This window comes from Giraffa tippelskirchi, chromosome 10 (genome assembly GCF_054371585.1).
Source record: "Giraffa tippelskirchi isolate mGirTip1 chromosome 10, T2T-mGirTip1v1.2.pri, whole genome shotgun sequence".
NCBI lineage: Eukaryota > Metazoa > Chordata > Mammalia > Artiodactyla > Giraffidae > Giraffa > Giraffa tippelskirchi.
The window spans coordinates 55,550,262-56,703,694 of record NC_137284.1 but is presented as its reverse complement, the minus strand read 5'-3'; the positions used below and the strand labels follow the sequence as shown (position 1 = coordinate 56,703,694).

Genomic DNA, 1,153,433 nt, shown 5'->3' with positions numbered 1-1,153,433 from the left:
ATTTTGGAGGGTCGTGTTGGCAAGTTCAGATCAGCTGAAACTATTTCTTTTAAGGCTTGGGTGTGTTTCAGAAAGGAAAATGGTTTCAGCCCAAATCCATTTGCAATACCAACCTTCCTCGTTGGGGAATTGAATGCTTAGCTAGTTTATTTTTGATGGTCAGTCTTCTGTGTGTTTTAAATGATTGCTGACTGGCCTAGAAGCCGAGTTTCTCCAGAAGGCATTTGGTGTTGTTCCATGATCTTCAAGGGAACTCTCACTTTTTGTGGAGGAGAAGAAGGAAGCTGTGGTTGGTCAAGGCTCTGCAATTTCTCTAAACTTACTCCACTGACTTTTGATGATTCTTCCCACCAACTTTAAAAAAAAAATTATTTATTTTTGGCTGTGCTGGGTCTTCGTTGCTGCCTGGGCTTGCTCTAGTTGCGGCAGGTGGGGGCTACTCTTCAGCTGCGATGTGTGGTCTTCTCACTGCAGTGGCTTCTCATGTGGCACTGCCAGGCTTTAGAGCACAGGCTCAGCAGTTGTGGTGCGCAGACTTAGTTGCTCCACAGCATGTGGGATCTTCCCAGAGCAGGGATCAAATCCATGTCTCCTGCATTGGCAAGTGGATTCTTTACCACTGAGCCACCAGGGAAGCCCCGCACCAATGCTTTCTTACTGAACATCTACTCTGTGCAAAGGACACAGCCTTTGGGATGGCAAGCAAGTCAACAGAGAGCTGAGGCATGGACTCTAAACAAGGCAGAACGTGAGGCTGGCCCTAAAAGAGACGTAAAGTGTTGTATGCATGGAGTGAAAGAGTCACTTCAGACTGGGTGGATCAGGGAGAGCTTTACAGAGAGTGTGACACTTGAGCTGGGAGTTGGAGAACAGCTTTGATTTGGCAGCTAGAGAAGGAGTCACCAAACTGAAACCTATGGGCCGAATCTGTCCTCTCCTCCTGTTTTAATAAATAAAGTTGTACTGGAACTCAGCCAGGATCATTTATTGATGTGTAATCTATGGCTGTTTTCACACAACAACAGCAGAGTTTAGTAACTGGGACAGAGACTGTATAGCTCTTAAAGCCAAAGAAAGTTGCCATCTAGCTTTTTACAGAAGCAGTACGTGACCCCTGGTTTAAAGTCAGTTGCTTGAGGGACTTGATATATGGCCTTGCTGTTTGGACTTGATGTAAGCCAAAGTATATGACTTCATTTGGCAGACATTCTGGAAACAGAATGTTTCTGAGCCTTGGGCGTATTTGGGTGTTGATGGTGGCACTGAACTTCAGGACCGAGAGTGTAGTTGATGAGCTGCAGAAGAAGGACGCTGCTGGTGGGAAAAGAAATTCAGAAGTTCATGTTGTCACCTAAGTAAAAAATAATGAATGTGGATTAGGAGGGTATCTGTGATGAAAGGGAGAGGACACACACATGAAAAAAAAAAATATTGTGAGTAAAGCTCTAGAAAGATGAACCAAAGGAAAGACAGAGTTGAGAATGACTCTCAGGTCTTGGGGGGCTTCCTTGGTGGTGCTCAGAGTAATGAACCCACCTGCCAGTGCAGGAGATATTAGAGACACAGGTTCAATCCCTGAGTCAGGGAAGATCCCCGGGAGGAGGGCATGGCAACCCATTCCAGTATTCTTGCCTGGAGAATCCCATGGACAGAGGAGCCTGGTGGGCTGCAGTCCACAGGGTTGCAAAGAGTCGGACACAACTGAAGTGACTTAGCACACACGTACTACAGTATTGAACCAGATGAGTAGGGATGTTAGTGATTCTTTCTCTGAAAATACATTCTCCTGAACAGGGCATATTTTCCTTTCTTCCACCCTACTCTGATTAGGAGGAAGGAAAAAGCTGGAGTGGCCCCATCACTCTGGGGCAGCTGGTGTTGGGAGGTGAGGTGGTCAGAAGCTATTGTTACAGAGGGAGTGAGACTCAAAGTCTCACCTGTGGAATAATATCTGTTCCCAGACAGGAAATCAACTTATGTCATCTCTGAGGGAAAAAAAACCACTCCATGAGTTGGAGGAGTGTCCTTATATTTCAGGTCATCTTACAGGACTGCCAGATAAAATATACATTGCCTGGTTAAATTTGAATTTCAGATCAACAAAGAATATTTTTTTATAAGTATCTTCCAAATATTACACAGGACCTATTTATACTAAAAATTATTTGTTCGTGATCTAAAATTCAAATTTAATTAGGTATCAGTTTCAGATCAACAATGAATAACTTTGTAATATATGTCCCAAATAGGGGATGTATTTATTAAAAAAGTATCTGCTGGTTATCTAAAATTCAAATGTCATTGACCTTTTTTCCCTCTAAATCTGACAACCCTATGTGTTTGGTAAACAGCTAAAGTTTTCACTTTGGGAGAGACTGAGCAAGAATCGGGACACCTGTATGTGGTTTTCCTCAGAGCAGTAGAGTTGACTCCTTCAGCCCTTCTGGAGCCCACGGTGGGCAGAAGAGAGCTCAGTGAATGTCAGGTCAGGTTGTGGGATGCTAATATAGAGGGCAGACAAAAGATGGGCCATGGGGTATATGTGGGGATGGGGGAGAAGTTTCCAGTGGTGGTGGATTGGGCAACCAGCTGGGGAACTTGATAAGGGAGTGTGTGGCCTATAGAGGTTTTGGATGAGAGAGAGGGAGTGAGTTCACGACAGGGACAAATTCCTTCGAGAGCCTCCTTTCAAAGACCTGATTTTGGAAGGAATTTTCTTGGAATAGTAGAAAGCAACAACTGTACTGGATAAAGGTCCCACCTTCTCATACTTGCTCCAGTGTGGAGATCTGTCTACCTCAGACCTCTGAGTCTGTGACCCACTGGCTCAGTGGCTGGAGGGCTGCATCGTCTCAGCTGTCTTGTAGAGCTGTGCGATCACTAACTTTATGTGTCAGTCTGACTAGGCTGTGGGGCCCAGTTGTTTGGTCAAGCATCAGTTCACATGTTGCTGTGGAAGGATTTTTTTAGAGGTGGTTATTGGGACGATCCCTTGGAGGAGGGAATGACAACCCACTCCAGTATTCTTGCCTGGAGAATCTCATGGACAGAGGAGCCTGGTGGGCTACAGTCCAAAAGGTCATAAAGAGTCAGATACAACTGAAGTGACTTAGCATGCAGCACACAACATTTAAGTCAGTAGACGTTGAGTAAATTAGATCACCCTCCATAATGTTGGTGAACCTCATCCAGTCAGTTGAAGGCCTTAGGATAAAAGGCTGAGGTCACCAGAAGAGGAAGCAAATCTGCCTCCTGATTGCCTTTGACGGAGGTTTGTGACATTGTGTAGGACACAGGGATCAAGACCATCCCCAAGAAAAAGAAATAGAGGAAAACAATAGAATGGGAAAAACTAGAGATCTCTTCAAGAAAATCAGAGATACCAAGGAAATATTTCATGCAAAGATGGGCTCAATAAAGGACAGAAATGGTAGGGACCTAACAGAAGCAGAAGATATTAAGAAGAGGTGGCAAGAATACACAGAAGAACTGTACAAAAAGATCTTCACAACCCAGATAATCACAATGGTGTGATCACTCACCTAGAGCCAGACATCCTGGAATGCAAAGTCAAGTGGGCCTTACGAAGCATCACTACCAGCAAAGCTAGTGGAGGTGATGGAATTCCAGTTGACCTATTTCAAATCCCGAAAGATGATGCTGTGAAAGTGCTGCACTCAATATGCCAGCAAATTTGGAAAATGCAGCAGTGGCCACAGGACTGGAAAAGGTCAGGTTTCATTCCAATCCCAAAGAAAGGCAATGCCAAAGAATGCTCAAACTACCACACAATTGCACTCATCTCACACGCTAGTAAAGTAATGCTCAAAATTCTCCAAGCCAGCCTTCAACAGTATGTGAGCCATGAACTTCCAGATGTTCAAGCTGGTTTTAGAAAAGGCAGAGGAACCAGAGATCAAATTGCCAACATCTGCTGGATCACTGAAAAAGCAAGAGAGTTCCAGAAAAACATCTATTTCTTCTTTATTGACTATGCCAAAGCCTTTGACTGTGTGGATCACAATAAACTGTGGAATATTCTGAAAGAGATGGGAATACCAGACCACCTGACCCACCTCTTGAGAAATCTGTATGCAGGTTAGGAAGCAACAGTTAGAACTGGACATGGAACAGACTGGTTCCAAATCAGGAAAAGAGTACATCAAGGCTGTATATTGTCACCCTGCTTATTTAACTTATATGCAAAGTACATCATGAGAAACACTAGGCTGGATGAAGCACCAGCTGGAATCAAGATTGCTGGGAGAAATATCAATAACCTCAGATATGCAGATGACACCATCCTTGTGGCAGGCAGAAAGTGAAGAAGAACTAAAGAGCCTCTTGATGAAAGTGAAAGAGGAGAGTGAAAAAGTTGGCTTACAGCTCAACATGCAGAAAACTAAGATCATGGCATCCGGTTCCATCACTTCATGGCAAATAGATGGGGAAACAGTGGCAGACTTTATTTTTTCGGCTCCAAAATCACTGCAGATGGTGACTGCAGCCATGAAATTAAAAGACGCTTTCTCCTTTGAAGAAGCTGTTCATTGGAAGGACTGATGTTGAAGCTGAAACTCTAATACTTTGGCCACCTGATGTGAAGAGCTGACTCATTGGAAAAGACCCTGATGCTGGGAAAGATTGAAGGCAGGAGGAGAAGGGGACGACAGAGGATGAGATGGTTGGATGGCATCACTGATTAGATGGACATGAGTTTGGGTAAACTCTGAGAGTTGTTGATGGACAGAGAGGCCTGGCGTGCTGCAGTCCTTGGGGTCACAAAGAGTCAGACACGACTGAGCAACTGAACTGAACTGAAGTGATTGCGTTTGAACTCAAGACTGTAGCATTGATCCCTGCCAGAATTTCCAGCCTGACAGCCTGCCCTGAAGACTCTGGACTTGTCAGCCCTCACAATCGCGTTATCCAATTCTTTAAAATAAAAGAAATCTCTTTCTCTATGTCTCTGTTTGTCACATATGTATACATACACACACACACCCACACACCCACTACACATACACATTCTGCTGGCTCTGTCTCTCTGGAGGGCCCTAGTATAGGCAGGCAGGCTATTCTGAGTAGCACTGACCCCCCATCGTCTTCCTCAGATTCTCACTGGGAGCTGGTTCTTGTGAGGCCACTGCTGGTTTCTCCCAGCACCAGATTCTTCTCCTTAACCCCAAGCCGGAGCAAGAGTAAAACCAGATTTCTTGCTTGCCCACACAGGCCATCAAGATACGTTCTTCAATGACAGGAAGGCAGGACCTGCTACACCTGGGTTACACATCTCAAAGCCGTCATGCCCGGGAGAAGGGTCATCCCCTGTTGTTGGATGGATGCAGCCTTTGCCTTGGAATCTGGGGAGTGAGACGTGCCCTTTGACCTCAGGCATACCTGCGACACAGAGTATGCTGTAGACTGTGCTGTTAAAATTGTGTAGGAAGACTGCTTCTCTGTATTTCTTTCCCTTCTTTATCCTGTCTCCTCACTGAAGAGAGGATGCAAACAAAGACGTGCAGGTTTATATTAAACATCTTTGGTGGATGGCGTGTCTGTCTGCTCTCCTCTCAGCTCCCTAGCAACAGCTATGTCATGCTTTTTTAAAGCTTTTCATGGAAATTCTAGCGTTTCTGGTACTCTCTCTCTCTCCAGGTTTGTTGTCTCTCAGTGTCTTTCCCTCTGCCTGTGTCTGTTTCTCCTTCTCCCCTCTCCTCCCCTACCTCTCTCTGTCTCTGTGCCTCTGCATGTTTCTTTCTCTCTGCTGTGATTTCCCACATTAGCCACTGTCCATTTCTTTGATTCCTTCTTGGCGACAAGAGTTACAGCACCATTATGCAGCAAGCAGTCCTGCTTCCCTGCTACCTTAAAATAAAAATGTTTCATGGTGACAAATGGCTATAGTTAACACTGAAGGTAAAATGCTTAGCAGGCAGGGGTGTAGCTGCGTCAGATTTCTCTGTCTGGCAAAAAACAGAATGTATCGTGAGAACCCCTAAAGAAAGATATATATATATATATATATATATATATATATATATATATATGAGGCATATATATATGTGTATATATATATATATACATATATGAGGCATATATATATATACATGTATATGAGGCATATATATATATACATATATATGAGGCATATATATATGTATATATATATATACATATATATATGGGAAAGCTGGTGATATTTATTTTTATTTTTAAACTTTTTGTATTGGGGTATAGTCGATTAACGATATTGTGATAGTTTCAGGTGATGCCACTGTTTTATTTTTAATTCAGTTTCTATAAATTGCAAAAGTAAGTTCTCAAAGGCAGAACAATAGTTATTCTTAGTTTACTAAGGTTTTGTCATAAGAAACTTAAAAAATATTAGCAGATTAAAAAATCTTGTTTTACATTTTCTGTTTTCCTTTGATTATAAAAAAATCAATGCCCAAAATAAGGTGGTCTGAATTCAGGAAGGCATATAATCTTTTTTGTACCCCAGTGGCTGAAGTTTCCACATTGTATCAGAAAAGCCCCAATTAAAGTAAAAAAAAAAAGAAAATGATTTTTTCTAGACTTCCTTTCCCTTTCTACCACTAAGAGGAGAAAAAAAATCCTAATGTCCAAGAGATCTTCCAACCTAAAGCTGTTTGCATGCACGTGTGTGTGTGTGTGTATGTGTGTTTTGCACGCTGCACGTATGTCTCCGCCTGTGCAGATGGCTACTCCACCAGCACTGCATGTGTATCTCTGAAAGTTGTCTGGGTTGTGCGCATGGAAAGAAGAAAACAAGAGAGGGAGGTGGAAAACCACACAAGCCTAAATCAAAAGCAAGCGTCATATGTGCCATGAGGAAAGCAGGCGGGCCTTGTTTCCATGCACACGCCACTGTGTCTTTGCCGCCCAGACTGATCTTTGAAATAAAATAAGGAAGCATGGCAAGCTAACTGAAACATAGGTAGAAATAATGTATTTGGGTTTCAGAAAGAAAAAAAAAAATTAACCTGGCATAGCTTGAAAGGCAACCCATTTCATAACAACACATGTGCAAAGAATTAGAATAATTGCAGTGCACACATCGGTAACAGACAGAGTGAACAATGAATATTAAAAACACATTCCTAGCACTGGCCCCATGGCTTGGCAGCAGCACGCAGCATGGAGACCTGCACGGGAGTCAGAGGAAGGCACTTGGCTTCCAGAGCTGTCAGGGCTTGGCAGGAGCCGAGGAGGAGAGAGGCGGACAGAAGGTGGCAGGGACCGTCCCCATCCCGGCGACTCCTCTCTCCCACTGACAGCGCCCTAGGGTGGCTTCAGGAGGGGAGCACAGAGGAAGTCTGCCTCCAGCCTCCTGGGGCTCTGGTTCAGAGCTGAATCCAAGCCAGGCTGAGAAGGAGGAGGGCTGAGGATAGAAAAACAAACACCAAGAACAGACAGAAGGTAACGCTGGGAACACCCAGACGGTGCCCTGGGCGGGCGTCCCAGGCCTCTCTCTCAAGGCTCGCCTCCAGCAGGATCCAGCAGGTTGGACTTCACTGCTTTGGAGACAGAAACTGGGAACACGTTTTTCTCCTGTGGACTAAATACATGGTTCTGCCTTTTTGCCTTCAGTATTTGCTACGCGGTGGCATTAAAGTCTGCAGCAGGGTGAATTCTCCTGGTGATTTGTTCTGAAGCCTTCAAAGGCACATTAACCAAACACCCAAGGTACACAAAGATCTTTTCACCGTGAATCCTTCCCATTGTCACCAAAGACAAAAGCCCTTCTCTTAAGTACAGCTTTGGTTGAGAATGTTCAGATTTTGTCTCTTGCCATTGGCAAGGAATTGACTTTTGAATCCTTGCAACTTTGGCAATGAGACAGGCCAGAGGGTGAGAATCTCTACCCAGAGAGTTTGGTTCACACACTGGGAGCTGAGACCCATGGATTCTTACCCTGTGGACCATGAACATCCAAGGAGTTGGTGAAGCAGAATTCAGGAACATCCATACATGTGGATGGGAAAAAAATAACATCTTTATTTTTGCTGATATCTGAGATTTAGCATTCCCTTACATTACAGGTATAGGAAACAAACCATTATAGTACTAGTAATACGTATGTCTTTATCACCGGTAAAACTCATGGATATTTTCATGTCATTTTGCTGTTGTTTCAGATATCTCTAATTACTATCTATGCTCATCACTACTAGGAATTTTGGTAATTATTAGACCTGCCACAAGATCTTGTTGTCTTGTGCACTAGCGAAGAAGCACATATTAAAATAATTTGTTAACTATATTCTAATATATTATTTTCCCTTGACATGTTACATACTGCATTTTATTATTTTTAAAAAGATTATTCTGAGAAGAGTACACAGGCTACTTGGCCTCACTGCAGAGGCCTCCATGGCACACGCAACATCTACCTGAAGAAGGATCTACCTGCTCCAGTCTCTAGAGCAGTCATGGGCTGGTGCTTGCCAGCGTCACAGAGAGCTTCCTCAGTGGGTCGGCCTTAGGCTTGTATCCACATAAGAGGGAGAGAAGGGGACCGCAAACATACATTTCAAGGCCCAACATTGAAGACTTAACAGAGGAGCTTCTGACTTGTCCTTTCTTAAGAGATGCTCAATAAACCTTAGCATCTTCTAGACAAAAATTTGCATTATCTCTTCAGTGATTTGTGGCACAGCTTCAAAATGGTTTCATTAAAAAGAAAATATTGGGGGAGAATGGATACATGTACATCTATGACTGAATCCCTTTGCTGTCCACCTGGAAATATCACAGCATTGTTAACTGGCTATATTCCAATATAAAATAAAAAGTTAAAAAATAAACTCCTCAAACAACTTCTCCAGTTTCTCCAGATGTTGGCCAAGAGTGTCTGCCATAAAATCACAGTTGATAGGGTAGAGAAAGGCTAATGAGGAACTAACTATATTTGCCAGTTTCCAAACTGAAGGTAGCAGGAACAGCTGGTGATAGACACAAAGTCCGATGCTGTAAAGAGCAATATTGCATAGGAACCTGGAATGTTAGGTCCATGAATCAAGGCAAACTGGAAGTGGTCAAACAGGAGATGGCAAGAGTGAACGTTGACATTCTAGGAATCAGCGAACTAAGATGGACTGGAATGGGTGAATTTAACTCAGATAACCATTATATCTACTACTGTGGGCAAGAATCCCTTAGAAGAAATGGAGTAGCCATCATGGTCAACAAAAGAGTCCGAAATGCAGTACTTGGATGCAATCTCAAAAACGACAGAATGATCTCTGTTCGCTTCCAAGGCAAACCATTCAATATCACGGTAATCCAAGTCTATGCCCCGACCAGTAATGCCCAAGAAGCTGAAGTTGAAAGATTCTATGAAGACCTACAAGACCTTCTAGAACTAACACCCAAAAAAGATGTCCTTTTCATTATAGGGGACTGGAATGCAAAAGTAGGAAGTCAAGAAACACCTGGCGTAACAGGCAGGTTTGGCCTTGGAATACAGAATGAAGCAGGACAAAGGCTAATAGAGTTTTGCCACGAGAACGCACTGGCAATAGCAAACACCCTATTCCAACAACACAAGAGAAGACTCTACACGTGGACATCACCAGATGGTCAACACCGAAATCAGATTGATTATATTCTTTGCAGCCAAAGATGGAGAAGCTCTATACAGTCAGCAAAAACAAGACCGGGAGCAGACTGTGGCTCAGATCATGAACTGCTTATTGCCAAATTCAGACTTAAATTGAAGAAAGTAGGGAAAACCACTAGACCATTCAGGTATGACCTAGATCAAATCCCGTATGAGTATACAGTGGAAGTGACAAATAGATTTAAGGGACTAGACCTGATAGACAGAATGCCTGATGAACTATGGACAGAGGTTCGTGACATTGTACAGGAGACAGGGATCAAGAAAATCCCCAGGAAAAGAAATGCAAAAAAGCAAAATGGCTGTCTGAGGAGGCCTTACAGATAGCTGGGAAGAGAAGAGAAGCGAAAAGCAAAGGAGAAAAGGAAAGATATTCTCATCTGAATGCAGAGTTCCAAAGAATAGCAAGGAGAGATAAGAAAGCCTTCCTCAGCGATCAGTGCAAACAAATAGAGGAAAACAACAGATTGGGAAAGACTAGAGACCTCTTCAAGAAAATTAGAGATACCAAGGGAACATTTCACGCAAAGATAGGCTCGATAAAGGACAGAAATGGTATGGACCTAACAGAAGCAGAAGATATTAAGAAGAGGTGGCAAGAATACACAGAAGAACTGTACAAAAAAGATCTTCACGACCCAGATAATCACGATGGTGTGATCACTCACCTAGAGCCAGACATCTTGGAATGTGAAGTCAAGTGGGCCTTAGAAAGCATCACTACGAACAAAGCTAGTGGAGGTGATGGAATTCCAGTTGAGCTATTTCAAATCCTCAAAGGTGATGCTGTGAAAGTGCTGCACTTGATATGCCAGCAAATTTGGAAAACTCAGCAGTGGCCACAGGACTGGAAAAGGTCAGTCTTCGTTCCAATCCCAAAGAAAGGCAATGCCAAAGAATGCTCAAACTACCGCACAATTGCACTCATCTCACATGCTAGTAAAGTAATGCTCAAAATTCTCCAAGCCAGGCTTCAGCAATACGTGAACCATGAACTTCCAGATGTTCAAGCTGGTTTTAGAAAAGGCAGAGGAACCAGAGATCAAATTGCCAATATCCGCTGGATCATCGAAAACGCAAGAGAGTTCCAGAAAAACATCTATTTCTGCTTTATTGACTATGCCAAAGCCTTTGACTGTGTGGATCACAATAAACTGTGGAAAATTCTGAAAGAGATGGGAATACCAGACCCTCTGACCTGTCTCTTGAGAAACCTGTGTGCAGGTCAGGAAGCAACAGTTAGAACTGGACATGGAACAACAGACTGGTTCCAAATAGGAAAAGGAGTACGTCAAGGCTGTATATTGTCACCCTGCTTATTTAACTTATATGCAGAGTACATCATGAGAAACGCTGGGCTGGAAGAAACACAAGCTGGAATCAAGATTGCCAGGAGAAATATCAATAACCTCAGATATGTGGATGACACCACCCTTATGGCAGAAAGTGAAGAAGAACTAAAGAGCCTCTTGATGAAGGTGAAGGAGGAGAGTGAAAAAGTTGGCTTAAAGCTCAACGTTCAGAAAACTAAGATCATGGCATCTGGTCCCATCACTCCATGGGAAATAGATGGGGAAACAGTGGAAACAGTGTCAGACTTTACTTTTTTGGGCTCCAGAATCACTGCTGATGGTGACTGCAGCCATGAAATTAAAAGACGCTTACTACTTGGAAGGAAGGTTATGGCCAACCTAGATAGCATGTTTAAAAGCAGAGACATTACTTTGCCAACAAAAGTCCGTCTAGTCAAGACTATGGTTTTTCCAGTGGTCATGTATGGATGTGAGAGTTGGACGGTGAAGAAAGCTGAGCGCCGCAGAATTGATGCTTTTGAACTGTGGTGTTGGAGAAGACTCTTGAGAGTTTCTTGGACTGCAAGGAGATCCAATCAATCCATTCTAAAAGAGATCAATCCTGGGTGTTCATTGGAAGGTCTGATGTTGAAGCTGAAGCTCCAATACTTTGGCCACCTCATGCGAAGTGTTGACTCATTGGAAAAGACCCTAATGCTGGGTAGGATTGGGGGCGGGAGGAGAAGGGGACGACAGAGGATGAGATGGTTGGATGGCATCACCAACTCGATGAACATGGGTTTGGGTAGACTCCGGGAGTTGTTGATGGACAGAGAGGCCTGGCGTGCTGCAATTCATGGGGTCGCAGAGAGTCGGACACAACTGAGCGACTGAACTTAAACTGAACTGAAGAGAATCAGATAAAACAAGACAACATAGTGATGACATCTTTTATATTAAGGACTCAGCTAGGGGAACTGATTAGCTTCCCTGGTGGCTCACTGGTAAAAAATCTGCCTACCAATGCAGGAGATGCAAGTTCCATCCCTGGGTCAGGAAGATCCCCTGAGAAAGGAAATGGCAACCCACTCCAATATTCTTGCCTAGAAAATCCCATGGACAGAGGAGTCTGGCGGGCTATAGTCCGTGGGGTTGCAAAGAGTCAGACATGTCTTAGGAACTAAACGACAACACAGCAACAAATCCTGCTGAACTCTTGTACCAATGCAGAATCTAGCAGTAGAAGGAGTGCTGGAACAAACAGGCCTAATCACAATCCTCAAAAATATGAAGCTCAGCATCTGACTGACAAGGGGCAAAAATACTGTCCTAAAAGAAAATATGTAGAATATTAGCAATCTTCATAGACACTATTTTTTTTAACTGGGAGAGAGATAATATTTTACTAGAGTTCTTGATACAATCATATAAGAAAGTCAGGAGATATACAGAGTAAGATATATAGATGATAGGTAGATGAGTAGATAGATGATTTGGTAAGATCAGTCCGTCTAGTCAAGGCTATGGTTTTTCCAGTGGTCATGTATGGATGTGAGAGTTGGACGGTGAAGAAAGCTGAGTGCCAAAGAATTGATGCTTTTGAACTGCGGTGTTGGAGAAGACTCTTGAGAGTCCCTTGGACTGCAAGGAGATCCAATCAATCCATCCTAAATGAGATCAATCCTGGGTGTTCATTGGAAGGTCTGATGTTGAAGCTGAAACTCCAATACTTTGGCCGCCTCATGTGAAGGGTTGACTCATTGGAAAAGACCCTAATGCTGGGTAGGATTGGGGGCGGGAGGAGAAGGGGACGACAGAGGATGAGATGGTTGGATGGCATCACCGACTCGATGGACATGGGTTTTGGTAGACTCCGGGAGTTGTTGATGGACAGAGAGGCCTGGCGTGCTGCAATTCATGGGATCACAAAGAGTCGGACACGACTGAGCGACTGAACTGAACTGAACTGAACTGAGATCTATTATGTGTCAGACACTACATTTGTTTTTAAGATATACTCATCTATCTCATTGAATCTCTCAGCATTTGCATGAGCTATTATTAGCTCAGGTTTTTCAAATGGGGGTAAGCTTAGCGAATGAAATAATTTGATTGAGGTCACAGAGCTAATCAGTGGGATTTAAACACAGGCTTGTCTGACCCCCAGAGCCACTATTCCGTTTTTTCAAGTGGCTCCAATTATTAAAAAAAAAATTACCCTGACTAAATCTTTAAAACACAACAAGTTGTTTATAGGAGTTGAAGGATCAAATTTCAAGTTGCAAACATAAATGGCAATGTGGTAACAGGTTACAAACTTATAAAAGAAACTTTATGACATCCCAGCAAAATTGTTTCTCATGTACTGAAAGTCAAATGGGCTTGTCCAACTATTTTAATCATTAATATTAATATATTAATTTAATCATTTTATATAAGTAGGTATAAAAGCAGGCACCTGGAATTTGAGGTCCTTAAATATGTAGTAGTTGCCTGTACATACCTATTTTCAGAATGTGAAATTGTCATCTCTGATTATTATAAAATTATATAAAATTTGGTGTATGAGACTAAATTTCATTATGTTCAAAGTGTGCTTTTGTGCCAATTGCCACCTCTTAACTACTGTGTCTGCAGAGTACCCAAGGTTAGAGCTGAGGTCTTGATGATAGCTATCAACAATTAGGTATAAAATAACAGTAGAAAATCTCAAGCTTATGCCAAGATATCCATCATGGAATTTCTGCTCTTCATGATCCGTGTATCTTCTCCCATTTTAAGTAAAGTCATGATGAGAGAATGAGCACATTTTGTTCTCCTTAAAATAATCTCTCTTCATCAAATCACAGCTAGGTATTGTAATCTATATGCTACAGACATTAGGTGCCACTTTGGGATGATCTCCAAGACCTTGCCCAGCCCTAACTTTCTCTGATTCCAGGAACTGAACAATTGCCAAGAAAGAAAAGCCCCCAAGGGGGTCTTCACAAGGCCTTATAGCTGTCAGAACTTAAAGGGTCCTTGACTTGAGTTCTGCTTTGGGAGACTACCCCTGAGTTCTTTTATGCTGCAGGAGTTATTCAGTCAGTATGAAAAACAGGGACAAGTTGTAGGATTTCAAAGACTAAGTAAATAACCTATGATCAGAAAATTCAATTTGTACATGAGGTGGAGAAAGACATCCTGCCATTAAGCAGTCAGATGGAAAACATGCAAACCACAGTTTGTGGAAGAGAAAAGGAGCATTAAAAACCCTTGCCCAGAAGCATAGGCAAGTGCAGGAAGCATGCTCAGCAAAGTTAATGTGTCTGTTGTAAATGTGGGAAGTGGGAGCCACAACACTGATTGCAATTCCAAACTGTGTGATAATCAGAGACAGCACTGGCGGGCTAGTCCCTCTAATGAGGAGCACTGGGGAATCTCTGAGATTTCTGGTCCAGTGATTGGCCAAGATAGCAGAAGGCACAATCTGAGAGGGTCACCTTATTCAAGAAAGATCAGAAAGATCAGATCTCCTCTGGGAATAGAAAAAAAAAAGCTCATGATAAAGCATATATTAAATATTGCTGCAGAAGATCTCAGATTTGCTGTAATGGAATGATAGCAAAAATTATACTGGCAATAAGAATCACCCGTGTATCCAAAAATGAATATTACCTAGTGCAAATACTGGCAAGTACTGCCTTATTATTCTAGCGTGCCCTCTTTTTCACATCAAGGAGACTGTGGTGCATACAATTAGACCCCATTACACCATTACTGTTTTGATATCTGTTGTAATATTGGGGTGGTGTCATCAGGGCCACTGTTAGTCCATTTGCCACCTTGGTGTAGATTTGAAAGAGAAAGTTCCTTCTTCCAGGTGGCTGCTGCTGCTGCTGCTGCTGCTAAGTCGCCTCAGTCGTGTCCGACTCTGTGCGACCCCATAGACGGTAGCCCGCCAGGCTCCGCCGTCCCTGGGATTCTCCAGGCAAGAACACTGGAGTGGGTTGCCATTGCCTTCTCCAGTGCATGAATGGGAAAAGTGAAAGTGAAGTCGCTCAGTCGTGGGTGGAGGCAGCCCCAAATGGAGCATGCAGTTTGGCAAACAGAAGGTGGCCTGGGTTTTAGTCTCTTTCTCACTCTCAGTTGGATGCCCTTCCGCAGTCCGAGGAGCAGCGTTCTTGCAGGTTTCCCAGGGTCAGCCCTGCTGGGTCTTAGGTTCCATTATACATCAGTGGGCATGGCCAATGCTGCTGGGGTCTAGCCATATCCCTTCAGCCACCTACAGCTTCAGTATTCAGCTTTGTGTGTAAACTAAGACTTCCTAACTCAGGCTCCTGATTCTGTCTGCCTGAGGGCTTTTTCTAGCTCCAGGAGCATGCTAGATGAGACAGGGATTAATGCCCAGGAACGGTCTTCAGTCACAGAGTGGTGGAATGGAGTTGGTAGGTACATTCCCTGGCCTCCTCATCCCGAGGAGGGTCAAAGTAAGGGGCATTTTCTCAGTGTCACACGGAGTCCTCAGCAGGATCAAGCCCCCAGTTGCCTAGAGTGACCATCTGCTTGTTAACACTTCCTTTGTTGACTTCCTTCCCTTCCTTGTTCCATTTCCTCACTCCCTCTCTCCATATTTCCTGGGATTACTTCTAAATCCTTGCACCCAAATCATTGTCTCTCTGAGCCTGCTTTTGGGGGAATCCATATTAAGACCCTGGACTTCCTCACTATAATTCTACCTCTTGGCTTGATGTACCTGCCAGTGTTTGCAGCTTTAAATCTAATCTGACCAACATGTTGAAATTTTTCATGAATTGAAGTATTCTTTCACAAGTCAGATGACATTAAGAAAGGAACAAACCACACCGTAAAGAAAGAAGAGGCAAAATGGTGACCTGGAGAACTCACAATGGGAAAAGAGTCCCACAACTGTCTTAAAGAAAATGTACTTACTTAAAGGAAAAGCAAACCATATGTCCTTTCAGCAGTGGGGGTTGGGAGAGGTGCTTATTAATATTTAGGCAGTTGTATTTTGGCTTTGGATTTAGTACAATGGTCCTAGTTGTGAGGCTGGGAGGACTGAGTGAAGACAGGGGCTAGAGTGCAGCAGCTTGGCAGAGACAGGCCAGGAGGTGCAGCCAATGGCTGTGGGAAAAGACACCATGTGGAGGAGGTGCTGCTTGTCCATCCATCCATCAAGTTTTGAAGTTATTGCCACGTGTAGGGACTCAACACAGGCATTATGGAGCCCTTACTATATGCACATAGGCTAAGCACAGCGTGGACACTGCTTCTTGGGGACCGAAGAAAGAACAGAATACAAACTCTACCCACAAGGAACTTGCAGACTAATTGAGGACATAGGACATGGCAAGACATCGGCAGGGGCCAACATAACTATCCACAAACAAGGCTGCCTGCTAGACTCTAAGAATCTTAAGGGCAGGACTGTATTTTTCATATCTTCATATGACCTGCAAGACAATGCCTTGGATACAGTAGGTGCTCATAGATAGGTGGTGTTTGCATCACCCAACAAAGAATCTCATTCTATCAATATAACGAAAATTTCATGAAAAGATAGAGAAGGCAGAAACACCTGTGGCTGGGGGAATACTGGAGGGCTTCATGGAAGAGGTGGCTTTGGAGCTACTTGACAGTTCCGAAGTCAAATACACCCAAGCAAAATGGCCCATTGGGTTTTCCTTTGCTTTTCAGCAGAGATCTTGACTGAAGTTTGGAGATAGGTCCTTCCTTCAGCATTTCTTGGTATCTGAAAGTGAAAGTGTTAGTTGCTCAGTCATGTCCAGCTCCTTGCAACACTATGAACTGTAGCCTGCCAGGCTCCTCTGTTCATGGAATTCTCCAGGGAAGAATACTGGAGTGGGTTGCCATTCCCTTCTCCAGGGGATCTCCCAACCCAGGGATTGAACCTAGGTCTCTTTCATTGCAGGCAGATTCTTTACCACCTGAGCCACCAGGGAAGCCCTTCTTGGTATTTAATGAATGCCTATTCAACTTGGACTTTTTAATATTTTCAAAAATGGTTTGCTATTAAAACATCCTAAGTCAGAGCCCTTTCTTCTCTTGACATCGATCGAAGGATATTATTTTACTGCTTTTCCTGCAGCTGAGGGACCATTGTTACTTTATACTTCATTGTTGTTGAGAGATGCGCTTACACACACAAGGATACATTTGAATGTGGGAAACTAAAAAGATGGGAAAACACACCCTCTTTAGGAAAGCTGAGCCTCCCAAAAAGAAAAGGAGAGGCTGCCAGGTAGATTTATGTTTTAACTTCTGATCCTTCTTGTTCCCAGCTTGTAGCCACCTAACCCCTCACACCCTGGCTCACTTTTCCTCTGCCAGGAATCACAGTAGTGCTCTCAGTCGGTTCTCCACGGATAAACAAGGGAACAGCATGGGTTTCTGTGGAAGACCTTGATTTGGGGAAACCCTCAGACAAGCAGCGGTCCCTGCTGACCCAGCAGGATTTGCACCTGCCATGTGGATAAACTACCTTTTCATGAATTGAGGAACCACACGGCATTGCCATTTCTGGGGGTCAACAATTGGCTGAACTGCAGTCATTTTACATGGCTTGAACTAACAGTTTAAAAAATAAAAAACTAATTATTTGGGTTGTGCTGGGTCTCTGTTGCTTTTCGGACCTTCCTCTAGTCGCGGCAAGCGGGGATGATCTCGAGTTGCGGTGTGTGGGCTTCTCATGGCGGTGGCTCCTCTTGTTGCTGTAGGGCGCGCAGGCTCAATAGTGCGGCACACGCACTTGGTTGCTCCGCGGCATGTGGGATCTTCCCAAACCAGGGACCAAACCCCTGCCCCCTGCACTGGCAGGTGGATTCTTTACCACTGAGCCACTAGGGCAGCCCTGAGCTAACAGTTCTGTAGAAAAACTAGCCCCTCAACTAAGAAAAGGGCTTCCCTGATAGCTCAGTTGGTAAAGAATCGCCTGCAATACAGGAGACCAGGTTCAATTCCTGGGTCGGGAAGATCCGCTGGAGAAGGGAAAGGCTACCCACTCCTGTATTCTTGGGCTTCCTTTGTGGCTCAGCTGTTAAGAATCTGCCTCCAATGAGGGAGACCTGGGTTCGATCCCTGGGTTGGGAAGATCCTTCTCTGGCTACCCACTCCAGTATTCTGGCCTGGAGAATTCCATGGTCTGTATAGTCCATGGGGTTTCTAAGAGTTTGACATGACTGAATGACTTTCAGTTTCACTTTCAACTAAGAAAATGAATAAATCAATCTTGAGGCATTTCTTCTTTCTTCTGATTTCCATTGTGGCATTGAAATCTGTCCACATAGCAGGCATGCGCTGCATGAGAACTCTTAGTGAGTCTAAGGAGGTCACCGCAGGCAGAGTAGGTTTAAGTGTCTCAGTCCATGAAGAGAGATGGGCAGGAAACATCATGCCTGTGCCGAGATCAGTTAATGGTCATGCCTCTCACAACCCCTTCCAGTGAGTTCTTCCAGAAGGCAGATCCAAACTCTTGCCACTCTGGGATCAGTCAGCTTCTCTGCATCCTTCTCTCTTACTTCTAGACCTGCAGAGACCCCTTTATTTGGATCTCTCCCCAGGCTTCTCTAGCTCTGCTTCTGTTCACAGATTCCCTTCTCTTCTCCTTACCTCTCCAGTGAGATCATGTTCTAAACATTTAGGCTTATGCTAACCATTTGGCCTTGGAGACTTTTCTGCTTACTGATTATAAATTGAACTTCCCCTGGGCAAGGTAAAGGAAAGCTACTTATATGGGCCAAGGGTAGCAGGAGGAAAAAGTGGAGAAAAAAGTAGTTAACATCACAAAATCATTAGCCACAAGGAGAATTTCTGAGAGAGGGGTCATGGTTAGAAATACATCTAGAACTTCTCCTTAATAATTTTTCCCAGGACAGAGTTTAATTCTCTTGATGCCTTAGAGTGCTTTAAGACCCGTAGAGCAAACTACTAGAATAATTTGCCTCCAGGGCCTCTTCTTCAGGAGAAGTGAATTAGTATGACCTGTACCCCACAAAAGACGCAAGACCGGTATGGGTTTGTGAGATGGATTGGGGTTGGTTCCTATCTTGTCTAAACTGGCTCATGAAAAATAATCCTAATAAAAAGGACAGGAATCTTTTCTAGACATTTAGAATCAGAGCAGGACAGTCCAAAGGACCTTCCTCTCTGAGCCCTAAGGTACTCTTTACATTCCTTTTGATTCTCAGGGCCATTCAGAATTTTTGTTTCAAGACTGCTTCAGACTCTTTTCCTCCTGTTCACATGTGGGTGGCACTGGTTTATATTTAAATTTATTTTTTGACTTAACTTTCTGTTTTCCCAGTTACCCAGGTGATTGATTCAGTTGGTTTAAAAGCCACATTCAGAAGCCTTCCCTCTTCCATGCACCACTGGCAGCCAATGTTTCTGGTCTGACTCAGAGAGCCTCCGTCTTTGTGGAGGTCGCCATGGCACGGGCCGGTCCTCACTGGCGTTCCCTCCTGCGCCAGCTCTGCCAAAGAAGCGTCTGCAGGGGTGAGTTAGAGGACATGCGAGGCGTTTAGAAGTCAGAGTTTCAGCCAGGCCTCCTGACAGTCTGTGAAACTGCCATGATTTAGAGAAGCCAGTGAGCAACAGAAATGGACAGCCCAGCTGACATACAGTGCTCCAGAGTTTTCTGTCAAACAATGTTGTTTTCTGACAACAACTTTGAGAAATAGACAGAAGGGCCACCCAAGAGGATTATGCATCCATGAGAAAAATGCTATGCCAGATAGGAAATGAGAGATAGTAAAAATGGACTAAGGTATCTTGTGGAGTCAGGAGAATAAAACATTTACGGAAAAATCTTCATTTGGAGCTGAGAGTCTGAATGCCAACAACATCAACAACATCAACAACAACAAACTTGCAGCTCACTGAGTTAGGATACGCTCCTTCCTTAGTTGCTCCGTGTGTAAGAGGAGGTGAGGAGATTCCTAGCTTGTTGTGAAGAAAAAGCTTCAGAGGGAGGGAGAGGGGGCAGGCCCAGACTTGGTGGGGCTGAGCTGTGAGCAGATGAAAAACTAAATCAACAGAAGCGGTGATGAAATGCTTCTAAATGGCCTCAGAAGGACTTGGAATGCCACTCTGTATGCACTATCTGACCATTTAATCTCTGTGTGTGAAAGAAGACTGCAACGTGGCTTTTCTTCTTCAGCTCTGTACAGGAGGCAGTAGAGGTTGAAAGATGGCAGTGAATGGCACATTCACCTCATGAGTACAGAACTGAAAGGTGTTGAAAAACAGAGGAAAATCTTTCTCTTTTTTGGCCATCTATTCAGTACCACAATTATAGTTGTCAACCTTGAGGTCATAGGTTTAGCAAGTTTTTCCACTTACAGGGAAAAAAGATGTTATTTGTGTGTGGCGGGGGGAATTTAACCTTTTCTTTTTAACCAAGAACTCTTAAGCAAATAATTTTTCATGGTCCTGGGAGTTATGGGACCAATTTCAGATCTTGAACTCACTTGCTGTCCAAAAATGGGGTGGGCATCTTTATTCTCCTTTATGGTTACCTCAGGGAGGATGTAATTCTTAGCAGTGCCTCACAGCAGAAGGGCTAGACAGCTTGTTTCTGGGTTTGAGAAGGGACCATGAGACTAGAGAGCTATAACCCAGAGCAGAACACAGGTTTCTGCGCCAGTTCTCACCACTCTCCTCTCACTATTAGAGTTTGGACAGTCTGACAGTGACTGAAATTTTCCTGGGGAAGATCAACAATCAGATATTGACAAAGCACCAAGAGAAGGAAGTTGCTTACTCTGGAAATATCAGGACAGAGGACTTCCCTGGTGGTCCAGTGGCTAAGACTCCAAGCTCCCAATGCAGGGGGTCTGGGTTCAATCCCTGGTCAGGGAACTAGATCCTACATGCTACAACTAAAGATCCTGAATGCTGCAACCAAATTAATAAATAAAGTAAATATATTTTTTAAAAGAAAGAGGATGACCCTATGAAGAATTAGGAAATGAATAACGGCCAAAGAGAGATTTTTACAAGTGATCCAAAACTATATATAGACATGGCTGGGTTGTAAGTATGTGCCTCAGAAATGGCCACTGAGGGGTCAGTCTACCCCTCCAGTTCATGGCTAGGCCCCTCCCCACACCCATGACCTCCCAGCCCTGGTACCCATGGTGACCATGTAGCCAATGAGAAGAGCCAGAATCCTGTAACCTGGGCATATAACCACAGTGCATGCTTATCACTCAGTGATTTCATTTTCTTGGACAAATTGCTTAATCTTGTCTGATCCCCAGTTATCTCCTCAGTGAAATGGGGATGCTCAAATTAAGCTATACTAAAGATTTCCTTGAGAGTCAACTACAAGAATACAAAAAAGAAGACCTAAGCCAAAGGCTACTGAAGACTTCTATATACAACTGTGAGGTCTATAAAAATCAAGATGGAAGATCAGCACTCTGTAGAACATTCCTTCACTGCATGCATTGCTGTTCAGTCGCTCAGTCACGTCTGACTCTTTGCAGCCCCATGGACTGCAGCACACCAGGCTTCCCTGTCCTTTGCCATCTCCTGGAGCTTGCTCAAACTCATGTCCATTGAATTGGTGATGCCATCTAACCATCTCATCCTCTGTTGTCCCCTTCTCCTCCTGCCTTCTATCTTTCCCAGCATCAGGGTCTTTTTTAATCAGTCATTTCTTTGCATCAGGAGCCCAAAATATTGGAGCTTCAGCTTCAGCATCAGTCCTTCCAGTGAATGTTGAGGGTTGATTTCCTTTAGGATTGACTGGGATGACCTCCTTGCAGTCCAAGGGACTCTCAAGACTCTTCTCCAACACCATAGTTCAAAAGCATCAATTCTTCAGTGCTCAGCCTTTTTTATGGTCCAACTCTTACATCCATACATGACTACTGGAAAAACCATGGCTTTAACTATATGGACCTTTGCCAGCAAAGTAATGTCTCTGCTTTTTAATACCCTAAGTTTGTCATAGCTTTTCTTCCAAGGAGCAAATGTCTTTTAATTTCATGGCTGCAGTCACCACCTGTAGTGATTTTGGAGCCCAAGAAAATAAAGTCTGTCACTGTTTCCGTTGTTTCCGCATCTATATGCCATGAAGTGATGGGACCAGATGCCATGATCTTTGTTTTCTGAATGTTGAGTTTTAAGCCAGCTTTTCACTCTCCTCTTTCACCTTCATCAAGAGGCTCTTTAGTTCCTCTTTGCTTTCCACCATAAGAGTGGTGTCATCTGCATATATGAGGTTATTGATATTTCTCCCGGCAATCTTGATTCCAGCTTGTGCTTCATCCATCCCGACATTCTGCATGATGTACTCTGCATATAAGCTAAATAAACAGAGTGCAATATGCAGCCTTGACACATTGTGTGTGTGCGTGTGTGCTTCAGTCATGTCTGACTCTTTTGTGACCCGATGAATTGTAGCCTATCAGGTTACTCTGTCCATGGAATTCTCCAGGCAAGAATACTGGAGTGGTAGCCATTCCCTTCTCCAGGAGATCTTCCTGACCCAGGGATTGAACCTAGGTCTCCTACACTGCAAGGAGATTCTTTACCATCTGAGCCACCAGGGAAACCCTCTGCATAGTATGATGCAATTAATTACAAATGTAGAGGTAACTGATGATGGTTTTAAGAGCTGCTGAAAGTATTTGTGGACTTTTACTTTTTGATAGTCCTTGTTATGAGCCTAGATACCTTTTAGTTTTCTTGAGAAGGTACCATGTTGCATAAAGCCCACCACTTTTCCTTGTAAGGGTTTCCAGACCATTTTATATGTGCTGATTTTTTAAAAATTGAGATATAATTGACATATAAGACATATAACAGTATATTAGTTTCAGGTGTACAACATAATGCTTCAATTTATGTACATGCTGCCAAATGATCACCATGAAAAGTCTAGTTAACATCCATTATCACACATAGTTACAATTTTTTTTCTTGTGATGAGAACTTTTCAAATCTACTCTCTTAGCCACTTTCAAATATACAATACAGATTACTAACTATAGGCCCTCTTCTTTATGTATCACATGGTACCCATTTCCCCTAAAGGAGAGTAACAGTTTTACTTAGCAGTTCCCCCCAGTCTTTCCAACAATTGAGATTTTAGAATTATTTTCATTAAAGGTATGTTGTTTGGACTGTGCAGGAAAAAAGTGTTTGTTCTCTATTGAGACTTGGCACATTTTCATAAATCCCAAGCCTTGTTTGAGATGTCAAAAAACCCTATTTTTCAGATCTCAGACCCTGTAGATCAATGTCATTAAAACAAAGAAGCAGAAGGAAAAACACATCACCCTGGAACCACCTTGTCTTAGGCTGAGTTATCTAAAGGCAGTGGAGCTTGTTTCTGCCTTCACCTGTGGCACCATTTCAGATTTATGTGCCTTTACCCCTGGGCCAAATTTGGGGCAGGTTTGGGACTGAGGGAGTGGATGCCAGAGGAAACATACATTTTATTTTATATTCACACAAATCTCTTCAAGTTTTATTACAGGCCTGTGAGCTCCCTAGGCAAGAGGAAATTTTGAATGAACTTAGCTTTTAGTGACCATGAGTGGAGACATAAAAAGAGCTATTCAGCCTCTCTGGTTACAGAGATAAGTACAAAGGGTAACCGGCATTAAGTCTGTAGTAATAGCTGCTCTAAGTACTGACCATGATTTGAATCTCTTGATAACTGATTCTCGGGAGGTGGGAATATTTATCAAGCCATTAGGAGAGGCTGTTTCTTGCTGATAAGATGCCTACAACTGATGAGGTCCACCTGAAGAAGCGGATGAGGCCAGGCTAGATTTATAGCCATTTGCAGCAAAAGCGAAAAACGTTCTCCTTAAAAACAGCATGAGACATTCATCAGCAAAATTATCAGTCTATCCTCTGGGGCCAGCCTATGGAATCTTCACGAAACAGAGCTGGTGAACACCCTGACATATAAGGTGATTGGATACCATGCTCAGACGGCCAGCAAGTCACAATTTCCCTGACTCAGAGACCAAGGAAGTAGTGGGGGGGGTGGGATGAACCAGACGGAAGAGCTATTTATCAGTAGATCTCATTTTTCAGAAAAATCTCATGTTCAATTATAAGGTGCCAGCTATGTGATTACCCTAGGCTTTAAAAAATGAAATCACCCACTTTATAAAACTCAGGGGCTTTATTTTGGTTTATTACTGCAGTGGAAGAAGTTGCAGTAGGGGAATATTAGAGATAAAGACAAACAAAATAATAAAACAGTCACCTGCATTTTGTTTTCCCTCTCTGTGAAGTTTTGTAGCTGTGTGTAACCTCGATGCCAGCTTTTACATTTTTTTAAAATACAAATTGACTCTTTTATACTTAAGATACAGGATTTTGGTGACTTCTGAAATTTAAATTTGTTTTTCTAGATTGATTCTATTTTGAAAAATAAAATCTAGAATGAGAGGCAGATATGCTGACCATATATATGGGGTGGTTGGGTGGCCTCTTCAGCAAACTTCTGGGCCATGTTTCTTAATGTCTTTAATGGAATGTCCTTCCTACTGTCTTGATTGATTTTTCAGAAGCACATAGATTTGCTCTAAATTAGCCAAACAAAATTTCCCCCTTTCTAGGCTCAAAATATCTGCTGCCCAACATTTGCCTAAAGCGTGTTTATGAGAATAATATTTATGGAAGATTGCCTGGAATATGTACAGTTATTTTATTTCACTTGATATCCTACATTTTTCTCTCTGGATGAAACCACTTTGATTTGCTTTGAAGAATTCTTTAACCAGTTGTTGCTTGCTTGCTCAGTCATGTCTGACTCTTTTTGACTCCATGGACTATAGCCCGCCAGGCTCCTCCGTCTGTGGAATTTTTCAGGCAAGCATACTGGAGTGGGTTGCCTTTGCCTTTTCCTACTCCAGGGGATCTTCCCAAGCCAGGAATTGAACCCGCATCTCTTGCATCTCCGCCATGGGCAGCTGGATTCTTTACCACTGTGCCACCTGGGAATAGCCCTGTGTGATTTGCTCCAGTAAGTCAGGCTGGCTGTGGTGGAAGTCGGCGATCGTCTCCCACCCCTCCCCTCAGTCCACTGGAACCTGTACTCTAGCAGAGGAAGGATTCAGTCCTCCCAGATGGCCAAAGTATGTGTGAGCTAGTGAGGTGGTGTGTGTGTGTGTGTGTGTGTGTGTGTAGGCATGTGCCTGTGTAGGTCTAAGTATATGTCCTGATGAGCTGAATGTGCTACTTCATGAGCCTATGTGACTTGCCTGGCTCCCTTTCTAGCTTTGGTCGTGAAGACTCTTAGCCATTCCTGTGGAGCACATCAGTAACTGCCTGTGACTGTCGCTGATGTTTCCTCCGTCTCGTTTCATCTTGTTTTTCATACGGGCTGTAGACGCTGGAGCCACACAGTCTGAGTTTGAATCCTGGTCCACTAGCTCTGGCTTCACTGAATATTAGAATATTAGGAATAATATTAGGAATAAGCTAGTTCTCAGTTGTCACTCCTGGAGCCCTCTGTTCTTCTTTCCCACTGTGAACCCAAAGCTTCCTGTGTCTTCAAAACGTTGGAGGGATTCATGACAAGAGTACTCCAAGTTCACAAATAGTTTCTTGCTCCTCTGCCGCCGTCCTGGCAGTGTGTGTACAAAGGGCTTCAGGACAGGATGGGGACCCGCCCCTGACAGGTTGCTGCTGGATCCACAGCCCAAACCCCCTGCTAAGAGGCCCTCCTCCCAGTCCGCTCAGGGGGGCTGTGCCTCCTGAGCACCAGCTCCAGGAGGCAGGGGCTTTGCTTCTGAAGTGGTAGAAACCAAAGAGGAAAAGGATTTTCTCCCCCAGTGTGCCTCGCTCTTGCCCAGTTCAGTGTCTTTCAGAACAGAAATATCAGACACTAGATTCTCAGTTTGGGGCTTGCGTGAGAGCCTCACCCTCCCATTGGCACTAAACAGATAAAATATTAAGCACCAGTGTGCTCCCTAAATCATTAGCAGCGAGTCCACAGGTAATGAATTCCACCCTAGGCCATTTGGGGCCTGTTGTTTTTATTTCCCACCCATAACCCACGCTTTTCAGTAATGAACTCTCCCTGCACAAGATTGAGGGATGCACACTGTGTCCTCAGAAGGCTCGGAGTGCTTCATTTCTGCTGGAAACTCTGGTCCTGGGTGCTGCAGTCCCGCTGTCAGGAGCAGAGAGGAGGAAAAGACAATCACCTGGCTGTCTAGCCTTCCCTTACTGACTGACTGGATAAGAAACCTCTATTTCTTTTTTTTTTTTTAATCTTTTTATTTTGTATTGGGGTGTAGCCGGTTAACAACGTTGTGACAGTTTCAGGTGAACAGTGAAGGGATTCAACCATACATACACATGTATACATTCTCCCCCAAACTCCCCTCCCATCCAGGCTGCCACATAACATTGAGCAGGGTTTCCTGTGCGATACAGTCAGTCCTTGTTGGTTATCCATATAAAATATAGCGGTGTGTACATGCCCATCCCAAACTCCCTAACTAACCCTTCCTCCCAGCCTCCCCCAGACCCCAAGCATAAGTTCATTCTCTGTCTGTGGAAAACTCTTGTTAAATTACTGATTTGAAACAGTTTGGAGATTTTAAAAAATCTGTAAAAATAGATCAAAAGTTACTTGTTACACCTTTTTCCCTTTCCATAATTGTTGTAAATTGTGTCATTAGTTGACCAATGCTATCTTTAGTTCTCACACTAGCCCTAGGAGGCTGGTGGCTTTGACCTCTGCCATTTCTGAGCTCCCAGTGGAGAAGCCAAGTCTCAGAAGAAATGAAGTAAGTTTCCAGAGCCCTCCTGATAATGGATTTTGTAGGTGGTCTCAGCTGCTTGTTCTGATACTGAAACTTCCAGGTTCCTGGTAGTCTCACCTTAATAGTCCCCTGAGAGAAAGATTAAGTGGGGAGTAGCAATTCACTTTACACAGGGCTACCCAAGTATTTTTAGCAAAAGGGAGAAGCACATTTCCAGTTTAGACAAGGTATCAGCTAGACGGATAAATTATGTAGCCCAAAGTATGTTTCTGAGCTGCAAGATTTTGGAATGGAGTAAAATGCCATTCATTAAACTGTCAAAGCAACTTTGTTTGATGTACTTTTCACGTGGGGGCTTATCATATCAGAATTTCGCTGATTGCCCTTTGGAATATAAATATCATACAGTTTAAATACAAGGTATTATTTGAAACTTGTTTCTCTGTTCTAGACTCAATGAAGTCAGCTACTAGTTATTTCCTGCCTGGCTGTTACAAAGGCTGTATTGGTCTTTTAGTTCAGTGAATCATAGTGAGGGATTGTAGGGACTGTGTTTAAGAAATTAGTTTCAAATATGCAAAAAAGTAAGTTAATATGGAGTGAACTTGACTGTTTGATTTTTAAATCCATAAGAATGCTGCAATAAAAAAAATGAGGGCTGAAAATGGGGAAAGAAAATAAATCTCCTCTAATGTAATATGTTGATGAATGCATCTGAGAATGGTGTTGCTGTGGTAGAGTTGCTAAGTCATGTCCAACTCTTTGCGACCCATGACTGTAGCCCGTCAGGCTCCTCTGTCCATGGGGGGATTGAACCCACATCTCCTGCACTGGAAAGCAGATTCTTTACTGCTGAGCCACTAGGTAAAGTGGATGAATTCACTTTATGAATTCATCCTTGAGGATGAATGTTATGGCTAAAGGGTATGGCAGAACCGTTTAACAAGTTTATAAATGAATTAGTCTTTAGTGTTTATCAGGTATCAGGACTATTTCTATTGTGACGTAAAAGCTAGCCCAAATTAAGTCAAGAGGGAATTTATTCACTGATGTAAAATTCACCATTCCAGGTAAATCTGGTTTCATGCAAGTCTTACTTAGCAGAGACACCAGGACACAGTCTCTCTATGTCTGCTTGGCTGTCTCTGTTGGGTGTTGGATTCATTCTTGGGCATCCTGGGGTTTCCAAGTGGTTCTAGCAGCTATTTACTCTCATTATGCTCACATTAAGGTCCGAATATTTCACTAAGAGTCTCACAGCACCTTATGTTTCTGATGCCTTTCTCTGAAGCAATCACTGTGGCCAGCGAAATCTGTGACTCTGATTGCTGGAGCCTGGGTCACATGACATCTGTGAAGTTGGGTGTGGAGTCAGTTATGCCATTACTACTGTGGACTGAGAGGAGAGGAGAGAAAATACTCAAAATGGAATGGTACACTGATAAAGGAAGGGGAACGAATGGATACTATAGGTCCAAAAGCCAGTGTCTACTGCACATAGCACAGTAATTAATTATAGTGATAAAGGAAAAAATAGATTACTACAGAACTTTAAAAATAGCATTAAAAATGGAACAGTGCCCCCAATGAATGGTTGTTAGTCTTCTGTGTTAGACACATACTTATATCTTTTCTGTATCATAGATATGCTTCAGACAAGATATATTAGCTAAAGACTATGCCATTAAATAGTGGTGGAAAATCTGAAGTGTTTCTATAAGTTTTTACCAACAGAGTGCAAAGGGTTATTCTACTGATGTAAAGAAGCAAAAGGTTATTCTACTGATGTAAAGAAGCTCTGCACTTCTTTACTCACTCTGACTTTTCCTGTCTTGAGGATTATTTGCAATGAACAAAATAACCGAACTGGATTAGGAGAGCCTTCTGGTAGAACTTAGGCTGAAAGATGATCATTCTTCCCACTTCAGCCTTTCCAGGGCATCTATGGGAGTTGCACAAGCAAGCTACAATCCCATGGCTCCTGTATTACTTGGACATGTGTGAGACCTGTGGAAGAGGGCTAAGAGAAACACGCAGTTGACATAGTCTGAACACTGAGGCAGAGTGCAGCACTCTCAAACCAAGGGAGAAACAACTTTCTGGACGTATCAGCCTTGTGACCAGAATGCATCCAGTCTGTCATGAACCAGCACAGGATGTTCACAGCCCTCGTGTGCTTTTCCTTTTGCCTTTTCTTCTGCCTGGAATATCATGACCCCACCTTTCCCCATGTTTGGTACGTGCTTATCCTTTAATCCTAAACTCTTCAGAGAGAGACTTCCAGATCCCTCACTCTACCCCATTTACTTAACATTCTGTTTATTTCCTTTACGGAGCTTTCCTCAGTTTGAAATGACCGGGTGCATTTACTTGTCTATTGCCTGTGTCTTCCCACTAGAATTATACTCCTTGAGGGCAAGTGAAAGTGAAAGTTCCTCAGTCATGTCCGCCTCTTTGCGACCCCGTGGACTATACAGTCCATGGAATTCTCCAGGCCAGAATACTGGAGTGGGTAGCCTATCCCTTCTCCAGCAGATCTTCCAGACCCAGGAATCAAACCAGGGTCTCCTGCATTGCAGGCAGATTCTTTAACAACTGAACTATTGAAAGGAAGGGCCTTGTTTATATTACCTCAAATTTCCCAGCATCTGGAGCTGTGCTGGGCACACACAGAGGATCAATAAATATTTGTTGAGTTAATGTTTGGGATACAGAATGAAAAAGTCTGTTGAAGAGGAAATAGTTCACTTTACCAAATACAGACAATAATATGAATGATCACCACTTCTGGTAGGGGTTCTGAATATTTTTTATACATGGAAACTTACTGCATTCTAGTGAAGCCTTATGGACCCCTCTAAAAATATTTTCAAATGCATCAAAAATGCATGGAGTTTTCAATTTAAATCAGTTATTTAGGAACACAGTTTCCACAATATTTAAAAAAATTTGAAATATAATATATGTGCTTCTTTTTTTAATTTATTTTTTTATTGAAGGATAATTGCTTTACAGAATTTTGTTGTTTTCTGTCAAACCTCAACATGAATCAGCCATAGGTGTATGTATATCCCCTCCCTTTTGAACCTCCCTCCCATCTTCCTCCCCATCCCATCCCTCTAGGTTGATACAGAGCCCCTGTTTCAATTTCCTGAGCCATACAACAAATTTCTGTTGGCTATCTATTTTACATATGGTAATGTAAGTTTCCATGTTAGTCTTTCCTTACATCTTACCCTCTCCTCCCCTCTCCCCATGTCCATAAGTCTGTTCTCTATGTCTCTTTCTCCATTGCTGCCCTGTAAATAAGTTCTTCAGTACCATTCTTCCAGGTTCCGTATATATGTGTTAGAATACAATATTTATCTTTCTCTTTCTGACTCACTTCACTCTGTATAATTGGTTCTAGGTTCATCCACCTCATTAGAACTGACTCAACTGTGTTCCTTATTATGGCTGAGTAATATTCCATTGTGTATGTATACCACAACTTCTGCAGACTTCCCTGGTGGCACAGTGGATAAGAATCCACCTGCCAATGCAGGAGACATGAGAGACGCAGGTTTGATCCCTGGGTCAGGAAGATCCCCTGGAGGAGGGCATGGCAACCCACTCCAGCATTCTTGCCTGGAGAATCCCGTGGACAGAGGAGCCTGGTGGGCTACAGTCCACGGGGTCACAAACAGTTGGACATGACTGAAGCGAATTAGCACACACATAGCACAGCACACCACAGCTTCTTTATCCATTCTTCTGTTGATGGACATCTAGGTTGCTTCCATGTTCTAGCTACTGTAAGTAGTGCTGCCATGAACATTGAGGTACATGTGAATTTTTCAACATTGTCTTCCTCAGGATATATGCCTAGAAATGGGATTGCTGGGTCATATGGTGGTTTTATTCCTAGTTTTTTATGGAATCTCCATACCGTCTTCCATAGTGACTCTATCAATTTACGTTCCCACCAGCAGTGCAAGAGGGTTCCCTTTTCTCCACACCTTCTCCAGCATTTATTGTTTGTAGACTTTTTGATGATACCCATTCTGACCAGTGTGAGGTGATATCTCATTGTAGTTTGGATTTGGATTTCTCTAATAATGAGTGATGTTGAGCATCTTTTCATGTATTTGTTAGCCATCTGTAGGACTGATGCTGAAGCTGAAACTCCAATACTTTGACCACCATATGCAAAGAACTGACTTATTTGAAAAGACCCTGATGCTGGGAGAGATTGAAGGCGGGAGGAGATGGGGATGACAGAAGATGAGATGGCTGGATGGCATCACTGACTCAATGGACATGAGTTTGAGTAAACTCTAGGAGCTGGTGATGGACAGGGAAGCCTGGCGTGCTAAAGTCCATGGGGTCGCAAAGAGTCAGAGAGGACTGAGCAACTGAACCTAACTGTATGTCTTCTTTGGAGAAATGTCTGTTTAGGTCTTTTCCCCACTTTTTGATTGGGTTGTTTGTTTTTCTGGCTTTGAGTTGTATGAGCTGCTTGTATATTTTGGAAATTAGTCCTTTATCAGTTGTTTAATTTGCTATCATTTTCTCCCATTCTGAGGGTTGTCTTTTCACCTTACTAATAGTTTCCTTTGCTGTACAAAAGCTTTTAAGTTTAATCAGGTCCCACTTGTTTACTTTTGTTTTTATTTCTGTTACTCTAGGAGGTGGGTCATGGAGGATCTTGCTTTGATTTATGTCATCAAGTATTTTGCCCATGTTTTCCTCTAAGAGTTTCGTAGTTTCTGGTCTTACATTTAGGTCTTTGATCCATTTTTAGTTTATCTTTGTGTATGGTGTTAGAAAATGTTCTAATTTCATTCTTTTACATGTAGCTGTCCAGTTTTCCCAGCACCACTTATTGAAGAGGCTATCTTTGCCCCATTGTATATTCTTGCCTCCTTTGTCAAAAATAAGGTACCCATAGGTGCATGGTTTATTTCTGGGCTTTCTATCTTGTCCCATTGGTCTATATTTCTGTTTTTGTTCTAGTACCATACTGTCTTGATGACTGTAGCTTTGTAGTATAATCTGAAGTCAGGAAGGTTGATTCCTCCAGCTTCAGTCTTCTTTCTCAAGACTGCTTTGGCTATTCAGGGTCTTCTGTGTTTCCATATGAATTGTGAAAATTTTTGTCCTTTTTCTGTGAAAAATGCCATTGGTAATTTGATAGGGATCACATTGAATCTGTAGATTGTGTTTGGTAGTATAGTCATTTTCACAATATTGATTCTTCCTACCCAGGAACATGGAATATCTCTCCATCTGTTTATGTCATCTTTGACTTCTTTCGTTAGTGTCTTATAATTTTCTGTGTACAGTTCTTTTGTCTCCTTAGGTAAGTTTATTCCTTGATATTTGATTCTTTTTGTTGCAATGGTGAATGGGATTGATTCTTTAATTTCTCTTTCTGATCTTTCATTGTTACTATATAGAAATGCAAGTGATTTCTGTGTATTGATTTTGTATCCTGCAACTGTGCTAAATTCACTGAGTAGCCATAGTAATTTTCTGATACTATCTTTAGGGTTTTCTATGTACAGTATCATATTATCTGCAAAAAGTAAGAGCTTTACTTTTTCATTTCTGATCTGGATTCCTTTTATTTCTTTTTCTTCTTTGATTGCTGTAGCTAGGACTTCCAAAACTATGTTGAATAACAGTGGTGAGAGTGGACACCTTTATCTTGTTCCTGATCTTAGGGGGAATGCATTCAGCTTTTCACCATTGAGAATAATGTTTTCTGTTGGCTTATCATATATGGCCTTTACCGTGTTGAGGTAGGTTCCTTCTATGCCCATTTTTTGAAGAGTTTTAATCATAAATGGGTGCTGAATTTTGTCAAAGGCTTTTTCTGCATCTATTGAGATGATCATATGGTTTTTATCTTTCAATTTGTTAATATGGTATATCACATTGATTGATTTGCATATGTTGAAGAATCCTTGCATTCCTGGAATAAACCCAACTTGATCATGGTGTATGAGCTTTTTGATGTGTTGCTGAACTCTGTTTGCTAAAATTTCGTTGAGGATTTTTGCATCTATGTTCATCAGTGGTTTGGGCATGTAGTTTTCTTTTTTTGTGTTGTCTTTGTCTGGTTTTGGTATCAGGGTGATGGTGGCCTCGTAGAATGAGTTTGAGAGTGTTCCTTCCTCTGCAATTTTTTGAAAGAATTTTAGAAGGATAGGCATTAACTCTTCTCTAAATATTTGACAGAATTCTCCTGTGAAGCCATCTGATCCTGGGCTTTTGTTTTTGGGGAGATTTTTGATCAAAGCTTCCATTTCAGTGCTTTTAATTGGGTTGTTCATAATTTCTACTTCCTGGTTCAGTCTTGGAAGATTGAACTTTTCTAAGAATATGTCCATTTCTTCCAGATTATCCATTTTCTTGCCATATAGTTGTTCATAATAGTCTCTTATAATCTTTTGTATATCTTCATTGTCTGCTGTAACTTCTTTTTCATTTCTAATTCTCTTGATTTGATTCTTCTCTCCTTTTTTCTTGATTAGTCTGGCTAAGGCTTGTCAATTTTGTTTACCTTCTTAAAGAACCAGCCTTTAGCTTTATTAATCTTTACTATTGTTCCTTTCATTTCTTTTTCATTTATTTCTGCTCAGATCTTCATGATTTTTTTCCTTCTACTAATTTTGGGGTTTTTTTTATCTTCTTCCAGTTGTTTTAGGTGTAAAGTGAGGCTATCTATTTGATGTTTTTCTTGTTTCTTGAGGTAGGATTGTATTGCTATAAACTTCCCTCTTAGGACTGCTTTTGCTGCATCCCATAGATTTTGAGTTGTCGTGTTTTCATTGTCATTTCTTTCTAGAAATTTTTTTATTTCCCTTTTGATTTCTTCAGTAATCTGTTGGTTATTTAGAAACACGTTGTTTAATCTCTATGTGTTTGTGTTTCTTACAGTTTTTTTCTTGTAATTGGTATCTAGTCTCATAGTGTTGTGGTCAGAGAAGGTGCTTAATACGATTTCAATTTTCTTAAATTTACTGAGGTTTGATTTGTGACCCAAGATATAGTCTATCCTGGAGAATGTTGCATGTGCACTTGAAAAGAAGATGTATTCTTCTGTATTTGGATGGAATGTCCTGAGGATATCAATGAGATCCATCTCATCTATCATTTAAGACTTGTGTTTCCTTATTAATTGTCTGTTTTGATGATCTGTCCATTGATGTGAGTGGGGTGTTAAAATCTCCTACTATTATTGTGTTGCTGTCAATTTCTCCTTTTATGTCTGTTAGTGTTTTTCTTATGTATTGAGGTGCTCCTATGTTGAGTGCATAGATATTCACAATTGTTATGTCTTCCTCTTGGATTGACCCCTTGATCATTATGTAGTGTCCTTCCTTATCTCTTGTAATCTTCTTTATTTTAAGGTCTATTTTGTCTAAATGAGGATTGCTACTCCAGTTTTCTTTTGCTTCCCATTTGCAGAGAATAAATATTTCCATCCTGTCACTTTCGGTCTATATGTGTCTTTAGGTCTGAAGTGGGTTTCTTGTAGACAGCATATATATGGGTCTTGCTTTTGTATCCATCCAGCCAGTCTGTGTCTTTTGGTTGGAGCACTTAATCCATTTACAGTTAAAGTAATTATTTATATATGTGTTCGTATTGCCATTTTCTTAATTGTTTGGGGTTGATTTTGTAGCTCTTTTTTCTTCTCTTGTATTTCTTGACTATGTAAGTCCCTTTAACATTTGTTGTAAAGTTGGTTTGGTGGTACTGAATTCTCTTAACTTTTGCTTATCTGACAAGTTTTTATTTCTTCGTCAATTTTGAATGAGATCTTTCCCAGGTACTGTAATCTTGGTTGTAGATTTTTCCCTTTCAATACTTTAAATATCCTGCCAGTCCCTTCTGGCCTGCAGAGTTTCTGCTGAAAGATCAGCTGTTAAGTCTATGGGGTTTCCCTTGTATGTTACTTGTTGCTGCTCCCTTGCTGCTTTTAATATTCTTTCTTTGTGTTTAGTTTTTGTTAGTTTGATTAGTATGTGTCTCGGTGTGTTTCTCCTTGGGTTTATCCTGTGTGGGACTCTTTGTGCCTCTTGGACTTGATTGACTATATCCTCTTCCATGTTGGGGAAATTTTCAACTATAATCTCTTCAAAAATTTTCTCATACCCTTTCTTTTTATCTTTTTATTCTGGGACCCTTAAAATTCGAATGTTGGTGCGTTTGATATTGTCCCAGAGGTCTCTGAGACTGTCCTCAGTTCTTTTCATTCTTTTTGCTTTAGTCTGCTCTTCAGAAGTCATTTCCACCATTTTATCTTCCACCTCACTGATTCGCTCCTCTGCTTCAGATATTCTGCTATTGATTTCTTCTAGAGTATTTTCAATTTCAGTAATTGTCTTGTTTGTCTCTGTATGTTTATTCCTTAATTCTTCTAAGTCTTTGTTAACTGAATCTTGCATTTTCTCCATTTTGTTTTCAAGGTTTTTGATCATCTTTACTATCATTATTCTGAATTCTTTTTCAGGAAGTTTGCCTGTTTCCTCTTCATTTATTTGGACTTCTGTGTTTCTACTTTGCTCCTTCATTTGTGTAGTATTTCTCTGCCTTTTCATTATTTTTTTTAAAGTTATTGTGTTTGATGTCTCCTTTTCCCAGGTCAGGGTTGAATTCTGTCTTCCTTTCGGTTTCTGCCCTCCTAAGGTTGGTCCAATGGTTTGTGTAAGCTCCGTATTGGGTGAGATTTGTCCTGAGTTTTTGTTTGTTTGTTTGTTTTTCCTCTGATGGGCAAGGCTGAGTGAGGTGGTAATCTGTCTGCTGATGATTGGGTTTGTATTTTTGTTTTGTTTGTTGTTTAGATGAGGCATCCTGCGCAGGGTGCTACTGGTGGTTGGGTGATGCTCAGTCTTGTATTCAAGTGGTTTCCTTTGTGTGAGTTCTTACTATTTGATACTCCCTAGGGTTTGGTTAGTTCTCTGGTGTTCTATGGTCTTGGAGTCAGCACTCCACTCCAAAGGCTCATGGCTTGATCTCTGCTCATGAACGAATATTCCACAAGTGGTTTGGTATGGAATTAAATGAGATTAAAGCAAATATCCAAAAATGAGAAACCAAAGATGAGCCCCAGACAAATGGCAGGTACAAAATCAGGCAACTAAGAATTAAAATATAGGAATATACACATATACATATACACCCCATGAGCAAAGTCAAAATAGTCCAAGAAAAATAAAGTACAGTAGATTGACCCAGCAAACAAAGGAAGCCAAAAATTATATCTACCAGAACAAAACTAACTAAAGCACAAACTAGAAAACAAAACTGAGGGAAGGTGCCAATTGGGGACTAAAGCAATGAAAGTAAAACTAACAAATATTTTGAGAGGAAAAGAAGGAAAGAATAGCTATGCAAAGTTAAATAGAGGTAGATGAAGAAGATTTATATATCTTAAAGATTAACTGCAAGGGGAAAAGAACAGTAGGGAAAGCAAACAAAGGAATAAATGTAGAAAAAATAATAATAGGTTTAAAAAAATTTTTTTAAAAAGAGCAAAGAAAAAAAAAAAGAAAAGAAAAACTGCAAAGAACTGCAACAGCCCAACATAGAGGCAGAGGTTTATAACAACAATAAAAAATATGACTGAGGAAAAGAAAATGGCTTAAAAGCTTAATTAGATTTCATAGTGCCAATAAGATCAACAACTACGACAGAGGGTAGAAAAAGGGAAAAAAAAAAGAAAAAATCCAAAAGAATCTATAGAATAAGTCAAAACGTAAGAATAATAAATAGTTTTCTTGAGTCACTGCTGTCAGAGTCCTTTCCCTCACTGGGAGTCACAGTCCACCTCACCTCCCTAGGATGCCCTCCAACACTATGCTGGTCTCTGGATTTGCTGTGGGGGCAGCTCAGATTCTAATCTGGTCCTACTCCTGTGTGTGCTTGCCTCCAATGTCCACAGCTATCAGAACTAGTGTGGTTTTTTTTTTTTTTTTTTGTGGGAGCTCTCAATGACCTTTCATATATTCCATAGACACAGAGTCTGCCTAGTTGATCATGTGAATTTAATCTGCAGCTTGTACAGCTGGTGGGACGGTTTTGGGTCTTATTCCTTAGCCACACTCACCCTGGGTTTCAAGTGTGGTTTTATTTCCACCTCTGCATGTGGGTCATCCACTGGGGTTTTCTGCTAAGGCTGCCCTGGAGGACTTGGGTTTGCCCCTGTGAGGGCCAGATGTGGAGGTGGTGCAGCTGCTTTGGTTGCAGGGGTTCTGCAGCAACAGGTACTCAGAGGAGTTGGTGGCTAGGGCAGCAGGAAATATAGTGTTCTAGACGGGTATGGCAACCAGTATTGGCCAATACGCTCCAGGATTCTTGCCTGGAGAACCCCCTCTCCCTGACAGAGAAGCCTGGCAGGTCACAGTCTACAGGGTCGCAAAGAGTTGGATTCTACTGAAGCAACCCTGCAGGCATAGATGCAAGACTTTTTTTGCCTGTAGCACCTCTGCTCCAGTGAAGGTGGCACAGCTGCTTGGTTTTTGGGGACCCTGGCAGCGCCAAGCGTGCAGTGACACAGACTGCCTCTGATGCAGGAGTTATGGCCCCATCAGAGTCTTTTTTGAGCCTCTTGTAGCTGGCGATCAGGAGGCCTCTTTGGCCAGTCGTCTGTAGCTCCGCCTGTTTAGGCACTTAGAGGCTCCCTTGCCTGGGGTCCTTCTCTATTGTTCAGCACATCAGGCACATAGAGAGACCTCTCTGGCTGGGGTCCTGCTCTGTAGATCCACATGTCAGGCACTTAAAGGGGCACCCTGGGTCGGGTCCTTCTCTGTAGTTCAGGGGCACATCAATCACTTAAAGGAGCATCCTGGGTGGGGTCCTACTCTGTAGTTCCACGCATCAGGCGTTTGATAGGCCAGCCTCTCTATTGTTCAGCTGCGGATGCTGGCGTGTGGGGAGAGAAAGGCTATGGTGATGGCTGCACCCCCTACACATGACTCAGCAGTATCGCCTTGCTTCCTTGGCTGCCCAGCTTTCCTCTACAGGCATTTCCCACCACAATCTCCTCTCTCATATCCCCTTGATCCATCTCTCTGCAGTCAACAGTAGCCCTCGCCCTGGGATTGCTCTACAATCCCTAAACTCCAGCTCCCAGCTGCTGTGCCTTCCAGGGTACCCGCGTCTCTGTCCAGGGTTTGTATGTCTGTGGCAAGGACTGTCTGATTCTCATTCCATTTAGGCTGCCACAGATCAGCTGTTTCACTCTTAGCCTTAAATGTTTCTCCTCAGACTCAGACAATTGCCCCGATCTGGGGTTGGACCCCTGCTTCAGTTCCCCACTGGCCAAGGGCAAGTCCGGTCCTACTAACACTCCTGTTTTTCCCCCTAGATCCTTCGCCCTACCAAATTTTGCATGGTTCTATATATTCTTTTCCACTGGTCAGGTACTCCTGTCTGTGCTCAGCTGGTGTTCTGCATATACTTCTGTGTCTGAAGGTGTATTCCTGATGTATCCATGGACAGAGATGTACTCCATGTCCACCTACTCCTCAGCCATCTTGTTCTGTCTTGTGCTTCTTTGTTAATGTAGTAAGTAACAAGATTTAGTGATGGATCTAATAACTAACATGATTTTAAATTAACGATGAGTGTAAACAACATTTCCAGATATTTGCAACAACTATAATATGATATGAAAATATGCATTATTTTTAACATGTTAGTAACAAGGCGCAGGTATGCTGATGCTATGGTAGCTTGTTGCCTACTAGCATAGTTGAAGGAAATGCTAAAACTCATTGGAGATTAATGAAAAGGAAGATGTAATTTTTTACCATCTAAATGTATGGAATCTGAACACTGAGTTCTATCTACAGACTTCTTTGGAGGACTATAAACAAAAACGTACAAACTTCCAGTTATAAAATAAATAAGTCATGAAGATATATGATTCTAATTAATATTATTATATTGAATATTTCAAAATTTCTAAGAAAGTAGATCTGGAAAGTCCATATCAAAAGAAAAAGATATAAATATGTGTGGTGATGGACAGTAATGACTTATTATAGTCATTTCATGATATATACAAATATCCTATCATTATGTTGTACATCTGAATCTAATGTAATGTTATATATAATATACTATAATACTTATATTTTATATATTATTATTGTTATATGTCAATTATATCTCAGCTTAAAGAACTGCTAGGCTAAGAATTCCAGTACTCCATAAATGGGGTGAGATTGAGATTGAGAATGAATATTAGTCAACAGCTATGCCTAAATCTTACCTAATTGTGAGAGTATTTTATGTATATATATATATATTTATATATGTATGTATATGCTATTAGAAAACTACATCTAGCTCATCAATGGTGTTTTAAGTCCTTATTTAAATAAAGTTTTCTTGCACTCATTGAGTATGAAGTTCAGGGACTCCTTAAGTACTGCTAAGGGAAAATAACTGACCAGGTGACCCCATACTGTTGTTGCTATTCTGGTTCTATGATTGGAGGAGTGAGAGAACAAAATTTATAGAACAGAAGCTCCTTCAGAGATAAACCGTTTAGCTCAGATGGGTCAAGACCCTTAATAAATGCAGGGAAGAATTTAGGACATCAGACAGTTCTATAAAATGCTCATACATCGTATCTTCCTTGTGCAGGGGAATCTGTTTATCATGAACTTTTACCTTTCCAGTAAGCAATATAGTACTTTTTATATAATAGTACATATAGTATATAAAGGGATTTTCCTGGTGGCTCAGACTGTAAAGAATCTGCCTGCAATGTAGGAGACCCGGATTCAATCCCTAGGTTGGGAAGATCTCCTGGAGAAGGGAATGGCTACCCACTCCGGTATTCTTGCCTGGAGAATATAGTATATATACTATTATATACCATTATATATAGTATAATATATAGTGTTTATGCTGCTGATGCTGCTAAATTGCTTCAGTCATGTCCGACTCTGTGCGACCCCATAGATGGAAGCCCACCAGGCTCCCCTGTCCCTGGGATTCTCCAGGCAAGAACACTGGAGTGGATTGCCATTTCCTTCTCCAGTGCACGAAAGTGAAAAGTGAAAGTGAAGTCACTCAGTCGTGTCCAACTCTTAGTGATCCCATGCACTGCAACCTACCGGGCTCCTCCGTCCATGGGATTTTCCAGGCAAGAGTACTGGAGTGGGTTGCCATTGCCTTCTCCAATAGTGTGTGTGTGTGTGTGTGTGTATGTGTGTGTATATATATATATATATATATATATATATATATACACACACAAAACCATCTGTGATGCTCCTCAAACTAGAACATGAGGGTGTATGAGTGCGTACATTCATTTCAATAAGGGTCTCAAAGTGATATTTAAGAATTTACTTTCCATTCTGACCCGAGAACAAACTGTGATCCTCACACAAAGTTTTTCTTGATTTGTTTAAGGTTTCATTAAGAATTTAGCAACATAGTTATAATTTTAAAAATTTCCAAATATGGAGAAGTCATTTTCAATGTGAGGGTCTCATTTTCAGGTATTTTCAACAATACCTATTCCAGCAAGAGCAGGATTTTCTAATTAATTTAACATGTGAATCAGTCAGTATCGATTAGATTTTGTCACAGTGACAACTCTCACATCTCTGTAGCTTAACCCAAGAAGTGTTTATTTCATACATTTTTCTTGTGGTCCAAAATAGATGCTTCTGCTCATAGGAGTCACTTGGGACCAAAGCTGACTGAGGCTCCATCTTAATAGATGCTTCCATGATTGCTGTTCTGGGAGAGAGGGGAAGGGAACACAGAAATCGCTCCCTAACTCACAGTACCATGCATCTCCTCTTTTTATATTTTATTCTCTAAACACAGTAGCATGGCCACACCAGACTTCAAAGGATAAAGCAAGGGCAGGTTTACTGTGTGTCTGGCTGGAGGAGAGCTAGAAATATCTGTGAAAGACCTTATGATGACCACGGTCCACCTTTTGGTCACCATATATTTTGCTCGCTCCCTGTGCCCAAGGCAGACAACCCCAGAGTCCTATTCATTGAGAACATCAGGTTCAGAGCTCAGGATCTCTGAGGGATATTCAAAAATACTCTGATATTCTGAATAGTATATGTATCAGGTCTGGATGTAGCTCTTCTTAAGCCAGAGCATCTGGGTTATATTTCCTCCGGGGATCCAGGGATAGGAAAAACCTCAATAAATATTAGCATTCAGTAAGGGAAGGAGGACATACACTTAGGAATTCTGAAGTTTCTCTGGGCAAAAGTGGCAGGAGCCAACTTCTCCAAGGAGTGTGGGATGTTTCTGCATAAATGTGTGCTCAGTCATGTCCAACTCTTTGTGACCCCATGCACTGTAGCCTGCCAGGCTCCTCTGTTCATGGAATTTCCCAGGCAAAAATATGGAGTGAGTTGCCATTTCTTCCTCCACGGGATCTTCCTAAGCCAGGGATTGAACCCACATCTCCTGCCTTGGCAGGCGGATTTTTTACCACTAAGCCACCTGGGAAGACCGATGTTCCTTTGTTGACCTGACTTTGCTCTTGTTCCTCCCTTTAAGATGCTCTCTCTTCCCCTTTATCTCCTTTGTGACATCTGAAGTGAGCATCAGAGACTGTGGTTTCCTTGATCTCTAGTAGCTTGCTCACCTTCTCCTTTCACTTCCCCATCTTTCTGCTCCCCCACTTCCTTCTCATCCTCCTTCAATCACTTGTTGTCTATCATTCAGTAGTTCTATCTTCCTGCACGCAAGTTCTTTTTGTTCTGATTGATCTTTCTCTTAAGAAAGTTCCTCTTTTTTATTTGTTGGTTACTTTGGACTCAGATCTAGTACCCTAAGTTCAGCAGTTCCCTAAGCAGGGAAAGGTGACACAGTTTCTACCTACTAGGTCAGTGGTGCAGAAGCAAGCAGGTTGCAAGTCCCCTAATAAGGCACCTGGAGGAAGCCTCGTGGCCCCCGGACTCCATGAATTCCTCTAGGTCAAGCTCAGGAAAGCCACAGTCTACCTGTTCAGCTCCCCTTGGGCTCTTAGAGAGAGGAAGAACCCCACACTTACAGGAGACCACACTTGATCTCCCTTCTGGGGTCCAGATGTGTTTCGGAGTCAAGCTTTTCCAGAATCCATTACTTTGTGGTAAGCGGGAGAGTGATTATCTTCAGTCATACATTCTGCCTGCAGGTGAACTCTCTCTCCACCAAAATTCGCAAGCCCAAGGCTCCCTTTCCTGTGGACTACAGCAGCCTTTTTCCCTCAAGGGAAGGATGAAGGAATGAAGTTGGGTACAGGCTTCCATCAATCCCTAAATCATCCCTATGTGTTGCTGGAAATAACCAGAGAATGCAAAATGTAATTTCTGTGATGGTTGTGTTTGTGGACCAAAAAATTGACACTGCCAGAGCAAAAATTTATGACCACCAGAGCAAGATCACATTTAAAAAATTTTATCATGAAACAGTATCTGTGTTTTGGTACTCTCTTGTCCTGAAATTTTTATACAGATGTTTTTGTCCTCTAGCATATTAAATATAAAAAGATAATTTAGCAGGTTGCTGCTGAAATACAGGAATCTTAAGTGTTACTTTAGCTATGATTGAATAATCAAGTTGAAGCTTTTATACTCACAGTATTAGAGTTTATTGAACTGCTCTCAAAGCCCCGTAATGAGTGAACTGTCTTTGAACTCAGATATCAATAAAATATTTTTCAGTTTAAAAACATGTTGAGTAGCTGGAAACTGGAGAATTTCTCAATGAGATTTAGTTTATGCTGTATGCAAGCAGAATGACAGATCTTTATATATTAACAACTTCAAAAGTTACAGTGGAAAATTAAATTGTAGCAGAAATTTGTAAATTTAGATGAGTACAGGAGGGTGTAGGGAAAGGGAAGAAGCAATTTGGATTTAGTAAATAATTTGATCTTTAAATTCTTTTGAAATAACTTTAAAGTACAGCATCTTGGCTCCTTAAAAATAATTTCTAGGTAGAAACTGTTGAGTGGAACCCTGTATCTTGTTTAAAATTTTTTTTATTAATTTTAATTTGTAAAATTAAGTTTGAGCCCGAGTTTGAGCAAACTCTGGTAGATAGTGAAGGACAGGGAAGCCTGGAGGGCTAGTCTATGGGGTCACAAAGAGTCAAACACGACTTAGCAATGGAACAACAACAATTTGTAAACAGTAGAATCTATTTCTAAAGAATTAATAGATTAAAATCCTAAGTTTTATTGACAACAGTATAACATTCTATAAAAATCTTAGTCAGTTCATAAATTCAATTTATAAACACATTTAAGCAGAATGACAGATCTTTATACACTGTATATATAAAGTACCTACAGTATGTATATACTGTCTATAAAAAATTGTAGATTGTTGCTGTTGTCAACAAGACAGTCTTTAATTGTTGCAAAACCTAATTCCATCTTATAATCACTGCAGAATCTCTCTAAAGGAACCAGAAAGAACCCAAAATAATGGGACCAAGCACAGTTTTCCAGACATCTGAAAACATGCTCAGCTGTCTACACCTTTGATTAAACTAACATTGGAATATGCAAGGGTCATCCTTTTGCAGTATTTCACTGTGAGAGATTTATGGGGACAGAGTTTAGATCACCAGGTGCTATGGCCAGAAAAAAGTACCCATTTCTTTACTTCGTGCCTCTTGTCAGTCATGAGAAATCCATAATAGAAGCACCAATACAATGCCATCTAGGTAGTTTGTTAATCAATTTGCTAACGTATGTAAATAAAGTAAAAATGTCCAGAGAGAAATTGTATCATCATATATTTCCTCATATTATAATAAAAACACAGTTTATAATAAAATACCAATACCTATATACATAATTAAGGTAGTGATACTTGGCTAGGTTTCACTAGAGGAGATGTTTCTGTGTTTTTTCACTCTCCAGTCATCTGTGATTGATTGATTAACTGATTGATCTGGCAGTACCACTCCTGATTCTCTGTGTACACTCTTAGTTTTTAGGACACAGGCCAAGTGTGCTAAATGCTGATTTGGTAGGTTCACTCTCATCTCTTCCCTCTTCCTGGTTCTAGCAAGAACAGAAAAGAATAGAGAGACTGCATTTGTATCAAGTACTCTCTGAGTACCTTTTATATGCTTCACTCCATACTTGTTACCCCTTTAGATGAGAGAAGAAGGAAGTATGGTCCATATTCTCAAGGGACTGGCAGCCTAGTGAAGGGGACTAGAAAGATAGAGCCTGGTCATCTGTACTTTTGATAAACTCCAGAGTTGAATGTGGTTCATGCCAGAACAATAATCATGACTTCAGGGTGAGTTTATAAGCCACACAAGCTTTCACCTTACCAGTAATCTCTGGTGTGGGCCACTGGTTTTGAGATAATTTATTTGGTTAGACGATCAAGAGTCCCTTCATTCCCTTCCCATAGAGCAAAAGAAACACTTTCAGCTTTAACATAGTGTGATATTGTCTGTTTGTTTTGTACATTTCTAACCTCAGTGTACATAGTGAACAATTTGAGGATTTTTACAAAGACAAGAATGCTTGAAGCACTGATTTCTATTGATTTCATTCATTTAGTTCTTAAGAGACAGAGGAGATATTGCACGAGGTTGAGTGAGAAGCTCAATCAGTAAGGAGTTTATTCTTACAACCTCATGATTATCTCCAAACCCCTAAAGTATACCATGACTTCAATAGCTTGGGCAATGTGCTCTGAGAAAAATTACTATACATTCTTCCCCTTGACTGATTATCTAAATACTGCTAAAGAATATTTTGCAAATACTACAAATCCCATTTTTTGTTCATAGCTATAGATGGGCACTATTGTAAATACTAAAGCACTATTTTACCTTAGCATGAGGGCCTGTATCAGTGGTTCTCAACTCTGGTTTCGTCCAAAATCTGGGCCCATGCCATATTTTTAAATCAGTAGCTGAGCAGGTAGAGGATCAAGACACAATTATTTGATTCTAATGTGCAGCCAGGTAGACACCAACAGCCTTAGGCCACCTGAATATAATACTATTTTGAGAGTCCCATTGACTATAATCAAAGTATAGAGTAAGGTGATGCTATAGACTTTCTTGGCCTTCTCTAGGAAAGCTTTTCAATGGCCTAGTCTCTTATAGCAGGGGCCCTCAACCTCTGGGGATCCAATGCCTTATGATCTGAAGTGGAGCTGATGTAATAATAATAGAAATGAATTGCACAGTAAATGTAATGTGCTTGAATAATCCTGAAACCATCTCCCCCTACACTTGGTTCATGGAAAAAATGTCTTCCACGAAACTGGTCCCTAGTGCCAAATAGATTGGGGCTGCTGTCTTAAACAGCATTCCTTTCTTCAGAAGATGTTGTCTTCTTGAATCTGTAGGCTGAGAAGGGTAATCCTCCATGTCCTGAGATGTGGTGAGCATATAAACTGATGTGCAGGTGCTATGAAGCAGGAACTCTCAAGCACTGATAACTAATTGGGTCAGCAGAGCCTTCTGCCTGCATTTTGTGGCTCTGGTTTTAGTGGTGAAGGAATGGCCTCTCACTCTCTAGGGCCTTTCCTTTGGTCAAAATAATGATCAAAATGGTATCATTGAGCAACTTTTATTATGGATTTAATTAATTATGTCTTGCAAAAAATATTCTGGAATCCTACTCCCAGTACCTTAGAAAGTGACCTCATTTGGAGACAAAGTCTTTAGAGAGGCAATCAAATTAAAATGAAGTTCATAGGATGGACCCTAATCCAATATAATTGGTGTCCTTATAAAAAGGAAAAAAAAAATTGGACACAGAAAGGACACTGTGTGGAGATTGGAGTTATGTAGCTACAAGTCAAGGCTCTACCAGAGCTAGAGAGTTTTGGAATAGATTCTTCCCAAACACCTTCAGAGGCAGAATGGCCCTACTGACACCTTGATCTAGGACTTCTAGCCTCCAGAACTAAAAGACTATCTGCTACTCAAGCCATGAAGTCTATGGTTCTTTGTTAAGGAAGCCCAATGGGCTTCCCAAGAGGCTCAGTAGTAAAGAATCTGCCTGCCAATGTAAGAGATGCAGGTTTGATCCCAGGGTTGGGAAGATCTCCTGGAGGAAGAAATGGCAACCCACTCCAGTTTTCTTGTCTTAAACATCCCTTGGACAGAGGAGGCTGGCAGGCTACAGTCCATGAAGTTGCAAAGAGTTGGACATGACTTAGCCACTAAACAACAACAACAGTTAACTAATCCAACTTTCCATACCAGAGAATTTATAAATAACTTTTGCCTTCTTGTATCTGTACAATGTTTAATAGTTTACAACGGGTACAACATACATTTTCCTATTATGCTTCTCAGAAAATGGCATTTGAGATTGACCTTGAAGAATGAAGGAGAGATTAATAGGCAGAGAACAGGGTGGGGATGAAGCCAAGGAAACAATAGAAACAGAGATGTGCAGGTAAATGGTATAGAATGTACCCGAGAAACAGAACAAGAAAGCCTGGGTGGGGCCTCCCTATCAGCGCAGGGGGGCCATGAGAGAAGATGCTGAAGAGTTGGGTTACTGTCACCTTGACAAGGATCTCAGACACCAGTCAGAGGGTTTGTGCACAAACTGGCACTTATCAGGCCACAGAGAGGTGTTATACATGAAAAATGTGTTTGAAGAGGTACCTCTAATAGCGTGTAATGGGGTGGGTTTGTTTGGAGAAAGACTGGAAGCAGAGATTTAGTTGAGAAGCGATAGCATTAGCCCAGGCAAGTGATAGTGGGGGGTGATGGCAGTGGGGGTGGAGAGGGTGAGGTAGATTTAAGAGGCATTGCTACAAAGGAAGAGAAATAGGCAGGGACTTCCAGCGCACGGCAGACTGATGTGGGAAAGTTTTTAGGGCTGTGGGATCTTTTTTTTTTTTTTTCTTTGCCTGTTAAATCACACTTCCATGTGCCTGGGCATAAAACTGGCCTGCAGAGGCTCTGCAGTTAGAAATACAGTCAGGATCCTGACCCAGGATCTAAGAGAGAAATCCCCAAATGGTACCTATACCTCGGAGCATTCAGGATTTGTGACAAGGAATGTGACACTGTGCAACACTAGTCAAGCAGCTGCACTTAACACATCTGTATCCCGGGGCATGTCAGCCCATGAGTAAGAACATCTAGAATCGTTCAGTTCTACTCAAAGTCTGCTACCCTGACCAAGGACAACATAATTTAGTCAGGAGTCACCTGCTATCTACCTGAAGTATAACCTAAATTATTCCTCTTCTGCACAAATAGCCATTTATTAGCTTTCACACTTCAGCCATCTTTTTACCACCTTCTCCTCCAGCCAAAATAAACCCCCAGCAAGTTAAGGCAACCCCCCCTCCTTGGAAGGACAGAAAAGTCTGAGGTCTCACAGAAGACCAGGCTTTGCCCATCCACAGTGCATGACGGCTGCCTAATCTACTTAGGTAGCTCAGCGCTCGCAGGTAGGTTGGATGTGACAGCGCCAACTGGATGGATTAGCGTGCTCAGCATCAGGTCAGTCTTCTACTTGAAATTCTTTGTGAATATGGACAAGTCTGGAGCCACAGAAGCAGTGTGATCCTCCGCCCCGGGCTCTGTGGGCTAAGCCCGCTCTGTGGCTGTCTGGCTCCCTCCTCTAGGCGTTAGACATCACTCACGAGGTTTCTTAGTCTTGTCCTGAGGACATAGTAGCTTTTTGCCTGTTGATGGGAAAGTGCAAGAGCGGAGAGACCTGAATTAGGGGATGCTGGGGGCTACAAGCTGCTGTTCTGCGTGCTTACCCTCACTGTGTGGAGGGCAGCAGCTCCCTCCAGGTACCCTGGGGGGCCATCTGGAATCCTGGTTGCTAGCAGAGCAAAATCCTGCATCTGATTAGTAACTTCCTAGCAAATGCTGTAAGAGCAGGACCTTAGCCTGTTCCCACTGCCACTTCCATAATCTAAAACATGTGTAGCTGAATCATTGTTTAATAAAGGCTCTCTACCTAAAGGATTGAGAATTTAATGATCATGAAGAAGACATCCAGCCTCTACTGTTTCTCAGGGTCCCAGTGTAAGACAGTCCATCCCAGAGTAGCATGCAGATGACTCCAAATGTGGGAGTAGTGAGCCAGGCATCTATTTCCCCTTGTAGCAAACAACAGATTCTATCCCTGATGATCTTGGGAGTTGTGAAATTCACCATACACTACTGCTTTATGGATGGAGAGGCAGAGAGAACTATTTTGAGAAGGAAGGAGAGAGAGACAGAGGAAATTAGATTTGCAGAGGAAAATAAGGGGATTCAGATAGAGAAAATTCTTTCTGGCTTTGCTGGTTTTAGTTCCAGAAATTTATGAGTCTTTATTTCATCACTGCCTGGCATTCCAAAAGATGATCTTCTATCCTTGCAGTGTATGTGCTTAGTCGCTCAATCGTGTCTGACTGTTCGTGACCCCATGAACTATATATAGCCTGCCAGGCTCCTCTGCCTAAGGGATTATCTAGGCAGGAATACTGGAGTGAGTTGTCATTTCCTTCTCCAGGGGATCTTCCCAACCCAGGGACTGAACACAGGTCTCCTGCTTTGCAGGCGGATTCTTTACCATCTGAGCCACCAGGGAAACCCCATCCTTTTGTTTCAGCTAGTTTAAGTAGGTTTCGGTTGTTAACAGTCCAAGGGTCTTAACAAGATATGGATGTTTCTTGTGATAGACCAAGCTAATTTTGACTAAAATGTAACAATCTTTTGCCAATTCTCAGAATAAATGTAAGTAAATGAATAATCTCCTTGATTTTCTCTCATAAATTATTGCTCAAGCCACTGGCACTTGTGATGTCTTGCCTGATTGTGAACACTGGCAGATCCCAAATGACATGCTAAGTGCTAATAGGAAAACAGAGAAATAGTCCCTTGTGTCTAGGACACAACTTATTTTGCTAGAGAGATGGTAGTAACCATTTTGCATTTTGTGTTTCTACAAATGTATATTTATGCTGCTGCTGCTGCTGCTAAGTGGCTTCAGTCGTGTCCGACCCTGTGCGACCCTATGGACAGCAGCCCACCAGGCTCCTCTGTCCATGGGATTCTCTAGGCAAGAATGTATATTTATATGCACATATAAAATGTATATCTATAACATAGTCTTATATTCTGCTAGTAATCCTAGTTTATATGTTAGAATCCTAGTTTACATGTTAGAATTAGAACAATAGGGGTTTGGACACCTGAACAGTGTGGGAATCACTGCCTTAGCGTAAGCGGAATCTCCCGTTTTCTTCATTCTCGCCTCTCCCGGGCGCTGTGGAGCCCCCATCTGTCTCTCCCACCACTGCTTCGTCCACTGCAGCCCAGTTCCTAAGCCTTGCACAATGACAGCATTCTCATCACCCATCCTGTCTCTTCACGTGTGCAGGGCGTCTGTTGTGTGTACAGCACGGAGGGCCAGAGCCTCCATGCGTGACTAACTGGGAGAGGCGCTGTTCCTCCCAGTGACCCTGGCGGTTGGAGGGCAGATGATGAGCACCGTAGTAGAGACTTCTTAGAAGTTTGCTCAGCTCTGGCTCAGTCCTATGGAGAACACATGCTCATTGGATGGCTTCTTTGTCTGGTTTAGAGACTATTTTTTTAAAGTTAGGCCTGTGGAGGGGAATAGGGGTGTCTTAGGAAATACAATAAAACTTTTCAAAGCAATTAAACCTAGGGCTTCTTTGTTAGATACTTTTGATAAAATGTTTATTGAACGTCCCATAAATGGTGATCTGATAATAAAAGATCATTTTTATGTTTGTGGAATTCAAGACTAAGTTGATTTTTTTCTCTTGCTATTCATATATTCTAATGAAGAGTTAAATGCTAATTATTGAATCTCCCTTTTCATGAAGATCTCTGTTACTCATGTAGATAACTGGCAAGTTCAATATTAATGAAGCTTAGTTTCCCATAGATAAGGAAATCTGGCAATTATAACTCTATTTGCTAAAATTTCAAAGGAGCCAGTTTTCCCTTGGGAAAGTCATTTATTTATTCATTCTAATTTGGCATTTAAAATGCTGTTGTTTATTGAATCTTCCTCAGAGTCCTTGTGGCTTAGAAAATCATACTGCTCCAGAAGGAGTCCTTCTCTTTTGTTTGGTATTTTTAGGTAACATCATATTTGCCTATAAAACTATTTATCTCCGCATCCCTCCCCCGCCTCAAGTCCTTCACTCCTTACTGTATTTGAGAAGTTAATCGCTTGATAGCTAGCATGTTAGACAAACATGAAACATTTTCATAATATCTTCCTACTAAATGTTAATTTCTAGCCAGAAATTTCTAGTGTGTGTTATTTTGCTTTGCAATTTTGTTGCCTCCTACCCTCTCAACTTCCTACTCTTACTTCCATTTCTTCTAGGCCTTTCTCCGGGTGAAACTATTCTCTCTAGTGGCTCCTCCATGTCTAAGAGTTCTTAGTAGTGATGGGTTATCCCTTATCCTCCCATCACTACTAAGAACTCCTCTTCTTAAATACGTACTATGTTCATATGTTCACAACACTGTCTTTCTCTTAAAGGTCTCCCTGACCCTGCCTCATTTACCTTATATTTTCTTTCAGCCTCACTTGAAGTCTTATCTCCCTATGAAGTCTTTTCTAATCACCAGAGCTCTTCATGAATATCACTTTCATGGAGCTGTATTTATTGCTGCTCTCACTCGTTTGGCATATTATAAAATATATTTTGCCAGATTATTTGAGTTTTTAAGTATCTGTCCCATTTCTCCAGTTAGATTCTAATGCTCTTGAAGGCAAGAAACATCCATATAGCTTTTTGTATCCAGCCTCAGAACATAAATAGATCAGGGCCTGTGACACAGTGGATATTCAGTATGTGTACAGAATGGTTGATGCTGCTGTTCTGACTGAAAACTGTGATCAGAAGAATTTTTGGAACAATTAGCTTTTCAAGGATATAGAAACAGTCATTATACATCCCTCATTAAGCTTTTAATACATAAATAGCCTATAATGACAAATGACAAATTTAAGTCAGTTTGGGGGGGTCATGTTAATCACATGAAATCAATCTAATTAAAACTATACTGAAAGTTGACTCTAGGAGAAATCTGAACTATTAATACTTTATTTTAGTGTACCATACAAGTATCATAAAGTGGAAAGAGAAAGGACTTTAAAACATAAATGTATTAAAGATTTTGCAAGGAATGTAGACATCAAGGATGACAGATGAAAACTATTAAAAAAAGAACCAAATGGAAATTCTTTAAGAAATTCAATATACAAAATTAAAAAAAATTGAGTATGCTAATAGAAGTTTGGGTACTGCATAACAAAGAATTTTAGACTTCAAGACAGGTCAGTAGAAATTATTCAAACTGAAATGAGAGACTAACAAGGTTTAAAAACTGAATGAATATCAGTAACCTATGAGAAAATATCAAGAGGTTTAATGTACATATATAATTGGAGTCCTGAATGATAAGGAAAATGGAACAGAAATATATTTGAATAAATACTTGCTGAAAATTTTCCAAATAACAAGATTCCACACACTGAGTGGCTTAAACCACAAAAATGTGTTCCTCATGGTTCTGACATCTGGGAAGTCCAAGATTAACGTGCCAACTAATTCAGTTTCTGATGAGAGTTTTCTTCCTGGCTTGTAGACAGCTGCCTCCTCATGGCCTTTTCTTGGTGTGTGTACTCAGAGAGTGATCTCCCTTTCTTCCTCTTCTTATAAGGACACTAATCCTATTGGATTAGAACCCTAACCTTAGGACCTTATTTATCCAGGTGGCTCAGTGGTAAACAATCCTCTTGCCAAGCAGGAGATTTGAGTTCGATCCCTCGGTTGGGAAGATCCCCTGGAGAAGAAAATGGCAACCAACTCCAGTATTCTTGCCTGCGAAATCTCATGGACAGAGGAGCCTAGGGGGCTACAGCTCATGGGGTTGCAAAGAGTCGGATATGAAGGAGCAACTAAACAATAACCACAAACTTTAATTACCTCCTAAAAGCCTCATCTCCAAATACAATCACTTTGGGTGTTAGAAATTCACCAAATGAATTTGAGGGGACACAGTTTAGTCCCTAACAGGTATGTTCATCCAATGGAATACCACTGAAAAGAAAAAAGAAAAAATTACTGACTTTCATAGACATTAGGAGTGGAAGAAGCCAGATACTAAATAGTACATACTTTTGATTCCATTTAGCTAGTGACAGAAGTCAAAGAGTGGTTGACTGTGATTGTGGAGGGTGGGAAGAACAGTTAATTGGTAAGGGGGCACTAGGGAAGCTTCTGGGGGTGATGGCACTGCTATGGCTTGATGGGGGTGACATTACATTGTGGTATATATTTGTCAAAACATTTTATACTTAAATGATCTGTGCATTTTACTGCAGGTAAGTTAGAGCTTAACAAACTAAAGGCAACTCAAACCAAACAACTTTGTTAAATTTATCTTAACAAAGAACACCAGTCTTCTCTGGTAATGTTGATGAGCTCCTAGGTGTGTGTGTGTGTGTGTGTGTGTGTATGTGTGTGTGTTAGTCATTCAGTCATGTCTGACTCTTTGCAGCCCCATGGACTGTAGCCCACCAAGCTCCTCTGTCCATAGAATTCTCCAAGCAAGAATACTGAGGTGGGTAGCCATTCTCTTCTCCAGGGGATCTTCCCGACCCAGAGATCAAACCTGGGTCTCCAGCATTGCAGGTAGATTCTATACCATCTGAGCCACTAGGGAAAGCCCACTCATAAATTAGCAAACACTCTTCTATAGAGATTTTAAAATTTTAAGCTTCCTTACAAATGATGTCAGAGTTAGGGGATGTCAGATCAGCACATATCTACTGTGTGCCTCCAGTAACAGACTCTCCCATTCACAGACCCAGATGAGAGGAAGGTCACATTACTAACCAATTAATTACGGGATGGGGGCCATATTTCTGGCTTCCAAATTCAGACTGTTTGGTTTTAAAGAAAAAAGTAGTATAGCACCACAAGTCAGTGTAAAGGGGTTCAAGTTGCTGGAGCTTGCTGTCTCCCAGAAGGTCATCCTGAACCTACATTTGAGTTGTGAGGAGCAATTAGGAACAGGCAGGTTTTCTGTGATGCTGAAAAAGACTCGCACTGACCACACAGAGGCAGGGAATTTGATCTCAGCGGGAAGAGACTCCAGTACCCCTCTCAATCCTGTAACTCTAACTGAGTATTTCTCTCGGACTTTCAAGTCTTTCCTTCCTTCCAGGGACGGGCTTTTCAAGCTTAACCTCTGAGGCACCAGGTCTACCCCTTTAGTATTTTCCTCTCTTAGGCATTTTCAATGGCTCTTTCGCTAGGCATCTTTGAATTCTCTGGGAGCAGGAAACCCCCAGCTCATATATCTAACACAATGGTGGGGGCTGAATGTTTGTGGAATCACTGTAGGTATTTAACCACAGAGAAGCAACCAGCCTCATTTCCATCAGCGACAGCTAACAGTGTTATGCAAGCACTTTGACGCAGCTTCACGAACTGCAGAATTAAATCTGCAACCACATAAGAAAGAAGCTGATTTCTCATGGCCCTTTTGTAACTTCAGAAAGGTTTTGGGAAGTCTCTAAATTGAATTTAACTGTTGAGCACAGGCTGAACTTAAAACCCTCATCTGTTTTAAGTCATGCGCTCTCCCCCATACGCTGTGCCTCATACAGGGTCTGACTCCTCAGCATTGGCTGAGGACACATGCTCTATGGGAAAGGCCAAGGAACCCAAGGGGCTGAGATTACTTTACTGCCTACATCACCACATTCCTTTTGTTCGAATTCACTCGGATGAAAACCACTGAGTGTTTGTAGAATGTCCTGTACAGAGGGAGCGGTGGGGTCCCATCAGGCCACAAAGGTGGGTGGAAAAGAGCACAGCCCCACAAGGAATATTGGTGTTAATTATTCAGGAAGAAAAACTGGCACGTAAATTATCATATGTGAAACGAATTGCCAGTCCAGGTTCGACGCATGATACAGGGTGCTAGGGGCTGGTGTACCGGGATGACCGGGAGGGATAGGATGGGGAGGGAGGTGGGAGGGGGGTTCTGGAAGGGGAAAACATGTACACCCATGGTGGATTCATGTCAATGTATGGCAAAACAAATACAATATTGTAAAGTTAAAAAATAGATAAATAAACTAATTAAAAAAAAAAGAAAAACTGGAAGTTGGGACAGGAAAGAGATATTTCTCAACAACAACAATATGCCAAAAATATCCTACTTCAAAATGAGGGTATAATTGGCATCCACCATGAAGCCAGACCCCGTGGTGAAGCAGTGAAAGTTAGTCGCTCAGTTGTGTCTGACTGTTTTTGATCTCATGGACTGACTGTAGCTCGCCAGGCTCCTCTGTCCATGGGATTTTCCATGCAAGGATACTGGACTAGGTTGCCACTTCCTTCTCCAGGGGATCTTCCTGACCCAGGGATTGAACCTGGATCTCCATTTATTATTATTTTTAAAATCTATGTCCTGGTATTCGCTGTGACAGTTATCTCACTGGTTCTCACGGAACCTTCCTGAGCACAAGGGAGTATATTTTTTCATTGGGATAACTGTTGTAACAAGCTGCAGATATTTGAGGGGGTGTATGAGATGAGGAGAGTTCATATTTCTTGCTCTTATCACAGTCCAGTGAGGGTAAGGAGGCAAAGGGGTGGGGGATACAGGAGGATTAGAGGCTGGGTCTAACAGTGCCCGATGTGGCTTCTGCCCACCTTCCATTGGCAGGAACTTAGTCACATGGCTTCAAAACTTCAGAGGAGACTGGAAACCGTGGTCTAGTTTTATCTATTATTTTAAAAATATGTTTTATTCATTCTTTCATTTGTGGCTGCCCTGGGTCCATGTTGCTGCAGTGCACGGGCTTCTGTTGCAAAGCACAGGCTCCATAGTTGTGGCGCACGGGCTTAGATGCCTCTTGGCATATGCAGTCTTCCCAGACCAGGGGTCAAACTCGCGTCCCCTGCAGGCAGGTGCAGGGTGGATTCTTAACTTCTGAACCACGAGGGAAGTCCTGAGGTCTAGTTTTATAAGTTCTAGAAGAAAACTGAAGGGGCTTTCATAAACACATAGCATTGTCTCTGTCACATTATGTAACTGTAGGTAACAATAATGTAAATTCTGTACTTACTATGGTATTTAGATATCTACTTACAAGTGAGAAAAAGAGTATATCCCAATCTAATTTTCCCAGGTGGTGTTGGTGTGGCTTCTGGGGATATTACCAACAATAAGCCTGAAAGCTCCTACTTCCAAACAAGGGTGTAATTGTCATCTACCTTGAAGCCAAAACCTGTAGTAATTTATCTTTTTTATTTGTGTCTTGGCGAGGACTGGCCCTAACTGCAGGCAGTAACCTTGTCACTCTTTACCATCTTCAGGATCGGTGCCTATTTAAAAACATTTTTTAACCTTTTTCAAAGTTTGTTTATTTATTAATTTTCGGCCGTTTGGGGTCTTTTTTTTGCTGCGCACAGGCTTTCTCTAGTTGTGGAGAGTGGGGGCTGTGTTCTAGTTGTGGTGCTTGGTCTTATTACAGCGGCTTCTCTTGTTGCAGAGCACTGGCTCCAGAGCAAGCAGGCTCAGAAGTTGTGGTGCGTGAGCTTAGTTGCTCCGTGGCATATGAGATCTTCCCAGACCAGGGGTGAAACCCATGTCCCCTCCATTGGCAGGCAGATTCTCAGCCACTGCACCACCAAGGGAAGCCCAGAGGCTCTTCTTGAAGCTACAATTTCACAATTGCCATTGATTATATCATAGTTGCACAGGACAGATTTTCACTGCAGGACTAAAATCATACATATTTTGAAGGCTATGCAAAGCCTTTAGTGGATCAGGAGACAAGAGAAAGGACTCCATGATAGAACTTCTAAAGTGTTGCTTTTTTGTTCTATTTTCTAATTACCGTTAAGCAGCACTGTTAGTCAATATACCCCATTGTGATTAAAATAGAAGATAGTATCAGTCAGGAAATAACATCTTCACATTTCTGTTTCACTAGTTAGATAGTAGCAGTTCTAAAACCAAGTCAGAAGCCCGTGTTTGGAATAAGGCCTTTAACAGGCACAGGTGTTAGGAGGCAGGGAGGAGGGTAGGTACAGATCTGGAACTTTTCACATGGAAGGAAGACATGGCCTGGAGTCCCTACCAGCCCAGGAGGAGCCTAAGGGTGCAGGTGTCCCTGGAAGAAATGGCAGTAGGGAGTAAACTCCAGAAGCAGAGTTCTTAGATGCTACAGTATTTTAGGTGTCTTGGGGCAGGTACCACAGGCATTTCCAACTGAACTGACCTCTCTTGGTTTCAATGCAATGTCTGAATTAAGGACTAGTGAATTCCTAATACCTATCCCTTAAGTGGGTTCTCATGGCTGATCAGGCATCTAAAATCTAGACACTGTTTTCAGCCAATCAAACCATCTTGAAGTTTCCTTGGAGGTTCTTTATCAAAGACCTGACATGGAGCTGGAGGATTAGAGTTGTTGCACTGGTGATAAATAGAAATCCGGGCCATCATCTCTTCCTACCAGAGCTGTCACTACCAGGAAAGCCACAAGTTCATTTCCTAATGAAATATAGCATTATGCTCCAAGAGCATTTTTAGTGCTCACTGCTCTGTATGTTCGGAGAAGGCAATGGCAACCCCCTCCCGTACTCTTGCCTGGAAAATCCCATGGACGGAGGAGCCTGGTGGGCTGCAGTCCGTGGGGTCTCTGGGAGTCGGACACGACTGAGCAACTTCACTTTCACTTTTCACTTTCATGCATTGGAGAAGGAAATGGCAACCCACTCCAGTGTTCTTGCCTGGAGAATCCCAGGGACGGGGGAGCCTGGTGGGCAGCCATCTATGGGGTTGCACAGAGTCAGACACGACTGAAGCGACTTAGCAGCAGCAGCAGCTCTGTATGTTGTACTATGGCAATGATTGAATAACTGTGAGGGGTCCTGGCCTGCACATTCCCATGTGGTTAATTGCAACAGCATGTGGTAGAAGTCCGTACTGAGCATGTAATCTGATGCCACTAACATGATGGTGTCAGGTGCATAAAATGCTCCAGGTAGTTGGATTTTTTTTTCCTACTACAGTGGGAGTTTGGAAACTTCCCCAACAGTTTTCGAGAGCAGGGGAAAATTCTCTTTCTGTGTTAAAGCCTTTCAGACTTCTTGCAAATAAAAGCTCTCTGCTATGGGCCTGTATGAGAGAGTGCTTCTTTGCACCCATGTCTTGTGCTTTGCATTTCTTTTAAGTAGGCAGGGGCGAAAGGTGGAAGGAAAGTTGCATAGAAGCCCTATACGTAGGGATGATGAGGCCAGAAGTGTGAATGAGAGAAGAGAGTAAATAGAAGAGAGGAAAAGATAGTAGATCCCAGAAGCAGAGAGGAGAGAGTAGCATAGAGAGATACTTTAAGACTAAGGGGATAAGTGTGTTTCATTCACTTGAAATAAATGCAAGAAATGTAAAAATCACCCAGCAAATATGAGGTTCCAAGTCATAAAAGTTATTCCTTATCAAATACCTTAGGTTATTTAGACAAAAAACATAGATATCATTATTACCAGTGGGCAAGTCACATAATCTCTCTTAGTCTCAGTTTCCTTGTATGCAAAACGGGGACACTAATAGTATCCACCTAATAGACTTGTGGTGAGATTGCTAGTAGACGACATGTGTAAAGCACTTAGCACAGAACCCATCATAGATAGAGAACACAGTATAGTTTAATGATAATGATGGTGATGGAAGAAAGTGAAGATGACGCCAAAAGAATCAAGCCAATGAATCTTATTCAAACCAATGTGATACATTTAAATGAGGCAAGGGTTAATCAGATTTAAAAATTACTGGGTCACTTCCAGCCCCATGGAAGAGCTATACAGTAGCTACAATTTATTGCCAGATTTTCCACCTCCCTTTCATTCCCAAACACAGGGACCGAAGAGGAAGTAAAAGCTAGAGAAATGTTAATATATGTTATTATGTGTTAATGTTAAATGTTAAAAATGATATGTTATTAAATGATAATAAACATTTAATATATGTTATTAAATGGTAATAAGTGTTAATATATTTGGGATATATGGTTACAGCGTTGAAATATGAAAAAATCATCTTCTATATAGAAGTATATTTAAACATCCAAGACAGGTGAATGTCCAGCCTATTCCTAAGGATGTCTAAAGGTGTGACTTTTCTTAATAGTTGGGCTTATGGTCTGATTATCTAGATATTTGATTTAAACAGTATTTCAATCTGGTTGTGATCTCCCTGTACAATAGCTGGAGTTCTATAAAATAACCTGTGACCCATAGAGTTGGAAGATAGGAATAACAGCTACACTATAACCTAGTTGTGCTTAACCAGACTTAGCACAGATTCCTATAGGTGAGCTGGAGGTCAGGTGTCATCTGCCTTCAATCAGGGATGTTTGTGGAGAAAATGAGAAGTGTGGCGTGCCACAATGTGGTCCAGATGGCTGAAGAATCTCCAGGGAAGAGAAATAGGAGGCAATAATGCAAAGCAGGTGTAGTTCGAGGTGACTTATTGGGCAACTCTGGATTGGCCCATTTTGGCAGCAAAAGAGCCAGAAAAGAGTGGAAGTTTCATAGTGGAAGTTCAATCTGGACAGTCCCTTTGTGACTTCCTTGGGGGAACATGCTGTGAATCATGGTAGAGCTGAATGTGACACCAGCTAGGATGGAGCCTACTATTGCTTCCATCAGCATCTCCAGCGCCTTCTTTTGCAGGCCTTCCTCTCCTCCGTGCATCTCCACTGGATTCTCCCTAGGGTCCATATCCATCTCTTGAGTGGAGGAGAACAAATCTGAACTCCAGGCTCTAGTTAGGAGTCTGACTCATGATGTTTGCAGATGAAAGATGTCTCTTCAGGTGTTATATGTCACCTGTCATCTAACATGTGATTCCTGATAATCCATTCTAGGACAGTCCCCCTGCAAACAAACAATCAAACAAATAAAACAAGAGCACTTTTCCTGACTTATATGTGTGATGCATTTCAACGTGTGGATCTTTTCTGTTTAGCTAGTTGAATCTCTCATTCTTTATGTTTTAGTTGTATAGTTTGTTTTGGATTCTTAAACTTATAACATGTACCTGGCTAAGGAAACAGATACCACATCTTTTATTTTTATTTCTCCATTGCCTTAAACAGTACTAACACCATAGATGAATGGTAAATTCTTATTGTGCACATAAATGAATAAGGCAAGGGAAAAAATCATCCATCTTTTTGCTCACAATGATTTTTATTTCAGATCCAGACCTGGAATTTTAATTCACCAATATGCTTACACACAGCTGCATGCAATACCCTTGGTTTTCCTGGTACCATCTGCTGGCTAAGCTGTCCCTTGAAGGCCAAAAGACACAGAACAAAAGGAGCGCTGGGAAAAGGGGGAAGGAGGTGTGGAAAGTGGACAGGAAGAGGTGTTTAAGGGAAATGGTGTACATTAGCGCGTGTCACAGAGATTTATTTCTTTTTCTATGGGGATTTACTCCAGTGACCAAACTCTGCTTTCAGAAATTTTTTTCTCAAAAAGCGCTTGAGGTATTTATCATTTGCTATAGGGACTGCTTTGTTGGCAAAACTTTCCTTTTTTTTCAGATTTTTGATTCAGGTTTTGGACTTGACGTGTTGAGAGGAGCAATACTTTGACGTGGTGGGGAGAGAGAAAGCTGAAAGCTTCGAGTGAAGGAGGGAGTTGTCAAAATAATTTTTTGAGGTACCTTTTTCAAAACCATCATTTCTCCCACTCCTTACTCCTGGAGCAACCACATCAAGAGGATGAAAAGAGTGAAGGCCTCAGACCCTCTGTGTGGTGGGGAAATGTGGGCGATGTGAGGTCGTGGCATAAATCTTAGGCCACATTTTGGAACCAGTGCCCAGACAACAGGCCCTGTGTGTTGCTGAGGGAGCATCCGCAGTGGTAAGGCTCAGGGTTGTCAACCAGCAGGGAAGCCCTTGTGTGAACTATATTCCTAGGAAACAATAAATCCTTGCTGATTCATTCCAGACCACCACTCCTTGCCCAGTCAGAGATGTAAATTTTCCTCAAAAATGTTTTTGAAGATGGGGAGTGCTTGAAAGGGTTTAAAAGAAGGGAGGCTTTAAGGAAAATTTTTGTCAGGTATCTTTTTATTTTACAAATAGCTATGCTATAAATGTGCTTTTATGGCACTTGTGTTGGAGCACTCAGTTGCTTCAGTCTGAGTTTGACTATCATACATACTTCGAGTACCATACATAGAAATATAGGACAGTGATTATCACTGTGTGCCCAGTCATGTCTGAGTCTTTGCAGCTCCATGGACTGTAGCCCGCCAGGCTCCTCTTTTCATGGGATTTAACAGACAAGAATACTGGAGTTGTTGCCATTCCCTCCTCCAGGGGGTCTTCCCGACCCAGGGACTAAACCCACATCTCTTGCGTCTCCTACATTAACAGACAGATTCTTTACCACTAGTGCCACCCGCGAAGCCCAGGAATCATCCTTAAGCTTTAACTAAGAGAAAATCAAGGGACAGAAAGGCAGTCATTGGGAAATGACTTGGGAGAGTCATTTCCATTTTGTAAAATTAAAGTCAGCGAATTTAGCAAACAAGTATTTATAGTGATAAGAAGTAACAGAAATCTTAATCCTCTTCTCCAATAAAAAGTATATTCATTTTGCTAGGGTACTGCTAGCTAGGTTTGCAGACAAACCCTGCAATGTCATTGGTTTTCCCAAGAAACATTTTTTTTTTCTTTTTTTTGCTCACAGAGTAAGGCACAGTTGTTTCACTGTTACTCAGGGGCCCCGGGTCAGCAGCTCTGCCATCTTCAGCACGTGCCTTCCAAGGATATCTCAGATAGCAACACACGCCAGAGGATGCGAAAGGAGAAGTGTGTAAAGGCACATCTGCTTCTGACACGGAACGCTTCTGCTCACGTTCCACTGATGAACATGGCCACACCCAAAATGGTGCAGGGCTGAGAGCATAGTCCCTGGCCTGGCCCGCAGTCTTGGCCAAAACTCTCTACCCTGTGAAGGGAAGCTTGAACTCACTGGGAGACAGTTAGACAACTTTTCCATGAGAAGAATCAGAAATTGTGTTGAAAGGGAGGCATCGATGAAGTCAAACTTATGAAGCCATTTTAGAGTCTGGCTCTGCCACCACCAGCTGAATGATTTAATCTCTTTTGACCAACAGCAGCAGCAGCAGACCAACAGTTTCCTCATCCTCAAAATCAAGATCATAATAACAGCTAACAGGGTTTCAGTGAGAACGAAATGCAACACTAAATGTGAAGGTTTTTGTAAATAAGGAAAGGTTCCCTGTGCTCCTGCAGCTGGGGCTGAGCAGAGTTGATCTTTTAAAATCAGATTTACTATATGTTTTTGAAGGCTTACTATTCAAGTCACTGGCTAATTCAAGACTGAAGAAAACTAGGTGTTTCTTAAGCTTATATTTCTTAATCATTACACGAGGAATGGATAGTGTATTTTTAAAAGTGTAATTTGGAAATTTGGGGTTGGGGGAATGGGAAGAAAGCCTGGATTCTAATTGTAACTCAGACCCAGGCCAACTGACTGACCGCAATCTGGTCACTTCATCTGTCTAGGCTCTCATTGCCTCAGAGGCAAAAAGAGAGCGGTTAGCTAAGTGGTCCTTTCCTGATCGTGAAAGAGATACTATGAGGATGAGACTCATCTAAATGACTCATCCACATTATTGGATTACGATCATGTGGAGGTCACCGGAGAACTAACACCCAACTTTTACAAATTCTCTCTCTTGTCTTGCTTTTACAGTTTTCTTCTTGAGCATATAATATAGGGGAAATAGTGTATAAAATATAGATATGACTGGGTATATGTGTTTTCAAGGACAAGTGAACATGAAATTTTGACAAACAAATATCACTTCATTAAGTTAGATATAATCATTTGGAAAGAAAGACATCTTAAACCAGACATCTTAGGCAACTGAACTTATTTCTCTGTTAAGAAATAAGCATTTGCACAGTTTACTTTCTTCTCTAGATACTGATATAAAGCTTTGGTTTCAGAGGTTAAGTAACACTGATGACAGTTCTCTGATCCTAGCAAACACTGAATAGTTGATAAGAATAGTGAACTAGGTCAGCAATTACTAGTAATACTTTATTTTAGTTTCTGCTTTTCTACACAATTAACTATGACCATCTAATTACTTAAAATGTTTTATTCATTACATGCAGAGTCATTCTTAATTAAACTAGCAGTATACCTTGACTTAGTCTCATAGTCTCTCTGACCCTCAGTTTCTTGAACTGTAAGATGGGGATAATTTTTTCCTTTGGAGTTATCGTACAATTGTATGAATCAGAGACAGTGTATGTTAAATGCCTAGTGCAGGGTCTGGCACATGGAAGAGAATCAATAAATGGCAACTCTTAACTACCTTTATTATACAATCAGGGCTTCCCTGGTGGCTCAGTCAGTAAAGAGTCTGCCTGCAATGCAGGAGACTCAGGTTTCATCCTGGAGTCGGGAAGATCCCTGGAGAAGGGAATGGCAACCCACTCCAGTATTCTTGCCTGGAGAATTCCAAGGACAGAGGATCTTGGTGGGCTACAGACCATGGGATCACAAAGAGTCAGACACGACTTAATGACTAACACTTCATTCTACAATCAATGATGACCTACCTTGTGCTTTCCATACTGTACTAAGTTATGAATATTAAAAGAGAGTTGAGAAATAGTCCTTATTTGTAAGGATATACAGACCAGTTGGAGAGACAAGCATACTAATAAAAATATAAGGTGTCATTTGCCAAGTGCCAAATCAGTATCAGTGATGATGTCCTTATTGTAGAGACAGCCAGTGTGATTGTCAGATGTTTCATAATGTACGCATCATGTTTAAATACAACCATTAGCCAAATTTGTATTTCTGGATAGCCTTGTATTTGCAAAACTTTTGTTGCTGCTTTGTACATACTGTGGTGACAATGGGGGAATCAGTCCATTTTCTCCCACTTTACAGAGTGAGAATTGAGGTGAAAAAAAGCCCAAAGTTTTTGTAAGGTTGTGCATGAGGGGCTTTACAGAGGGAGGATCACAAATCAGATGTGTTGATACCTGTACTTGTGTTCATCTCTCTATGTCCCATTGGAGTTCAGAGGAAGGAATAAGATTCACTTAAGAACCGAGTCTCATTTTCCCATCTCTTAAAATTCATTACATTTATTCAAAAAAGATTGATGGCTCAAATGAATACTGGAAACTGCCTCCACCTTTCATCTCCTTGAAATCATGCCAGAAAAAGCCTCCAGCATGCTCATCTCTAGTTTACCTTTTCTAAAGTTTCCTGCTCCCTGGATGAGGGTAGTAAGAATCATCACTAGTTAAAACACAGATGACTCCAAAAATGTCTGCACTTCAAAGTGAATCCTTTATTCACCTGAGTGTTTAACTGTGTCAATGTGCCCTCATTATCAGATTTAGTTGAATAATTCAACAAGGAAATGTGCCCAGTGCACACATTATACAGATGTGTTTGCCAAAGCTATCTTGGCTTATGGGACAGAGCAACCCTCTGATGCCCTGAGTTATTCAAAAAGGCCATCACAGATGTCAACTTAAGGTGGGAGAGATAGATACCCACGGTAATATGTGAATATTGAAATTCATCCCTATTTCAGCCCATCATCACATTGATAGGATGTCACCCTTGTGCTGGAGTTATGCAAATGAACAGCTGGTCATGAGGAAGTTGTTATACTTATCCTCCGACTGGCTGGGGTGTTATTCTGTGCCAATATAAAGCCTGTAAGAGTGGCTGTACTCTAAGATGCATGGTAGGAGGCCTTGCATATGTGAAGACCTTGCTAGTTTCCTGACCTACTAGTAGAAACCAACTGAAATATTTCTAACCTAATGGGAAGATGCAGGTATATATCCATTGCATCCACCCAAGTGTGGCTACAAAACTACGTGGTACAGACTTTTTCTTTTTTGCTTGTTCATATGGAGACTTGATTAAATTGGAGAATCAGATATATAATTTGAATCATCTACTATGATTTATATAAAATATAGAGCATGCAAGAATAATTTACTACAAGATTACTGAATTAGTCAGCTTTATACTGAAATAATGCTATAGAACAAACAACTCCCCAAATCTCCGTTGACTTCTAACAACAAATATTGGTTTCTTGCTCATCGGTCTGTGGATTGGGTTATGACTCAGCTGGGTTTGGCTGGGCTTGGCAGCAGGATATGGGTTACATTCGGGTCTGTTCCATATGTCTCCTTATTCTGGGATTCAGAATGAAGAAAAACTGGTGTCCTGGGACAGTCCCTTCACAGAGGATTGCAAGAATGTGAGAGGGCAAACCAAGCCTCACATATACATTTAAAGTCTGGCTCAGAGTAGACACAGAAGTCCTCTCATGTTTCATTGGTCAAAGCAAATCACCCGGCCAAACTCCAAGCTAGGGACACTGGGAAGTTTCTCTGCTAAAAATGCATCTCAGCTGAGGGGAGTGGGGTGGAAGAATGGTGAAGAAATAATTTACCACAGCTAGTTACTGTAAGCTGCTAAATGAAATTCAGGCCAATTGGACCACACAAAAAAACAAATCAATCAGAGTCAGTTGAGTATTTTTTAAAATGTTAAGTCGGGGTATTTTTAATTCCCTTCAAATCATTATGCCATGTGATTTCTGTTCCATTGAATCAATGTGTTTCAGTGCTTTAGGGCCTAAATATATGTCTTCTAGGGCAATAAAGTCATTTGTTGGTGTTCAGTTGCTCAGCCATGTCCAACTCTTTGTGATCCCATGGACTGCAGCATTCCAGGCTTCCCTGTCCATCATCAACTCCTGGAGCTTGCTCAAACTTATGCCTATTGTGTCGGTGATGCCATCCAACCATCTCTTCCTCTGTCACCCCTTTCTCCTCCTGGCATCAGTCTTTCTCAGCATCCGGGGCTTTTCTAATGAGTTGGCTCGTCTCATCAGGAGGCGAAAGTATTGGAGTTTCAGCTTCAGCATCAGTCCTTCCAGTGAATATTCAGGACTGATTTCCTTTAAGATTGACTGGTTTGATCTTACAGTCGTCCAAGGGACTCTCAAGAGTCTTCTCCAACACCACAGTTCAAAAGCATCAATTCTTCAGCACTCAGCTTTCTTTATGGTCCAATTCTCACATCCATACATGACTACTGGGAAAACCATAGCTTTGACCATACACTAAAAACCTTTGTCAGCAAAGTACTGTCTCTGCTTTTTAATATGCTGTCTAGGTTGGTCATAGCTTTTCTTCCAAACAGCAAGTGTCTTTTAATTTCATGGCTGCAGTCACCATCTGCAATGATTTTAGAGCCCAAGAAAATAAAGTCTGACACTGTTTCCATTGCTTTCCCATCTATTTGCCATGCAGTGATGGGACCAGATGCCATGATCTTCGTTTTCTGAATGTTGAGTTTTAAGCCAGTTTTTCACTCTCCTCTTTCACCTTCATCAAGAAGCTCTTTAGTTCCTCTTCACTTTCTGCCATCAGGGTGGTGTCATCTGCATATCTGAGGATACTGATATTTCTCCTGGCAATCTTCATTCTAGCTTGTGATTCATCCAGCCTGGGATTTCTCTGTACTCTGCATATAAGTTAAATAGGCAGGGTGACAATATATAGCCTTGACATACTCCTTTTCCAATTTGGAACCAGTCCATTGTTCTATGTCCAGTTCTAACACTGTTCAGCCTCAAATTAGGTTTTTTGAGTCTGTAGTAAGACAATAGTTTTAAAGGTCAGGGTTTTGTGGGAGAGAAAACAGATTTCAAATTCCAAAATTCCCTTTTATGTATAAAAATAGAGTTTAGGAATGAATGTCAATTTTTATTATAAGATACAGGTAGAAAGAGCTTATAAGATAAAAAGTAAGTTCCTAACTGTATTGGAGGAAGGGACCACTCTAGGTCTTAGAGGTGGGAGGAGATCAAAGAAGAAGGGCAAGCTATCATACAGGTGGGGCCTGGCAACCCCTCCCAGGAGGAGAGGAAGAATTAGCATTTGCAGGTAGCTTGGGAAATTTTGAAAACAATGAAAGCTGTTTCCTGATGCCCTGATGCACAGCAATATTATTTCAAGACCTTTTTGAGAAGCTTCGTGTTGAGCCTAGTACCAGAGCAAGAAATACAAGTTCTAGTAGTTAACCCCATATAGCCACATTTGCTGATGGCAGTGCAGTAAAATTAGAAATTAATTAATTAACTGGTATGTAAAATAATTAGTACTCTGGAAAAACACTTCTAGTAACTCTTGGTTTCAAGGAAATAAAAATTAAGCTACAAAATATAACTACATAAAGCAAGAAATTTTATATAAAATCTTATGGGACGAGAGAGTCAAAGAGAAAGTCGAGGGAAAATTTAAAGTATTATATAAGATTTTATTTTAGAATATAAGAAATAATTAAGACAAATGGACTAAGTTTTAAACTTCAAAAAGAGGGAAGGAGTTAATAAAGATATGAGAAAATGTTAAGGAAAATAAATGACAAAGTAATCACAAAATAGGACTTCATTATTTGAAAATACTCACAGGCAAACACCAAAGTTAGACGTTGACAGGTATCAGAGAAAAAGAGAAACCCCCAAATAATAAGATCAGTAACAAAAATGGAACATACACAGGAGAATAAAATATTATAAAAAGGAACACCAGTAAATGTGAATGTCAGATGAAGCAGACACTTTTTAAAGAAGGGTAAATTACTAAAATTGGCCCAGTGGGATGCTTAGATAGACCAAGTCCAGAAAAGAAAGCAAAATGGTAATTACTGATCTGTGTCTACAAAAGGCAATAAATTCACTGCTGTCAACTCTGCAAACAATAGGTATAGTCAATTCTCATTATTGGTGGCAATTATGCTCTAAAAAGTCACTGTTAACACTGAATTAGTGAACACTGAATTATTGCTGTTAGGGGAAATGTAGAGTTAGTCCTGTGAGCCTCTGGCCACATTTTTACCCACTGATCAATACATAACTTTGTTTTATGTATGTTTCTGTTTAAAAACATTTTACTTAATAGATATTGTTGATTCATTAACATTAGACTCATGGCCAACAGCACAATAAGTTATGCCTCAACAAGACTTATTTCAAATACAAATTTTCTTCATAAGGCACATCATAGCCTTCTTGTGCTTAGGAACTTAGACAACAGGCCAGCACTATGCTTGGAGACCATTTTGAACTGCAGAATCACCAACAAAAACATAAAAACGCAAAAGACATGGCACTAAGTAGGTCATGAAAAGGATACTTGATTATAGTAGGAGAGCTGAGTCAAGAAGGCAGAGCATCACCTTGTTTGACTCCCACTAAGAATGTGCCTGTAGGATGATTCAAATATTTCACCTCTCTGCATTTGTCTACAAATGACCACAAAAGTGCTGCAAGTATTGTTTTGGAGTTATAAATCAATTTTAACTGGTAGGCAAATTCACAGATACAGAATTCACAAATAATAAGGAACAACTGTAATTTCTAATGTATCAAATTGCTCTAAGACATAGAAAATTAGGAGGAATTAAGCCACTCGGCTTAACCCTGATATCAAATTAAGCTGGAGATCACACAAGAAAATAAAATTATAGGCCTATTTTGTTATAAACAAAGAATCCAAGATATTATATAAAATATTAGCAAATTGAATCCACCAGGAGATTGAAAGAAGATATTTAAGAATATAATTACCTGAGAAATTCAAGGATGGTTCAAAACTAGAAAATAGATTTGGTATATTAGTCAACACGTTAAAGGAATAAAACAATATTAACTCAGTCACTGCAATAAAAGCATCTGATAATAATTAACATTCAGTCATGATGAAATATTTCCTATGTGTGTGTTAAGTGTCTGACTCTTTGTGACCCCATGGAGGGCGACATGCCAGGCTTCCCTCTATGTGCGCGCTCAGTCACTTCAGTCATGTCTGACTCTTTGCAACCCTGTGGACTGTAGCCCACAAGGTTCCTCTGTCCTTGGCAAGAATACAGGAGTGGGTTGCCTTGCCCTCCTCCAGGAGATCTTCCCCAGCCAGGGATCAAACCGGGTCTCCTGTGGCTCCTGCATTACAGGCATATTCTTTTCCTCGGAGCTGCCGGGGAAGCCCAGCTTCCCTGTATATTTCTTAGCAAACTAGGGCTCAGTGCAGCATTTGGCTAGCAACATGAGGATGAAGTCAACATAGGAGGATAACAAAGCAGAGAAGTCTTTCATTGAAGCAGAACTGGAACTTGACATGCTGTACATGTTGCCGCCCTATCTTGGAATTTCTTGGTAGGTAAAGCAGTCAGTCTTATATTGTTTATGTTCACTTAATCATATGTTTTGGTTACTTCTTGACTTATATGAAAAGCAAGACCTGAAACAGCCAATTACTTCAAATGATTACCTATCTAAAAAGAAAAAAATGAATCTCACATCATAATTATTGGAACCCATAAGAAGGTTAAATGAAGTGGCCAGAGAGAGGAATGGCATCTAGTAATTAATAGCTTGAGAATCATCATAAACTTGGAGTAGACAAAAAATTTTAAACTCATTACAAAAAGCAATAACCATAAAGAAAAATGATAAATTACACTACAAGACACCATTAAAGAATCCTCAGTAGGAGAAACTTTTAACAATACATAAATCTGACAAAGAACTCATATCCAGGATTTTTTTTTTTTTAATAAATTTATTTATTTTAGTTGGGGGCTAATTACTTTACAATATTGTAGTAGTTTTTGCCATACATTGACATGAATCAGCCATGGGTTTACATGTGTTCCCCTTCCTGGACCCCCCTCCCACCTCCCTCCCATCCCATCCCTCTGGGTCATCCCATTGCCCCAGCCCTGAGCATTTGTCTCATGCATCGAACATGGAATGGTGTTCTGTTTCACATATGATAATATACATGTTTCAATGCTATTCTCCCAGAATATCCCATCCTCACTTTCTCCCTCAGAGTCCATAAGACTGTTCTATGCATCTGTGTCTCTTATTCTGTCTCACATATAGGGTCACCAATACAGGATGTATTTTTAAAAAACTCCTATAAAGCAATAAGAAAAATGTTGTTTTTATTCAGTTGCTAAGTTGTGTCCGACTCTGCGACCCCATGGACTGTAGCATGCTAGGCCTCCTTGTCCATCACCAACTCCCGGAGTTTACTCAAACTCATATCCATTGTGTCGGTGATACCATCCAACCATCTCACCCTCTGTCATCCCATTCTCCTCCCGCCTTTGATCTTTCCTAGCATCAGGGTCTTTTCTAATGAGTCAGTTCTTCATATAAGCTGGCCAAAGTATTGAAGTTTCAGCTTCAACATCAGTCCTTCCAATGAATATTCAGGACTGATCTCCTTTAGGATGAACTGGTTGGATCTCCTTGCTGCCCAAGGTACTCTCAAGAGTCTTCTCCAACACCACAGTTCAAAAGCATCAATTCTTCGGCACTCAGCTTTCTTTATAGTCCAACTCTCACATCCGTACATGAATACTGGAAAAACCATAGCCTTGACTAGAGAGACCTTTGTTGGCAAACTAACGTCTCTGCTTTTTAATATGCTATCTAGGTTGGTCATAACTTTCCTTCCAAGGAGTAAGCGTCTTTTAATTTCGTGGCTGCAGTCACCATCTGCAGTGATTTTGGAGCCCCCAAAAATAAAGTCTGCCACTGTTTCCACTGTTTTCCCATCTATTTGCCATGAAGTGATGGGACTGGATGCCATAATCTTAGTTTTCTGAATGTTGAGCTTTAAGCCAACTTTTTCACTCTCCTCTTTCACTTTCATCAAGAGGCTCTTTAGTTCTTCTTCACTTTCTGCCATAAGGGTGGTGTCATCTGCATATCTGAGGTTATTGATATTTCTCCCAGCAATCTTGATTCCAGCTTGTGCTTCCTCCAGCCCAGCATTTCACATGATGTACTCTTCATACAAGTTAAATAAGCAGGGTGATGATATACAGCCTTGACGTACTCCTTTTCCTATTTGGAACCAGTCTGTTGTTCCATGTCCAGTTCTAACTGTTGCTTCCTGACCTGCATACAGATTTCTCAAGAGGTAGGTCAGGTGGTCTGGTATTCCCATCTCTTTCAGAATTTTCCACAGTTTGTAGTGATCCGCACAGTCAAAGGCTTTGGCATAGTCAATAAAGCAGAAATAGATGTTTTTCTGGAACTCTCTTGCTTTTTTGATGATCCAGTGGATGTTGGCAATTTGATCTCTGGTTCCTCTGCCTTTTCTAAAACCAGCTTGAACATTTGGAAGTTCACGGTTCATGTATCGCTGAAGCCTGGCTTGGAGAATTTTGAGCATTACTTTACTAGCGTATGAGATGAGTGCAATTGTGTGGTAGTGTGAGCATTCTTTGGCATTGCCTTTCTTTGGGATTGGAATGAAACCTGACCTTTTCCAGTCCTGTGGCCACTGCTGAGTTTTCCAAATTTGCTGGCATATTGAGTACAGCACTTTCCCAGCATCATCTTTTAAGATTTGAAATAGCTCAACTGGAATTCCATCACCTCCACTAACTTTGAACATGATGCTTCCTAAGGCCCACTTGACTTCACATTCCAGGATGTCTGGCTCTAGGTGAGTGATCACACCATCGTGATTATCTGGGTTGTAAAGATCTTTTTTGTATAATTCTTCTGTGTATTCTTGCCACTTCTTCTTAATATCTTCTGCTTCTGTTAGGTCCATACCATTTCTGTCCTTTACTGAGCCCATCTTTTCATGAAATGTTCCCTTAGTATCTCTGATTTTCTTGAAGAGATCTCTAGTCTTTCCCATTCTATTGTTTTCCTCTATTTCTTTGCACTGATCACTGAGGAAGGCTTTCTTATCTCTCCTTGCTATTCTTTGGAACTCTGCCTTCAAATGGGAATATCTTTCCTTTTCTCCTTTGCTTTGCACTTTTCTTCTTTTCACAGCTATTTGTAAGGCCTCCTCAGACAGCCATTTTGTTTTTTTGCATTTCTTTTTCTTGGGGATGATCTTGATCCCTGTCTCTTGTACAATGTCATCAGAGAAGATAAAAATTGAAGCCACAGTGTGATATTACTACACACACAACTACAATAAATGACTAGAAAAGGGTGCAGAATACCAAGTGTCAGCTGGGTGCAGAACAACTGATGGGTTTCGTACTAAATTAAACTGGAACTCTCATACACTGCTGATGGAACTATAAATTGGTTCAACTACTGTAGACATCTGTTTGGCAGTACCTTTTAAATCTGTGAGTAACCTATTCCATTCCTAGGTGTGAAACCAACAAAAAATGCATAAATAAGCTCAAAAGACATGTTGAAGAATGTTCATAGAAGTACTATTTGTAATAGCCTCAAATTACCCAATGCCCATAAAATAGGGTGGACAACCAAATTGTGGTATATTAGTAAAAAAAATTCTATTCTGCAATAAGAATGTACAAATGTCAATTATACAGGATAAGAATGAATTTGCAAACATAACATGGGATAAAAGAAGCCAGACACGAAAGAGTTCATAATGTATGATTCTATTTATATGAATTCAAAAACAGGGAAAGTTGTTCTATGGTTTTATTGTTGGGATAGCAGTTATTCGGGTGGAGGCAGTGGTGGGAAAGGAGAACAGAAGAAGCATCTTTTCTCGCTCTTGGTGCTGTTTGTGAAACTGTATTGAGCCATATGTTTTTCTGCAAATAAAATGTTCTTCAATAAAATTATTCTCCAAAAGACTACTGCCAAAAAAAAAACCCCAAACAGAACAAAAATAACATTTTCTCATGCATAATTAACAGCCAGTCAGTAAATGTGTTAGAAGAAAATATCCCATTCAAAACAAGCATAAATAGAACAATGCACCTAGTACAAGCTTACAAAAAATTTTATAGACAAGTTTGGAAAAATTAAGAATTTTTTAGTAAATAAAGATATATACTATGTTCATAGATTAGAAAACTCCCTGTAATGCAGTCGCTCAGCCATGTCTGCAGAAACTTAGTTGCAGGGTGAAAACTTTGTCTGTTGTTTCTGGTGTCCTCCTCAACGTGGATACTTTTGAGATCAATAAGAGATTAGTACTAGCTCTGAGACTCAGAGCAGTTCAGATTGTTGAGGGATCTCACGTTCAGTGGAAAGCTGGAAGAAGAGAAAGATATATATCGATATTATCTGGCATTCTACTTGATAAAAAATAAAGGGATATTAAAACTCTGACTAGTGTCTGTGTTCTGGGATTGTGCAATTTCCATCTTATTACATCTATAAAAAGGAATCAGTGTGTGCAGTCCAGAAAGGAGAAGTAATAGCTCTAATTCTGGCATCTGCCAAAAATAATACAAGGTCCATACTCCGCTCTGTATCAAGGCTCACTGTGAAACAGTATGGAATAGACAAACCTGCCACTGGGATAAAATAGAGAGTTAAGAAGCAGATTCACTTAATGGCACCCAAACCTATGCTAGAAGATCTGTTTACTTATTAATTTATAATTAACACTCATGACCAAGGTACATTATTATGTCATGCACACTGTTTCTATACTCACTGAATGAGTGACTATGTATCTCTGAATGCTAGGTTGAGAACAACAGATGGGAAAATACACCCAATACTACACTCTATCATACTGGAGAAGGCAATGGCAACCCACTCCAGTACTCTTGCCTGGAGAATCCCATGGACGGAGGAGCCTGGTAGGCTGCAGTCCATGGGGTCGCGAAGAGTCGGACACGACTGAGCGACTTCACTTTCACTTTTCCCTTTCATGCATTGGAGAAGGAAATGGCAACCCACTCCAGTGTTCTTGCCTGGAGAATCCCAGGGACAGCGGAGCCTGGTGGGCTGCTGTCTATGGGGTCTCACAGAGTCGGACACGACTGAAGCGACTTAGCAGCAGCACACTCTATCATATGCGCTCAGTTGATATTAACTAAAATGTTTATTCTTGTCCTCAACACGATTTTTCTGTATTCCAATTTTTTATTGGATTATGTTACTTAAAAATGGGGAACACCCAGCACAGCTGAAAGAAGAACAAATAACCCTGTGACAAAGAGTGCAGGCAGTGAGATGAAACAAGTGCACATAAACCCTGTGATGCAGAGGGTGTGCCTGCGGAGCCAAAACAAGTGCACACAAACCCGCGACACAGAGGGTGGACCTCGGGAACTGAGTCAAGTGCACATAGCCCTGCAACACAGAGGGTGAGCTTAGAGGGCTGAGGGAAGCCCATACAAGTCGCCATGATGCAGAAGGGTCTACACAAGCACCTACCTAGCAAGTTTCGGCCAGCAGCGTAGGGCGGGAGAGGGGAACAGAAGCACCAGCAATGATCCCAGGGACAAGTAGGGGACTGGCCGCACTGCGGTTATGCTGAGAGAGCCACTTTGAAGCAGCTGCGGAAATAAATGCGCCTACTGCGAAAGCTGGAACCACTGCCCAAAGTCATGCTGAACCCATAAACACTCCAAAACCTACTACTGGACACTGCACTGCCTTTCAGAGAGACGAGATCCAGTTCCATCAACCAGAACACAGGCACAAGCTCTTCCAACCAGGAAAACATCACAGGACACTAACCCAACCCCTCTTCCACCGGGTCAGACTCCACAACCAAGAACTACGACTTTGAAAACCCTTAAAAATTTTTTCTCCATTTGCATTTTTTCTTTTTTTTTCTCTTATAAATCACACAGTTTATTCCCCCCAACATATCTCCACCTTCACACTAGCATTTAGGAGTGCTGTGGAGTTCTCCTCTTTGTTTTCCATATTATATATATTTATAAAAGAAAGGTCATTTTAAGATTCTTTCTTCTTATAAATCACACTGCTTATTCCCCAACATATTTCCACCATCACATTAGCTTTTTCCAGTGCTGTGGAGTTTTCCTTGTTAAAAAAAATTCATTTTAAGATTTTTTGTCTAAGTCACACAGTTTATTCTCCCTACATATTTCTACTTCCATATTAGCCTTTTGTGCTGCTGTGGAGTTTTCCTCTGTGTTTCTTGTCAAAAAAAAAAAAAAAATTCATTTTAGGTTTTTTACTCTTTCTCACTTTTTTTTTCTTTTTTCTTGAAGAGTTTTTTGGGTTTTGTTTTGGATATATTCAGCTGCTTTTCCTACTGTTCTTTACCAGCTGTAGCTATTCCTGAATATATATAAATCTTTCCCACACACGTCTATTCATCTTTGCTTTTCTATTTTTTCTTTTCTCTCTCTTTATTTTTTTAATCTTCTCCTTTTCTCTTTTTCCTCCCTTCTCCTCTTTCTTTTCTCTCTCTTTTTTTATTCTCCCTTTTTTCCTTCACTCTTTCTGCTTTCACCAAGTAAGTTAAATTGCTGAGCACTCTATGCTATATTCCCCAGTTGGCCTTCTGCTCATGCTCAGATTTCCAGATTGAGCATTAGGTAACTCTGCTTTCAATTGGTTGATATCACCTCTGGTTTCCTTTGCTCACAAAGTCAATCTCCTGTACTCTTTCCTTTAGAACACTTTGGTTATAACTGTATGTGTAGAAGTGTGTGTGTATATGTCCCAGTATTTCTGTAATTATCTACTTGATCTCCTCCCAGTGGAACACAGGCACAAGTCACCCCCAACAAGAAATCAGCACAAACCATCCAACCAACATTTCCCTTCAAGGGCAAAAATAAAAGGAAGAAGCAATACAACCTTAAAGCCTGGGAAAAGGAGACCTCAAGTGGAGCAGGTTAAAAAAAAAAAAAGATGATGAAAAGACAGAAATACAACACAAATGAAAGACAAGGTAGAAACTCACAAGACCAAATAAATGAAGAGGAAATACGTAATCTCCCTGAAAGAGAATTCAGAATAATGATAGTAAAGATGCTCTGAAGACTTGAAAATAGAATGGAGAAAATGCAAGAAGCATTTAACAGTTAATACGAAAATCACCAAGAAAAATAAAGAAATACAATCACATAGAAGGAATAAAGAATAAGCAAACAGAGATGAGTAACACAATTACTGAAATTAAAAACACACTAGGAGGAACCAATAGCAGAATAACTGAGGTAGAGGAATGGATAAGTGAGCTGGAAGATAGAATGGTGGAAATAACTGTCGAAGAGCACAATAAAGGGAAAGGAATGAAAAGAATTGAGGAAAGCCTCTGAGACCTTTGTTCAGCCAATTCAGTTCAGTTGCTCAGTTGTGTCCGACTCTTTTCAACCCCATGAATCGCAGCCCACCAGACCTCCCTGTCCATCACCAGCTTCCAGAGTTTACCCAAACCCATGTCCATCGAGTTGGTGATGCCATCCAGCCATCTCATCCTCTGTCGCCTTCTCCTCCTGCCCCCAATCCTTCCCAGCATCAGGGTTTTTTTTCCAGTGATTCAACTCTTCGCGTGAGGTGGCCAAAGTATTGGAGTTTCAGTTTCAACATCAGTCCTTCCAATGAATACCCAGGACTGATCTCCTTTAGGATGGACTGGTTGGATCTCCTTGCAGTCCAAGGAACTCTCAAGAGTCTTCTCCAACACCACAGTTCAAAAGCATCAATTTTTCAGTGCTCAGCTTTCTTTATAGTCCAACTCTCACATCCATACACGACTACTGGAAAAACCATAGGCTTGACTAGACGGACGTTTGTTGACAAAGTAATGTCTCTGCTTTTTAGTATGCTGTCTAGGTTGGTCATAACTTTCCTTCCAAGAAGTAAGTATCTTCTAATTTCATGGCTGCAATCACCATCTGCAGTGATTCTGGAGCCCCCCAAAATAAAGTCTGACACTGTTTCCAGTGTTTCCCCATCTATTTGCCATGAAGTGAAGGGACCGTGTGCCATGATCTTAGTTTTCTGAATGTTGAGCTTTAAGCCAACCTTTTCACTCTCCTCTTTCACTTTGAGACCTTTGGGACAATATTAAATGCACCAATATTAGAGTTATAGGGGTCCCAAAAGAAGAAGAAAAAAAGAAAGGCATTGAGAAAATTTTTGAAGAAATTATAGTTGAAAACTTGCCCAACACGGAAAAAGAAACAGTCAATCAAGTCCAAGAAGAGCAGAGAGTCCCCTACAGGTTAAACCCAAGGAGAAACACATCGAGACACATATTAATCAAGCTAATAGAGACTAAGCACAAAGAAAGAATATTAAAACCAGCAAGGGAAAAGCAACAAGTAACGTACAAGGGAAAACCCATATGATCAACAGCGGATCTTTCAGCAGAAACTCTACAGAACAGAAGGGAATGGCAGGATATGTTTAAAGTACTGAAACAAAAAAACATACAACCACAATTACTATACCTGGCAAAGATCTCATTCAAAATTAATGGAGAAATCAAAAACTTTATGGACAAGAAGAAATTAAAGAGAATTCAGCACCACCAAACCAGCCTTGCAACAAATACTAAAAGGACTTACATAGCCAGTAAACACAAGAGAAAGGAAAGACCTACAAAAACAAACCCAAAACAATCAAGAAAATGCCAAGAGGAACATACGTATCAATAATTACCTTAAATGTAAATGTATTAAATGCACCAACCAAAAGATACAGACTGACTGAATGGATACAAAAACAAGACCCATATATATGCTGCCTACAGAAGGCCCACTTCAGACCTAGAGACACACACAGACTGAAAGTAAAAGGATGGAAAAAGATATTCCATGCAAATGAAAACCAAAAGAAAGCTGGAGTGCGATCCTTATTTCAGACAAAATAGACTTTAAAATAAAGAATATCATAAGAGACGAAGAAGGAAACTACATAATGATCAACGGATCAATCCAAGAAGAAGACATAACAATTGTAAGTGTCTATGCACACAACATAGGAGCACCTCAATACATAAGGCAAACACTAACAGGCATAAGAGGAGAAATCAACAGCAACACAATAATAGTAGGGGACTTTAACACCCCACTGTCATCAATGGACAGATCATCAAAACAGAGACTCAATAAGGAAATACAAACCTTAAATGAAGCATTAGACCAAATGGACCTAATTGATATCTTCAGGACCTTCCATCCAAATGCAGAAGAATACACTTTCTTCTCAAGTGCACGTGGAACATTCTCCAGGATAGACCACATCTTGGGTCACAAATCACGCCTCAGTAAATATTAAAAAATTGAAATTGTATCAAGTATCTTCTCTGACTACAATGCTATGAGACTTGATATCAACTACAGGGAAAAAACAGCAAAAAACACAAACTCATGGAGATTAAGCAATACATTACTAAATAACAAAGAGGTTACTGAAGAAAAAGAAAAAAAAAGATTCCTAGAAGCAAATGACAATAAAAACACGACGACCCAAAACCTATGGGACTCGGCAAAAGCTGTTCTAAGAGGCAGGTTTATAGCCATACAATCATAGCTCAAGAAGCAAGAAAAGCATTGAATAGACAGCCTAACTCTACACCTAAAGCAGCTGGAAAAAGAAGAACAAAAAACCCCAAAGTCAGCAGAAGGAAGGAGATCATAAAAATCAGAGCAGAAATAAATGAAAAAAACAATAGCAAAGATTAATAAAACTAAAAGCTGGTTCGTTGAGAAGATTAACAAAATTGACAAACGACTAGTCAGACTCATCAAGAAAAAAGGGGAGAAAAGTCAAATCAATAAAATTAGACATGAAAAAGGAGAGGTTACAACAGACAACACAGAAATACAAAGGATCATAAGATGATATTATGAGCAACTATATGCTAATAAAATGGACAACCCTAGAGGAAATGGACAGATACTTAGAAAATATCAGCCTCCCAAACTTAACCAGGAAGGAATAGGGATCATGAGCAGCCCAATTACAAACACTGAAATTGAAACAGTGATCAAAAATCTCCCCAAAACAAAATCCCAGGGCCAGATGGCTTCGCAGAGGAATTGTATCAAGCATTCAGAGAAGAGCTAATGTCTATTTTTTCTGAAACTCTTCCAGAAAATCGCAGAGGAAGGAAAACTTCCAAACTCATTCTATGAGGCCACAATCACCCTGATACCAAAACCAGGAAAAGACAACATGAAAAAAGAAAATTACAGGCCAATATCATTGATGACGGAGAAGGCAATGGCACCCCACTCCAGTACTCTTGCCTGGAAACTCCCATGGACGGAGGAGCCTGGTAGGCTGCAGTCCATGGGGTCGCGAAGAGTCGGACACGACTGAGCAACTTCACTTTCACTTTTCACTCTCATGCATTGGAGCAGGAAATGGCAACCCACTCCAGTCTTGCCTGGAGAATCCCAGAGACAGAAGAGCCTGGTAGGCTGCCATCTATGGGATCGCACAGAGTCAGACATGACTGAAGCAACTTAGCAGCAGCAACAGCATCATTGATGAACATAGATGCAAAAGTCCTCAACAAAATTCTAGCCAACAGAAGCCAACAACACATTAAGAAGCTCATACACCATGACCAAGTTGGGTTTATTCCAGGGATGCAAGGATTCTTCAATATATGCAAATTAATCAATGTGATACACCATATCAACAAACTGAAAGATAAAAACCATATGATCATCTCAATAGATGCAGAAAAAGCCTTTGACAAAATCCAACATCCATTTATGATGAAAAGTCTTTAAGAAATGAGCATAGAAGGAATCTACCTCAACATAGTAAAGGCCATATATGAAAAGCCCACAGCAAACATTATTCTCAATGGTGAAAAACTAAAAGCTTTCCCTCTAAGATCAGGAACAAGACAAGGGTGACCACTGTCACTATTATTCAACATAGTTTTGGAAGTCCTAGCTACAGCAATTAGAGAAGAAAAAGAAATAAAAGGAATCCAGATTTTAAAAGAAGTAAAGATCTCACTGTTTGCAGATGACATGATACTGTGCATAGAAAACCCTAAAGATAGTATCAGAAAATTACTAGAGCCAATCAGCAAATTCAGCAAAATCATGGGATACAAGGTCAATACAGAAGTCACTTGCACTCTTATATATTAACAATGAAAAATCAGAAAGAGAAATTAAGGAATCAATCCTATTTACCATTGAAACAAAAAGAATAAAATATCTAGGTATAAACCTACCTAAGGAAACAAAAGACCTGTATACAGAAAACTATAAGACACTGATGAAAGAAATCAAAGACAACATAAACAGATGGAGAGATATTCCATGTTCCTGGGTGGGAAGAGTCAATATTGTGAAAATGACTATACTACCAAATGCAATCTACAGATTTAATGTAATACCTATCAAATACCAATGGCTTTTTTCACAGAACTAGAACAAAAAAATTCACAATTCATGTGGAAACACAAAAGACCACAAATATCCAAAGCAGTCTTGAGAAAGACGATACTACAAAGCTACAGTCATCAAGACAGTATGGCACTGGCACAAAAACAGAAATATAGACCAATAGAACAAGATAGAGAACCCAGAGAATCCAGAGAGAAACCCACCCACCTACGGGTAATGTATTTTTGACAAAGGAGGCAAGAATATACAATGGGGCAAAGACAGCCTCTTCAATAAGTGGTTCTGGGAAAACTGGACAGCTACATGCAAAAGAATGTAATTAGATCACTACCTAATGCCATACACAAAGATAAACTCAAAATGGATTAAAGGCCTAAATGTAAGACCATTAATGTAAATGTAAAACTATTAAACTCTTAGAGGAGAACATGGGCAGAACACTCGATGACATAAATCTAAGCAAGATATTCTATGACCCATCTCCTAGAGTAATGGAAATAAAAACAAAATAAACAAGTGGGACCTAATTAAACTTAAAAGCTTTTGCACAGCAAGGGAAACTACCAACAAGATGAAAAGACAACCCTCAGAATGGGAGAAAATAATAGCAAGGGAAACAATTGATAAAGAATTAATTTTTAAAATATACAAGGAGCTTATACAACTCAATATTGAAAAAGCAAACAACCCAATCAAAAAGTGGGAAAGGGACCTGAAGAGACATTTCTCCAAAGAAGACATACAGAAGGCTAACAAGTACATGAAAAGATGCTCAACATCGTTCATTATTAGAGAAATGCAAATCAAAACTACAATGAGATACCACCTCACACCAGTCAGAATGGCCATCATCAAAAAGTCTACAAACAATAAATGCTGGAGAGGGTGTGGAGAACAGGGAACACTCTTGCATTGCTGGTGGGAATGTAAACTGATACATCCACCATGGAAGGTGGTATGGAGACTCCTTAAAAAGCTAGGAATAAAACCACCATATGGCCCAGCAATCCCACTTCTAGGCATATACACTGAGGAAATCAAAACTGAAAAAGACATATGTACCCCAATGTTCACTGCAGCACTATTAACAATAGCTAGAACATGGAAGCAATCTAGATATCCATCAACAGATGAATGGATAAAGAAGCTGTGGTATATACATACGATGGATTACTACTCAGCCATAAAAAGGAATGCATTTGAATCTGTTCTAATGAGGTGGATGAAACTAGAGTCCATTATACAGAGTTAAGTAAGTCAGAAAGAGAAATATAAATATCATATACTGGCACATATTTATGGAATCTGCAGAGATGGCACTGATGAATTTATTTTTAGGGTGGCAATGGAGAAACAGACCTAGAGAACAGACCTATGGACAAGGTGGGAAGAGAGGAGGGAGAAGGGGAGATGTATGGAGAGAGAAACATAGAAATTTACAATACTATGTGTAAAACAGATAGCCAATGGGAATTTGCTATATGACTCAGGGAACTCAAACGGGGGCTCTCCGACAGGGTGATGGGTGGGGGGTGGGGAGGGAGATGGGAGGGAGGCCTGGGAGGAAGGAGACATGGGTATACCTATGGCTGATTCTTGGTGATGTATGACAGAAAACCACAAAATTCTGTAAAGCAATTATCCTTCAATTAAAAAATTTGTTAAAACGAAGAACAAAAAATAAATTAATATGACTTATGATTTCTAAGAAAGATAATAGAAATCAATCAAAACTGTCTTGTTTTGATAGTGGTAGAAACTGAAATAAGCAAACGCTAATGGATTGAGTATTAAAGAGCTGTGGGTCTGTTGGGGGATAAAATGCCAGCATCAGCCGATGGAGCCGGCTCTCTGATTTTGCTACTGACCTCTTCAGTTGGCATTACACTGGAAATTAGAGAGGAGCCTGTGCTGGTCTCATGGCTGGATCTTCCTCCCAGGGCCCATCTGGATTCCAAACTCTGCAAGAAATCATTAGAAACATGAATTCACAAAATTCATTGAGTCTAATACACATAGGGCACTGGAATATGTTTGAGGAAAGGTTTCTGCCTGTGAAAGTATATATAATCTAATGACAGTGGCAAAAAACAAGCAAAAAATTTCAGTTGGGAAGCTCCTTTTCCATCAGTTTAAATCATAGATATCCTCTGGACAGAGAAAGCCAGATCATTTTGGTCTTGATTTTCAGGGACCCATATCTAGGAGATTTGTAATTTCTCTCTAAAGTAGCTCTGAGACATTATAAATTGTCATTTTTCCCTTCCTTCATTTATGCAATTTCATTTTACTGTTGGTCTTAAAATAAATATAAAATACAGTTAACACGCATTAAGAAGTTCCTGCTTGTGGCCAGAGAGGACTGCATACTTCACATACAATAATGGGGAAGGTCCATCACTTAGCTAAAACTAGAAAAGGTAGCATCGTGGGTAAGGGAAAAAGACGAGGTCCTTTTCTCTGAGAACAAAGCTAGTGAGAAACAGGATGCAAGGCTAAGTCATGTCAGGGGTCATGTGGAACTGGATTTCTTTTGAGAAATTTTGAATGTTTTGCAAACATAAATTAATCTTTATTTATCCATGTGCCTTTTAAAATTTGGAATCTTAACAAATTTTCCCACTGAATAACATTTAATATTACAGAAAAATAGTAGGAAAAAGCACTGTCAGTTTCCCTGTTTCTTCTGTGATGGGGCAGAGTAGTTCTCAAGCTTAATTCTTTCATAAAGACAATCTGTATTTGTCAGAAACAGAGACAAAAGGAGCCTCTTCTTGCTTTTCCGTTGCCAGTTGAGTCCATATTTTATGATTTGATTTACATTTTATGACTTGAGTTTTTCCTTAACAAATTTACACATGACTTGGAGATGATAAAAGTTTTCTCATATTAGAATAAAGATAAGGCTCCAGAGAAAGAAAAGGTATTTGAATGTTTTATTCCCATAACATTTTTATCTTTGAATCTAATCTAATGCCAAGTGGGATTTCCAACAATGTGAAACAAGGAAAGCACTGCTGAGAGTCCTAAAGAGCCCCAGATTGTCAAAAAGGGGAAATTCCTTTCTTTCCCCCAGAGGATCAATCATCTTGAAATGCCTGCTTCAAATACTGGTAGCTGTGAAATAATGATTCACCTGAAATAGTGCTTCTTAATGTGAGGGTATGTTTACTTTCTCCCTGAAGCCAGAGTTACCCAACTGTAAATCATATCAAAGAGAGATCACGGCAGTAGCTAAATATTCGGATTATAAAATTCTTCAAAAGTCTGCATCATATAATAATTTTATGCCTGTGAATATTTTGCTGGTTTTAAATCATCTCTATTTCCTTTTCTTCATTTGCTTGTTTCAGTGAATTTATGTTTAAAAGGATAGTAACTAAAGAAATAATTCTGTCCAAAAACCACATGTGCAATTATTCCCTCATATTAGCATTTATTTTTCATTTAATTTTACTTTTCGTTAAATTTTAATTAAAATTCACTCAATACATATTCATTAGGGAAAATTAGAAAATACAGATAAACAGAAAGATAAACGTAATATCAAAAGTGATCAACTAAAGATCATCATAGTGGACATTTTCCCTGATCTGTTCAGATACCTTTCTGCTGTGTGAGTATGTGTGTATGAGGTATTTTAATGGGATCCTTCTATACCAGTCTACATTTTTTCAGCTGACCTTTTTCTTTTTTAAAATTGCTGTAATATGATCATCTTCTCATGTTAATATGTATATTTTTACTTTAGTTTTAGTGATTCCATTTCATCCTTCAGAGTCCTTGGATGCATTTTCATTCAAGTAGTATTTTATTTCTCATATAATTTCTTCTTTGTCCCATTGGTTATTCAAGAATGTATTGTTTAATTTCCACATATTTGTGAGTTACGGTTTTTCTTCTGTTATTGATTTGTAGTTTCATTCCATGTGGTCTGAAGAAGATACTTTGTATAATTTCAATCATTTAAAATTTGCTGAGACCCATTTTGTGGCCTAATATATGGTCTACCCTGGAAAATGTTTCAAGTGCATTTGACAATAGTACATGCTCTATTGTTGTTGGGTGGAATGTTCTGTGTATGTGTCTCAGGTCTAGTTAGTTTGCAGTATCACTCTAGTCCTCTATCTTCTTATTGATCTTCTGTCTAGTAGTTTCATCCATTACTCAAAGTAGGGTATAATGGTCTCCAACTATTTATGGAACTTCTTATTTCTCCCTTCAAGTCTGTCAAGTTTTGCTTCATCTTGGGGCTCTGTTTTTAGGTGTGCACATGTTTATAATTTTTATATCTTCTTGATGCATTGACCCTTTGCCAATATACAACGTCCTTCTTTGTTTCTTATAATAATTTTGACCTAAAATCTATTTTATCCAATACTTATATTGCAACTCCAGCTCTCATTTGGTTACTATTTGCGTGGAATATATTTTTTCCATCCTTTTACTTTCAACCTGTTTGTGCCTTTGAATCTGAATTGAGTGAGTCCCTTATAGACACTATAGTATAGTTGTATAGTTGAATCATTTTTAAAAAAATTCTTTCTGCCAATGTCTTTTAATTGGAGAACTGAATCTTTTTGCATAAAAAGGAATAGATTCTTTGGGAATAAAGTCCTCTCTGTTTTCACCAGCACCAGGAATCCATACCAGAGATGTAGGCTGTCGCCCTTAAGACTGTCATTATACTAGAGGGAGTTGGGTGGGATGACAGTAAGTTAAAACACCACAAAGGTCTCCTATTGGGTTTCAGAGAGTTTCTTGATTAAGCATTTATCTGACTGCTGTAAATCTTTGATTATCTTCCATATCACATTTGTGGATATCTATTATGCCTTAAATTTGGGGCTATTATAAATAACACTATTATAGCCAGAATTTATAGACATTATTTCCTCAGGATAATTCCTATAGAAGGAATGATACATGTTAGGAATAAAAGGTTATGGATTTAGAATTTTACTAGGTAGATAACAATTAACATTAATAGAGAGGAAAAAAATCCCAGATCCCTCATACTAGTATGGTGGTGGTGGTTTAGTTGCTAAGTTGTGTCAGACTCTTGCAACCCCATGGACAGTAGATTCTCTGTCCATGGATTCTCCAGGCAAGGATACTGGAGTGGGTTGCCATTTCCTTCTCCAGGGAATCTTCCCCCGACCCCTCCACAGGGACTGAACCCCTGTCTCCTGCATTGGCAGGCAGATTCTTCACTGCTGAGCCACCAGGGAAGACTAGAATGCAGTGTAATACTGCTTTAAATCCAAAATGCTGGGGACAAAGGTATTTCAAGACTGATTTTTAAATTCCAGAGAGGAGTTAAGAGTCTAGGTTTTTTTAAAAATGGGGTTAAAGAAGTAATCTTTTCCATTAATTTCTATTTTTCTTTCTGAGCACTCTGTATGAAAATGAACGTTATGTCTTCCAAGAGAAGAAAGACTTCATTTACCAAAAGTCAACACAATTTATTCCTTTTTTATTCCCCTATTTATTATCTGTGAATTGCCCTATATACATCAGGTGCTGGGCTGCAAGGTGATGGAAAAAGTGTGTGCTATTTTCAAAGAATGAATGTCATATCAGAATTTTAGGGACAGTATGCTGTTTCTGTCAGCGTCCATGGAAATATCCAGAGCTAAGTCTAACCTCATAAACCGTTACCCACCAATTCAATAAAAATAAACACACACAAATCTTGAATTCATTCAGATTGTGCCCTGCATAACCATTATAACTTGCTTTAATTTTTGCATTTTTATCCAGTTACTTGCAAAAAGTTTTACTTCAGCTTCAGTCTGAACTGTGGAAGTAGACTGGCTTAGGTGTGCTGATTGAGAGTGAAATCATCTTATGTGTAAAAATGTCTCTTCTATTGGATCAGGTGTTCCAGCAAATAATTACTCAATGAAATATGTACTTATGAAAATTTTTATGGATAACAATTAAGAAGGGTTTACCGTGTCTTCCTTTTATTCTCCAATTTCTGGCAGGGGTACCAAGATTTTCAAGGAGGGTTTGTAGAATAACAACTCAATCAGAAAAAGGAAGTACTTCAAGTCCTCCTGGGAAAGGGTATTCTTTCGGATCCAGGAAATTTCAAACTTTGGCTCTTTGCATTTTTACCAAAACATTACAGAGATTTTTGGAATCAAGTTGCTAAAACCTTGGGTGGTTCATTCATCTTCAATGGTAACATTAAGATGTACTGACTGGACTAGCCAGAAGCAGTGGAAAGAAGTTGCCCACATTCTGTTCAGCATTTTTGCAATGAACAAAATGTCAAGTTAGAAAAATTGTTGGTTATGAAGTTGCAGCATGCTTTTCCTCCACAAATAAAGCCCAGTGTGACATTTTACACAAGTTGCATTTCAAAAATAAGGAAATGGCATCTTTTATCTGTAACTAGGTTCTGGAATTAATTTGCTTTTTATTTTTACTTGCATCAATATATTCGTCCTCTAATGGCATATGTTGCATCCCATATGGAAAGCTCATGCACAAAGAAGTGTTTGTTTCTTGTAAGAGCAGTGTGAACAGAGTATTAATAAAATTTTGATGCCAGATAAAGTACTTTGTTGTAGTAGAAAGCATAATAATGAAGAGACTTATAGAGAACCTGGTTTGTTGGTGTTTGGATTTCTTGCATGGGACAGTAGTAAAGTTAGCTCAACCATTTCAAACAGCTGAGTAGAATGTGAATATTTCTTATTATCCACAACCCCCCTTGAATGGGATGGCTTATAGGAATTTCAGAAAATTTTTATAATTTTATCATGTAGACTTGGTCCAATAGGCATGCAGTTGTTTATATCTTGATTTGTTTACATTTTAAAAATAATTTGTTTACTATAAATATAATTTAATAAAGGACAACTAGTTTCTTACGTATGCTCTTCCATTCTATCTGTTACAGTGTGTCATTTAATTTATTACATATGAATGAAATCTAGCCTTATGCATATATGAAAAATAAAAAGAGTAGTATTTTCATATTTCTCTCAGGTAGTGGTATATATTCATTTTTGATCCTACATTAAAGTTTGGTAAGTATTAGTACCTTAAAGATTAGTTGTAGTTAATAATAGATGGATATTTAGAGAGTTCTTGATGGCCCACCTGTACCACAGTTTGATAACCAATAAGCTACACAAGAACACAACAAATATGTAGATTGATTGACACTATCAACCACCATTTTGTAATTAAAAATTTTGGAATACCATATTGAAAAACTGTATAATTCAAAATCTTTTCAAAGGAGCATGATATATTTACGATGGCATCACCAACTCGATGGACATGGGTTTGGGTGGACTCCGGGAGTTGGTGTTGGACACGTAGGCCTGGCATGCTGCACTTCATGGGGTCACAAAGAGTAGGACACGGCTGAGCGACTGAACTGAACTGAACTGAACCATATTCTGGGCCAAAAAGTAATAAAATAAAATATTAAGTGTGGGGAAGATACACTCCACAATGAAGTTGGGATACAGGATAAATCTACTGAATAATTTATAGCAATACTAAAGAGAAGTTATACTCAGAAATGGGGATTCAGCTTATGATTCAGTTCTTATTGAGGCAGTACGGGAAAATAAATATGAAGATAGTAACAATATTTTAATAGAAATGAGTTGGGTTAGAAAGGCTAATCCACACATATTTTAGGAATAAGAAAGAAAACAGCTTTGTAAGAAAAGAATATGTAAGAAAACAGCTCTGGTGCAGAGGGAGGATTGGTGGATGAAAAACCAGGGATAGATTCTAATTATAGATTCTAATACCAATTCAGTTTAGTGACTTAGAGAAATTGACAATGGTGAGGATAATAATGCTTAACCAAATTATCTCATATGGCAGTTGTGAGATGAGTCATTAGTGTACTAAGTAATAATAAAGTTCTTTGAAAATTAGAAATTACCAGTTTTTTGAGGAACCTCCACACTGTTCTCCATAGTGGCTGTACTAGTTTGCATTCCCACCAACAGTGTAAGAGTGTCCCCTTTTCTCCACACCCTCTCCAGCATTTATTGCTTGTAGACTTTTGGATAGCAGCCATTCTGACTGGTGTGAGATGGTACCTCATTGTGGTTTTGATTTGCATTTCTCTGATAATGAGTGATGTTGAGCATCTTTTCATGTGTTTGTTAGCCTGTATGTCCTCTTTGGAGAAATGTCTGTTTAGTTCTTTGGCCCACTTTTTGATTGGGTCGTTTATTTTTCTGGAATTGAGCTACAGGAGTTGCTCGTATATTTTTGAGATTAATTCTTTGTCCTTTGCTTCGTTTGCTATTATTTTCTCCCATTTTGAAGGCTATCTTTTCACCTTGCTTATAGTTTCCTTTGTTGTGCAGAAGCTTTTAATTTTAATTAGGTCCTATGTGTTTATTTTTGCTTTTATTTCCAATATTCTGGGAGGTGGGTCATAGAGGATCCTGCTGTGGTATATGTCGGGGAGTGTTGACCCAGCAATCCACTGCTGGGCATACACAACGAGGAAACCAGAATTGAAAGAGACACGTGTACCACAATGTTCATCGTAGCACTGTTTACAATAGCCAGGACATGGAAGCAACCTAGATGTCCATCAGCAGACGAATGGATAAGGAAGCTGTCATACATATACACAATGGAATATCACTCAGCCATTAAAAAGAATACATTTGAATCAGTTCTAATGAGGTGGATGAAACTGGAGCCTATTATACAGAGTGAAGTAAGCCAGAAAGAAAAACACTAATACAGTATACTAATGCATATATATGGAATTTAGTAAATCGGTAAAGATAACCCTGTATGCAAGATAGCAAAAGAGACACAGATGTATAGAACAGTCTTTTGGACTCTATGGGAGAGGGCAAGGGCAGGATGATATGGGAGAATGGCATTGAAGCATGTAAATTATCATATGTGAAACGAATCGCCAGTCCAGGTTCAATGCATGATGCAGGGTGCTCGGGGCTGGTGCACTGGGGTGACCCAGAGGGATGATGGGAGGGGGATTCTGGAAGGGAAACACATGTACACCGATGGCGGATTCATGTCAATGTATGGCAAAACCAATACAATATTGTAAAGTAAAAAAAAAAAGAAAGAAATTACCCATCAGTTGTTATTTCAGAGCAAGTTTAAAGGTAAGAGATGGACAGATGGACAGATCTTGCCTAATCTTAAAAAAAAAAAAAAAAGGACTAACGCATACACCCAATAATACACACAATTTGGCATTCCACTGAAATGTAAGTGGTAACATATATTAAATCTAGATCTGTTTCCTGTGGCACTTGGGTTTCCATGTTAAGCTTCAGCTTTAATGTATCTATTTATGCAGCTTATGACATCACAGCTTCAGTGTAGGTCCCTGGCAAGGATGACTGAGAATAAAATTTGATGGAAGTCATAAAATATAAACTAAAGGAAAATCTGCATGTTTTCCTCCCCCTGTAAACTCAGCTTCAGGGACATGTGGGAATATCTTAGTAGGGTCTTCACTGTCAAGCTGCTTTCTGAGAATTGACTAGTTGTGTGCTGGACAGAATCAGTCCCCTGGCCAACATAGACCTAAATGGAAGGATACACAAACAGAATGAGTTAAATAAAATTGCTTTTTTAATGTAATACTATTACTTTCTAAGAAGGTACTTCAGTTCAAACCCTTTGTGGATCAAAATAGAATAATCATCAGTCAACCAACAATGAATTAATCAAAACATTGTCATTTTGAGACCCTGGTGGGTCTACTTTTATTTGGAAATGATTAATTTATGATCAGACTATTTATGTTTGTGTAATATAAAGTCATGAAATCTTAGTTTCACTATAAATTTTCTTAAACTCCTACTTACCTTCTGCTGACTTATCCTAAATCCCAAATAGTGGAATTCAAAGCTCTCTTCATAATCTGCTGAACCTCAGAATATTGGAAACTTAATGCGTCATCATGTTTAGTCCTCCAAAATTTGATTCCATGACTTTCTTCCCGCTTTCAATTTAGACAGAGATTTATTTGAGAACCAAGAGAAAGGTTGTTTTGATAGTACTTTAGTCCAACAAGAGGCTCTGTAAATATCCAAAGAAACATTATTCCTCAAATATTGCCAATTTTTTTTTTGTAGATCCAAGATATTGTGATAGTCATAATCAGCTCAATTTCCCCATGCTTTGGCATTCAGAGCTCCCACTGTCTCAAATAAAATATAATAAAAATGAAAAAATTAAATATAATCTTAAAAGGCAAGAGAAATAATGAATCATCAGTTGGGGTTGGAAAAGCTTAGTTGTTTATCCTGCTGAAACTTCTGTAATTTTTTTATTTTTTCTGAATGGTTAGGTGGGAACAATAGTATTCAAAGACCATTATGAGTCAAGATTCTGGGTTCTATTTTTATTTCCATATTCTTCAATCTAGTTGAATTTCTATAACAACCAAATACTGAGATTCTGAGTACATTGTTGAACAAATGTTTATATAGGCTCAGGATTCTTGGATTAAAGGTTCTATAAAGGAAAAGAATATTATTGCTGTTACTCATGAGAAATAGTTTTAGTGCTGATTTTGGCATTGTCTGGCTGCCTTCATGTTGGCTAGCAAAGAAAAGTCAACAAAAATTCATCAAGCACATTCTCTGCACTAAGTATTAACAGTAAGAGTTATTAAGTAAGAGTTATCAGGCTGGGAATTAAAAATACTTCCTTTAGAAATAGACAATTGAGTACAAACAGTCTTCCTCATGAAAATAATACAAATAATTTACCTACCTAAATTCCTGGTAGGGGGCTGGGCATTCAGTAGACTTGATTGATTTCCCTCCACTTTCATCTGGTTAATTTTATCCTTTAACCAACCCACCTGAAGCAAGCAGAGTAGATTCTTCAAGAAGAACCTTTATAAAAATTATTATTTCTTTGCCCTGAGGTCCATATTTCCTTCCAGGCAAATTTATTGGGACTGGCCGTGTATTAACAAACTACATGTTTTGAAATGGTTTCAGAGAGATGAGCATGTAAGCATGGATTATCAATGATAAAGTTAGGGTTTCTGTCACCAGGGACTTCCCTGGTGGCTCAGACGGTAAGGCGTCTGCCTACAATGCGGGAGACCTGGGTTCAATCTCTAGATCGGGAAGATCTCCTGGAGAAGGAAATGGCAACCCACTCCAGTACTCTTGCCTGAAAAATCCCATGGATGGAGGAGGCTGGAAGGCTACAGTCCATGGGGTCATGAAGAGTCGAACACGACTGAGCGACTTCACTTTCTGTCACCCAAATTTTCAGTTAAGGCAATTTCCACTACAGCTTCATAGGAAAACCCTATTGAAGGTGGTTTAAATAACTTATTATTTCCCAGGAACACAGTTTCTCAGAGCTTTTTCTCCACTCTGATCTCTCCCCTAGCTCTACAGTGCTTCCAGGTTGTGTTCATTCCCAGGGTGAATATCAAGATGATTGCAGCAGCTCTGAGCGTGACATCTGGACATAACCCAGTCCACAGGACATAAAGGGTGCACATCTTCCTCATGACTTTCTTAGGAGCAAAGAAGTCTTTCCTGGAAACCCTTGCTCCTCTTAGCAGACCTTTCCACATAGATCATCGGTTGAGATTAAGTCATATTCCTTTTCTAAACCACACACTGGCAAGGTGAATGGAATTATCGTGACTGGGAATTTAATTGAATAGGGAATTTATACTGAGACTGCCACCATGAATTCTTTATCTGAGGAATATTAAGTTCAAATTCCTATGACAGAAATTCCCTTAAGTATTCCATAATTTATCAATCCAGAATATACTCTAATTTGAGTTTATTAAAATTGTGAAGTTTTTAAATAATCAAGATATTAAAAGCATCTAATACAAGAGTTTTCCTTCATAAAAATCTGTCTTTTATGGATTCTAAAAAAATGAATCTGAAGGACTGAACCAAGAATTTGCAAGGAGTCCGTAGCACTAAATGTTTTTTCACTGTAGGCTCTGGAAATTCTCAGCTAACCCTGCTTCTCAAGGGCTTCCCAGGTGGTGCTAGTGAAAAGAACCCAGCTGCCAAAGCAGGAGACAAAGAGACACTGGCTTGATCCCTGGGTCAGGAAGATCCCCTGAAGGAGGGCATGGCAACCCACTCCAGTATTCTTGCCTGGAGAATTCCATGAGCCTGGCGGGCTATAGTACATGGGGTCGCAAAGAGTTTGATATGATTGAAGTGACTGAGCACGCACATATGCATGCTGCTTGTCAAATGCCAAGGCATAAAAGAAGATAGGAAGGGTGGGGAAATTGATCATCCCCATTTTAACTAAGGCCTTTAACACTTCTAAGTTCAAGACATTTTTATTAGTCAAATTAATTACACTAGAATAATGAAAAGCATTGGACAGGGACCCAAGGATTGCTCAGTTTTGCTCTTTGCAGTTGTAGTCTCTCATAACCACTAAACTTTTCTTTGTTTGCTTAGATAACAGCAGGGTCCAGGCTGAAGTCTCTCATGTCCCTAATTCTAAGGAAATATAATGTTGATGTCCTTTAGTTTGTGCTCTCTCCCCTTGCAAATAAAAAGAGAAATTGCTTCAAAGCGTTAACCCAAGAGAGAACAAATCCAGCTGAACAGGACTGGCCCTACTCATTCCTGGAATAATCAAGTACAGACTTCCTAAACGATCCCATGACTGAAAGCACTGTCACTTGTAAAGTCCAGAAGAAATGCAATGCGTGGATCTCAAGTACCTTTGTCAGTAGGTATGTGGGAGGGGAGCAGAGACAAAGGGAGCAACTTTTATGATAAGTGAAAGTGAAAGTTAGTTGCTCAGTCATATCTGACTCTTTGCAACCCCATAGCCGGTAGCCCCCAGGCTTCTCTCTCCATGGAATTCTCCAGGCAAGAATACTGGAGTGGGTTGCCATTTCCTTTTCCAGGGTATCTTCCTGACCCAGGGATCAAAACCGTGTTTCCTGCATAGCAGGCGAGTTCTTTACCATCTGAGCCACCAGGGATTCCCTGGCAGCTCAACTGGTAAAGAATCTTTTATGGGAAAGCAGAAATAGAATAATAGAGAAAACACTGCATTTTCCAACATCCTTCAGTTTATGAAGCATTGCTATTTGATCCTTTGGTCTTTACCACAATCTGGGGATGCAGAAAGAAACTATGTTATGGTCTCCATTCTACAGATAAAAAATATGAGACTCAGAGCCCACAGGTATGATACTGGCAGAACCAGTAACAGAGTTGGGTCTTTTCAGTAGAGAAGTGTCTTTGGGGGACTCGACCTATTTTTTTAAACCATTGACTTGCTCATATTTGTAAGATAGGTTTAAATGCTAGAATTGTTAGACAAACAGTTTCTAAGAAAGTTTTGATGGGTTGGGATTCTGATGTTATCCACTTGATAAATACTTACTGAGTATCTATCACATGCCATGCATGCTTAATTATGTCTCCATATTGAAGTATGTGTATTCATACCTCCTAGATCTTCCCTCTAGTTTGGAAAACCTCTGGTCGGCTGAGATATTTTGACCCTGAGTTAAAATCTCTTCTTTGGATTTAGAGTTAAATGATTATTCTAGCCTTTCTATTTTATGCCTTTAAAACAGAAAATAGGTTGACTGAAGAGCTGAGAGCAAGGCATTTGCCCCATTCCACACTTAAGGCCTTCTTGGCAGGATCCCTAGTGGGGCTTTTCACAAAACTACTGGCAGAGTCAGAAACAGAAACAGTTTGTTACCCCAAGATCTTTCAAGTTGCTGCATCTATTTAGCCAGAAACTTGCTAAGTCAGATGAACACTGCTTTTTAAAGTTCCCTTAAATACCACTACTCTTAATCTTTTAACGTGTTATCAGTATGGCTAAACAGGATTCACAAATTTGTTCCATTGTTACGAATCCATGCTCATGCAAGGCACTTAAATAGCAAAGAAACTTTCAGAAGGGTGATTTAACCCCACTTAGTCCAAGAAAAAAAGATACTCCAGGTAGAAGCTGGAAACAAGTCCTGGCAACTAACAGCAAAATCAATGTTTTTTCCATAGACCATGATGATACTTGTAATTACTGTCACCTAAATCAAAATGATTAAAGTAAAATCATGTCCTTCCAGATGCTCAGCGTACACTTCCTCACAGTAAAGTAAAGTCACCATCAAGCATCTGAAATGCCTATAATTTGAACCACAGCTGCAAGAAAAGTCACTCAATTGTGAATTTGTTAGGCCATATGTTATTGTACAAGTGTGGGTTTTCTTTCCTAAGGCCCCTATTGCCCCCACTGGGATAATTTTTAAAAGAATGACATTGACTTGTGCTCATAGCTACTCCATGACTAACAGGTAGCAGGTTAAATAATAATAATAAAAACTACTTCAGCAAACACCAGCTTTTAAAAATAGAATTAGTCTTATGTTTCAGGTTTGAACTGTTAAACCTGTTTATTATAACCATCTCTCTCCCCACCCCCACCTCAACCACACACACACACACCACACACATCACTCATGTCAAAAGTGTCAAGATGTGGAGAGCTTGTCATCAATGATTTTAGAATAATTCCAAACCCACTGTTTAAGAAACAGTTTTTACTTCTTCCCACAAATAACAGATATGTTTAACTATGACCTGGTATCCCTCAAGTATCCAAGCCTCTCTTCCAATGGAGAAGGAGACAAATGGTGATCAAAGAACCAACGAAAGAAAGGAGATGGCATCTGGATAATCCACAAAGAAAAATAATATTTTAAATTACCAACTTGGATTGAATTGTTGACTAGTTTCAAAACATTAAACTCATGAGTCTTCCTGGTGATTCACTGAGAACTGGCAGAGAAGGTTCTTCTGTAGATGCTTCAATCATTTTAAGAGTCTAAAAGCTGAAGTAAATTGCCTCTTGCCTCTTGGAGAGGCCATTAAGAAAGAAATAGCCAGCTTTTTAGCCAGTTAGGTCTGTTACATAAAAAGGTAAATTTGAACTAGTACAAACTCAAAATGAATCCAAAATTTTAAAATATTCAAGTATATTATGATTATTTTTTCCCAGAAGGTGGTTTTTATAAGTCAGACAATATATCTTTTACATCTATTTGCATGCATGCTCAGTCACTTCAGTCCTGTCTGACTCTTTGTGACCCTATGGACTGTAGCCCACCAGGCTTCTCTGTCCATGCGATTCTCCAGGCAAGAATACTGGAGTGGGTTGCCAGCCCTCCTCCAGGGTATCTTCTTAACACAGGGATCAAACCCACGTCTCCTGTGTCTCCTGCCTTGCAGGCAGATTCTTTACCCACTGAGCCACCTGGGAAGCCCTCAAAGGGAACATTACTGCATTTGGGATAATGGTGAAGAAAACTGAGACTGGCTATTGAATATTTATTCTTCATAGAAAAAGAATTCCATCTAATATTATGGCAAACTCTGTATCACCTATTTTATCTTTCTAGGTAACTCTTCCAACGTTTTCAAAATTTCCAAGCCATAGTCCGATTAACAATGATGTTATTTCTAGAGACCAGAGGCCAATTTCCATGGAGACAAAACTGCAGACTTTTCCCTCAATACCTTTATTAAAGCTCTGATTATCACAGTGAATATTAGAAATAGTTTAAAAGTTTCTGAAGAAAATGACAGTGCTCAAACCCCAAACCAAGGACGATTAAAATGACAATCTTTGGGCATGTAAACTGATTATTAGTACTTTTTTCTGAATATCAGTGCTTTTTAAAAGCTTCCCAGGTGATTCTGCTGTGCAGCCAGGAACCTCTGACTTGGTTTACACTATTACTTCAGAGAAATGAATATGGGAGTTCAGAAATATAATTTACATACAGTAAATAATAAAATTTTATCACTACAGTTTAGTTTTGCTTATTCTATAGCTTCGTATAAATGGGGGAAAAATCAAACCCAGTGTGTACTCTTGTCTGTCTTCTTTTGCTCAGATAAACATTTTTGAGATTCATCCATGTTTTTTTGTGTGTCAATAGTTCTTCCTTTTTATTGTTTAATAATATTCTATTGCATGAGTATACCACAATGTATAAATTCATCCACTCATCTGTTGATAGATATTTAAGTTGTGTTCAATTTGGGGTTATTATGAATAAAACTGTGAACATTCATGTAAAGATCTTTCTGTAGACATATAGTTTTTTTATCTGGGGAAATGCCTAAGGGTAGCTTTGTTGAGTTACATGGTAAGTTTATATTTAACTGTATAAGAAATTGTCACACTGTTTTCTAAAGTGGTTGTACCATTTTACACTCCCACCGGAATTTCTGAGACTTCCGGTTGCTGCATCTTCTCATCAACACTTGATATGAGTTTTCTATTGCTGCCTTAAAAAATCACCATATATTTAGAGGCTACCACATTGCGAATGTGTTATCTTCTAGTTCTGTAAGCCACAATGCTGACATGGACCTCACTGAATGAAAACCAGAGCATTGGCAGGCCTCAGTTCTTCTCTGAAGGATCCGTTTCCCGTTCATTCACGTTGTTGGCACATTCAGCTTCTTGAGGTTGTAGGATCAAGATTCTCATTTCTTACTGGCTGTAAACTGAGGACTGCTCTGTTTCCGGAGGCTATGACTTTCTCTGGCTTGTAACCATCTTCCTCTATCTTCAAAGCCAGAAACCAGTGGTGAGTAGCATCTTTTTCCCTTCACATCTCTCTGACCCACCCTTCTGCTCCACTCTTCCTGTTTCAAGAGTTTATATGATTAGACTGAGTCCATTCAAATAACCCAAGATAATCTTCCTGTTTCAATTATCAACCTTGATTCAGCTTCCCGTGTAATGTAACATATTCCCAGGTCTCAGAGATTATGGGGCTGCATTCTGCCTGCCCCACCCCCTACCCTAGATCTTTATGCTATTATTGTCATTCCTTTTATTTCTGTATCTGTTATAAACTCTACTTGACAATGTTACTAATTTTTCTTTAAAATCAGTTGTCTTTCACAAAAGGCCACAAATTGTATGATTTCATTTATTTGAGATGTTTAGAATAGGTAAATTCATAGATACAGAAATAGTTCAGTGCTTTCCAGGGGCTGGATGGGTGAGCGGAGGACGAGGTGTCTGCCAATGGTGCTTCTTTTTGAGGTGATGAAATGTTCTGGGATGAGATAGTGATGTTGGTTTCACAACCTTGTGAATGTTATTTAAATCAATTGTACTGTACACTTTAAAGGGTGAGCTTTACGGTGTGTACATTGTATCTCAATTGAAAAAATGGAAAAATTCACTTGTCTTTGAAAGAAATTACATGAAGGAAAAAAAGCAGATTTTTTTTACTAGTCACAGGTTGATTAAGCTTTTTCCATCAGGATTCAACCCAGCTGTGCTGTCTGGCATTCTACCATATTCTATACTGGAGGCTATGATAAGCAGTCTTGAATAAAGAGAGTAAAGTGCCTGGCTGGACCTTAAACTATAGGTGCAAGCCCAGTTCAAAGGAATAATGAAGTTAATATGTGAAGATAGCTTCATTGTACGTATATATATATAATATATATATTATATATATATATTTATGTATTTGTCTGTAAAGGATACTAACCTCTAACATACATATTAATATATTTTATGTATAATATTATTTCTTTTTCTTTCCCTATTCCCCTGACCAATCCTCCACTAAAATGTTTAAGAGAAATGGTGATAGTGTACATCCTTGTCTTATGCTTGACCTCAGAGGGAAGCATCCAGTATTTCGCCATTAAGTACAATGTATGCTTTTTGTTTTTAGTCAGAATAAGAAACCATCTTTCTATTCCTAGCTCTTTGTTTAGTTTTTAAGTATGTTAATAACTTACTGGTTAGCGTGTAGAAACAAGTTCATGGTATCTCACATACAGCATCAGATCGAATCACTCAGTGAATGGTGACAAACTTCTATGTGGTTAGTACCATTTAGGTACTAGGACACTGTGAAAAATATGACACAGACCTCACAGTCAAGATACTGTGGGATTATGAAGAAAGAAAATGACTTTAGAAGTCATTAGAGAAGAATCAAGGAAGGATTCAGAGAAACTAACATATGAGCCAAATTTTGCAGGCAGACAAGGTGAACACAGGATATTCTGGGTAAAAGTCATAGCTTGGAGATGTGAAAAAAACATGGAGTATAGGGTCACACATGAGGCCAGAGGGGGATGGTCTGTGTACATCATCAATAAAGGCAGTTATGAAGCTTGCTGACAGGTTTATATGGTATCCTGTGGACAAACAGGGGCCATGAGATTGTTTTAGAAAGATCATTCTGCTGACAGTATAGATGATAAAATGAAGATGAAGGAGGTTAAAGCTGAGAAATTGGGTGGGAAGCTAGTAATGGGAATCTGAAACAGAGGAGATAACACTCAAGAGGAAGAAACAAAATAGAGTGAGATTTAGGAAGTAGAAACAACTGAAAGCGTTGTCCAACTGGTTGTAGAAAGTGAGGGAGAGGAAGAATCCCTGTTGCTTTCCTGGTTGCCTGGGTAACTACAAGGGATTTGGGAAGGGTGAAGATACTGGGTTCAGTTCTGCATTTGCTGAGTCTGAGAAAGGCCACCAAGTAGGATGTTTGATAAAAAGCTGAAAATTTTGGCTTCACACTCCTGATTGTGATTTAGGATCAGTCCTGGTAAAGCTCTGATCCAGACGATGGATTATTAAAATGAATCTAGGATTGGTGCTAGCACTTTGAGGGATTTATAGCAAGCTGTAGCTCCAGAACCCCCATTCAGTAGTCAGCATCTTTAACCTGCGTATGGCATGGCCATCTGATGGTTCCAAGCCTCTTTAACCATTCTTTTCCAGGCTTTTGCTCTGAATTATTTTGACCTCTGACCCAGCTATCCTGGCTTATATCTAATTTTAACCCAAATATGGAAGAATCCCTTTGAGGTCTGATTCTGCTCTCTATACGACTGAATAAATACCCAAAGACAATTCTAGGAGACCTAGAAAAGTTATGTGGATGGTTTCTGAAGGCACTCTTGAAGGAATGGCATGGGGTTTAAAGAGTATATCACATAGCAAAATGACGTAAAACTTCTCTCTACCCATCCATTACTTCAAAGCCTCTACATCAACTTATTAGCTGTCTAAAAATCTCTTTTCTCTCCACCCATCTTCACTTTCTCAATACTCACTGCTGTAGTTTAGTTCTTGCTACTCTGGTCTCTATTTCTATAAGGATAATATATATTTAACAATATATAGATACATAGACACATACATACCATAAATCATTACTGACCTCAAAATTTCTTCCCAATGGAAGGATAAGAGGAAATACATATGCATTAGGCATGTGTGTGTTTAGTTGAAATGTAATTAAATGCAGATTGGATACCAGGTTAATGATAGCTGGAGAAAGTAGGAATCATGCAGGAGAATGAGAAGACTTTGCAAGGTTTGGGATTAAAGGAGAAGGAATATTCCTGGGAGTTGGCAGAAGAAGGTCATGTCAAACAGCACAGCTGTGATGTTGGACAGGAACGTTCACTAAGCACATCAAAGAAGAACTCTATATATAACCCTGGTCTGATAGACCCCTGTCTCCTTCTCTCTCACAGTGGTTGGGGGAGGAAATTCCTCTTACTTGATGAGTAGTCTCAGCCACAGCTGGCTCAGGGTCCCTCTCTGGTGATCAATGGTATGTGGGAATGGTGGTGATCAGTGGGTGTTGGGTAGGGTGGCCAGAAAAGGCCTTACAAGGTGGTTGGGAAAGCATGACCCTTTCTGTCCCATGCACTCCTCACCTGGCAACTCTTCCCCAGACCAAACTCAAAGGCCAGAATTCAAAGGAATTATACACAGTCCCTTTAGAAAATGTCAGGAAGGTCTCCCTGAGAAGTATCACCTGAAAACACCAGATTTTCTGTTTTCCCTCCTAGCACAGAAGGTGGTGCAGGGTGCTTACAGACTCAGACATTCAGACTGAAGGTGTGCTCCACGTGGATTATGCTTCTTCTCCAACTCTCTTTCACTCTCCCCCATCTCTTCTTATGTCGTCATATAGCTCATTCTTCCAGACCTCCAGTTCATTGTCCACACCCACTCTTCAGGAATCTTTATTGCTCCTCACTGGAGTTTCCTCCCTTCTGTTCTTTCCAATGTACTGACTCAAGCTTCTCAGGCTTTGCAGATTCCACAGGGGAAGTAATGTGCTCTGGATTTATGTGTGGAAGAGAGACAGTACCTTGATTCAATTTCCCTACCAGCAAGAATTGTGGCTGATTTCCTCTGGTCCTAAGAAGCAAGCTTATTCATCAAAGCGAGCATTCATTTTCACTCACCATACGCCTCCAGCCCACCCCACTCCACCAAAGACCTCACAGTCTAGTCTCACATGAAGAAAGCGTACTTCATGGGCAACTGTAACACTGACGTCATCAAACCAAGGGGCATTGGACCCCTCCTTGATGAGAGTCACAACTTGAGTGTGAATGACTTCACTGATTGTGAATGAAGCCATCTGCAACAGGTGGCTCTTACTCCAGTTAGATCCTTCACTCATGAAAGACATAGACCAGCATGCATGTGTTAGGTCTCAGTCCATTGTGCAATAATGGCTGCCACTTTTTGATATGTAATTTATTTGCACACTTAATCTTTTATAATCCTCACAGTGACCCAGCAAGTTTCATATTATGAAACATTTCTTGGGCTCAAAGAATTAGAAAATTTCCCAAGATCTCATAGATGATCAATAGTGGAGCTGGTATTTGAGCCAAAATTTATCTATCTTCCCATGATCTTATTACTGTGTTACACTACCTCTTAGCATGAGATGAACAGAGAAGAAATCAAAAGAAATATCACAGGATTCTGGACTTTTAAACCAGATGCCTGTGTGCTTACTAATTGGTTATGGAGAAAAATAAAACATAATTCTTCATTCATTCTCTCTCCCTCCCTTCTTTCCCACCATCCTTCCTTCCTCCCCTCTTCCTTCTCTTCATTGTGAAACCCCAATAGTAATCATAGAAAAATCAGAAATAATAGAGTGTAAAACTGCCTTAAACCAATGTCTGGATAAAAAGCTATGAAAATATTCCATTGTTTTATGATCCTATTTAGAATGAACATTATATTTATGACTTTTTCCCTGAATACACATTAAGGTAATATTGAACTTTTGGTAAAAGTTATGCCATACATCTGTGCTGACAGCTTGTTTCCTGAGCACAAATCTATATCTACTACTTTCAGCTTTCAATATTTTCTCTAAAGAAGTAAGTTAGGACATTGAAATGTCCAGAAAGAAACATAAAACAGATGGGACTAGATTTGTGTAGGGAGTGACAGCCATACTGAACTTAATGGAAGCCTAGCTAGAGGGAGGCCTGAGAGGAAAACCCATGAAGTGCATGTAGGGAGGATTGGGATGGAATCTCAAGAGTGTATGCAATTGGCTTACAACTGTAGGTTGTCCTTGAAGCTGAGTGTTCTTCACTTGAAGATGAAGTATCAATAGTGGTCCCCAACCTTTTTGGCACCAGGGACTCGTTTTGTGCAAGAAAATTTTTCCACAGGTGGACAGGGGGATGGTTTCAGAATGATTCAAGTGCATCACATTTATTATGCACTTTATCTCTATTATTAGTACATCAGCTCCACCTCAGATCATCAGATCTAAGAGGTTGGGGACCCCTTAGTCTGAGATTGGTCACAGGCCCTTTCTATAATATACAGCAAATATTTTCAGCCATTGGACAGTGCTGATATTTTGTGAGCTTAGTGTTTATTCCTTTCACTTCTCATCCTGGGCAAGTGAAGAGTCTGGAGCTCTGACCTAGGACTGTGTCCTAAAATCAATGGCTTAGGCATTGGAGGGACTCTTTTTCTGTAGGATCTGCTGAGAACCAAGAAGAAAGATGCAAGGGGAGTCCAAGTTAACACAGGACGATACCAGCAGCAGCATGCATCCTTAGACATATAACCCATGAATCCCTTTTTGTTTCTGTTTATTCAACCACTCCCTGTCAACTGGACTATTCTCATCAATATTTAAATGTTAAATACCTGCTGGCCCCTCCTAATCAATAATAAGAAAATAAGCCTCATTTAAGGTTGCTTTCCCTTTCATCTGCCAACCCTCCCTTTTCTCTTCAAACAAAATTCATCAAAACTCTATACCCATTCTCTCCATTTCCTCACATTCCACTAACTCCTCTAAAGACGCATTTCATTTTGGCCTTTTGTTCCATCAATCTTAACAAAGAGCCTTCTAACAAATGACTCTCTGTAGACTTATGTGTGACCATCATGTTGCTAAATCCATCTGTTGATTTCCAGTTCTCCTCTTGTTTGATACTCAGAAGTGTTAACTCCCACCCTTCCACCACTGGTCGCTCCTCCATCTTGAAACCTCCTCTTCCCTTTCCACCAGCCCCCACCATATTTCATGTTTTCCTAATGAAATACCTCTCTGGCTGCTCTTGTTCAGCTTCTGTGCCAGTTCTCCTCCAACCACTAAATGTTGGAACTTGTTAGAGCTCAGTTTCAGGCCCTCTTTTTTTTTACTGCATGTTCTCTTGCCAGTCTGGCTCATTCATTCCCAAGATCTGAGTTACCTTCCTACCATCAAGTGTGTTGAACCCACTCCAGTACTCTTGCCTGGAAAATCCCATGAACAGAGGGGCCTGGTAGGCTACAGTCCATGGGGTCGCGAAGAGTCAGACATGACTGAGTGACTTCACTTTCACTTTTCACTTTCACGCATTGGAGCAGGAAATGGCAACCCACTCCAGTGTTCTTGCCTGGAGAATCCCAGGGACAGAGGAGCCTGGTGGGCTGCCGTCTATGGGGTCGCACAGAGTCGGACACGACTGAAGTGACTTAGCAGCAGCAGCAGCAAGTGTGTTGAAAGCCATTCAAAGTTCCTTCCTTCACGTTGGAGTAAAGATCAACGTCCTTAATACAATCTATAAAGCCACCTGTACTCTGGCCTCTGCCTGCCTTGCTCCTCTTCTGCCTCCACTTCTCTCTCTGTATTTTATCCTTCAGCACATGGCATCTTTTTATTTCTCAATCCCTCCATATTCTGTCTTCCTCAAGGCTTTGACACACATTTTCCCCTTCTCTAATCATCCTGACTTGTCCACAGCTGATGCTTGCAGAAGACCGGTGTGTTCTTGAGGTTCATACTTGGAAGAACTAAAATGCTGGCCCACTCTCTGAGCTAACTAAGTCTATTGTGTGGAATGAACCCCAAGTAAACACACATGCCTTGAATAATGCTCATACCATTTTCATTCCTCAGATAAGTTACCAAACGAAACTTAAAAAAAAAATTAAAGCAACATAGAATAGTAAAACTTCCTTGTGTGTGTGCTCAGTCACTTCAGTCACATTCGACTATTTGAGACCCTGTGGACTATAGCCCACCAGGCACTTCTGTCCAAGGGATTCTCCAGGCAATAATACTGGAGTGGGTTGCATGTCCTCTTCCAGGGGATCTTCCCAACCCAGGGATCGAACCCTCATCTCCTGTGTCTCCTGCATTGCAGGAAGATTCTTTACTGCTGAGCCACTGGGAAAGCTTAGGAGTTTATTAATTTCTCCATACTTGGACTGCAAGGAGATCCAACCAGTCCATCCTAAAGCAGATCAGTCCTGGGTATTCACTGGAGGGACTGATGTTGAAGCTGAAACTCCAATACTTTGGCCACTTAATGTGAAGAGCTGACTCATTGAAAAAGACCCTGATGCTGGGAAAGATTGAGTGCAGGAGGAGAAGGGGACGACAGAGGATGAGATGGTTGGATGGCATCATCGACTCAATGGATGTGGTTTTGGGTGGACTCAGGGAGTTGGTGATGGACAGGGAGGCCTGGCGTGCTCCAGTTCATGGGGTCACAGAGTCAGATATGACTGAGCAACTGAACTGAACTTAACAGATTATTGCAAAATTAACTAAGATTTAAACTGTGTCATTTTAAACTAGGTAACTAGGAAGTTTCAAACAAGAAATAGTTGCATGGAGATATATGAAACGATTCTATATTTTATAGCAACATTTGCAATGAACATGATTGTTAATTGCTTTTCCTTAGGGTACACTTTAATAGGATACGGACCAGAAGTAGGGCAACAAAACTCGCAGCCTCTGGCTCTCTTAATACCAGGCAGGTTGAAATTATAGGTCTCGGTCCTAACAAAATGTTTGAAGCAGGCAAGGAGATCGAGTTAATGAGATCCTCTAATCTGATCTCCAGTAGTCTGGAGCAGTTATTCTCAGAGCCCTAATGAACCCTACCCCTTTAAGATCATGGGAGAATCTGACCCTGGTGGGTACAGGCAAGTCCTGACACCGGGTAAATGGCTTTGCTGGTGTAAATAACAGGGATCTGTTATCATGAGATTACCTGTCTGTAAAATGCCTATTTATCTTCATTATGTTGCCTCTGTGGGGAGGAAGGAGGTGGTGAGTTGAGTGTTAGTGTGTAAGAGGATGGAGCTAGGAGAGGAGAAAGGATCTCTGACCTAAGGTGAAACCTGCTTTAGCACAGTGGGTTTGTACGACAGCCAGATGAAGTCCATGATGTTGATTTCCAGTGTTGAGCTCCCTTTAGTACTATAAGCCAGTGTCTAGCAAAATAATGCAAGAATGAATTCATGCCTGGAATTCCAACTTCATAGTATGTGCAAGAGAACAAGATAGTAGTTTTTTTCTAGTAGTTTCAATCTGATTATTTTTTCACTCATTCATTCATCCATTCACCAAATAGTTGAGTGACTACAGGACTGGCAATGTGCTCAGCACAGGCTATTGTAAGATGAATAAAATAAGCACTGTGGTACCCTGTTGGACAGTTGAGTCCATGGGACACAGAGACGACAATATAAACAATCAAATAAACATGTGGTGATAAATGCTACAAAGTAGAAAAGGGTACCATGCAGGAGAAAAATAGGAAGAACCTACTTCAGAGAGAGAAAGGGAGATGGCTTTTAAAATGATAAATGAAAAATAAAATGGAGCCAGCCATGCAAAGGAGATGCAGTGGGGATAGCTGATCAATTTCCTTTATCTTGATTTTAATATGAAATTTAAATATTAATTTAATTAAGTGCAATTATGAAATATTCTTTTAATCAAAATCAAAACAATTCCAAAAGAAAGAAGTAACTTCTTTTTACCTATGTCCCTACAAAAATTCCATTTTTGGTAGGAAGTATGATTAACAGTTTTGGTATATTTTATTCTTACCCAATCATTTCCCATCTATGAAAGAATACAAACAGTAAGGCTTTTCCTTTGGAAAGAAAAAGCAGACTGACCAAAGTAACAAAGGCAGCATATTGCTAACCAGAACATCTTTCCAATATCTTAGTATGCTTCCAATAGCATGGTAATTTGCACCTGTGAATAATCAGGGAATATAAAGTTCTGTACAACCTGCATTCCAATAATCACATTTCCAGATCTTTCAGAAATTTACTTGAAATAAAGTTTATAACTGTTATCTTTCTGACAATCACTTGAACTAGTAAAAACTGTTTTACTGCTTGTTTTGGCAGCTCAAATCTCAATTTTTGAGTCATTCAAGTTGCCTTTGCTTTTGTTCACATTTGATTGATTTTGCAATAGTGGTGAATACAGGAATTAAAAAAAATCCCCAAAGTGGACATACAAGGCATATCACATTACTAAATGAAAGCAAACAGATGACGTTCAGAATAGCTAATAGATAGCATTCAGTATTTCACTAGATCAAAAATATACTTTAAAACAGTCTGAATTAATTTTAAAAGTATAGTTTTTAAAAAAGTCAGTTACAGATTCATGATATATCCCATGAGGAGAAATAAATTCAAAATAGAGACTGCTGAGCTAGCTCGGCTTCATGTGAAATTCAGAGCATCTCTGGACCACGAGTTATTTATTTCCCAACACTGTATGCTTCATGCAGTGAATTGAATCAGGAGGCGTTCTGGGCCTCAGGAAAGCCAAACCACAGGGTGAGGAAAGTCATGGTCCAGAGGCAGATGTCCTTGGCCCCACAAGAAAAAGTACCCAAAATGTCGGACTTATTTTTTAACCATGTAAAGAACAGTGAAACAGAACACATCTGCAGAAAAGTGCTAACGTCCAAAGATGTGTTTAATACGTGTCACCTGTCTTTACCGTGAACCAGGTCAGGGGACCAACGATTGCCAGAACCCCCAAAGCTCCCATGTGCTCTTCCCCAGTCCCAATCCCCTTCCTTCCTTCAAAAGTTAGCACTTTCTTGACTTTTCTAGTCATCACACCTTCGCTTTCTTAATACTTTTGCCTTCTGATTATGTGGCTTCCCAGATGGTCCTAGTGGTAAACAACCCACGTGCCAATGCACGAAACATAAGAGACATGGATTCGATCCCTGGGTCAGGAAGATCCCCTGGAGGAGGGCACGGCAACCCACTCCAAGATTCTTGTCTGGAGAATCCCATGGGCAGAGAAGCCTGCCGGGCTACAGTCCACAGGGTCACAAAGAGTCGGAAACAACTGAAGTGACTTTGCATGCATGCACACTCATCGGATTCTGTACCTCTAAACACTGGAGAGTAATAATGCCTGTTTTTGAATCTTACACAGATGGATTCATAGTGTATGCATTCTTTTGTGTCTGGCTTCTATCACTTGATATAATATAGCTGTGTGTGGCTGAGATTCATTTACTTTCATTGCTGCATGATTTTCCATTATATGCTATACTCCAGTTCATTTCTCTCTCTGCTGTTGACAGGAATGTATGTAGTTCTACCTACATTCTATTTGGAAATAACGTTGTGATGGACATTCTTGTATATATTTCCTGGCGTACTTGTACAAAATAGTATATACTTAGGAATGGAATTGTTGGGTCACAGGATATGCATATTTTTAATGTAACTAGATAATTTCAAAGTAATTGTATCAATTTACACTCCCATAGGGAGTGTGTGAGGGTTGTTATTGCCTCATATCATCACCTATATTTACTATTGTCAGACTTTCAATTTTTGTGAATTTGGTGAGAATAAAGTGTCACAAGATTAACTTCTGTTATCTTTCTTAGGAATCATATACAATATTAGCTAAGTCTAATTTTTATAAATAGAACAAATAAACAGAAAAATTAGAATACAGAGAACAAAAATGTAAGTTTTTTATTGATGCCAGCATAAACATTAGATTAAATCAGGCAATGTGGCAATTAGCGTATTTCTCTTATAACTGAATCCATGATTCCAACCATATAATTTGGGAACAAAGCAATAATAGAATTAGTATGGTTGACACCTTATAATTTGTGCCTATTTTATTAAATATAGTTAAATTGATGACAAAATAAATAAATGAATGGCCCACTAAGATGTGTTAAATGCAATCTCTAATTTACGTGGATTTGTTTCTTAACCCTTTGTTGTTGCCATTGATCTGTTTATTCCTGTGATGTTGCCACACTGTTTTAACCACTAGTTTCATTACTGTCTCACTATCATGACATTTGTCTTAGTTTCTGCTAAAATTAGAGCCATTTTCCCTTTCTAGACAATATCATATTTTGATTCTTTTTAAAAAAGCATAATGAGGTAAAAACGATACACATTAAGACACAGATAAAGATCAGAGAATTTCACTTTCTTTTTCTGTCTTATAGAGTAGAATGTTGGGTAATGCTAATATTTTACCAGTTCTGCCTCCAACTCTCTGCTGAATGTGAGATTCTTCTGCAGTTTGAATCTGATCTCCTCTCATTGCCAGAGCTGGTGTTGCTCTTCCATGTGAAGAGGTCCAAGGAGGGTGGTTCACACGTGCAGTCAAGTTTCTGCAGGCACGACTGAGCTATTGACCTGCAGTTTTCCTACTTATGAACATTATATATATGTTTGTTTATTTACTCAAACATGCTTGTTTCCAGATATGTCCTGAAAATCTCTTATAGGTGTGTTCTTAAGTGTTTTGTACTTTTTTTGGTATTACAGGTGAGATATTTTCTTCTATTTTTGTTGTTCAATCGCTAAGTCATATCCAGTTCTTTCTGACGCCATGGACTATAGCCTGCCAGGCTCCTCTGCCCATGGGACTTTCCAGGCAAGAATTCTGGAGTGGATTGCCATTTTCCTCCTCCAGGAAATCTTCCCAGACCAGGGACTGAACCATCATCTCTTGTGTCTCCTACCTTGGCAGGTAGATTCTTTACCACTGGCGCCACCTAACAGATACTGCCAAACAGATTTCCAGAGTGAATGAGCTAATTTACATTCCCACCAGCCGTGCATGTATTCCTCTTAAGTCAAATGATAAACGTGGCCCACATTACAAACAGCTGCTTCAGTTGGCCTAGATTGGGAGCATTGATGAGGCCACTAGTGGAGCACTTGGGTTTCAGTGGTATTTCTCTCATCTCATATTCCAGGAAGTTGGGCAGCTATCCGTTCACTACCAAGAAGCCAGCATTTTCCCTGGTGACATATGTGAGGGAAAATGTAGTCAGTGATTCTCTTCTCTCAAGTTAAAAAACTACTGTCCTAATTATGTCCTTGTACTGCATACCCGCTTTATGCTGTTTCAATGCTTTGAGCAAAAGCTGGTTTGAATCCAAAAACTATTATGGAAATCTTTACAAATTTAGTACAATTTAGGGAGAAATTCTTCCAAATCTTTAGCAATCACAGGAAGGCAACATACCCATGGCTCTTCAATTGATTTTCAATAGCTTCTCTTTATCTTTCAGGCTAGTATTAAAATGTCTTTTTAAAGTAACCATATCTCTGTTAAGGAAAGCTTTTTGTTAAAAATACCACAGAGTTATTAAAGACCTCTGAGGGAATAATGGCTGATTGAGTGAAGCTACCCATTAAAAACCCTATAAATTTTTTTTATATAAAGGATTTCTCTCTTCACTTGCCAAACTATGCAGTCTACATTGCTTTTATGAACAAGTGCCATTAAGTTGGTCTCTACCTGCAGTACCATTGAAAATAAACCATTGTAACGTTTCCACGGTGAAATCATTAGAATTCTATTCATTTCGATGCCTTACACTATTTGTCACCTTTCCAAGCTACCAGGCAGACATACTCAAAACCCATTTTTATGTGAGCACACTCTATTACACTCCTCTTGTCATGGATTTTTATTTCTTCCTGTGATGCCTCTGTTTCTTCTTAGGAGTCTCAGTGCAAGGATCCCAACATGTGGGTCCTATTATAGACTAACTACCCAGTTGCCGCTATGTCTTGCTTTCCTTTTTTTTATAAAACAAAGGAAAACAAAGCCAGCCACTTGTACTAAGAGATTTGAATATCTGTTCCACCACCTTGTGATCTTGGATTTCCTCTCAACTAAGTTTCCAGGCAAGAGGCAGATAAGCCAATCAAACACAAAGTGAATATAAGAATCCACAAGCTGAATGATGATAAAGGCACACATCAGTCCTGTTGGGCTCTTCCAGTGCTGTCTCATGAAGCAGGCACATCCTTGAATAATCGTTAGAAGTAACCGCAAGGAGAGGTAGTAGAATTGGACATTGTCCTGACACCACACATACTGACCAGCATTTACACGTAACATTGTTTATAAGCAGCCTGTCATTGTGAAATTTTGAGCACTATATTGCTGGCATCTTGGTCATGGCAACAGTTATACACTTAGATTGTTGGTCAGCCAAATAAAATTGCAACACTATGCAGTGATTTTATTCCAAGCCTGTTTATATGGGATAGGTGTTAGCCACATCCTCTTGAGCAACACAAACATGGGGGACATAACAGCATCTTAGCAAGTCTAGCACAATGCTTAACACATAGTGGAAACTTAACGAATGTTTATTGAAGATTTGACTGAGTAAATGAACGAAATAGTGAGCTTAGTTCTCCCCCTAATGATCTTCTAGGCCTCTTATCATTCTTCAGGACCAACCTCTTGTGTGAGGAAGGGAAGCTAAACTCAGAATTCTCTGGGAGGTTTCCATTTGATTCCCCTAACTGTTCAGTGTGGAAAACCCCAACTCGTTTTCTGACCAAATGGGATTGGAACCAATGGGATCCCACAGGGCTGATCTAGTGGAGAGAGCTCTCTGGGAACTGTGGCATTCCAAAGTCAGGCAAGTGGGTCAGGCTCAATCCCCTTGGAGGTGGGGTAGGAGAACCTCTGGATTACCTCCTAGTAATCTGGAAAGAGGAGTGAGGATAGATGCCCCCAAACTCAGTATCAGGAAAGATGCGGGAAAGCAGGGAAAAGATTAACAAGACAGGGATCAGGAAAGCAAAGAGTCAAGAAAGAGGCAGGACCTGATAAGGAAATGGCAATTATGTACAATTGCCTGGGCTCTCTGCGTGCAGTGTGATGCCTGGGCCTGCTGGGCTACGGACAGGGCTAAGGGTGGCATGTCCGGGGACCCTGTATACTCAGCACCTGGAGTTTAGTCACTTGAACAGTCACCCCGGGCACTGTCTACAGCTCAGTGGATATGGATTTGGAGTTCTCCCAGGTCCAATACCAAAATATGCAAAACAGCCCGCCCCTAATTTCTTCATGGAGGCTGAGGGCAAAGGACATGGGGTGGGTGTGAGTAGAGAGAGGGATGGAGTGAATTATTAGTGCCTAAGATGACTCAGTAATATCAAAGCATAGGCTTACAGTTTCAGGACCTTTTTCAGCAAGCTTCAAAAATCAACAATTAAAAAGAAAAAAATTTCAAGAGGAAATAAGACAATGAAAATGAACTTTCCATTGGTTTTCCTAACGTAATTTTTCTTGGAAACTAATAACCGTCTCTGATTCATTCTTCTGACTCACTCACTGTGGTTCAGTTTCTTCCATGCAGATCAGCTCATCAAGCTACTGGGAAGCCCAAGAAGAATATAATACATAATACAGAATCGGAGGGAGGGGGGAATCCCAATTACTGTTTAGCAGAAGTGCTAATTACTCAGAAAATACTCATGACACTCAGAAGGAATCATCTTGTGGCAAAAGAAAACTCCCTCAAGAATTAGCTAGAAATATGCTGTCCTTTCACTTATTTGTGGAGGAAAATCTGGGTTCAAATATTTAAGAACTCAAGTGAAGGTATCCTTTCCTTTTGTGTGCTCCAGGGCCTCTCCCTTCAATCACTGGGGATGGCATACCCACCACTGACAGTATCTCTGTCACCTCCAGGTGGCACCTTCCTCTGGGACCCTGGGATTTTGTGAGCCAGCTGGTTGGGACTAACTCAGCATCTGTTTACCAGATCTCTCAAGGGGAAAAATAGCTTCCAATTTCCATCATCTTCTGCCTTGCTCCTCATGGCACTGGAGCCCAGTAAGAAAAGGCGACTGTCTAACCATGTTTGAAATTCTCTAGATTTCTTCAAACGTGTGAACGGAATGAGCAGCTCCATTTGTGTAATTAACATCCCCAACTGCATCATGCCTTTTTCATTTCCCCATTGATAATACTACCTTGGCAGACATACCTTAGGTTATTGTTGGTTTTTCCTTTCCCAGACCTATTCTTTTTCTGCTTTTCTTTGTGTAAAGGGTATGTACTCGCTTTGTGAAATCCCTGTAGCAAGTGGTGAATGATATATGAAGTGAAAAGCCTTTTTTTTTACGCAGGGCACAGTGGGAATACAGAAAGTGCTGTGCCTTCACTGCTGGGCCGAGTATTTGACTGTGTACTGGAGTTGTAGATAGCCTGCATTCATCCTGCACTACCTCAAAATCCCTGAAGCTCTCACCTGGTGGCAAGGGGCACCATCCCGCAGAAAGGCAGAGAGTTGAATTTATTGACCTCCAAAAGTCCTTTCTGGCACCGTGATTCTGCTTTCGCTACAGGTAGGGCTTTTTCCCTGTAATTTTAGCAAAGAAAGAAGAATAGGAATCCGCAGTCTGAATCCAGAGTGTAGAAAATTAACCTGTTCCCGAGCCTGTGATACAGAGCGGTTGGGGAAGGAGGTTGGCAGTTGTCAATACTCTGCAGGCTAACATCGCTTGGAGAGGGTATGTCTCTTCACCCCAGCTTGAGAGAGAATTTGTTATTCCGAGAAGCCAGGGACAGAGCTAGCCTTTTGATTTATGCAGTCTTTTCCTTTCAAGGAATCCAAACTCTCTTAGAATGATCACAGTTTCTCTATGAACCAAGTGTCACATTGATTCATGACCTAAAATTCTACCATGTTTCAAAACTAGATGGCTGATCATACAGCAAATGCTTATATAAACAATTAGACATTTTGCAGTGTCTGTTTATGGACTCATGGGTTAACTGATCCAGGTACAGCAAGAATGTGGGACATTTAGCCACGGGAGGAGGGAGCTGAATAATTATGTGCTGGCTTGTATGTGTGCTCAGTCGCCCAGCTGTGTCTGACTTTTTGCAACCCCGTGGACTGTAGCCCACCAAGCTCTTCTCTCCATGGGATTTTCCAGGCAAGAATACTGGAGTGGGTTGCCATTTCCTCCTTCAGGGGATCTTCCCACCCCAGGGATCAAACCCGGGTCTCCTGCATTGAAGGTGAAGTCTTGACTGCTGAGCCACCTGGCACTGACTGCTTCCTGCTAATCGCTGACTTCCTGAAGATAGATACAGGGGTTAACAGAGCGGCTCTGGCTGCGAGGAATGGAAGCAGAAGGGACAGAGTCCTCTCATTCATCCTCTGACTCATTTCTTTCTTCCAACAGGAAGCCCTGGAACATTAAGCCTTAAATACTCTCTTCTGGGGGGACGAGAGGAACTAAGCAACTCTTTGTTTAAGCAGTACTCGGGGTTGAGCATGTTGTGGATCACGCTGCTCCTTAATGACACTTAGGACAATGCTGAATAATTGAATCATAATCCTAGTTTCATTTCTGTGCTTGAATTTCCTGTTACCCATCCTCTCCTACCCCAATCTCACTGACCCAGTTCAAAGAGAGTCGCCTCTTTACCTCTCTTGTCTCAGAAGATGGGAAATTATTATCCAAGCTGATAGACCAACATTCAAACAGAAACCCTGAGTTCCCAAATTGCATCTCTTTCCAGAATCCTCCAGCATTCATGATCGGGATTGAGGCATTTCATTCAAAGTCAGGTTGTCTTTATTACATGACTGAAGAAAGAACAAACCCATGGCCTCCCAGTCTCAGCCTACTAACTGAATTACCACATCCTGTTCCCTCCTTCACAATGCGGAGGGTAGCAAACCTAGAGGAGATCCATGAGGGAGCAAGAGGCCTCACAGAAACCTAGGTTAAAGAAACCATGGGTCCTTTCACCCTGAAGGGAAGAAACCAGAGACATAACAATGGTTTTTCAAGGATAAGAAAAGAGATTCCAGGGAGAATGGGGAACAGTTGTGTTGAAATCAGTTTGGAAAGATGGAATAAACTCAATGCACAACCAGAAAGATTTGAGTGAGAATCATTATAAATCATTCACCGAGATCTACCAGCTCTTGCCTTTGATATGGGGAGGTTTCATTTCATTCTTTGCATCAGTTATAACAAGCTACTTAAAGTAACATGGAAAATAAAATCGAAGCAGTGACAAACTTTATTTTCTTGGGCTCCAAAATCACTGCAGATGGTGACTGCAGCCATGAAATTAAAAGACACTTGCTCCTTGGAAGAAAAGCTATGACGAACCTAGACAACATATAAAAAGTAGTGACATCACTTTACTGACTTAATTCCATATAGTCAAAGCTATAGTTTTTCCAGTAGTCATGTATGGATGTTGAGAGTTGGACTATAAAGAAGGCTGAACATCAGAGAATTGATGCTTTCAAAGTATGGTGTTGGAGAAGACTCTTGAGAGTCCCTTGGATAGCAAGATCAAACCAGTTAATCGTGAAGGAAATCAACCCTCATTATTCATTGGAAGGACTGATGCTGAAATTGAAGCTCCAATACTTTGGCCACCTGATGCGAAGAGCCAACACATTGGAAAAGACCTTGATGCTGAGAAAGATTGAGGGAAAGGAGAAGGGGACGACAGAGGCTGAGATGCTTGGATGGTATCATCAACTCAGGGTACATGCTGCTGCTGCTGCTTAGTTGCTCAGTTGTGTCCGATTCTTTGCGACCCCATGGACTGTAGCCCCCAGGCTCCTCTGTCCATGGGAATTCTCCAGGCAAGAATACTGGAGTGGGTTGCCATGCCCTCCTCCAGGGGATCTTCCCAACCCAGGTATTGAACCCAGGTCTCCCACATTGCAGGCAGATTCTTTATCATCTGAGCCACCAGGGACATGAGTTTGACCAAACTCCAGGAGATAGTGAAGAACAGAGAAGACTGTCCACGGGGTTGCGAAGAGTCAAAATGACTGAATGACTGAACAAAAACAACAAAATTAACAGAAAAATCTGTAAAGGAAAGTACCTTGTAGAAAAGTTGGGATAGACTCTTTTGAGGACTTTGCTCATTGTTCAGTTCAGTTCAGTCGCTCAGTCGTATCCAACTCTTTGCGACCCCATGAATTGCAGCACGCCAGGCCTCTCTGTCCATCACCAACTCCCGGAGTCTACCCAAACCCATGTCCTTTGAGTCAGCGATGCCATCCAACCATCTCATCCTCTGTTGTCCCCTTCTCCTCTTGCCCCCAATCCTACCCAGCATTAGGGTCTTTTCCAATGAGTCAACACTTCACATGAGGTGGCCAAAGTATTGGCGTTTCAGCTTCAACATCAGTCCTTCCAATGAACACCCAGGATTGATCTCCTTTAGGATGGATTGATTGGATCTCTTTGCTGTCCAAGGGACTCTCAAGAGTCTTCTCCAGCACCACAGTTCAAAAGCATCAATTCTGTGGCGCTCAGCTTTCTTCACCGTCCAACTCTCACATCCATACATGACCACTGGAAAAACCATAACCTTAACTAGATGGACTTTTGTTGGCAAAGTAATGTCTCTGCTTTTCAATATGCTATCTAGGTTGGCCATAACCCTCCTTCCAAGGAGTAAGCATCTTTTAATTTCATGGCTGCAGTCACCATCAGCAGTGATTTTGGAGCCCAAAAAAGGAAAGTCTGACACTGTTTCCACTGTTTCCCCATCTATTTCCCATGAAGTGTTGGGACCAGATGCCATGATCTTAGTTTTCTGAATGTTGAGCTTTAAGGCAACTTTTTCACTCTCCTCTTTCACTTTCATCAAGAGGTTCTTTAATTCTTCTTCACTTTCTGCCGTAAGGGTGGTGTCATCTGGATATCTGAGGTTATTGATATTTCTCCCGGCAATCTTGATTCCAGCTTGTGTTTCTTCCAGCCCAGCGTTTCTCATGATGTACTCTGCATATAAGTTGAATAAGCAGGGTGACAATATACAGCCTTGACGTACTCCTTTTCCTATTGGTAAAAAAAGAGAGCAGGTATTACGTCAAGCTCCAAACAGTTTGGTGAATCTGTTGTGGGAAAATTGGTATTCTATTCATGCATGATTTTCTGTATTAGGGTAGTATGTTATTATAATATTTCAAGTTCTCATCTCATAATTTTTCTTGTCCCAGGCCATTTGCCTATACTTCCCTTCCAAATGAAAATTGCTGCCTGCATTTCTTGCATTTGCCTCTGTTGTCCTATTTCCTATTTTCTCCTTCTATTTCTCTTGATGACTATTAGGTGCTCAATTATCCATCCATTGCCTGCTAACATTCTAGGCATCAAATGCAAGTGCCAAAACAGTGAAAATATGGGGGTGATAGTAGAGGTGCCTGCTATTTATGTTGGAACAATTTGTTTTAACTCCAAGGGCCAGAGTGAACCTTGGTCTCTTGTAGACCTAGGAATATATTTTGCTACTGAGACCCTTCCCTTATTTTAAGTAGCTTGAAAATAACTGGTCCAAGGAATAAAATGAAACCTCTCTTCTTCAACAGCAAGAGCATTAAGCAAAGGTGGTATCAAACCTTGAGACACTAAGGTTTGTCTGAATTCAGAATTCAGCAGGGTTCTATCACTCAGGAGATCAAACAATCTGAATTGTATCTTACAAAGAGTGACTGTAGGTTCTGGGTCCATTCAGTTCAGTTCAGTTCAGTTCAGTCGCTCAGTCGTGTCCGACTCTTTGCAACCCCATGAATCGCAGCACGCCAGGCCTCCCTGACCATCACCAACTCCCAGAGTCTACCCTAACCCGTGTCCATCGAGTCGGGGATGCCATCCAGCCATCTCATCCTCTGTTGTCCCCTTCTCCTCCTGCCCCCAATCCTTCCCAGCATCAGGGTCTTTTCCAATGAGTCAACTCTTCGCATGAGGTGGCCAAAGTATTGGAGTTTCAGCTTCAACATCATTAGGAGCGTATTAAACCATTAATATATCAAACATTTTTTCTCTCTAGTAGTAAAGATCAAACAGAATCCTAAATGCAAATATACTCCATCATCTCACCAATAGGTAGTTTTCAACAACTTAGACCATGCGTGAGGAAGCGCCCTCTCCTTAGGAAGAGTTCTATCTTGACAGTAGCGATGGGCTTGTCATGATGCTACTGCTTGGGCAGTGGCATAGCGACAGCACAGACAACGCACTTCATGTTTATTCCTAGCATCATTGTCAAAACATTCAACACAGGAACTGCACACTCCAAAGAGCGCTACCTGATGGAGGCACAACCTATTCACAGCCTCAGCGGCAAGAGATCCCGCCAGTCCATGACATGGGAGGTTGCTGAGCGCTCCTCCAAGCTCTGCACCAGCCCTCCGTGATTTCTTACAGATATTTACTTTCTCACATGGCATATAGAACATTAAAAGGGTTTTGAAAAATCCCTCAGTTTTTTGACTTCTGAAGGATTATTAACTTCAAAGTCTGAAGAAATGTCGCCTTTCTATCTTTGGAAATGCCAGAAGCCTTTGCATATCCCTACCACAGGACCCAGCAACCCCCAGCAGAGAAGAACGATTACTGCCTCGGTGGCGAGAGGCTGGCTTTTGATCTCTTAACATATTGGAAATTACTTAAAGGTAAGCCATCTGCTAGCTGAGGAACAAAAACAGATTACATCACACCCTGCTAGAAAGATTGTGTTAAATCCTGTATATCAAGGCTTTTAATAATTCTATATTAAGTCAGCTAATAGGATTAGGTACACATCTTCTTTAGGCTTATTTCCTCAACTATTAAAAAAAAAAACTTTTTGTGTGTGTTTGACGATCTGCAAAATTCAAGAGTATTCCACTGTGAATAAAAAGGGTTCTTTCAAGAGGAGGAAGCATTTCTTCAGATCACCACTGCTCTCCAGAGAGACGTATAGCACAAGTGCCTTTCCAGAGCCGTTCGTAGTGGGGGGAGGGAAAGCAGTGCACTTCCCTTGTTGCTCATGTGCTTTACTGCCTGTGCATTACAAACCTGCCTGCAGGAACCTCATACCTGCACTGTTATCCTTTGACGAGTCACAGGTGGGATGTGGGCAGGTGGGGAAGGTGAAGATGCCTGGTTCCCTCAATAATACTAGTTAATGGTGACCTCGGTTGACAGTTTACCATGAGGTAGTGCTGTCACTTCAATTGTGTCTGACTCTGCAACCCCATGGACTGTAGCCTACCAGACTCCTCTGTCCATGGAATTTCCCAGGCAAGAATACTGGAGTGGGTTGCCATGTCCTTCTCTAGGGGACCTTCCCAACCCAGGGATCGAACCAGGAATTGAACCTGTGTCTCTTCTGTCTCTTGCACTGGCAGGCATGTTCTTTACCACTAGTGCCACTTGGCAAGCCCAACTCTGAGGTTGGTGTGGCACAAATATTGGGGGTGAAAAAAGAATGAGCCTGGATTAATAAGAGCTTTGAGCGCCTGCAATACTGGGCAGTCCCAGCCTTGAAAACACTCCTGGTAAAATTATATCATACCCATGTCATAACACTGTCCTCCCCAATCAAGGCAAGTTCTAGGTCATGGGAATATTACAATATATTCACTTGATTGCATGTGGGGAATAAAAAGAAAGGGTCTTCTTTCTTCTCTGCCCCCTCTTTCACTAATTTGTTTAGTGTTCTTCCACAATCCCAGAGCATTAAATATGCACATGATATAAATTAACCTCCACTGCCGTCTATGGGGTCACACAGAGTTGGACATGACTGAAGCGACTTAGCAGCATTACTTCTAAATCTTTAATAAGAAGTTCATTTACACACTCTGGGATACTAAATGTTGAATAGAGTTCTAGTAATAGTAACAACAAACACTTTCTCAGTGGTCCTTGAAGTAGTACCTGAAAACACACCTAAAAATTCTCAGGTCTTCTGAGATAAGGGAATTCTTATCTTGGTGACCACAGAGAGTTACAATCAATGAGAGCAAATAAAATACAAGATTAAGTTTAGAAACCATTATGTGTTGCATATTGAAAGTGCTTAAGTGTTTATTTAAAGTATAGATTTAAAATGTTGTGTTAGTTTCCAGTGTATGTGAAGAAATTCAGTTATCAGAACTTTTTCCGTTATAGGTTATTACAAGGTATTGAATATAGTTCTCTGTGCTACACAGTAGGACCTTGTTGTTTATCTATTTTATACAAAGTAATATGTATCTATTAATCTCAAACTCCTAATTTATCCTTCCCCCCACCTTCTCCCCTTTGATAACCATAGATTTGTTTTCTATGTCTATGAGTCTTTTTCTGTTTTGTAAATAAGTTAATTCGTATCATAGTTTTCAGATTTCACATAAAAGTGATATATGACATTTGTCTTTCTCTGTCTGATTTATTTCCCTTAGTATGATAATCTCGACTTGCATCCATGTTGCTTCAAATGGCATTATTTTTAATGTCTGAGTAATATTACATTGCATTTATAGATATACACACGACAACTTCTTTATCCACTCATCTGTTGATGGACATTTTGGTTGCTTCAGTGTCTTGGCCATTATGAATCATGCTGCTATGAACATTGGGGTGTATGTATCTTTTTGAATTAGGCTTTTCATCTTTTCTGAATATATACGCATGAGTGGGATTACTGGATCATATGGTAACGTTTTAATTTAAGCTTTTACAGGAACCTCCACACTGCACCAATTTACATTCCCACCAATAATGTAGGAAGGAAGGTTCCCTTTTTTTCACACCCTTTCCAACATTGTTATTTGCAGACTTTTTTATTGTGGCCATCTTGACTGGGCCATTCTGACTGGTGTGAGGCGGTACCTTATTGTAGTTTTGATCTGCGTTTTTCTAATAATTAACAATGTGGAACATCTTTTCATGTGCCTATTGGCCATCTGTATGTCTTCTTTGGAGAAGTGTCTATTTAGGTCTTCTGCTTATTTTTTGACTGGGGTGTTTATTTTTATGATATTGAGCTGTACGAGTTGTTTGTGTATTTTGGAAATTACACCCTTGTTGCTTGCATCATTTGCAAATATTTTTGCTCATTTGGTAGGTTGTTTTTTCATTTTATTTATGGTTTCCTTTGCAAAAGCTTGTAAGTTTGATTAGGTTCCATTTGTTTATTTTTGCTTTTATTTCTTTTGTCTTGGGAAATTGACCCAAGAAAATATGGGTACAATTTATGTCAGAGAATGTTTTGCCTATGTTCTTTTCTGTGAGAACATATGTTTTGCCTATGTTCTCTAGTTTTATGGTGTCATGTCTTATATTTAAGTCTTTAAGCCATTTTGAGTTTATTTTTGTGTATGGTATGAGGGAATGTTCTAACTTCATTGTTTTACGTGTGGGTATCCAGCTTTCCCAGCACTATTTGCTAAAGAGACTGTCTTTTACATAACTTGACAGAGAATATGACCCAAATATGATGGTGAATCAATTTCTATTTGTTGTTGTTATTGTTTCAACCATGCTGTATGGCAGCGGCCTTAATCATATTTACTTACCACTCTAAAAATGTGCATTAATTCTACTCTATAACACATCTTCTGGGTGATATGAAGGATTTTATTAAAGTCTGCCCTTTCTAATCTGGATTCCTGGGAGTGAATCAGCAGCCATGTTGTAAAATGTAAGAAGTAGAGAGGAGCCTACACTGATTTACTATCTCAGCCTTCGTTTTCAGAAAGTCACTTATTCCCTCTGAGCTTCAGTTTCCTCACGTAGAAAGTGGTAATAGTAATACCTACCTTCCAGAGTTCTAGGGACAGCAATATCTACATAAAAGAACCAGGACAGAGTAGACTATAGAACATAGAAGGCACTGAATAAATGGTAGTCATCATCATTAATAATAATGATTAATCATTTGTAATGTTAGCATTCATAATAAGGCTTCCCTGGTAGCTCAGATGGTAAAGAATCTGCCTGCAGTATGGGAGATCCCTGGGTTGGGAAAATGCCCTGGAGGAGGGCATGGCAACCCATTCCAGTATTCTTGCTTGGAAAGTCACATGGACAGAGGAACCTGGTGGACTACAATTCATGGGGTTGTAAAGAGTTGAACACAACTGAGCAACTAACACACACGTTCATATTAAAAATGAAAAGCATCATGCAGTTTTGTCTGCTATTAGATATGTTACATAAGAAAGTTTAATATCCAGAGGCAACACCATAACAGAATGTGAGGTGGAGGGCAAGTTTTTCCAGCCTCCTACTGTCATCTGACTGATTCCCTGTTGAGCAAATATAACCCTGGAGACAGAGGACATCAGATGCCATGTCAGCTAAAAACTTGAGCTGCCACTGTCACCTCTATTTGCATTGGACTGAGTCATATGCCTTTAGCTTCCACAAGGGTAAACAGCCAGCAAACCAATGAAGCTCTTATAAGTCAGTCCCACACAGCCTTATTAAAGGATCTCACCTATTTCAGTACCTGCCAGCTGGTGTGGAATATTAGAATGTTTACTCAAAATCTACTGCTGTCTTGATTTAGTGACCTTGGCTCAGAACTGACATATTTCTATATCAAAATAGCAGAAGCCTTCCTTTTTTCTCTTTCCTGATGCATAACATTCTAAAAGACAGGAATGGCCTTCAGCTAATACAGATCAACTTCCACTCAGCTTTTGGTCATTTAATTACTGTTGACTGCTTTAACCTTTGTCACTTCCTTTATGGATTATGTTTCTTTCTCCTCTACTGCCATTTAATTTATTCGCTGACATAATCAAACTTAAAATTATGTGATAGGGTTTGACATGTTTCTTATTCTCTAATATTTTTATTGTGCTGAATTTATTTAGAAGCAAATTATTTCCTGAAGGAGAAAACGTTTTAATGAGCTAACTTTTTACTTAATCTGTGTCTTCACTTCTTAGATCTTGATTCAATAAAAGAGAATACTCTGATTTCCTCCATCACTTGTTTCAAAGTGATGAACCCCTCATTCCCTTTAACATTCCTACAATATTTACCTGTGTAGAAGTGCACTGTGTACTAATTTATATACTAAAAAGAAAAACTAAATCTTAAAGTGAAAACCAACCACTAATAGTGCAAAGGGAGTTATCAGAATGATACAGGCATGGGAATTACCTTTTTTCTGAGAACTCATTTGTCATCACTGATCTAGGCATAAAGGTGGACAGGAAGGACTTTGAATTTGAGAGTTATATACCTAATGGGTCAAAATCTGACTCTTCACCTCATAAGCTGTGTGTCCTTTAGCAAAATCCTTGACTTATCTGAAACTGTCCCTGGAAAATAGAAATAACTGTTCCACCTTTCAAGATCATTGTGATGATTGATAAAATAAAATAAAATAGGGCTTTCTTGGTGGTTCACTTGTAAAGAATCTGCCTGCCAATGCAGGAGACACAAGTTTGATCCCTGATCCAGGAACTGATCCAGTTGTCAAATGAGTAGAGTCACCTCATACATTCGGAAGGCAATTAGAGAGGACTCTGTACAAGATGATTATTGTAAAATCCTCTTGTGGATTTCATGACATCTAAAGACTCTTCTAAGAATATGGAATACACATATGATAGTACTAGGCAGCCAAGAAAATTCAAAGATTCACCTGTTTTTTCCTAACAACCCTAATAGTTTTGTGGCAGCACTAAAAGCGTCCTCTGAGGGGAATACGTAATTTACCTTTCAGTTTGGGAATGTGAGACTAGTGTCATTAGCCCGTTCTCCCCTGGATGACTTAACCATTTCTTTGACATCATCCATCTCCTCTGTGATTAGTGAACCCCAGCAGTGGGAGCTGCTAAACACAGTTATCCCACAGTTAACTTGCACTAAACCTCCCACTTCTGCTACAGTAGTTAGAGCCAAGCAGGTGAATATAGGAGTTTTGACTTGTTCCTAAGGATTGAGTCACAATGAGACACTGGTTCACCAGAACTTCTGCTGCTGTTGTTTCCATTTTTCTTGGTAAATATTTTCCAAGACTTCCCATTGGCAAAGGAGGACATTCAAAATTGGTGAGAACCAATCCAGTTTTTCTAATTATGAGTTTTTGAAAACTTCAGCATCAGCCCCAAACCAGTAAAAGATGTACTAGTATATAAGTGGTTGGTTAAAGTGATGGGATCTGGGGCCTGACTGCCTGGGTTCAGGGTCTGCTTCTGCCACTTGCTGGTTGTGTGGTGATGGGCTCATTACTTACCCTCTCCAAGTCTTAATTTCCTCATCTATAAAATGCAGACAGAAGTAGGATACACCCAGTAGGATCATTGTAAGAAATAAATACAAAGATGAACACAGGTAAAACACTTAGCTTAGCATCTGGCACATAGTAAGTGCTCAATTAACAGGAGCTATTACTCTTACTATTAGGTGCTATAAGCTGAAAATAACTTCGCAATGACCTCAGTGAATGTGTTTGAGAAATGATTGACAAGGAACAGCTTCTCTGAAAAAATTTGGTTGTGAGAAGAGCACAACCTAGAATTGCTTTGAATTTCTCAAATCTCATTATCTTTTCCTCATGTGAAAGAAAGAGGTCAACATTCTTTAAGACTTGTAGGTACTGCTCAGCACAAGTCACAGAGAATTTTTAAGTTAATATTCCTTCTTCTGGGTAAGACTCCAGCTAAGAGACCATATTCAGTTGGCCCACCTTCTCTTTCTCTTGAATTGGTGCCATGTTTCCCTGGTGGCTCAGTGGTAAAATATCTGCCTACAATGCAGGAGTCACAGGAGATGTGGGTTCAGTCCCTGGGATGGGAAGATTCCCCTGTAGGATGGTGTGGCAGTCTGCACCAGTATTCTTACTGGGAAAACCCCATGGACAGAGGAGCCTGACAGGCTACAGTCCATAGGGTCACAAAGAGTCAGACATGCCTGAAGCAACTGAGAATACACGCATGCAATCTAATCACTATAGGCTTTCACTGCAGTGTGAATTATTTTCTCAAAGAGGAGAGCAACAAGAGGACAGAATCAGCCCTTCTCTGTAGTGTCTACAGTAATAGTCCTCACCAACACTGTTACTTAAGCAAACTGTGGACAGAGAATTCACCCCTTGGCCCAACTGAACCATTTCTTCCTCAATGCTGCATCTCTCCTGTGGTCTACATGTATGACGATCGGACTCGTGACCACTGGATATGTCTAAAGCCTCTGCAAGTATAGATTTACACATAAATGCTCATATAAAATACTTCTAGGCATGGATAAACATGCACAGTACATATGCATGTACAATGCATATGCCTTTCTACAGAGAGAGAAACTTGGGTCTTATATTTTGCTTGCAACAAGTCTTTATCTATCCTTTGGTCTAGTAATTAAACAATTAAATGTAATTTATGATAATTACACATTACAACAAAGTAGTAAGTGAGCATTAACTCACTTGAGAAATATGTTCTGTTTTAGAGCCAGCACAACGTGATAGCTGAAGTCAAGAAGGCATTAGTGCTGGACACATGGCTCACTGCTAGCATCCTTACAGACAGACTAAGGTCACCAGAGATAGGAAAGGCCCACCATCCATCGAACCAGCAGGACTCCATGGCCCGCTCTGGAATGTTATCACCACTCCATAAGTCTCACTTACAAGTGGTTCAGGAGATGCCAATTCCTGTGCCTCTTTCGAGGATTAAGTGAAGAGTGTGAATTTGCTTATTTCTTCCACACACATTACAAAGGATTCTTCATTTGTCCTAAACTCTGTCATGGGAAATATTAAGACTGCTGGGCTTAAATTAGAGGAAGGAATATCCTTGTCTTCTTATCTGTTCATCCTACACTGAGCTTAAAGATACTTCATGAACCTCAGCTTTGGAACCTGAGGACTTCAGGGCTGCACTGGCCATGCGGCTCCTGAGAGGAGAGGAAGTGAGGGGACCTGGAGTGGCTACATTTGAGCCCACTCTCCCTGGCCATTTCTTTCTCTGCTGTGTGCTGTCCGAGCCCTGCCACTAATCAGGGCTGGATGCCGTCAGTGCAGAACAGAAGAAGAATTAGGTTAGAAAACATCTCAGCAAGACCATGCCCCAGTTGGCCAGCTAGTAGGCAGAAACTTTCACATTTGTTACTTTAATGGATGGGGCTGCCCAGGTAGCACTCATGGTAAAGAACCCACATGCCAATGCAGGAGATGTAAGAGATGCGGATTCAATCTTTGGGTCAGGAAAATCCCAGGAGGAGGGTGTGGCAACCCACTCCAGTATTCTTACATGGAGAATCTCATGAACAGAGGAGCCTGGTGGGCTACAGTCCATGGAGTTGCAAAGAGTTGGACACTTCTGAATCTACTTAGCACACATGTACTTTAATGGATAAAATCACTGAAAGTCTGAAGAAAAATTATAATACTAGGGAAGGTGATCATCATATCATTAATAGTTGCTGCTGCTGCTGTTGATGAATAACAGTACATAATAGTAGCTTTTCTTTGGGCCATTCATATTTACAATGCAGTGTTTTAAATATCATGGTTTGACTCTAAAGCAACTACTCTTAAGGGCTTACAATGTTGCCCATGTAACCTTATTATGTGCTGGTATTTTAGAGCTCTTACTGGTTTTCCACAAGATCTTGAAGAAAAGGAACACAGCATGCTAAAGTTTTGTTGAGATAGATGATCTGGGAAGATAATAGTGTTTTAGCAAAGGAGGTGTGTTGACGTGTATGAGAAGAAGTGTTTAAAGAGGTCAGACACTGATCAGATGCTACAGTGAGGTTGCCACTGGCCATTCAGGAATGAAAAATGCTAAGGGGTTACTAGAGAAATAAGATATAAAGATGAAAATTCTCCCTAGACAGAAATCACCTGGATTGCAGCTCTGCCTTTAACAAGTATTGAGGTTCATTCTGAAGCCCTAACCCAAGCCTGGCGGGGAAGAACAGCACTGGGATGATAACTGTCTTTCTAGTAATTCTAGCAGTGTTAATCATAGTAGATAGAATTGTTTTAAAAAAACAATTTAATAAATAAGTCAGGGCAAATATTTTAAGGGCACAAAGTCTCCCTTAAGGACATCCGCCAGGTCACAGACAGCCACAGATACTGGGCACCTTGCATTACATCTCTTTGTTGTAGTTAGGGTCCAGAAAGAGCTTGAGGAAAATGTCTTGAAAATGCAGAATTCTAACATATGGGTTTTAGTCTCTAAAAACGATTGTGTTTTCTATGCCATTGTTTCTACTGCAAACCAGAAGTGTGGGTGCTGAGCTCCCATAATACTGTGACTTCGTCGATGACCAACTTTCTGTCATGAGCTGACAGAAATTGCTGAGGAGTCAAATATGGTGGGCCGTGGACAGCTTGCTTGTTAAATGCTACCATACTCGCAGTTTCTGCACTTTCCCTGTTGACAATAATAATAATAACAGCAGGAAGATATCTGTCTTTCTCTGGTGTGAAACTGAACTCCAGAGGAAGGATCTCACTTATCTTCCCCCTCTAGAAAGATTTCAGAAATAGGGCTGTGGTGGAAATGTGTAGGAAATAAAGCAGTGGTGTTAGGGTCTTCAGGGGACATGGAAATTCCTAACTGACCTACTGCAGACTGAGGCAATTTTGTCTGAGATAACCAGGATTTTTAAAATGCCTTTCTGGAGGCAAAATATACCACACACCAAATATGATTGGAATAGACTCTCTCTTTCCTTAAAGCTTGTATTATATACATGGATATAGCTGGACCTTTCATTCTTCAACAAACAATTCCCATCAACATTCAGAAAGAATTTAAAGCTGACCAGTTGGACAAGGGAACTGGAGAGGGGAAACTGATGGTGGAGGAGAAAAATGTGAAGGAGACAAGCCCTGCTGTAAGTTCCCAGTCTAGTTGTTGTTGCTGTTTAGTGGCTTCAATCATGTCTGACTCTTTGTGACCCTCATGGACTGTAGCCCGCCAGGCTCCTCTGTCCATGGAGTTTTCCAGACAAGAATACTGGAGTGGGTTTCCATTTCCTTCTGCAGGGGATCTACCTGGATCGAAGACTGAAGTCATGTCTCCTGCATTGGTAGGAGGATTCTTTACTACTGAGCAGCCTGGGAAGCCCTCCCAGTCTCTACCAAAGGTTAATAGACTCATTAATGCTAAAAGAAGGTCCCGCTTCTTTTGAATCAAGTCACGTGAAGAGACTACTCAGTTGCTCGCCTCTCAGTTTAAATCCAAAGCAATCAAGCCAGGTATTCGAAAATACTTTTTTTCCAAAGCACTTATTTTTAATGTCCAACTGACATTTTTATTATGATATAATAGTCCATACTTCAAAATGACTTTGAGAAGTTAATCTTTGGCCTGCTTGGTAGATTGCCACTTTGGGGCAGAGTTGAAAGGGTGGTGGCACTGTGCTTTGTTTCAACTCTATTCAATATCAAAGACATCACGTGGAGACAGTTATTTAATATGATTCTAATGCCTAGCATGGTGCAAGATTTCCCTCAGCAGAATCAAGAGGGAAGGCAATGGGGTAGTTCTCCAGGAGCCTTGGGCTCATAGCTGTTTCCAGATGGGCCTCAGTTTCTTCGTTTGCAAAATGAGACAAGAATAGCTTCCCTGAGGTCCTTTCCCAACTCTGCTTTTCATCCCAGTTAACATTTTTAAAAGCATGAAATGTCTAAAAATGATCGTAGTATCCCCTGATTCTCTATGGCATCAGTTTCTGAGACACTCAAAACAGAGTTTTTCTCATTCATTTTCTGCCAGGTAAAAAGACAGATAAGTCTAACTACATAAACCCAGTTCAAAGAGGGAAGGTGAGAGCCAGAAAAATTTTCCATGTAACAGAGAAATAAGAAAAAGGGGCAAGCTATGTCAGACCTGCATTTCCAGGCATCAGCTTCCTCTACCTATACTCAGAGAAAAAGTTAACAGCCCAGGACTAATTCCAGTTCTGTCAGTAACCCTTAGCTTTGACATTCTAGGGCTATAAAAACACAAGGAAGAGAAAACAAGATGGCGGAGGTGTAGGTGGACATGGAGTACATCTCTCTCCATGGATACATCAGGGATACACCTTCAGACACAGAAGTGCATGCAGAACACCAGCTGAGAGCAGACAGGAGTACCTGACCAGCAGAAAAGAACATATAGAACCATGCAAAACTTGGCAGAATGAAGGAACTAGGGGAAAAAACAGGAGTGTTAGTAGGACTGGACATGCCCTTGGTGGGTGAGGAACTAAAGCAGGGGTCCGATCCCCACATTGGGGCAATTGTCTGAGTCAGAGGAGAAACATTTAAGGCTGAGAGTTAAACAGCTGATCTGTGGCAGCCTAAATGGAATGAGAAACAGACAGTCCTTGCCATAGCCATACATACCCTGGATAGGGACACAGGCTCCCTGGAAGGCACAGTGGCTGGGAGCTGTAGTTTAGGGATTGTGAAGAAATCCCAAGGCAAGGACTGCTGCTGACTGCGTAAAGACAGATTGAGGGGATGTAAGGGAGGAGATCGTGGTGGGAAATGCCTGTGGAGGAAAGCCTGGCAGCCACAAAAGCAAGGCGATACTGCTGAGTCATGCGTAGGGGGTGGAGCCATCACCATAGCCTCTCTCTCCCCTCACACCAGCATCAGTAGCTGAATAATAGAGAGGCCGGCCCATCAAACGCCTGACACATTGAACTACAGAGTAGGACCCCACCCAGGGTGCCCCTTTAAGTGCCTGACACGCCGATCTACAGAGAAGGACCCCAGCCAGGGGGGCCCCTTTATGTGCCTGATGTCCTGAACAATAGAGAAGGACCCCAGGCAAGGGAGCCCTCTAAGTGCCTGAATGGGCAGAGCTATGGAGAAAGACTGGCCAAAGAGACCTTCTGATTGCCAGCTACAAGAGGCTCAAAAAAGACTCTGATAGGGTCATGACTCTGTGGCGGAGGCAGTCCATGTCCCTGCACACTTGGTGCCACCAGGGTCCCCGCAAGCCAAGCAGCTGTGCCACCTTCGTGCTCAACTCTCACTGGGGCAGAGCTGCCACAGGCAAAAAAAGTCTTGCGTCTATGCACGCAGGGTCGCATCAGTAGTGTCCAATGCTTTGCAACCCTGTAGACTGTTTCTGTCCAGGAGGCTTCTCTGTCAGGGAGGAGGGGTTCTCTAAACAAGAATATTGGAGCGTATTGGCCAATACTGGTTGCCATACCCTTCTACAGCACTATATTTCCTGCTGCCCTAGCCGCCAACTCCCCTGAGTACCTGGTGCTGCCAGAACCCCTATGACTCAAGCAGCTGCACGACCTCCACACCTGGCCCTCACAGGGGCAAACCCAGGTCCTCCAGGGCAGCCTCAGGAACAAATCCCAGTGGATGGCCCACATGCAGACGTGGAAATAAAACCACAATTGAAACCCAGGGGAAGTGTAGCTAAGGAAGAAGACCCCAAACCTTCCCACCAGCTGTACAAGCTGCAGATTAAATCCACACAATCAGCTAGTCAGACTCTGTGTCTATGGAATATATAAAAGGTCACTGAGAGCTCCCACAAAAGAAAACACACTAGCTCTGATAGCTGTGAACATTGGAGACAAGAACACACAGGAGTCGGACCAGATTAGAATCTGAGCTGCCCCCACAGCAGGCAAGATATCAGCACAGTGTTGGGCATCCTAGGGAGGTGAGGTGGACTGTGACTCCCAGCAAGGGAAAGGACTCTAACAGCAGTGACTCAAGAAAAACATTTATTATTATGATGTTTTGACTTGTTCTGTAGATACTTTTGGATTTTTTTCCTTTCCCCCCCCTTCCCCCCCTCTGTTATAATTGTCAATTTTATTGGCACTATGAAATCTAATTAAGTTTTGATCTTCTGTTTTTTCTTTCTTTTCTCAGTCACATTTTTTATTGTTGTTATAAACCTCTGCCTCTATGTTGGGCTTTTGCAGTTCTGTGGAATTTTCCTTTTTTTTTTTCTTCTTTTCTTTTAATTTTAATTTTTTAAACCTATTATTATTATTTCTATATTTATTCCTTTGTTTGCTTTTCCTACTGTTTCTTTCCTCTTGCAGTTAATCTTTAATGTATATGAATCTTCTTCATCTACTTCTATCTAACTTTGCGTATCTATTCTTTCTTTTCTTTCTTTCCTTTCCTCTCAAAATATTTGTTAGTTTTATATTCATTGCTTTATTCCCCAGTTGGCACCTAGCTTCAGTTTTGTTTTCCTGCTTGTGTTTTAGTTAGTTTTGTTCTGGTAGATATAATTTATAGTTTGCTTTGTTTGCCAGGTCAATCTATTGTGCTCTATTTTTGTTGGACTGTTTTGATTTTGCTTATGGGTGTATATGTATATGTGTGTATTCAGTCACACTTTTTATTGTTGTTGTAAACCACTGACTCTACATTGGGCTTTGCAGTTCTGTGGAGTTTTCTTTTCTTTTTTTTCCTTTTTTTTTTCCTTTTTTTTCTTTTCTCTTTTTTATAATTTTAATTTTTTAAAGCCTATTCTTTTCTTTTTTACTTTTTTCTTTCTTTTTCCTTTTTTTCTTTTCTCTTTTTTATAATTTTAATTTGTTAAAGCCTATTATATTTTTTCTACATTAATTCCTTTGTTTTCCTTTCCTACTGTTCTTTTACCCTTACAGTTAATATTTAATGTATATAAAGCTTCTTCATCTACCTCTATTTAACTTTGCATATCTAGTCTTTCTTTCCTTTCCTCTCAACATATTTGTTAGTTTTGTTTTCATTGCTTTATTCCCCATTTGGCACCTTGCTTTACTGTGTTTTCTAGTTTGTGCTTTAGTCAGTCTTGTTCTTAACTGGTAAATATAATTTTTGATTTCCTTTGTCCACCAGGTCAATCTACTGTACTTTATTTTTGTTGGACCATTTTGACTTTGCTCATGGGTGTATATGTATATGTGCATATTCCATTATTTTAATTATTATTTGCCTGATTTTATAACTGCCATTTGTCTGGGGTTCTTCCTTGGCTTCTCGTTTTTGGATATTTGTTTTAGTATCACTTAATGCCATAAAATGCAGAAGGAAATTGCAACCCACTTCAGTATTCTTACCTAGAGAATCTTGTGGATGGAGGAGCCTGGTGGGCTGCTGTCCATAGGGTCGCACAGAGTCGCACACGACTGAAGTGACTTAGCATGCATGGATGCATTGGAGAAGGAAATGGCAGCACACTCCAGTATTCTTGCCTGGAGAATCCCAGGGACAGAGGAGCCTGGTGGGCTGCCGTCTATGGGGTCGCACAGAGTGGGACATGACTGAAGTGACGTAGCAGCAGCAGCAGCAATGCCATAAAAAACACTTGTGGAATCTTCGTTCCTGACCAAAGATCAAGCTCTGAGCCTTTAGAATGGGAGCACTGACTCCAAGACCCTAGACTACCAGAGAATTAACTCTAGGGATTATCAAATAGTGAGAACTCACACAGAGGAAATCACTTAAACACAAGACCCAGCACCACCCAGCCACCAGTAGAACCCTGTGCAGGATGCCTCATCTAAACAACAAACAAAACAAAAATGCAAACCAAATCATCAGTAGACAGGATTACCACCTCACTCAGCCTTGTCCATCAGAGGGAAAATAAACAAACAAATAAAAACTCAGGACAGATCTCACCCTTTATGAAGCTTATACAAACCACTGGACCAACCTTAGGAGGGCAGAAACCAAAAGGAAGACAGAATTCAACCTTGAAGCCTGGAAAACGAGACCTCAAACACAATAACTTAAAAAAAAATAATGAAAAGGCAGAGAAATACTACACAAATGAAGGAGCAAAGTAGAAACACAGAAGTCCAAATAAATGAAGAGGAAATAGGCAAACTACCTGAAGAAGAATTCAGAATAATGATAGTAAAGATGATCAAAAACCTTGAAAACAAAATGGAGAAAATCCAAGATTCAATTAACAAAGACCTAGAAGACTTAAAGAATAAACATACAGAGACAAACAACACAATTACTGAAATTGAAAATACTCTAGAAGAAATCAATAGCAGAATATCTGAAGCAGAAGAACAAATCAGTGAGCTGGAATATAAAATGGTGGAAATAACTTCCGAAGAGCAGAATAAAGTAAAAAGAATGGAAAGAATGAAATAAGAGGATATAAAGAATGAAATAACTGAGGAGAGTCTCAGAGACCTCTGGGACAATATCAAATGACCAACATTCGAATTATAGGGGTCCCAGAAGAGGAAGAGAAAAAGAAAGTGTATGAGAAAATTTTTGAAGAGATTATAGTTGAAAATTTCCCCAACATGGAAAAGGAAATAGTCAATCAAGTCCAAGAAGCACAAAGTTTCCCATACAGTATAAACCCAAGGAGAAACACGCCAAGACACATACTTATCAAACTAACAAAGACTAAACACAAAGAAAGAATATTAAAAGAGGCAAGGGAGAAGCAACAAGTAACATACAACGGAAACCGCATACGCTTAATGCTGATCTTTCAGCAGAAACTCTGAAAGCCAGTAGGGAATGACCGGATATATTAAAAGTACTGAAAAGGAGAAATCTAAAACCAAGATTACTGTACCTGGCAAGGATCTCATTCAAAATTGATGGAGGAAAAAAAACTTTTCAGACAAGCAAAAGTTAAGAGAATTCAGTACCACAACCATTTGTTTAATAAGACAAACGTTAAAGGGAATTATATAGTCAAGAAATACAAGAGAAGAAAAAAGAGCTACAAAATCAACCCCAAACAATTAACAAAATGGCAATACAAACATATATATCAATAATTACTTTACATGTAAACAGATTAAATGCTCCAAGCAAAAGACACAGACTGGCTGAATAGATAGAAAAACAAGACCCATATATATGCTGTCTACAAGAAACCCACTTCAGACCTAAAGACACATATAGACCGAAAGTGAGAGGATGGAAAAATATATTCCATGCAAATGGGAAGCAAAAGAAAGCTGGAGTAGCAATCCTCATATCAGACAAAATAGACCTTAAAATAAAGAAGATTACAAGAGATAAGGAAGGACACTACATAATGATCAAGGGGTCAATCCAAGAGGAAGACATAACGATTGTGATTATCTATGCACCCAACATAGGAGCACCTCAATACATAAGAAAAACACTAACAGACATAAAAGGAGAAATTGACAGCAACATAATAATAGCAGGAGATTTTAACACTCCACTCACACCAATGGACAGATCATCAAAACAGACAATTAGTAAGGAAACACAAGTCTTAAATGATACATTAGATGAGATGGATCTCATTGATATCTTCAGGACATTCCATCCAAATACAGAAGAATACACCTTCTTTTCAAATGCACATGGAATATTCTCCAGGATAGACCACATCTTAGGTCACAAATCAAACCTCAGTAAATTTAAGAAAATTGAAATTGAATCAAGCATCTTCTCCGGCCACGACGCTATGAGACTAGATACCAATTACAAGAAAAAAACTATAAGAAACACAAACACATGGAGATTAACGTGTTTCTAAATAACCAACAGATTACTGAAGAAATCAAAAGGGATATCAAAAAATTTCTAGAAACAAATGACAATGAAAACACGACAACTCAAAACCTATGGGATTCAGCAAAAGCAATCCTAAGAGGGAAGTTTATAGCAATACAATCCTACCTCAAGAAACAAGAAAAACATCGAATAGACAGCCTAACTTTACACCTAAAACAACTGGAAAAAGAAGATTAAAAAAAACCCAAAATAAGTAGAAGGAAAGAAATCATAAAGATCTGAGCAGAAATAAATGAAAGAAACAATAGTAAAGATTAATAAAGCTAAAAGCTGGTTCTTTGGGAAGACAAAAAAAAATTGTAAAGCCTTTAACCAGACTCATCAAGAAAAAAAGAAAATAATCAAATCAACAAAATTAGAAATGAAAAATGAGAAGTTAAACTGACAATGCAGAAATACAAAGGATTATAACAGACTATTATGAACAACTATATGGCAATAAAATGGATAATCTGGAAGAAATGGACAGTCTTAGAAAAGTTCAATCTTCCAAGACTGAACCAGGAAGAAGTAGAAATTATTATCAACCCAATCAAAAGCACTGAAATAGAAGCTGTGATCAAAAATCTCCCAAAAAACAAAAGCCCAGGATCAGATGGCTTCACAGAAGAATTCTGTCAAATATTTAGAGAAGAGCTCATGGCTATCCTTCTAAAACTCTTTCAAAAAATTGCAGAGGAACACTTCTAAACTCATTCTACAAGGCCACCATCATCACCTTGATACCCAAAGCAAACAAAGGCAACACAATAAAAGAAAACTGAACACCCAAATCACTGATGAACATAGATGCAAAAATCCTCAACAAAATTTTAGCAAACAGAATTCAGCAACACATTAAAAAGCTCATACACCATGATCAAGTTGGGTTTATTTCAGGAATGCAAGGATTCTTCAACATATGCAAATCAACCAATCAATGTGATATACCATATTAACAAATTGAAAGATAAAAACCATATGATCATCTCAATAGATGCAGAAAAAGCCTTTGACAAAATTCAGCACCCATTTATGATTAAAACTCTTCAAAAAATGGGCATAGAACAAACCTATTTCAATATGGTAAAGGCCATATGTGGCAAGTCTACAGCAAACATTATTCTCAATGGTGAAAAGCTGAATGCATTCCCCCTAAGATCAGGAACAAGACAAGGGTGTCCGCTCTCACCACGATTATTCAAATCAGTTTTGGAAGTCCTGGCTACAGCAATCAGAGAAGAAAAAGAAATAAAAGGAATCCAGATCAGAAAAGAAGAAGTAAAACTCTCACTGTTTGCAGATGACATGACACTGTACCTAGAAAACCCTAAAGATAGTATCAGAAAATTACTAGAGCTACTCAGTGAATTTAACAAAGTTGCAGGATACAAAATCAATACACAGAAATCACTTGCATTTCTACATAGTAACAGCGAAAGATCAAAAAGAGAAATTAAGGAATCAATCCCATTCACCATTGCAACAAAAAGAATTAAATCTCTAGAAATAAACTTACCTAAGGAGACTAAAGAACTGTACACAGAAAATTATAAGACACTAATGAAAGAAATCCAGTGAAGGCAATGGCACCCCACTCCAGTACTCTTGCCTGGAAAATCCCATAGACAGAGGAGCCTGGTAGGCTGCAGTCCATGGGGTCACGAAGAGTCAGACACGACTGAGCGACTTCACTTTCACTTTTCACTTTCATGCATTGGAGAAGGAAATGGCAACCCACTCCAGTATTCTTGCCTGGAGAATCCCAGGGACGGGGGAGCCTGGTGGGCTGCCATCTATGGGGTCGCACAGAGTCGGACACGACTGAAGCGACTTAGCAGCAGCAGCAGCAGCAATGAAAGAAGTCAAAGGCAACATAAACAGATGGAGAAATATTCCATGTTCCTGAGTAGGAAGAATCCATACTGTGAAAATGACTGTACTACCAAATGCAATCTACAGATTCAATGTGATCCCTATCAAATTACCAATGACATTTTTCACAGAACTAGAACAAAAAAAATTCACAATTCTTATGGAAACACAAAAGACCCCAAATAGCCAAAACAGTCTTGAGAAAGAAGACTGGAGTCAGAGGAATCAACCTTCCTGACTTCAGATTATACTAAAAAGCTACAGTTATCAAGACAGTATGATACTGGCACAAAAACAGAAATATAGACCAATGGAACAAGACAGAAAGCCCAGAAATAAAGCCATGCACCTATGGGTACCTTATTTTTGACAAAGGAGGCAAGAATGTACAATGGGGCAAGGACAGCATCTTCAATAATTGGTACTGGTAAAACTGGACAGCTACATGTAAAAGAATGAAATTAGAACACTTCCTAACACCGTACACAAAGATAAACTCAAAATGGATCAAAGACCTAAATGTAAGACCAGAAACTATAAAACTTTTAGAGGAAAACATAGGCAGAATACTCAATGACATAAATCAAAACAAGATCCTCTATGATCCACCTCCTAGAGTAATGGAAATAAAGACAAAAGCAAACAAGTGGGACCTGATTAAACTTAAAAGCTTTTGCACAGCAAAGGAAACTATAAACAAGGTGAAAAGACAACACTCAGAACGGGAGAAAATAATAGCAAATGAAACAACTGATAAAGGATTAGTTTCCAAAATATACAAGCAGCTCATACAACTCAATACCAGAAAAACAAACAACCCAATCAAAAAGTGGGAAAAGGACCTAAACAGACATTTCTCCAACAAAAACTTACAGATGGCTAACAAACACATGAAAAGATGCTCAACATCGCTCATTATTAGAGAAATGCAAATCCAAACTACAATGAGATATCACCTCACACCAGTCAGAATGGCCATCATCAAAAAGTCTACAAACAATAAATGCTGGAGAGGGTGTGGAGAAAAAGGAATGCTCTTGCACTGCTGGTTGGAATGTAAATTGATACGCCACTATGGAAGATGGTATGGTGATTCCTTAAAAAACCAGGAATAAAACCACCATGTGACCCAGCAATCCCACTCCTAGGCATATACACTGAGGAAACCAAAATTGAAAAAGACACATGAATTCCATTGTTCATGGCAGCACTATTTACAATAGCTAGAACATGGAAGCAACCTAGATGTCCATCGACAGATGAATGAATGAAGTAGTAGTGGTACATATACACAATGGAATATTACTCAGCCATAAAAAGGAACACATTTGAATCAGTTCTAATGAGGTGAATGAACCTAGAACCTATTATACAGAGTGAAGTAAGTCAGAAAGAGAAAGATAAATATTGTGTTCTAACACATATGTAAGGACTCTAGGAAAATGGTACTGAAGAATTTATTTACAGGACAGCAATGGAGAAACAGACATAGAGAATAGACATGGACATGGGGAGAGAGGAGTAGAGGGTCGATGTATGGAAAGAGTAACATGGAAACTTACATTACCATATGTAAAATAGCCAATGGGAATTTGCTCTGTGGCTCAGGAAACTCAAACAGGGGCTCTGTATCAACCTAAAGGGGTGGGATGGGGAGGGAGATGGGAGGGAATTTCAAAAGGGAGGGGATATATGTATACCTATGGCTGATTCATGTTGAGGTTTGACAGAAAAGAACAAAATTCTGTAAAGCAATTATTCTTTAATTAAAAAAAAAAAAAAAGAGGCAAGACCAAAATGCTAAGCAACTCAGTGTTAGTCCTGAGCAAAACTGAATTTGGGAAAATCCATCTTTGGCCTTTATCCAAATCCCACTTCCTGCTTGTTCTTTGCTCTCTACAGAAAGGTTATTGTTCTCGGTTATGGTCAAAATTAAAAAAAATAAGAAGTCCTCCCAGGAACGTTGTATTTGAGTAGAGTCTAGAAAGTGAAAAAAACCTTCCTGCTCCTAAGATGGAACCTGAGGGAAGAAAGTACATTGAACAGAGTCTGGTTTACTGACAACTACCATACTCTACTTTCATGTTTCCATTTTTCTGCATGAATAACATTTAAAGGTAGTGATCAGCGAAAGTGAAAGTATTAGTCACTCAGTGGTGTCCAATTCTTTGCAATCCCATGCATTATAACCCACCAGGCTCCTCTGTGCGTGGGATTCTCCAGACAAGAATACTGGAGTGGATTGCCATTTCCTCTTCCAGGGGATCTTCCTGATGCAGGGATTGAACTGTGGTTTCCTGCATTGTAGGCAGATTCTTTACAGTCTGAGCCACCAGGGAAGCCCCCAAAATAGTAATTGGAAATATACAATATGTGAAACTCTTCCCTTCCCTCCTTTGAAAAACCTCCCAGTTGCCAACTCCCTTTTTCATGGAAACCATCATGATAAAGAATGGGTCCCATCTCCAGGCCTTTCCAGCTCCTCCTAGGCCTTCATGCCTCATCCCCCCTCACAAAGTCTTCTGATTCTCTTTAACTTGCTGCTTCTCCAAGAAGAAGCTCTGCCCAGTGGTAACTTAAGATATATCTGACCAGTATAAATGTTATTAACTTCATTAATCGACTTCTAACTGCCTTTTCTTTTTATGAAGGAAGGATCAAAGCTCTGAGAAACAAACTACAAATAGCCCCACAATAGTAGCAGGATGGTATTTCAAAAGGAGGCATGAAAGGAAGCTCACCAACAGTGATACTTTTTCCTAATGGTTCTAAGAGGATAATTAAGTTGTTTATCACCTTTGATGCTTATAACCCTAACACAGGTGTTTCCTGGAAACCAATTAAAAATACTTACAGCTGATAAAGAGTGTCTCTCAGCTCAACAGATTTACTAATAATTTCAATCCCGTTTAGAAAAGAATCTTGTCAGGTCTTTGGACACCAAAAGGCAACATTCACACTCATTTACACTTCAGTGCCTGTGATGATAAGCACACACAGGGTATTTACTCAGCCTCTCTTGATCTCAGTAGCAGTGTCCTCCAGAAAGCTTCCTTGACCATTGAATGGTAAGTTTAATTTGCGAGTATGAATTGTGCTCAGTAGTTTGGGATTTCCTTTGAAAGGCAATGGACCAGGATCTTTCTGACTATAGCTTTACCTAACTGTCAGGAAACAGTGGTGCCTCGAATCTGTGGCCCTAACTTTGTAACTTTCAGTGGACATCAAGTTGAAAATTTTCTATTTCCTCAGGGGCTCATAGAAGCCGGAAAGGATTCTTTGTGGAAATCTCAGGTGGTAACAGTTGTCTTGGGCTTCCCCGGTGGCTCAGATGGTAAAGAATCCACCTGCAATTCAGGAGACCCAGGTTCGATCCCTGGGTTGGGAAGATCCCCTGGAGGAGGGCATGGCAATCCACTCCAGTATTGTTGCCTGGAGAATCCCCATGGACAGACGAGCCTGATGGGCTACAGTCCTTGTGGTCACAAAGAGTCAGACACGACTGAGCAACTTACCCACGTACAACAGTTGGCTTATATGGCTGACTCAATAGAAGGTGGGCTTCCACTTGGTAAGTTTGGTCAGGACCCGCTTGTTTCCTTAGATTCTGAGCAGTTGGTTCACCATCCCCCACCCTGGTCCAATTCACATGCACTGACTATTTTTCCAGAAGTTATTTCAATCTAGTTGAAAAGCTCATTGACAAAGTTCCTGCTTCTAGTGTCCGAAGGCTTACTAGTTCTCTTGTGGGAATGTTTGCTGGTTGATTGGTGGGTTGGTTCAACTCCTTTCATCTGACTCAGCCTCATTCTGATCCCTCCTCCATGTCTTGGAGGTATGGTAATTCTATGGTAATTCTCAAGTCACTTTATTTCTCATCAGTTATTCACTCTTCAGTTGGATCAAGAGGTATGACTTTAGATTCAGGCATTTATCTTCTAGCCCTGCTGTTAAAGAGCTGTGTGGCTCTAATCATTCCATGCTCCTCTATGGCACTTTATTTCCTGCCCTTATCTGGAAGGAAAGGATTAGACCAAATGTGTGTGAAGGACCTTTCAGCCCTAAATTTAATGCCACCTGGGAAGCCCTAGGTAAACAGAAGATACTTTAAATTAGTCTTAAATAATTGAGCCTGAGGTAACTGAGACATTCAGTGGACATACCAAATAGGGTTATAGGTCTGGACCTAAGAGGGCAGCTTCAGGCTGGATGTACAGATTTTAGTCATATCCAGCTCTTTGCGACCCCATGGACTATACAGTCCGTGGAATTCTCCTGGCCAGAATACTGGAGTGGGTAGCTTTTCCCTTCTATAAGGGATCTTCCCAACACAGGGATCGAACCCAGGTCTCCCACATTGCAGGCAGATTTTTCACCAGCTGAGCCACAAGGGAAGGCCAAGAATACTGAAGTGGGTAGCCTATCCCTTCTCCAGGGGATCTTCCCAACTCAGGGATCAAACCTGGGTCTTCTGCATTGCAGATGGATTCTTTACCAGCCGAGCTACCAGGGAAGCCCAGATTTGAGAGTCATCAGCAGATAAATGGTGGTTAGAGACACAGAGAGTTTCCCTGGAGGAGAGAATGTAAACCGGAAAGAGAGGAGGGCCAGGACTAAAGTCAAACCTTAATAGCCAGGTTGAGAAGGAAAACCTGACAATGGACGTGTGATTATGGAAGTGGAAGGAAAACCCAGAGGATGCAGTGCCAGTGAAATAAGGGGCTTATTTCATGAAGCAGGGAGTGGTCAACAGCATCAACTTTTGCTCTGAGATTAGCTGGAGGTAAAAAATATCCATGTGATTTAACAATGTGAAATTAACCCATGACCTTCAAGCTTCTTTGATGGAATAGTAAGAGTGGAACCAGGCTGGAGTGGGAAGAAGTGGAACTAGGATGAACTCACAGGGACAATGAGTGTTAAGATCTGTTACAAAATCGGTTTCTGAAGTGGATGGGGGAGATGAAGGAGTAGATCTAGGAGGACTATGGGGTTGTGGGACATTGTTTTAAAAAGAGAGAGACTCAAGCATATATTTGTTCAACACAGATCTATCAGACAATCACCTTGTACTCAGCCCTATTTAGGCAACAGGGACGTAGCAAAGACTTAAGAAACCTTGTTCCAGCGGAATCCACATTCTAGTGAGAAGGGACAGAGACAATCACTAAACATATAAATGCATAACATGCCCAGTAATGATAGTGTATGAAGACCAAAAAAGTGAAGGAAGATGATAGAAACTATCCATAGGGGGAATATTATTTTACACAATGAATGGTCAAGAAAGGCCTCTCTGCTGTATGGCTGCTAGATATCACACACACTCACACACACACACATACACACACACATACACGAAGATGAAGGATGCCCAGTCAAATTTGAACTGCAGATTAGCAATAAATACTTTTCAGTACAAGTATATCCAGTGCAATATTGGGGACATACTTATACTGAAACATTATTTGTTGTTCATGCTAGGTTGCTTCAGTCGTGTCTGACTCTTAGCAACCCCATGGACTGTAGCCTGCCAGGCTCCTCTGTCCATGGGATTCTCCAGGCAAGAATACTGGAGTGGGTTGCCATTTCCTTCTCCAGAGGATCTTCCTGACCCAGAGATTGAACCCACATCTCTTATGTCTCCTGCATTGCCAGGCAGGTTCTTTACCACTAGCGCCACCTGGGAGGCCCATTTGTTCACCCTGTATTTAATCTAGCAAGCCCACTCTGGTCAGATGACATTTTCAATGTTTAATGTCAGTGGAATATCTCTGGTTAAAAGAGGCCAGTTGAATATAAAGGAGAGAAAAGAAGTTGTACTAGAGAGTGGTCTGAAGTCCCTGAGGATCATGAAGGGATGGGATCCGAAGGCCAGGAATAGGGGTGGACCCTAGACAGTGGAAGGAAGAGAGAATGTGTGTGGATGTGCAGTGGTATGTAAGCATGGAGGGAGAAGAGGAAGGCTTCCTGGGTGACTCCCTTGATGTTTCTCCAGGAGTGGGATGGAAAGACAGGGGCTGAAAGGGGGAGGTATGTGGCAGGGAGACGGGTTGGAGATTGACTAGAATGAAGATATGAGAAGAGGAAGATCTTGAGTTGGCCTGCCAGGTTGAGAGCTCTTTATGACTGAGGCTGATTATTCATGGTCTCCATTACTCTTCCAGAGCACCCTGAAGGTGGGAGCAGAGAAGCTCAATCTACTTGCTGACCCCCTGCTCTACCCCACCCCAGATTCCTGTAGGGACTACTTGCTAAATACTCACACCCAGCATCCTCGTCCTGGGACTTCTCCAGAGAACTAGACCCATTAAGCATTTAAGCTATTTTCCTTTAGTTGGAAAGATTGCTGTCCCTGTAGAAGCTACTTTAATAACTCTACTTAAAAAAGGAGATGAAGTTGAAGATACTATCAAAAGAGCCATTTATGGAGCATCTAATTTTGACACACAAACTCCATCTTCACAGCCTGAAGTAAACTGGAGATTTGGCAATTAACCTGCCAATTTGAACAGTATTGACAGTCAGTCAGCATAGATAACACAGTAAACTTGACTTTTGGGGTTTTTGGCTTTTGTCTCAATCGTGTTTCACTTTCTTCCTCTTATATGCTCTTTCAACGTGGCATCTTTCCTTCTTTTAGTTGCACACAGCGCATTTAAGAAAGAGGCAAGTCATTTTGAACAAGTCAAAACATATTTTATTCACTTAACACTTTTCATGTCATAATCATATTGTTGCTTTCTTAACAAGCATAATAATTGCTTTGCATTATTTCATTTATATACAGAACATTTTTACAGCATGTACTTTCATGTTTCACAAACACAAGGCTGACTAGAGAGTGCCTTCCAGAATGAGAGTAACTAAGGTGAAGGTAACTTTCTCTGCTTTCTCTGCTGTGGAGATTAGCTCAGCAGGCCATTGCGCTGGGCTCCTATCCGAGCAAATCAAGAGCTCAGCTGGCAGCAGCATTTAGTGACATGTCCCTTCCGCCTATGAACACTTGAGTGCATGTGAGATCAGCATCCAGCAGGAGACATGGAAACGTTCACCAATCCTGAAAAGACAGATTTGAGGTTGGGTGATGGGAGCTTGGGGCTTCCTCTGTGGCTCAGCGGTCAAGAATCTGTTTGCAATGCAGGAGACATGGGTTTGATCCCTGGGTCAGAAAAATCCCCTGAAGGAAGAGGACATGGCAACCCACTTCCAGTATTCTTGCCTGGAGAATCCCATGGACAGAGGAACCTGGTAGGCTACGGTCCATGGGGTCACAAAGAGTCAGACATGACTGAAGTGACTGAACATGCATGCCCACAGGCAAGGGGGGAGTTCTGTCAAAGATGCCCCCTCTTCCCTTCCCCCAGGGTGAGAGCAGCCTGAGAACCTTCAGAGACACAATTCAGAAGCACTTTTTTTTTTACATATATATACATATATATATATTTTAACTTTTTATTTTGTATTGGGGCAAAATAAAGTGAGGTGTTAGTCACTTCAGTCGTGTCCGACTCCTTGCGACCCCATGGACTGTAGCCCACCAGGCTCCTCTGTCCATGGAATTTTCCAAGCATTAATACTGGAGGGGGTTGCCATTTTCTCCATCAGGGGATCTTCCCAATCCAGGGATTGAACCTGTGTCTTCTGTATTGCAGGCAGATTCTTCACTATGTGAGCCACCAGGAAGGCCCCTGTATTAGAGTATAGCAGATACACAAACCATGTGTTGATAGTTCACAGTGAAGCAGAAGGGACTCAGCCATAGATATACATCATATGCATATACCCATTCTTCCCCAAACCCCCCTCCCATCCAGGCTGCCTCATAACATTGAGCAGAGTTCCATGTGCCATACCACCTTCTCTGGATGAATTTAAATGGAAGAGGCAATCTATAAACAACCTTTAATCAGTGACTTAGAACTAAAAAAAGAGATGGGGTGGGGGTAGATATCAGGAAATATCAGAGATATCAGGAGATATCAGATATTTAACTAACATTTGATAGTTAAATATGTGATATTTGGCCTTCTTGGCTTCCTTGAGTCTCATCCTCTGTGGACCTTTCCTCAGATGCATTTTTACATGATGTGGAAGTGGGTTTCCACCTATTATCTGTAACCACCTCATTCACATGCAGCTTGAGGCAGAAGTCTTTCAGCGTTTGTGAAGTGGGTGAAGAAACAGGAAAATTCTCTCCAGGCCACATGTTAGGAAATGTCTCTTACATGTGAGAAAGACCAATCTCCTGCCAGCTTTCTGGGTGTTTCTGTACAAAATCACTCTGACCGATCAAAAGCCTATGAGGAATTGCTGCCCAATTGTGACTGGGATCTTTGTTTCTTTCACAGAGTCAGGGAATTCAGATGTGAAAGAGACCTGTGTATGTTGACCTTGTCCAATGGTCCTGAGATGTCCCACTGGCCTATACTGCTGCTGCTGCTGCTGCTAAGTCTCTTCAGTCATGTCCGACTCTGTGCAACCCCATAGACGGCAGCCCACCAGCCTCCTCTGTCCCTGGGATTCTCCAGGCAAGAACACTGGAGTGGGTTGCCATTTCCTTCTCCAATGCATGAAAGTGAAAAGTGAAAGTGAAGTCGCTCAGCCGTGTCTGACTCTTCGCGACCCCATGGACTGCAGCCTACCAGGCTCCTCTGTCCATGGAATTTTCCAGGCAAGAGTACTGGAGTGGGGTGCCATTGCCTTCTCCACTAGCCTACACTGGTGGGTCACAATCACTTGTGAACAGAGTGTCAGAGTTTTGCATCAGAAGGATTAGGGATTACTTCCAGGTTAATGTCACGTCCCCTCAATTGCATTCTGATGTGTTTTCTTGCCTGGGTGACAAAGCAAAGGTGCCATTTCCCGTAGTCTGTGTGTCTCTGTGACTGTGGGCTGTGCTTGTGAACAGTATCTCCCATGAAGACGTGAAGAAATAAAGGTTGAGAAGTTAGTCACCCTGTGCTGATGGCTGTCTCACACTCACTGGCCGGCTGGTCAGGGTCAAGGCTCAGCTGCAGTATTAGCAACACCCCTTCCAAGTACTTGGGGGCGTGGCCTCAGAGATCTAAGGGGCAGCCTGTGGTTTTGCACTTTTACTGGAGTGGCAAGTAGCAAAGTCTACTTGCCCTTGAGCCTCTGTGTTTCAGCTTTTGGACAAGAAAAATGACTGCATTGGTTTTGAGAGGGATTACAAACCATATATCCCAACTCTGTCTTTTGGAGATGGTCCCATTAAATGCCACTGCTTACCCTCAGACATGAAAGTGTGTTAGTCTATCAGTCATATCTGGTTCTTTGCAATCCCATGGACTGTAGCCCACCAAGCTCCTCTTTCCATGGGGATTCTCCAGGCAAGAATTCTGGAGTGGAGTGCCACTCCCTTCTCCAGGGGATCCTCCCGACCCAGGAATCAAACCCGGGTCTCCCACATTGCAGGCAGGTTTCTTTACTGTCTGAGCCACCAGGGGAGTGCCTAAGACATGGAAGTAAGGCAAATTCTGTTTTGTACCATCTCCTGTGTTGCACAGACAAAATGAAGTGGAGAATGGTCCAGTTAGTCAACATTAATTAACGCATATAAGGAACTTGGAAAATTAAAGCCAAGACTCACATATTCCTCTTAAAAGCAGGCTTGCTTTTAAGAATATTACTGCTCCATTGTATTTTCAATTTGTGGATAGCATATCAGAGATAGAATATTCAGCTTCTGCTTTCTTAGTAACAATTCCAATTTTGTTCTTTGACAAAAAAGACCTGCTATTACTCCACTGCTAGTTCAGGGACAATTTAAGACAAACATACAGACACACATACAAAACAAAGAAACAAAAGCTCATCTTTATTCTGTGTATCAGAGCACATCAATACACCTTTTTTTTCACACACTTGACTTTATAGTTTTTAACCTTCAATGCTGATTTACTTATAAGAATAAGGTATGAGATTTAAAATAATCCACTTTAGAATATAAATTATCAGCTGAATAAGTAGAGGTTCCTCATTGGATAAAAATGAATTTTCCCCTTTGAGAGAACCCATTATATGTTGCCTTGTACATTCAGCTATCAACAGTTCCTTCTAAATCCATGCAATAAATCAGTTTTCAAATGATGATGGTGACTGCCTTGCAGGAGGCATAATATTTCTTTCTCTGTGTATCTACTGAGTGTTAAATACATTGAGAGCTTAGAAGTTAAAACCAATATAGTTAGGTCATTTATATTTGGTCAATAATGAAGAGAATCCACTGTATTTAAACCAAACCTTACAAAGCACTTCTCATGTATTATTTCCCTTGGATTTTACAAAAGACTATAGAAAAAGGAATCGCTAAACAAATTATGTAACATCCAGGCAATGGAGCATTTTGCAACCATAAAAACAGGATCAGTATGAAGTGGGATGATGCCACACTATTGAGTAAAGGAATAAATTACAGAACATGTACAGCATGATTCCGTTTTCATTAAAAATTGTAATGTGTGACTTTTACATACATTTATGTAAATATATATTATGTCTTGGTATGGGCCTAGAAACTATGCTTCAAGCTCTGGGATGATATTGAAGGGGAGGAGAAGGAAACACTACCACTCCCTCTTCAGAAAGCACAGGGCTTCCTTCGTGGCTCAGATAGTCAGTAATCCATCTGCCAGTGAAGAAGACTGGGTTTGATTCCTGGGTCAAGAAGATCCCCTGGAGAAGGGCATGCAACCCACTCCAGTATTCTTGCCTGGAGAATTCCGTGGACAGAGAGACCTGGCAGGCTACAGTCCATGGGGTCCCAAAGAGTTGGATACGGCTGAGCGACTAACATTTTCACTTTCAGAAAGCCAAAGTATGAGTGATTTAACTATTTTCTGTCTTTCTGCATTTTCACATGCAAGACTTTCCAAAAATATTGTCTTCATTTTGAGGATGAAAAAGCAAGGCTCAGATTTTAAATGATTCTTGCAAAGTCAGGCCACTCACTCTTCGAACCCAGGCCTCCCAATTTGATTCTGCAGCAGTGGCTCTGGCTACCATATGCCCCGAACAGAGCATCTGAGCTGTTGACAAGGGTGGGAAAGACCTGCAAGCTTCCAGCTCTATGATTTGGTGTTCCTTCGTAAGACTTCTTGGTCTCCAGCAACCAAGTGTTAGCCTAGTTAGCATATAAAAATATAAAATAGAAGCTGCTAACTGCCTGTATTTTCTTTCTGGGAAGAAGGCAGCCTACTTGAGTATGTCCGGATGGAAATCCGGAAATTTGTGTTCCTACCCGAGTCCTACGTGTGGGGTGAACCCCCGAACACTGTATCTCAGTTTCCTCACCTGTGAAAATATTGTGCTGACCTACTTTCCCGGGATCACTGGGTGGGCCACTTCGTGATTTAAAACTGCTTTGAAAATACAAAGCTCCATTGAAATTGTTTGTCAAGGGTTCCTCCTGGCTTACACCTTCCTTCCTTCTCATGCCCTTCTCTGGCATCTAAGCCCTCTAGACTTGGTGTTTTTCTAATCAAAAAGCCTACAGAATTAAGCAGTAATTTTCAAGTCAGAAATTTGTCCTCCAGTATTTGGTTCAAATGAGAATGGAGTCATTCTTTCTCTTAAGCCTGAATAAAAAGTGTATGTGTGTGTGTGTGTGTGTGTGTGTGTGTGTGTGTGTACATGTTTAACACAATCAAGCAGAAGCTCACTGGGTCTGGAGGCAGCTGGCAATGCTCGCACCATGAGGGCACGTCTCTGGCATCAAGTGGCATTGTGAGGCTTAACATCACCTGGACAGTAGGATTTAGTGGTACAGACTGAAGAGGGAAGGCAGAAACTGTTTTTACTTCTTCTCTCTCCCCTCACTCACTTTAAAAAAATTTATTTATTTTTAACTGGAGGATAATTGCTTTACAGTATTGTGTTAGCTTCCACCATATAGCAACGCGAATCAGCCATAGGTATACATATGTCCCCTCCCTCTTGAACCTCCCTCCCATCTCCTAGCCCATCCCACCCCTCTAGGTTGTCACAGAGCACCAGGTTTGAGCTCCCTACATCATACAGCAAATTCCCACTGGGTATCTATTTTACACATGGTAATTTATTTTAATAAATTTATTTATTTTAGTTAGGGGCTAATTACTTTACAATATTGTAGTAGTTTTTGCCATACATTGACATGAATCAGCCATGGGTTTACATGTGTTCCCCATCCTGAACCCCCCTCCCACCTCCCTCTCCATCCCATCCCTCTGGGTCATCCCATTGCCCCAGCCCTGAGCATTTGTCCCATGCATCGAACCTGGAATGGTGTTCTGTTTCACACATGATAATATACATGTTTCAATGCTATTGTCCCAGAACGTCCCACCCTCACCTTCTCCCTCAGAGTCCATAAGACTGTTCTATGTATCTGTGTCTCTTATTCTGTCTCGCATATAGGGTTATTGTTACCATCTTTCAAATTCCATATATATGCATTAGTATACTGTATTGGTGTTTTTCTTTCTGGCTTACTTCACTCTGTATAATGGGCTCCAGTTTCATCCATCTCAATAGAACCGATTCAAATATATATTTTTTAATGGCTGAGTAATATTCCATTGTGTATATGTACCACAGCTGCCTTATCCGTTCGTCTGCTGATGGACATCTAGGTTGCTTCCATGTCCTGGCTATTGTAAAAAGTGCTGCGATGAACATTGGGGTACACGCGTCTCTTTCAATTCTGGTTTCCTCGGTGTGTATGCCCAGCAGTGGGATTGCTGGGTCATATGGCAGTTCTATTCCCAGTTTTTTAAGGAATCTCCACACTGTTCTCCATAGTGGCTGTACTAGTTTGCATTCCTACCAACAGTGTAAGAGGATTCCCTTTTCTCCACACCCTCTCCAGCATTTATTGCTTGTAGACTTTTGGATAGCAGCCATTCTGACTGGTGTGAAATGATACCTCATTGTGGTTTTGATTTGCATTTCTCTAATAATGAGTGATGTTGAGCATCTTTTCATGTATTTGTTAGCCATCTGTATGTCTTCTTTGGAGAAATGTCTGTTTTTGGCCCACTTTTTGATTGGGTCGTTTATTTTTCTGGAATTCAGTTGCAGGAGTTGCTTGTATATTTTTGAGATTAATTGTTTGTCTGTTGCTTTGTTTGCTATTATTTTCTCCCATTCTGAAGGCTGTCTTTTCACCTTGCTTATAGTTTCCTTTGTTGTGTAAAAGCTTTTAATTTTAATTAGGTCCCATTTGTTTATTTTTGCTTTTATTTCCAATATTCTGGGAGGTGGGTCATGGAGGATCCTGCTGTGATTTATGTCGGAGAGTGTTTTGCCTATGTTTTCCTCTAGGAGTTTTATTGTTTCTGGTCTTACGTTTAGATCTTTAATCCATTTTGAGTTTATTTTTGTATTTTACACGTGGTAGTTTATATGTTTCCATGCTACTTTCTTAATTCCTCCCACCCTCTCCTTCCCCCACTGTGTCCACAAGTCCATTCTCTAGGTCTGTGTCTCCATTGACAGATGAATGGATAAAGAAGTTGTGGTACATATACAATGAAATATTACTCATTCAGTTTTGCTACCTGTCCCATGACTGCCCTCACCGCAGTCTATGGGGAAGTGGTGACAAAGGATCAATAAAGCACCATGGAAATAAAAAGAAGAAAAAGAGAGCAGGGAAGGGAAACCAAGAGTTTACAGGAGCTGCTTCCAACAACTCAAATATTGTTGAGTGAAAGTTAAAGTCTCCACCAAGAGCAGAGTGCCTCCTCCTCCCACCCCACCTCCCACCCTGACGGGGCCGCGGGACAACGAGCAGGAGATGTGGGTGGTCACAGTATAGGTCTGCCCCATGGAACACTTACCCCTGAGTGCGACACAGACCTGGGGAGTGCCAGCCCTCTAAGTTACAGCTGGAATCCCTTCAATCACTCTCTCTTCTTTTATATTTGAATATTTCTGAAATTTTCTCAGTGTTAATCCTGAGTTTGGGGTTGCTAAAAATGCCCTTCTCCAAATACATCATTCTTTCCTTGGGCCATAAACATCCTGTCACTGTCCCAAGACCTACACCTGTGTACAGCGGGCAACTCAGAATGGTGAATGAACGTACTTCTCCATGTTCTGTGTTGGCTGTTCTGTGATTCTGGGAGTCTGTCTCCAGACTCCTGCCAGTTGACTCTGGCAATGGGCATGCTTTTGGTTTAGAGGGGTTTCTTTGGTTCATGATCATCCCTAATAGATTCATGAAAACCCCACAAAACCCATTTTAAGAAAAAGAGAACTGATTCTTTTTCCTCTCCAACATGCTCTCAGATTCAGGTTGTGTTTTCTTAGATTCTTGAGAGAGAAAGGAATCTCTTGCCCAGTCACCCAATGGGTTTCCAAAATGCCTCCCCAACTTCTCCACAAGGTGGGCTCCCAGTCTCCAGTTGATGCCTTCTGGGGACTGGCAGCTCTTTCCTTCTTGGAACAGCTCTGTCTGATGGAGTGGAGGCCACGGTGGAGTGGACACAGGTCCACCCTGGAGTTCTGCTCCTGGGACCATGGAGAATAAGCCTAGTCTCTCTTGGAGATGACTCTCACATGCCTCCTCCATCTCATAAGCTGTCCTCAAGTCTTTTCTCCTCCTTCCAATAAACAGCCTGGCTGCTGCAGGTGTCACGGCCTGTGGGACAGAGATGAAGCCCTCTGAGTCCTAGAAGCCAATCAGGCCTGTGGATGGAAGAAATGTGAGCATCCACACCTTCTCTCCTTTGCACCCGAGGAGCCCACACCCAATTCTTCTGCTGAGGGCAGGCACTCAGGGCGTGTGCCCACCTTCCTTCCCTCCATCCAAATATGCCCTGAGGGGCAGGGTGTCTGCTTCACACCTGCTCCCTCTCTGTGGCCTGAGCAAGGGTGAGGCTGGGCATCAGGAACTGATGGACACAGTCCCCTCATGATGTCATCCTCAAAAGGAATCAACTCAATCTTTGGGTCACCCCACTCAGGTTTAAAATTCCAAGGAGGCAAAGTTTGTTTGTCCAGCAGTAGGCAGGCCACCTTGGTTGACACAAGGACCCTGCTGGACTTGGGGGATGTCATGCTGTTTTTCCTAGAGCAGGGAGAGTGAATTCCCAGTGGACCTAACAGCTGTCTATTAGCACAGGTGACATCATTCCTGTTTTATTTTTTCCAGCTTCAAGTGCACTTTATTTCACATTGAATAAAATACAAAATAATGTACCTCAAGCAATCATTTTGCTGGTTAAATAGTCAACTTACACAATTAAATGGACTGAAGTTATGACTAATTATAAGCATAATGATGAGAACACAGATTCAGGAAGCCCAGACTAACGTGGCATAATGTCTGTTTTGCAGATTAGGAAACTGCAACTCAGAGAAGCCGTGCGGATCTCCCCAGGTTACACAGAAAATAAGTGGCAGGGCCAGGGTTTCAACCTAGACCCTTCGGACTCTATAAAGTCCTGGTGCCTCCCATTCCTCCTTGCTGTCTGTTTGCCTGAGCTACGTATGGATATTGATATTTGGAGTCGAGCTATGCCTGGTAGGAGAAGAAGTGGGTGACAGAGGATGAAGTGGTTGGATGACATCACCAACTCAATGGACGTGAGTTGGAGCAAACTCCAGGAGAGAGTGGAGGACAGGGAAGCCTGGTGTGCTGCAGTCCATGGGTCGCAAAGAGTCAGACACAACTTAGCAACTGAACAGCAAATGCCTGGTAGGCAGGAACTCTGCTGTCAGTCCTATATCTGGGTCATCCTCCTTGGTCTCCACCCCAGCTGCCCAGGACAGCTCCGGAAACATCTTTCTGTCCCTTAGCAGGAGCCTGTTTTGCTGTGAGGAAGTAGCCACGTTCTGCTTGCCCCAATAGGACATAAGAGAAGAGCCAACCACAGCACTTCCCTGCAGTTTCTCCCGTGTTTGCCCTTAGGACCAACATACAATGCTCCTTTCTCTACATGCTGACCTTCTAAATATTTGAAAAGAGCTATCTGTCCCACCCAGATCTTCTTTTCACAAAGCTAAATATTCCCATTCCTTAAATGATTCCTCATACTGCCATCCCATATGACCACATGGGGATAATTTCCATATGTCGGCTAATTCTCCAGAACTTGCATCAGATGAGAATCTGGCTCTGTATGAAAAGAAACTATTTCCTCTTGCTTTCTCTTTCTGATTCATTAGATTTCACATAAACCTTTCTGATGACTACCTGCTGTTTTCCAATTCAGCTGCAACCCAGTATGACTCACTAGGCAAAATTCTTATTCTTCGGTCTTCGTTTATCATTCCCACCAACCCAGAGCCCGGAAAATCACCCTTCAGGAGCGCTAGCCCATGGGCAATATATGTCCACTAAAAATGCTGGGTTTTGATTCGGTGCTGTGTTTCAGTTTATACATAGTCATATGACTTTTTAAAATCAAGGTTTTTGTTCAATGTAAATAATTTTAAGTTTGAACAGCTGTAATCACATCCTCCAAAGAAAATACCCTGGAAGTTGGCTGAGGGTGTTGCATGCCAGATTCTCCCCCTCAAATCTCTTTAATTGTTCTTTCCATTTTTCAAAAAAGAAACTAGAGATTTGAAAATTGTTTGAGGTTTTGAGCATTTACAGGGCATTTCCTCACAAAGACATTAGTTGTACTGTTTCTGAAACAAAGTGTCTGATTATATAAATAGTCATGGGACCTCCAAGTTTGAGCTGGAAGAAAGGGAAAGAAGGAGACTTGCAAATGGAGGGAAAGAAGCTTTGGATTTTTCTGGTCTCAATCTTATAGCTAGGCAGCTTGGAAGACTGGCGCTGGCATGTTGTAGAATTAAATAAATACATGAAGAGTTGGACTGAATGACTCCATATACTAGGCTCAGCCTGTGATCAGCCCAATCAAATATTCCCATTCTCTTACTCTTTAAACCATGATTCAAAATTCACCACTTCCAATCTACATGTCATAGAAAATGAACTGAACGCAAACAGCAGCACTTATTGTCAGTTCTGCAATCAACAAACTATGTATCTTTTTTTTTTAAAGTATCTTTTAAAAAAATTATTTATTTATTTGGCTGTGTGAGGTCTTAGTTGCAACATGCAAGATCTGCATTCTTCACACAAACTTAGTTGTGGCATGTGGGATCTAGTTCCCTGAGCAGGGATTGAACTGGAGCAGAGTCTTAGCCACTAGGCCACCAGGGAGGTCCCTGAACTATGTATCCTGAGCAAATTACTACATAATTTTGAAGACCTTTTCCATAGAACCGTTGGTCAGTAACCATCTCTCTGGAGAGATGATATTTAAAGATGAGTCTGTGGTAAGTGGAAGGAGCAATTTCTATTGCTCTGTGGCGTTATTTCACCTGGAACAAAGAGAGTGAGTTTCTGTGCTTCATTGGCCTTAGTATATGCAGGCTGCAGAATGAATTGCTAAACCAAGCTGGTAGCTTCTGTGGTCGCTGGTCATCAGGTTTACGGAATGTAGAACCTCAGAACTAGAAGACTCATTAAGAATCATCTAGTGCAAACCTTTGCCTGTTGCAGAAATTGCCTCCACAACAGCTCTGAGCAGTGGCATTTAAGGTGGTGGCTACTTCAGTACACAAGGGTAGGGTGCCTGCTGCCTTCCAATGCAGATCGTTCTATCCTGAGATGATTCTAAAGATTATATCCTTTCTGTATTGAACTGAAACCCACCACCTCCTGCTGAGGCTTATGCCCTCTAGAGCCACAGAGAATAATACCTTCACTGTCCCTGAACTTTCCAATTTCTTTCAAACGTTCTTTATGTTACTTAATTCCCAGATCCCTGATTTCCTTGATCACCTTTTCAGTGTGCATAATTTGAATCACGATGGTGTGACCACTCACCTAGAGCCAGACATCCTGGAATGTGAAGTCAAGTGGGCCTTAGAAAGCATCATTACGAACAAAGCTAGTGGAGGTGATGCAATTCCAGTTGAGCTATTTGAAATCCTGAAAGATGTTGCTGTGAAAGTGCTGCACTCGATATGCAAGCAAATCTGGAGAACTCAGCAGTGGCCACAGGACTGGAAGAGGTCAGTCTTCATTCCAATCCCAAAGAAAGGCAATGCCAAAGAATGCTCAAACTACCGCACAATTGAACTCATCTCACATGCTAGTAAAGTAATGCTCAAAATTCTCCAAGCCAGGCTTCAGCAATACGTGAACCGTGAACTTCCAGATGTTCAAGCTGGTTTTAGAAAAGGCAGAGGAACCAGAGATCAAATTGCTGATATCTGCTAGATCATTGAAAAAGCAAGAGAGTTCCAGAAAAACGTCTATTTCTGCTTTATTGACTATGCCAAAGCCTTTGACTGTGTGGATCACAATAAACTGTGGAAAATTCTTCAAGAGATGGGAATACCAGACCATCTGACCTGTCTCTTGAGAAACCTGTATGCAGGTCAGGAAGCAACAGTTAGAACCGGACATGGAACAACAGACTGGTTCCAAATAGGAAAAGGAGTATGTCAAGGCTGTATATTGTCACCCTGATTATTTAACTTATATGCAGAGTACATCACGAGAAACGCTGGGCTGGAAGAAACACAAGCTGGGATCAAGATTGCCGGGAGAAATATCAATAACCTCAGATATGCAAATGACACCACCCTTATGGCAGAAAGTGAAGAAGAACTAAAGAGCCTCTTGATGAAAGTGAAAGAGGAGAGTGAAAAAGTTGCCTTAAAGCTCAGCGTTCAGAAAACTAAGATCATGGCATCTGGTCCCATCACTTCATGGGAAATAGATGGGGAAACAGTGGAAACAGTGTCAGACTTTCTTTTTTGGGGCTCCAAAATCACTGCTGATGGTGATTGCAGCCATGAAATTAAAAGACGCTTATTCCTTGGAAGGAAGGTTATGGCCAATCTAGATAGCATATTGAAAAGCGGAGACATTACTTTGGCAACAAAAGTCCGTCTAGTCAAGGCTATGGTTTTTCCAGTGGTCATGTATGGATGTGAGAGTTGGACGGTGAAGAAAGCTGAGCGCCGAAGAATTGATGCTTTTGAACTGTGGTGTTGGAGAAGACTCTTGAGAGTCCCTTGGACTGCAAGGAGATCCAATCAATCCATCCTAAAGGAGATCAATCCTGGGTGTTCATTGGAAGGACTGATGTTGAAGCTGAAACTCCAATACTTTCGCCACCTCATGTGAAGAGTTGACTCATTGGAAAAGACCCTAACGCTGGGAAGGATTGGGGGCAGGAGGAGAAGGGGATGACAGAGGATGAGATGGTTGGATGGAATCACTGACTCGATGGACATGGGTTTGGGTAGACTCCGGGAGTTGGTGATGGACAGAGAGGCCTGGCATGCTGCAATTCATGTGATCGCAAAGAGTCGGACACGACTGAGTGACTGAACTGAACTGAATTTGAATCTGGTCCTCCTGCTGTGTGAGCATTCCAGATATGTAGAAGTCTAGAGTAGAAGCTCTCTGAGGGCCAGGGCTGTGTTTTTTTTTTTTTCTCTAGCATCTAGTAATGCCTGAAATGTTGTCAGTACTCAAAGAATATTTTCTGAATGAATGACTCCGACCCTTTCTTTAGTTGCCTTGTATAGAACTCCGAAGAATGTTGCAAGTCCACTCTCCTCCTAAAAGGGTGGGAAATGATACCCTTTGTGTTTAATTTGAATAAAGAGACCATCTCTTTCTCACAGGCAGAACCAGGTTAGACTTCCTGAAAGGCTGATAACATATGCTTTAAAATGTTAAACTATGTAGAAACATTATTACTAGAGAATAACTTAGACATTGGCAACTTTGGCTTAACATGTGTTGTACTGATGTTTTTCAATACATTTCTGATTCATAGTTTTCTAGGCTCTTTTCATTAACAAGAGGAAAACTTATAAATCAACAAGAAGAGGAACTGTGGAGTTTTGCCTTACTCAGACTAAGTAGTCACCTAAACTCTGCAGAAGGTCACCCCCAGCACTTGGCTACACAGCGGAACAGATAGTTCACTACTTACTTTGTTGTGCACCCCTCGAAGTGATTTCGGGGATGAGTGGGTGTTTGAGGGACTCAAGTGGAGTAAAACACAGCTGTCGAATTCACTAATGTTCACTTGAAAAGCAAAGAACACAAAAGTCCTGTGATTTCCTCTCAACATTTCCAGCCCCCACGGACAGACTCTGGCTCGTCCTTGACCAGCAGAAGACCCAGGTCTTCTCTCCACCATGCCCAAAGGCGGTCTATGGCTTCCCTCTCTGGGAAGTGCTGTGATCAGCAGGCATCTCCATCTGAGGAAGAGAAAACAGTCTACTAATGGGACTTCTTATCCTTCCATAAAACCACTTCCAGTTTCAGCGAAATTGAGTTAATGTGAACGTATTTTGCTGTGTTACTGTCTCTCAGAGAGCTTCTGTGTGTGTGTGTGTGTGTGTGTGTGTGTTTCTGTATAGACATGTGTACTTTGTTTCGTTTTAATACTCTCACAAACAGCCAGGAGACGGCAGAGGGCATGGCCAATCAGTCCTCTAGTTCCTGGCAAGGAATCACAAACTGCTGGAAATCAGCTTTAAAAGCTTTTTTGGCCCCTCACATTATTATTAAGCTAAACCTAACAAGGATCTGAGTGGGGGAAAGGAGGCAGTATGCTTTCCAAGGAAACTAGCCTGAAAATATGTAGAGACATGGTATCTACAAATTCCGGAAAAAGAAAGAAAAAGAGAGTTCTCAATATCTTCTTCTCTTTCTAAAGTTTGAAACAACGCTTAAAGCCAATATAATTACAGCATTTATTTCTAATCAGCATCTTTTTTGTCAGCCCTCTCTCACCTCGACCTCATATATCCTCTGCCACTAAAAACCACCTCGTTTAAACTAAAAAAAATAAAAGGTGTTTCCGTAGTGGTTCATTGGTAAATAATGCAGATGACACGGGTTCGATCCCTGGTCCAGGAAGATTCCACATTCCATGGAGAGACTAAGGGTGTGTGCAAAAAAAAAAAAAAAAAAAGACTCATGATCATATATGATTCTATTTTTTAGCAAAGACCTACAGTTTATTATAGAAAAAAATAAACGACTAACAACAAAATCTGTTCTTTACTTGGTGATCCTGGATTGACTTTTTCTCAGATGACTTCTGCTTGTTTGTTTTCACCGGGAAGCAATACCTACTGAGGAACAGGATTCTGTCTGAAAAGAAATGATAACAAGTCACAGAAAAGATTAAATGTCCACCAACAAGGTTTTCATTTTTCCCAAACTTCCTAGACCAAAACCTCTCTAGACTCTGTGTCTGTAACTCCCACAGAAAGACTTCACTAAGGGCTCTCCTTGGCTATCTTCCTTCGAGTTTCTGCTTTTCCTAAGGCTCTTGGTTGGAATTGTCCCCTGCTAAGTTGCAGCCGTCTGACTCACCCTAGGGACTGGAGTGGAAAGGCCTTCCACACTGTGAAGTTCAAGGCTTCTATAAAAAAAGGTCAGACAGCATAACCGCAACCCGGGTTAAATAAAGGCCCAGGGGAAAAGGCAAAATAATTCTGGGGCCAACTCCCAGGTTTTACTGAAGACTTGTTGATTTTAGTTTTCTTTTCTGCTTTTATTCAGATAAAAGGTTCAGTGTAAGGTGTTTATATGTGACTTCTTGACCTCCCAAGTGATTACTGAAAAGTATGCAGTGGGAAGACTTTAATCCCAAGCTATCTCTCTAGCATCACATCTTACAATTTTTTGGTGCAGAGAGCTGAAGATGCCATTGTAATGTTATTTACTTGTTTATGGTTCTGTCTCTCCTGCTCAGCTGGAAACTTTATCAAAGGCAAGTACTCTGTCCTTTGTGTCTTTTTGTTATCCCCAAAGCCTTGTTTAATGCCTGGTACATAGCCAATAAGTATTTGCTGAATTAATCCATGAAGGTAAATTGAAAGGATGCCATCGACTTTAATTGTTATTACTGGCAAGACCTTCTGTGGGCAAATAAATGCCTCCACTATGGCTCTGGTAACCACTGTGTCTTTTGAGGCCCAGTGTTAAGCCCTTTTTTCATTTTTCCTCCCAAGCATGGAGCCTGAGAAGGCTCAGCTTGATTTCCATGGTTGGATCACGCTGAGTGCAGACCCCAGTTCCATAATCCATTTCTTTCTGAGGCTGTTGGCATCTTTAGAGTCAGGAAGTAACATCTGCTTCAGTGAGCTGATTACCAATGAGGAAAAAAAAGAGGTAAAGGCCAGCGTTAGGTGGGGTCTGGCTTTGCTTCAAAGCCGGCATATGGCTTGTATCTTAATGGGAGAGTTTACATATTCAGGAAAGATACATCTGAAGGGCAAATTAACTGGTTCAAGACCAATGAAATGTTGTTGATGAGATTGCTCTAAGTCAGTGGCACACTGTCTAGGAAAAGCTGCCCTCTCAGTTCTCACTGTTTCACTCTAGCCGGGGCCCTGTTTGCCTCAAGCCAGGATAATGACAATGGTTCCTCATGTGATCCACCCTTGCTGGGGGTCTCCGCACCAAATCCTATTCCATAAACTAGAATGTTAATATCCTTAAAACACCATCTTCATTTGCTTAAAAACTTGTTTTCTGGCATTCAAGTATATCCATGAAGCTCTGGTCTTAATCCATATTTTCACTCTACCTCCGGACAGACTTCCCAACCAACGCTCCATCCCAGCAGCCTGGTCCACTCACTTACGCACGGTCTCCTGATTCTTTTCTGCCCTGCTTGTTGGTCCTGTTAGTCTACAAGTCCTGTTTCCATTGCTTCATGTCTCCAAGTTCTGCCCACCTGTCCAGGTCCTCTTTAAGCTTCATCTATTCCACAAAGCCTTCTGTCATCATTCAAGTCCTCAGCAACACGTCCTCTGAACACTTATGGAACTATTGGATACTGGGAAGGGACTAATGTGTATTGTATTTTTTTTAATTATTTATTTATTTTTGGTTTCCCTAGGTCTTTGTTGCTCCATGAGGGCTTTCTCTAGTTGTGGTGAGTGGTGGCTACTCTTTGTTGCAGTGCACAGGCTTCTCATTGTAGTCGCTTCTCTTGTTGCGGAGTGTGGGCTCTAAGGTGCATGAGCTCAGTAGTTGAGGTATGCAGCTCTAGGGTACGTGGGCTTCAGTAGTTACAGCACACAGGCTCAGTAGTTGCAGCTTGTGGGCCCTAGAGTGTATGGGCTTCAGTAGTTGTAGCACACAGGCTCAGTAGTTGCAGCTTGCAGGTCCTAGAGCATGTGAGCCTCAGTAGTTATGGTACATGGGCTTAGTTGCTTCATGGTATGTGGAATCTTCCCAGACCAGGGATTGAACCCATGTCCCCTGCATTGGCAGGTGGATCCTTATCCACTGTGCCACCAGGGAAGTCCTAATGTGTACTATATTTTAAGTATCTTTGGATTCAAATGTATTCAGTGGGATAGAGCATAGTTTCCTTAGTCTAGATTGGTCATAACTTTCCTTCCAGGGAGTAAGCGACTTTTAATTTCATGGCTGCAGTCACCATCTGCAGTGATTTTGGAGCCCCCATAAATAAAGTCTGCCATTGTTTCCACTGTTTTCCCATCTATCTGCCATGAAGTGATGGGACTGGATGCCATGATCTTAGTTTTCTGAATGTTGAGCTTTAAGACAAATTTTTCACTCTCCTCTTTCACTTTCATCAAGAGGCTCTTTAGTTCTTCACTTTCTGCCATAAGGGTGGTGTCATCTGCATATCTGAGGTTATTGATATTTCTTCTGGCAATCCTGATTCCAGCTTGTGCTTCCTCCAGCCCAGCATTTTGCATGATGTTCTCTGCATACAAGTTAAATAAGCAGGGTGACAATATACAGCCTTGACATACTCCTTTTCCTATTTGGAACCAGTCTGTTGTTCCATGTCCACTTCTAACTGTTGCTTCCTGACCTGCATACAGATTTCTCAAGAGGCAGGTCAGGTGGTGTGGTATTCCCATCTCATTCAGAATTTTCCACAGTTTATTGTGATCCACACAGTCAAAGGCTTTGGCATGGTCAACAAAGCAGAAATAGATGTTTTTCTGGAACTCTCTTGCTTTTTCGATGATCCATCGGATGTTGACAATTTGATCTCTGGTTCCTCTGCCTTTTCTAAAACCAGCTTGAACATCTGGAAGTTCACGGTTCACGTATTGCTGAAGCCTGGCTTGGAGAATTGTAAGCATTACTTTACTAGCGTGTGAGATGAGTGCAATTGTGCGGTAGTTTGAGCATTCTTTGGCATTGCCTTTCTTTGGGATTGGAATGAAAACTGACCTTTTCCAGCCCTGTTTTCATTATAGGGGACTGGAATGCAAAAGTAATAAGTTAAGAAACACCTGGAATAACAGGCAAATTTGGCCTTGGAGTACAGAATGAAGCAGGGCAAAGGCTAATAGAGGTTTGCCAAGAGAACACACTGGTCATAGCAAACACCCTCTTCCAACAATACAGAGAAGACTCTACACATGGACATCACCAGATGGTTGACACCGAAATCAGATTGATTATATTCTTTGCAGCCAAAGATGGAGAAGCTCTATATAGTCAGCAAAAACAAGACTGGGAGCTGACTGTGGCTCAGATCATGAACTCCTTATTGCCAAATTCAGACTGAAATTAAAGAAAGTAGGGAAAACCACTAGACCATTCAGGTATGACCTAAATTAAATCCCTAATGACTATACAGTAGAAGTGAGAAATAGATTTAAAGGACTAGGTCTGATAGACAGAATACCTGATGAACTATGGACGGAGGTTTGTGACATTGTACATGAGACAGGAATCAAAACCATCCCCAAGAAAAAGAAATGCAAGCAAGCAAAATAGCTGTCTGAGGAGGCTGTACAAATAGCTGTGAAAAGATGGGAAGAGAAAAGCAAAGGAGAAAAGGAAAGATATACCAATTTGAATGCAGAGTTCCAAAGAATAGCAAGGAGAGATAAGAAAGCCTTCCTCAGTGATCAATGCAAAGAAATAGAGGAAAACAATAGAGTGGGAAAGACTAGAGATCTCTTCAAGAAAATTAGAGATACCAAGGGAACATTTCATGCAAAGATGGGCTCAATAAAGGACAGATATGGTAGGGACCTAACAGAAGCAGAAGATATTAAGAAGAGGTGGCAAGAATACACAGAAGAATTGTACAAAAAAGTTCTTCACGACCCAGACAAAATGTGATCACTCACCTAGAGCCAGACATCCTGGAACATGAAGTCAAGTGGGCCTTAGGAAGCATCACTACGAACAAAGCTAGCGGAGGTGATGGAGTTCCAGTTGAGCTATTTCAAATCCTAAAAGATGACGCTGTGAAAGTGCTGCACTCAATATGCCAGCAAATAGTATAATTAATGTCATTTAAATTGTGTAGCAATTTTATGAGCTAGTTTCCCCCACTTTGGATGAACAAACTGGGATTAGAAGTTTCCCCCACTTTGGATGAACAAACTGGAACCCCATGGGATTAGAAGATTTGATCAGGGACTCAGAGCTAGGATGTTCCAGGGCCAGGATTTGAACCCCTGCCTAGATGATTCTGAAGCCTACCTTCTTCTCATGTATTCAGAATAGGTCAGACATGTAAGTCAGGCTTTGGGGCCTTGGTGGAATAAACAGCGATGTGGGTACAAGTGTAAGCTCTCCCAAAACTCTCCTTGTAGCCTGGGCTTATTGGTCAACCCTTCTGAGTCTCAGCTTTTCCATTTATAAAATTGAGGATCGTGCCCTCCTCACAATAGCAACACTGTGAAGATTAAATGAGATGATTTATATGAACTGTAAACTGTGGTTAATTTTATAAATAGGAGATGTGATTTGGTGCCTTGGTTTTCTCTAAGGGATGATGGTAAATGTGACAACTTTTATAAATCACCTGGCATCCTGCCTGAAAAAAATGATGAATTTCAATACATTTTCTCTCCTTATCTTCTTCTTTAAGGTATCTTTGACAAATCTACTCTGAAATAGCCCAATAAAACTATACAAATAAATACTAGGCTGGCAAGATTGAAGACAAACATGCCAAGGGTCCTAGCAAGAAGGCAGGGACCAGAGCTTGAGAGCCCAAACTTACAAGATACATGCTCACTGACAGCTTCTCCTTTGGAGTCCTGTCTACAGATGACATGAGTGTCATCCAGTTAGTGAAGGTTTAAACCCAGGTTGCCAAGCAGCAGTTTCAGAAAAATAAAAAATTGCTTTTGGAAAATAGAAAACTGGCTCAAGCAGCATGTCCATCTCTGTCTGTGTTGGATAACTCCCACGGTGTGTGTTAGCTTGGATGGGAAAGATCAAGGGAATAGGAGATAGTTTTGTTTTTATTCAGTTAAGGGTCATTAATGTTATTTAACTGCTTTCCAGAATCAATAGGTGTGATCCAATGGTCTCCCAGTTCTCTACGTGTCTCAACGCTCCCTCTCTACACTACAGGGTATTGCAGATTCCACAGTCAGACTCTCTAGGTTTTCTGAAGTTCAGAGGACCAAGGAATAAAGATCTGCTCTTCCAAAATCCTCTTTCTTCTGCATTTCTGCCATAGCTGCTGAATTTCGAAGCTTCCTTTTTCCTATCTCTTCCTCTCAAGTTCATTTTATAGACGTCTTCCTCTATGTATGCGTTTTGTCCCCTAGCTCAGAAGGAAGCTCTGCTTGAGAGGGTTTCTGAAGAGAATTCCTAGCCCTAGCTCACAGAAAACAGAATAGAAGGAATTTTGCTCAAGTCACTGCCAAGGGCCAATTTCAAGATGAAGTACAGAGAACATTTTTCCGGTGTCAAAGGACTCAGACACTCTGCCACTGAGGAGATCATGGACAAGGCTAAGAAGACCTGAATATATCTCTCAGGGCTATGAGAATCGAGTGAAGTAAACATGCTACTAGAAGTAAACATGCCTTGTCATATATAAAACATTTTACAAATGCAAGAGTGTTTTTGTGTCAGAGGCTAGAGAGTCCAAGACTCACCCCTCCCCTTTTCTATGTTCAGACTGATGGGGAACACGAGTAATGATAACAAACTAAAAAGAATAGTATAGACTGAGGATAGACTTTGCAACTGACAGAGAAAACACCCAACATTTCTCAAAATGCAGGTGCTGAGAACACAGAGATCAGAGAACACAGTGTGAACCTGAGGCCAACGTGGAATCATTCTAATACTCTCCTGAATCCAGACAATAGGATTTACTTGACTGCTTGACTCCTACTGTGGAGTGGCCTCCAAATCTCCTTACCCAGTCAGCTGTGGACCTGGGAGCAGAAAGGGGTTGTGAGCTACAGTGTTGAGAGATTCTGTCCAATCTATGATAACAGTTCTGATCAAGTCAGCTCACTCTTCCTCTTATGGGGTGAGGGAAGGCCCCCAACAATCCCCAAGGGAAGAGAGAGGGCAGAATACCAGTGGAAATATAGGAATTGAGGTGGGGAATAAAAAAAATGTTAGTTTCTCAGTCCTGTCTGACTCTTTGTGACCCCTTGGACTGCAGCCCACCAGGCTCATCTGTCCATGGAATTCTCCAGGTAAGAATACTGGAATGGGTCACCATTCCCTTCTACAAGGGCTCTTCCAACCCAGTGATTGAACCCAGGTCTCCTGCACTGCAGGCAGATTCTTTACCGTCTGAGCCACCAGGGAAGCCAAAATTCCCCCTTTTTCAACATATCCTACAGGGTCCAATGGGATCATAATTTTCCATGAGTGACTGAGTGAAGTCGCTCAGTCGTGTCTGACTCTTTGCGACCCCATGGACAGTAGCCTACCAGGCTTCTTCAGGAAACTGACTTCCTTGTTTCATTCAGTGGACAGCAGAGTCCGGAATCCCTTGGCTGGCATGAAGAGTTCTCTGTGTGGCTTCTACTGAGCTTTCTGTTTCTCATGTGATCTGCTGAGCCCCACAGTCTGGTCAACAGGAACTACTTTGTCTCTCTGTTCTCGTCTTTCAATTACCCTCCCTAGATTTGGTTCACTGTGATTAGCTGGGAAGTGTTTTGTAAACAAAAGCACAAGTTCAGTATCAAGAGACTCGTAATGGGCAGATTAAAGGGCAGTGAAGAAGCATTTAGGTTGTTTTGATGAGTTATATTTACCCAATATATTATATCTACTTGCAGTAGCAAAATATACTTAGAGATATTAAAAAGCCTTATTATTGAAATTCACATAAGAAAAACAATTTGTTGTGACCTTAAATTTATTAGCCATAACCTCCTTTTGAGCTTCCCAGGTGGCTCAGTGGTTAAAGAATTCGCCTGCAATGCAGGAGATGCAGGTTCAATCCCTGGGTCAGGAAGATCCCCTAGAGGAGGGCATGGCAACCCACTCCAGTACTCTTGCCTGGAGACTCCCATGGACAGAGGAGCCTGGCAGGCTACAGTCCAGAGGATCCAAAGAATCAGACACGACTCAGTGACTGAGCACACACACATCATACGACCCCCTTTTCCTATTGACACTATTGTTTTCATAACATAGGTTTTCTCAGTGAGATAATAATCATATTATAGAAGACAGACCATATTTTGTTCATCAGATATCTGCTATGTATCTGGCATGTGTTAGAGCCCATGAGGAATTTAGAATTAAACAAGACAGGGTTCATGCTCCAGATAGCCAATAGGAAGACAATGGGAAAACTAATCATAAAATAACGGGAGCTAAATGTATAGAGCTTATAACTCAAATTGGAATAAAGTAGGTGCTCAGAGTGGGGTCCATACATATATTAAGTAATAGGGTAATTCCTGGGCTTTCCTTGTGGCACAGCTGGTAAAGAATCTGCTTGCTAATGCAGGAGATGAGGGTTCAATTCCTGGGTCAGGAAGATCCCCTGGAGAAGGAAATGGCAACCCACTCCAGTATTCTTACCTGGAAAACTGCATGGACAGAGGAGGCTGGCAGGTTACAGTCCATGGGGTTGAAAAGAGTTGAACATGACTGAGTGCACACACACGGGGTGATTACTAGTCTGGGGAGCAGAGACAGGAGGGACTTTGGGAAGGACGAAGAAACTCAGGAAGGACTTCAGAGAGGAGGCAGCGTTTGAGATGTCTTTAGAAGGTAGGTATTATCTAGATGTATAAAGAGGATGGGTAAGACATGATAGGCAAAGAGAGCGATGAGAGAAGGCGCTTGTGTGTGTGCTCAGTCGCGTCTGACTCTCTGCAACTCTGTGGACTGTAGCCGACCAGGCTCCTCTGTCCATAGGATTCTCCAGGCCAGAATACTGGAGTGGGGTGCCATTTCCTTCACCAGGGGATCTTCCCAACCCAAGGACTGAACTCGAGTCCCCTGGTCTCCTGCATTGGCAGGCAGATTCTTCACCACTTGGTGGTGTGCCAGTTAGAATATAGGAGAGTAGTTCCTGTTGACCGGGTGGGGGGCTCACCAAGAAGCACATGAGAAGCTGAAAGCTCAGTAGAGGCCACACAGGGAACTCTTCCTGCCAGCCAAGGGATTCTGGACTCTGCTCTCCATTGGTAGTAGGGTTTGTACCAAAGCCAGGAGCAAATTGCAGGATCTCTTGCATGTTTGGCATGTGTAAACCTTGGCTTTCCCCTCAAAGGTTTGGAGGTGGAGGGAAGCCCTTTGGGAGGCTGTCATCATTATCCAGGCAGGAGTTATGTTTTCTTGAGCTGGGATGGTGGCTGCGAGAACTGCAAGAAGAGAGTGAATGGTAAATGTATTGCTCAGAAAGAACTGATGGAATTTGATTCCTTGATGTCAACCAAATGAATGCCATGACCCATTAACTTTAACAGAGATGCCCCTCAGCAATGTAACTTATAAATCATTTTTATCAAGAATAAATACAAGTATTATTTAAATGAGTACACAGTGGCTTCAACTCATTAATTTTCCAGCACTGCTTATCGTGTTGCTCCATTTTCTGAGTTAAGCAACACTATATAGAGCAGCTTGCCCAGGTGTTTGAAACCTGTCGCTCCAACTCCCAACCTGTCCCCCCCTTTTTTGTTGTTTAATTTCCTCCATATATAGGTTTCCTGTACCATTTCCTTTGTCCAAAGTGCTCCATAGCTATAAAACAATTTGGAAATCAATAACTAATCCAAGGGCTTCCTAGGTAGCGCTAGTGGTAAAGAGCCTGCTTGCCAATGCAAAAGATGTAGGAGATGCAGATTCACTCCCTAGGTCGGGAAGATCCCCTGGAGAAGGAAACAGCAACCCACTCCAGTACTCTTGCCTGAGAAATCCCATGGACAGAGGAGCCTGGCGGGCTACAGTCCATAGGGTTGCAGAGTCGAACACAACTGAAGTGACTTAGCACATAAGCAACTAATCCAAACTTCATAGATGAAAGAATGAACTGGAAAGACATCATGATTTCTGGACTCCAGGTCAGATCACAAAGAAACAGATAATAAATCCCCTTTCTATATGGTGAATTCTCAATTTCTCTTTCAGTGTTGTAACCCCTGCTGTGTTATTATTATTCTGTTTTTCATCTTGGCACAATATTAACATCAGAGGTGGTTATAGATTTATCAGTATTCAGATGTGGGAAAATCAATCATTTACAAAGAGAATGCTAACATCTAGATGGAGAGCTGCAGAACCACTGCTGTGGAAAAGAAATAGAAAGTCTCGCCTGAGTGTTCTTTGTCTTTTTTAATTATTTGTGTGCAGTACCTTTTTACTCAAATGGCCAATTTTCCATTAACAACTCACGTTATAGAGTCAGATAATTACGAATTTCTGTTTCTGGCTGGAAAATTTGTTTTTTTAAACAAAATAATTACAACTCACTAATCCTCAGGGAAGGTTGTAGACATAATCAAAAGATAATTTAGAAATCCATAAATGGTCTGAAGGGTCAAAGAGAAAAGTAAAATGTAGTATCCTTTTAGGATTTCCTAGGTGGCATTGGTGGTAAAGAACCTGCCTGCCAGTGCAGGAGACATAGAGACACAGGTTTGATCCCTGGGTTGGAAGATCCTCTGGAGGAGAGTATGGCAACCCACTCCAGTATTCTTGCCTGGAGAATCTCATGGACAGAGGAGCCTGGCGGGCTACAGTTCATGAGGTCGCAAAGAATCGGATGCAAGTTAGCATGCATAAACGCACATTATCCTTTTAATAAACTCATACTCCTCGAAGAAATTTGAAAAAATGCTAATAATATTACACAAATTAGTGAATTTCTAAAGAGGATAATGTAAACCCATGGCTGATTCATGTCAATGTATGGCAAAAACTATTACAATATTGTAAAGTAATTAGCCCCCAAGTAAAATAAATAAATTTATAAAAAAAAAAAAAATAAATAAAATAAAATAAAGAGGATAATGGAGTACAGCTTTGGAAAAATTGAGCTGCGTTCTTTTGGTATACCTTACATTTGTGATGACTCTATTGGGCACTTTTCCCCTTCTCCTGCATTAGGATTTCTCAAACTCTAAAGCACACACAGACCCAGCTGAGTATCTTGTCAAAATGCAGATTCTGACTCAGTGGGTCTAGGTAGGTGATGCTGTTGATTCAGATGATGTTTTTGATTCAAGTGATGCTGCTGGTCCTAGGGCTGTACTTTGAGTAATAAGGCTATAAATATCTTCTTTAAATAATTTATTTCTATTTATTTATTTGGCTGTGCTGCTTTTAGTTGCAGCATTCTGGATCTTTAATCTTTAGTTGTGGTCTGTGGGATCTAGTTTCCTGACCAGGGATGGAACCCAGATCCCCTGCATTGGGAGTGCAGAGTCTTAGCCACTGGACCACTGCAGAAGTCCCAAGGTTGTAAATACTTCTCTGCTCTGGCTCTATGCAGTCTGGTTACCTTCACAGGATCTCCTACATCCATGCTGCAAACAGGTTTTTCTCAAACTGTGCTTCCTGAAATCCTACGGCCTACTGGATATTGCTGAGGGGATAAGGGCAGGGTCCAGAAATAGATTCAACAAATATGGCTCAGACACTATTCCACTCTGCTACAGAAGTTTCATTTTTATGGGCTGGACATGTAGGCTATTGTTTGAAGGAGAAACTCCAATGCTTAGAAAGGAAAAAGGTATCTGGAAATGATGGTTCTAGACTTTTGCATCTTCTCTTCTCTTCAAGGAAAGCTAACAGTTACTGAGAACTTAGTATGTCAGGCCCATACAGATGAACTGCCCAAGGTCACACACTTGAGAAGCAGTGGAGGAGGGAGATGGGATCCCAAAGCGGTCTCATTTTACCTAAGCCTGGGCTATTTCACATGCACCATGCTGCTCTCCTGTCCTGCTTTTATGCTATGTCATAGCCTCAAGGGGTCTAGTGCTCTGTTTTCTCTGGTGAGAGCTAATATTATGAAATATTCAGTATTTGTACATAGAGAAACAAGTCTCTGGTGTAAAATGCAATAGAGAAAATAGAGGAGTCCAAAAGATCTCAGAAGACCTTAACTTTCTTTAGATGAGTGGTATAACTCAGATCTACAAATATAAAAAGGCTGGAAGAGTTGAGTCAATTACTGACTGGCCCATCTGGACCAACAGAGAACAAAGTGTATTACTCTAATAACTAAAAGTTTTGTAGATGAGCAAAAGATGAAGGCATTTTGATTTTCAGTTACTTATAGTATTCATATCTTTTCTCATTAGTCTTCTCTCTATATACTATAAAGTCAATATAGGCAAATAATGATTACTATCTCTTCCTGGGAATGCTTTAGGGAAAAGTAGTACATTTAAAGGCTAAAATTAAGCTGTCAATTCATTCCATTTTTCTGGTACCCCAAAACTGGAAATGTGGCTTAGCAATTTGATACTACTGCCTCCTGGTGTGAGTTGTGAGAATTGCAGGCATAACAAACTGTTAGGTCAGGGATCAGCAAACTACAGTCTATGGCCCACAAGCTAAGCATATGCTTCATATGTTTAAAGGGTTGTACAACAAAATCAAAGAATGTGTGATAGAGACAATATATGTTCTATAAAACCTAAGATATTTGTCTGTTTATAGAAAAGAGGATGCTGGGTCTGTTTCATTCCTGATTTGAAACAAAACCCCACAAATTTCAGCAAGTAGAATTAGATGGGAGCTTCCTCAACTTTATATGCTGTATCTACAAAAAACCTACAACTAACATCATACCTACTGGTGAAAATATGGATGTTTACTCTACTCTCTAATATCAGAAAAAGGACATGAACATCCACTCTCCCCACTATTCTTTATCATTGTGTCAGAAGTTCCTGTCAGTTAAATAATAAGAAAACATATTTTCCCAATTTGGAAAAGAAGAAGTAAAACTGTCTTTATTCATAGATGACATTATAATCTAAATAGAAAATCCTATGAACTCTACCAAAAAGCTACTGCAAGTGAGTTTAGCACATTTACAATATATATATAAAAGTTCATTGTATGTCAATATATTAGCAACAAGTAGAAACTTAATTTGAACATTTTAAATAACATCAAAATGTAAAATACATAGGCATCTACTTCAAAAAATATAAAACATCTCAGAAGGAAGTTCAAAAAGACCTAAATAAATTGTGTTCATAAATCACAGGAATTAAAATTGTTAAAATGTCAGTTTTACCAAAATTGATGTGTAGGTTCAGTGGAATCCAAACAAATTCCAACAGGCTCTTTTGGACAACTTGAGAAGCTGATTGTGGATTTATATGGAAATGCAAAGGGCCTAGAAGAGCCAAAACATTGTTTTAAAAGGACAAAGTTGGATAAATCACACAACCTGTTAGAGATTCTTAAAAAGAAGCAAATCCCTGAAGGCAAACCAATGACAGTAATGACCCTCACTGAACTTTATTGTTGTGAGGATAAATTGAAATATGTTTATCAGGTCTGACAGTGCATTTTAAGACACACACTATAACCATAAAGGTGGGTGATATGTCTAGCTATAATACCAGTTTTAGAAACTATTGAAGTAACAAGTAATATTTAACCTGGAAAAGAAAAGGATTTATTAAGGAAACCCAATAGCTATATTAAAAATATAGGGTCTTCCCTGATGGCCTAGTGGTTGGGACTCTGAGCTTCCAATGCAGGGAGCATGGGTTCAATCCCTGGGTGAGGAACTAGGAACTAACATGCCCTAAGCATGGCCAAAAAATGAAACAAAAATAACAGTAAGAATAATAAAATAAAAAAATATATAAAGGGTCATCATAATAGGAGAGACATTTGACTTTTCTGTGTAGCTTCAGAGGAAAGAACCGGACAATAAAGGAGGCAGAGATTGACTTGGGTTGAGAACAAGGGAGAACTTGCTAAAATGAAATGGGGCTGCTTTGTGGGCTGGTGAGCTCACCATGGCTGGGGGTTCAAGCCAATGCTGGAAACTTCTTGTCACGTCTGATCTGTTGAAACTATATCAGTGTTTCTCAAAGTGTGGTCTGAGGTTTACTTGCACAGAGAAGTTGTTAAACATTTAGATTCTTAGGTCCCATCCCAGACCACAAATCTGAGTTTCTAGAGATGGGATCTGGGAATCTGCACTTTCACAGCCTCTGCAGGTAATTTTTAATGTTCATTAAATTTTATAACTGCTGGTTGAGATGACTGACAGGGATCCTTTGAATTCAATGAATCTCTGATTCTCTCTTTCCTAAAGTTCTCTTTTTGTTCATTTTGGTGGGTCAGTTTGAGAGTCTTCCTATGACTTGCAATTATTTCTGCATCCCAAAAAACTTAACGGCCAACCAAACTTTGGGAGATGTTGAATTGTGGGATGACTCAATGTGTTGTCATGCATGTGATTATTATGGTAGAGCAACATGACTGCATGCTGATTGCTATCTCCACTTTAATGCCAGGACTTCAGCAACCTATGGGACCAACTGTAGCCTAAAACGGAGAAAGAACACCAAAGGGATGGCCTCACCACAGGAGACGTTATGGCCATGACATAGGCTACCATGGGCTGTTGACTCAGTTTATTTTCAAAGTCACAGCTCCTGGCTACAGAAGTGTGCAAAGGAGATCCCTAAATATACTCCATGAACTTGGGGTTATATCCACAAAAATGGTAACATTTTTTATTTTCAAGTTAAAAAAGAAAGAAACAATTGCCACCTGAAATCCAAATGTAGTTTCAAGGCAGGAAGAAGCATACCATTTACCTATATTACACATGCAATCACTTACACCTACACATACAATTACATTTCCATACAATTACACTATTTAAACTATCTCACATCATTCCTGGGTATGCAACAGCCACAGAAGGGATAGGAGCTCTCTCACAAAAATGAGGGGCAACTTTGCCACTCAGCTCTGTTTTATATGCAGTCTAGTAGATGTATCCACATTTACCATTATTGCATCTATGGATGAATTGGTTCTTTTTGTCATTATGATACATCATTTTTATCTCTGATAATATTCTGCCTTGAAGTCAACTTTGTCTGATATTAACATGGCTTACACTTATTCTTCACATGGTGTATCTTTTTTCATCCTTTAACTTTTTTAAAAAAGATTTTTTGATGTAGACCATTTTTAAAAAGTCTTTATTGAATTTGTTACAATATTGCTCAAGGCATGTGGTATCTTGGCTCCGCAGCCAGGGATCAAACCCACATCTCCTGCATTAGAAGACCAAGTCTTGATCACTGGATTGCCAGGGAAATCACTCATTCTTTAACTTTCAGTGTATGTCTTTATATTTTAAAATACCTCTTATATAAACAGGATATAGTTGGGGTCTTATTTGTTGTTGTTTTCCCCAGTCTGATCATCTCTCCTTTTTAATTGGAGTGTTTAATCCATTCACATTTTATCTAATTGTTGATATATTTGGGTTTAAGTCTCTTATCTTTCTGTTTATTTTTATTTGCCTACTCTATTCTTTTGTTTCCTTTTTTCCTGTGTTATTTTTTGTGATAATGAATTTTTAGTATTTTATTTCATCTTATCCTCTGTTGGCTCTTTTCCTACACTTTGTATCTTTTCCTGGGAATTACAATATATGTGCTTAACTTAGCACAGTCTGTGTTGAATTAATACTGTATTGCTTGCAACAGTACAATTCCTTTTATACCCTGACCCTTCTTTGTGCTACTGTTGTCAAATATTTTACTGCTACATCTGTTATAATGCTCCACATAAATTGTTTATCAACTGACTTATAAAGACTTTTTTAAGAGGGGAAAATAGTATTTTATAATTACCTACATCTTTACCATTACTAGTACTCACCCTATCTTCCTGTAGATCTGAATTTCCAACTTATATCATTTCCCTTTTGATTAATTTTTAGCATTTTATATTTACATTTTTTTAAAAATTTAGACATTTAGAATCTTTAGTACTCTTTTGTAGTCAGTTCAGCTGGTGCAAATGTTCTCAGCTTTTATCTGTCTAAAAATGTCTTTATTTCACTTTAATTTTTAAAGATATTTCAGTAGATATAAAATTCTAGATGATGAGTTTTAAAAGGTGTCATTCTATCATTGTCTGGCTTAAACTGCTTCTGAAGTCAGCAGTTACTGTAATCATTGTCCCCTATATTAAACATGTCTTTTTCTGTGATTGTGCTAAGAATTTTCCTTTATCACTGGTTTTCAGCAGTTTGTCTATGATGTTCCTATAAGTGGTTAATCTTAGTGTTTATCGTGGCAGGGTTCTTAATATTTATCCACTGGGGTCATTCAGCATCTTTGATACATGAGATGCTGAGTTTATTTTTTAATCAAATTTTAAAATATGTAAATATTAAAAGAATATTTAAACATTATTTTTGAATTTTTTTTTTCTCTCTCTATTATTTCTCTCTTCTCCTTCTGGAAATCAATTTACACTTCTATGAAGTCACATGATACAGACTCACATGTTCATTCTCTTCCCAATCTTTTTTCTCTCTGCATTTTGCGTTGGAAAATTTCTATTCATCTGCCTTACAGGTTCCTGATTTTTAAAAGATGATTTTTCTACAAGATGTTAATTTCCATTTAGTGATTTTTTTTTTAAACGTCAGATAACATATTTTTCAGTTTTTGGATTTCCGTCTGGTTCCTTTTTAGTCTTTCACTCTCTCGCCAGTCTGATTTTTCTCTTGGTTGCTGATCACAATATTAATTACATTGTTGAGAGTCGGTATCCTGTGATCTTATCCTGAAGAGTGTTTAACTTTGTTCCAGCAAGCAGTCAGATTACCAACTGATCACCATAAACTTTTGTAGACTTGGTTTTATGCTTTACTGGATGTATTTTCGTTTGTCCTTAGTTTCAGAGTGAACCCATTAATCTTGTTACATGGTCTTTACTCTTAAGGTCTCTCTGGTGTTTCAATGGCAAATCCAAGGTGTTTACCGAGCTCTTCTAACTTGTCATAACCCAAACTGCAAATGGTTTCCCCTGTGGTTCCAGCAGGAGCAATTTTTCTCAACTCTCTCAGCCTCCTAGATGTCATTTTCTCCTTAGGCTATTTGGAATCCTACTCGTGCCTGTACTACTCAGAAGTCAATGATGGTCGTTTTTAAATTAAATTAAATTTATTTATTTTGAGCTGTGTTGAGTCCGCATTGCTGTGTGAGCTTTTCTCTAGTTGCAGCAAGCAGGGCTACTACTCTTTGCTTGTGACACTAGGGCTTCTCACTGCAGTGGCTTCTCTTGTGGAGCACAGGCTCTAGGGGGTGTGGGCTTTGGTAGTTGCAGCACGGGGGCTCAGGACTTGCTGTTCCCCAGCTCTAGAGCACAGGCTCAACAGTTGTGGCTCATGGGCTTATTTGCTCAGTGGCATGTGGGATCTTCCCGGACCAGGCATCGAACCTCTGTCTCTTGCCTTGGCAGGCGGATTTTTTACCACTGAGCCACCAGGGAGGCCTCAATTATGGTTTTGAAAGGAGTTTATATGCAGAATTTAGCCCACTCCTTCACCATGGCTTCCTCGGTTCTGGGATCCACACCTTCCATTTCCATCCATTCTACTTATCTCTTCAGGCAGAAATGATTGTAGGTTTTTTTGCTTCAGTTCTAGCACCCTGTGTAGCGTGCAGCCTGGGAATCTCCTCAGAGGACAAAATCCCTTCTTTCAAGGGCCAAGTGCTTCCCTGTTTCTGCCTACTTCTGCTCACTGCTCAGTGCTTTCAGACAGCTCTTTATCATCCAGTATCTGCAGACGGGCTACCCAGGGGGCGCTAGTGGTAAAGAACCTGCCTGCCAATGCAGGAGACTCAAAAGACGTGGGTTCAATCTCTGGTCCGGAAGATCCCCTGGAGGAGGGAGTGGCCGCCCACTTGAGTATTCTCGCCTGGGAAACCCCATGGACAGAGGAGGCTGGTGGGCTATAGTCCGTGGGGCCACAAAGAGTCAGACATGATACATAGTGTCTTCAGAAGCATTAACCCAATAAAAGCTATTCTGTCCACACAGGAATTGGAACCCCAATATGTAGTTTTGATGTCAATTATCTTAATTCCTTCACAGGATCTTTTTCTAGGGACCATTTCCTACTGCTGGTTCAGGGATTACCACCTAATGGTTTAGGAAACATTTCCAAACTCCTTGTAACATTCAAACCAATTATTTTGTGCTACGAAGAGCCAATCCAATTATAGGTTTATTTCTTTAAGAATTTTGTTTTAACTTTAAAGGAATTTTTTATATAAGAAAACTCATAGGATATGTCTAAAACAAAGTTCCAACAAACCCAGTGTAACTATCTTTAGGCACAATAGCTCCTTCTTAGTATAATTTACCACTGATATTTTTTCAAGAATATTCTCCTTCACGTTCCTCCTCTACCTCTTCTTCTTCTCTATCTTTTAATTCTTAGATCAGACATTCCTCCTTTAAAAACTTCCCCGATCTTCTCTTCCTCCAAAATAGCCTTGCCTAGCTTTTATCATTGCAGTTTCCACATTATTTCAGTAATTGTAAATTTAAGGTCAGGCTGGGATCCCACAAATTTTTTTAGGTGATAATTTGTGGTCATTCAGTTCTCAATATTTCATAAGTTCCATTACTATTTCTTCTCTGATTCATAAATATTTATAAGGTTATTTTCATTTCCAAATATATTGATTTTTTGGCTCTTTTTTGTTGTTGATGTCTGATATAATTGCATTATAGAAAGAGAATGTGGTCAGTGTTATCAATTCTTTGGTATTTCTTAGGACTTCTTTTGTAAGTCAGTGTTTTCAATGTGTACTTGATAAGAATGTGAATTCTCTGTGTGAGGAATACAGGCTTCTTCTATACAAGTCTCCTTTACAGCTGTCCTGTTACTTGTATTGCTCAAAAATGTCTATATCTTTACCAACTTTTACTGCTTGATCAGTTTATGAAATAGGCATACAAAAATATTTCTCATTAAGAGAAATTTGTCAAATTTATTTTGTAAGCTAGGAGCCTGTTTTGTTCAAAATATACAGATTCAACACTGCATAATACTTTTGCAATCCTTAAATCATGACTTTATTCCAGATGACACTTTTTTGCCTTAATATTGCTTTTCCAGCAGTATTATTCTTTACTTGTTGTATCTTTCTCTATCGTTTTCAATCTTTTAGCATCACCATGTTTTACGTACAACTCTTGTAAACAACACATAATGGATTCTATTTCTTAAAAATGATCTTATCTCTGCCTTTGAACAAATCAGTTTAATCTACCTACGTCTACTGAGATTACTAATATATCTAGACTTTGTTTTTTCTTAGCTTTTACATATATTTGTCCTCTGTTTCTTATTAGATCATTCTAGAATTCTTTAACGCTTTCTTTTGCATGTACTTGTTTTTGAAATTACACATTTTTTTCCTATTATTTAGGCGTTACTCTTAAATTTTAAAAGGCATACCTGCTTAAAGTGTAGGTTAAGCCTATCTCCATCTTCCTCCATACAGAACTTGTAATTTATAATTTCAGCCTCTCCCAACTCCTTTTGTCCATGTTATTGTCATTCAGCATTTTAGTTTCTTGTTGTTTGTGCTGCTGCTGCTGCTAAGTCGCTTCAGTCGTGTCCAACTCTGTGCGACCCCATAGACGGCAGCCCACCAGGCTCCGCCGTCCCTGGGATTCTCCAGGCAAGAATACTGGAGTGGGTTGCCATTTCCGTCTCCAGTGCATGAAAGGGTAAAGTGAAAGTGAAGTCGCTCAGCCGTGTCCGACTCTTAGCGACCCCATGGACTGTAGCCTACTAGGCTCCTCTGTCCATGGGATTTTCCAGGTAAGAGTACTGGAGTGGGCTGCCATTGCCTTCTCCGCTTGTTGTTTGTACAACTTCCTAATTGATTTTTTTCAAACAGTGCTTCTTTAGATTTACAACCATTTACAACTTTTTCTGCTCATCATTCCCTCTTGCATTTTTACTTTAGGTTTAAAAATCCCTGTTTCTTGAATGATATCTATGAATAGTTACTTTGACAAAGGTCGAGAGTTGGTAAACTCTCAATCTTTATTTTTCTGAAAATTCTTGAATAATAATCAAGCTTGGTGTATTATTCTGAGTTAATTTCTATTTTTCCTCAGTATTTTAAAGATACTATTCTATTATGTAGCGTCTATTATTGCTAATGGGGAGTCTGTTGTCAACTTAATTTGCAGTTCTTATAGAAATAACTGCATTATTTTATATGGAGTTCATATACCTTTACTTGATACATCCCTAAAATGGTGTTTCTTAACTTTAGCTTGAAGAAGGGGCTGGTTTTACAGAGTTCTATGAGACTCTGATGACCGAAGTCATCCCCACATTCCCCTCCAAACATGATCAATAGGTTCAGGGACCACCTGAAGTTCATCTTTGAATACTATTGCGAATCTCTGTGTAGAATGATACTGAAACAAAAGAGTACTCAATAAAAACCTATTTGTTAAAAGAATTAATTAATGGGTACAAGTCTGATAGAGCTCTGGATGACTGAGCCCAGTGAATTCCGAGTAATCCTGGGTAAATGCCACTATTTCAGACATTTCTATCTGTTACTCTTTTTAATATTACTGAGAAGGATTGTGTCTTAGTCTGTTAATGCAAATGTTATAATTTGAACAGAAAAATGGAGTTTGATGCCAATTCTTGGAGATACAGTCCTATTCAACATGACAATTTGGTTATTAATAATAATACCTGCTTAAAAATTAGCCAATGTTTGCTTGTTAGAGTTTCCAAAACATTCCCACATATATTCTTTTAATTCATTTGATAATCAAATAAAACCAGTGAATTAAGAATTGTTGCCTTCAATTTATTGTAGCTTAAGAAACCAAAGCCATGAGAAGATTTGAGTGATTTGCTTAAAGTTGCAAAACCAGATAACTGGACTCCACTCAGATTTTCATTCTGTTCTCTCTGATTTCTCATTGCCTGCTGTTCATTTCTCATCCTTCATCCCCCTAGCCTCAGAGGGGCCAGACGTCTGTGTTCAGTATATATATACCACAGCAAGGGCAGCCGTGTGGGAGGAAGGGCACGCCCAAGTCTCCAGAGTGGACTTCATACCTGAGCAGCCCTTGAGGACAAGCCACATGGACTAAAGAGAAAAAGAAGAGAGGGGTTATTTTCTAGGACCATGTCACATGCTACAGAAAAAGGCAGAGTGGGTGATAAAGATCCATAGTCTTCTCCTACCTCCCAAATGACCTCAAACATGACTGCTTCCTTCACCAGGCTTCTTTCTTCAGTCCTATCCTTCCCTCACAAGGTCATGAGGAACCCTTTCCGTTTCTAGAACCCTTTCCGTTAGATCTGCTGTTCACTCTTCTTCCTTACTCTGTACCATCCTGTGAAATTTAGCAAGCATTGGTTAGAATTCTTCACATCATTCATCCCAACTTCTTCTAGTGCTGGTAGGAGTGCAGAGGGGTACAACTGTTTGGGGAAACTGGCAGCGTCTACTAAAGCAGAAGATGCATACACCACACAGCCCAGCAATTCTGCTCCCAGGTGCAGACCCAAGTGCATGGATATGTTTACCAAGCAATATGTTCAACACTTATAGCAGCTTTATTCATAATATCCCCAAACCAGAAACTATCCAAAGACCTGTTAACAGTAGAGTGGATAAACTGTAGTAGTCACACAATGGGGTAGTACATAGCAATGAGAATTGAACAAATTGCAACAACATAGATAAATTCTACAGACATGGTAGAAACAGCTAGGCACAAAGGGCATAAGTTGTATGGTTTCATTTAAATTTGGTGCAAAACATGTACAATTAATCTCTCTTGATAGGAGTGAGGATAGTGGCTACCCTGGGAAGGAGTAGAGATTGGGAGGAGGGCAAAGGAGGTGTCTGGGGTCTTGGTGATACTCTGGGGGTTGGTTATATGAGAGTGCTCATTTGTAAACTGGGCAGTTACGATATGTGTGCTTTTCTATATGTATATTTTATACCCAGTAAGTTAGAATATTTATATTTTTCCACATTGGACACTTAAATACACATGTCCAAGACTTAGATATACCACATAAATGTGCATACTAGTTATGTGCTTGACCATTGTGGATGGATTTGAGGCCCTAATACATTCATTTTAAAAAAATATCAAAAAGAGTCACTAACTGGACCAGAGCTTGGAATTTTAACTTGCTCATTTCATGAGATATTATGTTAGTGGCCTCCCACCAAACCACACTGAGATCAGTAAAGGAATCGTGTATATACAATAGCTAGACCTGATGAGACAGCAATTATATATCTTAGCAGCTGTGTGCTTCTGTTCATGTTAGATAATTAGCCAGAAAATTGTTTGTGTAATTATTTTATGGAGCATTTGGTGATTTAACCGTTTAACTCCAAAGGCTTATCCAAAAGTCATTAAACCGTTTAAAGAGGTAGAGATCACAGTTGGTGCTGTTTCAGCAAACATAACAAAACCCAAATGGCTTCAGAATTCCATGGATCTCTTCTGTGTAACCAGTCATGGCAGCTGGCAGGTCTGAGCTGGCTTTTGCTTTTTAAATTTTATTATTTTCTCTCTACTCTAAAGGACATGTGTGTCAACTCTTTTAAAATGATATACAACCAAATGAGTTCTTGGACCTTCCACTGTTCTTTCTGATTAAATGAAAGTCTACATGAATCACTGCCCCAGTTATTAAATCCATGTGGCTCATTCCTTGTTTGTGGATAGGAAACATGGAGAAAGAGAAATCAAGAGAAGTTACAAACCGAGGCAAAAACAGGAAGGAAAAACTGACCTTGGAAATCGGTTTGAAAAATGCTTCTGGCCCACTGAAAGTAGGGCCAATCTTATAATGTCACAATAACAACATTGTAGCTCAAAAACAAGCCTCAACCAGGAATGTTTTCTATTTCTTTTTGTTTGTTTGTTTGGCTTAGCTGAAGGACTTGATTCTGTGTACCTGGCAAGATGCTGAACTAACTCATTGGTTAGTTGGCATGATGGCGGAGGCATGTTGCCTCATTATAGCATTAGGCTTGGGGTCCAAATATATGTATTCAGGTCCCAACTAGTTCTTCGCATAATGTATAACCTCTCAAAGCCTCAGTCCTTGCTTCCCAAATGGGAACACTAAAGGCAATTAAGGTGGTATGTAGAGTTCAGATTGGAATCAAACTGCACATGCTCACATCTCAACTCTGCCCTTACCAGCTCTACAATCTTGGGCTTGTCATCATTTAACCTCTCTGCATTTCTGGCTAATTTTACCAGAGCCCTGTCTCATCTGGTGCTTGAGGACTAGATGAGTTAATGCATGTATGGGAAGCACTTAGAGTTGCCAAGCATAGAATAAGCACTTATTAAGTGAAGTCTACTGTTATTTTTACTTCTGACTATTGTTTGGGAGGGAAAAAGTAACACTGTGTATATGAAAGTGATACTAAAACTGTAAATCCTAGAAAAGATGATTCCTATAATCCTGTCATTTCCAACGATAACCCATTTGTGATTCTCCAGAGAACAAGTCAGAAGAAATTCTAAATTGAAAAGCCAAGTTTAGGTTAGTGCTCCTTGGGGAAGGAAACCCAACTGCATAGATGCCATCAGAGAATGCACTGCAGACATAGCTCTTCTGGAAGACAGTGCCTGAACAGTTAAGTCCAGAAAAAGAACAAAAGGTAAGCAAATATTGCTCCAGAAACAGTGTCAATCACTTTTTAAACTGCCCCTTGGGAGTCACTGCTATTAGGTATTGAGTTTCTTTTTCTTTTCTAAATTTGATTGTGGTGATGGTTGCCCAACTCTGTGAATACACTAATACTTTCAAATGGTACACTTTAAGTGGGCAAACAGTATGGTATGCGAACTATGTCTTGATTTTAAAAACTACCTATTATACTTCAATTCATATCATGGATTTTTATAAAAGCAAGGGGGAGAGGAGTAAGAAAGTGACAGAGAAAGAAAGAGAAGAAGGAAGGAGGATGGAAGGAAGCAGGCATGTGGCTTTTTCCGAAGTGGGCCGTGGCTGTGGGCGCCAACGCTGGGCTCGGCAGTTCCAGCATTTGCCGTCCAAGTGAGCTTGGCAGGTAGTTAGTGCAGGCTGCAGCCACTTAAAATTCTCATGGGACCCTAGGAAGATAGAGAAGAATGTGATTGTCTCTCTTGTTAATTTTTTCTTCATTTGTTTCAAAGCACGAAAGCAGTATCTGAAAGGAAAAGGCCCACCGCAAGGGTGTGTCCAGTGTGAGAACAGGAGGCGAAGGACAGGGTGAGCATATGGGGGACCGTGGTGGGAAGACCCACAGATGGGGCCCCTGGGACTCCTGCCATGCTTATGGTGCCGCTGCTCTCAAGCTGCTTGCATTTGCTCAGGGTCTTCGAGAGAATAAACCCTGAGTTCTCAGGTGGTGGTGGGGCTTCTCCTTGCCCTTCTGATAGCCTCCCAACTGGTGATCACTCTAGTCTCCCAGTTCAGACATGGGGCTCAGAGCTTAGAGGCGAAAGCTAACCATTTCCAATGTAAACAAGTAGAAGCCGTTGTAAGGAGACCCACAGATCCGAAAAGACAAAAGCTCTGCAAAAAGTCCCCCAAACAAGCCACAGACTGCAGTCTCAGGGACGGGAGTAGACAGGCATGAGAGATTCTCTGGAGGCTGGCAGGGGGCCAGTTTGTCCCAACGCCAGCTTGGAGGACTGTTTGAAAGAGCTCTCTCCCGGGGGAGCAGAAGGAATTGTTAGAAGACGCAGGGGCCTGAGAGACAAGAGAGAACACAAGCCTGATCCCTGGGCATCTGGGCTCTGTCACGGGATGGCCTCGTGCACCTCAAAGCACGTCCTGCTTCTCCATGCCTTTCTGGGGAGAGGAACTTTCATTAATAGTACCGCTTTGTTATTTTTAGCCAAAAAGGGGAAAGTTTGAGGAGAAAGACAATGTTTAAACAGTTTCCAAGTATTTCCCTACAAGGTTTTTATTAATTACAAAGAGAACAATCTCACAGTTAGGATGGTAAAATAGGACAAATTGACATCAGGTGCTTCCCGGAATGATCCATTGAGAAACAGCCAAAACATCTCCTAGGATATTCCCGCCAAATGTGCATAGGCTGAAAATAGTTACGAGGAAACATCAGACAAATCCAAACTGAGGGGCATTCCCCAAAATGAATGGCCTGTAGTCTACAAAATTGTCAAGGTCCTAAAAGACAAAGACGGAAGAAGAGTTCAAGATTAAAGGAGACTGAAGAGATGAAAGGCAATGTCTAATTCTAGACTGGAAACTTTTGTCATCAAGTCTATCATTGTGACAAGAGTGAAATTTGAAAAAGGGCCAAGGATTAGGTAACAGTGTTATAGCACTACTAATTTCTTGACGATGATAATTGTACTGTGTTTATGTGGGAACGTGCCCTTATTTTTAGGAAATACACTGATTATTTAGGGGTAAAAAGGCTTCATATCTGCAAATGGTTCTCAAAGGATTTTAGAAAATAATAGTGATAATAATTATATATAATTAGATTATAATTAAAACAACTGCGCTAAATGTTAGCATTTGAGGAATTTGTGTGAAGGGCATATGAGAGCCTTTGGATTTTTATTGCAAGTCCTTGGGAAGTTTGAAATATTTCAAATAAATTGTTCTCATATATCATTATATTTCCCAGGAGGAAAAAAAAAAAGAAAGAAAGAAATCCTACATGGCCCACTAAACTGAGTTTTGTTTTGTCTGTAAACCCTAAAAGGAGGATGCAGGTTTGGATAAAATGCTTCTCCACGTGCCGTGCTGTGTTATGTTGTGTTGGAGCTTTGGAATCCCAGAGAAGTCTCTTCCAGGAGGCTGCTCGGTGGTGCTAAACTCGTCCCGTCCCCAAGGGGAGCCAGACTGTTTAATGGTTAGGAGAATGTGAAACATTCCTGTGACATTCAACATTTGGAAATAATATCTAATGTGATAGAGGCTGGGGACCCTGTCCAAGGCAATCATTTCGCTTCCTCCTGTGTGAGCCAGTGAAGGGCTGTTGTTTTGGATTATTAAGATAATAAGATGCAGATGAGGACTTACATTATAATGCTATAGAATCCTGACATGTTTTCTTACTGTATCTCAGGCTACCGCCTCCTCCTTCTTGTCCAATTTCCTTTTTATCTGTTTTATGTTTATGAGTTCATTAGCTGCCATCCCCAAGACACTGTAGGAAGAACCTTAGGACTTTGTAATTCATCATTTGCCAAACACTTTTAGGAACTTTAATCTAACAGTCCCCTGCCCCACCCCCACTCCCAGCTGCCCTCACCCGCTGAAAGTTGTATTTTTAACCGGTGAAAAGAATAAAGGGGAAAAGGAGGAAAGAGATCTAACAAGGGAGTTACACCAATATCTCATTAAGTTTTCACACAGTCTTGGAAGGTAGGTAGAAACACATTGGCAGATGGAGACCAAGGCTCAGAGAGGTGAAAAAAGAGGCTGCTGCTGCTGCTGCTGCTAAGTCGCTTCAGTCGTGTCCGACTCTGTGCGACCCCATAGACGGCAGCCCACCAGGCTGTCCCTGGGATTCTCCAGGCAAGAATACTGGAGTGGGCTGTCATTTCCTTCTCCACACAAATTATAAAAGCAGAACAGGGATTCAGTAGCCAGGTTTGTTGAACTCTGAGGCCTACGCTGTTTCCACCTCACCATGTAATACTAATGAAATCTGATGTGTTTGTTTCTCTTTAAAAATAGCAGTTTTTCTAACTGTGGGAGTGATTTTATATATTAAAATGTGATTTTATATATATATATAAGCATAGAAAACTGAGAACACAGAAAAGCACAGTATGAAATCCCTTATTCCTATACCCACAGTTAACCTGCACAGTTTGGAAGTCAAGACTAATTAAACATAGCACCACATTTATCAGTATTAACAAACCCAATCTGATATTCAGTATCTCGGCTCTTTTAAGTAAATCAAATTTCAGAAAAAAGTACATTTTAGATAATCCAGTATGGAACTCTCCTTTTTAGGTATGAGGTCTCCTCCATCTGGCAGGGCTATGAAAACATCAACTTTCTAAACTAAAAAACAAATTGGACTACATGATCTGAAATGTTCCTCTTAAATCAAAGGTTTAACGATTCCAGGACCTGTGTTTCTGTATATTTGTTTCTCCTGTGCTACTAACCACTAACGTGCATTTCTAAACTGAACAGTCAGTTCTTCTGTATCCAAGAAGGCAGTGATAGAAACTTGTATGCAGTGATGAAAGGAAATTTTAAATATGACACCAACCCATCACTCCTTTCCAGATCTCTTGTCTAAACAGCATACATGCGTGCTTAGTCCCTTCAGTCGTGTCTGACTCTTTGTGACCCCATGGACTGTAGCCCTGCAGGCTTCTCTCTCCATGGGGATTCTCCAGGCAAGAATACTGGAGTGGGTTGCCATGCCCTCCTCCAAAACAGCATACATAGTCCTTAAGAAAATGAGCTTCAGAGTCAGATACTCCTGGGATCCAGTTTGAGTTCTGCTACTTTCTAGCTTTGGCACGTTATTTCAACTTCCTAGGCTTCCTTCCCTCTTCCATAAAATGGAAGCAATTATAAAGAATACTCAAGGTAACTCAAGGAGACAATATATGTATAGGGCTTTGAATAGTTTCTGATGGGGCTTCCCATGTGTCACTAGTGGTAAAGAACCCACCTGCCAATGCAGGAGACATAAGAGATGGGGCTCGATCCCTGGGTTGGGTAGATCCCCTGGAGGAGGGCATGGCAACCCACTCCAGTATTCTTGCCTGGAGAATCCCATGGACAGAGGAGCCTGGTAGGCTACAGTCCATAGAATCACAGAGTCAGACACGACTGAAGTGACTTAGCACACATTATTTCTGATATACAGGAAAATGCCTAATTTTCCTATTATCAATAAATGCTGGGATTAATTAGATAGCATCCCATAGAGAAGTAAGTGTGGGTTCTGGAATAAAAACAGAAACAGGTCACATCTGGCATGGTTTTTCTAATTACAAGCTATGTGATCTCGGTCAAGTAACAAATTCTACATGCTTCAGTTTCCTAAATTTATAACATGATAATAGTGATTCTGATCCCAGTCTGACTCACAAGCTTATGCGCTCAACTACTATACTGCAGTGATAAGAAAAATACCTGCAGTGTTGATATCCGTGTAGCACTCTAGCGAAAATGGCACCTAGATGAATTCAATATCAACAAACACAGTAGTCATAGCAGAAGGAGTAGTTTTTATTGCTTCAGCCATGCTCTGATTCACCATCATCACCATTCATTGATCCAGGATGGTATTGAAAGGTGGAACTAGGCCCGTGTGAGGTGACTGAGGTTGAACAAACTGGTAGAGGCATAGCAATAACATGGCCCTGGTAGCTGAGTATGACTGGCCAGGTCACAACCACTCCTGCTCAAATTCTCCATCCATTTAATGGAGATGCGATGGGGAAGAGCTGTATCATGGCTTGGTTTCCATGTCTTCTCCCCAGGAGGAGAAATGACTGTGAAAACCGTAAAGGTCTCTTGTAGCCTTCAAATTCTCAAGCTGAATAACTAGTGAAGTTATTAGAAATTAGGTTCTGATTTTTTAAAAACTTTTTATTTTGTATTGGAGTGTAGCCAGTTAACAATGTTGTGATAGTTTCAGGTGAACAGCAAAGGGATTCAGTCATACATATACATGTATCCCTTCTCCCCCAAACTCCCCTCCCATCCAGGCTGACACATAACATTGAGCAGAGTTCCCTGTGCTATACAATAGGTCCTTGTTCATTATCCATTTTAAATATAGCAGCGTATACATGTCCATCTCAAACTCCCTAACTATCCTTTCCCCCCTTCCTTCCCCCTTGGCAAGGAAACTAGGTTCTGATTTTAGGAGACCCTGGTTCTGAGCCACTCAACCTCTCCTACTGTTTTTTGTCATCTGCCAAGTGGTGATAATACAACCTACATCCTCAACTCCCGGCAGGGACCACTTACTCCCCTGTATCCTGAACGCCTAGGACAGTCCCTGACCCTAGGATGAGGATGGAGGTCTGAGTCTGTTGACTCCTGAAGAAATGGAGAGGGAGAGGTGCCTGCCAGTGCATTTACCCTCTTACTATTAATCAAAAACACCGACCAGAGGGCACTCACCAGCTCTGTTCCTGCAGCTCCTCACAGAGGAAGGCTCTTTGAGAGTGGAGAATGCCAAAGGTGTCCCCAGGCTCTCAGATACAGAGGAAACCGGCCTGCAAAGTTTAAAAATGATGTAAAATCCCAGCTCCTCTCAACTGCCCATGAGAGAGCCAGTTTAGACTCCCTCCAGGGCTCACCAGACTGGAATGTGATACCCAGGAGTGGGGTGGGGTGCAGCTTGACAGGGTCGGCAAAGCCCAGCCCCCTTAAGTGTTTCTCCATGCTGCCCACCAGCCACCCACTGGGGATATTTTTTAGCAGCAGTGAAACTGTAGCCTCTGTTTTGTGCTTCCATATCACATTCTCCCTTCCTCCCCAGTCCCAATCATCATCACCATCATTCATTGCCTTTATTAAGGGCCCACCAATGGGCGTTTGACTGTCTGTGTACAACAGTGGATCAGCTCCACTTCCTGTTTAATATGTGAGTGCTCTCCAAGCGTCCCCATCCCCAAACGTCTTCACCACTCTTTATCCCTATTTACACACACACACACACACACACACACACACACACACCTTACTATTTTCAGCCAAGAGGTAGAGGGCTAATTAATAAGTAAATGTCCCTAGATATTTGGAGCACATTAAAGCCATTTCAGTCCAGATCCTCTGGGATTGGGGGATTCAGAAGCAGGTACCTGGAGTATGTTTATGCCTGGGCATGGGTTTGGCAGGGAGAAGCCTGAAGATCTGGAACAAGGAAGGGGCATAGAATACACCACTGTGGAGGGGAGCATCTTCAAAGTCATGTTTCTTCCACCCAGCCCCAGCCCTCCAGATATTTGCAACAGGATCTTGACAGTCATCCCTCAAATTGGGCTCAAATAGAAAAAACACTGAAAATAAAGTCAATGTGAGTGATAGCATTTTCTTGAGGCACAGTCTCCCATACCAGAAGGGAGAATGTGTGTCCTCGTTAGCTGACGCCAAACAGTCCTCAGCGCTGCATGGAGTCCAGGCTTGGGTGCTGCGGAGGAAGGACAGTTCTCAAGGTCTGAGCCCACCAGTTAGCCCGCAATTCCCACCCAGGGCGTGACCCGGAGACAGCCCGGAATCAGGCACAGCCCAACAGATCGCCCTCTGCTGGCAGGACCTCACACTCCCAATACCATGCAGTAACGTCAGGGCTTCTTCAGTGGCTCAGACAGTAAAGAATCCGCCTGCAACATAGGGGACCCAGGTTCGATCCTTGCGTCAGGAAGATGCCCTGGAGAAGGGAATGACTACCCACTCCAGCATTCTTGCCTTGACAAGAATTCTATGGACAGAGAAGCCTCGTGGGGCACAGTCCATGGGGTCGCAAAGAGTCGAACACGACTGGGTGACTAAGCACACACAAGGAGCAGCATCAGGACTGGAAGGGCAGGGAAAAGCAAAACTGATGAGGAGAAAATAGCTTTCTCCCTTTAAGACTTTCTGTGGAACTGCTCTCAGGCTAGCCACACTCTCGTTATCGATTTCCTTGTGGCAAATCCTTGGGTCATAATGCTTTCATTTCTAATGCAGCCTCCCAGTCCTCTCAGACCAACTTCACCTGGTGGATGGCAGTGCCCATCTTAACCCTGAATTCCCACTGGCATACTTCCTGTTCCTGCTCTTGTGTGAAACCACAGTCTTCTTTTGGGCTGGGTTTCAAAGGAGCCGGAAATGCTGCTGTCTGACTTCTTGAACTAACGAGTTCACTGTTGGGACAGCACAAATAAAGACGGGTGCTTGGGACATCTTGGCTCACTTTTGAAGGGCGGTGTTTATGAGAGAGCCTTAAACGGTGATCAGAGGAAGAGAGAAGAGTTATAAAAAGAACTCTGTGTAGTCATCGGGGGTGGAGAGATGGGAAAAGCTTAACTAATCTGACGGAGGGGGTCCTTAAACAACATCACTAAGCTTCAGATGCACAAAGACACTTAAATAAATTGATGTTTTAAAGTCAAAGGAAAACCAAACAGAAACTAATCCGGGAAAGTGTTTGAGTGAGGAGGTGCTGTACCTGACTCGAAGAAATGACTTTCAAAATCCCAAAGATGGGGAGAATGGGAATTGCTCTTTTCAAGACTTTAGAAATTTTTATCTTGCTGTTCTTGTAAAGGGAAAACAAGTCTGTCCTTGGGAGAAGTTGTAAGACAGGCTTCTCTTTTAAAAAATGCTCTGAAAACAGTTAAGTGCCACAAAACTTTGAAAGAACTAAGATCAACTTGGTGTTTGACAAAGCTAATGTAAGAATGGTAATCAATCCCTTGGCAATGGAAATTTTAAATTTAAAATAAGCTTCAACAAAGCCTTTGAACCTTCAAACACTTTATCCTTAAGAAATTAATGGGTCCCTGAAGAAGCCACATTTCCTTTTCTGTTTCTGTAATATATACTTCAATTACATTAATCAACAATGCAGCAAAATAACTGACATCCACCAACTTCCAAGTCACATTTCCAAATGCTCTTTTTCTTCAGCAGAGACTTTGCATTTGAAGATAGCTAATTGAGGTTTATATAAGCATGAATAAATATTTGGTGTAGCTGGATTTTCCCATCCTGTTGTCACCCTTTGCTCACCCTAGAATGGTTTCCCATCCTTTTTTTTATTTCCTTCTGTCATTTCTGTTGAGTATGATAAACTAGCTTGCTGAAGGAGATATTATGTTAAAACCTTCCTTCTGCACTGTGAAGATGCTGAAGCACCCCTCAAACACATCTCCTTCTAAAGCAAACTGGAATCTGTGAGCCATTTTGTTTTTCCCCAATGAAAAGTGAGCTGAGGTTTCTCCAGTTCTCTGTGTCTTCCTCTGTTCTGAATGAAAAGCAACAGCAACAATAAAAACAAGTTTCATGGCATTCATCTTTGTTAGATGTGATCTCCCTTGAAAATTGGGTTTTGCTTTTATTGTATTTACCCTCAAATCTATCACTAGTAGAGTTTTTGTCTCACTTAACTTGGTTCAGAGAAAGTGACTCCAAGGACCCTGTTTTTTCCATTTTTGCTCACTCACTCTTTCAGCCTCAGAAATGACAACCTTAACAATAAAAGTCTCCAAATACTTATTTTACTAGTGTAGTATGTACACTAGTGTGTACATACATACAAAAACACCTTCATTTTCCATTTGAGTATTCATTTGTCTATTTGGAAGTGACCAATAACTCAATGGTAAAAAAACTAAGATCATGGCATCCGGTCCTATCTCTTCATGGCAAATAGAAGGCAAAAAAGTGGAAGCAGTGACAGATTTTATTATCTTGGGCTCCAAAATCACTGCAGATGGTGACTGAAGCCATGAAATTAAAAGAAGTTTCCTCCTTGGAAGAAAAGCTATGACAAACCTAGATAGCATATTAAAAAGCACAGACATCACTTTGCCAACAAAGGTCCATGTAGGTCAAAACTATTGTTTTTGCAGTAGTCATATATGGATGTGAGAGTTGGACAATAAAGAAGGTTGAGTGCTGAAGAATTGATGCTTTCGAAATGTGGTGTTGGAGAAGACTCTTGAGAGTCCGTTGGACTGCAAGGAGATCCACCCAGTCTATCCTAAAGGAAATCAAGCCTGAATATTCATTGGGAGGACTGATGCTGAAGCTCCAATACTTTGGCCACCTGATGTGTGTGAAGAGCCGACTCATTGAAAAAGACACTGATGCTGGGAAAGACTGAAGTCAAAAGGAGAAGAAGGCAGCAGAGGATGAGATGGTTAAATAGCATCACTGACTCAATGGACATGAGTCTGAGACAGCTCCGGGAGATAGTGAAGGACAGGGAAGCTGCAGTCCACAGGGTCACAGAGTCATACACAACTTAGCGACTAAACAACAACAGCAACGATAACTGTCCAGTGGGAGGTCACATCTCCTTTTTGCTAATGGCCTTTAAGAGAACTGATCCTGACACTGCACATTGCAAAGATGGTCAGTCTTGCTTTGGAGCTCTTTCAGCCCCTGTTGGACATTTCTGCATTTATCATCTCCTGTCTGCAAGGCATAGATAGTGTGTCTGTTTCACTAAGACTCTTGCCTTAACCATTATGTTAGATTTCCCCTCCCAAGGTGAACCAAGGACTTTGGATTTTAATGGGGGAACTCCTGAGAAAAAACCAAATCTGTTTCTAAGGTCAAAATACCTACACACAGCAGTGTAAGAGATTTTTTTAACAGGTCATGTAATAGGGTAGACCTTTGAGTCTTATCAACACAGAAGCTTAAACGCATACACTCACAAGGCTCATCCTTTGTAAAAAATAATTATGGGTTATCACCTACTGCAAAAGTCCTATTATTTGGAGTTCAGTATTCTGCAAGAAAATTTCATATAGTGAGAGATCCCATAGTTGATCCTTCAGTGGTTACTTTGTTTTCAAATCCTCTAGTCACTGCAGGGGAAATCAGGACATTTGGGACCACATAAAACAAATCATCTGTACAAGTGGTTGGGTTTTTCACTTTCCACATGGATGTCTTAGTCCAACAGCTAGAGACAGGGAAATTCAGGACTTAGCTGTCAAGGCAGACCTCTCCACAGTCTTGTCTTGCTTCTCTCTGCTTTGCTGGTATCAAGAGACTTGAATCTCTTCCCTCCAGTTCCTGGGGAGTGGAGAAAGGCTTTTTACGTGCCCTTTTCTTGATGCCTTGAATATCACTTTTGTGGTTCATATGTGTGTATGTTAGTTACTTTCTTCTATTTAATAAGATTGGCAATATACTGTAAACAGATAAGGTGGATGAGACCCTCCGCCCACATACCATTACACACAGAGACAGTCCAGGTCACCACTGGAACTAGGAACTGGAATTCATTTATCCTAAACAACATCCTATGGAGGGAGGTTCAGGTGATCCACAGCGCTTGCCTATCAGGGGCGGAAAGTCCACACACCTGTCCTCAGCTACAAGCAAAGCTCAACATTTCCACAGTCTCTGGGAAAATGAGATGTTACATGTTCTCAGCAGGAGCTGACAATTAGGCCAAGTGAACAGTCCTGCGAGGCGGGGGAGTGAAGTTCACGCTGCTTTAGCCACAGGCCTCAGGTGCTGGGGCGAGTGGGAGGCCAGGGCCAAACACTTTCAACCACCCAAGAAGCCGGGGACCCTCAAATCTACAACCCTATGGTTTGTTATTCTGTTTATTATCCTGGAGACAGCACCCTTCTTTCCAACTATTTCCTCTGGCACGATAAGGATTTTGTGAGGTGTCAGGGGAGCCATAATTTATCAGAATCAAGTAATGATTTGTAATATTTAAACTATTCCATTAAACCAGGAAGCAGGTCAGAAACTAACCTTTAAATACAGCCAAGGGAGAAAGTCAGCCCAGCAGCTTAAAATATATATCTTTTGCAGGAAGCATGGAGTGTGTAATTAGCAGTAATTTCTGCAACTGTAGTCAGGAAGCTTTATTTTTTGGCCGATAGGCAGTGTTATCTTCTGATGGCCTGGGAAACCAGATTGTGGGGTTACAGTCTGGGCTCCCACATGGACCCTCATGGGTGGCTTTTGGGGAAAAACTTGGCAAGGGAGCAGAGGAAAAGGATGGGCAGGGTGGCATCAGGAACTGGAGAAGTTACAGAGAAGGATCTGGGTGAGGGCTTCTTCGATTCTTCTGGAAGGAGACTCTGAATTTTGTGAATTATGTTGAAACATATTCAGATTTCCAGTGTGATCATTTCCCCAGGACACTATTAAGGCTTAACATACTGGGCCAAAGCTATCTGCCTTGGCTCCTGCTGGTAGTCATGGAGGAAGTTAAATATGCTACTGTTAGAAGATCACTTTTATTTTTGACTGTTTCAACAAGCATGGATTTTTTTTTTCCAGTGGGCAAGTCTCAGTCTGGTGCTATGCTATGCTAAGTCGCTTCAGTCGTGTCCGACTCTGTGCGACCCCATAGACGGCAGCCCACCAGGCTCCACCGTCCCTGGGATTCTCCAGGCAAGAATACTGGAGTGGGTTGCCATTTCCTTCTCCAGTGCATGAAAGGGAAAAGTGAAAGTGAAGTCGCTCAGTCGTGTCTGACTCTTAGCGACCCCATGGACTGCAGCCTACCAGGCTCCTCCATCCATGGGATTTTCTAGGCAAGAGTACTGGAGTGGGGTGCCATTGCCTTCTCTGCTCAGTCTGGTAGAGGCATTAAAAATTAGTGAAGGTGGAAATGCTTTGAAACATTTGATCTCTTCTCTAGGAAGCTGAGCAGAGAGGGTGGGGAGTCCCCCAGGAAGGCTTGCTGGGTGGAAGCACACACAGCAACAATGAGATCTCTTTAGTACCTCCTATGGCCTTGACTTCTCCCTCTAGCCAAGCACCAAAGGAGAAAAATATCCAGCTCTCCTCTCTGACATTTGATCTAAATCTCCTGAAGTCTCAGGGGAGGCCATGGAGGCTCAGATAGAGGGCAGTGCAGCCAAAACAGCAACATGCGTGTGTGCATGCTCAGTCGCTTCAGTCGTGTCCGACTCTTTGCGATCCCATGGACTGTAGCCTGTCAGGCTCCTCTGTCCATGGAGTGGGTTGCCATGCCCTCCTCCAGGGGGACCTTCCCAGGGATCGAACCCGCATCTTTTGTGGCTCCTATGTTGTGGGCAGATTCTTTACTTCTGAGCCACTGGGAAAGCCCAAATAGCAACAATAGAAAATAAATCTGATTTTTGCCCATTCCAGCTAAGGCTGATTTGGTTTGGTGGAAAATGAGTGCTCTTTCTTTTGTTTTCTTGGAGATTGTCAAATCCTACCTCACCTTGCCCTCTGAACCACAATGACCATCTGATCATCTAGTCAACCACGGAGCTAACAGAAATCCATCCTGTTCTTAACAAGTGGTGGTAATTGGCATTAAAAAAAAAAATTCTCTCTCCCAGTTATTTATCAGCATCCCACAGTAGATTAAACCACTTTCTTAATTATTTATTTAAAAAAAAATTCTACAGTCCATTTGGCAAGGAAGAGATCCGATTTTAAAGGATTTAACCTTTAAAAATCGTGTGTGCTTAGACTGGCACCAAAAAAGCCCAAATACCATTTCTCTCTTCTGCTTCCTAGGATGAGGCCCCTTTGATGGCGATCGCGTTCAGATGTGTGTTCTACTGATATTCCCCAAATAACACATCTTGAATTACAAACTCAGGCATCTTCCAGGCACCGAGGAGGAGGAGCGACTAAAGCAAGAAGGTGAACAAACGCTCATTAGAAGAGAAATGGAAAAGCGAGGGGTGGGGGCATCTTCCCAGGGACCTCTGTCACCAGCATTTATCCCACAACAGCCACAGTATACAAGTAATTGCCTCCAAGCCCCGACTTGGCCAGAGAAACCTGCTTTCCGCCTTGCGGAAACAGCCCGGGACCAGTCCTCAGAGCCTCACCTCTCTTCCCTGGCAGCTGCTCTTCTGTAATGCAACAGTTCCGTGCTGTTCCCCAGAGTAGAGCGCCATTGTCCCAGCTATGAATAAATCATTAACCCTATTTTATTAATAAGGCGAAGCTAACAATACTCCCCACCTCGCCCTGCTCTTCCTCTCCAGCAGTGCCTCAGAAGCAAGAGCCAGCCCCTCTTCCTGTGAGGGGAAAGGCTGGAAGCCCCAAGGATGCAGCCTGAAGATCTGGGCTGTGAAGTGCCAGCCAGCTGTGGGCAGATGAGCCCTGACTCTGCAGCCTCAGAGGTCTGCATCTGATGAGAGAACCGGCTTTGCCAAGAGGCGGTTACCCAGGGACGCTGGCTGCTTCCCTGAGCTGTGGGAGTGATGCAGTGTCAGGGAGAGAGTCCAGGTGAGGAAGCAAGCAGAAGAACAACTTACCTTGGGCTCGTTGTTTTAAAAAGAAATAACTGAGTTTTAAAAGAATTTTGCTTAAGAAATATTAGTACTATTTTAATGTCATGCCTCTGTGTGTGTGTATTGTGTGTGTGTGTTAGTCACTTCAGTCGTGTCCAATCCTTTGTGACCCCATGGACTGTAGCCCACCAGGCTCCTCTGTTCATGGGATTCTCCAGGCAAGAAACTGGAGTGGGTAGCCATCCAGGGGATCTTCCCAACCCAGGGATCGAACCTGGTTCTCCCACATTGCAGACAGATTCTTTACCATCTGAGCCAGAAGGGAAGTCCCTAACCTTTGTCTAAGCCACCAACATCTCCTCTCATGGACCAGTGAGTAAGTCACAGGGGAATGACTTGTCTCCTTACGGATACTCTTCCTCCCCTAAAGTCCCTTTTTCATGCTTAGCTATAGTAATCATTTTCAAATGATCATAAGTAGTACTGTATCCCTATCTGCTTAAAATCTTGTCTATTTTCTCACTGTTCTGAAGGCTAGAATTCTGGATTCACAGTGTTGACAAGGGTTGGTTCCTTCTAGAACCTCTAAAAGGAGAATTTCTCCATACCTCTCTTCTAGCTCCTTGAGGATGCCAGCTATCCTTGGTGTTCCTTGGCTTGTAGCTGCATCACTTTAATATCTGCCTCCATGGACTTCTTCCTATGTGTTTCCTATGTCCATATCTCCCTCCTGTTATAAGGATACCAGTCATTGGATTGGGTCCACTCTAAGCTGGTATGATCTCATCTTAACTTGATTATGTCTGCAATGACCCTATTTCCAAATAAAGTCACATTCACGAGTACCAGGGGTTAAGTCTTGACTGTATCTTTGGGGAAGACACATTTCAGCTCAGTATAGTATACCCTCTGGTGTCTCCAAAACTCACATCTGTTCCTGGGCAAAACACATTCACCTCCTCTCAGATCCTTAAGAGTCTCAACCTATTGCAGCATCAATTCTAAGCCTAAAATCTCATCTAAATATAACTGACTCCCCAGATCCCAAATCTCATCTCCTAAATCATCTTAAATCAAGTATGGGTGAGACTCAGCACAGTCCTTCCTCGAGCAAAATTTCCCTCCATCTCTGGACCTGTGAAACCTAGAAAGCAAGTTATCTGCTTCCAAAATACAACAATGGGACCCACATACAACAAGCATTTCTGTGCCAAAAGGTAGAAACAGGGAGAGGAAAAAAGGGTGACAGGTTCCAGACATGCCTGAAACCCAGCAGGGCCAATTCTGTTAGGTTTTGGGGGTCAAAATCCTCTGTGGCTGAATGTTCTGTCTGCTGGGCCAGCTGGCTTTGGGGACGTGAGCTCTCAGGGAGTTGTAGGAGGGCCTGGCGCCCTTGGAGATGAGGCTGAAGGGAGGGTGGCATGAACTGAAAGGAGAAAATGGGAAACACTGGAAAACAAACTACTTGTTTTACATGTTGCTGAGGATGAGATCTGAAGAGGGTCCTTGGGATGGGCTTTGACCACATCTGTAGCTACAAACACTCTGGCAGCCCCAGAGCTTCCCTGAAAGCCAGGAGAAGGGAAGGGAGGAGAAAGTCCTGCAGCCTCAGGTTGTTTACATTTGAGATGAAGGGAGAAGCAGGGGTGAGTTCGCGGGCATGCAACCTGTACAGCTGCACAGGGCCCCGCACTTTGAAGGATCCACAATTGATTTAATGGTTCTCTGTCAACATCTCCAAATTCTTAATATTAGAACCAGGAGACCTATATTTTAATTTTACACTGTGTGCATGCTAAGTCACTTCAGGCATGTCCAACTCTTTGCAACACTATGGGCTATAGCCCGTCAGGCTCCTCTGTCCATAGGATTCTCCAGGCAAGAATACTGGAATGGGTTGCCATGCCCTCCTTCAGGGGATCTTCCCAGCCCAGGGATCGAACCCTTGTCTCTTATGTCTCCATTGGCAGGTGAGTTCTTTATCACTAGTGCCATCTGGGAAGCCAAATTTTACACTGGGCCCCCCAAATAGTGTAGCTAGTTCTGAATATGATCACAGCCTACCACTTGCTTAAGACAACTGTGTATACATGTAAGACAAAAGCTGCAGGCAGTGTCAAATTATTGACAGTTATCTCTGGGGAAAAAGGTGATTTTCAGTTTTCTTTTCTTTTGCTCACTTTGTTGTTGTTCAGTCACTAAGTCGTATCATCTGACTCTTTGTGACCCCACAGACTCATGTGATCCCAGCATGCCAGGCTTCCCTGCCCTTCAGCATCTCCAGCTGTTTGCTCAAACTCATGTCCATTGAATCGGTGATGCCATCCAGCCATCTCATCCTCTGTTGCCCCCTTCTTCTCCTGCCCTCAATCTTCCCCAGCATCAGGGTCTTTTCCAGTGAGTCAGCTCTTTGCATCAGGTGGCCAAAGTATTGCAGCTTCAGCTTCAGCATTGGTCCTTCCAATGACTATTCAGAGTTGATTTCCTTTAGGATTGATAGGTTTGATCTTCTTGCTGTCCAAGAGACTCTCAAGAGTCGTTCATCATTTTCTATAATGAATATGTATTACTTACATAAATTAGTTTTTAAACTTTATAAATTACTGATATGGAAAAACTGCAGAAATAAATAAATTATGAAGTATCCTTTCCATCTTGAACTCAAGTAGAATGAGTCCTAGAGGCTGTATCTTGTGTGTAGAGTTTATTTTGAAGGGGAGGAAGCTGTACCAGGCAAGAATCCTCCTCGTGGAAGTAGCAGAGGGATGGAAGGTGAAAAGAGGATGCCAAAAAAAAAAAAAAGATGATGCTTACAAGATCCTCAATCTGTCTCCCTACAGTCTTCCCCAAAGAAAGTAACAGAAACATACCTCTGACACTCACAATCTGTTCTTTCATGAAGACCTAGCTACCGATTTCTGCTTCTGTCCCCTGTTTCAAATGTGCTACAGAAGGAAACCATACAGTTCTGCTAATGGGCCACGCGACACGGTTATGGGTCAACATCAGTTGGGCTCAGGGCTTCTCAGCATACCACGTCCTTCATTTGGAACCATTTCCCATTTTCCACAGCATATGCCAAACTTAACTGCTCTTCTCAACCCTGAGTAAACACTCACTTTCCTAACTACCCCAGGAAAACAAAGGGCATTCAGTACGAATTCCACAGTCTCAGCCTTCAAGATTTTCTCTACATTAAAGTGTCGCTCTCTCCTCTGACTTCTACCTCTTCCAAATGAATAAGGTCCTCCTTCTCTTCTGGTATAACATAATTAGAAACCCAAGATCACTCTCATACATCTCTTTGTCATGCAGTATATCTTTCAGGATTTAAAAAGATCCCTATTCAAGCATGAGTATAACTTTCTATGCTTTGGGGGTAACTGATGCTTGCGTGCATGCTCAGTCGTGTCTGACTCTTTGCGACCCCATGGACTGTAGCCCACCAGGCTCCCCTGTCCATGGGATTCTCCAGACAAGACTACTGGAGTGGGTTGCCATGCCCTCCTCCAGGGGATCTTCCCAACCCAGGGATCAAACTTGCATCTCTTGCATTGCAGGCAGATTCTTTACATTATTAATAGTCAGTATGCTTTAATCTATCTATGAATGAACTCTTTTCCTCTGCCTTAGCTCAGAGCTCACTTTCCCTATCTTTTGTCTCTGATGTTATTACCTTGGCTATTTATGGTAGGCAGGCTCCAGAGACAGCCCCCAATGAGCCACGAATCCCAGAAATCACAACTTTGTATAGCCCCTGACTTTTGAATCTGACTGACCCTGTGATCCACTTCAACCAATAGAACAAGACATCATTGACACTGTGCTAGTCTGGGTCTAAGCCTTTGGAACACCTGGCTACTTTTTCTTTTCCACTCTTGAGATTTAGATTTAAGAGGTCTATTTAAAGAAGCCAAAGTTAGCCCCAAAGTGAGACATATTAAGATAGAAAGACATCTCAGCCTTCCAGGCAAACCTGCCAACGCTTGAGATGAGTAGAGTCATCTCAAATGATTCAGCTTGTGCCACCTTCTCTACCACATGAAAAACTCTGAGAGAAGAAACCGGTCAACTCACTGGGGCCATTGTAAGAGGTAATAGAATTACTGTTGTAAGCTCCCAAGTTTGAGATGGTTTGTTAAGTATTAATAGATAACTAGGACACTAACTGTCTTCACCAATCCGCTCCTGGTAGATTCACAATACCCCCTTACCTCCATTGCCTGATTTCTGCCAGGCAACCATGGGCAGTCAACATAATGAATAAATGAATTCCAAGCAGATGGAATTCCAAAATATATCTTTGCTTCACAATTTGGATTTCTTTGGGGAAGTACCCTCCTGTCTTTTTAAAATCCGACCTTGGGCTGCCATTCAAACATTTACCAATTACCTTGTAATTTGGGCAGTTATATTTTGCCTGACATTTCTGTGGACCTCCATTGTATTAAAACTATTTCAACATGGATTTAGTAGGTAATATATATATACACACATAAGTATGTGTGTGTGTCTAATATAGACAGTGGTCTAAAACACAGAACATTGTTTAAAATTAGTGTGTTTTGATTGCTGTTAATGCTTTGTCTAATACTGAGGTAATTCATAAATGACATCTTGGAAGCATTCATCCAGGGCTTCAGGCGGTTCCATAAGTATATTACTTCTAGCAATGTGTTGCAGACTTGTGAAAGTAATAGTCTAGAATGCATGCCACAGGCAAATGCCAATTTGAAGGATTTAAAGAAAAGTATAACAAACTATCATATTTGTTAGCATTTTGAGGTAACAAAATATTTGGGAAATTTCCAAGAACATCCATTTCCTCAGGCCTATATACACCAATGCGGTCACATTATAAATCAGAACTCACAGGCTCTTGCCTGCAGAAGTATTTCCTAGAAATGTCTAGTGATTTTGAGTGAGGATATCTTGTCTACCCCAATGGACCCTCCCACTTCTCTGCCATTTTTCCTCCTACATCGGATGGTTCTGCCATAACTCCCAGAACAGATGTTTTCCCCTCAGCGCACACACCAGAAACCTCGACTTGCCAAACCACTTAGTGTTTTGTTCTCTTTCATATTCCGTAAGGTAGACACACAGCTGTACTCCTTGGGTGCAAAGTTTTGCAAAATTTTCCTGAAACAAATCTTCCAAATCTACTCCCTGCTCACCACGTAACTCACACATAAACTCCTTGGGCTCAGAGAGGACTCGTCTTCATGAACTAGGTGACCGACACCATTCCGTTCTCAGGACTACGCCCCACCTTCCCTAGAACCCTGAAATTTCAGCACTGGGTCACACTTTTCAAGCTTCCTGTTCCCTCCAGAAGAAGCTTTCCCTCTTCCTGTAGAATCTTTTAGCAGGCCTGCTCCACCAACTCACAGATGCCTAGCCAGTTTGAGCTGTAATCTTGTCCCAATTTATATTCAAATTATATCTTCCACTACACACACAAAAAGTTAATAATTTCATGAGACCCTGAAGACCTGAAATGTAGGCATCGTTTACTGACACTCCCATAGTGAGAAAACATGGAAACGGGAGGCCAGAGGCTATATGTATTCCTCACTTACTCACTAGTTGGATAATTCAGGTAAGACAGCGAACCTCTCTCAAACTCAGTGCTTGGATAATTCCAGCAAGATTATCCTATCCTGGAGGGGTTGTTGACTCTTCCACATCCCTCTTAGTGAGGCTCCCTTCTCACTAAGTGTAGCACATGGCCTGAGAATGCAGGGGGAGCAAGGGACACAAGCTAAGTCATAGGCGTGGAGCCAGCAAAGCAACAAAATGCAAGTGCAAGAGAGAGAACCTTGGCTTTCTTTTTGTAAAAACAAGAGGTGGGGGGAAAAGATGAGAGAGAGCTATCTCACTGAAACAAATCAAAGATCATTTTTCCTGCACTTTCTAATAGGCTAAGATAGGACATTGTTTTTAGGATTAAGGTGAAGAAAAGCCATTCCCTTGGATGGCATGAACTGAAGGTGTTCTTTCAAGACAAAGAGAAACCCAATTTGTCTTCCTAAGGCCAGAAAGGCTCTAAATAATAAAAATAGGAGCTATCCCAGGGAGCCTTTACTTCATGCCAGATACTGAGCTAAGCACTTTACATGTATTAGTACATCTCATCATAACATCAGCACCATGACTTAATACTACTATGTGCGTGCTAAGTCGCTTCAGTCATGTCCGACTCTTTGCGACCCCATGGACTGTAGCCCGCCTCTGTCCGTGGGATTCTCCAGGCAAGAATACTGGAGTGGGTTGCCACGCCCTAGTCATTTCTATTGTGAAGCTGGGAAAACTGAGGCAATAAAATTTAGGCAACTGCCCAACACCCACAGTAGTAAGTTATAGAAGCAGAATAGGCATTTAGGCAATCTGGATAAGAGCGTTTAAATAATGTGGCACCAGGGTTTTTCAGCATCTGCATTAGCAACACTTCGAGCTGTATATCTCTTTGTTGCCGGTTGTTGGGGAGGGGAGGGGGGAGGGCGGCCTGTGCATTGTAGGATGTTTAGCAGTATCCCTGGTCTCTACCTGGTACTTCCTAAGTGGTGCTACTGGTATAGAATCTGCCTGCAATGCAGGAGACCCAAGAGGCGCTGGTTTGATCTTTGGGTCAGGAAGATCCCCTGGAGGAGGAAATGGCAACATTTCCAGTATTCTTGCCTGGAGAATCCCATGGACACAGGGACCTCGTGGGCTACAGTCCATGTGACCACAAAGAGTCACACACAACTGAGTGACTGAACACACGCACACACACTTGCACTGGTCTCTACCCATTGGATGCTTGTACCACCTCCCTGTTGAGACAGTCAAAAATGTTTCCAGATATTGTCAAACTCTCCCTATGTTGAGAACCATTGTTTGATACTAAAAGTCCTTACCATCTGACAGTGAACCCTATCTCAGCTCTGACAAGCAGTTTTCTGTTCCCAGATTCCTTGAGATTATAAAGTAGATTGTACATAAGCATTAGGTGAGTTAATATTGGTATGGTGCTTAGGAAAGCGCCCTGCATATAGGAAACTCTAATGTAAGTATTAGCTATAGTTATTGCCATTTTTGTTATTGTCATCATGACAGGGAAGGCAGCAGAACAGGGTAGAAGGGAGGCTGTAGTGGACACTGGAGATATAGGGGTTAATCGTCCCCACTCTTGGATAATCAAATCCAGGACTGCAGTGTGGAAGGTCCAGCCATCAGTGACTAACTCCATCAGTCAGGGCAGCAGTAGGAGCTTTGTAAACACAGTCAAAATAGGAGTCTCGTCCAGGCAGAAAATAAAATCATCAGGAAAAAAATGAATTGTTTTCAGTGAGTCTTTAATAAAAAAGACTTTTTTAATGAGTTTTTAATAAAAAAGTCATTCCCAGAATATGATCACTTTCTCATTCTTGCAATTAATCCTTTTCACTGGCATCTTGGGTATCTCCCACTTTGATGCAATCAAGCCACTGGACTTACTGAAGAACTTGTCTCATGTCCAATAGGCCATGGCTTGAGGGAGAGAAAGGGTAGGTCTGCACAGAGTAAGAAGAAACCAGGTTGATGTTGAAAGGGCAAAACAGTAAAGAGAATCATTCTGTCTTCTTGCTCAGTTGCTCATAATGAGCATAATGGCTGCCTCAACAAGTAGGCAGCCATTTTTAACTGGCAACAGTGAAAAGGAAATGGCAAATCAGGGAGGCTGGATTGCTGACACACCTGGGTGAAGTCAGCACTGGGACTCCTTCCAGACGCAACCACAGAGGGATTTCAAGAGACGCGGAGATACTAAGGCACCCCGAGGCAGCTTGTGAAATGCTAGCTAAAAACCCACCCTAAGTCCTAACCACCAAAATCAAGACTGACAGGCAGGGTTCGATGGCATCAGCTGTTTGAAAGTGAGAAACGTTTAAAATTCAGAGGACATGAGAACACAGGGCCTGAAAAAAGATTTTACCATTGTCATTAAATGTCAGGTTGGTAATGCTCACAGACTTAGGAAAGCCATGTTGGGTTTCATGGTCAGGGTTGGGAAGAAACCTAACCACCTTTCTATATGTCCACTCAGCTTCTCTGTGGCTCAGTTTCTTTATCTGAAAGAGTAGCTGTTTTCACGTGATTTTATGTTTTTCACATAGAAAATTTATTCTCATAACACTTCGAGAGGTAGGTGTTAGTGTCCTTAATTAATGGATAAAATTGAGGTTCTGAGAGTTTGTCAGTTACTTCTTTAAAGTCACATAAACTGTCCTAAGTCCACCAGGCTCTCTATTTCTCTTTCTAGAATCCTGCTGAAAACCAGAGGTCAGCTCCCTGAGGTCTCTTTCTGCTCCCCATGATTTTATGGGTTCTGTGTCTTGAAAGCATATCTGGTCCTTAATATTTTCCTCCCTTTATCCTGAAGGGATTTAAATCACTGGAGGCAGATGACCCCCCACGGGGGCCAGTTTTTCCCCTTCCCTCCCACCTCTTATCTCTTTCTGCTCCAACCAGTTTAGAAGACTTACAGATGGTCCCACATGTCTGTTCCATTTAAATGTTTAGATTGAGACTCTTACCTCAGAAAAGAACCACAGAGGATAAGTTAGGATAATCCAGACAGATGCTACCAAAAGCCAGGCCTAACTAGGGACAGGCTAGACCTTGTGGCCTTTTCTGATTGACTGAGGAACAGAGCAGTCTGAATTTGTGAGTTCAATGATACTCTTTTACACCTGGCAAGAAGCCACCTCAATATCTCTAACCTGCAGCGAATCCTTCACACGGAAAACAAGTGAGCTCTGGAAAAAACAAACCATGTTGCTTCTTGACTGAAACATCTTCATGGGGTTTCAGCAAATTTTAGGAATATCTAGAATCCCAAGGACAGCCTCCCAACTGCTTCAGTCAATGTATTCTTGTCTGAGTATATTACTTGACAACTGGGAATATTCATTGGAAGGACTGATGCTGAAGCTGAAGCTCCAATACTTTGGCCACCGGACTCGAAGAGCTGACTCATTGGAAAAGACCCTGAGACTGGGAAAGATTGAAGGCAGGAGGAGAAATGGACAACAGAAGATGAGATTGTTGGATGGCATCACCAACTTGATGGACCTGAGTTTGAGCAAGCTCCAGGAGCTGGTGATGGACAGGGAAGCCTGGCATGCTGCAGTCCATGAGGTCGCAAAGAGTCAGACATGACTGAGCGACTGAATTGACCTGTATCTTACTTGAGGCACTTTTTTTTTTTTTTTTGCAAGCATTTAGAATCTTTTACTTTGACTTTAAAAGCCAAGACTAAACTGTTTTCAGAGTACAGCACTGGCTCCCTAAGTCATGGAGGGGTCTATGCTTAGTCTATGGCTCCATAAATATTAATGAAGGGTCTAGATACCGATGCTGATGGCAGCAGTGCTGAACAAGTTCTCAGCCTCTGCTTGTACCCGGAGGGGTTGGCTATGACTTCATGTTTAAAGAACTGAGCTTCATGATACAATATATCAGATGGTGTGATATATGCCTTCCTGCTCCTGAACAATGAACTCTATGCAAGTTCACAGCCGTACACACACACATATATTTAAATCCATGAAAACCAAACTCATTAAATTGATACAACTGTTTGTTTTGCTCCTGAGTTTTAGTTTTGCCACTGAGACTATATTTCTTCAACTTTAATTTGATTATTTTGCTAATGTCTAAAAAGCCTAGATATGATGGCTTTTTCTGGGAAAAGCAGTACTTTCCCTAATTTTCCCCACGTTTTCCCAAGGTTTCTCATACCTTTCAGTCACAATAATTCCTTCTCTACCCCTCCTCCCATTCACACATGACACTCTCAGTTCACCTGTCTTCTATTTCTTCATCCAACTGTGGACATGTTTCTTTAGCAATGATCTAAGAACTTTGTATCTCCTTGTGTCTTCCTAGCACACATCGTCACACACACAGGCCTGAATAGATACACTGCTGGCTGCTGGTCAAGGGGTTGGGTACCACTTTCACACCAAATGGGGATGAACTGTCCTGTGCATTCATACTGCATTCACAATACACTGGCCATAGGCATCATTTAGCTGTTTAGTAAGTTAAACTCCAAAACCACATATGCCTGCCTACACGCTACCCCAGAGTCACCATGCCCACACAACATCATTAGCATGAAACCATGAAATTATAACTGAAAATCACATAGGAACTTAAAGAAATAACTATTCATGATTTTACTTCTTAGCAGCAAATAATAACTAAAACCCAGAAACTATCAGAGGAAAATTGACTTGGCAAAATAATCATCTGACTATAACCTGACTTTTCCTTCTGAAAGAGTCTTACATTGTCATTAGATATTTTTTCTATATCATGAAAAGGCAGGAAATAAATATATAAACATCCTTTAAAAAATCCATATAAGTAGATTCATCCATGGTACTTATCACTAATATGACTTTATAAGGTGATACAGAACATACCTAAATTTCAAATGTTTTTAATCTTCAAATCAGCAGTTCTAGAGATTTATCCTAAAGATGTTATAAAAGTATCCAAAGATATATCCACGAGTACTTTATAATAACGAAAAAAGAAACTGTATGATTAATACTCCTGGGTTCAATCCCTGGGTTGCGAAGATCCCCTGGAGGAGGAAATGGCAACCCACTCCAGTATTCTTGCCTGGAGAATTCCATGGACAGAGGAGCCTGGCGGGCTACAGTCCATGGGGTCCCAAAGAGTTGGATATGACTGAGCGACTAAGCATAGCACAGCATATGATTAATACTAAGAAACCAGGGACTTCCCTCATGGTCCAGTGGTTAAAACTCTGTTTCCACTGCAGGGGACATAAGTTCGATTCCTGGTCAGGGAACTAAGATCCTACATGCCATGAGGCAAGGCTGAAAATAGAAAAAAAAATTTTTTGAGAGAATGCTCTAGAATGTAGTTATGGGCATGCGAATTTGAAAGTGTATGTTTCTAAATTAAAAAAGGAAGTTTTTGAAACAATCTATGTATGTTTGTGCTTATATGTGTTTGTGTGTATATATGCACAGAAAAAATATGTAGAAAAATATTAAAGGTGTTATTACTGATAGTAAGTGTAACAGTTAATTTTCCTTACTTCTTTATACCTCTTTGCATTGTATGACCTGCTTTGCATGAGGATGAAAGTGAAGCCCTTTAGATTGGGGGAGGGGAGAGGAAACACATGACAATGGGGGACATACAAATATTAATGCCAAACTGAAACACGTTAACAGCCACCATCAAAATCGACACCACAGAATCTCAAGGGCCAAGTCCAGTTACTGCAAATTCCCTCTGTGCACACAAACTCAGTGATGTGGTGAAATCAGGGGAAACTACGACTGTGGAAACGACCTGGCGCTTTCCCAGTGGTGTCATTCCACACACAGCCTTGTCTTGTTAGTGATTTAATATTTGCCACCTCCCCCCACCTTCCTCAACATTCATGGTCAGCCTGCTGGTGATTGGTGGTCTCGCTATTGCCAGAAAAATGAGCTGAGCTGTCAGGGGAGTGTAGACGACAGTGAAGAGAGGCGTGTTCTGCAAGGCGGATGACATCCAGGAAAGCATGCCCACGTATGACATGCCTATCGGATCCAGGAGTACACTTGCTCGTTAGGACACAACCAGGTGAAACGTGCAACACAGGTTATTTAGCATCCTTAGTAAAAAATGAAACAGCTGCAGAAACAAAATCCAGCCTTTATTTTTTTCCTTTCTTCTCTTTCTCTCCCTCCCCTTGCTTTCTCTCTCCTCTCCTTCCTTTCCACCCTCCCCTTCCCTCTCTCCCAGCATCTCTCTCAAATTTCAAACCTGTCATATGGGCCAAGCCATCCCTGGAGAGAGATGTTAAACAATTCTGAGTGGCAAGCTCTCATATTGAAATTTAAAGGTTACAAGATAAATAAATACAGGTAAGTAAATAATGTACAATATTAAAAGAATAATTAACACTGCCATGTGTTACATATGATAGTTGTTAAGAAAGTTAATCCTGAGTTCTCACCACAAGGAAAAATACTTTTTTTCAATTTCTTTAATTTTATATCTATATGGGATGATAGATGTTCACTAAACTTATTGTGATGAGTTTCCCAGGTGGCACTAGTGGTAAAGAACCTGCCTTCCAACGCAGGAGACATAGGAGACACAGGTTTGATCTCTGGGTCAGAAAGATCCCTTGGAGGAGGGCATGGAAGCCCACTCTAGTATTCTTTCCTGGAGAATTGCATGGACAGAGGAACCCAGTGGGCTATGGTCCACGGGGTCACAGGGAGTCGGACACAACTGAAGTGACTCAGTACGCACACACACAAACTTATTGTGATAAATATTTCATGATGTATGTAGGTCAAATTATTATGTTGTACATGTTAAACTTATACAGTGTTGTCTGTCAGTTGCATCTCAATAAAACTGGAAGATAGACAGATAGATGTGAAAACAAAAAGCAAATGTTCCCTTTTCCCCTCACACACCCTGGTGCTAGAGCTGGAGTAAGTCCATTTGGTATACTCTCTACCATGGGCATGACCAGCATCGAGTTTGTTCTTCCCACCCCTTCTGCAAGGACTTCTCTGGTGGCTCAGATGATAAAGAAGCTTCTTGCAATGCAATAGACTTGGGTTTGATCCCTGGGTTGGGAAGATCCCCTGGAGAAGGGAATGGCAACCCATTCCAGTATTCTTGTATGGAGAATTCCATGGACCAAGGAGCTTGGCAGGCTATAATCCATGGCGTTGCAAAGAGTCAGATGTGACTGAGTGACTAACACTTTCACTTTCAACCCTTCTGCAAGCATCTCTAGTCTGTTGTGCTGTCTTATTTCCAATCTGCCTTGGGCTCAGACACTCCACCAGGCATAAGATAGGCCAGTTAAAGCTACACACTAGGCAGAGACAGAGCATATAGATTTTATGTAAAAGAACACGTGGCCATCCATTCAAGAGGAAGTGCTACCATCCTGGTCAGGCCTAGATCCAATTTGTGTTGGAGAACATGAGAGGAGCCCTGACTAAACAGCACAGCATCATGCTAATGCATCCTAGTCAGGTTCACAACTATTTCTTGCCATTTCCTTTTTCTCCTATGAAGATTGCCATCATTTCACACACATGATAAAGGTAGTTCCATTACTCTCTGTCTGGTAGGGATCGGAGTGTGTATGTGCTCAGTCATGTCTGACTCTTTGCAACCCCATGGACTGTAACCCATCAGGCTCCTCTGTCCATGGGATTTCCCAGGCAAGAATACTTGAGTGGGTTGCCACTTCCTTCTCCAGGGGATCTTCCCCACCCAGGGATTGAAACTGAGTCTCCAGCATTGGCAGGCGGATGCAGGAGCAAACATTTCATATCTGGGTTTTGACAGTTTTGACTATACTTCCTCAGCTCTCTCTTCACCCTAAGTCTATTCTCTTTATATGACTTTTTGTCTTTAAATATAAATATGATGCCCTTCTCTGTGAAACATAGATGCACAAGGTCTGGACAAATAGCCAGGGGATTAGGGACTCTGCTATCCCACCTCCAGTTGAATATTTAAAATGGAATTAGGAAACTCAAACCACGATTCTCTCAAAGCAATTTGGAGGTGAGCCATCCCCAGACTGATGGGATGTAGATGCAGCAACAACTTACTCTAAACATCAGAAACCAGAAGTCGGGGAGAGACCTTGCAGTCCTAAGTCTCTGGAATTTCTACCACTCACTGATCCTGAGAAGTCCACACCACTCAGCTTCAGACCTGGAACAAGTGTAAGGACCAGTGCAAGGAGAGACCAAGACTTGTAGTGCCTTTAAGTTCACTGTGGCTGCAGTTCATGTGTATAAACAGTGTAGCTCCTGGTGAGGTCATTTAGTGAAATGTTCATCTCCCTCTATGTTATTGCCATGACACTCAGCAGTGAAAGGGAATCAATCAAGTATCCAGTAACTAAATACTCTCTTGGATGTTACAACTTTCTCTTCTCCTTTCAGAAGGCATGTTCTATGACTTTCACCTCTCAGGTATGTTACATGTAGGAGAAAGAAAAAGGGGGGAAGAACAAACAGCATTTACTACCTGCCAGTCGAATGATAGTAATTGGCAACATCATTCCGAGATATTCACCTGCAGTGCTGAGCCCTACAGAAATGGGTGAGATCAGTTCCATTTCAGTTATAGAACAACAGGAACCAGGCCCATGTGTTTGTATCTTAGTGGAGGAAGGTGACAGACCACAAAGAAAGTCTAAATTCAAGGATCCTACAGGAATAAAGCCCTCCTCCCTAAAATCAAAATGAGATAATTGCCAGTGGCAGCTAGCCTTGGGTTCTGAGAGATAGGCAGCAAATATTTTTGCAAAAAGAACCATAGGGAAGCAAAACAAAAATAAATCGCTCCAGTCCCAGGCATTCTTTGACTTTTTTGGGCACTGGCTGTTTTTTTACACCATCCTCAGAAGAATGAATGGTTCAGAAACAAAATAAAACAAAATAGAACATGTAAGGGACTCTATCTGCATGACCCTGAGTGAAAAAAATTCGGGCTTCCTAAATTTGTGTCTATAGTGTAATAAAGGTTTTAAAATCTACCTTGCTTTTTATTTCTAGTTCTTTTTCTCTACCATTGGGCCAAGACACAAAGAAGACAAGTTTTAATAGAACTTTCTAAATACTACACTGGAAAATAGAAATCAATATTGAGAACTTAAAAAAAAAAAGAATGTCTATTTCACTTTCTTATTAGTTTCAGGTCTGCTTTTTTTTTTTTTTAATTTTTAATTGGAAGATAGTTGCTTTACAATGTTGTGCTGGTTTCTGGTATACAACAGTGTGAATCAGCCATAAGTATACATATATCCCCTCCATCTTGATCCTCCCTCCCACAATCATCCCACCCCTCTAGGTCATCACAGATCACTAAGTTGAGCTCCCTGTGCTATACAGCAGCTCCCCACTAACTATTTTGCACATGGCCGTGTATATATGGGCTTCCCTGGTGGCTCAGATGGTAAAGAATCTGCCTACAATGCAGGAGACCCAGGTTCAATCCCTGGGTCAGAAAGATCCCCTGGAGAAGTGTATATATGTCAGTGCTACTCTTTCAATTCGTCTCACCCTCTCCTTCCCCTGATGAGTCCAAAGCCCAGTCTCCACATCTGCATCTCTATTGTGTGCCTGCTAAGTCGCTCCAGTCATGTCTGACTCTGTGCGATCCTGTGGACTGCAGCCTGTAGGACTCCTCTGTCCATAGAATTCTCCAAGCAAGAACACTGGAGTGGGTAGCCATTCCCTTCTCCAGGGGATCTTCCCAACCCAGGGATCCAACTTGGGTCTCACTCATTGCAGGCAGATTTTTTTACCATCTGAGCCACCAGGGATATATGTGTAAATATACAATATTTGTTTTCCTTTTACTTCACTCTGTAGGACAGGCTGTGGGTTCATCCCTATTTAGCTTTTATGGCACCCTGAAAACAAGCAACCCTGAGAGGTCTGTTGATTTGGATCTGATCCAAGATTTTGAAATCTACTTTTCCTTACTTCTGCCAAGTGAGTCCCACCCCTGTCTTCCATTCCCACTGCTGAGCCCTTCATGATTTCCTCTCTCCCTTACATCCAAATGCAGAACCGAAGTGTGAAAAGCTGTTTAAGTAGTCTTAACTTACAGAGCAAGGAGACTAGCCCCCCATTTTTTATATTCCATGATATTAAAAGAATTCATCTGAGTTTGCACTAATGACAGTAAATCGCTGGTGCTGACAAGCTGCGGTCAATTATCCTTTCTACAGCCTTTTAAAGTCGAAGTACTAGGAAATGCGTCAGTGTTGGAAACGTGTGGCATGTTAATTCAAATGAAGCAGCCAGCCAGCCTGAGCAGCCCTCCCAGTGCTGCTCCGCCAGGCCCGCGCTCCCAAACCGCCCTCCTAGGCCCTGCAAGTGTCGGGGCACTTCCGCCGGAATTTATATGAACGGAGGAAACGGTTTAAATAAAGTGGCATGTTATTTATCCCTATAATGACTAGTTTAACAGCCACAATTAGGAAGGAAATTCTACAAGCCTGAACTCCAGTTACTTATTACTGCCACCGAAAGTCAATTAAAGTATCTAAGTAATTACAGGGATTGGCATCATCTGTCATCTGGCGAATCCTATTAGAGGGAAGAGGTTCTTGGTTTGTTTTGAGAGTGTGTAACTACTCTCCATCATGTAGGTTGATTTTTGGACAAGGGAGCTTGGGAGGGGCCAGTCTGGGGACCTGCTCACCTGGAGAGCAGCAGACATGATCCCTGAATTTCCATCAAGCTCAGCAGCCAAGCAAAGGAGCAAGAGTCATCCTGGAGTGGGTGGGAGGTACCCACTCTGCCAGACAAGTCACCCGGGACGTTGCTCTTCCACTCAAGAGCCTCCAGTGGTGCCTTGTTCCTTCTTGAGCTTCTACTACACCAAGTACTTGCTTCTTTGCTCGCTTCAAGGCCCACAGCTCCCCAATGACCTCCCAGCACCTCCTTCAGTCATCTGGGTCAGCTCGCTGTCTCATAAACATTATCATCATGATTCTAAGACTTCAGTGCTCTTGCTAAGCCTGTTACTTAATATGCTTTCTTCCCCTCTCTTCTGTCTATCCAAACCTCTTCTCTCTTCAAGACTCAGTCAGAGTCCTAACCCCTCCCCAATGCACATCCAGTATCAGACCTCTCCTTGCACCAGCTGCCTGTGGAATTCTGAATTTATCGCTCTGTGGGTCTCAGGTTGTGAACACCTAGAAGGAGCTACAACATCTTAAGTTTCCACTGCTAGCCCAGCATCTGGGATACATTTACACCCCCAATATGGTAACCCCCTGATCCTTGATTTCTGTGGTTGCTGTAATTTAGTCTCATGTGTCATGAAGTCTTTCTTCCTATTATTTTATTTATTCATTTTTGGCTGTGCTGGGTCTTTGTTGCTGTTTGGGTTTTTTCCCTAGTTGCAGTGAGCAGGGGCTACTCTCTAGTTGTGGCGCACGGGCTTCTCATTGCAGTGGCTTCTCTTGTTGCAGAGCACAAGCTCTTGGTCGCTTGGGCTCAGTAGTTGCGGCTCCCAGGCTCTAACACGCAGGCTCAGTAGTTGTGGCGCACGGGTTTAGTTGCTCTGCAGCATGTGGGATCTTCCCGGATTGGGGACTGAACCCCTGTCTCCTGCACTGGCAGGCAGATTCTGTACCAATGAGCCAAAGAACCCAGGTGAAATGTCTTAATCAGACCTACCTGCTTTCCTTCATTTGTTCACTCCCTCCTTCCTTTAGCAGCATGTATCGAATGGCTGGCTTAGAGCAGGACACCAGACCTATGGTTTCTCAGTTTGAATCTAGCGCTTCTCCAACCATAATGCCTTGATGGGAAACTGTGTTTGCTCACACCACCCTGCACAAATCAAGGAATCTCTCAATGCTCATCATTCATTTGCCGGCCAATACTTGCAAGGAAATCACCAAAAAAGCACATATAAATATAGAAAGAAAGCACTCTCTCTCCCCTGTGATTCCACAGGGCTCTCCTCAGAGCATTCTCAGTCTGAGCCAGGAGACCAAGATAGGAAAATATTTTCAAATGATCTTCCAAATGACTTCGGTGCTTACATTGGGTTCAAGTTTGGTTCAAGGGATGGGCAAAACTCAGGTCAGCCAGCTATGTTAGGGTTAGCCAGACACTGGGGTTGATGGGTCATTTGGGGTTGAATTGAGAACTTTCTGCTGTTCTTCACATCCCAAGACAGATATTGGAATTTTAACTTTTCTTTTTGCAATCTCCTTATGTTTTGAAAATTCTTTTCATTTTCCCAGAAGATCTCTTTTCTCATTCTCCCCTTTCATGGCGTGTCCTTTGGTAGCTCCTGTTCTACCCCTGTGGTATTCAGACTTCATATTTCCACTAGCAATCACCCCCAACATGCTTCTCACTATTTTCTGCAGGAAATATTGCCCATAACAAAGCATTGAAAATAGAAAATAGAATGTTCTCAGCCATTAATCATTAAGGCAAGACTGACAAGTTAAAGGACATCAGACCATATCAAAAGACGCTGAAAACACTTCAGTGGCTTGAGCTCTCTGATAGTAGCCAGTATATTACAGTGAAACTGTTGTGCCTGCATCTAACACCTACCCCACCAATAGCCAGAGCCCAAGTTCAGTATGGGCCAGGATTTGCCGTGTGTGTCTTCCTGGTGGCTAGCAAGGTGCTTGGCACCCAGAGTGCTCTCAGTAAATATTTATACAGTGAGCATTTGGTTACTGTTTTGTTATATAAATACCATGTGCTAGGTGTGGAGGTCTTTTAAAATACTACGATACACAATCCTCATCTTTAAGTAGTTCAAACCCAAGCCTGAGTAAGCATCAGAATTGCTCAGGAACCTCTAAAAGTACTTATTTCCAGGCCTTCCAGAGATTCTAATTTGGTAGGTCTGAGTTGGCCCCAGAATTCCACGCTTTTTTGGTCATTTTCCAGATGTCTTTATTAATTAAAAATGTTTTAAATTTTATATTGGGATATAGCCAATTTAACAATGTTGTGATAGTTTTAGGTGTGGTACAGCAAAGGGACTCAGCCAAACATACACATGTATCCCTTCTACCCCAAACTCCCCTCCCATCCAGGCTGCTGCATAACATTGAGCAGAGTTCCCTGGGCTATACAGTCCATACTTTTAAAATAAGCTTCGAGACCCTTCTGATGATCAGACTGGGACCCTTGGACTAGTGGGCAGTAATAAAAGCCTTATGTTTTTACATCTCTTTTTCCACATATGAAGTGTTTTCATATCCCTCATCTCACTTGATTCTTACTTTCTCAGAATCTCAAGATTCTAAGAATCTTTGCAGTTTATGAACGAGGACACAAAGCCCAGAAAGTTCACATGGTTGGTGAAGTCAGAGTCTGGGTCTGAAGCCAGGATTCCCATCTACAAGCTCAGCATGGTTTCCTTCTCACTCACTGCTTCTTGTGAGTGATGACCCAGGCTTGCTCTACTGGGTAAAGAGCAACAAACTATATTGTTGTTCAGTTGCTAATCCGACTCTTTGCGACCCCATGGACTATAGCCCACTAGTCTCCTCGGTCTATGGGATTTCCCAGGCAAGAACATTGGAGTGGGTTGCCATTTCCTTCTCTAGGGAATCTTCCTGACCCAGGGAGCTGCATTGGCAGGCAGGTTCTTTACCACTGAGCCACCAGGGAAGCCCAACAAACCATATAGGTCATCATTAAATGAACAGTGAGTAGGGTTCAGGCCTCCTAGGTTCTTTGGGGGAGACAAAGTGAGAGGAAAATATTGCCTTCTTCACCCCACTCCAGCCCTCCACCCTTCACCCTGGAGAATCACATTGGGAAAAAGAACCAGTTATGGAGACAGGCTCTCTCAGTGGTAGCAAGTAATGAAGGTTATTTCCTTATAGATAGATGTGTTTTACCTGGAAAATAAAGAAACCAACTGAGAAAGTCAGTCCTACTGGGTGGAATAAACTTGGCTCACACTCCACAAGGCCCCTGGAGAGGGACCACGTGGTGAGCCAGGCAGCAAACCAAATGCCATCCTTTACCCGAACATGGCTCAGGGAGCAGTCCTCTTGCTTCCCTCTGGCTTGTTACCTAGCCCGCTCTGCTTCACTCTTCCACCTGTGGTGTGGGTGAGATAAGTTGTTATAGGATTTATCTCACTATTATCACCTAATCCAATATGACATTAACAGTGCCTTCAACAGCAGATGGATGAAGATTCTGGATTAGGAGCACAGCAAGTTTCATTTTGCAATGACAGGCTGTGAGAGAGCACAGTCAGCAAAAGGTCCCCCCATTTCCCACAGAGGTACATGGCCTGCAGCTTTCGCCTGCCACATCCCTGACAAGAAAAGGCCAGGGGCTCAGTCCTGTGAGCGCTGAGCTCTCCCACCATTCAGGAATGCGGGCCCTTCAGGCTGTCTGAGAGTGAAGTGAGGCTCTGTGAAGCATACAGAGCGCTTGTGCTGACCACGGGGAAAAGGGGGTGGGGGTGGGGAGACCAGCCACTAGAAAAATAAGCAGAAACAAACGATCTTTAAATTCTGCTTGCAAGCGTTTCTGGGTGGAGGAGCTTCTCAGGAAGGTTTTTTGGTTTTCCTCTCAGAGGCAACTTTCTTTCATGGGCTGGCATCAAGTATGAACTGAGGAAGTTAAGAAAAGGAGATGGAAAGGCTGACACTTCGCCTAGCCATTTTTTGGAGCATAGATACTCAAGCAAAATCACCACTGGCCCTTATTTCCTGATACTTAGAATTGGAAATGAACAATTCTGAAAGGGGAGTTGTGAAGAAGGAGGCTTTCTGTGATGATTTTTCCTTTAGCATCTCCTGGGTTGGGATTTTCTGACCAGTTTACAAAAATCTGATCTCACTCTTTGAGTTATACACACAAATATACAAATTCAAAGGGCTTCCCAGGTGGCTCAGTGATAAACAATCCACCTGCCAATGCAGGAAATCTGGGTTAGATTTGGGTTAGGAAAATCCCTTGGGGAAGGAATTGTCAACCCACTCCAATATTCTTGCATGGAAAATCCCATGGACAGAGGACCCTGATGGGCTATAGTCTGTGGGGTCACAAAAGAGTTAGACACGACTGAGCAACTAAGCACACACACATGCACACATACAAATTCAGATCACCTTTTAAGAAATCAGTTTGAGATGCCACATGCTTGATGGGAACCCTTCTCTTTTTAAATTGAGCTTTACAGTCAATGGTATGTTCCTTTTAACCATAAGATATGTGTCTACTAACTCTGTGATTACACAGCTCAGAAACAGGTGCCACCAGGGTACGATCTCATCCTAGCAGTGGCAGCAAAGTTGGCTGGGGATCCTCCTGGAGACGTACAACTGGTCACTTCTTGATGAAGAGGAGACCAGCTGTATCCATGGCTGTGCCCACTTCCCACTGGACATAGATGAAGTCAGAGAGGAGGAGAGGGCTGGGAGTGAAGGTGCTGTGTAGACTGTGAGCCTATATGGTGATGTGAAAGTCTGAGATTTGAAGGCTGAATCATACTTGCTCCAGTGCCAACAGTGCCTCTTCTGTGCTCGATGTGATTGGTAGGAGCTTCTTCAGGAGCAGAGGTTACATCCAAAAGCCTGGGTTATATGAGTTTTATGTGTTAGTCTGGGATGGCCTATGAGCTCCAGTATTTTTATTGGGACAAGCTGCATTTCGAAATAAAACCAGCAAAAACAAGGTCTCCTGCAACTTACCAGAATAGGATCTGTGAGAGCAGGTCAAAGTGGTCATGCAAATCTTAAAGAATGGGTTGTGGTGGCTGGACCACTCTCCACGGGAGCTGGCGAGATGGTCAAGTTCACAGCTTAGGCATTTGGATCAGTCCCCAAGGGCCTCCATTAGGATGTCTCAGCGTCCTTGTTAAGATCTCCAATTACAGTCATTTGTGTTCCAGAAGAAGAGAATGTAGAGACCTTAAATGTCTTGCTAGCGAGGTGATCCACATTTTGTGGGTTTTGCAATGCTTGTGGTCACTGCAGTCTTGTTAATCTTTGTTAGGAACTCGCCACAAAAACAAACATTCTAATCATTCCGTGAGCAGAGCGCTTTTAGTTAGCTATGTTAAAGGGTTGGGCATCGCGTTAAAGAGCTTTCTGCTGAAAAGACTCAGCTGAGACATCCCTTGGCCTGGATTCTGCTTCTAAGCCTCACAGTCTGTGTAAGCACACAGATTAGTTATCTAAACAGGGCCCTGGGCATATTGAACCCCTCTACAGCAATGCCAATGAACTACACATTCTTTGTAGCTTCAGTTTTAACTTGCTCATTTCTTCTTTTAAAGGAGAGGCAAGATATGCCTGTTGGTGACACCACTGGTACTTTGAGTAGCTTCCTTGAAATTGTTGTGGGGATGCCTGCATGCCTTTAAAGATACTCGTTTCATCCAGCAAGACAGCCTGTGTTTTCTGGTAAGATGAAAAGCAAGAAATGTAATCTCTTTAATATTCTTAATATCTCTAATAGTCTTAACAGTAATGAATAAAGCTCAACCTGGGAAACTGGGCAGCTAACTGGTCAAAGTGTCTCCCAAAGAAGTGGATATCTGACAGGTTTTTGAGAAACAAATTTAATTAAAATCTTATTCTGTAATTCTACTGCTAAATGAGTTAGAATTTCAGAATGTGTCTGAAAATGACATTGTCCTCTTACATGATATTCTCTGGAGACAATCTTTTTTTAAGATTTCACTAATTTGGATCAAGAAAAACTCATTTTCTAATATTTAAATTATAACAGTTAACTAAAAGGATCTTAGTATAGGTAGTTTCTATTTTTATTAACATTGTAATATTGTATATGTATTTTACGTCTTGGTTCCTCCATGAAGAACTAAGGTATTAATGACAATTTTAAATGTAAAAGATGAAATGCCTTGTTTCTTTGTTGTTGAAAATGCAAAGACATGCCCTTGTATGAGGATATTGGTCAAACAACCTACTAGTCTAGTCTAGTAAGAGTAGAATTTTTTCAAAATATTACTGCAAATTTTTGTTTGGGGATTTAATTCGGGGGGATTTTTGAAAATAGTCTAAAGTGATGTGGAACCAGCCCTGGTAGATTGAGTAGGTTAAAAAACTTTGCAATAATATTTTGAACAATTTTTAACTATAATAAAAAGACTAATTTTCATTTTGGCTCAAAGACTACTCTACCAAAAAAAAGTTTTGAAAATGTTTGGAGAAAGGGCAGTACCGGCAGAAGAAACAACACGTGTGTTCTCATGCATGGCTGCCTTGAAGGGGCTTTAATTTGAACTTAATGATTATGAGGTATTTGCTTACAAATCAATTGAACAACAGAATGGGAGAGATTATGTTCAAAAAAATCTGTTTATGTTTAAAAAATCTGATTATCATAGGTAAGAAGTTTCATTTCTTAAGAAAATAAAAACACATCGGTTTTGCAAATAATACCAGAGTGAAATTATTCTAAGGTCACCTCTTAGGCAAAGAATCTTAAGCACTTTTTATTTTCCAGATGGAAAAAAAGTGCCGATACACCCAACATTCTTCTCTATGCCTAAGAGATTAATTTATCACCACTCCGGGTAATATCAGTGAAAGTCATTCTGAGGTTAATCAAAAATTTTAATGCAAGGAATATATGGCATGGGAATACTGGTATATACAGGCAATGATTAACTAAAAAGTTTTCTTTATACATAAGGTAACTAAACTGTCCATTAAAAACTTGTTTAAAAAAAGCTGAAAACTTGGCAAATTCTTTTATTTAAATGAAGTTGATGTTAGTTGTCTTCAGTACTAATACATTTATCTATTATACTGCATCAAAGAAATTCTCTCTGAATATATTCATTTTTACAAGTTTAAAGTGGAAAAATAGACCTTAAAAAGCTGCATATGCTTAAGTGTACAGTTTAATGTTTTGTCGGATGTAAACATCCATGAAACCATCACCATAATCAGTACTGTGAACCCGTCTGTCACCCACCAGAGTTTCTTCTTGCCCCTTTATGAGTCCTCCATCCACAGACAGCTACTAATTCACTTTCTGTCACTATAGATTCTGTTATAAGATTTTATGTAAATGGAGTAATCCAATATCTATTCTATTTTTTCTGACTTCTTTCACTCAGCATAATTATTTTGAGATTCATCTATGTTTTTGTGTGTATCAGTATTTTATTCTCTTCTATTATTATTTATTCCTTTAACTTATTCTTACTTACTCCAGATATTCCTATTTATTTATTTAATTTCATTGTTTGGATATACCAGAGTTTGTTTACCCATTTACCTGCTGATGCTTGTTTAAGATGTTTCCAGTTTTTAATTTTTATTCATAAAGCTGCTGTGAACATTACGTACAAATCTTTGTATAAACATATGATTTCTTTTCTCTTGAGTCATAGTTAAGCATATGTTTAAATTTTTAAGAAACCGCCAGTTTTCCAAAGCAGCTGTCCTCTTTCACATCGCCACCAGCAGTGTATGAGATTTCTGGCTCCTACCTACCCTCTCAATGCTTGGTCCAGTCAACTCTTTTCAGTTTTAGCCATTCTGATGTGTGTGAAGTGATATCTCATTGTGGTTTTGATGTGCATTCCCCTTGTGGATAGCAATGTTGTACTTCTTTTCATGTTTTTATTTGGCAACCATATTTCTTCTTTTTTTTTTTAATAAATTTATTTATTTTAGTTGGGGGCTAGTTACTTTACAATATTGTAGTAGTTTTTGCTATACATTGACATGAATCAGCCATGGGTTTACATGTGTTCCCCATATATTTCTTCTTTAGTGAAGTGTCTATTCAAATTTTATTGGTTTCCATTGGATTGTTTCTCTCGTTAATTAGTCATGAGTTCTTCATATAGCTTAGACACAATTCCTTTGCTAGATATATATCTTGCAAATATTTTTGCCTAGGCTGTGGCTTGACTTACTGTTTTTGTAACTGTGTTGTTTGAAGAGCAAAACTTTAAAATTTTGATATAGTGTCATTTACTGATTTTTCCTTTTGGGTTTTGCACTTTCAGTGTTGTGTTTTAAACTCTGCCAAGTTCAAAGTCACCAAGATTTTCTCCTATGTTTTCTTCTAGAAGTTTTATAGCTTTAGCTCTGACATTTAGGATAGTGAGCCATACTGTGTTAAATTTTATACATATCGGTTAAGGGTCAAAGTGAATTTTATTTCATTTATTTCATAAGTCCACCATTTGTTCCATCACAACCTCAGTGGACTATAGTTTCCTCATTTATAAAATGGACTTACATTTTCCATCTCAAAGTTTGTTGTGTACACTAAATAAGACAATATATGTACAGTGACTAGAACCTGATAGGCACTTAATAAACATAATTTCCTTCCTCTAACCACCCCCCAAAAAAAGAACCTTAAAAAAAACTGTGGAATACTACTTACTGTGTATTAGAAAATGACTTATCACTTAGTACAGTATTTAAATAAATAAAAATATGAGCAAAGAATTCATAGACGCTTGAAAGTTTGGTGCTAGAAAGATTTTTCTTTTATTTTTTTTCAGTTAGTGGAAGGTGAAATCAAAACCTTTTTTTTTTTAATTAGTTTATTTATCTATTTTTTAACTTTACAATATTGTATTGGTTTTGCCATACACTGACATGAATCCACCATGGGTGTACATGTGTTCCCCATCCTGAACCCCCCTTCCACCTCCCTCTCCATCCCATCCCTCCAGCTCATCCCAGTGCACCAGCCCCTAGCACCCTGTATCATGCATTGAAACTGGACTGGCGATTCATTTCACATATGATAATTTACATGCTTCAGTGCCATTCTTCCATATCATTCCACCCTCACCCTCTCCCATAGAGTCCATAATACTGTTCTATTTATCTGTGTCTCTTTTGATGTCTTGCATACAGGGTTATCTTTACTGATTAACTAAATACCACATATATGAGTTAGTATAGATGCCCATCAGCAGATGAATGGATAAGGAAGCTGTGGTACATATACACAATGGAATATTATGCAGCCATTAAAAAGAATACATAGGAATCAGTTCTAATGAGGTGGATGAAACTGGAGTCTATTATACAGAGTGAAGTAAGCCAGATAGAAAGATTTTTCAAAGATTATTTCATTCAACCCTCTCCTTTCAGATGAAGGACATGAAACCTGAGGGCTGACATGACTCACACAAGGTCATTGGCCAAGATGGTCAGAGATGGGCTAGAACCCAGTCTCTTAGCCTCATCTCAACACTCACTCATCTCACTCATCATTACTTAATTGAAGGGTGGGCTGTGAACAAATTTTTCAGAGGGAAAAATCACCACATACATTGAATTAGAATAGTTTTAAAAGAGACACATAGTAATTTCCTCACAAAATTATTACTAATTACATCTAGTAGTCTGAAAGCGCTAACACATAATCTTCTATCCAACAAAACTGAATTCTTTATAGGTTGTTATTAAAAGATTTTGGAATAAGTGTTAGGAGTAAATTCATAACATTATTGAGGGCTTTTTAAATGAGTGATAAAAGCAAAGTATTTATATATTTGGCTATGTGAAAATTAAATTTTCTGCCTAGCAGAAGACTTCATAAATTAGAATTTTAAAAACTGAGATGACTCAGAAAAGAGTGGTAAGCTATATTAACAGGCAGTGAATTGATATACTTGATACATGATGAGCTGTCACAAATCAGCAGGGAGAACATGAATTCCCCAGCAGAAAATAGGCAAGTGTGTCTCAGACAAGCACACATGACCATTAAGCAGAAGGAAGGAGTCTCAACCCACTAACATTTAAAGATCACATCTGAAAACAATGAGATACATATTTACCTTAGAGACTGCAAAGGATTAAAAAGAGTAACAACACCCTACACCTTGGTGAGGATGTGGAAAAAAGGGCCCCTTTCATATATGCTGTTGCTATGAGCCTAGTATTGACACAACTTTCCTGGAGGGCAATTTGGTCATTTCTATGAAGAACTCCATAAAATGATTAACCCAGAAATGCCATTGCCATGAATTTATCTTATATGCCTACCTAAGTGCCCATTTTTATTAAGAAGTACATTATAGACTGCAATATCAAAAACAGAAACCATCAAAATGTCCACTCATCAATGAACAGTGTAAAAATAATAGAGAGAATGATGTGTTCATATGGAATGCTCTGTTTTTCTCAAAAGAATAAGCTTGCTTTAAATGTACCACCTCAAAAAGTGCCAATGACATGTTAAGTGAAAAGACAAATTGTTAAGTAAGGTGTACAGAATGATCCTACTTTGTTAATTCAGGAAAGGGGGAAATAGGTGTTTGAATATGCATGGAAAGAAGCTTTACTAGGACTCTTTAGAGAAAAGTTTCGGAAAAAGGAGAGTGTAACCTAAGCCAGAAGGAATGGTTTGGCTCCCATCACTGGGAACACACAGATGGAGCAGGCCCAAGGGGTAGCTGAAGTTGGGGGCTCAGGTAATGTCCTCATCGTCTCCCCCAACTGATTCCACCTCCCTCCTTGTTTTATCATCACTCTTTTTTATCCCAGCTGCCTCCCTCATGGAGCTCAAAAATACGGCCGCTGGCTAACTTTGGGCATCCCTGGTGGCTCAGTGGTGAAAGAATCCACCTGCAAATTCAGGAGACCTGAGTTCAATCCCTGGGTCAGGAAGATCCCCTGGAGAAGGAAATGACAACCCACTCCAGTGTTCCTGCCTGGGAAATCCCAGGACAGAGGAGCTTGGTGAGCTACAGTCCATGGGGTCGCAAAGAGTGAGACAGGACTGAGCAACTAAACAATAACAACCAGCCAACTTCAGATCTTCCCGATAGATTGGCCTGAAAGAATAAGAGAGTTTCCTGCTAGCTCTCAAAGGAATCCCAGCTAAGACTCTGACATTTACATCCCATTTCTGCTAAGCATCAAGCCCTTTCCTGAAGCAATGACTTGGGTCTGCGGCCAGTGTTCATTCTCATGGCAGCTGAAGCTCCTGATGCCATCTCTGGGAGCAGTGGGAGCACAAGAGTGGGGGCACACACCGCAGGCCAGTGATTCCCCATAGCAAGGAATCCTACTGAGCAGCCAGTGTCTACTACATGCTGGACACCTTTCATAACAACAACGTCAGGAAGCGGGTTACTCTCGTAACTGAAACATGCAGAGATTGGGACTACAGGAAATGGTATAAAAAATAAGCAGCAAACCAGGAGTCCCACATCATCCCTTATCAGATTCCCTTTTCAAGATTTAAAAGAACAAAGAGACACATACACACTTGCATATTTTTCCATTATTTTGTCAAAATGTGGCATAGGTCTTTCTTGGCAGCAAAGTAGTTAATTTCTTCTGGAAAGATGCTGGGGAATGAATTTTTATTGAAGAGGCTGATTCAACCTTTTCCCAGAGCAGAGACTCAGACTTTGTGAGATGGGGGAGGGGGTGCTCAGGCCCGGCTGAGTGCTGAGCCGGCTCTGTGTGAGCTTGTCCTGGAGGCCCCTCGGGGCAGGAAGACTAGAGGGCAAGGCCAGCCCCAGGCTTTCTGACAGCTTCTGAGCAGGCTGTAAATGTCCCCGGAATCGATTTTTCTCTCCAGAAAGCAGTCAGTGCCCTCTGTCACACTTGCTGCTGACTGTCTTCTCCCTGCCACGCCTCCCTCCCCCTAACAGCTATGTCGAAGAGAAACCAGAAATGCAAAGCCTCTCAGTTGAAGTTGTTAGTTTGGATTCCACAAATCCTGCATTTGAAAGAAATCACATAGGAGCTCTAGTGAAGTTTCTGTATTTATTACCTCTGAATAAATGGTTTATTTTGCAAATTACAGGGTAAATAAGATTGTAGGAGAGTGGGGAAGCTACTTCACTTCAAGCACCCTTCACTATTTCAGAAACATCCATCAATCGGTAATCAACTGATAAACCTGTGACTAATTATAAATCACTGCTGTCTAATTTTTTTTTAAAAATTCTCTTCTACTGGAAACTATAGCCTGATTCCTCATTTCTGTGAATATCCTCAAAAGTAATTAAACAAAGTGAAGTTCAGAATGTTTTACTAATTCAGATTACAGGAGAGATTTTTATTGTATTATAGTTAAGACCCTGATGTGAGATGTCTGATATCAGATGTGCTATCTGGCATAGTTACAGTGGTTAAGACTCCTTTTTGAAAGGTTTACCAACTTTCATGTATATATAGATATAAACACACACATATATACATAATTTTATTTATTTATTTTTTAGCTGTGCTCGGTCTTCATTGCTGCATAGGCTTTTCTCTGGGGAAGTGGGGGCTACTCTCTCGTTGCGATTCGAGGGCTTCTCACTGCAGTGGCTTCTCTTGTTTAAGAGCACGGTCTCTAGGGCGAGTGGGCTTCAGAAGTTGCAGCATGTGGGCTCTGTAGTTGCAATTCCCGGACCCTTGAGCACAGGCTCAACAGTTGTGGGACACCGGCTCAGTTGCTCTGCAGCATGTGGGATCCTCCAGGACCAGGGATTGAACCTGTGTCTCCTGCACTGGCAGGCGGATTCTTTACCACTGAGCCATCAGTGAAGCCCTAATTAAGACTTTTGAGTCAGGGCTGATTCAAGTTCAGGTTCTATCATTTAATGCCATCTTGGGCAAGTTGCTTGCTTCTTTGAGCCTCCGCTTTCTCATCTGTATAATTGGATAACCATACCGGCCTTATGGAATTACTGTGAGAATTCAGTGGGAAGCTTGGGACATAGTAATCCATCAATAAATACAGTAAGTCCCCTACATACGAATGAGTTCCATTCCAAGAGGGTATTTTAAGCCCAATTTGTTCACAGCAACAAAGTCAGCCTAGGCACCCAATAATTGGCTATATAGTGCTGTACTGTAATACTGTATAAGAACAAGCGATGTCTACCATCTTTTCACCTCATCCAACTCAATTATTTCACTGTTGTTTCCATTATTGTCACTTGGCACTTCTTAGCAGTAGCAGCTACATCATCTCTACTTTTACACTTGCTTCCAGATATCTTGGGCTGAAATAAAGATACTGAAATACTGCGCTCTATATAGTACTTTATCCAGTAGTCATGTATGGATGTGAGAGCTGAACCATAAAGAAGACTGAGTGCAGAAGAATTGATGCTTTTGAACTGTGGTGCTGGAGAAGACCCTTAAGGGTCCATTGGGCAGCAAGGAGATCAAACCAGTCAATCCTAAAGGAAATCAACACTGAATATTCATTGGAAGGACTGATGCTGAAGCTGATGCTCCAATACTTTGGCCATGTGATGCAAAGAACCGACTCATTGGAAAAGACCCTGATGCTGGGAAAGATTGAAGGTGGGAGGAGAAGGGGACGACAGAGGATGAGATGGTTGGATGGCATCATCGACTCAGTGAGTTTGAGCAAACTCCGGGAGATAGTGAAGGACAGGAAAGCGTGGCATGCTGCAGTCCATGGGGTCACAAACAGTTGGACACAACTGAGCAGCTGAACAATACAGTACTGTACAGTAAGCATACATGTGACAACGTCTGCCAGGCAGGCGAACTAACTTACGTGAATGAATATGCAAATGCATGTTCACATCTTTGAAAGTTTGCAACTTGAAGGCTCGTATATAGGGGACTTTCTGTATTAACTTGAGTTTTTAATCTTTTTAGTCATATGTTGTGTTTTAAATGTAACTGACTCCCCTAGGTTCCCAGGACATTTCCTTTTCAAAGTTTTGGTTTAGTGAGAACAGAATAGGGCTGGCCCTAAGCACATGTTGGCCAAGTGGTTCAACTGTTCAGTACAACAGGTCATGTAGTATCTGAGGGGAGGAAGTCTGTCATCTGAATCATTATGTCAACTGTTCAGTTCATTGATTTTGTAGGATTTGTGGATTCTTTCCTCAAGAGAACAACCTTCCCTGCTATGTTTTACCTTTCCACTAGCAAACAAAGGAACAAATAAACAAATAAACAGGCAATCAAAATTCTTCTCCTCCATAGAGTTAGGCAGTATTTTGATCTATTCAGCCTTGGAGAAGTTCACCAGCATAGATGGTTTCCATTTTGACAACATCCTAGTGTATAGCACATGCAAGCAGTGTTTACCCACAGACCCAATTTCCCAGCTGAGTGGTGAGATGGGAAATTGTGAGGCAGGTCAAGCAACTGTAATTTTGAAGTACAGAGATTGGCTCTTCAAATGAAACATTCCACTAAAAGTTTACAGAAAGCTCACTAATACTCTTTGCATTTGAAAAATCATCTCTTTTCTTCTTTTTCCTTCTGTTTGTTTTGGGTTTACTCTTCCATTTCTAGTTTCCTAAGGTGGAAGGTTAGTTATTGATTTGAGGTCTTTCTTTTTAAATATAGGTCTTTAGAGCTATAAAATCTTCTTCTAAGCACTGACTTAGCTGTCTCTCATAGTTTTCAACATGATGTATACTTTTTCAAAACAGTTTCTACTTTCCCTTGACCCCACTGGCTTTTTGGGAAAATGTGTTTTAAAATTTTCCATCTAGTTGTGAATTTTCCAAATCTTCTCCTAATATTTTTTCTGCTTTAATTACACTGCAGTCAGAGAATATGCTGTGTATGACTTCAGTCCTCTCTAAAGTATTGAGACTTGTTTATGGCTAACATATGGTCTATCCTGGAGACTGTTCCATGTGACTTTGAGAAGAATGTGCATTTTGTTGCTATTGATTGGAATGTTCTATAGATGTCTGGTAGGTCTAGTTAGTTAGTTTATAGTGTTGGTCAAGTCTTCCATTTTGGTATTGACCTTCTGCCTATTCTCTCCTTTATTGGAAGTGGAATGTTGAGGCCTCCCCAGCTATGATTATTGAATTTTCTATTTCACCCTTCAGTTCTGTCTGTATTTGCTTATGTGCTTTGGTGTTCTACTGTCAGATGCATTTATGTTTATAATTGTTATATCTTCCTGACAGATTGACCATAGATTAAAACTTTTATACTATTTTTTATCCCTGTTAACAGTCTTTGTCTTAAAGTCTATTTTTTCTGATATTAATATAGCTACTTCAGCTCTGCATTTGTTATTGCTTGCATGGTATATTTTTTCCATCTTTTTTGCCTTCAGTCTGTTTGTATTCTTGAATATAAAGTATGTTTTTTGTAGGCACAAGTAGTTGGATATTTTTTTAAACCCATTCTACCAATCTCTAGCTTTTAAGTGTTTAATCTATTTACATTTAACATAATTACTGACAAATTAAGATTTACAGTTGCCACTTTTTATTTTTTTTCTATGTCTGATCTTATATATTCCTTGCTCAATCTATCACTGCCTTCTTTTGTATTAAATAGATGTTTTTAGTGTGCCATTGTTGTTTATTTTACTATATTTTGGGAGTTAGTTTCTTAGTGGTTGTCCTGAGGATTACAATAAACATCTTAACTTAAAATAGTCTAGTTTAGGTTAATACCAGCCTAATTTTAACAGCATAAAACTTTGCTCCAATACAGCTCCATTTCAACTCTCAACCCTTCCTGGGTCAGAACAGCTTTTGGAGGGATACTCATTGTCTCCTTTCTGCTGTTTACCATTGGTTATGTCTCACTTTAACTAATGGGTATGTCTTAAAGAATTCCTAATTTGTAGTTAGGGGTTAAATGAAGGGATAAAGTAACCACGTTGCTAGTTAAGCAGGGAACATGACACCTCCATTTCACACAGGAGGTTTTGAAGGAGGCATCCGCATTCACTGGGCATTCTCAGTTTTCATTTGGCAGCTCACAAAATGATTTTATGTGCAACTGTAAAACTGTTTCCCACAGTGCTTTAAACAAACTATAATGCATTTTCAAATACAAAGGGCTATAGGGAGATTTCCTGACAGGCTTGAATAAAGGTGGGAATTTCCATTTTTTATGAGATTTTTAAGCACTGAGTCTAAGGCAGCAGCAGCTCACTCTTGCTAGCTATGAGTGCACTGTGTAATTCCCAAGCTGAGGAGGGCAAATGAGCATTGTAGAGAATGCAAATTGAAAAAAAGAAATACATTTACAATTCATGTGTCACAGAAACAATTGTTCAAGTTTTATCATCAGGAGATGAGAAAGGCAAATCAACATATATATATGTTTATAGCCATACATTTATATAATGTATAGCACATTTCTTTGTATTTCAATGATATTTGGCCATGGGCTGTAATAGAAAGTGTGGCTGGTATATAGTAGTTTCTATATGGTCTTTCAAATCATGTGTATCAGTACAATTCAAAATAGCTTGCTTATTTGCTTGATTGGTGCTGATGTTAGGTGGATCTGAACTTGAGTCATGGTGTTGCCACTTACTCCTGTGTGACTTGGTACTTCATCTCTCAATCATTTAATCTCTTTATGCCTCAATTTCTTCAACTAAAACAAAAGACTTAAGTTTGGTACCCACCTCATGGGGCTATTGAGAGGATAAATCAATGGGATTAGTTACTGCTAATAATATGTGCTAATTAAAAATAATAATAGAAACGATTTTGAGCACCTGCTACGTGCAAACTAATGTAAATGGTTTGATAAGTGGTAGATGGAATATACTGAATCCATGTGATTCAAATATGCTTCAAGGTAAGTCTGAGAAACAAGAAGTAATGACATAAAGAATGCTGACATAGAGCAAATCTCAGTGGAATTTCTAGGGGAATTGGGAGCAATAGGATTAAAGTAGAAATTGCATTGGCATTGTAATGTATCTACTTACCATTTCAACATAGCTATTTTTGGGGGGCAATTTTTCACTACACTTGTACTTTCTTCAATACCCTAAGAAGTTCTATTAATATCGATCGGTCTTTGAGTTCAATAATAAATTATCTTCATTTTGACAATTAAAGGTATTTTTAAATTATATATATAAATCATATAATGTAAAATAATATAAAGTAATTAATATAAAATAGATATGAGTAAAGTAAATTATGTTTTAAATGGTTCTGAATGAACTTTACACTTTCTAGTCATCACATTTCATTCATTTCACTTCTTACTTAAACAATATTTCTGTCTATTATCTGTCAACTCAGATCCTATCCTGTCTTTTAGAATCATCACCAATACCACTTCTTCTCTGACACTTTTTGACAAATCTGGCTTTTCAGCTGGAACTTAGAGCTCAGCAAGGTTTATACTTTTTTTTTCAGAGATGGAAAAGTGGCCATTTAGAAGTAGTTTTTGGTTTGTCTCTACAGTAAGAGGAAAAATTCACCTTTATAGGAAGAGTTTTTACTTGGAGAAAGCACTCTAACATGCTTTTTGGTGATGCAGAAGTAAAGCCAAAATGCTACTCTGGAATGGGGACACTAGGGGCCATAAGTAGCCAAACTACCTTGCACAAAGATGTCAATATTTACTTTACCATGGAAAGAGTTACATCTCCAATAAATTAGCTTTTGCCACAATAATGGTGCACAACAAAAACCCTCAAAATGCAGTGACTGAAACAGAAGTTGTTTTGTTTTTTTTTTTCCACAGATCTGAGTCAGCTGGGTTGGATTTGCTTCACACTGCAGATCTGCCACTCTGGGTCTTTCCCTTGTGTCTTTCATCTTCTCTAGTCCCATTGGGCTCGTCTGGATACATTCTTATGGTGATGGCAAAGGCACATCAAGCGGCAAGCCCAACCATATGAACACTTTCCAAGCTGATTTTTGCATTGCAGCTGCTAACATCCTTCAACTCCAAACAAAACACATGGAGGACCCCAAGTCAAGAGGCAGGGACTTTAATAAGAGGGAATGCAAAGCTATAAGGCAGAGGGTATGGATAAAGGAAGAGGCGAAGAACTGGGTCCAATAACTCAATCTATCAGACACTGCCATGAAGAAAGACATCAGTTGAAATTGAGGGAAGGGTTTGGGATTTGGAATTCCACTTGCTGGACCAGGGAAAGGAAAACAGAAGGCGAACAATCTTCACAGTGTAGGAACAGGCAGTAATTGATGAGAGAGTTGGCTGTGGCCATTTTGTGATACTCAAGTTGCTTGGTAGGGTTCCTTAAGTGTTACTGCATGATAGTAGCTGAGTTGGGAAAGTTGAGACAGGCCCATGAACAAAGCAAAGTCAGGAACATTGAACTGGCAATCCAGTTTTGGAATGATTGTAGAATCCGTCTACAATACGATGCATGGCCATGAAGGCAAGCAACAATGAGAGGGAATTGTGGGAAATACGAGTTTTCCTCCAGGGTTTTTAGAAATAGTCTTTGTGGGCAGCCCTGGAGAACAGTGAACTTTCTGCTAATATTGGCACGTAGAGTCTGCTCTTTGAGATATCACAGTTGTGTAATAACTGTGAAGCAAGATATAATTAAGTCTGCCTGATTCAAGCAGGTTTACCAGTGATATTATTAATTATAACTTGTCTGTTTTAGATTAGACTAGGTTTTGGTTCACTTCCTGGACCTCTTAGCCCAAACTCGTTTATTTAGATACAAAAGTTACATTTTCCTGTAGGCTTAAGTCATACATCTCATGATCACTTATATCTCTGGTCATTTACTCAGCCCATACTTAGGAAACCTAAGCTATATACAAGATAAACAGCTGTGTAAAACAAAGTTTCTAATTTTAAATTATCACTGCAAATAAAGTGATAACACGATAAGACAGATGATACAAAGTCTATAAATATTTTGAAGAGAGAGGCACTATTCAGTGAAAATCTTGACCTATAAAAGTCTAAAACAAACCTGATCACGGTAACAAATCTCTTAATGTTTTTAAATGGACTGTGACAACCAGTAAGTAGCTGGCTCAGCATTCAGAATGTTAAGTACGTAAGCTAAACATATATCATCTAAATGTTAGAATCCATCATGGGACTCCCAATGAATAATATACCACAGAAACTCAAAGCAATTAAATATGCCCATTCGCTTATGTGTGCGAATGGAATGGTTTCTTCAGTCTTGCCGTCTTCCCAACTCAGGGATCAAACCTGCATCTCTTACATCTCCAGCATTGGCAGACAGGTTCTTTACCACTAGGGCCATCTGGGAAGCCCCCATTCACTTATATATTTGTTCAGAAAGTAATCACAGAGCTCTTATTATGTGCCAGACACTCACCAAGGAAATAGCAATGAGCAAAGCAGACCGGAGTTCTGTCTTCCTTCCAGTTGGCTGAGAGAGGAGAGACAAAAATCAGCCAACAAACAAATAAAATGAACAAATCCATCCTAGAAAAAACAAATCCTTTATTCTGATCAAGACATGTCCCAGCATCTCTACCCATCCTCAAGTCAATGAACTTACTACTTGGACTGTGGCTGGATGCTCCCTCTTTGCGTTCCTCGCTCACAGATACAGCTCATCTTCAACCTTGCCCAGACACGCCTGCAGCTTGTTTCCTTTTGTGTTTCCTGAACTGTATTTCCTCTGCTCTTGCCAAATAAACTCAATTTCTGGTTATTTCAAGCTTGTCTCAGTTTACCTCTTTATTTAGGTTGCCTCTGGATAAATGAGGCTTCCCTGATGGCTGCCTGCTAATGCAGGAGACCCAGGTTTGATCCCTGGGTTGGGAGGATCCCCCGGATAAATGATTTTAAACTTTTCGTAGTGCCTTGAACAAAGTGGGCATTCTACAAATAGTCGTTAAAGGAATGAATGAATGATTGATTACATAATTCCATAGCTCAGTGAAGAAATGCTCAAATAAAACATAGGACAGTAATAAATAACTCCAAATGTTATCAATTGTTCAAGATTTATTTTTGCAACCTAAGGGTATGGTCATACTAGTTTCTGTCTTATACCAGATTCCCTGGCTTCATCCCACTATTTAGGGCCAACTCCATTAAGCTGAAACAGGAGGTTTAAACTAAAACATGTTAAATGAAAATCCATAGCACTTTAAGGGGGTTCCCTAGTGGCTCAGATGGTAAAGAATCTGCTTGCAATGCAGGAGACCTGAGTTCGATCCCTGGATCGGGAAGATTCCCTGGAGAAGGGAATGGCAACTCACTCCAGTATTCTTGCCTGGACAATTCCATGGACAGAGGAGCCTGGCAAGCTACAGTCCATGGGGTCGAAAAGAGTTGGACATGAGTGAGAGACTAATGCATAGCACTTTAAAGAAAAGTCCTTTCTCTGGCAGGCAAACAATTTAAGAGTGTTAATTGGAACAAATTTTATATTGCAATCTTTTGTCACATTATAAAATAATCCCTAACCAACTGCAGGGATTCTGTCACCGAGAAGTCATTGCTGTTGGCAAAATTTTGGTGAAAAGAGAACACTAGTTGTGTTCTATTGTTTAAGGGAATTGAATTGAGTCTCGCATGTGTGTAAAAAGATGACAGATTCTAAAAAAATGTATGTACAGTTTAAAACTCAGTTATTCCCAACTGAAGTTGGCAAAATGGTAGCCTAAGGGATTAGTCAATTTGTAATCTACCATTCACAGATGCATTAACTGTATAAAGAAAAGGCATAATCTTAACGTGTAGGACTTCCCTGGTGACTCAGACGGTACAGCGTCTGCCTACAATGTGGGAGACCCGGGTTCAATTCCTGGGTTGGGAAGATCTCCTGGAGAAGGAAATGGCAACCCACTCCAGTACTCTTGCCTGAAAAACCCCATGGACAGAGGAGCCTGGTTGGCTACAGTCCATGGGGTTGCAAAGAGTCAGACACGACTGAACGACTTCACTTTCGCTTTCTCTTAATGTGTTAGATCCCAATAAGTTTTGAATATTGATTTAATACCAGATCCTCTGATTGCAATTCAACCAAGTTAGAATTCTATACCAGTGTCCTCCTGCTCTCAAGAGCCAATTGTTCAATTTTCAGGAATTTTGTGAACCAGTTGTGAAAACACCTATTATTATTAACAAGATTATAAAAACTTACAGATAAACATAAAGGAAATAAGTATTCAAAACTCATCATCATTTCCTAGTAATTTGATTGTATTTTACTGTTATTTATGCTCTTGAGGTTATTTATGTCTATTGTATCTGGAAGAAATATATATATCTATGTACACACACAGGCTTTCCTGATAGCTCAGTTGATAAAGAATCTGCCTGCAATGCAGGAGACCCCAGTTGGATTCCTGGGTCGGAAATATGGGTAGATCCCCTGGAGAAGGGATAGGCTACCCACTCCAGTATTCTTGGGCTTCCCTTGTGGCTCAGCTGGTAAAGAATTCGCCTGCAATGCAGGAGACCTGGGTTTGATCCCCGGGTTGGAAGATCCCCTGGAGAAGGGAAAGACTACCCACTCAAGTATTCTGGCCTGGAGAAACCCATGGACTGTATAGTCTATGGGGTCGCAAAGAGTTGGACACGACTGAGCGACTTTCACACTATTCATTATGTGTGTATACATACTTGTGTGTGTGTGTGTGTGTGTGTGTGTGTGTGTGTGTGTGTGTGTAATGGGATGTTAATGAACAGCTTTTTAAATTCCATGTTCAGTGATGTCACCCTGACAGTGGCCATGGTGGGAGGATTTATCCCATGGAAATTAGACAACACTATAAGTCAGGGCTTAATTTATTATTGTTTTCTTGATTGTCCAGACAGAGAAAGTGATGGAGAAGTAATGACATACAATAAACTTAAAAGTGTGTCCAAGAAGTGTATTGGAGAGCCAGTTGGTAGACCCTTACCAGTACTCTCTGAAGCTGAAGCTAGGGATTCGGATTTTGGGTGCATTAACCTAGAAGTCCTATGCCCTGTGTCAGGGTCCATTCTGTAACAGTGAAGGTCCTGACCTTGGGATAGAAGACCACGCTTGGTTGGGAGTTAGTATTCATCAGAGCTCATCTTCTCTTATAATTAAATGTTAAGCCTGTTCCTCAGCTTTTTATATCTTTCCACTGCAGGAAATGGGAGATTCTTCGTATGCTACCAGGAAGACTCCCTTTGGCTTTCAAACTTGACTTTTAATTGCTGAGTAATTGCTGTTAGCATGTTTTAAAAAATCTTTTCCCAGAGTGTTAACTGATCTTAGCAATAAATCACCACTCAATTCCAAAGTCCTTATAGATATGATTTCTCCCATACTTCTCAAATGCCTCTACAATGTACCAACTAATGCCTTTTTTTTTACTAGCATACAATCCTGATTTACCACCAATAAATTGCTACCTAGTGTGAGGGACATGCCACATACCATCCATGTTGGAGTCCTCATTGCCTATCGGTTGGCAGGTGGTTCACCTCCAACATCCCATTTAAGCATCTGTTTTCTCAGTGCCACTCCTGAGTCATCTCAGGTTGGGTCTCCCTGGAAGCAGACTATGAGACAGAGCTTAGCAGTGTGTGTGTGTGCTCAGTCACTTCAGTCTGACTCTGTGTGACCCTCTGGACCGTAACCCACCAGGCTCCTCTCTGTCCATGGGATTCTCCAGGCAAGAATGCTGGAGTGGGTTGCCATGCCCTCCTCTGGGAGATATTCCTGACCCAGAGATTGAACCCAGGTCTCCTGTATCTCCTGCGTTGCAGGCTGATTCTTTACCCACTGAGCCAACTGGGAAGCCCCAGGTTTAGCAGCATGTGTCGCTCAGTCATGTTTGACTCTTTGTGATCCCATGGACTGTAGCTCACCAGACAGCATGTCAAATAGGAAATGTTCCTGAAATACACACCTGTGGAAAGGAGAGGAAGGAAGCAGAACTGGGCAAAAGGAAAACCTGAACACTGATGTAGTCTTAAGGAAGGCTTCAGCCAACCACATGGAGAGGTCTGGAACTTGGGTGGTCCTTCACAGTAGTCCCAAAGTGGGCACGGCATACAGGCCTTTCTCCCCTGCACTGATCAGTCTTACCAGATGGGAAGAAGAAGTGACCCCATGCAATTGTCTAAGCTGTAGGCAATCTCCCATGAGGTCTCTCCATTGCAGGACTTCCAGTAGTCTTCATCCCCGAAGCATGCGCCTACTACAGTGCCCACTATGTGCCACCATGTACACTGTTCTAGATCTGGGGGTATGAGCAATAAAGGAATCAACAGGAAAACCTGTGGCATGTCAAGTGGTGATGAATGTTATAGGGAGAAATAAAGCAGTGTCACTCAGCTCCAGTCACACTACATCCGTGATGTTCTTCAAGCCCACACTGTGCTTCCATTCTGAAATCTTTGCTGTTTCCTCCACTTGGAATGTTCTTCCTTCTTGCAACTTAAGACCTCTCTCCCTTTAGGTAGTGGCTCAAATGTCATCTTATCAGCAAATCACTGTCTGACCATTCTATTGAAAATTGCAGTATTCCCCCAACATACATGCATCCTAGCATTCTCTAAATGCCTTTCCTTACCTATCAGTTTTCTCTGTTTTCCTGAAAAAAAAAAAAGAAAAAACTTTACTCAGCTACCCTGGGCTTCTTGGGTGGGTCGGTGGTAAAGAACTCGCCTGCCAATGCAGGAGACATGCGTTCGATTCCTGGGTCGGGAAGATCCCCTGGAGTAGGAAATGGCAACCCACTCCAGTATTCTTGCCTGAGAAATCCCATGGACAGAGGGGCCTTGTGGGCTACAGTCCATAGGGTGGCAAAGAGTCGGACACGACTGAGCAACCAAACAACAGCGACCCTGGCTGCCTATCGCCCCTGTGAAGCCTCAGAAGCCTTACTGAGACCTTAGTAAAATAATTCTTTTCTTTTCCTTTATTTTTCCCAAACAAGTAACACAGCACTGTTCAGGAGGGAGAGTGGCTACTCTGCTGGGTACCCCCATCCCTGACTTCTGCCCCTTTCCTCCCCCACCCTCTCTGCATAATTTTTCTCAACTAGGAGAAAAGAAACTAATAGGAAACTGATTAAAACAGATCAGGAGGAAATGATTTTAAATGGCTACAGAGTGGGGTGCACACACATGACTGGTTCCCTGTGAGCAATTTTACTTTCCTCTTTGGTGGAAATCAGCTTTTTCCTTTGCAAAATCCTCCTAGGTGGGTTGAGCGCTGTTTCTGAGTGCCTCTTGATGAATGCACGTGTTTGCTTAGTGGTTGCCCCTCCTGTCCCCTTGGCTGGATTTGAATGCCTTCATACTTGAAAAGGATCCCTTTTCAATTTGTTCCCCCAGCAGATTTGTAGCAGCATGTGCTCAGGCTCTGAACCGTGGGGTGGGAGAGAAATTTAAGCATACTTTGTACAGTTCGATTTTCCGTGTAAGTTCAAAGCCAACACAATAATTAAGATCTGAGCAAAAGAGAATGGCCAGCCTTTCTATGCTGTGCAGTAATGCATATCACTGTCTTGTCGGTCAGAAAAGACAGGCATTGCCAGCATACAACTACAGGCATGGTCACTGACAAGGGTTGAGTACTTGATGCTTTCTCCAATGCATCATTTTCCTTCCATTTTACTTGCCACTTCCTTTTCACGGCCAACCGTCCATCGTGCCCATTCCAACTCACCACCCTCCATGCCCCAGTTCACAAATTAAAGTGTTTCTGCTGGGAGTTATATATTCTGCTAGATGACAGCGGTTCCCTGCTGGAGTCCATGTAGCTGAAATATCCAGATGGCTGTCATAATTTTTCACTTGACTTTTCAGTGTGTCTGGCTATTCTTTCTCATTTCATCCATCATCAAAACATTTCTGAAAGTCATTTCCTCCAAAGAATGGTAAGGTGAAGCTTCAAGTAAGGGGTTCTACACCAAAGTTAGAAATTATACTTGAACTCAGAGAGCAAGTTTTTCAAAACGAATGTTGACTGAAGTGAGAAGATTAACATACCTTTAAAATGTTTGCATTTTCTCTGTTTATTAAAGTTTCTGAACAAATATTTATCGAACACTTATGATGTGCTGGATATTTTTCTCAGTGCTCAGCATATCACAGTGAAGAAAATGAAGCCTCTAAAACTGTGAGAGCTTACATTTCAGATAGGAATGCTGAGAATAAACACAAATGCAACAAATAAATAAATTACACAGGTTGCTAAGAAACTTCCACTGGACTGGCAGTCCAGTGGTTAAGATTCTACACTTCCACGTTTCAGTCCCTGGTCAGGGAACCAAGATCCCACATGCCCCGTGGTGTGGCCAGAAAAAATAAAATAAAAACTACTGGTTCTCAAACATAAAAAAAGAGTGTGTATTGAATTTTTTAAAAAATGAGAAAACATGATAAGGAGGATCAGGAGAACAGGAGGTGTTGAGGGTGCAATATAAAATAAGGTGCTGGGGCAGGTTTTATTGATGAGGTGACATCCGTATAAAGAGTATTTGCTTTTTCAGGCAAAAGTGACAGCCACCAAAAAGGCCCCGAAGTGGGAATTTGCCAGGCATGTTTGAGGAACAACAAGGAGACTGGTGTGGCTGAAGGGAAGTGAATTTAGGGGAGAGAAGGAGGAAAAAAAAAAAGGCTCAGCTAGGGAACTGGGGTCAGAACACATAGGGCCCCAAAGACCACTGTAAGGATTCTGGCTTTAATCCGGTTGAACTGGGAAGCCCTTAGGAGATTCTGAGCAGAGATGTAATCTGATCAGAATCAGATATAAGAGGGTTACTTGGCTGTTGTGCTGAGAATAGATGTTGGAAGGGATAAGGCTGGAAACCAGGGAAAAGGTTAGGAAGCTGGTCATAGTGATGCGGACCAAGATGGTAGCACAAGTGGTGCTGAGAAATGGTCAAGTTCGGGATGTATGACAAAAGCAGAGGAAGAAATTTTCTGATGAATTGGGTATGCATGCGTGCTAAGTCACTTCAGTCATGTCCAACCCTTTGACACACTATGGACTGTAGCCCACCAACTCTGTCCATGGGATTCTCCAGGCAAGAATACTGGAGGGGGTTGCCATGTCTTCCTCCAGGGGATCTTCCCTACCCAGGGATGGAACCTATGTCTCTTACGTCTCCTGCACTGGCAGGTGGGTTATTTACCAGTACCGCCACCTCGGAAGCCCGAATTAGGTATAGGGCATGAGAAAAATAAAAGTCAAGGATGCTGCCAAAGTTGTGTCTGAGCCCCAGGAAGATTGCGTTGCCATTTAAGTGAGATGGAAACAGCTGTTGGGAATGTAAGTGTGGGTGTCAGGAGCTCAGTTTGGGGCATGTTCACTTTGAGACAACAAGATGACAATGTGGTTGGTAACTATACATGAGCTTGGAGATCAGGGAAGAGGTCTAAGGTGAAGAGATGAGTTTAGGAGTCCTAGGCATTTAAGTGTGGTCCTCCAATGGTTAACACTTCACCTTACAATGCAGAGATTGTGGGTTCGATACCTGGTCAGGGAGCTAAGTCCCACATGCCTCATGGTCAAAAAAGAAAAGAAAAAAAAAGAACATAAAAACTATATTGTAACAAATTCAATAAAGACTTTTAAATGGTCCACCTAAAAAGAATTTTTTAAAAAGTGGTATTTAAAGTCACGACCAAGAAAGTAAGTGTCGATGGAGAAGAAAAGAGGACCACGAACTGAGACATCACGGATCTCAATATAAAGAGATCAGGGAGGAAAAGAAAACCTGTAAGTAAGACTGAGAAGAAGCATCTAGTAAGGCAGAAAGAAATTCAGTGAGGGTGGTGTCCCAGAAGTCAAATGAAGAAAGGTGGAAACAAGTGAGAATCGAGAACTGACCATTGGATTTCACAACAGGGAGATCATTCATGATCTTGATTAGAGCAACTTCAGTGAAATAGTGGAAGGAGGTACACATCTAGTTGGAGAGGGCTCTGGAGAGGAAGGAAGGGCAAGAATCAGAAACGGCAAGTCGAGACATCCCCTTCAACACATGTTGCCAGAAGTACCCAAAGAAATGACGTGACAGCTCATAAAGGAAAGATGGAAGAAGAGCAGCATGTTGGTATGCTACTGGAAATGGTCCAGCGCAGAACTCACATCTTGATAATACAGGCGTCGTTGTTGTTGTGTTGCTAAGTCGTGTCTGGCTCTTTGTAACCCCATGGTCTGCAGCATGCCAGGCTTCCCTGTCCTTCACTGTCTCCCAGATAATATAGGAGAGAGAGAACAATTGCTAAAGCAAGTAGGTGAAAAAGGATGGGAACCAGTGTCCGTGTAGTCAGGAGTCTGGATAGCTCATCTCTGATAGCAAATGGGACAACAGTGTATGAGGGGACAGATGGGAGGGTGGAGCTGTGATTGTGGAAGGTGGAGGGTGGAGATGTGATTAGAGTCAGTGAAAGTTCTCTTCTAATATCTTCAGTTTCTCAGTAAACTAGGATATAATATCCTCAGCTGAGATGATAAAGATGGGGGAAAGATCTTGGAGGTTTGAGGACAGAGAAGATGTCAAATAGGTGGTGAGTAGGTGAGGAAAGGGACTAGAGGGTATAGAAAAGGTACAGTGAGTACTAAGGGTTCACCGCGTGTGTGCTTCTGAATTTAAAGTGAGATCAATCAGCACATTCGTGTTCTTCTCCAGCCATGACAAGTTACCCTCCAGCATAGACAAAGAGCTGTATTTAGGCAACATTACGGCTTAAAACAAACATGACAGAACAACAGAGGGGCAAGGAACCCGAAGGTATGCAGTGACAGTGATTGTTGTGGATGGAATTCAGTTGGGCAAAGAGGAGTCTGGACATGAAGGAGTAAGAGACAGTGAAAAGGTGTTAGAATTGCAGGCCCCAGTGGGGTCAAAGAATTATAGTCAGAATACTAAAGGATAGAGGAGTGTGATGGGGTGGGAAGTGGGAGGGAGGTTCAAGAGGGAAGGTGTGTATATGTGCCGATGGCTGATTCATGTTGATGTATGGCAGAATCCAATACAGTATTGTAAGGCAGCTATCCTCCAATTAAAAAAAAAAAAAAAGAATACTAAAGGGAGTGATCCAGAAAGTCAGAAGATGTTGGTCAGAGCGGGATACATGACACCGGGGGAGTGGGAATGGCATGGCCCGGTAGGGTCTGCCCATGGGAGTGGGCGACTGAAGCAGGGAAAAAGTGTCAGGGATCTGAGTACCCAAGACCCTGGAAAGACCATCCACTGCAGTACTGAAATCACCAAGAAGGTAAAATCTCAAATGGCAAATTAAGGTAAACAAAGTTATGGTAAAACTGTGCGATGAAATATTATGCAATTGTTAAAAACAGAATTGGGGGAAAATATTTAAAGATATGAGGAAATGAAAGAATGCCAAAGGGGAAAAATCTAGGATATATAATTTTGTATGCAGTACATAATTACCTTAAATTATATCTTTACAGATAGAGAAAAGACTAGAAGGAGATAAAATGTCAAGGAGGTTTATCTTGATGTGAAATTTATTTTTTTCTTTGTATCATTTGTGATTTTTCTAAATTTCCTACCCTCTCCCCAAAAAACAAAACAAGAAAAAAGTATGTTAAAAAGATAATACACAAGATAGTAACATTAAATTATAATTCCAGTGCGTTAAGCTTCCTCAGTATTTTTTAAAAAAATTAGTCACAACTCTCAGGTTTCTCACTGTCTCCTAGATGATAGCTTACATAGGTTATGTGAAATATGTCACACTTCTGTGGTTAAAGTTTACATTTTCTTTTATCTTCAGAGAATTTTTTTCATACAATAGTTTGTTTGTTTTTTCTGTTAACTGGGACTCTAGGAATTTGTCCCAATTGGGACAAATTGGGACTCTAGAAATTTCTTCTGAGAGTTCTGTAAATGGCTGTTCACATTTGAAATTATCTTTCCTTCTAGATAGGATAATTATCTTTTACAGAGGATATGGGAGCACATAGTTCTAGTTCTAAAGTTTCAAGCATCTAGATCTGGTGTGGAGTGCCAGAATAGCTATAACTTAGGTCACTTCTGTAGAGCTTCTGTTGTTGAAGGCTAAGTTGGTCTAGGCGTCCAGCAACAGATGAATGGATAAAGACATTGTGGTACATATATACAATGGAACATTACTCAGTCATAAAAAGGAATGAATTTGAATCAGTTGTGTGTGAAGTGGATGAACCTAAGGCTTGTTATACAGAGTAAAGTAAGTCAGAAAGAGAAAAACAAATATCTATTCATGCATATATATGGAATTTAGAGAAACTACAGATGAACCTATTTGCAGAGAAGGAACTGAGATGCAGAGAGACAGAACAGATTTGTGGACACAGCAGGGGAAGGAGAGGGTAGGACAAACTGAGAGAGTAGTGTTGACATATATACACTACCGTGTGTTAAATAGATGGCTAGTAGGAAGCTGCTGGGCTTCCTTGGTGGCTCAGCTGGTAAAGAATCCGCCTGCAACATGGGAGACCTGGGTTTGATCCCTGGGTTGGGAAGATCCCTTGGAGAAGAAAATGGCAACCCACTCCAGTATCCTGGCCTGGAGAATTCCATGAACTGTACGGTCCATGGGGTGGCAAAGAGTTGGACATGACTGAGAGACTTTCACTTGATTGCTTGGGAAGCTGCTATATAACACAGGGAGTCCAGCCTGGTGCTCTGTGACCACCCAGAGGGGTGGGATGGGAGGAGGAGGGAGGCTCAAGAGGGAGGGGACACATATATAATTATTCATTTTTTTTAAGGCAGAAACCAACAGCATTGTAAAGCAGTTATCCTCCAATTACACCTTGTATATATCCTCCATGTACACCCACGGCTGATTCATGCAAATGTATGGCAAAACCACCACAATATTGTAAAGTAATTAGCCTCCGATTAAAATTTTAAAAATGCCATAAAAAAAATTAAAGAGGATAAGTTGGGAGAACAAGGCTTCTATTGGGGAGGGGGCGGTGTCTTTGTTCCTGTAGCTGGGCATTTTTAAAGAGAATGCAGTTCATTTATTAATAAAAATTATAATTAAGTAATTAGCACAAACATACTTATCCCCTACCAGGGACAAGTAAACTTCATGTTTGTGAACTAACTGGTTGTCTTATGTTGTTTCACCTTTACTTCCAGCTTTCCCAGATCATTTCTTTCCTGACCTATTAAGGGTAACTACAGGGGAAAAGAAAAAGACCTGCTTTTGACTCTCAGTAGAATAGATTTCTACCAGCCCTTAGCTTGAACACCCTCTGTAGTCTCATGTTGACAACAGAGGAATAGGTTAGGCAAGATATTCTAAGAAAAGACTTAAGGTCGAACCATATGACATTTTGGAACACATTAATCTCACACCGAAGCAACCTGAGAAACAAATCCCATTTACCATCATAAAGATTTATCTTATTTTTAACATGAAAGGTTAAAGAGGAAAACTGATTTTTACTTTAAAGCAACTTACAATACAACTGAAAGGAGAAAACTAAAAAGAAAATATGACTGAACTTTAACCATCAAAAGTTTGTGTGTCTAATCGTCTCTGCAGAAAAGTCTCTGGGGGTGATTTCGAGAGGAAAAACAAACAAACAAACAAACATTTTCTGAGAGCTGAAAGATACTAGTTTTAAACATGAAGTTTCGTAAGTCATGAGGGCCTAGAGTCACATGGCTATTGCCCTGGCTACTGCACCTTTTAAATCTTTGGCCTGCACGCATGCTCAGTCACTCGGTCATGTCTGACTCTGTGATCCTATGGACTGTGGCCCACCAGGCTCCTCTGTCCATGGAATTCTACAGGCAAGAATATGGAGTGGGTTACCACTCCTTTCTTCAGGGGATCTTCCCGACCCAGGGATCGAACCCGGGTCTCCTGCATTGGCAGGCAGATTCTTTACCACTGAGCCACCAGGGAAGCCCAAGAATAATGGAGTGGGTTGCTATTTCCTACTCCAGGCAATCTTCCCAACCCAGGGATAGAACCCACGTCTCCTTCCTCTCCTGCATTGGCATGCAGATTTTTTTTTAATCACTGCGCCACCTGGGATGCCCCAAATCTTTGGTATCCTCGTTCAAAAACTTAGTGCCTACAGCCTGGGGAGGGAGGAAGATGGAGTGGCTCCCCCTGTAAAATATTACCTGTATCCTGTTTTGTCTTTGTCTCTACCCCTAACCACAAGGTCAAAGCAAATGAAAAGGAAGACTCCTATTTCTACATCAAGTTTATGTAAGACTTTCCATTCAAAAATATGTTTGAGGTGTCTAGGCGACTTATAGCCCTTTTTATAATAATTCCAATTTTTAAAATTCCACTTTTATGGTAGTATGTGTGCTGAGTCACTCAGTCATGTCCAACTCTTTGTGAACCCATGGACTGTATCCCACCAGGATCCTCTGTCCATGGGATTCACCAGGCAAGAATACTGGAGTGGGTTGCCATTTCCAACTCCATAGGATCTTCCTGACCCAGGGTTCAAACCCACATCTCTTATGCCTCCTGCTTTGGAAGGCATGTTCTTTACCAATGTACTGCCTGAGAAGCCCGTTTATGATAGTATAAACAGCCTGAAAGGAGAAAAGACTTGAGGGGTAATAGAGAGCCCAATCTTACAGACTAGGAAAGTACATGATTTTCCTAGTCTGTAAGTACAAGTTCATGAGGCTGAATGAAGACGTCAAAATTAGATTCTCTTGTGTGTGTGTATCTACAGTATAGATTCTCTACACACACACGCACACACACACACACCCCTTCAAAGTCTTGAGATAGCTCTACATTAAGGACTGAAAGAAGTAAAAACTAAAAATTTAGTTATAGTTTCTGGTTAAAACATCTACCCACTATAAACTGTAATTCTTTCTTATTTAAATGGAACATTTCAATTGCATTAGTTCAGACATTTTGTATTCTGAACAATCATAAATGTACAAATATTTCAAAATTATAGACATCCAAAAACTGTTTTTAATATATTAACATTGAATTTTTCTACTTCTTACCATGCCAATTTATGAAATTTCTGTTGATTCTAAAGTAAGAACTTGGCTTCATAGTCCAAAAGTACCAAGAAACTCTGGCCTGCATGATCTAAGATAAGTGGAAGTTTATGCAACTAACATGATTTTGGTAAAAATATACCTTTCTTATTAAAACAGCCCTATAGCTGTATAAAGAAGCTGTATGTTAAAGCTAAAATCAACAACAATAATAGCAAATATTTACTGCATGCCAGAAGCTGTGCCTAATATTTTACCTACATTCTCATTATTTCCAAAAAACCCATGGAGAGAGCTACTGTTCTTATGCTCATTTTTTAAAAAATTTATTTCATTGAAGTATAGTTGGTTTACAATGTTGTGTTAATTTCTGCTGTATAGCAAAATGACCTAGCTATACATATATATGCATTTTTTCACATTCTTTTCTATTATATTTTATCACAGGATATCGACTATAGTTCCCTATGCAATACAGTAGGATCTTTCTGTTTATCCATTCTATATATAATAGTTTGTACCTGCTAGTATTATGTTCATTTTATAGATGGGGGAACTACAAAAATTACAGAATTTGCCAAGATAACAAGCTAGTGAGTAGCAGAATTTGAGATTGGAACCAGGCAGTCTTAACCACTCCTTCAACCAGAGAGCGTAGAACAATTATTGGAAAACTGGAAAAGTATGCTTTTGTGTGGATTGTGTAGAAAGTATTGTGTATTTGATGGCTGATAGCATAATTAGCACCATATATGCTTTGGAAATGTTGCTTGTCAAGCATGGAAAAGTAAAACATTTCTGCATGCTCTCCTGTTCCCAAGACAAATTCTATTAATTTCCACTAACATGTTGATAGTAATAATGAAAAAAGGAAAGATAAACTGTTAGGTTAACAGTCTACACAGGCATGACCCACCAATTTTCCAAAATGATAGTAGAAATGAATGGGTGGATGGACTTTAACCATTGCATGAAAACAACCCAACATGGCTTGTAAATCATTATTGAACTCATTACTCATTGCAGATTATACTTCTCATTATCATGCCACATGTAAAATCTTGGCAAGATTTGCCTGACATCCAAACCAACTCTTTTAACTGTAGCATGCTTCTCCTGTGTCAGCCCGCTGCAGGTATTTCTCTATCACAATGAATAATTACATCAAACAAAGACAAGAAATATTCTAAAGCTGACAAAACCACACATCTGAAATCTGTATTTTCTACCTCTTGGGAAATTAAAATCTACAAGTGCAGGGGCTTCAGTGCCCATGTCTTGGGGCCATTCCAGGTTTATTAAGAAAGATCTTTTCTTTGCAAGCCCACGGATTGCAATAATACAGGAAATTAAACTATATTTATCGACTGGACATCAGCATGCCAGCATGCTTTCTTAACTCTCTGAATCTCCCAACAAAAACAAAAACACTAGCAATCAAAAGGGTGAGCAAGAAATGACAAGTGTTTTGACAGCTCTAGAATACTTTGAGGTATTTTTAGCATATTTCTGAGTCGTATTAGCTTAACCTGTAATAGAATATAAATGAGCCCATATGGCACAGATGTAATTATGTTCCATGCGAGAAATCCCTGTGGTAGGTTGGGGAGGGGGGCCGGGGGAGAATACACCAGCCCCCCCTCCCTCCCCACCCTCTCCCTCTCACCACATGTGCCTTCTGGAGGGCATGATTTACACATCATTTGCATTGAGAAGAAAATGAAGAAACACAATGCTAACAACACGGGACTGAAAAGGGTAAGCAAAAGATTGGGGATCCCTAGGGGTGCTGCTCTCTGTGACTGACATCCAGCTAGGAGTGGAGGCAGCGTCCCCTCGGATCACATTTGATGAAGCGATCTTTTATTATGTGGGCACAGCAATCATAAGGCGTAATTATTATTACTGCAAGAGAATGGGCGACACATCTCTGGGGAAAGCTTCTGTCACAGACACTTTGCTGGCACACGCTGGAAGCAAATGTTCTCCCAAGGATCATTTTCATTCCAACCTGATATTTAGCTGAAGCTTCTTTGACTACCAGTCATGAAACATTAAATATAGATTAGAGCCAGAGAGACGTTGAAAGTTGAAATTCACCGGAGGTGCACGCCTGTGTCCTTGAGAAGCAACGCGAATGCCGTCCAGATGTTGAGCAGTAAGTCAGAAAGGTCCCAAGCTGCACGGAGGCCACAACAGAGGGGAGCGGGGATGTTTAGCATTCCACCAGCCTTCCGTTCCGTTTATTTGTCCGACATCCATTTAGCAGAGAATCCTAACAGACTGTTAGTTGGTAGATGTTGCAAAATGTTCACTGTCCGGAAAGAATGAAGGGACGCTTTGGTGCCAGGGCAGGGAGTAATTGAAAGCACGTAATCGATTTTCCACAGTTTCAAACTGTGATAAGACTAAGGCCGAACAACAGAAACATGTGTTAGCAGTTTTGTCTGTGTTTCTCAATGAATCCACTTAAAAAAAAGAGGAACCCTTGTAACTCGTAGATGGTTAACTGGCTTTGAATATCTCACTCGATATTAACCAAAACTCGCAGTGGAATTTGGAATAAACTGGCCCACTTTGGAACAGTCTGCAGAAGGGCAGCTGTGCTGGGCGAAGCAAAAATCTATCCCCCAGGTGTGCAATGGGGACACCTCTTCCGTTTCCGCCAGGAATCGCGAGAGCCGTGTTTACACTTGAGGCTTTCCACGCGGGTGCCCTCCTCCAGCCCCGACCTCACCCACTTTTGAGAACACGAATCAGAGAGAGGCTCTGATACAAGTTCAAAACGTGTAACTGGCGTGTTCTGGAGCACTCTTGCTTCCTGGCAGTCCCTGGAACCTGGAGCTAGGAAGCCAGTCACCCTAGAGGCAGGAAATGGAGTTAGAGGAGACAAGGAGATGTGTGGTGGGCACGGACAGGAAGTGCGACCCAGAAGCTCCTTGTCATTGAGGGCTGACAGGTGCTGGCTGCAATAAACAAAGGGTTTTTCATTCCCACAGACCTTTAAAAACCGGAAGTACTGGTTAGTTCCTCGGGTCTTTCTGGAAGCAAAGAACTGCATTATATGTTATGATGACCGCCCCGCCCTTTTCCAGCTCTAAGATTTTACCCTTTTATGAAACTACCTCACAGGATTTCTGAGTCTCTCTTCCATCAACAAAAAAAGGCGGGGGGACGGGCAACCAAAAGCTTTGTCTGAAGTTGCACCAGTCACTGGGGGGTCTCTCATCCTTGTGCTTCAGGGCCTAAGGTGGTCATTAACAGTCAGCAAGGCAAGTGCCCTGAGGCACGAGCAAGCGGGAGGGGCAGAGCGCACTCTTACCCTTCAAGCCTCCCTCCCCAGCTCACGATCCAGGCCCCTTCTGCAGTGCCGATCCCCGCGTTTATACTGATGGTGGGGATAGGTTTGTATCGAGTAACCTTGAAGTCACATTTAAACAAATACGATTCACCAAAAAGAGGGGAAACGCCAGTCCCTACCGATCTCTGTTCCATTTCCATTAGAACTCTGGCAAACTGGGCACGAAAAGAATCTCAGGGAATATTGCCAGACTCGATCCAATGGACAGCCCTTCCTATAATAATTGTAGGGTGGGGGGCAAAGGGTGGAATGGGAAATGTTTCACCAGAGAGCAACCCCTTGAGCTGGATCTTAAACATAAACAGGAGTTTCCTAGGGGAATGGGGCGGGAGGTGTGAGGTGCTGAGGAGGACATTCTTGTGGTTGGAAGGGCACAAGTAGAAACATGGAGATTTAGAATCATACCTGGCAGGGAACTGCAAATAGTCTGGTCTGGCTAGCAGGTAGTGGTAAGATAGAGGTGAAAGTGAGAAACTGGACAAATACATAGATGGTGGCCACCCTGAGGTGTCTGCTGCCACTGAAGTGTTCTGAGTGGGGGCAGAGAAAGGACTTCACAGTAGTTGTAAGATCACTTAGATGGGATTACAGCAGCCCAGATGAGAGAGAGGATGAGTTCCTGAACTAGAGCAATAATGGTGTGGATGAAAAATAAAGTGGGTAGGAGAGAAGGTAGGCTGGTTAAACCTACCGGACTCAGTGGCTTTAGAGTGTGAGAGATCAGGGAAAGGAGGCATCTAGGATGACTTGCAAGATGAACAAATAATCCCCAAAGCATTTAAATTTCGTTTCCAAGTTCATTACAGTGGCTCGGATAGTAAAGAATCCACCTGCTGCTGCAGGAGCCTCAGTTTTGATCCCTGGATTGGGAGGATCCCCTGGAGGAGGGCATGGCAACCCACTCCAGTATTCTTGCCTGGAGAATCCCATGGACAGAGGAGTCTGGTGGGCTACAGTCCATGGGGTTGCAAAGAGTCGGACACGACCGAAGCGACTTAGCACGTGGGCACACTCACTAGAAGAGGGTTAAGTTTTTGTCTTGGGGCTTCCTAGGGCTACATTCAGTCCATGGGGTTGCAAAGAGTTGGACACGACTGAGGGACTAATACTATAATAATTACTGGTAGCAGTTTTTGGTTCTTGTGTTTTGCTCTTATTTGGTTTGGGGAGGGGGCTTGATTTGGTACTCCCTGGGGATCTCCTCCACGGGTGGCCAAAGGGAGGCACACAGAGGAAGGGCTGGGATAAGAGGACGTCTGTGACAGAAACCTTGGGCTAACAGAGGAGGAAGGGTGCTTATAGTCACCGATAGACCCTTTGGGGAAAGTCATGTAATAAAACATATTAAAAGTCTTTAAAAGTTTTACATCTTTTGACCCAACAAATTACACTTGAAGGAATCTATCCTAAGGAAATGACCCCTACTACTCGAACTCTGTTGTGAATATTCACCACAACATTATTATAATGGGAAAAATTCTAAGTGGTCACTAATTGAGCTTTAGGTATGTAATTGCTTTAAAGGTACTTGTTGATACAGTTACACAAGAGAACAAAATACGAAGCCTAAAAATTGGAAAAGAGGAGGCAAAATAGTCATTATTCACAAATGAGATGGACATCTGTGTAGAAAACCCCAAGAGAATCAACTAAAATCTGCTATTACATATATAAAGCAAGAAAATTCAGTAAAATGACAGATTATAAGATTTGTAAAAATGTTCACAGCTTTCTTACATACAATGTGCAATCCAATAGAAAATTGAATTTAAGAAGCCAATCTGTCAAGGGGCCATAAAATGACCAAATAAAAGAAAAGCTATATCTTAACTGAAATGAATTTAAGTAGCCTAATATTTAGGGGGAAAAATGATTCAACAGCGTAAGTCAGTTCTCCCTACACCAATTTCTACATTTCACAAGCTTCTCAATAAAGATGAGGTTGTTGGTGGTGTTGGTGTTTTGGAGTGTTTTGCTTTGTTTTGCTTTTGAATAAGAAAAGTGATTCTAAAGTTCATGGTGGGAGTAAGTCATTCAATAATAGCCTGGACATTTTTAAAATTAAGAAATAACACAGGAGGACTAGTCTTATCTGCCATATTACAGTAAATAAAACCCTTGTGCACTGGTAATTAAATACATGGCCAGATCAGTGGAAGAGAACTGAGAGTCTATTAATAGAAATAGAACCAAATATACACTGGAATTTAGCATCTGATAATAGTTCAGCATTGGCCTGGTCTTAAATTCCAAGGAGATGATGGTCCCTTCAGAAGCAGACAAAGTATTTCAAAATTCACCAGATTCTGAGTAATTACTTGCCTGTTGGGGAATAATGTAATTTGGTTCTATTTTTACAGCAGGCAAGATGGAGCATATATTTATTTCAATACAGTTGTTTTTACCAATTGATGTATATAATTAAATGTCTACACATATTCCTCACATTTGTATATAACCAGATATCCAGTGAGCAGTATATGTGTGACATTTTTGCTTAATGCAGACATTTTTGGGTACCCAGAGAAACAAATCCCTTACATTATCATCTTTAGTAAAAGGTTTGATAGGTGAGGCATGTAAAACTTCTGGCTAAAATAAGGTTTGGGGATTATTAACGGATTTAATTTCTGCAAGCCAGGCCCATGACACATTACCATGGCTAACTAAGCTTTAACTGGATTTCCCATATTGTTGGGCTCAACCTAAACTTGTCAACTTGGGCAAATCCCTTAACCCCCGTAAGCCTCAGTTTCTTCCTCTGTCAAATGAAAGAGTTAGGAGAAGTGATCCCTCCAAGCCTTTCTCACTCAAAGCTTCTGTTATTCTGGTTACAGCAGCCACTGCCATGTGCTGTTGCAGGAAGCATTCGGTAAAACAAAAGGAGGAATGTGTTTAGCTAAAAATGGTGCAGACATTTTAGTGAAAGTTGTTACCAGTTAGGAAGAATTATTTCCATGTGCTTTTGAGCCTGTAATTCTGTTGCTTTTTTTTTAAAGAATTTGTCTCAATATTTATAAATATACTTACTTATAAATTATACACATTTATTGCCATATATATACATATATGTATGTGTTTATTTATGTGTATATGTGTTAAGGTATACTGCAGTGATATATTATGCTCATTCCAAGACATCCAAAAATATAAAGGTAAGAATCCTAATGTTTTCTTTCTGGTATGTATTCTCCAGAACGTCTGGTTTAGAGAATAAAACTACTTTACTCTTCCATTAGTATATTTAATGGACAACAAGCTGGTAGGACCCAGAAGGTTTTTCTATTTAATGACAAAAGAAAAAAAAATACTCAAAACGATTTTGTTTTTCAACTTGCCAGATGCTACCAATTAATTTGTGGTTGAGAATCAGCCAAGTATTGTTTAAACAATATCCTTGAATCTGAAGTCAGAAAACCATGGTTTGAATCCCCATCTCTGGGGGCTTCTACCACTATTGTTACATCTTAATTTTTTGTGCCTTAGTTTCATTGTGTACCAAATAGAGTTACTATTACATGCCCTATGTACCTCACAGAGTTATTGAGACCAAACAGATTATATACATAATATATGAAAAGTGAAACTGTTAGTCACTCAGTTGTGTCCAACTCTTTGCAACAACCCCATGGACTGTAGCCTGCCAGGCTCCTCTGGTCCGTGGGACTCTCCAGACAAGAATACTGGAGTGGGTTGCCATTTCCTTCTCCAGGGGAACTTCCCAACCCAGGGACTGAACCTGGGTCTCCTGCATTGCAGGCAGATTCCTTACCATCTGAGTCACCAGGAAAGCCCCACATAATATATATATACTTTGTATTGTACATATGTAAAGTATAAGAATTATTATTACCAAATGTACAAATATTAATAGTACAAATTCTAAGCCAACTTAAGCTTCTACAGCTGACCCAAGTCTTACAGACATGGAACCTAACCAAAGAGGACTCGAACCGTGTCCCAAGTTGAAAACCTTCTGGGAATAATGCTGACCTTCTCATCTTTGTAACATGATTTGTTCCCGGGTAGACAATAGATATTTTGGTAGTAGGGGCCCCCTGCTGTTCTGCTCACATCCTGCTCCCCCAACCCCTCAACCTCAGTCTACTTACAGTGAGCCCCCTAGCAGGATGGGGCTGCCCCTTCCTGGGCCCTGTCCTGTGCTCTGATGTGCTTTGTGCCCCATTATCAAACTTACCCACCCTATGGCTCCTTCTCTCAGAACTTTGCCATTTCTTCACAGAGAAAGCATCCCGGGGCAGATGATATCAATCCTGATCACTGATGAAAGGTTAACGCATCAGACTCAGAGTCAATGGGGGGCGCTTCCCAGGTGGCTCAGTGGTAAAGAATCTGCCTGCCAATGCAGGCAGGAGACCTGGGTTTGATCCCTGGGTGGAGGAGATCCTCTGGAGGAGGAAATGGCAACCCACTCCAGTATTCCTGCCTGGAGAACCCCATGGACAGAGGAGCCCGGCGGGCTACAGTCCAGGGGGTCACAGAGTCGACTGAGCGACCAAGCACTCACAGTCAGTGGACTGGCAGCCCAGAGGCTCTCATATAGGGCACCGATTCCAGCTTTATTCAAACCTCTGAGAGCAGTGGGGAGCTCAGTCACCACATCTCATCTCCCTCATAAAGGCAGTTGTTCAAGGAAGTGGGCTGTGACAACTGCAGGAGACTGCACACTCCTCTTGGTACCAGTCCTATGGACAGAGGAAGAGTTCAATATACGATGGCGAAACTTTTCAAAAGTCACTTGAAAGAGCTTAAAACCAAACAAGTACACTTTGCAATGGAAACTTCTAGCTATATGTTAAAATTCACTAAAGATAAAACCTCAAGCTAGTTTAAAAAAAAGAAGAAGAAAAAGAAGTCAACTTTGTGAATTAGGAACAAAGTAAATTAGATCCTGGTCTCATGGGTACTCTAAAGAGATTTTCTACCATTAGTGTCTTGACAGGACTGATGTGGCCAGCTGTGATGAGAAGTGACGTGTTTCTAAACTGGACTGCCAGGCTTTTAACATAAAAACATCCTTTTGGACCTTGAAAGGCTACTATCCCAGAGAGAAAACAAAGCAGAGAGTACAATCAAATAGCTAAAGTGGGGTATACCATGACTACTGGGACAGCCTGACCATTCCATGCAAGGTAGGCCACTTTGGGGTTGCCAGTGGGTAAAGAATAATTGACAGACCGTGAGTTTACAGACATAGCTTTCTAGACTATAATATGGCATCAGGAAGTGGGGTACTATGGTCAAAATAACAATGTGACTGTTGGAACAATGCGTCTATCTTTGCCCTGTCCCTCTTGTGAGACCTCATTCCTCTTGCTCCATTTAGATGTGTGCGTGTGTGCTCAGTCACTCAGTCGTGCCTGACTCTCTGTGACCCTATGCACTGTAGCCTGCCAGACTCCTCTGTCTGTGGGATTCTTCAGGCAAGAGTACTGGAGTGGGTTGCCATGCCCTCCTTGAGGGCATTTTCCCGACCCAGGGATCAATCCAGCAACTCTTGCATTGGCAGATGGATTCTTTACCACTGAGCCATCTGGGAAACCCAAATTACTTGTTACTCTATTCATAATGACACTCTAGACTTATGTATGTTAACTCTTTCAGTCCATTTTCAAAATTCGCTCACCTATGAATTTCAATGGCTCTGAAAGCCATCTCACATGTACTCAAGACCATGGCCCTCACCACTCCTGTATGATTTGCACCATCTTCCTCTTCCCTAAATGTGCTTCTGAATTGGCAGCACCCACAGAAGTGCTATGAAGGCTTTCCTGCAACCCCTCGGCTGCCCCATTGGAACTGGGCCACTTCTGTTCCATGTCAAAACTAGTTACAGCACTGATGATGCTGTGACATGATAGCTCTGTGCTTGGTCACTCGGTCATGTCCGACTCTGCAACCCCATGGACAGTAGCCCACCAGACTCCTCTGTCCATGGGATTCTCCAGGCAAGAATACTGGAGTGGCAAAGCTGGTACTCTGGGACAATCCAGAGATGGTATGGGGAGGGAGATGGGAGGGGGGTTCAGGATGGAGGGACACATGTGCACCCATGGCTGATTCATGTCAATGTATGGAAAAAACCATCACAATATTACAAATTAATTATACTTCAATTAAAATAAATAAAGTAAAAAAAAAGAATACTGGAGTGGGTTGCCATGCCCTCCTCCAGGGGGTCTTCCCAACCCAGGGATCAAACCCAGGTCTCTCACATTCCTGGCATGATAGCTCTAAGTAAACCAAATGTAACCAAATTGCCTAGCATGTAAAGATCCAATGCTTTCAGCAATCCAAAGTCGAGATGAACTCTCAAGTGACCAGGGGCACCCCCTTCATGGTAACGCTTTGTCAGTGAAGTGGGAAAATGAGCTGCTAGTATCTTCCACAGCTTTTAAATGAAAACAGTACTGTTCATGTTCATTCTCAGGCTTCCCTTTTGGTAGGCTTTCGGGAAGGTTCCATCAGGATCCATCCAAAGGCAATACGCTCGTACATCCCACTCCAAAAATTCTGGCACTAATTTTCCATCGAGCTGGGGCATGTGACTCTCAGCCTAAGGTGAGCTGTTTCCCAGGGGGTGCCTTTGTCCTCATTAAAACACAATCCCCATGGTGCCCTCACCATGCAGGCATGTTAAATCATGGCCTGATCTTATTTACCACATGCAGGAATTTCTTAATCTATTTATACTCGTGATCCCCTTTCTCTTTACCTTTTGCCTCCCTGTCCCACCTTCCATTCAAGCTTCCCAAGCCCTGTGGGTTTTTTTATTACTGTAACATTTGTTCACTTCCCTGGTGTCAGTGGTAAAGAATCCCCCTGCAGCAGATACAGGAGATGGAAGTTTCATCCCTGGGTCAGGAAGATCGCCTGGAGGAGGGCATGGCAACCGTATCTTGCCTGGAGAATCTCATGGACAGAGGAGCCTGGTGGGCCGCGGTTCATAGAGTTGCAAAAGAGTCGGACATGACTTAGCAACTAAAAACCGTTTGTTCATTTTGTTAATTCTCAGACTTCTTATAATTTTTTTCATGGTAGTAGAAGAAAATATGAGGAAATATCTTTCATGTAAAAAATCTTTCAACTGTTAAGTTCTAGAGAACAAGACCATGTCATAACACAGACTCAGAGCCACACACATGTGAGTCCTTAATAATTGAAGTTCTGGTTCAGAAAACATAACTCAAGATTTATGATAAATTCTTCATATTAAGATTGCTGGGAGAAATATCAATAACCTCAGATATGCAGATGACACCACCCTTATGGCAGAAAGTGAAGAACTAAAGAGCCTTTTGATGAAAGTGAAAGAGGAGAGTGAAAAGTTGGCTTAAAGCCCAATGTTCAGAAAACTAAGATCATGGCATCTGGTCCCATCACTTCATGGGAAATAGATGGGGAAACAGTGGAAACAGTGTCAGACTTAATTTTTTTGGGCTCCAAAATCACTGCTGATGGTGATTGCAGCCATGAAATTAAAAGACGCTTACTCCTTGGAAGGAAAGTTATGACCAACCTAGGCAGCGTATTAAAAAACAGAGACATTACGTTGCCAACAAAGGTCCATCTAGTCAAGACTATGGTTTTTCCAGTGGTCATGTATGGATATGAGAGTTGGACTATAAAGAAAGCTGAGCACCAAATAATTGATGCTTTTGAACTGTGGTGTTGAAGAAGACTCTTGAGAGTCCCTTGGACTGCAAGGAGATCCAACTATCCTAAAGGAGATCAGTCCTGGGTGTTCACTGGAAGGACTGATGTTGAAGCTGAAGCTCCAATACTTTGGAGAATTTGAAGAGCTGACTCATTTGAAAAGACCCTGATGCTGGGAAAGATTGAAGGCAGGAGGAGAAGGGGACGACAGAGGATGAGATGGTTGGATGGCATCACCAACTCAATGGACATGGGTTTGGGTAGACTGCGGCAGTTGGTGATGGGTAGGGAGGCCTGGCATACTGCAGTTCATGGGGTCGCAAAGAGTCAGACACGACTGAGCAACTGAATTGAACTGAACTTCATATTATTGCTTCCCAGGTGGCGCTAGTGGTAAAGAACCTGCCTGCCAATGCAGGAGACATAAGAGAAACAGGTTTGATCCCTGGGTCAGAAAGATCCCCTGGAGAAGGGCATGGCAAACTACTCCGGGGTATTCTTGCCCAGGAAATCCCATGGACAGAGGAGGCTGGCGGACTACAGTCCTTGGGGTCACAAAGAGTTGAACAAGACTGAAGCGACTTGGCGTGCATTTCATATTATTAACTTTTTGACAGAATATAAATATAGATGTCAAGATATTAACATTGGGTGGGTTTGGGAAATAGAGATGTATTTTCTTTTTCATGGCATCCAACAGCTGACCAAAGGGAAAGAGAACAAATAAGAACAGTATTTTTATCTCTTCAGGATCTGCTCATGGAAAGCCTACTTTTCATTAGGGCTGCTTTATGTTAAGAAGCAAACCATATATGAAAAGCTCCAGTTTGGGTGGTTTTCTACTTCTCACATTTTTCTGCCTTGGTGTTCCAAAAGTTTCTCTTGTCAGTTAGCCAGTAGCTGGCTGTTGCATCCTGATGATATATTCGAATATAAGAATTCAGGGTAAGGTCAACAAAAAGACGCTCTCAGATCTGGACAGAGCTCGAACAGCCAGCTCACATTCCTGCACGCTGCGGCTCTGGGCTTCTTAAGACCTTGGCTTAGTCTGCCAAATGGGACAAGCTAAGCAGCCTTAAGTCACATTGCAGTGTTTTGTACGAAGGAACTGAAATTCTGTGCTAATTAGGAATATTTATATCATGGAGATGTCTAGCAGAGTAGAGTTTTTAAAAACCAAATTTACACTGAGTTTTCACCAGAACGCTCCTTTAGACTTCCCACCGTGGGAACTCCTTTGGAGGGGGTGAGTGGCTTCTAATAACATCTTTTTAAATGCTTCGGGAATGTGAGGAGAAAGTATTAGTCTCTCAGTCGTGCCTATCTCTTTGCAACTCCCTGGTCTGTTCATGGAATTCTCCAGGCAAGAATACTGGAGTGGGTTGCCATTCCCTTCTCCAGGGGATCTTCCTGCTCCAGGAATAAAACCCCTTGAATAGTGCCTCAGATGCCCCAACTTTGAAACTCAGCGCTGCAGCCTAGAGTTATGGAGACATTTCAGGGCAACAAATACCAGTTGAAATGTGTCCATTCCAAATTGACAGTCTGTTTACTGATAAATTATGTTCTGCATTTTAGGAGGTTTACAATTTTGCTGAATGTAAGTCATCATTTGGTTAGCTTATGGGAACCTGAAATGCTGCTATTAGAGAAATAATGTGATCTGCTGACTGCCTTTCTTTCCCTGAAATAATGTCACTTGTTACTTTGAGATAACAAACCCCATCTTTTTAGTGACTGATCCAGTCAGTGGTGGAACCACACAAAAGAATATAGTGTTTATACATATTATCTAATTGATCTAAAGTAGATTTGACTCAAACAAAATTTTCGCCAGGCAATGTGCTAAGCGAGTGAGATGTTGAGTAAAATCTAGATATTGAGACTGTAGACAGGTAAGGGATAGGGACAATGATACAAACTATGACGTGAGATGTGGCAAGCTCTCTGATGGTGAATTACAAGATGCTGTTGGAGTGCACAGTTGGGACACATGAGACTTGTGGATCCAGGGCAGGAAGGAGAGGTTGGGATGAATTGAGAGAGTAGCATTGAAGCATTTACACTACCATGTATAAAATAGATAGGTAGTGGGAATCTGCTCATAGCACAGGGAGCTCAGCTCAGTGCTCTGTAATGACCTAGAGGGGTGGGATGTGGGGGAGTGGGAGGGAAGTTCAAGAGGGAGGGGACATATACGTATACTTATGGCTGATTCATGTTATTGTACAGCAGAAACCAACACAACGTTGTGAAGCAATTATCCTCCAATTAAAAATAAATTAAAAAAAATTACCACCAAAAAAAAAAAAAAGAGTGTCTGTAAGGGTCAGGGAGTCATCAGGCAGAGAACATGCATTTTAAATGATGATGTAGTTTTCCAAATCTATCTGAAGTTTTGATGAGGGGTGGAGGGAGAGAGGAATGCAGTTTTTTTTTTTAGAATCTTGAACTAGAAGAACAATAAAAAAATTTCCCAACAAAAGATAAGACTGACTGGATATTTTTTCTTTTGCCACTAAGTCCACAATTAAATTAAAAAGGCAAATGCATATATTTCACGTTACCCTCCCACACACAATGACATCAAACTAGTTGACAGAGCGAGTGTGACACATGACAGAATTAACACTGAGATTTTTCAATTTGGTCTGGCAAGATGAAGTTGTCTGTTCCCGCAGGGAACAAGATGACATTTATCAGGGATACAAATAAAGGCTCACATTTAGATTAGAAAGTGAAAGCTGAGGAAAACCTGGCTTCCAGAGCAGATGGGCGCTCGGCACCCTGATGGGCTAAAATCTGGAAAACGTTTTTTTCACTCTGGGGATCGCTTCTAAAGATGGACAGTGACAAACTGAGGTGCGTCTATGGGAGGGTGAGAAGTCAGGACTGATTGACAAAATCAGGCTGGCACAGTGCCCTTTGCTGAAGATCTACTCTGTGACAGTCACTGAAGATAGGAAAATGAAGACAACTTCTCACCTGTGAAACCCATCACTGTCCCTCAGGGAAGACTGACACCTAAGCAAATAACACCTAGAAAGTCTATATAGTGGCTGCTTAAAAAGTGCTGCAAGAGCACAGAGAAAGGAAAATTAATTCTGTCTGGGGGGTGTGAAGGATCTACCAAGAAAAAACAATCACATATGAGTTTGGCCTTGAAGACCTGTGTTTGGATTTCCTCAGTGGAAAAGGTGGGCAGGACAAAGAGGGAGTGTAGGTGACTTGCTGGGCAAAAGGACTTCAGAGGCTGGTGTTCGGTCTTCTACCATCTGGAAGAGTCAGCAGTGGGAGGAACTGCATCAGGATGTAGCATCTCCTTGACACTGGAAGGCTTGTGCTGAAAATAATGGTGCTACGGTGGCATTAATGGAGTCTATCTTGTTTTTAATTTTATGAACGTTACAAATTTTATAGTTCATCACTTTACTCTGGCTCCTAGGAAGCTCAAAGACAAAAACTTAATCCTCCTCTAGTGAGTGTGCCCACGTGCTAAGTCGCTTCGGTCGTGTCCGACTCTTTGCAACCCCATGGACTGTAGCCCACCAGACTCCTCTGTCCATGGGATTCTCCAGGCAAGAATACTGGAGTGGGTTGCCATGCCCTCCTCCAGGGGATCTTCCCAACCCAGGGATGGAACCGGAGTTTCTTATGTCTCCTTCATTGGCAGGTGGGTTCTTTACCACTAACGCCACCTGGGAACAAAACCTTATAATACACCCATTGCATGTTTTAAGTTTCTATTTACCCAACACAGTAAGTTCTATTACTTGTAGCAATGTTTTATATTTTCTTATGTTTATGTTATACATTTTGATAAGCTATAGGCATCCTTTTATTAATAGAATTATATATAAAGAAATAGATAAACTATGAACCAATTCTAGAATCTAATCCTAGAATTTCCTTTTTCAGTTTATGTGGAGGTATGAAAACTATCATGAGTTTCCTTCCTTTTTTACCATTGAATCAATTTCAAAACATCGAAAGAGGCAAAATTGAAATGCACATCAAAACCACAGTGAGATACCATTTCATACTCATTAAAATGGCTATAACAAAAAAAGACAATAACAAGTCTCAGCAAGGATGTGGAGAAATTGAAACCCTCATCCATTGTTGGCAGGGATATAAAATGGTAATGCCACTTTGGAAACCAGTTTAGTAGCTCCTCAAAACATAGTTACTATGAGCCAGCACCACTCTTAAAAGTATACACAAGAGAATTGAAAACATATGCCCACACAAAAACTTGTACACAAATATTCATAGCAGCATTATTCTAATATACCAAAGTGGAAACAGCCCAAGTATCTATGGACTGATGAATTAATAAGCAAAATATGTTATATTCATACAGTGGAATATTGTTCAGTCATAAGAAGCAGTGAAGTACTGATACATGCTAAAACACACATGAAGCTAGAAATCATTATGCTAGGTAAAAGACGCCAGACACAAAAGCCACATGGATGGTTCCGTTCATATGAAATATCCAGAATAAGCAAATACATATTGACAGAAAGTAGATTAGTAGCTGACAGTGGAGTTGGGGCAGGAAGGAATGAGGAGGACCTGCTAAAGGGTCAGGATTTCTTTTTGGTGTGATAAAATATCCTGCAATTAGGTAGTTGTGAGGTTGTATAACTTTGTGAAATAGCAAAAGCCACTGAACTTCACACTTTTTAAAAGGATAAATTTTATGGTATGTGAATTACATCTCAATAGAAAAAGACTGAAAGAATTAGTTGGGGCAAGTGGAATGTGTGGGAGAGAGGTCAATTTTATTTTCCTGTAAAAGGCTTTAACTGATTATCACTTCAACCATCTCTATTTACTTCAGGGACTTTCTATTGTAACTTTCTTTAAAACTCATCACAAAATTTGTTTTCTGTAGCCATGAAATGTGTACAGTTTGTTAACTGGAGGGGATGATTGTTTAATGACATTTTTTCCTTCTTAGTCATGAGCTGTCCCTTGAATTAAGTATTAATTAAGAATATGTACAAGTAATAAATTAGTGACTAAACAACAACAGCATAGGTAATTAGTTAAATCTAATATTTATTTTTCAAATTTAATATACATCTTTACTTAGACCACAAAAACACTTTAATAATAAAAATGTTGATCAAAAATTGTTTTCCATATTCCCATGTGTTGTTGTTTTGTCGCTCAGTCGTGTCCCACTCTTTTGCGACCCCACAGACTGTAACATGCCAGGCTCCTCTGTCCATGAAATTTCCCAGGCAAGAATACTGGAGTGGGTTGCCATTTCCTCCTCCAGGGGATCTTCCCGACCCAGGGATCGAACCGAGTCTCCTGCATTGGCAAATGGATTCTTTACCACTGTGCCACCAGGGAAGCCTGCACACTCCTTTGCTGGATGCTAACATGGCGTTCACTCTTCCGAGAGGAGGTGTTACTTTCTGGTATATTCCCAGCACAAAGGAAGAAGCCACTTGGAACTTTCCAAACTCCAGTAAGTTGTATGGAATAAAATTACTTCATTCTAAAAAGATGTGACCGTCCTCTCCTCTGTAACTCTGATTATTCTTCCCTATGAAGCAAGTTCTTAACATGCTCAAGACAACACGACTTTGGATATCTTAGATTAGATGGGGTTTTTTTAATCTTGTAACATCAGTTGGGATATATTTTATTCCTGTGTTACTCATATTTCCCAGTTACCTGGCTTAATTGATGTGAACAACAACAATGGTGCTTTGAAGTACTCAGGTACAACAGTGGAAATGATCACATTTCTTAGTTAATGAATGAATTGCTCTTTCATAAGGCTTTGTTTATGGAAATAAATAGAGTATCACCTTGATTAGTGAATTCCCTGGGAAGAAAGGGCCTTCTAAGAAGTCAGCTGTATGAAAAACCTAAACAAACAAAATCAGAATGGATGGGAAGCTGAGTTGCCTAAGAGGCCTCCATGCTCAGCTTCTGCCAATGGTTGCCACACTGAAAATGAAGGACCCAGGCTGAGGGGAAACAGGAGCCTTTTGAAATCCCTACTCTGCCTGCCCATCAACCCTCCACCTGTTGCTCCATCTCCCTCTCCGTGTCGCTGTCAGATGCTGTATGTAAGTGAGAGAAGGAGACCCTTCTCCTTCCCTACCTCATGATCAGTGAGCTGACTGGACTCTGAAAGTCTTCTAACTGTTAATAAAGGAATCACTCTAAGTTAACCTCTGGCTCAGAGGTAAAGAATCTGCCTGCAATTCAGGAGGCCTGGGTTCAATCCCTGGGTCAGGAAGATCCCCTGGAGAAGGGAATGGCTACCTACTCCAGTATCCTTGCCTGGAGAATTCCACGGACAGAGGAGCCTGGCAGGCTACAGTTCATGGGGTTGCAGAGTCAGACACGACTGAGTGACTTTCATTTCACTACGGAATTAAAGCCCTATCCTTTAAAAAAAACAAACTTATAAGAGTTTTAGACCTGGCCTTGGAGAGGGGCCTGTTGGGCACACCAGACTGGCACCTGGCTGTTTCTAATTTCGATCTTTAGGGACAAAGGCAAGCAGGATGAGTCACTTCCCTACTGAGAGTTCTAAAAAGCTAGTTCTTATAGTTATCAGGCTCTGAGTCCAGTGAAGTTTCTACACTGTCTTTATAAAAGGAGGTTTGTAGACAGGAGAAAGGGCTGGGGACTTGTCTTGAGGTTGTGTTTGTTAAACCCTTCACACAAGCTTGAGAAACCTCAGCTGTCCCCATCAAACTCTGAGGGAAAGGCTGGTAGGGCAGAGGGTCCTGCTGGCACTGCCACTTCTGTGGAGGCAGTCACCAGTTCCAGCCAAGGTCCTACCACCCTGACTTGGTCTGCTAGGGCATTCCTTCTCCAAGCTCTCTCTCTTCCTGGACTGAGCACTATTGGTCTTTTATTAATACTCACTTCCTTAACTTTGCCTAATCCAAATGTTTCAATAAAAACACCTCAAGGGACTTCCCTGGTGGTTCAGTGGCTAAGACTCTGCACTCTCAATGCAGGAAGCCTGGGTTCAATCCCTGGTCAGGGAACTAGATCCTCAGTGCCAGAACTAAGACCCAATGCAGCCAAATATATATACTCAAGAACCACCTGTGTCAGAATCACTAGAATGGAGCTTTGGGAACCCCCTCCCCTGGCCAACAAAATCAGAGTCTCTTAAAATGATGCCCCAAATCCTCATATTTATTAAGCTCCTTGAGTGGTTCTACTGCACACTCAATTTTAAGAATTTCTAATAATCCATTACCATCTTTGATAAATATTGCATGTTTTGAGGATCATATAGTTTTATTTCAGTTAGCACTGAATGAGTTTTCATCATAACTTGCCTTATCTGAGATCTGCAAACACACCCTATACCTCCTATATTAATTCAACTTGACTCTAATGAAGCTGTATATTATTAAAAGCATCTTTATAGAACAATTGCTGCATTCAAATGAACTTTCATCAAATTATCTCTACTTGGGAAAAAAATATAGAGAGGATGAATGGTGTAAATTTTAAAAGAGATAAATGATAGATGTATTTGATCATAATTTTGTACATGCTAGGTCATTATTGATTTTGAGAAATTCTCTATATCCCTATATTATCCCTGAAAATTAGGATGCTTGCAAATAATGCATATTTGGCAATAAAGATGAACATTTGAAGTCCTTCTTCTTAAATAAGTTGCTGAAAAAGGCATATTTTTTCAGACATATTTATATGCATATAGGAGGAAAATATGTACTTTCAGTCACAACAGTCTAGATAGAAAAAAATAAAACCCTGTAGTTTGTTTCTAGTGTAGGTTAAAAATCATATTTTAGAGAACATTTTTAAGGAGGCATTTGTAATGCTAGAAAAATTTCTCCTCCAAAAATGTCAACATAACATTTTAAACTAGGGCAGGCATGCTCATTACCTGAATTTGTCTAAAAATGCAACCCAGGCAATTGAAATTTTTCTTTTTCAACAAAATGTTTAAATTTAAAGATGAGAAAAAATTTTCTCTATGAACATGGTGGTAATTTCATAAAGAATTAAAATCTTTAGTCACAGCTAGAAATACAGATCAAATTAATCTGAAATGGGGTGAATTAGGTAAACCATTTCTCACATCCAGCTCTTCACTAAAGGGCAAAACTACAATCATTTTGACAGGTGTATTTCTGATGAAAACCACAGAGTTTTATCACGTGCAATTAAAAAATAGTGGGATTATATTATTGTTCACTTGGAAGAAGATGTTTGACATTAGTCAATCATTGTCTCTTTCTGACCTGTTTCTGGGACAGACATAAAACGTGAATCTAGAGGGAAATGTATTGAAAAGACATATAGGGTAACAAAAAAGGTAGCAAACGAGAGGATATGTAGCAAGAAACATGAAGAAAGATGACATCTGGAATATAAAGAAACCTGGTAGAATCAGAGGATGAGAACTGATGTGCAGCCTACTTAACAGCAACTGGGGTGTAGGGCAATCAATGAGGAATTGACCACTGACAGAAACATACTTTGAGAGAACAAAATGGAGAACAGAAGGAATTTAGGAAGCCAGTTTCTAAAAATTGGAATTGTAAAGGATGAGAATGTGATGGGAATACTTCTTTAAAAAAAAAAATCCTCTAGCTATTTCCAGCAGCTAAACATAGATGTGGCAGGTGGAATTCAAACACTCTAATTCTTAGAGCCTTGCCCTGCATTGATCTAGTCATATGTGTCCTTGAAATCAGGGGACCAGTCCCAGCTGGTGAGGATCAGACAGTGAGAGGAAAGACTTGATCCGGTATTGCTGGTTTGAGGGTGGGAGGAGTGAGTCAAGAGTCATGGGAGCAGCCTCTAGAAGTTGGAAAAGGCAAGAAAATTGATGTTCCTCTAGAGCCTACTGAAAGAAACACAGCCATGAAAACCTCGATATTCATAGCCCAATGAATGTCACACTCTGACCAATGGAATTGTAAGACAGTAAATTTGTATTTTTCAAGTGTATGGTAATTTGTTACAGCAGCAACAAGAAAGCGATACACTAGACCCTGGGCGGTCACCAAGGCACTAGAATGTCCAGCTGCCCTTTCTATATAAAAAAATAATGAGATAACGAAATGACCAACTGCACCCATATAAGCCCTCAACCCTGCTACACTTCAGGCATTAAAATATATTCAGTATGTTCCAGTAATATTAAGGGAACATTTTCACAACCACTATCGAACAAGCTCCCTTTGGCAATGTAGTCAACAGGGACAAAGGACTCCTGCGATTCAGTTAGTTAGCAGTCTGATAGAGGAGCTTATTTCTAAAAGGAAGATATGATTCTCTTCCCGGTAGTGATTTAGAGTAGCCCTGAAGAACTGCTGCCATGTCACCCAAGTGTACAACCTACCAATTAGGTCAGAATTGTTAGCCTCCGCAAAGAAACTGAATTTGAAACGATGAATCCCACAGTGGGGATGGAATGCAGAAAAATGCACTTATGCTATAAGAGCAACATCACTAGCTGCTTAATATACAGAACTTTATTTGTGTCATTTAACCTTAAGGTTGCCCATTAACTTAATCTTTATCTGAATAAGTCTTGTCAAACGCGCTTAGCCTGAAAAGAGGATGCAGGAACAATATGTTAGTTTGCATTATGCATTTTCAATTTCCATCAGCGATAAATATAACTTACAGAAGGAAGAAGGGAAGGGGAGGGAATTATGGGAGAGCAGTGTGAGGAGGGGAAGTGGGTAGGGGAGAATAATGGGTAGAAGTGTGTATTTGCTAAGTCGCTTTAGTTGTATCCTACTCTTTGCAAACCCTATGGACTGTAGCCCACTAGGCTCCTCTGTCCATGGGATTCTCCAGGCAAGAATAAAGAAAAAGAGAGAAAAGAAATATACAGTGAGGAGGTGAAGGCTAACATCCGTAGATCTAGTGCTTAAGTGAAAGTGAAGTCACTTAGTCGTGTCCAACTCTTTGTGACCCCATGGGTTGTAGCCCATGGAATTTTCCAGGCAAGAGTACTGGAATGGGTTACCATTTCCTTCTCCAGGGGATCTGCCTGTCAGGGATCAAACTCAGGTCTCCCTCATTGCAGGCAGAGGCTTTACCTCTGAGCCACCTGCTTATGATGCCATTATACACTTTATTTCTTTAATCCTCCCAACAATCATATGAATTAGTAAAAAGTTGTTATTACTACCATTTTAGATAAATGGATCTGAGGCTAAGAGCTAGTTGAGATTCCAACCACGTCTTGCAAATCCAAAATTCTTTCCAAGATGACATTCAACTTCTTTGTGTCCATGAGTCTATTATCTTGAAATTGATTTTTTTTTTGAAAAATAGGAAGATGAAAGGTCATATTTCCAACTCAGGATTACGGCCTTATTCACCAGATGTGCCCACTCAGCTACCGCTCCATCTACCCCCATGAGACTCAGTTCTGAGAAAGATTGGTTGGCTTTGGTTTGCATTATATCCCTTTCTTTTTCACTGCTTCCAGGGCCAAATGACCCCAACCTGTCTGTCTTGAGGACATGAAGCAGACTATCTCAAACTGCTTCTCACATCTACCCCAGCTTCATTAATGAAGGAATTGACAGTTCCTGAGGCGCCTGTGTTGCTCTGTGAGGGCTCCAATCCAGAGTGTCTGCCTGTGAATTTGTCACTTTGGGGCCTGGAACATATTGTTAACTCTTCTACGGTTCTGACCTTCAAACACTCCTGTAGCCTAATTCTTGCCCCACACCAGCCCTTCTTTCTCCTCATGAGGACTCAACCCCATTCAGTGCGGTAGGCACTGCAGATCAGTTTATCCTAAATTGAACCACAGTCTCATAAAAACTGGGGAAAATCCTGCGCATGTCCCGGAGAACCCAAGTGTAGTGGTCAAGTCAGAGGACTGTGACCAAGAAAACTGCAGAAAGACCCCCAAGCTCCTTGAGTCCCTTCAGTGACTGGAACGTCCTTTTACAAAAGTAGGGGAAGGGAGTAGTCAAAGCTAAGAGTCTTCAAGATGTTTCAATCTCCTCCTTAATTAGCTCAGTGTGAGAGAGAGTGGAAACCCCTAGCATTTGTACAGAGCTTCATTGTTTATATGGAGAAGGGAATAGCAACCCACTCCAGTATTCTTGCCTGGAGAATCCCATGTACAGAGGAACCTGGTGGGCTACAGTCCATGGGGTCACAAAGAGTTGGACAGGACTGAGCGACTTTCACACTTCACTCACTGTTTACAAAAGGGTTTGCAGTCTATCATTTCATTAGTGTCTCCATTTGACTCATGAAATCCTGTGTGTCAGACTCACTCAAGGAACTCCAGTGTGCTTAGCCCAGTCCAGACTGGACTCAGGTGTTCTGCCTCCCAGGCCAAAGTTCTTCTCTGTAGAAGAACCTTCAGTGATGCAGGGACCTGCGTAAAGAAACTGGAAATGTGAAATGTGAATACTAATAGCATAATACTAACACTTTAAAGAGATTTTCCAATAAACTAATTTACAGATTTTTTCCCACTAAAATTATGATACTCTGTGTCCTGTCTAGATTGAAGTAATAGAAGCAGCATTTATTTTATTGACTGTTGTGAGCTGAATGTTTGCTTCCCCCCAAAATTCATATGTTGAAATCCTAATCCCCAACGTGTAGGTACCTATTTGGAGGGAGGGTTCCATACTTAAGGAGATTTGTCTCTGGCATCTTGATCTTGGACTTCCCAGACCTCAGAACTATGTATGAGAAATAGCTGCCTGTTGTTTAAGCCACCCAGTCCATAGTATTTTGTTACAGCAGCCTAAGCAGATGAAGACATTGACTATGACTGTGATGCAACGTCATCAGGCTATTCATCAGTGTTTAGAATGTTTGCAAGTCAAAAGTAAAGCCCATGCCGTAGGCACAAGTAAATCCATATTTTTCTCAGTCCTATTTCATAACTGTAATATTTAATTATTTAAAAATATGTATTCACAATTTTAAGTATTCCTCTAAAGCAGCGTTTCTCAACTTTGGCACTTGGAATCAGATCGTTGTTGGTTGTTAGGGGCTATTGTGTGCATTGTGAAATGTTGGGTATCCTGCATGGCCTCTACTCACCAGATGCCCATAGTAACTCTACCCCCTAGTTATGACAGTTGAAAAGGAGTCCAGATATTGCCAAGTATCTCCTGGGGCCAAAATTGCTCCCTATTGAGAACTTTGGCTTTAGAATCAAATGTGTAGGTACCTCCTGAAATAATTACATTATCTGCACATCTTTTTATTTCTTTACATCGAGTTTAATTCAAAAATAGCACAGATAGTGTTTTGGTTCAGCAACAAAGGCAGTGAAAATTTACGTGTATTTACAAGAAGATTGATAGGAATGGATGAATCAGAAGGATGACAAGAAGGATGAAGTCAATATAAAAAGGTGTAGACCAATTTGAAGAGTTTCATGCAAATAGAAATGTGAATGCCATAGATTGCCCAGTCCACACTCTACTTCTTCCAACTCCCAATAATCACCATAGAATTTTAAATTTATTTACTTCTTTTTCATTTCTGTAGATACAACTTTTCATTTTGGGGGAAAACATGGGTTCTAAACCTACTTACCTTGGAGAAGAAGTATGATAATTAAGTGTTGATGTATGGCCATGGGGGTGAACCCTGCTTGAGTTTGTAATCTCATTACAGTGGACTGTCCTGACAGAAAAATAAAAGAAATAAAACCATATGCAAAAGTCTAATAGTTCCTTACAATCTGATAAACTCTAACATGATTCAGAAAAAAAACATTGTATTCCAAAGAAATACTTTTGAAAGTCTTTTATAAAAATAGCTACTTGACCTGATTTCATAAGCAGCAAGAACAGGGCTCTAAGTGGCCACTTAAGTTTGTGTCTCTATGCCCCATTTCTTCAGGAGGCAGAAGACAAAATGGCCAAGATATCAGTGTGGTTTGTTCCAATATACCTTCATGTTCCACTTAGCCTCTGATGATTGGTACTCACTGTCAAGATCAGTTACAAAGGGCTGTATTCACTGGCTTTTCATCTAGTAATGAATGAGGCTAAAACTATACTAGAATAGTTTTAATGCTGGACTGGTAACTGCCAAAGCTTTTACTCTATCTTGGAAGCACAATCTGATCCATCATCCCAGTTTGCCCAGGACTTTCCTGGTTTTACCACTGAATATCCCACATCCTGAGAAATTCCTCAGTCCTGGACAAACCCAAACAGTGGTACCCAGTCTGACTTATGAGTTTTTGACAGAATATTTGTTGAAGCCAACTTTTACAAAGTATTTTCCAAGAGCTGGAAAGATAAGGTCAAGAACAGTATCTAAATCCGCCTTTAAAGTAAAAAAACTCTGTTTTAAAACAATCAAGTAGCACTTGGCATTTGGAATATACATTTAACTAGCCTGTATGACTTCTAGGTATTTGCTGCTGCGTTTGTGAAGATGAGCATTTCCAAGGGCAAGAGAACAGTCTGTCTCTGAGTGCTTCATTTAAGCAAGGACACGCTGCCAACTTGAAAAGAAATAAAGGCCATACTTTGTCTATGGGGGGATCCTGCAGTTATTCCCCTGCAAATTTAATTCAAACAGGTATAGGGATCTGAAACATGGAGATATCCACAAATTAGAGGATACTTGGATTTTAAAAAGGAAAGGAGAGGAAAGAAATCCAGGCCACTAAGAACTATTTCGAAACAGCAATAGTGTTTCCTTTCCATGGTAATCACTCGAGTCCTGTGAACATGATTTGAAAGTCTATATTGTGAATGAAATTTCTTGAGATCATCTTTATATGAAATATGCATATTACCAATTTTAAAAGCTAAAAATTATCTTCAAGGAAATTGATTTAAAAAGTAGCATGAGTGTATAAGATGTGCAAATCAATGCTATTCTAGTACTTTGCTTTTAGGATTATTAATTATATGACATTCAACTAGTGTATTAATGATTCCTTTAGAAAATTCAGTGTTATTTTATTTTTATCACTCAAAATTATACCTTTTTAGAATATCACTATCTTAAAAGGATTTATTTAGAGAAACTCCTTTTTGGAAAATGTTATATTATCTTTTCAAACAATTTTAAGAATCAGCTTGACTTATAAAACTGATGATAACCTTCAGAATATTTATTATATGTTCATTGTAAGATATAGATTATACTTGATCCTATCCATTACATGAGAAAGTTTTCTCTGATAAATTCTTTTACTTGATCCATTATTAGGCTCCCAAACCAACTTATAAACAAAAGTCTCCAATGGAAGTGTTATTAAATAGGAACTTGATTCTGTAATGGAGTAGAGACACTTGTCACCACAGATCATGATAAAACTTAAGAAAATTAGTCTGGAGTCTCTCTTTTTATCATCAGGTTACCAATAATTGGTTTTGTCACTATAGTTATGGTTTTATCCATCCATTGTCAAAGTTATGACCAAACTGAATAGAAATATTTAAGCCCCAGAAGTTTTACAGAATTCTGAGCCATGAAGCTCAAAAACTGTTTCTCAAATTCTAAAGGTATCTGCCAACAGTTCAAAATATAGATACAAATCCTAGTAGTCACCAGAATTAACTTTATCACGTTTGGCACTTCCCTTGTAAGACCCCATTTCAAATGTAAGGGTCTTAAAATAAGTGTTGAATTTAAGGTTGTATTGCAATTCCCTTTTAGTAATATAACTGGGGAACTCTTATATGTAGCCCACATCTTATTTTGATTTCTACAGCTTAATCCTGCAAGACTTTTGTTTGTATTATTATATGCCATGAAGTATTTATTGACAATATTACTAGTGTCCACCTCAAGATATATGTAATGATCACATTTTGATTATCTCTTAGGCCCCAGTTACACAGAACATTATAATCAGAAATGTATCAGGAGCTATCCAGTGCCATAACACTGGTTTCAATTAATTGCATGTACATTACATAAAATCTGGCTTATAGCCAACAGATGGATTAGAAAGCAATAAAAGCAAGAGCAGCTGAAGATGAACACAAATACACACTGAAAATATGACATCCTTTAAAAAAATAAATATGTACCAGGATCGAAACATGGTATCATGGAAAGTGATCTGAAGTCACTCAAGTCCTGAAATGGTTTGTGGTTTAGGCATTGTTTTTTTTTAATTGGCCACCAACTCTTCACTGTGGTCTCCTTTTCTAGTTCACTGCTAGACTTTGAGAATGATGCAACTACAGCGGAAGGCTTCAGGGCTCTGAGGAGACAAAAGAACCAAGACCAACTCAGGCTAACCAGTGACCGCCTCAGACAAACTGAAAACTCCAGTCCAGCTGTTTTGCATATGTTTGACACCGACTGGCTTTGAGATTAAAAATATGACTTTCTGCCCCCCACAAAATGTAAGTAAAAACTGGCTTTTTTTTTTTTTTTAAACAGAGCATTAGAAAGCTTTCATACTATGCATAGATTTACTACAAAAGCTGAACGAAGCACACACACCATAAGGGGGAAAATTGACTCCAATTGATAGCTGGCTTAAAAAAATAAAATAGGCAAACCAAATAATCTGAAAATAGGGTTTGTCATGGAAACAGCATATTAATGGGACCATATTCCCAGTAGCTTTATGGTTTTTCAGGCAAATCTTATTTTGCCATCATTGTTATAAGGAACAAAAGAATACACTGGCTTTTTTATATGCTACACAATTTAAAAGTTGTTTTCTAAAAACAAAGCCTGGCGGTGACTTTAAAATGTCTTTTAAAATTGCTTAAAGCTAGCATTATAAAACCTGTCTCCATTAAATTTATAGTTACATCATTTTAAGGACACCCATAATAAGTATGCTTTATATTTATTATTTGGATAGAGACTAATAATCTTAAATGTTTCTCCAGAAATTATCTGTTGAATTATCTAGTGAGAAGATATTTTTAATTTAGCCTAAGCATTGTTATTTTTTGTGTGCCTATACAATAAAACCTTCTTCAATATTGTCTAATACTAGATTAATGTAAAAAAGAAAAAGAAACATAAAATTGCACCTTGGTAATTAAAATTGAATGCTCTTATTTTCAGTTAGATTTAATATTTTCATCTGCCTTAAAATGATGATGATGACTTATGTGACAACTGCCTTACAACCATGAAACTAACTCTATTGTATTAAAGGTCTTCATTTCAGCCCCTTGTCATTTTATCTATCACAAAATGCTTTCATGGGAAAATTTAATGTAGGTATTTTTAGTGTATAAAGGGATAAGAGACTTATTTTCCAAAGGTATTTGAGGTTTTCCATCTGGCATTCTCCTTTTCTCATAACCTTATTTCCATATTGTAAAATATATAAGTAAACTTTGTATCTTTAATTTATAAAAATTAGTGTGTATATGTGTATATTTTATACATAGACATAGATATATACTTATATATACTCTACATATTATACATTTATATAAATTCTAAGAGTAGACCAACCAGATAATTCCTCTAGGGCAAGTTCTTTGAACAATATAAAAATGGGTTTTCAGAAACAACAAAACAGCCTTATCCACCTAACTGCTGCTTAAAATGCTTATAAACACACAGTCAGTTAGCCATTTATTGAATGACTGTTTATGGTTTTGGAATATCCAAATATAAGATAATACCTCATAAAAATTGTGACAAAGATGATGGCTGACGATTTAAAAATCAACCTCCATATTATAGAAAGTTATGTAAATTTATTCTTTACAGAAAAAAGCTATAATAAAATTAGAATTTTCTTTTTAATAATCTTCTCTAGTTAAAGAAATAATTTGCAAACTTCTATTATATTGTTACTGTCATGCAAACAGATCTTTTCTACGGACTTCACATCATCAATCACTACAATAGAAGTCAGTTAATTTTTTGGAAGGACTGGTCTGAAGGTTTAAAGATAGACTTTTTCATTGAATTCCTGAATTTATATACTGTGGGTGTGGCTACAGACACTATAAAATGTAAAGACAGCTAGTACATAGTGCAGACAGTTCCAGCTCTATTATTTTCAGGCGCAAAAACCATAGAATTTTGTACAAAACTTTGATTTTTTTTATTTGTGAAATTAAAAATATGGTATTTTATATATATATATATATAAACTTCTATTCCTCTATAAATATAGATGATTTTGTGATAGTGAACAGAATAAATGCATACCAAATTCAACGAGCATTGTCATTTTAGGGTATGACAGACATAGATAGGTTTTGTCCTAAGTACGGGCATTTTGATAAAACTTTTAAAAGTTTAAAACAATACAATCAGGAAGATTGCTTTTCTCCTCTTTTTCACAGAGAACTAAAGTGAATATTTTTCAATGGCTTTGAAAGATTACATTGGGCACATTTCTGTAAATCCAAAAAGGAACACACAGGATTTAGTGCAGTAGACCTGCAGCACACATCCTCCCTTTAGCATGCATGCCCATATTTTGTTTATTTCGGTGGCTAATCCCATCAATTATTCCACCTCCTTTACCTCCTGGAATCTTACCAGGTTATTATCAGTGATGTGGATTGTTCCTCCCTCAGAATGTGTTGTTGAATAATGATCATAATAATATGTTACAATGTACAAGTGTACAATGTACATTTTAAAATTTCTGATATATGTCTAATTATTATTTGATTGAAAATAAGAAAGTAGCACTTCATTTTGAGGACATCCATTACACTGAAATCTCCTTCAAGTTTTCATATTCAGTTTCCCATCTTGTTCTCCTGTTAAGGAAAGCAAAGATCATCAGCTCCTTAACAAAGCTTTCCATTTTTCAGAAAGGTAAATCTAAACACGGGTGCTCTCAATCTTTAGAGGCAGTTTGCCAGGCATCCGTATGCAATTAGAGTTAGTGTTTTATAACCCTATCTTCAGTCTCTCCCAACCCACACAAAGCTTCATGCCTCTTCCCCAAATCTCAGTAACCACATCTTTCCATGACGCTGGCCAAACCCATACCAGGTTTTAGACGCTAGAGAATGAAATGAGCTCATCCACCAAAAATGAGACTTAAAAAAAGTTTGGCATTGGTTACCCCACTCACCCTCTAACCAACTTAGTTGGAAGGAGGGAGTGTCTGGGCGTTGGAGGCCTGAGCCAAGGAGCCCGGGGCTGCCCCTGCCCACATCCGTGGGCCTCCTAGAAGCCGGGGGAAGGTTCTGGACAGTGAAAATTTTAGCTTCGGATGGTCTAAGGGCCAGTCTTGGCAATCTGGCCCCGGACAAGGGCAGATCGGCCTTGGGATCGGCCGGGGCCCACCCTCCGAGGTGGACGCTTTGTGGATTTCTGTACCTGAAAGAGTCCCGACCCCAGCAAGGAAGGGGAGGGAGGGAGCAGAAAGAGGAGCGGGGAAGTGACCCAGGCGGCGCGGCCCAGGCGCTCCACCCGCTGCAGGCAGGGGTGCGCCAGCACTCGCAGAAGCTCCGAGCGGTGCGCTGTGGTTTTCTCTCTGTGCTGCTCTGAAAAGGGCTAGAAGGAAAAATGGTCAAACCGCCCGAAATAATTAAAATTAAACAAACAAACAAGGAGAGTAAAAGAAAAACGCGTGAACGGTCATTTAAATACAAATATACTTACAAAAATCTTACACAGGCTATTTACAAGTCATAAAAGCATACAGTCCTGGTACCAGAGAAAGGTCTGTCCATCCCCCCCGCCTCTGGCAGTTGGGCCCTCGGGTCCCTGTGCCCCCGGGGACAGAAGCTTTTGCAGGAGCCTTGTTAAAAGCAGTGAATGGCTAGGGAGAGTAGCCAGACTTGGCCAGGAATCCATAGGGCCAGGGTGGGGGCTGGGACCAGGCCAAGGGCTGGAGACGGGCAGAGTCCCGGGTCTCAGACGGTGGTCTCCCCCTGTTTGCTGTTGGTAAGCCTAGTGTAGAACTTCCTCCAGGAGTTGAGGGTCTTGCCGGACCAGATCCAGAAGCCTGACGTGATGCCCACGATGAGGGTCATAAGGTACTTGATCATGAAGACTGTGAAGTCGGGGCTCATGGGCGGGTGCGGCGGGGCGCCGCCCGCCTGGAGGTGGGGGCAGGGGATGGCATAGCTCTTGCAGCTCTGGGCCACCCAGCTGCGCTCCCACTGGTCCCGGAAGGCCTGCTCGTAGAAGTAGCAGGCGATGACGATGGTGGCCGGCACGGTGTAGAGCACGCTGAAGACGCCGATGCGCACCATGAGCTTCTCCAGCTTCTCGGTCTTGGTGCCGTCGTGCTTCATGATGGTGCGAATGCGGAAGAGGGACACAAAGCCGGCCAGGAGGAACGACGTGCCAATGAACAGGTACACGAAGAGGGGCGCCAGCACGAAGCCGCGCAGAGCGTCCACGTTGTTGAGCCCCACGAAGCACACCCCGCTTAGCACATCGCCGTCCACCTGGCCCAGGGCCAGGATGGTGATAGTCTTGATGGCCGGCACGGCCCAGGCGGCCAGGTGAAAATACTGCGAGTTCGCCTCGATAGCTTCGTGGCCCCACTTCATGCCGGCCGCCAGGAACCAGGTGAGCGACAGGATCACCCACCAGATGGAGCTGGCCATGCTGAAGAAGTAGAGCATCATGAAGAGGATGGTGCAGCCCTCCTTCTTGGTGCCCTGCGCCACGGTGCGCGCCCCGTCCTCCGCGAACTTGTCGTTACACACCACCCGGTCCTCCAGCAGGAAGCCGGCGATGTAGGCCACGGCCACCGCCGTGTAGCAGCCCGACAGGAAGATGATGGGCCGCTCAGGGTAGCTGAAGCGCCGCATGTCCACCAGGTACGTGAGCACGGTGAAGAGCGTGGAGGCGCAGCACAGCACGGACCAGATGCCGATCCAGGTGCGTGAGAAGCGCAGCTCCTCGGGCCCGAAGTACATGAGCCCGTACACCTTGGTCGGCTCGCAGGGGGCACCGCAGTCCTTCTCCCCCAGGAAGTGGTAGTTGAGGTAGGAGGGCACCTTGAGGGCGCGCGGGCACGAGAACTTGCCTCGCTCCGAAGCGCCGGCGCCCCCCGCGAAGCCGCCGCCCCGGTGCCCTCCGCCGCCGTGCTGGGGGTTGCTAGTCCAGAACTCGGGCAGCAGCGAGGGCGTCGGGGTGCCCTTGTCCGACGTGTTCTGGCCCACGCACAGCTCGCCGGCGCCATGCACCGGGAACTTCTCGCACTTGAGCGTGTCGGGCCACTGGAAACCGAACTTGTTCATGAGCGCCTCGCAGCCCTGGCGCGCGCGCTCGCACAGCGAGCGGCAGGGCGGCAGAGCCTGCTCCAGCACAGTGCACACGGGCGCGTACATGGAGCACAGGAAAAACTTGAGCTCGGCGGAGCACTGCACCTTCACCAGCGGGTAGAACTGATGCACCTCGAGGCCCGCGTCCTCCTGGTTCGTGTGGCCCAGCAGGTTGGGCATGATGGTCTGATTGTACGCGATGTCGGTGCACAGCGGGATGGAAATGGGCTGGCAGTAACCGTGGTCCGGGATAGAGATGCCCCGCTCGCCGTTGTACTGCTGCCCGCTCTGCTGTTGCTGAGGCGGCGGGGGCTGCTGCCCCGGCCCGGGCCCCTGGCCGGCCGCCTGCGCCCGGACCCCCAGCAGCAGCGGAGCCTCCAGCAGCCAAAGCAGTAGTAGGAGCCGGCGCGCCAAGCGCCGGGAGTCAGCCGGGGGGCGGCGGCGGCTGCCCGCGTCCCCGCTCCCCTCCGCCGCCGGTACAGTGCGGAGCGCCCCGGCACAAAGTTCCCAGCCCGCGCCGCCGCCGCCGCCTCCGGCGGCTCGGGACTTCTTAGGCGCCTCCTCCTCAGCCATACTTTCTCGGCTCCTTTCTTGGCGCCGCTCGGCGGAGGCTGGCTGTGGCGCGGCTGGTGGCTGCTCCCCCTGCGGCCGGGGCGATCTCCTCCGCGCCGGTGCCCTCCGTCGAGCCCGAGCCGTGCTCGGCCCGCTCCCTCGGCTCCCGCTCCGCGTCCCGCAGCCGCCGCCGCCGCGGAAACTTGCGATTCATGAAGCGCGGGCTGCGGGGAGAGCCCGGGTGGCTCGGGCGCGCCGAGGGTCGCGTCCCGCCTTCCTGGCCCTCGGCTAGCCGGCTCCTGGCAAGCGGCGCCGCGCTAGTGGCGGCGGCCGGGTAGAGCGCGCAACTCTCGGCAACCCAGCAGCCTCGGCTGCCCCCTGAGCCTCCGCCTCCTCCTCCGCCGCCGCCGCCTGACCATTTGTGTCAATCCCTCAACTCGCTCGCTTTCCTCTCCCTCGCGCGCCCTCCGACCGGTTTCCAGGCGCCCCGCAGTCTGTCTTTCACCAGGAGGGAGGAGCCTTGAAACCGACGCGGAACTGGAGGCTCAGGGACCGTCGCCCAATCGCTGCACTGGCTTCCCGGCGCAAAGGGCGCCCGCCGCCTGCTTCCCAGAGCGAAAGTCGGCGGCGGGCGGGAGAAGGAGGAGGCGGGAGGGGGAGCGGTGGCCGAAGCACCGCTCCGGCACAAAGAGTGGGTTTGCTATGAAGCGGGACAGGCTTGGTTGCTTTTGCTTTTGCGGAAGAAAGGGCGAGGACAAGTAGGAGAATGGTCCCATATGCTGCTGGAGATAATGAATAGGAGTCGGCAGACCGCGCGATTTAGCTTTTCTTTTCTTTTATCCATTTTCGTGTTTAAAAATCCTGCTCTGAACGCTGGTTACAAACAGCAGACCGAGCGCTTCGATCAGAACAGATTCCTTTAACTTAAGGAACGCACGGCTTCCTTCGAGTTTGTATCTGTCGAGGTTTTATTTAAAATATTACTCTCAAATCCTAGAGCTCTCAGGCTGGGCTTGGCGGGCTTCGGGCGCGCCATTTCCCGCAAGTTCTCCAGATCGCGAACCACCACAACCAAAGATGAAGAAAAACCACCACAACCAAACACAAACTTCGATAGCATTTAAAAAGTAAAGCCAGATCTACAGTCCGCTGTTACTATCTTTTCTGTAGTCAAACTCCTTTTTTCTCCTCTTTATCAATCCAGAAACAGAAGCAAGGGGAAACTACCCATTAAATATTTCGAGAGAAAAACTTGAGAGCCCGACCAGTCTCTGAGGGAGGAGACAGTCCTGGATGTCTGAGACTCCAGAAGGGGTTCAGGGCAGAGCTGGGCTTGGGGGCAGCCTGGACCCTGGGGAGCTTCAGGGAGGCTTCCAAAGGCCGGGTACGCCCACGGCTCTGAGGGAAATGTGCAAGGGTCAGACCTGGGCCAGTTGGGTTGGGGCTGCAGAGTGGTCTTCCACTCAGATGCAAAACAGCGGGATGCCAGTTCAACAAAACAAAACAATTCAGCCCACTGACATCCTTGTTGTTGTTTTCCTGTAAGATATTTTCAAGTAATGGTCTAACCAGTGACCCAGTTTTATCAATAAAATGCCACCGTATTATTAATTCTACCTAGGATTTGTGGGCCTATGATTAGACTGTCTCTTGGGATCCTTTTCTACAGTTATTGTCTGTCTTTTGTTTATCCATTCATTTGTTTAATAAATACTTACCAAGCTCCTATTGTCCTAGAGGCACTGTTAAGTAGTAGAATACACAGATAGGCAAGACCTGGCCTAGCCTTACAGGCAGCAGAGTGCAGCAGGGCACAGAGATGAAGATCAATTCTCTTAATGCACATCCCTAAGCTGAAGGAGGGGCTTTCCTGGTGATTCAGATGGTAAAGAATCTGCCTGCAATGCAGGAGACCTGGGTTCCATCCCTGGGTGGGGAAGATCCCCTGGAGGAGGGCATGGCAACCACTCCAATATTCTTGCCTGGAGAATTCCATGAACAGAGGGGCCTGGTTGGTGGGGGGGGGGGTGGCTACAGTCCATAAGATTGCAAAGAGTCAGACAAGACTGAGCAACTAAACACACACCAGCTCAAGGAACACAGGAGAGCAGCCAGCCAGTGGAAAAGGTGGGGAGGGATCTGATGGTGAGGGGGATGGAGGATGCAAAAGACAGGAACTCCAAAGTGCTTAAATTGCCAAAGGGGCAGATGGAGTGGGTGTAGCTGAGATATTATGGCAGGAGAAAATTTTAGCCCATACTCTAGTCAAAGTTATGGTTTTTCCAGTAGTCATGTATGGGTGTGAGAGTTGGACTATTAAAAAAGCTGAGCACCAAAGAATTGATGCTTTTGAACTGTGGTGTTGGAGAAGACTCTTGAGAGTCCCTTGGACAGCAAGGGGATCTAACAAGTCCATCCTAAAGGAAATCAGTCCTGAATATTCATTGGACTGATGCTGAGGCTGAAACTCCAATGCTTTGGTCACCTGATGTGAAGAACTGACTCATTTGAAAAGACCCTGATGCTGGGAAAGATTGAAGGTGGGAGGAGAAGAGGGTGACAGGATGAGATGGTTGGATGGCATCACCGACTCAATGGACATGAGTTTGAGTAAACTCCGGGAGTTGGTGATGGACAGGGAGGCCTGGTGTGCTGCAGTCCATGGGGTCACAAAGAGTCAGACACAACTGAGCGGCTGAACCTGAACTGAACTGAAAACATTTGGGCTAAATTATACAAACAGTAGGGAGCTGTGGAGGGTGACTTTTCCCCACACGAGCAGGGAGTGGCTTCAGGGGTGGCTGAACAATACTGTTATAATTCATATCTGTTTGATACATTAGATTCAACTAAAATATACCTTTTTCTTTTCTTTTTTAAACAGCAGTGCTCCTCAAAGTGTGATCTCTGAACTAGCAGCAGCCCTTGGGGACTTGTTAAAAATTCAGATTCTCTTGCCCCACCCAGGCCTTCCTGAGTCTTACATCCAGGTGAGTCTGATGCACTCAGAGTTCAAGGACCATTGCTAGAGAATAACTGTTGTGTCCTTTTCTACACTGAACACTTTATTAAACATTTGATGTCAACTCCATTTTAAAATTGTCATAGTAGTTGATACAAAATGGTAATTTATATTTGGCCTGATCATTTGCTGTCTAATCAATTTGGTCACCAGATCTACACAATTGAATTGATCATCTAATTCCTGAGAATGGATCAGACCACCAACCTGCCAAGAGTCAAGATGACTGAACATAAAGCCCTCGTTCACAAATCATTTGTTAATAAATCATGAAGCAGGAAACTCAACTGGAAGTAAAATTCTTCATTCTCATAGAATGCATAGGATGGATCTTAAAAGATAATTCCATCTGGATAACGTTCCCACTGAAAAAAAGTTCAATTCATCAATATTCACAAATACTTTTAAGAGCCCCAGGGTTTTTCAGAAGTTTGCAGTGATTCAACCGGTGGCTTCAGGATGACCGGGGAAGAGGGGACCTGGGACACAATGTCATTGGGAAGCTTAAACATTAGTCTAGACAGTACTTCCCTGGTCGTCCAGTGGTAAAGAATCTGCCTTGCAACTCTGGTTTGATCCCTGGTCGGGGATTAGATCCCACATGAGGCAGAGCAGCTAAGCCCCCTTGCCATAACTCAAGTCCATTCGCCTCACAGGAAGATCCTGCATAATGCAACTAAGATCCGACATAGCCAGATAATAAATAAATAAATGAATATTTAAAGAAACAAAAAACCTTTACTCTAGATGTAAAGGGTGGCTCGGTGGCAAAGAACCAGCCTGCCAATGCAGGAGACACAAGAGACGTGGGTTCAATCCCTGGGTCGGGAAGATCCCATGGAGTAAGAAATGGCAACTCACTCCAGTATTCTTGCCTGGGAAATCCCATGGACAGAGCAGGGAGGCTACAATCCATGGGGTCACAAAGAGTCAGACATGACTTAGCAACTAAACAATGAAAGGACACTACTTAAGGTGAGTGTCATTTGTACTGCATACTGACAGGGCGCTGTGGATTTCATCATCACGTATGTTGGTGTCTCTAAAGATTGTGCTGTTGTATCTTTGCCTGTTAAAACAAAATGACGTGTATTTGTCTCAGAGACATATGTTATTATTTTTCAAATATTCATGGATATAGTAAATTCTTAAAGTTCATATTTGCCTTAAACCATTTCTGGATTTCTAGTATTTTTAAAAGAAAATGCAACAGGTATCATAATGTGCTGTACAACAGGTATCATGTGTGAATGAGAGTGTGTGTGTCTGTGTATGTGTTGGCAATAATTCATGAAAAATGATATTAACAGGAGGTTGGGAAGCACAGGTGCTCTCTGAGGCCCTTTGAGCACTCACAGTTGAATGGATAAGCCATTCATCTTATCCCCCAGCATCCCGTACCACAAGTCTCCCAGGGACCCTTTTTCTCTAGCTTTCCGCCCTGATGCTCTTTATTCTGCTGATAGCATCCCATGCTTAGAAACTTTATCAGGCCGTATTTCTTCTGCCACTCCTCTCATGTGAAGATGTCTCTGTCTTATGTTCTGTTCTCTCAAGATCATTCTTGGTGACCGGGCTCGTGAAAATGTTATTCTACTGTATTACTTACCAAGAAGCATCACGTGCATTAAACATCCACCATCACTCCAAGAGCTTCCTCTTCTCCCCAAGGAGGTGGGGCCCAGGGAGTTTGGCAGAATTCAGTTCTGTTCCCCAGAGTAGGCCACACTGCACTGCTTCAAAAGTTGTTCTGTTGACATTCTTTTACTTTTTTTTTTAATTGGAGGAAAATTGCTTTACGATGTTGTGTTGGTTTCTGCCGTACAGCAGTGTGAATCATCTGTAAGTATACATATATCCCCTCTCTCTCGAGTCTCCCTCCTCTCCGCCCATCCTGTCCCTCTAGGTCATCACAGAGTGCTAGACTGGGCTCCATGTGCTATACAGCAACTTCTCACCAGTTATCTATTTTACACGTGGTAGTGTACATATGTTGATGCTACTTTCTCCATTCGTCCTTGCCTCTCCTTTTGAAATTCTTGAGCTTGTTTTTATCTTCCACTGGACAGAGAAGTTTACTGGAGAGGAGGCTCAGAAGAGTAGTAAGAGTTAAAAAGAAAAAAAGTCATTTTTTCCAGATCATGGAACTGGAAGGAACCAAAAATATTGTCTAGGAACTAGTTAATTTTCTCTAGTTTATAGTTGAGAATACCAGAAATGTTAAAGGAAGAGCTACAGGGTAAATGGCCTTGTTTGGCTTAAATTTCATTAGATACTTATTTTAACACTTTCTATGTTCTTTTAGAGCTTTCCAGGTGGCACTAGTGGTAAAGAACCTGCCTGCCACTGCAGGAGACAGAAGAGACTTGGGCTTGATCCCTGGATATGGAAGATCCCCTGGAGGAGGGCATGGCAACACACTCCAGTATTCTTGCCTGGAGAATCCCATGGACAGAGGAGCCTGGCGGGCTACAGTCCATGGGGTCACAAAGAGTAGACACAACTGAGCAACTTAGCATGTCTGTTCTTTCGAGTAGCTATCATTCTTTGTATTTTTTATTAAAAATTTTTATTGGCATACTTTACAGTGTTGTGTTAGCTTCTGCTGTACAAAGAAGTGATTCAATTATATGTATACATAGATCCCCTCCCTCTTGGTCTCCCTGCCCCAACCATCCCACCCCTCTAGGTTGTCACAGAGTGAGGAACTGAACTCCTTGTGCTATACAGCTGCTTCCCATTAGCTATTTTGCGCATGGTACTAGCATGTATGTCAGAGCTGCTCTTTCAATTTGCCCCACCCTCCCCTTCTCCTCACTGTGTCCACAAGTCTGTTCTCAACATCTGCATCTGTAGAAGTTCTCTCTCAATGGCTTGTCTAAAAAAGAAATCATTTCCCAAGAGTTATCTTCCAAAGTTTTTTTTTTTTAAACCTAGATTGTCTATTTATTTTTATACCAATATGTTGTTTCATTTATCAAACCTACATGATACAGAGGAAGCCCTTAAAAGCAAACAATTCAGGGTTGTAACCAGAATGGTTAGTGTTACGGAAGGTCTTTTGGGGAGGTGAAGGCAGTGGGTAATAAAATGTTAGAGGGAAAATATGAGCAGCATATCTTGACTCTAAAATATATTATTTTCTCATATATAGTGGAAGGGTTTGAGATCCAAATAAAAATTACCAAGTATGAACTACTATGAACTTGATAATAAAAATATTTCAATCAGGTATAAACTATAAACAGAACCCAATTGCTCCTTGATACTGATTCTTCAAGCATCAGATTCAGTCAAATTTTCTTTTTTTTAAAACAAATCCTTGTGTTCAGGGCTGATTTTTCAGGACATTGCAGCAAGGGAGCTGCTGTGCTCTGCAGGAAACCTCAACCCAGAAGCAGGTCATCTAGGAATGGTTTAGTGCCAGGTTCCCCACGAACATGTAGTGTGTGATGGGCGAGGGGGCAGCTGCCTTTGAGGTGACTCCCAGGGTCCCAGGACAAAGGGCTTTCTGAACCACCAAGGTCCTTAACGCTTGTCAGGAAAACGTGCAGAACCAGTCAAGTTTTCTTATATCAAAGATCTTGTTTTATCAGCCCTTTCCCAAATCTTCAGAAGTTTCTCCAGACTGCTTACATCAGGTTGAATATGGATAGTTAACAGTTCCAATTACAGTCGAGTGCACACGGACACACCAGTTGCTCCAAGTGCAATCAGGCAGACCTTGAGCTTTTAGGTGAGTTACTTGTTGCTGGCTTTTGGGTGGCAGGATTGTGTTGTCTTAGTTGAATACTGGAGATTATAACACAGGTTAAGCTCTTATTTTTGAGCTCCTACCATATGTATTTGGCATTGTTTTTCTTAATATACACTATGTACACTTAAACTAAGATCATGGCATCTGGTCTCATCACTTCACGGCAAATAGAAGGGGGAAAAGTGGAAATGGTGACAGATTTTATTTTCTTGCCCCCAAAATAAATACGGACAATGACTGCAGCCATGAAATTAAAAGATATTTGCTCCTTGAAAGGAAAGCTATGACAGACCTAGACAGCATATTAAAAAGTAGAGAGATCATTTTACCAACAAAGGTCCATATAGTCAAAGCTATGTTTTTTCCAGTAGGCATGTATGGATGTGAGAGTTGGACTATAAAGAAGGCTGAGTGCTGAAGAATTGTTGCTTTTAAACTGTGGCGCTGGAGGAGCCTTGAGAGTCCCCTGGACAGCAAGGAGATCAAACCAGTCAGTTCTAAAGGAAGTCAACCCTGAGTACTCATTGGAAAGACTGATGCTGAAGCTGAAGCTCCAATACTTTGGCCACCTGATCTGAAGAGCCAGTTCCTTGGAGAAGACCCTGATGCTGGGAAAGATTGAGGGCAGGAGGAGAAGGGGGTGACAGAGGGTGAGATGGCTGGATGGCATCATGGACTCAATGGACATGAGTTTGAGCAAACTCCTCTGGGAGACAGTGGAGGACAGAGGAGCCTGGTAGCCCATGGGATGGCAAAGAGTCAGACATGACTTAGCGGCTGAACAACAAAATAACAACACTTAAACTTTACTACTTTCTGAAGTATGTAGTAATTATTGTCTTCTTTTAATAGATGAAGAATCTAAGGCTCAAAGCAGTTAAGGAACTTGTTCAAGGTCCCATAGCCAAGAAGTGCCAGAGTAGGCCTTGTGTGTAACCAAAGTGCATGAATTTTCATTGGTAACATTATGTGAACATGTCCTCTTCTAAAAATTATAGAAGAAAATGTGGTTTCTGTGTGCAGATCATGGTGATTCCTCAATACTCAACATAGTCTTTTATACCAGAATCTGGATGCATTAACGTTGGGACTCACTGAAGAGTTGTATCAGCATTTCCTAATTTTTTTCTGTGAAATACAACATCCTCCCCCAAAGATGTTCTGTGGAAAAAAAAAAAAAATGTCCAACTAAGTTTGGGAAAAGGCCACACTCTATGTCCTTACTGGAGATCCATGTTAGCCTAATGAAATCTTTGAGAAGTTCTGAGGTCAAGGACCCTTTTAAAACTTTGTCTTACCTAGTATTTCCCACTTTGGGGGTTACACACACACACACACACACACACACACACACACACACACACACACACACACACACACAAACACACACACACACACACATGACAGCTTGACATCATGCTCCAAATAATACAGGATGAGAAATCTTGGATTAGATCTAAGGTATTTTAAAACTAAACTTGGTAAGGTTGGACTGGTACCTCTGTGTCACTTTTGTACGTTAGGAGTATAAAGTGATAACTTGGCTTACTATGCTTTGAGTTCCTGAACCTTATCTTTGAATTCCTAGTGAAGGGAAATTGATTGGTTCAGGAGCTGGTAGTAAGTAAGAAAGCTGGGGAAAAAAAAGAAAGCCTGGACTATGCTATTCCTGCCTTACTCTGAGACATTACCTAAGAATCTATTATATTGTCTTTATAAAAATAATTTTATTTATGTGTTCATTTTTGGTGTCTGGGTCTTCGTTGCTGTGTGGGCGTTACTCTCTCAGAGTAGTTGCAGCAAGCAGGGACTAGCGTCTAGTGTCTTTGCAGAGATCTCCGTAAACTTGCAGCACAGATTTCTACCTCTCTCTTCTTGAATTTCCAACCCAGGAATTATGACATAAACTAATTCTTAACTGCCAAAACATCTAAAAAATCTTGCAAGAATTCTAAAACTAAATGTCTTTTCTTTATTATTTTTTCTCCGTCATTCTTATTCAGATCTGTCCTTGACACTGGTGAGATGGTTCTTGGATTCTTTATACACAGAACCTCAATTTATAGATGCTCTTTGAAAAGTCTGTCTTTTAAAAACATATATTGCTTTCCCTAAGGCAACTTATTGAAGGAGACAGTCTGTTTCACTATGTTGACTTTTATTTTATAGGGCACTTATAGCCAGTTTGTATTAAGATCCTAAACTAACTTGTTTTTTCTGAGTCAGCCAAAATTTGTTAGAATTTACATTTTAAGCATTGTTAAGACTCAAAGATTTAATATAAATGGATATATTCACTAGGTCTAGGTATGAATCATGGATTCCGTAGACACAAATCTCACAAAACACATTTAAAAAAAATAAAAGTATGGAAGGAAAATAAAATCACCATCACTGAATCATCATCAACAAGATCAGGTATTTGTTACCCCAAATTTTCTTATAATTCAAAGATTAAACTATAAAAGAGGGTTTTACTAAATATATTATTTAAATCTCACTTTACAAGCAGTAAATGTCTACAAGCAATAAATGTTGGAGAGGGTGTGGAGAAAAGGGAACCCTCTTACACTGTTGGTGGGAATGCAAACTAGTACAGCCACTATGGAGAACAGTGTGGAGATTCCTTAAAAAACTGGGAATAGAACTGCCATATGACCCAGCAATCCCACTGCTGGGCATACACACCGAGGAAACCAGAATTGAAAGAGACGCATGTACCCCAATGTTCATCGCAGCACTGTTTACAATAGCCAGGACATGGAAGCAACCTAGATGTCCATCAGCAGACGAATGGATAAGGAAGCTGTGGTACATATACACAATGGAATATTACTCAGCCATTAAAAAAATACATTTGAATCAGTTCTATTGAGATGGATGAAACTGGAGCCCATTATACAGAGTGAAGTAAGCCAGAAAGAAAAACACCAATACAGTATACTAATGCATATATATGGAATTTGAAAGATGGTAACGATAACCCTATATGCGAGACAGAATAAGAGACACAGATGCATAGAACAGTCTTATGGACTCTGAGGGAGAAGGTGAGGGTGGGACGTTCTGGGAGAATAGCATTGAAACATGTATATTATCATATGTGAAACAGAACACCATTCCAGGTTCGATGCATGAGACAAATGCTCAGGGCTGGGGCGATGGGATGACCAGAGGGATGGGATGGGGAGGGAGGTGGGAGGGGGGTTCAGGATGGGGAACACATGTAAACCCATGGCTGATTCATGTCAATGTATGGCAAAAAACCACTGCAATATTGTAAAGTAATTAGCCCCCAACTAAAATAAATAAATTTATTAAAAAAAGAAATCGCACTTTAAAATACAAAGTGCAATCTCATGATTGTGCTTTAATGAGTTCTGTTTTCATTATGTCATTGGAGATGGTGTACACTATCTGGGAAAACTTCTATAAAACATATAGGCATTTGTATTGGTTATAGAATGTAGTCCTTCTGTGCAGCCCTGGGAAAGAAATACAGATGATCCCTTGTAAATTAAAACCTTATGTTTCTTTAAAGAGGCCTCTCTGATTTGCTAAGATGTGGAGAGCTGAGTTTGGAATCATTTTGGTGCAGAAAGAAATTTTTAAGAGAACGAGTATAACTTGTACTTCTGTAAGCAAGCATGTCTGCTTCCCCTTCTGGAGGACTTGACATTTTTTGTCACGGGAGGGATTGGGAATAATATTATACATATTTTAAAACCATAGGCTTATCAAATTAGGTTTTTTGTTTGTTTGTTTGTTTACCTGCTTCTTGCTTTAACCTGAAATCCTCTGGCTGAAGATAACATGTAAATTAATCCATGGTGTCTAAAGTATTAGTAAAATTTCTTCTTAAATTAACGTCTTTGGAATTATGATTAAGAACAAATGGAACAAGCAACCAGGCATTTTCATTTAGATCCAACATTTCTTTGGACAGACTAAAGCAAAGCACTGGGTTATTCGTACTTTATTAGACATCTAAAGTGAAAGAAATCCTAATACATGAAAAGAAGTGAAAAAAAAACCCATTATTTTCTCACGAAAGTTGTCATGTCTTAGTACTTGACTTAATTTTACAACAGCACTGATGAAGGTAGCAAGATGATGACTCTAGATTCAGATGCAGAAATGGAGGTTTTAGACGTTGACTTGCTCACCTAGCCTGTCATCATGGGAACCAAAATTCAAATGCAGCTACTATATGCATTACCATAGCACCACACCCAGGGAAACAAGATTCCACATCTTCTGTGACCTAATTAAATAAAGTTCATTAGAAAGAGACTCACAGGTTTAGAGAATGAACTCATGGTTGTCAGGGGTGGTGGGAAGGGGGAGGGATAGTTAGGGAGTTTGGGATGGACACACATGCTGCTACATATTTAAAATGCATAACCGACAAGGACCGACTGTACAGCCCAGGGAACTCTGCTCAATGTTATGCGGCAGCCTGGATGGGAGGGGAGCCTGGGGGAGAATGGATACATGTGTATGTATGGCTGAGTCCCTTCTACTGTTCTCCTGAAACTATCACAGCATTGTTAATTGGCTATATCTAAATACAAAATTAAAAGTTCAAAAAATAAATAAAGCTCGTTAGAAAATCCAAAATTCTGCCTAGAATCTAGCCCTCAGATAGTTATTTGGATGTTTTAGTACAAAGGACATCAAACACTTCAGGTGACTGTCATGTGGCCACTTCTTGTACCCACCCATGATAAAACCCAAGAAATAATGGTGCATTTTAGATGAGGGAAGGCATTCCATAAGGAATCGGAAAAATAGATTCAAAATGCAGCTTTCCTATGATCTGATCTGATCCATGCGTAGACCTTTAGGGGATATACACCACCATCCTTACATTTATTTTGCATCAGAAGAAAAGCTTGGACACTGGGGTATTCTTTGTGCTCAACAAAAGGCCCCTGCATTTCTTTTATCCTGGTGAGTTTTCCTGCTTTCCCAAGCCTCAGTTCTCTCATTTATAAAATTAGGATGATAATCTAATGAATACCCATTAGATTACATAGCTTGCTGGCTTTTGCATGCTGTAATTTGGATAACAACAAAGAAGTATGCACATTTATATTTAAAAGTCAGGATATTAATCAATACGAGGCAACTGCATTTGGTAAAATGCCTCAGCACATTGATTTTGGGAATCTCTGCATTATTGATCTGATAAGTTGAAATGCAATCGGGGTCCATTTAAACCAGGGGCTTTTCTTTTCAGCTTTCAGGCCTTCTCAGTTCTCTCAAGAACAGAAGTAAGAGAAGTCCCTGTCTACACGGGCTCGTGAGCTTCCCCTTGGGGCCCTGCAGTGTGTGAAGTTCGTATGGCATTCTGTTTCCTGCAGGCTCTTCAGAGGAACACAGACTTTTTGCTTAGAAAGAAGAAATTAAATTTTGCCATCAGTAAAATCTGATAGAGGGATTTCCCTGACAGTCCAATGGTTAAGGCTTCACCTTCCAAGGCAGTGGGTGTGGGTTTGATCCCTGGTCAGGGAGTTAAGATCCCACATGCCTCATGGCCCAAAAACCAAAACATAAAATAGAAACAATGTTGTAACAAATTCAATAAAGACTTTAAAAGTGGTCCACTAAAAAAACCTGATAGTTGAAAATTATGCCCACAGATCAAGGTTGGATCTGATGATTTTTAAAAATTTATTTATTTTTAATTGGAGGATAATTGCTTTACAATATTGTGTTGGTTTCTGCCATACATCAGCATGAATCAGCCATAGTATACATATGTTCCCTCCCTCTTGAAATTCCCTCCTACCTGCCTCCCTATCCCACCCCTCTAGGCTGTCACAGAGCCCTGATTTGAGTTCCCTGAGTCATACAGAAAATTCCCACTGACTGTCTATTTTACATATGGTAGTGTATATGTTTCCATGCTACTCTCTCCATTTGTCCCAACCTCTCCTTCTCCTGTCCCATGTCCATAAGTCTGTTCTCCCCGTCTGCGTCTCCATTGCTGCCATGCAAACAGGTTCATTAGTACCATCTTTCTAGATTCCATATATATGCATTAATATATGATATTTGTTTTTCTCTTTCTGATTTACTTAACTCCATAATAGGCTTTTGGTTTATCCACCTCTTTAGCATTAACTCAAATGTGTTCCTTTTTATGGCTGAGTAATATTCCATTGTGTATATGTACCACAGCTTCTTTATCTACTCATCTGTTGACGGACATCCAGGATCTGATGATTTTGATATGGTTAATTTGCTTTTTTGCCCCATTGTTTCCCTTCAAATCTATTATTTTCTGAATGTTCCATATACCTATTGCTGTATAGCAAACCACCCCAAATTTAGTGGCATGAAATAATAGCCATTTTATTATGTTTATGATTTGTAGAGTCAGAAATTTAGACAAGGACAGATAGAATGACTTTTCTGTATGTCTTTGAGGTCTGGGAACTCAGCTGGGAGGACTCTAGCAGCTGGAGGGGACTCAGGCAGTTGAAGGCTGGAACAGTTGGAGCTGAAGGATCCACTTTCGGAATGTTTGGCTCCTGGGCAGGGATGTTGGATCTGATGGGACTGTCAGTCAGAGTGCTGGCCTGTGGCCTCTCCGGCATCATGGAAGCCTTGGGGTCATCAGACTGCATGGGGCAGCTCAGGGGCCCAGCCAGCCAGGCAGAAGCTGCATGTTCTTTCATGACCAAGCTTTGGAAGCCACATAGGGTTACTGCCAATGTATTCTAGAGTCAAAGCAGTCACAAGCCTGGTCAGATTCAAGGGGAAGAGACCTAGATTCCACTTCTGTGGGAGAAGTGTCAAAGGATTTATAATCATTTTTAAAAACTGCCATGCTAAGAAATCTGAATTTATAAAATAATTTTATCTTATATCACATGGCTAACGATAGATCTTTTCATACAGTCCTTCATTGGAAGGACTGCTGCTGAAGCTCCAATACTTTGGCCACCAGATGTAAGAGCCAACTTGTTGGGAAAGACTCTGATACTGGGAAAGATCGAGGGCAGGAAGAGAAGGGGGTGACAGAAGATGAGATGGTTATATAGCATCACTGACTCAATGGACATGAATCTGAGAAAACTCTGGAAGATAGCAGAGGACAAGGAGCCTGGCATGCTGCAATCCATGGGGTCACAAAGAGTCAGTCACGACTTACTGCTGCTGCTGCTGCTGCTAAGTCACTTCACTCGTGTCCGACTCTGTGCGACCCCATAGATGGCAGCCCACCAGGCTCCTCCGTCCCTAGGATTCTCCAGGCAAGAATACTGGAGTGGGTTGCCATTTCCTTCTCCAGTGCATGAAAGGGAAAAGTGAAAGTGAAGTCGTTCAGTCATGTCCGACTGTTAGCGACCCCATGGACTGTAGCCTACCAGGCTCCTCTGTCCACGGGATTTTCCAGGCAAGGGTACTGGAGTGGGGTGCCATTGCCTTCTCCCATCACGACTTAGCGACTGAACAAAGACAACAAAGATAGCTATAGTAATAACATTTGCTGAGTGCCTACTATGTGCAAGTTAATTCTCACATTCATTCTTTGAGGGATGTCCTCTTGTTATCTCCCTTTCACAGAGGAGAAAATGAGGCTTAGGGAGGGTAAGAAACTGGCCACACCCCACTGAATAGGAGAATGAAGGTTGAACCAAGGTTATCTGGCTATAGACTGGAGGAGCTTCATCACTGGGCTCTATCATTCCTCCTTAGCGCCTTAGAGCAAAGTTTTTCAGTTCAGTGCAGTTCAGTTCAGTTCAGTCGCTCAGTCGTGTCCGACTCTCTGCGACCCCATGAATTGCAGCACGCCAGGCCTCCCTGTCCATCACCAACTCCCGGAGTCTACCCAAACCCATGTTCATCGAGTCGGTGATACCATCCAACCATCTCATCCTCTGTCGTCCCCTTCTCCTCCCGCCCCCAATCCTACCCAGCATTAGGGTCTTTTCCAATGAGTCAACCCTTCGCATGAGGTGCCCAAAGTATTGGAGCTTCAGCTTCAACATCAGACCTTCCAATGAACACCCAGGATTGATCTCTTTTAGGATGGATTGATTGGATCTCCTTGCAGTCCAAGGGACTCTCAAGAGTCTTCTCCAACACCATAGTTCAAAAGCATCAATTCTGCGGCGTTCAGCTTTCTTCACCGTCCAACTCTCACATCCATACATGACCACTGGAAAAACCATAGCCTTGACTAGACGGACTTTTGTTGGCAAAGTAATGTCTCTGCTTTTAAACATGCTATCTAGGTTGGCCATAACCTTCCTTCCAAGGAGTAAGCGTCTTTTAATTTCATGGCTGCAGTCACCATCAGCAGTGATTCTGGAGCCCAAAAAAGTAAAGTCTGACACTGTTTCCACTGTTTCCCCATCTATTTCCCATGGAGTGATGGGACCAGATGCCATGATCTTAGTTTTCTGAACGTTGAGCTTTAAGCCAACTTTTTCACTCTCCCCTTTCACCTTCATCAAGAGGCTCTTTAGTTCTTCTTCACTTTCTGCCATAAGGGTGGTGTCATCCGCATATCTGAGGTTATTGATATTTCTCCTGGCAATCTTGATTCCAGCTTGTGTTTCTTCCAGCCCAGCGTTTCTCATGATGTACTCTGCATATAAGTTAAATAAGCAGGGTGACAATATACAGCCTTGACGGACTCCTTTTCCTATTTGGAACCAGTCTGTTGTTCCATGTCCAGTTCTAACTGTTGCTTCCTGACCTGCATACAGGTTTCTCAAGAGACAGGTCAGATGGTCTGGTATTCCCATCTCTTTCAGAATTTTCCACAGTTTATTGTGATCCACACAGTCAAAGGCTTTGGCATAGTCAATAAAGCAGAAATAGATGTTTTTCTGGAACTCTCTTGCTTTTCCGATGATCCAGCGGATATTGGCAATTTGATGTCTGGTTCCTCTGCCTTTTCTAAAACCAGCTTGAACATCTGGAAGTTCATGGTTCACGTATTGCTGAAGCCTGGCTTGGAAAATTTTGAGCATTACTTTACTAGCATGTGAGATGAGTGCAATTGTGCGGTAGTTTGAGCATTCTTTGGCATTGCCTTTCTTTGGGATTGGAACGAAAACTGACCTTTTCCAGTCCTGTGGCCACTGCTGAGTTTTCCGAATTTGCTGGCATATGTTTTTCAAGAACTGTTAAACAAAAAAATTAAAGTTATGGACCCTGCCAACTGAAAAAGTTTGCACAGCATGAGAGTTGAAAATGTTAAGTTTTATTGGGGGCAAAATGTGGACTGCAAGCCTGGGAGACAGCACCTCAGATAGCTCTGAGAAATTGTTTCAAAGAGCCAACCGGGAAAGGTCAGTAGAAATGTGATTTTGGTGAAGAGGGAATACATGCAATCAAGCACATATTTTCCCAGAAGGTTTCATGAAACTTTGCTAGTCACAAGGAACAGTCATCACCATGAAGGATTTTAGTGCTTTTCTTGATAAGGGGAGATACACTAATTGGGCTCATAAAATTGGCTCCTGAAGATATCTGAAGACCCGTACTGCCAGTTTTTCCCCCAGCACCAGCTCATTTCTGCTCTCCACCTTCAACTCCTTTCAGGGGGTATTAAGGTTCAGTAGCTGCAGGAGCACATGATTTAATTCTTGTAGAGCTAGATGGCAAGTGCCAATTTGTAGTTGACAGCCCTCAACAAATATTAAGAAGCATTTTGCATGCAACTGTTACTAAGACAGATGTGGTGAACTTAGACCCATCACAACTGAACAAAATATCTCAGCTCTCCAAAGACACCTGTACACTGGCAGAGTATTTTCTTGGCAGGATTGGACACGTTTAACTGGTAGAGCTGGAACCTACCCCAAGAAGAATGAGATGACTCACAGGGCTTGGAGGGCCCTGGATCGTGACTGCTGGGAAATCAAATTTTCCTCTTGGACTCTTCATCGGATATCATTCCAAAATTCAGAGATAGTTTTGCATTCAGAATTTGGCTGCTATCAAGACATATGCTGACATAGAGTTGTTTCATCTTTCAGGGCAGTTAGAAAGTAGGTAGCCACAGCACAGAGATACAAAGCTCCCATTTTTTGAACTCAATATCCGCACATCAGACAAGTGAGCCAGCAGGTTCATGTCCTCCAAAAAAATGTAAAATTGTGTAGGCACACCTCTGTGATGAATTAAACCTTGCTTACTAGAATCTTTCAGCATGCAACCTTAGATAGAGTAGCCCTGTGTATGCATGCTCAGTTGTGCCTGACTCATTGCAACCCCAAGGACTGTAGCCTGCCAGGCCCCTCTATCCATGACACTGGCCTGGAAATACAAAGGTGTAGTGAGCGACCCCAGAGTTCTGTGGCTTTAGAGCCAATATGGATACTGAAATGTCCACCCTCCCTGCGCTGTTTTCAGGGAACTACAGAAGACAGGAAATGGGATCTCCTCTAGCCTTTCACTTCCATCCACTCCCACTCACTCTCGCTGCAAATGGCTGTCATGGCTGCTCTGTCCTCACCCTGACCACCGGAGGCTCTTGATGTTATTCCTGCTGCAGGGCTGCCCTCTTGCCCATCAGTCTGTGAGGGATCATGCAACTCTGCAGGGTCCATTGCTTCACAGAGCTACGCTCCTTCTCTCCTGCACTACCCAAGTTACAGAAATTTTCTTTTTGACTATAGTTCTTTCAGCTTCAGCCTCAGCTCTCTTGCCTGGGAAATCCCATGGACGGATGAGCCTGGTAGGCTACAGTCCATAGGGTCGCAAAGAGTCGGATATGAGTGAGTGACTTCACTCTCTCTCCTTCAGCTAGTCTTGGCATCTGAGGGTAAACAGGGTCTTTGTACTTGACTCTTTCTGTCATCAGATAATACAGGATATTTTTCCAAACCTGAGCAATTCGACCAAGAGTCTCCATTCAAAACATTTCTCGCCAACATGGAATCCAAACCCACAATGGTCCCTTAGTCCTCCCACCTAGCCGTAGTGAAGGCTCATTCTCTCCCAGGCACTTCCTGAAGAGCTGCATTAGTCTTATGTCCTTACTTATTATTTTTGGCTGCCCTGGGTCTTCATTGCGGTGCCCAGGGCTTCTCATTGCGCTGCTTCTCTTGTTGCAGAGCACAGGCTCTAGAGTGCGGGCTCAGTCGTTGTGACGTGCAGACTTAATTGCCCCATGGCATGTGGGATCTTCCCAGACCAGGGATCAAACCTGTGTCCCCTCCATTGACAGATGGATTCTTAACCCCAGGCAAGTCCTGCATCAGTCTTATGCTTCTACTTATTAATTCAATAAATATTTATGGGCCACTTATCATGTGTCAACCACTTCACTTGGTGTTCAAGATACAGCGCCAAGCAAGGCAGGCATCTTCTTGTGTTCACAGAACCATCATTCCAGCACTGAAAAGGACACAGAACAAATACACTAGTCATTATACATACATAAGTGAGTTCATTCCAGTTAGTATAAATTGTTTTAAGTCTTTGAGCTGTAGAAAATTCTGGAGAGTTTCAAGAAAGAACAGAATCCTTGAGAAAGTCATACAGGTGTCTAACAGAATACGTGGAGGAGATATATAAGCACAAGAGGCAAATTAGCTCTCCCTCTTTGGCACAAATTTATGTATCTTCCTTCTGATATGCTTCACTAATGTAACTAGTGATCAAAACTCCACATCTTTCAGTTCAGAAGGAAATGTCTTTGGTCCATCTTAAGGTTAGTGTCTGACTCTGGGCTCATGGGTCAGAACCACAGCACAGGGAAGCTGGTCTTACTGTATACACACTGTTGGGGGCCACCCTGAATAATGGGTTAAGACCCCAGAGAAGGGGTAAGGCAGCCTCAGCAAAATTATTTATATAACAGGAGTAGTATTGGTCCTAATTGGCATCTGACCTAATTTTGGGAACTGGGTGGGCTCAAAGAAGATTTCACTGTGGATGAGAGATATAATCCCATCACCTAGAAGCGGTCTACAACCGTTTTGGCACCAGGAACCAGTTTTGTGGAAGGTAGTTTTTCCACGGACCAGGAGGGAGGTGTGGTTTCGGGATGATTCAACACTTAGCATTGATTGTACATTTTATTTCTAATCTAATGCCACCCATGTCTCTTTTGTCTCCTGGATTGGCAGGTAGGTTCTATACCACTAGCAGCATCTGGAAAGCCCAATTATAGCAATAGCATTTCTTGACTAATGGACTGGTGGTCTTATCTCCATCCTCATATCCCTTCCATCAGCAACCCCCGCCCCCACCCCTCTAGGAAACCAATGGGACACCTAGTGGCCAGTAAGGACACTGCTGAATTCCTGGGAAGGGCGCCTACAGCTACAGTAAGCTCTTCCCTACTGTTCAGTAATAGAGCTAGTTGACAACTCTGATTTATGGCTGTTCTTGTCTTTCAGAAATATTCACCTTCTTTACAGAAATATATTGGCTTTTCTTTTTGGAAAAAAAAGGTTGATTAAAATCCACTTTACCTACTTTCCCTAGATTTTATACATATGCTACCTGACCTTTGTATCTATGGAACAGACCTATATAAATTCTAGCTGAATTTTAAATAGTTCTTCAAGCAGGTCTTGAATTTTAAGATTCTATAAAAATTGCTTTCCTATTAACCTAAGTCCAGAAATTGAGCTATTTGGTTCTTTTGGAGAAGCAGTAATACTATGAGTTACATAAGATGATCTAACTAAGATTTATTAAAACTTCAGGGAACAATACCAAACAGCTATTGTGATTACTGAGGTGATTTGAGCTGATCAAACATGGACATCTATGCTGGATTCAAGCTGACCCCAGATTGCTTGCCCTTCCCCTCATTGAGCGATGGAATCTATTTCCCCTCTCCTTGAACCTGGGTTGACCGTGAGACTTGCTTTGATCAGCAGTGCTATGAAGAGGAAGCAATACTATGCTAATTGCTGGTTTAAACCTTCAGAAGGCAGGCACTTCCTGTTTTGTGCTCTTGGAAGCCAGCTGCTATGCTGTCAAGGAGTCCAGGACTAGAGGGTGGTGAGAGGGAGCAGACAGGTCCCAGAGGTTGAGATTCCAGCACCAGCCATGCTCCTAACTAAGTGAAGCTCCTAATTGATCTTGGTTATACCCCTGTGAACCAAAGAACTGCCTAGCTGAGCTCCGTCAATCCACAGATGTAAGACATCATAAATTGTTGTGTTTTAAGCCATTCAGCTTTGGGATAGTTTGTTACATAGCAATACCACTGAAGAGGTTCCATGTGGATTTCTTTTCCATTTCTTTGGGAGGCACTGAATTTTTTCCTATGACTTATAATGTCATAGAAGCCAGCAAAGAGAGAGTGCCATTGAAAAGACTTAAATTTCTTGGTGGATAAAGGGAAGTATTCCAGGTAAGAGAGAAAGGCTGAGGCATGCCGTGGGATGGGAGTGAAGAGAGAGACATTTGTAACTGATTGAGAGAAATTCTCAAAGAGGTGGTGCTGCTGCTGCTAAGTCACTTCAGTCATGTCTGACTCTGTGCAACCCCATGGACTGCCAGGCTCCTCTGTCCATGGGATTCTCCAGACAAGAATACTGGAGTGGGTTGCCATTTCCTCCTCCAGGGGATCTTCCTGACCCAGGGATCAAACCCAGGTCTCCTGCATTGCAGGCAGATTCTTCACCTCTGAGCCACCAGGGAGGCCCTCAAAGAGGTGGTGAGAGGGAGGGGGTTCTAGCAGAAGAAGGGGTTGATTTAGCTTTGGAAGGGAGGAGGCCACTTCTTCCCATGAAAGTGGGACTGACTACGGGAGAAAATCCAGGAAATCCCGAGACAGGGAGAAAAGCTGAAGAAGCTTATGTCATCAGTGGGATCCCACTCAATTGGCAGTAAGATCATATGCAGAGGAGGAGGGCAGCCAGTGGTTTCAATAATAGCCTATTTGGAAGATCAATAATAAGTAAATAATAATAAGCAGGCAGACTCAGTATAAAAAATCTTAAATCACAAGTGATGATTCACAGCAATTGTTCTAGCAGTTGAAAAAGAAAAGTCAGTATCGGATAGAGAAAGTAAAAGTTGGCAGATTGGGCCTCCACGGCCCAACGCCTTGCATGTATATAACTCATACTTAACTCATTGAATGAACTGCCTTTTCCTTCCTTATTTTGTGGAGCTAATTCTCAGCACACAGCGTCCACAAGCAGGGGAGGAGGGACATGTTCCTGAAACAAGGGAGATGGCTCTTCGGGAGACCTAGGGATTCCTTTCATTCAGGCAGTGGGCAGCATCTGAACGAGTCAGCAGTTATGAGTACCACATTTGGTGGAAGTGGCCACATGGCCACTTTTAAAATTTTTATTGGAGTATAGTTGCTTTACAATGCTGTGTTAGTTTCTGCTGTACAGCAAAGTGAGTCAGCTGTATATATACGTATATCCCCTCTTTTTTAGATTTCCTTCCCATTTAGGTCACCACAGAGCACTGAGTAGAGTTCCCTGTGCTTTACCGTAGGTTCTCATCAGTTCTCTATTTTCTGCATAATATTGATGTATATATTTGTCAATCCCAATCTCCAAATTCATCCCATCTCTCTCTCCCCACTTGGTATCCATAAGTTTGTTCTTTATTTCTGTGTCTTTATTTCTGCTTTGCAAATAAGTTCATCTCTACAGTTTTTCTAGATTCTACATATGAATGATAATACACAATACTTGTTTTTCTCTTTCTGACTTACTTCAGTCGGGTGGAGAAGGAAATGGCAACCCACTCCAGTACTCTCGCCTGGAAAATTCCATGGACGGAGGAGCCTGGTAGCCTACAGTCCATGGGATCGCAAAGAGTCTGAGCGACTTCACTTTCGCTTTTCAGTCTGTGTGACAGTCTTTAGGTCCATCCACATTGCTGCAAATGGCACAGTTTGTTCCTTTATGTGACTGAGTAATATTCCATTGTATATATGTACCACTTCTTTATCTAGTTGATGGACATTTAGACTGCTTCCACATCCTAGCTATTGGAAATAGCGCTGCAATAAACATTGGGATGCATATATCTTTTTTAATGGACAATATTAGGGCTTTTTAAAATGTTATTTATTTATTTTTGGATGTACAGGGTCTTTGCAAGCATGGGCTTTCTCTGGTTGTGGGGAGCAGGGGCTACTCTCTAGTTGCAGTGGGTGGGCTTCTCATTGTGGTGGCTCCTCTTGTTGTAGAGCACAGGCTCTAGACTTGGGGGGCTTCAGTAATTCCGGCACATGGGCTCAACAATTTCAGCTTATGGTCTCTAGAACATGGGCTCAGTAGTCATGCTGCACAGGCTTACTTGCCCGGAGGCATGTGGAATTTTCCTGGACCAGGGATTGAACCTGAATTCTTACCCATTGGACCACGAAGGAAGTCCCCATGTATATTTCTGAATTACGGTTTTTTTCTGGATATATGCCCAGGAGTGGGATTGCTGGGCCATGTGGTGAAGCTCTTCTCCTTTTAATGACCCTGGAAAGTCTGTTTCACGTTCTCTCAAAAAGGAGAAGGAAGCTGAACCTAGAAATCATTAGGTATTCTCGAGTGTCCTGTCTGCACCCTTGAGGAGGAATCACTCTGAATTTTATTTAAGTGTCTGATCTTAGAAGTGATATCACCAGAAGCTATTAAGCTTAATATGAGATGAGGTAATTTATAGGCTTTATTAACACATGACACTGGATGTATTCTGCTCCGGTGGCTCATTAACTGAGTGACTTTGGACAAGTTTATTTAACGACGTTGAGCCTCAGTTTTCTCATCTGTAAAATGGTGGTTATGAAAATAGCTTCCCCCATTATCTCACTGGCTGTTGTATAAGGATCAAATGAGCTCATGAATACATAGAACACTTTGAAAGCACTCTCCAAGCACAATGTATATTGCATAAGTCACTTGTGAAAAATATCTCTGCTTACTGTTAAAACTCATCCCAGTCCTGGGACAGAACTAGTAGGATAATTTTACTCTTCCTTCCCCAAAGCACAAATGAAGAAAGGAATTTTTAGTATTTGGGGGGGCAATGCCTTGTTGGACTCTGTATGGAATGGATTGTGACTTGCTGAGCTTTGGACACCCTGTTTTCTAGGCTCTTGGCTGGTGTACCAGCAAGTTATACACCTGGAGTTCAAGCACAGTGAGAATGGGGGCAGGATGACTTGCTACATAGGGAGATTCTGTCTGGAATAGGCTGGAGTGGATAACCAGTGACATAGCCAGGGGAAAATAAAAACCTTTGACTGGAATGAGAAAGAGAGAAACAGTATGTTTTCAAATAACTATTACAAGCTTGATAGTTACAGAATGTTCTGGTTTAAAGATGGGAACTCAGGGACCAAACTGTGTCTATTTAAAAAAAAAATTACTTTGTACTGGGGTATAGCTGATTAACAATGATGTGATAGTTTCAGGTGAACAGCTGAAGGGACTCAACCATATATATACATGTATCCATTCTCCCCCAAACTCCCCTCCCATCCAGGCTGCCACTAATATTGAGCAGAGTTCCCTGCGCTCTACAGTAGGTCCTTATTGGTTATCCATTTTAAATACAGCAGTGTGTCTCTCAGCTCTGTCACTTACCAGCTCTGGGACCTTAGATAAGTTGTCTAACTTTCTGATTTTCTTCCCTGTTCAATGAAGAACATGCTGGCATCTCCTTCATGGGGTCATTGAGAGGAATCAAGGAGTTAATATTTATAATACACTTGAAACAGTATCAGGCACATGCAAGTGCTACATATGATTTATTAAATAAGTTATCTGGCAAGATAGTATTAAGTATATTGAACTCCACTTAGACTCCTCTGTTTGTTTGCTAATTCGATACACTGAATACAGAGTTTAAAGGGCCTATGCCTTTACAGACCTAAATGTAAATATTTTCAGAGACATCCCCTGCATTTAGTGTGAAACTCTTACATGAACACAATTACAGAGACTTTCTCAAGACAACAGCAAACCAAGTTTGAGAACTGTGATTGCACATGGGCTCTCAGATTGGGGAATGTGTTTCACCTCTTCGCGCCTCAGCTGCTCTCTTTAGTCATGCTATAAAAAAGGCTTGCTTCACAAGGGTGTCATGAAGATGAAAATGAGATAATGTTTGTAAAACTCTTAGTGCTTGCCTGGAGAGGCGCCACCTAAATGCAGATTGTAATTATTAACATCATCTGGTATCCTAATGGTGACTGGTTTGAATGCCATTATCTTATTAAATGACTAAAGCCAATCGTAGAAATTACAGTGTTGGGTGGTTGGAGGGTTAGGAACATGGCACCAGACAGCTTCCTGTGTGAAAGCTGTTCAGAAGGCACCATGGCTTTGCTGTGTTCAAACTCACTAGCTGTGCTCCCAGGATTCCCCTGGGGCAGAGGCTTAACCATTTTCTCTCTCTCTCTCTCTCTTTCTCGCAGGGTTAGCCTCTGTGATCCCTGAGCGCTCCCAAGTCCACAGGAATCTGGAATGGGAAGATTTGGGTTGTGAATTTTCCTACCAACATTCATTAGCCACATGGGCTCACAGAGTTTTTAGAGCCGTTTAAAATTTTGTGAAACCAGCGATGTTCATCTTCTCCTGCCTGTTCCAGGTTTACGTAGGATAGACAACAGGTGACAAATGCCCAATGAGTAAGTTGATGAACTGGTAGAGACAAAAAATTTTTCTGTAAAATATTACTATCCCTGGAGGGATAGAGTATTCCAAAATGGGAGACATGTAGTTGGTAATAAGCAAGATGATAAACACCTTTCAGATAATATACAGATGAATGTTGTTTAGTCACTAAGTTGTGTCCGACTCTTGCGACCCTCATGGACTGTAGCCTGCCAGGTTTCTCTGTCCATGGGATTTCCCAAATGAGAATACTGGAGTGGGTTGCCATTTCCTTCTCCAGGGGATCTTCCCAACCCAGGGATCCAACCCGCATCTCCTGCATTGGCAGGTGGATTCTTTACTACTGATCTGCCAGGGAAGCCCATATGTATGTATGGCAGACACATATAGAAGTGTATATAGACACGTACATATACACTTATATGTGTGTGTGTAAAAAAATTAAATATTAGGACATAAAACCTGTGCATTCATGGATATTGTTGCTTAGGCAAAAATAAACTTGGTAATTGAAGAAGATAGTTGGTAGTGAGTAAAAAAAATATATTGGATTTAAAGGAAAAGATTAGGTAATTAATAGTAGTAGAAAATAATAATGTAGTTTTTATAGCAAAAATCATGACCGAAGGAAACATCACCTCGGAAGAAAGATAAGAGAGAGCCTCTGTTTGTTTCAGATTTCTGAGTGTGGATTTAGATGCCAGGGCAGAATCTAGGGAACAGTGATTTTTTACAGCTGGATTGATCACCACTGTCTGCAAAGTCCTTTTACATGCCTTTTGCTTATTTTCAGAACAGGCATAATTATTTCTGTTTCATAGACAAGGAAACAGACTAATTGTCCTTGAAAAGTTGTGCAAGAGCATGCTGGCAAGTGAATAAAAATCTGCACATGTTGTAATACTGTTTAGGGAAAAGAATCATATGCTAAGTGGTTTTTACAAAGTAGAAAACTATTCACTAAAACTAGCGGTCATTCTTTTAACTCCTTGGAAGCCAGCACTGCTAATGGTGATCCTGTGCATCCAAGATCGTTCATGGATCAGGTGCTGGGTGCTGAGCTGGAGCCGAGTCCTCACCGGGCATCATCTGCTCTGTTACACAGCTAACACACTACTGGCCCAGTTGGGCCTCCAGGTATGTTCTGCTTGAACAGTAGAGTGTTAAAGTTTTTTCCCAGGTGGCACAGTGGTAAGGAATCCGCCTACCAATGCAGGAGACCCAGGAGACTCGGGTTCGATCCCTGGATCGGGAAGATCTTATGGAGAAGATCTTCTCCATAACGGCAACCCAGTCCTAGGACATCCCATGGGCAGAGGAGCCTGGTGGGCTACAGTCCATGGGGTCGCAAAGAGTTGGACATGAGTGTGCAACCGAGTGTATACACAAAAAATTTTTTTAAATGTGTGACTAGTATTTAAGAAGCTGGAGATTTTAGATATAAATCAGGTGTCTGGCTTTGCTTGTGTGCTAAGTTGCTTCAGTAGTGTGACCCCGTGGACTGTAGCCTGCCAGGCTCTTCTGTCCACGGGATTCTGCAGGCAAGAATACCAGAGTGGGTGGCCAGTGCCTTCTCCAGGGGATTTGCCCAACGTAGGACTCGAACTCACACCTCTTGCATCTCATGTATTTGCAGGCAGGCTCTTTAGGGTTCCTGCTTAGTTGGCCTTTGGCAGGGACTGTGTGCTCTCTGGTCAACACAGCCACTTGCTGGATTCCTGTCTCTCCCTCCCCTGCCTTAGCAAGCCCAGGTGCAGAGAGCAGTGCACACCAATCAGCGGCTCTTAACACATCCGCCCTCAGCAGGGTGTGGTAAAGCCAGAGCAGTGGACATCAGCCTAAAGTGTAAAAAAAACCCAAGTTGGGAGAAATCAACCTTACTTTCATTAAACCCAAAGTTAAATATATATGTTTTTAATGTGGACCACCTTTTTAAAGTCTTGACTGAATTACTTACAATACTGCTTCTGTTTTATGCAAAGTAGAAAACTTTTTTTGGCCACGAGGCAAGTGGGATGTGAGCTCCCTGATCCGGGATCAAACCCATACCCCCTGCCTTGGAAAGTGGAGTCTCAACCGCTGGACCACCAGGGAAGTCTCACTGAAGGTTCAACATTTAAACAAATAATACATCGTGCTGCCTGCAAAATATTTTTACTGCTTTGGCTGTTGACAAAATTTTCCCACACAACTTGCCATTTGCACCCCAACTTTGAGAGATAGACAAAGCAGGGGTTATTATCCACATTTTATTGACCAGGAAATTGAATGTGTAAAATCGAAAGAAATTTTCCAGACACAGAGCCTAAGATAGGGACTTGGGCGCCGTGACCTTGAGCAAGCGCCCTTCAGAGAAACACGGTGAAGGAAGGGGTGAAGCAGGAGAGGCAGGGAGGGGGTGTGGTGTCAGAAAAAGTCCACCGGGATCTGCAGCCTGGGGGGTTGGGGAGGGCTGTGGACCTTTAATCACCCACAGAACGGTTCCCTCCTGGGGCCACCGCCTAGGTGAACCTTGCGTAAGGCTTCTCAACCGGTCATTGGTTGCGGCCTCCCCCCACCAACTTCCTGAGTGAGGTGGCTCCTCTTTTAGCCCAGGACAACTTTCCCTGTGAGCCTTCAGCAGCCAAAACGCAGAGCAACTGGGGGAACTGAGGCAGGAGGCAGATGCCCTCCTGCCCACCCCCGACTCCCCCAGGGTAAAGCAACTGAAGATTCATTCTCTATTGACAAAAACTCCAAGACAAGAATAGTAGGGCAATTAGGGAGGAGGCTAGGCCCTGCCAGAACCACATATTTCTTATTCCTGAAGTCAGGAGATTTCTGTTAACCACACATGTGCAGAAAAGGCTTCTTAGAGGCCAGAGGAAAGCTATGTTAAGGGATGCTTAACCCAGCTGCCTTTTCGGTAAAGTCTGTCTTGGCTAAGAGATCCGTGTGCACACATGGGAGGATCCTGAGATATTTACCAACTATGGAGTGTAAGCCAGGCAAATCGAAAGGATTGGCCAAAGCAAACCTGGAAGAAATACCCCATAAGAGTAAGTCAAACTGCCACAAGGTCACAACTTAGGGAGTCTCCCTCTGATTCCACCCATGTGCCTTTCTACACATACTGTACTCTTTTCCTCTTAATATGTACTTTGTTTCACTACTTTCCATCTTTGTGGGAATTCTCTTCTGTAAGCCCAAGGGCCAGGGCCCTTGTCACTGATCATTAGTCTAGTGGGTAGGATCTGGTGCTCTCACCACCACAATCGAGCCCAATCTCCAGCTGGGAACCCAAGCCCTGCTCGAAGCTGTTGCAGGCTGAGGCCACCCAAGATCAGAGCTTGGGGATGACAGTAAATAGACAGGGTCTGGGAGGAACCAGCACAAAGCATCTTTGAAAATACTGAGCACATGGGATCACAGTGAGTTCAACCAACAGCACTATCTCCTCACACACACACACACACATACACACTACACAGTGTGTTTCAGGAGATAGGAATTTCAGACAGTACACTCATTCCTTCCAAAACCAGAAAGTTGGTCTACATTTTGAGACATTGAGGGGAAACAGTCCCACTGTTTAAAAATCCAATTGCCCAGCTAATTCTGTGCAAACTATGGAAATAACTGAAAAATAAAAGCCTTAGATTTTATAAATCAATAGATTAAATATACATATAGAAATACATATGCAGAATATATGCATATGGATATGTAGTGTATGTGTGGATATAAATATAGCTATAAGATGCAGTGGTTAATGTTTGTCTGGGAAAAATATCTTGCCACAGAAAATGGAAAAGCTCTGTGTTCAAAGGGTTTAGAAAATAAATTCTCCTTTGACAGAGCCTAGGCCCTTGGGATTTGTCATAAGGAGGAAGAAAGAGTTTCCAAGAAATATCAGATGGTCCTCCTGGCACATTCCTACTTTGTTCTGAAACAATTTGAGTCAGAAGCACATTTCATCAAGTATAGAAGTTATAGGTTTTGCTAAGTGTGAACAGAAGAGAAAAAATGAGAGGCAGGGTGACATTTTCAACCTCTAAAATGTTTAGATGAAGATTTAATAAAATTCTCCATTAAAGGATGCTAATTTTGTGTCCATCCTACATAACTGACGGGATGCTGTCAATATTCACTACTGTGGCAAAAAATAAATAGGTGAAAGCCCAAAGTAAAATACAGTTTATTTCATTTCTCTCCTGATTTTTTTCCATAACACCTTCAAGATGCCATCCCAAAGCTATTATCATAACTGAATATTTTGCATAATGAAAAGTGCAGGCACCTCAGATCTCCTTTTGCATGACAAATGCTTAATTAGAAAAATAATAGGATGGAAATGAAATTGGTATTTACTATGACTGGAACGGAGAATTGTCCTAGAGAAGAAAATTCAGTTTTAATTTACCAAAGGCAAAAAAGAAAAAAGATTTTAAAAAAGCAAGCAAGAAAGAAAAGAATCTTATATGGTGGAAAAAATCAGAGACTAAAGGGTATAGCTTGTGCCTATAACTGGGTTGGAATTCCTCTCTCTTTTTCTCTCTCTCTTATCCACCACATGTGCGTGCGCACACACACACACATCATAAAGTGCAACACAATTTTTAAAAATGTGATATTAAAGTTAAGCTGAAGAAGTCCTTTTTAATTGCTTCTGAAAAAAAGTCAAGCCCTCTAAATGTTACATTTCCATCAGATTAGATAAAGGGTATACCAAATCAGTGTATCGTCCAATTTTGTGTGGCATTAGCAACCTAATTATAACTGTGAAATAATTCTGTGTAGAAACTTATGCTAAAATATGGTAATTGCTATTTTATGGTATTTTGAAGAACTGGTTGTATTTTCCTGTGTCTCTTTGAGTTGTTGTTGCTAATTCGTTGCTTTTTGCTAGTGAGTCAGAGGCCACAAGGCTCTTCCTACTGTGGAAAAGAATTACATTAATTCCCCCCTTTGCATTTATCTGCAGGTTTTCATTTTTTTTTTTTAAACAGGAATACATCTTGTCATACAAAAGAGGATAGGGTCCCACACAAGTTGGGTTCCTGAATCCTTTGTCCATCTCAGGTCTGTTCTTATGAAGCTATCTAAAAACGTGCATGGGACATATATGTGTGTGCGCTAAGTCACTTCAGGCATGTCTGGCTCTTTGCGACCCCATGGACTGTAGCCCACCAAGCTCCTCTGTCCGTGGGATTCTCCAGGCATGCATGCTGGAGTGAGTTACCATGCTCTCCTCCAGGGGATCTACCTGACGCAGGGATCGGACCTGCATCTCCGGTGTCTCCTACATTGGCAGGTGGATTCTTTACCACTGTGCTGCCTAGGAAGCCCATTATGCCCTTTAAGCCAATTTAACTCTTTTCTTGAAAAAAACAAAACAGAAAGATTGGAGCCCCTGATGTTTATCTGAACCAACATCATTCACCGGTTGGTACAATTTTTAAAATTCATGCAGTTAATTAATTAATTAACTTATTTTGATTTCACTGGGTCTTTGCTGCTTTTGCTCAGACTTCCTCTAGTTGTAGTGAGCAGGGGCTACTCTTTGTTGCAGCGCTAGGGCTTCTCATTTCACTGGCTTCTCTTACTGTGGAGCACAGGCTCCAGACTCAACACAGGCTTCAATAGTTGCCACGTCTGGGCTCAGTATTTGTGGCACTGGGGCTTAGCTGCTCCTGTTCTCCTGGCTTCTCTTACCCTACTGCTCTCCACTTGGGTGCCCTTTCCCAATAAAATCTCTTGCTTTGTCAGCACATGTGTCTCCTCAGACAATTCATTTCTGAGTGTTAGACAAGAGCCCAGTTTCGGGCCCTGGAAGGGGTCCCCCTTCCTGCAACACCACTAGGTAAGTCCTTGTACATTTTTAAATAAGGATGAAGCTACATCAATACATCACAATCACCCAAGTCCACAGTTTACATTACATTTCACTCTATGGGTTAGACAAAAGTTTAATGATGTATGGGCTTTCCAGGTGGCACCAGTGGTAAAGAACCTGCCTGCCAATTCAGGAGACATAAAAGACGTGAGTTCCATCCCTGGGTCGGGAAGATCCCCTGGAAGAGGGCTTGGAAACCCACTCCAGTATTCTTGCCTGGAGAAACCCATGGACAGAGAAGCCTGGCAGGCTATAATCCATGAGGTCGCAAACAGTTGGACACGACTGAAGTGACTTAGCACGCACACACATAATGACTTATATGCACCAGGATAATACCATTCAAAATAGTTTTACTGCCCTAAAAACCTGGCATTCTGCCTCTTCATGCCCGCCCCACGGTCTCCATAGTTTGGGCTTTTCCAGAGTGTTACATAGTTGAAATCATACAGTAATTATCCTTTCTAAATTAGCTTCTTTTACTTAGTAATATGCATTAAAGTTTCCTCTATATCTTTTTATGCCTAGATAACTCCTTTCTTTTTAACACTAAATAATATTCCATTCTCTAGAAGTACTACAGTTTATTTATCCAATTCACCTACTGAAGGGCATATTCGTTGCTTCCAAGTTTTGACAACTATGAATTAAGTTGCTATAAACATTCGTGTGCAGGTTGTACTTCCTTTTAAATTTTTTTACTCCTTCAAGACAAATTAAGATTACCAGATGGGAGAAGCTATTCAAATTATTAGCTGTGAATTATGTTACCTTCAAAATGCTACACAATAGGTCCTCAACTCATTAGAATGTTTCAGCCATCTGTGTGTGTTTGTGTGTGTGTGTGTGTGTGTGTGTGTGCATGCGTGTTTTTGTGTGTGTTTGCCCAGTTCAACTTGTCACCAATCCACCAGACTTTGGCTCAATTTTTAATTGGGAAAAATGTGAACAGAGAGTTCATCACTGCCTCTATATCTAAGTAAGTAGGAAATTGCACAGAGTTCCGCTTCTTTCTTTTCCAGATGTTTGACATTTGTCTCTTTGAGTCAAATTCAAGGCAGAGGAAATTATACTATTAATACATATTTATTTGTTGTTGCTGTTCAATTGCTAAGTCATGTCTGACTCTTTGTAACCAATGGGCTGCAGCACACTGGGCTCCCCCTGTCCTTCACTATCTCCCAGGGTTTGTTCAAACTCATGTCCATTGAGTTGGGGATGCCATCCAATCATCTCATTCTCTGTCACCCCCTTCTCTTCCTGTCCTCAATCTTTCCCGGTATTAGGGTCTTTTCCAATGAGTCAGCTCTTTGCATCAGGTGGCCACAATATTGGAGCTTCAGCTTCAGCACCAGTCCTTCTAATGACTATTCGGGATTGATTTCCTTTACGATGGACTGGTTGGATCAGTTGAAGATACCAGGTCACAAGCAGGCCTGGAGCCTGAGCTGCAGGTGTGCGGATGCAGACGTCCAGCAAATGGAGCTTTGTGGGAAGAGCTTCTCTATTGTCACCATCCACTTCAGGCCAACATCAAGTCTTACCAGGACAGGTGACTGTGAGGGGCTCCTAAGTGTTCTCTCTGCCACCAGTTTTAGCTCCTCAAATCTACCCTCCTCACCACTGCCAGAATTGTCTTCCCCAGATGCAAACATTACTTACAACCCTTCAACATCTGGCCCTCACCTTGAAGACCAAGGCCAAGTTCGTCGGCAAGCTCGCCAAGGTTCACCCCACACTCACGTTCTGGCAAAGCAACCGCTTGTGGGCCTGTCACTGCAGAGCAGTCAGGATCCCCTCCTTTCACTCAGCTGGTGCTTAAGATGCTGGATTTACCATCACACCTCTGGGTTTGACGGTGGGCTCATCTAATTCCTAGCTCTATGTTCTGTGAGTTCTGTCCTGTGAGCCCCAATTTGTAAAGTGGGGGTGATATCAGAACCTGCTTCACAGGGCACTGCTGTGGGAACTCAATTAAATAGCGAATGCATCACACAAGTCAAGATCCTAGTCCAAATACGTGTTCAGCATATTTTACCTTATTCTTACTATCTTTTCTCTTATATCCATAGGTCATTGTTATTCTTTTTATTTTTAATCTTTGGCCACAAGGTATGAGGGATCTTAGTTCCCCAACCCGTAGGGGAAGATCAGAGCCATAATCACTGGATCACTAGGGAATCCCCCTTTTTAAAAAAAAATTTAAGACAGCTTAGGCTTAACTTTCTCCAGGAATGTTTCCCTGTTCTGCCTTCAGTTTCACAGGCTGCATTAGATACTCCTCTCATGGGGTCCTCATCACCCCGAGCGTAGCTCCTATTGCAGTGTACTCTAATTATTGTCCTGCATCCAGGTTATTGCTTCAAACGGTGAAGCTCATGAGGGCAGGGACTGTGTGTTCACATTCCCAGACCTGCGGTGTCTGGCATCCTGTCTAGGGCCAAGTGTTGCTCAGTTGGTCTCTGCACATCAAGTGGATCCAGCTCTAGGAAGATGACTGAGGCAAGAAGGAGCAAGTGTGTGCTTTGCCAGGTGGGCTGATGCCTCTGTGGGCACAGCTGGGAATCCAGGCCAGGAGATGGGATCACAAAGGGTCAGGCACCCGGCGTGTTCCCAGGAGGTGAGGTGGCAGAATCCATCAGAAGCATCTGGACAACAGGCTCAGCACTCAGGCACAGGATGGGACCCTGAAGCTTCCTAAGGCACATCCCCTTCGGCTCCCTCGCAGGGTAGCTGCTGGGGTTCATTCTGACTAGAGCTGGGACAAGGGCAGGAAACAGGGCGATTTCTCACAACAAACAGACAGGGGAGAAAAAAAAAAGATATCCTGGATAATCAACAAAGTTTCTCTACTTGATGCCCATTTTCTTGTTACAATTAGCAATACTGTGGAGAGAAAGAAGGTGTTCTTTTGGGGTAAGTTCCATGTTGGTTTCCCACAGAGAAAGAGTCATTTTGGTGATGTGGCTTGCATGCTGGTTTTCTGGTTCCAGGTTTTGACTCAAAAGAAAAAGTTCTGAGGTAGTCATGGACTTGCAGGTGCTCTGAGTTAGTCCCAACTGCACAGAAGAGGGCAACGGGTTGAGAAAAGGAATGTGATTTCAGTGGAAGCAAGCCTCCCTTCCACTTGGTGGTGGAGGTTTAGTCACTCAATCGTGTTCGACTCTTACAACCCCATGAACTGTAGCTGCCAGGCTCCTTTATCCATGGGCTTCTCCAGGAGAGAATACTGGAGTGGGTTGCCATTTCCCCCTCCAGGGGATCTTCCCAACCCAGGGATGGAACCCACGGGCCCGTATCTCCTGCATTGCCAGCAGACTCTTTACTGCTGAACCACCAGGTCAGCCCCCTCTTCTGCTTAGGGGTCATATTTATGTGCCTCTTTTCTGGGCAATGGCAACCCACTCCAGTACTCTTGCCTGGAAAATCCCATGGACGGCGGAGCCTGGTAGGCTTCTGTCCATGGGGTCGCAAAGAGTTGGATACAACTGAGCGACTTCACTTCACTTTCTTTTCTGGGCATGCTTGGTTTGGGCATCTTTTTCCATGTGACCAACAGAAAACAGTCAGACAGACAGAAAGGCAGGAAGTCCTGAGAGCTGCTTCATGGTTATTGTTACTAAGGAAACCAATTCTTTAGTATTCATGTGTTCAGCAGACAGTTGCTCTGAATCTCTGAGGTTGAGGCCATATTGCAGAATAGCACAAGGGAGAAGAAGGGATGAAAACAGCAAACAGATAAATATGGAAGCTGTTTAAGACTATGTTAGTGATTTAGCCACCATTCGTGATTACTAATGGTTTTAAAAATGAGATCACTGCCAGCATCAGATGATTTATAGAGTGATCAGGAGTACATCCTCCCGCTGCATTTCTGTAATCACACTCACATACTCGCCACACACTGGGAAGAAAAGCCTCACTGGAGGGGACAAAGATCCTTGAACCCCGGTTCCATTGTGAGAAAATCATCATTGTGTGAAAAGGGCCCCTGAAACCTGTCTCCATCTCTTGTCCCTATTCCAAAATGCCTTTCCCTTAGTATCTGAAGATGGAGGTGGCAAGTGTACCATTAATGAGCACCAAGGCAGCGTTTCTCTAGCAGAGGATGAGAGCATTTGCCACAGCCAAGCATCAGTCTCTAAATCTAAGAGCTGTCAGTTCCACAGAAGTCCCAGTCCCAGAGGGACACTTGTAATCCCAAAGATGGGCTTGTGGGCAGCAAAGGCCTTCAGAATGCGACAGAGTCAAGTCAGGGATATGAAACCCCACACAGATGATCAGATGGAGTGAAAGAGACGAACTAGAAGAACTAGGGAGAGAAAATTCATTTTCCACCCTGGCGTGGCATGGCACGCTCAGTCGTGTTCAACTCTTTGTGACCTCATGGACTGTAGCCCACCAGGCTCCTCTGTCCATGGAATTTTCCAAACAAGAATACTAGAGTGGGTTGCAATTTCCTACTCCAAGGGATCTTCCCGACACTGTCTCTTGCATCTCCTGCATTGCATGTGGGTTCTTTGCCACAGAGTCACCCGAGAATCTCCATTTCCACCTCTACTTTCCACCCCTGCTGGCCTCCAGTCATCAGAATGATGATCAGTGATTTTTGCAGTTGAGATTGTGACCAGCTAGCAATTTTCCTAATGCATATCCAAGCAAGGGGATTGATAAGAACTCTTTCCCTTACAGAGAAATAGTATAAACTGAATCATTGAAGTTCAAAACAGAGATTCATGGCCCTTCCTATTCACCTGCACAGCCTGGGGGAAAACCCTGGGGATTCTAGGGGTGTCTTTTGGTTTAGGGATACAAGAATCCACTGAGCAAGATTACTGTTAACCTTCCAGTGCAAGGTCACATCACTGCCTCGTTTCTACATGTTCAATCAGCATTAATGGAGCGCCAAATTATTGCATCCAAAGCACTCTGCTGGATGTGGTACGAGATGTAAAAAGGAGTATGACACAGCCTCATAACATAAAGAACCCACAATCTAGTTGATGGTGAACAGTGTGAGAAATGTAAATCTAAGCGGATCACAACCCTTTTTAACATTCTTAAAATTTTGTTATTTGATGTGAGTTTCCCTGGCCCTGTCCAGCTCCCCACTTCATCTCCATGGGCCGCTCACCCCCTGCACTCCCACACCATTTTCCTCAGTTCTAGCTCCTGTTTCCTCCTCTCAACATTCAGAGCTTTGATTCCCTGGGTCAGGCCCCCTGCCGTATTTTCCCATTGCACTCTCTTTTTTTTCTTTGCTGCAGTAATTGCAGTTTGATTATATATTTATGCAACTGTTTGATACTGTCTGCCCGCCCCTGTGTTAGACTCCAAGTTTAAGGGAAGAAGAGGCTGGGGGAGCGCTGACTTATCACAGAGTCCTCAGGGCCCGGTATAGAGCTGCTTCCTCAAATAAATGGATGGATGTACACAATGAAATAAGCTCAGAGAGAAGAGAAACAAGATCCTGGGGCAGAGGGTCACTAAGTGACCCTAAGTGACACTAAGCTAGGGGCTGCTTGTTCCTCCCTACTTTGTACATTTGCTATGTGCACATAGAATGCTCACAGAATGCTCAGGGGATGGATAGATTGCATGAATGAATGAATCAATTGTGAGCTGAAAAAAGTCATCTCTCATTTTCTCTTCTTTGTTTGTTTATATGATTAGACTTTACATAAATAGTGATCTTCAAAACCCATTTTTGTGTGTGTGCCACAAAAAAGTTAAAAAATAGTAACCCAGGATCTGGATGAGTGACCCTTTTTGCCATTCTGGTAGTAAAACAGAATTTTATGAGCTTGAGTCTATTTTTGATAGAAATGGCAAAAAAGAAAAAAAGAAAAAAAAAAGGAGGGGTCACTTAGCCTGATTGTGAGTTATGAACAACTTCAATGTTCTAAGGAAGAAATCCCGGCTGTTTTGGCTGTGAATGCCGACTTGAGAGACTTCTGTTTCTTATGTGCTTAGACCTGGAGCAACAGCTCATTGATTCATTTTTTAGTTGACTCCTTCATTGATTCACTCAATGCACATTTATTGAGTATCCACTATATACTAGTTACTGAACCATAGTATCCCCCATATACCAGGGGGAAAGATAGTTAAAACCTCTCATGGTTTACTTGGGTAACCAGAGCTGTGTCAAGATGATTCCATGCTAGCTCATTATTGACAGGGGGATTTTTGCAGAACTAATGTCTGTGGCTGACAATTTTTATTTTGGCTGGCTAAAAATTTATTCTGTTATTTCACTAACACTTTGCAGGTTATTACATTCAATAGCTACACCTGACATACTTGTAAAGTCTTCTAATTTTCATGAAATGTTGTCTTCAGTCCACTCTTCTGTAGAAGCAAAGGTGCATTTTCCAGCACCATGAGTTTCATTTTCACTTTCTGTATCAGAACGAATCACTAAGTCTTTTTTGTTGGTCTGTTATTCATATTGTTGAAATCGGAACTATATTCTGAAGAATTATCGTCTTCTGAGATGATAGTATATATGTCATTTGGACAATCAGAGAAAATATCTGCATAAAATTCCCAGAAAAATTATTCAAAATTTCTCAACACATCATTTTTGAAAATTTAACATCTCTTTTATGCAAGGTTGGAACAAAAATGATCAAAATGTGAATGATATCAACAATCGTAAGTGGTAGAACAAGCCCTTGATCAATTTTAAGCTCTGACAACTTTGCACGGGGATGTTACTTGCATCACTCTAAAAACGTATTGCTACAAATCAGGTCAAAAATATTTGGGTAACAAAAGTGAAAGTTGCACAGTCATGTCTGACTGTTTGCAACCCCGAGGACTGTATAGTCCATGGTATTCTCCAGGCCAGAATGCTAGAGTGGGTCGCCTTTCCCTTCTCCAGGGGATCTTCCCAAGCTAGGGATTGATCCCAGGTCTCCTGCATTGCAGGCAGATTCTTTACCAGCTGAGCCACAAGGGAAGCCCAAGAATACTGGAGTGGGTGGCCTATCCTTTCTCCAGAGGATCTTCCCGACCCAGGAATTGAACTGGGGTCTCCTTCCTGCATCCCAGGTGGATTCTTTACCAGCTGAGCTACCAGAAAGTCCATTGGGTAGCAAAGGATGTATTGATACATCTCTGGCCATTGATGGGCTAGCATGAAAGTTAAGAAAGAGGCACCTGTAGCATTCAGTTCTTCCTCATCTGTAGCATAGATCAGACTTGTTACTGCACTTTTAGTGGCTATGAGCACCACAAAGGCAAATCTGCTTTTATCTTATCTTTCATACCTCCTCAAATGTTACTATCCCTAGCACATAGTAAACCTCAGGAATTAGTTGTCTATTGACTAAGAGTAGCTAATGTTTATCAGAGGAGCCAAGCCCTAGGGTCTGCATGTTAGCATGAAGCGCCTCATTTAATCCTCATGACACAATTAAGATATAGTTGTTATTGTTATTTCCATTTTACACATCAGAAAACTAAGACATGGAGAAGCTGAGGATCTTGACTAGGACACAAGGCAAGTGAAGCAACAGTGCCAACCTTCAACCTAGGTCTGTCTATATCTACCCACCATGGGTTCTTGCTTTTCTATTGATTGAACCGTATGAAATTGCTGATGGTTGGTTCTTTTAACCTACAGAAATAGCAAATGTATAAGTAGGTACGTGACATAAGTATTTGTAATCTAAGTAGATGAAATAAAATAGAGGAAAAGTTATATAGGGGCTACTGGGGAAGTAAGGCAGGGGCAGGGGTCCAGAGTGGCTTCCTGGGGCAGCTCTGCAGGATGGCTGAGGATAAAGTGGTATTTTAGGTGGCAGGAGGGGCACAGTGTGGGCACCACCCACCCCCTCACTGAGTCCATCTTTGTTAAGAGCTCACAATGTTCCATCCCCAGGGCTCAGTCAGAGAGCACAAAGTTGTGCAGGGAGGACTCTTACAATAAAATGGGTTATATAAAAACAGTTATTATGTTCTGGTAACCTGCCCCAAGGATACACAGCAAAGACCCAGATGTGAGGACAGCGGTTGAGATTGGCAAAGGATCAGGCTGGGGAGTAAGGCAAGGGGAAGTGGGTGCCATTAGCAAGACTCTAATGCCTGGCATGAACTGGATGCAGAAGACAGGAGAAACCAGTGGAGGCGTGCAGCAGAAGGGGGTTCCGAAAGATTCCGTTGGCCACATCACGGGGGAGGATTTGAAGGGCAGTGAGTGGGAGGCAGGAAGAGCACTTGAAACTGGTTGGTTGGGAATACTGAGAACCTAAGGCTCACGGAGGCAGTGGACATACTGATGGTCAAGTCCAGTGAAGCTCAGAGCTGAGGAAACCCTGAGAATGAGCATTTCCTCTAGGTATTCTGTGAGACCCAGGTGTTCTGGTTTAATTGGTTTCAATCTCTAGAAAGGCTCCACTATCTTTCTACATAAAGGATTCTGCTGCCAGATGGCTTTTTGTGCTAGGCTCTGTCCTGAAAATCCCTCCCTGGATATGTTTGAATTCAGATGGCATTCTCGGCTGGTAGAAGTTGCTTGTTTTAACGTTTATGTTTATGATGGAAGAGGTTTTAATCCAAGATGATGGAGCATCATCTCTTCTGAATCCAGAGCTGTTTCTCACTCCACACGCCTCCTTGAATAGTGTCAGGAATCTCTATTCTGCATCTTAATGTTTGCAGTAGGATTTTTGAATTGACTGCCTCATGTTTCCTCTGTTCTGCTAAGGCAGACATGAGCCACTTTTGCTCCTCTTTTGGCACTCAAAACAGATGTCAACATGCCAATCACCAGAAAACATTATGATGCCCATTCAGAGTAATGGCATAACTCTGTACCCCTTCCTGACATGTCAAATGTAGTGAAAGCTGTTAATAATTATAGAAGATATGCAGATTTGGATTTTTAAAATCAACCACAAGAAGTGTTTTAAATAGAACATAGTAAATCCTAGCTCTCAGTCGTGTCTGACTCTTTGCGACCCCACGGACTGTAGCCCGCCAGGCTCCTCTGTCCAGGTAATTCTCCAGGCAAGAATACTGGAGTGGGTTGCTATTCCCTTCTCCTGGGGCTCTTCCCAACTCAGGGACTGAACCAGGTCTCCTGCATAGCAGACAATTCTTTACCTTCTGAGCCACAAGGGAAGCCCCAATCCTAGCTCTAGCTAAAAAAGTGTTAATGTTACCATGTGTTAAGTGAAGCTTAATCAACCAAAGGTTGTCACAGAACACAAAAATGGGACTTTTAAAAATTAAGACAATTCAGCAAAAGGCCATAGTCTGGTGAAGTGCAGGATCATAAATTCAAATTTAATTTTTGAGATTCTCGGATCAAAACCAGAACTAGACTATCAGGCTTTCCCTGTTATAATTAACGCTATTAGCCTGGCCACTCTGTATGGTCACTAACAAACCTTTTGGATAAAGGTGGCCAGATGTTACAACCACATCTGTTGTCCTGGTGCTGAGCAGAAAGGAAGTGGTAGAGCTGCTAATTGGTAAATTTCATTCCAGCACTGGCGCTCTATTGCTGTTGTAATACCCACAATCGCAGCCAAAAAAATTCCCCCTAAAACAATGAAGCATCTTTACTTCCTGAAGGTAAATCTAAAAAGAGCCCTTGTGGGAAAAAGTCACCTCTAATGTCCCATTTACCGAAGAGAGAAACAGCACTGGGACTCCTCTAAGGGAGCAACAGTGGAGATTTATGTTGCCATCTGTCTCTGGTAGATTTAAATGGTTATGTCTCCCATAGCTGTAGGGTTTTGGCAGCAATATAGTTGATAGCCAAGAAGAAAAGATGTGATTAAAATTGAGACTAAGAGCAGGATGCAATCTGATTCAATAAGATACTCTATCATCATAACTTACTGCTTCTCTTTCTCACTTATTCTGTTCCCCTGCTGACACTTTTTTTCCCTCTCATTCATCTGGAAAAAAAATCAATGATCTCTGAGATTTACCTTAGCTGTGTGTGTGTGCGTGCTAAGTCGCTTCAGTTGGGTCTGACTCTTTGCAACCCCATGGACTGTAGCCCACCAACCCTGTCCATGGGATTCTCTAGGCAAGAATACTGGAGTGGGTTGCCATGCCCTCCTCCAGGGGATCTTCCTGACCCAGGGATCGAACCTGCGTCTCACACATCTCCTGAATTGGCAGGTGGCTTCTTTACCGCTAGCGCCACCTGGGAAGCCCTTACCTTAGCTGAGTCTCTATCAAAACTTCCTAGAGTCCAAACATTTGTTAACCGTGGGAAAGAGAAAGTGAGCAAGGTGGCGTGGAAGGTGTCTCCTGGAACAATAGAACCTGAGTTTTCAAAACAACAGTGAAGACATCGTTGGAAAACTTTGAAAGAAAACTTCCCTGCTCTGCTCCCTCTAAAGCTTTGTGGATTTCAGTCATTTCCCTTCTGATCCCAATATGGTAATCTTTGGATTACGCAAAGATTTTAACATTTTCTGTACCATTTATTTTAATGTAAATTATTCACTCAATAAGACATGTATATGAAAGCTCTCCTTTTTTCCCTCTGGAGTAACTCACTCTCCCTAAGGATGTGAACAATAGGATTTGTGTTTGAGTAAGTTGTTAAAAACAAGTCTTAAGCTTTAGGAAGGAATCACTTGTAACTCAGTTATTTCTAAAAATAAATAAATAAACCCAGGGGAGTGTAGAGGGCAGAGAGAGAATGACGTAGAGGAAAAAGAACAAGCAATTCATTTTCATGAAATGCAAGATACAGTCTAAATATAGAAACAGAGAGTCCAGTTCTCTGAGGGCTGAGCATCACTCCCTGACAACACCCTCAGACATCGAAATACACCCTTTCATTTGTCAGCCTGCAGAGAAAAATCTCTGCACCCTGAGAATTTCTCTACACTTGGAAAACTTTGGCACACAATCATAGAGCTATGGCCACAGAATCAAAACCTGATAGAAGAGAGATTTTGTTCCTTGAGCGAGGTGGAGTTAAAAACTAGATTGTCCTGGAAGATGTTATTTTTATTGTTGTTGTTTAGTTGCTAAGTCATTTCCAACTCTTCTGGGCTGTAGCCTGTCAGACTCCTCTGTCCCTGGGATTTCCCAGGCAAAAATACTGGAGTGGGTTGCCATTTCCTCCTCAGGGGAACTTCCAAGCCAGGGATTGAACCTGTGTCTCTTGCAATGACAGGTAGATTCTTTACCACTGAGCCACCAGGGAAGCCTTGGATGAGGTGGAGTTGAAAACGAGATTGTCCTTGAAGATGTTATTTTAGTCCCCTGCAAAGCATTTAAAGTTAGACACGTGCTTATTTAATTCTTTGGCACAGCAGGGTTTTTTAAAAAAATTAGTATTAAAAAGGTACTTACTCAGGCTAAGTCAAATCCATGCATTAGCAAGTCTTAGAGACTAGAGATGGAGGGAGCACTGATTGTTGGCTACTTGAGGAGGGTTCTTTATCCTTTGGGATAGTGGCTGCCTGGCTTAGGGATGCAGGAAATTAATGAGGAACAGAGAACAAAACCCCTCTGTATAACACGTGGTTTCCTGTGAGGAAAGTGGGACTCCAGGCAGTTATCACCTCCAGATTCAAAAGCAAAGGTTTCCCAAGTGCTTATGGGGGATAACATGCAGTTGCAAATAATTTTTAAAGCAGGCCTAGCTCCCAGAGCTCCAAGAAGATCCCAGTCTTGGATTTTCTCCCATTCTACCAAACTCCAGAGCAGTAAGCAAACACTTACTAGGACAGTACCTGTAAGAGGTGCGGCAGTTTTAACACAAGTCTGCATATGATTTGAAACAACTCCTACCAAGAGGTCTAATTCCCTTCCCTTTAAATACTGGGCTGGTCTTAGTGACTTGCTTCTAATTAAGCATTGTGGTGTGTGCTCAGTCATGTCTGACTCTTTGCGACCCTATGGAATGTAGCCCGCCAGGCTCCTCTGTCCATGGGATTCTCCAGGCAAGAATACTGAAGTGGGTTGCCATTTCCTCCTCCAGGGATCTTCCTGACCCAGGGATTGAACCCACCTCTCTTGTGTCTCCTGCATTGGCAGGCGGATTCTTTACTGCTGAGTCACCTGGGAAGCCCTAACTAAGAGTAGGTAGGAGAAATAAGTCTGTGTGGCTTTAGAGGCTATTTCATCAGGTGATAGGCCTTCTATTTGGTTCTCTCTCTCTGGAAGCATATTCTCTGGCATGGAAACCATCATGCCAGAGAAACCGCAGAGAGAGAGCATGTAGAGACAAACAGAAGATGCCTTTGGAGACCCAGCAGTTCAGGTCTTCCCAGCTCATGAGCCAGATGTGTGACTGCAGAAGCACTTGAGTTGGCTCCAGCCCCAGCAACCTCCAAGTTCTTGAGCCAGAACCACCCAAACAAGCTGATCCAGAATGTTGGATCCAAAGAAACCATGAAAGAAAACACAGCTGAATGCTGCTTTTAGGCTACCAATTTGGGGGTGACTTGTCTCAAAACAACAGACAAATGGAAACAGTTTCGTATCTAGAAGTGAGTCGTTGCCACGACAAACCTTAAAAACATGTAGTCGTGGTTGGGGGCCTGGAGAGAGGGTGGAGATGGGAAGAGCTTTGAAGAGGTTGTTGGAGAAGGATTAAAGGGAAGTGAGGAAGGTGTGGTGGAAGCTGGAGGAAAGGATTCCTTGCTTATGAAATAGTGGAAAATCTAGGAGTACTTTCACCAATAGTAACATGAAAAATGGGACTATGCTGGTGGTTCATATAGTAAAGACTCTGCCAGCAGTGCGGGAGACCTGGGTTCCATCCCTGGGTCGAGAAGATCCCTGGAGAAAGAAATGGAAACCCACTCCAGTATTCTTGCCTGGAGAATTCCATGGACAGGGGAGCCTGGCAGGCTACAGTCCATGGGGTTGCAAAAGAGTCTGAGCAACTGACACACAACATGAGAAACAGAAAATGTATCTAAGAAACTCATGATCTAGTAAGATTTCCAGGCAGAGTGTTCAAGACACACTTGATTCTTCCAGCTGCCCGTGGGAAATACAAGAGGAGAAAGATGAACTAAATAAAGAACTGATAACTATAAAAGAGCCAAGACTTGGGGGTTCAAAAAATAAAGCTATTCCTCAGTTTAATCTTCTCTGGATGGCTAACGAGGCTAAAATTAAAATATGTCATTTATATCTAAAGATGAAGGCAATGGTGAAGAACCCTATGTTAAGATTTCAACCAGATTTGAGGTTGTGCCATATGGATTCTTTCAAACCATCAAAGGTCCCTCGAAAGATATGAAAGGCATGCCTTTTAGATGTTTGCATTAAACAAAAATACTTTTAAAAATCTTAAGGGCACAGTCCTGCAGTAGCCATGGAGGGAAAGCAGTTGTAAAGACTCCACTGGCCAGTGCAGGAGATGCAAGAGATGTGGATTCAATCCCTGGGTAGGGAAGATCCCCTGGAGAAGGGAATGGCAATCTGTGCCAGTATTCTTGCCAGGAAAATTCCATGGACAGAGGAGCCTGACAGGCTACAGGCCATGGGGTTGCAAAGAGTCAGACAGGACTGAGTGATTGAGCACACATACACACCGCCCACAGACAAAGGAGAGAAAAGCTTGTGTGAGATTTGTGATTGTGGTGTTTGTTTCATGGAGTGAATCCTAACAAGACTGATGAGAAACAAAATATGAAGGAGACTTGTACTAACGAGAACATTGCCAACTCAGTCTAAAAGGAACAGAGCTGGTATAAAATGAAAAGAGGCTTTCGGACTCCCAGAGTGCTATGGGAAAGAAGCAGGCTGAGATAACTACACAGCTATAAAAATTTTGTAGAACAGGAGGGATAATTCAGAGGGAGGCCACAAGAGCTCGAAGAATGAAGTCAAGAGCCAAGGAAAATCATTCCTTGGGAACCATGTGTGTTAGTCTCTCAGTAATGTCCAACTCCTTTGCGATTCCGTGGACTGTAGCCCTCCAAGCTCCTCTGTCCATGGGAATCTCCAGGCAAGAATACTGGAGTGGGTTGCCACGCCCTCTTCCAGGGGATCTTCCTGACCCAAAGATCTAACCCGCATCTCCTGCATTGCAGGCAGATTTTTTACTGTCTAAGCCACCAGGGAAGCCCTTAGGGAACCATTCTGAGCTCTAATCAAGGAACTGGTGGGGACTTCCCTGGTGGTCCAGTGGTTAAGAATCTACTTTTCAATGCAAGAGACATGGGTTTGATCCCTGATCAGGGAATTAAGATCCCACACTTCTTGGGGCAACTAAACCAAAGAGTGGCAACTAAGACCCAATGCAACCAAAAGTGAAAGTGAAAGTTTGTTGCACACTTGTGTCTGACTCTTTGCAATTCCACTAGGCTCCTCTGTCCATAGAATTCTCCAGGCAAGAGTACTGGAGTGTGTTGCCATTTCCTTCTCCAGGGGATCTTCCTGACCCAGGGATTGAACCTGGGTCTCCTGCATTGCAAGCAGATTCTTTACCAACTGTGCCACTAGGGAAGCCCAATAAACACATAAATAAATAAAGTTGAAAAAAAAATAAAAGGAACTGGCAACATGTGCCTAGTTTGATTTTAGAATGCTACAGACTGATTACCTGATTGCTAGAGACTCAGAAATGTCTGTAGTGGCTCTCTTATGCCTATCCCACCAAATAGCTATATACCTATCCAAAGTACGTTGGCTATAGGGAGCAAATAACTTGTCACTTTAGTTCACAGATCTTCAGCTCAAGAACTGGATTCAGGAAGCTGTCACTGAGAATATGCACTTACAGAGCCTCATCTGCAGTACCTGAACTTGATTTGGACGATGGAACACTGGACCTTGTGTGAATGGATGCCATCCAGAAGAGATATGTGGGAAGGGGTGAGTATGTTTTGCTTCCTAAGTGACACTAGTGGTAAAAGAACCTACTTGCCAATGCAGGAGATGTAAGAGATGCTGGTTCAATCCTTTGGTTGGGAAAATGCCCTGGAGGAGGGTGTGGCAACCCACTCCAGTTTCTTGCCTGGAGAACTCCAGGGACAGAGGAGCCTGGTGGGCTACAGTCCATAGGGTCACAAAGAGTTGGACACAACTGAAGAGACTTAGCATGCATTCATGAGTATATTTTGCATGTGGGATCAATATATATAACTGTGGTCAGAGGGCAGGCTGTTGTGGTATTACAACATACCCACAATTTTTTCACATTCTTTTCACCAAACGATGGAGTCTAATTCTCCTTCCTTTAAATATAGGCTGGACTTTGTGACTCACTTCTAACAGATGCAATGCTAGGTCATAAAAAGCAATACACCTTCTTCCTGGTTCTCTTCTTCTCTTGGTGCATGTATTGGGAACCCTGAGCCACTGTATGAACTTGAGCCATCATGCTGAAGAGACCTTGTGGAGGAATCACATTCAGTTAGAGGTGCTCTGCCCTAGTTGTTTCAGCTCCCAGCTCTTTGAGACTTCCCAACGCTGGCACCAGATATGTGAGTTGTTGTTCATTCACTCAGTCGTGTCCAGTTCTTTTTGGCCTGCAGCACACCAGGCTTCCCTGTCTTTCACCATCTCCTGGAGCTTGCTCAAACTCATGTACATTGAGTTGGTGATGCCATCCAACTATCTCATCCTCTGTTGCCCCCTTCTCCTCCTGCCCTTAGTCTTTCCCAGTTGCAGGGTCTTTTCCAACCAGGTGGCTCTTTGCATTAGGTGGCCAAAGGAATGGAGCTTTAGCTTCAGCATTAGTCCTTCCAATGAATATTCAGGGTTGATTTCCTGTAGATATGTGAGAGATGAGCCTTAAACATGACCCTGGCTAAGCCACCATCTCACTGCAGTCTTACGAGAAATCTCAAGCCAGAACAACCCAACTGAACTGTTCCTGATCTCCTGACCCACAGAATTATGAGAGATATTAATAATAAATAACTTGTTTTGGGGTGATTTGTTAAGCAACAATAGATAATCAGAACCTGGGGTACCAGTCACATTTTATTCTGCGTAAGTGGGAATCTCTGGGGTTCTTCAGCAAGATGGTAACCCAGGGGCGTGTGCAAAGCCAGTTGTCAGTGTGGGTTGACATGAGGATGTGCTTAGTCGCTCATTCATGTCTGACTCTTTGTGACCTCATGGACTGTAGCCCGCCAGGCTCCTCTGTCCATGGGATTTTCCAGGCAAGAATACTGGAATGGGTTGCCATTCCCTTCTCCAGGGGATCTTTCCAATTTAGGGATTGGACCCAGGTTTCCTGCATTGCAGGTGGATGTTTTACTGTCTGAGTTACCATAGAATTTTCCCCCGAAACATCCTGCCAAAGCATATACAGCTGATGCCCAGGGGCTGGCCTAGGAGGGGCTGTTTGCCAAGGATATGGGCAGGCTATGGATGTGGGGGACTGGGATGTTCACACGCATGCATGCTACATGCCGCTATGTTTTGGTAAACTTAGAGGAGTCGAAGAATTCTAAGTGCAAACCTGGCTTTCTAGGTCATTATGAAGATGTGTTTATCAAGGTAAGAGAATAGGATTTATTTAACATTTTGTCAGTTGCATTTAGAGTTTGAAATATTTAGTTATATGGTAAGTGGGCTTCCATTTTGACTCTGCTCTGAGTCCTGCAAGTGTCAGGGTTGGTCCTGGCCTACCTCCTCACCAGGGCCGGTTTTAAACCAAGGAAAGCAAACCACAGCCCCCGGGACAAATCCCTGCCCACTGCATGTTTTTATACAGGCTGTGAGCTACCAATGGGCTTTACTTTTAAAATAGCTTTTAAAAATCAAAAGCAAAATATTTCATGACATATATATATATATGAAAATTACATGAAATTCAAACTTCAGTGCCCCATGAATTGTTTTATGGGAACACAGCCATGCTCATTCATTTATGTATCAGGCATGGCTGCTTTCACACTCTAACAGAATAGTGAGTCAACAGTATAGTGAGTTGACAGAGACTGTATAGCTCAGAAAGTGGAATGTATTTACTGTCTGGCTCTTAGAGAAAGTTTCTGCTCGCTTTCTAGAGGAGCAGACAGACAGGAGGAAGGGAAGAGTCTTGCAGTTCTCACGTGGGATGCATGATAGAAACACTTGTTGAGCATCCAAACAGCCCAGTGCCAGGGACCCACCCTCCATATTTCTAGAATGAATTGGTCTGGGGTATGGGTGCTTTCCAAACCTTCCCACGATTCTAATGAGAGCCAGAGCTGTGAGCCACTGGGCTAAGAGGATTGAATACCTGAGGGTCTGAATTTCCCAAATGTTCAGCAGAATAACTTGTTCTTGCTTGCCCCAAGGATCTGCAAGCTACCCAGTTACTCCATTTGGCCAAAGATGGAGGGAGAGAAGAGTCGTTTCACGGTGTAGTGGGACGTATAAGCTAAGCTGTGTGTGAGCAAGCTAAGTGGCTTCACTTGTGTCTGACTCCTTGCAACCCTATGGATGGTAGCCTGCCAGGCTCCATTGTCAGTTCTCCAGGCAAGAATACTGGAACGGGTTGTCAGATCCTCCTCCAGGGGATCTTACCCACCCAGGGATGGAACTTATGTTTCTTATATCTCTTGCATTGGCAGGCGGGTTCTTTGCCACTAGTGCCACCTGGGAAGCCCTCAAACTAAGCTGCATTTAAACCTAAATCCTTGAACCGCTGCTTCAAACATATGTCTCCGGATGTCCCCAGCATTGTCCGCATCACTCGGGCAGGCATACCTTGACCTGCTACAGTAGGTACCTCCGCCGGGTCCCTTCTCAGGATTCACTCCAACAGGGAATCCTTACCCCATCTTTGCCGCGTGCCCTCTGTAATTATTGGTGGTCTCGCAGGGAAGGAGAAAAGAGACAACTCTATCAGAATCCCATTCTCCCGCGGCACATTCAGCACCGTCAGCGGAGGCTGGCTCGGGGGGGGCTGCAGGCCTGCTCTGCGCTATTGTGCCTGGCTTCGGCTCAGCATGACTCAACGCAGACAATATAGCACAGCGAGAGCGCCGGGGATGAACAGTAAATACGAAGCCTGGGATTTTTTTTTTTTTTAATCTTGTCAGTTTTCTCCTGATTTGTGTCCTTTATCCCAGCCCCCTCTGCTGTATAAGCTCCTCAAAGCTAATGCCCATAACGCCACCACCCACTGGTAGCAGCAGGCTACTGGACCACGACGGGGCCTCGTGGCAGAGCTTTCACAATGCCCGCCATTCTTCAGCGACCGGGACGTGTTAACCTAAGTGGCACCGGGTTGCTCCAACACCTTCCCCTCTGGTTTCTCTTTCCTCTGGGGACCAACAGCAAGTGGAGGAGCGCCGCCCCCTGACTCGCACCGCTTGCCTCAAGGAGCCTACATCACATGCTCCCACCTGGCCGAGCTGGAACCGCCCCTCTCCCCTCCGCACCTGCTGAAAAAGCACAGGCAGACACTGGGCAATTATGGAGCTGAAAGGTGATCGTCGTCTCTACTGCTCCATTTTAAAAGTTAGAACTATTTCTCACAGCCATTTCTTTGGCCTCCTGTAGATCCCAGCTCTCCACCTGCTCGTGGGATTACATCACCCCAGGTACGCAGCGGAGCCCCGCCCCGCTCCCAGGCACTGGGAATGACGTCAGCAATGGGCATCTATCTGCTCTCCTGTCAGTCACCAACGTGGGATGATGGCGTACGTTTTGCTCCCTTGAAACAGCCGCAAGGAACATGTTATTGTTCCGACCCTTGTACAGCTCTCATCAGTTTCCAAGGTCACTCGTGGCTCCCATTTAACTAAGGAATGTGCCTATTATCTCAACCATGGCTAGCATGAAGTCTGCCTCTACGCCAGGGATCCCCAACCCTCCCCCCAAGCAAGCCCGTGACCTGTTAGGAACCCCACCACAGCAGGTGAGTGGTGGGTGAGCTGATCAAAGCTTCATCTGCGCCTCTCCATCGCTCCCCATCACTGGCATTACCACCTGAACCATCTTGTTTCCCGCCCACCCCCCGCCCCAATCCCACCGCCCCCATTCATGGAAAAAAATTGTCTTCCATGAGACCGGTCCCTGGTGCCAAAAAGGCTGGGGACTGCAGCTCTACACCCTCCCCGTCTCAGAACCCACTGCGGAGGCCGGAACTGTGTGGCCGTGCCTTTGACATAGATGACTTGCTGCTTCAGGGAAACAGCAGGGGTAGTTGAGGGCTGGAGATGCAGTGCTCTCATGCTCTTGAGGCATGCAATTCACATCAGCTGAGAATACTCAGGTTTGGGTCTGTGACAGTGTCAGCTTGTGGGGGCTTATAAACTGTAACATCACAGGAGTTATCGGAAAGGAGCAAGGGAAGGGATGCCTGAAGTACCTGCTGCTGGTGGGCGAGAGTCTGCTCAGGGGGAGAAAGCCAGGGGTCCAGCTCCTCTTAACATGAGATAGGAATTTTGATATTTTCTCTTCAAGGAGAAACATTTAAAAATCGCCCAACTGCATATCTAGAAGTTGATGACTCTATCTGGTATGAACTTTATTATCAATTCATGGGGATTTGTTTGGGGTTATGAAGATCCAACAAGAAAGAAGAGGTGGTGATAGAGATGAGACTGGCCTCCCCAGGTGGCACTGTCCATCCCAGTGCAGCGCCCAGCAGTGCTGGGTCAGGTGCGGGCGCCCGCTCTGCAGGGTTCAGAGAAGTGTGCTCAGTTCCAAAAACAGTAATGCCTCTGACAGAATGTCAGCACGTTCAGGCTTTGATTTGTATTCAATGGAGGGTAACCTATTCACCTTTCTCCTTTGCCTTTGTCATTCCTAAAGGAAATCAACCCTGAATATTCATTGGAAGGACTGATGCTAAAGCTGAAGCCCCAGTACTTTGGCCACCTGATGCGAACAGCCAACTTGTTGGAAAAGACCTTGATGCTGGGAAAGACCGAGGGCAGGAGGAGAAGGAATCAACCAAGGGTGAGATGGCATCACCAATTCAATGGACATGAGTTTGAGCAAACCAAGCAAAGGCAGAGTTTAACAGGTACCTGGAACATCCCAGCTAACTCACTCCTTTGCACATCCAAAAGCATTGTGTACTTGGTCTCTTATTTGCACTATTTTTTTTTCTTCTTTTTCCCCCTCTTTTTTTTTTGGCCACACTGTGGCTTGTGGGATCTTAGTTCACCAGTCAGGGATTGAACCTGGGCCCTCTGAATTGGAAGCTGGGAGCCTTAACCACTGACTGCCAGGGATGTCCCTATACTCTTTAAGCATGGTTGTGTCTAAGAGTTTTTAAGATGTTTCTCTGATGGAATATAAGGTGTTATTTGATACTCATCTAGAAGATGTACCAAGAAAATGTACAGAGATTCTGCTATACTTTATTCCATATCATGTTACAGAGAACAACAGTGACAGCTGACAAACCATTACGTCTTTCATAATACAGACAAATTACAATTGGTAACAAATATGCAACATGTGTTATTCCATTCTTCTTTACTATGTGTCATTTTGAAGGATGATCATTTTCTGAATGATGCTAGCTCATTCCTTAGGTACCAACCGCCTTTTAGAAAGTACACGTTTCAGTGTATCATATAAAAAAAAAAAAGATAAAAGAAAAATTTAAAAAATCCACTCCCAACTAGAGAATTTAGATTTCATATGTACCTCTAAAATATGCTGCTATAGGAGGAGATTGCTTATTTTGATTTGATTTTGTTTGGTTTGGTTTTTGGTGTCTGAGAAAATTGCAAGGCAGTAGCATATATGGTTTCCTCTGCCTACAAGCTGGTAAGGGAGATGGAAGTTCTATGCAATTATGCAGCATATTCCTATGTATAAGGGGCAGGCAATAATCTACCCCAGTATGTACAGCCTAAACATCCTCTTATATAACAAAGATTACAAAACCAGTAATATTCACAAATGATTATCTTGTGTAGACTCATTAACTAAGGTATTGATTACACTGGCTATCATGTACACACTGAGGAAAGGATACCAAGAGACCGTGGTTTCTCTGCAAGCTTGGAGGCTCCTCAGGGAACTCTTCTTGTCACTCTTGGGAGGTAGAAATAGCTTCTCGTCCTTGTGTCACTGGATGGAGAGCCATTCCCACCTTATACCTCTGTTTTTTTTTTTCTGAGTACTGCAAGCATTTTTTTTTCCATGTCCTGTGTATCTCGTATTTTTAAGTCACCCAAACTCTTCCTTCAAGACAATGGAAACGAAGTCCCAGGTTTCCTTTCAGAGCACTGTGTGTGCAGGCATGTCATGGATATAGCTACCATGCTAACATGTTCTAACTATTCCAGCTGTTTGAACTGAAGCTACTCCTTCATATAAAAATATCTCACAAAACATTCCAGTGCTTTCTCAACAGAATAATAAATCTGCTCATGAACACAGTCTGGAGTGATTTTCATGGCTGTCCTCAATGAGAGGAGGGGGAAAAAAAAGGAAAAGGTAGTTGCAAGTGGGAGAGGAAAGAGAAGGAAACTTTGGATGTCTTGAACCAATGGCAAGCAAGGGGAACCAGAAATCTCCTAAATGAGACCCTTCTGAAACACATGTCACTGTAATAAAACATATTCCTTCTACTGAGAAGTATTACATTTCATTTTGCAAGAGAAACTGCCAGTGATAGGGTCATAGATCTGTGAATAACAACATTTCCAACTGAAGTCTTTAAACATTAAATATTTTCAAATTAGAAAGCTCATTATTAGCAAGACTTCATCATCAGTTGCCCTTGGTTTAAACGTCATTAAGTACAAAAGCTGTGCCTCTCCCCACAAATGAATAATTCAAACGAATCACAGGAAAGACTGTTTTCTGATTGCAGGTAAAGTTTTCTTTCCATGTTTACTTTAAGAAATCCTAATGTAAATACATCAAAATACCTCTGCAGACTTCCAAAGAGTTGGAATGTGTGAAAGAAGAATGGGAAGGAGTTCTAGGTGGTATACAGTAAACATTCTGACCTTGGATAACTTTTCTTCTCTTTAAAATCAACCAGTAAATGGCTTAGCACTTAGAAGCTTACAATGAATTCTACTTTGGGGGCAAGATGATTGTGACCTTAACATCTATACTCACATCCCATTCCAGGGAAAGTACCGTTTTAATGTCAAGAAATTCTGGGTCCGATTTCCGAAGTGTACTGGGTTTGACCACAGAAAAGCTTTTCCTTCACCTGACACTCAGGGAAAAGTCTTTGTCAAGCTGGCTGGTAATTCCTATTCTTGATTCTAGAAAGTGCGACTCTCCTCTCTTAACAGGAAATGTAAAACAAGGAACACGCCGGGATTTCCATACGAACTGGTGTCCTGAGGAGCTAGGTTTCATGCTCTAGATGAAACTTCCTAACTTCCCATTAGCCTCGGTGTTATTTGGCATCTGCAGCGAGGGCTGCCCCACCGGGAACAGACCTGTGCCCGGCAGCGCTCCCTGGATCAAAGTCCGCATGCGCAGTCCACATTTCTCGCCATGGCATATATTCGCCTTCTTCCTCCAAGGTCTCTCAACTTTTTAAACAAGGGAAGCCGGGCCTTTCTTTTTTCCCCCTTTTCCATCTTTAAAGCAAGACTCCTGCCTTGTTTCTAACACGTGCATCCATACAGTTATTCCTGGAGACCGTTTACGGTTAGGGTACCCAATGATGCCTTCCAATCAGCTTGGAATGTTTAAAAAAAAAATGTGGTTCAAAGGTGCTTTGGTGTAAATGAGCAAATTTCACACTCTGGACAACTTGTTAATCTGCTTTTTCAATGTTGACTAGTAAAGACGGTATTCGGGGCTCATCCAGAAGATATAATTCTTTTGCACTCACGATTTAAACGTTCTGTTCCTCACTTTTCACCATTTAGAAAATACAAAGCATAACAAAGTGGATGGAAAAAATAAGATGTTGACAAGACCCAGAAAACATGTAAAAAGTTACCTCAGTTTCCAGAGGTTCAAAGGGAAGCGATTTATCCCTGTCTTTGTTCTTAATGTTTCATATTTGTTTCTTCACTTCCAGCCTGCTCAGAGAACAGTCATGCTATGTGGCTTGAAAATGCTAAGCAGATTCTGATATCCCGAACCCGGGTCTCCCACATAGGAAGTCAGATGCTTTAACCTCTGAGCCACCAGGGAAGCCAATATATAAATGTGCAGTTCTTTCCGAGAAAAAAAAAAAAAAGCACATTTGCAAACGTTCTCAAAAAGGAAGAGACAAGTGGTGCTCCACCGCCAGAGACCAAGTTGTCAAGTCAGTCAGAGAACATGGGTTTGCTTCAGCTACAATTTTCCTTCCTGGTGGCTGCAAAATGTGCACTGCTCTCAGAGAAAAGACACATTGTTTTATGCCACTATGTGGCTTTCAAGTACAGACATTACTGAAGAAGTGTGAACACCGAGTGTGTTGCCTTAATGTATTTAAGACATGGCTGGTGAAAGCATAAAAACCTTTACAGAGACGCCGCGGTGCAGAGGAAAATCAAACAAAATCAAACACAAAAGACTGAAAAGAATACATGCCATGTATCAGTAAGCAAAACTTAATCTTCACATAGTTCTTGGAAATCACAAGGTATCCAAATGCGTGCAAGGTTTTAAATAAATTGTGGAGAAAACAGGGTCTTGCCAGCTTCAATTTTCTTCTAAGTGAAATCCACCCCAGGGGGTGAAAGGAAACTGATCCATGATTCCCTTTGTATTATTGGCCACTTCATTAATTTTTTTTTTCTCCTCAGAATGATGACAACTTAATCCTGGAAGGAGGAAAAGAGAAAAACTGTTATATGTTAAAAAACAAAACAAACAAATCTTACATCATTCTTTTTGCAAAATTACACAAGACATCGAAAGTGGTCAGGCCAAAGCAAGCCTGTCCATTTTTTTTTTTCCCATGGCTACCTTGAGCATTCTCTTTAGCCAAGACAGTTCTTATAATACGATAAACAAATGTTTTGACTGCATTTTCTTCCATTAAAATAATTCAACTCCATGAATTTAAATGGTCTAACCTCCTCTTGGAGTATTTAGAGAAAAAGAAATTCAGCAAATCTCCTTCCCCAAGTCATTAGCACTAACACTGGTCTTAATTAAGTGCCCGTGGCATCATACAGATCATTAAAAGGGCAGATCATATTCATTTTTTGGACATGAAATAGAAAAACGGATCACATTCTTTTTTTTTTTTTTAAATCCAGTTGCATATAATTCTCCGGTGCTGACTATCAGACCTAGTTTCAGCAGAATGAAAATTGGCCAGCATGACCTGAATTGCCAGGCTCTTCCCACCATCCTGCATACAACTGTGGGTTTCCAGTGATGCCTGCTTAAATTCGGTAACTACTTCTGAACGGAATGTGAACCATTCCAGAAGAAAGGAGGAATGTTCACTCTGCTTCTCTCTCTGTTTCTTTTTGGCCCTTCAGCATTTTCACTGAGTTTCTAGGGTAGGAAAAGAATGTCTTGCTAGGAAGGGTGAAAAGAAATGCTGCCAAGGTCAAGGTACACAGCCGAGAGATCCGATCCATCAGCTCCATGGAAGCCCAGGACCAACTCATTATCTCAGTATAGAAGCTGGAGGTCACCGAGGCCTGGTCAGGCCTGCTCGTCCCCTTCCACAGTACCACACAGTCATCTTCCTGGGTAGATGGGACCCCATGGCCCCTGTTGAGACCTCACAGCACAGTTGCCCTACAGCTGCCCTTGGAGGCTGTGCTGCCAAGCATGTCATCCTGAATGGCATGGGCTTGACCAAGGAAGCAGAAAGCTCCCATCTGACAGTGAAGGACCATTAAAATAGTATCCTTTCCACCCTCTACTCATCCCCCTCCCCCCACCTACTATGAGGATTTTTAAAAGGTTAACTTTCCACCTTGTTGTAAAAATTGACATGAAATTCCATATAACACAAAATTAACCATCTTAAAAGTATACAATCCCTGAGTTGGGAAGATCCCGTGGAGAAGGATATGGCAACTCATTCCAGTATTCTTGCCTGGAAAATCCCATGGACAGAGGAGCCTGGTAGGCTACAGTCCATGAGGCTGCAAAGAGTTGGACACAACGGAGCGACTGAGCGCGCAGGCAAAGCATGTAAATAACTGCCACTTAGTGCATTCGCAACGTTGTATGACCATCACCTCTATTTAATTCCAAAACATTTCTGTCACCCCCAAAGGATATCTTATATTCTTTACTTATATTTCTTGTATCCTTTACTCCCATTCTTCCCTTGCCCCAGCCTCTGGCAGCAACGAATCTACTTTCTGTCTCTACATATTTACCTATTCTGGAAATTCATGTAAATAGAATCATACAATATGCGGTGTCTGGTTTCTTTCACGTAACATAATGTTTCTAAAGTTCACCCATGTTGTAGCTTGTGCCAGTATCTCATTCTTTTTTGTGGCTGAATAATATTCCATTATATGAATATAAGACATTATGTTTATCGATTCATGAATTGATGTATATTTGGGTTACTTTCACCTTTTGGCTATTGTGAATAGTGCTGCTATGAACATGCATGTACAAATATTTGTTTGACTACCTGTTTTCAATTCTTTTGGGTAATAATTAGAAGTGGAATTGCTGGGCCATACAGTAATTCTGTTTAGCTCTTTGAGGAACTGGCAAATCATTTTCCACAGTGGCTGTAACATTTTATAATCCCACCATAAATATACAAAGGTTCTAATTTCTCCACACCCTTGCTAACATTTGGTACTTTCTGTTTTTTTGTGTTTGCTTTTTCTTAATTATAGAAAAACTAGTGGATGTGAACTGGTATCTCATTGTGATTTTGATTTGCATTCCCCTTATGATTGGTAGTGTTTAACACCTTTTCATGTACTTGTTCGGAGAAGGCAGTGGCACCCCACTCCAGTACTCTTGCCTGGAAAATCCAATGGACGGAGGAGCCTGGTAGGCTACAGTCCATGGGGTCGCTAAGAGTCAGACACGACTGAGCAACTTGACTTTCACTTTTCCCTTTCATGCACTGGAGAAGGAAATGGCAACCCACTCCAGTATTCTTGCCTGGATAATCCCAAGGACGGGGGAGCCTGGTGGGCTGCTGTCTATGGGGTCGCACAGAGTCAGACACGACTGGAGAGACTTAGCAGCAGCAGCAGCAGCAGCAGCATGTACTTGTTGACCATCTGTATATTTCATTTGAAGAAATATCTATTCAAGTCCTTCACCCATTTTTAAATTGGGTTGTTTGTTGTTGAGTTATAGGAGTTTTTTTTTTTGTTAATATATTTTGGATAGTAATCTCTTGATTTGCAAATGTATACTCCCATTCTGTGGGCTGCCTTTTCATTGTATTGATAGTGTCCTTTGATGTACAAACATTTTAATTTTGATAACGTCCACCTTATCCATTTTTTTTTCTTTGTTGCTTGTGGTTTTGTAGTGTGTAAGGAAAGTTATGCCCAACCTAGACAGTATATTGAAAAGCAGAGACATGACTTTGTCAGCAAAGGTCTGTCTAGTCAAGGCTATGGTTTTTCCAGTCGTCATGTATGGATGTGAGAGTTGGACTATAAAGAAAGCTGAGCGCAGAAGAATTGATGCTTTGAACTGTGGTGTTGGAGAAGAATCTTGAGAGTCCCTTGGATTTCAAGGAGATCCAGCCAGTCCATCCTAAAGGAAATCAGTCCTGAATATTCATTGGAAGGACTGATACTGAAGCTGAAACTTCAGTACTTTGGCCACCTGATGCAAAGAGCTGACTTGTTTGAAAAGACCCTGATGCTGGGAAAGATTGAGGGCAGGAGGAGAAGGGGACGACAGAGGATGAGATGGTTGGATGGTATCACTGACTCAATGGACGTGGGTTTGGGTGGACTCCGGGAGTTGGTGATGGACAGGGAGGCCTGGCGTGCTGCAGTCCAAGGGGTCACAAAGAGTCGGACACGACTGAACTGAATTGAACTGAGTGACTCAGTTGTGTCAAACTCTTTGTGACTGCATGGAATGTAGCCTGCCAGGCTCTTCTATTCATGGAATTCTCCAGGCAAGAATAATAGACTGAGTTGCCATTCCCTTCTCCAGGGGATCTTCCTGACCCAGGGATTGAACCCAGGTCTCCTGCACTGCAGGCAGATTCTTTACCATCTGAGCCACCTGAGAAGTCCATGTCATACCTAAAAATCCATTGTCAAATCTAAGGTCATGAAGATTCACCCCTATTGTTTTCTTCTAAGAGATGCCAGTTCTTCCAGGAGGCCTGCCCACCCTGGCCAAACAGGAGTTGGGCTTTGTCCTGACATCTGCTTGCCAAGACAGAGTTCCAACAGCCACACCCAGGTGAAGTAGTCATTACCTGGCTCTCCTCCACTCCACCACTTTTATTGGCAGAATGCAGACCTGGCTCCAACCTGACCTTCTGAACTAGAGAGTTCATGCAGTGCTCCTGAGATGTGGGGGCATTTACTGTGGGGGAGCGCCTAGGGTAGCAGGTGGCTTCACTGTGTTTCTGATTAGGCTTGGTTTTGTTGGCCATCATGTCCCTAGAGCATAGCCCAGATCCAGCTCAGGCCCTCAGTGAACAGCTGTGGTTTGAACAGGAAGGAGAAAGGTAGAATTGGAGAACCTGGGAGTAGAATACGTTCTCAGATGTTAAAACTCCCCCTGGCTTGGTGATGGAGGGCAAATGCCGTGCCTGTGCTGTTGCTGAAAGATCTAAGGGCTGAGAACAGAGCAGGCCATTTCCAGATACAGTGCCAGCTGAGAAGCGTGGGTCCAATGAACACCTGCCTATAGGCTGAACTTTTTTTTTTTTTTAACTCCACGACATTCTATTTGAAAGAAAGAAATGATTTGATTTTCAGTATATTTGACTTTGGGCTTCCCAGGTGGCTGGAGTGCTAAAGAACCCACCTGCCAATGCAGGAGATGTAAGAGATGCGAGTTCGATCCCCGGGTCAGGAAAATCTCCTGGAGGAGGGCATGGTAACCCACTCTAGTATTCTTGCCTGGGAAATCCCATAGACAGAGAAGCCTGGCGGACTACAACCCATGGGGTTTCTAAAGAGTCAGATATGACTGAAGTGACTTAGTATGCACACATATTTGATTTCAGGTAACCACAAATTGTCACCATTGTCCATAGCATGTAACTATCCTATTGGACTGATTTAAGACACACATTGATTGTGTGTGTCCTTGCCTTTGCCCTGATTCTTTGGCCGTAACCTCTAGGAGAATCCTGTGGACCTAACCCAGAGCATAAGCAGAGTTGGGGAATAAAGGATAAACATAATTGTAATTGGATAGTAGGTGGTGAAAACAGTGATCGTGAAAAGTCTAATACTTAGGTTGAGGCTCAGACATTCAATGGAAGGAGCCAATAATATGAAAAGAAGGGAGGGGCCCGTGAGAGCTAGACTCTTTCCCATCTCTGTAAGAAGTTGAGCCCAAATTGTGCCTGCTTCGCTGCCTGATACTGTTCACCAGCAGCGAGATGTCCATTCTTTATCCTTGGGCAGCATCAGCATCCATTTCAGTTTTCAAGGACTGCATATAAGGTAGAAAAATTCCTTAAAGTCTAAATGTAATCATGCATTTGACAGGTGGGGATAGAGACGAAGGAGAGATGGCACACCACATTCACAGGGAAGCAAGGTATAATAGCAAAATCCTGCCCTTACATTTACTCAGGAGATTATTAAAATGCACTGCACACACAATAAAAATGAAACTGAATATCAATTATAGGCTCAACTATATGCACATCAACTCCGAGGTCTAGAAACCACAGGATTAACAGATGCCATTGGTATCCTGCTTTCTGTTTTCACAATGTTCTTTCTCTAGAAACGAATGTTTTAAAGTGGAAATTGAATTTTATTGATAAAATCCTTATTCAGAAATATCTACATAGAACTTCTTGGCTATAAATATTAATTAATTGGATCCCTGGTACCCATAATGCAACTTCGCTCTGACCCATGTGCCCTATGAACTAGATATTTTTTGGATTCAATTTTCTTAAAACCAACTGTCAGCGTCATGTGATGGAAGAGATGAAAAATGAAAATGAGCAGCCCCGCTGTGCAGGTGGGTGACCTGTGGGAGAGAGTCTGCCTGGTAGGGTTTTTACACGAACCATCAGACACAGACCAATTGATTAGATCATCTCATACCCGCCACCAACTAGGCTCAAGAGACTAATTAGAGAGAGTACTGCCTGCGCAGGCACCCCATTGACACCTAATTTGCTCAGCCAAAGCCTTTGGGGAAAATGTATTATCTCTGCAGCCGCACTTCATGCATTTCTGATTTGAGGCATAAGCAAGGAGCGCTTCATCACTCTTTTGAGCAAACTGAATGTAGAAGCCCTTAAGTGTTCAATGCAAGCAAACAGACCCAAATTAAAAACGGGCCAGGCTCTTTCTAATTCCCTCTGTGCTCCCTGTTAAATCTCTGTGTGTACACACACACACACACGCACGCACGCACGCACGCAGTTTACATGCTGGCGGGGCAACACAGCCCAAGGAGCCCAGCTCAGGGTGCTTGCATCAGATGGTCTTTCACTGGCCTCTTTACCTACTCGAAGGTTCTGTGTTTGTTTTATTTTTTTTTAACCCTGCTGCACTGCCCTTCCACAAAGTATTCCTTTTTTCTACAGGAAGGCTCTGGCCCCTTTCCCTCCCCACAGCTCTCTCTCTCTAAGCCTCACTGGAGAGAAGTGAGTATTTTTCCTCCAAATTAAAACAACTGTAGGTTTTCCTTTCATCCCCTAAATTGTGAAGGGGATATTCACCAGGATGTATGTGAAGCTGCAGGGTAATCCACTCATTTCTATCTGAGGGAATTCTTTGTAAAGATGCCTAACAGAAAGGGAAGAAATGTGATAGGAAACTACCTTGTGGTAGCAAAGATAGTACAGAATTATAAAATAGTTAACCTCCCTTCAAGAAAACCAGTGTATACTATTTGACCACCTTTATCTTTTATCTATTTCTAATCTAGAATAAAACTAATTGCATCATTTCCTTCACTTCAAACGTAGAACCCAAAAGAGCAGCATATAAGGAGGAATTTAAAGATAGGTATATAGTTAATCACATGCTTATAAAAAGGAAATAAAAATGAAAAGTTCAGGCAATATGGGAAATATAGAGTATCTTTGTCCCAAATCTAGTGGCCAGAGGGAATGAATTTCCATAACGCTGGAATAAAAGAAAAAAAAAAAAAAGAAACAGAACCTGCTATGGTGTGTTCTAGAGTGGACTTAAAGATTTTATGCCTTTCCACTCACATACTGGATGAATTATTTTACCCATGTGTTCTGGTAAATTACAATTCTGTTTTGTGCAAAGTCACTTCAGTAGTATCCAACTCTTTGTGACCCCATGGACTGTAGCCCACCAGGCTCCTCTGTCCATGGGATTCTCCAGGCAAGAATACTAGAGTGGGTTGCCATTGCCTCCTCCAGGGGATCTTCCCGACCCAGGGATCGAACCCATGTCTCCTGTGTCTCCTGCCCTGCAGGTGAATTCTTTACCTGCTGAGCCACCAGGGAAGCCCCCTTGTAATTTTCACATTTATCTTATTCTTAAGAATTTGATGAACATTTGGGGGGATCAGGTTAGCTGTCTACTTTTGAAACCAGCATTCACAGTTGGCCTAAACTGGGCCTTCCAGTAGTCAGAGGACTCCAGAGGTCACTGGAGTGATTCTTTTTGAAGGCATATGGAGAGTGGTTGTAGGGGAGATGTTTGAAAATAGCTAAAAAATCAGTGCCTCAACAAACACACACAACCACCTACAGAATTTATTCTGACTTAGTAAAAAAAAAAAAAAAAAAAAAAAAAAAGGACCAGAAAGCTTTTCTTCCCCAAGTGCCATATTAATAAGATTCACATGAAAAATACCCAGGGGAAAAAAGAAAAACAAACCAAAAACCCACCAGGCTGTGCCATTTTGAATTTGATTTTGCTTAAAATACTAAACTGAAATAATCAAATTAATCTTTTGTACCTAATTAATCTTCCAGCAGAGTTTGCTACTGTAGAAAATTAAGTCCACAAATAAGGTTGCTAAACCCCAAGCACTGAGGCAACTATGAACCTCTCTGAAGTAAAAATATCATGTATATATACAAATATACACATATGTGACACATGAACTCAGTTGTATTTATAAAACATATACACTCAAATTTTACCCTGTAGATTTTATAGGAATGTTGGACTCAAAATGATATGTTTTAAACTTGACACAGATTTCCAAAAATCTAGGGACAGCTTAATTTGTTCTTTTTTTTTTTTTTTGGTGAGTTTAATTATGCTGTGACTTGGCTAGAAATATAGGGTGTTTTTGAGAACATCTGAAATCAGTGATTTCCAGTGACTCTGACATTGCACTGAAGCTGCTTGGGGGGTGGGGTGGTGGGGAGAAATGGTATGAAACAGAAGGAAGAAGAAAATTAGTCAAACCCACTTCTGTAACTTATTTCTGATTTGTGATAATCCCCGCAATACTCCTCAGAAAAGAACGCATCTTTGAGACTAACAAAAGAATATTAATTAAAATGAATGTAGAGATAGCTGGGCTTTGTTTTAAGCTTAACAGAAGGTCCATCACTCAAAATAGCCTAAATCCTTTAAGTTGAAAGCTGTTTGGTAACATCCATATGGATGCACAATGCACTAATTGCAGCGACTTTGCACATTTTAAGCTTCTTGCCAAAGTGGTGATTTTAATTAAAAATTTTTAGGCAAAGCTTTAAGTCTAACATTTCAAAACAAAGCATTTCTTGTATAGGGAGACTGACTTAACATATCATTTTAATAATCATCATTATCAACAAACATTTATTGAAATCCTCATTAAAGACCAGGCATTATATGATATGTAATTAGCCGAGATTGAAAAGAATCTCTAGTTTAATGGTGTGACTGCTTATTAAATCAGATTTATGTAAATGTGAAACACTAGTCGTATTTTTGACACATGTGGATTAAAGGACAGCAATCCTGGGAGTACGTCCTATCTCAGTAAAGGCAAAAAGTGTGCAGGAGAAGTGCTGAGGTCTTCGAGAGTCACCAAGGCATATTTTAATCTTTAAAAAATTCATATATATATTCAATCATACATAATCGTAAATACATAAAAATCATATATATAATCATATACACATATGCCATAGGTTGGAAATAGCTCATAGAAATACTTTTAATGACAAAGTTAAGAGTAAGAAAGTCTTCACCAAAGTGGCTTATTCATTTTTTTAAGATGTTTTTGGTGTGAATGATTTTTTTAAAAAGTCTTTAATTCTGCTTAGAATATTGCAATTTGTTTAATTTAATTTTGTTACAATATTAATTTTATAATGACTCACTACAAATATTTTAATTATAAAATTTAACTTTGTTACAATATTGCTTCTGTCTTATGTTTTGTTTTTTTGGACACAAGGCATGTAGGATATTAGTTCCCTGACCAGGGATCGAACCTGCACCCCCTGCATTGGAGGGGAAGTCTCACACCCTGGACCACCAGACAAGTCTCACTGGGGCTTATTCTTTTCAAGGATTTCATTTGTGAAGCTTTATTTGCTCAGCATACCTTTATAATTGACTGGTTCCAAGTGGGTGTAAGTTAATTAAACAGAATTCTGACCCCTTCACCTTCCTTATACATTACAGTCCTACTAAACTATATTTAAATAAACCGAAGTCATGTAACCCAGCAGTGTGTGCATTTTTTACAACTTAAAACACACACACAAATCTCATAAAACCACTTCTAAGTATTTAGCAGTCAGAGGAACACGAGGGTTCATGTCTGACTTTAATTAAAAGATCTGAAAGGAGATGTGACTTCATTTTGGGTGGATTTTTTTTTCTTTCAAATCAAAAGCTGTCTAGTTATTACTGTCCAAAGTGTTGAAGCACAAGAAAATTTCATGCTAAAGGTTTTTTTTGAATTCAATATATATGATCACCTACAATTTGAATCTGTCTCATGAATCATCTTTCAGCAGAAATCTGCAAAGCTAAAATGTATTTATAGATCACACTTGGTTGGTAAATAGAGAACAATGTCAGCATAAACCAGAAGTCGTGTTGGTTCATGCGAGCGAGTTCCTGCCAGTCTTACAGTTTTGAGCTACTAAAGTCACAGCAGCCATTGTGCAAGAGAAATAAACAGAGTTGCGTGCAAGCTCAAGGGGTCTACAGTACTATACATGCTGTCCATTTTCATCCTGGCTTGCTTTGGCCGCACTTGGTATTGTTTATTGTACAGTTCTCTTGGGTCTCTGCACATTTTGCCCTTTCAATCCAAATTTGGCAGCCTCAATCCTTCTACCAAACTTCTTTCACCTGTAAACTATGCTAGCATTTTGAGTAGTTTTTTTTATGGCTCTTGTGAGTGCTATGTGCTATAGACTGAATGTCTGTATCCCCCCTCAAATTCATAGGTTGAAACCTAAGCTCCAGTGTGATGGTATTTCACATGGAGTCCATGTGAATGGGATTAGTGCCCTTATATAGAGATTCCGGGCTTCCCTGGTGGCTCAGAGGTAAAGAATTTGCCTGCCAAAGCAGGAGATGCAAGAGATGTGGGTTTGATACCTGGCTCAGAAGATCCTCTGGAGGAGGAAATGGCAACCTCCTCTAGGAAATACTATGGGCTATGGGCCACAGTCCATGGGGTTGCAAAGAGTTGTACACTACTTAGCAACTCAACAGCGTAAGAGATCCCAGAGAGCTCTCTTGTCACTTCTGTCAAGCTGAGGACCCAGCAAGGAGGAGGAGGAGGGTCCTCACTAGACACCAGATCTGCTGGTGCCTAGACTTTGGACATCCAAGCCTCAAAAACTGTGAGAAAGAAATTTCTGTTGTTTAGAAATCACCGTGTCTATGGCATTCTGTTATAGCAGTTCAAACATACTAAAACACTATGTTGAATACTTTCTGAGTGTTTTGCACCTTACTCTCTTTCTCCCCATAAACTGCACAATTTTTACTGTGGCAGTTTGCTAAACACAGGTAGGAACACATATGTCCTATTATAAGAAAAACGTCTATTCTTGAGGGGCACAATCTGATACTGTCACAAAGTAGACATGACCACAACACATCATTTCCACCAGGAAATGTCTGCTGACAGCGAGGACAGTCCAACATGGTCACATGAGGGATTCAGACGCTGGACACCCAGCTGAGCTCCCCACCAACTCTTTCCCGTGTTCACCATATGAACGGTGCTACTGAACAACACCCCACTGAGGGCTGATTGATGAAAGTTCAGAATCTATCCACATGCAAAGCCATCTGATAAGTGTGTGTGTCTGCCCACTCAGTTGTGTCCAACTCTTTGTGACTCCATGGATTATAGCCCACCAGGCTCCTCTGTCCACGGGATTTTCCAAGCGAGAATACTAGAGTGGGTTGCTATTTCCTTCTCCAGGGAATCTTCCCAACCCAGGGATCAATCCCATATCTCCTGTGTCTCCTGCATTGGCAGGTGAATTCTTTACCACTGAGCCACCTGGGAAGCCTCATCTGATATGTATGTCCCTCAAAATCATAATATGCTATTTTAAAGGATTTTGAGACTCATTATCCCATCATAGCAAGCTGCTGTATTTCTCTCCTACCGAAGATGAGTTCTGAGAATATGCAATAGATTTGGGACACGTATGTCATTATGAGAAATAAATAGCAACTTTTTGTGCACATGTAGCATTTCTGTGTATCTTCTCACTTAAAGAATGTGCCTGAAAAATAGTACCATAACCCTAAGAGGAGAACAGATTTTATAAACTGGGCTTTCAAAAAATTTCTGATCCTTTTAGTCACTGGTTTAGTGTCTCCTGACATACCAGCCACAGGAGGTATATTCCTAGTCTATGGACCCAGAGCATTCACTATAGGAACCACAGCCTTTACAGGAACTGGGATGGCCAATGTCCCACTCTGTCAGGACTGAGGGAGTTTCCAGGATTCGGGACTTCCAATTTTAAATCTGGGGTAAACCAGAGGGAGTTAGTCACCCTGAGAGGAACAACAGGATTGATATGTTGTTATTTCCAAGTTGATTATAAAAACAGAGCCAGCCAGCTTTGCACTTTATTGCATGAACTAAAATATGCTGATGTTCCAATCCCAAATTGTGAGTCACAAAAGTAAGACAAAGGCTCCATGTCAAGAATGGCAAAGGATCTGTTGAAAAGATGGTGGGAATTGAACCTACAGCCTTCTCTCCTCTCAACCCCTCAAAGGATTTGTCATTTATCTCTCTGAATCTGCATTTCAGGCTTTCCTCTGTGTTTTATTGACGCCACAGCAGATCACATTGTCTTCTAATGAGGTTGCTGAATTCAAGACCATTAACGTGCTCCTCACTGCAGTTCTCAGCTGCACTTCCAATAAATCCGTCTGTTTAAATTCACATATGCCTGTGTGGTGTTGCATGGAGGAGACGGCTAAGGCCACCACTCTCAAGTGACAAGAAGTGCAAACATCTTCTGAATCTTTGTGGCAAATGACACCACATTCACTGACCAGTGGCTGAGCCAAACCATCAGTTGGCCTGCCTACTTCAATTCAGGAGACACTTACTGAGCATCTATTTTTAAGGCAGTCCAGTGTTTAGCGGGGGAAGAGACTGTGACAAAGACTATTAAAGTGAGGTCCCAGGGCTGTTCTGAGGCTGGCATGAACTGGTTTGTGAGAGCCTGATGTTAACATTTTCAGGAATTGTGCAAGCTGTTATTAAACACAGTCACCCTTGAAATTGGCAATGGAAGGAGGTGTATTTACACCATGGGATACGGACAACTGACCAATCAGGGCTTTTCTACTCTTTCTGGGGAGAGGGCTGTTAAACATTACCAGCACCTCACTGCTGCCCTAGACCATTGCCAGGACAACAACAACCTCTCAGTCAGTGGAAAGTGAAAGTGTTATCCTAGAGGGACCAAGGCAGTGAGGAAGAAGTGGGCTTTGAAAGATGAATAAAAGTTTAGGTCTTCCCTGGTGGCTCAGTGGCAAAGAATCCGCCTGCCAATGCAGGAGATAGGGGTTTGATCCCTGATCCAGAGAGATTTCATGTGCCACAACACAACTAAGCCCATGCACCACAGCCACTGAGCTGGCTCTAGAGCCCGGGGAACTGTGGCCACTGAAGACCACATGCCCTAGAGCCAGTGGTCTTCAACAAGAGAATCTAGAAATATGGTGCTGATGAGCCCCGAAGAAGGCAATGGCACCCCACACCAGTACTCTTGCCTGGGAAACCCCATGGACGGAGGAGCCTGGTAGGCTGCAGCCCCTGGGGTCGCGAAGAGTCAGACAGGACTGAGCAACTTTACTTTCACTTTTCACTTTCATGCACTGGAGAAGGAAATGGCAACCCACTCCAATATTCTTGCCTGGAGAATCCCAGGGATGAAGGAGCCTGGTGGGCTGCCGTCTATGGGGTCGCACAGAGTCGGACATGACTGAAGTGACTTAGCAGCAGCAGAGGAAGGTATGGTGGAAGCTGGAGGAAAGGATTCCTTGCTTATGAAATAGTGGAAAATCTAGGAGTACTTTCACCAATAGTAACATGAAAAATGGGACTATGCTGGTGGTTCATATAGTAAAGACTCTGCCAGCAATGCAGGAGACCTGGGTTCCATCCCTGGGTCGAGAAGATCCCTGGAGAAAGAAATGGCAACCCACTCCAGTATTCTTGCGGAGGACAAGGAACCTGGCGTGCTGCAATCCATGGGGTCACAAAGAGTCAGTCACGACTTACTGCTGCTGCTGCAAGGCTATCATACTGTTATAAAGTAATTATCCTCCAATTAGAATAAATCAATATATAAAGGAGAGTAGCCCCTGCTTACCACAACTAAAGAAAAGCCCGCACAGCAATGAAGATCCAGCACAGCCAAAAATAAATACATAAAATTAGTTTTTAAAAATTGCAAAAAAGTTTAACATGTAGAAAGGGGGAAGGAAGGCAGTCTTGAATAGCCTAGCACGCTTTGGGATGCAATGAGTGGCCGGTGGGGCAGGCATGTATTTGGATGTCAGGAAATAGATGTGGGGAAGTGGGCAGGGCAAGTAAGGGTGGAATGGAGGGTCTTACATGTCCTGCTGAGGACTAGGGCTTTATTCTGTATGTAGGGAGGAGGTCTTGGAGGCTTTCTAGCAGGGGGGTCGCCACGCCTGTCCCCAACCCAAGGGCAGCTGTGTGCTACCCACAGGTGAGGTCTCAGCCGCCTCTGTGAGACTTAAGGGCAAACAGTTGTCTTTTTCAGGATGACATTGAATCAGATGATGCAGTAGGCTCACAAAGCGCTAGTATTTGTAGTACTTGATGTGGAAAGGTCTTATTCTCCCATGAGAAACATCCAGAGAGGCCCGGACTCTGGGTGATACAGAAACGAAGTTTCTTCGCAAGAACTGCATTTTTGAAATGTAGCCCATGGGGATAATCTGGACATTTTCAGGTACCAGAAAGATGCCTTAGGTCCTTGATAAATTGTCTATTCACTTGAGTGTCTGTATTTGTCTATATGTTCAAAAAGCAGAGGGGGAAATATGCACTAACTCTTAGTTTTACTACTATGCTGTCCTTTATAAGTCAAACATGATTTACTGTTTTTGATTAGCACACAACCTCAGACAGACTTCCAAACTGTGGTGTTTAGAATTCTGAAACACTGTCAAATCTTTTAAAGAGCAACTGCAATAAATTAGAAAACGTCATCACAGCACGCTTGTCTCGATTCACTGCGGTTACATGTCGTGGACTTGGGAGTTTCAGCTCATTGAAAATGTGAAGCCTGTAATGTCTGATGAATAAGACATTCACATCCACACAATTGGCTTCCTCCTGGTATAAAACAATTAAAGTGCCAACAGCTCAGTGGTTTGGTGGCAGGCCTGGGGTCAATCTCTCACTTCCATTGGCAACAGAGTTGGAGAATACAGTGACAAGAGCCAGCGCATACCAGGCTCATGGGATTAAGGGACGCTTCATGCCTTTTTAATGTCCACTTGTGGCTGACTGAAACAAAACACCCACGAAGTTAGGTGAACTGAGCTCTTATTGTGAGAGACAATGCAGTAGCCGGTTGCCTTGTCCCCCAAACCAGAATCCCACCCACAATGCGGTGAGTCAGGAACTGACATCTTCTCTTCCCCACCTGTGAGCGGGGGCACAACCTAGAAAGATCTGATTTCCTTTTCATGCAGATGCTAAAGAACAAAGTCATCCCTTGTCTGCGTTAGGCTGTTTGTTTTCCAGTCTGTTGGCATTAAAATTGCACTCCAAGCACCTATCACGTCTCACGATGCTCTAAGTCCTTTCCAAAAGATCTGACTTTGAACACTGGGGTCATTTGAAACAAAAAGAAAAAAAAAAACCAAAACAGATCTAGTGACTTAGTTGCTCATTGTCATGGGGGAAGAAATCACCACAGTTTTATCTGAAACATAATAATTAACTGTTGGGCTTCCCAGGTGGCTCAGTGGTAAAGAATCTGACCGTCAATGCAGGAGATGCAGGTTCGATCCTTGGATATGGAAGATCCCCTGGAGGAGGGCATCGCTACCCACTCCAGTATTCTTGCCTGGAGAATCCCATGGACCCAGAGGAGCCTGGCGGGCTATAGTTCATGGCGTCGCAAGAGTCGGACATGACTTAGCGACTAAGCAACAATGAAAACAACAATTACCTATAATGAATATTGCATGAAGCATACAAATGTAAAAACAAAGCAGCCTCGTCTGTTCCAATAAGCTCTTCTGGTTTTGTCCCATTTGTTTCATTTGCTCTCGATGCAGTGGCTTGGAGTGAGGGGTCACCCACAGTGAGCCACGGCCTGCTATGCTAAAATGGAAAAACTCTTGTATTTTAATTAGTAACTTCCCAAGTTTTAGTGCTAGAGTTTCTATGGTTCTCATGATCAATTATTAAGCATGTTGGTCCAAGCAAGATAATAAAACTACTCATGCCTGGATTAACATGGTAAAATTAAATCTCATCTTGTTTAGTACTCTCTTATTAGGAAAAAATTCTAACAGGTTGATTTTTAGAGACTGACGTATTCCTTGTAAAATGTAAAGAAGAACACGGAAAGTCTTTCATTCACTGAGGTGTAGTGTGTGAAAACTGTCAACATACTAGAGATGGGTGATTAAGATAAGATGTATCTGAAGTAGGTAGGTAGAAGGAAATTACTAAGATTAATGGTGTGAAATCAAGCAAAGAAATATTTAGAAAGACTAGAAAATAATTAATGGCAAGAGGAGCTTTGTGTTAGAACAAGCTCCAAAATAAAATTATGAAAAGATCTTACCAAATCTGGGGAAAAATAGGCAATAATGGTCACTGTTTGGAGAGCTGTCTTGCTAATACACACACAGATACATCATGGTAATTCCTCTTGACCAGGAATTCTTTGCACTTGAAATCTGAACATTTGTAGGTTTAATTCTATGTATTAAACAATTACCTCAAAACTGAACCAATCAATATCAAAGTTATAAAATCAATTTCCAGTCTCTCTTTCAACTCTTATTCTGTCTTATGTGTCATATAGAGAGTTGTATGTACTCTAAATATTATGATCATGTCTTTTCCCAACATTTTATTAAACTTTTCAAGAAAAACAAAATAATTATACAGTGAACATCTATATACCGACTACAAAGATTCTACAATTAATATTTTGATGCATTTGCTTTGTAACACATCTGTTCTTCTGTCTATGCTTTTATCCATCACTTCAGTTCAGTTCAGTCGCTCAGTCGTGTCCAACTCTTTGCGACCCCATGAATTGCAGTACGCCAGGCCTCTCTGTCCATCACCAACTCCCGGAGTCTACCCAAACCCATCTCCATCGAGTCGGTGATGCCATCCAACCATCTCATCCTCTGTCGTCCCCTTCTCCTCCCGCCCCCAATCCTACCCAGCATTAGGGTCTTTTCCAATGAGTCAACCCTTCGCATGAGGTGCCCAAAGTATTGGAGTTTCAGCTTCAACATCAGACCTTCCAATGAACACCCAGGATTAATCTCTTTTAGGATGGATTGATGGGATCTCCTTGCAGTCCAAGGGACTCTCAAGAGTCTTCTCCAACACCACAGTTCAAAAGCATCAATTCTTCGGTGCTCAGCTTTCTTCACCGTCCAACTCTCACATCCATACATGACCACTGGAAAAACCATAGCCTTGACTAGATGGACTTTTGTTGGCAAAGTAATGTCTCTGCTTTTAAATATGCTATCTAGGTTGGCCATAACCTTCCTTCCAAGGAGTAAGCGTCTTTTAATTTCATGGCTGCAATCACCATCAGCAGTGATTCTGGAGCCCAAAAAAATAAAGTCTGACACTGTTTCCACTGTTTCCCCATCTATTTCCCATGAAGTGATGGGACCAGATGCCATGATCTTAGTTTTCTGAACGTTGAGCTTTAAGCCAACTTTTTCACTCTCCGCTTTCACCTTCATCAAGAGGCTCTTTAGTTCTTCTTCACTTTCTGCCATAAGGGTGGTGTCATCTGCATATCTGAGGTTACTGATACTTCTCCCGGCAATCTTGATTCCAGCTTGTGTTTCTTCCAGCCCAGCGTTTCTCATGATGTACTCTGCATAGAAGTTAAATAAGCAGGGTGACAATATACAGCCTTGACGTACTCCTTTTCCTATTTGGAACCAGTCTGTTGTTCCATATCCAGTTCTAACTGTGGCTTCCTGACCTGCATACAGGTTTCTCAAGAGACAGGTCAGATGGTCTGGTATTCCCATCTCTTTCAGAATTTTCCACAGTTTATTGTGATCCACACAGTCAAAGGCTTTGGCATAGTCAATAAAGCAGAAATAGATGTTTTTCTGGAACTCTCTTGCTTTTTCGATGATCCAGTGGATATTGGCAATTTGATGTCTGGTTCCTCTGCCTTTTCTAAAACCAGCTTGAACATCTGGAAGTTCACGGTTCACGTATTGCTGAAGCTTGGCTTGGAGAATTTTGAACATTACTTTACTAGCATGTGAGATGAGTGCAATTGTGCGGTAGTCTGAGCATTCTTTGGCATTGCCTTTCTTTGGGATTGGAACGAAGACTGACCTCTTCCAGTCCTGTGGCCACTGCTGAGTTCTCCAGATTTGCTGGCATATCGAGTGCAGCACTTTCACAGCATCACCTTTGAGGATTTGAAATAGCTCAACTGGAATTCCATCACCTCCACTAGCTTTGTTCGTAGTGATGCTTTCTAAGGCCCACTTGACTTCACATTCCAGGATGTCTGGCTCTAGGTGAGTGATCACACCATCGTGATTATCTGGGTCGTGAAGATCTTTTTTGTACAGTTCTTCTGTGTATTCTTGCCACCTCTTCCTGATATCTTCTGCTTCTGTTAGGTCCATACCATTTCTGTCCTTTATTGACCCCATCTTTGCATGAAATGTTCCCTTGGTATCTCTAATTTTCTTGAAGAGATCTCTAGTCTTTCCCAATCTGTTGTTTTCCTCTATTTCTTTGCACTGATCGCTGAGGAAGGCTTTCTTATCTCTCCTTGCTATTCTTTGGAACTCTGCATTCAGATGGGAATATCTTTCCTTTTCTCCTTTGTTTTTTGCTTCTCTTCTCTTCCCAGCTATCTGTAAGGCCTCCTCAGACAGCCATTTTGCTTTTTTGCATTTCTTTTCCATGGGGATTTTCTTGATCCCTGTCTCCTGTACAATGTCACGAACCTCTGTCCATAGTTCATCAGGCACTCTGTCTATCAGGTCTAGACCCTTAAATCTATTTGTCACTTCCACTGTATACTCATAAGGGATTTGATCTAGGTCATACCTGAATGGTCTAGTGGTTTTCCCTACTTTCTTCAATTTAAGTCTGAATTTGGCAATAAGCAGTTCATGATCTGAGCCAGTCTGCTCCTGGTCTTGTTTTTGCTGACTGTATAGAGCTTCTCCATCTTTGGCTGCAAAGAATATAATCAACCTGATTTCGGTGTTGACCATCTGGTGATGTCCACGTGTAGAGTCTTCTCTTGTGTTGTTGGAATAGGGTGTTTGCTATGACCAGTGAGTTCTCGTGGCAAAACTCTATTAGCCCTTGTCCTGCTTCATTCTGTACTCCAAGGCCAAACTTGCCTGTTACGCCAGGTGTTTCTTGACTTCCTACTTTTGCATTCCAGTCCCCTATAATGAAAAGGACATCTTTTTTGGGTGTTAGTTCTAAAAGGTCTTGTAGGTCTTCATAGAATCGTTCAACTTCAGATTCTTCGGCATTACTCGTTGGGGCATAGACTTGGATTACCGTGATATTGAATGGTTTGCCTTGGAAACGAACGGAGATCATTCTGTCGTTTTTGAGATTGCATCCAAGTACTGCATTTCGGACTCTTTTGTTGACCATGATGGCTACTCCATTTCTTCTAAGGGATTCTTGCCCACGGTAGTAGATATAATGGTCATCTGAGTTAAATTCACCCATTCCAGTCCATCTTAGTTCGCTGATTCCTAGAATGTCGACGTTCAGTCTTGCCATCTCCTGTTTGACCACTTCCAATTTGCCTTGATTCATGGACCTAACCTTCCAGGTTCCTATGCAATATTGCTCTAGGCCGGGCCGGGGGCCGGGGGCGGCGGCCGACAGGGGCTAGGCCGGGCCGGGGGCCGGGGGCGGTGGCCGACAGGGCCTAGGCCGGGCCGGGGGCCGGGGGCGGTGGCCGACAGGGGCTAGGCTAGGCCGGGGGGCTGGGGGTGGCGGCCGGGGGCCGGGGGCTGCAGCCGACAGGGGCTAGGCCGGGACCCGGGGGCCGGGGGCGGCAGCCGACAGGGCCTAGGCCGGGCCGGGGCCGGGGGCCGGGGGCGGCGGCCGAGAGGGGCTAGACCGGGCCGGGGGGCCGGGGGCGGCGGCCGACAGAGGCTAGGCCGGGCCAGGGGGCCGGGGGCGGCGGCCGACAGGGGCTAGGGCGGGCCGGGGGGCCGGGGGCGGCGGCTGACAGGGGCTAGGCCGGGCCAGGGGCCGGGGGCGGCGGCCGACAGGGGCTAGGGCGGGCCGGGAGCCGGGGGCGGCGGCCGACAGGGTCTAGGCCGGACCGGGGGCCGAGGGTGGTGGCCTACAGGGCCTAGGCCGGGCCGGGGCGCGGGGGCCGGGAGCAGCGGCCGACAGGGGCTAGGACGGGCTGGGGGCCGGGGGCGGCGACCAGCAGAGCCTAGGCCGGGCCGGGGGCCGGGGGCGGCGGCCGACAGGGGCTAGGCAGGGCCGGGGGCCAGGGGCCGGGGGCCGGGGGTGGCGGCCGACAGGGAAAACTAGCTAATCGGATCACACGGACCACAGCCTTGTCTATCTCAGTGAAACTAAGCCATGCCGTGTGGGGCCACCCAAGACGGATGGGTCATGGTGGAGCTGTCTGACAGATTGTGGTCCACTGGAGAAGGGCATGGCAAACCACTTCAGTATTCTTGCCTTGAGAACCCCATGAACAGTATGAAAAGGCAAAAATATAGGACACTGAAAGATGAACTCCCCATGTCAGTAGGTGCCCAATATACTAATGGAGATCAGTGGAGAAATAACTCCAGAAAGAATGATGGGATGGAGCCAAAGGAAAAACGATCCATCACTTAACCTATCTTATTATTTTGATCCATTTCAAAGTTAAGTTGCCAGTATCAGTACCTTCACCCCTAATTATGCACAACATTAATTAGAGCCCATTATATACTTATGGTTTTAGGTAAATTTTGCCTATAGTGAAGAAGAAGAAGAAGTGAAGTCACTTAGTCGTGTCTGACTCTTTGCGACTCCATGGACTGTAGCTTGCCAGGCTCCTCAATCCATGAGATTTTCCAGACAAGAATACTGGAGTGGGTTGCTATTTCCTTCTCCAGGGGATCTTCCCGACCCAGGGATAGAACCCGGGTCTCCCACATTGCAGGCAGACTCTTTACTGTCTGAGCCACCAGGGACCGTTTTTTAACCTATAATAAAATGCACAAAGTTTGAGTACATTATTTGTTGAAGTTTTAGTGGTATTACACAGGAACTGCCACAGTGCTAGGTAATAGAGAAATCAGTTTCAATTTGGAATCTGAGAATATGGTTTTTCTTACTAAAAAAATTTATTTAATTGCATCCCTCTTTTTCTACTCTTACGAGCTCCTCAGTGGGCAAAACATATAAATACAACTACCAACAACAGAATAGGCACAGAACACTTAGACTGTGATATTTTTAAACTTTCTGAGTCACTGCCAACCCCGAGAAGCTCCAGAAAACTCCATCTACGTATATAACCATATGCAGGTTTTTTTCATACAATTTAAGTTGCCTGACAGACTGTCTGAATTCCATTCATAGACCCACGTGCTGCAGGTCAAGAACTTCAGGACTGGAAAGTCCAAATGTGGAGCATAAAATAGCAAGTCCACCACTGAGCTACAATTCTAGAGCGTATGCAGAAGGAATAAGTTTCCCTGAAAGTTAAGTACTTGAAGGTATAATTCATTCTGAAAAAGAGGCACAGACTATGGACACTCCTGTTTAGAGTGGGTAGAGGCTTACATGGGCTTCACAGGTGGCACGAATGGTAAAGAATCCACCTGCCAATGAAGGAGACTCAAGAGACGGGGGTTTGATCCCTGGGTTGGGAAGATCCCTTGGAGGAGTGAATGGCGAACCACTCCAGTATTCTTGTCTGAAGAATCCCATGGACAAAGGAGCCTGGCAGGCTACAGTCCGTGGGATCACAGAGTCAGACATGACTGAGCAACTGAGTGCGCATGTGCACACACACACACACACACACACACACACACACACACAGGCTTATGTAATTTCCTACACCCTCCCTAGATGATAAAAATAAAATCAACCAAACAAAAGCAAAATAAAAATCTCACCTAATCCACGCATCATGTTTCAAGAGGGGTGGACCCTGGTCCAGGTTATTTGATGAAGACAACTGCCAACAGGAGAAGCACAAATGGGTGTTGTGGACCCCTAAGTAGGCATCTAAGGAGGCGATCCTCAGAGGACGAGGGCTTTTCACAGCTTTACCGATGATGCTAACCTCTATCATCCCGATTAAGGTAAACACACTATCAGCCGAGATTTTGCAATTGTTCTCAATATGGCCACCCATGCTTTCCCCCTCTGAAAGGGTCACAGACAGCTCATCTGAGCTGCTGAGGAGGATATACTGGGTCTCTAGTCCCCGTGACAACCTTCAAGGCAGGCATTTTTATTTTATCTTTCAGATAAGAAAGCTGAAGCTCAGAAATACATGCTGGAAAAGTGCCTCCCACTCCTACTCTCTGGACAAATCTTTGTCTCTCATATCAACACCAGAGTTTCTTCTTAACATCAGAAAAGGAACTCATGGTCTTTTATACCTGCACTTCACAGACTCATTGGCTTCTCTGGCCTTACTTTGGTTCTGTCATTTCAGAACCGGGGCATTCCAGGACTTGGCCTGGAAGCGTGGCATTCTGACGATTCTTGCTCGCTTTCGTCTCCCTGATTAAACCTTATCTACACCTGTTCCCTGTTTATCAAGGCACAGGAAGAACCTGTGCCTTCCTTGCTAGGGGACAGCTACCTCAGGCTATATGTTGTCTCTCTGTGACCTGGTTTGATAGCACCCGGACCCCAAAGACTGCAAATCCTTAAGAGCCAGTTAAGAAGAGGGTAAAGGAAAATGCAGAGCCAGGGATGAATCAAGATTCCTCAGTCTTATTCCAATCCGCACACGGTTGCCATGGCAACCGCATCTAACTGTCCCTCCACCTCACTCCTCCCACTGATCTGCTCGCCGCTTCAGGTGATCAAGGGGATCCGCACAGAAATGCTTCAGTTCTCTCATCTGCATAATTTTACTTTTATACAACTGAATTTTACACCTTTTTGTCCCTTGACCATAAAATAGAGATGGAAAATTTCTAAAACAAAACACAGATAGTTTTTTTGACCACGGTTTTCCACTGATCAAATGCAATGAGAACATTCCCTGTTTTCTCTTCTTGAAGCTTTACATTTCCTCTTCCCTATGGGCTCTGCCCTCAGCCCACTCACGCACGCAAATACACATCCACACCATTCCAGTGCCCGTTGGTGAAATTTTTGAAGAAATATTCTGATCAGAGAAATTCTAAACTTATAGAAATGGGATCCTAAGCATCTTGGAGATTAGTAACTCTTCTACAATTAAGCCAAAGTGGAGGAAACATGATGAGACTCGGGTTCAATCCCTGGGTCGGGAAGATCCCCTGGAGGAGGGCATGACAACCCACTCCAGTATTCTGCCTGGAGAATCCCATGGACAGAGGAGCCTGGCGGGTTGCAGTCCATAGGGTTGCAAAGAGTCGGTCATGACTGAAGCAGCTTAGCAGGCACACACAGAGGAATCTTAGGCAAAACGAGTGGAATAAAGCAATCTAAACTTTCTCCATTGCAACTGACATGCCTTCCTTTTAAATAATAAGAGAGGCTAACTTTCTTGATTTTCAAGCATCAGAGAAAAATAGGATGCTGTTTAGAGAATCTGAGGGGACAGGAAGAAAACCCTGCTGTCACTGTGTTAGTGGTTTCTGAAGCCTGGTGGCCATGGCACTGCCAACATGGATTGGGTAGTGATCCGCCATGACAAAGAGCCCTAGGAACCGTCAGTGGGAGGGAGACCACCTGAAGCAGCGAGCAGCTCAGTGGGAGGAGCAGGAACTGAGCAAGATCGTAATGCCAGAGAGCAGGGGCAACAGGTGGAGTGAAGTGGCTCTGTGTGAGTCTTCTGTGTGAGGCAGGCATCCTACATCTGAGGATGTGTGTGTTAGTCACTCAGTCATGTCCAACTCTTTGTGACCCCATGGACTGTAGCCTGCTCGGTTCCTCTGTCCATGGGATTCTTCAGGCAAGAATACTGGAGTAGGTTGCCATTTCCTCCCAGGTTCTTGTATTGCAGGCAGATTCTTTACCAGCTATAGGGAAGTCCCCCACATCTGATGATCCATGAAGGGGACTGAGGAAGGGTTCACCTAGGCTGCACTTTGCAACCCTCTTCAGACCTAGAAACCTGTGGCTTAATCTCTAGTCACATATAAACCTAGCTTGTTTCACTTTTATCTCGTCCCTTCTCTCACTTTCTTTTCTTTCTTTTTTTTAGGTCACATCTCGTAGCATGTGGGATCTTAGTTTTCCGACCAGGAATAGAATCTGTGCCCTCTGCACTCCCTTCTCCAGTGGACCACATTTTGTCCATGAACAGTACGAAAAGGCAAAAAGATAGGACACTGAAAGATGAACTCCCCAGGTCGGTAGGTGCCCAATACGCTACTAGAGATCAGTGGAGAAATAACTCCAGAAAGAAGGAACAGATGGAGTCAAAGCAAGAACAACACCCAGCTGTGGATGTGACTGGTGATAGAAGCAAGGTCCGATGCTGTAAAGAGCAATATTGCATAGGAACCTGGAAGGTTAGGTCCATGAATCAAGGCAAACTGGAAGTGGTCAAACAGGAGATGGTAAGAGTGAACGTCGACATTTTAGGAATCAGCAAACTAAAATGGACTGGAATGGGTGAATTTAACTCAGATGACCATTATATCTACTACTGTGGGCAGGAATCCCTTAGAAGAAACGGAGTAGCCATTATAGTCAACAAAAGAGTCCAAAATGCAGTACTTGGATGCAATCTCAAAAACAACAGAGTGATCTCTGTTCGTTTCCAAGGCAAACCACTCAATATCACGGTAATCCAAGTCTATGCACCGACTAGTAATGCTGAAGAAGCTGAAGTTAAACGGTACTATGAAGACCTACAAGACCTTTTAGAACTAACACCCCAAAAAGATGCCCTTTTCATTATAGGGGGCTAGAATGCAAAAGTAGGAAGTCAAGGAACACCTGGAGTAACAGGCAAATTTGGCCTTGGAGTACAGAATGAAGCAGGGCAAAGGCTAATAGAGTTTTGCCAAGAGAACACACTGGTCATAGCAAACACCCTCTCGCAACAACACAAGAGAAGACTCTACACATGGACATCACCAGATGGTCAACACTGAAATCAGACTGATTATATTCTTTGCAGCCAAAGATGGAGAAGCTCTATACAGTCAGCAAAAACAAGACCGGGAGCTGACTGTGGCTCAGATCATGAACTCCTTATTGACAAATTCAGACTGAAATTGAAGAAAGTAGAGAAAACCACTAGACCATCCAGGTATGATCTAAATCAAATCCCTTATGACTATACAGTGGAAGTGAGAAATAGATTTAAGGGACTGGATCTGATAGACTGTGTGTGATGAACTATGGACGGAGGTTTGTGACATTGTACAGAAGACAGGGATCAAGACCATCTCCAAGAAAAAGAAATGCAAAAAGGCAAAATGGCTCTCTGAAGAGGCCTTACAAATAGCTGTGAAAAGAAGAGAATCGAAAGCAAAGGAGAAAAGGAGATATTCCCATTTGAATGCAGAGTTCCAAAGAATAGCAAGGAGAGATAAGAAAGTCTTCCTCAGCGATCAGTGCAAGAAATAGAGGAAAACAATTGAATGGGAAAGACTAAAGATCTCTTCAAGAAAATCAGAGATACCAAGGGAACATTTCATGCAAAGATGGGCTCAATGTACACCCATGGTGGATTCATGTCAATGTATGGCAAAACAAATACAATATTGTAAAGTTAAAAAATAGAAAATAAACTAATAAAAAAAAAAGATGGGCTCAATAAAGGACAGAAATTGTATGGACCTAACAGAAGCAGAAGATATAAAGAAGAGGTTGCAAGAATACACAGAAGAACTGTACAAAAAAGATCTTATGACTCAGATAATCACGATGGTGTGATCACTCACCTAGAGCCAGACATCCTGGAATGCAAAGTCAAGTGGGCCTTAAGAAGCCTCACTATGAACAAAACTAGTGGGGGTGATGGAATTCCAGTTGAGTTATTTCAAATCCTAAAAGATGATGCTGGGAAAGTGCTGCACTCAATATGCCAACAAATTTGGAAAACTCAGCAGTGGCCACAGGACTGGAAAAGGTCAGGTTTCATTCCAATCCCAAAGAAAGGCAATGCCAAAGAATGCTCAAACTACTGCACAGTTGCACTCTTCTCACACGCTGGTAAAGTAGTGCTCAAAATTCTCCAAGCCAGGCTTCAGCAATACGTGAGCTATGAACTTCCACATGTTCAAGCTGGTTTTAGAAAAGGCAGAGGAGCCAGAGATAAAATTGCCAACATCTGGTGGATCATCGAAGAACCAAGAGAGTTCCAGAAAAACATCTATTTCTGCTTTATTGACTATGCCAAAGCCTTTGACTGTGTGGATCACAGCAAACTATGGAAAATTCTGAAAGAGATGAGAATACCAGACCACCTGACCTGCCTCTTGAGAAATCTGTATGCAGGTCAGGAGGCAACAGTTAGAACTGGACATGGAACAACAGACTGGTTCCAAATAGGAAAAGGAGTACGTCAAGGCTGTATATTGTCACCCTGCTTATTTAACTTATATGCAGAGTACATCATGAGAAACGCTGGGCTGGAGGAAGCACAAGCTGGAATCAAGATTGCCAGGAGAAATATCAATAACCTCAGATATGCAGATGACACCACACTTATGGCAGAAAGTGAAGAAGAACTAAAGAGCCTCTTGATGAAGGTGAAAGAGGAGAGTGAAAAAGTTGGCTTAAAACTCAACATTCAGAAAACTAAGATCATGGCACCCGGTTCCATCACTTGATGGCAAATAGATGGGGAAACAGTGGAAACAGTGGCTGACTTTATTTTGGGGGGCTCCAAAATCACTGCAGATGGTGACTGCAGCTATAAAATTAAAAGACGCTTACTCCTTGGAAGGAACGTTATGACCAACTTAGACAGCATATTAAAAAGCAGAGACATTACTTTGCCAACAAAGGTCCATCTAGTCAAAGCTACGGTTTTTCCAATAGTCATGTATGGATGTGAGACTTGGACTATAAAGAAAGCTGAGTGCCGAAGAATGGATGCTTTTGAACTGTGGTGTTGGAGAAGACTCTTGAGAGTCCCTTGGACTGCAAGGAGATCCAACCAGTCCATCCTAAGGAGATAAGTCCTGACTATTCATTGGAAGGACTGATTTGAAGCTGAAACTCCAATACTTTGGTCACCTGATGCAAAGAGCTGACTCATTTGAAAAGACCCTGATGCTGGGAAAGATTGAAGGCAGGAGGAGAAGGGGACGACAGAGGATGAGATGGCTGGATGGCATCACCGACTCGATGGACATGAGTTTGGGTCAACTCCGGGAGTTGGTGATGGACAGGGAGGCCTGGTGTGCTTTGGTCCATGGGGTGGCAAAAGTCAGACATGACTGAGCGACTGAACTGAACTGACTCCGTGCATTGGGAGCTCTGCGTCGTAATCACTGGACCACCAGGGAAGTTTCTCAGTTTTTCTTACTGAATTCCTCACCCTGTGTTCCCTTCCACCAGGCCTGACACCCATACAAGTTTCCCATCTTTGTCCCCAGACTCCCTTGGAAATCCTTCTTGAACATCTTTGGACTCTAAGAAAATAACAAAGAACGACTTTTCACCCCTCCCCCAAACACTTTCTATTCTCGCTAATGTTTGCAAACATTTTTGTGCTGTTCATCCGTGCTTTTCACTAATTTCCAGCTCCCTGTCTCCTGGACCCTGGGTGGAATGCCTTTTTCATCACCCGTGGAAGTTCGACATGACCATTCAAACTGCTCTGACCAAAGAAATGTACCCGTCCATGCAGCTGCCTTTAAAGCCGATATTCTTCTTGCCATGTCTCTTTCCCCTGCCAAGCTGGCTGAAGAAGCCTGTATGGAGATGCACCCTTGGTTATCCTACATCCCTGAGCAGAGCCCCTTGAGAGTCATATGGCCACACCGTCAACCAGAAATAAAGGTTTGTTAGATTAAAGCCACAGAAAAACGGGGTCTATCCTGAATGCCACAATGCCTATTATGTCTAGTTTGGATCACAAGTCCTTGGGCAAGAACTGCAACTTATCTACCCTTCAAAACAATCCTTGTGAGGCAGTGATTTTTTTTTTTTTTTTTTGGCCATTCCTTATTCCAATGGGGAAAATGAGGGGTGGAGAACACACATAATTTACTTAAGGACTCACAGCTAGTAAGTGGCCAAGTCGGAACTTGTACCCAGATTTTGTTACTTCAAATCCCACACTTTTTCTACTGTATTGTGATAGTGAAAAGTGAAGTGAAAGTGTTAGTCACTCAGTCGTGTCTGAATCTTTGCAACCCCATAGACTACAGCCCGTTAGGCTTCTCTGTCCATGGGGATTCTCCAGACAAGAATACTGGAGTGGGTAGCCAGTCCCTTCTCTAAGAGATCTTCCCCCCCCAGGGATTGAACCCAGGTCTCCTGCATTGCAGGCAGATTCTTTACCATCTGAGCCACCAGGGATTGTGATAGTAGTAACTCTTAAATGATGTGGGCAGAAGAGAGGACTCAATTCTGAAGAGCAATAGAACAGAATCTGATAAGGCAAAAAGAAAAATACCATAAGCCATAGAAGAAAATGCATGCTTTTGTAGTAAAAAATGAATAGCAACACTGGGTACATCTGTCAAGCATTACAGTATTTTATTTTTGCTTTTTATTTCTTCATTTTAGCAATAGGAAACTTTCTAAATATCTGGTGCAAAAATTGGAATTCTCATATGAATATCACTCTCAGGTTGGGTAATTTGAATTTTATATAATTTGAATCTGAGTAAAAATTTAAGGAATAGTATCTTTTGAAATTATAAGCATGAGATGTCATGTATATCAAAAAGAATCTGGAAACATACATGCCAGCTATTAATAGTGGCTACCCCTGGAAAGGGATTCAGATTTTCTTCAGGTTGGGAATTTTAAAGTTTTACTACATGTTTCTATGAGTTATTTGAATACTTTCCAATAAGAAAATTCCATTACTGAAATTTAATGACTGGAATAAATAACTATTAATTATTATTTTTAATAAAGTGTTTTTAAAAGTCTTTATTGAATTTGTTACAGGATTGCTTCTGTTTTATGTTTTGGTTCTCTGGCCTCGAGGCATGTGGGATCTTTATCCCCAACCAGGGATTGAACCTGCATTCCCTGCACTGGAAGGTGAGGTCTTAACCACTGGACCACCAGGGAAGTACCAGCTCTTAATTATTTGTATAATTAATACACACACGATGTGATGAATAGCTGCTGATTTGGTGAGATGGCTAATATTTGGCAATTGCAATGAAAGACTAAACCTGTTCAGCACTGTTTAAAGCCTTGTGAAATATCCTTATGTTAATGAGAGAATTGTTCAGAAAAGGCAGGAAGAAGTGAAATAGGTTTCATCCTTCACATTGTATAGAGAAATTGAATTATTTTGTGATTTTTTGGGGTAATGACATCTTTTCAATGTGTTAGAAATGAAATGATAAAGAGGGAAAAAAAGAGCTATGATGTCTAAACAGAAAATAATCATGAATGTCAAATGTTGCTCAAAACTGTAACTAAAAACACTTAAGACACATGTACAAAGAAAGAAAATCAAATAAGTACACCTTTCAGGCACTAAGATTTGGTGAATACAGAATTAATCCTTCAAATTCAAGATGTTTTTATTTTACTCTCTTATTTACAGAGAGGAAACAAGGTTTGAATCTCTTATTTCTAAGCTGATTAACAATCATACAACATACTGATAAATTGTTGTTTCAGAGTCGTACTTGATTTTAAGGTATGATGTGTCATTGACAATAAGGCAATGGAATTACCTTTTTCATCCAATGACTAGTTTTTTATAGTCACATTCCATACTGAGCACCGAGACAAAAGATCTGGACTCTGTAATTTTTATCTAAAACTTAAACTACAGATTTTGGAAATCTTACTCTAAATAGAACAGCAGCAGCATCTATTTGTCTTAAATATATTTAAGCCACCTCTGTATCTGCACACATACTGTACCTTGGTCCTGAGTGTCTAGCTCTTAGCTGGTGAGCTCAGAATTGAAGGGAAGAAACTGACAACCTATTACATCGCTGGGGAATTCCACTACCAGCGAGGGTTCTGTTTTGTCTGGACAGTGGTTCCACCTGCTTAGGTGGGAGGGGATCCACACTAGATTCTCTCTACGACTTCTTTCCTCTCAATAACATCAGAGTTGATCAGTTCGGTTCAGTCGCTTAGTCGTGTCTGACTCTTTGCGATCCCATGGACTGCAGCATGCCAGGCTTCCCTGTCCATCACCAACTCGTGGTGATCAGGGTTGATCAACACTTGCATTTTCTCATACTGTTTGTTCATCAGTAATAAAGGGTGTGAGTTAAAATACATGAGGAATGATTAAGTAATATTCCTCAAAATATTTATGTAACTATTGGAAATCAAATTTCTTTTTTAAAAAAATGACTATGAATCACAAAATAAGTCTCAGCGCTCTGGGATTATTCAGTGTGGTTCCTTCATTCTTCCTGATCTGAAAATGACCACTATCCTCAACAAATGAAAGTAATACTTCATAATAAGAAGGGAGGAAATTACCAGATTAGTGGTGAAAAGAACATTATTACTGTGTTCAGAAATATGTTTGGAAGAAGTTACTGACCATCTGTCTTAAGAGATTTCTACATACTCCTTGTGATACTTGCCCTTGATAAAGTGTGGATGTAAACCTAATGCTGAGATAACTGTTTACTGATTCTCATGGATTTTGACTGCAATATGAAAAAGAGAGAGATGTCTTAACTATGATAAAGAGCTCACCAGAGTGCTTGAGTACCTATCTATATATTTGTGTGTGTGTGTATGTCTGCAAATCGTATTGCATGATTTTTTTAAAATTAATTTTTATTGGAGTATAGTGGTTTTACAAGGTTGTGTTAGTTTCTACTGTACAGAAAAAGGAATCAGCCATACATATACATATATCCCCCACCCTCACCTTTTGGACTTCGTTCCTGTTCAGGTTACCTCAGGGCATTAAGTAGAGTTCCCTGTGCTATACAGTATGTTCTCATTAGTTATTTATGGATTAACTATATGTTTTTGGTGGCTCAGCTGGTAAAGAATCTGCCTGCAATATGGGAGACCTGGGTTTGATCCCTGAGTTGGGAAGATCCCCTGGAGGAGGGCATGGCAACCCACTCCAGTATTCTTGCCTGGAGAATCTGCACGGACAGGGTAGCCTGGCAGGCTACAGTCCATGGGGTCACAAAGAGTCGGACACAACTGAATGACTAGTCACACATATGTTTTTAAACAAAATAGAATATATTATTACAAGGGCAAAGAGTAATTATCATATTTAAATGAACTGTGTGCTGCATGCTTAGTTGCTCATTCGTATCTGATTCTTTGTGACCCATAGACTGTAGCCCCCAGGCTCCTCTGTCCATGGGATTATCTAGGCAAGAAAACTGGGAGTAGCCATTCCCTTCTCCAGGGGATCTTCCCGACCTAGGTATCTAACCCTGGTCTCCTGCACTGCAGGTGGATTCTTTACCACCTGAGCCACCAGGGAATCCCTTAAATGAGTTATAATTTACTAAATTTAAATTTAAAGAGATGCAATGATATAGATATAATTATTTACCATTTTAAATAATTTAACTGTTCTCTATGACTGCTTTATTTAATTCTCATCTTATTCTCATGCTTTATTGAACTAATCTTTTACTTTTAACCTGTTTTTGGAGGTTCTTTTCTCCTACAGATTTATTGTAGCTCTGTTATTTTCAGGATTGTAACCAAGTATAAAATCTCATGTGCATATTTTTCCCTTAAAGGGTATAACTAACCAACTCTCAGAGAATGTTTTAATTATCACAGTGTCTGTGGGGTCAACAAGAGTCCAGACCTCTTGGTATCTAAATTCACGATCTTTCCCTGTCTCGGAATTTAAAGGAAAAAAACCCTAACCACCTTTTGGATTCACGTGGTTGCTGAAAGACTATAATCAAATGTAACTCTTCGGTGAAGAACATTAACCCAAATACATATCCTGCTCCCCCAAAAGAAGGATTCATTCAAAAGTACTTTTTCAGACTTTATCACAAACTTGGAAGACAAAGTTTTTGTAATCTGTACACATAAAATGAATGGAAGATTAGCAGCCATTCAGCTTCAAACCTTTTTATTCCAGAGTAGGGGCATCTCCTTTCAAAGAAATCCTATGAGAACATGGGGACATTGGAATCCTCATCCACTGCTGGTGGGGATGTAAAAGTGATGCAGTCACCTTAATATTTATAACAGCATTATTCATAATAGACCAGAAATGGAAACAACCCAAATGTCTGTCAACTGAAGAATAGATAAATTAAAATGTGCTGTATCCACAGAATGGATATGACTTTGAAAAGAGAAAAAGAATATAATACTGATGCACGCTGCAACATGAAAACATTATGCTAAGTGAAAGAGCCGATCAGAAGAGGCCACATACTGTATGATTCCATTTATACGAAATGTCCAGAATTTCTAATCCACAGAGACAGAGAGGAGATTAGTGGTCGTCTGGGGCTGTGAGGATGTAGGGAAATGGGAATAGGGAATGACTGTTAATAGGTATGTGGTTTCTTTTCAGGATGATGAAATGTTCTGGAATTAGATTGTGGTGATAATTTGCACAACTCTGTGAATACACTAAAAACTACAGAATTGCTCATTTTAAATGGGTGAATTAATGGGTGAATTTTATGGGGTGTGAAATATATCTCAATAAAGTTGTAAAAATATAAGAATTCCATGTTCTCTCTAGGTTGCTGTTGTTCAGTCACTAAGTCATGTATGGTTCTTGGTGACCCCATGGTCTATAGCACCCCAGGTTCCTCTGTTTCCCGGAGTTTGCTCAATTTCATGTCCATTGAGTCAGGGATACTGTCTAACCATCTCATACTCTGACACTTCCTTTTCCTCTTGCCTCCAATCTTGCCCAGCATCACGGTCTTTTCCAACGAGTCAACTCTTCTCATCAGGTGGCCAAAGTATTGGAGTTTCAGCTTAGCACAGTTTATAATAATGAAGATGATGATGACAATAATACATTGGTGGTTGCATAGAAGTAAAATATTAGAGGAACTTCCCTAGTGGCTCAGATGGTAAAGTATCTGCCTGTAATGCAGGAGACCTGGGTTCAATACCTGAATTGGGAAGATCCCCTGGAGGAGGGAATGGCAACCCACTCCAATATATGTGCCTGGAGAACCCCCTTGGACAAAGGAGCCTGGTTGGCTATAGTCCATAGGGGTTGCAAAGAGTCGGACACAACTGAGCGACTAAACACACACACAAAATATCAGAGGAATATGTACTAATGCAAAGTGGTTCTTTTTAGTGAGTGTATGTTCTCTTTATATTAGCTACTTACATTGTTTTGAATTTGTATACTGAATATGTTATTTCTGTAATCAGAAAAAAGTTAAGTATCAGAGTTTTTAAAGAAGTTTTTACAGTATGAGTTCTGGAGGAGATAAATAAGGACTATCACTGGGGAAGGTAGTTGGAATAGAGCTGGGCTTTAAAATTGGATAGAGAAAGGTCAAGAGGAGGGCAACAGCCTTTTAAAGAGTTCTTTTATTTCTAGAATCACTGTCTACTTTCTCTGGGCTCTGAGGGTAGAGACAGATCTGTCTTATTTACCATTGAGTCCCCAGGGTCTAGAATGATGTCTGAACCATAGGGCGTGCTCAAGAAACATTAATTGAATCCATGAACAAACATGTATTACTGGAACCCTTTTCCCAATGTGTGTCTTTATGTAAATTAAAAAAGGGGTCCCCTTCTCCTAGGCTGATGCAGCTCCTCTCTAGGACTTGTATTTGGGAGAGTTAATCATGAGTTCATCTGTGAGCTGCCCCAATTCTGCTGCCTGGCCAACCTCCCTTGTGATGGTCCCACCTCAACTGCAAACAGGATAAAGTCCATGCATCGGGGGCTGGCCATTAAAGCCCTTCTCAATGTGACCCCAATATTTCTGTCCCATCATAAACATTTCCAAACTTATTCTGTGCTCAGACCATAGTAATCCTATTCTTCCATGTGTTGGCTCCTAATACTGCCACTCCTTTTTCTTGCCACAGAGAAGATTTTTCTTAATCGCCTAATCATCCCACCAACACCTACCATTGAAAATAGATGAGCCTTCCATGTTCTAACACTGTTCTCATTGACTGTCCAGGACACAACCTCTCGTCCTCATATGCTCCCATTCTGACTTCCCTTCCATCTGATTCTTGACTTCTTCCTCCTTTGAAGTTTTATTTTTATTCATGAGATTTAGATCTGGATTTTAGTATGAAGTAGGCACACCAGCTTTTGACACTCAGCTTTTCCTTCCTTTGGTCTTGACCTGGCTTCCTTGGACCATTTCCCTGGCCCCTCTAGACACAATCATCGGTCTGCCTTCTCAGGTGGAATCAGCACTTTTTCCTCTTTGAACCTATGCAGCACATTATACAAACCCTTATGAAACCTTGATCATATCATATTATGTTTTCCCTTACATAGTTCCACCTTTGGACTTTTGGAGCTTCTAATGGAAGGAACCATATCATATTCTTTGGCACCTAGCACCATGCCTGGATAGCAAGTATACAACACAATATACAACACAACATATTCTTAGGCACCTAGCACCATGCTTGGCATATGTGTGTGTGTGTATGTGTGTGTGTGTGTATAGCAGGTATACAACATATGGAGAAAATGAATAAATGAATCATGGAGACAGAATCTGATCTCAGTAGAGAAAGTGGGATTTTGGGTGGTAAAGAATCCATCTGCAATGCGGGAGACCTGGGTTTGATCCCTGGGTTGGGAAGATCCCCTGGAGAAGGGAATGGCTACCCACTCCAGTATTCTGGCCTGGAGAATTTCATGGACAGAGGAGTCTGGTAGGCTATAGTCCATGGGGTTGCAAAGAGTCGGATACGACTGAGCGACTTTCACTTTCTATTAGGGTGGACTCAGATTGTGAAAAGTCTTGAAATCTAAACAGAAGAGGCTAGCCTTGTGGTGGAAAGAAAGATAGTCCCTTCAGATCTCTGAGGAAGGAAAGGAAGCGATGAAAACAGCATTTAGGATGACCTGTTATATGTCACCATTCTGGGTGGCGAGGAACAAGGAGGAGCTTCTAGACGCAGCAAGACCTCAATAAATGTTTGCTGTGTGACTGGTGGAGCCCAGAGAATCTCTTACAGAAACACAGGTGTGAGGTGAGAGAATGGAGAAAAGTACAGACATTAAGAGACCGTTCCAGGCAACGATGGGCAGGCCCTGGAGGCCAGCAGGAGGTGCAGATGAAAGGAGAGAGGAGCCACAGCGAGCAGAGGGGGACCAAGGATGAGAAGACAGCTGGGAGGGGGAGCCGTCTTATCTTGGGAGAAGAGCCCATCTTCGAATGCGCTGAGTTGCAGGGGCTGGCATGTGCACTCACGTGTGCTTAAGCCACTGTGTAATAAGGCACGTCTGTGACACAGTCCTTGTGTTTGTTCCAATAAGTCTTCCCTCCCGCTGGGCACTGCCCCTGCCCTGGGTTTAACTTTCTGCCAAGAAAAACAAAATTACTCATAAAATGAATGGAAACAATCTGCTTCTGCCTTTTTCTTGCCACAGAGATTTTTCTTAATCACTTTATTTTTTGTCCTTTGAATCATATATCCTGTTGCTTGATTAAATCCCTTAGAAGTCTAAGCATTAGAGGTTTGCAGCATGAATCTCCGAGCTGATGTTTGCTTGTCTCATGGAAACGGACCTGTATTGGAAACTGGAACTTCAGCTAAGGTAATGAGTGTGTGCTTTCCCTCTCTGGTACAAAATTTATTCCTCAACATTTTCAAGGAAATAAGACTTGGTTAAAATATCAATAAGAACTGAGTCTCTGGATAATCACTCAATGTAAAGTGAACTTTTCCAATATGAATCTCTTGTGTTTGAATAGGTCTTTTTCTGTTTTTTTAAAAAAGTGCTTTCTTCTTGTTCTCTCAAATTTTCATTTAAAGAGGCATGGCAGGTGGTACAGTCCCCATTTGAAAGGTATTTCCTGATATAAACTGAGACATGAAGGAACTTTCCAGATGATCTAGCGAGCGTGTAAGGGCTTGAGCCAGGCCTCTACAGCAATACAAAGTTCTCTCTACAAGCTCCCTTTCCTTCAATCCCTAAGGGAAAATGTCAAAATACTTTTCAGTAACTGGCAAAGCTGAGAGAAGTATGGGAAAGAGGCTGCAGAAAACGAGGCCCTAGGACCATGTATGTTGACCCTGACTCGCCCTCCTTCAGCCACTTACTCCTGGAGGCGACAGGGGGCAGAGGCCTAAGTGTGTATCGCATAAGGGCTTCATGAGATGGTTCACTTCTGTCTCCAGTCCTTCGTGGCTTCCCAACAAAGATGGACAGGTCACCAGAGAACATGGACCAGAAGCGGGGCTGATGATAGTGAGCAGATGGGTGCCTGGCCCTCTCTACAGGTAGTATTAAAGGGTTTTTGGAGGATTTGGGCTCCAAAGATGATCTTAAGGGATGTTTATCTTTTATTTTATTTTATTTTTACCTTATTTATTTGGCTGTGCCAGGTCTTAGCTGTGGCACACTGGCTCTTTAGTTGCAGCACGTGGGATCTAGTTCTCTGACCAGGGATCAAACCTGGGCCCCCTACGTTGGGAACGTGGAGTCTCAGCCACTGGACAACCAGGGAAGTCTGGGATGTTTGTCTTAAGAGTCTGTTCCCCTGTTCACAGCCCATAAAGTGAAGTGAAAGTCACTCAGTCGTGTCTGATTCTTTGCGAACCCATGGACCATATGGTCCATGGAATTCTCCAGGCCAGAATACTGGAGTGGGTAAGGGTAAGATTCCTTTCTCCAGGGGATCTTCCCAACCCAGCGATTGAACCCAGCAGGCGGATTCTTTACCAGCTGAGCCACAAGGGAAGCCCTCACAGCCCACAGCCTCGTACCTAAAATGTAGAGTCACCCCAGGCCCAACAACAATGGCTTTATTATCGAAGGGATCTTCTCCTTGGAAAAGTTATCAATGTGAAAAGGCAATTAAACTCCCACATAGCTGTACTTGATCAAGAAAGACTGTTAACATTTTGCCTACAATTTTCCATCCTCTTTTTCAAGCATATCTGAATCTACTTCTGTTACTGAAATGGAGTTGTACTATACAGAGCTGTTTTACATCCTGCCGTTTTCAATCAGTGATGGGCACAGAGAATATTTCAGTATGTCATGAATTATTACTTTAATGACTATTTAATAGCCTTGGCATGAACTGCATTATTATTTAAACTTCTCACCAAAACTAGAAAGTAAACTCCTTGAAGGCAGGAATGATGTGAATTCATAATGCATTTTGCATCCCAAGCATCTAGCAAAGATTTTTTCATGATAGATGCTGATGTCTCCTTCGGGGGGAATATCTGTTTGAGTTAGTCAGGTGGTTGTGCTTTGGTATCTCAGCTGACAGGGGAAATCTGAAAACTGTGGATCCATGAAAAATGATCCTGAATGCATGTGTGCTAAGACACTTCAGCTGTGTTTGACTCTGTGCCACCCTATGGACCATAGCCTGCCAGGTTCCTCCGTCCATGGGATTCTCCAGACACTCTCTTTCTACTGGTGGAAAAATGATCCTATTACACTTTTAACCGAACCCAATGTCCTGGGTATGAGCTCTTGGTACTTGAGTGTAATAAAAAAATTAAAAAATTCAAGGCTAGAAAGTTGTATGTTTAATGACAATGTTGGATGTCATTAATTTCTCAACTATATAATTCTAAATCCAAATAAGAAGACTGAACTCTTGCCCCAGCTTCTTTCATGCTAGATAAGCAGCAAGGACAGGATTAATAAAGTTGGGAAGAGTAGTCATGTGCTTACATAAGAAATCCAGTAAGTTTTGTACCCACTGGAGATTAGTGAGGCCCTTTGGAGCAGGCCCAGCTACAGAGATTTGCAGAAGCCTTGTGTCCTTGGTGGCTACTGATTAGCCTTTGGATAATACTGTTCAGCATAATTGGGAGGAAAGTGAGCTGCCTACTTGTCTGTTAATAACACTAAAATAAAGTAATGGTGAAAAAAACAACCCCTTTAAAGGTGTAAGGAATAAACATTCCATATATTTGCTCAGCATTTCTAGGACTGGAATCTGATTATTCCAATTTAGTATGCTTCAGTCTTTTTTGCATGACTACTCCATAAATGTTTTTGTTAAACCAAGTACTCTTCTTGCATATTTCAAAGCTGAAATAGGATATCTTTATCATTAATTTAATAGTAGCAAAAGATGTAATGTCTGGCTTATTGAAAATATTGACATTTTCAAATAAAGATGTTATATGATTCTTTAAACTTGGCCCACTGTAATGTTAGTATATTTAATCTATCACCTTCCACTTTCAAAAGCACGTGATTAAGTTATTCTTTACCAGTTGGAAATTTTACATCATACTTTTTTTCTCCTTTAGTATTCCAATCCCACTTCCATAAACAGAGTTTTATCTCAATATAATACATTCTCATCATGGAATTTATTTATCGTTCTATAATACTTAATAGCCTAAATATATACAGGAATTAAATTTAATTGAAAAATTTTCCTATGACAAATTGATCAAAGGGTCAAAATACTACAAAACAGAAAATAAGTATTGAACATTAAACTTTTACTGAAAATGTATCTCTTAATGAAGTAGATGATGGTGGCCTCCCTTCTCTCCAAGTTAGCTGATGCATCCCTAGAAACAGAGCACTTACTATTCAAATGAGTCTGGGTGCTTTAATTAGAGGAGGCTTTCTGGGCCTCTAAAGTGAGTCTAAAGGGCTTCCCAGGTGGTACTAGTGGTAAAGAACCCACCTGACAATGTAGGAGACGTGGGTTCAATCTCTGGGTCAGGAAGATCCCCTGGAGGAGGGCATGGCAACCCACTCCAGTATTCTTGCCTGGAGAATTCTATGGACAGAGGAGCCTGGTGGGGTTCAGTCCATGGGTTTGCAAAGAGTCGGACACAACTGAGTGACTGAGCATAAGGTGGGTCTATCGCTTTGTTACCTGGATATCTGCACAGCTCATGACAATTCAACACGATAAGGTTGGGATGGATGAGAAGATGCTTCCTTTGGTAACATGGAAGAGAGGCTATTGGGAAAGGAGAATCAGCAGGTATTCTCAAGAAGATAAATTTTAGAACAGAAGAGGAAATTAGGGAAGAGTTTGGGTATAAAGGCGTACAATGATCGTAGTTGGAAAACTACAGAAATAAGATGACATCCATGCTTTACAGAAACTCATAATTTGATAGGGGAGACATATAATAATATGTTAAATAATAAAATTGTATTTATATATTATTATGTATAAATTAAATTATATACAAATTACATTTTATATAAATTATATTATATAATTACATTATTAATTTTAATTTTATTATTTAACAAAAATAAAATTTAATGTGAGTGCAGTAGTAAGGTACAAGGTCAAAGAGGAAGAACAATGGGGAAGTAAAAAAAGGCTTCTTAGAGGAATAAGTCTGAGAGAATAAGGAAGGCGGCATCTCCACGCCACCTTCATGGAAACAGGTCTCGGGACTTGGTGGGGTGAGGTGTGTTTATCAGCATCACCCCAGGCATCCCCTGACTGAAGCACTGAATGGGTTTGGAAGAGCAGATGGAAAGGTCAGTCATGGTCAGGCTGTGAGGGTTCTGTACTTTGCACTTCACTCTCGAGCCAATAGGACCCACTAGCTCAGCGATCCCCAAGCTTTTTGGCATCAGGGACTGGTTTCATGGAAGACAATTTCCCCCATGGACTAGGGCTGGGGAGTGGTTTCAGGATGATTCAAGCACATTACATTTATTGTGTACTTTATTTCTATTGTTATTACATCAGCTCCACCTCAGATTTTCAGGCATTAGTGCCTAGAGGTTGGGATCCCTGCTTTAGAACATTTCTAAGCAGGGAGTGACTGATCAGATTGATGTTTTGGAAAGAATGCTCTCTTGGAAATAAGGCAGGTGGAGGGTGGTGAGGGACAGGAGGGGGAGTAACTAGATGCAGAGAAACAACTTAGGAAGCAAATGGGGGATAAACAGGGCCTCAGTTAAGATCACAAAACAGTGTGGAGTATAGAAGAGTTAAGATATTATTCTGAAGAGACTGAAGGTCTTGGTGGTTCACTCAATGTCTGGTTAAGAAGCATGGCCCATCAGCAGGATGCTGAACTCTCTAGGTTGGGCAGTTGTGCTGCTGATGGTATAATTACAGATAGCAAAGGGAATACAAAAGCTTCCTTTGAAGACAAGTCTCACATTTTCCTCACCTTTATTTCTACACCACCTAACAATTATTAGTGAATACATAAATCAACTATGAGCACATTTGATGTCACTAATTCCAAGTTCCCCAAGACTGCACATCTAGGTAGGTTTTAAATTTTGTTTGATGATAAAATTTGGGGACAGCTTATAACTGACTCTTAATAATAAAACAATAATCTAAAAACTGACCCTTAATAATAAAACAGTAACCTAAAATCTAGTCCAGTTGTTGAAAGTAATAGTACATATTAAAAAAAACTAAACATAAGCATATTTTTAGAAGACTGCACAATTCAATTGGAAATGCAGCCATCAAATATTGAAATTAAGCACTGGCCTAAAATTACAGTGTCAAAAGAGCAAAAGAGTATTTACAGAGAGAGTAATTACAGTAAAAGAGACTAAATAGTTCAAAGTGGCATGGTATTTATTTATTTTTTTCTAGATTATTTATTTATTTATTTATTTATGGCTGTATTGGGTCTTTGTGGCTGTGTAGGCTCTGCTCTAGTTTTGCCGTGGGCTTCTTGTTGCAGAGGCTTTTCTTGTGGAGTATGGGCTCTAGGGAGCACTGGCTTCAGCAGTAACTGCAGGGGGTCAGCAGTTGGGGTACCCAGGCTCTACAGCTCAGGCTCAATAGTTGTGATGCACAGGCTTAGTTGCCCCACCACATGTGGAATCTTCCTGGACCAGGGATCGAACCCATGCCTCCTGGATTGGCAGGTGGATTCTTTACCACTGAGCCACCTGGGAAGCCCTAAAGTAGCATTAAAAAAAAAGATGTTATTTAAAAATGTGTCCTACTTACTCATAAAAGTATCTTGTAGCTCATATGACAGCATGGTAAATAGAGAGGTAAGGCCTGCTTCAATTAGAAAACCAGGGACTTTAGGACTTCCCTGCTGGCGCAATGGATAGGAATCTGCTAGCCAATGCAGGGGACACAGGTTTGAGCCCTGCTTCAGAAAGATTCCACATGTTGGGGGGCATCTAAGCCTGTGCCCCACAACCACTGAGCCCACGCGCTCTAGAGCGCTCACTCTATAACAAGAGAAGCCACTGCAGTGTGGAGCTGAGCTCTGCAACTAGAGAGCAGACCCCACTTGCGGCAACTACAGAAAGCCCCTGTGCAGCAAGGAAGACCCAGCACAGGCATAAATAAATAAATGAATAACAGTCATAAATAAATACATGAGTAACAGTCATAAATAAATAAATGAATATTTTTTTAAGAAAACCACTTTAAAAAACAAAAAAACTTCTGGAGATATATTTGCTACCACTGAAGTGAAGTGTTAATGGCTCAATCATGTCTGCCTCTTCGAGATCCCATGGACTAAATAGCCCGCCAGGCTTCTCTGTCCATGGGATTCTCCAGGCAAGAATACTGGAGTGGGTTGCCATTCCCTTCTCCAGGGGATCTTCCCGACTCAAGAATCAAACTCAGGTCTCCTGCACTGCAGATTCTTTACCTTCTGAGCCACCAAATGGTTAACAAGGTACATTTTGTTACTTTTACCACAATAAAAATTTTTTTAAAAAAATTGAATCAAAAACAAGCTTCTTACAAAAGCCATAATGGGTTATAACAAAATCTCTTAAAATTATTTTTCCTTTTATTTTGCATACTCTTCATTAGAAAAATGAAATAAAAGCAAAATTTGGGGGGGCTTCCCTGGTGGCTTAGTGGTAAAGAATCCACCTGCCAATGCAGGAGATGTGGGTTCGATCCCTGGGTGGGGAAGATACCTTGCAGTAGGAAATGGCAACCCACTCCAGTATTCTTGCCTGGGAAAGCCCATGGATAGAGGAGCCTGGCAGGTTACAGTCCATGGGGTCACAAAGGGTCAGACACGACTTTTTGACTAAACAACAACATACAGAATTCTTTCTAGTTCACAAATCAATTATAACTAAAGTGAAAAGACAATTATATCTCCTCACTTATAAACTGTCTTCCTATTTGGATGGTAAAAGGTGTCTAATATTGTAGTCTTCAAAATACTCTTAAAATATTATTTTAAGATTAGCAAACCTGCAAATTTACCATGTATTTTATCTATTCTGCATACACACACACACACAGACATACACACAATTCATTTCTGCCATCATCAGAACTAAAGGGTCAATTCTGACACAGTAGAATCACTTATGATACTCAAACAACAAAATACTTAAAAGCAAAAATTTTCTCTCTATATATACATAAAAAAATTAAAGCACAAGTATATATTTTTTAAAGAGTCCTAAGTCCTCCAGTACTTTGGCGAGAAATATGCCGAAATGGGCATTTATCATTATTTTTAGACCAACGATGGAATTTAGACTCTCATTCTTTCTGAATCTGTGAACTCAAAGGGAACAACTTATCATAGCATCACTATTTGACCTTGAAGGAACAGCTCATGTCATCACAGAGCAAAAGTGCTGGCGAACATTTATCTAGATGAAAGACCTCAAGCAGTTAACCTGCTCAGCAGAGGCAATGCAACCAGGCAACAGGATAATGACCTCTATCCAAATGTGGAAGGTACATCAATTTAATACCCTGACAGCTTGACAAAAGATGATGGCAGCGCAGCAGGAAAACATTAGCCATGATAACGCAGGGTACTGTATGTGAAAAGAATGAATTATAAAGCACCATGCTATTTGGGCCGAGTAGGGATTTTTTTTTTTAAACCAACTTTATATTTAGGACGGTAGTCGTGCCTAAAAGCTCCTTCCATTCTTTTCTACCTGAAGGACATCCCGCTAAAAGTAAAAAGGCAGTGTGGATTAAATTGATAGCTTCAACACAAATCAAGTTTCCCAACCGACCCAAGAAATGCTGCCCATCATTTCTGGCAGGGCTGTTACTGTCTCAGAGTAGAAAAATCTGGGCATTGATGAACTGGCTTAACGCATCTGAAAAAGACAGGTAACTCAAGCACATGTGTGTTATTTTGTTTTCTTTTTTAAAAGGAGCAGGTACTTGGTACACTCTAGGGTGCTTTGGGTCTTCAGCTGTAAAATTTTCCCACTGCAAATTCAGTTTGTTTTTTTTTTTTTAAAGCAATTTAATTTTAGACTAGTAGCATGATCATGCTTGTATGTTTGTTCAAGGACCTTTACTCTGCGACAGGGTTTCAGCCTGTGCGGTTTTTCTCTACACATGGCAGGCAGCTGTCAGAAGCAGTGTGAGGGGTGAAAGGGCAGCTCTGCTGCTCTGTTAAATCACGGGGTTCCATCAACATCTCAGAATTCCTGCCGAGTGGGAGCTGGGAGACCACAGATTAGAGTACACCGGAGTGTGTATATTAGGTCACTCAGTGTCTATCAAAGCGATATCACGCCGGTGAGCCGTACAATAGATTTTACTGTGCTCCGTTCAAAGAAAATGGAAGGAAAGTGGACATGTGTGTAGCAGATCACAGCTGAACACTGAATTCTTCTTGTCTTTAAATGGATGGATTTACTATCCACAAGATGAATGAAGAATAGGTGTGCAATCAATAGCTTTGGAAATCATGCAAAGCTGGTGGTTTTATTCAGTTCTTGGTAAAGATCGTTCGGCAGACGCAAAATGAGGCAGACAGAGCCCCCAGCCCAGCACAGCCAACAGCTGTAATCAAGGCCCCACAGGACCTGGAGCTGGGTTACAGCTATGGCCCTGGACCAGGAACTCACTTTATGATCTTGGATGGTCCCCTCGTTTACACAAAAGTCAATGTCTTCTTTTGTAAATTTAAAATAATAAGACTTGTCTACCTCCCCAAATGGGTAAACAAACTAAGAAACAAGCAAAGAAGAATTCCTAACTGAGAAAGGACTTTTAAAAAGTCAAAAGGAATACAGCATGATGGTATAATGTGTGGTAATTAAGAAATATTTAAGAAATGAAATTTAACTTGTATTAATGGATATTTGGTCTATATATAAAATACATACTCCTTCAAAGCTCATTGTTTAATTTTTTCTTTTTAAATATATATAATTTAATTTTCTTTTTAACAGAGTAAAATATGTATTCCCCAAGGAATCTTGTAGTCTTTAATAAGACAGTGAATATAATATGATTAACACCATGCTTGACAAGTGAATTTTAAAAAGCTCAAAAATTTTGCTTAATATTTTATTTCTCAATTATGACTTCTGCAAGGGACTCCTTGACTGTGATTAGCATACCCCTGACTTTACACTAATAATGAGAGCTAACACTAACAAAATACTTATTAATGCCAGGCACTGTTCTAACCACTTTACAAAAATTAATTTATTTAATTCACATGACCATATATAGATTGGCCCCAGTGATCAGTTTTTAGGCTCAGCTGCCTTCTTACAAAAAATATCAGGCTCTGTGTTATGATTTCCTTTTGGGTTAAATACATTTTCTAACCTTGTAAAATGTGAACAAGCCAACTATCTTTTGCAAAACAACTTCATCTCATACCCTATGATATAGATACCACTCTTTTCACATTTTTCTAAAGATGAGAATACTATGCCTCAGGAAGTTAAGCGATTTCCAAAGTGGCCAAGTGTCGGCCCCAGGATTCACACTCAAGTAGCCTGGCTATACCACTGGCTCAGTGTAAAGAATCTGCCTGCCCATGCAAGAGACACCACTTCAACCCCTGAGTCAGGAAGATCCCCTGGAGAAGGAAATGGCAACCCAATCCCATTTTCTTGCCTGGGAAATCCCACGGACAGAGGGAGCCTGGAGGGCTACAGTTCATGGAATTGCAGAGTCAGACATGACTGAGTGACTAAAGAACAACAAAAGCCTGGCTCTTACCATGCTTTCCTGTCTCTTCGCATCAGAGGGGCCCAAAGATCCTGTTACCTGGGGGCAACATCATGAAGCCCACTTAGCTAATTTGGAATCCAAAACTGAGACACACTGTTGAGACCTAACTAGTCCCTCAGAAAACAGCTCAAAATGTATCACTGCATTGAGAATGGGTTCACACTATAATGTAAGCACAGCCCTGCTTACATCATAGCAGTCTTTTTAGCTCAAATGCAGCAATGGCCGCCATGTCAAAAATGCACTTCCTTGGCAAGGGAGCTGAAGAGATACCTAATGACCTTCTGTCCACATTCACCCAGGTGAACTTTGAACATCTGCCACTCTGAAGGCAGAAAAGACACCATGTAACAGGGCAAATGTGGGGGGCTTTGTTTTTTTCTTTTTTTAAGTTAGAACTATTTTCCCTCATTGTTTGGAAATAAGTCCTTGAAGTAAATCTTTAGAAGAGGGTAAAGAAATTCTCAGGTTGAATTCCATTTGGTCTGTTACTAGTTGACAAAAGAGAGTGTGAAATACAAATAGGCATATACAGAGCTGCATATAACGGCTTTGGAGCTTTCCTTTCAATAAATTCAGAGACTGTCTTTGTATCCACTGACCTTTCAGGAGAAATTTAAAATAAAAAAAAAGACACAGTACAGTTTGTCTCTACCAACGACCCAATTATAATAATTCTCAGCTTCATCTTGTATGGTTACTTCTTAAAATTCAGCTTAGGTGGCAAGAAGTGAAAAATATTCCTCTTTTCTGAATAATATCCTCAAGGGAAGTGAGATCTTGGTGCCTCCTTTCCAGCCTCCATGATGGGTGCCTTCTTTTCAGTTGATTCTTTCATGGGCTTCACTGGCGGGTCCGGGAGAACAGCGGCTGCTCACCTCTCTAAATTTTAATCAGTGAGCATCTCGGATGCAGACGGAGCTGTATTGCTAGGAGGTTAGAGAAACCAGAGAGTGTACTCTACGAGCAACAAAAACTGAAATTGAGAGGCTCTTTTTTTTAAAAAAAAAATAATTTATTATAATTGGAGGCTAAGTACTTTATAATATTGTGGGTTTTGCCATACATTGACATGAATCAGCCACAAGTGCACAGGTGTCCCCCCGTGCTGAACCCACTCCCTCCTCCCTCCCCATCCCTCTGGGTTGTCCCAGTGCACTGGCTTTGAGTACCCTGTCTCAGGCATTGAACTTGGACTGGTGATCTATTTCACATATGCTAATATACATGTTTCAATGCTATTCTCTCAAATCATCCCACCCTCACCTTCTCCCACAGAGTCCAAAAGTCTGTTCTTTATATCTGTGTCTCTTTTCTGTCTCGCATACAGGGTTGTCATTACCATCTTTCTAAATTCCATATATATGCGTTAATATACTGTATTGGTGTTTTTCTTTCTGACTTACTTCACTCTGTATAATAGGCTCCAGTTTCATCCACCTCATTAGAACTGACTTAAAAACACATTCACACCTACTCAGAGACCTAACAGATTGAGAGGGAAAGTGTCAAATTACTTGAGTGGTAAAACCAGCCCAAACCCTGACCTTCTAGGCTTGATTAGCACCTTACCAAAAATATAAGGCTCTGTATTATGATCCTATTATGGGTTCAATTCATTTTCTAACCTTGCAAAGTATGAACAATTTGATTGCCTCCTACCAAACAATTTCATTTCACAGACTCTGTTACCAGCAGGGCAGCTAAAGCCTAGTGCCCTGCCTTATGAAAATTAATTATGAGGCACTTCAAGTTTAGCCTCTTTGCAAGGCCATCCTATTTATTTATAAATTTTATTAATTCTGAAGCCAGTCACTCCTCAATGGTGTATTTATGTTCAACTAAGTCAGGTCCACTGGGATGATATTTGGTCTTTCGGAGCAGACACACAGACCCTGTCCAGGCAGCAGGCACGAGCTACCAAACACACTTGTGTCCCTAAGATTTGAGTACAGGAATTCGTTAGACTTTTGTGGGGAAAAAAATCAATCTAGAAAACCAGTTATGCATTTATGAGTCTTTCTGCATGAGACGTTCTACACAGAAGGCTGTCATTAATACATGGCTTCCTGACCAGGGAAACAGGTATTTGGCAAACAGTCCATGTGGAATGACTTGTGGGACTTGGTATAGTTACCAGTGAAGGGCACCCACAAATACAAGAAGTAGGAAACATGGAAAACTATTCTTTTCACATTATATGTTAGTTTGCTCAAAAAGTATGCACTTGCTGACCAAACCAACAAATCACACATTTTCAAGCATGTTGTAATAGAATAAAATTTAGTATAGGAGAGACTTAGGTGATATTAAAAAAAAAATCATGTTTATCTTTCCCAATAATGCTGTGATTGACTAACTTTGAGAATGATGATTCCGTAGAGAGAACTTAAAAAACAATGTGAGGGGGTGGGGTGGGAGGGAGGCTCAAGAGGGAGGAGATATATGTACACTTACGGCTGATTTGTGCTGATGCATGGCAGAAAACAACACAACATGGTAAAACAATTGTCTTCTCATTAAAAATAAATTTGAAGACATTTTAAAAAAGCAATGCAGAGGCATTTGACATTATAATGCTTAAATGTACGTTAACATTCCCATGTCTCCTTTTAGAAAAGGGGATGCATGACTTACTTGGAGAACTACCTGAGCCACTGCCAGCTGATGGGTGAAGATTACAAGCCTCTAAGATGTCCACTTTCTTGGTCTTTCTGCTCTCTGATTTTACTTAGTGGAATGTGATGAATGAACACCATTTTCATTTGAAACTGTTATTAGCTGGAACTCAGTGATGCCTTAGCACAGACCATTAGAGGCTTCTGGGGGACCCAAATTCTATCCTTATTTTATAGAAAGGGAGTCCAAGGCCTTGTAGAGATGAAGGGACATGCTCAAGGTCACAGCTAGTCAGTGACAAAGTTACACGTAGCTCCAAACCCATGTCTCTGGACTCCTAATACGGTGCTCATTCAGCCTATCACCCTAACTGTGATGAAAGACAGATAAATGCACCGATGCCTTACAGTTTCTGTGTCAGCACGTGATTAGGGGATGTATGCTGTCAACTCTGAATTTTCTGAGGTTAGAAGAAATGTGCAGCCATCTAAATGTCACAGGCCTGGAAGTAATCAAAAGGAAGCCGAATGTTAGTTACTACTGTGCATAATGCCAGCAACATATCTGTGGTTGGTGGCGATGTATTATTAGAGCTCATGTTCTTGTTGTGACTGTATGAACCAAGCCGCCCAGGGAACGCTGAAAAGTGATCACAAAAATACCTTTCTTTCCCTACTGTCCCTCAAGCAGCAGGGATCAAATAACTGTTTCTCAGCTGTCTGTCTTTTAAACAAAAATACCTCCTTCGCTCTACATGTATTTGTGGCAAGTTGGTGTTTTCTTCCTTGTCTCTGTTCTGTTCTAGTTTTTAGACTCCAACCTTGGATCACCAGGGGATATTGGGACTAAAAAGGGCCTGACATGATGTCTTACAAATTTATCTTGGATTCCTTCAGTACATCACAGTTTGTGTTCAATAAAGAAAGGCAGGCAGCATAGAACAGGCAGGCAAAAAAAATGCTCTGCAATTGGATATTAAGTTTACGGAATCATCAGCCACCAACCTTGATACATGAAGGGCTTTCCACGCAGAGTATGTGGCGGTTTCCATCTGTATTTTGGGTGGGCTGCTAGGCTCCTATGCCAGCACTGCTATAGTGGTGTGTTTCATTCATCTGCAACACAACCACGTCTTTCTACATTTATCGAGGAAATCTTAGTTAGGTGACACCTGGCAGAGCCATCTTTTGTCCATTCTGCTTCCTAACCACACACACATTCCCCAATTCCTTTATACTAATTCTGGCCTGGCCACCTACTGGCCAGATATGTTTTTTTTTTTAAATAAAAAAAAACACAAACTTTTATTTTTGGCTGCGCTGGGTCTTTATTGCTGCACGCAGGGCTTTCTCTAGTTGCGGCGAGCAGGGACTGCTCTCTAGTTGCGGCGTGCAGGCTTCTCACTGTGGTGGTTTCTGTTGTTGAGCACAGGGTCTAGGTGCGCAGGCTCAGTAGTTGTGGTGAGTGGGCTTAGTTGCCCAGTGGCATGTGCGATCTTCCCAGACAAGGGATTGAACCAGTGTCCTCTGCTTTGCAAGGCAGATTCTTTACCACTGGACCACAAGGGAAGCCTCCGATAGATTTTTAAATATTACTTTGCCCCAGTAGCCTCATGTGCAAAATGAGTTTATATAATAATAGTAGCTCTTTCTTAGGGTTGTTCTGAGGATTTAATGAGTAGTTACAAATGCAAGACTTACATAGGATCTGGCATATGACCACCATATAAATATTAATGATTATAATTATTATTTCCCCTCTACCAAGTTAAGACTTCCTCATCATTTTGGATCTCAGCTGGCTGCAATTACTTTTACATCAGTGAAAGAATGGCTTGTTACTCTAATGAACATCATATGGCTGTGTAATAATTGGCTCAACCATTCACCTATTATTCAACATTGAGTTTCCAACATCCTGGCTATGCAGATAAAGCTGTATGTCACCTGCCACTTCTAGAAATCTGTCCTTACAGCTTCCCTATGAGGTGGATGCTTTTAATATTGCCATTTCCCAAATGGAGAAACAAAGACTTAGACAATATAAATATGATATGCTCACACAACTAGTTCAGTGTTACATGTAAGCCCAAGACTCAAACATCAAAGTGGCTACAATAACAGCAAACTTATGCATGAAAAGCTGCAAACTCCATTTATCTAAAATTTTTCTTACAGTGTGTGTGTGTATGTGTGTGTGTTAAGCTGCTTCAGTTGTGTCTGACTCTGTGACCCTATAGACTATAGCCCACTAGGCTCCTCTGTCCACAGGGATTCTCCAGGCAAGAATACTGGAGTGGGTTGCCATGCCCTCCTTCAGAGGATCTTCCCGACCCAGGGACCAAACCCACATCTCTTAAGTCTTCTACAGGTTCTTCACCACTAGCGCCACTTAAGTGCAGATCATCTAATTCTCCAATAATTCAGAATAACTGCAGTGTTATTTTCCCCTTGGGCCCAAAGCCCTCTATTTAAAACACTTAACCTACTATTGGAAACGTTTACACTGCAAACCTCCCAGCAGCTGCTGCACTGGCTTATATATGACTTGGACAGGTCCTCGCACCAGTTCAGTCCAGACTACTGGGCCAGCAGGACACAGAATGGACATGAAGAGCAATGTCAGGGGCCCGAGGAGGCAACATAATTACCTTTCAGCAATAAGATCTTCTTTGCTGCTTTCACCCGCTACAGGCTTGGAGGACACAGTTCCTGAAATGTGACTGAATACTTTGTTGGTCTGGGGTGAGCGTCCTGTCCTCACTCCCGGGGGCGGTGGGGATGGAGCGCACAGGTGTCACCTTTAGGAGGTCCGCATCCTTGGTCTTCCTGCCCTCTGAGTTTACTCAGTATAGTGTGATGAATGAACACCATTCCCACTTGAAACTGTTATTAGCTACAACTCAGTAATGCCTTAGCACAGAATATTAGAGTTGAAAGGGCTTCTGGAAGTCCCAAAGGCTATCCTTATTTTACAGAAAAGGAGTCAGAGACCTTGTAGAGACGAAGGGACATGCTTGAGGTCACAGCTAGTCAGTGACAAGGTTAGATGTAGTCCCAAACCCATGTCTTTGGACTCCTAACATGGTGCTCATTCACCCTATCACCCTAAATGTGATGAAAGACAGATAAATGACACCGATTCCTTACAGTTTCTATGTCAGAACATGATTATACGATGTATGCTGTAGACTCTGTATTTGTTCATACAGATAAACTTGTTTTTTTGAAGACAGAGATAACTGAGGAGCAATGATGAAGGTATACAAAATGCACACCTTGTATGCACGTCTCCCAGGAAAGGGGTCTGGAATGGCTTTGAAAACATCACCATCCTAGGTCAGGCTGACCTCTCTGAGTGCATGGCCTTCCCTAAGGGGACCTCTAACCATAATAACAGCTGAAATTTACCCATCGCTTACTACATGTCTGACACTATCCTAAGAACTTTATATATATATTAAATCCATTTAACCCTCCCAACAAGCCTATGAGGTAGATACAATTATTATTATTACTACCATTATCTTCTCTCTTTTAATAAATGAGGAAGCAGAGGTGTGGGCTTCCCTGGTGGCTCAGTGGTAAAGAATCCACCTCCAAAGCAGGAGACGCAGATTAAATCCCTGGGTTGGGAAGATCCCCTGGAGGAGGGCATAGCAACCCACTCCAGTATTCTTGCCTGGAGAATCCCATGAACAGAGGAGCCTAGAGGGCTACAGTCCACTGGGTCGCAAAAGAGTCGGACATGACTTAACAACTAAAAAACAACAACAAAGCAGAAGTGTAGAGAGGTAAGCAAGTTGTCCAGGTCATAGAGTCAGTAAGTGGTAAGGCTGGGATCTGAACTCTGATCCTGGGGCCTTTGGTGTTCATCACTGTCCCATGTCTATAGGTGCCTTCGGTCCTTGGCTCCCTTGCCCTTTGCCCAGCCCAATTCACAGCAATCCATTTCTCCCATTTGCTCCCTAGTGGGAGCCTGCACAGGGCCACTCTTGAGATTGGGCTCCCCAGTCTCCTGCCTCCTGCCTCCCCTGATCCAGGGATCCAACCCAAGTCTCCTGAACTGCAGGCAGATTCTTCACCTACTGAGCCATCAGAGAAGCCCCACTACATCCCCCATCCCTTTCCAAAAGTCTTCCTACCTGCCTTCCTCATGAATGAATGCAAAGGTATCACTGAAGCACACACGAAAAAATCACTTCCCTTCCATATGAAGCTTAAATAATTACTAGGAATACACAGAGAAGAAATAGTTAATATAAAAAAAATGAAAAAGTACTCACTAATACAAATACATATTTTTAGAGAAATCAGTGCTTAAGGAAACCATTGCACCCAGTACGATTTCTTATACATGCAGACAGATTCTTTACCGTCAGTGCCACCAGGGATGTACATACAAGAGGCAATAAACAAATACGTATTCAGTGACTGAATGAATGAAGTCAACTTGGGACTGTGGAATTTTAACAGAGGTTTTTGAAAACTGACACTTGGATGTTTTTGTTGGATGACTTTAAGAAGATGCTCTTCTGAAAGAAAGACCATTTTGTCAGAATGTGTATAATCTAATGTTTCCACGTGTTATAAAGTCCTCCATTGAGGGTTTTCTAACAAGTCTGTTCATGCCAGCAGCCTGCCAAAGAAGGCAGTGAGTGTTCTCTTTTATGTGCTTCTTTCATGAGTTTTTAAAAAATAACAAACATCTGCGACACCAAGAGAAAAGTTAATCTTTCTTAAACATCAAGGTAGGAGAAGGGAGAATAGCTAATTTGCTTGCTCAACTTCCATGGAGATTTTATTACTTCAGCGTTCTATAAGAAATGTACTTACATTTCATGTTGATGTGCCATTTTATGAACTGTTAATAGAAATTATTGACTCACAAATTGAGGGAAAAACTAAGACTAATATTTTATTTATTATGTTCTGGCCAAGTGCTGAACAGCAAGAAGACTTTAACGGTATCTACACATTTTGTTGTTTTAATATTTGGTTTAACTATTTATTCTGTAATCATATCTTAGATTTAAAAAGCCATTTTTGGCTCATTTGGTTTTTTATTTATTAAATAGTTGTGTTGTTCAAACTGTTTGGAAACAGTAAAGTTTATTGAAGTTCATTAACAAGAGTATAATTAAAATGATGAAGAGGTTGACTGACTCCATTGTAAAAGCAGGATTTGGGTACCTTCACTCCATAGCTGTTTAAGGATTAGCCTATCACAGAAATAGCTTGTGCTGTTACCTTGAATCAAAATATAAACTTATTCCTTACTCAGCTCTGGTATTAAAGAAAAATGCACTGTTTTGAGCAATAAACCCTGCAATTCAGGAGTCTCACCAGTCAGGTTTTTCTCAGGAAACACTGGAACTTATACAGTGAATTTCTTGATTTCTAAAATAAGTGAATTCAGTTTTTCAGTTTTACTTTCCACTCTTTCTAAGAAGCCCGCCCTCTGGCCGCTGCCCTGTGCTGCCCTGAGAGGACGCCCTGGTGGTCCCACCACAGATCCAGTGCTCCCTGCGCCTGGCTGAGTCCTTACTGTCCACCCACCCACTTCTAACCCTCAATATCCACACTCCTGCTGACTTGTCCAGATCCAGGTCAAATGCCACCTCTACCAGGAGTCTTCCAAGTCAGAAGCAATGTTTCTCTCTTCAGAATATTGACACTGATTGTCCATATGTCTTTCTAAAAAATGATTTTTTAAATTGGAGGATAATTGCTTTACAATGTTTTGGTGGTCTCTGGCATACAACAATGCGAGTCACTCATAATCATATATATACCCCCTCCCTTCCCCCTCCCATTCCACCCATCTAGGTCATCACAGAGGGCCAGGCTGGGCTCCCTGTGTTATACAGCAGTTTCCTACTAGTTACCTATTTTACACATGATAGTGTATACATGTCAATGCTACTTTCTTAATTTATCCTACCCTTTCCTCCTCTGCTGTGTCCACCAGTCCATTCTCTATATCTGTGTCTCTATTTCTTCTCTGGAAATAGGTTCATAAGTACTATTTTTCTAGATTCCATATATATGCATTAATATACTGTATTTGTTTTCCTGACTTACTTCACTGTATATAACGGGCTCTAAGTACATCCACCTCACTACAAACTGGGAATAAAACTACCATATGACCCAGCAATTCCACTCCTGGGCATATACCCTAAGAACATCATAATTCAATAAGACACATGTACACCAATATTCATTGTAGTACTATTTACAACAGCCAGGACATGGAAGCAACCTAGGTATCCATTGATAGATGAATGGATAAGAAGACGTGAAACATATATATATATGATGGAATATTACTCAGCCATAAAAAGGAATGAATTTGAGTCAGTGGTAATGATGTATGTCTTCATGTTACTTCTTTAAGACTTGTCTTTCCATGGTTTATTTGGGTCTCCATATACCTGTCCCCAGCTAGACTGCTAACTCCTGGAGACTGGGGACTCTAGATAGTCAACTGATTTTATCTTTCATATTATATTCATATCTGGGACTTGCCCTTAGTCACATGATGAACCATGACCTAAGTATATATGCTTATGATAGGATTATGAAATAAAGAAATGTGTATATGTTATGTATGGCCTATAAAAGCAACCTTCTATTATTGTGAAGCACAAAATTGAAATAGTAAGGTTTTTTGTTTTTTTTCTATCAGTAGTATATCATATTTGTTGGGTATTATGGAAAGTGTTCACAGATATTAAGTGTTTCTCCTCCTTGGGAAAGTGAAAGTGAAAGTCGCTTAGTCGTGTCTGACTCTTTGTGACCCCATGGACTGTACAGTCCATGGAATTCTCCAGGCCAGAATACTGGAGTGGGTAGCCTTTCCCTTCTTCAGTGGATCTTCCTAGCCCAGGGATCAAACCCAGGTCTCCGGCATTGCAGGCGGATTTTTTTTACCAGCTGAGCCACAAGGGAAGCCCAAGAATACGGGGTGAGTAGCCTATCCCTTCTCCAGCGGATCTTCCCAACCCAGGAATCAAACCAGGGTCTCCTGCATTGCAGGCGGATTCTTTACTAACTGAGCTATGAGGGAAGCCACATTATTGAAAATGCAACATAATTTCCCTTCTCTCCTGGGGCCCTGAAGTTCAGAGCAATTTTTCTAAGTTACTTCAAGATAGCCAGGCCATCGAAAGCTCCCCACTGCCCATGACCTGACTATATCAGAGCTGGAGAAAGCTGTCAACCCTTTGGCCACCAGTTCTTCACCTGCGTCAGGTTGGAAAGATCCCTCACGCATATGTCTGCCTTGGAATGGCTTCTCACAGTCCTCCTTTTCCAGAGCTATGCTTAATATAATGGAACTTATGGTGGTGAGGACACATGACTTTGCAGGCAAAACTACTCAGAATACTCTCAAATTTCATGAATATGTACATTGTGACCAATTCCACATCTCCAATGTAACAAGCCTGGAAGTGCCATAGCCTAACGGGATGTCAAAAACTTCTGAGTCGGGCAAATGGTTACGGGAGAGAAAAAAAAAAAAAAGTTTCCTGGGGGCTGTAGAGTTCATCCTGGCTTTGGAGAAGGATCATGACAGAGATTAAGTGCCGAACCAGATGCTTCTGTGGCCATAACGAACTCTACAATGAAGAGCCGGGTGTGTCTCATCAAGGGTGGTCCTGGCAAGGTGGGACTCCACGTTGGATTACTTTACATGACAGGGGCAGCAATTTCCACCTATTGTTCCTTCATGATGTGCCAAGAATCACAGGTGTAAGTAAACACCCATCTGCCTGACCATTCTGTGAGGTCAGCACATGAGAGTAGTGAGCACTTCCAAATACTGGGCAAGTACTGCTCTAAGTCCCGTACATGGTTCACCTCTCTGTCACTTCTCATCACAGCTCTAGGAGATGTGAATGTGATTACCAGGCTATATTTCCAAGGTCGTGAAGTTAAGTGTCAGAAGTTGGGACAGCTGGGGACTTCCCCAGTGATCCAGTGGCTAAGACTCTGCACTCCCAACTCAGGGGGGCCAGATTCGATCCTTGGTCAGGGAATAATATCCTGCTTTCCACAACTAAAAGATCCCACATGCTGCAACTAACACTTGGAACAGCCAAATAAATAAATTAAAAAAATAAAAATAAAAGGACTTGGACAGTTGACTGTGAAACCAGAATTTTGAATGGCCATGCCACACTGCCTCAATGCCTTTCACGTAACGCGAGGCACTGCTCTCTCAAAAAATTCTCCAACAGTGCTGCAGGATCAGTACTATTATGCATCCCTGGAAATGAAGAAAACGAGCCTCTGAGAGACTGAGGGACTTGCTCATGTACACAAAGCAAGAAATGACGTTACTGGGATTTGACCTTGGGTCTGTGTGAATCTGAAGTACAACCAGACTCACTATGTGACTTCTGACAGCGAGGCTCTTGTTTGTCATGAATAAAAGCTGACTGTGGCCAGAATTTAGGTGCTCCTATAGGCAAATCCCACAGGACACGAGATTACTTTAGTTAGGCATCACCTTTCACACTTAATTTTTCTTCTTTTTTTTCTTCTGTTTGTGTGTGCGTGCTGGCTGTTTTTGATAATTTCTGTGTTTATAATTTAATTAATTTGGGGCTGTACTGGGTCTTTGTTGCTATGTGGGCTTTTCCCTAGTTGGGGCGATAGTTGAGGTGCACAGGCCTCTCATCGTGGTGGCTCCTCTTGCTGTGAAGCACAGGCTCCAGCACTTGTAGGCTTTGGTAGTTACAGCTCCTAGGCTCAAGAATACAGGCTCGACAGTTGTGGCTCATGGGCTTAGTTGCTCTGTGGCATGTTGGTTCTTCCTGGACCAGGGATCGAACCTGTGTCTCCTGCACTGGCGGAAAGATTCTTTACCACTGAGCCACTGGGAAAGCCCCACATCTTTTCTGCTTACAGAGTGAACATGAAACATGTGATTCAGCAAATTCTGTGACAACCCTTATGCTCCACCCTAATCTGGACTCAAATTCAAAACTCTCTTTCCACATGTTTCCCCTGCTTGAAATGCTTCTGAGCCCTGACAGTCCGTAAGTCACGAGGGTAGATATTTATCATGGGAGACATGTAATGCACAAAATATGGAGATAATCACTGCTTAAAATAAAATATAGGTTGTCTCATCCAAACGAAGGCTGATCCAAAAATGGCAAGTCAAACCACTAACATTTCCTCAAATGCTATTTGCATGTCCTCTCATTCTGTCTACAGCCCTTTCATGTGTCTGCTCATGCTCCAGGAGCAGGTCGTGCCAAGAGGCTCAGCATAAATGGTTTCAAATGCACAGAATGTGATGGGAATCTCATTTGGAACCATATGGTCTTTCCCAAATGCTCCGAATGGCCACGACTCAAAGATACAAGATTTAAAAAAATAATCCTGCCACCATTAAAAATATATGAATAAATAAACGACAGCAATGACTTCCTTTTCCCTACTGGATTCGTGGACGAGTTGCTTCTGCTCTGTGGCTTATTTGCAGTTCAGATAACTCATCTTTATTCATTTCCTTTCAGTTATGATGAGCCATATTGAGAGCAGCTGTAGGCAGGAGAAAAAAAAAAAAAGAAAGAATCTCCTCACTCCCTCCTTCAAATCGTCAAACAGCCATTATAAAGAATCCATCTGGGCTCGGTAGTATGTGGAGCACCCATGAAATAATAGAAAACAGGAGGGGAAAAAAAAAATCAGTTTAAGCTGAATCTAACAAAGAGATTTAAAAATTACCCAAACACGTGTTTTGAGGCAAAAATCAAACTCAGAAATGATTTAATGCAAATTCAGGTAGACCAGGACTTGAGAAAAATTATATTTTCAAATTAAATTCAAACCCCAAACAAAACAAAGTGTCCTTTAATGCTTGATGGAAAACACCAATCAGATGTCTTGTTACTAGGCAGGTGACTAGTAATGAGAGGTCTGGGGGCCAGTTCTAGTAAGAGAGACATACAAAGTGAGAAGGGGGTGAGTGAGCGCCAATGAGCGAAGCTGTAACATATAATAAGAGGGGAATGATCATGGGAAACAGCTTGCACAGAGTGGAAAGAAACAAAAGAAATGAGAAAGGATTTACATTCATGATGGAGTTGTATATCTGCAAGTCCTTCCAGGTTCACAAAGCAAATGAACTGAGAATCAAAACGCAGTTATATTTCATTTTTTAAAATTCTGGATGAACGATGAATATTTTTTGGATCAAGCTTGGTCTGAATTAGGAAGTAAATGCTTTTAACATTTTACTTAAAATGATTTCATCTGTTTTAATATATAAACGCAACAGAAATCTTGTTTATAGATCATTCTACTATATTTCAGTGACACAAAAATGGCTTCGGTTTCAAAGGGGAAACTTGGCAAGTGATTACTGTATAAAATCTGCAGTCCTGTTTATTTTACAGCATTTTTGTTCCTGCGTTTTTAATGGTTACATGAACCAAATGCTTAGGCAACTGTGCCGAAGATGATTATGATTGAGAAACAAAGATATCTTAGGAGGCAAGTTGGAAAAGTAACTGCTTTGCAAGTTTTCCGAAAATGTAATTTACAGGGTAAAAAAGAATTCTAAGTAGTGCTTGTAAATGACCCAAAACACATAGTAACTAAAATTGACAAAGTTTTAAGATATTGGAAGAAAAACGAATGAAAAGACCATCATCACAGAACACACCAGGAAAACTCAAACTTCTTTACCTTCAATTTACTAACTAGAATTAGTAAAATTTTTATTTCCTGTCAATCTCTGAAAGTGAAAATTTTAATTGCTCAGTCGTGTCTGACTCTCTTTCGACCCCATGGACTGTAGTCCGCCAGGCTCCTCTGACCATGGAATCCTCCAGGCAAGGATACTGGAGTGGGTAGGCATCCCTTCTCCAGGGGATCTTCCCTACACAGGGATGGAACCTGGGTCTCCTGCAATGCAGGTGAATTCTTTACCACTGAGCCACCAGGGCTTCTGAATCTCTGAACTCTCTGCCATTTTGGCACTGATGAGTACCCACGCCTTGATGACATTTATCCTTCTCTGGTGCCCCAAATCTGATTCTCTGTCCACTTCTGCAGGGGCATCCTTTTAGTCTCTTTGGCTGGTCTGGTCTGTCTGCCTTCTTGACCCTCCCTCTCTCTTCCTACCTCCAGTGGTCCAAACTTTGCTCTCTCCTGGGAGTTCATTCACTTATGTTGACAGGTCACTTCTGATCATTCCCACACCAACGTGTCCTTCCTCAGTCTTTATCCTGTCCCTCTCCCACTGTGTCACCTTCCGTGTGGCCAAAGGCACCTCAACTCTGAGAGACTCACTCCTCCAGGCTTAAAAACTTTGACTCTTGTTTTAAAAAACCTTTTCTCTCCTTTGGCTGATACAGCCATCAGTCATGGAGTCCTACTGATTTGTCTCTCTCTGTAGTTTTCCTTTCAATTCAATCTAGACTCTTAGCAGTTCAAACCTAAATGATTGCCATAATAATACTAAATAACTCAACAATGCCAGCTGTTATGTGGCCAGCATTGCTTTAACTGCTTCACATGAATTAGAACTCTTTACATAGAAAGAAATCAAGGCACAGAGATGAATTTCTCTGACTAAGGTCACACAGCAAGCAGAACTGGGATAGGAATCAAAGCTGTCTGAGCACCAGATTAAATTGCTTCTCACAGAATCTCTCGTCCAAGCCATGCTGCACACTACAGCCACTTTATATTTTCCTAAAATAGTGTTTTATATGTGGCAGTATGCCCTAGCAACCTCCATGACCCATATCTGTCGGCTGAAGATTTGAATAAAAATTTCTGGAAATTTATCCTAGGGAAATAATTAGCAATGTATGAAAAAATTTATTTATAGGGATCTTCAATACAAAATGACTTATAATAGTTCAAAACTGGAACAGAATTGTGGCACATTCATATGAGGAACTATACACCATTAAGAGGTCTTCCCAGAGCCTGTCCTTCACAAGAGAAGCCACCACAATGAGAAGCCCACATACCACAACTCAAGAGTAGCCCCTACTTGCTGCAATTAGAGAAAAGCCTGCATAGCAACAAAGACCCAATGCAGCCCAAAATAAGTGAGTGAAGTCGCTCAGTTGTGTCCTACTCTTTGTGACCCCATGGACTGTAGCCTACCAGGCTCCTCCGTCCATGGGATTTTCCAGGCAAGAATACTGGAGTGGGTTGCCATTTCCTTCTCCAAGAGATCTTCCCAACCCAGGGATTGACCTGGGTCTCCTGCATTGCAGGCAGACGCTTTACCGTCTGAGCCACCAGGGAAGCCCCAGCCCAAAATAATAAGTAGATAAATAAAATCACACACACACACAAAAGAATGACATTGCAGAAGAGTATTTGATGACATGGGAAAATTTTCAAGACTTACCAAGCATTGGGTGGGATCAGATTATAAATTATATAGAGCTATATGGAACATGAATTCAATTTTGTTAAAAAAAGGAAAAGACCCCCAAACTCCAAACCAAAATAAGACCTAAAATATTCTAAAATGTTAACCAAAATTGTTTCTAAGGTATTGGGACGATAAAGGATTTATTTTCATGCTTTCCCCCAAATTTTTAATGAATATATGATACTTCATTATCAGAGCCCCCTCTTGTGATAAATGTTATTTAAAAAATAATATTCAAATCCCACTATTTCTGTAGTATCATTTCCCAGGTCAAGATAATACTTATTGACTGTTAAGCTTAGATTGAAAGTTTCTCTACCTACAATTAAAGCCCCTTGGTCTAGGCTTCTTGTTGATTCTTTAGTCCCAACCTCTGCGTCTTTCCAGAAAACCTCAGCCAAATTGATCTCTTCGGTATGCTGTCTTACCATCACCTACCAGCTCCATGGTGGGTCATGGTCCAGCCAGAGCCCTGCTCCATCACTCACACCTCGCTGATACATATGCATCAATTCCTCCATTGGATTCTTACAGTATAAGTTGGATTTATCCAGAAACATTTGGTACTTCTTTGTAGTTTTACCATGCGTGGAAAATGACCCTCAACCCATGGGCCATACAGTTATCATAAAAAGTCATCATTAGCATATACAAGCCAGGCCAGTGCCATTAATAACGTCTCCCAAATTTATGTGCTGAAGCTTTATTATTTACATGTTGGTCTTAATTGCTATTTTCTGTCTCCTCCATCACTTTATTCACACTTGAGTGACAGCACTTCCCATCTCAGTTAATCTGATATAATTACATGTAGGCTTCTTCTGCTCATTGGCAGTTCCTTGAGTTCATTAATAATATCTACTTAAGCTTTATAGCTGTGCCACACAGCTACTATGTGCTGTGTACTATGTGTGGCTCATAGTAGTTACTCAACTAATACTGATTGAATAAATTACAGATTAGAGGAAATGGGTGAATTTGTATTTAAAGTTAAGTTGCTTGAGGAAAATCCTGGAAGCAACTTTCACATGACTGATGACCAGAATACAACACCAAACACCAAATACTGGAAATGTTGAAAATCTCTGCACGTGATACTGTTGAAGCTAAAAATATGACCTATGCCCACTTAGCTTTGCCAGATAGTAAGAGATGCATAAAAGCTAACTGGAACATGTAAGTCTTTTTTGTTAAATTTATTTATTTTTAATTGAAGGATAATTACAATATGTTGTTGGTTTCCACCATACATCAACATGGATCAGCCATAAGTAGTGGAACATGTAAGTCTTACCCATCATATTAATTTCTTACATGAGAAGATGGTTCCTACCTAGAGATTTAGTGATAAAATGGATCAGGGGAGAAGGAAGAGGAAAAAAGAACTTTTACCAGTTGTGAAAATTCCCAAATGGGTAACTCTACTTGTTACTTCCCCCTGACTATATCCTAAATTACTCTTAAGTTGCTGTGTATCTATGGAAACCAAAAGATCATACCACGATTCACAAGACAGAATGCTGTGTGAATAAGAGGTCTAGATGGGGAGCTATAATTTTCCTGTGGGGCTTTGTAACCACACGAGGAAAGTCTGACTGGTGAATATAGCCAATCAAGCCACTGGTTGCATTTAAGAATATTGTAATCCTAAATACACAGGCTTGGTTTTATATAATGCATGGGTATAACTCCAACTGAGTCTGCATACTGCAAGGATTTTTCCACCTCATGTTGGCCCTAATTTCCATTTCTTTAGACTACTTCATTTCTCTCTTTGAGCTCTATGGGTCCTAACATTACATCATAAGTGGGCAAAATTAGTCTCTGCTTTCCATCTTAGCTATGACCATGACACCATGAAATGTAGATACTTAGCTACCAGTGGATTCCATTATCCAGCTAGGCATGAACCTGGATCAGAGGGATAATACACAGATAAAGAGAAGGAAAGCATTCTTCCTCTTCATCTATAGAATAAGGAACAAATGTACCCTTTTGGAACCAAATTAGGAACTCCAAGAGAGAAGTCATTCCAAACCAGTTTTTATTTAGACTGTGGCAAAAGTATGGCAAACATGATTTAAAATAGAACTCCTAAGAGTTCAACCAGAAAAATAAAAATGGCATAGTTTAAAATGAACCCCCATCAGCAACTTCCCTGGTGGTCCAGTGCTTAAGAGTATGTGCTTCCAATGCAGGGGTTTAATGGGTTCAATCCCTGGTGGGGGAATTAAAATCCCACATGCCTCTAGCCATGGCCAAAATATTTAAAAAGTAAAGAAAAGATGAACCCATCATAACTCTAGAAGGAAGCTCAGGTCCAATCCCCCACTTTACAGGCAAATCACATTCCCTCAGGCTTTTCTCAGGTGAAGTTATGTTTTGCACAAAAGAGGGCATGATGAGATCCAGAGTTATCTGGATCTGAGTAACACTGGGCCACTATGAGTAGGGCCATTCTGTATTGAGGACATGATATGTGCCGAATGGACCCTGGGATGAGGATGCTCCTCCTGGACCTGTAACTATGGTAACAAGAGACTCACTTTGGAACTGGGAATTTGAGTTCTGCCCCAAATTATGAGACAGCCTGAAGATCAGGGTGTGAGCAAGATGGGACTGAGAATAATGACGGAACAGAAGAGCAGAAGAAATGGAGCAGTCTCCACAAGGGAACTCCAGTCTTCAGAACAAGCTATTTTTCTTGGGATATACGATCCTTGGGACATGGCAGGCATTAAATAAGGAATATTAATAATGGTATCTGAGGACAGTGATTGCAGCCATGAAATTAAAAGATGCTTGCTCCTTGAAAAGAATGCTATGACAAACTTAGACAGCATATTAAAAAGTAGAGATATCACTTAGCCAACAAAGGTCCATTTAGTCAAAGCTATGGTTTTTCCAGCAGTCATGTACAGATGTGAGTTGGACCATAGAGAAGGCTGAGCATCAAAGAATTGATGCTTTTGAACTGTGGTGTTGGAGAAGACTCTTGAGAGTCACCTGGACAGCAAGGAGATCAAACCAGTCAGTCTTAAAGGAAATCAACCCTGAATATTCATTGGAAGGACTGATGCTGAAGCTGAAGCTCCAATATCTTGGCTACCTGATGTGAAGAACCAACTCATTAGAAAAGACCCTGATGCTGGGAAAGACTGAAGGCAGGAGAAGGGGATGACAGAGGATGAGAAGGTTGGATGGCATCACTGACTCAATGGACATGAGTTTGAGCAAACTCTGAGAAGTGGTGAAGGACAGGGAAGCCTGGTGTGCTGCAGTCCATAGGGTCGCAAAGAGTTGGTCATGACTTAGCAACTGACCAACAAAAATAATGATATCAGTGTCCTTTCTCCATATCAACAAAATTAAAAAATACTTTAATCATTAATAAGGCAAAAAAAATCAAGAAATAAGAATCTTATATTTATAATAGTAAAACCTAATTTGGATCAATGGCCGGAAAGACACGTCTGAATCAAAATCCAAGGTCTAACACTCTTTAAAGAGATGCAATCATATTATCTCTAAGGATGCACAAAAACTAGAGGAGGGCTAAATCTACCAAGTAGAGGTCCTTCCTGAGCTCACCTGGAATTAGCACATTAACAGTAACTTCAATGCGCTTGAAAATAGTTTTCTTAATAGGGTAAACAGTGTCCTTTGCATTCTCTTCAGAAACTTTATTGTCTTTGCAAACTAGTTTTCATAGACACTGCCTTACCAAAAATTATTATGTACTATGAAAAAATGAAAGTGCAAGTGTTGGTCGCTCAGTCGTGTCCGACTCTTTGCGACTCCTCTTGGAGTGTAGCCCACCAGGCTTCTCTTCTCTGTCCATGGAATTTTCCAGGCAAGAATACTAGAGTGGGTTGCCATTCCCTTCTCCAGGGGATTTTCCCAACCCAGGGATCAAATCTGGGTCTCCTGAATTGCAGGCAGATTCTGTACCATCTGAGCCACCAGCGAAACCCATTATATATTATACCAAAGTTTAAATGTTTAAACAGTTGTATAAATTTAGGAGTCCCATACATGTATGTGCAGTGTATGTACACACACACACACAACCAAGACAGTAGGTCTTTCTAGTTATTTTAGACCAATGTGTAAAAAAACCCCCACCAATTGTCTGAAAAATAATATATTACACTATTTTTCCACAGAGCAGTAAAAGTAAATTGGATGGACTGACAAGATTTCACTTAACTGCTACTGCTGCTAAGTCGCTTCAGTCGTGTCCGACTCTGTGTGACCCCATAGATGGCAGCCCAACAGGCTCCTCTGTCCCTGGGATTCTCCAGGCAAGAATACTGGAATGGGTTGCCATTCCCTTCTCCAGTTTCACTTAAAGAGATAATTAATTAGTTGACTTAATATATTTTCATCTAAAAGGAGACTGGAAAAGGGAAATGAAGTTATAAAAATGCTTTAAACACAAACTGTCCCCTTGTAAACAATCAGCAATCAGGAGGCCTTACTTCCCTGGCATTAGAAGGGTTAAGCACTCTACTACGTGCCTCTCCCACTTCCTCCCAACCAGAGGATGCTGTAATTTTTAGGATTTATGAATTTGCCAGGCCAGTCAGCATCTTGAACACGACAGACTCTGTCTAGATCTATCTCTTACCTGCTGGGAAGAGACAATTCCCCTCACACTTGGAACCCTGAAGCCCTTTAGGCTGCCTGCTCTGTAACCATGGCAGGTCGGCCCTACACAATTCTTCATCTCCTACCACTGTGGCCTCACTAAATCAAGACCATGGTGCCATGTTAGCCAACAGCTGAGCATGAAATCACTACATTCCAATTCCCTACTCCCTGAGTCAATCAATCTTTTTTTTTTTTTTTTGACATTATAGATTTGGATGCATTGGGTCAATAAAGAGAGGCAGAAAATGGAGATGAATAAAGTTAATGTTTCAGGGCAACTGGAACACACCCAAACGACATATTTAATTTCATATAGTGAAACTATTGTGTTCATATAAGACAGTTTAGAGCTAACAAAATCAAAGCACATGCTATTTAAAGTCATCATTGTGCTCAGAACTTGTACGGGATACATAATGGAAAAAAGTGTAGAGACAGATATGCAGTCAAGAATAAGCTTTTTGTCAGGTCTAAAATTGTTAATGGATTAGAGTGTGCTAGACAAGACACTGAGGCTGTAACATATGTTCTTTTTAAGGGGTATTAACATTTTATGCATTCAGTTCAGTTCAGTTGCTCAGTCGTGTCCGACTCTTTGCAACCCCATGAATCGCAGCATGCCAGGCCTCCCTGTCCATCACCAAATCCTGGAGCCTACCCAAACTCATGTCCATTGAGTTCGTGATGCCATCCAACCATCTCATCCTCTGTCGTCCCCTTCTCCTTCTGCCTTCAATCTTTCCCAGCATCAGGGTCTTTTCAAATGAGTCAGCTCTTCGCATCAGGTTGCCAAAGTATTGGAGTTTCAGCTTCAACATCAGTCCTTCCAATGAACACCTAGGACTGATCTCCTTTAGGATGGACTGGTTGGATCCCCTTGCAGTCCAAGGGACTCTCAAGAGTCTTCTCCAACACTACAGTTCAAAAGCATCATTTCTTCTGCACTCAGCTTTCTTTATAGTCCAACTCTCACATCCATACATGACTACTGGAAAAACCATAGCCTTGACTAGACAGACCTTTGTCGGCATTAGCTACATGCTAACCGAGAGGGAGCAAGGAGAGCCTGAACCACTAACTATGAGAACATGACCACTAAGAACTATGAGAACATTCCATGCAGCAATCAGCAGGCCTTCTCCTCACTTGGAATCCTGTGTGGGCAGTTGCGCAGGATGGGGGATGCAGGGAAGCTTGGCACAAGGGGAGGATAGTAAAAAAGGGAAGAACACGAAGAAATAGGCTGTAGCGTGTGTTGAACATGGTGCTTTTTTCTTGAAGAAGCTCCCAATGCAAAGGGCATGTGCAGAAAAGGCCTTCATAACAGGGAAGGAATGTTTTGGAATAAACCTTTCATCCCACTTAAATAATATCTCATAACTTATGTACTACTTCTCTATTAGCAGGGCTATTTATACTCAGTATCCTCTAATAGTCCTTTCACTTGTATTCACATCATGATTCTTTTTCAAGACTGCAAAATTGGGACTTCCCTGTGGTCTAGTGGATAAGACTCTGCCTGCCAGTGAAGGGGACATGGGTTCAATCCCTGGTCCAGGAAGCTTCACATGCCTCGGGGTAACTAAGCCCGTGCCCCACAACTACTGAGCCCGCGCTCCCTAACAAGAGAGGCTGCTGCAACGAGAAGCCCTCGGACTGCGACGAGAGAGCAGCCCCTGTTCACCGCCACTGCAGAAAGCCTGCATGCAGCAGTAAGGACCCAGCGCAGCCAAAACCAGGAGAAAAACAAATAAAATTTTAAAACAGTGCAAAATTGCTGTATGGTAAAAGTCTGAGCATTGAAAAAATATTACTACTAAAAATGAGCTGGGACTATTGGGTCCATCCAGAGCACTTGAAAATCATTAGGCCATTAATCTAGGGCACAGTCTGCCTGACTGTGAGGGAGTTATATATATATATAGTGTTATGTCTTTATATAAAATCTCAACAACTTTGCTGTTAGTTTCCCCACTCCTTATAGACAGCAGCTATATCCTGTCTCCTGTAATGCCTGGCCAACAGCAGGAACTGAATAAGCATGTGTTGACTTGTATGTACTACTTCTAAACAGAAATGAAAAAACCCTGATGCTGGGAAAGACTGAAGGCAAGAGGAGAAGTGGGCAACAGAGGACAAGATGGTTGGATGGCATCACTGACTCAATGGACATGAGTTTGCACACACTCTGAGAGGTAGTGAAGGAGAGGGAAGCCTGGCGTGCTGCAGTCCACGGGGTCACAAAAAGTCAGACTTGACTTCGTGACTAAACGACGCCGACGCCAGAAGCCATGTTTGCACGCCCCCTCTTCAGTGCTCCTCTGGGACTCCTGGGTGTCCCTGACCACAGTCCTCATGACTCTGGGCAGACTCATGACTGCTCTGTCTTCCCACAAGACTGCAGTATCCCAAAAGATGGGCACTAAGGCTAACTTGATTTTGTAGTCTAAACATCCAGAAAAGGACTGGACTTATGGGGGCACTCCACTTTCTACCCTAAGGGACTAAAGCTAGTTATTACCTCACAAACTTCATATTTAACCAAAGATGCTGCCATCATATCTTATTAAAGGGACTGGAAATGCAGAATTCCTATATGAGTAAAATGTAACTATGTGCACATCATTATCTGATCTACAAATTCTCTTTTAAAATGAATTATTTTGTATCATTCACATGTTACTTAAAATCTGGTTATTAGTTATATATCTACATATGTATACATACATACATACATACATATATATATGTATATATATATATATATATATAGATAGATAGATAGATAGACTGATACACAAAAAGATAAAGAAACAAATTTTAACTGGTCCCTTTTTACTTCTTGACTGATTTCCTTATGATTTTACCATTAAACATGATCATTTTAAGGTTAAACATAATCAGAAGTGTAGATTAGAAGAATAAAGAGTTATATTAAGTATTATCATATCCAAAGAGAAATAATTTCAGAGTTGGTTGTTTTCCTGGATTGTTTATCCATTATCCAGATTTTTAAGGGAAAAAAAATGAGTTCAATTTGGATCCTGAAACTCAAAGCTTCACTTCATATTTGGCAAGTCAGTAACATCTATGATAAAGTATAAGATATTTATCATACGTGCAAACATAATCTGTTAGGGGAAGGCAACATGTTTTATAGAGAGAGAGGGCATGTCTTTCCAATCATTCTGAGTTATTTGAGAGGGTAAATAATTTGAGAGAGCACATAATTTATTTAAACTTTCAAAACCCTTTGACAAGGTTCCACATCAAAGACAGTTTATAAAAACGGAGTTAACATGGGATTGGGGAAAGTGTTTTCTCATGGAGAGAGGACTTGATTAAAGATGGGAAATAATGAGTAGAACCAACATTTTCCATCACAGAAGTATTAAAAGTAACTAGTAGCCAGCATCAGCTGGATTTTCTTTTTAATATTAAAAATTATGTTGGCATGAGAGAGAGAGAGAGCACACTTAAAAAAAAAAAAGCTTATCTGCAGAATCCATTTACCTCTTGCAGTTGATAAAATGCCTAAAGTCATGGAAAGATCTGTGTGCATGATAGAGACAGAGAGAGACAGAGATTTAGGTGTTGGTGGAGGTAGGGCAGTTAGGGGACCAGAAAAATGATAAGCAAATGATGCTTTTTATACCAAACTGGCTTATCTGCACTTACCCAATATGTGCGGGTTTGATTACTATGTCTTGTAAGGTACTTGATTAGGCAAGTCCAGTGAAACTGGGAAAATAAAATATCTTAGGTATTGTTTTAGAGAGTGGAAGGAAAAAAACCTCAACACGTGTGTGTGTGTGTGTGTGTGTGTGAGAGAGAGAGAGAGAGAGAGAGAGAGAGAGAGAGAGAGAGAGATCAAAGAAAAACAGAGACAGGCAAAACACAATAGGAAAATGGAGGCTATTAGTTTGTTCAGCTTAGAAAAACCAGAAGTTGAGAGAGGCAACTGGAAAAGTTTATAAAATCACACAGGACACACGTGCGGGTGTTTATTATACTCACTGTCTGAACAGTAAAGCCAGGTAAACCCCTTTGAAGTTTAAAAGGCTCTTTCAGGACAGCTGATAGGAAGGGCTTAGATTCACCCAACAGGTGGCTCTTTAAGAGGAAGCATCTAGTGAAAAACTGAAATGGGCTGAAGACGTTTGGGATATCCACGGATGCTAGATTCTTAACAGGTTAATAAAGGCAACCAGGAGCTTTCTGTTGTTCCCCTACCTTTTAAACTTCCCCTCCCCTACACCCCTCACAGACAGGGGCTGAAAAGTAGCCAGCCTGGTGAGCCATAGCTTCATTTCTTCTCTATTAATACAGAAAAGGAAGCATGAATTATGAATGCTGCAATAGTTATCACTGTTATCAACATTAGTCTCTAATGACCCAATCTGGGAGGAGGGGGAGAGGGGTAGAAGGGAGAAGGTACCAGCCAAACAACAGTACTATCTAAAGATGTAAACGATCTTTTTCGAGGTAATAATAAAAAAAATTTGGCTGACTTTAAAGACTGACTTTCTTATGTGCAGTGCAGCAAAGAACAGCTTGTAGGCTGCAGATCAATAAATTCCAGTTAACTTTCAAGTCATGTTGGCATGCAGCCCTGGCTGGTTTATTAATTTACATTTCAGCCCTCTAAAAAGGTATGTCTAAAGAAATAAGGCACTGTATGGCTTGCAGTGAGATTGCTCAGTCAGAACAGGTCTTCATATTTATTGGTTATCAACATCAATGGGAAATCTTAAAACACTAAAGAGAACAGGTCACCCCTCCTTCTGTCTCATCCAGTTAGTGTTTTTCTTAGGACCCATTCCTTTTTATTTTTAAGAGTACTTGACATCTTTAAGATTTTGATGCGAACCATTTTTAAAGTCTTCACTGAATTTGCTACAGCATTGCTTCTGTCTCTAATGGTTTAGTGTTTTTTGCCTCGAGGCATGTGGGATCTGAGCTCCCAGACCAGGGATCGAACCCATACCTCCTGCATTGGAAGGTGAAGTCTTCACCACTGACCACCAGGGAAGTTCCTGGAGTTCTTGCTATCTATCTGGGCAGCAAAAACCTATGGCTTTCCTCAGGCAAGCTTCAGCAAGTAGTTAAGGATAAAAAGAGTGTGAATGGCAAGACAGTAACACTATCTCAATGTTCAAATTTCCATGTAGGAAAGCTTGTGTGCATGGTTGCTCAGCTTGTGAAATCTTTGCTCCCAGACCAGGGATCAATCTTCGATCCCCTGCGGTGGAAGCACAGAGTCCTAACCACTGGACCACCAGGGAATTCCTTTCTCTTTTCCCTGCCCCCTAGTCCACAACACCCATCTAACTCTAAGAACATTACCCAAAAGTCTGAGAGTAGAAATGAAAAGCTAGAAATAGCTTATGTTCTTTTCTTTTGATCATCTTCCTGTTCTTTTCTCATCTTCGATCCTTCTCTTGGCTTGCTTTCAATATACGCTTTTAAAAACCCTCAAATATCTGTCAGTGGATTATCCCTTTTGTGCCCTTGCTCTAGGTATCGAGACATTCTGGAATTTCTGCTCCAAAATGGTTACCATGTTAAGAAGCAAAAACTCATTTTACTATTAGACCATGCTGAAAATTACTCTGAAAGGACAGCTGCGGTTCAAACAATGCATCCTCTAAATGACTTCTGGATTATCTGTGTCACCTCTCCCTTGTATTGACATAAATATGGGAAAGCTGCCTGAATCTATGAAAACTAGTCAGAGACGAAAGCTGCAGTTCAATTCTATGTACCTACTGCATTTTTGGACTTCCCAAGTGGCGATAGTGGTAAAGAACCTGCCTGCTAGTACAGGAGATGCGTGTTCGATCCCGGGGCAAGATCCCCTGGAGGAGGACATGGCAACCCACTCCAGTATTCTTGCCTGGAGATTCCCACAGACAGAGAAGTCTGGTGTGCTACAGTCCATCCATGGGGTTGCAAAGAGTCGGACATGGCTGAAGCAACTTAGCATGCATACACTGTGTTTTTAATTCTGAAATATTTATGAAAGAACAATACCATCTAAATGATAGCCCATAATGATAGCATCTTGTGTATATTTTTAAAAACAGGTGCTTATGTGGAAATCTCAGATATTTTCAGGCCAATTGTGTCCTCATGAAGTTTATATAGAATATTATTATTTTATTAATAACTGTGATATGTATTTAAGAGCCAGCTGAAACAATGTGAAACTTATGCCACATTTTCATGTTGAGAATTTCAGACTAAAGACAGATTCACACTATTTATTTCTGACTGCATTCAGTTTTAATCATGGTTCCTGGAGTTTCTCACTAACAGTGAAATTGTATTTAAATAGGGCCTTTAGGGTGTTCGAGTTACAGACTAATTAACTCAGTTTGGACAAGGTGCTGGGGGGCACTGCAGTTCTCCTGGCTCTAATTTTATCTCCAGAGGTAGTCAAAGTTCCTCTAGACATTAGCAACTAAATAATTACATAGGCTTGGACTGACTGTGATTGAAACATCTAAAAGAAAGCAGGCTTGTCAGAAATCAGAAGAGAATGGTGAGTGTGATGGGATGACACAGGACTCATTTACATTTCCAGCACATTGTTGCGTTGGGCTATGAATGCAGCTCCCACTCAGCTCTGGGATGCTGGATTTCAAGTTTTATTTATTTTTTATTGGAATATAATTGCTTTACAATGTTGTGTTACTTTCTGCTGTACAAAGAAGCGAATCAGCCGTATATATACATGTATCCGCTCTCTCTTGGACCTCCCTTCCACTCTCCATCCCAACCCTCTAGGTCATCACAGAGCACAGAGCTGAGCTCCCTGTGTTCTATAGAAGCTTTCCACTAGGCTTCAAGCTTTAGCCCAGATGATCTCTTCTCCATGAAGCATCCCCTGACTCAGTGAGGTCTGTCCCTCCTCTTTTGATTGCATTTTATTTAGGTCTGTATAATAGCATTCACGTTTTACCTTGAGTCAGTCATCTGTATCTCATGCCACTTACTGCACTGTAAACTGCTTGACAATAGTGAACATTGTAATGGGCGGAATGTGCCCCCCAAAATTAATGTTGAAGTCCTCATCCCCAGTGTGGGGCCTTTGGTGGATCAATTAGGTTTAGATGAATTCATGAGGGTGGGACTCCCATGATAGGATTAGTGTTTTTTTTTTAAATTTTATATACTTATTTTCTTAATTTTTGGCTCTGCTGGGTCTTTGTTGCTATGTGTGGGCTTTCTCTAGTTTTGGTGAGTGGGGGCTACTCTTGTTTTGGAGCATGGGCTCAGTAGTTGTGGGACATGGGCTCAGTTGCCTCCTGGTATCTTCTTGGACCAGGGATGGAACCCGTGTCCCCTGCATTGCAGGGCAGATTCTTAACCACGGGAAAACCAGTGAAGACCCAGGATTAGAGTTCTTTTAAGAAGAGTCAGATATCCACTCCCCACCCCCCATCATGCCATGTGACAACACAGTGAGAAGCTGGCTGTCTGTAAGCCAGAAAGAGAGCCCTCATCAGGAGTCAAGCCAGTCACTGAAACCACCCAGTCATGGTATTTTGTTATGGGAGCCCGAGCTGAGTAGTACCACCATGTCCTGGTATCTCTCCCAAAGCCATCTAAGGGATTTGTTGGCATAAATGTTTGCCAGCTCTCTTCTGGTGGTCATTCATCTGGACCCTTTACTTCCACGAATATCTTTCTTCCCTACAAACTTGCTAAACTCTTTTCATTTTGCTCCTGGTTCCTTGGAAACTATACACAAACATAAACACATATAATAGTAAACCTGATTAATTGGTAAATAGTTAGAAAAGATTCTAGGGGCCAAGAGACTAGTGAGCGAAGTGCGCTAGTTACTTATACAAAGAAGTAAGTTCTTGCCAATTCTTCTTGCAACAAAGGCTCCTTTGGGCTATTTTCACATTTGTCATTTAGGACAGAGATACAGTTACAAGAAATATTTCATTTTTCTTTTCCCTCTACTGTAAGATAAACAACAGACAAAAGGTGAACGTAGACAGCAACTGCTTTTCACCCTCCCTGGCAGGACACCTGTGAGTGCCAGGGACTGTAGCAAATTTCAGAACACAGCCTTTCCTAAAAAGGCAGCCTCTACTCAATCCTTGCCCGACACTGTGGTTAGAGAATGCCCAGAATGGCTCATTCACCCTTTTATTTATGTTTTTAGTGAGCTGTAGAAAAAGAAAGATTTTTATGTAAGGTCTCTTGTTGTTGTTCAGTTGTTAAGTCATGTCCGACTCTTTGAGACCCCATGGACTGTAGCCCGCCAGGCTCCTCTGTCCATGGAATTCTCCAGGCAAGAAAACTGGAGTGGGTTGTCATTTCCTTCGCCAGGGGATCTTCCCGACCCAGGGATGGAACCCAAGTCTCCTGTTTCTCCTGCATTGGGAAGTCCAACCACATGACTGCATTGCATCAATAATTACACATTGCAGGCAGGTTCTTTACTTGAGCCACCAGGGAAGCCCTTTTCACTTGGAATGGTTTTAACAACCCCTATTGGGGCCACAAAACAAACAAATTTTCTTCCAGACTGCCTCCACTCTACCGTGTGCCTTATGTCTTACATCCCCTGGATGTAACATGTTCAGTTCTCCTCTTGTGCTTTCTTGCTGACTTTCTAAAGAATATCTTGAATATCTCTTCTCAGTCTCCCACAATCCCTTTTCTTCATTCTCTTTAAAACTCATGCCAAACCAAGTCCCAAAATGCCCTTCCTCCACTCATGATTATGTATGATTTGTACCAAGAAATGTGATGCACTGTAAGAATTCTAGCTTTTCTTCATGTTAGGTAAAAGCTTCCCAGGTGGCTCAGTGGTATAGAATCCACCTGCCAATACAAGAAACACAGGTTCAATCCCTGGGTCAGGAAGATCCCCTGGAGAAGGAAATGGCCAACCCACTCCAGTATTATTGCTTGGAAAATCCCAAGGACAGAAGAGCCTGGATGGCCACAGTCCATGGGATTGCAAAAGAGTCTGACATGACTTAGAGACTAAACAACAACAGCAAATGGAAAGACAAATGAAAAATGATTATCATAAAAGAATTCAAGTCAATATGTGTTTTGTATCACAGACTTCATGAAATTTGGGATTCGTAACAGTTAGTGAGTGCCTGTTATGAACTAAGCAAGCCATTATGCTAAATACATTATCATCCCATTTAATTTGTACAACAAGCTGATAAGACAGACACTATTTTTGGTCCTGATTTACAGATGGAAAAACTTGGAGGCTTAACCTGGGTCACGAAACTGTAATTTCACGCCGTGTGGTACAGTGTAGTCTCAAAGCCCAGGTGGCTGACCCAAGTCAGAAACCTTCATCCCTAGCCTACACAGCTTCTGTGAGTTAAAGAGAGCTGCCTGGACCAAGTGAAGTCCACTGCTAACAGGACAGGTGTGAATGCAATGAATGACTAACCAAATGTTCACCAACATAAGGTCCCACTTTTGGGTGTGTATGCAAATAGGCAAAACAGGACCTAAAATTAAACAAAAGAGCTCAACATGAGATCAAAGCTCTTAGGACAGTCTGCCCCTCCACAATGTCAAAGGCAGAAACAAGGATTAGCTAAACCTATTGCAACTTCCTAAACGAAGTTCTATAAGATGCCCCTTTAGCTTGTTTTCTTATTTAGTCTTGTTCTCTCACTATTTCCTTTCTCTTCTTTCCCTTCTCCAGGGGATCTTCCAAACCTAGGGCTCAAACCCAGGTCTCCTGCATTGCAGGTGGATTCTTTACCAGCTGAGCCACAAGGGAAGCCCAAGAATACTGGAGTGGGTAGCCTACCCCTTCCACTCCAGTCATCTGGCCTAGAGAATTCCATGGACAGTCCATGGGGTCACAAAGACTTGACCATGACTGAGCGACTTTCACTTTCACTTTCTTACTATTTATTTGTATTAAAGAAGCTGTCTTTCCCCAGGATGCTCACTTCTCTGAGGACCACATGATGGAGCTGCAACGTCTTTCTCTCTCGTGTCACCACTGCTCCCTTCTGCCTTTCATCCCTCCCTAAAGAACTGGACAGGGGGAAGGGCAGTGAGGAGGACTCGTTTTTCCTTTTTTAAAAATCATAAGTCCATTCAAATGCTTGAATGCTTCAAGTCCATTCAAATTTAGTGTTGTCTTGGTTATATGCTAAGTCTCACAGTTTTCTATAGGATTAAGTAGGGAAACTGCATTTCAGCATTAGAAAGACAGGGGAAAAAAAAATACCTCAAGCAAATGAGGGCTGGATGGCTTCCCAAGCCATCCTTCACACTGCACATCAAAATAATTCCTGATCTGCTCCTGGTGGTTACTGTACTTAGCTCTAAAAATCCCAAAAAGGGACCTGGGAAATCACTTATGCAAACTTCTGGCCACTGCATCCTTTGTTTAAAAGATATTTTAGGTGGAAACATAAAGTACAAAGCAGATTAAAGTGGAACTACTCTGATGGGGTAAAGGAGAAGGCAATGGCACCCCACTCCAGTACTCTTGCCTGGAAAATCCCATGGACGGAGGAGCCTGGTAGGCTACAGTCCATGGGGTCGCTAAGAGTCGGACACGACTGAGCGACTTCACTTTCACTTTTCCCTTTCATGCATTGGAGAAGGAAATGGCAACCCACTCCAGTATTCTTGCCTGGAGAATCCTAGGGACGGCGGAGCCTGGTGGGCTGCCGTCTAAGGGTCGCACAGAGTCGGACACGACTGAAGCGACTTAGCAGCACTCTGATGGGGAGAGTGATGGGCTTGGACTCCTTCCCAGTGGGCGCCTCCCTCCCTTGCCTCCCAAGAAAAACCTTGAAGGGGATCTGAGGAGCAGTCACTGGCTTGCAAAGTTGTTTTGGGCACAACTCACTGTCAAAACACATTTTACTAAGTGACTCAGTATAGGAGCACTTACATACACATAAACACACATGTGTCACTAAGACAAAACTTGGATGAAATAATATTTATTCTTACTACATGTGATCATCTTTAACATTTTTCTTTATCATCTAGACTATTCCATTTAAGAAACACTATTTCCAGTCCATGAGATTGATATCATTGCCCCTGAGAGTAAGTTGAAAAACACGGCATTCAATGACTTCACCCTCAAAATAATTCTAAAGATGAAGAAACTTTAGCTCATATTTGCATGTCCTTCCTCTCCAAGAAACTGATGAAGAAAAGATGTGGCAAGTGGGCTTCCATGATGGTTCCGTAGTTAAGAATCTGCCTTGCAATGCAGGGGACTCTGGTTCAATCCCTGGTCAGGGAACTAAGATCCCACACGTGTCAGGGCAACTAAGCCCATGTGCCACAACTACTCAGCCTGTGTGCCTGCAGCCTGTGCCCCCAAACGAGAAGTCACTGTAATGAGAAGCCCTTACCCCGCAACTAGAGAAAACTCACATGCAGCAATGGAGATCCAGCACAGCCAAAAAAAATAAAAATAAATAAATAACATTTAAAAAAAGAAAAGAAGTGGTAAGAGGAGGCACTAAAATTTGGATTTCAGGCTAATTCACTTGATCTAAGAAGGCCAGATTTCCTTTGCAGGTCATTGGAATGCTGACCAAGAGAGATGTCTTTTTAACTTTTCTTATGACAAACCTTGGGACAAGTCAACTTCGTTTCCATTGCATGGCCAGAGAAGCAGGTAAAGTCAGAATCAAGACAACCAAAAGATGGAGAAGGAGAGACAGTGTGTCTGTACTTGACTCCTTTTATGGACTTGCGGTTTATGCCCAAGGCACAGTTTTCTTTTTGTCCTTGGTTCCATAAACATCCTGTATCCTTGTAATCTCCCATTCTATTAAAAAGAAGAAGAAAAGAATGGACAAGAAGAAACCTAGCACAGCCTCTTACCTTCTGAGATGGCCCACATTCTGTCTGTGGAGTATGTATCTCTCTAAAAAAAGCTACTTCTCCCATCAAACGAAAGAAGTCTAGCACAGTCATGATAGTAAGTTTGAAAATAAGTTGTCATTAGTATACATAAAATCTATTTATGCTACAAAAGTATCACCAACATAAAAACAAAAAAACTCTTTAAAAGAAGAATATAGAAAATATTTTTGTTGAATTTAAAGAAAGTTAAAGAGAATGCAAATATACGTATTTGCAGAAAGAACTCCCAATGTCAATTACTTTTCCACCCTTAGGATTGTCATTATGTCAATCTAGTGGCAGCCACAGGATTTCAAGGTTTTATTGAATTTCTTCACTAACTTAAAAGATCAGTCTCAAATACCAACTATTTAAAGATGTGTCCCTTTCTATGTTTCATTTAAACAAGAGGTTGTAAGAAATACAACTTAAAAAGAAAAATCTAGCCATGGCAAACCTATAATAAGACTTCAAACATATGTACTTCCACACCAAATCCCAAAATGGGCTTTTATAAGTTTCTTTCTACAAAAATAAATAAGAGAAAGTAATAAAAAAAAGATAAAGGCTTCATACAGAATTGCAGCAATTATATCCCCATAGCTACACTATAACCCAAAACTTTGCAAAGGCTTTGATTATTGAACCATGGCTGAAGTGAATAATTTGCTTTTCACTAAGAAAACAAGCACATTCATTCTCACCACAATGGAGAGAGGCAGTTTTAATTAAACCTTATCAAAAGATGAATAAAGAATAAACTCAATACCCATTCCACAGAACTCTATTTTCATCTGTTTAGTTTAAGCTCGCCATGTTCATACAATAATTATCCACTGTCCAAGGAATGCTGGAGTTGTGTTAATGTTGGTAAAGATTTAATTAGCTCAATTATCTGGAGAGTATTGAATTGAGGCTCAGCACAGTACAAATTTCTCCAGGCTTTATACATACCTCTGATCAAAACACATGAAACTGAAATCTCAGTGAACAAAAGACCCTTACTTCGACAATTCTACTATTGAAACAGTTCCATACTTCATAATTTTATTACTCCAATTAAAAAAAACCCCACAATATAAGTCTTTAGAAGCAGAACTCATAAGTGAAGGCTTATCTTGGTACGAGTGTGCATGTATGTGTGTGTGAGTGCCCACACAGTGCACACAGTTAACTTCCTGAATCTGTAAATATGTTCTTAGAAAGTTAATTAAATTTTCCTTTTAGATAAATATTAACACCCAAAATCCAGCCCTTAGAAAAAATTTTATCTTTTCAATGGAGCCTACATACATTACCTTTCTCTCAGAAAATGAGGCATTTAAAAAGCATTGAAAGCGTGCCGTAACACAGACAACTGTTTCAATCTGTCAGCCACCAGGGACAGGCAGTAGGGTTCATTTCAGACAGCAGATCGGCCCCCAGTGGCCTGACCTTCCTGGTGGGAAAGAGAACACAGTGCTGTGCTTGACAAGCTCAGCAACAAAGAGGTATATTCAGGTCCTCCCAATTCAGACACGCTTCTCACAGGCAAAAATGCAAAGTAGTAGACAGAAAAGCACCACTTCCAGCAAAGCAGAGTTTACTTAGATCAGAGACCAGCATCTCAATCATAACAAAAAATTAAAGTATTTAGGAAAGTGGCAAGCACCACTGTATTCACTCATTTATAATAACTTCAGAAAGCTCTTATCTGGCCATCACCAATGTCTTAGCTTCCAACCTCACCTGTGAACCATGCTCACTGTCTCTTTCACATCCATGGAAATCCCCAAATATGACCTGATACAGGTTTTCCTAATTATTCTACCAAAGAAGAAGGCAAACATTTTCTCTTAGAAGCCGGCTCATGTTCATTTCGAAGTAAGCTTTCTCATTCTTTCTACAAGTCCCAGGTTTTGCCTTTAATTTGAAACTCAGATGGACATTTCCTGGTCTTTTAGACCCTTAGTCAAGCAGATTTTTCATTACTCATTTTATTTTGAATTTGTATGGTGTCTTCTATGCAGGTCTTCAAATGAGCCAAAAATCCAGCAAAGGGATAAGCAACAACAACAACAAAAATATCCTAAAGTAATATCCTTAATTTAAAAAAAAATCTTAAGCTAAATTCATGTTATGTGTTATATATTTTTACTGTTAAAACACACATATTTTCCCCTAATCTCCAATGTCAAGTTTTATTGTATATCCTGCTTGATCAACTATAAGTAATGTTTGAAAGTGAAAATGAAAGTCACTCGGTTGTGTCTGACTCTTTGCAACCCTGTATAGTCCATGGAATTCTCCAGGCCCGAATACTGGAGCAGGTAGTTGTTCCCTTCTCCAGGGGATCTTCCCAGCCCAGGGATTGAACCCAAGTCTCCTGCACTGCAGGTGGATTCTTTACCAGCTAAGCCACCAGGGAATCCCAAGAATACTGGAGTGGGTAGCCTATCCCTTCTCCAGGGGATCTTCCCGACCCAGGAATTGAACCAGGGTCTCATGCAGCCAGATTCTTTACCAGCTGAGCTACCAGGTTTAGTTTGTATATTTTGAGTTATATATATATATAAGGCGGTAAGATAACACATTTTTTGAAGCTTTAAGCTCCATGTAGATGATCATAAATTTGAAAGGCACTCACAACTGCCCACATTATCCTTATAAACAAATAAACTGCTATTTTTTAAAACTCCTACTTTGTATTTTGAGTACATACTTTCCTGAACTATAAGGATCATGGGTGTTTATAAATACAGACCAACTAGTGAAGTTGAAATGAGTCCTGGTGTCTGATCCACAAATACTGTGATGATTTAACATGTAAGCAGGTACTACAGATACACACTCCTCAATACAGATGTGTAGACTATTAGAAAAACTTACAGTGAAGAATAGACCATTGCACACTACCTAGTTCTTCTTGGGTTAGGAAAGAAGGCATCTTTTGATAACTGGAAACAGACCATAGTCATAAGCTCATGTTGCCAGTGTTGACTTGAAAAATAACCACAACCTAAAAGCTGAGAGTTATATTTTATTTGGTGGGATTTTTCAGGACTTTAAGCCCAGGAGGCAGCATCTCAAGTGACTCTGAGAGAACTGCTCCAAGGAGGAGGTAGGGAGAGGAATCAATTTATGTAGAAGTTTTGCAACAAAGTGCAGGTAGTCTAAACATCAAAAGAATATTGTTAATTAAAGAAAACCAGATATCCTAAGTTAAGGAATTTAGGGCTTTTCTATGTATAGGAAGATGCAGGAATCTGGGCTCACTGAAATCATTTCTTTGATGTGCACCTCATCTATCTGGGACCAGTATTCTGTTATTGTTTTTATTTTTTCACATCCTGAGCTTCCGTGTAGCTCACCAGCTAACTGGCGGGAATGGCTGCAGTCTGATGGCTGCTAGAAGGCAGGTATTCTTTCCTTCCTGAGTTCCTTCAGGCTCACCAGCTTACCTTTTGTGGCATCTGCAATTGCTGATGGCTGTGACATCTTTTGTTTACTGATATGGTAGGAACTATTCCATGGCAGGAAATTCTCCGTTTCTTACCAGATAACACATAAGGTTGATCGGGTGGTGAGAAAATTTGTTCTACCTAGTTGTCTAAATAACTCGTCTTAATTTCAAATACTTGAACTTCAGAACATTTGTAAGGAAACAAGGTAAAATGATGCATGGCAATCAAAACCTGTTTTTATCTGCCATATTTTTTTTTTGAGCCATCTTTTCTGGTGATTGCATTAAAGCCTTCATTGAGTTTGCAAAAAAAAAAAGACACAAGTCTGGGTTGGTTTTACCTCCTCTGCTAGCCTGCAAACACTTTTACAGTGTGACTCACTCAGTGTGGCTCGAAAAGACATCCTCGGAACTTCAGAGTATTCTGTGCAAGAACAAAGGGTGCTTGGGTTCATTCTGCAACACGAGTCATTCTTACCACACAAATTCCCATCTTTTGTGCTGGCGAAGGGGGATACTCCGAGCCCTTTGGGTTTTGAAGATCTTTAGACATACAATAGTGTGCAAACAACCCTTGAGAACATAACTTTACTAGAACAACCTCAAGGCTGAGACCAAGCCTTTGAGAAAGGCCCCTTCAGCAGATCTCCTTCTACTCTTCACCCCGAACAAAGCCTTCCTGACAATACTGAAATCTCTTTCTTTCTTTGGATTAAACTCCCTTTGCAGGAAAAGTATGCAAATGCTAGCCGCGAGTCCCCAATCTCAGGCTACTCTCAACAGCTATCTTTTCTCTGTCTGGCTCCCCAGCTGACCATCTACTGCCTGCCATGGGAGTCCAGCCTTCCGATTCAACATCTTTCACTGCTCTGACAGTCAGTTCCCTGGGCCTGCCACAGACTCTAAAAGAGCCTCATTTAGTCGAAATTAACGATTCCTTGCATATTTCCTAAGGTATGGTAATTGTGCTAAAAGCCAACAAGTGAAGCATTCATTCTCCTTCTCTAGTAAATTCTCCTTCTCTTTTTTTCCCCCTTAGGCAGTCTTTTCTCCCTCTGTCTTCTTTTCATCTCACACCACCACAGCCTCCCAACCACATACACAACTTTCGCTTTTTCTACTGCTCGCTGGTAACATTTCAAGGAAAGAGATGGGATGAAGGTGGAAATTGGAAATTACAGGTAAACAGTTCCAAAAGCAAAACTGACTGAATGCTGAAGGAGTGCATGAGAAGTCAAAGAAACTGAAAGAGAATTAAAAACGAAAGAGATTGCTTTGCTGACACAAGTGTGTGTGTGTGTGTGTATATATATATATATATATATATATATATATGGCTTCCGAGAGCTTCCCTGGTGGCTCAGCTGGTAAAGAATCTGCCTGCAATGCGGGAGACCTGGGTTTGATCCCTGGGTTGGGAAGGTCCCCTGGAGAAGGGAAAGGCTACCTGCTCCAGTATTCTGGCCCGGAGAATTTCATGGACTCTGTAGTCTATGGGGTAGCAAAGAGTCGGAGACGACTGAGCAACTTTCACTTTCACTTCACTTTCAGGACTTCCCAGGTGGCGCCAGTGGTAAAGAACCCGTCTGCCAATGCAGGAGACATAGGAGACGTGGGTTCGACTCCTGGGTCAGGAAGATCCCCTGGAGGAGGAAACGGCAGCCTACTTCGGTATTCTTGCCTGGAGAATCCCATGGACAGAGGACCCTGGTGGGCTACAGTTTATGGGATCCCAAAGTCAGACACGACTGAAGTGCGCGCACACACACACACACATGGGGTCCTCTGTCCATGGGATTCTCCCGGTAAGAATACCGGAGTGGGCTGCCGTTTCCTCCTCTAGGGGATCTTTCGGACCCACAGATTGAAACTGCATCTCCTGCATTGACAAGTGGATTCTTTACCACTGAAATACCTGGGAAGCCCCATACACATGTATATTTGGATATTACTTATTTTAAATGACCACATAATAAACTGGTTTCAGGCTCCAAATATGTTGTGTACAGACACAATATGAAAATCCTACAAATTTATTTTTGGACACACATTTTTTTCCCCCCTCAAAATTTATCTGCACCCAGCAGTGCAAATAAAAGGTACAAATACAAGGTAATGATTTTGTCTCACCAGCCTCTCTTCTTTATCCTTAAGTTGCAGAGAAGAGCGAGAGAAGGTCAAGAATCTTAAACTCTGACCTCTTGCAAATGTTTAAAGTCTTGGCAAGTGGCATAGGCCACTGAGGATTGTATTAATATTATGTTCTTACAGGCAGACCAGTGCTACTATGATCAGGAGATGTTTTTTCTGCTACACCAGGGAAATACCAGCTTAATGTATTTCCTTTGTCACTTTCCTTAAACATAAAGTATATACATACACATAGAATTAGTCTACTTTTTCCACTTATCACATGTATTTTTCCATGTTATTTGCTCCTTTATGCCGATCATTTTTAAGACTGCATAATATTTCATCCAGTTTCGTCTACTTAATAATTCCTTTTAAAAAATATTTTAAGTGGTCTATTCCAAAAAACTTATGCTCCATCTGTTTTATTTTAGCCATCTTCGCATTTTTTCTTTGTCATCATCATCATCATTATTCAAAAAAGTTACTGAATTCCTAAATATTAGGTGGCTTTAAGAAATTTAAGACTCACTTTAAGGTCTTCGAATAATTAACACTTTATTTGGCTTTAGGCACAAATGGTCATGAAAACTACAGTTAACTCTTATAGGAGCTTTAAGTTCATAAACATCAGTATGAATTTTTCATAAAAACACATCTGCATACCTACACAGTGCTGAGCATATTACAAGCTAGACCATGAAGATACTAAATTCTGAAACATTTCTTTCAACTTCAAAAATTATCTTTAATTTTTATCCCTGGAAAATCAGTTATATCATTCTTTAGTGTTTGCATTTCCTCTAAGTGTTGTCAATGTGTCTAAATATGTGGAATTTTACATATTCACAAAAGTTAAATTAAGGGGATTATTATTCATTCTACAAAAAATATGCTAACAAAGAAGGCATACTCTTTCAACTAAAACGATGACTTCATGCATAATTTTTCAAGAAACACATTTATGTACATGTTGAAAATGTATACTAAAGGAGCCATACTCTTCCCTGGTGGCTCAATGGTGAAGAATTTGCCTGCTGATGCAGGAAATGTGGGTTTGATCCCTGGGTTGGGGGGAAGATCCCCTGGAGAAGGGAATGGTAACTCACTCTAGTATTCCTGCCTGGAGAATCCAATGGACAGAGGAGCCTGGTGGGTTACAGTCCATGGGGTCGCAAAGAGTCAGACATGACTGAGTCACTAAACAACAACAACAGAACAGCACCAAGACAATGGCTGCTCAAAAAAATACTTGTTGAAGGAACAGAAGATTATAGTATGGTGAGTCAGGTAAACACTCACTAATTCCATAATTGAATGGGCATAAATTATGACAATATAAATTATATTGTCACCTTGCTTATTTAAATTATATGCAGAGTACATCATGAGAAATGCTGGGCTGGATGAAGCACCAGCTGGAATCAAGATTGCCAGGAGAAATATCAATAACCTCAGATATGCAGATGATACCACCCTTATGGCTGAAAGCGAAGAAGAAGAACCTCTTGATGAAAGTGAAAGAGGAGAGTGAAAAAGTTGGCTTAAAACTCAACATTCAGAAAACTAAGATCATGGCATCTGGTCCCATCACGTCATGGGAAATAGGTGGGGAAACAGTGGAAACAGTGGCAGACTTTATTTTGGGGGGCTCCAAAACCACTGCAGATGGTGCTTGCAGCCATGAAATTAAAAGATGCTTACCCCTTGGAAGGAAAGTTATGACCATCCTAAATAGCATATTTAAAAGCAGAGACATGACTTTGCCAACAAAGGTCCATCTAGTCAAGGCTATGGTTTTTCCAGTAGTCATGTATGGATGTGAGAGTTGGACTGTGAGGAAAGCTGAGTGCTGAAGAATTGATGCTTTTGAACTGTGGTGTTGGAGAAGACTCTTGAGAGTCCCTTGGACTGCAAGGGGATCCAACTAGTTCATCCTAAAGGATATTAGTTGGGTGTTCATTGGAAGGACTGATGTTGAAGCTGAAACTCCAATACTTTGGCCACCTGATGTGAAGAGCTGACTCATTGGAAAAGACCCTGATGCTGGGAAAGACTGAAGGCAGGAGGAGAAGGGGACAACAGAGGATGAGATGGCCGGATGGCATCACCGACTCGATGGGCATGGGTTTGGGAGACTCCGGAAGTTGGTGATGGACAGGGAGGCCTGGTGTGCTGTGATTCATTGGGTCGCAAAGAGTCGGACACGACTAAGTGACTGAACTGAACTGAACTGAACTGGGCTTTATCCAGTTACGGTGAGTGGGGGCTATTCTCCTGTTATGGTGCATGGGCTTATCATTGCGGTGGCTTCTCTTGTTGTGGAGCCTGGGTTCTAGAGCAAGGGCTCAGTAGCTGTGGTGCAGGGGCTTAGGTGCCCCATGGCATGTGGGATCTTCCTGGATTAGGGATCAAACCCATGTCCCTTGCACTGACAGGTGGACTCTTAACCACTGGGCCACCAGGGAAGTCCAAGTTTATTAATTTTAGAAGTTAGGTGAAGGGTATAGCTCTCTGTACTGTCTTTACAGCACTTCTATAAATCTAAAAATATTTCAAAATAGAGAGTTAACAAATACAACCCTAAACTGACTGCTAGTCATACTGAGTTGTTGATTTCAATTCCAAACCCCATAATGTACTCATATTTCCATGAGCTACCTCATGGTAGTTCAAAAACTAAGATCATGGCATCCGGTTCCATCACTTCATGGCAAATAGATGGCAGAAAAAACAGAGACAGTGGCAGATTTTATTTTCTTGGGCTCCAGTATCACCATGGATGGTGACTGCAGCCATGAAATTAAAAGACGCTTGCTCCTTGGAAGAAAAGCAACAGGAAACCTAGACAGCATATTAAAAAGCAGAGACATAACTTTGCTGACAAAGGTCCATAGTCAAAGCTATGGTTTTTCCAGTAGTCATGTATGGATGTGAGAGTAGGACCATAGAGAAGGCTGAGCGCTGAAGAATTGATGCTTTTGAACTGTGGTGCTGGAGAAGACTCTTGAGAATCCCATGGACTGCAAAGAGATCCAACCAGTCCATCCTAAAGGAGATCAGTCCTGAATATTCACTGGTAGGACTGATGCTGAAGATGAAATTCCAATAGTTTGGCCACCTGATGGGAAGAGCCAACTCGTTGGAAAAGAACCTGATGCTGGGAAAGTTTGAGGACGGGAGGAGAAGAGGGCGACAGAGGATGAGATGGTTGGGTGGCATCACTGACTCGACGGATGAGTTTGAACAAACTCTGGGAGATTGTGGTGTTCCCTGGTGGCTCAGATGGTAAAGAATCTGCCTCCAGTGCGGAAGATCTGGGTTTGATCCCTGTTCGGGAAGATCCCCTAGAGAAGGGAATAGCTACCCACTCCAGTATTCTTGCCATGGAATTCTAGAAAATTCCATGGACAGAGGAGCTTGGCAGTCTACCATCCATGGGGTTACTAAGTGTCAGACATAACTGAGTGACTAACACTTTCACTTCCTTCTTTCACTTTCTGGGAGATTGTAAATGACGGGGATCCCTGGCTTGCTGCAGTCCAAGGGGTTGCGAAGAGTCGGGCTTGACTTAGTGACTAAACTAAAACAACAACAAACAGGCAGGGAGGGAAAGACAGAGTCTATTCTCCTGAAAGAAGTTGAATGTATGCTGAATCTGCTCAGGTGGCTGTGCAGAAAGTCCTCTTGAGTCGTATAAATGAGCCGTGTAAAATGGCCTGATGAGTTAATACTGAGGATCAGAGCTCCTCCATCATCTCAAGTCAAACCTAATGCATCTAAGGCAGGGGGGGAAGAGGCCGTCAGAGGATGAGATGGTTGGATGGCGTCACCGACTTGATGGACATGAGTTTGAACAAGCTCTAGGAGTTGGTGCTGGACAGGGAAGCCTGGCACGCTGCAGTCCATGGGATTGCGAAGAGCTGGACATGACTGAGTGACTGAACTGAAAATGTATCTCACAAAAGGGAACGTTACAGCCTCCCAAACTAATATACAGCAAAGGTCCTTTAAGAATTAGTCTTCTAATCATCAAGAACATAGATTTTAATGGCACTCAACTGTAATTTCCAGATGACATCTGTGTGAACACAAGAATTGGAATTTTATCCACTGTACCCAGAAAAATGGAGATAGTCAGTTAGATGGATAGAACTGGAATAACTTTATAGAGCAAAACAAAAATACTACAGTGAAGAGTAATATATTCAAGGGAGGAGAAAATGTTACTAGAATAATTAGCATGTAGGAATTAATGCATAACGCTATGGGCAGAGAGCAGCAGCTCTCATACTTTTGGGTCTTAAGGACCCTTTATACTCTTGAAAATTATAAAGGACCCCCCCCCCCCCGCACTGACCCCGCAAAGAGCATTTGTTTCAATGGCTTTGTTTACCATCTGTTGTTATTGTTCAATCACCAAGTCGTGTCCAACTCTTCTTGACCCCATGGACTGAAGCACACCAGACTTCCCTGTCTCTCCCTGGAGGACAGGGAGTTCCTGGCGTTTGCCCAAGTTCATGTCCATTGTATTGGTGATGCCATCCAAACATCTCATCCTCTGTCGCTCTCTTCTACTTCTGCCTTCAATCTGTCCCAGCATCACTGTTTTCCATATTTGATATTAAAATTGAAATTTTAAAATATTTATTAATTCTTTAAAAAGAACCTAAAAGCATGTTAACATAAAACACTATTTTAACAAAATAACCATATTTTCTGAGCAGAATTAGCAAGAGGGGTTACACTGTTTCACAATTTTGCAAAACTTTAAAAAATCTGGCTGAATAGCAGACAGCTGGGTTCTCATAACGGTTTCTGCATTCAATCTGTTCTATGATATGTTGTTACAGTTGAAGCAACTGAAGAAAATATGGCCTCTCACAGATAAGTAGATGGAAAAAACAGAAGTTATTTTAATAGCCCTTTCAGATCATTGTGGTTATATATATTTTTATAATATAACAAAACTCAACAAGTGGTAGTTTCTTAAAGATTAGCTGCACTGGGAAATCTGAAACCATATTGACAAATTCTTTATATTCTGTTACTTTAAAATTTATTGGTGTCTTTTGTACTTTCAGCAAACATTTTCTCCATGCAATGATTTTGTACAATTATGCACTGGTCATTTGGAAAGTACTGATTCAATGACTTATCTTCTGCTGCTGCTGCTGCTAAGCCACTTCAGTCGTGTCCGACTCTGTGCGACCCCATAGACGGCAGCCCACCAGGCTCTGCCGTCACTGGGATTCTCCAGGCAAGAACACTGGAGTGGGTTGCCATTTCCTTCTCCAATGCATGAAAGTGAAAAGTGAAAGTGAAGTCGCTCAGTCATGTTCGACTCTTCGCAATCCCATGGGCTGGAGCCTACCAGGCTCCTCCGTCCATGGGATTTTCCAGGCAAGAGTACTGGAGTGGGTTGCCATTGCCTTCTCCAGTGACTTATCTAGGTCTTTCAAATGTTGACACATTTCACTATACGATATCACAAAATCACATTTGCTTATTTCACCACCCATCTCACTGGAAAAATGTTTGGAAAGATCTCAAGCTCATGGTAGCAAATAAAGTTTTCTGTGATTTCCCCAAATCCTAATTTTCCATTGGAAGCATTAATTTTATCTTAGGCAGCAAATATTATTGGTTGTTTTCCTGGGGTGACAGATTCATTTTTGAGAAAATGTCTGCCAAATATTCAAATATTCTGAATAATCATACCCAGTAACCACCAGCAGTCAGTCATCCATTAAAGACCATGCTTTCAGGAAAAAAAAACAGTGAGTTTCCCTTATAACCCAAACACTTGCACCCCAGCTTTTCCTTGAGACAATCAGAGTAATTAGGTACACAGTGGAGATGGTTTATGCAAACTTCCCATTTAGACACACTGAATATTAAAAATTCCTAGAGAAGGAAATGGCAACTCTCTCCAGTATTCTCACTTGGAAAACTCCATGGACAGAGAAGCTTGGCGGGTTATACAGTCCATGGAGTTGCAAAAAGTCAGAGAGGACTGGACACACACAAAAAATATTAAAAATATATCTATTCAAAGGCAGAGTTTTAATAAAATTAATCATTTTTACTGTTTCACCAAGAACAATATAAGTGAAATTGCGCTTTAAAAACAATTACCACTGTGTGACGGTAGAGAAAACAGTGCCTAGGAAGACAGTTTGGTGCCACTGCCTTGATTCATGTTAAGAGCCAGTGGTGTTACTTCCGTTGTTTTTGCACCATTAGTGCAAATGCCAGCACAGTGTAACAGGCAAAGAGCATCTTAGTATTATCGTGAAAATAGTTTTGACCCCCAGGGCGCTTCTGGGGATCCCCAGGGTATATGGACCACAAGAGAACTGAGATAAAGAGGACAATTATAAGGATACCATTTCGTGTCTTTGGAACTAGAAAACTTATCTAAGAGGAATCCACAAATCTGATGATGAAACTTTCAACAACAAGGTCACAGTTGTGGAAAGATTCAACAAAGAAGCCGACTCATTGGAAAAGACATTGATGCTGGGAAAGAATGAGGGCAGGAAGGGAAGGGAGTGACAGGAGGTAAGATGGTTGGATGTCATCACTGACTCAATGGACAGGAGTTTGAGCAAGCTCCAGGAGACAGCGAAGGACAGGGAAGCCCAGTGTGCTGCAGACCACGGGGTCACAAAGAGTTGGACATGACTTAGTGACTGAACAACAACATGTAGGTACAAATAAAAATCTTTATATTTTGTTCAAATAAAAGATTCAACAAGGAGAATGATAAATATAACATCAGTATGTATCAGATATTATTCTAGTCGATGGAGAGGAGATTAACTGAGGAGAATGCAACAGAGTGGAGAGTCTTAAAGTCTGTGAAGGCAGAGCTGACTTTGGAAGGCCAAGGTGAGGGCAGAGCATGCAGAAAAGGGTGAGAAATGAGACCTGACATGAACAAAAGCTGCCATTCACCTCCGGCTCTTCATGGCCAGATGCCTTTGGCTGGCCTGTCTTAAGAAGTAGTAAGGGCACCTTACTTCAAGCTTCTGAAGGCTGAGATGTCCTTGGGAAGACAACTAGACCCAAACCTCCTGTTAAAAATTTTTTTTGATGATCTTTTCTCTCAGAATAATTGACTTATTCATATTTCTAATAAATCTGTCAGTCATTAACAAATTGAGTTAGTATGGAAGAATAAAAAATCTTAAGTTCAGATGAACCATTTCAAAATCTTTCTTTTTTTTAAAGGCCAGCTCCTGGACCACACAATAAAGCTCCCAAATGAGGGGATGAGTGGATTCACACTGATGTTTAAATTTTTAGATTTGACAAAAGTAATGCAGGCAATCTTGACAGCTATATTCAGTAGCTTAATGCTAAGCTTTTTATGCTGAATACAGAACAGAATGAATTTTCCACCAGTGTTTCGACTAGGAGGTTTTAGGATTCCTATTCATTTAAGACAGCAGTCTGAAGCTGCTTGATAAAACAAGTACTGGCTATTTCGTAACTGCCTCATAAAATGTCCCAATAATTAAGAGAAGAGAAAACTCAAGACAAAAACATTTTGAAAATATATGCTGTAACCAAAATCTGGAATGCTAAGTAAACATCCTTTAGTGTTCAGCCAGAAAGACTTGCAGCTGTGGCATCTGTCGCTTAAAAAAATACAGTGACATTCTCCATGTAAAAGATAAATGATACCGCAAAACTTTCTTATCAAAAGCAAATACATTTTCTGATGCAATTTATGTAGGAAAAAGCTTTACACTAAAGTCCTTTCAATACACAGTAAAAATACTGGAACCTTTAAATCTGGCATTTGGTTTGATTGCATGCTAGGCAATTTTATTTTCTGTTTTGCCACTACACTCTCTTTACAAATTGCAGATTAATTCTTCCTATAAGGATACCTGTTTGTTTTTTAACTATGGCTATTGGTAAGTTGTTGATTTGATGATAAAATATCAAATTCTAGATTAACTGACAACTAGGCAGGAATGAAACTGGAGAGCTGTTCCTTTAAAAAAAGATAAGAATTTTAACATTGGACCAAAATATGATATAGTCATATTCTAAAATATACATATATATTTTAACATGGATTAGATCTAAATCTCCCGAAGGGCAAACACACTCCTCTGTAAGTGAGATTGCATGAGAATCTGAAACCTGGTTTGATTTGTGCAGCCTAGCTAACCACTGAAGATAAACACCAAGCCTGTTACAATTCCATATGCAACCGAGCTAGTCTTCCACACCAGCAGAGGAAAAAGAAAAAAAAAAAATCCCTCTTATTTTCTAAAGTTGCCCATCTATCCATTTCTGTGGAATTGCCACAACTGCCCAGATAAAACATTTGAGAGTATGTCAGTTTTAATTAATGTAACATGACCTGATCATTTCCACAGTTAAGAATAAAGAAGTTTGCATTTTTTAAATCCAAAGCTCAACCTGGAGATTATGCTAAGTTGCTTCATTCATAGTCCACACTCCTCAGCTCATGTCAGAAGGACAGCATTTGTCCCCTCTAGTGATAAACAAATTATACATGAAATCAATTCCACTTCACAATCATTTTCCCTGTTGGGTATTATCTTTCCTTCTCTGCTCCCTCCAGTTAAGCCCGCATCCTGTAACTTGCTAATGAGCTGGGGGCTTTCTGTTCCAGGTGGCACCCCCTGCCTCGAAGTCATGACATTTCCCATTTCGAATGCTGCTGGCATTTTTCGACAGCTCCTGCTAACTAGCCTTTTTGACCTGCGCTAAGAGGAACTCATCTGATCGAATCCTCTAACCTGCCAATCATTCCAGCAAATGATCTTTACAGTCACTCCCAAGGCAGGAATGGAGGAGAAAAAAAAAAAGGAAACGTCAGTGAGAGAATGAGGGAGTAGGCGAGCGGCTGCCTCTGCAGCTACCTAATGAGAATACTTTAAGTCTCTGAGGCAGCTGAAACACTGAAAAACTGGTGGGAAAATTAGGACACAACTGAATGCCTGGCTCTGTAATTACTGATTTCTTTCCATCCTGAGATCATTTTGAGAGCAACACCTATGAGATGTGCCAATTTCTAAAGAACACAAGAACACCCTACCTTACATTGAGAAAATAGATGTATTTCTTCTGCCACTATCAATATGCAATCCTCATAATCCCATTCTGTCAGACAGCCTCCTTTGCAGAATTAATTATGTGCGATAAGCTCGTTAAATGTGTATCTGTAAACTAAGGATGATTATCATGTTGGCCACAGTGAAGAAAGGATCTCTTTTTTTTCTTCCCCAGGCATATTTTAAATGTTGCCACCATTTAGGGGAGTGTTGATTTTCACGTTTACATAAAAACAAATAGGTGTGGTGAAGGTTGGCATTGGGCTCGGGAGGATCTAAGACTGACAATGTTGGATAATCTGGACATTCTTGATTTTACGGGAGGTAAAATGGTATTTTTTCTTTCCAGATTTTTCTTCCCTGTGCATAATCAGTTTATTAAGTTGGTTCCCAATCCACAGAATAACCCAATTGCTTTGGGAAAAAAGATCCACTACGTGGATCTTTGGTAATGTATCATAATTCTAGAGATCTTGACATAAAGTAGATTTGTTGACCGAGGAATGATACGATAGTTATGTGTTATCATTACACCATTTATGTAATAATGTAAAATAAATACTGTACATGATTTAATTGCACATGATAATCAAACATCTTTCCCCATTTATAACAATTAGGCCAAAAGCCCCATTTACAGTAATTATTATATGTAATTGAGGGCATTTTACTAATTGCATTGAAAATGATAATCCAGAGCAATTAAAAATCCAAGGGCACTATACATAATGCAGACTACTTTAAAAGAATGGTGATAATTTAAAGGAAAAATATTCAGCCAAGTATGGAAGTTAACAGCACAGTATTTGACTCCATGCTTGGCATACTGGGTAATATTTATTCTGAGATAAATTTCCATCGATTTCTCAAACTTCTGCATTGTTTTTGTTCTAGAACTTGTACACTATTTTATCGGCTGGAGAAGTTATCCTTTGTTTAATCTATGATGTTATCCTAACAACTCTAGGACTGTTGACAAATTATTCCATTTGGCTGGGTGAGTGTACAGAGTGCATGTGTTATGTATGTATGTATCTATGTATGTATGTATGTGTGTGTGTGTGTGTGGTAGAGGAGACAGCTATCCTAAATTCCAAAGGAGACCAGCTATACATTCATTTGCACAACCAATTTGGTGTTCTTAAAAGCTTTATTCATTGAAGCATCTCAGAGTATTGCAAACATTTTGTTAAATATATTTGTAATAATTTAGCTAAAATGTTTAACTTTGTAAGACGTGAAATACATTCGGGTTGCGGTTTTCATCACATTGGCTATCTGTCTAGAATTTTAATGCGTCTAAGGACCGAATCCCTGGCTTTTGTCCCAGGGCCTCAATGTCTATCCCTCCTCGGTCCCACTCCCACGTCTCCCCAGACAAAGCTCGTCTGTGAGGAGTATCTCAGGAGTGGTGAGCATCTGGGGACGATAGCAATAGTTTCAAGCTTTTTTTTTTTTGCCTTCCCTTCTCGGCACTGTCATTTAGACATTGTCCTCCACGCGTTCAAATGTCATCCCAGACCATCAGCCCACTTCAACTCAAACAGCCTCCTTTTATGCTCAGACACTTCTTAGAGCATCTGCAGACCACAAAGACTGTCTAGTGGGACTCAGCTGCTATCCTGGTATTAATAATACAATATAGTGCACTTAGGGCATAGACAAGTCCCTCTGTATACCAAATTCATAAGAATCAACACTAAGTGAAGAGGAAAAATAGAGCACCTGAACTAATTAGAACTATTTGTTCTATGAGACAGTTAACTTCATAATAGTTTGGCCAAGCATTCTAATAGAGATCTTTCTAGTAGACTTATCGCATCTTGTGCCCACTATTTATAAGAAAACTTCACTCATATTATGCTGCTGGCTAAATAGTCCCTAAGAAATTAATTTAGGTTTTAAAAAGAACAGAAGATGCAAGTTGCAGTGCTATTCTCACCACCCCCCCTTTACCCATCCCCTCAATCCTCAGTTTGAAAGCTCATCTGACCTGGAAACACTGAATCACAAAAACGTAGTCAAGTTTTGAGCCTCCATGGGCTGATGAACCAATTTGTGGAGCATCAAACCAGTTTCTTCTCTTTTAGCCATTTCGCATTTAAAAACTCTCAGTCAGAGAAAGGAAAGGGAAAAGCAAAAGCAAAAAACCCTTTATTTTTAATGTAAAAAATATTAACTCTGAATTCTCTGTGTTTAAGAAAAACATTGACATGTTTAAAGGTAATGGAGGATCATGTGCAGAAAAACTGGTTTAGAAAAACAATGTGGATGTGTACACATTTGTGTATCTGTGTGAGAAAGAGAGGCGAGAGAATGAATATGATACAGCAAATGGAGTAAAATGCAAACATTTGGGGAAAGTGGGTGATGAGTATCAGGCATTCTTTGTACTACTACTGCTGCAACTTTTCTGTAAACCTGAAAACATGTCAATATAGAGAAAACTATATCCTTTAAAAAAATGCACTCTGGATGCGTGAAGCATGATACATTAAACTTTCTTTTCATTCTGCTTTGTGACAATCCCAGGACATAATTAAGCAGATTAGATAGTAAAGGACTTTGGTGAGCCCATTCACAAAGTTGATGGAGTGTCGGGTACAGGTCAGAGGTGAGCCAAAGGAAGAGGGGAATGGAGAGGCAGAGAAAGGAGAAGAAAAGAGAAGAGAACAGACAAGTATCTGCAGATACCCCTTAGCCTACTATTTTGCATCAGGGTTCAGAGGAGGTAATAGACTCTCTAGGGTAGAGGAGAAAGTAAGGAAAGAAAGGTGGAGTTGGGGTGGGGGAAAAAAACCCACATCCCAGCCTTTTCTCAATCAAGTGTTCACAAATGTAGTCTGCATCTGTGTGGTTTGAAGCACTATCAATTTCCTGAATTTCTTAATCTGCAGCAACAAGGAGGTAAAGACAAAAACCAGGGATTCTTTCAAATGAAACCTGAGAGGAACCCTCAGGCTGGTTTCCCCCTCTGCCTGTTATTTCCACAACTATTGAGACAACAGAGATAAAACTGTAGTTGTTTGACAGGAAAAAAATTTGCAGAGTCATGCAGACAAGAACAGTTCTTGCAGGAAAAAAAAAATCATAGATCTTCCTGCTACTGAAAGAAAACTAGATCCAACACTTCAATTTCTTATACTGTAAGTACTAATGGGTGTTATCTCCTTTTGTGTCTATCGTTAAGAAAACGCAACATGGCTTAATAAGACCTTTAGTCAAAAAATATCATACATGAGACTTCCCTGGTGGTCTGGTGCTTAAGAATCTGCCTTGTGATGCAGGGGACGTGGGTTTGATCCCTGGTTGGGGAACTAAGATCCCGCATATCACGGAGCAACTAAGCCTACGCACCACAACTAGAGAGTCCCTGAACCAACATTCCTGCATGCCGCAACTAAGACCCCATGCAGCCAAACCAGTCAATCAATTGATTAATAAATCACACATTGAGGACATTTTTACTCCATTAAAACTAGAGTTTCCCTCTATTTTGTTATTATTCAGTCGCTAAGTCATGTCTGACTCTTTGTGACCCCGTGGACTGCAGCATGCCAGGCTTCCCTGTCCTTCACTATCTCCTGGAGTTTGCTCAAACTTGTCTGATTTTGCCCTTGATAGAGTACAGACCAGGCCAAGCGCCTTCTGGCTATACCTTTTCTAGAAGGTTCAGAGGCTGCCAAGCCCAGAGTCCTCTTCTGAGGGGTTGTTTCAGGAACGGTTGGCCACCCTTCAGCTGACTGGACCCACTCAACAGCCATGCTCTCCCTCCATGATGATGGTGACACCAAGCAGAGCAGCTCTGGAGGAGGGTTTGAATCTGAAGGAAAGAGTTTGGCGATAGGCTATCCCAGAGACAGGGAGACAAGGAGAAGCGAGGTGTATGAAGAAGCAGATGTGTCAGCAGAAGCCATGAGGTGCAGAGAAGGTTAAAGCACTGTTAGTCAATGCAGAGACACAAGAGGTCACAGGCTGGTGGACAGCGATCGCTGTCCGCTTCTCCAGGAGCAGGTACCAGAGTTGAGACGGTGGTTGAGTTTGATGGCAGACAAACCACAGCTCCTGTCAGATCCTGACAGACATTCAGCCTCTTGTGAGGTCTGCCCGTGCAGCTTCTTAGGCTGCCCACCTGTTCTTCCTTACTTTCCCACACAATCCCAACCGAGACCACAGTCAACTGAGGAAACCTCACCACGTTTCCTTCCCTCAGAGGATCCCAACCCAGGCTTCCTCTCGGCGGCTCCTGTCCCTGGGGGGACAGACATGTTACTCGATCGTTCGTCTCTGTCCCTCTCTTTATCACCCAACTTCTTTCTCCCTTGAGTATTTCTCTTTCTCAAACATTCCGAGCTTGGCTGAAGTCATTATGCTCTAGAACTGAAATACAATTTTACTGAGTGAATTCAGTTTAATTTCCCTGATTCCTGTTCACAAAAGCAGGCAGGAGGAATGCCCTTCATCAGTGCTGTGCGGTAGAACCTTCTGTGAGGCTGAAAAGGTCCTCTCTTTGCCCTGTCCAATGTGGCGGCCACTGGTCATGGGTGGGTAATGGGCACTTGAAATGTGGTACTGCTACTGCGGGTACAGAGTTGTAATTTAGTTTAATTTTAATTAATTAAAAATAAACTTTAGATAGCTACAGGTGGCTAGTGGTTACCTTGTTGGACAGCACAACGTTTATTAATAAATATTAATAAAGCACAACTTATTAATCTCTCTTTAAAAAAAAAAAGAAGGGAAAGAAAGGGATAGGTTTTCCCATTTTGTCTTTATCCAGTCCTGACCCAAATAAGTTAATTACTTTACTTCATAAATGTATAATTCTTAAATATTTACTGAAGAGGTCATAATATGTGGTTCAAAGGCTACCTGCATCAACATTCTTTGGGGTTCCAAAATGCAGATTCACATATCCCAGGAACCTAGATTTTTAAAAACTCATTAGGGAGGACATCCCTGGTAGTACAAGCAGATAAGGATCCACCTGCTAATGCAGGGGCCACTGGTTCAATCCCTGATCTGGGAAGATTACACATGCCACGGGGCAACTAAGCCTGTGTGTTACAACTACTGAGCCAGTGGTCTAGAGCCCGCGAGCTGCTACTGTTCACCCTTAGCACGCAAAGCTTGTGTTCTGCGACAACAGAAGCCACTGCAGTGACAACCGTACCCCACAATGAAGAGAAGCCCCCAATCACCACAACTAGAGAAAGCCCACAGCAGCAGGAAGACCCAGTGCGGCCAAAAACAAACAAACAAACAAACAAATAAACTGCATGTTCAGACAGTGATGCCAAAGAGTCTTAAGTACCAATGCATTACATTTTGTCTGGAGTTTGGTTTTTTAAAAAAATCCTTGTATTATTTAATCAAAATTTTTGAGCAATTTCTGCATCCTACTGTTTACCTGGCAGCCTACTTTTAGGAAATTATCACTTGATGACTGAGTCAAACAGAAGAAGTCTACTACATTTTTTCTTCCATTTTCATATCATACTTACATAATGTTGATTAGCAAAGATACATACTAGAAGCAAGGAGAGCGTCACCAAAATATGTGTGCAGTTAATTCTTGCACCTGAACCAAATACAGCTTTTTCATGCACCAGACAGACATTTGTATATTTATTATGAATTTAACAGGGTTTGAAGACCAGTGGATTCATTGAAAAGAGATGTTCCATAATGAGCATATACTATTTCAAGAAAATTATAAAACATCTGTCTAAAAGATCAGAGACCATTCTTATCCCTTGTATTTGGCAAAAGGAGAGCAAGCAGAGTGACTGTGCACTTCCTGTCTCAATTTAGAGTGACTGGAAAATTAAGCTCAGCATGGGGTGTATTTGGTATTGCTGTGCACAAATATAAGTGATACTAATGGATGTGATATTCAATATAGTTTCTGACTTTTCCCTTGGGGAACATGTCTATGCACATTTAAGGCGCTCTCAGACTTTAAGAAAATCCTATCCTTCCATGTTGATAAAAAGATGGGGACAATCTATACAATCTGTGGTCTATTCACATCTTTAGAGGATAACAAACTGTAGGAAGCACAGGATTTTGATCATCCATTGGCTCCTATTCCATTTTTAAACTTAGGGGCATGTGGTTTTCTTTTCAATTCATTTGGTTACAAGACTCTGAAACCAAAATTGCTTTCTATTGCAAAGAAAAATACTCCTCATTAGCTTTTCCAATAAGGCCAGTTTATGCAAATCCAGAATTATTAACTAAATGACTTCAGTGACCTTAGTATGCAAGTTTAGAAATAGCTGGGCACTGTGGTATAGGAGAAAAACTAAGACTTGAAATCCTACTGTCCATCACTTCAAAATCAGAAGTGATACAACGCATTTTCCATATTTACCTCTGTCTAACTCCCCAAAGAAAGGTAGTTAAAATATTAGATTATAGTCTGAGCCTCTGTGAGCCCTCAACCTCTTCCTTCTTCCTCTTTTTCCCAATCTCTCTAAAGTTTATAAAGAATTGGGACATTTCAGGAAAATTTAAGATGCCACAGCTTGCTCTAAACAGTTAATTAATTCATCAACATTAAAATCTAGGGAAATATATATTTTCCTTACAAATACCTTTATTTATGTAGACTTTTGACTCTATAATGTCTGCAATATAGACACTGATATTCAGCTATTGATCAGAATCAGCTCCACTATGCAGGATGTCTTAGGCCAATATATAGGCTATGTTATTTAATCTCTAAGATGAACCCATTTGATTAATGTAAAACCCTACAAAGGCAAAAAAATAAAGTGATTTCTTTTTTTTTTGCTGACAGAAAACTCTTAAATTCCAACTTCTGTGCAGCTTTTCTGAGAAAAAAAAATTAGATGTTTCCTCAATATAATGTTGAATCAAACTGAGGCATTTAGATTTCAAAGAAAACAACAAAGACAATAACGATAATAATATTAAAGCTTTAAAAGTTGATGTGAAAAAGACAAAATTTCATAGAGAACATATTTGTAGTATTATTAGATAATTCTAGAAGAGGTTCTAGATATAGTTTTGAATCTAGTTTAAAAAACATACTACAAAGAAAAATCATCTTTGTAAAGGCTTTTGACTACCGATCACTAGATCTGAACAGCTCTTCAAAATTCCTTTTAGCTTAGCAATTTTTGAGACCTTATGGGCAACGCTTCTGTCCAGTGAGCCTGATTTAATTTATATGGAAAAGCTGACCCAAAGCACGTTCTAGTAGTTTTGACTGGCCAGGCTCAGCTCAGAGAGATCTCCAGAGAGCACAGAAGAAAGGACACAGCCTTGAGATGGAAATTCAAGCTTGTGTGTGTGTGTGTGTGTGTGTATGAGGCAGCAGTACCAATGAAGCTCACTTTTTGTTTTGCTCTACTGAATTGGTTAAGGGGTTTATAAAGCCAGGGGCTCTCATTATGGCAATGCAGGTTAAATACTTTAAAAAGCATCTGCTGTAACCCTCATGAATTAAAACCATTCTCAGAACCAGGGGATAACTGGTCAAAATCGCAGCCCTACACTTTGTCTGACCAATTGAAGAGAGACTGTAAATGCTGCTGGGCAAATAAAGCTATGCTTTGGTAGCTTTTTATCCAATAGAGAGAAATAACCAGAAGAAGGAAGAATCTTACACTTATGAATGAAATGGTAAGTCAATTAGTAATACTTCCTGACTGGCATTTATACACCATCTTTTATCAATCTGGGAATCTACTCTCCAATCATTCATAAATCACCACTGAATTCCTGAGAGGCCAAAACTGACCCCCACGTTGAGAGTCCTCAAAAGCTGAGTCCAGTGGCATTGTCTAATCACCCACTAGACCATGTGGACAATTAATCTTCTGACAGTTCAGCCTGTTAATATATTTCAAATTAAGAGTGAGAGGAAGAAAGAGGAACTCCTGCAATACTGTCTGTATCTTTGGATTCATTGGAACATTTAATGCCTGAACAGTGACACGAGCAAGTAACCTATGGACTAGCAAATAAAAAGCCTTCCCCACAAAAAAGCTGATTCTCTATTTGCTTCAGAGTTATGTTGCATTAAACAAAAAGGTATATATCAGCGTAAACCTCCAAATAACCCAGACATTCCCAACTGGCAATAAAGACACAGCCTTTTCAGAGGTTGCCAGCTTATGCTTGTTTCTATGTAATTCCTATGTGATAACCACTGGGACAGTCTGACATGCTTAGAGATTGTCTCGTTTAGGTTCTACTTTCCATCTGCAGAATAGCAGAGGTCAAAGAATCGGAAAGAAGGAAAAGAAAAGGTTCGCCATGATAAGGATTGTACCAGGGGCCATGGAGGAATCAGAAGGGGGTGAAGTGACCTAAATGGCCACTAAGCAAACCTAGGGAGCCCATGTCCTTTTCAAAGGATGTAGACACAGTTCAGCTATACACACAAACCTCTGGCAGGAATGTGAGTGCAATATTGCTAGAGTGTGAGTGCAATATTGCTAGAGTTGCCGATTTTTCAAGGAAACCCAGAAATCTAGACATTGTGCAAAATTACCCAATTTTAAAATGAGAGCAACCAAGGAAAAAAAAATTGCATAGGCCACCCACAGCAGGCCTGTGACTTAGATGTCCTCCAAGATCAACCATTTCTAACCTCAGTGAAGAATGTGTGAGTAGGGAAATGATTTGCTTATGACTAAAATGGTTTGCTTATACCTACATAAATAAAATACCATTTTGGTCAGAATCCAGAAGGTGTCTAAAAATATGGAAATGACTTCAACTTGTATGAAGGCCATAATGAACATAAAAGATTCACTAAATAGAAAAAAATAAATCTGAAATATTTCATTTGAAAGATCGACTCAGTGTCTTTTCACAATTATTTTCCAAGTAGAGTAGATCATCCTACCTGTGCTCTCTTGAGAACGCTGTGCCCATCAGTGCTTGCTATTTGATAGACTTTTGCCATAACTATTGTTTTTCCCAAAGGTCCTCATGCTTTCTCCAGCTTCCGGTTGCAATCTTACATTTGGGATGGTAAAAATAGAAGACACTGTGGACAGAATAAAAAGTTTTCATTTATGTATTTATAATCTTCTCTTTCAAAAAGTGAGGTTGAAATGCAATGCTGGACATCCAGTACATGAAACGGTATACACTGGTCTTTGAAACTGTTAAGTTGTCACAGCCACACACAAACACACAGATTTACACACACATATAACAGGACAGTCTGACTTCCCCTCCAAACCACAGCTCAGTTGATCTCTCATATTTCTCTGATCTAGAACAATTAGCTTGAATTTGGAATGAAATATTTTGCCCTTTCTTTGTGCCATTCTTCCATTCATTGTTTCGAGAGGTTATCTACTGAGCCCCATACGGCTTCAGGCTTTCAGAATCCTGTAGTGTATAAACCAGAAGGAAAGGAAAGGGCTCCCTAGGTTTGCTTAGTGGCCATTTAGGTCACTTCACCCCCTTCTGATTCCTCCGTGGCTCCTGGTACAATCCTTATCATGGCGAACCTTTTCTTTTCCTTCTTTCCTGGTGTTTGCAGACTTCATTTAGGGGAAACAGATATAAATGGGCCTTAGGAAGCATCACTATGAACAAAGCTAGTGGAGGTGATGGAATTCCAGTTGAGCTATTTCAAATCCTGAAGGATGATGCTGTGAAAGTGCTGCACTCAATATGCCAGCAAATTTGGAAAACTCAGCAGTAGCTACAGGACCAGAAAAGGTCAGTTTTCATTCCAATCCCAAAGAAAGGCAATGCCAAAGAATGCTCAAACTACTGCACAACTGTACTCATCTCACATGCTAGTAAAGTAATGCTCAAAATTCTCCAAGCCAGCCTTCAGCAATACGTGAACCATGAACTTCCAGATGTCCAAGTTGGATTTAGAAAAGGCAGAGGAACCAGAGATCAAATTGCTAACATCTGTTGGATCATCAAAAAAGCAAAAGAGTTCCAGAAAAATATCTACTTCTGCCTTATTGTTTATGCCAAAGGCTTTGATTGTATGGACCAACAACAAACTCTGGAAAATTCTTAAAAAGATGGGAACACCAGACCACCTGACCTGCCTCTTGAGAAATCTGTATGCAGGTCAGGAAGCAACAGTTAGAACTGGACATGGAACAACAGCCTGGTTCCAAATCGGGAAAGGAGAATGTCAAGGCGGTATATTGTCACCCTGCTTATTTAACTTATATGCATTATGAGAAATGCTGGGCTGAATGAAGCACAAGCTGGAATCAAGGTTGATTCCAGGAAGAAATATCAATAACCTCATGCAGATGACACCACCCTTATGGCAGAAAGTGAAGAAGAACTAAAGAGCCTCTTGATGAAGGTGAAAGAGGAGAGTGGAAAAAGTTGGCTTAAAACTCAACCTTCAGAAAACTAGGATCATGGCATCTGGTCCCGTCACTTTATGGCAAATAGATGGGAAAACATCTTATTTTCTTAGGCTCCAAAATCACTGCAGATGGTGACTGCAACCATGAAATTAAAAGACACTTGTTCCTGGGAAGAAAAGTTATGACCAACCTAGAGAGCATATTAAAAAGCAGAGACACTACTTTGCCAACAAAGGTCCGTCTAGTCAAAGCTATGGTTTTTCTAATAGTCATGTATGGACGTAAGAGTTGGACTATAAAGAAAGCTGAGCGCCGAAGAATTGATGCTTTTGAACTATGGTGTTGAAGAAGACTCTTGAGAGTCCCTTGGACTGCAAGGAGATCCAACCAGTCCATCCTAAAGGAAATCAGTCCTGAATATTCATTGGAAGGACTGATGTTGAAGATGAAACTGCAATACTTTGGCCACCTGATGCGAAGAACTGACTTATTTGAAAAGACCCTGCTGCTGGGAAAGACTGAAGGTGGGAGGAGAAGAGGATGACAGAGGATGAGATGGTTGGATGGCATCACCGACTCAATGGACATGAGTTTGAATAAACTCTGGGATTTGGCAATGGACAGGGAAGCCTGATGTGCTGCAATCCATGGGGGTCGCAGAGTCAGACACGACTGAGCGAATGAACTGAACTGAACTGATGATAAATACTCAGACAAATAAATCAACTAGTTCTAAGTGTTATGAAGAAAAATAAAGCAGGGACAAGAAACAGGAAGTGCTGGGGTGGAAGCAGATCAGTGAAAGCTTCCCAAGTAAGGTACCTTTGAGCAGAGACCCAAAAAAGGTGAGAGGGAAAGTCATAGAAAGATCTAGAGGAAGATCAGGGATGAACTGAAGAAACAGCAAACATCAAAACCTTTCTAAGGAGAAGCAGGCAAAACAATTAGGAGGTTACTATAAAAACGCAGGTGAAAGACGATGGTAAGTGACATGGGGTGGGTGATGTCAGGGGAGAACTTAGGATGGTCTACTGATCTACTCTGAAGGTATGCTAACAGGGTCTACAGAAGAACTGGGTTTGGGTGTAACAAAAGAAGAATCAAGGGTAACTTCCAATAACTGGAAGAATGACATTGCCATTTATGAACAAGGTAAAGGCTACAAAATGAGCAAGTCTGGGGGAAGAGATAAGGAGTTCAGTTTTGGTAATATGAAGCTGGAGATGCCTACTAGACATCCAAATGGAGATGTTAAGTAGGAGCTGGATATGCAAGTCTGGAATCAAGGAAGATGGGCCTGGAGATTGAAATTTGGAAGCTGTCAGTATACACAGATGATATCTAAATCATGAGATTAAATGAGATCATCTGGGCTCTTGGGAGTGTATGCACATAGGAAGATCTGAGGATTAAGCCCCAGGGCATTCTAAGAGAGGTCTGGCAGATGAGAAATCTGCAAAGGAGTATGAAAAGAAATGTTTAGGGGCGTGAAAGGAAAACGTCCTGTCCTGGAAATGAAGTGAAGGAAATACTACCAGGAGGAGATGGTGGTCAATTGTGAATTACACTGATGGGTCAAGATGAGGGCCGGGGCAAGATCAATGGATAAAGCCTGAAACCAACAGCTGTGAGTCTTGAGTGCAAAAGTTTGGCACAAAAGAGAAAATGGAAGTCTAGGAACTGGAGCAGTGAATATATTTGAACCGGGTGAGTTTTATTTTTAAAAAGATGGCATGGAGATCCATTCACGGCATGGTGTTGTTTTAGGATAACATATAGGACATCTGTAAGAATAAGTCAGAAACTCTACCAACAGAAGAGCTGGAAAGGTCCTCAGGGATCACTGTGTCTCTAAACGAGAAGCTGGAAACCCACAGAGACTAAGTTGTTTGTCCAAAGTCGCCTGGCTAGTTAATAGTGGAGCTGAAGCTATAAAGCTAGAATCCAGGTGGTCTGATTCCCAGTTCAGTGTGCCTCATACTGCACCAATTTGTTGGCCTTCTTTTACTGTAGATCTGAGTTTTGTGAATTAGCAAATGAATGTAATAAAATCAAGGACTCTGTGCTATGAAGTGTATTTTGTTCATTTACTTTGACAAGGGTAGTTCAGCTTCAATAATTTATGTAACTTGATAGTATACACAGGAGAATGCCCTGTGGTGTGTTTGGGAAAAGTAATGAATTTCTTCTAAATCAGCCCTCGATTTACTTCCCTGCAATTAAATCTTTGTGAAGAAGTGGGGCAAGGCTGTTGGGGTTTTAGAGGGAGAGTGACAGGGTGCCACTAGAATTAGCCAGCTTTAACCTTCAGATCCCCAGGTAACTGTACCATAATTCTTGCTTGATGAATTTATAATTCCTTCTTCAGTGGCACACTAATATATTACTTCTAAATTTTGGTATTGTGTAAACTGGTGAGGTTTTAAGGACTAGCACAATAAAGATATTATATTGTTATACGTTCTTCCAAAGCAAATAACAGTCTGGCATCAGCATATAACTTCATTTTTATAAGAATTCATGGAATGACTGCAGGGCTCTGTGTAACCAAGGTTCTAATAACATTTAATACTCATCTTGAAAGGTCTGCTATATTAAAAGTAGGCCAAGAAGGCTGGAGTCCACTTTGAACTTACTTTTGTTATAGTCTTCTTCTCTTCACCTGAGTTTTCTTTCTGCTTGCATAAGTGTTTTCTCTTTGTGGACATTCTTTTTTTTTTTTTAATGCCATGTCCTATCTTTAAGAATGTGATTGCTGTGGACTTAATTGTGTCCCTCCAAAATTCAAATCCTGGAGTCCCAATATGATAAGTTTTTAGAGACGGGGTCTTTGGGTAGAAATTAGGGTTGGATGCGGTCATGAGAGTGTGGCCCTTAGCATGAGATTAGTGGCTTTATATGAAAAGGAAGAGAGAGAGATGTCATGGTTTTTCTCTCTCTGCCATGTGATGATAAGGGAGGTGGCTGTCTCATCGGGGACCTTGATTTTGCAAACACCTTGATCTTGAACTTCTAGCCTTCAGAAATATGAGTAATAAATGTTCATTGTTTAAGCCCCAGTCTATGTTATGTTGTTATTGCAGCCTGAGCAGATTATGTATTAAAGTGAGGTTCCTAAAACTGATCAGGCTAAAGCATGACTTGGTTGCTAAGACAATCCATTTATTGGTTCTGCAACACTTCTTTTCAGACAGCCCTCTTTCCAAATCTCCTTGAAAAGGAAGCATATGAGGATACTGACATTGCTGCTACTGCTGCCATTTGCCAGGTGGTGAACTTTTACAAGACTCCACATTAACATAAAATTTAATTTTAAGAATTTCAAGAACTTCTAAATATAGTCTGCAGAATATTAACCTAGATAACAGTCACCAAAACCAGCCAGTTCACCTAAAGATAAACTAGTTCCCAAAGTCTCCAGAGCCTAGAAGTTCTTTGTTTTGTAAACATGTTTACAAGGACGACCACGTTGTTGGAAATGACTGTGGTATTTAAGACTGGGATTGTCCTTTCTTGCGACTGGATTTATGCTTCATAATGATTATCTACTAGACACAGAAATAGCATTTCTGTAACTCAAAATTGTTACCGGAGGCATTTAGCAGAATCTTGCTTGAAAAATATAATGATTTTTCATCTTTATTCTCCCCCCTTCAAAAGGTTTCACTGCCCCTGATGTTTAACGTTATGCAAAGGCGTGTTTCTGCCAATGAATATCGCCTTATGGTTATGCTTCTGCAAATAGCCTGCTGTGAGCTGATAAAGGGATTAATGCAGCCAAAATTCTTAATCTGTGAAATTACAAATTAAATTCTCATATTAAAAATACCACCCTGAGGTATTTTTTGTGGTTTTAATTCCCCTCTGGTGTTCTGCATACATTGTGCTTGTTAATGACGGGGACAAGGCTGTCTCCATTGGCAGCCTGCTGCCGAGTGATAATGTGGAGGCATTTACTTACTGATAGAAACTGGATTTAACCACTGGCTGATAAACTAAGTGGCAAGTGGGTAATAAGTCCATATTAACAAAAAAGTACTACTACAGAATTCAGAATTCATAGACCATCAAAATCCTGGCTTAAACTCAATCATCAAGTCAGATGGGATTGAGATGTCACCAAGCAGGAGTGCTATCAAGTTACAAGTTCTACTAAAGGGGAAAACAAATCATGTGTTCGAATTCAATGAGCCATAAACTAATGAGTCCATGGGCATCATTTTTTTTTCCAATATGGGAAGATGCGTCACCAACTGATTATTTTTCTACAGGGATTTCATCTTTTTTTTTTTTTTTTAATGGGGACAGCAGTAGTAATGATCAATGAGTAGACTTTTGGAAAGTAAGTAGGGAATATGGGATAATATGGACTTGGAATATATGAACTACTGAAGAAGATTTCCAGTACAGGGTAGTAGTGGGTTGATACATCTACAGCCACTTTAGAGTTAAAAAAAAAGTAATTAGAATTCAATGTGAGATATTAGAAAAGATTTAGGGTAGGAACACCCTAGAGTTGTTACTTGGGATTTAGTTGCCAAATAAAAGGTTACTGTTGTCAAGGAGATTCCAGTGCTATCATGGGGGGAAGTCTAAAGTCTAAGAGAATAAAGACGTAACTTTTATGTATGGTTCATGTGTGCGTGCTAAGTTGCTTCAGGCATGTCTGACTCTTTGTGACTCTATGGACCATAGCCCACCAGGTTCCTCTGTCCATGGGATTCTCCAGGCAAGAATACTGGAGTGGGTTGCCATGCCCTCCTCCAGGGGACCTTCCCAACCCAGGGATCATCGAACCTGCATCTCTGCTGTCTTCCGCACTGGCAGGCAGGTTCTTTACCACCAGTGCAACCTGGGAAGCCCATGTCCATGGTAAGTGATGTATATTCAAGGATTAATAATGATATTATAAATATCCATCCATATATGCAGTATATGAATTTTTAAGGCAATAAGAAAAAAGTATGAGAAGAAATATCTCTCACTGGCATTTGGAAAGAATGTATCACCACTGAGCAAAAGTGTTCTTACTGCAACAGCATTTTGCAAAATTTCACAAGAATTTTGTTTCACACTTTGGAAGAAAGATGAGATCCTCCCAGTCATAAATCCTCCCCCAAATATTTAAAATGTAATTGGAAAAGGCTGTGTAAATATGAACACTTGTAAAAACAAAACAAAAACCCACCCAGGAATGTGTTTTGTTTTAAAAGACCCAGAGAAGAACTCTGTATGAATACCGAGAGCATTTGTAGTTAAAATGAATTACACGTCTTCAGTTCTTACATGTCAATTCAGTGCATTAGCCAGTTGCCAACTCTGTTCGTCAGCTCACTACATAGCAGCCCTTTTTAAGGTTATTGTTACAACCAAGATAGTCTCTGAGAATCAAACAGAAATGAATCATTTCTACTCTGTGTTCTGCAGCCAGTTAAAAAGTACTGTACGCATAAAGTACTAAATATGTAAATCATATTTTCCTTCTCCTTTATGACTGCTCAGATCATTTTTTTGGACACACACATAATCAAATACAAAGACATGCAGCTGCTGACTGCAGAGCAGAGATAGCGAAATAAGGAATCCATTTTCTTCCTGTGTCTGGTAAGCTCACAACTGAATGGCAAGATTCTACTAAATATATATGCACACTATCTCCCTTCCCCCATTCCATCTCTCTCTCTTCGTATATATACACACATATACATGTAATGCATATATTAATATCAACACACATAATATTACAGAAGCACAAACATGTGAACCCCTCTATGTGTATGTTACACATAGATGCTAAAATCATGCCCTGGCTTCAATTAGATGTTTCAAACTTGTCATACTCACTATCAGTCAGTTCCCATAGCCGTGGGGGTAGGTCACTAAAATACTCGTGGCTCAAGGCGGCCTGAGCTGATAGTCTGTTCTTTGGGGAACACTGGAGAAACTTGGAAGCCAGATCTTCTGCATGATTCACATAGCTGAGCCTGAAAACACAAGCAAAAAAGGGAGAAATCAGAACAAATAGAAAGTCCAAGTAAGACATGCTGTTGTTTAGTTGCTAAGTCGTGTCTGACTCTTTGGACCCCGTGGACTGCAGCACACCAGGCTTCCCTGTTCTTCACTGTCACCTGCAGTTTGCTCAAACTTATGTCCATTGAGTAGGTGATGCTGTGCAACCATCTCATCCTCTGCCTCCTGCTTCTCCTCCTGCCCTCAAGCTTTCCCAGCATGACGGTCTTTTCCAGCGAGTTGATTCTTGGCATCAGGTCGCCGAAGTATTGGAGTTTCAGATTTAGCATCAGTCCTTCCAATGAATATTCAGGGTTGATTTCCTTTAGGATTGAGACATGAGGCTCACCTAATTTTTCTGGACTTATTTATTCCCGGACAAGAAAACAAGTTAAATTGGCCGTTGGAAGTAAAAAGAAGCAGACTTCACAGTAGTTCTTAAAGTATCTGTTACTCTAAACCAGGTTTTACTCTTAGTATCCTCATTGATCTAACATATTTCTACTCTGAGCCGAGGGTTGATATTTTCAAGATAAAATTAGATCCCAAGGTAGAAAATTTCAGAACATAATTTATCAAATAGTAGCCAGAATTTTTTCAGAGAATATATGTACTGTATACACATCTGGATATATTTACAAGGAAATTAATATGAAATAACCAGGAGAATTAAAATAAATCTTCTATTAAATTCTCTAGTTACTAAAGTTACTTTTCCTCGAAGAATTCACATTTTCTTACATTGAATGAAAAACTATTGGAATAAGCGCCCTTCCAAATATTAACAATCGTAATATTAATGTGTAGGTTAACAAAGGGGATGAGCTTAAACCATATGGGACTGGATCAATTCAAGATGACCTTTAAAACAACAGTAGATAGAAAATGTGTGTCTCAAGATTACCAAAAAAACAGAAGAGTAAAATCTTCCATGTGGTACAACTTTCAAATGAGTAGCAGACCACACTGTCCAGCCCAGCCTTGTTTTTCATGAAATCTCTTTTTCACTTCTCCGAGCAATCAAACCCAGAGAGTTAACCTAAAGATGGGAGTTAAACTCTTCCTTACTACCACTTACGAGTAGTTGAGCATGTGTCCAGCACTTTCTTAGGCATTTTTCACAAACTCTCATATTTACTATTTGGCAAGATAACTCTGTTTCCATCTTAATATCAGGGGGAGCTAAGTGGAAGTAAGAGAAGGTAATAAGTTGCCCAATTAGCAGGTTGAAAGGATTCGAATCCATCTAGAACTAGTTGACTCTAAAGTGGTTTGTATGTACCAAAACTCTCAGATCATTTCTAAAGGCTTTTACCCACAGATTCCGGAGTTTGTGCAGTAAGATGCAGTTAAGTACAGTGGCTCTGAGACAGCCAAAAGAATGTGAAGAAAAGCTGCATCTGCTAGTATCTTCCAAAAGCCCTGACCCTGCAAAAAATACAATTAACCAATAAACATTTTTTCTCAATGACCAAAAATTCTCTCCCTTCCCCTCCTCAAGCATCTTTTTAGGGCTGATTTAAAATTATTAATGGTGTGTGTATGTGGAGGATGGATTAGGGGTGAGAAAGAGGAAAAGAGGTCATGAGTTTGGGAAGAGGAAGAGAAAAGGAGGACAGCAAAGAAAAATGTTACAGTATCCAAAGATCCAGTCTAAGAGACCTTCTCTCTAAATCTTTGTAGGTGCAGGTCTCACTGATGGGGGTTCAGTGTTTGGCTGTTGCAAGGGATGCTTTTAAAAAACTGATCAGTGTATTGGTTTTAAATTTCTACCTGGCAAAGAGAAACCTGTCTAAAGGAAAAGCAGGCATTCTTAAAATTCTCTATGCTTTTTCTCTTTCTTTTAATAGGGTCCAGGACCATCCAAGTCATTCTTTCCTCTTACTAAGACCATTTCACTAGTAAAAAATTTTCATTAATATGTTGTTAAACACCAAATGCAAACTTTGAGATAGGTAGACTTCATGGTAAAAACTTCACTTACATTGAATGTACAGTTTATGTGTAATCACGGTGAATAACATATTGGTATCAATTTTATACAGTTTTGATAAAACACAACAGCAGAGCCAGACTGACAGTAGATACGAGTGTTAGGCCTGACTCTGTTACAAGAGAGATGAACCACATTACGTCTGCGGTCCTTCCAGCTGCAACAAGCCATGAATCATCCTTGTAGCGTGTTTCACTATTTTGAAGAATGATAAATATCTAGATTTCATGTAAATGCATAAATAATATTTATGATAAATATGATAAATTGATAATATTTATGATAAATATTTAATTTAATGTATATACACCTGAATATAGGGAATTAATCAAGAAGATATTTCCCCTTCCCCAAATAGACCAAACTTGTTAATAAAGTCAATAAAATAATAAAATGCTTATTTGTGCCATTCAGTTTATGCACAAACATTTGAATTATCGTATAGAATTTTAATTTGGAAAGTTTGCTATATTGTATTTCAGGAACCACTTTTTGGGCTTCCGTGGTGGCTCAGTGGTAAAGAATCCTCCTGCCAATGCAGGAGACGTCGGTTGGATCCCTGGTCCAGGAAGATCTCACATGCCACGGAGCAGCTAAGCCGGTGGGCCACAACTACCGAGATTGTGCTCTAGAGCCCAGAAACTGCAGCTACTGAGTCCAAGAGCCACAACTACTGAGAACCATGTGCCCTAGAGTCTGTGCTCTGCAAATCAGACGCCACCGCAATGAAAAGCCCAAGCCCTGCAACTGGAGCTGCCCCCGCTAGCTGCAACTAGAGAAAAGCCTGCACAGCAATGAAGACCCAGCACAGCCAAAAACAAACCAATGACTATTTCTATTCCAACTCTCCACATGCACTTTCCACATAACAATCTTCATCACTACCAGAACCCCTTTTTGAGTCCATTTAAATAGTCTGAGATATGATACTTCTGGGATATCTTATTTGGAAGTTTTATCCCAAGCAATAAGTTCACTTTATCAGGATGTTAGAATGACTGTGGTTGTTTTCAGTCCCCATCGTGATGGGAGCCGAAATTTTGTTTTATATATTGTAAAGTTGGCTAATTAAAAGCTTAGCTCTCTAGCACTGTTATCTCTTCCTGGTATATTCAGTTTTTAATCCTTCTATGATGACCTTCTTTATCTTTAATAAAGTTTTCTGAGCTAACATTCTTTTTTTCTTTTTGATGTAATGACCTCAGCTTTTTTGTTTGTTTAGTATTTGCCTGGTATACCTTTTGTCACCGTCTTTTATTATTTCACACCTGTAATTTTAAGGTGTCTCTCATAAACATTTCATAGCTGGGTTTATCCAATTAAATAATCCCTGTCTTCTAAGGAGAAAATTTAGTCCATTTATATGTCATGATTACTTTACTGATATATTTGGAATTACTGCTTTTAATCTTGCATCCTATTTTGTCCTGTTTTAATCTTTTCCCTCTTTCCCTACCTTCTTTGGAATGAGTTTCAAAATTCAACATTTTCCATCATCTATTTTAGAAGTTATACATTCCATTTCCATGTGTTTACTAGTTACTCTTTCCTTTACTTTTTGCATTTCAATATATTTATTTCAATGTTTAGAGTCAAGCAGTAAGTTTCATAATTTGTATTGTGACAAGTTATTTCTCCAAAGAACTATAATCATACAACCCAGAGAGTATATATATGATTGAACTAATATCCATATATAGCACCATTTTACCAATTACATAAAAAGACAAATTATCAAGTGTACAAATATTAAGTTACACACCTCAAAAGGAATATTAAATGTTAGACATCTGCTCAATTTGTCAGCAGAAACAAATTTCTCCTTTTGTAAGAAAGACAGAAAGAAGCAAAAAAATTTACAGTTTCTAACAACAATTGTAGGCAATTTCCAACAAATACTGGAAAAAAATTAAGGATTTTCAGAAATTTTGATTTTGAATTATTTTAGCTAAAACAACAGATCATGTCTACCATTAAAAAAATATTGACTAAACTCATGGGCATATTCCATATGTCCTACATGAGACAAACACAGTGTTTTGCCAAAAATACTTAATAGCTCACTCCTAGTCTTTTTTCAGGCCTTCTCTTTTAAGTTGCACCCTGAAGTGCAAACATTAAATTAATTTTAAGACATTTTTGTCTGGAGACATTAAAGATATGTACTTCTGTACAATGTGGACTTTACATGAACTTTACAACCAGAGATTTGTGATTTTCAAAATGGAGCTTTTCATAACAACATGAAATGAAATTTATAGAAAGACATTAAAACCCTGATGCTGGGAAAGATTGAAGGCAAAAGGAGAAGGGAGCAGACAGAAGATGAGATGGTTAGATAGCATTATTGACTCAAAGGACATGAATTTGAGCACACTCCTGGATTTAGTAAAGGACAGGGAAGCCTGGCAGGCTCCTGGCATGGGGTCGCTGAGTCGGACAGGACTAAGCAACTGGACAACAACAAATTAAAAAATCAACATAAAATTTGATCAAAGGCCAACAAAATCTGTGGTCACACAAATCTGATGTATACTGTTTTCAATATGGCAGACACGGACATAAAAGCAGGCAAGTAGACATACAGGCTTTCCTATCAATGTCTGAAATGACTGAAGGGATAAACCACAGAGGACAGTTCCTGGGATTTTAATTCTGCATGATATTAAAAACATACAAGTATTGTGCTGGGTATTTCAGTACCTAGTCTCTCTAAAATTCTTACGTATTGATAAGATTCTGGGATGGGAATAGATTTGAAGAAGATTTATGACCCAATACTGCATGGTTTTGGGAAAGGTCAATTGATCAAAATGATAAGCATGCTTTGAATGCTGAACAGCAAAAATTTTTTGCTTAGTTTCCAAACAAGTTGATCGTAATCCAAACACAGAGGCTGCAATTCTGCTAAGCTTGAAGCCTGATAAAAATGCTTATCAATGTTCGTATGAAAGCTTCATTAGACTTATCATTCACCAAATCTACATGTTGGCTAACACATACAATAAATTGGGTCCAGTCTAAAGTTCCAGTTCCAAGGAAATTAAGACATAGAGGAGTCCAGCCTTACTGACTACAACAGTAGGGTCTAAGATTGCTAGTATCTATGAAGTGCAGCTGGATTTTAGAGCAATACTTCCCCATATACAAAAGGTGCTTGTTTTTAAAATCTTGGTTCCACTTCTGTCTCAGAAATTTTACTGCATCTTCATATTTCGCTCTGCTTTCAATTAATGGGGCTTCTCTGGTGGCTCAGACAGTAAAGAATCTGCCTGCAATGTGGGAGAGCTGGGTTTGATGCCTGGATCGGGAAGATTCCCTGCAGGAGGGCATGGCAACCCACTCCAATATTCTTGTCTTGGAAGTCCCATGGACAGAGGACCTGGTGGGCTACAGTCCATGGGGTTGCAAAGAGTCGGACACGACTGAGCAACTAATATACTTCCAATTTATGCTAAGGCAACAAACACTAGAGCTCTGCCCAGACATGCTGATAATTCTTTAGGAAACTTCATTTTTTTGGCCACACCACACAGCGTGTTGGATCTTATTTCCCTGACCGAGGACTGAACCCTGTACCCTGCATTGGAAGCACAGAGTCTTAACCACTGGACCGCCAGGGAAGTCCCAGGAAACTTCATTTTACAAGACATAACCAGTCATCCACAGTCTAGCTAGATGGCAGTACATCACCGTTCTTCAGCCAACCAAAAACCTGATGACTTTTCTCCACAAAAGCAGTGTTGTAAGCTGCTTCACATATTCTTACAGTGTGCTAATACCACACTTTTTAAGTTACGTTGGTTAAAGTCACACTAGTTGGACTGTCCTGTGTATGACTTCACAAGAGGTGGTCACTTCATTTGAGCCACATTAATTTAGGTTAAAAAAATACTCAATAGGATTATAAGAAAATAAAAATTTTGCATGTAGAATACAGAAGTGATGCAAAGGATGATGTAAGGAAATGAACGTCTACTTCAGTATACTAAATTTGAAATTCTCAGTGTTTTGTGTATGAGGCTGGGAGTAATGGAAAGTGAAACGATCTTCCTGGCGAGCCCTAGCAAATCTGTAATCCAGTAATGAGGCAACAGAAAGGAAGTTCCCCAAGTTTAGCTCACCTAGGTCAGAGCTCTTTTTTTTTAAATTTTTAAAACAATTTATATATTTACAATTGGAGGATACTTGCTTTACAATGTTGTGTTGGTTTCTGCCTTACATTAACATGAATCAGCCATAGGTATACATATGTCTCCTCCCTCTTGAACCTCCCACCCCATCCCACCCTTCTAGGTTACCAGAGAGCACCGGGCTGAGTTCCCTGTGCTATACAGCAACTTTCCACTAGCTATATATATATGTGTGCATGCTCAGTTGCTTCAGTTGTGTCCGACTCTTCGCAACCCTATAGATGATAGCCAGCCAGGCTCCTCTATCCATGGTATTCTCCAGGCAAGAACACTGGAGTGGGTTGCCATGCCCTCCTCCAGGGGATCCTCCCGACCCAAGGATCAAACCTGGGTCTCTTATGTCTACCTGCATTGGCAGGCAGGTTCTTATTTGCAGGTCAGGAACAGAGACGCTGACAGAGAATGGACTCGTGGTCACAGCAGGGGAAGGAGAGTGTGGGATATGCTCTCTCAATTCATCCCACCCTGTCTTTCCGTCACTGTGACCACAAGTCTGTTCTCTATGTCAGTGTCTCTATTCCTGCCCTGCAAATAGATTCATCAGCACCATTTTATCTAGATTCCATATATGTGTGTTAATACACAATATTAGCTTTTCTCTTTCTTAGGTCAGAGCTCTTGTAACCTGCTCTCCTGGTTTTAACTCATTCCTCCTGAGTCCTAGTTAAGCCCTCTGATGGATCTTCTTGGTGAAATAGTAATGAATTTCTATAGTTCACTTGTCTGTTTAGAGGTCATGCTATGTTCCTAGCAAGAATCTCCACTGCACTCTAGAAAATAAATATGTGACCCAGAATATCACAGAATTGCCCAATCTACAGCTAGTGGAGTCCTCTTTAGGGTAAGCTGGCTTAGTGTTTCTAATACCATCAAGTGCATCATAAAAGCTTCCACACTATATACCTCCACCCTTAGTTTTCCAAGTGTGTGGGGCTCCTTAACTTTCTAAATATTTGAAGTTCAAAGTGACACTTTCTCTTTACCCTCCTGCCAAACAACAACCACAAAAAATAGGAACACTTGAATATTGAAAAATAGGAACACTTGCATATTGATGACACTAGTCCCATCTTTCATGTCATACTGTCGAATATTTTATTTCTACTTTCTACATAAGGACACACATTAAACACTGTTTTGGTTATTATTGTTGAAGTTTACCTGTGTTTATCATTTATTTAAACAGCTTTCCTTTCATGTTTTAGACATTCCTTTCCAGGTAACTTTTTTGTATCTGAAATGCAACTTTAGAAGTACTATAACTAAAGAGGTTGGTGGCAAATTCTGTTTTGTGTTCATACAAGATAATGGTTGCCTGGTGATATAATTCTAGGTTTAAAGCATTTTCCCTTAACTTAGAAGATATTAAACAGGCTTCTCTTGATGCCTGTTAGCTCTTCTCTTTCTGCTCAGAGTTCTGTAGTTGTGATGTATGGGGTTCTTTTGAGTTAACCTGCTTGGTATTCACAGTGTTTCCTGAATTTGAGGTTTCATGTCTTTCATCAATTCTGGAAGAAGATCTCAGTCATTACTTTTCGAATATTGCCTTAGCTCAATTCTCTCTCTTCCCTCATTTTGTATTAATAACACCAATGTAATGCCATCTTATTAAATTTTCCATGTCTTCACTTATTCTTTCATATTTTCCATCTGTTAGTCTCTCTGTTCTCCATTCTGGGTAATGACTTCAGAGCCATCTTCCAGCTCAACTAACTCTAATCAGGGGCATCTAATATGCTGTTTTCCCTAGTCGTTTTGTTCTTATAAATTCTTTTTAAATCTCTGACAAATTTGCATTTTCAACTTAAATGGTTTCCTGTTCAAGTTTTTAATGTGATCTTTTACTTTTTTTGGGCTTCCATGGTGGCTCAGATGGTAAAGAATCGCCTTCAGTGCAGGAGATCCAGGTTTAAACCCTGGATTGAGAAGATCCCCTGGAGAAGGGAATGGCAACCCACTCCAGTATTTTTGTCTGGAGAACCCCATGGACAGAGAAGCATATTTTAAATATAGTTTTGTTCTATGATAATTTCTAATATCTGAAGCTCTGGGTGAGGTGGAGGAGTCCAGTTTTGTTGCTTTTGCTACTGAGTGTCACTCACAATGACATTTTCATGTTTTATAATTCTGGATTTTGGGCTCGTGTTTGACTTTGATAATCTGTGGGACTCCTGAGGTGTCTGGGTTGAGAATATGTTTCTTTATATGGATTTTCTTACGCTTCTGCCAGGAGCCCTGGAGCTCTCTCAACATCTAGGAACTCCAAGTTCTTTCTGCTGGCTTGCTAGACCAAGTGAGTTATGTAAACTCAAACCTAAATGTGTAGAACTCTCAGGGGAGTTTTTTTCATCCCCAGTCAGAGCCAAGGCCAACACAAACAACTGTCCTTGCAGTCTCTCTTTGCTGGAAGTAGATTTTTTTTTTTTTTTTAGTGAGCCCATTACTGACTGAAGTGCTTTGAGGGCCTTGACTCTCTGTGGGGAATCTCAACTCCTACACCCTTTCAACTTTCTCAGGCCCAAAGTCTTGTTTCCTGACCCCCAGATCGCTCCATGTTCCTGTTTTAGGAACACCTCCAGGGCAGCTCCAACTGTAGCACTTACTTATCACTCTGTGTTTTCCATTCTTGGCCCCTGGAGATTTCACTTAATGTCTTCTTGGTTCAGCTATGGGTACACATTTGAATGGAAGTGCTTGTATTTTATCTTGCATTTAGGTGATTTTTAGTGGTAGTAGAACAGACTTTCCTGCTCCCCACTCATACTCTATAATCTAAGTAGCTACTATAAAATTATCTACACTTGCAATTTTTAGGCATTTCTCCTTAGAATAATCAAAAATTGGTATTGCTATCTCACCTCTTTTTTTTTTCTTAATTAATTCTTTAAGGTCACCTCTATTAAGCCTTGAAAACTAGCTTAAGTGAAGTTGTTTCAGGCTAATGTTCCTTCTACACGCAGCTTTTTTAAAAAATAATTTTTAAAATTTATTTATTGCTGTGCTGGGTCTTTGTTGCTCCACTGGCTTTTTCTCTCGTATGGCAAGCAGGGACTTCTCATTGAGGTGGCCCCTCTTATTGCCATCCATGCACAGGCTCTAGGGCTCCCAGGCTTCAGTAGCTGCGGCACATGGGGTCAGTAGTTGTGACTCTCAGGCTCTAGAGCACAGGCTTAATAGTTGTGGCACACAGTCTTAGTTGCTCTGCAGCACGTGAGATCTTCCTGGATCAGGGATCGAACCTGTGTCTCCTGCTTTGGCAGGCGATTCTTTACCACTGAGCCACTAGGGAAGCCCCACCACTCAACTTTATAGATGACTCTCAAGCACATTTTCCTAAGTGGAAGAAGCCAAAGGCTACATACAAGTGATTTTCTTTAGATGACATTCTGAAAAAGGCAAAATTATAGAAACAGAAAATTGATCAGTGATTGTCTGAAGCTGGAGGTGGGAGAGGTTAAGAAAGGGGCACTAGAGGATTTTTTTCAAATGGCTCTATCTCTTGATCAAGGGGGATGGAGATCAGGCCATCTAGAGATGTTAGAGGGTAGGGTCAGGGGAACCTGTCAAAGAAATTCAGCAAAGGAAGCAGTTTGGAGAGATGAAGTGTTGCAGGTTGTCTCAAGGAATATTTAGATATCATGGGTGGAGGCTGGCTCCGGTGAGTAACTGACATTGGGACTTCTGTGTCCAAGGGGAGCCCTGATGCCTCTAGGGATGTCCCAGCAAATGGGGAGATTCAACTGCTAATGGTGAGTCCCCCCAGCTATAGATTTCAGTGCTGGATCCCAGGTCACTGAGTGGGGGTCTGCCTTAGGCTGTCAGAACTGCGTCTGTCAGCCCACAGGGTGAGCTCAACCAGCTCCAAGTTCCTGGAGGGTCGCATAAACCAGGAAGGGTACGTGCGACAGAAACTGTCATGTTCATTCCTTATTTATTTATTGGTCACACCAGTTGGCATGTGGGATCTTAGCTCTGCAACCAGGGATCCCACCCCTGCCCCTGCAGTGGAAGTGCAGAGTCTTAACACTGGATCACCAAGGAAGTCCCATATAGTCTTTTTTTTTTTTCCCCAAGTAAAAGATGTGTTTGTTGTTTATGGAAACTCTCTGGGAAAAATCTTAAGGAATTTCAAAATTATAAATCTGTGTGGCAATGAAGAGAAACAATATCTACTGAATTCACAGGCTTTTTTTTTTTTTAGGGGGGAAGAGAATCTTACGATTAACTTTCATACAAATGCTTTTAATATAGTTGAAAATAACAGTATTCTGCTGTTCTAGTCATAACAAACTTTCATCCTTTTCCGAGTCCCTACCTATGCAACACACACACACACACACACACACACTCTCACACATTTTACCTGAGGTTAAAAAAAATGTGCAAGGATATAACATGAGTAGCCAAAAAACATGACTAGAGAGCAGGATATTTTCTCTGTCCCTCATGCAGTTTTTTCCACCTCAGAAATGAGGAAGATGGAACAGATGATCGTTAAGGGCTGCCAGGCTCTCACATCAGGTGTCCTCTGATCTCGGAAGGGCCTGAGTGTGAACTGGAGGCAGGGAGCATGAGCATAGCTGTACGGGCTGGCCACCGCGCATCCACCACAACTTTCTCCTCTGCCGTCCAGACAACGGTCCAACCAGGGCCCCTCACATCCCTTCACTCAGCCTGTCAACTAACTGCTTTACAAGTTCACCCAGGTTTCTAAGCCATCTTGAAAGTAAAGAGTAAAGCAAATCCAAAGTCTTTCATCACACTAAAGAAGATGGTCATCACTGGGTAGAGAAAACTGAAAGCACAGGATGGGGACCACCCTGGTGGTCCAGTGGTTAAGACTCCATGCTTCCACTGCAGAGGGCACGGATTCAATCCCTGGTAGGGGAACTTAACATCCCACATGCTGCTTGATGTGGTCAAAAAAAAGAAGAAAGTAGAGGATGAAAACAACGGTGCAAAAAAGAGGAAGAACTGGGTGATAGCAAGGCAAAGAGGACCACTTCTTATAATGCAGAGCTCCTGGCACAGTGTGGGGACACAGCATGTGCTGAACGACTGAGTGTTTCCTTGAGAACTGACTGTATTCATTTTTATACTTACAGAGGTTTTACCTTACCTGAGACACACACATTTAAAAAATAAACAATCATTTTGGGGCGAAAACATGTAAGGTCAGGTTCTGGTCCTTAAGGAACATCTTCAAAGTATACACGCTTCAGAAATAACTGTGTTGCAAGTGGGAAGGAAATTCATCCTTGTCTTTTTAAAATTACTTTATAAACTGGGACAGCAAGGGTTTTCATTTGTTTTTTTTTCCCACGTTGTAGTTTCAAATGACTCCCTCTAAAACTGATGATTTGCTTGTACAGCAACTAAAACAAGTTACATTTTGTTCCTAAGAGCCGACTTCTAAATATCTGTATAAAACTCTTGACTGGGATTTATTAACATTTTTAGCTCATGAAAGCGGGACATAAAGAGTCGAGGTGTAGCAAGTTCAATTTGTGTATTAAGGTGTTCAGTGGAGATACCTATTTCCATAAAACAGCTTAAAAGACAATGAAAAAAGAAGAAAAAGTTCTAGAATATTCCTCACTTGCATTCTGTGATGGAAAAGAACGATGAACACTGTGGGCTGATGTCTGAAGCATAACAGTGTGCTCTGTCTCACAGGGCTGGAGATAGAGTGACCTGGAGGGGAGGATTAGGAGGGTCTATACTCATGCTTTACTCATGGCTGCTCTTGTCACAGAGCAAAGTCAAGGGACCTGGGTCCATGTATTTGGCAGTGCACATCTTATCTCTGTGGCAACGATGCCAACATGGGCACTAGCCACTGGAACAGACCACAACTGAGCTCTTGAAAATGATTTGTGAAGAAGCCCACCCACCCACAAAGACAAGTCTGACTGTTTCCTCAGCTGTACTGACCAGAACTGTCAGAAACGGCACTTTCTCATCTATATATCAAAAGCCAAATGCTCATTTAATTACCTTCATATCAAAGTTCTGACTTAGAGGGAAGACCGTGGTCATAAAACTTTCACAAAGTGAGTTACTAAAAAGAAAAACAAACAGGTTTTATTCATTTTGCAAAGAGGGGTTAGTAACTGGTCAAGCAGAAGATGAAGGGAATCTCTGACACTGGAATAAACTCTTGGAAGAAAATAAAGACTCATATAAGGCAAGATTTAGGTCTGGGCTGTGAATCTCAAGTCCAGGTGCTGGGTTGTGAAATGAAATTAGAGAGGTAAGACTCTAATCCTGAAGACAGAGTTGTTTAACGCTGAGACTTTCTTTGTCAATGCACTGCTGGTTAAAATAATAATCATAATAACAATAATAACAATGAGTCCTCCCTTCAAAGGTAAACAGATAACATTTTTATATGAGTTTCTATGAATAGGCTGTGTTTTGTTGTGCCCAGAAAACTGTTCAATTCTCATCCATCTACTCTTGTTAAACTGTTTAATGACACAAAATCTCTGGAAGACACTCATTCCCATAAGGGTCAGCTTTCTTGACTGTTAAAATGCTGTAACGACAGTGATACTCACAGAGAGCTCTGTGGTCTATGAAGTGCTTTCACACATACGGTTTTATTTGATCCAGATCATCAAAGGCTATACTTACAAAATGGAAAGTATCAGATTTCTGACTCTTTAGTGTCCATTATATGTCATGCCAAAGATTTACTGTATATATATATGTGTGTGTATGTGTGTGTGTGTATATACACATACACATATAAATAATGTATATATACACACACATACACCAAGCTATATGTTACTCAGTTTGTAAAGGGATTATAGGATTAGACTCAGTCATGTCAGACTCTTTGCGACTCCACGGACTGTAGCCCGTCAGGCTCCTCAGAACACTAGAGTGGGTTGCCATTCCCCTCTCCAGGGGATCTTCCCAACCCAGAGTCTCCTGCATTGCAATCAGATTCTTTATCATCTGAGTCACCAGGGGAAACCCATGTTATTATATATAGTGCCAAAAATTTATTGTACATATGTATGTAAGTATATATGAGCTTCCCTGGTGGCTTAGATAGTAAAGAATCTGCCTGCAATGTGGGAGACCTGGGTTTGATCCCTGGGTCGGGAAAATCCCCTAGAGAAGGGAATGGCAACCCACTCTAGTACTCTTGCCTGGAGAATCCCATGGAGAGAGGAGCCTGGTAGGCTACAGTCCATGGGGTCGCAAAGAGTTGGACATGACTGAGCGGCTAACCTTTCATCTCATTTTTCTTCATGTGTGTATATATACACATACATATAGATTATATATATATATACATACATACATACACATACACCAAGCTACACATTACTCAGTTTGTAAAGGAATTACTGGATTACTTTAAATTTCTTAAGGACACCTTACCTGTTTCTGTATTCCTCTTCCTTTAATTCTGAACTCTATTGCTAAAGAGACTATTCTTCCTTTACTCTTGCTAACACTTCAGTGCCCTTACTAGATACTAAGACAAGAGGGAAAGTCCAGCCTTAACATGAACAAGATGAATAACCCCAAAGCCAGTCATATTAATCTGCACCGCTGGGTCTTTCTTTCAGATCTAACCCTTATTGAACATACTATTGCCCTCGCAGTAAACGCTATCTGGTGGAGAAATAAAGAAAGTGCTGTAGAGCCCTCAGCAGGGTGTGAATGAATCGCGTTTTTGAAAACGCTAGCACTGACACTCTTAAGAGTGGTCAGTTCAGTTCAGTTCAGTCGCTCAGTCGTGTCCGACTCTTTGCGACCCCATGAATTGCAGCACGCCAGGCCTCTCTGTCCATCACCAACTCCCGGAGTCTACCCAAACCCATGTCCATCCAGTCAGTGATGCCATCCAACCATCTCATCCTCTGTCGTCCCCTTCTCCTCCCGCCCTCAATCCTACCCAGCATTAGGGTCTTTTCCAATGAGTCAACCTTTTGCATGAGGTGGCCAAAGTATTGGAGTTTCAGCTTCAACATCAGACCTTCCAATGAACACCCAGGATTGATCTTTTTTAGGATGGATTGATTGGATCTCCTTGCAGTCCAAGGGACTCTCAAGAGTCTTCGCCAACACCACAGTTCAAAAGCATCAATTCTGTGGCGCTCAGCTTTCTTCACCGTCCAACTCTCACATCCATACATGACCACTGGAAAAACCATAGCCTTGACTAGACGGACTTTTGTTGGCAAAGTAATGTCTCTGCTTTTAAATATGCTATCTAGGTTGGCCATAACCTTCCTTCCAAGGAGTAAGCGTCTTTTAATTTCATGGCTGCAATCACCATCAGCAGTGATTCTGGAGCCCAAAAAATAAAGTCTGACACTGTTTCCACTGTTTCTCCATCTATTTCCCATGAAGTGATGGGACCAGATGCCATGATCTTAGTTTTCTGAACGTTGAGCTCTAAGCCAACTTTTTCACTCTCCTCTTTCACCTTCATCAAGAGGCTCTTTAGTTCTTCTTCACTTTCTGCCATAAGGGTGGTGTCATCCGCATATCTGAGGTTATTGATATTTCTCCCGGCAATCTTGATTCCAGCTTGTGTTTCTTCCACCCCAGCGTTTCTCATGATGTACTCTGCATATAAGTTAAATAAGCAGGGTGACAATATACAGCCTTGACGGACTCCTTTTCCTATTTGGAACCAGTCTGTTGTTCCATGTCCAGTTCTAACTGTGGCTTCCTGACCTGCATATAGGTTTCTCAAGAGACAGGTCAGATGGTCTGGTATTCCCATCTCTTTCAGAATTTTCCACAGTTTCTTGTGATCCACACAGTCAAAGGCTTTGGCATAGTCAATAAAGCAGAAATAGATGTTTTTCTGGAACTCTCTTGCTTTTTCGATGATCCAGTGGATATTGGCAATTTGATCTCTGGTTCCTCTGCCTTTTCTAAAACCAGCTTGAACATTTGGAAGTTCACGGTTCACGTATTGCTGAAGCCTGGCTTGGAGAATTTTGAGCATTACTTTACTAGCATGTGAGATGAGTGCAATTGTGCGGTAGTCGGAGTATTCTTTGGCATTGCCTTTCTTTGGGATTGGAACGAAGACTGACCTCTTCCAGTCCTGTGGCCACTGCTGAGTTTTCCAAATTTGCTGGCATATCGAGTGCAGCACTTTCACAGCATCACCTTTGAGGATTTGAAATAGCTCAACTGGAATTCCATCACCTCCACTAGCTTTGTTCGTAGTGATGCTTTCTAAGGCCCACTTGACTTCACATTCCAGGATGTCTGGCTCTAGGTGAGTGATCACACCATCGTGATTATCTGGGTCGTGAAGATCTTTTTTGTACAGTTCTTCTGTGTATTCTTGCCACCTCTTCTTAGTATCTTCTGCTTCTGTTAGGTCCATACCATTTCTGTCCTTTATCGACCCCATCTTTGCATGAAATGTTCCCTTGGTATCTCTAATTTTCTTGAAGAGATCTCTAGTCTTTCCCAATCTGTTGTTTTCCTCTATTTCTTTGCACTGATCGCTGAGGAAGGCTTTCTTATCTCTCCTTGCTATTCTTTGGAACTCTGCATTCAGATGGGAATATCTTTCCTTTTCTCCTTTGCTTTTCGCTTCTCTTCCCAGCTATCTGTAAGGCCTCCTCAGACAGCCATTTTGCTTTTTTGCATTTCTTTTCCATGGGGATTTTCTTGATCCCTGTCTCCTGTACAATGTCACGAACCTCTGTCCATAGTTCATCAGGCACTCTGTCTATCAGGTCTAGACCCTTAAATCTATTTGTCACTTCCACTGTATACTCATAAGGGATTTGATCTAGGTCATACCTGAATGGTCTAGTGGTTTTCCCTACTTTCTTCAATTTAAGTCTGAATTTGGCAATAAGCAGTTCATGATCCGAGCCACAGTCTGCTCCCGGTCTTGTTTTTGCTGACTGTATAGAGCTTCTCCATCTTTGGCTGCAAAGAATATAATCAATCTGATTTCGGTGTTGACCATCTGTCCATAGTTCATCAGGCACTCTGTCTATCAGGTCTAGTCCCTTAAATCTATTTGTCACTTCCACTGTATACTCATAAGGGATTTGATCTAGGTCGTACCTGAATAGACTAGTGGTTTTCCCTACTTTCTTCAATTTAAGTCTGAATTGGGCAATAAGCCAAAAAGTGAGCCAGAAAAAGGATAACGCTAAATTCTTGCTTTGGATTTTAGAGCTTAGCTATTTACCCCAAATTTCTGCTTTGATTTTATTTATTATAATTTTCTACCTTCCCCAGAAAATAAGAGATGTCACTGAATGTTTAAGTTCAGTCTGAAATCAAATAGAGAGTGGTCTGGTTTTAAAAAATTGGTTGCTAGTCGCTCAGCGGTATACGACTCTTTGGAACCCCCATGGGCTATAGACCACCGGGCTCCTCTGTCCAGTGAATTCTCTAGGCAAGAATACTGGAGTTAGCAGCCATTCCCTTCTCCAAGGGATCTTCCTGACCCAGGGATCAAACCCTGGTCTCTGGCATTGCAGGCAGATTCTTTACCATCTGAGCCACCAGGGAAGCCCCAAGAACATTGGAATGGGTAGTCGTTCCCTTCTCCAGGGGATCTTCCTGACCTAGGGTTAACTTTTGTCTGTAACTATACTAGCCTATTCTATGTACTAATACAGAGCTATAGATTTTCATAGTTACATTTCATAAATCTAAGATGCGGATATTATCATTAAATATTCATGGGGAACAGTTAAAGTGAACTTCTTGTTATATTCTTTGCAACAAAAGCCCTGTGTATTTACACTTACTTTCAGTTTACCACAAAGTTAGATCATGCTCCCATGCAACGTGCTCACAGGAAAGGAAGAGTTACCTGGTTGACCGCACTGTTTCTGCAGCGATGCCACCTTCCCAGCACCTAGTAGCAGTGACTCTTTTGAGTTGTAAAATTGTGGTTTTTAGTAGTTTATATAAAACACTATAACCCCCACGCATCTCACCTCTACTTCTACACACTACATAATTTTTTAAAATTTCTTGAAGTTTATTACCGCTTGCCAAATACTGACAATTTTCTTATATCGGAATAGCACAAAGCTGTCAGGCATTATACTTACATTTTAGAAAACATTCCTAGATTTTGCTGAATAGTGTTCATAGGATTCTATATTTTTGTTTAGTATTTTACTTTAATAATGTGGTGAACAGCAGAAGAGGCACAAAGAGTGACTTTTCAATCCTCTGATTGTAGGACATTGTAGAAAAGGAAGTATCTTCTTTCAGTAAAATAAATGAAGAAAGATATGGAAATAATAATTAATCCTTGTAATCAGAAGGTTAAAACTTTTAGAATATTAAAAAAAATTCTAAATTCACAAATAGGTGTAGAATGTCTTCAAAACCCAAAGGATGTGCATTCAACAACAGAATTCATTTCCAACCTCCCAGTTATTTTGCTTATTGTTACCACCTACCATAAACATTAACCCTTCATAACCACATGACCTTCCTCCACGTAAAATTCCATTGTTATCTGAAGGATATCAACAACTTGTAAACTTTCTGACTTCTGCATGTAGAATTAGGATAAAATTACTAGCCCTCTTCTATTCCACAAGACTGCTGTAAAGATTGATCTTTTCTTACCCAAACTTGTTGAAATCAATTAAAAGTATCATATTATTTCACCTATTTCACAAGTTTTCCAAACATTTTTAGTAAATCAAGAGTGAGGCAAAGTAAATTGTTAATGAATTTTCTACCCTTGTGATGTTTTTGATATCTATGTTATTGAGAGAATAAAGATTATCCAATTTTCCTGAATTCAAAGTGGTTGATGATAGCACTGTTTCATCCGAATAAGACAACTCTCATTTTTTTGATGATAGAAGATTGCATCAAGAGATTAAATTCAAATCTTCCTCTATCAAAAAAGAAATCAATCCACATTAAAGTTTAGCAATGGCTCATGTTTTTACATTTCAGATGGATCAGTCATAAATATTTAGTCCAATATGAAAACCATTTTCACTCTAAAATACTCTTGCAAAACAGTTTAACTTATTGGTGTATCTATATTAGGGTAAATTGAGTTAATGGAAAATGGTAACTTCACAGCCTTTCATACCTCTGAAACCCTAGAGAAGCTACAAATCTCATCATCAGAGGCTGGTATTGGAAGCTGATATTTGCTTTGCTAGAATGGAACCGTGTGTCCTTTGACTGTAAACAATGCTAAAAATAGCTCCTGAAAGGTATCATTTTGTGTGATAATATTTCACCAAAAGAGAAGAAAAAAATATTCTTTAATCCTGAACAAAACCTCTTCAAAGTTTATGTTCTCAATAAACCTTTCACTGAGAACTGAAAATATAACTTAGTAATGCAATAAATGCCCTAACAAATATATCAGATTTTTCACTTAATGCTTTTTACAGGCTTAAACCAAATGGACTAAAAGGAAATCACCTTTTACAGTCCGATTCCTACAGGAAGAATGCCTTGCTGTTATGCTTTTTAAAGAGGGCATGGTGAATTTATATCAACTTTGGCAAATCTTGGAGGCATGATAAAAGGAAGAAAAATATCAGTGCAGTTAACATTCCACAGAACTCTTTCTTCACATGTTTATTTCCTTAGAGACTGGACATGATCCAAGATAACAAGAAAAATGTAAAAAGGAAAGTTTTTTTTTAAGGCAAACATACAGTTTAGCAATCCTGTGCTGATATAGAAGAGATAATGTTTCCCTACCCCTTAAAAAAAAAAAAAGGAATTGTTGCCTTGTAGTTAAAGATATTAAATGGTTAGGATTGGAGAAAATCACCAAAACCAGTTAAATTCATGTGAAAGAATATTCAGTTAGGTCAGAGCTTATGGGTTATTAAAGTCTGGTTCCAGGCAAATGTAAAATTTTTTTTCTGGAGACTCTTGGTTTCTTTATCTTATGACATTGCATCTGGAATTTGAAAATATGATTTCATTATGATGTAAAGAAGTGGTGGCCTATGTGTTTATATCTAAAACAAGACTTGGATTAAGACTGACGAGTTGGGTGTCCTCTACGAGGGCCTGATGATCTTTAGGAAGAAAAGTCAAATAGCTTTTAATGCTTATTGCTCCTACAAGAAGCCTCCTATCTTTCCTGCAAAGAGTGTCCTGTTGCCGCACAATGAACCAGCTACCTGTTGAACTATCTAATCCATCCTTGTTTGACACAAAAGACATGGCCAGCCAGCAACTGACACTCTTGTTCTAGATACTATGGGAGGGACTTTCCTGGTGTTCCAGTGGTTAAGAATCTGCCGTGCAATGCATGGGAGGTGAGTTCGATCCCTGGTCACGGAACTAAGATCTCATATGCTGTGGAACTACTGAATCCAAGCTCTGGAACCTGGCCGAGCCTGTGGGCTCTGGAACCTCAGTGCCACAACTAGACAGTCCACATGCCAAAATGAAAGATCGCACATGATGCAACTAAGACCCAATGCAGCCAGATAAATAAATAAATGTTAAAAAAAAATACTACGGGAAGGTACACAAAGGAGACAAAGCATTTATTGAAGATTCACTATGTGCTAGAGACTTTTCATATACAATCTCCCTTATTCAGCATTCCTAGCTATGAGATGATCACTATTATCTCTTCTTATAGGTGAGGGAACTGAGGCTCAGAGGGGAGGAGCCCACAGCCAGGGTCACACAGCAAGTGGGGGTAAAACATGTTACATGCCTCGAATGCAGAAGCTCTCTTCTCTATATCACCCTTCTAGAGTCTCTATTTATATCTTTCCCCCCTCATTATAAAAGTAAGACACATCACTCTAGAGAATTTACAAAATCTTGAAACATATAAAAGAAAATAAAACATCTCATATGTCTATAAATGAGATAATGATTTTTTAAAAAATCAATTCAATGTTTACTACTGTGTGTATAGGTCTGAGCAAATACACCATTCTACTTCTTTGCAATTTTTATCACTGCATGGCCTTCCCTGGTGGCTCAGTGGTAAAGAATCTGCCTGCCAATGCAGGAGACTCAGGTTCAATCCCTAGGTTAGGGAGATCACCTGGTGAAGTACTGCTGCCAGTATTCTTGGCCTGGAAAATCCCATGGACAGAAGAGCTTGGCGGGCTAAGTCAATGGGGTAGCAAAAGAGTCAGACATGACTTAACAATTAAATGATGACAATCACAAAAAAATCCCTGCATACATTTTTTCACATAAAATTTCCTTTTAAAGTCCAAATTTAAAAAACCCTCTTTAAATTCCTGAAAGTCAAACTTAAGTCCATACTGAGGTCACGTTAGTTTCTGGGTGTCAGGCATCCAGGAAGAGCTTCACTGGGTAGTTCTGGTTCCAGGTCTCTCACAAGGTTGCAGCCAAGATGACGTTTAGGTCTACAGTCCTTGGAGGCTCTACTGGGCCTGGTAAACCCACTCCAGGTGGCTCAGGTACATGGTTGTTGGCAGGAGGCCTTAGTTCCTCACCATGTTGGCCACTCCCACATGGGAGGAATTGTTCACATGACATGGTGGCTGACTTCCCCAGAGTCGGTGAACACAGAGAGAGGGGAGCAGTCAGAGGCAAGAGGGCAGCCTCAGCCCGTCATTTCTGCCATATGCTACTGGTCACAAGACCAATCCTAGTACAGAGTGAGAGGGACCACCCAAGGGTGTGAAGACCAGAAGACAGGATCACTGGAGGGCCATCTTGGAGACTGCTACTCCATACTGATGACTACAGAAGAGATCTAGTGTCTTTTTAACTGTGGCAAAGCAAAAGCAGTGCGATTTTATTTTCTTGAGCTCCAAAATCACTGTGGATGGTGACTGCAGCTATGATATTAAAAGATGCTTGCTCCTCAGAAGGAAAGCTATGAAAACCTAGACAACATATTAAAAAGCAAAGACATCACTTTGCTGACAAAATTCATGTAGTCAAAGCTATGTTTTTTCCAGTAGTCATATACAGAGGTGAGAGTTGGACCATAAAGAAGGCTGAGCCCTGAAGAATTGATGCTTTCAAACTGTGGTGTTGGAGATGATTCTCAAGAGGCCCTTGGACTGCAAGGAGATCAAACCAGTCAATCTTAAAGGAAATCAACTCTGAATATTCACTGGAAGGACTGATGCTGAAGCTGAAGTGCCAATACTTTGGGCATCTGATGTGAAGAACCTGACTCATTGGAAAAGACCCTGATGCTGGGAAAGATTGAGGGCAAAGAGAGAAGGGGGCGGCAGAGGATGAGATGATTGGATGGCATCACCAACTCAATGGATAGGAACTTGAACAAACTCAGGGAGATAGAGAAGGACAGGAAACCCTGGTGTGCTTCAGTACATGGGGTTGCAAAGAGTCAGATATGACTTAGCGACTGACCAACAACAATGACAAAACATATGTAACCTAAAATTTGTTATTTTCAAGTGTATAATTCAGTGACATTAACTGCATTCACAATATTGTTCAACCATCACCAGTGTCTACTTCAAAACCTTTTCATCACCCCAAATAGGAAATCTATATCAACTTAGCAATACTTTTATTAAAATAATGTGACAATAATACAATGTGACAGTTTTTGAAAAGTAGAAAAACAATTACCTCAAATTCTGCTACTCTAACACAACTACTTTTATTTTGTATATTACATTTCAGTCACAGTTCACAGACATAATTTTCAAGTTAATATATTAATATATATACAACTTTTTATTCTGCTTTTTCCCAGAAAACATTTGAAGCATTCCCTATGTTTTCAAAGTTCTCATAACACCATCCTAATGTTGTTGTGTAATATTCCACTGGGTTGGGACCTCCCCAGTGGTCCGGTGGTTAAGAACCCACCCTGCAAAGCAGGGGATGTGGATTCCATCCCTGGTTGTGGAAGTAAGATCCCACATGCTGCAGAGCAACAAAGCCCACACACCACAACTACTGAGCCCTCATTCTCTGAAGCCATGTGCCACAACTAGAGAGTCCATGCACTGCAATGAAAGGTCCTACATGTCGCAACTAAGATCCAAAGCAACACCCCAAAAAAGTCTCAAAAAATATTAAAAAATATTCCATTGAGTTCATGAGTCATATATATTAAATATTTCCTCATTCCCTTAATCTTGGTTAAGTCTGTACTTTTAAAAATTTAAAAGTACAACACAGTAATGAGATTCTTTGGGCAACTAGGTTTTTACTCCATCATTTATTTTCTTGGGAGAAGCACTGAAGAGTTAGATTCAGTTCAGTTCAGTTGCTCAGTCATGTCCGACTCTTTGCGACCCCATGGACCACAGCACTCCAGGCCTCCCTGTCCATCACCAACTGCCGGAGTCTACCCAAACTCATGTGCATCGAGTCAGTGATGCCATCCAACCATCTCATCCTCTGTCGTCCCCTTCTCCTCCTGCCCTCAATCTTTCCCAGCATCAGGATCTTTTCCAATGAGTCAGCTCTTCGCATCAGGTGGCCAACGTATTAGAGTTTCAGCTTCAACATCAGTCCTTCCAATGAACACCCAGGACTGATCTCCTTTAGGATGGACTGGTTGGATCTCCTTGCAGTCCAAGGGATTCTCAAGAGCCTTCTCCAACACTACAGTTCAAAAGCATCAATTCTTCTGTGCTCAGCTTTATTTATAGTCCAACTCTCACATCCATACATGACTACTGGAAAAACCATAGCCTTGACTAGATGGACCTTTGTTGGCAAAATAATGTCTCTGCTTTTTAATATGCCGTCTAGGTTGGTCATAACTTTCCTTCCAAGGAGTATGCGTCTTTTAATTTCATGGATGCAGTCACCATCTGCAGTGATTTTGGAGTTCCCCAAACGAGTCAGATTACTAGGTCATAAACTTGATTCCCCAGGCGTCCTATTGGATGTCACATCTCAGCTGTGGAGAAGAAAATGACAACCCACTCCAGTATCTTTGCCAGGAGAATTCCATGCACAGGGGAGCCTGGCGGGCTACAGTTCCTGGGGTAGCAAAGAGTAGGACATGACTGAGTGACTAACATTCACTCACTCTCAACTGTAACCTACAAAGCCTTTCCTCACCTGGCCTCTGCCTCCAGTCTCTAATCCCATCTCCTTTCATTCTCCTTACACTTACTACACTCTTACCACCTTCATTCTTAAGCACATATTTCTTGAGTGCCCACTATGTGATGGGCTACGTCATAGGTACAAAGGATATAGAAACAAAATAGTCAAAATTTCAGCTTTCATACAGCTTACAACTGGCCAATGCTATTTCAAAAAAAAAAAAAAATCATACTGCCATGTTTAATTGTCTTCATGTACTCATCACTCTCTGAGATTACTTGGTTCACTTTATTACTTGTTTATTGTCCTATGAAAACAAGATCCTCATCTGTCCAGAAAGTTTAGATGATGCTAAGCCATATTTCTTGAATGTGCCATAAATGAATGTGTTTACAGCTTTTAACATGTTTCCATAACGTTTTCTACATTGTTTACCAGTTTCCAGTGCCATCAGCAGTAAATAAATGGGTCCATTTCTCTACACCAGCATTGGAATTTAAGAAGGGCTTCTCATTGCCGTGGCTTCTCTTGTTGCTGAGCATGGGCTCTTGGGTGCTCAGGCTTTAGTAGTTGTGGCTCATGGGCTTAGTTGCTCCTTGGTAGGTGGAATCTTCCTGGAGCAGTGATTGAACTCATGTCTCCTGCATTGGCAGGCAGACTCTTAACCACTGGACCACGAGGGAAGTCCTGTCTTAATGTCTTGATTTCCTTCTATCTACCAGGCTCTGGGCTTCCCTGGTGGCTCAGACGATAAAGAATCTGCCTGCAATGCAGAAGACTCAGGTTCAATCCCCAGGTCAGGAAGATCCCCTGGAGAAGGGAATGACAGCCCACTCCAGTATTCTTGCCTGGAGAATCCCATGGACATAGGAGCCTGGAGAGCTACAGTCCATGATGTCCCAAAGATTCGGACACCACTGAGTGACTACCACATACATACATACACCAGGACCTAGGGTGCTGACCTCAAGTTCAGATTCATCAAGACAACAAAGCAAAAGCCTTTCTTCTACTCTGCCATCCTCATCCCTCCTTTTCTCTTCCCAACCCTCCTGTTCAAATGGTCCCCAAACAGAGTGACTCACCCACATGTGAACCAGGGCCTTCAGAGCTATAGCACATCAAACTGACATGCACTGAAATGTTGAGTAACTGCTTCGCGTGTTTGGAGAGGGATTACTGTTAACTACTTACATGTCCAGGACTGATGCTGAACTTAGTCTAGAGAAAACATTTCTTGCCATGTTTGTTTTTGTTTTGTGGTTCAAGGCCTGGAAAATAATTTATCCTACTCCATGATATGATGTATGCTATAAATACAAGAACCATCAGAGGAGAGATTTTTTTAATTTTTAGAAAGATCATTTTATATATTTTCATAAAAACACAGCATTTCCCCTTACATTAGAACACACAATTTAGAGAGTGATTTTTAGCAATGAACCTGCAGGGTGCATTCCAATTGCAGAGGAGTTAAGAACTGGTCCCTTACATTCTTCTCCTAGTTCTAAGCCCTTGCCTTTGACCTTTCATTTTTGGTCTCTATACCTGTATGAATCTGCACACGATTACATCACTGTTATCAAATAGACTAAAAGAGCTTCTGGAGTTTGCAAACAGCTGTTCTCAGCACAGAAGTAGTTACTACATTAGTGAGACTTCAGTCCAATGATTTCCCTGCCGGTAACTCCCATGTCCATTAACAGGAGGTCACCCAGTCTTAAAATGGCAGGCAACAGGCTTTGTGCATGAGAGCCCAGTCTTAAAGCCCACAACTGACATAAACACACTACCATGTATAAAATAAGGACTTCCCTGTAGCTCAAATGGTAAAGAATCTGCCTGCAATGCAGGAGACCAGGGTTCGATCCCTGGGTTGGGAAAATCCTCTGGAGAAGGGAATGGCAACCCACTCCAGTATTCTTGCCTGGAGAATTCCATGGACAGAGAAGCCTGGTGAGCTACAGTTTGTGCAGTTGCAAAGAGTCAGACACGACTGAGCGACTAACACACACACACAGGTATAAAATAAATAGCTAGTGGGAAGCTGCTGTATAACACAGGGAGCTCAGCGCGGTGCCCTGTGATGACCTTGATGTGGGGGATGGGAGTAGGAGGGAGGCTCAAGAGGGAAGGGATATATGTGTACTCATAGCTGATTGGAATTGTTGTATAGCAGAAACTAACACAACATTGTAAAGCAAGTATACTCCAATTAAAAACACAAAATCCATTAGTAACAAGAAATTGACAAGAAATTCATGATCCCTTCCTATTTTGTTCCCTTGTGCCCTGTGGTGTGGAGGTGCCTAGGCTTTTCCAAGAGGCTGATCTCTTAAAGAATAATGTGGCTCTCGCCCTCTCATAGTGTGAGGACGTTGTGGATCTGGGGGCGCAAGTGCTATAAAGAGTGGGTTGATGGTGAGCACAGAATAGGCTGAGGCTGTCTTTATTGAAAGTGAGCACAGCCTTTGGGCTGCGCATTTCTTTCTTCTTGCCTTTAATGCTACACTCAACTCTTTATAGAAAATGGTTTATAATGGAAAGATGCTATTCCATACCCACTTGGGCTTAGAGATCCCCTGCAAACTGGCATAACTGCTTAGCTGTTTATTTTCTTGAGCTCTAATTCTATCTTTACAGCTGAAATAAGAGAACGATAAATGGAGAGAATTTTAAAAACTACACACTGATTATCATCGGGGTGGGGGGTGTCCAGGTACTTAGAACTGCCAGGTATATGGAGCAAAGGGTGGTTTTAGTCATGTCTCCAACATGAGGCAGAAGTCAGAGCCATGGCACAAACCATAAAAAAAAAAAAACAACTCTTCTGTGTCTTAAAATCAACAATATCAGCATATTCCAAAAAACTGAGCCATGCATTTGCAGATCATGTGTAAACATATGGAAGCATTTAAAAATAATTACTTGGGAACTTGTGAGAAAATCTTAAAAGAATATTGAGGTTACTTTAGAGTGGATGGAACAAACATAGGCTTTCTTGGTAGTCAGTGTAAATAACTGTTGCATATATATATATATATATGAAAGAAAGTGAATGTGTTAGTAGCTCAGTTGTGTCCAACTCTTTGTGACCCATGGACTGTAGCCTGCCAGGTTCCTCTGTCCATGGAATTCTCCAGGCAAGAATAATGGAGTGGGTTGTCATTCCATTTTCCAGGGGATCTTCCTGACCCAGGGATTGAACCTGTGTCTCCTGTATTGCAGGCAGATTCTTTACTGTCTGAGCCACCAGGAGAGCCCTGTATATAATGGTGGGGGGCATTCCAATTCAGGAAATATGTTAACTTGCACCAAGCTGCTATGCAGCTTGGCACATTTTAACACATTCCCAAGTTTTATTTCTACATTTAGGAAAAACCAGATCTAGAGGTGACAGAGATGAGATGGTGAAATGGCCAGTGCTCCCCAAATCAGGGCTGTCCAAATGCCATGCTTTGAAATTCCATTCTGGATACCCAGGAGAGATATGTTCAATATTCAACAAAATCGAAGAATTTGAAAACTGAAAAATTCTCAGATGTTCTCAGAGAGAGAAAATCCTGGGGCAGAGTCAGAGGATTTGGATTTAAGCCTACAGCTATATGAGAAAGAAAGAAGTGAGAGAATAAAAGCTTGGACAGCAGGTTTTCAGCAGCAAAATCTAATCCCCCTCACAATATATTCTGGTGAGATATTGATTAGAAACCGATCAAAATGTACGCTCTGTTCTGCACCATCCAATTTGGTAGCCACAAATCACAGATGACTATCAAATTAAAGTTAATTAAAATTAAATAAGATAATGATGCCTATTTAAGTTAATTAAAATGAAACAAGATCAAAATTTAGTACCTCCATTGCAATAACCACATTTTAAGTTAATGTCCCAAAATGTCCAGTAGGTACCATATAAGACAGTACAGACAGAAAACATTTCTATCAATGCATAAATACAGATCTTTCCAATATCTGCTGCAGCTTCTAGAAATTTCCAAAATAATAATTAAAAAAAGAATATGTTGTTTATACAGCAGGTGGATTTTATTCTCTAGATGAAGGTAGAGACTGGATTGAGAAAATCAGTGAATACAGATACAAAGAAGAAGGCTATGTGAGGGATTACTCCAAAGATGTGGTGGCTGGTAAGAGAAGAAGCCTAAAATCATGATGGATGGAAGATGTCCCTGTGGAAACATTTTTCACTTCCTTGGGAAGAAGAGACATCAGAATTCTTTCAGCATCACAACTTAAAAGTAAGGAATGTGAGGTAGCTGAATTCTAAGAAAGGAGAGTAAAGCCTGATTTGACCACTGGATAAAATTAGAACTGTGGGTACAATTTTAACCTTCAGTCAAGGGTGACCAGAAATGAGAGGTACATGGAAAAATCCCATTTGTCTTCATCTTTATAAAAATAATATATATTTAGTTCCATTTGGAGACAAAAGCATGGAACCTGGTCTAATTTAAGTAGCCTCCAAGGTAGCTGAGCCAATATATAAAAAATGTTGGCATCCAGGGACTTCCCTGGTGGTCTGGTGGTTAAGAATCTGCCCTGTAATGCAAGGGATGTGGGTTTGGTCCCTGATCAGGGAACTAAGATCCCACACGCCATGGGGCAACTAAGCCCGAGTGTGCCACAGCCAGAGTCCAGGCAACAAAAGACCCTGCATCATGCACGGAAGATCCTGTGTGGCCTAACTAGTGAGGTGAAGTGAAGGGAAAGTCGCTCAGTCGTGTCCAACTCTCTGTGACCCCATGGACTGTACAGTCCATGGAATCCTCCAGGCCAGAATACTGGAGTGGGTAGCCTTTCCCTTCTCCAGGGGATTTTCCCAACCCAGGGATCGAACCCAGGTCTCTCGCATTGCAGGTGGATTCTTTACCAGCTGAGCCACGAGGGAAGCCCAAGAATACTGGAGTGGGTAGCCTATGCTGTCTCCAGTGGATCCTCCCAATCCAGGAATCGAAGTGGGGTCTCCTGCACTGCAGGTGGATTCTTTACCAACTGAGCTATGAGGGAAGTTCTGTGGTCTAACTGAGATACAACCAAATAAACAAACATTAAAAAGAAAATCTTGGCCATTCAAGTAGATGCCCAAAGTGGCAGAGAGGTGCAGCCAATCAGACCATGGAGCAACACTGACATCTCTACTTGAGATATCGTACTTGTTTTGCTAAAGGTTGAAAAAAAAAATCAGTTGCTTATCTCACATATTTTACAGAGATAAGTAGCTGGCTTCTAACTTTTTTTTTTTCCTCCCAGAACATGCTGCCCCCTAGAGGCCACAAGAATATACACATATGTAAAGATAATGCACTGGCTTCCCTGGTGGCTCAGAAAGTAAAGACTCTGCCTGCAAAGCAGGTGACCCGGGTTCGATCCCTGGGTTGGGAAGATTTTCCTTGAGGAGGGCATGGCAACCCACTCCAGTATTCACGCCTGGAGAATCCCATGGACAGAGGAGCCTGGTCAGTCCATGGGGTCACAAAGAGATAGACACGACCAAACAATTAATACTTTCACTTCCAAATTTTTCAAAGATAATGCATAAATAAAGGTCAGTTCTATCCAAATTAATAGGATCAGCAGTAACATATACTGAAAAAGAAGGGAGGTGGTTGACTACATCTATTGTCCAAAAGGCTTTAGGATAAAGATGAGAAGCAACCAACATTTTTTATAAACCTCAAATAAACCTTAGAGCTTCATGCTGCAGCTCCAGTATTTTGGCCATCTGATGCGAATGGAAAACTCATTGTAAAAGCCCCTGATTCTGGGAAAGATTAAGGGCAGAAGGAAAAGAGGGCATCAGAGGATGAGATCACTGATGTAATGGACATGAGGGGGTCGCAAAGAGTTGGATACGACTGGGCAATTGAACAACAACAATAAACCTTACCTCTTCAGCTGACATAAATATGAGAAATCATAAATAGCACTGTAGTCCTATAATGGCATTTTCCTGGAGAAATTTAAAAGCATGTCAACATTCATGTTTCCTCTGTTTCAACTAGGGAGGGGAGAGTATGAAGTAAGAGGAAGAAAAATGATTGGTGTGGTATGACCATTTTAATTAACATCTCCAAAGTATATCTAGTTTTGATATGAAACTTACTATATTAAAACAAGGCCCCGAGATGGGGAATTAAAGCCAATGAATTTAAGGAGTGTACGTGATTTTATCCCTGCTAAGAGTTTAATTTTAAACCTTGGCTGCAGTAAAGTGGTCAAAATCTGGCCTAAGAAATGAGTACTCTTCCTCTTGACTTCAAATCAATTCTTCCCCAACGATCATGCCATAAACACACACACACACACACACACACACACACACACACACACACAGCTGGTATGTTTATTGGTTTATTCACTAAAGGATTTAGCTGGACAAACATCACAAAGATGATGGCTGATTTAATTGAATTTATGATCAAATGTTTTCCATTGCAGGAAGAGTGGGAAATCACTTATGGGGAGATTTGAATAATTTAAGGGAAGTTCTCTATTTGGCACTATGTTTGTATATCAAGTCTTGAGGGATTAAATTCAGCTGAGGACCAGCAGAGAATCCACATACAGATACACAAAGATATGCTGGCTAATAATGCAGTGAGGGCCAGAATATCGATCCCTTTGTGTTAATATTTCTATTCATATATATCTAATTTATAGTCAGGGTAAGTAATAACAAACACACACATACATACTCACTGAGACTTTCATTTTAAATCACCACTGGATTTTTCTGATATTCCCAAAATGTGGAAATGATCTAAAAATGCTCTTTCAGATAAGACAAAAAATAATTGACCTGCAGATTGTATATATGTGTGTTTAAGGCTTTTTTGTGTATCTTTATTGTTTTTGTGAAAGACAAAATAAAATCTGTTGTTAAAGTCACTCCCATGACGGATACAACAAATAACATGGGACTTGTGCCTTGGGGTATGGACTTGGCTCAGTGTCTGAAAGAAAAAGGCAGTTTCCTTTGGTGTCCCCTACCCATTTGATTGTCAGTGATGACAGGTGAACCAAACTAAAGCCATGCTCCCAGCCTTTATTCTTTGTGTTTCTAAACATAAGTCTTCCCCATTTAGGAGCTGCAGTCAATAAGAATAATTACTTTGAGTCTCACAAATGAAACCTTCAGGTCAAGTGGACACCCAGGTTCTATATAACTGGTTCAGGCTTACCCATCAGCTTATGTACAGAGTTCACGTACATGTACGGAAGAGGTCTAAAAGATGCTTTGAACTTGGTAACAGTGCTTGTCTATGGGGCTTCTTTCAATTTAATTAGGAACACTGTCTAATAAGATGAGTTTCAAGACTTAGGGTAAATCACAGTTTTCCATGAATTATGTACAATGCTATTTGCTAACATATCACTCTTAGGAAGGAACTGCTGGGGAAGAGGACTCTTGTTCCTACATAAGAAGTATTTTTAAAAAATTATCTGGTGTCCAAGAAATTCAGCATATAGATCTAGAAAGGCAGAGGGAATATTCCAGATATCTGAGGACCCTTTATAGCAGTGGTACTCATTTTCAAGGACAATTACTTATCTTGAAATGAATGAAACACTCGGACTGGCAGGAGAGGGCAGGCCATGCTGAAAAACAGAAGTGGGGCGGAGGTGGAATGTAATCCTGCCAAGGGTCTTAAGGACCGAAAATCTGGGGCTCAGACTGGCTGGTGAGCTTCCTGAATGCTACATGGGTCAGAAGTAGACCTAAGACTGAAACTTGGCCCCTACCATTCCAAAGCTTATGTGGCTTTCAAGTGCTTTCTGGCCATTTGCACCAATAATGAGCTTTCATGGGCATCTTTCCTCTTTTCTGTTCTTTTTTGATTTGTATCAACAATATTTATTGACTGTATTTTTACAGGATCAGTAGGACCACTGGCTGCTGAGCAGATGTCAGATGTACTTGTCAACATGAACAGTCTATTAACAGTCTCTTCACAATGAGGGGAAGTTGAGCCCCAGTTTTATAGAAGTCTCCCCAAAGGATGAGGGGGGCCCCTTGTCCTCACAAATGATTGAGTCCCTTGTCCAATTCTAATTTTCATGAAAATCAACCAAGGTCAAGTGTGAAGTGAGTGACAGTGGATACAAGAGATGACACTGTTGTTCAAATAATCTTTTCCAGTGACAACTTACACTCATATTAATTTTGAGGCTGACGATTCACTAAATTCATAAATATTTGCTTAATCAAAAGCAAAATGAAAAAATTAGTGCTGAGGAAAGGGATCTCAAAGCCAGCGATTTTTAATAAGTGAAGAGCAATAAAATTTTCTACATTTCTGTTCACGCTTAAAAATGTTGCACTTTTTTTTCTTTCAACACCAAGGTAGTTTTATTCCAAAAAGTAAAACTGATTTAACATTTTGAAAATGTATCAATGTAATTTTCCAATTTAATAGAAAAAGTTTTTTTTAGGCTTTTTAATTTATTTTTATTTTTTTATTGAAGGATAATTGCTTTACAGAATTTTGTTGTTTTCTGTCAAACCTCAACATGAATCAGCCATAGGTATACATATACCTCCTCCCTTTTGAAGCTCTCTCCCATCTGCCTCCCCATCCCACCCTTCTAGGTTGATACAGAGCCCCTGTTTGAGTTTCCTGAGCCATACAGCAAATTCCCACTGGCTGTCTATTTATGGTAATGTAAGTTTCCATGTTACTCTTTCCATACATCTCACCCTCTCCTCCCCTCTCCCCATGTCCATAAGTCTATTCCCTATGTCTGTTTCTCCATTGCTGCCCTGTAAGTAAATTCTTCAGTACCATTTTTCTGGATTCCGTATATATGCATTAGAATACTATATTTATCTGTCTCTTTCTGACTAACTTCAGATGTGGTAATTTACAATGTTCTGAAGTTAAAGAATTAACATATGTCCCCCCAGGGGCCCATGAGAGGTTTATTTAGTAGGTGGAGCTCCTCTCAATAGCATCTCATATGTCGATAAGGGGAAGTTGAGCCTTTCTGCATTTTCTGAGCAGAGTTGAGGGAGTTCAAGGAGGCCGGGAAAACAGCAAAGAGGTGAATTCTTCAGGGAGTTCAAAAAAGGGTAGAGAGCTGTGTGTCTAATCCCTAGCAGATCCCAACAGAAAAGAGCGAGAGAGAACAGGAGAAGGAAAAAGAAATGCAGACATCTGAAGTAGGCAGAGCGCTCAGGGAGGAAGAGCATGGTCCCAGAAGGAGGGGTGGCAGGTCTTCTGGGTGTTCCTGATACTTCCACCACTCCCTCTGCAGGTTTATCACACTTATTGGGTCCTCCAGAGATATTATCTTCTCAATGTTAGCCACTCAGTCATATCTGACTCTTTGTGATCCCATGGACTGTAGCCCACCAGGATCATCTGTCCACGGAGCCCTCCAGGCAAGAATACTGAAGTGGGTTGCCATTCCCTTCTCCAGGGAATCTTCCTGACCCAGGGATCGAACCTGGGTCTCCTGCATTGCAGGCAGATTCTTTACCATCTGCTCACTGGGGAGGCCCAGAGTTTTTACAAACAAAAGACAGAGGTGAGAAGCAAACACAGCAAGCAAGATCCTCAGGCACTTGAGTGTAAAATGCAAGGACTCTTGAGCAGAGAATTTCCAAGCATCAGACACCCACACTTGAATTACATTGGTGGGCACCCAAAATAAATGGATAGTTTACATGCTGGTCCACAGCTGTGTTGCCCAGTTTGGTAGCTACCAGTGCTGGCTATTTACATTTAAAGTACAGTAAGTTTCCTACATTCAAACCTTCACACTGCAAACATTCAAAGACATGAACGTGCCCTGTATGCCAGCTGCTGTACTGTACTATTGAACTTTTCAAGGTACCATATACTGTAAGATTAAAAATGCTCTCTTTATGTTTTACGTTTGTCTTTTATGTATTATTTGTGTGAAAAGTATTATAAACCAATTACAGTACAGTACTCATTGTGTTACTTGGGTACTTAGGCTGACTTTGTTGGACTTATAAACAAATAGGACTTACAAACATGCTCTCAGAATGGAACTTGTTTGTATGTAGGGGACTTACGGTAATTAAATTTAAATGAAATTTAAGATTCAGTTCCTAAGCCACATTTCAAGTACTCAGTAGCCACGGTGGGCTAATGGCTATTGTCCTGGGCAGTGCAGATTACAGATTTTCATCAATGGAGAAGGTTCTGCTGGACAGCACTGACCTAGAGGGGAAAGAAATGTCAGGCCAAATTTTTACTTTCTTAGAGATGATGAGCTTTCCTGAGAATAATCTCTTTTATTCTCTTTGCTAGGATGGAAACAGGCTTCTCTTCCTTATACATAATTTTGAGCGGAGATAACGTGAACCAGGCAATATGGAACCATCAGGGTCAGGGGCCTATGCTTGTCACCTGAGTAGCCAGAGATTGGGCAAAACAGGCAGTGTCTGACCGGATGAGGGCTGGGTTTGCCCTCTCCGTTCTGCCTCACCCCGCAACTCACCACTGAATAGGAAACCCCAGTACAACTCATGAAAAGCAGAATGGCCCCAATGATGTCCTCTCACTCATCCATCCCTGAAGCTTGTGAATGTGTTACTTTTCAAGCAAAAGGGACCCATCCTGAGGGTGCAGTTAAGGTCTTAAAATAGAAAGGTTAAGCTGGATTATACAGTTTAGAAGAAGGGACCTTTCTCTTCCTGGAGGCAGAAGAGATGGGACAGAAGGGCAAGAGAGAGAGAGATTTGAAGTGTGAGAAGACTCGTTGCACGGATGCTGGTTTAAAGAAGGAGGTGGCAGGGTGACAAGCAATATACGTGGCCTTCAGGAGCTGGGAGAGGTCCCCAACTGACAACCAGAAAGGAAATGGGACCTCAGTCCAACAACCATAAGGAACTAAATCCTGCGAACTATCTGAATAAGTCTGGAAGCAGATTCTCCCCAAGAGTCTTGAGACAGGGACCAGCTACCAATACCTTGATTTTGGCCTTGTCAGACCCAGATCAAAGAAACCAGCTGAGCCCATCCAGGCTCCTGCCCAAGAGAAGACAATACATTTGTGGTGTTTTACATCAGTAAATCTGTGGTAATTTGCTACAGCAGCCACAGAATACAAATACACCATTTTATATTGTGGAGAAGCAGAGAACCTCCTCAGTTCACACTTCAAGCATCTGCTTTGGGAACAGTTCAAGAAAATCTAATTCTATTGTCCTCCTTTCAGGGAAACGAGCAGCCCAGCTGCTCCTGGAAACTCTTTGCTGTTTCAGAAGTGTGGTTGGGTTTTATCCCTTAGTAAGCTGATGGGAGAAAGAAGGTTTTAGCTGCACCAGAAGTGCGTACTTTTGAATGAAGAGTCCAACACATAATCTGAAAGGATGAAAAACAACGGCTACTGCCAACTCCCAAGCCTGGCACGTACTGCCAATTAGTAAAAGAGAAGATGGATGGTTTCTGCCTATCAGAAGGGAAAAGAAGAACCTGTTCTGAAAGATAGCAAACAGCATGGGGCCTGCCCTCGGCCATCACCAAGGGTTGTTAATGTCAGCGAATTCTTTGCTACACAAAGAAAGACATGGATAAGAAATCTGGCAATGACACGAAATGACAGAAGATAACTTCCTGGGGCAGTGGGAGTTGTGTGGAATGGGCGACAAATCCCACCAGCAGGGTCTCAGTGGGTGGCTGGCAGGCCCTTCATCTCCAGCCCTTGGCTTGTCACCAACCCGCCTTCATGCCAATGGCACATTACCCAGCAGTCGCAGGAGACACCTTTGTTTATGGTGTGGGTGGTCAGCCTGCTGCAAACACTATTCCCTAGGAGAGAGGAAATCAGGTCTGTACTCCATCCCCGCTCTCCCACTGCTGAAAACCTTGACCTGGAATGAATGACCCCAGGCCCCAGAAGAGATCTCCTGACCCAGAGTCATAGTGAGAACAACAATCAAAAAATCAGGCAGTGATAACCCCGCTTGAATACCACGGTTTTCAAAATGACAATATTTCCTAAGATTCACTCTGGGGCATACCATCCAAGTTGTAACTCTCAATAGCATGGATCGACTGTCCTCAGCATGCTTTTTATTTCAAGCTATAAAGTGAAGATGATAATATCTGCCCTGACTACCTTCCAATATTGTTGTAAGAATATGAAGACGGGACAACATATGTGATAGCCAATTCTATATTGCAAAGGGATGTCTGACGGTTTATTACCCATCACAGTCAGGACTATGGATTAGTGAATGTATGTCAGGCTTTTTACCAGGTGTATCTCACATGTTATCAATTTATGCTGTAGCTACTATCAGTGATCAGGGCTAGGCCTTTGACAGATTTGCCAGCTTTTACTTAGACAGCCTTCTCTTCATCCCCCTGGTACCTGCCTCCAACGTGCATCTTTGGACAGACTTTTATGCTGCCTTCTTTGACTCCCACCAGACCCTGGAAGGCATCTCCTACTTGAGGACCTCCTCCTTTTCCCCCTTTAAGAATCTACTCTTTGGTTTTCTCGAAGAATTGCTCTCTGTTCGGTGGCAAGGGGGTTAATAGATCAGATAAACATCACATCTCCATAATGCTTTCAGTAACTGAACTAACGGTTCGTTCTTCTGAAAATAAATCACCCCAGAAACTGCTCTGAACTGTGATTTTTTTTGTAAGCAGGCAGGTGAGATCAGGGGCTTCCAAACAATACCATATGTGGGTGTCCAAGGTCAGGAAAAGAGACCTGCTTGGATTTGACTGTCCAAGTGTTAAAAATCACATTTTTAAGGGTGTGCTGAGGAACTACATCCCTCATAGCCTCCTATGCTGGACTCAAATCCCCAGAGCTGGGCAGCCGACAACTGCAGCTCAGCTCATCCTCTGAGTGAAGAGACAGGAATTCCAAAATGTCTGCTTTACCGTCTGCTTTAGTGCTTGTCACCCTAATGAACCTATCCCTAAAAAGGTGACGGATGATGTAAAGAACAATTTCTTTGAAAATATGGTGAGAAGAAACCTCCAGGCACTAAATATATTAAAACTGTTACTCTGAAGTAAATAGAATTATAACAAAAATGATCAACAATGAGAAAAAAAAAAAAGTGAAACTGGAGAAAGATGATTCAAAGATCTGGCTCAACTCAACTGCTCCTCCTAGTGTCAACAACTGTTCTTACCGTCCTCTAAAATTTCTAAGCAATTGTAGAGAAATTGAAAGCTTGAACTTCCTTTGCAATGCATTATTACTTTAGAAAATTTTAGGTCAACCTCGAACAATAAGACAGAGTAGAAAACAGGGCTTTTCTTTCTTGAGAAGTCACCTACTTATATCTTAATGGAATTCAATAACATATGATAGGAACTATACACTAGAGAACCACCAGTATAAATATACAGAGTGAGATTTATGTTACTCCTCTAAATATTATTTTAAATACATTGTGCTTTATGAACATGGAACACAACTTTCCAGCAAGCCATTGGCACTTTTAAAATATGTTTTGGAAGTTGATCATCAAACTAGATAAAACATTCAAGGAAGGTTTAAGAAGACCAAGCAAGAAAACACTTCTAAAGCTCCTAAATGAGGGTTTGCGACTCTTCTGGTAAATGACAATACATGCAGGTAAATGTTATCGTCTCTGTTTGTGCATTTCCGTAAGGGTATCCTCATTGTAATGTCTCTGAATTTACTGCACATCTTAAAGTGTCGTTTTTGTTTTTTTTTTTTTGAATTCTTAGGAGAAATCTAGTTGGACTTACTAACTAGCAGGCTTATAAGCAGAACTAGAGCTTGGGGGTGGAGGGGGTAGAAAAAGGCTGGCTAACACCTGCTCAATGTCTGTGGACATGCTTTGCTTTATCAGCCATGAAATTTGTTTTCCAAATCTGACTTGGTGGTTTATCCTTAGTTCTCTTTTTGCTACTTTCAAACCTCCAAAATTGTTCAGCTGCTAAAAAGTTCCAAAACAAGCAAATGCATTCCTGGAATCCTACCCTTAACTTTGCTGGATAATATATACTAAGGCTTCTTCTCCAGCCAAAATAATAAAAGATCTTTTAAGTGGGTGGAATTCTTGGTTGATTGCACATGCATGCCAGTGTCAGACAACTATAAATAGAGAGATCTGGAAGAAAAATAGGGGGAGTCTTTATAACTCCAAGGAAATAAAATGGAATGTTTTGAAGGCCATTGGAAAACAGAACATGTATTTATAAAATTGAGATTTGTCTCCCTTTAGTCCAAAATCCCCTTCAAGCAAGAGAGAACCCACATAGATCATAAAATTCCAGCAAGAAGGAATAAAAGGACCTTCTTTTCTATATTAATATGTATTTATTACTCTCGATCCTATAATTAAGACTTCTTCTTTATATTATCCTTTTCAGTCTAGATATCTGCTGAATCTTTTGATATTTTACTCCTATCACTGCATTGTTTCACCAGAATACTCAAAAAATCTTTCAAAGGATAAAACTATGCCATTGGTCACTGGTATAAATGAAATCAGCAGGGAATTGCATGGGAGTTACCTAGGGCAGACTTGATCCCAAAATAAACTGGGTCACTTGTTACAGCTGTTCAAAGAGATGTAAGGCTTCATTTCTCAAGAAATTCTTACTGTCTTAGGCAGGTTAATATATCCACTAGCTTCAACAGCTGTGTTAATACATATTCTTAAAGACATTGTTTCTTAATTTTGAACAGTGACTTACATTTGTCTATTAACCTGCCCATCTTATATTAACCTGTCTAAATTGAATTCAAAGCAGTCCTTGCAAATTAGTTCACTTTATTTTGAACCTATTACCGCTGAACAAGAGACTTTAGCAACTGCTTTGGTTTCGTAACTGTGCTGTTGACGAACAAATTAGTTAGCAGCAAGGGAGAAAGCCAGCATTTGCCTAATCGTCCTTAAACGCCATTCTTCCAAATCCAGACTCCATCCTTAAGTCAGAGATATTGAAATGTCAATGATGGTTACAAGGTCACAAGTCCACCTGGAGGAAGGATCAATAATATAATTCATATCTCTGAATTCTTACTTCTCTGTAAATCACATTGGGTTCAAATTGGTTGGAGGCTACAGTGTCACTTTAAGGGCTCAGTACACGACAGATACCAGAAAATCATATTTTTATAATATTTTTAGTGATGAATTTATTTCTTGGTGTTTTATGAAATAAACCCTTAAGGCAACAACAACAACAACAACAAAAAAAGACCTGTGGGGATTTGAAAATAGCATGGTTCTAAACATATCATGTTTATAATTTTAAAACATTACTTTCAAAGCTCAATTTTAATATTTTCCCTAAAATGCTTTTAAAGTAATCTAAAGGTGGGACTCTATTAAACGACTATGAATTAATTCTAGGTTTTTTAAAAGGCATATGTGACTGCAGAAATAAAGAATGATATTAACTGCAATCCTATCAAATGATTTAAAAGACTTTACATAAAAATATATTTTTCCTTTGTTTTTAGTAGAAAAAATAGAAATCCTATGTTCACAGAAAATGCAAATAAAAAATATTTCTAAAGTGACATCTTAAAGAGAAACGACATTCTTATTTTGTGAAAAATCATATTCTGAGGAATTCTTATTTGCTCTCAAAAGTAAAATCATATTTACTGAATCTAGCGTCTTTTAAGAAAAAATTCGAGATTGAGCACAATGTACAGTTTTCAAAATTTCTAAAGCAGCAATACCAGAGTATTATCCAGCCTAATTTTGTCAGTGAAGTTTATCACTTCTATTGTGACCTGATGCTGAAGCTGAAGCTCCAATACTTTGGCCACCTGATGCAAAGAGCTGCCTCATTGGAAGAAAATCCTTATATGGGAAAGATTGAAGGCTAAAGGAGAAGGGGGCGGCAGAGGATGAAATGATTAGATAGCATCACCGACTCAATGGACATGAGTTTGAGCAAACTCTGGGAAATAGTGAAGGACAGAGGAGCCTAGCTTGCTGTAGCTCATGGGGTTGCAAAGTCAGACACATCTTAGCGACTGGACAACAAGAACTGTGACATGAACAGTACCTCTCAGAGAAAGGAAAGCATCAGGTCTTAGGTGGTCAGAATGAAGCAAAGCAATGCAAAGCTTGAATACTACTTCCATTGTTTTTTTCTTTTTGAAAGACACGAGACAACCTAGTTTCTCCTGAGACAGAGTGATGTAAATAGACAAAAGTATCTTCTCTGAGAGGCGTTCCACTAGTCACTATGAACGGTTGAACAAAAAAAGGCCATTCATCTGGGCATACAGATGGTAGTGCTGAATACAAGTTGCAAAAATGAGAGACTGGAGTGGGTCAGGTGTAAATGCTGCTGGGGTGCCATCCACAGGAGGACAGTGGACCTAACATCACGCAGCATCATCAATTGCCCTCCCCCTCCCCTTCCCTGTCTTTTTCTTCTTTTGACATAGAAGAACTGTATTTATTTTTGAGATGAAACATGTGATAAAATAGCATGTTTATATCATCACATGTAACATATACAATTTTGGAGTCTGAATGAATATGCACTAAAATATTAAAACTGGCTTATTTAGAAGAAGAAAAGGTAATTGAGCATTAAAGAAAATTCTACCTAGATGTACTTTAGTTTACTACAGTAGACAGTATTTTCGAATCATGGTGGCAGCTATCATGGACTGCCTGTATCTAACATTCCTGTTTCTTCCCTACTAACAAAACCCTGCCTTACAGGCAACAAGATGTCAGGGCCAGGGGACAAAGTGGTCCGCCCCTCCCTTTTTACCAATGCCCAGCCAAGGGAGGGTATGCGGTCCACCCCATCAGAGAGACATAGGGGCAAATGTCTTTGGGCATCTCAAGGATATTCCTCCCTGATACGAGCAGGATGGGGAGAAAGTTCCTTTATTGCTGTCTACTTTGCTTCCTGCTTTGGTTCTGGACACTGTCATTTGAAGAAATACTGCTGAGCTGTTAGAGCCACTTTGTAACACCAAGGATGACAGAACAAATGTATCCAAGAAAATCTTGTTGTTTTCCTGCCCTGTCCTTTCTCAGCTACTCTAAGTGGATAAAAATTGCCATTTATTTTCCTGGGCAATTTGGAAGTCATTTCAGCTCTGTCCCTCTGAAGGAAGGAAATGGAGGGTTAGCTAAACTGAAGGCTGGTCTCCACAAACGCTACTCTGTATAGATTCGCCAGTTTTTCTGTTACTTCAGAGATGGAGTTAAGAGATTCAGCTGCTTTATCAAGAATTGTTTCATAAAGTGGTTACCAGGTTGGTCAAAACTTGTGAGCAATTATGAGAAATGTGTTTGATGATGTAATTAAAATGGGAACTGTACACTGAAGATAGCACCTGGCATATGAAAGCACTTAATTAAAACATTAGACCACTGATCAGTGAAGTTAGGGTGGAGGAGGTTAAAAGGGTGAGGAACACACACAGAATGTTCCCAGCCGGCTGAGGGCGTGCTTCCCAGGGGAGATTCTGTTTAGATATTAAGAACTGATCCTTCAAATGGGAAATGTGAAGCCCTGTGTTAGACAAAAACAATTGTACTGGTGTGTTCTTCTAAGTATGAATTTAATCAAAATAAACTGCCAAATCTTTCAAAGAATCCACCGAAGAATTTAATGTATTCATTCCATGAGTTCCTCATAATAAGCTGTCTGATGTTCTCTACTGACTGCATTGATTAAAGGCATTTTAATTATAAAAAGTTTCTATTTTTTCCATAATTGATGACATATAAAATTAAACATATCAAAACAGTAAAAAGGGAGACAATAACCCTAAATTCCCTGTAGATGAAATTTTCTTATGACAAATAATAGTTAACTTAATCAAAGCAGAACCAGTTACCTTTTCCCCCAACATAATGCTTGAGATGTGATGCTCACAATCAAATGGGAGTGACTCAATTACTCTCCTTCCTAACTTTCAAAGATTTATTAGCAGTCTGGCTTGCAATAAAAAAAAAAACCCTAAATCACTTGAGACACTCAGATCATCAGATGTCATCAAATTTTGAAACCAATCAATAAAACAATTTCAACAAGGTCTGATGACAGAATACAAATTAAATCAACAGTGTACATATACTCCAAGAGATACATGTACTTAGCTTCCCATTAAGGCTCAGGGGGAAAAAAATTAGGTAAATTGAAAACATTTGAAAGATCAGTTTCATCTAGCTCAAAGGTTGTCACCAACCTTAATCAGATCAGAAAGTCAGTGGATATACTGTACTTAAGAAACATTATTTTAGCATCCAAGGATGCTAAAACATTTCTTGGAATCTAGTTAGAAGAAGAGAGACCACAGTGACTTTAAGGATTAACAACTCTAAAGCAATAAATACAATCTCACTCTGGGAATCCAAGCTCAGAGAAGAGCTTGGCTCAGGTGAAACATGGGGGCTGGCAAATAGGACTAAATAACTGTCTAATGGCTAAATGAATGGATGAATAGATAACTGAGTGAACAAATGAAAGAATGTCATGAGAAACTTATCAGGAGAGTTTTAAAAATTAAGAGAGATAAAGTATAATCTGTATGAAAAACTTACTTATTCCATGCTTGTCTAAGGTTTTTAGAGCTGTACAGGGTAAAGCGTTCTGAAATAAAAAAGAAAAATGATAAACAGTCTTTATTTCAAACAGTATGTTAAAAAAAAAAACTTTAAAAAAAGTTACTGTTGGATTTAGCCATAGTTACGCTAGACAAACTAGGTCTTCACCTCAGATTAAACAGTTATAAAGAGTAAAACAAGAAGAGCTTAACACTTTGAGCAATGAAACATTGTTTCCTTTTGTCTAGAGTGATTTGTTTCATAACCTGGCTTCCTAGTAATTCTTTCTTAGAATAAGTTTTAACTGGGTTGAAAAAAGAAATCCAAATTCCAAATCTGCAAACCATAGGGAGATTTATAGAAGAATACTGCCACATCAGTCCAGTGAAACCTGCTGTTTTCTCAATGAAGACATCTCTCTTTTTTTTAACATTTTAAAATGTTCATTTTTATTTTATTTATTTATTTTTTAATTTATTTATTTATTTTATTTTACAATATTGTATTGGTTTTGCCATACATTGACATGAATCCACCATGGGTGTACGTGTGTTCCCCTTCCAGAACCCCCCTCCCACCTCCCTCCCCATCCCATCCCTCCGGGTCATCCCGGTACACCAGCCCCGAGCACCCTGTATCATGCATAGAACCTGGACTGGCGATTCGTTTCACATATGATAATTTACATGCTTCAGTGCCATTCTCCCATATCATCCCACCCTCACCCTCTGCCATAGAGTCCATAATTCTGTTCTATTTATCTGTGTCTCTTTTGATGTCTCGCATACAGGGTTATCTTTACCGATTGACTAAATTCCATATATATGTGTTAGTATACTGTATTGGTGTTTTTCTTTCTGGCTTACTTCACTCGGTATAATAGGCTCCAGTTTCATCCACCTCATTAGAACTGATTGGAATGTATTCTTTTTAATGGCTGAGTAATATTCCATTGTGTGTATGTACCACAGCTTCCTTATCCATTTGCCTGCTGATGGGCATCTAGGTTGCTTCCATGTCCTGCCTATTGTAAACAGTGCTGCGATGAACATTGGGGTACACGTGTCTCTTTCAATTCTGGTTTCCTCAGTGTGTATGCCCAGCAGTGGGATTGCTGGGTCATATGGCAGTTCTATTTCCAGTTTTTTGAGGAATCTCCACACTGTTCTCCATAGCAGCTGTACTAGTTTGCATTCCCACCAATAGTGTAAGAGGGTTCCCTTTTCTCCACACCCTCTCCAGCATTTATTACTTGTAGACTTTTGGATAGCAGCCATTCTGACTGGCGTGAAATGGTACCTCATTGTGGTTTTGATTTGCATTTCTCTGGTAATGAGTGATGTTGAGCATCTTTTCATGTGTTTGTTAGCCATCTGTATGTCTTCTTTGGAGAAATGTCTGTTTAGTTCTTTGGCCCATTTTTTGATTGGGTCGTTTATTTTTCTGGAATTCAGCTGCAGGAGTTGCTTGTACATTTTTGAGATTAATTGTTTGTCCATTGCTTCGTTTGCTATTATTTTCTCCCATTCAAATGTTTATTTTTAATTAAAAAATGTTTATATAGTTTTTAAAGGTTACTTTCCATTTGTAGTTATTACAAAAACTGGCTCTATTCCCTGTTTGCATAATACATTCTTGAGTCTATCTTATACCCAGCGGTTTGTGCCTCTAATTCCCCACCTCTATATTGCTCCTCCACCCCTACCGTACTGGTAAACACTAGTTTGTTCTATGTATCCATCTGTCTGCTTCTTTTTGGTTATATTCACTAATTTGTTGTATTTTTTAGATCCCACATATAAGTGATGCAGCATTTGTCTTTCTCTGTCTTATTTCACTTAGCATAATGCCTTCCAAGTCCATCCATGTTAGTTCATCCCTGGGTTCTTCATTCCTTCCTACGTTTCCACATTTTTGTCTGGGGTCCTTTTCTTCTACTTCAAGGACTCCCCTTATTCTTGTTGTAGTGCAGGACTTGGAATTTTTGTATATTCTCTAGAAGATGAGGTCATCTAGTCCTAGTTTTAAAAATTTATTTATTTATTTTAAATTGGAGGATAATTGCTTTACAATATTGTGTTGGTTTCCACCATATATCAACAAAATCAGCCATAGGTATATGACTGTATATCTGACCAAATACAGTAGTGCTGGATCTCTTTGCTTATACTATATAGTATTTACACATACTCAAAGCCAAACCATCAATGTCCTATAGTATATATTTACATTTACCATTGAACAATCTTTATTAAATTTTTTAAATGAAAGCATACATGTTTTACGAAGCTAAACAATAAAATGGCATACAATATATATTAATAATATTTTCTCCTGCTCCTGATTTTTTACTTTTAATGATATAGCAATGGTTAATGGCTTGCTATGTCTCTTTCCACATGTTTATGTTTATAAATAAAAATCTATCCATATATACAAATATATATACGATTTTAATATTTAAATGGATTGTACAAAATATTCTCTGAAATTTTTTAGGCATCTAATAATATATATTGAATAGGCCTTCAAATGAAAAATATATAACAACTGTTTCAAACCTATGTAATATTCTAGAGGCTAGAATTACAGAAACTATTTGACCATTCTCCTACTGATGAAAATTTAGGTAGTTTCCAGTCCCTTTTTCTCTTAAAAACAATGTTTCAATCAATAATCCTTGCACTTCTATTTCTGTATACTGGTGCTTTCTTTTTTTGTTACACAGATTCCCCAATATAGAAATGCTTGGAAAATGGTATGCATATTTCAAACTTCAGTAGATGATGACAGATTACTTTTCATTTTCCACCAGAACAAAAAAATAATGTTTCATATTATGCATCCCTGGGATGCAAGGACAGTTCAACATATGCAGATGAATAAATGTGCTACATCATATTAACAGAATGAAAGATAAAAATCACCTGATCATCTCAATAGATGCAGAAAAAGCCTAGTCTATGTATGGCAAGCCCACAGCCAGCATTCTACTCAATGGTGAAAGGTACAACTCTTAGAGAAAAAGACAAAGGACTTACTCTCACTATTCCAATACAAAACAGTATTGGAAGTCCTAGCCAGAGCAATCAAGCACGAAACTAACAACAACAACAACAAAAAAACTGAAGCCAGCCAACCACACCCCCCCCCAAAAAAACCATATCTAAATTGGAAAAGAAGAAGTAAAATTGTTGATGTTTGCAGATGGCATGGGTTTTTTCACAGTAGATCTTAAAGACTCCATCAAAAACCTGTCAGAAGTAATCAACACAATCAGGAAAGTTGCATGACACAAATTCAGTAAACAAAAATCAGTTACATTTCTATATACTAACAATGACTAATCTGAAAAAGAAACAATCTATTTACAACAGCATCAAAACCAACAAAACACCTAGGATTAAATTTAACCAAGTAGGTAAAAATCTGTACACCGAAAGCTGTAAGACATTGATGAAAGAAACTGAAGACACAAATAAGTAGAAAGACATTCCATACTCATAACTGGAAGAATTAACACATTGGTAAAATGTTCATACTACCCAAAGCCATCAATAGATTTAACATAATCCTTATCAAGATTCCAATGGCATTTTTTACAGAAATAGGGAAAAATGACAAAATTCACACAGAACCACAAAAGACCAAAGCAATATGGAGAAAGAAGAACAAAGTCGGAGTTAATATACCTCCTAATGTCAAACTATAGCACAAAGCTACAGTAATAGAAACAGCATGGTACTGGCATAAAAACAGACACATGGAACACTAAAGGAACAGAATTGAGAGCTCAGGAGTAAACTCATGCATAAACATGGTCAATGTTTGACACGGGAACCAACATACTCAGTGGAGAAAAGATAGTCTCTTTAATAAATGGTGCTGGGGAAAAAATGATACTCAAATGAAAAAGAATGAAACTGGACCTCTATTTTATATCACACAAAAAACCCGGAAAAAGCACAAAACCTGAAACCACAGAAGAACACCAGGAAAAAGCTCACTGACCTTAGTCTTCATAATGATTTTATAGTTACAATACCCAAACACAGGGAATAAAAATGAAAATAAACAAGTGGAACTACATCAACCTAAAGGGTTCTGCATGGAAAAAGAACCAATCAACAAAATGAAAGAGCAAGCTACAAGATGGGAGAAGATATTTGCAAACCACATATCTGAAAAATGGTGGTGCTGAAGCTCAGTGGCTTCTGCTGTGTCCAACTCTTTGTGATCCCCTGGACTGTAGCCTGCTAGGCTCCTCTGTCCATGGAATTTTCCAGGAAAGAAGACTGAACTGGGTTGCTGCTTCCTCCTCCAGAGATCTTCCCAACCCAGGGATTGAACTCCTGTGTCCTGTGTCTCCTGCACTGGCAGGCAGATTCTTTACCACTAAGCCACCTGGGAAGCCCATCTGAAAAATGGCTAATATATAAAATATAGAAGGGACTCATATAACTCATTAGCAAAAGAACAAATAATCCAATTAAAGAATGGGCAAAGAGCCTGAATAGACATTTTTCCAAGGAAGACATTCACATGGCCAAGTACGTGAAAAAGTACTTGACCTCACTAAACATCAGGGAGATGAAAATCAAAACCACAGTGAGATTTCACTTCACACCTGTTAGAATGTACAGATATGTAGAGAAAAGGACACACTTGGGCACTGTTGGTGGGAATTTAAATTGGTACAGCCACTATGGAAAAGAGTATAAAGGTTTTTCAAAAAAATTAAAAATAGAACCACCACATTATCCAGTCATTTCACTTCTGGGTATATATTAATATCTGAAGGAAATCAAAGAGATTTCCACACTGTTATGTTCACTGCAGCATTATCTATAACAGCCAAGATATGGAACCACCATAAATGTTCCTTGGTGGATGAATGGATAAAGAAAATGCAGCATATGTATACACCAGAATGTTGCTGTTGTTCAGTCGCTAAGTTGTGTCAGACTCTTTGTGACCCCATGGACAGCAGCACACCAGGTTTCCCTGTCCTTCCACTATCTCCCGGAGCTTGCTCAAACTCATGTCCATTGAGTTGGTGATGCTTATCTCATCCTTTGTCACCCTCTTCTTCTCCTGCCCTCAGTCTTTCCCAGCATTCTGATCTTTTTCAATGAGTCAGTTCTTTGCATCAGGTGCCCAAATTGAAGCTTCACCTTCAGCATCAATCCCTCCAATGAATGTTCAGGTTTGATTTCCTTTAGGATTGACTGGTTTGATCTCCTTGCTGTCCAAGGGACTCTCAAGAGTCTTCTTCAGCACCACAATTCGAAAGCATTAATTCTTCAGTGCTCAGCCTTCTTTATTGCCCAACTCGCACATATTCAGTCATAAAAAAGAAGGAAATGTTGCCGTGTGCAATAACATGGATCGAAATTGAGGGCAGTATGCTAAGCAAAATAAGTCAGACAAAGACAGAAACTACATGATCTGTCTTCTATGTGGAATCTAAAAAAATACTTAAACTCATGGAAGCAGAGACCAGACAACAGATGTGGTTGAGGTGTAAGGCTGGAGATGGGAAATAGATGAAAGTAGTCAAAGGGTATAAACTTCCAGTTATAAGATGAATAGGTTCTGGGGCTGTCGTGTAAAGCATGGTGACTACAGTTAACAATATTGCATTGCATATTTATTTGAAAGTTGCCAAGAGAGTAGAGTTTTAAAGTTCTCACTGTAAAATAAAAAATTGAAACTATGTGAAGTAACGGATGTGTTAACTAAACTTATGGCAGCATTTTGTAATATATACACATATAAAGTAACTGTGTTGTATATCTTAGACTTACACAGTGCTTTCTGTCACTTACAACCCAATAAAGCTGAGGGAAAAGACATTGTTCTAGGAAATAAAACATGGAGGTATGATGTAGAGTGTGAGGGACACTTTAGGTTAGGTGGAGAAGGAAAGTGAATTTCAAATAAAACAGTCAATCAACATAATAAACAAAGATCCCACTAGAAACCTAGTTAGAGTTTCATTAAAATATGTATTTATCTGAAAAAGCTGATAAATAATTTTTTAATATAACAATATGTTGCATCTTTCCATTTATTTAAAAAAATTTTTGATTATGCAGTTTTATCTATAGGAATTCACCTAAAAAGTGAATTGAACCTAAAAGTCAAGTGAACAAAAATATATGCACAAGAATATTTACAAAACTTTTCTTTATCAAAGGACAGTGATTTATAATACTATAGTATTTTTAGGTGTAAAACATAGAGATTCAATATTTTTATAGATTACACTCTAAAGTTACTACAAAATAATGGCTATATCTCTCTGTGCTGTTCAATAAGAGATTCAATATTTTTACAGATTACACTCCATTCAAAGTTATTACAAAATAATGGCTATATCTCTCTGCTGTTCAATAAATCCTTGTTACTTACTTATTTTAGTTCAGTTACTTACTTAACATATTCAGTTCAGTTCAGTCGCTCAGTCATGTACGACTCTTTGCGACACCACTGCAGCACACCAGGCCTCCCTGTCCATCACCAACTCCCAGAGTTTACCCAAACTCATGTCCATTGAGTCAGTGATGCCATCCAACCATCTCATCCTCTGTTGTCCCCTTCTCCTCCTGCCCTCAATCTTTCCCAGCATCAGGGTCTTTTCCAATGAGTCAGCTCTTCGCATCAGGTGGCCAAAGTATTGCAGTTTCAGCTTCAACATCAGTCCTTCCAATGAACACTCAGGACTGATGTCCTTTAGGATAGACTGGTTGGATCTTCTTGCAGTCCAAGGGATTCTCAAGAGTCTTCTCCAACACCACAGTTCAAAAGCATCAATTCTTCAGTGCTCAGCTTCCTTTATAGTCCAACTCTCACATCTATACATGACTACTGGAAAAATCATAGCCTTGACTAGACAGACCTTTGTTGGCAAAGTAATGTCTCTGCTTTTTAATATGTTGTCTAGGTTGGTCATAACTTTCCTTCCAAGGAGTAAGCGTCTTTTAATTTTATGGCTGCAATCACCATCTGCAGTGATTTTGGAGCCCCCCAAAATAAAGTCAGCCACTGTTTCCACTGTTTCCCCATCTATTTGCCATGAAGTGATGGGACAGGAGGCCGTGATCTTAGTTTTCTGAATGTTGAGTTTTAAGACAACTATTTCACTCTCCACTTTCACTTTCATCAAGAGGCTCTTTAGTTCTTCTTCACTTTCTGCCATAAGGGTGGTGTCATCTGCATACCTGGGGTTATTGATATTTCTCCTGGCAATCTTGATTCCAGCTTGTGCTTCATTCAGTCCAGCATTTCTCATGATGTACTCTGCATATAAGTTAAATAAGCAGGGTGACAATATACAGCCTTGACGTACTCCTTTTCCTATTTGGAATCAGTCTGTGTTCCATGTCCAGTTCTAACTGTTGCTTCCTGACCTGCATACAGGTTTCTCACGAGAGAGGTCAGGTGGTCTGGTATTCCCGTCTGTTTAAGAATTTTCCACACTTTATTGTGATCCACACAGTCAAAGGCTTTGGTGTAGTCAATAAAGCAGAAACAGATGTTTTTCTGGAACTCTCTCACTTTTTCAATGATCCAGTGGATGTTGGCAATTTGATCTCTGGTTCCTCTGCCTTTTCTAAAACTAGCTTGAACATCTGGAAGTTCACAGTTCACGTATTGCTGAAGCCTGGCTTGGAGAATTTTGAGCATTACTTTACTAGCGTGTGAAACACGCTAGTGTCTCTTAAACTTAGCTTTGAAGGACTTCCCTGGTGGCGCAGTTGGTAAAGAATCTGCCTTCAAGGCAGTAGACTTCCTGCAATGCTGGAGACCAGAGTTCAATCTCTGGGTCAGGAAGATCCACTGGAGAAGGAAATGGCAATCCACTCCAATTTCTTGCCTAGGAAATCCCATGGACAGAGGAGCCGGGAGGCTATAGTCCATGGGGTCTCAAGAGTTGATCACAACTTAGTGACTAAGCCTCCACCAAATGTGGCTTTTAATATAAAATATAGGAATAAGTGTACTTCGATAAAGGTTCAGAAAAATGTTTATTTTTTTTCATCTTTCCATCTAGAAAGGATTTGTGCATACGGTAGAATTAAGTGATTTCTTTTTCATATTGATCTCATTTCTTTTTCATAATTTAATACTTAATAGACTTAATTCTGCTTTATATTAGTTGGTACATTTTGTTGGTGTTATCTGCTTTGAATTATAAGCTTTTAAAGAAGAGAATCCAAATGATTTATATTGCTTTTGCTTTGGTATGTTTCACATGTACAATACCGTTAGATAAAAAGAACAAAAAGAAAGTTAAGAACATATTCAGCTTCCTGTCTCTAAATACAGAGTTTATTCAAAAGAAATGACTAGAAATCTGTGCAATAACTCATTCATTCAACTACTATTCATTGAGCAACTACTGTGTGCCAATATACTTCTTGGAACGGAAGATATGAGAGAGAACCAAAGAGAAGACCCTCTTGCCTGCAAGCAGCTCACATTCCAGGAGGGGATGTGAAAGTCTGAAGTGAGCCTGGAAGACAGAGTGGCTGGAGCAGACACCCCCGGAAAGACGGGTGGAAGACCGGCTCACACAGATTTCTGGCCTTTATGTCATGATTTAGAACTGTCTTTTAAAGGTTCACTATGGCCTCTGTTTGGAGAATACACTATTACTGGAGGCAAAGACGGAAGCTGGGAGATCGATAAAGGTTATCACAACAGTCGAGGAGAGACAGGACAGGACATGGGCTATGGCAACAGAGTGAATGCAGTGAGAAGGCAAGCTGCAAATATTTTCAAGGTAAGCAAGTAAGATTTGTGGATGAACTGGACACGGGGTGTGACAGAAAGATAGGAGTTGGGGTGACTCATACTTATTGCTCTCCAATTCCAGGTTTCAAAGATTTGGAATTTCATATTCAACTCAAATATTACTCTGAGAATGCATTAATACTCCCACGATGACGCAGAAATTTTGACATTTTCATGGGTTTCACTCATTTTTCAAGCAGAGGTAATTGTCAAAATCTTTAATACTCTGCAAGGCCTGGACCAATGAGTACATTAACTAGCCATTATGCCTTCAGTGGTATGCACTAGCTGAGGAATAGCCCTGATTACAAACATGCACTGTTTTAAAGCTACAGGCAAAAGCGCTCATCAACAATCACGTATTTATTTGGTTCAAAAGAATGTCTAACATCTGCATTTATTCTCTACTAGATTGCATTATATAAGACCCAACATAATTCAGTCACTTGGTGTAGAACAGAAATGTAAAGCCATATTCTAGGTTTGAGAATTAACTGACAAATAAAGGAGAAATGGTAAGAATAGTTTCTTATGGAGGTTTAGCAAAATTATTATTATGTATAACAAATATAGTCTGGTATTTTAAAAGCAAGATCTATTTTAAAAATTAATTACATCAAATGTCCTTATAATACAAATTTGATCTTCTTAACTTTGTACTCCCCACAAGCAATTTTAATAATTTGCTATGATTTCAGAAAGGAAGAATTCCATTACAGATAAAATTAATACAATCTTGAATTTACCAGTAAATTATCATTCTTAGCAATTAATGACTGCACACAAATATGAGCTCTAAGGATTGCCTCTATCTAGGGTTTGACAGGATATGCTAATAGAAAATTTTTTTTCAGAAATACAGTATGTCAGTTTTAGCTGTGCATAAAAGAGCCAAAATTGATAGTGAAACATGTCACAAGAAAGTGGAAAAAATAACAAAGGAAAAAGTCTTCCTTCATTTACTTTCCATCACTACTTACATAAACTCTTTTTTTTTTTTTAAACTTTTTATTTTGTATTGGGGTACAGTCGATTAACAATGTTGTGATAGATTAAGGTGAACAGCGAAGGGCCTCAGCCATACACATACATGTATCCATTTTCCCCCAAACTCCCCTCCCATGCAGGATGCCATGTAACATTGAGCAGAGTTCCCTGTGCTACACAGTAGGTCCTTGTTGGTTATCCATTTTAAATATAGCAGTGTATATATATCCATCTCTAACTCCCTAACTATTGCTTCCCCCCATCCCTCCCACCAGCAACTGTAAGTTCATTCTCTAAGTCTGTGAGTCTCTTTTTGTTTTGTAAGTTCATCTGTCTCATTTCTTTTTAGATTCCACATATAAGGGATGTCAAACTCTAAATTCTTCTAGAAAATGTCACCTGGCACTGACTCGTATGCCAGGCACTCCATGGACTGTGGGCACACAGAAATGAGGACATCCTGCTTATAATTTGGTGGCCGGGCAAAGTAAATACAGAATTACCAACAAAGGGTGAAAAGTGCTTCAGTGTGGATATGGACACAGTCCCCTGGGAGCCCAGAGGCAGAGCCACTAGCTGCATCTGTTTTCTTTTCCAAATGAAGACAGGATAAACTCAAATATCTGAAGCTAGTTCCAGTAACACACAAGACCTGATCTCTTGCATCCAACATCTTTCAGATCTTAACTGTCAAAGCATACATTTTCAAACAGAGCTATTTCCAACATTTTCTGCAATGAGCATGTATAATGTTTAGAATTAGATTTTTTAAATTCTATTTTGAAAACAATTGCATTATGAGTAAAAATAATGTTCCATTAGCATGAAAGCAACCTAATTCACTAGGTAAGTTTTGAAAACAAAAAGGGGCTTAAATTAGTGCCCCAAATCAGGAAGAGGTGTATTTAGTAACACAGTCAACTGCTTATTTTTCACAGATTATTCCAGTATTTGATTAGGAGTGCTTTACACTGTTCTCCTTCAGTTAGGTTTATTCTGTCACTACTTTAATGTCAGCTTTCTCTTTCCAATTATGTTTAAACTAGAAGTTTAGAATGCGGTGATTTAAAGCACTGGCTAACTCACAGTGTAACTGAGAAGTGCAATTAATTTAAACCTGCAGGCTGATTTTCACCTTCTCTTCTTACTGCAGGGACACAGCAGAGGATGGTCGCACACAGCAGGGAGCTAGGAAGGAGAGCTCAGAGAGAAGAAATCACTTGTTCTGCGACATGGTGGGGGTGGGGGACAGAAGCTGGAAAGGTTTTGCTCAAAGTGCCATGCTTATAGGCAGTGATTCGTTGCAATTTCATGGGAAAATACTGGTGAACAATGCTATACATTCTGAAGTTTTCCAGCTTAAAAGAGCTAAATCTGAGGTGCAGACATAGAGAATGGACTTGTGGACAGAGGGCAGGAAGGAGAGGGTGAGATGAATTCAGAGAGTAGCACTGACATATATACACTGCCATGTGTAAAACAGAGAGCTAGTGGGAAACTGCCGTATAGCCCAGGGAGCACAGCTCTGTGACGACCTAGAGGTGTGAAATGGGGGGTGGTGAGAAGGAGGCTCAAGAAGGAAGGTATATATGTAAACATATGGTCAATTTACGTTGTTGTACAGCAGAAACTAACACAACATTGTAAAGCAAGTATGCTCTAATTTAAAAAAATTACATTAAAAATAAAAGAGCAAAGAGCAGGGTGAAGAAAAAGACCTAAACCTGAAATGGCTTGAGGCAGTGTGAAAACAAATAAAACCTAAATTGGAATTTTCCCATTTGCTTATATGTATGTACTGTATACCCTAGGAGGGTAATTTTAATTTTTATTCTCCGTATCTCCTTCTCACCAATGTATATTATCTCATAAGACACTGCTATGTTTTTAACTTTAATAATGGGAAAACTTGTAAGTAGTCAAAAAACCAACCAATTAAAAACTCCAATAATGTTCAGGCGACTTGGAAGGCTGAACTAGGATTTTTAAGAACACTTTTCTTTCTTTATTTTTTTTTGATTTAATAGCATTGAATTTTTTAATAATATCATGGAATAACTGTAAGTCAATATAAAAATGAGTATGTCCAAAATGCCACAGGAAACGTTAGATGTACTTTATAATGAATGCCTCTAAACCATATATTCATCTATTCACAATTTCCATTCTTTAGGGTTATTTTGCATTTTAACAAATGCATTTACTCTTTCCTCCTGAGCCTGTAAGAAAGTAGTAATGATTTAAGCCAAGAGCTGTGGCAGAGCTATCATCTGGCACAGGTATTGAACCTGATGCCTGTCTCAAGATAGTTTCAGTGGAGCAAAAAGGGTCCAGTCCTCTATAACGATGAACAATAAACAAAGTCATGAATCACTCTCTGATGTTTCCAACTATCACTTTAATTGCTTATGTGGCAGACTGTAGCCATGAATCCTTTAGAAGACATGAGTAGTCCTCATTCTTTCCCTCACTCTACAAATATTTCTCATGTACATACTGTTTGCCAGGCACTGTGGAAAAGCAGTGCCCCAAACCTACAAGGTCATCCATAGCCTACAATGAATCATGGAACCCAGTATTAAGGGGCCATCAATAGAAGAAAATTGTATTTACAGGTATTCAAAAGACTTTTTATGCAAAATTGACTTTCTTATAGTTATTAGGTAAACCAAGCCAGTGGTCAAGGTTTCAGCTGATATTCTGACCAAGGTATAGAAAAGCTGGATCTATAACATCTATAGTCCTCAGACTAGAAGTAAGAATTCATACATAATAGATGAGAGTTTGGGGCTTCCCAAGTGGCTCAGTGGTAAAGAATCCGCCTACTAATACAAGAGGCTCAGGAAACCTGGGTTTGATCCCTGGGGAATATCCCCTGGAGGAGGGCTCGGCAGCCCACTCCAGTGTTCTTGCCCGGAGAATCCCATGGACAGAGGAGCCTGGCAGGCTACGGTCCACAGGGTTGCCAAGAGTCGGACACACCTGAGCAACTGAACAGGCATACACACAGGCAGATGAGAGTTTATCCCAGAGAGGGCTACACTTGTTCCAAAATACAGGGATTTTTAGATGTCTCAACTCCAAAAAAGCACAGTAATCCAAAAAGGCATTTTAGAAATAGTTTGTATGTCTGCACAACTGCAATTCACAGCTTTAAAACACTTAATATCCCCCAAATATATACTGGCTGTGAATTGACACAGCTCCAGCGTTACCAGCAAGAGGCTCTGATGTGACACGTTAACTCAGAACAGAATTGTACTGCCCTGTTGCAAAACCCAGAGGGGTTTCCTGCAAAAGCTGAGTAGCAATCTTTAGTCCTGGAAGCAGGAGACTGAAGCATCCTGCCGTGACCCGGCTGTGGCAAAGCATCCTTTCATTACCAACGGTGTGTGCTTTCAGACAGCAAACTCTGGGCTTCCCTGGTGGCTCAGTGGTCAAGAACTCACCTGCCAATGCAGGAGACAGGGGTTCGATCCCTGGTCTGGGAAGATCCCACATGCTGCAGAGCAACTAAGCCCATGTGCCACAGCAGTCGAGCCTGTGCTCTACAGCCCAGGAACCACAACTCCTGAGCTCATGCTCTGCAGCTACTAAAGCCTGCGCTCCACAACACAAGAGAAGCTTCCCCAATGAGAAAACTGCACACCCCAACTAGAGAAAACTCCGCACATAGCATGAAGACCCAGCACAGCCGAAATAAATAAATTAATTAAATTGAAAAAAAAAGAACTCATGAGTTAAAAAAAAAAAGAACAATCTCTGAGCAACTTCCAGAAACAAACATCTACTCTATTCGTTAAACATTCTTACTTCCTATGGCATTTGGTTTTTCTAACAGATAAACATACAAACATGAGTTTGTGTGTGCACATTCCCAGCTGAGGTCTTCACACCAACCACACCTTTCTCAACCTAAAAGTCAAAGGACACTTCTCTTGCCGTAAGATGCTTTTCTTTAGAGAAATAAAGTTTAATCTCTTAGGCATTTATCACAAAGTGTACTAGACCTTAATGCTGGGAAGGATTGGGGGCAGGAGGAGAAGGGGACGACAGAGGATGAGATGGTTGGATGGCATCACTGACTCGATGGACATGGGTTTGGGTAAACTCCAGGAGTTGCTGATGGACAGGGAGGCCTGGCGTGCTGCGATTCATCGGGTTGCAAAGAGTCGGACACGACTGAGCGACTGAACTGAACTGAACTGAACTGAACTAGTCACAAATGAGACGGAATCTTTACAGCTCCCAGAAAAGAAAGGAGAAGAAAGATTTTGTGTCTCAGTCTCCATGCATCTCCACCCATGCCTCCATGCAAACTCTCCACAGGGAGAAAGAGATCAGGAAGACGGCACCTTCGAGGGGAAGTGTGAGCCATCAGGTACCGCAGGTCCCCTACATCTGAACCTTCATGGTGCGAACTTTCAAGGATATGAACATGTATCTGGCTCCAGCAAGGAATGTCAGGTGTGAGTGAAACCGCAGCTTGCCCTCCGTCTCCTACTGCTGTCAATCCTTCAGCTCCACCATCCTCCCCTCCTCTCCTTCCTCCAGTAAGTCTTCTTGCCTGTTCACTCGATGCCAGCCTCTGTATGTCAGCTGTTGTATACTGCACTACTGTACATTTCAAGGTATTATAGTCTAAGATTAAAAATGTTTTCATTATTTTTTGCTTTTTATGTATTATTTATGTGAAAAGTCTTATAAACCTATAACAGTACAGTACTCTATATCCGATTGTGTTAGTTTGGTACCTAGGCTAACTTTGTTGGACTTCATGAACAAATTGGACTTAAGAACATGCTTTCAGAATAGAATGCATCCGTATGTAGGGGACATACTGTGGTCTGGTCACTTCATTCTACCAATGACTAAACTGAGGTTAGAAAGGTTGAGTTGCCTGAGGCCATGATACAGGCTAGTAGCAGAGGCTGAACCAGGATTCAGCTCCTGGTTTACCACTCGTTACCAAAGAGCTGGGTGATCCAAGGCTCCTATTTGATATTTAGCAAACATGTCCTGTGTCCTATTGGTCTGCAACTTGATTTAGTCCGCATAACAACACTGTGGGCAAGGGGATAAGATCTTCTCCATTTGACACACAGACAAACCGAGGTACTGAGACACTGAGCACCTTGTCTGTGTCACACAGCTCATAAGTGGCAGAGCTGGGATTTGAACCCAAGCAGTCTGGATGTGGAGTCAAGGCTCGTAGCCACGACACCATGACGTCTCTGTATGTCTCCACTAGAAGAGACTTGAAGTTTGACCTCAGCAATGCACAATGCTAGCAGCAGCACCAGCAGATCAAAGTTCCTTTAACTAGCAATTAAAAAACATGCACACTTCCAACTATTTTTGCCTTCTGGAAAAGGCAAAAAACTAGAGATGATAAAAAGATCATTGGTTGCCAGGGGCTGAGGGGAGGAAGGGATGAATGAGGGGAGGACAGAAGACTTTTTCAAGAGTGTGAAATTACTCTGCATGGTAAACATGTGTTCTTATACATTTTTCCAAACCCATATAGTATACAGCACCAAAAGCAAACCCTAAATTATGAACTCTGAGGTATAATGATGTAGGTTTATCAGCTGAACAAATGCACCACCCTGGTGTGGGATGTTGATAATGGGGAAGGCTGTGCATGTGGGGGACGGGAGGCACATGGAAAATTTCTATTTGCTCAGTTTTTAGGTATTATTATATAATATTATGTAATATTATATAATATGTATTATGTAAAATTTCTTCTGCTCAGTTTTGCTGTGAGCCTGAAAATGCTCTAAAAAAATAAAAGTCTACCATGCTTCCCTAGTGCTCCAGTGTTTAAGAATCCACCTGCCAATGGTGGAGACACCAGTCTGATCCCTCATCTGGGAAGATCCCACATGCAGTGGGGCAACTAAGCCCATGCACTACAAGTACTGAAGCCTGTGTGCCCCAGAGCCCAGGCTCCACCACGAGAAACCACAGTGAAGAGAAGCCCGCACACCACAGCTGGAGAGGAGCCCCCCACTGCTGCAACCAGAGAAAGCCCACACGCACAACGAAGAGCCAGCACAGCTAAATAAAGACATAAATAATGAAGCCTATTTTAAAAACCAACAGTGACACAAACAGTACTCTCCCCACCCCCGACTCCTTTTCCACATGTCGCAGTGCCTCACCCTTTCAGTTTAGAACAAATCTGTCTTGTGTTCATGGGAAATGCCAGACAAACGTCGGCCAAGTTCCAGTGATCCTGGACATATTCCTTAAAAAAAAAGAGACAAATCTCTCAGTGCCTCAGTTTCCCTCACAGATGGGAGAAATAGCAGTATTTACCTCCTAGAATTATTGTGAGTCTTCAATAAGAAAATCCCCTCAAGAGCTGGGAAGAGTGTCTAACGCGTAAGAGGCTTTCGATATCTGCTACCTATTGCTACCACTGGAAATTACTATTAATAATAAGCCTTAACAACTGATCATCTTGTACAGTTACGCTGTACATACACAAGGCAGACATATGGTATATTGAAAGCAGTATTACTCCAGGGAGGGTAAATACTTAAGCTATTCTAAATTACCCTCTGTGGCAACAGTTAAACAAATGAATAAAAATCACAGACAGGTGGATACTCTTCAAACTCCTGTGATTCTGTGATTTTAATGCGCTAATTGAGAGTCAGGATTGGCTTTCTGAGACAATATCAATTGTCCTTTTTTAGTTGAGAGACTATGAGTTGACTCTACAAAGCTGGCTCCAGAGGCAAAACCATCTGTGCACATACACATTTATGTCTTTTCTCAATAATCTCAACTTTGTTGTCGGTTTGCTCCTACAGCGCTCATCAAGGGTGGGTGTAAATGAAGGAAATTTCACCGCTATCTTAAAACTGAGCTAACTGTCAGTAGTCCATTTATTATGTGTTACTTAAATATCTGGGGGGTAAAATATTAATTAACTAAGATCTCAAATAAAAGAAACCAAGATCTCTTCCTTCCACCTCTACATTAGCAGAAGAGTTATTGTCCCATAGTCATTATCAGGGGTTTCCTAGGTGGCATTAGTGGTAAAGCGCCATTGCAGGAGACATAAGAGACTCGGGTTTGATCCCTGGGGCGGGAAGATTCCCTGGAGGAGAGCATGGCAACCCACTCCATTATTCTTGCCTGGAGAATTGCATGGACAGGGGAGCCTGGCGGCTTACAGTCCATGGAGTCAAGAAGAGTTGGACACGACTGAAATGACTGAGCACGCATGCACGCAATCATTATCAGAAGAATTTCACTACATGTAATCTCACTACATTTTCTCTGGCATTTCCTGGACACTGTTTGTCTCCCTTATTATGGATGTCCTCTAGTGAAAATAAATGGGAAATTCTTCAAGCAGATACCCAGAAAGTCAGTATAGACAGACCCTTCCTTGCACTGAAATGAATTTCTACAATTTATAAAGATATCCGCCCCCCACAGGTCTGCCTATGGGGGAAGAACTTAGTTTACATTTTCAGTAATTATCATGATTTTTGGCTATTTTAAATTTTTATTTTATAGTGTGGGCCATATGTATGACTTTTTTTTTCCGCATATCAAATCCTTGGTCAGTTATGGACCTATGGGGAAAAGCCTACAGCCCATGTCTATGGCATCACTCTTAACTGGTGTGAAAATAACTACTTCCTGAGCCTGGATTTGCTATTATGCACCCTTCTCAGCCCAGAGTCATGGGCAGAAACCATCAATCAAGAGGAGTTCACACTTGAGATGAAGCCCCTTTCCATCTCTGAAACAGGTTCGTGACTTTTTGTAGCCAGTAGGTCCTTCAGAACACACACAACATCAGTTTCCTCCTCTGCTCAAAAACCCTTCACTGATTCCTTTTGCACTTCAAGTAAAAATCCTAGCTCTTCACCTTGGCCGTCAGAAACCCACCCCAGCTGCTCTGTCCCGGGTCACTTCTCCAGCCGTGCTGACTTGTAATTTGTCTACTACCTGTCTCCCCTCTGGCACAGAAGCCCCATAAACAACGGGCTTATCTGCTTTGTTCACAACTGTGTCTTCAGCACCTCCAAGGCTGCCTGGCACCCAGAGAGCACTTGTTAAGAATCCGAGTACATGAGTGTGTGGACCATCTGGCTCTTGCTGATTGAAATGTGAGCTCTCCACTCCAGCATTTTGTCCCCTGCTCGCAGCTACCAGTGACTCATAGCACGAGGCCAGGATCAGAAAGTATGCAAGTCCAGACAGTCTACTCTTCTGGTCACGTTTAACACTGTTTAACTTCCTCTGCTCTATAAAGTTCACGTACCCCATAAAGGTACTAATTCACTGGCCTTTTCACTGTGGGACTGTAGTGGCATTTACTGGTGGGATGAGGAAGAACAGAGTTGAAAAAGGTGGTGGTTGATGGTGCAGGGAGACAGCTTTAAATGTCCCAAGCCTTAGGGCAGGCAGACCCACAAGGTTTTTGGCAATAAAATCTGAGATAGGACTTCCCTGGTGGCTCAGTGGTTAAGAATCTGGCTGCCAATGCAGGGGACACAGGTTTGATCCCAAGTCTTGGAAGATTTCACATGCCCGTGGGGCAACTAAGCCCACATGTCACAACTCGTGAACCTACAAGCCACACAAGAGAAGGTACCACAACGAGAAGACTGCCCACCACAACTACAAAGTAGCCGCTGCTCGCCACAAGCAGAGAAAGCCCAAGCGCAGGGAGCAACGAAGATCCAGCACAGCCAAAAGTGGATAATAAAAATAAACAAACTCATAAAAATCTGAGATGATGGCCACAGATTTGCAGAAGAATCTTTCAAGTCAATTTTTATAACCATCACATAGTTACACCCTTGAATATTCAGACATAACCCATGACTATTATATTCGCTATCCACCACTTAAAAAATAAAAAAGACACAAAGAGGGATTCTTGAGGAAAAGCATCAAGTGGGAAAAGAAATACTTGGTAGAAGATACAATATAAATGGTACAAAACCCTAATTTGTAGATACAGGCTCTTAACAATTTAAAAGCACTTTTACATTAGTTCAAATCTTCTTAAAAGTATGTAAAATGTGGTAAAGAGAATGTAAAAATGGATGATCTCATTTAACCTCCATAGGACTTCTGTGAGCTGGAGGGAGTGGATGGGAAGCTTCTGGAAAAGTAAGGAAGATGACCCCGCATGTCCACAGCTGTCCCCTAACAGGAGGCGTGGTCTCTGCAGGGCAACATCCTGTCAGGAGACTGCCCTCCTCTCAACCTCCCGGCATTGAACATCCCACTGAACAATTGCTACTGCTTCCAGTTTTTCCATCACCTTTTTAAAGACCAGGGGAAAGTCCCAAGTGTGAACAAAGGCTTAGGCTTCAGATCTCCTCTGGCCTGCAAATCATGAAACTGAGCAGTTCCCATAACATGTACCAAGGACTGGACATTTAAAACTAAACACCCACAGAGGGAGTTTGGAGTTGACAATTTATTGGAAGCACAAGTTTCAAAGAAGATACCCATACTTATAGAGGGTAACATTAGCAGGTAACGTGCCAGGTAGTTCAAATGGTAAAGGATTCCACCTGTCGATGCAAGAGCTGCAGGAGACTTGGTTCGATCCCTGGGTTGGGAAGATCCCCTGGAGGAGGAAATGGCAACCTACTCCAGTATTCTCGCCTGGAAAATTCCATGGATGGAGGAGCCTGGCGGGCTACAGTCCATGGGGTCACTAAGAGTAGGACACAATTGAGAGACTAAACCACCACCACCACCAAGGGTAACTTAGCAAGTAACATGATAACAACTCAGGGTTATTCTAAATTCCAAATGAGATAATATGTTGAAATGTTTTGTAAGTAGTATTGATTAAAATACAGCATAAATATAAGGTGTTATCATCATGGTATCTATTCCTGAAGTAATTTACATCTTCCCTCTGGAATTAAGAAGTCTGGATAGATTTAGTTTGGGGACTTCAGTTAGGCCTGTGAATAGGCAGGATTGACAAGTTTTTTACTTCATTACAGAACCTAAGTACAACTAAATCCAAACTTGCCTGTTGCCTTCAAGGTCAGTGTGTCTGTGGGCTTAGTTTTGGGCACAGAATGTTTAAAATATTATCATTTTGCAATTTGCTTCCAACAGCTAATTCTTTTGTTTTTATCTTACTGCATTCACTGCAAGAAATTCTTGCCGACTTTAACAAAGTTTCTTCAAACTGCTTCTTGGATTAGATAACTTTCTCTTCAGAATAATACAATCGCTTTAGAAATTCTCTGTTTCCTTGCTTGAGTCAGGAAAATAGAATTATTTCAGTCTAATTTCATTACTTTGAATTGCTTCTGGTCTAGGAACATTTTTCTCTCCCTGAATTTTATAGTGCTTTCCTTTTCTGAACTCCTGCATAGTAACTGGTTATTAAATAGTTACTGAATGCCCCCTGTGTTGGCAGCATTTAAGAGATGAATACAAGTATCATATATGGATTCTACATGTTATTTGGTGGCCAAACTATTTCATACAAAAGTGATGTTTGTGGTTTCTAAATACAGAAATCAGATCTTTTTTTTGGGGGGGGCTACTTTCTTGTTAGCTTAATTGTCAAGAAACTGTTCATTAGAAGAAAGTCAGTGAGAAATTATAATATAGATGCAGCAGCATGATCACCCATGGTTCACACTGCAAAAAAAGAGCACTGAATTGAAATCCAGGCTGAGACCTCCTAGGATCTACTCCCATCTGACACTGATTTTGGGGAAGTCCTTTAATGTCTCTGACCTTGGGCTCCTTGCCTTACGGAAGACTGAGCAGGGCGAGATGCCCCATGAAACTTCTTTCCTCTGTAATGTTGAGTTTGCTTCAATAGTTAAGGCACGACCTAAACACCACTTCCACTCCCAGCTCAAGCAGTCCTGCAGTTCTCTTTGACGGCAGGGAACTGCAAAATCTTTTCAGAATTCTCAATCCCTCACCCCGATTCTACCAGTCTGGAGAACCTCAAATGCCTATAATCTGCCTATAGAACCTATATTCTGCCCTGATCTGGGATTGCCACAATTCTCAGGCCTGTTCTCTACAGACTGGCAGGTCATGCGAGGCAAATGTGGGCTTGCCTCACACACGGCAGGACGTCCAGCATCTCAGCTTTATCTTCAGACAGGCAGTGTTCCCGCTCAGTTGAGTCCAACTCTTTGTGACACCCTGGACTATAGCCTGCCAGACTCCTCTGTCCAGGGATTTCCCAGGCAAGAATACTGGAGTAGGTTGCCATTTTCTTCTCCAGGGGATCTTCCTGACTCAGGGATCGAATCTGTGTCTCCTGTATTGCTGGTAGGTTCTTTACTACTGAGCCACCTGGGAAGCCCTACAATTCTACAAAATCCAATCAATCCCTCCAAAACATACACAAGATGTTTTTAAAAAATATTAATGCTCTATCTTATAACCCAAAATTCCAAGCATCACTTCATCAGAGGTGTATGAGCCATGTGGCCTCTGCTGATGTAAAGCAGGCAAGGCAGAGTGGTCCTGGGACCCAGACGGGGAAGACTCTTCTTGTCCCAGAAGGAAATGGAGCAGAGGGCATTACGCAAAAGCATGCTGAGAGTGAGTCACTATGAACCAAGTGAAAGGGCAAATGTCGTAATTTTGCGATGGACTCTTACTTTTGATAGACAATGAGGTTTGGCTGGTGATGAATCTCATCAAAGGTGATAGAATGACTGTAGTGCTAGGAATACCACAGTGTCACCTCTTACCTCCGAGGCTGATCCACAGCAAGCATCTTGAAGATGGTGACAGAGGAGCCACCCTGGTACGAGAGGTGGGGAGAAGGTGGAGAGGTGGGAGAGAAAGATAAAGGGGACTGAAAGGGAGAGGCAGAGAGGGAGAGACCTCTAATTTAAAAAAAAAATTTTTTTTTTTTATTATTGTGGTAAAAGTCACAAAATATAAAACATAATATTTTAACCACCTTTAACTGTACAGTTCAGTGGCACTAATGCAGCCTTCAACATCATCCAGCTCTTAAATTTTTTACCTTCCTAAACTGAAACTCTGTCCCCACCAAACACTAAGCCCCCTCCCCCTCCCTGCCCCTGGCACTACCAATGTACTTTCTGACTCTACGAATTTGATTATTCCAGGTACCTTGTATAAATGGAGGTTTCCCAGGCAGTGCAGTGGTAAAGCCGCCTGCCAAGCAAGAGAGGCAGGTTCAATCCCTGGGTCGGGAAGATCCCCTGGAGGAGGACATGGCAACCCACTCCGGTACTTTTGCCTGGTGAATCCCATGGACAGAGGAGCCTGGTGGGCTACAGTCCATGGGGTTGCAAAGAGTTGGACACGACTTAGGGACTAAACAGCAGCAGAAGCTGCTGCAGGTACTTCATATAAGTGGATTCAAACAGTATTTGTCTATACCTACTGTATACTGGAATGCATTTTTAGGGTTAACTTCATATATGGAGAGACCTCTAATTTGGAGATCATAAACCACAGAACTTGAGGGTAAGGGAAAAGAAATGAGAAGGCAATCAGGTCAAAGAAGACAGACTCACTTCCCAATTCTTTAGAGAGAAATTTAAACAGAAGTGAATGATGAAAGTCCCAAGGTTGGATTCCTTATTATATGTAATACACGCATGTGTGTGTCCACATGTGCACCTGTGTGTTACATATATTTATTTATTTTCTGCAGCTGTGGCCTGTCCCAGCTGCCTGGTTGCTATGGAGACCAGAGGTAAAGGAATTTTGTGTTAGCATAAATGTAAGTGCAGAGGAGGACACATTCATGCTAAATACTAAAGAATAAATCCCAATTGTTATCTAATTGTTCCTTTAATATCTTAACAATTGTTCTCAAAATGTTCCTTCACTTTGGCCCTACTTTCCAAGGGAAAATGTGTTCAGCTCTGAGGTAAAATGGAGCAGTTGAGAAAGTAAGACCATCTTATTCATGCACATTTCATCATCCCCCCACCCCAGACTCCATCATGGTCTCCTAACTGACCTCCCCAATTCTGCATGAGCCGCCAATCTCAGCACAAGACCCAGTGTGATATGATTTTACTATTATGTAACCCAGGTCATGCGCTATCTTGTACAAAACAGTCCAGTGTTTTCTATCTTGCTCAGAGTAAGGGGTGAAGGTCTCCTAGTAGCCCCTCAAGGTTCTCTATGACCTGTCCCAGTGCTCTTGCCTCTGACCTCATTTTAAACCTCCTCCTTCCCTCCAGGACCTTTGCACTTGCTGTTCTTTCGAGAAAGTTCTTCCTTCAAATACCTTCCTGGTTCTCTCTCTTTCTGTCCTTCAGTCAATCGTTATCTTTTCAGTGATGACTTCCTTGATTATGTTTACAATTTAAAATTGTAAATCACTCCCTTTGCTGGAACTTTCTGAACCCATTTGCTGTTCTGTTTCCCTCTGTTATACTCTCTACCACTTCATAATCTATTTTACTTATTATACACCTCTCCCACCTACCAGGGTCTTGTGTGTTTGTTCACTGCAATATTCCCACTTGCTAACCGTACAAATGGTACTCAGCACATATGGTTGCATTAATAAATAAGTTTAACTTATTCTATAGAAATGAACTATGAATAAATGAATTTTTAAAAAGACCTATTAGGAATTAAATGAGCAGATGCTACATTCAAGAGACTCAGCTTTTAAGCTTTATTCATGATTCAGAGGACAGTCATGAAATAATCCATTTGAAAATATAAATTGGTTTTTCCAATTTATGCAAAAATATGTAAAAATTTGTACATATATCTATTTATAATAGCAATTGGTCGTTTTAAAAAATATAATGACCATACTGTTCTAAGCCACACAGGTTTTTTTTTCTCTTGAGACAAAACAATTTAAACAAACCTATTAAGATATGTGAATGAGGATTATTTTAAAAATTGGTTAAAAGTTAGAAACAATCATTTAAAAAATTCCAGCGACGCAAAAGCTTTTTGTAGAAAAAGGGATACTTTCTCTAATATACAAAGAATTCCTAGAAATTAATTAAGAAAATGACAAATGACACATAACTCAACTGTAAATTGGGCAAAAGTGATTAGCTGTTCACAGAAAATGAAATACAAGAGATCCTGAAAAATATGAAAAGATGCTCAACCCATGCAAATTAAAACTATATTGAGAACTTTTTTGTCAGCTAACAGGCAAAATAGAAAAGTCTGACTATACCGTGGAGTGAAGAAGAAGTTCTCATGCATTGCTCGTAACAGCCAAATGGTACCATCCCTTTGGACAACAGTTAGAAATGGACATGGGACAACAGACTGGTTCCAAACAGGAAAAGGGGTATGTCAAGGCTGTATATTGTCACCCTGATTATTTAACTTATATGCAGAGTACATCATGAGAAACGCTGGGCTGGAAGAAGCACAAGCTAGAATCAAGATTGCTGGGAGAAATATCAATAACCTCAGATACGCAGATGACACCACCCTTATGGCAGAAAGTGAAGAGGAACTAAAAAGCCTCTTGATGAAAGTGAAAGAGGAGAATGAAAATGTTGGCTTAAAGCTCAACATTCAGAAAACTAAGATCATGGCATCTTGTCCCATCACTTCATGGCAAATAGATGGGGAAACAGTGGAAACAGTGACAGACTATTTTTTGGGGCTCCAAAATCACTGCAGATGGTGATTGCAGCCGTGAAATTAAAAAATGCTTACTCCTTGGAAGGAAAGTTATGCCCAACCTAGACAGCATATTAAAAAGCAGAGACATTAGTTTGCCAACAAAGGTCTGTCTGGTCAAGGCTATGGTTTTTCCAGTGGTCATGTATGGATGTGAGAGTTGGACTATAAAGAAAGCTGAGTGCCGAAGAATTGATGCTTTTGAACTGTGGTGTTGGAGAAGACTCTTGAGAGTCCCCTGGACTGCAAGGAGATCCAACCAGTCCATTTAAAGGAGATCAGTCCTGGATGTTCATTGGAAGGACTGATGTTGAAGCTGAAACTCCAATACTTTGGCCACCTGATGCGAAGAGCTGACTCCTTTGAAAAGACCTTGATGCTGGGAAAGATTGAGGGCAGGAGGAGAAGGGGACGACAGAGGATGAGATGGTTGGATGGCATCACTGACTCAATGGACATGAGTTTGGGTAAATTCTGAGAGTTGGTGATGGACAGGGAGGCCTGGCGTGCTGTGGTTCATGGGGCTGCAAAGAGTCGGACACGCTGAGTGATTGAACTGAACTGAACTTTGGACAACAATTTCACAGAAGCGTTCAAAATTGTAATTGTATACAGCTGACCCTTGAACAACAAAGGAGTAAGGGGCAACGACCGTCTGTGCAGTTGAAAATATGCCTACAATTTATAGGCTGCCTTTGATATCTGTGCTGTACCTCCCCAAGTCAACAAACCATAGTGCAGAGTGTATTAATGAAAGAAATGCATGCATAATGGACCCATACAGCTGAAACCCATATTCTTTAATGGTCACTGTACACTTTTTAATTCTTGCACCCTACTTCTGGTCATTTATCCTTCAGAAAAACTTGCATACATGCAGTGTGCGTATTTATGTGTATATATGTACAGAGTTGCAATAATTTACAACAGCAAAACACTGGAAACAACCCAGACATCCACAAATAGGGACAGGTTCGTGCCTGGTCAGTCGCTCAGTTGTGTCTGACTCTTTGTGACTCCATGGACTGTAGCTAGGATTCTCCAGGTAAGAATACTGGAGTGGGCTGCCATTGCCTACAACAGAGGATCTTCCTGCCCCAGGAATCGAACCCGCATTGCCTGTGGCTCCTGCAGTGGCAGGGGAATTTACCGCTGAGCCACCTGGGAAGCCTAGGGACAGGTTAAATCCACACAGTGTAAAGCTATGTGGCTGCAGGAAGAGAGGGAAGCCACACTGGCCTCCTCTATATGGTGACAGGAGAGGACCTACAGAATGCATTCATGAGAAAAGCAAGACCCCAGATTGTGTTTAGTATGGGAAATACAAAAACAGACATTCACAATTTCTTACATTTACACACATGAAAGAAATAGAAGGGGAACTAATAAAATGGGGGCTTATAGTGGGGGGCAGTGGTTCTGGGGAAGGGGGTAGGTGGCAGAAAGGGGTGGGGAGGTCTTGTCCTGTGTTCCTTTATAACACTGGTAGATATTGTGAGTTGCTTAAATTTATTATCTATTCAAAACCTGGGCAAAGGATGTCCAACCTAGTAATCACACTCCTTGGTATTTACCCAAAGGAGTTGAAAACGTATGTCTACATGAAAACCTATGCAGGTTTAGCTTCCCACATTATCAACATTTCCTACCAGAGTGGCACATCTGTTAACGACTGATTAACCTACATCGACACATCATTATCACCTAAATTATATTCAGGTTCACTCTTGATGCTATACTTTCTTTGGATTTGAAGAACATATATAAATGTGTATCCACCATTATAGTATCATACAGAGTAATTTCACTGCCCTAAAAATTCTTTAAGCTACACACACATGAGGCCAGGGAATATATGGGAAATCTCTGTCCCTTATGGCCAATTTTGCTGTGAATCTAAAACAGCTCTAAAAGATAAAGTCTTTGAAATAACTAACTAGGAATAAATAAATAACATGAACAAAAGAACTATGTCGAGGCTCAGCTAGGAGAGAGCAGGGCCATGGGAGGGGAAGGTGGACAGAGGAAGGACGAGAAGAGAACGCGTGGACATGCACACTGGAAACCGTGCACCGAGTTTGATAACAATTTCAGCCAGCCCAGTCTCTGATGTCCAAAGGGTCCATCAGTGTTTCTAGAATGATTTCATGTAGTTAGACTGAAATTGCTTTCACAGGTTAAACAGACCTATAAACATTATTTTTAATAGGGGGAAATGAACTAAAGTAATCTGGGACGTGTTTATCCTGTTATATCTTATACCTCTTGGTCCGTTACGAAACACCATAAAGACTTTCTACCAATTTAAAAATCAGTGCCATTGAGGGGTTTTTAATTTGTCCTTTTAAAAAATAAACTTGATTTATGTTAAAGAAAGAAGAAGACGAAGAAGAAAGAGAACCTGTGCAGGGATGTTTATAGCATTTCTATTCATAGGTGCCAAAACCTGGAACAATCAAGATGTCCTTCAGTAGGTAAATGACTACATAAGCAGGGGTGCATCCAGATAATGGGATATTATTCAGTACTAAAAAGAAATGAGCTGTCAAGCCAGGAAAAGATCTGGAAGGACCTTAAAGGCATATTAGTAAATGGAGGCAGCCAATCTGAAAAGGCAACATCCTGTATGATTACAATTATATGACATTCTGGAAAAGGCACCACTATGAAGATAGTAAAAAGATCAGGGGTTTCCAGGGGTGAGCGGAGAGGGAGGGGTAAGAAGCAGAACACAGAGGATTTCTTAGGGCAGTGAAGCTACTCTGTATGATCTACAGTGGTGGCCACAAGTCATTATAGGCTTCCCAGGTGACTCAGTGGTAAACAGTCTGCGTGCCAATGCAGGAGACACAGGTTCGATTGAGAAGAACCCCTGGAGGAGGAAACGGCAACCCACTCCAGTATCTTGCCTGGAAAATTCCATGGACAGAGGAGTCTAGTGGGCTATAGTCCATGAGGTTCTAAAAGAGTTGGACACAACTAAGCACATACACGCACATGGTACATAGAATGTACCACACCAAGAACACACCCTAACATAATCTATGGACACTGAGGATAGTGATGTGTCAGTGGAGGTTCATCAGACTGTAACAAATGTACCAACTGGTGGAGGACGCTGACAAATGGGGGAGGCTGCAATGTGTCAGGGTGGGGGAGGGGTATACCTGAAATCTCTGCCCCTTCTGCTCAGTTTTGCTATGAACCTAAATCTGCTCTAGAAATTAAAGTCTATTAAACAAAGGAAAACAAAGTAATGTCCTGAAGGTTCAGACTTTCTTATTGTCCCTGAGACCTACTGAGGCACTTTTTGGGGATAGAATGAGGAGGGGGAAAGTGGGGTGGGGCAGGTGGGCCCTAGCAATAGTATTTTCTCCTCTGGGAATATGTAACTTCTTCCCCAGGACTCCCCTGATGGTCTCAGAAGACTCCCTTTGCCCCAGTCTATTATTTTGTCTTTCCTTGACTCCTCCCAAGGGAACTCAGGAAGCATTTATCACATCTACTCTCACCCACAAGCCCTAAGCATTTTTATGTGGAGTGTGTTTTTTGCTTGTCAGCATCCATACCTTATGCACATCTAAACATATTATTCTTCTGGATCCCCATTACTTTTTTTCCCCTTATTTATTTATTTTTGGCTGCCCTGGGTCTTTGTTGCTGTGCCTCCAGTTGTGGAGCTCAGGCGTCTCATTGCAACGGCCTCTCTTGCTGCGGAGCGTGGGCTCTAGCGTGTGAAGGCTCAGTAGCTGTGGTGCACGGGTTTAGCTGCCTGGAGGTCTGTGGGATCCTCTGGGGCCAGGAGAATTCTCAACCACTGGACCACTGGGGAAGTCCCCCATTACATTTTATATATCTGTGGTTGCACTTATACATAAAATTAATAACTTAAACATACATATATGTGTGTTTGTGTCTATATATATACCTTAATTTATATATGTCTATCATCAGAGTCACATAAATAATGCTTATTTTAAACATTCAAAATAATTCAGGGCAACAGACATTTATTGAACCAAAATACGTACTAGCCACTGTCCTTAATCTCATGAAGTTCTCAAACTGTTAGTTCAATTTGCATTACATCATAGTACTTTCCCAGAGCACATTTAATAAATGCTTTTGTATGCTGTTGATGAAGATAAACCTATTCACACCAAAATAAACCAATTACTCATGTTTTCTAGTCCAGAAACTTGGCAGACCAAATGACTATCTTAATTGTTCCTTTCTGCATCTAACTTTATTCATTTCAACTCTTTTCATATTCTCTGTTTTATTTTCCTAGGACATAGGGTTTAGATATTAACACAAGGAAGCTAGCCTTCTTCAGGAGCCCACACTTGGAATATTTATAAAGAGCTCTGTTCGAACTTAAACTCCATAAAAACAGCTAGAGAATGCTTCTTGCTCAGTTAAAGAAAGAGAAGACAAAATCCACATTCAATTGATAACTTTCTATAGTCTTTCAGAACACAGAGATTATTTAAAATATTCAGTAAAAGTACAAAGAGTCCTTGGGGCAGCCAAAGAAGATAAAAGAATTCTCAGCACACGGTATACCTTCAGAAGAGAAATATTAAGAATAAAAATAGTTTCCCATCTCAGTCATTCTTTGGGATTGATAATTAATTCCTGATGGTCCCCCAGAAGAGAGGAAGGGGAGAAAAAGAATGTACTTGACTCCTGTAACAGTAATTATTCATAGCCCTTTTCCCTCATAAAGTAATAGACCATTAGATCTTCCATAAAATTCCTTTCAGTAATTTAATGGTAGGGCTTCCCCAGGGGCTCGGATGGTAAAGACTCTGCCTGCAACACAGGAGGTCCGAGTTTGATCCCTGGGTTGGGAAGACACCCTGCAGAAGGAAATGGTAACCCACACCAGTATTCTTGCCTGGAGAATTCCATGGACAGAGGAGTCTGGTGGGTTACAGTCCATCAAAGAATTGCAAAGAGTCGGACATGACTGAGTGACTAACAATTTTAACTTTCTGTATTTTATAATTCATGTTTTTTAACCAAGAAAAGAAAAGAAAAACAAAAGCATACTTTGCAATAATTCATCCCACTTATTTTTACGAAGTTTCCAATTCTAAAGCTTTCATTTGCGTATAAAAATTACATAGACCATTCTGAGATTCTTCTTCTAAGTGTCATTATTAAAACGAGAAGTTTCTTGACTGCCACCTACTGGCAAGAAAAAAGGGACAACATTTTAAAAGTTTCACATTTTCTCTCAGATTTTCTGGTTCAGGGGTGTAAATATTTTAACTTTTTTTTTTTAATGGAATGTTGGACATACAGAATATTCTCTATGTTTAAACTCAAATTAATTGACCATGTATTACTAGAGTTTTTAAAAATCAATCAAACATGATTTTTACTTTTTCCAATTTAATACTTTTCTAGTATTATTTACTAGAAATCACACAGATGGATTATAGCAGCTAGATTTAAAGTTTGTTTTCTATAGATGTGGAAGCTAGTCTAACTGATGATGAAAGGAGAGGTCACTTCAAGATTAGCCACTCAAATCAAACAAAAAACATATGGTGAAACACTGAGGAGGGATGTCATTCAGTCTATTTTCACCAACAAATAAACTGTGAAAACAAAACACCTCCAATAAGAGGTAGAGTACACAGTGGCAAATGTAACCAGAATTTTCCAGGTAAAATATTAGCTTCAGGCAGAGTATCCATACATTCACTGTTTGTATATCACAAGCACTTAGTTGTTTGTAATCAGTGAAACATACCTGGCTTAAAATGTGGTAAAGCGTGAACTCCGGGCCATGTGTCCTCATTTGGTGTTCCAAGAACCTAGAGGAAAGCAGGAAATTGTGGAGACAGACTTATTATTTCCAAAGCACTCAAGACTCTCCAGTGTAGAAAACAGCACACTGCATATGATGAAACTCTTCATTTCTTTTCTTTTTTTTTTTCCATTACTGTGTGCCAGGGATTTTATTTCAGTAAAAACAGCTAAACCCAAGTCGAATGTCTGTGTTTTAACAAATGTAGCTAAATGTGGTAAGGCAAGTTAAATCTGCTACGTTTTATCAACTCCAAACTTAAGTAGGCTTAGGACGCAAAGGATGAGCTGCCATCTTCACAGAACTGAATAAAGTATGTACGTGCCCCTCATGATTCTTTCAAGAGCTTTTGTCCTTCACTGCGGTATCAGACATGTCATCATTTAAGAGTTCTAAGAATTCTGTTACTTCTTCCCCCACATCCGCTCTCTGGGCAGCAGAATGTTTCAAGGAGACAGGACAGACAGCTTGGGACGCTTACATTCTCCACTGGCCATACTATCTGTTATAGTAAACAGCTTCAGTCATGTGACACAGAGTTCCTTCACCCCCAAATACTGTTGTCCCTACACTATCTTTTTCTTTCCACACTTCCAGTTTCTTTCCCCATGGTCAACTACAAATTGGCATTTGCCAAGCTTCCCTGATGGCTCAGATGGTAAAGAATCTGCCTGCAGTGCGGGAGACCAGGGTTCAACTCCTGGGTCGGGAACATCCCCTGGAGGAGGGCATGGCAACCCACTCCAGTATTCTTGCCTGGAGGATCCCATGGACAGAGGAGCCTGGAGGCCTACAGTCCATGGGGTCGCAAAGAGTCACACACCACTGAGCGACCGAGTACACAGCACGGCACAAGAGCAATGCCAGCGACGAAACAACAAGGGCATTTGCCATCTGCCTCTGAGGAGACTGACCCTGTGCTGTTGTGGCTGTTGACCTTCAACACCCCCTGAAGGAGTTCAGGGTGGAGTGAGGCAGTCTGTGCTCTAGGGAATCTGGTGGGACAGGCCTTTAGATAGTTGGATATTTTCAGGAACTGACTTCATGATTCCAATATGTGCATCTCTTCCTATCTAGGAAAGCATTAAATCCCTTCATGGTGACATCAGCTCCTGGTGACTAGCAGAAAACCTCTTGTAAAGTAAGCACTTGATTGCATTGAGCTCCCCCTTGACCAAAATCTCATATATTGACCTTCCCCCACTGCCTCTTCGGAGCAGTCTCTCAGAGCTATCAGAGGTGCTGCCTCCTGGGATGCTGTCCTCATTTTGTCCCAAATAAAACTTAACTTGCAGCTCTCAAGTTGTGCAGCCTTTTTAGTCAACCATCTACTTTTCTATCCCCACGTCTACTTAATAAATATTCACAACATGAAAGTTGAGAATTACGTTTTGTTTGGTGGAAGTTTTAGGACTTCAAACCCAGGAGACAGCATCTCAAGTGACCCTGAGAGAACTGCTCCAAGGAGACAAGGGGGCTGGGGGAAAAGTCAGCTTATGTAGAAGTTTTGCAACAGAGGTCAGGGAGTCTGAACTTCAAAAGTTTTTTTTTTTTTTTTTGCAAATTAAAGAAAACCAGATATCCCAAGTTAAGGAATTTGGTGCTTCTCTCTATATAGGAAGATACAAGAGTTTGGGCTCACTGAAATCATCCCTTTCACATGCATCTCAGCTGTCTGGGGCCAGAATCCTGTGTTTTCATATTCTGAGTTTCCTCAGGGCTCGCCCTAGGGAGTGGCTGCAGTCTGATGGATGCTAGAAGGCAGGTATTCCTTCCATCCTGAGTTCTCTCAGGGCTCACCAGCTCACCTTCCAAGGTGGCAGTAATTGCTGATGACTCTGACATCCTTGTTTACTGATACAGCAGGAAATATTCCATTTCTCACCCACAGTGTTTGATTTGGCCAAAGTCATTAAAAGGCAATTCCAGTTCACCTATAACTGGGCACGCTCTTTTTGAATGTTCAGTCCCACCATCCATAGCTATTATACTCACTGATCATGGTAGATCAATGATAGGGAGCAGCAGAGTTGAAAGGTTTCGAATCTCAGATCTTGGAGACAGAACTGACCCCTTCGATCCTCTCCTTGCTATCCATGGGACCTCACAGAGCTTCAATTTCCTTCTTTGTAAACTGGGGTGATAATGAAGGAGGAAACAGACAGAACAGGCTCCCTCTCGAAAGCAGGACTCCATCTTGGGCCGGTCTGTGGACTTTGAGCTATATGCCCAGTATCTATGCAAACGACATACCAACTGGAAAACCAGGTCTCTGGAGGGAAGAGCCCCAGGGCTCATACCTAGACTCTCCATTGCCTAAAAGAATACCCTAATTATCTGTGTAACCGAATAGAATCATACATTCTATTATGCTTACTGGGGTATGACCACAGGCCTATTGATAACTGTCCACTGTTAACTACCTAGGCTTAAGGCATATGAATCACGGGTTAACTTTGATTATATCTTTCTTTTCCCTTTGTTCAGACTAGTTTCAGGGAATCTGGGGAGGTGGGTTTGGGCACGTACACTTAGGGTATACAAGGTTTTCACAAAAACTGGTTGGGGTCCTTGGCTAAGAGGAGACTCTGCCTTGGGCCCGCCGGTGTAATAAACTGCACTCCACTATCTGCATTGTCCTGAGTGAGTTTGTCTCCCGGAATGTGTGGCTACAACAATGACAGCCACTTCATCACCTGTGGCAGAACGCTACCTGGCAGGTGGTAAGCACTACATAAGAATTAGATACTATTCAAAGCACTCACAGAAAACGGGTCAGGTCAAGGAGGCATGGGCAACGGGGGAGAAACCAGCCCAGCCACTTTTTCCATAGTGATCCCCTGATCTGGGGAGACAGTGCCAAACGTGTAACTCGAAACTATGATAGGCCAATACGGACAATCAAATGAGTCAGGAAGGGGAAGTTATAAAGGCAGAAGCTGGCAAAACTGGAGAAGTGGCAGACATCATGGGAGGAAATGATGCCTACTCACTTCATCTCTGGGGATTAGCAAGTACTACTAGGAGCTAAGGAAACACAGAGTTCTGACTCTTCATGCATTGACTTTCTAGGGGGTAAGGGCTGTGATGGGCTTCCCTGGTGGCTCAGACGGTAAAGAATTCACCTTCAATGTGGAAAAGCTGAGTTCAATGCCCGGGTCGGTGAGATCCTCTGGAGGAGGGCATGGCAATTCACTCCAGCATTCTTGCCTGGAGAATCCGATGGACAGAGGAGCCTGGAGGGCTACAGTCCATGGGGTCACAAAGAGTTAGACATGAATGAAGTGACTTGGCATGCATGCAAGCAAGGGGTGTGATGGCAAAGGGGAGCTTCACTCACTGCTTCCTGCTCTATCGAATTAGGGTTAGACACAGGTATTCCATTCCTCTTGAAACACTGGGTTCAGGGGATCAGACAATACAATTCTTGCAAGCACTAATTAACAGTAATATTCACAGGGACTAGATCTGATAGACAGAGTACCTGATGAACTATGGATGGAAGTTCGTGACATTGTACAGGAGACAGGGATCAAGACCATCCCCAAGAAAAAGAAATGCAAAAAGGCAAAATGGCTTTCTGAGGAGGCCTTACCAACAGCTGTGAAAAGAAGAGAAGTGAAAAGCAAAGGAGAAAAGGAAAGATGTAAGTATCTGAATGCAGAGTTCCAAAGAAGAGCAAGGAGAGATAAGAAAGTCTTCTTCAGCGATCAGTGCAAAGAAATAGAGGAAAAGAATAGAATAGGAAAGACTAGAGATCTCTTCAAGAAAATTAGAGATATCAAGGGAACATTTCATGCAAAGATGGGCTCAATAAAGGACAGAAATGGTATGGACCTAACAGAAGCAGAAGATATTAAGAAGAGGTGGCAAGAATACACAGAAGAACTGTACAAAAAAGATCTTCATGACACAAATAATCACAATGGTGTGATCACTCAACTAGAGCCAGATGACCTGGAATGTGAAGTCAAGCGGGCCTTAGGAAGCATCACTATGAACAAAGCTAGTGGAGGTGATGGAATTCCAGTTGAGCTATTTCAAATCCTAAAAGATGATGCTGTGAAAGTGCTGCACTCAATATGCCAGCAAATTTGGAAAACTCAGCAGTGGCCACAGGAATGGAAAAGGTCAGTTTTCACTACAATCCCAAAGAAAGGCAATGCCAAAGAATGCTCAAACTACCGCACAATTGCACTCATCTCACACACTAGTAAAGTAATGCTCAAAATTCTCCAAGCCAGGCTTCAGCAATACGTGAACCGTGAACTTCCAGATGTTCAAGCTGGTTTTAGAAAAGGCAGAGGAACCAGACATCAAATTGCCAACATCCACTAGATCATTGAAAAAGCAAGAGGGCTCTGGAAAAACATCTATTTCTGCTTTATTGACTATGCCAAAGCCTTTGACTGTGTGGATCACAATAAACTGTGGAAAATTCTGAAAGAGATAGGAATACCAGACCACCTGACCTGCCTCTTGAGAAACCTGTATGCAAGTCAGGAAGCAACAGTTAGAACTGGACATGGAACAACAGACTGGTTCCAAATAGGAAAAGGAGTACGTCAAGGCTGTATATTGTCACCCTGCTTATTTAACTTATATGCAGTACATCATGAGAAACATTGGGCTGGAAGAAGCATAAGCTGGAATCAGGATTGCCAGGAGAAATATCAGTAACCTCAGATATGCAAATGACATCACCCTTATGGCAGAAAGTGAAGAAGAACTAAAGAGCCTCTTGATGAAGATGAAAGAAGAGAGTGAAAAAGTTGGCTTAAAGCTCAACATTCCAAAAACTAAGATCATCGCATCATGAAGTCTCATCACTTCATGGCAAATAGATGGGGAAACAGTGGAAACAGTGGCTGACTTTATTTTTTGGGCTCCAAAATCACTGCAGATGGTGATTGCATCCATGAAATTAAAAGACGCTTACTCCATGGAAGGAAAGTTATGACCAACCTAGGCAGCATATTAGAAAGCAGAGACATTCCTTTGCCAACAAAGGTCCGTCTAGTCAAGGCTATGGTTTTTCCAGTGGTCATGTATGGATGTGAGAGTTGGACTATAAAGAAAGCTGAGCACTGAAGAACTGATGCTTTTGAACTGTGGTGTTGGAGAAGACTCTTGAGAGTCCCCTGGACTGCAAGGAGATCCAACTAGTCCATTCTAAAGGTGATCAGTCCTGGATGTTCATTGGAAGGACTGATGTTGAAGCTGAAACTCCAATACTCTGGCCACCTCATGCAAAGAGCTGATTCATTTGAAAAGACTCTGATGCTGGGAAAGATTGAGGGCAGGAGGAGAAGGGGACGACAGAGGATGAGATGGTTGGATGGCATCACCGACTCAATGGACATGAGTTTGGGTAGGGTGCAGCAGTTGGTGATGGACAGAGAGGCCTGGTGTGCTGCGATTCATGGGGTCGCAAAGAATCGGACACGACTGAGTGACTGAACTGAACTGAATTCGTGGGCAGATCTATATAAACAATGTCACAAGGTTGATGGGCTGGGTAGGAGAGGAAGGCAACAGGTAAGAGGAAAAGAGACAAAGACAAGTCAGACATAAACAACTGTGACAACAGAGTCTCTGCAAGAGCCATGTCCTCCTTTCTTTCCACTAACTCTGATCATTATTTCAAGAAGGCAGACAGTCAGGTATACAGGCAGCAGCCAGATCACCTGGGGGGTGCTCTGCTTTGCGTTCCCACTGACTTCTGCATTAAGGACAAAGGGATTTCAACAGTATTCAACTTTATCAACTAATGGGAGAAACTCTCAGCTCAAAACCACATCTTGATCATGGCCAATCCATCACATATGAAATAGACGGTCTATTTCAGAGGATGAAATAGTTGGATGGCATCACCGACTCAATGGACATGAGTTTGAGCAAACTCCAGAGATAGTGAAGGACAGGGAAGCCTGCAGCCCCTGGGTTCCAAAGAGTTGGACAGGACTTAGCGACTGAACAACAACAACATCAAAGTCTTATAAACAATGGATAGTACAGCCAGAATATGAAATTTGTTCTCTCACTCCTAATAAAGGTGTAATTGATATCCTGACTGTATCTGCTTCTACAATGTTTATGTTAACAAAGCTTTTTCACAGGCACTATCCTCATCCATAACCAGTGTTTGGTTTCAAAGTGATAATATCATGGTCATCTTACAAAAATCACCTGCAAAGAAAAAATACATTAGACTTTCTTTTTCAGTCATTAGAACATTGACTGGTGAGATTCCACACCACAAAAAAATATCTCCTGTCTACAACTACTAGGCCATTTGCACAGGAAACAGAAAGTGGGCAACGGAAAAGAAGAATTAGAAGTCAATGTTGCTTCTGCAGGAAATATTGCCCATGACAAAGCACTGAAAATACAATATTCTCAGGCATCAATCATAAAGGCAAGACTGACAAGTTCAAGGACATCAGACCATATATAAGGACCGCTGAAAACCCTTCAATGGTTCAAGCTCTACGACAGCAGCCAGTATATTACAGTGAAACTTGTGCCATTGCTGTTGTTGTTCAATCACTAAGTTGTGTCCAGCTGTTTGTGGACCCATGAACTACAGTAAAACAGGCTCCTCTGTCCTTCACTATCTCCTGGATAAGTGAGAATTTGCTCAGATTCATGTCCATTGAGTCAGTGATGCTATCCAACCATCTCATTCTCTGTGGCCCTCTTTTCCTTTTGCCATCAATCTTTCCCAGCATCAGGGTCTTTTCCAGTGAATCAGCTCTTTGCATCAGTTGGCCAAAGTGTTGGAGCTTCAGTATTAGTCCTTCCAACGAATATTCAGGGTTGATTTCCTCTAGGACTGACTGGTTTGTTCTCCTTGCTGTCCAGGGGACTCTTTAGAGTCTTCTCCAACACCACAGTTCAAAAGCATCAGTTCTTTGGCGCTCAGCCTTCTTTATGGCCCAACTCTCACATTTATACTGAAGAGGAAAAGTTAAAATTTTACCTCCTTCTCCTTCTGCCTCTGTAACTCAGCTTGCTTCTTGCAAAGTCTAGATGATGTAGGTCTCAAAAGTGGGGACTCAGAATACTAGGAACTGAAGCTTATCTCACCCTTGTCCTGCTCTTTGCAATCGCCCAGCCCCTGCAAACCCTCAAACCTGCTTAATCATGTCAGTCCGTGTATAAAAACCCTGTAACCCCTTTGTTTGGGGCTCAAAGCTTGAGGTGTTAACTCCTCTGGGTCCACCGGCGTAATAAACCTGAGTTCTCCAACTCTCTGAGTGTGGTGCTTGGTTTCTTGGGTACTGGCTTCTGCAACAAAACACGACTATCGGAAAAACCATAGCTTTGGCAATATGGAACTTTGTAGGCAAAGTATGTCTCTGTTTACCATGTGCCTAGTACCAAATATGCACACACTGAATGAATGAATGAATAGTGCATCTGGGTAACAGTGTGAAGTTTGGTGGGTTGTATTATTAGCAGAGTTATAAGGGGGAAACGCTAGGGTAAGATACTGAATGCATGAAGACTGCATTTTATCTCTCAAGTTTTTGAAAACTGCAGGTCACATGACCCACTGGAGGGTCATGTACATTTCATTTAGAGTGTTGATATCAGCATTTTGCAAAAGATGAAATATAAGAGAAGACGTCAGAGACTAACAGACGTGGTAAAGATGCATATTGTTCTATGAAACTTTTATTCAAGTTGTATCTGAGTAATGTACATGTGTATGTGTGCATTGTGAGTCATGATGTAAAGTGTATTGCTTACTGTTTAAGAAGCTTTCTGTAGCTGAAATCAAGAATGAAGGTTTGGGGACTGAGGGCACTGAGTTTAGTTCTGGGCCTATTAAATGTTAGAAATGCCTGTACAGCAAGGTAAAGGGCCTTTAAAGAACAGGTGAAAATACAGACATGGATAATGAGAGGGATTTAAGATCAAGAAAAACATTTAGCATATATACAGTAGCAGAAAGCAAATACCAAAAAACCAGCTATTGATACCAAATGGTCTCATTTCCCTATGTTCACACATACATAGCTCCCAGAAGGTATCTCTGTGATTTCCTGGACTTTTAAGCTTCTGTTAAGAAAAAACAAGGGACTATCTTACTCTCTCAGTAGAGGTTGACACTATTTGACCCTGAGGAACTATGATTTTTTTTTTAACCATCATTGAAAATTATATTTTCAAGTAAAATTTTCTAAATATTTTCATTGTAATTGTCAAGAGTTGATGCTTTCTTTTAAAATGCTCTGCCTAAAAAAAGGGTTGATTTAAAATTGAATTAAATTTTAACAGAATAAGAAAATATCCAATGTATCTTACAAACATGACTATTACTTCCGTTTAATACATGGCTCATAGGGGAAGGATGGACTGTGAGTTCAGGGTTAGTAGATGCAAACTATGACCGCGTAGCACAGGGAATTATATTCAGTGTCCTGGAATAAACCATAAGAGGAACTATGACTTAATGACATCAAACTTACTTATCTGGTCTCACCTACGTGTTGACGGGTACAGCATAAATCCCACCGATAAGGTTGGCCTCTCTGATGGGCAGAGGAAGATATTGAGAAAAAGTGGGCCTCTCTGCTCAAACATCTTTACCAATAACAGAAGAAAAGTGAGTTCCTAACTTTCAGAGCTCAGAATGTTCTAAGTCTGTGAGAAATACTGACTTGCCTTTCCACTAATTCTCACATTTGCTAGTTTTTGCTTTTGCACAGGCCCCAGAGCTGCTAAAACTGAGTTCCTGGACTTTCTCTGAATAATACCTGTATTTGAAATAGAACATACACGTGTGCTCAGTCATGTCTGACTCTTTGCCAACCCATAGACTGTAGCCAGCCAGGCTCCTCTGTCCATAGGATTTCCCAGGTGAGAATGCTGGAGTGGGTTGCCATGTCCTCCTCCAGGGGATCTTGATCCAGGGATCGAACCTGCAACTCCTGCATTGGCAGGTGGATTCTTTACCCCTGAGCCACCTGGGAAGCACTGAAATAGAACAAGGACTCCTAATAGCATTCCTGGATCCAGGGGTTAGGGAGATCTCTAACCGAGACTCTGCTGCTGCTGCTAAGTCGCTTCAGTCGTGTCCGACTCTGTGCGACCCCATAGACGGCAGCCCACCAGGCTCCGCCATCCCTGGGATTCTCCAGGCAAGAATACTGGAGTGGGTTGCCATTTCCTTCTCCAGTGCATGAAAGGGTAAAGTGAAAGCGAAGTCGCTCAGTCGTGTCTGACTCTTAGCGACCCCATGGACTGTAGCCTACCAGGCTCCTCCGTCCATGGGATTTTCCAGGCAAGAGTACTGGAGTGGGGTGCCATTGCCTTCTCCGACCGAGACTCTAGTGCAGAGGAATTCTAGCCTATTACATGCAGACAAACCTGGCTACATACGAGGCTGTACTAAGGAAGTGATGAGAATGGGACGTTCTGGGGTCCCAGTTGGAATGCTCTGTTTTCCAAGCTGCACCTTCTACAGTCATGTTGATGATTTCAAACTGACTTAGCAATGGGGCTAAGGAAATGGAGAACAATTGACTAAATTCCATGATTTTGAAACTGACTCTCCAAAAGTCCATGCATACAGTGTCTCCACAATCACGACTGCTTCACAGCTGTGTGCTACTTTAGGTTCTGGAAGATGTTTTTCTGGTTCCTCGGTGAGGAGTCCTCAATGCCAACTTGTGAAGAAGATTCACAGAACTGGGCTTGGATGTTACACACTCTGCTTGGAACAGATGGCATAAAGATCAAAGATGAGCCGAGGAGAAAGTGGAACTTCCTAACTCTCATCCTGTGAGTGCACTCCCTAGAAGAATAATGTATCAAGTGGGTGGACCTGGAATTTAAGATCAAGCTGGTTTGATTAGCCAATCTATGCTTTTAAGAGCTGTGCCATTGCGTGCCCCGTGGCGGGGGTGGGGGTGGGGGGTGGGAATCAGAGAATGTGGCTCAGATGGTGTTAAATCATTCACAGCCAACTAGCCAGTCTCTGGAAGGAGGTTCTGAGTATTAGGAGCAAGGCTTTTTTTTCATACTCTCTCTCTAGTCCAACACACACATACTAGGCACCATTACCAACCTCTTCAGCATTTCATCAGTGACTTTAAGGAAAACATAGAAAAATACCTTGTATTTTCAGATGACACAAAATAGAAGGGATGTGTACTATTCTTTTTTTTTTTAATGATTTATCCCTTTATTTATTCATTTTTGGTTGTGCTGGGTCTTCGCTGCTGCAGCACGCAGGCTTGCTCTTGCTGCCGGTGAGTGGGGGCTCCTCTCCGGTGGCAGGGCGCAGGCTTCTCATCGTGGTGGCTTGTTTTGTTGAGGAGTACAGGCTCTAGGCTCTCAGGCTCACTAGTTGCGGCTTGACCGCTCTAGAGCACAGGCTCAACAGTTGTGGCACACGGGCTTAGTTGCTCCACAACACCTGGAATCTTCCTAGACCAGGGATTGAACCCGTGTTCCCTGCACCAGCAGGCAGATTCTTTACCACGGAGCCACCAGGGAAGCCTGGGACGTGTCATATTCTGATGGCTGAGCCAGGGTTAAAAAAATATTTAAAGTAGGAACAAGTCAGAACAACAGGGTGAGATATGAGCCAAGGACCAAGAAGGGCATGCTGATGACCAGAGCTGTATAACATGGAAGAGACAGCTTCAGGAGGCTCCACTGGAACGCAGGCTTTGGCTGCACCACATCTGGCCTGCAGATAGAACAAGGATCAAATTCTGTCTCCACAGGCACGAGGGTTGTGCGCAGTGAACATCTGATATAATGCTACAACAGTCTGGGCCACAAGATGAGGTCACCTGTTTACATCTACCTGTGTTTGCATTTGGCCATAATGATAAACTATAGGGCAGATGGGAGAAGCGAGTTGACAGGGGAAACATATGAAAGTGGGTAGAGAAGGTATGGATGAAAGCTTTCCTTCTCTATTTTGTAACTAAAGTATATATCAAAGTCAGTTATTCTGCAAGGAACAAGTACAATGAATGGTGAATATCAGAATACCTTCTGGTATCAACATAAGCAAAATATATGTACGCATGTGGGGGGGGTGTGTGCGCTGTATCTGTGTACATACACACACAGACATACACACATATAGTTTCTTGCCTCCATCATGCCTTATGCCTTACCTATATAGTCAAAGCTATGGTTTTTCCAGTAGTTGTATATGGATGTGAGAGTTGGATCATAAAGGAAGCTGAGTGCCAAAGAATTGATGCTTTTGAACTGTGGTGTTGGAGAAGACTCTTGAGAGTCCCTTGGACTGCAAGGAGATCAAGCCAGTTAATCCTAAAGGAAATCAACCCTAGATATTCATTGGAAGGACTGATGCTGAAGCTGAAGCTCCAATACTTTGGGCACCTGATGCAGAGTCGACTCATTGGAAAAGATCCTGATTCTGGGAAAGGTTGAGGGCAGAAAGAGAAGGGGGAGACAGAGGATGAGATGGTTGGATGGCATCAAAGACTCCATGGACATGAGTTTGAGCAAGCTCCAGGAGACAGTGAAGGACAGGGAAACCTGGAATGCTGTAATCCATGGGGTTGCAAAGAGTGGATATGACTTAGCAACTGAAAAACAACAAAAGTGCCACTGGATAAGGGGTTAGTGTGTTAAGATGGTTCATTTTTGGCAGTGACCAATGAGATATAAGTTGAATGTGGGATTAGAAAAGCTGCTCTAACATGCTTTGTGATTCCAGGTTAGAGCAGCAGACTGCAGTGAGATTCTGCCGATCAGGAAGCTTTACCTAAGACTAGCCAGCAGAGGGAGCAACTGGACCGTGAAAATGAAAAGCCACTGGGGTTTCAGAAAGCTGCTTGACTATTTAATCAGGCTCAACTTAAGTTGCTGGATTGAAAAAGACCGTAGATCGTGTTTCCAAAATATCCTGTGGAGTTTTCAACACAGCAAAGTTTAGATGGGAAGGAACTGAGATATGGAAAGGACAGCTCTTAAAAGTTTTCTTTAAAATAGGTTCAATTCATGGGCTAGAACATACAGACCTGGCTTAGTGGTGCTTGGCTGCACATGGGAGTCATTCGGGAAGCATTAAAAAATACAGATTAAAAAGTAATTCTGGAACTTCCTTGGTGGTCCAGTGGTTAAGACTTCACCTTCCAATGCAGGGAGTGTGGGTTAGATCCCTGGTCAGGGAGCTAATATTGCCACATGCCTCATGGCCAAAACACCAAAACATATAAACAAAATGCAACAAATTCAATAAAGACTTCAAAAAAAAAATACAACAGACTGGGACCCACCTCAAAGAGTCTGGTTTAATTGGTCCAAGGTGCAGGCTGGGCACGTGGAATTTTCCAAACCTCCTCAGCGATTCTAGTGTTACAGCAATGGCTGGGCTCACAGACTGGCCCTCATCTAACTAGGCCATCTCTCTCAGGCCCTGTGTTCAGTCAGACAGTATATAGACTTGTTTTTAAGTCTTCAGCCTCAGTCCAGAGGGTTACAAAAGATTTTCAGTAGATGAATGAACAAAACCAGCAGTTAGCTCTTTATTAGAGAAATCAGAGGTTAACTTGCAGCTAAATTTGAAACTACTCCAGATAGTGCTTTCAGAAACTGGAAAATTCTACAGTGAAAGGAGCTCATTTACAATATGTTTTCCTCCAACGAAATTTTTATTTTTTTCTCTCTCTTTTCTCCTGCTATTCCGATTTCCTGTCGCTCTAGCCCTGGCGCCCTCATCGATTTCACTCTCATCTCAAGGCTTCTCTCTTCTTTTCACTGAGTGATGTTATTGTGACAGGGATCTGACAGGGCTTCAGAATGTCAGCCCCCTGCTGTGGGAGCCGCAGGGACATGGACAGATATGTCCCTGCACGATGCTCAAGAGCCTGAGGGTGGAGGCTGCTGAGGCTGGAGGGGGCAATGTTGCCAAGCAAATGCAGCAGAACTAGGCTGACCGCCTGAGGTGGCAGCACAAAAAAAAAAAGGAGAAAAGAAGAATCCAGAGAGAGGCACCTGGAGGCAAGAACACTAGATGCCAGAGCTAGTGGTCTTCCAGACTAGCAGCATCAGCATCACCTGCAGAAAGAAGCTCAGTCCTTGCTCCTGACCTGATGAATCAGAATCTGTAGCTCAACATGAACCCTGGGTGATTCCAAATTAAGTGTCAGCTGTGCTGCTTTTAAAGCAGTCCTTCTAACTGAATTTTTCAACCAAAAAAAGTGCAAGCATTAGGCAGGAAGTTATCACCCCAGATACACCTTCACGTCCAGTTCCTGTGGAAGATTATTAGTTCAGACAGCATTCGTAAAAAGGAGATGGGCACCTCCCATCAGGAGCTCGTGCAGATGACAAAAACTGCACGGAGCGTGGCTCAGTGTTCTGTAAGTCAGAGCTCGCCCACCAGCACTAGCTTTCCTGTCCTTACTTTAATAGTCTTATACCCTAGGTGTCTCTTACAGCAAGAGGCTTCAAATTACATCTCAAAACTGGCAGGATGTGAAGAACAATAATAATGAAAGAAATACTCCATTCATCCACTGATGTTCTTTACTTGGTCTGCAAACTTGAGGCCAATTAAAATCCGATGACAGATATATGTGTCATATATGACATAAAACACATGCCTAGATGGACTGTCATCTTCTTGCATGAAAATAGTTTTCTTATTTACTGAGCACTGATTCTGTGCAAGCAGTGTGCTGATTACTGGGAGACAGAAAAATGTGTAACTATATTTTGCTCTTGAAAATGCAGTATTTTAAATATTCATTTTTATTATGTTCATGTTAAAAAGGACAAAGCCATTGAACCGATTCATAACACTAGGAAACTTTGACATCCTTGAGAGTGTTTTAGAAAATAATATAATTTTCAAAAACATCTTAATATGAATGTATTAGTTTCCTGTGGATGCTGTAACAAATAATCATAGAGTAGGTGGCTTCAAGCAACAGACATTTAATTCTCTTGAGGTTCTGGAGTCAAAAGTCAGAATCACTGGGCTGAAATCAAGATATCAGCAGGGTTACCCTCCTTCTGGAGATTCGTGGGAAGAATTCTTCTCTTGCCTGATCCGGCTTCTGGTGGCTAAGGGAATTTTCCACTCTGATTTCTGCCTCAGTCTTCACACTGCCTTCTCTTCTGTATCAAATCTCCTTCTGGCTTTCTCTTAGAAAGACTGCTGACTGCACTGAGGGCCCTCCTGGATAATACAGGATAATCTCCCCATTTCAAGATCCTTAACTTAATCCCATCTGCAAAACTCCATTTTCTAAATAAGGTATAATTACAGGTCTGGGGATTGGGGTCTCATGTCCTTTGTTTTCGTTATGTAGCCTACCACAGAGTAGAATGACCGTTTACAAGATATTATTTCTAATGATACTCAAAGTGGATATTTCCACATACACAACATGAAGGAAACACAAAAGCTGTGGAAATATGTCTACTTGCAGCAATAAGTTCACATAAGCTGCCTGATTGTTTGCAATGTCACACCTATTATTTCGTACGTGCTGTGATCAACCCAATAAAATAGGACAATATTGGCAACTCTGCAGGTGAGAAAACTGCCAAGCAAGGCGCCTGCCTCAGTGTCCTTAAAGAGAGGAACAGAGCCAGGACACAACCTGGATTTGGGTCTGGTGACCTTCTCAGGTCACTTGGACTCCAAGGCAAGACTGTTCACAGAACTGTTAATTCCTCTCAGTTGATTCCTAAAGCTACTTACACATGCAAGACCAGCAAAGACTGAAGCCAGGCGACCTCTCTAGCTATGTGATCCCTTTCCTCACAGCAGGCGCCGTCTATGCTTCTGCTGACCTACTAGACATACTGAGACTGGTTTCAAAGTCAAGGAGTGATGCTCATATAGCTGTGCTCAGTTGCTTCCGTCCTGTCTGACTCTGCGACCCCATGGACTGTATAGCTCGCCAGGCTCCTCTGTCTGTGGGATTCTCCAGGCAAGAATACTGAACTGGGTTGCCATGTCCTCCTCCAGGGGATCTTCCTCACCCAGGGATGGAATCCGTTTCTCTTCTGTCTCCTGAACTGGCAGGCGGGTTCTTTACCACTAGCACCACCATAGCTATTTACTAAGAATACTGATTTTGTCATTTATTCTTACTCAACCCTGAGGATTGTAATGAAGTGCTTATCCCTCAAAATGAAAAGAAAAAATATATACCTGTTATTTTTTTCTTTCTTTGGACCTAATGAACAGAATGTTTATATTAATGTAATAAGCACCCATGAGTTCATCACCCCAGACAAGAGCTAGAATATTTAACAACAGCTACATCTAATCCTCAAGATTCCATGTGATCATCCAGCCTCCCCACCCCCACCAGCCATAAGCTTCATCCTGAAGCATGTTCATCATTCTGCCATTATTTGAAATGGAACTTTATTGTCCTTATAAAGATTACAAAATATTTTTAATTATTTAAAAATTTCTAAACATAATATGTGAATACATGCATGCTCAATCATGTCTAACTCTTTGCAACCCTATGGACTGTGGCCTGCCACGTGCCTCTGTCCATGGGATTTTTCAGGTAAGAATACTGGAGTGGATTACCATTTCCTTCTCTCAACCTAGGGACTGATCTGCATCTCCTACACTGCAGGCAGATTCTTTACTGCTGAGTCACCAAGGAAGCCCCATACATGATACAGAACTATAGCTAATCTTTTGAGATTTTTTTTCACTTCACATTATATTGCTAAGATTCATCCAAACCCTTGGGTGATGGATGAATCCTATCATGTGAATGGAATATTATTCATCCATGCTCTTATTGACAGGCATTCGTGTTGTTATAAGTTTCTGCGCAGAATTGGGGAAGGAAAAATCACATGATGTACAAATAGTAAGTTGAAAGCTCAGCAGAGATCTTATTATCCTTTCACTGCTGTAAAATTCCATACTACAAAAAATAAAATATTGGCAGCTAAGATGAAGTTGCATTCTAACAGTTTCAGAACTGTTAGGGATTCACAATATATTTCCCCAAAGAAACAATTCTCTCCCCTGGCTGTTGCACAAAAGCCTGCTGAATTTATAACAAACCAAAAAGTGCCATGGAGCCAAACCACTCTGTACAATAGGGCTTCTGATCAAGATGGAGCTCTGTGGAAATCACAATGGTTTCTATGGAGGTGGCCAGGGAGCAGGACAGGGCTCCTGTTCCCAAGACTCCCCATGCTGAAGTGCGGGGCAGAGAGTCCAGCCCAGAGGAGAGAGACCAAGCTGGCCCGAGGCTTCCAAGTCCACGGAGAGGCTGGGATGCAGACTGAAGCCAAGAAGAGGAAGGAGCTGTGATTTGGGAGAAATGACAAGCACTCTAGCAGAAAGGGTGAGGGGTCACCAAAAAGTGAATTATTATCTCTGTGTTGGTTGGCACTGGTTAATGGGGAGCGGTGGATCAGTGGTAAAGAATCTGCCTGCAATGCAGGAGACAGATGCAGGAGACTTAGATCTCTGGGTTGGGAAGATACTCTGGAGGGCATGGCAACCCACTGCAGTATTCTGGTCTGGAGAATCCCACAGACAGAGGAGCCTGGCAGCCTACAGTCCATGGGGTCGCAAAGAGTCAGACACGACTGAACATCCAAGCACGTGTGCACGCATAATGGGGAGAAAACAATAGCAAGGAGGGGTCGGGAGGCTGCCCTTGGAGTGTCTCCACCAGGTGACCGGCTTGGGTTTTCTTTCTCTCCTCACAGCCTTGTATGTCTTCATTCACAGAGGTACGTATTTGCACTGAGGATGGGGTTTTGGAGAGGTAGAACTGGAGGAGCTCCTGGAAGAAGGGAAAAATACGGAGAGGAGGTTCCCTCACCCCTGAGCTGTGTCTGCATTGAGGGTGGGGAGGGGCAGAGGAGGAGAAGGGAGAAGAGCATGGAATCAGCAGCTGTACAGAGAGTAAGGGCTGTGCCTGTATCCAGAGTATGTAGGTCAGGGCTGCCAGTCAAAAGGAAATCCATACATTCACCTGAGCTAGAAAAGAATGCTGTTATTTTTAGAGCTTTGAATGGGGTATGCAGGAATGTGTCAGTTACAACTAAACCTCTGGTAAGTTTACCTGCAAAAAGGCTGTTAAGAAATTGAGGTCAAGCTAGTTCTATAGCATGTGCTACATTTGCAATATTTTATTATAGTTTTGGCAACTGTGTATATACTATTCAGATATATGCGGTTACAACGTCAACATATATATGTATATTATTAAATAGTATTCATTTATTCGGGGCTTTCCTGGTGGCTCAGGGGTAAAGAATCTGCCTTCAATACTGGAGACGTGGGTTTGATCCCTGGGTCGGGAAGATTTCTTTGAGAAAGAAATGGCAACCCACTCCAGTATTCTTGCCTGGAGAATCACCAAGGACAGACGAGCCTGGTGGGCCATAGTCCATGGGGTCACAAAGAGTCAGACACAACTTAGTGACTAAATATTAATATTTATTTATTCATAAAAGGTTATTGTGAACTTGTTATTGCCAAGGACTGTGCTAGAAGCAGGGATGCAACTATGGAAAAGGTAGTCCTCGACAAAGGTGATCTTCATGATAAACTCCAGGTCCTCCAGGGACCTGCTCCTTCCTGGGCAAGAATATATTCTCAATTTCAACACAACACTCTCTTGGCAATTGACATGAAATATCACAGACTTTCCCCCTACAAATGGATTACTTATTCCTAACAGATTGAGTGGGTCAAGAACTGGCATTTAGAATACCAATGTTAAAATTTAGTTTTCATAATCTAAAACTAGTAAATTACTTAAGAGTTGAAAATGAGGTATTCTATCAGGAAGTATGGCAGCCACTGAAGTCCTGACAACTTTGGATATTTCTGACAACCAGTGGCACATCAAGAGAGTCAGAATTCTGCCATTCTCTGGACAACACTGAGCTAAAGGTTCATCAGTGTTACAATGAGTTCCTTGTAACTTTTCAGTTTGCTGTTATCCTTAATTCTAAATGCTAATCTGGTATTAATTTACCTTCATTAGTATCAGGTTGTTGTGAGCTATCTTGTTAACTCCACATTATATTTTAATGCATTTCCGCTCCAAATGCATATGTGGCCAATTTCCAATAACTAGAAATTATGACAGTTGTGCATTGTGAGTTATAAACGAATCAGCTAAGAGACTAATGCCAAAGCAGATATATACCTAATTCTTCTTTACCCCTTAATCAGTGTTTTTCATATACTCATTGCTATGGACTGAATCTTGTATCCCCCAAAACTTGGATGTTGAAACTATAACCCCTCATGTGATGGTATTTGGAGGTAGAGTCTCCGGGAGATAATTAGGACTATGTTAGGTCAAGAGGATGAGGCCTTCATGATGTGATTAAGGTCCTTATAAAAAGAGGAGACCACCCAGGATTGCTCTGTGTGCAGAGTCCAAGGAAGGCCATGTAAGACATCAACAGGGCCCTCACCAAGACCTGACCATGCTGGCCTCCGGGCTCCAGAACTGAGAAGAAAGCATTCATTATGTACGTCCACCAGTCTATGGTATTCTGAAATAGCAGTTGGTAGTGACTAAGAAACTCACACTGGACGTCCCTGGTAGTGCAGTGGATAAGAATTCGTCTGCCAAGACAGGAAACACAGGTTCGATTCCTGGTCTGGAAGATCCCACAGGCCGTGGAGCAGCTAAGCCCAAGAGGCCCAGCCACTGAGCCTGTGTGCTGCCACCACTGAAGCCCTCGTGGCCTAGAGCTCGTGCTCCGCATCAGAGGAGCCAGCACAGTGAGAAGCCTGCACACGGCAACAAAGCGCAGCCCCCGCTCGCTGCAACTAGAGAAGGCCCACTCGAAGTGAGGGAGACCCGGCACCGCCAAAAACAAATAAAGACATTAGAGGTCATTTAGGGCTTCCCTGGTGGCTCAGTTGGTAAAGAATCTGCCTGCAATGCAGGAGACCCTGGCTCAGTTCCTAGGTCAGGAAGATCCCCTAGAGAAGGGATAGGCTACCCACTCCAGTATTCATGGGCTTCCCTCGTGACTCAGATAGTCAACAATCTGCCTGCAATGCGGGATCGATCCCTGGGTTGAGAAGATCCCCTGGAGGAGGACATGGCAACCCACTCCAGTATTCTTGCCTGGAGAATCCCCATGGACAGAGGAGCCTGGCGGGCTACAGTCCAAAGGGTCACAAAGAATCGGACGTGACTGAGCGACTAAGCACAGCAGAGTTCATTTGGGTTTCCCAGGTGGCGGTAGTGGTAAAGAATCCACCTGCCAATACGGGAGACACGAGAGATGTGGGTTTGATCCCTGGGTTGGAAAGATCTCCTGGAGTAGGGAAAGACAACCCATTCCAGTCTTCATGCCTGGAGAATCCCATGGACAGAGGAGCCTGATGGGCTGCAGTTCAGGGGGTCACAAAGAGTTGGACACGAATGAGTGACTGATCAGGGTTCATTAAAAAAAAAAAAGACACAGGAACTTAGTGTTATCTCCACAGTTAGATAGAAAAGGATGGGGCTGGTAGGCCAATGAGATGTTTTGCCTGCATAAGTGTATCAAAGAAAAGAAAGTCAGCACCCATCCTAGGGGACACAAACTCTGTTTAGCTTGCATCACACCAGCCTGCACAGAGACTTTACAATGTTCGAAGGGGTTGGGGGAAGGGGGTTCAGCACCTTTGACTATGAAAAGTGACATAATGGGAAAAAATCCCTAAATGGGGATCTCTGATTTATACAAAGACATACAGATGGTGTCTGAGATAGGTCGAGTGACTTACAACCACCGCACAGCCCAGGGTGGCAGGTGTGGGGAGGGGAGAGGGGTGGTCTCCGAACTCTAGAGAACTAACGGGCTTCTTGCCATTCAATTATCCTGTAAAAATAATTTAAACACTCATGATGACCTCTGCCCACGAATTTTATCCTCATCTGAAGGATAAAAGGGGGGCTAAAGACAGATAAATGAAGCGTAGGCCAGGAATGGCATGTCTTCCTATTCCCCAGCATACTTCTCTAAGACCATCCTGTTTTGTTATTTCTTGAGAAGCTGTTTTCACCCTGGATGATCAGTACATCATAAAGTATTACTGGCATGGTTTATCATTTTCAGTAAAGGATAAAGTTTCCCCCAAGTTCGGAATCTCCGTGTTGACCTGTGTGGCCTCGTCACATGGCGGAAGCTGTCAGTAGCCACTTTATCTCCCCTTTCTCAAGAAGGCAGCTTCTAACCATTTCCTCCCTGCTGTGCCCCATGCTCCCGCTGAAGGTTACAGGGGACAAAGGACAACCTTACAAGACTGCCTGTCAACAAAAGGGGCAAAGGACCAGTCCACACAAGGCACAAAGCATCCTAATGACCACGGTCACTAAAAAGGCAGAAGACTTAGTTCTTCCAAAGAGCTCTCCTAGATTTTCTAACACTCAGTCACCTCTGTTTGTTTCTTATGACGAAAATACTCTCGCACTGCGGTTGAGGGTGGCTAGGCAATTTTATTTTTTAACTTTTGGTACTGGAGTATAACTGATTAACAATGTTGTGATAGTTTCAGGTGAACAGTGAAGGGACTCAACCACACATATACATGTATTCATTTCCCCCAAACTCCCCTCCCATCAGGCTACCACATAACACTGAGAAGAGTTCCCTGTGCTATCCAGTAGGTCATAGTTAGTTTGGATAGGCATTTTTGAAAGATAAAAAATGAGAATTTTGGCCAACAGCACTGCTGCCTAAGAGTCCAAGGGACTCATTCTTTTAGTATAAGTGAAACTGAATTAAAAACAAAAGGAAACACTCACTGCCCCTCTAACTTTCCTACGTTGCTTTAGAGACAGTGCGCATGCAGTTGGCTCAGTCTTACTTGCACAAGATTGCCCTCAGTGGATACATTTTCAGACTGCACTGTAATTTACAAAACATTGGTGCCTTTCTTTCTCCTACAAGCATTATCAAAAGGGGCAGCAGGCAGATGCTCGAGGTCATCTACAGTCCCTTAGAGCACCGGACTTGAGTCCAAGTACAATCACCATCATTTTCAGCACTTTCTCATTCCAGGGACCATGCTCACATGAGTGCAATAAAACTCACTATCCTCTACTAGCTTATTCACTGAGGAAACCTTAAACCACCTCCTACTTGAACTGAAAAGCTAGGTTTCCCCAAGATGCCTCTGAAAATCTTTTCCATCTTTAGACCATCCCCTGGAAGAAACCCATCTCTTCCTTAATTGGCTCTTCTGTCACTGATTTCAGAGTTAAAAGATCCAAATAGTGCCAAGCAATTCAGTTTTGTTATGGCATGTTCATAATATAAAACAGACTTGGATTCTCTTATTCACAGGTACTATGAAAAGTTCTATTACTGGATTAGAAACAAACACTTCAAAAATACTCAGACCCAACCAAGACCTCACTTTTTCTTGAAATTATTATGGACTTTATTATAAATGAATATATTTTACTCACAGACAGTTAAACAGGAAGGCATATGTATAAACAACAAATCACACACAAATAGCACCATTAACATTTTCTTTTGCCTTTTTACTCACACTAGCCATGTTTTATGTGACAGTATTCTTATTTAATGCTATATTATGAATATTTTCCTTGGTAGTGAATTTATTCGTCTTGAAGTAGTATGCACCAGTAGACCTGTAAGACTTAGGTCATCTCCAGAAGATGTCTATTTTTCCAGGTGCCAGCACGTGAGGGGACCTCGTTCATTGTTGGTGATGCCAGTGATGGTGCAGGAAGACAAGCAAAAGACCTCAGGACACAGAGCCCCAGTTCTTAAGTGGCTTTAAAATTACTCAATATTACTTGCATTTGAAGCCAGGCTCGACTGTTTGGAGAAGAGGGTAGGGTAGAAAACTGGTGGTTGATAACAAGGAATGCTCACAGTTGTAGATTTCAGAATGCACGATGAAAGCTTGAAGTACTCAAGGGCTGCTACTCAGGAGAGGTGTTTGGTGGGTGTCAGCTGAGAGCTGAGGGAAAGGAAGGATCAGCAGGTGCTCCCTTGGTGCAGGACATGTTGACACACTGCCTTATTTTTTAACTGGAGGATAACTGCTTCACAATGCTGTGTTAGTTTCTTCTGTACAACAATGCAGATCAGCCATAGTTATATGTTCCTTCCCTCTTGAGCCTCCCTCCCCATTCCCCCTCCCTACCCCACCCCTCTAGGTCATCATAGACCACTGAGCTGAGCTTCCTGTGTTATGTAGCAGTTTCCCACCAGCCATCTATTTTACACATGGTAGTGTATATATGGGGGCTTCCCTGGTAGCTCAGCTGGTAAAGAATCCGCTTGCAATGCAGGAGACCCTGGTACGATTCCTGGGCCGGGAAGATCCCATGGAGAAAGGTTAAGTTAGCCACTCAAGTATTAAGTCTGGTAGCTCAGAAACGGTCAAGAATCCGCCTGCAATGTGGGAGATCTGGGTTTGATCCCTGGGTTGGGAAGATCCGCTGGAGAAGGGCATGGCAACCCACTCCAGTATTCTTGCCTGGAGAATCCCCATGGACAGAGGAGTCTGACAGACTACAGTCCATGGGGCTGCAAAGAGTTGGACATGACTGAGCAACTAAGAACAGCACAGCACTGTGTATATATGTCAATGCTACTTTCTCAATTTGTCCTATTCTCTCCTGCCCTCTGCTGGGTCCACAAGCTTGTTCTCTATGTCTGTGTCTCTACTCTTGCCCTGCAAACAGGTTCATCAGTATCATTTTTCTAGATTCCATATATATGCGTTAAAATATGATATTTGTTTTTCTGTTTCTGACTTACTTCACTCTGTACAACAGGCTCTAGGTTCATCCACCTCACTATGATTGACTCAGATTTGTTCTTTTTTATGGCTGAGTAATATTCCATTGTATATATGTACCACATCTTCTTTATCCATCCATCTGCTAATGGACATCTAGGTTGCTTCCATGACCTGGCTATTGTGAACAGGGCTGACATGAACAAAGGGGTACATGTGTCTTTGGTACATCATCTATTCAATTCTTTTAACAAAGGCTCCACGCAGGTTCTATGGCTCCATACTACAGATGAGGAGACTGAGGGTTAGAGATGCTAAAAGACTTAATTAAGACCTCACCATGAAGACAGAGGATGCAAGATTTGAAAGGGGTATCTGGCTCTAAAGTCCACACTCCTTACTTAATATGATCCTGCTTCTAGGTGCTAGGCTCAGGCTGTATCCTTCCTTCTGGGATGAAACTGTCCACCCCGACTCAGTTATTTTTTCAGTTGGGAAGCTACCATCACATCCTGGAGGAGGCTGGGGAAGCTAGGGGCTGGGGGAGTGGGGCAGCTTTAATATGATTAGTGAACTCATCTCCTCCTTGTCCTTGATGGCCTCTGTGTGTTTTATGCTATTTCCCATTTAGCTCTGAAAAGAGTAAATAATCCCATTACAGTCTACCAGACAATCCAGCAGATGGAATTAGCTTAAGTAATCAGCTATATTGCTCAGTGATTAAGAGACTGTCTACCAGACCTGAGTTTTAGGTCTTAGCCTGCCGTTTGCTTACCAAACAACGGTTGTGGTCGGCACTGGAGAGGAGCATGGCCTCCAAAATCAATCTGTCTATACTCAACTCTCTACTTAAATGTTTTGAATGCTGTGATTTAACTCTTTCATTCTAGTTAGTTAACCTCCTTGTGCCCCAGTTTCCTCTTTGGTAAAATGCTGATAACAAACAGTACCTACTTCATTGGGTTCTTGGTCAGAAGATATAAGCTGATCTATGTAAAGTACTTAGAGCCCCATGGGACACACACTGGCACCCAATGAATGTTAGCTGCCAAAATATCACTATTAACACCACCATCATCATCATTTAATAGGTTTAAGACACAGTTTCCTTTCATGGTGATGGGATAATAGTAACATCTATTTCACAACATTGTGAGAGTTAGTGAGATAATGAATAAAAAATGCTTACTATGCCGTTTTGTTAGCTTTAGTGCAATAAGGGAGGCCCTGGTTTGATTCCTGGTTCAGGAAGATCGCTTGGAGAAGGGAATGACAACCCACTCCGGTATTCTTACCTGTAGAATCCCATGGACAGAGGAGCCTGGCCGGCTCCAGCCCATGGGGTCACAAAGAATCAGATGACAGATCGATTGACGCTTTCACTTTCAACAGTGGCAGTAGCAGAGGTATTAGAAATGCTTATCTATTTCCTCATTGTTGCACTTTTCTATTCAGAAATCTTGTGACTGTTTAGCGACTCCAAGAAGCCTTATTTTGACACCAAATAATATGAATATTTAACATTTTTTCCGAACTTCTTCTTGGAACCATGTGTTAATTTATAATCCCACCTAGAGTTTGAGAGTGTGTATTTCATCTTGCCAAGAACAGGAGTGATTGTTTTGAAAAATCTTCCCTGAAGGATTATATATCTGGCTGTAGCTGTGGAAGTCAGCTTATGTGGTGGTCACCATTACCATGATTGAGACCAACAAAAATCAAACTGAAATTCTGTGTTACCATAATACAGAAAATAGACACTCCAGGAGCAGGAACCACAGTGCATTTATTATGAAGGCAGTAAAGCACACATGTTGATAAATGAACAAGCCTTGATGAGAACATCATCTTCCACTATCTGAGAAGGTGGTCCTGTGACATGAAAAATACCACCTCATAAGCACATGGAGTCCTCAACAGGACAAAGAAGTCAATGAAAAGCACAGTTCACATACTCCCAATGAAAATCCATGGGTTGTTAGTACTTTGGGAAGATTCAGTTGTTTCATTAGATGAAAAGTGTCTCCTTCCAGGGCTTAAAATATTGATGCCCCCCAAGAGTTCTTCCTTACTGCCACACAGCATCAGTCTTAAAAGAGATCATGGTAAGAGGCTCCTGAAGCCACAGGAAAGTTAAAGGGATACAGTTTCTCATAGTGCAGGGAATAATTCTCCTTAAGAGGTCATGTATCAGTCCAGAAGGAGTTGACAAGCTTTTTTTTTTTTAAAAAAAAAAAGTACATTGGAAACAAACTAAAAGAGATTCTTTTGGGTCATTTTCATCTTGAACACAAATGGGAAAAAAAAGTTGCTAATAAAAATATAACACACATGCCTGTGTCTTATAAGAACTAGACACCCAACTATATTTATACAAATCTCAGCAATCTCTGGAGATCTCTTGTGACCTAAATGATGGTGACATGTTTGTCTCTGGAGTAGAAATCTGCTACAGGGGTTTTGGGGTAAGAGATATGTTTTTCACTGGTTACTATTTTGTACTATTTGAATTTTTCTAAAATTATGCACATTTTAATTATTTTTTAAAAATTCCTAACTGTGTAAAATGGAAATATATAAAAAATATACTGGGACATTGGGCAACTCTCTGTGTTCAGTCACGTCTGACTCTCTTTTTCGACCCCATGGACTGTAGCCTGCCAGGCTGCTCTGTCCACGGGATTTCCAGGGCAAGAATACTGGAGTGGGTTGCCATTTCCTCCTCCAGGGGATCTTCCAGATTCAGGGATCGAACCCGTGTCTCCTGCACTGGCAGGCAGATTCTTTACCATTGAGCCACCTGGCAAGCCTGTATTTGGCAACATCTGTAGACAGTTTTAGTTGTCACAACTGGGGGTAGGGATTTCCATGGGCCTTTAAAGACCAGAATGGAGACCAGGTCTGCTGTTAGGCACCATGTGCAGGACAGCCCACTATGACGGAGAATATCCAGTTCAAATGATCAAGAGTGCTGTGGTGAAGAAACCCTGCTGTAAATGATGGACCTTTACAAGAGAGGATAAACACACCAAGTATGAATTATACACACAACTACTGAAACTGCCCCTAGGCTCCTCACTTCTGCAGACAGAGGATCCTATCCAGAGACTGGGAATGAGGTTGATCCTACAGATGGCACACCTTCCCCACACCCACACAGCTTCCCACCTGATGAGGAGGAATAGCTTTCATCAGTGGCTCTTAGTAGGGGAAGCAGTAACAGAAAGATCCAGACCGTCCCTGTTGCCTCAAGACAACTTGGAGAGATGATCATAAGGCCCTCTCCAAATGGGCCTGCGTGGATGGGAGAGGCAGTTAGGGGGTGTCCTACTCCAATTATTCTTGTTTAAGCAAGTTTTGATAAAAGCCATTCACACTTTCACATTTCAAATACATGGACTCCAGCCAACCAGGGTCCTCTGTCCATGGGATTCTCCAGGCAAGAATAGTAGAGTGGGTTGCCACTCTCTTCTCCGGGGGATCTTTCCAACCAAGGGATCGAACCTTGATCTCCTGAATTATAGGCAGATTCTTTACTGTTTGAGTCACCAAGGAAGCCCATATCACTGGCTATGTTCAAACTGTTACATGATAATCCAATGGCATCATTCAGTAGTCTATTTGAGACTCACAGGCTTCAATTAATTTAGGGGGCAGTATGGTGACGCAAGGAGTAAAGGTTCTTACAAAGCATTCTTTGCTTAGAGGGACTCTGGTTCCCCAGAAGATCCCTTGACAAGGCAATCCACAAAACTTCAAACCAGTAATTACTTATGGAGGTTCTGCTGATAGCAAAAAAAGGAGGAATGGATGACTCCTGCCTCCTTGAAACATACAGTCTCAGTTCAGTTCAGTCGCTCAGTTGTGTCCGACTCTTTGCGACCCCATGAATTGCAGCATGCCAGGCCTCCCTGTCCATCACCAACTCTCGGAGTTTACCCAAACCCATGTCCATCGAGTCAGTGATGCCATCCAACCATCTCATCCTTCCCAGCATTAGGGTCTTTTCCAATGAGTCAACTCTTTGAATGAGGTGGCCAAAGTATTGGAGTTTCATACAGTCTATTTAGGTTAATTTCAACTTGCCCTAATATTGGACCTTCTTACTTTCTCTCTCTTTCTCTCTGACTCCTTCCCTCCCTCTCTCTCTCTCAGTAGATTTCCTAGCTTTGTTCAGTTTTACATTACATTATATTGTAACAAGGGGCTTCCCAGATGGCGCTAGTGGTAAAGAACCTGCCTGCCAATGCAGGAAACACAAGAGATCCCAGGGTTTGATCCCTGGGTCAGGAAGATCCCTTGGAGAAGGCAATGGTAACCCACTCCCTTCTCGCTTGGAGGATCCCATGAACAGAGGAGCCTGGCAGGCTACAGTCCACAGGGTTGAAAAGAGTCGGACACGAGTGAGGCAACTTAGCACACACGCATGTATATTGTAACAAAACCACAAAATGTTTGAGCTGAAATGGACCTTAAAAATCACCTAACAAAATCTTCACATTATATAAATAGTAAAAATGGTTAACATATATAGAGATTTTTCTGTATCCAGTATTCTCTCAATGATTTACCTTTATTGATTTCTTTAATCTTCAAAACCACTTGATGAGATAGATACTACTATCATCACTCCCATTTGACTGATGGAAAAATGAGACACAGAGAGGGTAAGTAACAATCACCACATGAGATTCCAAGCTCCAGAAAGGAATACAGTCTCGTCAACACCTAGACTGCACCTTTTGACAGCATGATCAGAGGATCTAACTATGCTATGTCTGGACTCTTGACTCACAAACTAGGAGGCAATAATGCATGTTGATTTCAAGTACTATTTTTGTGGGAATTTATTAGGAAGTAATGGAAAAATAACAGCCATGTCCAAGACCCCAAATAAAGCAAACAGACAAAAAAAACAAGTATAAAAAGAGCAGGGATTCAAACCCTTGTGGTCAGGCTCCACTATCTACCCCTGAACTACAAAACACCAAACTGTTATGAGTGGCCCTCTCTGGGACAGGGAGAGGTGACTTATTTTACTTACCCTAATTTTTTCTTCATTACACTTGTTACTCTCTGACCTATTACATACTCATGAACATATACACATTTATTTATTGTTTATCTCTGGCTAGAATGTGAGATCTCTGTGGGCAAGAACTTCTATTTTATTCACTGCTGTATTCATCACCCAGGACAATGCCTGGCACTAAGGAGATGGCAGAATTATGCGTTGAATCCCATGAGTGAATCAAATCATAGAGAAACAGAGGCTCCAAGACTTGCTCAAAGTCCCTCAGTGGTTAGTGGTAAAGCCAGATGTCATGGGTTGTGTTACTGATCTTGATCCTGATCCCCTCCTGTACCTGGACCCTCTGCCACGTGACTCTGAAATTCCTCCATGGTGTTTTCTAACTCATCTGGCTAATGGGATGCGACTGGAAGTGAAAGGGGCCATTACTGACTCTGGAGTTAGAACGTAGCATCTGTTTCCATTCACCCCTCTTGCCCTTCTGCCATCAGTAGAGAAAAGCACACCCTGATGAGCCCACTGGTCCAAGGAGGATGAAAAATACGTGCAGCAAACCATGACTGATGAGTTGAGCTTGGATCACCTGGCCCAACTAACTCAGGAGCATTTGAATGAGAATAATTGTTTTAAGCTGCTAAATTGTGAGGCAGCTTGTTATATAGCATTTTTATGGAACAGAAAAGAGTTCTTTTGCACTTTTAGTCTACCCAAGGTCTTATTGATGTGGAATTTCACAACACTGGCATTCTGGGGAAGAAAGATCTAGGAGTAAAGAAACATAAAATTGATGCTTTAATAGGCCTTTTTTTTGGCTACAGGATACTTTGTAACCATTATGAGAAAAGCAGATTTTAGGTTAGAACACACCAAAGATCATAATTCTGCTAAAATAACAAAACCAATGCATAAATGCACTTCTGAAATCAAGGCATTACAGAAAAAATTATTTGAGATTAAAGAAGAACGAAGGTGTGAATTGGAGCCAGGAGTTCAATAGCTAAGAAAGCCCAAGTCCATGTAGAGCTGACAATGGTTAATCATCTGGTTTCAAGATCTGAAAAGACTAAAAAGGTTTTGAATTTTTGTAGCCTGGAGTCTCTGGCTAATACTTTAAAATACAGGATTATTGTCCATAATTTAGTAAAATTGAAAATAGATCAAAGCTAGGTCTATTTGGTGTAATTTTCCCTGGGTAAGGGTGTAGAAGGAGTGTCAAAGCTGAATATTACAGACATGAAAGAAGTAGTCCCAGGGAGCTGTTAAATGGATGGAGTTGTTCTTTCACAGAGCTGAGCTAGTCCACGGGCACGGATGCAGACAATGGGAGCAGAAGCAAGCTTAGCACAGAGGCTGCTACATTTCTGCCAATAAGAAGAGCCAAGTTATTCTTACTGATTGGGACCTAACACATGCCAGGCTCTCCCTCTCCTGGAGTGTGTGTGTGTGTGTGCGCGCACGCGCGTGCGCTAAGTTGCTTCGATCATAGCCAACTCTTTGTGACCCCATGGACTGTAGCCCGCCAGGCTCCTATCCATGGGATTCTCCAGGCACGAATCCTGGAGTGGGTTGCCATGCCCTCCTCCAGCAGATCTTCCCGACCCAGGGATGAAATCTGCATCCCTTACGTCTCCTGCATTAGCAGGCAGGTTCTTTACCATTAGCACCACCTGGGAAGCCATGTGTGATTGTGTGTGTGTGTGTGTGTGTGTACACAATCATCACAATGACATCAACAAGTTAGGTACTCTTGTGTTCATGAAATAAAGACTCAAAAGTGAAGTTTAATGTAGAAGGCAAACCGGTAGTTGTAAGTGGAGGATGAGGAAAAAGAATACAGAGCTCTGACCTGAAGGCCTATATTCTTTCTGCACCATCACCTGCTCCAAATGTTTCGGAACAAAGATGGCTTCCATTCCTTTCTGATTCTTCTTGCTCCTTTTGAACTTATCTACTCATCATTAATGTCACGACTCGTATGACAATTCCCTCAGAAACCCCACTGTCCCCACGCCTCTGTGCAGGAAACAACGCCACCTTTGTCCACTGTTAGCCCTGAAATTGCATGAAGCTGGAGAGCAGCACTGTCCCTTAGTTATGGAAATAATCTGGAAGGCGGGCTAGTTTCTGCGCTCCAGTGGCCCTGTAATTCAAAATGCTCTGCTATCTCTGTGCACAGATTCACATTTTCACAGAACACAGGAATAACAGAATACACTGGTGTTGGCCCTTCCTCCCAGAGTACTTTGAATGCAGAGTCCTTCAAGAAGCGCTGACACTCATCCATCACATGGCACTGCCTGTTTGTCTCACTTATGTCACACACAAACACCCATTCAGGCAGCTAGAATCACCAATAGCAGCAGCACACACCCAAAGTCCAGCGTTTGAGGAGCATCACCAACAGTCAGTACTGCTGAGCTGAAAGTTCCTACGAATGCTGACCAGAATATGTCTTGTTTTAAAGGACCTGCCTCTCTAAAATCTTTGTTTTTAACTTTCAGCTGTAAAAAAATTTATCATGAATGATCATATGCAAATTTTGTTGTTTAGTTGCTAAGTTGTGTCTGGCTCTTTGTGATCCCATGGACTGTAGCCCGCCAAGCTCCTCTGTCCATGGACTTTTCCAGGCAAGAATACCGGAGTGGGTTGCCATTTTCCTTCTTCAGGCGATCTTCCTAACTCTGGAATCGAGCCTGCGTCTCCTGCATTGACAGGTAGATTCTTTATCACTGAGCCACCTGGGAAGCCCAGTGCATATGGAAGTAACCAAATAATCACAACTTACAGTATAGAAGCATATTTGATAAAAAGTGAGAGTGACAGCACAGGCCGGCTCCTGAGCCGGCTGGGAAAGCACCATCAGCAAATGCTCCATGCACACCTTGGACTTCATACCATGTCCTGCTTTTCAGCAGAACATTCTCTATTTCTTCCACTAATGGGCACTTAGACCTATTTTATCCTTTTTTTTCTTTTACATATCTTGAGAATCTTTCCATATTGGAGAAAACAATGGGGAATCAAGCCTTAGGTCAGTCTCTTTTGAAAATGAAATGTATCTCACTAAGAAGTATTAACTTCAGGGAAAATACACCTATCTTCTCAAACCATTTTTGCTCATTACAAATGGATTCCAAGAGAAAAAGGGAAGAAAGGAAACATCACAGGACCCAAGAACAGACAAACAAGAGTGCCCTAGGGATTTCAGCTCCGTCTTCTTCCTCAATATTTGGATTCTGCTTTTATTCCCATTTCCTCTTTTACTTAACAGGAACAACAGGCATAGTGACATTTATGGGAAGTCTTAGCAAAGATCCCTTCTAGGTCACTTTCTGCGCCTCTACAGTACTAGTGCACATGAAGTTACTCTAGACAGCGCTTTGTTTAGTTTTGTTTGAAAGTTTGACAGATGAATAAAAATTCATTCACACACATGCCCTCTACACCCCCCACTCCTCCTATAGAATACAGTTTCTAAAACATTAATACCTGCCATAAGTGATGCATATAAAAGGCATCTTATGTATAACAGCACTGGATTTATCACAGAAAAGCCTGAGGTAAAAAAAATATGTTATTTAGATTTCAAGCACAGGTTGGAATTCTGCTCTTGATCTAGACTAAAATTCTCTCAACAAGTCCTTACTGAATACAGACGACTTGAGACTGGGTTGGGTGGGCTGAGGAGGAGCAGCAAAAATGCACAATTCACACTTTAACAGAACTTGTTAGTCCAATGGAGCCACATGCATGTGTGCGTGCCTGCTAAGTCCCTTCAATTGTGTCCAGCTTTGTGCGACCCTAAGGACTGTAGCCCGCCAGGCTCCTCTGTCCATGGGATTCTCCAAGTAAGAACACTTGAGTGAGTTGCCACGCCTTCCTCCAGGGGCATCTTTCCAACACAGGGATTGAACCTATGTTTCTTATGTCCACCTGCATTGGCAAGCGGGTTCTTTATCACTAGCTCCACCTGGGAAGCCCCATGGAACCGTGTAACACACACTAAACAGAGTACAATCTACAAAGAATATAAATTAACAAGGATAAAATACCCCTCCAGTTGATTTCACCAGGTATAAAAATAGCTTGATGGATTTTCATGAATGCTTGAAGCATGTTTGGAATAGTCTTCATTAAAGTGGAGGAATATACCAAATTCAGTCCTCGAGGCCTGAAGGGCCACCAGAAATCATGGTAAAATGAGCAGCATGCATGAGGTGGCTGGTGGAAACATTCCAAGTATGTTTTTGCCAGCAGAGAAAACACGTCAGGTTTCAAATATTCTCACATCTAAATTCACATGGGTGGTTTCCCTGGTGGTCCAGTGGTTAAGAATCTGTCTGCCAATAATGCAGAGGGCATGGGTTCAGTCCCTGCTCTGGGAAGATTCCACATGCGTCAGAACAACTAAGCCATGACTACTGAGCCTGCGTGCCTGGAGCCTGTGCTCTGCCTCAAGAGAAGCCCCGCAATGAGAAGCCCGCGTACTGCAAGTAGAGAGTAGCCCCCTGCTCACGGCAACTGAGAAAGTCGGTTCAAAGACATGAACAAAGACCTAGTTCATGTGCTCCAAACATACATGAATACATTTTTAAAACAATTCATACCAGCAGAAGCTTTAATCCGCAGGCATAGTTCTGCAGGGGGAGACTGGCTGGAGGGCTGCTCTTCCCAGAGGCAGCTCTCTGTAGCTCCACAGAGCACCCTGCAGTGCTACACTTAGTAGGGCTCTGTTTATTCAGCCGTGAAAGGAAAGTGAAGTCGCTCAGTCGTGTCCGACTCTTTGTGACCCTGTGGACTGTAGCCTACCAGGTTCCTCCATCCATGGGAGTCTCCAGGCAAGAGTACTGAAGTGGGTTGCCATGCCCTCCTCCAGGGGATCTTCCCGACCCAGGGATCGAACCCTGGTCTCCCGCATTGTAGGCAGACGCTTTACCGTCTGAACCACCAGGGAAGTCCATACATTTAGTTGTGGTTAGTATAAAAATTGCTCATGTTATGTTGGTAATCCATTTCCAAAAAGCCAGAGTTCTGCATGAAAATGCTATTGAGAGCCTGAAAAGTGAAAGTGTTAGTCATTCAGTCATGTCTGACTCTTTGTAGGACCCATGGACTATAGTCCTCTAGGCTCCTCTGTCCATGGGATTTCCCAGGCAAGAATACTGGAGTGGGCTGCCATCTCGTCCAACAGGGGATTTTCCTGATCCAGGGATGGAACCCCAGGCTCCAGCATTGGAGGCAGATTCTTTAACATCTGAGCCACCAGGCCCTGTTGAGAACCTATTTTCCATAAATTTAACTGAGAGTGAGAGAACTTTTGACATGCTAACATGTCAAAACCCCAAACTCCCCAATCAACTTCCCCAAATGTAATTAAAACATTGTAGTCTAATAATATAGGTGAAAGTGAAGTCACTCAGTCGTGTTCGACTCTTTGCGATTCCATGGACTGTAGCCCACCAGGCTTCTCCATCCATGGGGTTTTCCAGGCAAGAATACTGGAGTGGGTTGCCATTTCCTTCTCCAGGGGATCTTCCCCACCTAGGTATTGAACCCAGGTCTCCCGCATTGCAGGCAGATGCTTTACCCTCTGAGCCACCAGGGAAGCCCATAACATAGGTGAGCAACCATCATTTGAGGATACTTTCTGTAAAAGCAAACAAATGTTTTACAGATGTTCATACACGTTTTTTGTATATAAACACAGAACTGAGTCATACCTATATTCCATGAAGTAGAGGTGTTCTACCGGGGAAAAACAAAACAAAATAAAAAAGCAACCCTGTTCATTGCGAAGAGAAATGCTGCTGATGTACTTGCAATTACTGTCAGCAATGCTGGCTGCAGACAGCATACAGAATAAATACAACCCATGTGTGATGTGAATTGTGAATAATGAAGAATTAGTAACCAAAGAACTTCCCAAGGCTGCAGACAGCATAGTGGCAAAGAATACACAGAACGTGGATAAGGGAATGAAGTCAGGAAGTGCCTGGAGGAAGGGGGGAAGGCTGGAGAAGAGATAAGAATGAGCTTGGCAAATAAGGAGGTTCACTAAGGAGACCAACTAGATTCGATAGGAAGGAACAATGGGCAAGTGAGCTTGAATCAGATAAAAGAGATGAAGGTGTCTGGACTTCACCTAATGCAGAAAGACAACAACCAAAAGCACAGATAGACTAAGGCAAAGTCAAAGGACACATTAACAGAATATTCTCTGTCAGATGGCAGTAACACGCTGGAAGGAAAATTACTAAGCACATTAATAAATCTCAGTGACAGTGGAAAGAACTTCTAAAAACTTAGTTTCAAGGATGTTTTAATATGAATAAGAAACTCAGACTCTGTGAACAGAAAGGGGCTTTCCCAGCTGTCCCAGTTGACAGTGATTCTGCATAAACAGTTGGTCCACACTGCTAGGCAAGTGGGCACTTGGGCAGTGGAACCTGAGCCAGGCTGTCCACTCACACATTTGGGGGTACAAACCATTGGCACTGGATACTCACATCTCACATCAAACAAGCCTCTTTAAGTAACAATAATGACAACTAATCGTTATTGGCAGCTAATCCAGTTTAACCACTGACAAGTTTGCTTAAAATGTTAGTCTGTATAGTGCTATTAATAACAAATTCCCTATGCTTGGGTAGTTTACCATCACCTCTACATGACATGTAACCTGGTGACAATATTCTAACAATGATGAGGAAAAAATCATCATCATTGTATGTGATGGCATATTTAATGCCATATAGTTGGTAACATTTTTTTTAAACCTTGGAGGGAAAAAAATGGGATGGCCCATCATTCTAAACATCAACTCATGTTTTGATTCCAAGAAAAGAAGGAAGAATTTGTGAAATAATTTCCACTTTTGTTCTGGAATGACCTTTGTGTTTCTGTTTTCTCATGTCAATAATAAAAGTCAACATTAGATTACACTAAACTGAAGATGAAGCTTGGTGATGGAACCAGCAGAATGACATGTTTAATGCAATATTTTAAAGTTCTACTATCTTGACAATTAACAAAAATGTCATCAGCTTAAACACTAGAAAAGTTTTTGTGGGATAATCTCAACATCTCTGTGACTATAAAAGAAAATAAAATAAGGTCACCTACTTTCCAATCCAACTGTCCAATGCTGAAGGGCTATTTCACTAGTCACACAGATTCGTGCAAAGCTAAAAACACTTTCCAGCATTTTCAGCTGTGCAGAGCTAACCCTCTTTAGGTTGAATCTTAATTAATGTAACCTCAAATTAATTGTGTTACATAAAGCTTGTGATTATTACAGTCAGACACAAAGATTCTCCTATCTTACAACTAACTGCCTTTCCTTACCTTAAATCAGGAAGAAGGTAAATTAGGAAGAAGCAATAAGGAAAAACACAAAGATAATGAGACTGTGGGTTCAACATCTCTCCTTAAACACATTGGTAAATTGATAGGGGAGGAACCTAGGCTTTAGTAAGACTGGAGTTATTAATGAAGAAAAGCAGCTCAAATATTCTCAATGCCAGATTTTTTTTTTTTTTTTAAGTCTCACGTGGCAAATAACCTGGTAGTTTCCTTTGACGATTTCCAGAATGTCTCCTTAAATCGTGACTCAGTTTCTGGGCTTATAAACTTTTGAAAGGCATAGGTGATAAAATAAAATATAAAGAAGCTCTAATAACTGGTAGAAGCAAGTAGGCACAAGCGAAGAACGATCCACGGCCTGAAAGCAGAATTCAGAGTAAGAGGACAATGAAAATAGATAAATTCAACAGTAGCAGATGTCTCTCACAGAACAGATCAGAAGGCCAAGAGACATCCCTGAGGGAGGTACTGGGCAGGAAGCTGGGAATAGTACAAGAAGGAACACAGAAGGTACCAGTGAATTTCAGTTTTGTTTGCTATGTAAATCTGAGCCTATGTTTGGGACTTTTCTGAGGAGACGGGTGGTGACTTGATGCCTCTCCCACTGGTTTTGATCAATCAGGTTAGGTAACAAATTAAGTAGTTACACACCCATATTACTTCTGCTGTTTGGCAGTGCTGGAAACAGGTCAAATTCAGCGGCACTGGTGCCCTGAATGACTGGCCAGGGCAAGGTGCAGTCCAGGAATACCCCAGAAAAGCCTGATCAGAAATGCTCTGGCATGTGACATTTCTTGCTCAATGTCATACCCTTTCAACAGGTTACATTTTGTTTTCTTTCACTTACACACCACCCATTTATCTGTAAGTGGTCTACATAAGTGACTACAGTCAGTCTTTGAGGACTATTTACTATGTACCTAGCAGCATGCTGAATGCTAGGAGATATTAAGAAACAGTCATAACTCTTAGCCAAGATTAAGCAATAAAGACTGAATAAAGAAAATATACAAAATAACGGCTCTCAAGTATTTAAATACCAGGCAGTGAAGGACAGTGATGCCTGAGAAACAGGAAACAAACAAGGTGAAATCTACGACTGCTCTAATTTACCATCTGGAGAAAATTTCTAGGTCACGATGTAGAGAAAGGAAAATGAGGGAGAGCTTAGGAACCTCTAACAGTTTAAAATATGCAGCTGGGAGTTCTGAAGCAAAGGCTGCTAGAACTTGCAGAACAGACTATCAGAGAGGAAATGTTTGTACTGAGAGAAAACTAAAGATCTTAACTGGTGACTCAGTAAATTAATGATCAGTGCATAAAGTTAAGGAAACTACCCAACACTAGAAAAGCAACCATTCAGATGATTCGAGGGAACAATGCCCAGAGTTCATACCAGGAGAACAGTGTACTTTGCCCAACAGTCAGAGTAAAGCCTCATAATATTTAAGGCACTGAGTTTACAGTACTAAGACTGATTGCTGATTCTCAATTAAAGTTTCAAAGGCAATTCAGGGGAGAAAGGACAAACTTTTCCACAAATTGTGCTGGAACTGGATAGCTGTATAAGGAACTGTGATCTATTCCTGGCATCGCATAAAAAATTAACTAAAAATGAATCACAGACCTACCTGAAGCTATAACTTCAGGAAAAAAAAATACAGAAAAATATTTTTGTGGCTACAGGATAGGTCAAAATTTCTTTGGACTTCATCAAAATTACACAATTCTGCTCTTCAAAAGAAACTAAGAAAGATTTGCAAATCATACATTTGATAGAGTTCATATCTAGTCTATATAAAGAATTCTCAAATCTCAACGATTGGGGGGAAAAAAGTAATCCAATAAAAGAAAAATGGGCAAAAGATTTGAAAGAACACTTTCTCAAAGAAGACATATGGATGGTATGAAAAACTGTCCAAAATAATTCAATATAATAAACTGTCCAATAATTAGAAAATGCAGATTAAAACTGCTAAGAGATATCATTACACTCCTAAAATGTCTAAAATCAAAGATGTGAAGTTAGAACTCTCATACATTGCTGATAACAATGTAAAATGATACATCAACTTTAAAAAATAAAAAGGATAAACACTCACCAACAGTATTATCCAACCTTTGTAGCCACAGGTACAAACCCAAGGGAACAGACAACCTTTCTCAACACAAAGATATATTCACAGCAGCTTAACTTGTAATAACCAGAAACAACAAAACTGGAAACAACCAAAATGTCAGCAAATAGGTAAATGGATAAATAAAATGTGGTATATTCACTCAACGGCATACCATTCCGCAATATAAAGAATGAACTACTGACACTAACCACACAGAAGAATGTAAAAATAGTTATTATGTTCACTGGAAAAAAACCAGACCCCCTCCCCAAAAAAACTAAGAGTATATACTGTATTTCCATTTATATGAAATTTAAGAACATGTAAACTAATCTACAGTAACAAAAAGCAGACCAATGGTTGCTTGGAGGACTTCCTTGGGGGCTCAGTGATAAAGAATCCACCTGCCATTGCAGGAGACAGGGGATCGAATCCTGATCGGGGAAGACCCCACATGCCATGGAGCAGCTAAACTCGTGAGCCACAATTACTGAGCCTGTGCTCTAAAGCCCGGGACCCGGAACTACTGAGCCCATGTGCCCCACTCCTGAAGACCGAGGGCCTTAGAGCCCATGCTCCACAACAAGAGGAGCCACCGAAATGAGAAGTCTGTGCAGCATAGCTAGAGAGCAGCCCCTGCTTGCCACACCCAGAGGAAAGCCTGTGCAACAATGAAGGCCCAGCGCAGCCAAAAAGAAGCAAATAAATGAAATTACTTTTTCTAAAAAAAGAACCGGCATGCTGCAACAATGATCAAAGATCTTGAGTGCTGCAACTAAGGGCAGCCAAATGGATATATAAAAATAAACAATTAAAAAAAAAAAAAACAGTTGCTTGGAGCTGGAGGAGTTAAAGAGAGAAGGGATGGAGGAATTAAAAAGAAGTACAAAGAAACTTTCAGGGATGATGGATATGTTCAGTGTCTTGATTGTGGAGATGGCTTCATGGGTGTATACAAATGGCAAAGCTTATCATACTCTATACTTTATATACAGTATGTCAATTATCCCTCAAAAGTAATGACAATTCTTTTATAAGAGACACAACCTCAAAAGGTGAAAAAAAGCATAAAATGAGACTTTGCACTTTAGTTCTAGAGCAGTGTTTCTAAGACTTTAGCTAACTCAATATCCTCTTTGAAAGACATCCTCATGCCCCCTATAAATGTTACTTAAATCTTCAGAAGTAATTAAGTATTCTAACAGGAACAAAGAATAGGTAACTAAACATGCTTCTCCAAACTGCAAATTCTTCACTCACTTTGATATGATCCAGTTCCTCTGAGATTATAATTTTTAAGTTTTTGAGAAAAGAATTACTGCCAGATAGGTATTTGGAAGGAAGGCGGCAGAGGAGAGAGACAGAAAGAGGGAGATGGAGGGAGGGAGGGAGAGAGAAAATTAACAACAAATACCAAACACGCAGGCAACGTCAAAGAATGACCTCAAGCGTAGTTTGCCGCTGTTTCAGTTTGGCCTTTGTTTGAAACTTGAATCAAAAACCGCAATGCTAGCTTAGGTAGCTGCTTGTTCCTTTTTCCTCACCTGCCTGTCCTTCCCTCACCCCTGGTTACTCTGATTATCCCTCTGGCCACACTAAATTCACAATTTCACTTGCTGGCTGGCTCCCCCTTGAGTCAGCAGGGCTTTGTGACGTGGCGTCAGACAACCTATTCCTTACCGGAATTAATCTGACCAATGCCGCCGCCAGCCCCATTTTCTGGTCTCCTCCTTCCCCTGGCTTACCTCCCCAGACCCTCCGTGAGGCTCCACTGTGCCAGGAATGAGCAATTCTAGTCCAGAAGCAAGACATCTAGAGAGGTCTACTTCTTTTCTAGGGAGGGCACCACCATCCTTACCCGAACTAATACCCAATGACCACAAACGATGCAGCTACTGGAGAATCTAACAAAATGTCAGTTTTAACGTGAAAAAAAAAAAAAATCAGAATGTAAAATTGTATATATGAAAGGATTTCAACCATGAAAAATCTTGACACATGGATAAAAGTGAGTGGGACAGGTGTAAAAATGAAAATAAGGTAGTTGTTAGGGCTTTTTTCCCCCTCTCTCTTCACTATCTTTGTTGATGTGATATTGTCTTCATAGAGGAAAAAAATGGTTTATTGACAGCTGCTGGCTTGAAGGCTTTTTTATTCTATCCAGCTGAAATGAGTCTGAGGCTTCTATTCATCTGGGGAAAAAAGGAAAAGTAACAAATTTATTTTGCTCCTGTGGTGGGTGGTTGGAGCTGTAGTAGATGTGCTTGACTGCCAATTATGGGTAACAGTTATCTGATTGTTATCTTATAAATGTGTCTGGCAGTGTTCTGTCTGGAAATGTATATGATTTAGGAAAAAAGCTATCCTAACTTTGTCTCCCATTCCTCAGGATGAAGAAAATCGACCCTGCTTTAATTTAGTGAGGCAGCAGAGACTCCACTATAAGCATCGCGTGTGTTATAACAACTCCCAGGAAGGTCTGGGCTGAATGTTGTCTCCAAGAAAGGAAGATACTGTGGCAATTATCTAAACTAGGAAATAAACTTTTGCTGGTTTTATTCTGAAGGGTTAGCAGAACACAACACTTCAAAAGACACCACTTTGGCATATTGATTATTTTTTATGCTGTAGGCTCTTGAAAAATAGCAAATGTATGAGAAGCTTTCTCTGAACTCATGGCCTAAAGACAGATCCTCCACAAGGAATTCAATTGTCCTCGATCCCCTCCATGGAAAAAGTTTCATCAGCCAGCGGCGAGTAACTCTTACAACAGGAAGGGAAATTAGAAGTGGACATTGTCAGTGGAATGTAAATTGATACAGCCGCTATAGAGAACAGTACAGAGATTCCTTAAAAAACTAGGAATAAAACTACTATATGATCCAGCAATCCTACTGCTGGGCATATACCCCAAGGAAACCATAATTGAAAGAGACACACGTACCCCAGTGTTCACTGCGGCACCATTTACAATAGTCAAGACATGGAAGTAACCTAAATGTCCATTGACAGATGAACAGATAAAGAAGATGTACATATACACAATGGAATATTACATACACAATGGAATAGCACTCAGCCATAAAAAGGAATGAACCTGAGTCAGTTCCAGTGATGTGGATGAACCTAGAGCCTGCTACACAGAGTGAAGTAAGTTAGAAGGAGAAAAACAAGTATCGTATATTAACACATATATATGGAATCTAGAAAAATGGTACTGACGAACGTATTTGAAGGGCAGGAATAGAGATGCAGACATAGAGAACAGACTTATGGAAACAGAGAGGGAAGGAGAGGGTGGGACAAATGGAGAGAGTAGCTTTGAAACATGTACATCACCACATGTAAAAGAGATGGCTAACGGTAAGCTGCTGTATGACTCAGGGAGCTCAACCCAGTGCTCTGTGATGACCTAGAGGAGTGGGATGGAATGGGAGGTGGGAGAGGGAGAGGACAGAAGTACACTTAGGGCTGATTCATGTTGTTGGACAGCTGAAACCAACAACATCTTACAGCAGTTATCCTCCAAATAAAAGTAAATTTAAAAAAAGTAAAAAGAAGTGAATGCCAAACAAATTCGGTCATGAACTATCATACCTCTCATCCGCTCTTCTCGGGCTCACTCTTCCTTTCTACAAATCATTCCCTCTCCCCTAAGAGCCTCCTCCTCTTTTCCTACTAAGAAGGTACTGAGGTCTGCATTCAAAACCACATCAGGGAGTTAGTCATTTTCCCTTGGTTACCGCCCCATATACACGAGGTAGACATGTTAACGAACTTTCATTTTTCTCTTATTCATCTTTTACTGCAGGAGTCTCAGCTAAGAACTCAGACGGGTAGAGAGAAAGATACTTTTCCTCCTCTACAATCCTATCTCAGAAAAGCAAATCGTGGGCTGAACAGTGACAATGACTCAAGTGCCTACCAGTCCCAGTGCACAGGAGGGCAGCTTCTGAGGGAGCAGGAGAAGAATCAGAAATACTGGCATTAAAAGTGGGACAGGAGAGCTCGTGCACCATTGCTGATGGAGCAAAAACTGGTTCAACATTTTCGGAGGATGGCTGGCCAAAATCTATAAAAATGTTCAAAGGACACCTAGTAGTCATCTTCTAGGAATTGTTTTTGCAGAGATAATCTATGAGTGCACAAAGTATTGGGTATAAACCAGGATGCTGCCCTCTAAGATGGTAAAAAACTAGGAATTTTCAGGACTGGTGAGATAAACGTGTATCAGCCACAGAAAGCATCATCATGCAGTGGTCAAAACAAAGTGGAGCCAGTTGAAAACAAAGTTTGTAACATGTTTTGGTGAAACCCACATCACTCAAAAATACTATTTATGTGCATGACTGCATAGGAATAGAAAAAAGAATGTACATGAAATGTTTCATAGAGCTTACCAGGGAGGGGATTACAGTGAGGCTGGAGATAATTTTTAATTTTATATGTACATAGTTTCATGATACAGTGGAATCTAGAGTGCTTCTTAATTTTTAACTAATATAATAAATAAATTAATAATTAATAATAATTATTAATAATAATCAATAAATCAAAAATAAGACAAGGTCGAATCAATCTGAAATAAATGGGACAGGAGACTGACATAGAGAGTGAATGAGAAAAGGGGGGATGGGATCAAATTATGAAAGTGAATTTGGTAATACAGATGCTGGGAGTGAGAAATTTCTATGAAAGAGAATACAGAATTTTTTTTTTCTGGAAAAAATGAGCACATGTTAAATGACTTTCTCTCTCCTCCCTAGCCATCAACCAACCAGAATGCAAGTTTCTAGATAAATGCAGCCTAATAACAGACCCGGAGAAGGCAATGGCAACTCACTCCAGTACTCCTGCCTGGAAAATCCCATGGACGGAGGAGCCTGGTAGGCTGCAGTCCATGGGGTCACTAAGAGTCGGACACGACTGAGCGACTTCACTTTCACTTTTCACTTTCATGCATTAGAGAAGGAAATGGCAACCCACTCCAGTGTTCTTGCCTGGAGAATCCCAGGAATGGCGGAGCCTGGTGGGCTGCTGTCTATGAGGTTGCACAGAGTCAGACATGACTGAAGCGACTTAGCAGCAGCAGCAATCACAGACCACGGAAAATTAAAGAACAATTAAAAGAAAGGACCTCTGGGGAAGGGGAGATTCAACACTTTTACACGTTTAAGAACTAAAGGGGCTTCCCTGGTGGTCCAGAGGTTAACAAATCGCCTTGCAATGCAGGGGACTAGGGTTTCATCCCCGATCTGGTAGCTAAGATCCCACATATCCCGGAGCAACTAAGACCACCCGCCACAACGAAAGATCCTGTATGATGCAAAGAAAATCCCGCGCACGTCACAACTAAGATCCGATGCAGCCAAATAAAAGATGTTTTGAAAAAGAAAAAAACTAAAGAGCACTATGGGGAGAAAAAAGCTCCAAGCCCTTTCCAGATTAAAATAGACACGATTATGCTGATTCTGAAGATGCCAGAAGGCTGAGTTCCCAGCTGCCCTGCAGTCTAGTTGTGGGTGCTGCCAGTCTGCAGGGTCCAGCAGGGCTGGCTTACAGGGACAGCTCACCCCACCTTGTTGCCTGGACCAGCCTGCAGCCATCACTGCCTCCAGGGCGGGACTAGGACAAGACCCAGTGTCTTGATGAACTGCCTCAGATCTTAAACCACAGCCGCCCACAGCACCATCTGCTTAGTGTCATGTGGACCCTAAAGGAAAAATCCAGTCTGGTCCTAAAAATACTATTTGCTTCACCAGGAACCATCTCCTAGGGTTCCGCCTCACGGGCTTCTGTTTTACATAACATTAACTAGAGATGCTAATTCTGTGTTGGAACAGTACAGTGGCCACACCCTGGAATGAGAAATTGTAAACTGTAAAATTCTGCCAAAATGTGTCATTTTATCCAAGTGTAGCAAACGCAGTTTTGAATTGCTTATGTCCTAAGGCTTGTTGACCATGAGTCCTAACAGGAATTGAATCATAATCTTTTTTTTCTTAGCCTCACAGTCTATAAGATGTTTTCCTCTTGTATTTAACAATATGCTCAGTCCCTCAGTCATGTCTGTCTCTTTAATGGCCCCATGGACTGTAGTCTGCCAGGCTCCTCTGTCCATGGGATTTCCTAGCTAAGAATACTGGAGTGGGTTGCTATTTCCTACTCCAGGACATGTTTCCAACCCAGGGATTGAACTCTTGTCTCTTGAGTCTCCTGCATTGTCAGGCAGATTCTTTACCAGTAGCACTACCTGGGAAGCCATTTAATTAAAAAAAAAATAGCATATGTATTTGCACGTGACTTAAAAGGAAATAAAATCCCTGAAATTGTTAATAAGGCTGCAGTACAAAGTCAGGAACTGCTTGCTGTATCAGTGTCATGCCAAGTAGCTCTGAATGCACTTTCCATTGCCCACCTGTGATACTGGAATATTTCTCCCTTGCCAGCTGGCACAATGTTAAGTTTTATCCATAGATGGCTCTGGAGGTACCCTGGAGTAGGAAGGATCTTACCTTGATTCAGTGGCAGGTGACCCTCTCTGCCACCTAGTGGTGCTCACGTTCCAGCTTTCCAGCCCTGGTGAGAAGATTCCTGCTTGCCCTGCTTGCCAGTCAGAACCCAAGAGGGATTTCTCGCACACAATGCCCCGCCCACCAGCCTAGGCTTGCTGGCAGCCCAGAGTGGGTGCTCGCAGCTAGCTAGTCTTGGCTGATGTGCATGCATGCTCAGTCCTGTCTGACTCTATGCAACCCCATGGCCTATAGCCCGCCAGGCTCCTCTGTCCATGGAATTTTCCAGGCAAGAATACTGGCGTGGATTGCCATTCCCTTCTCCAGGGGATCTTCCCAACCCAAGGACTGAACCTGGGTCTCCCACATTGCTGGCAGATTCATTGCCATCTGAGCCACCAGGGAAGCCAGTCTTGGCTGACAGTTCCATATAATCAGCTTCTGTTCTACAGCCATGAACCAATTCTGGTCTGGGGCAATCCCGTGGAATTCTCTGCCACCTCTGCTGAGTTTCAGACACACCTTTTCCAATGCGGTCTGAACCTCAAACAGGAAAGACAGCCTTTCCAACTTGGTTCCTTTCTTGAGTTCTTTCCTTCAGCCTTAGAATAGTCTATAGAATTCTCTTGTATACCCTCTTACAAGGAAATCCCTCTATATTAAATCATTCCTTTTCAAGTGACAGTGTGGTTTGTAACTCCAGACTGGATCCTAGTTGATAACCATCAACTGAAGAAGATAGCAACTTTAAACCTCCAGCTGCCTCAGTGCTGTTCCTTAATTTCCTCATTCATTTCTCACTGTTGGTATGGCGCACCACCCACCAGGTTATTTCAGACCTTAGCTTGTGTCCTTGAGATTCCAATTCATTCAGCTGACCAACAACTTACGAGCAGAAAATGACACCAAATAATACTCTTTAAGAAAAAGTGGGAGCTTCCACCAGAATCCAAATTTTTTTAATTCCTGTATTGTCCTCCTTTTGATTTTGCTCATTCTTTTCAGCTTCATAGAAAAAGCTGAAATTGATTCTTACCAATACCCATCCCTCCAACTTGATATATAACATACTTGTTTTATATTCTTGACCTTATCAGCCAGGATCTTCCTTATAGTTAACTGTCCTATGTTTTCTTTCTCTCAACAGATTAAACCTGGACATCAATTTTAGAAGACCTCACAACAACTCTGAATCTATTTGCTGATGAACATGGTGTATCCATGTATGTAAATCTGTTAAAATTTCAATCAGTAGTTCTTATAATTTGCAGAATGCAAATGTGTAACATACTTTAGTGGATATATATATATATATAAATATTTCATTATTTGGAGGCTATTATAAATGATATTTTAAATTTTCAAATTGTTGCTAGTATATAACAATACAGTTGATTTTGTATATTGGTTTTTCTAATAGCTTTTTGTAGTTTCTTTGGGATGTTCTACGTAGGTGATAATGCCTGTGAATATGGAGAGTATTACTTATTTCCAACCGTTATGGCTCATATTCCTCTCCCCTCTTCTCCTCTGCTCTCCTCCCCTCCCCTCTCCTTTCTTTTGTCTTATGGACCCTGCCTCCAGTCACATGATGAACAGGAGTGGAAGGAGGGAATTACATACTTGCTTTGTTCTGAACCTTAGAGTTAAAACATTGAGAATTTTACCATTAAGTATAATGTTGTCTGGAGATATCTATAATCAAGTTAAGGACATTTTCTTGTATTTCTAGTTTTCTTAGAGTTTTGACCATGAATGGGTATGGAATTTTGACTGATTCTTTTTCTGTATCTAGTATGATAACCTCATGGAACCACCAGCTTGTACTATACATGAACAAGAGAACCATTTATTTTTCTCTAAGACAAGCTATTTTTGCCTCTTTGGAAGTAGCCAACTAGTATGCTACATAATACACTTTCACTGCTATTTGAAAGACACAGGAGTATTGTGAAGGGTTGGGGGCAAGATGAGGCCAGATGGAGACTATTGCATTCACCAGGTGAAACATAATGGTGACTCGGACTAGCATGGTAGAGAATCATGGATCAAGTGAAAATCTATTTTAGACTAGAAATCTCTGGTGTTCCAGCGGTTAAGAATCTGCCTGCCAACGCAGGAGACAGGGGTTCTTCCAACCTCTGATCCAGGAAGATTTCACATGCTGCGGAGCAACTAAGCCCATGCGCCACAACTATGGAGCCCACACTTAAAAGTCCATGCTCTGCAACAAGAGAAGTCAGCAGAAGGAGAAGCCCACACACTGCAATGAGAGAATCACCCCTGCTCACTGCAATGAGAGAATCACCCCTGCTCGCTGCAACTAGAGAAAGTCCATGCATGGCAACAAAAAACTAGTGCAGTCAAAAATAAATAAACTAATTAAATTTAAAACAAAAGAAGACTAGCTGATAAGTCTGATGCATAGAATGAGTAAAGGATAGAAATTTAAAATGACTTCTAAATTGCTGGCTTGAATCACTGCATCAAGAACACTGACACAGGAAAAATTGTGGAGGAAAAGATTTGAATAATTTTGTTTGTGATATATCAAGAGTCATGATTTAGATGGATTACATCTGATATTCTTATTAGACATCCAAGCGCATGGATTGCTCAGGAAATTGGATACATGAAGCTGGCACTCAGCACTTCAGTTCAGGTCAGTTCATTTAAGTCGCTCAGTCATGTCCGACTTTTTGCGACCTCAAGAATCACAGCACGCCAGGCTTCCCTGTCCATCACCAACTCCCGGAGTTTACCCAAACTCATGTCCATTGAGTCGGTGATGCCATCCAGCCATCTCATCCTCTGTCGTCCCCTTCTCCTCCTGCCCCCAATCCTTCCCAGCATCAGGGTCTTTTCCAATGAGTCAGCTCTTCGCATCAGGTGGCCAAAGTATTGGAGTTTCAGCTCCAACATCAGTCCTTCCAATGAACACCCAGGACTGATCTCTTTAGGATGGACTGGTTGGATCTCCTTGCAGTCCAAGGGACTCTCAAGAGTCTTCTCCAACACCACAGTTCAAAAGCATCAATTCTTCTGCACTCAGCTTTCTTTATAGTCCAAATCTCACATCCATACATGACTACTGGAAAAATCATAGCCTTGACTAGACGGACCTTTGATGAAAAAGTAATGTTTCTGCTTTTAAAAATGCTGTCTAGGTTGGTCATAACTTTCCTTCCAAGGAGTAAACGTCTTTTAATTTCATGGCTGCAGTCACCATCTGCAGTGATTTTGGAGCCCAAAAAAATAAAGTCAGCCACTGTTTTCACTGTTCCCCCATTTGTGCCATGAAGTGATGGGATTAGATGCCATGATTTTAGTTTTCGGAATGTTGAGCTTTAAGCCAAACTTTTCACTCTCCTCTTTCACTTTTATCAAGAGGCTCTTTAGTTCTTCTTCACTTTCTGCCATAAGGGTGGTGTCATTTGCATATCTGAGGTTAATGATATTTCTCCCGGCAATCTTGATCCCAGCTTGTGCTTCATCCTGCCCAGCGTTTCTCATGATGTACTCTGCATATAAGTTAAATAAGCAGGGTGACAATATACAGCCTTGACATACTTCTTTTCCTATTTGGAACCAGTCTGCTGGTCCATGTCCAGTTCTAACTGTTGCTTCCTGACCTGTATACAGGTTTCTCAAGAGGCAGGTCAGGTGGTCTGGTATTCCTATCTCTTTCAGAATTTTCCATAGTTTATTGTGATCCACACAGTCAAAGGCTTTGGCATACTCAATAAAGCAGAAATAGATGTTTTTCTGGAACTCTCTTGCTTTTTCAATGATCCAGCGGATGTTGGCAATTTGATCTCTGGTTCCTCTGCCTTTTCTAAAACCAGCTTGAACATCTGGAAGTTCATGGTTCACGTATTGCTGAAGCCTGGCTTGGAGAATTTTGAGCATTACTTTACTAGCGTGTGAGATGAGTGCAATTGTGCGGTAGTTTGAGCATTCTATGGCATTGCCTTTCTTAGGGATTGGAATGAAAACTGACCCTTTCCAGTCCTGTGGCCACTGCTGAGTTTTCCAAATTTGCTGACATATTGAGTGCCGTACTTTCACAGCATCATCTTTTAGGATTTGAAATAGCTCAACTGCAATTCCATCACCTCCACTAGCTTTGTTCATAGTGATGCTTCCTAAGGCCTTAACGTATCATAATGATCTGCTTTTTTGCTTTTCTCCCTGGCCAGACTATGAGCTCCTCGAAGGTGGAGACAATGTCTTATTTATTTTTACATCCTCATTTCTAACACAGTATCTTTCATAAAACTGATATTCAATAAATGTTGGTGAATTAGTCCATGAATTCTTAGTTTTTGCTGTTGTTCAGTCGCTAAGTGGTGTGTGATCCTGAGTTTTAGTGAAAGGCAAGTCATACTATGAGCTATACAAAAAATTGCTATGGGATTAAAATGCTTATCTACACTTCACAGTGATCAAAATAGTTAACTGAATAACTAAAGGAAATCAGAAGACAAGGATAAATATTTTAATGAAGGCAATATATTTAAAACTATTGAGGCATAAAGGGACCCTTTATGACATTAATGTTAAAGATGTATGAGAGATACTATACAACAAAATTAAGTACAGTGGAGAAAACTCAGAATTTGTGGGGACACCATGAAGATTGTCTAGTCTTGTGGTTCTCATACTGTGTTCCTTGGAATTATACAATTTCTTGGAGGCACATCAGGACTATTGTGAGGACAAAGCGAGGAGGTCAAGAGGGTGGGACTTGGGATCTCAGGATAACAGGTGAATTGGTTGCTTAGTCGTGTCCGACTCTTTGTAACCCCATGGTTACAAAGGAGCCTGCCAGGCTCCTCTGTCCATGAAATTCTCCAGGCAAGTATATGGAGTGGGTTGCCATTTCCTCCACCAGAGCATCTTCAGGGCTCGAACCCGTGTCTCTTGCATTGCAGGCAGTTTCCTATATTGCAGGCGATTCTTTACCACTGAGCCACTAGAGAACTGATTTTACTTCAAAAAAGAAACCATTTTATTAAAAAAATTTTTTTGGCAAGTTATGGTTACTCTAGCCTATAGATGAAGAAACTGAATCCTACTTAAGCATGCCAAAATTCGAATTATGACACAGAAATTGGATATTCCAACAGCCAGTCCAGAGATTGTGAGCTTTCATTCCAGAATTCATCTAAGAATACAACTAACATACTTTTATATTTACTATCTATTGCCTGGAAGGGTCGTAAGTTTCATAAATTTGTTATTGATGGTTATATTGCTTATACTGGGCTTAAACACAGTAAAATGCAACAAGAAAGAGCTTTGAAGACAACAACTGGGTTTAAGCTCTGCTGGCTATAGTTATAGCAAAGATTTATGCATGAGTTATTTTAATGGACGCAGTACAGAGCACTCAGGTCAACCAACTCTGTTGCTCAAACTACTAGGAGGTGAATACACAAATTCCTGTAACATATCCTAGTTTCCCCCCTGAGGTTTCAGTGGAATTAATTAAATACTAATCAGAAGTAAAGGACAAAGTGATAGGATAAAACAAATTCTTTTTCTATTTACATTTGAAAAAGGTGTTGCGATTTCCAAGAAAAGAAAAAACAGAAAGCAGGGTACAACTGAAGGTACCTTCATGTTATGCTTTCATTATCGCTGTATTATTTCCTCCAGCAGGTTCTGTGGATAAAATCCCTTCCTTTGCTTTCTTCTTTCTTTTCTGACTGATTTTTTTTTTAAATCTTATCTGAAACGACAGGCTGGTATTATCAAAGCTGTGTATCCTTAGAGTGAATAGCAGGAATGCATTTCCTTTTTTCATTATTTTTGGTAGAACACACAGACCTTAGGGGTAAGCTCTCAGCGCCAATACATCTTCAAATTCTTACTAGGCTCCCTTCAGGGGAAAACAAGGTAATTAATCTGTCATCCTAGACAGTGTACTGCTCCTTCACAATATTTAAAAGCCTATTTCAATAAGGATAAAATGCTATCATAAATAGATGAATCAGAACAAAAGAAAAGGAAACATTTCTAACCAAAAGCTGCCGAAGAGTACAAAGGGAAGTACTGAATTTCTGGAAATTCGAAGATTAAAAACCAAAATGAATTGCAACAATATTTTTGCCTGCTAATTTGTACTTGCTATTTCTGCATTTAATTACACATTTCTGAAAACTAATCTGCCATAGGACTACCTTGCTGCCATAAACTTTTAGAGATGCCTTGGCACTTAAAATGCATAATCCTCTTAGTTAATATGTTGATGTCTTGGTAGGGTTTCCTGAAGCTCTGAGAAGCATCCTGAATCATACCCGTTACAAGGTACTCTTTTGAAGTTGTCACTAAATGTGCAGTTTCTCATTTGAATATCTCCTTTTTTAGGGGGTTGGGAAAAAGCCTCTTGAAAATGAGTTCTTACCTTTGTTTTGTTTTGTTTTTTCTACTTTGTAAAGCTCGTCCTAAACACTGTTGTAGGCAGGCCTGAAGCATAAAAGATTATCAAAGAGCAGGCCTGGGGTATGTTGGAGGAAAAAAGTCAGGGTACCCTTCTTTATCACTGGAGCAACATATGAATGAACTATTTACACCAGTGGGCTTCCCTGGTGCCTCAGTCAATAAAGAATCTGCCTGCAATGCAGGATATCCGGGTTTGATTCCTGGGGTGGGGAAGATCTCCTGGAGAAGTGAATGGCAACCCACTCCAGATTTCTTGCCTGGAGAATTCCATGGACAGAGGAGCCTAGAAGGCTACAGTCTATGGGTCACAGAGTCATACACAACTGAGCGACTAACATACACATAGCACAGTGGGAATCTCAGCCTCTTTTTTCTGTACCTGCAGGGGTAGCCTCATCCTTCTAAGACCTTCCTGGATCCCATGCTAGTGCTATAAACATAAGGCTTGGCTTGTCAGGCCCAGTTGACATCAGTGGAAACAATCTGGAATAAGTGTGCACATCAGCACAGCTGCTTTGGATGCAGGGGCTGAGAAAGAATAATCAAATATCGAGCAGTGAAATGGAAGGCCCCTCCAGTCAACATATCTGTAGTTCTTTTGACTCTAATATAGAGTTTTAAACACTAAATTCAAATTATTGGCTAGATTCCTGGCACTTGTCAGACTCCGCTCTCGGGCTGCAGGCCCACTAGTGGATGCTAAGTCAAAAGGCAAGAGGAAATGAGCGTTCTGTCATGGTTCATTCAGCTCCCTAACTTTCTGAGCAAAGAAATAGCAAGCAGTTGGCTTATTTAAAAACCACAGCTTGCTTCTTGAAGTCTTTTCATGAATAAAATTATCACTTTGGAAACTCAAAGACAAAGAAACTCATATATCAGTAGAGAGAATGAAGCCATTTCATCCTATGCCTGAGTCATTATTGGTTCTCAAGTTGGTGTTAAAGAAATACTAAAGTGATAGCTGAGGGAACTTCCCTGGTAGTTCAGTAACTAGAACCAAGTACCTAAGACTCCAAGCTCCCAAAGCAGGGGCCCCAGGTTTCATCCCTGATCAGGGAACTAGATCCCACATGTCACAACTAAAGATTCTGGGTGCTGCAACTAAGACTTGGTGCAACCAAATAAATAAAAATAAACAAAGTGGAGGCTGAGATAATTATTTGCTAGTAAGTAACAATTCAATATTTGTAAGTCAAGAAGGGTGGGATGGGGAGTGAGAGGGAGGCTCAAGAGGGAGGGGACATATACATACTTATGGCCGATTCATGTTGTTGTACGACAGAAACCAACACGCAATTATCCTCCAATCGAAAATTTAAAAAATTTGTAAGTCAGAAATAGTTATGTTTTAACAAATAGACCACTCTGTACCTTACAACTCAAAGGTAAAATGTTCATTAATTTCTATTAATGTCATTGCATTTTGTGTGATAGACAACATGCTGTAGAATCTCTTACCTTTTTTTTTTAGTAATGTTGACACAGGTTTGTTCAACTGAATGAATCCTTCCCTTATATCTAACTCACATCAGCTTAAACACACACAGGAAGAGGAATGATCACCAGCAATGTCCCCTAACAATCCTCCCTACCCTCAACGTACCAAGTAATGCCTCATCTTGATTTTGTTACTATCCTGCCAGCCAAACTGCTTCAGGACCTGATATTGACTTATCTTTGCATCTCCCTGTTCCACAGCTTCCATTCAACTGCCATGAAATAAATATTTTTATTGCTTAATTGTCTACTCCCTTCCACAGTGACTCTCTGGCAGGAAAAAAAAAAGGTATAATTTCTAGAATTACTACTGAATCTTAGTATTGACTCAAAAGAGGAGAACAGATTTTTGAGAATAGTATTCTGCTTTGATTCATCTACGGCATCTTTTCTTTTTTCTTTCTAATAGACTTTACTTTATAGCAGTTTCAGATTCACAGCAAAATTGAGCGGAAGGTACAAAGATTTCCATATAATAGCACCTTATGATTTGCAAAAATTGAGCTTAATATTTGGAAAGATGAAAAAAAATTGCATTACATTTGCTTAATTTTTTTTTCACCATATAAAAGGTTATAATTTCATTAAAGTTAATGCCTTGCCCGCTTTACATCCAATTTGACATCATAGTATATCAGGAAGATCACAATTATAAGAAGAGTCACTCTATATATCACTTGATTATGTCTAAAAATGACTTTACAAGAAAAAATTGATAAGGAAATAGCAATCAAATTTACTTCCCTTATGGTTTTAGCTTCCTGATTTCCTCAGTGTGGCACTCCCAGTGCAAAGCATTAAAAAGACAACTCAATGAAACTTTTGTCAAACTTCTTCAAAATAGAAATTTACTGAAGCCCACTTCTGGGTATATAACAGGGACTCACAAGTGCTGAATGAATTGAATCACATTCCAAGAGTCAATAATCAGATTGAAATGCTTATATATCACTAATCTGTGTGAGAGACAAACAATATTTCATTTTATTGGGAATAAGATGGGATCCAAAAATGAGCCTAACGTTACTCTCAGAAAAAGGTTTTATTAACACTTTTCACCTATTTACTTTTCACTTGGCAAACGTGAAACATTGTTAATACTGAATTTTACTGAGAGCAAATTGATGGTAATTTGTTCTACTGAGCTTCAATAAAATGAGCTCTGTATTTGAATGTTAAACGTTATCTGCTGTGAGTGATTTACATATTATTAGAACAAGGAACTGCAAAAGAAGAAACTAAAGGAAAATATGAACTCATATTTATTTTAAAACAAACAAACAAATGAAGGAAGGAAAATTGTCTTTAATTTTTAAAGTGGTTCTTAATGTCATCGCCACAGAGTTCCCCCAAAAGGTGCATTTTTAAAAAGAACACAGTGAAGTTTTAAAAATGCAATAATTCTCTCATCATGAGTTTATTTCCGTAGCATCAGGGAACACACTAATGCTTAATTTGCACAAGGTACTCCTTTCTTCCCCACCCCACACCCAAGTACTAAACTCTATCAGGTGAGCAAAAACAACCCCAAGACAAGGTTGACACTGAAGAGACAGCAGAGAGGTTTAGGTGAAGAAACCAAGAATTTCAAAAGAAGGAGAGATAATTTGTAATTGGGAAACCAGAGAAAAATTCATTGGGGGAAAACATTTCTAATAGTTAGAAGAATGGGTTAGATTTAGACACTGGAGACAGGAGGAATTCCTGATGGGGGTAAAGGCATAGAACTTTGAGAACATAGGATGTATTTCTACACCAGTTCTTGCCTCTTTACCAAGGACTGACCAAGATGAAAGGCAAAGGATAAGACTATCATTTGCTCTGATCATGGAGAATAATATCCTCCCAAGCAGAAACTCAAGTTCACTGACGAAAATTTTAATATGTAGAGTTATTCAAAACTAACAAAAGTCTGAGTATTGGACACAATACTGAGGAAAAAATTCACTGAATGGTACATTTAAAACAGTTCTCAAGAAAATATGGTAATATATACAATGAAATATTATTCAGTCATAAAAAAGAACGAAATCTTGTCATTTGTGACAACATGGATGAACCTTGAGGGAATTATACGAAGTTAAATAAGTCAGACAGAGAAAGACAAATAGTGTATGATTTCCGTTATATGTGAAAATCTAAAAAACAAAATAAACAACAAACCAAGCTCACAGACAGAGAACAGATTGGTGGTTATCAGAAATGTAAGGGGGGTATTTAGTCAGGGAGAGACGGATAAAATGAGTGAAGGAGGGGTCAAACTGTACAAACTTTTAGTTATACAATAAATAAACTAGGGATATAAAATAAATAAATGGATAAAAACTATGATATACACCTATCAACACTTTTCCAGTACAACTAAACTCACAGATAAAGGGATTTTAGGAAGAATTTTAAAAATGCAATCGTCTACATACTACCTGGCAAATGTATGCATGTCATTTTTAAAAGCGGTAAGTGAAAGAACAAATTCAGCTCCAAGGTCATATTTGTTAACCTGATTTAGGATAAAACTGTTCTCTAGGAGACATACTCCCATGACTTAGGTAGATTATTTTTATATGATAAATTTTAATCAAACAGCAACAGCTTTCTTTCAAGATATAAAATAATGAGGCAATTTACAATAGAATGTTTTGAGGATGCTCTTTTGCCCTGTAGGGGTAGAGCAAGAGATGATACAAGGTCAGGTTTTAAATAAACTCATGCCTCACAAAAAGATGAACAGCCTGGACAGATTTAGCCTTCTGGGTAAAGTCTTCTGAGGCCTAAGAAGAGGTAGGTTGCAAAATGAGGGAGGGAACCAAAATGTTAATCAAGTAATCAGGCCAGAGAAGAAGTTACAGCTCTGGGATATGATGATTACAGATCTCTGTTTGCTTGTGTACACAATTCTAATAACAGTTAGGTAATGTTATGAATACAAAGTCATGTGAAAGAACCCCCCAAATATACTCACTTTTAGGCATGCCCCTTGAGAAACATATCAAAAGTAAGAAACACAGGATATGGTCTGACTGATTAATGATTTCTATATTCTGGATAGGAAAGCCACACTACCTATGTTTTTAGGTTGCCACATCAGGCCAGAAAAGTTAAAACATGCATAATTTGAAAGTATGACATGCATCTTTTTAAAGTAAGAATTTCTTAATCCGGAGGACTCATCAACTAGGGTCTGCTTGTTTGTCTGAATACACAAAGTCCCATCCCCAGAAACTCTGATTCTCAAGGCCCTGTGCTACATGCTAAGTTGCTTCAGTCCTGTCCGCCTCTGTGCGACCCCATGGACTGTAGCCCACCAGGCTCCCCTGTCCATGGGATTCTCCAGGCAAGAATACTGGAGTGGATTGCCATTTCCTCCTCCAAGGGATCTTCCCAACCCAGGGATTGAACCTGCGTCTCTTATGTCTCCTGCATTGGCAGGTGGGTTCTTTACCACTAGCACCACCTGGGAAGCCCTGAGTGGGGCCTAACAAGGTATATTCAAGAAATGATTCCCAACATGGCAACTTTGCTGTGATATTATGGAGACACTAAGCCAATGCCAGCATTTGCCTACCCCAGATTACTCATGATATGAGAAAAAATAAATTTTTATATTATTTAAAAATAAATAAATAAAAGTGAAAACAGAAAAGATTCTGAAGTCAACCTCATGCACACTCCTGGTTATGAATCAGAGCAAAACAATCAAATAAAACAACTACAAGACACAAGAGTATTTTGGCAGAAGAGGATTTAGTCTCAGTTCTGGCACTCATTGAACATGTCTTCTTAGGCAGGTTCATATAATCCCTGAAGGACGTTTTCTCAGCTATAAATCAATGGTAATAGCACCTACTCTTTCTTGGTCGTGGGATCAAAAGAGATGTATTAGTTATCTACCGCTGTGGAGCAAGCTACTTCAGAACTTTGTGTCTTCAAGTAACAAACACTTATGATCTTACACTTACCGTTGGTAGGAATCCAAGTGTACTTTTGTTAGGTAGTTAGTCAGACAAGAGGAGGTCCCCACCTCTTTCTTGACAGGGTCATCTCCCCCCGCCCCCACACTGGCAATCAGAGGACACCCAGAGGTCTTCCCTTTCGGTACCAAGGACCACTAAGTTTCCAGCCTCATCAGGACCAAACAAGAGGAAAAAAAACCACAACACCAGCACAGGTTGGCACAGATACACGAAGATCTAAAAGATCTTTGGGAAACTGAGGTTCATTATGCTGTATTTGTAATAAATTAGCATTGAGGCTTTCGCCTCCCCCACCCCCACCCATCTTGCGGGCTTTGCTTGTGTGCTCGTGTGTAAGAGCCTGTGCACGAGGAGAAAAGAGACATAACCTGAAGCTGTCAATCACTCTGTCGGTCAAATGTCAGGACACAGAGAGGGGCTCGTCACCAGCCAGACCCCTATTGCAGTTCTGCTTCTGGTTGCCAGACTTCTCACTCCTCCTCTGTCTCTCTGGAGCCCACTTTTGTTTGCCTAGTGAAACTCTTGCTACTTACTATGTCTCGACTGAATTCTTTCCTTTGGGGGACAAGGATTGAGAAAACTGCCATTTTGGTGGTAATACCTTTAACTGGGTGCCTCTGGGTCTCTCAAAAGGTAGCAATTAAAGTGTTAACTGGGGCTTCTCTGGTAGTCCAGTGGCTAGCACCCCACACTCCCAATGCAGGGGGCCCAGGTTTGCTCCCTAATCAAGGAACTGGATCCCACATGCTGCAACCAAGACAGGGCAGCCAAACAAATTAATAAACATTAAAAAAAATGAAGTGTCAATTATGGCTGTGGTCTCACATATAAAGGGCTTCCCAAGTGACACAAGTGGTAAAGAATTGGCCCGCCAAGGCAGGAGATGCGAGAGACATAGGTTCGATCCCTGGGTTAGGACGATCCCCTGGAAGAAGGAAATGAGAACCCAATCCAGTATTCTTGCTTGTAAAATCCCATGGACAGAGGAGACTCATAGGTTACAGTCCATGGGGTCCCAAAGAGTCAGAGACAGCTGAGCGACTGAGTACTAGCATCACTAGCATCTCGCATATAATGAGTTCAACCAGCAGAGGATTCGCTTCCAAGCCCACTCACATTACTGTCGCCCAGCCTCAGGTCTTCACTGACTGCCAGCTGGAAACATCAGTTCCTTGACACAAGGCGCTCCCAAACTTACAACATGGCAGCTGGCTTCCCCCAGAGTGAGCCAGTGAGACGGTAAGAGAGGGTGAGCAAGAAGGAAGTAGCAGCTTTTTTAACTTAGTTGCTGAAGTAATATCCCATTCTCTTTTGTCATAGTCTATCCATTGGAAGCAAGTCTCTAGGTCCAGTCCACACTCAAGGGGAGGAGATTACATAAGAGCATAAATACGAGGAGGTGGGGATCACTGGGCACCATATTAGATGCTGCCTACCACAAGAGATGACATATGATAATCTGAGGAATGAAAGACTTATATGGAAATATGTTCCAAATGGAAAAAAAAAAATAAGGCAGAACTTGAGTTACAGAAATCTACTTTATGGATAACATTCTGAGAATTTGCTAAGAAGTGTCACCACCTTCTCACTCACCTCATATGTGTCACCCTATGGCAGTAAGTATATCATGATTTTTTTTTTTCAGGCTGACACATCTGTGAACTGGTTAGTCAAAAAGGGAAGAAAAGGAGGATGAGCAAATAAGGGACCTCATGACCCATCAAGTAACACTCCGTGACAATTCGCACTTTCATATTTATCATGAGAAGCAGTATGGTAACGGCCATAAGGAGTATGGGAAAAAATAACAACAATTTTAGAAACTTTATAAAAACTGTTTCCCATATTGATTTTTTCCTATAAAGCTGTTTTATCAGCTCAAAATGGCAATACATCCTAATGGGAATGTACATAAGCAATGCGACAGTTTTAAAACATGGCCCCAGGATTCTTGACACTCTTTTCCATCTAGAACTGGAGTCTATGTCCCTTCCCCTTGCCTCTACCATAAGATCTGTGATGGCTTTGACTGAGAGACTCACTGTAAGACTTCTGAATCTAAGAGAAACTAAAAAGTTTCTCTCTGGTCCTCTTAGGAAATCCGCTCTTGGGATGCAACCACCATCCCATGAGTCAGTGAGTGAAATCACTCAGTTGTGTCTGATTCTTTGTGACCCCATGGGCTGTAGCCACCAGGCTCCTCTGTCCATGGAATTCTCCAGGCAAAATACTGGAGTGGGCAGCCATTCCCTTCTCCAGGAGATCTTCCCAACCCAGGGATTGCACCCAGGTCCCCCACACTGCAGGCAGATTCTTTTTTTTTTTTTTTTTAATAAATTTATTTATTTTAGTTGGGGGCTAATTACTTTACAATATTGTAATAGTTTTTGCCATACAATGACATGAATCAGCCATGGGTTTACATGTGTTCCCCTTCCTGGACCCCCCACCCACCTCCCTCCCCATCCCATCCCTCTGGGTCATCCCATTGCCCCGGCCCTGAGCATTTGTCTCATGCATCGAACATGGAATGGTGTTCTGTTTCACATATGATAATATACATGTTTCAATGCTATTCTCCCAGAACGTCCCACCCTCACCTTCTCCCTCAGAGCCCATAAGACTGTTCTATGCATCTGTGTCTCTTTTTCTGTCTTGCATATAGGGTTATCGTTACCATCTTTCAAATTCCATATATATGCATTAGTATACTGTATTGGTGTTTTTCTTTCTGACTTACTTCACTCTGTATAATGGGCTCCAGTTTCATCCATCTCAATAGAACCGATTAAAATGTATTTTTTTAATGGCTGAGTAATATTCCATTGTGTATATGTACCACAGCTTCCTTATCCATTCGTCTGCTGATGGACATCTAGGTTGCTTCCATGTCCTGGCTATTGTAAACAGTGCTGCGATGAACATTGGGGTACACGCGTCTCTTTCAATTCTGGTTTCCTTGGTGTGTATGCCCAGCAGTGGGATGGCTGGGTCATATGGCAGTTCTATTCCCAGTTTTTTAAGGAATCTCCACACTGTTCTCCATAGTGGCTGTACTAGTTTGCATTCCCACCAACAGTGTAAGAGGGTTCCCTTTTCTCCACACCCTCTCCAGCATTTATTGCTTGTAGACTTTTGGATAGCAGCCATTCTGACTGGTGTGAAATGATACCTCATTGTGGTTTTGATTTGCATTTCTCCAATAATGAGTGACGTTGAGCATCTTTTCATGTGTTTGTTAGCCATCTGTATGTCTTCTTTGGAGAAATGTCTGTTTAGTTCTTTGGCCCATTTTTTGATTGGGTCGTTTATTTTTCTGGAATTCAGCTGCAGGAGTTGCTTGTATATTTTTGAGATTAATTGTTTGTCTGTTGCTTCGTTTGCTATTATTTTCTCCCATTCTGAAGGCTGTCTTTTCACCTTGCTTAGAGTTTCCTTTGTTGTGCAAAAGCTTTTAATTTTAATTAGGTCCCATTTGTTTATTTTGCTTTTATTTCCAATATTCTGGGAGGTGGGTCATGGAGGATCCTGCTGTGATTTATGTCGGAGAGTGTTTTGTGCAGGCAGATTCTTTATCATCTGAGCCATCAGGGAAGCCCAATGAGGAAGCTCAAACTAGCCCACATAGAGAAAAACCCACACAGGGTCTCAAGAACACAATGAGAGCAAGATTTGGCTAGTCCTCAACTGCTCCAGCTTCTGATTGCTTCTGCTACAGCCATCATCAGTCTACAACCATAAATAAGTCACCATATGAGAGATTCCCCTCCCAAATCCAGAACTGCCTGGCCCACCCCTTACTGAATTCTTGACCCAGAAAGGTTGACAGATAATTTTAAGATACGACTGTTGTTGATTTAGCCCAGTGTTTTGAGGTAGTTACATAACAAGAGATAATTGTAACAGCCAGTAAGTAATCCCACACTGACAATAAAGTCATGTATAAAGAAGATGGTAACATCAAAGAGGGGTATATGAGGTTAAAATATTCTCAAAACATTTAAGACTGTTAGACAACAGATGCGAACCACTACCTCCAGGAAGGTCTTTGTGAAAACTATTACAATTGGGAAACATTAACAGTGAAGATATGTCTAAAAGTAATCTTATGATAACAGGAAAGTAAGTGGTTACAAATCATAAAAATTGGAAATAGAGCATTTTTATTCCTATAATATGTCTCAGATCAACTGATTAACAAATGTGGTCAGCCATGACCTCCTTCTCTTGTCATATCACAAACCATAATACCATTTGGTGTTATACCAGCTTTGCAAATATTATCCATTTCTCTCAATATTTACCCCCCACAGATGCACATCACTAGCAGCCACATACTGTCCCTTTCATTGAGAATCATACAGATCATGTTATCTTCAGCTCCCTTTTTTCCTCCTCTACCACATTTATTTACATCTTCCTCTCCTTTCCCTTTCTTCTTTCTTATCTTCTGGAAAATCTTTGCATCCTCAGTTTGAAGACCCTGTCTTTTCCACCCATTCACTCTTGCGTACCAATACCTGATCCATCAAATATGCTTCTTTATATCTTTGGTGTCCCTTCTTGTCCTCATTATTATAAAAATCTTTATGACATATTATAAAATTTATGTCTTGATTTCAAAAACATCCTTAGGTAACCTCTAACACTCTTCACTCAGACAATTCTCCAAGAGGTTGTCTGTACTCAATGTTTCCAATATTTTTTGCTGCACATTTACTCTTTAAATCCATTGTAACCTGACTTCGAATATCCAACACTATCGGAACTATTCCTTAAAAGGTACCACCAGTGGTCTTTTCTCAGCACTGTACCCTTCTCCACTGACTTCATTGTAGTATTTGGCACAGTTGATAGAGCTTTTCTTTCTGAAATTTTTCTCCTTTTTTTTTTTTGGCTGCACCATGTGGCTTGTGGGAACTTAAGTTTCCTGAACAGGGATTGAACCTGTGCCTTCGTCAGGCAGTGAGGGCTTGGAGTCCTACCACTGGACCACCAGGGAATTCCTGAAATTCTTCTACTTTTGACTTTTTTTAAAAAAAAGCGTTCACTGGCTTTTTTTTTAATTTGTATGTATTCCTTCTCTGTTCTCTCCTCTAAATCATTATCTACTCTCCAAATATTCCAACAGAAACATTCCTCATCTTCTTCTGTTTATACCAACATTTCCGATGAACTAAATCAGGAAGCCCAAATCTCTTGCTCCACCATAATTCTGACTTGAAACAGGCACACAGGTGTACTTCAAACTCTCTTATTGATTTGCTCAATCTGATGTCTGAATATCAACCTATAGAGGAATTTAATGCATCACACAAAGCAAGGACTTCTCATATAAGAAAATGCTTTCTACATAGGAGGTCAAAGTCACAAGAATACTAGCAGTCACCTTGATCACTGGGAAGAACGATCCTTAATTCAACAAATTCAGGTTTGAGAACTCTGATTTTAAGCACTAACTTGCTATTCTCTGCACCTAAATGCTCTGATCTCTGGTACCTGCATGTCTTATGCCTTGATTAACTTCACTCAACAAGTATCACCACCCTTCTGAGAGAGATCTCTCAGGAATGCCATGTGTGAAGTGGCATCTCTCATGCAACACTCAGGAGACACATTATATATTAATCTCCTTGCTGTCTGTTTTCCCTCACAGGAGTATAGGTTTCATGACACCACACACTTTGGTGCAATGCTGTCTCCTCAGAACATGGAAGAGTATTTAGCCCATAGTAGGGGCTTCCCTGGTGGCTCAGACGGTAAAGAATCCACCTGCAATGTGGAAGATCTGGGTTTGATCCCTGGGTTGGGAAGATCCCCTGGAGGAGGGCCTACTCCAGTATTCTTGCCTGGAGTATCCCCATGGACAGAGGAGCCTGATGGGCTACAGTCCATGGGGTCGTAAAGAGTTGGACATGACTGAGCAGCTAACCCAACAACAACAAACAACATAATAAATATTTGTTGAAAAACAAATAACAACTACAAAGTGAATGATTTAATGAAAATGTTCTCATTTCCATGTATAGAAAGTTTGTAACATTATAAAGTAAATATAAGAACCCTCAAGGTAAAACAATATGTTTTTCACCACATGAACCAATTCATATGTTTGGGTAACAGCCATCTAATCAAAGTTTCTTTGCAAAAAGTAATGTGATTAGCTATTCTCCAGTAGGACATCCCACTATCTTTCTTTTTTCTCAACAGAAACGACCTTACTGAAGTTTGCTGCCAAACTTTCTATTAGCTTACTAGCACAGAACTTTCTTTCTTAGAACATCTATCTAGGGTCTCCATGTAGGAGTCACTCAATTTTTATTTCTCTAACATCCTGTTTTCTCTCCATCATTTTTCTTCCACATGGACTTTTCTTTTTCATAGAACTCTTGGCCTGAGAGGAACTTAAGATATTGTTAGCCCAAGGGTTTCTAATCTTCCTTTCAGCAGCAAGACCTATTTCACATACAAAATCTTAATGAAACAGAGTCCTAAGTGGAGGGGCTGGAACCTGCTCCCCTGCTCATCTTCACTCCAGCATCCATGAGACACTGAGGAGAATCATAAGTCTCCTGTGAAAATCATAGGTAGTGCTGTGCTGCGCTAAGTCATGTGTGACTCTTTGTGACCCTATTGACTGTAGCCCGCCAGGCTCCTCTGTCCATGGGGTTCTCCAGGCAAGAATACTGGAGTGGGTTGCCATTTCCTCCTTCAGGGGATCTTCCTGATCCAGGGATCTAACCCACATCTTCTTGCATCTCCTGCATTGGCAGGCAGATTCTCTACTACCGTGCCGGCTGGGAAGCCGTGTGGATAGTCTGCCATGCTTTCTTAATTAAACTCAGATGCATTTCCCATGTCAACTCTTCCATTTCTCTAACAGGAGATTTATCTCATCCTCTGGGTTAAAAGCATTTACTGCAAAAATACAATATGTGTGTGACATACAATACAGGCAGTGGGAGGGCCATGCTGAGGGAAAGCAGAAAGGAAGGGCGCTGGTCTCGTAATTTCTCACCCACCAGAAAAACACACCTGAGTAGATCTATAATTTCCCTCAAGGGGGCGATTTTTTTTTTTTCCTTTTTTTATCCTCACTTCCTTGCTGCCTGCCCTTACCTTGACTTTCGTGTCATTGTCCCAGGTCTCTTCTGGCTTGGTTCCCCACCCCTACTCCACCCCACAAACCATAAGCATCCCCGAGGTCTAGGCGGGCCTTTCTTCTTCTCCTCCAGCTTCTCATTATTCAAGAACTAGTATGCTTTAGGACCTAGCACTGTCTGGTTCTGGTGGATGATCCCTGGATCCTCACTTATCTCCCAAGGCCGTTCAGTAAGAGATGTGTGCTAGACGTCTCTGTCAGGGGTCACCTGCTATCATCTGAGGTATACTGTCTGGACCTCTCTTCTCCTCCCTCCGACAGCACTCCTTTTCACTGTCCCCATTATCTTCCATGACTTCATAACTCACTTAGTTCCACAAACTTGACACTCTGGAGTCATCTTTGCCTCCTTTCTCTTCCGAATCATTATGGATCACCACAGTTTAATGACAACATCCTTCTGATCTGACTTTCTAGAAGCTATTCCAAAGTAGCCCAGCTAACAGTACATTTGAGGTGAACAGAGTCCATGTCTGCTGGTTTCCCATTGCCTGTAGGCACAGCACGTGGCACAGAATAGATGCCTAACAATTCTTGTTGAAAGAATAAGTGAATGGAATAAAAATATGTGATGTTTACTATAGCATAAAAACCTCAAGTAAATTACCCAGTGATAGTGTAATGTATGGGCACATTAATAAGATATTATAGCATAATTAAAATATTTTCAAGCATATATTAATGGCATGGAAATTGCTCCCTGTTTAATGTGAAAATAAAGAGAAGCTGAACACAAAAAACATAAATTTATTATTAACCTAGTTGTGAAAATCTAGAAAAAATAAAAATATTTGCCACTGGTTATCTCTAAATGGTGGTTTTTACTTATTTTCACACTGCTTTAAAATTTTTTCTAACTGCTTTATTTTTTAAAAACTTGATGCTCTAAAGATGGAGAAGGAAATGGCACCCCACTCCAGTACTCTTGCCTGGAAAATCTCATGGACGGAGGAGCCTGGTGGCCTGCAGTCCATGGGGTCGCTAAGAGTCAGATACGACTGAGCGACTTCACTTTCACTTTTCACTTTCATGCATTGGAGAAGGAAATGGCAACCCACTCCAGTGTTCTTGCCTGGAGAATCCCAGGGATGGGGGAGCCTGGTGGGCTGCTGTCTATGGGGTGGCACAGAGTCGGACACGACTGAAGCGACTTAGCAGCAGCAGCAGCAGCAGCAGCAATGCTCTTAAGAAAATTTACCACCACGGAAATAACTATGTCTTTTGATGGAATGCTTGAAAGAAACACGCACAAATTAGAAGAGGCGTTTATTCCCGGTGGGCGGTATTATAACCCATCTTCCTGACTTGGATTTTCTAAGTGAAAGTGTGAGTCACTTAGTCGTGTCTGACTCTTTTCGACCCCATGGACTGTAGCCCTCCAGGCTCCTCATGGAATTCTCCAGGCAAGAATACTGGAGTAGGTAACCATTCCTTTCTCCGGGGATCTTCCCAACCCAGAGACCAAACCCGCATCTCCTGCATTATAAGTGGATCTTTAACCATCTGAGCCAAAAGCATTGCTTAGTATTTTCAGTATTCTTCACTCCAGGATACATTGCTTAGTTCTCTGCTTCTGTCAGCCTTTATACAGTTGAATTTATCATGATATCATATTATTTTAATTTTGCTGAAATGTCATTTTAACCTTTATTATTCTTTTGTTAAACACTGTACTGTCTCCTTATTACTTCAAAAGTAAAATAAAATTAGAAGTCCTCAATCATTCAGGGTCCAAATTGCAATGTCCAATGTTACCTTCCAGGCATATAAGACAGACACCTACTGTTCCTACTCCACTCCTGGACTCCCCATCTCCCTTACTCCACTTCAAACCTTATCCTTTCTTAAATGCTTAACGAAAATGTTCTTAGCAATTTTATCAGAACACCCACAGCCCTTATGCATAATCCTGTAATATCGTGCATTTTTAGAATTAAAAAAGGTTAGAGCAGCAAGACATTAAAATCATTTGGCTCAACTTCTACCTTTACAGATGCAGAAACTACAATCCAATTAGAAAAGATGGCTTGTTCAGGAATTCAATATTGAACTCGTAAGAGTTCAGTATTTTAACGAATACAGGACCTACTATTACTGGATCTCCCATCTGCTGAGCAATTAATTGCTCAGCAATTTTTCATGACTCCATTCCCAAGGGTATGTCTATCCTGCCTATCTTGATCGTCCTCATTTATTCCAAGGCAGATAGCATGGCAGATAGATTCCGTTCCATCTCCACTGTACCCAGTGCTGCAGAGTGAGTGCTAAAGAAATACGGCGGAAATCACCTCAAGCAACCTAGTGATGAAAGTGAAGATACAAATATGTGACAGCAATACTCCATCTTAACAATATGGCTGCTACATCCAACTGGCTGGTAATGACCATCAGAGGAAGTGGTGGAAACTTTCCTTTACATACCATATGGCTGTTCTAGCCAATCATGAAACCTCAGGATTATGGTTAACATAGCACTGACGCATATACACTGCCATGTGAAAAATAGACAGCTAGTGGGAAGCTGCTATATAACATGGGGAGCTTAGCCCGGTGCTCTGTGATGACCCATAGGGTGGGATGAGGGGTGGTGGGAGGGAGGCTCAAGAGGAAGGGGATATATGGCTGATTCACATTGTTGTACAGCAGAAACCAACACAATATTTAAAGCAATTATCCTCCAATTAAAAATAAATTAAAAAAAAAAGATCCTGGAAAGAGAGCCAGGATAAGAAAACAGAGACTGGAACTGGGTCCACAGACAACATCTCTGCAGCCAGTTCATTGCGAAACACATAAGCTCAAGGAAGGATCTGACTCAAAAGCCAGGATGAGTAGTAATTTCAAAGTTGCAAGTGGCTCTTTTCACACATAGACACATACTCTTTTAAATTCTGAATGACATATACGAGGAAGAGACACATTTAACAAGGGTACCAATCAAATAATGTACAATGTGTTAACAAATAACTGGTGGATGAAATGCCATTGCAAGCCAGAAGACCCAGGAGACAGGGAAAGGTGAACCTCTGGGGTTAATCAACATTCAAAAGCAAGGAGAACTAGGACATGCCCTCAAGACACAATCATGCCAGCCTCTTCGTCCTGGCTGCGGTACTCTGGGGTCATGAGCCACACAAACCCGGAAGCATCTGCCAGGATCTCAAACAGCTGAGCAAGCACTCTCTGCCATTTGTCCAGCTGTTGTGAAATGACAGAAGAATGTTCCCAGGGTTTCATCAAGTAGATTTCTCTTTCAATTCAGAACAATATGATTAGAATACAAAATTTCTTGTTAGTTATGATTTTGTCACTCTGAGTGTATATTTACCTGGGTGTAGACATCTACTGCTTATTTTTGCAACTAACAAAGGTAAATTGAAAACATCATGGCACATTAAAAAATGAGTAACATTGAAGAAATAAAATAAATCACTCTTTTCCTCTAATAGCAGAGTCACTGCTAGAGAAGTAGGTGCCCATTCACCTGGCGATTCATAATGTCTTGAATATAATTTATCAAAATTCCATTACTTCCCTTCCTTTCTCCTATATGAGCATCACAATTTCAAGGGAAATGATTTAATGGTGAAATCTCAGGTTGTAGAATAGCCAGCTCACCTTACATATATCAACACTGTTGTTATACGTGGAAGTGAATGCACTGGACTTGTTAGAAATGTGAACTGCTCCCTCCCATCAAAGGAAGAAAAAAGAAACACATCAGAAAAAAGAAAACCTTCAAAAGAAAAATATAAAGTGACTGATCTTGGTTGCTTTTCACATAAAGACTCAATGTGTGGGAGTTAATTATATTAGTGATGGTGGGTAACAAGCTATTAATTTTGTGCTTCAAAGTTATTAAACACCTTTCTATATACAGTTCACAGGCAAATGAATGGACTTAATCTCTGTATTAAAACGCAAAACAAACCAAACAATCCCACGTTTCATGACTTTTCAGAGTTCATTACCTCCTTGACAATGCTTTCCCAGAGGCCAGATATGCTGCTTTAGAAAAGTCTCTGGCAGTTCACATGGGAAGCCTGTGAATGTGGATTTAATCACATTTAAGTCATTCCTCTTCAGACCAGACATGAAAGGTCACCAAGGAAAAGCATTCTTTCCTAGTGATTCAACTGTACTGGTTTAGTAAAATTTCTTCTTCCAATGATCCCACAACTCCTGACAGTCTGCTAGTTTAATGTGTCACATGGCTAACATGTGCAAATTTAAACAAGTCAGTGGAGGAAATAAAATATTTAAGATGATAACATTTAGTGTCAAGAGAAGTTTGTAGATTTCTCTTTTTTTGGTCAAGTCTAATTCTTTAGGGTAGAACCTAACATTATTTAATTCTAAAGTAGCAATTTTATATAGATGAGGATCTTTATCTAATTACCAAAGGACATTTTACTTGTAAAAATCATTACACATGTAAAAAAAATTACAGTAAATGAAGGCATTATTACCATAAATCATGACACTTATCCTCATTTAAGGGTCTCTGTGCTTTAATAATAGCAAAGAATAGCTTGGTTTATCAATGTTTCCAAACAAAATTTACAATGATTAATTTGATTTATTAAAAGCCTCATCATAGCTCAAAGGTATCTGAATACCCATAAAATTAGGAAATAATTGCCATAAAATCAAGAAATAATCACAAAATCTCCATACAAGAAACAATTCAACAAGATAGTACCTATTGGAAATGTTTACATTATAAAAATAATACTGAAAATTAAAGCTCTGACTAAGCTGTATCAATAAACTACACTTTCATGAAACAGAATTTTTGGTATTACTGCTACAGTGCTAATAAGTAAGTTGCTTCAGTCGTGTCCAACTCTGTGAGACCCCATGGACTGTAACCTGTCAGGCTCCTCTGTGCACGGAATTTCCCAGGCAAGAACACTGGGGTGGGTTGCCATTTCCTTCTCCAGGGGATTTTCCCAATTCAGGGACTGAACTCACGTCACCTGGACTGGCAGGCGGATTCTTTACCACTAGCACCACCTAGTATATGATATACCTCATCTTATCCATGGGAAAAACAGGTTCAGTGAGCTAAGTTCCTTGACCAAAGTGATAAAGTAGGTGACAAACCCCGGTCATCTGGCTACAGAACACATTTTTATTTTGTGCAGACTAAAAAAAATTTAAATTTTAGAGTAGTTTTAGATTTATACAAAATTGTGGAGAGCCGCACAGAGGCTTCCTGTATAGGCCTCACCAGTTTCCCCGATTGTTGAAGCCTGACATTACGCGGAACATCTACCACATCTAAGGAGCACACCCTGCAATGCTGATACGAGCTACACTGTACACCTCATTTGCCTTGCACTCTTTTTTCCCTAATGCCCTTTTTTTCTTCCAGGATTCCATGCAGGACACCACATGACATTCTGTTCTCATGTCTCCCTGGCCCCTTTCGGCCGTGACAGTGTCTCAGACTTTCTGGTTTTCATGACCTTGACAGTTTTAAGAAGTACTAGTCAGGGGAGGGGTGTTCAGGATGGGGGGACACATGTACACCCATTGCTGATTCATGTCAATCTATGGCAAAATCCACCACCATATTGTAAAGTAATTAGCCTCCGATTAAAATTAAAAAAAAAAAAAAGAAGTGCTAGACAGGTATTTTGTAGACTGTCCCTCCATTTGGGTTTGTATGATGTCTTTTCCTGATTACAGTGGAGTTATAATTTTGGGAGGAAGACCACAGAAGCAAAGTGCCATCCTCAATATATTGATACAAAGGGTACACACTATCAGTGTGACTTCTCTTTGATGATCTTAACTTTGAAGACTAGGCTGGGGTACTAGTTGCCTGGCTTCTCCATTCTAAAGTTACCACCCTCCCTTTCTCTCTTTTCATGCTCTGCTTTTTGGAAAAAAAGTTCAGTGGGTGAGAGTGGGAGGGAGTCAAGACACACCAACAGGGTGTGAAGCAGGGGGTGTGAAGCAGGGGCTATCTAAATAAATTAGTTGGCATTTTCCTATCAGAGCCTTCATTTTTAGCCCACTCTTCTATATTGCCTCTGACATTCTATCTTTTCTTAGTGTTTTGGCATATTATTCATGTGCAATAGTTTAAACACACAATTCTTCACTAATTTCCTGCTTTTGCAGAGGTCCAAAAAAATATGTTAGAATTAAATGTGACAACCAACAAACCTGAAATTATTTTCCACTATCACTGTAGGATTTGTCACTAAGGAATGCATTCTGAACCAACATTCCTCAGAAGCATTCTGTAAAGAACTTACCAGAAATATTCGTTCAAGTTGATCCTGAATGTCTTTCATTCCTGGAAAAGCAGCAACTCCCTGGATCATCTCAACAAAGATGCAGCCAACTCCCCTAAAGAGAGAAGAAAGAACTGTTACACAAAATTCAATATATTCTGCTTAGAAAACTAAATCTGCAATTAGAACATCTACTCCTACAAAGAGAAAGAGCGAATAAATAACATTCTCCACAAGCATAAAGGGCTGTACCACCGAGGGCTGTACTTGGTTCTGGGCTGCACCGAGACCCCAGAACTTTTGTTGCCCTTCTCTGTCTACTGCCCAGAAAGGGTTCCAAATAGATACAACTATACCAGGCTCAAAGAATCTGCCTGCAATGTGGGAGACCAGCGTTCAATCCTTGGGTCGGGAAGATTCCCTGGAGAAGGGAATGGCTACTCACTCCAGTATTCTTGCCTGGAGAATCCCAAGGACAGGGAGCCTGGTGGGCTACAGTCCATGGGGTCACAAAGAGTCTGACACAACTGAATGACTAACACTTTCACTTTTCACTCTTTCATACCGGGCTCAGAAAATGGTGGAAACCAATTAAGTATAAATCTCACTGACTCACCTTCACTCAGGATACAATCAAGAAATATAGAAAGCCCCCATAGTCTGGTTCTACCATGCTTTTCCAATTTGATTTCATAAATTCATAATGTGTTGTCCTCTCCAACTTTCCAGGGCTCTCTTTGCATCAGAATCATCTGGGGAACTTTTAAAACAATGCAAATGATCTGAACACAAACTCCAGAGACCTGGTTTCAATCAGTTGGAGGTCAGGTATTTAGACGATTCAGGGCAACTACAGTGAGGATCTGTGAACTTTGAACTGTGGTGTTGGAGAAGACTCTTGAGAGTCCCTTGGATTGCAAGGAGATCAAACCAGTCAATCCTAAAGGAAATGAGTACTGAATATTCATTGGAAGGACTGATGCTGAAGCTGAAATTCCAATACTTTGGCCACCTGATGCAAAGAACTGACTCATTGGAAAAGACCCTGATGCTGGGAAAGATTGAGGGCGGGAGGAGAAGAGGACAACAGAGGATGAGATGGTTAGATGGCATCACTGACTTGATGGGCATGAGTTTGAGCAAGCTCCAGGAGTTGGTGATGGACAGGGAAGCCTGGAGTGCTGCAGTTCATGGGGTCGCAGAGTTGGACATGACTGAGCGACTGAACTGAACAAAACAGTGAGGATCTCTGAGCCAGACTGATCCGCCCACGGGCCAAGCATAAACCTACACATCTTGGCCCGAATTGCTTCACTTCCTAGAACTTCTTTTCTTTTTACCTATTTGCTCTTGACATGTAAATACAATCCAACCTATGGCTCAGTGGTAAAGAATCTGTCTGCAATGCGGTAGACGTGGGTTCAATCCCTGGGTCAAGAAGATCCTCTGGAGAAGGAAATGGCAACCCACTGCAATATTTTTGCCTGGGAAATTCCATGGACAGAGGAGCCTGGTGGGCTACAGTCCACAGGGCCACAAAGAGTTGCATACAACTTAGCGACTAAACAACAATAACAAATATGATCTCTTCTACAAAGTCTTCCATGAACATTCTGCCAGACAGGATACATCCCTTTCTGAGTTTGTTTGTTAAACTCTTATTCAATACCAAATATCTACTATGGTCAACTTCTTTGGTCATACTCACAGTTCCTATCTGGCAAGGCAGTCCAGTGTATTAGGAGACCTTGACTCCCAGACCCCAGAAGCCTGCACCTAACCCTATAGGAACACCTGACCCATAGTACAGGCAGAAAGCAAATCAGATACCTCTGCTGAAAGTCTAGAGATAAAGTCACCTGGGAACAGGATGGGAAGAAACTAGCATATGTTGATGAAATAAATCACTTTAATGGCAGAGCTGGCAAAAAATGTCCAGCTTCCTGCAGAGGAAGTTCCCTGAAATGACCTAATTCCCACCTTCTGAAGGCCTGGATTAATCCACTGTTTTTGCTAGATCTCTCTAACTTCTTACAGTTCTCTATGATTTTATTAAATGGCTCTACCTTGAAGGGGTTTATGTTTCCTGAAACGACCGTAATAAAATCATAAACATAGTAAGACACTTCTTTACTTGCGGCACTCATAATTCATTTTTTAAAAAGATTTTTTGATGTGGACCATTTTCAAAGTCTTTATTAAATTTGCTACCATATTGCTTTCTCTTTTGTTTTGGGTTTTTTGGCCACAAGGCAAGTGGGATTTTAGCTCTCTGACTATGGATCGAACTCACACCTCCTGCACTGGAAGGGGAAGTCTTAACCACTGGACCACCAGGGAAGTCCTTCATATTTAGTTTAGAGTGAGCAATCCCTTGTGTATTTATTTCAGATCCTCCAGAGGTTAAAGACAATGACTTACTTCTCTGTAGCTGCAGCAGTTGTATGTGAATGGTATCTTGAATTTAAAAAGTGATACATTAGCAGAAATCTCTTCTCTACTACACCACATAATTTTTATCCAAATTAAACACCAATAGTATATAGAGCCAAAATGAAAACAAACAAATGCTACTTTATATCATAAAAATAATTCCATTTTAGTAATAAAGAATTAATTTCAAAATCAGTGTTCTAGGTTATCACGGAGTTCCAGTTTGAGTCCCTGAGTCATACAGCAAATTTCCGTTGGCTATCTATTTACCTCTGTTAGTGTATGTTAGTTAGTTACCTATGTTAGTATATATGCTTCCATGCTACTCTCTCCATTCATCTCATCCTCTCCCTCTTCTCTCCCACCTTTGGCCATAAGTCTGTTCTCTATGTCTGTGTCTCCATTGCTCTGTGAACAGGTTCATCAGTACTATCCTTCCAGATTCTCTCTCTCTCTCTCTCTCTCTCTCTATATATATATATATATATATATATATATGCATTAATATATGATATTTGTTTTCCTTTTTCTGACTTACTTCACTCTGTATGATAGACTCTAGGTTCTGCGATAACCTAGAGGAGAGGGAATGGGTGGCAGGTGGAAGGGAGAGTCAAGAGGGAGGGGACATATGTGCACCTATGGTTGATTCATGTTGATGTATGACAGAAATCAATCCATATTGTAAAGCAATCATCAATCAACTACAAATAAATAAATATTAGAAAAAAAATCAGTGTTCTAGGCAGATAATGAAATAATGCCATTTGCAGCAACATGCATGGATCTGGTGCCATACGGAGTGAAGTCAGACAGAGAATGAGAAATATCATATGACATCCCTTATATGTGGAATCTAAAAAGAAATGATACAAATGAACTTACTTACAAAGCAGAGACTCACAGACATAGAAAATGAACTCATGGTTGCCGGGGAGAAGGAATAGTTGGGACTTTGGAAAGGTCATGTACACACTGCTATATTTAAAATGGATAACCAACAAAAACCTATTGTATACCACATGGAACTCTGCTCTAGTTATGTGCCAGGCTGGATGGGAGGGGATCTGGGGGAGAATGGATACATGTATATGTACAGCTGAGTCGCTTCAGTGTTTACCTGAAACTCTCACAACATTGTTAATCAGCTATACCCCAATACAAAATGCTTTTTGTGTTAAAAAAAAAAAAAAAAGAAAAATCCAATTCATATATATACACAAACATTTATACATGGAGCAATTCTCAGTGAAAACTAACTGAAGACTTGCAAAAAGACTTTTGTACAACCCGAAAGAACAGTCCAGATGGAACTGGGTAGGAAGAGAAGAGAAGCAATCAGGTCAAGACCTGTGCCCTTGGGAGAGGACTCAGAAGAGGGAGATCCTTCCTTCCTGGGGAGTGAGCTATTCGAGTCACACATTGAGCATCCCAATTCTGGGGTCCAAAAGTAGGAAGAAAGATGAGTCTCTTCAGCTAGTTAGAAAACCAGTGGGACTTAAAGAAGGACTGTAAAAAACCTAGACTCCACTTGTGAAGAGTACACACACACTTGCTTACTCCCAAAACAAGGTCGAGAAAGCAAATTGAAACCACACTGATCTCTGGCCAGTTTCCCACCACTGCCCTGGTGTGTACCCCAGCCTGAGCCATGAGTTCATTCTGGCCCCACTTGCTTTGCAATGCCACTCCACACTGGGTGAAAGCTGCCATGGACAAACAGAGTCCATGCTTGTGAGGAAGGGAGGCAGTGCAGAGCCAGTTAGCTCAGACTCCAAGTGGCATCTGAATGGGGTAAGGATGGCATCTGGCACCTAACCGGGCAATGCACCAGAAGCAGTCCAGCACTCTGCCACAGCCCACACCCAGATCCACACTGAGTGACTGCTCCAGCCAGCCCCTCTTGATTTAGGGGCAAGGGTATTGGTGCTGGGAGAAGGCAGAACACAGTCAGAGGGAACTGACCCAGCTCAGACCTGACCCTCAGGACTTCTGCTCAGCAACTTGGGACCTGACTTTGCCCCCAGTAGAGCTGGCCACTAAGGATAGGGGAAGCCCCGGCTCTTGCTCTAGCCACTCCATCTCAAGCCCCTCTTCCTAACAAGTGATAGCTGCCAGCACACTCTGGGGAAAGACATGACTCATGCTTACAAGGGATCCAGTTCTCCCACCAAAGCCAATGGGCACACACAGATCATATAAGGATGCTTCCACATAACTGGACAATATAGAAGAAATTAACACATTTCTAGAAACATAAAACCTTCCAAAACTGAACCAAAGAAACAGATAATCTGAACAGATCACTAGTAGTGAAAATGAATTTGCAATTAAAAAAAAAACAAACAAAAAAACCACCCAGAGCAAACAAAACAAAAACTCCCAGCAAACAAACTCCAGGACTAGACAACTTCACAAGGGAAGTCCACTGAACATATAATGAGATAATATATATTCTTCTCAAACTATTCCAAAACATTGAAGAGGAGAAAAAAGAAAAAAAGTCCCCTGATTTTGAAGTATAATGCAAAGCTACAGTAATCAAAGCAGTACAGTAATGGCACAAAAACAGATCGATAAAACAGAACACATAGCCCAGAAATAAACCCATGCACTTATGGTGGGTCCTTTTTATGGTATTCTGAATCTTTACAAATGAATGTTTAATCAGAAAAATGAAGCTTTCTTCTGAAATATATTTAAAGATATCTTTCCTGAGTAATATTAATACATCTTCACTAGAATATTTATCACAATGCTTTAATTTCAGTATTTTCAACAAAATTGACTAAAACCAAGGTTATTAAAGAACTAGAGCCTCAATCCAATCTATGACAAAGGAGGCAAGAATATACAATGAGGAACAGACATTCTCTTCACTAAGTGGAGATAGGAAAACTGAACAGCTGCATATGAAAGAATGAAATTAGAACCATATACAAAACAAAATCTCAAAATGGCTTAAAGACCTTTACACCAAACATGAAACCATGAAACTCTTAGAAGGGAACATAGGCAGAACACTCTTTAACATAAATATAGCAATTGTTTTTTTTGATCAACCTTCTCAGGGAAAGAAAACATAAGCAAAAATAAACAAATGGGACCTAACTAAAGTTAAAAGCTTTCGCACAGCAAAGGAAATGATCCAAAAAAATTAAAAAGGCAACCCATGGAATGGGAGAAAATATTTTCAAATGATATGACTGAAATGGGATTAATATCCAAAATACTAAATAGCTCATACAACTTACTATTTTAAAAAGTTTAAAAATTGGCAGAAGATATGAGTAGACATTTGTCCAAAAAAGATATACAGATGGCCAACAGGCACATGAAAAGATGTTCAACATCACTAATTATCAGAGAAACACAAACCAAAAACACAATGAGATATTACTTCACACCTGTCAGAGTGCCTACCATCCAAAAGTGTACAAATAACAAATCTGCTGAGGATGTTGAGAAGAGAGGACCTAGTGCACTATTGGTAAAAATGTAAATTGGTGCAGCCACTATGCAAAATATTACAGAGATACCTCAAACACTAAAAATAGAACTAACCTATGATCCAGCAATCTCACTCCTGGGCATATATCTGAAGAGAACAAAAACACTTTTTGGAAGAGATACATGCACCCCAATGTTTGTAGCAGGAATATTTACAATAGCCAAGACACAGAAGCAACCTTAGCTGCTTTCATCAACAGATGAAGGGATAAAAAGGATGTGAACACATACGTACACACATACATACTACGAAATATTAGCCATAAAAAGAATGAAATTCTGCCATTTGCAACAACATAGATGAATCACTAAGCATAGTGGGTATTATGCTTAGTGAAATAAGTCAGACAGAGATAAACAAATACTCTATGTTATCACCTAACATGTTAAATCTAAAAAATAAAAGAAATGCATATAACTAAACAGAGACAGACTCAGAGATACAGAGAACAAACTAGTGCTTTCCAGTGAGAAGAGGGAAGTGGAAGAGGCAAGAAAATGGTATGGGATTAACAGATACAAAATATTATGTACAAAGTAAATGAGCAACAAAGGATATATTGTATGGGACAGGGATATATATAGCCATTATTTTTTAATTACTTCAAATGGAGTAGAATATATGCAAATATTGAATCGGTATGTTGTACACCTGTAATGCAATCTTGTAAATCAAGTACACCTCAATAAAAAGTAGAAAATTAACAATGATAGTAATAATACTAATAAAAATTTTTAAAGATTAAATACCTATGTTGGTATTAAGAACTCATTTATTTGTATATTAAAATGTAATGATATTCTTATAGCTATTAGGGCTTCAAACATCCAGTTAGACCTAAAATTTCAATTTGATGGCTTTTTACATTTTTTTATACCAAGAATTCTTTTCTAAGACTACTGACCTACATTTCTATTGCCTTCTTATTATGTTACACAAGGCCTCCCAGGCGGCACAGTGGTGAAGAATCTGTCTGTTAATACAGGTGACACAAGAGACATGGGTTTGATCCCTGGGTCAGGAAGATTCCTGGAAGAAGGAAACAGCAACCCACTCCAATATTCTTGCCTGGAAAACTCCATGGGCAGAGAAGCATGGTGGGCTACAGTTATTGGGTCACAAAGAGTCGGACATGACTGAGCACACATACACAAAAATCAAACTCATAAAGAAAAATGCACAAGTATACGTCAGTTCAGTTCAGTTGCTCAGTCATGTCCGACTCTTTGCAACCCATGGACTGCAGCACGCCAGGCTTCCCTGTCCATCACCAACTCCCAAAGCTTGCTCAACTTCATGTCCATTGAGTCAGTGATGCCATCCAACCATCTCATCCTCTGTCATCCCCTTTTCCTCCTGCCTTCAATCTTTCCCAGCATCAGGGTCTCTTCCAATGAGTCAGTTATTCGCGTCAGATGGCCAAAGTATTGGAGTTTCAGCTTCAGGATCATTCCTTCCAATGAATATTCAGGACTGATTTTCTTTAGGATTGACTGGTTTGATCTCCTTGCAATCCAAGGGACTCTCAAGAGTCTTCTCCAACACCACAGTTCAAAAGCATCAATTCTTTGGTGCTCAGCTTTCTTTACAGTCCCACTCTCACATCCATGCATGACTACTGGAAAAACCATAGCTTTGCCTAGATGGACCTTTGTCAGCAAGTACACATAAATATACATACAGTATATATGTATACAAGTATACATAAAATATCTTAAATCTTTAACAGCCACCAGCACCTTCCTTTACTCTATTCTGAATATACCTTCTATTCTTCACCTATTGACCTTAGTCTTTCCCAACACAAGCTGCAACTAAGTGCAAAGACCCTCAGCAGAAGCCACAACTACCCCACTGTGAACTCTGCTAAGCTGGTTGGTGAGGTAACCTTTACGCTGTCAGAACATAATGGAAATTCTTTTACCATTGATTGCACTTGGTCCATAATATCTTCATGATATGATGCTTAGAACAATTCAAAGATAAATCTATGCTGCAATTCTCAGTTGCAATGAAATGATACAGTATTTCTATAGGCACTTATCTAGGATTTGAACTCTAATTTCTAATGGATGTTTCCCATGGTGTCGTTTTTCAAAGATGCTTGAGGATATATTAATAAAGCTGAGAGAATTATATGTAAAGGATTTACAAAAAGAGATAAAAAGCACAAAAAAATTAAAAAGTAGAAATATAAAACATATCAACATCTTAACACAGCAGAATACTTTATTACTAGAGCTTCTTTACTGCTGAACAATAAACACTTCAATTTAATATGGAGGGACTATTGCTTGCTTTCCCTTTGTTTTTCCCCCCTTTTTCCTTTGTTACCCTCCATTAGCTGTGCTATCTCTCTTGATGGATTAAGTTGACTTCCCTGAGTGGTTTACTGAGAAAGAATTCATCCACTTAAGCTCTATATTTATGATATATAATCTTATTTCAGCAAATGTCTCCTTTAATTTGCTTCTATTGGGAATTTGAATCATTGTGTAATTATCAAGCGCTTAGTTTAAATTTTTCAAGAATAAGAATTGGTTACAAAAGCTTACAATTAAAGGTGTCAGAGAATGCAGTGTGTTCAAACTCTTATTTTTGGATTAGTTACCAGGCAAGGTAATATATAAAATACCCACCCATGCTCACACATCTTTAATTCTTTTGAAATCAAAATTTCTTGATTTAATTTTATGCCTCTGCTGTGTAAATATTTTTTCATTAAAATTCAAATCAAGATTTTAAGCAGAATTGATTATTCTTTGTCATTATGAATAGAGACATAATTTTTTTAGTCTTGAAAGTCATACAGTTTGGGAGTTCTCATTATGAAAACAATACAAAATTATGAATAAATAATCGGATACAAAAGTGAATTTAGGATGAGAAAAATAATAAACAGAAATCATAAATTATATAAAGCTAACAAATAAATAAATTAGAAAAATAATATTACATATTCATGAACTATTTGACCCACCTCCCTAAAACTTTTTACAATTTTGGCTATATAATGTTTGCCTACCTCTTTTATGATACTTCTAAAATGTATTTTTTTATAAACAGACATAGAGATCATTTTATTGCTCCTCTAGGATAATGATGGCTTTTTTTCTGACAGTATGGAAAAAGTAGTCATGCACAAATGTGAGAGTTGGACCATACAGAATGTTGAGTGCCAAAGAATTGATGCTTTCGATATGTGGTGCTGAAGAAGACTCTTGAGAGTCCCTTGGATTGCAAGGAGATCAAACCAGTCAACCCTAAAGGAAATCAGTCATGAACATTCATTGGAAGGACTGATGCTGAAGCTGAAGCTCCAACATTTGGACACCTGATGTGAAAAGCTGACTCATTGGAAAAGACCCTGATGACAGGAAAAATTAAGGGCAGGAGGAGAAGGGGGTGACAGAGGATGAGGTGGTTGGATGGCATCACTGACTCAATGGACATGAGTTTGAGCAAACTCTGGGAGACAGTGGAGGACAGAGGAGCTTGGCTTGCTGCAGTCCTTGGGGTTGCAAAGTCAGACACAACTTAGCTACTGAACAACAACAAAATTGAAAAAGTGCTTTTTTTTTTTTCCAGCTTCACTTATTATTGGTACCATCATGCAAACTTTTAGGTCTATTGTCATTTGTGGGGAAATGTCTATCACATGTCTTTCAAGTATATATGCTATAAATACACGAATTCTAAAACTTTATACACAATTCCTGTGAAAATTTACCAAAGAAGTATGAAAGGACATGCTCAGCTCAGTGTGTGTGTGTGTGTTGGGGAGGGGGTGGGGGTGGTGAGAAAACATTTGCACGAGTGGAACCTGATGGATAATGCAGTGATGGAGCCAGAAGTGAGAACAGTGCATTTCAGGTGAAGAAGACAGGAGCCAGTAACTGAGGAATCTGGACAGAGCCAAGTGGTAGTGTCATGGCTCTGTATGGAAAATGGAACAAGAAGTTAAAAAAAAGAGAGCCACAGACCATATTCTGCTCTAAGAATATGTGTTTTATTCCCAGGCTAGAAGTTCTCGCTTTTTTTCTATATTCCAATACTTGTAGCAAATAAAGTTGGACATACCATGAAGAAGCCAGTTATTTCATTTTATTCATTTATTTTTGACAGTGCCAGGTCTTTATTGTTGCATGCACTTTCTCTAGTTGCTATGCGTGGGCTTCTCATTGTGGTGGCTTCTTTGCTGCAGAGCACAGGCTCTGAAACATGGGCTCAGCAGTGGTGCACATGGCCTTAGTTGCTCCGCAGCAAGTGGGATCTTCCCAGACTAGGGATTGGACTGGTGTCCACTGCATTGGCAGGCAGATTCTTATCCCCTGGACCACCAGGGAAGCCCAGAACCTGGTTATTTTAATAGCTTTGAGGACAGACGCAATTACAACCACTAGTTGTAAAGCTACCTCATTCTTTCCCACTCATGGCAGCAAAGGAATGAGACCAGCAGTATTATAAGCCCTTCCTCTACTGGGTAGGCAGTGGGGGCAACACACAGTAATGCACAGGGTTCCACAAGGCCACGTGCCAAATGCCACCAAGTGCCTGTTTTTATACAGCCTCCAAGCTAACAATGGCTTTTAAATTTTTAAATGGTCAAAAAAATCAAAAGAATATTTGGTGATATATAAATAGTATATGAAATTCAAATTTCAGTGTTCATAAGGTTTTATTGGAGCACAGATCCAGCCATTCATTTATGTGCTGTATACATGAATACTATGTTGATAAAAGGAGATAAGACAGATTTTAAAAATTATATCTTGAGCTTTGTTTCTGCCTCAAAATCAAGAATGGAGACTGGAGAGAGCGAAAACCTGACATGCTTTCCAGCTTCCACATGGTACCTCTACCCGTGACATGACTCCAGCTTCCACATACATGGCACCTCCACCCGTGACATGACTCCAGCTTCCACATACATGGTACCTCTACCCGTGACATGACTCCAGCTTCCACATGGCACCTCTACCCGTGACATGACTCTGAGACTCCAGTCAGGCTGCTCTGCCGTCTTGCTACTAAAACATGCCAAGTTCTTCCCCATTTCAATATCTTTGCATGACTTGTTCCCTCTACCCAGAACATGTTTTCCCTCCCTATTTGCATGGATAATTTCTTCTTTTTTTTTAACTTTTTACTTTATATTGGAGTATAGCCAATTAACAATGCTGTGATAGTTTCAGGTAAACAGCAAAGGAACTCAGCCATACATATACATGGATCCATTCTCCCCCAAACTCCCCTCCCATCCAGGCTGCCATATAACATGGAGCAGAGTTCCCTGTGCTCTACAACAAGACCTTGTTGGTGATCCATTTTCAATATAACAGTGTGTACATGTCCACCCCAAACTCCCTAACTATCCCTTTCCCCCACCCCATGCTTCATTAAGCATAAGTTCTTTCATATCATTTCTTTTGATAGTCCACATATAAGGGATATTACACAGTATTTCTCCTTCTCTGTCTGACTTACTTCACTCAGTATGACAGTCTCTAGGTCCATTCATGCTGCTGCAAATGGCATTATTTCATTCTTTTTAATAGCTGAGTAATATCCACTGTTAATTGTTTCTTGTTATTCAGGGGGTCAACTCAAACGGCTCCAATGAGAAATGTCTTTCCCAGCACCATATATAAGGCAGGTTCCTCCTTATTATTCAGGTCCCACGTCTCGCCCTCCTTTCCCTAGTTTGTTTCCTTCATTACACTCAAAGGATGCTCATCTGTCTTTGCTTTTGGGGGTTGTATCTCAGCCAGATAAAAGACCTCTAAGATCAGGGACAAGGTTGTGGCTATCATTTTGTCCCCAGGGCACAATAGAGTGTCAGGCATATAGTAAGGGCTCAAAGATATTTCTTGAATGAATAATCAAAAGCAGTTCTTTCCTCCTCCCTCTGCACTCCGGAAGGACAGCTGAGCTTAGTGACTTGTTTCCGAAGTGTAAAGTATGAAGGTGAGGGTGGGGGTTGGATTGTACCTTTATAATGGAGAAAACTGGAAAGCAGAACCTTAATCATGTGATTAAATTAGCATCATCAGTGATAAGGCATCTGATAGCATATAGTCTTGGCATGAGATGACAAGAATGTCACTTGGCCTCTGCAATCTTCTTTCCCAAAACATGAGACAAATCCAAATTGGGGGACATTCTACAAAATACCTCATATGCCTCAAAACTGTCAAGGTCAAGAAAAACAGGGACAGTCTGAGAAACTATCACATCCCAGAGGAGGCTAAGGAAACACAGCATGTGTATTAATACATGTAATGTGGTAACCTGAATGGGATCCTAAAACAGAAAAAGGAAATTAGGGGAAAACTAGTAAAATCAAAATAAAGTTTGGTTAATAGTAACGTACCACTGTGGGTTTCTTAGTTGTGACAAAGTTACCATAGTAATGTAAGATGCTAACAGTAGGGAAACCAGGTGAGGAATATGTAGGAAGAAGTGTTTATCATCTTTGCAAGTTTTCAATAAATATAGAACTCCTCTAAAATTAAATCTATTTTAAGAAAGGTGAAATGAAGAAGAACAGGATCTCCTTGGGACCATATATAGAATTAATCATTTTAAGTGGAAGACCCATGGTATTTTGGGTTTCCCATATGAGGAAAAAAGAACTTATATATATTTTAATAAATTTGTCTTGGAATCAACACTAGCCATCTAGAACTGTGGACTAGAAAGTGAAATGTCAGTTAAAGTTCGACCTTGAATAACTTGGGAAGCAAATCAGTTAAAGATTAATTAAACTAGATGTGAAGGTATTTGAAAACTGATGTACACACTCCATAGCAAAGGAACTCAAAATGACATTTATCTAAGCTACTAAATTCGGGGTAACAGTGCGGAGAGTGGAATGCAGAGGGGGAAAAAAAAGAATTCCCTGGGGAAGGGGCAAGAATTTCTCTCAATCAGAGTAGGAGGTACCAAGTTCAATGTCACTTCCCTGGGAAGGTTTCCTGATCAACCAGACTAGGTTAGGTCCCCTAACTCCAACACTTCTCATATGACTTCCTCCAACTGTAATTTATTTACTTGTAAAAGTAATCATCACTGTCATCTTTCTCAGAACAAGAATTTGCTCTTTCACTTTTAAGAGCTAGTTCAAATGAGTCAGAGGGGTTATCACAACATAGCAGCCCACCCAGACCTGAGTGAAACAGGATTAGGTCATCACAGTTTCCAGCTAAGATGCAATGTAATTCAACTGATTAGTATTTTTTGAATCACTGAAGTGAATTTTATTTATTTTTATAAAGCTACCATAGGTTTTTTAAAAAAATTGTATTGGAGGATAATGGCTTTACAATGTTGTGTTGATTTCTGCCATACAATAACGTGAATCAGCCGTAAGTATACATTCTCCCTTCCTCCCTCGTGAGCTTCCCTCCTACCCGCCTCCCCATCCCACCACTCTAGGTCGTCACAGAGCTCTGGGCTGAGCTTCCTGTGCTATACATCTGCTTCTTATCTAGCTATTCCTAGCTACCTCTTTTACACTGGTCATGTATATATGTCAATGTGACTTCTCTCAGTTTATCCCACTTTCTCCTCCCCTGCTATGTCCACAAGCCTACATCCGAGTGGGATGTTATGGTGCAGGATAACTACATCTTTCGACTAAAATAGGTATTAATTAGATCCATCACCTCTCATATTGAAGTAATGCCTGCATTTGACACATTTCATGTGAAGTGTACCCAATTTCCCCACAAAGACACTGTTACAAGATGTAAATAACCCAATAAGTGGTTATCCCACCTGAAGAAGCATAAAATAGAACGCAGAGGTTATTATTTATCTACTTGACATAACCTTCTTTTGGTAATCAAAAAATAAAACCTTGTTCTCCTTCTTCCCCAAGTCTCTGGGCAACAGTTTGGTTGAATCTCAATAGATAATATGGAAAGATTTTAATATTTTAAAATATGGTGCAATCAAAACAAACAAAAATCCCACCCTCCTAAATTTTAGCTTCTAATTTCCTCCGTTTATTAATAAAGGTTTGAGAATCCTTAGGACAGGGAGCTTTAGGCAAAGAGCACCACTTTCACCCCCAACTGGCAGCTTGTTTAGCCGCTGAGCCCCGAGGGATTATGGGATTATGATACAGCCCACGCCCCAGAGCAGGTGCAGAGGGGCAGCGAGCCCTGCAGCCAGCTCACGCTTTGACCAGAAGGGAGACCTGTCCCTTCTCAGACAGACGTCCCTCACTGAGAGTTATAAGGCCTCAGCTCAAGTTTGGAAAGTCATTCAGAGCCACTGAGAACCATCTGCACTGTCAAAACCTTTGGAAAGAGGGCTGTGCATAAAGCCAGCATCAGAGTGCTTCTGACAGGATGACAACAGATGAGCAGAACCATGCGCGTGCTGTGCTGTGCTCAGGTGCTTCAGTCCTGTCTGACTCTTTGCGACCCCATGGACTGTAGCCCGCCAGGTTCCTCTGCCCATGGGATTCTCCAGGCAAGAATACCGGAGTGGGTTGCCGTGCCCTCTTCCAGGGGATCTTTCCAACCCAGGGATCGAACCTGGGTCTCCTGCACTTCAGGCAGATTCTTTACCACTGAGCCACCGGGAAAGCCCCGAGCAGAACCATTACTGAGCACAAGTGAGTTCTGTTGCCTTCCTCTTTTTCAGCACTATGAGGGCACCAGAAATCTCCTCCAAGACCTCCAAGCCTATGTGTCCACTGAAAATCGCATCTGAAGCGGCGCCTCTCACCTTTCAACGGGTCCAAAAGAGGAATTTGTCAGAATGCAGATTCTGACCCCCTAGGTGTGGGTGGAGCTCTGCGATTCTGCATTTCTAATAAAGCGTCTCAGCAGGGCTAATGTTGCTGTTCGCAAGACCAGAAAGGGACGAGCAGGAATCTAAAGGAAACTAGTTCTTTTTTAATTCTAATCTAAAGGAAAGTAATTCTGTGTTGAAAGGAGTTTTATAACTAAGATTAATTCTCTAAATATGTATTCAGCATCCATCCAAGGGAACCACAAAGAAACAATAGACTAGTAAGTTAGATTAAATGCTAAACACAATCTGAATTTAACACACAAGGATGCATTACTAAGTCAGAAAGGTTTCACATTAATTAACCTAATAAGTAATTTTATTTAGCCATGGTTCACTGAAATACACCATTATGCAATTAAAGCTAGTGCAAGCTGATGCACAAGGTGGCCATTTATTTAGCTTACTTTTCTCTGTTGGAATAGGTTATATAATTGCAAAATAGAACAAAGAGGTTTCTTTCCCTACAAGTTTAGCTTCTAAAAGATGAAAGATTTTTTTGCAAAAAATGGTTTTTTGGTTAAACTTGCAAGAAAATTTATGCCACATAACAAATGTGATCTTTTCATGTTGGCATTTGCAGTATTTGAAAAGTAAAAGATTAAAAAATTACAGCCCACGTACCCTTGGTGACTATTGAAGGAACTGAATTGATTAAACTGTCACTCATCATTTACTGTGGTTAGTGCTTCATTAGGTACAGATAGGCACAATACATCTTAGTCAAATACTTCTATGGAGTACTTAGCTCTCAGGGAATGAAAACAAAAACCAATCCAAACACTAGATTGTGGATAAAAGCCCATCTCAGAGGACCTTCAGTTCAAAACAACCAACTTTTTCTATATGGGGAAACCTTAAGATTTATTTTTCAAACAAGGAAGCAAAATTCTATCTCTAAGAATGATACTTATAAAAATTAAATACAAGCAAAGAATGAAGTGTGTGAAGTAAGGTAGTTCAATGAAGCCAAGGCCCAGGGTGGCCTGCTGCTGACCAGAAAGGAGAGATCAGGCAATGGTCCACACTGAAATGGTCCACTGAAATTAGACTGATCAGAAAGATCTAGAAGCCTGGCCACCTTAAAGTACCAACTGGCAACACTGTTCATTAAGTTACAATGATGATTTTTGCTCACATATTTTAATATGCATAATTCTATGTCAATAATATTTTACTGTGTGTATTCCAGTACACATGTATGCATTTTAGTGCATGTGGATGTGTGTACATATATACTTTTTATATATTTGTGTATAAATATATGTATTAAATATAATATAGAAATGTATACTTAAAATACATATATATATACATACATATATATATTTTTAAATTGGAGTATAATCACTTTACAACGTTGTGTTGGTTTCTGATGTACAATGAAGTGAATCAGCTATAAGTATACATATAACCCTTCTCTCTTCAATCTTCCTCCCACCCCGCCACCCCAGCCCTCTAGATCATCAGAGCACTGAGCTGAGCTCCCTGTGCTATACAGCAGCCTCCTTCTAGCTTTCTATTTCACACATGGTAACGTACGTATGTCAATCCCACTGTCTCAATTCGTCTCACCTTCCCCTTCCTCGACCCATGTGTCCACCTATCCTCCTCTATGTCTGCCTCTCTGTTTCCAACCTGCAAATAGGTTTCATCTGTACCATTTTCTAAACACCATATTATGCATTAATATATGATACTTGTTTGTCTCTTTCTGACTTACTTCACTCTGTATGATGGTCTCTAGGTCCATCCACACCTCTACAATTGACCCAATTTTGTTCCTTTTTATGGCTGAGTAATCACAAAGCTGTACTTTTGCTTTCTGGTCCAGTTATCTCAAACAGAAATCCAGAAATCATCTAAAACCCTTGCCCTTCCCTCATCACTCTCATTGACTCAAGTTCTCACCTCCTAACTATTTCTAAATATTCCTTCATTCTGGTTTCCACCCACTTTCCCCCTCTCTCCATTTTTTCCTTTTTCTCTATCTGCTTCTTGAACTGTCCCTCTTCCCTATCCACAGATATCAGCTGTTTCACTTCTTGGTGGGGTATTTTTGTTCATGACCTGGCCAATGTTTCCTCAGCTCTAACTCTGTCAAGAGCTTATTACACCATTTTTCCTTCTGATCTTGAAGGCATGGAAGGATCTTTCTCATCTTTATAAGCCCCAGGACCTAACCTGGTGCCTGACACAGAATAAGTGCTCAACAAATATCTTTCAAATAAATGAATTAATGAATGAATAAAAAAACTATTCTGAGGAGTGCACAGAAGCTATTGAAATAGAGACAGGAATGTGATTTAGAACCAATATCACCACATAAAATTAAATAGGAAAAAATCAGTTCAGTTACACCAAAATATCTAAACCCAAATTTCATTTATGTCACTCCAAAGGAATTCCAACCATCTCCATGGAACCTCTGGTTCAGCAGTACAATTTATTTGATTGTTAAAATTTAGAGACGAAGGGGCTCTAGAGAATTTCCAAGACAATGCTTTGATTTTTACATGCAAATAAAGTATACTACATGTTTAAATGTCAACCCCAGAACATGAAAATGTGACTCAGAATCCTGGGTCAGTGAACATTAAGTCACACTGCCTCCCCAATTAGAACAACATGTTTTTATGCGGTCGATCTGGTCAGATTTAAAAAGAAGAAACAGAGATGGCAAATTCATTCTTGAGCCTGGTAACACAAATGTGGAGAATGATAAAGATAAAATCAAAAGAAAGCCTTCAAAATTAAGGTTTGGGCAGAAAAAAACAAGAAAACTATCCTTAAAAACTGAAGTCTATCACTGTTGATAGTGTACAGAAAATAAGATGGGGGTTCAAGGATATTTGAAAGTTGAAAACAGAAGTCCATAGACAAAGAAAACTCCAGAGATTAAGTCTTAAAATAAGAGCCACAGGTTACACAGATAAGTGGAAATATTCAGACTAGTTATATCTAGAAACCAGTAACAATCAATACAAAAATGTAAATAAGAAAGGCCCTTAATGAAGACTACAATAGGGGGAAAAAATGTAAAACTCAACATATTGCATTGTCTAGCTGAGAAATATTATTTCTTATACTATGGAACCATAAAGGAAGGGAGAGGTTCCATTTGATTAGTCATTTAAAATTCTACCACTGAGAGCATGTCTCCAAGGAATAACTGTAGACCAAGCAGGACAAGAAAAAAACAATAAGCTTCGCACATCTTTAATTTCTGTTTATATGACAGCTGAGGCAGAACACGGAAGTCATAAGATTTTCCCCTCCAAATGTATTTATCATCCTGAATAATGTGGCAAATTAGGAAAAAATTATTTGCGGGAAATTATCTTAAAGATCAAAGCAAATGACACATTCAAGCAATCTTTTTAGAGAAACTATATCTAGCAAATCACAAGGACAAATCACTGCTGAAATCATCATGTAAACTGCTCTCCTGAAAGGAGAATTCTGAACTTCAATTTACAGAGTGTTAAGCTGATATATTTAGTTCTAGTTATCAAATGGCACTGCTGGACTTGGACAGTCGATGGTTAAGAACGCTGGAGTGAGCACCACTTAGATATACAACTAGATGGATGATATTTGACAATGAAATGATTGACAACCATCCTAGATAATATATGGAAGACCCAAAGGCAAAAACCTTCCCACTATAAATCCTCACTGTCCAATTTTTGGTGAAGCCTGTGAGCTTCTTGGAATATACTCAAAGACTTGCCCTGGAACGTGGACTGTACAGATTAGACATTGCATACAATGTGAATGATGACCCCTGGAGTGATATCATGCTTAGTACTGGAGGGTACTGCTTGAGGGCAGGTACCAGGTCTTTTTCACTCTTGAACCTCTGGACATTCTGTAAGGTTTTGTTAAATGAATGAATGACTAAAGATAATCATGTTTGTAAGGGAGATCTTTATGGGAAGGGGGCTACTCTGGGATTCTAGAAGCTCTTTTTCCCTCTGTTCCACCACCAACCACCTACCATGAACAGAACAACCAAGAAACTTCAGATTTGGGAGGCAGGGGTATAAAATGGCCATAAAACTAAAATAAAATTATGAATTGATATCATAAGGTAGCTAAAATTCTGAAACAGCTTCTAAATTAAACATGTTAGGATTAAATATGATAGACAAAAATGTATATAGTTGATATAATAAAGGTTTTCAATTTGTTGAGTCTATATTAGGTTATGAATATATTCTGTCTTCAGAAGCAGACATGGTGAAAGCTAGCTATCTAGGAAGAACCACTGAATTATCAACGAGAGAACAGAAACGCTTGCCAAGCTCCGCAGACAAGGCAATTATGTGAACGTCTCATTCTTAGAATTGTACTGTCTCACATGGAATTCTCACATGGAAATACAGAGAAATATAAAATGCTGTAGCAAAAGATGAACAATCCACATGTGTATAGGAAAACAGGAAGCTACTCAGATTTGGTCCTCAGTAATTACTAAGTCCCTTAGATTGCATTTGTCCCTTAGACTATAAGTAAGACAGACTGTAATTAAGTTTTGTTTTATATTTTAATGGAATTTAAAGCAGGCTCGTTCTTGGCCACTGATAGGCTACTCTAGTTAAGTCTGACTTTATTTCTTTTTCAATTATTGTACTATTTCTTTATTTCTCCAGTGATATCTTTGATCAATAAGAATCTAAGTACATTACATTTGAAGAGCAAAACTAAAAGAGAAACACAAATATTCAAGTTTATCAATTACATAATATAGTCTAAAACTAAGAAAGCTAATTCATACAGCAGAATACCAATAAATGAAAATGTGATTTCTAATTAAAGTATATGCTAGATAAAGTAGTGTCTTGAGGAGCTAATTCACAAATGTCATAACCACATGAAGTCCCCATTTTCCTCCTTCAATGAACAGTTTTGACACCTAAATCCCTTCACCAACAATTACGTTTATGCAAGCTCCTAGCTTCTCTCCAATCACATTTCCATTCAATCATATCTTTCTTGTGCATGTAAGTTAACAGGCTACCTTTTTACCCTTATTGGATTAGAAACTTTATATCGACTGGAACACTTGTTGAGTTATACTAGTTGTTTCTGCTTGTTTTAATCGTAAGCTCATGTTGGATTCACACATGCTGTTGATCCAAAGAGCTACTTGCTGTAATCACTTCTCTCAATTCATGGAATATTTTTATCCTTTAAAAAATTATCACTGCACTTTCTATTCCTTTCCATCATTAGCTTGTCAAAAAGGACATGGCTCTCTTTTCATGTTTGTTTTCATAACAAAGCTGTCATGACTGCATTCACAGTTAAATGGCAAGGATTACAAATTTCTACCATCACACTAAGATGCTGGCAGTCAGGAGGCTCCTGCCTGCCTTGTGCTGTTTGACTGGCTCCAACTCTGAATCAACACTTGCAACTCAAATCTGTACCCAAGAAAAATCACAATTTTCTACAGGACGAGGACCTGAGCAGTCAATTGTCCATAAGTAAAGCTGTGGATATTAAGTTCACAAGAGTAGGACATTTGGTAAAATGTACACAAACCCTGCAGTCCTGCCCCCCAAAGTGAAGGAAGTGTCAGCTAAGGAATAACATTTTAAACAAGGATAAAATAGATGCAGGAGATAAGACACAGGAGACTCGGGTTCACATCTTTGGGTCAGTAAGATTCCCTGGAGGAGGGAATGCAACCCACTCCAGTATTCTTGCCTGGAGAATCCCAAGGGGAAAGGAGCCTGGCAGTTACAGTCCACGGGGTCACAGACAGTTGGACACAATGGAAGTGACTGAGCACACAAAACAGATGAGGAGACACAAGAGGATGAGAGAGAATTTTTTTCAGTTGTGAACAAAGGTGTGGCTATCTAGGCAGACCATAGGCAGTTATAACTACTCAAGTTACAGACAAAGTATTCATGTACAGCAGTTTACAAAAGGCACAGGACTTGGAGACTCAGTTCTAGAAAGTGTGATGTGAATCAACAGCTGGAAATAAGGTGGAGGACTGAAAGTGTGTACAAAGCAATTAACCCACATGCCTTCTCTGACCATTTCTCACCCAATCCACCAGCAAGACACTCGGTGTTTATCATCTGGAGAAATTAAATCCAAAAAGGCTCAAATTGAAGATAAGTGGTGAGAGCCGGATGAGGCAGAGCTGGAAAGGGAGAAATTAAGTAAAAAACATGTTTAACTGATCTCTGTATCTATTGGCACCACCAGAAAAAGACACAGTCAAAGCTCACTTTTGGAGACTTCCCTGGTGGTTAAGTAGTTAAGACTCTGTACTCCCAGTGCAGGGGGCATCGTCCTTGGTCAGGGGGCTAAGATCTCACTTGCCACACAGTGCAGCTAAAATAAATAAATAAAATAAACAGCAAAGCTCATTATCAACCAATTTCAGAATACTAGGGTTAGACAAAAGAACTTAATACTTTCCAGAGAGAAAGTATAATGAGGCACATAAATGATTGCAAATCTGAATGGAATCAGACTTTTCAATAGCAAAACTAGAAGTTCTGAAGTAATTAAATAACATATTCAAAATTCTGAGGTGGGGGAAACTTATTACGTTCTCATCCAAAGTATTATCAGTCATGTGTGGGAGCTGAATAAAGACATTCTGAGAAAACCAAGAATTTGAAAACTTGAATCTTTCATATATTCTTTCTTAGGACTAAAGGAGGAAGACAAGGAATCCAGGGAACAGAGAATCTATGATCAGTGAAGGTCAGAAGGAAAATGAATCGAACCCAGGAAAGACTCTAATGAATTTACTATTTACAGAGTTGTAAGAGGATGAAGAAGACATATTGAAACACTAAGAGGCTAGTAACAACAGGAAGTCATTACCTTCCTTATAACCAAAAGCCATTATTGACCCCAGGATCAAAAAGGTCAGGTGTCATTGAAATCTACTGCAGCTATGGGGGCTTCCCCAGTGGCTCAGCGGGTAAGAATCCACCTGCAATGCAGGAGACAGAGGAGACATGGGTTCTATTCCTCGGTTAGGAAGATCCCTTGGAGAAGGAAATGGCAACCCACTCCAGTATTCTTGCCTGGGACACACCATGGGCAGTGGAGCCTGGTGGGCTACAGTCCACGGGGTCACAAAGAGTTGGACATGACTGGGCATGAACATGATTCACAGGTAGAGCCATGAAAGAGGTACTTTCTCACAGAAATTGTAGTTAGCCATTCCCAGAAATATGGTTTAAAGCAGGGAAGAAGTAAAGATGAATATCCAACCCTCTCACATGTCCTTTGCCTGAACTCAGTTGGAAACTGAGTAGCTGAGTAGCTAAGTAGCTAAGGCAGCTTGGAGGAGGTATTCCTTAGTCATTAGCCATCCAGGACATAGGTCAGGGCAGAAGGAGGTACAGAGCAGATATGGAAGGAGGCAGAAAATAACGAACTAAGGACCTATAACAGGAGAGAGTGTAAATGGAAGTCCTAAAATGAGAGCTATTCAGCTGTACTAAGGCAAGAAATCACACAGCCAAGAGAGGAAGGTTTTAAGGAAAAGGGTGGGGAAGGGAGATGTCAAGACAATTAAATGGGACTGACAAATTTGCTGATGTTTTTGAGCATCTGGAAAATATTTTTCATGTGTAATTGACACATCTTTTATGCCTATAAATAACAGCAGGGACAAAGACAACTAAACTAAAAAAATCAGAGACAATTACAAAGTTCAAGAAGAGCAAAACATTGTACAAGAAAGGATACATAATCATGAATACTACATGACTTCATCATGGCTAATATTTACATATTAATATTTCAAAATGTGATATAAATTCTATATTGACACAATGAGATGAAAGTCGAGTGAGAGAAGGTTGATGGAAAAAAGTTAAATCTTTGTCTACTATACACCTACTTAGTAGACATGTCTAAAAGAGTAAATGAATGGATAGCAATATAATTATTTAAGACATATGGAGACAGATCCTAAAAGAGTTGAAAGTAGTAGTTGCTTCTGAGAAACAGGATTAGAGGGTGAATAGGAGTGGGGCAAGAGATTGCTTCTCATTGTTATTGTGGCAGCTATTAGCTACTGGTTATAACTGATGAATTGAGGGCAGGAGGAGAAGAAGGCGACAGAGGATGAGATGGTTGGATGGCATCATCAACTCAGTGGACATGAGTTTGAGCAAACTCTGGGAGATAGTGAAGGACAGGGAAGCCTGGCCTGCTATAGTCCATGGGGTTACAGTTGGACATGACTGAGCGACTGAACAACAACTGATATAGATTTAATTAGCAAAATGTTCTGATTTAGAAACTGAAGAGAGGGTAGTTAAGGAATTTCGTCAACTGTGTTCACACAGTTAAGGAGTGGCAGAGTCAGAACCTAATTTGGGCTTTTGATGTGTTTTCTACTATAACACGGCCTCCTTAAACAGCAAACCACTGCTAGTTACCAGGAGCAGAGAATCAACTTGTAAATGAAAAAAAAGTGCACAACTTACAAAACGTAAAGAGCACTAGTAAGCATTCAATATTTTCCACATGTTGAGCACTAACATATATTTCCAACTTAAATGCATGAGTGCACACACAGACACACACATACACACGTAAGATCAGAACATCCTGGGCCAAATTTCTCTCCAAGTCTCTAGACTCTACAGTATCTTAATCTCCCTAAAACCAAATACAGCAGATTCTAATTCTGTAATATATCCCACAGCACCTGTCCACAGCATACTTTAATAGAAATGCAAAATATTTAGCTTGGCTGATACACCACTTTCAACATTTATGGAGTCGTGTATTTCCTAAACTGCACTCATGCCCTATCCCAGGGGCCCCTGCTCCTTAGTGAGAGGAAGTGCTGGCATCTAGTCGAGGTCACATGCAGAATCTCACCCAAGGTGTTGGAAGACCAACGCGCTGTCGCCCGGAAACACTGCTCTGGCTTGCCAGCCAGCAGGGCTTCCCTGGACCCACGCGAGCAGTGAGGGAACTCCTTCCCCTCCGGCAGGGGAGCCAGGCAATGGGAGATTTGGGACATCTGGACAGCAGGGTGCAGGGTCACCTGCTCCTGTCCTACCCCCAGCATCTTGGCCAGACGAAGGTACTTACAAATCCCAGTGTTCAGCTACTTGGTCTTTTTATCATCTGCTCTGGAGAAGGAAATGGCAGCCCACTCCAGTATTCTTGCCTGGAAAATCCCATGGACAGAGGAACCTGGTAGGCTACAGTCCATGGTGTCACAAAGAGTTGGACACGACTGAGTGACTTCACTTTCTTTTTTATATTTCTTAAAGAAGTTCCCGTTTATCCATCTCTTGCTATTCTCATCAACCAGAGAGGCAGCTCAGTGTACCAAGGGCAGACTTAGTAACACAAAAGTTAGTCATGGCAATAGGCTATTTAAAAGTCATCCAATGACCATGCTAATGTATTGAGTTCTAACATAGTGAGTCCCTCTGGTGCTTCTTGAATTTTATAGGGCTGTTTGATTCTACACTCCTGCTTCCAGAGTAGTATATATTTTGGAACTTTACGTCAGATTCTCAGTTTTCCCAGTTGTTCTTTCAGTCAGCCTAGCAGTGTGCACTTCCATTCGACTCTTTCTCTTTAGGTATCTCACACATGGCCTTAACACTTAATTTACATCTGCTATACTGCTTTGTACTCAGAAATCAATAAAAATATCTGAGGTAATAAAGATAAAAGTCATCCAAACACCAGTTGTGGGTAACCAATTACTTTGCCAACTTTGATGCAAATAGGGGAATTTTTATTTGTAAAACATTTAGTAGTGAAATATACATACAATGTCTCATTTTATATGTTATGATTCAGCTAACCCATTATATAACAAGTGACCAAATATATTCACTGAAAATACACATAGATTCTCTCATACAAACACACACTGATAAACAACATGGGATGTAATAACCATAACCATGCTAAACTTTTGATAGGATAAGAGAACTGGTTCCCATCAGCATTTGAAAACCATCACTAAAGACAGCACTTTGGCAGCCACTCCACAACGTCATAACAATCTCATATGAGAGAACTGTACTTTTGGAGATAATTTGTTATAAAGCAATGGAACAGAACTTTGTAGCCAGCTTTCCTTTGGTGTGAAACAAGCAGTCAAATGCACTGTCTCTTCTGACTATTAGGATTTAGCAAATTATTGCTCCAGTGCTACGAGTAAGATGACCACAGGTCACAATTAAATCCCTGTTTTATACACACTGTCCTAGCAGAATTATTATTAACTCTGAAAGGTATCCGGGTATGGACAATATACTCTATGGTCATCCTACTTTTAAAGAATTTCAATAGTAGAAGTGGCTCAGAAACTACGGTTGCCACCAGGAGCTCAGCTTTCACCTCCCTCCCACCTCCCAACACTCTCCTGAGTACCTCTGTTCTTCTGTTTATGTGGCATTGCACTGTCCATGACAATACCAATAAGTCATTTGGATCATGTATTATTTAAGCAGCTCTCAAGAGCTCTTAAAGAGACGTTACTTTGGACAGTGACTAATTTGAATCCTTCTTGGTCTTTTGATCTGATTAATTAGAAAATGTGTAAATAATGTGGACAGTTAGATGACTTTATGTAGCCCATGAAAAATTCTCATTTTTACCAGCATTCTTTTTCAAATGGATACATTCATTTTAACAGAAGTGGTAAATGAGTATAGGTTAGGAGGTGGGAAAATACTTACCAGTATAGATATTGGTCCCACGAAAATATATTCAATTCAATGAGTCAAGTCTTAAGTTTATTTCAAAAAAGCTCCACCCTGAATAAAATTGAGAGGCAAGCCTTCCACTTGGTTTGAAACATGCAAAGGACCCAACATGACTCAGAGCACAACCTAAATTTTCAAACTGTGTTTTGGAATCATTTTACTAGTAAAATGAAAAAAACAATTACTTATAAATCATTTTAGGAGACTATGTAATATGTTTTAGGGAGAAAAGGTTTTGGAGTGGGTTAGCTCTGAGTTTGAATGCTGACTCTATTTCCTAAATATATGACCTTTATTATTCTATTTAGTCTCTCCGGGATTTGCTTTCTTCCACTTTATCATGGAACAGTAGGTAAGTAGTTAAAATGTATAAGAGGTATAGAAGATCTTATTTAGAGAGCAGAAATAGAAACACAGATAGAACAAACATAAAGATACCAATGGGGAAGAAGGGGGTGGGATGAATTGGGAGATTGGGATTGATATATATACACTATTGATACTATGTATAAAATACACAACTAATGAAACCTATGGTATAGCACAGGGAACTCCACTCAAGGCTCTGTGGTGACCTAAATGGGAAGGAAATCCCAAAAAGAGAGGATGTAGGTATACATGTAGCTGATTCACTTTGCCATACAGCAGAAACCAACACAACATTGTCAAGTAACCATACTCTAATAAATGTTTATAAAAAAAGAGTATTAGGACAAAATAAACATTGCAGATTTTTTTTAATGTATAAAGGAGCTTAGAATACAACTTGGGTCCAAGAAAAGTATCTCCTATTATTACTATTGTTAATACTAATGCTTAAGACTCAATTATTATTATTACTACTAGCCAATTACTCAAGATATTATCTCACATGGAACACATGTCTTTTCTGGGTGGGCACTACAGTAGGACTCATTTATGATTCTTTCTCTTAAAACACTGGTTAACAAACCTGAATCCTAAGGAAATTTTATTACATAAATTTCCTTTGTTCAGGAGAGACTCTTAAGGATGAGGGCAGAACTCTATATTGCCAATATGTATGGTAATTAGGCTTATTGAATAAAATGCAATGCTAAATGGCATTATAATACTCAATAAATAGGCAATTTCTTTTCTGATATATGCAAAATCAATTTTGATGCAGACATTTTTCTACATATCAAGATCCGTATGGAAATTTTTTTTCTAACCACCCAGCTGCTACAATGTTAAATAAATTGATTTTAATCCTAAATCAGAGATGTAATAGAGAAAGGGTGATTTAATATGCAATCTCATTACATTTGACAGGCTTATTTATAAACGACTCGCCCCACACTTTGACAAGCATAGTTAATATGTTAATTAGCTTTGAAAAAGATGATGAAAAGGAGAGACTGACATGCTATTGGGGAGCATGGAATCGACACAAGGTGTTACCACTATATACTGTGGCCCCTCCCAAAAGCACCAGGATCTTGATGAGACATTTATTAGCTACAGACAATTTTGTCACCCTATGTTAAAAATTAATCCCTTAAAACAATCCCAAGTGACCTATTGCTTTAGAAAACAAACGCCACTCTAAATACATTTATGAGCTTCTATAAAGCAATATAAAGCTTGTTTAGAGCAATGACCTCGACAGCTAGAACAGAACTCCTTGACAAGGGAGGAACTACACAGATAAGCTCCTTTGCACATCCGCACTTCTCTTAATGTGGCTTTCAGTACTTGGTAAGCCTTTTTGGTTTAGAAGCTTAAAGATGATTTCCTATGCCTGGACTTAAACAAAGAGTTATAAAATCCAAGAATTAAGGGAAGTTATATACCAGGCAAAGTGCGATTTGATTCCTCTGCTTAAATCCTCCTTCATGGAGGCAGTCAAGGTATCAAAAACTACCTTTCCTGATGAGTTCTCAAACTGCCCAGTATATCTATACATCACCAACATGCTGGAGGACTAGAGCAGTAAATCATAATGGGAGAGCTCTGATTTCCATCACTCACTGCCGATGTTAATGCATAAGTGTCTTCATTAATATTTTTATTGCCCGAAGCTATTTAAACAGAACACTGGAAATTGTAACACTGTGTAGGGATCGTTAGTTTTTAGTTACTACCCTGCTGCCCCAGGATGGTAAATGAACTGTAAAAACAGCCTGAAACCACTGCCACCTGCCTCCCCACTACTGTCTATGGGTTAATATTTGCACTGCTCTTCGGTGCAGCTGAGCCAAGACTCAACTAACTATAGTCCCATTTCTAGATCTTTCAATATCCAGAATCAAGGTCACCAATGATGCAAAAATCAGCGCCCTGTGAACTTTTCTCTGACTGGAAAAATACATACATTTTACCTGGAAAATAACAAAACGGCTGTTAGAAAATGGCTTGGAATGAAATCATATTCAGAGTGACAGGCATAGCATTGACATAACTCAGAAATGAACAGCCAATAAGTGTGGGAAAGTGCTGCAACATTAACACATTTATTTTTTGTTTTTGGCAGTGAATACTCTTAGCATGCAGACAAAAGGGCATTTGGAGTCTACTATTTCATATCAGTTTTCCTCCCTTCCACTTAAATTACGATCTTCTTCTTAGGCTTCATTATGTCTCTGTTTAAAGCAAACTGGCAGAAAGCAACCAAACCTTCTTCCTTAAAGGAATGGATACCAACAGGCACACACATGTGAAAGAAAGAAAGGCTGGGGCTGGGGGCAGTGGAAAGACACAGACTGGACATCAAATACTACATGTCAGAAACAGACATATTAGCAAGTCATAATCCATGTAGTTCTTTTCTCTTTACAGAGCACTTTCAAAGCTTTGGGAAAAATTAGCCACTAGCATATAAAAAAATAGCTTCTCCCCATTCTAAGGGTAGAGCTTGAAGTGCTCTGCCAAGCAACTAAGACAAGACTGGCTCCAAGTCACAAATGTTTCCAAACTATGTTCTATTAGCAGAGTCCTTAACTGACCTCACTGAAAGACAATCTAGAATTTCTATTCTCAAAAAATGGAGAAAAACTCCCTAACTCAAGAATATTAAGTAATGATTATTTGTATAGTCAAGTTGCAACTATAAAGGCAGGAAGGAGGAAGGGAATGAGACAGTAACGGATATTCAGATGCAGTCATTGACCTTTATTTCCAATCTTTTCCTCCGTTACAACTAATGACCAAAATAGCTGTTTTGTTCAAGCCCCTGCTTAGCTTTGGGGGAAAAAAAGACAAAAAAAACATCTAATTGTGTAAACAATTGTCAAAAAAAAAAAAAAAAAAAAGCCAGGAAGTTTGACGTAAAAAATGGATTAGCTTGGTTCCTTAATGATAGACGGTCATCTTTATTCTCACTGTTTTGGAGCATGCATTTACAATGGTATTACATTTATTATAAGGTGTTATAAAATCTATGGCAATAGATCTTAGGCTGTTTGATGACCCAGATTCTTTTAAAGCTCTATTGAAAGCTAGAGATCTACACCTCAAAAAAATAAATATACCCATGTGTACACAAAATGTTGCATAGATTTTCAGTGGCTTCACAGATCCCCAAATCCCATGTTTAAGGGAGTTGCTGGAATCTAAATTAAGTAAATCTATACTGTGCCTTACATCACAAGAAACTTCATTGTTTTCTCCCCATAAAGTGTTTCGATCAAAAACATCAGGGAAGACAGCCAGGACACATTACAGCCTAATTAACTAAAAGCCAAGATTACTGGGGGTAGAGCAGTGAAGTAACTACATGGCAGGAAGATAAATGGCACGTGCTGCAGCTTTACTGAGGTCATAAACATTATGTGAACATGTAGCTGAATTCTGTGTATGGGACATCATCATTCATGGAAGATGATTCCCGCTATTAAAAAACTATGTGCTATATGAACTGTTTTACTTTAAACACAACTGTGAGTCTAGAAAAGGAATTTTTCTATTAATAAATGAAATTTTTAACATTCACTATTAAGCCTTCCCTGATAGTTAAAAAGAAGATTTTTCCCTTATTTGAACTAGATCATACTAGACTGGAAACTCATTAAAGTTTATCATTAATAATAATCATACATTAAATTTCACCAGTCTTTGGGCCTCCTATAACAGATTTTTAAGTTATGCTAAACCATTGTGCAGAACTGTGACTCTACTGGAATTAAACGTATTCTGACATTTTTTTTAAAGTGATTGTTTTACTTCATCTTGAATAATTGGCACCAACAGTTTTCAGGGGTATACTGTATGAAATTTAGTACCTTACAGTTATAGTAAAATGTTCAGACCATTTATCTGAATTTTGCTGTGAATTTAAACATGCTTCTATTACTTCCAACTCATACTGCTGTTTAGAAATATATACTCCCTTGTTATAAAACAAAGCCACAAATTAAGACCGTTAGGGAGAAAATCACTGAACTGACAGCTAGAAAAATGTCTCTGCCCTTGTCCATCAAGAACCATTACCAGACACCATCTGTAAGAGAGCCCCTGATTAGGGAACATTCCCAATTATGTTTTCAAAAACTCCAGCCGTATTGCCACACACAGGCAAACACTTCAGTACCATTAATCTTCATTCAAACTGTTAGCATGTTTGTCTAGGCTTGACCCAGACCAAGCACTATGGATAAATTAGCTAGAGTAAAGCCCCATGTCTCACCACATGTCAAGGCAGGTGGAATATTCTGTCGAGCCCAAGAGGACATCTGGAGGTCTGTACCACAAGGTAACCACTTCATTGGAGTATGTGTGGCTAGGGACGGATTTTGCTCTTGCGAGACCTGTGGGTTACAGGGAACATAAAGAAGTTTAATAGACATTAATGATCAAAGTAATTTAAATTTGGATGTTCACAGTTTTAAAAGGTCAAACGTGATATTATAATACAGAATCATGAATGCAATGTCAAAGTTATGCAAAAGGTTGGGGAAAGCATATTTTGGTTTCCCTGTTTCAAATACATGCTAATAACCAATAAATCCTTTATATTTCCTAATAAAGCACTAAGAACCTAAAAAAAAAATCCCAAAAGAGTAAACAAATGATTCATAAACTATTAGATATTATACAGAAGCTTAGAAATCTCCTGGCTTTCCAAAGATTGTTTCATGGTACTTTGGTTCTGACAGTTAAAAATAAGTATGATAAGAAAAAGTTCCAAGACTGAACAACTTTGAGAAAAGATGGTTTAAAAAGTAAAACAGGTCTGTATACTGTGAGACTTCTCAGTGCCCTTAATTTTTTCTAACGTGTATTATGAATCTGAAGGAAGAGAAGATGACTCTATTCTCAAAGGCTTTTTCCAAAATTTCTTTCGGTTTCAGTGTTCTGTCAAACACTAAGAAATGCTTACTCAGGAGCGTCATTTGAAACACATGAATAAATAATTATAAAGGAATAGTTAATAAATCTGGTACATGGAGATGAGATATCATGTAATAAAATTAAACTTTTCTAAGAATGTTTAAAAATTGGGAAAGTGGTCACAATAATATATTAAGTGATAAATTATGTACAGTTTGACCTCACAATCATAAATACTTAGGCACTGGAAAAAGACTGCTGAAAAATATATTTCAATATCTTCAATGGTTAGTTCTGAATATAGAAATATTCACTTTTTCAATTTAATACATTTTCTGAATTTTTCCCAAGTTTTATACAATGAATACATCATTCCTTTAAAAATCACAAATCACAGATATTATTTTTAGAAAAAAAACTGTATGATAGTTTTCTCTCTGGGTATGTTCATTAGCGATGAGAGTAAAGTTTTATCTATCACTGTGATGCTCTAAGCAAATAAACATTTTTACAGTGAACCAACCATAATACATTCATTTTAATGTTTTGGTCATTTAAGTTTTTATGTAATACTTAAGAACATTATCTTTTTTATTAAATACTTTTTAATAAACACCTTTTAATGGCATTTCCTTTACTGTATTATATGTAAATATTACAATTAACAGAATAGCTAGTAAGATGAAGAATTTCTAATTAGTTCAATTTGGTTACAATAATTCAATTTTCCCTATCATACAGTTTTATAACAACACAATGGCATATTATAAATTGACTAGTGTTATAAGTATTCCATATTAAAGTGTACAGATTTGACACACTCAAACATACATACACATATATGGTCTCTAACTTTTCTGCACATGAATGGAATGACTATCTCTGAAAATAGATTTCCATAATAACCTCTTCTTTTTTCTGCAAGGTTTTATCCTACCTCAAAGCAGGCAAAACTGAACAACAGATAAAACAATCAGGGCGTTAAAGTGTTTCCAGAGTTTTGTACTACCATCAAAGGGTTTCCTTCCTCAAATGAGCATGTTTCTATACAGACCAAGGAACTAAGCGTATCGGTTCTGACTTGCCCCATATGCTGTTGTCAAGACAAATGGGATGCCAAAAACATTCAGGCTGGGTTTTCTTGGTTTTGCCAAGGCCCTGTTGACAGAAAGCTAGGCCAGAGGGACAGGAGCATTTAAAAATCAGAGATTTTCTTTGACAGCTCAGAAGACCACACTGGTTATAGAAAACTGTGATATTCCCAGTTTTAAAGAGAGAACCAGACCTCAAAATAACCTAGTAGTATAAATCTAAATAATGATGTATGACTCCAAGTCAATTATGCTCACTCTGAATGTAAGTCTGTAAAACTTATTAAATAGTTCTGAAAAAATAGAAACAGAAAAGTTCTTTGTCTACATTATTTTTCTCCATCTCAAGTTTAGGTCAACTGTGTGAGTGTTTAGTTGCTCAGTCGTGTCCGACTCTTTGTGACCCCATGGACTGTAGCCCGCCAGGCTCCTCTGTCCATGGGATTCTCCAGGTAAGAATACTGGAGTGAATTGCCATGCCCTCCTCCAGGGGATCTTCCCAACCCAAGGATCAAATCCATGTCTCCTACATTGGCAGGCAGATTCTTTATCTTCTGAGCCACCAGGGAAGCCCCAAGTTTAGGTCAAGGACTGCCCATACTCCATTCACACAGGTCATATAACTTCCCAAATCATCAGGGAAAGTGAGTTTTCGATATTCTAACTCTTCAATGCGTTAAGACAGTTTCTTAAAATGGTTTGCCTGTAAATGTGTTATATTGAATGATGTTATGATATTTTTAAGATACACTCTCCTGCATCACTTGAGAAAAACTCACATCTCACTATATCATAGAGTCAATTAAAACATATTCTTGGGGAAAATTGTCTTGTATATTGATAAACAAAAGTTTTTCACCCTAAAAATACTTCTGTTCAGTTAAAGAGAGAAATCACCCAACTTTTCAGAGAGGGAGCAAATTATTAAATCAATGATTCAAAAGGAAAAAAAAGCACACCTTGAAGCAGAAATACACAACTGCATTTTTAAATAAATATTTTTAGTAAAGATACTCCTATGTATTTATATAGTTCATGCATCAAAACACACTTACTCATGCAAAATTTATTAAACTGTATCCTCCAGCTGAAGGAAATCTGTAGGATAGGATTAATTAGCACAGCATGTGTGAAAGCTTTCTTTCTCTGTTCCTTGTCAGTTGCTATGGTTACCCTACAGGAAGAGAGCTACATTACCTTCTAAAAAGGATGAAGTTCAGGGGTTATTATCAAAACTTCTTATATTAATGTTTAGTCTCAATTAAAAGTCAAAAAAGCAAAGTGAAATGCTAACTAGATGAGTATAGGTTATTTATACGCTGCTGCTTTGGCTGAGCATGTGTATATGAAAGGATGCATGTTCCTTTGGGCACCTAAATTGGCTTGCATAACCATTTAAGAGTATCCAACGAAAAGATGTTACCACTTCGAACTAAGGAAAGATCCCTAAAGAGCAGAGTTAAAAATACTAATATTCAAGCCCTGTTGCCAATTATTCAAATTTGGGCAACCTTAATATGAGTTAGCACAGCAGAATCTTAGATTTCCAGAAGAGTTAAGAAGCTTTACAGGTAAGTTCTTTCCCAAGGAAAGAATTCCTCTTCATATCTCTGTAAGATGGTCTAACTTCTGCTGCCATTCTGAGTATGGTTCTACCCTCCGGCAGGGACACAAAGTAAGTCATGTGACAGTTCTTCCAACATTTGCCTTAAGTGGACGAACCCTTTGGCATCAACCAACGGAGATTCTTCAGCTGCAATGGATACAGTTGACCACTCCCATTCTTTATTTTGTTATCTCACTTATTATTATATGTAACATAAGATGAAACGTATAATAATATGCAAATACAATTATGTGATATGTAAGATAATGCAATAACAGCCCAGAAGATAGCTCAGCGGGTAGAGAATCTGCCTGCAATGCAGAAGACACAGGAGACGTGGATTTGATCCCTGGGTTGGGAAGATTCCCTGGAGGAGGAAATGGCAACCTGCTCCAGTATTCTTGCCTGGAGAATCTCATGAACAGAGGAGTCTGGTGGGCTACAGTCTATGGAGATGCAAAGAGTCAGACACGGCTAAGCAACTAAGCATGCAAGCATGCAATATAATACAATACATATCTGCCACATGGCAGGTTATTTTTTTTTTAACTTTTTATTTTGTATTGGAGTATAGCTGACTGGATTTCCCAGGTGGCATTAGCGGTAAAGAACCCACCTGCCAATGCAGCAGATGTAAGGGATGTGGGTTCAATCCTTGGGTAGGCAAGATTCCCTGGAGGAGGGCATGGCAACCCACTCCAGTTTTCTTGCCTGGAGAATCCCTTGGATGGAGGAGCCTGACAGGCTACAGTCCACAGGGTAGCAAAGAGTTGGATAGGAGTGAAGGGACTTAGCATGAACACATGCATGCACACAGCTGATTAACAATGTTGTAATAGTTTCAGGGGAACAGCAAAGGGACTCAGCCATATACATACATGTATCAATTCTCCCCCAAACTTCCCTCCTAATCTTTTAAATTTATTCCCTTGACTTCTCAGTTATGGAAGAGATAACAGGAGTGATCTGGCCGGCTTCTGGAACTCCCTCTATCTGCTCCACAACTGATGGACTTGTCTACAGCTACATATTTAAACCAATGCTTTCTAAATGCATACACTCTGTGGATAACTGCGGCTAATGCTAAGTTTTAACTGTCATCCTTAGGAGATTTCTCTTAAGATTTTATCTCCAGCTCAGACTTCTGTGTGGGCTTCAGATACGGTTTTACCCAGTTCCACACCATTATCACTCAGTCGTGTCCAACTCTTTGCAATCCCATGGACTATAGCCTGCTAGGCTCCTCTGTCCATGGAATTCTTCAGGCAAGAACACTGGAGTGGGTTGCCATTTCCTTCTCCAAGTACAGGAATGGAGAGGTACTACAGGCACTAAACTGGACACCAACCACAAGTCTCTACAGCGAACTGTATCATTAATACAGGGAATGTGCTATGAGTCCAGGGTCAAATGGCAATTTACTAGTCAACATTTTTAAGAACCCCAAACAGTAAAAGTTCTTGTATTAATAGCTGCACACTCATGTCCAATAGATTTCTATTCCATGCACATCTAATTATTCTTTCAAATCCTGATGCATCCTTTTTACAGGTGGTAACCCTGCTTGGAGACTTGAGTTCTCCCTCTGACTCCATGGAGAAAGTGGCTAAACCAAGAATTGGGGTTCAAAAATGCTCACTTCCATGTTTTTGCTTTGACTAAGGAATTGCGGAAGAACTGGCAACATTGACTTGTTTCTTTCAAACTAGGTGGAATAATGGCAAACGCTAGATGGACTTGTGAAAGCCAACTAAGATACAATATAAAGAAATATCTTTCACCACTTCAGTCTCTCCAGAGGATGCGCCACCGTTCAGTGCTTGTCAGTGGTTTTGCGTTCATATTAGATCAATTCCCACAGGCCTCTCTCACCATACCTCCTTCCCCAAACTGAATGATCAGAAAAAGAATGTTCTGCTCTTAATCACAAAGCGATATTTCTAAGAGAGGGGCTCCTTTCTTCAATACTTCATTCGAAACAGACATGACATACTTGGGTAACATTTTACCATTAGGCTGTCAGGCTGAAAAGGAAAAGACTTTCTCTATTCTGTCAGCTAATCCACAGAGTAAGGGAAGAAGAAAATTTTTATATTTCTTTCCCATTGCAAAGTCCTGGGACCTGGCCAGGAATTTTTTTCTAGTTTTTGGTTGCGCTGGGTCTTTGTTGCTGTGTGTGGACTTTCCCTAGTTGCAGTGTGCAGGCTTCTCATTGCTGTAGCTTCTCCTGTTGCAGATCAAGGACTCTAGGTGTGAGGGCTTCGGTATTGAGGTGCACGGGCTTAGTTGTTCTGCAGCATGTGGGATCTCCCCAGACCTGGGATTGAACTCATGTCCCTTGCACTGCCAGGCAGATTCTTAACCACAATGGAAGTCCAGGAATTTCTTTTTAAATAGATATTCTTAATGGCATTCTCTCCCTCTCAGAGGATTTACATTAAGTATCTGATAATGGGTTAAATTAATTTGTAAAGCTCATTACTGCCACTCTTAGAGTGTATCAATAAACAACTATCAAACAAACCAAATGAGAAAAGTAGTTTCTTCTAGGGATGTTCAGAGTTTTGGCTTTGACCTCTGGTCTCTGCACTTGATTGGTTTTCCTGGAGGATCTGGTTTACTCCCATGTGTTCAGTTACTACATACCTGCTGAAGATCCCAAATACACATCTCTACTATCAATCTTCCCCTAAAACTTAAGATTTCTATATAAAAATAACAATTTAGATCTTCCATATGTATGTTTATTTTTATTGTTCCCAATTCCCCAACCAGTACTATCACCTCCAGTGTTCTGTAACTGACCGCTAAATGTCACTATCCATCCATTCACCAAAGCCGGCAGTCTTGTTTCATGATAGGCTCCTTTCACTTACAAAATTACAAAATTCAATGGAAGCTCTCCTTTGTGGCACAGTGGATAAGGGGACACAGGTTCAATTCCTGGTCCAAGAAGATCCCACATGCCACGGAGCAATGAAGCCTGTGTGCCACAAATACTGAGCCTGCATGCTGGAGCTCCCAAGACGTAACTAGCAAGCCCACAAGCTGAAACTACTGAGTCTGTATGCCACAAGCACTGAAGCCCATGCATCCTAGAGCCTGTATTCTGCAGAGAAGCCACCACAATGAGAAGTCCGTGCACAGCAACTCCTCTTGCCAAAACTAGAGAAAACCTGTGCAAAGCAACAAAGACCCAGAGCAGTCAAAAATAAATAAATAAATAAAAACTTCTAAAAATTCAGTGGATTTTACATCATAATTTCTCTCTTTTCTTCCTTCTCCTCAGATCATCATCATCTCTTGCAGGAATGTAATAGCAGCCTCAGGTTTATGCATGGCAAACAGTTACCAATTTTGAAATATATTCTAGACAATAAATGATCTACATGCATTGAGATTAGTTTTATTGAAAATTCAAATTTACTTGGACCAATCTTCAATGTGAATAATAAAAGACTTATATGCCCAATCTCCCCTTATAAGCACCCTCCAATTCTCTAGCCTCATATTTGCCATAACAGGAGGCAGGAAATGTGAGCATTTTGGGGATAGGCTTATTTTTTAATACCTTTAATATCATATGTTGTTTCTTAAGATAGAAAAAAAAAGGTTTGAGATAACAATTATAATCTCCTTTTCTTTCCTTTAAATGAAACATCTTTGTTTTTGTTTCTGTCCGGACTTCTACTTTAACAGAAGGTACTCTTCACAGGATACCGAAATCCCTTTAAAATGTTATGACTGGCATTTGTCAGAGGCTTTTCAACTGAGTAAGAGTAATCTCTGAAAACAAACTCTAATTAAAATGAGATTAAGCCCACAAGACATTAAAACATTTTAAGGCAATATTTTATTTTGCTATTATTTAATTGCCTTTGAATTCTTTAAGTTAGTAAATTATGCCTAGCTTCTGTCTATCCACAAGGGTACATTTTTTATCTTTCATTTGAAATAACAAGAAGGATCATAATATTTTAAAAAGGACATTCTAAATAAGAAAGGAACATTTCAAATACTTAAATTTTATATATATGAAGATTTTATTTTCTATTTTGCATAGAAGATAAAAAACAATACATTCCTCTGGGAAATACTGCTTTACATGAAACTGATAGGTGTGGTGGTAAGACCAATTAGCCAGTTTTTCGGCCAACTACCATGTAGTAAACATGCTTTTGCTACCAGAGCAGTACTATGCATTTTGGAAGACTCGCACTAAGAAAAAACTAAAGGCTGGATAATGGTTCTGACACTAGCCAGCTAGTTGTGTGCCCTTAAGTCACTTAAGCTCTCTCACTTATGTGTAAAATAAAGGGGCTGAGATTAGAGTCAGCCAGCTGTAGCCTAGAAGCAGGTTACCTGTCTATGTAAATAAATTTTGCTGGAACACAATTATAGCTGTTCCTTCACATATTGTCTATGGCTTTTTTGCACTCAACAGCAAAGCTGAGTTGTATAACCTATAAGGGCTTCCCAGGTGGCACTAGCAATAAAGAATCCACCTGCAGGAGATGTAAGAGAGGTGGGTTTGATCCCTGGGTGGGGAGGATTACCTGGAGGAGGGCATGGCAACCCACTCCAGTATTCTTGCTTGGAGAATCTCATGGACAGAGGAGGCTGGTGGGCTACAGTCCATGGGGTCACAGACAGTTGGACACGACTTGATAGACTTAGCACATAGTATAACCTGTAAAGTTACAAAATTTAGTAATCTGGTCCTTTAAGAAAAAGTTTGCTGACTATGGGTCAGGCTAAGGAAAACCTTTAAAGTCCATACAGGTACTAAAACTCAGGGATTCTAAGAAAATATTACTAAGAATTTTGTTCACTAAGTGTATGAAGATCATATATGCTCAAGTTCTTAAAAAGCCCTTTTAAGTCAATAATTCCACCTCACTGATCCCACATCACATCTGCATTAGCAGAAAATGCAAAATCATTTTCAAGAGAGTATACGTGAATATATCATCATTTTCACAGTTCATTGATTTACATTTCATTTTCTAGTTTCTGCTTCTCAGTTAATGAAACTCACAGTTATTATTCCAAGGTTAGATGACAACACAATATAGAAAATGAATTTTATAACTTTGACTAAATTGGCAATTTTGATGAATTTCCATATCCATGCTGATTTGTTTCCAGTTTTTAAAAATTAAAGGCAAAACATACTAAATTTATCATAAGAATCTAAGTTTTAAATCAAGCTGTAATACTCAGAACTTTCAGACCATTTGTTTATAAATATATTTATGTAACAAAAATATTATGAGTATGCACTTAGATGTTTTAAAGAGATTATTTATTGAATAATTGTAACTATAATTAAATTTATACATAAGATTTTATTTTCTATTTTGCATAGAAGATAAAAACAATATATTCTTTTGTTGTTGGAATAATTACAGTATTATGCCAAATGCATGCTTTGTGCTTAATATGAAAGAAGCCAATGTATAAGGATGAAATTATCATATATACATAATATTCAAAATAACCTATGTTCATTAATTTTTTTTAACTTTGAAGAAAGATAATAAATGAGAGTGAGTGTTCCTTTTGGAGATTTATGCGAAAATTATTTCCATTTCCTTCCTAAACCACCTAGAATTTAGTAAAAATAGGGGAGGGACAATATTCTAGTCTTATTATAGATAATATAAAAATACGAAGATCAGTGGATATGCTAGGGCTTATAATACAGAGGCAAACCTGATGAGAAATTCTCGAGCAGTTACAATCTGCTGGGTATTCTAAGAGTTTTGAATGTGTGATATCATTTAATCATTAAAGTAACCTAGAAAGTAATATAATTGTTGTGCGCAAAGTCACTTCAGTTATGTCCGACTCTGCGACCCCACAGACTGTAGCCCGCCAGGCTCCTCTGTCCATGGGATTCTCCAGGCAAGAATACTGGAGTGGGTTGCCATTCCCTTCTCCAGGGGATCTTCCCAACACAGGGATCAAACCTGGTCTCCTGTGTCTCCTGCATTTGCAGGTGGGTTCTTTACCACTAGCACCACCTGGGAAGCCCTAATATAAGTGTTAGTATCATAGCTGAACACTAAGGAAACTAATTACCTCTGGCCATACAGTCGTAAGTGGCCGTGGTAGGATTTGAATGCAGGCAGTGTGATTGCCTCCTCAGAAAGACTGGGAATCTGGGAACTTACTTGTGCCTGAGCTCCAGATGGGCAGCAGCATAGACTGAGTGGGTTGAAAGCCCAAAACGGTGACAAGTCAGTCTTGTGACAGAGGGAGAGGGTTGGGGTGAGGACAGGGAGGCAGGGGACACTGCAAAGAGAAGCGAGGAGAAAACACAGCTAGTTCTACTGAAAGGAGGTTCCAAAAACATACGTAAACGCGAACGTTTGATAAAGAAAAATGGCTCAGGAAGTTCAAGTTAGGCTCTGGTTGCTGAAATGAGAACAATTATTATCAGCTACTTTGTTTGTCTTTTAAAATGGAAATTGGAAGGAAGCAGTAGCCCCAGAAATGGAGCAGTTAGCCAGAAGGCTGTGGTAACTTGGAGAGTAACAGCTAGAAATTCAGTTTGGGGGGGGCGGGGGCATTATTTATCTTACAGGAACCCAAGGCCCATTTTTTCCTTCAGAAACCTCAAACTTGAGTGCAGTTAAGCTAATCTGAAGAATATGTAGTAGTAACACCTAAACAAAAAGCTCTTCTGGCGTGTCCTTACTGAAGTGAATTTTTAAAATATTCCATGCGATGAAAGTAGGCCACTACACTCAAACTTGAACTAAGAGGTTTTTCTGTTTTTATAAGGGTAAATGGCCAACTAAATGAGTTCAAATTAATGAGGTAATCACCGAGCGAATGCCAAGGGGGAAGGGGAGTGGTTTGGGCTACACTAAGTCGTTATGAAACTTCTAAAATGTTATGGTTGTTGCCCGATTTTTATGAATTATTTTCTCCAATCCTTTTACTTTTTTCTTTTCTCTTTTCCTACTATTTGAACAGAGGTCAAGTTATATTTTGGGATATCAACACTGTACTACTCACTATAGGATTTCAGACATTATCATTAGAAGAAAAATGTTTATGAAAAGACATGAATATTATTTTGATGATTTTAACTTTATTTGTATGATTTCAAAACATGTTTTATGACACCCAGTGACAATCCTGGTTGTCCTGATACCAGAATTGGGCATTACTAATACAGAAATAAACTTTAAATCTCCAAAAGGAGGTAGACTGAACATTCGGGGAATATTTTAAAGATACATTAGTTGCATGAAAGACACATGTATCACAATCATTGCAGAGATGAGTCATACAGCTTTCATGCTGGAAAGAATCTAAGACAGTCTGTTCTCTACATTACTTCTTTTTTTTAAAAAAGTATTTATTTATTTGACTCCACCAGGTCTAAGCTGCAGCACACAGGATCTTCAGTTGTGGCATGTGGGATCTAGTTACTGGACGCGGGACTGAACCCAGGCCCCTTGCATTTGGGGGGTGAGGCGGAGTCTTTGCCACTGGACCACCAGGGAAGTCCCTATAATCATCATTTCTCATTGGAAGGAAGTTGAGGTCTACAGTTCTATCCAATCTGCCTCCACTGTTTCAAATCCTGCCCCCTCTTTCTGTCTTTATGGCACTAGCATTTCAGGTCCTCAAACTTACTCTTCTGGGTCTTGAATCTTGGAAAGAGCTCCTCACTGGTTTCCCAGCTGCCAGGTTGGCCCTTCCGAGTCCTTTGCCATAATCCGAGGAAGAGACAGTTCCCTGTAATGTGTGAAAGCTTCCCCTGTGAGCTCAGCTGGGACCACCATTCACAAGCTGTGTGATTTGGGGCAAGTGATTAACTGAGCTGACTTGTAGTTGCTTCACATATGAGATGCACGTGGTAACTCTGCTGGATATTCTCTGTCTGCCTCTCCTGATGCATTCTTGCCTCTTCCTCCTTTCTGTTCTCTGCTCCCCAGAGGGTGACCTTAATGGGCCTGTAATTACAGAGTCTTATGTCCCCTGGCCTCAAGCTGGGTTTGGCCAGGGAGAGGCACAGGGATCAAAAATCGCAGAGAAGGGAAAAAAGTGAGGTTGGCATATTTTGTCCCCCTTGGCTCCTTCTCAGCTGGACAGGAAATGGCCGTGGCTAAGTCCTCTCTGGCTCAGTCGGTTCTAGAATGTACTTCTCTCTTAATTCTGCAGGGCTGAGTGGTAAAGGCTGCTGGCCTAGAGAGGGCCCACCTCTTCAGCCCTGTGCACAGTTTCATAAATAGTTCTTTCATCCACCCCTCCTCAGTCACCTGTGGGAGTCACCCTTTGTTTTCTTTTAGGATCCCCAATACAATGACCACACCTGACTCATAGGGTATTTGTATGAATTAAATGAGAAATGCATGGAAAGTGATGAATAGTGTACTTGGTCTGTAATAACAAGATACATTCCTAAGTGGCACAGTGGTAAAAAATCCACCTGCCAGTGCAGGAAAAGGGGGTTGGATCCCTGGGTTGGGAAGATCCCTTGGTTCAAGAAATGGCAACCTGCTTCCAGTATTCTTGCCTGAAGAATCTCATGGACAGAGGAGCCTGGCAGGCTACAGTTTATGAGGTCGCAAAGAGTCAGACATGACTAAGCAGCTAGCACACACACAAACTCAAAATATTTATAAGATGCTTTAATTCATTTATGACGTTCACAAACATGTTAAATAAAGATGTAACAAGGGGTATCATACTCTAATGCTATTAATATTCAAGCTACTGGTTAGCAATGTAAGTGATGAACTTATTTTCCTAACAAATTCCATGATGTCTCAAACTTTAATACGATATTTAAAATTTAGATCAATGACACCTCAAGAACTAATCAATCTCTCCTCCAAATTTTTATATCATATCTCACTCTCTAGTCAACTCACTTGACAGTAAGTACATAAAACTGTTTTATTCACCTGTTTATCTATTATATATTATAAGCTCCCTACGAGCAATGTTCATTCCCTATGACTGCCCATTTCTTACTACCACTTCCCCCTTCTTCATCCCAATATAAACAGAGTCTCCTGTAAAATGTAGCACTTAGACAAGACTACCTAAAGCATATTCAAGGGCTTCCCTGGTGGTTCAGTGGCAAAGAATCTGTCTGTCAACCCAGGAGACACAGGTTTGATCCCTGGTCTGAGAAGATCCCACAATCCACGGGACAAATAAGCCTGGGAGCTGCACCTACTGAAGCCCTCACCCCCTACAGTCTGCGCTCGGCAACAAGAGAAGCCACCACAATGAGAAGCCTGCTTGCTGCAGCTCAAGAGTAGCCCCGCTTGCTGCGACTAGAGAAAGCCTGTGCATAGTAAGGAAGATCCAGCGTGGCCAAAATAAATAATAATAATAAACTAAAGCACATTCAGACAGGGGATCGATTTGCCTCTACTTACTAGAACCCTTGCCTATGAACTGCACAGCTCCTGTGTGTGAAACCAGCTTACATCCCAACTGTAACAACAGCCAGTGACTCTGATTCTGCATGGCACCTTAGCTGCCTCTCAAAAAGTTAACTTAAGCATAGAAAGAGGTATGCCCAGACCCGAGTTTTTTAAAATAAAACAAAAACCCTGATGAGCAGAAGTATAAACACTCATTTCAAAGCTTCCAGATGTTTAATTTTACTGACAGAAAGAGACCTGAATTTACTTTTGAGGCTGACTGTTCCTTTATTCTAAGAAATCCAACAATGGCAATTTCTGTTGTATGTATAAATGGCAACTTCTGTTGTATAAAAGTAAAGCAAGTCCCTACCCACTGTTCTGGGGAAGCTGTGAAATTAACCTGCATCTTGAGACTTCAAACACAAGCCATCAAGAAATCTCAGGGAAGGGCTTCCCTGGTGGTCCAGTGGTTAAGACTCCACGCTTCCACTGTAAGGGGTGTGGGTTTGATCCCTGGTCGGGGAACTAAGGTCCTACATGCTGCATGGTGCAGCCAAATAAGAAATCTCAGGGAAGTATTATTCCAGGCAGAGGGCACAGTAAGTGCCAGCGTTCTGAAGTGGGAGAGGCCTGGCACAAGGCAGGATTGGTGAGGAGGCCCCGTGTGGAGGGCCGTGCACCTAGCACGTGCTTTGGTGCACCCATGCTTCCTGGACCCTCCCCATACGCCTTCTCTGCCACTTCCCACATGGACGTCTAATTCCAGCCCACCCTCAAATTATTCCCTGATCCCCAAATCAGAAGTCATTCCTCCTGGCTGTGGATTTCCACAGTAGTCTGCTGCACCTCTCACTTGTCACTCAGCACTAGACCTCGAAGCACTGCAGTCACTGAAGAGTGATACTGTCCTGTGTAGGGCAGACACCATGTCCGATGCCTCAGAGTCCCCAGGACCAGCCTAGACAGGGCTCAGAATGAGTAATGTGTTCATAGAGTTGGCTGGTTGAACTGAACTTGGAAGTCACTGAGTGTGTTTCCGAAGTAAGTTTCAGAAAGTGATCAATGGCATCTTTCTCCTATGTTCATACACATAAAGACTTATGTGCGTGGATACCTGTTGTGATGCTGTTTATACTAAAAGACTAAAAATAACCTCAAATTCTAGGAGAAAACTAGCTAAATAAATTATAGTACAAAATGCAGCCGATGAAGCCATTAAATCTACTCGTACTAACATGGAACCAACAATGACGTACTCATAAGAGAAAAGGCAACATAAAGGACAGTGAGAAAGACAGAAAAGAATAAATATCATATGACATCCCTTACATGTGGAATCTAAAAAGAAACGATACCAATGAAGTTACAAAACAGACTCACAGACTTCTAAAAGGAGCTTACGGTTGCTGAGGGAAGGGGAGGGGGGGGAAAGGGGGGGAGGAATAGTTAGGGAGTTTGGAATAGACACGTACACACTGCTATGTTTAAAATGGATAACCAACAAGGACCTACTGTATCGCACAGGAAACCCTGTTCAATGCTTTTGGCAGCCTGGATGGGAGCAGGGCTTGGGGGAGAATGGATACATGTATATGTAAGGCTGAACCCCTCTGCCCTGGTCACCTGAAACTATTACAACATTGTTTGTTAACTGAGTATACCCCAATACAAAATAAAAAGTTTTTTAAAAAGAAGAACAGTGAGCATGATATTTACTATTTGCATAAAAAGAAAGGTGCTTATACATGCATATGATGTCTCTGAAAAGAGACATAAGAAACAGGTAAAAGCGACCTGCCTGTGCGGAAAGATGGAAACAGGAGATAGAAGGACGCAATTTTCACTAAATGCCCAGTTTTTCCTCTTGGAAGTATCTGCTACTGTTGTGCACATGTTCCTACTGAACAAAAACACTGGTTTTTAAAAGAGAAACAAAAGGGATCAAATAAGTCCTCACTCAGCCCTGTGCAGTCTTAGCACCCTCTTTTTCAACTCCACCCTAAGATTTCAGCATATTGCTTCTACTTTGTAGCGCTGGTCCTAAAATAGTCATGGGTTGTAAACGACAGGCCTTCCTCGTGCTGCAGGAAAACTGATGGCTGGTGGCAGTGAGTTAATGACTGGGTGGAACAGGCAGAAATAAACTATTATTTAGATATTCTGACCACTACAACCAAGCTGCCTTCTAAAGCTCTTGTCTGTCTGCATAATAGCCAGTTTAGCTACTAAGACCGACGATAAGCTTGCATGAGTAATGTGAATCATCAGGCAATTTTGAAGTTAAAAAAATAAAAATCTTCCTTAAAGGGAAACGTGCTTGAAAGTATAGTACTTAGAATACATTTCCCTAAGATGAAAGTGTCAAGACTGCCTGAGCAGCTGGGATTTTTAAATTTTTACAACTCATGCAATGAAGGTTTCACTTCTACATCCAATTAACCCACTCGAAGGCATGGCACTCTCCAAATAACCCAGGACTAATGGCAATAAGAGTATCAGGTAGATTTTGAAAAGTTTGAACTCAGAATCAGTAGCCCGACAATCTATTTATCCTGACTTGTCAGCACAAATCATACATGCTAAGTTTGAGAGGACCAGGAGTGTTCACAAAAGACTGCCATGGTTTGAAAAGAGCTGTCAGTAATGAAATGTAAACTCATCTTGTGCTATACTAGACAACTGTCTTATCCTTTAAGAATTAAAGACAGAAACCTACCATCTGAAGCACATGTCCTTTTTAGAATCTGTTAAATATACTTTAAATATCCCCATCTTGTCAGTCCAAATAACTTGTTCTTCAAGGGATTCATCTTCACCAGTGAAGCTTTATTTGAAAGCTTACAATGTAACTGAAGGCATTTTAAATTTAGAAACTTTCTTCCAACCAATTTGAGTTTCGGAGCCATGAAATCCTCTCGGTTTTGCTATCCACTCTCTTCTTGATCCTACTTGTTCCTTCATTAAACACTTCATTAAAGGAGCACAAAGGAGAAACAATACTTGAAATATATATCTGGAAGTCAGGTACAATATAGTATTTGTGTAGACTGATTAATCTTTGAAATCATGACTGTATATTAAAATCTAAAAGTATGAGACAGTATCTCATGGGCAGTGAATAACTCTAAAGTAATATCTGCCATTAAAGATGACACTACAGCAAATACTTTGGCCACCTGATGCAAAGGGCTGACTCAGTGTGGATGGCATCATCTACTCAATGGACATGAGTTTCAGCAAACTCCGGGAGTCAGCGAAGGACATGGTTATTTGGCATGCTGCAGTCCATGGGGTTGCAAAGAGTCGGATGTGACTGAGCAACTGAACAACAACATCAAATTTTATGAACAAATACAGTATATATTTCAAAAAATATATTTTGAGGGAATTTATCTTCAAAACAAAACAAATCATCCTTAGCTTCTTAAAAAAGATATCCTTTATACTAAATCATTTTGTATGAACTTGGTTTTTTTTTTTGGTCTTAAAAAATGGTAATTTACATATTACGTACTTTAAAGTAAAAAGGTAAGCTGTCTTATATAACATTTTTTTCCCAAAACACTTCTTCTATGTTAATGTCCAGTTTTTGAAATGTTCCTACCACGAAGTCACAAATGACTATTTCCTATTACAAATCACTGATTACCTAGCTCATAAGATGCTGCAAAAGACTCCTGACAGTCCCTTGGACTGCAAGGAGATCCAACCAGTCAATCCTAAAGGAAATCAACACTGAATATTCATTCATTGGAAGGACTGATGCCAAAGCTGAAGCTCCAACACTTTGGCCACCTAATGCGAAGAGCTGACTCATTGGAAACGACCCTGATGCTGGAAAAGACTGAAGGCATGAGGAAACGGAGGTGACAGAGGATGTGATGGTTGGATGGCATCACTGACTCAATGGATATGAACCTGAACAAATTGTAGGAGATAGTGAAGGACAGGGAAGCCTAGTGTGCTGCAGTCCATGGGGATGCAAAGACTCGGACACGACTTAGCAACTAAACAACAACAGCTCCTATGATAACCCATTCTCCCTCAATGATGTGCGAATTAGTAAATTAGGGATGATATTTTTATATATATAATATTACTAGGCTTTAACTTAAAAACTGGTTGGTGAGGACAATATAACATTATAAAGTTGGACTTTGAGCAAAGAAAAGATACTATGACAAACGTCTTACATTCAGAGGTTAAAACTCCAGCCTGTAAAAGTGTTCCATCACAGCCTAGTCTGTAAGTATGCTCAGTTATCCCAAATGGCAACATTCTTCTCCTGCATCAGGCTCTTGAACCCTGAGGACTTAGTAAGACTCTTCAAATGGTTGCAGAACACTCACAAAACAAAGGCAGATTATTCACTCAAAAACAAGTAACTATGCCATTCAGAGCAGCAATACTACAAGAAAATACAGTATAACATATGTTAAGCATTTGTAAAAATTTTGTAGGTTGGTACTATGATTTACGATGTATAATTCAGGTTTTAGATTTTGGTACTAACACTAATTTCAAACCACTCTTTTTTCATTATCTCTTTGTTACTACAAAAAATTGAATAAACTTAATTTATTCTAATTATACTTTGCGGGTTTTTGGCGTATCTCATATATTGGATATTTTCAGAAATAATAACTTCTAAAAGACAAGTATGCTAAATTAAAATGCTACAAATTATTTTATTAACTAATGTATTCCTTTGAAAAACTCACTGAACTAAATGTTCTATTACCAGCTCATTGGTTATATTAATAAGAAATACTGAGTTTCAAAGGTCTAGAGCATGGGTTGACAAATTACATTTCATGGACCAAATCCAGCCACATCCATTTGTTGAAATAGTGCCTGTAGCTGCTTTTTCACTAAAGCAATAAAAATGTATAGTTGTGATAAAGACTTCATGGCCAAAAATATTTATTATCTGTCTCTTTATAGAAAAAGTTGGCTAACCCCAGTTTAGAATTTTTCATAAGACAGGAATTTTGTTTTCCAAGTACTTTTTATTATTCAGGGTCTTTTTCAGACTGACTAAGGTCTGAAAAAAAGTTAAAAAATAATAGTAAGAAAAGCAGTATTTATTTGACTGCTATAATATTTTTTGAGGTGATGAAGGTGTTCTTATACCTGGTTATGGAGGTAGTATTATCATTATATACCTTTATCAAATTCATCAAATTGTAAGTGGTAAATTTCATTTTATGTAAAATATAATGCAACAAACAAAAACAGTAAATGATAACATTTGAAGTAAATTGACTATTACAGATGGAAAAAATTTTAAACTGAAAGTTATTACAAGATCATAATAAAGAAAATAAGCTAATAATCTGATTTTGTGATTTCTGGTAAAAATGTTTCTATAGTTTATTATATGAATTATTAAATACAAAACAATGTAGAACTATGAAAAATTATTCTTCACCATTATTTACAATGCCCTACACCTTCAATTATTAAAAACACTTTAATTTGGATGTCAGATTCAACATGATTATTCATCCATGTACCAGGAAGTAGATCAGAGAGCAGTAATTATTTTAAATGAAGACTCTTCCCTTCCTGATGGCACCCAAGCTAAAGTCTCAGAACTGAAGGATTTAAACAATTATTTAGCCTGAGATACACAAACCAGACAGCTATGATAAACCTAGACAGCATACTAAAAAAGCAGAGACGTCACTTTGCCAACATACATTCATATAGTCAAAGCTATGGTTTTTTCAGCAGCCAGTACAGATGCAAGAGCTGGACCATAAAGAAGGCTGGACACCAAAGTGGTGCTGGAGAAGACTCTGGAGAGTCCCTTGGACTGCAAGGAGATCAAACAAGTCAATCCTAAAGGAAATCATCCCAGAATATTCAACTGAAGAACTGATGCTGAAGCTGAAACTCCAATACTTTGGCCACCTGATGCAAAGAGCTGACTCACTGGTAAAGATCCTGATGCTGAGAAAGACTGAAGGCAAAAGGAGAAGGGGGTGGGAGAGGATGATATGGTTAGACAGCATGAATTTGAACAAACTCTGGGAGATGGTGGAAGAGAGAGGAGTCTGGGGTGCTACAGTCCATGGGGTCACAAAGAGTTGAACAAGATTTAGCAACTGAACAACAACAACACACATTCATTAAGTTAAAATAATGACCACTTAACAAGACTGAACACATTTACATTAAAAGAATCTTTTGCAGGTTTTTGGTTACCATGAGGTTCACATATATCATCATATATAAAGAGATCAAATCAGTCAATCCTAAAGAAAATCAACCCTGAATATTCATTGGAAAGACTGATGCTGAAGCTGAAGCTCCAATCCTCTGGCCAACTTTTGTGAAGAGACAACTCACTGGAAAAGACCCTCATGCTGGGAAAGATTGAGGGCAAGAGAAGCGGGCGATGAAGACGAGATGGCTGGATGGCATCACTGAATCAAAGGACATGAGTTTGAGCAAGCTCTAGGAGATGGTGAAGGACAAGGAAGCCTAGCGTGCTGCAGTCCATGGGGTCATAAAAAGTCAGACACGACTGAGCAACTGAAAAACAACAATATATATAAATATATGTGTGTGTGTGTGTGTGTGTATATATATATATATGTATGTATCAGTTTGTTTTAAACTGATAGTCACTTAAGTTTGAATATAGTCTAACAGCACGTTTTTACTCCCCACCTCCATGTTTTCTGTTTTTGACATATTTTACATATTTTTAAATATGGAACTACTCATTGAAACTATAGTTAATTTTACTACTTTTGTCCACCCTTCATACAAGCTTTTAAACTGGCAGATTTACTGCCTTTACTGAATATATTTGCCTTTAACAGTGAGATTTTTTTCTTTCATATATTTTCTTATTATTAGCAATGGGCTTTTCTTCGTATTTTTAATTTATCTATTTTGACTGGAGGATAATTACAATATCATGATGGTTTTTGCCACATATCAACAGGAAAGGCCACAGGTATACATGTGTCAGCCCCACATCATGAACCCCCCTCCCATCTGCCTCCCCACTCTATGCCTCTGGGTTGTCCCAAAGCACCAGCTTTGGGTGTCCTGCTTCAGGCATGGAACTTGGACTGGTCATCTATTTTACATATGGTAATGCAGAAGTTTCAATGCTATTCTCTCTAATCATCCCACCCACACCTTCTCCCAAACAAATAACTAAAAAGAAATAACAAGGGTTGACCAAGATGTGGAGAAAAAGCAACCCCTGTACACGGTGGGTAGGAATGTAAACAAGTACCTTACTATGGAAAGCAATATGGAAGGTCCTCCAAAAATTAAAAATAAAACTATCATACAGTCCAGGAATTCCACATCTAGTTATTTAGCTAAAGAAAAATCACTAATTCAAAAAGATACATGCAAACCAATATCCACTGTGGACAGGAATCCTGTAGAAGAAATGGAGTAGCCATCACAGTCAACAAAAGGGTCCGAAATGCAGTACTTGGATGTAATCTCAAAAACAACAGAATGATCTCTGTTCATTTCCAAGGCAAACCATTCAATATCACGGTAATCCAAGTCTATGCCCCGACGGTTGAACGGTTGAACGGTTCTATGAAGACCTACAAGACCTTTTATAACTAACACCCCAAAAAGATGTCCTTTTCATTATAGGGGACTGGAATGCAAAAGTAGGACATCAAGAAACACTTGGAGTAACAGGCAAATTTGGCCTTGGAGTACAGAATGAAGCACGGCAAAGGCTAATAAAGTTTTGCCAAGAGAAAGCACTGGTCATAGCAAACACCCTCTTACAACAACACAGGAGAAGACTCTGCACATGGACATCACCAGATGGCCAACACCAAAATCATATTGATTATATTCTTTGCAGCCAAAGATGGAGAAGCTATATACAGTCAGCAAAAACAAGACTGGGAGCAGACTGTGGCTCAGATCATGAACTGCTTATTGACAAATTCAGACTTAAATTGAACAAAGTGAGGAAAACCACCAGACCATTCAGGTATGACCTAAATCAGGTATGACCTTATGATTATACAGTGGAAGTGAGAAATAGATTTAATGGACTAGATCTGATAGACAGAGTGCCTGATGAATTATGGACAGAAGTTCATGACATTGGACAGGAGACAGGGATCAAGACCATCCCCAAGAAAAAGAAATGCAAAAAAGCAAAATGGCTGTATGAGGAAGCCTTATGAATAGCTATGAAAAGAAGAGAAGTGAAAAGCAAAGGAGAAAAGGAAAGATATTCCCATCTGAGTGCAGAGTTCCAAAGAATAACAAGAAGAGATAAGAAAGCCTTCCTCAGCGATCAGTGCAAAGAAATAGAGGAAAATAATAGAATGGGAAAGACTAGAGATCTCTTCAAGAAAATTAGAGATACCAAGAGAACATTTCATGCAAAGATGGGCTCAATAAAGGACAGAATGGTATAGACATAACAGAAGCAGATGATATTAAGAAGACGTGGCAAGAATACACATTAGAAATATACAAAAAGGAACTTCACGACCCAGGTAATCGCGATGGTGTGATCACTCACCTAGAGCTAGACATCCTGGAATGTGAAGTCAAGTGGGCCTTAGGAAGCATCACTATGAACAAAGCTAGTGGAGGTGATGGAATTCAAGTTGAGCTATTTAAAATCCTAAAAGATGATGCTGTTAAAGTGCTGCACTCATTATGCCAGCAAATTTGGAAAACTCAGCAGTGGCCATGGGACTGGAAAATGTTAGTTTTCACTCCAATCCCAAAGAAAGACAATGCCAAAGAATGCTCAAACTACCACACAATGACACTCATCTCACAGGCTAGCAAAGTAATGCTCAAAATTCTCCAAGCCAGACTTCAGCAGTATGTGAACCATGAACTTTCAGATGTTCAAGCTGGTTTTAAAAAAGGCAGAGGAACCAGAGATCAAATTGCCAACAACTGCTGGATCATTGAAAAAGTAACAGAGTTCCAGAAAAACATCTACATCTGCTTTATTGACTATGCAAAGCCTTTGACTGTGTGGATCACAACAGACTGTGGAAAATTCTTCAAGAGATAGGAATACCAGACCACCTGACCTGCCTCTTGAGAAATCTGTATGCAGGTCAGGAAGCAACAGTTAGAACTGGACATGGAACAACAGACTGGCTCCAAATAGGAAAAGGAGTCCATCAAGGCTGTATATTGTCACCCTGCTTATTTAACTTCGATGCAGAGTACATCATGAGAAATGTTGGGTTGGAAGAAGCACAAGCTAGAATCAAGATTGCCGGGAGAAATATCAATAATCTCAGATAGGCAGATGACACTACCCTTATGGCAGAAAGTGAAGAAGAACTAAAAAGCCTCTTGATGAAAGTGAAAGAGGAGAGTGAAAAAGTTGGCTTAAAGCTCAACATTCAGAAAACTAAGATCATGGCATCTGGTCCCATCACTTCATGGCAAATAGATGGGCAAACAGTGGAAACAGTGGCTGACTTTATTTTGAGGGGCTCCAAAATCACTGCAGATGGTGACTGCAGCCATGAAATTAAAAGACGCTTACTCCTTGGAAGGAAAGTTATGACCAACCTAGACAGCCTATTAAAAAGCAGAGACGTTACTTTGCCAACAAAGGTCCGTCTAGTCAAGGCTATCGTTTTTCCAGTAGTTTTATATGGATGTGAGAGTTGGAGTATGAAGAAAGCTTAGCGCCGAAGAATAGATGCTTTTGAACTGTGGTGTTGGAGAACACTCTTGAGAGTCCCTTGAGCTTCAGGGAGATCCAACCAGTCGATCCTAATGGAGATCACTCCTGGGTGTTCATTGGAAGGACTGATGCTGAGCTGAAACTCCAAGACTTTGGCCATCTGGTGCGAAGAGCTGACTCATTTGAAAAGTCCCTGATGCTGGGAAAGATTTAGGGCAGGAGGAGAAGGGGATGACAGAGGATGAGATGGTTAGATGGCATCACTGACTCATTGGACATGAGTTTGGGTAAACTCTGAGAGTTGGTGATGGACAAGGAGGCCTGGCGTGCTGCAGTCCATGGGGTCACAAAGAGTTAGACATGACTGAGTGACTGAACTGAACTGATCCACTGCAGGTATTTACAATAGCTAAGATATGGAAGTAACCTAAGTGTCTATCTGTAGATATTTAGATGGACATCTGTAGTTGAATGGATAAAGAAGATGTACATATACCAAAAGGAATATTACTTTACCATGAAAAATAAATCTTTCCATTTGTGATAACATGGATGTGCATAGTGGGTATTATGAAATGAGTTAAAGAAGTTAGATAAAGAAAAATACTGTAGATTTCACTTATATGTGGAATCTAAAGTCGAAACAAATGAACAAACAAAAAAACTAACTTAGAAATACAGCGAACAAACTGGTAGTCACCATAGGGGAGGCAGAGGTGAACAAAGGTGAAAAAGGGGAGGGAGATTAAGAGGTACAAACTTTTAGTTATAAAATAAATGTCACAGGGATTTAATGTACAGTGTAAGAAATATAATTGATAATATTATAATAACTTTGGTGATATATGGTAAGCAGACTCCTTGGAAGAAAAGCTATGACCAAGTTAGACAGCATATTAAAAAGCCAAGACATTAATTTACCAACGAAGGTCCATCTAGTCAAGGCTATGTTTTTTTCGGTGGTCATGTGTGAATGTGAGAGTTGGACTACAAAGAAAGCTGAGTGCTGAAGAATTGATGCTTTTTAACTGTGGTGTTGGAGAAGACTCTTGAGAGTCCCTTGGACTGCAAGGAGATCCAACCAGTCCATCCTAAAGGAGATCAGTCCTGAGTGTTCATTGGAAGGACTGATGTTGAAGCTGAAACTCCAATACTTTGGCCACCTGATGCGAAGAGCTGACTCATTTGAAAAGACCCTGATGCTGGGAAAGATTAAAGGCGGGAGGAGAAGGGGATAGCAGAGGATGAGATGGTTGGGTGGCATCACCGGTGCTATGGCCATGAGTTTGAATAGGCTCCGGGAGTTGGTGCCGGACAGCGAAGCCTGGCATACTGCAGTCCATGGGGTCGCAAAGAGTTGGGCATGACTGAGTGACTTAGCTGACTAACTGACTGGCTGGTAACTAGACTTGTGGTGATTATTTCATAATGTATAAAAATGTCAAATCACTGTGTAGAAAATCTGAAACTGATATAATATTGTAAATCAATTATTTTTCAACAAAATTCTTAATGAAAAAAAAATCTAATAACTACCATCAGTTCAAAGAAAAAAGAACAAAACAGTATTAATAATAGGACATCAAGCTTTTTGCACAAAAGTTTTCGTTAAAAATCTGAGTAGTATGTTCATGTATATGAACATACAAGGTAGCAAAAGGCCTATTTGTATTGTAATACAATGTTACTGTATTTCAATATAAAGTCTGTGACCATTTTATAGAAAAACATTTGTCTACTTGTCTACTGCATTTCTGGTATGTCACATAAATCTCCACCTTACCAGAAACATCATTTTGGACAACTAATAAACTGGTGATTGGAGAGAAAAGTAATAAAATTATATAGCCTTCAAAAGCAATGTTCAGTTCAGTTCAGTCGCTCAGTCGTGTCCGACTCTTTTCAACCCCATGAATCGCAGCACGCCAGGCCTCCCTGTCCATCACCAACTCCCGGAGTCCACCCAAACCCATGTCCATCGAGTCAGTGATGCCATCCAGCCATCTCGTCCTCTGTCGTCCCCTTCTCCTCCTGCCCCCAATCCTTCCGAGCATTAGGGTCTTTTCCAATGAGTCAACTCTTCGCATGAGGTGGCCAAAGTATGGGAGTTTCAGCTTCAACATCAGTCCTTCCAATGAACACCCAGGACTGATCTCCTTTAGGATGGACTGGTTGGATCTCCTTGCAGTCCAAGGGACTCTCAAGAGTCTTCTCCAACACCACAGTTCAAAAGCATCAATTCTTCGGCGCTCAGCTTTCTTCACCATCCAACTCTCACATCCATACATGACTACTGGATAAACCATAGCCTTGACCATAGACGGACCTTTGTTGGCAGAGTAATGTCTCTGCATGATTAAAAAATAAAGCAATTTACCTTTTCAAAGAAAAATATGTCATTATGTTAAGTATACAAAATAACTGTGAGGTATGTTAACAGGGCCTATATTATAAAAAAAGAATACTAGACAATGTTTCTTTTCTTCTTTATAGCAAGCTATAATGTCTATTTTGAAATAAAGAACATGCATGACATAAAAGTTAATATATAAAAATCATATATAAAATTTTTCTATATGTTAGTGATAAAAACAGAATCCATGTTATCAATGATATAATTGTTATTTTGTGAAGATAATGGGCTCCCCTAGTAGCTTAGTGGTAAAGAATCCACCTGCCAATGCAGGAGACACAGGTTTGATTCCTGGGCAGGGAAGATCCCCTGGAGAAGGGAATGGCAACCCACTCCAGTCTTCTTGCCTGGATAATCCCATGGATAGAGGAGCCTGGCAGGCTACACTCCAAGGGCTCTCAAAGAGTCGGACATGACTTAGGGAATGGACAACAACAACAAAATGTGAAGATATATATGCATATTAGCAAGGAATTAAAAGTATTTAGAAAACTTTAAAATAACTACTGGGACTAGGTTCACAAGCTTATGATTTTAAACGTGTTTCCTTTGGTACTGTCATCTTATTCTCAGTGTTGAGAACAATAAACATAGAGAGGGAAGGAGGAAAAGAATTGTGCATTCTCTTTAAGTATAACGTAAAGCTGTGCCTTGAATTTACTTTGAAAAATGACACTTTTCACAAGCAATAAAAGTTCTTTATTCTTATTTCCCAGTTACAGACATTAGAATTATCATATTAAGAAAGGTAATAAAAATTCTGCTCTAGATAAGGCCAGTAGTCAAATAATTCTGTATCTGTTGGGTTTGCATTTTCACGGAGAAAGCAGTTTACTTTGAAGCTGATGAAGGTATCTATAAGAAAATGACCACAAACTCTATGTATACAATAGAGAACAAACTTATTTAGAAGAATGGTTTTTTAAGGGACATTTAAAAATATTGAAACCTGGAATTTAAAGCTCAAAGAACATTAAACGCAGTCTTACTTTTTTTTTTAATTTTCAGAAAGTAAAACTATTTAAGTGACAAGTCCAGGGTCAAGCAACTATTTAGTAAAAATGTTAGAACAAGCGCGTGGACTTATCACTCCTGCTACCATGTTCTTTTTACTAAACTTCATTGCTGAATGGGCAGAGCTGCCATCTCTCTCCAAAGGAGGGGCTTCCTAATTTTTCACCCACGGTCTTTGCTGTGGGCTTGGCTGTCACTCTTCTGACCCAGAGGACTGGAAACCAAACCAGGACTTATTCTCTCAGCTTTGACCTCTCCGGATCTGTCAAGGGGCCCTGAGTGGCAAACTGCAGGTTGCGGGCACCTGGCTCAGTGCCCTGTCACAGTCCCAGGGGCTTTTCTGTGCAGGGGCTGGGACTGGCCCAGGTTCTGGCCGCCTGGCAGTAGGTTACAGCTGATAGAAGGCCAGAGAAATGAGTGCTGAACCCTCCTGTGCTGCAGCTTCTGGGGCCTCCAGGCGCTGGCAAGAGTGCCTTTCCAGACACACATGACTGGAGTAAAACCCAGAGATGGAAACTGGAGATGGGGAGACGGACAGAAACAAGTCTGACTAGAACAGCCTCGGGCTAAAGAAGAATAAAGCAAGTGGACCATCAGATTAGCAGCTGTTTCAGGGCCATTCTGGAAAGCGGAGGAGGATAAATAAATAATAACAAAACATAACCCAACAGTTGCCATCTGCTGCGCTACACCTGACTGACATTTCATCTGCTCTCTGGCTTTGCTGCCCGTGTGTCCACCAGCACCTCCACCTGCGGCTAAACAGCTAACGCTCTGTCCTTTGTCATGGTATTTGGAGAGGGGCTGTCAATATTAATGGTGGGTAGTTTGAGGAGAAAAAAGAGTCCAACATGGCGATTCCAGAAAGCGGCAACCGGAAACACCAAAGCGGGGAGGGAGGCAGACAACGAGGACAAAGAGGAAGCGGAGGGCTGGCAGCAGGGAGACCCTCTGGCAGGAAAACACGCCCCCAAAACACACGCTCTTCACTGATTAGCCTTAAGAGTGCGACTGTTTGCATTCCCTTCCCTAATTGGTGGTGGATACAAGCCCTATTTTGCATAAGGCTGAACCAATCAGAGAGATGGAGAGTATAAAAAGGGGGAGCCAAGGGGGATCAAGGCCACGCCTTTGGGGTTGGCCCACCCTGAAGTCTGCAGTGTGTACCGCATGCTGTTTGTTTAATAAAGTTCTGCTTGCTTGAGCTATAACTGAGCTGTAACTAGTATGTTGTTTCCAATTTTTGTTATAATGAGAGAAGAACAGAGGGAGAGAAATAAACCAACGTGACATTACCATTCTTAACTTATATTGAACCGTGTCCCTGTCCTTGTCTCAGAAACCTCATAAAATCCTACTCACTCTTTCGAAAGACTTCTTTACGTTGTACCATCTAAGTCTCCCCAGCAAAAAGTGTGGCACCTTTTTTTGGCCCCCTATCCTGTATGCTGCTGCTGCTGCTAAGTCACTTCAGCTGTGTCCAACTCTGCGACCCCATAGACGGCAGCCCACCAGGCTCCTCTGTCCCTGGGATTCTCCAGGCAAGAACACTGGAGTGGGTTGCCATTTCCTTCTCCAATGCATGAAAGTGAAAAGTGAAAGTGAAGTCGCTCAGTCGTGTCCAACTCTTAGCGATCCCATGGACTGCAGCCTACCAGGCTCCTCCGTCCATGGGATTTTCCAGGCAAGAATACTGGAGTGGGTTGCCATTGCCTTCTTCACCTATTCTGTATAGGGAAGTCAAAATATTGTAATTAGTGGCATAAATTGTCTATTCTCTCAGTAAGTCACTTGACAACAACCTATAGACTTACTGTTTACTTAACTTCTCAACCTTCTATTTTGGTTTCTGGGTAAAGAAAGCTTATATAAGGATCAAGAAAGATACACAAGCAGAGGGCTCACCTCCTATCTGACACAACACCAATCAATAATGCTTATTTATTATCACCATTTACCACCATCATCATCATCACCAGTACCCTTTATACATCTTTAGACCGCATAGGGTTTATATGTACAGCTCATTGTTAACTCTTTAGGGAAAATCATATCAAACAGCATAACTACCATAAAATAACTGGACAGTACTTTTTACATCAAGTTGGCAGGCTGTAAAGTAGTTCTCACAATCTCCTGACTCCTGGTATTCATGCTCTTGTGGAATTTCCTCCCCTTGAGCATTGGTGAAACCTGTTACTTGTTTCTTAATAAAAGGGGGGGGGGATAGCATAGACAATGGGATATCATTTATAATATTAGGTTTACGTAAGACTATAACTTCTATCTTGCTGCAGACTCTCTTCATTGCTTTCTTGGTGAAACAAGTAGCCACATGGGAGAGGTCCACATAACAAGAAACTGAGAGTGGCTTCTGGCCTGTAGCTAGCTTGGAACCGAGGCCTGCCATCCTACAGACAGCTAGGAACTGAATTCTGTCAACAACCGTGTGAGCTTGGGTAGGTCCTTTTCCAGTAGAACCTTCAGATGACACCAAGACTGCAGCCTTGTGAGAGACCTGGGAGCAGAGGCGCCTAGCTAAGCCATGTGCAGATTCCACATCCAGAGAAAAAGTGAGATAATAAACTTGTGTAGTCTTAACAAGCTTAGTTTCTGGTAATTTGTTACATGGCAATAAGATAACTAATGCACTAACATTTCTCTGACTTATGATCCACAAGCCAAAAATCTGTCCTTAATGAAATAAATCTAGGAGGTGTAATGTCAGATTTTAACTGCAGCAAGGTCAAGAATCTTTTAATCACTAGCTAATATATGCTGTGATTCCACTGGGAGTGGGTAAGTGGGAAAAATACACACAGCTCACCCAAAACTGATGCGACCAAGAAAAGTTTTTATAACTTTAAAAACTAGTTTTCATTGATTAACGCTAAATGGGTCACAATTTGTTTTTAAAGTCTTCAGGTTTAGAGAAGCAGTAAAAGAAATAGCAATCAAAAGCTGGCTCTGGCTGGCTCAGTGTACAAAGAGACAATAGCCATCCAACTAACTGGGGGAGCTTTGTGGCGCCTTCAAGAAATAATATTATACAAAAATGAAGAAATTTCACTTTCAATATTTCTCTAGTCTTTTCTGGTCTTTCATCACTCTAAATATACCAAGCATGATATTTTTTATGAGTAAAATGAATTATACACTTGTGTCTCTCAACAATTCATAGCTATGAAGATGACCAAACAGTAGTTCTTCTTTCTGCTAGTTTCTCCATCACTACAGTGATGTACGTCACACGTTACCAGCATCCATGGTGACTGTCAGTGAACTGATAGCTTAAATGGGGCAGGGCAGCTTGAAGAGAGGAAGGGAAGGGGCAGATTAAAGTCTACCAAGCAGCTGGCTTGGTGTCACATATGTTAAAAAGAAGGTTTTGAGTTTTGGTTTTGGTTTTTAATGCCTCTCTGATTTCCAGAAATTTTATCTTTGGCAATGAATGGGCAAGTACACAGATAGTAGAATGTTTTACTGCCTTTAATGTTTTTGTTCTAAATTTTTATATAACCATTTAGTGCCAGTGGGCAAAAGTGCTAATGATTATTTTGGCATTCCCTGATAGCTCAGTTGGTAAAGAATCCACCTGTAATGCAGCAGACCCCAGTTTGATGCCAGGGTCAGGAAGATCCCCTAGAGAAGGGATAGGTTACTCCCTCCAGTATTCTTGGGCTTCCCTTGTGGCTCAGCTGGTAAAGAATCTGCCTGCAATGTGGGAGACCTGGATTCAATCCCTGGGTTGGGAAGATCCCCTGGAGAAGAGAAAGGCTACCCACTCCAGTATTCTGGCCTAGAGAATCCCATGGACTGTAGAGTCCACAGGCTTGCAAAGAGTTGGAAAGACTGAGTGACTTTCACTTTCACTTTTAATGATTGAAGATCAATTTTAAACTTGCATTAAAATTTTTCCTTTTCTTGGAGAGATGTCGAACAGTTTATGCATACCTATTCCCATTGATAAGTGCTGAATAGCAAAATGTATTTATCTGTAATTGTCATATTTAGAAGATCACTGTTCATAATGACAATCTGAACAACTTGAACACTCTGTGCCATTATTTAAAAGATAGAAAACAGACATATGATCTCATAAAATGATTTCGAGACAAATTATTTTTGTCTATAGACTCAACAGAAATGCCAGTGTTAAAATATGTCATTCTGATACCCAGGTTGAGTTAATATTACAAGCACAAATCAATGTTCTCATAGTTAAAAGAGGGTAATGAGACCTGTACCATCTACTACACACGACTATAAGAATAAAACAAAATAAGAGTTACGAAATCACTTCATGAACTTTAAAGTGCTGCTATTATTATTATTAGAAACAACAGAGGTTGGAATCAATTTCATTTCCTAAGTGCAATCTAATATCAAGGGCTTCAAATAAAATGTTCCAATGATTCAACCATTAGTCATTCAGTCGTGTCTGACTCTTTGTGACCCAAGGACTGTAGCCTGCCAGGCTCCTCTGTCCATGGAATTCTCCAGGAAAGAATAGTGGAGTGGGTAGCCATTCCCTTCTCCAGGGGATCTTCCTAACCCAGGGATTGAACCCAGGCTCCCACACTGCAGGCAGATTCTTTGCCACCTGAACCACTAGGGAAGCCCCATGCAACTACCAGTATGCTTCCAAATGTTAAACTTAATATTAAAAAATAAGAATGCTTTCAGACTCTGGAGTCTGCAGTGACTTCTACACCTTGTTCTAGGCAAAATGATCCTCCTCAGTTTCGACACTGCACAGGACAGATGCCCATATCCAAAGCAGACCACAGGCAAGTCACTCACAAAAAAAATTAAAATAAACAATTCCTAAAATTTAAGAAGTGACTAAGTTTGCTGTCATAGCCAAGGCTGATACAAAATGTAGGGTGTTGATATTTTTATTGGAATGAAGATACATGCTTGATTTCTCAATGTGCTAAGGAATCTGCTAAGTCACCTCAGTCGTGTCCGACTCTGTGCGACCCCATAGACGGCAGCCCACCAGGCTCCGCCGTCCCTGGGATTCTCCAGGCAAGAACACTGGAGTGGGTTGCCATTTCCTTCTCCAATGCATGAAAGTGAAAAGTGAAAGTGAAGTCGCTCAGTCGTGTCTGACTCTTAGCGACCCCACGGACTGCAGCCCACCAGGCTCCTCCGTCCATGGGATTCTCCAGGCAAGAGTACTACCATTATCTTAAATCATTTATTTTGACTATCTATCTACACATACTCCTTTTTGAAAATTACGAATGTACTCCTTCATTTACACACATTTCTGTCATCTATATTTCCTCTTAAGATTTTAAGACTGGTCAAATGAACTTTGACATCAAGTCTAACTTTCAAAAAACTGCCACCAAGTCTCAGAATACATTTTATAGTGGTTACACATAGTTTTCTTACCAACTACTTCCACTGTTTTACAGAGCAGCAAACCTCTGAAGACCCTTAAAATATCAATATGCCATTTTGCATTAAGATTATCTTCTAAGACACTACCAGTGACACTGCACAGAAGCAGTCTTCATTCTAGACATTTCAAGGGGTTACTCATTTCTTTACTGAACTGTACACTAAGGTGTAATGATGTTTTTCATTAAGACTTACTTTTCTTGTGATTTGCAAAATTTTCTCATCTCACAGTTCTTTCCTAATGAAATACTTGCTCAGATGCTGCTTATGAAGAGATAATGTATAATAATAGTGAGTTTTTGGTTGATTAACAAAGTTCTACCTCTTAGAGGAATTAACATGAAGTATCATTTTTTTCCTCAAAGAATGGCACTAGCATTACAAATCTATGATAAAAATTTTTATCAAAATAATAATTCCCTTTTATTAAATTATCCTAAGTCCCCTTCTCAGGGAAGCACTGCGGTAGAGTGATAGTGACATTGTGAATGGCACTGTCATAGAGATATTCTTAAATCTGAAATACAAGCCACAGGAAATTTTTAACATTAATTTGTAAATGGTAAGGAAAGCTTAGAGTGGGATCGCCAAGAACCACATTGCTGTGCTTTACCACTGTGCACTGAGCCACAGCATACTTCTGGGGATACAGCAGGCACTCAGTAAAAATCTGCTGAATGAACTAGTGAATAAAAGTCCATATTATATCCTTGTTTAAGAAAGCAAGAAATCATGTTGTATATTTTAGGGAGAAAAAATTAAAAATAAACACATTTTGAACACTTAACCTCTAAACCCAACCTACGTGTCCATCAATAGATGAATAAGATAAAGAAGATGTCATACTCTCTCACACACACACACACACACACACTGGAATATAACTCAGCTATAAAAAAGAATGAAATGTTGCCACTTGCAGCAACATGGATGGAGTTGGAGGGTATTATGCTAAGTGAATTAAGTCAGACAGAGAAAGACAAATACTGTATGATATGACTTATACATGATATGTGGAATTTTAAAAATACCACAAACTAGTGAACAAAATAAAAAAGAAACACTCATAGGTATAGAGAACAAACTAGGGTTTACCAGTGGGGGGGTGTGGAGGAGAGTGGGAGATATAAACTATTGGGTGTAGGCCTGGCTGCAAACATAGAGTATATAGTAAATATATTTTTGCTTTTTAATTTTTACAATGTTGTGTTACTATCTGCCAAACAACAACACAAATCAGCTCTAACTACACATACATTCCCGTCCCTCCCTCCCTCCCCCCTCTCCCATCCCTCCAGGTCATCACAGAGCATCAGGCTGGGCTCCCTGTGCTACACAGCAACTTCTCTCCAGCTGTCCATCTTACTCCTGATAGAGTGTACGTGTTGATACCACCTTCTCCTTTCCTCCCACTCTCTCCCTCCCTCACTGTGTCCACAAGTCCATTCTCTACATCTGCATCTCCTGCAAACAGGTTCCATCAACACCATTCCATCCATATGCGATAATATATTATATTTGTTTTTCTCTTTCTGTATAACAGGCTCTAGGTTCAGCCACCTCACTAGAACTGAAACATGGAAGCAGCCTAGATGTCCATCAACAGATAAATGGATATAAAAAAAGAAGATGCGGTATGTAGCAAATATTTTGTAACAACTGTACATGGAATTTAACGTTTGAAAATTATATCTTAAAAATATATATGAAGAAACACTAATAAAAAGTTTTAAATGTTTTTAATAAAAAAATCCTCAACCCTCAAGATTATCAACATGACATTTATATGAACTGTCTACAAGCCAGACACTGTCTTTAAATGACTTACAGTATCAACTGATTTAATTCTTATAATTTAGTATTACCATCATTAGCCTCATTTTCAAACAGATAAATTAAGGTACAGAGAACCTGAGTAACTCACAATTTGTAAACAGCAGGGACAGGATTCAAACTCAGGCATCTGACTTCAGAATCTGCACCCTAACCATTCTGGAATATTTTTCTTTATTTTGTTTTTTGATGTGGGTTTATTCATGTCCATGTAAAGAGTCTTCTCTTTCCGACCCAACATTTTACTTAGTACTTCTGTTACAGCTCCATCTGCCCTACAGCTGTGTACTGTTTCTTTCCAGTCTTTGGAAAAGGTAAGATTTGAACAAGAGACTCCTCCCACTGGCAGGTGGGGGTGCGGTGGTATCAAGGGCATTTTTAAGCTAGTACTACTCCTGAGTTGTTAAAGGGGAACATTGTTCAAATCAATTCAGCCTTCGTTTGTCCACAGGGCTTCTCAATGCTTTAATTTATCCCAGGAATATAATGAAAGAAAGTAGTTCCTTCTAATTCATAAATCACCAAGCCTTTATTCCAATTTATATTTCCAGCAAGGCTTTCTATAGGTGTGCTGTGAGCTATGTTCTTTGTGCTGTTGCTTTCAGTTTCCTCAAGACACATGTCCTAGCTCCAGTGTTTAGTATGGAATGGTCTCACTGTTAAGCTGATTCAGGTCACCAGGCTGGCAAAGGTTACTTTGACCTGGATATCTGGTTAGCACTTGTACCTTCTCATGTATTTGGGGGACCAAGACCATCCACACATGTGTTAAGTTATCAACAGTCTGTTGGAAACTACACTAGGGCTGTAGAGACATTGGTTATAATAATACTTGCTGTTGTTCAGTCGCCCAGTCTTGTCTGACTCTTTGCGACCCCATGGACTGCAGCATGCTAGGCTTCCCTGTCCTTTACCATCTCCCAGAGCTTGCTCAAACTCAAGTCCATTGAGCTGGTGATGCCATCCAACCATTGTATCCTCTGTCATCCCCTCCTCCTCCTGCCTTCAATCTTTCCCAGCATCAGGGTCTTTTCCAATGAGTCAGCTCTTTGCATCAGGTGGCCACAGTATTGGAGCTTCAGCTTCAGCATCAGTCCTTCTAATGAATATTCAGGATTGATTTCCTTTAGGATTGACTGGTTTTATCTCCTTGCAGTCCAATACTAATAATAACTTGACACAACACTTGCTAAGTAACAAGCACAATGTTCACTTAATTTTTCACCTCTGGGCCAAAGTATATACATTTTTGAAATGAGGGGGGTTTGGACTAGATAATGAGAGGTTCCTTCAAAATCCAGAGAAAAATCTAAAACAAAAAAATTCTGTAAATGTGAATGTCAGGTTTTCCTTTTTACTTATACAATTACAACAGATTTATTTCAACTTTCCCCTTAGGGTTATCTTTATTCTGAAAAACAAAAAGAACAAAACTTTCTCAATGGTATGACTCGATCAAAAGCTAGATGATGACTTCAACAATCACACCATACTCTGCTTCCAATTCTTTCAGCAAAATACTTGCATATCATATTTATTTTGTATTGTTCTTATAATCTTAGTGATTCTCAATAGATGCTCATAACTTATTTTAAGTATGTGGAGAGCTTCCTGGTAACTTTTCAGAAACCATCATAACCATATTATCCTGAAACTTTCCAACTTTTCTCATGCTCTGTTGTCCCATTCTCTTGCTGGGAGCACTCAATTTAGCCAATTCATTGACCTCTTTCACCCACTTCACGACCTCTAGGGTGGTTCTAAGCACTCTTTTTCCATACTTAGGATGGGCTGGTTTTGTTTCACACAATTGATTTCTTTAGCTGACAATTCTACTTCAAAACTAGAAGAAACACTTCAATTTGCCTTTCATATCAGTTATCTTTTCAGATTAAAAATTAGAATGTCAAATAACTTGACAGATATTTAATAGAGAGATGCTCCATTTTTAAAGTTTGAACATCTGAAAAAAGTTACACTATCTCAGATCTGCAGCCTTGATTACACACATCAAGGTTATTTTATGCATACATACATGCATGCATGCTCAGTTGTTTCCGACTCTGTGACTCCATGTACTGTACCCCGCCAGGCTTCTCTGTCCATGGAATTTTCCAGGCAAGAATATTGGAGTGGGTGGCCATTTCCTCATCCATATTTAATAGTATGTGATAAAATAAACATACTTTTCCAGACATGTAACTGAATTTCCTCAGCAAATTAGCTCTCAATTGTTTTTTTAAATTTTTTAATTGTCTAGTACTTTATTCTTCATTAAAATGAAAAAAAAGCCTGAGCTTTCTATGATTATCTATTGTAATGGAAGAAACCATTCAAGGTGAGAAGGGAATTATTTTTCCAAAATATATATGTCCTTTATTGAATGTTATTTTAATAATTACTATTAAAGTACATATTCATGACCTCCCCTGGAAACCCCCCTTTTATTCAGTCCTCCCCTACTTCCAGTCACTACTCACCCGCAAGGGGAATCCCTGTCTTGATATCTAACAGTATCGATCAGTTTTTGTCTGTTTTTGTTCTTTACATAAGTGGTGGTGGTTTAGCTGCTAAGTCATGTCTGACTCTTGCGACCCCATAGACAGCCCATCAGGCTCCTTTGTCGATGGGATTTCTCAGGGATCAAACCTGAGTCTCCTGCAGTCAGTCTCCTATATTGCAGGTGGATTCTTTACCAACTGAGCCACCAGGGAAGCCTTTTATATAAGTAGAATCTTACAACATATACTCTTCTATATCTGGCCTCTTTCCTTTTTATCACTATGTGTAGCTGTAGGTTGTATATATTAATATGAATATGCACTATTTCAAAAGTAATAGACCAACACATACAGCATTTTAAAAAACCTTAGAGAACAAGAGGAAAGTAAACTAGTATTGAACTGATAGTATTAAAGCACAAAAAAAATCAAAATCACAAATTTTTCAAGTATGTCTAACCTTCAGAGTTTACAGTATATCTTGGATTTTTCATAGTAGCTGGTAAGTTTTTCTTGCTTCCAGTAAAATTTTTAGAAAACATATGCCTTCAACTGCAATGACTCACTGTCATCCATGATATTAGAATAAATCAGAGTATCGATGCACGTATCAATCAAGTCTGACTTTGGCTGTATTTTAAAATGCTTCTTGGAAGGCAAAGAGCAGAAGATGAAGGAAGATCCATAAATAAGGGACACAATGACTTCTACACTTACCTAACAATTATGAAAACTCATGTTCAAGTGTAATCATAGTTGTCTTAAACAGCAAGTGCTGCTGCTGCTGCTGCTGCTAAGTCACTTCAGTCGTGGCCGACTCTGTGCGACCCCATAGGTGGCAGCCCACCAGGCTTCCCCGTCCCTGGGATTCTCCAGGCAAGAACACTGGAGTGGGTTGCCATTTCCTTCTCCAATGCATGAAAGTGAAAAGTGAAAGTGAAGTCGCTCAGTCATGTCCAACTCTTAGCGACCCCCTGGACTGCAGCCCACCAGGCCCCTCCGTCCATGGGATTTTCCAGGCAAGAGTACTGGAGTGGGGTGCCACTGCCTTCTCCAAATAGCAAGTGAGTGCTACCTAATTCTAAATTTCATTACAGTGCTATTCTTGACATCACATAATTCTTCCACTCTGGTCATCACTGCCAACCCTTAGGGTTCCAGTCATCCCATATGTAGATTTTTAAAAGATATGTTGGTGTATTTCAACTCATAGTCTGCATTACTTATCTGACTTGCTGCCAACAAATCTGCCCTCATATTGTACAAAACAAAAAATATTTTGCATATTGAAATCTCTTTGCCCAGCAGGTTTACATCAAGAGTAGAGAATGAGATGATGAGCCCTACTTGAAGCATCTGTTCTGCATTTTAAGATGTCTTATTACCTCACATGCATGATTTGGCTAAAAATGAACTAACACTTTTGAATTTTCTCATTTCCATGGAGTTTGAAGCTGCCATTCTTAGCAATCAACCCCTCACCACATTGCTTCAATCTGCTTTATGGTGATTGAACAGAGAGATTTCTCATATATAGAGGAGAATATGCTTATTAATTGCATTTTATATAATTTTCTCTCCAGTTCCCATTTATAACTTAAAAAATATAGCTAAGTTTTTTAGACAGTTTTTAGGGCAGCGAAACTCTTCTCTATGATACAATAATGGCAAATATATTACATGGCATTATAATCTGTCAAAACTCAGGAGGTACATCAAGAGTGAACCCTAACGTAAACTATGAACCTTGGGTGATACTGATGTGTTAATGTAGGTTCATCAATTGTAACAAATGTAACAGTCTGGTGGGGGATGTTGATAATGGAAGAGGCTGTGTATGTGTGAGTGCAGGAGGTATATGGAAATTCTCTCTGCTTTCTGCTCAACTATACTGTGAATCTAAAATTGCTCTTGAAAGTAAAGTCCATTTAGAGACTTAAATATAAGGCATCACATTGTAAAACTCCTAGAAGACAACACAGGCAAAACATTTTCCAACACAATTTGTACCAGTGTTTTCTTAGGTCAGTTTCCCAAGGCAATAGAAATAAAAGCAAAAATAAATAGCACCCAATCGAACAGACAAACTCTTGTATTGCAAAGGAAACCATAAATAAAATGAAAAGCCAACCTATAGAATGGGAGAAAATATTTGTAAATGATGTGACTGACAAGGAGTTAATTTCCAAAATATACAAAGAGTTCATACAGCACAATTAAAAACAAACAATCCAATCAAAAAATGGGTGGAAGAACTAAATAGGCATTTCTCCAAAGAAGACATACAGATGGTCAACAGGCACATGAAGAGATGCTCAACACTGTTAATTACTAGAGAAATGCAGATCAAAACTATAGTAAGGTACAACCACACACTACTCAGAATGACCATCATTATCCCATTAAAAATTAATTTTTTACAGTGTTGACAAAAATGTAAACTGGTACAGCCACTATAGAAAACAGTATGAAGTTCCCTCAAAAAGCTGAAAATAGAGTTGTCATACGATCCTGTAACCCCACTCCTGGGCATGTATATCCGGGGAAAACTCTCATTTGAAAAGACACCCTAATGTTCACAGAAGCACTATTCACAGTAGCCAAGACATGGGAGCAACCCAGTGTCCATTGACAGAGGATTAGATAAAGATGGTGTGGTATATTTATACAGCCACAAAAGGAATGAAATAATGCCATTTGAAGCAACATGGATAGGCTTAGAGATTATCATACTAACTGAGATAAGGCAGAAAAGACAAATACCACATGATATCACTTACACGAGGAATCTATTTATGACACAAATGAACTAAAGACATAAACAGACTCACAGACAGAGAAGAGACTTGTCGTTTCCAGGGGGGAAGGTGGGAGAAGAGATGGATGGGAGTTTAGGATTAGCAGATTCCCACTATTACATAAAGAATGGATAAACAACAAGGTCCTACTGTATACCGCAGGGAGCTATATGCAATATCCTGTGATAAACCAAAAGAAATATGAAAACGAATGTGTGTGCATATATATATATATGCATATCTGAATTAATTTGCTGTACAGTAGAAATTAACACAACATTGTAAATCAACTATACTTCAATAAAATAAATTAAAAAATAATAAAGTCCATTTAAAATCAGAAAAACAATATAATGAAATGTCATCATCATCATCCCTTTTGATTGCAAGAAAACTTGTAAGGGGACGAATGAGTGGGAGATATTAAATAAGATTTAGATAATGAAGCTAAGTGATGATTTCATGGTCCGAGAGAAGACAATTTTAAGTATCAACATTCCTTTTCAAAAGAGTCATTACCACATCTCTAAAACAATGAGTCAGGGCAAATCATTTTAATTCAAAGGTCAATCAAAGTATTTCTAACATGGAATCTGGATAATCTATTTGATAGACTTTGACATGTATATGTTTTGATTTGGAGTTTTAATGAACACCTCCGAAATTAAAGGAAAAAAACCCCTTTCTTTGGCTTATATTATAAAAGTTATTATAAAAATACTTTTTAGTTTTCAGAACTGTATGAAAGCAGCTGCATTAAACTGTATATTTGTTAAACTGTTCAAGGGACCTTTCTAAAAGTAGAATAAAGGTATTCTTGATAACAGAAAATATATTCTAAAACAAAGACAGTAACGTTGAATCCTACAGGCCAAAACAAATGGGCTAAGTTATGTCTAACCTTAAATTTATAACTATGGCTTCAATGCTGAATTTTACATGTACTAAATCGCTTCAGTCATGTCCGACTCTTTGCAACCCTACGGACTGTAGCCTGCCAGGCTCCTCTGTCCATGGGATCCTCCAGACAAGAATACTGGAGTAGGTTGCCCTGCTCTTCTCCAGGGGATCTTCATGACCCAGGGATTGAACCCCCGACTCTTACATCTCCTGCATTGGCAGGTGGGTTTTTTACCGCTAGTGACATCTGGGAATCCCAAATTGTATATGCTAATGACAAAAAAATTGTTAAAGATTTATAATTTGGGGACTAACAGGCTCTTATTCAGAGACTTTATATTTTGTCAAGCTGACATGCTACTCTCGATTTCTTTCTGTTTTCTACTATTCTCTACATGAATTCTGAGAGGCAGATTACAAACAAACCCTGCACTCACCATGGCCTCTGCAGAGTTACATCTCTGGAGTGTTCTGCAAATTAATCTAAAATGTGATTTATAATAATTTCCTTTCTCAAATCAAGACAAGGAATAGCCTGGAGGAGGAAACTACCAACATTAGGAAGGTCATATTTTCTAGACCTCTGGAGGCAAAGAGACCTGTGTAATTTTACTTGATTAAAACCACAGAACTGTTTAACTCTGTTCCTGCATTTGGAAAGCCAGTAAAATAATCCAAGACCTTAAATGCTTATATTACAGGGTTTGCACTGTGTTTTTTTCCTCAGAGGCAAATTTAACCCAGCTGTCTTTCCATGTAGCAAGGCTGTGCATGCATGCATGCATGCTTAGTTGCTCAGACGTGTCCTACTCTTTGCAACCCCATGGACTGTAGCCCGCCAGGCTCCTCTGTCCTTGGGGATTCTCCAGGCAAGAATATTGGAGTGGGTTGTCATTTCCTCCTCCAGGGGAACTTCTCAACCCAGGGATCAAACTTGCACATCTGCATCTCCTGCATTGGCAGGCAGAATCTTTACCACTGAGCCACCTGGGAAGCCCCATAGCAAGGCCAGGACCCCATAAAATAGAAGAAGAATGGCTGGAAAATGCGTGTGACACCATCATCTTCTTGCAAAAATTGCAAGAAGCTGCTACTCTACAGACTCATCTATTTTGATTTAATCTCATTTAGATGGAAATATATCTTTTAGTTTTCATACTAACATACTGCAAATGAACATTAGTTTCTTGGTGAGTTTATACATTTACTTGTCACACTTCAACAATTTTCTTTTAATGTGATCTCAATGCATATCACAAAAGTGTGGCTCTCATCTATTTGAATTCCCAGAAACCAGTATAAAAAATTAGGTCCTAGGAAGGGATGGTGTAGCACTGATTAGGGATTCACTCAGCTGATTTTTATCCACCAGTGAATATCTGATCATTAGAAAATAAATTCATTTTAGAAATGTGCAACATAAAAAGAAAAAAAAAACAGCACTGAGAAGAATCTTAGTATCTGTTCGATGCACTTATTTTTCAGTTGAGGAGTGTAAAGCTCAGAGGGCAAAACTAGCTTGAAGTCATAAGCTAGTTATAGACAGTTATAGACAAAAGCTACTTATAGAGTCAGGCCTCCTAATTCAAGGCTCAATATGCTTTGCTCTCAACAATAGTACAATCAATCATTTAAGGTCTACAGAGTAGCAACTTCAGATCTTATACATCTTTTGTATATGTTCATATTCACTGAGTGTTTATTTCTGCAGCTTGAGGTTACAAATATAATAATACCAAGCAGGTATATAAGGCTGATGTGTAAGAGCCTCGAGGCACTCCTGAGGCTCCCATAGTCTCAATACTGAGGTCATCTAACTCCATCTGCACTCTTGACTGTGCCCAGCCAGGACAGGACTGATGAAGAGAAAATTAATTTGTAAACTTCTGGTTTGCTAAAATGAATCAAGCAAAAACTAGGAAATGCAGGTGAGTCTTGGTCTTTACACTAATACTCAATTTTGTTACACATATTGTTTCTTCATTCAGTCAGTATTTCCTGAGCACCTCCAAGGTTCCAGACATAGCAGAGACAAGAGTGAGCAAGACAGGCCCAGTCCCTGACCTTATGGGATTTGTAATCAAATAGCACAAGCCAAAAATTAACGCATAAACAAATGACAAAATAATTTCAGTGCGCCATAAGTGCTATTGAAGAAGCTGAACTGGATGATCACAATGGTAAAATTCTATTTTTGGAAAGGTGGCCTTTTTAAAAATATTTCACTTATTTATTAAAAAAAATTTTTTTTGGCCATGTCAGAGTTTGCAGGATCTTAGTTCTCTGACCAGGGATCAAACCCTCAGCAATGAAAATGTGGAATCGTAACCATTGGACCACCATGGAATTCTCAAGAGGTGATCTTTTTGAACAAGTAACATAGGATCTATCAGCTGTGTGATGAGAAAGAGTCAGCCATGTGAGAAGCAGGGAGAACACATTTCCTGTGTTCCAGGAAATGGGAAAAGCTAAGTAAGAGGCTCTGATGTGTGGACATATTTGGGGTTTGAAATATTTTTTCCCAAAGATAATGTAAAGATGAACCCTTTTTTAGAAATAAATCTGTATTCTACACAATTTTATTATCTTATTATATACAGATGGGACAAACTTCTGCATTAGGAAAGCACAGTGATTCTAAATCATGTATAATTTACTTATTTTCAAATGCATATAGAAAATAAGTCTCAGGTAAGTGCTTCAATATGACTTTGTTTACAAGAAAAAAAAATAGTACAGTACTTTGACCAACTGGAATTCAGAACTGCATTCCATTTAAATCTGAGTGGGTTTACATATAAATTATCATCTGGTTTACTTTGTCTAGCAGGTAAATTATCTTCTGGTTTACTTTGTCCAGCAGGTAAAAGCTCCAAAGGACTAAGGTTGAAATCACTCACTACTACTGAATTACTACTACTCACTATAAATGACAAAATGTTCATTAAATTACATGATGCATTTTTTGGGGGGTACTAGTGCAATCCATTTTCATAGCACAAGTGTCATATTTGTGTATGTAGAAAGCATATATAATGGTTAATAATTTGCCCTTGGTTAATAATAGTACTGATATATAAATGTAAACATATGTGATGGTCAATAATTTATTGGAAGATTAGGCAGTTCTATAAGGTAAAATATCTATGTAAATAAACATAAAGACCCTGGGCCACCTGAAATTGAAAGATATGGATCAAGCATCTGAATTCCAGCTTTGTGAGCAGCTACCCTCATAGAATCAAGCTTGGGCAAATTCCTAACCCTCTCTGAATTTCATGTCTCTCTCAAAAGTGTAAGTTAGAATAACTTCCTAGGTTTATGAGACAATGAAATAAGAATTTCTAAGGGTCTGGCACACACAATAAACTCAGTAAATTTTAGTGTTTGTCCCTCCCCCCCATATTTTCTCTAATAAAAATAGCATTAACAATATAAGAATTATGCTCATACAGATTCCTTCTGTCTCTTTTAATCAAAATATGATGGTATTTTTCACATAAGAGAAAAAGGTAGGACAAAGGAACCGCTGCTATAGCTCTTGACACATCAAACTGAATTAAGACCCCATGTTTCTAATTGTTCTGCTGCCTGGAACCATCCCGTTTTGACTGTCTAGCTCCTTCACAGCTTCCACTGTACTTCCTTCATCTGAGACCCAGACACGTGCCCAAGCGCAGTAAATCACAGTTAATTGCATGTCTTAAATTAAAAGACAAAAATGATGCACAATTAATTGGAGGAAATTGTCATTTGGTGAATGAGTCTCGCTCATTACACTTTGTGCACAGGATGCATGCCAAGTGTGCGTTCCAGGCAAGAAGATTCCGTCTGTGACACTGAGGCTCAACCTTTCTGCAGAGCAGTCTGGTCAAACAGTTTAAAACACTCAACATTGCAGCTGGAGTATAGACAGCTTGCTCTGCAAGGACATTCAACACAGGGACGGCAATTAGAAACACAGGCATGACAATTAGAAAGAACCAAAATGTTCAGCGATGAGGGACTGAATAAAAGGACGAGGTCTTGGCCATTAAGGGAAAAATCTACATTGTAACAAACGATTTTTTCATATTGAATAAGATGAGAAAATGTCCATGACATGTTCCTAAGTGAAAACTGCTTACAAAACAGTGTGGGTTTCTTCTTTTGAGGATTACATAATAAATAGAAGAAGAAAAACAAAGAATGAGGAGAAAGACAGTGGGAAAATATACAATAAAAATGTTAACATTGGTAATCTCAGAGTTGTTCATACTCTCTAGATTTTTCTCCTTTTCTAAAAAATTTTCTAAGTTGTTTAAAATTGCATTTCAATTTATTTCTGAACCTATTACAAAATGTTAGTTTTAAAGATTCATAAGAATCCTTTAACATGAACTTACCCATCATAAAAAGTCATCATAAAATTAAAAAATAATACCTAGTAAGCATTTAGATACAATCCTATTATTCCCCTGGTTATACAGACAAACTAAAGTTAATAAAAATGCATTCTATAAATATACAAGAAAACCATGTTTAGCAAAATTAAATGTTCAATACAATAAAGTATGCAAACATATACCTTATAGTATATATTAAGATAACAGAAGAAAATCACTATGAATCCTTATTAATTTAATACTAATATCAACAAACTAAAAAAATATGTTCATGGAGAACATAATAACCTTGAATTTGAGGAACTGCAAATCTTCTCTCCTCCACACCTCCTCTCTCATCATTTTCTACCCTGAACTGAAACACTACATCTAGCCACCTAGTATCATTCTGATTCTAAAACTTGACAACAAACAACTTTCTAGCTCACACACACACACACAGTTTCCTAATTTTCACCAAATAAGATGAGAACAAATAATGTTCTGCAATATATCACCAATGCTGTTAACTTTTGTTTCAATTTTACAAGAAAAGAATATACAAAATGCAAGAGTAGAATCATTCCAAAGGTACTGAACAGTCTCCTAACCTTGAAATAAGCAATAAACATTTCCTGCTCTCTTTTATTTCTCAGGGGGGTTGGTGGAGTGGGAAAAGATAATCATATTCTGGCAAAGCCCGTATCTCAATCTCAGGCGTCCTTATGTCCCAAGGGTAATATTTCCATTCCACTCTTAATGGAACAAATTTCTAATCAGAATATGTATCCAAAAATAATTGAGGCAATGCAATGTCAACAGATCATGCTGCCATCAGCATTCCTGATGCTAGGAATCGACTCCGCACTCCTGTGTGACAGAGAGTGGGGGCAGTGCAGACACATCAAACCCACAAGGAGGACACAACAGTTCTGTTCCCCTTGGGGTGCTCAAGTCCGTGTTGGAGGACAGCTTCTAAGCTGGAAGAGGCCAATCTCAAAACCTTTCAGGGAAGGATGACCTACAATGGGTCCAGGCCAGGACCTCCCCTTTTGAATTGGCATCAGTGTCTTCCTTTCTAAACTTACTGAGAATTTTTTAAACAACAGTCATTTTTGGAAAGGGGAACAATGCCCTTAGATTTTTTGACAACAAACACTACTGATTGTATTTTATGATGCTCTCAAACTGTCCAGAGGTTTAAATTCAGGTTTGACAATATATTGGTAATTGTTGAAGCTTGGTCATGAGTAAGGGAGACCCCTTAAGGTATCCTCCTTTAGAATGTTTTTGACATTTTCCTAATAGAAAATGAAAAAAAAATATATATATATTTCTTTCAAAGTATTTTATATTCAAAATTATAATGACTTCAACTTTGGAAATATATGGAATCTGATTTATGCTTATTTAAAACTTTAATAAGCAATGTGGACCTTTTAAAAAATCCACCAAGCATGATGTTGATCATAAAAAAAAAAATCTCTTCACTCCTGAAAAAATGTTACCAGGATCTGTAACGATAGAAGAAGTGCACCTAAACAAACGCAGTGCCACCATATGCCTGGCATTCTCACAGTGTGACAAAATAGACTGGTAATTAACTGCTTTCCTACCGAAATCTGCCAGCTTTAACTCCCCCGTGTCACTGATCAGAAGGTTCTGTGGTTTCAGGTCTCTGTGCAAAATATAGCGCTGGTGGATGTAAGACAGCCCTCGCAGCAACTGAAATAAAAACAACTGGAAAAATAGGGAGAGAAAAGTTAAAATCTGAACACAGTCCAATGACAATTTCTACATACAGTTTGCCAAGTATTTGTATTTCTTGAAAATGGGTACCCATCACTAAATTTCCTATCAAACTGTTTAAACAGAATTTGCATACATGTATGGAAATTCCTAATGCATAAAGTAAATGTGAAAAATTTTAACAACCTATTAGGTCAACCCAGAGTTCCTTAGCCAGAAAGATCTATAACCCAATCTTTGTTCTAGAAATTAAGTGAAATGTAAAGAATCATTTTCTAAATAATATTGATTTCCTCAGGTCTGAACTGACGCCTTGAGACAGAGAAAAAACCCTATTCAGAATGTTATAAAAGGAAGCAGAATTTTTTATGTAAATTTAATTTACATGTATTTAATTCCATGGAAATGATATACACATGGTATCCAGTGATACACTCAATAACATGCTTTAAGGAATAGAAAGATAAGATGATTTCAGGTAATTAAAACAGAAACAGTCACGTGGTCTAATTATTACTACACTGTAATTACACTACTTCGGCACATATGGCCTCAGAGATTAGGTTGTTGCCTAAAGACAGACGTGTACCTTTGCTAATTACAGAACAGACCTAACCTAAACGGAAAGGAAACACAGAGAACAGAGAAATCAAGAATTCAAGAGCAATAGTTTCATAAGAAATACATTTAAGAAGCAACCAGTGGTCTTCTCTGTTTACATTCATATTGGATCATAATAAATATTTCCATTTTGATAACAAAAAATGTGATCCACTAGGCTTTCCAATACTCTGTTTATAAAAAAAAAAAAAGGACTATCTTTAAACTATTTACTTGCCAAAATAATCCTAATTGTCATAGTTTTAAAAAAACAATCTCCTAAAACAAAACTAAAGTGGTTTTAAGTGCCATCAATATTGTAGTCTATGTCAGCTGGTAACAAAATGCACTTTCTGGGAAATTTTAAAGGAATTCGCTGCCAAATACTGGTAGGATAGGGCTTCCCAGGTGGCAACAGGTGGTAAAGAACCCACCTGCCATTGCAGGAGACATAAGAGACACGGGTCCGATCCCTGGTTTGCGAAGATCCCCTGGAGAAGGGAATGGCAACCCACTCCAGTATTCTTGCCAGGAGAATCCCACTGACGGAGGAGCCCGGCTAACTACAGTCCATAGGGTCGCAAAGAGTCAGATATGATTGAAGCAACTTAGCATGCATACTGGTAGGATAAGGATTCTAGAATCTTCACATAAAAAAGACTGGCAACTCCTCAAGGGCCATGGAAGCTAACATTTCAGAATATTTTTCAACTAACCAGGGACTCTGAAAGCCAAGTAAAATTTTTAGCGGGAGGATACCTTGAAATACTTGTTCAGTTGCTAAGTCATGCTGACTCTTTGCCACCACATGGACTGTAGCACACCAGGCTTCCCTGTCCTACACTATCTCTCAGTGTTTGCCCAGATTCATGTCCATTGAGTCGGTGATGCCATCCAACCATCTCATCCTCATCGTCCCCTTCTCCTCCTGCCCTCAATCTTTCCCAGCATAAATTCATTTCAAAATCTTTGTATGTGATAATAAGCTATGTTGTTGGAAAGGCCTAGATTCATTATTTCCAGAATCTAAGTACCAGAAACAAAACACCTGTTCTGTGTTAGGATGGATCCATTACTGGCTCAAGAATCTCAGGAAGTAAACTTCTCCTAGACTCCTCCTGTCAGTCCTTCCTGTGTAGCAGATGGAAAGACTTAACGACATCACCAGCAGCTTCCAGCCTCATTCCTCACTTCTAAAACCCCCTGCATCCCGAAGCGGAAAAGCTTACAATTTCAAAGAAAATCCAAATCCCTTCACTTCCGAAGGGAGAAAGGATGAGCAAATAAAGCCACTTTGTGTTTTCAAAAGCTTTTCATCAATCAGTCACATAGGCAGATCGCAAAATAAACAAACTGAATTTCAAAAATAAACTGATTTTGAAAGTCTGAATTTTGAAAGTCTGCATTCTGCAAGGTGCTAGCTGGGACTTACCAGACTGTGATTATCTACCTAACTACAGCAACACATTTTAGTTGAACAAGCAAATGACACGAAGTGCCAGCTGCTATTCTATGCATCATAGAATATGAATTCATTTGATCTCTTTAAAGAAATTTTTTAAAAAGATTTTTTGATGTGGACCATATTTTCTTGAAAGTCTTTATTGAATTTGTTACAACAGTGTTTGTTTTATGCGTTGGTTTTTTGACCCCAAGGCATGTGGGGTCTTAATTTCCTGACAGGGGATTGAATCCACACCGTGTGGGAAGGTGAAGTATTAACCACTGGACCACCAGGGTAGTCCCTGACCTCTGTAACAATTTTAATGGTGATGGTACCACCATTCTGGGCTTCTCTGGTGGCTTATCTGGTAAAGACTCTGCGTGCAATGCAGGAGATGCAAGAAATGAGGATTCGATCCCTGGGTCAGGAAGATCCCCTGGAAAAGGAAATGGCAACCCACTCCAGTATTCTTGCCTGGAAAACTCCATGGACAGAGGAGTCTGGCAGGCTCCTATAGTCCATGGGGTCACAGGAAATCGGACACAACTGAGTATACAGGTCCGTGCGCGCGCACACACACACACACACACACACACACACACTCACATCACATCACATCCTATCTGTATCAGTGATGAGGAAACTGGAATCAGTTTAAGTGCCAGGACTCAAATCCAAGAAATTTGACTCCAAAATCCACTCCCTTAACCACTCTACTCTAGGAATCTTGGCCAGAACACAAGTGGGCAGCATCCACATTGAAGCTGCTTCCTCCAATTGACAGGAAAAAGTATAGGCATCTAACAGCATGGCCTTCGAGGCCACTGAGCTGAGCCCTGATTCCACCTGGATGCCCAGGCATCATTGCTCCACATTTCCCAACCCCAAGCAGGCTCATGACTCCCCACACTCAAAGCATACTACTCTTCAACCCTTTTCCTTCGTTCTTACCTCTTCTCTCACAGAAAAGCCTTGTCTCACTTTTGCCTGCTAATCTCCCTGTATTTCTTAGGTCTCTCCTCAAACACCATTCCTCCCTGGCGCCTTTCCAGACCCCAGTCCTTCAGTCTCCCTACAGATCTGTGTGAGGGGTTCCTCCTCTGTGCTCCTGGGGCAGCTGCTACATCTATCACAGGATGGGATTCTCCTGTCTCCCCAGAATGTGTTGTTGTACTTCAGTCACTCAGTCATGTCCAACTCTTTGCAACACCATGGACTGCAGCTTGCCAGGCTTCCCTGTCCTTCACTATCTCCTGGAGTTTGCTCAAACTCATGTCCATTGAGCTGGTGATGCCATCTCATCTTCGGTCACCCCCTTCTCCTCCTGTCCTCAATCTTTCCCAGCATAAGGGTCTTTTACAATGAGTCGGCTCTTTGCATCAGGTGGCCACAGTATTGGAGCTTCAGCTTCAACATCAGTCCTTCCAATGAATATTTAGGGTTGATTTCCTTTAGGATTGACAAGTTGGATCTCCTTGCAGTCCAAAGGACTCTCAAGAGTCTTCTCCACCACAGTTCAAAAGCATCAGTTCTTCGGTGCTCAGTCTTCCTTATGGTTCAACTCTCACGTACATACATGATTGCTGAAAAAACCATAGCTTTGACTATATGGACCTTTGTCAGCAAAGTGATGTCTCATTTTTAATATGCTGTCTAGGTTCATCATAGCTTTTATTCCAAAGAGCAAGCGTCTTTTAATTTCAGACTGTTTGCCTCAACCATCTTCCTAATCTGCTCCCACAGCTGACACTCATTACTAAGTAATGTGATGACTGAACAGGATTTAGGGACATCTGGATGAAGCAGATACAAAAAAGAACAGACGCCTGGAATGGGAGTTTCTAGAAGCTAAGAGTAGAAGTGGGAAGACCAAACAGTCCCAAAGGGCTCTTCTTTTAACACCTTTACTAATTAGTGGAAATACATAATCCTCATGCTAATCCAGAAGCTATTCAAATAGGATAGCATATTAAAGAGGATTAAGAAAATCAGTGTTAGGTAAAGATGCAACCACACACTCAACTACAATTGTATATATGACAAATTAAGCTCCAGATAAGACAAACAGAGCCCCAAGCATCAAATGAGAGCCCCAGACAAATTTTTAGATCTTTGAACAATGAACAAAGTCAGAACAAATCCCCAGATAATAAATTCCTTCAGGATTTACTAAGTGCCAACCATCTGCCAGGTGCTATCATGTAAGAGGGATGCAAAGATGAATAGGATGTAAGATGTAAGCCCTCTGCAACCCTATGGACTGTAACCCTCCAGTTCCTTGACTTGAGGAACTCACAGCCCACTGGGTATGAGAGACACATAAACAGATTCGTGCATCCGTGCTAAGTCGCTTCAGTTGTGTCTGACCTGGGAGACTCTATGGACTGTAGCCCTCAAGGCTCCTCTGTCCATGAGATTCTCCAGGCAAGAATACTGGAGTGGGTTGCCACACCCTCCTCCAGGGGATCTTCCTGACTCAGGGATTGAACCCATGTCTCTTACATTTCCTGCACTGGCAGGTCAGTTCTTCACCACTAGCCCCCGACCTGGGAAGCACATAAACAGATTAACTGCATTTAAAGAAGTCTGCACTATGACAGCAACACAAACTGAGTGTAACTGAAGGCACACAGGAGGAGGGGAACTTCATTACACATAAAATTTTAGTAGGAAAAGGAGCATTCATTAGATGCACAAGATGAGACAATGTATTATATGACAAACTTCTTGCTTTTCTGAGGGAAAATATTGAGGAAACCAAGCAAGGAAATCACTAGGCAAAAAAAGTAATTAAAAAAATTTAAATTAATGAAAAGAAGACAATATATGAAACTATAAAACTATCAACACACCATCATAATAATAATGGTGGCAAAGGGACAATATAATTCACTGAAACCATTAGTAAGGGCTTCCCTGATAGCTCAGTTGGTAAAGAATCTGCCTGCAATGCAGCAGACCCTGGTTCGATTCCTGGAGAAGGGATAGGCTACCCACTCCAGTATTCTTGGGCTTCCCTTGTGGCTCAGCTGGTCCACTTGTAATGCAGGAGACCTGGGTTCAATCCCTGGGTTGGGAAGATCCCCGAAGATCCCCTGAAGAAGGGAAAGGCTACCCACTCCAGTATTCTGACCTGGCAATATATGAAACTGTAAAACTATCAACACACCATCATAACAGTAATGGTGTTGAAGGGACAATATCATTCACTGAAACCATTAGTAAACTTAGTGCATTTTCTGTTAAACACCTTAAAATGTTATTTCTAAAACACCAAGTTTACTAATGGTTTCAGTGAATGATATTGTCCCTTCAAGGGACATTCCGAGTTTAACAGAATGTGCCACAGAATATTTTTTTGGAATGTTTTGAGAACCCAAGTCTTAGGGATTTCTTTCTTTAGACATACAGGCAAGCATCTAACTGGCCCATGTAAATTTTTAAGAAAGCCACTTCACTGGGTTGTTATAGAAATCACCAGATAACAAGCTATATTTGATCTCTGGTGAAAACCAGAGGGTACTGTGAAAACAAGAAGGACCACCAAAGGAGGGGCTGCACGCAGAGGAAGAGGAAACATCAGCTTTGCTACTCGCTAATAAAACTTAGTGAACGTCGATGCAATCGCAGGTACTGAAAAAGAAGAAAAAACGGAAGACAAACTCATAGTAATTGAAGGTTTACACTCATTTAAAGACTGTTCTGGGACTTCCTGCTAGTCCAGTAGCTAGAACTCTACAACTCCCAATGCAGGGGGCCTGAGTTCAACCCCTGGTCAGGGAACTAGATCCCACATGCATACATGCATGCTTAGTTGCTCACCTGTGTCCAACTCATTGCAACCCTATGGACTGTAACCCGCCAGGCTCCTCTGTCCATGGAATTTCCCAGACAAGAATACTGGAGTGGGTGGCCATTTCATCTTCCAGGGAATCCTGCCCACCCCGGGACTGAACCCGTGTCTCCTGAGTCTCCTGCATTGCAGGAGGATTCTTGACCACTGAGCCACCAGGAAGCCCTCTAGATCCCACATGCTGCAACTAAACAAACAAACAAATAAAAGACCCAGTATGCCACAACTAAAAGACCCCAAGTGCTGCAACTAAGACCTGAGTAGCCAAATATATAAGCAATAAATAAAGTAAACTTTAAAAAAGACTAAGCAATTTTATGTATCTTCTATAATCTCGTATTTTTTTCCTTTTCTTTTAAACAAATGAGAAAACTAAAGCTCTTAAAGCCCAAGAAACTTACTCAGTCATCCAACCATCACATAGCACTTGTGAACTTTCCACTACACCTCATTATCTTAAACAAGGATGGTGCTTACTAAACACGTGGATGAATACAGTTATACACCCAATATAATCAAAGTGCTTTTATTAAGTGAACCCAAGTTTGTAAAAGTCTCAATTAATGTAGTATGTAATAACCATATGATTCTTGAATGTCTATTTTTGCTATTTAAAATCCTCTTAGAAATAAATAATATGGCAGAAAAAAGCTTTATATACTGAAATTGATAAATTAACATATTTTCCTTTCTATCTGCTTATTCTTCTACTATAGTAACCATAAGGTCTTCCTAAGAATACTTTGTCCCCTCGGGACATTCTTTTTTTTTTAATTTTTACAACATTGTGTTGGTTTCTGCTGTACAACTGTGTGTATCAGCCATAATTATACATATATCCTCCCCCCCTCTTAAGCCTCCCTCCCTTTTCCCCAGCCCACCCCTCCCAGTCATCACAGAGGGCCATACTCAACTTTATGAAAGGAGAGGTCTTCAAATTCTTCAGTATGATCACTGAAGAGTTATACTCCAATTCCAATATGTTCCCTTTTTGCAATAAGAACCCCAATGGGAAAATGCCTAAAATAGCAATGATGTGATGAACAAGGACATTTTGCCAGCAGGAGATCTATCTATAGCCCTCTTGTCTTGCCATCCCCAGCAGAAAGCAACTCATATCCTCACTGCAATGGCATATACTTTTGGGAATATCCTTAATACTCCTTCTATTCCCTTCTGAAACTCTTTGGACTTTGAGTAGATTAAAAAAAAAATCAAGATAAGGCTTTGCATCAGAACATTTAGAGCAAGTTGATTAAAAGCACACACACATCACTGGACTCAGTAGGTTATATCTGTTACTCAAAAGAATTATTGGCACTTGCAGTGAGCAACAAATTTTTTATCCCCTCATCCCCCTCAAAATCTAAGGATGTCTGATTTTGATGCTCTTTGTCTCAATATTTACAATCAAATTTATGAATGGTCTGAAAGGCATGCATTATTTAATGTACAAGGGTCCATTTAATATGAGACTAACCACAGTGAACATTTGCAGATTTTCCAGGAAAGGGTTCACTATCTTTGAGGGATACCCATGGTCTCTTAGGGTTTATCGGAACAACTAGCAATAGATGCAAGGCCTTATGGACAGCACTAATTCTTCCTTTTGAAGAGTAAAATGTCAGTATTTTTTTTCGCTGACCATGCCATAATTTTTTATTTATTTTTTATTTATTTTTTATTATTTTTAATTGATGGATAATTGTTTTTGCAATCTTGTGTTGGTTTCTGCAATCTTGTGTTGGTTTCTGCCATACAACACTGAGAATCAGGCGTAACTATATATACAGAGAGAGGCAGGATATATATACATATATATACCCCTTCCACTTGAGCCTCCCTCCCACTCTACAAGTCCATTCTCTACATCTGTGTCTCCATTCCTTCACTGCAAATTAAGTTAATTAGTGCCGTTTTTCCAGATTCCATATATATATATATATATATATATATAGCTTTAATATACTATATTTGTTTTTCTCTTTCTGACTTACTCCACTCTGTATAATAGGCTTTAGGTTCATCCACCTCTCTCCAACTGATTCAAATGCATTCTTTCTTATGGTTAATATTCCACTGTATGTATGTACCACATACATACCACAACTTCTTCATCCATTCATTGAATAGCACTAATTCTTACAGAGACAGTCAAGCTACTTTTTTGTCGCTTGCAGACCAAGGTTAAATATCAGTTATCTGAAGTTACTCACCTTGAAAATGATTAATTTTCTCACATGCCCTTAATATTTATCCAAGCTGTAAAACTGTCTCACTTCATAATTGTATGGATAACAGAAATAGAAGAGACTCCGCAATTTAAGCAATTGTAATAACTACTGTTTACTAAGTATTTAATAGTAAATTAATCTTCCCACCAATTCTTCCAGGCAGATCCTATTATCTTTATTTCACAGATAAAAAAATAAAGGCTCAGAGAAATCACATGAATTGGAAAAAGAGAGACACCGCACACGCAGTAGAAGTACATTTCCCATTCCCAATACTGATATTTCCCATAATCGTCTTGCTCTGACACCCACAATTTAAAACACTGCTAGCAAAAATGTATGTATACCATTTGATTAAAGTAGTAACACACTGTGTGACTACAAGGACAGCTAATATGACACTAGCAAATAAACCAAAGTAGTACATGAGTAATAAACACTTCAAATAATATGCCTCATGGTTAGTATCATATTATTTAAAAATCCACAGATGCACAAGCATTAAATTACTCAATACATCAAACTTTCTAGGAATAAAAAATAATTAGAAACTTTGAGTCCTCAAATATCTAATGAATAGTAAAATACTTTCTAACAGGAATCAGATAATGATTTTACTGCAATAATAGGTCTTCTTCAATTTTTAAAAGAATGATTCATTTCATTTAGTTGAATTTCAAATTTGAAAACACCTAATGCAAATATCAAATCCTAATCTGTAATGCACATAATTCATGTCCAAATAGTTTATATTTTATAAAGCATCATTGTAATTTTATGTGTTGGATTTTTAAAAAAAGAATACTAAGAAGGCTGTACGGAGATATAAGGGAGATAGAAAAAAAAGCCCAGGTAATAAAAACTATGGTATAATTTGTCACTTTGGACATATTGAACATATTAACTGTGCTCCTGGGATGGTGTAAGACAAACATTTATGCCAGGGCATCAGAGCAGAGATGTGTCCTTTTTTGCCATGTACTACAGTCAGATTCAGGCTTCCCAGGTGGTGCTAGTGGTAAGCCACCTGTGAATGCAGAAGATGTAAGAGCCGCAGGTTTGATCCCTGGGTGGGAAGATCCCCTGGAGAAGGGAACGGCAACCCTCTCCAGTATTCTTGCCTGGAGAATCCCATGGACAGAGGAACGTGGCAGGCTGTAGTCCATAGGGTCACACAGAGGCGGACATGACTGAAGCGACTTAGCATGCACACATGCACAGACAAATTCAGTTCTTAGAAAATCTGAGTATTTAGGAGAGTTTGCCTTGACATGTTTTGTTCTATTTGAGTTCTTCTAGTCAACTTTCTGCTTCTTCATTCCACTCCCTCAAATTGCTGAGATATGTAACACGTTTCATCATTTCTAGATGATGTAACCAAAATTTAACTTGCATTCTCTAGTATATTTGTACATTAATCTATACTAAAAATGATAACTTTTTGGAAAAGGGAATAACTCAGAAAATAAGAATTTCAAGTACTTGGGCAAAGTCTTGGGAAAAAAGATCTTGCACACTTTCTGTGCTCCTTAAGTTGGCTTCCCATTCTGCCCACTCCTCCCGCCTCAATACAATGGAGGACACCAGCAAGGAGTTATTCTAAGCACTGAGATGCCCGCAGTGAGGAAGGTGACTGGAGTCATGGGATCCAGAACTGGGATACTTACAAGGAGTCAAATGGGGATTGCAAAAACAGAGCTTTGTTGGATCATGCTCCTTGAAAGAAGTTCGTTAGCTTTTCTAGTTTGCTAATATATTACAATAATGTATAATATATTAGATACTAAGTAGGGTTCCCAGTAATTAGGGTTTGTAGGTATGATGATGAACTGGGGAGGGCTGAGGACAAGAACCTTCCATTTAATAAGGTTGGTCAGAGCTTCCTTGGTGGCTCAGTGGTAAACAATCTGCCCGCCAATGCAGGAGACATGGGTTCAATCCCTGATCCAAAAAGACCCTGATAGCCGTGGGACAACTAAGCCTGTGTGCCGCAACTATTGAGCCGATTGAGCTGCCCTCTAGAGCCCAGGGCAACTACGGAGCCCAAGTGCCACAACTACTGAAGCCTGCATGCCCTAGAGCCTGCATGCCCTAGAGCCCGTGCTCCACAACAAGAGGAGCCGCCGCAATGAGAAGCCTGGGCAGTAAAACTAGAGTGTAGCCCCTGCTTGCCACAACTAGAGAAAAGCCTGTGCATAGCAAAGACCCAGCACAGCCAAAAATAAAAACAAATAAATAAAAATTATTAAAAAAATAAAAAGTTGGTCAGTAGCCTAAACTTGGTATTAGGAATATTCCCTACCTGAGTAGAAACAAGATAATCAGATTTAAGCTACTGGCTTTAGTAGTTACCCAACATAATTTTCCAAGAGAAAAACGAAACAGCTGTTTAAAGGAATTCAAATAACATAATAATGTTGAGTATACAACTGACCTTACTGATAAGCACTTTTTGAAACCAAAAAGAAATAGAATGAAATACAAAGTTTTGCTCAACTTCACTTGTAAATGCATGCACTGCTTCCCCAACTTCAGAGCCACTCTTTTTATACATGATGAAAAGAAAAAAATAGAATTTAGAAGACTCTTGAGAGTCCCCTGGATTGCCAGGAGATCAAATCAGTCAATCCGAAAGGAAATCAACCCTGAATATTCATTGCAAAAACTGATGCTGAAGTGGAAGCTCCAATACTTTGGTCACCTGATGCAAAGAGTTGACTCATTGGAAAAGACCCTGATGCTGGGAAAGATTGAGGGCAGGAGAAGAGGGTGACAGAGGATGAGATGGTTGGATGGCATGGATCACTGACTCAATAGACGTGAGTCTGAGCAAACTCCAGGAGATGGTGAAGGACAGGGAAGCCTGGTGTACTGCAGTCCATGGGGTCACAAAGAGTGGGACACAACTGAGCAACTGAACAACAACAACAAAATGGTTTTACTGCCTAAAGTAACATCTCAGACACTACTAGCATGAATTGTCTTAATATCATTTGATAAGGCCAATGTAACTTTAAAAAAAAAATGAGAGAGAGAGATGCAGACTGAAAAACTGACAGAGGTGATGAACCTTGAATATAAGAGTCTTAGAGAAAGATCACATCTGCAAGCTATACAATAGAGAAAAATATGTTTCAAGTAGAATGCAGTAAAGACTCTGAGTTTGATAGGTATGATAAACAAACTTCTCTGCATCCTCTTTAGAAAGGTCACAAGTAACAGGAATTTCTGTATTAATTAGAAAATATCTATGAAATGTACTGGCTAGTCACATGAGGGCAGAACCTGTCTAAAACAATCAGAAAAATCCCCAGTAGTGTGAACATATACTATCACTCAGCTAATTTCCCTCCTGCGTTCTCTTGTTTGTCTAGGAAAACATGCCAACAAAGGGGTCAAGTGCAAGATCCATCTTAAATGGGAGAGGGGCAAGGTGAACAGCTTGAATTTTAAAATCCAGGAGGGTATGTTTCCTATTCCCCCCGGATATCTGCCCCCTAAGGTGGGTAATTCTGACAATTGAAATATCACATGACATACTGCTAATGACTATGTGAATTTCATCAATCTTTGAGGTAATTCCTTTTCAATCTAGGTTTTAAAGCACCTCTACGAAAGAGTGGGCTGTTTAATTAGCTGCCTCAATTCCTTTGTCTGATTCAAATTGTTATAAGCAGATCAGCAGATGATGCCAAGGATACAAAAGACATGTTCTCAACAACCAAATGCAGGCCCCACATCTTAGCCAGAAATTCAGTATTCAGACTATCTCTGAACATCCGACACAGTATGAATTGACACATGGATTTCACTCTTTCATTGTGAATCTTTCACTTTCTAGATGTGGAAAATTATTTTGTTATAATAAAAATAGGATGAAAAGGTTCAAAAGAAAACTGGACAGGTGCTGAGACTAGGTGTCAAATTTTTAAAACACTGGAATGACTTCATGAAATAACCATATTTCCCAAAATACAGAAAAAGGAAAGGCTTTATAATATTCACCATAATGCATAGTAGGAAATCATTACCAGCTAAATGAAAGTTCTAATGCAAAATATGGAGAAAATCAGGTGTTATCTGATTTCCTATCTCAACATTAGAAATTCTCATTTAGGAACCCATTCACTGTGCCATCTGTATAAGACAATCTTAATTTGGCATATTATTATTCTGACTGTTATACACCTGCCTGTTCTCTGGACTATGAAAGAAAAACAGCAATTTTTCAATCATAATAATCCTCAAGTCTTTTAAATTAATATAGATACTTAGATAAAAAATAAAACAGCTTTACGTCAAAAGAATTTCAGATGCTTCAGAGAATAAGGCAGAGAATTCAGAATTATTTTGGATATCTTTGATTACAGTTCTGTAAAAAAAAAAAAAGACAAATGTGTTTTTAGCAAAAAATCATCTAGAAAAGTCATTATGATAACATGGAAATGAAGGTAATTACATAAAAATACAGGAAGATCCAGGGTCGTCATAGTAATAAGATGTAAGCATCTACATTTCTGGATATGAGCTGGAGACAGCATCAGTTAATCTTTTTTTTAAAGATGAATCTCAATTTTCAGTCTCTCATGCTTAACATTTTTTAAAGAACACATGAAAAACTGAATGAAAGAAATTTAAACTGTTATCGTGGCTTTTTAAAACACCAATCAATCTGTAAATCACTGAGGATTATAGAGTGAAGAACTTCAAGTTCTGGCTTCAACTCAACTATGATAGTCAACACTCAATGAAATTCATAGTGAATGGTTTGTAAAGGGGGGGAAAATGAACTACCCTCCCCCCAAATTCTTACAAACCAATTATCATGTTCTAGCAATTGGCTGGTATGCCTTTAATCATCATAAATATTTATAACAAGGCCAGTGTCCTCAGGCTTTCCATTCAGGTTTTAAATTGCCCTCTAAGTAATTAACTGCTAAAATTACCCATTTGTCTAAAATTGATATTATGCTACAATACAGACCATTAGTTAATAGTGAATATTTATTTCATAACCATATTGCAAACAGACTCAGTTTGTAGGCAATTAAAGTAGCAGAGTGACTACAGAAATTTAGTTAACACTGAAACAATCTTTTTCTGATGTGCTTATTCCAACGCTTACAAGGAATATAAAGCACAAAAGATAAAAACTTTAACAGATGTTTTGCTGGGATTTAGTACAAAATTACCATAGACTACTCTGTGGCTTATTATGAAATCACTAGCTATGTACTCTTTCATTTGTTCCTTTCTACCCCCTCATTCTTCAGTAATACATCACCTTTGTAATTCTTGCAAGTTGACCTGATTTACGGTAAAGAAAAATCACCTGAATTCTTAGATGCGTGGTATCTCAGCTGTTTAAAATAAACAAGTTATATGAAACCTAAACAAAGATATGCACATTTTTGTAATCCAAGAGAAATGTTTAAAATATTTCTCCATATCATCATGCCACATAGTGATGAAAGCAGAAGTCAAAACTGTCAAATTTAGAAGCAAGGAGATTTGATCAGTATGTTTTCTTCTGTTCACCATAATCAATATCTTCTATTTATCACATTCAACTCTTTAATAATCCATGAAGTATTTAACCAAATGCAGAGCTTCAGAGTTATTGCAAGAACATGCTCTTTTAAAGATAATCGCTTATCTCACCTGGTTTTCACACCCTACATTTCTAGAGAACCATTAAAAGATCTTATTTTAGCTTGACTGTTTTTCTTTATCAGCATCCAGCACAGCATTATGAACAGCTGTTAACTTAGTAAATATTATTCTTATGTTCTTCATTTTGCATTCAGAAATTTCAAGTGACAATAAATATCACCACATGAAAAACTACGTTAATCCATCACACAGAAATACCCATGGGACATCTGCCACTATGTCATAGTCAGACTTCTTTGAGAATAATTTCACCTGCAGCACAGATCCTACATGGAACCCTGGAGGAGTGCATTGTCTCTAAGCAGACAAACTGTGAAGAAATGCCAGTGCATAATTAGCTGAGTGGCCTCCCATGGAAGCCAACATGGTAATAAGGGCTGTCTGCTTCCATGCACTGCAATTCAGATGTCCAAACACAGGCATGAACAAGATGCATTCTATTTTTTTAACTTCCCGTACCCTCAAAGAAGGTACAACTATTATCTTCACTATGAAAATGAAGACAAACCCATGTGACTGAGTGCATACAAAGTCACAAATAAAAAAGCTAATTGCAGTAATTTAATAAATGAATCATGCAATGTAAGGAAAAGAACACTGGACAAAGAATCAAAATGCTCTGACAAAATGATTTTGATCTTTATTTTATATCAAATGTGGTAGTTGAAATGGAAGACTGTTTTAGGATGCTAATTCTGGAATGAGGCTGGTTATAGCAGAATCTTAAAGAGGTGTTTGTCTTTTTTTAACTATGTAATACATCAACATGTAATACTGATTACATATTACAATATTACATATTGATTATAATACTGTATTATAATCACGTAAATGTTATTTGCATCTGAGCCATTACATTTTATATGAATATTTTTCTCTCCTGCACAATAATTTGTTTTTTCTGGTGTAACAATCTAGATCTTTTGTTGGTTGGTTGGTTTGCCATTGTTGAGTTTTCTTTGGGGTTATAACTAATTCAACACCAAATTCTTCTTCCATCTTGTGCATGCATGCTCAGTCACTAATCTGTGTCCAATTCTTTGCGACCCCATGGACTATAGTCCGCCAGATTCCTCTGTCCATGGGATTCTCCAGGCAAGAGTACTGGAGTGGGTTGCCATTTCCTCCTCCAGGGAATCTTCTCAACCCAGGGATCAAATACACATCTCCTGTGGCTCCTGCATTGACTAATGCTTTACTACTGAGGCGCCTGGGAAGCCCCTTCCAACTTATAAATCTGCTCAAGCACATTTGATATTCTATCTAACAATTTCATCTTAGAAATCTCGCCTGGAGTCTTCTGACCTGTGCAATTGGACTGATGGGTTACTTTTCCAGCGGATGCACCACTGTTATCCTGGGATTCTTTTCATCATCTCAAGGATCTCCATCTCTTGTGGTAGCCTCTATTGCCAGATTTCCTTTTCTTTTCTGCCTTGGTTTATTTCCTGAGTTACAGGGGGAGTGTATCTTCAAGTAGTTTTCTGAGAAAGGATGCAAGGTATGTAAAATTTTCAACTCCTTGAACATCTGAAAATAATCATTCTGCTTTCACAATTCATTGATAGTTTGTATATTATACTAGATTGGACAATTTTACATTAGAATTGTCAAGTCATTGTCCCACTTCCATCTCCCTTCTAGGGCTGCTGCTGAAGTCTAAATGGTGAAGGTGGTGATGGCAGTTTAGTTGCTAAGTCATGTCCAACTCTTTGTGACCCCATAAACTATAGCCCTCCAGGCTCCTCTGTCCCTGGGATTTTCCAGGCAAGAATATTGGAGTGGGTTACCATTGCTTTCTCCAGGGGATCTTCTTGACCCAGGGATTGAACCTGAACTACTGCATTGCAGGTGGTTTTCTGCATTGCAAGTAGATTCTTCACCAACTGAGCCACCAGGAAAACCCCCCTAAATGGAGAAGACACCATTGTAATTGATTCTTAGCAGTAAATCTGTTTCCTTTTGGTAGGATCTGTCTTTGAAATCATGTTCAGAAATTCTGCAATAATAAATATCACTGTTCTTCTATTTTCATTAAATGTTCTGGGCATTTAAAAGATCTGTTTAATCTTGAAGTTCACATCCTTCACATCTAGAAGAAGCATATTTCAATGTTTATTATTTTAATAATGCCACCCTATTTTCTCCAATTATTCAGATGGCCCATCCCCTGGATTCTAAACTTTTTTAATACTTTTTGTATCATGTTTCAGATTTCTATTTTATGCTCTACTTTGTGCATAAGCATAAGTTGGTACAATTCTCCAACTTTTTCTTCCATCCATTTTTACAACTGTTGTTTTTTATTTTATTATATTAGTAATTGCTTCATTTTATTTTAGAAAGTACAAAGAAGAAAAGTGGAAGAAAGTAGACTTTGCTTAACTTAAATAGTGAAATTAGAAACCTGAAGGCGTATATAAAACACAAAAGCAAATTTCAAAGTTTACCTACAGCAATGATGTAAATTGCACCTTAAGTAATCCTATTTCCCATTTAAAAATCATTGTTGTTTTTAATTTCTGTCATCATATTTTTAATTTCCAAAGCTACCTCATGTTCACTGATTTATCCTTTTTAAAATAATGGGAGATAGTGAAGGACAGGGAGGCCTAGTGTGCTGCAATCCATGGGGTTGCAAAGAGTCAGACACGACTTAGTGACTGAACAACAACAGAAGTAATGTAGCATTGTGCTTTATAAGTGTACTATTCTCTTTTGCCTCCTAGATATTATTATTGATCATTTTTTTGATGCTTCTTTCTCTGTCTAATCAAAACAAATCAACTTTGCTTCCTCTGAGTTACTTATTTGTCAACTGGGGCCTTCACTGTAGAGTGACCTAGATCCTTTAGATCTATTCTCCTGGACTGACCAGATGCCCCACAAAAGATGCTTTCTGTCTTCAGGCCTGGGTCTGATGCCTGTTTTATGAAGCATCACAGTCTAGGCTCTGTCTCTCACGCTCTCACATATCCCCTCCTACCTGCCCAGCCCCTGCTGTTCTCTCGGACACCCCATCATGACCACCTGGCTGGCAGATTGACAGCTGTTGAGGCAGGCAGGCTGGCAGGCTGTGAGAGAGCACCGGACCCTCACCAACAGCAGCTCTCCAGGCTGGAGGCAAACGCATGCAGGGCCACAAGGAAAGCAGGGTGATGCTGGGGGTTGTGGGAGGCACCCAGGCCTCTCAGCCCTGGCCTGAGCAAAAGCCCACCATTTCCTACTTGAGAGAAAGTCATTCAGTCATGTCTGACTCTTTGCGACCCCATGGACGATATACAGTCCACTGAATTCTCCAGGCCAGAATACTGGAGTGGGGAGCCTTTCCCTTCTCCAGGGGATCTTCCCAACCCACAGGTCTCCTGCATTGCAGGCAGATTCTTTACCAGCTGAGCCACAAGGGGAGCCCATTTCCTACTTAAAGTGCTTTTAAAATTTTCATTCTGGGAAAAGAAAAGAGACTATATATGTATATACATGTGTGCACCTGTGTGTGCTCAGCTGCTTCAGTCCTGTCCAATTCTTTGTGACCCCATGGACTGTAGTCTGCCAGGTTTCTCTGTCCATGGGATTCTCCAGGCAAAAATACTAGAGTAGGTTGCCATTTCCTACACCAGGGAATTTTCCCAACTCAGGGACCGAATATGCATCTCCTGCATTGGCAGGCAGACTCTTTACCACTGAGCCACCAGGGAAGCCCATGTATACATATATATATATACACACATATACATATATGTATATTTTTTTAATTTCACAGATGACTATGCTATAGAGCCCACTTTGAAGATCTCTTCAATGCCAACCGAAATTTCTTGTACCCTTTAGTATTCCAAGAACTGGGATAATGAAGAACATTTTGGCAAATCCTCAAAGAAGCCAAGGCCTCAATAGCTATGGGGAAAGGGATACTTATATATCAATACCTATTGCTGCCTCTCATATTTGGAAAGACATACATACTAAATATTTGAATGATGTATGTATGTATGTGTGTGTGTGTATATATATATATATATATACACTAAGTATATGATGACTGATCATGGGGTGAAGCAAAAGCTTGCAACACGTGTAAGAGTTATTGAAACACAATTTCAAGGAGTGCAGCCTAGTAACTGAAAATCAGTAACCTAGAAGTTCAATCTCTCCATGACTATTAAGAAATTAAGGAAAAATAAAATGTAATGGAAAAAGCAGAACTTACTACAAAGGCTACAGAAATCACCAGTGATGCTGGCCTGAGGACACTGAAAACAGAAATGCTCTGTGGAAAGAGCTCTCTTTCTTTCACAAATAAAGTTTTTCACCAATACTTACCCATAACGAATGAGCCATGAAATTAAAAGACGTTTGCTCCTTGGAAAGAAAGCTATAACAAACCTAGACAGCATATTCAAAAGCAGAGATATCACTTTGCCAACAAAGGTCCATGTAGTCAAAGCTATAGTTTTTGCAGTAGTCTTGTACAGATGTGAGAGCTGGATCAGAAAGAAGGCTGAGCCAAAGAACTGATGCTTTCAAACTGTGGCGCTGGAGAAGACTCTTGAGAGTCCCTTGGACTGCAAGGAGATCAAGCCAGTCAATCCTAAAGGAAATCAATCCTGACTATTCATTGGAAAGACTGATGCTGAAGCAGAAGCTCCAGTACTTGGGCCACCTGATGCAAAGCGCTGACTACTGGAAAAGACCCTGATGCTGGGAAAGATTGAGGGCAAGAAAAGGGGGCAATAGAGGATGAGATGGTTGGATGGCATCATCGACTCAGTGGACATGAGTCTGAGCAAACTCCAGGAGATAGTGAAGGGCAGGAAAGCCTGGCATGCTGTGGTCCATGTGGTCACAAACAGTCAGACACGACTAAGTGACTAAATAACAACAAAGTGTTGGTGAGAAGACCAAACAAGGATAATGGACATCCAGTGATGCCTTTGTTCTTTGCAAAGGCTGAGTCAGCTCTTTAATCTTAATCCTGTCACTGAATTTAAAGTCGGGACGTCAAAGTTAGCTGAGAGTAGCCTCTGATTTCCACTGATTCTAGTAGGTCCTGAGCTTTCACTAGCTGGGCTCCCTGCAGATTACCTGGGCTGAAGTGGAAAATAGGAGTAAGGAGGTACCATACTGTTGATTTTGAACCCAATCAACCCTAAAAAGAGAATGTTACATGTAGTAATGAGACAACTTGAGATGTTTTGCTGTTAAAGAAATTGTGGTCATTAAATACTAGTATTGTAATTAATAATACTATTAATTAGTATTAAACAAGATTAATAAAAATAAATCTCTTAGCCTGTTAAAATTTCTTGCCATCCAGCCACTAAAAATCTGTCTATGTCAATAGATACAGATGTTTAAGAAAAGTGAATAGTCAAAAAACTTAATCTAAATAAAAATTTAATAAAACAAAACATCACAACAATGAAAAAGGACTATATGAAAAAAGTCAACAAATACTTCAAGTACCATACTGATTCTAGTATTTATTTAAAAAAGAATGTCTTGCCAGAGTTCCTACAGTTTCCTACATTTTAAAACTGTACAAGAGAAGTGATCACCTTAAAAAGCCCCAACATTAATGTTACAAATATTAAAAATCGCCTTCAATTTATTAAGAAAAGAGCAATGCAATAGAAAATTGAACAATATATAAGAACAGGCAAATTGTAACGGCAGAATTACAAACGGTCAAGAAACATGAAAAGATGCCCAATGTCACTAGCAGTCAAGAAAATGCCAATGTAAAAACATTTCATTTTTACTCATCAAAATGGCAAAAGTTTTAATGACTGGTTTAGTCAGTCCTAGGGAATGTAGAGAAAAAATCCTTTTGTCATTTACTACCATGTGGGCAAATGTTTCAATTAAAATCATTACAACTGATATCGCATCTCTAATTAATAAAGAAAACCCATTAACTAGATATCAAAAAATACAAGAAATTATATACAATAAAATATTATTTTTATAAAGCAAAAAGAAATGAACACATGTAACATTGTATGTGAAATCTACCTCTACTAGCAAAGGGAAAAGTACAAAAGAAAAACCATGCCACAGTGTAAGAAAGGTACAGATAATGAATGGGATGAAAAGGAGACAAATAATGATACTTCAAAAGTATTTACATCACGAAATGGGTTCTCAGGATCCTGAAATGTAGCCATTTCAAAACTAAAATGTAAGCACATCATTAAGCCTACTTTAGTATCTTCTAACTCCCTAACATACACCAAGAAACGAATGTCCTCTTTTAAGTTTGAAATATGGGGAAAATTTTCCAAAATGGTTGCTAGATCAAAACTTAGAAAAGCTTAATTCTTTTTACACATAGTAATCCAATTTCTGGTAAAAGAAATAAAAGAAAACTGAAGGAAAAATCATTTTTATCTGTTTCTACAAACAAATGAAAAAATATGCACCATGAACTCATCATAACACTGTTTTGGATCATAATAATACATTATCTTGAAACCAATTGGTATTTCAGTATGGAGCTCTAAGCTAGAGTGACTGGAGATTCCTCTCCTGAAAACACAGTTTTGGCAGGACTCCAGTAGATCCCTCTCATTACTGGCAAATGTTTCTCCATGAAGGAAAAATAGGATACAGTTTAAATAATAATACTCCAGTGAAAATATTTAATGCCAAAGCATGGCTTTCAATGTCAAAGCAATGACTATGGTTCACTTCAGAATCACTTCTCTTTACACAATTGAAAAAAATTATAGGAGCGGGATTAGATTTTGGTTCAAAAAATGCACACGAAGAATGCTAAGCCTTGACTTAAAAGATCTTTTCCTACCTTCACATTATCTGGATGCAGCCCCCCAGGGTGCTTGTCCATGTACTGACATAAATCAGTATGCTAGAAGAAAAAAAGGAAAATGTATTAACATCCCTCTGGCTATAAAACAATGAATCAATATTTTTCTATTTCAAAGTCATCACTACTTTCTGAACTAAGCAAATATAAAACAAGTGGTGGATTTTTTAGTATATGCAGTTGCACGCTCCTCCACCCTCCATTTTAACCACAGTTGAATAAACATATCTGTGCATTAGAAAGAATTTATGTCCACAATTTGTTAATTTGTTAAATGCCTAATTCTCACATTGAATATATATCTCTTAAGTGGAATAAGAAGAAACCTTACCTAAAATATATATATCTTAACTTCAACTAAAAGCGCATATACATACAATTAACCAATCCAAATACAATTTCAGTTACCTTGCATTTTTCAAGTGGAAATGAAGATGATGGTTATTTATTTTGTATGACATGTAAATATTACAAACAGATCATTCTAATAAAATTAATCATTGGATGTATTTACATTTTTCATAGCTATATTCATTAAAAGATAATTTTCAGATTCTCAGCACTCTTGAATATATTTGAAAAACTATTTATTTTATAAAACTTTATAATGATTTACGTTCTAAATCAATGCAAATACTTCCAAAGTTATAAATTAAGACAAATACATCCAGATTTATTTTAAAAAGAAATATCCCTAGATAGCAATTTATACTGTAATTTTTCCAAATATCCCAAGTTGAATTTGCACACAATTGTATATTTTCTTTTTAACGCTTTTTCTGTTTATATTATGAGCTACATAAAACTTCTAAAGAAATATGTAGAGTTGCTATACAAATTTTCCTAATCTTATTTATTGGTGGTAACAATTTTATGATTTAATCACTCTGTAAAAACCAGTGACCATGATTATTTATGCCTCATTATCAGGCTTCAATTGTTGAGGAATTATAAGCTTTTGACACATTCAAGAACCTGTACATGGTTGTAGCCATGATGATAACAGTTCAGATTCCTTTATTGAATTTTTATTGCATGCCAGCTGGTAACTGCTGAGAATACAGAGCAGAATTTAGCATTCATTCATTGTTCACCATGTATTTCTCAACTCATTATCTTCCAGGCACTACATTAGTCATTTTATCGCTGTTGTTCAGTCGTTAAATTGTATCCCACTCTTTACTACCCCATGGACTACAGCATGCCAGGCTTCCCTGTCCTTCACTATCTTCCAGAGTTTCCTCAAACTCATGTCCATTGAGTCAGTGATGCTATCTAACCATGTCATCCTCTGCTGCCCTCTTCTTTTGCCTTCAATCTTTCCCAGAATCAGGGTGTTTTCCAATGAGTCAGCTCTTTGCATCAGGCAGCCAATGAAAGCACTGGAGTTTAGTGACACTAGTCAGTAAGGACACAGAATTCAAGGAAATAGATGTAGGTGGAAAAAACACAGGATATGTGTAATTACAGTACAGCATGTTGTACATTAAGAATACTACTGGGTGGTGTTTGAGGACATAGAGGGGGGAACTTTATGTCTGCTAAAGATGGGCCACCGTAAGTGATACTTTCAAATAAGATCTGAATAGAGAATGAAAAAGGTTAGCCAGTGGAAGAACAAAGGGAAAAAACATGGGACAGAAGAAATGCTCTTGGATATATTCTAAGACCATATTGCCTTTCTCTTGTTCCACACACTCAGGACAGAAACTATATACTTTTTAAAACTTTTTATTTTGTACTGGGGCATAGCCAATTAACAATGCTGTAACAGAACATATAAAATGGTACATGAAAAAGTACTTTTGAATATATAACATGATATACAACTATAATGTGCTCATTGTCTCACACATAATAAAGTGGTAAATAGAAAGTACATTCAATCATAACAATAATTACATAAACATATGTTAAAACTTCTTTTAAAAAATATAAATTTTCAGTTTACAAAACAAAATCAAACTCACACTCTTTCCAAGATAAAGGGTAAACATAATAAACAACAAAAAATCACAGAAAACCTGAAAGTCAAGGAATAATACATCATATTATATATTATATATTGATGTTATTTATATTTCATGATATTTATACTGGCAAATACCAATAAAAATCAAAGAGCAACTTATCAACGTAAATGTTAAATATAATAGAATTCAAAGAAAATGGATTAAATATTTATTCACCTAGCAACATGGAATATCACTATAAAGCAAATACTGATCAAAATAAAAGAAGAATCTCAAAGTTTCACAAAATCTTGAAGGTTACTTCTTTAAAAAAAAAATCAACCAATGAAATTGACAAAAAAATTAAAAAATAAAAAGGAGGTTATATAAAGGATATGAGTAACACAGCTAAAAAGCATGTTTAATTTTATGCCCAATAAACTTATGCTACATATGCTTAAAGAAGTGAAATGATGTTAGGAACAAAGCTTCCATTGTACTTTCTACTTGACATATATGCATTAAATGCAAATTGTGCATAAATAAATGACAGAGTCTCTGCTTTCAGAGAACTCACGTTCTGTGGATTTTCATATACCTGTGAAATTATTGTAACTTTTTTCAAAGAATAAAGTATTCAAGCATTTTGTTTGAAACCAACCAAACAAAATCCCCACTTAACTATGAGGATGGAAATATATCAGGAATGGGGGAAAAAGTTCCTGATTCTCATGTATACCTTATATCCTCTGTTTATATATGCATGCCCAATGATACTGCAACATGAATAACAAGGAGGCTTCTCCAGAAATGAGATCTTTCCCAAACCTTTAAAAATTTTAAATTTGTACTCCCTCAGCTGTATGGCATGAACATGTATGTATGCACACACACATGCCTGTCACTAGCTATGTAGCCTTAGGTGGGTTATATATCCTCTGGGCATCAGTGTCTTAATCTGTGTTATGGGGATAATCCTAGCACACCTACCGCATATGGACATTGTGAAAATTATTATGTAAATATCCATTATGGTTTTACTACACTGCCCAGCACGTGGTAGATGCTACAGGTGATGATAAGGATAATGATGGTGATGAAGATTTTCTGTAGTGTGTTTAGAGTACGAAGGGATATTTTGGAGGATTGCAATTCAAAATGAAATGCTAAATACCGTTTGAGAACTGGAACTCTTAGGCGAAACATTTCATTCTTATTATATGTGCTCTTCCGGTCTGTATGTCCAGACATTCTCATTCATACTCCACAGCTCTCCGTACACAACCTCTGAGACTACTTCTAGCAAATATATCACTAATCTCAGATTGCTCTGAATGATTAGGGGCAAGAATCTGGAGAACCTCAAATGGAGGAAAAGACAAAAGGTGGTATAAGGTCTTATTTTGTATCCTGGCAAACTTCCATTTTACCTTAATTAAAAACTTTCTTTTCCCCCCTCTCTTTTTCTAATATACAATACTATGCCTGAAACTACATTAGATGTGCCTAAATTACAAATTTCATTATATCTCTTCATTTTAACTTCTCTCCTTAGTTCAACTCACTGGATTATGTGACCCTTGTAACTTTTCCTGGTCCAGAAATAACAGAAGTAACCTTAACAATCACACTGGGAGGTAATTCTCTGTTATTACACTTTTTAAAGCCATCCTACATATACAAGTTCTGAACAGAAGGCCCCTATGGCACATGACCAACAGATCACTATCCACTGATGAGACACACATAATCTCAGATCCATCTGGCTTGATCTCTGGCCATTTCTTGTTCTAAAAATGAAAGGAGTCTCTTTAGACTAGGTGCCCGGTAACTATAGATCAAACCCAGTCTCTCTTCCCCCTCCAATCTCTATCTTGGCTCGTGGCTCGCATCTCTTCTGGCCTGCACTACATTATGCTTCACTTCACCTTCCTACATATCCCTCTTATTCACTCTACAACTGCTGCTGTTCTTCTGGGCAATGCTTTTAGAAGTACTTGTGTCTGACAGGTTTATACCTGAATGCCTAAGAATACCCCATCAGTCTTCCCTCTAGAGTGTGTGGTTTTAAACGAAGCTATCAAGTGTGGCTAGATTTGTAGACCAAGCAGAAGAGTGAGAGCAGAGAGAAGCTGGAAGGTTCAATCCCCACACTTGCATACATTTCTTTCAAAATCAGGTTCCTCTTTCCTCATTGTTGATTACCCATCAAGTAGCATTTATTTAAGGTTCCCATGTGGTGCTAGTGGTAAATGCAGGAGACATAAATGCCAATGCAGGAGATATAAGACATGCGGGTTTGATCCCTGGGTTGGGAAGATCCCCTGGAAGAGGAAATGGCAACACACTCCAGTATTCCTGCCTGGAGAACCCCATGGACAGAAGAGTGTGGTGGGCTGCAGTCCATGGGGGTCACAGAAGAATCGGACATGATGGAAGCGACTTGGCACACATGCATGCAGCATTCATTATAGGATTTAAAAAGGTGCAGGAGTATTTCAAGGGGAAGGAATTTGAAGAACATATCTGAAGCCATAATCCCCTGAACATAAATGTTTTTTGTAAAAGAACCACATTTACAGATTGGGTTTCTCCATGTTAACTTCATTACACTGTGGCATGATCAATTTAGAAGGCAGAAGACATATTTCTTTGTAAAAAAAAGCACCATAGAGAAAGACCATAAAATATTGAAGAAAAGATTTTTTCCTCATAAGCACTTTCACACAGCAGAATCTCAGTTAATTTCAATCATATGTAGACCTGAGAACTACATGACCAACAGAACACATCCATGAAACTTAAAGAGAAAGACATGAAAGGAGGCTACAAAGATAAATTATGAATATGATGACAATTTTAAACAGGCCTGAGTGGAGAACATCCCTTCAAAAGATTATCAGGAAAAAAAAATCCAGCCAAAGAAAAAGTTGGGAAACAAGCTGGACTATGACCTTCACCTTTTCATGTTTTCCACGCTCCATTCCTTGTTGTTGCTGTTCAGTTGCTCAGTCGTGCCCAACTCTGCGTTCCCATGGACTGCAGCATGTCAGGCCTCCCTGTCTGTCATCAACTCCTGGAGCTTGCTCAAACTCATGTCCATCGAATGGGTGATGCCATCCAACCATCTCATCCTCTGTTGTCCCCTTCTCCTCCTGTCTTCAATCTTTCCCAGCATCAGGATCTTCTCTAGTGAGTCAGCTCTTTGCATCATGTGGCCAGAGTACTGGAGTTTCAGCTTCAGCATCAGTCCTTCCAATGAACATTCAGGATTGATTTCCTTTAGGATGGACTGGTTGGATCTCCTCGCAGTCCAAGGGACTCTCAAGAGTCTTCTCCAACACCACAGTTCAAAAGCATCAATTCTTCAGTATTCAGCCTCTTTCATGGTCCAACTCTCACATCCATACATGACTACTGGAAAAACCGTAGCTTTGACTAGACGGACCCTTGTTGGCAAAGCAATGTCTCTGCTTTTTAATATGCTATCTAGGTTGGTCATAGCTTTTCTTCCAAGGAGCAAACGCCTTTTAATTTCATGGCTGTAGTCACTATCTGCAGTGATTTTGCAGTCCAAGAAAATAAAATCAGTCACTGTTTCCATTGTTTCCCCATCTATTTGCCATGAAGTGATGGGACCAGATGCCATGATCTTCTTTTTTTTAATGTTAAGTTTTAAGCCAGCTTTTTCACTCTCCTCTTTCACTCTCATCTAGAGGCTCTTTAGTTTCTCTTTGCTTTCTGCCATAAGGGTGGTGTCATCTGCATATCTGAAGTTATTGATATTTCTCCTGGCAATCTTGATTCCAGCTTGGGCTTCATTCAGCCCGGCATCTTACATGATGGACTCTGCATGTAAGTTAAATAAGCAGGGTGACAATATACAGCTTTGATGTACCATTTTCCCAATTTTGAACCAGTCTGTTGTTCCATGTCTGGCTCTGTTGCTTCTTGACCTGCATACAGGTTTCTCAGGAGGCAGGTGGTATGGTATTCCCACCTATTTAATAATTTTCTACAGTCTATTGTGATCCACACAGTCAAAGACTTTAGCGTAGTCAATGAAGCAGAAGTAGATGTTTTTCTAGAATTCTCCATTCCTTATTCTTTTTAAAACTGACTTTGGGTGAGGGAAAAGAAGTAATATGCTTTCACTGAAAACCACTGGTAAAAAGGCTCTCAGAAGACCCCAGAGTCAGACAAACTTTTGGACATGAAAGCTGACCAGGGCAGAAACAAGTATAAGTCAATTATTAAGTAGGCTTCATGATTTAGTATGTGTTTGAAAGTGAAAATGTTAGTTCACTCAGTCGTGTCCGATTCTGTGATCCCAGGGACAGTAGTCCACCAGGCTCCTCTGTCCATGGGATTTCCCATGCAAGAATACTGGGGTGGGTTGCCATTTCCTTCTCCAGGGGATCTTCTCAACCCAGGGGACAAACCCACGTCTCCTGCATTGGAGGCAGATTCTTTACCATCTGAGCCACCAGGGAAGCTGTTAGTATGAGTTTATGTTTCTTTGTAATCAATATATTGTCAATGAAATGAGGTTTTCCAATTATTGTTCCTTGAAAAGATCAAACTTCTTACTCAAGAGATACCAAGTTCCTCAGAGAAATTATGCTTTTATATCAGCAATGAATTTCAGACTGACATTTTCTCATTAAGCAGGAATCTAAACAGAGCACCTTCCCTAACACATACATTTTCCCCCCACTCTCTTATGTTAAGCATGGTGTCTACAATATTTGTCAGCTAATTTTTGATGTTTTTCAGAAGCACTGCCAAAATGTGATATTGAAAGTAGCACAGCCCTATTTTTAGCTTCTAGGCTAAAAATAAGGAAGTCTTTCCATGGGGATAACCAACAGAAATCCTCATTTTGAAGTTCTGTTACACACACCCTCCATATTTTTGACTTGTTTTCATGTTAGTTTTCCATCTTGACAGCAAGACAGAAGTCAGTATATTCAAGATTCGTGTAATTTTTATAGCATTAAAAAAAAAAAAGCTGTTTCACAATAGTAGGAATACTGGAAAGATTCCAGAGATAACAAAACTAATTCTGAATTTCTTTCTTCTTGAGGAATAGGCTTATTTTACATCTAAATACCATAGTTCATTCATGTTAATGTATGGCAGATTCATACTGATGTATGGCAGAAACCAACACAATATTGTAAAGTAATTATCCTTCAATTAAAAATAAATTAATTTAAAAAATAAACATTACACCTCAGCTATACTTTTATTTGGAAATCAATGAATACTCGTTTAAAAAAAAAACATTAAGTGAAAACCTGAATTAAAAAAAAAAGAGAAAGATGGGGGGCAACTCCCCTTGCGGTCCCGTGTCTAAGACTCTGTGCCTCCAACGCAGGGGACCTGGGTTTGATCCTTGGTCAGGGAACTAGATCCCACATGCCACAGGTAAGATCCTGCATGCCAAAACTAAGACTTGGCACAACCAAAAAAACCAAAAAACCACACATGAGATATGTTAAGAACTAGTTGATAACACGTACCACTTGGAAACATAGAGCCAAGGCACAGTAACACAGAGCCCACAAAAATATCGAGCCCTCCTTTTCCAGACTGATTCTTATTGTTTAAGGAGCTCCTTGCTCCTCATCCCAGTTTGATTACACCCTAATCTCTTCCTTATAATGGGTAAATGATACACTATAAAAACAAAAAAAACCTTTGAATATTACTCTGATTGGTGAGAGAGCATATTAAGAAATTTGCAAATATCTAAAGCACAAGTGCATTCAAGAGCAATTCTTTCCACTCTTCAGTGGTATCACATAGGGTCCCAAATGAATGGCAACAATGGTAACTGTTCATGTACCCAAGGCAGCAGTTGCGCAGGGGCTTACTTGTGATACTTACTCTTCTCTTGGCCAGTGTCACCTTTATTACAGTCTGGGATACACCACATACATTTTAACTAAAACCACACCTCTCAGAAAGTAACACATTTGGGAGATCTCACTATCGTTTTAGTTTTTAATTTATCAATATTTCACCTGTAGCTCATTGAAGTCAAGTGATTCTCTGGGGAATGGCTGCTGCTAGAGGCAATTGAAGAAAACTTCTACAAGTTGAGCCCTCCTTTCTTCTACAGCAATCAATGCCATTTTCCTCTGGCTATAATCTCTGTTTTAATCAGCCTACATTGCTGTGAGAATTAATACATCAAATTACTGAGCAGTTAGTTTCTAACTGCTCTTATATGAAGTCCACAGGTTTAAATTGACTTTGAAATTGCATTCTCCCCCATTCAGCTTTGTAGTATTAATCTATTTATTCCCAAATTATAATAAACAAAATTTTAATGTGAGTTCAAACATGTGAGCACTATTCATTAGTGAGAAAAAATGAAAAGAAATATTAATCAACTTTCCCTTTAAACAAAATCATAGCCATTCAAGGTGCCTTATAGAGAAGGTCTGTATCCACTATATACCAAAGGGTCCCATTTTTAAAACAGTGGTTAAAAAATAAAAGTTTGTAAGTATTCCATTATGTGTTATTTAGGTATTCTGCAAATGAACTGAAATCCCTTATCTTTAATGACAAAAACAAGACATTCATGAACAACTACAAAAGTACTATCTCTTCCCTCTGAAGCACTAATAGAAATTCTAATTACTGTGTCTCAAGTTGCATCACAGGACATGATATGACAATAAGAGAAAAGTACGGTCTTCTGATCTATCCCATCATACTTAAAAATATGTTCTTAAACAGAATACTCTCAAATATTCCACTGTTACTGCAAAGACTTACTTTACATATTCCAAAGCCTGTTTCTGGGTTTTTTCATTTTCAGCTGTTTTTATGCCACTTAGAAAATGTTTGAATTCTACCAGTAAACCCCATACCTATTTCCTAAAGAGCGCAAGGGTAGCTAACACACACAGTAGTTAATACTATATAAAAATCCTCCACAGTCATTACATTGTGACAACCTAAATGGGTGGGATGGGGAGGGAGGTGGGAGGGAGGTTCAGGATGGGGGGACACATGTATGCCTATGGCCAATTCATGCTGATGTATGGCAAAAACCATCACAGTATTCAAAGTAATGATCTTCCAATCAAATAAAGAAATTTTTAAAAATACAAAAAAATACTATATAAAAATCCCCCATAGTAATCACACTGCCTCAGCTTAGCCCTAATTAAATTAGTTGCTTCTTTTTTTAATCATATAATGTATGTTCTCCTTTTTGGACATAACCTATATGTGACTTAGAGATCCTCTAATTCCGCCTAATTGGTTTCAGCTGTCATTTCTGAATTCAAAATACATGGGCAGCCTGGGGCTGGTGACTGGAGCAGGAAGCATTTCTAACCATGTAAAACCAGCAACCTGAAAGATCTTTTCCATTAAAACAAAAAACGTACTATTTGGCTTCTGGCAATGACATTATGGGTAGAAAGGCTGTATATCTTTACCCAGGCAGTATGACTGCTGGGAGTCATTTTTCTCCGATAAAAAGCATGCAGCCATTTATTTTTCAATAGTTCAAATGTCTGAAGTAGTTTCAATATTATAGGGGCTAATTCATAAAACAGACATATATCTATGTCCATATCACTGCATAACACCTCTAGGAGGTATAAATGATAATCCTTTCTTAAATAAATTCAAAGTATAGATTTGGGACATTTCAAAAAATTGGAGGAAGTCTAGAAGAAGAACATTGGGATTCTACAGAACTAAATGCTATTGCTGCATTACAAGACTGTATAAAATCTGCTCTCTTCAAAGAGTGAAGGAAAGGACTACTCTGTTTGGTTATATGCCCCCTGGCACACCATTCACGAGCCTAAACCATTTAATAAACTTTAACAGACTCAAACAGCCACTTTAAAAAGATTTTCATGCTATTTTGAAGCCAAGTTTAAATGGGGAAAAAGCCAATGGGTATGAAGAATGGAACCCTCTGATCATCCAAAACCCTCAAATATTTGAAGAAAAAAAAAGGTTAACAAAGTGGGCCATGAAAACTTTTCTGGAGTCAAACTGTGAGACAGAAAAAAAGAAAAAGGACCTGGAACAGTTCTCAGGAATAATATTAACTCTGAAAACACCCTCTGGAGCTGCCCTGCTGGAAATAAGAGAGATTCCGAAATTATAGGGTAAAACAACATGAGAGAAAAGATTAGAAACAGAGAGCTAGAATGGGGGAGAAGAGAGAGAAAGAGAGGGAGAGGAGACAGAGGGATCAATGGTGGCTGTCTTGGAATAACGTTTTCTGGCTACAAAATACAAAGTTGTTGTTCAGTAGCTCATGTCCTACTCTTTTGCGACATCATGGTCTGCAGCCCACCAGGCTCCTCTGTCCATGGGATTTCCCAGGCAAAAATATTGGATTGGGTTGCCATTTCCTCCTCCAGGGGATCTTCCCGACTCAGGGATCAAACTCGTGGGTAAGAGTAACACCCACATAAGGACGGATCATATCAGATGTGTGTTTCAGACAATTCTATGAATTATACTGCAATGAACTTTCAGTACATATTACTTTTAAAATTTTTATTGGATATAGTTGATTTACAACAGTGTATATTATTTTTAAAATTAAAAATAGTTCTGGCCCATGGCTGATTCATGTCAATGTATGGCAAAAACTACTACAATATTGTAAAGTAATTAGCCCCCAACTAAAATTTAAAAAAAAAAAAAAAAATAGTTCTGGAACACATTAGGAAAATATTAAACAATTACAACTGTTTAACTCTGTCATACTGTCTTTTGTTTTTGGCATACCAACTGATATTCAAAATATACTTTTAAACTCAAAATGGGTAAAATATTGTAAAATGTATAAAAATGGATAAACAGTATTCACTCTTTAAGAGTTTACCAATGACTACAAGGGAAACAAGAATGATAAATCAATAATACTCTCTCCCTTATCTTAAATGAAACATTTATAGCAGTGTTCATATCATTTGAACAACTAGTGGCAATGTTAGGCATTTTTCCTCCCAAGGAAATACAGAGGGATGTAATAGAAGCAACATTATTAAGATTTTACACGCAAAATACCTAAAAGTTCCTAAAGATGGTTATGGATATCTGATTACTTATGGAGCAAGAGTTGTGTGCTACAGACTCCAAAATGGGACAAATGAAAATCTCTTGAATTGACAAAATAGTTTGAAAAATAAATTTGTACTACAAATGTAAAACTCATTTATAGTTTCACTTAAATCTGTGGCTGGTGGCAATACAAAGAATATAGAATGATAAAGCTTTCAGGCAAAGCACAGACAAAGTGACATATATGAAACATATGTTTGTCATATATGATGACAGAGATGTCATACTGCTATTCCTGTAGGACACCTGAAGCATAAGTATATTATACATACACTCAGGTAAGATCTATTGTTTTCCATTAATTTAAATTATTATAATATAGTACATAAAGTGGCAAAAGTAATTTAGGTTTCCTCAAACTCTATGAGTAAAAGAATCACAACATTACTTTTTTTTAATGCAAGCTTTTACTTACAGGTTTTGACGCTCTGAAGCATGAAAAATTGAAGAGTAGTGAAGTAGACTACTTAAGGGCCCACAAAAAATTGTAAAAGTTTTGTTTGAAGTAGCTCTTTTAATACCAAAGAATAAAAAGATCTCAGATCACAGAGGGGGTAAAAAAAAAAAAAAAAAAAAAAAGAATTCTTGTATTCTGCCTTTTACCAAAAGTTAAAATGAAGCAGAAATTCCCAAGTATCTATTTTTTTAGGTTCCACCACCAAAATCAAGTTGCTGACTTACCTGATATTTAAAAAAAAATTACCAAAGATCAAATCATCACTGTTTTTCTTTTCTTTCTCTACTTGCTTTTTGCTCAATCCATGTACAAAGGAAATATACTTAGTTCCTTGCCATGCATGAGTATGAACTTAAAGATACCCTGGAAAAAGAACTGCTTTTTTTACCTCCATCATTAGACACTTGCAAACTTGCCAAGATAATAACTTTCCCAAGAGCTTGACATATTTGGCAGATATAGTTGATATTTTGAATATGAATTCTGAAACTTCAAGAAGCAAAGGCCAACATTATTGCTCCTCATGATATGTTTTAAACTTTAATGCCAAAATCTAGTTACATATTCAGTGCATCAGAGCTAAAAATATCTTTCCTTGACTTAGTGCAATTTGCCATAAAAAGATTACTGAAAAAAAATTTCAAGAGAAAGAATAAAATCTCACCAAGTCTGTCTGAGATGAATTCAGGTAGTGCCTTCCTGATGCTGTGGTTGAAAACACTGCTTGAAAGTCAGTCTTTCTAACATTAGGATATGTAAAATAGATAGCCAGTGAGAATTTGCTGTATGATGTAGGGAGCTCAAACCTGTGCTCTGTGACAACCTACAGGGGTGGGATGGGGTGGGAGGTGGGAGTGAGGTTCAAGATGGAGGGGACATATGTATACCTATGGCTGATTCATGTTGATATATGGCCGAAACCAACACAATATTGTAAAGCAATTATCCTCCAATTAAAAATAAATATTATTTTTTTTGAAAAAGTCAATCTTAGCAAAATTTAATAGAAGCTATTAGGGCTTAAATTTTAAATCAATTAGAAAAAAATTTTAGAAAATCATAGTGGAGAATCTGAGGCAAAAATTCCCACATTTACCTCAAAATAAATTAGTAGGCCTAGCATGTAATTACTACAATCAATATATAAACATGGTTGTAATCATTTCTATCAAGAAAAACAGCAGAAACCATTCTTGACATAGAAGGTGACCACATCTGTACTCGACCATTGACTCTGTGACACAAAAACTTGTGGTAAGTATGCTGATTTAGGGCCCTCACTGATAAAACACTTAGTTTTGTCAAAAACCAGAATCAAGTGCTTAATAAAATATTTTTAAAAATCACTATTTAAATTTGTTTTATTAAGAATTTCAAATTTATCCAAAATTTAAAATGGTATCAAAGAAAAGCATGGGAATTTTATATTAACAAAGGGTGCATGAATTTTAAAATGTGGGCAAACTTTGGTACATAACCACAGTTAGTAATTTGGAACAACAGTAGCATTAACTTCTGTAAGCTTTTTAAAAGATTAAAAAATAGTATATGTACTATAAATTATAGTGTACACATACATATATATATTATATATACATATACACATGCAACATGCATGTCAGTATGAATCATAAAAGAAGTCTTAAAAAAAACACATTAGCATTAGCTTTCTCTTGGGTGGCTGGATACTAAGCAATCTGGAATATGTCAGTCAGGATAGGCTAAGTTATGCTGTGATAATAAATAACTCTTGCTCACAATTTATTGGTCAAAGCAAGTCACAAGGTCACAGCCTGGTTTAATGGAGAAAACAGGTATAATCTTCCTGCAGGAGTTGGAATCCAAATACTAGAAAATAATACAATTATCTACATTAAGCAAATTATATTCATTTTTAACTGCTACTATAGTAAGAATATAGTAAGAATAGGGCTTCCTTCATAGCTCAGTCGGTAAAGAATCTGCCTGCAATACAGGAGACTTGGGTTTGATCCCTGGGTTGGGAAGATCCCCTGGAGAAGGAAATGGTAACCCACTACAGTATTCTTGCCTGGGGAATCCCATGGACAGAGGAGCCTGGCAGGCTACAGTCCATGGGGTCACAAGAGTCAGACACGACTTAGTGACTAAACCACCACCATAGTAAGAATAATAAATATATATACACATATATTTGCATGTTTATGTGTTTATTTGCAAGTTTGGGTAGACTCCGGGAGTTGGTGATGGACAGAGAGGCCTGGCGTGCTGCAATTCATGGGGTCACAAAGAGTCGGACATGACTGAGCGACTGAACTGAACTGATATTTGCATTGAATTTTAAAAGAAACTTTTGTCAAGGATTTAATAATTTCAAAAGGATTGTACAATTTTATGAACTCAATTATTTCTCATCCAAAGTCAACTTTTCCAGAAATTCCTGCTATCCCAGGTTATTTATTTCCCCTCTAAACTTTGAAAAATCTTTAGATTTTTCTCATAGATATCCTGATATTCTTGGATATGTAAATCCGAACCCCACCTTTTAACAGGAATTCCCCTAAAAGATAAAAAATCCTTATTAAATTTTAAAATTAATCTTTATCCACTCTACAGGACAGGGAATCCTGTTCAGTGTTATGTGTCAGGCTGGATGGGAGGGGAGTTTGGGGCAGAATGGACACATGTGTATGTATGGCTGAGTCCCTTCACTGCTAACCTGAAACTATCACAGCATTGTTAATTTGATATACTCCAATATAAAATAAAAAGTTAAAAATATAAAATAAAATTCATCTTTATGACATTAGGTCATAGGTTTGGTTCTCCAGGTGGACTTTGGGCTATAGTGCACTTGTTAGGTAAAAAAAAATAAAATATGTTCATTAGGTGAAAGAAATGTAAAGGAAGCAGGATTGGACAAAAGATGTGAAAGTGTGATGCAAGCCAATAAAGCCTTGGCCAACCTAGTACCAGAATCTGCCCTGTGTCAGGCAGAAAAGGCCAGGCCTTTCCACCTCCACAGTCACCAGATAGAGGATGCCTGGGGAAAGGCACGACCTCATTCAAGACATGCGCCTCCTCCCTAGTCAGATCCTGAGTTGCTGATGAGGGATGCATTCTGGTGACCATATAGCTATGCTTGCTATAGCTAGTCAGTATGTTCCCCTTTAAAGAAGATACAGAACGCATATTTCTGTGTCTGTCACACTCTATAAGGGTGTTTTAATGAAATCCTTGAAAAATGACTACATTTATGTTACACACACACACACAATCACATCTGATGCACCTATTTTATGGGAAAAAAGAATATAACAATTTGGCAAAGATTGCAACCCCATGGACTACACAGTCCATGGAATTTTCCAGGTCAGAATACTGGAGTGGGTAGCCTTTCCCTTCTCCAGGGGATCTTCCCAACCCAAGAATCGAACCAGGGTCTCCTGCATTGCAGGCAGATTCTTTACCAACCGAGCTATCAGGGAAGCCCAGTTGTACTATGAGACATACTAAATGAGAAGCAAGTCCTGCCCTCAGGAAGAGGAGCTGCTCATGCATCTCACACAGATGTCAGAATGACAAACAAGAACAATCATGTTGCCCTGTTCATCCTTTACAAGATACCACTCAGTTCACTGTATTTTTATGCTGGTGAAATCTGATTTAAAAAAATCAAGCCCTCCTGCATTGCAGGAGGATTCTTTACCATCTGAGCCACGAGGGAAGCCCTTAAAATATACACTACTGTATATAAACTAGATTACCAAAAAGAACCTACTGTATAGCACAGGAAACTATGCTCAATATCTCATAATAACCTACAATGGAAGAAAATGCAAAAAAGAACATATATATATATTTATATATGTATGTATAACTGAATCACTTTACTGTATAACTGAAACTAATAGAACATTGTAAATCAATTATATTTCAATAAAAAATTTAAAAATGATATACTGTACAACATAAAAAAAAATCAAGCAAAAAAACTAATCTTTTCTTGTCTTCTTGATTTCTAATGAATATTCTGCTATTGATCACCCCTCCCCACAACCTTTCACCTCAGCATTGCTAATTTTCTATCTTGTTGCTAGAATAAGACACTGTTCCTCAACACATTTCCTAAAATCCTGGCTAAAATACTGAACATATCATCTTTCCCTGTTGCTTCTAATCCAAGTACAAAGGGAAGAGAAAGAGAAAGAGGAGAAAAGAGACCAGCTCAGTCTTCCAAATGTCTCTGAGGATGGCCAAAATGAAAACTAATAACTGAGATCCAAAGCTTTAAAACAAAGAGCACATACTTAAGAAAAAAGGAAAGACCCAGAAGATGGAAAATTCTTTACTTAGCAAATAGCTGCCATGACAAATTAGTTTTTCAGCTTCTGAATTATGAAATCAAAATGAACCATGAGCATCTGTCAGGGATTTTATAGCTGAACTGGTATCTGCCAGGGAAAAAGGAGTAAATGACTCACTTGAAGTTGGAAGTTAACTTAGAGCACTAGAATTCATATTCTCAAAAGGAAGGTTCTCATAATATGCACTTATCAAAAGCATAATGAATCTTCAAAATAAGCAACCTATACATTCTTAATTATGCTTTAAAATCAGAAGCCTTCACCATTGTTCATTCCTTATACATACCACCTGCATTGTAAAAGGGTTCTTACTGACTTTTAAAATGCTCTCTAATGTATGAGTGTGTGTTCACACAGGCTATCAACATCCTACAATCATCAGAACAAACTATAATAAAAAAACAAACAAGCAAAATGACTAACGGACCAAGTAATAATAATAAATATTTTTCATCAAGACAGGATATCCTAATAAAGGCATATTTGTGCTCTAGACACTGATTGTGTGCCTAAAATTTTACTGATGGGATAATAATCTGGAAGTGAAAGTGTTAGTTACTCAGCCATGTCCAACTCTTTGCGACCCCATGGACTGTAGCCCATTAGGCTCCTCTGTCCATGGAATTCTCCAGGCAAGAATACTGGAGTGGATTGCCATTTCCTACTCCAGTGGATCTTCCCAACCCAGGGATCAAACCCAGGTCTCCTGCACTGAGGGCAGATTCTTTACTGTCTGAGCCACCTGGGAATCTAGTAACAGTTAATTCAAATGTCTTCACTCCCACTAGCCACGTCACATGTGATAAACTCTGACAATTGATAAGTAGCAGAGATTTATATGCTTCACAACCAGCAATGTGAAAAAATTCCTAATTACACAGTGGTTTACACAGTGACAAGCGTAAACATTTGTTCATATTTAAACCAAAGAAGGATGTAATTTGAAGGTAAAGATGGCAAGCTGGACATGCATACCCATTCTGTACTCTTGAATAGGTACTCACCAAAATTTTAGGAGCTCTGAAACAGATGGTAGCAAGTTCAGCATAGCAAAATGCAAACAAACAACAAATGGATTATTACAATGGCAGCAGGGAAAGCCTAGAAGCGACCTTATTTGTATGACAGAACAATCAAATGGCTCAGAGCTGGCACCAGGAAGTGAAAATGAACAGGAGACCTACATATAGAGGTTGGAAATATGCGAGAGTAGTCGGAAATCTTTTCAGTAGATTTTAATCGTTATACCTTTATTCCACTCTGCTTACATAGGTAGCTGCCTCTCGGAAACCCAGAGATGGTAAAACAGTGAACTGGGAAACCCAGCCAGTTAAGGACAGGGATACCATCTTGAAACAGGAGGATTAAGTGGATTTCTGTCCTCTGTTTTGCTTTCAGAAGATTGTCAGCTAGGACTTTATCTTCTAGGCAGGGGTTTAGGAGACTCTCCACCAGAACTCTTATAGCACTGCAGGGAAGATAGTGATATCAAAGGTTTCTCAACAAAATGGCTTAGACAATTCCTACAGTGAAATTCATGGTGAACCAGCTATCCAACGCACTTGGAGCTCCCAATCAAGTTGTTACTGCATCATTTGAAAAGGTATTGCAACCCTGAAACAAGAAAAGGATATTATAAAATGGAATATTCTGAGAACAAAAAGGTCTCTAAGAAACTAATATTGAAATTTTATTTCAATAAAATAGATGAAACACAAAGTTGAGAAAATGTCCCTTACTGCTGAGCTAAAGGAAAAAAATAATTAGAAAATAGGAGAGAAAAGGCAAGAAAATTGGAAGAGCAATACAGGAGGTCTGACATTTACATAATAAAAGAGCTAAGAAAAAAGAAAAACTAAAGTGAGGAACTCAATTTAAAATACTTTCTTGGAACAGAAGGACTTTAAAAGAGCTCAACCTCAGTCACTAGTCATGAGGCAAATGCAAAACAAAATGACAATGAGAAACTAGTACAGATCTCCTGCAACGGAAAGGACAGACAAGAACAAGCACTGGACAGAGTGTGGATAAATGGGAAACCCCACACACTGCTGGTTACATTGTAAAATGGTGCATCCAATTTGGAACACAAACTTAAGACCGTCTTAAGACGGTCCCTCAAAAATTTAAAGACAGTTATCAGATGACTCAGCACTCATACATACATACTGCTATGTATGTACTCAAACGAATTGAAAACAGGTACTCAAACAAATGCTTATACACAAATGCTCACAGCACTACTATTCACAGGAGCCAAAAGGTTAAAAGCAACCCAAATGTACATCAACCAATGAATGGATAAACAAATTTGATATTAACCTGTTAATCAAGATTTCAGAAATGAAAACCTGATTGAAATAAAGGGGCATTCATTTGGAGTTTGTTAGGACTACATGTGAGAAACACAAACTCCAGAAGTCCTTGAATTGTGTTCTGTCAAAATCACTGCAGATGGTGATTGCAGCCATGAAATTAAAAGATGCTTACTCCTTGGAAGGAAAGTTATGACCAACCTAGACAGCATATTAAAAATCAGAGTACATTACTTTGCCAACAAAGGTCTGTCTAGTCAAGGCTATGGTTTTTCCAGTGGTCATGTGTGGATGTGAGAGTAGGACTCTGAAGAAAGCTGAGTGCCGAAGAATTGATGCTTTTGAACTGTGGTGTTGAAGAAGACTCTGAGTCCCTTGGACTGCAAGGAGATCCAACCAGTCCATCCTAAAGGAGATCAGTCCTGAGTGTTCATTGGAAGGACTGATGCTGAAGCTGAAACTCCAATACTTTGGCCACCTGGTGCGAAGAGCTGACTCATTTGAAAAGACCCTGATGCTGGGAAGGATTGGGGGCAGGAGGAGAAGGGGACGACAGAGGATGAGATGGCTGGATGGCATCACTGACTCGATGGACATGAGTTTGGGTAAACTCCGGGAGTTGGTGATGGACAAGGAGGCCTGGCGTGCTGCGATTCATGGGGTTGCAAAGAGTCGGACACGACTGAGCGACTGAACTGAACTGAACTGAGAGCACAAAATGGAGGAAACTTATAAAGGCCACAGTTAATTACATAAATTGTCAAGAATTATAATTTGAACTGGCAAGAAGTAATGGTGCTTGTTAAGCAAGGAAGGATTGGGGTCTGAAATGGCTGTGTAGTTACAAGGGGGGACTTTGAACCTACAAAGTTGCAGCTAAAGGATGATGTTCTAAACACAGGTGGTAGAGTCACAGAGTTTGACTTGACTTCAGAGACAATTCAAAGCCTCAGATCCTCAGTGACTGCCTGACACCATTTTTGTATGCCTGACCTATGATTATATCATTATCATTTCAATTTGTCATCAAGCCATACTATGGACTATTATTTACACCATGAATGACCTTCAGGAACATTATATTAAGTGAAAGAAGCCTGCACAAAAAGTCACATATTAATTATTCCATTTATACATAATGTCCAGACAAATTCTTATAGGGATATAAAATAGATTAGTGGTTGCTAGCAGTTAGCAGGGTGGAGATTTCAGAGTGACTGCTAATGGGTATGGGACTTCTGTTCAGGGTGGTAAATTTTTTAAAATTTAGCAGTGATGGTTCCCAAACTCTGAGAATATACTAAAACACACTGAATTTTAAACTTATTTAAAAGAGTCAATTTTGTTATGTGAATTGTATCTCGATAAAGTTGTATTTTTTTAAAAAAAAGGAAAGACATATACGAGTTTCCAGAATGAAAAGGTGCACCCAAAGAAAATAAAGCTAAATCTTGATCAACTTTTTGATTCAGCATGAAATTTCAGAACATTGGAAATAAAGAGAAGTGTTTTAACAGAAACAATGGAAACTACACAATAATGGAGCAATTTCATTGAAATTCTACTGAAATTATTTCTAACCAAGAAACCTATATCTAGCCAAAATGCTAATCAAATGTAAATGCAGAATAAAGATATTTTCGGAAATGCAATGTCTCAAAAAAAAAAAAATCTCCCCCACACTCTTTCCCAGAAAGCTATCAGAAATTGTGTCCACTCCTAAACAAAACATGAGATGGATGAAAAAGAGCTCCAACCTAGTAGTGACAGGAAGGGCACCGCAGGAAACTAGCAACAAGAAAGAGATACAGCAGGCAGAGACTTGAGAAGGTCGGGAATTAACAGTAGAAATGAAAAATGGGAAATTATTAATTTCAGGGAAACCAAACTGATGAAGAATCCACCTGCAAGTCAGGAGACCCTGGTTCGATTCCTGGGTTGGGAAGATCCTCTGGAGAAGGGAGAGGGTACCCACTCCAGTATTCTTAGGCTTCCCTGGTGGCTCAGATGGTAAAGAATCTGCCTGCAATGCGGGAGACCTGGGTTCGATCCCTGGGTTGGGAAGATCCCCTGGAGAAGGGAACAGCTACCCACTCTAGTATTCTGGCCTGGAGAATTCCATGGACTATATTTCATGGACTGTAGAGTCAATGGGGTCACAAAGAGTTGGACGTGACTGAGTGACTTTCACATAACGTAATATAAAAAAGTAATCACAGTACAGTAGTATAAATACAGTGTACTACATGCCTCAGCTATAAACAATATATTGACATAATATGTAAATGCTGAATTTGTGATCTAATCAAAATTATAGTATACCCATATTGAGAGGATGGAAGGTTGGGACAGTGTCAGAATAGGATGGGTTCACTTGTTTGAAAGTGGGGAAAAAATTTTTTCAATTTTAAAAATTCCCATTTTCACTGTAGGAATCAATGGATGATGCCAAAAGATGAAAAATTAACAAGTAGCAATAAAAGGAAGTCTTATTAAGATATTTAGAGAAAAATTTTAAAGAATCAGTTAAAAGAGTTGAAAGTAAAAACAGCTATTTCTCATAACAAGCCACAGAATGAAGTGGCTCTTTATACACATACGATGTACAATGTGCATAAAAACAACCATCACAGAAACAAAACTGAATGACTTAATTCTGGAGTGATTTTAACTGCCTTTTACCAAAGCACAAAATGTATATTAAACTAAAGTGATGCTAACAAATAAATTTGAAATGTAAGAAATAATAATCATATGAAAGAAAATCATTCATTATAATGGTCATTATAAGGATATGCATTTATCAAATTACTGATTTTGAAAATTGGTGAGAAGCTGAAGGCACTCCATTTTGTATGATATATAATAATTTATACTTCACTTAGAGATAGATTTGCTAATGATTTTTTTCTCCAATTACTTCATGGTCTATTCAAACATAATGTGAAGGTAATTGGAATTATTGATCATCTTCATCCTGGTCTTGGTTACTTTCATCAGATGGCAATTTTAGTACTTTAGCTGGAACATTTGTCCAGTTTCTTCACCCAAGCTGATCATTATTGTCAGGCTTATTAATGCATCTCTCTCCTGCCTCTATCTGCCCCATGATGTGTGCATGGTTTTTTTCAAGATTATTACTTCCTTAACTTAGGAAATATGAAAACAATTTCTGTGAGGGAAAAAACAATTAATATGTGAAATATGTTTTTTCCTTTCTAAAGGAATTCTCTTTTTATTACTGCTATCTTCTGTATGACTTCCTTCTACCAATGAAGTCTGTTTTTTCAGTCCACTCTTTCCACATGTCATAGATTATACCAACTTCCCCATTACATGTCTGTAGTTTAAATTATGAAACTCGAAATGAGAGTGAGAAAAATAATTTTTAAAGAAACCATAGTGGCATAGTATAGTCTAATAAAAGTTGCCTGATTTAGAACCTATTTGTGGGGAAGGAATGAAGACACAGTTGTCCAGAATGGACCTGTCAACACAGCAGGGGAGTTAGGGGGACGAACGTGAGAGAGTAGCACTGACATGTATACACTACCATGTGTAAAGCAGACATCTAGTGGGGAGCTGCTGATTGACACAGGGAGCCCACCCTGGAGCTATGCGATGACCTAGAGGGGTGGGATTGGGGTGGGTGCGAGAGAGGCTCAAGAGAGAGGGGATATATATATATAGTTATGACTGATTCACAGTGTGATATGGCAGAAACCCAGTACAACATTGTAAAGCAATTATCCTCCAATTAAAAATGGGTGGAAGTACCATCAACAGTGGAAGGTACTCAAAAATTGTGTATCTTTGTAAATAAGCAGGTATTTACTATCACAATAGTTAAACATCAGACACAGTTCCACCTTAAATTCTGTAGATTAAAATACTGAACTATGATCAAGACCTCCTAATAAATGGATGGCAACCATATGAAATAAAACTAGAATGCAGAGAAGGTAGGTATGAGGTAAACAGAAAAAAATAAACTAAAATCTCAGTACCCAATATGATAAGGAACTAATAACACATTTGAAAATGACTGAAGGACAGAATGGGAGAAAATAATAGCAAATGAAGCAACAAACAATCAATCTCAAAAATATACAAGCACCTCCTGCAGCTGAATTCCAGAAAAATAAACGACCCAATCAAAAAATGGGCCAAAGAACTAAACAGACATTTCTCCAAAGAAGACATACAGATGGCTAACAAACACATAAAAAGATGCTCAACATCACTCATTATTAGAGAAATGCAAATCAAAACCACAATGAGGTACCATTTCACACCAGTCAGAATGGCTGCTATCCAAAAGTCTACAAGCAATAAATGCCGGAGAGGGTGTGGAGAAAAGGGAACCCTCTTACACTGTTGGTGGGAATGCAAACTAGTACAGCCACTATGGAGAACAGTGTGGAGATTCCTCAAAAAACTGGGAATGGAACTGCCATATGACCCAGCAATCCCACTGCTGGACACTCACACCGAGGAAACCAGAACTGAAAGAGACACGTGTACCCCAATGTTCGTCGCAGCACTGTTTACAATAGCCAGGACATGGAAGCAACCTAGACGTCCATCAGTAGACGAATGGATAAGGAAGCTGTGGTACATATACACAATGGAATATTATTCAGCCATTAAAAAAATACATTTGAATCGGTTCTATTGAGATGGATGAAGCTGGAGCCCATTATACAGAATGAAGTAAGCCAGAAAGAAAAACACCAATACAGTATACTAATGCATATATATGGAATTTGAAAGATGGTAATGACAACCTTATATGTGAGACAGAATAAGAGGCACAGATGCATAGAACAGTCTTATGGACTCTGAAGGAGAAGGTGAGGGTGGGACATTCTGGGACAATAGCATTGAAACATGTATATTACCATATGTGAAACAGAACACCATTCCATGTTCGATGCATGAGACAAATGCTCAGGGCCGGGGCAATGGGATGACCCAGAGGGATGGGATGGGGAGGGAGGTGGGAGGAGGGTTCAGGATGGGGAACACATGTAAACCCATGGCTGATTCATGTCAATGTATGGCAAAAACTACTACAATATTGTAAAGTAATTAGCCCCCAACTAAAATAAATAAATTTATTAAAAAAAAAAAAAGAGGGAGGGGACATATGTACAGCTATGGCTGATTCATGTTGATGTAAGGCAGAAACCAACATAATATTGTAAAGCAATTATCCTTCAATTAAAAATAAATAACTTAAAAAAATAAAGGTGGGAATACAGAAAAAATAAAAAATTAAAAAAAAAAATAAAATGACTGAAGGAGACCATAAGGGCTTCCCTGGTAGCTCAGCTGGCAAAGAATCTGCCAGCAATGCAGGAGACCCTGGTTTGATTCTTGAGTTGGGAAGTTCCCCTGGAGAAGAGATAGTCTACCCACTCTAGTATTCATGGGCTTCCCTGGTGGCACAGTTGGTAAAGAATCCACCTGCAATGCAGGAGACCTGGGTTCAATCCCTGGGTTAGGAAGATCTGGAGAAGGGCATGGCAACCCACTCCACTATTCGTGCCTGGAGAATCCCCAAGGATCCAGGAGCCTGGCGGGCTACAGTCCAAAGAGTCCCAAAGAGTCGGACACGACCGAATGATTAACAGTACAGCACAGCACAAAGGAGACCATGACTCCCTATTAGATGAGAAAAAGCCATTAGGGAAAAGGACAGAAAAGAAGATAATGGACTTTGTCCTACCAATTAGATGAATGGAACATTCCCAACAGAGCAATGGTTGAAAGCTGGTTTGTTTTCTTTTCATTTCTTTAATTTCTCCTTATGATTCAGAATAGTTGTATCTTACGCTGTGTGCACGCTCTGTCATCCACAATGTTTACATCTGTTCACTCGCAGTAACTGGTTCTACATGGCAACTCACCCTTTCAGAATATAAGATCATACTATTACACTGCATAACTAGTTTCCCACATATGAAACTGAATCATCCTTGAAAGTTTTCCAATAAAGAAAAGTCCATGAGTCAAATCGTCTTCCTACGGTTGTCACTAAAACACAAGTATGTTCAGTCCATGACATATGAAGATCTGTAACAGTGACTGAGAACTCAAATGGCACATGGAGATTATCTGAGATCACAGATAATTATCTGAGATCACCAGATTTCAACCTCTTAAGCAAGGGAAGGTTTCAACCTCTTAAGCAAGGGCTGTACAATGTTCTGTGTACAATGCTCTGTGATGACCTAGAGGGGAGAAATTGGGGTGGTGGGAGGGATGCTGCAGAGGGAGAGGATATATGCATACTTATGGCTGATTTATGTTGTTGTATGGCAGAAACCAATTCAACATTGTAAAGCAATTTTCTCCAATTGAAAATTTTCTTAAAAGTAAGGGCTATATATTTATATCCCTCGAGTTTAAGGACAGTTCCTGGCATAGAGAAGACAGTCTATATGTGTTGGAAGGGGAAAAACTGAATTATTAAGTGAAAGTTTATAGCAAGTTGTGTTTCTGCTTCCAAAAAATATGCCAAATGGGACTAGTTTAAACAGCAATGTAAAAATTTGGGGCAATCTTTGCTATGCAAACTTGGAGTTACCCAGATTCACACTCAACACAGGATACAATACGGTTCAGCCACTGGAAAAGGCATGCCTGGAGACTGAACATCTAAGTGTGGATTTCCTTATCTGCAAAATGGAGGGATCCCCACTTCATGGTATCAGTCGGAACTATATGAAATAACATATCTAAGTTACATATTTCAATCCCTTGCATAAACTACAGGTTAGGAACCCTCCCTACAATATTTCATGTAAATCCATTTATCCTCTACTGAATGCTTTTAGTGATAAGATGTTCATTACACTTCAAGGCACTGAGTTTAAACTTGTAACACAAGCATTTGAACATTCTTCCCAGGATTAAGCCAAAACTAGCCTTCCAGAACTCTCACATTTGGCTTTCTTATCCTATCTGGAATATTTATGTTCTCTTGTCTCTACTCTCCCCAATATGGCTTCAATTCTCCTAAATCCTGGCATCTTTACTGGTTCCACGTTGTATCTGTTCATAAAGCCCTCCTCAGTGCACTCTCCTGCCCACTTCAGGTCTTTGAACCAAAGAAATTACTAGACTTTTTCACATAAACTGCTTTTAGCCTTATTTTTCTGTATTAGGTTGGGCTGCCTTTTTTTTTTTTTTTAATCAAATACACTCTTTTACTTATCCCCACAGCAATTCACCTTGTAGGTTCAACTTATCATTTCATCAGATTTTTTTGAGCCCTGATTCCATCATCCAAGTGTTAATTATAGCTCCCAGCGACAACGCATACACAACAGGTCAAGCACATCATCTCAATGTCTTCATCTGAGTCATTAATAAAAATATCAAATAGGACAAGGCCAAGGACAATGCCCTCCAGCATACCCCAGTAGACTTTTCTCCATCCTGATGTCAATTCATTAATCAATTGGCTTTGGGTGAAGTTGTTCAACCAGAATAAACTGAAAGAATAATCTTTGAACAGTTGAGTTTCAATGTTAATGTTTACAAGGATCTCATGAGAGTCCCTGTCACAATCTTGGCTGAAATCAGGGAATAACAATGTTCCTTACTATTTATAAAAAGTAACGATTAGACTTGAATGTCTAAAAATCTATTTTTGCATTTCACTAATGTTCTATAGTAAGCTTATAGGTTTGTTTCCTACCACCTTTTAAAAACCTCATCTCCATTGTTGATGATTTCTCAAAGATTATATGCAATAGTATTTTTTTCACATTCTAGATGTCATTTATCTGGGACTACATAATGAACTTATTGAAGTGGATGTTTATGAGTAGGTTTTTTTTTTTCTTTTTTTTTTTTGGAGGGAGAGAGGTTGGGAAGAGCAGGGAACTTAAGTCCTATATCTGAAAATATTCACCCTATTGAGAAAATCCTCCACTTCATGAATTTTGATGGGAGGCAAGACCCCCTGTCGTGACAAAAGTCGAAAGGCCAGACACTTTCTAAGGGACCTGTCCAGTCTCTGGCCCCTTATAGTTGCTGGCTCTTCCTGCTTCAAATGTCACTTATTCATTCATACAAGAACTATTGGCTAAGCACCTATTATGTGCCACTCTGCCAGGCACTGGAGAGGCAGTCTCTGCTCTCGTAAAACCCCAGTCTATCTAGCTATTTCAGCTGAAACAGCTTTATCTGAGTTCACAGAAAAATCCCCTTCCTTCCTGGCGTTCCTCTTCAATATCCACTGCTGGTGTTCCTCACCACTGTGATGCCTTAATGTTATGCTGAAAGTTGAAAGGCCCCAGTGCTCGGTCCATGAACCTCTCTTCTACATTCTATGTCCATTTGCTCACACGTAGTTTAGTTACTGACTGCTGGACAAGAAACTAACCCAAAGTTTAGTAGCTTACATCAACAACCAGGAAATTACTTCTAATGATTCTTGGGTCAAAATTCAGAAAAGGCAGAGCTGGGGACAAGCCATGTTGGTTCCACATGATGTCCGTGTTTCTGGAATTTGCCCTTTACCCCCACCCAAGAAGCACGATGGCTCGCTGGGCAAATGGCGTGGCTGGGGTCTACGTCTCAGGTCTAACTTCACACTGTTTTCTGAGTTCTCAATTCTCCTCCATACAGTCAAGGGCCTCTTCTCATGGTCTCCCCAGCAGAACAACTGGAATTCTAACGCAGCTGACCAGGTGCTCAACAGTGCAAAGAAGCTGTCAGGACCCCAACTGGCATTGTGTCACTTCCAATATGTTGCTTTATTGGTTAGAGCAAGTCACAAGCCCAGCCTGATCATAGGGGCAGGGAGTACACAAAGGTGTGAGTATCCAAAGGCAAGGTTCGTTTAGAGCCAACAAGGTAGCAATGACCACATCTGGTGATCTCATTTAATGCACTTGTTAAGTATCATTTATAATGCAGACAACTTGCAAATCTTGACCTTTGATCTCTCTCCTACATTCCAGACCCATATACCCAACAGCCCTGTGACATTTCCACTTGCATATATAATAAGCATCTCAAACTAAACCCCTAAAGGCTGAGTTGCATCTTCCTGCAGTCTGCCTTGTCTCCTCATAGCAGCTCCCCTGTTATAGCCATTTCAGCTTTAAACAAGGTTGAGCGATGAGGAATTGATGCTTTTGAACTATGGTGCTAAGAAAACTCGAGTGTCCCTTGGACAGCAAGGAGATCAAACCAGTCAATTCTAAAGGAAATCAACTCTGAATATTCATTGGAAGGACTGATGCTGAAACTGAAACTCCAATACTTTGGCCACCTGATGTGAAGAACTGACTCCTTAGAAAAGACCCTGATGCTGCGCAAGATTGAAGGCAGGAGGAGAAGGGGATGACAGAGGATGAGATGGTTGGATGGCATCACCGACTCAATGGACATGAGTTTGAGCAAACTTTGGGAGACGGTGAAGAAGGACGGGGAAGCCTGGTGTGCTGCAGTCCACGGGGTTGCAAAGAGTCGGACATGACTGAGCAACTGAACAACAGCCAAAATCGTTGAGATTATTCTTGACTTGTCTTCATTTCTCAAATCCCATACCAAATGCTATCAGATGAACCTTAGAAAAACGTCTAGAATTCATCCACTTTTCACCACCTCCACTGCCAACATCATACCACACCACTGTGACAGCCTTCTAACTGGTTTCCCTGTTTCAGAACCTGCCCATCTATTCTTAAGAAAGCAGTCAGAGAGATTCAATTAAAATGAAAGTTAGAGCCGATCACTTTTCTGCTGAGCATGCTTTCCTGGTTTCCCGTCTCATTATGAGCAAAAGCAAAATTCATCAAAATAAAACATTACAAGAAAACAGGTAACTAATGAGAAGCTGCTGTACAGCCCAGGGAACACTACTCAGCGATCTATGGTGACCTAAACGGGAAGGAAACCCAAAGAAGAGGGGATATACGTATAACTGATTACCTTTGCAGTACAGCAGAAACTAATACAACGTTGCAAAGCAACTATACTTCAATAAAGTTGTTCTAAAAAAAAGGCCTGAAGCAATCTGGACCCCACTGTGTTTTGGATTTTGTCTCATTTTATCATCCTCCTTGTCCACTTCATTTCAGCCACAGGAACACTGCTGCTCCACACACGAGCCTTCTATTTGGAAAGTTCTTGACTAGAATATGTCTTCCTTCTACACCTCCCTTTTTATCTAAAGACCTCTCATTTTTTCAGCAAGGTCTTCCCTGATCACCACCATCTAAAGTGGTATATGCACACATGTGTGCACATATATTGTATCTCAGTTATACTCTAATAAAAAAAAATTAAAAAAAAAACTAGGAAGATGGTTAATATCAGAAGGTTGCAGGGTAAAATGGAGTAATTAAGATCTTTAGACACTGCAGATGGGTTAAAGTCTTATCTTTTACCCTTTAACCTATCCAGGTGATTCAGTAAGTCTTAATTTCTCTAAGCATTCTTTTTCCTTATCAGTGAAAAAAACTGAACAAAAACACAGGTCTTATGTACTTCACTGGTGGCTCGGTGGTAAAGAATCCGCCTGCAATTCATGAGACACAGGGCACACATGTCGATTCCTGGGTTGGGAAGATCCTCTGGAGAAGAAAAAGACAACCCACTTCAGTATTCTTGCCTCGGAAATCCCAGTCCATCGGGGTGCAAAGTGTTGGACAAGACTGAGCATGAGCACTTGAAAGATGGAATCTAATGGAATAACATTTACGAGAGCGGGCTTTTAATAATGTAAAACACTATAAAAAAACATCTTATGTGAAAAAAAAGGGAAAAAAATGTGATTTCTGGTGACTCATAAATCACTTTAATGACTTTTGGTGACATTGTTTTTTTCTTAATGTGGAATACAGATTTTTCTTTTACATAATGGTGCATATTAGTTTGGAATTTTTCACAGTAGAAGAAATAAAATGATTGCTCCAAAGAATAATTATGATTAGTTATAAGCCTGCTGGTTTTCTTCTTGTACATAACTATTAAATAGGTAATGAAAAATGCTGCTACACATACTTTGCTCTCATGCAATTTAAAATAGAACAGAACAGTTGTACACTTTAACTAATGGTAATATTTATTTACATAATCATGTTTACTAATTTATTGATATTATTTCCACTTATGGAGTCTGTTTTAGATTTTTTAGCATGGTGTTAAGTAGGGCAACGTGGCACTTACTTGTCTTCGGCAAAAAAGATAAAAACTACATTGCTTAACTTCCTGTTTAAGTAGAAAAAATATTTATTAGCATTTTCACATTTTCTGTATTTCTCTTCCATGTCTCAAACCTATGCAGAGAAAAAAGACGGCTATAATAATATTTTAGACCATTATGAAACCACATACCTTTCCAAGCTAGTAAGAGTCACTGCTTGGTTAACAAATGGAAGAAGGAAGGACAAACAAGGGGAACCACAGGCTACACAAGAGTCGTGAGCAGCATGGGTGGCACATTTCCAAGTGGATGTCCACTTTGCAGCTTGCAGATCCCTATATCTAAACATTTTGAAAGTGTGTAAGAAAGTAAATTTCAGATGCTTTATATGTTCTACCCAATACTCTGAGACAGCCTACACTAACAATCTCCTATTATCCACTGAATCACTTTTTTTTTTTAATGATCTTGTTTCCTAGATCATTTCAGTTCAGTCGCTCAGTCGTGTCCGACTCTTTGTGACCCCATGGACCACAGCACACCAGGCCTCCCTGTCCATCACCAACTCCTGGAGTTTACCCAAACTCATGTCCATTGAGTGGGTGATGCCATCCAACCATCTCATCCTCTGTCGTCCTCTTCTCCTCCCACCTTCAATCTTTCCCAACATCAGGGTGTTTTCAAATGAGTCAGCTCTTTGCATCAGGTAGCCAAAGTACTGGAGTTTCTGCTTCAACATCAGTCTTTCCAATGAACACCCAGGACTGATCTCCTCTAGGATGGACTGGTTGGATCTCCTTGCAGTTCAAGGGATTCTCAAGAGTCTTCTCCAGTACCACAGTTCAAAAGCATCAATTCTTCAGTGCTCAGCTTTCTTTATAGTCCAACTCTCACATCCATACATAACTACTGGAAAAACCATAGCTTTGACTAGATGGCCCTTTGTTGGCAAAGTAATGTCTCTGCTTTTTAATATGCTGTCTAGGCTGGTCATAACTTTCCTTCCAAGGAGCAAGCATTTTTTAATTTCATGGCTGCAGTCACCATCTGCAGTGATTTTGCCTTTACTAAATTTGTTACAATATTGCTTCTTAGTTTGTGCTGTGTTTTTTTGGGCACAAGGCATGTGGGATCTCAGCTCCCCTACCAGGGATCAAACCCACACCCCCTGCATTGGAAGGCAGAGTATGTTTAACCACTGGACCACCAGGGAAGTCCCAGAATCACGTTAAGAGTGACCTCCAAAGTAATTTCCTTGAATATTCTTTCACATCCCTAACTTTTCATCACTTATTTAATTATTCTGTCCTTCAGCAGACTTTATTGTAACATAAACGTCATTCATGGGACTTTTAATAAAGAAGCAGCCAGGCTTAGAGCTCTTTTTTAAAAGGGCAAAAACAGAACTATATACAGTGTGTACACTACCATAAATAAGAATCTTTTACACTGTGGAACAAATTCCATCAGTCAGTTCAGTTGCTCAGTTGTGTCTGACTCTTTGAGACTCCATGAACCTCAGCACGCCAACCTCCCTGTCCATCATCAACTCCCGGAGTTCACCCAAACTCATGTCCATCGAGTCAGTGATGCCATCCAACCATCTCATCATCTGTCGCCCCCTTCTCCTCCTACCCTCAGTCTTTCCCAACATCAGGGTCTTTTCCAATGAGTCAGTTCTTCTCATCAGGTGGCCAAAGTATTGGAGTTTCAGCTTCAACATCAGTCCTTCCAATGAACACTCAGGACTGATCTCCTTTAGGATGGACTGGTTGGATCTCCTTGCAGTCCAAGGGACTCTCAAGAGTCTTCTCCAACACCACAGTTCAAAAGCATCAATTCTTCGGTGCTCAGCTTTCTTTATAGTCCAACTCTCACATCCATACATGACTACTGGAAAAACCATAACCTTGACTAGACGGACCTTTGCTGACAAATTAATAGGTACCTCCAAAAAACCCTTGATAACTTAGTTAATAAAGTCAAAAGGAAAGATCCAATAATAACTAATGAATTCTAAATTATGTTACTTTCCCTGCATACCTAGGTTTTAATGGTAGGAGGTATGGATTTTCTTACACTGTTTAACATACTTGGTCCACTCCCTCAAAAAAGATACTGTTAATTACATGGAACTACAAAATCAACATCTTTTAGAAAGTAGCTTTGATGTTAACAATTTTTAAATGTGGCTATATCACCATTAAGTTGGGAAACTGCAGATTAAAATGTTTGATTTTGAAAGTGAAAATCACTCAGTCGTGTCTGACTCTCTGTGACCCCATGGACTATACAGTCCATGGAATTCTCCAGGCCAGAATACTGGAGTGGGTAGCCTTTCCCTTCTCCAGGGGATCTTCCCAACCCAGGGACTGAACCCAGGTCTCCCACACTGCAGGCGGATTCTTTACCAGCTGAGCCACAAGGGAAGCCCAAGAATACTGGAGTGGGTAGCCTATCCCTTCTCCAGGGGATCTTCCCAGGAATCAAATGGGGGTCTCCTGCATTGCAGTTGGATTCTTTACCAACTGAGCTATCAGGGAAAAGTGAAAGTGAAAGTCGTTTAGTTGTGTCCAACTCTTTGTGACCCCATGGACCAAAAATAAACAGTCTTGGAACTCTTCAGGCCAGAAAACTGGACTGGGTAGCCTTTCCTTTCTCTAGGGGATCTTTCCAACCCAGGGATCGAACTCAGGTCTCCCGCGTTGCAGGCAGATTCTTTACCAGCTGAGGCACAAGGGAAGCCTGATACTGATTTAGGTCTTACTAAATCACAAGGTTGTGTGTGTGTATTAAGTAGATCCCAGTGAAATACATCAGGCATGTACATGTAACTTATAAGTTTGTCTTTTGGAGACATAAAACATTTCATAATTAAAATTTTAAATGGGTTGGGTTTTCAGCGAGTCTATAAGACTTATTTAAACTGTACAGCAGTTTAACCATATTTGGGATTTAAATACAGCTATATCTTAAGTGCAGAAAAAGGAAGAGTTGTGGAAAGAAAAAAGAAAGTTTCCTTTCTTCCTTCTGACCAAAGGCAAAACCTAAGCAAAGTGGAACGTAAACAGGAGATACAATATTGCCACTAGGATTCAAAATGAGATGGATCTGAGTCTATCTTTCATGCTGCAAAATCCTAAAAAGCATTTCATCTCCCAAATCCTTAGGTTTCTCTTTTGTAAAGTGGCAATTGTCACAGATCCATAAGACTATTGAGAACATCAAAAGTGAAAATGAATGTAAAACCCCCAGCACAGTGCCCAGCATAAAACTCAATATATTTTCATTGCTGGTTTTCAGTATTGTGGTCATACTTGTCTTAAACATTATTTCACCTCACTTTCTGATCCTTCACTCATCATCTCAAATCTACAAGTGCCCTCCTGTTTCCTACTCTATATTCCTCCACTAGATCTCCTCTAATTCCTGTGGCATGTCATGCTTTGAAATTTCTATCACCTTTCCACTGCTGTGAAACATGCAAGAGAAGAGAATTTATTTCTGCTAGATACTGTGAGGAAAGTAATCTGATTAAATTAATTCATTAAAGTATGTAAGAATCTTAATTTTCTATTGGCATATAAAAAAATATTGGGAAAGGAAGCCTAAGAATACTGGATTGAGTAGCCTTTCCCTTCTCCAGTGGATCCTCTCAACCCAGGAATCGAACTGGGGTCTCCTGCATTGCAGGCAGATTCTTTACCAACTGAGCTATGAGAGAAGCCCCAATTAATTCATTTAAGTATGTTAAAGAAAAAAGCAAGCAGTGAAAAAACAGTGTAAGAAAACAAAAGCTTTAGGAAATACTCAGGAAGCTATTTCTGTATTAGGCAACTATCACAGAGTCAGGTTAATACTGTCAAGGAGTCTACACCTTCCCTACTCTAACTTGGAAAACTCTTCTAAGGAATTTCTACAGCATAGAGCTCTTCCCCTCCCCGACCCCTGTCCCAGACTCCCCAACTCTGATTTCAGACATTCAATGGAACATTTTACTTAGAATAAACAAAAGCCACACAAACTACAGTTGTAGCAACAAGAAGTACTAACTTCATCAGAGAGGGCAAAAGTGTAGGAGATGAAGTGAATAGAAAATAAACAAAGAAAGGCATATATATGGAATTTGAAAAATGGTAATGATAACCCTATATGTGAGACAGAATAAGAGACACAGATGCATAGAACAGTCTTATGGACTCTGAGGGAGAAGGTGAGGGTAAGACGTTCTGGGAGAATAGCATTGAAACATGTATATTATCATATGTGAAACAGAACACCATTCCATGTTCGATGCATGAGACAAATGCTCAGGGCTGGGGCAATGGGATGGCCCAGAGGGATGGGATGGGGAGGGAAGTGGGAGGGGGGTCCAGGAAGGGGAACACATGTAAACCCATGGCTGATTCATGTCAATGTATTGCAAAAACTACTACAATATTGTAAAGTAATTAGCCCCCAACTAAAATAAATAAATTTATTTGAAAAAAAGAAAAATAAAGGCAGTGAAGAGAAAGGCAAAGAACACCGAGAATATAAAGAAATAAAGGTGGAATAGAGAACTAGAGATGAGGCAAGGAGGGCAGTCATAAGAAATGATTGACATGAGTGTGCCCATTCTCTAAAAGAGAACAGGGAAATCTACATTTTCGCTGCCCCAGAGGAGTTAGGTGTCAACTTGAAACATAGTCACAACCTAAAAGTTGAGAGTTATGTTTCATTTGGCAGGAATTTTCAGGATTTCAAGCCTGGGTGACAGCATCTCAAGTGACCCTGAGAATTGCTTCAAGGAGGCGAAGGGAGGAGCCAGGTTATATAGAAATTTTGCAACAAAGGGCAGGTAGTCTGAACATCAAAAGATCATTGTTAATTAAAGAAAACCAGACATCTCAAGTTAAGGAATTCAGCGCTTTTCGATGCATGTATTATAATGTGCTCAGTCGCTGAGTCATGTCTGAATCTTTGTGATCCCATGGACTGTAGCCCACTAGGCTTCTCTGCCCTATGGAATTTTCCAGGCAAGAACATTGGAGTGGGTTGCCATTTTCTCCTCCAGGGAATCTTCCAGACCCAGGAATTGAACCCAAGTCTCCTGCATTGCAGGTGAATTCTTTACCACTGAGCCACCATTATGGCATGATGCAAGAGTCACAGCTCACTGAAACCATGCCAGTTTCCTGTGTTTTTCACATCCTGAGCCTCCTGAGGGCTCACTGTAGGGCATGGCTGCAGTCTGATGGCTGCTAGACGGCAGGCAATATTCCATTTCTCAAAGGCATGAAATGCCCACAGAGTACTGCATATGTGCACGCTATTATGTGGCTTATTGAAGAGGACCTGGCATGTCTCTACAAGAACTGGGACCAAGGAAGATTTCACTCACACAAAGAAGAATGATTTTAACAGTCAGTCGTAATCAGTTGACAAATACTGCAGGACAGTGCATTTCCTTCCTTTTATATGGCAATTTCCATAGACTATAAAAGCATCAAATGACAGTGTGCTTCAATGGGCATATTTTTAGCCTCACAAATATATTTCATTTTCTTTTAAGATTTGAAAGACCCAATTTCACATTATTTTTGTTCATTACTCTATCAACGTTACTGATTTTAGGGACCAAACTAATTTTTCTTCTTCTCAATTAAATTATCCAATTTGGGGGGATGGAACAAGTATATTTTTGAAAACTCTTTTATAAGTTACTGAAGTATACTAAGAAAAAAATGTGGATTTAACTGAAATACTGCAACTAGACATACTGGAAAATATGGAACAAAAATTCCAATTTTAAAATCAGCTGAATACATTATTGACCCCCAAATCATCAGTTAAACAAAAGAAATTATATTTGCATTGATGTTTGAATCTGTATCCATTCTTGGTAGCATATAATATATGCAACTGCTCAGTTCTAGCTGTCCTTGTAGCCACATTACCATATTATTCAAATGTATCCATCATTTATATGTAAATAGACAAGATGAATGGCTTTTTCAAAAGACAACAATTTTCAAATGACAAACAGACTTAGGCAGACATTAGCAAGATAAAAATGTTGTAGATATTCATTCTATTATATATTTTTAAGGAAAAATGGACACTATTTCAATTTTTTTAAAAAGTAGTGTGGTAATTACAAAATGGGATCTTAATACAGTCACAATACCAACAGCTACTCTTCTCAATAAAAGTCTCCACCAATGTCATTTGTATCTTGTAAATTACATGTTCTCAGATCCATCTGTGAAAATTGGGATGTTAATTATCATGGTTACATTTTATGATTCCACAGTTAAATGCTGAAGTGGTGCTACACAAATACCATATGTTTTTCTAAGAGAAACGGAGAAAGATTAATTATGAGTTCAAGCCCAAGTCTCAACACAATAAGATCATTACACTGTGGGCTATGCAAATTGGAAGTTTTAATTAATAGCTGAAATACTAACCAAGGGGAAAAACTGTGAAGTCTAAATTGTAAGCACCAGCCTTTTCTCTAAAAAAATCACCCGAATAAGGATGCTTTTCTCAAACCAAGTTATAAATCCAAAGGAGAAAACATTGTTGTTGTCTGTGAAGTTCCTCTGATGGAGTGATCACCACCATGTTGTTTTATATTACTTGATAAACCTGAGATTTAGAAAGTGTACTAGTAACAAACAGGTTATAACAGATAATACAGCTAATGAAACCTCAACTAACCATTTTTTCTGGATTTTTCTTTAAAACACATACCATTCAAAATAATGAAAAATAAGTCTCATGTACTCAGATAAAATACTTCAGTATGGCTACCTAAAGACAAAACTCTAAGATAATACTATAAGAATTTTGTTCGTAGTTATAAAATCTGAACTCTCATGTCACTCACCACATATTCAAACACGAGCGTCAGTGTCTCCCTGGTGTGGATGATGTCATGAAGCAGCACTATGTTAGCATGCTTCAGTCCTTTTAACAGAGAAGCTGGAAGACAAAGTGGACAGAGAGATGAGTCAGTACGGGTAACAGCCAACTGAGAAGCTTCTTTGATTGTATTGGTACATCGTCAGATGAAATATACCTATTTTCCCACTTTCTATGCCAATATAGGTATGGCTTATCTCCATGTGTATGAAATATATATTCTGCGATGTTGAATGGAGGGTTCTGTAAGTGTCAATTACAGCCTGTTGTTTGATGTTGTCATTGAATTCTTCAGTATATTTGCTAGTTCTCTGGAGAGTGGTTCTTTCGATGACTAAGTGAGGGATGGTGACATCCTCAACTGTAACTGGGGATCTGTCCATGTCTGATTTGAATTCTTCTAGTTTTGGCTTTGTGCGCTCTGAAGCTGTAGTTTGCTACATGTAATATTTAAGATTGTTTCATTCTGTGAATCAGGCCCTTTTATCAATACATAATGCATCTCTTTGTCCCTGGTAATTTTCTTCACTCTGAAGCGCTTTGTCTGATATTAATACTGCCACTTCAGCTTGACTTTAAATGATTAGTGTTCATATGGTGTATCTTTTATACATTTTTTTTTTTCTTTTGGCCTATACCAGTGACCATTCAGGTAGAACATTCAAAGAACAGAAGCTTCTTCTATCATTGTTAATTATTTTAGTAACACTGTGTCTTCAATTTTGGTTTTTGGTATATACCCTAAGGAGAAAAAAGAAATACAAAACACATGTTTTACATGTGTTCTATCAGGAACTTGTAACTGCTCATATATTCAACCAGTATTTATTGAGAACCTAGTTATTGACACTGATGGCCCTGGAAAAACCGCAAACCCTTGATACTCAATAATATTGCAAGCCCACCTCTTTAGAAGGGGATTTATAATACCAAATGTGAACTCTAATGTAAACTCTGGACTTTGGGTGATTATCAGGTGTCAAGGTAGGTTCATCTATCATAACAAATGTACCACTCTGGTGAGAGATGTAGACAGTAGGGAGGCTTGGGGTGGGAGGGAGGGAAGAAAGTACATGAAAATTCTCTGTAATTTCCACTCTATTTTGCTTTGACCTTAAAGGTGCTCTAGAAAAATAAAGTTTATTTTTAAAAAAAGATCATTTTAAAAGTCTATTTTAAAAAATAAAAAAATGAAAAGATATACCTATGTTTTAATATACTAAAAGAAAGAACAAATCTAGATTATCTAATATTTTACTCAAATAAAATGATATTTTAGATATGGAGTCATCATGCAAAAAAGGCTGTATAGGACAGTCCCCAGAGAAGAGAGAGAGAGAACGTGGAGACTGGTACATTCTCTTATGATCCCAATGAATGCAAGCTCCTGTTTTTAGTTATTATTGCCTTGAATTTCCACTGTCTTTACCAGGCAAACTTACTTCGGGACTATAATATGTCTTTAATCCCAAGATATACTTCAATAAATACCTAACTGGCCCAAAAAAGGCCATTCAGACAGAGAATTCCCTGCTGTGGCTGGTTCCAACACCAGAAGACAACGAAGAAGTGTTTCCTCTGAAACCGAATTGGCAGCTTCATGCTCTGCCCAAGGCCAGGGAAGTCTAAGCTATTCCAGGGAAGTCCTCTCTTCCGCCTCACATATATCAACTGCAGGCAAGTTAGTTTTACACACGAAAGACCTTACAGTAAAAACATTTTGGACTTCTCTGGTAGTTGAGTGGTAAAGAGTCCACCTGCCAACGCAGGGGACTCAAGTTCAATCCCTGATCCGGGAAGGCTTCATATGCAGCGGAGAAACCAGGCCCAGTGCCACAGCCACTGGGGCCAGCACAATGACTGCAGCTGGAGAGCAGACCCCACTCACTGCAACGGAGAGAGCCCGTGCACAGAAGCGAAGACCCGGGCACCCAAAAATAAATAAATAAAATACATACATATTTACAGATTTATCAGAGCTTTGTAAAATTAGCACTCATGACGAAATACTTACCAAAAATAACAATAACAATAACATTACAGCACACAAACTTTGAAGAAACAAGCACCACGAAGATGTATGACAGAGTTTAGTATTATTAATTCCAATAATTTACCATCTTCTTTCTTTTAATTATTCAACCATCAGCCTCAAACTAAAGTGTATTACATGGCTAATTTCCAGGCATTCATCATTAATCTGGGAACCAGCTTCACATGTGCTCATTTTAAAAATGACACTTGGCCCCATATTAGTCTTCTAAGACAGACTCATCCTCAGAGGTCAAGATTTCAAACCACAACAAGGTATTTGGAAATGACGGCCAGGCACAGTACTTCACACCTACACAGTGTGGGAACATGCATAGGTGAAATGAATTAAGGATCCAGCGGGTATCACGCTAAGGAACCTAGCTTTGTGACGCAAGTTTTGGAAAGATATATATCATTTGCAATTTTGTCCAATTTCGTTTTTCAAGTTATCCCCTCAGTTTGTCAAGCACTGATCCATCCTTATCAGCAAGACCTCCAAAATGGTACTAAAGCTTACAATCCATGGACTATCCACGCTCTAAGAATCCTTTGCCTAGGAATTTTGTTGTTGCTTTTATTATGATGATTATTACTTTTCTCCCACTATTGTCTTGCTTCTCTGACCATTTAGACCTAAATTGTTTCCCATGTCTCAAAGTAATGACTTCACGCCCATCATTTCCCATTGTGTTTTTCCTACAATTTCAGTAAAATCAAATCTCTGCTGTTATTCATCCTGTGAAAAAATATCTTAACTGTGACCAATATTATATAACAAAAGGCCATGCCCTTTTTTTCTTTTTTTGGCTGTGCCCCACGGCATGTAGGATCTTAGTTCCAAAACCTGGGATTGAACCCATGACCTCTGCATTAGAAGCAGAATCTTAACCACTGAAAAACAAGGGAAGTACCTGTCGTTTCATTTTTTTTAAACATGATATTTTTTTTTACCATTTCTACAGAAACACTCAAAGCCTCCACATTTCAATGTATTAACTTTCAATTATTATAGATTTTAGACTTCTAACTATATTTACATACACTTTAAAAAACACACTATCGGTTAAATAATAACCAAGAACTATTTGAAAGCAAGCCGTTTTCCTTTTGAGATTAACATAATGAATTCGTATTTGGAAAAGGATAAGCCATTAGTTTCAAAAGTGATGGCAGAAAAATGGCATTAAAGGGCACAAAACCATCCACAATATCTACCAACATGAGGGTAGGTGACAGACCTGACTAACTTGAAAGCTGCCAGCGCAACAGTCTCTGCTCCAAGCCAGGTGCCAGATACTGTCACTCCTGCTGTTACCAAGGCGAGGAAGCCTCCTGGCTCCAAGTGGGCCCAGTGATTAACACCTACAAGTCCTAGAGCCACTATGTCTCCCTCGTCAAGACAAACACTGTCAAAATAATACTCCATGTAATCCCAATAATATCTCAAATATACTACATGTTATTTTCTCATCGTTTACACACAAAACAAATCCTGTAACACTGGCTTTAATAATCCCAGCACACTTGGTTTCCCACAAGTTTTAAGCAAACATATGGCAAACATTTTAAATTCATTTCACCAGTGAGGCTTGGAAAGGTACAATTCAACATGACATAAAGGACTTGTAATTAAGGTTGAGGGTAAAATTTCTAACAATCGTTTTGGGGCCGTGTCGAAACAATAAAAAGCAGAGAAACATGTTGCTCATAAAGACAACCGCAAAGTCTTGGCAGGACAGGAGGACACAGAGAGCCGTCCCTTAGTGTGGGACCAAGTTTCAGACACCGACTCATCCACCAAATACAAACCTCGACCTCCCACTTTCAGAATAAACATCCTAGGTTTCCACTCTGAGGTGAAACAGATACATTTTTACCTAAACACCAACCTCATCATGATTAAAATAAATTATGAGTTATCGAAAAATTCAGAGCATGTTCATTTTTATCAGATTTTCACTGTAGGGGTTATTTTAAAAAGCAACGTTAACAAAGAAATGACAAATAGAACCTCACTTTACTAAGTCAAATAGTCTTCTAGGTCATTATTTGATTTTACTAAGTCAAATAGTCTTCTAGGTCATAAGATGTCTATGACATCTTATTGCTAGGAGAGGAGAAATCACAGATAAACACAATTCAAGCTTGTTCACTCCCCCTTTAGCCTCTGGAAGGAACTAGTGTGTTCACATTCTCCCCTCATCATTTTTACATGTTCCCTTTCTGTGTCAACCCCAGTGGTGTGGACTGGAGGTGCTGCTACCTGATTTTTCTAGAAAACAAAGATTATTACCTATTACTACCCAAGAAAGCAACCATATTTCAAACTACAACCACAATAGACATAAACTTTCTCTTCAAGCCCACAGGTAGATAGCTTTGCGTGTGTTAGTCACTCAGTCGTGTCCAACTCTTTGTGACCCCATGGACTGAAGGTCTCCAGGCTCCTCTGTCCATGGGATTTTCTAGGGAAGAATACTAGAGTGGGTAGCCTTTCCCTTCTCCAGGGGATCTTCCTGATCCAGGGATCGAACCCAGGTCTCCTGCATTAGCAGGCAGGTTCTTTTCCGTCTGAGCCACCAGGGAAGCCCAGATAGATCTAAAGCTATTGATACTCACCTTATACTAGAAATAGTATACTTCCTTCCTTTACTTACTTTGTTATTTTTTTAATTGAAGTATAGCTAATTTACAATAGTGTGTTAGTTTCAAGTATATGGCAAAGTGATTCAGGTGTATACACACACACATACACACACACACAAAAACACACATTCTTTTTCAGATTCTTTTCCATTATATGTTATTACAAGATACTGACTATAGCTCCCAGTGCTATATAGTAGTTCTTGTTGTTCACCTATTTAATATATATAAACTCCTAATTTATCCCTCATTTATATTCTGGGAGAAGTTCTCACTTACTTGCTATTGGATTTTGAATATTTTGAGAGCAAAATATTCTGCATGGGAAAAACTTAAGGGCAAATAAGAACAACAGGATAAGCACAGAGAAAGACAAAAGTGCTTGTCTGTGTGTGTCTGTGATGAGGTGACCTCAACAGAGAAAGAAACTCATGCCTGCCCTGAGCTCCAGGGTAACTTGTGCATGGTTCCAGAAGGGATGCTGCCCACTGTGGCTGCAGATTAGAAGAAATACTGTAGTCCTGTTCAGTTCTGAATCTTCCCCTAAATGAGATCTGTTCTAAAACACACATACACACTCAAACCATAAACCAAGAAGTGAAAAAGTGAGAGAATCAAGTAAAAAAAAAAACACTGGAATTATATTTTTCACTTCATGTTTACTTTTTATACTTTTATACACAGATATAACAAATTTGAGCTTCCCTGGTAGCTCAACTGCTAAAGAATCTGCCTGTGAAGCAGGAGACCTCAGTTGGATTCCTGGGTCGGAAAGATCCCTTGGAGAAGGGATAAGCTACCTACTCCAGTATTCTTGGTCTTCGCTGGTGGCTCAGATGGTACAGAATCTGCCTGCAGTGCGGGACATTTGGGTTCAATCCCTGGGTCAGGAAGATCCCCTGGAAGAGGGAGTGGCAACGCACTCCAGTATTCTTGCTTGGAGAATCCCCATGGATAGGGGAGCCTGGCAGGCTACAGTCCATGGCACTGCAAAGAGTCTGACAGGACTGAGCAACTAAGCACAGCACATATCAAATTTACAGGAAAAAGTGTTAACTCTTTGTTATGGGGAAAGAATCACAGCTAATTCAAAACACAAAGTTAAAATGCATGTGATGCCCTATAAACTTAATTTAGCTAAAATCACATTAAGGATTTAGAGACATGTTTTTCACTCACCAGATGCTGTCCAAATGTGGAAAGATAATAAGACAGGTTAGGAATACTTTATAAACATCACAAAACTTGTTTTCCATCCACCAAAAAGTCTACTGTTTTACTTGCTCTTTAGTTGAGCCTTGCTGTTGGGGAATGGACTAACTTCAACCCCACTACATATTTCTCCTGTTCTTTTCCCCTCCCAATTTCCCCAACGTCACAGACCTGAAATGTACTACTGACATTACAACCTCAACCATTCTCCCTGCCATCAATAGCTGTGTATCCTCTTGACTACTGGCAAAGATCAGTCATCTGGGGTCTATTTCCACAATGCAGCCTCACAGGACCACATCGACTGCTTCCTAAATCACTCAAAGAAGAGATTTCTCTAAAAGTATAGCTTAGCCACATGAAACAGTCAATATTTGACATTTTTGATCTACTAACACAGCAATTTCCAGTCGCTCAACCCAATAGAGTTTACCTGGTTCAAACCAATTTTAACTTCTTCACAGAGGCATAGTTACTTTTCCCATTGTTAACATTGAAACCAATTAGTTCAGTTCAGTCAGTTCAGTTCAGTTCACTCGCTCAGTCGTGTCCGACTCTTTGCGACCCCATGAATCGCAGCACGCCAGGCCTCTCTGTCCATCACCAAATCCCGGAGTCTACCCAAACCCATGTCCATCGAGTCAGTGATGCCATCCAACCATCTCATCCTCTGTCGTCCCCTTCTCCTCCCGCCCCCAATCCTATCCCGCATTAGGGTCTTCTCCAATGAGTCAATCCTTCACATGAGGTGGCCAAAGTATTGGAGTTTCAGCTTCAACATCAGACCTTCCAATGAACACCGAGGATTGATCTCTTTTAGGATGGATTGATTGGATCTCCTTGCAGTCCAAGGGACTCTCAAGAGTCTTCTCCAACACCACAGTTCAAAAGCATCAATTCTTCGGCGCTCAGCTTTCTTCACCATCCAACTCTCACAACCATACATGACTACTGGAAAAACCATAGCCTTGAGTAGACGGACTTTTGTTGGCAAAGTAATGTCTCTGCTTTTAAATATGCTATCCAGGTTGGCCACAACCTTCCTTCCAAGGAGTAAGCGTCTTTTAATTTCATGGCTGCAGTCACCATCAGCAGTGATTCTGGAGCCCAAAAAAATAAAGTCTGACACTGTTTCCACTGTTTCCCCATCTATTTCCCATGAAGTGATGGGACCATCAGCTGCCAAATGGTCAATAATCAATTCTGAATAGAAAGAAAAAAAAAAAAGGAAGAATCTGTTCATGAAACTAGGGTTATTGATGAGGGGAGGGATACAGAAACAATTTGTATGAGTACTTTTCGATAACATTTGAATTGTTATGATAAAGATATACTCCTTTTATAATGAAAGAGATACCTGGAAAAGTTCTTTATTACAGTAGATTGGCCAAAGATAACTGAAAAAAACACTATAAGAATGGCCAAAGAAAACTAAAATAACACTATGAAATAGTATGCTGTGTGCTCAGTCACTTCAGTCATGTCTGACTCTTTGTGACCCTATCGATGGCAGCCTGCCAAGGTTCTCTGTCCATGAGGTTTTCCAGGCAAGAATACTGGAGCCGGTTGCCATTGCTTACTCCAGGGGATCTTCCCGACCCAGGGATCAAACCCGTGGCACTTTCGTCTCCTGCATTGGCAGGCACATTCTTTACCTCCATCACCACTTAGGAAGGCCTTACGAAAGGTATATTGCTGTTTACACAATTAATGTGCAGCTATAATAATGATTATAACTAGTGAAGGGTGACCCTTCACTACTAATCCCTTCTCACAAAAGTAGTGGTACCAATCCTTGCATTATAAGGGTTTCTTTTCATATCCTGGAACTTGGCAGGCCTCTAATTTTCACTGAAATCCAAAATATTGAAAGCTTTTCTTTTCTAAGTGGTCATTTTCCCACATTAAGATTAACTTACTCACTCCGGCAATTGGTGATGGACAGGGAGGCCTGGCGTGCTGCGGTTCATGGGGTCACAAAGAGTTGGACACGACTGAGCGACTGAACTGAACTGAACTGACTCACTGCAAAAGACTCCTACTTTTGTTTCCAACTACTTCCAATTGAGGGCTTCCCTGGGGGCTCAGTCGTAAAGAAGTCACCTGCCAATGCAAGAGACACAAGTTCTATCCCTGGGTTGGGAAGATCCCCTGGCGAAGGAAATGACAACCCACTTCAATATGCTTGCCTGGAGAACCCCAGAGACAGAGGAGCCTGGTGGGCTACTGTCCATGGAGTCTCAGAGTTGGACATGGCTTAGCAACTAAACAACTCCCAGTTGAACCTATAAATGACCCACCAGCTGCCTTTCTGCTCCAGCTAATCTTGTTCCTATTTGCCGCTGGACACAGCCATGCATATACAGGTTGTGCATGAGTGCAAAACATGCGGTTCTTCTCAAATGTAAACATCTCACTAGTACCTTCAGCAGGAAAAAAAAAAAACTCATGCCAAGCGAACAGGGCTGGAGACAGTGGTGGTCATGCTCCATGTACCACCGTCTTTAGGCAGGAAAGAGACCATGGAGGAGCTGATGGTTACTAAAATACTTAGTCACCGTTGTTTTTGTCTGGCTATAAAAACCAAGTTTAAAAGCTGTTAGGCAATTTACTTTTTCGAACTATTTTTACACTTTATTACAGTGGGTTGCATGTAAAGACAGAATATTGCAAAGTATGAAAAAAAAATGTGATTTGGCATCTAGCCCCTTACACTTTCTGGTTAAGAAGAATAAATATTTATCTCATAACATTAATAGCTATCTCTGTCTGACTAGACTTAAATAACCTCTCCTCACATAAAATTATGTGAATAGCTATTACTATATTCTTTTACAAAAATTAAAATAAGTCTAAAGCCATAAAATACATTCCTTGCCATGGCTGCGAGTCCTAGTGCCTAAGGACCTGCACAGAGGATACTGCCTTGAAAGCACAGTCAGACTCCTCCACAAAGCAGGGTAGTGTTTCAGACACAGGACTCTCCACGCCCTCCTCCCCACAGCCACGGCCATGGTCCCACCATGAGGTGCTTCGCATAGTGTGGTGCTTCAACCACCTCTCAAAGTCAAGTGGCCAATGAATGAGGCCCCACTGCAAATCTACCAAATCCAGGGCTCTAGGAACGGCCCCAGAATCATCCAACAAGTGTTCAACATCTATTATGTGCCAATCACCAGACACAGGGAAACATATATACTTTTGTTCTCATGAAACTTGTATGTTATATGTCAACCAAGTTTTCTATTCAATGCTTACAATATCTTAAAGCCTGAAAATCAGTGTTATGTTATGGTTTTTAAATATAGCAATGGGTAACTACTTGAGGGATGTGTGTGTCTGTGAGTGTGTGTGCGTCTATGAACTTAGTCACACTGCAATCTACTCACTGTTCCATGAGCAAATAAATAAAAACAGCAATTCGATCAGTTAATGTACCTCGTATCTACTTCTGTCTATCTCTGTTTCTCTCAGTCTCTCTCTTACACACACACACACACACACACACACACACACACAGAGCCATTAAGATAGATTCCACCGAAAAATATAAAATCTTCCGCTAGAAAACAAAGAGAATTCTTTATTCTGAAAATTTGATAGTATTTTGATATATGTGGATTTTCTCCTGCTCATCTCAAAAACCCCAAAAATGTGAGGTCATATTTTCAACATGAATAAAATGTTGATAAGGTCATGATTATAAGGTCTTTACATTTCCACAACGATTTCTAAAATCTGTGAAAGAGCGAAGTTCTATATAAAATGTTTGCAATACATACTGCCTCGGAACCAGGGCTTTGATAAGCAGAAACCATGAGCAGGCCTGGAGATAATTTGAGCAAAGAAGGAGGAGAAGTGAAAGACTATAAAAAATGAACACAAATCTCAGTGGGGGCTCATTTCTACCCCTGAATATCCTCTGACTTGAAACTTCACACATAACATCACTTCATTTGACTGAACAAGAAAGTCAGTTATAAAAATTGCAGATGAAAGCAGAACTCAGTAGAGAGTACACAGCCCAGAGCACTGGGTTTCCCACAAAATTCGTTCCGCTTCAGGCCACCACGTCACCTTCACTCCGACCTCCCCAGGACAGAAGTCACCCTGCTGTCCCTAGGCCTGGACCAGCCCTTGAATTCCCTTCATGCGGCCTTAATCAGTGGCGGCCCAGGTGAGAAGCCAAGTTCACCTCAGCCAAGGAAGCTCTGCCCCTCCTGAGAAGGTTGTTAAGACACTGAATCCCGTCTGCTCCCCTCAGTCATGTGGTCCCTGCGCTTGGTTTCCACTGATGCTCAGCTATTGATGGCACAACAGTTGACAGGTTCCAGCACGACTTAACAGGCTTCCTGGGTGGCGCTACTAATGAAGAATCCGCCTGCCAATGCAGGAGCTGTAAGAGACGCGGGTCCAGTTCCTGGGTTGGGAAGATTCCCTAGAGAAGGAAATGACAAGCCACTCCAGTATGCTTGTCTGGGAAATCTCATGGACAGGGGAGCATGGCAGGCTCTAGTCCATGGGGTCACAAAGAGTCAGACACGACTAAGCAAGAACACACACACACACACACAGTACCACTTACATGTTCAGGAGTTTTACAAGATACTTAAGAAAAGCAATTAAAGACTCACTCAGTGATTGCCTTCCAACTGTACAAAGACAGGCTAGCAAACCCCATCTCTGAGAGCGCTCACTACTCTCCTGCTTCATACAGCCTTGGCTATGGGAGCATTTGAAGGAGATGTTTCTATATTTGGAAATCCAGGAAAACAAACACCCCTATGAAAGGAAAGGCAGAGTGACATCTTAAGCGTTCAGTATTTAGAATCCTTTGATGATGATAATAAAACTGTTCATGTAAAGTCACATGGGCAAAATGGTATTTAATGAGTTTAGGGAAGGGTTCCTCCCAACCTCTTCTGAAAATAAGAACTTTCTAAATTGCTTCTATGCTCAAAAAGTCACTTCAGTACAAAAATAGTAACTTTTTAAAATTTTTATTAGAGTCTCGTCCTTTTAAAGTCACTAGCTATTTGTCAGAAACTGGCAACATCTTAGAAGTACTAGATTTCATGCAAGGTATCACACGATTGCTTAGGACAGAACATCTATCTGCTGTGACAACTATACAAGTCAAGTTAAAGACAAGGAAGTTGTACATTACACATTTTATGCTTCTAAATTAGCAAGGCAACTTCAGACTGTCACGGCAGTCAAAAAAAAAGCCAAAAAGCCATGCAAGAAAATTAGAAGGGGGAAGAAAAATAGTACTATGATCTCAAATTTTCCAAGAAATTTGTACTTCTGTCTTGCATACTGCCAACCAGAGGAACTAGGGGAAGGGATAGCTGGGTTTTACATTTATCAAGGTAGGCTCAACATTTGATCCTTGAAAGTTATGACTGTGCAGAAGTTTTTAGTGTCTCTGCAAGGCACACTTGAGACTGGTACCCACAACAGTTCCTGTTCATACAACCTGCCTTTCCATATGTGAAGTCAACTCTTGGACGATGACAAACATCCACCCATGATGGGCATGACTGCTATGTTCTCATATGTATTCTAACTCCTGTGGACCCACATGTTCCTTGCTAATGAAATTTCACCTTGTTTCATATGCATCACACACACATACACTCATACATACACATATATGTAAAATCTTAGAACATGAAAGACATCTCTGTTTCACTTAACACAAGGTTACTGAGTCATCACTCACAGCTCAAACATTCCTCACAGAATTTAATAGCCAAATGTCATCCTCAAGAGCATCTAATCCAACCCTTCATCTGACAACTGAGGAAATTAATATTTGGAAGTTTGGTCACAAGACTCAAACCCTGCCCTCCTGACCCCTTCACACAGGAGAATTCTGTTTCTGTAATCAAAATAAGCATTATCCTCTCTCTCACTGTCTTGGTTCTCTCCTCTTCATTCCTCATGTTTTGCTGTGATCACAGTTTCCCTTTATCTTCGTATCTTTCCAGGTGTTAAAGGCAGAAAAGCATGAAGTTAAGAAGACTACAAGGACATTGGGTATCACAAACCTATCTATACAACTCTTCACCTGCAGCATCATCACCTGGACTAAAGAGGTTCCAAAGGAGAGTAATAGGTAAAGAAGAGAGCTAAGGAGGCAACTGCTGTTCAAACTGGCTTTTAAAAATGATGCTTAGGGCTTTCCTGGTGGCACAGTGGGTAGGAATCTACCTGCCCATACAGGGGACATGGGTGCGACCTCTGGTCTGGGAAGATCCCAAATCCCACGAGCTAAGCCGTGAGCCACACCACTGAGCCTGCTCGCCTACAGACCATGTTCTGCAACAGGAGAATGTCCTGTTAGAATGCCCTGAGAATGCCCTGCCCACCACAACTAGAGAAATCCCGCACACAGCAACAAAGACCCAGCACGGCCAAAATATCAATCTTTTTTTAAAAAAACTCACCTTTCTCTGATCAAGCCCCTTCTCTTCTTCAAACATTTTAATGGCTGCCTAACAGGACTCCCAAAGACCTGACGATAAGGCTCGTAACTTCAGATGCCCCACCTCCCTCTACACTGTGAACTCCAGCCATATGGCACTTCTCGTCTGAGCCTGTGTGCTAAGTCACTGCAGTCGAGTGTCCGGCTCTTTGCAACCGCATGGGCTGTAGCCTGCCAGGCTCCTCTGTCCAACGGATTCTCCAGGCAAGAACACTGGACTGGGTTGCCACTTCCTCCTCCAGGAGATCTTCCTGACCCAGGAATAGAACCCGCATCTCCTGCAGTTCCTGCACTGCAGGCAGAATCTACTGCTGAACCACCAAGGAAGCGCTGTGCTTCTTACAGATTTCCAATTCACTTCATCCTCTCAGACCTCTGGGATGCTGTCTCTTCTGCTCCCTTCCCCATGGTCTCTGAGCCTCAGACATCCCTGCCATCTCTTCAGAACTCAACTTAGCTGTCGTTCCTGTTGAAAGGGTCTGCTGACCGCCAAGCTCAAGCTAGAAGCATTCATTTTCTGTCAGTCTCTGAGCCCGGTGAGTTGTCCTATCCCAATGTTATAATTACCCAATGACCTAACTCCACTTGTCTGTACCCCCCACTCACTCATCATTTGCTTTTGCTCCAGTGCAGGAGACATAAGAGATGTGAGTTTGATCCCTGGGTCAGGAAGATCCCCTGGAGGAGGGCATGGCAACCCACTCCAGTATTCTTGCCTGGAGAAGCCTATGGACAGATGAGCCTGGCGGGCTACTGTCCATGGGGTTGCAAAGAGTCGGATATGACTGAGGCAACTTAGCACCCACACAGGCACCTTCTATACTCACAGCAATCCCTTCAGTGCTGAATTTATAGAAGATGCCTATTAAGTGTAGCTTGAATAATACGCATGAACAAGAAAAATAAAATCCTGAAATGATCTCCCATAAATCGCCATCAGCAAGAAGAGTCCCTAGGACTGAGCTCTACTGTGGACTGGTTATCTTACTACAATGCGTTTAGTTCTGCCTGGTTATGTTGATCAAAATAAATCTACTCTTAATTTTGTAGTAACTGACAAACACACTGAGGCTATATATTTCACTGACTTTAAAAAGAAGCAAGGAAACATCTTACAGGATGTCACTAGAAGCTGTCCTTTCATAAGGAGGTGGAATGCTGTATACAATGCTGTAACTAAAAAGGCAGTATTTTATTTCCACTCATATTTCAGATTATGGAAAGACGGTAAAAGATTTGTTTGGAACCATACTTTATTTCTTAAAAATTCCTATTAAAAACTAAAATCACATCCTCACATTTTTACCCAGCATGAGATAATCTCATAAACAATAAGGTGGTACCAATTAGAGAAGGAAGATGTTCTCAACCCTATGTGTGTTTATAGCAGAGTCAAAGCCAACCCATGGACTTAGTTTGTTTGCCCTGCAAAATGTTTCAGAAATTTATTAAGTATTTAAGAATCTGAGGTTTTCACATAAAATGCACAACTTTGGTTCTTCAGAAGTAACAGATGTGGGTAAAAGTTGTTGTGTCCACACACCTGGTCCCTTACACAACACATTACTGCTACGGTATCCCATCCTCTTTGTCCTCCACAGTGACAGAGGCTCTTCCAGCCTGTTATTTGAAGGACCTCTACATTTGTGATCTCTTAATTAACATTTCACGTTTAAAAAAACCAACATCGGGCTTCCCGTGGTCCAGTGGTTAAGAATCCACCTGCCAGTGCAGGGGTTGTGAGTTTGAACCCTGGTCTGGGAAGATTCCACATGCTGCAGGGCAACTCAGCCCGTGCTCCGCAACAAGAGAAGCCACGGCAATGAGAAGCTCTCCCACCTTGACGAAGAACAGCCCCTGCTTGCTGTACCTAAAGAAGGCCTGCGCACAGCAACGAAGACCCAGCTCAGCCAAAAATTAATAAATCTTTTACAAAAAAAAAAATCCAACATTACTTTGATCACACAAGCTGAAGTAATAACTATGAGGAAATTGGAAACAGCCAATCAAGGTGGGTTTATGAGTCCCACAAACCAACAAAAGAGAGAGAAAGGGAACTAGAAAGAGAACAAGGAAGAAGTTGTAATTACAGGAAAAACCACAATTCCTACCAAAGAAGAATAGACTGAAATGAAATTATATCCATCTCAAATGGTACACCTTAAAGTGCCAATGAAACACACTAGGTAGAACAGGTAACGCCCTTAGGATTACCAGCACAGGACTTCTTTTTCACATCATTTCAAATATAGATTCGTTGACTGAAAGATCTATACAGACCTCAGAGGGTATTTAGTCCAACACTTGCACTTTTTAAGATAAAATATCTTGGCCCAGAGAGATTGTCAAAAGCCATATAATTTGGTATATCACTTCGCCACTCTAGCCCCTTTTCTCCAATTCATTCTCAGAGACTGATAAAAAAAAAAAAAAATCAGGTAGGCATTAAATATCTGATATTTACCTCCTAAGAAAAATGAGAAGTAAACAAAATGGACTTATTCAAGGTAGCAAGAGTGAGTCAAGGGTCAAGCTGGGCCAAGAGCCAGATCTCTGATTCCCAAACCACAGTGCTAAGACTTCTACCTATAAACCTGCAGAGTTTAAAGTCAGAGAATGACAGGTAAATCTCATGGGCCTGATAGCCTTTACCCCCAATGCACAAACAAAAGAAATGAATGAGGAGCAAGGCACTTATTAGGAAACCTAAAGCAAGAAACTCAAATCATAAAAAATTAATGCAAATAATATTTCTTACTGACAAGGTTGTAAGGAAATAAACACACTCATACACTTTGAGGCCAGATATTAATGGGGTAGGAAGGGAGACTGGTCAACATTTATCAAAAATGAAAATACTTCTCATAGCCCCTGAGCCAGCATTTCTTCAAAGAATATACAAAGACCCAAGATAAGCAGACAGACTGCCAAGAATGTTCTTAATAAATGTTCTTAATAAATAGTAAGTGGCTCAGATGAATCTGCCTGCAATGTGGGAGACCCAGGTTCAATCCTTGGGTTGGGAAAATCCCCTAGAGAAGTAGATGGCAACCCACTCCAGTATCTTGCCTGGAGAATTCCATGGACAGAGGAGCCTAGCAGGATACAGTCCAAGGGATCTCAAAGAGTTGGAAATGATTGAGCAACTAACTGCCCATCCATTGTGTTTTCGTTGAATAAAATACGGCACATTCATATGACAAAAATTGCACAGCCATTAAAAAGAATGCAGTAAGTTACTATAAGCAGTAATATTGAAATGCCGAAGATATACTTAGTGGGGAAAAAAAGCCTCAGGTTCAAAGCAGTCTGTATTCAAAAGTGAAGTGGAAGGGGTAGATATACTCCAGAAGGGCTTCCCGGGTGGCTCAGTGGTAAAGAATCTTCCTGCAAATGCAGCAGACACAGGTTTGATCCCTGGGTCAGGAAGATCCCCTGGAGAAGGAAATAGCAACCCATACCAGTATTCTGGCTTTGGAAATCTCACAGAGGAGCCTAGTGGGCTACAGTCCACAGGGTCACAAAGAGTTAGACACAACTTAGCGACTAAACAACAACAACAGCACTCCAGAAGCTATGAACACTGCACCGAGTGACACTTGGCTCAGCAGAAGAGTGGGTGGAATGGTAGTTTTTTCTCTTACATTTTTTCTTTTATATTTATTATTGTTTAGTGTTTTTTTGATCTAGAGCTAGTATTTTATATTAATAAAAGTATATTTTTTTATTTTTTATTAAATAAAAATTTTAATGAAAAATCTTTCAAAATTCTTTGCTCTCTGCTCTCTTGTTAGGTGGGCATCTCTTTAACAAACTACTTATTCATTCATTCAACTAACATTTACTGAAGGCCTGTGATCTATTTGTGACTATCCAACCCTGGAAGTCATACTCTGTGGGTTAACGATGGAGTAAACATGCATACAAAACCAACTCCTATTGCTTGGTAGGCTCTGCCTAGAGAAACGTTTTGATACGTACAATTACTAGCTCTGCTTCTCTAAGTAAGATAAAGCAACCAAATGAAAAAAGAAGTAAGTATCATGCTGCCAGCCCCTCCCCCAGCCCATCCCCCAAATTCTTTGATGGAGCCGTAGAAGGAAAGAAGGTAATGAGAGATGAGGTTCTGTTTGCCCTTCCTCCATTCATACATAACAGCTTTGGTGAAATGGACCAGCCTGGTGGCTCAGTGGTAAAGAATCTTCCTGCAAATGCAGCAGACACAGGTTTGATCCCTGGGTCAGGAAGATCCCCTGGAGAAGGAAATAGCAACCCATTCCAGTATTCTGGCTTTGGAAATCCCACAGAGGAGCCTAGTGGGCTACAGTCCACAGGGTCACAAAGAAAACAAACTGCTACTGACAAAGAGTAAGGGGAAGGGAGAGATGGAAACAGCAAGAAATGACTCCACATAGGAGTAAGGCCCCAATGTGAGACTCGTGGGTACCATTTTGGTTACTTACACGATGCTCATCTCTCTCCCAATGAATCACCTCATAAAAGCCAAGGTCAACAATGGGCCTACAACCAGGTAATGAATGATCACACCAAAGCTGGCCACACCTATTGTTTGCCCAGATCACAGGCCTAACCTACTCGGATGTGGGAGACTGGGCAACTAATGTGTTTGTATCTTTTTCCCTCTTTTCCTGCTGCCTCAATAAACAGGTAGATTTTTGTGTCCCCTCTCGACTCTTGAGGTACTGCACAGTTTAACAGAAATGGGCAGAAAAGCTGCTTTCAGCACAGTGAGATGGCCTCTTGCCCACAGTCCTGGAACATTCTAGAGAATTTTCAACAATAGCACAGACTGTGGTCTCTCCAAGAAGAATGGTATCTAGATCCTCACTTTATGTAAAACATCCACACTCAAGTGGACAAGAAGGAACACATAATAAACTGACTATGAGAGATCTGTGTAAGTGCCATGAAAGAGTAGTAACTGGACAACTGAAATACTAACGCAATGAAGAGGAAGGAGAGAAACTCCCAACTGAAGCAAAGTGTGGGATCTCATAAGACAGGTATCATAGTTTCTCCAGAGGAGACCATGGGTGTGCTATAGGAAGATGGAACATTCCAACCTCAAGGAAATTGAGTGTTGGGAAAGAATAAGAGGGGGTTCCTTGGTGACTTAGATGGTAAAGAATCTGCCTGCAATGTAGGAGACCCAGGTTCAATCCGTGGGTCAGGAAGATCCCCTGGAGAAGGGAATGGCTACCCACTCCAGTATTCTTGCCTGGAGAATTCCACGAACAGAGGAGATGGGCAGGCTAGAGCCTATGGGATCACAAAGAGTCGGCCATGATTGACAGACTAACACTCACTTTCTTTCAGAGAACAAGAGTCCTAAGTGGGGAAATATTTGGTAGTTTATTATGGTAGAAAAAGAAAATATATGAAGAAAAGAAATGGAGACAAGGTTAGAGACAAAGGTTTAGGTTTCCCTGGCCTTTCTATATTATTGCACACAGAAAAGAGGGGAGGGTGAAACAGGACCTGCACTTCTAGAAGATATAAAACTAATGACCTGAATGTACTCTTCTTGTGACCAACTGACAAAACAGAGGTTAATGGATAGAAACTAGATTACTAACTGCCATCCTAGCTCAGTGACATAATACTGTCACCAAGAGGGGGGAAACAATTCTCATTTTATTTTTTCAGAAAATTTCAGACAGGTATTACAGTAACTGAAATGAAAATGTACATGTCTAATAAAAGGTTAGCACTGAGCGGTGCCTGTTACTTGTCACATAAATAATATAATTTACTATAACAAATCTAACAAGAAGGTTTGTTGGGAACACATTCAAATGAGTGGTACCAGGAAAGAAAGTCAGCAAAAACAATTTCCACTTGCCTACACACTGTACATTTGAAATTGGACGTATTATTTCCTGCTAGTTTTAAATTACCACTTCATTTGTGATAAAAAATGGATTGTAAGAAGAATTCAGATAAGGAGCTTACTCAATTTTCTGATGGTAATTTCACCTAGAAAATAACATTTCCAGTTAATGATTACAAAAGATGAAGAATATAACAAAGCCTTTAGAACAAGTGGGATAAAAACATTGATGTCAAAAAATGTTTAACCAGATTTACTTATAGTGATTTCTTCTATCATTTAAATACATTAAATTATGGCTTTAAAGGGCACAGATACATATCCTGCAATACTTGCTCTTAAAATGTCACATGAATTCATTGATTCACTCAAAGAATGTTTATTGAGTGACTACTTCATGAGAGGCACTGGAGACACAGCAGTGAGAAAAAGACAGACTGAGCAAACTCCCTGTCTTCATGATGCCTATATTCTGGTGGGGAGAGACCACAGAGAGAAAAAAGAAAAAAGAAATGTACAACATATGTGGTTTGTTAGAGTGTGATACGCGCTAAGGAGAAAAAGGAAGGACTTAGACGGCACTGAGACTTTCTCATCCATCACCTCAGACATGGGTAAGGTCACATGAACCACACAATCTGGAGGCCAGGAATGAAACATGGTCATCATTCCTACCAACTCTTTGAAAATTTGTGCAACTAGAACATAACTATTCTATAATTACAGAACATAGAGAAATTAGAGAACAGAGAAAATAAAGAATTCCCTATCTAGAAGTTCCAAGGAGAGAATTTGGCTTCATCCTTCATTTTCAAGGAGAGACTGAAACCCAGTCCGGGGATTTATAATCCTTGCCTCATGGGAGCTAAAAGGGAGCTTTCAGATGCCTGAGACCAATCTCATTTTGTAGATTACAACTTGAGATCCTACGGAGTCAAATCCCTTGGCCAAAATCAAGGTTTACTGAAAGGAGATTTTGAACTCACCTCTCCTAACATCCCAAGCTGACTACACTTCCACAGGCCTATTCCTCTAGGCTCCAGTATTAATTGCCTATGCAAACTGTGGAAAATTCTGAAAGAGATGGGAATACCAGACCACCTGAACTGCCTCCTGAGAAATCTGTATGCAGGTCAGGAAGCAACAGTTAGAACTGGACATGGAACAACAGACTCGTTCCAAATAGGGAAAGGAGTCCATCAAGGCTGTATATTGTCACCCTGCTTATTTAACTTATATGCAGAGTACATCATGAGAAATGCTGGGCTGGAGGAAGCACAATCTGGAATCAAGATTGCCAGGAGAAATATCAATAACCCCAGATATGCAGATGACACCACCCCTATGGCAGGAAGCAGAGAAGAACTAAAGATCCTCTTGATGAAAGTGAAAGAGGAGAGTGAAAAAGTTGGCTTAAAACTCAACATTCAGAAAACTAAGATCATGGCATCTAGGTCCCATCACTTCATGGCAAATAGATGGGGAAACAATGGAAACAGTGACAGACTTTATTTTGGGGGCTCCAAAATCACTGCAGATGGTGACTACAACCATGAAATTAAAAGACGCTTACTCCTTGGAAGAAAAGTTATGACCAACCTAGACAGAATATTGAAAAGCAGAGACATTACTTTGCCAACAAAGGTCTGTCTAGTCAAAGCTATGGTTTTTCCAGTAGTCATGTATGGATGTGAGAGTTGGACTACAAAGAAAGCTGAGCGCCGAAGAATGGATGCTTTTGAACTGTGGTGTTGGAGAAGACTCTTGGGAGTCCCTTGGACTGCAAGGAGATTCAACCAGTTCATCCTAAAGGAAATCAGTCCTGAATATTCAGTGGAAGGACAGATGTTGAAGCTGAAACTCCAACACTTTGGCCACCTGATGTGAAGAACTGACTCATTGGAAGAGACCCTGATGCTGGGAAAGATTGAAGGCGGGAGGAGAAGGGGACAACAAAGGATGAGATGGCTGGATGGCATCACCGACTCAATGGACATGAGTTTGAGTAAACTCTGGGAGTTGGCGATGGACAGGGAGGCCTGGCATGCTGCAGGCCATGGGATCGCAAAGAGTTGGACAGGACTGAGCGACTGAACTAAACTGACTGAAACTTTCCAAACTTTACATTTCAGTTGATAAGTAAGACTGGAGTTCTGATCATGCCCTAATTCTTGAAAATCACTCTGCCAGTCTCCCTGGTGGGGAGCTACACTCAATATCTCTTTCACTCATTTAAAATAAAACAGGGCATTGAAATGAAGATAGGGGTTGCTGGGCTAGAAAAGACAGGAGAAAAGAACATCTTAGCTTGGAAGGCTAACAGCTTCTGGTGACAGTGACAAGGTAATAAGACAGGCAGTCCTTCTTAGCAGGAAAATAGATGTAGCCTGTCCTTTGAAACAAGTTATTTCCAGCCTCTCATCCATCTATCCCAAAGTATAAATGACAGACAGCTTAACTCTCACTCTTCGTTCTTTCTATATCTTTCCAGATGTCTATAGTGGGTACACAATAAGTTTGGCTGCACTGAACTGAATGTCCCAGCAGGCAAACCTGTGTGTCGGCTCAGAAAGGATGCACAAAGAATCACCATAATACTAGGAAACAATTTTAAAAGGGGAAAAAATTCACTATTCATAAGCATCCGGGCACACATTTCATTTTTATTCTGAATGAAAACTGTGCATAAAACTCTCTTGTCTGTAGTAATTACATTTCAATAAAACCAATAGTTTATGCTAGATAAGTTAACGTAAGCACAGAATCCAGTGATGCTATGTGGAAGGAATCTGCAAGATGATCAGAAAATACAAGTATTTGTTTCTTATGTGCAATTTGTAGGGTTTCTATAAAACCTTTCTAAGACTCCTGAGGCACAAATTAGCCATTCATTTCTTCTCTTTTTTTTTTTCCCTGTCCTTGTCTGAATCTTGAGATACTCTGTGTTAAGTAGAGACCATGAAAGTACTGTATCCTAAGGAAAAGAACAGATCGGGTGGGAGGAAATAAGCAAACAGGGTTCTCCGCTTACAACCTTTGTTACTAAAAAGTAAGCTTGCTGTGAATTTCAGCACACTGGAACAGCAAGTTCATTATGACTCATGAACTTCTTTGTAGGGAGGCTTCCCAGGTGGCATTAGTGGTAAAGAATCTGCCTGCCAATTCAGGAGACACTAAGAGATGCAGATTTGATCCCTGGGTGGGAGTAGGAAATAGCACCCCACTCCAGTATTCTTGCTTGGAATAATCTCATGGACAGAGGAGCCTGGGGGCTATAGCTATAGTCCATGGGCTGCAAAGAGTTGGACACAACTGAGCATACGCACACATACGTGCAAGCGTGTGCACGCACACACAACAACAACAACACACACGCACACACACACAGGGGCATAAGCATAGTGGGGGAAAAACAGAGAGTTAGAACTCTGGAGAACAAGCTATAGTCTCCATTTTATACTATTAGTTATGGAATCCGGGGTAAGTCAGTTTACCTTTGGGACATGATTCATTTGCTTACTACTTAAATGAATGGGTGGGACCAGATCACAACATGTTTTCACCCAAACTTTCTGCCAAACATTCTCACTTGACTGCCAGCATGTCTGCCACAGCCAAGGGAATTCTGATCAGTGTCTGTTCTGTCATTGGTATTATGAAAACAGGCATCCTATATGTGTTTTTCCAAACAACACCTGCTTTCCCCTCCCCAGCACAATTTTAACATGCAATCAATCTAGGTTTGAAAATCATTACAATAAAAGATGTTCAATATGCCTTCTGACACTGATGATTTGAGACTCTGGAAACATACAGTTCATCCTACAAAACCGAGGCAGATCTTTGGAAAAGAGATGGTATCCACATGTCCCTCTGCCTAATTGCTCCAACTGGGGCAAATAGAACAAAAAGGCAAAAATCTAGCGGCAAAAATCTAGCAGCAAATGTCAAAGAAGGACAGGCTCTGTGGGCTCATAACTCCATCTCTAACACTCAGGCCATGCTCCTCTGGGCCAGCATGCCTTTCTCCTCTATGGAGAAAAGAAAGAACACACCCAGCCTTTGACTACAAAACCAGGGAGCAACGGACAGACAGAATCTTTGATGGGAGAGTGGCAACAGGTACATCTCTCCCTCCCTCTGTGTTATCTGAATGACTCTGACACCATGTTCTGACATACTAAGCCTATCATTCTGTTGTCTAGAATTTTATTTCATTTGTAAATATTACTAAAAATATTTTTGCACTAGTATGTGCTCACTCAATTGTTTCTGACTCTTTGCAGTGCAATGGAGTGTAGCCCACCAGGCTCCTCTACACATGGAATTTCCCAGGCAAGAATATTGGAGCAGGTTGTCATTCCTACTCTAAGGGATCTTCCCGACCCAAAGATCAAACTCACATCTTTTGCATCTCCTAAACTGGCAAGTGGATTTTTTTTTTTTTTTTTTTACCACTAGTGTCACCTGGGAAGCCCTTGTATTAGTACAGCACATCTAAAAAAAACTCTCCACGGCATATAGACATTCTCTGGCATAAACCTCATACTTGATCACAGTGCCCGGAAATAATCCTTGCTCTGAAGTCCATAAGACTGAGGGAAAATGGCTCCATCATTTCATTAAACTCAAGAACTGAGTCTTGGGCTTCCCTCAAGGCTCAGATGGTAAAGAACCAAGTCTTAATGTGGGGAAGATAGGAAAGCACCAGGTATTCAAGTAACCTGAAATGTGTGCTACTGTTTATGATTTTATATTTTCCTGATGAAGGAAGATTGAATGCTTACATCAGATTTCAAGAGTCTATAATCGAAAAGAGATGAACATTCTACTTGCTATTCGTAGCCGGAGAAACATTATACAAATACACACACACAGTGGAGCTGGGAAGAGGCAGGAGAAGATAAGGAAAGCACGCAGTGACAGTGGCAGGGCAGGCAGCGTGACAGTCTCACTCATCTTTATACGGCTTCTTAACAAGCTTAGACCTTGTAGACTGACTTGTCTGGAGTCTTCTATGTGAGAGATACACCTGTATCCATAGTCTCTTCCGTCCATTGCTCCTGTCCAGGGCAACCTCAACCACCTCTTCTCTGATGTCCTTCCAACAATGATCAGTTCTCTCTGATAACTTACACTTCTTTTTCTAGATCATGCCCATCAAACACACCCTTTAGTTCAGTTCAGTCTCTTTGAGATCCTGTGGACTGCAGCACTCCAGGCTTCCCTGTCCATCACCAACTCCCAGAGCTTACTCAAACTCAGGTCCATCAAGTCGGTGATACCATCCAACCGTCTTATCCTCTGTTGTCCCCTTCTCCTCCCACCTTCAATCTTTCCCAGCATCAGGGTCTTTTCTAACGAGTCAGTTCTTCGCATCAGGTGGCCAAAGTATTGAAGTTTCAGCTTCAACATCAGTGCTTCCAATGAATATTCAGGACTGATTTCCTTGAGGATTCACTGATTTGATCCCCTTGCAGTCCAAGGGACTCTCAAGAGTCTTCTCCAACTACAGTTCAAAAGCATCAGGGCTTCCATGCTCAGCTTTCTTTATGGTCCAACTTTCAGATCCATACATGACTGCTTGAAAAACCATAGCTTTGACTAGACAGACCTTTGTTCGCAAAGTAATGTCTCTGCTTTTTAATATGCTGTCTAGGTTGGTCACAACTTTCTCCTAAGGAACAAATGTCTTTCAATTTCATGGCTGCAGTGATTAAGTCTCTCACTGTTTCCACTATTTCCCCATTTATTTGCCATGAAGTGATGGGACCAGATGCCATGATCTTAGTTTCCTGAATGTTGAGTTTTAAGCCAACTTTCTCACTCTCCTCTTTCACCTTCATCAAGAGGCTCTTTATTTCTTCTTTGCTTTCTGCCATAAGAGCGGTGTCATCTGTATATGTGAGGTTACTGATATTTTTCCTGGCAATCTTGATTCCAGCTTGTGCTTCATCCAGCCTGGATTTCACATGATATACTCTGCATATAAGTTAAATAAGCAGGATGACAATACTTGTCTTGATGTACTCTTTTCCAAATTTGGAACCAGTCTGTTGTTCCATGTCCACTTCTGTTGCTTCTTGACCTGCATACAGATTTCTCAGGAGGCAGGTAAAGTGGTCTGGTATTTCCATCTCTTCAAGAATTTTCCATGGTTCATTGTGATCCACAGAGACAATGGCTTTGGCAGAGTCAATAAAGCAGAAGTAGATGATGACTTTCTGGAACTCTCTTGCTTTTTCGATGATCCAATGGATGTTACCAATTTGATCTCTGGTTCCTCTACCTTTTCTAAATCTAGCTTGAACATCTGGAAGTTCATGGTTCACGTACTGTTGAAGTCTAGCTTAGAGAATTTTCAGCATTACTTTGCCAATGTGTGAGATGAGTGCAATTGTGCAGTAGTTTGAGCATTCTTTGGCATTGTCTTTCTTTGAGACTGGAGTGAAGACTGATCTTTTCCAGTCCTGCGGCCACTGCTGAGTTTTCCAGATTTGCTGGCATATTGAGTGCAGCATTTTCACAGCATCATCTTTTAGGATTTGAAATAGTTCAACTGGAATTCCATCATCTCCACTAACTTTGTCCATAGTGCTGCTTCCTAAGGCCCACTTGACTTCCCATTCCAGGATGTCTGGCTCTAGGTGAGTGATCACACCATCGTGGTTATCTGGGTCATGAAGATCTTTTTTGTATAGTTCTTTTGTGTATTCTTGTCACCTCTTCTTAATATCTTCTGCTTCTGTTAGGTCCATACCATGTCTGTACTTTATTGTGCCCATCTTTGCATGAAATGTTCCCTTGGTATCTCTAATTTTCTTGAAGAGATCTCTAGTCTTTCCCATTCTATTGTTTTCCTCTATTTCTTTGCATTGATCACTGAGGAAGGCTTACTTACCTCTCCTTATAAATCTTTGGAACTCTGCATTCAGATGGGTGTATCTTTCCTCTTCTCCTTTGCCTTTAGCTTCTCTTCTTTTCTTAGCTATTTGTAAGGCCTCCTCAGACAACCGTTTTGTCTTTTTGCATTTGTTTTTCTTGGGGATGGTCTTGATCACTGCTCCTGTACAATGTCACGAACCCCCGTCCATAGTTCTTCAGGCACTCTGTCTAGCAGAACTAATCCCTTGAATCTATTTGTCACTTCCACTATATAATTGTAAGGGATTTGATTTAGGTCATACCTGAATGGTCTAGTGGTTTTCCCTACTTTCTTCAATTTAAGTCTGAATTTGGCAATAAGGAGTTCATGATCTGAGCCACAGTCAGCTCCTGGTCTTGTTTCTGCTGACTGTATAGAACATCTCCATCTTCAGCTGCAAATTATATAATCAATCTGATTTCGGTGTTGACCATCTAGTGATGTCCATGTGTAGAGTCTTCTCTTATGTTGTTGGAAGAGGGTGTTTGTTATGACCAGTGTGTTCTCTTGGCAAAACTCTGTTAGCATTCAATATCACAGTAATTGAAGTCTATGTCCCGACCAGTAATGCTGAGGAAGCTGAATAGTTCTATGAAGACCTATAAGACCTTCTAGAACTAACACCCAAAAAAGATGCCCTTTTCATTATAGGGGACTGGAATGCAAAAGTAGGAGATCAAGAGATACCTGGATTAACAGGCAAATTGGGCCTTGGAGTACAAAATGAAGCAGGGTAAAGGCTAACAGAGTTTTGCCTACAGAACACACTAGTCATACCAAACACACCCTAGTGTCATCTTAAAAAAAAGTACTTCCTTGATCTCAAGTTCTTGAGCCCACACCTGCCACCCTTAACAACCATTTCTAGTTCCTGCTCAGAGATGCAAATCCTTGCTCATTCCTCTGATCATCTCCTGTTTGACCCACAACCCAGTCTGGCATCCATCTTTTCATTACTTTTTGTCAAATTCTGTCCATTTCTGAATAAGCTCTCTTTCAATGTCTTTATTCTCCTGTTTACCTTTTTTCCCTCTCTTCGGTCACCTTTGCTTTTGCATTCTTTTCTGACTGACTTCTAAACTCTGTCCTGACTCTTTGTCTCTGCCTAAATTCACTCAGTAGGTGATTCATCAATTTCTGTGGCTTTTAAACCATCTATTCACTAATAAATACCTAGTTTTTCCCCGAGGCCCGAGTATCTCCTTGAGCACCAGTGTTATCCATCCAGCTGCAAAAAAACATATCTCAAATTGGATGACTCATGAATCCTTGATTTCCTCCAGGTCTGTCTCCAAACCCGTTATTCTTACAACATATCACATTTCAGTGAATGCTAAACCTTGATTTCTAGTTCACTCTGATCCAGCAGTAGTAGCATCAACAAAATATATCCAGACTTTATTCACTTTTCTCCTTCTCCAGACTATTACTCTAATTTAAACTACCAACATCTTTCTTCCTGGTCTACTATAAATATAAAGAAGTCTCTTAAAACTTAAATCAGGTTATATTATGCCCCTGTAAACAAATAAATCCTTCAATTCCTTGCCAATTACCCCAATGGCTTCCCATTGTACTCCTAATAAAATCATAGCTTTTTACATATAAGGTCCTACTTTACCTGACCGCTCCCTCTGCCTCAGTCTCTATGCTTTATCTTCAAACAAGTCAATCTATATCCAGATATAGGCCTATTATTTTAACAAACTAAATCTATGTGATAATCAAGGTTTTGCTAAGAGAATCCCTACTGGCATCATTTATTAATATGTTTTTCAAAGTCTTTTCTAGGAAGATATAATAATTATATACGCAATGTGAAAGATACAAAGTAGTAACATAACCTCTAATTGACTCCATCTTATTTTCAGATCATTTACTTATGAAAGCTTTTACAGTAAAGCTTTAGAAAGCCACTGAGCTTTTTGACCATAAGACAAACACCAATGGCTAATAATTGATTTCATCACCAGTAAGGAAGGGGTCTCTTAGTCACGGTGTGAACAGTTCATAATTAAGCAATTGGATAATATAGATGCCACATAGTTTTAAATTGCCACTAAGATCATGGGAACTATTACACAATCCCCAAAGTTCACATTCTAAGGTATTTGAAAAGAGATGCAACTTAAATTTATAAAACATGTGGGGAGGGAATTTATTTTCACAACAAAAACAAATTTAACCAAATGACTGGGTCTATTTTTAAGTCATCCCTGAAAAATCTTACCAGCTTAGGGAGAGAAGGGGGGGTACTTAAAAATCTGCTTAACCCTATATACGCTTGGAAGCCAAACTAATGATTGACATGCTAAAACAAACCATGTTATACCAGTCAGACCATTTCGTACATTTCTACCCAAACTCTCTACCCCAGGAATAAATCAAGGACACTCAAACCTATGCTGTCATATCCAGACTCCCTTCCAAACACATCAATCAAATAAACAGAAATCCAACTCCATGACACTAACTATGCCTTTCGTGTTCACTTTCATTTTCTGACTAGATACAAGTATCTTGAAGGCAGAGACTATGCCTTAAAATTCTTGTTCTGTCCCCAGAACAGTGGTTTCAAACATCAGAACTTTACCACCGAGATCCCTGCTCAGAAGCCTCAAAGGCTCTGACTCAGCATAGCTGGGTGCGCCATGGGATCTGTGTGGAACCACATTCCCATCTCCCCAAGGGATTCTCGTGCGTGGAATATTGGCGAACGCAGCCTCAGAGCCCTGACATGGTGCTCTTATCATGGACAGTCTGACTAGTGGTTTCACAAATTTTAGAAATCAGTTGGTTTCCATTATCAGTCAACTAAGCATTGGCTATAATCCCATCTTTATAGAACATGAATGAGATCTGAAATGGAAAAAGGCTGTAAAATGGTGAAGTGGTGGAGATGAAGCCATAAGCAGCCCTGGTGATTGGGAGTCCCATGATCTCACTGCTCAGGAAGTATCAAGAGCTAAGTGCTGGGCTTCCCTGATGTCCAGTGGTAACAGTCCGCCTTAAAATACAGGGAACGCCAGTTCAATTCCTGGTCCGGGAAGATCTCACATGCCGCAGACCAACTAAACCCGTGTGCCACACCTACCGAAGCCCACACTCTAGAGCCCGTGCTCCGTAAGAAGAGAAGTCACTGCAGTGAGGAGCCCGCACAGCTCAACCAGAGAGGAACCCCTGCTTGCTGCAGCTACAGGAAGCCTGCACGCGGTGACAAAGACCCAGTGCAGCCACAAGCAACAAAATAAAACAAACAAAACTGTTTTTTAAAAAAGAGCTGAGCGTTGACATGGAGGATGACAAGGCGAGGACAGGAGGTGTGGGAAGCAGAGGGCTACACACGAGAAGAGACTGTGCAGGTGCCAGCGACAGCTCCAGAAAGCTCCCCAGGTCCTAACCCACATGACCTTTCTCATCTCCATGGACCATCCTAGGGATAGTCACCCACCACTCTGAGGACTTTCCTCTAAACGAACTTCTTCAGAGCCTTCTATGTAAGCTTCTCTTCATGATCTCCATTCTGAAGGAAAGCGTTTTTATCAGACGCGATCCCAGGCCCACATCTGCTTAAGATAAAGCAGAGGAGAATGCTCCGTGAACTGTGTGACACATAAGAGCTTATTCTATCCTCAATGATACTTCAGTACTTAGCAACACATTTTTTTTTCCCAGTCTGAGGTGCTATTTTAGAAATTCAAACTTATTTAAGGGATTTCAGGTATATATTTTAAGCACTGCTATCTTTCTGTAAAATACTAAGTATTTTACTATAAATTACTCTGTATGAAAAGTGGCTTAAAAAAACTATAAATGGCAAAGTCTAATGTACACTCCGTGTGGAAGACTGTAAGTTACTTTGGCAATTCTAAGTCCTCAAATAATTTCAAGTATTCTATTTTGTTCTCAGCTTTGTGCTTGCACCGCTAATTTTACTTTTGGTTTTAGATGCTATAAAGCAGTACAAGAGGAAAATGAAATCAGCTAAGGGTCCACTGACAAGTGTTTCAAGTAGAGTCTCTTATATGTAACTTACAAAAGACTCCCTTCAGCTGCTTCATCACTGGGAAGGGGTACAGGCAGCAAGGGAGATAGAAAGGAAAGTGACTGTCAGTGAGTAGGACATGATCAAGGGAATCTAAGATTGAGAGTGGAAATGCCTCACAGAGATCTGAACTCAAATCAGTCCATCTTTCAATCGATAAATATTCATCAAGTGCTTGTGTGTGTCAAGCAAATGTCAAGTCCTGCAGATGCAGCTATACTGAGATAGGCATAGCCCTTATTGTCATTAGGTTTTCATTCTTCTTTTTTTTTTGGCATAGGCCCCACGACTCTATGGCATGTGGGATATTCTCAAATCAGGGATCGAACCCATGTCTCCTGCATTGGCAGGTGGATTCTTCACCACTGAGCCACCAGGGAAGCCCTACTGGACTTTTATTCTAATGAGAAAACCACTCACTCATGCAGTATATTACGTTATAAGTGATACTGAATAATTACCAGTGCCAGGAACTATTTTAGGTGCTGGGGGTATAGTAATGAACTTGGAACAATAAATGAATAAACAGACAAGACAATGCCAACTGCTGGTGAGGACTATGAATAAAAATTAATCCATAAGAAACCACAGAGTGGTGGTGATGAGGGTACAATGTAGGGGAGGTGAGAGAGGACAGAGAGGGAGTTTAAATCAGAAAGGGGTGATTAGATGGTCAGATGCACTCCCTGAACACGTCTCTAAGGAGGTAATTCTTGATGTGAGGGATATCAAAATTAATATTAATTTTACAGAGCACAGAGTGCTCAGTAAATGCTAATATTACAGAACACAAGGTCGCAGGAAGAGGTATACTTAAGTTCAAAGGTGCTGAGGCGAAACCTGAAGTAAAGGAATAACAAACAGGGAGCCCAGCCTGGCTAAGGACACTGACTGGACATGAGGTCACAAAGAAGCCAGGATCTAGGACATACAGGGAAAGTATCTGGATGTCAATCTACTATTAATACAATTAAAGACTGAAGGTGACCTAGAGGAGTGGGATGAGGGGCGTTGGGAGGGAGGCTCAGGAGGGAGGGAACAGATATATATTTACGACTGATTCATAGTGTCGTATGACAGAAGCCAACATAACACCGTAAAGCAATTATCCTCCGATTAAAAATAAGTAAATAAAGCCACTGCAGGGTTGACAGCAGTAGGTTACCCATCTAATTTATGTTTTAAGATCAAGCCAACTGCTGTGTGGAAGACAGACTATGGACAGGAGTGGGGTTACTGTGGAAGAAAAAACAAACAAGAAAAATACATTAGGAGGTGATCTAACGATAGAGCTCAAGTGAAATATAACAAAAGCCAAGGAGGCACTGAGAAGCTGTTGATTCCTGTGGAACCAACAGAATTTATCAACGGACTAGATGTAGGAGGTAAGAGAAAGAAGCAAGTCCATCCTAATAACCTAATAACCTAATAACCTCATCTCCTTCACAATAAATCTTTTGTGAAAAGCCTTTAGTTGGATTTGAAAATCACCCTGGCACTTTTAGAACAATATATTTCCATATAACATAAATGTTACGCAAGACTTCAAATATCTGAACTCTAGAACACTACTACTTCACCTTTCCTTACTAAGTGTGATTCACAGTCACTGTTTTCTCAGTGACTCATTCAATGAGCAGGTTAAGTATCTCAGTCAGACACGGCTGGAAACCCAGTACAGCTGTCATGAGCCAGTGTCGTGGCTTGAGACAGACAGAGGTGTGAGAGATACAGAGAATTCAGTGGCAGTATTAGATTAAAATAGCTTTAAGAGTTCTGACCTAAGCAGACAAGAAAAATATGAAAAGAATATACAATTCCACAAGGAGGAGGAGAGGTTAGCTGAGAGAACTCAAGTGCCTCTGATTGGGAGGACTGCAGGGTCAAATGAGATCAAAGAATTACTTAAGAATAGAGACCTGGAATCCTCCAGCTTCTATCCCAATTATACAGATGCTGTGGTGTGTCCTTCAGGGCCTGGGGAAGAGGAGCTGTGACGCCCACGCCCTCCACCCTCTCAGACCTCTGGCTGGTAAGTGACCGACCTCGCTTTATACAAGGAGCCTGACTCTTCCTGGGATGGCAACTCTAAATCACTCTGCGTGACAAGAACTCCAAGAATCTTTAGTTTTTAATAAAGACGTAATGATCAAATCAAACCCTAGGTATTAAAATCTCCTATGTTAAGTTTAGGAATCATAGTGTAGTAATTACTTGCTTCCCTGGTGATTCAGATGGTAAAGAATCTGCCTGCAATGCAGGAGACCCAGGTCAGTCTCTGGGTCAGTAAGATCCCCTGCAGAAGGGAATGGCTACCCACTCCAGGGTGGACAAGGTTCAATATCTGGTTGATAACATGTTTATTATGTTTAAGACACGTTGATATATTAACAGACTATACTTGTAATCTCCATTTAATTTATTTGAATCTGTGACTTTAAATTGAAAGGTGGAATCTATATATCTTTTATATATGGAATCTAAAAGGATGAAACTGATGAATCTGTTCGCAGAGCAGCATTGGAGACGCAGACACAGAGAACAGACTTATGGCCATGAGTGGGGAGAAGAGGGAGAGGGTGAGATGAATGGAGAGAGTAGCATGAATGCTATGTATGTAACATATGCAACATATGTATGTAACATATGTCAATAGATAGCCAATGGAAATTTGCTGTATGATTCAGGGAACTCAAACTGAGGCTCTGTAACAACCCAGAGGGGTGGGAATGGTGGGAGGTGGGAGGGAGATTCAAGGGGGAGGGGGACATATGTACACCTATGGTTAATTCATGTTGATATATAACAGAAATTAAGCCAATATTGTAAACCAATCATCAATCAAGTAAAAATAAATAAATATTTTAAAAATAAATACATTGAAAGGTGTAAAAGGCTTTTACTAGATCTTCCCAAGCACGGGAATTCTTAAGATGGACTTAATAAACTTGTAGTAAGTTTACAGGAAAAGTTCAAGTACTTGGAGAAGTTCTGGTTGTTAGATCAAGGTCCTTGAACACTTAAGAAGAACCAAATACATTAAATTTACAAATGCAGTTTTAAAGTGTTTATGGGAATTTAATTAGCTAGGCCTGTAACTGGGACCGATTAAGACTGTTTATTAGTACTCCCCTTGATTGTTTTGAACTGTAACCAAGCAGGAAAACATCCTTCCAGCTTCTCCCCTAAGTCCACTTATCCACTAGCAGGAGACAGACTGGAGTCTGCAAGCTTTGCTGGACTCATACTTTAAAGTGAACCATCTTCCCCTGCTCCCAGCCACTCCCATAAAGAATGGTGTGTTTATCTTGACCCTCATCTACATATTCAGTGTCTACTTGCTCTCTAGGTATTGGGTTGGCCAAAATGTTCTTTGGGGTATTTCCACAACATTTTAAAGAAAGAAACTAAGTACCCAAAGGAGTTGAAAACTTACGTCTGCACAAAATCCTGCACAGAATGCTTAGAGCAACTTTACTCAGTTACCAGAAGCTGGAAGCAACTGAGATGTCCTAGGGCTTCCCAGGTGGTGCTGGTGGTAAAGAACCCACCTGCCAATGCAGGAGACATGACACATGGGTTGGATCCCTGGGTCGGAAAGATCCCCTGGAGTAGGAAATGGCAACTCACTCCAGTATTCTTGCCTGGGAAATCCCATGACAGAGGAGCCTGATAGGCTATAGTCCATAGAGTCGCAAGCGACTTAACACACACACACAAGACGTCCTCCAGTAGGTGAATGAATAATTGTGTTATATCCACACAATCGAATATCATTTAGTGATGAAAAGAAATGAGCTATGAAGCCCTGTAAAAGCATGAAAGAAACTTAAATGCATAATAATAAGGGAAGAAGCCAATCTGAAAAGGTTATATACAATATGGTTCCAACTGTATGATTCTGGAAAAGGCAAAACTATAGGGATGGTGAAAGATCAGTTGCTGTCAAAGGTTAGATGAGAGTAGGGTAGTGAGGGGATAAATAGATGGAGCCCAGAGGATTTTAAGGCAGCAAAACCATTCAGTAATCCTGTGTCTGACTCTTTGCAACCCCATGGACTGTAGCCTACCAGCCTTCTCTGCCCACGGGATTCTCCAGGCAAGAACACTGGACTGGGTTGCCATGGCCACTTCCAGGGGATCTTCCTGACCCAAGAATAGAACCCGGGTCTCCTTGGTTGCCATGCCCTCCTCCAGAGGATCTTCCTGACCCAGGAATAGAACCCGGGTCTTCTGGGTTGCAAAGCCCTCCTCCAGGGGATCTTCCTGACCCAGGGATAGAACCCTAGTCTCCTGCATTGCGGGTAGACTCTTTACCATCTGAGCCACCAGAGAAGCCCTTAGTAACCATGAATATATGTTATCATGCATTTGTCAAAACCCATAAACCTGTACAACGCAGAGTGAAGTCTAATGTAAGCTGTGGACTTTAGTTAATCATGACTTCATTCATCAACTGCAGCAAAATTTGGGCCTGGGGAGAAGGGTGTACAGGAAATCTCTGCATTTTATGCTCAACTTTTCTGTAGGCCTAACACTATTCTAAAAAAAAAAAGTATATTTATTTTTTTAAAAGCACACTTGAGCAACTTTTTAGAGAAAAAGAGAATTTTTAAATCGTAAGAATTTAAAAAATTAAGTCTCCCTTTCTTTCTTCTTCTCTTTGCCCTCCACAGAGATGGTCAGTAGCGTCAGGGATACTGAGCTCATGGAAAAAGAAAATGAAGAAATCAAGGCTTCACTTAAGAATTCAGTCAAATGAGTGAACAATGATCTACAAAGCTTAATGGCTGCTAAATCATAGGATTGAGGAGCTTCCCTCCAAGTTACTAGAGCTTGAACTCAGACATTTACATACAGTTCACTCCAACAGCTGGAATTAATTGCCATTCTTGCTCAATTTCTCTGGAAGGAATTCTTCTACGATAGCTATAATTGCAAAAACAGTTTCTTAAAACTTCTATCCAGATGACTAATCAGGTCTTTAATTTAAAAAACTGAAACTGCTAGGAGTTTTGACTAAAGAAGCACACATACCACACTCTGTGTGGTCATTCTGATGTGAACTTACCTTTAAAGAGTCCTTTCCAAAACAGGAGTAATTAAATTTTTAAACAATGATGAATAAATTTATGACATAGAAATCTAGCAAAACAATTCATGAAAAATAATTCACACATTTTCCAAGTTCTTAATATTAAAGTTCATACTATGTGAAAAATTTCATAAGGATTGTATTTGCTATAAATTACATATAGAGTTATTAAAGGGCTTCCTCAGTGTCTCAGCAGTAAAGAATTTGCCTGCAATGCAGGAGACCAAGGAGACACTGGTTTAATCCCTGGGTCAGGAAGATCCCCGGGAGGATGGTATGACAACCCACTCCAATATTCCTGCCTGGAGAATTCCATGGACAGAGGAGCATGGAGGGCTACATTCCATAGGGTTGCAGAGACGGACATGACTGAAGTGCCAGCACACACACACACACACACAAAGCTTTTTTTTTTTTAAAAAGTCATCCCCCAATTTTTTGATCCAAAAATAGTCACTTCCAAGTTACCAGCTTTTATACATGTCTCCATTACTCATACCACAGCAAGAAAGAAAAGCAAGGGCAACCAATGAAAAGTATCATGTAAATGTTTTCTAGCTCTGAAGAATTCCCTCTGAGAGTATTTGAATTTTATTTTTAGAAAGAATTATATGGCTTTATTGTTTTCCATAAGGCATTTTACTTAAAAGAGATGTTTTGCAAATTACTAAAATGTTGCTATTATCTTTCATTTATACAAAAATTTTCCTGATAGGCCCTAGGGATCCTTTACAAATCTCAAATGCTAAATTGGAGACATCCTCCGTTAAATCAGCAAGTTCCCGCCCAAATGGGATGCTCACTTACATATAAACACAGGCTCATATGGCCACATTTCAGCCTGTGAGTCAGAGTACAAAGTATAGAAGTACATTCTGCTGGCTACACTGTGAAACTCAAGTTTCTTAATAGCTAAGTACTACGAGTTACGTACATAATCCCATTCTTTATGAATAGGTCTCAAGTGATTCAGATGTTAATTTGGCCATGAATTGTGAACTGAAGCCAAAATTCAGGAGCATAGACTGTACAACTAAAGGTAACCTTTCACAATTTCCTGAGGAGAATTTAATTGCTTGTTTGAGCCAAGAAGGGCATAAGCTGCAAATCTACCAAAATAACTTAATCAACAAATGTTTGAAATATTGCCAGCAAAGGGCAGTTCAATCTTTGTGGCCATCTGATGCAAAGCTATTACTATTTTTATTACTATTTTAAATCATTATTACTATGATTGGTATTATAGCATCATCAACAGATAATTATTATTAGCATCACCACGTGTATTACTTTACACTGTCAACAAAAATAATTTCTTTTGTAGCACTTAACAATTCATAAACCCAAGAGTTTGGTGACAGTAGTCCCATAGAACAAAATGGCAAAGGACATTATTTCTCAATACTCTTTGAAAGTGAAAGTCATGTCCAACTCTTTGTGACCCAGGCACTGTAGCCCACCAGGCTCTTCTGTCCACGGAATCCTCCAGACAAGAATACTGGAGTGGGCTGCCACTCCCTTCTCCAGGGGATCTACCCAACACAGGGACTGAACCAGGTCCCCTGCATCACAGGCAGATTCTTTACCATCTGAGCCACCAGGGAAGCCCATTAACCCTCTTTACAGGTATTTAAAAGAAATAGATACCCTGTTTTGTTAAGTAACTTATCCAAGACCACAGAAAAGCTAACCAGTGGCAAGGGCTTGAAACCAGTTCTTCTCTCTCCACATCCCTTCCATGGAAACATGCTAGCCTTTTATTAGCTACTGTTTCATGGGGATTTCCCTGGTGGTCCAGGGGTGAAGAATATACCTGCCAATGCAGGGGGCACGGTTTTCATCTCTTGCCTGGGAAGACCCCGCATGCCACAGAGCAACTAAGCCCACACATCACAACTACTGAGCCCGCAGTCTACAGCCCACAAGGCACAACTACCAAGCCTGCGGCTGCAACTGCTAAGCTTGTGTGCCGCAACTACTGAAGCCCAAGCACCACAGCCAGAGAAAGTCCGCTCACAGCAAGACTCTGCACCACTAAAAACAAATGAATAAATGTTGTAGAGGAGCAGAGAGAGAATTATTGACCCCCTAATCAACTCTCAAGAAAAAGAAATGCAAACATGGGCTCAATAAAGAACAGAAATGGCATGGGCCTAACAGAAGCAGAAGATATTAAGAGGTGGCAAGAAAACACAGAAGAACTATACACGACCCAGGTAACCACGATGGTGTGATCACCAACCTAGAGCCAGATATTCTGGAATGTGAAATCAAGTGGGCCTTAGGAAGCATCACTATGAACAAAGCTAGTGGAGGTGATGGAATTCCAGTTGAGCTATTTCAAATCCTGAAAGATGATGCTGTGAAAGTGCTGCACTCAACATGCCCGTAAATTTGGGAAACTCAGCAGTGTCCACAGGACTAGAAAAGGTCAGTCTTCATTCCAATCCCAAAGAAAGGCAATGCCAAAGAATGCTCAAACTACCACATTAATGCACTTATCTCACACGTTAGTAAAGTAATGCTCAAAATGCTCCAACCATGCTTCAACAGTACATAAACCATGAACTTTCCAGATGTTCAAGCTGGTTTTAGAAAAGGTAGAGGAACCAGAGAACAAATTACCAACACCCATTGGATCATCAAAAAAGCAAGAGAGTTCCAAAGTCATCATCTACTTCTGCTTTATTGACTATGCCAAAGCCTTTGATTGTGTGGACCACAACAAACTCTGGAAAATTCTTAAAGAGATGGGAATACCAGACCACCTGACCTGCCTCCTGAGAAATCTGTATGCAGGTCAGGAAGCAACAGTTAGAACTGGACATGGAACAACAGACTCGTTCCAAATAGGGAAAAGAGTACGTCAAGGCTGTATATTGTCACCCTGCTTATTTAACTTTTTGCAGAGTACATCATGAGAAACGCTGGGCTGGAAGAAGCACAAGCTAGAATCAAGACTGCTGCGAGAAATATCAATAACCTCAGATATGCAGATGACACCACCCTTATGGCAGAAAGCGAAGAAGAACTAGAGTCTCTTGATGAAAGTGAAAGAGGAGAGTGGAAAAGTTGGCTTAAAACTCAACATTCAGAAAACTAAGATCATGGCATCTGGTCCCATCACTTCATGGCAAATAGAAAGGGAAAAAGTGGAAACAGTGACAGACTTTATTTTCTTGGGCTCCAAAATCACTGCAGATGGTGATTGCAGCCATGAAATTAAAAGATGCTTCTCCCTGGAAGAAAAGTTATCACCAACTTAGACAGCATATTAAAAAGCAGAGACATTACTTTGCCAACAAAGGTCCGTCTAGTCAAAGCTATGGTTTTTCCAGTAGTCATGTATGGATGTGAGAGTTGGACTATAAAGAAAGCTGAGCACCGAAGAATTGATGCTTTTGAACTGTGGTGTTGGAGAAGACTCTTTGAGAGTCCCTTGGACTTCAAGGAGATCAAACCAGTCCATCCTAAAGGAAATCAGTCCTGAATATTCATTGGAAGGACTGATGCTGAAGCTGAAACTCCAATACTTTGGCCACCTGATGCGAAGAACTGACTCATTTGAAAAGACCCTGATGCTGGGAAAGATTGAATGCAGGAGGAGAAGGGGACAACAGAGGATGAGATGGTTGGATGGCATCTCCGCCTCAATGGACATGAGTTTGAGTAAACTCTGGAAGTTGGCGATGGACAGGGAGACCTGGAGTGCTGCAGTCCATGGGATCGCAAAGAGTCAGACATGACTGAGGGACTGAACTGAACTGAATCAACTCTCAGTTCCCCTGAGAGCAACTGTTTCCAAAATAACTTCAGTACCACCCTCCACAGATGCTGTGTTCACTCTTAGGATGATTCAGATGGCTACAGAGGTTTTGAACACCTATACCACTCCCTCACTAACTGTGTTTCTGAGCAGGCTGCACCCCTTTCTCTGAACTTTTTTTTTTCTTTTATAAAACTGCAGCATCTATACCCCATAGGGTACTTGTGTGGATTTGACAACATATAAAGCAGGTAGTTACGTGTCAAGCCCAGAGTCCACACAGCATTCCTGAAAGGGGACAAGAATCCCAGAGAAGGAGCTCCAGGCTGCATTGGCCCCAGGACAATGTGAGCAAGTGAGCCAGGATAAGAGGAAAAGGAAACTGCTATGAGTTCGTAATTGTACGAAAGCTCATCCACTCAGGAGCCATGCAAACCCTGCAAATCGGACACTCTGAAATTTTCTGCAAGAAAAATTTCATCCCTTGAGCTCAAACACAATGTTTCTGGAAGGCCCCTTCCACCTTATCTCATCACTCTTGAGATTCCATTTTTTTGGCTGTGCCACCTACAAAAACAATCAGGAAATCAAACAGCTACTCATGGATCCTATACTATGAGGCTAACCTGCTGCTAGATTCTGCCAAGAACACTCAAGAGGGGAAATACTATGTGCCACATTCCAAAATAATAGAAGACTGAACATGAGAAGAGCTTATCGCAAGTTACTGAAGAAACATGGATAAAATAGACGATAAACTACAGAACTGTACAGTGCTAACTGGAAGCAGGACTAAGACACTGGGTATGAAAGGACAGACGTAAGGAGGGGGCACTGCAGGCCAAGGGACAGCACAAGTCACCCTGCATGAGGGTGACGGGGATCTCAAGGAGGCTACAGAGCAGACTTGACCACTCGGGTGACACCGAGGTCAACCCTTATTGCACTGGAGGGCAGGCAGGGAAGATGGTGAGACACTGAGTTCAGTACCAGATATGGCGGGCCCAGGTCATGGAGGGCCCCTCGCAGTCAGGCTGAGGTACCGACCCTGAAGCAGACAGGAAGGAAGCAATCCAGGTTCCTACACAGGAAAGAGCGATGCTCAGTGTGGCTGGAGTGAGTCTCGTGGGGCCAGGCTCATAGCCTTCTTCAGCATCAACACACTCATCTCTCAGAGGCTGCTCCACTGTGTACATTATCACGAGGAGCCCCTGGCTGCAGAACAGACTTGCTCGGTTCACGCCTCCTCTCAGAGGGGGTAACTGGCTTAGAGCCAGGCACACGAGCAGCCAGAAAGGTTACAGAGCACAACGCTTCCCTGGTGGCTCAGTGGAATCTGAGTGGAATCTGTGTCCATGCAGGAGACCCTGGTTCGATCCCTGGATTGGGAAGATCCCCTGGAGGAGGTCATGGCAACCCACTCCAGTATTCTTGTCTGGAGAATCCCATGGACAGAGGAGCCTGGTCGGATATAGTCCATGGGGTCGCAAAGAGTCAGACATGGCTGAGTGACTAAAACAACAGAGTAACAGCAAAGCAAACAGAGCCATATAGGAGAGGAGGTTAGAGCCCGTGAGATGAACCACAGCAGGGGCCTCTTGGTAGAGCTAAGCGTGTTGAAGGATCGGGTCCTTTGCCTCCATTTGTGAGCGTTCTGTGGGGTCAGCTACAAATTCACTGCAGGTGAATTTCTCTCCGTTCAACCTGTCTTCTCACTTCCTTGCAGGTGAGAGCACCTTCACTTCCCATTAACCTGCATGTAACCTGGCCTCTGAGTCTGTTTCCAGGGAACCCAGCCAAAGACTGTGCTTCAGGAGGATGAATCCGGCAGCAGAAAATGGAAGAAACTGAGAGGATGGCCCCATGAGTCAGAGGGGCCCAGAGAGGAAACTACTTCAAGGACCTTCACGACTTTATATCTGGATAGGAAAACAGCAAGGAAGATGAAAAGGAAGAGGATGAGCGTGGATGCCACTGTGATGAAATCCCTGCAGTGGAGACAGATTACTTATGAGGATAGAGGGGAGTCTAATATAACACGACCCCAGCATAGACAATCTGATGTCTTTCGGTCAAAGAAAATGTTATGCCTGAAACACATTGGTCCCGAAGCATCTAAAACTGTTTGGTGGGGTTGGGTTGAGCTGGAGAGAGTAACAGTACCTTTAACGAGTTATACTAGGTTATCTGAATCTGGTGGCATACACAGTCAAGGCTAGAGATGAGATGCGGTTTGGGGAATCAGCCCAGAGAATTGACAGCTGGTACCAAAAGGGTCATGATCTCCCATGAGCGAGTGAGGAGAGTCAACACCGTGGATTTGCAGGATGCCCTTGAGAAGCCAAAAGTGAAGGTCTCTGCAGAAAAGAAAGGGTTCTATGAGAGGCCACCTTTAGGAAATAAAAATACAACACAGCACACCCAGTGAAATGCAAGGGACATACAATTCTTCAGTGGCAGCAGCAAACAGTGTCAAATAATAAAATGGTATTACGGATGACCAAGAATTTGAAAAGGTCATGAGTTTTTGCTAAGCGGATGTCACTGGTAACCTTTAAGGGAAAACATTCTAGTTTTTATTTGAAAAATCCTATAAAAGACTGATTCCTGTTTTGAATGACCACATGTGCTTCCTTAACATGTTGATTTCTGGTTAAATTATACTTTTTCAAAAATTATTTGGGGTTGGGGGAGGAGGGAGCCCGGCATTTTATTGCTTCTCCAGGGAAAGGACAAATGTTCACCATTAGAAATCCTCCTCTTCCAACTAGGGGAAGGTTAAGATTCCTCAAAAATATGGAAGTTTCTCAAAAGACTGGTTTTCTACATTAATATATGCACTTTAAATGACCATTTAAAACCTTTAAAAGATGTCTTCTCGCTTTTCTTAAAGGCTACAAATTGCTTAGAGTGATACCAGGAACTCCAGAGGCTCACAGCAATTAAAAGGAAGACAGCTCCTTACATGTTTATGTCTATGAAATTATAACACACACACACACACACACACACACACACACACACACACCCCAGGGAAATGGAAAACATGAATTGCACTTATTAAACATGATATATCTAAAATAGGCTTTTAATTTGCAGAAATGTGTTGATGTGTATATTCATGTGAATATATAACAGAAAGGGTTGTAGCTAGGAAATATTAGCATTGAAGAAAACTTCCTAGATATCCCCTAGGCCATATATGCATAACAAATCATTTCAGTTACTTCCTTATAAACAAAGAAAAGCAAACATTCTCCCTAAGAAAAGTCCACAGGTTTGAAAATCTCAATTCTTGACTGTCATCTCAAGTTAGCTTTTGCATTACACTTCATCCCTGAAATATAAAAGGCCATGTACTGCCCTCCAATGATACATAAAGTTTCCACTAACAACTCCATTCAGAGACCAAGGTAATCTATCACCGTACTTAAGGATTTGCCTAGATGCTTTACGAAGCCCAAAAGCAAAACATGGGTTTATCAAATCATCAAAATAACATAACCATATATTTCTCTGGTCATATTTTTTGCTCCAAGTACAGCAATATGTATAATAACACAGCAGCAAATAAAGAATTGGGGTAATAAATTATATGTATACACATATACACACACAAATGGCCATTTGTTCTTTGTAAGTTTTAAGATTGTTCTTTACCCAAACATTGTAGGAGTCTCCTGGTAGTCCAGTGGTTAAGAATCCACCCACCAATGCAGGGTACGTGGGTTCGATCTCCAGTCTGGGAAGATTCCACATACTGTGGGGCAACTAAGCCCATCTGCCACAACTAGTAAGCCTGTGTGCTGCAACTGCAGTCCACGCTGCAACCAGTGAGGCCCACGTGCCTAAAGCCCATCCTCCACGGCAAGGGAGGCCACAGCAATGAGAAGCCTGAGCACCACAACTGGAGTTAGCTCCCACGCGCTATAACCAGAGAAAGCCCATGCCTAGGACGAAGACCTCACCTGGCCAAAAATAAATTAATTAACTAATTAACTATAAAAATATTTCTAGGTTGATGAAGTTTTTACTTAAAGAAGGCAGGAACTTCCAGTTAAACACTGCAGTGTTTCACACCAGTAATTTTTCTATCTCATACACAAAATTCAAAGTTGACAATCTTAATGAACCCAGTTTAAGATCGCTTGTTTGCGCAGAATATTTTTATGACTTTACTTTCAATGGTTTAGGTAAAGCTTAAGTGATAATAGCATAGGCTTGTCGGTCAAGTATTTTCAATAAACTACTACTGAGGTAAAACTCTTCTGGAAATATAAGAAGTATCTGGAAGTCCAGTTTTTCAAGCAGTAGCTAAGCTACCAGCAATCCCTAATTCTGAAAACTTTCAAGTATGTGTCTGAAATCAAAATTGTATGGTAAACAGCTGTGTTTTCATGTTTTTCCATTTCCAGTTTGATTTAGCTCCCTGGATGGAGCTAAATCACACTTTTTAAAATATTTTCTTTTGCACTAATTATTTCACTAAAGGCACTATCAGTAAGTTCTGCAATATTAATCACCTTAAAATTAGCAAGGTATCTAGTATTTGGTTAATCTATGTTCCAACAGTTAATTGGTTATGGGTGAATCCTGCCAGGCAAGTTTCAATTGTTTTCTAACACATTCATGATTCTACTAGAGAAGACTGCATGTATTAGGCTAAGAAAGGAAAGTTGGAACAGGAACTGGGGACTGATCTGTGGCTCTGGGCCAATCAAGTACAAATCACTGAGGGGTTAAATCTTAATTTCTATGATCCTGCCTCTAGGAAGTGGTACATTCTCGTCTTAATAGCTGTGCTATAGAGTCAGATGGACCTGCGTTCAAATTTATCAGGTAGTCGATTCTGTGGATTTACAATCTGCTGGTTAGAATGGGTAGGTGGTGGGAGTTACTGGCTCCCTACAACACCATCAACCACCTATAATATTCCAGATGTGTTAATATAACAGGAGCAGAGGGAAGGACATACCCTGGAGCCAAATCAACCCTGGAAGTCAAAAAGAAAGTAGAAATGTTTAACTGTGGAACGTCCCTGGTGGTCCACTGGTTAACAATCTACCGGTCAAGGCAGGGGACACAGGTTCAGTCCCTGGTTCAGGAAACAAGATCCCACCTACCATGGGGCAATTAAGCCCGTAGGACACAACTACGGAGCCCTCGCTCTAGAGCACACGCACTGCAACAAGAGAGGCCACCTCAACGAGAGAAACCCTGCACCCAGTGACGAAGACCCAATGCTTACAATTTTTTAAATACATTTAAAGGCACTTAGAAAGCAATGTAAATGGACAACTGCTTATTCAATGCCTATAATGCATTTAGAATATTTAAAATACTACCCAGGTCATCTTAAATAAATAAACCCAACCAATCTGCTGCTCATCACGGATACTTTCTCAAATTTCTGGGGGAAAAGAAAATGTCCCTGCAGAAAAATTAATCCTGGTATTTCAACAAGAAAATTTTATAATCATAAGTAGTTCTGTGAAACCAAGTCGTTGCCATTAAAACTGAGCCCTGCTGTGGGTTCCTGTCTACCCTAGCCCTAAACTTCAGGACAGAAGGAAGAACTATCAGTTCACAGATGACAGAACCACTGCCAAGTTCATGCTTATTATTTCCTTTAATTCTTTTTCTTGGGCTCTATTCAAACTGTTCGTGCTTTTAAAAAGTCCTATTATCAAATCAATTCTCCTGAGCATACTCAGGGACTTGACTGGGATGGCATGTGTCCAAAACATACAAATGTCCTACACTAAAATTTCCTTGAACTCTCTACTTCTAAACTTTTCCCACAACAAACTGGTACATCTTCTCCACATATGGGATTGATTTTCTTTTTAAAGAACCAAAATCGGAATTATTTGATCGGTCTTCTGCAGGCTTCCACCACATTCCAAAATGTCAGAAGAAAATGAGAAATAGAGAAAAATTGAAATGACGTATCTTTTTGGCACTTCCCACAAAGATCAGTTATAATCTGTGGTGAGCGCTGCATTTTCAAGTAGTGATTCACTGCCAAGATCTCTAAGCATCTTCTCTACAATAATGACTCAAACTGACTTTCACTCCAGGCCTCACTGTCCTGATCTTGGTAGTTATAAACTGTCTACTGAACTCTCCAGGACTCAGCTTGTTCTTTTGCAAAATGAGGGAACCAGATGACAGACTCACTAAAGATATTCTCAGCTCTAAAATCCTATGATTTCTAACTGGTAGAAATGGCACTAACCTCAACTTCAGCATATGTAACATCTATTTAACTCCTCTGACTATAAAACTGCTGCTGCTTCTGGCTTCCGGGGCTCCTCAGGTGGCACTGGTGGTAAAGAACTTAAGAGACTTAAGAGACAAGGGTTCAGTTCCTGGATCAGGAAGACTCCTTGCTCAAACTCATGTCCAAGGAGTCAGTGATGCCATGCAACCATCTCATCCTCTGTCATCCCCTTTTCCTCCTGCCTTCAATCTTTCTTAGCACTAGGGTCTTTTCCAATGAGTTGGCTCTTCGCATCAGATGGCCAAAGTATTGGAGTTTCACCTTCAGCATCAGTCCTTCCAATGAATATTCAGGGTTGATTTCTTTCAGGATGGACTGGTTTGATCTCCTTGCAGTCCAAGGGACTCTCAAGAGTCTTCTGCAATACCACAGTTCAAAAGCATCAATTCTTCGGCACTCAGCTTTATTTTCTCTTCATTTCTCCTTATATGAATCCTACCTATCAGCTATGGTCTGAATGTTTGTGCCTTGTCCACTCCCCACAAACTCATATGTTATAATCCTAATTCCCAAAAGTGATGATAGTAGTAGGTGGGGCCTTTGAGAGGTGATTAACTCATAAGGGTGTTGTCCTCATGAATGGGATTAATGTTATTTCATTTTTTAAATAATTTTATTGATGTATTTTTGGCTGTGCTGGGTTGCTGTGCTGGGCTGCTGTGCCCAGGCTTTCTCTGGTTGTGGTGAGCAGGGATCTCACTGCAGTGGCTTCTCTAGCTGTGGAGCCCGGGCTCCAGAGCACACAGGCTTCAGTAGTTTTAGCAGAAGGACACAGTAGTTGTAGTAGTTACAGCTCCCCAGCTCTAGAGCATAGGCTTAATAGTTGGAGCCCATGTGCAATCTTCTCAGATCAGGGATCGAACCCATGTCTCCCGCATTGGCAGGCGGATTCCTCACAACCGAGCCACCAGAAAAGCCCTCTGTTTTTTTTTGTTTTTTTTTTTTTGGCCCTGCCGTGTGTGCTGTGCGGCATCTTAGGTCCCCAATCAGGGATCAAACCCACGCCCCCTACAGTAGAACCCCAGAGTCCTAACCACCAGACCGCCAGGGAATTAGGATTAACGTTCTTTAAAAAGAGCTGCCCCGGGGCTCTCTAGCCAGTTCCACCACATGAGGACACAGTGAGACATCTCCCCACCTGGAAGGGGACCTTCACTCAGACACCCTGCCACTCCGATCTCAGACTTCCAGCCTCTGGAAACGTGAGCGATACATTTCTGTTGTTGATGAGCTGCGGGTCTCTGGATTTTGTTATAGGAGCCTAAGCCATGATACTATGATTTAAGCTCAGCCCAATTCTCATCTCTTCCATGTCCACACCAGAGATCGCTTTCCTTTTAATCTCAAAACTACTATGGCCATTTTCAGTACTGTTTAAACTCCATTCAAACACTAACTGGATTCTTGATTAGTTTCATTTTGATGGCAGCAGAGAAAGAGCTGGGGCATGACTAGTCAATGCTGGGTTCGTACCACAGTCCTCAGAATATAAAGGCCCAGAGGTTATCAGTTAGTTTACAATTGAAACAACTGACCACATCATAAAGTACAATGCAGTCCGTGCTAAACGATAAGTGTACAAAGAACAACAACAACAGAAGCAGAGCAAGCCAAAAGAGTCAAAAAGGAAAAAAAGATTATTTCTGTGAAAGTCGAAAGGGTTTCTGGAAAGAGACAGGACTTTAACAAGGTCTTAAAAGATGGTTCAAGCAGAGTTGAGGAAGGGTTGGGAGGACTCAGGAAGGGCAAGGGACATTTCTTCCTCTGAGATACAGCTTCTTCTCTGACTGCTTCTCCACTGGGTAGTCATAAAAATACAATCTGTCAATTGCCATTTACAGACAGCTTCTCGGCTCCATAACTTATACAATGATTTTTTTACTTCTAGTGGGTTATTTTATCTCACCAAACAAATAGCGTCTTATGATTAAAGTGATTGGTCAAAAACCGACTGCAACAAAATACGGCTTCAAATGTTCTTTGGTGCAACCTTATAGGATGTCTCTTTCCTTCTCCCAAGTAAGTAGAGAAGACCAGTTCAGCTCACAGAGATTGCTCCTACTCCTCGCCCTCTACCTTCCTGGAATGAGGAAACCTTCAAAATCGATGATGACAACTTTATAACTAGAGGACTTCATTTCTTTCTATTTTTTGCTTTTTTAAAACTTTTTTAATAGAGGAAAACTGCTTTACAATGTTGTGTTGGTTTCTGCCATACAATAACTTGAATCAGTCATCACTATACACACATATATACATATATTATATATATATATATATATATATATATACACACAACTTCTCCCTTTGAAGTCTCCCCTCCTTCCATCCTACCTCTCTGGGTCATCACAAAATACCAAGCTGGGTTCCCTGAGTTATAGAGCAGCTCCCCACTAGTCATCTATTTTACACATGATAGTGTATATACGTCAATGCTACTTTCTCCATTCATCCCACTCTCTCCTTCCCCCACAGTGTCCAGAAGTCCATTCTCTAAGTCTGCCTCTCCATTTCTTTCCAGTAAATAGGTTCATCAGTACTGCTTTTCTAGATTCCATATATATGCATTTTTTTTTTGAAAGTCGCTCAGTTGTGTCCAACTCTTTGTGACCCCATGGACTATACAGTCCATGGAATTCTCCAGGCCAGAATACTGGAGTGGGGAGCCTTTCCCTTTTCCAGGGGATCTTCCCAACCCAGGGAAGACCTGGGTTCACCCAGGTCTCCCAATTGCAGGCAGATTCTCTACCAGCTGAGCCACAAGGGAAGCCCAGGAATACTGGAGTGGGTAGCCTATCCCTTCTCCAGCGGATCCTCCCGATCCAGGAATTGAACTGGGGTCTCCTGCATTGCAGGTAGATTCTTTACCAGCTGAGCTACCAGGGAAGCCCTAGCTGTTTCCTAGTAAACTCTATAACAGAGGATAATTTATTTTCGCTGGGCCTCAATTACCTTATCAGTAATATGGAAATACTGATATTTATATTCAACACAGTTATTTTGGAAATTAAATGAGATAGTATTTTTAAAAGGTTCTAAGCATTACAGGCACCCAAAAAAGTCCATATTTTAAAGAACTATGTAACTATTTCCAATTTGAACATATTTATAACTGGCTTTAAACAAATAAAGATTTTTAGCCAGTTATAAATGCCTTCAAATTAGAAACAGTTATATAGTTCTCCTAAATGTGTTTTCAATATAAATATATCAGAACTCAATTTATATTTCCAATAAAATGTTTATGTTTAATTTAATGTATGTTTATGTATACATCCAATAAAATGTATATTTCCAAATATAAGTTGAAAACTATATATTTCCAAATAAAATAAGACAAAATATAATATAAAACTTCTTACAAATTTAAGGCAGACAAGAAATACATTTTTCATTAAAAAAACTTTATCCGTAAAAATTAAAGATATGAAAAAGAAAAGACATGATTTTTATAGTTTTTAAAGTCACATGATCTAACAGCTTGCAAATTTTTTGTTGATATCAATTGGCAGACACTCATCAAATTGCTCAGACTTACAAAGAATAACAATTTTGGCAATTTACATAAGCTTACTTAGCATCAAAGTCTAGACTCATAGATTTTTATCTTCTATTTAAAAAAAAATTTGTCTGTCAATTGTCAAATGCCCTGAAGCAATTCATGTTAATTTTTTCAGTGACAGACATAAAAGGTTATTATTAGAAGGATTAAAAGAAATATTCTGAGCAGAATAATGCGTATCACACTACAGAATGTGTGGATGAGGAATACTGATGATACAATTATAGATCCTTTGTCCAGGAAAAGATTCATGCTGGTACTAGTATTTTAATCATGATGCATATGGGGGTTTCTCAGGTGGCTCCGTGGTAAAGAATCCACCTGCCAATCCAGGAGACCCAGATTCAATCTCTGGGTCAGGAAGATGCCCTGGAGAAGGAAATGGAAACCCACTCCAGTATTCTTGCCTGGGAAATTCCATGGACAGAGGAGCCTGGCGGGCTACAGTCCATGGGGTCACAAAGGAGTTGGACACGACTGAGTGACTAAACAACAACAACGTAAGATCAGACAGTTCAAGTCTTCTACTTCAAAGATGAAGAAACCGAAGACAAAATGTGTTAAGTAACTTGTTCGTGATACATAGGTAGTTGCACAGTCTTCATCACAATTTTGCAATATGGAACTTCACCTCTTTATTTCTTAGCAGCCTGAAAGACTCTATATACAATTTTGATCAGTAAGGATTTGGGACTTACGCACTCATTCATTCACTCACTGATTCAACATGTACGGAACGGCTATCATGTGTCAGGCACTGTTCTGGGTACTGGGTAGGAAGACCCAAGCTGCACTCCCTATCTGTCACAAAGTATTTATGTGACTTTGGACAAAAATCTCTTTAGATCTCAGCTTCTTAAAAACGTCTTAACATAAAGACAGTAACATCAACTTCTCTCACAATGGTAAAAGATTAATGAAATCACTCAGGAAGTGCTGAATAATGTCTCCAATTTACACACAACCGACCTATTATCTAATGTGCAAACCATACAAACAACTGCCATGTGAATGTCAGACCTCAAACTTAACAAGTCAAGACTGAACTTACTATTTTTCCTTTCTGTAACTGCTACATTTCTTGTATCCTAAGACACTTCAGCCACTTCCTTTCAAACCTTTCTTGTACCTCCCGATGCTTTATCAGTACAATCAAAACTCATGACAGTATCATACAAGGATTTTAAAATAAAATAGAAAAGCTGGCCTCAGCACAGCTACTTAATTTCTCTAAGCTCCCATCAAAGACAGAATGAGTTTCAAAGCACCTGAACCTGAATTAAAGTCATTAAGCACTCTAGCTCTATGAGATAAAATTCAAAGTCCATCTCTGGACATAAATCTAGGTAAGATTAGGGTTGCTTACAAGTGTTTCCACTTTAGGTGGAAATTATGCGTTAACATCTAAATTCCCAGGTAAGCTTATAACTGGCAAGCAGCCACTTGAAAACCACTTCACGATGCACAGTGCTTTCCTAATTTGAAATCTTCCTGCTATTGACATTTTGTGAATGAGGAAATTGACCAAAACAGCAGAAAAGGGGCAAGCTCAAATTAAAGTGCTCCCTTTCAGTTGAACAAGCCATGACAGAACCCTCATCAATGTAAAAATGAACATAACCCCAGCATCTACCACTTTCATCCTAACTATTCCAAGTTCTACCACAGGAAACACAGAGGAGTTATGTCTATGGATTTCCCAAAAGGGAATGAGCAATGGTGATTGCTCTTGCATCCACACATAAATAGTAGAAAAATATGACTTACAAAAAGCAGGAGTGGAACAAATAACCAAAACTGCCTAGAGTTTAAATTTTTTTCTTATATGGTCATTTATCTCCATTAAAAATCACGTGGAAGTCAGATTTTATTAGGAAAATCTTAAAATATTTTATTCAAAGGGAAAATATAATGTCTCACTGTGATCAGTTTTTACATACCTCTACAATTCTTATACCATTCATCTCCAGAGCATTCAACTCTGAGTTTAAGGACTCCTTGGGAAATCAAAGCCACAATGCAGAGGTAGGTGGTGCCTGAGACATGGCACAAACCAACTCCTGTGTTCTGCATAACAGGTTTGTGCTTCATGCTTAGTTGCTGAGTCATATCTGACTCTTTGCAACCCCATGGACTGCAGCCCACTAGCCTCCTCTGTCCACAAGATTTTTTCCAGACAAGAATACTGAAGAAGGTTGCCATTTCCTCCTTCAGCACATCTTCCTGACCCAGGGGTCTCCTGTGTCTCCTGGATTGCCGTCAGATTCTTTACTGCTGAGCCATTGGGGAAGCCCTTTCTGCACAGTTACTGAGGCCTAAAGCCATTAGGTGATGTTGTGGATTGAATTGTGTCCCCCAAAATGCATATGAAGTCCCAACACTCTAGCATCTCAGGTCATGACAGTATTTGAAATAAAATTTTTTTCAGAGGTAATTAAGTTAAAGTGAGGTCACCAGAGTAGAACCTTATCCAGTTGACTGGTGTCCTTATAAGTAAAGGACATTTGGACAAAGGTACAGAGAGAAGATAACCTGAAGACACAAGCAGAAGACAGCCATCTATTAGCCAAGAAAGACTTGAAACAAGCCCTTCCCTCAGGATCAGAAGGAGGATCGCCCGGACACCTTGACCTTAGATTCTAGCCTCTGTAACCATGAGACGATACATTGCTATTGCTTCAGCCACTCAGTCTGTGTTAAGGCAGCCCTAGCAAAGTAGCATGGTGATGGAAAACAGAGCTAGGAATAAAACCCAGCTTTACAGACTCTAATATGAGGCTTTCCAACTCAGTGCACCGTCCTGCAACTTAACTCTCTGTTTTCACTCAAAGTTCTCTCCCATAAAAATCTTACCACTTCTTCAACTTGTAAAAGACCACGTTAATGTATACTGGTTATGTTGAACTCTTGGAGCTACACACTTCTACATCATCAGAGAGAGATTTTCACATAGATGTCTCATGAACTCAAACCCCAATGTCTAAAATCCCAATCAACTACTCCACAAAGTTAGCATGGACACTGTTTTAAATCTAAGAAAGTCTAAGTACAAGATTCAAGTCCTTGGACAAGTCGTCTAACCTCTCCAAGCCTTAATTCCATGTTAATAATATGAATTGTACCAACAATATTAATTCTATATCTGCCCCTCCCAAAAAACCTTCAAAGGGCTAATGTGAAGGAAAGATATATTGGATAACAGTCTTTTCAAATTGCAAGGTGTTAAAAAGCAATTCTCCACGCAATCACAAGCTATTTCTCTCTCTGGCACCATTTTTTTTTTTTTAATTTTTACTCATTCAAACTCAAAACCATTGATATTTCCCTCTCAAATCACCTACAACCAATAATTGACCTATATCTGACCTTTTTTCGTCTACAACATCACTGTTTGTCACTGCCCTCTAATAAACCTGAGTCCTCATAATTTCAAATCTGCACTGCTTTGAATGACTGATTTATCCATTTCCAGTCTCCTCCTTTTCTAATCTATATCATATCCTAATACCAGATTTATCCTCCTAATAAACCCAGCTCACAAGTCTTCAGGGGCCCTCTAAGCCACAGAACAGGTCCCAACTACAACACCCTCATTCTACAACACAACTGCAGCTCGGGGCCAGCTTCTAAGCTTATCTCAAGGTATACCATGTGCCCAAAGGCCTTGCCTCATACCCAGCCAGTGTGACCAGACAGATCATCAAAAACTTTACTATGACCCTACTTGTTTCTTCTCTTGAGCATCCCATTGGTGGACCAAACTGTCAAAACTGGATCTTCTGATAACACTAGGAACTTCCTCTTAACCTTGAATCTAGGAAGACATCAGCAAGGTTAAGCTGGTTAATTCCAGCACATGGCCCACATGCTAAGGAGCATGCTTGCTGCCCAAAATCACTTCCCTCCTGCTTCTCTCTTGGCCCAGCAACTCTTTGGCCCTCTCCTACTTCCTAACATTCAGAGTCTACCATAATTAAAATTCACAGGTCAATGGGAACCCACTGCTCTAACTCAGCCAGTGGTTTCCAATTCCATCAGACTGAATACAAGTATTTTATTTCTGGAATAAATCTCTCCTGACAGTGATATATTATCATGTTTACATATTACTGGATTCAAGAGGAAATGCCACATGCGCAGAAGGATATGTGAGACAGAAACAAAGACAGACCTTAGCTAAAGAGAGGTATGTGTGGGTCATCACATTATGGTTGCTATTTAACTCACGCAATGAATAAAACCACATGGGAAAGAGTGCTGATTAGAGAAAAGAAGGTCTTTTCCCTGTCTAAAACTCCATAACACTTAGAAAAGGAGACAACACAAGAGAAAGAGAAATGGTTACCTACTTGGAAAATCTGGTGTCATAGAAGAGAATGTTTTAACCACGTACAACCTGATAAAAGGTTGGATAAAATAAGACAGGTGTCTATTGAATGTGACAATAAGGAGTTCACTGATGATCCTTACAATATTTCCAGCTAAACAGGAATGACAGAAACCAAACTGAAGAGAGATGAAAAGGAGAATGAACGGTGAGAAAGTGAAAATAGGAAGTAGACTTCTTCGGAGCTCCCTGGTGGCTAGTGGCTTTCACTGCTGTGGCCCAGGTTCAATCCTTGGTCATGGAAACAAATCAGACCAGTGACACACTACATTTAGTTAATCAGTATCTTAATAATACTATTGAAGTAAATCATTATTATTTATCTTTTTGTGGATCAGCAGACAAGTAGTCATAGTTCCTGAAATGCAAAAATAAACCAAAGTCTTATTTCAAGATTATTTGTACTTTAAAAAAGTGCAGTAGAAGTAAAAGTTCTGCAAGTGAACTGAGAAGATCCCACTAATAAAAGGTGATTTATTCCCTTGAAGTAGAAAACTATGCAGGAAGGTATAAAGCAAAAGATAGAGCAATTTTATTTTATAAAAATTTATATGTAACAGCTGTTTAAAAGACTTTTTAGGACTTCCCTGGTGGTCTAATGGTTAAGAATCCACCTTGCAATGCAAGGGACATGGGTTTGATCCCTGGTCCTGGAAGCTCCCACATGCCATGAGGCAACAAAGCCTGTGGGCCACAACTACTGAGCCTGCACATGGCAAATAGAGAATAAGTCCTGCTAGCCAGAACTAGAGAAAGCTAGCTCACAGCAACAAAGACCCAGTGCAGACAAAAATAAATAGTTTCTTTTTTTTTTTAATAAATTTATTTATTTTAGCTGGGGGCTAATTACTTTACAATATTGTAGTAGTTTTTGCCATACATTGACATGAATCAGCCATGGGTTTACATGTGTTCCCCATCCTGAACCCCCCTCCCACCTCCCTCCCCATCCCATCCCTCTGGGTCATCCCATTGCCCCAGCCCTGAGCATTTGTCTCATGCACTGAACCTGGAATGGTGTTCTGTTTCACATATGATAATATACATGTTTCAATGCTATTCTCCCAGAACATCCCACCCTCACCTTCTCCCTCAGATCCCATAAGACTGTTCTACACATCTGTGTCTCTTATTCTGTCTCGCATATAGGGTTATCGTTACCATCTTTCAAATTCCATATATATGCATTAGTATACTGTATTGGTGTTTTTCTTTCTGGCTTACTTCACTCTGTATAATGGGCTCCAGTTTCATCCATCTCAACAGAACTGATTCAAATGTATTCTTTTAAATGTATTCCATTGTGTATATGTAGCACAGCTTCCTTATCCATTCGTCTGCTGATGGACATCTAGGTTGCTTCCATGTTCTGGCTATTGTAAACAGTACTGTGATGAACATTGGGGTACACGTGTCTCTTTCAATTCTGGTTTCCTCGGTGTGTATGCCCAGCAGTGGAATTGCTGGGTCATACGGCAGTCCTATTCCCAGCTTTTTAAGGAATCTCCACACTGTTCTCCATCGTGGCTGTACTAGTTTGCATTCCCACCAACAGTGTAAGAGGGTTCCCTTTTCTCCACACCCTCTCCAGCATTTATTGCTTGTAGACTTTTGGATAGCAGCCATTCTGACTGGCGTGAAATGGTACCTCATTGTGGTTTTGATTTGCATTTCTCTAATAATGAGTGACGTTGAGCATCTTTTCATGTGTTTGTTAGCCATCTGTATGTCTTCTTTGGAGAAATGTCTGTTTAGTTCTTTGGCCCATTTTTTGATTGAGTCGTTTATTTTTCAATAAATAATTTTTAATCTAAAAAATAAAAATACTTTCTAGAAAAATGACAATGGAACAAAATATTACAACATAATGTTGATATATAAAGAGCATCTATAAATCAATAAGAAAAGCCAATAGAAAATAAAGAATAGGAAAAAAGAAATCAAGAAAGATAAAGTACAAAAGACTAATAAGATAGCATAATTCCCCCATTTTTAAGAAGTTTCCTTAAAAGTCATGAGTATAGAGTAATTTTAGATTAATATGTGCCTTAAGAACTCTGCAAACAAAATCAGAGGTATAAAATCCCTCAGCCAGCTAGTGATAGTCTCACCATCAACACATAGCACTTTTTCCCCCCCACAGCTGAATACTCAGCAGGATAGTTTTATTTAACATGACTTGATGTGATTGTAAGAGGTGCTGATTTTAAATTTCAGTTTACACATTCCAATTAGACATATAACCATATAATTTAGAAACAGCATATTCAGAGGTATATAATATTTAAGTAGTTATGGGCATCACACAAATACAAAAGCAAGGATAACAAGGGAAAATGCCTACCTTCCCTGATAGCTGTAAAAGGTGTACCTTCCTCTTCCTGCAGCCTGATCACCTTCAGGGCTACCAACTTTCCATTCACCCTGGACAAACGGAGAAACAGAAGAAGAGAAGGAAATCCATGAAAATATGTTCTCATTACGGTTCCAATTGGGCTTCCCAGGTGGCGCTAGTGGTAAAGAACCCACCTACCAATGCAGGAGATGTAAAAGACGCGGGTTCGATCCCTGGGTTGGCAAGATCCCCTGGAGGAGGGCATGGCAACCCACTCCAGTATTCTTGCCTGGAGAATCCCATGGACAGAGGAGCCTGGCAGGCTACAGTCCATGGGGTCGCAGAGTCAGAAATGACTAAAGGGACTTAGTACACACTGTTCTAATTGTCTTCATTACAATTTGTATTTTATGGATTTGCACTAAAAATGTCAGTGACTCAATTATGCCACCACAACAAGATTAACTTCAGTAAGGCTGGGAACCCAATATTATCATCATAAATATTCACACTTTGAATATTCACATTTTAAATATTCACACTTGCATAGTCCAAGATTTAACTCAAGTTTTCTGTGATTCACTCGCTGTTCCTTCCAAAATGAAACTAGTGCTTAATAAAAAAATAGTGTTTGATCAATTATTCAGATTAATTAAAAATGAAGTACTCAGAATAACACTCTCCCTTTGTTTCTCCAGTAGTTCCTTTGTTTCTTATGATCAAATGTCTTTAGGGCTTCCCAGGTGGCTTAGTGGTAAACAATCTGCCTGCCAAGCCGGAGACCACAGGTTAGGTCAGGAAGATCCCCTGGAGAAGGAAATGGCAACCCACTTCAGTATTCTTACGTAGGAAATTCCATGGACAGAGGAGCCTGGCGGGCTACAGTCCATGGGGTCACAAAGAGTCGGACACAACTGAGCGACTAAACAACAACAAGTTCATCTCCAGTCTTAAACTGATGTCATTCAATCCCCAAAGATGGAAAACTGACACTTCTTTCCTCCCCCCTCCTCTTTCTCTGTCTCTTTCTCTCTATCAATACCACCCATTTCTCCCTTTTTTACCATTTTCTTAAACTAGAATCTCCTAAAGTTGTATTTAGTCTGATGATATTTTATAATGCAGTATATTATCACAATAAAAGTTAAGAATATTTTACTATAACAAAATTACACCAGACCCATACAAAACAGATGGTTCTTCTAGACACATTCTAAATGTGTATCAGCTCAATTAAAAGTAAGATTACACTAGACAAATAACTTTCTATACAATCAATTCTGTTAATAAAATAAAGACATGATTATTTATACTGGTCTTCCAGTTGAATGTTCTACTTGCTACCTTGACTAGGCTTATCAACATACTTCATACTAATATACTTAAATAAGCAAAATAAGCACATAATAAAAATGTAAAAGCTACAAGAAAGCTGTAATGAAAAGTAAATCTCCCTGCCATAGCCAGCCACCCTCTGAGGTCACCACTTAACTCAGGTAACTTAGCTTGATATGTATACTTAACACACACATATACAAAAGGTAATATGCCATACAGGGTACAGTGTATATTATTTTTATCTCTCAATATATTTGGGTGACTTTCTCATAAACTCATAGAAAACTGTCTCTTGTTTTTAAAAAACCACGGGGTGTTTCTTTGTCTAAGTGTAGTATGCTTAACTTAATCCCAATCCTCTAATGACAGGCATTTAACAAGTTCTCAGTTTGGGGCCACTGAAACAATACTGTAAGTACTCTTGTACATAATTTCACTAACATAAAAATATATCTATAAGACAAATTTCTAAGAGTAGATGTGTAAAATCCAAACATAATGTGGGGACTTCCTTGATGGTCCAGTGGTTAAGACTCAGCACTCCCAATATAGGGGGCCCAAGTTCCATCCCTGGTCAGGGAAATAGATCCCACATGCTGCAACTAAGAACCGGTGTAGCCAAATACATTTTTTGAAATGTATATTTCTAAATTCTAACTCTGAAGAACATTAAGAAATTATCCTACACACAGGTTGTACCAATTTCTACCACCTATAGCAAAGAGGAGCTTGGGTTCCCCCTTTACTGATAAGATTCTATGTTATCGACCACTGATTTGGCCAACTTGATGGATGAAAAGTGGGTTCTCACTGTAGTCTGAATTGCATCCAAAAATCTTTAGAACTTATGGAATCAGCATAGGAGAGCCATGCGTCCCAGAGAATCCAGTGCCCGAGTCTGAAATTAAGAATCTGAAAGTCTCTTTCTTGTAAACTGCATCCAACTGGTCTATTTTTGACTAAAAAAAAAAAAAAAAATCCCACCACAGACACAGAATTTGAAAGGTCAGGGATTTATCACAGCCTAGCCATCCTAGCGGCATCCCTCATCGAACTGATTGTTGAAGTACATTACTGGTTACAGTAATCAAAGGACATCTGATTATAAGGCTCCACAATTGCCGTCTCCTCTGGGTTAGGGGGCTGGTTTATTTTCCCCTGTGTTTCAGCTGGGAGGACAGGTCTGGCACTTTTCTGCTCTGTAACTCTCCTCTCCTGAGTATGTCATCTTGATGTTTTTCTAATCCTGATTATGCTGTAGGTACCCAGGTACAAGTAAAATATTAATATTCATATGGGGTTCAACTGGAAACTGACTGTACTTTGCGCTCTCCACTTGGCTCTTCATGACTGAGGGAGGCCTCCAGCCGGGCTTGAGGCTGGGATGCAGTCAGTATTGACATCTGCATAGATTTTCTCAGCCCAGCTGAGCTCATCACTGGCTCCCTAAGGAGGTGGGAACTGAGTCCAAGAACTGCTTGGAATTCTCCCTTCATTGACAGATAGTCTCCCATCACCCATAAACACATACACACACAACCTTCTTCCCACAAAGCTTTTCCATCTCCCTTGAGATCGCTGGCTTACATATACCACGAACTGAATTCTGGAATATAGGGAATTTGTGGTTTTGGAAGGCTATATGCTTAAAACAGACTCAGACCATGAAGCTATGATTCCCCTGTGATACACTGAAAGGTGATAAGCCTTTAACTGAACCAGCATTGATACTTTAAAAGCAACTAGAGAAGGAACACCTTTAAGCAATCTCATAGACTGTGCACATCATTTTTGAGGTGAAAAAAATCTTGAACATATTTACTGTGATAAACTGCCTAAAAGAACAAGATCTGGGTTAATGGAATCCTGATTCTGAAGCATAATGCTCCATGAGTTAAACCTCCAACTATTAATTTCTTATAGTTATGATAATCACAGGAGTTAAAGACACTGAGATTTTATGTGAAACTAAAAAATTCCTTAAATTTATATTAGACTATTAGATTTAGGAGCAAAGGAACTTTCTTCTATTTTGTTAACTGTTACATGCCCAATGCCTAAAACCATCTGACATACAGAATACTCTCAAAATATTTGACTGAATGAATATTAATAATGTTAATATACTAACATTTCTTTCCTTACATTTGTAAGATAATTCAAGAATAAAATATAAAAATTATTGCTTTCAAAAATTTCAGAAATATCACATTTTTTAAAAGATTTCAATATCTTCTTTCATATTTAATTTTTTTAACAGTAGGTCCTTGTTGGTCACCTATTTGGCATGTACTCGTCAATCGCAAACTCTCAACGTTTGAGTTTAAATATTTATTTTGGGACTTCCTTGGTGGTCCATCAGTTAAGACTCAACATTTCCATTGCAGGGGCCATGGGTTCCATCCTTGGTTGGGGAACTAAGATCCCACGTGCTGGAGAGTTCAGCCAAACAAACAAATAAATATTTTCTTTTTTCAAATTAAAGGTGCAATCTCTTTCTTTTTGATGATGCATGCAGATACAGAAAATTTTCATTTCCTTAAGGTTTTAGAATTTATAGAATGCTTTCGTTAATTAACCTTTTTCACCCAACAGACCTGTTTCAAATGCCTCACTATCTTTAATAATCTGAGCTCAGACCGCTAATCAGTATCTCCCTCTATTTCAACTGCTTAATTGGTTTCCCATTAAGAATATTGATTATCAAATTGTTCTTTAACCTAAGAGTCATTGTGACTCTCTGTTTCCTTAAGTTTTCTCCACACGTCTAGACACTCACCAACTACTGAATCTCTCAGCATAAAGTCTAGTAAAAACATTAAGTCACTGGCTAAACTTTCGGAGAAGGTATCTTTTGAAAAAATAATTACAAATATTCTAATGTTCAACCTTTGGAGCATATCTAATAATTACTTTGTGTGGTTTAAACTGTTTAATTAAATATGCAAAACACATACTTCAAACATTGATTTAAGTTCTTTAGAATAATCATGAAATTCAAATTGAATCAATAAATTAGAACTGTTTACAGGAAAACATTGAAGATTCCTCTTTAACAAGTCTTATTAATTAAATCAAAGGCTAATGAATAGAAGGCAATCAAGACTTGACTGGCAATGGAGACATTAATCCAGGTAAATAACATTTTTAAAATGCTTTAAATTGTGTTACTACTACCACAGAACCTTCTGCTGGAGAAACTGCCAGGTTCATGTCTAGTTGTTCTAAGCTATACAGGGAGCTGTTTTAATTTCAGAGACTAGTTATTAGTCTCTAATTCTTCCAAGAACTGCCATTCCCAGCTTGGCCTCCCTGTGAAGCTTGCTGCATGCTCAAGGATGAGTGATTTCAAACTGGTTCTAACCACAAATCCAAATCTCTGCCAACTTCAGAAATTCTGTCCACAGATATGTGTGCCCATAAGTCTGTAAATAATAAAATTATCTTGTGTGGGTGAAGCAAGACCAAGAAGTTCTGAATAAAGGAGAAAGGCCTATTCATTTTTTTCATGCATGTGCTATTTTGACATTTCATGAACCCTACAAAGGAAAACTTTCCCACTCAGGGTAAATTTTCCAGGCTCAAAAGACGATGCACAAAGAGAATTTCCTAATGGACAATTCTCAAAGGAAAGCCTAAAGGTTTTCTATCAGATTAGTTACCTCAAATTCGTGAGGTAACTTTGGACAATAAAACAAAATAACAAACATTATCTAGGTCATCTCTGAAAATAGTGTTCATGTGCTAACACCTAGAAGAAATTATGTCTAGAGGATATGAAGGAAATTAAGGCAATACACCTAAAAGAAATTTAATATACTCTGGCAAATTTAATATATTCTGCCTCTCTCTTCCATTATGATTCTGTCTCAAGAGAAACTGCTATGGAAAATAATACTGAGTGCAGGGAGATACACAGCTTTTGTTTCCTTACTGTACTGGTTTAAAGCAATAGAAGGAAATGTAGTTACTACTGAGGGAGTGACAATGGCATGGCTGAGTACGTCAAGGACAATATTTTGAGCTGAACTTACACCTTTTTGGCAAAGTCATTAAAAATATTTTAAAGGTTTTACCATCATGTTTCTTTTATTTGTTCTCTCTTAAAACACTAGTTGGAATGCTGATGATACTGTATCACATACACACTTCAAAAACTAAAAGCAACTAAATATCCATGGTCTTGCTGTCTCCACCTAAATTCAATTTTCATTCAGGTATACAAGAGAAACCATCTCAGTACTATTTAACCTTTAATATTCAGAAATATTCTAAAAGTACATTATTTATTCTGGAAAAGTAAATTTAGAATTTCAAGGTAAGTTGTCAGTAATCACACCTCACCCTAATCTTTATCAAAACAATACAGAGAGAACAGGAAGAAGACTAATGTTATATCTGTTAAATTGATTTCTTTTTTAAAATAAAAAAAAGATTTATAAAAGAATGGCATAATGGTTATTTATTAAGATGAGATTAACAATGCAAAAAGTCTAATAATTTAATGCAATGAGAAAAAGGGTGTGCTCAACCAACAATTATTATGAGATTGTACATTTGATAAATTACGGATAATGCACAAACTCATAATACTTTGAAACATAAAATTAGAGGAACATACATCATTCATGGGAGAAAAGAAAATAATTACATTTCAATAACTTAAAACTTGCATTTTTCCTAAACTAAAATCTGTCAGTAAAGGATTTGAGAGTCTTAGAACTTTAAAAATAGAAGTAACCTCAGTGGAGGGAGGGGATGGACTGGGAATTTGGGGTTGGCAGATGCAAACTATTACATTTAGAATTGATAAACAAGGTCCTGCTGTATAGCAGAGGGAACTATATTCACTATCTTGTGATAAACACAATGGAAAAAAAAATAACAAAGAATGTATATATGTGTATAATGTAACTGAGAAATGAGTCACTTTGCTGTACAGCAGAGATTGGCACAGCACTTGTAAATCAACTATACTTCAATTTATAAAAATTAATTTAAAAAAACAAAAAGAAGTAAACTCAGTGATCACTCAAAATGAAAAAATTCTTACTGGGTTGTCTGTCACTCCCAGGAACGAAGCAGTCCCTCAGAAGACTTTGGTGGAACTCAAATCCCCTAAAATACCCACATTTTTTAGTCCCTCTTTATGTTCAGCCAAAATTGGCTTCCTGTAACTTCTACTCTCTCATTCAAGTTCTGAGTCCACAGAGACTAGACTAAATGCTCTTCCTCAAGACAGCCCTCCACTTAATGAAGTTTTAATATCCTGCTTCCTATTCAACAAATACTAATTGAGAGACTGTCAATCTGTGCTGGGGATAAAGAATAAACAACCCAGATATGGTCCCTGCACTTACTGCTCACCGAGGAGATAGATGTAAAACATGTATCTACAAAGACAGCTAACCAAGGCGGGGCAGGAGATGCTCGCTTGTCAAAAATGGGACAATTTAAGCATCACTCAACTAATACCTGTGATTGAAAGGCATTAAATACGTTTAAATCAATAAGTTTACAATGAGATATTATTTGCTTATAAATTCTATTTTTTTTAAGATGTTTTTTTGATGTGGACCATTTTTAAGTTTTTCTTTTTTTCTATTTTTCATTGGCAGATAATTGCTTTAAAATGTTGTGTTACTTTCTGCCATACAACAAGGTAATCAGCCATAAGTATACATATATCCCCTCCCTCTTTGAACCTCCCTCCCGACCCCATCCCCAATCCCCCCAACCCACCCCTATAGATCATCACAGAGCACTGGGCTGAGCTCACTATGCTATATGGAAGCTTCTGATGTGGACCATTTTTAATGTCTTTATTGAATTTTGTACACTATTGCTTCTGTTGTTATGTTCCAGTTTTTTGGCCATGAGGAAATGTGGGATCTTACCTCCCCAACCAGGAATCAAACCTGCACTCCCTACACTGGAAGGTGAAGTCTTAACCACTAGACCACCAGGGAAGTCCCCTATAATGAGACTTTAAAAGAAACTCATGAGTTACATTTGGAGAGTACTATAGATCCCACTCATTAGTTTAAAAACTATTAAAGAGAATATGTCAATCATTTACTTCCCTTTTCATATACCTTCCTATACACTACTTGTTGTCATTGTTTAGTTGCTAAGTTGCTTTGACTCTTTGAAACTCCATGGACTGACTGCAGCATGCCATACACACTATACCTCAGTGTGATCAGACAGTTGATATGTGAAATTTCTCTGTAGAGATGCATTGTGTGAAAAATGAAGGGGGAATGACAAAATTTGAATACCACCATTAACAGCTGCTGAAATCACAAAAAAAGGCTACCAGATATTAAGTGCCTCCTGATGGGAGCACTCATGCACCTCAATGTAATCAATTCAATCTGAATGGGACCAAGTATAATCTAATCCCTTATTTTAAGGAGACAAAGGAACACTTTATTGAATAAATAACACCATTTCTTATTGGGATACAGTGAGAAAAATCTAGACTATAGGAAACTATAGGGAAAGGAAACTGTTTCTTCAACAAATAAATTTCAAGAAGAAAAAGGTAGGGGAAAGCCCACAACTTAAAAAGAGAGAGATATCAACTAACTGCAATGAATTGCAAAGTTACCTTGATTCCAACAAAGCTAATTTTAACACTGACTATATATTTGATGATTTAAAAACTTGCTAAAATTTTTACATTTGATAATGGTTTTGTGATTAGGTGCTTATTTTAAAACAGAGTTCTTATCTTTCAAAGAAAAAATATACAGTGATGTTTGGGGTTTGTTTCATAATAATAGGGAGGAATGAAGACAGATGAAACACATAAGCTGTCAAGGATGGCATCATGGGGAGTTATGAAAACTCCAGTCTCTTCTCATTTTCCATAATAAGTTCTTTAAAAATTAAAAAACACACTCAATACAAATTGAGATAAATGCCATGAAGGAAATCACAGCATGCCATAAAAAAGATAAAGAACCTCTTTTAACACAAATACAAATGAACTTACTTGCAGAATAGACTAAAAGAAAACAAACTTATGGTTCCAAAAGGAGAAAGTAGGGGAGGGATAAATTAGGAATTGGGATTAACAGATACAAACTGCTATACATAAAATAGATAAGCAATAAGGACCTATTGCACAGCACAGAGCACTATATTCAATATCTCCTAATAACCTAAAATGGAAACAAAATCTAAAAAAGGGTGTATATATATATGTATGTATGTATCAATATGTATATCTGAATCACTTTATACACCTAAAACATTGTAAATCAACTGTACCTCAGTTTTTCTTTAAAAAAAAAACCTATTTTAGACAGTTAGAGAAGGATTTTCTGAAAGTGTGACATTTAACCTGAAACAAGAAATACAGAAGAGTAAGTGAAGAATATTCTAGGCAGATGGAACAATCTGTACAAAAGCCCAAAGGCAGAGAACACAATGTATTAAAGAAAAATATAAGAAAGAGTGGCTGAGACTTGTTGTCACTAGTGGGTAGGGTGCGTGGATGGAGTAACGTGGAGAGAAGGACAGAAGAGCCAGATCACAGAGGTCCTTAAGGGCCACAGAAAGGCCTGATCAAAAAAAAAAAAAACCACCACTGGGGAATCCTAAGAAAAGAGATAACATGATTAAATTATGTGTCTGTCGCTCCCTCACTAAGGTGTGGAGAATAGACTGAAGGAACACAACAGTGGGAGCAGCGAGAAGGGAGGTTGGGCAGTGACTGCAATGGTCCAGGGAAAAGATGCTCGCCACCAAGAACCAGAGTATTGGCAAGAGCAATGGGAAAAAGAAAAACAATATTCTGAAGACAGAATCAACAGGCTATAAGCATAAATTGGATTGGGTGTAGGGCAAGTGGTGAAGGATAATTCCACTTGTCCTGACTTCAATGTCTGCATGGATAGAAGTATGTGTACTGAGTCAAGGGAAACTAAAGAAGAGATTTAGACAGAGATCTAAGAGTCTGTTGGGGAGGAAAGTAGTCTAGAAGTGTCCAAGTGCAGACATAAAGGAAACATTGGTATTTATGAGTCTGGATCTCAGTACAAAAATCTAAGCTAGACATAAAAATGTGTGAATCACTGGAGGAGTTCAAGGGAAGCCATAATCTCAAGACAGCCAGTTTTCTGTTATAGCAGGAGTAAAGAAAACACTAAGAAAAAAGGTAGAATCAGAGAATGATATTCTAGATCTAGATGACATGAAAAGAGTCTGAAGGACGGGGGGAGGGACAGAGCAGGAGACAGAGTAAGAAATACAGGAGTGAGGTCTGAGAGCTGACAACAAGGGAGCTGTATACCACAGGTTGTGCTGTGGTATAAGATAAATATATAGATAGACAGACAGATAGATAGATAGACAACCCAGTAGCAGATAGAAAACCGGAAGTTATATACCACAGGTAGTGCTGAATATTCACTGGAAGGACTGATGCTGAAGCTGAAACTCCAATACTTTGGCCACCTGATGAGAAGAGCTGACTCACTGGAAAAGACCCTGATGCTGGGAAAGATTGAAGGCGGAAGGAGAAGGGGACAACAGAGGATGAGATGGTTGGATGGCACCACCGACTCGATAGACATGAGTTTGAGCGAGCTCCGGGAGTTGGTGATGGACAGGGAAGCCTGGTGTGCTGCAGTCCATGGGGTCTCAAAGAGTCAGACACAACTGAGCGATTGCACTGACTGAGCTCTGTAGTAAACAGTGGTACTGAAATGGAGCAGAACCCTATGGTCCTCACAACCCATGCCCTCAGTCTGCCTTTTGTCTATGGAAAAACTTCAGCCAAAGGATAAATTTATAGTCAGAGAAGTGAGAACACGCAGGAACAAAGGAAAATAGTCAAAGGAGACCAAATAATAACAATATATTCATTAAAGTCAAGGACCTTTAGTTCCCTCTCAAGGGCAATAGCTTTTCAAGGGCTTTAGCTCCCCTGAGCCATATCCTGTGAGCTGTCTTATAGATACTGAAATCTCCACCAGGCTGAAAAGGTTCACTACATGATGACCAGACTCTACCCGTGATACAAGCTGCCACAATTCCGTGAACTGGCCTCAAAAAAAAAATAGAGACCAACTGACCCTAGAACTGAACCTAAAACAACCAAAATGACACTGGTCAGACCCCAATGACCAATCTGAAGATGACTGTCAAAGCTGCCAGTGCTGTTTCTGCATGGAGCCCCCTCCCTCTGTCTATAAAAGCTCCTGTGCACTGACTGTCAGCGGGCTGTGGGAGTTGGGGAATAGTCAGCCTTTGGAGTGGTTGCGGGCATCCAAAATAAAGCAAAATTCCTTTCCACCAACCTGGCCTCTTCACTGGCTTTTGAGTGGTGAGTAGCCAGACTCCACACTTTTCGTGTGAGGCAGAGGCAAGTCCATCCTGATGGCCTCTTGGAAGCAGGTGGAGAAGGGCTGCTGTCTTGGCTGTTACTCAGCGAAGCCACCCCTGCATGCGTGAGGTAAGGCCTGGAGTGGGCTAGGGCCAGCCCAGCAGCTGCACAAGAGACCAAAGTACAGGATCTCACCTCTGGCTACATTTTAAAACCAACTTGTTGTTGTTCAGTTGCTCAGTCATGTCTGACTCTTTGCAACCCCATGGACTGCAGCACCGTAGGGCTCCCTGTCCTTCACCATTTCCCAGGGTTTGCTCAAACTCATGTCCATTGAGTCAGTGATGCCATCCAACCATCTCATCCTTTGTCGCTCCCTTCTCCTCCCGCCTTCAATCTTTCCCAGCATAAGGGTCTTTTCCAATGAGTTGCCTCTGTGCATCAGGTGGCCAAAGTATTAGAGCTTCAACTTCTGCATCAGCCCTTCCAATAAATATTCAGGATTGATTTCTACAATGCCTGGCCCCATCTTTGATTTAACTGGTGTGGGGTGGAGTTCTAGCACCCACATTTGTTAGAAACATCCTTGCTGCTTTTGTTCAGTCGCTAAGTCATGTCCGGCTCTTTGACACCCCATGGACTGTAGCCCGCCAGGCTCCTCTGCCCATGGGGGATTCTCCAGGCAAAAATACTGTAGTGGGTTGCCATGCCCTTCTTCAGGGGATCTTCCCAACCCAAGGATTGAACTTGGGTCTCCTGCATTGCAGGCGGACTCTTTACTATTTGAGCCACCAGGGAAGCCCCTTCAGGGGATTGATATATCCCTAATAATATTCCAACTTGTCAGCAGCAACCAACTGCTCACACCTTTAATGTCTGCTCTAAATTCAATCTTGTTTTTGACAAGCCATGGCCACCCATTGGTCTATGTGTCCTTGTGTGAAGCAGAGTGGAAATACTGAATGGGATGAGGCCCAGAACAGTACTTAAAAAAAAAAAAAAGGATATACACACACACACACATGTGTGTGTATGTGTGTTATATACACTTGGCTGTGCCAAGACTTAGTTGTGGCACATGGCATCTTTTAGTTTTAGCCATGCAAACTCTTAGCTGTGGTATATGGGATCTAGCTCCCTGGCCAGGGATCAAAACCAGCCCCCTGCATTGGGTGTGTCGAGTCTTAGCCACTGGAAGCTACCAAGGAGTCCTCAGGGCGGTGCTCTTTGACACCACACTCTTGATACCCACCCCATCCCCTCTGGGGGGACCTGGTTTCACTGACGGGCTTCTCTTTTTCTCTCTCTCTCCCCTTCTTCCTTCCCTTTTCACTTTCAGACTCTCTAACCCAGCCCTTCCTCTCCATGGCCACTCTGTCCCAAACCACCACACTGACTTTCTACCTCTACCATTGGACTGTTTTGGAAAATTTGCATCTAGCACACAGTGTTCAGTGGTGAACGAATGACTCAACCCTTTACCTTATAAAAGAAGTACTCGAAATCCCACCACTCTTACCTGCCTGTTTTAAATCTACCACCAGAAACAGCAGATCACTCAACCGTCTGTGGCTCTCTAACCTACCAGAACGTAAACAGAACATTTACCCATGCTGGAAAAACAAGCAGATATCCAGCATTTACAGTGTTCCAGTCCACTAGCTTAACAATCTCCTCAAAAAGAGGAATTAAAGTTATTTAGGCATGACATAATCTTTTATGAACTCCTAGAACACTATTTTTCTTTCTATTTTGACTTACTCAGAAATCATCTGAGTGGATCATCTGTCCTAAAATTTTCAGCTGGAGGAGGGGGAATGAAAAAAGGCCTACAAGGGTAAGGTGAACCATTTCCATCTTCTTTATGAACATCTGGACAGCTCAAGGCTGCTACTGTCTCCCCAGTTTTCCACAGATCCTCAAAGATGACTAGCAATGATGGGACAATCTCAACTCCCAATTTCTTTAAAAGTCTGTGACACAGACATCTCAGACCTTAAATCAGAATCCCTCAGAGAACCACAGTACTATCAGACTTCCTGAGACATCTGATAATTTAATTCACTCCTATGTTTGTTTTGCACTTTGGGGCTTAAAACGAACTCTCCCCAGTATTATGATGTCAGCAAAACACAGAGTGAGCAATTGCACTTTTTTCTACCCCAATAGCATCTTTTGTATGTAAACGTCAAACCTGAGCTTTTCCTGAATTATTAATACTTCCTCTCCTTCCCTCATTGAGCTGGACTGTATTGTGGTTATCTTGAAGTTTGTTGGCTTTTGAGAGATTTTTATCACCTGTGTTGATACGTTAACCTTCCAGAGTTTTAGGGCAAATGACTCTACACATCTCAGTCTTCTTCTGGAATACCTCCAATTGCAAGGAATCATTCTGGGGCGAGCAAAAAGTTACCTGCATATAGTACTTGAGGAGATTACCAGCCAAAGAATAAATACGACAGTATCAAGCAACTTAAAAGCATAATAAACAAAGGCAAATTCTTTGTTAAAAAAAAGTAAAGCAAATTTATCAAAGACAAGGAATGAAAGAATTAACTTATCAAGAAAAGGCAAGAAGCATGGAAACAATGTCCAGGACATCCATAGATGTAAAGGTAGTTGGTTACACTACTCCTGAAGTTACTGGAGAAGAACTGTTTATTTGATGAGATGGGAGGGTTTCATAAGACATCAGTAAATGTAATTTATCATGAGGAGTTTTGAGACTGATTTTTCACACAAAGTGAGATTTGAAGTTAACTGTATTAATTAGTTCTGTAAGTTTTCATCTTTAACGTACCGCAGTTCATATCCCTAAACATACATCTATATGCACACATATAGATGAAAACTAAGAACTAGGGCATGATGAGAAGATAAAGGAACAAAAAGAAGAAGTAGAAGGGTTTTTTTGTTTTGTTTTTCTCTAGCCCCACTTTCAAGAACACTTGTCTTAGGAAACATATTACTGAGGTCTTTGGAAAGGTTGCATTTTACATTTCTAGAGAAATCACATTTTCTTCTTCTGAGGTCAAGTTGCCACTTCAAAACGATTTTTATCTTCAGTAGCTATTTTTTTCCCCCATAGAAAATGCTTCCCAAAAAGCAGAAAAAAATGGATGTATTTCTTGATGATATTATCATTTTTACCTATCTTGGATTACTTACTATTTCCTGGATGATTATTACATGGCATATCTTATACTTTTGAACAAACTCAGGGAGATAGCAAAGGACAGGCAAGCTTGGCATGCTGCAGTTCACAGGGCTGCAAAAGAGTCGGACATGACTTAGCAACTGAACAATAACAGTATCTTATACTATTAATATATCTAAAAATAAAAATAATTCATAATTTTTAAAAAGTCTAACTACAGCATCAGAATGACAATGAGTCATTCATTACATGAGCTTGGATTAAAGAAAAGAGGATGAAGTCTGATGCTCTTATATCAAGGGTATGTTTAAAACATGATATTCCCATTTCTCAAGGAGAGTCATAAATGTTCTCCCTCTTCTAGGAAAGACATACATGTTCAGCATTCTAAGAGAGAGGTCAAGCTTTCACTCTCAGGAAAAAAGCATCTCCAAAGAAGTTAAATGAGATGCACCAAAAAGCCCATCACCGATTCACCAAGAGACTTTGAGGAGTCCCCAAATACTCATTGTCAACTAGTGGTAACCACAGAGATCTTGTATTTTCCATTCAAACACAGCCTTACAAAATTAAGTGAAGTTTGGAACAGCAGGATTAAACAATTAAAGCAGCCCAGGAGAGCCATTAAGGCAGGGGTATTCAGAGTTCAGACTATTCTCAACCCATTCTCCCATTCTAACAAAGACATGTGCGTGAGCGCATGCGCGCGTGCACACAAACACACACACACACACACACACACACCCCTCCAGCTTATGTTACAAACAGGACAGCAAGCTAATGTTGTCTTTTTTTGGTTTGGCTGTGACAGACCATGAAGAATCAACAAAGAAAATTATTATAAATACACTGCAACTTGGTTAAAGGACTAGAAGACCTATATCAAGTCAAAGAGATTATGGGTGATTTTAATTTGCTCCAATGAAAATGTCTTACTTTCATAATTATAGAAAATCTGTCATTGTTAAATAACTTTTAAATGAAAATTTACAAAAATATCAAGCAAAGCCAAATGTATCTAGTTTGACTTGTCTTTATGACAAAAATGATGGGAGAAAAATGCTACAGCATCACGAATTATCTAAAAGACTGTACTCCGAGAAATAAAAGTGACACCCAACTGGATTGCTTTATAGGCAAGTAGAGTCTCAAAGTAAAAAAATGATTCTCCTAACTATAATGTTGAAAATAACCGACCTACACATGCTGAAGATCAGGGTTTACACTGATTCATATGTTGAGAAAGAACTGATTAAATATTAAATATTAGTAAATAATATTAAATATTAAATATATTTAAACATTAAATATTAGTTGCTCAGTCATATCTGACTCTTTGCCACCCCATGGACTATATCCTGCCAGGTTCCTCTGTCCATGGGATTCTTCAAGCAAGAATACTGGAGTGGGTAGCCATTCCCTTTTCCAGCAGATTTTTCCAACCCAGGGGTTTAACCTGTGTCTCCTGCATTGCAGGCAGATTCTTTAACATCTGAGCCACCAGGGAAGCTGATTACACAAAGAAAGACCTTTATAAAAATTATATATAATTGATATGATAAGATCTATGCTAGTCTTACTTCCAAATCCTATCAACAGAGTATAAATCAGTCATCCTGCTTTGGAATAAAATGACTTTTTATACTGCCAGTAAGTTTAAAATCAAGATAGTTGTCTTTAACTTAAAAATAGCATTCGTGTTAAATACTCCTATTGTTAAGGTACCCACAGTACCTTAACTGTGGCAGGCCTGGGACAAGGAATTTATTTACACTAATTTGGTCACTATAGCACCTTTGTGTGGTAGATAGTATTGCTATCTCCATGTTTATAAGGAAACAGGCACATATTAGAAGCAGTAGGTCCACAAATGGGACCTAGGAGACTAGACGTCAAGGCCCATATTCATAAATTCTCTGTGGAGTAGCAATAATTAAAGTGCAAACTACAGAAGAAAGGTGTGTGGCCCATACCCTCATATTCTCCCTTCAACAGAGGCATTCTGCTTACACCAGACACTTGTATTACTTACTCTCAAAGCAACGTCATTATTTTTTGTGTTTTCTAATGTTTTGCAAACATTATCAAAATAAATCAATATATTTTAGAATGGCATTAATAAGTCTTACACTAATTATCATGCTTATCAGGGAACAGTTGGAAAATACAGGAAAAAAAATTTACGTCAACAATAATCCCAGTATTCAGTGATAAATTCTTCAACAAAAGTATCTTCTAGACTTTTTTTTCCCTATTGTAGATTTTTATAAATGGTGTCCTACCATATTTGGTCATCTACTTTTTTGCTGTAGTTTAAAAAACATTATTTTACTGGATGGGCTGCAATAAGAACCCAGGAAGCCTCAGGTTTAAACAAGCCCACATCTTCTTTTTAAGGTAAATGGTCCCAGTACTTCTTTAGTTCATGAAATCTCATGACTCCTGTACTGTGATTTATTGATGAAAGTAACTCTTCTAGCCAAGCAACAGAGGCCTGAATGAGGAGAGTATATGGGTCCAACAGCAGCATGGGGCAGAACCTATGCGCACAGTTGTTCTGAGTCAGCCTGACTGGAATTCAGTCTTCTGAGGGTGCTCCAACCCAGTGGCAGAAAAGAATCACTTAAGTCATCTCCAGGAAAGACATTCTAGCATATTTAACTCCATGAAGCCAGATACATGATCTCAGAAGAATGGAGACCCATGATAATCAAATGTGTACTTGAAGAAAGAACTTCTTAAGCCCTGACTACAAATCTCTCCTTACAAGAGCCATATGTCTAAGTCTCTTCTCATATTCAAAGAGCCTGCTGACAGCATTCCTAAACATGACCCCCAAACATCACATGTTTTTTAAAATATTTTATTTATTTGGTTGCATCAGGTCTTACTTGTGGCATGCAAGATCTTTTACTCATGGCATGTGGGATCTGGTCCCTGGACCAGGGATCGAACCAGACCCCCTACACTGGGAGCGTGAAATTTCAGCCACTGAACCACCAGGGAAGTTCCACATAGTTAATCTTTATTAAACATCTATTAATAGTACTATAACAGGTGCTGAAGAATAAGTTATATACATGGGAGAATATGTCACATACATATGAGGCAAAGGAGCTATCAAGCAAGGCAGTAACTGAATTATGAAAACGAAGGAAAAAACTATTCTGATATTTGTCTAAAAAGTAAGATTTTAATCAGGACTATTGCAACAGTGGAAAGAGAGATACGGTTCAACTTTGAATATAGCAAGAACAGGTTTTTTTAGCCAAAGAACAGGGTTTTTATATCCAAAGAGCAGATGGACAGAAAATTACTAAGAGAAGACATCAAGGGTAGGGGGGAACCTTGCTCAAGTGATCTAGCAAGATTCCTGCTAAAAACAGTCCAGAGCCATCAGATATCAAGGGTGGGGGGATTTTCTCTAAACTGACCTAGCAGGATTCTCGCTAAAACTGGGCCAGGCAGGCCTGGCAAGGACAGGGGCTAGGGTTGGGGAGGGAGTGGCAAAGTCAAGGTTCAGTCAAAAGAGAGCTTAGAATAACATGTGTGTGTTCAGTTGCTTTTTAGTCCTGTCCGACTCTTTGCGATCCTACAGACTGTTGACCACCAGGCTCCTCTGTCCATGGGATTCCCCAGGCAAGAATACTGGAGTGGGTTGCCATGCCCCCCTCCAGGGGATCTTCCCGACCCAGGGATCAAACCAGTGTCTCCTGCATCTCCTGCATTGTAGGTAGATTCTTTACCACTGAGCTATCAGGGAAGCCCTTAGAGTAATATAACTGAAGTTTATTCCAAGAGAGTATCTTGTCAGAAGCCAGGGAATACTCATAACATGACCAGGACTTGAAGATGGGATAGAATATGGACATGTAAAAAGAGGAGTTAAGCCGCTTACATAAAGGGATCCATCATAAAGATGCAGAAGGGGTACGGGGAGGCACATTCAAAGTACAGAGAGTAGAAACTAGGGAAGCAGTAGGACATAAGGCAAGAAAAGCAGACTCGCGAGAGATTTTTGATGCCGGGTCACCTACAAAATTGAACCAGTAATCAGATATCTGATCTTATTAGACAGCAGTATCTTCACTGTCTGCCTACAAATTTCAGGGAAGAGCTTTGAAAGAAGCAAATAGGCTTCTAAAGTTAAATATACGTTTTAAAAAAAATTTTTAATGGAGGATAATTGCTTAACCACATTGTACAGATTTTTGCCATACAACAACATGAATCAGCAGTAAGTAAACACATGTCCCCTTCCCCTTGAGCCTCCTTCCCACCCTCTCACCCCACCCCACCTCTCTAAGTCATCACACAGCAGTGGGCTGAGCTCCCTGTGTTAAATACGCATTTTTATTCCCAACCAACAAAGGTAAATTAACAGAGCTTATAAGTCTATTAAATATATCTCCATGATATAAATACAGATTAAAAACAGACTATAAAATGAATACAGTTATCAATATAAATTAAAACATACTAAATATTAATGTAGCTTCCCAGGTGGCTTAGTGGTAAAGAATCTGCCTGCCAATACAAGAGAGCGAGTTGGTCTCTTGCATCTCTAGGGAAGAAGCTCCCATCGAGGAGGGCATGACAACCCACTCCAGTATTCTTTTTTTTTGCACTCCAGTATTCTTGCCCAGGAAATTCCATGGACAGAGGAGCCTGGTGGGTTACAGTCCATGGACTCGCAAAACAGTTGGACATAGCGACTAAACAACAACAAATATTAATACATTTCTAGGATTGAAATACTGTAGTTACAAATATATACAGAACTAAAAAATATTTGGTAGCAAATCTTCAATGTAACGAGAAAGAAAGCTGAACATACAATTTGTTAAATCCAACTATGCTACTTTCAAGGCTTTCTAAGCAATAACATGTGTTTATCACCATCAAACAGGACATTAGCATCCTTTCTCTACACAGAGCAATCTGTTTTGCTAGGTTTAGTGCTACAGAGTAAGGAAAACTGACAAGATCTTAAATTAGTATTCAGTAACATTAAGGCTTGGCCACAAAATCTATTTCTAATAAGAAATCTAATTTCTACTCAGTGAGATGACACAGTTTAGCCATTCTGAGGCGGAATCATGTTTTATGGCTTTCATGGAGTCTGGCTCCAATAATACTGCATGCATGAATGAACAAAGTCAGCTATCTCAAACAAGGACTAAACCAGTAAACAACTATAGATAGGACATTACATCAGCTCTCCCTGATAGAACAATTTCTATAAGTAAGAAATTCCTAAACTCAGGTTTCCTACAAGAGCTGACTCATTGGAAAAGACCTTGATGCTGGGAAAGACTGAGGGCAGGAGGAGAAGGAGGCAGCAGAGGATGAGATGGTTGGATGGCATCATCAACTCAATGGACATGAATCTGAGCAAACTCCAGAAGATAGTAAAAGACAGGGAAGACTGGTGTGCTGCAGTCCATGGGGTCCCAAAGGGTCGGACATGACTAAGCGACTGAACAACAATATACTCAAAAGCAACAAAATATCTGCTGGGTTTTCATCTAAAATGAAGGATGAATACAACTGCCATGACTCTTTTCCAACTGAAGCAGATGGGAAATCATCAGTAGTCATCCAGTTGAGGAACTCTTCCATAACAGCATCCTATTTACAAATCCTAGCCCAGAAAATAAATGAGACTTCAGCTAGTGTAATATGTTACCTTACAATGAGTTTAAAAAATAGTACATCTGTAACTTGGGTAAATTAAATACACATACCTAAAATCTTCCTGTCAAATATCTACAGATATCTATTCACTTAGTAATTGTCTACCATTCTCCTCTTTTTTAATATTTATACTCTTTTCTTGTTTAAAAAAAAAGGAACGTCGCTATAGTAAAATTACAATAAGACTTTCCCTGGTGATCCGATGGTTAACAGTCCACCTGCCAATGCAGGGTGGAGAAGGCAATGGCACCCCACTCCAGTACTCTTGCCTGGAAAATCCCATGAACGGAGGAGCCTGGCGGGCTGCAGTCCATGGGGTCACTGAGTCGGACACGACTGAGCGACTCCACTTTCACTTTTCACTTTCATGCCCTGGAGAAGGAAATGGCAACCCACTCCAGTACTCTTGCCTGGAGAATCCCAGGGATGGGGGAGCCTGGTGGGCTGCCGTCTATGGGGTCGCACAGAGTCGGACACGACTGACGCGACTTAGCAGCAGCAGCAGCCAATGCAGGGGATGCAGGTTTCATGCCTGATCCCAGAGGGTCCCACATGCTGCAGAGCAACTAAGTCACGTGCACCACAGTTACTGAAACCTGCATGCCAAGAGCCCATGCCCTGCAACAAGAGAAGCCACCACAGTAAGAGGCCCACACACCGCATGAAGAGTAGCCTCCGCTAATTGCAAGCAGAGAAGGCCTGCACACGGCAATGAAGACTCAGGGCAGCAAAAAATACAAATAAATACATAAAATTACAATGAAAATGAATACTAGAAAACTAATCTCCTGTGTTCATGGTAGACAAACAACACATAGGATTACCTTTCCTTGTTTCTTCGTTTTTAAATACATAAATATTTAAAGAAAAAGTACATGCAGGTCAGGAAGCAACAGTTAGAACTCGACATGGAACAGCAGACTGGTTACAAATTGGGAAAGAAGTACGTCAAGGTTGTATATTGTCACCCTGCTTACTTAACTTACATGCAGAGTACATCATGAGAAACACTGGGCTGGATGAAGCACAAGCTGGAATCAAGATTGCCGCAAGAAATATCAGTAACTTCAGATTCACAGATGACACCACCTTTATGGCAGAAAGCAAAGAACTAAAGTGCCTTCTGGTGAAAGTGAAAGAGGAGAGTGAATAAGTTGGCTTAAAACTCAACATTCAGAAAACTAAGATCATGGCATCTGGTCCCATCACTTCATGGCAAACAGATGGGGAAATAGTGGAAACAGCAACTGACTTTATTTTTCTGGGCTCCAAAGTCACTGCAGATGGTGACTGCAGCCATGAAATTAAAAGACACTTGCTCCTTGGAAGAAAAGTTATGACCAACCCAGACAGCATATTAAAAAGCAGAGACATTACTTTGCCAACAGAGGTCCATCTAGTCAAGGCTATGGTTTTTCCAGTGGTCATGTATGGATGTGAGAGTTGGACTATAAAGAAAGCTGAGCACTGAAGAATTGATGTTTTTGAACTGTGGTGTTGGAGAAGACTCTTGACAGTCCCTTGGACTGCGAGGAGATCCAACCAGTCCATCCTAAAGGAGATCAGTCCTGGGTGTTCATCGGAAGGACTGATGTTGAAGCTGAAACTCCAATACTTTGGCCACCTGATGTGAAGAGCTGACTCATTTGAAAAGACCCTGATGCTGAGAAGGATTGAAGGCAAGAGGAGAAGGGAATGACAGAGGATGAGATAGTTGGATGGCATCACTAACTCATTGGACATGAGTTTGAGTAAACTCCGGGAGTTGGTGATGGATGGGAGGCCTGGCATGCTGTGGTTCATGGGGTCGCAAAGAGTCAGACATGACTGAGCGACTGAACTGAACTGAACTGAACTGAACATTGCTTATTTTCTTCTTTTTAACCCTGATCTTAAACATTCCAACCATGAGGACTTCCTTCATGGTCCAATGGTTAATAGTTCACTTTCCAGTGCAGGGGGTGAAGGTTCAATCCCTTCATCCTCAGTTCACTGAGTGACTGAACCGAACTGATGGAGAAAGTATGACTCAATTACACAGGAGACTTGAAAAAAACAGAAAGATTAACTCATTTTTGGATAGATGGAATGACTCCAACTCTTAAATACAGTAAGAAAGTATTAGATGAGAAGCTGAGACACAAGTTTTCAGTGAAGAAATTTTACTACTCAGGGCTATAAACCTGCACCTATGTTTCAACCTGTCAACTCCACTTTCTTCAACTTTCAAAGACAATCTCTACTACCTCTTTGCACTTTGTTTTCATATATATACACATATATGAATATCTGTATATTAATATGCTATATGAATATATATAATACAAGGGAAAGGTTTTGACACGTACAAAGGTAAATAAAACTGTACAGGCTAATTATTAAGTAGCTACTAACACTGTCTCTACATAGAAATCTGGCCATGTTAGCTTCAGCAGGGCTTCCCAGGTGACTCAGTGGTAAAGAATCCGCCTATCAATGCAGGAGACGCAGGAGATGTGGGTTTGATCCCTGGGCTGGGAAGATGCCCTGGAGAAGGGGATGGCAAATCACTCCATTATTCTTGCCTGGAAAACTGCATGGACAGAGGAGCCTGGCAGGCTACAGTCCAGGGGGGTCACAAAGAGTCAAACACAACTGAGTGACTGAGCATGCACGTAGCTGCGGTAATTGTGTTTGTGATGAAGCATCATCCACAAAACCATACTTATTAGGCAAAATAACCACAGTTGTTCTCTCCAGGTCTTAAACAAGCTTCTGTTTTAACAGATGAGTTAACGGCAAATTAGCTCAGGTCATGTCAAGCATTCTAAAGATGATTTGAAATTAATCAAGTCACCTGAAAACTGGTGAACAAATATATACAAAACAGGTGCCCGCTTAGATACTAATACAAAAGGAAGTGACTAAATATAAGAACAAGGACCATGAAAATTTGACAAGACTTTCAAAGGATGTAATAGGTATAGAGAATCGTTTTCTCCTCTAAATTCTAGGTTGGAATGCCAAACTACATTCATAGCTGGTGCTGCGAATACACTTGGAGTAGGGGCCCAAGGGTATTGAGGTTCTGATTTATTCAAAAACCTATTTGAAAGCATTTCATTTTGTTAAGGTACAATTCTTACTACCATATTAGTTGCTCCATTATTTATGAGAAGGATAAAAGGGCTGTAAAGGTGCTGGCAGATTGGGAGTTATGTCTGCCATATGAAAAGAATTTTTAAAAAGTGCTAAGAGAAATTGGTGCCATCAAACCTTGGTCTTTGGTTCACAACGAAAAGGCAGCAATGGGATGAAAACCTTGTCCAAAATAACTGTATCCAATAGAAAACAGAAGGGAACAGTGAGAGTTCTATTTAATGCAGGCACCTACTATTTGGAAGGCCACAAACCACTTGGGTGAAATACAGGGAAAAATAACTATGATGTGACTGCATAGTTGCCCAGAATAGTGGAGAATATGAATGATAAATGAAAATGACACAGAGGAAAGATACAATAATCATAGAGAAAAAATGGCTGAGAACCCCTAGTGTTGATCATTAACAAGGGACAGAGTGATCATAGATGGCATAGATTTTTAAAAATACTTTTCTTTATTTATTCATTTATTTGGCTGTGCTAGGGCTTAGTCGCAGCATGTGAGCGCCTAGCTGCGGAATGTGCGATCTTAGTTCCCTGACCAGGGACTGAACTAGGGCCCCCTGCATTGGAAGCGCATGATCTTATCCACTGGACCACCAGGGAAGTCCCGAGAGCATAGATTTTAAGAAAACAGATTTCAAAATATTCCCACACACACACCCTGCAAAATGAAAGGAGATAAAAATTAAGAACTTGGCTCTGCAGTTGGACTAGCTGGCTCCGTCACTGAGCCGTGTGATCATGGACAAGTTACTCAAACTTTATGGACCTCGGTTTCTACATCTGTAAAACAAGAAGATAGCCTAATTTCAAAGCTTTTCTAGTACTGTTAATAGAAACAAAGAAAAAAGTAATGGCCAACATTCATTTAACATGTGAGCACAGCTCTAGACACTCCAAAGGTATTCATTCATACACACTCTTTACAACCATGTGAAACCAATTCCATTATCAGCCCTACTTTCACAGATGAGAAAATCAGGCTTAACCCAGTGTTCAATAAATATAAGCTTTATATCATGACCCTAATTACCAAGAGATAGGTAGCATCAAAAAAATAGAAGATTCACATAAATCTGTGTTATTTAAAAATCTTAACTAGTACCAGTGAAGAAAAATTGGTCAAGAAGAGAAACCAATGGGGTACATAGAAAGTTCAATAACGTATCTGAATTTTTAAAGAACACAAATAAAAGGAGAAGAGATATTTAAGAAGGATCATGTTCTCATGGGCTTCCCTGGTGGCTCAGATGGTAAAGAATATCTGCCTGCAATGTAGGAGACCCAGGTTCAATCCCACCCCCTGGAGAAGGAAATGGCAACCCACTCCAATATTCTTGCCTGGAGAACTCCATGGACATAGGAGCCTGGTGGGTACAATCCACGGGGTCGCAAAGAGTCAGCCATGACTGAGCAACTAACACTTTCACTTTCATGTTCTCATGTGTCTAAGTCCAAACTGAGACAAAGCTGGCAAGAAAAACAATGATTTCAGACCTATATGTTATCAGAATAAGAAAGGGGAAGAACAATTATCAGGGACATATGAATAAAGTTCAAGTGACAGAGAAAAGAGAGAACCTCAAATTTCTGCATCCAGAATACATTTTAAGTGATCCTTTAATCAATTCCTCTCTCCCTTTTTACTGGCTCCTTTATTATAATCTATACACACACTCAGTTCCTTCCCATTTGGTTTAAAGCCAAAACATCAAAAACACTTTTGCCCTTTCTCCTTGTTTTTCCTTTTGCATATTTTTACTGGCCATTTGTGTCCATCTTGTTGGGTTGTTTTTCATGTTCTTTAGCCATTTGAAATTTTGCTACTTTTTTCTTATTTTTCAAGAACTTTTTAACAATAATATTGTTTTTATTAATACCACAATAGTATTTTACATATAAAACATAACATATAGCCACTCTTAATATGGCTATGTTCCTAATTTGTCATGTATTTTCTACACTAGTTTAAAATTTTTTGAATAATAAATTATATATCTTATAAATGATTTTCAAGTATATAGAGTAGAAGATAAAGTCTAAAAATATCAGCAGAAATCATGTTAGCTATATTTATTCCCATTCTTATATCTCAGTTATAGCTATTATTTTTAAAATTTATTTTTATCTGGAGGATAATTGCTTTAAAATGTAGTGTTGGTTTCTGCTGTATAACAACACAAATCAGCTATAATTATACACATATCCCCTCCCTCTTGAACCTCCCTCCCACCCCACCCCTATCCTACCCCTCTAGGTTGTCACAAAGCACTTTTGCCCTTTCTTCTTATTCTCCTTTCCTCCCCTGCCTCACTACTCAAAAGAATTGCTTGCAGAGTTCCCTGGTGGTCCAGTGAGTTAGGACACTAAGGTTCCAACTGGAGGCACAGGTTCGATCCCTGGTCAGGGAACTAAGATACTATATGTGGCATGGCCAAAAAAAAGAAGAGCTTGCATTTCATCCTCCATTTTCCCCCTTTCTCTCTTCGACCAAAGCAATTATGTCTGTAGCCCTCATCAGTCCCCTATACATACTTAAGAAACACCTTCCTAATTGTAAATGTAATGGGTTCTTTTCAGGACTCTTCTGATTTGCCTTTGCCAAATATTTGACACCATCATCCACACTTTTCAGCAACTCTCATTCTTCCTTGGTGCTTGGCTGGTTTTCTTACTCTTTCTCCTAGCAATCCCTTTCACAGTCTTTAGTTCTTCCTTTGTCCAACTCTATTAACACTTTATTGTTTCATCCCTTCTATTTCACCCAGAGAAGAGACAGCTTCAGTTTTAATTTAATCATCCTCGATGCCTCACTTTGGCACAGTCCCAGATGCACTCAAATCTCCAGAGCTTAACACTGAAACGTTCCCAGGACGTGAACTAGGGGAGTGGGCGGAGGAGTGTCACCCTGTTTAACCTGGGCCATTGCCTTCTCATTAGGAACTCAGCTTCCTCTGGGATCCCCAGTAGGCCTTGTTTGTAACACTGATTTGGTTTCTCAGTATCTCCACTTCCTTCTTCTTTCTCCTAAGAGGTTTGATCAGACACACCACAAAGGCCTTCGGTTCCTTTTCCTCGGGTTTTTTTGTCTGTCGGTACCTGCGCTGCCTACCAAGCTGCTTCAAAATTCACTCCCTTGTCTCACCCACCAGGCCAATCAGGAATGATGTCTATCTTATTCTCAGTTGAGTTATAACGGGGCTTTCAACTGGTAACCAAAGTTCTTAGTGTTTACAGTCTTCCCTCCTCTCAGTCAATGCTGGTGGATCTGTAGGATCATTGATGTAAATCCCTTAAAACAGAGATAGTTAAAAACACAGCAACCCCAGGGAGATCATTTCAAACTAGAAACAGAATTATCTTTTAAATTTTCAAAGAATTTGTTTATACAGGAAAATATATATATATAATATATATATTATACATATATATATATAATAAATATATATCTGTCTCCTTCAATCCTAGAAGGAAGGGAGCAGATATTTGCTTAGAATCAACCATTAAGCATGAGAAACGTCTCATGCCTAGGATGTTTAAAATAATTTCCTGCCTGAGATTTGTTGAGCTTGGGATATTTTTCTTCATAAAAGCCGCTGAGCTTGTATTATCTTTCCCATTTTCAAATTTTACTGACAAAGGTAGGTAACACTCTCCAGTTAATTATAATGGAGCAACACGCAAGAGCCTGAAGTTGAAGGACTTCCTTTCCACCACAAGAGGCATGGGTTCGATCCCTGGTCAGGAAACTAAGATCCCACATGCCACAGAGTATGCACCCCCCACCACCACCAAAATAAAACAAGACCCTGAAGCTGAACTTCAGGGGCAACTCAAGCATACTGAGGGAAAGAATCAGATCAAACCCCTGACTTACCAGAGCTCGTATTCCTTAAAAGTCACCCCAAATCAACAGGGTCTACAATCCAATTTTGCATTCAATTACTCTATACAATTTGTAGTCTGAAATTGTCAAGTACATGCTATCTCTCCATTATTATAATTGCTCCTAATGGTATAGTGAGGGCTTCCCAGGTGGTGCTAGTAATAAAGAAACTGTCTGCCAGTGCAGGAGATTTAAGAGGGTCAGTTTCGATCCCTAGGTTGGGAAGATGCCCTGGAGGAGGGCATGGCAACCCACTCCAGATTCTTGCCTGGAGAATCCCATGGATAGAGGAGCCTGGCGGGCCATATAGTCCATAGGGTCGCAAAGAGTCGGACTCGACTGACGCAACTTAGGACGAAGGCACGTAATGGTTTAATATACTCCTTTTGTACACATCAGTAAAAACTATTAGCTCTGGGCTCTAAAAGTTCCTGATTTCACCCAAGCCCCAGCTTACTCATTAATGCATGTTTCAAATGTCCAATATTTCTCTTACCTTGAATGACTCTGAGCCTATCTTTTACAGCATGAGTAGTAAGGGATCTGGGTAAGTCATATGAATTTTATACTGATCAGTTGCTGTTTCACAAAATTCTCCATACCTTGCTGTCCAAGAGAGTGTGCTGTACCTAAAACTCACTAATTAGCCATGAAACTTTTTAAATCAATTCATTAGAGGTTCAATGATAATCACAAACAATTCAAAAAATCTCCAAGGTTCACTGCAATTGATGCTTCTAAACACTCAACTGGATTCCACAGTAAAATACTCTGACAGAATTTTGTTTTTTGGCAAAATGCGTTGTCAAGTTCTAGAGGAATAAAGCACTACATAAGGAAGGTGATCACATATTTTATCATCCAAATGGAGACAGTGAATAGTAAAAAACACTGAATTAGCAAAAATGAGCACTATAAATAATTACACAAAGACAGGAAGCATAAATCAGGATTGTCCCAAGCAAGCCAGTACATAAGGTCCTCCTTTCCAAAAAGCACCTTACACCAAAAAATCTTTGCCCCTCTTGGGAATATGATATAAAATGAGTGAGGTTAATACAAAAAGTAGTAAATGAAAAGACAAGTGAAAGAACTCTGTGCAAAGGTAAGAGTAAAGATTGAATTCCAGACTAAAATGAAATCCAGACAGTACTGTGAGGTATTAAAACATGGCCCAAAGATTCTTCAACATTTTTCACTGAGAAGTTCAGTCTGTATCCCCTTCCCTTGAATCTGGTCTCTTCAAACACTTAATTGATAAAGTAGGTGAGAATGACACTGCCAGTACCGGGCATGGATCTTAATATACAGGCTGCTTCCACCTTCTTTTTCTGTTGTTGCTCAGGTCATCTATTCCTTGGGAATATTCCTTCTTGCTTGATCTATGAGTTACTGACAGACAGATGGGTCCTGAAGTCTCCAGTTACTGTAGGGGGTTTGCCTATCAATCCCCTCAGTTGTATCAGTTTTTGCTCCAAGTATTTTGATACTTTATTGTTAGATACATACACTTTAAGAACTTTTATGTCTTTTTGAGAAAACTGACCTCTCTATCATTATGGAATGCCCCTCTTTATCCCTGATGGTCTTTAGAATCATCAGAAGTGTCTGCTTAGTCTGAAATGAATATCACTAATTCCAGCTTTCTTTTAATTAGAGTTAGCATGCTAACTATTTTTCTCTCTCACTTTACTTTTAACCTGAGTCTTTATACCTAAGGTGGGTTTTTGTTAAAGAACATATAGTTAGTTCGATCTTGTTTTTTATCCAGTTTGACAATCTCTGTCTTTCAACTTGGGCATTTAGACCAATTACATTCAAAGTGATTTTCATATAAGTGCACTAATATCTATCCTGTTTGTAACTGTTTTCTGTTCATTGATTTATCCTTTTCCTTCTTCTTTTTCTGCCCCCTCTAATTGAGCATTTTAGATAATTCCATTTTATATCCATTTAGTGAATCATATATAGATCCCTCATTTCCCAGTTCAGCTGTGAAAAATGATACCATATGGAACAGGTACAGCCTTTTCCTGTCCAGCCCTTCACAATAGTAGGTTCACAAGCAAAATAAATGACAGTTGCTGTTTTAACTCTCTAAGCTTTGAGGTAGTTCATTTTGCAGTAATATATAAGCAGAACATTCCTAAGACTATCCTCAAGGCCTTGACAGCTTTTCAAAGCTCAAATCATACCAATCTCCCCTGAATTCCCAGTCACATGGGGCTCTCTGATTCTACAGAAAACACCCAGCTCTTCCCAGGGTCTGACGTGAAACTCTCTTGTCCCTGATCTTTACTTGGTTGGTTACATCTCCTCCTTCAGATTTAAGTGTAAATGTCCCCTCATCAGCAAGGCTTCCACTGGCCATCCATCTAAGGTAGATGCACTGCCCTCCGCTGTCCCTGACATAAACATATAAGCCACTACCCTCTACCTTAACTATTTCTCCTAGCTCTCTTTTCCTTTATGTGATTTAAAATTACATCTGCTATAATTTGTCTGCTGACTTGGGGCTTCCCAGGTGGCACGGTGGTAAAGAAGCCACCTGTCAACACAGGAAATGCAACAGCCGCGGGTTCGATCCCTGGGTCAGGAAGATCCCCTGGAGAAGGAAGTGGCAACCCTCTCTAGTATTCTTGCCTAGGAAACCCCATGGAGAGAGGAGCCTGGCGCGCTATAGTCCATAGCATTGCAAAAAAGTCAGACACGACTGAGCAATGAGCACACAGGCTGCTGACTTGAGTCATTTTTGCCTTCCTCACTAGATGACAGGTCCCATGGAAAGCAAAACTCAGTTTGGTCCACCATTAAGGAGAAGGGGGTGACAGAGGATGAGATGGTTGGATGGCATCACTGACTCAATGGACATGGGTTTGAGCAAACTCCAGGAGATGGTGAAGGACAGAGAAGCCTGGCCTGCTGCAGCCCACAGGGTTGCAAGAGTCAGACACGACTTAGCAACTGAACAACAACAACATATCCATTGCTTGGCCCAGAACACCAAACACAGTACCAGCTTAGTAAATGTCTCCAATGGGAAGAGCTCTTTTAAATGGGCAATATCTCTCTGCATTCCTTGTTGAGACCGGAGCTTCTCACATTTGGCATTACTGAAACTTTGGGCCAAACAGTTCTTTGTTGCTTGAGACTGTCCTGCTCATTTGTGCAATGTTTCCAACACCCCTGGCCTCTCAATGCCAATAACACCACTACCGCTCCCCAAGTTAAGAAAACAAAAACGTCTCCAGGCATCAGCAAATGCATACCGGTTTAAACTAAAAGGATGACAATGATAATGAAGCAACTCAGGAATGTGGGTTTGCTTTAAACTGAAACCAAGTTTATCATCATGTCATTCCGAGCCCTCCTCAAAAACCACTTAAGCTGAACTACAAGAGAGAGTCTCAGAGCCGTGACATCATGATAACTGGATATTTATTCTACACTAACTCTTTCAAAGGATTCGTACTTTCCAAAGAATGCCTCCACTTTCACCAGCTAGACTACAACCCTAAAGACAGGAAATATCACTGATTATCTTGAGGGTCTCCTAATCAAATGATCAAAGAACCCTGATAATGAAAATGGCTAACAGAGGCCATCATTCAAATACTATTTATTAGGAAGGCTATCCCCGAGCAGTTTAGTCTAATGATTGAAATGATGCTTCTTTCTTAAACAATATCCTCATTGTCACTTTTGTCAAAAAGATTAGGTATTGTTTCTGTATCTGCTGCAAGCTAAAGGAAACCAGCTGTGCCTGTGAACCAGCTTGCAATGCCTTGCATTCTTCTTCCAAAGGAAGCCTGGGCCGAGTCTGCAATCTGAATAGGCTTTAAGATTTTGAAAAATAAAATTAGTAGATGTCAGTGGGTGGGCTGGTATCCTCCTCGGAATAGGTAAGGATAAAAAACTCTACTTTTCCAACATTCATCTGTACACAAGGAGCATTCAGTTTGGAAATTACACGGTGCAAACTTCATTCATTCCATTTTTAATCCAGCGTCTCTTGTTATACGCTGTAATGCCGTACTTTGTGCATTAAATTACAAAACTAACACTGATTGTATTATCATAGCATGCTGCCGTTTTTCATACCATGTGACGAACAGTGTGCTTACAGGCTCGATCTTTGAAGTAAGCCGTGATAATAAGCCTATGGACCCAAAGTCAAAAAGAAATCAGAGCAGACCTAATGAGAAACAGAGAGCAGCAGAGCCCATAAAATGTACTCAGATTTGCTTCTCTTTTGTACAGTTTCTGTTTGTGGGTAAATAACCTCTCAGGACGTTGAAAGTCAGTATGACAGTCCAAGTGTCAACACTGAAGACCAAAACCTCAGTGAACCCGGAGCTCAGGGTTCTCCATCTGGGAGTTTCTGACTTTTAGAATTCTTCACACTCTCCTGATAGTGTTTCAGTGGAGCTGACCTTCAGGGCCGAGAAGTAAGAGCCACCCTCTCTTTAATCTCACATATTCTGAAAAGGTGGTTAACTGCCACTGCCTTTCTTCTTGCTACTGCTTGTTTTAATTAACAACATTTCTTCCCCTTATTTCTCCTGGGCCTTTGAAGAGCTCTTTGAAATGTATTTAGTATACTTCAGCCTTGGTTTGGCTGTAGTCTCTCAATTTATGAGGTCATTGATTTCAAGTTCAATTATTCGGTACAAATTGGCAGAATGAAATGCTAAAAGAAGACTGGTATTTTCAATCACATAAGTCTTGTGTTACAAAAAATGAGCAAATTCCTCCATTGTTCCTGTTGACCTCTGGGATAACGATTCAGAGCTGGCACAAACCAGTGTGGGCAGGCTTCTCTGTTGGGCAGACTTCTGCAGGAGGAAGGTTTTGGCATCTTCACCTCAACAGAAACTGAAGACAAGCGGGAAAAAAAAATGACCAGAAATCAGGAGCAGCCATGGGGTCACAAAGTCCAATACCCTTAATTCCAGAGACGGAACTAGAGAACAAAGTTTTTCTTCCTCTAAATGACACAAGAAGTATGAGAAAATCAAAAGCAAGCAGCAATAGGACTTCCCTGGTGGTTCGGTGGCTAAGACTCCATGCTCCCAATGCAGCGGGCCCGGCTTCCCTCTGCCTGCCGCAGCTAAAAACAGTACCGCAACAAAGAGCTGAGGCAGCCAAATGAATAAACACATTCATTTACAAAGCAAGCAGCTACAGTCTCCCATCCTCTCTAGATAAAAAAGGAAGGAAAAGAGAGGAGGCTGGAGTCTGTCCCAGGCAAGAGTAAAGGTTCCCACCACTCGTGGCAGGGGGTGGAACGCAGGAAAACTCAAGCATCTGGGGTGAGGAGGAGACGCGGGTGCACCTCACCAGCAGATCCCAGTGCAGTGAGGAACACACAAGTCACTACACTCCAAGTTTGGGAGCTGAAGTGATTGGTGCTCACAGCTCTTATCTACAACAGCCAGGCATTCATGTGCTCACCCATGAACGACCCGCCAACCCTTTCAAGTTCTATTCAGTTCAGTTCAGTCGCTCAGTCGTGTCTGACTCTTTGCGACCCCATGAACCGCAGCACACCAGGCCTCCCTGTCCATCACCAACACCTGGAGTTTACCCAAACTCATGTCCATTGAGTCGGTGATGCCATCCAACCATCTCATCCTCTATCGTCCCCTTCTCCCCCTGCCCTCAATCTTTCCCAACATCAGGGTCTTTTCAAATGAGTCAGCTCTTCGCATCAGGTGGCCAAAATATCAAGTTCTATTGCTTAATGCCAACCCCACGTTAACAGTCAAACACAACACTTGTGCTTTTATTAAAATTTGCACAATAATTCAAATAAAGCAGTTTGCTTTTACTTTATGGCCCTCAGGCTTTAACAGACTTTGTGAAGAGTCTCGTAACAAAGAGTGAAAAAGTCGTAGGTGCTTAGAGGACCAAGTCCCATACGAAAACTCTCCCAGGGAGTCCTACAAATATACACAGTGATGAGGGAGGCTTGATTTCAGCACCACCAAACCAGCTCTCCAGCAAATGCTAAAGGATCTTCTCTAAACAGGAAACACAGAAAGGATGTTTCAACACGAACTCAAAACAACAAAGTAAATGGCAACGGGATCATACTTATCAATAATTACCTTAAATGTAAATGGGTTGAATGCCCCAATCAAAAGACAAAGGGTTGCTGAATGGATACAAAAACAAGACCCCTATATATGCTGTCTACAAGAGACCCACCTTAAAACTAGAGACACACACAGGCTGAAAGTGAAAGGATGGAAAAACATATTCCATGCAAACGGAGACCAAAAGAAAGCAGGAGTCGCAATACTCATTTCAGATAAAATAGACTTTAAAATAAAGGATGTGAAAAGGGACAAAGAAGGACACTACATAAAGATCAAAGGATCAATTCAAGAAGAAGACGTAACAATCATAAATATATATGCACCCAACATAGGAGCACCACAATATATAAGGCAAATACTAACAAGTATGAAAGGGGAAATTAACAATAACACAATAATAGTGGGAGACTTTAATACTCCACTCACGCATATGGATAGATCAACTAAACAGAAAATTAACAAGGAAACACAAACTTTAAATGATACAATAGACAAATTAGATTTAATTGATATTTACAGGAGTTTCCACCCCAAAACAATCAATTTTACCTTTTTCTCAAGTGCACATGGAACTTTCTCCAGGATAGATCACATCCTGGGCCATAAATCTAGCCTTGGTAAATTCCAAAAAACTGAAATCATCCCAGCCATCTTCTCTGACCACAATGCAGTAAGATTAGACCTCAATTACAGGAAAAAAACTATTAAAAGTTCCAACATATGGAGGCTAAACAACACGCTTCTGAATAACCAACAAATCACAGAAGAAATCAAAAAAGAAATAAAATTATGCATAGAAACGAATGAAAATGAAAACACAACAACCCAAAACCTATGGGACACTGTAAAAGCAATACTAAGGGGAAGGTTCATAGCAATACAGGCGTACCTCAAGAAACAAGAAAAAAATCAAATAAATCAACTAACTCTACACCTAAAGCAACTAGAGAAGGAAGAAATGAAAAACCCCAGGGTCAGTAGAAGGAAAGAAATCTTAAAAATTAGGGAAGAAATAAATGCAAAAGAAACAAAAGAGACCATAGCAAAAATCAACAAAACTAAAAGCTGGTTTTTCGAGAAGATAAACAAAATTGATAAGCCATTAGCCAGACTCATCAAGAAACAAAGGGAGAAGAATCAGATCAACAAAATTAGAAATGAAAATGGAGAGATCACAACAGACTCCACAGAAATACAAAGGATCATAAGAGACTACTACCAACAGCTATAGAAAGAAAAAAAAAAAGAAAAAAATAAAAAAATAAAAGCACATGAGGCTATGAATTCAATCAGTCACCACTGGAGAAAAAAAATACTTTACTCAACATTCTTCTTTTTGAAATTTCACACTATTTCCCCTGGGCCTTTCTGACTGCATTCTAGCTTATATAGAATATACTATACATGTACATATAAATAGATAGATACATACACACTTTCGCCACCTGATGCGAAGAACCAACTCATTGGAAAAGACCCTAATCTGGGAAAGATTGAGATCAAGAGGAGAAGGGAGTGAAAGAGGTTGAGATAGTTGGATGGCATCACTGACTCAATGGACATGAATCTGAACAAACTCTGGGAGACAGTGAATGACAGGGAAGTCTGGCAAGCTGCAGTTCATGGGGTCACAAAGAGTCGGACACAACTTAGTGACTAAACAACAATAACAACAGTCTAACTTATACAGTTAGACTTATAAGTTACAGTCTAACTTAACTACACGTGGACATCACCAGATGGTCAACACCGAAATCAGATTGATTATATTCTTTGCAGCCAAAGATGGAGAAGCTCTATACAGTCAGCAAAAACAAGACCAGGAGCAGACTGTGGCTCAGATCATGAACTGCTTATTGCCAAATTCAGACTTAAATTGAAGAAAGTAGGGAAAACCACTAGACCATTCAGGTATGACCTAGATCAAATCCCTTATGAGTATACAGTGGAAGTGACAAATAGATTTAAGGGACTAGACCTGATAGACAGAGTGCCTGATGAACTATGGACAGAGGTTCATGACATTGTACAGGAGACAGGGATCAAGACCATCCCCATGGAAAAGAAATGCAAAAAAGCAAAATGGCTGTCTGAGGAGGCCTTACAGATAGCTGGGAAGAGAAGAGAAGCGAAAAGCAAAGGAGAAAAGGAAAGATATTCTCATCTGAATGCAGAGTTCCAAAGAATAGCAAGGAGAGATAAGAAAGCCTTCCTCAGTGATCAGTGCAAACAAATAGAGGAAAACAACAGATTGGGAAAGACTAGAGACCTCTTCAAGAAAATTAGAGATACCAAAGGAACATTTCATGCAAAGATAGGCTCGATAAAGGACAGAAATGGTATGGACCTAACAGAAGCAGAAGATATTAAGAAGAGGTAGCAAGAATACACAGAAGAACTGTACAAAAAAGATCTTCACGACCCAGATAATCACGATGGTGTGATCACTCACCTAGAGCCAGACATCCTGGAATGTGAAGTCAAGTGGGCCTTAGAAAGCATCACTATGAACAAAGCTAGTGGAGGTGATGGAATTCCAGTTGAGCTATTTCAAATCCTCAAAGGTGATGCTGTGAAAGTGCTGCACTCGATATGCCAGCAAATTTGGAAAACTCAGCAGTGGCCACAGGACTGGAAAAGGCAGTTTTTGTTCCAATCCCAAAGAAAGGCAATGCCAAAGAATGCTCAAACTACCGCACAATTGCACTCATCTCACATGCTAGCAAAGTAATGCTCAAAATTCTCCAAAGGCTTCAGCAATACGTGAACCGTGAACTTCCAGATGTTCAAGCTGGTTTTAGAAAAGGCAGAGGAACCAGATATCAAATTGCCAATATCCGCTGGATCATCGAAAAAGCAAGAGAGTTCCAGAAAAACATCTATTTCTGCTTTATTGACTATGCCAAAGCCTTTGACTGTGTGGATCACAATAAACTGTGGAAAATTCTGAAAGAGATGGGAATACCAGACCATCTCACCTGTCTCTTGAGAAACCTGTATGCAGGTCAGGAAGCAACAGTTAGAACTGGACATGGAACAACAGACTGGTTCCAAATAGGAAAAGGAGTACGTCAAGCCTGTATATTGTCACCCTGCTTATTTAACTTATATGCAGAGTACATCATGAGAAACGCTGGGCTGGAAGAAACACAAGCTGGAATCAAGATTTCCGGGAGAAATATCAATAACCTCAGATATGCGGATGACACCACCCTTATGGCAGAAAGTGAAGAAGAACTAAAGAGCCTCTTGATGAAGGTGAAGGAGGAGAGTGAAAAAGTTGGCTTAAAGCTCAACCTTCAGAAAACTAAGATCATGGCATCTGGTCCCATCACTCCATGGGAAATAGATGGGGAAACAGTGGAAACAGTGTCAGACTTTACTTTTTTGGGCTCCAGAATCACTGCTGATGGTGACTGCAGCCATGAAATTAAAGGACGCTTACTCCTTGGAAGGAAGGTTATGGCCAACCTAGATAGCATGTTTAAAAGCAGAGACATTACTTTGCCAACAAAAGTCCGTCTAGTCAAGGCTATGGTTTTTCCAGTGGTCATGTATGGATGTGAGAGTTGGACGGTGAAGAAAGCTGAGCGCCGCAGAATTGATGCTTTTGAACTGTGGTGTTGGAGAAGACTCTTGAGAGTCCCTTGGACTGCAAGGAGATCCAATCAATCCATCCTAAAAGAGATCAATCCTGGGTGTTCATTGGAAGGTTTGATGTTGAAGCTGAAGCTCCAATACTTTGGCCACCTCATGCGAAGGGTTGACTCATTGGAAAAGACCCTAATGCTGGGTAGGATTGGGGGCGGGAGGAGAAGGGGACGACAGAGGATGAGATGGTTGGATGGCATCACCGACTCCATGAACATGGGTTTGGGTGTACTCCGGGAGTTGGTGATGGACAGAGAGGCCTGGCGTGCTGCAATTCATGGGGTCGCAGAGAGTCGGACATGACTGAGCGACTGAACTGAACTGAACTGAACTTATACAGAGTTATTTACAGTATATGGACCATCTCCCTTCAAAACTGTTAAGTTTCCTGAGGGCAGAATCTGTATCTAAGTTTCTTTCTGTCCACCTACAGCATTGAAAGAGCATAAAAACAACATCATGAACACTCACCATTAGTTTTAAAAACTCAAAAAATGTGAACAAGTCTCTGAATGTACAAAAAGTCTTTTGGAAAACAGATGATTTCAAGGTGCTGAACTAAAGATATCTTTAAATGCCACAAGTTTTAAAATGTAGAGTATTATCCACTGCATGATTTTTTTTTAATCCTATGTTAAATGTTACAGAGATTTAGAAGAGAGAACAAAACCAGGAAATCAAACCAGGAAAAAGATTAGTAGCAAGAGTGATGATAAACTGCCTCCCATCCCAAACATAAACACACATAAGCACAAAGAAAGTATTAAGAAGCTGGAGAACACTGGTTTCAAAACAAAACAAATCTCTACTCAAACATGGAACTGTGGGAGGTTCAAAACTTTTTTTTTTTAAATAAGAACTTATTTGTGAGTGCTGTATGTTGAAATGGTTGCAGTTAACCAGCCACATTTTTTAGAGGCAAGTTCATTACCAAAAAGCTACTCAGTATAGGAATCTCAGTCAACCTCTCCACAGCCTATGTACTGCTACAGCAATAAGAAACCCAAGAGAATTCAAGAGTAATAAAAAATCTTTCTATTTCTTCTCAGGTTTCTAAACAATGGCTAACAGCAACGGTATCAAAGTCAAAAATTACACAAATCTTTTGATTGGGGGGGAATATTCTTTGCTTATTTTATTTGAACCATGAAATCAAAGATGACTTACATAGACCATAAATGGAGATGGTAAAGAAGAATATTACCATGCACATTGATGCTAAATTAGTGAGGTCTGAAATGAATGAGTATTATGGATTCAACTGTATCCTCCAAAAAAGATATGCTGAAGTTCTAAACCCTAAATCCTCAGAAAGTGACCTTATTTGGACATAGCATCTTCACAGAAGTAGTCAAGCGAAAATGAGGTCATTATAGTGGGCCCTAATCCAAAATAACTAGCGTTCTTATAAAAAGGGGAAATTGGGATGTGGAGACAAACATGTCGAAAGAGAACACCATGTGAACATGAAGGCAGACATCAGGGTGATGCACCAACCAGTCAGGAATGCCAAAGATTGCCAGTATACCTCACAAGCTAGGAGAGAGTCATGGAACACATTCTGCCTTATAGCACCAACCCTCAGAAAGAAATCAACTCTGCCAATACCCTGATCTTAGATCTAGCCTCCAAAACTAGGAGATGATACATTTCTGTTGTTTAAGCCACCCAGTCTATGCTATTTATTTTAGCAGTCTAGCAAACTAATAAAATGAGGTTTATGGCAAAATCCAAACTTGACATTTTACACATATGTAAAATGCTCACCATTCAAGTATCAGTGGTATCTCTACAAATGACAGGCAGCTTTACTGCAATATAGTGATAGCTGCTCTTGAGGATAATGCTAAAGATAATATTTAAAGATGGAAGCAGGAAGACTTCCCTAGTGGTCCAGTGGCTAAGACTCCCAAAGGAGGGGGCCTGGGTTTGATCTCTGGTCAAGAAACTAGATCCAATATGCCACAACTAAGACCCAACACAGTCAAATAGATAAATTAAATAAACAAGTTAAAAAAAGAGAAGGAAGTAGGGATGCAGATAGCTATGGGAGAGTGAGTAGTATTGGAACAAGGATCCCGACATTCAGCTGACTCTTTAAATTATGTAGTGCTTCAGTAGACACATCAAATTCAGCTCTCCAATGTTGCTAGATGCACGTGACTATTGTTCTTTGGCCTGACCTTGCCACTGTAAAGCAAATAAGCCAAGCAGCCTGTCATCTCCTAAAGCAGCTAAGTGGTCAGTGGATTCCATCTCCAGCTGGAGGAAATTAAATAGTACATGTGACCAGAGAGTTTTAAACTGCCCGAGAAATGCTGACAAGTTACACTGAAACCTGGAGTGAAAAGTATTAACTGTCCAGAACGATCCTTCTCAAAGATTGTAGGTACTTAAAAAGCAGTCTTTGTTTTATTTAGGCATAATAAACAGAGAACGTTTCAACTATGTCTCAAGATTTTGTCATAAATCTTAAGCATCTGAGTTGTAATCTTGCACTTGGAAATCAGATAAGCATATCTTTGGTGGGAAGGCACTGCAAAGTGATTGGTCTATTTCCATATAATGAAATACTATGTTTGCTTCAGTTTGATTCACAGTTAAAATAAGTCAGAGCATCCGGGAGAACCATCTGAATACTTAAGCAGGACCAAGTCTTTCCAAGAAGACCCTATCCTGTGGAAGGACAATGGTTAGGAAAAGATGACCTCAAACCAGACAGACGTGAGCCAAGACAAGCTCTGTCACAATAACCTGTACAGACTTGGACATGGGACTAAATTTCTCTAAGCACCAAGATGCCTGGTCCAGCAGACATGGTAATAATATAATAATGGGGCCTATCTTACAGAGTGTTGTGAGGAGTAACTGAGACAATGAATATATCATACTTTATACAAAACAATTGCTTAATGCAGTGTAGTTATCTTCACCTTCTTAACATCAAAGGTGCAAGTTATGTTTATACATAAAATAGAATACTATTTTTCCTTAGGAAAAAAATAAAAAAACTTGGGACACAACCACTGTTAAAATTAACTCAACCAGTGAGGCCATTATCATGATATTCCATTATGCTCAAGTGACAGAATGAAGTCATTAACAGCCCTCTAGATTTTGTTATTTCATTCCCCATAGTTTTTTCTTACTCAAAATTTATAAGGCTTTTTTAAGTAAAAAATAAAATCTCAAAACTAACACTTAATTTTTGATCTACAGCATTCCTGAATTCCCATACTTATGTATCTTCCTTTATCAGGAATATTGCTTCACCTTCTTAACTTAAAAACTATGAACAATTGTGTAAGACTACTTTCCAGAAAAGCCAAAGAGTACCTCAATAAGCAAACAGTCAAAATTTCCAATTATGAGTTTAGAATGATCCTTCACAGAACTGTCTTGTATAGCTCTTTAATTAACTTACCTTACTGAGTAACTCAATTACTGCTAACTAATTACTTAGTTGGAATTTCCTACCTATCATAATGACTTAAAAGAGAGACAAAAACAAGGATAGTTTAGAAAATTTTTTTCAACACTATTTGATATTGTTATTAAGGTAAAATGAGACTTTAGTCTCCTGTAGTTATTGCAGAAAGGGTATTAAAAGTTTCTACATGTTACATGTCACCAAATACAGTAACTGTGTTCTTAATGAAAAAGGGAGAGGGAGGAGGCATATCAAGAACATACAGAGGCAAGCTTTTGAAGAATCCACATTTGTGGGATTCCCTGCCAGTCCAGGGGCTGGGGCTCTATGCTTTCACTGTAGCGGGCACGAGTTCAATTCCTGGTCAGGAATCCCACATGCCACTTACCAAGGCCAAAAGAAATAATCAAACTAAATTAAATTTAAAATTACCTCATTAAAAAAAAATTTAAAAAAGAATCCAAATCTGTGTCCTGATCCCAGGATAGCATGGGGGGAAGAAGAAGAGTTGTTTCTCGATGTGGAAATAATTACAGCGTGAGGTCAAAGGAGACAAAAAGAAAGAGCTTGTAGTTTGTTAATTACTTCTGAAAGATGGCGTAAAAGCTCAGTTTAAAAAGGTGCCAAGAATAGTCAATACATCTGGCTCTGTCAAATCAGTCCTCTTCTTCTTAAGCAAACCCTAAACCTCCAGAAGAAATTAATCATATCATTCACCTGGAAATGAATTCTCATTCGAGGGTTCCACCTCCAAGGAGAGAAAGAGAAAATAAAGATGGGGGAGGGGTAGGATAGAAAAGACAAAACTGGGCAAGTCTGAAAAATTTTGCTCACAGAAAAAAACAATTCTAATGATTTGTTAAAACAATGACAACAACAAATAACAGAAAACCTGAGGGAGAAAAGTCTATTGTATATGAAAATTATTTAAATACACTGTTATTTTGTACTAAGAGAGCAGGTATACTTTCCATGTGAAATATTCAAAAATGAGTGTACTTACTTGCTTTTCCCTTTGTATACTGTAGCATAAGATCCTTCCCCTAGTTTTTCCAGTTTTTCATATGAGTCAGCTTTTCCAAATTTGGGACTTGTTGGCTAAAAATGAAGCAGAGGGTAAACAAAACAGATTGTATCAAACTAATTAACAATAAATAACCCAATTTTGCTAAAAATGTAGATTCTCTATCAGTTTTTAAATAACTCTTCTCTGATATAAGAATGTTTATTTTAAAAAACAATCAATATTCAGGATACAAAAATAAGAAAATGCAAATGAACGCAGTGTAGTTTAAATTTACCCATGATCTAATCACCAACAGGGAACCACCATCAGTGACTCTTCTTCTAGTGTTCTCTGTATGCTGATGAATGCTTTTTAAAATTCATCACTACAGATCACACTACAGATACTGCTTTGTAACCTGCTGTTTTCACTCAAAAGGAATATTTTCTGTGTTATTATATAATCTTCTAAATTGTGGTTGTTGTTCATCACTAAGCCGTGTCTGACTCTGCAACCCAATGGACTGCAGCACACGCTCCTCTGTCCTTCACTGTCTCCTGGGGTTCACTTGAATTCATGTCCATTGAGTTGGTGATCCTATCCAACCATCTCATCCTCTGCCACCCCCTTCTTCCTTTTGCCCTCAATCTTTTCCAGCATCAGGATCTTTTCCAAAGAGTTGGCTCTTTATATCAGGTGGCCAAAGTATTGGAGCTTCAAGCTTCAGAATCATCCTTCCAGTGAATATTCAGAGTTGATTTCCTTTAGGATTGACTGGTTTGATCTCCTTTGAGACCAAGGGACTCTCAAGAGTCTTCTCCAGCACCACAATTTGAAAGCATCAATTCTTTGGTGCTTAGCTTTATGGTCCAGTTCTCACATCCATAACATGACTACTGGAAAAACTAAATTAGGGACTGAAAAATTTAGCCTACCATCTAGTTTTACATATCTCATAAACTTAAGAAAGCTTTTTATATACTTTCAATGCAGAGGGAATCTAAAAACGAATAAAATTTCATAGCATGTGACAATTATATGAAAGTCAAGCTTTAGTGACCTCAAAGTTTATTGGAACATTTGTTGTTTAAGTCGCTATGTTGTGCTCTACTCTTTTGCAACCCCATGGACTGTAGCCTGTCAAGATCCTCAGTCCATGGAATTTTCCAGGCAACAATACTGGAGCGGCATGCCATTTCCTTCTCCAAGGAATCTTCCAGACCCAGAAATGGAACCCAAGTCTCCTTCATTAGTAGGCAGATTCTTTACCACTGAGCCACCAGGGAAGCCCATCATTGGAACACAGTCGCACTCCTTCATTTACATATTGTCTTATGTTTTTCAAGCTACAGCAGAATTATAGTTGCTATAAAGATCATATAGCCAACAAAGCTGAAAATATTTACTACCTGACCCCTGTTATAAATGATGACTGTATAAAATTCAGTCATACAAAGTTACCCCGCTGATACCTTTCAGCAATAACACAAATAATCAAATACATTCAGATAATACTAGTTATTAAAAAATGAACTCTCTTATGTCTACATACACCAATCCTTAAGGCTCAGCTGCAACAACATCATTCTCCCTTAAGAAACTGTACATCCTATGATGACCACAGAACTGCTAAGAGCAAGTGGCCTCATCACTCTTGCAGCGGTCAACTCCCACCCCACTTTCACCAGACAGCAAGAAAAAGGGAGTGCTGTCCTCTATGAGGATAAATTACCTGTTATTTTAATGTCACTATAAAAAAATAGTATCAAAACACATTAAAACGATAATTCTATAAGGAATTAGTAACTTCTTCAAAGTATTATGTAATCACAGTCTTAAGTATATTTGTAATTGATAAAAAGTTACTAATGACTGTGGGGTACTCTGTAAGAAACCAATCTTAGAAGCTTAGGGAAAGAACTTAATGTTACACTATTCTCGACCACCTGCTCTTATACCACGTATGAAAAAACACAATTTACCCTCAATGAATCTGACTCCTACAGTTTATAAAGATTATATGCAGCAAACTGAGCAATGCTGTATACCTCCTTCCTACCCAGAATGCCACAGAATGCCTGAAAAGATACTTTTCAAAAATAATAAATCAGAAATACAAAAGGGAAACAAAAAAGAGTGTCAGTTTCTAATCACATATTTTGAGGAATTCTAAAATACAAAAAGTAATCTGCATCAAAACCTCAGAGAAGAAACTAAGGGGACATCAGTTCAGTCCCTCAGTCGTGTCCGACTCTTTGCGACCCCATGAACCGCAGCACGCCAGGCCTCCCTGTCCATCACCAACTCCCTAAGTCCACCCAAACCCATGTCCATCGAGTCGGTGATACCATCCAGCCATCTCATCCTCTGTTGTCCCCTTCTCCTCCTGCCCTCAATCTTTCCCAGCATCAGGGTCTTTTCCAATGAGTCAACTCTTCACATCAGGTGGCCAAAGTATTGGAGTTTCAGCTTCAACATCAGTCCTTCCAGTGAACATCCAGGACTGTCTCCTTTAGAATGGACTGGTTGGATCTCCTTGCAGTTCAAGGGACTCTCAAGAGTCTTCTCCAACACCACAGTTCAAAAGCATCAATTCTTCGGTGCTCAGCTTTCTGTATAGACCAGCTCTCACATCCATACATGACCACTGGAAAAACCATAGCCTTCACTAGACGGACCTCTGTTGGCAAAGTAATGTCTCTGCTTTTTAATATGCTACCTAGGTTGGTCATCATTTTCCTTCCAAGGAGTAAGCATCTTTTAATTTCATGGCTGCAGTCACCATCTGCAGTGATTTTAGAGCCCAGAAAAATAAAGGCAGCCACTGTTTCCACTGTTTCCCCATCTATCTGCCATGAAGTGATGGGACTGGATGCCATGATCTTAGTATTCTGAATGTTGAGCTTTAAGCCAACTTTTTCACTCTCCTCTTTCACTTTCATCAAGAGGCTCTTCAGTTCTTCTTCACTTTCTGCCATAAGGGTGGTGTCATCTGCATATCTGAGGTTATTGATATTTTTCCTGGCAATCTTGATTCCAGCTTGTGTTTCTTCCAGCCCAGCATTTCTCATGATGTACTCTGCATATAAGTTAAATAAGCAGGCTGACAATATACAGCCTTGACGTACTCCTTTTCCTATTTGGAACCAGTTTGTTGTTCCATGTCCAGTTCTAACTATCGCTTCCTGACCTGCATACAGGTTTCTCAAGAGGCAGGCCAGGTGGTCTGGTATTCCCATCTCTTTCAGGATTTTCCACAGTTTATTGTGATCCACACAGTCAAAGGCTTTGGCATAGTCAATGAAGCAGAAATAGATGTTTTTCTGGTACTCTCTTGCTTTTTCAATGATCCATTGGATGTTGGCAATTTGATCTCTGGTGCCTCTGCCTTTTCTAAAACCAGCTTGAACATCTGGAAGTTCATGGTTCACATATTGCTGAAGGCTGGCTTGGAGAATTTTAAGCATTACTTTACTAACGTGTGAGATGAGTGCAATTGTGCAGTAGTTTGAACATTCTTTGGCATTGCCTTTCTTTGGGATTGGAATGAAAACTGGCCTTTTCCAGTCCTGTGGCCACTGCTGAGTTTTCCATATTTGCTGGCATATTGAGTGCAGCACTTTCACAGCATCATCTTTTAGGATTTGAAATAGCTCAACTGGAACTCCATCACCTCCACTAGCTTTGTTCATAGTCATGCTTCCTAAGGCCCACTTGACTTCACATTCCAGGATATCTGGCTCTGGATGAGTGATCACACCATCGTGATTGTCTGGGTTGTGAAGAACTTTTTTGTACAATTCTTCTGTGTATTCTTGCCATCTCTTCTTAATATCTTCTGCTTCTGTTAGGTCCATACCATTTCTGTCCTTTATTGAGCCCATCTTTGCATGAAATGTTCCCTTGGTGTCTCTGATTTGCTTGAAAAGATCTCTAGTCTTTCCCATTCTATTGTTTTCCTCTATTTCTTTGCACTGATCTCTGAGGAAGGCTTTCTTATCTCTCCTTGCTATACTTTGGAACTCTGCATTCAAATGGGTATATCTTTCCTTTTCTCCTTTGCTTTTCACTTCCCGTCTTTTCACAGCTATTTGTAAGGCCCCCTCAGACAGCCATTTTGCTTTTTTGCATTTCTTTTTCTTGGGGATGGTCTTGATTACTGCCTCCTGTACAATGTCACGAACCTCCATCCATAGTTCATCAGGTATTCTATCAGATCTAATCCTTTAAATCTATTTCTCATTTCTACTGTATAGTCATAAGGGATTTGATTTAGGTCATACCTGAATGGTCTAGTGGTTTTCTCCACTTTCTTCAATTTCAGTCTGAATTTGGCAATAAGGAGTTCATGATCTGAGCCACAGTCAGTTCCCGGTCTTGTTTTTGCTGACTCTATAGAGCTTCTCCATCTTTGGCTGCAAAGAATATAATCAATCTGATTTCGGTGTTGACCATCTGGTGATGTCCATGTGTAGAGTCTTCTCTTGTGTTGTTGGCAGAGAGTGTTTGCTATGACCAGTGTGTTCTCTTGGTAGAGCTCTATTATCCTTTGCCCTGCTTCATTCTGTACTCCAAGGCCAAATTTGCCTGTTACTCCAGGTATTTCTTAACTTCCTACTTGTGCATTCCAGTTAATGAAAAGGACATCTTTTTGGGGTGTTAGTTCTAGAAGGTCTTGTAGGTCTTCAAAGAACTGTTCAACTTCAGCTTCTTCGGCATTACTGGTGGGGGCATAGACTTGGATTACCGTGACACTGAATGGTTTGCCTTGGAAACGAACAGAGATCATTCTGTCGTTTTTGAGACTGCATCCAAGTACTGCATTTTGGACTCTTTTGATGACTATGATGGATACTCCATTTCTTCTAAGGGATTCCTGCCCACAGTAGTAGATATAATGGTCATCTGAGTTAAATTCACCCATTCCAGTCTATCTTAGAGCCTTAAATGCAGGAGAAAACTAGTACAGATAAAAGAATTAGGAACCTATAGGTAAATAGGAGACTAATCAACAGAGCTGAACACATAATGTCCTCCCAAGCAAACTGCAGACACATGTGCATAGGAGACAGCTGAGAATGTTGGTATTCAAGCTAGAAGGGCAGAGCAAGGACTGAAGTGGCTAATACCCAGAGAAAGAATAAAACATTCACCTTCCTCAAAATGTAGTCCCTGCCTCTCACACAATCACTAGAGACAATGTACAGAAAACAGAATAAGCTGAGTGCAATTCTAAAATACAAAAATGAGTATACAACCAAGAATCACAAATCATTTCAGGAATACCAACATCTTATTGAAAAAGTAACAACACTGAATAAAAATAACCAGTATCTTAAGAGAGATCCAAGAGGATATTACCTCCTTTAAAAAGAAACAGAGATTTAGAGATTAAATATTTAATTAATGAAATAAAACATGTATGAGCAGTGACTAAAAGAATGTACACAGGTGAAAAGTAATAAGGTCAATGTTTGAATGGAATTTTCCGAAAAAACTCTAGGGAGAAGATACATTTAAACAGAAAATTTTTTCAACCAGCATAGTATTTTTATAGATTTAACAATGGTTGAAAAAAGACAACTAAGCAACTGATACTCAAGATAGTTGAGTATCAGTCAAGATAGTTGAGTATCAGTTGGGATGTAAAAGTTGAAATTTTACCACCTACAGGGAAAAAAAAGATACAAAATTCCATTTTTATCTCCATATAAGTTATAGTTAGAGTGATGGGGGAAGTGCAGGAAGGCAAGAGACAGTAGAAAAATAAAAATAAAAACATACTGGGATTTACTGGATTGTTAAAGACAGACTACAGATACTAATTAACTCTACATGCATAATTTTTAGTACACTTCTTAATACTTAGACGGTAATTACTAGAATAAATAAGATGTACAAATCCCAAACAAGTTAAGGAGAGAAAGAATGTAAGAGAAAAGCACAAGGAAGAAAGGAAAAGAGGGTAAAGAATGGGGGAGTTAGAGAAGGGGCATATACTCAATAAAAAGCATATAAAGTAGAAAATCATAAAATAAGAAAGTTATATCCAAACATATCAATGTTTATAATAAACAAAAATTTTAAAATTTCTCTATTAAAAGAAAGTTCTCAGATTGGAAAGACATCTAGCAATGTGTTATTGAGAAAAGACAAAACAAACAAACAAACAAACAAACACAAAAAAGAGCAAATCCAAAAATAAAAAGGGAAATAGAGCAAAAAAAAGTATTTTTGCAAAACTACATTATAGCAACACTGATGGCAGACAAGACAGAATTCATAAAACAGCAAATAGATTATTTTATCCCAATAAAATCCAACAAGAGATTTAATTCTTAAAAAACTTTTTATTTTGTATTGGGTTATAGCCGATTAACAATGCTGTGATAGTTTCAGGTGAATAGCAAAGGGACTCAGCCATGCACATATACATGTATCCATTCACTCCCAAAACCCCCTTCCATCCAGGCTGCCACATAACATTGAGCAGAGTTCCCTGTGCTACACAATAGGTCCTTGTTAGAATCCACCAAGAAATTTAATAACCATACACTAGTATGAGCCAAACAACATAGCTTTGCAGTGTATGAAACAATTGCTGGTAACAATAAAATGAGAAAATGTGAAATCCACAGTGATAATGCAAGACAAACATACATCCTTCTGACATCAACAGAGCAGGCAAATGATGAATAAGTAAGAATATATGGGCTTGAGTATTAGAAATAATATTTTAACATATGCATATTAACATATATTCTTTTTAAGTACACATTTAACATTCACAAAAAAATGGCGAAAGATTAGGCCACCAAAAAAAAATCTCAATATCAAAACTGTGAGAAATGCTTCAAGTTACTTATCCTGAACACAATGCAATAAATTAGAAATTATTAATAAGAATAAAAAGAAAAATAAATAGTCTAGCCATATGGGTTAAAAAGCAAATCTAAATTGAAAATTCATAAGTAAATATGCAGCATTGAGGACATGACATTTTAAGACCCATGGGAGGCAGGCAAATCTATACATAAAAGAAAATTTAAATAAATGTGTACATACTAGAAAAGAAGAAAGGTTGAAAGTATTATGATTTAGACATTTAACTGCAGTTAGAAAATGAACAAAAGACATTACAGGAAGAAATTAATAGAAAATGGACCATCTATTCTTTTTTCTTCAAGAAACTTGTAAAGCATCAACCACGTGTTGAGTTGAATCAAGTAAAACTTGATGGAAAATTACATTCAAAAGCGCCTGACTAGTCCTGTGTGGGTTATGTTCTCATGCATTTTTCATCACCAAGAAACAGCTTGAGAATGTCACACTTTACCATCACCCTCCTGAGCCCAAGTTTTAAATAGAAATTTTAAAACCTATATTAAACTTCAGTATAAAATGATCTTCAATGGGGAAAATATTGTGTTCACAGTTCCACTCTAAATTATTTAGAATCAGAATGAGGAGTCTGTATGTTTGCTTTTGTGCTCCTTTAAGACTAAATTCAATCTAAGTTAAAGAAAAAAGAAACAGCAGAAAAGTACCTCTTTAGTCCTATTAGGAGATAAACTGCTAATGTATATTGAGAGCAAGGACAAGACACAGTTACACAAAGCTGGTAACATAACAGGAAGCTATTATTTTATCTTTCTGGAAAGGTACAGATAACTTTCCAAAAATGACATATTTCACTGTTCCTAAACTGCCTTATATTATTTTATGTAATTTTAAGACATGGACAATATTAAACTTACTATTTGAGGAAACTGAATTAAAGAAATTCAAAAAATAAGGATAATACGCATTTTTTTTAGGCTATATGTCATTTATCCATAAGAAAAAGTAAAGCAATAGATGTCAATGACACAAAGTATTCTATTTATCTAACTGAGTAGATTTGGGTGCATTAACTGCCATGCTTAAAGTACATTCTATTAACAATGTGATGGCAGAAAATGATTATTTTGCCACATTGGGTGGAAAAACAGTCAATGTGATTTGCCTTGTGCAACTGATATGTACACACTGTGGAAATATACTGTAATTTACAGGTCAATCATGCTGTAAAACAGAAAGAATCACACACAGGTAGTGCCTCTCTAAAAGTTATTTTAGTCCACCAAAGAATGGATCCATGGAACAGGCCCTGTCTATGAGATGGTCTGAGCTTTAAGAGTTAAATTCTTATAAAGTTAATCTCCTACTTTAAGTAAACAGAAATGTTCTGATCTTAATTATTTTGCATATAAATAAGGAACTCAAATGCCAAGTGTTTAGAGAGGCCAATAATAAAATACTTCCAATCAAAGGAGCCAACTAAGAATAATTAAGAAGGAGAAGTCCTGTTTTGTTGGATAATTAAAGCCCAGGCCTTTGGTTTGCCTTTTTTTCTCGCTTGAAACTTCATTAAATCATCACATTTTAAATAAAGATGCTAGCTCAAACCAATAAACAGTTAACCCTAACATTATCTTTGGCTCTTTAATGTCAGGTGCATGGATGGATGGAAATAGCTTTATGGGGCCACTATTCTCTGCTTAATCACTTTCTCCATTTAGACTGCAGGTTTCCGATAGCACTTTAGAGAACTGGAAATACAGAGGGCTAATCAGCAATTATTAACAGACACTACATGCATAGATACATGGACTTTAATGAGATAATGTTAATACATTTTTTTTTAACAGAATAAAGGCAGAGAACTGCCAATTGTCTGCATCAGTGGAGGGGAACATCAGCATGGATAATGAAAAAAGTCAAGATAATATTCCAGCTGAACGGTGTCTGTCACCCTGTCCTGAAGGAGATGCTCCTGGCCCTTGCTGCTCTAGGTTCACTATGGAATCAACAAAAACAACCAGCTAATATGGATTGTTTACTATGGTCCATGCTTTGAGTTTATCACTTTAAATTCATTATCTAAATTTAAACCCTGTTAACACCACCTTGAAGTTGGTTCTATTAGCACCCCTTTTTGAATACAAAGAATTTAAGACTGTAGAAATAAAGTAACTCATCTAAGATCTTAGAGCTAATGCTAGAGCTAGAATTCAAATCAAGTTGACTGGAATTGAGAACTTATTTTCTTTATACTACTACATAGGTAGGATCCAACTCTCACCCAAATGGAGGAGATTTAAATCATGCTTAAGTCTATCATCCACTGAAGTCCCATTCTTAGAAACAAGGATGGGGTTTTTACCAGATTTTTATAAACCTCATGAGTATACCTGAGTGTTCACTGCAGTGATACCATGATATGGCTATACAGTTTTACACTGAATTCACTGAAAATTTACTTTAACCTTTGAACATAACCCTTACTTAAGATTGCTGATGATCCCCTGCATTGTAGGAAAACCACAAGTAAGAATCACTGCTCTATTACATTATACTAAATAAGTGTGAGACTGGATGAGGGGAAGGTGGGACAGATTCAATCAGAACTATTTGCCCCGGGCTTCCCTGCTGGTCTGGTGGTTAAGGATCCCCTTTGCAATACAAGGAACATATGTTTGAACCCTGGCCTGGCGGGGAGGGGCCCCACATGTCTTGGGGCAACTAAGCCTGTGCACCACAGCTACTCAAACCTAGAGTCCACGCTCTACAAAAAGAGAAGTCACTGCGAGGAGAGGCCGGCTAGAAGAGGGGCCCCCACTTGACGCAGCTAGAGAAAGCCCGCACAAAACAGTGAAGACCCAGCACAGCCAAATATAAAAAAATAAATTTCTCTTAAAAAAAGAACTATCTGACCTCATTAAACAACAAGGATTTTTGAAGTCCAACTTTCCTTGGCTAATTTTTCTTCCATCTTTGATCTTCACAACAGGCTCTATCATCCTGCTCATTTCTAGCCCTTTTAAACATAGCAACACTGAGATGATTCATAGTTGATGGGTAACTTGGTTACAAAATAGATCTAGATGCTAGATAAGGCAATAGACCCAACCTCCCCACATACTAACAACCTGACAAGGGGTCTGGGTTCTTTTATTTATCTTTTTATCTATGTCTTTGACTGCACTGGGTCTCAGTGGCAGCACATGGGATCTTCAATCTGCCTGAGGGCATGTGGGCACTCGAACTCCTAGCTGTGGGCCGTGGGGTCAGTTCCCTGACCAAAGATCAAACCCAGGCCCCCTGCACTGGGAGCGTGGAGTCCCAGCACTGGATCACCAGGGGAGTCCCGGGCGGGGCTCCGTCTGGGAGTTTCCTAGTCCCCATAAGAAGGAGGCAATGCCAAAATGAGATCCCCAAGGATGAGCGTCAGAGAACTGCAGCGGGACTCTCATTTTCAAGTTTGCACCTTCCTCTCCTCTTTCCAAGTAGAGCCTGCCTGTCATGGGATGCAGCTTTCCCCAGCCCACCCCACCCCCACTCCGGCTGAAAGGAAGTAAATTTGGGAGAAATCTGCAGAAAGCATAGAGGGCCTTCATCTAAACATGAATTTCTGAAAATATGTTCTCTCTAAGCTTAGCTTATGATAGCACAGCTCAATGAAATCCCTTCTAAATTGGACCAGGAAGACAGACAGTCTCCTACAGCACTGCCAATAGTTGTAGCTATTGAAGGGCACAGCCTGGTTGGAGGAGGTGGTAAGAAAAAGGGAACAAAAGTTTGTGCTGTCAGGGACAGTGTTAAATACCACCCAGGGACTGGACCCAGGGAGAGTAGGCACTCAAAACTCATCTGAAATAAATAAACAAAATCTGTCAAACACCTCTTGAAATATACCAATTTAAATAAAATCACATCCATAATATTCTGCCTGAATTTCACTCTATTTTTTAAAACTTTTTATTTTGTATTGGGTATACTCAATGAACAATGTCGTGATAGTTTCAGGCAGACGGCAAAGGGACTCAGCCATACATACATATGTGTCCATTCTCCCCCAAACTCCCCTTCCATCCAGGCTGCCACATAACATTGAGCAGAGTTCCATCTGCTCTACAGTAGATCCTTGTTGGCTGTCCATTTTAAATATAGCAGAGTGCACACGTTCATTCCAAACTCCGTAACTATCTCTTCCCCTGTCCTTCCTCGATGGTGACCATAAGTTTGTTCTCTAAGTCTGTGTCTGAATTTTAAAGTGCCACTGCCTGGACAAAATCAGGAAGTTCAGATGAATGTGATGGTCACTAAGGGTAAGGCACTCTTAGTTCCATAATTTTAGTCATGACTCTTCACATAGACAATGACCAGTATATGAAGAGCAGAGAGATGTATATAGTTGGGAAGATGCAATAGTGCATAACTGTTTCTACCACAGTATTTTCAAGAAACAAGAGTAGCTACCTTGCTTTCCTCATAAAAACAGGAGCAGCAATGCCACCCTGCTGTCCACTTTCCCCCTCCTTCTCAACTGTACTCTTGGAGCCCATTCAAGATACCTAATACTTTCAAAGAAATAACAGTAAAATAAAGATATAACACTAATCTTGGTGGCCTTTAGATAAAAGATATCCTTGGACGCTTATCAGTCTTTCAAAAAAATCTTTAAAAATAAAACACATCATAAAACTCTCATGCCATTGAGTATGAAATGATCAAATGTTCCATAAAGATCCTATCTCAATGTCCCACTGAGTATGAAATGATCAGTGCCCCATACCTATAGGACAGGATGCTGCAGAAAAACTTCCATTTTTGGCCCAGTGAGGTATCTAAAGGAAAATAGTCTTTCTGTGAAAATGAGTATGATAAAATTCCCCTTCCCACTACAATCAGGGAGAGAACAAAAAGGCAGTGGACAGAGAGGACTCAGAATAAAACAGAATACTGTGGTATCATGCTAAAAGAGAAAAAGAAACTATTTCCAGCTTGAACAAGAAAGAGCAAAGGCCTTTTTCCAGGGCATACTGAATGGAAGAAAAAGCTCCCCAAGTGAAAAGAAAGCAAAGCATTTGCCACACAAAATAATAGAAGTGCCCTGATATAGAAGAAAGGCATCCTACAGTGGACCAGAAAAGGATAAACTCAATAAGAAACTCTCAGGAAAGAGGATCTAAAGGAAATTAATATAATAGGAGAGAAACAGTGGACATTTCCAGTTAAACATGGTAGCCTGGAATTCCAGGGCAGGATTTCCTCTTTCGATATTTTAATAATGTTGTGCGTATGTGTATGTTTACCCCACATACTTGTTCAATCTGTTCCCTTGGTAAGCCTCCTGTTAAAGAATAACACAGGGCTTCCCAGGTAGCACAGTGATAAAGAACTGGCCTGCCAATACAGGAGACACAGGAGACTCGAGTTTGATCCCTGAGTCAGGAAGAGCCCCTGGAGAAGGAAATGGCAACCCACTCCAGTTTTCTTGCCTAGAGAATCCCATGGACAGAGGAGCCTGGTGGCTACAGTCCATGGGGTCACAAAAGAGTTGGACATGACTGAGCAACTGAGCACATGGTATCTTGAACACAAGTATTTATCTCTCTCCCATACACAAATCTGTATTAAAATGAACGCAAAGTTATAACTTAGAAGAGCAACTGAATGAATAAGGAGAAGATTGCAGACAAGATACAAACAAAAATTTTGAGATGGAAAAAAATGGATAGGAGGTCACTGACAAGCACAATGATCACAGGTGGAAACCAAGGGTGGATACCAATAAGAAATAAGTCAATTTCACACTTCAGAATCCCTGAAACACTCAAGAATTGGAAGCTGAACTTCAAGGAGGGGTAAAAACCAAAATGATTGGTCAGATTAGATTTAAAGAACAAGTCCTTTCCCCTAGACTCTCCCAATCAGGTGTCTGCCCATCTCTGATCCCAGGACAGGTTTATTCTCTGAAGAAGCTGAACGTGAAAGGCTCATAACTGGGACACCAAGAATTATGAAAATCAGGATTAAGAATCAGACTGAATGAAAACAATGCACAAAAAAGGGCCTGAGCCCCTTCTTGATCATCTTGGGAAACAGCAACTAGGGTTACATATCCTAAAATCTAGATTGGTCATTCAGCTTTAGAGGAATGAAAGGATGCTCCTGACAGCTACTAGGAGATGGACCAGTCCAGACTGGATGAGGACAATGGAGAACCATAAGGACAGTCTCAGGGGAAGAAAACTTGACAGATTACCTGATTCTGATTTGTTTCAGAGGAGTTTTCTAGTTTTATCAAATCGTTTTGGGCCTCAATTTTTGATTAAAATTCTATTAATTAATTGTATTAATTGCAAACAAGTGAAAAGAAAAGGTAAGTACAATCATGAAAAAAAACAAGTTGTGCAAGCAAAGAAAGCTAATCATAGTACACTATGTGACCTCACTAAGAATGGTATTCACATCATCTCAAGATTATAAATACTGTATATTAACTAAAGACAAAAAGTAGGGAAGGAGACTTCCCTGGTGGTCCAGTGGGTAAGAATCTGCCTTGCAATGCAGGAAACACAAGCTCGATCCCTGGTTGGGATTCTTGCCTGAAAAATTCCATGGACAGAGGTGCCTCGTGGGTCCATGGGTCGCAAAGAGTCAGACACAACTGAGAAACTACACTTCTAGAAGAGAAACTTCCCTTCATCGATGACCAGATTACCTTGAGGTGAATTTCATACAGAAATCACTGAAAATAATGCTTAATCATTTGCTTTATTTACCAGCTTTCAACACTGATTCTTTTTTTTTTTTTCTGGCCACACCACACAGCATGTGGATCTTAGCTCTCCTACCAGGGATCGACCCAGCGCCCACGCAGTGGAAGCCTGGAATCTTAACCGCTAGACCACCAGGGAAGTACCTCAACACTAATTCTTATTTGTTCTTATAATGGTATCTATTGGGTTTTGTGTATTAATGTTACAACCTGAAATGTGACTAACTTCTCTCATTGTTTGTAGTATTTCCACTGATTCTTTTGGTTTTTCAAATATAGCATCATAAATCTGCAATAAGGAAAATTATGCCCCCTTCTCATTTGCTTTCATTATCTGTAGAGATGATATGCTGCTCCTTATTCTCTCTCTTTTTTTACAGATTTGTATGGGATTCAACCAATAATTTTTCTATCAGTTATTTTTAAGTAAGAGGAATTTTTCAGTAGTTTGAGAAGGGTATGACCAAGATAGCTTTTCTAGCTTTATGGAATAAAGTTCTTTGCTCTGTTTTCATGAAGTAAAGAGAAAAAAAAAAAATGACAATATCACACACATTGAGATTTCCCCTTTTGTTTCACTTCAACACTTCTTTCTGGACTTTCTTTTTCCCTTTTTCCCTACTGAACCTGCGCTGCACAGAAGTCTACTCTGCACAAGGCTTTGTCCTGAAAAGGTGCGTCAATCTGATATTCTAGAGAACTCAAGGAGGAAGACCAGCAGACACCCCATGGTCTCTGTGCACTCACCCACCCACAGGTGCCATCAAAGTCCCGTCCACGCGCTGCTGCTGTCCTCACAAGGCCCCAGTGTGCACCTGATGGGAATGCTGGGGTTTCCTGGCTCTGAGAGTAGTCCCTAGTCCCCTGGCCTTTCCTGAGCTTCCTCCACTACACTTTCTGATACCACGTGCTTCTTAAAATTGTCCATGGTTTGTTCCTCTCACTCCTCTTTTGATGTTCATGGGGAAACCTCCTCATCTTTATTTGCTCTTGATGTTGCTATTGCCATCCTCCCTGAGTCTGCTCCTATTTGACACATACACACTGCTATATTTAAAACAGAAAACCAACAAGGACCTACTGTATAGCACAGGGAACTCTGCTCAATATTACGTGACAACCTAAATGGGAAAATAATCTGAAAAAGTATAGATAACATGTAAACGTATAACTGAATCACTTTGCTCTACACCTGAAAATAACATAACATTATCAATCACCTATGCTGTGCTGTGCTTAGTCGCTCAGTCATGTCTTGACTCTTTGTGACCCCAAGGACTACATCCCGCAAGGATCCTTGTCCATGGAATTCTCCAGGCAAGAATCCTGCAGTGGGTTGCCATCCCTCCTCCAGGGGATCTTCCCAATCCAGGGATCGAACCCAGGTATCCTGCATTGCAGGCAGATTCTTTACTGTCTGAGCCATGAGAGAAGCCCAAGAATACTGGACTGGGTAGCCTATCTCTTCTTCAGGGGATCTTCCCACCTCAGGAATCGAACCAGGGTCTCCAGCATTGCAGGTGATTCTTCACCAGCTGAGCTACCAGGGAAGCCCCGTTAATCACCTATACTCCAGTATAAAGGACTGGACTTCCCTGGTGGCTCAGATGGTAAAGCATCTGCCTACAATGCAGGAGACCCAGGTTCAATCCCTGGGTTGGGAAGAGCTCCTGGAGAAGGAAATGGCAACCTACTCCAGTATTCTTGCCTGGAAAATCCCATGGACGGAGGAACCTGGTAGCCTACAGCCCATGGGGTCACAAAGGCTCAGACATGACCGAGCGACTTAACTTTCACTTTCCAGTATAAAATAAAAAGTAAAAGAAAGAAGATGGTGCTGGAGAAGACTCTAGAGAGTCTCTTGAACTGCAAAGAGATTAAACCAGTCAATCCTAAAGGAAATCCACCCTGAATATTCACTAGAAGGACTGATGCTGAAGCTGAAGCTCCAATACTTTGGCTACCTGATGAGAAGTGTCGACTCACTGATACTGGGAAAGATTGAAGGCAGGCGGAGAAGGGGGCAACAGAGAATGAGATGTTTGGATGGCATCACTGGCTCAATGGACATGAGTTTGAGCAAATTCTGGGAGATAGTAAAGGACAGGAAAGCCTGGTATGCTGCAGTTCATGGGGTCGCAGAGTTGGACAAGACTTACTAACTGAACAACAGCAACAACAAAAAAAGAAAGAGAAATACAGAATGTATCAGACAAGTCTCAACTTTCCTTGAAAATAATTTTAATTAATTCCTTATTTCAAATTACAATTAAATATCAAAATCCCCCCATTGTTATTTATACTATGATGTACACATTGACTTTTAGGGTTACATGACCCCTAGTAGCAGCAAACACAGCTAACACCCAATCCTGGTTTCTAAATACCATGCTTCAATAAAAGGAAACAGATCTCTCTGGAGAAATGGCTGAATCTGGGTCTAGGGCTGGGAAAATACAAGGTAAGCCAAGAGCAACTTGTAGGACAAGAAAGTAGGGAAGTGCTCAAAAAACATCTGCATAATAGGCTCTAGGTTCATCCACCTCACTAAAATTGACTCAAATGCATTCCTTTTTATGGCTGAGTAGTATTCCATTGTATGTATGTAACCACAGCTTCTTTATCTATTCACCTGTCGATGAACATCTAGGTTGTTTCCATGTCTTGGCTATTGTAAACAGTGCTGTGATGCATATTCAGGTACCGGTGCCTTTTTCAGCCAATGGGAATTTGCAATATGACTGAGGGAACTCAAACTGGGGCTCTGTAATACCCTAGAGGGGTGGGAAGGAGATTCAAGACAGAGGGGACATATGTACACCTATGGCTAATTCATGTTGATGTATGACAGAAATCAAACCAATATTGTAAACTAATCATCAATTAATTAAAAACAATAAAATATTTTTTAAAATATTAAAAAAAATTTTTTTAAATATTTTTTAAAAAGGTACGTGGGACAAATTGAGAGTAGCATTGAAACATAAACATTACCATATGTAAAACGGATAGCCAGTGGGAATTTGTAGTACAACACAAAAAACTCAAAGCCAGTCCTCTGTGACAATCTAGAGGGGTGGGATGGGGTGGGAGGTGGGAGGGAGGTTCAAGAGGTAGGACATAGTATATCAAAGGCTGATTCATGTTGATGTATGGCAGAAACAAAAACAATACTGTAAAGCAATTATCCTTCAATTAAAAATAAATAAGTAAATAAATACTAAACATTTCAACAATTGAAAGAAAAAGGGGGATGAGACATCTCAAAAGGACACAGGGGCCAACCTAAAAGAGCTCCCAATGACCAATGACTAAAGCAGGAACAATCTGAGGAACAAAAGAAATAATGCACCATTGGGCAATAACTAGGATTGAAGATAAAATACAGAATAACTAGTTCAATTTGATTTTCATATAAACAGTGAATAAGTTTGCCTCATTGCAATATCTCAATGCCAGTTTCTATATATCATGTAGGGTGACAAATAACATTATTAAGATAACTATACAGCAAAACAGGGCTTCCCTGGTGGCTCAACTGGTAAGGAATCTGCTTGCAATGCAAGAGACCTAGGTTTGATTCCTGGGTCAGAAAGATACCCTGGAGAAGGAAATGGCTACTCACTCCAGTATTCTTGTCTGGAGAATCCCATGGACAGAGGAGCCTGGCAGGCTGCAGTCCATGTGCTCACAAAGAGTCTGACACAACTGAACAAATAGTATATATAGTAAAATATATATATAATTCTCTTGCCATAACAGAAGTTTAATCATTCTCAAAGATTCTTTTCATTCCTTCTAAATGATACTAAATCAAAAAGTTTCTCCAAGTGTTAGTGTTATATGTGTGACCTAGATAGACACTACGCTGCAGTCATAGATAAGATTACAGGGACCACTTTGGGGAAAACCAGATAATAAATTCTCCTCAAAAATGTTGCATTAACAATACTTCTTTTCACTTCATTAACAACAAAAAAAACCTGTGACACAAGATTTACGTAGTAGCCCACACTTTAATTAAATTGAAGTGTCAGTATTCTAGCAGCTGACATTTCTTGCTCTTTTTTGACCACCATGGAATTTAATATTTAAAGTTTGCAAAATGGAATATGTTTCTTAGCAAGATGACAGAATCAAAATTCTCTTAGCACTCTTCTCTTACCCTTTAAATTCTTAGACTATGTCATAAAGTTCTTAAGTGTGGGTTAAATCTGAAAATTACTGAATTTCAAAAGATCATAAGGTTTTTTTTTTTTTACAATGTTAAATGCAGGCCAGTCTTGGAAAGATGAATTTCAGTAAAATTCTTTACAGTCAAAAAGCAGCAATCATCTCAGAACTTTATACCTTCTTGGGCCCAAAGGCAAGATTTGCTTTAATACAGTTTGACCTCAGAAAATTTCCTTGTGATGAAAAAGATTTCTCTTTATAAGATCAATTTAAATGTCTAGCTCCTAATTTTTAAAATATTGACAATGAAAACCAATTGTAATAAGACAAGTGAACAAATTTTAACAAGTATTTTGAAATGAAATTCTTTGTGAACCTGCCAAATTCAAAACCATCCTTACTGCCCGCCAACACTGTAAAGTTTGAAAATCCTCTCCAAGGGTTTGAATTACCCAAGGAGTTTAAATGACAAATTCCTCTAACTGGAAACAGCTAGGAAAAAAATAATAATTTTTCCACAAATAAATTTAATCATTTCTCATTGGTTTGCTGGGTGCCTGTGAATCAAGAGTTTATATATGTAGTTGGTACTTGCGCATGCCTGTACACTGTCTCTTCCGGAAAATGTTGAACCACCTAAGGAGAGAATGCATAGTAATGCACTGGTAAAGCCACCTGCCATCTCCCCGCACAGCCTGCCACTGCTGCAAGAGGGATACTTGCTCTGCTCACCCGTTGGTAAGTGAGAAGACTGCACTCACCGAGCTGGGGCTGGAGTGCCGCCGAACTTTAGGAGACTCTTTGCCAGCGGAGGAGCTCTTATTAAAGTTAATGCAAGCATTGTTCTCAGAATGCACCCTCTTTACTTGATTAGTGGGTTTCTCAAACGGGTCAAAAGTGCTCTGTGTCCTCTGAACCCTGACTTTCTTATCCTCAGGAATTGTGTCCAGGGGTTTGATCACTGAGTCCATTCCTGGGCAGTTTCGTGTGGACATCTTTGTGACACATATCTGGGGGAAAAAAAAGAGAGAGAGAAATTAAACTCAGATCGCTCCACTGAAGCTTTAACATCACTACACATGAGGATTTATTATCCTACAAAGTATGCCCATTTTTATCTCAGGAAATACCTCCAAAGGCTACATTCTAAAAGCTACACCAGCTTAAACCACAATATGAAAAACTCGTCATCATCATTCTGCTTATCATACTTGCTGGGGGCTTCCCTGGTGGCTTAGATGGTAAGTAATCTGCCTGCAATGCAGGAAACCCAGGTTCAATCCTTGTGTTGGGAAGATCCCCTGGAGAAGGAAATGGCTACCTACTCCAGTATTCTTGCCTGGAGAATTCCATGGACAGAGGAGTCTGGCAGGGTCGCAAAGAGTCGGACAGACTGAGCAAGTCGAAAGACTCAGCAACTAACACTATGGTTATATTCGCTGAGGGCTGACACTAAAAATGTTATCCCTAAAACAGGAAGCTTAACACATAGACTTCTAGTGCCCTAAGGTGGTTCTCGAACTCTGTCATATATTTTACCACCTGACTGCAAGTGGAATTATTTCTGAATCATAAAAAGATGGATAATTTGCCTTTATTTTTAAAAAAAATCAGTTCGATTAATTCAGAAAGGCATTTTAATTGATGGGCCATCACAGAAGCAACTACCGTGGCTAGAGAAAAACATCACTATGTTCTTCAAAACTTTAAAGCTTGAATACATGTTTAAAATCTATCCCCATTTTGATTTCATCTCTAAACTAGAATGGAGCATATAAAAGGGCTAATGGTTAGAGATACTGAAAGCTGAAAGCAATGTTTTTTCTAATACTAAAACTAACAGATGAAAAGGAAAAATAATGCCACAAAGAAAAACACGGAATGACACTCATTTCAAAATTTTGTTTGTATTACTCCACTACACCCCTATTTCCTTTTCAATTTTACTCATTCTCTTCCAGCATAATCAGAGCCACTCGTTTTAGTCTCTCTGATTTTTGCTCCTTGTTTTCCACTGTACATTCCAGCTCTTTCATTCTCCATATATTCTCGAGACATTTTTACTTAGTAACTTCATGGCCTCTAGCTTGCCTGTAAAGTAAGGTAACTTTATTATGTGGTCTAAAGAAAAGATAACTCTGAATTTGCTTTTAAAGTTTTATTTTTTCTTCTTGTGAAAAGTTTCCACATTCCTATTTAAGAAAGCAGGAAAACAGACAGTATCTAAGAAAATCTCATATTGTTAAAGTAAACATTTAAGTGTCTGAGTAATACATATGGGATGATTCCATACTGGAAAAGAAATGAAGCTATGTGTATAGATATAAATAAGACAGATAGAGATATTTGTATATATGCATGTATGAGCACATATTAATATAAAGGTATAGAAGGAAATACATCAAAGTGTTAAGATACCTCCAGATAAGCAGAACTGAAGGGGCAAAGAGTAAGATTACTTATTTTTTACATACCCCTGTATTTTTTGAACTGTATAAAAAACATGCCTGAGATGTAATTTTTTTAAAATAGTAGAGTGTATAATTAAATTAAGTTCTTTCAAGTTACTGAAGCAAAATTTGGATTAAATACTAAGTATCAACTCTGTCCTATGAGTGTATCTGAACTACCAAGCATAGGTTGAATTTCAATTAAATCCAATAAGGAGTTCTACATATTTTTTACAATATCACAAAACTGCTGAAGATATCTTTAAAAAACAAGGCAGAGTCCTCTACTCCTGATCAAGAATTAATGACTTATCACATTATTAAATGCATTCAGTACTTTTAAGAGTTCATGTGTTCCTCATTCAGATATGAAAGCAAGAGGCAGGAGATGTGATATGGATATGAAACCACTCACCTCACTGAGGCAACTGAATTACAATATATAAACACATGAACCTGAAGAGTCAATGAACCCTGAAGATAAGAAATCTAGAGAAAATAACACGAAGGTACATCAAAATCAAATTGCTTAAAACCAGTAAAAAAGAGAATATCTTAAAAAGAGGCCAGAGGAAAAAAAGTACTTTAAAAGATAAGTAAGACAGGAAGTATTTGGAAACTAAACAATAGGGGAATTAGAAAGTCTCTTGAATTAAATGAATAAAATCTCTTGAACAGAATATCAAAATAGATACAGCTTAAATAGTATTTTAACTGTAGGAAAATTTATAGTAGTAAACGCATAGAGCAGGAAAAAAACGTCTCCGAGTAGTCAGAGTACACCTTAAGGGATTACCCTGGTGGTTCAGTGGTTGAGAATCTGCCTTGCAATGCAGGGGATGCGGGTTTGATCCCTGGTCAGGGAAGTGAGTCCCACACGCCTCAGAGCAGGTAAGCCGATGCACCACTGCGAGAAAGCCCACGCACCGCAACAGAACATCCTGCATGCCACAACTAAGACCCCAGGAGCCAAACAAATAAATAAAATTTTTATAAAAAAGGGTACTCCTTAAAATACTAGCCAAAAGAAGAACAGATATTAAAACCTGAAATAAGCAGAGAATTAAAATAATGAAAATATATCATCATGGAAATAGATGAAATAGAAGATGAAAAACAGCAAAGAAAATCAATGAAACCGAAAGCTAGTTTTCAGAGAAGAGTAAAAAACAAACTGATACACCTCTAGCCAGACTGATAAGAAACAAAGGTAAACAACACGCATTGCCAACAACAGAAATGAGAGAGACAACATCACTACATACTCAACAGATATTATCAACAACTTGATGCCAATAAGCTCAGCAACTTAGATGAAGCAAATTCCTTGAAAGACAAAAACTACCAAAGTTCACTTGAGAAGAAATAGATAACTTGAATAGGCCTACTAAAGAAATCAAAGGTGTAACCAAAAACCTTATCACGAAGAAAATGCCAGGACCAGAAAAGATTGCTGGTGAAGTAAACCAAACATTTAAGGGAAAAAACACCAGTTTCACAGAAACTCTGCCAAAATATTAAAGAGAAGGGGATATTTTCTCACTTACTATATGAAGCCAGCATCATTCTACCACTAAAACCAGACAAAAACAAGAAAACTACAGACCCATTTCTCTCATGAATAGAGATTAAAAATTATTGGCACATTTTTAACAAACTGAATCCAACAATATATAAAAAGGATAATAAGTAAGGAAAAAGTGGTATTAATCCCAGGAAGGCAAGGTTGGCTTAACACTCAAAAACGTGTAATGCACCATTTTAATACACAACATCAGAAATCTCTAAAACGGCTTCCAGTGATGACCACTTTCAGATAGCCACACTCTTATTTAGTCTGCAGATCTTCCCTGTGGGCTGTATTTGCTGACCTATATCCAACAAACAGAATATGGCAGAAATCACGGGCTATCACTTCTGAGAGAGGACTACAAAAAGACTGTGGCTTCTATATTGGTACCTTCTCATTCCCATCCCCATTCTCCTAGATCAATATTCCAAGGCAAAGTCAGCAGCGACATCAGAAAGTGGTTCCGCAGAGAGACACATTTATGAGAAGGACTGCAAACAACCACATGAGTTGGGCCTTCAAGTGTGACCACAGCCCCAGCCCCTGCTTGACTGGAACCTCATACAAGATTCTGAGTCACAGGCACTCAGTTAAGGAGTTCTAGATTCTAAACCAACAGTAACGGCTAAACTGAATGCCTTTCTCCCAAGAACAGGATGTCCACTCTCATCATGTTGACTCAGCATTGTATTACAAGCTCCAGACAATGCCACAAGGTAAGAAAAAAGAAATAAAAAAACATCCACATTGAAAAGGAAGAAATAAGACCAACTTTATTCACAGAAGACATTATCATCTATGTTGAATGAAATCTACCAAGAAAAAAGCAGAAACACTAGAATTAACAAGTTTATCAAGGGTGCAAGATATAAGACCAATATACAAAAATCATTTGTATTTTCAGATACTAACAACAATCAGAAATTTAAATTAAAAATAACACCATTTATAACAGTTTCAAGCAATATAAAATATTTAGTGATACATCTGACAAAATATGTGCAAATCTGTACACAGAAACTATAAAGTATGCTTGAGAAAAGTAAAACAAAACAAAGGGACCAACCAACTCATGGGTCTTTCAATTCACTGTGATACTTTCAGAAAGAAGTTAATCTCTGTGTTTCAGCCATAAAACACTGAATTTCTTAAAAGAAGATTTACATATATGTATCAAGCAAGGTGATAAATGTGTGTAAAATGATAATATAAACAGGTACAAATGGGGGTTGTATTGATACAATGATAATGGGAAAATGATGACCACGTTTGAACTCCAACCCTATCCCTGAAAGTAGCACCAGGAAGTATAAACCCCATGGAAACTCTTAATTTTGCCAAAGAGAATATGGAGTTAACACAGCACTGTACTTAACTCCACATTCTATTTTTTATTCAAGGTCTTTGAACTACCTTAGTAAATTCGACTTTATCAAAAAAGTTTTTTTGCCATATTCATGAGGAAATACACGGGGAAAAACTCCTGTAAATGTACGGGGAAATTTTACTATAAAAATATAACATTTTAGCACACATAACACCAGCACACCATAGCAGGAGAGAAGGTAAAATGACAAATGTCACTTCAACATGTTGGCAGAGGAAAGAAGAACTATAAGGGCACCGTCAAAGCTAAAAAGGAATGAACTTACTTCTTAGCCAGTTTATGATAAACTCATATAAACTCATGTCAGATAAACTCATATAAACCTTTCATTCGCTTCCTGCCTCCAACTCTGGGAAAACTAATATTCACACGTTTTTTTGTTAAATTTAAGAGATACAGGTACATTGGATTGGAAATTTTGATAACTCTTTAAGAGAAACTGTTACAGAATCTACTGTGATTAAAGCCTTATCTCCTTCATGCCTTATATTAAGAGCCCTACATTAACATGTTTTCAGTCAGGTAGCATCCTACTAAATAGACACCCATGATAATTGCAAACATCAGTGTAAACTGTACACCTGTGGAAAACCAGGTTCTCTGAAGCCATGAAGACAAAAAAGGCAGCCCAATTCTAATTTTTAAGAGGAAAAAGTATTTCAACAAAATTTTCTAAAATTAAAATATTTCCCACAAACATTCTTAAATATTTCATGTTTATCATTTTTGCTGTCTACTAGCAAAGGACTAAATACAAGTAGAAAAACAACTACTAATGCAAAACAAACTTCTGGGAAACAGTATACTTGTTCAAATACATGCCTTGGATGTTATTTTACTTACTACATTCACAACCATATTTCTTGCTAGTCAGTTTCTAATTCATATGATAATTTAGAAATATATCAATATTCTGTGGTGGTATGCAGAGTGTCATATTTTCCAGGCAGCTCATCAGAAGAACACACGGGAGCCTCAGCATCTTCTGATGCATTTCCATGCAGGCAAGGGTGGTGTATATATCACTTAACCCTTTCCTTACTCGCTCAGTACCTGGCCCACGGTAAAGCACAAGTCTCTGTTTAATTAATCCACCAGATTTAAGAAGATTAATCCAAATTATCAGTCTTCATGCTCTCTTGCTGAAAGGGCTGAAGTTCTGCAATATTTATTATTCAAGATCTACTGTCAAAAACAAACCAAAAAAAGAAAACAGCAATCTTGACACACAAATAATAAATATACATATATATTCATAAAGTGCTATCAGTAAAAGTATTTTTAAACTACAAGCTCATTGTGATAAGCAGAATTCTACTACACCCAACTCACCTCTCTCTCTCTCTCTTTAGTCGCTAAGTCGTGTCTGACTCTTGCGACCCCATGGACTGTAGCCCACCAGGCTCCTCTGTCCATGGGATTCTCCAGGCAAGAATACTGGAGCGGGTTGCCATTTCCTTCTCCAGGGGATCTTCCCGACCCAGGAATCGAACCCGGGTCTCCTGCATTGCAGGCAGATTCTTTACTGACTGAGCTATGAGGGGAGCCTTTGAATAATTCCCTTCCCTTAGAGAGTGACTACGATGAGCTATCACACCACGGTTCCTTTATGTGATATGACAAATGGGAGAGTAGCCTGTTGGGCCTGACCTACTCAGGTGAGCCCTTTAAAAGCAGAGCATTTTCTCTAGTTGGCTTCAGAAGAGAAAGGCAGAGATATGATCTGGCTAGCCTGGAAAAAAATCAACATTTCACACTATGACTACCTATGGGGGCCACAGGGCACAGAATAGAGGGTGGTTTCTAAGGGCTGACAGTAGTTACTGACTGACAACTGGAACAAATGGGGACCACTGTCCTGCAACCACAAGCAAATGAGTCCTGCCAACAACTAGTGAGCTTGTAAGTCGATCCCAAGCCCCTGGTGAGATGCACAACCATGGCCAACACCTTGACTTCAGCCCAGTGAGACCTAGAGAAGAAAAATCAGCTATGCTGTGCCTGGACTTTTAAACTACAGAAACTGTGAGACAATAAGCTAGTAAGTACGTGGTAATGCCTTACACACCAACAGAAAACTAATAAACTCGCTTTAGTGAAATTGCCTGAAGCACTCGGATATTTGAGCAGAATGTTCTTGGGAACATGTTGCAGGTTCCACTTTCTGTACCTGATACACTGTATCAGATCCAAGAGCGAGAAGCAACATTTCTTAGGACTGCTATCCATAAATGACCATATTATTGGGAGCTTTCTGCATGACATCAACTCCATCAGAAATATAAAACCCATGAACAAATTCTCCACATAACGAAATTAATAGACAATTTATGCCTCTGTCCCCTTCATTGGGGATTGTATGCCTAACACCAGGATCAGGCCCGCTTTGTGCAGGAATCTTCATCCAGGGAGAGTAACCCATACTTCAGTTTTCCACACAGGGCAAAGTGACTGTTCTGGAAAAGTTTCAAGTTTCCAGTATTTAGGACAAACAACTTAAACTTGATCTGGCCATCTCTGTTAACCACAGAACAACAGAGAGCAGAATCCAGGCCCTTCAGAAGGATACGGGGAAGTAGCCTCACTGACCTCATTAGCTCATCAGGGAGGGGGATAAGGAGCCAGATAAGGTGAATTAAGAGTGGCGCTCATTCCCCTTAGCTGCAATTGCTGGCTTTCCTGGTGACTCAGTTGGTAAAGAATCCACCAGCAATGCAGGAAACCTGGCTTCCATCCCTGGGTTGGCAAGATGCCCTGGAGAAGGAAATAGAAACCCACTCCAGTATTCTTGCCTGGAGAATTCCATGGAGAGAGGAGCCTGGCGGACTTCAGTCCATGGGGTCGCAAGAGTAGGAAACGACTTAGCAACTAAACCACCACCACCATATAATTAAATTATTAAAGTGCACATGGTAAGTGAAGAAAAGTGTGAGCTGACAAGAGTCCTAGCAGTAAAAGAGGGTTCTAGAAGACAGATTATACACTGGTGCTACTCTCCAGTGCCCAAGTCTTCACTTGAATCCTTCCATCAGCCTGTCAGCGATCTAAATGAACACCGTGTGTGCGTGCTTTGCTGCTCAGTTGTATTCGATTCTTTGCAATCCCATGGACTGTAGACAGCCAGGCTCCTCTGTCCATGTGATTTTTCAGGCAAGAAGACTGGACTGGGTTGCCATTTCCTTCTCCAGGGGATCTTCCCGAACCAGGGATAGAACCCACATCTCCTCTGTCTTCTGCATTGGCCGGCAGATTCTTTACAATTGAGTCACCCAGAAAGCGTGTGGGCTACATTTGCGCCCCCAAATAGAATCTGTCTTTCTTCTCACAACAAAATGCTTGTGGTTGGTACAGTAGAAAATCTTGGTGACAGAATCTCATAAGACAAGCAGAGGATACAAGCATGATATGTCAAACTGGAAAAAAAAAAATCAGCAGGAACCCATAACCTCAAAAAGGCACATTTTTTTTTTTCAACCACTGAACAGTAGCCCTTTGATCCACTGTTAACTTTCATGTGCAACCCCAGTGCCCAGATTCTGGTCTATGTTCCAATTTTCCACTGTGAAGAAAGAGGAATCCTTGGAAGCAACCTGATTCCAGGTCACACGGCAGGAAGCACAAAACAGCTGTGAAATATACAGCTGTTACCAGAAAATTAAGATCCTTTCAAAAATGTCAGGGATGATGTTAGAAGGACAAAGGAATCTGGATATAGGGATTCCTACTGGTCAAGCTGTGATTACATAATTGAGCATCAAAGAGAAAATAAAATTATGGTTAAATGGAACAAGTGAGTTATTGAAAGACCCTGAGTTCATTCTGATTTTGAGAGAGAAAAGTCAATATTAAAGGACAAATGGCAGTTGTAAGGAAGGATGGATATAACAGGATACATAGTTGGTTTTCACATGTGGAACTGTGAGTAAGCCAAGTAGTACCAGAAAAAGCAGGAGCTGTACCCAACACAGGAATGATTGCTCAAGGCTTGTGGAAAGAGGGTCTATACAGCCCAAGTCCACAAAGAACAGCAACATAGATGTTTCAGTAACAGACCAGGTCAATATAACACAGTAATAAACTAAAGGGTATGTGATGTTGCCTAAGCAATGTTTTACAAAGAATACATTTAGCGGAGAGAGACCAGATTGTAAAGAAATGTGACGTCATTGTGGAGGGCATTTTTTGGAAATAAGTTAAATTTTTAAAACTAAGTGAAATTTAACCCTTAAACAGAAAATTCAACTCAAGTGCTAACCAATGACTCAGATCTGAATCGCTCTGGAAAAAATCAAGCAATATTTTTGTGGACCACAACAGTCAAACATGAGTTTGAGTACGCTCCAGCAGTTGGTGATGGACAGGGAAGCCTGGCGTGCTGCAGTCCATGGGGTCGCAAAGAGTCGGACACAACTGAGTGACTGAACTTAACAGTCTACAACTCCAGATCCTGTAACCCCAGCTATTCTGAGAAGGCATTGTTTTAATTGTGGATTTGTAACGATTACACAATGGGCTACCCTGGTGGCTCAGTGGTAAAGAATCTGCCTGCCAAAGCCGGAGATATGGGTTCAGTCCCTGGTTTGGGAAGATTCCCTGGAGAAGGCAATGGCAACCCACTTATTCTTGCCTGGGAAATCCCATGCACAGAGGAGCCTCGTGGGCTACATACAGTCCGTTGGGTTGCAAAAGAGTCGGACTTAGCAACTAAACTACAACAACAGAAAAGATTACACAATCCCAAGAAGATTCAAAAACATTATTACTGAAACCCTTAAAAGGAATCTAAATAAGTAGACCCATATTCCTAGGAAGGCAGAAAAAGAAATATAGAAATAATATGAAATTAATTAAACTCAGTATTGGTGTTTTAAAATAGGATGAGCATAAGTGTGGTAATACAATGTGCAAGAATATCTGTGCATGTTTTCTTTGTTTAAAAAGTATTTGAAATATGTTAAGATAATCTGTCACACTAAGTATTTGAAATTAAGGGAATTTAATTAAGGCAGTACTCGGTACTTAAATAGATTGAGACAAATTGGTTTTCAAAATTACATTAACTACATATATTTTTAATGATGTGGGCACTAGCTGTGGATGTTCCAGGCACAGAAGACTCTTAGACATGATATTCACCATCAGCTTTCACTGTCCTTTACACACAATTTGCTAGTGCCCTCAGCACAGAGCACACCAAGCCATAGACTTTCTCTTACTCCAAGCCGTGGACCAACCCAATCACAGTAAACAGCTACACCAGCAGTACTGCCTGACAACAACAGACAGCCCAATGTTACCAGGAAACAGAATACGTTTTCTCTATGACGGCATTTTTTCACACTTCCTTGATCCACTTAGAAACTGAAGTGACAAAATTTACATAAGCAGGGACGTCTGATGGTACTTGAAAACAGAAAAAAAGAAGAAATCATCACAAATACCAAAATAAACTTCTGTTCCTTTCTTTTTTCTAGTAAATTCTACAGAACCCAGAATTTCAAATATGGTTAGAGACACACCCACACATTTAGACGTTCATCGGACTCCATTACTTCGGTTCACTCATCATTAAGAGGGGTCTGTATATAAGCTCACAGACTCAAAACTCAGTAAAAATTGTTAGCACTTCAAACAGTGTTGGAGGCTCCAAAAGTCACAGTTTGACCTACAATTTTAGCTTGGAGCTATGTAAAATCCAGACAACTGTCTCCCAAACTCACAGCAGTGGATTTGAAACAGCACAACTTAATTCTGTTAAGGTTGGCACTCACTGCAAGCGAATTCATTGGGGCCGAAAACGGTCCCTTTGAATCAACCATTTTCTGATGAGCGGCATTTTACTGGGTTCAGAGGGTGATCTCTACATCTTCACTCCACACTCTTCATGAAGGTAAACACCAGAAAAAGAACTGGCTTCCATCATGATCTTCTGACATTCATGAAAGGAATATCCATGCCAGATTCAATGCAAAACTGAAAGCAGCAAAACTCTTGACACGGAAACAACCTCTTACATTTGTTTTCCCCTCATCTGTTATCCAATGAGGGCCTGATGAATTTGTCTTACTCAGTATCTTCTCTCAAAATCTGCTCCCAATTAAGAAGCAATCCTCAGTCATTCACAAGTCTTTGAACACTTAAAATCAGAGTATCACCTCTCCCTGGATTATCTGAACGTTAAGTATTATAGGATAAAAAGCTTCATCCACTGTAAAGAACTGGTGAGTGGGGAATGAAGAGGGAAGAGTATAGGAGAAATTTCTAATGCCACTAGAATCATAATTCTTAACAGTTGCTTTCATCTCTAACCTAAACCTGCAAGATCTAAAAGCATGCTGTCCTCTCTTTGGTTGTAGCCTTCTCTTTTCTCATCTGTATGTATGAGTGTGTATAGAAATGGCAGTGTGAATGACTACATGGAACAATGGAAAAAAAACAAACAAACCAGAATGCACTATCTGTATGTATATAACGGGATATATGCATGAGAGTCCTTTCACTTACAACTTTATTTTATCAGAACCAACATCTTGCCTAAAATCACCTTTAGAACACTAGCAAATATATAGGCAAGCATGCCACCCATATTACTGCAGGAACTAAGTGACCCAGAGGGCTTCCCTGGTGGCTCAGTGGTAAAGAATTTGCCTGTCACTGCAGAAGACTCAGGTTCGATCCTCAAGTTGGGAAGATCCCCCGGAGAAGGAAAGGACAACCCACTCCAGTAATTTTGCCTGGGAAGTCCCATGGACAGAGGAGCCTGGCTGGCTCCAGTCCGTGGGGTTGCAAAGACTCGGACAGGACTTTGCAGCTAAACAACAAGTGTCTCAGAACAAATCACTTCAATTCCCTGGGTCTCAGTCTTCTCATCTGTAAAATGACACAGCCAGAGCAAACAACTCTTCAGGCCTTTGACAGTTCAACTGTTCTATTACAAACCCCAGGCAGCAACTTCCTGCTGGTTGTGGCTGTTTTTGTTCAGTCGCTCAGTCATATCTGACTCTGTGACCCTCTGTGACCCCATGGACTGCAGCACACCAGTCTTCCCTGTCCTTCACTATACCCCAAAGTTTGCTCAAACTCATGTCCATTGAGCTGGTGATGCCATTCAACCATCTCATCCTCTGTCACCCCCCGCTTCTCCTCCCACCTTCAATCTTTCCCAGCATCAGGGTCTTCTCCAATGAGTCGGCTCTTCACATCAGGTGGCCAAAGTATTAGAGCTTTAGCATCAGTCCTTCTAATAAATATTCGGGGTTGATTTCCATTAGGATTGACTGGTTTGATCTTCTTGCAGTCCAAGGGACTCTCAAGAGTCTTCTCAAGCACCATAGTTCAAATTCCAGCACCATCAATTCTCTGGCACTCAGCGTGCTTTATGGTCCAACTCTCACATCTGTACCTGACTCCTAGAAAAACCGTAGGTTTGACAATATGGATAATTGTCGGCAAAGTGATGCTTCTGCTTTTTGATACACTGTCTAGGTTTGTCATAGCTTTCCTTCCAAAGAGCAAGCATCTTTTAATTTCATGGCTGCAGTCACTGTCCACAGTGGCTTTTCAGCCCAAGAAAACAAAATCTGTTAACATTTCCACTTTTTCCCCTTTGCTATAAATTACTATTACTGTTCACTGCTGGCAAATGATTTTAAATAGAACAACTAGAAAGGTAAGACCAGACACATAAATTCACTTGTTTGTGCTTCATTTTACCTTTTCTGTCTCTTGGGATTTTAGGATTTAGAGAGGAGGCAGTCAGGTTCACATCATGAACTCCTCTCCTGAGAGCTCCAGCCTCCGTGGATCTTCCTTAACTCTACAGTCCTGGCATTGGCTCAGGGCCGGCGTCCTGGGCCTTTTGGCTGAGGGGTTGGTCATGAGCAAGCAGCACACGGCAGCGGTCACTGTGGGACACTGGTGACCCCAGTTCTGTCTACTGAATGCTAGTCATGTCCCTACGGCACTATCACTGCCGCAACCAAAAATGCCCGCGGTAAGAACGACACCATTTTTAGACTGAACCTCATAATCTGTCACTTAAATACATGCAGTCTAATGTGTTTTCATATAAGCGACTATGGAATTTGTTTTCATGCATTTCGTTTATCTGCTGGGGTGGGAGGAGGAGTTTGTCTTGCTCTGTTGCTCGTGTATTTTTATTTCCACAACCAGACTGCAAACACCTGAGCAGAGAAACCACATCTTCCATATTCTCAGAGCTCAGAAGACAGCAGGAAATGGGTACTCTGATAATATTTATTCAGAGATGCATTGTTTTCCTTATGGTTTCCTTTTTCCTTAGTTTAAGCCTTCCCTTTTAACTAAACATAGGCCATTCAAAAATGAGTCCAAAGAAACTCCATACAGTACAGTGAGGTACCTTCTGAGACCAGTTCTTTCCCAGTCAATGAAAAGGCTTCACCAGCCGTTCCCACTCGCCAGAATTCTGACTGTTCCTGGAATTTAACTTTAAAATGCTTATTTTTCTACTGACCAGTTTCTTTGGGGTCTGACCTAATTTCCTTCAGTCCTGAATCTCTCAGCTAATGGACACAGCTGAATGGAGAACTCTTGAGGACACCACATTCCTTTATGCCGCTTCAGTGACTGTAGTCTCGTTACATCCTTCCTGGGCTTCAGGGCTTATCACCAAGAGACTCCACCGCGGTTTTCCTGATTCTGTTATGAAATATGTAGGTAGTTCTCCCAGGAGTTTAAGCTTTAATATGCATTACTAAAATGATTTTATTTAGTTGCTTTCCCTTCTGGTATAATTATACACTTGATTTAGACGTAAGAGTTTGCTTAAAGGCTGGCATAGACAGAGGCATGTATTTACTGACCTCCAGGTTCTTTATTTTATACTATTTCTACACGAAAAACTAACTAGCCCCAAAAGGTCAAAGGAAGAAAGAAGACATGTGAAATTTTCTGTCTCTCACTTGACATCCAATATTATATGCTGGTTAAAATTCCACGATTTCATAAGGACAAATTTAACATGAAGTTTAATGAACACTCACAGTAAGGGTTAAAATGCCCTCTCTGCTGTTAGTTATTACCTGTGTTTTGGGGTGTGGTTATTTTGGGTGATCAGGATTTCATCCGGAATAGTCTTTACCCCTGGATGCCCTCAGACCAGCAGTACAGCATCACCCAGGATCACGGGCCCCGCCATTACCTCAGTCCTCCCGAGTCAGAACATGCATTTTAACAAGACACCCAGGGGATTTGTGTGGACATTAGAGTCTGAGGTGCAATGCTCTAACCCATAGAATAATAATAAAGTCTGCTGCCACGGTCAAATAAAGAACTGAGATTGTGAAAGAAGTCAAGCGTTTAAGAGGCAAAATCTGTTTCAGTCTTTGGCTACAAAATTAATGATACTCATTTCACTATTCCTTGGGTAGCATTTTTGCTCAAGCTTCCCAACAAATATCATGGTAATTTCAGCTAATTCTTTTATATAATTTTGAACTTTGAAGACAAATTCTCCAATAAGATACACCCAATATATACATGAATTTTTAAAAAGCAATGGGATTGGAGCATGTGAGGAATAGAGAAAGACTACACATAGGTTATAATAACACAAGTAACATTACTTCCTGCGTAGAAACTTACGGAGTTATGTGTTTCTAACACAGAAGCCACTGTTTTGCTCCGGGCCACTATTATCTATGAAAAAGTGACCACATAAGTATTCTAAGGAGAAGTGAATCCAGAATTTCACTTTATTCTTTATCTACCAGAGTTTATGTGGTAGCTTTGAAAAGAAAAAAAAAAGGATTCAAAGGAAGTCACTTCAGGATCCAGAAATGAAATTTTAAAAGGCACTTACATATGTGAAGAGTGCCATGTACTATAAAACAGGTTAAAAAGAAAAAAAGCCCTTTGCCTATGAGGCATAACTGTTCATTTCCTGCCCAAGTCTAGACAAAGGACTGGAACCCTTACTCCCAAACAGAAGGACGGGCAATTCTCTGCAAGTCTGGGCCTCTTTCCTAACTATTTCCAGTAAAAACTTACTAAATATCTCCAAAAAGTCCAGAGGGGGAAAGGAGATGATGTGTGAATTTTCTGCTTCCCACTTGACAACTCTAATTATATGCTGGTTAAAATTCCGTCAAGGGCTTCCCCGGTGGTCCAGTGGTTAAGAATCTGCCTCGCGATGCGAGAGACACAGGTTTGATCTCTGCTCTGGGAAGATCCCACATGCCACAGGGCACTGAGTCCCGGTGCCACAACGACTGAGCCAGAGCTCTGGAGCCCATGAGCCACAGCAACCGAAGTCCGCTCTCCTAGAGCTTGTGCTCTGCCACAAGAGAAGCCAGGGCAAGAACCCTGCACACCGCTGTGAAGAGTGACCTCTGATTGCTGCAACTAGAGAAAGCCTGCGTGCAGCGACAAAGATCCACCAAAGCCATCAAAATAATAAACAAATCTTTTAAAAAATTCCATCATGGAAAAAAAGAGAGTCATGGGTGTCACGGTCATATCATAAGCCAAATGAACATAGGGTGTTGGCAGGTGAAATGTTAGCATCGACATCCATATTGCTTCCCCCCTCCCATCTAGAGCCAGAGGGCTCAGAAGTGGGCACATGAAATGAGAATCAGCATGCACAAAGCAGGAGTGGCTTTACTGAGATTCCACAAGGCAAAAGCCTATTCTAACCCACAGAATTCCCACAGCTGTGGTGGGGAACTAGAATACCCATCCTCGACACAACAGAAGACTTGAGCTACAGAAAGCGGCTCACACGGCATGGCTAATTAGTTTCTTCATCAAGACACTATTCCCTTACAGCTCTTACTCTAGAAAACAGTCTGTTCCTGCAAATAGGGACTTTTCCTCGCCTCTCTCATAGAATTTACAGGTTTAAATATAGCTTTTCTTTTTATTAGGTTTTGTTTGGGGTCCTACCTGAGAAGGAGAAAATCAGGCTGTGTTTTCAAAGGATCCCATACTGTGCAGAGGTACAAAATAACCCAGGAAGGGGAGCTGACTAATACTGGGGCAATTTTAAAAGGTTGGTCATATCAGAAGCACTAACAACCAATAAAGAGATCAGGCTGAACTCAGATTCATAGATGTTTAAAATCAATAACATGGTCCAGACTGCTTTCTGAACACATATGCTTAGCATTTGAGGGGGTTTTTTTGTTTGTTTTTTTTAACATCATGAGGACAAGAGAAACTGTCATGTGTCTCAAAGGCTGTGCAAACAAGAGTCTCAATGCCTTCTGAATTCTGTTTTCTGTTCCTAGCTTCACTGCACCACCCACAGCTTCTTTGTACTAAACTAGCCTAGTTCTTCCTTCATGTTTAAACCTTTCAAATATCTGTAGCTCACTATTCTATCCCTCATGTAAGATAAAGCATCCAGAAGGTAAAATAACATTAAAAATATAAAGCTGAAACAAGACACTACTGTAGGTACTCACTGATCCATCAGGACCTGAATTTCTTTCCCCTGGTAACCATATGAACAGCATTTAAAAATAAAGATTATAAATATGTTTAAATTCCTTCCCTGAAGGAGAAATAAAATTGTGTACTCTCTTCTTACTCTCAAACAGATGGCTATATAAATAAACACAACTTCTATCTCCTCACCTATAATAACCATTTTTTTTTAATAACATCTAAATGTATTATTAATGCTTGGGAAATAACAGTGATCAATGTCGAGAGTGATGCTAGAAAGTTTAGAAGTTTAATGGTTTTATTCTAATAAAATAAATCTAGATGCAAACCCCACCAAAGAGTTCAGAAATATATAGGGCATCACTCAATATAGGATTGACTTCTGAAGCTCTTAAAATTTTCAGAGAATCATATATGGGTCACTAACCACACAGAGCTCATGGAGAGAAATACAGGGAACAATGAACCTCTGGGCAGAAAATGGAAGTATCTCTCAATGGAGCTTTAACAGCTGGCCCATCTTTTGTAAAGAACTAAAATTTCGACGATAATAAATTTGACAGCAATCCATTAATAATAAAGTCCTGACTGCTTTCATGAGGACTGGTTCTGTAAACCTTTCCCGTGACTGACAGAATTCAATAATGAATCCTAACTGAGATATTCAAGGTGAATAGAGCAGAACAGTGGGATACACATGCCCCGCTGTTTGGCTGCCACCTGAAAACAAGCCCCAGTGCTTCCAGGAACATTTCACTGTCAGCTTTGTATTTTTAGCAAGATCTCATTTAGCTGTGGGATAAGCCACTGGAGCAAATTTGTATCAGTTGGGCCAAAGAGGAAGTCTACAGACCATATAATCCTTCCCAAACCTGCCAGGTGGTAACTAGAATACTGAAGAATTCTTTCTTTTATTCTCCTTTTATACTCAAACCCAATAATATTAAGAAACTGTCACATATGCTCAATAAACTAGCAAACTGGAGAAGGATCTTGGGCAAAGTTTGATATAAGTTGATAGAAATGAGAGATGGAGATTAAGGATTTCTAGATGACCGTGACAATGATGATGAAGGCTATCGTGTGTGCTCAGTCATGTCTGACTCTTTGTGACCCTGTGGACTGTAGCCCGCCAGGCTCCTCTGTCCATGGGATTCTCCAGGCAAGAATACTGGAGTGGGTTGCCATTTCCTCCTCCAGGGGATCTTCCTGACACAGGGATTGAACATGTGTCTCTTGCGTCTCGCATTAGTAGGCAGATTCTTTACCACTGAGCCACCTGGGATGATGGCTATTATTAAACTCTTATTAAATGAGATACTATTTGAAAATTTTCATAAGTAGTTTCTCAATTAATCTCTACAACAACCCCAAGAGGTACTATTATCATCCCAGTTTCACAGATGATTAAATTGAGATACACAAGAGTTAAATAACATGTCCAAGACCACACAGAGCATGCACAGGAAACGGGAATTATTTCAGGACTTTGGCTATGAAGCCCAAGCTCTTGACCACTGGATTGTCTTCCTTACATGTCCCTTGGGACTTAGATCCTGAGAGAAATAAGGAAAGCATAGGTCTGACCTGCAACACTTCTCTCATTCTTTCTTCTCCTGATACAAAAGAAAAGTACTTTTAGAACTGAGTAAAGTAATTGCTCTGTGCTTTGAGGTTTTGTGACCCATCCTTGCCACCTCATCACTTCCACCATGTAAATATAACATGCTTTTGACTGATCTGGCTCTCAATCTTATCAAAAGTTGAGCCTCATATCAAAAGTCGAGGCTCAAAATCAAAGTATTAGGGTGTATGTGGGTAGGGGTAGAAAGCAAAAGATTTATTAAGAAGGACAGACTGATGGGGAAGATGGGAAGGCTCAGGCATTAGACTCTGGCATGTAGAATCTTCCTCTTCCCATATATGTTTGTGTTTCCTGAAGTGCAAGTGTTAGTTGCTCAATCGTGTCTGACTCTTTGCGACTCTATGGGCTGTAGCCTCTGTCCACTGGATTCTCCAGGCAAGGATACTGGAGTGGGTTGCCATTCCTCTCTCCAGGGATTTTCCTGACCCAGGGATCAAACACAAGTCTCCCACATTGCAGGCAGATTCTTTACTATCTGAGCCACCAGGGAAGCCCTGTGTTTCCTGAAGAGTATGCTAAAGGCATGGATATCAAGTGTTGATTGAACCCATCTAAGAATCATCATATTGGTCAATGGTAGATAAACAGAGGCTCTAGAGCCTTAACTCAGCTTTCTAAAAGAGATCTATGAGAAAGTCATTTAGATTTAATAGCAGCATCAGGAAGAAAGGAGAAGGAGAATGCTACACTGATGAAGCCAGGCTTACCTCATCCAATGGAAACCTGCTTAATAGGGCATGAATCTTATACCCTCTCTCATTCCCCTCTAACTCAGAGGATATCTGTGATTTGGGGATTGAGTGTCCACTGAAAACAGCATTGGGGAGTGAGAGAAGACTTGCAGTGGGCATCAGGAGACTGAGTGGAGTCTCACCCTCCAATTGGCCAAATGAAGTGAAGATGAGTCACTGGTTAACATGATTGATTGCTGAAGTATCTCCCAGTTCTAAGAGTCTCTGGTTCTGCAAGAGGACCTCAACATGATCAATCTTTGCTTATAAAGTTAATGTAACAGACTAGAAGCAGAGTAGGTAAAATCTGAATGTTCACAATGACAAAAGCCACAGTCCAGCCTTCCATTGAATATTTCAGATGACAGTTGCTTTCTATAAGCAAAAAATTGACATGAAAATCTAACTAGCCCAATTACCATGCTCAACTACCAGGCCATGTAAATAATCCAAATGAATTTTGATCATTTTGATCATCTAAGGAATAAGATCATTCCTTAGATCAGTGCATTTCTATTCCTCATTCCTTACACTTTCCCCTAGGCTTTTCAGTATTTCTAAATCATCCATATTTATTAGATGTCCACAGAAGTCCACATGGGAACTTGCTTTAGTGAAATTATATGGGGAGGGAGGGACTGCTGTCTTTTCCATATTAAAAAAAAAATTACAGCATATATTAAAAGGAATGAAATTTTGATATATGGTACAACATGGATGAACCCTGAAAACACATTGGGTGAAATAAACTAAACACAAAAGGACAAATACTATATGATTCTACTTGATATGATATGGCATACCAAGAAAAGGCAAATTCATAGACACAGACGTAGACTAGAGATTACCAAAGGCTAGGGAGACGGAGAATGGGGAGTTAATGAACATGGAATATCTATTAGGGATGATGAAAAGTTCTGCACGTGGACAGCAATGATGGTAGCAAAACATGGGGAATGTACTTGGGCCAATAAATTACATACCTAAAAATGGTTAAAATGGAAAATTTTGTGTTACATATATTTTTTACCACAATTTTTAAAATGGAAAAAATCAAAGCATATAGTGTGTGTTTCACAATTGCCCAAAATGAAAAAATTTAAAAATGTCTCCTTGAACTATTTTAAGGAGTAGATTGTAAGTTTTCTGAGGACAGGGACTAGCTCTGTCTTACACAGCAGTTACACTGTTACTCAGGGGACTCTTCATAAATGTTTGTTTAATAAATAAATGATTAAAAGATATAAATAGAGGACAGATTCTCCTAAGTAGGAAAATATAAAAAGCATCAAATTTACTTATTCATGAGAAAGTATAATGGGGCATATTCCTGAGAAAAATACCAAAGCTACGATCCCTAAGCTCCTTCAGGGAAGGGAGTACATCTATTTTATCTTTACTTGCTTCACAGCACATCTTACGATGCCTTACAGAGTGAATGGCTGATAAATGTTTGCAGAATGAGGAATAAAAAAACTGATAGTAAAATCAATGTCTTATTAACTGTTCTACTATTCTCCTTTTAAAAAATTACTTACTTTTTGCAAACGTACAACTCCTGCCACAGGTCGAAAAAAATAAACCTCATAGCTTACAAAAAGTGAAGGTAAAATAAAAATAACTAAAGATATCACTCTCAGGAAAAGAAACAGCAGACACAGGGCATATCATGTTCTGAGTAGAAAAAAAAAGTGTTTTTTTTTTAAAGGAACAACTAAAGTATAGAAAAGATAGCTTGTAAGTTCATCTCCATATTTTAGGAAAAAATAAATGGTCAAAATAACAGAAAATTTTAACTCTCTTTGGAAGAAAATCCAAATATTCCTTGCCAAAAATTAATGTCCAACCTTTACAATAAATAGTAGAGTGAATACAGAAGAATATTTAAGGTCCCCCTTAAAAAAATTCTGGTGAACTCAAACATTATCACTAATTCTCTCAACTAGCCTATCAAGTAATCAAGTGTTCTTTGTTAGAAATACTTATGTCACAAAATTACATACAACTGGCTTATGACCAACATGCCACACCAAGTTACTGATGATTTTCTCAACTAATATTCACTATCATCATCATTTACATTTTACATGAAGTACTCAGTTCAAGTATACATAAGCAAAACATTTTTAAAGCCAAAAAATTCAAATGCTGACATCCTTAACATTCAGTACCTATACAATAGTTGGAACCTTATAAAATCACCAGAACCATGTAATGTAGTAGTCTCACTTTGAACAATATTAAAACATGTCTTTCAACTTCAACCACCCCCACCCCTAAGACAAGGTGCCCATTAACAAACGGAAATAGGAATTCGACCTCTGCAGAGATCAAGGTTTATTACATGTCTATCTCTCAGCTGTTATCTTCTCCCCAAGCAGGTAGGCATCATTTTGGAGGCGCCTCTCTGCTGCCCGGACCTTCATGCCTGCAGGAGTTCTCCATTAGCATCCAAAATGCTAACAGTCCACTCTTAGAGCCAGCACTTCAAGCAGAACTGCATGAAGGATGACCACTTCTGTACATGAAAGCACAACCACTCCAGGTGGAAAGATGCAAAATACTAGCACACTGACCTCTGCCAGGCAGCAAACACTTAAAGCAGGTGCATTTCCGTGCTCCAAAAGGGAGGGGGGAGGAGCAGGGAGGAAGCACTAGATCCCTAATATATTAGAGATGTTTATTGCACTCAGAGCCATTCCAGCTAATTCATGGACATCAGTTTATCCAAATGAGAAAAGTGGTCTCCCGTCCTTCACCGGCTCGACTCAGAGGGCATTCAGCCAAGCATAGCCGGGCAAAACAATCCGTAAGATCTCTTTAAGCTATAATAAATAAGACGAGTTTCACAAGAAATAACATTCAGCTCCGGCAAAGAAGCACAGTCGCAAACCTTTTCCTCATCTTATCGCTGCTTCTGGTGTTTACAAAGTACAAGCAGTAGCCTCGGAAACCTCAAGAGACTCTGCCGTAGGTAACCTCCTGTCAGATCTTTAGTTTAAATAGCCCTTTGATCAATCTGTGATGGGTTTTGGCAGTTAAATAGAAGGGAGTGAGTAAAATGACATGCACAAAATGAATCCTTTTCAAGTTGTAAATGAGTGAGTCAGGATTCAGACTTGCTGAGATGCTCCAAATTAAACCCCCTGCTCTAATTTTAAGCATGCTCCGTCTTACCGTTTTGCTGTTGTCTCTCTCAGGCTCGAATCACCTGGAACTCTTTAGCATGTCTCTAGCAATGTGCTTGCACCAGGCCAGGCTCATACAGCAACTGAATTCACATCTTTCTGCACTAGCAAGCTGAAATGGTACGGCTGTACTACAACCAAGAAAGGGGGAAGCAAAAGCAGGGGAAAGAAAAAAAAAAAAAAACACCCAGAAATACCTAGAGAAGCTAATCTCAATGGAATAAGACCAAAAATGGTTCAGAAGAACACAAGGGACATGCTCACATTCAGGGTCAATAGCTTTAACACTTTAATTTTTTTTTTTTCCCCAAAAGAATCTCTTTTTTTTTCCTCTAAACACGATGGACTTGCCTGTGGAGTTCCCAGGAAGACAGAGTAACCCGGGCTCTGCAGCAGCATTGCAGCCAAAGTAACCGTGCATATTCTGCCCAGGCAATTCACAACACACAGTCTCCAGAAAGGTATTGATTTGCAATGCAGGGCTGCCTCAAAAGAATACAGAATGGGAGCCAAACAGATAATGGTGATTGCATAGGAGGAAAAACATTTAATCAAGGGGATGTACCTCATCATGCTCGATTCAATTTTTTAAAAGCACTGGGACAAGCCAAGCAAGTGTCTTGAGTAACAAACCCATTAAACAGTGATCTGAGGTCCTACCTAGAGAAGGCCAAGTTTAGGCTGCCATCAGTTGCATTTGTGCTGCAAAAGCCACTAAAACGTTTAATGTATCTATGTGCATAGATTTCTCATATGCAAATGGGGCATGATGAGAACTCTAAAACAACCATGCACCAAATATGAGAGGTTAAAAACAAAAAAATGCATAGGAACCAAATGCATTTACGTAAATGCAAAAAATGCATTTACGTAAATGCAAAAAATGCATTTACGTAAATGCAAAAAAATGCATTTACGTAAATGCAAAAAATGCATTTACGTAAATGCAAAAAATGCATTTACGGAACCAAAGTGATAAAATACATAGTAATGAGCCTGCAGAATTCTTGATGGGAGTTACAGCTCATACGACCCTCAAAAGCAAAATATCAACACAAACCAGATCTCACAATCCTTAGGCTAATTGTGTCAAGTCATGCCACACAGTGCTGGGGGACTAGCCAAGATCCCAAACTGCCACTCTCGTAGCGACCCCTACAGGAGAGAGACTGATCCACAGCTCACCCTTGTTCAAAGTTATTTCCTCCTCAGAAAACAGAATTGCAAAAGGGCAAAAAAGTAGATTAGGACACAACCAAGAAATACATTAGGCAACAAATCGAAAAAGTCAGGCATGACATCTGACCTCATAGATATTCACTTAATTAAGAAATCAAAGGACAAGAAGAGACAACAACAATGTCAAATATTTCTATAGCGCCCGCCCAGCACTAGTGCACACTTATCAGTAATCTCAGGGAGAGAGTAGCATTGAAATATATGCAATGCCATGTGTAGAATAGATGGCTGATGGGCAGTTGCTTTCCAGCACAGGGAGCCCAGCCCTGTGCTCTGTGACGACCTAGAAAGGTGGGATGGGGGGTGGGGTGGGAGGGGGGTTCAAGGGGGAGGGGATATATGTATACTTGTGGCTGATTAATGTTGTACGGCAGAAACCAACACAACATTGTAAAGCAATTATCCTCCAGTTAAAAATAAATTAAAAAAAAGAAATCCCAGGGAAAAGTGCTTTCCCTTTACATCCTAACTGGTTTAAAGGAATCATCTCCGGCAGCCTCTATTTGCAAACCATCCTCATCTTCATCCTTCTCAGTGACAATGGGAAGACACTGAACTTTTTTTCTGCAACACAAAAGCTCATCCAAAAATCTTACAAAAAGTTCTTCAAACACAAATAGTATGTAGTTTGCTCTTCACAAAAGCCAGGAAAGAAAGTTATCTCCTTAATATCGGAAAGCTATCGAGTTATATGAACTTTGCTTCTGTGCAGCAGACTTCATTTCAACAAGTCTCTCAAGAATCTGGAGCTGTGTTTGCGAATGCTCAAGCTCCAGCCCAAAAAGACTCTCCTTTTTCAGAACCAACATTTACTTGAATCATTTAAGCCTTTGAATCATTAACCATATGCTGCCTCATAAAACTCTCCTTATAGTACTGGCGTTTTCCCCCTATGAAGGCCCTTGAGGAACAAATTCACATCAACTTCATGTTCTTGTTTTTGTTTTTTTTTTTTACTCCTCCATAGCACGTAGCACACAGCTACACATCTAGCAAATATTAAATTAAAAATTGTAAGAATTAGTGAATTTCCCAACTCCATATTTTAAGGCTTAGATAATCTCCCCTCCCCTATGACTCAATGTTCCCTGACAAAAATCCACGTCTCAGTTTAGTTTCTTCATTTAAGTAGTGCCTATGTGTTCTTTCTTTCTAGAGAGTTGGTAGATAAGGGCATGTACGGTGTTCACTAAACTATTCTGTATAAAACCCAAGAAACTTAACACGATAATCTTCCGCTTTATTCTTTCATTAATTCAGTCGACGAATAGGTACTGATGCACGCAGCGACGTGAGCAGCCATGTTCTCTGCAATGAAAGATTCCTTCTCCTGCCTTAGCTGGATCCTCAGGCAGCTCCTTCTCAGAGCCCTCCTTGGAATCCCCTTCTGTGTTGGTGCCCCTCTCACCCCATCACACTGCACTGTTCTTGCTTCACCATCTAAATTATTTATTTATTTGTTTGTCTTCCTCCCCCACTAGAACACAAACTACTCAAGAGCCTGGAATTCTACTCACTGGTTCTCCTGTGTTTCCCTAGCCCCTAAAACAGCCCTCAACACTTGTTATATCAATAAATATTAGGAGGATCTGCTGATGACAGTAGTTCAAACCGCCTCTGTGGACTCCTGCAGAGTGGAAATGGATGGGAAAGCTTGAGAGATGTGTGGGGAAAAGAATAGGGTCACCAAATATACACAAGTAAACAAGAAGCCAGGCCATGTAACAAAAGTAAGAAGAGAGGCTGAGGGTGAAGCTGTGGAAAATTAATCATTATGCTCATGTTTTACAGGAAGGATTCGCTATCTACTGCTATGAAGAATATCTTTATTAGGGGACACTGAGGTGTATATATCAAACCACACCACAGAAGAGCATTAGTAGAGATTAAGATAAAGGGTCTGTCTTCAAAGAGAAAAGACAAAAGTCTTTTGTAAAAACACCATCTCAGTGGACATGGAGGAAAAGATGGGAAAGAAACCGATGAAAATACTAGGTACTAACATCTACTTTGGTCATATTTACAAGTAAACAGAACTTGATCCCTTGAAATGCCTGCCTTTATGAAAAAAAAGCTTTTAATTATAAAAAGTACTATGCACTTCTATGACATTTTAAATATCGCATAATAAACAAAAACTAATGTTCAATTGATGATGGGGTCAATTATGAACCAGTGACAGCCAGCAGGCTTTAACAGCAAGTATACAGGGCCACTGCCTCGTGATCTCAATAATCAATATTCGTGAGCTCCTCTGCTTCATGGAGCTGGTTCATCCTTTCTTTGCCATTAAGCTTTCCTGCTTACAGCTGTAAATGTGCTGCTTCCTTCTAACACCACCACATCCTTCTCAGTCATGCCACAGATTCTTCAACGATCCCTGTGCTGGGCAGCTTATTAGAACACTGGGTGAACAGAGGTCTGAGTCAAAGGGTACGTTCAAAGCAGAACTAGGAACTTTCTCCTGAGTGGAGAAATATTAGCTCAGGCATCCACTGACCACAGGCTTTACCATATAGGCTTTGTGGTATTTCTCATCTGTGCAGAAACTCTTGCTTCATATCAACCTACGTGGAGCTATCACAGACATAAGGCTGCCAGATGTCCGACCTTCACACAAGTAGGGCCATACAGACAGATGAGACCAAAGAAGATTAAACCTGGAGAAAACAAGTACATGGAAAAAGGGATGTTGGGGGGGGGGGCGCGCGGGGTGTGTGTGTGTGTGTGTGTGTGTGTGTGTGTGTACCCACATGCTCAGTCGTGTCCAACTCTTTGCCACCCCATGGGCTGTAGCCCATCAGGCCCCTCTGCCCATGGAATCTTCCAGGCAAGAACACTGGAGTGGGGTAACATTTCCTATTCCAGGAGACCTTCCTGACCCAGGGATCGAACCCATGTCTCTTGCATCTCCTGCATTGGCAGGCGGGTTCTTTACCACTGTGTCATCTGGAAAATCCAGAAAAAAGGAATAGAGAAAGTTTTTTTAAAAAAAGCTGAAAAAAGAAGAGAAAACATTAAGGAAACTGTTTAAAGATTAGGAAACGGGTTAAGAGAAAAGGTTACTTTATGCATATAAGTCTATACAATGTCATTTACCTAATGAATTAATATCATTAAATATTTACGTCTAAAGAGGGGACACAGTTGATTTTATTTTGAAAAGTGATAGAGAAAAGATTGAAATTTTCCCCAAAAGAGGTTCAATTTCAATTCTAATAGTTCCATGAAACCACAGCAATTTCTTTCTATTGTAAACCTTTACAGTGAAATGTTCACATTATGATTGGTTTGCAAATGTTCAGGGTTATTTCAGTAAACCTAACCCTTAACTTTTTAATAAGCCCTAAAAACTTTATGACTTAATACTTCTCCTCTGGTGTCAGTCATTACCTAATTCCCACATATTCACTGAAATGTTATGTACTTAAAATACTTTCTCAAATGATGACAAGGGATTAACCTCCAACATATACAAACAGGGGGCTTCTCTGGTGGCTAAGACGGGAAAGAATCTGCCAGCAAAGTGGGAGACCCAGGTTCGATCCCTGGATTGGGAAGATCCCCTGGAGAAGGGAATGGCAACCCACTCCAGTATTCTTGCCTGGAGAATCCCATGGACAGAGAAGCCTGGCAGGCTACAGTCCATAGGGTCGCAAAGAGTCGGACATGACTGAGTGACTAATACCCACATACAAATAGTTCATACAACTCAATATCAAAAAACAAATAAATGCCCCAATCAAAAACTGGGCAGAAGATCTAAATAGACATTTCTCTAAAGGAAACATATAGATGGCCAAAAGGCACATGCAAAGATGCTCAACATCACTAGTTATTAGGGAAATGCAAATCAAAACTACAATGAAGTATCACCTCACAACGGTCAGAGTGGCCAACATCAAAAGTCTACAAATAATAAATGCTGGAGAGGATGTTGAGAAAACGGAACCCTACTACACTGTTGCTGGGCATGTAAATTGGTACAGCCACTATGGAAAAGTATGAAGGTTCCTTAAAAAACTAAAAATAGAGTTACCATATGATCCTACAATCTAGCTCCTGGGCATATATCTGAAGAAAACTGTAATTTGAAAAGATACACACATGCCAATGTTCACTGCAGCACTATTTACAATAGCCAAGACATACAAGCAACCTAAATGTCCATCAACAGATGAACAGATAAAGAAGATGTGGTATGTTTATACAATGGAATACTCCTCAGCCATAAAAAAGAATGAAATGCCATTTGCAGCAACACAGATGGACTTTGAGATTATCATACTAAGTGAAGCAAGCCAAACAAAGACAAATATCATATGATATCACTTACATGTGTAATACGGAAAAAAACTGATACAAATGAATTTATATACAAAACAGAAATAGAGTCACAGACATAGAAAGCAAACTTATGGTTACCAAAAGGGAATGGGGGAGGGATAAATTAGGAGTTTGGAATCAACATATATACACTACTATATATAAAATAGATAAGCAACAAGGACCTACTGTATACCACAGGGAACAATACTCAATATTTTGTAATAACCTATAAGGGAAAAGAATCTGAAAAAAATAGATACATATGTATGCATAACTGAACCACTTTGCTGTACACCTAAAATAAGCCCAACATTGTAAATCAACTATACTTCAATTAAAAAAAAATCTCAAAATACTGTGAAATTCTGGAGGAGTTTGAATTGAATGTTTAAAAGTCATTTCTTAGCCACATACCAAAAACATCGACATGTCATTCATGGCATTTGATAGAAACTTTGTGATTTTCTCCTTGAGTGATAGTTGCTCAGTCATGCCTGACTCTTTGCAACCCCATGGACTGTAGCCTGCCATGCTCCTCTGTCCATGGAATCTTCTCCTAAATATTGCACAATTTTGAATGTTTTCTAAATTCTGGAGGGAGAAAAATGAATCAATTTTATCAGTAAATTTGGATAATTCCACCAACCAATACATTCGTTCCTGACAAACACTGCATTCCGTTAAACTGCACCCTAAAAACAAGGTTATTTATTGGGAAAATCAGACTGAGGACAGACTATTCAAAACCCATGCACCTAGAGCACTAATTAAAAAAATAATAAATCCCTGGAGAAGGAAACTGCAACCCACTCTAGTATTCTTGTCTGGAAAATTCCATAGTCAGAGGAGCCTAGAAGGTTATAGTCCATGGGGTCACAAAGAGCCGGACACTGAGCAACTGAGCATAAACATGGCTTATCATGGAACATACACTATTTTCTTGGAAACCAAAGCTATCAACCATGAGAGGGTAATTTACTAAAGCTCCATAAACAGTCACAGGACATTCTTTACCATCACAATCTTTTTCGGGGAAATGGCTTGAATATTTTCCTAAGGACATTTCTGCATAACTGAAAATTCAGAGCTGATTGTAAAAATGTCTATTCTAGGCTCTGTTTATGTGATTAGGTAGGATGCAGATCACTCTAACAGTGTAACAGAAACCTTTCCTTTTTTCTCAATTTATTTACTTTTCTAATTGTTTGTTGCCAATACATGTAAATTAATTTTGTAATTAATTTACATGTAATTTGACTTTGATACATTCACTTATTAATTTTAATAATTTGTAAAAACTCTTATTTGACCAAGCAAAAAAAAAAAAACTCCACACACCCACACAGGCCACATTCTCCTCTTCTCTGAATTCCCTACAGAGCTGATATTAGGTCTTGCATACAACAGATGCACTATCAATGTTTCTTGGCTAGAGATAAATCCTGTGCTGCTCTCTGTGAACTGCAGAAAACAAGTCCAGGTGAAAACAATTCAGTTATGAACTTCATTCTAGGTTGAAAAAGTCCAAAAATAAAGCTAGAGCAGCAAAGCTTTAGATTATGTTTGCTAAAAAGCAGCATGGAAGGTAGAGAATCAGGAATCTAAAAACAGAAACAGGCTACAATAAATAAGACAGGCTTTATTTTTGCCTATTTCAAAAACCTGAGGTCTGATCACAGTTCTGCTTCTATGCAAGGTTTTAGCCTAATCCTTTTTAGGGAACAATTTTCTTCCTTGCTGTATGTTGTGCATCCCTGGGTGTGTGCCCTCAATTATCCCGGGTAACAACCTGTTTGCATCTCAGTCTTTGCTTCTCCTTTTCTAATTCCTGTCACATAAGACTTGTATTTGCACTAAAACATATATGGTTTTTACATAAATATACACACACATCTATGAACTTAATAATTATTCAGGTGATCTATAAAATGCACAGGCATTCCCATGGGCCAATATAATGTTTTCTATTAACACCCGAGCAGAAACACAACAGGATTGTTGATGTGGTGTGAGATAAAGCGGAGGAATCTGGGTGCAGAAGAGATTTTGTTATAACCACATTCACAAAAGAACCGTATCAGAGAGTTCCAAAAATGTAGAATGAATATGATCTGAGAAATGTGAATTAAATTACAAGACTGCAGTGGCCGACACAAAATCCTCAGGTAGCTAGCAGCAAGAAGAAAGGCGAAAGCATTGAGAAAAGATGTGAGGGTTTTTCTCCCTTCCTGGTATTAAGATTCCAGTAAGGACAGAGGCTACAAAACCATGACTATCAAAAGCTTCTTAAGGAACTAAGTCTTTCGTCTTTCTCTCTCTTTTTAACTTCTCTAAGTTTTTGAGTTAACTATGAAGAGAGGGGAACAAATTTTCTAGTTCAGGGTTAAAAGTCAGCTTTCTTGGTTTTAGGGACTTTATCCAGCTTTCTAAAATTTCACTTGGTTAGAAAATCAGAAAAATCCCAATATGAAAAAAACCTTTCTTTAATAGAGCTTGCCAAACAGACTTACAGAAATAACTCTAAATTAAATTTTATTTGGCATTCTTAAATCTAGAAATAACCCTAAGGAACTCATATGTACTTTCAAATATTAAAACAGAGCATTCATTAAGTAATCTTTCCTTTGTCTCATCTAGACACTTAAGACGGAGAAGGCAATGGCACCCCACTCCAGTACTCTTGCCTGGAAAATCCCATGGACAGAGGAGCCTGGTGGGCTGCAGTCCATGCGGTCGCTAAGAGTCAGACATGACTGTTCGACTTCACTTTCCCTTTTCACTTTCATGCATTGGAGACGGAAATGGCAACCCAATCCAGTGTTCTTGCCTGGAGAATCCCAGCGACGGGGGAGCCTGGTGGGCTGCCATCTATGGGGTCGCACAGAGTCGGACACGACTGAAGCGACTTAGCAGCAGCAGACACTTAAGAAATAAAATAGGATGCTAGACCATGGGAAAGAATGGAAAACAATGCTGTACTTTCAACAATAAACATTCATGATAATATAAAGATGACTAACTAAAGAAACTCACAACTGAAATGAAAACATGTACTCCTAGGTAATCTAATTAACTGCTGTGGAAAATGTCTTAGTATTGATATTTGCGTTTTCAAGCTAGTACTGGTACAATTTAGATCATTCTGAAACCACATGGATGTCATCCTCAAAGAAGAGAAAGCAAATCAAAGTGATCATTTATCTAAGGAAGAATCACTGTGTTACCATCATATTACCACTCCAATCTCACTGGTGCAACAGAGAATAACGTTTGCTGCAAATGTGCGTAAGTAGCAAGGATATTAATAACTCTGAAATATTTTAACTTCCCCTTAAAATAGTGACTTCCCAGGAGGCCCGGTGGTAAAGAACCTGCCTGCCAATGCAGGAGATGCAAGAGAATCATGTTCGATCTCTGGTTACTGAAATAGGTTCCTGTTTCCCAGAAGAAGTAGAACCAGTAGTTCTGAATGGCCAGCACATCTTTTCCCTTTGCCTGGAATGGATCCTCCCTGACGCCACCCACCACAGTCTTGGGAGGGCTGTGCCCTGTCTAGTAGCAGACAAGAGATCCAACTTGGGCCAGTCGTTCTCTGGAACTTTTCCAACCAAAACTGAGCTGCACCTCACCTCTGCACCCCTGAGGGCAGCAAAGCAGAGAGAACATCAGCTTACAAGCACCCAGCGTCAGTGTTTCCAGCCTGGTAACAGAATCCAGACAGGGATGCTGAACTACCAAGTACTAAGAGGAAAGATGAGGGCAAGAGGGAGCACAGATAACGTGGAACCCTTGATCCCAGCCCTTGAAGACCAACCACCTGGTTGTCTGACTTTGTAAAGCCTGGCTGTCAAGTCCTTGTTTCTACTCTGTCACCCTACCTTCCCAATAAATCTCATTTTTTTCTTTAGTGACTTCAAATTGATCATCAGTTCTTTGTAACCCAGAGTGCTAGTGTCATTTCACCCGGAAATACATGTAGAAGGATGCAGAGCTACTGGGAAACACTAATGTCAGAGCTAGAGCTAAGTAACAATAGACGTGTTGCTTTAAACTCTAGGAAAAGAAGATTTAAGGCTGATGTTGACTTTAAGGCTGATGTTGATGGCAGGAAAGGAGGGTTTAATAGCAGGCAAAGGTTTTAGCTATCTCATAAATCGACCACATATAATATTTCTATAAGCTGTTACTAAATTATCATATATGTTAAAATTACTTATTTATTCTTAATTTACAGGGGAAATTATATAACTACCATAAGTCATGGAGCATGACCTGTTACTCAGTTACCTGTAACTGTAGGATACCTGAATGCCTGTACCAGTTACTTTACCCAGGCATCCAAGTTGCCATAATAGCATAAATTCACATTCTAGGCACCTAAAGGGAAATAAACTGACTTGGCCTTGTAGCTACCACTTATAAATCATTGGTGCGCACAAGTAGCTAAGAAATGTCACAGGAATTATGAAAGGGAAATCAGTTTGTTATACCAACCCTGGGCATTAAAGATTTCTGGCCATGAAGGAAAGAGGGTTATTAAAAATTAAAGAACTAACAACAAGGGGATTTTGGAAAAAGCCACAAAAGTACACTAGGGACTGGTGGAGTATGTAAAGAAAGTGCTAAGAAGACATAAAGTAAACTACATTTTCTGTATTTCATTAAGAAAGGATTTTTTTTTCTGAACTTGATATTAAGCATTCAAGATGAATGAATCTGCTGCTCTCACAGATACTTATACAAATATTAAAATACAATACAAGTAACAACTGCCATAGAATAAGGAAAATAAAATACTAAGGGAGTTCAGAATGAGGGAGGGCTCAGAATGAGGAAGGCTCTGAATGAAGCCAAGCAAAATTGGCAGATTTTCACTTAAAGTCATCAAAATTCTGAATATTAGAGTCACAAAAGTATTTAATAGGTAAAATGCTGGGGAGAAGTATACCTCCAAACACTAGCAATGACCACTCTTAGCACAATAATTGTTATCAACATTTGGATGTAATTCGATAATTTAACAAAGACCCTTTGTAAAACCACAGGAGCACAGCTTAGAAGACTTGAACAACTTCCGTGATTTGAACCCTCATGAACAATGGTTCTTTTCTCCCCTCTGGTGGAAGATTATCTGGATGGACTCCAGGGACTCCATGTACACTGCCTGCCCATATGGTTCAAAGATGTGTTTTCTCCTAGTTACCCTGGACACAGACAACCAAATTCTTTTTTCGTATTGCTTAAGGAAAACTGACCTTTGAAAACTGTTGCAACCGCAAGTCACAAGGAACTCAGGGAGCATCTTTACTTCTGATTCTGCTCTCCAATACTGATTCTAATTTAGGGTTGGTGGAATTTTACTTATCACAAAACAAAGGCCAAATCTGTCTACTTAGCTTTATCAGTTCTCCCCTGAAGCATCTGATTGCCTCAATAGTCACTGTTTCTCCTAATCATTCAAGGAAGATTCAGTCCATACAATAGTTCCTAAAAAAAAATAAAATAAAATAATTCCATTCATACTTCTTGGATGAGCCAATCACAATTAGTTTCTTATAAAGGCACAGAGTAACTGCAGCGCTTCAATCTGAAATTCCAATACTTTGGCCACATGATGCGAAGAGCTGACTCATTTGAAAAGACCCTGATGCTGGGAAAGATTGAATGCAGGAGGAGAAGGGACGACAGAGGATGAGACAGTCGGATGGCATTACCGATTCAATGGAGATGAGTGAGTAAACTCCAGGAGTTGGTGACGGACAGGGAGGCCTGGAGTGCTGTGGTCCATGGGGTCTCGAAGAGTCGGACACGACTGAGCAACTGAAGAACTGAGCAACTGCAGTTCACGACTGAACTGCAGCACAGGCAGGACCACCTGATTTGAAGGAAATACAACCATGTAGCAACCCACCTGGAAAATTCTGAAAGAGATGGGAATACCAGACCACCTGACCTGCCTCCTGAGAAATCTGTATGCAGGTTAAGAAGCAACAGTTAGAATTGGACATGGAACAACAGACTCGTTCCAAATAGGGAAAGGAGTACGTCAAGGCTGTATATTGTCACCCTGCTTATTTAACTTACATGCAGAGTACATCATCAGAAACGCTGGGCTGGATGAAGCACAAGCTGGAATCAAGATTGCTGGGAGAAATATCAATAACCTCAGATATGCAGATGATACCACCCTTATGGCAGAAAGTGAAGAAGAACTAAAGAGCCTTCTGATGAAAGTGAAAGAGGAGAGTGAAAAAGTTGGCTTAAAACTCAACATTCAGAAAACTGAGATCATGTCTTTAAAGAAAGCTGAGCGCCGAAGAGTTGATGCTTTTGAACTGTGGTGTTGGAGAAGGCTCGAGAGTCCCTTGGACTGCAAGGAGATCAACCAGTCAATCCTCAAGGATATCAGTCCTGTATATTCATTGGAAGGATTGATGCTGAAGCTGAAACTCCAATATTATGGCCACCTGATGCGAAGAACCGACTCATTGGAAAAGACCCTGATGCTGGGAAATATTGAAGGCTGAAGGAGAAGGGGATGACAGAGGAAGAGATGGTTGGATGGCATCACCGACTGGATGAATGTGAGTTTGAGCAAGCTTCGGGAATTGGTGATGGACAGGGAAGCCTGGCGTGCTGCAGTCCATGGGGTTGCAAAGAGTCAGACACGACTCAGTGACTAAACTGAACTGAAATTGGAAGGCACACATTTCAAAAAAAAGCGCAGTGGTGCTGTTTTGAGATTTGCCAATCAGGAAGCAGGATTCTGTCTTCTGAGATTGTACTAAACAAAATGTTCTGTGTGATCAAAGAAGAAATAAAATTCTGATGCACCAGCTTTCAAAATATACACAAATAATTGGCTTTATTGAAAAAATTTGGAAAATCATCCCTGATAATCTCTATGTAGAAGCAGAGCCTACCCACAGGTGCTAAATCTCCATCATGTAAACTCACCACCATTCTGCTCTTCCTCTCATTTAGAAAAGTATTTCCTTCCCTCTATGGGCAAGTAGCCTAAGGTATTACAACTTTGAAACTACATTTTATTAGTAGGTAAGAAATTTATACATAGAATTCAATACTGAGCTCTTACTGCAATTACCATGAAATTAAAATGAAAATATAAACACTTATAAGAAGCAATTCATGTTAGAACAGTAATAGGCAAGTACAGGCGAAAATGCCACCAACCACAGGATTCAGAAGACTTCTCCAAGAGATTTCCCTCCAACACACTGAAATGTCAGATGAGCATATAATCGTGTGGGCAATTAATTTTAACTAAAACTAACCCTACCTATAAGAACAAACATCGAGTAGCATGTATCAGCTAATTTTCTTCAAGTATTTAAGTACTTTTCAAATGTTTTTAAACAATTGGCACATCCATCTACCACTTCTTTTTATTGGGAAAATGCCTGATTTGTTTAACTCTGCATACATTGGAAAGATCCATCCCCTGGAGAAGGAAATGGTAACCCACTCCAGTATTCTTCCCTGGAGAATTCCAAGGACAGAGGAGCCTGGCAGGCTGCAGTCCATGGGGTCCCAAGGAGCTGGACACAACTGGCATGAACATGAGGAATTCTAAAAGAATTAGAGTACTATAACTGTCACCAATTTTGTTTCAGACACAGAAGTCCTCTCTAAAAATTTTATTCTGAAATTACTTCTGGTTCACAGAAAATCTCACACAGGGTAGTTCAGCTTTATACCAGTTCAAAGATACCATCTGATATCTAGAAAGTTAAAGATGAAAGCCACATTGCAAGTGCACTGAAATCTAATACTTTATATTAAAAGATTTCAACACCACAAAGAATGTAAAAAGCTCTCTCTCTCCATGACAATTCTTGTCATTTTTTAATAGGACCTGTAGACATTAGAGCTAAGGAGTGCTTCAGCTATGGAATGTCTTCTTGTTGTTCAACGAAAAAAAAAAGAGGGGAGGGGAATGAAATTGCCATTATTCTCAAAGTTATCTTCCTCCTTAAAACCTCCCTTGATCCCTGAACCCCTCCCCTCTTCACTTCTCTGTTCCCTTTATACCAAAATTCCTCAGGAAGAATTAATTGGCTTACTAATTGAATTAATTAATCCTAATTGGCTCCAGTGCCTTTTCTCACTGTTATTGTTTTTTGTTTGTTTTTTAAATTGAGATATAATTGACATATAGCATTTTATTAGCTTTAGGTTTATAACATAATGTGTATTATACATATATACACACACACACATATGGCTATATATATGTGTATATATATATATATATATATATATATATATATACACACAATACACACACACACATATATGGAAAATAATCACCACACATCAGTTCTGGCAATGGTTTTTGACACCAAAAGTAAATGCAACAATAGCCAAAACTGCCTTTTCTTTCTTCATTTCTTCTTTAAATTTTATTTTTTGGCTGCGCCAAGCAGCATGTGGATCTTAGTTCTCCAACCACAGACTGAACTCACACCCTCTGTGTTGGAAGCATGGAGTCCTAACCACTAGCTCTCCAGGTTATTCTCAAAATTCTCTTTCATTCTTAAACTCATTTTACTGAGGCCTCAGACCTCTCATTCCTCCAATGGTCAGCAATGGCCTCCCCCCTGCCAAGGCGTGGGCGCGTCCCTGGGCCTCTCCACAGGGACTGACACACCTGACCCCTCCTCCATCCTCAGCCTCTTTCCTTACTCAGGCTCCAAGGCTGCTTCTCTTCCTACTTCATGGGCTCTGCCTTCTCAGTCTCCTTTGCTAGAGGCTTCTCTTCCCATCCTCTAAAGATGGAGTTTCATCTCGTCTACACTCTCTCCTTAGGTGATTCAAGAGTCACGGGTCCAATGGTTTAAATGACATCAACACACTGAGGGTTCCCACCATTATATCTGCCATTAACACACTCGATGTCTCTGGTCCAAAACTGGAGCATCCTTGATTGCTGTGTCTGATATCCCACATCCAATCCAACAGCTGGTTTGGTTCCCTTGGCTCCACTTTCAGAACACATTCCAAATCCAACCATTTCTCACCACCTTCACTGCTTCTCTCCTACTCCAAGCCACCATGGAACTCGACGATCACAATGGCTCCCTAACTTGTCTTTCTGCTGCTACTATCCTATCTTTTTCTCTTTCCCAATTCACACACAACAATCAAAGTTTTTGAAAATGCCACTGTCTTAAATGCAAATCAAAACTACAATAAAGTATTACCTCACACAGTCAGAATAGCCAATCTACAAACAGTAAATACTAGAGAGAATAAAACTAATATATGACCCAGCAATCCTACTACTGGGCATGAATCCTCAGGAAACCATAATTTCAAAAGACAAGTGTTAATTGCAGCACCGTTTACAATAGCCAGGACACAGAAGCAACCTAGATGTCCATCAACAGATGAATGGATAAAGAAGTTGTGGTACATCTATACAATGAAATGTCACTCAGCCAAAAAAAGGAACAAATTTGAGTCAGTTGAACTGAAGTGCATGAACCTAGAGCCTGTTACACAGAGTGAAGTAAGTCAGAAAGAGAAAAACAAACATCATATATTTATGCATATAAACAGAATCTAGAAAAATGGTACTGATGAACCTATTTGCAGGTCAGGAATAGAGATGTAGACATACAGAACAGACTTGTGGTCACAGCATGGGAAGAAGAGGGTGGAACAAAATGAAAGAGGCTCTGAAATATATATACCACTACGTGTAAAACAGCCAGCCAGTGAGAAGTTGCTGTATAACACAGTGAGCTCAGCCCAGCGTTCTGTGATGACCTAAAGGGGTAGGATGGGGAGTGGTGGTGGGGGGAGATGGGGGGACGGAGGGTGGGATGGGGGTAGGGACTAGGAGGCAGTTTCAAAATGGAGGGGATACAGGTACACTTATGGCTGAGTCACACTATTATACGACAGAAACCAGCACAATATTGTAAAGCAATTATCTTCCAATTAAAAATAAATTTAAAAAAAAGAAAATACCACTCTCTTGCCAAAAAGCTCAGTTTCTGACTTAGAATAAAATGCTACACTCTAACCATGACCACCAAGTGCTACCTTTCTGATCTTCTCACCAGTCCCCTGTTCACGGCATCTACACTTCTTCCTGTTTCTTAAGAACATTAAGCCCCTCTAGACCTCAAGGTTGCTGCACCCTCTTCCCTCAGATACTACCACAATTTGCTCCCTCTGTTCTTACAAATCTACCTTCAAACATGACTGCAGAAACATCATCCCTGACCATTTTATCAACACTCTCCTCCACGTCTCTCTTTCTCTTTGCCTTGTTTTGTATTCCTTGCACTTCTGCCTGACCATTATATGTGTCTATTATCTGCTTTTTAGGGATCCCCAGGTGGTGCTAGTGGTAAAGAACCTACTGCCAATGTAGGCGATGTAAGAGACTCAGGTTCAATCCCAGGTCGGGAAAGATCCCCTGGAGGAGGGCATGGCAACCCACTCCAGTATTCTTGCCTGGAGAATCTGATGGACAGAGGAGCCTAGCGGACTACAGTCCATGGGGTCACAAAGAGTCGAACACAACTGAAGCAACTTAGCACATACATCTGCTTCTTATCCCCACTAAAGCAAAAGTTCCATGGTGACAGGGATTTCTCTATCTGCATCACTCTTAAATCTCCAGGGCCAACAACAATGCCTGACAAAAATTATTTCTTGAATGAGTACATCAATGAATCATTTCTATACTCTTACTCATTTCTTGGCTTCCCAGGTGGTGCAGTGGTAAAGAATTTGCCTGCCAAGCAGGAGACAGAAAAGTTCAATCACTAGGTCAGGAAGATCCCCTGGAGAAGGAAATGGCAATCCATGCCAGTATTCTTGCCTGGAAAATCCTAAAGACAGAGGAGCCTGGAAAGCTGCAGATCATGGAGTTGCAAAGAGTCAGACATGATTTAGCAATTAAACAACACCAACTCAATTCTTACTGGAGTATAGTATATATATTTCAATTGTTTATTCCTTTAATATATGTTAATGTCAAAAGGAGTCATTAAATATTTTTCAACTTATTTTTTTAGAGCCTCATATTGAGAGCAAAGGAATTTTTACACAGAAAAAATAGCATGAGGAAAACAAATAAGGTAGGAAATATTATAACAAATTTATGGGGAGACAGTAGAAAGCAAAGAGGAACTAAACAGCCTTTTGATGAGAGTGAAACTGGAGAGTGAAAAACTGGCTTAAAACTCAGCATTCAAAAAACTAAGATTATGGCATCCAGTCCCATCACTTCATGGTAGATAGATGGGGAAAAGGGGCAGATTTTATTTTTCTGAGCTCCAAAATAACTGTGGAGGGTGGCTGCAGCCATGAATTTAAAAGACGCTTCCTCCTTGGAAGAACAGCTATGACCAACCTAGACAGCATATTGAAAAGCAGAGATATCACTTTGCCGACAAAGATCCAGCTAGTCAAAGCTATGGTTTTTCCAGTAGTCATGTATGGACGTAAGAGCTGGACTATAAAGAAGGCTGAGCGCCAAGGAATTGATGCTTTCGAACTATGGTGCTGGAAAAGACTCTTAGAGTTCCCTGGACTGCAAGGAGATCCAACCAGTCAGTCCTAAAGGTGATCAACCCTGAATATTCATTGGAAGGACCAATTCTGAAGTTGAAGCTCCAATACTTTGGCCACCTGATGCGAAGAGCTGATATATTAGAAAAGACCCTGATGCTGGGAAAGATTGAGGGTAAGAGGAGAAGGGGGCTACAGAGGATGAGATGGTTGGATGGCAAAACCGACACAATGGACTTGAATTTGAGCAAACTCTGGGAGATGGTGATGGACAGGGTAGCCTGGTGTGCTGCAGTCCATGGGGTCGCAAAGAGTCAGACAGGACTTAGCGACTGAACAACAACAATGGGAAGATAGGTAGTTCCCTACAGAAAATTTGAGGAAAGCTGGGGGAAAAGAAAGCAGGATAGGTAAAAGATGAAGCTTGGAATAAGGCTGAAAGCAGATATAGGGCAATCAAGAAGGATCTTCTGTGTTGGCCTGGGTTTCAAGTGTTATCTTGTAGGCAATAGGGAGTCAGAAAAAGGGAAACAGCAATCAGAATTTCATTTGAAAAAAAAAAAAAATACTCTGGTCACACAGATTATATAACACACATAATCATATCTGTTCTGAGTTGAAGTAGCAATTTTGCTGCTCAAGGTCCATATAGAAATAAGACATGCCACATAAGTCTTAAAAAATTGCGCTGTGCTGTGCTTAGTCTCTCAGTTGTGTCCTACTCTTTGCAACCCCATGGACTATAGCCCTCCAGGCTCCTCTGCCCATGGAATTCCACAGGCAATACTGGAGTGGGTTGCTATTCCCTTCTCCAGGGGATCTTTCCAACCCAGGGATCGAACTCAGGTCTCCTGCATTGCTGGCAGATTCTTTACCATCTGAGCCACAATTATTTAACCCTTTTTCATACCTAAAAGGAATTCATAGTTTCTGGCTCACAAACCTGTAACTAATTTTCCTAATGAAATATTTTCTCAGCACATTCCTATTTGAATATTTTCAGCTTTTAATCAATTAGCTCTCCAATTCAAGAACACTTACATGACAGTCTTTAATTAACGCGTACACACAGTGAATCAGTTAACTTACAACACTAAACATTAATACTTTATTGGGTAGTGAAATATTTAACAAGAAAATTCAATTATGGGGTTTTTTTTTAATTAGTGAAAAACTGGTATCTGATCATTCAGATAGCAAGAGTCTACAGTTTATCCAATACAAACTTCAAATTAAAGTAAAAAAAGAGTTCAGTTCATCTAGACAAGAGGCATATAAAAAGTACTGGATGTTTAAGATTAAAACAGTAGCTTGATTTTAATATTCAAGAAGCAAAAGGACTTTAATATTCAAGGAAGCAAAATAACTCAGAGGAAAAACAAGATATGGTATTAGAGCCAGCTTAAATAACTTCTCACTGCTTACTAAGCAGGTTTATGGTTAATATCAAGTCATAGAGGATCTAGAAAAGGAATCAATTAGCAAGAATAAACAAAGGCAGAACCCAAAGTCAATGACCAAGTGGATTTTCTGTCCCTGAGACTTCTTCATGTGTGCCTGAGACATTCACTGAATTGAGTCTAGGGACGAAGAAGCTACACACCACGGTTACACTGTAGTGCAAACTAGTTCAATTTATGCCTTTCTCCTCCACTTCCCTAATGAACCATTCCTAGAAGTTCCCAACAATACAACTAGGAGAGTACGCGTTTTGCTGTTCTTTAGTCACTAAGTTGTGCCTGACTCTTTTGCCACCCCATGAATTGTAGCCTGCCAGGCTTCTCTGTCCATGGGATTTTCCAGGCAAGAACACTGGAGTGGGTTGCCATTTCCTTCCCCAGGGGATCTTTGTGACCCAGGGATTGAACCCACATCTTCTGCACTAGCAGGTGGATTCTTGACCACTGAGCCAACAGGGAAGCCCCTAGGGCGTTTAGGGAAAACCAAAAAGAAAGGCATCTGCATAGCTATTCACTACGAAGATTCAAATTACAGGAAAACCCCTAAAGATGTCTGTCTCCAGTTGGGAATACTTACAGAGTGGGTGTTAATCTTGGCCCATTTCCTCCAACTCTATGTGGGCATCACAGACAGGGGTCTATTCCAGGACTCACTACCAGTTTATATAACTTATACAACTTCTGTTCCATAAATATTTAAGCATGAAGGAGCGTAGATGTTTTAAATTTTAAAAACGACCTTTAGACATCAACCTTAATATTTACATTCCACAGAAGTCATCACATTTCAAGTACCTTTGGGAAGAAGACACAGAGCAACCATTTCAAAATGGAAAAAAAGCAAATATGTACAAAATCTGAAATACTTCCTATAACAGCATGAAAAAGAAATCTAGCTTTTCAAACACAGGCTAAATGAACTATTCTTTCCTTCATGTGCTTCACATTTTTATGCACCCTTTCCTAGTACTCCATAAGCTACAGAACCCTGCTGGCAAAATGCTTCTCTCTGGAGAGAAATTTTTTTTTAACTTGACAGAAAAAAAAGGCCTTGAATTTAAAGCAGTTTTTCTTTCACATCATAACAATGTAGTGACCTCTATGCAAAACATAAAAAAAATGCAAGTCAATGCTATAACGCAGAAAATGAAACTTGGGTTTGTGTCTACAAAGACAGCAGATCTACAACTTTAGAGTTCACACAGTTGAAACAAAGAAAATATAAAATAATCCTATGAATGTAGGAACCCTCCTGCTGGGAAGTCAATTCTGACGACAGGACTTCATCCCAAAATTCCTATGTTGTCTAAACAGATAGATAGCAATTCAATTAGAGGAGACAAAATAAGATTAAAAAAAAAAAAAACCTAGTACATAGACTGTACTTGCTTTACCATTCCAATAAAATTTCCAACCCACAATAAATTCGATAAGTATTCAAAGGAAAAGGGCATCAGACAGAGATTCAGAAAGAACAAGTCCAGTCTAATTCATGGTCAGTAGTTCATAAATGCTTACTGACTTGGCTAAAGAGCTTATGATCGTGGGCAGGGAGGAGATGTCAAGGTCATTATCTCACCTTCATAAGGCCGCCCAGTGTAGCAATGAGGAGTGTTCAGTGGTTGCCTTTATGATCTAAGATGTACCAAGGAAGCAAAATGCTTCATCCCTTTCTCCAAGACTGTGAATGACAGTCTGGAATAGCTGAAAATAACCACCTAGGTAGAGAATCTCCTCCCGCAATTATGAGAAGGATCACCTTTATCCTGAAGGCTATAAAACACATTGAAAGGGATTTAGCAGTTGAGGGGCAGTGGCACATTTGAGTTTTAATGTGACCACTAGCTAGAATTTTGAGGCTCGATTTCAGAGACACAGAATGAGTGACTGAAGCCAGACAAGGCACTAATGTAGCAGCACAGGTGAGAGATGAAAACTATGACTAAGGTTAGTGGAGTAGAAAAGAAATTTGAGCAACATTTGCAAACGAAATCAATAGGGTGAGTATGTGAAGGAGAGGAAGATGTTACTGCCTTGCTGCTAGTTGCAGCTAATACTATTACCACCAAAATGTACCGTGTTTTCAACGTGTGAGTCATGGTACTAAAGGCTTGTTCATATCATCCATTTAATCCTATTGACATCCTAGGAGGTAGATACTATTATTCTCCCCATTTTATAGATTAGAAACATGAAGCTTAGAGAGGCCGAGCAGCATGTCCAAGGCCATGTAAGTGGTGGAGCCACTTTACCAGCTGAGCCACAAGGGAAGCCCAAGAATAATGGAGTGGGTAACCTATCCCTTCTCCAGGGGATCTTCCCGACCCAGGAATCGAACTAGGGTCTCCTGCAATGTAGGCAGATTCTTTACCAGCTGAGCTACTAGGGGAGCCCAGACTTTTACTTCATTTGGAATCTTATGGTTACTCTGGGCTTCCCAGGTGGTGCAGTGATAAAGAATCCGCCTGCCAATGCAGGAGACACAAGAGAGGCTGGTTCGATTCCTGTATCAGGAAGATTCCCTGGAGTAGGAAATGGTAAACCACTCCAGGATTTTTGCCTGGAAAAAATCCATAGACAGAAGAGCCCAGCAGGCTACAGTCCATGGCATCACAGAGTCCGACATGAACCACAAGCTCTTTAACAACTATCGTGGTTCAAATGAAGACTGAAGAGGAGCTGTTAACAACTTTACGTTGACACAGAGTGATCATTCTGGTATGAGTTACTATTTTATTTCATAGTGGTCAAGACCACGGACTTGGGAACTAAACTGCCTGGGTTTACAGCAGGACTCTCATTTACCAGCTATGTGACTTCCAGCAAATTCCTTCACTTTTCTGAGATTTCCTAGCCAGAAAATGGAGATACTAATAGTACCAACCTCAAACAACTGTTGTAAGAATTAAATTAGTTGATCTTTGTAAAGAACTTAGAATAATGCCTTAAACTTTCTAAACACTATATAAGTCTTTATTACATAAACATAAAAACACCTCTGGCCAAATACTGAACTTTTGCCAATGCACTAGGCAGTGAGATGGAAAATCCAATTACAATGTGCTCCAAAGCTAATTAACCTTCAAATAAGATGTTTTATATCTATATATTATGATAAGAAATGCCCTCCAGCAAGGAAACTACTCTTAAATAAATGCATTATTCCTTGTTTAGATGTACACAAAAATGTGCTAAATCTACCCAATGTATAGAAAACAAATATAAGGAGAATTTGGTCTGTTTATTATTAGACTCCATACAAGCAGATAACCTCAGTTACCCTATTTGAGTAAACACAAATATAAAATAGTTCTTACTCAATTTCACTTGCCTACCTAAATTTAAGTCTCATGACACCAAAGATTGCATTTATCTCTGAAATTTAACAGGGTCATAATTCATCATTGTGAACTTTCAGGGACTAGTTCTGTCAGAAAGAAAAATAAACACAGATCAAACATAGAAACTATAAAATCTGAATTTCTTTTATTTTACAATCTATTTTTAGTAATTAAAAAAACAATTATAGGTTTGACAGCTTAGAAAGCTGCTGGTCAAGTGTCTGTCAGGGGGATACCAGTGATATGTGAGCCAATTCCCACACAAAACTCTGACAGGTCAGGTTAACCGAGGAGAGAGAGAGGAGCAGAACTGTAGGCAGGAGGGCTGGGAAAACTGAATCCCCCTTCATCCTCAGTCGGTGCAGCCAGGTTATTCTCTGGAGAAAATGACCTTTATAGCAGAAACCAACACAACACTATAAAGCAATTATTCTCCAATTAAAAATAAAAGGGAAAATTACCTTTAGAGGCTTGAAGATCAGAGTTATCATGAAAGAAACAAGGCCTGAAAATCAGGGTTGAACAAAGAGGGAGGGAGTGAAAACTTGCAAAGAGAAAGACACTTAGGAGTCTCAGATTAACTCTCTTGATCTGCTCTCACACATGGGACTCAAATGCCCCATCCACAAGGTTAAGAGTCTGCTCTAGAAAAATTCAATCTTACTAAGAAAAAAGGCTTCACATACTGACGATTATGAGTCCCGTGATGAAGCACTTTGCTTCCCAATTCATCACCATACAGCCAAAATAACCTGCCAATAAACTGTACACACAGAGAAGGGACGCCAGTCATATCAGCACTCAGTCTTAAAGAACACTTGATAGAGAATGATAACTACACACTTAAGAACAGTCTCCAACATATAAGGGCAACATACCAAAAGGGAGGAGGGGGGCCTGTGGATGTAACAAAGACACTGCACAGACAGAAGAATACCTTAAAAGCAGAGAGTAATCTTTTATTTAAAAATTTTATTCAATATTGCCTAGAGAATAAACACAGACCCCCCCAAAAGAACCTAAAATTAATACCTTCTCTATTAAATAGAGAAAGAAGAAATCATATAAGAACAGAATGCTATGTAGAAGAAATCATCAGTGACAAAGAAAGATATTCCTGATACTAAAAATATAATTAATAACTAAAATTTTAAAACAAGACGTTGGAAAACTAAATCAAGGAAATCTCCCAGAAAGCAGAAACAAAAGACAAGGGAATAGTAAATACAAGTGAACAAATAACATTAAAATACCAATCCCATCATCCCGTAGATCACAAAATCTAACTAACAGAAGTCTCCTAAATTATAGGGAAAATTGAGAAGAGGCAATTAGTAAAGTAATAAAACTAAAAAATTCCCAGAACAGAAAGTCTGCAGACTTATCCTAGAACCAAATATTGTTATAAGTCTTCAGATTCGAAGAACTCACCAAGGGCTCAGCATGAAGAAACAAAAGGAGACCTATAAGGAAAATTACTATGAAATTGTACCATACCAGATTATAATAATATACAAAAGACTCAAAGAGCTTCCAAAGAAAAGAAAATGTAAGACACATACAGACTTATCTAACTAGAAATTACAATAGCACAGTTTTGAAAATAAAAGTGGAATCTGGAAGACAATACAGAACACTGATTTTTAAACTCTATAGGAAAACATTCTTTTCAACATAGAATTCTATTCCCAGCCAAACTATTGTTTAAGTGTGAGAACAGAAATAAAGGTACCTTTAGCCATTTAAGGAACAAAAAATTAGCAGCCTATATTCCTTTCCTTAGAAAACTATTGATTGAGTGTTCTGCCAAACAAGAAAGCAGAAGGCATGGGATCTTGACAATCCTAAAGCAGCACTGAAAGAAGAACCAGAATAATGGAGATTCCTGTGACCTAAAAGTGAGAGCTGCCTGACAGAAGTTCCCCAAAGCAGTTATCATTTAAAAGATCGCTTCACATCTGAGGGGGGAAATGGTAAGGATTTAGAAAAGTAACCAAATGGGCAACAGAGTCTTAATTATTAACTCAGATTGAAACAGAGTTGTACGAGCATGGCAACATTTCAGTCTACCATTGCACTGGATAGTAAATGCTAATGTAGTCTTCATAATGAAAATATACACCATTTTTTTAAATAAGAATGGTGACATAAGCTAAAAACACTTGAGAAACAACATAAGAGCTCAGTGTCATTGTCTATATAGATTAAGAACTAGTAGAGGGAGACAGAAAACCATAGGTCTACATGGAAAACAGGAAATCACTTTTTTTTTCTCACAATCAATGAATATTTAGAGTGATTTCACATTTTAATGCTCTGTGTACATACATTAGATATTTTTTCTAAGTAATCCTTGAAACTATGTGAACCAGTGAGAGAGGGAAATGGGAATGTTCAACAGATGAGAGTTTCTCTTTGGCAAGATGAAAAAGTTCTAGAGAGCTACTGAACAACAATGTAAGTAGAGTTAACACAACTGACGTATACACTTTAAAAAAGTTAAGACGGTTGAGTTTTATGTTACATGTTTTTTACCATAATTCAAAAGAAAATTAAATTTAAAAATAAGGGCAAAGAGAAAATTTAAGTCAAAGGAAAAGCATTTCACATTCTCTAGACAACAAATTTGACAGTAGGCTTTTAGCAGCCATGATAAGTGACATGACTTAGTGTCCATAGATTTTTTAAAATAGAGCCATAATTTTCAGGAATATTATAACTAAATCCTGACATGTCTGTTCAGTCACTCAGTCATGTCTAAGTCTTTGTGATCCAGTGGACTGTAGCCTGCCAGGCTGCTCTGTCCATGGAATTTCCCAGGCAAGAATACTGCAGTAGGTTGCCATTTCCTTCTCCCGGGGATCTTCCCAACTCAGGGATCGAACCCACATCTCCTGCATTGGCAGGTGGATTCCTTGCCACTAGCTCTATGTGGGAAGCTCAAATTCTGATATAGAAAACAAGAAAAACTTATGGCAAGGATTCCAGCAAGATGATACAATAAAAGAATCACACAAACACAGCAATATGCCTCATTTATTTTAAAAGAATCTATTAGGAATAATTTTTAATTTTTTTAATATATTTTTAATATATAATACCTATTTCAGAGAAATAATAAGGTACTAAATGCCTACAGGCCCCCTCTACCCTTGGCCCCAAAGATGAGAACAGTCCTGGTGCCCATCAGTCCTGGCAGGGAGCAGAGGACAAGGAGGGCCCAGCCCCCTCCCCAGCACAGACTCCAACAGGCAAAGTCTCATGCAGGCTCATCTGTCCACATCATTAGCCTACTGATGAGTTTAAGACTAAATTTGGCACATGGAAAGTTGTTGGCTCCTAAGGAGTATCAATGTATAATGTGCCAAAGTAGAGGCTGAATGAAAGTCAATGTCTAAAAATTGAAACTATCTTTAAAAAAGACTAATTTTCCCGTGTGGCTTATGAGCTAGTTGTGAATTAATGTAAGAACAGAATTCCAAAACTATCTGAGCAACTGTGGCATCATTTTGGGATAAACACACAGCTATCCAATGTAGATTATCCTTGAAAGATAAGTCCCTAAAGATAAATATGCAATGGAATGTTTGGGTATATCTGCCTAAAATCAAACAAACAAAAAAATCATTCTTGGCTTACCAGAAAGGAAATGTTAGAACAATGACATAAGGAGGTAAACTAGAAATATGGCTTTCTAAATATCTGCTATCAAGTGAACCTCTAAATCTTTAAAGGAATTCAAACTGTAAATAATGTATTTCTCAAATTGGAGCACAACCTATCTCATTTTCCCTTATTTTTATCTTTTAATTGGAGGATAATTGCCTTACAATACTGTGTTGGTTTCTGCTGTACAACACCGTGAATCAGTCATTACTATATACTTTATATATATACTCTCTATGTATGTATGTCTATTCCCTCTTCCTCTTGAGCCTCCCTACCCCACTCCATCCCACCCCTTTAGGTTATTACAGAGCGCCAGGGTGGGCTCCCGTGTTACCCAGCAGCTTCCTGCTAACTACCTATTTTACACACGGTAGTGCACATACATCAGTACTACTTTCTCTTATTTTTTAAACAACCTGTAAGTGTAACAACACATGTGCTCCGGGATTCTATGTAGAAACCTGCACCTTTCCCCTGAAACCAACGCTGAGCCGCCACCCCACAACAATCCTGAAACAGATTCCCAACAGTCTTTCAAAAGGTCCATCAACAGTAATCCCACCATTCAAGTTATATTCAGGCCCAGCACTTTAGTTCCGTTCAGTTCAGTCACTCAGTCGTGCCTGACTCTTTCAGACCCCATGGACTGCAGCACGCCAGGCCTCCCTGTTCATCAACAAGTCCCAGAGTCCACCCAAACTCATGTCTATTGAGTCAGTGATGCCACCCAACCATCTCATTCTCTGTCATCCCCTTCTCCTCCTGCCCTCAATCTTTCCCAGCATCAGGGTCTTTTCAAATGAGTCAGCTCTTTGCATCAGGTGGCCAAAGTATTGGAGTTTCAGCTTCAACATCAGTCCTTTCAATGAACACTCAGAACTGATTTCCTTGAGGATTGACTGGTTGGATCTCCTCGCAGCCCAAGGGACTCTCAAGAGTCTTCTCCAACACCACAGTTCAAAAGCATCAACTCTTCGACGCTCAGCTTTCTTTATAGTCCAACTCTCACATCCATACATGATTGCTGGAAAAACCAGCCTTGACTAGACGGACCTTTGTTGCCAAAGTTATGTCTCTGCTTTTTAATATGCGATCTAGGTTGGTCATAACTTTCCTTCCAAGGAGTAAGCATCTTTTAATTTCATGGCTGCAATCACCATCTGCAGTGATTTTGGAGCCCAGAAAGATAAAGCCAGCCACTGTTTCCACTGTTCCCCCATCTATTTGCCATGAAGTGATGGGACCGGATGCCATGATCTTAGTTTTCTGAATGTTGAGCTTTAAACCAACTTTTTCACTCTCCTCTTCACTTTCATCAAGAGGCTTTTTAGTTCTTCTTCACTTTCTGCCCAGCACTTGGATGATTCTAATTTGATATCCAATCTGTTAGCAAATCCTGTTGACTCTACTTTCAAAGTAAATCAAGACCCTAACCATTTCTCAGTATCTCCAGAGCAGTTAACTCTAATTGGAAGGTGATGTGATCCACCATCATCTTAACTGATTGTTGAAGAAGCCTCTCAACTGGGCTCCTGCTGCTCCCTCCCTTCTTTTCCCAGAATAGCTCATGAAGTGATTCTTTTCAAATGGAAGCCAGATCACTTTATTCTGCTCAAAAACTTCCAGACTCCCTTGGGGTTCCAGGGGTGAAGAATCTGCCTGCCAATGCAGAGGATGTGAGTTTGACCCTTGGTCAGGGAAGATACCACACTCCATGGGGCAACGAAGCCCGTAAGCCACAACTCCTGAAGCCTGCACTCTAGAACCCCTGCTCCAGAACAAGAGAAGCCACCGCAACGAGAAGCTGGGACACAAGAGAGGGCCGCCCCGCTCACGGCGACTAGAGAGAGCCCACCCGGCGGCAACGACCAAGGGCAGCCAAAAACAAATAAATAAATTTATTAAAAAATAAACACTCAGTGGCTTCTCATTTCATAGAGAATAAAAGTCACTGTTACAGAGGCCAATAAGCCCTCTCGAGTGTAGCTTATTTTTCATTCCTGCCCTTTTCCCGTTTGTTCACTCTGTGCACCCACAACCAGCTCCCCCTGCCAGAAATACTCTTCCCCCAAGTAGCCACACTCGCTCCAGTGTTCTTGCCTGGAGAATCCCAGGGACGGCAGAGCCTGCCGGGCTGCCGTCTATGGCGTCACACAGAGTCGGGCACGACTGAAGCGACTTAGCAGCAGCAGCAGCAGCAGCAAGTAGCCACATGGCTCACTCCCTCATGGCCCTCAAATCACACTTTCTGTGACATTTTCTTCAACCTTCCTAATTAAAATTACCAACTTTCCTATAGACTCCCTTGCTTTATTTCTCCCCATAGTATCTACGCCATCAGACAAACAAACTTTACCTATGGGTTTATCATCTGCCTCCCTTCACAATTCAGTTCCATGACGGCAGGCATTTCTGTCTGCTTTGTTCACTGCTGTACCTTCCTTGTTCAGCACTGAGATAGACACATACTAGATGTTCAATAAATTCCCATGAATGAAGTAATTTCTATCTGCAAATCACCAAATTGCATGTGAGTACAGTTTAGAGTTTTTAAAAAATATTTTCCAGTAGAGAGTTCCCTGATAGTCCAGCGGTTTAAGACTCACACTCCCAACACAGGGACCCCGGGCTCAGTGCCTCGTCAGAGAATTAGATGCCACATGACTCAACTATGACCTGGCACAGGTAAATAAATAAATATTTTTAAATGCATTTTCAATAATTACTATCATGAATAAAAATAAAATAGAAAAATCACAGTACAGAGTACATTGAGGACTTAAATCAGAGTTGAGCATCAAGACAAGCATGGTCACATTTAAAATCAAACTTACAAGATTTTTCTGGTTCTCCTTTTATTTGCTTACTTTCTAAAGTAATCTCTGTTAAAATAAGCTGTTACAAGTATAATTATCTTAATGACCTTTTAATTGCTCTTAAAATACTTATATGTGAAAATAATTATTTACAACTGAGTGGAAAATTCTATACAGTTGCCATTGTCAATGTTTTGATTCCATATTAATTTCATTTAAACTAATGTATGTGATTGTTCCTAAAATGACACACAGCTAAAGAATTCTTTTTTCTGTAGCTAGAGAACGCCATCTGGCTCAACGTGAGAGAAACCACACTAATATATTGAATGCTGCTATAAGTGCAGTATTTAATGTTTGTAAAGGAATTTCCTTCTACGATAAATTACATTGTGGTATTTTATCTAATTCACTTAATAAATACTTCCTAAATAACAATTATATACATATAGTGACAGAAGTTAATAATAATATTATTAATAACAACACTAGGTACTTCTAAACATGTTACATGAATTGTTATATTTAATCTGTCACTGCCATTGTGCTCAGTTGCTCAGTCGTGTCTGACTGTTTGCGACCCCATGGACTGTAGCCTGTCAGGCTCCTCTGTCCATAGGATTTCCTAGGCAAGGATACTGGAGTGGGGTGCTATTTCCTTCTCCAGGGGATCTTCCCGATGCAGGAAGCGAGCCCACAACTCCTGAGTCTCCTGCACTGGCAGGTGGATTCTACCACTGCACCACTTGGGAAGCCCATTTAATCTGTACAACAGCCCTTTGAGGTCAGGTAAGTACCACTGTTATCCCATTTTACAGATGAGGAAGCGAGAGCACTGAAAAAGTAAGTTACTCTATTGGGATTCTTGTAGAGCTAGAATTGGAAGACACCATACTTGGAGCTCGGCACAGTGGTAAAGAATCCCCCTGCCAATGCAGCAGATGCAGGTTCAATCCCTAGGTCGGTAAGATTCTCTGGAGAAGGAAATGGCACCCACTCCAGTGTTCCTGTCTGGGAAATCCCATGGACAGAGGAGATAGTCCATGGAGTCACAAAAGAATTGGACAAGACTTAGAGACCAAACAATAACTGACTCAAGTGAAGGTTAAATCTTCAGGTTGCTAGGCTTTTTAATATGATCACAAGAGACATGCTATCTTCACTTCTATGTCTATTTCTTATTTATTTCCTTAGGTGTCATTATTGACTTCCATTAAATCTGTATTCACTGGTCTATGACTGATCCAAGCTGTCAAAACCAGATATTGGATGTCCACAGGAAATCTGTGAAGCAATAATTGTATTTAGATCATTTTAGATGCAGGAAAGGGCATAGGAATGTGTTCAACACGTGTACTCCGACTGCTCTGTGATTAGCACAATCCCACCTGGATTTCTTGAATTTCCCTCCTAATACCTTCCTTGTGGCCTGAGCTTTTTAACTTTATACTTTATCGTTCTAATACTGTTGGTATTGATTCAGGTGACACAGAGAAAAAAAGACATCATAATTCTAAGTCATATTTCTCAGTTGTCAAATCCGGTGACTTAAATCAAGTATTTATTGACTGCCTTTTCTGCCCTGCAGCAGCTACTGCTTTAAGCTACAGCACCGTTCCTGTTTGTTTTAGATCATCAGCAAAAGATGCCACTATTTTACTATTTTATTTATCAGAGTATCTCAGAAATTGCTTTTTTAAAGCAAGTGAAGTTTCTTTGTGACTAATAATGTCTTTCAAATTCCTTTGGAAGAAGTTAATTAATTTTTAGAGGTAAAATGCGTGCTTATGTAACTGCCTCAATCCTTCTTTGAGGACTGGCACTGTTACCAAAGGAACATGGGTAGAAAACCTGTCTGGCAACCAAGACACTCCAGATACTTAGCACATGGTTTCCCCAGCCCATTACACATTTAGTTGTTAATATGTATCTAGACCCATCCTGGCTCTCACACATCATTATTCCTTCTACTTGCAATACAATCACGCTCATCTTTCCCTCTTGTCCAGAAACCCCTCCTTTTCCACCTTCTACTCAAATCAAAGCCTTTCTCCCTCACAATTCTTGTTTGAATTAGCCTCCCTCAACCTAAAAATACTATCCAATGACTTCTTCTTACCCAGCCTGTCCTTGAAACCCTTAACAATGGATGATTAACATAACAGACCCATATTGAAAATGATTTTATCTTTTTGGTTTACAGGGAAAAAAAAAAAAAAGAACACATTTCATTACTTAAATCTTCCTATTTCTCATGTATATTTGCAGTCCACGCAGATCATGGATTAAGAAATACTGAAATCCATTTTTTAATCCATGATCCCTTCTGCCCTGGTGTGAATGGTTTGATCTCGTTGCAAGTTAACATTTCTAAACTTTGTAAGTCACAGCTGCTGCTTAAAAAAAAAAAAAAAAAATTCATTCACAATTAGATCATGCATTCACTTGTGAGAGGCGACCATGATGAATGGATTTTTAAGTCTGTCTTCCTCCCTCATCTTTAGTTCACGAACAGTTTGGTATGTGGCTAGAGTATCTCATTTTCTCTTCTTCATACAATATAATGCAACTGCATTACTCACTTAAAAATCACTTTAAGCACGACAGAATGTATAACACATGGAAGATTTTAATTGGAGACAAAATAATATTTCACTGATTTTCTCAACAAATCCCTGTCTCAGGATTGATGGTTACTAGAAGCAATTTGAATTCATCATTTTCCCCCAAAACATTTTACTTTTAGAAAACAATTACAGAAATCATTTTTATAACATATTATGTACTCCATATAATTATTTTTGGTTAATCCACTTAGTTAATAAGATTTACCAGTACTCTTAAGGGAGAGGAGATACACTAAGAAACAAAAGAGTCCTCTTTTAATAAGCTAACGTTGACTTCAGCTTTTAACTAGGGCATTCTGGACAGCACACTTGCTTACAGACTATGTCTCTCAAAAGCTTCTCAAAGAAATAAACAAAGCCTATTATATAATTCATTTTTCACTAGTTAATTCCTCAAATTCACTCACATTAGGAGATAACTGATGTTTTGATCAATAAGTCAAAGAAAATTGAAAATGGTAATGGTCCAGAACACCTTTTCCCTGTTTAAACTGGTTTGCAGAAAGGTACTTTGAAATCTTACCTAACTTGAAAAAGAAAACAAAATATTTATAAAGGGGTAAGGGAATAAATATTCGGAAATTATAGAAAAATCAAATGGAAGAAACTACTGGAAACAGAAAATGCAGAGAGAAACCTGTCAAAAACTAAAAATCATAATAATTAACGGCAAATAACATTTGTTGAGAACTACAATGTGCTAATTAAAAAATCACCTCATTTAAACTTGAAACAATTTTTATGAAGCAGTTAAAACTATTATCTTAAAGATGAGAAAGTCTGAGCAAGTAACTTGCCCAAAGACACACACTGTGCTCTACTGTTTATTATGCATATGTAGACTAAAACAGTTTTTATATGTACCAATATTAAAAGACAGAAAAGACAGTTGAGTACAAAGCACAATCAAGCTATCAAGAAAGGAAGCACAGACTATCAGGGAGTAAATAAATTCATAGTACCTATTTGAGGAAAACTAATACAAGTGAGTAACAAAGAAGAAAACAAATAATTGGAAAGATAACTTAGTTTTGAACAGAAAGACTTCAATATTCTTAATCCTTCCTAGTCAATTTTTAAATTCAATGCTATTCTAGTCAAAATCTCACTAGGAAATATTTTCTATTTTGAAAGAGAAATTCTAATATTCACTGGAAGACTAAATGTATGATAAATGTTATCAGCATGTTTTGGTAATTAGAAGAGTGGTACTGACACAGGTAGAAGAGACAAATCAATGTAATATCACCAAGATATAGGCCAGAGTATGTATTGAAAATTAATTTATGATAACAGTGGCCCTTCAAATGAGTGAGGAAAAGACAGATTATTCAGTAAATGCTATTGAGACAAATGAAAAGCAATTTGAAAGAATCAGTGGGTTCCTGCCTCAAATCTTATACTAAAATAAATTTCATATAACTAAAAAACACAAATGTAAAGATGAAATTATCAGAAGAAAATAAGACAACATTTTTCTTATACAGTGTAGGTAAAACTTTTATAAACATGATTCTAATACAGAAACCATAATAGGATTGATGGATATGATTCCCTGAAAATGAAAAAAGTCTGCACATAAAAAAAATTATATAGATATGAAGGAAAAATGACAGACTGGAAAAAATTATTCACTACACAAATATGGAAAGTAAAGATGGCTGTCCCTAGAAAAAGAATTAGCTCTTGAAATAATAAGAAAAACTACTATTCCAATGGAAAAACTGACAAAGGTTAAGAACAGACTAGTCACATACACACACATAGAAGCAAATGACCAATAAGCAACTGAAAAAAATTCAACCTCAGTAGACATCAAGGCAATACAAACAAAAACTAAATGTTTTCACCACATCAATTTAGGCAAAGAAGAAGATCTAGAAATTGCAATGGTATGAGGCTTCTATACAATTAACTTGGTACAATGTTTCTGGAGAACAATTTGACGATTTCCATTAAAATATAATTTCACATTGAATTAAAAATTCTCTTAAAATTTATTCTGAGAGATGAAACATACACACAAACATATGGATGCAAATTATAGCCTTAATTTTAATAGCAGAAAAGCAAAAAGAATTTAATTGTCCACAATCAGGGAATTAGCTAAATAAATCATGATGTATCACAACTGTGATTTTAACATGATGAAGTATTTATTGCTTCAAAAAATGTACATGGCTGGTGCTCTGCAACAACCCAGAGGGAGGGGATGGGGATGGAGATGGGAGGGAGGTTTAGGAGGGAGGAGACAGATGTATACCTACAGGCGATCCATGTTGATGTACGGCAGAAACCATCACAATGTTGTAATTACACTCCAATTAAAAATAAAATTAAAATTTTGAAAAATGTACATGGCCTTTTGATGAAAAAAGCAGAACATCAGCAATCACATGAAAGTTATGCTCCAACAAGTAGGTGGGAGGATAATAGGGTAAAAAAGGAAAAAAAAAAAAAAGAAGCAGAATTTAATGCATTTGAATGGAAACAGAAAAACAAAAATACAAGAAACATTCAGTACTAAATTTGTGGAGGAAAAAAATTAATTAAATGGAGGATATTGTAAGAATATAAATTATCAGAATTAATCCAAGTGATATAAGAAAGTTGATATACAAGAAATTGAAAAGTCATCAAAGATCTAGCTACCTAAATGATACTTTGGAGGCAAATGCAATCACATCTTTATGGAACAGATAACCCCTTGGTCACTAGCAGAGCCCTCATATTCAAACATGACAAAAGTAATGCAAATTTTAAAACTCTAAATCTCATTTATGAATATGAATTCAAAACTCTTAAAAATACAGGCAAATCAAATTAAGGTGAAATAAGATCACACTTTTAATAAATTTATTGATTTGATTGTGTTGGGTCTTATTTGCATCATTCAAAATCCTGCATTGCAGTGCACGGACTCTCTAGTTGTGGCACATCGGCTCAGTAGTTGCAACATAGGGGCTTAGTTGCTCAGAATATTCTTAGACGCAATGGACAGTTCCTGTTAGTCTTACAAGACTACTAGGTGGAGATTAGTTATGACAGCGTCGGGTAGACACCCAACTGGACTCACCTCTACCAGGTAATGAAAACACTCATCTCAAACGAGTGAACTAAGCACTTCATAAAGAGCTCTTAGTCTGCCAGAAGTGCACAGGGATTAAAGTGACATCTGATCAAGGTTATAGGCAAGTGGACTCTATTTGAGACCCTCTCGATTTTCTTATACACCAGCAATATGAGAGAGAAGAAACGTCTGGTGCTAAATAACATACAACAGTTTGAAATTTGCACCCCCAACTAGCCAAGTCTTAAAATAGTTCATTAAAAAAAGAAATATACAAACTAAAAGGGAATAACAAGAATATAAGACAAGAGGAAAGTTAAAATTTGATGTTTAACCTTGATGCTCTCTTAGAAAATAAGCTAAAGACCCTCATGCTCTCTTATAAAATAAATTCAAGCATCCATACTTTCGACATGTATACTACCTCCAAATGCAGAAATTTATCTCTGCAGAATTCATAAAAGAGGCTTTAATTTTCCAACAGAGTTTTTAGAAAATGTGTTAATCACACTCATGGTTAATCACATGCATTATAAAGTGCACTCAGGCATGACTGAAACTTGCTTAGCCCTACAAAGTTTCAAACCACTAAAATAAGTTCTTTAGGACTTCACTGGTGGTACAGTGGATAAGAATCTGCCTGTCAATGCAGGGAACATAGGTTCAATCCCTGGTCTGGGAAGATTTCACATGCCTCGGAGGAACTAAGCCCCTGCATGACAACTACTGAGCCCACGTGCTGTACCTACTGAAGCCCTAGAGCCTGTGCGCCTCAAGCCTGTGCTCCACAGCAAGAGAAGCCACTGAGATGAGAAGCCCATGCACTGTAACAAAGAGTAGCCCCCAATTGAGGCAACTAGAGAAAGCCCACATGCACCAACAAAGACCCAGTGCAACCAACAAATAAATAAATAAATAAAATGCATTTTTAAAAATAAGTTATTAAGTCTTTTAATCTAGGATCACAACTGTATCTCCATTAGAATTATGTGTCAACAGAATAAAGATCATTGTCTGAGTAACTGGAACTAACCTCTATCACATCCACCTCTTCTCCACCCTCAAGGACCCAAAGGGACAACAGTGTCCAAATGCCCCAGCAGCCGATCTGAATCACTACCTATTATGTATATCTGATATGTGATGAAAACGAGACATGCAACTTAATGCCCTGTCTTGTTATGAAGAGCTGACAGAGGGAATTTGATTAATTTGCCCAACAGATTTCCATATTACAGGTCTTCGAGAGCAAGACAAATAGAAGCTCATTTTGTCCAACTCCAGGTCTCATCTGGCTCTTTCTCTGCTGTAATTTTATATGTATTATTCTCGCTATATTTTATTTCTCCAGTCAATGAAGAACTGGTACTCTTCCGTTCACTCATGGATGGAGAAATTTAATTATATTAAATAACACTTGACAACGTAAGACAACATTGAAGTATTTTGAGCATTTTAAAATTAGACATCAGAAAATATATACAATGATACAACAAAATTTGAGTTCACCTCATAGAGGTTGTCATAAATTCCACAGCAGATATAAATTGGTGTCCTTCTAATGGTCATCAGTGGAGCTAATATTTCACAATATACAGAAGGTCAGATGCTACACGACACTACTAACTTAATGGAGACATTCTTCTATTTAGTCCTCAAATTTCTCTCTCTCTATATGTATATGGAGTGTATTTGTGTATATACACACAAATATATGTATAATATACATAAACAAAGGTATACACATATAATATACATAAGTCTATATTTTATGCAATAAAATATATATAAACTAAATATATAAATAAAATTTCTAGTTTATATAAATTTATATATAAAAAGGGGGCATATTAATGCTATAGCCCCTGATTCTCAATTACACAGAAGCATTTTTAATCACATCTAAATTACCAGGGGAAAAATAATGAAGATAATGGCCTCTGAGAGTCACCACACATTTCTGAGATGCAGAATCAACTGAGGCAGTCTCTTTAATAGCCGTGGTGACTATGAATCTATATGACAAAAGGTCACCTTAAAAGTCATTCTTTAAAATGAGAGCTTCAATGATTTATAAAGCAAATCATATGATACAGCTGCACTTTGCCAACAAAAATGGGTTGACTTGTTAAAAAATAATAATAAGATAAAATAATTTTTTTAAAAAATCTACCTTCTCTCATCCAGTAAAATGACTGGGGTCACTTCAGAGAATTTCTTGCATATCCACAATACACAGAGTATTTTAAGAGGTAAAAAAAATTAAATCAGTTGGCTCTTCATCAGTTGGATGAAGGCAGTCAAAAGGTACAAAATTCCGAGTGTAAGATAAAAAAAAAAGATACTAGGTATGCAATGCACATGTCAAATATAACGAAACCCTACTGTACTTATACAGGAAAGCTGTTAAGAGAGTAAATCTTCAGAGTTCTCATCACAAGGAAAAAAATTTTTTTTTGTTTCTTTAATTCTGTATCTGTGTGAGATGATGGACATTTACTGAACTTACTGTGGTAAGCATTTCATGATGTATGTTACTCAAATCATTATGCTATATACCTTAAACTTATACAGTGCTTGCTACATGCTTCCCTGATGGCTCAGCTGGTAAAGAATCTGCCTGCAATGCAGGAGACCTGGGTTCAATCCCTGGGTTGGGAAGATCCCCTGGAGAAGGGAAAGGCTACCCACTCCAGTATTCTGGCCTGGAGAATTCTATGGACTGTATAGTCCATGGGGTGGCGAAGAGTCAGACACGACTGATTGACTTTCACTTTCATATGTAGATTATATCTCAATGTAACTGGGAGACAAAGGAGAAAAGACAGAAACTGCTTTGGGGAACTGATGTTTCTAGATGTCCTTGTAAGTAAAAGATTCACAGTTTGACAAAATACACATTAATTCAGTTTGAAATAACTTCTCTTACAGGTTATTAAAGAGACAATGTATTACTTACCCTAATAAGGCATTAGTTTTGTTATACAAAAAGAAGTACTTTGAGTAAATTATCAGAAAAATGTATCTAAAGTAATGAGCTTTCAAATGTTATGTCTGAATATGTAACTGAAATTATTTTGTTAATTCAAGTTGCTATCAGTTAATATATTTTAAGTGGATCACACAAAATTATCTCTGAGTTACATTTCTTAAGAACTGTTCCCAACTCTCCTTCAACTCTACATAACACAATTCCTTTGGAGATAACTTAGGTGGATAATTATTCTCTTGCTCTTTTCATTTCCAATAAAGAAGTCTGTGAGCTCCTTCCTAAGCCACTGATGAGATTATATTTTGTATCCCCAGCAGCTGGCACTTAGTAGGTAGTATCCAGGACGTTTGATGAATGAATGAATGGATATTCAATGAATCAATGATGATTCCTGCATTTATATAAAGACGGTCCTGTCCTCTGCTCTTGTACAATCCTTCTTCGTTAAAGCTCATACCTTCAAAGGAAGAGAGTAAATTTACACACTGTGGGCTCCTCAGAACATAGCTGAAAAACAAGTTATCATCAAACTGAAGAGGTTAAAAATGACATTAGTGTCAAATAGATAGCTAGTGGGAAATTGCTTTATAACACAGGGAGCTCAGCCTGGTGCTCTGGAACAACCTAGAGGGGTTGGATGGGGAGCAGCGTGGAAGGAAGTTTCAAGAGGGAGGGATATATGTATACTTATGGCTGCTTCGGGCTTCCCTGGTAGCTCAGCTGGTAAAGAATCCACCTGCAATGCAGGAGACCCTGGTTTGACTTCTAGCTTAGGAAGATCCCCTGGAGAAAGGATAGGCTACCCACTCCAGTATTCTTAGGCTTCCCTAGTGACTCAGACAGTCAAGAATCCACCTGCAGTGCAGAAGATCTGGATTCAATCTCTGGGTTGGGAAGATCCCCTGGAGGAGGGTATAGCAGCCCACTCCAGTATTCTCGCCTGGAAAATCCCCATGGACAGAGAAGCCTGGCGGGGTATAGTCCATGGCGTATAAAAGAGTCAGCCACGACTGAGCGGCTAAGGACAGCACAGCATGGCTGCTTCACATTTGTACAGCAGAAACCAACACAACATTGTAAAGCAATTATCCCTCAATTAAAAAAAAAGATGACATTAAAAAGGGAAATTCACCCCACTCTTCAGTTCATTTCAGTAAACAATGCTGGCACTGGCCAAAGGAGGCAGGCAAACCACCTTCACTCTCTCCTGTCTGCTATCCTGCTCAGCCTCACAGGACCCACCGAGTGCCTATGCCCCAACACTGCGGTTTCACTGGATATTCTGAACAAAAAATAGGGGATATTTTCTTTCTTTCTCTGAAAGCCCCTATTTTATTTGCTTCCGATAATACTGTTCTCCAACAAAGGCTGCAGCTTTCCACCACTGCACTGCTATAATCAGCTAATAACCAAAGACCAGAAGCTCTGCTCCTACTAACCATTCAAACTAATATTTACACTCATCATTGATTTGCAGCCTTTTCTGGCCCAACTGTTAACTCTGCCAAAGAGGCGCCTCCGTGGTCCAGCTGCTCGCCAGCCACATCAGCTGGTACCACTGGGCATCTCCCTAACCCATTCCCCTGACAGCCTAAATCAGCAACATGTTCTGGAGTGGGGCACTAATCATCAACCACAGAGACCTGACATGCATTAACACCCGCCCCCCCATCTCCCCTTTCCATAAACAAAGTGATAAAAATCACAAATGTCATTAAAGTGGAAAAATCAAGTCACTGTAAATACCAAACATCAACTTCAGAGGAATCAGGCTTGATTACACATGTGTGAGGGTGCAGATGGTAGACTTTCCTCCTCCTATTCACATGAAGAAAGAACAGCTTCCAAGGAAATACATTATGTATTCTTCTCTCATCACCTCGAAAATGCCAAGAGATTTGATATTTCCCTCCTTAGTGAATACATAGAGGAGACCTCAGTAAAATGACTATTGGGTTACGTTCTGGAACTAAAACGATTTTATAAACCTCACTCTATTTTCTTTAAATAAGCAGATAACAAAAAGCCAACAACACAATAAGACAGTGTGAAAATGACTACAAGACCCGAACAAAGGTGTCTTTGTCTTGAAAAAAAAGTATAAAATTAGTCTGAAATTGACTTGTTACAAGCATCTTGAGTTTCACAGTAAGTTTTATAGGAACCCATAAATTTAGAGGGAAATTGGCAGGTAGGTGAATGACAGGAAATTATATTTCAGGGATCATTACCTGCAATTCTGACTCCTTAAATGAGATTACAAACCACAGAGTTCACCAGCTTAGAGCACAATACTCTTCTGGTGGGCATCTAAGTATTCATAATGTCAAATGGATCCAGAGAGGTCTTTTCTTATTTGTGTCCAAAATAAATAGTGATGTATCAAATGTAGAAGTACATCCTAAAATGTTTGCTAAAACTTCAAAATGGTCTATGTCAAAGTAAAGAGAAAAGAAACTGTGAACTTGTACCTGTACACACCAGTATGTCTCTTCATTCTTCCAAGTGTTGGAAACTCTGAGCACATGAAAAACTTAATACACAACTGAATAAAAATTAGGAAGTATGACAAGGCTAATTTCCTTGTTTTTTAAAAAAAACTTTTTATTTTATATTGAAGTACAGCTATTTAACAATGTTATGATAGTTTCTCTCCCAAACTCCCCTCCCATCCAAGTTGCCACATAAGTTTCAAACAGTAGGTCCTTGTTGGTTATCCATTTAAAATACAGCAGTGTGTACATGTCCATCAGAAACTCCTTAACTATCCCTTCCCCCAGTCTTTCCTCCCATAACTATAAGTTTGTTCTCTAAATCTGTGAGTCTGTTTCTGTTTTGTAAATAAGTTCATTTGTATCATTTCTTTTTAGATTTTGCATATAAGGGCTTCCCTGGGCATAAGAGGGTTTTCCTGGGCTTTCCTGGATGCACAGAGCAAGTAAAGTGTCTGCCTGCAATGTGGCCAACCTGGGTTCCATCCCTGGGTCGGGAAGATCCTCTGGAGAAGGAAATGGCAATCCATTCCAGTATTCTTGCCTGGAAAATGCCATGGATGGAGGAGCCTGCTAGGCTACAGTCAATGGGATTGCAGAGAGTCATACACGACTGAGCAACTTCACTCCTCATATAAGGGATATCATATGATATTTCACCTCTGTCTGATTTACTTCACTCAGCATGACAATTTCTACGTCCATCCATGTCGCTGCAAGTTGTACAATTCCATTCCTTTTGATGGCTGAGAAATATTTCATTGTATATATGTGCCACATCTTCTTCATCCATTCATCTGTTGACAGACATTTAGCTTGTTTCCAGGTCTTGGCATTATAAATAGCGCTGCCATGAACACTGGGGTCGTGTGTCTTTTCAAATTAGAGTTCTCCCTGGACTCATGCATAGGAGTGGGATTGTTTTTATTTGAGGTCCTGCCGTTTATTCCCCAAAGAGCCTTGAAAACATCAAGGTCCGCTCCTGGAGTTGCAGGCGCTAACCACGACCCTTCCAGTACTCTGCCCAGCACCCCCTCCCTCCAGCCTCCTATGAGGACACCATTCTTTAAACGGGCTGTTTCTGCAGCCAGCATCTCTTCCCCTGACATCCCGACCAGGCCCTCACAGCCTTCCTGTCATTTTTCCAAAGACAGCTTCTCAAGGAGACCTTCCCTGACCACTTTATCAAGCACCCTCCCCAATCTTATACCTCCCTTCCAGGTTTGAATTTTTTCTTCTCAGCAATTACTAATATCTAATATACAACATAGATTGTGTATTATTACGGTTCCTACACTAAAATGGAAGCTCCAGGAGAGCAGGGATTTGTGTATGAATTGCTGACTACTTTGTTTCTTATGCCTAAATGAGTACCAGGCATATAGTACGTGCTAAATAGATATTTCCTGAATAAATGAATAAATCTACATAAAGACTATCCTTAGATTGTTCTACCGGTCTGTCTTCTAGCCAAGCTGTACAGTTTGCTAGCGTGACCACACAGGACCTTTGCCTCACCCAAAGTTCTTGACTTTTAGCCTCACCACCCACCTCTTCCTTTTTCAATTTTCTTCTGCTTTCCTGTAGTCACTGTTTTAGGTCTTTTTGAGAGTGGACATTCATTATCAGCAACCTGAAATTGTTGGGGAAAGCAAGCGGATATAAAGCAATCAATAAATAGAAGACCGTGGTTCCCGTGGAAGGTTTTCTCTCTCTTCCCACCGTTCTGAAATCTTTGAATCATATTATAAGCTCATCAAGAGGTGTCTGATATTAACTGATGTAGAAAGCAGCTGATTTGTATATATACTTTACACATACAGAAAAGAAGATAAATTGCACTGGTGCATTGAATCAGTTCTATTTCTGAGTGTAATTCAAGAAAGTGCTGTTAAAAAGCTAAAGCATAAAAACCCTTTAATAGAGTTACAGTTGGCTTGTTATATTACAGAGCATGTCCCTTGCTATCAACTTCATGATACACCCAAATTAACTACTGTTAGTTTGTCAGCAATAGCCAAATTTGTATTTCAAGAAAAAAAGCTCTACATAGTCTAGATCAATGCTCATTTGGCATGGTGGGGGAAGCCTATATTCAGATCTTAAAAACTAAGTATTCAAACAAATGAAAACAGTTCAAAGAAGTTTGAAAGTAGAATGAATTGAAGGCCAGCCTGGCCATACCAGGTATTAGGACGTCTTATACGCCTACAATAAGCAGCACAGTTTTGGCACAAGAACACACATGCAGATAAATGGAAAATGGTATCTCAAGGTTTAAAAAAAAAATCCTACTATAAAACATCTATTTCTGCTTTATTAACTATGTCAAAGCCTTTGACTGTGGATCACAATAAACTGGAAAATTCTGAAAGAGATGGGAATACCAGACCACCTGACCTGCCTCTTGAGAAATCTGTATGCAGGTCAGGAAGCAACAGTTAGAACCGGACATGGAACAACAGGCTGGTTCCAAATAGGAAAAGGAGTACGTCAAGGCTGTATATTGTCACCCTGCTTATTTAACTTATATGCAGAGTACATCATGAGAAATGATGGGCTGGAAGAAGCACAAGCTGGAATCAAGATTGCTGGGAGAAATACCAATAACCTCAGATATGCAGATGACACCACCCTTATGGAAGAAAGCGAAGAACTAAAGAGCCTCTTGATGAAAGTAAAAGAGGATGGAGAAGGAAATGGCAACCCACTCCAGTACTCTTGCCTGGAAAATTCCGTGGACGTAGGAGCCTGGTCCATGGGGTCGCAAAGAGTCGAACACGACTGAGCGACTTCACTTCACCCCTAATAAAATTTAAAAAAAAAAAAAAAAAAAGAAAGTAAAAGAGGAGAGTGAAAAAGTTGGCTTAAAGCTCAACGTTCAGAAAACTAAGATCATGGCATCCAGTCCCATCACTTCATGGCAAATACATGGGGAAACAGTGGAAACAGTGAGAGACGTTATTTTGGGGGGCTCCAAAATCACTGCAGATGGTGATTGCAGCCATGGAATTAAAAGACGCTTACTCCCTGGAAGGAAAGTTATGACCAACCTAGACAGCATATTGAAAAGCAGAGACATTACTTTGTCAACAAAGGTCCGTCTAGTCAAGGCTATGGTTTTTCCAGTAGTCATGTATGGATGTGAGAGCTGGACTATAAAGAAAGCTGAGCTCCGAAGAATTGATGCTTTTGAACTGTGGTGTTGGAGAAGACTCTTGAGAGTCCCTTGGACTGCAAGGAGATCCAACCAGTCCATCCTAAAGGAGATCAGTCCTGAGTGTTCATTGGAAGGACTGATGTTGAAGCTGAAACTCCAATATTTTGGCCACCTGATGCAAAGAACTGACTCATTGGAAAAGACCCTGATGTTGGGAATGATTGAGGGCAAGAGGAGAAGGGGACGACAGAGGATGAGATGGTTGGATGGCATTACCGACTCAATGGACATGAGTTTGAATAGACTCTGGAACTTGGTGATGGACAGGGAGGCCTGGCCTGCTGCAGTTCATGGGGTTGCAAAGAATCAGACACAACTGAGCGACTGAACTGAACTGACCATATACATAACTTGCTATACGTAAAGAGAAGGTTGAATGGGCAGGATTCCAGGCTTTCTAATCCACAAAGTTATCCCCAACCCCAAACCATCTCAATATTAATAAGCTCCATGTTGTTGATAAGTGAGTATGTTTCTCCCACCACAACCAAACACCACATAATGAAAATGAACTATACTTAATAAATGGGGCTCCTAAAATTGACTATTGATGAGGGGATGTAGGAGAGGAGCCTATTTAAGTCTTTTATACAACTATTGTTGTTTAGTCATGTCTGACTCTTGTGACCCCATGGACTACAGCCCACCAGGCTCCTCTGTCCGTGGGATTTCCCAAGCAAGAATACTGGAGTGGGTTGCCATTTCCTTCTCCAGGGGATCTTCCCAACCCAGGGACTGAACCCATGTTTCCTGCATTGGCAGGCAGAATTTTTACCACTGAGGCACCAAGGAAGCCCCTTTTATACCATATATCAAAATAAATCCCAGATGGACAGGGCTAGATTCTACCTTCTGACCAGGGTGGTATGCCCCATCCAGGCAGGGAAGGAGATGCAAGAAAAGAAAAATGCCTGGCTTGGTTTCACAGCCAGACTGGGGAGTGCAGGGAGGGGTCTCTGCCTGTCCTAGGAGTCTGGAGCTGCCAGAGTGCAGGGTAGGAGGAGCCGGTGCTTCCAGGGGGGAGGCAAGCATGTCACTATGGTTTCTACCCACCATTTCTAAAACTGCCTAGACAAAATGTTTTGGAAAAATATCCTTACACAAACCATAATTATGCATTTTATATTTTCTTAGCCCTCTGAGAAGAGAACCATCCCTTAAACATCTAAATCTAAAAAAAATCTAAAAGTTTAAATGTGTCCTACCTTCCCATTTCCAAGTATAATTATGGAAGCCACTAAGCTGCTGAGGTTACTCAACAGTTCATTTCTCTTCTCACCTTGAACACGTCTACATCTATAGAAATTCTAGAGGAATCTGTGGTCCCACCTTTACTAGCTGATCGTCTTTTTCTAGCTATGACTATGTTCTTTCCGGTGGTGGTGATTTAGTTGTTATGTCATATTCAACTCTTGAGACCACATGGACTGCATCCCACCAGGCTCCTCTGTCCATGGGATTTTCCAGGCAAGAATACTGGAGTGGGTAGCCATTTCCTTCTCCAAGGCTCCCTCTAGATGGATATGCTTTGTTCAGGCTGAAACCACCAATCCAATCTCTGACAATCCCACCAAGTGATCCCCAGCCACCTCCACCAGCCAGAGGTCTCCCTCGTGGTGCTAACCTGGTGGCCCACAGCCCAATAATTAATATATGGCTTTGTTTCAGAGGCTGTACTGATGTTCTTGCTATAGATAACCACATTCTTAAAAATGCTGTTCCATCTTTGGAAGCAGCCTTTTCATAAGACTAATTCAAAATTTCCTTGCAATTTTATATCCCCCTTCATTATGAACAATAGGCTATCTCACCATGGAACTAGAGGTCAAAACAGCCAACTTCATTTAAATGCCTAAATGTCAAAAAAAAGTGTTTGCATAACAAAGCACTCATTCAAATGCAATCAGCATGATTGAACATTCTATAAAAGCAATAAGCAGCATGTATGTGGATGCTGCTTAAACAAGAGATAAACAAGTTAATTCAGTTTATTAGATTCTTAATATCTACATAAAAATAAGTTTTAACTTTGATATAAATTTAGTGGATGTCAGAATAGTTATAAATACATCAATTACAGTATTTCATCATTTTACCAGTACAATCAGAAGTAACCATGAAAGCAAAGTAAGGATGTGTTACATAACAAATAAGGCCTAATGTTTATAGCTTTGTGATTTACAAAAGATGAACTTGTAGTTATTCACACACAGATTATTCTCAGTGCAATGATATGTATTGGAATCATTGTCATACTGAAATTAAAAGACCTCTAGGGAAAATCTTGTTAATAAACACCATCTATTTTGTCTCTGGGCAATGGACTAAACAATTTTAAGAGTTTCTTTCAAATTCCATAGCTTTTAACATAACAAAATAAGCAATTTTTACAACACTTGTAAGACAATACTTAATTATTTTTTAAAAACTAACCTAGACTTCAAAATACTATTTGTGTAGCAAAAATATGCTGAGAAAAACCTAAGAAAAAATTTGTATTAATTTTAAACTCTAGTAAAATATATGATCTCAATGCTAAGAACTTTATCTTTCCATATAAAGTTACTCCTATTCTACTTCATTAATATCCAAGTTTTCTGTTCAATAAATGGATAAAAAAACAAAAAAGCTTGTCAAAATGTTAATATAAATATAAAATAGCTCAGAAGAAAGTAGAAATAATATGAGTCCACAGAAAAAGAAATTTTAATTTTATACAACTGACAAAGGTTTGGTAATTTGTTATGTGAATATGATTCATTTTATTTTGTTTCCCTAATAAAAAAGAAAACACACTGAGTGCTAAATAATAGTGATTATGATGGTAACAAAAAAGTAGTGAGCAAAAGTCTAAACTATTTTATATTGCTGCAAAAAAAAATAAAAGTTCTAATTAATTTTTGGAAAACTCAAATTTGAATGTGACCACATTTGTGAAATGCAGTCTTCACTGACCCTTCCAGGTGTGAAGCCATCATTCCTCTTCTTTCTCCAGTAACAGCTTCCCACAATGCTATCCAACGTACTGAAATCTATCCACATGTTAATTTCCTCTACTAACAGCCTCTCCTTGCTACTGGAGCATCAGTAGCATGAAGCCAGCCCCAGTGCCTGATGGGAGAAGGTCCTACCCCTTAGGCAGAGCGAAATGATAAGAGTGTGAGAACCAATATCTTGGATAGAGATGTGTCTGGGAGAACAGATTTAATAATTCCTTAAAATGGAACCAGTTAGAAAAGTTCCAGCTCCATAACTAAACCAAAATCAGACTTCTGAATTTTTTACCTACTCCTTAGAAATAAATACACAGGTTTTACATTATAAAACATCAACCAGTATTAAAACTACAGTAAGCTAAAATATTTCTGACATCTTTGTTATTAATAGAATAATTTCCCACTGACCTGTGTATTATATCTGTGTAAAAATAAAATGTATAAACAAATGCTTATAGCAACATTATCCCTAATAGCCAAAAGGTGAAAACAATACAAATGTGGATCACCTGATGAACGGATAAACAAAATATGATACATCTACACAATGAAATACTACCAGTCATAAAAATGAATGTGATACTGAGGTCTGCTATAGCACAGAAGGATCCTGTAAACATTATTCTAAATGAAAGAAGCCAGAAGCAAAAGGGCACATATTGCAATGTTATGATCCCATTAACACAAATGTGTCCACAGTAGGGAAACCCACACACAGAGAAACTAAAATAGTGACTGCTTAGGGCTGGGGGACTGCAATAGGTAAAGCACACAAGGTTTCTTTTTTTTTTTTAATTTTTAATTGGAGGATAATTGCTCTACTATATTGTGCTGGTTTCTGCCATACAACAATGTGAATCAGCCGTAAGTATACACATATCTCTTCCCTCTTGAGCCTTCCTGTGTTATAGACAGCACCCCGCCCCCCCCAGTTATCTGTTTCACACATGGTAATGTATGTTTCAACGTTACTCTCTCAATTCATCCCATGAGGGGTTTTTTTGAGGTGATGCAATATTCTAAAATTGACAATGGCATTGTTTGCACAACTCTGTGAATATACTAAAAACCACTGAAAAACTTTAAATGGTTGAATTGTATGGTATCTGAATTATATCTTAATACAGCAGTTACTAAAAATATATAAATATACATAGAATTTTCTACATTCCTATATTCTATTTGCCTATACTCTTCTGTCCCAGCTTCACTCAGACTTCATCTTTTTCAGTTTCCCTTTTACACTAGGTCCAAGCAATTCCAAAAGTTATATTTTCCTCCCACTTCATTTATCTGCCAGGACAAACTACATCCAACGGTGAGTGTAACTGACAAGCTATTCTATTCCCCAAGCTCTAGCAAATGGCTCCTGGACACCAAAGAGAAGAGAATAATTTGCAGCTAGCTTAAACACATTTGTCTTTCTGTGTCATCCTCAGTTTTAGACAGCAAACTTGTAGTGAGTGCACGTCATGTTAATTTCACTTTTCTTTTGACATACTACTAGGAAATGTGCCAAAGGAACTTTCTGAGTGTTAGGCAAGTTTCATAACTGCAATAGTGGGAAACTCATTAGAAACACTTCCACTGAGCATCAGGAAAGACATCAAACAACAACCAGTGGTGTTAAATACCAAAGTCACTATAGGAGAGAGAAAGAAGAGCATCATCACCCTGTCTCCCCAGACTCCATCAGTTGCCCCCATTCAGCCACCCCAAACACATACAAAATAAGAAAATATGGGCTTGAACAGAAGAAGAAGAGCAGAAATCATATAATTTCTGCTGTCATACAACAATGGAATTACAGCAGAAATCAATAAAAGACAACTGAAAATCCCAGAAAGACCAATCTAATCATCAACAATCTACCTAATTCAGCATGCTTTTGTTGAGTGTCAGCTACATGGCACATTCCAAGGGCAAACACGATGGCCGTGTCCTTGGTGCATTTACTCTCTGCCTCTGTGATCTCCATCAGTATTTCTACAGCAAATAAGTTTTAGGAAAAATACTAAAACTTACCTGGAGTTCATAATCTACTGGTGAGAGGTAAGGGTAGGGTGGCCACAGACCCTAGTTAATGACAGCATATTCCACACATGCTCTGACATCTAGACGTTACTACAGGAACACTGAGGAGGTGGTCCTCATCAGTGCCTGATCTGTCACTTTCATTTTATTGTGTTACATCCTTGGTCTACTTCTCCCTGTACTATATTATGAGTTCCTGTGTTTATGTTATCTTCCACAGAGTGCAGTGCATGTAAGTGGGAGCTTAATAAAGTATTCGTGATGATGTTGAAAAAAAAAAAGAAAAGAAAATATGGGCTTGCTATCTAAATGAAATATCAAGACATGTCATCATAATTATCACATAGATTTCCTCTTCTGAGTCTATTCTACACAAAGATTCTGAGAGTCAATTGTATGCATAATCAGTCATGTCTGACTCTTTGTGACCCCATGTAGACTGCCAGGCTCCTCTGTCCATGGGATTCTCCAGGCAAGAATACTGGAGTGGGTGGCCATTTCCTCCTCCAGGAGATCGTCCCGACCCAGGAATCAAACTCAAGTCTTCTGCATTGGTAGATGGATTCTTTACCACTGTGCCACCTGGGAAACCCCTGAGAGCCCAGTAGAAAGGAGCAAATATTAGCATCAACTTTTCTGAAGAAAAAAAATTCTAACTTTTCTTTATATTGTCTGCTTACATCTTAATAGTTTTATGCTAATCTCTGATCATCTTTTTTGAAGCTACAGTGGGTCTTTATAACCTTCTTATTATGCAAGTTGCAGGGGGGAGAAGATGGTTCAGTAAAGAAGATCAAAAAAAAAATCATCTCCTGAGAGAGAAAAAGAATATGTGACTTCTAATAATTGCCTAATGTCAATTTCAGTATGCTGGGAATCCTGCGTGCTGGAAATAGGTGTGAAGAGACTCTGCATAAGGACCACAGTTTCCCGCCTGATTTAACAGACACTGGGAGCACCATCTGGATGAAAAGTGGCAGCCATCCAGCCATTCCAGTGGAGTCCGGGCACCAAACTCAGAATGAAGAAAACACCCAGCTGGCAACCTGCGAAACAAAAGGCTCATCCACATAAAATCCTGCCCTATTCTCTACTTCTCCCTCAAGAATTTTACCGCAAGTCTCACCAGCTTTTGTCCTTAAGAAAGTGATTTTTTTTTTCTTCAGCAGAAGCCTCAATAAAAGATATGAAATAGAAGAAAGACTAAACTAAGAATAAAGAAACCAAGATTATAGTTCCTTCCCTGCTGTGTGACTTTGGGTACACTCTAGAGGGGCTATAATTTCTTTTCTCAGTGAAATGAATGAGTTGGACTGAATGATCCTAAGTCTATAGGGTTAAAACAACATAAAGCACAATACTATACAGGGCCTTTATCTCAAAACTACACTAAATAGGACTTCCCTGGTGGTACAATGGATAAGAATCCACCTGCCAATGCAGGAGAAACAGGTTCCATCCCTGGACCAGGAAGATTCCACATGCTGTGGAGCAACTAAGCCTCTGCGCCACAACCACTGAAGCTGTGCGCCTAGACCTGTGCTCTTGCAACAGGAGAAGCCACATAATGAGCACCATGCGCTGCAAGCAAAGAGTCGCCCCTACTTGCTCCAACTAGAGAAAGTCTGTGAAAGCAACGAAAACTGTGTAACCAAAAGGAAAGTTTTTTTTTTTTTAATGCACTAAGTAAAATATAGTAAGGCTCTCAAAACCTTAATGCTACTTCCCAAATTACAAATTTTCTAACAACCTGGTACTTTAGTCCCCAGCTTGTCTTTGGGCTATTAGAAAGGTGCCATGGTATGGGCCATCTCATAGTTGGTGCCATACTACTGGTAGAGTGTAACAAAGTGTCCTTCTTCCACAACATAATGGAAATGATTTCTGTAAGCCATGGTGGAAGAATTCGTTCTGATGTTTGCAAAACAAGATAGTGAACGCCAATTCATTTCTCAACCCAAAATCAGTAATTCTTTTTGAAGACTTTTTCCAGTTCCCTCCCCAGTAGTTGTGCTGTTCACCTGTTTTATGCAGAGGTCTACTCATGCATTTGTCATACATTTATTTCTTTCTCTCTCTTGGTTTCCCTTCTAGATTGTCAAGTCCAAAAAGGCACAAAGCATCTTCTACATCCTGTGTCTTCAGCTTCCATCATTCCATCTGTGGCAGAACCACAACTCTTTTAGCTGTGAATCTAAAAAGGAATATAAGTGTATCTCATGCATTCAAAAGGTCCAGAAATAGTCTAAACTTCAGGCAAAGCTGGGTCCTGCTGTTCAGTGGATAGTAAGAACCCATCTCTCAACTCACCTTTCCTCATATTGCTTGGTTTTTTATTGGAGGATAACTGCTTTACAATATTGTGCTGGTTTCTGCCATACAGCATGTTGGTTTTATTAACAGACAGATACCCCTTTCTGCGAAGAACTGGGGAGTCTTGATGAAACTGAAAGAGGAGAGTGAAAAAGTTGACTTAAAGCTTAACATTCAGAAAACTAAGATAATGGAATCTGGTCCCATCACTTCATGGCAAATACATGGGGAAACAGTGGCTGACTTTATTTTTTGGCGCTCAAAAATCACTGCAGATGGTGACTGCACCCAAGAAACTGAAAGGTGCTTGCTCCTTGAAAGAAAAGCTATGACCAACCTAGACAGCATATTTAAAAGCAGAGACATTACTTTGACAACAAAGGTCCGTCTAGTCAAGGCTATGGTTTTTCCAGTAGTCATGTATGAATGTGAGAGTTGGACTATAAAGAAAGCTGAGGGCCGAAGAATTGATGCTTTTGAACTGTGGTGTTGGAGAAAACTCTTGAGAGTCCCTCGGATTGCAAGGAGATCAAACTAGTCAATCCTCAAGGAAATCAGTCCTGAATATTCACTGGAAGGACTGATGCTGAAGCTGAAACTCCAATACTTTGGCCACCTGATGCGAAGAACTGACTCATTTGGAAAAGACCCTGATGCTGGGGAAGATTGAAGGCAAGAGCAGAAGGGGATGACAGAGGATGAGATGGTTGGATGGCATCACCGACTCAATGGACATGAGTTTGAGCAAGCTCCGGGAGTAGATGATGGACAGGGAAGCCTGGCATGCTGCAGTCCATGGGATTGCAAAGAGTCGGATACAACTGAGCAACTGAATGTAATGTACCCCTTTCTGATGTTAAGACAGCAAGATTTCCAGGCTACACCTGTTTACTTTTCCACTAATTCCACATACATCTCTCATAATCCTTTTTGGTTCTGTGTATATCTCTGAACCAATTAGTATGGCTCCAGATATTAAATTCTCACTGGCCAAGTCAGCACACTTTGCCCACTCCTTGAACAGGTGCATGTGCTGTAAGGTGAGCTTACAGACAGGGACTGTGGGAAGCTGACTCCACAAACCACATGCCATTTCCAGAAAAATGTAGTCAAGGAAGGCAAAGGGCTTCCCTGGTAGCTCAGTCAGTAAAGAATCCACCTGCAATGTGGGAGACCTGGGTTCGATCCCTGGGCTGGGAAGATCCTCTGGAGGATACAATGGCAACCCACTCCAGTATTCTTGCCTAGAGAATTCCATGAAGAGAGGAGCCTGGAGGGCGGTGGTCCACAGGGTCGCAAAGAGGCAAACATGACAGTGACTAAGCAAGGAAAGCAAGAACAAACAAACAAACAAAAAAGAAGGAAGATGAAAACACCAGATGTCTATTATAACTTGCTTGTTTGCTTGATTAAATGTAATCAAATTTGTAATGAAGACTTTGTCCTCTCATTCTCTGATTATACTGCTCCCTAATACACAAAGAAATTCTAATAAATTGTGTCCTGATTTGCTAAGGATGGAGGAGTTGGGATGGGGTGTGGGGTCCACAAGGACATGCAGGCAGAAGGAAAACAACTGTCTTTCCAGGTAAACCTGAAGGCTGAAGCTAAAATTTCACTTTTAAGAGTGTGGCCCCTTCCTTATATCATACACCAAAAAAAATGAGCTTGAAATGTATCAAAGGCCTAAATAAATGCTAAAGTTATAAAACTCTCACAAAAAAAATAGACATAAATCTGTATGATCTTGGATTAGACAATGGTTTCTCAGGTATAACACCAAAACCAGAAGCAACAAAAAATAGGTAAATTGGACTTGATCAAAATTTGAAATTTTTTGTGATTCAAAGGATACCATCAAGAAAGTGAAAAGACAACCTGAAGAATGAGATTTAAATACCTGCAACTAAGATATCTGATTTAAATACCTGCAGCTAATATATCTGATAAGGCCCTGGTATTCAGAATATACAAAGAACTGTCACAATTCAGTAGCAAAAAAACAAATAACCCACTTAAAAGCTAGGAAAGGATTTGAGTAAGTATTTCTCCAAAGAAGAAATACAAATGGACAACACACAAATAAAAAGGTTCTTAATATTTGCCATTAGGGAAATATACACAAATCAAAACCACAGTGAGATACCACATCACACCCACTAAGACAGCTATATCTCACAGACAGACAATAAGTAACAGGTAAAGGTGAGCATGTGGAGCAATCAGAACCCTCATAAGTTGACCGACCAGAATGCAAAATGTTGCCATCGCTTTGAAAACAGTTTGGCAATTCCTCAAAAAGTTATATATAGAGTTACCATGTGACCCACCAATTCCAATCTTAGGGATATACACACAAGAAATGTAAACATACGTCAACACAAAAATGTGCATGAATGTTCATAATGATGTGTTTCAAATAGACAAAACGTGGAAACATCCCAAATGTCCACCAACTGGTGAACAGGTAAACAAAATGTAACCTATCCATACCATGGGGCATAACTCAGCCATAGAAAGGAATAAAGTACCAATACATGCTAAAATGTGAATGAACTTTGAAAACATTAAGCTAAAAGAAAGAAGCCAGTCATAAAGGACCAGATAAGGCCCAGAGTAGGCAAAATCTAGAGACAGGAATTAGATTAGTGGAGGGAGGAGAAAATGAGGAGTGATTGCTGAGTATGGGTTTCTTTGGGGGGTGATAAAAAGATGTTGAAAATAGATAGGAGTGATGGTTGCATATGCTTTTTAATATCCTACAAACCACTGAATTGTCTATTTAAAGACTAACTTTTATGTTATGTGAATTATATCTCAATATTTTTCAAAGTTAGAACGTGAACTGGGTAACAGACATTCCCAAGAAATTATTATAATTTTGATAAGTGCAACAATATTATTGCAAGTAATATAAGCAATGTCCACTTTGGTGAAGACACACTGAAAGAGTAAAAGAATGAAATGATATGATGTCTTGGATATGCCTTAAAACAGTTCAGCAAAAAAAGGAGGATAGACAATAAAGAAAAAATGAAGCAAAATTTTAAGAACTGTTAAATTTTGGTAATAAGCATATGTGGGTTCAACATACTCTCCTCTCTACTTCTGTGTATGTTTGAAATTTTTCGAATAAAACATTATTAAAAGAGATTGCGATGCAAATTTGTATTTCTTGTGGCTGGACTATGTGACTATCAGGGAAGCCATGGCTTTAATAAGGAGTCTGCACTAAAAATGATGCAAATATTGAAATACTGAAACCCAGTTGTGAAGTCCATTCAAAGAAATGAACAAAATCTATTTGGTCTCTCCATCATTTCAAAGACATTCTTTTCTAAGATATTTCCTCATATTAAGCAAAACCATGTTTTAAGGCAAGATTGTCCCCAAACTATGTTCCCAAATCAGCCTTCCCTCAAGACTTTAATAGATGTTCTCAAAGAACAGTGTTTCATTGTCAAATAAGTTTGAGAAACACTGACTCAAACAAAACTAACGTATCTGCTATATTCCAACTTGAAACCATGCTCACAAGCACAAGGTGAGTCATTCAAAAGGAGCTATCATATGCCTCGTTTGGGAAGCTCATGTCAATCATTCATTTATGTGTGTGTTAGTTGCTCAGTCATGTCCGACTCTTTGCGACCCCATGGAACTGCCAGGCTCCTCTGTCCATGGAATCCTCCAGGCAAGAATACTGGAGTGGATTGCCATTCCATTCTCCAGGGGATCTTCCTGACCCAGGGATCGAACCCATGTCTCCTACATTGCAGGCAGATTCTTTACCATCTGAGCCACCAGGGAAGCCTTCCATTTATTTATTCAGCTTATCTTGCAACCCTGGCCAAGAGTCAGAATCACTTCTACAGCTTGATGTAAATACAATTTTCTCTGTTTTCTTAAGCTCTGACTTGAACCAGAGCTTATAAAATGCTGGTCTAGATATAAGAAAGTATTTGCTTAAGTAAAGATACTTAAGCTGAGTCTGGAAACCACAGAAGCTAATCAGGCAACATTATATTCAAGACAAAGGGAATAACAAGTGCAGGGATGCAAAAGCAAGAAGCATTTGGGAACTGAGACTAGTCCCCTATTACTAGGAAGCAGGAATACATGAGGGAAGAGGGCTGGCAGAAGATGAGGTTGAAGGGGCAGGCAGGGGCCAGGTTGGGAAGGACTCTCCCAGGCTACTATGGTTAACGTGTAAGCAGTGGAAAGTAGCTGAATGACTAGATAGGAACGATGTGGTCAAATCTGCAATTCTTTTTGGGGTCCCCAGATACAGATACATTTACCCTGAAGTATGGTGATTCGCTCTGTTTAAGTCACGTATCTATATGCAAACTGATTTGCAGGCTTCCCTTGAGGCTCAATGGAAAGAATCCACCTGCCTATGCAGGAGACACAGGTTCAATCCCGATCCAGGAAAATCCCACATACTGTGGAGCAACTAAGCCCATGCATCACAACTACTAAGCCTGGGCTCTAGAGCCTGAGAGCTGCAATTACTGAGCCCACGTGCCACAACTACTGAAGCACATGCAACCTAGGGCCCGTGCTCCGCAACAAGAAAAGCCACAGCAATGAGAAGTCCACACAGCACAACGAAGAACAGCCCCAGGCGCTGCAACTGGAGAAAGCCCGCACATTCAAATATAAATAAATAAAATTTAAAACAAAGACAAAAAAGGTGATCTGCCAAATGAAGCAATTCCCCAGTCCATATTGACAATTACTCAAACTTGGGCTTAGGCCCAATCCACTTACTACGTCTTCTTTCCAACTCATCCTACCACTGGCTGCAAATGCAAAAATTTTAAATGTGTTATTCCCCTGTACTGCACACATGGAAAATACCTCTCTAAAATTCTCTTTCTCTCTCATTTTTTTCCTCTGACACTTGGATTTCTAGAAAGAAGAGAAAGCTTCCAGGATATGCTGCCACTTGAAAGAATTTCCCTTCATTACTTAAAAGCTATTCTCTCCACTCATTTCCCGTGTTGCACTTTCAATTATTGACCCTGACTGCAGCTGAGGTTAACGACAGTCCCCTTACTGTGTGGCTGGGGATTTGCTTTTTAACTAGTTTGTCTGCCATCCATTGTGCTCTTAAAATAAATAAATGATAATAATTAGTTAAGAGCATTAAACGTCTAGTCATTTAACATAAAGTCTGGATTTCTTGAGTTCTTTGATATTTTTATAGAGCTGGCAATACTGAGTTTGAATTTTTGCAGGATATAATCATCTAGAGATAAAAAAATAACAGCACCCCTTATATGAGCCCTCTAAATACAAAAAGCACCCCAACCACCCTGTACTTTGCACATTCACATTCATTAAGTGTGGGCTGTGGTGCCTGGTTGTATTTTTATTAAATAGGTTTAAACTGACCTGGAGAAGGGAATGGCTACCCACTCTAATATTCTTGCCTAGAGAACTCCATGGACAGAGGGGCCTTAAGGGCTACAGTCCACGGGGTCACAAAGAGTCAGACACAACTGAGCAACTAACACTTTCACTTTCACTTCACTTTTTATACTGACTTAAATTTCATCCAAAAAAATTTAAGCAGTTTATCAAATTAAATACATAACACAGGATCATTAACAATAAAGACAATACCCACCAATTAAACAGAACAAGCAAATAGATTTTCCAGGCATCTGGGGGATATAATTACACAAAAGGCAGCAAGCAATTACTGCAGTTTAATCTTGACTTTGTCTAAGTAAAACATGACTTCAGATTCTTTTCCCACAAGTAAAAAATTTTAGGATTCCAAGATAAGGCTGAGCTGATCAACTGAGATTTAGCAGAATCCCCTCACCCTCACCCAGAGTAGAATTCCTTCAACTAGCTTTATTTCATTCATTATTTTTTAAAATATTTCTTTTTATTTATTTGGCTGCACGTGAGATCTCAGCTGTGGAATGTGGAATCTAGTTCCCTGACCCGGGATCAAACCCAGGCCCCTGCAATGGGAGTGAGGAATCTTAGCCACTGGACCACCAGGGAAGTCCCCCTTAAACTAGTTTTAATCTTCAGATCTTTACAATTCATCTCAACCCAGAGTAGACTCAATATTTCTGTGATCTCACGGCAGCATACCCATCTGAACTCTGTAGGTAATGTCTAATAAAAGATAAAGGCCATAAATCATTTCTGATCGATCAACCTTATCAAAGGTATTAAGTTCTGTTGACTTTTCCTTTAGTTAACTCAGTCTTAATAGTCACTCCTCCTTACCTCTTTCAAAAAAGTGAAAAAAAACTTTTACACTGGATGCATATACAGCTTTCAAAATATCATCAAGCTATGAAGAAACAAAGGGAGCTAGGAGAAATTACTTGCTCACGCTTTAGCCAGGAGAGTGACTGGCTCTGATAATTCAGCATTATAATTATCAGATAAATCTAGCACAGAGTAAAAGCATCAAAAATTTCACCTCAATGTGGGGTTACCCATTTTCTGATGGCAACAGAAAAGTCACCTGGTCTCTCCCGGCTGTCTTGTGTTTTATGGTGGTGGCTGAGTCGCTAAGGGGTCCAACCCTTTGCAACCCCATGGACTGTAGCCCGCCAGCCTCCTCTGTCCATGGAATTTCCCAGGCTTGTTGTTTCATAGAAAGTTGCTTTTTCCTTTCCATTATCTGCTTCACATTGAAGTTCAAACACTCTGCTCCAAGGGGTTAAATTTGTTGTAGGTGTCAGCTGGCCACAAGATAATGTCTAAGATCCTTCGGGTTCCATGCCACATAAAGTTTAGAGGTAATTTAGAAAAGTCCTTGCAAACGTATAAACAATCACAGCAGTGGTGGGAGGGGGATATATTCATCTTGACCTATTTTCATAGTCCATCACATCTTGAACATTTTTAAAAAATATTCATTAGTTTCAGTACTATTAATAGTACAATTTAACAACTTCTGCTGACTTTAAGTCTTCCTTACCCATTACCTCATTTGAAAGCTATTTTTTTTCCTACTTCCCACTAGATTGTAAATTCCTCAAAGGCTAAAACCAACTTTGTGTCATTCACTATTATATTCCCAGAATCTAACATAGTACCTGCCATAGAATGCATAGTACATACTGGATGAATGAATGCTCCTTAAATACTATTAACAACAATATAATTTTAAGCAACACTCAGGGAAGATGCATTTAGAAAGTTTTCAAGCAAAATGTGAGAAGTAAAATGCAAAAATGTGTTACAATAAAAGTATTAGAAAATACTATATTTAAAAGCACTCCAGATTGAGAATGTAAATACTTTCTCCACTGGTTTCAGACTCTATAACTGTAAAAACTCAATACTTTTTTAGAAAGCAATTTCTATTCTGCAGAGAAAAGGTACTATAAAATGCACGCATTACCAAAGATCTCCTAAACCAGGAAAGCAATGGAAATTTGTTTTTGTTTTATTAAAGGTGACTAAAGGTTGCAATAAATTTTTAGAGAGACATTCTGAAGAGGAGACAATGGCCAAAAATCTTATGCAGAAACTTTGCTCATAACAAGTCAGTGTCTGGGAATATCTCTAGGTTTTTTTTACACTAGAACAACAGAAACAAAGGAACAATGGCTTCTGGAGATGAGAAGCAGAAAGTCCTCATCTAACACAGAGATACTGAGATTAAAAATAGTGACTGAAGAGGGCAGCTTCCCAACATGCTGGCAGGAGAAGACCCACTCCTCAGTCACTTCAATGAACTGTTCCATCAACACCAACATTTCCTTCCTGAGCACCTTTCACACACTCAATACCAAGGTGAGGGTAATCCAAAATAAGTACAAATCTTTTTTTTTTAATTGGAAGAGAATTCTTTTACAACGTTGTGTTGGTTTCTGCTGCACAACAGTGTGAATCAGTCATGAGTATGCACATATCTCCTCCCTCTTGAGTGTCCCCACCCCCATCCCACGCCTCTAGGTCACCACAGGGCATGAGGCTGGCTCCCTGTGTTACATACCAGCTTCTCACTAGCTATTGGTTTTACACATGATAGTGTATATACATCAGTGCTACTCTCTCAATTTGTCCCCACCTCTCCTTCCCCTGCTACGTCTAGAAGTGCATTACCTATATCTGCGTCTCTATTCCTGCCCCTCAAATAGGTTCATCAGTACCATTTTTCTAGATTCCATATATATGCATTTATATGTTTTTCTCTTTTCTTTTTCTTAACTGTATTTATTTACTGGCTGTGCTGGATCTTCCTTACTGCACAGGCTTTTCTCCAGTTACGGAGAGTGGGGGCTACTCTCTATTTGAGGTGCAAAGGCTTCTCACTGCAGTGGCTCCTCCTGTTGCAGGGCACAAGCTCTAAGGCACCTGGGCTTCAGTAGCTGTAGCACGTGGGCTCTCCAGCAAAGGCTCAATAGTTGCTTAGTTGCTCCTCAGCATGTGGGATCTTTCTGGACCAAGTACGGAACCTGTGTCTCTTGCATTGGCAGGCAGATTCTTTACCACTGAGCCACCAGGGAAGCTCTATTTTTCTCTTTTCTTAATGCTCTTTCTCAGAGAGAGAAAGCAGATAATATGACAAACGATATTAAATAATTCAAGACAGTACACATGAAGTGAAAGAAAGTTGGGCAGGTGTGTTATAGTTTATACAAAGAGAGAGTTACGAAAGTTGGAGAGTAATGGGGGAAGGGGGACTCACGGAAGAAACAGAACTCCACCTAAGAGTGTGTGTGTGTGTGCATGTGTGTGTGTGTGCATGTGTGCGTGTGTGTAAGTGCATGTGTGCGTGTGCGTGCATGTGTGCGTGTGCATGTGTGCGTGTTTGTGCATGCGTGTGTGTGCGTATGTGCGTGCGTGTGTGTGCATGTGTGCATGTGTGCGTGTGTACATGCGTGTGTCGACATTCCACTCAGTGCAAAGGGGACAAAAAGCACCTGCCACCTGTGTGCTAAGGCTAGTTCCACATCCATTTCCTCTAACCTCATAACCTCATGAGCATATAGCCACTTAGTAGACAAGCAAACCAAGCAGGTGGCATGAGATGAATCCGTGTGCATGGCTAGAAAGTCAAGAAGCCCAGACTGAAATTTATGGTTATCTGATGCCAAAGTTTCACCCCTCCTCAACCTCGTATTACAAACAAAGTCTCAAGATGACTGTTTAAGCTTCTCTGCAGATTTTCCTCTCATACACGAGTTTTAAAACATTAAAAGGAAACTTTCAACACATAATCCTATCAGCTTGTGGCTGTATAGCACCTCCTCTATGCCAAACACTGTCAGAAGTACAAGTATTCACACACAACATCTTTGCATCTCTACTAGTAGGAAACAGATTTTTTTAAATTAGAAAACTGAAGCACACAGAGGTAAACTAACTGTCCAAGGTCACTCTTCTAGTAAGTGACAGGGCCTTTATAAGCATATTCCACACCACTCCAATTAAGTGTTCAAATGAGCATCACCTCAATTACACAGAGAGGTTCTCTGAATAATCTCCGCGGGGCTCTGGCTTCTCCAGGGGCCCCTGAGTCGGGACAGAAGTGAGCAGGACTTGGGTCTCCCTGGCACAGCACGGTCTAGGTGCTGGTTCAGACTCTGGTACCACCCATCAGTTCTGTTACTTTGCCCAAGTCATTTATCTTCTCAGGGACTCAGCTCTGATGCCTGTAAAATGAAGAGTTTGTGACAGGGCTTCCCTGGTGGCTCAGTGGTTAAGAATCTGCCTTGCAACGCAAGGGACACCAGTTGGATCCCTGGTCTGAGAAGATCCCACACGCCACAGAGCAACTAAGCCCATGTGCCTCAGCTACTGAAGCCTGCGCGCCTAGAGTCTGTGCTCCACAAAAAGAGAATCCACCAAAATGAAGAGGAGCCCCCACTCAATGCAACTAGAGAAAGCCCACACACTGCGACAAAGACCTGGGACAGCCAAAAGTAAACTAACTAATTTTTTAAAAAAGTTTGTGATAAATGATACCAGAATTTCTACACTTTTTTGTGGTTTAAATCAACCAGACTTGCTTAACACCCACACCCCTAACTACCGACCATGTGGGGGAAAAAAGAAAGGAAGGAAAAAGGAAAGGAATCTGGGCAGCAATCTGATTAGTTGCTGTGCGTGCGTGCGTGCGTGCATGCGTGCGTGTGTGTGTGTGTGTGTGTGTGTGTGTGCTCACTCAGTTGCTTTAGTCCTGTCCAACTCTTTGTGACCCCAACAAAGATTGTAGCCCACCAGGCTCCTCTGTCCATGGGATTTCCCAGGCAAGAATACTGGAGTGTATTGCCATTTCCTTCTCCAGGGGATCTTCCAGACCCAGGGATCGAACCTGCATCTCCTGCTTTGGCAGGTGGATTCTTTACCATTGAATTAGTTGATGAATAAATATAAACTCATTATAACCTATACAAGCAAAACGTATTATCCTGGTTCCAATCACCCCAAAGTTACTTTTTACTTTCCTAATTTCTCTAAATTAGAATCACTGAAAGTATTCCCTGAAGTACCTAGAAAACTAGTTAAAATAAAGAGAACACAAACTTTTTGTCCCAGTTCAAGTGACCTCATAGAGATCAGTGCCAACATTTCCTTCTCCTTTGTTGAAACACAATTTTGTTTTTCTTTCCTGGAAGTGTTCTAAGCCTCTTGCCAGACACAGCTCTGGCAAACAGCAGATTTAATCCTGGTGTAACGCAGGAGAGGCCTTTGCAGACTCCTAGGGCAGCTGCTGTTGGTCCTCGAGACCCTGCCTGAAGCAGCTGGAGGCACAGCCCACCCTGCTGCAGGAGACCAGCAACCTCTTACACACAACCATCAATACACTTATAACCCCGCAGACCTTCCAGAAGGATCAATCCCAGCAACAGCAGCTGCAGGAACACAAATCAGGCTCACAAGTGAAGAATGCTTAGTGAAGTGTCTAGCACAGGAGGGTACGCATTCCCTTAAACCAGTCACCAAATGATTAAGAGTGATAAGACCTATCCTAATAACCTGGGTAACAACAGCGAGAGTTTGGATTAACGTCAGACCAGACAGGGAAGGCAAGTGGGTTATCTGAGTATTTGGAGTTCAACACCCCGACCAGTTGAAGGTCCAATTTCATCCATAAGACCATTCCAAAGGACTTGTAACAACTGGTTCTGAGAACAAAAGTAAGAGTCAAATTCAGGACAAGGACGGCCCTTAGCAGCTGTGCAGTCTGTGTCCCTCACAACTTCAGGGAGCGCACTTTACATAAACTATCTAATAAATATTGTCCCCTGGCATTGTGTACTGCAGTGGTCCGGCTCAGCACACTTCTAAAATAGCAACAAAGCCAGAAAAAGAGCAGCAACGGCCACAAGCACCTTTGGTCAACAGAAATTTTGCAAAGTGCACTGGTTCTTTTTTTTTTAACTTTTTATTTTGTACTGGGGTAAAGCCGATTAACAAACAATGATGTGATAGTTTCAGATGAACAGTGAATGGACTCAGCCATACTTTCTCCCCCAAACTCCCCTCCCACCCAGGCTGCCACATAACATTGAGCAGACTTCCCTGCACTATACAGTACGATACTGTTGGCTATCCATTTTAAATACAGCAGTGTGCAAAGTATACTGGTTCTTAATTTCACCTTAAGCAGACAGACCTCAGTGGGCAAATCTTGGCCCTTTTCACAGGACTCCTATACAGACATAGGACTTACTTGACCTGTGTCTCCACATTCTACCATGAAAGGTTTCAGAATCCTTGGAAAATGACCCAATGACAATGTCTGTTCCGTCTCTACGTGCCAGCTAATGAGGCTGAAGTCACCTCACGCAATGGCTTCACTCCATGGTTTTGCCAGGTTCTACTTCCTTAGACTCGGGAGCCACTACTTTGCAGATGAACTGTAAACAAACCTTCAAGAAATAGGAGCATCTCCTCCTACTTGGTACATTCACCAGAGATGTCAGAGTGAAGTTTGGATGCATTTCCCCAGTGGGCTGGATAGTCCAATTTTAGGAAATCCATCCAACTAGGAGAAAGTCATCAGAACTTACGGAAAAGTCTAAACCGCAGGGCATGGTATAAGAAAATTTATTATTTTTATGTTATCTGAAGAGGTTCAAACTAGGTTTTCGAATGTCCACTGAATTGATGCTAGTTGTTAAATCGCAACAAAGAAAACCTTCACCTGGCTGTTCTGTATTGTATTGAAGGCATATATATATTATACAGCAATACGCGCTATTCCACCTGCTAGTCTGAAAGACCTCTGACACCAGAAATTCTCTCACATCTCTCCACTGCACTTAGCACAGTGCTAGGAAAACATTAATAACAGTCAACATGTGGGGCTTCTCTGGTGGTCCAGTGGTTAAGTGTCCACTTTGCAATGCAGGGGACACCAGTCCAATCCCTGATCTTGGAAGATCCCACATGCAGCAGAGCAACGAAGCCTGTGTGCAACTACCGAGCCTGCGCTTAGAACCCCGAAGCCGCGACTACTGAGGCGGTAAGCCTCGAGCCCATGCTCTGCAATGAGAGAAACCACTCAATGAGGAGCCCAGGTGCTGCAACTAGAGAAAAGCTCACACAGCAACGAAGATCCAGCACAGTCAAAAATAAATAAAATTTCAAAAAATAAAATGAGTGTGTGCCTGCATGCTAAGGCACTTCAGTTGTGTCTGACTCTTTGTGATCCTATAGGTCTGCAGCCCACTAGGCTCCTCTGTCCATGGGATTCTCCAGGCAAGAATATTGGAGAGGCTTGTCATTCTTTCCAGGGGATGTTCCTGACCCAGGAATCAAACCTGAGTCTCTTGCACTGGCAGGCAGATTTTTTTACCACTAGCACCACCTGGGAAGCCCTAATGAGTGCGTATTGGACACCAAACACGGATCTAACTATTTAACATTCAATTCTCACAGCAATGCTATATATAAGGTAGGCAAAATTGCTATGCCCATCTTACAGAAGAAATTGAGGCTCAGAGAGGTTAAGTAGCTCGCCCAAGCCACAGAGCTAGTATATAGTAGAGCGTGTTTGAATCCAGAAAGTCTGATGCCTGCATCTATGGTCTTAGCCATCACACTATTCTTTCTCCACATTCTACAGACTCAGTACATGCTGCTGGAATGTTTACATGTAGGTCCTTCATTAACGAGTGCTCTAAACCATTCTCTTCTCTTCTTGAAACCATTACATTCTAATGGATCAAACACTCACTTTCTGTCATTGAGGCCATTAGTTTCTTGGAAAATTCTATCTAAAATTCAATCCTTACACAATACTTCCTCAAAATTCCTTAACTGGAGTTCAAATTAATAAGGTACACTTTTACTCTAGGGACTACCCCAGTGGCTTAGTAGTAAAGAATCTGCCTGCAATGCAGGAGCCGCAGGAGACATGAGTTCAATTCCTGGGTCAGGAAGATCCCCTGGAGAATGGCATGGCACTCCACTCCAGTATTCTTGCCTGGAGAATCCCCATGGACAGAAGAGTCTCGCGGGCTACAGTCCACAGAGTTGCAAAGAGTGAAACACAACTGAAGCGACTTAGCACACACGCATGCTCTCACTATAAAGAATCAATTCAAGGTTCCTTCTGATAACATATATATATATATATATATATATATATATATATATATATTACATTCTCGTGAGTGATGCTGATAATGAGGAGGCTGTGTGTGGATAAGGAAGGGTATATTTGGGAAATCTCTGTAGCTCTCAATTTTACTGTAAGTCTAAAACGCCTCTAAAAAAAAAAAATAGAATGTTTGGGGGAAAAAGAGTCAGTCCAAAAGATCTATATCCACACGTAGTTCCCAGCTCCAGGATTCCATCCCCTCCAAGCACCCTAGACTGCTGAGCTCTTTCTGAACTACTGAACTCTCCACAGCCTTCTGAATCATTCTTGGAGCCTCTCCTCATTTCTGCTTTATATCATTATTTGCATAAGCTCCTTGAAGACAGGAACAACATGCACGCTGTTATGGTCTCCTCAGTACCCAGGATAGAAAATATATAGTAGAAAATATTTGGATGAAACACAGGAAATCAAAGCAATATCACAAATGTGGAGATTCTTATCCCAGGACATTAAAAAAAAAACAAAAAACTAACTGTACTGTAATGGAGGGTAATATTTTTGCAGAAAGTACATCATAAGATCATTTCTGGCAACATTCACAGAGTTAAACTATGTGTATTTTTAAAGAGCAGTTTCAGGCTTCTGTCATCTCAGCAAGAAATGTCTATTTATTGAGCCAAAAAAAGTTATGCTGCTTTAAAATTCTGCTGTTTCTTGCAGACAGATCAGTAGGGAGGCATGTAGTCCAACCCTTTAGGGTCTGAACATAATAATGCCTAGAAAATGCTATAAACCAACAGAGATTATTGTACTGCTTTGCGTTCATAAACTTTCCCCCCAGATACCATTAATGCTCAAAAGTGCAGATTCTTACTTCAACTGCTATTCTACCAATAATCTGCAGACTCCAGTTGTCCACAGGACATTAAGACTACAACTTACATAAATACCAACCTATATATGTATACTATGTATTTTCAAACATGAAAAAAAGAGACAAGAAGGAAGACTGTCATGAATTTTTTATAAGACTTAAAAGAATTTTTTTGACATGTACACACTGGTTTATTTATTTATGGCTACACTGGGTTTCTATTGCCGCATGGGGGCTTTCTCTAGCTCCGGAGAGTGGGGGCTCCTCTCTAGCTGCGGTGCACAGGCTTCTCACTGTGGTGGCTTCTCGTGTTGGGGAGTACAGGCTCCAGGCTCACGGGCTCTCAGTAGCTGTGGCTCTCAGGCTCTAGAGCACAGGCTCGGTTGCTCCAAAGTATATGGAATCTTTCCCGCCCAGGGATCAAACCCATGTCCCCTGCACTGGCAGGTGGATTCTTATCCACTGTGCCACCAATGAAGCCCTTGTCATGCATTTTTAAAAATCTCAGTGGCATATGCGGAAATCTGAAAATAAGTATTGATTATTTTTATAAATTTTTTACCTGGTACTAAAGGAGAGTATCAGATACACTATTGCTGTTGTCTTGAATGTCATTCCATTGTAACCCTAATTCCCTAGTGGACAGAAACCCAAGAAACAATGAGGAACCAATCATATGTATCAAAAGAGAAACCACCCCTACCTCAGAAATGCTAAATACCATGTGACCCAGCAATTCCACTCTCAGGTATACACTCAACCAAAATGAAACCATATGGCCCCACAAAAATTCATACATAACCATTTGTAGCAGCATTACTCATAATAACCAAAAAGTAGTAACAATCGAAGTCTCTAGTAACTGATGACTGAATAAAAAGGTGACATATCCATCAAATGGAATATTATTCAACCATACAAAGGAAAAAAGTATTCACACATACTTCAACAGGATGAAAAGTGAAAATGTTAAAGAAGTCAGTCACAAAGACCACACAGCGTACTATATGATTCCACTTATGTGAAATCTCTAGAATAAGGAAATTTATAGAGACAAAAAGTAGTTCTGTGGTTGTGAGCGTCTGGAGAGAAGAGATGAGGAGTAGTTTCTGTTAGTAGGTACAGGGTTTCACTTTAGAGTAATGAAAATATTATAAAACTTCAATCCTGGGCAAGGAGATAGTGGGACCAATGAGAAGCGTAGCGTTGACATATACACACTACCATGTGCAAAACAGCTAGCAGGAAGCAGTTGTGTGGCACAGGAAGCTCAGCTCCGTGCTTTCTGATGACCTCGAGGGGTGTGAAGGGAGGCTCAAGAGGGAGGGGATTTATGTATACTTACGGCTGAGCATGCACACACACACACATGGCTGATGCATGTTCTTGTACAGAGGAAGTCAATATAACACTGTAAAGCAATTATCCTCCCATTAAAAATGTTTTAAAAAAAAGACAAAAAAAAAAAAACTTCAATCATAAGGAAACATCAGACAAACCCAAATTGAGTGACATTCTACAAAATAACTGATGCCGCTGTTTGAATTGAAACTAGATCCTGTGACAACATAGAATGAGCAAGCACTACGGAGCAGCTCTGTGACTGTGGCCATGGTACCCACACTCCCTGGGCCTTGCCTTCCTCATAGTAGAACAGGAGCTCACGAGGTTGCTACAAATCATGAAAAGTAAAATACCCAGCGACATCTCTAGCACAAAGTAAACAGATGCTCCATAAATTTTTATTTTTGTTGCTCTTGTTAAGCATGTGAGGACGTTAAAATAAAACATGACTCATCAGACCTGTGCTGTCCAGCACAGTAACCACTAGCCACATGTGGTTATTTAAATCTAAATTAATTAAAATAAAAAAACTCAGTTTCAGGAGACGTTTTTCACATGCTTAATAGTCACAAAAGTCTAGTAACTACAGTAACAGCACCGATCCAGAAAAATATCAAAAGATGAATTTCTGTAGACCTAGAACATGTTTACCATCACTGCACTAGAGACCTGAAGACGCTCCAATGAATGATCACACGTTAAATGTAAAAATAAACACACTTTACATCCAACTTTAAACTTTCACACTTAGCCTAAAACACTGCAAGCATCAACTACTAAAAGTTCTGTCAAGACAATAATCAGACAGAGGGGAAATTAAGTTAAGGAATGTCCACAGAAAATACTTGCAAGACATATTTCAAACTAGAAGAAATAAAAATAAAACTGCAACCAAAGTCCTTATCACAGTTGCATTGTTTGGGCTGTTAAACAAGCAGTGCCAAAGTGTGAAAGTCTGACAGTCTCCTATAGTTACAAAATGAAAGCGAGGAGGAATTAAGTCAGTGGGCAACAGTGATCTCTGAATGTTTGTGACACAAATTTCTCACTCATAAATTACATTTTAGAAAATATTTTAAAATATCTATTTCTCTACAGCTGTTTCCAGTTCATGCTTTTATCAACTGATGTCAACAAAAGGAGGCTTAAATCTCCAAGAGATGCTGTGTCATATTTTTAAATACAAAAGTATTTTAAAGTACTTTAAAAACATGGGCTAATCCACCTTATAATATCCCCAGGCAGCAAAGAGAGGCCTGGTACTCCCGAAAACACACAAAATTGATGTAATTTCCATTCAGAGTTTGGTGAGTCAAGGTGGGAATTTCTATGTTCTGGCTCAGCACCCATATAACCCTGAACCAGAAGCTTTAAACAGACCACTAGAGACTCTAAGGGCATGAGTCAAAGTCTCTAAAGAAAGACTGGCAAACCAGAATTGAAAGAGACGCGTGTACCCCAATGTTCATCGCAGCACTGTTTACAATAGCCAGGACATGGAAGCAACCTAGATGTCCATCAGCAGATGAATGGATAAGGAAGCTGTGGTACATATACACAATGGAATATTACTCAGCCATTAAAAAAAATACATTTGAATCGGTTCTACTGAGATGGATGAAACTGGAGCCCATTATACAGAGTGAAGTAAGCCAGAAAGAAAAACAACAATACAGTATACTAATGCATATATATGGAATTTGAAAGACGGTAACGATAACCCTATATGTGAGACAGAATAAGAGACACAGATGCATAGAACAATTTTATGGACTCTGAGGGAGAAGGTGAGGGTGGGACGTTCTGGGAGAATAGCATTGAAACATGTATATTATCATATGTGAAACAGAACACCATTCCATGTTCCATGCATGAGACAAGGGCTCAGGGCCGGGGCAATGGGATGACCCAGAGGGATGGGATGGGGAGGGAGGTGGGTAGGGGGTCCAGGAAGGGGAACACATGTAAACCCATGGCTGATTCATGTCAATGTATGGCAAAAACTATTACAATATTGTAAAGTAATTAGCCCCCAACTAAAATAAATAAATTTATAAAAAAAAAAAAAAAAAAGACTGGCAAATTCCCAGTCATTTTCTAGGAAGCAAAAAATAGATCAAATTTATCGATATAAAAATCTTGTTTATGATTTTTATTAACAATTGTAAGAAATGACAAAGTCACCCCTCAGTGTTCCTCACTTTTATGATCACACTAGATGCTCTGAGCTACATGGAGAATCCGCAGACTAGAATGGTTCCATGAAACAGGAAAAACCAGGCCAAGAAGCTTAGTCTGCTAGTGATCTTCAGAAACAGGAAGGGAAAGCCCCTGTCCACTTTAGACTAAGGAAAATTCTGGACCACTGCATACGACACCTTTAGGTTCAGATTTCCAGGAGGCCCAGTGGTAAGAAATCCACCTGTCAATGCAGGAGATGCAAGAGATGAATGAAGGTTTGATCCCTGGATCCAGAAGATCCCCTGGAGGAGGAAACAGCAACCCGCTCCAGTATTCTTGCCTGGAGAATCCCATGGACAGAGGAGCCTGGAGGGCTACAGTCCAAGGGGTCACAAAGAGTCAGACACGACTGCGCACACACACACCAAAATGATCAAGAGTACCAATTTATGATGAAATATTAAATAATAATTAAAATCTCTCCCATTGCAACTCAAATGCTCTCACATTCAAAATATATTACCCTTCTGAAGGAATTAAATGGGAGTCCTCAGAAGAAAAGGGTTGAGTGTTTGGCTCTGCTTGCCTTATTCCAGCTAGAATACACCCAGTAATTATGCCTGGAAGTTGCAAGGCACTTTTCCCTGCGGAGCTTTAAGTGCTTTAAAAACATGGGCCAATCCACCTTTATAATATCCCCAGGCAGCAACAGAAAGAAGCTTGGTATGCTCAAAAGCATACAAAAAAGTTGAAGTGATTTTTATGAAGTTACACCACTCAGAGTTAGGTGATTCGAGATGGGAATTTATAGATTTTGGCTCAGCACCCACATACCCTGAACCAGAAGATTTAAACCAACCACTAGAAACTCTTATGGGTGTTTCAGCCTGAGTTAAACCCACTGAAGAAAGGTTGGCAAATTCCCAGGATGTCAGCCCCTTTGGCAGAATTATTAGTGGCCACAGGAAGTCTTGAAAGAATGGCTCTTTGCTTACTCAAAAGCAAGGGAAAGCCGCATTAACATCCCAAAGATGTGTTCATACATCAGGCATGCATTTGTAACGTGTTTACTTTCCTCATTTTGAAATAAAAGTCACCCGGTAAATTGCTCATGTAAAATTATAAAACAGATAAATATTTTATACTTGATTTATGATGCAGATATTCAGTTTGTATTTCACCTCATTCTCAGATGATGTATTAGCATGTGATTAATTAAGCAATTAATTAAGCCTTGGTACGTCTGGCAAAGAAGCAACTATCTGCCTTCGGCTCAGACTAGTCAAAGAAACCCCTATTCAGGATTAGAGTCTGGACTTTACATCTGAGTAGGTAGTATACTTCCTTTTCCTGTGTTATCTTTTAATGTTATATCTTTGCCTAGTGCTTGTTTAATCATCGAAATCATTATAATAGGGTGAGAACCAAACATTAGCAGAGAAAAAATTATTACATTTCTCCTGGCTGTTAACAAAACATTTATGTTCCCAAACTCCACCTATATCTTAAATCCTGGGACACCAGTCCAAAACTTAGGTCCACACAAAAACCCACACACATGTTTACAACAGCTTTAATCACAGTTGATTAAATATGGAAGCAACCAAGATGTCTTTCAACAGGTGAATGGTTAAAAAACTGTGGAACATCCAGACAATGGCATATCATTCAGTAATAAAAAGAAATGAGCTGTCAAGCCATAAGACATGGAGGAAACTTAAATGCATATTGCTTACTGAAAGAAAGCTCTATAGAAAGGCTCCATGCTGTATGAGTCCAACTGTATGACATTCTGAAGAAAGCAAAACAATGGAGACAGTAAAAAGAGCAGTGGTTGCTAGGGGTTCAGGGAAAGAGGAGAAAGGATGAACAGGAGGAACACAGGAGATCTTTAGGGCAGTGAAACTATTGGGTATGATTCTGTAACAGTGGATACGTGTCATTAGACATTTGTCCAAATCTATAAAACTGTAAACACAGTGAACCCTAATGTAGACTATGGACTTTAGCTAATAATAATCAGTTAATATTGGCTCATCAATTGTAATTAATGTATCACACAAATCCAAGATGTTAGGAACAGAGGAAATTAAAGTGAGAAATGATATGAGAACTATTGTCTGTAAACTTAACATTGCTCCAATAAAATAGTCTATTAATTTAAAAAACAAAAGCCTGATAGATTTTCCCAAACTTCACATGCATCTTAAATCCAGGGACACAAGTAAAGAATTTTATTGGATTGACAGCTTTTCTGGTGAACTTGGCTTTTTAGTAAATATGATGAGTTCTAAAAACCACACTTCTGGCTGCTTTTTGAAAAAACTATAGTATCCTCTTTGATGTCAATTTTCAAAATTCTGGGCAGGAGACAAAGCTAATGTACAGGTAGAAAGAATCAGTAAGCAGTTTTTAAATTACTGGCCACATTTCACTTTGAGTTATCAACTCATTTCCTGTGCTAGATGGTCCCTTCAGTCACACTGCTTCTCAAGTCCATTACAAGTTTCTTTTTCTTCATTATTATTATTAAAATTTTAACCTACACTATAAGTTCCTGGAGTCTTCCCAAGTGGCAGAGTGGTAAAGAATCCATCTGCCAATGTAAGAGACGCAAAAGGCACCGGTTCGATGCCAGGTCGAGATCGGGCTCTTCCTGGGTCAGGAAGATCCCCTGGAGGAGGAAGTGGCAACCCACTCCAGTATTCTTGTCTGGGAAATCCCTTGGACAGAGGAGCCTGGCGGGCTACAGTCTATGGGGTCGCAAAGAGTCGGACAAGCCTTAGTAACTGAGCACACACACGTAAGTCCCCCTAAGGCAGGGACCATGCCTTAGCCATCTCTTATCCTCAATACTGAACATACTGAGAAAAGATGGAAGGGGGAGGCATGGGGAAAGGAAGGGACACCTTATAAATATTTGCTCATTATCAATCTCAACCAGAAACACACAATGCACTCAAACTGGGTATAACACATTCAAATTGAGTTTGATCAAAAGACCACTTTTAAAGGCAGGGCTCATGCTATGTTACTCACTCTGGACTGGAAGGGTCAAGGGGTGAAAGCGATTCCTGGAACTGGCAGAGAGACAGAGAGAGAAGGGAAGCAGGAAGCCGTGAGGATAAAAGTATGGAGCCAACAGCCTGGGACCCAGGAGAGAAAAGTTGAAGGAATAAACACCCATCACTCTCGCCCTGCCCTCAGATCTCCTATTTCTTCCCATTGGTGGAATTAGTCTGGAAGTAGAGGGCAAGCGTTCACTGGTGTAATCCACACAGGTCAGCCACCCAAGGCACAGAGCAGGATGGACAGGATGAAGACTGGATCCAGGGGAGTAAATGGAACATATCCAGCACATCTCAAGACACACGTGCATACCAGCATGACCCAAGCACTCCCAACCTCCTCGTCTACTTATGAGAGTCTTTAGACTCAAACCAACCTAGCGTTCAACTCCTAATTTCCGTCACTTCATAGATGAGTATCCTTGGGCAAATGATTTAATCTCTAAGCCTCAGATTCACCACCTGCAAAACAGAACTAACTAGAGGGACTGCTTGAGAATGGCAAGGGTTAAATGAGACAATACAGAGTGCTTAGTGGCTGTGAACAGGAAGTAACATTACTATATGCCCCACAACACACACTTAAGTACAGTTTTTAGCACATAATCTTACACTTACTTTTGTCCCTTAGCTGTTTAATGTACATGTTCTGTCTCTCCAGGTACACAGTATAGTCTTTCAAGACAGGCAAGAGTTGAGTCATTTTATTTCTTTGCTCTCCCCCAATGCACCTACCTGATATAGTGAGCTGTGTAAACAGGGCAACAAAATAAATATTTACTGAAGAAACACATAACCCCGCCAATAAAAAGAGAAAGGCTTAATTAATTTATTAACCTGCAGAACAGAAGCATCACTAATGAAATCACTAGATGTTTCCTCTGGTCTGTGAAGTACTCACTTGATTCATAAGTTGATATCTCTTTTCAAGCAAGTGCTTCAAATTTTAATATATACAAACTTGGCATCATTTCAGTTGGGGATAATAAGAAAAAGAAGGAACTAGAGTTGGGAATAGAAAAGGAAATAAAGCAGATGGCAGAGTAGGAGTAAAAGTCTTGGGAAAAACGAAGGAAGATGAAGGAAGATAAGGGTGGATCCCCCATTGCCCACTGGTGGGCAGTGTCTGTGAGGATGGAGGCCACTAAAAAGTGTGTGCTGCGTAGATGTGGTGTGCTCACTCACTCAGTCGTGTCTGACTCTTTGCAACCCATGGACTGTAGCCCGCCAGGCTCCTCTGTCTATAGGATTTTTCAGGCAAGAATACTGGAGTGGGTCACCATGCCCTCCTCCAGGGGATCGAACCCATGTCTCTGTCTCTCCTGCACTGGCAGGTGGATACCCACTGAGTCATCTGGGAAGCTCAAGAAGTGGGTAGAAAGACAAACAGCAGATGCTCAGGCAAGACCTGGTAAAGCCAAGGCTATTCAGTGGATGCTCTTTTGTATTGGGAGAGAAAGAGGAAAATACTGGGGTTGATTAAATTAAACAAAACCCCTCAGGCATCCCAGATAATCTGCATCTCTAAGACCACTATGGAAACAAGGAAGTAGGATCCAGAGGTCTGCCCATCTGTGCAGACCCATAAAACGAAGTCAACAATTGTAAGTGCTAAAATACAGAAAAACACTAAACATCTGGACTAAGAACCACATGAAGCAAACCAATGCCCCTCAGCTCTGACCTTGCAAGAGAGAAAATAACTCCAAAGAGATCACAACAATTGTGAGGGATGACATATCTAGAAACTTGAGTAACTGTTTTAGTCAGTGGGAATGCTGAGACATTAGGTATTTTCAACGGCAGAGATTTAATAGAAGACATTGATTACATAGGGATTAAAAGACTAGAAAAGTGAAAAGGGGACACAGAGACAACCTTGATATCAGTCACTGCAAGAAGCAGACTTAACCTTAGGGCTCAAGGAACAGAAGGGAAGACGTGAGGTAACCAGAACCTAGCTTCTCGAGGGAGGGACTATTAACAGGACTCAAAGCAGGCTGGGGAGGGACTTCCCTGGTGGTCCAGGGGTTAAGAGTCCACCTGTCAATGCAGGAAACAAGGGTTCAATCCCTGGTCCAGGAAGATCCCACATGCCTCGAAGCAACTAAGCCCATGAGCCACAACTACCGAAGCCTCAGCTCTAGAGCCTGTGCTCTGCAACAAGAGAAGCCACTGCAACGAGAAGCCCACACTGCAACTAGAGAAAGAAGCAACGAAGACCCAGCATAGTCAAAAATAATAAATAAAATAAAAAATGAAAGAAGCAGGGTGGGGAGAACAGGGCACACACAGAATAATTGATACTTGGAACCTGGTTGGGACCATGGTAAAGTGGGTGCCAAAAACTCCTAAAGAAACTACAGACTAGAGCTATAGCTGGCCAAGGAGAAACGCTGACAGGAGCGGAAAACAGCAAAGTCCCTTCTCCCCCTTGCTCCTACATTTCAATCTTCCACCAGTGTCTCCTCCTGCCAGACACCAACAGAAACTGAGATGGTGAGGGAATCTGGGAGATGGATTTCTCAGAGTTCCAGCCCCAGCCTCACAAAACAAAGCAGAAAATGGTGAGCTTGAAGCTGAGACCACAAGTGAACAGCCAGCACAGTGGGATATCCACATGTTCCCTATTAGGTTGCAGGTTCTTCAACGGAAAACTCTCCAATATTGGTTTTCCAGGAACCTAACCCTGATTTTTTTCTGAGAAACAGTGACTGTCATGAAGCTTTTCTGATTAAAAATCTGTTGGAATATTTCAGTAAAACTCCTTTTTCCCCTCTCAGGATTATAAATATTTCCTATTTATTTGGGACAGAAATTTCATAGGATACAGCATAAAGAATGATTGTTATAACTGAGAACATCGGCCAAATACAACCAACTTCTCCTCCAACAAAGGAAAATTCTTAATAGACTTCTAGCATTTCCAAAATCTGTTTAAATAAGTATCTCCTAATTCTCCTACACAAAGAGTTGGCCTCTGTACTGGGCTGAGATGTGAGTGTGTGTGTGTGTGTGTGTGTATGGGGGAGGGGGGTCTGAGAAAAATGAGTGTATTTTGTTCTGCAGGTAAGAGAAATATGGATCTTTGGGGGCCGGAAGGTGAGCAGTCATTCTCCAAGAAAGCTCCCAGTGAACTGTGTCTCCTAGAATTCACACTCTTGTATGGTCCCTTCCCATATTGAATAGGGCTGACCACAATACAAGAGTATTGCAGGGGCAGCCATGCATGACTTCCAAGTCAGAAAAGACATCATAGCTTCCATTTTGCTTTCTTTCTGATTGCTCACTCTGGGAGAAGTCAGATGCTGGAATGCAAGGACCTTCACTGCAGCTCTGCAGGGATGTTTATGTAGCAAGGACCTGAGGCCTTCTACACAAGCCACGGTACCGAGCCACGTATAAGCACACCCTCCAGGCCCAGACGAGCCTTCAGATGACTATAGCTCCAACATCCTGACTACAACCTCTGAGATACCCAGAGTCAGTGCCACCCAGCAGACTTTGATTCCCAATTCCTGACCCTCAGAAAGTCTCTGGGATAATAGATTTTTATTACAGTTCTAAGGCATGAAAATCAGAGGTAACTTATTATGGAGCAGTAGCTAATTAACCTGGAGAATCCCAGGGACGGTGAAGCCTGGTGGGCTGCCGTCTGTGGGGTCACACAGAGTCGGACACGACTGAAGTGACTTAGCAGCAACAGCAGCAGCTAATTAACATACCCTTAAAGAGCCCTACTCGGTCATATTCTTTAGAAAAGTGGACAAGATTTGCTTCGTAGGCATTGCTCCCAGTCTCCTGATTGGGACTGAAAGAATCTTCCAGTTTCATTAAGGTGGTTTATTTAAAGAGTCCAGCTGCTCCCACCCTCTCTATCTATTCCACTACTCTTTTAAGATATCTTGAATTTTCTGTCAACTAAGCCCATGAGGTTTTAAGCCCCTTTAATAATGGAAGTATTCAAGCAGATGATCAAAGGTTATAAAGTACTTCCTACACCAACTGGAAGGTGGGACCAGATGGCCCATAAGGTTTCTAATCACACTAAGAAGTTTCTAAGATCCAAGTCTCTGGGTGTGCCCCCCAAAAAAACTGTGAAGTAATTCTCATCAGTTACAACAAAGTATTGAAAGAGGCCTGGAGTTCACAGGGAAATAAAGAATTAAAATGGCTTATAAGCCATTATAAACTTAAAAAGATGCTCAGCATATTAATAACTTAAAGTAATGCAAAAATAACAGAACTAGTCAAACATTAATTTACATGTGCCCAGTTGGAAAATCTGCCAGTTCCAGAAAAGACATTAGGGCAAAGGGTAGAGAAATAGACATGGCGGGGCGGGGGTAGGTAAATCAGTGAATGTTCTTCCAGGCAATGTATATTAAAAGTTTAACTCCTCATAGCATGTGTGGAGCTTCCCAGGTGGCACAGTGGTAAAAAATCTGCCTGCCAATGCAGGAGATGCAGGTTCAACCCCTGGGATGGAAAGATTCCCTGGAGAAGGAAATGGCAACTCACTCCAGTATTCTTGCCTTGTCTGGGAAATCCTATGGACAGACTACAGTCTAGGGGGTCGCAAGAGTCTGACATGACTTAGCAAGTGAAAACCAATAGTCCATGTGACTCAGCACTTCCCACTGTGAACAAAATTATCCACTCTCCTGTTTGTAAGGACAAAATCCTATAAAAGACCTAAATATTTACCAATTTTAAAAGGGGATAAATAAGTTTCATTGCAACTATATAATGAATAGCATACAACCTATGAACAGAATGAGTTGTATCTATATATGGGCTGATATGAAACACTGTCAAGGTATATCGTTAGAAAGAAAAACAAGATATGTCTTAATATAAACGGGAAGAAGACCCACAAGCACAGACAACATCTGGAAGGAGTTTTTAAAATGCTGTTCACACTTGCCACCAGGAAGGGATACTAATTACTTGGGAGGAGGAAATCTTTTTGCTATATGCTCATTTGTACATGCACACACTCTAATTTTTTTTAAAGTGTGTGTGTCGGCAGGGGGGAAGCTTAACACAGCAAAAAGAACAAAAGAAAAAGTAAAGGGTTAAGTTACAGCTACTTTCCAAGTAATTTAAAACACAGTCCATCCAAGTAGCCGGAGCCTGGCTTTGGGTTTAAGACACTCACATGCACATTCAACCGTTAAAAATCACCTCTGAGAGAAAAAAAGGTCCTTCACACTGTCAGTGTGCCTCTCACTAATTGGAGAAGGAGAGCTCTCTGGCCATCTTAAGGCAAACCACTAACTCAAAGACGCCAGGGCTCCACAAGACGCTCATCTTCCTGCCCTAAGCATCACAAATCATGAAATGTGATAGAGCTGACTTACTTTGAATGTTAGGCAAAGAGCGGCAAGGTTAAAGAAATACAAAGGAGTCAGCATTCACGGTCCTAACTGGTCCAGAGCACACAGCTGTTGTCAAAAAGCTGGCTGCCCCCGCCGATGGCCTCCCCCTATAAATGCCAACCTCACGAGATCCTCTTCTCTGTTGGCCAAACCCTTCCTGAGACTAAGTGAGCACTTCCCAGGTCAGTGATCTGCTTTGAAAAGAAGTCTAGTAAGTGGTGGTTAATTATTCTCAGGGTGTGTGACACAGAAGGGAAACCACATTCAAAAAGAACATTTTTCTGAGGGGGAAGAGATAGGGAGTTTGGGATTGACATGGACATTTTGCTATACTTAAAATGGATAACCAACAAGGTCCTACTGTATAGCACAAGGAACTCTGCTCAATATTATGCGGCAGCCTGGATGGGAGGGAAGTTTTCGGGGAGGATGGATACATGTGGATGCATGCCTGAGTCCTTTTGCTGTTCACCTAAAACTATTACAACATTGTGAATCAGCTATACTCCAATATAAAACAAAAATGTAAAAAAAAAAAAAAAAAAAATCAAATTGGATTGCAAAAAAAACAAAAGAACACTTCTTTTTCTCTTTGGTCCAGTATGTTAAAGAAGAGACCTTTGTGTCTTAAAATTGGCTTGTGTTTGCTAACAGCAGAGGCACTTTTGTTCATCTCATGACAAATAAATTGTAACTATCTAAAAACATTCATTTAAATATTATCAATTATCTTATAACCTAAGTTGGACCATAAAGAAGGCTGAGGGCCAAAGAACTGATGTTTTTGAATCGTGGTGCTGGAGAAGTCTTGAGGGTCCCTTGGACACCAAGAAGATCAAGTTAGTCAATCCTAGAGGAAATCAGCTGTGAATATTCACTGGAAGGACTGATACTGAAGCTGAAGCTCCAATACTTTGGCCGCCTGATGAGAAAAGCCAATTCACTGGGAAAGACCCTGATGATGGGAAAGACTGAGGGCAGGAGAAGGGGGCAACAGAGGATGAGATGGCTGGATGGCATCATTGACTTAACGGATATTTAGCAAACTCTGGGAGCTAGTGAAAGACAGGAAGCCTGGCGTGCTGCAGTCCATGGGGTCAAAAGCAATAGGACACGACTTAGTGACTGAACAACAACACACCATAAAGGCCCCACCTCCAAATACAGTCATGTTGGAGGAAAAGTTTCAGCACAGAAGTTAAGGGAGGACACAATCAGCCGATAGCAATTCCCCTTTCACATGATTTCGAGTCTCTCACTCGTTATTATCTGCTATATTGCTGAAAAACTAAAAACCTCGGGCTGTTGAGATGTGAATAAGTTTGCCCCTTTCTTGCTGCTACAGACCCAAAGAGAATAAGGTTGTTGATTTGGCTCTCTGCGTCAGACACATGAAGTCACTTGACCTAGAGAAGATGTAATAAAAAAGGAAGAGAGAGAGAGAGACACCGTCTCCCGGCTCGCTAACTCAGCAAGAATACAAGGCTGTTTACCATCAAGGAGTAAGACATGCAAAGAGCTGAGTGTGGGAAACGTGGGCTCCATATACATTTTACAACCCTTCTCACCACCTAGTGAGGAAACCACTTTCAGAAACAAGATTTCGCTGCCGCTGTTTCAGCCAAATCTGTAATTTTATGAATTAAGAGATTTCCATATGGTATACATCAAAACAAGTCATCATAAGTCTATGTGATGAGAAAGTAAAACTGAAAAGCAACTAAAATTAAAAGGCAAAGAGCAGACTGAAATAGAATGTCTGTCTTAAATGTGACAATAATTAACACTAATATCAGCATCCGAATGGAATGGAGGCGTGTTAATGACAAAAAACAACTGCATGCACTAATGAATAAGCAGAAAACACCAAGGACCTAACAGTTCTTCAGCCTGCAAGAACCTTTGGGAACTCCTTGCCCACAACACAGGGTTTGGTGGCTGTCTCTAGTTCACTCTCTGCCCCTCATCATTCCTCCCTCCAGGCAAAGACTGCACATTTTCAAGCAGCACATATACATAACCTCGCTCCTATGCTGACCACATTCCCCAGGTTCCTCCTCAAACACCTTCTTATACTTTAAGTGAAGTGCTCATTTTACCTACTATAATTAATTATCTTCCCATGAGAAATGGAATTTTTTGAGTGCACAGGCTCAATAAGTCTTTCTCATCTTTGCATATCTCTAGCTACTGGCACAAGTCTTGACACCAGGTGAAAGCATTAGTCAGTCGTGTCAGACTCTTTAAGACCCCATGGACTGTAGCCCACCAGGCTCCTCTGTCCCTGGGATTCTCCAGGCAAGGATAATGGAGTGGGTAGCCATTCCCTCCTCCAGGGGATCTTCCCAAGCCAGGGATTGAACCCAGGTCTCCCACATTGCAGGCAGATTCTTTACCGCCAGAGCCTCTGGGGTGTTCAGTAAACACTCTTTGAATAAATAAAAAAGCCCATCATTCAGGAGGTAATCATAAGAAACAAACAGATTTAAAAACAATTTGTTTAGTCAAAGAAATACAATTTAGCTTTTTTCCCAGGCGGCTGCCGAAGATGGCAGAGGGGCAGGTCCTGGTGCTCGATGGCCGAAGCCATCTCCTGGGTCGCCTGGCGGCCATTGTGGCCAAGCAGGTGCTTCTGGGCTGGAAGGTTGTGATTGTGCGCTGTGAGGGCATCAACATTTCTGGCAATTTCTACAGAAATAAATTGAAATACCTGGCCTTTCTCCGCAAGCGGATGAACACCAACCCCTCCCGTGGTCCCTATCACTTCCGAGCCCCCAGCCGCGTCTTCTGGCGGACAGTGCGAGGCATGCTGCCTCACAAGACCAAGCGGGGCCAGGCTGCCCTGGAGCGCCTTAAGGTGTTTGATGGGATCCCACCACCCTATGACAAGAAAAAGCGAATGGTGGTTCCTGCTGCCCTCAAGGTTGTGCGTCTGAAGCCTACTCGGAAGTTTGCCTACCTAGGGCGCCTGGCTCATGAGGTTGGCTGGAAGTACCAGGCGGTGACGGCCACCCTGGAGGAGAAGAGAAAGGAGAAAGCCAAGATCCACTACCGGAAAAAGAAGCAGCTCATGAGGCTACGGAAGCAGGCCGAAAAGAACATCGAGAAGAAAATTGGCAAATTCACAGAGGTCCTCAAGACTCACGGATTCCTAGTCTGAGCCAAATAAAATTGACTGTTTATTCTTCAAAAAAAAAAAAAAAAAGAAAGAAAAGAAATACAATTTAAAGAAACTTTGACAATGGTAGGGGACACTATACTTAACAAAATAGCAAAATTGTATTTTAAATGTTCAAAAAATTCTTCAACCCTTCAGAAAAATAACATGGCACTATCTATTTAAAGTCTCAGCAATCCATTCATTCCTGAGAGTCAGCTAGAATTTTATCCAAAGAAAATAACAGAAGGAAAAAAAAAAAGCTTGTCTGGAAAGTTGCATTATTTCAAATATCAAAATATGAGAAAATCCTTATATAGGAAGAGAGTAAGCAAAGTAGTCTGCATCAATTCAATGAAATATTATGCAACAAAAAACTGATAATTTATGACTGCAGAAATATGGCACTTTTCTTTTTTTTCAATGTTTAAAGTTACATCTGGAACAGTTCACCTTAAGTTAATTTAAAGGATCCAAAGTATGTCATTTCTGGCATATTCCAACCACTGACATTTTAAAACAGAACTGTTACATTATTGTTAAGCAACTCTATTGAGGTACAGTTCACATGCCATACAATTTACTCATTTAAAGCATACAACTCTATGGCTTTTAGTATATTCACAAAGTTGAACAAACATTCACACAATGAATTTTAGAACACTGTCACTGTCTCCACAAGAAACCCCACACTCGCTAGTTGTGGTAACCTTCTCACCATCCTCCTACCCAAGTCCCAGGCAACGATTAATCTCCTTTCCATATCCACAGATTTGCCTATTTTGGAAACTTTGTATAAGTGGAATCATACACTCTGTAGTCCTTTGTGACTGGCTTATTTCTTTCAGCATAATGTTATCAAAGCACATTCATGTCAGCATCTATCGATACTTCATTTTTTTTTTACGCACAAATAACATTCCATTGCACAGATATAGCACTTTTCACTTATCTACTCATTAGTTGACGGACATTTGGATTATTCTCATTTCCCAGCTATTATGAACACTGGTATAGAAGTCTGTGTATGGGCTTCTTTTCATTCTTCTGGATATACACTAAGGAGTGGAATTACTAGATCATATCGTAACTGTATGTTTAACAATTTGAGGAACTACAGACAGCTTTCAAAAGCAGCTGAATTACACATATCTGTGACAACACTTGTAATTATCTGTCTTTTTTATTCTAGTCATCCTAGTAGGTATAGGGTGGTCTCGTTGTGGTTTGACTTGCAAATCTCTGACAACTAATGATGCTGAGTATCATTTTTATGTTTATTGACCATTTGTATATCTTCCTTGGAGAAACGTCTATTCACATCCTTTTTGACAATTCTTATATGATTATTTGTCTTTTTATTACTGAATTGTAATAGTTCTTTATATATTCTGAGTGTATATATATATATATATATATATATATATATACTCACCCCTTATCAGATATACGACATACAAAAATTTTCTCCCATTCTGTGGGCTGTCTTTTCACTTTCTTAACACTATTCTTTTAAATGTGTCCAGAGAAGCCTAAATATCATGGAAATTTCATTCCCATCATAGTCCATATAAAACAGACATGAACAAAGGCTAGGAAAATTTACATCATACTCTTTTCTCTTTGAAATATTTTATTCCTCTTCTCCCTCAGAATTTCATCCTAATATTTATGCTTGATAGTCTTCTGATTTATTAATACTCTATTGTACTTCTGTGTAACAGCTTCATACATACTTAAAAATTATTAAATGCCTTTGATCTCCTGTGACCACAAAAATCTAAGCTTTAATGTTTTTCTTTTAAATTCAATTATTCTAATTATTTTTTATTTGTGTATTTTATTATAACTACTCATAATTAGGACTGATGTTGAAGCTGAAACTCCAATACTTTGGCCACCTCATGCGAAGAGTTGACTCATTGGAAAAGACCCTAATGCTGGGAAGGACTGGGGGCAGGAGGAGAAGGGGACGACAGAGGATGAGATGGCTGGATGGCATCAACGACTCGATGGACATGGGTTTGGGTTGACTCTGGGAGTTGGTGATGGACAGGGAGGCCTGGCGTGCTGCAATTCATGGGGTCGCAAAGAGTCGGACACGACTGAGCAACTGAACTGAACTGACTGACTCATAATTAAGGGCTTCCCAGGTGGTGTAGAGGTAAAGAATCTGTCTGCCAATGCAGAAGATGCAGATCCGATCCCTGGGTTGGGAAGTTCTCCTGGAGAAGGAAATGGCAACCCGCTCCAGAATTCTTGTCTGAAAAATTCCATGGACAGAGGAGCCTGGTGGGCTACAGTCCATGGGTTGCAAAGGCTCTGACAAGACTGACTGAGCACACACACAAACACACACATGCAAGAAGAGATCCAAATGCTGATTAATTTTATGCAATTTCCTATGTTTTACTCTAAAGTTTGATGGCTTCAAATCTCTTGTTACACCAGACAGAGATATACAAATTAGCCTAAAACCTATACTTTGAAAATCAAGCTTAAGCTTAACAAGTGTATGACTGGATTAATATTGCTTACACTCATCTAAACGCCACTTTGACAAACAACATGTTTGTCTTGATGGCATCTCCCCTCTAGGCATATGGCGCTTCCATTAACTCTGGTGTTATCTTTGTAGCAGGAGAATATGCCTCATTGTTTTCAGATTATTCATAATTTACAAGGTCTCTCTTTGGTCATGATTCATAATTGCTCATAATATTGAAGGGAAAGATCCCTGCACAGATGCTATTCAGTGTGTGTGGGGGGAGGGGTTAATTATTATTAATTTCAAAGAACAAACTGTTCTATTTGAAGCAAACATTCAGCAGTCATGATCCAAATATTAGATGAAACCGTTACCTTATAACATAAAAAAGATGTTAGGCTAAATTTTACCATGGCAACCTTGGGCAACTTGGAGAAAATTTGCAAACATGAAGTCACAGAAGAATATAAATTCATGATGTTCAAAATAATTCCATTAACAAGTATTTATTATTAATTCTCCTTGCATATTACTCAATGATAGACATACAGATCATACACACACTTCAACCCTTGATTCTACATCTAACTGGCATAACGAAATATCCAAAGAATTTAAGAGCTATAAGGGGATTTGTGATACAAATATTTATCCCCAAACTTAGGTTGTCTTAATTCAAAACTATCCTCCGGGGAACTGATGACTTATAAAATCAGTTCCACAGGCAAACATTCCCTCCCATCTGCCCTTCCTGCAGTGGCATGAAAATTCAAACAAATCAACTACAAATCTCGTCAAATACACAATATTTCATGAGATTAATTAAAGTGACTTTGGAAAACTGCTTGTCACGCACAGGACCACAGAAAGAAGAGGGCCACAGGATTCTCTTTATAATCCACAGTTAAAGATTTTAAAATCTACAAGCTTATAGATACTTTAAAAGAGAATATAATGATTATCAAATTTTTTAATCTCTTAGAGAAATGAAAATAAACAAGACCCTCCTTATGATTATACTTAAAGGACAGCAAAAGTCATTGGAAAAGGCCCTAATGCTGGAAAAGATTGAGGGCAGGAGGAGAAGGGGGCGACAGAGGATGAGATGGTTGGATGGCATCACCGACTCGATGGACCTGAGTTTGAGCAAGCTCCAGGAGATGGTGAAGGACAGGGAAGCCTGGCATGCTACAGTCCATGGGGTTGCAAAGAGTCGGACGTGACTGAGCAACTGAACAACAACATATATGTTATTATACAATTTCAGGAATGATTTTTCCCAAAAACCTTATTCATTTCTTTTTTGTTTCCTAATTACTGGCACATATTTTTCTAATTAATTGCAAATAAAAACTAAAATGAACTTTATTTTCATGATGATCAGTTTATTTTCTAAAAGACCAAATCCCAATCACAGTTTATATGCACAGTAATCATGAAATATTGATCTTCGTTTCAGTGGATTCACCTTTAGTGACCCTTTTCCAGGGTCAACTGTCCTTGAGCCTCCTCTCTCTTTCTAGTTCCAATTAATGAGCAACATTTTAGCCAGATCTAAGCCTACCTGCAGTATTTCTACTGTGGAACCCACAGTCATCTTTCTCCAACTCAGCCCCAGGAGCCTTTCCCGGCACCAAGTATGGGCTGTGTATACCAACCCCCCTACCCCGTACCCTGAGACCCACTCAAGACAACCACTGAGCAAGACACACAAACTCCCCAGTCCTTGAGTTTCAAAGATTCCATTGTTAATCACTCTGGAGTAGACATATAATTGTCAAAAAATTCTTATAATAGTGGCCCCCACTCTAAGAATCTTCAATTCTTCCTGGAAAACCAAAACACATTCTACTTTTACTCACTTGACACTTGAACTTTAATTCATAAAACTCCACGACTGCCAGCACTTTCCACAACCCTTCATACCTCAGCATTTTCCTAATCCCTTCCTCCAGGGATTAGACACAGTCTGTCTTTCCTATTATTAATAAAAATGCAAGGGAAGCAAAACAGTGGGTCTCAGGTGGGCTCTCTGCCTTTCTGAAGAGCTCCAGGCAAGAAGTCACCAAGTAAGCTAAGACATTTTACCACATGTTCAGTCAGTCACAAATCACTTACTACAACTCGTATGATGTAGAAGTGAAAGTATTAAGTCATTCAGTCCTGTCAGACTCTGCGATCTCATGGATGGTAGCCCACCAGGCTCCTCTGTCCATGGGATTTCCTAGGCAAGAATACTGAAGTGGGTTGCCATTTCCTTCTCCAGGGGACCTTCCCGACCCAGGGATGGAACCCAGGTCTCCTGTATTGCAGGTGGTTTCTTTACCATCAGAGCCACCAGCAATGATGTAGAGCATCTAGTGAATTCAGAGACATTAAATGAGCAGCTTGGAAAAATAAGCCAAAGACAGAATGCAAGAATCCTTGATTCCATGATGTTTCCATAAGAACAAAGGTTCTCAACCCTACTGGACCAGCGTCACCTTTAGATACCAAACCTTTGGAATCCACAGAGAATGTGTATACACACACAGAGAGAAAATGGTAGTATAAAGGAAAATGACAGGGAATCGCTTTTGCCATCTTTCATATGTGTAAATTACATGTAGACATATTTCGAGATGCAAACAGGCATGACCACATCAAATGATTTAATGATAATGATGTAAGATGCTTGCAACTATTTTAAATGAGTGAGTCTGAACTTAAAAGAAGTAAAATGCATTCACCTGAAAATTTTCAATGCTTTTTATTGGATATTTTTGTTTTGGTTTTTTTCTTTTTATTTTTTTTAATTGAAAGATAATTGCTTTACAGAATTTTGTTGTTTTCTTTCAAACCTCAACATGAATCAGCCATAGGTATACATATATCCCCTCTCTTTTGAACCTCCCTCCCACCTCCTCCCCACCCCACCCCTCTAGGTTGATACAGAGCCCCTGTTTGAGTTTCCTGAGCCATACAGCAAATTCCCATTGGCTATTTATTTTACATACAGTAATGAAAGTTTCCATGTTACTCGTTCCATACATCTCACCCTCTCGTCCCCTCTCCCCAAGTCCATAAGTTGGATATTTTTAAATAAAGGCTAAGTGTGTGTATGTGTATTAATAATCATTATATTGCCCACAAATATGTATTGGTACAATTCAGATGTCACAAACAGTGCTGCCACAGGCAAAAGGATTTGCCAAAAGGTGGACACATCTTTGAAAAGTTACCAATAAATCAGAGTAAGTCAGTTAGTCAGTTCAGTCGCTCAGTCATGTTCTGACTCTTTGTGACCCCATGGTCTGCAGCACGCCAGGCTTCCCTGTCCATCACCGACTCCCAGAACCTACTCAAACTCATGTCCATCGTGTTGGTGATGCCATCCAACCATCTAACCCTCTGTTGTCGACTTCTCCTCCTGCCTTCAATCTTTCTAATTAGTCAGTTCTTTGCATCAGGTAGCCAAAGTATTGGAGTTTCAGCTTCAGTCCTTCCAATGAATATTCAGGAATGATTTCCTTCAGGATGGACTGGTTTGATCTCCTTGCAGTCCAACAGACTCTCAAGAATCTTCTCCAACACCACAGTTCAAAAACATCAATTCTTCTGCGCTCAGCATTCTTTATAGTCCAACTCTCACATCCATACATGACTACTGGAGAAACTATAGCTTTGACTAGACGGAACTTTGTTGACACAATAATGTCTCTGCTTTTTAATATGCTGTCTAGGTTGGTCATAAGTTTCCTTCCAAGGAGTATGTGTCTTTTAATTTCATCTGCAGTCACCATCTGCAGTGATTTTGGAGCCCAAAAAATAAAGTCTGTCACTGTTTCCACTGTTTCCCCATCTATTTGCCATGAAGTGATGGGACCAGATGCCATGACCTTAGCTTTCTGAATGTTGAGTTTGAAGCCAACTTTTTCACTCTCTTTCACTTTCATCAAGAGGTTCTTTAGTTCTTCTTCGCTTTCTGCCATGAGGGCGGTGTCATCTGCGTATCTGAGGTTATTGATATTTCTCCCAGCAATCTTTATTCCAGCTTATGCTTCATCCAGCCTGGTATTTTGCATGATGTACTCTGCATATAAGTTAAATAAGCAGGGTGAGAATATATAGCCTTGATGTACTTCTTTCCTGATTTGGAACCAGTCCTTTGTTCCATGTCCAGTTCTAACTGCTGCTTCTTGACCTGCATACAGATTTCTCAGGAGGCAGGTCAGGTGGTCTGGTATTCCCACCTCTTGAAGAATTTTCCACAGTTTGTGGTGATCCCCCTTCCCTTGTGGCCCAGCTGGTAATGAATCTGCCCACAATACGGGAGACCTGGGTTTGATCCCTGAGTTGGGAAGATCCCCTGGAGAAAGGAAAGGCTACCCACTCCAGTATTCTGACCTGGAGAATTCCATAGTCCATGGAGTCCCAAAGAGTCAGACACGACTGAGCGACTTTCACTTTCATACAGTCAAAGGCTTTGGTGTAGTCAATAAAGCAGAAGTAGATGTTTTTCTGGAACTCTCGTGCTTTTTCGATGATCCAGCGGATGTTGGCAATTTGATCTCTGTTCCTCTGCCTTTTCTAAACCCAGCTTGAACATCTGGAAGTTCATGGTTCGAGTACTGTGGAAGCCTGGCTTGGAGAATTTTGACCATTACTTTGCTAGCGTGTGAGATGAGTGCCAACTGTACGGTAGTTTGAGCATTCTGTGGCATTGTCTTTCTTTGGGACTGGAATGAAAACTATGGATGGAAATCAAAGTACAGCTTTCTAAGTATTCAACAGTCACATTTGCTGAAAATTTTGAAATATATTAATACTAGGTCCCCCAAATTTTGTCTTTATATGTCCACTGGGGTTAGGCTTTTGGTAATTACAGACAGGTATTTCACCAACCAAACCCCCAATGAGGATAATCTAAGATTTTGCAGAACGCACAGGTTAAGCTTTCACTTGTTTGGTTATTATTGTTATGTAAACTACAAAATGCGTACCACCTCTGGTTACCCTACCCACCAAACACCAGTCACACACTCCATGCTCCTGGACTACCAAAGTCAGTTCCCACCAATTTCCAAAACACTCCTGGAGGAAGCTGTCCCCTTCCCACTGAGACCCACTGAATAAAGCTCTATGGAAAAGTACTGCCTGGGGACTAACAGGCACCAGAGCCAGCGCAAGACACTAGAGCAAAGTGGTGAAAAAAAACAAAGTGTAGGGACTTCCCTGGTGTTCCAGTGGTTAAGAATCCACTTGCCAAAGCAGGGGACATGGCTTCGATCCCTGGTCCAGAAAGATCCCACAGGCCCTGGGGTAACTAAGTCCCTGAGCCACAACTACTGAGCCCATGTGCTGCTACTACTGAAGCCTGCACACCTTTCACCCTGTGCTTCACAACCAGAGAAACCAAGGCAGTAAGAAGTTCACACCACAAAGAGGAGTCCCTGCTCTCTGCAACTACAGAAAGCTCAGGGGCAGCAACAAAGACTCACTATGGCCAAACCTAACTAAATAAATAGATATTTTTTAAAACAGGATAATAACTATAGCAAATATCTTTAAAAAAAAAAAAAACTTGAAAAAAAATAGAACCTAGAGCACAGTGGAGAAAGTGATGTTAAACAACACCCAAGTAATTATGTCAATATAAAACACTCTGTGCCATGAAAGAAAATTAATCTAATAATTTAGATGGTGGAGTGGCATCGGACTTTAGAAGTTTGCAGATTAGTGAAAATATTTTCTTTTATTAACTTGGAGACATAAATAGGCTTGTCAATTTTTTTATTTTGCCATGAAAGATCATTTTTTAAAAAAAAATAAGAACTACCATTTACCATCAATCACCATGGTAACAAGAAGACAGGAAAGAAATTATTTCTGAATTTTAAAAGAGTCGCTAAAACAACACATTTAGTGTAGTGGAAAACCTCACTCACTGTATTATTATTTTTCTCTTTTTGTTGCAGGCTAGGAAAAACTTAAAGATTGGCAGTTTGTGACCACAGCACAAAATCCTTGCTGCTCCAAGTGTGGCCTCTGGACCAGTAACATTGGCATCACTAGAGAGTTTCTGAGAAAGGCAAAATCTCAGGCCCAGTCTCAAACCTACTCCACCTAAATCTGTTAACAAGACCCCCAGGTGAGTCACATCCACATTATAATTTGAGAAACACTGTCCTAGAATAGATACTGACCCTCCAATGGCTGAAATTCAGCCATAACCATTTACACTGGTGACTCAAAAATGAAATTTAATACTCATGAACCATTTTTATCTAAGACAGTAATAGAGGGGTCCTGGGAAAACGAGAGCACAAGATGAAACATAAAGCACATGAGCTGGCGTAGTAAGGATCAATCTTCTTTTACCTTTTAAACCTGATAACCTTGAAACATATGGGAAGCAGGTGTCAATCACAAATGACATTCAAAGCTTTGCAGTAGACTTCAGTAGCATGAAACGGAGTTCCCCAGCTTCCATGCAAGACAGAGCATCCAGAGACCGTGCTAAATTCTGAGTCTTATTCAGACAGCTAAGCCTCACCATTTGTTGTTCAGTTGCCAAGTCATATCCACTCTGCAACCACACAGACTGCAGCACACCAGGCTTCCCTGTCCTTCACCACCTCCCAGAGTTGCTCAAACTCATGTCCATTGAGTCGGTGATGCCATCCAACCATCTCATCCTCTGTCCCCCCCTTCTCCTCCTGCCTTCAATCTTTTCCAGCATCACGGTCTTTCCCAGTGAGTTGGCTCTTCACATCAGGTAGCCAAAGTACTGGAGCTCCAGTTTTAGCATCAGTCCTTCCGATGAATATTCAGGGTTAATTTCCTTTAGAATTGACTGATTTGATCTCCTTGCAGTCCAAGGGACTCTCAAGAGTCTTCTCCAGCACCACACTTCGAAAGTATCAATGGAGAGGGGCCTCAATAAAGTCCAAATCATAATACTTTGATATGCTGGGTTAAATAGTATATAAAATTAGTCACCTATTCTTTTTATATGTTAATGTGACTACTAGAAAACTTCTCATTTTCTAGTAAGTTTTCATGTGACTTGCATTATAGATCCACTGGATAGTACAGGTCAAGAAGTTCATTAGACTTTTACATGCATCAACCTTGTGTTTAAAGTAAGTATGGAGATGGATAAGTCCTAGAGATAAACTGCAGAAACCGTGTTTAGGAGGTAGCCCAACTTAAAAGGGGACGGCAAGTGTTCAGCAGATCTTTTTAACAACTGCTGAGCAAGTGAGTCCTTTCTGAAATGAGGGGGAAGGGCGAGGGGCGGGGGGGTTGTCCCTGAATTTACATCCAAAGAAGTGAGAAACATCAAGTGTTTAATAAAAATAGAGCAAGGGGAGGAGCTGACACTAACTGAAAGGCAATCCCCCAGCAATGATGAGTTCTCTCAGAGTCCAGGAATGCAGAGGCGTAGAAAAGATAAACAAATTCCACTGACAATAGCCAATAATTTCCTGGCCTGAGCCACTCAAATCACCAAACCTTTCCACCCCTAAAATGGGAAAGGTGAAAACCGCAAGTTCAACACCTGGATCTGATCAAGAAAGGTGTCAGGCATGGAGAGCACCAGAGGCTGACCATACTGATTTGCAGAGATGAAACTATAAATGAAAATGAATTCACAATTCTTGCGCAGCACAAATGAAAACTAGAAAAACTTCCATGAGATTAAAAAGTAGATTCAAAAAAAATTTTTTTTAATAAGACCTTACACACCAGTGTGAAAACAGCATCCCCAATAATGGGAAAATGGTGCTGGGTTGGTCAGTTTGGGAATGGGGCTACCAATCTGAAACTAGCAGAGGAGCTGAAGCCATATCCAATCTGGGCAGATTCCTTTCATTCCCGCCTGGGAACAATCCCATCACTTAGGAAGCCTGGATCTCTGCCAAGGCTCTGCTTCTGCAGTCGGCTGGGGGATGGGCGAGGAGGGTGGAAATGTCTGGGCAGCTGGCTTTTATCACAAAGCCTTCTCTCTTCAAAAGGCTTATCATGAATTTCATAGACATGGTATAAAACAATATTTTAAGAGTTTAATAATACAAAAATATCACATTTAAAACATAAGTGTCCAATGTGTAAGAAGAGGCCAATAACTACATAAAGGGAGGCTAGTGTTTATATGAAAATATACTCTAAAGGTTTTTAAATTCCTTTCATTAGGCTGAACCTCAACAAATCTATATGGGAGAAAAAGAAACCAACATACTGAGCGCTTAATAGAAGCACCAGGTACTTCCCTACCTTGTCACACTTAAGAATGACTAACTTTTCATAAGAAATTTACTGTAAGTCATTCATGTATTAAAATTCATGTGATCTTAACAACCTCAGGTTATGTTCAGTTATGTCAGTCATGTCCAACTCTTTGCGACCCCATGGACTGCAGCCTGCCAGGCTCCTCTGTCCAGGCAAGAATACAGGAATGGGTTGCCATTTCCTCCTCCAGGGAAGAATCCTGGAGTGGGTTGCCAATTCCTCCTCCGGGCAAGAATCCTGGAGTGGGTTGTCATTTCCTCCTCCAGGCAAGAATCCTAGAGTGGGTTGGCATTTCCTCCTCCAGGGAAGAATCCTGGAGTGGGTTGCCATTTCCTTCTCAGGGGATCTTCACAACCCTATGAGGTAGGTACTATCAGTATCCCCCTGTTCAGGATACGTGGAGAGATTAAGTATCACACAACCAAGAGGTGTTGGAGCCTGGACGTGACTGCAGGTTTATGACATCAGACATCACAGCATCAGCACCCTGAATTCTCCCCTAACACATGGCACTGCCTCACAGCCTTCATCCTGAGACGAGGAGACAGGCTCAGAGGGATTAAGAGACTGACTGTTCATCCTAACAAAGAGCCTGTAGGCAGCAAGGACTCAAATCCATACCAAATGCTGAATTCTTCTCATAAGCAGCTTCCTGCTTTCACCAAACCTTTGGCCCCGTTTGTAATGCTGTCACAGTATGTTCTCCCTATCCCCCAGGGAAGAGTGGCTAGCCACTTCTCCCTTCTGTTCCCTTAGCTAAACTGCCAAGACTCCTACTACAGTTTGAGCTGCTGGCCCTTGAGGCATCTGAAGAATACAAACTAGGATTGATGCTCTGCCGCTGCTGCTGCTCAATCACTTCAGTCCTGTCCGACTCTTTGTGACCCCGTGGACTGCAGCCCACCAGGCGCCTCTGTCCATGGGACTTTACAGGCAAGAATACTGGAGTGGGTTGCCATGCCCTCCTCCAGGGGATCTTCCTGACCTAGGGATCAATCCGACATCTCCATCTTCCTGCACTGCAGGTGTATTCTTTATCACTGAGCCACCGGGGAAGCCCTCTTCACAGTTATGTAAAAGTAAGTATTCAGGTCTATAAATCTGTCATGGAGTATAGAAAATCAAATGCATCTTGTCCAAATGGACAAATTAGTGGGTGAGTCACGTTAATTCTCATTAAAATTATAAGATTGAGGAAATTAAATACCACTTTGGAGACCACGTTATTAGAGCTTGCCTGATTTGATCCTGAATGCAATATCCTTAAATCCTGACTTTGGTGGGTGAAGCAGAATAATGGGGTCAAGGCAGGAGGAGAGGAAACCCTGGTTGCAGACCCAGCTCCACTGTGAGAATAGAAAACTGTGGCCTGGAGCCCAGCTCTCCCCTTCTTGGAATGCAGTTTCCCCCTCCACGAAATAGGGATGAAAATATTTATCCACTGCTTCACAGGGTTGTTGCAAGAACTGACTGAAGTAACATGTGAAATTGTTTTGTAAACCCTGAAGCCCTGTAAAATCTGTTCTGAAAACACAGTGATGCTCTTGCCTGATATGAGCCAGCATGAGAAAGGGTTTCAGGACCTCGGATGAGGACAAAGAGGGAGACAGCAGTCTGTCCCTCTCATCTCAAAAACCCAGTAACTCAGCCTCCAGGTGAATTCACCAGCACATTCTCAGGTCACGAGCTGTGTTTTTAAACAACAGCAAGAGATAATAAGCACAGGTTTAAATAAAAGGCTTGCAAACTCCGGAAGGCAAATCACCCCAGCAAGTGCCATCCTAATCAAATCTCCAAGAGATGTCTAAGGATGCTCGAGGGGAGCTTTCATTGCTAGACCCTTTGATCAACTGCGAGATGAAGGATTTTACCTTAAAATTACTTAAAAATGAATGACATGTACAATGCTTAGATACTTTACGTTTTTTTAAATCAACCAACAACAAAAAAAAAAACTTAGGAAAACAAACCAATACCTTAAAATCGAATGTTCAGAACACTTCAGATAATCCTTTTCAGATGTTTTTATTTTCCCTCCGTGTATCACATTATCGACACAACAGTAGCAAAGTCTGTTACCAAACGTGCCAAGAAGATGCATATATAGGGAAGAGCCCTTAAAAAAAGGAGCAAAATAGCTCAATATCTTCTAATTCAACTCCAGTAACAGCTGCCCCTCTCTTAAAATAAAGGATGCCTAATTATTGATATTCATGTGGTCAGGCTATCCCATCAGAAGACACAGAGCCGCTCTTTCAGGCCACAACAGAAATCCTTTTAAGCCATTTGACATCTTGCACGGTGTAGTTTTGGGCCTGCACACATGCCTCAGCTAGAGACAGAAAACTCACATGATTACAAACTGTAGGAAAAAAAAAATTTTTTTTAAGACAGAGGCCAAAATTTTTAAAATAAATAAAAGAAATAGAATTTTAAACAATTACAGTACAAGGAAGCCAGTGCACTGACAAATGACATGCTACTACATTAATGATGGAAACTATGAATATTCATTACACAACAGTCATAAATAGAATGAAGGGATACCAGAGAGTGAACATGGAGTGAAAACTCAGAAAGCTTTTAAAAGAAAAAGAAAAAAGAAGAAAGAAGGAAAGAAAACAGGGACAGCCTTAGACAATACTATTTAAGTAAGGGTCCCTGGGTGGAAACTTTGATCTAAGATAAGATAGGACAGTAAAGAAGGAATTTCCTTACAAAAAGGTAAATAAACAAACAGTATAAAATTACCCAGAATGACAGGAAGAGCTCTCAGTAAAAACACATTTGGGGTCATCTTTGCTCAGGATGTTTGGGCAAAGAATGCGGCAGTCTCCTAATTACTACCAAAGTTAGTTAAGTACTGCCACACCCCTCACATCCCCGACTCCCCACTTAGAGAAGGAACAACCCCAGAGGAAAAACCCAGCACACTGATGTGCAATCTGGAATGTTTAATTTGTATGTATCTTGAGAATAAGAGGAAAAACCAAAGATGCAAGACTTTGCCTTCTAATTCGGGGGGGGAGGGAGGTAAGTGAGGGAGGTAAGATCCCACATGCCTGGCAGCCAAAAAAACCAAAACATAAAACAGAAGCAGTATGGTAACAAATTCAACAAAGACTTTAAAAACGGTTCACATCAAAAAAAAAAAAGTCTTAAAAAATAAAAACCGAAAGAATCATAGATTTTGTTTCCCCCATGAGAAGCCAGAGACTTCTGGGAAAAGACACCACATTGGACAGCCTTTCTAGAGGACAGTTTCAACACAAGGACAAAATTCCCACAAGATCTAGGTAAGCAAAAACACTACCACGCAAATGGACAGTCATTCTATATTTTTAAAAAATGTGCACAGATTTTCTAACTTGCTGTCTCCAAACTAACCATAGGGGCAAAAAGACATGGGTACTAAATTATTGACAACATGTAACATCTGGCCTGTACTGTTTAATTAGAGAAGAAAGGAACCTTTGGGCAAATGCCACAGGATGGATGGGACTGGGAGGAAGCACCTACTCTAAGCAGGAAAATCAATGCGTTTGCCGCAGTTTCATTTTGTTCCTCAATTAGTCCCACAGCCAAGGGCTACTCTAATATACTCTTAGCATTCATTTGCAACTTTAAAATTCACACAATTCAACAGTGAATGTTACTCAATCATCATTTAAATGCAAGGAACTTACAGTGTTCCTTTTAAAAGGCCAAATCCTGCAAGTCCCTCCAGCAGCTTCTTCAGCTGTCTGAAAGGAGGCTGTGGAGGTCACCCCCAGTTCTGCCACTTCACCAGCCCTGGGATCCTGAGCTGGTTGCTTAACTTCTCTAAACTTCCGTTTCCCCATGTGCAAAAGTAGAAATACTAAATGCCAGCAGCAATGCCAATATTATTGGGAAGACTAAAAACTGTGCAGAAAGAACAATCATTTAACAGTTTATTAGGTTTTTCTCAAGTCTCACCATCCATAAATGATTGGTGAAGTCCAAAAAAAGACAGAGAGAAAGAAAAAGATATGGTATGAATTATGGAAACAAACTCACCAAAAAGACCCCAAATGTGTCTTCTACTTATTCTTTCAAGTACCACTTACTCAGCACATACTAGGTACAAAGCACAATGTTGAACAAAGGAGGTTTAGAGAAAGTGAGAAATGATTTCTGCCCCCAGGAGCCGAACACTCATGTTGGGGAAATAAAAGATGATTTTAAGGATGTGAGTATCTGCCCAAGATTCTGATAAGAAGCACCTATGAGGGGATAACATCCTGATGGGGGAAATAAAAAAAAAAACTAATTCCTCAACACATGGGCACAGGACACATAGAAAGAGACAAAGGGCTGCACCCGATCATGAATAAGTTCCAGGAAAAATATTGGTAACCAAGGAAGAGAACCACACAGACATCATCCAGAGGAACTACAGGGGAAGCACTGACCCAGAAGTGGGAAAGGATGGGAAGATTTTCCTCCCTCTATAGCTAAGGTAAACCCTGGAGATCTTTCTGGAAATTGTCAGCACTGTAGATGTGATGTATGTGACCACTGTTTCCTACTAAAACATTGGTTAAGAATGCTCACCACAATAGCCAAGACACGGAAGCAACCCAAATGTCCTTTGACAGAGGAGTAGAGAAAGAAGATGTGGTACATGTTTGTAAAGGAATATTACTTAGCCATAAAAAAGAAGGAAATAGTGCCATCTGCAGCAACATGGATGGACATAGAGATTGTCATACTGACTGAAATAAGTAAGACAGAAAAGGAGAAATATTCCATGGCATCTATTATATGTGGAATCTAAACAGAAAGAGACTCACAGACTTAGAGAAGGGACTTAGAGTTGCCGGGGGGGGGGGGGGGGTGGAGGGAAGGGTTAGTTAGGGAGTTAGGGATGGATACGTACACACTGCTATATTTAAAATGCAAACCAACAAGGACCGACTGTACAGCACAGCGAACTCTGCTCAATGTTATGTGGCAGATTGGATGGGAGGGGAGTTTGGGGGAGAATGGATACATGTATAAATATTGCTGAATCCCTCTGATGTTCACCCAAAACTATCACAACATTGTTAACTGGCTACATCCCAGTACAAAATAAAAAGTTTTATCAAAAAAGGAAGAATTCTTACCAACGCAGAGTCCATGACCGTCTCCTAGGATACAAAATTCCACCCACCAAAACCCACAGAGCTGACAAACCCCACCAGTAGACACTCCCTTCTGCCAGATCCAGTCAACACAGGGCCATGGCAAGGGCCACTGAGATGGAGGAGAAGGGGGCAGTGGCAGAAGGAAGACTCCGCTTGGACTTCAGAGAGTCCTTATCTTTAAAATAGGGAGGTTTCTTAAATTCTATCACTGGTATGTCACACTAAAGGCAGCCATCATGTGACCCCCAGCTTGTGAGAGCGCCCTCCCCCGCCATAGACAGGAGAGCTCACACTGAGACAAGGATGACCCGGGTGTCACTGAGCATGAGGGATGCTGTGAGAGGCACAACAGAGCCCTGTAAGCAGAGTGCCCGCCATGTGCCCAGTGTGATGAAGGATGGACAGGTATTCTCTGATTAATCATAATAACATTGCTAACATTGCCAGGAACTTCCCTGGCGGTCCAGTGGTTGGGGGCCCATCTGCCGGTACAGGGGACATGAGCTTAGTCCGCGGTCCAGGAAGATCCCGCATGCTGCCGGGCAACGAGGCCTGTGCCCCACAGCTGCAGAGCCCACCAGCCCTGGAGCGCATGCTGCACAACAGGAAGAGACTACACACCGCAGCAAGAGAAAAGGCCCTGCTCACCTCAGCCAGAGAGCGCCCCTGCAGCAATGAAGATCCAGAATGGTCAAAATAAACTAAATGCATAAAACTTGACAAACATAACAGTGCAGGGGCGGTTCAGTGGTAGGGTTCTTGCCTGCCAGACGGGAGGCCCCGGTTCAATTCCCAGCCCATGCAGCCCTAGAGTCCCCTTTAAGGCTTCCCTGATGGCCCAGACAGTAAAGAATCGGCCTGCAGTGCAAGAGACCCAGGACCAATCTCTGGGTCGGGAAGATGCCCTGGAGAAGAGAATGGCTACCCACTTCAGTATTCGTGCCTGGAGAATCCCCATGGACAGAGGAGCCTGGCGGGCTACAGTCCGTGGGATCGCAAAGGGGCGGACACAACTAAGCGACTAACACTTTGACTTTGCGCTTTAAAAAAAAAATTAATAATAACATTGGGAGGTACACTATCCTCGCTGTACAGAGAGGAAAAGGAGGTGCACAAAGACTGGGGCGTTGCGGTGGAGAACTCCACTGGACTACGGGAGAAGTGAGATCCCAAAGCTCTTGTCCCTGTGTTTTCCACTCTCCACTCTGCTTCACAGGGAGCTGGGGATGGAGAGCAGAAGCCACACGGTGGTGCAGGGCTCACGGACAGCCAGGAGAGCCAGCACCAACCGCTTGAAAAAACTTTTTTAATCTCATAAAAAGAAAAAATACCCAACCCATCAACCATTGAATCAAAAGTTCCTGAGAATCATCCCTGAATTGGTGATCTCACAAATGGTGGTAGATGTGCCACAGAAAGTTCATACACATTTTTCAGGTTTCTGACTAGATTAAAAATACCCTGGGCTAACGGTGACCCAGGGCACACTTGTGGCTTTCATCACAGAAACATTTCACATACAGACTCTTAAGACCAATGGAATATCAAGAAGATACTGAAGAAAAAGGCATCTCTCTCTTTTCCAAAAGTTTGATGATTCCTCAATTCAACCTTCAAATAATCAAACATAACTGGCAGTTCTCTAACACAGAAGGCTAAAAAAAGTCACCAACAAAACTTACTATAACATATATCTGAGGACCCTTTGATTATTAAATATCTAGAAGTAGAAATAATATCTTATGCTCACTAGATTTCTTTATTTTGAAAAAACACTCATCTGAGACCTGAAGAAAAATGACAGCCTTCATTTAGAGAGTTACAAACATCAAGAGAAAAAAAAATGATAATATCATTTCATGCAATACTGGAAAGGAAGAGATAAAAAAATCATTTGCAGATGACATGATTATATACCAAGAAAACCCAAAGGAAACCTCTGAAAAACAGTGGAACTAACCGAGTTGAGTAAAACAACAAAACACAAAATAAACATGTAAAAATCTACAGAAACAAGAAGAAACGATAAAAATTCATCCTCATTCTTAATTAACAATTATTTTTTAAAAGAAGTCTCAAAACAGCATCATTGACAAATAAAAAAGCAGGTCATAAAAAATTTTTAAACTACAATACATTATGAAGAGATTTTTATTTTTTACAAAAGGCTTAAACGATATTAGAATATCCTATGTTTCTGGATTTAAAAAAATATAAACTTTTTGAAAAGAATATTTTAATAGTATTGAAAGAAAACTTTTTACTAAATATAAAACTTAATATTTTAAACTTCCCTTTTTTATATCATCTGTATATTTTTACATTTTCATTAATGACCAGGTGTTATTTTGCAATGTAAAAATATAACAGTATTAGAATTACTGGTAAAAATATCAAAAGTCTTCAAACTCAAAACATCTTTGAGTTTTGAGGCTGTATTTTAATCAATTTTCCAGTTTTCTTAAGCCCCTAAATATGTGTGAATTGAGTTATTAACATTAGAAATGAGTTTAACAAGACTGAGCAGCAGACACAGAGAAACACGAAAACTGACGAAGTTTCATTTCTTTCCCTTCCTTTCGTCTCAAGATAAATGTAATTTGAAGCTTTAAAATAAAAAACAGGTGTTACAACAGGAATCAGCCCATCGTACTAGTCACTGGCCTCAGACGTGAAAGGCCCAATGGAAGTGGAAACCAGTTAGAGGCTCTCACATATGAGCTAAATGGTCCCCAAACAAACAGCAGGAAGGGCTGGCAAATACATTCATTTTAAAAGTAAATATTAACTTAATGAGCTTGGTGACCGGAAAACTGATACTGCTCTCTTGCGATTTTTCACTTCCCTGCTCCTTCTCATCAAAAAAGAAACAAAAATACTATGAAGGCACACATTCTTCTACTTCTGAGCCCACTGACAAGTACCAGAGAAAAATCTAGAAGTCACTCTCGGGACTCCCCTGGTGGTCCGGTGGCTAAGACCTCCAAGCTCCCAAGGCAGGGTCTCGGGTTCGATTCCTGATCAGGGAACTGGATCTCACATGCAGCAACTGAGACCTGGTGCAGCCAATTAAATTAAATTAAATATAAAAAAAATAAATTAAGACAATAAAAGTCACTCCTTACATCTGGGTACTCAAAACTTCCCAATTTGATCAGTGGAAAAAGCAGAAAGACAAAATAAATCAAATAATACACATGCCACAACCAGTCCATGAAACACAGCAGGGAGCATAAGGAAGTTCAGGTCTTTTTTTTAGGGGGTATAATTCTGTTGATCAGTTGCAGAAGAGGGGTCAGTCATTATAGGGCATCTGTCTCACCTGCCTGCAACTTAACCCTTTTCTACCCTTCCCTGCACCAGTCACGCACCAGAAAAGAATCATGTCTGTCACAGTGGAAGGATGCACAAGCAGCCACAAAGGTTACTAAATGGATGAGACCCTGGACTGGGAAAGAGCTCAGGGCAAAGAAAGCCCAGTGGTTGCCAGTTAGATCACTTGCTTCAGAGAAGAAGGAGCTGAGGGTCCCCACCAAGATCAAGTAGTTTCAGGAAAAAAAGGAAACCCAATGATACTGGAAGCATAGGAAGAAGGGAGGAAAGAAGGAAAGAGGAAGGGAGGGAAGGAGAAAAGGGAGAAAGGCAGGAAGAAAGGGAGGAGGGAAGGAGGCAGAAATGGTCTCTTTTCTCAGCCCCCATCTTACTAATAAAAAGGAATATGAAGCATTCAGAATCCCCAGGCCCACCTACAAGCCTTTTTTTTTCTCACTAAGATCTATTGAAAAGATCTGCCTGTTTCCTCTTTATTTTTAGCCTTCACAAACATTCCAGTTGTCACAGTATGAAATAAAAATGCAGCTAGAGTCACTTCACATGCACAAGCTAATAATCCCACGTGTATACACAGCCAGAACTTGGAGAAAAGAAATGAATTTATCATCTGACACTTTCTGTTCAACATTAACTATTTACCTTATTTGAGGAAGGCAATGTACACCCTTTGAAAGGTGTTCTGACACTGTTTTCTGAACACACCAGTTAAAACACACACCATCATCACCCTCATAGTGTCTCCCAGCTCCAACCAACCTACCGACAGGCTGGCTGGTGACCCAGGGTACCTCAGGCAACAGATAACCTTCCATACCCTTCACTGGGGCAGTGCCTTAATGTCTCACTGGGAATTTGTATTCACTGATCAAGGATCAAGCTTACGTCTCAAACCATTCCACCTAATCCCCATCTATATCCAGATGAAAATGGCAATCCAAGCACAGTTTTAACAAAACCATGAAACTGAAACCTAAAACGTAAAGAGTTATTTAGACAAGAAACCTCCTGGATCTCACACTAACCAACCATATCCTCTTCACAATTGATTTCATCTGCCCAGACCTCAGTTTCCTCTCCGTAAAATGGTTACATGTAACTTGGTTCGAAAATGGCATAGCTCCGATGCAGGCATCTTTTAGGCTCATTCACTCCTTGCGCCTTATTAGGAAAATTAATCATCTATTAGAATTGCTACGAAACATGAACTGCACCTTTTTAAGAATGCGGGGTCCTTTCTCCATCTATCTGCAACACATCACACCACAGTCCCCGTGTACTGCTTCTCCCTTCTCCTAGGAGGGCTTCCCTCATAGCTCAGCTGGTAAAGAATCCACCTGCAATGCAGGAGACCCCAGTTCAATCCCTGGGTTGGGAAGATCTGCTGGAGAAGGGATAGGCTACCCACTTCAGTATTCTTGGGCTTCCCTTGTGGCTCAGCTAGTAAAGAATCCACCTGCAATGTGGGAGACCTGGGTTTGATCCCTGGGTTGGGAAGATCCCCTAGAGAAGGGAACGGTTACCCACTCCAGTATTCTGGCCTGGAGAATTCCACGGACTGTATAGTCCATGGGGTAGCAAAGAGTGGGACACAACTGAGCAACTTTAACTTTTATTTCTCCTAGGAAGTAGCCTAGAAAAATGTCAAGCACACACTTGCGTCAGACAATCTTATACTTACAGATTAACTGAGTTTCTAGCTAAGGGGCTTTGAGCAAGTCACAATGTCAATGAACTTCAATTTCCATATTAACCTTTCATTGTTTTCCCTTTTTTCCACGTATAGAGAACACATATGTTCTACAAAGCTGATATCATACTTATATACAATGTCTGCTTTCACTTAACATAGTCATTTTTATTTTTTAGTATTTCATAAATTTTCTTCAATGAGCATCCTTACTTTTCTTCATAGAAATATTAAAACTATTCAGTGACGAATACATAATTGTGATAGAAAGGGAAAATTGTGAACCAGAAAAAAAATGTCCAGGGTGACTTCAATATGCTGTGTTGCCTGAAAAAAAAAATATTCAATTGAGAGAAAAATGCGTGTGTACGTGTGTGTGTGTGTGTGTGTGCAGAGAAAGAAAGTGTTAGTGACTTAGTCGTGTCCAACCCTTTGCAATCCATGGACTGTAGCCCACCAAGCTCCTCTGTCCATGGGATTTTCCAGGCAAGAATACTGGAGTGGGTTGTCATTATGGCAATGGGTTGCCATTTTCTGCTCCAGGAGGTCTTCCCAACCCAGGGATCGAACCCACATCTCCTATGTCTCCTGCATTTACAGGCAGATTCTTTACCCACTGAGCCATCAGGGAAGCCACATATATATGTGTATGTGTGTGTATGTGTATACACAAATGTATATATACATTTACACAATGGATATGCCAATGGAGGAGATGTAAGAGACGTGGGTGATTCCTGGGTCGGGAAGATCCCCTGGAGGAGAGCATGGCAACCCAATCCAGTATTCTTGCCCGGAGAATCCCATGGACAGAGGAGCCTGGCAGGCTACAGTCAATGGGGTCACACAGAGTCAGACACGACTGAAGTGACTTAGCACGCTTGTGTGTGTATATATATATATATATATAAAATATCATAATAAGGGAAAGAAACGGAACATTGTGGATACTAAAAGTGAATCACCCATAACTATGGTCACCCAATTAACGTCTTCCATACAGGTTTTAACATTTTGATCTTCTAATAAAGCAGCAAAGGTAACGTAAAGGTAGACTTGCATATCTTCCAAAGTACAGATTTATCTTTTCCTTTTATGGGACAAAGCACTTTTTTGTTGTTCATGTAACACACCATTTAGATAAAGTAATGCAAATCTCCTGGGGAGAGTCCTGAGCTCAATTAGGGCATCTGGGAACAGGCCATATGTTACCAAGTCTTCTGCATACCTGAACCCCAATACCTAATGACCCAAGGATGCTCATTCATAAAGTTAAATAGTCTGCCTTTTAGGAGAAGAGTATCAAGCACTGCAGAACATTCTCCATCATATTCACCTGAAGACAATATAAGGTGAGTTATACAGCTGAAGAAGATTTAAAATAAATGATCAGGGACTTCTCTAGCGGTCCAGTGGTTAAGACTCCACACTTCCTTGCAAGGGGCGCGGGTTCCATCCCTAATCAGGAAATTAAGATCCCACATGCTGCACAGTGAGGTCAAATAAACAGAATTTAAAATAAATGAGCATCAATAACATAAAAGATGTAATTCATGCCCTGAGTGACTAACATGCAATTTTATTTCATCAATCTTATCTCTTACCTATGATGTTTTTAATTAATGCATTTTTCATTAAAATTGAAAAAATAACCATAAGTTACTCTTACTCCTTTTTAATCTGTTGTAGATATTATCTACTTAGTCCCTTCTTTGTTAAACATTTCTTTATCACTGTCTGCACTTTCCTTGTAGCTAAAATACCTAGAAAATTAATGTGATGTTAAGAAATACACAATTGTAGAATTAAGACTCTATTTTCAGGACCAAAACTCAGGACACATGATCTAAAATCAAGAGTTGTTCAAAAAAATTCAGACTGCATGTGACTGTACCAATATCCATCTTCAACTCACTTCTAATAGTTAAGTAACAGATATTTTAGAAGAGTGGTTCTCAGTCATTTCTATCATCAAACACACTTGTGGGATATGCTGCTGCTGCTGCTGCTGCTAAGTTGCTTCAGTCGTGTCCGACTCGGTGCGACCCCATAGACGGCAGCCCACCAGGCTCCGCCGTCCCTGGGATTCTCCAGGCAAGAATACTGGAGTGAGTTGCCATTTCCTTCTCCAGTGCATGAAAGGGAAAAGTGAAAGTGAAGTCACTCAGTCGTGTCTGACTCTTAGCGACCCCATGGACTGTAGTCTACCAGGCTCCTCCGTCCATGGGATTTTCCAGGCAAGAGTACTGGAGTGGGGTGCCATTGCCTTCTCCATGTGGGATATGACACACTCTCAAAAACTAACCTGCACCAACTATTGCAGCAGTATTCTCAAGGTGTGTGATCTGGGGTAGGAGGAATTTTCCTGCCCCGAATCTTCATTCAGAGAGCATTTAAAAAACTTCCACCCTCCACACCATCACTGTTTTATAGAGCTGATGCAATCCCCGTTTTTGAAAATCCTTTAAAATAGAACAAATAATGCTCTGAGATAAGTAAGTTATAGTCATAGCCCAGCCTTAAGGCAAGGAACAGACTAAAGGAACATATTTCTTTGGTTTCCACTAAGACATATGTCATGGGTAATTGTTTCATACTTGGCACATTCCCATGGGCAAACCCTGGAATGTGCCAAATTCCTGGTCCTCTAACTGAGACTCAGCCCTCTTCTTTCCCACTCAAGAAAATACATCAAAACACAATTTAGAGACTGACCTCAACTGTTATTTTTTTTATAGGAAGCTATTTGCATAGTTAATATTTCAGCTGATCAGAACTCAGCTCTAACAATGTTTTGGAGGCAGAACAGGCTAAAAGGGATAGTCCCAAAAATAGAATACGCGGATACATTCTAAACATCACGCTTTATAGACATCTCACATGAGAGTATGCAGAGGCTGAGAAAACACAATCCACAGATTCAAAAACACGTGGAAGTGAAGACTTCAAGACCCTCCCAGACACTCCATCCAGTTTCAAGTCTCTTTCGATACTTGAAAGTCTGCTTTGCCAGGCTGGGAAAAACTATCAGTGGAAAGTCAAATAAACACTCTACCTGATACAATGTAGGCTGAGTCTACAATTACATGTTGAAGCAGTTTTTCTACTTTATGGTCATAATAGCGTTTTAAAAGTTTTCCCCAAACATTCGTTAGCCATGCATGTAAGATTTAACATCATGTAATTTAAAATTTAGAGTAGCTATTTAAAAAACTTACACATTGACTTCCCTGGTGGTCCAATAGCTAAGACTCTCTGCTCCCAGTGCAGGGGACCTGAGTTTGATGCCTGGTGAGGGAACTAGATCCCACATGCTGCTAGGACCCAGTGCAGCCAAATAGATGAATAAAAATAAATATTTTTTAAAAGACTTACACAAAAAGCTATTAATATCATTATTAAAAAATTAAGCATATAATGTTGCAGTGTAAGACACTGTAATAAAGAGTACTGTCATACTTTCAGATCATAAAACTTACACAGTTTTAAGAAAATCCCCAGGCTTGTATAGTGAAAAGGAAGGGAGAAAGGGAGGAAGAAGTGGAAAAAAAGCAAGAAAGGGAGAAAGGAAGGAGGGAGGGAGGCAGAGAAAGGAAGGACGGCAGAAAAAAGTAAAAGAGAAAATAAAATTTTAAAACTGAATAAAAAATTGAAGAATAAGCAGAACCTACTTTATATTTCAGAAAATACCCTGATGTTAATAAAGACTGAAGGCAGGAGGAGTAGGGGATGACAGAGGATGAGATGGTTGGATGGGATCACCGACTCAATGGACATGAGTTTGAGCAAGCTCCAGGAGATGGTGAAGGAGAGGGAAGCCTGGCGTGCTGCAGTCCATTGGGTTGCAAAGAGTCAGACATGACTGAGGGACTGAACAACAACAACAAAATAAAATTGACTCAGAAGGAAAAACTGAGTGTTCCTTCTTGAAGAGCTCCTTCAGGAAGCCTGACACGGATCCATTCTGAAGAAATCAAACTGGCAATATAAGAGCATTTTGCTGGTTCCAACTTTTGATAACTGTGCCTTTTGTAAATTTTATGACACAGAGAATAAGAAGAATCATGAGCGTTTGGGACTGTGCAGGAGCGCTAAATCGCTTCAGGTGTGTCTGACTCTGCAATCCTGTAGCCCTCCAGGCTCCTCTGTCCATGGGATTCTCCAGCAAAGAATAGTGGAGTGGGTGCCACCTGAGAATCACCTTTGGACTGTAAAAAAAAAAAAATTAATAAATGTATCATCCTCAGAGAAGCATCATTTAGGCATCACAGAGCCGTAAAGGTCAGCACACTCCCAATCGAGTGTAGACGAGGATTCCAGTCCTCAGAGAACCCTCACCCCTGGCTTAGTTCATTGTTACGGCTCCATGAATAAGAGGCCATTTCAAACCTGTGTGTTGTGCTTAGTAGCTCAGTCATGTCCGACTCTTTGTGAGCCCATGTACTGTATGAAGCCTGCCAGGCTCCTCTGGCCATGGTGATTCTCCAGGCAAGAATACCAGAGTGGGTTACCATGCCCTCCTCCAGGGGATCTTTCCAACCCAGGGATTGAACCCCAGTCTCCTGCATTGGAGGCGAGTTCTTTCCCAGCTGAGCTGCCAAGGAAGACCAACACAACCAAGCAATTTAAGGACTTGAGGATTATAAATTAGTGGCTCAAATTCCAGTCAAAAGGAAAATGGGTATAATGTACTTACTATAGCTGGATCCATTTTGAACCTGTTGAAGAAAATTATAAGTACCTGGGTTGCATAGAGAGACTTCCTAAGCCAGAGGTCAGCCTTTTGTAAGTGAATTCAAACATGCAAATGAAAGCACTGTCTGTAAGGGAACACCAGCCACCTTACATGAGAGACTTCCTACAGTCTAACGCACCTGCTGTCAGGATACACAGTGCGCACACAGAGAAAGAGGATGCTGTTCAACGCTTTCCACTTCTGTAACATTCTGTCTTTGGAGAATGAAGACTTTCAAAGTGACTAACTCTCCCAAATTGTCATACGTTTTGCATTTTGGAACATGTACCTCCTCTCTGAATCTTTACAGCACTACCCAGACATTCTAGCCACTGTCTGGGACTAGATATAATTATGGCAATTATGTCTACCATAATTAGGGAGAGGGTAAATGTGATCAAACATTTATAGAAAGGAAAAAATGAAGCATAGAAGAAGTTTTAAGAATTCGAAAATTTCAATGAAATTCCCAAAGAGAGAATTAAAGAGGAAATGATGTTCTTTCTCAGCCATCTGAAATGCTGAATTGGAAAGATAATGACTTACCAAATTACTGACATCATCAGGAAACAGTCTGTTAATTTTTAGACCTCTTTTCAGGTGACAGGTTCAAGCATCCCAGGGTGGCAAACATGGCCATGGTAAGAGGAAAACAGGATATAAAGTAATATAAAATCTTAATATAAAGAGACAGATAGAATTGGTGCCCAACCCAGAGCTGTAAAACAACAGGAGCTGGTCAATCTGTGAATGCCAGTGGGATGATCTTATGAGATCAACTAGACTGAGAGTCAGGTTCTGAGCATATCCAGAGCCTGACGTAAAACAGACATCAATTCAGTTGTCCCTCAGTACCACCAGCACGGATGCTAGAGTTCCCTATAGAAAATGTTATAGTGTCTGCACATAACACACACGTTTTTCCATATATTTTACTGTTTTCCATATACTTTTTTAAACTTTTTATTTAGTACTGGGGTATAACCAGTTAACAATGTTGTGACAGTTGCAGATGAACAGCGAAGGGACTCAGTCATACATACACATGTACCCCTTCTCCCCAAAACTCCCCATCCAGGCTGCCACGTAACATTTAGCAGAGTTCCACATTTTCCCCTATACTTTAAAATCATCTCTAGATTACTTATAAATCCTAATACAATGTAAATGATATATAAATGATTGTAAGTACAATGTAAATATTATGTAAATAGTTGTAAATAGAATGTAAACGCTATATAAATAGTTGCCAGCATGCAACAAATTCAAGTTTCACTGTTTGGTACTTTCTGGGATTTTTTTTTCCCCGAACATTTTCAATCCAAAGTTGGTTGAATGCATGGACAAAAAGCCATGGAGGGGGAGGGCTGACTATGAAGGCCTGCTGCACAAATCTCTGATTAGGAAAGGATCATGACAAGTTGATCTTGTTTCCCTGGTGGCTCAGATGGTAAAGAATCTTCCTGCAATGTGGGAGACCTGGGTTCGATCCCGGGTTGGGAAGATCCCCTGGAGAAGGGAATGGCAACCCACTCCAGTACTTTTGCCTGGAGAATTCCATGGACAGAGGAGCCTGGTGGGCTACAGTTCACGGGGTTGCAAAGAGTCGGACCTGACTGAGTGACTAACAACAACAACATAACAAGAAAGATGCCTTGGGAAGGCTGGAGTGGAGGAGTGAGAGATGGAACAGTAAGACCAATGAAAGGGTCACTGGCGTAAAATAAGTAAAAGTGATCAAGTCCTGAACTGAAGTGGCAGCAGCTGGAATGGTATTAAAGGCATTAAAATAAGAGATGACTGTCTGATAAGGTGGAAAGGTAGGTGAGAGATGGATGATGAAAGGCCTTAAAAGTCAAGCTAGCAGTTTGGACTTGAACCTGCAGCTGACATGGAGCTTTTAAAGCATTAAGCAGGAGAACAGCACAATTTGTATTTCAGATCTGTCATTCTATTAGAATAGGAGGCAAGCTGTAGGCAGGGACGCCAGTCAGAAGACTACTGCTGTCCAGACAAGAGAGGCTGAATGCTTACCTCAGCAGTGGGAAAGGATGGAACACGAGGGGACAAGAACCTACCCAAAGCAGGGATGTGGGGCTTAGAGGAATGTATAGGAAGGGGTCATGTCTCTGCCTTCAAAAATCATGTGGCTGTGAAAGCCAACCACTGAGATAGGAAAGAGAAAGGATGCACATTTAGAGAATATAGGAATTAGTAACACAGGTGACCCTTGAACAATTAGGGGTGCCAACCCCCTGCTCAGCCAAAAACTTGAGTATAGGGCTTCCGTGGTCATCCAGTGGTTAAGAATCCAGCTGACAATGCAGGGGACATGGGTTCAATCCCTGCTCTAGAAAGATTGCCGACGCGCCATGCCGAGGAGCAACGAAGCCCATGCGCCACAACTACTGAGCCCGCGCACCTAGAGCCTGTGCTCCACAGCAAGAGGGCCAGGCCATCACTCATTCTCCGCAACTAGAGGAGCCCACACGCTGCAATGAAGACCGAGCACAGCCAAAAGCAGACAAATACGTAAATCTTAAAAAAAATAAATCTGAGTGTAACTTTATAATCAGCCCTCTATATCCACAATTATGCACTCCCAGATTCAACCAACTGCATTTGCTGAAAAAACAATCCATATGAGTGCCAACCCCTGTGGTTCAAACCCATGTCATTAGAAGGCCAACTGTATTTTGATGCACTGAAATCCAGGTGATTACAAGATATAGAAGCAGAAACATCCAATGGGCATCTGGATAGGTTTAACTGTGCTCAGAGCCTCTGCTGAAACACCTAAAAAAGGACAGAGGCAGGAAACGCAGACAAGAAAGTAAAGAATCATGGTTTTCTCAGGGTATATGATCAGTAGTGGGACCGCTGGGTCATATGGTAGTTTTTATCTTTAGATTTTTAAGGAACCTCCATACTGTTCTGCATAGTGATTGTACCAATTTACATTCCCACCAACAGTGCAAGAGGGTGGATGAACCTAGAGTCTGTCATACAGAGTGAAGTAAGCCAGAAAGAGAAAAACAAATATTAACGAAGATATATGGAATCTAGAAAAATGGTACTGACGAACCTATTTGCAGGGCAAGAATAGAGACGCAAACATAGAGAATGGACTTGTGGACACAGGGTGGGAAGGAGAGGGTGGACAAATTGAGAGTAGCACTGACATATATATACTACCATGTGTAAAACAGAGAGCCAGCAGGAAGCTGCTGCATAGCACGGGGACCTCAGCTTGGTGCTCTGTGATGACCTAAAGAGGTGGGATGAGGGGCTTAAGAGGGAGGGGATACATGTATACAAATAGCTGATGCACATCGTGGTACAGCAGAAACTAACACAACATCGTAAAGCAGTTACACTCTAATTTAAAATAAATTTTAAAAATAAAATAAATTATACAAATAAAAGAAAGGAAAGAATCAATTACACAAGCTTCTGGAGTGGACAGAAGGGGAAGGAATCAAGAGGAAAGGAGGAGGAACCAGAAGAGGAAAAAAAGACATATCTTCCTCTCAGGTAGAGAAAAACAGGAAGTATGATTGTAGCAAATAATGTACATGTATAGGCAAGGGGCTAATACCTAATGTTGTTAAGGGTTCTAAGAAGGTGAAGGTTGTTATCAGTTGAATTGTATCTACTAAAAATTCCTATGTTTAAGTCTTAAGTTACCCCAGTACCTCTGAATGTGATCTTACTTGGAAACAGGGTCACTACAGATGTAATTAGTTAAATTAAGATGAATTCATAACAGTAATTATTTATGGATATAAGAGTTGGACCATAAAGGAAGTTGAGCGCTGAAAATTGATGCTTTCAAATTGTGGTGCTGGAGAAGACTCTTGAGAGTCCCTTGGACAGCAAGGAGATCAAATCAATCAATCCTAAAGGAAATCAACCCTGAATATTCATTGAAAGAACTAATGCTGAAGCTGCAATACTTTGGACACCTGATGTGAAGAGCTGACTCACTGGAAAAGACCTTGATGCTGAGAAAGATTGAAGGCAAGAGGAGAAGAGGGCAGCAGAGGATGAGATGGGTAGATAGCATCACCAACTCCATGGACATGAATCTGAGAACAGTGAAGGACAGGGAAGCCTGGCATGCTGCATTTCACAGGGTCACAAAGAGTCGGACATGACTTAGCAACTGAATAGCAACAAACCAGAGCAGAGAATGACTGAGCCCCTAATCAGAGTGAGCCCCTAATTCAATATGATTTATGTCCTTATAAAAAAAGGTGGGGGAATTTGGATACACACTCACTGAGGGAAGATGATGTGAAAACACATGGAGAAGAGGACCATCTACAAGTTAAGGGAGGAAGTCTGGAATAGACGCTTCCTTCACAGCCCGCAAGAGGAACCAAAGCTGCCAACGCTTTGACTTCAGACTTCTGATCTTCGGAATTGTGAGACAATAAAACATCTGTTGTTTAAGCCACTGAGTTTGTGGGTGTTTTTCTATGGAAACTCTAGCAAACTAATAGAGAGGGAAAGTCATGTAGAAAAGGAAGGAGGGGTAGATGAGGGCGGTTAGAAGGTTTGAGGGGAGTGGAAATGTTTCAGCAGGAAACAGGTCAGCCACACAGTGCAAGACTGTGCACTGCTGCCTCAGGTTCCAGCAAAGAATGGAGACGATAGATTTATTTACAGAGTGATTTCCTCAAGCAGCTTTGGCCGCCACTGGGTAAGAGAGGAAAAGATGCCAGGTCAAAATCAAGAGCTGGCAGAGTAGATTACAAGCAAAGTACCAAGGGGTAAGGCCATTGAGGATACTGTCAAGGGAGTGATATACCATGAGTGAACAGAAAGGAAATAGAGAAGAGAGGATCAGTTGTGAGCTGGAAGGAGGAGGCAGGGTAGGCAGAGGAGGGGTCCTCTGCAAACTGGAAACCAGCACAGAAGAGATACAAGGAGTATAACCTCAGCAAGAGGGCTAAGGAACCACTGTTACCAAAATTTAGTATTTTAGATGAGGAAGTCAGGGAAGCCTGAAGCTGCAACATTGTATACAACACATCCATCATTCACAAGACACTGAGAGCTCCAGTGATAAGACAGTTAAGGTGAAAAAAGAACGCAAAGGTTTCTGCCACCCTCAAAGGATGGGAAAGAATCACCAGGAATATCCCCAAAATATTTGCACCTAACCCCTAGACTCTGGCTCACATTAAAAAATCACTGCCGTATTTATCATCTTGGGTATTAGAGTTATATCTTTATACAAAATAACAAAAGAGGGACAAGAACTAGAAACTGAGATCAATGTACCATGCCCCATCTATCTCCCAATCTGGGTTGGCTGAATCCATGGGTGTGGAACCCCAGATATAGAGAAATAACTGTAAGGTTCACACGGATTTTTGACTGTGTAGGGGTTCAGAGTCCCTAACACTGGAATTGTGAGTACAGAGGGAGTGCACCTCAACATAATAAAGAGCATATAAGACAAGTCAAAGCGGTCATGCTCAATGGTGAAAGCTTTCTCTCTCAAATCAGGAACAAGAAAAGGACAGCCCTTTTCACCACTCTTATTCAACAAAGTACTGAAAGTCCTAGCCAGAGCAATTAGGCAAGAAAAAGAAATAAAAAGCATTAATTGGAAAGGAAGTAAACCTGTCACTATTTGCAGATGACATAATGCTAGATACGGAAAACTAAAGATTCCACCAAAAAACTGTTAGAAGTAATAAACGAAGACTTCCCTGGAGGTCCAGTGGTTAAGAATCAGCCTGCCAATGCAGGGTGCATGGGTCCAATCCCTGGTCCAGGAGAATTCCCCAGGCCTCAGGGCAACTAGACTCATGTACAATGACTCCTGAACCCATGTGCCACAACTACCGAAAGCTGAACGCCCCAGGGCCCACGCTGTGCGACAAGCGAAGCTGTCACAGTGCAGAGCCTGCACATGGCAACCAGAGAGCGGCAGCCAGAGAGACCAACTGCCCTGCTCACTGCAACTGGGGAAAGCCCACACACAGCAACAAAGGCCCAGCTCAGCCAAAAACAAAAATAAATAATTTTTAAAAAGAAAGGGTAAACAAATTCAGTAAAGTTTCAGGATGCAAAAATCAATGCCCAGAAAGCTGTTGTTTCTATATATAAACAATGAACTATCAGGAAGTCAAATTAAGAAAACAATTCACTTTACAACTTAATCAAGAATTTTAAATATCAAGGAATAAATTTAACCAAGGAGGTGAAAAACACCTGTATACTGATAACTATAGGACACCGAATAAAGAAATAAATGGAAAGATATTCCATGCTCATGACTGGAAAGAATAATATTGTTGAAATGTCCATATCATCCAAATAGCAAAGAGAATCTAATTTCACAATTCTCATAGAAATAGTGTAAACAATTCCAAAATCTGTATGAAACCACAAAAGACCCTGAAGCGCCAAAGCAATCTTGAGAAAGAAGAACAAAACTGGAAGCACCATGCCCCTGATTTCAAGCTACATTAAAAAGCCACAGTAACCAAAACAGTATGGCATAAAAAGAGACAGAGATAAGTGGAACAAAATAGAAAGCCCAAAAACCAACTCACACATATATGGTCAGTTAACGTCCAAAGGAGCCAAGAATATACAATGGGGAAAGGACACTCTAATAAACAGTGTTGGGAAAACTGGGCAACTATATGCAAAAGAGTAAAACTAGACCTCTATCTTATACCATACACAAAAAATAACTCAAATGGATTAAAGACTTGATTATAAGACCTGAAACCATAAAACTTGTAGATGAAAACACTGGCAGTAAGCTCCTTGACATCACTCTTTACAATAGTTTTTGGACCTGACACCAAAAGCAAAAATAAATAGCTTCTGCACAGCAAAAGAAACTATCAACAAGGCATATCAACAAGGAAACCGGATTATAGAAAGAACTGCAAAGGCAGTCCACTGAATGGGAGAAAATATTTGCAAATAGTGTATCTGACAAGGGATTACTATCCAAAATATATAAAGATGTAATACAGTTTAACAGCAAAAACCAATCCTGTTTAAAAAATGAGCAGAGAATCTGAGCAAACACCAAAGAAGACATACAGATGACCAACAGATGAAATGCAGAGCCCTGTGACTATAGTTAACAATACACTACTGCACATTTGAAAGTGTCTAAGAGAGTAAATCTTTAAAGTTCTCATCACAAGAAAAAAAATTCTGTACCTATGTATAGAGACAGATGTGAACTAGACTTCATTGTGGTGATTATTTTGCAGTATGTACAAACACGGAATCATTATTGAAACTTATACAATGTACTATAATTTAATAAAGAAAGAAGGAAAGTAAGGAGAGTTAGAGGGAGAGAGGGAAGGGAAAGAAAAGGAAAAAGAAAAAATTCTTCCAAAGAAACCCACATTTCTTTTTCTCCTCTTTCTGTTCAAAGTCAAACATTTACACAACCTACAGAAATACTCTACATGAATAAGGGAGTAGCTACCACACTCCCCCTCTAGGCACTCGAGAGAAAGCCACTCCTTGAGATAAGGCGATCTCCAGCTCATAAACACTGAGTAAGGAGTCGCCACACCTCACGCATATCTAAGAATCAGCACCCAGCCCCCAGATTACAAGACTCAAATCTTAATTGGATTCCAGCGGACTGTTTGAGTTCCCCAACTCCCACAGGAAAAGTGGAAGACCATGAAAAGAATGCAAGAAAATTTCTACCATTATAATCTGAAAATGATCATACAAAAACTCAGTGACTTCTTGTTTACAGAAGCACCGATCTAGTACTCATTTCTGATCTTGGTAAAACTGTAATTTGATGTTGACTTTGCAGGATTCTATGCTGCACTGACAGAAAGCAACTTGAAGATCACAGTCTTACTGACTGGTTTTACAAATGAGAAAACTGAGTCCTAGGTAAAGTAAATACCTGCGCAAATAGCTGAGAAGTGGCAAATGAGAATCCATGTGGGCTGACCCTGGGATGAACTTTCTCTTCATTTGCAACATATATTCACTCATATTCAATAGATAGCTTTTGAACATTAACCACATGCAAGACACAAAGGAACTACAAAACTGAACGCAGGCAGTCATTCCTTCAGGGAATCTAAAAAATGGTGGGTTTTTAGATACTAGTTTTACAGTCTTCAATATGCAAATCATCACATGAAGTCTTTGAAATTTAAAGGGAATATCTGAAAATAATTCTCTTCATAGACCTAATACTTACCTTTGAATTTAATCTTTCCATCCTCCTTGTAGCCCTTCAACTACAGAAGGCAGATGTCATCGTAAGAGCATCAATAATGAAGGCAATGATGAAGACAAGGACAATGACAAGATGAAATATAAGACATTTACTATGTGCCAGTGGCTATTCTGGAACCTTTAGATACTTAGCTTATCTAATCCTCCCAATACTGGCTTCCCTGGTGGCTCAGATGGTAAAGAATACTCCTGCAGTGCAGGAGACCTGGGTTCGATCCCTGGGTCAGGAAGATTCCCTGCAGAAGGGAATGGCAATCCATTCTAGTATTCTTGCCTGGAGAATTCCATGGACAGAGGAGCCTAGCGGGCTACAGTCCAAGGGGTCGCAAAGAGTCGGACACGACTGAGTGACTAACACACACACAATCCTCCCAATAACCTTAGGAAGGAGGTACTATCACATCTCTATTTTATAAAAGGCCTGGGGAAAGGAAGTTGATTGCCCTTGAAAGGGTGGTTGATTTGGGGCTGACACTCAAGCATGTCTTTACTAATCCTGTCTCCCCAGCTCCTAGCCCTGGGTCCTCCCCTGACTAAATGAAAATCACCTGTTCCCCGCCCAGGACCTCAGTTCCTCCACCTTTGAAAAAACGAAGTCGGTCACCTGATTTCCAATGTCTCCTCAAGATGGAACATTCTGTGATTTACTGACTTAAGGTATCTATCCAATCTCTTTCCTTTAGCAGAGGAGGAAAAATGCTTTATAAAAGTTAAGGATAGGGGTTCCCTGGTGTCTCAGTTGTAAAGAATCCACCTGCCAATGCAGGAGACACAGGTTTAATCCCCGATGCCAAGGAGCAACTAAGCCCGTGCAGCACAACTAGTGAGCCTGTGCTGTAGAGCCCACCTGCCACAACTATTGAAGCCCCCGCACCCCAGAGCCTGGATTCTGCAACGAGAGAAGCCACCCCAATGAGAAGCCTGTGCACCATAACTAGAGAAAAACTTGCGCAGCAAGGAAGACCCAGCACAGCCAAAACGTAATCAATTAATTCTTTTATAAAAAAAAGCTAAGGATAATTTTGCCCCAAATTACAAAATCCAGACCTTCAGCTATGCAGAGGTTTGGGGGTAGGCAGGGCACGAAGTTACAGGTTTCAGCCTCAGTGTTTTTGAAAGCTGATGTCACCACCACGTGGCAGAATAACACACAATCATTAATGGTGTCTAAACAAGACAAAAGGTTTTTTAAAGTTCTAATAAAGATTAGGTGTCATCTGTAAAAATACTCAAAAATAAAGGTTGAAAAAAAAGTAGGATAGAATATATGGGCTATAGTTTGGGGAGCGGAGGTTATTTTGTTTGTTCTTTACACAAGAAAAGAGGCAAGGACATTCAATAGCAGATGTAATTGAATAATAGGATTTGGGAGGTTTTTCTTCTCTTTTTCCTTTTTTTTTTTTAATGTAAACTTAAATTACCTCCATTATTAGAGGGGAGAGTTTTCTTTATACAGAAAAGGTGCTCAATATTCTCACACTGATTTCTTCCGAGAAGAAAGAAAACACTCTCTGGAAATCATCTTGGTAACACTGCAGAAATTCCAGAAAGACAGGTTTCAAGAATAGCATTATGACCCACTATAGATGGGAAAGAAAAGGCTCCTTTATTGCTTCAGGTCTAGAATCACTAAATTTCACAGGATGTTTCAGGAATGTTGGCAGGGAAAGTTGCTTTGGAGTCCAGGGACACGCAGCTTTGTAGAGCTTGCTGTTGTTGTTCAGCCACTCAGTCATGTCCGACTCTTTTGTGACCTCGTGGACTGTAGCCCACCAGGCTCCTCTGTCCATGGGATTTTGCAAGCAAGAATACTAGAGTGGGCTGCCATTTCCTCCTCCAGGGGATCTTCCCGAACTAGGGATCGAACCCGTTTCTTCTGCATTGGCGGGAGGATTCCTGACCGCTGAGCCACCTGGGAAGCTATGTGTAGAGCTGGACCCAGTGGGAAACAAAGAACAGGGGCAACAGACGAAGTGGCAGACCGTGAGAGCCAAATGTCTCGCACACCTTCCAGAAATCCCGGTCTGGTGTAGGTTCTCCCTGAGTGCCCTTGTCCTGCACCACAGCCAGCCACGTGGCCAGGGGAACTTTCCATTAGCACGTGTGTCCTTGCTTCTCTGAAGCACTGCAACACAGGGAAGTCGGGTAGCCTCTTTCACGGAATCTGCAACTGTTAAAACAAATCAAACCACAACCAAACTCATCTATTCTTCTATCAGGCTACAGGATAAGTACATTGTGTAGATACATATGTGTTCATACATAAACATGCTGTGTGTGTGTGTGTGTGTGTGTGTGTGTGTAAAAGGGACAGGCTACCCACTCCAGTATTCTTGGGCTTCCCTGGTGGCTCAGACGGTAAAGAATCCACCTGCAATGCGAGACCTGGGTTCGATCCCTGGGTTGGGAAGGTCCCCTGCCAGAGGGTATGGCAATCCACTCCAGTATTCTTGCCTAGAGAATCCCATGGACAGAGGAGCCTGGCAGGCTGCAGTGCTTGGGGTTGCAGAGTCAGACACGACTGAGCACATATATACACACACACACACACATATATATATATACGCACACACGGCCCCATTTACATTTATCAATGACAGTGGCTTTAGATGGCAACAATGAAACACTTCACTCTACAGAGCTCCTGAGAACATTCTGGAAACACATTATTTGTCTGGTGATTCCCACAGATATACTATCACAAATTCAGAGAGAGTACAACTGAAAAATCACATTCAGAGTGCTATTAATTACATAGGAACCCCCTGCCTTTCTGGAACAATGCTACTTTGTGGCAAGCAGATACAGATCTGATAGGCAAAGAATAGGAAAACTAGAACAAGAGAAGACGGCACCTCCTGCGGGGGAGTCTGACAGACAATCTGTGGCGTCAACATCACATCACGCCCTCATTCGGAGCAGTGGGACCCGACCTGCCAACAGCTCCAGACTTGCCCCGAGCGCACACATCACACTGGGCTTCACCAGCACCACCGTCATCAACAAAGCAACAAAACAACAAAACAAAGCTTGCAGGAGTCTTGAGTTTGCTTGCTAATTTCAAAAGACACATTTCTGTTGATGGACAACAAAATTCAATCTGAACAGTTATTTAAAATTGGAAAATTCGATGTAACTAAATAAAAAGATGCCATCGCTTGTTTTTTGTTTTTCTAAGGCAGTTTTTGATTGTTTGCTTCTAAGCGCAAAGTTGACACCTACCGAGTTTACCTAGCAGTAATCAAACACTTCCAACGTTAGATAAAGAAATTTAACCTACCTCTTCAAAGGTGGTGTCATCTTTCTTCAAGGCTATAAAATAAAAGGGAAAAGGAAACAATTATTGTGAAACATCTTAAAGAGGCCAAGTATCTAAGTTCTAGGGAAAAAAAAAAAAACCAAAGTAGTATGGTGTTTCCATTTCAGAAAGTAAAATTGTACCCCAACCTGAATAACAATGCTATGATACAAATATGAAAACTGCAAATGACAGAATTGCACAGCATGCATCTTTGTGAAGCACTTTCATAAATATGTAACTGAAACTACACTCCCAACTATGGAAAAGAAGTAGGCAGGCATATCTTTCCTCTATTTCTCCTTTAGTAGAAAAATGTTTTAATCAAAATATAAAGGAATCAAAACGGAATCTTAAAGACATTTCCCCCTTAAACTTCTGTTGTTAGCTCGTCTACCGTTATGCAGGGTGGCTGGACCTCCCAGACCAGTTGTCAGGAAGATACGGACTCTGCATAGGGCCCCGAATGCGATTTTCATCCTGAGAGGAGTTTGTTTGATGATGAAAGATAAGATGCGCAAAATAAGTACTGCAGAAACATAATTCAAACATTTTCAACATAACTTCTCTAACAGGGTATCACCAAAGGAGACAGCAATTTGGAGTATTTCATACAAACGAGCAAGTACTTGAAATTTACTTGAAATATTCCTACCCTCAGAACTGGCATTTAATTACTCTGAAGAGAAAGAGAAGTATTTCAGGTTTAGCTGACAAACACCTAGGTCCTTAAATGCTACAATTATTTAGCATGTTTCAGATTAAAAAGAATGCACAAAGGAGCAAATTTAACTGAAATCATGAGTTGGAGAAACATTTCAGATGTACACAATTGTGCATAAGGGCTTACTGGTCTATATTCTAAAGTTTATTCAGGCTGAATAGAGTAGAAACTAGAACATCTTTAACACCCAGACTGGACTATTTATTTCCTTCTTGCCACCTAAGTCTTACCAATTCCTCCAACCTTCTGGATAAAGGGCTGGGGTCTATAGGTAGAAAGAAAAGAAGGAAAGAGAAGAGGGAATTGCAGGTGTATTTTCTAAGATATAAAGAGCAGGAAGCCAGATAATCTCCCGTATACACTATTCTCAAACCCAGGACACCACAGGGGAGAATATTTTAAGACCAAGAAGTCTACCCCTTCATTGAACACTTCATTACTAAACAGACACCTTGCATTGTTTCTTTTAAACACTGAATCCCTTCCCTGAAGAGCAATTAGTGGTAACAAAAAAGACCAATTAAAGTTTTCTTTGCCAAATATTTATCAGGTCACTGATGAAACTCTGACCTAAACAAGCATACAACATCTTGTTATTGATTACATTCCCTGATTATCATTAATCATTCATGCAAATACAAACTCACAACTGTCTTCAAGGATATCATGGAATAACAAGCATACTACATTTTTCTGGGCTAACAAAGGGGCATATATTAAGCCATCTAACAAAATCAGATATTCTATTCAGTCCTCTGCTCAGACCCTGCTCCCTCCAGAAGTCTTTCCATGATCTCACTAAGACTAAAATGATATCCCTCCTATGTTCTCCAACAGCAAATGATGCTAATCTTCCTGGTAGAATTTGCCAATGCTCATTCATTGGCCTGTCTTCTCTTAAAGTCCTTGAGGGACAGGAACCAGTATCAACACTCACTGACTCTGAACACCAGCACAATATCCAGCACACAGGAGGTACTCAATAATTGTCTGTGGAATTAATGAGCTGTACTTCAAGGGCAAAAGAATAGCATCTTACCCTTTGAGATACGTTAAGTTTTGGCATATGAAATCCAGGTACTATTGTCTCTTATGAAAGAATCATAGATATAAATTCCGTATCACAGTTTTCAAAGTAACTGTATGGGGGAGGGGAGTATATGGTGCAATAGTTCAATTTTGCATGTGAACCTTTAACCTTACATTTCTCTTTTGGACAGAATGGATTTATCAAGTGACAGCTGGACTCTAAAATTACACTCACAGAATAAGGTAACAAACCCCCAATTTCAACGTAACCACAGCCTCTTCCTTTTTTCCAGTTATCTCACAAACTTCATCTTTTAGAGAAATAGTATACACAGGGTTCATCTCAAATATCACAGAGTATAAACTTCCTTTCTCAGGGAGATAATCCAAGTAAGGGTGAAGAAATGCATTCAAACAAATATGAAGAAACATCAGTTCAACCTTAACCTCACATCAGGTATTACAGAAAGCCTTTCTCCTTCTAAGCAGTCATCTGAAAATAAAAGAAACAAGGAAAGAAAAGAAGAAATGGATTTTAATATTTAAACAATGAAGTTCCCATTTGTCTCTGTTTATGCTAGACTATTTTTTTTTAAAGTTAGACAACTATAGTAATTCCTAATAAGTGAACACACTAATACTATTTAGCAAAAAACCATAAATACTCACTACTGAAATCAATGGATGACTTTGAAATTCAATTACACCCATCTTACAAAAGAACCATAGCTGTGTCACTCCCTGGCAAATGTCATAAATTAGAGTGCTATGGCTTGAAAGCTAGTGTGTTTTATTAGGCCTTTTATAATAGAGTAATCGCAGATCAGCTGTATTTGAAGTGGGTAGTGACAAAGTTGGCTGATCTTGCATGTGCAAGTAAATTAAACATTAGCAATGTCACTGGTATATAGAGTTATTATTATTAATCTTTTATAAGAATGGATTATTAATCCATAATTAATGAAAATCACAGACTTTCAAAAACTGTCCTCATTTTCTGTAGATGATTACTAATTTCTCATGGCTAAACAATGATACTATATATTTTACCATATAACAAACTATCCTTTTGAATCATACTAAAAAAGCAAAATAAAGTCAGTATGTTTATTTCAAAACCCACAGTAGATTGGTTAAAGGGAATGAATATACTGAGATGTTGAATTACTCAGCAGGAATAAACCATTCACTCTTTAATCTCCTCAAGAAGTACCAACAAGAAAGGAAGAAGATAGAGGAGGTAAACTGAGAAATCAGAAGCAACAGTAACAGCCTCCAGTATCAATCTTCACCATGGGACAAATATTCACTAGATAGTTTATGTATTTATCTGATCTAATCTTCACAACAGCCTTAAGAAAACTGACAGATGAGGACTCTAGGATTTAGGGGAATTCTGCTAGTTGGCCAAGGCACACAGCAAGCAACAGAAATGGGATTCGAACCCAGATCAGTGAAAAGCCCAAACCCATCCATTTTTCAGGTTAACTCTACTATCAAGTCAATGGCCACTTCTTTTCTCTTGCTTTCCACCAAAAGATCCATATGTCAGGATGTTGTAATCACTAACATAACACATTAGGAACCTCTATGGAGTCTTCAATCCCATACAACACAGGGCAACTTATGCATTACTTAACTAAGTGCCAATAACAAAGTGACTTGAAAAGCAAGCTCAGAGGTTAGGGACCTGTCCAAGGTCACTCCGCTACACCTGATGACACTGGAAACCCCAACCCACCCGACACACAGCCCATACCTTTAATCTACACACTAGGTAATCCCATAGTGAAGCTTCAATTCAACAGCCTCCGGTACCTTAAAAATCCTTGAATAACGGGATCGATTTCATTGCTTTTTGATTTTGCAAATAAAACTTTAAAAAATATGTAGATAACAAAGACTTTTCTTCTGTAACGCTACTTCTAATGAATGTCTTGAGCTTGGTGTACAATCAGAGGCACTTAACCCTCTTTATCTCCTTTTACAGTATTTCAGAATGAGATTTGCTATTCAGAATCGTGACCCTCCATCAATACAAGAAATAATCAGTTATGTTCACAGCACTGTACTGCTTCTGTAAAGGAGAAGGCAAAAATCTACTAGAACTTAGAAGACATTTTCACAAGAGCTGGAATCAAAAGGAGTTTCACATCACTAAATCTCTGTAAGCTATAAAATCCAATTAACAACAATATCACATTTGCCAGCATTGTAGTTAATCCAAATTTTACTGATTGTCGATCAAAACCTTGAAATCATTTAAACATAAGGAATTTTTATATTAATGTCCTTGGCTTCTTACTGAGACTCAGTGGCAATGAATTATTTAACACAAAACTGGATGGGTTCCAACAGAGTCATTAGCATTAGTAAATATACACTTAGTGCTTTTTAGAACAGGGCTTAATGGACTCCAGAATCTGCCTCTGTGATAGTTTGGGTCGGGGGCTGAAACATCCTTAATAATGCACAGCGACTCAACACCTTGCTCTCTCACACTCTTCTTGGCTTCAAACTTCATCTGAATGCAAGGGCTCTTCATAGCCATCCCTAACTCATAAGACTAAAACTGCAAATACCCAATACACAAAATAAATAAACCAGGGCTAAATACTGGTTTCATACCATAACTTTATGGTCATCTTGGGAAAGTTTATGTATACCAATAAGACATTTTTTAAGTTAGAAGACAACAAAGAAACCTAGACTAAAAACATATTTTGACTTGAGGGAAGTTTGCATATTTCAGGATGCACTTATACCACTATTTTTAAATGAATGGATGGAAGGTCAAGGACAATACATATGCACTCCACGGTTTTAGCTTAAGGGATGAAGCACCTTATGTTTAATTCCCATTAACACCTTCATTAACATGGATGACATGTTAAACAAGTGAAACAAAGGCTAGAGGGACTCTAAAGGCTTCTTAGGGACTCTGAGTTATTATTTTTAGTACTTTTACCATTTTCCTGCTGAAAACAGTTGCCTGTGTAAATGAAAGTTCAGATGTTAGAAAAGGTAGCCACCCTCGTACGGTTAAAGGGGGGTTTTGTGGCCAACCCTAGAAATCGAACCAACCCATTCCACGTGACACTGTTGTCACCCTGTTATAGTCTGTGACACGGATTTATTGTTAAATGTCCCAAATATTTCTCAGTCGGTTATTTGTCGGTCAATTGGCCGGCTGATTTAAAGACAATAGCCCTGGAGCTCTAGTATATGGAAGAAGTTTGGGAGACTTACTCCTCAAATGTTCAGACAGGTTCACAGCGGGCATGTCTCTGCAGCAATGGAAAGATTCAGAGAACTCGAGACTCAACAACCAAACCTCGCTTTCGAGGACCCGAAGTACCGAACAAAAGATCCCAAGGTATCTGTCCCACTTCTCTTTAGGCTGGATGTTAAACAATACCATGGTACAAACTCAACATTTCACCAATTCCCACAGTCAGATTATTGACTAAACACCCCCAAGGCCTGAGAGCAAAAAAAAAAAAAAGACCCTGGCGGCCGCGCAGCTGGGAGCGCAGCAGGGGCCGGAGCGTCCCCTCGCCTGTCCCCCGCGGGCGCGAAAGCAGGAGCGCTAGTGGCGAGGAGAGCGAACCCAAACCGTAGGCTTAAGATCATGCACAAATGAACCCTCCGATCATGAGGGGAAGAGGTGTCTCTCGTTTTTGTCGTCGCCCTCCCCCAGGTCCTGGGCACTGCTCCCCCCATCCTTCGCGCGCAGCGCACCCCACGCCAGCCCCGGGTGGCCCCTGAGCCGCCAGGCTGGGTGCTCGGGACAGCATGCCACTTACCAATGCGGCTGAAACTATCCGACAAAGTTCTCCGCAACTTCTTCATCTTGCCGATCTTCTCGGCCGGCTGCGGCTCAATGAGGTCGCACATCTGGGCGACACGGGGCTTGGGCAACTTCCCCAAACTGGTCCAGAGCGGAGCGCAGACAACGGCGAGGGCGCGCGGCGCGGCGAAGGCGGCGCCTCCTCCGCCTCCTGCACCTCCTCCACCTCCTCCTCGGGCCGGGAGGCGAAGCGCAGGGCTGTGGAGGCTAGCTGGGAGCAGTAGGCTCGACTCGGGCCTGGGCCGCGGCTGGACGGGCGGGGGCGTTCTACGTGGTGCCGGGGGCGGCCGCGATCGCAGCCGCCGCCGTGGTGGCCCCGCGCCGCGCCGCCGCCGCCCAGCTCATTTTCCCTCCTTTGTAACCGAGAGAAGCGCGGCCGGCCGCCGGCGGTGAGGGCGGCGCGGGCGGAGGCGGGGCGGGGCGGGGGCGGGCTGGGGACGAGGTGCGGGCGCCCGGGGTGGGGGGGGGCGGTCGCCGAGCGCGCGGGGCGCGGGCGGGGAGAAGTTCTCAGCCCCGAGTTTCGGGCGCTCGGGAGAGAAAGCCGCGGCGCGGATCCGCCAGCTGCCCCGCCCTCAACCCCCTCCCGCCGCCGCCGCTGCTGCCTCGGCCCCGCCTTCCCCCTGGCGCAGGCCCCTGGGGCGCGGGACCCCGGCGCGACCTCGGCCCCCGGCCCGGAGCCCACGTTCCCTGCCGCCCTCCCCGGCCGGCTCGCGCCTCCGCGCGCCTCCCCCAGCGGCCAGCCCGGCCCGCGCGCTCCAGGACCCTGGCCGGCGGAGAAACGCAGTCGGGCCAGGCTGGGAGCGGGCCGTCGCTGGGAAACCGGTCTCGCGCTGTAGGGAGGCCCCGAAAGGAAAGGGGGTGAGCCTAGATCGTTTATCGCAGCGGTGTTGTCCCTGCCTCGATCGCCTGTGAAAAGAGGGGTGGGGTAGAGGTGGGGTTGGCCGAGATCGCTTCCTCCCGGTCTGAGGAGTGGAAAAGCCTCGGAGATGCACCCAGGTTTGACGGTGACTTTTTGTTTTTCCTCAGTTTTGACAAGGAAATTGTGAAGCGAAACAACTAAACAGGAAGGTGGGCCCGCTTTTTAGGAGAATCAAGTGCAAAAGCTGAAGCTTCAAGTGTTAAACTCCCCAGGCAGGGTAGGGCTGGTGGTCTGTTCCCTTCATCCCTCGTCACGCTGAGTGACAGACGGTAACGTAGACGCGGTGATTTCTGATATGAATACCCAGTTCTATAGTAAGTAGCAAGCAGAAGGCCTTAGTCTATTTACCATTTTTAGAATATGTTTCTAAATTGAAAGGCTTAGAGGCAAAAAAACATTCAGACCTCCACTTCCTCAATCTCAAAAAAAGAATTTTAAAAGGGAGGTTCGGGCTTTATAAAATCCCAGAACCTACAGTTCAGGCAGCAGACACACATCGTCTTCATTCTGCTGCTGCTACTGCTGCTAAGTCGCTTCAGTCGTGTCCGACTCTGTGCGACCCCATAGACGGCAGCCCATCAGGCTCCGCCGTCCCTGGGATTCTCCAGGCAAGAATACTGGAGTGGGTTGCCATTTCCTTCTCCAGTGCATGAAAGGGAAAAGTGAAAGTGAAGTCGCTCAGTCGTGTCCGACTCTTAGCGACCCCATGGACTGCAGGCCACCAGGCTCCTCCGTCCATGGGATCTTCCAGGCAAGAGTACTGGAGTGGGGTGCCATTGCCTTCTCCGCTTCATTCTGCAGCAAGCCTCCAAAAGTCTGTTTCCCAAGGGAGAGAAAAGGAAGATGGGGGAAAGGCCTGACTGTGTTGATTTCAGGCCAACAAACTCCTTATGAATAGAAATGTAGTAATCTTGAGTCATCTGGCTATGAAAGTAATGAGAGTTTGTGAGCATGTGACAATGCTATTTGGTTTAAAGGAAGTTTTAGGGAGTTTTATGTTTTATTAATAGACTTTTATCTGAAAACAAAAACTAGCCCCCTGTCTTCCTTAAATTGTGAGGTGGAACACTTGGATTTGTTCTGCTCTGCACTGAGCACATTATAGGGTCTTGATAAATGGCGACTGATAAAAGACAGGAAGTCAACCCTAGTGGGGAGCAGAGGAGGACGAGGAATTCCTTAAGAAAGTTAAACGGATGCGTTAAAATGGATGTTGGGTCCTGGTGACTCTAACTAGATGTTACTGACAGCACCAAGTGTGGCCTCAGACAGGAGAAAGTTTGACTTTTACCACTACATCAGGCTAGTTGGGGAGAAAGTTATCAGCAGCTTTGAATGAAAAGTCTAAAGCCACCAATCAAAATACTGATGGGTTGTACCTATCAGTCAACAGCGATGAAGTAGTCATTAACTGAATGGACTTTGACAACTGTGCCTCTGTGCCTAGCCTATTAATCCTATTATTCACTCTGACAATGTTTTGTATGTGTGTGTGTGTGTGTTTATATATATATATATATATATATATACCTATATATATTCATTTTCTCAGTTTTACCTTCCCAGTGTTTACTATCATTGACTTTTTAAAAGATCAACTTCTGTTTGAATAAATTACGGTATATGCCGTCTATGGTATAGTAGGTAAACATTTTAAAAAATGATATAGATCAATATGTGGGGATATATAAATATGTCTCGGGTTAGTGAAAAAAACTATTATTTACCATTAACCCATTTTCATAGTTATAAGAAAAAATAGACATATATATGTTTCTATATGCTTAGAAAATTTCTGAAGAGGAACAAAAAGCTGAGTGTGTATACTCAGGATAGAACGGTTTCTTTGCACTTTGTACCCTTAAATATAATTTAAATGGTTTACCCCAAAAAATGCATTAATTTTATAATAATAGAAATAATAATTTAAAACATAAACATAATATTTACTACATTTTTACCTATCCCACTCAAAAAAAATTTCACCTAACTGCAATGGTATATCTTGCAGGAGCAACAGTTGTTAGTAGCGGACCATGTAAAGCTTGGCAAGTATGAAAAATCCACTTCCCAATTTAGCTGCTTCCTTCATTGGTTAAAAATTGAAATGGCTAATTTCCAAGAAACTGTGATATTAAAAATGAAATTTTAACTGGATGCTTTTAAGATATGGACACTGAAGTTATAAGATTCAACTTTTTTTTGACTGTGCTGCCCAGCTTTCAGAATCTTAGTTCCCAGACTAGGGCTAGCACTTGTGCCCTCTGCTTTGAAAACCCAGAGTCCTAACCACTGGACCACCAGGGCATTCCCAGGCTCAACTCTTGGTATGGTTATTTGTTTCATATTTGCCTTCATTTTAGAGTGTAAGTTCCCCAACGGCTAGGGCCTTGGATGTTGTTGTTGTTTAGTCACTAAGTGATATCCAACTTTTTTGTGACCCCATGGACTGTAGGGCCCTGGATATGAAAGGTATAATACCTGTTTCATAGTGGATGTGAATTAAATATTTGTCTTGGCTCAGTAGGAAATCTGCCTGCAGTGCTGGAGACTGAGGTTCAATCCCTGGGTCAGAAAGATCCCCTAGAGGAGGAAATGGCTACCCACTCCAGTATTCTTACCTGGGAAATCCCATGGACAGAGGAACTTGGGGGTCTACAGTCCATGGGGTCGCAAAGAGTCAGACACAACTGAGCGACTAATACTTTCTTTTACTTTTCACTTTCAGATGAATTCAGAATGTATTGCTGCCACTGAGAAGTTATGTGTTGTCCTCAGAAACAAAGATGACTCTCCAGCATCTGTATGGCATATGTATTTTCAGTGGGAGAATGGATCTGTGCCAGTTCTCTGTTTGAACTTCTGGTTTAGAAGGTTATAGTTTTGACTGGCCTGAATTAAAGGTGTAGTGTCTGCCTATAAACAGATAAGCTTACTGAGGGGCTGAACCCAGCATTGGTGGAACTGAATCAAATTCATCAGTTAAAGCATGTATGTGTGTTAATTTGCTCAGTCGTGTCTGATCCTTTGTGACCCTGTGGACTATAGCCCACCAGGCTCCTCTGTCCATGGGATCCTCCAGGCAAGAATACTAGAGTGGGTTGCCATTTCCTCCTCCAGGGGATCTTCCTGACCCAGGGATCAAAGTGTATCAGTTAGGCCTAGAGTAATACCAGCAGGTGGCTGGAGACCCAGGACTCATGGGTTCTCATCCCTATTCTATCCCCAGATGTTATATGGCCTTAGACAAGTGACTTGCCCACTTTATTATTATGAAATGATGATTTTCAACTAGCTGACCTCTAAGGTCATCCATAGCTGCAAAATTCTGATTCTAAGTTGAATGGTGACACTTCTCCTCTCTCACCTTATACACTGGGATACATTAATGAAGAGTAATTAATACACAAGTAAGATAGACAAAGATCCACTAATAAAAATGTTGTGGAATTTAAGATACACTAGTCATGGTATACATAAATTATGCTCTTATTATGAATGGATTTGTTCATATAAGAAAAATAGTAGGCTCGTATGCTGGCAGTTAATTTTAAGGGAATGAATCTTAATCCAAATGAGATGAAATATAGAGGATTTGATTAGCATCTTAAGTCCCAGTAGAAGCAGATTTACTGATCTGAAACAGTATCAGAAGATGATATCAGAGAACAGAAATCCATGAAACAAGGCTGTGGGGACTAGAGTTGGAAAGTGAAGTTAAAGTGAGAATATATGTTCATTAATGTAAATATTTAGAATTTAACTATGGTAGATAGCTAATGATTAAAGAATATAGTTGAGTGAAGTTATTAAAGTGGTGGAAACTTACCTAATTAAATATCCTCTTAGAACTCTAAACAGTTACCCTAGTTAATTATTTTTAGGATCAAATATTATCCTTTTTTTTTTTTAACACATCCAGGAACTGAAGTAGCACAAGTTTAGGTGACCTATACCAAGTTCCCAGTGAGTCATCAGTGAAACTGGTACATGGAAATCAAAACTCTCGTCACTGACTTTTATGTTCCAGCTGTTGGGTAATGTCCAGTATTAAGGGTTCCTTTTTGTTGATGTTGTTGTTGTTTTGATAAAGAGAAAATTAAAATTTAAAAAAGGGAGAACTTCCCTGGTGGCCTCACGGTTAAGACTCTGCACTTCCGCTACCAGGGGTGCAGGTTTACCCCTGGTCAGGAACTAAGATCCCACATGCCTGCTGTGTGGCACGGTCAAAAATAGATAAATAATAAAATTTTTAAGACAGTTTTTTAAAATTAAAATCAAAAAAAGGGAGGGAAATGGAAGGTCGCAGAAACCAGTATTTCTCACACTCAGGTAAATGGAGGCTCTCCTGCCTCCTTCTCTCCTGTTTTATCACCCATCCATTACCTAGTCACTCATAATTCAAATCCTTTTCACTTTCACAGAAATCACTGAGTGCTGACAAGCCTCTCAGTTTGTTCAGGAATAAAACTTATATTTGTCTGATTATTTTGCAGGTAATTCTATATTTTTTTCATCATATATTTCAGGAGACCGAGGAATCTAAGTCAACTGACCTACTTGCAAATGACTGCAGAAAGAACAAAGAAGTTGCAAACCCATTCAAATGGTGTCAAGGATAAATTAGCTCAGAATAGTTTTGAAGAAAATAAACTATCAAGGGCAAAATGTGCACTGAAATATTGATAAATTCACCTCTCCTATTAAATCATTAAAGATCTAGTAAATGATCCAGGGATCAAACCGGGGCTCTCCTGCACTGCAGGCAGATTCTTTATCATCTGAGCTACCAGGGAAGCCCAAGCCCACCAGGCTACTCTAGCTATGGAATTCTCCAAGCAAGAATACTGGTGGGTAGCCATTCCCTTCTCCAGGGGACCTTCCCAACCCAGGGATCAAAGCTGGGTCTCCTGCATTGCAGGTAGATTCTCTACCAGCTCAGCCACGAGGGAAGCCCCCTATTAAACCATACTTAAAGATAATAAAGGCCTCTCACTCCTGTTTTTCACTGTTGTATTATTTGTACAATAGCATTTTGTATGAGAAAGTATCTACTATCATTTCGAACTAACTCACGACTCGCTCAGTTACCCCTTTGGTGTTCCTTGTGTGTGTGGTAGAGACGTGTCATTACTAGAGGGTCCTTCTTTATGGTTGTCATCAATTTCAGTGCCTCATGTTGCACCCATCAGAATGAAACTTAAGAGGCCAGTACTGTAACTGAGCTCTGGACATGGATGCAAAAGCAGTCAGGAGTTAATAGTTCCAGGGAACCCAAACCCTGTGCCTTTTGGTCAGTCTAGACAAGTCCTGTTAAGAGTAATTAAATTTAGAAATGTAGCTTTTTTACCAAAACCATCTTAGTCTGTAAAAAAAAAGAGTTTAAAAAAAGTTCTAGTCTTTCTTCCCAAGGCCCTTGACAGTTCATCTACATTCACATGCCTGTTCTAATCAAGTGCTTACAAGCCAGAAAAACTATCCATAGGATAACTGTATTGATGATGTCATTGGACATATCGTATTTCCTAGCTAAAATGGCTTACTATTTATAATTGTAAAATGTAACTAGAATAACTTACGGCTTTATACTGGGCTATAAACTGATGATCTCATCTTATTTTAACCCATACTACTCCAAGGAAGTTATCATTATCACTATGTTACATAAAGGAAATGGGCCTAGAGATGCCAAGAGACTATCTCCCAGAGCATTACACAGGTTCCAGTTTTAGACTGAGACACACTTTGGTTACCAAAATCTCTTCTTTCATAAAGCATTTTCCTAACAACTTGTGTGGTGTCTTCTTTTTCTTTTGGTATATTTTGGATATAATTATGGTTGTCCTTATTATATGGAAAGGAACTATTCTAAAGCAGAGAGAGAGCAAAGAACTGGCCAAACTCAAACAGGCTAATGGGTGGATCAAAACTCCTAAACTCTAGTGCTGTATTTTGCCTTTTCCTACCTTATGGGAAGAAATTAAAAGTGTGATGTTAAAAGATAGGGCTTCCCTGGTAGCTCAGACAGTAAAGAATCTGCCTGCAGTGTAGGAAATTCAGGTCTAATCCCTGAGTGGGAAAGATCCCCTGGAGAAGGGAATGGCTACCCACTCAGTATTCTTGCCTGGAGAATCCCATGGACAGAGCAACCTGGCAGGCTACAGTCCATGGGGTCGCAGAGTCAAGATATACACTTGACTTTGAAAAATAGTGTTTATAAATGAACTGAACATTCTAAAAGTATCACTTGTTGAACCGTTGTAGCATGTGTCAGTAATGGATTAATGCAGTTTTGCTCATACCTAATAGTTAATCCAATACTCGTGTCCTGTGAAGGTGAGTCATATCAAAACTAGTTGGTATCTTAGTCTGTTCAGGCTGCTATAACAAAATGCAACAGACTGGATAAAACAACAAAAATTAATTTCCCACACTTCCAGAGGCTGCAAGTCCAAGGTGCCAGCATGGCTGAGTTCTGGTGAGAAGCCTCTTCTGGGTTGAAGACTGTCAACTTCTCACTGTGTCCTCATACAGCAAAAGGGATGAGGAAGCTCTTTGGGGCCTCTGTGTAAGGGCACTAATCCTATTTGTGACAGCTTCACTCTCATACCCAAATCATCTCTCTAAGACCCTTCAAATACTGTCACATTGGGAGTCAGTTTTCAAAGCATGGATTTTGGGTGGTGGGGGCTGGGGCACACAAATATTCAGTCTATAGCACTTGAGTACTGTTTTCAAAAGACCACTAGGCAGGGATAGGAGGAGGAAAAGGGCACAAAGAGATTGAAAAACCCTCCAAGATGATTCTGCACAACCTGCCGCCAGTGAGAATCACTGATTTAGTCTTTAAATAGTAACATGATGGTAGTTATTTGATGAAATTAAACATACCTAGAGGACAACACAGAAATATCTGTGAAGCATAAAAGGCAATAAGGTTGGAGACCTTAAGGAGTAAATCCTAGATGTGTCTCAAGCAGTAAAAAATAAAACAGGATTAAGAGCCAGAAGAGAATTAATTCTCAGTTCTAGAACCTTCTGTCATGACTTGTATAATATTACTAATCTTCTGCTTCCTCACTTGTAAACCAGAGACGGAGAGGCCAATAGAAGTCCGAGATCTTGGAGTTTCAGCCTCTAGAACTGTGGGAAATTAATTTTTGTTGTTTTTAAGTCACCTAGTCTATTGGATTTTGTTATAGCAGAGATAGACAATTATCCTGGTACTGCCTATATACAAATTTAAGGGACTGTTATCTCCTTTCCCAAATCAAGTCTGTTTTGATTTCTTCTGACCAATGAATAGGCCAATATAGTTGAATAGAAAAGATTGAAAGAATGGATTTCCAGTACTAACTCTGTTCTCTTATCACAAGCAGGTCCTTTTACTTGTCTTCATTTGTTTATTCATCAAATACAAACTGAGCACCTACTGTGTCCTAGGCACTGTGCTAAGAGGTGGATATCCTACAGTGAAAGAGGCAGAGCATGGTCACAAGCCCTGCCTCCACAGAGCTTAACAGACTAGTGAGGGAAAATAAAAGGTGGCCCATTTTACGGTAGGGAAAGGAGACCTCCCTGGTGGTACAGTGGTTAAGACCCTGCACTTCCACTGCTGGCGGTGCAGGTTTGAACTCTGTTCGGAGAACTAAGATCCCACATGCAGCATGACACAGCCAAAAAATGAAAATAATAAAAATCTTTAAAAATAAAATAGGGAAAGGACTGGATGCTATGGATACTCCAGTGGGGAGATTTCACCCTAAGCTGAGGGTCAGTGATGTCCACTCTGAGCAGTCACCTAAACTGAGACTTAAAAGATCCATGGAGACATTCGAGGAACAAGCAGGAGCTCCTGGAAGAGGGATCAGCACTTATGGGGACCAGATGGCATAAAGGGAGACGGTAGTGCATCAAAAAACTGAAAGGTGGCCCAAGTAGAGAATGGACATGAGATAAGGCTAGTGAATTTCAGAAGGGCCAAAAAGGTAGGCACTTCAATAATCATACAGTAAAGACCACGTATGCTCTAAGTCCTACTAGAATGTCAGAGAACACTCAGGGGAGTCTCTGTTCCTCCTGTAAAACCACTAAAATGATAATGAATGCATTTTTTTTTAAATGTAAGTCCACCAGCAGATAGACATTGAAAGGAAAAATAGCACCAAAAAAATATGGAAGCTGGAAAAATAATGGTTAAGTAGTAATTGACTTGTCAGTCCCAAGAAAGCTGATTCCTAAGCCAGCAGTTGGCAAGACTGGGAGGCAACCTACTGAAAGTTTATAACTGACTGTCAAGACGCAGGGAGGAGAGTGGACCACAAGAGGATGGTCACGTCTGAGTCCCAGGGACGGCCACTAAGTGTGGGTTCTTGGCTTCACACAGGAAAGAATTCAAGAGTGAGCCAGATAAAGAGAAAGAAGGTTTATTCAGGAAGAAAACACACTCCATAGACAAAAAGTGAAAGAAGGTGAAAGTCTTAGTCATTCAGTGTGTCCAGCTCTTTGCAACCACATAGACAATAGCCCACCAGGCTTCTCTGTCCATGGGAATTCTCCAGCAAGAATATTGGAATGAGTTGCCATTCCCTTCTCCAGGGGATCTTCCCAACCCAGGGATCAAACCTGGGTCTCCAGCTCTACAGGCAGGTTCTTAACCACTCCATAGACAGATTGTGGACCATCTCAGAAGGCAAAAGAGGCTCAAGGGTATAGGGTTGTCAGTTTTCATGGATTCGGTAATTACATAGGCTAATGAGTGAGAGGAGCTTCAAAGGCTAATAGAGTTCTGCCAAGAAAATGCACTGGTCATAGGAAACACCCTCTTCCAACAAGAGGAAGACTCTACACATGGACATCACCAGATGGTCGACACCGAAATCAGATTGATTATATTCTTTGCAGCCAAAGATGGAGAAGCTCTATACAGTCAGCGAAAACAAGACCGGGAGCTGACTATGGCTCAAATCATGAACTCCTTATTGCCAAATTCAGACTTAAATTGAAGAAAGTAGGGAAAACCACTAGACCATTCAGGTATGACCTAAATCAAATCCCTAACGATTATACAGTAGAAGTGAGAAATAGATTTAAGGGACTAGACCTGATGGAGTGCTTGATGAACTATGGATGGAGGTTCATAACATTGTACAGGAGACAGGGAGCAAGACCATCCCCAAGGAAAAGAAATGCAAAAAAGCAAAATGGCTGTCTGAGGAGGTCTTACAAATAGCTTGGAAAAGAAGAGAAGTGAAAAGCAAAAGAGAAAAGGAAAGATATACCCATTTGAATGCAGAGTTCCAAAGAATAGCAAGGAGAGATAAGAAAGCCTTCCTCAGTGATCAGTGCAAAGAAACAGGGGAAAACAATAGAATGGGAAAGACTAGCGATCTCTTCAAGAAAATTATAGATACCAAGGGAACATTTCATGAAAAGATGGGCTTGATAAAGGACAGAAATGGTAGGGACCTAACAGAAGCAGAAGATATTAAGAAGAGATGGCAAGAATACACAGAAGAATTATACAAGAAAGATCTTCATGATCCAGATAATCACGATGGTGTGATCACTCACCTAGAGCCAGACATCCTGGAATGTGAAGTCAAGTGGGCCTTAGGAAGCATCACTACCAACAAAGCTAGTGGAGGTGATAGAATTCCAGTTGAGCTATTTCAAATCCTAAAAGATGATGCTATGAAAGTGGTGCACTCAATATGCCACCAAATTTGGAAAATGCAGCAGTGGCCACAGGACTGGAAAAGGTCAGTTTTCATTCCAATCCCAAAGAAAGGCAATGCCAAAGAATGCTCAAACTACCGCACAATGGCACTCATCTCACACGCTAGTAAAGTAATGCTTAAAATTCTCCAAGCCAGGCTTCAGCAATATGTGAACCGTGAACTGCCAGATGTTCAAGCTGGTTTTAGAAAAGGCAGAGGAACCAGAGATCAAATTGCCAACATCTGCTGGATCAATGAAAAAGCAAGAGAGTTCCAGAAAAACATCTGTTTCTGCTTTATTGACTATGCCAAAGCCTTTGACTGTGTGGATCACAATAAACTGTGGAAAATTCTGAAAGACATGGGAATACCAGACCATCTGACTTGTCTCTTGAGAAACATGTATGCAGGTCAGGAAGCAATAGTTAGAACTGGACATGGAACAACAGACTGGTTCCAAATAGGAAAAGGAGTACATCAAGGCTGTATATTGTCACCCTGCCTATTTAACTTACATGCAGAGGACATCATGAGAAACTCTGGGATGGAGGAAGCACAAGCTGGATTCAAGATTGCTGGGAGAAATATCAATAACCTCAGATATGCAGATGACATCACCCTTATGGCAGAAAGTGAAGAAGAACTAAAGAGCCTCTTGATGAAAGTGAGGCTAATGTTGAAGCTGAAACTCCAATACTTTGGCCACCTGATGTGAAGAGCCAACTCATTTCAAAAGACCCTGATGCTGGGAAAGATTGAAGGCAGAGTGAGAAGCGGATGACAGAGAATGAGATGGTTGGATGGCATCACTGACTCAATGGACATGAGTTTGAGTAAACTCCGGGAGTTGGTGATAGACACGGAGGCCTGGTGTGCTGCAGTCCATGGGGTCGCAGAGTAGGACACAACTGAGCAACCGAACTGAACTGAGTGAGTGAGAGGAGTATTCCAGCTATTTTGGGAAAGAAGTGGGGATTTCCAGGAGTTGAGCCACCACCCACTTCCTGACCTTCTTTGGTCATTCCTGGAACCATCGTGGCACCTCAGATGTATTACAATGAGCATATACTGAGGTTGAGGTCAAGTGGAAGTTGATTCTGATATCTTGGACCTAGTTGGTTCAAATCAGTTTATGTCATGTCCTGGGGCTATGTCATTCTTTTAAAGGTTGTGCCCTGCCCCCTTCCTGTCTCAAATACAGCTAGACTTCTTTCCTCACTTTCTTCCCATACTTCTGCCCAATAGATTGCCCTCCAGTGAAACCCACAGTTAACAATTCAACCATTTAAATTGAACTTGCCCCAGACTTTCTAGTGCCTCTCTTCTAGATATGGGTGGACAGCCAAGGATCTCTAGACAGTTGGTGGAATATTCTAATAATAAAGACAGTGGCCAAAACTAACAGAAAAGAAACAAAGAAGAAATAAAGATGGTGCAAGAGGGGAAAAAAAACCTATTATTAATAACTTCAAAGATTCAAAGATTCTGACATATTATGATATTGCAGCCATTGAATAAGAGCTAGATGGTATTAATGATTTTAAAAGTAGCAGTCAGAGGATAAAAATGAACTCTTGGATATTAAAAGCATCATAGTATAAAAGAACATTTCCAGTGAAGGTTTAAAGTATAAAATTGAGGAAATCCCTCAGAAAGTAAAACAACAAGAAAGAGAAGAGGAGATAAAAGATGAAAAAGGTACAGACTAGTCCAAGAAGTGCAATATCTGAATAAAAGGAGTTCCAGAAAGAAAGAACAGACAAAATGGAGGGGGTGAAACTATCAAAGAACCAATTCAAGAAAATTTCTTAGAATGAATGGACATGACTTTCCAAATTGAAAGAGCCTACTAAGCTTCCAAGACAATGGATGAAAATAAACCTTCCCTGAGACACATTCATCATGAAACTGAAAACCCTGTAGACAAACAGAATATCCTAAAAACTTTCAGGAAAGAAAAACAGGATTTTAAAAAGAGTCAGATGTGAGAAAGGCTTTAGAATTCTCAGCAGCCACACTGAACGCTAGAAACTAGTGGAAGGAAATGACTTCTAATGTAGAGTTCCCCAGGCAAATTAGTAACTAAGTGAGAGGGCAGAATATATATTTTTCTGATGTGAAAGAGCAAAAACACTACCTGATAGGTCCATTTTTCAGGGAGCTATGAGATAATTTGTTCAACTAAAATAAGAAAAGAGAAGATGGAATCCAGGGAATGGAATTCTGATACAGGAGAAAGTCCAGGTGATAGTGAAGAGAAAATCTATGACCACAGCTCTGAAGGAAGCCTAAAGATCAATCAATCTGCTGGACTGGAGCAGGACAGAGGCCATGGAGAATGAGAACCAAGGAAATGACATGAGTAGAATGAGTGGAATTTGAGGAATGCTGAAGAAAGTAGTAAAAGAGGGGGTGGGGCAATTTGGGAATGTATTGATGACGAGCATATAGAAAAAATGGAGTAGGAAATGGCAACCCACTCCAGTATTCTTGCCTGGAAAATCCCATGGATAGAGCCTGGTGGGCTACAGTTCATGGGGCTGGACACAACTAAGCAACTGAACACATATAGAAAGTACATAGTTCAGTCTGCCCAAATGTGAACATTCCCCTCAGGAATTTATTTGGATGTCCAGACACATTTGACACAATGCCTCCACCTATGAATATAAATAAAGATACTAAGCTGGGGTTCCCAACAGGGAAAGGGCTCATATAGAGGTTTGATGAGGAAACGACAAAGGTTGAAGGGTGCTTTGGGGGCTTTTATTGCGGTTTAAAGGGTGGAACTGGCATGGTGGGGAATTTTCCTAAACACGGGCTAAAGTCTGCCCTATTTGAAATTCCCTTTGACTCTTAGGGGGCTTCCCTGGTGGCTTGGATGGTGAAGCATTTGCCTGCAATGCAGGAGACCTGGGTTCAGTCCCTGGGTCGGGAAGATCCCCTGGAGAAGGGCATGGCAACCCACTCCAGTATTCTTGCCTAGAGAATTCCATGGATAGAGGAGCCTGGAGGGCTACAGTCCCTAGCATTGCAAAGAGTCAGACATGACTGAAGCGACTTAACTGTAAAGACCTACACAGGTCTTCTCATCTTGGTTGCCCAGATGTGGGGAAAACCGGGAAGAGGGGTGGGGACTGAAAGCTGCCAAGAGTCAAGCATCAAAAATGGAGTCAAGGACTTCCCTGGTGGTCCAGTGGCTGAGACTCTGCAATCTCAGTGCAGGGGGCTCAGGTTCGATCCCTGGTCAGAGAACTAGATCTCACATGCTGCAGCTAAGAGTTTGCATGCTGCAACTAAAGATCCTGCACAGACAAAAACATAAATAAAAACAAATATTTTTTACAGTGATTTAAAAATGGAATCAAGCCTCTTCATTACAAAAATCAAGTTATGGGGCAGGGGAGTTATTAACTAAAACAACAAATAAGTTTGTACAGGAAAAGAAAAATATTTGTAGCTTAGTTTTCTTTGCTATTTTAAAACAATTTTAGTGACTTCCACTCTAGATAATGAAGAGTGAGCTTATTTTCCCTAAGCCCTATAACACCACCACGTATGTGAACACTTTCTATTTCTCATCTTCTCAACATGGCCATGAGTTAACTATATTACTTTCAGTAGTTACACTGATATGACTTTGAAATGTTATTCACATCTGTGGCTTCCCTGGTAGCTCAGACGGTAAAGAACCTGCCTGCAATGCCTGAGACCCAGGTTCAATCCCTGGGTCAGGAAGAACCCCCAGGAGGAGGGCGTGGCAACCACTCCAATATTCTTGCCTGGAGAATCCCATGGACAGAGAAGCCTGGAGGTTTACAATCCACAGGGTCACAAAGAGTCAGATACGACTGAAGGAACTTAGCATGCAGCATGCATGCACGCCCCTGAAGAGGCGGAAGCATAAGAAATAGAGGACAGTGCTATGGAGGATTTGTTTGTAACAAGTGTGCATGAGTAACTTCTCAAACAGATGTAATTAAATTGCCCCTCAGATCTGACTTTATCTTAAAAGCAATGGGGAGCTACCCATCACCTTGGCGATCTAAGCAATGAGGCTATGAGCATGATAGTGAGATCAGTTTGCACTTTATTGAGATTATTCTTGTTACTTTATGGAAAGGAATCAAAGGAAGGGAAGAATGGACATGGTGGTATCTATCAAGAAGCTTAGCTAGTCTAGCCTGAAATCCAGACAGGAAGTTGGCCTGGATTCAGGTATGGCTACAGGGGTAGGTAGCAGTCCTAAGATGGTGATTGATTGGACTGTGGGAGGGAAGAGACTCAAGACTGAAGACTAATATTGCATTTTCTGGTTTGAACAATGAGTAAGTGGGGTGCCATTTATTAAAATATGAAATCCAGGGACTTCTCTGGCAGTGCAGTGGTTAAGACTTTGCCTTCCATTGTAGGGGGTACATGTTTAATCCCTGGTTGGGAAGCTAAGATCCCACATGCCTCTTGGCCAAGAAACCAAAACATCGAACAGAAACAACATTGTTAAATTGTTTTACAATTGCTTTAGTCTTGTCTGACTTTTCTACTCTATGGACTGTAACCCCCCAGGTTCCTCTGTTCATGGGATTCTATAGGCTAGAATACTGGAGTGGGTTGCCATGCCCTCCTCCAGGGGATCATCCAGAAAATCCAAAAGAGAAGCAGGTTTGATGACTAAAGTCATTAGTATTGGATATCCAAGCGGAATGGCTGTAAGCCACTGCAGATTCGACTTGGAGCCCAGGAGAGAAAGCCCAGCTGGTAATGGAGATCTTGCATCAGCAGCATAGAAATAGCCACTGAGGTCCTGGGAGTGAGAGAGATTGCTCAGGGAGTAGGCACCGAGTAACCAGCATCAAAGACAAAGCCTGAACGAATACAAATAAGGGAAGAGGAGTCGGCAAAGGGGAGGAAAAGGGAATAGGTGCAGAGGCAATAGGAAGGTCTCTGTATATTAGGAAGTCAGGGAAAAGAATGTTCAGCCATATCCAAGGAGCTGAAAGGGAACATCATAGTATGCTGGAGAGGGAAAGAGGTGGGAATGTAAATAACCTTGATAAGAGCCATGTCTGAGGAGCAGGTAGGCAGGCTGAAGAATGCTTGTGAGTCAAAACACTCATTTTAATCACTGTTTAAAAGATCACAATAGGAAATTTTCTCGAGTGCTTATTATGGCAAGGTGCTGACTTAGGTATGTTACATCCTTTAGCTTTTTTAATTTTCAAAACAACATCATCTCTACAAAATAGATACTATTGTTAACACCCACATTTTTCAGGTAAAGATCCTGAAGTTTAAAGAAGTTAAGCAATTACTCAAAAGAATAGAGATGATAAACAGACTGGCTGGAATTTGATCTCAAAAAGAGATTGTCTGACTCCAGATTGTACACTCTTCAACACTTCACTCACTATACCCTCTAAACAATCTGCCAAAAATAATACTATTCACTTGTCCATTCAACAAACATACTGTGTGCGGGGCATTAGTCCAGGTGTTGGTAATCCAGCAGTGTACGTAACAATGGCCTGACCTCACAAATCCTACTTTCTACTGGAGGACACAGATGGTAAACAAATTTTTGAACTGCTTGTGTGCTCAAAGTATTTAGTGTCATGAATACCAAGAAATCAAGGTAAATAGCTGGAGAGTGGCTAGTGAGGAGAGCTGTATTTTAGATCACAGGCCTTCCTGAGAAGATATTTGAGCAAAAACCTAAATGAATTCAGGGATTGAGCCAGGAGAAGATGCATTACAAGCTGAAGGAGGAAGTGCCACAATCCTGAGATGGGGGCGGGAGCAGAGGGCACACAGAATGAGTGAGGGGGAAATTGGTAAGCCAGATGGTTGGTAAGGGAGGCAGGGCTGCAGCAAGCTCAGCCTCAGAGAAAGAGTTTAGCTGTGGTTTTGGGAGCGATGAGAAGCCGGGAGGATTTTGAGCAGGACAACGACAAACTCTGACTCACACTGCATTAGCTTACAATAAAGTCCAGGCTTTGGATTCTGTGACCATCACCCTTTCCATTTTTCTCTAGAATTGAGATGCTACTGGGGCTTCCCAGGTGGCACTAGTGGTAAAGAACCTGCCTGCCAATGCAAGAAGATGTAGGAGATTCAGGTTCAATCCCTGGGTCAGGAAGATCCCTTGCAGGAGGGCACGGCAACCCACTCCAATATTCTTGCCTGGAGAATCCCATGGACAGAGGAGTCTGGTGGGCCACAGTCCATGGGGTTGCACTGAGTCGGACACAGCTGAAGTGTCTTAGCACACACGCACGTGACTACAGAGCCCTTGAAGTGTGACCAGTCCAAACTGAGATGTGCTTAGTGTTACATGCACACTAGATTTCAAAGACTCAGTACCAGCAAAAGAATGTAGTAGAACTCACGGCCAACTTTTTATCTTTGTTATATGTTGAGATGATAATATTTTAGATATATTGGGTTAATTATAATATTCAAAGTAATTTCACTTTTCTTAACTTTTTTCTTTAACTTTTTTTTTTAGTGTAGTTACTAGAAAAATTCTAATTATTTTCTATTTGGCTCGTGTTATATTTCTATTGGACTGCATTGGTCTAGACAACTTCCCTTCTGTTTTCAGCTTCAGAATGTTATAAAGACAAATGACATAACTTGTGTAGGGTTCTTTGAGTTTTCTTAAGGAAACATATTATGTAACAACAAGATAAATTATTGAAGATGATAGTCAGCCAAAACATGTACTGTTCTTTAGAGGCCAAAGATAATGTTACTGAATTGGTTGTGGTTTTGTGTTGTTTTTCCAACAATGCAGATGAGTTTGCACAAAAGCTTCTGTAGTGTTTCCCCACCCATTCCATCCGCTCCCTGTACTCCCTTATAACCAAAACAGCATGTTTTCTAAATACCTGGCCCAGGTTAAGAATGCAGTTCTCTAGCCATGAAATTGTTTCTCTGTGCAAAGCATTCAGTCTTGTACAGGTTTGAATCTCAGCATATTTAACGTGATATTCTAATTATCTGGTCTACTCAAGCAAGCAGATTCCAAATGTCAGTGATTATATTTGTAATCATAATTATAGGATACTCTTGGCTCTTTTATATTTAATTCTAAACATGGTCAATTAGAATGTGCTATTTATAGTGAAAAAATTTGCACACATACCCTGATCAAGAGATTTGTTTTTCTTTGTGAATTTCTATCTATGGAAAGTCTCACAGTGTTATGAATTAAATATATTCTGATTTACAGCTAACATAATATTACGATAAGGTGTTGGAATTATTGGGGATGATGTAAGTATGTTACTCTATCCTAGGCCTTGAACACCAGAAAGAAAAGAGAAGAATCAGACAGAATCTCCCTCATCTGCTTTGACTACTCACTTCTGTTCCCACCTCCTTTTTCCTGTTCTGTCAGGTAGATGACAGGCCTTCACTCTCAATTTTCAATCTCTGTTCTTATGCTCTGGCGTCATTCTCTTTCTCAAGAACCTCACTGCTTTGCCTCACCCTTCTCCCCTGCCTGTCACCATCACCCTACTGGATCATCTCCATCAGCAATGGCTCTAAAATTGCCCATCATTAACACACACACATACACAAAATCCTCCGTGCCCCCACATTCCCTTCCCTTTGTACCTTCTCTATTCCTCTTCACAAAATACCTTTCAAAAGCATTGCCGGTAGCTCTGTTTCCATTTCTTCTCCCATTCACTCTTCAACTGTAGGACAATTGGATTTCCCTCCCCAACAGAAACTGCTCTCGTTGAGCCAGCTAAGACCTCCTGGGGCTAAATACAGAAGACCTCTCTGTTTTCATCTTAAAGAGTGTTCTTGCAGTACTGTGATACTCCCTTCTCTACACTTCTGAGTGATACTCTTGTTTTGCTCCTAACTAATTGGCTACTCAATTTCCATCAGATCCTGTGTTTCCATCAGATCTCTAAATATAGGGGATCCTCTGATTCCTTAGACTCTTCTCTTTATCTTCTCCTTCCCTTGTTGTTGTTCATTGTTCAGTCTCTCAGTTGTGTCCGACTTTTTGCGACCCCATAGGTTGCAGCACGCCAGGCTTCCCTGTCCTTCACCATATCCTGGAGCTTGCTCAAACTCATGTCCATTGAGTCAGTGATGCCATCCAATCATCTCGTCCTCTGTCATTCCCTTCTCCTCCTGCCTTCAATCTTTCCCAGCATCAGGGTCTTTTCTAATGAGTTGGCTCTTTGCATCAGTTGGCGCTCTCAATTCCCATAGCTTTAAATGCCATCTAATTGCTGATAAGTCCAAATGTATATCCCAAATGCAAATTCCACATTAATAGATCTATATAGTTGAATCTCAACTATGTACCTCGTTTAACATGTCTACAAAGAAAATATTGATGTACTCCACCCATACAAAAAGAAATAAGAAAAAAGATGATAAAAGAAGAGGAGGAAATTCCTTGGCATTGCAGGGTATTAGGACTCAGCGCTTCCACTGCAAAGGACATGGGTTTGATTCCCTGGTTGAGGAACTATGATCCCACATGCTGTGAGATGTGGCTAAAAAAATTAAAAAAGAAGAGAAGGAGAAGAAAGGAGAAAGAAAGAAAGAAGAAAGGACATATTATATTTTTGCTCCAAGCAAAAATTAACATGTTTCTTACTTCCCATATTCCCATATTTAATCCATCAGCACATTGTATAGACTAGCTCCAAAATGTGTTTCAAACCCTTCACTTCCTGTTTATCTCCACTGCTACTGCTCTAGATCAGGAAATTGTTCTCTCTGGGTTACTACTACATCCTTCCTGGGTTACTGCCAGTAGTAACCTGGGTTACTACTATAAGTAAGTGAAGTCACTAAGTCGTGTCCAACTCTTTGTGACCCCTTGGACTGTAGCCTGCCAGACTCCTCCATCCATGGGATTTTCCATGCAAGGATACTGGAGTGGGTTGCCATTTCCTCCTCCAGGGGATCTTCGTGACCCAGGGATCGAACCCCTATCTCCCACACTGCAGGGAGACTCTTTACCATCTGAGCCACCAGGGAAGCCTCTGGGTTACTACTACATCCTTCCAACTGATTTCCTGTCTCTGTTCACCTCATTTTCAGAACAACCAAAGGGATCTTTTAAAATCACATATCAGTTCATGTCACTCTCCTATTTAAACTGTTCCATGGCTTGACGACTTCCCATTGCACTTGGGAGTTCAAACACCTGACCATCACTCACGAGCTCCACATGGTTCGGCCCTTGCCTAATTCTCTAGCTTCATCTTGTGCCACCTCCCATCCCCACCATCCCCATTCTTCCACACCTTACGGCTTTTGTACTTGCTGATCTTTCTACCAGGAATGCCCCCATCTTCTCCCCTCATCTGAACGACAGGCTTCTTTTCATCTTTCAAGTCTCACTTCAAATGTCATCTCACAGAGCCTTGCCAGATTACCCCTTTGAAAGGATCCTTGTCCATTCATTTTTTTCACAAGGCCTTGTTTGTTTCCTTCCTGGTATTTGCCACAATTCTAATCAGGTCTTTTTGGTAGATGTGCTTTCTTGATTCTCAGCCCCTGCCTCTCACTTTTCTCATCCCTGGTGAGAGGACTGACAAACTGGTCAGGATGAGCCCCTGGGTGCTGCAGCCATGCCTCTTCTTCTTCCCTTCTCTTGAAGCTAGCCTGCCTATTGAGGATATATCTGCCTAAGCACCCTTGTCAGGAGTTTCGTAAGACCGGTATGTGCTGGTTCAGCATAGCCTGTGGCTAAGTGTGAAGTTCAGGCCCAAAGTATTAGGAAACTTGCTCCAAGGATAAGGTAAGCAAGGACCACACAGCTCCATCTGTAAGAAGATTAACATTTTGAACTGGAGCCCACTGTCTTTGGAGGTCAGGTAAAAAAAGAGAATATACTATATACTGTATATACTGACCCATATAAACACCAATACCTCTTTCCTAAAATTTATGAAAATCTAGGTCTGTGGCTTTTCAATTGTCTTAAGCATGGTATCCTTTCTTTTAGCCATGAATGTTAGTCCCAATACATGGGAAAAGAAAAAAAAAAAAAACCCTAACAAAATAAATGCAGACATGTCCTGGTTACAGTAGTGATTATATTAACTATCACTTTTATGTAGCAAGTAACAGGAAACTCAACTCAGATTAGCAAGCAATAAGAAAAATCCATTAGGTCACATGACAGAATTTGGGAATGTATATGTATCTGGGAGAGGCTGGTCCCAGATTAAATGATTCTGAGGAGTTCCCAGTTTCTGCTAAGAGCTCTGAAAAGCTCAAGATGGAAAAAGAAATTGTACTTGTGGGCATAGGGTGGGAAGGAGAGGCTGGGACAAACTGAGGTAATAGCATTGACATATATACACCCACATTCGTAAAATACATAGCTAGTGGGAAGCTGCTGTATAACTTCCAGGGATCTCAGCCCAGTGCTCTTGAAACTGTTTACCTCAGATTGGAACTTGAACCCTTGTGCTGGGACTCGAACCCAGCCAAAACCCACAGTACCTGGTTTCAGGACCTAATGAAGCTCAGGTTCTTGATGTCTCATCACAGAAAGAATTCAGTGAGAGACAAAGTGATAGGTAAGAAGTGGATTTATTCAGAGAGAAGCACGCTCCACTGACAGAGTGTGGGCCATCGCAGAGGGCGAGTGTGGCCTTGAAATGTGGCCTGGTTAGTTTTTATAGGCTGGGTAATTTCATATGCTAATGAGTGGGAGGACTATTCCAACTATTTTGGGGAAGTGGTGGAGATTTCCAGGATTTGGGCCACCGCCCACTCCTTGGTCTTTTAACAGTGCCTTGGAACTGACTCATTGGAAAAGACCCTGATGCTGGGAAAGATTGAAGGCAAGAGGAGAAGGGAACAACAGAGGATGAGATGGTTGGATGGCATCACCGACTCAGTGGACTTGAGTTTGAGCAAATTCTGGGAGTTGGTGATGGACAGAGAGGCCTAGCATGCTGCAGTGCATGGGGTCACAAAGAGTTGAACACGACTGAGCGACTGAACTGAACTGAACTGGAACTGTCATACTACCTCTGGGTGTGTCATTTCACTTGCTGATTGAGGATCAGAGTCTAGTCTTGTCTGTCATCTTGGTCCCATTTGATTCTAATTGGTTTATGGTGTGTGCTTGGCCTATGTCATTCTTTCAAAAGTTGCACCCTGTTCCTCTCCCTCCTGTTACACTCCGTGATGACCTAGAGGGACAGGATGCAGGAGGAGGAGTCGGGGAGGGAGGCTCAAGAGGGAGGCGATATATACCTACTTAGGGCTGATTAACGCTGTTCTTTGACAGAAGCCAACACAACATTGTAAAGCAATTATCCTCCAATTAAAAAGAAAAAAAAATTGTACTACAAACAAGTAGTGTTGCATCTGTTTTTAAGAGACCTCTGCCCTCGTGGACAGAGGAGCCTGGCATTCTACAGTCCAGGAAGTCGCAAAAAGTAGGACACAACTTACAACAGAATAACAACAACAACGCTCATGGTTGCAAGATGACTACTGAAGACTCTTGGGGCTTGTTCTCCTCATTCATGTCCAGCAGCAAAGGAAGCATCTCTGCCAGTAGCTTCTGCCAAAACATATATTTGAATTTTTTATTTTTTTCCCCTAGAAGCATGGGGAAAATCTCTTGGATTGAATTATGTGCTATCTCAGACCAATCAATTCTTACAGAATATGGGATACACTGGCCTAGGTCAATGACCAAGTCATAACCACAGGGGTAAGATTCGATCAATCACCAAAGCCTTGTGAGAATGAGTTGGGGGAACTCTTGCTGGGGGAAGGTTTTACTGAAAGCTCAGCCTCTCTGTAAGCTGGTGCTGAATCAAATCCTGGAGAAGTTTTTCGTGAAGGAGAAAAGAATAGTTTGATTGCTTTGCCAGGCAAAGGGGGACACACTGGGCTTCTGCCTCAAAAAGCCATGTGTCTTCACTCCAAAGAACTTGAGGGTTTTATAATAGTGAGTCAACTGTTCACAGGGGTCTCTGACAAGATTAGCATGTGAGCAGGGTCTCAGGTGGTTTCCTCATCTTGAGGAGCTTCTCTGGTCCCTTTAATCTTGCCTCCAGCGGTTTCTTTGCTGCCCCTCCCTTGGTTAACAAGGTTCAGATCTGCCCTTTGGAACTCAGGGAAGGTCATAATGGCTGGAGTTTTGCCTACTACAAATGGGGGAAGAAAGGCCTTTGTGCCTCGAGCCCCACAGAGCCCTGCTCGGTTTCAAAAGGAGGAAGAGCTGTCGAATGGAGACATCCAATCAAAGTCTGTGTGAGCCTGAGAAACTTGAATAACTGCAGCCTGATGCACAGCCCGGCTATATGGAATCAGACCCTTATAATTTAAAATTCCATCTGTGTCTTTAATAGTATTTGTGATCTTCCCTCCCTTCTCTCTCTTTTTTTTAAAAAAAAATTTATTTACTTATTTATTTTTGGCTGCACTGGGTCTTCGTTGCTTGCTTGGGCTTTCTCTAGTTGCAGCAAGCAGGGGCTACTCCCTAGCTGTGGTGCTTGGGCTTCTCATTGCAGAGGCTTCTCTTATTGCTGAACATGGGCTCTAGGGCACGCAGGCTCAGCAGTTGTGGCGCATGGTCTTAGCTGCCCCGCGGCATGTGGGATCTTCCCGGACTAGGGATCGAACCCATGTCCCCTGCATTGGCAAGTGGATTCTTAACAACTGGACCACCAGGGAAGCCCCCTCCTCCTGTCTTTCTTTCTCCCTCCTTCTCTGTTTTTTCTTTCTTTCTATTAGATTGGCCAGGATAGTTAAATATCTGTGTTCATAGGATTGTCTTATTTACAAGACTTTATGGAGCTTTCAGAAGACCTTAAAGTTTGAGAAAATATGTGCAAGAGATGGGGAGAAAAAAAGGCCCTCTTCACAGAACAAATATAAAAGACTAACCATAGAACTTATCAGCAATGCTAGGATGCTAAAGTCCCAAATGAACTAAAGCTTAGAAAAACAAATGCTAGACACCAAGGTCTTCAATTAGAGGAGGAGAGATACAGGAAGTATAACCAACTTATGAGTGGGCACAAATTGTTTCAAGGGAATTCATTTTCAGATAAGCTTTCCTAGAATGGATTGACCCAAGAAAGCTCCTGTTGTCCAGACTTCAGGCTATTTCTCCTTTCCCATCTCTTCTGCTCAATTCCTTTTATCAATTGATCATAGAAAGACATACCTCACATTCATCCCAAACCTAGTAAGGCATTGTTATTGTTGTTCAGTCACCAAGTCATGTTTCTTTGCAACTCCAGGGACTGCAGCACACCAAGCCTCCCTGTCCTTCACTAGCTTCCGGGTCACCCTCTTCTCCTGCCCTCAGTCTTTCCCAGGATCAGGTGACCTAAATATTGGAGCTTCAGCTTCAGCACCAGTCCTTCCGATGAATATTCAGGGTTGATTTCCTTTAGGATTGACTAGTGTGATCTCCTTGCAGTCCAAGGGACTGTCTAGAGTCTTCTCCAGCACCACAGATCAAAAGCATAAATCCTTGGGATCTCAGCCTTCTTTATGGTCTGACTCTCACATCTGTTCCCATAGCTTTGACTATATGGACCTTTGTCAGCAAAGGGATGTCTCTGCTTTTTAACATGCTGTCTAGGCATTGCCTGGGGTGTAAAAGCCTCTAGGGTGCTGAAGAAAGGAGAATCAAATGACTCTAATAATAGAGTACTTAATCCTTTGCTACTCAAATGGACTCTAATTCTCTGCTTTCCACAAAGAGGAAGGACACCTAATTAAGTCATCAAGATGACAGATTACTAAAAATAATCTTGATGATGTATTACCATGTAATTTTGGGTATATAACTGAGAAGAATCCAAAGAATTGAGTCCTGTTCTGTAACAAAACTCTATTGCTCCCATTTACTTATTTGGGTGAAGAGCTTCTTGGCAACTATCTGCCAAACTACACATTCAACATTAATGCTGACTCCTGTATATTTATCCCTGGATACATGGGGGAGAAAGGCTTTACTTGTCTCATGAAGAGCTGGAATTCCATTGCAATTTTACATTTTAGGTTTAATAATTATTCATCAATATTTGCAATATATTTATGCTGTTCTGAGAATTTGTGTAGAGTTTTCTAACACTTAGAATCTTATGATCACATAGAAATTTTAAATTATTCCCATTTTTTCCATGTTTCCATGTTTTTAACATGCATAGAAGTATGTTATTCATGAAATACTTTAAAGTATAAAATATATTAGGAAATGGAATGGAAATACAATTTCAGGAAGAAAAACGAACAAAATTTCTGATAGGTTAAGAAGAATTTGTTTATGTTTATCTTAAAAGAATGATGGGGCACAAATTGTTATATCATTTTCAGGAGAAGAAGGCGACAACAGAGGACAAGATGGTTGGATGGCATCACCAACTCAATGGACATGAGTCTGAGCAAACACCAGGAGATGAAGGACAGGGGGAAGCCTGGCGTGCTCCAGTCCATGGGATCACAAAGAGTTGGACATGTCTGAGCGACTGAACAACAGCAACAAATAAGAACTTATTTATGTGTATTTTAAAAGTAAGATGGGTCATCAAATTGCTATATTATTTACATTCGACTGGATAGATATTAAATAGTGATGTGACAGTTTATTTTTAAATGTCATTATTTATAGTGTGCTGGGACATATTTAAATATATATATATATTTGTACATATATATATTTGTAGATTGATATGATAAAAATTCTAGCCATCAACTTAAAAATGTGGTGAGGAATGTATTGCTTCTTAAAATATTTTAGGAGTACTTAAGTGAACACATCCAGAGACAATGAAAGGAGAAAATTATGTTAGATAAGAAGATGATGAAGGGAAGAACAGGCCTGCTATTGAGACTGAGTGCAAATGAAATATGATGACAAAGGACCTGTCTATTCACATTTCTTTCGTGTCCTTTATCAGAGAGGGAGATCTAACAAGAATGATGGAATGGACGTTGGTAGAGAGGAAGAGAAGCCCAAGATGGAAAAAGAAGGGGTTCCTTGGTGATCCAGTGGCTAAGAATCCGCCTTGTAATTCAGGGGACACGGGCTCAGTCCCTGGTCCAGGAAGATCCCACATGCCGCGGAGCAGCTTAGCCTGTGCGCCACAGCTCCTGAAGCCCGCGTGCCCGCGAGCCCACGCCTGGCAACGAGAGATGCCGCCACAGTGAGAAGCCTGCACACTGCACCTGGGGAGTAGCTCCCGCTCCCTGCAGATAGAGAAAGCCCACGCAGCAGTGAAGGCCCAGCACAGCCAAAAGCAAGTAAATACATAGTTTTTAAAAAGATGGAAAAAAAGTTTTAACAATGTACCCATTTCCTTTGGGAGCCAGTAGAAGTATTTGAACAAGTATTTGAAACAAGGATTTGAGTCAGCCAGAACTGACTCAGAGTTCTGATTCTGCCAGTATTATTGATGTGACCGTGGCAAGATGCTTAACCCACCTCATCTCTATAATGGGCATAGAATGATTTACCACACAGTGTTCAATTTCACAAATTTCAATGTAAAGTGCTTTGCATAGAGTCAAGCATGCGTGCGTGCCCACTAAGTCGCTTCAGTCGTGTCCGACTCTTTGGGACCCTAGGGACTGCAGCCCGACAGGCTCCTCTGTCCATGGAATTCTCCAGACAGGGACACTGGAGTGGGCTGCCATGCTGACCCTGGTCTTTTACAGGGTCATAAGAGACCAGGTTACAGGCTCTCTAGCTGCAGGGAGTGGGAGATACTCCCCAGCTTCAGGGTGCAGGCTTCTGACTGTGCTGGCATCTCTTGTTGCCAGGCATGGGCTCGCGGGCATGCGGGTTTCAGGAGCTGTGGCTCACAGGCTGAGATCAAACCCACGTCTCTTACATCTCCTGTGTTGGCAGGTGGGTTCTTTACGCTAGCACCACAAGGGAAGCCAGAGTCAAACATAGCCATACAGAAATAGCGGCTATTTTAATTATCATGTAACTGTGGGCCTTGGACAACTTATCTGCCATGACCCTCACTTTCCTCCTCCATAATGCAGGAATAATAACATCTACCTCTCAGGATTGCCATGAGGATTAAGTTGATAATAAACTTGAGAGCACTTATAGCACAAAGAAGGTATTCAGTAAATATTAGTTCTTTCTCCACACCCCTTCCTTCTCTAGCTTCCTATTGATTCAAGCAATTCTATGGCATCCCTGATGGGGTGCAATGGACAAGAGTCTAACTCCAAATACCCATGTATAGATGAGTATATTACTTTCATTGTGTCTATTAATAAACAGACGAAATCCAGAGTGATTCTTTTTTCTTGCTAAGAGACACAGGTCTCATATTACAGATGACTCTATCCTTGTGGATATGACCTTTCTGCTTTACTAGCAAATCTCATTAATGACAAAATTATTTTCCTGCAACTGTGGAGGACAAATATATTGCTGATCTATGACCACATAATCAATCCTCTCGCAAAGAGGTCTGTGCATGTGCGCCCAGTCATGTCGGACTCTTTGCGACCTCACAGATCATATCACAAAGAGGACCACCTCACACAGGAAAATTTCTCCCAAGTGTTTCCTATTCTCTCCTGAGTGAAATGACAAGCACATATTAATCTGTGGGAATAAATACTGTTGATTAGTGTCATTCACTTGTTTTGAATGGCACCAAGTATGCCCTCTCTTTGCAGCTTTGGGTACAAAACAAAGCCTGGATGAGCCAGGAGGCCTGGGAGGGTGGGGGGCGTTAGGGAGCCAAGTTGCACTGAACAGGCAGGAAATATGTGTAAAGCCACTTCCCCTATTTTAACCTGTGAGATAATGTCCATTTGGTTCTTCTCAGAAATAGTCTGACATGTGGCTGTCCTAGTTGAAGAGGGAGGTGTAATGACTCTGAATAATAATTCAAGTGCATAGGGAGGCCCTACATCAGTCAGGATCCCAGCCAGAAACAGATGGCACACCCCAAAGAAGTGAAAGAAGCATCACTGACCCTGGATAGTGGGTATGTGGGCATCCATTATATTAATTTCTCTATATTTATCTGTGTTTGACATTGTCTATCCTAAATTAAAAGATGCTTACTCCTTGGAAGGAAAGTTATGACCAACCTAGACAGCATATTGAAAAACAGAGACATTATTTTGCCTACAAAGGTCCTTCTGGTCAAGGCTATGGTTTTTCCAGTATTCATGTATGGATGTGAGAGTTGGATTATGAAGAAAGCTGAGTGCTGAAGAATTGATGCTTTTGAACTGTGGTGTTGGAGAAGACTCTTGAGCCCCTTGGACTGCAAGGAGATCCAATCAGTCCATCCTAAAGGAGATAAGTCCTGACTATTGGAAGGACTGATTTGAAGCTGAAACTCCAATACTTTGGTCACCTGATGCAAAGAGCTGACTCATTTGAAAAGACCCTGATGCTGGGAAAGATTGAAGGCAGGAGGAGAAGGGGACGACAAGAGGATGAGATGGCTGGGTGGCATCACCGACTCGATGGACATGAGTTTGGGTAAACTCCAGGAGTTGGTGATGGACAGGGAGGCCTGGCATGCTGCGATTCATGGGGTCACAAAGAGTCAGACACGACTGAGCGACTGAACTGAACTGAACTAATCATGTATATTCATATATGAAAATGGAGGCGTGTGAAAGAGGGTCTTGTTCCATCACTCACTTACGTCCAACTCTTCGGCAACCCCCTGGACTGAAGCTGGCCAGGCTCCTTTGTCTGTGTGATTTCCCAGGCAAAGATACTAGAGTGGGTTGCCATTTCCTTCTCCAGGGGATCTTCCTGATGCAGGGATTGAACCCACGTCTCCTACATTGGCAGGCGGATTCTTTACGTCTGAGCTACCAGGGAAGAGGGACTAGTGAAAGTGATTTACATTTAAAGGCCTGGGCAGAGGATAAAGGAAAACCAGGGAAGGTGATGTCTCCCTCCCCACTTCCCCCCACCAGACTGGCAGTAGTGGCAGGTACTACCAGCAGCGGGCTTGAAGGTGCAAGGGAGAGGGGTCAGCTCTGGGCACCCAGGGAGGCCTGTGGCTATAGAGAAGGGCCACCATCAGGAATTGCAGCCTTGGGTGGAAGAATCATTAACTATGACCCAGTACATAAATTTGTGAAGCCCAGTGCAAACTGAAAAACCAAGAAAAAAAATGTAATTAAAGATCCTGAAATATAAAACTTTAGCTTTTCTTTCACCATATCTCATTCCCTCTCACTTGATGGGTCATGTTTTAAATTTTTTTCTATTTCACACCATTTTAAATAATAAAAAAATTAAAAGCTTAAATGATTAGTACAAACTTTACTGCTTACATTGTGCAGCGTCAATTTGAAATTCAGTGTAAGAGCATTTAACTTGGATGCAGAATCACAAAATGATATAATTTGTATTTCATAATCCATACATAACATTGGCGGTGGATTCAAATGTTCTGACTCGGCTCTTGGCGCCTGTAGGAGGCTTGAGTCGGGCTTCTTGGTGTCACCACTGGCGTGAGCGTCAGTGCAACACAGGGTAGACCAGGAAGCTGCGGTGGCCGGATCCAGGGCCTGAGGGTAAGACTGGTGCTGTACACCCTGGTTTCGCAGAGGAAGATGAGAAAGTGCAAGGCTCTCCGTGGCTTTCCAAAGCGCGTCTTCAAATGACAATAGCCTCCCTAGTGGTCTGCTGCTGCTGCTAAGTCGCTTCAGTCGTGTCCGACTCTGTGCGACCCCATGGACGGCAGCTCACCAGGCTCCGCCATCCCTAGGATTCTCCAGGCAACCCTAGTGGTCTAGTGGTTGGGAATTGAAAGGTTGTTGCTGAACCCACGAAAAGATGCGAGGATTCTTGGCCTCCGGAGGAGAAGAATTCAATCCGGGGCCAGAGACAAGGCTTGATTGCTCAGAGCTTTTGTGCAATACAGTTTATTAAAGTATAAAAGGGATAGAGAAAGCTTCTGACATAGACATCAGAAGGGGGCAGAAAGAGTACCCCCTTGCTGGTGTTAGCAGTGGAGTTATATACTCTCCAAAGAATGTCTGGAGGTTGTAAAAATCTCACTAGACCTACTCCCAAATTAACATTTTAAGATAACAGGATTAGCCAGAAGGTTTAATCCAGAGACTGTCCTCAGGCAGGATACATTATTGTTATATAATCCTTGTAAAGACAGATCTACTCCTATAATTTACATTCTAAGATAACAGAATTATCCAGAAGGTTTAATCCAGAGACTGTCCTCAGGCAGGATACATTATTGTTATATAATCCTAAGCAATGTAGAGAGAAAAGAAAAAAAAGTTTGTCCTTTCTTTCTCGAGAATTCCAGACCCCTGTTTCCTTGGGGATCCCTAGACTTCTTATCAGCCTGCCTAGGAAATGACTCTCTCAGAATCTGCCTGCCAATGCAGGGGGCACGGGTTCGATCCCTGGCCCGAGAAGATCCCATACCTCAGGGCAGCGAAGCCCATGTGCCACAACTACTGAGCCCATGATCTAGAGCCCATGGCTCCACAAGGAAAGCTTCCGCAGTGAGAAACCCTTGGACCTCAATGAAGAATAGCCCTCACTTACCACAACTAGAGAAAGCCCACAGGCAGCAATGAAGACCCAATGCAGCCAAAAATGAATAAATAAATTAAATTATTTAAAAAAAAAAGAAGCCTCACCTTCGTCTGGAGACAAGTCACAACTTACTGGTGCATCTGAACCATTTACTCTTTGTTCATCGATTAGCAGAAGAGTCTTGGATAAATGTTGTGAAAATAAGCATGGAGTCATTAAAAAGATGCATGTACTGGCCACAGCAAAGGTAATTCTAAACAATAGCAGAGGCTAGAAGTCAAAGAACACATTTTTGAAAATTATATGATTTATTATTTTAGGTTGTAACAGATCATGAAAGCATTTTTTATGTAACAGTATTGTGTATTAAAATATTGGCTAGCTGAGGGATGTGTGTATTTGTACGTTTTTTACTGGTGTTGAAATACCTCAAGTAAACACACAGAACTACATAATCTTTGTTTTTGAGGAACTGTTACATTTTAAGTTCATTCTACTTCCCTTTTGTTGGTATTGCAAATGTTTTACCTATTGAAATTAAATGAAACCAGTGTGCGAAGTAGCTTGAAGAGATGTATTTTTTAGAATTAAGTCTATGAGTATTTAGACATAGTCACAGTTAATTATGGAATCAACTTAATCTCTGGAGGAAGAAAATGTGCGGTCAAATCTAAGTACATTTAAAATATTTTAACTCTTTAATGCCTTTGCATAAGCAATACAGTCTGCTTTTATGTTAGGCCAATAGTATAATTCCCTGTCAACACATGTACTTTTGGGCTCCTCTGGTAGCTCAGATGGTGAAGGATCTGCCTGCAATTCGGGAGACCCAGGTTCACTTCCTGGGTTGAGAAGATCCCCTAGAGGAGGAAATGGCTACCCACTCCAGAATTCTGGCCTGAAGAATTCCATGGACAGAGGAGCCTGGTGGGCTACAGTCCACAGGGTCTCAAAGAGTTGAATATGACTGAACAATAACACACACATACATAACATGTAGTTTTTTTTTCTTACCAGAACAGTGGGAACACCCCACAAAAAGAACTCAACTATTCCATCTCACTTCTTCATACATACACATTGTACCAACACTGTCTGCCTTTGGCTTAGTAATAAGTAAAGAGGGACTGAAAGGAAAAGAAACTATGAACTGCACATCTTCCCTTTGCTTCAATGACATTATTTTTTAGTGTAAGCAGTTGGCAAATATAGGGAAGTAACGTAAGTAAGAAAGGATACGATAGAGCTCCCTGGTTAGTTGGGTTTCTTAGCATGCCGCTGACTTCTTCTTTTCAATGAATTTGAAGCAAGTTTTGGTTCAAATGGGAAGAGAGGCATTTTGGGCTTAATTAATCACAGAGATTTACCTTGACCTTGCTTTGGTTCTCAATGAACTCCCAAGCATCACTGAAGCACAAGAATCCTATACCCGTGCATGCTAAGTCGCTTCAGTCGTGTCCGACTCTTTGCGACCCTACGGACTGTAGCCCACCAGGCTTCTCTGTCCATGGGATTCTCCAGGCAAGAACACTGAAGAGGATTGCCACACCCTCCTCCAGGGGATCTTCCCAACCCAGGGATTGAACCTGAATCTCCTACATCTTCTTGCACTGGCAGGCAGGTTCTTTACCGCTAGTACCACCTGGGGCACTGGAAATGCTGTATGCAAATGGGGCCACTGGAAATGGTAGACGTGTATCGTGTGGCTCTCCTCTGTTCACATATCAGACTTTACTAACAAAACACACGTTCAAAGAAAAAATTAAGAATTTCAAAATGATGTCAGCAAAGCATTAAGTCAAGTGCAGGGCCCTTCTGGGCATGGGGTCCTGTTGACTGCAGACGTCACACACCGTGAAACCTGCCCTGCTGCCAACCCATGGCCAGGTGAGGAAAAGGCCAGGGGAATTAAAGCTCTTTGTCCAGTCCTCCCACTTCCTGTAGGTGCCCCCATTGGTAGGCCCAAGCTAGGTGGCAAGGGAGCCAGGGACATAGCTAAAGAGGAGAGTCTCCTTAGCTAGAGACCAGGGGAGAGAAGGGTGGAGAATAGGTCTGGAGGGGCAAACAGACTCCAGCACAGGCTATGTGTGTGTGTTAGTCCCACAGTCGTGTCCGACTCTTTGCAACCCCCTGGACTCTAGCTTGCCAGATTCCTCTGTCCATGGGATTCCCTAGACAAGAATACCGGAGTGGATTGGCAATTCCTTCTCCAGGGGATCTTCCCAACCCAGGGGTTGAACCCGGGTCTTCCACATTGCAGGCAGATTCTTTACCATCTGAGCCACCAGGGAAGCCCAGGCTGCTTGCTCTCAAATCCCTTTTCAGCAAACTTGGTTCCTTTTCAGTTCAGCTAAAACAATAAGAACCAGGCAGGCCCCAGGTGTGACTCCACATTTTTGTGGGGCCTGATCCTTATGCAATTTTGTGAGCCCGCTACAAAACAAACAAACAAATAAAGCAGAATCACAAATATAAATTTGGTACAAAGCTGACTGTTTACTTAGAATGAGAAATCACAGTAAAATCCTGGAGCTTAGGAAATTCAAGTCCCTTTCTTCTGAGGTCTCTAGGGAAATATACTTTCAGCAACATGCCTTCTTGATTGCACCAGCTTCCCCTCCCCACCTGGAACTCTCTACAACTCCAAGCAACTCCCACCACTCTCAGGGGCCTGGGATCTGAGGAGTCCTGAGGTTTAAATGTTATTAGCTTTATGGTAAATTTCTCTGTAGGCCCTGAAACTTAGAACATAGAATTAAATGACTGTAGAGTAGCAAGCAGGCTTCTGCCACGGCTCAGTGGGGAAAGAATCTGCCTGCAATGCAAAAGACACAGTAAACAGGGGTTCAGTCCCTGTGCTGACAAGATCCCCTGGAGGAGGGCATGGCAACCTACTCCCGTATTCTTGCCTGGAGAATCCCAGGGACAGAGGAGCCTGGTGGGCTACAGTCCATGGGGTCTCAAAGAGTCAGTCACAACTGAAGCAAGTGAGCATGAGAGCAGCAAGCATTTGCAAGCAGATGAAAAGGGCAGGCCCTTGAGCTGTGATGTGACCCCTTCCCACACTGCACAGAGCACAGGCAGCGGGCCCCTATGTTGGGCTCCTCTGGTCTACTGCTTTTTCACTGTAGTTAGGAAATCCATTGAGTCTTAGGTACATTATGTAGGGAACTGAGAAGGCAGTGGACACTCATGGCCACTCCTCTGCATCCACGATGTCTACCCTCTGCACTGTTGTCTGACCAGATTGGAATAGACCATAGGGAAAATGACCTTAAGGAACTCACTGTTCTCAATCACCTTCAAATTCTTTTTTTTTTTAGCTGCTTCACACAGCATGTGAGATCTTAGTTCCCCAACCAAGGATTATGGAAGCTCGAGTCTTAACCACTGGACCACCAAGGAAGTACAAGTCACCTTCAAATTCTGACCAGACTTCGTTGCCCTGGCTTAAACAACAGGTTCCTCTGTAGACATAAAATACCACTGGGCTTTCTTCATAATAGTTGAGGCAATTTAGATTCAGAAAAAAGAAGGAACAGATCAGTTTGTTGGAAAGGCTGCGCTCAGTGGGTTTGTGCGGCCAGGGCTTAGGAGCTCTGGACACTGAGCAGGAGCCCATGGAAAGAGGGAAAGGGGTAGATGAGGATGGAAGAAGGGAAATCATGGGCAAATGCAGGGAAATGGAAAGATGCTGAAGAAAGATTTCAAATTTTGCTAAAACCCTGGTGTTGGTGAGCTATTCACTTTTGATAAGTAAGGTTGTTATTGTTGTTCAGTTGCTAAATTGTGTCCAACTCTTTGTGACCCCAGGGATTAAACCTGGGTCTCCTGCATTGCAGAATTCTTTACCATCTGGGCCACCAGGGAAGCTGCTAAGTACGGGGAAGACTGCTAATATCTGAACTAAGAATATGTGCTTAACATGAGATTATTTGGCCTAAACAAGATGGAAGAAGGTAGTGCTTAAGTGCTGGGTTCACATTTTAATGCTTAATAGCTATGAGACTTTGATCAAGAAACTCATTCTTTTTGTGCCTTAGGTTCGTCATATGAAGCTCATAGTGTTGTGCGAGAATTAGAGAAGTTAATAGTTATAAACCACCTATAATAAGTGTTAGTAAATGTGAGATAATAGAAAATATACATATTCTGGTCTCTACCCCTAGTCCCTGGTACGAGCTCCTAAAACCCTTTTAATTTCCTAAGTGATAAGAGCACTAGGAGCATCTTTTGTTCTAGTATCTGGTCTTTGACCCTAGTTCCTTACACAAATCTCCTAAATCCTTTGGAATTTCCTGAGTGATAACAATGTCTTTGTTCTGATAAGGTGACTCTTGGTGGGCTCTCAAATGGGGACTGGTCACCAAAAAACACCAAGCCATGATTAGAAGTTTGGAGTTTTCAACTCACTTCCCATTCTCTACAGGAGGGAGAAGGGCTGGAAATGGAGTTAAAGATCCATCATGCCTACATGGTGAAGCCTCAAAAAAAAAAAAATCCCTGAAGTATGGAGTTCTAGGCGCTTCTACTGTGGGTTGTGGAATACGTGGAGGTGCTGGGAGAGTGAGCGTGGAAGCTCTGCACCGCTTCCCACGTTCTTTGCCCTTCAGATCTCTTCCATCTGGATGTTCAACTGTATCCTTTATCATGCCCTTTAATAAACTGGTAAACGTGTTTTCCCGAGTCTGTCAGCTGTTCTAGCAAATAATCAAATCCAAACAGGAGGAGTTCTTGAGAACTTTTGATTGTAGCCAAGTTAGAACAGGCTGAGGGTAACCTGAGGACATACTGTCAGGGGAAACACACTGACTAGAACTGCCCACCTGGCCAGGAACCACAGTCACGGTGTGCATGAGTCATTTTATGAAAGGAGGTCCTGGTAAGGAACACGGAACAAACAAGCCACCACCAACTGGAAGAATTTGGGGAAGGTCAAAAGGAGATGTCACATCTCCTACCACCTCCCACAACCCTCCTTGATGGAATCCATCTTGCTTGAGCATTGCCTGCACCACAGGAAGGACCCTGAGTCAGAATGATTGGCCAGAGACAGCCAGAAACTAATCCCATCACCATAAAACCCATGAGCCACATGGCAGAGTAGTTCTCCTGGTTCTCTTACCCAGAGAATGTACAGAATGATCTCTGTTCATTTCCAATGCAAATCATTCAATAGCACAGTAATCCAAGTCTATGCCCCGACCAGTAACGCTGAAGAAGCTGAAGTTGAACGGTTCTATGAAGACCTACAAGACCTTCTAGAACTAACACCGCAAAAAGATGTCCTTTTCATTATAGGGGACTGGAATGCAAAAGTAGGAAGTTAAGAAATACCTGGAATAACAGGCAAATTTGGCCTTGGAGAACAGAATGAAGCAGGGCAAGTCTCATAGAGTTTTGCCAAGAGAACGCACTGGTCATAGCAAACACCCTCTTCCAACAACACCAGAGAAGACTCTACACATGGACATCACCAGATGGTCAACACTGAAATCAGACTGATTATATTCTTTGCAGCCAAAGATGGAGAAGCTCTATACAGTCAGCAAAAACAAGACCGGGAGCTGACTGTGGCTCAGATCATGAACTCCTTATTGCCAAATTCAGACTTAAATTGAAGAAAGTGGGGAAAACCACTAGATCATTCAGGTATGAGCTAAATCAAATCCTTTACAATTATACAGTGGAAGTGAGAAATAGATATAAGGGACTAGATCTGATAGACAGAGTGCCTGATGAACTATGGACGGAGGTTCATGACATTGTACAGAAGACAGGGATCAAGAGCATCCCCAAGAAAAAGAAATGCAAAAAAGCAAAATGGCTCCCTAAGGAGGCCTTGCAAATAGCTGTGAAAAGACAGGAAGCAAAAAGCAAAGGAGAAAAGGGAAGAAATACCCATTTGAATGCAGAGTTCCAAAGAATAACAAGGAGAGATAAGAAAGCCTTCCTCAGAGATCAATGCAAAGAAATAGAGGAAAACAATAGAATGGGAAAGACTAGAGATATTTTCAAGCAAATTAGAGATACTAAGGGTACATTTCATGCAAAGATGGGCTCAATAAAGGACAGAAATGGTAGGGACCTAACAGAAGCAGAAGATGTTAAGAAGAGGTGGCAAGAATACACTGAAGAACTGTACAAAAAAGATCTTCAGGACCCAGATAATCACGATGGTGTGATCACTCACCTAGAGCCAGACATCCTGGAATGTGAAGTCAAGTAGGCCTTAGGAAGCATCACTGTGAACAAAGCTAGTGGAGGTGATGAAATTCCAGTTGAGCTATTTCTAATCCTGAAAGATGATGCTATGAAAGTGCTGCACTCAATATGCCAGCAAATTTGGAAAACTCAGCAGTGGCCACAGGACTGGAAGAGGTCAGTTTTTGTTTCAATCCCAAAGAAAGGCAATGCCAAAGAATGCTCAAACTACTGCACAATTGCACTCATCTCACATGCTAGTAAAGTAATGCTCAAAATTCTCCAAGCCAGGCTTTAGCAATATGTGAACCGTGAACTGTCAGATGTTCAAGCTGGTTTTACAAAAGGCAGAGGAACCAGAGATCGAATTGCCAACATTCGTTGGATCATCGAAAAAGCAAGAGAGTTCCAGAAAAACATCTATTTCTGCTTTATTGAGTATGCCAAAGCCTTTGACTATGTGGATCACCACAAACTGTGGAAAATTCTTAAAGATATGGGAATACCAGACCACCTGACCTGCCTCTTGAGAAACCTGTATGCAGGTCAGGAAGCAATAGTTAGAACTGGACATGGAACAACAGACTGGTTCCAAATAGGAAAAGGAGTATGTCAAGGCTGTATATTGTCACCCTGCTTATTTAATTTATATGCAGAGTACATCATGAGAAACGCTGGGTTGGAAGAAGCACAAGCTGGAATCAAGATTGCCGGGAGAAATGTCAATAACCTCAGATATACAGATGACACTACCCTTATGGCAGAAAGTGAAGAAGAACTAAAGAGCCTCTTGATGAAAGTGAAAGAGTAGAGTGGAAAAGTTGGCTTAAAGCTCAACATTCAGAAAACTAAGATCATGGCATCTGGTTCCATCACTTCATGGGAAATAGATGGGGAAACAGTGTAAACAGTGTCAGACTTTATTTTTCTGGGCTCCAAAATCACTGCAGATGGTGATTGCACCTATGAAATTAAAGGACGCTTGCTCCTTGGAAGGAAAGTGATGACCAACCTAGACAGCATATTTAAAAGCAGAGACATTACTTTGACCACAAAGGTCCATTTAGTCAAGGCTATGGTTTTTCCAGTAGTCATGTATGGATGTGAGAATTGGACTAAAAGAAAGCTGAGTGCCGAAGAATTGATGCTTTTGAAATGTGGTGTTGGAGAAGACTCTTGAGAGTCCCTTGGACTTCAAGGAGGTCCAACCAGTCCATCCTAAAGGAGATCAGTCCTGGGTGTTCATTGGAAGGACTGATGTTGAAGCTGAAACTCCAATACTTTGGCCACCTCATGCAAAGAGTTGACTCATTGGAAAAGCCCCTGATGTTAGGAAAGATTGAGGGCAGGAGGAGAAGGGGACGACAGAGGATGAGATGGTTAGATGGCATCAACGACTCCATGGACATGAATTTGGGTAAACTCTGGGAGTTGGTGATGGATACAGAGGCCTGGTGTGCTGCGGTTCATGGAGTTGCAAAGAGTCGGACACGACTGAGCAACTGAACTGAACTGAACTGAACTCTTACCCTGCTCCTCTTTGTCTAGGCTCTCCTTTCCAATAAATTCTCTTGCTTTGTCAACATGTGTCTCCTTACACAACTCATTTCCAAGTATTAGCCAAGAGACTATTCTTGGGCCCTTGAAGGGGTCCCCCTTCCTGCAACAATACTACTTGTGAGTGGCACCTTAAGTGGTGGAGTGCAGGGGCAGTCTTGTAGGACTGAGCCCTTAACATGTGGGATCTGGTGCTATCTCCAATAATTGGTGTCAGAATTGAGTAACTTGTAAGACATGAAGCTGGTGTCGCAGGATTGCATATTGTGGGGAAAAAACCCCACACATCTGTTGTCAGAAGTGTGGTGAAAGTGGTAGTGGTATGAGAGTAAAAGAGATACACAGGGACAGTTTAGGTTTTCTCTACACAATTAGTACCTGATAAAAGTGAGACATTATTATTATGAAATGACTCCAAATATATCATTTAGACACAGTGTTAGAAGCTGCAACATCAGCAACAGGTAAAGCATAAGATCAGTTCGTATTCATTGTGTATAATTTTATAAAAATTATGATTTTGAATGAATGGATTTTTCCATGTTTAGTCTCTAGCCAAAGATAAGTACTGTGAAGTACTGTGAAGTTTTCATTAACGAAACACAATCACTTCAGAATTTTTCTTACCAAAAAGCAGAGGTACAGTTTACCATTTTTTGCCTTACAGATAAATTGTCCTACTCCAGAATCCCCAGACATTGAGGAAAGATTTTTGTTTTCCCTTTAACCTTGGTCCATTTACACACTAACATGAGGAGATTAGATGGAATACCAGATCCCACTGGGCAAATAACTAGGAGGGGCTCTTTTCTCATTAAAGGCAACTTCAGATTAGAATCAAGTTTGAATAAAATAAACAGTTTAGAAAAAGTTAGGGCAGCTTGATCATCAGTCTTTCTTGCTTTTAGAGGTCAAGCTGAAATAAAACTGTAAGAGCCAGACTTTCTGGATTCCTGTTGTTGACTTAAAAAATATTCACAACCTTAAAGTTGAGAGTTATGCTTTATTTGGTGGGAACTTTTAGGACTTCAAGACCAGGAGACAGCATCTCAAGTAACCCTGAGAGAACTGCTCCAAGGATTGAGCAGGGGGGTGGGGTAGGGAGCCAGGTTATATAGAAATTTTACCAAAAAGGTCAGGTATCCTGATCATCAAAAGATTATTGTTAATTAAAGAAAACCAGATAATCCAAGTTAAGGAATTTAGTGCTTTGCTATGTATGGGAAGATACAAGAGCCCGGGCTCACTGAAATCATCCCTTTGGTATGCAGCTCAGCTGTCTGAGGCCAGTACCCTGTGTTTCCACATCCTGAGTTCCCTTGGGGCTCAGCGTGGGGAGTGGCTGCAGTCTGATGGCTGCTAGAGGGCAGGTATTCCTTCCATCCTGAGTGCCCTCAGGGCTCACCAGCTCACCATTGTGGTGGCTGCAATTGCTGATGACTGTGACATCTTTGTTTACTGATATGACAGGAAACATTCCATTTTTCACTGTGCACATCCAAGCAAGACCATCACAGAACCTCTCTGACTTCCTTATTCTCATCCACGGAAGAATCACGTGTGAAGTGCTGCCCAGCACCATTCCTAAGGTTCTTGTGAGGATTCTTTTTTTTAAATGTTATTGCTAAAAAAAAAAAAAATCCTGAAAAACAAAAGCACTCTACAAATGCAAAAAGAATTTACTCAAATGACTTTCTTCTTACCCAATTTCTGTTTTGCATGTCATTCAACAGCAGGTAGGCTGGCTTATCTGCTAGAAGCAACAGCCCTGAATTAAACTGATTCACATCTTTGGAGTGCTCTTACCAGTATCTGTAAGAGAAAAAAATCATACTTGATTAACCATCTAGTGTTCTCTAGTGTTCGTTATAAATAAATGGCACCTGGTCAATAACAGGTACTCAATAAATATTTGTTGAATGAATTTTGAAGTTCTATAATTTAAAACATTTGACACAATTCTACTTCTAAGGCTACTAAAAGTCAAAACAATAGTTAAAACAACTCAATTACTAAGGAAACATAATTTTCTTCTAGAGAGAGTTGAATAATAACAAGAATCAGAGGTCCGTGGCTTTTCTCTTGGCAGACTCAGCCATTGTGGTGACTGTCCGGCATGAATGCATAACATCAACACTATTTAGCATTTCTATTAAAAAAAAAAAGTTCACAATAAAAGTGAAAAATTGAAGATGGTGTTAAACTCTTAATCAAGTCATAGTACAGCATAATGTTGGCCAAAAATAAAAAAAAAATGCATGTGAGTTTCATAAACTCTAAGTAAGAAGGACATTTGCAACGTGAACAGTGAACCCCTGAGGGGAATGAAAAGCGAGAAAAGAGTTTAAAGCATCATTATAGATTCAAGATATTGGCAACTATTGTCTATAATTCATAGAGAAGGCTAAGAAAGTGAAGAAGGGATTTTTTGTGTTTTCTTTGTTTTTTTTTTTAAACATTATATTAGCAGAGACCATCTTCTACCATCTGTCTTTCTTCAACATTTATCTTAACATTTTGTAACTATTTGCTAGCATTTTTTTCTTTCTTTAAACAGTTTAAGTGAAATACAGTTTTCACATACCATGTAATTCACCCAAGTAGAGTATACAATTCAAGGTTTTTAGTATATTCACAAGATTGTACAACCACTACCACCATTTAATTCCAGAACATTTTCATCAACCCTAAAAGAAGCTCTTACCTATTAGCAGTTACCCCTCATTTCCCATCCTTCTCCTAGGAAAACCATTAATTTACTCTCTTTATGTCTACAAATTTGCCTGTTCTGGACATTTCACACATGGGAATCAGATAATATGTGGTCTTTTGTGATTGGTTTCTTTCACTTACATAATGTTTTCAAGGTTCGTTCTATTGCAGCACGCATCTGTGTTTCATTTCTCTTTGTTGCTGAGTAATATTCCAACATGTGGCTATACCACATTTTATTAATTCTTTCATCAAGCGAGGGACATTTGGGTGGTTTTCATTTCAGGGCTATTTTGAATAATGCTGCTATGAACATTCATGTGCAAGTTTTTGTGTGGACATACATACCCATTTCTCCTGAGTGTGTATCTTTTGGGGAGAGGGTGCTGTGCTGGGTCTTGGTTGCAGCATGTGAGATAGTTTCTTTTTTTTGGGTGTGTGAGGGGGATCTAGTTCCTTGAACAGGGGTCAAACCCAGGCCCCTGCATTGGGAGCATTAGTCTTAGCCACTGGACCACCAGGGAAGTCCCATCTTGAATACATATCTAGGAGTGGAATGGCTGGGCCAAATAGTAGCACTTGCAACATTTTAAATAAACTTTAAAAAACTTAAGATATAATTCACATACCATAAAACCCACCATTTTAAAGTGTGCACTTTACTGGGTTTTAGTATCCACACAAGGCTATGCAACCATCATCAACATCTAATTCTAGAAGAATTTCATAACCTCAAATAGAAACCTTGTACCCTTTACCCTTGAATTACTGTTGGATCAGTAAGCCTACATGCCTCTGCTCTTTCTTTTGCCTTGGGAAAATGATTTAAAACACATTGTCATTTTTATTAAAATTGAAATTTCAAGTGGTTATTCGAGAAATAAGCATATTGACTTTCTAAAATAATAGACTTACTGAGATGTGACTCACATACCGTAAAATTCACCCGTTTAAAAGTGTACAATTTAGTGGCTTATAGTACTTTCACAAAGTTGTGCAATCATTACCACTGACTAATTCCAGAACATTTTCATCATGCCAAAAAGAAATCTCTACCCTTTAGCAGTCATTCCCCATTCTCCCCTCCCCCTAGCTTCTGGCAACCACTAATTTACTCTCTGTCTCTGTAGCTTTTCCTATTCTAGACTATGGTTAACTTTTTGAAGTGTAAAAAAGAATTCTTATACCATTGTCCAATAACCACTTCTTTGAAGCATAAAACATTTGGCTACACACACCACGTACATTCACACATGCACACCCCCCCCAACACACATTTATTGTTTTTTGTCATTATTGGCATTTTTATATCTCCATGACACTTTGTTGTACTCACAGATGAGTTTGGTACCTGATAAAATACCAAAGTGGGGAAAATAAGATAAATTTTTGGTATGATATGATAAATCATATGATAAATTATTTGATATCCTCAATAGAGAGGTTTACTCATCTCCCGAGTGACCATATAATTACAGACTAAAATAAGTTAAAAAGAAATTTATTTTGGCCTCATCACACAGCATATGAAGTCTTAGTTCTCCGACCAGGGATTGAACTCACACTTTCTATACTGGAAGCACGAGTCTTACCTACTGGACCATCAGGGAAGTCTCTAAAACAAGATAATTTTTAATCAAAAATTTCTCTTCTGAAAGAGTATCTAAATACTGTCGACTTACAAGAAATATTCACAATCTAAAAGTTGAGTTATGTTTTATTAGGTGGAAATTTTTAGGACTTAAGCCCAGGAGGCAGAATCTCAATTAACCCTGAGAGAACTGCTCTGAGGAGGTGAGGGGAGGAGACAGGTTATACAGAAGTTTTGCAGCAAAGGGCAGGTTGTCTGAACATCAGATATCTCAAGTTAAGGAATTTAGCACTTATATGTATGGAAAGGTACAAGAGTCCAGGCTCATTAAAATCATCCCTTTTGTATACAGCTCAGCTGTCTGGGGCCAGTATCCTGTGTTTCCACATCCTAAGCTTCCTCGGGGCTCAGCGTGGGGAGTGGCTGCAATCTGATGGCTGCTGCTGCTGCTAAGCCACGTCAGTCGGTGTCCGACTCTGTGCGACCCCATAGGTGGCAGCCCACCAGGCTTCCCCATCCCTGGGATTCTCCAGGCAAGAACACTGGAGTGGGTTGCCATTTCCTTCTCCAATGCATGAAAGTGAAAAGTAAAAGTGAAGCTGCTCAGTCGTGTCCGACTCTTAGCGACCCCATGGACTCAAGCCTACCAGCCTCCTCCGTCCATGGGATTTTCCAAGAGTAGTGGAGTGGGGTGCCATTGCCTTCTCCACTGATGGCTGCTAGAGGGCAGATATTCTTCTCCTTCCTGAGTGCCCTCAGGGCTCACCAGCTCACAGTGGAGGGCTGTAATTACCCTTGTTTTCTGTTATGTCAGGAAATATTCCATTTCTCAACACTGTAATACCCAGTATTGCTGAGGATGTAAGGAAAAAGGCACTCTCAAACACTCACTGTCAATTGGAATTTAATGTTGTGTAACATTTCTCAAGCCTTGTTTGGCCAGATATATCAAAAGCCTTTAAAATATGCATATCCTTTTTGGCCCAGAAATTCCACTTTAAGGAATTGATTCTAAATAAATTATCTTAGGAACCCATAAACATACATGTTCATTATCTCACTGATATTTAAAATAGCAGGAAACAGGAAAAAAATCTACATATATTTTAAGAGAAGGCGGTTAGCTAATTAACTTAACAAAGAGCTTATCAATTACCAAGCTGCAGTTAAAAATTACATTGAAGGTTAGACATGAACAGTGGATTTGAAATAAAAACCACAATATCATTTATATCGTGTGTGTGCTCAGTCAGTCATGCCCAACTCTTTGTGACCCGTTAGACTGTAGCCCTCCAGGCTCCTCTGTCCTGGGGATTTCCCAATTTCCCAGGCATGAATACTGGAGTGGGTTGCCATTTCCTTTTCCAGGGGATCTTCCCAACCCAGAGATTGAACCCGTGTCTCGTATGACTTGCATTTGTCAGGAGATTGGATTCTTTACCACTGTGCCACCTGAGAAGCCCATCGTTTACATTAGTACTCCCCAAAATGAAATACTTAGGTATAAATCTAACAAAATATATAAAGAGCTATATGAGAAAAACTACAAAATCCTGATGAATGAAATCAAATAAGAACCAAATAAATGGAGAGCTATTCTGTGTTCCTGAATAGAAAGAGTCAATATTGTTAAGATATCAGTTCTTCCCAATTTGATCTATAGATTCAGTGCAATCCTGACCAAAATCTCAACAAGGTTGTTCGTGGATATTAGCAAAGACATTCTAAAGTTTATATGCAGAGGGGAAAGACTCACGATAGCCAACACAATATTGAAGAGTAAAATTGGAGGACTAATAATACTGACCCCAAAACTTACTACAATAAAACTACAGTAATTAAGCCTGTGTGAAATTGGCAAAAGAATAGACAAATAGACCAGTGGAACAGAACAGAGTCCATAAACAGACTCACATAATATAGTCAACTGATCTTTGACAAAAAAGCAAAGGCAATACAATGGAGTAAAGATAGTCACTTCAACAACTAGTTATCCACACACCAAAAAAAAAAAATCAAGACATGGACTTTAGACTCTTCTCAAAGATTAATTCAAAATGGATCATAAACCTAAACAAAAATGCTAAATTATAAGCTGCTCTAAGATAACATATCAGAAAACCTGTATCACTTTTCAGATATACCAAAGGCACAACCCAGTAAAGAAATAACTAATAAACTGGATTTCATTAAAATTAAAAATGTCTGCTCTGTGAAAAATGATGTCAAGAAAATGAGAAACAAGACACAAATGGGAGAAAATATTTTTAAAAGACACACCTGATAAAGAACTGTTATACAAAATATACAAAGGACACTTGAAATACAATAATAAGAAAACAAACAATTCAAAAAATGGGCCAAAGAATTAAACAGACACCTTGTCAGAGAAGATGGCAAATAAGCTATGAAAAGATGCTTCACATGTTATGTCATCAGTTCAGTTCAGTGGATTTCAGTCACTCAGTCTTGTCCGACTCTTTGCGACCCCATGAACTGCAGCACATGAGGCCTCCCTGTCCATCACCAACTCCCGGAGTCTACCCAAACCCATGTCCATTGAGTCGGTGATGCCATTCAGCCATCTCATTCACTGTCATCCTCTTCTCCTCCTGCCCTCAATCTTTCCCAGCATCAGGGTCTTTTCAAAGGAGTCAACGCTTCGTATCAGGTGGCCATAGTATTGGAGTTTCAGCTTCAACATCAGTCCTTCCGATGAACACCCAGGACTGATCTCCTTTAGGATGGACTGGATCTCCTTGAAGTCCTAGGGACTCCCAAGAGTCTTCTCCAACACCACAGTTCAAAAGAATCAATTCTTTGGTGCTCAGCAACTTTAGAGTCCAACTCTCACATCCATACATGACTACTAGAAAAAACATAGCCTTGACTAGACGGACTTTGTTGGCAAAGTAATGTCTCTGCTTTTTAATATGCTGTCTAGGCTGGTCATAACTTTCCTTCCAAGGAGTAAGTATCTTTTAGTTTCATGGCTGCAATCACCATCTGCAGTGATTTTGGAGCCCAGAAAAATAAAGTCAGCCACTGTTTCCCCATCTATTTGCCATGAAGTGATGGGACCGGAGGCCATGATCTTAGTTTTCTGAATACTGAGCTTTAAGCCAACTTTTCCACTCTCCTCTTTCACTTTCATCAAGAGGCTCTTTAGTTCTTCACTTTCTGCCATAAGGATGGTGTCATCTGCATATCTGAGGTTATTGATATTTCTCCCAGCAATCTTGATTCCAGCTTGTGTTTCTTCCAGCCCAGCTTTACTCATGATGTACTCTGCATATAAGTTAAATAAGCAGGGTGACAATATACAGTCTCGACATACTCCTTTTCCTATTTGGAACCAGTCTGTTGTTCCATGTCCAGTTCTAACTATTGCTTCCTGACCTGCATACAGGTTTCTCAAGAGGCAGGTCAGTGGTCTGGTATTCCCATCTCTTTCAGAATTTTCCACAGTTTGTGGTGATCCACACAGTCAAAGGCTTTGGCATAGTCAATAAAGCAGAAATAGATGTTTTTTTCTGGAACTCTCTTGCTTTTTTGATGATCCAGTGGATGTTGGCAATTTGATCTCTGGTTCCTCTGCCTTTTGTAAAACCAGCTTGAACATCTGGCAGTTCACGGTTCACGTATTGCTGAAGCCTGGCTTGGAGAATTTTGAGCATTACTTTACTAGTGTGTGAGATCAGTGCCATTGTGCAGTAGTTTGAACATGCTTTGGCATTGCCTTTCTTTGGGATTGGAATGAAAACTGACATTTTTCAGTCCTGTGGCCACTACTGAGTTTTCCAAATTTGCTGGCATATTGAGTGCAGCACTTTCACAGCATCATCTTTTAGGATTTGAAAGTTCAACTGGAGTTCCATCACCTCCACTAGCTTTGTTCGTAGTAATGCTTCCTAAGGCCCACTTGACTTCACATTCCAGGATGTCTGGCTCTAGGTGAGTGATCACACCATCGTGATCATGTGAGTCGTGAAGATCTTTTCTGTATAGTTATTCTGTGTATTCTTACCACCTCTTCTTAATATCTTCTGCTTCTGTTAGGTCCATACCATTTCTGTCCTTTATTGAGCCCATTTTGCATGAAATGTTCCCTTGGTATCTCTAATTTTCGTGAAGAGATCTCTCGTCTTTCCCATTCTATTGTTTTCCTCTATTTCTTTGCATTAATCACTGAAGAAGGCTTTCTTATCCTCCTTGCTATTCTTTGGAACTCTGCAGTCAAATGGGTATATCTTTCCTTTTCTCCTTTGCTTTTCGATTCTCTTCTTTTCACAGCAATTTGTAAGGCCTCCTTAGAGAGCCATTTTGCTTTTTTACATTTCTTTTTCTTGGGGATGATCTTGATTCCTGTCTCTTGTACAATGTCAGGAACCTCCGTCCATAGTTCATCAGGCACTCTGTCTATCAGATCTAGCCCCTTAAATCTATTTCCCACTTCCACTGTATAATTGTAAGAGCTTTGATTTAGGTCATACCTGAATGATCTAGTGGTTTTCCTCACTTTCTTCAATTTAAGTCTGAATTTGGCAATAAGGAGTTCATAATCTGAACCACAGTCAGCTCCTGTTCTTGTTTTTGCTGACTGTATAGAAGAACTTCCCCATCTTTGGCTGCAAAGAATATAATCAATCTGATTTCAATGTTGGCCGTCTGGTGATGTCCATGTATAGAGTCTTCTCTTGTGTTGTTGAAAGAGGGTGTTTGCTATGACCAGTGCGTTCTCTTGGCAAAACTCCATGAGCCTTTGCCCTGCTTCATTCTGTACTCCAAGGCCAAATTTTCCTGTTACTCCAGGTGTTTCTTGACTTCCTACTTTTGCATTCCAGTCCCCTATAAAGAAAAGGATATCTTTTTTGTGTGTTAGTTCTAGAAGGTCTTGTAGGTCTTCATAGAACCATTCAACTTCAGCTTCTTCAGTATTACTGGTCAAGGCATAGACTTGGATTATTGTGATCTTGAATGGTTTGCCTTGGAAATGAACAGAGATCATTCTGTTGTTTTTGAGACTGCATCCAAGTACTGCATTTCGGACTCTTTTGTTGACTATGATGGCTGCTCCATTTCTTCTAAGGGATTCTTGCCCACAGTAGTAGATATGATGGTCATTTGAGTTAAATTCACCCACTCCAGTCCGTTTTAGTTTGCTGATTCCTAAAATATCGACGTTCACTCTTGCTATCTCCTGTTTGACCACTTCCAGTTTGTCTTGATTCACGGACCTAACACTCCAGGTTCCTATGCAATATTGCTCTTTTACAGCATCGGACCTTGCTTCTGTCACCAGTCATGTCCACAACTAGGTGTTGCTTTTGCTTTGACTTTGTCTCTTCATTCTTTCTGAAGTTATATGTCCACTGATCTCCAGTAGCATGTTGGGCACCTACCGACCTGGGGAGTTCATCTTTCAGTGTCGTATATTTTTGCCTTTTCATACTGTTCATGGGGCTCTCAAGGCAAGAATACTGAAGTGGTTTACCATTCCCTTCTCCAATTCCTTCTTACAGTAGGAACACCAGTCACCATAGAGAGGAGGTAACCTAAGATCATATTTTAAAATGTTCATACTGGCCAAATTTCGTGACTTCATGGCTACTCTCAGTGCTGCCAAAAAAAAGTGAGGGGGTAAATTTAATTCACAGTTGTATTTGAAGATCAACTTAAAAAGTACACTGTATAGAAAATATAATGCAAATATATAAAACTCAGAAACATTTATTAGAATTGAAATTTTAAAATATTTTATTAAATATGTCTCTTTTCACTTTCTGTATCTGTAATATCTAGCACTTGGAATTATTTTAAAAATACTACTACCATACTTAAAAGTAGTGCATCACTATTGTATTAAGCTGCCCTCTGGTGGCTTTTAATTTAGTAAATATCTTGAACTACCTTAGTATCTGATGTGAAGTATCTTTAAGGTATTGTGGTTTATTCAATACCATATTAATTCATATTTCCTAAATGTACCTATTTGGCAGGGGCTTTGAAATATTTGATAAGAATGGACACTGCCTAGTGTCCAGAAAAGGAGAAAACAATAAGAGAATTTATGAACCTAAGTTTGTACATCCTGTGTAACAAATCATCAGTTATTAGCATTGTTTCTCTTATCATCATGACAGTACAGGAATGACTAATACGAGCCTTAATCATAAAATGCAGACTATAACAATCGAAACTGCATGAAAACTAGAATACATTTATTAAGTAATGGTCCCTAATACGTGCTAAAGGCTCTCATATCACATAATATAATTAACCTTTGCAATGAAAATATAAAATATTCTCACCAATGAATTAGCTACATGTTTGTCACTGCTCCATATAATTTTATAGAGCTGTTTTTTAACTTCTAGTCAAAGATAAAAAGGATGTACCTGTTGAAAACATACTTCTAGTCAAACCAGCCTCTTGTCTTTTGATAATAAAAAGGAAATAGTTACTTTTGTTTTGTTTTGTTGAACTTTCTCTAGTAAAATGACTGTAACATACAAAATGACTGTGATTACAAAAATGATACATTTTAACTATAAGAGTTTAAAAGGTGGAGTACTATTCAAATTTTCTTATTATTCTTTTTAGAAAATGCAAGTTCTATTTGGACACATTAAATTATTTATCTTACATGTATACTCTTCAGTTCAGGGAAAGGAGAGCCTCATTACCTAAGATTTACCTTAAACATTTTTAAGTTCAAATATTTAGTTAAGTATTTGAGTACCTTCTGTGTGCCTAACACTGTGTAGTCTACACTCTAGAAAAGATGGCCATTTCTAGAAAAGAAGCTCCAAATACATTTTAAGTAGTTGCAACATCATGGGAATTAGCAATGGAGAGGAAAAGTGTTCCAATGGTTCAGGAAAGAATTGAGAGCTACATTAGCTGCAGGGGGGAATGAAAGCCTCATAGAGTTAATGGCACTTGAATTGGGCTGTGATAGATTGATGGGATTTTGGTGGCAAAGAATCAAATGTTGGAAACATTTCGGATCAGAAAATAAAGATGAACAAAAAGATGTAAGTGGATCACATGTTTGGTGAAAAGCACTAAGGGAACTGAGCTGAAAATTAGTCATCTTCTAAAACAAATCTATAAGGTGTTGTAGTAGAAACAGAAATACATGTGCAGCTATGTTTTGCAAAATTCAGAAGACTCAAATGTTGTTGTTGTTTAGCTGCTAAGTCATGTCCAACTATTCCGTGACCCCATAGACTGTAGCCTACCAGGCTCCTCTGCCCATAGGGTTTCCCAGGCAAGAATACTCGAGTGGGTTGTGATTTCCTTCTCCAGGGGATCTTCTCAACCCATGAATCTACCCTGTGTCTTCTATGTGTCCTGCATTGGCTTGAAGATTCTTTACGCCTGAGCCACCAGGGAAGTCCAAATTCACAATAGTTTTACCTACTTAGATAACACATGAACTGTTATTCATCAGCACCATTGAGTGATTGACCATTGTTAGTAGAATTAGGATCTATGAATCAGTGGTTATGACAGAGACTAAATGCAAGTATTATATTACTTGAAACTGCTCAAGTTTTTAGGATTGAGATACCATTTAAACAGTGGGAAATGCAGAGATCTTATGTGTTTAGTCCTGTCTGTTTTAACAAAATTCCCAACAGGCTTCAGTCCTGACACCTGCATTCATCCACACTTTTATCAAGATAAAGAATGTTCTAACACAGCAGAAATTCTCTCAGCTCATTTCCAGTTATATCCATCACCTCTACCCCCAAGCAACAGCTATTCTGATTTCTGCAACCATAGATTAGTTTTGTCTGTCCTTGAACTTCATACTAAATCATATAATATGTACTCTTTTTCAATCTGGGTTCTTTTACTCAAGCACAATGTATGTGAGACTCATCCCTGTGGTAGTATTAGTCCCTTTTTATCACTGCATTGTATTCTACTGTAAGAATACATCACAGATTATCTCTTGTCCTGTTTGTGGATACCTGGACTGGTTCCAAGTGAAGGCCACCAGGAATGAAGCTGCTATGAACATAGCATAGGTTTTTGTGTAATCCTCTTTTCGTCTCTCCAGGGTACGTATTTAGGAGTGGGATTGCTAACTTGTATGGTGAGTATCTACCTTTTTAAAACGTCATTTATTTGCTTATTTGGCTGTGCTGGGTCTTCGTTGCTATGAGGGCTTTACTCTAGCTATGGTGAGCAGACATTACTCTCTCGTTGTGGCGTTGAGGTTTCCCATTGAGGTGGCCTCTCTTGTTGTGTGGCATGGGCTCTAGAGTGTTCGGGCTTCAGGAGTTGTGTCTTCTGGGCTTTAGAGCACAGACTCGGTAGTTGGGTAACACAGGCCTGAGGCATGTGGGGTCTTCCCTGATCAGGAATTGAACCTGTGTCTCCTGCATTTGCAGGTGGATTCTTTACCACAGAGCCACCAGGGAAACCCTGTAAATACATGTTTAACTTTACGGAAACTGCCAAACAATTTCCCAGACTGGTTATATCATTTTATACTTCTACTTGCAAAACATGAAGAGTTTGGAGTTTTTCTTTTAAGCCATTCTAATGGGTGTGCATTGTATCATTGTGATTTAAAATTGTATTTTTATAAGACCTTAAAGATGTTGAGCATTTTTCAAGTGCCTATTGGCCATTTATGTATCTTTTTTTGTGAAATGACTGTTCAAACTTTTTGCCTAATTTCAAGATTAGATTTTTTACATTATTAAATTGTAGGGTTTTTTTTAGGGGGATGCAAATGTTTGGTCAGACACATGTGCTGTAAATGTATTCTCCCAGTCTGTGGCTTATCTATTCATACTATTAACATTGTCTTTTGAAAATGTTTGTCTTTGATGAAGTCCAATTTAATCTTTTTTTCTTTTGTGGTCAGTGCTTTCTGACCTCAGGAAATCTTTGCCTTCCCCAGTACTGCAAAGATATTGTCCTATGATCTCTTCTAGAATCTTTATTGTTTTAGAATTTATGTTCAAGACTACAATCCATGTTGATTTAATTTTTGTGTATGGGGTGAGGTATGAATTGAATTCCATTTTTCTCCACATGAATATCTAGTTGTTTCAGCACTGTCTGATGAAATTACTTTATTCAAGATTAACTTCACTGAAATTACGTCAAGAAACAGGAAAATTTTAAACGATTCCTGAAAAAAGGGAAATTAAGAGTAAAAAGGGCACTTGACTCATACTTAAGTCATTCTTGGATCTCATACAACAAACATGCACAAATGACCGCTAATTTTTTTTAAGGTTTTTTGATGTTTTTTTTTTGATGTTTTTAAGTTCTTTATTGAATTTGTTACAATATTGTTTCTGTTTTATATTTTGGTTTTTTTGGCCTGAAGGCATGTGGGAGCTTAACTCCCTGACCAAGGATCAAACCCATTCCCCTTACATTGGATGATGAAGTCTTAACCACTGAGCTGTCAGGGAAGTTTCAATATTAAAAAAAAAAATACAGCCACACATTTGCATTTCTGACAGTTAGCTCTATTCCTCTGAATGAACTAACAAAACTATTTTATATGGAAAGTGTGCTATATCTGCAGCAGAATCCTGACTTGTTTGGAAACTTGCAGCATCTTTCTATTTCACTAAGTGCCTGTGAAGCTAGTTAAATATTTTGGAGGCAGGGGTGGGCTTAAGTGGATCTTTTGACTCTGCAGAAATAAAGCTCAAATCTCTTCTAAATTGGAGTTTTAAGCATTTCTAGGAACTAGACTGCATGATGGCACATGGTGGACTGGGACAGGCTTTACATCAGGACAAGAGAGGAAAACTAGGTTTTTCTCTGTCCTTGGCCCTCAGATGAGATGGGGGTTTATGTTCTGGGTTGGCAGTAATTTGGAGGAGGCACAAACATGGGGTAGAAGTCAGGGGTGAAGGTGAGGGGTGGGTGAGCAGCATTTTAGCAACACGAAGACTTCCCTAGTGGCTCAGTGGGTAAAGAATTTGCCTAAAATACAGGAGACACAGGAGACCTGCGTTCGATCCCTGGGTTGGGAAGATCCTCTGGGGGAGGAAATAGCAACTCATTCCAGTATTCTTGCCTGGAGAATCCCATGGCCAGAGGAGCCTGGTGGGCTAGAGTCCAAAGGGTCGCAAAGAGTCAGACACAACTGAGCAACTAAGCACAGTAATAAAATCAAAGGTCAGACTCCTTGAGAAAGGTTTAGCTGTGAGCCCCAGAAGCACCCTTTTCCAGTGGCTAGTTTTCTGCCTGTGTTTCCATTCCATAGACCCTTAAGTTCTTGGTAAAGTTATAGCTAGATATTGCTTAGGGAAGTTCAAAAGAGAGAAGTGTCTCAGCTTGGAGTAAAATTGAAAGGGCAGGAGGCAGCAACCTCAAGAAAGGCAACCTGTGAAAAGTTTGAAGAATAAGCTGAAAAGCTTTGCTAGCAGACTATAAACCACAGACAACAATACCAAGTGTTTGGTTTAGATGTAACGTATTCCTGATTCTGGGAAGGATTGGGGGCAGGAGGAGAAGGGGACGACAGAGGAGGAGATGGCTGGATGGTATCACCGACTCAGTGAACAAGAGTTTGGGTAAACTCTGGGAGTTGGTGATGGACAGGGAGGCCTGGCACGCTGCGGTTCATGGGGTCGCAAAGAGTCGGACACGACTGAGCGACTGAACTGAACTGAACTGATTCCATCTCTTGTGAGACACCACATATCTATTGTGAGGATTTCTGTGTTTTCAGGAAGAAAATTTAGATCTAGAGAAGAATTAATTAATGAAGCAAAGAGTAGGGTCAAACACGATTTGACTCTTTTTTAAAAAAGCAGCTTGAAAGGCGAAAGCTAAATGAAGGTATGAGCGTACTTCTACAGTACGAAAGTATTCACAGGGCAACCTTGGAACTGTCTGATTTATACAAAATCATCTAAGTGAGTGCTTCTCAAACTTTAATGTTTATTCTGAAATTAATACATGTCAACTATACCTTGGTAAATTAAAAAAAACTTTAATGTTCATACAAATAATCTGAAGATTTTGTTAAAATGTGGATTCTGACTCAGTCAAACTGGTATGGGACCTAAGAGTCTGTATTTTTTAAAGTATCTGTTATATTTTTAGTAGCATCAGGTCTTAGTTGTGGCATGTAGGGTCTTCATTGTCCCTCAGCATGTGGGATCTGAGTTCCATGACCAGGGATAGAACCTGTGTCTCCTGCATTGGAAGGTGATTCTTAACCACTGGACCACCAGGGAAGCCTCTGAGATTTTTATAAAGTACTGTTTCTTGGGCCCACACCAGACCAACTGAGTCAGAAATTCTGGGGCTGAAATCTTAATCCTCAAACATTCCTTCTGCACTTGCCTTAGGCTATGGAGACCAGCATAAATAGAAATAGGAGGTTGGGTTCAGTTCAGTTCAGTTCAACTCCTTGAGACCTCATGGACTGCAGCACGTCAGGCTTCCTCGTTTATCACCAACTCCAGAGCCTACTCAAATTCATGTCCATAGAGTCGGTGATGCCATCCAACTATCTCATCCTCTGTCATCCCCTTCTCCTCCTGCCTTCAATCTTCCCCAGCATCAGGATCTTTTCAAATGAGTCAGTTCTTCACATCAGGTGGCCAAAGTATTGGAGCTTCAGCTTCAACATCAGTCCTTCCAATGAACACCCAGGACTGATCTCCTTTAAGATGGACTGGTTAGATCTCCTTGCAGTCCAAGGGACTCTCAAGAGTCTTCTCCAACACCACAGTTCAAAAGCATCAATTCTTCAGTGCTCGGTTTTCTTTATAGTCCAACTCTCACATCTATACATGACTACTGGAAAAACCATAGCTTTGACTAGACGGACCTTTGTTCTCAAAGTAATGTCTCTGCTTTTTAATATGCTGTCTAGGTTGGTCATAGCTTTTCTTCCAAGGAGTAGGCATCTTTTATTTCATGGCTGCAGTCACCATCTGCAGTGATTTTGAAGCCCAAAAAAATAAAGTCTGTCACTGTTTCCATTGTTTCCCCATCTATTTGCCATCAAATGTTGGGACCAGATGCCATGATCTTAGTTTTCTGAATGTTGAGCTTTAAGCCAACTTTTTCACTCTCCTCTTTCACTTTCATCAAGAGGCTCTTTAGTTCTTCTTCATTTTCTGCCATAAGGGTGGTGTCATCTGCATATCTGAGGTTATTGATATTTCTCCTGGCAATCTTGATTCCAGCTTGTGCTTCATCCAGCCCAGCATTTCTCATGATGTACTCTGCATATAAGTTAAATAAGCAGGGTGACAATATACGGCCTTGGCATACTCCTTTCCTGATTTGGAACCAGTCTGTCATTCCATGTCCAGTTCTAACTGTTGCTTCTCTACTACAATTTCCCAGAATGGGTTTTTCTCAGATCCCACACTGGGACTTTGAATGTTTTACTTCCATAAACATCCTTCCTATGAATAAAACAAAAAGAGTATCTTCCTTTAAAGAGTTTAGAATTCAGCTGGGAAGTCAGTCCTCAAGTAAATTATAAATACAAAGGAACAAGAGGCATGATATGAGGTGTACTGTGTGTTTTAGGAACCCACAGCAGAGGAATCTAAGGGTCAAGGAAGATCTTCCAGACAGGGGACATTCAAGATGAGTCCATATGGATTAATAGGAGTTTTTCAGAAGAACAGGAGAGGTGGAAAGTTTCCCAGGGAAATACAACAATATATCCAAAACCCCCAAAACAAGAGAGATTATGGTGAGTTCAAAAAACGGAATAAAGTTCAGAATGACTGGTGCGTGTGGTAACACAGGAGATGGGCTTCAGGTTGTCAGGGACCAGATGTCACAGAGCTTTATAAATAGGGTGACCTCTTATGCCATTTTCTCAGACAGTCTCAGATCACACACTTGTTCCTTCATAATTATTAACAGCACTTCCTTTCACTCTCCAAAGTGTCCTGTTTGGACAGTAAGTTAAATGGCCATACTTCCTACAGGCAAAACTTTGACTTTTTCCAAATGGGAAGAGATTGATGATTATCTTTGAGACTGATGAATTTTAAACAGAGAATTGACATTGTTAAAGTGTTTTGAAACAATCCTTTAGACTTCAGAGAGAATGATGAGTTGAAGACCAGTTAGAAGGCTGTTAAAGGTACAGGTGAGAGACAATGGTGTCCTAGAGTAGTGGCATTGTGCATGGAGAAAAGTAGAATTGTGAGCTATTAAGAAAAGAGAAACAATTTGGTATATCAACAGATGGGAGTCAAGTTGACCACTCTTCTAGCTTGAGCTAGTATTACTTGGGTGGTGTGTCATTTGCTATGACAGAAAAGGAAGAAGGAAGGAAAACATTTCTGAGAGAATTGAAGTGTACTGAATGATTAAGAAATGTCAAGTAAAATGAGGTCTGAAAATTCGCACTACATTCATTGGCCACACTATGAGAGAAGTTTTTCTATTTTCTTGGAGCGAATGACTACATAGCAATGGAATGAATAGGAGGTAAATGGAATGAAAAGCAGAGAAGGGAATGAAGGGAAGAGAAATTGAGTGGAGATAATTCAAGAAGTTAGGCTCTGAAGAGGAGGCGAAGAATGTAGCTGTAGCTGGAAGGGAAATTGTAAGTGAAGGTTTCTTTTGTTTTAAATTGTTTTTCCATTTGTAATTGCTTGTTACAAGGAGAAGGTAGATAGAGAAGATTTGAAGATGTGGAAAAAGAGAAGCAAGTGAGAAGGATTCAGAGCACAGATGAAGGTTGACTAGTTATCTATTGCTGCATAATAACTTATCCCTAAATTTAGCAGCATAAGACAGTAAATATTTATTATCTCACAATAGGGCTCAAGGTCTCTTATGAAGTTGCTGTCAGGCTACTTGCTTGGTCTGTGGTCTCATCAGATGACTCAATAGTGGCAGGGGGAGGAGGGAAGAGGATCTGCTTCTGTACTTATGTATTATTGTCAGCATTCAGTTCCTCAGAGGCTGCTGAGCTAAGAGCCTCAGTTCCTTGTTGCCTGTCAGCCAGAGGCCTTCCTTGGCCCGTGAACCTCTCCAGCGGGCACCTCACAATATAGCAGCTGGCTTTCTCCAGGGTCAGTCAGTGAGAGGGGAAGAGAGAGCTAGAGAGTACCCAAGACAGAAGTCATAATATTTTTGTTAACCTAGCCATAGAAGAGACACTCTATGACTTTAACTGTATTCTATTTTAGGGAAGAAGTTACCTATGTCTGACCATCATTTGAGGGGAGGGGGCTTTACAGGGCATGACTATGGCTGTGTGCATGCATGCTCAGTTGCTCAGTCATGTTCAACTCTCTTGCGACCTCATGGACTGTAGCTCGCCAGGCTCTTCTGTCCATGGGATTCCCCAGGTAAGAATACTGGATTGGGTTGCCATTTCCTCCTCCAGGGGATCTTTCTGACCCAGAGATTGGAACCCGCATCTCCTGTGCTTCCTGCATTGGCAAGCGGATTCTTTACCACTGAGCCACCAGGGAAGCTGATGAATATCGCTAAGTAGGAGCCACTGGAGCCAGTTTACAGAATGCCGGTCACAGAGTAATAAACTATCAACAAAAAAGGTAGACCTCTTCCCTGGTAAAGAAGGAAGGGGGAAGAGTCAGATCTAGATATGGGTAGTTTTGGATACTTGTAGTGAGAATGGAGAGATTTCTGTTCAGATGGCTTCTATTTTCTATGCCAAGTAAGACACATGGTCTTTTTTTCTTTTTTTTTTAATGAAACAAGAGGAAATTGGAGTTTTGATAGTAGAGATGCTTTGAAACAATCCCTGTTGAGTACAAGATAAAGAAGTGGGCTGGCAAACAGAGGACTGAGTAGGAATATTATGAGCCCAGCTGAAGAGGGTACCCACAAATTTATAGCCAAATCAATCTGCCCAGAAGGGTGATTTTTCTCCTGCAACACTTAGTAAAGGGAACAGGAAGTTCTCCATGGCTACTTTCTGATGATTGCCCACTTTCCCTTAGGGTGACATGGAAAGCATGAAAAATTGCTGAAGCTGACACCAAAATTTATATAACCATAAAATTGAACAAAGTAGCTGTCAGTGTCAGAGTCTAAAAAAGGAACCTGTGACAGAGTTTCATTTGCCGCGAAATTCATGGAGAGTCAGGTTAGCACAAAATAGGCCAGGTTGCTAAGTTATATGCCATAAAGTTGTCTATTCATCTGCCTTCACTGGAATTCATGCTTGCTAAAGATAGTTAAATCCACTAACAACAGGAGAGTGTTAGAAATTTCTCATTGATTACTTTGGAGAAGATCTTTTTTTTTAAATGAAAAGTCCCCAAAATGAATTTTTGAGAAATAGGTTCACCGTTAAATTCACCTCTTCAATAAAACCTAATTAAAGCTCTACTCTGATGCTTTCATCTCTTATGTATAAAACTAGTCCTTTTCTGGGCTTCCCTGGTGGCTCAGCAGTAAAGAAATCACCTGCCAACGCAGGAGACACAAGTTTAAAACCTGGTCGGGGAAGATCCCACACTCCTTGGAGCAACTAAGCCTGTGAGCTGCAACTACTGAAGCCTGCATGCCCTGGAGCCCGGGCTCTGAAACAAAGGAAGCCACCTCAATGAGAAGCAGGCACACTGCAGCTAGGGAGTAGCCCCCTTCTTGCCACAAAGGGAGAAAAGCCTACACAGCAATGAAGACCCAGCACAACCAAAAATGAATAAATAAATACATGAAACTTGAAAATGAATAAATAAAATAAATGAAGTTAAGAATGAAAAAAAAAAAAAAAAAGAACTAGCCCTGTTCTAAGAAGAATGAGAAAATTTGCCTAGACTGGAAGCCTGCCTAGAGACAGAGAGTAGCTATCGGGCTTTTGCTCTCTGTCAAGTGAGCGAACCACGCCTGGCTGATGCTTGGCCACTGCATTGGTGGAGGGAAGGCTCTGATAAAAACTGACATGCACAGCCCTCTCTCTCACCCGTGCATACACATGTTGCTGGATCATGAAAGTGACATATTGAAAATGTGAAAATATTCAGGCTCCATATCACTCAGCCATGACTTACCTGTTGTTTAAGATTCAAGTGTTTAGTGAACAAAGGACATTCAAAGATGGGAACATAAAGAGGCATCATAAGGCAGGAGATACAATTTTGCTACTCCAGAGACAGCCTAAAGCCAAGATACCAACATGAAGAGAAGATAGGCCGTTGGATTTCTCCGGAGTTGAGATTTTCTCAGACAGGCAGCGAAAGAAAGGCAGAGAAACAAGGAGGTTTAGGATTAGCCAGTAAGCATGTTTGACACATGGATCTTGACAGAGTCGGACATGGGGGCAGCAAGGCCTGAGAGATGTGAAGAGGGTAGAATCGTCAGTGGGTGGATGGTGTTGATAAAGCAGACCAGAGGTGCTGAGGTGCTGAGGGTGCTGAGGGTGGCTGAACCCCTGAGCTAGAAGGGGAGGCTGTTGTAGCCCTAAATGGGACTTGAACTCATGCTCTTTGGGAGTTTTACAGTGTTATCATGATATAATGGGTTTTTCCCACTAACTGCTATGCATGACATGATTTATATGGGAGAACGCTTTCCAGATTCCTGTGTTTTTTACGGAGATTTAGTCACATCTCTTCTGTAGACTGGAGACTCCTACCTAGATCTTGTAAGAAGAACGTGCTGTGCTTAGTCGTTCAGTCATGTCCGACTCTTTGCAACCCCATGGACTGTAGCCCATCAGGCTCCTCTGTCCATAGAGATTCTCCAGGCAAGAACACTGGAGTGGGCCCTTCTCCAGGAGATCTTCCCAACCCAGAGATCGAACCCAGGTCTCCTGCATTGCAGGTGGATTCTTTACCAGCTGAGCCATCAGCGAAGCCCTGTAAGAAGAACAGAGCAATCAAAATAGGCCTGGGGACGTTCCTGGTGTTCCAGTGGCTAAGACGTCAAGCTCTCAATGCAGGGGGCCTGGGTTCCATCCCTGGCTGGGAAAAAAGATCCCACATGTCACAACTAAGACCCAGCACAGCCAAATAAATACTTAAAACAACAACAGTAGGCCTGGATAATCACCATATATGACAATTGAGAGAGATTAAGTCAATTCTAAAGGAAATCAACCCTGAATATTCACTGGAAGGACTGATACTGAAACTGAAGCTCCAGTATTTTGGCCACCTGATGTGAAGAACTGACTCACTGGAAAAGACCCTGATGCTGGGAAAGACTGAGGGCAGGAGAAGGGGACAACAGAGGTTCAGATGGTTGGATGGTATAACCGACCCGATGGACAAACTCCAGGAGATAGTGAAGGACAGGGAAGCCTGATGTGCTGCAGTCCATGGGGTCACAAAGAGTCGGATACAACTGAGCATCTGAACAACAAGTTATATAACAGGTAAAAATCCTTCCTGATAACAAGATTGCTCTTCAAGCAAGATATTCCTTCTAAATATCGTTTACTTACTTCTGAAATTCCAGAAAAACATCTATTTCTGCTTTATTGACTATGCCAAAGCCTTTGACTGTGTGGATCACAGGAAACTGTGAAAAATTCTGAAAGAGATGGGAATACCAGACCATCTGACCTGTCTCTTGAGAAACCTGTATGCAGGTCAGGAAGCAACAGTTAGAACTGGACATGAAACAACAGACTGGTTCCAAATAGGAAAAGGAGTACGTCAAAGCTGTATATTGTCACCCTGTTTATTTAACTTATATGCAGAGTACATCATGAGAAACGCTGGGCTAGAAGAAACACAAGCTGGAATCAAGATTGCTGGGAGAAATATCAATAACCTCAGATATGCAGATGACACCACCCTTATGGCAGAAAACGAAGAAGAACTAAAGAGCCTCTTGATGAAAGTGAAAGAGGAGAGTGAAAAAATTGGCTTAAATCTCAACGTTCAGAAAACTAACATCATGGCATCTAGTCCCATCACTTCATGGGAAATAGATGGGGAAACAGTGGAAACAGTGTCAGACTTTATTTTTTTGGGCTCCAAAATCACTGCTCATGGTGATTGCAGCCATGAAATTAAAAGACGCTTACTCCTTGGAAGGAAGGTTATGGCCAACCTAGATAGCATATTTAAAAGCAGAGACATTACTTTGCCAACAAAGGTCCATCTAGTCAAGGCTATGGTTTTCCCGGTGGTCATGTATGGTTGTGAGAGTTGGATGGTGAAGAAAGCTGAGCGCCGAAGAATTGATGCTTTTGAACTGTGGTGTTGGAGAAGGCTCTTGAGAGTCTCTTGGACTGCAAGGAGATCCAACCAGTCCATCCTAAAGGAGATCAGTCCTAGGTGTTCATTGGAAGGACTCATGTTGAAGCTGAAACTCCAATACTTTGGCCACCTCATGCAAAGAGTTGACTCATTGGAAAAGACCCTAATGCTGGGAAGGATTGGGGGAAGGAGGAGAAGGGGACAATAGAGAATGAGATGGTTGGATGGCATCACCGACTTGATAGACATGGGTTTGGGTCAACTCCGGGAGTTGGTGGTGGATATGGAGGCCTGGCATGCTGCGACTCATGGGGTCACAAAGAGTCAGACGCAACTGAGCGACTGAACTGAACTGAACTTCTGAAAAGGAAATGCTCACTGAAAACTTGGGAAACTGACCATTTACCCCTTCCTTCAGTGAAAACACAAAGCCTTGGTGGCTTTGTTGGAGTCACAAGGATACAACAGCAAATATGACAGAAAAGGTTCCTGCTTCCTAGTGAGGGAGACTGCTAAGCCAATGTGGAATACTGTAATTAAGGAAAAAATGATTGGGGCAGTGAGATGGAGATTGGCTGCTGTGCGGGGTGGGGAATGGAGACACAGCAGATGCGGTGCTTAGAAAAAGTCCTAGAAGAGATGACAGCTAAGCTGAGATCCGAACAATGAGAACAGATCAATCAGAATTGGGAGAAGGGCATGTTAAGTGAAAGTAATACTTGTTGTTCAGTTGCTCAGTCGTGTCTAACTCTGTGACCCCAAGGACTCTAGCCCACCAGTCTCCTCTGTCAATAGGGTTTCCCAGGCAAGAATACTGGAGTGGGTTGCCATTTCCTTCTCCAGGGAATCTTCCCAACTCAGGGATCGAACCCATATTTATTGTGTCTCCTGCATTGGCAAGTGGATTATTTACCACTGAACCACCAGGGACACCCTGAAAGTGATATTTGCCAAGCCCTTAAGAGTGGAAGAGACATTAGCCAAGGCTAGGAACTGATCACAGCCCGGTGGGCTGGAGTTGAATGAGCCAAGCAAAGAACTGTTGGAGATTCAGTCTGCACAGTTGGCAAAGGCAGGACAGGAAAAGACACTGCAGATGGTGGGAAGGATTAGCATTTTGTTCCCAGTGCGACAGAAAGCCAAGTTGGAATTTTAAGCAGGGAAGACACATGATTCGTCCACATTTTCTTAAATACTATGTATTTTTAAAATTTTATTTATTTTTAGCTGTACTGGGATCTCTGTGGCTGCCCGTGGGCTTTCTTTAGTTGTGGAGAGTGGGGGCTCCTCTCCAGTTTTACTGGCTTGTCATTGTGGTGGCTTCTCTTGTTGTGGAGCACGGGCTTTAGACGTGCAGGCTTCAGTAAGTTGCGGTGCCTGGGCTTAACTGCCCTGCGGCGTGTGGAGTCTTCCCAAACCAGAGATGGAACCCATGTCTCCCTCGTCGGCAGGCAGATTGTCAGTCACTGGACCACCAGGGAAGTCTGGTCCGCATTTTTAAAGGATGACTTTGGGGAATTGAGAGGGTATAACTCTGGAGTTTGGAATTAAAATATATACTCAAATATATATAAAATAGATAACTTACAAGGACCTTCTGTATAGCACAGGGAACTGTACTCAATATCTTACAATAATCTATAATAGAACAGAATACATATATATATCTGAATCACTTCACTTTATACTTGAAACTAACACAACATTGTAAATTAACTACAAGTATTTCAATAAAACTTTTTCTTAAAAAAAGATGACTTGGGCTGCTTTGTGAAAAATGAATAGGGAAGGGTATATGAAAGTATTAAAAAGAAAATCAAACCTGTGAATGTGTCTCCAAAATCATAATTCTAATGCAGGTACACTTTTGAGTCTGCTTTTTGCATTCCACATCACAAGGATATAATCATATCATTAAAAGTCATAAGAAACAATTTTTAAGTGAATGCATGAAATGCTTGGGGCTTCCCTGGTGGCTCAGATGGTAAAGAATCTGCCTGCAATGCGGGAGACCTGGGTTCAGTCCCTGAGTCGGGAAGATTTCTTGGAGGAGGGCATGGCAACCCACTCCAGTATTCTTGCTTGGGAAATCCCATGGACAGAGGAGCCTGGCGGGCTACAGTTTATGGGGTCGCAAAGAGTTGGACATGACTTGGCAATTAAACAACATGAAACTCTTGTCTGTGTCTTACCTTAGTTTATTTCACCATTCTCCTATTTTTGTTGTTGTTTAGTCACTAAGTAGTGTCCAATCCTATTATTGGGAATTTAACTTATTTCCAGTGTTCTCTGTTTTACCTGTGACGACTATCAGTTCAGTTCAGTTCAGTCGCTCAGTCGTGTCCGACTATTTGCGACCCCATGAATCACAGCACGCCAGGCCTCCTATCCATCACCAACTCCCAGAGTACACCCAAACCAATGTCCATCGAGTCGGTGATGCCATCCAGCCATCTCATCCTCTGTCATCCCCTTCTCCTCCCGCCCCCAATCCTTCCCAGCATCAGGGTCTTTTCCAATGAGTCAGCTCTTCACATCAGGTGGCCAAAGTATTGGAGTTTCAGCTTCAACATGAGTCCTTCCAATGAACACCCAGGACTGATCTCCTTTAGGATGGACTGGTTGGATCTCCTTGCAGTCCTAGGGACTCTCAAGAGTCTTCTCCAACACCAGAGTTCAAAAGCATCAATTCTTCGGTGCTCAGCTTTCTTCACCATCCAACTCTCACATCCATACATGACCACTGGAAAAACCATAGCTAGTTTTATTTGATCTCTGGCTGCATTTTCCACCTTATTAGGATCCATTCCTATATGGGGAATGAAACTATAGGATCAAAAGATACAAGTACCGGATTATTCTAATTTCAACTTGGTGGCGCTGGGAACTACAGTCCCCAGAATTCCTTTCCCTGCACGCTTGGAGGTAGAATTGGCCAAGAGAGGAACTCAGTGTGGAGTTTGGCAGCAGCTTTGCTTCCTCTTTGGAGGTCTTTGTCATCAGAAGCTGAGCTGCCTGGTGAGTTCCAGGCTGTTCTCACTCTTCTCTTGGCATCAGTCCTTTCCCTGACTTCTGGCCCTGTGGATGGACAGTGGTCCTAGATTGGCTGCCCAAATCCTGGCTGCAGATCCCCCAGACAGTGGCCTCCCAGAGATTTCCCAACAGGTCCGAATCCCCCTTTGAATGTCCACAACAGTGTCTCGGATCTATCTGCTCTACCAGGTTCACCCACCCCCGTGGATTGGTCAGTGTCTCTCTGACTCAAACCCCTGGCAGGGCTTCACTTCCCCAGCTTTCTGCACAGTTGTGTAAGGTGTCTTCATATAATCAGTCCCATACTCTGTAGCACTCATGGTTCTGCTTGCCTGACTAGTCCAGTATATGAGTATCCTGATGGTTCTTGTTATGCATCACTAGATTGTGGTCCTAAAAACTCATAACCGGTTATATACTCACTGGAAGTTTATGAAAATGCCCATCTCATTACTGTCTCAACAGCATTGCTATTTTGGGTCACTATGAACTTTATGGGGGAAAGTTGATATCTAGTTTTAGTTTTCTTTTCTTTGATTAGTAATGATGAAGACCTTTTGGTGTATGTGATACTTTCTGTGATACTTTGATACTTCCTCTTTTCTTTTCTACTGGGCACAGTTGCCCTGTTTGTAAAGACGTTCGAAAATTTTGAGAACAGTTAGTAGCTACTTTATTCATCAGTTTCATTCAGTTCAATGACTCAGTCGTGTCTGACTCTTTGCAACCCCATGTACTGCAGCACACCAGGCTTCCCTGTCCAACTCCCGGAGCTTGCTCAAACTTTATTCACACTTCTCTCCTTTTGTCCATCTTGACATTCCCTGCCTAAATTCCTTCATATTATAGATTATAGCTTGTTGGTGGTGGTGGTATGTGTATGTGTGTGTTCTAGTCTTATATCATAGTTCAATATGGTCAAATTATAAGTCAGTACATAAAAGTGAATCAATTAGAGCTTTTAGATGAAAAACAATAGAGACTCTCCTATCAGTCCAGTGGTTAAGGCTTCACCTTCCAATGCAGTGGGTGTGGGTTCGATCCCTGGTCAGGGAACTAAGATCCCACATGCTTCACGGCAAAAACGAAACAAAGCAAAACATAAAACAGAAGCAATGTTTTAACAAATTCAGTAAAGACTTTCAATCGGTCCACATGAAAAAAAATCTTAAAACAAAGAAAAAGAAATCAAATGTAGTAGAATAAAGGAAAATGGGAACTTGTGGAATTTATGCAAATCTGTAGTAGCCTAGGCCTCAGTTCAGTGATCAGAGTGCTGGTGCAAGAATGAGTAAATTCCACCCATGTCAGTTTCATTAACACTCTAGTCAAGATTTAAATACCCAGGACTGAGGCTGAAATGGACCTAGCCTACATGGGGTGCTGGCCTCTGGTTTCATATGGTTACTGAGTGAAAAGACCTGGGTGAAAGAGAATCCAAAGGCCCCTTTCTTATCCATAGAGGGAGGGAAGGCACTTGAACTCACCATTTTACCAGAAGTATTTCCAAAACAGAGGGAGTCATTTCCCAAGAGAGACTGAAGTGTTGTTAAGAAGCACCCCAGTGCTTCTTGAATATTGGGTGGCCAATATCTAAATATCTATAGGCAAAATCTAACAGTCTTCAGTGAATTTTCACTGATACTGATTACAGACTGAACATATTTTGGAATCTCATAATTCCTTTTTAAAATTAATTTATTTTTAATTGGAGGATAATTGCTTTACAATATTGTGTTGGTTCCTGTCATACATCAACATGAATCAGCCATAGGTATACATATGTCTCCTCCTTCTTAAACCTCCCTTCCACCTCCCTCCCTATCTCACCCCTCTTGGTTATTACAGAGCATTGGGTTTGAGCTCCCTACGTCATTCAGCAAATTCCCACTGGCTATCTGTTTTACATATGGCAATGTATATGTTTCAATGCTACTCTCTCTACTGATCCCACCCTCTCCTTTTTGCACTGTGTCTACAAGTCTGTTTTATCTGTGTCTCCAATGTTGCCCTGCAAATAGGTTCATCAGTACCATCTTTCTAGACTCCATATATATGTATTAATATACAATATTTGTTTTTCTCTGACTCACTTCATCCTGTATAATAGTTTCTAGGTTTATCCACCTCATTAGAACTGACTCAAATACGTTCCTTTTTGTGGCTGAGTAATATTCTACTGTCATATTTCTTTTTAGCTACATGTACTCTACAAATCATCATTTATAAACCTATCTTGGAAATACATAAATGAATTTCCCTTTTAAAATTGTATAATATTATCTGAGCTTTATGGCTTTCAACAACCACTAATAGATCAAGACTTTTGATTGGGATGTATTACAGGTATTTGTCATCCCATATAGAAAAGCTTTATTGCTTAAAAAACTACACAATCCTGGAGTAGCAATTTTTAACGTGGGTGAAACCTTTTCTAAAAGGACTGTGTTGTTAAAACAATGTTTTACTAAAAACTAGGAGGGTATAACAGAAAGCCCTACCAATAATTTTCAGGATCTTTTATATAAGCTTTTTAAAAACTATACATATCTTCTTTTGTGGTTATATATTTTGTGGTTGTATATTTTTATGGTTATATATATATTAAATCTTGACTAGAGTGGTTATATATTATGTGGTTGTATATTTTTTATATATATATATATTATGTATATTTTGTGGTTAATATTACTCACTTAAAATACCAGTACATATTATCAAGGAATTGTGGAGCTGACTTCTTTCCCATTTTCTGTTTTGGCAATTACTCTCCAGTAAGAATAAGCAATGAGACCTAGTTTTCTGAATTGTTGGTTGAAAGTACTTGTTTGGCAGCTAACTGGGCATTGTAAACAGGAAAGCCACTATGAAAAGAAATTAAAACCTGAATTTATAAGGAAGTTAGGACTGAAAAATAAGAAACAGGGCTTCCCTAGTTGTCTGTCCAGTGGTTAAGAATCCTCTTTGCAATTCAAGGGACGCCAGTTTGGTCCCTGGTCCAGGAAGATTCCACATGCTGAGGGGCAATGAAGTCTGTGCACCACAGCTACTGAAGTCTGTCTGTCCTAGAGTCCGTGCTCCAGAACAAGAGAAGCCACCACAGTGAGCCTGTGCTCTGCAACTAGAGGAGCCCCGCTCACCACAACTAGAGGAGGCCCTTGCACCGCAGTGAAGACCCAGCAAAACCATAGATAAAATAAACAAGTAAACAAATAAATCATAATAATTTTTTTTTAAATGGACAAAGAATATGGGTAGGCCATTCAGAAGAAAAAAAAGCAAATGGCTAGTAAACGTGTAACGAATCATTTCCTAGTAATCAGAAAAATTGATGCTTTTGAGCTGTGGTGTTGAAGACTCTTGAGAGTCCCTTGGACTGCAAGGAGATCCAACCAGTCCATCCTAACGGAGATCAATCCTGGGTGTTCATTGGAAGGACTGATGTTGAAGCTGAAACTCCAATACTTTGGCCACCTCATGCGAAGGGTTGACTCATTGGAAAAGACCCTAATGCTGGGTAGGATTGGGGGCGGAAGGAGAAGGGGACGACAGAGGATGAGATGGTTGGATGGCATAACCAACTCGATGGACTTGGGTTTGGGTGGACTCCGGGAGTTGGTGATGGACAGAGAGGCCTGGCGTGCTGCAATTCATGGGGTCGTAAAGAGTCGGACACGACTGAGCGACTGAACTGAACTGAATCAGAAAAATGCAAATTAAAATTTAAAAATATAAGGGACAAGACAGTGTTCCCATAATATAAGGGATAAGAATCAGAATCTAATAAAGCCCTGGGTACCCAGACAACTTCTCATTTGCCCTCGATGGTCTTTGGTCTCTGATGTCCACTTTTCTGGACTTCTCTGGCTTTTTCCATCTCCTTCTTTGTAACAGCCTTTCCTGCTTCTGTACATACTAGCCCTTTCTCACTTACTGTACTCTAGAAAATCATTGCCTATGTTATCATCTCTGTCCTCAGTAATTGACTTCTAATACCCATTTGCCCTTTTAGCCATAGGAAGTCATGTTTAGCTGCACTCTTGACTACTTAGGGGCTTCCCAAGTGGCTCAATGGGTAAAGAATCCACCTGCAATGCTGCAGACGCAGACTCGATCTTTGGGTCAGTAAGATCCCCTGGAGGAAATGGCAACCCCATTCAGTATTCTTGCCTTGAAAACCCCATGGACAGAGAAGCCTGGTGGGCTACAGTCCATGCGGTCGTAAAAGAGTCAGATACGACTAAAGCAACTGAGCACCCAAGCATGCATGACCACTTAGATATACACTACATTTTTCAACCTTCCTTGCTGCCACTTGTGGATTTATGACTTTCTTTTGACCAGAAATAGTAAGTAAAAATTCTAGGTCAAACTCTTAACAGGAGTGTGCCTTTCCCTTTCCACCCTACTGGAGGAGTTGAGAGCCAGGAAGCTGCCCTGTGATCAGAAGGGAAATCAAGTCAAGATGACACAACCATCTTGTGGGCCTAGCTATCCCACTCAGGACTCCAATGTGGAGAGAAATTTCCATCTCTTCCACTCGGGGGTCTGTCACAGAGGCTTACTCAGCATTGTAGATAGAATGTACCCTTCAAGACTGAACCTTTACAAGGGTGGGTGGGAAGATTTTTCTTTTTTATAGTTGTCCCCAATCTTTCAGTTCAGTTCAGTTCAGTCGCTCAGTCATGTCTGACTCTTTGTGACCACATGAACCACAGCACGCCAGGCCTCCATGTCCATCACCAACTCCCAGAGTCCACCCAAACCCATGTCCATTGAGTTGGTGATGCCATCCAACCATCTCATCCTCTGTCATCCCCTTCTCCTCCTGCCTTCAATCTTTCCCAGCATCAGAGTCTTTTCCAATGAGTCAGCTCTTCGCATCAGGTGGCCAAAGTATTGGAGTTTCAGCTTCAACATCATCCTTCCAATGAACAACCAGGACTGATCTCCTTTAGGATGGACTGGTTGGATCTCCTTGCAGTCCAAGGGACTCTCAAGAGTCTTCTCCAAAACCACAGTTCAAAAGCATCAGTTCTTCAGTGCTCAGCTTTCTTTATAGTCCAACTCTCACATCCATACATGACTACTGGAAAAACCAGAGCCTTGACTAGATGGACCTTTGTGGACAAAGTAACGTCTCTGCTTTTTAATATGCTGTCTAGGTTGGTCATAACTTTCCTTCCAAGGAGTAAGCGTCTTTTAATTTCATGGCTGCAATCACCATCAGCAGTGATTTTGGAGCCCCCCAAAATAAAGTCTGACACTGTTTCCACTGTTTCCCCATCTATTTGCCATGAAGTGATGGGACAGGAGGCCATGATCTTAGTTTTCTGAATGTTGAGCTTTAAGCCAACTTTTTCACTCTCCTCTTTCACTTTCATCAAGAGGCTCTTTAGTTCTTCTTCACTTTCTGCCGTAAGGGTGGTGTCATCTGCATAGCTGAGGTTATTGATATTTCTCCCGGCAATCTTGATTCTAGCTTGTGCTTCCTCCAGCCCAGGGTTTCTCATGATGTACTCTGCATAGAAGTTAAATAAGCACGGTGACAATATACAGCCTTGACGTACTCCTTTTCCTATTTGGAACCAGTCTGTTGTTCCATGTCCAGTTCTAACTGTTGCTTCCTGACCTGCATACAGGTTTCTCAAGAAGCAGGTCAGGTGGTCTGGTATTCCCATCTCTTTAAGAATTTCCCACAGTGTATTGTGATCTACACAGTTAAAGGCTTTGGCATAGTCAGTAAAGCAGAAATAGATGTTTTTCTGGAACTCTCTTGCTTTTTCGATGATCCAACGAATGTTGGCAATTCGATCTCTGGCTCCTCTGCCTTTTCTAAAACCAGCTTGAACATCTGGAAGTTCATGGTTCACATATTGCTGAAGCCTGGCTTGGAGAATTTTGAGCATTACTTTACTAGCATGTGAGATGAGGGCCATTGTGTGTTACTTTCAACATGCTTTGGCATTGCCTTTCTTTGGGATTGGAATGAAAACTGACCTTTTCCAGTCCTGTGGCCACTGCTGAGTTTTCCAAATTTGCTGGCATATTGAGTGCAGCACTTTCACAGCATCATCTTTCAGGATTTGAAATAGCTCAATTGGAATTCCATCACCTCTACTAGCTTTGTGCATAGTGATGCTTCGTAAGGCCCACTTGACTTCACATTCCAGGACGTCTGGCTCTAGGTAAGTGATCACACCATTGTGATTATCTGGGTCGTGAAGATCTTTTTTGTACAGTTCTTCTGTGTATTCTTGCCACCTCTTCTTAATATCTTCTGTTGCTGTTAGGTCCCTACCATTTCCGTCCTTTATTGAGCCTATCTTTGCATAAAATGTTTCCTTTGTATCTCTAACTTTCTTAAAGAGATCTCTAGTCTTTCCCTTTCTATTGTTTTCCTCTATTTCTTTGCACTGATCGCTGAGGAAGACTTTCCTATCTCTCCTTGCTATTCTTTGGAACTCTGAATTTAGATGGGTATATCTTTCCTTTTCTTCTTTTCTCCCCAATCTTTAGAACAGCTTATATTTGACACTCAAAATATATTGGTTAAATGCTGTAATTAGCTGAATTGTGTCCTCCCAAAATTAGTATGTTGAAGTCCTAACCTTCAAGTGCTGCAGAAAGTGTCTGTGTTTGGAGACAAGAGTCTTTAAAGAGATAGTTAACGTTAAATGAGGTCATTAGGGCGAGCTTTGATGCAAATGACTGATGGTTATTCTAAGAGGCCATTTGGACACAAGCACAGCGGAAAGACCATATAAAGACATAGGGAGAGAACAGTCATATATACTACCTACAAGCCAAGGAGACAAGCCTCAGAAAAAACTGGCCCCACTGACACCCTGATTTCAGAATTCTAGCCTCCAGAATTTTGAGAAAACATATTTTTGTTGTTTAAGCCACCCAGTCTGTGGTTCTTTGTTATGGCAGCCACAGCCAACTAATACAAATATTTAAATAATAGAGAGATTTTCATAAAACTTTTTAAAAAGACAGAAAACTTTTCTTTTACTTAAGGACAATTTCAATGTGTGCTAGAATCACTTAAATAAAAAGTAAAAAGAGACCATTAAAACTAAAAGGTAAAGTTCAATAGTTTCAAGTTTGTTGAAGATTTGAGTCACTTGTGGACTTAGCAATTGATCAGAAATCTAATTCCCACTGAGATATTTAGAGGAAAAATCTTTGTTTATGTTAAAATCCTCAAGAACATTGCAAATTGCACCCTCATATTATCCAGGGTAAAAATGACTGCTTTAAATAGAACTTTTTTATGTAGCAGAAGAGCAAATTCTCATTCAAGTGACAGTAATTGTAGCATTTCAAGATGTGCTCAGACCAAAAAAAGTTCCTCTTCAGATTTGCTTTAGAGTTTAATGAGCTAAAAATCCACGACTGTACTCAAGTTAGAAGACAAACTTTTATAAAGTAGGTGTTTGTTAAGAACTTTCACTTAAAGCAGTGAAAACCTAGAGTAAACAAAAAACATATTTTACTGGAATGTTACAGGGAGTCTCTCAGAATAAGCAGGCAGAAACTAAAGGTGGCTCTGGCGACCAAGGTCTTCACCGTTACTCTTTCTGGGTGTCTATGTCTCTCTCTGGACTCTCTTGCCCTCTTCTCTCTGTTCCTTTACTCAGCTTTACTCCCACTCCTGTCCCCTTCCTCCTCTCTTGCTCTCTGTGGTCAAAGGTGGACGTGGTATTGGTAAGGCACGCTGTATACACAGAGCAGACATACCCTCTGTCTACAGGAGCAGGGGACCTTGATTCTTGGAGAACTGGAGATGATCTGTGTTTGGGCTAATACCCTCAAAAGGCTATGTTATCATGTCCACTTAAAAAAATCCACATGTATGAATTCTCATCCTTGAACTTTTTCTTTGTTAGAAAAATCACACACTTCTGGTAGCTGAATATAAATACTTAAAAAAAATTGCATCATTGTCTTCCTATTTTTTTTCAATAAATTGTAATTTGGAACAAAATGGACATGAGCTGGGCATTCTAAAAGATCTTGTTTACAAGTTAATAATTTTATCATAAACCAAAAAAATATTAAATTGAAGAAAAATGAATTGAGCTTGCAGTTCTGTTAACTTAGATCAAAAATAGAAGGTAAGATAGTTAGGGAGTTAGGGATGGATATGTACACACTGCTATACTTGTAATGGATAACCAACCAACAAGGACCTACTGTATAGCACAGGGAAGTCTGCTCAGTGTTATGTGGCAGCCTGGATGGGAGGGGAGTTTGGGGGAGAATGGGTACGTGTATATGCATGGCTGAGTCCCTCTGCTGTTCACCTAATACTATCACAACATTGTTAATCAGATATACTCCAATATAAAATAAAAAGTTTAAAAAAGATATAGCCAGAAGAGGGTAAAATCTTACTGACTCTTCTGAGAGTGCTTAAAAAAACAAAAAAACATAGGAGGTGGGAGAAGGCAGTCTACATTTACAATGCCTGCAGGCAACACATGGGGAAAATACTATCTTCGTTTTAGAAAAGAAAAAGTGAAGTCCTATTTAGACTCCACTTAAGAATCTATATTTAGAAATTTTTCTCAAGGCAATTTTAATTGTATTTATGAGGTGGTTTTATTTTTTTTAATCATCTCATTGTGCATTTTAAGGCATCTCATTGTGCATTTTTATGTAATACTGAGTGCGAACTTCTAGATAGTTTCAAGAGTTTATAAGACTAAGTGGCACTGTATTTTTATAACTTCATTGAGAAAACTAATGAAATTTCATACCGATTTATTTGCTCTTTTTTTAGCTTTAATTGTTTAAAGCTAAAGACATTTTACCTTTAAAAAAAATCACACACTTCATTAGGGTATGATGATGATTAGGGTATGATGATGATTAGGGTATGATTTTCTAGAGAACAAAGTCAACTGAAGTTGATAAAGCTCTATTTTGATGTAGTGTTCCCTGTGACCTCAAGTTAATTTCTGGGATTTAAAGTCTCTGCTGGTGGTGGTTTTGTTGCTAAGTCATGTCCGACTCTTGCAAACCCAAGGACTGTAGTCCACCAAGCTCCTCTATCTATGGGACTCTCCAGGCAATACTGGAGTGGGTTGCCATTTCCTTCTGCAGGGGATTTTCCCGACCCAGGGATAGAACCTGGGTCTCCTGCATAGCAGGTGGATTCTTTGCTAACTGAGTCACCAGGAAAGCCCTAGGGTACCAAAATTTTGAGCTGAATCTTTATTGATTGGTACTAAAATAAGACAGACCATTGGCAATGGGGAATGAGAAGCAAAGTTCTTTCATATGTGTGTGTGTGTGCGCGCACTCAGCCGCTCAGTTGTGTCTGACTCTGCAGCCCTGTGGACTGTAGCCTGCCAGGCCCCTTTGCCCATGGAATTTTCTAGGCAAGACTACTGGAGTGGGCTGCCATTTCCTACTTCAATAGATCTTCCCAACCCAAAGACAGAACTCACGTCTCCTGGGTCTCCTGCATTGGCAGGTGGAGTCTTTACACTAATGCCACATTGGAAGCCCTGTACACATATACACATCTTAAATTTTAAACAACAGTTGTCAATAAACAGAAGAACCAGTTTTCAAAGTAGCTGTATTTCTATCCCACATGTTTAGAGTACTCTTTCTGAAGAAACTGATGATGAAGAATTGATGCTTTCAAGAATATAGAGTTCATGAAATTATTTGAGTCTCTCTCTGACATCTATCACACTGTAACATATTTTCAATTGGCCCATCTGTTGGGGGTTATAAATTTACCAATACTTTAAAGAGTGGATCATTGTTTGACAGTTTATAGCTCATTCTCCTTGGAAACTAGGAGGACTCATGTATGAGGCAGGTTGGTACCCAGGCAGAATGGAGCTGATGAAGAAGAGGATTTATACTGGATGTAGAACCCTGTTCTACCAAGGTGCACGGGAGGGAGATGGGGGAGCTCTCTCATTTGCAGAGATTGTTTGGATCAGGGTTAATTCACAGCCTTAGGAAACAGACCAGACCAGACATGAGTCATTCACACAATACCATCAAGAAATCTACCAGACATGATTCTTTTAGTCACAAGTAATAGAAACCTCATCCCAAATTGGTTTGAGCAAAACCCAGATGAATTAGCTCATAAACTGGACAGTCCCAGGAGAGTGTAGGTGTGGCTTATGTGGAAACGTACATGATATAACCATAATCCGGTTCTCTTCACCTCTTGGTTTGGCTTGGTTCTTCTCTGATATGTAGGATTTTTTAAAAAAAAATTTTTGGATGTGGACCATTTTTCAAAGGTCTTTATTGAATTTGTTACAATATTGCTTCTCTTTTATTTTATATTTTTTTGGCTGTAAGGCATGGTGGATCTTAGCTCCCCGACTAGGGATCCAACCCATGCCCCCTGTATTAGAAGGCCAAGTCTTTACTACTGGACCACTAGGGAAGTCTCTGATGTGTTGGATTTAAGACATATCCTACCTTTATGGTTGTGAGACAGTTTCCTGAAGCAGTGCCATCTTTCAGTTCAAATGAAAGGGGACATCCCCCCCTCCACCCCCCCTCCCCCACCCGCTCACAGGACCCTGTACTCTAGGGAGTTCTCTGGATCTCCTTCAGCCAGGCCCTTCCCTATGGGGCAAAGAGCCTCAGGAGCCAAAGGCACACACTCCCCTAGAAGCTTCTCACATCCCTCTAGATCACACTCTGTGTACCACGGACCCAAGGATTCCCTGCCCCAAATCTCCAAGCTAGCTCTCAGTCCTGAGTGAAACTCTGCTTTAGTCCACCGCCCTGCAGGTGAGCGAAACTGACAACTTGCCCATCTTCAGGCTCAAGAGTGAGCTGCTTGCAGATGACACATATGGAATTTAGATGAGCAGGATGGGGTTCTCTTACATGTCTTGTGAGTCCCCTTCTGGCACAGAATTGAGGCAGGAGTAAGAAGAGAAGGAGTTGGACCATGGTGTGCAGATCTTTTCATCCAGCTATGTTTCAGAGCAGAAATCTGAAGAGTCTGAGGATTTGAACCTTGCCTTCAAGGTCATTATGAAAGTATATTTGTCCAAAAGTCAAAGTGTTAGTCGCTCAGTCATGTCCAACTCTTTGTGACCCCAGGGACTGTAGCCCACCAGGCTCCTCTGTCTGTGGGATTTCCCAGGCAAGAATACTGGAGTGGGTTGCCATTCCCTTCTTCGGGAGATCTTCCTGACCCAGGAATTGAACCTGGGTCTCCTGCATTGTGAGCAGATTCTTTACTGCCTGAGCCACCAGGGAAATAGAACAAAAGAACAATTAATATTTAACATTGTGTGGGATTTTACATATTTAAGCATATAGTTCTATGTTTAGAACGTAAGCCTCCACTTGTTTCCTTGCTCTGTGACTTCCACATATTATCTGTTTAGGTTACAATCTGTCAGGTTTAAATTTAATCAAAGAAGATGGGGCAACTATCCTACAGCTTTCAGAGGAAGTCCTGACGTTTTCTCTGCTTGTCTTTTTTAAGTCACATTCCTATCTCCGAACCAATCACCGTGTTCAAATAGGATATCTTGGGTCCAAACTGCCTAGGACTTAGAACAGAGGTCCACCTAGTCTACTCAGACTAAAATGGGTGAAGGTTGAATCTCAAGCAAAAGTTGGAGAACTGTTGCTAGAGAGAGGGATGTGTGTTTAAGCTAGAAGGCCAGCCATGATGCCGGGAAATCGTATCTGGTTCTCAATTGTAATATGTTGATGGTTTGTTTCAGAGGATGGCCTGGCAGGGACTGGTGGATCCTAGGAAGAGGGGCATCACTCTTAGTAAGGAAAGTGAGAAGGCAGACAGGGTGACTAGAGGCAGAATTGTATCCATGGACAAACCACCCAGGGGAGGATGGAACCACTCAGCGGGGAGAGGAGGAAGAAAGCTCTGGATCAGGAGTGCCCAGGCATCCATGCCACACTGAGTCTGGTATCATGAATTAATTCTGAAAGGCTTGCAGATAGTCTGAGGAATCTCTGCTTGGGCATAGCATATGGGTGAAACTGTGTCTGTGAGTAGATGGCATCTGTGGATAATACAAAGATGGTGAGTCAGAGGGAGGAAACCAGGCTGGCTTTCCCTGGCATTACTTCCAGAGAGAACACTCTTCAAAGAAAAGCTGGTCTCTTGAGTGTGATATTTGCAATGTTAGAATCATTATGACCAAAACAGAGTTCTTACACTTTTCAAAAAGGCATTAGATGAGAATATTATTAGTCTTAAGATCCCCAAGTCATGTTTATGCTTGCTTTGCCATAATTCATAAAATTCTAAGCCCTTTATAAACAGGTGGTTTTTATTAATAATCAAATATATTCAATTTACTATCATTACATAGATGGGGAACTAAAGTACAACTAAATTTAATCCACATACTGCAGGATTTACTCCCAACTCCTTCCCTATCACTTGCTTTCTTTGTCGAGGATTTCTAAGGGTATTTCCATTTCTGTTGGGTTAATTTTCTGGTTGTGTGCCTACGTGTTATGTTGCTTCAGTTGTGTCCAACTTTTTACAACCCTATGGACTGTAGCCTGTCAGGCTCCTCTGTCCACATGATTCACTAAGCAAGAATACTAAAGTGGGTTGTCATGCCCTCCTCCAGGAGATCTTCCTGACCCAGGGATTGAACCTGCATCTCCTGTATTGCAGGCAGATTCTTTACTGCTGAGTCACTGGGGAAGCCCAAAATAAAATTATAGTAACTCACATATTGGGCTTCCCTGGTGGCTCAGCTGGTAAAGAATCTGCCTGCAATGCAGGGGACCTGCGTTCAATCCCTGGATTGGGAAATGCCCTGGAGGAGGGCATGGCAACCCACTCCAGTATTCTTGCCTGGAGAATCCCCATGGACAGAGGAGCTTGGCAGGCTACAGTTCATGGTGTTGCAAAGATTCAGACATGACTGAGAGACTCAGCACAAACACACAACTTGTATATTATGGGGACTAATCAAATATATGATTTATATGGAAGAAAGTAAGACAGACCTTACTAATGTCCTAATTCATATCATTCTGACTCATAGAAACTTGAGCTTAGAAAAATATTTGGAAAGCTCTCTTGTCCATCTTTTCTTTACAGAGGAGGAGAACTTTTCAGATAGTTAACTGCCTTACACAGGCATTTCAAAGGCAAATACTAGATAATGGGAATATCCTGAAAGACCTGAAAATCACTACTTCTTTGTCTACATATAAAACTGGCTTGAGATGGGTTAAAACTTAAAAAATTGCTTTTTCTATAAATAATTGGGAAATGTTAATAGTTGTTTTTGAAAATAGAAAAAATTCCACTGGAGAGAATGTTTACTTCTCAGGAACTCTCAAGAATGGGACAAGGCCTTGGAGATTAGTTAGCTTAAAACCCAGTGTGATGCAAGAATCCTTTTTTTATTGCCTTGAAAATTATTGCAAGGTAGGCAATTTTGAAACATCATTAACAAGGAGAAAATGGCTTTGAAATACTGGATGTAAGTCAACAGGAGCAGCAGCAATACCACAGAAAGCAAAAGAGATAGGTCAGTACTGGAATGCTGGGACTCCCAGTCTAGATTCTGCTGCTGCTGCTGCTGCTGCTGCTAAGTCGCTTCAGTCGTGTCCGACTCTGTGCGACCCCATAGACGGCAGCCCACCAGGCTCCGCCATCCCTGGGATTCTCCAGGCAAGAATACCGGAGTGGGTTGCCATTTCCTTCTCCAGTGCACGAAAGGGAAAAGTGAAAGTGAAGTCGCTCAGTCGTGTCCGACTCTTAGCGACCCCATGGACTGTAGCCTACCAGGCTCCTCCATCCATGGGATTTTCCAGGCAAGAGTACTGGAGTAGGGTGCCATTGCCTTCTCCGCTAGATTCTGCTACTCGGCACTTATTCAACGTTCTTACCAATTATTTCTCACATTATATCAACATGGGGCACATATTAACTTTTGAAATGCCTGGAAATCTTTTAATAACTTGGCCCTAGGCAACTTTTAAAACTCACGCTTCTAGAAATTACACTGAAAATCACATTAGAGCTCAATGATGTTTTCATTCTCTGGGTTATGTATTTTCAGCAGCAAGAGGGACGCAGTAACTTCAGTGTCATGGTTAGTGGATTGCAAGAAGCATGGAATGATGATAGAGCAGAAAGGTCCCATATGGATGGGCTGAAAAATCATCTTCCTCATTTTATAGTTGAGGAAGCTGAGGCCCAGATCCCTTGGCTGGTTACTAGCAACCCCAAGGATGGGTAAATGAGTGGCTCAAGGACATCACTGAAGACCTGGGTTCTTTCCAGCTGTCAGTTCTGCCTCCTTCAAGGTATTCAGTTTTTCCACATGCTTACCTCAATGATCGGAAAGTAGATGGAGCAGCTCTGGGAATCACAGCTGGATATAATATTGCCCAGCTGAAAGTAAGGAAGGTATCTTTAATAGTAAGAAAGCCTTTCTTAAAGGAGTCCAGCAGATTTCTCACTTCTGATTGGTCAGAAGTGGGTCATGTGTCCTTCCTAAACCAATGGCAAGTAAAATGAGAGTGCTGTTGAGCCATTAAGATTTACCTTCTTGGGCTAGAATAGGGCCAGCCTCTTACTAGTACTTGGTCACATGGAGGAGGGTAGCTATTTGAACAAAACCTGGGTCATTTTAGCACATGTGTGCAGAGAAATAAATATTGAGTAGGCAACCAAATAAATCTTCTAAAAACTATTAGGCACCCCAAGCCTCAAGCAACAGCTGAAGATCACTGGAAATGATTTATTTTAGAACCTGCAGAGCATTTCTTTGCTGTGTCTTGCTCTGTTGCACCTAAAGTTTTCCTCTTTGGACTTCCCTAGTGGTCCAGTGGTTAAGTATCCACCTGCCAATGCAGGGGACATGAGTTCGATCTCTGGTCTGGGAGGATCCCATATGCCATGGGGCAACTAAGCTGTGCACCGGGGCTACGGAGCCTATGCACCTAGAGCCCATGCTCTGCAACAAGAGAAGCCACTGCAGTGAGAAGCCCACACACCAAAAACAGAGTAGTCCCCTCTCGACACAGCTAGAGAAAGCCCAACCAAAGCAGTGAAGACCCAGGACAGCCCAAAATAACCAAATAATTCATTTTTCTTCTTTCTTGTCTGCCTCACCACTTTCTCCCTCCCTATGTTTTCCCTAAACTGGTTGTGAACTAAAGTTAGCGTATACCACTTTCAGGGTCTACCGTATGCAAAGCATCATACTAATATAACAATGTTTGGGGCGTGTTTGTTACAACACTATAAACCAAATTCCTTAAGGCAGTTTAATTATTTTACAATATTAATGGAATTTCTATTTGATACCAAAACTTGTTTCTTGCTTTCTTTCTTTTTTTCACCCTGGTAATCACAGATCTTCCAAGAGAAAAGATTTACACTGAGTTGCAGCCACCAAAAGGGTTTCCCCAATGACGCAGTGGGTAAAGAATCTGCCAGTAATGCAGGAGATACAAGAGACTTCAGTCCCTGCGTCAGGAAGATCCCCTGGAGGAGGAAATGGCAACCCACTGCAGTCATCTTGCCTGGAGAATCCCATGGACAGAGGACCTGGCGGGCTACAGTCCAGCGGGTTACAAAGAGTCAGACACGACCAAACACACAGCATACATGGACCACCAAGATACACAAGAATCCACATCAGCGCACGGAGTTTTCCCTTAAGTATTCACCGTATCTTGAAATGCTAGTGAATGTATTATTTTCTCCACTAGTCATTTCATTCTATAATCAGAATTACATTCTCCACTAGTAGGAAGCTCTCTCATTTCCTTAAAATCCTTTTTAGTTACAGTTCCTTGTCTTGACAACCGTATCGGTGCTGTTGCACTAACTGACAAGGGGTCAGTTGCTTTGTGTTCTAAAACCTGCTATCAAGATTGAAATGAATATTATTCTTCAGCTCTGAAGGAATATAACATAAATCATCAAGCATTAAGATATAAATGTATATAAGTAGTGACTATAAAGAAATAAGGTTAATTATTATTTAACATAACAAACCTTCGTTAAAGATAAGCCGGTTCTTTCACTGGGCTAAAAGGCACAGGAAAGCACCTAGATTTTTCAGGAAACAAAACCTAGCTGAAGTCTACAGTGAAATATTGACTATTTCGGTGGCTTTTTGAAAGCTGTTCCTAAATCTTACTTTTCTTTTCTCTACAGTAGAAAAAATAAAAATACAAAGAATCTCTCTCTCTCTCTCTCTCTCTCTTTAGTCGCTAAGTCGTGTCCAACTCTTGCGACCCCATGGACTGTAGCCTGTCAGGCTCCTCTGTCCGTGGAATTCTCTAGGCCAGAATATTGGAGTGGGTTGCCATTTCCTTCTCCAGACAAAGAATAGGGTCAGCCTATAAGTTATTGTCCAGCTGGGACACTTTCTGCATGTTTCCCTCAGAAATTCTTTCAGGTCCTTTTATGGGGGAAGTTTTGCTTGAAGTTGAATACATATATAGAAAAGTGTACATATCATAAGTGGATTTTCAAAAACTGAATATATGTATGAAATAGATTTATTATGAAAAACCAGATTAAAAAATCTTTAAAATCAGTACCCAGACTAAGGATAAGAGTATGACCAACATTTAAGCTCAGATATTTTCTTTTTTTAAAAAAAATGTATTTGGCACAGCACCTGGGATCTTAGTTTTCCAACCAGGGATCAAACTAGGGTTCCAGCAGTGAGAGTGTCAAATCCTAAGCATTGGACTACCAGGGAATTCCATAAACTGAAATATTTTTGAGAATGAAAGGTGGCATTATTTTTTAACAGCCAGTTGAGGTATCAGTTCAGTTCAGTCGCTCAGTCGTGTCTGACTCTTTGCAACCCCATGAACCGCAGCACGCCAGGCCTCCCTGTCCATCACCAACTCCTGTAGTCCACCCAAACTCAAGTCCATCAAGTCGGTGATGCCATCCAGCCATCTCATCCTCTGTTGCCCCCTTCTCCTCCTGCCCCCAATCCTTCCCAGCATCAGGGTCTTTTCCAATGAGTCAGCTCTTTGCATGAGGTGGCCAAAGTATTGGAGTTTCAGCTTCAACATGAGTCCTTCCAATGAACACCCAGGACTGATCTCCTTTAGGAAGGACTGGTTGGATCTCCTTGCAGTCCTAGAGACTCTCAAGAGTCTTCTCCAACACCAGAGTTCAAAAGTATCAATTCTTCAGCACTCAGCTTTCTTCACAGTCCAACTCTCACATCCATACATGACTACTGGAAAAACCATAGCCTTGACTAGACGGACATTTGTTGACAAAGTAATGTCTCTGCTTTTTAATATGCTATCTAGGTTGGTAATCACTTTCCTTCCAAGGAGTAAGTGTTTTTAATTTCATGGCTGCAAAATTGATGTACAATAAACTGTGCATATTTAAATTTACAGTTTGTGCTCTTTTCAGCAGCACATATACTAAAATTGGAACAATACAGAGAGGATTAGCATGAGCTCTGTGCAGACATGACACGAATTTGTGGAGCACTCCATATTTTAAAAATAATAAAATAATACTAATAAAATAAATTTACAGTTTGATGAGTTTTGGCATATACCTGTGAAACTATTCACCACAAAATAATAAAAATATTCACCATCTCAAAAAGCTTCCCTGTATCTCTTTGTAACTTCTCCTTTCACCCCTACCTGTCCTATCTTCAGACAACCACTCATCTGGTTTCTGTCACATTTGTATTTTATAGAATTTATATTGACAGTATCAGATCTTAGTAGAAAAGCTTTCAGTTTTCCACCATTGCACATTTTAGCTATGGGCTTGTCATATATGGCCTTTATTATGTTGAATATGTTTCCTCTATACACTGTTTGTTGAGAGTTTTATCATGAATGGAGATTGGATTTTGTCAAAGGTCTTTTCTGCATCTATTGAGATGATGATATGCTTTTAAAATTCATTTTGTTAATGTCTTGTTTCATGAATCATACACTACATTCTTTTTTGTTTGACTTTTTTCCACATAGTGATTCTTAAACATTGTATGTTATGTATCAACAATTTTTTCATATGGATTTCTGAGTAATATTCCATTGTATGGCTAAATCATGATTATTTATTCATTCTCCTATTGTTGGATGTTTGGGTTTCCAGTTTGGCGTTATCATAAATAAAGCTGCTATGAACATTCATGTAAAAGTTTTGGTACAAACATATGTATTCATTCTTATATAAGCATCTACATGTGGAATGGCTGGGTGATATGGTAGACGCATTTCAGTTTTTAAGAAACTATTGGGAATCCCCTAGAGGTCCAGCGGTAAGGAGGGCTTTCTAGGTTGTGCTAGTGGTAAAGAACCTGGCTGCCAATGCAGGAGACTTAAGAGACGCTGGTTTGATCTCTGAGTTGGGAAGACCCCCTGGAGGAGTGCACGTCAGCCCACTCCAGTATTCTTGCCTAGAGAATCCCATGGACAGAGGAGCCTGAAGGCTACAGTCGCAGAGAGTCAGACAGAGCTGAGGTGACTACCCACACAACACACCAGTGGTTAAGACTTCGAGGCTTCAATAGTAATGGTTTAGTCGTTCAGCCGTGTCTGACTCTTGCAATCCCATGGACTTTAGCCTGTGAGGCTCCTCTGTCCATGGTATTCTCCAGGCAAGAATATTGGAGTGAGTTTCCATTCCCTTCTCCAGGGGATCTTCCTGACCCAGGGATAGAACCTGGGTCTCCTGCATATCAGGTGGATTTTTTCCTGACTGAGCTACAGGGGAAGCCTCCCAAGGTTTCAATACCATGATTCAATCCCTGATTGGGGAACTAAGACCCTGCAAGCCATGTGGTGTGGCCAAAAACAAACAAGCTGTTCAATATTTTCTGAAGTGGTTGCACTGTATACCATTCTTTATTGGGCTTCCCTGGTGGCTCAAACGGTAAAGAATCTGCCTGCAGTGCAGAACACCTGGGTTTGATCCCTGGGTCAGGAAGATCCCCTGGAGGAGGAAATGGCAACCCACTCCAGTATTCTTCCCTGGGAAATCCCATGGACAGAGGAGCCTGGTGGACCACAGGCCCAAGGATTGCAAAGAGTCAGATGGACATGACTGAGTGACTAACACTTTCATGTCACATAGCACTGTGTTAAAATTATACTTTCTCCATATGCTCATCAACAATTGTTACAATCAATGTTTGTTATGTTAGCCATTCTAGTGACTGTGTATCTTATTTTGGTTTTAATTTGCATTTTCCTAATGACTAACGATGTTGAACATGTTTTCATGAGCTTATCTGAGGGACCACTATTTTTAATTACACTAAGAAAACAAGCATAAAGTAAAAGTGTCCCAGGCAAACTGGGGCATACGATGGCCTAAACAAAGACACATGAAGGTTTGCTTTGTGGATGCTGAAACATCCTTGTACCCCTGGAATAAATCCCACCTGAACTTGGTGTATGTGACACAACACATATGACAAGCCCATAGCTAAATGTGCAGTGGTGAAAACTGAAAGATTTCCTACTAACATCCAAAACTGTTGCCACTTTTATTCAACATAGTACCAGAAGTCCAAGCCATAGCAGTTAGTCAAAAAAAAAAAAAAAGAAAGAAAGAAGAAAAAAAGGCAGAATTGTCTCTATTTGCAGATGACATGATATTATATAAAGAAAACTCTAAAGATTCTACCAAAACTGTTAGAAATAATAAATGCATTCAGTAAAGTTGCAGGATACAAAATCAATGTTAAAAAATCAGTTACATGTTTGTACACTAATAACAAACTATAAGAAAGAGAAATTAAGAAAACAATTCCATTTCTAATTACATCAAAAAGAATAAAATAGTTGATATATAATAGAAACAAACACAATAATGTAAATCAATTATTCTCCAATTAAAAAGAAATAAATTTAAATTTAAAAAAGAATAAAACACATAGGAATAAATTTAACAATAGAGGTGAAAGACCTATACACTGAAAATTATGACTTTGATGAAAGAAACTTAAGAAGCCATGAATTAGTGGAAAGATATTTTGTGTTCATTGACTGGAAGAATTAATACTGTTAAAATGTTCATACTATCCAAAACACTGAATCTAGACTCAATGCAACCCTTGTCAAAATTCCAATGGTATCTTTCACAGCAGTAGAACAAACAATCCTAAAATTTGTATGGAACCACAAAAGACCCTGAATAGTCAAAGCAATCTTGAGAAAAAAAACAAAGCTGGAGGCACCGTGCTCTCTGATGTCAAACTATATTACAAATCTCCCATAATCAAAGCTGTATGGCATTGGCATCAAGACAGACACATAATCCAGTCAAACAGAACAGAGAGAGCCCAGAAAATAACCCATGCACATATGGTGAATTAATTTACAAGAAAGGAGCCAAGAATATACATTGAGGAAAGGACAGTCTCTTCAATAAGTGGTATTGGGAAAATTGAACAGGCTTATACAAAAGAATAAAATTGGACCCCTATCGTAAACCATATTCAAAAATCAACTCAAAATGGACTAAAGACTTGAGCAAGACTTGAACCATAAAATTTCTAGAAGAAAACATAGGCAGAAAGCACCTTGATATCAGTCTTGGTAATGACTTTTTTTTATTTGACACCAAAAACAAAGATAACAAAAGCAAAAATAAGTGAGACTACATGAAAATAAAAAGCTTCTGAACAGCAAAAGAAACCATTAACAAAGTGAAAAGGCAACCTGTGGAATGAGAGAAAATATTCACAAATCATAGGTCTGATAAAGTGTTCAGTTCAGTTCAGTTCATTCGCTCAATTGTATCCGACTCTGTGACCCCATGAACTGCAGCACGCCCGGCCTCCCTGTCCTTCACCAACTGTGGGAGTCCACCCAAACCCATGTCCATTGAGTTGGTGAAACCATCTCATCCTCTGTCGTCCCCTTCTCCTCCTGTCTTCAATCTTTCCCAGCATCAGGGTCTTTTCCAATGAGTCAGCTCTTCGCATCAGGTGGCCAAAGTATTGGAGTTTCAGCTTCAGCATCAGTCCTTCCAATGAACACCCAGGACTGATCTCCTTTAGGATGGACTGGTTGGATCTCCTTGCAGTCCAAGGGACTCTCAAGAGTCTTCTTCAACACCACAGTTCAAAAGCATCAATTCTTCAGTGCTCAGCTTTCTTTATGGTCCAACACTCACATCCATACATTACTACTGGAAAAACCAGAGCCTTGACTAGACGGACCTTTGTTGGCAAAGTAATGTCTCTGTTTTTAATATGCTGTCTAGGTTGGTCATAACTTTCCTTCCAAGGAGTAAGTGTCTTTTAATTTCATGGCTGCAGTCATCATCTGCAGTGATTTTGGAGCCCCCCAAAATAAAGTCAGCCACTGGTTCCACTTTTTTCCCGTCTATTTGTCCTGAAGTGATGTGGATACCATGATCTTAGTTTTCTGAATGTTGAGCTTTAAGCCAACTTTTTCACTCTCCTCTTTCACTTTCATCAAGAGGATCTTTAGTTCTTCTTCACTTTCTGCCATAAGGGTGGTGTCATCTGCATATCTGAGGTTATTGATATTTCTCCTGGCAATCTTGATTACAGCTTGTGCTTCCTCCAACCCAGCGTTTCTCATGATGTACTCTGCATATAAGTTAAATAAGCAAGGTGACAATATACAGCCTTGACGTACTCCTTTTCCTATTTGGAACCAGCCCGTTGTTCCATGTCCAGTCCTAACTGTTGCTTCCTGACTTGCATGCAGGTTTCTCAAGAGGCAGGTCAGGTGGTCTGATATTCCCATCTCCTTCAGAATTTTCCACAGTTTATATTCAAAAAATATAAAAAACTCTTACAACTCTATAGCAAAACCTCAAAAATTATAGTTATGTGGTCATCATTTTGCTATATATGTACACACACATATATATATATACACATATGTATCAAATAATTATATAGAATATCTAAAACAATGTTACATGTTAACTAAATGTCAAAAAAACTGGGGGAGTGGAGGAAGGGAGAATGAAGGAGAGAAAGGGAGAGTTATGTAGGGAAAGAAGAAAAAAAGCCCTTCAATGGCAATGCTTTGTTAAGATAAAGTTGCATAAAATTTTATTTTGTTATTATATAAGCTAATAATAATAATTCAAGTTGATTTTTTTCCCAAGGAAAAATATGGTAAATGTTACATTCTTGATTAAGGGATCCCAGATTCAAAATTTTTATAAAAGTTAGCAAACTGCTATGTTTAAAATTTACACATACACACACATATAGTATATATCAAGTGGTTTAGATAGTGTATAGGGCTTCCCTGGTGGCTCAGTGGTAATGAATCTGCCTGCCAGTGCAGGAGATGCAGGTTTAACCCCTGAGTCAGGAAGATCCCCTGGAGAAGGAAATGGCAATCCACTCCAGTATTCTTCCCTGGGAAATCCCATGGACTGCAGAGCCTGGTGGGCTACAGTCCATGGGGTTACAAAAGAGTTGGACACAACGTAGTGACTAAACAACACAACACAGTATATATGAAATAGTAAAATGTACTGTCTCATAACACTGTACTTAAAATAGCTCAGTTTCATAGAACATTGTAAATAGTTCTTCCTAAAACAATTCTAGCCTTTCTTTTTTCCGTAGTGCAACAAACCAGGATGTGTAAGATTACAGAATGCTGAGGGCTCTTTTAGAGAAAGTTTGCCAGTCACCTTTGAGACAACTGAAGAGACTAAAAGATACTTATTATGCATTTTGAAATATAGATTTTTTTTGTTTTTATGTCCTCTTCTTATAAAAAAACAGAATACTGGATTTTTAAAAAATCATTTTTCCCCTTACTTTAAAAAAAAATTGAAGTATAGTTGATTTTCAATGTTTGATGTACAGCAAAGTGATTCAGTTATACACACATATAATATCTATTCTTTTTCAGATTCTTTTCCATTACAGGTTATAATATATATATACTTATATATACATTATAGGTTGTAATATATAATAGGTTATAAGATACTGAATATATTCCCAGTGCTAATAGAGTAGGTCCTTGCTGTTACCTACTTTATATATGGTAGTGTGTATCTGTTTTTAAAAATCTTGTTTAACTCACATTTCTCAACATAAAAGATTGATACAAGATTAGAAAAAAAGCATTCTAGCTGTGAAAAGACTGAGACTAGCCACAGTCCTTATTTGTTGTTTTCTTTTTTAACGAAAATCTTAGAAGAATTTTCAAGTAAGAAAAATCAAGTCAAGAAGATTTTGGAACAAAAAAGGGAGTTATATGTGATAAAATATCTTTATTACTGACTAAAAAAATACAGACTTAGCAAAAATATTGGCAATTGCTGATGTTTATGTATATTCCACTGATTTTTTTTTTCTATTGTGATTATGTTTTAAGATGAAATAACCTGTATATTGGCTAAAGCATGAGGTTTAAAGCATGCAAGCAAACATGAAAACATCCTATTAGCTAGAATCTGTACCTACAGTGAATGATGTCCGGGGCATTATGTCATATTTTTATATGCAGCACTGTTATTGCAATTAATAGGAACAACTTATAACGCTTTGTACAGAGTAGGGCCTCAAATGTTGTCAGGATTAAACATTGGGCACAAAACTATTCCCCAAAATGGAACCTGTTTCACTAAGGTTTTAGTATATGATTTCCAGATGACTAAAAGACTGTCTTTAATATAATCTTTTGAAATTTAGGATTTTCACCACAATGAACAAAGTAAACATTTGAGCTGTAAGTCAGTGGAAGTGTTTGAACCAACTAAAAGGGTAATAAAAATACCAACCCTTCACTTCAAAACCAGGCATGGAGGTTTCTGGTTTACTCTTGTACAGTTAAAAAGCATTTTCCTCCAGAATTGTTCAGTTTCTGAGAGGGATGTCTTTTCTATTTAATAACACAATAATCTCTTTTTTGAATGATTTTAGAAAAATGAGAAGAAATTTTTCGCGTTATTATCTCACTGAGAAGCAGCTTTTTATGAGACAAAAGCTGTGTCCTTCCAAGCCTACTTCCACATCTTAAGCCCATTATGATCTTGGACAATTCATTTTGCTGTGGCTAGCTTGTTTAAGGGGCTTCCCTGGTGGCTCAGATGCAATGCAGGTGCAATTCAGGAGACCCAGGTTTGATCCCTGGCTTGGGAAGATCCCCTGGAGCAGGGAATGGCTACCCACTCTAATATTCTTGCCTGGAGAATCCCACGGACAGAAGAGCCTTGCTTGTTTAAATACCTTATTTATATAATAGGGGCACTAGTACTTGTCTAGTTCAAAATACCCATTTAGAAAATAAGAAAAACACCATTTTCTTGAATTAATTTGTCTTGATCACAAATAATTTTGGGTCAGGATTAAAATTAGGGGGTCACATGAGGGGAGGAGAGGGAGGCTTAAGAGGGAGGTGATATATGTATAATTATGGCTGATTTGCATTGTGCTACAGTAAACAACACAACACTGTAAAGAAATTTTCCTCCAATTAAAAAAAAAAAAAATTGAAGTTAGGACCAGGTGTCCTAAATCTAAAATTTGAACGCCTCTTCCAAGCATACCACTCAATCTCATGAGGTTAAGACAGAGAAAGTTGAATAATCAGTATGAAATTTCAGTTAGCAGCTTGTATCATAATGATCATTTTTGATCTCTCTGCAGATTATATCTTTCTAAGGTGAAAACCATGGGTTTCCCTGGTGACTCATTTGGTTAAGAATCCATCTGCAAGCAGGAGACCCTGGGTCTTCGATCCCTGGGTCAGGGAGATTCCCTGGAGAAGGGAATGGCAACCCACTGCAGTATTCTTGTCTGGAAAATTCCATGGATAGAGGAGCCTGGTGGGCTACAGTCCATGAGGTCACAAAGAGTTAGACATGACTGAGCAACTAGCATTTTCACTCTTCAATGTAAACCAAAGTTCTGATTTGGAATGGAGACTCGCTCTCTCTAAATCTAAACTCTTTTCCTCCTTTATAAAATTATATGCTTCCTCTCTTCAAAGCTAATGTTTTCTGGAGTCACCTTGATTCAGCATCATCTATGCAACTCAAGTTAGTGATGGACAGGGAAGACTGGCGTGCTGCAGTCCGTGGGGTTGCCAAGAGTCAGACACAACTGAGTGACTGAACTGAACTGATGCAACTCAAGAGCTTTCAGAAACTCAACAAGGCTAAGATGTCTTCCTAGTAAGAATCAAACAGGCTGGTACAAGCTGGAGAATTAGGCTTTTGTCCAGATTGATGCCAGGTGAATGGAAGAGCCTTGGGAAGAATTAATCAGATTCAGTTTTGATTTATATGCTGTTTACTCTGAATCCCCAAATGGATATGAACTCAGAAGTACAAATTAAAATCATATAAAACTTCAGCACTTCATATGCCACCACTACTTCCAAATGTTTGTATCCTTTCAAAACAATCACCATAGAAAATTCACAGTTTTTTCAACAACTGCTGAAATTGTTTTGAATTTTTCTTTTCAAATTGCTATCCCATCATAATCAATTTCAGCCCCTCCCTTTCCTCCCTGCCTTTTCATTTTTCCAAGTTTTTCATAGCCTATCCCTGACTTGGACCAAAATGGATTTTCTGAAGCAATCAGTTACCTGTTCTCATCACGTATGGGTATGAATGCCTGTCTGCTATTTCAGAAACAAATTCTTTGTTCCCATCTCTCAACCATCCTTAAAATATGATGACTTGCCACCACTGAAGATGTTTTCTTATATGTTCTGCAGGTTCTTAAAGATATTTCAAGTAACATCAGAAGTGAAATAACATGAATAATTTCAAATAGTGAATATCCTCAAGGGAGAAAATTAATTTTGTTTCTTAATTTTAGTGTTAAAAGATGAGTCAGATTAAATTATAGCTATATTATATACATATGTACACACATACACACACTGCATGTATATCATCTTGAAATCTCTTGTGTATTTTTAAAAGGAAAGTTAAAATTTAAAGACATCGAGAGAAGAAAAATCAGCATGTAAAATGTCATGGGAGGAAACACCTGCTGGGAAAACATAAATGTAAAAAAGATCTGACAGCCTTCCTTCATAATTTCACCCAGTAAAGCAGTAATATTTAAAAACAAAAATATTGTGGAAAAGCAGTAACATTTTAACACATTTAAAGGCTCTGGTTCCATTGTAAAGTTGTCAGGAATCTAAAAGCCTTTAAGAAAACCTTCTGTTTTTCCAATAAATCAATTTCAATGTGCATTTTACTCCATTATTTTACTCATTTAAATTAATGAACTTTTAGGAATAAGTTTTAAAACTTTATAAGCAAATTTTGTTTTACTGATAAAATTGTGAAGACTACATCTGCATTTTATCTAGGTATTTCATTTTGTTATATGCTACTGAAAATCCAGTAATCATAAATGCACAATCTTTTACTCCTGAAGCATACACACAGGGTCTCTTTAATAATTCAAAGAGCTTTCTATAATGATGAAGTCATACTGATGAACTCAATAGGAAAATTCTAATACTATTAAACATAATTTAAATAATTCACTGTAGAAACCAGGCCTAATAGAGCAAGAAAAATAAATTCTAAGTGCTCAAAATATTTTGCTTTTTTTTACACCAATGCATATTTCGTAAATCATAGTGACAGTTCTCCTCTCTTTTGATGGAGTACATGACAGCTATTCATATACTGGAGCAGGTGCAAAAGATAAATGCTTTCCTATTAAAGTCAAGAATGTCAGCACTCTGTGTGCTGTGATGGGCAGGTCTCCATCATTTTTGCATAAGATGTCTCCTGGGAAAGCTATCACCAGACCATTACTACACTATCAACTTACTCTCATCTCAAATTATTATTCTTCAAAGACAGCCAGCTGAGTTGCACTTTACTTTTTTAGATTCCCTGATAGGTGATGAAATGAAAATGTCAACCAGAGCACAGAGAACAAGGTTATTCATAATTTCACTTAATGCCAAATAACTCCAAAGTTATTAATCCTTTAAATGCAATATTGTTAAAAAAATAGTATTGTTCAATTTGGAATTATGATATATTGATAATCATTCAATCTGACTATATAAAGTAAGTGATTGAGAAAAAACTTCTAAAATATTTAGTAAATCATTTTTATAAATATAGAATTACAGTGAATTTTAAAATGAATTAGGAACAGTCATGAAAAACTTAATTGAAAAAGTCTATTAAAATAAAATAAGTATGGCTTAATATTTTATTATTTCTTTGGTATTTATTTATAGAAGCCCTCTTTTAGATGACTGAAAATCAAGCGCCATACTCAGATTATATAACTAAAAGATGATTTTTTTTTCACAATTTAGTAGAGATGACATGACATTATATAGAAGATAATACAGCTTATACCGAATTATTTTGAACTAAGAACCTAAATTGCAATTTATCTTGGTGAAACGAAAAAAAAAATAGAAACTCCCTCCAAATATTAATTAATGAGATTTTGAAAGATTTGAAAATGGTCATATGTATTAACACATAATGAATGTATTTTTAACTTCTTCTGAAAGTTAGCATGCTATTGAGATATGAATTCCTCTAATAAAAAAGATATATTTAAATTTGGCAATGGTAATTTTATAGATAGTCAATATATGTTACATATGTATATATATGTTATATGTATATATGTTCATGCATGCCAAGTTGCTTCAGTTGCATCTCACTCGTTTTGCGACCCCATGGACTTTAGCCCACCAGGCTCCTCTGTTCATGGAATTTCCCAGGCAAGAATACTGGAGCCATTTCCTACTCCAATATGCATACGTAACAGTAAAATACTATTCAGTCATGAGAAAGAAGGAAATCCGGCCATTTGTGACAACACAGATGAACCTGGAAGATACTGTCCTACATAAAATAAGCCAGACAAAGACAAACATTATATTGTGTTATCTCACTTACATGTAGAATCTTAAAAAAAAAAGGTCAAACTCATAGAAACAGAGTAGAATGGTGGTTACCAGAGGCTGGGGGTAGGGGAGACAGGGAGACTCTCAAGAAAGGACACAACCCTTCAGTCATAAGATGAATAAATTCTGCAGATATAATGTACAGTATGGTGACTGCAGTTAATAATGCTGTACCTTACACTTGAAATTAAAGCATAGTCTTAAACTTTCCCATCACATATACACATTCACACATCAGTATGTGAAGTGCTGGATGTAGGAATTAACTTGGTTACGGTATTCATTTCATAATATATATGCGTATCAATCATCATGCTGTACTGTTTTATATATGTGATTTGCTTTTTCACCACACCACGTGGCTTATGGGGCCAGGGATTGAACCTGGGCCCTCAGCAGTGGAAGTGCAGAGTCTTAACCACTGGACCAGCAGGGAATTCCCTATATATGTAATGTCAATTATACCTCAGCAAAGCTAGGTCGAAGGAAATAAAGTAAGGACAAACATCAGGAAACAAGTGAAAGCAGAAAGAAAGAGACAGAGAGGAGCAAGATTAGGCTTGTTACTTCATGAGGAAAAAAGACAGGAGGTTCTCATGTTTTGGGCTTCCCTAGTAGCTCACCTGGTCAAGAATCTGCCTGCAAGGCAAGAGACCTCGGTTTGATTCCTGCGTCAGGAAGATCCCCTGGAGAAGGGAATGGCTACCCACTCCAGTATTCTCGCCTGGAGAATTCCATGGACTGTATAATCCTTGGTGTCACAAAGAGTCACAGACGACTGAGTGACTTTCATTTCTCAGATTTTGGTGGAACAAAGAGTTACTTATTTCTGCATTGCTGTTACAGTTCACTGCATGCTCAGTTGCTTCAGTGGTGTCCCACTCTTTGTGACCACATGAACTATAACCCACGAGGCTCCCCTGTCCAAGGGATTCTCCAGGCAAGAATACTGGAGTTGGTAGCATGCCCTCCTCCAGGGGATCTTCCCAACCTAGGGATCAAACCTGTGGCGATTGCAGATGGAATCTCTCTGCCTAGCATAGAAATCAATATTTGATCCTGTGAAAGATCTGTTTTGCTGGAGTTACAGCCACCTCAACTTAAATTTGTTTTTTCCTAGCTCAAGTTATTCCAGCCTTCATATCTTTGAGAAGTGCTTCTAAATATATACAGAATCAAGTTTTATTCACTTTATTATGATAATTGATTGTTTTCTTCACAATTCTTTATATCACATCCCCCACTCCCAGTTTGACTGAATTCATGTTAGTTTACATGAAAATACTGCAAGTAGCAAAAATATTAAATACAAGTTTATGCCTTCTTTTTTCCAAATTCTGCCTAATAAGTAAAGTTTAAAAAAGTTGGTGAAACACACTTAATGAATATATCAGAACATTACCGAATTTTAGTGAAGAAACTATTTGGTGTTGAAACAAGACTGGCATAATTTTGTTCTATTAAAAAATCCTCTAGTATTTATCTTACATTGTTAAGAGTTATTATCTATTTAAAAGAAAAACTTTTCATTTTGTATTTGGGTATAGCCAATTAACAATGTTGTAACAGGTTCAGGTGAACAGTGAAGGGACTCAGCCATACAAACACATGTATCCATTCTCCCAGACTACCCCCTCATCCAAGCTGCCACACAACATTGAGCAGAGTTCCATGTGCTATACAGTAGGTCCTTGTTGGTTATCCACTTTACATATAGCAGAGTGCACATGTCCACTCCAAACTCCCTAACTATCCCCTCCCCTCATCCTTCCCCTTGGTAATCACATTATCTCTTTTATCTTTAAACTATCTATAGCATTAAAAATATATTATCATTGATATATATTCATCAACACAGATTCTAATAATATTAATCATTACTTAAAATTTACTACTGTAGGGAAGATTTGAATAGTGGAGCATTTTTGTAATAATAAGTGTAAGCAAGATCAGAATCTTTATTTATTGTCTGGCCATGACAGCAATGTCAGACACAAACATAGGGGCTGCGTGCACAGTCATGTCCGACTCTTTGTGATCCCATGGACCATAGCCTATCAGGCTCCTTTGTCCATGAATTTTCCCAGCAAGGATACTAGAGTGGATTGTCATTTCCTCCTCCAGGAGATCTTGACCCAGGGATGGAACTCACATCTCCTGCATTGCAGGTGGATTCTTTATCGCTGAGCCATTGGGGAAGCCCATATAAACAGAGAGTGTAGCCCCTAATCTTTCTGCCATGCATAAATTTACATGTCAGGTGCTTGTACATTCTATATTTATTCCATGTTATACGCAAAGGGAAGAATATTAAGATTATAAAGCTAGTTAGGAAGGAGATTATTCAAAAGTTTAAAAAAATTTTTTTAAACTAACCATAAAATCTTGTTTCAAGACTTTTCCCAACCCTTAGAATCACAAATTACTTCACAAATCATAATGTAAAAGTAATGAAATACTCTACAAAATTGTTCAATAGAATTTAAATTTTTAAGTTAAGGGAATTTGGAAGTTCAATCATTCTCATAGAGGCTGTAAGGATGATTAAAATCCTAAAGGAAGCCTGAAAGAAAAAGGACACAGTCATTACTGGAAATGTAATACAATGTTAACTCTCAGATTTCACGTTAGACTAGAAAGCTTAAGTTCAAGGCCATTACACCAATTTTCATAGAAATGTAATGTTCTCCAGCTCATGGTCTTTCCCTTGAAAAGCTGTGCATGGGTAATAGTGATTATCAACTCAAATTAGTCACACACACTAGGGTAAATTGGAAATGAAAAGCTTCTTCAATTACTCATACTAACATAAGTGATTTATTTCCTTCTGCTGACATGAAAGGAAAAGGGTTGAATGTTCGTGAAGGATAGCATTTATCCACCCTGCACTAAGGTCAGGGAGCTCACTCAGCACAAATATTCCCAGAAAAGGTTCGACTTGGCAGAAAAGAAACCATCTATTCCAAAAGGTTAACAGGTCAGCTCAACTTTTCATCAGCTGTGATAAAAATCCTGTCCAGTCCATTATTGTAAGGCAGCAGCTGCTCTACAGACTGATAGCCTCCAAAAGAGAATAGTTTTTCATAATCCCCACTGCAACTCCTCCACTTCAGACTATTTCATCTCCTCTGACACCATTCTTCCTCACAACCCCATGGCTTTGCTCTTCCATCTCAAATGCCTAATCCCAAATATTTCTCTACATTTTACATAGTCTTAAAGTCAGCTGACTGGAGGAGGAACTGGCAGCCCACTCCAGTATTCTTGTCTGGAAAGTCCCATGGACAGAGGAGGCAGGCTATAGTCCATGGGGTTGCAAAGAGTTGGACACGACTGAGTGACTAAACAACAACAAATTCAGCTGAAAATCCCATCCTCTCAGTCACGTCTAACACAACCCAAACTCCTTTTAGTGACCTAAGCTGCTGCTGCTGCTAAGTCGCTTCAGTTGTGTCTGACTCTTTGCAACCTCATGGAGTGTAGCCAGCTAGGCTCCTGGGTCCATGGGATTTTTCAGGTAAGAATACTGGAGTGGGTTGCCATGCACTCCTCCAGGGATCTTCCAGACCTAGGGATTGAACCTGTGTCTCTAATGTCTCCTGCACTGGCAGACAGGTTCTTTACTAGTAACGCCACCTGGGAAGCTCTTCAGTTCAGGTCAGTTCAGTCTTTCAGTCATGTCTGACTCTTTGCGACCCCATGGACTGCAGCACGCCAGGCTTCCCTGTCCATCACCAACTCCCAGAGTTTACACAAACTCATGTCCACTGAGTCAGTGATGCCATCCAACCATCTCATCCTCTGTCGATCCCTTCTCCTCCTGCCTTCAATCTTTCCCAGCATCAGGGTCTTTTCCAAATGAGTCAGTTCTTCGCATCAGGTGGCCAAAGTATTGGAGTTTCAGCTTCAGCATCAGTCCTTCCAATGAATATTCAGGACTGATTTCCTTTAGGATGGACTGGTTGGATCTCCTTGCTGTCCAAGGGACTCTCAAGAGTCTTCTCCAACACCACAGTTCAAAAGGATTAATTTTTCGGCACTCAGCTTACTTTATAGTCCAACTCTTAATGTCTGTACATGACTACTGGAAAAACCATAGCCTGACTAGACGGACCTTTGTTGTCAAAGTAATGTCTCTGCTTTTTAATATGCTATCTAGGTTGGTCATAACTTTCCTTCCAAGGAGTAAGCATCTTTTAATTTCATGGCCGCAGTCATCATCTGTAGTGATTTTGGAGCCCCAAAAGATAGTCTCTCACTGTTTCCATTGTTTCCCCATCTATTTCCCATGAAGTGATGGGACCAGATGCCATGATCTTAGTTTTCTGAATGTTGAGTTTTAAGCCAACATTTTCACTCTCCTCTTTCATTTTCATCAAGAGGCTCTTTAGTTCTTTGCTTTCTGCCATAAAAAAGATGTGGTGTCATCTGCTTATCTGAGATTATTGATATTTCTCCCAGGAATCTTGATTCCAGCTTGTGCTTCATCCAGCCCAGCAATTCTCATGATGTACTCTGCATATAAGTTAAATAAGCAGGCTGACAATATACAGCCTTGATGTACTCCTTCCTGATTTGAAACCAGTCTGTTGTTCCATGGCCAGTTCTAACTGTTGCTTCCTGATTTGCATACAGATTTCTCAGGAGGCAGGTCAGGTGGTCTGGTATTCCCATCTCTTTTAGAATTTTCCAGTTTATTGTGATCTACACAGTCAAAGGCTTTGGCATAGTCAATAAAGCAGAAATAGATGTTTTTCTGGAACTCTTGCTTTTTCGACGATCCACCAGATGTTGGAAATTTGATCTCTGGTTCTTCTGCCTTTTCTAAATCCACCTTGAACATCTGGAAGTTCACAGTTAAAGCCTGGCTTGGAGAATTTTGAGCATTACTTTGCTAGCCTGTGAGATGAGTGCAATTGTGCGGTAGTTTGAGCTTTCTTTGGGATTGGAATGAAAACTGGCCTTTTCCAGTCCTGTGGCCACTGCTGAGTTGTCTAAATTTGCTGGCATATTGAGTGCAGCACTTTCACAGCATCATCTTTTAGGATTTGAAATAGCTCAATTGGAATTCCATCACCTCCACTAGCTTTGTTCATAGTGATGCTTCTTAAGGCCCACTTGACTTCACATTCCAGGATGTCTGGTTCTAGGTGAGTGACTACACCATCGTGGTTATCTGGATCATGAAAATCTTCTTTGTATAGTTCTTCTGTGTATTTTTGCCACCTCTTCTTAATATCTTCTGCTTCCGTTAGGTCCATATCCTATAAATCCCCACATAATCTGATCCCTACCTATGTTTCCAGCTTAACCCTTGCTCACTCAACCACACTGAACTTCATTTTCTCCAAAAGCCTGAGCTCTGGCTCACTCTGGAGTCTCCACCTGGGATATTCCTCCTGCCCACACTGCTCCTCATCATGTCTGGATCCCTGTTTAAATTCCACTCCCCTGGTGCCTTTGCTATTTATCTCAAGTACATTCGCCACCTTAATTTCCCCCAGTTTCAGTCTTTTTGTTCTTTCCAGCAGTGTCACAATTTTTTAATTATTTTCCTTTGCTCATCACTTCTTTTGTACTTAACCTGGGATCGTGTTTTTTTTATCCAGCTTTATTGAGATATAATTGATATAAAACATTGCATAAGTTTAAGGTATACAATGCATTGATTTGATACTCTTATGTATTGCAAAATGGTGACCCTAGTTATTACATCCATCACCTCGCATAAACATCATTTCTTTTCTTGTGGCAAGAACATTGCAGATCTACTCTCTTTGTAACTTTCCAGTATATAATGTGATATTATTAGCTATAATCACCATGCTGGACATTAGATCATCAGAACTTATTGTTGTAACTCCAAGTTTGTACCTTTTAACCAACATCGCCCTTTTCCCTGATGTTGACTGTCTTGTTTACATGGTATGCCCAGTGACTGGCCACAAAGCAAAATGCAATAAATGCTTATTCAATCAGATCCATCCTATCCTGATCTTCTTCTAACTCCCTTTGTTTGTATTGGACTCAGAGCAAAATTAACTCATCATTTACTCAAATATCATTATTATTCAAAGCAACACACACACCTATTATTAATATATGCCAGGAACTGTAAGGTACAGCGATAACAACCATTATTTACTGAGTATTCATTACATGCTAGAAATATTTTACCTGTGATATCACATTATATCACCATAACTATGTAAAAAACAACTAGTTTTATCCCTATTTGAAAGATGAGGCAGCTGAGATAGAGAGAGGTTAATATGTGTTCCAGATATCACAAACTGTGATAAAGCTGAAATTCTGTATTCTATCCAATAAAACACAATTTCCACTGGCAGAGAAGGGAAAGGAAAGTGATCTGAAAATGCAAAGGGAAGAGGTAACAGTTGCTTAAGGGAGACCAGGAAACTGTGTTTGAAGGTGGCATTTAAGACAAGATTCGAAGGAAAAAAAAAGCATTTTGATAAATGAATATGAGGAGTTGGTGTAAGAGGTCCACATTAGAAAAAAAAATTTAGTGAAAACAAAAATACAGGGAAAGAGATAGCAAGTGGGCACAGGAAATAGAATTAGGAGAGTTACTATATGTTGTCCCATCTTTTGAACCCAATCGTGTATGTCTTTGCCTACATCATTGAAAGTGAAAGTGAAGTTGCTCAGTCCTGTCTGACTCTTTGTGACCACATGGACTGTAGCCTACCAGGCTCCTTCATCCATGGGATTTTCCAGGCAAGAGTACTACAGTGGGTTGCCATTTCCTTCTCCAGGGGATCTTCCCAACCCAGGGATTGAACCCAGGTCTTCCTTATTGCAGGCAGATGCTTTACTGTCTGAGCCACCAGGGAATTTACCTGTAGCTAAAGAAAGAATGAAAATGAAATCAATGTTTTAAAATATTAATTACTGTGGACTTATTCTGTAAGTTATTAGTTACTCCCTTGTTCAATACCTATTTCTAGTAACTATTCTCTCATTAACTGGATTTTAAGTTTTTTGATGGCTTGTCCCCTTGTCTCATGGGATTCCTTGGCGTCTCAGCAGTAAAGAATCCACCTGCAATGCAGAAGATGCAGGTTAGATCCCTGGGTCAGGAAGATCCCCTGGAGAAGGAAATAGGAAATGGAAACCACTGCAGTATTCTTGCCTGGGCTACAGTCCATGGGATTGCAAAAGGATTGGACACGACTTAGCAACTAAACAACAACAACCGTTGTCTTACCCCTTCATCAATGGGGTTATAAAAGCTGACTCTTGAAAGGTCAGTGGACAAGAAGAAAAGTCAGAGAGACCAGGGAGAGGCATTACACATAGTGATGTCAATGATAACATATTGCCCTTGCCCTTAAGGAGTTATATTCTGACACAGAGATGAAATGATTTCTGTAAATTTATACAATACAGCAGATATGTTAGAAGAAATATTAATACAAAGGGCTAGGGCTCTAGAATTCCATAAGGCAAAATTATTTTAAAACTTAATTCCAATAGGTATTTAAACTACATTGACATTTTACAAAAGTGTTTATGAACAACTTTTTCAAGACTAAGAACAGTAAATTTCTATGATAAAGAATACTTATAGAATAAAAGCTTCTTTGCAACAGTTATTTACACAGAACAGTGAAGAGTCTTATATAAAATTTTATTGATGTACTTACTATGAATTCTCCTCAGTGAATAATCCAATGTAGCATCAGTTTTTTTATGTTCCCTATGTATGGCTTTCTATAATCAAAGTTCTTGACTGGAGAAATTTAAATAACTTCTCTTCCACTTTCTGTAAAAAGCAGTCACCTTCAATTTCTTCACATATTCCCACCACTCTCCCATCAGAACATTTATCGAAAGTCCCGAACAACACACACACACACACACACACACACGCACGCACACGCACACACACACACCCCTAATGCTTGTATTAGGAACCAACTGAGTTGAAGGTGTGGGGTGATTCTCCCTTATTTATCCTATTGAATGCAAAAAATTTCTCTTCATTCATTCACTCTTGAGTGTCTCACACTCAGCCTTCATTTTACAAGCCTCATTGGAAAACTGTGCTACCAAATCATGAGGGGTCATTTGCATGCTTAAAAAAATTGATGTATATGATAAACTAGGATCTGATGTTTACAGAACTTTAGTATTTTAACAATACTTTGTTGGGTTTTTTGTTGTTTAGTCACTAAGTCATGCCCAACTCTTTGCGACCCCATGTACTGTAGCTCGCCAGGCTCCTCTGTCCATGGGATTTCCCAGGCAAGAATGCTGGAGTGGCCTGTCATTTCCTCCTCCAGGGGATCTTCCTGACCCTGGGATTGAACCCACATCTCTTGGGTTCCCCACACGTGGATTCTTTACCACTGAGCCACCTGGGAATGTAAATTAATCTTCTGTGGTGGCATGTTAGGTATTATGCATGGTAGTGATGATATTCTTTGAAGCCTGAGTTCCTCCTATGCTCAGTTGCTCAATTGTGTCTGACTCTTTGTCACCCCAAGGACTGTAGCCCACCAGGCTCCTCTGTCCATGGAATTTCCGAGGCAAGAATACTGGAGTGGGTAGCCATTCCCTTCTCCAGGGGATCTTCCCAACCTAGGGACTGAACACAGGTCTCCTGCACTGCAGGCGGATTCTTTACCATCTGGGCCACCAGGGAAGCCTGAAATGATCAAGAAGGTTTGTGAATTCTAATCTAAAATGTCATTCAAGTCTCCTCCCAATTTTGTGCTGTCAGCTGTGCCCACTTGAATGACTGGCACTCTCCTCAACTGTCTTCCTGCCTCAATCTCCCTTCTCTAAATCATCCATTCATCCCATCTCCTGTCCTGCTCCCCTTAATGATACTATCAAGATATATTTCCTTACAAATGTGATTGTTATTCTTCACCTTTGCTTAACTGTGCTTCTACATTTCTTCAAAATAAAGTCAGTATCTCCTTTTACTTTAAAAATAAAGCTCAAATTCCTAAGTGGGGATTTCAAGGTTCTCCAGGAAAAAGGACCAAATGCCTTTCTCATTATGTAGTATCATGATTAAAAGCTCAGACCCTAGAGCCAGAGTGCCCAGCTCTGAGACACTAAGCAGGACTGCTGCCTGCACTAGTATAGGCTGAGGTGTCCTGAGTGACTGAGGGTGAGGTGTGAACAGGGGTAGACGTGTAGCCCACCACTCACCAAGCTATGTCTCAGAACAGGGCTTCTACAGGCTCAGAAGAAGGGACATCCTTTTCTGTTTCACCTATAGGCACTATTAAGCTTCTATTTCCTTATACATTCAGTGGAGCTAGTACTAAGGCTTTTCTCATGGGGCTGTTGTGAGGATTCAGTGAATCACAGCCCTCAGAGCAGTGTCAGGCAATGAGTGCCTAGTGACCGTCAGCCGTTAAACACGCACCTTCCCTGTTGCTTATACTTTAAAGAAACAGGAGAATTTGCTTACTATTTTACTCATGTATAATTGTGCTTTTCCACCTTCATGGCTTTCATCGATCCTTCTGCTTTCTTCCCCCCCAAACTCTCTTCCCTAGCAGCTCTAATCTCTGCCTGTCGATACATTCTGGCCACTCTTCAAACTCAACTGAGCTGCCATGATTGTTGCCATGAAGGACTTACTTGACCCCTACAAATATGAGCTACCTAGACTTTAACTCAACTCTGGGGCACCTATGGACCCCTGTTGTGGAACTTGACTATACTACTACTTGTACTGTCTAAACTTAAACTTGCATATGTTAAGACCTTGTCCTCCTCAAAAGATTTTAAGTGTCTAAAGATAACCTGTAAGTTTCCTCCATATGTTTCTACAGTACCTACAGACCTACAGGGACATAATAGGCAATAACAGAACCATTTATTGAGTATCTACTATATGCCAGGTACTACAAAAATTATTTCTCACAACATTTTTAGTATTGCTATTTCCCTTTCCTGTAGAATGACTTAGTATTTTGCTTAACAAGCAAGCAAAAAATCTCATTCAACTTTAAATTCATAAATTTAAACTTATGAGAGTTTTATTATGATTTTTGAAGTATACTTCATTTTTTATTATGAAATAATAAATAATTTTCAAGGAAATTTTGAAAATGTAAAAAAGGAAAATTGTTCTGAGTCCCACCACTGCAAAACAAGCACTGTAAACATTTGGGTGTTAGAATTGTTTTTAGTTACTACTAATAATATTTCATCATTTAATTGGCTTTTTACCTATGGCTGATTCATGTTGGGTTTTTAATTATATATTAAAATCTTTATAATCAGTCTCTCTAATTATCCAATTTTTATTACTCTATAGTAAAATCTATAATAAAGACCAAAGTGAACACCAAAAAATAAATAAATAATTTCCTTAGCATTAAATAGCTCAAAAGGCTTCTCCAATGGCTCAGAGGGTAAAGAATCTGCCTTCAATGCAGGAGACACAGGAGATGTGGGTTCAATTCCTGGGTCAGGAAGATCCCCTGGAGGATGAAATGGAAACCCACTCCAGTATTCCTACTTGAAAATTCCATGGACAGAAGAGCCTGGTGAGCTACAGTTGAAAAGGTCGCAAAAAGTTGGACATGACTGAGCATGCAAGCAAACAGCCCAAAAGTGTTGGGCTGAGATGAGAACCTAGGATCTTGCCGGTTCAGGGACTAGACTCTACTTCATGGTAGTATCTTGCCAGGTTCCTTCCCTTGCCCAGGAGCTACCACTTACTGACTGTATATTACATTCTAAGAGCTTCTCCTACATTTTCCCTCAATTTCCTTGCAAAGTAGTTATTATTATTCTTATCCTAAAGGAAATCAGTCCTGAATATTCACTGGAAGGACTGATGCAGAAGCTGAAATTCCAATACTTTGGCCACCTGATGCGAAGAACTGACTCATTTGGAAAAGACCCTGATGATGGGAAAGATTGAAGGCAGGAGGAGAAGGGGACGACAGAGGACGAGATGGTTGGATGGCATCACTGACTCGATGGACATGGGTTTGAGCAAGCTCCGGGAGTTGGTGATGGACAGGGAGGCCTGGCAGGCTGCAGTCCATGGGGTCGCGAAGAGTCGGACACGACTGAGCAACTGCACTGACTGCTGTGCTGTGTGCTCAGTTGCTCAGTCATGTCTGACTCTCTGTGACCCTGTGGACTGTAGCCCGCCAGGCTCCTCTGCCCATTGGACTCTTCAGGCAAGAACACTGGAGTGGATTGCCATGCGCTCCTTCAGGGGATCTTCCCAACCCAGGGATCGAACCTGCGTCTCCTGCATTACAGGCAGATTCTTTACTGTTGAGTCACTGGGGAAGCCCATAATTCCTACATGGCATGAAGAAATCAAGGCTCAAAGATATTAAGCAATTTACCTGAGATCTTACAGTGAATAAATTCCAGACGCATCTTGTAAATCTGACCCCTGAACTCCCCCACCTCCCCAAAAGCCTTGAAACATTTTAGGAGGGTCCTTTTAGAAAACTGTTAGTGCCTTCACTAATTTTTAAAAATTCCTCACAGAGTCTCATTTAGGTTGTTCTATTTCATTTAGACACCCTTTTGACAGAAAGCATCATTATATACATTTATATTGAATAGAAAAAAGTTAATTCTTGCATTATATTTTATCAACTTTTATCTTTATATATCCTAATATATATGTCATATATATATCTCATATATATATATGTCATATATATATCTCATATATATATGAATCCTGCCTATTATAAATAGTTGAACAGTTCTATGAAAACCTACAAGACTTTATAGAACTAACACCCAAAAAAGATGTCCTTTTCATTATAAGAGACTGGAATGCAAAAGTAGGAAGTCAAGAAACACCTGGAGTAACAGACAAACTTGGCCTTCGAGTACAGAATGAAACAGGGCAAAAATAGAGTTCTGCCAAGAGAACGCACTGGTCATAGCAAACACCCTCTTCCAACAACACAAGACAAGACTCTACACATGAACATCACCAGATGGTCGACACTGAAATCAGATTGATTATATTCCTTGCAGCCAAAGATGGAGAAGCTCTATACAGTCAGCAAAAACAAGACCAGGAGCTGACTGTGGCTCAGATCATGAACTCCTTATTGCCAAATTCAGACTTGAACTGAAGAAAGTAGGGAAAGCCACTAGACCATTCAATATGACCTAAATCAAATCCCTTATGATTGTACAGTGGAACTGAGAAATGGATTTAAGGGACTAGATCTGATAGAGTGCCTGATAACTATGGACGGAGGTTTGCGACACTAAACAGGAGACAGGAATCAAGACCATCCCCAAGAAAAAGAAATTCAAAAAAGCAAAATTGCTGTCTGAAGAGGCCTTACAAATAGCTGTGAAAGAAGGGCAGTGAAAAGCAAAGGAGAAAAGGAAAGAAATACCCATTTGAATGCAGAGTTCCAAAGAATAGCAAGGAGAGATAAGAAAGCCTTCCTCAGAGATCAATGCAAAGAAATAGAGGAAAACAACAGAATGGGAAAGACTAGAGATCTCTTCAAGAAAATCAGAGATACGAAGGGAACATTTTATGCAAAGATGGGCTCAATAAAGGACAGAAATGGTATGGACCTAACAGAAGCAGAAGATATGAATAAGAGGTGGCAAGAATACACAGAAGAACTGTACAAAAAAGATCTTCATGACCCAGATAACCACGATGATGTGATCACTCACCTAGAGCCAGATATCCTGGAATGCAAAGTCAAGTGGGCCTTAAGAAGCATCACTACGAACAAAGCTAGTGGAGGTGATGGAATTCCAATTGAGCTATTTCAAATTCTAAAAAATGATGCTGTGAAAATGCTGCACTCGATATGCCAGCAAATTTGGAAAACTCAGCAGTGGCCACAGGACTGAAAAAGGTCAGTTTTCATTTCAATCCCAAAGAAAGGCAATGCCAAAGCATGTTGAAAGTAACACACAATGGCACTCATCTCACATGCTAGTAAAGTAATGCTCAAAATTCTCCAAGCCAGGCTTCAGCAATATGTGAACCATGAACTTCCAGATGTTCAAGCTGGTTTTAGAAAAGGCAGAGAAACCAGAGATCAAATTGCCAACATCCACTGAATCACTGAAAAAGTAGGAGAGTTCCAGAAATACATCTATTTCTGCTTTATTGAGTATGCCAAAGCCTTTGACTGTGTGGATCACCACAAACTGTGGAAAATTCTGAAAGAGATGGGAATACCAGACCACTGATCTGCCTTTTGAGAAACCTGTATGCAGGTCAGGAAGCAACAGTTAGAACTGGACATGGAACAACAGATTGGTTCCAAATAGGAAAAGGAGTCTGTCAAGGTTGTACATTATCACCCTACTTATTTAATTTATATGCAGAGTACATCATGAGAAACGATGGGCTGGAGGAAACACAAGCTGGAATCAAGATTGCTGGGAGAAATATCAATAACCTCAGATATGCAGATGACACCTCCCTTATGGCAGAAAGTGAAGAAGAACTAAAGAGCCTCTTGATGAAAGCGAAAGAGGAGAGTGAAAAAGTTGGTTCAAAGCTCAACATTCAGAAAACTAAGATCATGGTATCCGGTCCCATCACTTCATGGCAGATAGATGGCGAAATAGTGGAAACAGTGGCTGACTTTATTTTGGGGGACTCCAAAATCACTGCAGATGGTGATTGCAGTCATGAAATTAAAAGACGCTTACTCCTTGGAAGGAAACTTATGACCAACCTAGACAGCATATTTAAAAGTAGAGACATTACTTTGCCAACAAAGGTCCATCTAGTCAAGGCTATGGTTTTTCCAGTGGTCATGTATGGATGTGAGAATTGAACTCTAAAGAAAGCTGAGCACCGAAGAATTGATGCTTTTGAACTGTGGTGTTGGAGAAGACTCTTGAGAGTCCCTTGGACTGTAAGGAGATCCAACCAGTCCATGTTAAAGGAGGCCAGTCTGAGTGTTCATTGTAAGGACTGATGTTGAAGCTGAAACTCCAATACTTTGGCCACCTGATGGGAAGAGCTGACTCACTGGAAAAGACCCTGATGCTGGGAAAGATTGAGGGCGAGAGAAGGAGACGACAGAGGATGAGATGGTTGGCTGGCATCACTGACTCAACGGACATGGGTTTGGGTGGACTCTGGGTGTTGGTGATGGACAGGGAGGCCTGGCATGCTGCAGTTCATGGTGTCACAAAGAGTCGAACACGACTGAGCGACTGAACTGAACTGATTATAAATAACTTGGCAGAAAAATGCTTGATCCCCAAAGAATTTGATAGAAATTTACATAAGAATGACATTGATGTCAGAAAAACTTATTGACATAAAATGATTTAGACACCCTTTTAAGAGAAAGTATCACTATATACACTTATATTGATAGAAAAAATAGTAAGTAATACTAGGTCAGGAATACGTTGAGAGATTTACACTTGGCACTTGGTCATTATTAATTTCACCAGATCATTAGGTTGTGCTGTATTTCTATTATATTCAAGTTATTTGGAAGGTCAAGATAAAATACTAAACCTAAACAATAGGCACTGATATGAATACCAAAGTAGATCTTGAACTAAATGCCAAGCACAGAGAGAAGAAGGCGGAAAGGAAAGATGCAGGGTCAGAGTCAACCACTAGATTTATTTAAGAGTTTATAAGAATACAATGTTGAAAAGGAAAAACTTGACAGGTGGGGTGATTTGACTGGAAATTAGTCTGACTTATTTATAGGAAAGCAATAATATCAAGTTAATATGCAGCAACTTCCAAGTTAATTAAAAGATACTTAGAAGATATTATTTAAAGTTACATGACTTGAATATCATTATCCACTTTTGCCAGTGCTCACTATTTGATTGGAAATATCCTATTGGTTTTGGGGAGAAACAATGAGCAAGTGAAAGTAGAAGAAAATTAATAGAACCAAGTTCTTCCCAAGCAGCAAATAACTCCAAAAGAGTGGAGTTATAGTAATCTTCATTATGAAAGCACTAGCTTCCAGAGCTACTAGAGGATTCTGAGGAAAACTGGACATATTTGCAATGTATTATGAATGTATAATTACCATTTAAATGGGGAGAGAAAGCTGGTGAGTGAAATGAGAAAACGGTATTTTCTTATAGCCAACCAGAAGTTTGCATTTCGGGCAATGATCATCTAATCTACAGAGTCAGGTTAACAAAGCTACTGTTGTCTGCCACTTATCCTCAGCCTTTTAACTATCTGCTCTCCTCTATCAGGAGAAACAGAAAGTTAAATCTACCTCCATGATTTTCAGTCACAAAAATTTGCTCGTGAGGCTCTGGCATGCTCGATAGGTAATTTAACAGCATATGTTTACCAAAAAAACAGGAGACATAAAGGCATCTCTTTTTATTCTCCCTTTTTATTATTTGAGGACCCAATTTATAAGAATAAGTGAAAGTTTGGAGTAAATTTCTATTGATTATACAGTCACGATGATTAGGGTCATCTCATCTCACCTACAATCCAACGAAGACTTTCTTTAATAACATTCCTGTTTGTGGATTTGTCCAGGAAGCAACTTGAATGTGGAAAATACCGCCTTATTCCAAAAAGGCATTGAACATCCTTTTCAAAGGAGTTTAAAATTTGTCATGTAGATTTCAAAACTCTGGAAAAGTATCAAAGGTGTTTTTATTGGACAGTTGAATAATAAAGTACAGAAGGTAAAAGATTTGTCAAGAATCACACAAATTAAGTGGAAAGACACCTGTCACATGTATATTTCAGAAGTCTAATCTATTACTTTTGCATTACTGCTACACTTCTTATGAGATTAGCTACTTTTTAAGATGTGTTTGCCAAAACCTGTCTGAATTTATCAGAGTGGCATATATTGACTGGATTAATTTTTGCTTCCATCTCAGAAAACTCAGTATTTAGAAGTAACAATATAAAAATGGAAGATATCATGAAATGAAAGCCCGTGTATACAATATTAACCATGTAACAAAATTGATGGGATTATTAGTTACATAATGGCTACCCTATTTGGGCTTTCCTTTTGTGTCTTGATTATTTTATTTGGAATCTTTGGAAATATTTGTTACAAGTCAATGTAGTGAGATAGGCAAACACCAGTTAGCTATTCAATGGTCTTTTTCATCATCTAAACCAGAAATCCATGAACTATGGCTGGCAAACCAAATCTGGCCCTCTTGTGTTTTTGCAAATAAAATGTTATTGGAACACAATTACATAAATTCAATTATGTATTGTCTATAGCTGATTTAGCAGAATGATAGTGCAGTTGAGTAGACCAGAAAACACCAAAAGCCTAAAGTATTTGCTATCTGGCCCTTTATGGAAAAAGTTTGTTAATTCCTAAACTGTTCCATCTCTCAGTGTTCTAGAAGACATTTTAATTTCTGGTAACAAACCTACTTCTCCACTCTCTGTCCCATTAGATCTGCTTTTATTTCTACTTCTTCAAGACAACCATTTTTCAATTGCCTTCTTTTCCTAGTAAATCTACCATCTTCTGCTTACATATTTTTCCCTTCTCGGTATCACAATTAATTCTATTCCAAAATTTATTTAAATATAGTCACATGTGGCCCAATCTCTGCATAAGGTCAATCAAAATAATAATAATGGAAAGATACAATTGAAAGAAATGTTAATATTCCTTTGGGTTGTAAAGAAAATGTAAAAGTTGAAATGGAGGAGTGTGCTTTTAAAGAGTAATAGATCTCTTGAGAGTCCCTTGGACAGCAAGGAGAACAAACCAGTCAATCCTAAAGGAAATCAACCCTGAATATTCATTGGAAGGACTGATGCTGAAGCTCCAATACTTTGGCCACCTGATGTGAAAAGCTGACTCGTTGAAAAAGATCCTGATACTGGGAAAGGTTGAAGGCAAAAGGAAAAGGGGGCCACAGAGGATGAGATGGTTAGAGAGCATCACTGGCTCAATGGACATGAATTTGAGCAAACTCCAGAAGATAGTGGAGGACAGAGGAGCCTGGCATGCTGCAGTCCACGGGGTCGCAAAGAGTCGGACATGACTTAGTGACTGAACAACAACAAGAACATTTCAAATCCTATCTTCCCAGCATTGCTAATCTCAATATTCCCCCAAATCAATGACAGCTGCTGTGATAGATGCCTGGACCTCCCTTTCCAGAACAGGATACTCATTCCTCCAGCAGCCAGGCTCTCCCTCAGTCAAAGGGAGCTGCCCCACTCAAAGTTAAGTCTCCTTTTGAAGAGCATTCCACATTTAATGTAAGTTGGTTGATACAGAGGTTTGGGCCCCTTTGTCTCAATTAGAGAGGCCTGTCAGGTTCCAGAACTCTCTGTAAAATTGACTGAGGTCTCTATTGTGATTCTATGACTATTTTCCCCCTGCCCAAGTCTGCTTCTCTCTCTCCTGCACGTGAGTTATTCCTAAGAGCATTCTACAATAAATTCTTATAGGAAAAACTCTGCCTTGGAGCCTATATTCCAATTTAAGATAGCTCCCTCTTCTAATACTCTTTCTCTCATTCTATTCTCATTACTCAAAGGCTTCCCTGAATCTCAGTCTTTCTAGTTCTTTATTCCTCTCTGCTCAAAAGTCCTGTTTGCTCACAATCCTGGGTCAATTCTTTTCCTCTCAATAGAATTCATTAACTTTTCTTCAAATTTACTGATTAGATATGAACAAGAATTGAAAAGTAGTTCTATAATTTGTGCTAGTATATTTTTGTCTTATTTTCAGATTTCAAAATATTGCCTTATAAGAAGACACTTTGGGGCTGGAATACCATGTCTATTTTTAAAATGTTTCAACTGTTTTATTTTTAACATAATATCTAATCAAAAAGCATTAAAAATTGTAACTTTTACATTATGCATTTGAAAGTGTTTCTATGATGATTATATGGTCAAATGCATAGTAGAAGCTTTCCTGTAACATTTTCCCTCTGCAATAGCATTTTATTCAAAACAAACTGCTCTGCTACAAAAGTTGGACAGCAAGGCAGCATAAGAAGACCTAAATTTAAAAGATATACTAATATCATCAAATTTTTCCTTGGTAAGTCTGCTCTGAAAGGAAGAAATGAAGGTTGGAGGAAAAAGAAAAGAGAGCAAGAAGAAAAAGAGAAGAGAAAAAGAGGAAGAAAGACAGGACAGGAAAGGACAACCAAGCTGAAACAAATCAAGAAGAAATTACTGTAAAATCACGAGTTACTTTACGTGCAGAACCTCTGAAGTTCTAGAAAGATTGTCTTTTCCAGATACCAAATATTTCAGTTCAGTTCAGTTCAGTCGCTCAGTTGTGTCCGACTCTTTGCGACCCCATGAACCGCAGCACGCCAGGCTTCCCTGACCATCACCAACTGCCAGAGTCTACCCAAACCCATGTCCATTGAGTTGGTGATGCCATCCAACCATCTCATCCTCTGTCATCCCCTTCTCCTCCTGCCCTAAATCTTTCCCAGAATCAGGGTCTTTTCAAATGAGTCAGCTCTTCGCACCAGGTGGCCAAAGTTTTGGAGTTTCAGCTTCAGCATCAGTCCTTACAATGAACATCCAGGACTGATCTCCTTTAGGATGGACTAGGTGGATCTCCTTGCAGTCCAAGGGACTCTCAAGAGTCTTCTCCAACACCACAGTTCAAAAGCATCAATTCTTTGGCGCTCAGCTTTCTTTATAGTCCAACTCTCACATCCATACATGACTACTGGAAAAACCATAGCCTTGACTAGATGGACCTTTGTTGACAAAGTAATGTCTCTGCTTTTTAATATGCTGTCTAGGTTGGTCATAACTTTCCTTCCAAGGAAATGTTTAACTTTTTGAAATTTCCAGGAGTGGTGCAAGTTAGAATAAACAACTCATCTTTATTATGCTTAAACTTAAAATTAAGAAAAAAATGGAAACAAAAAGAGTTATGTGAGGTGGAAAGAAGTTTAATGCCATCTCCAGATATTAAAATAATTTACGTATCCTCCATAATTAATTAAGGTGTTAGGAAATGAATAGCCAGACAAACCAATGGCAGTCAATAGATACACAAAAATATACTCAAATATGTATGGAAATTTAATTTATGAAAAAGATTCCATTTCATCACTGATGTAAAGATGGACTTTTAAAATAAATTGTGTTGGATAGCCATTTGGAAAAAGACAAAACTGGAACTGAATCTCACATCATATATTACATCTAATTTCGGATCATAGAGCTAAATGTTAAAAAACGAAACCATTTCAGATTATTTTCACAGGATAAATTCCAAAAAGTGACATTATTGGGATTTAAGAAGTAAAAAAGATAAGGTTCTTGATTCATATTAGCAAACTGATTTTTAGAATTCTTCTACTAATTTATATCCCCAAATGTAGTATATGTCAGTTCCATTCTTATTCAAGTCTGGACAAGAACTGTGTCCTATTTTTAAAAACATTTAATAAAATATGTGTGTGGTAGAGCTTAAGCTTTAGGAGCCCTCAGTTGCCCTAGGCCTTTCATGACCCTGGGAATATGTGTAATCAGAGTCAAACAGTTTTGTAAAATTAAGAAAAGGATGATATAAAAACAATTTTTAGGAAGGTCTCAACATTCCATGAGTTTCAGACCCCACAACACCAAGATCAACTCCTGACCATTTTATTAAACTATATGCAATTAATTGCTCCTTTAATATGTCACAAATGGACAAATCTATAAATTTCAAATGATTCAACTAATACACATAATTTTGGTGTTTCATAAAGGGAAAAATCTCCAATAACTAATAACAGAATTACCAAGTCAAAGAGTAACTCAAAAAAAGCTTTGATAGATATTGTCAGATTTCCTTTTTTAAAGTTTGTAGAGATACCCAGTCCCTGCAACAGCAAACAAACACACGTGTCCCTCACGACGGTGGATATTAACCAGCACGGCTGCACGTCCTCACTCGTGCACGAGACTCCTGGTTTATACCTGTTCTCCCAGCATACTTGTTAATAATACCCACTTTTACTTTCAAAATGGTTTGGATAACAGATGGTCATCCAGGTGTCATTGGTCTTTTAAACTCTAATTTTTCTCCTGGAGGTCATTCTGGCTTCTAGGGGGGCTTCTGGGAGTTACCCGCATTCTCTTTTCCCTCCGTCCTTCTTCACCTGCACTGAGAACTTCAGAGTCATAGAAATATGGAGCATGCCTCTAGTTAGGGACTCCCTTTCTCTGCACGTGATGCTGGATGTAGGAGGTAGCAATAGAAATATGCCTGTGTGTTTATCCTGTTGAAAGTCAAGCACCTGTGTGTGCACACAATGTATATGCACACACACTACACAAAGCCAAATTAGTAACTGTTTAAATCCAAGTGAAAGTCCACAGCTGTTCACCATCCAACATGCCAGAGATATTGGCAAGAGGGTCCTAGCACTGGAGCAGGAGTTGAGCAGGGTGACCTTTATTTGCCTCCAAGGGCTGAGATTCTGTGACTCTCCTAGAAACAATGAACATTTATTAAGGGCTTACTGAGCATGAGGGAAATTCTAAAATCTCATTTTGTCTTCAGACAAAATGACTGATTTAGTCACTATTACTAGAGAGTATTAATGAATAAGGAAACTAAGACACAGACAGGTCAAGTTGGTGGTCTAGTATGACATACTTAGTAAATGAACCCCAGATTTCAACTAAGGCAGCCTGACTTAGGAGCTGTTATAGCTCCATTTTCTGTTTCATGTTTCAGGCACTGAAAATCACTTTACATTTCACAGATTTTATTTTCACTTACTTTCTTAACCACTCTGATAACATTTCTGAAAAGCTGCATTATAGAAGGGAGGGAAGTCATGCAGAAAATTCATGCAATATAATCCAAAAGCTTACCATTGAAGAAACTTCCTTCTTCTCTATCTGGGCAACCCAGCTTTTCAGTTATCTATTCATTATATACTGTGAGAAAGAGACAATCAATTTACCTTTTCAAAGTCTTCCTAAGAAAAGTCAATGATGACTTACCTAATTTTCAAAATAATGCTAAACATAAAATATTTATGAATATCATATGATTTCATATCATAGAAATTTTTATATTGTTGTTGTTGTTTAGTCACAATGTTGTGTCTGACTCTTTGCGAAACCACAGACTGTAGCTCACCAGGCTCCTCTGTCCATGGAATTCTCCAGGCAAGATTATTGGAGTGGGTTGCCATTTCCTCCTCCAGGGGGTCTTCCCAACCCAGGGATCAAACCTACGTCTCCTGCATTGCAGGCGGATTATTTACTGCTGAGCCACCCAACTGCTATTTTAATATTTAAGGCTGAAATGACATAAGGTATTATTAAATTGGGTGTGAGTCAAACAAAGAGAAAAAGGCCAAATATTTGGTGGTGACCACAAGACGACTTGTCTCTGATGACAGAAAGCCTGTGGATGCTCAATGAATTCCTTTTGAAGAATCTTGTTTCCTTTACTCAACCTTTTAGTATAGGCAGTCCCTTAAGCCTGAGATGTTTCTTCTGGGTAAAAGTAAAGCTGCTTTGTGAATGTGATTACATTATATTCCTACAATGAATCTCGTGTAACTAACTGTTCTCAATCCGTGAATAGATAACTGCTTCTACCTAAAATGAATAAATATCCAAACTTGTGCTCTTTTTTAAAAAAATACCAACCTTTTATTTTGTATTGGAGTATTGCCAATTAACAATGTGATAGTTTTAGGTGCACAGCAAAGCAACTCAGCCATATACATACAACCCTGTGCTCTTTTCAAAGCATTTCTCCTGGCCCAGTTTGCTATGGAATTGAATACTGACAGACACAAGTTGAAATGCCACATCGTTCTCTGCAGTCCTCTGGTTTGATTTCAATCCTAGGAAGCAGCAGTAACGCTGCACTTAAGCTTCTCTCCTTAAACAGCTTTTTTTTTTAAATTTATTTTTAACTAGAGGATAATTGCTTTACAATATTGTGTTGGTTTCTGCCATATATCAAGATGAATCGGCCATAGGTATACATATATTCCCTCCCTCTTAAACTTCCCTCCCGCTTCCCACCCCATCCCAACCCTCTAGGTTGTCACAGAGCACCGGCTTTGAGCTCCCTGCATCATACAGTACATTCCCACTGGCTATCTGTTTTACATATGGTAATGTATATGTTTTAATGCCACTCTCTCAAATAGCTTCTCCAAATAGTTCATGATTCTGTTACCATCAAAACAATTTCTATGTAACAAGGGCTAGGGGTTAGCAATGGAGTCTATACATGCTTGACAGTTGATCCTTAACCATACAAATTTTACCCTGCTTCTCATTCAGATATAGTATCATGTCCCAGAAACCCAAAGCAGCACAATAACCTGGATATCCCCTGACATTATTTTTAATGGAAATTATAAAGGACCTTGCAGTACCCTTTCATCATCCAGGTGAACAAGAGTACTATGGTTCTGACTTTAGTTGGGCTTCCAGGATCTAGGGGCTTCCCTGATAGCTCAGTTGGTAAAGAATCCGCCTGCAATGCGCGAGACCCTGGTTCGATTCCTGGGACGTGAACATCCCCTGGAGAAGGGATAGGTTACCCACTACAGTATTCTTGCTTCCCTTGTGGCTCACCTGGTGAATCTGCCTACAGTGCAGGAGACCTGGGTTCAATTCCTGGGTTGGGAAGATCCCCTGGAAAAGGGAAAGGCTACCCCCAGTATTCTGGCCTGGAGAATTCCATGGACAGTTGATGGGGTCGCAAAGACTCGGACATGACTGAGCGACTTTCACTTTCACTTTCCAGGGTCCAGGCATGGGTGCAAACATGTGAGAACCTACCCAGAGCTGTCCATGTTTAGTTGAAGGAAGCTAAGATTTGAGTTCTGAGTAAGGAGGAACCTTGTAAGTTGGGGAAGGTTTAAAGAATCAAGCTGAAAAAAGTAGAGAGAGGGTCAGTTGACTAAGTAAGGCAAACTGATTTGGGAAAAGTCTTCAAGGATTTCTTAAAGCAAAGTTAATTTTTTGTTGAATTCTTTTTCTGGAGTGGGAGTAGGGTGAACTGGGAAAGCTATTAATATCCAACTCTGACTGGAAATTTTAGTCTTCTCTATCAATATTATGGTTTTTACCCATCTTACATTAGCTATTGAGGTTACAAGAATATGTTTTAGAAATGAGAACAGTATTTAGTACTTATACTTTTTGATGCCTGGAATAAGTAAGGGGAAGAATTTCAATTGTGAGTTATTGAAAGAGTATGGGGCATCTCATCAAATAAATTAAAATACTTGCCAGAATCACCCCCATGAGGAATGTAAATTGTGTGTGGTCTTCCACCAATATAGACTTGAGTTCTGTTCAAAAGAATGGTAAATTTAGAATTAGTGAGGCTTATTTTGAAAATAAATTTATCATTGGAGTTATTTCATTTCATTAGACTACATTTATGTAATGTTCTATTACCATTGCTTTATTACATATTAAGTTCTCCTTATATTTATCCATCAGGAGACTTAGAGTGTTTGATTAAGAATATGGCAATAAAATTAAAATAAATGAAATGTCATTTAAAATTTCAATAAGTTAGCAATAGAATTAACAACTGCTTATTTACTTCTCCCCATCTTCTCTCAGTAGGATGTAAACTCCATGAAGGAAAGGATTTATCCTTTCTTGCTATAATTATGTCCCTAGTAACAACCACATTACATAAGACATAATAAATATTCAGTAAATACTTACTGAAATAGATGCGAGTCAAGGAGGCATTGAGTACATGAACAGTTAAACATTTATGTTATCTGACATTTGGAACTTTAAAAAGTGCTTTAACTTAGAATCATATCTGCTAGATAACAAGACCATTAGATCAGATGTAGTGATCAATCCCCTTTATTCATTCATTGTTTAATTGAAATATGGATGTTTCTGGAACCCAAGAAGAATCTTTGTATTATGAAGCACAATAACTCCTTAACACAAATTCCCCTAACAGAATGCAGTTTTCATGGAATTAATAAGATTTCCAAAATTAAAAGACGCTTGGAAGAAAAGCTATGACAAACCTAGACAGTGTATTAAAAAGCAGAGATATCACTTTGCTGACAAAGGTCTGTGTAGTTAAAGCTGTTGTTTTTCCAGTAGTCATGTACAGATGTGAACTTTGGACCATAAAGAAGACTGAGGACCAAAGAATGATGCTTTAGAAGTGTAGTGCTGGAAAAGACTCTTGAGAGTCCCTTGGACAGAAAGGAAATCAAACCAGTCAATCCCAAAGGAAATCAACCCTGAATATTCATTGGAAGAATTGATGCTAAAACAGAAACTCCAATACTTTGGCCACCTGCTGCAAAGAGCCAACTCATTGGTAAAGACCTTGAAGCTGGGAAAGATTGAAGACAAGAGGAGAAGGGGGCGACAGAGAATGAGATGGTTGGATGGCATCACCGACTCAATAGACCTGAGTTTGAGCAAACTCCAGGAGATGGTGAAGGACAGGAAAGCCTGGTGTGCTACAGTCCATGGGCTCACAAAGAGTCAGACACGACTTAGCGACTGTACAACAACAGATCTCTAAATGAAAACAAAAAAAGAAGTGATAGATAGCAGGTGAATAGCAGAGCAAAATCAGAATGAGGGCAGCTGTTGGCCCATATTTGCAGAGGTTTCAGAGCTTTCCTTTCAAACTGCAGAAGCTTCAGTGATGGATATTTTCTTGGGCCCCTATTCTCTTGTGGGAATAACTAGCCACTTTACTGATAAGCAGCTATGCAAAAAAGTGATGACACTTATAAAAGACAAGGGCCCTAGGGGAAAATATAGGTATTTTTTTAAAAAGCAACATGTTTGTTACAGCTTCTTGCCACACATGTAATGTACAATTTTTGTTCTTCCTTCTGGGTATATTTTTGTTCTGAGATGTAAAGAATAAGGAATTATCTTCTATCTACTGTTTCTTTTATCCTTATATGTTAATAAGAGGAGGATATAAAGTCTCATTGCCAGAAAAGTCCTGGACAAACTAGTAGTCTTAAGTAAGCAAACAGAACATTTGGCCAACACTTATTTTTTCATACAGGCACATTTAATTTCAGATGGGTCTATTAATGTGCCTCTGCCTTGTCTATGGATCTTTCTATCTTGTCTATGGGTTCTTCTTGAAAAAGGCACACAAATTGAAGAAAGAAAATAATATTGTGTTGGCTTGAAGGAGAATGGAGAAAAGCTTCTCAAAGTGTATGGACTATGAAAATATTTTCCATACCTTTTGTGAACTCCTTTTGAAAAAGTTACTTGAAAATACACTCCAGCAAAAGGAAAAAAGAATGAATCCTAAAAAAAGGAAGATAAGGGATCCAAAAAGTTCTTCTAACTCAGTAGAGCAGTGAAAAGAAACTAATTTTTTTACATTATAACAGGAAGTCAGAGGACTTTTAAAAGAATATTTACAAGAAGAAAATGAATATATTTTACCAAATACTAGATGAATAATCACAGTGTTAGGAACAAACATACATGTGTCCTGTGTCCTTTTTGTCAAGAAATAATGAAGGTAGCTAAGACTCTAAAAATCCAAAAGCTCTATAAGAAAGTTACAATGTAAACATGAAAGAAGCTGAAATGTGTCATGATTTTGAGAAATGGAGAGTAAAGAAAGAGACTATTCGGTCATAACACTAGGTAATTCTTTGTTAAGCAATACAGACTTGTGACATAGAATTACCTTTCCTATTTATACTTCAGTTTTTTCCTAAACATTATTTACACAATCATAACATGCTTTATTCTTTTTAATAGTTAAAAAATTTTAGATTCAAATTATAGAGTAAGTATTTCAAGATATAAATAAAGTTACAGAACAGAATGCAAATATTATACACTGAAAAAAGTCAAATGAGTGAGAAAGCTTACTGAATTTAGGAGCTAGAGAGAAAAGAAGACAGATGGAAGGACACAGGTTTCCAGATTTTCTTATGTTAATTAATAGGAAAAGTATTGATAGGTAGAGAAACAGAGGGCTAAATAGATTACTCAAAGTAAAAAAGATAGCCAACAGAAGAAATATTAGGCATCATAGCTAGTAGTGAAGAGGATAGTTACAATTCTAAAATAGCAAAATAAAGATAGAAAAGCTCTATACAGTCAGCAAAAACAAGACCGGGAGCTGACTGTGGCTCAGATCATGAATTCCTTACTGCCAAATTCAGACTTAAATTGAAGAAAGTGGGGAAAACCGCTAGACCATGCAGGTATGACCTAAATCAAATCCCTTATGACTATACAGTGGAACTGAGAAATAGATTTAAGGGACTAGATCTGATAGACAGTGCCTGATGCACTATGGACTGAGGTTTGTGACATTGTACAGGAGACAGGAATCAAGCCCATCCCCAAGAAAAAGAAATGCAAAAAAAGCAAAATGGCTGTCTGAGGAGGCCTTAAAATAGCTGTGAAAAGAATAGAAGTGAAAACCAAAGGAGAAAATGAAAGATATACCCATTTGAATGCAGAGTTCCAAAGAACAGCAAGGAGAGATAAGAAAGCCTTCCTCAGTGATCAATGCAAGGAAATAGAGGAAAACAATAGAATGGGAAAGACTAGAGATCTTTTCAAGCAAATTAGAGATACCAAGGGAACATTTCATGCAAAGATGGGCTCAATAAAGGGCAGAAATGGTAGGGACCTAACAGAAGCAAAAGATATTAAGAAGAGGTGGCAAGAATACACAGAACTGTACAAAAAAGATCTTCATGACCCAGATAATCACGATGGTGTGATCACTTACCTAGAGCCAGACATCCTGGAATGTGAAGTCAAGTGGGCCTTAGGAAGCATCACTATGAACAAAGCTAGTAGAGGTGATGGAATTCCAATTGAACTATTTCAAATCCTGAAAGATGATGCTGTGAAAGTGCTGCATTCAATATGTCAGCAAATTTGGAAAACTCAGCAGTGGCCACAGGACTGGAACAGGTCAGTTTTTATTCCAATCCCAAAGAAAGGCAATGCCAAAGACTGTTCAAACTATCACACAATTGCACTCATCTCACACGCTAGTAAAGTAATGCTCAAAATTTTCCAAGCTAGGCTTCAGCAATACGTGAACCGTGAACTTCCCGGTGTTCAAGCTGGTTTTAGAAAAGGCAGAGGAACAAGAGATCAAATTGCCAACATCCGCTGGATCATCGAAAAAGCAAGAGAGTTCCAGAAAAACATCTATTTCTGCTTTATTGACTATGCCAAAGCCTTTGACTGTGTGGATCACAATAAACTGTGGAAAATTCTTAAAGAGATGGGAATACCAGACCACCTGACCTGCCTCTTGAGAAACCTGTATGCAGGTCAGGAAGCAACAGTTAGAACTGGACATGGAACAAAAGACTGGTTCCAAATAGGAAAAGGGGTACGTCAAAGCTGTATATTGTCACCCTACTTATTTAACTTATATGCAGAGTACATCATGAGAAACACTGGGCTGGAAGAAACACAAGCTAGAATCAAGATTACCGGGAGAAATATCAATAACCTCAGGTATGCAGATGACACCACCCTTATGGCAGAAAGTGAAGAAGAACTAAAGAGCCTCTTGATGAAAGTGAAAGAGGAGAGTGAAATGTTGGCTTAAAGCTCAATATTCAGAAAACTATGATCATGGTATCTGGTCCCATCATTTCATGGCAAATAGATGGGGAAACAGTGGAAACAGTGGCTGACTTCATTGTTTTGGGCTCCAAAATCACTGCAGATGGTGACTGCAGCTATGAAATTAAAAGACGCTTGCTCCTTGGAAGGAAAGTTATGAGCAACCTAGACAGCATATTAAAAAGCAGAGACATTACTTTGCCAACAAAGGTCCATCTATTCAAGGCTGTGGTTTTTCCAGTGGTCATGTATGGATGTGAGAGTTGGACTATAAAGAAAGCTGAGCGCCAAAGAATTGATGCTTTTGAACTGTGGTGTTGGAGAAGACTCTTGAGAATCCCTTGGACTGCAGGAAGATCCAACCAGTCCATCCTAAAGGAGATCAGTCCTGGATGTTCATTGGAAGGACTGTTGTTGAAGCTGAAACTCCAATACTTTGGCCACTTAATGCAAAGAGCTGATTCATTTGAAAAGACCCTGATGCTGGGAAAGATTGAGGGCAGGAGGAAAAGGGGACAACAGAGGATGAGATGGTTGGATGGCATCACCGACTCAATGGACGTGGGTTTGGGTAGACTCCAGCAGTTGGTGATGGACAGGGAGGTCTGGTGTGCTGCGGTTCATGCGGTTGCAAAGACATGACTGAGTGACTGAACTGAACTGGAGTGTAACAGTGAATTAACAAAAAGAAATATGGATCATGCAAGATACATTTTTCAGTTTTCATGATGGGGAGCAGACAGATAATATCTAAAGTTAATAAATCATGAAAAAGAGAAAAAGCCATATTGTTCAAAGACTTGGAGGTAACCAAAAGAAGAACTACAAATAGAATCATACTAAAAGGATCACTTTTGGAGAGGAGGTGTCAGAGGTGGAGTGGGGAGTGGGAAAATTAAGCTTTTTATTTGATAATTTTCTGTACTTTTCAAAAAAGTGATGTGTCCTTATCATATGGATACATGAATTATTTTTATTACATGAAAAAGGTAAACCATTTCTTGATTACTAGCTTATTCTCTTCAGTGATATTATCCCAAAGTGCATTCTTACTAAGGATAAAATGAACATACCTGTGTATGTAATGTTGATAAATGCAGCATTGACAAATGAACGCTATAACCATGATTGCAAGTAGTAGAAGCATCAGGAATCCAAACATGTCAACTGAAATGAATGAAAAGAACTATATTTTAAGTCAACAGAAGGTTAATTTCTCATAGTTTCATCATTTCTACTACAATGCAGTCTGATTCTTAAATACAAATTCACAGGTCATTATTAAAAATTATACAGTAATGTACATTATATACTGCAATAAAACCATCTTTAATGCAATAATCAGTAACATTTGAAAATAATCTGGGTTGCTAAAAAATGTTCTTTATCTCTCTGATGGCTCAGACAGTAAAGAATCTGCCTGCAATGCAGGAGACCTGGGTTCGATCCTGGGGTTGGGAAGATTCCCTGGAGAAGAGAATGGCAACCCAATCTAGTATTCTTGCCTGGAGAATTCCATGGACAGAAGAGGCTGGAAAGCTACAGTCCATCATGTCACAAAGAGTCAGACACGACTGAATGACTAACACTACTTTCATCTCTAGATTGGTAAACTATTAGGCCACTAGCTTATTTTTTTTCCTTTATTTTATCTCTAAACTCATTCCCAGGCAATATCTCAACAGAAAAAAAAAAAAAAAAAGATCCTTCAGGCTACTGTTTTTGTACAAATACAAACAGTAGGTAGTGGGGGATGGTTAATTGTTTGAGTTTCAGGAGTTCCTTATCAAAAACACGACCAATGTTTGCTGGGAAATCAGATCCCCAGCACTTGGAAACTTTATCTCCTCTCAATGCTATTTAACTTATCAGCCTGGTGTGCCTGTAAAATGAAACCAGAGGGCAGAAGATGAAGTAGGAGACTAGGGGTTCACCATTCATACTAAATACACAAAGTGTCACTCACTCATATCAGCTCTTTGCAACAAACAATTATGAATTCAATTTACCTGATGGTATCTGAAGAAAACATGGGTTTGTGAGAAAAATTTGTAATCTTTCACTTTAATAAAAAAAATACAATATTACAGATATAATTTAAAGATTCTTTGATGATTGAGATGAGTTTAGTTCTAGGGAATCATTCTTTTGATTGGCAATTCTCAGTATTGAACACATTAGCTGAGAAAATATAAATTATAATAACACTACTGGGCTCAGTATGTCCTCATCCCCAGGATTAGCTTGTAAGAAACTCCTGGAGTTCCTAAAGCAACTTAAGAACACAAACCTCCTTTCACTGGGTTATAGTCATTGTATATAGGAGTATTTTAGAGATGAAATTTGAAGTATTTAACAATCGGTAAGGTAAGGCACCCACCAATCAGAATAAAGGTTGACCTAGTTTGAACCAACACTGGCTGGAAGCAGTCAGGAGAAACAGAAATGAACGGATTTGCTGTATTTTAATAAAGTAAATATAATAATTCTTCAACTGTAGCAAATCACTAGCGTTTGCAAGTCTATTATAAAAAGTACATAAAAATTCAAATAAAGACAGCTCACCTTGACAGTTTAACCAAAATGAACAACTGACAGGACACTCAGAATTCGGAAAACAAATTTTTTTGCAAGCCTTTTCTTCACTGCACCAAAAACACTGTGTTTGAAAAGAAAAAGAAAGTATAATAATTGCAATCTCAGTAAGTTTCTGGTACTATATTGATAACTATTCAATTTATAGCAGCCACCATCATCATCATATTATTATTATTTGTAGTTGATGCTGCTGGTGGTCTGCTCAGATCTGCTTTACCAGCCCCCACACACAAACCCAGCTGCAGTGTGTGGTGACAGACAGTGGCTCAAGCTGCCCTTTTTCTTGCATTGTCCTCATGGATAGGTACCAACTTGCCTATGAGGTTACTTCCACCTCCATCAGTAACCGACAGGTATGTTGTGTTGTTGCATGTGTGTGCTCAGTCGTATCCAATTCTTTGTGACCCCACGGACCATAGCCCGCCAGGCTCTTCTGTCCATGGGATTCTCCAGGCAAGAATACTGGAGTGGGTCGCCATGCTATCCTCCAGGGGATCTTCCCGACCCAGGGGTCAAACCTATGTCTTCTGCATCTCCTGCATTGGCAGGTGGATTCTACATCACTTGAGCCACTGTGCGTCCCCAACTGACAGGTATACGGGGTTCTGAACAATGGGTTTGCTTGCCTCTAGGCAGGCACCAATCCGCTATATAACCTTTTGCCCCAAGGCTGCCCAGGGTTCAGGCCAAGTGTAGGCTTTGGCCAAGATCACATCTTTGCTTGGCTCTTGTCCCTTAGTTTCTCTGAGTCCCTTACTCCGTCATATTAATAAATTTGCTGAACAGCAGTCACTCAAGGAATCACATGTACCTGAATTCTTTCTCAGGTTAGATTGTGTGAGTGTGCTCAGTCACGTCCGACTCCTTTCGACCCCATGAACTATAGCCCACCAGGCTCCTCTGTCCATGGGATTCTCCAGGCAAGAATACTGGAATGCCATCTCCTTCTCCAGGGCATCTTCCCAACCCAGAGATCAAACCTGAATCTCTTGTGTCTCTTGCATTGGCACATGGATTCTTTACCACTGAGCCACCTGGGAAGCCCTAGAGAACTAACACTAAGACATTATTCCACAGAGCATTAATAAGGATTTCAGTAGCTAGGTTGTTTTTTTGCCCCCTCTCTCTAATACTCTTTCCTATTCCCCTTGTCTGCAGCACTCACACTTTCCTCTGGGGATTCCTCTTCTATTATACAAGAGCCTGGAGGTGCTGTCAACCAGCCTTGCCTTGCCCCCTTCCCCCTTTTGCTCACTGGTGGTTGATGATCATTCGTACATAGGAAAGCTGAGTTCTAAGTCCCTTGTTGAAGTAAGTAAAAGCAAGGTATAAAGGTGGCAACCACTGGTGGGAGATAAGACTAGAATCTAGGAGAGTGAAAAAAAAAAGATAAGGACAGCAGAGTGGTAAAAATGGCTTGTCACTTACATAAGGCTTACCACATGACAGGCACTATTCTGAGCCCCTTATCTGTATTAACTCATTTCACACTCATGACAACCCTATAAGCTATGGGCTGTTATGTCTACTTTATAGAGGAGCAGAAGGAGGCACAGAGCAGTCCAGTAACTTAAGGCACACGTCTAGTAAACAGGGAAGCTTAGGTTCTAATGTAACCAATTTGGTTCTATGCTGGTAACCAATCCTGTGAGACTGCTCCCAGACCCCTCCCAATCACCTCCTGCTGTATATCCTGAGACCAGCAGGATATATCAGTACATTCCAATGTAAAAAGCCACTCCTTAGATGGCAACCCACTCCAGTATTCTTGCCTGGGAAATCCCATGGACAGAGGAGCCTGGAGGGCTACAGTCCACGGCCTCGCAAAGAATAGGATACCACTGAACAGCTAACACTTTTCAGACACTTCCTGAGAACAAGAGATACATCACAGGTCAGCTTTCGTTTCCTGTTAACCAAGATCAAACGTCAGGTGAAGGTAAGTTTCAGATTGAAATCATTTAGGCTAAATGGGTCCTGTCCTCTTGGACTTTTGCTTCAAGACTGGAACTTCAAAGTCAAGGTCTAGAATCAAAGATTACACCCTAGAGACTTCAGCCCTTGGTTATTAGATCTTGAAGTTTCTAAGAATCCAGTTCATGCCATCTAGCAGGGTTGCTGTTTGTTTCTGGCTGTGCTGGGTCTTCACTGTGGTGCACAGGTGTCTCATTGCAGTGGCTCCTCTTATGGTACACGGGTTCCAGGGCACAGGCTTAGCAGTTGTAGCACAGGGGCTTATTTCCTCTGCGGCAGGCAGGATCTTCCTGGACCAGGGCTCGAACCCATGTCTCCTGCATTGTCAGGCAGATTCTTAAACACTAGACCACCAGGGAAGCTCTAAAAGGGTTTTATGGGAGATGAATTGCCAGGAAAAACCTGAACCTGTCAGAGAGGAGCTTGTGGTCACTCAGCACCAGACTGGTGCCCTGGCCCCGGACACCAGGTTCACAGCACGTGAGCTTCTAAGGCAGCGCAGTCCCCAGAAAAGACTTTCTCCCCTGCCCCTCTCTTTGATAGGAGCTTAGGGAACGGTGCAAGAAGGAGCTGCTTTGCAGGTTGAACCAAGGGGTTGGGGGTGAGGGGGTGGGCGGCAGCCAGACTGGGTGATCAATAGCTTACTGCCTGGTCAGGGAAATTCCACAGAATATCTGCACATTTCCCTGAGATATTCCAAAGTTATAGCTGCGGGGCAATAACTGACAATGACTCTGGGTAAGTCCAATTTTACTTGAGGGCTAGATGCATTATTTTGCCAGAAGCATTTTTTAAAATGTAGGGATGAGGAAGACAGAGTATGTGCTTCCTAAAGGTCAAAGGATGAAGCACAGGAGCCTAAGGTAGTTTCTTTGTTTCTTCTCTGTCTGCCTAGATTTCTTCACCACCCTTCTTCCTCTGGTAACCACACCCTCTTTCCTTTTTGGACCTCTTCCCCAACTTTCTGGGGTTCTACAGCAATCAGTCAGCTATGCTCCACCACTTTCTTCCTACTGGAATCACCTGATGCAGGTAATGGCACTCAGAGCAGCCCATTCCTCTGGCCCAGTAACTAGTACTGAACTGGACATGAGAGACAAGTAGGGTCAATCAGAATCTTCTGGGAAATTGTATAGACATTGGGAGAGGTCTGCTAAGAGCCTGCCTCTTCCCCAGCTCTATGGAATGTTCATTCACCACAGAACACAATGAGGTCAGTGGCTCAGCGGTAAAGAATCCACCTGCAATGCAGGAGACACGGGAGACTTGGGTTCGATTCCTGGGTTGGGAAGATCCCCCAGAGAAGGGCATGGCAACCCAAACCAGTATTATTGCCTGGACAATCCCACGGACAGAGGAGCCTGGCTGGCTACAGTCCATAGCACGGCAGAGTCAGACATGATTGAAGCGACTGAGCACATCCAAAGGGAGGCAGAGCTGAGAGATGAAAAGAAAGAGAGGAAATGTGAATAACAGCCTTTAAGACTCAGCTGTGCATGAAGTCAAGGCCACCCTGGACTTACCAGTTTTGTGAGTCAATATATTCTCTTTTGATTAAATTAGTTTGAGCTGGGTGTCTGTCACTTACCACAAAGAGATCTAATTCCTTAACTGAGGCTAAAAAGTCTTCAAAGAGCAGAACTTCAAATTACCCAGAAGAACAGTAGAATATATTCAACCTCTCTAAATTAATAATGCATAATTTAAGACAAATTACAGGATTTTTTTTTCTTGTAGCTAAGAAAGATGACCTGTATAAATACAAAGCCATGCCAACCAGAGACCCTTCAAAGAGTGACAAGTGAGAAGTCAGCTAACAGACTTCAGACTGATGGATAATATCATTAAAATGGAAAAAAAATGCAGAGAGGAGGAAGGTACTTATTGTGCAAAGAGGGATTTTATAGTAGTGGACATAAAGAGGATAAAAAGAGTATTTATTAATTATTTAAGGGCAAATGTTAGAGATAATAAAGGTTAGATTACACTGATATATATAGCACTGTTTTCTATAATTTTATTCATTTATTTACTTTTGACTGTACTGGGTCTTTATTGCTGCATAGGCTTTTCTCCAGTTTAGGCGAACGGGAGCTACTCCAGTTGCAGTGCTCAGGTTTCTCATTGTGGTGACTTTTCACGGTCTCTGGGGCATTGTGGCTCCAGGCTCTAGAGCACAGGCTCAATAGTTGTGGCGCAGGGGGTTAGTTGCTCTGTAGCATGTGGGATCTTCCTGTATCAAGGATCGAACCTGGGTGTCTCCTGCATAGGCAGGAAGATTCTTTACCACTGGGGGCCAGCAAGGAAGCCCTAAGCATTGTTTTCTAGAGATTGAAAATTTAACCAGCAGATATAATATGTCCACTCTATTAAAAAACAAGTCTCTAAGTGGAAAAATATTATAATTTTGAAAGGAATGGAACAGATAATAAATGTGATAGTAGTTCATAAGAGAAAGTACTCACTCCTAGTTGATTAACTACATAAGATTTCTTTCAGAGGATAGGAAGAATTTGTCTGAGTTTTGAAGAATAGGTAAAAAATCTATATAGGAAGGGAGGGCTTTAGACACGAAGCTATGGTAGAATAAAGAACAGGTTTCAGCAATAAATGCTGGAGAGGGTGCGGAGAAAAAGGAACCCTCTTACACTGTTGGTGGGAATGCAAACTAGTACAGCCACTGTGGAGAACAATGTGGAGACTCCTTAAAAAATTGGAAATAGAACTGCCATACGACCCAGCAATCCCACTGCTGGGCATACACACTGAGGAAACCAGAATTGAAAGAGACATGTGTACCCCAATGTTCATCGCAGCACTGTTTACAATAGCCAGGACATGGAAGCAACCTAGATGTCCATCAGCAGACGAATGGATAAGGAAGCTGTGGTACATATACACAATGGAATATTACTCAGACATTAAAAAGAATGCATTTGAATCAGTTCTAATGAGGTGGATGAAACTGGAGCCTATTATACAGAGTGAAGTAAGTCAGAAAGAAAAACACCAATATAGTATACTAACGCATATAACGGAGAAGGCAATGGCACCCCACTCCAGTACTCTTGTCTGGAAAATCTCATGGATGGAGGAGCCTGGTAGGCTGCAGTCCATGGGGTCGCTAAGAGTTGGACACGACTGAGTGACTTTACTTTCACTTTTCCCTTTCTTGCACTGGAGAAGGAAATGGCAACCCACTCCAGTATTCTTGCCTGGAGAATCCCAGGGACGGCAGAGCCTGGTGGGCTGCCGTCTATGGGGTCGCACAGAGTCAGACACGACTGAAGTGACTTAGCAGCAGCAGCAGCAGCAATGCATATATATGGAATTTAGAAAGATGGTAATGATGACCCTATATGCGAGACAGCAAAAGAGACACAGATGTAAAGAACAGACTTTTGGACTCTGTGGGAGAAGGCGAGGGTGGGATATTTTGAGAGGGTAGCATTGAAACGTGTATATTATCATAGGTGAGGCAGATCACCAGCCCAGGCTCGATGCAGGAGATAGGGTGCTCAGGGCTGGTGCACTGGGATGACCCTGGGGGATGGGATGGGGAGGGAGGTGGGAAGGGGATCTGGATGGGGAACACAAGTGCGCCCGTGGCTGATTCATGTCGATGTTTGGCAAAAACCACTACAATATTGTAAAGTAATTAGCCTCCAATTAAAATAAATAAATTAAAAAAAAAAAGAACAGGTTTCAGGCTTCCCTGGTGGTTCAGTGATAAAGAATTTGCCTGCCTGTGCAGGAAACACAGGTTTGATCCCTGATCCAGGAAGCTCCCACATGCCTGAGAGCAACTAAGCCCCTGAACCACAACTCCTGAGCCTGGGAGCCCAGAGCTCAGAGTCATGGGCTCTGCAGAGCCCGTGTGCCACAACTGCTGAGAGCCCCAGTGCCCTGGAGCCTGTGCTCCACAATGGAGAAGCCAGCACAAGATGAAGCCTGAGCACCACCACTAGACAGTAGCCCCTGCTCTCCACAACTAAAGAGAAGCCCAAGCAGCAACAGAGACCCAGCACAGCCAAAAATACATCAGTAAAATCATGTATATAAAAGAACAGGCTTCCACAGTGGTAGGAGTGAAATTTGTCATCACGGGATTTTGTGGAATTATTTGGAAAGGTAAAGTTTTCTCAAATGGAGATGGACTTTCTCAAATGGAGATGGACTTTGAACCAGGCTCCAGTTTCATCCACCTCATTAGAACTGATTCAAATGCATTCTTTTTCTTTTCTTTTTAAAAATTGAATTATAATTTTTTTTCAAACAAAAAATTATTTTGTTTTTGAAGTATAATTTTCTAGAAGGAAGTACATGTTCACACTAAGTTTTTCCTTTGTTTTATTTCTAGGTTCTCAAGGAATGGTTTGAAATGCAGAAATACATCTTAATAATTGTGACCAGTCATTCCTGTTATTAAAAAACTGTGTAAAACAAAGTTTGGCATACCTTTTAGACTACAACTCTAAATTACATGAATTTATAATACTCCCAAGACAATTTCTTCATGTAAAAGTTAACTTACTTTCTTTCTGTTTATACATGATTGACAATCATTCACTGCAGTACATTCTGAAAAAAAAATTAAGTACAAAAATATAAATATTTTTATTGCTCAATTTTAGATAAAATGCATTTTGTTAAGACATTCCTGTTTCATGGCAAATGTATCCATACCTGGAGCATTTTCCTTTATTATTTTCATAAGTCTAGACACTTTCTCATTGATACTATTTAAATCCTAACTCCTTCTTACTTTCTCCTCTTAAACTCAGAAAAAAATGAGATAGCATCATCCAACTTTGATGAGACAAATAAACTTCTAAAAAATAACCTCCCTCTCCTACACTAACTCGTTGGTCCCACCAGACATCGAAGGCAACACCTCTGAAGCAAATTGGGCTAATCCCATACTGCACTCATTGATCCAGGGAGAAAGAATCTGACCAACTCAGACCAACCAGAAGCCTCCTTCCATGATTTACAAATGGAACTTAAGGGTTAGGGGTCTCCAATTTTTCAAAAATTTAAATAGGATTTTTGTCTTTGTGTAATTATAAAAGTGATACATATTCAGTGTAAGAAATAAGGATACATAAAAATCAAGTCAGCTGAAATTCCACCATCCAGAGAAATTCTGATGCTTCATTTTACTTTAAACAAATTATTGCCATGATCTAAATTTGAATTTTGCCATCATTGCAGAGGACTGCAACCATGAAATCTTAAATACCAATATTCCAGTCTCTGACTAGAATCTTTTCTCCTTTCCTCTAGTTTGCATTTTGACATGACTCAGAACTTGACTTTTCTTGATGTTTCCACCGTTTTCCAAATCTATTTGCTTCTTATGGCCTCATTCCTTTCTCTCCAGTCTGAACTTCAGGTCAGGGAATGACCTGATCTGGGTCCATCTCAGAGATTTAGACTAAGTATTTGTAGAACTAACCAGTAATCTCTCTTGTAGTCTTTCTTCCTATTACTGAAAAACCAATGAAGGACAGCTGACTTATATGACCGTCTGCTACATGAAGCAATATGTTCTTTCCTTCTTTTACTTTGTGCCTGAAGAAAGAGACACTAGCTATTTCCACAGCATTCTCAGGGCCAGATTCTCCCTGTACTCTAAAGACTGATTTTTTTGTGTGTATTTGTTTTCTACCTAGTCACTTCCATCCTCTTGAATACATTTTCATAATATCTGCAGCATCACTCTCTCCTAGTTCTCTTGGAATGTTTCTGGCCATTCTTTTTGAGTTTTTTGGTTGGTTCCATTTCCTCTATTAATGCTTAAAATGTTGTTATTCCATAGAGTTCCATCCCTGGTCTTCTTCTCTTCTTCCATGAGGGATCACAATTTCAAATACCTAGAGATGCCAGGCATCAACATACATCATACTCGATATCAAAACAAAAACTTTCTTTTTGACTGGCATTGCAAATAATTAATAATTAAAAATTGAACAACTGAATCTGACAAGTTGATTCTAAAATTTATCTAGGATGAGTAAAAATATTTTTGGAATCAAAAGTTTTTGACGCACAGGTAAGAGAAAAATTTAGGCAATGGATAACAAGATTTCATATATTACTATTAATATTCTCTATACCACCTCCTTATATTTTATTTATTTAATTGATTTCTGATACAAGCATGTAAAGTGAGTCCATGGGGTTTTTAATTTGTTAAGTGCTTTTTTAAATTTCTATCAGCTTTGGCTAGAAAGTAGTTTTATTTCATAGTTTCTATTTCAAAATTGTACTGTTAGGTGAATAAAAATTCACAATATGTCATCTTCATGTATTGTGCTGTATGTCAGTATGGAATATTGCTTATTAATCTCCTTAAATATTTTTTATTTAAATTCTATTTTATCTAACTATGTTGCTACACTCGCTTTATTTTTCATTAGCATTTGCAATGTATATATTATTTCATCAATTTATTGTTTGATCCTTTATTTCCTCTAGTCACACCTGCAGTCACACCTGTTTCTGTTTCCTTAAAATTTTTTGATATATTTTATATTCTTCTTTCTATCGTTGATTCATCAAGATCTACATTCTCCACCTATACAAGGATCTTAACGTGCTTTAACTTTCTTCCTTTCTCTTCCCACACCACTCCCCAGGAAGAAATCATCTGGAATTTTAATTATTATTAAATAGTTATTAATTATTATTAGACTATCAATGCATTTACATTGCTATCAACTTGTAATCAATCATTTATAATTAATTGTTTCACCTGTTTCTTTGCTTACTACTCTTTTTTGAACCCCACTTTTCCCCTTAGTTTATTTTCATTTTGCTGAACAATATCCATGAGCACACCTTTCTCAAAGAGGGTAGGTAGAGTGACAGAAATCACTCTGATTATATGTAACATAGGGAATGTAGTCCTGGGAATCAGGTACCCAGGTGATAGGAAAGATTGAGGAATCTACCAGGAGGAAGACAGTGAAGACCCAGCTCACCCCAGATATCAGCACATGCTAGGCTAGAGGGCAGAGGAAGGAGGCAGCTACCAGAATCCAACATAATAAGTATATGTAGAGTCTGCATGACAGATATTCTTGGTGCGTTCACCATTTGCAGAAATAAACAAATACATACTATAGAAATAAAGAGAAAACCTGCAAGCCTTGCCTCATTTTCAAATATATAGCCTTCATTTTATTTCCTTGGAGAGACTTGACTTTTCTTCTCATTCTGACTTTGAGATATGTTTCACTGAATCTGTTTCTCCTTTGGTGGTTTTCTAGCTCAGCCCTCGTGGGGAGACTTTCATCTGTTCCTTGAGTTATGCTTTCTTCTAGGATAGTTTATCTGTTTTTCTGCATGTGATCATATGTGTCTGCTCAGTCACTCAGTTGCGTCTGACTGTTTGTGACCTCGTGGACTGTACCCCACCAGGCTCATCTGTCCGTGAAATTTTCCAGGCAAGAATATTAGAGAACAGGTTGCCATTTCCTCTTCCAGGGGACTTCCCAACTGAGGAATCAAACCCACATGTCCTGCGTCTCCTGCATTGGTAGGTAGGTTCTTTACCATTGAGCCACCCGGGAAGCCCATGTGATCATATACTCCTTCATTATTTACTGTTAGCTGTGCAGTGGTTGCTTAGGTTCTATATTGTCTATTTTCATCTTACTAATGCTTTGATAGCTTTTTTCAGAACTTCCATGTGTGCTGACATAGTATAAGTGACATCTTGGCCACCTTACCACTGTCCTTGAAAAATTTTTTATGGTGGCGCTAGTGGTAAAGAATCCACCTGTGAATGCAGGAGATGCAAGAGACACAGCTTTGATTCCAGGGTTAGGAAGATCCCCTGGAGTAGGAAATGGCAACCCATTTCAGTATTCTTGCCTGAAAAATTCCATGGACAGAGGAGCCTGGTGGACTATAGTCCATGGGGTTGCCAAGAGTTAGACACGACTGAATGACTGAGCACACACACAACAGTGCATTCTTTCCACTTGGCTGTTCTAAGCATTTGACAAAGGGAGAGCGCTCACGTGAGTCTGTGCCACCAGACTGTTATGATATCCGGACTCTATACTCTCTTCTGAGCTTTTGTCATTTTTCCACTGCCAGGGTTCACTCCAGCTAATTGCTAACATTGCTTATTTCCAAACAGGGGATATCTTTGAATTGTAGATCTGCCCCCTAAATCCAGTTTGTAGCCCAGGAACTTGTGTTTCCATCAGAGTCAGATCCATTGTTCAATTTCTCTGTTTTCCTTATTTCTTCTCTGTAACTATTTCTCTGTTCTTCAGAACAGGGTGAAAAATAGGACACCTACTCAATTTGCATCTCTCTATATCTGGGAGTACTAATGAAAATTTTTGGAATTTAGTGACTCAGTCATTTCTAAGGGGTGATGGTGGCATTTGCAGTGCTGCCATGCTGTGATGTTCTATTCTGATCCAGAGTCTTCTATTTCTTTCCATGCTTGCCCTTTGTTGTCTGGTTGCTCCCAGTAAGAGAACTTCGCTACAGTTTAGTATTTTTTCTTCATTCATTAGGTATTGGAGAAGAAGATTCTTAATTCAAAGTACCGAGAGCAAACTAGAATTTCTTCAAATATTGCTTACTAAACTCTCAAATGTAAGTGAACATCAGTAACCCACTTAGTAGGAGATCACACTTGATGTGGTATCATTCACAGAGTCCTGTGGGTTGCCTGTGGGAAGGTCTATCACTTGGAGTGTTAGAAATGATGGAGGTGGAAATCTCAGTGAGAGGTTAGAAGAGGTTTTGGAAGTGAAAGAATCATGTCTAAGAAACCATATGCTTATAAAAGGGGAAGGTTGAATGTGAGCTTAAAGGGGAAATTACCCCGCGCTAAGAAGCCAACACTCAGGAGAGGCTCAGAAACAGGCTGAACCAGGTCTTCCCTCTAAAAGGGAAGTTGTTTTCTTAGAAACACTGACCAAGGTTGGTCAGCGCCAGAACCAAGCTAGCTAGAAGATGACTCTGTCATCCGTTTGTTGTTCAGTCACTCAGTCATTTCCAACTATTTGTGACCCCATGGACTGCAGCACGCCAGATTTCCCTGTCCTTCACCATCTCCTGGAGTTTGTTCCAATTCCTGTCGTTGAGTTGGTGATGCCATCCAACCATCTCATCCTCTGTTATCCCCTTCTTCTCTTGCCCTCAATCTTTCCCAGCATCAGGGTCTTTTCTAATAGAGTCAGCTCTTCACATCAGGTGGCCAAAGTATTGGAACTTCAGCTTCAACATCAGTCCTTCCAATGAACAACCAGGACTGATTTCCTTTAGGATGGACTGGTTGGATCTCCTTGCAGTCCAAGGGACTCTCAAGAGTCTTCTCCACTAGTTCAAAAGCATCCATTCTTTGGCACTCAGCTTTCTTTGTAGTCCAACTCTCACATCCATACATGACTACTGGAAAAACCATAGCTTTGACTAGATAGACCTTTGTTGGCAAAGTAATGTCTTTGCTTTTTAATATGCTGTCTAGGTTTGTCATAGCTTTTCTTCCAAGGAGCATTCTTTTAATTTCATGGCTGTCATCTATGACTCTTGATTTATTTTTGTTTCCTCCCTTTTTGTTCTTCCTCAGTATTTTAACAAGGTTTTCTGAAAAATTCTAGTATGACTCCAATTTGCTAGGGGATAAAGGGAAAGATTTGTTTCTATGTTCAGCCTGTGTTTTTAGGCACTCTTTGTGGGGAGAACATGGCAGGTGTGGTAAGAGAACATTGTTTCACTTAAAGTATGTATGGGAATGATTGTGAGGTTAAGTGACAGAAAAATGTACAGGAGAAGTGAAACCAAAGGAGACAAGCCAGGTCTTTTTGGTCAGCCACCCCCACCCCCCACCCTCTCAAAGGAACTTCTCATTTCAGTGCAAAGCTAAGAGCTCTGGGTTCGGTTTTAGGAAGGAAGACAAACTTGGTTATAGATACTATCTTTTTGACTCTGAAAACCAGAAAGCAGTAATTATTCTGTCTCAGAGTCTTCATAAAAATGGCAACCTTGGCTTTACAGGGCATTTTCCAAGTAGTTCAAATCCCGTCCTTATTCTATCTATACAATTCCAGTTTAGGATACTGGAAACTTCATCTCCAGGTTCATAAATTTAACTCAGTAAGGCTTTTAACATTTCAACATTTCTTCTGATGGGGAGGGAAACCAAAGGAAGTCTCTAAGCCAAAGTAATGACTTAAGATAAGACCCAAACTAAGTAATTTATTAGTTAAGACCTTAAAACACTAAAAAGACTGTGTGTCAAAAATAAACTCAAAATGGATTGAAGATCTAAACGTAAGACCAGAAACTATAAAACTCCTAGAGGAAAACATAGGCAAAACACTGTCCGACATAAATCACAGCAGGATCCTCCATGACACACCTCCCAGAATATTGGAAATAAAAGCAAAAATAAACAAATGGGACCTAATTAAAATTAAAAGCTTTTGCACAACAAAGGAAACTATAAGCAAGGTGAAAAGACAGCCTTCAGAATGGGAGAAAATAATAGCAAACGAAGCAACAGACAAACAATTAATCTCAAAAATATACAAGCAACTCCTGCAGCTGAATTCCAGAAAAATAAACGACCCAAGCAAAAAATGGGCCAAAGAACTAAACAGACATTTCTCCAAAGAAGACATACAGATGGCTAACAAACACATGAAAAGATGCTCAACATCACTCATTATTAGAGAAATGCAAATCAAAACCACAATGAGGTACCATTTCACACCAGTCAGAATGACTGCTATCCAAAAGTCTATAAGCAATAAATGCTGGAGAGGGTGTGGAGAAAAGGGAACCCTCTTACACTGTTGGTGGGAATGCAAACTAGTACAGCCACTATGGAGAACAGTGTGGAGATTCCTTAAAAAACTGGGAATAGAATTGCCATATGACCCAGCAATCCCACTGCTGGGCACATACACCGAGGAAACCAGAATTGAAAGAGACGCGTGTACCCCAATGTTCATCGCAGCACTGTTTACAATAGCCAGGACATGGAAGCAACCTAGATGTCCATCAGCAGACGAATGGATAAGGAAGCTGTGGTACATACACACAATGGAATATTACTCAGCCATTAAAAAAAATACATTTGAATCAGTTCTATTGAGATGGATGAAACTGGAGCCCATTATACAGAGTGAAGTAAGCCAGAAAGAAAAACACCAATACAGTATACTAATGCATATATATGGAATTTGAAAGATGGTAACGATAACCCTATATGTGAGACAGAATAAGAGACACAGATGCATAGAACAGTCTTATGGACTCTGAGGGAGAAGGTGAGGGTGGGACGTTCTGGGGCAATAGCATTGAAACATGTATATTATCATATGTGAAACAGAACACCATTCCATGTTCGATGCATGAGACAAATGCTCAGAGCTGGGGCAATGGGATGACCCAGAAGGATGGGATGGGGAGGGAGGTGGGAGGGGGGTTCAGGATGGGGAACACATGTAAACCCATGGCTGATTCATGTCAATGTATGGCAAAAACTACTACAATATTGTAAAGTAATTAGCCCCCAACTAAAATAAATAAATTTATTAAAAAAAAAACAAATTTGGAGTATAACATATAAATTGCCTACATATGAGCAAATGGTTGCTACTAGTGACAAGTATGTATTCATGTTACCAATAAAACTCATCTTGTAAGTTTCAAAAAAAAAAATAAAATAAAAGCAAAAAAAAAAAAAAGACTGTGTGTGTGCTTAGCTGTGTCTGACTTTGCGACCCCATGGACTGCAGCCCTCCAGGCTCCTCTGTCCATGGGGATTCTCCAGGCAAGAATACATGGAGTGGGTAGCCGTGCCCTCCTCCAGGGGATCTTCCCAACCCAGGGATGGAATCCAGGTCTCCTACATTACAGGCAGATTCTTTACTGTCTGAGGGCTAGCTATGGCCACTGGGTGGAGTCTGATTAGAACAAAAGCCAAGACCTTATTCACAGCACAAAGCAGTGCAGGGCTTGCAAATCATGTGGATGGGGTGGGGGTGGGAAACATGCATTCAACACTGAAAAGTTTTAATCCACTTTTCGCATTTCAAATAAAGCAAATGAATTCGAATCCAATTTAACTGTGTGCTCAGTCAGACTTTCAGTCGTGTTCGACTCTCTGCGACCCCATGGACTGTAGCCCGCCAGACTCCTCTGTCCTTAGAATTTTCCAGTCAAGAATACTGGAGTGGGTTCCGATTTTCTACTTTAGGGGATCTTCCCAACCCAAGAATTGTCGCCTGCATTACAGGTGGATTCTTTACCATTAGAGACACCTGGGAAGCCCCCAATTTAACTGGATTTCACCAAAAACGTGAAGATCTTTTAAAAATGTCTTCCCATTGTCAACTACAAATTGGCGCTTGCAAAGGGCATTTACGATCTGCCTCTGTGGAGACTGAACTCTGTGCTGCTGCAGCTGTTGACCTTCAAAACCCCCTGAAGGAGTTCAGGGTGGAGTGAGGGAAACTGGTGGGACAGGTCTTTAGAAAGTTAGATGTTCTCAGGAACTGATTTCATAATCTCAATCATTGTATCTCTTCATACATAGAAAATCACTAAATCCCTTCATGGTGACATCAGCTCATGGTGACTGGCAGAAAATATCTTGTAAAGTAAGCATTTGATTGCATTGAGCTCCCCCTTCACCAGTTCAGTTCAGTTGCTCAGTTGTGTCTGACTCTTTGTGACCACATGAACCGAAGCATGCCAGACCTCCCTGTCCATCACCAACTCCCTGAGTCCTCCCAAACCCATGTCCATTGAGTCAGTGATGCCATCCAGCCATCTCATCCTCTGTCGTCACCTTCTCCTCCTGCCTTCAATCTTTCCCAGCATCAGGGTCTTTTCCAATGAGTCAGCTCTTCGCATGAGGTGGCCAAGGTATTGAAGTTTCAGCTTCAACATCAGTCCTTCCAATGAACAACCAGGACTGATTTCCTTTAAGATGCACTGGTTGGATCTCCTTGCAGTCCAAGGGACTCTCAAGAGTCTTCTCCAACACCACAGTTCAAAAGCATCAATTCTTCGGTGCTCAGCTTTCTTTAGAATTCAATTCTCACATCCATACATGACCACTGGAAAAACCATAGCCTTGACTAGACGGACCTTTGTTGGCAAAGTAATGTCTCTGCTTTTTAATATGCTGTCTAGGTTGGTCATCACTTTCCTTCCAAGGAGTAAGCATCTTTTAATTTCATGGCTGCAATCACCATCTGCAGTGATTTTGGAGCCCAAAAATATAAAGTCAGCCACTATTTCCACTGTATCCCCATCTATTGGCCATGAAGTGATAGGACCGGATGCCAAGATATTAGTTTTCTGAATGTTGAACTTTAAGCCAACTTTTTCACTCTCCTCTTTCACTTTCATCAAGAGGCTCTTTACTTCTTCTTTACTTTCTGCCATAAGGGTGGTGTCATCTGCACATCTGAGGTTATTGATATTTCTCCTGGCAATCTTGATTCCAGCTTGTGTTTCTTCCAGCCCAGCGTTTCTCATGATGTACTCTGCATATAAGTTAAACAAGCACGGTGACAATATACAGCCTTGATGGACTCCTTTCCCTATTTGGAACCAGTCTGTTGTTCCATGTCCACTTCTAACTGTTGCTTCGTGACCTGCATACAGGTTTCTCAAGAGGCAGGTCACGTGGTCTGATATGCCCATCTCTTTAAGAATTTTCCACAGTTTATTGTGATCCACATAGTCAAAGGCTTTGGCATAGTCAGTAAAGCAGAAATAGATGTTTTTCTGGAACTCTTTTGTTTTTTTGATGATCCAATGGATGTTGGCAATTTGATCTCTGGTTCCTCTGCCTTTTCTAAAACCAGCTTGAACATCTGGAAGTTCAGGGTTCATGTATTGCTGAAACCTGGCTTGGAGAATTTTAAGCATTACTTTACTAGCATGTGAGATGAGTGCAATTGTGTGATAGTTTGAACATTCTTTGGCATTGCCTTTCTTTGGGATTGGAATGAGAACTGACCTTTTCCAGTCCTGTGACCACTGCAGAGTTTTCCAAATTTGCTGGCATATTGAGTGTGGCACTTTCACAGCATCATCTTTCAGGATTTGAAGTAGCTCAACTGGAATTCCATCACCTCCACTAGCTTTGTTCATAGTGATGCTTCTTAAGGCCCACTTGACTTCACATTCCAGGATGTCTGGCTCTAGGTGAGTGATCACACCATCGTGATTATGTGGGTCATGAAGACCTTTTTTGTGCAGTTCTTCTGTGTATTCTGCCACCTCTTCTTAATATCTTCTGCTTCTGTTAGGTCCCTACCATTTCTGTCCTTTATTGAGCCCATCTTTGCATGAAATGCTCCCTTGGTATCTCTGATTTTCTTGAAGAGAGCTCTAGTCTTTCCCATTCTATTGTTTTCCTCTATTTCTTTGCATTGATCACTGAGGAAGGCTTTCTTATCTCTCCTTGCTATTCTTTGGAACTCTGCATTCAAATGGGTATATCTTTCCTTTTCTCCTTTGCTTTTTGCTTCTCTTCTTTTCACAGCTATTTGAAAGTCCTCCTAAGACAGCCATTTTGCCTTCTTGCATTTCTTTTTCTTGGGGATGGTCTTGATTCCTGTCTCCTGCACAATGTCATGAACCTCCGTCCATAGTTCAACAGGCATTCTGTCTATGAGATCTAGTCCTTTAAATCTATTTCTCACTTCTACTGTATAGTCATAAGGGATTTGATTTAGGTCATACCTGAATGGTCTAGTGGTTTTCTCCACTTTCTTCAATTTCAGTCTGGATTTGGCAATAAGGAGTTCATGATCTGAGCCACAGTCAGCTCCTGGTCTTGTTTTTGCTGACTGTATAGAGCTTCTCCATCTTTGGCTGCAAAGAATATAATCAATCTGATTTCGGTGTCGACCCATCTGGTGATGTCCATGTGTAGAGTCTTCTCTTGTGTTGTTGCAAGAGGGTGTTTGCTAGGACCAGTGTGTTCTCTTGGCAGAACTCTATTAACCTTTGCCCTGCTTCATTTTGTACTCCAAGGCCAAATTTGTCTGTTACTCCAGGTGTTTCTTGACTTCCTACTTTTGCTTTCCAGTCCCCTATAATGAAAAGGACATCTTTTGGGGGGTGTTAGTTCTAGAAGGTCTTGTAGGTCCTCACAGAATAGTTCAACTTCAGCTTCTTCGGCATTACTGGTGGGGGCATAGACTTGAATTACCGTGATATTGAATGGTTTGGCTTAGAAACGAACAGAGATCATTCTGTCGTTTTTGAGATTGCATCCAAGTACTGCATTTTGGACTCTTTTGTTGACTGTGATGGCTACTCCATTTCTTCTAAGGGATTCCTGCCCACAGTAGTAGATATAATGGTCATCTGAGTTAAATTCACCCATTCCAGTCCATCTTAGTTCACTGATTCCTAGAATGTCGATGTTCACTCTTGTCATGTCCTGTTTGACCACTTCCAATTTGCCCTGATTCATGGACCTAACATTCCAGGTTCCTATGCAGTATGGCTCTTTACAGCATCGAATCTTGCTTCTAACACCAGAAGTTGCACTTTGTTGGAGCAGCCATGAAGAGAGACCTCATGTCCGAGGTAAGAGAAACCCAGGTAAGACGGTAGGCACTGAGAGAGGGGATCGGGGGCAGACAGGCTGAAACTACAGTCACGGACAACTAGCCAATCTGATCACATGAATCACAGCCTTGTCTAACTCAGTGAAACTAAGCCATGCCGTATGGGGCCACCCAAGATGGACAGGTCATGGTGGAGAGGTCTGACAGAATGTGGTCTACTGGAGAAGGGAATGGCAAACCACTTCAGTATTCTTGCCTTGAGAACCACCCCCTTCACCAAAACCTTATATATTGACCTTCCCCCACTGCCTCTTTGGAGCAGTCTCTCAGAGCTATCTGAAGTGCTGTCTCCCAGGCTGCAGTCTTTATTTTGCCCCCCAAAAATTTAATTGGCATCTCACATGTTGTACATCTTTTTAGTCAACACCATCAACACCCAAAGGCAACTTTACAGATGAAAACTGCAGCCTGCCAGGAAGGCTCAAATATAACAGCCATGGCACACGTGAAGCAGTGCCTCTGGGCTCAGGATGGCTTACCTACCGTCATCCATAGATTTTGGTCTGTGCTTGTTCTTGTGTCCGGAGATTTGGGAAAAGCTATTTTCTGAGAAGTTGATAAACAGTTGGATGAGAAAGAGAGAGATAAAAACTGGAAGGAGGATTTGGCTCCACGACCGCAGCCAGCACATAGCTCCCTGGACCTAGGTGCCACCAGCTGCTGGCCAGAGGGACTGTGGTAGACATCAGGTACTTATTTGGACCTGGGGACCCACTCACAGACCATGAGCCATCCCAGCAGTCCCTTCCAAGGCAGCTCTTTCAGAGCCTTGGACTCCAGCATAATTCGCAGAATTTTAGTACCACTAATGTTCCAGCCAGAATGCAGAATGTTTGTCATGCAATGCTGGCCTGCCATGGTCACCACCCACACTTTGTCCACTGGTCTCGATCGAAGTCTATTACCCTCCGAAACCACAGTGTTTCCCAGCTGGGTTGCTGCTTTTGAAGAAGGCCTGAACCCTAAGCTCCACCATTCAATAGCTAGAAAGCAGTAGCAGCTTCCTTCGCCTGGTTATTAGTTTCCATTTTTAAAGAGATGGGGAAAATATAACTAGTAGTTAAGACCCTGATGCTGGGAAAGATTAAAGGCAAAAGGAGAAGGGGACAGCAGAGGATGAGATGGTTAGATCGCATCACCAACTCAATGGATACAAATATGAGCAAACTCTGAGAGACACAGCAGAGGACAGAGGAGCCTGCCTGGTGTGCTGCAGTCCGTGGGGTAGCAAAGAGTCAGACCCGACTGAGAGACTGAACAACAACAAAGTCATAATGATATATTGGCAACAATATATGCTATTCTTTTAAAATAATCTAGGTAACTGAGCGACTTCACTTTCCCTTTTCACTTTCATGTGTTGGAGAAGGAAATGGCAACCCACTCCAGTGTTCTTGCCTAGAGAATCCCAGGGATGGGGGAGCCTGGTGGGCTGCCATCTATGGGGTCACACAGAGTCGGACACAACTGAAGCGACTTAGCAGTAGCAGCAGCAGGTAAAAATGTCATGTTTCAGAAATATAAATAGTATGATTTAAAGGATAAGGCAAAATTGTGAAGGTAGTTCCAGAATGACTGAAACTTCAGCAATATTGCCCCAGTGCCCAGAGGTATGGTGGGGAGGAACAGGGCATAGAGGCCCCTGCTTGATCAGGGTCTATCTTGTTGTTTTTAAGTCTTTATTGAACTTGTTACAATATTGCATCTTTTTTTGTTTTAGTTTCATGGCCTCAAGGCATGTGGGATCTTGGCTCCCTATCCAGGGATCAAACCTGAAACCCCTGCTTTGGAATGTGAAGTCTTAACTGCTGGACCACCCAGGAAGTCTCTATCTTGTTTTGTTTTTTAAAGCTGAATGATGGAGCTGTCCCATGGCATCCTTGACACATTGATCTAGACTTCATGTTGAGGACGATGAAGCCAGTACTGACAATAAAGACGGTGAAAGGGACAAGGCACAGAGTCTCTTTTCCTCACCTCTTTGTAATGCAGAGGACAGATAGAGCTGTTAATATAATATGAAAAGTACTCATTAGCTGACAAGATAAGGACAGAAAGAAAAACAATAGTCATTTCAGAAGAAGAAATAAGTCCCTGCTGATCCTTTTGGACACTGAATCAGACAGTCCCTGGAATCAAATTGTTCGATCATCTGACTCAATAAGTCTCCTTTTGCTTAAGCCAATTTGAGTTATGTTTTCTGTCTTTTTGAGCATTCCTCAACAGCAACATATCAAGACTCCTCCTAGGAAGGAAAAATGGTGATTACAGATTTGTGACACTGTTCTTTAGCAAAGTCCCTGTGCTCCTTCCTGGAGTTGATGTGAATATCTGCAACGAGGAAAGGAAATATGTAATTCGACAGATCCCATGTATGAAGCTCCTTTTGTTCATAAATGAAGCTTGCTCTCTTGCTCTCTCTACAGACACATTTCCATATGCACATATGCATACACTCATTTACATATGTACATACACATAAAAAATTACCTATCCAAATAAGCAAAATTATCTATCCAAATACATAAAAGATAAGGTACCACTTCTATACAGTCCCACATTCAGAACAGAACATTGTGATTGTCACAGGAGACCCCTAATTTCTAGCACAGAACCATAGAGCCTGGTCAGGACACTCTCCCAGGGCATCTTTCTCCTTCTCAATGCCTTCCCTCGTCCTGATGTGGACCTCAGCAGTTCTGAGTCCCTGAATCTATTCAGATAACTGCAACATCCCACTTCAGGCAGAGGGATGAGAATGTGATGTGATCACCCACCATGCCTGCAAATCCTGGACTGACCTCAGTCTCTTGGCACTTCACGAGTTAGGTTTTATTGCCTCATCACAAGTACCATCATGCCCAGAGAGGTTGCCCCAACTCTGGCTGACCTGAAACCAGCCTCATATACTCTGACATAACAATTGCCACTTACTCATCGCCCTCCCAAACCGCTTGTAGCTGATGGCCTTGTTTACTACACCAGAGAAAATGGAACCAGTCCAAAGGAAATTTACCTAGATTCTACTTCCACACTTAGCCCAACATCTGCACTCACATTCTCTGCTTTCCTGTTTGTAACCACAGAGAAATTTTTCGTGCTCCTGTCCAAAGGCAAAGTTGCTCCACGGGCACTAGATCTCACCCTCCATGTCTCTCCAATAGCATTGCTCCATCAACTCTCCTCTTGTTCTTCTTCTGCATTATTTGTCTCTCAGTCTCTATTGGTTCATCCTCAATAGTATACAACATGCTCTTATTGATTCTGTCTTCAAAATCACATACAAACTTTGTCCTAACTCTACTTCTTTTATTAGGTATCACCTCATTTCTCAGGAGGAGCCTATACTTAGTGACTTCAATTGTCATCCATTGTTGTCTCTTGCTGTTGTTCAGTCACCAATTCATGTTTGCGACCCCATGGACTGCAGCACGTCAGGCCTCTCTGTCCCTCACCATCTCCTGGAGTTTGCCCAAGTTCATGTCCATTGAATCGGGTGATGCCATTCAACCATCTCATCCTCTGTCACCCTCTTATCCTTCTGCCTTCAGTCTTTCCCAGCATCAGGGTCTTTTCCAAAAAGAGTCCAGATTGTCTCTTAAACCCTCTCTAATCATACTCCCTAACCCCAACTCCACCAAAAAGCTTCTTGTCAGGGACACTAATGATCTCCATGTACTAAATCCAACGATCAAATCTCAACCTTCCCTTTCCCTGACTTATGGCCAACAATTGGCATTGTTGCTCGCACCATCTTCCTTGATAATCCCTCTCACTTTGTTTCTAGGTAATCAAGCTCTCTTGAATGTTATACCCCTCAGGTTATTCCTGATTGGTTGTTTTTTGTTTTGGTTTGTTTTTTTTTATGCTACTTTTCTCCAAGACCTGTTCATATTTGAGTAGTCTAGAGTGAATCCTTGGTTTTCTTTTCTAAATACATTTATTCATTTAGTGATACGGTTTTAAATATCATGGAAAATATCATCCATTGTGTTGCTAACTTCTAAATTTCTATTTTCAACTTGAATCACTCTCCTAAACTCGACAAATATATCAAAATGCCTATTCAACAACTTCAAACAACATCTTATCTCTACACAGTCAAAATTTATGATCTTCCATCCATGTTCCTAGCCTTTTAATTTTTCAGTCCCCAAACCTTAAAGTCATCCTTATTGTTTTATTTTCTGAAATTCTGCATCCAAATTCATTAGCAGATCACCTCTTGTCTTCAAATGAATAAACCTCTCCCTCCTCTTCTGTTATTCTTTGCTCACAACCTTGTCCTGCCCAACTCTCCCAGCCTGTCGGTAACACAGCAGCTAGTAAATCTGTTAAGAGTCAGACCAGGTAACGTCTCTACTTGGAAACTTCCATCTGAGAGTAACACTCAAGCTCCTTACAAAAACCTGGTGACTGTGATCTGACACTTCCCTACCTGGCCCCTCTGGCATCATCCGCTCTCTCTCCCCGTGTGATTAGGCTACTGCCACGCGGCATCTTTGCTGTTTCTCGAGTATACTCAGTATGCTGTCACCACAGGGTTTTACAACGGATGTTCCTTCTGTCTGGAATGCACTTCCTTTAGATAGCCCCTTGGTTAACTCCCTCAGCTCCTTCAAGTCTCTGATTAAATGGCATCTTCTCAGTGAGGCTTCACCTGAACCACCTTGGAGAATATTGCAAGCCACACGCCCTTATAACGGTACTCCCAATTCCCTTAGCATGCTCTGTTGTCTTTAGGCTTTGTATTAATTTCTTAAATACTATAAAATTTGCTTCTTATGTTACTGCTTTTTTCCTTTCTTCTGTCCACTGGAAATATAAACTCCACAGAGTGAGGATTTTTGTCTCTTTTGTTTACCAATACAATGCAAACATTAGAAGAATGCCTAGCACATAGTACATGCTCAATTTTTCAAATTGAATCTATATCCCAAAGCATTCATCACCTTAGCTCTGGTCTTATACACCAAGAAATCTCTACTTGAATATCCTTCAGATGCCTCAAACCCAGCATGCCCAAGGTCAGTCTCATTTTTCCCATCAAATTTGTTCTTCCTCTTGTCTTCCCAGTTTGATTCACAGCACCAGTATCCATCCAGTCACCTTAGAGGGAAGCCTCAGAGTCATTCCTCAGTTTTAATTTTGGAACAAATGCCTAGCCCTTTCCAAAGGCTAACAGTCATTTGATATTAATTACAGTCCTTTAGCCACATACACAAACATTTTTTAATTGCTTTAGTCACTTGTCCTAGTCTCTCGTGGATTATTTTCCATTGGTTAGTGCATAAGTCTGCTTGGTCTGCCATAACAATATACCAGACTGGTGGCTTAAACAGTTAATTTCTCACAGTTCTGGAGGCTGGAAGTCCAGGTTCAAGGTTCTGGCAGCATTTGTTTCTCCTGAGGCCCTCATAATGTGTTCTCCTGTGGCCTTTCCTCTAGGAGTGCATGGGCTTCCCCGGTGGCTCAGTGTTAGAGAATCCACCTGCCGATGCAGGTTCAATCCCTGGGTTGGGAAGATCCCCAGGAAGAGGGCATGGCAACCCGCTCCAGTATTCTTGCCTGAGAAATCCCATAGACATATGAATTTGAGGGGCATATTCTGTCCCTAACAATCAGACAAAGCACTTTCCCCTCATCCTGAGATTGACTTTTTGTCCTTCAGAATTATTCCTGTCAAAAAAATTCATTCCTTGTGCACGTGCAAACTTTGTTTTCTCTCTAGTTTGCATTTTTTCCAGCTCATCTTTATTCTTGCCCTTATCAAAAGCAAATGTGTGCCTACAAAAATAGTTTTTCAGTATTTTCCATGCTTTTGTGTTTATCGGGTGGAGAGAATTGTTTGTAAAACATTTTTAAAAATAGGGAAAAAAACACAACTCTTTTAGGCTTTGGGCACCAATTTCAACACGTTGGGGGATATTTCCCCCACAATGCTCTGGACAACAGCTGGGTGTCCTACAATTCAACTCAATTACAATGCTGTCTACCCAGAGATGGCATCAGATTCTTCAAGCAAGGGTTCAGTCACACAAGACTGCATCCCTACCCCAACACACTTTAGACACCAGTCAGAAGTCCATGTTATCACCTGTGCTTTCGAGGTTCCCACAACATCCTGCTCTGGTTCAATTAATTTACTAGAGTGGCTCACAGAACACAGAGAAACACTGTACTTCAAAATCATCAATTTATTATAAAGGGACACAACTCCGGGGCAGGCAGATGGAAGAGATACATAAGACAAGGTATTGGGAAAGGGTGAGGGGCTTCCATGTGCTCTCCAGCCCCACGACTCTCCCATTTCCCCATGTCACCAACTGGGAAGCTCTTTACACCCACTCTGTGGTTTTTATGAAGGCTTTATTACATAGGTGTGTTTGATTAAGTCACTGGCCATAGGCAACTGATTCAACCTCCAGCCTCTCTTGAGTGGAGGGGAGTGAGGTGTGGAAAAGGAGGGAAGAGTGGATAATTGGCAATCAGCTCCCATACTTAGGTGAGGCTTCAAAAGTCACCTCATTTACATTAAAAAGGCACCTTTATCATGGTCCTGGGGCTTCCCTGGTGGCTCAGCAGTAAGGAACCTTCTCCAGTATTCTTGCCTGGAGCATCCCCTGGACAGTGTGGCCTGGCAGGTTACAGTCCATGGGGTCGCAAAGAACAGACACAACTGAAGTGACTGAGCATGCACGCACGCAGCCATCATGGTCCTTACTTAGAAATTCCAAGGGATTGCTTGGGTGAAGTATAGTTGACTTATAATAGTATACTAGTTTCAGGAGTACAGCAGAGTGAGTCAATATTTTTACAGATTGTACTCCATTGAAACTTATCACAAAATAATGGCTGTAGGAAATCCCAAGAGTTTTAGGAGCTCTGTGCCAGAAATGGGATGAAGACCAAATATGTGTGTATACACACACACACACACACACACACACACACACACACACACACATATATATATATCATATATCACAAGCTAGAATCAAGATTGCCAGGAGAAATATCAATAACCTCAGATATGCAGATGACACCACCCTTATGGCAGAAAGCGAAGAACTAAAGAGCCTCTTGATGAAAATGAAAGAGGAGAGTAAAAAAGTTGGCTTAAAGCTCAGCATTCAGAAAACTAAGATCATGGCATCCGATCCCATCACTTCATGGCAAATAGATGGGGAAACAGTGGAAACAGTGACAGACTTTATTTTTTGGGCTCCAAAATCACTGCAGATGGTGACTACAGATGAAATTAAAAGACGCTTACTCCTTGGAAGGAAAGTTATGACCAACCTAGATAGCATATTAAAAAGCAGACATTATTGTGTCAACAAAGGTCCGTCTAGTCAAGGCTATAGTTTTTCCAGTACTCATGTATGGATGTGAGAGTTGGACTATAAAGAAAGCTGAATGCAGAAGAATTGATGCTTTTGAACTGTGGAGTTGGAGAAGACTCTTGAGAGTCCCTTGGACTGCAAGGAGATCCAACCAGTCCATCCTAAAAGAGATCAATCCTGAGTGTTCATTGGAAGGACTGATGTTGAAGCTGAAACTCCAATACTTTGGCCACCTCATGTGAAGAGTTGACTCATTGGAAAAGACCCTAATGCTGGGTAGGATTGGGGGTGGGAGGAGAAGAGGACGACAGAGGATGAGATGGTTGGATGGCATCACCAACTCGATGGACATGGGTTTGGGTGGACTCCGGGAGTTGGTGATGGACAGAGAGGCGTGGCGTGCTGCAATTCATGGGGTCACAAAGAGTCGGACACGACTGAGCGACTGAACTGTTAAAGTTGGTGTTGATGCCCCTTTCCCCGCAAAGTATACAGAAATTGTGTTTTGGTGACTGATGTTCTTTTTTTACCCGTGGGTCACTGAGCTTTGAAAGTTGTGTGAGATGACGTTTAAGGCAAGCATGCAAGTGTACTCATCACTTACTGTCTAGTTACTGCTGTTGGCTCAATGACAGGGTTGTATCAGTTTTTCAGCAGTACTTCAGTAATACAGTAGATATTTCTCTAGACTTCACATTCTGTTTACATACCCAACCAGTGGAAAGAAAGCATAGTGGGGATTGTTTTCTTGGTATTTTGTTGTTACAGAAAAAAGGAATGTTTATGATTTGTTGGACATTTCTGAGGGCACGTATAACATGAAAAGGACATTTCAATAGAAAATGTACATTCTGGTTGGTCTTTGTTGTTAAGTGCATTGTTCATCAAATGTTCCGTGATACTGAGTTTCAGGCTTCAGTTGAATTATATTATGGTGAAATTTGTGATTAAGGTAAGCTAACTCAAAATGACAAGCCAAGGGCTTTTAAAACCCACATTTCAATGAAACCTGGCAGCACAAAAACAGCTGTTCTAAGTCTGCTCGTCTAATATTTCAAAGGAAGACTAGCAATGGATTTCTGATACCATATGTGCCAACTGCAGAAATTCTAGAACAGTCTGAGAGACCTTGGGTGAAAGGTCACACTCTGCCTTATACAGATGGCATGTTTAATTATTAAAGAGCAATTTTAATCATCTAATCATTTTAAGCCCTAAAATGAAAGGTTTTCTCAGATACCTCGAAGCTTGTTGCAACATAAACTCTGCTGTCAAACTTCTGTGGAGCCTGGAAGTAGCATATGTGATTTCATATCCTAACTTGATTTACATTCTCATGTGAGTTGAATTTGTTTTGCAGGCTCTAAAAGACATTTTTGGGGGAAAAAAAAAAACTGAAGATCATGTCTTTGGCAGAGAATTTACCTATTCCTAGCAGGAAAATTAAATCTAAATCCTTGCTTCGGTCTTAAATGAGGCTCAAATTTCTCAGGAGAATGGCTGAATCGCCCCTTCTTTCAGCAGAGTGTTTGCAGTTCTGAGAGAAATGTTTGCATCTAGCTTTGAAAATCTTTTTCAGGAAAATCTTAGCTTTTGTTTGTTATATAAAAAAAAAAATAAACCTAGCAAAGTATCTGATGTGCAACATTCAGTAAATACTAGACCCGCCTCATTCTCTCATTCAGTGCGTGCACACACATTTTCACGCTCATACATTGAAATTCAAAGTTATGTGATCTGGCAAGCACCATGGAATAAAATCAAGGATAATTGCACCAATCTATAAAGGCAAAGTTAGTTCCTATTGTTTGTATCCAAAGAATTCTAATTGACACATAGAGTTTATTTGATAATGTCATGTTTTTATCTTCTTTTAAAAATGTATTTATTTATTTTTGGCTCCTCTGGTCTTTGTTGGTGCACATGGACTTTCTCTAGTTTGGGCACATGTGCTTCTCATTGCGGTGGCTTCTCTTGTGATGGACAGGCTTAGCTGACCCTCTGCATGTGGAATCTTCCTGGACCAGGGGTCAAATCCACGTCCTCTGCATTGGCAGACAGATTCTTAACCACTGGACCACCAGGGAGGTCCAATAATGTTTTCTATTGAGCAGAATTTGGGGGAAATGTCCCTTAACAATGTCAGTTGAAAATAATAAGAAAGGACATACAGTAAATCCGTGGCTTCAAGTTCACATGGAAACCAGACTATGTTCTCCCAGGAGACTCTTGCTTTATTAAGACTACTGATCATTTTGCCTAGCACTGACAGGTGGTCAGAATAAATGGCCACAAAGATAATGGGTCTTTGACCTTGACTTTCATTATATGACATTATGTTACTTCTCAAAGGGAACAGATGATGCTGACTTCATATCTCTCCTCCAACTTGTTTTTACTGATCAACAAAGAGAGAACAGCTTTGTGTCATTCTATTTACAGAGAAATGTGATTAGGAGCTACATAAATTTAAGATTATTTCTCCACGAAGACTTCTGTTCTTTAAAAAATCACAGGTATTGGATTTCCCTGGTGGTCCAGTGGCCAAGACTCCACAGTCCCAATGCAGGGGGCCCAGGTTCCATCTCTGGTCAGGGATCAAGATCCCATATGTCTCAGTCAAAAGGTCTCACATGTCGCAACAAAGATCAAAGATCTTGAGTATCATGGCTAAGACCCAGTGCAGTCAAATAAATGATTTTTTTTTTTAAATCACAGATATTAAGTGGAATACTATGCTCTTCTGAGTATCACCCATTTGCTTCCAATTCTTTGGTTTTGTATTGCTCCATTTGAAGTCACACCAAGGAATAGAGTCTTTGGGCAACAGGGCAAGAAAAGAACATGGTTATAACTATTCATATGTGTGTGCTGTGCTTAGTCACTCAGTTGTCCGACTCATTGTGACCCCATGGACGGTAATCCCCAGGCTCCTCTGTCCATAGGGATTCTCCAGGCAAGAATACTGGAGTGGGTTGCCATGCCCTCCTCCAGGGGATCTTTCCAACCCAGGGATCAAACCCAGGTCTCCTGCATTGCAGGTGGATTCTTTCCCATCTGAGCCACCAGGGAAGCCCTTAATATACTTCTAGAAACATTTGGGATATCCTGAATATCACTGAAACATATGCTTGTAGATACTGGATGCTGATTTTGTTTCAGAAATCAGATAACCTTAGGAGCTTGCTATTCTGTAAAACAGCAGGTCACATTGAGAAATATGATCCTTCTAAAAATGCTTGCCTCTTCTTATTTTCAGATGATTGCTCACAAGGAAAATCCAAGAGAATCTATAAGTTATGAGAATTAATGAGCTCAAAAAGTTTTCCTGATTTCAAATCAATAGTGTTCTCATATGTTAGTCAAAACCAATTGGAAAATGTAATTGAAACAAAGGTCCCATCTACAACATCATAAAAGCTAAAGAGATAAATCTATTAGCTTTAAATATCAACATAATTTCCAAAACAACATTGAATGTAAAAAACAAAGTGCATCATGGTAGATACAAGATAGATACTCATATAAACTGGATAAATTTATCTTTTTATATAAGTACAAAACTGACGTTAATAATTTACATGCTAAAGTACTATATAAGCATTTATGGATTAATATAAAAATTTTAGGTTGCTGGTTACTTCTGGGAGGTGCAAGTAAAGAATGGAATTGGAGAAATATTCACTGGGACTTTAAGAAAAGTTTTTTAACTTTTAAGAAAAGTTAAATCTTTTCTTAAAATCTTAAAAACTTTTAAGATTTTAAGAAAAAATCTGAAGCAAACATATGGTAAAATGATCATGTGTGTTGTAGCTGTGTGGTGAATATCATTGTTTTCTTCAAGGGATCATCATTATTTTCTATAACTACTTATATTTCACAAAAATGCTTTTAAATGCCGTTGTAATTGTAAGGAATGGCACAAAAAAATTTTTTTATTGTTCTGTTATACCAAGTGGAGAATCTGAGTGTGAAATAAGAATCAGTCTGAATGAGTGAACAGTTCTGTTTTTCTTAGGCACTTTGCCAGTAAGTTAGCCAGAGATGAAACATGCAGTAAGTTGGAACCCACATGGTCAGAGTTGATGCTTTAGAAAAACAGCCTCCTACAATTTCCCTAGTGGAGAAAATTATCCCTCCAGCTTTTATGAAACAGACATGGTTTTAGTGGCCCTAGACTAGGGAGGAAAATGTCCTGAGTCTGGGGGCCAATTGTGCCACTACTTGATGACCTCGGAGAAGTTCCTTTCTCCTGTCCTCAGTTTCTTCATTTGTAACATGTGGATATTCCCTGTTTCCCCTTCCCACAGGCTTGTTGTGTAGAGTAAATGGAGTGATGCAGATGTGACACTGTTTACTGTTGTAGAAATGATAGAGGATCCTATGTATATGGTTTTCACTGATTTTCAGGCTGAACATTATAAAAAGCCAAGTGTAGTTAAGATGTCAGGGGAGTGCAAAGACAATCACTTTGGGGGGAAAAAGAATAAACTCTGCCTGATATCAAAGGCTTAATATCAGGGGAATGATCATGCATGAACAGAATTTAATCCTAAGATTTCTCTTTAGAAGAACATGTACAGAGGTGTTAATTTTAGTGCTTTATCCCTCTACGTTACTAGAGGACCTTATTTGAAGAATTTCCTTCTTCTCATATCAGACTGAGTTGTTTGGTAGAAATTAAGATGCTTTAGGTTATTTTTGTGGGGTAAGGGCTATCCTCCAGGATTTACTTTAACTGAAAAGAGACTGTCAACTATTTTTTATTTTTATCCACAGATGTAGAAAGTCAGTGGTTAAAAGCACAGACTCATTAGTTCCACTGACTTGGTTTGACTCCAGACTCTGCCACTTGTAATTGATGCCAACTAATTAACCTCTTTCCCTCAGTACCTTCCTAAGTAAAATGGGGATGATGATGGTACCTAACTGTAGGCTATTGGGTTTTAGAGAAGGCAATCATAACTCTCTCCAGGAGTGGCTCTAGGTTTTATGGGGTCTGAAGCTTGTATTTTTTAGGGATCTCTTTCTCTTTAAGAGAAGGAATATAAAATTATAAATACAAAGTTATAAGGCCAGTGAAGGGTTCAATCATATCTGACTCTTTGTGATCCTACGGACCATAGCCTGCCAGTTTCCTCTACCTATGGGATTCTCCAGGCAAGACTACAGGAGTGGGTTTCCATGCCCTCCTCCAGGGGATCTTCCCAACCCAGGGATTGAACCTGTGTCTCTTATGTCTCCTGCATTGCCAGGTAGGTTCTTTATCACTAACGGTACCTGGGAAGCCCTTATCTACCTCGACACTTCTCTATTCTACAAACCAGGAACCAACTGAGAAAGTAGACACAGTTGGAGATCAAAATACAGCCAAACAATCCTTTATCTACAATTCAAAATCCAAGAAGTTTTAAAACCCGAAAGAGTTTTTGTAATTCATTGGGCAGCAAAATCCAACATCTTCTAACTCATTTGACAGGAAAATCTGATCTGACTTAATGAGACATAGTCTTAATTTATCCAACTTTGCATGAACATTCATACCTTTTATTGCAGAAATAACAATGTGTTTGACAATGGGGAGTTGTCCCAGAAACTGTAAGTAAGACATATAACCTTTCTGAAGTCTGAAAATTTCTCACATTTGAAACCCACTGTGTCCTAGGAACTTCAGATAAGGAATTGTGTAGTGTCAGGTACATTACAAATAAAGCTGAATTGGGGAACACATCAGAACCCCAGAAGTACAGGGGCAGGGTTCTGAGTGTGTACAGAGGGGCTGAGAATCCCCTAGGCTGGGGCACAGCCTCCCCAGGGAATAAGCTGCAGCTGCTTTCCCTTCTCTTAAACCATCAACTCTCCCAAGTTCATCCTGATGAGGAAGGAGTTACATAGGAGAAGATTATGTAGCCCAACAAGTCACTTCCAAAGTGACCTGGGGAGTGGAGAAGAAACACGGTAAATAGGAAAAAAAATGTCCCCCACTAAGAATGGTTTTATTGTAAAGACGAAGCAAAACCATGACTTGCAGAATGGAGCTGGAGGAATCAACCTTCCTGACTTCAGACAATAGTATAAAGCTACAGTCATCAAGATAGTATGATCAGTCAGTCAGTCAGTTCAGTTGCTCAGTCGTGTCCAATTCTTTGCAAGCCCACGTATTGCAGCACGCCAGGCCTCCCTATCCATCAACAACTCCCAGAGTTTACCCAAACTCATGTCCATTGAGTCAGTGATGCCATCCAGCCATCTCATCCTCTGTTGTCCCCTTCTCCTCCTGCCCCCAATCCTTCCCAGCATCAGGGTCTTTTCCAATGAGTCAACTCTTCGCATCAGGTGGCCAAAGTATTGGAGTTTCAGCTTCAACATCAGTCCTTCCAATGAATACTCAGTACTGATCTCCTTTAGGATGGATTGGTTGGATCTCCTTGCAGTCCTAGGGACTCTCAAGAGTCTTCTCCAACACCACAGTTCAAAAGCATCAATTCTTCTGCACTCAGCTTTCTTGACAGTCCAACTCTCACATCCATACATGACTACTGGAAAAACCATAGCCTTGACTAGACGGACCTTTGTTGGCAAAGTAATGTCTCTGCTTTTAAATATGCTATCTAGGTTGGTCATAACCTTCCTTCCAAGGAGTAAGCATCTTTTAATTTCATGGCTGCAGTCACCATCAGCAGTGATTTTGGAGCCCTCCAAAATAAAGTCTGTCACTGTTTCCACTGTTTCCCCATCTATTTCCCATGAAGTGATGGGACCAGATGCCATGATCTTAGTTTTTTGAATGTTGAACTTTAAGCCAACTTTTTCACTCTCCTCTTTCACTTTCATCAAGAGGCTTTTTAGTTCCTCTTCACTTTCTGCCATAACAGTGGTGTCATCTGCGTATCTGAGGTTATTGATATTTCTCCCGGCAATCTTGATTCCAGTTTGCGCTTCTTCCAGCCCAGCGTTTCTCATGATATACTCTGCACATAAACTAAATAAGCAGGGTGACAATATACAGGCTTGACGTACTCCTTTTCCTATTTGGAACCAGTCTGTTGTTCCATGTTCAGTTCTAACTGTTGCTTCCTGACCTGCACAAAAACAGGAATACAGACCAATGAAACAGAGATAAAGCCCAGAGATAAACCCACACACATATGGGCATCTTACCTTTGACAAAAGAGGCAAGACTGGGAGGCGGGGCTAAGATGGCGGAGGAATAGGACGGGGAGACCACTCTCTCCTCCACAAATTTATCGAAAGAACATCTGAACGCTGACCAAACTTCACAAAACTACTTCTGAAGGCTGGCAGAGGACATCAGGCTTCCACAAAGACAGCGCATTATCTTCAAAAGAGGTAGGAGAAATTATAAAAGATAAAAAGAGAGACAAAAGAGTTAGGGACGGAGACCCGTCCCGGGGAGGGAGTCGTAAAAGAGGAGAAATTTCCAAGCACCAGGAAACCCTCTCACCGGCGGGTGTGGGGGAAGATTTCTTATCTCGGAGGGCAACGTAACTGGGAGAAAAAATAAATAAAACCCACAGATTACGTGCCTAAAGCAACTCCCAGCAAAGAACCCCAGACGCTCGCATCATCCGCCACCAGCAAGTGGGGGCTGAACGGAGAGGAGCGGACGGCACTGCCTAGGGTAAGGACCGGGCCCGAGTGCCCTGAGGGCAATCTGAGGGAGCTAACGTGAGATAGTAACCTAAACTGTGGGACAGCGAGAGAGAGAGAACTATCCCGCGAAAAGCCCAACTCTAAGGCACTGCCGGCCTGCTCACAGAACAAAGGACTGAGCGATACCAGAGGAGAGCTAGCCGGCTGCGGACCGGCCCATCCCCCCGCCGGACACAGCAGGCAGGCAGGGCCAGCCAGAGCCAGAAAGGGGCAAACTCGGCCCCAGAGAGGGCACCCCCTACCAAGCTGCAAACAGGCTTCCAGTTTCTAAGCAAAGACTGCCTGAGATCCCAGACGGTCGACAGCCGCCGGGAGGGTCGCAGCCAGAGACCAGCTCCCCAGAACCGACACAAAGCACACCGGAGCCGGGCGCGCCCGTAAACCGAGGCGGGGACCAGGGAGGTGATAAGCCGCACCGCCCCAACAGGGGAGAGTGCGCTCGCCAAAAACTCCTGGCCGCCTGAGCAGCTCCGACCGGGAACGGCACAAGCCGCGGGCGAAACCGAGTCTGCGCCTTTGTGGAGTAACCGGGAGCCTGAACCTGAGCGGCTTAGACCTGGGAAGTGCACGCATCTCAGGGCCCACTCCCCGGCCCACTCCCCGGCCGAGTAACCTGAAGCCTGAGCAGGGTAGACGGGGAAAGCACACACGTCGTGAGCGGGGGCGAACCCAGTGCGGCCGAGACACTGCGAGCTCACCACACACACGCCAGGTTTGCAGTGTTCCTTCCTCCCCACAGCACGATTGAACAAGCGAACCTAAAGAGACCACCTCCACCCCTTTGTTGCAGGGCAGAAATTAGATACTGAAGAGACCTCCAAACAGAAGCCAAATAAACAGAGGGAAGCGCTTTGGAAGTGACAGGCCAACAGATTAAAATCCCTGTAGTTAATACCGACTGCATTGAAAAGGACCTATAGATCTTGAAAAGTATAAGCAGGAACAAGGATCTATCTGAAACTGAGCAGACCCCACACTGCTCACAACAGCTCCAGAGAAAGTCTGGGATATATATTTTTTTACTATTATTATTATTTTTTTTAATTTTTTTTTTAATTAAAAAAAATTTTTTTTTCTCTTCTCTCCTTTTTCTTCAAGTCCTCTATTACACCTTTAACTTTCATTTTCATAACCCACTATTAACTTGCAAAAAAAAAAAACCCTACTTTTGAAGCAAACTGCATACATATATCTTATACCTTTTGTGTTTTCTTTTTTTACTGTTTTTTTCCTGTTTTACTTTTTTTACTGTTTCTTTTTTTACTGTTTTACTGTTTTTTTTCTTTTTACAGTTTCCTTTTTTCTTTTTTTTTATATTGTAAGTTTTGTAAGAGTCTAACCTTTACTCTAGATTTTTAATCTTTGTTTTACATATTTGATATCAATTTTGTACATTTAAGAACCCAATCTTTAGGACCCATTTTTACTCAGGAGTGTGATCACTGGCCTGATTACTCTCTCCCCCTATTGATGCTCTTTCTTCTCCCCCAGGGAACCTCTATCTCCCACCCTCCTCCTTCTCTTCTCAACCCAATTCTGTGAATCTCTGAGGGTGTTCTGGGTACCGGAGAACACTTCAGGAACAGGATACTGCCCAGATCTCTCTCCCCTCTTGATTCCTCCCTTTCTACTCATGCTCACCTCTATTACCTTCCTCCCCCCTCTCTATGTATCTCTGTGAACCACTCTGAGGGTTCCAAACTGTGGAAAGCACAGAGGGAAGTGCTTACTGGCTAGATTGCTCTCTCCACATTTGAATTCCCCTCTTCCCCTCCTGGTCACCTCAACCCCCCCCCCCCCATCTCTCCATGTAACTCAGTGAACCTTTCTGGGTATCCCTCACTGTGGAGAATCTTTTCACCATTAACCTAAAAGTTTTATTATTGAGGCTGTATGGAAGGAGAAGTCTTGAGGCTACTGCAAGAATAAGACTGAAAGCCAGGGGAAACATTAATTAATAAGAGACCATCCAATAGCCTCCACATATACACTGAAACCAAGCTCCACCCAAGAGACAATAAGTTCCAGAGCAAGACATACCACGCAAATTCTCCAGCAACGCAGGAACATAGCCCTGAGCATCAATATACAGGCTGCCCAGAGGCACACCAAATCCATAGACATCTCAAAAATTAATACTGGTCACTCCATTGCACTCTAGAGAGCAGAAATCCAGCTCCACCCACCAGAACACCGACACAAGCTCCCCCAACCAGGAAGCCTTGACAAGCCACCTGTCCTACCCCACCCACAGTGAGGAACCTCCACAATAAAGAGGAACTTCATACTACCAGAATGCAGAAGGGCCACGCCTAACACAGCAATCTAAACAAGATGAAAAGGCAGAGAAATACTCAGCAAGTAAAGGAAAATGAGAAATGCCCACCAAACCAAACAAAAGAGGAGGAGATAGGGAATCTATCTGAAAAAGAATTTAGAATAATGATAATAAAAATGATCCAAAATCTTGAAAGCAAAATGGAGTTACAGATAAATAGCCTGGAGACAAGGATTGAGAAGATGCAAGAAATGTTTATCAAGGACTTAGAAGAAATAAAAAGGAGTCAATATAGAATGAATAATGAAATAAAGGAGATAAAAGACACTCTAGAGGGAACCAACAGTAGAATAACAGAGGCAGAAGATAGGATAAGTGAGGTAGAAGATAGAATGATGGAAATAAACGAAGCAGAGAGGAAAAAAGAAAAAAGAATCAAAAGAAATGAGGAAAACCTCAGGGACCTCTGGGACAATATGAAACGCCCCAACATTCTAATCATAGGAGTCCCAGAAGAAGAAGATAAAAGGAAAGGCCATGAAAAAATACTCGAGGAGATAATAGTTGAAAATTTCCCTAAAATGAGGAAAGAAATAGTCACAGAAGTCCAAGAAACCCAGAGAGTTCCAAACAGGATAAACCCAAGGTGAAACACCCCAAGACACATATTAATCAAATTAACAAAGACCAAACACAAAGAACAAATATTAAAAGCAGCAAGGGAAAAACAACAAATAACACACAAGGGGATCCCCATAAGGATAACAGCTGATCTTTCAATAGAAACTCTTCAGGCTAAAAGGGAATGGTAGGACATACTTAAAGTAATGAAAGAGAATAATCTACAACCCAGATTACTGTACCCAGCAAGGATCTCATTCAGATATGAAGAAGAATTCAAAAGCTTTACAGACAAGCAAGAGCTGAGGGAATTCAGCACCACCAAACCAGCTCTCCAACAAATGCTAAAGGATCTTCTCGAAACAGGAAACACAGAAAGGATGTTTCAACACGAACTCAAAACAACAAAGTAAATGGCAACGGGATCATACTTATCAATAATTACCTTAAATGTAAATGGGTTGAATGCCCCAACCAAAAGACAAAGGCTGGCTGAATGGATACAAAAACAAGACCCCTATATATGCTGTCTACAAGAGACCCACCTCAAAACTAGGGACACACACAGGCTGAAAGTGAAGGGATGGAAAAACATATTTCATGCAAACGGAGACCAAAAGAAAGCAGGAGTCGCAATACTCATTTCAGATAAAATAGACTTTAAAATAAAGGATGTGAAAAGGGACAAAGAAGGACACTACATAAAGATCAAAGGATCAATCCAAGAAGAAGATGAAACAATCATAAATATATATGCACCCAACATAGGAGCACCACAATATATAAGGCAAATACTAACAAGTATGAAAGGGGAAATTAACAGTAACACAATAATAGTGGGAGACTTTAATACTCCACTCACGCATATGGATAGATCAACTAAACAGAAAATTAACAAGGAAACACAAACTTTAAATGATACAATAGACAAATTAGATTTAATTGATATTTACAGGACTTTCCACCCCCAAACAATCAATTTTATCTTTTTCTCAAGTGCACATGGAACTTTCTTCAGGATAGATCACATCCTGGGCCATAAATCTAGCCTTGGTAAATTCAAAAAAAATGAAATCATCCCAGCCATCTTCTCTGACCACAATGCAGTAAGATTAGACCTCAATTACAGGAAAAAAAACTATTAAAAATTCCAACATATGGAGGCTAAACAACACGCTTCTGAATAACCAACAAATCACAGAAGAAATCAGAAAAGAAATCAAATTATGCATAGAAACGAATGAAAATGAAAACACAACAACCCAAAACCTATGGGACACTGTAAAAGCAATACTAAGGGGAAGGTTCATAGCAATACAGGCGTACCTCAAGAAATAAGAAAAAAATCAAATAAATCAACTAACTCTACACCTAAAGCAACTAGAGAAGGAAGAAATGAAGAACCCCAGGGTCAGTAGAAGGAAAGAAATCTTAAAAATTAGGGCAGAAATAAATGCAAAAGAAACAAAAGAGACCATAGCAAAAATCAACAAAACTAAAAGCTGGTTTTTCGAGAAGATAAACAAAATTGACAAGCCATTAGCCAGACTCATCAAGAAACAAAGGGAGAAGAATCAGATCAACAAAATTAGAAATGAAAATGAAGAGATCACAACAGACTCCACAGAAATACAAAGGATCATAAGAGACTACTACCAACAGCTATATGCCAATAAAATGGACAACTTGGAAGAAATGGACAAATTCTTAGAAAAGTATAACTTTGCAAAACTGAACCAGGAAGAAATAGAAGATCTTAACAGACCCACCACAAGCACGGAAATCGAAACTGTAATCAGAAATCTTCCAGCAAACAAAAGCCCAGGACCAGACGGCTTCACAGTGGAATTCTACCAAAAATTTAGAGAAGAGCTAACACCTATCCTACTCAAACTCTTCCAGAAAATTGCAGAAGATGGTAAACTTCCAAACTCATTCTATGAGGCCACCATCACCCTAATTCCAAAACCAGAAAAAGATGTCACAAAAAAGGAAAACTACAGGCCAATATCACTGATGAACATAGATGCAAAAATCCTTAATAAAATTCTAGCAAACAGAATCCAACATCATATTAAAAAGATCATACACCATGACCAAGTGGGCTTTATCCCAGGAATGCAAGGTTTTTTTAACATCCGCAAATCAATCAATGTAATACACCACATTAACAAATTGAAAGAAAAAAACCATATGGTTATCTCAATAGATGCAGAAAAAGCCTTGACAAAATTCAGCATCCATTTATGATAAAAACCCTCCAGAAAGCAGGAATAGAAGGAACATACCTCAACATAATAAAAGCTATATATGACAAACCCACAGCAAAAATTATCCTCAATGGTGAAAAATTGAAAGCATTTCCCCTAAAGTCAGGAACAAGGCAAGGATGCCCACTTTCACCACTACTATTCAACATAGTTTTGGAAGTTTTGGCCACAGCAATCAGAGCTGAAAAAGAAATAAAAGGAATACAGATAGGAAAAGAAGAAGTAAAACTCTCACTGTTTGCAGATGACATGATCCTCTACATAGAAAACCCTAAAGACTCTACTAGAAAATTACTAGAGTTAATCAATGAATATAGTAAAGTTGCAGGATATAAAATTAACACACAGAAATCCCTTGCATTCCTATACTCCAAGAATGAGAAAACAGAAAGAGAAATTAAGGAAACAATACCATTCACCATTGAAACAAAAAGAATAAAATACTTAGGAATATATCTACCTAAAGAAACAAAAGACCTATATATAGAAAACTATAAAACACTGATGAAAGAAATCAAAGAGGACACAAACAGATGGAGAAATATACCGTGTTCATGGATTGGAAGAATTAATATAGTGAAAATGAGTATACTACCCAAAGCAATCTATAGATTCAATGCAATCCCTATCAAGCTACCAATGGTATTTTTCACAGAACTAGAACAAATCATCTCACAATTTGTATGGAAATATAAGAAACTTCGAATAGCCAAAGCAATCTTGAGGAAGAAGAATGGAACTGGAGGAATCAACCTGCCTGACTTCAGGCTCTACTACAAAGCCACAGTCATCAAGACAGTATGGTACTGGCACAAAGATAGAAATATAGATCAATGGAACAAAATAGAAAGCCCAGAGATAAACCCACGCACTTATGAACACCTTATCTTCGACAAAGGAGGCAAGAATATACAATGGAGAGAAGACAATCTCTTTAACAAGTGGTGCTGGGAAAACTGGTCAACCACTTGTAAAAGAATGAAACTAGAACACTTCCTAACACCATACACAAAAATAAACTCAAAATGGATTAAAGATCTAAACGTAAGACCAGAAACTATAAAACTCCTAGAGGAAAACATAGGCAAAACACTGTCCGACATAAATCACAGCAGGATCCTCCATGACACACCTCCCAGAATATTGGAAATAAAAGCAAAAATAAACAAATGGGACCTAATTAAAATTAAAAGCTTTTGCACAACAAAGGAAACTATAAGCAAGGTGAAAAGACAGCCTTCAGAATGGGAGAAAATAATAGCAAACGAAGCAACAGACAAACAATTAATCTCAAAAATATACAAGCAACTCCTGCAGCTGAATTCCAGAAAAATAAACGACCCAAGCAAAAAATGGGCCAAAGAACTAAACAGACATTTCTCCAAAGAAGACATACAGATGGCTAACAAACACATGAAAAGATGCTCAACATCACTCATTATTAGAGAAATGCAAATCAAAACCACAATGAGGTATTTCACACCAGTCAGAATGGCTGCTATCCAAAAGTCTACAAGCAGTAAATGCTGGAGAGGGTGTGGAGAAAAGGGAACCCTCTTACACTGTTGGTGGGAATGCAAACTAGTACAGCCACTATGGAGAACAGTGTGGAGATTCCTTAAAAAACTGGGAATAGAACTGCCATATGACCCAGCAATCCCACTGCTGGGCATACACACCGAGGAAACCAGAATTGAAAGAGACGCGTGTACCCCAATGTTCATCGCAGCACTGTTTACAATAGCCAGGACATGGAAGCAACCTAGATGTCCATCAGCAGACGAATGGATAAGGAAGCTGTGGTACATATACACAATGGAATACTACTCAGCCATTAAAAAAAAATACATTTGAATCGGTTCTACTGAGATGGATGAAACTGGAGCCCATTATACAGAGTGAAGTAAGCCAGAAAGAAAAACAACAATACAGTATACTAATGCATATATATGGAATTTGAAAGATGGTAACGATAACCCCTATATGCGAGACAGAATAAGAGACACAGATGCATAGAACAATTTTATGGACTCTGAGGGAGAAGGTGAGGGTGGGACGTTCTGGGAGAATAGCATTGAAACATGTATATTATCATATGTGAAACAGAACACCATTCCATGTTCGATGCATGAGACAAGGGCTCAGGGCCGGGGCAATGGGATGACCCAGAGGGATGGGATGGGGAGGGAGGTGGGTGGGGGGTCCAGGAAGGGGAACACATGTAAACCCATGGCTGATTCATGTCAATGTATGGCAAAAACTATTACAATATTGTAAAGTAATTAGCCCCCAACTAAAGTAAATAAATTTATAAAAAAAATAAAAAAATTAAAAAAAATTAAAAAAAAAAAGGCAAGACTATACAATGGAGAAAAAGATAGTCTCTTCAATAAGTGGTGCTGGGAAAATGGGACAGCTACGTGTAAAAGAATAAAATTAGAACACTTCCTAACACCATATACAAAGAGAAAACTCGAAATGGATTAAAGTCTAAACGTAAGACCACAAACTATAGAACTCTTAAAAAAAAATAGAACACTTTTGTAATAAATCACAGCAAGATCCTCTGTGACCCACAGCCTAGAGTAATGGAAATAAAAACAAAAATAAACAAGTGGGACCTAATTAAACTTAAAGCTTTTGCACAGCTAAGAAAACCATAAACAAGATGAAAAGACAACCCTCAGAATGGGAGAAAATAACTGCAAATGAAGCAACTGACAAAAGACTAATCTCCAAAATATACAAGCAGCTCATGCAGCTCAACATTAGAAAAACAAACCACCCAATCAAAAAATGGGCAGAAGACCTAAATAGACATTTCTCCAAAGAAGACATCCAGATGGCTAATAAGCACATGAAAAAATTCTCAACATCACTTACTATTAGAGAAATGTAAACCAAAACTACAGTGAGGTATCACCTCACAACAGTCAGAATGATCATCATCAAAAAATCTACAAACAATAAATGCTCGAAAGGGTTTGGAGAAAAAGGAACCCTCTTGCACTGTTAGTGGGAATGTAAACTGACAGAGCCATATGGAGAACAGTACAGACATTTCTTTAAAAACTAGGAATAAAACTGCCCATAACCCAGCAATCCCACTACTGGGCGTATACCTCTAAGGGACAGATTGAAAGAGTAGCATCGAAATATACACATTACCACGTGTAAAAGAGAAAGCTAATGGGAAGTTGCTGTATAGCACAGGGAGCTCAGCCTGTTGCTCTGTGATAACCTAGAGGGGTGGAATGGGGTGGGAGAAGGGAAGGAGATTCAGGAGGGAGGGGACATGTGTTTACCTGTGGCTGATTCGTGTCGATGTATGGCACAAACCAACACATCAATTTTTAAAAAATAATGAGTTACAGAGCTTAGCCTGGTTTCTGACCCACAGGAAGCCTGAGTAGAAGCTGTGGCCATTGTTACTGTCCTATATCAACCTCATGCACTGACTCATTTCCCTTTGGCCTCAATCTCAGAACAGTTTGAGCCTCCCCGACTCTGATCTCTTTCTTTTAGGGTGAGGGAGCTATTTAGAAGTCAAATCACTCTCAAAAGAAAAACGGCTCTTAAGAGACTAGATTTCACCTTGTGGTTTCATTTTCTCTTTCCTTCTGTCCTGTTGTCTTTATCTTGATTTCTCCACCCACTTATTTCACATTTTCCTTTCTCTGGTTACACTTTACTTATTTTTAAACCTTGTGTATTTTTTTTACTAAGGACTTTAAATCCTTTCTGGAACAAGACTGAGTAAAATTATATAAATAATTTTAAAAGAATTCGAAGAACGTCAAAAGTATTTGCTACTTACTCCACATAAAATATAGATGAAATCAGTCAAGTGTGGAGGAGAAACCCTAGGATTAAGCAGTCTTGCATGACTGAAATTTGGTGGAAGAAATAACCTTCATGTCAGATACTTTTGTATTCAATTATCTTCTGGCTCCATGAACCAGAAATTTCTCCCTTTAAAAGTATTAAAGAGCATATCATCTTATTTTATAAGAAATGTCTGATCAAATGTCAAATCAAACTTCTTAATGATAAAATAGGTTCCTGGAGCGGGGAATAAAGAGTGGACGGTGCTGGGGCTTTAGGTAAGTGAACCATGTGCTGTGTGTGCTCAGTCACTCAGTTGTGTTGGACGTTTTGTGGCCCCGTGGACTGCAGCCCGCCAGGCTCCTCTGTCCATGGGGTTCTCCAGGCAAGAATACTGGAGTGGGTTGCCGTTTCCTTCTCCAGGGGATCTTCCCAAGCCAGGGATCGAACGTGCATCTCTTGCATCTCCTTCACTGGCAGGTGGGTTCTTTACCACTATCGCCACTTGGGAAGCCCAAGTAAACCATAAGCTACGTGAAATACAGTTAATGTATCTTACAAGAATTTATCAATTCTAGTATATATACAAGTGTGTGTGTGTGTGTGTGTGTGTATATATATTTACTTTTTACAATTACAATGAAATGTGTGTCCACTGTAAAGTATTTGGGAAATAGCTGCTGCTGCTAAGTCGCTTCAGTCGTGTCCGACTCTGTGCGACCCCATAGACGGCAGCCCACCAGGCTCCGCTGTCCCTGGGATTCTCCAGGCAAGAATACTGGAGTGGGTTGCCATTTCCTTCTCCAGTGTATGAAAGGGAAAAGTGAAAGTGAAGTCGCTCAGTCGTGTCCGACTCTTAGCGACCCCATGGACTATAGCCTACGAGGCTCCTCCGTCCATGGGATTTTCCAGGCAAGAGTACTGGAGTGGGGTGCCATTGCCTTCTCCGTGGGAAATAGAGGTTAGTACAAAAGAAAACAATGAACATGACCCAAATCCTTCAACTCTAAGATCATTGTTAACATTTTGGTGTATATCCATGCAGTCTTTTCTCTTTACACAGACAGTCTTCTGTTTTCTAAAATGGGATCATATTTTACTTATTGTTTATAAGTAAACAATATTGTTTATTGTTTATAAACAATTTATTGTTTATAACTTGCTTTTTCAGTTAACTATAGTTCCTAAATATCTTCCCATATTATTAACTATTACTTTAAAATAATTTTTTAACATACATAATACACGTTCTTGGTAATATATTCAAATAGTAGAAAACTGTATGGAGACAAAAGTAAAATTCCACTTATCTCACCAATATCTCATAGGCACTCCCTAGAAGTGTCCACTGTAATAGTTTAATGTGTGCATGTATGTGTATGTGTGTATACATCCTTTCAGATATTGTCTGTGCCTTTGCAGGGAAATAATTTTTCTACATAAAAGGAATCATATTATCAATATTATTCTACCCTTTACATATTTTTGACATCTTTTCTCATCAGTATGAATACCTACCTCAATCTTCTTAAGAGCTATAGTTCCATTTACCAACCTCTTTACATTGTTAGGGGAAAACAAAGTTACCTATTTTACTAAAATACCAAATAGATAAAAGAGTAAATGCAAAAAAAATACTAAAACATTATAAATGACTTACCTGATTATGTTACATAAGTAAAGATATACAACTTTTAATTTTTATCCCCTGGGAGACAGCCTTTTGAAATATGACATAAAATAAAAATGATAAAGGAAAAATCTGATATCCCTGACTAGATAAATCTCAAACCTTTGCAAAGTGAAACAAAAGAATAATCACTAGGTAGAAATAATAAATGACAAACTGAGAAAGATATTTTCAGGGCAAATTATAGATAAGTGACTAATTTCCTCAGTGTGTGTTGGCACTTCAGGGATAAAGAAAAACAAGTGGCCAAAAAAATAAAAACAAAAGAAAGAAAAAGGAAAACAGCCATAAAAAGGTGAAATGCCCATTCATAAAGAAATGAAAATCAAACAAAGATGAATGCATTTGGTAACTGTCATTGTTGGTTAGATGTGAAGAACTCTGTATTTGCAGTTGCAGAAGTATAAACTGGTGCAATCTTCTTTGGAGGGTGAGTTGACAATACCAACATTCTAAATATATCTTTTCACTCAGGAATTCCACTCCTCAGTTTTGTTCTGGTAATTTGTCTCTAAGTGATGTCCAACTCTTTGTGACCCCATGGACTGCAGCATACCAGGCTTCCCTGTCCCAGAGTTTGCTCAAATTCATGTCCATTGAGTTGGTGATGCTATCTAACCATCTCATCCTCTGTCGCCATCCCCTTCTCCTTTTGCCTTCAATCTTTCCCAGCATCAGGGTCTTTTCCAGTAAGTCGGCTCTTCACATCAGGTGGCCAAAGTACTGGAGATTAAGCTTCAGCAACAATTCTTGCAATGAATATTCAGGGTTGATTTCCTTTAAGATTGACTGGTTTGATGGTCTTGCAGTTCAAGTGACTCTAAGAGTCTTCTGCAACACCACAGTTCTAAAGCATCTACTCTTTGGCACTCAGCCTTCTTTACAGTCCATCTCTCACATCCATACGTGACTACTGGAAAAACCATAACTTTGACTATATGGATCTTTGTCAGCAAAGTGATGTCTCTGGTTTCAAATGTATTGTCTAGTTGTTACAGCTTTTCTTCCAAGGAGCAAGCATCTTTCACTTTCATGGCTGCAGTCAGCATCCTTGGTAATTTTGGAGCCCAAGAAAATAAAATCTGTCACTGCTTCTGCTTTTTCCCCTATCTGCCATGAAGTGATCGAACCAGATGCCATGACCTTAGTTTTATGAATGTTGAGTTTTAAGCTAGCTTTTTCTGTTTCCTCTTTCACCATCATCAGGAGGCTCTTTACTTTCTGACCTTAGAGTGGTATCATCTGCATATCCGAGGTTATTGATATTTCTCCTGGCAATCTTGATTTCAGTTTGTGACTCATCCAGCCTGGCATTTTGCATGATGTACTCTGTATATAAGTTAAATAAGCATAGTGACAATATACAGCCTTGATGTACTCCTTTCCCTATTTGGAATTAGTCTGTTGTTCCACGAACGGTTCCAACTGTTGCTTCTTGATCCACGCACAGGTTTCTCAGGAGACAAGTAAGGTGGTCTGGTATTCCTATCTCTTTAATAATTTCCCACAGTTTGTTGTGATCCACACAGTCAAAGGTTTTAGCATAGTCAATGAAGCACAAGTAGATGTTTTCCTGGAATTCCTTTGCCTTCTCTGTGATCTAATGAATGTTGGCAATTTGATCTCTGGTTCCTCTGTTTTCCTTAACCCAGCCTGTACATCTGAAGTTCTCAGTTCACGTACTGTCAAAGCCTAGCTTGAAGGATTTTGAGCCTAACTTAGTTAGCATGTGATCACAATTGTATGGTAGTTTGAACATTCTTTGGTATTGCCCTTCTTTAAGATTGTAATGAAAACTGACCTTTTCCAGTCCTGTGGCCACTGCTGAGTTTTCCAAATTTGCTGACATAGGTGCAGCACTTTAACAGCTCCATCTTTTAGGATTTTAAATAACTCAACTGGAATTTCATCACCTCCACTAGGCTTCCCTCATAGCTCAGTTGGTAAAGAATCTGCCTACAATGCAGGAGACCCAGGCTTGATTCCTGGGTCAGGAAGATCCTCTGGGGAAGGAAATGGCAACCCACTCCAGTATTCTTGCTTGGAGAATCCCATGGACAGAGGAGCCTGGCAGGCTATAGTCCATGGGATCACAGGAGTCCGACACAACTTAGCGACTAAACCACCACCACCACTAGCTTTGCTCCTTGGTCTTTATCCCATATAATTAAGTATGTAAAAGTGTGTGTACAAGGATATTTGTTATAGTGTTGTTTGTATAGCAAGTTCTCATATTTGAATGAATTTAATGAAAACACATGAAACCATTCCTTAGAATTACTTAAAATAACCACTAGATGTCATAATTGTTCCATAAAAATAAAGGTATAGCCAAGGTCAATCAAATTTGAAGGCAATAGAGAACTTTGCTTTTAAATATGCTATCTAGGTTGGTCATAACCTTCCTTCCAAGGAGTAAGCATCTTTTAATTTCATGGCTGCAGTCACCATCAGCAGTGATTTTGGAGCCCTCCAAAATAAAGTCTGTCACTGTTTCCACTGTTTCCCCATCTATTTCCCATGAAGTGATGGGACCAGATGCCATGATCTTAGTTTTTTGAATGTTGAACTTTAAGCCAACTTTTTCACTCTCCTCTTTCACTTTCATCAAGAGGCTTTTTAGTTCCTCTTCACTTTCTGCCATAACAGTGGTGTCATCTGCGTATCTGAGGTTATTGATATTTCTCCCGGCAATCTTGATTCCAGTTTGCGCTTCTTCCAGCCCAGCGTTTCTCATGATATACTCTGCACATAAACTAAATAAGCAGGGTGACAATATACAGGCTTGACGTACTCCTTTTCCTATTTGGAACCAGTCTGTTGTTCCATGTTCAGTTCTAACTGTTGCTTCCTGACCTGCACAAAAACAGGAATACAGACCAATGAAACAGAGATAAAGCCCAGAGATAAACCCACACACATATGGGCATCTTACCTTTGACAAAAGAGGCAAGACTGGGAGGCGGGGCTAAGATGGCGGAGGAATAGGACGGGGAGACCACTCTCTCCTCCACAAATTTATCGAAAGAACATCTGAACGCTGACCAAACTTCACAAAACTACTTCTGAAGGCTGGCAGAGGACATCAGGCTTCCACAAAGACAGCGCATTATCTTCAAAAGAGGTAGGAGAAATTATAAAAGATAAAAAGAGAGACAAAAGAGTTAGGGACGGAGACCCGTCCCGGGGAGGGAGTCGTAAAAGAGGAGAAATTTCCAAGCACCAGGAAACCCTCTCACCGGCGGGTGTGGGGGAAGATTTCTTATCTCGGAGGGCAACGTAACTGGGAGAAAAAATAAATAAAACCCACAGATTACGTGCCTAAAGCAACTCCCAGCAAAGAACCCCAGACGCTCGCATCATCCGCCACCAGCAAGTGGGGGCTGAACGGAGAGGAGCGGACGGCACTGCCTAGGGTAAGGACCGGGCCCGAGTGCCCTGAGGGCAATCTGAGGGAGCTAACGTGAGATAGTAACCTAAACTGTGGGACAGCGAGAGAGAGAGAACTATCCCGCGAAAAGCCCAACTCTAAGGCACTGCCGGCCTGCTCACAGAACAAAGGACTGAGCGATACCAGAGGAGAGCTAGCCGGCTGCGGACCGGCCCATCCCCCCGCCGGACACAGCAGGCAGGCAGGGCCAGCCAGAGCCAGAAAGGGGCAAACTCGGCCCCAGAGAGGGCACCCCCTACCAAGCTGCAAACAGGCTTCCAGTTTCTAAGCAAAGACTGCCTGAGATCCCAGACGGTCGACAGCCGCCGGGAGGGTCGCAGCCAGAGACCAGCTCCCCAGAACCGACACAAAGCACACCGGAGCCGGGCGCGCCCGTAAACCGAGGCGGGGACCAGGGAGGTGATAAGCCGCACCGCCCCAACAGGGGAGAGTGCGCTCGCCAAAAACTCCTGGCCGCCTGAGCAGCTCCGACCGGGAACGGCACAAGCCGCGGGCGAAACCGAGTCTGCGCCTTTGTGGAGTAACCGGGAGCCTGAACCTGAGCGGCTTAGACCTGGGAAGTGCACGCATCTCAGGGCCCACTCCCCGGCCCACTCCCCGGCCGAGTAACCTGAAGCCTGAGCAGGGTAGACGGGGAAAGCACACACGTCGTGAGCGGGGGCGAACCCAGTGCGGCCGAGACACTGCGAGCTCACCACACACACGCCAGGTTTGCAGTGCTCCTTCCTCCCCACAGCACGATTGAACAAGCGAACCTAAAGAGACCACCTCCACCCCTTTGTTGCAGGGCAGAAATTAGATACTGAAGAGACCTCCAAACAGAAGCCAAATAAACAGAGGGAAGCGCTTTGGAAGTGACAGGCCAACAGATTAAAATCCCTGTAGTTAATACCGACTGCATTGAAAAGGACCTATAGATCTTGAAAAGTATAAGCAGGAACAAGGATCTATCTGAAACTGAGCAGACCCCACACTGCTCACAACAGCTCCAGAGAAAGTCTGGGATATATATTTTTTTACTATTATTATTATTTTTTTTAATTTTTTTTTTAATTAAAAAAAATTTTTTTTTCTCTTCTCTCCTTTTTCTTCAAGTCCTCTATTACACCTTTAACTTTCATTTTCATAACCCACTATTAACTTGCAAAAAAAAAAAACCCTACTTTTGAAGCAAACTGCATACATATATCTTATACCTTTTGTGTTTTCTTTTTTTACTGTTTTTTTCCTGTTTTACTTTTTTTACTGTTTCTTTTTTTACTGTTTTACTGTTTTTTTTCTTTTTACAGTTTCCTTTTTTCTTTTTTTTTATATTGTAAGTTTTGTAAGAGTCTAACCTTTACTCTAGATTTTTAATCTTTGTTTTACATATTTGATATCAATTTTGTACATTTAAGAACCCAATCTTTAGGACCCATTTTTACTCAGGAGTGTGATCACTGGCCTGATTACTCTCTCCCCCTATTGATGCTCTTTCTTCTCCCCCAGGGAACCTCTATCTCCCACCCTCCTCCTTCTCTTCTCAACCCAATTCTGTGAATCTCTGAGGGTGTTCTGGGTACCGGAGAACACTTCAGGAACAGGATACTGCCCAGATCTCTCTCCCCTCTTGATTCCTCCCTTTCTACTCATGCTCACCTCTATTACCTTCCTCCCCCCTCTCTATGTATCTCTGTGAACCACTCTGAGGGTTCCAAACTGTGGAAAGCACAGAGGGAAGTGCTTACTGGCTAGATTGCTCTCTCCACATTTGAATTCCCCTCTTCCCCTCCTGGTCACCTCAACCCCCCCCCCCCATCTCTCCATGTAACTCAGTGAACCTTTCTGGGTATCCCTCACTGTGGAGAATCTTTTCACCATTAACCTAAAAGTTTTATTATTGAGGCTGTATGGAAGGAGAAGTCTTGAGGCTACTGCAAGAATAAGACTGAAAGCCAGGGGAAACATTAATTAATAAGAGACCATCCAATAGCCTCCACATATACACTGAAACCAAGCTCCACCCAAGAGACAATAAGTTCCAGAGCAAGACATACCACGCAAATTCTCCAGCAACGCAGGAACATAGCCCTGAGCATCAATATACAGGCTGCCCAGAGGCACACCAAATCCATAGACATCTCAAAAATTAATACTGGTCACTCCATTGCACTCTAGAGAGCAGAAATCCAGCTCCACCCACCAGAACACCGACACAAGCTCCCCCAACCAGGAAGCCTTGACAAGCCACCTGTCCTACCCCACCCACAGTGAGGAACCTCCACAATAAAGAGGAACTTCATACTACCAGAATGCAGAAGGGCCACGCCTAACACAGCAATCTAAACAAGATGAAAAGGCAGAGAAATACTCAGCAAGTAAAGGAAAATGAGAAATGCCCACCAAACCAAACAAAAGAGGAGGAGATAGGGAATCTATCTGAAAAAGAATTTAGAATAATGATAATAAAAATGATCCAAAATCTTGAAAGCAAAATGGAGTTACAGATAAATAGCCTGGAGACAAGGATTGAGAAGATGCAAGAAATGTTTATCAAGGACTTAGAAGAAATAAAAAGGAGTCAATATAGAATGAATAATGAAATAAAGGAGATAAAAGACACTCTAGAGGGAACCAACAGTAGAATAACAGAGGCAGAAGATAGGATAAGTGAGGTAGAAGATAGAATGATGGAAATAAACGAAGCAGAGAGGAAAAAAGAAAAAAGAATCAAAAGAAATGAGGAAAACCTCAGGGACCTCTGGGACAATATGAAACGCCCCAACATTCTAATCATAGGAGTCCCAGAAGAAGAAGATAAAAGGAAAGGCCATGAAAAAATACTCGAGGAGATAATAGTTGAAAATTTCCCTAAAATGAGGAAAGAAATAGTCACAGAAGTCCAAGAAACCCAGAGAGTTCCAAACAGGATAAACCCAAGGTGAAACACCCCAAGACACATATTAATCAAATTAACAAAGACCAAACACAAAGAACAAATATTAAAAGCAGCAAGGGAAAAACAACAAATAACACACAAGGGGATCCCCATAAGGATAACAGCTGATCTTTCAATAGAAACTCTTCAGGCTAAAAGGGAATGGTAGGACATACTTAAAGTAATGAAAGAGAATAATCTACAACCCAGATTACTGTACCCAGCAAGGATCTCATTCAGATATGAAGAAGAATTCAAAAGCTTTACAGACAAGCAAGAGCTGAGGGAATTCAGCACCACCAAACCAGCTCTCCAACAAATGCTAAAGGATCTTCTCGAAACAGGAAACACAGAAAGGATGTTTCAACACGAACTCAAAACAACAAAGTAAATGGCAACGGGATCATACTTATCAATAATTACCTTAAATGTAAATGGGTTGAATGCCCCAACCAAAAGACAAAGGCTGGCTGAATGGATACAAAAACAAGACCCCTATATATGCTGTCTACAAGAGACCCACCTCAAAACTAGGGACACACACAGGCTGAAAGTGAAGGGATGGAAAAACATATTTCATGCAAACGGAGACCAAAAGAAAGCAGGAGTCGCAATACTCATTTCAGATAAAATAGACTTTAAAATAAAGGATGTGAAAAGGGACAAAGAAGGACACTACATAAAGATCAAAGGATCAATCCAAGAAGAAGATGAAACAATCATAAATATATATGCACCCAACATAGGAGCACCACAATATATAAGGCAAATACTAACAAGTATGAAAGGGGAAATTAACAGTAACACAATAATAGTGGGAGACTTTAATACTCCACTCACGCATATGGATAGATCAACTAAACAGAAAATTAACAAGGAAACACAAACTTTAAATGATACAATAGACAAATTAGATTTAATTGATATTTACAGGACTTTCCACCCCCAAACAATCAATTTTATCTTTTTCTCAAGTGCACATGGAACTTTCTTCAGGATAGATCACATCCTGGGCCATAAATCTAGCCTTGGTAAATTCAAAAAAAATGAAATCATCCCAGCCATCTTCTCTGACCACAATGCAGTAAGATTAGACCTCAATTACAGGAAAAAAAACTATTAAAAATTCCAACATATGGAGGCTAAACAACACGCTTCTGAATAACCAACAAATCACAGAAGAAATCAGAAAAGAAATCAAATTATGCATAGAAACGAATGAAAATGAAAACACAACAACCCAAAACCTATGGGACACTGTAAAAGCAATACTAAGGGGAAGGTTCATAGCAATACAGGCGTACCTCAAGAAATAAGAAAAAAATCAAATAAATCAACTAACTCTACACCTAAAGCAACTAGAGAAGGAAGAAATGAAGAACCCCAGGGTCAGTAGAAGGAAAGAAATCTTAAAAATTAGGGCAGAAATAAATGCAAAAGAAACAAAAGAGACCATAGCAAAAATCAACAAAACTAAAAGCTGGTTTTTCGAGAAGATAAACAAAATTGACAAGCCATTAGCCAGACTCATCAAGAAACAAAGGGAGAAGAATCAGATCAACAAAATTAGAAATGAAAATGAAGAGATCACAACAGACTCCACAGAAATACAAAGGATCATAAGAGACTACTACCAACAGCTATATGCCAATAAAATGGACAACTTGGAAGAAATGGACAAATTCTTAGAAAAGTATAACTTTGCAAAACTGAACCAGGAAGAAATAGAAGATCTTAACAGACCCACCACAAGCACGGAAATCGAAACTGTAATCAGAAATCTTCCAGCAAACAAAAGCCCAGGACCAGACGGCTTCACAGTGGAATTCTACCAAAAATTTAGAGAAGAGCTAACACCTATCCTACTCAAACTCTTCCAGAAAATTGCAGAAGATGGTAAACTTCCAAACTCATTCTATGAGGCCACCATCACCCTAATTCCAAAACCAGAAAAAGATGTCACAAAAAAGGAAAACTACAGGCCAATATCACTGATGAACATAGATGCAAAAATCCTTAATAAAATTCTAGCAAACAGAATCCAACATCATATTAAAAAGATCATACACCATGACCAAGTGGGCTTTATCCCAGGAATGCAAGGTTTTTTTAACATCCGCAAATCAATCAATGTAATACACCACATTAACAAATTGAAAGAAAAAAACCATATGGTTATCTCAATAGATGCAGAAAAAGCCTTGACAAAATTCAGCATCCATTTATGATAAAAACCCTCCAGAAAGCAGGAATAGAAGGAACATACCTCAACATAATAAAAGCTATATATGACAAACCCACAGCAAAAATTATCCTCAATGGTGAAAAATTGAAAGCATTTCCCCTAAAGTCAGGAACAAGGCAAGGATGCCCACTTTCACCACTACTATTCAACATAGTTTTGGAAGTTTTGGCCACAGCAATCAGAGCTGAAAAAGAAATAAAAGGAATACAGATAGGAAAAGAAGAAGTAAAACTCTCACTGTTTGCAGATGACATGATCCTCTACATAGAAAACCCTAAAGACTCTACTAGAAAATTACTAGAGTTAATCAATGAATATAGTAAAGTTGCAGGATATAAAATTAACACACAGAAATCCCTTGCATTCCTATACTCCAAGAATGAGAAAACAGAAAGAGAAATTAAGGAAACAATACCATTCACCATTGAAACAAAAAGAATAAAATACTTAGGAATATATCTACCTAAAGAAACAAAAGACCTATATATAGAAAACTATAAAACACTGATGAAAGAAATCAAAGAGGACACAAACAGATGGAGAAATATACCGTGTTCATGGATTGGAAGAATTAATATAGTGAAAATGAGTATACTACCCAAAGCAATCTATAGATTCAATGCAATCCCTATCAAGCTACCAATGGTATTTTTCACAGAACTAGAACAAATCATCTCACAATTTGTATGGAAATATAAGAAACTTCGAATAGCCAAAGCAATCTTGAGGAAGAAGAATGGAACTGGAGGAATCAACCTGCCTGACTTCAGGCTCTACTACAAAGCCACAGTCATCAAGACAGTATGGTACTGGCACAAAGATAGAAATATAGATCAATGGAACAAAATAGAAAGCCCAGAGATAAACCCACGCACTTATGAACACCTTATCTTCGACAAAGGAGGCAAGAATATACAATGGAGAGAAGACAATCTCTTTAACAAGTGGTGCTGGGAAAACTGGTCAACCACTTGTAAAAGAATGAAACTAGAACACTTCCTAACACCATACACAAAAATAAACTCAAAATGGATTAAAGATCTAAACGTAAGACCAGAAACTATAAAACTCCTAGAGGAAAACATAGGCAAAACACTGTCCGACATAAATCACAGCAGGATCCTCCATGACACACCTCCCAGAATATTGGAAATAAAAGCAAAAATAAACAAATGGGACCTAATTAAAATTAAAAGCTTTTGCACAACAAAGGAAACTATAAGCAAGGTGAAAAGACAGCCTTCAGAATGGGAGAAAATAATAGCAAACGAAGCAACAGACAAACAATTAATCTCAAAAATATACAAGCAACTCCTGCAGCTGAATTCCAGAAAAATAAACGACCCAAGCAAAAAATGGGCCAAAGAACTAAACAGACATTTCTCCAAAGAAGACATACAGATGGCTAACAAACACATGAAAAGATGCTCAACATCACTCATTATTAGAGAAATGCAAATCAAAACCACAATGAGGTATTTCACACCAGTCAGAATGGCTGCTATCCAAAAGTCTACAAGCAGTAAATGCTGGAGAGGGTGTGGAGAAAAGGGAACCCTCTTACACTGTTGGTGGGAATGCAAACTAGTACAGCCACTATGGAGAACAGTGTGGAGATTCCTTAAAAAACTGGGAATAGAACTGCCATATGACCCAGCAATCCCACTGCTGGGCATACACACCGAGGAAACCAGAATTGAAAGAGACGCGTGTACCCCAATGTTCATCGCAGCACTGTTTACAATAGCCAGGACATGGAAGCAACCTAGATGTCCATCAGCAGACGAATGGATAAGGAAGCTGTGGTACATATACACAATGGAATACTACTCAGCCATTAAAAAAAAATACATTTGAATCGGTTCTACTGAGATGGATGAAACTGGAGCCCATTATACAGAGTGAAGTAAGCCAGAAAGAAAAACAACAATACAGTATACTAATGCATATATATGGAATTTGAAAGATGGTAACGATAACCCCTATATGCGAGACAGAATAAGAGACACAGATGCATAGAACAATTTTATGGACTCTGAGGGAGAAGGTGAGGGTGGGACGTTCTGGGAGAATAGCATTGAAACATGTATATTATCATATGTGAAACAGAACACCATTCCATGTTCGATGCATGAGACAAGGGCTCAGGGCCGGGGCAATGGGATGACCCAGAGGGATGGGATGGGGAGGGAGGTGGGTGGGGGGTCCAGGAAGGGGAACACATGTAAACCCATGGCTGATTCATGTCAATGTATGGCAAAAACTATTACAATATTGTAAAGTAATTAGCCCCCAACTAAAGTAAATAAATTTATAAAAAAAATAAAAAAATTAAAAAAAATTAAAAAAAAAAAGGCAAGACTATACAATGGAGAAAAAGATAGTCTCTTCAATAAGTGGTGCTGGGAAAATGGGACAGCTACGTGTAAAAGAATAAAATTAGAACACTTCCTAACACCATATACAAAGAGAAAACTCGAAATGGATTAAAGTCTAAACGTAAGACCACAAACTATAGAACTCTTAAAAAAAAATAGAACACTTTTGTAATAAATCACAGCAAGATCCTCTGTGACCCACAGCCTAGAGTAATGGAAATAAAAACAAAAATAAACAAGTGGGACCTAATTAAACTTAAAGCTTTTGCACAGCTAAGAAAACCATAAACAAGATGAAAAGACAACCCTCAGAATGGGAGAAAATAACTGCAAATGAAGCAACTGACAAAAGACTAATCTCCAAAATATACAAGCAGCTCATGCAGCTCAACATTAGAAAAACAAACCACCCAATCAAAAAATGGGCAGAAGACCTAAATAGACATTTCTCCAAAGAAGACATCCAGATGGCTAATAAGCACATGAAAAAATTCTCAACATCACTTACTATTAGAGAAATGTAAACCAAAACTACAGTGAGGTATCACCTCACAACAGTCAGAATGATCATCATCAAAAAATCTACAAACAATAAATGCTCGAAAGGGTTTGGAGAAAAAGGAACCCTCTTGCACTGTTAGTGGGAATGTAAACTGACAGAGCCATATGGAGAACAGTACAGACATTTCTTTAAAAACTAGGAATAAAACTGCCCATAACCCAGCAATCCCACTACTGGGCGTATACCTCTAAGGGACAGATTGAAAGAGTAGCATCGAAATATACACATTACCACGTGTAAAAGAGAAAGCTAATGGGAAGTTGCTGTATAGCACAGGGAGCTCAGCCTGTTGCTCTGTGATAACCTAGAGGGGTGGAATGGGGTGGGAGAAGGGAAGGAGATTCAGGAGGGAGGGGACATGTGTTTACCTGTGGCTGATTCGTGTCGATGTATGGCACAAACCAACACATCAATTTTTAAAAAATAATGAGTTACAGAGCTTAGCCTGGTTTCTGACCCACAGGAAGCCTGAGTAGAAGCTGTGGCCATTGTTACTGTCCTATATCAACCTCATGCACTGACTCATTTCCCTTTGGCCTCAATCTCAGAACAGTTTGAGCCTCCCCGACTCTGATCTCTTTCTTTTAGGGTGAGGGAGCTATTTAGAAGTCAAATCACTCTCAAAAGAAAAACGGCTCTTAAGAGACTAGATTTCACCTTGTGGTTTCATTTTCTCTTTCCTTCTGTCCTGTTGTCTTTATCTTGATTTCTCCACCCACTTATTTCACATTTTCCTTTCTCTGGTTACACTTTACTTATTTTTAAACCTTGTGTATTTTTTTTACTAAGGACTTTAAATCCTTTCTGGAACAAGACTGAGTAAAATTATATAAATAATTTTAAAAGAATTCGAAGAACGTCAAAAGTATTTGCTACTTACTCCACATAAAATATAGATGAAATCAGTCAAGTGTGGAGGAGAAACCCTAGGATTAAGCAGTCTTGCATGACTGAAATTTGGTGGAAGAAATAACCTTCATGTCAGATACTTTTGTATTCAATTATCTTCTGGCTCCATGAACCAGAAATTTCTCCCTTTAAAAGTATTAAAGAGCATATCATCTTATTTTATAAGAAATGTCTGATCAAATGTCAAATCAAACTTCTTAATGATAAAATAGGTTCCTGGAGCGGGGAATAAAGAGTGGACGGTGCTGGGGCTTTAGGTAAGTGAACCATGTGCTGTGTGTGCTCAGTCACTCAGTTGTGTTGGACGTTTTGTGGCCCCGTGGACTGCAGCCCGCCAGGCTCCTCTGTCCATGGGGTTCTCCAGGCAAGAATACTGGAGTGGGTTGCCGTTTCCTTCTCCAGGGGATCTTCCCAAGCCAGGGATCGAACGTGCATCTCTTGCATCTCCTTCACTGGCAGGTGGGTTCTTTACCACTATCGCCACTTGGGAAGCCCAAGTAAACCATAAGCTACGTGAAATACAGTTAATGTATCTTACAAGAATTTATCAATTCTAGTATATATACAAGTGTGTGTGTGTGTGTGTGTGTGTATATATATTTACTTTTTACAATTACAATGAAATGTGTGTCCACTGTAAAGTATTTGGGAAATAGCTGCTGCTGCTAAGTCGCTTCAGTCGTGTCCGACTCTGTGCGACCCCATAGACGGCAGCCCACCAGGCTCCGCTGTCCCTGGGATTCTCCAGGCAAGAATACTGGAGTGGGTTGCCATTTCCTTCTCCAGTGTATGAAAGGGAAAAGTGAAAGTGAAGTCGCTCAGTCGTGTCCGACTCTTAGCGACCCCATGGACTATAGCCTACGAGGCTCCTCCGTCCATGGGATTTTCCAGGCAAGAGTACTGGAGTGGGGTGCCATTGCCTTCTCCGTGGGAAATAGAGGTTAGTACAAAAGAAAACAATGAACATGACCCAAATCCTTCAACTCTAAGATCATTGTTAACATTTTGGTGTATATCCATGCAGTCTTTTCTCTTTACACAGACAGTCTTCTGTTTTCTAAAATGGGATCATATTTTACTTATTGTTTATAAGTAAACAATATTGTTTATTGTTTATAAACAATTTATTGTTTATAACTTGCTTTTTCAGTTAACTATAGTTCCTAAATATCTTCCCATATTATTAACTATTACTTTAAAATAATTTTTTAACATACATAATACACGTTCTTGGTAATATATTCAAATAGTAGAAAACTGTATGGAGACAAAAGTAAAATTCCACTTATCTCACCAATATCTCATAGGCACTCCCTAGAAGTGTCCACTGTAATAGTTTAATGTGTGCATGTATGTGTATGTGTGTATACATCCTTTCAGATATTGTCTGTGCCTTTGCAGGGAAATAATTTTTCTACATAAAAGGAATCATATTATCAATATTATTCTACCCTTTACATATTTTTGACATCTTTTCTCATCAGTATGAATACCTACCTCAATCTTCTTAAGAGCTATAGTTCCATTTACCAACCTCTTTACATTGTTAGGGGAAAACAAAGTTACCTATTTTACTAAAATACCAAATAGATAAAAGAGTAAATGCAAAAAAAATACTAAAACATTATAAATGACTTACCTGATTATGTTACATAAGTAAAGATATACAACTTTTAATTTTTATCCCCTGGGAGACAGCCTTTTGAAATATGACATAAAATAAAAATGATAAAGGAAAAATCTGATATCCCTGACTAGATAAATCTCAAACCTTTGCAAAGTGAAACAAAAGAATAATCACTAGGTAGAAATAATAAATGACAAACTGAGAAAGATATTTTCAGGGCAAATTATAGATAAGTGACTAATTTCCTCAGTGTGTGTTGGCACTTCAGGGATAAAGAAAAACAAGTGGCCAAAAAAATAAAAACAAAAGAAAGAAAAAGGAAAACAGCCATAAAAAGGTGAAATGCCCATTCATAAAGAAATGAAAATCAAACAAAGATGAATGCATTTGGTAACTGTCATTGTTGGTTAGATGTGAAGAACTCTGTATTTGCAGTTGCAGAAGTATAAACTGGTGCAATCTTCTTTGGAGGGTGAGTTGACAATACCAACATTCTAAATATATCTTTTCACTCAGGAATTCCACTCCTCAGTTTTGTTCTGGTAATTTGTCTCTAAGTGATGTCCAACTCTTTGTGACCCCATGGACTGCAGCATACCAGGCTTCCCTGTCCCAGAGTTTGCTCAAATTCATGTCCATTGAGTTGGTGATGCTATCTAACCATCTCATCCTCTGTCGCCATCCCCTTCTCCTTTTGCCTTCAATCTTTCCCAGCATCAGGGTCTTTTCCAGTAAGTCGGCTCTTCACATCAGGTGGCCAAAGTACTGGAGATTAAGCTTCAGCAACAATTCTTGCAATGAATATTCAGGGTTGATTTCCTTTAAGATTGACTGGTTTGATGGTCTTGCAGTTCAAGTGACTCTAAGAGTCTTCTGCAACACCACAGTTCTAAAGCATCTACTCTTTGGCACTCAGCCTTCTTTACAGTCCATCTCTCACATCCATACGTGACTACTGGAAAAACCATAACTTTGACTATATGGATCTTTGTCAGCAAAGTGATGTCTCTGGTTTCAAATGTATTGTCTAGTTGTTACAGCTTTTCTTCCAAGGAGCAAGCATCTTTCACTTTCATGGCTGCAGTCAGCATCCTTGGTAATTTTGGAGCCCAAGAAAATAAAATCTGTCACTGCTTCTGCTTTTTCCCCTATCTGCCATGAAGTGATCGAACCAGATGCCATGACCTTAGTTTTATGAATGTTGAGTTTTAAGCTAGCTTTTTCTGTTTCCTCTTTCACCATCATCAGGAGGCTCTTTACTTTCTGACCTTAGAGTGGTATCATCTGCATATCCGAGGTTATTGATATTTCTCCTGGCAATCTTGATTTCAGTTTGTGACTCATCCAGCCTGGCATTTTGCATGATGTACTCTGTATATAAGTTAAATAAGCATAGTGACAATATACAGCCTTGATGTACTCCTTTCCCTATTTGGAATTAGTCTGTTGTTCCACGAACGGTTCCAACTGTTGCTTCTTGATCCACGCACAGGTTTCTCAGGAGACAAGTAAGGTGGTCTGGTATTCCTATCTCTTTAATAATTTCCCACAGTTTGTTGTGATCCACACAGTCAAAGGTTTTAGCATAGTCAATGAAGCACAAGTAGATGTTTTCCTGGAATTCCTTTGCCTTCTCTGTGATCTAATGAATGTTGGCAATTTGATCTCTGGTTCCTCTGTTTTCCTTAACCCAGCCTGTACATCTGAAGTTCTCAGTTCACGTACTGTCAAAGCCTAGCTTGAAGGATTTTGAGCCTAACTTAGTTAGCATGTGATCACAATTGTATGGTAGTTTGAACATTCTTTGGTATTGCCCTTCTTTAAGATTGTAATGAAAACTGACCTTTTCCAGTCCTGTGGCCACTGCTGAGTTTTCCAAATTTGCTGACATAGGTGCAGCACTTTAACAGCTCCATCTTTTAGGATTTTAAATAACTCAACTGGAATTTCATCACCTCCACTAGGCTTCCCTCATAGCTCAGTTGGTAAAGAATCTGCCTACAATGCAGGAGACCCAGGCTTGATTCCTGGGTCAGGAAGATCCTCTGGGGAAGGAAATGGCAACCCACTCCAGTATTCTTGCTTGGAGAATCCCATGGACAGAGGAGCCTGGCAGGCTATAGTCCATGGGATCACAGGAGTCCGACACAACTTAGCGACTAAACCACCACCACCACTAGCTTTGCTCCTTGGTCTTTATCCCATATAATTAAGTATGTAAAAGTGTGTGTACAAGGATATTTGTTATAGTGTTGTTTGTATAGCAAGTTCTCATATTTGAATGAATTTAATGAAAACACATGAAACCATTCCTTAGAATTACTTAAAATAACCACTAGATGTCATAATTGTTCCATAAAAATAAAGGTATAGCCAAGGTCAATCAAATTTGAAGGCAATAGAGAACTTTGCATATATAGTCCTTCGTGTGTGCGTGCTCAGTCATGTCGGACTCTGCAACACCATGGACTGTAGCCTGTCAGGCTCCTCTGTCCCTGTAATTTTCTAGGCAAGAATACTGGAGTAGGTTGCCATTTCCTCCTCCCGGGGAATCTTCCCAACCCAAGGATGGAACCCAAGTCTCCTGTGCTTCCTGCATTAGCAGGTGGATTCTTTACCACTGAGCCACCTGGGAAGCCCCTATATAGGCTTCACTTTAAGATAATTGGTGCTTATCCATGCCACCCAGTGCAACTCTTCAACAAGGACAATTTACATTACAAAGTACTTTGTAAAACAATATTTCACAAAGTGATCTTCAAATTGTCTTTTTAAAAAAACGTTTTTCTCATATCAAGGAACTCAAACCAGGGCTCTGTGGCAATCTAGAGGGGTGGGATGGGGAGGGAGGTGAGAGGGATGCTCTAGAGGGAGGGGACATATGTATGCATAACTACGACTGATCCATGATGATGTGTGGCAGAAACCAACACAATATTGTAATTATCCTTCAATTAAAAATAAGAAAAAAATTTTTTAAAATTTATCACAAAGAAGTCTCAGTGAGTTTTTATATGCTTTTATAAAACTTTATTCTAAAATGCAGTAAAATGGAATAGGCTTTTGTGGTGTGATTTGGGAGCTTCCAGAAGGAACTCAGGCTTCAAAGAATCTCACCACAAACATGTATAATTCCTAAAATTTCACTATGGAACATTAATGTTGAGGAGTTTAAGAGTTTCCAATCTTTAGAAGTGGTAAAGGGAACCCTCTTACACTGTTGGTGGGAATGCAAACTAGTACAGCCACTATGGAGAACAGTGTGGAGATTCCTTAAAAAACTGGGAATAGAACTGCCATATGACCCAGCAATCCCACTGCTGGGCATATACACCGAGGAAACCAGAATTGAAAGAGACGCGTATACCCCAATGTTCATCGCAGCACTGTTTACAATAGCCAGGACATGGAAGCAACCTAGATGTCCATCAGCAGACGAATGGATAAGGAAGCTGTGGTACATATACACAATGGAATATTACTCAGCCATTAAAAAAATACATTTGAATCGGTTCTACTGAGATGGATGAAACTGGAGCCCATTATACAGAGTGAAGTAAGCCAGAAAGAAAAACAACAATACAGTATACTAATGCATATATATGGAATTTGAAAGATGGTAACAATAACCCTATATGCGAGACAGAATAAGAGACACAGATGTATGGAACAATTTTATGGACTCTGAGGGAGAAGGTGAGGGTGGGACGTTCTGGGAGAATAGCATTGAAACATGTATATTATCATATGTGAAACAGAACACCATTCCATGTTCGATGCATGTGACAAGGGCTCAGGGCCGGGACAATGGGATGACCCAGAGGGATGGGATGGGGAGGGAGGTGGGTGGGGGGTCCAGGAAGGGGAACACATGTAAACCCATGGCTGATTCATGTCAATGTATGGCAAAAACTATTACAATATTGTAAAGTAATTAGCCCCCAACTAAAATAAATAAATTTATTAAAAAAAAAAAAAAGAAAATTATATTAAAGTCATTTCCCTGTGGCATTAAGACTAAAAAAAAAAAAAAGAAGTGGTAAATGTAAAATATCTCTGAATAAGGTGACCCTTTGAGCACTATTACCAAATAGTTTTAAAGACTTACTGAGCTTTAAACAAGAACAAAGCCCACCATGAAAGAAACATAAAATGAGTGCCTAGGAAGAGATGGGGCGGGGTGATAGCATGCTAGAAAGCAGTGGCTCAGGCTGGGTTTTGCATGTCTACTTGATTGTCCTTTAAGCTATATATGACACAATTCAGTGAGGTCTTACTTCTGAGAAATGTGAATACTTTGGGGAACCTAAAACCCTAAATAACATTTGGCTTATCAAAATCTGTATTGTCATAACAATTTCCTAATGTCACCCCCATTTCCCTCATATTGAGCTGCATATATGATGCTCATCTAAAGCAAAGATGCACAAATATATTAGGAAACATATAGCATTTATTTGTTTCTGTACTCATAAACTAATAGTCAAAGCAAATATTGAAGCCAAACCCATATTTAGTTTTCGATTAAGAAGTTCCAAATAAAAGCAACTGCACATAGACATAGGGCTAAATAAATGTTTGGCTTTAAAATAAGAATTTCTTCATCAAAGACAGAAGCAGGAGGTGCAAATTGAATAGGAAAGCAAATCAATAGTGTTAGGTGATAACTTTTACAAATAGTTGCTCATTAGTTTTATATCAGATATAAAATACAATCAGAGTAATGAAAGGGCTGAGAAGGTCTCACTTTGGCAAAGCAAAACATGGAATATCAAACCTGAAGATTCACTTGCTTTTTGAAAGTTTTTCATTTGTAATGAGTTACATTAACAAAGTGATATATGTAAGTATATTTAGTGTTAGATATTAGTCAGCTCCATATTGATACCTTTAGTCCGTGGTACTGTCTACAATTTTCAAAGCAGATTTTCATACTTTCTCTGATTTTCTCCTATAGAGTGACTTTTTTGGATTGATATAAACAAACTATCAGCCTATTATTAGTTTTCTCCATCCAACATATAGGTCCAACTGAATTAAGTGTCTTTAACCTTAGGCATTTCACAAAGAGGAAAATAAGTCTACCTATTGCTTGTGAACAAAATTTTTTAAAGCTAGAGATGTCATCAGTACCCAGTCCCCTAGCCACCTCCCCTGGCCTCACAGCTCTAGCCCATTTGTGTCTTTTTCAAATGGACATGGTTTATGATGTCATTTGTTCAGTCATGTCCAACTCTGCTAACCATGGACTGTAGCCTGCCAGACTCCTCTGTCCATGGAATTCTCCAGGCAAGAATACTGGAGTGGGTTGCCATTCCCTTCTCCATGGTTTGTAACTGAATAAATAGTAATGCCCTTTCCTGCACCATGCCGTCGTCCATTTTTTCTTATCCTTGGACTAATGTAAGGGTTACATCTTTATCCTAACATGATGGAGGAACAGTGTGGTAGCTCTAAACTGGTTAAGGGCTGGGTCTTCCCCCCCCCCCAATTTATCTTATGTCCTATTATTGGAGAACTGTGCAAACACACAGTTTTGTAGACCAGGGGTCTCCTAAGCATGGATGCACCCATGATGATCCATCAGGGCAGTGATCCACAAAATCCAACCCAGCCGAGACCAGCCCACCACCTGACTATCTTTTCTTAAAAAATTTTTTATTGAGATAAAATACACATAACATAAAATTTACTCTCTAAATCATGTTTAAGTGTACAGTGGTAATAAATACATTCTGAATGCTGTGTAACCAGCACCAACGACTGAATCCTTTATAGTGTCTCCTCCACCCACTCAAACTCCTGTCCATAATAGCAGCATCAACTTTCCACTGGGCCCTTCCCCGAGTTAATTTGTTTCTCATTCCTGTATCCCCCCCTAAAAATCATAGTAAAAGGGGAGAGGTGGGTCTCATAACTCTTGGCTCAATTCCTTTATCTTATTTAAGAAGGCTAGTTTAACGAGAAAAAGCTTAAGAGTGATATTGTGTTTCTTTAAACTTGTAATGCATTTTGGGTTTTTTTGTTTTGTTTTAAGGTTATTTTAAAAATTCTGTTTATTTATTTATGGCTGTGCTGGGTCTTCATTGCTGCACGCGGGCTCTCTCTGGTTGTGGTGTGCAGGCTTCTCACTGTGGTGGCTTCTCTTCTTGCAGAGCACAAGCTCTAGGCACATGGGCTCAGTAGTTGTGGCACATGGGCTTCATTGCCCAGTGGCAAGTGGAATCTTCCCAGATCAGGGATCAAACCCATGTTCCCTGCAAGGTGGATTCTTAACCATTGGACCAGCGGAGAAGTCCTTGTAATGCATTTTGAATAGGGTCATACTCATCTGGGCTTCTCTCATGGCTCACGGTAAAGAATGCAGAATACACAGGTTCAATCTCTGGGTCAGGAAGAGCCGCTGGAGTAGGAAATGGCTACCCACTCCAGCATTCTTGCTGGGACACTCCCATGGACAGAGGGGCCTGGTGGGCTATGGGCTATGTGACCCCTGGGAGTTGGACATGACTGAAGTGACTGAACATGCATGATACTCATCATCTAAATTCAAATATCACCACGGACAGCACTATTGTTTCTTTCTGGACAAGCATCTATAAAGGAAGATTCTGATATACAACATGCTACCTTGCATCACCTTTTTCATTCTCAGCTCCAATATTAGGTGTGGTCACTCATCTAGAGCCAGACATCCTAGAGTGTGGAGTCAAGTGGGCTTTAGGAAGCATTACTACAAACAAAGCTAGTGGAAGTGATGGAATTCCAGCTGAGCTTTTTAAAATTCTAAAAGAGGATGCCATTAAAGTTCTGCACTTAATATGTCAGCAAACCTGGAAAACTCAGTGGTGGCCACAGGACTGGGAAAGGTCAGTTTTCATTCCAATCCCAAAGAAGGACAATGCCAAAGAATGTTCAAACTACTGTACAACTGCACTCATTTTACATGCTAGCAAAGTTACGATCAAAATCCTTCAAGTTAGGCCTCAACAGTACATGAACCGAGAGCTTCCAGATGTACTACCCTGGGTTTAGAAAAGGCAGAGGAACCAGAGATCAAATTGACAGCATTCATTGAATCATAGAAAAAGCAAGGGAATTCCAGAAAAACATCTGCTTCACCGACTACACTAACATCTTTGATTGTGTGGATCACAACAAACTGTGGACAATTCTTAAAGAAATGGGAATACCAGACCACCTTACCTTCCTGAGAAACCTGTATGTGGGTCAGGAAGCAAAAGTTAGAATCAGATATGGAACAACAGACTGGTTCAAAATTGGGAAAGGAATAGGTCAAGGCTGTATATTGTTATTCTGTTTATTTAACTTCTATGCAGAGTACACCATGTGAAATGCTGGGCTGGATGAATCTGGAAACAAGCTGGAAACAAGATTACCAAAACAAATTTCAGCAGCCTCAGATATGCAGATGATACCACTCTAATGGCAGAAAGTGAAGGGGAACTAAAGAGCCTCTTAATGAGGGTAAAAGAGGAAAGTGAAAAGAGCTGGCTTAAAACCCAGTATTAAAAAAACTAGGATTGTGGTATCTGGTCCCATCACTTCATGGCAAATAGAAGGGGGAAAAGTGGAAGTAGTGACAGATTTTCTTGGGCTCCAAAATAACTGAAGACACTGACTGCAACTATGAAATTAAAAGACGCTTGCTCCTTGGAAGGAAAGCTATGGCAAACCTAGACAGCATATTAAAAAAAATCAGAGACATTACTTTGTCGACAAAGATCCATATAGTCAAAGCTATGGTTTTTCCAGTAGTCATGTACAGACAGATGTGACAGTTGGACCATAAAGAAGGCTGAGAGCCGAGGAATGGATGCTTTCAAATTGTGGTGCTGGAGAAGACTCTTGAGAGTCCCTTGGACAACATGGAGATCAAACCAGTCGATCCCAAAGGAAATCAACCCAGAATATTCACTGGAAGGACTGATGCTGAAGCTGAAGCTCCAATACTTTGGCCACCTGATGCGAAGAGCCGACTCACTGGAAAAGACCCTGATGCTGGGAAAGATTGAAGGCGAAAGCAGAGGGGGCCAGCAGAGGATGATATGGCTAGATTAGTCAGACATGACTTAGTGACTGAACACACACTCACAAGCAGAACTTAAGAAAATTCCATTGTACCCTCACAACCATCTTTGAAAAGAAGTATGGTAGCTATTGGCCTTCTCTAGTGGCTAGGACAATAAAGGATATACCTGCAATGCAGGAGACTGGGGTTTGAGCCCTGGGTCAGGAAGATTCCCTGGAGAAGGGAATTCCTACCGACTCCAGTATTCTGGAGAATTCCATGAACAGAGGAGCCTGGTGGGCTATAGTCCATGGGGTTGCAAAGAGTAGGACACGATTGAATGACTAACACTACTGCTATGGTCGTTAATACTTGTGTCAATGTCCAGATGTAGAAACTGAGAAACAGGAGCTGGGATTCTCAGACACCTGCCCAAGTTTACCTACTTAGTGAGAGGAGACCCGGAACTACAGAGATCTCAGTGCTCGTGACTCCACACCCAGTGCTCTCTGCTGCCTCCCACTGAGACAAATTAAGAATTTCAAGGCAGGGTTTCCCCGGTGGTCCAGTGGTTAAGAATCTGCCGTGGCAATGCAGGGGATATGGGTTCCACCCCTGGTCTGGAGAAATTCCACATGCCGCGGGGCAACTAAGCCCATGTGCCACAGCAGCTGAGCCCTTGAGCCGCAACCACTGAAGCCTGCACATCCTAGAGCCCGTGCTCCGCAGCAAGAGAAGCCACGGCAATGAGAAGCATGAACACTGTGGCTGGAGAGTATCCCCTGCTTCCCACAACTAGAGGAAAGCCCGTGCAGCAATGAAGAGCCAGCACAGCCAAAAAAGAATACAGAAAGAAAGAATTTCCAGATGGCATCCAGACTATTAAACCAAGGGCAGAGCCCTTCTGAACTCAGGACCTCATGTGACTGCACGGGTCCCATAAAGCCAGTCCTGCTCTCCTGACACAATACCTTCCCAAAGCACAGATCCAGCTGGGTCTGTAGGGGGGACAGGGGAGTGCTTCTTTATGTGTCCATGGTACATCTTGTGCTTATGCCACAGTAAAAGAATTGCTAATTTCTCTTGGCAGGGAGAGTGACTTTACTTCTAACAAAAAATTCAGAGGCATCTGTAGATACAAAAACAAATAAACACAGGAAAAAAGGCTGCCAGTCGCTTGAAGGGCGACTGCCAATAGCAGAGTTCCTAAGTAAAACATCAGGGTAAGATGATTTTCTCTTTGCCAATTTTCTCATCGGAGCATCCTAAATTTTGATTCCTTTACTTCCTGAACAATCATACTTTTGTCCTTTGAATAAACTGAATTTCTATTCATCATCCTTTCACGGTATCACTTCTAAAAGCAAGAATTTCACTTGAGTTGAACTATAGATAATTCTCACTTTCTGCAAGGTCTTAGGTCTTCCTTAATTCTCCCTCTGTTCCCTGTCAAAGCTAATTCCACTGGCGTTGTGCTTCTGCCTTAGGGGAAATTTATCAGTCTCTCCCTAACTCCAGGCTTCCCAGTAGTAAAGAATCTGCCTGCCAGTGCAGGAGATGCAAGAGACGGGGTTTGATTTCTGGGTCCGGAAGATCCCCTGAAGTAGGAAATGGCAACTCATTCCAGTATTCTTGCCTAGAGAATTCCATGGACAGAGGAGCCTGGCGGGCTACAGTCCATGGGGTTGAAAGAGTCAGAAACGACTGAGCAAATGAACACACACACACATACACTGTCTAACTCCACGTTAGCATTAATGGCTTTTTCTGTGCCTGACAAAGTTGTACAGGCTGGTAGAGAGAGAAGCTGTCTAAGAAGGGTAGGGACAGTTAGCTTTTGATGCTTTCCATTCCATGGCTGAGCCATTCTCCCCCACCCCCACCCCCACCTCCCAGGTCACATTTTCTTTCAGTCTTTCCTAAGCTACCTAGCTTGTCCCCTTTTTAGGTCAAGTATTAGGAAAGCAATCAGATTAACTTCACTGTGCTGAAATACCAATACAATTCAGCTTCCCTCTCCTAATGCTCGGAAAAGGCAATGGCAACCCACTCCAGTACTCTTGCCTGGCAAATCCCATGGACGGAGGAGCCTGGTGGGCTGCAGTCTATGTGGTCGCGAAGAGTCAGACACGACTGAGTGACTTCACTTTCACTTTTCACTTTCATGCATTGGAGAAGGAAATGGCAACCCACTCCAGTGTTCTTGCCTGGAGAATCCCAGGGACGGCGGAGCCTGGTGGGCTGCCGTCTATGGGGTCACACAGAGTCAGACACGACTGAAGTGACTTAGCAGCAGCAGCAGCAGCTCCTAATGCTGATCTCACAATTGCTGCCACAAGTTTTTTATTTTTTCTTTTGGTTGCACGGCATATGGATCTTAGTTCCCCAACCAGGGATCAAACCCCCACCCCCTGCGTTGGAAGTGTAGAGTCTTAACCACTGGACTATCAGGGAAGTCTCTGCCACAGGATTTTATCTTGCTGTTTGTTCTACCAAAGGGAGGTTTTGCTTGTCAACTCAGCTGCCTAGTGAATCTTAGAATCCTCTATTTCCTCCTCTACGTAGGAAACTATCAGTTTTATTTTTCTTCCTGAAAGGCTGACCGCAGAAATAATTGACCATTAGATAAAAACAAATGATATATTTTTTTAAGAGATGGTTTATTTGTTCCTAATAACCATAGACCAACATAACCACTATGTATGTGTGCATGCTAAGTCACTTCAGTCATGTCCATTTCTTTGCAACCCTATGGACTGTAGCCCACCAGTCTCCTCTGTCCATGGGATTCTCCAGGGAAGAATACTGGAGTGGGTTGCCATATCCTCCTCCAGGGGATCTTCCTGAAGGATAGAACCTGAGTCTCTTACTTCTCCAGTATTGGTAGGTAGGTTCTTTACCACTAGTGTGACCTGGGAAGCCCCAACCAGTATGTATATTGGACTTAAAAAAAATTCACAGCCTAAAAGTTGAGAGTTACATTTTCTGTGGTGATTTTTAGGACTTCAAACCCAGGAGACAGTATCTCAAGTGACCCTGAGAGAACGGTTCACAAGAGGCAAGGAGAGGAGCCAGATTATATAGAAGTTTTGCAGAAAAAGTTCAGGTAAGCTGAACATCAACAGATTATTGTTAATTAGAGAAAACCAGATAACCCAAGTTAAGGAATTTAGTGCTTTTCTATGTATGAGAGGGTTTCCCTGGTAGCCCACTCAGTCAAGAATCGACCTGCAATGCAGGAGAACAGGGTTATATCCCTGGTTCAGGAAGATCCCCTGGAGAAGGAAATAGTAACCCACTCCAGTATTCTTGTCTGGGAAATGCCATGGACAGAGGAGCCTGGTGGTCTACAGTCCACTGGGTTGCACAGAGTCAGACACAGCTTAGCAACTAAACCACCCCCACCACTGACTGCTGGGTGGAGAATTAATGATACAGGAAAAGAGTGGAATCCTGGAG

General features: G+C 40.5%; 3 protein-coding genes, 7 long non-coding RNA genes, 2 other non-coding genes and 3 pseudogenes across 32 annotated transcripts; 8 read left to right on the top strand and 7 right to left on the bottom strand.

The window, feature by feature from the left end:
* The first annotated feature begins 211,904 nt into the window (after window positions 1-211,904).
* On the top strand, window positions 211,905-226,655 carry LOC145522601 (magnesium transporter NIPA2 pseudogene; annotated as a pseudogene). Its single transcript, XR_014066053.1, has 2 exons — window positions 211,905-212,695; window positions 224,714-226,655. The product of XR_014066053.1 is annotated as a magnesium transporter NIPA2 pseudogene (transcript).
* A 41,815-nt stretch (window positions 226,656-268,470) lies between these two features.
* FZD1 (frizzled class receptor 1) lies at window positions 268,471-271,180 on the bottom strand. Its single transcript, XM_081532899.1, has one exon. It carries the CDS (start codon window positions 270,685-270,687, stop codon window positions 268,750-268,752), a length of 1,938 nt encoding a protein of 645 aa, XP_081389025.1. The 5' UTR covers window positions 270,688-271,180; the 3' UTR covers window positions 268,471-268,749.
* Window positions 271,181-321,128: 49,948 nt separating this feature from the next.
* CDK14 (cyclin dependent kinase 14) lies at window positions 321,129-963,419 on the bottom strand. Of its 15 annotated transcripts, XR_014066045.1 has the most exons (17): window positions 822,543-822,705; window positions 818,894-819,142; window positions 800,351-800,445; window positions 773,450-773,549; window positions 759,616-759,695; window positions 739,037-739,107; window positions 704,941-705,035; window positions 668,689-668,751; window positions 647,947-648,070; window positions 602,681-602,801; window positions 572,572-572,665; window positions 503,390-503,453; window positions 473,197-473,245; window positions 431,313-431,452; window positions 424,016-424,159; window positions 418,790-418,954; window positions 321,129-324,529 (listed from the first exon to the last, which is right to left on the bottom strand). XR_014066045.1 is itself a non-coding variant. In XM_081531326.1 (16 exons), the coding sequence occupies exons 2-15, from the start codon at window positions 819,125-819,127 to the stop codon at window positions 424,044-424,046; spliced, it is 1,446 nt and encodes a 481-aa protein (XP_081387452.1). In that variant the 5' UTR covers window positions 819,128-819,142; window positions 822,543-822,705; the 3' UTR covers window positions 321,129-324,529; window positions 424,016-424,043. The 15 variants fall into 15 exon arrangements, 12 of the variants coding, with proteins under 12 accessions (XP_081387452.1, XP_081387453.1, XP_081387454.1 ...); XM_081531326.1 differs by lacking the exon at window positions 418,790-418,954; XM_081531327.1 differs by lacking the exon at window positions 418,790-418,954 and having other exon boundaries at window positions 602,684-602,801.
* LOC145522597 (uncharacterized) lies at window positions 519,588-525,251 on the top strand. Its single transcript, XR_014066049.1, has 2 exons — window positions 519,588-519,786; window positions 525,116-525,251. It is a non-coding gene; the product is annotated as an uncharacterized LOC145522597 (long non-coding RNA).
* On the bottom strand, window positions 548,952-555,358 carry LOC145522600 (uncharacterized). The gene is made up of 2 exons (XR_014066052.1): window positions 553,962-555,358; window positions 548,952-552,056 (listed from the first exon to the last, which is right to left on the bottom strand). It is a non-coding gene; the product is annotated as an uncharacterized LOC145522600 (long non-coding RNA).
* TRNAC-ACA (transfer RNA cysteine (anticodon ACA)) lies at window positions 815,552-815,623 on the top strand. Its single transcript has one exon. It is a non-coding gene; the product is annotated as a tRNA-Cys (tRNA).
* LOC145522598 (uncharacterized) lies at window positions 822,770-831,606 on the top strand. The gene is made up of 2 exons (XR_014066050.1): window positions 822,770-822,868; window positions 831,277-831,606. It is a non-coding gene; the product is annotated as an uncharacterized LOC145522598 (long non-coding RNA).
* LOC145522599 (uncharacterized) lies at window positions 880,486-884,188 on the bottom strand. Its single transcript, XR_014066051.1, has 2 exons — window positions 884,145-884,188; window positions 880,486-882,513 (listed from the first exon to the last, which is right to left on the bottom strand). It is a non-coding gene; the product is annotated as an uncharacterized LOC145522599 (long non-coding RNA).
* On the top strand, window positions 916,040-920,290 carry LOC145522596 (large ribosomal subunit protein uL13 pseudogene; annotated as a pseudogene). The gene has a single exon (XR_014066048.1). The product of XR_014066048.1 is annotated as a large ribosomal subunit protein uL13 pseudogene (transcript).
* A 22,414-nt stretch (window positions 963,420-985,833) lies between the features above and the next one.
* On the top strand, window positions 985,834-993,505 carry LOC145522456 (centromere protein W pseudogene; annotated as a pseudogene).
* Window positions 993,506-1,043,886: 50,381 nt separating this feature from the next.
* LOC145524911 (U6 spliceosomal RNA) lies at window positions 1,043,887-1,043,991 on the top strand. The gene has a single exon (XR_014067945.1). It is a non-coding gene; the product is annotated as a U6 spliceosomal RNA (small nuclear RNA).
* Window positions 1,043,992-1,069,721: 25,730 nt separating this feature from the next.
* On the bottom strand, window positions 1,069,722-1,102,903 carry PTTG1IP2 (PTTG1IP family member 2). Of its 4 annotated transcripts, none has more exons than XM_081536383.1 (7): window positions 1,102,633-1,102,903; window positions 1,091,046-1,091,092; window positions 1,084,505-1,084,598; window positions 1,083,013-1,083,106; window positions 1,077,590-1,077,651; window positions 1,072,840-1,075,261; window positions 1,069,722-1,071,156 (listed from the first exon to the last, which is right to left on the bottom strand). In XM_081536383.1, exons 1-6 carry the CDS (start codon window positions 1,102,778-1,102,780, stop codon window positions 1,075,248-1,075,250), a joined length of 459 nt encoding a protein of 152 aa, XP_081392509.1. In that variant the 5' UTR covers window positions 1,102,781-1,102,903; the 3' UTR covers window positions 1,069,722-1,071,156; window positions 1,072,840-1,075,247. The 4 variants fall into 4 exon arrangements, with proteins under 4 accessions (XP_081392509.1, XP_081392506.1, XP_081392508.1 ...); XM_081536380.1 differs by having other exon boundaries at window positions 1,069,722-1,071,170; window positions 1,072,848-1,075,261; XM_081536382.1 differs by having other exon boundaries at window positions 1,069,722-1,071,180; window positions 1,072,868-1,075,261.
* Window positions 1,102,904-1,102,976: 73 nt separating this feature from the next.
* Window positions 1,102,977-1,104,576, top strand: LOC145524346 (uncharacterized). The gene is made up of 2 exons (XR_014067418.1): window positions 1,102,977-1,103,469; window positions 1,103,870-1,104,576. It is a non-coding gene; the product is annotated as an uncharacterized LOC145524346 (long non-coding RNA).
* A 10,434-nt stretch (window positions 1,104,577-1,115,010) lies between these two features.
* On the bottom strand, window positions 1,115,011-1,127,112 carry LOC145524344 (uncharacterized). 2 transcript variants are annotated; one of them, XR_014067417.1, is made up of 3 exons: window positions 1,126,156-1,127,112; window positions 1,116,657-1,116,834; window positions 1,115,011-1,116,577 (listed from the first exon to the last, which is right to left on the bottom strand). It is a non-coding gene; the product is annotated as an uncharacterized LOC145524344 (long non-coding RNA). The 2 variants fall into 2 exon arrangements; XR_014067416.1 differs by lacking the exon at window positions 1,126,156-1,127,112 and having other exon boundaries at window positions 1,116,657-1,117,940.
* A 544-nt stretch (window positions 1,127,113-1,127,656) lies between these two features.
* LOC145524343 (uncharacterized) lies at window positions 1,127,657-1,132,084 on the bottom strand. Its single transcript, XR_014067415.1, has 2 exons — window positions 1,130,789-1,132,084; window positions 1,127,657-1,130,709 (listed from the first exon to the last, which is right to left on the bottom strand). It is a non-coding gene; the product is annotated as an uncharacterized LOC145524343 (long non-coding RNA).
* Window positions 1,132,085-1,153,433: the final 21,349 nt, after the last annotated feature.

What these genes read in the sequence shown, in the direction of transcription:
- FZD1 (XM_081532899.1), bottom strand. Translation starts at nt 270,687, where the DNA reads ATGGCTGAGGAGGAGGCGCCTAAGAAGTCCCGAGCCGCCGGAGGCGGC.
- PTTG1IP2 (XM_081536383.1), bottom strand. Translation starts at nt 1,102,780, where the DNA reads ATGTGCTGGCTGCGGTCGTGGAGCCAAATCCTCCTTCCAGTTTTTATC. An exon ending in ACCAAAATCTATGGATGACG is followed by an intron (nt 1,091,093 to 1,102,632) that starts GTAGGTAAGCCA and finishes TTTTTTTTTCAG; the next exon opens with AATGTACTGCAGTGAATGAT. An exon ending in ATTTTGGTTAAACTGTCAAG is followed by an intron (nt 1,083,107 to 1,084,504) that starts GTGAGCTGTCTT and finishes CATTCATTTCAG; the next exon opens with TTGACATGTTTGGATTCCTG.
- CDK14 (XM_081531326.1), bottom strand. Translation starts at nt 819,127, where the DNA reads ATGTCCACACGAAACTGCCCAGGAATGGACTCAGTGATCAAACCCCTG. An exon ending in GTTAAAGCTGGCAGATTTCG is followed by an intron (nt 602,802 to 647,946) that starts GTAGGAAAGCAG and finishes TGTAACCCACAG; the next exon opens with GTCTCGCAAGAGCAAAATCC. An exon ending in CTTAGACAAGCATGGAATAA is followed by an intron (nt 431,453 to 473,196) that starts GTAAGTTTTTCA and finishes TTGTGTTTTCAG; the next exon opens with GCTCAGCTATGTGAATCATG.